Here is a 1,054,768-nt window from a genome sequence, read left to right on the forward strand (position 1 = left end):
CACACACACACAATTAGAGAAGTAGTTGGCACACATGAAGTATATGTTACAATAATAAGCATCTTTGAAAATCATCATGAAACACAACTTGCATGTTGCAATAACCACACATCCAGGTAATCAAAGCAGTATTTAAAACCCTGCATCCTCTTGTTACCTATACCCTACAAGTTAAAGTTAAAATGATATATCTTGACTGTAAACACACATCTAACTTTTAAAATTTCCAAAAATATTGATGAACCCAGAGCAGTTTTTTTTTAAAATTACAGTATATGAATCATTGGGAATTGAAGAAGAGGATCATCAGAACAGTATACATTTGTTTCAACTTGCATGGTGGTATAAGCAAGAGCATGCTGCCCTTCCTGACTGACATATATCTTGCCTACTAATGATACATCTGGAACTAGTGAGTAAAATAAGGAAAGGGGTAAGGGAAATGAGCCTCAGGCTGTTAGACTGTAGCTACTGACTTTCTGTCAGAAGTTAATTCTCATATATGAAACCTCAACTGATCTAAGCAAATTTTTCAGCTTTCCAGATAATGAGTTTATAAACAAAGCCCTCCTGTTGTTGTGTGATTTCCTTTCTGCTTCAGTTGTTCTTTCAAAGAAAATGCTGAACTGCCAAGGAAGCAATTTTCAGAAACGCATTGGTGGCTAAATCACAGTTGTATGTTGAGACCGCCTGTAGGTGGATTTCACTGGCATTACCTAAACCTCAATAACATCCCAATATTTACAGGAAGAAAAACCAACGCCTGGAGAGGAAAGAACCAAAATCACATAGCTGTAGAGTCATAGAAAAGACTTAAATGTTCTTTTATGATTACCAAATTCAATAAGGCCTGTTGACACTGATTGGATAGGAAATTCTTCAATATAAGACAAATTTGTTTAAAAAGAAAAAAAAAACTACATTCCAAGATAGGCTTAAAAAGTGCCATTGGGGGGCTGGGAGTTTGGCCTAGTGATAGAGTGCTTGCCTAGCATGCACGAAGACCCGGGTTCGATTCCTTGGTGCCACATACTTAGAAAAAGCTGTAAGTGGTGCTGAGGCTCAAGTGGTAGAGCTCTAGCCTTGAGAAAAATCCAAGGACAGTGCTCAGGCCCTGAGCTTAAGACCAAGACTGGCAAAAAAAAAAAGTGCCATTGGATATAAGGACTTGACTTAGATGATCTCATTTGGTTCTTACAGTAATGCTATGTGGTAGTGATTATAATTTATTTTACAGATTAGAAAACCAAGGCACAGAAAGAAAGGGGCCAGGAGTTTGGCCTAGTGGTAGAGTCCTTGCCTAGTATGCACGAAGATCTGAGTTTGATTCCTCAATACTACATACATAGAAAAAGCCAGAAGTCAGAAGTGGCACTGTGGCTCAAGTGGTAAGAGCACTAGCCTTGAGCTGCAGAGCTCAGGGACAGCACCCAGGCCCAGAGTTCAAGCCCCACAACCAACAAAAAGAAAATCAAACAAAAAACAAAAGAAAAAGCTGGAAGTGGTGCTGTAGCTCAAGTAGTAGAGCTCTAGCCTTGAGAAAGCTCAAGGACCAGGTCCTGAGTTCAAGCCCCAAGACTGGAAAATAAATAAATAATGGAAAAATAATCACTGATGGGGGGGGAGGGTAATGGGGACCAAGACATGTGAAAGGGTATCAATGTATGTGAATTAATGCACCTTCTATCTGGCAAATATCATGTAATCCTTTTATTAATTAAAATAAAAATATCAAAAAAATTATATCTCTCTAAAAAAATAATCACTGGTAAAATGGAATAAAATAAAAAACACAAGCCTAAGTGGAAAAAACATAAAGGAAGATGAAGTAATCAATCTACAATTTACTGCTCAGAGGTGGCTAGCCCACTCTGGAATGACAACACAGCCAGTGCATCCCAAAGCTGTGCATTTGGTTACTTCCTCAAGTAAAATCTTCAATAGCTGACAGGCAAGACGTAAATTGGACAAAGGTATCTTTGGGGGAGTAAGGGAGGAATGAAGGCATAGAACAATGAAAATAGGATTTCTTTTAAAAACCTGCTTCGTCTTTTGATTGTGTCCTTTCCCAGATCCAGTCTCTAAAGTTCTCTGCTCTGTTCTTATGCTTTTTGGCTTCTAGTAGAGTTTGGGCAAATGGGAGGCAATGACCAGGAAGGCAGGAAGAGGAGAAGGAGGATGAGGATGGAAAATGGCACATTTCTTCCTTATCCTTTTCCTACCTCAGCCCTTATCCAGCAGTGATTGCATCTTCTGTTCCTACCCCTTAAACCTTAGAGCAGCTATCAGTCTTCACATGGACAATGTCTGGGTGCACCAAGATGCTCTCCTGAACACTATTCCACCTCTTTCAATCATCCTTCCATTCAAGTCTCACCTCTTGAATTATCTAGGGGAAATTCTGTCTTCTGCTGATACCTGACTATAGACACATTGCATTTCTAATCTTATTCCTCTCTCCAAAACTCCACCCATTCCTTTATTTCATTGAACAGATTTCACCAAGCCAGGCATTCTTCCAAGAGCTGGTGATGAAGAACACCGTGATGGTAACAGAGTCCAAGTGTTTGCTTTCCAAAGTCTAAACTATCTTATGCCTCCATTTCTGTATCTCTGTTTATCCCTTCTCCCCATGCAGCTCTTGCCAGCTGGAATTCTTTTAGCTCAGTGCAGATATTTCTTCTTCAAAGTTCCAACATGTATACTCTTTCAAACACAACAGAGGGTTCGTATTTTACTAGAAATGAAGATTCTAAAATGAGCTGAGAGTATTTGCCACTCACCCAAGCATTTCAAGTCTTATTTCCAAGAATCCTTTCTTCTATAAAAGGCACAAGCGCAGATAGGAAATTTCTGGAGATGTTTGGATCAGGCTATTTGTTCCTTTAGGTTGGCTGACTTACAAATGAAGAAGTGGTATTTGTGTCCTAGGGTAATTAATGAAATGGTAAAGAATTTCTCTCTTGCCATTTCCAGGTAATGTCAAGACACTTGGGCTCCTCTGCCTAAGGGAGGGTTGTGTTGAGGAAATCATCAGGTTTCCTCAGAAAACTTGACTTTTTATTTCATGCTTATGGGAGAAGTATGCTGATAGGAAGGGAGAGATGAAGGTAAATGGAGGCAAATCACAGAGTGACACTGATGAACTATGAGGAAGAGGCAGAGGTTTCTACATAATATTCCAGCACATGACAGCAGCTGGATGAGTCCCTAAATCCCTGATGAGGCTCTGCGAAAGTGCAGACTGAAGAGAAGCCAGATTCCTGAATTCCTGGGCTCTGTGTGTCAGCAAAGACTGTGTTCTTTGCCCAGGCACAGAGTCTCTACCTACAAGGAACATGCTAAACTATGAAAACACCTACCTTCTCAAGTTTCATTTTCCGATGAGCTTAGTTTCCAACATGGTTTGATTTCTGAGCAGCTGGATAAACTTTCTAGTTACTTTTTTCCCAGCATCAAGGTCATTTCATTGATGTCAACTGAAATCAATCTTCAGTGCGAATATAAATTATTAACTTATATTGACATGTCTAAGCTGTTTTGGAGACAAGTGAAATTCCAGCTCCCTGGGTAAGTAGAATATTCTTTCTGAAATGGCCTTTCATTTTCTGTCTGCTTGTTCATGACAGCAAAGGAGATTAATATCAGGGAGGCTCAAGCCTGTAATTCTAGCTACTTAGAAGGCTGAGATCTGAGGATCAAAGTTTGAAGTCATCCCAGGCAGAAAAGCCCATAACAATTTTATTGAAAATAACCAGCACAAAGCCCAAAACGGAGGTGTAGCTCAAATGATAAGAGTGCCTGCTTAAACAGAAAAGCTGAGAAGCTGAGAGAGAGATAGAGAGAGAAAGAGACAGAGAGACAGAGACAGAAGAGAGAGAGGGAGTGAGGGGAGTGGGAGGAGAGAGAGAGAGAGAGAGAGAGAGAGAGAGAGAGAGAGAGAGAGAGAGAGAGAGAGAGAGAGAGAGAGAGAGAGAGAGAGAGAGGGAGGGAGAGAGGGGGCAGGGAAATGTCTAATGAAACTCATTCAGCATGCATCCTACAATATTCATTCTTAGGCTCTTTTCTAGATGGTTGTAGATCCTTGATGTAGTATATATATATATGATGATTTTGTCTCAAGGCTCTAAACTTGACTAGAAGTTGTCCTAGCTATCAAACCTTAGGTTTATTTCTGTTTTGTTTTCTAAAGAACACAGGCCATTGATTATTTAGGAGTGAGGTTGACATCAGAATAAACTAAATACAAAAAGGGAACATCTCCATAAGTTAAATGGATAGCAGTACACATGGAAATACTCAGCCCATCCAGGAAGTTCTCAAAGGTATCATAGCAATACTATCTGCCAATAAAATGTCTCATACTTTCTTGGCATCTCAGTCCTGCAAACATCCTGGCAAAGTGGCGGTTCTAAAGATGCTATGAAAGAAAGAGGCAGTTACTTGCTATATAGAAATGAGAAGATGTGATCAGTACAACTCCAGAAGCACAAATGTAGATGAGTGCTTCCAAAGTACAAGACAAGGCACAGGGTTTAATTCTTTGGGGGTTTTTTTGTTTTGTTTTGTTTTTGTCAGTCATGGGGCTTAAACTCAGGGCCTGGATGCTGTCCCTGAGCTCTTTTGCTCAAGGCTAACACTCTAGCACTTTGAGCCACAGCTCTGCTTCCAAATGCTGGGTTTACAAGGGCTAACCTCTCAGAGCTGTTTAGGAACTAGTCACCTGACATGTCTATAAGTAGTGGTTGGCCAGTAAATGTTATTTTGCTTCCTTCTTCTTTTCTTTCCTCTGAATTCAATTTTGTATTTACAAAAGTATAATTTAGGATTGGCAAAAGAAGGCAGAGAAAAGACATCAATAATTAATAATAGGCTCAGGAGTATACAGAGAAGATAAGGTTAGAAATGGGAGCATGGATTCCCCATATATATTTGCAGTCTTGATTTTCTGTCTGTATTTGTTTGATTTTTGTCCTTTTATAAGATAATTATCACTGTATAGCACAGGCTAAGCTCTAATTTATAATCTTTGGATTTCCACCTTCCTAGTTCTGGGATTACAGACATGTACTACCAGATCCAGTTTGTACTTGTTTTGGTTTTGAAACATATAGATGTGTTAGCCACCAAAAAAATTAAGCAAGCTCGTTTGGTGGATCATACTTATAATCAAGCAGTTTGTAGGCTGAGAAAGAAGGATCACAAGTTTGAGGCTACCCTGGCCTCAAGCATAAAGTTTTACATAGTAAGATCATATCATAAACAAAAAAATTACATGAAATATCAGAAATGAGTCTGAATTTGATACCTCCTGATAGACACATCTATGGTATCACTCTTCCTCATACTTATTTTATTTCCAATTTTTCCTCTCTACTGTAGGTTTAATCTATTCTTTGATTTGGAAATACAATAATCCCTACTGTGTTGCTATAGTTAACACCTGTAAATATTAATGAGCCTTCCGACTGTTTTATACCTGACACCAGACATTCAGCAGCATTAATGGTAAAAACGCATGTAGTTTTCACTTAATCAAATACTGAATATTAATTAAGACTTCATTAAGTCAAATAATAAAGCAGAAATTATTTTTTTTTCAAAATTTAGCAACATTTTATTGGCTGTCACTGTAGCAAGAAACAAACCCAGGCTCTTTTGGAAAACAAGATATACTTCTGTGTCCTGAATCCTGCATTCCTCTTGTTTTCCTTCCTCCTGATTCTTGTCGCTTCTACCTCCACCATCACTGAACCATTAGTGGGTCTTTGCATTGTCATGGAGCTCTGACTTTAATGCCTCTCACTTAGCACATGCTTACTAAATGCTTCATAAATTGTGTAGCGACTAGTACACTTTCTGGTATTGATTTACATTTCCCAGCATGATCTCCTCTCAGAGAAACATTGGACAGGTTAAAATGTTTAATATGCACATACTTCATCCTGTTACATAACAGTGTATGACTTGGTTCATTATTAAATTGATTCATCCTCATGAGGTAGGTTCTTCCGAGTTTATTTAATATAACATGATCCAGCTATAGTAATCAAGTCTGAGGCTTAAGGCATATACATTAGAAGCACTCAGGAAGCACAAATTTTAACTCACATATATTATTTGAGTCAGAAAAGTTTATTTGTTCTGGGGTGCATTGCAGACTATACTAATCTTTCCAGACTTCTATTTTCTCTCTTTCTGACGATGTCATTGACTAGATTCCATTAGGACATTATTCAAGACATTTTTTTCAATTGGCCCTAGTACACTATTATTAAGTCTTTTGAAAATATAGACTCTGTTCATATCTACCTTTGTTATTAAACCATTAATAAGACCATTAAACAAGTCCTGGCTTCTACAGTAGCTTGTTTAGCTTATGCTAGTTAAAATTCTAAAAAAAAAAAAAAACTATATAATGCCCATCTTTTGCTCATAATTAGTCTTAGCACCTGCTATTTATATGAAAACATCGAAGAACTTGTCTATATATGCCAAAATTGCTTCACAATTGTAATTTATTCTTACCTCTTATCTCCTCAAAAACAAGAAATGTTCTTCTGAGACATACATTTAGTTTTCCAGTTCTTTCTCATTTCTTGGAATATCCATCACAGAGCTGGCTATATTGATTGAGTAGGTGTTGAGGATATTGTCTTACTCCACTTGTGCTACTAAGATAAAATACCATAGACCGAGTAATAGAGAACAAGGATTTATTTCTCACAGTTCATGGAGAAGTCCAAGGCCAAGGTGCTGGCAGGTGGGTCCTGTGGTGAAAGCTGCTCTCCGTGCTAGGGGAAGAACACCAAGTCCTCCTGGTGGAAAGCAGAAGGCAAAAAGCCATGAACTGGAGCATGTATGAGGGAGGAGCCAGGATGGCCTAATCAACCTTGTAAATGGGCCACATTGCCCACCCGTGAATTTTGTAAAGGCCACATTCAAACCATGGCAGTTATCAAACAAATCTCTAGAAAGAACTTGAGTTGAAAGGAAGATAATGATTACCTGATATTCCCTTTGATGGAAATTTGCTCTTTTTTTTTTTTTTTTTTTTGCCAATCCTGGGCTTGAACTCAGGGCCTGAGCACGGTCCTTGGATTTTCTCAAGGCTAGAGCTCTACCACTTGAGCCCCAGCACCACTTCTGGCTTTCTTCTATGTATGTGGTACCAAGAAATCGAACCTGGGTCTTTGTGCATGCTAGCCAAGCACTCTACCACTAGGCCAAACTCCCGGCCAGAAATTCGCTCTTTTTATCCAAACTAATACAATTTGCTGCTCTGTATTTATTACTAGGATGTAATTATAAAAGTTTAGTGATTCTCCCCACATCCCTCTATCAGCATATAGAAATGGACAGTGGAAACAGATCTGCTTGATAACATTGACATCATAGTACTTTTTCTTTTTTTTTGTTGGTTGTGGGACTTGAACTCTCGGCCTGGGCACTGTCCCTGAGCTCTTCAGCTCAAGGCTACCCCTACTCTATCCCTGGAGCCAAAGCCCCATTTCCCATTCTCTAGTGGTTAATTGGAGATAAGAGTCTCACATTCTTTAGTGGCCAGGCTGGCTCTGAACCTCAATCCTCAGATCTCAGCCTCCTGAGTAAGTAGGCTTACAGGCCTCAGCCACTGCACCCACTTTCTCTCTCTCTCACTCTCTCTCTAGCTTTCCTTTTACTCACTGTTTTAGACCACTAACCATCCTTGAGACTGAGGAGCAGAGCCAGTGGCTCACATCTAATGTCTAGCTGCTCGTGAAGTTGAGATTTAAGAGAACTCTTCAAGATCAGGCCAGGCAGGGAATGCAGGGGGCTTTTTTCTACAATCTACTGCAAAAAGCTGGATGTGCACTTGTGCCTTAAGTTGGTAGAATGCTAACCTTGAGCACAAAAGCACCTAAGCAATGCTTAGGCCAGAGTTTAAGCCCTCAGACAGAAAAGAAGAGAAAAAAAAAGATTGAAAAGCACAGAATGTTCATTTTTTTTTAGAAAGTCCAGAGCTAGACAAACTCTAGATTCCCAGACTTCTCAGAGGGGTAAGCAAGAATATCAAAATACATATTCTACTTTCTGAAACCAAAGTTTTTCAAAGGTTCAGAATTGTCTTCCTTTATTCACCTTAAAAGGCAAACAAAGAAAACAGTGCAAGTTTAATTTCTCATATGTTCCAAAAGAAAAATCTAGGCTCAGTATGCCAAAAAGGCAAAATTGTAAAAAAGTAATTTCTTAATCTGTTTGCTATTATTATAACAAAATACCCAGAGTGTGTAATTTAGCTAGGAAAAAAAGTTTATTGAACAGACATTTCTGGAGTCTAGCAAGTAACTAGAGCGAAGTCTGTCATTTGGTGGTAGACTTCATCAGGTGAAGAGCTTTTGTATGCTCTGTCTAAGCTTCTCACAAAACCACTAGTGCTATCATTTGATCTCCCCCATTCCCAAGCCTTATCCCATAACAATTATTGCTAGAAAGTCTCAGCTACATCACCTCTAAATACCAGTAACAGGGAGTGAGCAAGCATTTACTCCGTTTCTGGTGAAAGCCTCAACTCATGGCAGAAAGCAGGGCAAGTGGTTGCAAGTGAAGGAGACTCAATGAAAAGGGCAAATGGCCTTGCTTTGTAATAAGCTCTCACAAGAAGGAATCCACTCCTACTGAACAACAGTTCTAATCCTTACTGGCTTATCTACCTCTTAAAGCCACCTTAAAGCCTTTTCCAATGTTGTCACAATGGCAGTCATATTTCTTTTTTTTCATATATTTTTATTGTAATTAATAGAAGGGTTACATTATATTCACCAGATAGAAGGTGCATTACTTCACAAACATTGATACCCTTTCTCGTGTCTTGGTCTCCTTTTCCTTCCCCCCACCCACACCCCTCATCTTGTTTCCCCCCCCTTCCCTATCCAATTTCAAATAACCAAATATGCATTTATCTAATATATCAGATAACAAAGTGAAATACTGTAACAATATGAGATATCCAAGTGACAGCAAAAGAGATGAGAGATAACATAGTACATTAAGGAAAACAATCACTCATTATATGGCTTTTGTTTTTATATTCTAGAGGTCCTTTCATTTAGCATCATACTGTATGGCCTTATGTATCTAGGTTTTGCTCTATTGCAAATCTCTGCTAGGAGAGCCCAAGGTTTCTACTGATTATGACAAATGAGGGAAACCATTGAGCCTAAGTTCCTTTGAGTCTGGCTTACTTCACTTAATAGGATTTTTTCTAAGTCTTTCCATTTCCTAACAAATTGGGAGATGTCATTCTTTCTGACAGCAGCATAGAATTCCATTGTGTACAAATACCACATCTTGTTGATCCACTCATCAACTGAGGGACATCTGGGTTGGTTCCATATCTTTGCTATGGTAAATTGTGCTGCAATGAACATCACTGTGCTAATGGATTTAGTATGCCCTTGTTTCTGGATGGTTGGGTAAATGCCAAGTATTGAAATTGCTGGGTCAGAGGGGTTTAGTCTTTTGAGGAATTGGCAGTCATATTTCAACCTCAGTTTTCACGTAGACAAAGTATACTCAGATCATATTCAGATTTCTTAAATTCTTAAGGAAATTAAATAAATATAAATCCTTTGTTGTTAAGATCTGCTTTGTTTCCCCACCTGTGATCCTCAACCACTTCATCTCCTCTTCCTCTCTCTGTTGCCCAACCTACTCTGGAAATAGAATATTTGTGTGTTCTCTCTCTCTCTCTCTCTCTCTCTCTCTCTCTCTCTCTCTCTCTCTCTCTCTCTCTCTCCTTTCTCTGCTGATCATTTTCCTTCTCTTTGGATGCTCATTGAGTGGGAGACACTGGTGTTATGTAGTAATTAATTGTTCTGAGTGGAGAACAGATTACATCTCCAGAAGTATGGCAAATAAAAGGCAGGCATTGGCCTGTCCCACAGAAGGATGAATTTCCCTGAGAAATATTTTTGATATCTTTATATTCATCTACTCACATTATTTCTCTTACATATAGTATCTAGAAACAGAGGTGATAAGTCATATGCGTGTAAGTCATCTAGCTGACAGTTACCACTCTGAAGCTTGGTAGTAAGAGGAAGAGAAAGCCTGAGGGGGGTGATAAGGGCTTTCTGAAGACATGAATGTAGAAAACCATTTCCTTTTATTCTAACCCCAGGCTTGTTTTAATTTTAAGGTACTAATTTGAAATAGCTAATCAATTGCCTTAGGCATACACACACTTCCAGGATTTCAGAACACTTGTCCTTTCCCAATCAACTCCAAAGTGAAAATAATTTACATAGATAATATGCAGTTATTCCAAAAAGCTCAGCTCCTTCCTCCAGGATCGTTTGTGGAGATTATTCAGTAGAACTTTCTAATTCATACTAATGGCTGCAAGGCCCAGAGACGATTACAGCACTCCTACAATTGAACAAGAGAGCAAACACACACACACACACTTACCCATTTATTTGTACCAGTATTCCATTTTCAATGTTTATCATTCTCCACAGGGTACTAGTGGAGCTACCCAAGGATGCCCTAAAGAAAAGTAAGGTTTACATAGCTTGAGCTCTCATTGCTGCTTCGATACCAAATATTTACTGGGAAGCAAGATGGGTTTCTTCACTTAAAGAGAATTATTTGGTTTGGCTTAATGAAGCAAAAACTAACTGTTAGCTGTATCACTTAGCCCACTGCTGTGAGGTATCTATCTTTATTAAGAAAATCTAATGTATTCTTGGCAGGTCACAGCAACCTACACATTTGAGAGAACTGATAAGAAAGAATATGATCAATTCTAATTGAAATGGCAGAAGGAATTGAACCAGAATGCAATAATCTTCACTGAAATATTACCAACTATCTCTCTTGGAATTTGTGGTTTTTGTCTTTGATACAAATGACCAAGTAAATATTTCTGACCTTTCAAGGTAGTTGTCTTAATCACTCTTGGAAACACATGCTGAAAATTAATAAATATGTAGATAAATAAATCCCACTGGAGGTTTTATTTTCACCCTAGGATCCTCTTTCAGTGTAAAGCAACACCTCAAGAATAATTGAGTACCAGCCTCAGCATAGCAACTTACATAGAGTTCTGCCATTCAAATCAATGCCAATATTGACCCAGTCAAGGTTACAAAATACCATGGGAACATAATCCTAGAGAACATGATTGCAAAATGCTCAATTTACACTTTCATATTTTGCTTAATATTTTTATACTACTATTGGGGCTTGAACTCTGGGCATGATCACTGCCCCTTAGCTTTTCTCCTCAAGACAGGTGGTCGACCAGTGGAGTGACAGTTTCGCCTCTGGACTTCAGTAGTTCATTGGGGATAAGATTCTCAAAGACGTTTGTGTTTGGGTTGTTTGCACTGTGACCCTCCCATCTCAGCTTACCAAGTAGCTAGGATAGGTGTCATGATCACATGGCAGTTATAATACCCTTGACAGTGAAGAAAGAGAACTATAGAAATTGGAGACTCATCTAGTCATGCAAGTGAGGATGAAAAGTACAGGACCATCCCCAAAAGAATACTGAATTGCTATACTGTAGGTTTCCAAGGCTGCCAAGTTATAAAGTGGGTCAGACCTCAGATCCAGTACTTTCCCAGTGTTGTTTGGACAGTTATATATTGAGCAATTATTTGCGGGAGATATTTCTGCAGATTGCACAGACACCTTGGGAAAAGAGGTATTGATGATTCAGCTCCCTGTGAAAATTCTGAATAAACGTTTTTGTACTGTTAGGGGAACTGAGCATGCGTCCTAACAGTGCTCTATAGTTCTGGTTCAAGGTGCCTGTTATTATAGTCATATTTCTAGTGAAGTATCACCATGATAATGTGCCTAGTAACTATCAAATTGATATCACAGTACATTTCCCTCATAGCACTTGCACATGCACATGCAAGCGCGTGTGTGCGCGCACACACACACACACACACACACACACACACACACACACACAGTGTCTGGATTGTCAAATACGCTAAACACTCTTTAGGCTTTACAAATGGTCCACAAACACAGTTGCTAGTTTTAAAGTGATGTGAATGTGAAAGCTTGTCAGTCAGTAAAGGAAATTAACATTTACTGTGACTTTTGATAGTGAAATGCAATTCCTTTTCTTCCTCTGAGGTAAGCCCTGAAATGGAGTGGAACAAGTTAATTAAAAGACAGGCTTCTTAATACTTCTTAGCCCCTGATAGTTTCTAATTAGTGCTTCTCTGGAGCATTCTTTGTCATTGTGAAGATCTCCTGGAATCTATATAAAGATTCTTCAAAAGCCCCAAATAATTTCTTCCAAGTTCTTTCTGCCTTCTCTTTTAAGATCTGAAGATGACAATTTTTGTGAACTATTCATTAATGCTTTAACTCTCCTGAAAGTGTGGGTGTAGCCTCATATTTTGTAGGTACATACTCTGAAAGTAGCTTTATCCTCAGAGGTTAACTTCTCCATACCCTCATGAACTGATCCGCTCACCTACAAGAGATAAATGACAGCAAACTCAAACATAGATTTCAAAGATTATTTAGGGCCCATCATATCCTGGAAATAGAAATATGCAGGAAGAGACTTATTTATATGTTGACTTCTTTGCTATGTGTGGAATTACTTGAAGAATTCTTTTCAAGCTATTTTGCTATACAAGGAGTAAGAATGTAATTGTGGAATGCTCATATTACAGAGGTTACAAACCTACAGCCTACAGACCATTATCCAAATAGAAGATGTGCTTTTTTGTGTGCCTTATTTTTTTGACAACACATTTTTATATATATATTTTATTGTAATTAATAGAAGGGTTACATTATATTTGCCAGATAGGAGGTACATTAATTCATATACATTGAATCCTTTCTCATGTCTTGGTCCCCATTTCCCTCCCCCCCACTCCCACCCCTCATCTTGTTTTCCCCCCTTCCCTATCCAATTTCACATTTTTTATTATGATTAACAGAAGGGTTACATTATATTCACCAGATAGAAGGTGCATTACTTCACAAACATCGATACCCTTTCTCATGACATGGTCCCCATTTCCCTCCCCCCAACCCCGATCATCTTGATTTCCCCCTTCCCTATCCAATTTCAAATACAATTAAGCACATATTTTTGTGTGCCTTATTAATCACATTAGGGGCCATTTTATGAATAGAAATTTTTACCTAATAATAAAGGCTTAAGGATTGTTCAAAAGGAAAATCTTGACCAGTGCTAGTCGACATGATTCCCAGATAGTTATAGCATCTGTTCCCTTTAAATAAGGTTCAAGCCCATTGTTTGTTACCTCCATGTGGGTAGATGGTCCTCCTTCTATCAGGTATAAATTCTTTGTTTTGCCCCTTTAAAGGAGACACATCAACTCCAATTTGCTATAGTTCTTTTCCTTCCTCTGTCCCTCAAAAAAAAAACCCAAAAAACAAATCCTACTGTGGGCTTACCAAAGACAAGGGACTTTTTGATATTGAATCATTATTGGTCATAGCAAGGAGGAACCAATGGATAATGATCTTTTGAGTTTCTCATTAGATTCTGTCCCAAGGCCCCAGGGACATGGCCTTTGTTCACTAAGCACTAAGTACCTTGCATGTGCCCGGCACTTCCCTTACCTTGTCTCATGTGCTTATCATGACAACTCCTTGAGGAACGAATTTTACCAACAAGAAAAAGGGACTCGGAGAGACTGAATGCCTTGCCTGAGAATACTCAGTGCCCAGGTAGCAAACAAAATTGCATTTCTAGAACTGCCTTGCTTTATACCTAGACTCTTCCTTGACTTGTCTTCAGATGACTATCGGAATCCTTTTCCTTGTACCCTATCCTTGATAAGAATGAGTAATCAAGCAGAGAAATGAGAGATATGGGAAGTTTAAATTATTTTCTTCAACCATTGCATCATCTTTTCCTTCTTAGAACTGTGATAAAAATTATCTGTTGGAAGTTTTGGAATTACTCATGACAAGTCATAAAGCCTAATGTATGTGCGGCTCCTGTAGGCTACTGGCTGGTTGGCATCCACTGGGTTTTTACTCTTTTCTTGGATGTATTTTCTCTCCCCCTCCACTCCAACTGCTACACAGCTGTATGGAGCTCAATTTGTAATAAAAGCGGTTTAGTACAAACCACACATACATAATGGTCTTTGATTTCCCCCTAGGCTTTGAAAATCTCTCTTAATTATCTGCTTGTAGGGCTGGAATTTCTTTGCCAAGTCTATCTTCATTTACTGAATAGTCTCCAGAGTACCACTTTTAGAGGAATTTCTTCAGAAGTGGGAACTGGCTCCAAGCTCTCATGTTGAAGAAGGTCAATGTGGTAATAAAGTTGACTTAAAACTTACCCCAGTGAGGCATTCCCTTAAGAAAAAGGCAGTCTATACCTACTTTGTAAGAAAAGTTGTGAAAACGAAAGTTAGGAAGGCTAAAAAGAACAGTGTACAGGCTAGAACTAGGGAAATGACAATTAATTGAATGATTGCCTGGGTGGGGAGGGAGTCTTTCCTTCACTCCATGTGCTCCAAGGTCCTGTTTGTCTCAGAGCCTTACAGAACCGTCTCCATGCCTTCGTCTGTTCTGTCACTCATTCAAGGGTTCTCAGTACCTACATAAAGTGATATTTCACCAGCCTACCCATCCCCCCTTGCCTGCTTTATTCTTGCCCTTTCATAATTATCCCTGTACATTTTATCACATATTCTTATAGTTCTATTTTTATTCAATGGTTTGTTTTTCCATTTTTTGCTTCTTATCTTCATGTGACCTCTCTGAGGACAAGAACTTGGCCTGCCATACTTACTATTATATCCTTATACTCTCATTTATTAAATTGACATTATTAAATCACATTACATACCTAAGATCTGGAAACGAATACGATATGATTCTCACTTGTAGGACATTCATAGAATCTTTAGAGCAACTCACAGTTGAGGGAAAAAACTGTATTCATGATTCTAGTAAAAGCATAACGGATTAGCTATTGGACTGGATGGCTTGATAGATAATTTTCTACAGTTCCATGACTGGGTTCTGGGGTGCCAAACATTATTTTGGGTGCATCTGTAACATAATGAGATTAATGTCTGAGTCAGTAGAAGCGAACTGTTTTTTCGAATGCGTGTGGGTCTCATACTGTCAGTTGCAGGCCTGAGTAGAACAAAAGCTTGACCCTTTCCTGAATAAGGAAACTCATTTGCATTTCCACCTTGTGCTAAAATATTAGTCCTTTCTGTGTTCTGAAGCTTTAACTCGTCTTGGATCTTGAAAACTATACCCTGGTTGGTCCCAGACATGTACACAACAGATTTTGAGACATTTTAGCCTCCATGATTGTGTGAACTAATTCCTTTTTCACGCACACACATGTATGTATGTATGTATGTATGTATGTATGTATGTATGCATGTATGTGTATGTACATGTGCATGCTCCATTGGTTCTATTTCTTGACCTCTTGAACCCTGGTTAATGCAATAGGCCCGTCATTGTAAGAAAAATTTTCCTTGTTCCTCAGAGAAAAAGGTGCCAAAGGGTTGAGGTATATGCAGAAATTTACTGAGGGGAGATCTATGTAAAGTTGGAAGGTACAGTCCCTCCTACCTGCTGGGACACAGGTCTCAGATCTGTGAAAGAAAAGAGGAAAGAGGAGTCCCCATTAGGCAGGAATGGCCTGACTCGGGTACACCCACAGCCCTCAGCTATTAGCTTGTGATAGCTTGGACAAGTGTGGCGTCAGAATGAACAGAGTCAAGAGATCCAAGTGTAGAAGCTGGAACTCTCTGATAGATGGAATCCCCTACCAAGACTTTCCTGAGATGAGAAGGCAAAAGGGGCCTGGGAGGCTGTCTGTGCTTCTGGTATGCCCATGACGTCTGCAGAAGGCTTTGATAAGCTTTGATAATCATGGACAAATCATTTTTTTTTGCCAGTCCTGGGCTTGGGCTCCGGGCTTGAGCACTGTCCTTGGGCTTTCTCAAGGCTAGAGCTCTACCACTTGAGCCTCAGCACCACTCCCGGCTTTTTGCTATGTATGTGGGGTACCGAGGAATTGAACCCGGGTCTTCGTGCATGCTAGGCAAGCATTCTACCACTAGACCAAACTCCTGGCCCCATCATGGACAAATCATTTTAAAGAATCCTTAGGGACTTGTCTTAGAGCATACGTTCATAATTAGTTTATATATTTACCAAAACTAGTTTTGGAGCTGTCATCATTCATAAGTAAGCATGGCCAAGCTGGGGAAAATGGCAGTAGAGACTTAGAGAAAGGTTGTATAGAAAACCCATCACTTCTGTCAAGACCAGGAACAGGACTATAGCCACTTGCCAGCACATGCACAGCAGGAAGGCTGACTTCTAAATCCATTACTACTTCCATCTATGGCCCAGACATAGTATCCTGACTCTACTTGACAGACCCTGGTTGAGACGTCAAAGAGAAGATCCATACCATATACGTATTTCAACAGAGCTTGGAGAAAGACACTTCTTCTTTTTTTTTTTTTTTTGGCTTTCATTTCTATATCCTGGAGGTCCTTTCATTTATTTTTATTTTTTTTGATATTTTATTTTTTTTATTGTAATTAGTAAAAGGGTTACATGATATTTGCCAGATAGAAGGTGCATTAATTCACATACATTGATACCCTTTCACATGTCTTGGTACCCATTACCCTCCCCCCCACCCCCCCATCTTGGTTTTCCCCCCTTCCCTATCAAATTTCAAATAACCAAATAAATTCAATATATCAGATAACAAAGTGAGATACTGTAACAATATGAGATAACCAAGGGACAGCAAAGGAGATGAGACAACATAGTACATTAAGGACAACAATCATTCGTTATATGGCTTTTGTTTCAATATCCTGGAGGTCCTTTCAATTAGCTTCATATTAAATGGCCTTATGTATCAAGGTTTTGCTCTATTGCAAATCTCTGCTAGTAGTGCCCAAGGTTTCTACTGATTATGACGAATGAGGGAAACCATTGAGCCTAAGTTCCTTTGAGTCTGGCTTACTTCACTTAATATGATTTTTTCTAAGTCTTTCCATTTCCTAACAAATGGGGCGATGTCATTCTTTCTGACAGCAGCATAGAATTCCATTGAGAAAGACACTTCTTGATTAGAAAGAACATTCTCCATGGGTGGCCTGGAAAAGGTAGTTGACCACCTGTCTTGCCAGCAAATTGAAAAGTGCCTTGCTTTGTTAATAATTATAAATCGGGTTCGTCCTTTTACTTCTCCTTCAGAATCAAAATTTTTTTAGCAATTCAGATGATTTGTATAGGCCTAGCTTCCTCTATAAACATTTCCCTCTTATAATGTATTTCCTCTACTCAACAAATTAAGAGAATTGCCACTTAAAGCCTGCAAAAAAAAGAAAAAAAAACAACAACTGTCAATCTACATTGATGGAATCTTAGTGATGAAAATATTAGTTAATGCTAGACAGGAATTTGGAGATTCTTTACCATTATATGGCGAGAATTGAAACAGAGGAGTGATTGCCCCAGGTCACCAGGCTGGCAAATGGCAGAAACAGCTGGAACTCAGCCAAGGCCTTTGGGTCTCAAGCATGAGTTCTGCCCCATTCTGTGGCCTTGCTTTCTTCTCAGAGAGCACCTGGCTTTTTATGTTAAGTCCTTTAAGTTAAAGACCTACTTGCTAGCCAAAGATCTTTTGTGCCCCCTGTAAAGCATCACTTTCCCTTTCTAGGAAGCCACTTTTTTCTCTGGCCCACACTTTTATGCCCTTAATATTAGAGGGGAAAAAATAAAAAAAAATCTTAGTGCTGTGCTGTAAGAGCCTATAAAAATGCCATTACCTCAGGCAACTGACAATAGCTAACAGCTAGCATGAGCCTTTCATAGAAAGAGAAGGAGAGAATTGGAATGTCCCAAACCTCACAACGGGAGGAGCTTAGATTCTCTCACTGTCATGGAAGATTCCTGCAATTTCTTATCTGGAGACCTAGAAATTTCTTTGAGCTGAGAGGAGCCTTCATAATTATCTATGAGGAAACACCCCACAGAAAGAAGGAGGCCTGTGATGATGGTCACAGGACAGAGTGAGAGCTGGAACCCACACTTCCCATTCTTGGTCAGATGATCTCATGACAGAATGTTTCAAAGAGGGCAAAGAGGAGGCTTTTCATGGAAGACAAATGAAGAAGTCATGTCCAAAGTAACCTGTTCTAGACACTGACCTAGGGCTGTACATGGATGGATTTAAGTACTTCTTGCTGGGCTATTAATCAGCTTCCAGTAGTATATATCACAGGAACATCCCTTTAATCTCAGAGATCATGATTCAAGGCCACCCCAGGTATGAAAGTCCATGAGATTATTTACAATAAGAGCTATAGTTCAAGTAGTAGAGTGTTAGCCTTGATTGAAAAAATTCAAGGACAGTGCCCAGGTCCCAAGCTTAAGCCCCAGGGCTGGCACAAAGGAAATAGACTGTTTCAGATATGTCATTCTTGTGACTGAGAGGACACTGTAGCCCTGAAAGGTTCTGCTCTATTTTGCCATATCATTTACCCCCAAAAGCCACTGGCTGGAGCAAGCTACATGGGCAATTCCAATGCCAATGAAAAAAGTATATAGCAAGTTATATGTCAACAGCTAGGGATAGAGAAAAAATATTTGAAAGATATAGCTATTTACCACAGCAAAAATGATCATTTCTGATTATTAGCTCATTTGATCTCGAACATAAGTTTGTGAAATAAGTAAAAATGTCACCAGACATCTAAAAGTTTACATGAAAAATATGAGTTAGGGATGGCATCTGAACTGTACCACAGACCCATCTTCACCCTGAGGCCTTGCCTGTCTCAGAATTAGCTGCCTTAGTCTGCCAACCCTCACATAATCACAGTTTCCTCCCCCCACCCCCTCAACCACCTGGGACACTCAGCCTTATGCCTAATGGCAAGATGTCAGCCATCTGTTATTGTTACCTGTATTGACAGACCATTTATTTATTCAAAAATAGATCTTGAGCATCTGTGGGAATAACATGATACCAAGTGGCAGGTAGAGAGAGGGGACAAAGACATCAGAAATGCTTTTTGGGTATGTTCTCTCTCACATGCCAAGTGAAGACATGCATATACCCCCCAAATTGGCAGACACAATGGTGAATCACAAACACACATGAGTCTATAGTTTAGCTGTTATGGAAATTCCTCTGCAGTAAAAAGGTTTTCTGATTAGGGAGCTCTAGGAAAGGATGGAGAGGGTGATTTAGTTTGGTCTTCAAAGGATAGGTTGAACATGAAGATCAGCCAATGAAGGGAAAAAGGACTGTGCGAAGAGAGGGCCTCGCAGAAGGCTTGGTACTCTTTTTGTCCCAGGACTCGAGAAGGAAGGACCTGGGTGATGAGTACATAGACAAAATAAAGAAGTCCTTTACAGTCTGTTTTAAGTTTGGGTTCTCATATTGGATCACACTGCCCATAATGACAAGGAAAGAATATGTTAAAAAAATCTTGTAATTATCTTTGAATAAGATAAGTAAGTACACTGTTATTCATTGACATTCATAGACACTGACTAACAAACATCTTCTAAAATATCATACATTTCAGGGGCTGGGAGTGTGGCCTAGTTGTACAGTGCTTGCCTAGCATGCATGAAGACCCAGGTTTGATTCCTCGGTACCACATACACAGAAAAAAGCAGGAAGTGGTGCTGTGGCTCAAGTGGTAGAGCACTAGCCTTGAGAAAACCCAAGGACAGTGCCCAGGCCCTGAGTTCAAGCCCCGGCCCTGGCAAAAAATAAAATAAAATATCACACATTTCAGAGCTGGAGATGTAGCTCAGTGGTTTGGCTAGTGTGTGTTGAGGAGCCTGGATTCAATTACTCGAATAGCAAAAATAATGAATAAACATACAACCATAAAATAAAATACACAAAATTTGAGAATTTTGTTTTGACTTTCCATATCATACACACACACACACACACCCACACACACACACACAGATTTTATCTGAGTTTTTCCTCAGAGAATTACAGTGGAAAAAGTATAATAATTTTAGCTGAAAAGGTTATTTCATTCATTCAGCAAACATCTAATGAGCACTTACTATATGTACAAGGCATAATTCTAGTTGTTGTTGATTCAGCAGTGGATCTGAAAACACACGTATGAATCAAGGAGAAAACATTCTTCAGCAGTGGTAGAACTGGAAAGCTGCACTGAGTATTCACAGAGAAAAAAGAGCTGATTTGTCAGGCTAGATGGTGTCATTTCTTTTAAGCAGATAATAGGGGATTCATTGAAGGTTTTGTTCAGAGTCTTGATGAGAATGAGCCTTGTGGGTTAATAATCAGGTAACACGGTGGGAGGCAGAGCAATTAGGAAAGGATGTGGATCTAAGAAGAAACTTCCAAGCCAGTCCTTGAAGTGCATGCCTATAATCCAGTATCAGGAATAGAAGACAGGAGGATAGCATGTCTCAGGCTGAACAAGTGTGATTCAAGGCCAGTTGGACACATAGCCAGACATGTCTCCAAAACAACAAACAAACAAACTACACAAGTTGCTCACTCTTGCAATCCTAGCAGAACCTGAGATCTGGAACACTGCAGTTCAAGGCCACTTTGGAAAGAAGGTCCACCAGACTCCACCTCCAAAATTACCATCAAAATGCAAGGCTGGAGGCATGCACAAGTGGTAGAGTGAGAGCTTAGCAAGTGTGAGGCCCTGAATTCAAACCCTAGTCCACCACACCTCTTTCAATAAAAAAAAAAAAATAGAGTGAGAGAAATATGGCATGGAACAAAAGGAGAGAAATTCCTGACAGTACAAATGAGAGATAAAGCAAGAAGAGATAAATCCCCTTGTTTGATAAAGACAGGACAGCAGCTCAAAAGTTCAGTCCAGAGTGGTCTTTAGAATCTGGTGACCTTGGCATAAAAGTCTGGCCTGGCATTTAGCAGCTTGAGACTTAACCTCTCTGAGTTCTCACATCTTCAAAAGTGTGACAACAGCCCCTAACTGTAGGATGGATGAGAGGTAAGTATAATGCACAGAAGATGGGTAAGGCTCTGTGATTATTAAGATGCCATGGCCGATGAACTGACTTGAGTCAGAAATAATGCAAGACATCCAAAAAATAGTGTTCCATCACAGATGTACACAAAAGATGACCTCTTCTATCAAGTAATAGCAACTGTACCTTATTGCAGGATATCCAAACAGATGTTGAGAGATAAGTGGAAAGAAGCCTTACATGAACCTTGATATGGTTTAATAGTGCATTTACTTTTTGAGCATTTTCATATTCACCATTCAGTAAACCATTGCTAGTCTTCACAATAAGCCTATGAGGAAGATGTGGCTAGATACTATTTTATAACAGAAGACCATGAGACTTAGTTAACCAAACAGCCCAGCCTGAGCAGGTAGCACTTGAATTCAAGTATACTTGACCCTAATCATTCACTGTTGGAGTGATAAATGCAAAAATGGGCACTTAATAAGGTTAACTATGACACTCTTTGCCACCACCTCCAGGCACCTCTCACGTCTACGTTGCTGGGTGCCCTCCACCCCCGCTGTTCATGGAATACATTTCATCTGAAAGGACCACCATGCCCCTATGATCAGTCTCTTTTTGTGGGTGAGAGCACAGTTTGCTGTTTGCTTCAGAAGCAGATCTAGCAGCTTAATCATAGTCACAAGTCAGCTCTTTTGACTCTTGGAAAGGCAAGTCAATTAATTCATCGTCCAGCTTTTCTATGTCCTATCACTGGTAATTTTGGCCAAGCTTCTTGGAGCTGAGACTTAATGGGAATGAATGAAGCACAACAACCCAGGAGTCAAGACCCTGGTTCAATTTGCACTTAACTATTTTTTGATTTGGGGAAAGTCCCATGTTATTTTTGAGCTAGTTTCATTTCCTCATTAACCAATGGGACACAATTATCCCTGGTTCAGACCAAATAGCAAGAATTGAAGAAATCCCAGAGAGTATGTGGAAGGGAAGGTCGGGCATGGGAGGGAGAGGGGGGTGGTTTACTGCTTTTTGTAACACTGTGGAATCCTCACTGTGCTAGATGGAGGAATGAGGAAAATCTGGACCTTTAGCCCTCAGATGTATAAGGAGTCAGGAGCCAGAGCTCTGCCCCTCTATTTATTTATTTAGTTATTTAGTTAGTTAGTTAGTTAGTTATTTTTTATACTTATTTATTGTGCTGGTCTGGGGCTTAAACTTAATACTTATGAACTATATCTTAGCTTATTCACTCAAGGCTGGTGCTGTATCGCTTGCGCCATAGCTTCATTTCTGACTTTTTGGTGATTAGTTGGAGAGAAGAATCTCACTTTCCCTGCCCAGGTTGGCTTTGAATTGTGACTTATGTCTCAGCTTCCTGCGTAGCTAGGATTGCAGGCATGAGCTGCCAGGGCCCAGCTCCACACTAATAATTTGATGTTACTTTTAACATCACCTATGTGGTTCCAAGATTTCTGATCCCAAACCAGCCCTTCTTAGAGTAAAATGAAGCCCTCCCAGACTCAGTGATCTAATATCATGGGTGTGAATAGCTCTGCCATTTGTTGGTGAACAGATTGTAGCAACAAAGATTGCCCTGATTCTATCCCTACTGTGGGTCTGAGACACTGACTTTCAAAACCATAATCTATGGCATAAAGATGGCATTTCCCAGCTATCTGGAGATAATCTAATATTTTCAGGGGAAATATCATGGTGCAAGTTGTTCAATGTGTAAATTAGGAGAAGCCAGACTTTGCTTCTTATCAAAAGCAATACTCAACTCTCTGAGCCACTATTATTATTATTATTATTATACTATTATTATGATTACGCCTTACTCCCCTTGCCTCCAAAGACATTTTTCTTGTTTTTCTTTTCTTTCCCATTTAATACACAATCTGGCCAGTCCAAGAAGACACCAAAATGCCAGAGAAATCAAGCAAATAATCAGCATTTACTATGGGCTGTGCTCCATTTTCCAGCCAGAAGGATGTAGAAGTTGAATGGGTGGGGTTTTTCTGTATGTGGCTTTGTACAGCAGGTCTGTCAAGCTTTACTATTCCAGCCCCTACACCCGCACCAGACTGTTAATGTCTTAATGCTTATTCAAGTGTCAGTGAATGCTGGCAGATGTCAGAGAGAATGAGAGGCTGTCAATAAGGAAATTACTTACATTCACCGGGTGACTGCAGCAGTCTGTCAGGTTGTGTTTGAGAGACGTCAAGCTGAAAAGAAGGAAGCAAAGAAGAAAAGAGGGTGACAGCAAACAGCACTGGGGGAGGGGGTCTTTGGGGGAAAAATTGTTTAGGGATATATTTTTTTTTATTTCTAGAACTAAGCTCCTGGTATAGCAGTCTCAGTTCAAGAAATAAACAGGAGGGTGTTTCCAATCTCTGATGACCTTACACTTACACTAAAAGCAGACTGGCAGGGATTTGGGGGGTGCGTGTGTGTGTGTGTGTGTGTGTGTGTGTGTACTGGGCAAATCATTCCAGTTCTTTACTGAGCAGGCAGCAGGAGTCAGTTCTCTAGTTCTCTAGAAACATAATTTTGGTTTGTTGTATTTCTTATTAAACAACTATTTACTAAATACCTCCTATGTATTAGGCTTGAAAATTAACTCTGTATCTGAATGTGTATAGGAAATGTAATTTGAAACACATTAAAAAATTCTATGGGGGCGGAGAGTTTGGCCTAGTGGTAGAGTCTTGTCTAGCACTCACAAAGACAAGCATTCGGTTCCTCAGTACCACATACATAGAAAAAAGCCGGAAGTGGTGCTGAGGATCAGGTGGTAGAGCTCCAGCCTTGAGAAAGTTCAAGGACAGTGCTCAGGCCCTGAGCTCAAGCCCAGGACTGGCAAAAAAATAAAATCTATGAAAGAAAAGCCATCTTCTTTTGCTGTGCAATTCTGGGACAAGGATTTGAAAGAAGGAAAATGTCATTATGAAAGTTTTCTTGGTTGCTTTCTTGGTTGCTTAGTGCAAACACTTGGACCATGAGCACTTGAGGAAGGGAGTAAAGAGCAACTTTGCCTTTTGCCTACCTTACTTTTAGATTTGTTATAGTGGCATTGTTTCTTGCTTCCTTATTCCTGGAAGACTTTATTCTGGTCTCCCTTCCCTTCCGTTCCCTTCCCTCCCCTTCCCTTCCCTCCCCTCCCCTCCCCTCCCCTCCTCTCCCCTTCCTTCCCTTCTTTCCTTCCCTTCCCAACTTTTTGTCATTAGTCAAAAGCCAATTTCAGTGTTCGATTCCCAAGGCAAACAAAACAATGCACTTTATATTATATTCTTAAGTGTTTGCACACTTCAGAATTAGCCCAGAAGCCTGGGAGGGGACGGGGCTCCCATGTTTATCTCTGGTGATGAGAAAACCACTGCATTAAGTGGTAACATGGCAGTCCCATTTATGGTTAGGAGCAATTCTTAGCACTGTCTACACTTAATGTCCCTCATTTCCTATTGTAACATGGCTCACTTTCATATTTTAGAAAATTTCTCCCAGAAGGAATAAAAGAGAGGAAGCTGGGCACATTTGTTAGTGAGTTTTAGATTCACCAAGGAAAAACAAATGCTTTAACTGACGGGAACTAAGGACTAAAGGCGCCCAAGAGGGCAACAATGAGAGACAGGGCAGTTTTTCACTGAATTCCTGAGTCAACTAAACTTCTGAAAGATGCTGCTGGAATGACCCGTTACTGTGGAGACAAAACTGCCTGGGTAATATTGGGGTTAGAAGCTGAAGTCCAGACTTAGTTTAGATAATGATAAATTCCCTAGGGCACCCATTCTCTGGGGCCCTTTCTGCTCTCACAGCCCAGCCATCTCCCCATAAAGGGATGTGAAGTTTTGGTATTGAATAAACACATGCGCCACACACACACACACACACACACACGCACACGCATACACCTGCTGGCCTGGATATGTACTTAGGATTCCAGGACTCAGATCAGCAGATCAGCTTAACACCAGTCGTGGATGAGGCAGCAGGGCTTTTGAAGTGGCCTCTGAACCTTTGATGTGTTGTCCCTAAGGAGGCATAAGCACATTTCTGCCAGAAAAATGCAGCAGGATTTAGCACATCTTGGGGATTCTTTCTGAGACACCTCACATTTCAGGGAAAAGTAAGTTTCTGTGAAGACTTAACTCACCAGGTCTTACTACTTTTTATTCCTAAACTGAAGCAGAGAATTTTGAGGTTGAAATTCTGTCATCCGCACATTAGTTTTGAAATATCTTTTTTCTCTTCCACTACCACTGCCCTTAAGCACCCAAACACAATGAATCTAACCCTTTCTCCAGTATTCAACAATAATAAGCTTTATAAAAGAAAGTCAACATAATCCAACCAATCTAGGATTTAAATTGAAATATATAAAACACAAATATCTTGTCAGTAGCTATCAATATTGCCACAAACAATTAGGAATATTATCAAAGCATTATCTTTTCCATGACGCATTTTTTTTCTAACTAGTTAATTTACAATATTCTGTTCATCCCATTTTTAAAAATCCATTGCAAGTAGTATAGTTTTTGAATATTGCCTTTCCTCTCTATCTTTTATGCTGTGGTTGCTATTATTTTATATTTTTTTCCTCTTATTCTGCAACTAGATATTCATCAGAGATAATGAGGAAAACAATAACAAAGCCAATAACTGTCATTTATTAAGAGCTTACTATGTGCTGGGGTAACTTAGAAAAATTCAATACTTTTTTTTGTAGGTGAGGCTTAAAATGTTAAACAATTTAAGGACCCTGAATTAGTGATCCCAGTTCCAATGTTACTCTTTCAGGAATCATCATTCTCAACTAAGACATAGTTCTTTAAATGTTCTTAACATCTTACAATCATATGCATATATATTAATAGATTTTTCAAGAGTTTGTAATTATGTTTACTTGGGTAAGGATTTAAATAGAGCTGTTTCCCTAGAAATTTTAAGTACCAGGGTGGCATAAACCACTTATTTTTGCTATTATTGAGAATATAACATAGTAGGGTTCTAATACATAATGTATGAGTGAATAATGGAATATCTTAATGAATAAATAAAAACTTGTCTGTCTAGAACTTGAGGGTTTTAGTTTAAGCAGCGAAACCCATTTTTGAATTAAGTGCTATATAATATGCAACCGGAGTTAGTGATACTCTCCTGCCTGAGTTTGAATTCCAGTCTCACCACTTTTTTAATTCTTGGATGAGTTACAAACTCCTCTGTGTCTCAGCTTCTTCAGCCACAGAATAGAGTTAATAGCAGAGCTCATCTCAAACAGGAAAATTAAAAGAATTTACAGTGTCTTAGAATCACACATGGTACTTAGGATATACTATGTCCTGAGCCAACACCTAGTCGCTCATATCTGTAATCCTAGCTACTCAGGGGGCTGATATCAGAGGTTCATAGTTTGGAGACAACCTGGGGAAAGAAAGTTTATGATACTTTCTCTCTCTTTTTTTTTTAAATTTAATGACAAGGTGATGTACAAAGGGTATATATATATATATAGATAGATAAAGTAATATACATAAGGTTATATACATAAGGTAATGAGTACATTTCTTCTGGGACATTGTTACCCCCACCCACGTTTTTTCTCCCACTTTTCCTTTCCCACTTAAAAAATCCAAAAGTAGGCCGTGGGTTTGGCCTAGTGGTAGAGTGCTTGTTTAGCATGCACGAAGACCCGGGATTGATTCCTCAGTACCACACCAGCTGTAAGTCATACTGAGGCTCCAGTGGTAGAGCTCTAGCCTTGAGAAAGTCCTGAGTTCAAGCCCAGGACTGGCAAAAAAAAAATCCAGAAGTAGAGCTGTGGCACACAGTGGTAGAGTGCTAACCTTGAGCCCAAAAGTTTAAGGATCTTGCCTAAGTCCTGAGTTCAAGCACCACGAGCAAACAAAAAGAATATTCTATGTCCCATCTATTATTATTATTGGGAAACTTTTTTCTTATAGAGAAATTAAGTATCCTAGGTTGATTTCATTCATAGACGGTTCTATGCTTATTCAATGATTCAAAGACCCTGTTCTCATCCTGATGGGATCATTCTGCAGGTGCTCTTCTAAAGCGGCACCTTGAGGTCTTCTTACTCTCAAACAGAAAACAGCTCAAGCCAGCTCTGCTTGGGATGTGTACTTTCACTTTATTAATTTCTCAGTTTAAACAATGTATTGTATATATTGTATGTATTGTATATATTCCCTAAAAACTCCCTCTACTCCCCCACGAGGTCACCTCCTCTGCCATCTTTATAGTAGTCATAAAATGAGGCAGAGTGGCAGGGGCCTAAATACTCACACAATCCCAATGCAGCTTATTACTTGCCCTTGTCTTGTTTTCTCAGTTTGAATAAAGAGGTGACATTAACCAGACTCTTGTGATGGCTAAATGAGAAAATGCTCTCATGGCATTTTCACATGATCAGAAAGACTTACTAAGAGATTCCAATAACTTCTAGCGTCATGTTCCATTCTCTAACATTCCAGCCTGCACTCACCCACCCTTTCTGCCTCCTTTTTCCAGTGCTTCTCGGGGTGATCATTTCTTCAGTGCTTGTTTGGCTTTCCTGAGACCAGGGTCTTGCAATGGTCCAACTCCTTCCCATTTTCCATGAATGCTCAAAGCTAATGAATTAGAAATAAAGTAGTAGCAAAATCTGGGTGGTAATTTGTCTTCATTTCTGTTTTGACAGGCTATTTTATTTCTAGCAAGTTATTTAACCTATCTAGGTTTCTTTTTGCTTATGCAAAAGATAAGGCATTCTCTGTATTCTGGAATTCCATGCTTTCTTTCCGTTTCTCTGTTTATACTTGGGCCATGATAGCAGTAACATTAGTACAGTTTTTGTCTATACTTTGAAATATCTTTCATATTCTCATTCATGGTATTATTTGATCACCATATCAAAATTGTGGGGTATTACCACTCCATCTCTAGATAAGGAAATTGAGTGAAAACTTGCCAAGAGTTCAGCACCTCTAGGACAAAGATATGCTTTACTATCTGTCAAGACTTAAAATGCATGGATTGTATGTATTGTAAACATAGAACTGGCCAAAATGCAAGGAATATAATAACAGTCTCATTCTTTTTCTATCATAGCACATGTGCACAAAGATAAGTGAAAATGCGATATAGTGGATGCTTTAGCATCAAATGAATAAACCTCAGGTCTTTCAAACTTATTGAGTTGTCTGTGAAGAATCCCTTCTTTAAGCCAGGTGCAGTGGCTCATGCCTGTCCTCCTAGCTATTCAGGAGGCTGAGATCTGAGGATTGCAGTTCAAAGCTACCCTGGGCACTAAAGTCCTTGAGACTCTTATCTGCAATTAACCATTAGAAAACTGGAAATAGCCATATGGTTCAAGGGATAGGGCAGTAGCCTTGAGCTGAAGATCTCAGGGACAGGGCCCAGGCCCAGATTCCAAGCCCCATGACAAAAAAAAGAAAAGAAAAGAGAAAAGAAAAGGAATTGTGAGATTTCTGATCAAAACCAACCTATCCAACTTCCAAAGAAAAACTTGGAATATGAGTTCACGCTCCATGATTGACAAAAAAAAACCCAAACAAAAACCAAACAAACCCCCAAATAATCCTTTTACATACCCTCTACACACACACACACACACACACACACACACACACACACACACACACACCATTTCTTGTGGGTTCCACAGAGAATTCCAGAGAAGGATATTCGTTTTTCTTAGACACTATTACATCACTGTTAGATCAGCATCATCCTCAGAATAATTATCTTTCAATGGCAGTCTGTTTAGAAGTCACACACGGGTTTAAAAATTAGCCACAACCTCAATGGTTTTCCTCATTTGTAATAATTAGTACACACCTATGACTCTCCTAGCAAAAGAATACAATAGCACAAAATCTAGATACAAAAGGCCAAATAGGATGAGGCTAAATGAAAGGATCTCCAGGATACGGAAAAAAGAGCTTTATCTTGTGTGACTGTTGTTCGTAATGTACTATATTATTTCTCTTCTCTTTTGTTGCCCTCTGGTTAATCTCACATTGTTACAGTGTCTGACTTTATTGCCTGGTATATTGTATATATATTTATTTGTTTGTTTGAAATAGGAAAGGGAAGGGGGAAAACAAGATGATTGGGAGGGGGTGGTAGAAGGGAAATGGGGACAAAAACATGAGAAGGGATATCAATGTGTGAGAAGTAGTACACCCTCAATTTGGCAAATAAAACTGTAACCCCTCTATACATTACAATAAAAAATAAAATAAATTAGCCACAACAATAACTATTAAGACTGGACATTATTGTGAGAAGTTTTCTTTTGAGTACTTTTGTTTTCCCTGAGAAAACAAAATGTTAGGACTGGGTATGTGAGAAGTATGAAGAGTTTCTGTTTCAATTTTAGACATATTGGGAAATAATAAAAGGGATTCTAAAACTCAACAAGAAGAAGAGTTATAAGAATATCTTACATTAAGCAACACATTTCCCAGGAAATTTTATTAGACTACTACTAAGTTATTAAAATTCTGAATCCGTGATATAGTTACACAGCTCCAATAGGATAAAATATGAAAAGGTGTTATGAAAAATCCCCTTCTTGTCTCTTCCTCTTATTGACGTTTTCCTCCACATAACTAACCACTTGCCAGTTCCTTGTTTATCTGTCCTAAGTTTTTATAATATATAAAAGAGTACAGAACAAATAGATGTTCCTTCTTGTTTTCTTGCACACACACGTGCATATATAGGATATGCATATGTACGTCTCTATTTACAGCATATTTTGCTATATATAGTAGAATTCTCTTCAAATAGTCTGTACTTAGTTTCCTTATTATTTCTATTATAATTGAGAGGTGTTTTCTTTTGAAGAGCATGTTAAAATATATCTATCCAGTTCTCTAATAACGGATTATTTTGTTGCTTCTAATCTTTTGCCAGGAGGAAATGAGTAATTTTGTTCATGTGTTATTTCACAATGAAATAACACATAATGAATCTCTGGGATAATTTGCCTTAGTTTGTATTGCTTGATCAAAAGGTATATGTCTTTGTAGTTTTTACAATCTCAAAAATCAAAGAAGAAGATACCATAGTATACTTTTTATTGACATTATTGTTGTTATGGATGAGATGGTGTACTTTTTATTAATCTGTAGAAAAGCCATCTCAGATACAAACTGTAAGTTCATATTCTTAACTAATTCCCTGTTGGCTTGTTGCTATGCAGTAAGCAAGTCTGAATTCACCACTTCCTAAGTTTACTATTCTATAAATTTTTTCTAAAGAAGGCCAGGCACCATTCTTATCTCCTCTTTATTTGAAGCTCTTGGTGACAAGTTGTGGCAAGCAACCACACCTCTTATTTTGTTTCTAAGAATCGATTGAATTTAAGTCTAAATAAATAGAAGTAGAACTGCCAACATCCTTTCTCTATAGCATCCCTCCATGTTTGAAAGAATCAATTACAATGAAAACAAACTCTTTTTCTTCCTTCTTAAATAATTTTGGAGCCATTTTAACAGTCTTTATAATAAGAACTCACAGAGTTTGGTAGTATGAAAAGAAAAAAAAACATAGTCTGCAATTAAAATAATCTGATGTTATAACTAAATGATTGCTTTTTCTCTTTTTAGACACTTTAAAATAATTTTCTCCTAATTACATAGTTTTCAAAAGATTTGAAAATTATTTTTTCTTTTTCTGATTTTTCTAAATGAACTATAAAATTAGCAAACTAGCCTTACAGCACACCATTTAATAGAAAAGGAAAAGTCAGAATATGAAAGGTAAATGGGGTTATCTATCTGCTGTATGTGCACATATTCTTTGACAATAATTATGAGCAAGGAATTATGCACAACAATGGCAATAGGTAGTAATAGGAAGGAAAGGTATACCTCACTTCTTAGGGAAGGTTTACAAAAATGCCAATGCCTTTGTTCATGGGAAGAATCTTTAGGGATGTGAGTCAGGAATGCACACATTCAAATAAAACCTTCCAGATGATTCTGGAAGTGAAGCTGCAGTTGAAAATACTGGTCTGAAAATAGCTAAGGAAACCACAGACCATTTGAAGAGGAAGTGGTCATGGCATTTTGATCTATATGGACATGTAACAATTTTTTATGAAGCATTCTTGCCATGATGTTTAAGTTGAAAAAATGAGAGAACCTTAAGACCTGCATCCCAATATACAGGTAATAAAAAGGACAGAGGGACAAGTAGAATAGCATTGAAAGAAAAAATACTTGACAGGGCTGGGAGTTTGGCCTAGTGGTAGAGTGCTTGCCTAGCATGCATGAAGACCCAGGTTCGATTCCTCAGTACCACATACATAGAAAAAAGCTGCAAGTGGTGCTGAGGCTCAAGTGGTAGAGTGCTAAGCCTTGAGAAAGTCCAAGGACAGTGCTCAGGCCCTGAGCCCAAGCCCAGGACTGGCAAAAAAAGAAAAGAAAGAAAGAAAGAAAGAAAGAAAGAAAGAAAGAAAGAAAGAAAGAAAGAAAAGAAAAAAAATACTTGACAGTGTACAGTATGGTCTCCTCTAAATCAACAGTGCCAAGAAAAGCAGAAGAGTCTACAGTGTGGTGTAGTGAGAACTTATACAAATTAACAGAGAATTAGAAATAAGTCGAGTGTAATACAAAAGGGCAATACAAATTTTGATTGCATTCTGTCCCAAAATATCTTTGGGAACAATTTTGGAGGAACATTTAGAAAATTTAAATGTGTAGTAAAAGTTAGAGACAAAGGGAATTGATTTTTTCAGTGATAATATTATTTACGTATACAAGAACATTCAGTATTCCTTTTTGTTTTTAGAAAATGTGTAGTAAATATTTTTGTTATTGTTTTTGGTCGTGGGGCTTGAACTCAGCCTGGCTGCTGTTCCTAAGCTCTTCTTCAGCTCAAGGCTACCACTCTACTACTTGAGCCACAGCACCATTTCTGGTTTTCTGGTGATTAATTGGAGATAAGAGACTCATGGACTTTTGTGCCCTGGCTGGCTTTGAACCATGATTCTCAGATCTCAGCTTCCTGTGTAGCTAGGATTATAGGTGTGAGCCACTGGCATCTGGCCGAGTGTAGCAAACATTTTAAGGATGCTTACAATTTTCAAGTTACTTTTCAGCAATACCAAATGTAATCCATGTAGAGAGATGCAAATATAGCCACATTTTTTAATGGAATTAGGTGAAGGCTATGATATGAAGAATGAACTAGTTTGCTGAGTAATAAGATAATTATATTTAATCATTTACCTTTTTTTCCAGATATTTTGTTGATAACTATGTACACAATTTGGTCCCGTTTTTGAAAGTATCAGTTTAAGCTTACAAATGAGCAAACTGAAGCTTGGCATGATTAAACAATTTATTCAATCTCATGCTAAGCTAGGATTTGAACCAAGTTCTTCATTTTCTTGTGGGTGATACTTTTCAGTATGCAACATAACCCACCCCAAGCTGCAACATAGCCACTTCTGAAGTAGGGAAAGCGCACTCACACACACTGGTTTCCTTCAGCTACCACACTTACCACAGTGCAAGTCCAGCCTAAGTGTTTATGTGTCATTTCTATATGTCGTGTTCTTGTGATACATAACAGATTCTTTGGATTCAAGCCTAGCTGGATCTATACTTTGGCTCTGTGACTGATTAGATGTTTGTCCTTATTTATTGACTAGAGTAGAAAATCTGTTATATGCCAAATATTGATGTGATCATTAGGATTTTAGACAAAGTCTTTGCTTGCATAAGCTTTATATTCTGCTATTAGAAAGTTTTCTTTTCCAAATCTAATTCTAGTAATAAGCATAAAAATAAATAATTTAAGAGGCTGTCTTTTCTTTTCTTAAAAATAAACTAGATCAGGGCCAGGAGTTTGGCCTAGTGGTAGAGTGCTTGTGTAGTAGCACGCACAAAGACCCGGGTTCAATTCCTTGGTACCACATACATAGAAAAAGCCAGAAGTGGTGCTGTTGCTCAAGTGGTAGAGCACTAGTCTTGAGAAAGCCCAAGGACAGTGCTCAGGCTCTAAGCTCAAGCCCCAGGACTGGCAAAAAAAATAATAATAATAAAAATAAAAATAAAAAAAATAAACTAGATCAAAGCTATCTTGGCAGTCTTCACTGCTAATTCCTTCTCTTGATTCAGGTCTTTTTGTTATTGTTGTTTTGTTTTTGCTAGTCCTAGGGCCTGAACTTAGGGCCTGGGCACTGTCCTTGGGCTTTCTCAAGGCTAGCGCTCTCCTACTTGAGCCACAGGGATGGGAAGAGAGGAAGGGTATCAATGTTCAAGAAGTATTGTATATACTACCTGACAAATGTAATTATAACTGCTCTATACATTACCCTGACAATAAAATACAATTAAAAGTATTTTACTATGAGGATGCTAAGAATTTGAGATAGTTTCTTTAATAGTCAGTTATGTAAGATCATTTTTATTTTCCTATTCTGACTATGCTATGGTTGATTTGTGTGTAGTATAGGTCTCAGCATAAGGGAAAAGAAAGAGAGAGAGAATGAGAGAACAAGGAAGAGAGAGAACAAAACATTCCTGTAAAAGCTTATGTTTTTTAAAAAGAGAGAAAAGAAAACAAGTTTATGACGTGTACTTGGCTCCTTGGTAGTTGAGCAAGGTGGTCAACTTTATGCTATTGTGATGCATTTAAAAGTGTTTGTTTTGGCAGTATGTATGGTTTTTGTCTCACTAATAGAAATAATAAAACTCACGTTCACACTTACTTAGTTGTGTATTGTGAATTCCAAAAAAGACCATGTGTCTATGGCTAGTTTTAATGTGAGGACATTGGCAGGGGACAAAATGCATCTGTTGAGAGATGTTTTCAAAACAGTATGTCCTAGTTCAACTATTTTGGCAGAAAATACAGCTTGTTAGTATTTAGGAAGTTAGAAAATTTGAATTTATGACTCTCTTTTGTAACTCCATGTAATTCAGGAAAATAGGCCATTGAAAAAATCGTGAACTAATAAACAACACACAGGGCTTAAGACAAATGCTTTCTTTATCTGTGAAACACTGACTAGCTTAAGACATTTTATCTTGCCTGTGGATATACATTTCTTGCTGTAAGAAGTGTAAGAATTTGTACCTCTGTCTATAGAGACCTTATATTTATTTATTTATTTATTTATTTTTTTGCCAGTCCTGGGCTTGAGCTCAGGGCCTGAGCACTGTCCTTGGACTTTCTCAAGGCTAGAGCTCTGCCACTTGAGCCTCAGCACCACTTCCAGCTTTTATCTATGTATGTGGTACCGAGGAATCGAACCTGGGTCTCCATGCATGCTAGGCAAGCACTTTAACCACTAGGCCAAACTCCCGGCCCTATATTTATTTATTTTTTTTATATGCTTAAGAGATAATCTCTTCAATTGTCAAATAATAGCCTGGGTCAGAAAATTTGTCTTCTCTTTTCTTCCAATGTTTTCTAAACTCTGCCTCTAAAGTTACTTCTATTCAGCCGTTTCATTCCACCCCCATTTTCTAACTTCAACATAACCCAAATGTGCTTCTTCCAATCTCAACAGATCTGAAGTAAATGGACCATTTCAGTTACAGGAAGCCATATCCATCAACCTTCATCTTTTTCCTATTCTTGACCATTCTTCAGAGACAGCTAATTGGGGACAATTATGTGGGTAATTGTAGATTCTAAAATTGTCACTGGCTAATTCCAGGCCCTAGGAACATTAATCACATGCTAATTGTGTTTGTGTGAGAGATTTGACTTTAAAGCATGTTTCAGTCAAGAATCAAAGCTCATTTATGTGTTAAGTATGTGTCATAATGTACTTCCCTGTTTTTGAAGGGATCTACACAAGCAAATCAAAAGGTAAGGGGGGGGCTAATCTGATAAGCTCTGAGAGAAACATAACAGGGAGCCCCAATATTAATTATTCAGACTGCCAATAGTTTTTATGCTTTATAAATGTAATCAATCAGTAAACAGGTAAAGGGAAAACAATAACTTTATCTGAACTTGTTGCTATTAAATATCTTAAATATAGAAGTTTAAGTATGTATGATCCAGGCATATGAAAAAAATCCAATTTTGCTTACAAAATGGGTTCACTTTCCTGAGAACAAAATTTTAAAAAGTATAAGCATCCATGTAATATTCTCCCAATAATAATCATGAACGTTTTGTCAAATTTGCTTAATGCCTTTCTTTTTAAAGTAATCAAATTTTGCAGATAAAATTAAATTCCCCTTTGGCTCCAATTCAGTCTGAGCACTGCCTTTTTAGATAGCCATTGTATTAATTCTCTAGTGAAACTACAGTATCATTTTTCCTGTGCAGAAAATGTATTTACGGTTATGCTTTTCCTTAAGAATATTTAAATACATTGTATGGAAATGATAGATTTATTATTTAAAAATGAATATTCATGTGCAAAAATATTTGGTTGATTGTGGGGTTGAAGCTTCACAGAATATTTTAATTGCCTAATCTTTTAATTTTCTAACATTCTAATATAATAATAATATAGTCTTATAAAGGTAGTTTGTGATAACAGTAAATCCTAATTAAAGAAACTGTTTCGACTGACATAATTTTTTTAGTATACTTCATAAAGTCCATTTAATAGATTAACTACACTGTGATTATTTTAGTAATAAAGCTGCCCAAGAGTTTGTTATTTACTACCTTAAATGTTAAATTAAATAATAAATGTTATTAGAGGTACTTAGCAATGTTGACTAAAAGTTATTAGAGATAGCTAGGAAATTCCCCTTTATCATCTTATCAAAAAGTAGTTGAAATTATTTTCTCTCAGTATTTGAAAACAAATAGTCCTTCTGTAATGTCAAAGGGTCACCCCTGCAGGAATAATTAGGCAGTAGTTTTTGAGTCCTGGCCTCTTTGACAAGTATAACTTTGCTATATCTTGTTAGCCATGAATAGATCATTTGTTCCTTCTCATACTCAGTTTTGTCATTATAATATGCCTTAGTTGGTGGCATAAGAATGGGGGAAAATGAAAGGATAATCCTTAATATTTTTCTATCTTTTTGATATTCTATTATTCTTCTATTTCGCTTCTCATTCAATGTCTAGGACACTGAAGTGTCATTCAGCCAAAATCACAGGGATGTTCTAGAAAAACATTACAGGCTATAAGAGTTTCAAATAAAAGTATTTGTTAATTCACTGTAAAATGAAATTGTTCAGAAAGACAATAACTGCTAAAGAGAAAAGGTATGCATAAAATAGATTTGTATTTATTCTTCACTATACTCTATAGATAAAAGAATATTTATCTAAATAAACTCATGTTAAACATAGTTAAATTCTCCTAGTGCTAGTGGCTCACATTTATAATCCTAACTATTCAGAAGGCTCAGATCTGAAGATCAAGGTTCAAAGCCACCCCATGCACACAAAACATAGAACCTCCGTTCCAAATGCTGGAAATGGAGTTGTGGCTCAAGTAGTGTAGAGGCAGTCTTGAGAGGTAAAAACTGAACAAGAACATGAGGCCCTGAGTTCAACTCTTAGTAGTGCCTCCCTTGAAAGGTGAATTTCTACTTAAAACAAATATTATGTATCTAATCAAAATGCGACACATTTCTGATTACCGAATGTTCATCACTGAGTAATGTTCACCAATGTTAATTAGCTAAAAATGAGGCATGTTTCATATTATTGAATGTTGAAGTAATAGTGGAAGCAATGATAAAGAGGCACTGAATGTTCAAATTGGTTTGTTGAATGGAAACACTTGTATAGCTACTTACAAATCATAAGAAAGATGTTTGTGGAAGGTAACTGAGTATGCATTACAAGGTCTGTGAAGAGGATGAGCATCCCCTTTGGCTTTGTGGTAAGGTCAAGTTACATTAATTATCAATTATAAGAAGTGACCCCATCTCATGATGCAAATACTCTGTAAGAGAAAAATATGAGTTGGCAAATGAGTGAAATAAAAGTGCTTATGATTACAGAAAAAAAAGTGCAAGTTGTCTTTCAATGTTCTTGTCAAAATAATTTACACCTTCTTACGGGATTTAGGGGAATCTATGACGGAATCTCCCATTCAATTGTATCCTTTTGTGCAACTTTAAAACCTGGGAGATAAAAAGTGACAGTGATGCTGGGTGCTGGTGAATCATATCTGTAATCCTACCTACTTAGGAGACTAAGATCTTTGGATTATGGTTCAACTCAAGCCTGAGCATAAAAGTCTGTGAGACTCTTATCTCCAATTAAACACCACAAAGCTGGAAACGAATCTGTGGTTCAAGTAGTAGAGCACTAACTTTGGGGACAGAAGTTCAGAGATAGTGCCAAAGCCCTGACTTCAAGCCCTAGGACTGACACCATGACAGTGATAAAGTATGGACATGGGTATGCAAAAGAAAATGTCCTAAAATTATTTTTTTCTACTCTTACTTTAATGAGAATGATTGACTGACTGACATTTATAGACCCAATGTTCTCTCTATATCATTTAATGGGTGAAAACAACTTTGAAAACTTAAAATTGCTGGGATTATTATTGAAATGAGCATTTCAAAGCCAATCTGATCATTTGTCTCACCCACAGAAATTCCTCTTTAGTGGTAAGATTCATTTGTGTAAGGGATTGATGACACTGAGAATGTATTTGAAATCTTAAATATCAAAATCCTCATATCATGTTATTTGTTCTTCATAGCATTGCTATGAAATTACAGTGTGGTCTCCTTCAAAACTAGACTGGCCATAGACAGACTACCCAGCCCAGAAATAGGAAGAGAACATGAAACCAAAGCACGCAAAGCAGCCTCTTACTCCTTATGTTCTTGTCTCCAGATGATGAGGAACAAGAAGACTTCTTGTGTGTGTTTGGGGTGGGAAACAATAAAATTGGTCACAGTCTTTTCCACAATGGAGCATGTACCCAGAAGTTACAGGGGATATTTTCATTACGAAATCCTGATCCTTTTCACTAAACTATGAAGAGAAATTAAAAAAAAATTCTCTAAAGTCTGATGCTGAACAGTTCTAACTCATCTAAGCCAGTAATACATCATTCCATTATAGATACAGGAAGGAGAGAATCCAAAAACATAGGATACCAAGACAGTTCTGTGGCTTTCCATTATCTTTCTTTGGATTTAACTATGCCACTACAGTGTTTCCTTCTCTTCAGCGAGGAGGGAAGCCAGAGAGGGAAAACTTCTTCCTTTTTCTTTTTTTTGCTATGAAACAGCAATTGCTTTTCTTAATTTAACATAGAAGAATTTATCAGTTCGGTTCTCCAGGTCTCAAAGTTGTTTCTTTTTAATCACTTAGTTGTTGAATTATTGGGCTTTTTGTGTTCCAGAGAAGTTGTAATTATTTTTAAGATGTAGAAGTAAAGAAAATAAAAATTGGTAGGAACATTGCTTGCTTAGACCCAATGTTTTTAAAGCTCTATCTGGTCATCCTTTATGCTTATAATTCATGACATTCTCATAATCTTTTGATTATGAGGTAATGCACAGCATGATTATCAAAAATGATATTGTCCTCCTTTTCTTTGAAAGGAAGAATAACTAAGTTGCCAACTATTGATAGGCCATGTGACCTGTGCCTTTGTTTTCTTGCATTCACAAACTGGGGCTAAGATTTCATACCCTGTAACTGTTCATTTCCATATTCCAGAGATCCTGAGAGAATAAATGACAGAGAAAGTGCAAGTGTTTGGCTAGTTACTTGGCCATTTTATAAGGCAGAGAGAGAGAGACAGAGAGAGAGAGAGAGAGATGGAGAGAGAGAGAGAGAGAGAAAGACAGAGAGAGAGAGAGACAGAGAGAGAGAGAGAGAGAGAGACAGACAGACAGACAGACAGACAGACAGACAGAGACAGACAGAGACAGACAGAGACAGAGAGACAGAGACAGAGACAGAGAGACACATGTCCATAGAGGGATATGCTGAGAAGGCATATATGATGTTTACCTTACGATGAGGCTATAATCTTCCTTAATACCTTTCTTCTTTAGTTTTACTTGGAGTTCTGGTGCCTCAGTTCTCTTTCACATTAAGAATTTTAGACATTTGGAGACAGTTATGTTTTGTGACACTTTCATTTAAGGTTCAGAGGTCTTAGGAAATCATAAATGACAAATAATGATATTAAACTGTGTTTATGAAAAATATCTTTAAGACAAATAATAAACTCACTTTACCAGAAACAATTGGCTCCTAGTTTAATTTAAATACACATGCCCTCTAGTTGTATATATTATTTTATAGCTCTTACAGTAAGTAATCAGTGTTATGGAGTTGGAAGACAGGAGCGTTGGAAGCAAGAGTATAGGGGTTTAATTTATGGTTCCTCCAGCTGAGTGGCCTTGGCAAGTTATTTACCTTCCTGAGGCTCATTCTTTCATGCCACAAATGTAAATAATATTATCTGTATCTCAGGATTTGAGTAAGGATTGACAATAATTTAAGTAAAAACAATGTAACACAAATATAGTGAAATATTCAACAGTGGAGGAAAGAAGTGATGTTATCCACGTGTATTACAATGGATCAAAAGCCTAAGTTGAAAACAAGGAGAAATAGAATGAGACAGATTACACAATAACGTTTAGGTAAATACACTCATGTGGTACGTATGGGAAACAATGCTAGCATTGTTCACGAAAGGAAGATTGAAAAACACCTTAAATACAGTATGATGTAAACTGGGATTTTAGATGGAGAATGGAAGGGATTGAAACAAAAGATTTTGGCCTTTGATCACTCATAATACTTACTCTAATTTTGTGTACTGAAGGCACAGAGGACTAGAAAAGAAAAATAACCCTGATAAAAGAGGCTGCTTTATAGGACAAATTCAATATAACAGGCTATTTTTTAGCAGTGGAGTGAAGTACTTCTCAGTGGGGCTTTATTTGCATAAATTTGACTGATTCTGTTAAACATAGCAACATTTATAAGGATAAGAGTTTAGTGTAGGGAGTCAAAAGACAAGAAACTATAAAATGTACAAAAATGGAAATAATCTTTCTTCATAGTAGAGAATAATTAAAACACAAATTGTGACGTCAGTTACCTCTTGAGGGCTCAGCATGTGCTAGACACACATTCATTAATTCATTCATTTATGCAACTAACATTTATTGAGGGCTGATGTGTTATCACTGTTCTAGACATTGGAAAAACGACAGGAAAACCATGGCAAAACCTGGTCATGTGAAGGTTATATCCTAGAAAGAGAGGAGAAACACTCAGTAAAATATTCTTGCATAAGTGGCTAGGAGGCTTAGGGAGAAAAGAACCACAACATAAAAGAAAGAAAGGCTGTATAGAATGCAGGTGGTGACAGTTTTAAATGGGGAGGTCAAGCAAGGCTTCTCAAAGGGATTTTATTTCAAACCTATTCCATGTGTTATCTCATTTGATCTCACTCCCCCATGAAGAATTCACTCTGCTGGCTATGATGCTGTTTTTGAAAGTCCTTCACGATGTTGCAGAAGGTATAGTGGGGGTGTGACAGAGAGAGTTAGGGTTCAGCAGTGTCTCTTTAGGTAATACTCATATAAGAAGCCAAAAGGGCCCTTGTGGGAGCTACCAGGATGGGGAATAGGAATGTGGTTTGGGAACCAAAAATTTACATCATCATTCTTATGATATATATTTTACATTTTGAAAATCCCAAATATATATCTTTTGTTTGTGTGCCCTTATATGTGTGTGTCTGTGTGTTTGGGGGGTGTGTTTAGGGGGTACTCCATGATGGGAGTGTACTAGAAGTTACAGGGGATATTTTCAGTAAGAAATCCTGATCCTATACGATCCTTTTTATTCTTTGTTATAGGCCCAGACACCTCAAGTGTATAAGTGATTAGCCTGAGGAAACATGGTCTGTTTGTTGTAAGAGATTCAGGATGGAAAAATTGAGCATCACAACCAGAACAGTGGGACTGGCACTCACCCGTGGCATGGCTTCTTTTTTTAAAAACTGTGTTAGATCCCAGGCTAAGGCAAAGTGTGTGAGAATAAACTACGGAGAGAATTATTTACAGGAGGAAGGAGGAAGTATGATAAAGAGTCGCAGAGGAGGTGCAGACGCGGTATCGGCTAATCAGGAGCAAGCCCGGGTTTCTGGATGGTTCTTTCCATTCCAGGGAGAAAAAAAAAAGATGATCAGAAAGAGCAGGGCTCTTCTACCTCAATAATCCTACACATAACCCTGTAGGATAGGCACTGATGATCGTGCTGCTTTATATATAAAAAGGTGAGGCTCAGGAGGAAAACAAAAACTGTTTACTCAAGGTCACAAGGCTTGCAAGAGAAGTCTTCAGATCATGGTGTGCGTGTGTGTGTGTGTGTGTGTGTGTGTGTGTGTGTGTGTTTATGGGTCTCCTTTCTGATGGCCATCCTTACCCGCCCCCCACATCTTCTTTTATGTGCACAAGGATAGAATATTAAGGTTTTTACCTCTTGGACCACCATTCCCTAAAATGGCTATCAAGTATCCAGTGATAGCCTGCAGTATGTGGTTACCATGACAACACAACCTTCACCCTGGACCAGCCTCCTGGCCTTGCCTCCCAGTTAAGTATCCTGTTTCAGAGCAGGCTCCTTTCTTCTGTGCAACTTCGGAGCGGTGTAATTTTACATCTTGATTGGGTGATTTATTCGCTTCCCGTTTATTCTCCTCCAGCACGGTGCTTCCTGGTGGCAGGGACAGGCCTCGCGGTGGCCATCACCGGTGCTCCCAGCGTTTTGCACAATACCCAGCACTCGGGCTCTCTGCAAGCATACTTGCTGAGCAAGTGTTCTGTGGTTCCTTTCAACCTGCGGCTCATCATTATGTTAATAGATACTGCAGAACGAGTCGAGCTGGTCTTTACAGGTAGTACACAGGTAAACGAACACACACACACACACACACAAATACACACGCGCGCGCGTACACACCTGACGGCACAGACTGCCCGCGGCGAGGGCGGTCAGGAGGAAGCGCAAACCGAGTTGAGCCCACCCAGCCTGCGCAGCTAAAGCACACCTTCCCGTGCCAGCCTCCCCCGCGCCGGCCCGCTGGCAGCCGGCCGACCGCGCGCGGGAGTCCCCGGGCCCACGGAGCGCCCGCCGAAAGTCCCCGGGAGGCGGCGGGGGCGGCGGCGGCAGCGTGGGCGGGGAGCGGCGCCGTGATTGGCCGGCGCTCGCCGAGGGGGCGTGGCTCGCGGCGGGAGGCGGGGCGGGGCGGGGCCGGCCGCGCAGGGGGTGTGCGCCGCGCCGGTGCGGTGGTTTCAGTATAAACAAGGGACCCGACTGGTTCGGCAGATTTTGCTGCTCCCCCCCCCCCCACTCTCCCTCCTCCTCTCCACTTTCCCGCGCGCTTTTCTGCTCTGTCCCCTGGTCTTGTTTGTGGGCGCGTGGCGAACACCCAGGAGGCGGAGGACCCGGAGTCCATCTGCGGGTAGGTGGTTGTTGGCTGGCTGGGCTTTCCTTTCTCCTGGAGTGTCTGGAGCTCCGAAGCAGGGGACGGGAGAGACGGGGCTGCCGGATCCCGGGAGAACCCAGAGATTCCCCCACTCCTCAGCGGGATCCGAAGGACGCGGCGGGGTGCGCTCGCCCCCAGGCTGCCGGAGACCCGCGTCCTGCCGGTCGGAGCGCAGAGCCCAGGTCCCCCGCGGCCGCCCGGACCGGGACAGGTGCGGGGGGCCGAGCCCGCGGGACCTGCGCTGGCACCGGCCGGCTGCGCGCGGCCTCTCCTCCCACCCCACCGGAGCTTTCCCGGGTCTCGGTAGTTGGGGAAGGCTGCCCGAGTTCCAGTCCTGTGTTTTTCACGTCGGTGCTCGTGGCGTGTGAACGGGGTGCTGTTTATTTTCGTGGCCGGTTCCCGGTGGCCGAGGTCTGACGCCCGAGGAGACCGGGAAACTGGAGCTCGTGCGCCCGGCCTTTTGGCTCACTTGGTTCCCGGGCTCACCTGGCGAACTTGGGAGACACCTGGTCCCCTTATTATTTATTTATTTATTTATTTTCGGAGCGCAGGGGAGTTACCAGGGACATTTGTCCGGAAGAAACTGATAATCGACTCGTGGCCCAGTGGGCACACGGTGTGTGTGTGGCGTCCCCTCTTTCTAGGAGAGACGCGGGGGGGGGGGGGCGCCTGGGTGCTGAAAGGCGGGGAAACCGGGGTATGTGTGTGGGGGCGGGTGGGAGATGGGGTGTGCCGCGTGTGAGCGTGTGTGCCACCTCACCCCCTCCGCGTTGGCACGGTTCGGGCCCAGGCACCTTAGGTCAGTGGACTCCCTAACAGGATGGCACCAGTGTGCCCGCCAGCACAAGGGGAAGGGCTTGGCGGCGTTTCTCTGTCATGAAGTGGATGTGTGGCCTTTGCAGATGAGCGCGGTGCCCCTGGGTGTACGGATGACTGGACACGCGCGCACGCACACTTGTGTGTGTATGGATGCATGTTTGGGAGGACGCGTCTCCTAGGAGTCCTTTCGTCAGCAGCGCCATGTGACAATGGTCAGGAACTGCTAGTGCGCCGCGGAGATCTATATTTAGCAGAGTGACCTCTCCCAGGGAGGGTCTCATTGGTGCATAAAGGGGAAGAGTCCACGGAGCCCAGGTGTCACGCTCGTGAATGCTGTCTGGCACAGTCACACTCAGATGGGGTGAATCATTGTTTTTTCCTCCTGAGCACAGTGCTTGGGTCTTGGCATGTGATGGGCCATGCCTTAATTTAAACGTACTTAAGGCTATGGTGGGCCAGCCAAAGTCAAGCCAGGAGGCTAAACATACAACAGCACATGGATTTGTTTGGACATTAAGGAGGGAATGAATGGTTAAATGACGTTCAGAGCAAATGTAGAAATGATTGCTTTTTTTAAAAAAAGGGGGGGGGGAATTTTTTTTTGGCTGTTGAGGTTTTTATAGCAGAATAATAATAGTAGTAGATAAGTAAACCCCTTCATGTATGGCAGTGGAACATGGGGGGAGGGGCAGTGTTTTGAGTCTGTGAAGCTTCCCAACACTTGACTAAGTCATCAGGCTTCTGTCCCTGTGTATTTCATTTCAAGCAGATCTGGTAGGGAGGAGAACAGAAGCTACTGATGAGCAAGTTTCTTCTGCTTGGTGGTCCATCTTTTGTTTTCCTTAAAGGTGGTAATGTTTCAGGCTGCTGAGCTTACTGGCCTGTACTTTCCATTTGCTTAATGCAGTGTTCAGTCTTTAGAATGCATTTCAGTTTTTGATGAGTACTATGTCTTCCATACACTGATTCCTGAAGGTGGTATTGTCTTTTGAGGAAGAGAATCATCAGAAAATATTTGCATTTATTGGCCTCTCCCTCGCTTAACTTCGAATCCAATACATGAAGTATATATAACTACATATTTATAAGTATTTGCCATTTATCATTAGACTATTTGTACTAACATTTTGTTCTTAGGGTCTGAAAATAATGACTAGGTAATCAAGTACAATAGATCAAATAAAACCAGTTGCCTACTATGCATTTAGGGGAAAGGCATGATAAGAAAATAGGGGGAAAAGTCTGGGGGTGAGTGAGTGTGTCCAGTCCCTAATATGACATCAGAAGCCCTGGACTAGCTTTATCAGCTTCCAAAGGCTGCCTGGAAGAACTGCAGTGGGAGAAACATCTGAATGTGGCATACCCCCATAAAGAGAAAGGAGATGGAAAATGTAGGGTGTTATGCCTTGCACGGGAGAACAATCAGGAATCTCCAGGCAAGAACTGAGTAGCTTGATTCTGATACAACAGCCAGTACAGGGAAATGCCCTATAATATTTGCTGAAATCTTGAAAGAAGCAAATTATCCTGTGGGAAATGATGCTTAAAATGCATGAATTTATTTTTGCTATTAATGGTTGAACTCAGATATCATCTATCCATTCTTTTCACCTTTCTAGAACTATAGGGTTTTTTTCCCTCCAAAACTATATGTCTTTTGTTTTTTGTTCTCCAGTTAAATATGTACACACACACACACACACACACACACACACACACACACGCACACACACAGCCTCATGGATTGTTGATAAAATAACAGCTGTAACCTAATGGGGAAAAAGAATTGGATTCCTGCTGACCTGAAGGCCAGACAAGTCAACGTGGCATCTCCTGGTACCTGCAACTCTAGACTAGACACAGGGAGTTGAGCTGGATGGTTTATGGTCTCCTTTATCTCAGTGATAACTGCTTTACTTGTACTGTCTCCTCAAGTCTGCACCTTGCATTAGGTTGGGCCAAGGCAGGCTGAGACAGTGCATATGAAGTAGAGGTTGCCATCTTCTTGAAATGGAAAAGAAGGAAATGAGGAGAGGATAGCGAAATTCTTTCTACTGATGAATTTATATCACAATTGAATACTTCTTCAACTGCCTTTTGATTTTGTTTTTCTCTTGTGGCTATATTACAAAAAATCACTGGTTTCAGTGAAGATCAGAAAAATGTTAACAATTGTGGTTTTTAATAGTTTTAATAGTTTTCAGCTATTCAGTTGATTCAGATTTTATGAGGAAATCCTTGTGTGAATAGTACTTTGATATGGAAGATAAAACGTTGGCTTTTTAGAGAAGAAAATACCGTGCTGACAGCAAACACTGTCTTATTTATGTAAAACAAAAGAACAGAATGGGATGGATAGATGTAGTTTTTCAAGAACTTGTGGCAAAACAGTAAAATAAAATGATCTCAGTAACTGTGTCAGTAATAAAACATGGAGAAAAAATTTGAGCTTTACAAACGCCCTCACTGTCAGCCCAGTTTTATGCTGAGATGAACTGGGTATAGAAAAGTAATATCTTTTAATAAAAATGTTCTCCATATGCTATTTAGTGATATAGCATAAAATCTATTGTAGGTAAATGATGATTCACCTTGTCATATTTGTGCTGTTCTTTATGATGGCCTTTAGCCATATGAGCACATTTTAACTTAGGTATGAGTTTGAACGGGAATTAAAAATTAGTTTGCACTGCCCGCTGTGTGAGGGCTCAGTAGTCGTTGTGGCTAACAGTGACTATTGAATTGTCAAGATGTGGGGGCACTGCCAGTATTAGATTGGGTAATGTTGATTTTGATTACCCAGGTCATTTTTTTTTAATTTAGGAAAATTATAATTTATTCTGTTACAGATGGGCATCTAAGACATCAGGGAATAGAACCAAGTGTAGATCTTCACTTGTGTGACAAGAGAATTACCGCTTTCTTCAACTCAATGATGTGCCAGGATCACAACACTAATCTCTCAAGATCTTTTCTTTAGAACTGCGTTGCCCTTTGGAGAACTACCACCAGCTGTTACTGCTGGGAAAGCAACAGCCTTTCAATACATGGAAAGAGGAGCCATCTACTGTTCAGTTCAAGAACTGCATGCGTGATAGCTGTAGATTAGTTTTCCACCCTACAGCTTTATCTTTTAGGAAAATTTTTTTCATGACTCTACAAGTTTACTTAGAGTTTCATGAACTGAGATGCCATTTTGTCATTTTTTGTGCTTTAATAATTTGCTAACATCCCCAAGACAAAAGAAATCACAAATCTTATCTTTGTTTTCTTCAAAAAAAAAAAACCCGGAGATTATATTTGTGCTATAATTCCCTTTTCTCCTCAGTTAGGAATTAGAGAAAATTCTTTTTAAGTAGCATCTAGGGAAGATCAAGTAAAATGTGAATTTATTGTCTTGTGTGGATGCCTTTAACTTAGATCAGGAGATGTCACTACTTTGTTGTGGAGAAAAATAGGACCTTTCTGAAACATAGTAATTATCTTTTCTCCCATAACTGAGGAATCTATGAAGCATTTGGGACTCAGTTCCAAAGAATGTACTTATCTTGGAATTACTGTCTGTTAGGATGCCAAAGAAGTGGGATAATTCGGAGCTGTTTACTCCATGTTCTTTGCCTTGTCTTTCTTAGGGAGGTTAGCATAGGTATAGCACCACAACAGTTTTTACTGATGTTGTTAGAAATCTCTCCTGTAAGAATTCCCCTGACTAAGGAAAAAATGAGAAGAATATATTTTCTCATTATTCCAGTTATCTCAAAACAAGCTGTGTTTCAAATAGTTTCAGGAGCTTACCTTTTACCTTTGACCTGTGTGCAAATCAACAGAGACCTTATATGAACATTTAGTCAGTCTTTGTAATCTCAGCTCTAGTGTGGGTAAAAAGAGGAGGCTAGAGGGTAATAGCCAGAGAAATATGTGAGCATGTTCTAGTTCAGATCACTGTAATTTCAGATGAGTAAAGAAAAAAAAAGTTGTTGTTCAAGTCCCATCTCACCAAAGGACAAAGTTCCTTTAGAATCTAGATGGAAATTGGGAAATCTGTAATTCCAGGATATTAAATTAAATCTCTTCCCACTAAGCAAATATGCTTTCAAAGGTTACCTGTGATAAGGAAGTCTGTGGGGGGGGGTAGGGGTGGGTGTGTGGGTAGCATTTGAGTGAATGCTAACATACTATAGCAACATGAAGGCATAAATATTGCACTCCATGATGAAATAGTATTGAATTTTTTTTGACTCCTGTGTTTTCTATCTCACTGTCTTCCATTTAGAGGTAATGCTGACATGACATTCTGGTAGAGATTTATGAAAGTGTCAGTAACTGGCATTGAGGGATAGCTTTCGATTTAATCTCCACACTGGTGTGTTCCTCAATCTCTCTTTCAACTCGAATTGTCACCTGAAACTACCTTATCCCCATACACCTGCTTCATCATAAATAACATTGTGCAAAAGCAGTCACTAATTCAAGCACAGTCTGCTGTTTAGAAAAAGGCAGCTTTTCATCTGGGGCTTTAGTTGGTTTAAAACCATTAGACATGCCTTTCACATCCGTGCGTCCTGTAAGTCATCCAGTGTCTGCGTCCTTGCTGCTGGATCAATGTCAGGCTGAACTTTTCCAGAGCCCTTAGAAGAACATAATCTATCTTTGTGACCAAATTATCAGCCCTGTAAGATGCCTTATCTGTCAACTGACTTTTTCAACCTACCAAATTAATTTTCACAAGGAATATTCATACCCTGTGCCTTGGTTTGGTATATCTTTTATTAACTGGAAAGGTTTTCAGCATAGTCAGTAATCTGTTGCCATAATTTTGGTGGCTCTGGGAGGTTTTTTTTAAGTTTGGTTTATAATATCAAAAATCAAAATTGTTTTTCCATTGATTTACTGTCTCTCCTCCCAACTGAATATGCTGCCTGAGTGTAGGGTGAAAAAAGAAACAAAAAACAAACCAAAAATCCAGCCTATTTCAGTTGCTTTACCCCAACTAAAAGATGTATCATTCTTTTATTATTTTTTAACTCAATTAAAATGATACTACCATTGATTTCTAAGGAGCACATCTTGAATGCATTGAGCCAAGGTTCTATTCACATTTCTCCTGTCATACTTTATGATACAGACATGACATCTTGGTTCCATGTATACCAGTACTTTGGCCTCTTAATCTTAATCCATTAAAGTGTGTGCCAACTTGTTGGTATGTTTCTGCAGAGATTGTAGGAGAAATATTTGGAATCTTAAAAGACCATTATTTTAATCCTAGCTACGTAGGAAGCTGAGATCTGAGGGTTGCAATTCAAAGCCAAGCTGGGCAGGAAAAGTCAATGAGCCTCTTATCTCCAATTAATCACCAAAAAGGGATAGAATTCTAGCCTTTAGCAAAAAGCACAGGAACACCTTCTAGGTTCTGAGTTCAAAACCCAGAATTGGCACACACATACATATACACACAGAGAACACTGGTTGAATAGAACATACTTTGGATTTGAATCAAGACAACAGGATTTACATAGGTCTCGTCCAGATGTAGTCTCCCTCCCCCCCCACACACATACACACCCTCCAAGAGAATTTGCTTTTGAAAAATTTAACAGTAAATTAACTTACTGCTGTGTGAACACATCCTAATTTTGAGAAGTAGGCACTGTTCTCTATACAAGGTATTTGGTTAGCAGGTCTTCATTGACAGGCCAGGAAAAGTTAGTAGTAAGGAAGAATGGAGAAGCTGGTTTTGATTTTATGTCAGAGAATGCAGAAACTGAGAGTTTATGAACCCTAGAGACAGAAAATAGTTGTTGTCCGAACTAAAAGGGGAAGGGTCACCACAGTTAGGAAAAGCTTTTGCAGTACTTGCCCATACCATATGAATCGGAGCTGTTGAGAACCACTTCATGTCACCTCACACTGGCCTCTGTTCCCTAGAGGGTTCATTAGCAAGTGATTGCGGGAGTTAGAGGTGCCTAGGGATAAATACTTTTCGGGATTCTTAGGTCTAGCATTCCGATGACTGAATTTATTTTTTAACAAGAAGTAAGCCCATGCTTAATCTTTTGGGCCTCACTTCTTTAATTCCAGAGTTGAAGCAGGTAGAAGTAAAATCCTGGAGATGGACTCTGGGTTGTTCTGAATGCACAGTAGCGCTCTCAAGGGCAATAAAAAGGAAGAGAAGAGAAAAAACAAACTGTTTATCTTCTCCAGTATTTAAAATGATCTTGTACAGACAGTACTTTCTGTACCATTCTTCTGACTTTTCTTGGTGTTTATTTATTACTCAGGCAGTTAATCTTTGAGAATGTGGGTAGACAAGTCACTTGTTAGAGATTGTGCAGAGAGCAGTGATAAATAACATGACCTGTGATCTTTGTTTTGGCATTATTTTTCTGGAAATCTATAAAGTATAAGCGTGTATCATTGAATTTCATCTGTTCCAGTGTGCTACCCACTGTAAGGTGCTCTGTGACTTTTTACCAGCTCCCTGTTTTAAAAATACTATTTTTGAAAAAAATCACACATACATATCAAAATCTCTGGAATCTTTGTGGAACTGGCACTGTACTTTGATTGCAAAGGTCAGTAACTTATGTACGGCTGTTGACAGTGCACCTTTTTAATAAGAGTAATTAGTGGTATGAATATATCTTTGGAGCAAAGATTTATGTAGAACATGTAAAACATAAATTATTCTAATAGCTTATAATTTGGGACATACTAACAGGCTTTGCGTTTTATGATTATATATTAGAAGTTCAAAGGAAAGAACACCACCCTCAGTATAACATGGAGAACTGTAATAAAATTTTGTGCCTGGATTCTGAAGACTGAGGTTTGAAACCTAACCTGATTTGTCCCTTAACATGTAATGCTGAGAGAATTATTGGAGTGTTTCTGAGTTTAAGCAGCTTCTGAAGTCAAAAAGGATGAGGATTACTGACAGATGGGGTGGTTGCCAAATCCACAGAGGCTTTCATAGTAAACTATTACACAAACAGAAACCAATGAAATTGCCAGAGCCTGCCTCACCTGGATCTCCAGAGAAATATCTTCAAGGGGAATTCAAAAAAACAAAGTTTAGGAATATGGATAAAAGTTTTCACTACATGAGATCTCAGAGTGAGGAAAATGTTCTACTAATGAAAGGAAAAAATTTAGGGAAGTGGAAAGACGCTGTGCTAAGGACATGGAAAGTTTGAAAATTTTACCCATTATGCATAAATAAGGAGCCAGGGTCTCTTGCAGTGACTTGGAGTTTAGCAATTCATTATTGCTCCATACATGGTCAATACTCAAGGTGGCTCAGGGGAAAATAAACCCAGCTGATGAGCAACCTATCTTTGGGCTAATTTGAAAGCAGAAAACTGCCTATGACATAGTCTCTTGTGACAATTGATTTTTAAGCAGAATAATCTATAACACCAATTCACTTATCTCAGTTTGGTTTGCATAGCTGTAAGTAACATTTTCTTCAGGCGCCTTTTTAGAAGGAAGTTTCCCAACTGTTTTTATTTTGTATCTTTCCAAAGAAATCTTGTGGTACATTTCCAATGAATTATACGAATTTTTGGCAAAGCTCTCAAAAGAATGGTGTAAGGGGGCCGGGACTTTGGCCTAGTGGTTAAAGTGCTTGCCTAGCATGCATGAAGACCCGGGTTTGATTCCTTGGTACCACATACATAGAAAAAAAGCCGGAAGTGGTGCTGAGGCTCAAGTGGTAGAGCTCTAGCCTTGAGAAAGTCCAAGGACAGTGCTCAGGCCCTGAGCTCAAGCCCAGGACTGGTAAAAAAAAAAAAAAAAAAAAAAAAAAAAGAATGGTGTAAGAAAAGCTCTACTGGAAAGAAGATGGGTAGTTACATAGAAATAATTTTGGATTTTGGAAGGGGTGAACAAAACAGATGGAGAATATAAAAGGGATAGAAGTAGATAAGGAACTTTCTGAAGATTTCATAGGGATTAAGTACCCAGATTAGGACTTCATTATATCTGAATTCTTAATCCGGATCCCAGTCCTTGTTTACTGTACCGGAGTATATAATTAAGAAGTACAAATACTTGGGGCTGATTACTTGAAAGGAAACCGAGTGGGCCATGACTGTCTAGTGGGCTAGAATGTACTGCTAATAAGCCCAGGGCAGCAGGAGGGCAGGATTGGGAAAGTTCCATCTGGCTCACTTAGTGCTAGTCACATGACCGGCTGGTCACTCCAATTCATGCTGCCTCCCCCTCCCCCTCCCCTCAGGTCTCAAGTTGCATGTTTATAGAAAGAGGAGTTTGGATCTGACTGTGATGCCTCAGGCACTTTGGCTTCCTCCATAACTGTCTGTCTTACAATCATTTCTAATCATTTAAGTGACACATTTTACTACTAAATTACAGCTTTCAAATCCTTGGTCTGTTCATCCTGAAGTTGCTAGGCCATCATTGCTTATTGATTGCAGTTAGAAAGTAAAATTCAATCTGTTGTTTGTATTCTGGACCAGCGATTTTCCTGTGGTCTTAATATTTATCATTTTCTGATTTTCAGAATTTCCCATATCTGGGCTAACCATGTCCCCAAAATGCTTTGTTAGTGTTTTCTGACAGGGAAAAATAATGCAACTTAAAGAGACTTCTCCAAATCTTGTGTGCAAAGAACCCTGTTTGGTTGTAACCATAGAAAACTTAAGCCACAGACAACCAAGTCCCACATATCATCAGAAGGAAGTTATAGCTATGCCTCTCTTCTTAAGTCCTGGTCTCCAAGTTTGAGAACACTCAATTTCTCATGTCAAGAGTTGATTGGCTCTTTTACTCCCTAGCAGGGGCAGCTCATGTGTAACAATTATATTACACATGAATTGTAGCCATTAAATATCAAACAAAAAACCCTTTCCATCTGAAAGGAAATTTCCTTTATCCATTGCTTTATACAACAAAACATTGTGTTATTTATTTAATATGGTCACTATATGTGAGAGCTTACCACTAAGGAGTGGTGCTGAGTGTCAGGAATCCCATAGTTCCTGACCCTTAGTTAGAGGTGAACTAGGAATGAATGACAAATCCCTCTAGAGAGTGATTCTCAGCAATCCTTTTCTTCCCAGTGGTGGCAAATTTTTCATAGAGCTCCTTAAATTCTCTTTCAGTTGTGTTTTGGTGGTTTATTGTTTGTTTGTTTATTTTCTTCTGGATGGAAAAGAAAGTTGAAGCTCCTTTTTTTTCTGTTTACTTTTTCTTCTCTTTCATCTTCTCTTTTCTCTTGTTCCAAGACTAGGTTTCAAACTTGATACCTGTGACTGCCTTGGCTCATTGGCTGGCATTCTGCCAACTGAGCCATAACTCCAACCATTCTATTTACTTTTTTTTTCTAGTCCTGGAACTTAAACTCCAGGCTTGGGCACTGCCTCTGAGCTTCTTTTGCTCAAAACTAGCACTCTCCTGCTTGAGCCACAGCTTCACTTCTGGCTTCTGTTTATGAGGAATCAAACTCAGGGCTTCAACCATGCTAGACAAGCACTCTACCACTAAGCTACATCCCCAGCACCTCTGTTTACTTTTGTAAGTGTTATTTTCACCTGCCAGGTTGGCTTTCTAGGCAGGTATGTTTTCCTAATACTGTACTCTTGGCCACCTGTTGTGAAGGCACGTGTGCATATTGTGAGCTGTATGCAGCCCATTAGCTGGAACTGATGCCAGTGAAGTAAGGAATGTGACTTCTAAGACTGAGCCCTCTCCCTCTTCTACCATTTGGATGCAAATATCTTTTGGCATCTTGAAAAGAAGAATTAGTCCCGGTTGTGTCCCAGTCAGTCCTGAAGTTTGGCTCCCCCCTCAATGTTTGCTTTGTGAAACCCACAGCCTCCACAACTGTTGAATGCCTCCATTGTCCAGACTTGCTACCAGAAACCCAAGTCTATTCTCAGAACCAGCTCTGTCCCTAGGAATCCAAGTAATAACTTACCAGCCTCTGGCCTCCGCTGAACACTCTCTGACAGGGGCTTTGTGAGCTGCAGGGCACACAGATGGAGAGGAGCAGCTTTTCTCAGGACTGTCACTGTACTCCTTGTTCCTTTTTTCCCTTTTCCAAGAATTTGACACAAAGGAGAGAAAATCAACAGCATCTGAGCTTTTTAGAAAAAGCTGGGGAGACAGCATTAAATTTCTCATATATGCAAGAATCAAACACACACATGCGCACACACGCACACTGTGTTTTAACTCTTGGTCTTTATTTATTTTTTTAAGAAGTCCAGTGCTTTGCTGGTCACTAGAGGCTCATGCCTGGAATCCTAACTACTCAGGAGACTGAAATCTGAGGATCTTGATTCAAAACCAGCTCTAGCAGCACAGACTCTTATCTCCAGCTCTAGCAGCACAGACTTATCTCCAATGAACCACCAAAAAGCCAGAAGTGTGGCTCAAGTGGTAGAATGCTAGCTTTGATCAAAAAAGCTCAGTGACAGTTCCTAGGACTGACACTAAATAAATAAATAAATAAATATCTAAAAGCAAAAGTCCAGTGCTCCACCATGGAATAGAATTCATAGGATAGCTTCGTTTCCGATCTCAGTCTTGGCCTTTTTTTGTAAGCTATTTTCCTCAAGTTCATTTTTGATTGTCTCTCCATATGTCCAGTGCTCGTCAATTATCTCTTCCATTTATTCAGTTCTTGTCAGCCAAATCAGAATGAATCCAAGCAATCAAAGCCCAGTTCCCAGCCTCTACTCCCCAATTGTGAAGCAATGAAGAGCAACCATGACAGCATTACCAAGGCATTTTATATTTGATTGGATGAGATTGATACTGTTATACTGGAATCTGATCATGAAATATAGAGAAACCACAATTTGAGAGGTTGAATTAGGAGTCTATTAGAAAGCCAGCAACTGCAAGTAGACACATGTTCATTCCTCCCCAAATTGCAGTGTTTAATACACTTAATACTGTTAGAAAACTGAGCCACAAGGATAGGAGAGCAGAGAGCTAGCAGATCAGCTCTAATGGAGAGTTGAAGAGGGATGCTGTGGTGACCTCAGGAGAGTCAGGAGACTTGAAGCATGGCGCAGAATGGTGGTCCAGTTGGTCAGGGCCTAAATAGGGTCATGGTGAGGGTGCAGGATCACAGGAGTTTGCCCCTTGAGGGTTCATGGCATCGATCTGGCAGGTCCAGTAGCCTGTTGATCAAGTCCCTGCCTCTAGAAATTCAGTCACACCCATTGCCTGGGGGTAGGACTTCATCATCATTCACTAAGAAACCAAGATAGTGTCCGTTAGACCCAATTCCGTATCATCCACAATGTCTCCACGATGGTGTCACTGAGATCCAGTATCCATATTTCAATACTTAACTGTCTGTGTACATGTTATAGTCAAAGAGCAATTTGGTTTTTTGAGAGTTCTGATATTTTATAATGGTCTGGTCATGACTGTTAAAACTTATCTTGTTAAAGGCTTATTTTTCTTTTCATATTGTGCATTGCTTGACACTATGTTTTCTTTTATTTATTTATTTGTTTTAGGAAAGTATGCCTCAGACTCCTCCCTTTTCAGCAATGTTTGATAGCAGTGGTTACAACCGAAACCTCTATCAGTCTGCAGAGGACAGCTGTGGAGGGCTGTATTACCATGACAACAATCTCCTTTCTGGATCTTTGGAAGCTCTCATCCAGCACTTGGTACCTAATGTGGATTATTATCCAGATGTAAGTATTCTTCTTCCTCTGAAGGCCATCTTTATTTCGAAGCAAAGTATAATACAGAATGCAGGACCGTATATACTGTGGAAATATAATCAGGTTGCTAAGAATTTTCTTTAATAAAAAAACTACATGTTGAGGGTTGAATGCTTTGAGTTCAAATCAAGTATGGGTATGTGTCACATTTTGATAGTCTCTGGTGAAGGTTTTGATTCGGGGGACAGTGTAGGTAGTCTGATAATATCAGTATAATGTATACGTGGGGTTGATCTGTGACTACACTTTGGTCTTTAAATCAAAATGCCAGAGGATAGTCAATTCCCTTAGTGTATATTTCTTAATACCTTTTTTCTTTCCAGTCCCATCACTTATGCCAGAAAGGACAGGTATAGCTAGGTAGGGACGACACATTGAAGAGAAGATTTAGACTCCTGCCACAATGATTTGACCATTGAATGTCAGATGAAATTTGCTTCTGGTTTACTTTGATAACTTACAGTTTGTAAAATGGCACTTTGTAAACTAGAAAATTTATTACATACTATCCAATCCTTACAGTAATTCTAAAACAGGATAGAGGAGGAGATTGAAATTTCACAGTTGAGGATTTATTCAGTCTCAACTCCAGCATCTTAGATTAAACACAGGTTTTCTTTCTGCACCACTTGATTTTTCTTGTGTGCTACAGTACTACTTCAGTGAAATTTAGTTTAGTAGGACAACAAGATTTATTAAGCAGCCAGTTATTCATGGCCGTTTCATGAAACTACCAAGAGAGCATCTTCACTAGTTTTTGTAAATGTAATAATAACCTTGGCATGCAAAGGTTCATTTGTGCTTGCCAGGGTAAATTCAGCATAATGCTTCTTACTAAGTTATCTCTGTCTGTGTGTGATTTGTTACATGGTATTTTTCAAATATGTTGCCACACAGGGAAAACCAGTAATCAAAAGTAAAAGGAACCCCTTGTTCAGCCTGTAAATGTTTATGAGCCACTAAAGGCGCCTGGGGTATGGAGTGAAGGAACAGCCCATGGAATTTCTCTTTTCATTCAGAGTCTGAAATTATTATAACAAATAAAGCACTACTTCATTACTGGCTTCTTGGGAGACAATGTGGTTAAAGAAAAGTACATAATGTTATATTGTGCTTTATCAAATTGCTTGGCCCTCATGCAAGTAAATGGGTTACTTACAAACCTTCTTCAACTGTTCTTCTACAGACACTTCAGTGTGCCACATGAACACACAGGACGATTCTTGACTGAATGTGGGCGGAATAAGTGGGGTTTTCTTTTTTTCTTTGTTTATTTTTTGTTGTTTCACTTTGCTTTTGTTTCCATTGAGGTACCCTAATATTTGATCACATAAGCCAGATTCTGACTGGGTGGCGTAGTCTCTAAGTGGGATTTTTTTCTCTCTGGGCTGAATTTTTTTCTTCTTTACTACTGTGATTAATGTATCCTGATAGCCTGGCTTTCAGAGGATAGATGTGAAAATGTTCTCTGAATAATTTCAGGAACTAAATTTGTCCTGGAATGTTGTTATTTTTTATTATGATTTAAGGGAAAAGAGAGAGTTTGAGGTTAAAGGGAAGATTCCTACTATATTGTTGTATGTGTAGGTGCTACTTTTGAAATTGTAGTATACGAACTTTGATCAAAAGAAGCCAATGAAATAAAATGCACTATGTATTGGAGCTCACAGAAAAAGCACCAGCAATGTCTTGTTTTCTCTTGTCACAGAGGACATACATATTCACCTTCCTGCTCAGTTCTCGGTTATTTATGCATCCTTATGAGCTCATGGCCAAAGTTTGCCACTTATGTGTTGAACACCAGAGACTAAGTGATCCTGATGGTGATAAGGTAATTTTTGAACTTTTTTATATGTGCTAACTCTATGGCTTTAGATTGTGAGGTTAGTTTCCTTAAGGGATCCTGGCTTACCTCCTCATTCATGTATGTGAATGGCAACATGACTTTCTACATAGGAAACTGGGAATTGTTGAAAGAACACAGTATGGGCTGGAGCCTTGTAGCCCAGTGGCAGTACATTTCTTTAGTATGCACAAGGCCCTGGGTTTGCACTGCAAAAATAAAGTAAACCATACAAATTGAATGTATTAGAGCCTGCCTGAATTTAGTTAACTTGGTGTTGCTATACAGGAGAACTAGAGCTGCTTCTTCAATCTCAGAAGACTTATTTATTTGATGTAGTGCATGCTGATAAATATCGCTGGCTTACATTTGCTTTTTCTTCCTAGAACCAGATGAGAAAAATTGCACCCAAAATTCTTCAGCTCTTGACAGAATGGACTGAAACCTTTCCTTACGATTTTCGGGATGAGAGAATGATGAGAAACTTAAAAGATCTGGCTCATAGAATAGCCAGTGGCGAGGAGGTTGGTAACTTGAATTTTGAACAGCCATCAAAATTTACAGAATAGTCTGGGTAGGAAATGGTAATGAATATCTGAGTACCTAGCACTTCTGTTCTGGGTTGCCTTTGGGAAAGCCTTCTGCATTGGTACATGGGCTGTTTTGATAAATCCAACAAATGATTAGTGCATCTCACTTCAAAGAAATACAACTGAAGTTTTATGTGACTTGTTGAGGGATATGTTCATGTCAGTTCATACACAGGATTCAAGTTACAACTATGTTTCTAAAAAGGTTGGCACCTTTAAATAAATAACATATTAAGAAGCACTAAGATGCATAAAGTCAGTAGAAGATGAATATAACCGTTGACTAATAAGTAGCCTATTCATAAATCATAAATGTAAATATGACAGAGTTGAGAGCCACTAGCACAGAAAAGGAGTGCTGTGGCTTGAGTTTAAGGAAAGTACAGTTATTTATCTATTTTTCATGGTGAGGGGAAAGAAAAGCATACTCATTCTTCAGAGCACTAATTTAAACTTGAGGCTGTAGATGACATTCACTGTCGAGCACTTGCTTGCATGTACAGGCCTACTAATCACAAAAGTGACAGAAAATCAAAATACTTTCTTACCAAGGAGCTCATATACAAGGAAAGAATGCAATGCTTTTTTGTTTGTTTGACCACAGATACTCCTTGACAAAAACAAAGGCCGTTGATCAGAGTGTACATTCTCACAGTTGGAAGAGAAGAAGACAGTCGAAAGTCCTTTATTGCCAGAAGTTTGAGTTAAAGATAGTTGATTTCAGGCTAGTGTAGGTAGAGATTGAAAATAAGTCTTGGATAATATTCCATCAATATCATTTCCCTCGATTGAACCTTTGATACGTTTAAGTAGTTGTGACAAATTCAAGGTTATCATCTCTGAAGCAGTCCTGAAGGGCTGATTTTCTAAGTTGGGGCCTGTTTGGAAAGGTTGTCTTTGTCAGTTCTGTGTTGTTACTGTCTCTGGGAACAAGACAACAGAATACCCTATAGTGAGGAAGTTAGTAACTTGAATTTTAATATAGGCCACCAGTATTTCCAGAACAGCTTGAACAGGAAGGGGTGCTGAATTATTTTTCCAGAACCTCAACACTTTTCTGTTTTGCCTTTGGACAAAACATAGTTTGAGGGTAAACAGGTATATTTTCACATAGGAAAAAGGTTAGACAATCCTTTGCCAACTGTAGTGATGACTTGTTTTATCTGAAAATAGGTTTTGCCATCATCTATAACCTTCCAGTAGAACTCATTCTTCCAGAAGTATGTTGAAAAGCACACTGATCTATTCTGATAATGGTGAATACACTGTAGTGCCCCTTCTCCAACTTAAAAAAGAAACCAGACTAGAAAATTTGTACCTGGCTTTCCTTCATGATACCTTGTTTATTAAAGGGGAATTAACTCTTGTGATTGCTGTCTGACATTATGTTGAACCTAGGTGCTCAAGATAGCCATTCTTTTTGTCAGGCTGAGTGAGTCCTTTTGAAATTCTGACTATTACAATCTTCTTGTGAGGTATATCCATGCTTCCTGAGGCCAAAGTGATGTGTCACCATGCAGTAAATCTTAGGCTAGCTGTATTAACCATTGAGTTACTTAGCAGGGTCAGTCCTGGCTTAGTGACCTTGGTTTATGACAAACTGTTCAAAAGATTAGTGACTTCATGGGGCTTTTCCTTATGTAAATGTTGAGACCTGAGATACAGTCAGTTTTTTGTCTCAGTTCAATTGTATGTAACTCCTCAATTTTATGTCTGCTGTCTTCTGCCTGTTAGAAATCATAACTGGGTGCTAGTGTTTCATACCTGTAATCTGAACTAATCAAGAGGCTAAGATCTGAGAATTATGACCACTCTAGCCTAGGTAGGGAAGTATGTGAGACTCTTATAAACTATCAGAAGGCTGATGTAGAGCACCAGCTATGAGTGGAAAAAAGCTAAGCAACAGTACTCAGGCCTTGAATTCAAGACCCCGTACCAGTACCAGACCACACACACACACACACACACAAAGGAACACATGAAAAATTAATTTCTTTTAAGATACGTGGTTTGAAAATGTGAACTGATGGCTTTGTGTCATGGAAGTCAAAGTGGGATTTGTTTACTTCTGTGACCAGATGAGATCTGGTCTTTTATTTTTTAAGCTAAAAAAAAAATAACAAAACACAAACACAAAATCAAGCCATTCAAAAGCTAAGTAGAACTGAGAAAAAGGACACAGCAGTCATTTGACTATCTTCTGGTCAGTACTTCTGTGAATAACACATTTTTAGTGTACCTTGGGAAGTTTATACCTGGCTTTGAGCATGGAATGAGGAGTGGAAAAGGCTAGCCAAGTCTAACTGAGAAATTGACTGAACCAGGGTACGTGTGGAGAGATGCGTCTGCCTTGATCTGGCTGGGCTTTCATGAGAAATAGCTGTTTCTTGGCGGGTTTTATCCACACTTAGCAGTTGCTTCATCTGACTGTGCTTTGGCAAGTTCCCTAAATTCCTTGCTCCTTTCTCATATCTATAAATCGTGTAAACAGCTCTATGTTGCTGTCCCTTTAGGCTCTAAACTTCTGTGATAGATGTTCTATCCTTATTTCCTTGTTTGACAGGATCCTCTAATGTCATATTTTTAAGTGTCTTTCCTCAGAGGGAATTCCCAACTCTACCCCATAGCCTGGCTATGATCATACACCCACCCCCCATCTTGACTGTCACCACCCTCTCTTCATAGCTGTTTATGATTTCTCATTGTTTACTTTTTAACTGTTCTCATTGGGATTCATGCCATTCCCTCTTTCCTTAAAATGGCATCCTTAATTCCTATTTGCTTCTGAGTGATGGTTGAATAAGTGAGTGAATGAATGAATGGATATGTGGATGAAAGAATGAACGAATGAGGAAACATTTTTTCCCTCCCCCAAAAGAGCATGTGATTGAGTTGTGACTTGTTGCTTCTTGCCTGTGACTTCAGGGATTTTTTTTTTTTTTGCCAGTCCTGGTCTTAAGCTTAGGGCCTGAGCCCTGTCCTTGGACTTTCTCAAGGCTAGAGCTCCACCACTTGAGCCTTAGCAACACTCCTGGGTCTTTTCTATGTATGTGGGACCAAGGAATCAAACCTGGGACTTCATGCATGCTAGGCAAGCACTCTACCACTAGGCCAAACTCCCAGCCCCAGGGATTTTTATTTTTATTTTGGCAGTTGATGTATGCAGGCATGCCCTGCATATCACTTAGTCAAGTTCTTCTGAATCCACTAGGACAGTTCTACATAATTTAGTTTAATATGTTTCCCCCCTGGGGAATTTGCCCCAAATGAAGTGGTTTATTAGGACTTGCCTGCAAGAAACCTGAAATGAAACAAATGATTGAGTTACATGACAAATGACTTCAGTGAGTAGAGTGCAATTTTCTCTTCCTTAAGGGGTCGGTCTTCATAATAAGAACTTCTATCATTATTTGCCAGGTAATTACTGTCCCTGGCATTTGAAGTTATAAAAATGAATAAGTACGTATTTAGTACTTCATGACTCAGTAAGGAAGCATGCTTAACAGCATAAAGCTTGATTTCATAAATGGAATCAGGTGGAAGAAAGAAACTTAATTTTTAAAAATTAACTTTAAGCAGTTTTACAAAAAGGTTTCAATTCTGCGTATTAGTTTAAGAATGCAATGCATCTTACTCAGTGTCACCCCCTGTCATTCTCCACCATTTCTCCCAATCCTTCACAGGATATGTTTTAAAAAAGTTATCTCTCCTTTCCTTTGCATCCTATGCATGCATATGCACATGTTGTTATTCTAATAGCTTTTCCCCCTTTACTGTAATGAGATTTTTGCTCATTCGTACCCTTCCTGTACAATTCCTCTACTTATTCCCACAAGAGTTATTTTTTCTCCTACTACAAAGTGAAAATCTTTCACTAGATATGCTAGTAGAACATTGGATCTCCCTTATCAGAATAATCTGAGGAGCATTTCTGTCATGGTACCCAACTGTATCTCAACTCACTTCATCAGAATGCTGAGGGTAGGACCCTGCTACAGGCTATCACCGTCCTGTTTCTGTGCTCATTGTTTCTCTGCTGGTCCAAAGGTTATTTCATACTAGTGAGTAGTTTATGTGGGGTCCATGGGAGGAATAACGTGCATGGAATCGCTATTGGGATGAAAATAATGGATATTTTCACATGAATTCTTTGTGACTTTTCTATACATCTCAAAAGTATTCAAAATTAAATGTGGCTTTTTAGATTTTTTTATTTATGATAAATCAAGTAGTAGAGGAATACATTTCAATAGTTAAAAAATAAACATACAATACGGCGAAAGTAATGGGTAAAGTTTTACCCATTTTATATCTCGCTTGAAAGTAACAAGGATTGCCAATTTGGATATATATATCAAGAATTCCCTCTCTGTATATGTGTTCAGGTACAGGAACACAAAACTGCACAAGAAGTGCCGGGAGAGAGAGAGAGAGAGAGAGAGAGAGAGAGAGAGAGAGAGAGAGAGAGAGAGAGAGAGAGGGGGAGGGAGGGAGGGAGGGAGGGAGGGAGGGAGAGAGAGAGAGAGAGAGAGAGAGAGAGAGAGAGAGAGAGAGAGAGAGACAGAGACAGAGACAGAGACAGAGACAGACAGAGACAGAGACAGAGACAGAGAGAGACAGAGACAGAGAGCAAGAGCACGCGCACGCACATGCCTGTGTGCTTACTTACTATGTTCTCAGTGATGTGTCTTTGGGACCTTTCCATGTCAGTGTAGACACCTGTGTCTCCTTTGGCCTGATACCCAGTACTCTGAAATGTGTTTGGACCTGGGTTTTTGTTGTTCTTGTTGTTAAAAACTATTCTGTGAGAAACGGACCATATTTTTTGTATGGAGGAAATTTACAAATTTTCTTATGCTTGACAAAGAATATATATACCCCAGCCACACCATATTTCATTTAGCAGAATAGTAATATAATGACAGTTGTGGGACACTCTTGTAAACAGACTGTAACGATTGGGAAACTGCAGCCTTCTTGCTGCAGAAAACACGTGTTTTCTACTCTGGTGGATGGTACGTGCTGTAACTGCAGTAACTCAAAAAGCTGCTTATCATCTCTCATGAGTAATTCGTTGGGAATAGCATAATGTTCAATGGTGCTAACTCTCACAGGCATTTATTATGACATTTGGATAGAATAAAGAAAACATCTTACATACTGGAGGTCTTAGTATAACACAGCGTTACCAGAGTAGAAGGGGTGGCCACAACAGAGACAAGGGATTAAAAATCAACTTTGACTCAACATTAAATGGCTTGGAATGTATAGAGGGGGGAATGAGAGACATTTTCCGTAAGTGATAAACAAGCATTGCCAAACAGCACCTTCCAAAAGGAAACTTTCATGCTGAGTGGAAGATAGATTTTCTTGAATGTTTAGTTGTTTTAAAGGTTATCTAATGGGCCATGTTAAAGCACTAAAATATACATCAACTACTAGAGAAGAAGGAAAGGGAAAGTACATGTGTATGCTTTACATCCTTCCATACATGAGAATGAAATATTTCTATATGTGTTATAATTTTGCCGCTCAAGATTTTTGTTAAAAGGGCTTCTGTGGAGGGAAAATAATGCTTATTATAGGTAGATACCACTTGGTGTTACTAGCCAGTCCCAGCAGATAGTTTTGTGGTACTTCTTTAGAGGCAGTGAGGTATAACTATGGGCCTTCCTGCATCTGTAAGACTGACTTAGAGCATCCTCCTTAGAACTCAGCTCACCTTAAATCTGCCTGTGTGCTTTTCTTCTTATATGGAAATCTTAATTTACCAAGAAAGATGATTGTTGGCAGCTTTGGATCAAAGAGGGCAAATAACTCCTTAATTTACAATAAGCATGCCCGAGGGCACACTTGGATATACATAAAAAATTACTTACTGGGAAGTGATTTCTTTGGTTAAAAACGCATCTTAAAAGGATGGCTAGGCACTGGTGGCTCACACCTATAATCCTAGCTACTCAGGAAGCCGAGCTCTGAGGATCAAGGTACAAAACCAGAGTAGGCAGGAAAGTTTGTAAAATGCTGTGACTTGAGATGGATATAGTATTCGACTTAGCATATGTCAGAGGCCCAGTCTTACCAGAGAACAGGGAGTTAATTGTATGTAGCACTTATGACTGCATCTCCTCAGCAAGTAACTGGAAATGTCTGTATGTCTGTAGCATTTTTAAGGGCCAACTAGCATTCTATTTTCACAAGCAACCTGAGGAAAAAATACTACGTCTTGTAGATTTGCGACACTTGAGGTATATAGGATTCAGCCTGTATAAGTTCCCTGGACCACATTGACTGCCCAAGATCAAGATGAAAACATTGAGCAACATGGTCTCTAAGGATATATGGAGCTGAAAAGGGACGTGTAGAGCAAGATGTCACCCTTTACTTATTCCCTAGCAGACATACCGAAAGAATGTCCAACAGATGATACAGTGTCTGATCCGGAAACTCACCACACTCAGCCAGTATGAGGAAGTTTTGGCAAAAATCAGCTCCAGCTCCACAGATCGGCTCACAGTTCTTAAAACCAAGCCACAGTCCATCCAGAGGGATATCATTACTGTCTGCAGCGACCCTTACACGTTGGCCCAGCAGCTGACTCACATAGAGCTGGTAAGCTTTTAATCGGCACTGCCCTTTAGAACCCTATTTGGTTTGCTTTGGCAACTAGACAATATATTTGCCAACAGTGTCACCTGAGAGTTGTTAATAATTCAAATGGGGGATGATCTACAAAATAGCTGAACCAGAGTTTGTTTAGGCATTTCACTGTGAATGCTTCTGGTAATTTGGGAATTTAACTTGTAATAAATATTAATAAACAAGATTGAAAAGCAGAGTTTACTGAGCTTGTACATCTCCCACCTCTAATTAATTTTCCCATAATTTACTCGGTCTTCTATCTTTTGAAACATTGACCTTAGCAGAAAATTGTCTCTGTTCAGACCCTTAGAGTGATGAAAATGTTGGGAGGTTAAAGTTTATTTTCAGCTGGGTGTAATGACTTATACCCTCTAATCCAAGCTACCCAGGAGGTTGAGATATTAGTATTTTGATGTGAAGTCAGCATAAACAGAAAAGTCTGAGAGACACTTACCTTCAATTTACCTAGAAAAAAAAAATGGAACAGTGGCTTGAGTGGTAGAGTGCCAGCCTTAAATGAAAAAGCTAAGGGACAGAACAACTTAGGATCTGAATTCAAGCCCCAGCATGACTTCCTCCCCACCCCCCCACTTCCCCACAAAAAAAATATCCTAAGTGCTTATTTCAAAATTTGCATTGGAATTAGGGGTAGTACCAAAGGTTCATAGAGGTTGTTAGCCATCCTTCTCTTTTCATTTCTTTAATATTATTGATAGTTTGGATTTTTTTTTCTCCTTAGGAGAGGCTCAATTATATCGGGCCAGAAGAATTTGTTCAGGCCTTTGTGCAAAAGGATCCTTTGGACAACGACAAGGTAATCTGTCTATCCAGAGGCATCCGGGAATGGGATTCCTTTAGCTCTCATAACGGATATTAGAAAACAGACATAGGGATTAAAATTATTTTGTTGTAGGTTTGAACATAAGACATTGCTTCTTTTTTCTTTTTCCTTCTTCTTTTGTTTTCATTAGCTATGTGGGACTCATGACAGTTTCCTTCAGCTTCCATCCCTGTGTGTCTTTATATCAAGAACTTTTAGCTAACCTATAGCTAACTTTTAGCTTCTTCCTTCTTTGGGTTGGGAAAGTTAATGAGCTCTTACAACAAGTAGATGCTTGCTTCTGTGGTGATGAGGGTAGATGATAAAAGCATAATTGTTTTAGCAGATTAAGCCAAAAAGAAAATAGAAAGGAATGTTAAGCTTATGATTCAATGGCAGCAGGGGCAAGAAAGACCGGAAGTACATCCCGTTCACCAAGTGACATTCTTCACTGCCTGGACTCTCAGTGAGCCCTCAAGATGGTTCACTGGTGAAACTCACGTGTCAGGAAAATAATCCGGGAAAAGCATAGTACAATCAGTCTACAGATGTAAGAACTGTGGCCTCCAGAAGTGTTCCAAATTGTTTAGGAAAGGCTTTGAAAGTCCCCTTCAGGAGCCAGGCAACAGCTGTTTTCCGGCCTTAGAATAGTTTCTCTTAGTACAGGAAATGAAGAATGTGTTTTGTAATAGAAAGCTAGTGGACATTTTGTGTGTGTGTCTTTTAGAAGGAAGGAAAGAGGTGTTAGTGAACCTCTTCAAGCTTGACCTTGAACTTCCACTTGCTTTAGAACAATTTGTCACTCAACCTACTACTAATAATGGAGGTAGGGTAGACTTCTCTTGATTTTCTTTGGAAGATATTTTGTTTCTTGGTACATGATACTTCAAAATTTTGTGCTATAACTTATTTTGAAGATAAGGTTTTCCAGTTCTCTGCACTCTTTGCCTCCCTTAGCTGTGTTGATAGCAGTTAGGACTTGTAACCTATTAGAGCGCTCAAGATTATAAGACAGCCAAAATCCATCCTATGAATTGTTTCTGAAGAGAGATCCTAGCCAGAGTAACTTTGTTTCTTGGGAAACCAGAGAAAGGTATGTTTACAAATGCATTGAAGTGTGTATCACTGAATTACCCTAAGAGATTTTGGTATTCGTATAAGGATGACCAAGAACGTGAGGTTGATGTTCATTTTTCTCTCTCTGTCTCTCTCTTTTTCTATATGTCTGTCTCTCTCCCTTTGTGTCTTTCTCTCCTCTCTCTCTCTCTCTCTCCACACACACACACACACACACACACACACACACACAGCCTTTCTTACTCATAAACTGAGAATGAAGATTTTGTATTTCTTGCAATGAGAGCCCAGTACGTTCATTTATTCTCTCTCTCTCTCTGAGTGATGTGTTCACTGCTTCTCTGTAGAGTTGCTACACTGAGCGGAAGAAAACACGAAACTTAGAAGCGTATGTGGAATGGTTCAATCGCCTAAGCTACCTGGTTGCTACAGAAATCTGTATGGTAAGGAAATCCGTTTTGTCTGCATCATCGCTGTCATTTTCTTCATGCTTACTTTATATCTGTTGGGTGTTCACATGGAATAACCACCCTTCACTGTCTTTTCATGTAGCCTGTGAAGAAGAAACATAGGGCAAGAATGATAGAATATTTCATTGATGTCGCTCGAGAGTGTTTCAATATTGGCAACTTTAACTCCTTGATGGCAATAATCTGTGAGTATTTTCTGAAGGAAAAATGTGAAGAAGGGGAACGATGTTCTTTATTTTTATGTGGTCTATGAAATGTATCCACCAAAAATATATAAGTAGCACAGTTTTATTAATGGACCATATTCTATTTTACTGTTTTTGGGGGGGTTACCAACATTAAGAATAATTCTTAGGTTTTTAGATAGTTGAAGAACTGAAGTGAATTATTTCAAGAATGTTCAAAATGCTTTAAATAGCAAATGGGTGCGAGTATATTTAAACTTTCCTAAATTTGCATAATTTATGTAGTATTTTAAAGTTTTTTCTGAAAGTTTCTGAATTGAGGTTGGGAATGTAGCTGAGGGTTAGTCACTTGTGAAGAATACATGAGAATGGTAGTACACAGTCACACACATATACATACACACTTACATGCACATATACACACACATTTATAAGGGAGGAATTTGTCTAAAGAATTTTTTTCTCTTCTTTTATTTCAGTGCCAGTCCTGGCACTGAACTCAGAGCCTGGGCATTGTCCTTGAGCTTCTTTCTTTTTCAAGGCTAGCACTGTACCACTTTAGCCACAGAGCCCCTTCTGGCTTTTTCTGTATATGTGGTACTGACAAATAGAACCCAGGGCTTCATGCATGGTAGGCAAGGACTCTATCAGTAAGCTACATGCCCATTCCTAAATAAAGATTTTTTTAAGTAATGACATAGTGGCAGGGTCTTCTATTTTTTGAAAGATTTTATTAACTGATCTTTACGTCATATTTCAAATGTCACGTTTAACAAACAAATATTCAAGAAGGGAATCTCTATGCAATCACTGGCACAGCTTTTGGAACATGATTAAAATTAAGCTGAGGGTTTGTATGTTATAGATACATAGAATTTTTAACAGACTTGATCTTAAGTTAAGAGTAGTTGTGGCATTGCACAAATGGATTTATTTAGGCTTGTGTGAGTTCCTTTCCCACTGAGAGTAGCTGTAGTATGTAGTCTTCATTCAGAGGGGACAGCACAGCATATTAGGAAGAGTATAGATTATGGAATCAGACCAGTGTCTGCTTCCCATCTCTGTACCTGGTTATCTAGATGAGGTTGAGGGAAATTTCTTGGCCCTGGAATCAGCTTATTTTCCTGGGATAGTCCAGTGGAGATGTGAGATGCTATATCCAGAGCATGGCTGACCTATGATCCAGATCAAGGGTCAGAAAACCACCATCTGTGACTTGAGCTGGCCCACTCCTGGTCTTTGGGGCAGCGAACTACCATTTGTTCTTACATTTTTAGGTGATTGAGGGAAAATGTAAAGAAGTATAATATTTCTAAAATGTGAACATATAAATTTAGATTGTAATGTCCCTAGTAAAGTTTTATCAGTACATAGCCATGTTGCTTACATAACCATCTATAGTAACTCTTGCATTCGAACATCATGGTTATAATGGCAGCATAAACCTTATGGCCTGCTCAGTCGAAAATGTTCACTCCTTTACCCTTTATCAAGAAAAAAATGCTCACCACCACTCAGAGTAATTGGTAGTTGTGATATTGTTATTCAGCCAAGGGCAAAGGTGCGGGAAAAAGGTTGTAAAATTGGAATGTGTGTCTTATGAGTAAGTTTTGGGTCTCAGTAACTTACGAATATGCCTCTCAGGGGCATAAGTTAAAATTGCTCTTTTAATCTCTATGTCAATTTTCTTCTCTCTTTGCATTTAAAATGGGAAGCTGGCATGAATATGAGCCCAGTCTCTCGACTGAAAAAAACCTGGGCCAAAGTAAAGACCGCAAAGTTTGATGTTCTTGAGGTAAGAAAGATTCTTATAGACTTAGGGGAAGGACAGGGAATTTGAATTTAAGAAAAGGAGTTTAGACTAGTTCATTTAAAAGTAGAGGTGTATATTCTGGGGTAATGGTGAAATGCTGACACTTCAGTTGCATCATGTCGGAAGCTGGAGTGGAATTGGGACCTGAGCACTGAGGGGCTTTGTAGCAGGCCTACTGCTTTTCAGTGACCCATAGTAGATTGAGTTCCTTATCCCCAGGGAGTGTGCATTTGCCATTCCTTCAGCAAATTTAGCTGACCTATGAAAAGCTATGGGGATATGTAATTCTGAAGAGAGCTAGAATGGTGCACAAGAGCATGTGTGTTTGAATCCTGTTCACCTCCATTTTACCCTGTTGTGTGGATGGTTTACAATCTTTTGAAATAGTAATTATTCTGTCCTGAGTTTTCCCTGAAACTGGGACTTAACCATTAGATTTATGCTGCTTTATTCATATCATTCAATAAATTTATTTTCCTTCTTGCACAATAATTAATATTTGTAAATGCTTTGTTTTCAAATGTGGAGGACAAGTATAGTGTAAAGTGTTGGGTCATAGGGGAATGTTTTCCTAATGCTAGGATTTGATGCTATCTTACTAGTGTTAGTTTATTAGCCTAAATAGATTTGGTTTAGGTATAATATTACCAAAGCTGATGTCAGATTTGTGTTGTATCACAAAGAAAACATTTGTGTTCTAATGAGTTGCATTTGCACATTTGTGCAGAAGAGAGATAGATCATACTCCTAATGAGCTCTCTAATTTACTTGGAGCTTTTTGCTCTTGTGAATTTATATAGGTGAGAAGTGGATGGCTAATGCTATTTTCTCTTCACAGCATCAGATGGACCCTTCCAGCAATTTCTATAATTATCGGACAGCTCTTCGTGGGGCAGCGCAAAGGTCTTTAACTGCTCATAGCAGCAGAGAGAAGGTATGCACTTAAAACAGTATGCTGTTCATGGTAGCATTGCTTTTACCTGTGTAGATGATATAAGAGAGATACATACTACAGAAATGGTGTCACCTGCCACATAGGGAAGAGAAATCCTAAAGGAAAATTGAATTGTAGGAAACGCAAAGGTGTCTTGGTGTAGAACTTGGCAAATGTATTTAACTATGTTATTTTAAACATTACCAAAATATTTAGTCTGCAGTGCCTATGAGTTGTATACCAAGTAATAAATTAAATCATATGGTAAGATGACTAATAGCATTAGGGAGTAATTAGCTTTAATAGAAAAAAAGACATTTAAGCAGTGTACAAGGTAGCTCACTTAATGTAACCTTTTTTCTTTGAAGAATTAGCTTACCTCTCACGGTTAAGTCATTTATTTTCAGAAAGTGATTTAATTGCTATAGCATTAAGCCTGCTGTTACTAATTAGATATGTGGGTGGCAGAAAAATAGAGGGGTGATAGCTGAGGAATTAATGATCCCCCCTCTCTCTACCCTACATTTAAACAGGTTAGTACACTCCTGCTTCCACCCTGTGCTTGAGTCTGAGGATCCTTTCTTGTCACATTTCTCTTTCATATTTCCTTATAGAGAAAGGATACGTTGTCTCACCATTTGCCTGTCATGCTACTTGGGATGTATATATCTGTTCCCATAAAAGCTAAAGGAGGTGGTCCTCTCTTTGCTTTCTATCTTTAAGCTATATTTTCAGCAAATAATAATAAAGAGGGGTCCAGGTGTATGGCTTAATAGTAGAGTGCTTGCTAGCATGCATGAAGCCCTGGGTTTGATTCCTAGGTACCACATACACAGAAAAGACCAGAAGTGGTACTGTTGCTCCAGAGTACAGTGTTAGCCTTGAGGAAAAGCAAGGACAGTATCCAGGCCCTGAGTTTCAGTACTGGCAAAAAAAAAAAGAAAAGACAAAATATTTCCTGTTATCTAAGTCACTTTCCCCTAAATGCTTCCATCTTACTGATCAAAAATGAACATAAAACCCACTTCTGACAACCATGCTAAATTGGACCTCAATCGTGTTTCATATATTATATACATAGGAGCTTTTGTTTTTAAATAAAGAAACTTACACTAACTGGAAAGTTTCTCAGGTTGTAAATTGTGCTTGCCAAAATCTCAGTATTCCTATGATTTCATGGGGCAAAAACCTGAACTGAGGAATGTTTTTGCTTCAGAGAATCAACTCATATATGGGGGTATCCCTTCCCACTGAAGTGAAAGGACACACAACCACATCCTTCCCACAGTGCCACATCCAAGGCACTGTGCATCTTTGCATGGACCCCAGTGAGCATCTATGGCCCTGCCTCAGCATAGACACTGTGGGCTCCCATCTCTGGATGCTGTTCTTTGGGCTACAGTAATTCTTCAGTCTGGCCTCTCTAAAAGATCTCACTTGTGGGATTCCAGTAGCTTTTTCTAGAAAAAAAAAAAGTCCTAAATATTTCTTCTTTATAGAATGTAATAAATTATTTCTGCTTTCACTTACTTCTTTAAACCAATCTCATGCCAATTTATGAATAGTACCCTGTCGTTCAATGAAATAAGTAAAACCACAGCCATTCAAAGAAATGTGCTATTTCTTTTCACAATTGTTCCCAAGATGATAAGAATGAAAACGCTTCTAGTCAAATGCAAACCGGAGTTCCTTTTGCTTGTTTTTGAGGTGAGAAAGGACTTTATTCCAAAGAGAGTCCTTATTTTATGATCTTCCTGGAAGCATAACTAGAAAAATAGCATCTTTGATCTATCTTTCAAATCTCAAATTTATGTGGTCAGAATGGTACATTTCATGGTCCCTTTTGAAGGGCAAATCAAATCTATCTTCTGAAGTTCTTTCTAAACAGCTTCTTTTTATCTGTGAGTGCTTGTGTCTATAGGCTTTTAATCATTTCTCATACGATTTCATGATGTTCATTCTTTTGCCATTCTGTTTGTGTTCCTGTCAATGTATTCCTGCTCATTAGTAGTCTCTGCTAGGTGTGGAACTGATAATATCTATAAAGTACAGTTGCTGACTCTCTGAGTTAAGAATATTTTAAAAGACAAATGAAACACATCATTACTTGAGAAGCTTTCCCACTCATCACATCATCGTTAAAACCTTGTAGAAACAAAATATTTACTCTTTCCTACTCCTGTAGATTCATTTAGTGTTCATGGAAATCTGAAGTCTGTATAAGAATTATCCATAAATGAGAAGTTGTAGAAGCTTTAGATTTCTTTCTTGATGTCTGTAGTCATCAGGTACAAAATAGTGAAGTTTTCTAACTGAGATGAGTTTTATTTCTCTTTCCATGGGAGACTGATTCTGATCATCAAAAGAAAGTCTTGTGGGCACCCGTGAAAGCAAAAATCACAGAAGGAACAATTTTGCCACCCATCATTAATAATTCACCTATGTAGGATCACATGACATGAACTTTGAAAAAGTTTAAATATATTTATATGAGTCAGCCAATGAACAACACTCCATGAATCTCATACCCTATAATATCAATACCAAGTAATAAGAAGTTCTTGCTTAAAGGCTGTTCCAGCCCAGCACAGTGGCTTATGCCTATAATCCTAGCTACTCAGGAGACTGAGATCTGAGGATCAAGGGTCAAAGCCAACCTAGGCACTAAAGAACATGAGATTCTTATCTCCAATTAACCTCTAGAAAACAGAAAGTGGTGCTGTAGCTCGAGGGGTAAAGTGGTAGCCTTGAGCTGAAGAGCTCGGGGATAATGCCCAGGCCCAGAGTTCAAGCCTCACAACCAAAAAAAAAAAAACCCCACCTGTTCCAGTATACAAATATTACATCTTGATGATGATTTTATTCTCATTTCCCTGGGTTATCTAAAATGATGTGTCTTTATTTTTGTCTAAATGCATTCTCCATTTGGATAAGAGCATGAAATCAGACATACATAATTGGTAGATGAATGACAGTGACTATGTTACAGCAATATTCGGATGTCACTATAATGTGAATTTCTTGTAATATTTTTCATGTATTCCCAAGTGTTATTCTTTTGAATCCCCCTAACCACTTAAAATATAAGAAATGTGGCTCATAGGCAAACTCCTATCTTTTACCAGCAGCAAATTGTGAAACTAGACTTTTTTCCTACTAGCTTCTCTTTATTGCTATTATCATTGTTATTATTATCTTTAAGTAGTTGCACAAAGTAATTCCATATCTACATGCCAGTTGATAATATATCTTGATCATTGTAAACTCCTTTTATCATTCTATTTCTTCCAACGCTACCCATCCCTCAATTCTCCTAGTAATATATATATATATATACACACACACATATATCTGTATATACATATTGAATATTATAACTGCATTTTCCCACACTTCTTCTTTTCTTCATCTACCCTCCCCTAGCCCTCAAACTTGACCTTACCATTGTCCATTGTCTTTCCCAACACCTCAAATTCTACCTTCGTGGCATTCATTATGTTAGATGGTAACAGTTATTCAAAAGGGTCACACCCTTGGAATTCTAATCCTTTCCTGCTTATAGCATTCTTTTGTTAATATACTTATGCAGATGATTCTATGTGTGTTTACTTATATTTATAAATTAGATCTGACATTTACATATAAAATAAATATGTTGTGGAAGCAGGGGGGTTTTTTTGGTCAGTCATGGGGCTTGAACTCTGGGCCCGGATACTATTCCTGAGCTCTTCAGCTCAAGGCTAGCATTCTACCACTTGAGCCACAGCACCACTTCCTGTCTTCTGGTGATTAATTGAAGATAAGAGTCGCATGGACTTTTGTGCCCTTGTGCCAGGGCTGGCTTTGAACACCATCCTCAGATTTCAGCCTCCTGAGTAGCTAGGATTACAAGTAGATTTTAAAATTATGTCTGATAAAGGCCAAATCCTATTGCCTCCCAGCCATAAGTATTCTTTCAATGCTACAGCCAGGTTCAGGTGTACTTTTAGTTCTAACACAGTAGAGCAATAGATAGAAACTTTAGGAGAAGTTAGCCAGATCATTACTAATTTACTTTTAGAGGCTTCACAGAAAAGAGCAAGTGATTATTGCATTGTACTTACAAACTGATTTATTGAATGGTCACACCTTACAATGCTTAAAGATAATAAAAATATAAAAAGTATTTTCAAGAGGGCTAGTGAAAATCCAACTGGTATTTTTGAATGACTATAAAGAAATATATGAAAGCTCTTTACAAGTGAATTTGATGTTTGAATTTCTCTCTACAAGTGAATTATTAATACTTTTGTTCACCAGCCAACAGTATTTCGTCCATTTATTTGGTACAGACACAAACTTATTAAACTTCAGAAATTTAATCTTGGGGTTTTTTTTGACGATTCCATAACAATCTGTATTTTGCATTTTACTTATACTGTAGAAAATTTAGAATCTTGAAAACGTTTGGCATTTGAGAGGAAGTAGAAATGAGCTTACTGAACCTTTTCCTCTGCTTTTTATGGATTTAGTGAGATTTAGGGTAATTTCTTGAAGATTTTTACTTTAATTTTGTTAATTAAATACTACCTCAGTGACCTAAAGAATCAGGGCAGGAAAGTATTATCGAAGCTCATTGTTTTTGGAAGCCATTCATCTAAATGTGCACACTTAACATTCCTCCTTCCTTTGGTATATCTGTCTCACAGCGTATTGTGTTAGATATTTTGTAGGTGATTTTCCACAGCAGCAGGTGCTGACTTGTTCTCTTAATACACAGGTCATGTTTACTTAATAGAAAGTGTAGAACAACTCTTACTTCAAGCCCCAAGCTCTCTCATTATATTGAGCAATGCCTTTAGAGGTCAAAATAAAATCGTCTCAAAAATGTGCCCCCTAAAATGGAGAGGTGTAAATGTTATAGTTATAGGGTCTGATATGAAGGTAGGTCATGGATTTACAATTGTTCTATGTCTGAGTTTGCTAAATAAAAATAAAAAAATTCTTTTAGGTATTTTTCCTTTTATAGCAGCTAGAATTTTCAGATTTTACTATGGGTTATGGCAAATAGGAAAATTTGTAGTAAAATGATCTATCCCTTTCCCAACACTACTTTTTCTTGCTTTGTTTTGGTTGTTAATGCTATCCATATTTTAAGCAAAATGATAAAAAGGAACAAACACAGTTCCTTAATTCTTTGTGGTTGTACAATTCAGTTAGTGTTTGTTCATGAATCTCTTGTGGTATTGGATGAGAAGTTACATGTTTTGTTTACCCAGACAAACCCAAATCTTTTGTTTCTTCTAGATTGTGATACCCTTCTTCAGTCTCCTTATCAAAGATATTTATTTCCTCAATGAAGGCTGTGCCAACCGCCTTCCAAATGGCCACGTCAACTTTGAGGTAGGTGTGATGAACTATTCACCTATTAGAGCACAGAGAGATACAGTTTCTTAGTACTGCACACCAGGTTGGGCCACCAGAGCTAGCTATTCCATTCCAGAAAAAAAATAACAACAAAACACAAACAAACAAAAAAACCTTTCTCTTTGCTTGTTCTTTTGTTTAAAAAAAATAACACCAAAATGAATATAGTAGCCACAGTGTCACTGTCACTACACAAAGAGGAGGAAGAAGAGGATGATTTGAGGGGACATTAGTAAATTTTATTTGCACCTAGCCAGCAGAATCGAAGTTTAAAAACAAGACACATGACCAGTGAGTACTATCTGGGTTTCAGAAAGTCAGTTTCATCAAGAATAAAATGGAAATCATAAAAAAGACACATAATTTTTGATGACTCCCTTTAAAATTCTTATGTTCTCTCCCAGAAATTTTGGGAACTGGCCAAACAAGTGAGTGAATTTATGACATGGAAGCAAGTGGAGTGTCCATTTGAACGGGACCGGAAGATCTTGCAGTATCTGCTCACGGTTCCCGTCTTCAGCGAAGATGGTGAGGCCACTCTGTTGGATTATTGAGCATATGCAGCTCCAGAGAACTCAAATGCTTAATGTTTGACTTTTCCTCATATGTGAGATGATTCCTTTGATCTGTTCTATCTTTAAGAGTGTTCAGTTGTACAGAAAACCTTAGGATTTATACCAAAATTATTTTCGCTTAATATTTATTCATATGCAGTGTATTTCCAGGTTTATTTTATGTTATTTTGTCAGTTGTGGGGCTTGAACTCAGGGCCTGGGCACTGTCCCTGAGCTTTTATGCTCAAGGCTAGCATTCTGTCACTTGAGCCACAGAGTCACTTCTCACCTTTTTTTTAATGTGGTACTGAGGAATTGAACCCAGATCTTCATGCATGCTAGGTGAACACTCTACCATTAAGTCACATCTCAGCTCATTCAGGTTTGGTTTTGTTTGTTTGGTTTTTTTTGCCAGGGGAGTGTTTGGTTTTTTTTGCCAGGGGAGTGAACTCAAGGTCTGAGCACTGTCCTTGGGCTTTCCTCAAGGCTAGATTAGCTCTACCACTTGTGCCACAACACCACTTCCAGCTATTCTATATATGTGGTACCGAGGAATCAAACCTGGATCTTTGTGCATGTTAGGCAAGCATTCTACCACTAGGCCAAACTCCCGGCCTTCCATTCAGGCTTATGTATCTTTTCAAATACCTAATCTACTTTGGGCAGAAGACATTTGAAAGTGACTGTTCCTCATTTGTATTTACTTCAATGGGGGAAGGTGTTTTGTAGTCTGTTGATAGTCAAAATTATGAGGACGAGGAGGCTACGAAACAAAACAGTGAACTGCTCTCCTTTGCTCCCCCAAAATAATGGAAAATCTTAATCTACTAAAAATTAGGGAAATGGAAACTGAAAAAAAAGATTGTATGTATACAGAAATAATTTACTAGAAAAGGTTAAACGTTACAAAAGACTTGGGGATTTTTTCCTACTTATTTGTAATATCCTAATATTATAATAATTGGTAGTATCTGTTGCCTAATAATACTATATAGTACATTGATAGTGTCTACAATAATGAGTGGAGGGAATTTTAAGTTAGTAATACCTGTTAACTTTTCTAGATTTTAAAAAGTGCCGGTGACTTACACCTGTAATCCTAAACGATTCAGGAAGTTGAGATATGAAGATCATGATTTGAAGCCAACCAGGCAGAAAAGTCCCCATGAGACTTTTTTTTTTGCCAGTCCTTGGACTTGAACTCAGGGCCTGGGCACTGTCCTTGGGCTTTCTCAACACTAGCACTGTACCTTGAGCCACAGCACCGCTTCTGGCTCTTTCTGTATATGTGGTACCAAGGAATCAAACCCAGGGCTTCATGAGTGCTAGGCAAGCACTCTACCACTAGGCATGCCAGGCAAGCAGTCTACCACTCTGCCATACTCCTATGCCTTCCCCCCCCATGAGACTTTTATTTCCAGTTAACCACCAGAAAACTGTAAGTGTAACTAAGGTGCAAAGTGATTGAGTGCTAGCTTTGAGCAAAAGAGCACAGGGACAGCGCCTAGGTCCTGAATTCAAGCCCACAATTGACAAGAAAGGAGGGGGGAATATTAGAAAGATGAAAAATTGATATAAAAAATATAAGGATTAAAACAACATCAACAGAAAACTGAGAGTGCCAGGAAGGGACCACCACCACCTTCCTTTGTAAAGAACATGGATCTGAGTGTTGGATAGCAGTATGTGGCCTGAATTTTATGTCTTTTTTTCTCATAAATTGTTAGCTGTCACCAGGCACTGGTGTAATCCTAGCTATTTAGGAGACTGAGATCTGAGGATCCAGTTTCAAAGTCAGCCAGGGCAGGAAGAACCTGTGAGATTCTTACCTCCAGTAAACCACAGTTCAAACCCCAGGAGCGTGCATGCGCGTGCGCACACACACACACACACACACACACACACACACACACACACACACACACACACAGAGGCATGCACGCACGCACGCGCATACGCACACAAATCAGGAAAAAACTAAAGCCAATTCTTAGTTGTTTTTTGTCTTAGAATCCCTCAACTTTTTGAGATGGTAAATTAAAGGCAAAGTGGGTTCTACCTTCTTTATGAAACTATTAATCTTAATTTGTTAATCTGTTTGCTGAGGACATGCTCAATAGAACGAGGGGATTGCTGACAGTAGTTAAGGTACCATAAGAAGGTCTCAGCGCTCATACAGTCTTCTCTTGGTCAATTGTAGCTCTCTACCTGGCTTCTTATGAGAGTGAAGGACCTGAAAATCACACAGAAAAAGACAGATGGAAGTCTTTAAGGTAGGTTTCATTGCTTCTCATTGTTGTGCAATTCTACAAGAAATACTGGTTTTACCTGCAAAAAAGCCACATGCATTCCATGGAAAACCCATGCTGCCTTTCCAACTTTTTGGAGCCTTACAGTCTGGTAACCAGATCTTTGAGATTTGGGATTCTCATTGCTCTCATTCAGTTTACAGCTTCTTAGTTTTATTGCTTCTCATTTTATAATAGTATTCTATTGGAGTTTAAATTAACACTCAGAATGGCTAAAGAATATTAAAAACAAAGTATTTCCTTACCTAAAAAATGACATGATCAGTTCTTTTTCGTTTTTTGCCTGTCCTGGGGCTTATACTCAGACCCTGGGCACTGCCCTTGAGCTTTCTCAAGGCTAGTGCTCTACCACTTGAACCACAGCACCACTCGACACTTTTTATGTGTATGGAATCAAACCCAGGGCTTCATGAGTGCTAGGCAAGCACTCTACCACTAGGCCATGCTCTGGGTAGCCAGATCAGCTCTTACTTCTGAATCCTTTTGATTTGAGATTAAGGAAAGGGAAAGGGGAGTGTAGAGACTAAATCCAGGTTAGCTTGATGGAGAGAATTGGGACTTCATTTATGATCAGGAGTTTTTTACTTAAATTTTTTAATATGTTGCCATTTTATTAGCAATTTTCAAACAGAACTGGTAAACATTTATACTTTAGGCATTCAAAATACTCTAATAGGTAAAAGCAGCCCCAGGACATGGTATAATGTAGCACTATCAAAATTGCTTTAGAATACACATCGCGCCCCCTGCCTTACTCGTGTTTGTACTATTTGTTAGATGTGTGTTTTACCACTTGAGTAATGCCTCTGCCTATCTCACTTTGCTTTAGTTTTATATTTTGCATAGGACCTAATGCATCTGTTTTGGCTGAACAGGACTACAGTCTTCTACATGTATATACCACTCTCTTCCCCTTTTTTGTTTTACCTATGTAAAATGAAATTTAAAACTTAGAAAAGACAACGTGTGATACTAAAGAAAGCAGCTAGATCCTGAACCCAAAAGCTGCCATGGGTCTTACATGGTCTTCTTTTTCTTACAGGTCCAGCCTGTTAGGCAGAGTTTAACATACAGAAGCTGTTTGTTGCTGTTGCTGCTGCATGGTGCAAACCAAGAAGAGAGGCTGGCCTTTGTTTTCTGGCATCTCCATACTAGGACAGACCATGAAGACTGGCTTAGCCCTGGGAGATCTCTGGGCAACAAAGCAAGCAAGCCCACTGCAGAACAGATGGGAAACTCATTTCCCACAGCTGACAGATTGACTCAAGATTTTGTGAGACTGAAATGTTCACTGAAGACACTTGAGAAAGAATCCTCTAATGATCCCGGCTCTGACATGATTCATCTTTTGGAATTTCCATGTGAATCACAGCTCTGCACCTGGATGGAGTTTTCTTTTGTGTGTGTGTGTGTGTGTGTGTGTGTGTGTGTGTGTGTGTGTGTGTGTGTGCTTTGTTTATTTGGTTGAACGTTTGCTGCTAATGGGACTTACCCCGCTGAGCACTGGCTCTTAGGAAGCCCATGTTTCTTTGTTAATTTAAATGAAAAAAAAAAAAGGAGAGGAGGGAGGGGAAAAATCCCCCTCTGCTTAGATCCTGGACCTGAGCTCTAGCTGTTGCCAGATAGAAGAAAGACTGGTTTGATACCTGCCATGGATTTCCTTTAGTGTGTGTTGTGTTGTAAATTCCTCTCCTCCCTCTTCCTATAAAGTTTTGAGTTGGCTGCTGGTTAGCAAACTCCTTTTTACCCATATAAATTATTTAATATAAGAATGGAGCTTAACACTGTGGTAGGAAAATAGCCACTAGGAAGAAAAAAAAAAAAGATCAAAAGAAAAAAAGCAGAGTTTGTCATTGGATTGCGTACCAACCAAGCTAGAAGGACCTTTGGTTCTCTTTACCTTTCTGGAGCTGTTTACAATGAACTGACCACTGTGTTCTACAGATGTACTTTTGTTTTGTAGTTTTTTGTTACTTAGTTTTCCATAACGCCTGTTTTTTTTTCTTTGTAAATTTAAATGTTGTGACTGTAAAGGTTAAAAAGAACCTGTCATGATTACAATTTCATTTTCCTTATCAGACTAACTTTTATGGTTGCTTTTTGGAGTCTGTTGGTGACTAAACCTATAAACAAAGAGTTAATTGGAAAAATGACCTCCTCACCATAAGCAAGTGAACAGAACAGCTGATAGAGATGTTGATGTGGAGACAAACGATGGATCTACTTGTGAAATAGTTCATCTTGCTAAACACCTAACTAGATGTATAGTTGCTCTGCAAACAGCCATTATGTATCCTGATTCTAGGAGAAACTGTAGAGTAGTAATCAGTGCTAATGATAAAGCGAAACACCATATTCAAAACAGAGCTGTATCTGGAAACCTCAAACTATGGTTGCCAGAACCAAGCATGTGTGTGTGTGCTCTGTATCTCTGCAAGGGGTCTAAAGTGTCTCCAACTTGTCCTTTGATAACCATCAATATAACTCCCACTCTGCTGCTAGGAAGTGTGCTGTCCTTCTTTGTGGTTATGGCTGGGCATGTTGGGTGGGTGGCCACAGAATCACAGGAGTTCCATTTCCTGTGACTGGCTCAGAATGTCATCTCATGGGAGAAAGTAGCTTTTAAGAGTATGTGCAAGGGTATTTATTTTCTAAAAGAAATCACATTAAACACTTGATAGTAAATTCTAGGTACTTTCCAAATATTTAATCACAGATAATGTGATTGTCATCCATAGTTTTTGGATAGATAGATAAGTCATTCATGTCCACATAACTAATGAGACACAAGGGTTTGAACTTTCTACTTCCAGAGTCTAGATTTTAAACCACCAGGACATGTGAGACTTCAATATCCTTGCACATTGCCTGGGGATTTCATTTACTTACAGAGTATAGAACTGTAACACTGGAATGAAGAGGCCCAGATGATACTGAAACTTTTGGGCCTGCATCCCACTTAGAGTATAGACTCTCCTGTATCTTTTGTTTCCCAGAGATTTTAACTAATGAGGTCACTGAGTAATTCCATAAGAAAGGACCAGTGGAAGGTTTTGATGCCATTAACAGAAACAGACTACTTTTCTCTGCCCATTAAAAAATTAAACAGGTTAAATTCATTTGAAAGTTAAAATATGTATATATATGCCACCCATGAGAGGAAAGTAGCAAGAGCCTGAATTGGGAGAGGGGCCCCAGAGAGGAACTAGAATCTTCTCAGAGAGCAGTTACTGTGGTATAAGGCTCTTCCCACAGCTCCTCCCCCAGGCTTATCACTGATTGCTCCAAAGTTTATACACGCACTTCCCCTGCTCTTTTCATTGGTTGAAAGTATTCTGTACATAGGGAATTATGGGAAGAAATGTTTAAGAGGGCCTCACAGTATTATAGGAAGAAGAAACATATTAACATGCCAGAGTCATTATAGGAACAAGAAGCCTTAAGATGTGCTATATATTACATCTGCCACTTTTTCTTCCCTGCCAAATATATCAAACATTTTACCCTTCTTCCCCTTAGTTTCTATTACTTAACATGTCTGGAGAGAAGGGCATGGTATGGTATGCCATGCAGGACCACAGGAAAAAACTAGTAGGGATGGAGAGGCAGAAATGAGAAGAAAAGCTGGTTCATGGTCTGTGGGAGGCTTTAAGGGAAAGAAAAGGTTGCACTAAATAAAAAATAAAATAAGGGGCTGGGAGTTTGGCCTAGTGGTAGAGTGCTTTCCTAGCATGCATGAAGACCTAGGTTCGATTCCTCAGTACTGTATACACAGAAAAAGTTGGAAGTGGTGCTGTGGCTCAAGTGATAGAGTTCTAGACTTGAGGAAAGCCTCAGAATAATGCTCAGGTCTTGAGTTCAAGACCCAGGACTGGCAAAAAAATAAAAATAAAAATTCAGGTGTGAATAATTCCAGAGGGCTGTGGACTGTTAGGATGGTCTCAATGCCTGGTTTCTGGTGCAGAAGAAATACTAGCTTAGAATATGAGAAGTTAATGTAGAGATGGGCGTGGGCTGTGTAATTAGGTGGATAATAGGTCTGCTGCTAGGCTATGCCCTCAGTAGTGTTGGTGAACCCTAGAAGAATCTGTAGTTCCCTAGCCAGAAAAAAAAAATTGAGCTGGGAAAACATCTTACAGAAAATTCAGAATGTGGTTAGTGTAACTCCACATTTCCCCCTCTTTTCTCCTTGTACTGTCTTTCCTTGGAATCTACCATTTCAGTTGATGTCAGGGCTGGCCACCTTCCTGTGGGTATACTCTGCAAAGTAACAGGTGGGGAAACGTGAAATAATTACATTTCATGACAGATGAAAATTATATGAGGTGAAATCTTAATATCCATAATGTGCTATTAGAACATGACCATACTCAAAATGTATTAGGTATTTTTCATGTAGTTGTTTTCTGTTAAAACCACAGTGTTAAGAGTTATGAACTAGACTTGCTAGGTCTCCCAGTGTCACAAATAGTTACTGTTCCTTTATGGAAAGCTGGCTTACACCTATGTTTTTTTTTTTTTACGTTTTAGAAAAAATTACAAAAGTATCTTTTCCTTTTACAAAAAAATATTTTTATAAAAAATAAACAACTCTTATGACCTCCCATACCTAATTCCTAGAAGATATGATGTAAGCCTGTTTAAGTTTTCGTGGTGTTTGCCATCATCATGATTTTATTTTAATGCCCAAGGAAGCCTGGCTTCAACTGTGTATTAACTTCGAGGTGGAAGTCACTACTCCCTCTTTTGTAGAGTATATTTGGACTGTGCAACAGTCTAATAAATGCAGTTGTAATTTATGTATTTATGCTGGATAGAAGCCCCACTAGAGACAAGCATCAACAACACCAGGCTCTGACAGTGAGTACACTAATTGAGGAGGCGCTCTGTTTGAGCACGCCATGCAATCCAGGCTTTGAGCAGTATGCCTGGCAGATACCAGGAGGAGCTTCCACACAAGCTGGGTGTAGGTGGATAAAAAGAAAAGCATACCTTATACTATCTGAAGTACTTATTTTTGAGAACACAGCCCTATTCCCTAGGGGTTACCTGGCTTTTAACAAAGACAACACAATTGGAAACCAGTTGTGTTGCCTTAAAAGTTTAGTTTTATGCTTTCACTTGACCCTGGCACTTCAGTCATTTCCTGTTATACTTTTCTTCCAGCATATTTGGATTTCTTTCTGTACTTTTCTAACTGCTGTGGACATGCCTCCTGTGTTTAGTTCCATCCATGGAAGTTGAGTTCCTGAATTAGATAAGAGTTCTGAGATGCTAGGTGGGAGCAGCTTCTACATTTCAAGGTGCTTTGTGTTTACTCTGTGGTCTGTCTCAATCCAAGACAATGCCTACCTCTACTCCAAATCTGTTTTTGTATTCTCATGTCGTATACAAGTCTGGGAATAAAACTAGAGACTTGGGCCAATGTTCTGAGGGAGCTATGAGCTCAAAAGACTTCCTGAATGTGTTTCCCAGTAAGAAAATGAGTTACTGACCTGGAAATTACTAGCTAAACACATAAAACTCAAAAGATATTCAAGTGGTGACTCCATTAGCTTTACCCTGAAGAAAAGGCTGTGGCCAGATTTTGGCTTTCAGAGTTTTTTATTGAAAATAAGTGCTTCCTAAGTAATTTAAGCCAATTCTTCCCACCCACCTCCCAACTTCTGTGTTTGAATGATCAGAAAATTGCTGGAGAGACATTAGGGTTGGAGGTTTATGTATCCAAAGCCCATGCTGGAGGGGCCTGTCATCCAAAACTGGGAACAAGTCTGATTCTAGGCAAAACTGAACTGTCTTAATTTTGTACTTAAGTTTTTTTTGTCAGTTGTGGGGCTTGAACTCTGGGCCTGGGCATTGTCTCTGAGCTCTTTAGCTCAAGGCTACCACCCTATCCCTTGAGCCACAACACCACTTCCAGTTTTCTAGTCAATTGGAGAAAAGTTTCATGGACTTTAGTGCCCGAGCTGGCTTTGAACCGATATCCTCATATTTCAGCCTCCTGAGTAGCTAGGATTACAGGTGTGAGCCACCACGCTTGGCTCTTAACTTTTTTAAAGGAGTGTGTGTGTGTGTGAGAGAGAGAGAGAGACAGAGAGAGAGAGAGAGAGAGAGAGACAGACAGACAGACAGACAGACAGAGACAGAGAGACAGAGACAGAGAGTGGGGGCAGGCTTCAACTCAAGGCCTTGTACTCATCTTTTCAATTCAAGACTGGTGCTCTACCACTTGAACTATAAATTTACTTCTGGCTTTTTTTGCTGGTTAGAGATAGTCTCCATTTGATCTGGCTTTGAACCACAATCCTCAGATCTTAGCTTCCAGAATAGATGGTGATTCTCCACACTTGATCTTTAAAAAACAAAACTTTACAAATGTCAATTTAAAAAAAGAAAACAGATTGATGCAATGAGAAAAATTCTCAGGTAGCAAATTGCCTTATATTTTCTTAGTGCTAGTAGCCTTCAGCAGGCTTGAATTCTGCTATAATCTAATCTTACTTACTGAGGTGAAATACCCAAAGTCACATTTCCACCAGATTCTTCAATCTATTTTGAAGCAATATCAACCATTACCATCTTGACGCTGAAGTATGCACATAATCCATGTAGCATTTGTAAGAAAAAATTTGTAAGTTTATCTATTTTAGGAAAATGAAGGAGACTGATACTTCTTAGAATGAAAGAAAAACGATAAGCTCCTTGATGAGTGCTAAACCTGGAGAATTTCTACCAGGAAGCAAAGTTTGCTTTCTACTTCTACCTACACCAAGTGGGGAAAACAAAAGGATGAAAATGCCATTCTTTGGATGAATTCATGGGAAAGTATGACCATGTGTTGCCAATTTGGTTGGGCCATGGTGGTTAGAGGACCAGGACATTGTTCAATGGTGTTCAAGGCAATTATGTGTCTACAAAATGCAAGAGAGCCATGTGAAAGGACTGATGAACTCAGTAAATACCAATGAATTGAATAAGCCTTATTAGTTCAGTTACCATTCAGGAGTGACAGATTTCATTTTCTTTTTTTTTTTGGCCAGTCCTGGGCTTGAGCTCAGGGCCTGAGCACTGTCCTTGGACTTTCTCAAGGCTAGAGCACTACCACTTGAGCCTCAGCACCACTTCCAGCTTTTTTCTATGTATGTGGTACCAAGGAATCGAACCTGGGTCTTTGTGGATGCTAGGCAAGCACTTTAACCACTAGGCCAAACTCCCAGCCCAACAGATTTCATTTTCTTTAGTTGACTAAATCACCAATGTATTCCTTTCCTCCAAAAAAAAACTGCACCTGGATTTTGGAAATAAGTATAAACTGAAATTCCCAGTGTATTACCAAAGACAACCTTAACTCCAAAGCAGCAAAGGAAACCTAATTCAGGGTTTTAAAAAGAATAGTAATGTTAAAATCATATGTATTAATTTAAAATCATATGTATTATTAATATTATTAGTCAATACAAATACAACAGTAAGTTTTCCTTTAGCACTAATCTAAACTCCATCTTTAAAAACATCGTTTAAGCCCAGAAGATATATTTGAAATACGCTGTGAGTAACCATCAGACTAAGAATGTTAAGAACTGACTAGGAATTTGAGAGCTAAGAGCTAACCATGTCCCTTGGCCTCTAGGATTTGGGGAAAATTTTCCTCACATTCTAAACTGTAGATTTGGACTAATTGGAGTGGAATGGGCTATTGAAAACCTATGGTCTATAGTTTTAGAAAGGATTTTCTCAGCTTGCTGGATTCAAATTTAAATCAGCAAGTAAATTCAGCCTCCTGCTTCTGAGCCTCCAGTCTGACTCTTTACTTTTTCTTTGTTTGTGTTTGAAGAAGGAAAGATGAAAGATGAGGGGCTAATTGCTATTTGATTGAAGACAAAAGGTTTGATAAAAGGCTCAATCTACCCCTCCAGTTCCAAGTCACAAAACAGGATAGGGTTCTCTACAGTATATAGTAAAACAATTGTTACCCCAGCCACTACACTGAAAAATACCCGGTATAAGATCAGTTGTTAGATTTCAAAGCTCGTAGGTAAAGGACACAGATGACAAAAACAGCTTTGTTATATAAAGTACATCTTTGTCAAAGTTGCTCTAATTGGGTTTTTTGATAACAAATGTGTAGAAAACTATACTCTAGATTCCCAGATTCCCCATTTTCAGATTCTACATTTACAGATTCTAGATTCCCCATTTACAGATTCTGTATTTACAGATTCTACATTTATGCCTAGTCATTTACAAAATAAGTAACTATTTGGCCCAAGACTTTTAGAGAAGTGACTCAGTTCTGCATTTTGCTAACTTTCCTTCCTGCAAACAGAATGACCCTTGAAGGCTATCAGATAAGGGCTGTTTGACATATGTGCTAGGAAAATTCCTTTCCGGAAGAAAATCAGAAAACATCAGTTGTCTTCAAGTTAGCATCTCAAATCCTACTCTTTGCAATTTCCCAAAACTATTTTATTGCTACCTAGAGGAAAGTTATATCATAAAAGGCACATTGCAGAATTATAACTAGTTTTAGGGATTCCCATAGCAAAGCTACAAGATCAGAACAGTAAAAAAAAATTATATATACTCACTACCAATTCTTTTGAGCAAATTCCCTTAACCCAAAAGAGAAACATCTACGTGTTTACTGGAGGCCTGGGTAACAGGTAGCCTACCAAAAGGTGGCAAACCCCTAAGAAAATCACTGCACAGAAATATTTATTCTCTATTCCAACACCCTTCCCTTTGGTCTTCCCTTTTGCCCAGCCAACACAGATATGCCCATGGCCCTCCAAAACCTATGTATCAGGCCGTTTCCTTTCCTATACTCATTAAACTTCCTGATCACTCACTTGGAAGCCAAGATAATTGACTACAAAGGACACTCGTTGGCTTGCACTGAGGTTCCCTTAATTCCTATGTCCACCCATGCCAGAGTGACACCCTTATGTACTTCAAGCAGAAATGTATGTCCAGAAATGGAGATCAAATTTCTGACTCCTGAAGATCCCCAAAGGCCCCACAATTCCCCAGAGGTCCCACAATTTCCCAAGCCAACCTATCCCCCTGGAATCCATCTATGCTGCTGCTGTATCCATCCCTCCTTTCCTCTTTCCACTCAAATGGAGCAGCACTGTGAATCGTGACTCCTGTGGTCTCGTGTGAGTCTTTGCTTTCATTTCCAAGTTCCCTGAGGAACAATTTTCAATAGTTCCATCCAACTGGGCAGTTATATCCAACCCTGCCCTAGGCAGGCCTACAGATGATAGATATAGTCCTTCCCACATTGTGGACAGCTGTTACTATACAACAAGGCAATCTTTGGCTGCCGAATAGCTCTTAGATGACTCTTAAGCTGAGGAAAAAGTTGGGTAGTGGCATTCAGGCGGAGAGTGCCATCTGCATAATAGCTCTCCTGTGGGGCAGGATACAACTCCAGGCTTAAGTGGCTCATATCAGCAGTTTGCGATAGCAAGTCTTTCAGGACAGATGTGGAAAAGGTGTTTCCATAGAAGCTAATTTCGGTGAGCTGCTGGCAGTAGCTCAGGATAGGCAGAATTTCATTCATGTGGGAATCTGTAATCTCACACTCCTCCAACACTAGCGTTGTAAGAGTGTCTGAAACTCGGTATAGCAGAGCTCGTAAGGGTGCAAAACTCAATGTGGACAGATCGATGTGATGCATTCTCAGCTCTTTTAGCTTTCTGGTACATAAGGACAAATCCAAGTGGTTCCAATCCGTTTCTGTAAGTTCACAGTTAGATAATATCAGCGTCTCCAAAGAGGAATCCAGGGACCTAAGGAGAATCCAGACAGTTAGTTCTGTCCAATTGTGGTAGAGTAGAGGATGGACAGGAATGACGCTAAGAAGAGACAAATCTTTGAACCAAGATCATGCTAACCAGTAGCTGGTCAGCACCGAGAATGTTGTGTGCAGCAGGGACTGGTCGTTTTAGGTTGAGACCTTTCATTTTACTGTAACCATGTGGGTCCACAATCTGTACAGGTCTTTTCCTTCACTATCAGAGTCTTACAACTCTGCTGGGTGCCTGTGGGTGGTGCCTGACCTCTTAACTACTCAAGAGGAACCCATTGCAAACCAGGCCAGATAATAAAGTGCATGACACTATCTCCAAAGAGCTTCAAGTGGAGCTGGGACTCAAGTGGTGACAAGCTAATCTTGAGTGAAAAAAAGCTAAAGGATAACGCCCAAGGCCCGAGTTCAAGCCCCAGTACACACTCTCTCTCCGTCTCTCTCCGTCACACACACACACACACACACACACACACACACACACACACACACACACACAGAGTATTATAGCTCTGTCAAGATAAAACCAATGGGAGCCATGTACAAGACATAGTGATAGCACCTGGTTGCTCGTAGGTAGCGCTCACACACCTGCGTTCTCTACACAGCATCTGTCCCAGTTTATCATAGTTTCTGCCTATCTTCAAGCCTAGAACCATGCATTTCCCACTTATTCATTACCCTCTCTGGAACTCAAAACAACTTATCACAGGTGTTGAATTAAAGTCAATGCTGTCTTTTCCACCGAGCTTATATATTATAATAGCAGATGTGGGTGCTTTCTCTTCTTCAGTATCCTCTTTTCTTTCTTTCCTATTTCTCATCAGCTAAACTCACATATGCTTCCTAGGGAAGAAATTACAAGCCCATCCTTACTAAAGCTGAATCCAAAATCAGCTAGCTTTCTAACATGGTACCACTTTCCAGACCATCTATCCCAATTTAATCCTCTGCTCTTGGTGGGTGTTTGTCTGAGAATTTGCTTCAGGATGGAGTAGAAACAAAGCAATTTGTTGACATTGGAATGCCCATCATAAGCATTGTTAAATTACCGTTGGCACTGGGTGCCTGGTGCCTGTGATCTACCTCATAGTTGCTGGGATTAAAGTTTGAAGTCATCTCAGGCAGGAAAGACAAAAGTCTAATCTCCAGTTAATCACCAAAAAGCCAGAAGTGGAGCTGTGGCTCAAATAGTAGAGCCACAGTTTGAGCAGAAAAGTCACCAACAGTGCCTAGGCCCTGAGTTCAGTTCAAACTCTCACTGGAGAATAAAACAAACCAACAAACAAAAGGGTTTGGCAAACAGCAGAAGCCCATTCATGCTTGCTGTAACAGTAATGAGTCTTCTCACCTGCATATAAGGCCCAGGTTGTCCTTCAGGAAGAATACGTCGTCTATAGAGAGATGTTGGAGGAACTTTAGCTTTTTAATCTTTCGGCACAAGTTGAAGACAACCCTTTCTCTATCCTTCAACCTGCCAGGGTCTCCGAGGTTGACGAGACAGAGTTCCTGAAGGTTTTTCATCTTGCCCACAAAATCAAAAATAGTATCTATGGTGGCCTCATTTTCAGTACAGTGCACTTTCAGATTCTGGGTAACTTTCAGGTCCGTTTCTTCCAATATTCCCCTCAACAGAATTGGAGAGAAATTTGAAACATGTATTCTTGTACTACCTACCTTTCGCCACCCATTTCTCCCATTTACCCAACGATAGATGCTGGGTCTTTCTACGTCTGGTATTGAATCCTCAAAGCACAGGTCCACCAACACCTGCAAGAGCACTTTTTTTCTTTGCCTTACATTGTGTGGTCTTTGACAGATCTGCCTGGTTTCTGGTAGGTAGCCATCGTCTGTGAATCCAGCCCATACCTGCCAGAAGTTCTGAGGCCTAGTTCCCAAATCAAGCACTTTAAGTTTCCATCTTCGGGGGCGAATCCTATATGAAGGGAGTTGATACATCCCTTCCAGTACAGCTTGCATAGTTTTCAGGTGTGGTGTCCTCATCAGAGTCCCGAGAGGGAGGCGGGTGAAGGGCCAGGTCAGCGTCAAAATCGTCAGATTCTCCCAGGAATCATAGTAAAAGGCCATCAAGAAAAGCACTGGGAACAACTCCACAGGCAGCTGCTGTAGGGTACGCATGTCCAGAGTGTTAGGCATCAGCAGAGTTCTTGCTGCTAGCCACAGGAGTTTCGGTGCATTCCTGGTGTCCATGCTGATGAATGTGCGATTCAGATGCAGATAGCAGAGCTCAGAATCGCAGCCACGCCAAGCAGTTGACTCCAGGCTCCGAGACTCCATCAATTTTATAGGAATCTAAAGGGGTGCCTTACTTGCCCCACCTACTGGCCCAGGTGTAAATCCTCCAGCCCTTAATTTCCAGGCTTTGTTGGAAGGTAGGGAAGAAGGGAGGTGACTACTACTGCCTCAATTGGCTTCTTTTGGTGGTGCAGTTGTATTCACGTGATATTAGGTCTGGAAATCTCCTCCTCCTCCTCCCCCTCCCCCTCCCCTCCCCCTCCCTCCCTCCCTCTCTTCTTCTTCTTCTTCTTCTTCTTCTTCTTCTTCTTCTTCTTCTTCTTCTTCTTCTTCTTCTTCTTCTTCTCTCTCTCTCTCTCTCTCTCTCTCTCTCTCTCTCTCTCTCTCTCTCTCTCTCTCTCTCTCTCTCTCAACAGTTTGTGAAAAAAAAATTAAGACAATCCTTAGTGAAGACAATTCCTTGAAATGGGCCTGGCCTCTAGAGGATCCATAAACACATGCTCCATTCATTTCTGCAGAGGACTTAGGGGCAAAGAAGGGGCTCCCAGCCCTGCTCCTAATAGATAACACCTATTCCCTAACTTGTGACTCCATAGATCTTCTAGATGTAAAGAATAAAGGAAATCCACCTGGGGCTGACTGAATCCATGTGTAGAAGACACTGGATGATGCCGGAAATGCCAAGGAGGGAATAAGAGCCAGCAGAAGCTCATTTCCTCTTGGTGAAATTGTCATTGTAGTGTAGTTGGTTTGGATGGAGGCTCTTTGATGCTGCCACTGAGCCCACTAGCTAAGATTCCCTGCAGCTTGGGAGCTCAGGACTCTTTTCTGATGGATACAAAACTGAGTTTTTTTTTTTTTTTTAAAATAAAGGTACGTGTGGAGGACAACTGCAGCATGTGGATACAGGACAAAGCAGCCATGACGGGGACATCATTTCGTCCTACACCTGGTAGAAGATGAAGCACTGGGGCAGATGGGACCAGTTCCTAGTTACTGTGCTGCCTGTTGAGTCCGTACCAGGGCCCTTCTACCTGGAGGAAAGAATGCTTCCTGATAGAAATTCACCTCCCCTGACCAAGCACCTTTTCCTAATTAGTACAAAACCTTTCTTTCTCTTTCTTTCTTTCTTTCTTTTTCTTTCTTTCTTTCTTTTTTCTTTCTTTCTTTCTTTCTCTCTCTCTCTCTTTCTTTCTTTTTCAACTTGTTAGCCACAGCCTTGCAAAAGGACACAAACCAAATCTTCTATCCCAAGAAACATGAGGCTTAAAAAAAAAAAAAGATGTGGTCATTCTGAGGAATTGCACTTTATACTAAGGGTTTATGGGGAACTGCTGTGCAATTTTTAGCACTGAGATGCTGAAGTCAGAGGTATATTTTACAAACTAATACTGGCTGCTCAGTAGACATTGAAGAGGTTCTTGCCTTAGACCAGAGAAATACATGAGAAAAGTCGAAATCAGAGCAAAGAAGATGGTACAAATAGGCAGAGGATTTGTAAGTTGTTAAGAAGGTAGAGATAATAAGGATGAGAACACGTGCAGGTATGCTGGAAAGTGAAGGGTGTAAGGTCTGCCGAAAGGAAACTCCACGTAGTTTAGGAGAAGAGGCTTTATTGGTAGGAAAGAGCAGATGGAGTCGGGCAAGCAAGAGAGCTTATGGTGGGAAGTGAGAGATTATATAGGGGGAGGGGTGTGGCCATAGTGGAAGTGGATGTGACCTCAGAGGATGGGGAAATGCCTCAGTGGGGACCTCCCACTGCCCCCCAGGCATGCCCGTTGCCAGGGTTATGGGTGCTGGGCGGGGATTTCCAGGGTGTAGGAGGAGAGAGCCAAGGGAAGGAGTCATTTCTTCCAGATGGACCACCTAACAAAGGGAACAGAGGCTAAGATTAGTTATGCCTTGGTTAGAATTATATTGACCTAAGGGCTGAGCTATATTCTCCCACTCCCCCAAAAGTATGTTACACTCCTAACTCCAAATTTCAAAATGTGACTTCAGTTGGAGGTAAGGTCTTTAGAGAGGTGATCATATAAAATGAAGAGATGAACAAGGACTGAATACAGTACAAGTGAGGCATTTATATGAAGAGGGAGAGCCCATGTGAACATTAGTGTGATGTCTATAGAAGCCAGATAACTACCACAAGGAAAGAACGGGGATGGATTCTTCCCTATGGCCTTCAGAGGGGGAATGACTCTGTCCAGGTCTGGATCCATAAGGAAGTAACTGTTAGATGTTTAAGCCGCTGTATTATTCTTACAATTTTATAGCAGCCCTAGAAAACTAATAGCCTGTCTCTTTTATGGTTGAAGTATTCATTAGCTGAAGTCTAACCATAAATAAAATCCCTTTGAGAATGAGGAGGTTTATAAAAGAGTTAAGGAAGACTTCTACACTTTCAGTTCCACCTTTCAAATCATTTCATTTCACTGCACCCTTTTGAGGTTTGATGTATTTCTCACATTTAACTATCTTGGAGCTATTGCAATATAATGTGGATAGAAAATTCAAAGTATATTCCCAAATCAGTGAATGCACCTTAACACTTATAGGAATTGATAGCCTTTAATCATGAGTTCCCAGGACAGACTACATGGCGACAGAATGGCCACAGAGAAGATCAAGGGAGAAGAGTATAGTTGTTAATTTTACACGTGCACATTGAAATCTACATAATTGATGTGACTTTCCCCCTCTTTCTCATCTCTTTCTAGTCTCTTTCTCTGCTCTCTCCTCTGTCTTCCCCTCTCTTTCTCCCCTCTCACTTCAGTTACATACACCTGGTTTGATTTTATTCATTACTGTAGCTAAATTGGTCTTTTTCATACCAATATCATATCTGATTTGTGATCTGATCTTTATCCTGGTTAATGACAAAAACAAAAATGAGTTCTTTGAATTGCTTTACCAAATCATAAGGTCATCATTGATTTCTTTTTGTTGTCACTTTGCTTCTAAGTCCTGGAGGCTGTGTTTGAAGAACATAAAGAGTTTGGTCACGTCTCATACCACCTCTACCCAGCTTCCAGAAATCAAGATACCTTTGCCCCTAGCTGGATTCCTACAGTCAACTCCAAAATATCACCTCCCTGTGCCTGCCAGCTGGGGATCGTCATTCAGAACCCAGGTCCACTTGTGCTACTCACACCACTGCTCATACACCTGCGAGGGGTTGCCGAGTCATTCAGTGTGAAGGTCAAGGTCCTTGTGCTTTTGCTGTGTCTCTAGCATCATTTCCTCCCTTCCACCTTCCTGGCTGCTCGGATCCACTCACTAGCTGCTCTTCCAGCTAGTCTGGGCACTACTTCCATTCTGTTGGTCTGGAACACTCTTTGTGAGACAGCAGCACGTCTAATTCCCTTGTCACCATCACATCACTGCTCCCTTGTCTCCTTTGTCAGTGGTTTCCACACCACTGCTCCCTCTGGTATTCCCATTTGTTTGGAGTAATAAGGGAAAGCATTAGTATCATATACTGAGTTTGAGCTCTGTTATGTTCCTGATAGGAACTCATTTACTTGCAGTTCCTATGAAATGGATCTTATTCTTGCAGGGTGCCCCAATTGTGATTTAGAAGTATTAATATTTTTCTGAAGGTCCCTAAACTGGCAGGTGGCAAAACAGAGATTTATTTGTCTTGAAGTCTTTTATTTCATTGTACTTTTGGGTTGTTTTGGGATTTGAACTCAGGGTCTTGTTTTGGGCTTTTAAGCAAGTTGCTCTACCATTTGTGTTAGACCTCCAGCCCTTTTTGCTGCAGGCTCTTTTTTTGGGCAGGGTCTCATCCTTTTGTCCATGTCAGTCATGGACTATGATCTTGTTTTTTTTTTTTATTGTTGGGATAATGTATAGAGGGGTTCGTTACATTCTCCAGGTAGTAGGTGCGTTACTTCTCACACACTGATACCCCTTCTCATGTTTTTATCCCCATTTCCCTCCTCCACTCCTTCCCAATCATCTTGTTTCCCCCCTACCCTTTCCTATTTCAAATAAACAAATAAATGTATGTACAATATACCAGGCAACAAAGTCAAATACAGTAACAATATGAGATTAACCATAAGGGCTGCAAAAGAGAAGAGAAATAACGTAGTACATTAATAACAACAATCACACAGGATAAATCTCTTGTTTCCATATCCTAGAGTTCCTTTCATTTAGCCTCATCCTATATGACCTTATGTACGTAGGTTTTGAGCTATTGTAATCCTCTGCTAAGAGAGTCCTAGATATGTACTAATTATTACAAATAAGGGAAGCATTGAGCCTATGTTCTTTTGGGTCTGGCTTATTTCACTTAATATGATTTTTGCTTTTTAAGTAGCTGGGAGTAGATCCCAGAGCCATTGCACTTGGCAAAATCATGCTTGCCCTTCCTTCTTTCCTTCTTTCCTTCTTTCCTTCTTTCCTTCTTTCCTTCTTTCCTTCTTTCCTTTCTTCCTTCCTTCCTTCCTTCCTTCCTTCCTTCCTTCCTTCTTTCCTTCCTTCCTTCCTTCCTTCCTTCCTTCCTTCCTTTTTTATTTTGCCAGTCCTGGGGCTTAAATTCAGGATCTAGGCACTGTCCTTGGACACTTTTTGCTCAAGGCTAGCACCCTGCCACTAAGCCACAGCGCCGATTCTGGCTTTTTCTGCATATGGGGTGCTGAGGAATCGAACCCAAGGCTCCATGCCAGCTAAGCAAACACTCTACCTCTAGGCTATGGTCCTTGCCTCCAATTGTGTTCTTAACTGTGACATAAATTTTCAACATTGAAGATTTGAAAGGTATATTAAAAGTTGTTTTTTTTTTTTTTTGCAATTCAAAACACACCCTGTTGACAAACTCAGATGGACCTGTAACATGGAAAGAGAGTTTGGAGCTTGCTAAGTGATAGCTCTTATGGTTTGTGAGAGTCAGCGAATTCGTGTAGACCTGGGTACTGGTCTGTAACAGGGTGACAGTGTTCTGGCTCTGTCTGGGCCTCACTCTCATTTTTGTTTTTGTCGTTAACCAAGATGAAGATTGGATCACAAATCAGATATAATATTGATATCCAAAAATTATTTCGCTACAGTAATAGATAAAATCAAACCAGGTGTAGCTGAAGAGAACCCATCTTCATTTAGGTTCAAACCCAATCTGGCCAATTCAATTGGGGGAAAACAGGTCTCAAAAGTTAGTGTGAAAAGTCCTCGTGACTGCAGCCAGCCTCTGTCATGGTGTGCACTCACACTGTGTCATGGGGCAGGCATTTACTAGTCTACCATTATCTACATCGAGATGAGAGTGAGGTCAACTGGGTTGCAGAGCCATATCTGTTTGGCATTATCTATTGTTCACAGTTGTGATTAGCAGGTGTTCAGGGCACATTGACACCTTTATTGACAAATCTTAAGAATTAAAGGCATAGAAATGACTTGGTGTGGCTTCACAATTGTTAAGCTTGAAGGGTAGACATGGTGGAAAACTAACCATTCTCCTTCAAGCCTAATCTACTATGGAAATAGTAAGAATTAGAGTGAAGAAGAACAGATTTTTAAGTCACGGAAAAACCATTTCTAATCAACAAATAGATCCCACACCCCTAATGGTCACTGAAGCTATTGCAGTGAGAGTTCACAATGCCATGCTCCAGCTTGCTTGCTGAACAATAGGAGAAAGTTTGCTCAATGATAATGTCGACCTGTTTCCATGCAGCCATTGAAGCTGCAGTGAGTCAGAGATGGTGCAGAGGAAAGGATGATTAATTCTCTCTCCCTAGGTGGTCAGGGGCACTTCACAGAAGTGATAATTAAGCATGATTTAAAAACATAGGTAAGGGTTTTTCAGGGAGATAAGTGCTAGGGAAAGGCCCTAGAAGAATCCAGGACAGGAGTTAGGGATATCATCTAAGACTGGAAAGAAGCCAAGCAAGGATGCAATTTTAAGTCCCAGACTCAGCCTGATTCCACAAGGAACTCTGGAACAGAAATGACATTTCAGTGTGCGTTGTCCTTGGAGCAGAGGAGCTGGGCTTTTGCTCTTGTACTCCCCCGACCCATGTGTCTTTTGGAGCTACCCTGATGAAGGAGGGGCTGAGATGTAAAGCACCTAGGTGATAGAATTTAATGCTCCATAAAAATCCTCTACCAGATTAGATCATCAGTCAGGCTTCTCATGAAATCTTGGAATGGGGGAATCAAGCTATGCTTCTTCATAGGAACTGGTGCTGAAAAGCATCTTGGGATGTAACAGGGAGACATAAATGAATTGATAACCTTCTATCTCTGATAGATTTTCTTTACTTTTTCATGGTTCCAAGATCAAGAGTCTGGCTGACCTGGGTGAACATCCACAGACTTGTCTGAGAACATTTTTTTTGTATCAGCATGTTTCCTAATTTACTGGAAAGTTTGGAGCAGGTGCCTAGCCATTATGTTCATTGGTTTTCATGGGGCATGCCAGGTACTGTACTTCATAGGGAACTTAAGGAATACCAGTCATGCTTCAGGTTGCCATGACTGATCAGAATCAACATTTCAGGAGTGGGATTAAGATAGTCCCGAAGATTTCCATGGTTCTGGCGCCAACCACATAAGGCAAGGGGCAAGGAGTGAGATGAAGAGAATGAGGTAGCTGAGATAAAGGAGTACAACATGCCTGGATCACTCGCAGTCCCAACTTTGAGTTGGAACCGTGCCAGTGGGTGCTCCTCAGACCTTGGATATGTATGTGCCATGACTGAGGCTCGAGCTCTACAGCTCTGTCCCTTGGGGACATGAAACATATGACAACAATCAGCAGCCAAAACGATCACTCTGGGAGGACAGCAGGAGGCTTCATGGAATTAGATTGGAGGTGATGAGATCTATAAGATAACCAGCCAACATCTAGAATGAAGAGAGGGTAGGAGAAACAAAGTAAGAGTGAACAAGGGAGGGTGTGACTGACATGCTGGGGGAAAACACGGAAATTATAGATTAGAAAGCCACAATGAGGTGAGAGTTTCCGGTTTCTGTTGAGTCCTAAATTCTTCCCACTTCACAGGGAGGGTCCCACCTTCATTTTCTTTAAAACTCCATCTTCCGTCATCCCTGCTCAACTTTCTTTTCTTGATCTTTCCAGACAATTGAGGGCTAGAGACATAAATGAATTTCCCTCTTCCTGTACCTCTTCTCACCCTCTTCTCCAGCTTGTTGTATCTTGAATCTTCACCCATTGTGATTGCATGCCAGACTTCTCCCAGGACAAACTCTCCTGCTCCACAGATGTCTTCCTGTGAACTGTGTCCCATACCCCTGATCCTCTTGGGTCTTGATTCTCTTCCTGCAAAACATTAGGACTCCTGGTAAAAGCTTTCACTATCAGGAGAGAACTACCAAATGTATTATCATAGATTCCACACGCATTCTTTGAAAATTCCTATCATGGGTACAGCTAGCAGTCAAATAACTACAAAGATACTTTGGATAATTTGTGTCAAGGAGGTGACCAATAAGGAAGTTTCTTTGCTTTGGATCCTGATTTTGGAACTATGTAGGCAATGCTAAATCTCTTCTGTAAGTCCCCCCGTTATATTTTTTCCCTCCTCTGGCAAACCTAATATTTTACCTGAGACAACACATTGTTAGTGAGGACTCCAGGGCTTGAAGGAGAAGAAAATATTGGAAGGAGATCAGAGAGTTTGGACAGACATGACTGAGGGAGGTGGGAGGGATTGGCTTGTGTGGAAACATGAAAGCAGAAGTAAGTAGGCAATGACTAATGATATGATAACCGTCTACAAACACTTAATGTGGAAGCTCGGATGCCCAGCACCCATTGCCTCACTCAGCACAAAGATACAATCTTAGCAGCAATGCAGGAGACAGGCGGAAGGGAGCATCCTGAATTAGACTCAAAGGAAAAAACAAAAACAGAACAAAATGTGGAGATTGAAATGATTTGACCAAGACTGGTCAAATCCATCCATCAATCCCTCCAATAAACTTGACATACCTGGGCATTAAAGCAAGCAACCACTCCTTCAGATTTCTTCTATATCCTTTTGAAGCCCTATCTTTTTCCTTCAAATCAATTTCCTGAATAGCCTTCTCACATCTTTCCCATTATTTCGTTCGAGTAATGTTCCACCAGGGAATGAATGCTACAAATCCCCACACGATGGCAACTTGAACCTAAGGATTAGAGTTAGACTGAGGGCCTCTCAGATAAACATGCTAACTTTCCACATCCCATCTTGACAGCAGTGTGGGATGAGTGGAGAAGGGGAAGGGTGGCTAACATAGTCACAGTAATCTTTGTACATGGTGAAGATGGAGCAAGGAAATGCATGAGGCTGGTCTGGGAAGGGCAAGGAGAAGGGAGGCAGATAATGATGCAGTGCCTGATAAAGATTCATTGTAAACATAAAGGCACAGGAAAGGAAGCCCTTTCCCCACGAGTAGGTAGATGTATACGGGGAAGGCTCATTGGCCATGGTAGGACGCTTTGTTGCCATCAAGTGGTAGAAATAAGAATAGCTCTAACAGTAAAATCTAAGCGGGGATGAGAGTTGAAGCTATTGAAAGTAATTGTTGGATATAAAGGCTTTAATTTTTGTCATGATAATATCCTCATTTTTGGAAAGTTTCTTTCTTTTGTTCTTTTTTTAAAAAATAAGGTCTTTACTTATTTCTGATTTTTCACAGTAGCTCAACTACATCACTGGGGAAATGCTGCCACCTTGCGGGCATTATGAAACTAAGAGATTGAGGATACTTCATTGACTAACTTCTTGAAAAAAACTTGTTCACTTGAAAGTAGCGATTCATCTGTAAACAAAATTCTGAAGCCAGCTGAAGTACAATCATATATTTTATGCATTTTTGTGGACAAAGGGAATGCATAGATGATATTTACATCGCATTTGGGCCCCTTCTGTGTGGCTTTGGACAAAGTAACTTCAGTTTCCAACCATGCCAAATGGACAGAAAAAAAAAAAAGAAACAGAACACAGGAAACATTATTTATCATCACTTTTTGCCTCATTTCTCACAACAGCACGTGATTTCCCACCTTTTCCCCAAGAAAACTTGTCCTGAGCACCTGAATCCACATTACATGTGCTGGGCCACCTCATTAATTACAGATAGTAGTCCATAAGTTCAGGGGACATAAATATATTTTTATAACAGCACATGACTTCCCAGCCGTAAATGCTTATACCAGTTCTCTGGAAATCAATCTCTCTCTGTCTCTGTCTCTGTCTGTCTCTCTCTCTCTCTCTCTCTCTCTCTCTCTCTCTCTCTCTCTCTCTCTCTCTCTCTCTCTCTCTCTCTCTCTCTCTCTCTCTCTCTCTCTCCCTCTCCCTCTCTCACCTCCTTTCTTTCTTGAGTGCAACTCAGGAGTTAAGTGAGATTATAGATTCATTTAATGCAGTTCTTGTTTGATGTTCCCACTGCTTCCTGCTCAGTCCCCTCCCCTAGAACCCTTGGCACAGACAATTTCCTCTGCTGCTGGTTCTGTGCCCAGGCAGGTCCAGAGTACAGGTGACCCCACAGGACATACCAAATACAGGATTTCCTGAATGAGCCCAAGAATGGGGTCCAAACTTTACCAACTGAAGATGATACCAAGTACTTCCAGGTAAGGAATACAGATATGTGGGACTTTGAAAAGAAGATACTGCCCCAACATGTCGATGTGTTAAGATTCTGAAAAGCTTGTATTCTTTTAGACACAAGTTTCATTTTTAAGAAGCTGTACTACTCACCAATGTCAGGTTAGTGAGACAACCCAGATGCCCTTCACTGGATAAATGGATCAGAAAATGTGAAATATACACAATGGAATTTTACTTGTCCATCAGCAAGACTATTATGTCATTTACAGGGAAAGGGGTGAACTGAGAAAAATTGTGTTAAGTGAAGTAGGTCACGCTCAGAGAGACAAATGACATTTTTTCATATCGAAATATTAGATGAGTCATATGTATGTACACACAAACCTATAAACTAAGTTATGGTATAAGCAAGGGAGAATTCCAATGGTGTAACTCTTTTGAGCAATCAACTTACAGTGTAACAAAATGAGTACCAGAGAATGACTTGTTAGAGGACAAAGGTTAAGAAATATATAGAGAGAAAGGGGAGCAACGAGATCACAGCATTCAAAGCACATATGGAGAAATGGAAGTAGGTAAACTGAGAGGATGGGCGAGCTTGGGGAGGTAGAGGAGAGTGGTAAAAGGGGTCACAATCATGAAGAGGCAGTGTCCTCATACACCAGCATATGGAATGGAAAGCCCTTCCTAGCACTGCTTGAGAATAATGAATAAATAATAAACCCTACTTCACTGATACTTAGAAAGCAGAATGCTTCACAGAAATGCTCAGATTTGTGAGAAATTGGGATATTCTCTGTTGATAAGTGGAGGCTAGGCAGAACAGATGGCAGACCTAGTTCTTCACAACCGTTCTCCCATTGTAGATCAAGGCCATAAAGCTGGTTTGTGGTGGTACATTCAAGAACTGCATGGACTGTTAGGATTTTTAAGATCTGTCCTCTGCTTGCTCTGTTTTATTTCCTGTGGGCACATCACACATTTGCAAAAGGCTATAGGGAACCTTGAAGACCTTATCTAAACTTTATATGTTTTGATTTTTATCCTTGTTTCTGCTGCCTCAAGTTCTGGAGCTCTGGATCGTGGTCGTTTAATTGGCTTCTTACTTCTTTCCCTCATTCATATGTAGGAATGTGGCATAAGACATTTACCTCTGCTTTGATCATAGTAGCTATTCATTTCTTCAGGAATTCGTTGTAAATATTTCAAATGTCCCCTGCATACATGTGAAGCACTAGCAGACATGGAGGGGGTACAAAGTAGAGACTAAGTAAGAACCAAATGGTGGGGTTATTATTCTCATTTTACACATCAGTAAGCGGGGACTTGGAGAATCTCATTAGGACAACAATCGAATGTCTGGAATTTAAAACAAGCCAATATGATCGCAAAGACTATATCCTTCTCATTGCCTCTTGTTTCTACAAAGATATTTGGAATATGGCTTCCATCCCCAAGAAGAGTTCAGTCTAAGTCAGATGAGGATGTATATTGAATAACTGCAATTCAAAGAATGGTTGTCAAATTCTGTATAACCAAAGTATAGGGCTATGAAAGAGCTGTCAAAGAAAACCTCCTTTAGGACTACTTTTGGATCTCTGTTAGTGCTGATGTTGTTACCATGGTTGTAACTTGAATCTCATCTATACTTCTGAGCTAAAAGATCAGAGTTCATGCTAGGGTCAAATATATTCATTGATCAAGATATATTGTACCCACAAAAGGAATTGAAACTCTTTTGTAGAACTACTTAATGATAATAAAAAGTATGTATAGATATATATTCAGAAAACTTGAATCTTCCCAATAGCTGCAAGGAGCAGGTATTGGTGTAACACTGCCTCTCCCCCAGCCATACATATAGCCTCATCTGTAGTCTCATCTTTAAATCTTGAGCTCTGGGTTGCAATTTAGCCTTCTCTATTGTCCAGTAACACAGCTATCAGCTGACTCCTCTAGAAATGAGTGAAGGTCTGAACTTTTGTCCTCTCACCAAAGAGCAAGTCCATATTATTCCTCAAGTGTAGAAATGAGGGATTTCAGAATTCCCACTGCTAAAAGGAACAAAAAAAACCCCATTAAATTCCAGGCCAGATGCCAGATTCTTATACTCTGAAGCTCTATAAGAGAATCATTACTTCATTCAGAGCCTGAGGATCTGGCCCAATAAAAACAAAGCAATTTATAACTGTTACAAACACATTCCACTTGTACCTCTTGACTAAGAGGCATTACATGCTAGCTGCACAACCCTGCAGCCATTGCCAGATTGAATGTAAAGATTGATTTGACCTTCAGATGTGCCCTTCTTTGCATCAGACCAAAAAGTTCTTGGTACTCAGAAGCCAGCTAAGATGCAAACACTGTATTCACTATGTTGAGGATTGAGAAGTACTTACTCTAGCTGTAAGATATGGCTCACAGCTGTATGATACGTCCATCACAGAAATGGGATCTGGCCTGTGTGGAGGATAAGGGAAGCTCGCCTCACATTCTTCCAGAATTAATCTGTTCAACCAGCAAAGTAGAAACAGCTTTCCTACCACTCAGAGCCAACGGACTGTGCAATGCCATATACTGAAGCTAACAGCCTTAACTGACTCGGTACCATGGGCCCCAGAGAGCAATGTCAAACTCCTCTGAAAGCATATGGGTTTGTTTTTAAAGAGCATTTCAAAATCAGAAATGAGAATAACCTAATAGACACCTGGAAAAAAGTGAATCATGAATGGCAATGACAGTTTCATTAATATTCCTTTTTACAACTGACTTGTTGCTACCATTGTGATTTCTTTTGCTCAGATGTGGTTGTTTTCTCATTTTATACCACAGTAGGTTTGACCTCCACTTAGCATATGGTATGTGTTTCTCAAGAAATGCACACCTTGCATTCTTAGAACATAATCATTTAAAATAAATCAGGGTCCTGGAGGGCGTACCTCAGTCACAGATGGTTTGCTTAGCCCAGGCAAGGCTCTGGGTTCAATCCTCAGCAGTACTAAAGAAATAAAGTAAAATAATAAAAATATAATATACTAAGGAAAAACTGGTTAGAGGAACACACTCTGAAACATTATTTTATTATCATAGAAAGAGGAAAATTGAATGTATTGCGTTTGTTTGCTTCCATTTCCCTAAAAGTAAGACTAATTAAGCAGAGATACTACAATCAATCAATTTTCTTGGTAGTCTTCCTTCATCACCAAAGGGTTTACACTGTTTTTGTTTCTTACATATTTGGAATGATCTTATGTCAATATACTAATTTTCTTACTGTGATTTTATAGGGAAGTTCAATCTGGCTTATGTGTGGTGTGTGTGTGTGTGTGTGTGTGTGTGTGTGTGTGTGTGTGTGTGTGTGTGTGCTGGTCCTGGGCTTGAACCCAGGGCCTGGGAACTGTCCCTTAGCTTTTTTGTTACTCAAGGTTGGCACTTGAGCTACTGCTTTATTTCCAGTTTTTTTTAGTGGTTAATTGGTCATAAGAGTCTTATAGACTCTCCTTCCCAGACTGGCTTTAAACCCTCAGATTTAGGTAATAATAGCCAAGGGGTGTCACACATATCAATCTTCTATGTTAGATGAGGATTCAGTCCTTCTGTCCTGTGAGATGAAGGATTTCTGATTGGTCTGTTACAATTGTTTATCTCGCAAAGAACCTGGAGCTAATACAAAGTCTAACAAATGGGAGGGAAAATCAGTCAATTTAATTTCCTTGAGCTCAACATTGCTGTTTTTGGTTGACAGGTAAATACTGACTGAAACAGCCCTGAGGGATTTGAAAGTCAGACATGTTCCCCTCCACCCAAAGCAAGTGCTCTTTCACTTAGCTAAATCCCTAAACCCTACCTGATGCTTAATTTCCAGACCAAATAATGAATACCATCTAATAACAGAATATTATTTAGGCACAAAGTAAAGCTCTACATATACATAAAGAAAGTACTAGCTATGGGGGTGGAGGGAGGGAAATGGGGACCAAGACACGAGAAAGGGTATCAATGTATGTGAATTAATGCACCTCCTATCTGGCAAATACAATGTAACCCTTCTATTAATTACAATAAAAATATATGAAAAAAAGAAAGTACTAGCTAACACTGTATACTGCAGTACTGTAAGTGAGTTAGAGCACTATATGAAGTATCATTTGATCCGAGTGGCCACAGTTGATTCGTCCCCTACAATATCACTCACTGTCTGCCTTCCCAGCTGTTCCTGCAGGTCCAGGCCTTGCTCTTTCTCCTCTGGAATGGTATGGTTCTATCTGACTAATTTTCCGGACTTCACTGTACTTGATGCATCTTGAAATCCCCTTGGATCTGAAATTCAAAGTAGGACCTCACTTACAGTACAGGAAGAAACTGAGTGCCCTTGACAGCACAATAAAGTACCGAAGACACTCAGCTTCAGGCAAATGTGAGGACTGATGAGACAAAAAGACTCCTAAGCAAAAAAAAAAAAAAAAAAAAAAAGAAAGAAAGAAAGAAAAAGAAATCACAGGCCAGGCTCAGAGTAACTGTGGGGACAAGATCATTTCAAATGCAAGATCCAGGCTAGATCCAAACATGCCCTGTTCAACCAGGGGATGATGGAGGTGGGAATGCGGTGGGGCGATGCCTAGAGGGCAGCAGACAGAATGTATAGAAGCTGCCTGGCACACTGAGAGATTAGGGTGTCTTGAAATCTAGTGTAGGGCTCATCTAATTATAAACCTGCTGGTTCTAGAGAGAGTGCCAGTAAAGATGGAACCATCTTTTGATTTCTGGGTTCACAAGTCTTAACATTCATGTCTATACTATCTTTTTCTTATTGACTTATGGGGCTTACCCCCCCCACACCCACTATTTATAGATGTGGGACTGTCTGAAGAGATTAGAAGTATTAGAGGCTGAACAATTTCAAAATTTATCAGACCTATGAATGAAGATAGCAAAGCTAAACTCACTGAAAGATGTTGAATAATGGGTAGTCAGACTCAATGAGGCTGGAGTAAGGAAGGGGGTTGATTTGAATATCTGTATTTATATCTGCCTATCATCTCTCTATCTGAAATGTATGAAAACTCTATGAATAGTTAACATGTATTTCTGACCAAGTGAATATTATAAAGATAAAATATATTCTGAGTGTTTTCAACATCCTTTATCAACTGATATTGGGCAGAGTCATTAGCTATCATTATGTGTATCTCCCAAGGTGCTGAGAAGGCTTTGGGGCTTCCTTGGGTGTATGAAGGGAAACATGGTTAATGTGTTTGGCATCAAGATGAATCCTCAAACTGTTTTAGTTTTCCTGTTTCCAAGTGTAATGGGCACAGATTTGTAGTCTTTCTTCTTCACTTTTAATTAAAGAGATTTATGACCTGCTCTAGTGACGTCATAGTTCAATGGAGAGTTGTTAATTTCTCCAATGAACATGTGCAGAGTTGAACTGTAAATCTGTCATCTGTGTGTTCATTTATCTCTCCTCACATGGCAGGCATGCAAATATTTCTGTATTTTGATCAAATAAATTAGAAAAATATCTTTGTACACAGTTTGTGGAGGAAAAGCAGATGCCCAAGCAAGATGTCATTATATTTGAAATAAAAATGATTGTCATTTTTATCTTTTGCACTCTGAAAGGGTTGGGATCATCTAAGACTTATGAGGTGATAAACATTTTGGATCTTTGAAAAAGTAGTGAAATAATACTTGAAACAAACACTACAGACAGTAAGGAGTCCAATATTTTTTTTTCTTAGAAAGTGACCTGGATTGAAGTTTGCCTTCTGATTAGTTGTGTGTTGCAATTATCTATGTCATATCCATTACTTTCATTCTTTTAGACCAGGTCCTCATCAAACACCAGAATCCCTTACTCAGGAAGAAACTGAAATAAATTTTGCTTATAACAATGTAGTGGATAGAGAGATGAAATAAAATGGCATTTTAACTAAGAGCTGTAGAAAAGGAATTTGTGAGTTTACAGCTTTATGAAATTTACGTGTGGATACAGGTTCAGAAGAGTAAAACCGTATCAAGCTTTTCTTATGTAAGGCTCTCCCTTGTCCCCTGCCCTTTCAGCTCTCTTTCTCTCCCAGGACATAAGGACTTCTCTCTGTGTCTCAGGGAGAGATTCAAGGATGGATAGCAAATGAAAGCTGTAACCTTAATGATTTGTTTATTCAACTGTCATGCAAGGCTATTAGTTCATAAAAATATTTGTGGAACATATCAGAATTTTTACAAGTCTCAAAAATGTTTGTAATAACTTTTCATTCCTCTCACTTATTTTCATTATATTTGGGGTGGGGAGACATTTGTTTATGAATTTAGAGCTCTATTCTTTCAAAACAGCAGCTCTTCCACTTGAACATTAGCTCTTTTTGTTCCAGCTATTTTGTAGATTGGTGCCCCTCCCCCAACCCCCTCCGGACCCAGGGCTGGCCTGAACTGTGCTCCTCCTATTTATACTTCCCAAAGTGACAGGTGCATGCTAACACATCCTGATTTTTCTGTTGAAAGGAGGTTTCATGGACTATTTTACTGGGGCTGGCCTGGAACTCTGAGACTCCTGCTCTCAGCCTCCTGAATAGCTTGTGCTCCAAGTAGGAGTCACTGGCATCTAGCAAACCCTTCTTTTCAATGTGATGGTCAAGCAGTTGTTTAACTGGGAGAAGAAACCAAACCAACTAACCAAAGAAATAAAAGCCAGAGTTTGAACTTGAAAGAAAAATTGTGCCAGTACCAAGGTGTTTTGGTTACTATAGCTCTGTAATAGAGTCTAAAGTTTGGTATTGAAATTCCTCCTGCACTGTTCTTCCTGCCAAGAATTATTTTTGCTATACGGGGTCTTTTATTATTCCATATGAAATTTTGGATTGCCTCTTCTATTTCTTTAAAGAATAACTTTGGGATATTGTTGGGTATTGCATTGAATTTGTAGATAGCCCTTGGCAAGATTGCCATTTTCATGATGTTAATTCTTCCAATCCAGGAGCATGGGAGGTTTTCTCATTTCCTCAGTTCTGCTTTAATTTCCTTTTTCAGGGTTTTAAAGTTTTCATCATAAAGGTCCTTTACATTCTTAGTTAATTCCTAGGTACTTTATTTATTTATTTTTTGAGGCTATTGCAAAAGAAGTTGTTTTCCTGATTGCTTCTTCACTCTTGTTGTTGGCATATAGGAAGGCAGTTGATTTTTGAGGGTTAATTTTATACCCTGTAACCTTGCCAAAATTTCAAATCAGCTCAAGCAATTTGGGAGTGGAGTCTATAGGGTTCTTTAAATACAGAATCATGTCATCTGCAAAGAGAGAAAAGTTTCACTTCTTTTTTCCCTATTTGGGTCCCCTTTACGCTTGCTTCTTGCCTTATTGCTCTGGCTAGGAATTCTAATACTATGTTAAAGAGGAGTGGAGCGAGTGGGCATCCTTGTCTCATTCCTGATTTTACTCTCCTAGCAGGGGATTACAATAGCTCAAAATCTAGATACATAAGGCCATATAGGATGAGGCTAAATGAAAGGACCTCCAAGATATGGAAACAAGAGCTATATACTGTGTGATTTTTGTTCTTAATGTACTATGTTATCTCTCATCTCTTTGGTTGTCCCTTGGTTATTCCCATATTATTACAGTATCTTACCTTGTAATCTGGCATATTGTATGTATGCTTATTTGAAATGGGAAAGGGGAAGGGGAAAACAAGATGAGGGGAGGAGGTGGAGGGAGGGAAATGGGGACAAAACAGGAGAGGGGGCATCAATGGATGTGAAGTAATGCTCATTGTACCTGGCAAATACAACTGTAACCCCTCAATTAATTAAAATAAAAATGTATGAGAAAAAGAAATATAAATGCTACCAGAATCCATCAGTAATAGATGATGTGTCTGGTTTGGACAGAATCTTCCTCTAAATAATCAAGGAGAGAAAATTGGGCTAGGCTTTCTCTGTAGATGATTTATGAATAAAGCGAACTGATTTTAATATCACTGAGAGATGGCTCTCTTTTATGTATATATACATATATATGCATCGAAACATATGCTTTTTCCTCATTGAATTTTTCCTATGAAATATTCTTGCTGGTTAGCTGTTTCTATAGTACATTCCATAGTCCTGATTTATAAGCAGAATGAGTTCCTTGTCCTCTATTTGATCATTTTTGCCCATATTTTTCTAAAGATACATATGATGTGTGTAAATCTATAAGTATACCTGCTCCATGACAGCAGAGCAAAACCTTGCTCATGCTGGCTGACTTCTGAATTCCTGGGGTCTTCAGAGCAAGGACAGGGTTGAGCCCTTGGCTTTACCTTTCAGAGCTGCTGTCAGTGTTTTCTATTTCTCATTTTTCCCCGGCCACCTCTTACACATTTCTTGAGTTACTAACCATCTCAGCCATAAGGTCCATTTGCTTCTTAAGTGTTTATGGAGCACCTGCACCTGAGAATTTGATAAGGAATTCCTGCTGTGATATAAAGTGCTCTTAGGTCAAAAGTGCAGTGGTAAAATTAATTGTTTGGAGACTCTGTGTCTCAAGCCATCTATAAAAGCCATATTATTTACTGCTTAGAACACCACCTGTGTAACACAGCTGTCACAACCATTTACACACACATGCACACTCATATGCATACCTAGAGAGAATGAGAAGTTATATCCAAGGGGAGGTTTTATTTGGGTTAGAGCCATATTCCCTTGAGGTTTTGCTTTTCACCTAATTGAAAACATCTACAGTACTCCTGCCAAAGAACCCTGAACACAGGCCAACCTGAAGGTGGGGGCCTCTTGTCCCCAAACTATGAATCATGGACGATCTCTTCTCAAATGTAGACCCAAATGTAGGGTTCTGCTTATCAAGTAAAAATAGTAGCAAGCAGCATTATCATGGACATGACAGCTACTTGAGACTAGGCCAAACAATTGTCATTAGGCTTTCCACCCCTGGAAGCTTCATGGCAGTAAGTAGTTGGGGAGAGGATTTGATGTTAATGCTTCAGGGAGCTCAGTGAAGTCATTCCTTCTTCCAACCCCAGATGCACCTTTTAAATCATCATTTGAAATTTCCCTGTCCCTTTTTTCCCTTATAGATTCAAATAATGCTGTGTCCTATTTGTTTAAATCTCTATTAATATATTAATTGCAGTTGCATTAGCTTTGAGGTTTTTCCTAGGGCACACTTATGGAGAGCAAGGCCACCCTGAGGCCCAAAGAGGAGTCAGTGAAAGCAACTGCTGCTCTGGAAGTTTAGCTCAAGCAAATTTTGGCCCATATACAAATTTAGCCGTTTGCCTACTTTTGTAAACAAAGTTTTATTGAGACACAGCAATACTCAATCATGCACATGGTGCAAATTGTGACACTCTCAGTGTCACAAAGATATTTACTTTCTAGGAGAAGATGCTGTCCCTTAGTGGTGGAGCCCTAGCCTGGAATGCATAAAGTCTGGGTTTAATTATTTGGAACACACACACACACACACACACACACACACACACCTGCCTCCTTTTCTCTCTGTATCATCTGTCTGTCTATGTGTATCCACACATATAGTTTCTTATTTTCTGAACACTCCACAGTGTTTGCCCAACCCCTAACTAGTAGAGGTGGTTGATGGCTTTCTTGGTTTTGACATAAAGTGAGTGGCCAATTCTCCCAAGCCTGCAGAAAACAACCTCTGGAAATGATGGCAGCAGGAAAATCTAGTCTTTACATGTGTCAGTGAAAAGCTGTCTTGTAGAACTCACAAACCTTGTTTTTCCTAAATGTGGAGAGGACAATTTCAGGGGGCATTTCTTCAATATTACTGGAAAAAATGTCTATACCAAAAAGCTTTGGTATGGAAGCTAAATTATTTATCGCAAAGAGATTCCACGTGGAAGTAAATGTCAAGTTTTTCTTCTGTGTTTTATAATCTACTGATGTCCTAAGGAATGCAAAAGAATATTGTGTCTAACGGGCATTTTCAATTATTTTTGTTGGTCAGAGGGCTTGAACTCAGGCTTGGGCACTGTCCCTGAACTCTTTGGCTCAAGACTAACATTCTTCCACTTTGAGCTACTGTTCCACTTCTGATTTTCTAATAGTAAACTGGCTTTGAACCTCAATCCTCAGATCTGCCTCCAGAATATCTGGGATTACAGGCGTAAGCCACCAGTGCTCAGCTTCAGTCATAATTCATAGAACATAATTCATAGAATTCTCGGAACAACTAGACACATCCTCTGGGCTACATCTTGTCATGGAATTCAATCTGAGAATCCTCTTCATGGCATTTGAGTGTTCCCTTTTTTCCAGTATTAGTTGTTCCAAGTCTCTTTGCCAGATAGCAGCACTGCTATCTGCTAGGCACACAACAATGCAACTTGTCCAGTGATGAAATACTTCCTGATATTTCCATAGCACTTGGCAAGCAGTAGCTTATCCCAAGTCCTACAATACACCCCTTATAGCCACTAACACCTTTCAGACTTCTCATTGTAGCAAATAAAAGTTATCCCTTGATGGAGAACAGAATGGGAGAGGAGAAAGGGCTCTCCAGCCCTTCAAAGGTATGTTCTGACCAGTTGTTGTCACAGCTGTATAGATTTTAAAATATCCCCACATCCCAGCATGAGTGTATCTCTTTTCTAGGCATCTAGGAAACACTCTTACTGCAATAACAATGCCCAGTGCCTAAAATGGCTGAAGCAGACTCTTCATGGTGGTGTGGCAGGTTGTGCAGTACAGAACTATTGCATACATGGGAGACTGGAACTGCAGCATTATCTTAACTTCTCACAGTCATCTTTTCTCTCCCAGACAAGTAATTACAGTTTAATGTAAGTGATGAGTGACCACACTGTAGAAATTGTAAAAAAAAAAAAAGTAATAAAAGTGATCTAGAAGTCAATACAATTAAAAAGAAAGTTTGGTATTTTAATGAGAGTAAGTAACAAGTTTGTGATGCCATCTTGCTTAGACTTTCAAGCGATCACCCACATGGGAAGGAGTAATCTATCTCACAGAGTTCCCTAATTCCTGTTAACACCATCTGGAAGCACCCCCACAGTCATAATCAGAAACAAAGTGACCATCTAAATTGTTTTCTTTTCCTTTTAAGCTTCCAATTCTCCATTGAGAGAGCTAGGTCAGAGGCAATATAATTTTTTTTTCTGGTGCCAAGAAACTCAAGGCTTTATGAGTTGCTTGCTTGCTTGCTTGGTACTCTACTTTTTGAACTATGCCTTCAGTATTGTTTTGCTTGCTCATTATTTTTGGCGATGGGGTATAGAGAACTTTTTTGTCCCAGTTGGATTTGAACCATGACCTTCCAGATCTTAGCTTTCTAAGTAGCTAGGGTTACAGGTATGAGCCACTGGCATCCAGACCTAACATCTTTCAACAGAGAATAAATGTGTTAAAAAGTGAAATATAGGGACCAGGAGCCTGGCCTAGTGGTAGAGTGCTTGTCTAGCATGCACGAAGCCCTGGGCTCCATTCCTTAGTACCACATACACAAAAAAAGACAGAAGTGGGTGTTGTGGCTCAAGTTGTAGAGCACTAGCCTTGAGAAAGCTTAAGGATAGTGACCAGATCCTGAGTTCAAGCCATAGGTCTGGCAAAAACAGTGAAATACAGGGAATTAGGTATCATATCATACACTAAAATATTTTAAAATAATTTTGTTCTTTAAACTTTAAATTTTGTTCACATTGTTTAGCTAAAGTAAATACACATTTGTTGAGTAAGAAAGTGATTAATCCCAAATTGGATGACTCAGCATTGTCCTCCCCCCCCCCACCCCCCACCCCTAGGTTTGATCTCAGGGGTTTGCCCTGGTTAGGCTTATTTGCTCCTGGCTGGTGCTCCTGGCTTGATGAACAAGGGTGCGTACTGAGCAAGGGTCCGGAACTTAGGTGAGGAGTTCTTTCCTTCTCTTTCTTTTCATCTTTTTCTGTCTTTCTCAGGTAATTACTGCTAAATTCCACTCTACACATTTTGACCTCCTCAGGTCAGGCTGGATTGTTGTGCTTATTTAGTTCTAGGTCAAGATTGTAGAAACACTTATTTGGATTAGTTATATTTAATTTAGGATTGGATATAAAGCTAATGTCCCATAATACCGGCATGGTCTCGTTGGTTCTCCTTTGCTTCTTTGTGGGGAAGAAATTGTCAGAGAGGTACAAAACTTTGTGGCATTTTGTATGACATGCTGTCTTAGCCCTGAAAGGATGACTAACACTCAGAAGGAGACAAAGTGTTCTGGATCACAAAGGCATGACCCCAAACAAGCCTGTCTGACCCCCAAAGCCTGAGGCCTCTTTTCCTTCCTCTATTTCTTCCCAGCTCCTGGACAGGATGAAATTAGCTCCAGAAGTGAGCTAAGAATATATGTGGACAGAGCAGATCAAATAGTACAAACAGTACAGGATTTTTGATGATAAGATTTCCATTTTCTATCTAAAATAAACTAAGGAAAAACCCAGGACAGCTTTCTGGACATTTGTTTCCCATGAGATGGTAGAGTTCTTATTTCACAGAATTAGGTAATTAATTCTTCAGCAATGTCTATCTCAGTTTTTGAGACACTGACTGCATGCACCATGAGTGAGTGTGTATGTGTATGTGTATGTGTATGTGTATGTGTATGTGTATGTGTATGTGTATATGTGTGTACATATAAATGAAAACCATACTATTTGGAAGTTCAAAAACTTAACCTGCTGTTATTTCTGTGTACTTTTAGTAAAATATAACTTTGTGCAGAGTACACATATTACGTAACAATGCAAATAGGCCCCTAGGATAATTTCAACCATACATTCTGCTTTCAGTCCTAGAAGAGCCTCAGTAACAAGCATACACATGGTCACCATTATGGATCTCAATCCCTCCAAGGTTGTACTCTGTTTCACGTAAAGGTGATTTTTCAGCAGCTTTAGGACACTTAGGCAAAGAGTTCTACTGCCTCTCCTGCCTTTATTCTGCTCTGTTGCCTCTCTTCGACCATGGTTTCTTCTTCTCGTACCAGTCATGTTATCTTCCACTCATTTCCTATTTCTTCAGTGTCTGTGTTCTGTATCTCTTTTGAATCCAAGGAAACGAATGCATAGCTTCCCTATCATTGTTACACTTGGTCATTTTTCTTCTTTCATTTGGAGACTACAGGAAATACTTCAGGGGTACACACTGGCTTGACTCTTGTCAGGCTCATTTCTGTGGGTCCGCACTGTTCTCCCAGCCCCTTCCTGAGTGGTCTCAAAGTTCATACTAGTGAATCCACTTCTGGGATGTCACAGAGCAGTTGGGCAGTCCAGCCAAACCAGCCAACTATCACAGAATGCATTGTTTCTGTGTGGTCTAGAGACGATCAGTCAACAGCCATTGGCTGTACATTGGTTGATGGTGGCCTCTGCACAGGTTGAGGGACTTCAAGTCATACATACACATACATGCATGTGTACACATTCACATACACATGCATGCACATACACATACACACCAAGTGAAACATTGTTCTTGTTATATGAAATATTACCAGCTAATAGGAACACTAGATACAAAAAGACAGTCAACTAGAAAAAGGCAGCAGATATCAAATTCTAAAAGAAAGAGGTGGAGCACAGGGTATTTTTAGAACCCATGGGCAAAATGCATTCCTGTTTAAGGTGGGAAGTGAGCCAAGGCAGAAGTCAGCAGAAATCTAACTGAAAAGATGGTCATGTAGACCTTTGTTTTCAGTAGAATATGCTAAGTCCTTTGCCTAAAATGGAGAAGCTAAGACAGAGTTCATATATTTGATATTCGTTTAGAAAGAAATCTTGAAAATTACTCATCAACTGTTAAACTGTTCTTTTTAGGTTTTTAGGCAGCAAGGTCTGATACCATCTGTGCCATGAACTTATACATTTTATTGCTTAATTTTGTTTATTAAATAGGTATCATTTAGATAAAAATAATAAAATGTTACTTTAAAAATCATAAATGGCTGAGTGTCACACCTATACTTCTAGCTACTCAGGATGCTGAGATATATGGGTAGTAGTTTGAAGCCAACCAAGGCAGGAAAGTCTCTGAGACTCTTTTTTCCCTTTTTTTTGCCAGTTCTAGGGCTTGAACTCAAGACCTGAGCACTGTCCTTGTGCTTTCTCAAGGCTAGAGCTCAACCACTTGAGCCACAGAACCACTTCTGGCTTTTTTTTTAATGTATGTGGTACTGAGGAATTGAGCCCCAGTCTTCATGTATGCTAGGCAAGCACTCTACCACTAGGCCAAACTCCTGGCCCATTCTCTGAGACTCTTCAATTAACTTCCAAAAATCTGAAAGTGGAGCTGTGGCTCAAGTGGTAGAAATTTAACTTTGAGTAAAAAACCTCAGAGACAGCACCCCAGGCCCCGTATTCAAATCCCTGTACCACTCTCTCTTCTCTTCTCTCCTCTCTCTCTCTCTCTCTCTCTCTCTCTCTCTCTCTCTCTCTCTCTCTCTCTCTCTCTCTCTCTCCCCAACCAATCATAAATGTAATGTCCTGGTAGGAACTTATAAAATGGCATTTCTGTCCCCTGTGCCACATAGCAAGCAGTTATTCTGCCTATAGTGTGAGTCTGGTGTGAGTGGAAGAGTCTTAGGTTGAATTCCTTTTAAAGAGTTTTGTTTTTCACATTGCCATCTTGAAGGGCCAAGATAAGTAACTAACCCGGCTGAAATGTAATTCTCACATCACTAGTGTCAAGCAGATGGCAGTTTCTTCTCCAATCATTCAACTTGAGACAGCTGTTGAGCTCCCACATCCAACAAATTTCATGTACCCTTTTTACATCAAAATTTAGAATAAAAGCAATGAATAGCCAAACATGAGATGACATCCAAATCTGACAATTTAAACTACACACTTCTTGGGACACCTTCATCTAGTCTGCAAATGTACTGATTGGGGCGTGTAAGCAAAGTGAAGGTCAGGACTGAATTCATGGCAAGAGACATTCATCATATCAATTAGACAAAAACTGACAGGTTTTTTTTTTGTCAGTCCTGGGCTTGAACTCAGGGCCTGAGCACTGTCCTTGGACTTTCTCAAGGCTAGTGCTCTACAACTTGAGTCTCAGCACCACTTCCGGCTTTTTTTCTATGCATGTGCTACTGAGGAATTGAACCTGGGCCGTCATGCATGGTGGGCAAGCACTCTACCACTAGGCTAAACTTCCGGCCTGAAAACTGACAGATTTTAATGGAAGACATTATATAGGTGCACTGAATGTTTCATGTCAAATGAAGAGTTGATTACATCCCCCCCAAATCCAAGTCAAAAGAACTCTTAAGGGGGTGGGCCCGTGGCCTAGTGGGAGAGTGCTTGCTTAGCATGCACAAAACCCTAGGTTCAATTCCTGTACCACATACACAGAAAAAGCAGGAAGTGGTACTGTGGCTCAAGGAGTAGAGCACTAACCTTGAGAAAGCCCAAGGACAGTGCCCTTGCCCCGACTTCAAGCCTCAGGATTGACAAAAATCAAACAAAAAACACAAAGCCTCTTAGAATTTTGTTCTAATTCTGAAGGCTTGAACAGTCCAATTGGGTTTTGAAAAGCCTATATAATTTCCAGCAAATTCCAGTATTGTAGTTTCAGCTGGGTTGCTAGTGAAACCTCCTACCAAAGCAGGCCTTCCCAGAGGCCACAGAACAGAAAGGCTACGTAGGTGTCACTGTTGGTCAAAAGCTGTTTTGATCCTGTATCCCAATATCAGTGTTCTATAAATGCTAGCTGATAAATTTCATTTCACTTTTTATAATATTTCAATTTGTATTCCTAACACAACTCTGATGTGATTTTAAGATGGAGACAAGGTGGTGATGTAGTTTGGTGATGTGGTTCCGAAGCACTTACGGAACACATATATGATTGTAAAATCCAATTCCCAATGGCTCAATATTGAAAATGTTGAGTGAGTGAAAGCAGCATGGGTACATAAACCTCACAGGACACTGCTTCCTCACTGAAATCCTAATCCAAAAACAACTCCACTCTGACTTTTAAATACTTATCTGGTTAGTGTTTTCATTTGTCGGTTTGCCTTGACAGCAAGAATTGTCCAATCTGCAGAATAATCTGGGAAGGAAAACTTCTCAAAGACTAGACTGAAAGAACCGTATCCTTTTTCGTGTATATATTTCTCAAATTCTCTGGACAGAATTAACATTAAAATGCCTCCAATTATCCAGGAACTGGTGACTCATACCTGTAATCCTAGCAACTGAGAAAGCTGAAATCTGAGGATAGCAGTTCAAAGCCAGCCGAGGTGGAAACATGCACTGAGATTTTTATCTCTAATTAATCACACACACACACACACACACACACACACACACACACACACAGAAATGGAGCTGTGACTCAAGTGGTAGAGTGCCAACCTTGAGTAAAATGCACTCAGGGACAGCACCCAAGCTCTTAGTTCAAGCCCAAAAAGAAGAAGGAGGAGGAGGAGGAGGAGGAGGAGGAGGAGGAGGAGGAGGAGGAGGAGGAAGGGAGGGAGAGAGGGAGGTATTACAGACTAAGACTAGAGGCAGTAGGCGCTGGCATTCGGCACTCTACACCCTTTTATGTACTCTTTAGTGTACATTTTGGTATTTATTATCATGGTGACTGTAACCATGTAGTTGGATTTTATGCTCTTGCCAACTCCTTTGTTAAAGAATTTTCTTTACTTGGTTTCCACCATTCTAAATACCAGAAACTCTTGTTCCTTACAATATTAGCAACATCAACATCATTAACTTGTTAGAAACATAAAATCTTGGGCTATATTTAAACCTATTAACTTGACTGTTATGTTTTAATAAGATTCTCTAGTAACTTACAGATAGGTACATTAAAATTTGAAGTATTGTCCAATACACTGCAAGATGGCAGTGGAGGAAATAGAGATATATGGTAATTGGCACAAAATGTGACAAAATCAGTCCTCGGTCATCATTATAACTTGCCTTTGAATACGTACAACTCTTATTTCTTATGGTATAACAGGCTTATAGATCACTTCTAATATCTAAAGCCCACTTCTACCATCAAAACAGCCAATTTTTATCATAAAATAAAGGAAATGCGATAAAATAGAGAAAATAATTCAGAGTATTGGAGGGGATTTATCTGGAGAAGCAAACACTTCTATTGTGTTTTGCGGGCATTTCTGGAGGAGATTCCTTGATGAATGCTTCTGAAAATATACATCTAGTGAATTTCAGAATATAACTTGTCTCATCAAATCTTTGTGCTACAAAGAGAGATATTTTTGTCATGGTTGTTCAGCACTTGTAATTTCATGAAACCTTCTGGGTTTGGTGGTTTAAACTGTTGATGCCTAGGTGATGTAGGTGAATGCTGGGGAAATCTTTGAGAGGGACTGCAATGGGAGGGACTGTACCTTGGTTAGATTGGGGCTGACTTTATTCCCTCAACTTGGGAAGTCTTTTGAATGAGTTGGTTTCTTGGTGATAGGAGATGTTAGAAATGGTTTGCATGCCAAACATTTAGAGGTGCAGATTGTCTTTTTTTTAACCTTGTTATTGAGCCAATGTCTGCTGTCTTCACAGGAAATTCTCTGAGAAGCAAAGGTATGTTGTTGGCTCAGTTAGATGAAAGGGAGCATTGCTGATAGACAGGTCCATCCACAAATGTCCTCTAAGACTTCAAGGAGTCAGGAAGCCATGCCAACTATAGGGAAAACAAAACAAGCAACCCCATCCTCCCCAAACTAGCAATACTGAAATGATTCTAACTTCCAACTTTTTTTTTTAAAGTGCTTTCCTTGAAGTATAAAAGCAGTTTGTAGGACTTAATTTTTTAAATTAAATGGTAGGATACTAAAACATAGTTGGAAAAAATATTGTTTTAGAAAGATGAGATTCATTTATTCATAATAGAAAACTAGACATTTCTAATTTCTTTCAGATTACCCTTCCATCAAATAGATTGCTTCAATCTGTGTTGCTGGGTTTTTTTTTTTTGAGAAAAGAAATTTAACTGCTAAACTACCAAATTTATACCTTTCCACCTCAATCTAAACCTCAATCCTTAACCTACAAAATAATGTAGCTCCTTTCCAAAATGGTGTCAGAAAAAGTCCACTAGTTCAAACACAGATGTATTAAGAGAAGCTATGATTCCAACCAAAGTGGATGCTTTTCTCCCTCAAATCCACTGTTGGTGAAAATTAATTTCTTCTTTACAATGGTGACAATCAATAAAAGCCTGTGTTCAAGCAAATCCCTGAAGTGTCTGTGGTAACCGAGCCCCCTGGATAAATGTAGAGGTTCTCCCAAGGGCTTCCAGATTGAACCACCATGTCACTTTCATGATGATATATGAGGGTCATACACAGGCTTACCCAACATCCTCTAAATTAAAGTCACTGGAGCAGGTAGTTTAAGGAACAGATTTATAACAAGTTTCAAGTGAAAGAAAGGTATTCTTCATAGCTGTGAGCCATCTGCAACCAATTTTCTCATACTCAGGGTATATTGAAGATAAATATTTTTCTCATACCCACTCCACTCCTCAACATTCACAGAAACTCAGGGAATATGCCACCCAGAGGAACCTTAACATTTCCATAGCATACAGCTGCTCAACCTCTGGCCTTTCTCTTGTAGTTCAGATCAATTTCAAATCATTACTGTATTCACTACCCAGATCCTCACATCATTATTTAACCTGCAAAGGCAGGATCATTTTAATTGCTACAAGGTTCCGAGCTATGACTGCTTACTTAGTACATGAGAAATAGTACAGTTATGGTTTGGATAATTTCCCATAAGCATGTAGAGAAAACTAGCAACACAGAGCAAGATCTAGTGGTCCAGATCAGAACTTTAAAGCCATGGCTTTAAAGCTTCTCACCAGCTATGTAGACTGAGTTTCAATCTTTTGAGTTGTAATCCTAGAATATAAATAGTACCTATCTCTGAGGTTTCTTGGGAAGATCAAATAATCTAATACATGTAAAACACGTAGTAAAATATTCAACAAAAGGCATATAGCACCAATAAAGATTAGTAATGATTATTTTATCAGTGATAATTCTTTCGAAGTTACCCTTTTTAACCATGAAGACAATATGATAATGAAATATTAAGATGTGACTACCATAGATAATCACATTTACCCATGACCTCAGTGTAGATCATCTTGCAGCACACAATACAAACGGATGTTTTTCTCAGCATGTATTTCCCACATTATCCTCCCTGGATATTAACCTCTTATAAGACAACCAGCACACACATGTAGACATACACACAACACACACATGCACATACACAGGATTAAATAAGATGAACAAATATTGAATTATAGGGAATTAAACAATCCTTCCAATAGAACTCCTCAGTTTTTTGTCAATGTCACTTTCAACAAGGTTATAGAAAACGCTTACATTGTTTCCTCATCTCATTTCACGAAAGGACTTTTTATTTTATTACAGAAAGTACACACACACATATGTGGTGAATTTGGTACGTATAAACCAGAATTACTTAATTTTTCTTTTTCAATTATCAACTGCAGTTACACCCTGTGTCATAGATATATGGTCAGAACCCATAGCTGTCTGACCGTTCCAGACCAATTAGGCTCAGTTAAGAACCTGGCTCATTTCCAATGTATTCCATGTTATTGTCTTTCCCCAGCTCAGGCATTGAAAATAGGGAGGAAGCTTAGTTTAGTGTTTGCCTTTTCCAATCCTCTGAATTCTGGATTCTATTTTGTTTGTGCTGGGTTAAGAAAGAATTCATGATGTCTTTTATAAAGAAGTAGGGATGGAAATCACTGTATTGTGTGCTCTGAGGGTTTTTATTTTTATTTTTGTGAGGGAGGGAGGGGAACTAGTTGCTATGGAAGCCTGTCTGTGACTCATCATGACAGACATCCACTGGCCCTTGTTTACGTTGTCTGGGATTAAATGCTCACTATGTAGCAGTGTCCCACTGAAGTCCTGGACTGGTCTAATCCCAGCATCTTGTTCTGTGGATGGTGCAGCTCTTCCGCCACTCTGCTGGGACCTCTCCCTAGCTGGATGTCCTTGTAGGCGGGAAACTGGCACTGGGGCTCATAGTCACATACAACGTCTTTCTGCTGGGCTGCTCCTCTTTGCCTAAATCAAAATCTCTTCAACTCAAGTGAGATAGACACTAGTGGTAGAAAAGCTAGTGCATCGCATGGAGAATTTGACATCTTTCTCTTCTAAAGTCATACCAGTTTCTTAAAAGAGAGTCAACTACCACCTTGAAAATAACACTTGGTATTTTGGGTGAGTTTGGGTGAGGAGGCAACTTCTCTGTTTACAGAAAGGAGAGAGCAGAGATATGGTTCTGCCTAGTTCCAAAAGTTGTAGAGGTATGACTTGTCCTCACGTCACTCCTTCCATGCTCCTTGTCCATGATGGGATTAGTCTTGGGAACTGGTGAGAGTTATTGGAGGTAGTTCAGCTGCCACTTACCAAAGCTCTCATCACCAATTGCTTATGACTCTCGTGAATGTATATTAGAGATGGTGGGGGGCTAGGGTCTGTTTCAGCAGAAAAGTCTGCTCAGCATTTTGTAACAGTTAAGATTGCACAAGGTACTGAGGCTGCACAACTACTGTTCAGGAAATGCAGAGTTCAGAAAGCACATGGTCCAAGTTCTCATTCAACTGATCTTGAGGAACGGAATACAAGTGTAGGAGAGAATTAGCTTTGTATGGTGCTAAAACTACTGATTACTGATTGCATGAACACTCATGTCAATTTTTACATATGAGTCAAAAGTCTCTTATTATCACTGAATCACATGTTTAGATGTCACAAACTAATATTTCTTGATTCTAGGATCTTCTGCAATAAAACCCAGGACAAGGCTATGCATAGCAGACATGACTCTTGCTTTGCACGTGGTACTTGTTGAAAGAATGAATTATGGGTTTAATTCCCTAGAATTTTTAGTACAATGTATTTCATAAACACAGAATAAAAACTTTTCCTCCACCATATACCAACCTTTCCTCCGTGTGTTCATCCTCATTATTAGTGAAGAAAATATGTTGAAATGGTACCCTAGGAGTGTATCATTCCCAAAAACATGATTTGAGTAAGATTTGGACAGATAAGAATAATGTTTTCAACAGAAATGAAGCCAAGTATCAACTACTTCTCTTAACATATTTCTTTGAAGTGATTGTTCATAGGCTTGCTTTTATTCATAGTTGCATATCTGAAATATACACAACTTGTAAAGAAAAATTCCAATTGTGACACCATGGAATAAACAGTCCTAGAAGTCAATTTCACCAGATGAAGTTATTACTGCTTCACTTATGCCATGATTAGATATTTTATATAAAGTTGAGAGTACAGTTTTGGAATTTTTGCTATCAGATAACACTAAATTTTCAGGTAATAATAAGGCAAGCTAAGGGTTAATGCAAAAGTCATAAAGAATGTCTAGTAGCGAAGTTTGTTATGAACAGAGCCTCAGTGAAGATAGTTATGGCTGTGAGACAGAAATCCAGAGGGAATGATATTGGTGTGTTCTTAGATAAAAGTGGAGACTCAAGGAGTCAGAGCATGATTTAAATTGTAGGATTAAAACTATCAGAAAAGCTATCTATCTATCTATCTATCTATCTATCTATCTATCTATCTATCAGAAAAGCTATCTATCAGTAAAACTCACTTCTATCATTGGCTATTTGGTGTTCTATTGCCCTTTTGTCCTTCTTTCCTTTACCCATTTTTTTTTTGGTGGGTCATGGGGCTTGAACTCGGCCTGAGCACTGTCCCTGAGCTCTTCAGCTCAAGGCTACCATCCTACCCCTGGGCCTGGGCATTGTCCCTGAGCTCTTCAGCTTGAGACTACCGCCCTACCCCTTGAGCCACAGTGCCACTTCTGTTTTCGAGTGGTAAATTGGAGATAAGAGTCTCACAGACTTTAGTGCCCGGTCTGGCTTTGAACCAGGATCCTCAGATCTCAGATTCCTGAGTAGCTAGAATTATATGTGTGAGCCACCACGCGGCTAAATGTCATTTGTATTCTATGTTCAAACCCTGCTGGCATCCCAACTGAAAGAGCTATTAGCTTCCTAAATTAAAAGAAAAACAAAATACCACAAACTTATGTGGAGTCTAAAGCCTTAGGTTATAAACCCAATGGGTTCTTACATTTTGCTGTGACTGTGAAAAGGAAATATTAAACTATACAGTGTTCTCTACAGCTGTTACAAATGAAAAATTTCAAAAGTGTAGGGAAGTGTTTTAAATTGTTTTCACTTTGTTTCATTTATTTAAAAGTTCTTGTTTTTAATTTATTAAAACTTATCTGTAAGCAGCTATACAAAAGCATCTGAACTTCACACATCAGTTTATGCATACGGTACATTTTAATCAGTGTAATACCACCTGTCATTGCCTCCTCTTGTCTACCCCCACCCCTCAACTTACTTGGTTCTATTTTTACATATGTATATTGAATATAATGACTATATTCACCCACTATCCTTGTTTCCACTTGCCCACCTTAATAGAAGCAGTTATGTAACAGAAAAAGGAAATAACATGAAGCATAATTGTGGTCTATAGTTACCATGGTGAATCACTATTACCATGTAACGCTAATGCCTTTATTTTTGTTTTTTGTCTTTTTTTTTTGTTGTTCCAAGGTTGGGACTATGACTCAAACTCTGTACCTGATGATACTCATTATCAAGTGCTTCACTACCTAAGCCACACTTCCAGTGATGCCCAGATACTCTCTATCAAACCAACAAAAACATATCTTTTTCAAATGTAGACTTTCCAATCCATTTCTTTGAAAATGCGTGTAGTCACAGGTCAGGTGAGTTGCTGATAGGCTCCTCACAGGAGTCTACGACTGTGAGGTGAGAAATTGTCTGTAGGCCTAGGTATGGCTTTAATTTTTTTTAAAAAAATAGCCCAAATTAAACAAAATCTACGAATTGAATATTTGAATGCATCCTTGTTTCCAAACTACTTTCTATTTCTTTAAGATAGCTTAGTTTAACAACATCAATTTTAATAGATTTTCAAATAGATCGAGTGTTCACTCTTGATGGTTGGCTCTAAAATTACCCCATAGAACATTTGTTTATACCATGTGGTAATACTTTCTTGTGGTTCAACAAATAGCGTATGGTTTTACAACTAACAAATTCAGAGTACTGATTTTTAGAGAGTTCTGTGTTCTACTTGAGTGTCCTGAACCCCTGTCACACACGGAAACCCCCATGATTAGGTTTAAATGAGGTTAGAAAGCTGGGTTTCTCATGAGTGTAAAAGAGGACAGAGCCAAGTCCTGGTGGCTCACACCTGTGATTCTAGCTATGCAGAAGGCTGAGATTTAAGGATTGTTTGAACACACATCCTGGACCCTGTCATTTCCAATTAATCAGCACAAAGTCAGAAGTGAAAGTGTTGCTCCAGATATAGAGCACCAGCTGTGCGCAAACATGCCAAATGAGTTGTGAGACCTGAGTTCAAGCCTCAGTATGGACAACAAGAAGAGAACCAGAGGGTGATTGCTCTGTAGGGATATATATCCAAGAAAGGCCTTGTGAGCCCATAGTGGGACTCCATGTAACAGAAATAATGTTCTGGCTAAGGTTACCCATCTAAGATATTATTGCATTTGGACTGAGACAATTTGTTAAGAATCTTAGCCTGAACTAAGATGATTTGTATTCGTTATAAACAACAGAAAGCTGCTTTAGCAGAGTGGCTTAAACATTAGAGTTTACTTGTCTTCTAAACAATTCAGCCAGGTGGATGTGGTGCCTCAGCAATTTCAATGTGACTCACACCATCATCTTGAACATGTAAACCTTCTTGTCCATGCTTGCTCACCTCATCGTAACAAGATGGCTGCAGAACCTCTGTCTTGTACTCAATCTGTGTTTCAGCTGTGAATAAAAGACTGAAATAAAATGGAAGGCTCTTCTTCCTCTTCTTCTCCCTCCTCTTCCTCTTCTTCCTCTTCCTCTTGTTGTTCTTCTATTTTCTTTCTTCTTCTTTTCAAAATAAGGCCTTTGCTTTTAATTTAAGAAAGGTTGCCCTCACCAATATTTCTATTTCTTATGGACTAGACCTATGTGACGTGATTAGGTGGAGTCATAAAACAAGGGGCATGCCACTCTAGGTTCAAAGATTAGTTCGGAAGACATATTATAATCCCTGTGCCCCAAGAGCATTTTCGTTCATGTATCTCCTCCTTCACATAAATCTTCTTTATGTAGAATGAACTTCACACTCTTCATTAGAAAGTCTCAAACTCTCTCACTCATTGCCTTTCACATCCAGGCCACCATTCTTAGGAGACACGCAGTCCTTCTTGTCAGATGGAACCCTGACTCTGTTGCCCAGGGGTGCCCATCACCCCACATGGACTGAAATGCCCACCGCATAGCGGGTGTCAAAGAGGCGTCAGCCTGCAGCCTCTAGAACCTTTGCACAGTCATTGGCTACTTCAGGAACTGAGTCCAAGTCAGAATCCTGGCAAATGTACGCTCTGCAAGCTCTGTGGTCTGGACTAATGCACTGGGATTTTTGGTTTTTTTGCTGTGTCTGTAAATCATCCAAACAACTGTTGGATTCAATGGGGGGGGGAATAGAATGATGGGTTAACTCTTTCAGCATGGGCAGTCTTCTGTGAACCAACAGGACTTCCGAGTTCTGCTTTGTGATGCTCATACTCCCTGAAAAAGCCATAGCAAACAAGCAAATGAAGCGTCCAGCCTTGAATTCAGTTACAATTGTCACCCGTGCTTCCTGCCAAAGCGGCTTCTTGGAGAGTCATTACCAGCCTCCCTCGTCTTTCTGTAAAAGCCTTCTTCTTCCTTTGAATTTAGAAGAAAATGCCAGACATTTTTAAGAAGACATTTTTAAGAAGAAGATGGGCCTACATTTTGTTTCACCATAGCAATCACCGTAGAGCTGATTTTCCCTTTCTCAGTGGCATATAAAAAGATAACACACATTACAGCTTTTATTGGTGTCTTATCAGTGGGAAGAGAGGCAGTAAGAAATGTTTTGGCAAGCTGATGAATGAAGCTTGTTTTTATTAGGAACATAAGTTGTTGTGAATAAGATCCTAATCCTGAGTTACTGGGAAGAAGAATGTAGTTTCTCATATGTCATTCAATAATTACAGATGAATGATTTTCAAACATCCACTAAATGTAGGTTTGACCTTAAATTTAAATATCGTCAGACCTTGGAAGAACACATTCTGGGGCCCTGAAAATATAGGTAGCTGCTAGGCTGAAGGTGCATTGTCTTTTGCCACTAGGGGGCAGCATGGCACAGAGAGTGTGGGTTTTGCTTTCTGGGGGCTGGAGCAAGAGGGAGTTCTCAGAAAACAGTAATATATGAAAAAAAGTTAAACGTTTATGAAGAGATCTCCAAGTGTGCAATTTTATTCATTCAGGGCTAGTGATACTTCAAAGCATTTTGAACTACACGTTGACATTATATATAAACGCTGGAGTTATTTGCCTTTCTGACATTGAGCAGGCTGTTTCATTCTCTGAGCTTTGATTTGTTCATCTGAAAAGCACAGGTGATAATGACTGCTGCTTGCCTGAGAGATGTTGAGACTGAGGGAAGGCATATGAAGAGCTTGGCTTAGTTGGGTTAGTCCCCCAATAAATATGAGCCAGGGCTACATTTAGGGTGTTCTTCCAGCTGTTTGATAGGAATAAACATTGTTCTTCCAAAGCCTTTTTTTCATATATTTTTTATTGTAATTAATAGAAGGGTTACATGATATTTGCCAGATAGAAGGTGCATTAATTCACATACATTGATTCCCTTCCACCTGTCTTGGTCCCCATTTCCCTCCCCCCAACCCCCACCCCTCATCTTGTTTTCCCCTCTTCCCTATCCAATTACAAATAACCAAATACAAATATATCCGATATATCAGGTAACAAAGTGAGATACTGTAACAATGCGAGATAACCAAGGGACAGCAAAAGAGATGAGAGATAACACAGTACATTAAGGACAACAATCATTCATTATATCAAATCCTTTTTTAAAAAGTAATATTTATTGTCGGGCCAGGAGTGTGGCCTGCATTTGATTCCTCTGTATCACACACACACACACACACACACACACACACACACACACACACACACACACAATCCAAAAGTGGCACTGTGGCTTGACAAAACCCAAGGACAGTGAGTACACCCTGAGTCAAGCCACAGGACTGGCCCCAAACCCCCTTTTACTATAAAGGTAATGTTCAGAGGGGTTACAGTTACATATGCAGGCTAATGAATACATTTCTTTTTGAACAGTGTTACCCTGTCTTTTGTTTTTGTTCCTGCTTTAGCACCAGAGAGAGAGAGAGAGAGAGAGAGAGAGAGAGGAGAGAGAGAGAGAGAGAGAGAGAGAGAGAGAGGGAGAGGGAGAGGGAGAGGGAGAGGGAGAGGGAGAGGGAGGGAGAGGGAGAGGGAGAGGGAGAGGGAGAGGGAGAGGGAGAGGGAGGGAGAGGGAGAGGGAGAGGGAGAGGGAGAGGGAGAGGGAGAGGGAGAGGGAGAGAGAGGAGCAAAGATTGAACACATCCCGCTGGAGAAAGAGGAAAAGTGAGTTTGCATTACGACCAAAATGTAGTCCTGCTAGGGTTTCAAGCAAGCGGGGCCATCACAGTCATGACCCTTGGCTGGCCACTTTCGGTATGACCCCCTTCTAGGCACTTGGTAGAAAAGGAACACAATGCAGAGCTGGGCTGGAGAAGCAAAAGCAGCTGCTTCTTGCTGTGCCTCCCTTTGTCTTTCACATGCTCTGCTGCACTTGAAGTTCTAGTACCAAGAAGGTCAAACAGTGCAGGAAGCTGAGCAGGTGTGCGCAGCTAAGGAGGAAAACCTGGGAGTACTGCCTCTATGCTTAAGAGGTTTTTTGGATGCCTTTTCCTAGCTTTTTCTCTTTGCATTTTTCAGTCCTGTTTCTAACCTTAGCAAACTTTGTTCTTTTGTACCCAACAAGTTTTTATGGAAGACTTGTCCTGTGTCACGTATTGAGAACACAGTGGTGAATAGAGCTCAAGGCTTTGCTTTCATAAGACATACTTTCTCCTGGGAGAAAAACAACTTCACAAGAGAACAAATGAGGAAACTTCTGACAGTAGCCAGGTTGCAAATTGAGGTGCAGCTGGGCTGCATGAGATGGGGTGGTGCAGGAAGGTTCCTCGGAGGAGGTGATGTTAAAGCTGAAACCTGCATGATGCAAACTAGGCATCCATGCATGATAGCAACATTCTATGTCACTAGAATTGGCCGGCAGCATTTGAGGATCAGTGCTTAAACACACTGCAGGAAAGAGGTGGCATTGTTAGAGCAGATATTAGAAGTAAGCTCATGATGTCTGGCTTCTCAGGCCAAAATAAGGAGTTGGAATTTTTTCCTTCCTTTCTTCCTTCTTTCCTTTCCTTCTTTCTTCTTCTCTCTCTGTCCCAGAAGTGTTGACTCTTTCAACATTACGTGTTTCAGATTCCCATCTATCTGTTTTGCAGTTTGGGTTTCTACTCCACAGACTAGAGAGCAAACATCCCTTGGTCTCTTTTTTTTTTTTTTAATTTTTTTTCATTGTAATTAGTAAAAGGGTTACATGATATTTGCCAGATAGAAGGTGCATTAATTCACATACATTGATACCCTTAACAGCGAGAGCCAGTGTTTCAGTTACCACTTCGGTCAAGAACATGACAATCTCAGCTGGACCAGGCTTAAAGCACAGTGAGTTTCTGTGATTATTGTGAGCTATTGGGAAGGATACCCAGGGAACACAAGGAAACATTAGAAACAAAGGATCTTCTATGGGTATAAAGTAAGCTGAATTCTTTCTCTGATTCTAGTGAGATTTCCTTCCAAAACTTTAATAAACAATCTATTAGTGGAGCAACGTGAATAGTGTAAGGGCCTAGGGAGGACAATAGGAAGAGAAAACTTGCTTTTCTGGCATCTGGAGCCACATTAAACAATGTGCTCAAATCTCAAGTGGTTATGTCTTTAAAAATAAGGTTCAGTAGGTCACTTCCACCCTCATTAATAATGTCCTTTGTGACCTGCAAAGGGGAGTTTCCAGAGTCTCTGCTGGTAAACTCAGCTTTCCATCACTTTTGTAACCTTAACTCCCAGTCTGCCTCCTGATGCTGATAATTGGTACACAGTCAAGATCTGGTTGCCATCATGCAAAATTATTGATGACTAGGATATAGAATTCTACTAGGTTAGAAGAATTATAATTCTTTTTTTTTTTTTTTTGCCAGTCCTGGGCTTGAGCTCAGGGCCTGAGCACTGTCCTTGCACTTTCTCAAGGCTAGAGCGCTACCACTCGAGTCCCAGCACCATTTCCAGTTTTTTTCTATATATGTGGTACCGAGGAATCGAACCCGGGTCTTCGTGCATGCCAGGCAAGCACTCTACCACTAGGCCAAACTCCCAGCCCCAGAATTATAATTCTTAAATCCAAGTATTTTTGTCTTGCTGAAGGTCAGGCTGGAATTTATGCTTCCCTTTATTGATTTAAGGATGTTGGTTAAGCACTGACTGTGTGACAGTATGATCACTGCTCAGTAAACATGGAAAGGAACTAGAGGAACAAGGGTGGGAGAAGGCATTTTCTGGCCTATAACTTTCTGTAATGATAGGGCTAGAATTTCAAACTCTGTGGGTCTTTATGTACTCTTGCAAGCATGACAATGGGCCCCAGTGTTGAGTAGACAATAGCAAGTGTTAAGGTCTGTGGCCAGGTTGGTAGCACTTCCCCAATGGGCAGATGAAGGCCAATGCATTATTAATTATTATTATTACTTATTTACAGCTCTGAGGATTGAACTCAGGTTCTTATGATAAAAAAGCTGAGTGTTCTACCACTTGAGCTATGCCTTAACCCTTTTGTGTATATTTTGTTGTCTCATTCTACCTTTGCCTAGGCTGGTAGCAAACCGGAGTGGTCTTAATTCCACCTTTTAATAGCTGGGATTTTATCTCTCAACTCCCAAACAGTGCTTCAATCTTAAACTTTCTGGAAGAAGAAATTGATATGGTCATATAAAATATGCTGCTACTTAAAGTGTAGGAAGCTAGTTTAAGTTTTTGTGAGGAACAGACTACATGAAATTTTAAGTTGATGTCTACATTAAATGGTAGTATATTTAATATTGATATAGATTGCTTATGTAGTTAAGTCCTATTTTTGTCCAAGCCAAATAAAACATATTTTTATATACACAAATTAGTTTTGATATATTAACATTTTGTGTGTATCTTTATATCTCTCCATATTTATATATACATATAATAAATTTGACCAGTGAGCTTCCAGTTTACATCCTTTGGTCTAGAATAAAAAATTCAATGCCACATTCGAATTCCATGAATATGTTACTTTATTTTTGGCCTAATGAGGGTTTGCATAACCCTAAAGGGCTTCAATTCAAAGAATGAGAAAAAATGTAGCAAAGCAGGAGAAGAACACATAGACATACTCATTAAGAAGCACATATCACCTTGATACTGGTAGCTCACACCTGTAATTATACCTACCCAGGAGACTAAGATCTGAAGGCTGGGGTTCAAAGCTAGCCCAGGTAGTAAAGTTCATGGATCGTTTATCTTCAATGATCACCAAAAAGCTTCTATTTGAGTGGTAGAATGCCATCCTTGAGCAGAAAAGCTTAGGGGACTAAGCCCTGAGCTCAAATCTCAGAATCAGAGGGGAAAAAGTATCTAGGATTATACCTGAAATCTTAGTGACTAAGGAGTCTGAGGTTTGAAAAGAGAAGCCTGGAAGAAAAGTCTACAAGTCTACAAGAAAAGTCTCCAACGCAAAAGGCTTGGCTAACGGTGTAACTCAAGTGGTACAGCACTATCCTAGCAAGGAAGTCAAACAAGGGTGAGGCATGAAATTCAAACTCTGGAACTGTGATTTTATATATATATATATATATATATATATATATATATATGATGCATATAGTTGGATGGATATCTACTGTCTGTCTGTCGATTTAGGCAAAGCACTGTCATCTAAACTCATTCGTTGTCTTTTGATTTCCTCAGTTTTTGAAGCGAAATATGGAAATGAGTGTGTGAAGGGTCATTTGGGTTTCACAGGTCCGCCTGGGACACGAGATGGAACAGTGCAAAAGAACATTAAGAAATAGAAAGTCAGCATGTGTGTTGTCACTGGCAACGTCCAACAGAGCTTTTTTCTAAGCAACGCTCTCAAGCACTACCTAAAAGAGCAAAGCCAGCTGAAAGAAATTGCCCAGATGTTTCCTCCTGCTTGTAAAATAAAATACTGCACAATAAACTGGGAGAGATGACATCAAAGTAGTCTGCAATGCCAGAGTCCTAATGCAGTGAAAGACAGCCCACCAGCTTTCATGTATTTGCCCTCACACCTTGGCATGTTTTGCTCTGAGTCTGGCCAGCTCCTTTCTGGAAAGTACACATCTGGAAACAATGTCACAGACTCTCCAAAAGTGAATTCTTCTGTTGATAAGACGTTGCTTTCATTAGGAAAAGATGAAGTAATCTAAGTTTCTCAATCAGATTCTTCACCTAGAAGAAAGGAGCATGTATATACAATGTGACACAGTAAAAACAGAATGATTATAAAGAGCCAGTTAGAAATTCTCATGTTCTGAAGTCTGGTTTCGGTTTGATTGGCTTTGGTTTGATTAAGCCAGAGCACTAATTTGAGATTTGACACACTATGTATCTGTTCTGTGTGTGTTTACATGTGTGTGTGTGTGTGTGTGTGTGTGTGTGTGTGTTTGTGTGTGTGTGTGTGTGTGTGTGTGCTTGAACCCTGAGCTTCATGCTCTTGCTTTGTTGTTGTTGTTTTTTTTCATTTTAGGCTGGTGCTCCACCACTTGAGGTAAGCATCCACTTCTAGGTTTTTACTGGTTAATCTGAGGTAAAAAAATTTCATGGATTTTTCTGCCCAGGCTGGCTTCATACTCTGATTTTCAGGTCTCAGCCTCTGGGTAGCTAGGATTTGTAGGCATGAGTCACCAATGTCTGATATGATATTTATTTATTTATTTTATTATTTTTCAGCTCCTGAAGCATTTTCAGGCCTACAAGTCTAATTTCCCATGGGCCCTTCGGAACATCTTCACAAATAGTTTAGCTGGGAGAAAGTATAAATGTCCCAGCTTCCTAATCCTGGTAGGGAAGCCGTGTTGTGTATTTTGTGTCTTTTCCAATACCTTTCTGCCAGATTAAGCTCTTTTGTCTGCTGAGATATCTGGATTAGTACCTTTCATCTACTGGCTTTCTTTCTATCATGCTGTTTTCTTGGGACTCCAGTGGTAGAATGATGTGGACCAGTTTTAAGGAAAAGAGGTAGTTATGACTTTGCTTAGGTTGTTGTTTCTGTGAGAAACTGTGGGCTTGGGTACTGCAGGTGATGACATTTCAAGAGAATCCTCAAGTGGGACTGCCTGCAGAAATAATCTGAGTTCAAGTCTCAAGATCTGTGTATGTGTCTGTGTGTATATGCATATATTTGTGGAATGATACATATCCGTGGGCCAGTCCTATAGACTGCCTGTTTGTAAGGTCATTTATGGGTCATCTAGGAAGAAATATCAAGAGCAAAACACAGAAAAGACTGAAAAGAAGTATTAGAATCTAAACTCTATGAGTTTTTTTTTTTAAAAAAAACCTGATCCCAGAAAAGTTAAGGGAACTAGGAAGAATGTTACACTTGAAGGAAGAGATTTTTCAATCTAGTTTCAAATGAAGGCAGTTTGTGTCTATATAAAATAACTAGCCACACCATAAAGAGTGGCCTGCCAGAGTATAGGGCCTAGGTAAGGCATTAGCCTTAAAAAAGAGATAGGTGGAAAGACCTCAGTGGGTGATGACTGTAAAATTCCAGCAAGTCAATTTACAGAAATGTAAGCAAGTAGGATCTCCTTTCTGCTTGGTGGCCATTTTCGGTGTTAGACACCTCCTCTGACTCAAAAGCAGAAATTTAAATTCACTAGCATTTCTTCACTTTAACTATGGTACTATTCCAAGCCTAATCACAGAGTCTCCCACTCAGATGCAATCATTGCTTTCTGAGTTTCACTGCTAAGGTTAATTAAAACAATACATTAAATTTAAGGGTCTACAGAATGAGCCAGGGACAGAAGAATGCAGAAGCTTGTGAAATGAAGCTAGGTCACCTGGGATCTGGGATTTCAGTGCCAATGCCCCAGGAGCTATGAGTCAGGCTCCTAGGTGCATGATGCAACTTTACTCAGAAGGTCCAGGATGAAGATCAGCCCCAAGACCAGAGTTAGCATAGGGAATGAATTGGATCTACCATTTCTTTTGGAAGCCACTAAAGAGGAAATTGAATGGCATGTAAGAGTAATCAATCAGATGCCCTTCAGTAGACAGAAGTATCAAGAAAATGTGGTGTTTATATATAATAGAATTCTATGCTTCCATCAGAAAGAATGACATCACCCCATTCATAAGGAAATGAAAAGACTTGGGAAAATTTATGTTAAGAGAAGCAAGCCAGACACAAAGAAACATAGGTTGCATGGTTTCCCTCATTTGTAATAATTAGAATGTACCTATAAATCTGCAAGCAAACCTAATGGATATTAAATAACAAAAATTACACTAGAATATAATAAATTAAACAGGACTCTGAGCATTCACATAATGAAACCAAAGGAGACAAAGGGCTCAAAAGCTATGTGTACATGATCATATAAAAGGATGATTGTGGAGTTGAACTCTAAGGAATGGAAATGAGTTCTCAAAATTTTACTTTTTTTCTATTTTCCCCTTTGGTTACTGATTTGATTTCTGGGCCTTTTGTTTTGTATGTACGTTTATCTGATTTGAAGATAGGAAGGGAAAGCACAGAAATGGTGGAGCAAAGGGTAAACTAATTCAGCAGTAACACTCAGACTTATGTAACTGTAACCTCTCTGTACCTTACCTTTACAAAAATAAAATAAACCAGAAAAAAAAGAATGAATGGGTATTTATAGTTAGGGCTCTGATTGAAGGCAGGGGGGGGGGTAGAGGGAGGGAGAAGGAAACAAACCAAGATCACTTTTTTTTTCTTTAGCCAGTCCTGGGCTTGAGCTCAGGGCCTGAGCACTGTCCTTGGACTTTCTCAAGGCTAGAGCTCTACCACTTGAGCCTCAGCACGACTTCTGGATTTTTTTCTATATATGTGGTACCTAGGAATTGAACCCAGGTCTTCGTGCATGCTAGGCAATCACTCTAACACTAGGCCAAACCCCCAGCACCATGATCACTTTTAACTGGTTTAAAGCTAGAGGGGAAATACTCAACTAACTGATCAATCCACGATCGTTCTCTCTAAGGTCTTAAGGGTTGATTTCAGGATTCAGTTACTCTCTTGTCTTGGCCTTACTTAACAGCTGCCCAGAAGCTTGAGACAAGCTTCAAGACAGGTTCAAGTCCAAGGGAAAGAGAGCATTTTGTTCTGATGGCTCAGGCCATCCAGATTAGTTCTTATTATATCTATGAATCACAAGCCAGCTCTTGATCCAATCCTGTGGTTAGAGAATAGAAGCCCTCTCCTGACTAATATAAGGTGAAGCGGCACAATCCAACATTGGAGTTTTTATGTGCATGTGCCTTTTTTTTTCACCCCATAATCTTTGCTCTTTGTTCTTCTGCTTGGGTCCATGACATTGATCTGATTTTTCAGTTAATCAGAATTACATTTTGTTGTGCTCTATTGAGTTCTTGCTTTCACACATTTTTTATATTTTAAAATCTCTGCTGATTATTGTTTATAGATCCCCTGAAAGACATATATAACTATGCAAAGAAGAATTATTGAAAATAGACAAAATTAGAAATCAAATAATTTCTACCGGAAGTGGGATAGAACAATAAATGATGTCATATTTATAGGTACAAGAGTGTGATGTTATGCAAAGGTGAAGATGGATGAAAACCAACTGTATGTGACATTGTCGAGGGAGGGTACGAACATGAGATAACGACAAAGACGTCACGTACAAAATAATGTGTGATCACGTGTGTGTAGAGTTCCAAAACAGAATAATATAGGTGAGAAATGCGTAATATCAATGGTAGACCTACAGCAAGGAAAAAAATCAAGGCCATATCCATAAAAGTCCAAACACATGGATAAAGAAGCCAAGGGAAATGGGAAGACCAAACTCCTTTTATTGAATGAAAGATGCCATAATAGGGTTAGAACAGGCTCCAGAAACCTGGAAGCTGAACCAATAATAAGAAACACCCAAAAAGTGGTACCACAGGAAGAACACCGAAGAATTGTCCTGACTATCTTTAACCCTACTCCTGTGCTTCCATTCTATAGCAGCTCTTTTGTCTATCAGTTTTGTGCGACTGTTTACTACAATAAAAGGGTGGTACCAGTCACCAACACCGAGCACATTGGGAGAATGTCAAGAACTTGACTTGCTAAAATGGTAGTATTACATAGTATTTCTTATACAGATCATTCTTTCCTTTCTGGCAAAGAATCAGGTTTAAAAAATCACAGAGAACTGCAGGATATTCTATGTGGTTTGAGTTTTTAAAAGCCTGAGCATCTGACCATGTTTTTTTTTTTTTCCAAGTCAAACAGCAGTTTAGAATTGAAGAGGCTTTGATGTTAGAGGCCTGCAGCTCTGGGAGTGACTTCTCTCTCTTGAAATAGTAGATGAGATCAGATGAGAAAAATCTGTGCAGACACTGTTTATATTTCTCTATGGAGAAGGTCATTTCTTGAGAGTATAAACCCTACTTATCTTCAGTATTACACTGAGCCTAAGAGAAATTTTCAGTAAGCTGTGGGAGACATATTTAACCACACTGATATTACTTTTTAAAATGTCATTTGCCCTTCACTTTAAAAATAATGAATAGAAAACTTTCAGAAGGTCACATAGCAAGCCAGGATCGATACTGATTTTAAAGTCATGATGATACAGGCTTCTTTATATAATGATAATAATCACTATCCTTTGGGCCAGGTTGCAGTGGCTCAGACCTATAATATGGCTACTTAGAAGGGTGACATCTGAGGATCATAGGTTGAAGCAAGCCCAGGAAGGAAAAGTCTGTGAGAGTCTTATTTACAGTTAACCATCCAAAAGCTGGAACTGTAGCTGTAGTTTAAGTGGTAGAGCACTAGACTTAAACAACAACAAAACAACAAATCTCAGGGACAGCACCCAGGCTCCGAGTTCAAGCCCTATGATTGGCACAGAACAAAAACAACCCAACTGTCCTCTCCCAATAAGAGTTATTTCTGCTATTGAACCTATAACTCATTAGTCACCATACTTGCTACCTTGCAATACTTTTCATCATAACAGGATAATATCTATAAAGATAATTGTAATGCAAAAAGACAGTGAGGCTCAGAGAAAGTAAGTAATTAATTAACTGGCCCACAGACACTCTAGTTACATAGGAGGCTAGGTCATGATGGGGGAGGATGAAAGGAGGGATGTGGATCAAGATACATTGTACACATAAATTGTTGAATTGAAACACCTTTGTGTAACTACTGAAAGATAATAAAAAAATTAAAGAGGCTGGATCAGAATGCAAAGCCAATTTCTTGATTCCTCTTACACCATATAGTATGCATTATGATAACTACTTTTCTGGAAAAGGATCCATCATTAATTTTTTTGTCTACAATAGAAAGCTTCCAATGACAGAAATAATGAGCATTACTTGGGCAGAGACTTGAATATTTTTCATATCTCTACTGTTGAAATTCCTTCAGAGCATGGGTATTTAAAAAAAAAAGCCAGGACTGCTTTACCAGCAGGTTCTATTTGTGCCACAATAGCCAATCATTGAGGTGTTGACCTGCCAAATTTACAGTGATCATAATAATTCACATTTCTAGAATCCTTTTGAGGTCAGAGATAAATTGCTTGGAAACAGACAAGTAGATCAGAAAACAAATCATAATATGGGGACTAATTTTGCTTTCTGCAGAAAACCTTCATTGGATCAATGTTCTAGACAGAATGGGAAATTGTAAGTCACAAACTGTCACCAGGAAAGTAATTTACCTGCAAAATACAATGGACACAAAGGAAATTCAAAATTAGGAGTTGTGCAGCTGTAAGAATGTGTGAGACACAGAAAAATGATATAATTGAAGTCATTATAAATACCCAGTTCTAAATACCAGATGACCTAGAAAAACTGAGGTGCAATGTTTACTAGCATTCTTGTATACTAAAAAAGGAAAGAGAGAGCGTCTGCAGAATACAGAGATCTGTCCCCATGGAGAAGGAAGTGGGCACCGTGTCTTTATGATAATGCTTCTAGGATCCATCTCTCCCTGGTCCCAAGTCTGCATTCTCTAAGTCACATTGCAATGGAAATTGTATTTACTAAGTACAATTTTCTCTTGGAAGGGAAATAAGTAGATAAAAGGACATGACCAGCCAACCAACTTGTCATTGTGATTTCTTATTGGACATTCAGACCCTACTTTTGGTATTTGATATATTTGATATAGTTTGGTGGTACAAGTCACATTTCTTTCTTTCTTTTTTGGCTAGTCCTAAGGCTTGAACTCAGGGCCTGGGCACTGCTCTTGGACTTTCTCAAGGGTAGTACTCTACCATTTTAGCCACAGCACCATTTTCAGCTTTTTTCTGTGTATGTGTTACTGAGGAATTGTACCCTCGGCTTGTTTGTGGGGGTAGATATTGGGACCTTTATCTTACAGAAATTCAGAGAGGTTAAGTGAATTTCTCAAGGTCATATCAAAAGAGACATAAAGCTCAGGGCTACTGAAATTCAATTCAGGACTTCACTTCTGCCCAGCATAAGTAAATATATAGATTTTTATGATACTGAGTTCACAGCAACTTGCAGCCTTACCTATATCTTGCTATAACATAAATTCTTCTTTAAGGAGTAAAAGAATGACTTAAAATATAAAAACCTTGTTTGGGCATTGCCCCAGTGTCCCCTTTCCCAAAGCCTTAAAAATCACTAACTGATTTTCAGATTCTATACCTGTGCCAATTCCTAAGGTTCTAGTTCATTAAAAGCATGAAATAGAAAATTCTTTATTCTTCTTATCTCTGTTGTAGCCTGTATCAGTACTTTTGTCATTTATATTACCAACTAATATTCTATTGTATAGATCTACCATATTGTCTATCCTTCATTGGACTGCTTCCATTTTTTGGTTATAATGAGCATTGCTTCTATGAACATTAATATACAAGCATTTGTGGAAATGGGCATTCTTTTCATGAACATATAACTAGGGGTAGAATTACTGAATCATATCTCTTTATTTAACCATTTGATGAATTGCCAGATTCCTTCAAAGCAGCGGTGCTGGTTATATTTCCACCAACTATGTAGGAATTCCAATTTTTCTCATTACTACTTGTTATCACTCATTGTAGTGAGTTTAAGTGATGTTATGATTTGCTTCTGTTTCCCTGATAACTAATGACATTCATTGTCTTTCTATATTTATATCTATATTCTTATGTTCTTGCAGCTGTTTTTTTGTTTTTTGTTTTTGTTTTTTTGGTCAGTTGTGGATCTTGAACTCTGAGCCTGGGCGTTGTCCCTGAGCTCTTCAGCTCAAGGCTATTGCCCTGTCCCTTGAGCCACAGCGTCTGCTTCCTGGTGGTTAATTGGAGATAAGAGTCTCACGGACTTTAGTCCTGGGCTGGCTTTGAATTGAGATCCTCAGATCTCAGCCTCCTGAGTAGCTAGGATTACAGGCCTGAGCCACTGTGCTCAGCTCACTGTTCTTTTTGAAAACAAATTTTGCTAAGCAGTTGTACAAAGAGATGATGATTCCATTAGTCAGATTATGAGTAGGATGCATGTTGATTGATGTGTGTCACCCTTTCCAACATTGCCTCCAGTTCCCCTTCCCATCCCTATGCTCAAGTTACATAGTCCATTTTCATAGAATGTACACTGAATATAATGACTGCATTTGCTGACCCTATCTCCCTACTTTCTTGTTGTTCCCCTCTGCCCTCACTCCCAAAAACATCTTTATCAACAGTTCACCCATTTTTCAGTACAGTTGTATCTTTGGACATGTCCCTTTAAGTATGTTAAGTATGCTTTTTCCTGGTTTGTATGTATAGAATACTGTGTATGGTGGGAGAAGATCTTCACCAACCAAACAATGGACAAAGGCCTCATATCTAAAATATATCAACAACTCAAAAAATTGAATCACTCCAAAACTAACCTCCAAAGAAACAACCATCCCATTAAAAAATGGGCCAAAGACTTAAAGAGAGTCTTCTCTGAAGAAGAAACAAAAATGGCCTATAGACACATGAAGAAATGCTCCACATCTCTAGTCATAAAAGAAATGCAAATCAAAACAACTCTAAGATTCCACCTCACTCCAGTTAGAATGGCCAGGATCAAGAAAACTAATAACAACAGATGCTGGAGGGGATGTGGCCAGGAGGGATCACTACTACCCTGTTGGTGGGAGTGTAAACTCGTTCAACCACTATGGAAAGCAGTGTGGCAGTTCCTCAAAAGGCTAAACATAGAACTCCCCTATGACCCAGCAATTCCACTACTTGGCATTTACCCAACAATCCAGAAACAAGGACATATTAAATCCACTAACACAACAATGTTCATTGCAGCACTATTCACCATAGCAAAGATATGGAACCAACCTAGATGTCCCTCAGTTGATGAGTGGATCAACAAGTTGTGGTATTTGTACACAATGGAATTCTATGCTGCTGTCAGAAAGAATGACATCGCCCCATTTGCTAGGAAATGGAAAGACTTAGAAAAAATCCTATTAAGTGAAGTAAGCCAGACTCAAAGGAACTTAGGCTCAATGGTTTCCCTCATTTGTCATAATCAGTAGAAACCTTGGGCTCTACTAGTAGAGATCTGCAATAGAGCAAAATCTTGATACATAAGGCCATATAGTATGAAGCTAATTGAAAGGACCTCCAGGATATTGAAACAAAAGCCATATAACGAATGATTGTTGTCCTTAATGTACTATGTTGTCTCTCATCTCCTTTGCTGTCCCTTGGTTATCTCATATTGTTACAGTATCTCACTTTGTTATCTGATATATTGAATTTATTTGTATTTGGTTATTTGAAATTTGATAGGGAATGGGGGAAAACCAAGACGGGTGGGAGGTGTGAGGGGGAGGGTAATGGGTACCAAGACATGTGAAAGGGTATCAATGTATGTGAATTAACGCACCTTCTATCTGGCAAATATCATGTAACCCTTTTACTAATTACAATAAGAAAAAGAATACTGTGTATGTTATCATATATGTTTGATTTGCCTCTCGTAGAGAGATACTTGTTAAAAATCTTTGTCTATTTAAAAAATTTTTATTTTGCTCTTTGCTATTGAGTTATAATAGTTCTTCATATATTCCAGCTATTATTCCCTTGTCAAATGCATAATTTTTAGAAATTTCTTACCTTTCTCAGACCACCTTTTTTTTTTGCCAGTCCTGGGCTTGAGCTCAGGGCCTGAACTCTGTCCTTGGACTTTCTCAAGGCTAGAGCTCTACCACTTTAACCTCAGCACCACTCCGGCTTTTTTCTATGTTTGTGGTATCAAGGAATTGAACCCGGGTCTTTGTGCATGCTAGGCAGGCACTCTGCCACTAGGCCAAACTCCTTGCCCCTCAGACCACCTTTTTATTGCTTTGTTTTACCCTTTCCAGAACAACATTTTTCCATTTTGATGATATTCAATTTAAGCTACATTTTTGGTTGCTAGGCTTTTGATGTGATGGTTGATCTGTGAATTAGAGACATTAATTACTACAGAGGGTATAAAGTCTAGAAGAAAGAGCACTTTTAATGGGTTTCTTCTTTTTTAAAATTTTATTTTCAGGGTGATACATAGAGGGGTTATGGTTACATTCGTAAGGTGATGAGAGAAAAGCATTTTCTTGTGGAGTCACAGTGTGCTAAAGAATAAAGAAAGATAGAAACAAGAAAAGGATGCAGAAAGCATTGATCAAGAGTTAAGTATTAAAGTAAATGTGAACAATAGCCGATACTAGTAAATTTTTTTCTTTTTTTGCACACACACATACACACATATATATCTGCAGATTGTAACCATTAGGAAATGTTTCACATTTAGTTATTTGCATAATTTTCTAGAAAAACTATGATACTTTTGTCTTTTCATTCAAAATTAGTATAGGTCAAATGACTTATCTATATGTTTACATATAATGTTTAATGATTTACTTGAAAATGTATTGCTCTTATGTATATACCATTGCTAAAATGGCATCCTTGTTTATGAAAATGTCTTTAACTTCTGCTGAACATAATACAGGTGGTTTTATACAAAAGAAGATGTATGTTTTTTCTACCTAGTACACAATTAGGTTTCCTTCCTCATCTGTTGACAGGTATTTTATGAGTAACATCTGCAATATCCAGTAATCTGCTGCAAGAAATAGTCCTGATTTCATTAGAAAATAATTTGCCTTTCAAAGCACTTCTTCATATACTCCAAAACTCTCTAATAATATAACTTAATAATATATAATCATATATCATCCAGGAAAATACTAGGTCCAGCAAAACAAAATTGAATCTATTCAGTTCCGTTTTGAAAGGACAGTTGAGAGGAGAAACTTTCTCTGTGCTTTTGCATACATACATATTCACATAATTATGATGTTTGTGGTTGCTGTGTACCTAGGTTTATATCTGAGTGTAGTTTTTATTTACTCAGCAAAATTATGATTTGAAGTTTGTTGTGCCACATACTAGGAATATCTAGGATGGTTACAAAATTTAAATAGTGTTAAGCTCTTAATCAAAGGGTTAAGCAAGCTGTTATTTTAGGGGGAAGAGCCCTTTTTAAAGGATTTAAATTTAAGCAGCAAACACTGTATTTAAAAATAAGGCTCAAAGGGTATCTTTGAAATAAACTAAGTACAGCCCATGATCTCATACCATCCCCATTTATTCTTGATTTCTCTCAAGTATATCTTATTTTTGAGCACACAGTTTTATTAGAGGTTCTCCTGCTTGTCTAATATGAAACCTGTTGTCCTAGAATTTGAACCAGTTTCCCAGAATTTCAGATATTTCTGTAATTAAGTTCCTGGGGTCTCCCTTTTCACTTAACTGGATAATGTTTTCAAACTGAAAACTCTGTTCATATTATTATGATGTAGTTTAATTGGAACATGAAATAAAAATAATACAAAAAAGGAAGAATGTTTACTTCCATGAAAAGAAAACTAAATGTTTAGGAATGGAGATATTTAACAGGTAGAGTGCAAAAGAGTCAAATAGACTTTGTATGTAAACGTAAACAAACATTCATATACCAAACCAACTCTTGAATTTTAGAGAAAAGGCAACATCATCTTTCTCCACACATGAAATCTGCTTCGATTAAATGGCTTAAGCCCACAGAGAAAGAGTGCAAGGCACAGCCACTTAGGCTGCAGCTGGTTCTAAAAGCAGATTGTGTCCCCCAGTATCATGGTCCTACAGAGCCCTGAGAACCTGCCATGACGTTGATACACCCCTCTTGCTGCTTCACACAGAACCCCATCTTGCTGGTTTTGTTAATCAGTTCAGCACTCCACAAATCTTTTGGCTTCTCCTTTTTGGCTCACTGGCTTCCTTTCACCCTTTTTGTTTCGGACTTTGCTCTTTAAAGAGTCTGCTTCCTGGAAACGGAAGTCCTAGTTCTCCACTTGACCTTCACAGTGGCTCAGGCCTATCATCCCAGTTATTCAGGGGTCCAAGACATGCAACCTTGTTGTTTGAAACCAATCCTGGTTGAAAAAGCACTTAAGATTCCATCGCCAATTCAGCAGCAACATACTGGGCCAGTATGGGCAACAAGAACAACAAAGGTATAAAATGAAAAGAAAATATCACAATAAAACTCTTTTGTATACCAATATGAGATAACCAAGGGACAGCAAAGGAGATGAGAGACAACATAGTACATTAAGGACAACAATCATTCATTATATGGCTTTTGTTTCAATATCCTGGAGGTCCTTTCAATTAGCTTCACATTATATGGCCTTATGTATCCAGATTTTGCTCTATTGCAAATCTCTGCTATTGCAAATCTCATATTGGTATAGTATCTCACTTTGTTATCTGATATATTGAATTTATTTGTATTTGGATATTTGAAATTTGATAGGGAAGGGGGGAAAACCAAGATGGGTGGGGGGTGTGGGGGGGGAGGGAAATGGGTACCAAGTCATGTGAAAGGGTATCAATGTATGTGAATTAATGCACCTTCTATCTGGCAAATATCATGTAACCCTTTTACTAATTACAATAAAAAAATTTAAAAAACTCTTTTGTATAATAAACACATGCTAGACATAATTTAAAAGGGAGAGTGGCTAAAGGAAAGAACAGTTTTCTTTTTTGCTTGAACGACTGAATCCAGGCAATTCGGCAAACTCAGTTCAACACTTGTATTGTCTTACGGCTAGTGGGATCACGAGAACACGAATTATGAGTACCTAGCTTGCTCTAAATCACAAAGCCTGCTCTTTCTAGAACTCTTTCTACTCATGAGTCTAGTTGAAGCCATAGGGTGTATTAGTAAAAAAAAAAAATTACAGTTGGTAGGCATTTGTTATGAACTTTATGTATTACAGAACTTCTTCCTCATCATAAGTATTTTAGTAATAATATTTTTAGATAAAAATTGTGTGTTAGAAAAAATTAGCAAATCTAAGTAATAGTAAATGATTATCAAATCCTATGGCAAGACAGTAAAGAAGTCAGGGTTGAAAGGCAGCCCTATCCAAATACTGAACCCCACACGTGAAACTGTTACCTTATTCTACCCTTAAAGGAGCCACAAAACAAATTCTGATTTACAGGGTTCTTGTCTTTCAGGATGGCCTTCATGATACTCACATATAACTTTTAAAATTTCCACCCAACTAAACAAAATGCTCTTTTATATTTACACTTAAAATCCATTTGTGCATAAAGTCCTACTTCCTTGCTCTTTCATATTAGATAAAAACCATCAAACATGGGCCAGGAGTTTGGCTTAGTGGTAGAGTGTTGGCCTAGCATGCACGAAGACCCAGGTTGGATTCCTCGGTACCACAAACATAGAAAAAAGCTAGAAGTGTAGAGCTCTAGCCTTAAGAAAAAAACCCAAGGACAGTGCTCAGGCCCTAAGCCCAAGCCCAGGACTGGCAAAACCAACCAACCAACCAAACAAACAAAAAACATTAAACAAGCAAATCCCCCCACACAAAGTGATTAATTACACTAAAATTAAAATTTGACCATCTGCATAGTTTTAACAGTTCTAGTTATCTAAGAAAGACTTTTTTAAAAAGGAAAAAGGATTTGAATAATGTTTGTTCTCTATTTCAAGTTTTGGGTGGGGAAGTAAACATTGAGAAAAATTCCTATTCTAGACCAAAATGAAGGTTGGCTGTGATCAACGGTACTCTCAGGGTTCAGACCAACAGCATACAGCTGCAAGAATGGAATTGGAATGAGGATCCCCTAACTCCAAATGACCATAAAATTATAAGACTGCATCTGAGAAACACATATAGTTACCCAGTGCTCTCTCCATCAATTTAGCTTATGCAAGAATAGACCAAAGGTGTGAAAGAAGGAATGCTTGAGCCAGCAGTCAAAGGGACCCAGAAAAGCAATGTGAAATAGATTGCCATTTAGAACAAACATAAGTCTATGCATTCTCTCTCTATTTCTAGCTGACATACTGATATTCAAAGATGAAGACACAGGCCAGCAATTTAGCCTAATGGTAGAGTGCTTGCCTAGCATGCACAGAGACCCAGGTTCAAATCCTTGGTACTGCATACATAGAAAAAGCTGGAAATGGTGCTGTGGTTCAAGTGGTAGAGCTCTAGCCTTGAGAAAGCCTAAGGAGCTCAAGCCCAGGACTGGAAAAAAAAAAGATGAAGACACAGCCCTGGGTTTGGAGCAAAGGCTGCAGAATGGGTGTGGCTGAGGTCAGGCTTACCTTTCCAGTCTCCTGCATGATGAGCACTGCAGGGGCTAATGTTGCATTCATCTGCCTCTGCCCCACTGGGGACCTGGGTCTGGCTCTGTGCTGACTCCCCCATAGACTCTTGGCTGTCTGGGTCAAAGCACAGAAGAGAACGTGAAGAACTTTCAATAGTTAGAGAAGTGTGTTTCCTTCACCTTCTTTCTCTCCTTTCCAGCATGAGGAATGTGATGTGGAGAGAAAGGGGAATATGAGCCTGGCCACCTGCCTCGGTAGACCTTAGTGGGCATAGAGAGGGAAAGCTCCTGAAGCACTGAGATCAATGCCTGGCATGCAGCGTCGATGACATCATAGTCTTGATTACTGATTTCTCTCTTTTTTCATTGCTTTACATTTTATTTTTCAACTATTATATATTGATAATAGAGGGGTGATTTCATTGTGTCACTTCCAAAGATGCATACAGCCTATTTTGCACAGGACACTGTCATTCCTCTCTCTCCACTTTTTCAAAGTGTTTGGTGGGTTTTATTGTGCTGCTTCTCTTCTCTTCTCTTCTCTCTCTCTCTCTCTCTCTCTCTCTCTCTCTCTCTCTCTCTCTCTCTCTCTCTCTCATACACATACACACACACATCTATGTAATATAATTTTTTTTTTAACTCAGGGGCTGGGCATTGTCCCTGAGCTGCTTTTTGTTCAAGGCTAGCAGGCTATTATTGAGCCACAGTGTCACTTCAGGCTTCTGTTTATCTGGTACTGAGTAATCAAACCCAGGGCTTCACACATGCTAGGCAAGTACTCTACCACTCAGCCACATTCCCAGTCCTGTAACATAATTTAAAACAGTTATTTATTATATATTGTCTTGGCTTTTTTTCAGGATGAGTCTCAAGACAATTGATCTTTTAGCTGCGATGGCTATCTTCTGTTTAAAAAAAACCTGAGAATAATATTTGCTATTTGCCCATTTCCAGACTGCTATCTGTTCTCCTTGTCCCTCCCCCATAGGAACACTTGCTTTCCCGATTGGCACCCCATGTTTGTTTCAAGCAGGAGAATAAAATGTAATGAGGGCAGACAAGGAAATTGCAATTTACCACTTCCTCCTCTATTTTGGACTTCAGCTTTTTCACTCTTAGACTTGGACTGGCTCCAATAATCACCACTTTTATTGACACAGGAACTTGAGTGGAATATATTATTCATCTCCAAGACTGAGTCCATATTTTCCTCCTCCTTTTTCTCTAGAGCTGGAATTGCATTTTCATGGATCTTGACATCCTGTAGACAGCTGTCCCTGACACCACAGCCATCCTTGCCCTCCCTTCTCCCAGGGGAGTGAGGACTTTTGGAGAGGTAATTCTTGAGTTGGAGGGGCAGTTTAGGCAATGTTCTTTACTCCCCTGCAGAGTAGCTCCATTTCTAAATCAATAGGCAAAGACAGCAAAGGAAGGTGAGGAATAATTCTCCTTAATTTAGACTCCCACTCTTCTGCCATATAACCTGAACTCAACCAGATGCCTCTGAGAAACATCAAATAATGCATGAAAGAATGAAATCTGCTAAAGAAAGGAAATCTGTGAAAAATCAGTGTAGAATGTAGAAAATTTCAAGTTATATGAATGTCAAATGCATGAAAGTTAAGCTTGTTTGACGCTAAAGAAAATTCCCTGAAAACATAATCTACGATCATGCAAAAACACTTACCATACAAATGGCATTTGGCACTTGACCTAAGCCCAGCCTCATCTTCATTTCATAGACTTATCATAATAATACTCACACTTTTCATGCTAGAAAAAAGGTTTTGGAACTCATTTCTTCATATTGTTACAAGGTGAGAAAACACAGAAGTCGCATTTGAGAGGTCAAATCTTGGAGTCTTTATTAAAAGGCCTGCAACTGCATGGTGGATTCTTGTCTCAAAGACCATCAGTCAGCAAATACTCTGAACACTGTTAGAAAACTGAGCCATGAAGGTCAGAGAGGAAAAAAAGAACAAAAATAACTCCAGAAAACCTCTTCGTCTCCAATGGAGAACTGAAGTGAGACATTTTGGTGACCAGAGAAGAGCCAGGAGACAGGACATGAACACAGAGACATGTGGCAATGGCCTAATGGATTCTGAACTAGTCTGGGCCTAAATAGGGTCAGGGTGGCAGGGTCATAGGAAACTCCCAGTCTCAGGCACTAGACTGACAGGTTTAGTAACCTATCAGCCCAAGTGCCCACACCTGCCTCCAGGGATTCAGGCAGGCCCATCAGCTGAGAAGCGGTGTCTTCACCTTTCCCTACCCTGAAGGCAAGATGCCAGAACCTGTTATCCACCATGTGGCCACAATAGCACCAGCCAGACCCAAACTCCCTATTTCCATATCGTTAGTGAAGGTTTTAATGTTTTGTTGGCTGTGGATTTATTAATTTTGTGGTTATAAAATAATATATCTCCATTATTATGGCCCTTGTGATCTAACATCTCTACATAATATAAAGGTAAGGAGAGCTTTCCCCAATACTTCAAAATATCTATGATGTAATAAAACAAAGGGGAAAAGCATGTTATTATGGATTACTTTTGCCGGTTGTGGGGGTTGAACTCTGGGCTGAGCACTGTTCCTGAGCTCTTCAGCTCATGACTACCACTCTACCACTTGAGCCACAGCACCAGTTCCGGTTTTCTAATGGTTAATTGGAGATAAGAGTCTCAGGGACTTTCATGCCCTGGTTGGCTCTGAACCAAGATCCTCTGATCTCAGCCTTCTTAAATGCTAGGATTACAGGTGTAAGCCTTTTTCCTTTTGAGTTCCTATGGCAAAATATCAGACTGGGCACTTTATAAAGAATAAATTGCTGGGTGTGGGTGGCTCACGCCTCTAATCCTAACTACACAGGAGGCTGAGATCTGAAGATCTGGTTCCAAGCCAGCCCAGGCAAGAAAGTCAATGAGACTCTTATTTCCAACAAACTACTTTGCAAAAGCCAGAGGTGGCACTGTGGCTCAATAGTAGAGCTCTTGCCTTGAGCAAAAAGAAGCTCAGCTCCCAGGTCCTGAGTTCAAGCCCTAGGACCAGGAAACAAAACAAAACAACAACAACAACAAAACCAAAAATAACAGCAATAACAGAAAGAACTTACTAAGAAACTAAGTTTACCACAGTCTGGGAAGCTTTTAGCTTGGACCTTTAGTCCAAATCCAAACAGCCTCATGTAGTAAGGCTCTTCTATGTTATAACACATTGATGTCATCTAGAAGGGATGTGTGTGAGGGTAGCCGGTGGATGTGCAAAAGAGATCACATAGGAAGGCAAGAAGGAAGAATTTGAGTCATTGAAGCCAAACTTGTTTCATGGTAATCCACTTGCCTATAACCAGCCCAGTCCCTTCAGAGTGAAAACTCACTCTTATAAGGAACATATTAATATCTCTTAATGATAAAGTCACATCTTAAAGACCATCCCTTTCAACATCACCAAATTAAGGACCGGGCTCTGACATGAGGCAGGTAGTAACACACCATGATTGTCCTGCACATTGTTCTCTGCCAGGTCCTCCGTTAGCTATGTGGTCTTGGGTGAGTCCAGTAATCTCTCTGGGCTCTCATTCTCTTTTTTGTAAAATAAGACATGAAGTTGCAATCCAAACTTTTGTTTTCTTTTTAAAAATATGAATCAATTCACTACAATAATATGGTTTTTCTTTTTCAGACATGTAACTTGATATGTTAATTCATAAAGTTTATGTTTCATGAATGGTTATGGCATTAGTTGGGGCTAAATTCAGAATTGCTTATAAGTAAACCGTCAAAGTGGATTCCTATCTTCCCCATAGAGCTTTCCTCTGGAAATAGTGCCTATACAAAGTTAATTAGCCAGGAGCTGATGGCTCATCCCTCTAGCTCTAGGTACTTAAAAGGCTGAGATTTAACGGTGACCATTTGTAGTCAACCTATCAGAAAAATCTGAGACTCTTATCTCCAATTAACCAGCAAAAAGCTGGAAGTAGAGGTATAGCTCAAGTGGGAGAGTGCTGGCCTTGAGAGCAAAGCCAACCAAAAGCACAAGCAGTATCAGCAGAAAACAAACTAAAAACTCTAAAAGGAAATCATTCATACTATTTGTGTCCTGCTTATGTCATTGACTTGCAAAACTGTGTTTTGATATCTGTGGTGCGGAAAATATTGAACACAACAGGCCTTATAGATGCCATATGGACAGCTTGATTTTATGGTTGGCCTTGGGCTGAAATGGAGGAACTTGGAGCATTCATGCCTTTCTAACTGGTAACAGTGGAACACTGCCTAAACTTTGTACAAGTTTTGGCTGTTGCTGAGCACCAGATTTACTCCTGGAAATGCAGAATCTTGGTAAGTACTATGCAGAAGATGCTCATGGTATTGTCTCCCAGAGATCTGAAGAGTGAGACTGTAATGAGCTTTCCTGGCAGACAGTATTCCATCTGTGCTGCTGTGGCTCATTACTGGAAGATTACTGCAGGGTTAAGCAAGTCCTGTGGGACTCTTGAAAGGCTGTTCCAACGCTCTTCCAGACATTGCCCCAAGCATCTTTCTCTTTCACTGATTTTGCTTTGTATCTTAGGCAATAGCAAATCAAAGCTAAGACTATCATTCTGTGTCAAGTTGTATCGATTCCCTTAAGTGGGGGCATGGAAATTTGGGCATTCCCAACTCAGTATCCTTGAGATGTTTCCTCTTCTGTGTCATCTCCAGGGCTGGATTACTACAGAGACATTTCTGAACAGGAGAGGAATTTCATCCTATCATATGTGTCAGTGTCCAGATCTACATTGACTAATCAAATGGAATGTCCATTCTACCGGGCCCAGAATATAAAGATGTGATTTCTTTCTGTCCAGCTTTTTTGCTGACATGAATACTGTAGAGGACTGGTTCTTCAATTTTATTTTCAGAAGAAGGCAGCTGTAGTTGAGGAAGCCCTAGGTGCTTGCTTACTCACTATCCCCACCCTTTCTGACACAGGTTGGACAGAAATGTGTCTTGGAGTTTATTTTAAACATGTAGACAAACTGAGTGCTAGTGGCTCATGCCTGGAATCCTTGCTACTCAGAAAGCTAAGGTCTGAGGATCAAAGTTTGAAGACAGCCTGCGCAGTAAAGTCCAAGAGACTCATATCTCCTATTAATCACAGAAAAAAAGGGAAGTAGACCTATGATTCAAATGGTAGAATGCTAACTTTGAGCAAAAGTAGCTCGAGGACAGTGCCCAGGCCCAGAGTTCATGCCTCTGGATTGGCATAATAATAATAATAATAATAATAATAATAATAATTAAATAAAAGTAGACCTTAATTGTGAGCCTTTCCTAAACTAGCCTTCTCTCAGAGGGAGATAAAATTTGTTGTTTACCAGTAAATTCATAAATTTGGGGGGTGACAAGATTGAACTAGGACATGTTTCTGTCTTTAACTAGATATCTGAATCTGTGTGTTGGGAAAGTTAGAATCATATTGGTAAAAGGCACAGCTAATGTTTTCTATCTGTGCCTTGCTTCCCCAGTATAACACAGGAAGCACAAGAAGCTAAAGCCCTTTACCAAAGCATGCATCATGAGAACACTCTATATTAGTTCACGTCATTTTTTTAGGACACAGGAGAGGTAACTTTTTCTCCATTTTACAGAGCAGAAGGTAAATTCTTACATTACGGCAGAGTTGGGATTTGAGACATTCCCATGTCTTAGTGTCAACATCCAGGTCACCTAGCATTTGACCTAATAGCCCTGCTGATGAATTTCATGTTCTGTGTTCCTTTCTCTTGTTATCCTAGAGTCCTTTTGTCTGCATGAAGAATAAGTGGAGGCCCTATATCAGTATTCTCTACAAAATAGCCGGAGGGATAGGGGAGATATATGGTCAACCTTCCTCAAAGAGGAGGCATTGAGATCTAGAGGAACATGTAGCTAAAAATACCTTTAATGATTCAATAGTTTCCTAAACTGGGCACACAGGAAATGTGCTTTAATTACCACTGGTCACAGCTATCGGAAAAGTATTTTGCTATTTGTGACTGCTTCCTAGTTAGCGGATGCTTTCCTTTAAAAATGAAATGAAATGCTTGTGTTCCTGATAGCTGCTTGTCAGCCTGAGTTTCCTAATTGCCACCAGTTTTTCTGTTGCTTGAAGTTGTATTACAATGAATCCTTAAAACACTTCCTCTTTCCTCTCAGCTCCTTGGTGATCCCTCTTCAGCTTGCATCTCACAGCTGCCTGGGATCCAGCTGTCACTCTGCAACACACGTAAGCAGTTTAGTGGAAGGAAGGATGTGTCCTCACACCCTGGCTCCACTCCCAGACTGGATGACAGCCCTTCCCTAGGATTAGAGAAGACTGAAAAATTAAGTTAGGACAAAGTTCTTGGTTGTAAGCACCCAATGTACCAGGAAGGTTTCGGCCCAACAAGTGACACGTATTTGAACAGCAGAGATAACATGCATTCTATTTGCCTTCTTTTCCTCTCCTAAGGCTGGAGAATGTACACTTTCCAAAACTGAACATAAACTGTGCTGGGAATAGGGACAGAAAGAAGGTGAGGCACTGAAAAACCATCCAATATGGCTTGAAGATAGGGTAGAGTTTACAGAAAGAAATGTATTAAAACATATTGACTTTGGGTCCAGACCCGACTTCAGAAGGTAGATTATCAGTAGAATGATCAATTCAGTTACTGTCGTACATTTTAACCTTTACAACCCAAGAAGAGATATACATCTTTTTGTGTGCATGAGTACATTAATGATGGTAGATAGTACTTTAAGTGAATAAAGTAAATAACAGACAGTAAGAAAGAAGGTGATGAAGGAAGGAAATAGTACCAGAAAAATCAAGGAACATATATATATATTTGTATATATATATACATATACATATATACACATTTGTGTGTGTGTGTGTATGTGTGTGTGTGAATGCGTGGGATTTGGTCATGAAGCTTGAACTCTGGGCTTGGTTGCTGTCACTGCTCTTCAGCTCAAAGCTAGTGCTCTACCACTCTGAGCCACAGCTCCACTTCGAGTTTTCTGGTGGTTAATGGGAGAAAAGGATCTCACAGACTTTCATGCTCAAGCTGCCTTTGAATCATGATCCACAGATCTCAGCCTCCTGAGTAGCTAGCATTACAGGCATGAACCACCAGCACCTGGCTTGAAAGTATGTGTATATATGTATATATATATCTATATATACATATAGATATATATTCTTCTCAACTATTTCTCTTTTAGCACTCAATAATGAAGAATTTCCCAGTTGGAATTGTTGAGTATATTGTTTTGTGGCAGTTTTATAAAATGCATGGAGGGAAATGGCAAGTACACAGTATGCTTATGGTTTTATTAATCACCAAGTGCTTTGGGTGGGCCTAAACCACCATGACATCATTAATAAAAACAGAAACTTCTCACAGATTCTTCTTCAGATGCTCAATTATAGAAAGCTACTTTGGGTATTGAAACAGGGTGCCATACTTTATATTAAAGATTCTGATTTAATTTTTAGTTATTTAAAAGTTATATTTTAGCTGGGTGCTGGTGGCTCATGCTTGTAATCCTAGCTATGAAGGAAGCTGAGATCTGAGTATCATGGTTCAAAGCCAGCTTGTGCAGGAAAGTCCATGAGATTTTTCAGTTAACCACCAGAAAATCCAGAAATGGAACTGTGGCTCAAAGAGGAAGAGCACTACCACGCATAAAAAGAGTTCAGAGACAGTACCCAGGGCTTGAGTTCAAGGCCTATGAGAAAACAAAATTTACATATTTTTATTATCTGTAGTTGTATAAACAGGTTACTATTTAGAATGTCAGTTTATAAATACAATGCATCTTTTCTTTTTTTTCTGAGGTCTGACATAAGCACTCACATTTGGTACCTGCTACTTTTGCTCATTGGCCAGCATTCTAGCGAAGCCATGTTTCCGACTCAATGTATTGATGGATTGTATGGCTTTCTCCAGTCTCCTTCAAATACCGAAGATTCTTTAGATGCTTCTTTTTTCACCTGACATAGACACTAGATTAACCTGCTTTCTTGATCATTTGCTTTCATTTCTACTAGATTAGCAAAAACTATTTGGTGAGTTTAGAGCTCAGTATGAAGATCCAATTTTCTTGTTGATTACAGCTATTGGCTTCAACTGCATTAAATAGCTATTTAGATCATAATTCTCATGATCTAGTTATCTCTACACACATCCATTCCCATAGTCAAGCTGTGCTTTAGTAATAGTGTAAGCATCTCCCAATCCAATCAAGTGGACAGTCAAGATTAACCATCACACCAAGGACAGCTGTGGTGTAAAACTACTCAGTTACTCAAGAGGCTGAGATCTGAGCATTTATATATGAAGCTAGCTTGGGCAGCAAATTGAAGAGACATTTATCACCAATTAGTCACCAACAAAGCCAGAAGTAGAGGTATGGCTTGAGCCAGCTTTGGGCAAAAAATCCAAGTAGGACAATGCAGCTCTCAGTTCAAGTCCCCAAACAGTTCAAAACATGCAGTAGAGAATTTTAAAAATAAATATTTAATAAATTTTAAGCTATGTCGCAGCATACTAAACACCTCACATCATCTTACGTGTGATTTGAATCATGCATCACAAGTCAATAGAAGGCCATTTCTGCTTTCCAAATAGGTGGAATTCACAACATCAAGCTTTATTTTTGCTTTTTGTGTGTGTTCTGGCTAGTACCTAGGGCCTGAGCATTCTCTCTGAGCTTTTGTGCTCAAGACTAGCATTCCACCAATTGAGCCTCAACTCCAGTTTTGGCCTTTTAGTGGTTAGTTGGAGATAAGATTCTCATGGAGTTTCATACCCTGGCTGGCTTCAAACCGTAATTCACAGAACTCAACCTCCTGAGTTGGCTCGGGTTATAGATATGAGCCACTGGTGCTTGGCTATTTTTGCTTTTATGCCTGAAATTTAATGCAAGCATCACAGTTAAAGAATATTCCCTTATGTTTTCTTCTATTACGTTTACAGTTCTAGGACTATAATGAATTTTGAGTAGATTTCTTCTGGATGGTACAAAATTAAAGTCTGAGTTTATTTTTTTCACTTGTGAATACCCCAGTTTTTGCCATACAAATATCTCATTATTTCCAAATATGGTTGTAGATAAGGATATTTTCTAAACGTTGTATATGTTGGAGAGATCAGATTTATAGTGGAAGATTGAGCTTGGGTATTACATAGTTAGGGATTAAAAAAATATACAGCCATGGGAGATGTGTAGTTTATTTTGTTTCACACTGATTTTATCTTTAGGCTTCTTTTTCCCCAGAGGGTCCCTCATGGAACATGCCTGTATACCTGAGGACAGTGGCTGGTCACTATGGTTGAGAATGTTAGATTTCCCTTAGTCAAGATGCTTGGGGCTAGAAGGGTTTGGGGCTTCACATTTTTTTTTGGAACATTTTCATTCACCTAATGAGATATCTTGGGAATGAGACATGAGCCTATGTTTTTAATATATAGCCCAAAGTAATTTCATTTTAACATGTGCATGAAAACAAGGGTTATTTTGTAGAATTTCTCATTTCTGGCATATCAGTCAGTGCTCCAAAAGGATGAGATTTTGAGACATTTTGGAATTTGGAGTTATGGATTAAGGATATTGAACCAAGATGCAAGCCTCAATAAAATATTCAAGTCCAATAAAGCCAGGGACAGAATTTCTATAGTGTTTCCATTGATCAATACTGCAATAATTATAGAAAATACTGAATATCACCTTATATAATTAGTACTGTAGTTGGTACTTTAGATAATTTTTACTTATTTTGAACTCAGAAGGTAATTAGGATAGAGAGCCAAGGCCAAGATGAAAAAAACAATGTAAACTCTCTTTTACCTTCTTTCTGTGTTTAACTGATTTTTATATACCATCATAGTAGCTTCTATTACTTTAAAATGGCATGCTCAGCTCATATTTTTTGTTGTTGTTGGTCAAGGGGCTTGCACTCTACCTGGGTGCTGTCCCTGAGGTCTTTAGCTCAAGGCTACAACCCTACCACTGGGCCTGGGTCTAATCCCTGAACTCTTCAGCTCAAGGTTACCATCCTATCCCTTCAGGCACAGCCACACTTCCCCTTTTCTAGAGGTTAATTGGAGATAAGAGTCTCACAGACTTTAGTGCCCCAGCTGGCTTTGAACATTGATCCTCAGGTCTCAGCCTCGTGAGCCGCTAGGATTACAGGCATGAACCACAGTGCCTGGCTGTCATGCTCATGTTGTTTTTTTAAAAATTTTTTTCTTTTTTTATTGTAATTATATTCACCAGATAGAAGGTGTATTCCTTCACAAACATTGATACACTTTCTCATGTTTTGGTCCCCATTTCCTTCCCACCACCCCTACCCCTCATCTTGTTTCCCTCCCTTACCTATCCTATCTCAAATAAACAAATACACATAGATACAATACATCAGAGAACAAGGTAAGATACTGTAACAATATGAGGTAATCAAGGGACAGCAAAAGAAATGAGAGATAACAAAGTACATTAAGGACAACAATCACTCATTATATGGCTTTTGTTTCTATATCCTGGAGGTCCTTTCATTTACCATCATCCTATATGACCTAAGTTTTGCTCTATTGTAAACTTCTGCTAGGAGAGCCCAAGGTTTCTACTGATTATGACAAATGAGGGAAACCATTGAGCCTATGTTCCTTTGAGTCTGGCTTACTTCACTTAATATGATTTTTTACAAGTCTTTCCATTTCCTTTCAAATGGGGCGATGTTGTTCTTTCTAACAGCAGCATTGTGTATATTTCACCTTGTTATCTGATATATTTTATATGTGCTTAATTGGTTATTTGAAATTGGATAGGGAGGGGGGAAATCAAGATAAGCAGGGGGAGGGTGGGAGGGAATGGGGACCATGTCATGAAAAGGGTATCAATGTTTGTGAAGTTATGCACCTTCTATCTGGTGAATATAATGTAACCCTTCTATTAATCACAATAAAAATTATTAAAAAAAGAATTCCATTGTGTATAAATGCCACATCTTCTTGATCCACTCATCAACTGAGAGGCATTTAGGTTGGTTCCATATCTTTGTGATGGTAAATAGTGCTGCAATGAACATTGTTGTGCTGGTGGATTTAGTATGTCCTTGTTTCTGGACAATTGGGTAAATGTCAAGTAGTGGAATTGCTGGGTCATAGGGGAGCTCTATGTTTAGTCTTTTGAGGAACTGCCATACTACCTCATACTACCTTCCATAGTGGTTGAACGAGTTTGCACTCCCACCAACAGGGTAGTAGTGATCCCTCCTGGCCACATCCCCTCCAGCATCTGTTGGTATTAGTTTTCCTGATCCTGGCCATTCTAACTGGAGTGAGGTGGAATCTTAGAGTTGTTTTGATTTGCATTTCTTTTATGACCAGAGAGGTCGAGCATTTCTTCATGTGTCTATAGGCCATTTTTGTTTCTTCTTCAGAGAAGACTCTCTTTAAGTTTTTGGCCCATTTTATAATGGGATGGTTGTTACTTTGGAGATTAGTTTTGGAGTGATTCAATTTTTTGAGCTGTTGATATATTTTAGATATGAGGCCTTTGTCTGTTGTATGGTTAGTGAAGATCTTATCCCGCTCTGTAGGCTTTCTACTTAGTTTGCTAGCTATGTCCTCTGTCATACAGAAACTCTGCAGTTTAATACAGTCCCACTTATCCAGACTCTCTTTGATTTGTTGTGTTTCTGGATTCTTATTAGGAAAGTTTTGAACTGTGCCAAGGAGACCTAGTTTATCTCCTGTTCCTTCTTGCAAAGTTTTCAGTGTATCTGCTTTTACCTCAAGGTCTTTGATCCATTTGGAGTTAATCCTGATGCAGGATGACAAAGAAGGATCCAACTTTAGTTTTCTGCAGGTGCTTAACCAGTTCTGCCAACATGCTCATATTCTTATACAGCATAAAAAATCTTGGGGATATCTCCCTTTAACTCTGCTTTAATACCTACTTTGAAAGGAGTATAGAATCATCAAGAATTAGAGATGATTAACAATCACAGGAAGGTAGAAAAGGAAAGGAGTTTCTGGTGTCTTGTAATGTTACTGGTTTTCTTTCTCTAAATATTGCCACTATTGCCAGTTTCAGTGCACAGAATAATATCACATGATCTGGAGAGACCATGATCTGTGTGTGTGTGTGTGTGTGTGTGTGTGTGTGTGTGTGTGTGTGTGTGTGAGAGAGAGAGAGAGAGAGAGAGAGAGAGAGAGAGAGAGAGAGAGAGAGAGAGAGAGAGAGAGAGAGTTTTGTGAGTGGTTCAAAATCAGCTCCTGAACTCTCTTTCAGAAATAGTGCCAGGAACTTCTCTGATCCTAAAAGTTGGAGTCTGCTGACGTTCAATTAAATGTTCCTGACTTAGTGTTGAGCTGCTAAAAGCTAGAACTTTCATTATTCATTGTCTACCAAGGCACATAACCAATCTCACAGAAGAAAGGGAAGAGGGAAAGCCCTCAGAGATGATGTGAATCCATACCTAAATTATAAAGAAAAAGGTTGGATTAGATAACTTTGAATTCAGAAAACAGTAGACTAGTCCTTTGACCCGTAGAATAATAACCCAAAACAAAATGTTCCTCTATTGAGTTGATATCTGTGGAATTCCTACTTGGTAAAATTGTAGTACATTTTGATATTTATTTTTGTTGATTGACATCAAGGTCCTCTGTTTTACATTTTATTCAAATACATTTCTCTCCTTGTTTGCAATTCCAGATTTTCAACATTTCTTCTGGATTCTGTAATTATGTAAAAATTACAAAAGCAATCACTGTTTATAGTTGTGAGTTCTCTTATGCATTAGGGGGCAATTTCTTCTGGAGATTTTTGCGTTGATTTAGAGACACTTAGAATTTATATTCCTGCTTTCTCCTTATCCTCCTCAAGGCCTTGTCATGTTGCTCATTTAGCCTTTCAGACTTGAAGATTGTGTCTCATCGTGGGTTAGCACTTGGTACTGAATGCATAGATAATACTTTCTGTCAGCATCAATTGTGGTTGATAAATGTGGGTTTGTGCTGTCGTTAAATGTAGCTTTTATATCGTACAAACCTTGTGAAATGGAGCGCTAATATAAACATGCAAATAAAACAGTCAAGAACATTTTTTAATTGATGTAGTTGAAGTGGTTTTTGCATCTTAATTTATTTGCAAACTCTAAGGGCCCTCACTTTTAGCACTTTATGTCCCCGCACAGATAGAATTCATTAGCAAAGAAGTGGCACTATGGAAATCTCCTTGGGTAATTAGCATTTTTTTATACTCTCTTGACTGTTAAAGTCTATGACAGGAAAGGAATGGGAATGTTTAAAATTTTAATTTTTACCCTGTATTGACACATAGTTGATAACACGTTTATGGAATAGAATATGACATTTCAATATGTGCTGTGATCAGATAAGGGTAATTAGCAAATGCTCAGTAATTCACCATTTCTTTTTCTTTTTCTTTTTTTTTTTTTTGCCAGTCCTGGGCTTGAGCTCAGGGCCTGAGCACTGTCCTTGGACTTTCTCAAGGCTAGAGCTCTACCACTTGAGCCTCAGCACCACTTCCAGCTTTTTTCTATGTATGTGGTACCGAGGAATCAAACCTGGGTCTTCGTGCATGCTAGGCAAGCACTCTACCACTAGGCCAAACTCCCGGCCCCAATTCACCATTTCTTAAGGTTAGAAATATTGAAGATCTGTTCTACTAGCTATTTTGAAATACACAATTAATTTCTGGCAGCCATAGTTATACTACTATACTTCAAAACATTAAAAGTTATTTCTTCTAATTGTATGTCTGTCCTTATTAACCATCCCTTCTATACCCTTTATAACTTTCCCAGATCCTTTTAACTGCTTTTCTATATTCTTTATGAGACCAGCATTTCTAGTTTTCCCATTGAAAATAAAAGCATGTGGAGTCTCATGAGAGCATGTGTCTGAGTTATTTTATTTAACACAAACTTTTGTCAGCTGTAGGTAAGATTCTATTCTCCTTATAATATTACATTGTTTATGCAACATTTTTTCATACCTGATGAACTGCTACATTGACACTTCCTTGGCTATTGGAAATAATTCTTCAATAAACATAAATAGGGAGATATCTCTTTACATACTATTTCTTTTTTTGATCTCTACATAGTTTTCGAACTGCTGAATCTTATGGTAGCTTTATTTGTAGATTTTTCCCTTCCTTCTTTCCCTACATCTTTTCTTTCTCTCTTTCTCTTTTGTCTCTCTTTCTCTTTTGTCTCACTTCCTCTCTCTCTTCATTCTCCTCTTCCCTTCTCTCTTTCTTTCTGTGTATCTTCTTTTTCCCTTCATGTCTCTCATTCTTTTTCTCTTTTCTTCTTTCTTCTCCCTCCTTCCCTCCCTCCCCCCCTTCTTTCCTTCCTTCCTGTCTTATAACTACCACACTGTACTTTGTAACTACACTTAATAGTGTATAGCAATGTTTGGAAGTTTCCTTTCTCCACATCCCCACCCAAATTTATTTTTTTTTCTTTTTGGTGATGGCCATTCTAATAGAGGTAAGATGACAACTCATCATGTTTGTTTGATGTTTTTTTTCTCCCAATATCTGGGTTAGAACTCATGATTTGGGCACTGTCTTTGGGGTTTCTCAAGGCTAGTGCTCTTGCACTTGAGCCAGAGCACCACTTCCAGCTTTTTCTGTGTATGTGGAATCAAACCCAGGGCTGTGTGCACGGTGGGCAAGCACTCTACCACTAGGTCATGCTCCAGGCCCTCATCATGTTTTTTTATTAGCATTTCCTTGAAGACTGGTGATGTTGAACATTTTTTCCCCATGTATATGTGGGCCATTTGAGAAATGGTCTTTGGGGAAATTGTCATTGACAACATTTGCCAAGTTTTACAATCAAGTATTTTCTTTGCAGTTACATGATTGGAGCTCCTTAAAATTCTGGATATTATTCTCTTGACATGTGAATAGCTTGCGAGTGTTCTCTCCTACTCTTTTCATTTTAATTGACTGTAATCTGTATCCTAAAGAAATTTTTAGTCTGACATAATCCTTACTCCTTTTGTTTTTGTTGCCTGTGCCTTTGGGATTATACTAAAAAGTCCTTTTCAGATCAGTCTCCTATCATGCCTTTGGGATCATATTCAAGAAGTTTTCTCTAGATAAATGACATATGTATTTTTCTAGTAGCTTCACAATTTCAAGTCTAACATTTAAACTTTTGATAATGATTTCAATCACTGGCAATTCACTATTATTAGTAGAGAATTTTGATTTTCTCTAGCCACAATGGATGTACTTTCAAATGCAGAACATTTTAGCATATATAGAATTGCCAATTCTCCCTATCATTATAGAAATTTCCAAAATAAAATATATTTTAAAGAAGATTATGATTGCAGGAAACAAATTTGTTGCAGTTCTTTTTTTTTTTTCTTGCCAGTCCTGGGCTTAGGCTCAGAGCTGGAGCACTGTCCTTGCGTTTTCTCAAGGCTAGAGCTCTACCACTTGAGCCACAGCACCACTTCTGGCTTTTTTTTATGTGTGTGGAACCAAGGAATTGAATCCTGGTCTTTGGGCATGGTAGGCAAGCACTCTACCACTAGGCCAAACTCCCAGTCTCAATTTGTTACAGTTTTACAAACAGCAAGAAGGTTTGTGTGCAAGGTTATGTCTTTTAGGCCTCATAATTATTGATCAGATATCATTAGATTTAGAAACATTAGAAAAAATGAATTAGTATTTTATTTATTTTTTTTTGCCAGTCCTGGGTTTGTACTTAGGGCCTAAGCAGTGTCCTTGAACATTCTCAAGGTTTGAGCTATGTTGCTTGAGCACAGCACCACTCCTGGCTTTTTTCTATGTATATGGTACCGAGAAATTGAACCTGGGTCTTCATGCATGCTAGGCAAGCACTCTACCACTAGGTCTGGCCCCCATTTTATTTCTTTTTATAGAAGATTTAAAAAACATAAACTCCTGTGAACAAGTAATATAGGAGGACAAAATTGAAAATATAACAAAAATTATAGAGATATATTAACAGTTATTCTATAAAGTCCTTATATTTATGTCACAGATTTTTAAAATAATGTTAGAAACTCTTTCCAGCTTTTAAAGATTTATCATTTATAGAGATTTGAAACATTCAATTTTGCATCTAGTTTTGTATATGCAATGTTACTTTCTTTTTCTTAAAGTCCTATGTCCCACCCAAAATTTCTTTATAAAACATCTTACTTCCAAGTAATATAATGTTTATTGTTTCAGAAAGATGAACACATTTCAGGCCTTATTTATTATGAAGTTGAAATTTACAATATATTTCAGAGCTACAATTTTACTTATGCTGATAATTCTTTTTTTTATTGTAATTAAGAGAAGGGTTACCTTATATTCACCAGATAGAAGGATACCCTTTCTCATGACATGGTCCCCATTTTCCTTCCCCCCGTCCCCCGCTCATCTTGATTTCCCTCCTTCACTATCCAATTTCAAATAACCAATTAAGCACATATAAAATATATCAGATAACAAGGTGAAATATTGTAACAATATGAGGTAACCAAGGGATAGCAAAAGAGATGAGAGATAACGTAGTACATCAAGGACAACAATCACTCATTATATGGCTTTTGTTTCTATATCCTGGAGGTCCTTTCATGTAGTCATTCTATATGGCCTTATGTATCTAGATTTTGTTCTGTTGTGAATCTCTGCTAGGAGAGCCCAAGGTTCCTACTGATTATGACAAATGAGGGAGACTATTGGGCCTATGTTCCTTTGAGTCTGGCTTACTTCACTTAAGATTTTTTTCTCCAAGTCTTTCCATTTCCTAACAAATGGGGCGATGTTGTTCTTTCTGACAGCAGCATAGAATTCCATTATGTATAAATACCACATCTTCTTGATCCATTCATCAACTGAGGGACATCTAGGTTGGTTCCATATCTTGCTATGGTAAATAGTGCTGCAATGAACATTGTTGTGCTGGTGGATTTAGTCTGTCCTTGTTTCTGGATGGTTGGGTAAATCCCAAGTGGTGGAATTGCTGGGTCATAGGGGAGATCTATGTTTAGTCTTTTGAGGAACTGCCATACTGCTTTCCATAGTGGGTGAGCAAGTTTGCACTCCCACCAACAGTGTTAGTAGTGATCCCTCCTGGCCACGTCCCCTCCAGCATCTGTTGTTATTCATTTTCCTGATCCTGGCCATTCTAACTGGACTGAGGTGGAATCTTAGAGTTGTTTTGATTTGCATTTCTTTTATGACCAGAGAGGTCGAGCATTTCTTCATGTGTCTATAGGCCATTTTTGTTTCTTCTTCAGAGAATACTCTCTTTAAGTCTTTGGCCCATCTTTTAATGGGATGGTTGTTACTTTGGAGATTAGTTTTGGAGTGATTCAATTTTTTGAGTTGTTGATATATTTTAGATATGAGGCCTTTGTCCGTTGTGTGGTTGGTGAAGATCTTCTCCCACTCTGTAGGCTTCCTAATTAATTTACTAGCTATGTCCTCTGTTTTACAGAAACTCTGCAGTTTAATACAGTCCCACTTATCTAGCTTTTCTCTGATTTGTTGTGTTACTTGGTCATTATTAAGAAAGTTTTGAACTGTGACAAGGAGACCTAGTGTATTCTCCTATTCTTTCTTGTAATGTTTCAGTGTACCTGCTTTTATCTCGTTGTCTTTGATCCATTTGGAGTTAGTCCTGGTGCAGCGTGGCCAAGAAGGATCCAGCTTTAGTTTTCTGCAGGTGCTTAACCAGTTCTGCCAGCACCATTTGTTGAAGAGGCTGTCTTTCTTCCATTCTATTTCTTTGGCTCCCTTATCAAAGATTATGTGGCCATAAGTCTGTAGTTTAATATCTGGGTCCTCAGTTCTATTCCATTGGTCTTCAGGCCTGTTCTTGTGCCAGTACCAAGCTGTTTTGATTATTATAGTTCTGTAATAGATTCTAAAGTTTGGTATTGATATTCCTCCTAAGCTGTTCTTTCTGCTATGAAGTTTTTTTTTACTATATGGGGTCTTTTATTTATTTTTTTTCCCTGGTTTCTTTTTTTTAAATTGTAATTAGTAAAAGGGTTACATGATATTTGCCAGATAGAAGGTGCATTAATTCACATACATTGATACCCTTTCACATGTCTTGGTACCCATTTCCCTCCCCCCACACCCTCCACCCATCTTGGTTTTCCCCCCTTCCCTATCAAATTTCAAATATCCAAATACAAATAAATTCAATATATCAGATAACAAAGTGAGATACTGTAACAATATGAGATAGCCAAGGGACAGCAAAGGAGATGAGAGACAGCATAGTACATTAAGGACAACAATCATTCATTATATGGCTTTTGTTTCAATATCCTGGAGGTCCTTTCAATTAGCTTCACATTATATGGCCTTATGTATCAAGATTTTGCTCTATTGCAGATCTCTGCTAGTAGAGCCCAAGGTTTCTACTGATTATGACAAATGAGGGAAACCATTGAGCCTAAGTTCCTTTGAGTCTGGCTTACTTCACTTAATATGATTTTTTCTAAGTCTTTCCATTTCCTAACAAATGGGGCGATGTCATTCTTTCTGACAGCAGCATAGAATTCCATTGTGTACAAATACCACAACTTGTTGATCCACTCATCAACTGAGGGACATCTAGGTTGGTTCCATATCTTTGCTATGGTGAATAGTGTTGCAATGAACATTGTTGTGCTAGTGGGTTTAGTATGTCCTTGTTTCTGGATGGTTGGGTAAATGCCAAGTAGTGGAATTGCTGGGTCATAGGGGAGTTCTATGTTTAGGCTTTTGAGGCACTGCCACACTGCTTTCCATAGTGGTTGAACGAGTTTGCACTCCCACCAACAGTGTAGTAGTGATCCCTCCTGGTCACATACGGGGTCTTTTATTATTCCATATGAAATTTTGGATTGCCTCTTCCATTTCTTTAAAGAATGACATTAGGATATCGATGGATATTGCGTTTAATTTGTAGATAGCCCTTGGCAAGATTGTCATTTCCACGATGTTGATTCTTCCAATCCAGGAGCATGGGAGGTTTTTCCATTTCCTCAGTTCTGCTTTAATTTCCTTTTTCAGGGTTTTAAAGTTTTCATCAAAAGGTCCTTTACATTCTTAGTTAATTCCTAAGTACTTTATTTTCTTTGAGGCTATTGCAAAGGGAGTTGCTTTCCTGATTGTTGCCTCATTCCTGTCACTGTTGGCATAGAGGAATGCAGTTGATTTTTGAGGGTTAATTTTATATCCTGCTACCTTTAGGCTGATCATTCTTTATTTGACCAATAGAAAGATGGATTTTTAGGATTCAGCAAGGTCAAACAGCACATATGGAATTGTATTCTAAATGAGTAGCTTTATTTCAATAGTCAACCTTCCCCAGGGGCTCTCTTTTTCTGACTTTTACTAGTAATATGCTCGCATGCCTGCCCATTCCTTTACCCGTGAAATAGGGGGATATATATCCAGTCCACAGAATTTCTATAAGCCTTTGACAAGTGATTTCCCCTATTGAACTATGACTATTATTCATTATTCATGTTATATAAAGACTCTGAATTCTATATGGAGTCACAAAAACCTAATACAAACGTTTTGCCTGTTAGTAAAATATGATGTTTGTGCTTTCACTTGTATGAGATTCACTTATTTCACAACCCTGAATAGTATACAGATTTTTAGTATTTTGATTTTGGAGCTTTTCATTAGAATATTAATTATACAATGGAGCTTCTCCATTCACATGTGTCCTACATTGGAATGATTCAAGTTGGCTTTAATTGGGACTGGGGAGGGGTAAGTTTTCTTGTGGTTACATAATTTGGGCTTTCACCTATTAGGCAGCCTGTGACTATTTAGATATCTAACAGAGAGGAATCTAAATAGAAGCTGTAATTCTTTTGTGATGTAGCTGCAGAAGCAACAGTGCTACTCCCATCAAGTTCTGTTTATCAGAGGAATCACAATTTCACCTAGACTTCAAGAAAGGGACTGTGACACTCCCTTCTCAATGGAAAATAACTTCTGGCCATGTATGGAAAGTGTATGGGTATACAAGTTTACCTTGACAGCTGAGAAGCAAGAGTCAACACTCAATTCCTTTCCTGAGAAGGAACATCTCAAAAGATAAATCTTTTTTTAAAGTAATACATTGAATTGAAACCTCTTGTACATTGTTTTAAAATAATAACGGAAAAAAGGAAGTTAAGATATCTTGAAATCTTTAAGGGAGTATATTCTGCACTTAAAAAGGCTCTGTGTGGTAGGGACTAATGAATGGATATCCTATTTCATGGGAGATAGCCTTAGCTTTCGACCTCAGTTTTTTTGTGATGCTAATCAATTTGGTCTATTTTCATGGTAGACATGAAGATCCAATGAGATACTATGAAGATAATGTACTGTTTTTATTAACAGATCATCAATACAAACCTGAAGTAAGACAAAGATCAGCATTGGGCTGTCACATAATCTTCTATCTTGATTTAGCTTAATGAATCACAGATTCCATCACAAGGTAAACTGACAATCTAATGACATTGGAAAGGTCAAGTTTTTGAGAAGACTTGGAAATTGGGAGATACTTTTGTTGTTTTAGAGACCTAAGTTACTCCAGGTCAGCTGTGTATTCTGATCACATTTCTTATTTCTCTATGACGTTAGGGTAATAATATAATAGGATCATTTATTTAGAAGCTTAATGTGTGCCAGTTATTAAAATTTTATATGGATTTAATTCTAACGGCTCTATTATCTATTTATTAGAATAGGGAATCAGATCTATGAGGTTAGGGAAGTTCTAGAAACTCATGAGGGACATAGAGCTAGGGTACATGATACAAATCTTTTATTTGATAACTCTTTTAGGAGTATGCCTACATGACATCAAATCAAATTTTGATTCAATCTAATTAATTTAATTCAATAAGTGTACATCAGATTACTCTTCAATCTAATGTGACTAATATTTTTAGTGAGAGGTTAATAGGAAGCAGGCTTTGGCATATGAAAGTTGACAGGATAAAAACTTCATCTTTAAGGAGAACATAATACATTAAAAGAGAAAAACACACAGACAATTAAAATATTGAGTGACGTATTCCAACCTAGTTGTTAAAATGGGGTGGATGCTATACAGGTTATAAAAGACAAGACAGACACAATGCCTGCTCTCAAATATTTGCCATTTAATTGAAGAACTTAATTGTGTGAAGAGTCCTAGCAGAAAAATTGGATAATAGCCAGGTGCTGGGGCCCTCACACCTGTAATCCTAGCTACTCCAGAGGCTGAGATCTAGGGATCATGGTTCAAAGCCAACCAGAGCCTAAAAGTCAGTGGGACTCTTATCTAATTAGCCACCAGAAAACCAGAAGTAGTGTTGTGGCTCAAGTGGTAAGGTGATAGCCTTGAGCTGAATAGCTCAGGGTCAGTACCCAGGTCCAGAGTTCAAGCTCCCCAGGCCTAGAGTTCAAGCCCCATGACTGACCAAAATGAACAAACAAAAAAAAGATAAAGAAAAATTGGGTAGTCACTATACTGTAGATCGAGATTTACTGGTACTTTCTTTCTTCCTTCCTTCCTTTCCTTTTCTTTCTTTCTTTCTTTCTTTCTTTCTTTCTTTCTTTCTTTCTTTCCTTTCTTTCTTTCTTTCTTTCTTTCTTTCTTTCTTTCTTTCTTTCTTTCTTTCTTTCTTTCTTTCTTTCTCCCTCTAATACCCATCTTACTCCACAGGACAGTTATGTTACTGTCAGCTGTGGGTTGTGTGTGGAAGCTGCTCATACAGGCTTACCTTCCAGAAATGCTGCATACCTTAAACACAACCATTTAGAAATTTAGTTGCAGAAACTTACAATTAAATTATTTTTACTCACTTCAATTAAATAAATACTTAAATTGCATTAATTCAATTAATTTACTAGATTTTTTATTATTCTTGTTTTTAAGGTTATTTACATTTACTGTATTTGAATGAGGGAAGTGCAATATGTGTTATTTCTCATTTGTCTTTGACTTTCTCAAGGCTAGAGCTCTACCACTTGAGCCTCAACACCACTTCTGGCTTTTTTCTATGCATGTGGTGCCGAGGAATCGAAACCGGGTCTTCATGCATGCTAGGCAAGCACTTTAACCACTAGGCCAAACTCCTGGCCCCTTCTCATTTGTCTTAAACTCTACTTTCAGAGATGTCATGAAGATGGCTTGAAATCAACTGCAGTGGGGATCTTTTATGCCTGTGGAGTTAACAAGCACACTTTCATACATACCTCAGCAAGGCTGAAGGCATTTTTAAAAAGTAGTAATGTGTGTGGATGTTATGGGTTATTCTTTATTATTTTATACTGAATATCTTTTCTTAAAAATTTTGTTTTCATACTTTTATGCCATACTTTTACAGGTTTTGAGACTTATTTTGAATTAACTTCCATTAACAATTATAAGAGGATTTCAGTGCAAGGCTTCCATACATGCTTACAGTGTAAGCTGAATATTTTCATCCGTCCTGTATATTTCTATCCCCTTTCCTGCCCCATCACTCCAACCTTGTTTGGTATATCTCATTCATACATATACAACAAATATATACATATGAATGTACATAAATATATATGTTATTTGTATATTTATATGTGAATTAAGACATAAGTATATTTATATATGATTGCAAATGTATATATATGAAAAGACATATCAACATATGTGTGTATAGTGTGTTTTAGTCCTTTGTGATCTGATACCCTTTCTTATCCCTATTTCCTCCTACTTATTTTTTTTTTTTTTTGGTCAACTGTGGGACCTGAACTCTGGACCTGGGCACTATCCCTGAGTTCTTCAGCTCAAGGATAGCACTCTACCACTTTGAGCCACAATTTTCTGGTTAATTGAAGATAAGAGTCTCATGGACTTTCATGCTCTGGCTGGCTTTGAACCACAGTCCTCAGATCTCCACCTTCTGAACGGCTAGGATTACTGGCTTGGGTCACTGGCACCCCTCTCCCTATCCCTTCTTGCATTGAATATATTTAATAATTAAAAAATCTCTAGATGTTCTATAATTCTTTAAAACACTATCTAGACATAGTTCTATTTGGTATGACAAGTACTTTTATTCTTAACTATTTCAAATTTAGAAACACTATTATTGCATTGTTTTTACCTGAATTATCAATTTTCAATATAATTAACTTCTTAACTCTATTAAACTCTTTCCTTTGCATCATCTCAACTAAGAGAGTTAACATCAGAATTTTTAACTCTATCTGTGGTTAATATTTTTCTTACTATTGCTATGTTTATCTTGGTAACAATAAAATTTGCATGCACAAAATCATTTTCCTTTTGGTGTGGCATTTTTCCATAAATGTAAATGCTGATTATAGTTTTCATGATACATAAAACGCAGTTTGCCATTGTCATCCTTTATGACTCTTACTGTTCTTCACATATCTTGGATTATATTGAAATATGTTTTCATAACAGCCTCTGTTAACAATTTGTGCACTTCTTCCTGCTGGAGCCACCCTCTCCCAACTTGTGGTTTCTCCATAGGCTTGCTGTGCCCACATCACACCCTAAGGCAGGCTTTGTTTCTCTTTGTTGCTTTTAGGAAATATTTATCTTCCTCTTTCTTGTACGTGTCCTTTATGATTATAGATATATCTGTGTGAGTGTACTCATATAATTGTGTGTAGATATGTATATATGTATATATGTACACACATATATACATATATACATATATATATAAATTGTCTCCTAAGATGCAATGCAAAGGATATACATTTTTATGGGGCATCAAAGTACTTGGTTCTTGGTTAAGCACCTGCAGAAAACTAAAGCTGGATCCTTCGTTGTCACCTTGCACTAGAATTAACTCCAAATGGATCAAAGACCTGGAGGTAAAAGCTGACACACTGAAAACTTTACAGGAAGGAATAGGAGATACACTAGGCCTCCTTGGCACAGGTCGAAACTTTCTTAATAAGGACCAAGAATCACAACAAATCGGAGAAAGGCTGGATAAGTGGGACTGCATTAAACTGCAGAGCTTTTGTATGGCAAAGGACATACCTAGTAAACTAATCAGGAAGCCTACAGAGTGGAAGAAGATCTTCACCAACTAAACAACGGACAAAGGCCTCATATCTAAAATATATCAACAACTCAAAAAATTGAATCACTCCAAAACTAACCTCCAAAGTAACAACCATCCCATTAAAAAATGGGCCAAAGACTTAAAGAGAGTATTCTCTGAAGAAGAAACAAAAATGGCCTATAGACACATGAAGAAATGTTCAACATCTCTGGTCATAAAAGAAATGCAAATCAAAACAACTCTAAGATTCCACCTCACTCCAGTTAGAATGGCCAGGATCAGGAAAACTAATAACAACAGATGCTGGAGGGGATGTGGCCAGGAGGGATCCCTACTACACTGTTGGTGGGAGTGCAAACTCGTTCAACCACTATGGAAAGCAGTGTGGCAGTGCCTCAAAAGCCTAAACATAGAACTCCCCTTTGACCCAGCAATTCCACTACTTGGCATTTACCCAACCATCCAGAAACAAGGACATACTAAATCCACTAGCACAACAATGTTCATTGCAGCACTATTCACCATAGCAAAGATATGGAACCAACCCAGATGTCCTTCAGTTGATGAGTGGATCAACAAGTTGTGGTATTTGTACACAATGGAATTCTATGCTGCTGTCAGAAAGAATGACATCACCCCATTTGTTAGGAAATGGAAAGACTTAGAAAAAGTCATATTAAGTGAAGTAAGCCAGACTCAAAGGAACTTAGGCTCAATGGTTTCCCTCATTTGTCATAATCAGTAGAAACCTTGGGCTCTACTAGCAGAGATCTGCAATAGAGCAAAATCTTGATACATAAGGCCATATAATGTGAAGCTAATTGAAAGGACCTCCAGAATATTGAAACAAAAGCCATATAATGAATAATTGTTGTCCTTAATGTACTATGTTTTCTCTCATCTCCTTTGCTATCCCTTGGTTATCTCATATTGGTATAGTATCTCACTTTGTTATCTGATATATTGAATTTATTTGTATTTGGATATTTGAAATTTGATAGGGAAGGGGGGAAAACCAAGACGGGTGGGGGGTGTGGGGGGGAGGGAAATGGGTACCAAGACATGTGAAAGGGTATCAATATATGTGAATTAATGCACCTTCTATCTGGCAAATATCATGTAACCCTTTTACTAATTACAATAAAAAACAAAAAAGAAAAAAAAAGTACTTGGTTCTTTAGCTTACTTATATAAGTATAAGCCCTCTGTATGTCACCTTTATAATATCAATAAACTTGAAAAAGCATACTTTGTCCTTACATGCTTGATTCTGAAATTTGAAGAGTTCTTTTCCCTTGGAATTTTTGTCCATTTATTTGTCTTCTTTTCCTGTCTTTCATGTATTTCTTCCTGATAATCTAAACTCATATTTTTGTGTGTTTTCTTACTGTTTTTTTCTCAGTTGAGACAGCTGGTAATTTCTGGAGCCCATTTATTTTCCTTTGTTTTTATTATGAAGAGTTCCCTATCTTTTAGTAGGGCTATATGTTTTTGCTGTTTCTTTTGATTACAGGAACCATATCTTCAAATTTGCTTAAAGTTTTTCCAGTCATTTTGTTTGAAATGCCTTCGCTGCTACATTTAATTGGATTTTACTCTATATCACTGAGACATTGTGTCATCACGGATTATTTATAAGAGCTTATGCATTGATATGATGTATATATCTAGAATAAAATTTGCCCATTTATTTTATCTTACACTTTTACTTTTCATTCACTTTTACTGAACATCTAATGAAATTTTCAAGCTGTAAATCAGTGTCTCATAGAAAAATCCAGCACAAGATTGTTAATGTCAATCAAAATTTAGATTTCTATATCATTCTCAGTAACCCTATGGCCTTATAATGGTGTTGAATCTACAGTACATATTTCATAGATATTGCATTTCTAATGTTCCAATGTGTTTGGTATCTAGTGATTGTGAAGGACTTAATTTATTTGATTTCCTCCAGTTTTTGGCATTGTTAGGCTTTATAGAAATATTTATTGAATGAATAAAGGGTAGGATGAATTTGCATGTAAAATGGTTAAAAAAATCCCCTGTTGCTCCAAGATAATTTTTGCTTGTACATGTATTAGAGAATTTCATCTCTGCCTGTAACATCATCTACATACAGGGCAGGTGACATGAAAGGTAGTGGTAAGAAGTTCTTTGATTATGCTTTCCAAAGTTACAATAACACACATATCCACTCCATGATATTATTTCCACTTTTAGATAACTTTTAAATGACAGATGCTTAAATGTCCCAGTTTACATATTGCCTCAAAAGTTACTGATTTAATTGCCTTTTGTTCATGGGAAGGTTTTAATTAGCCTGATAAAGTAAGCTGGAAATCACAGGTAATATGTAACCTTTAGCCAAGTTTCTAGCTTATTGATGTCTCAGTACTTCTAAAAGTCTCACAAAATTCTCCTTTAAGTGTAATCAGGTTTATGTATCAAGCTGTTTAAAAGGAAGATCTAAGGCAATTCAGAGTTGGCTTTTGGTAGATCCAAAGTGAAATGCTTTTTTAGGGTTTATTGAGGCTTTTTGGGTTTTTGGTGGAAGTTGATTATCACATGTGACTAGGAAGGAGCTGGGCAAAGTTCCACTCAGTTATCTCCAGGATGGATTTAGAGAATCCTTCTACTTATCTGGTTCCTATTTTCTTTATATCGTCTTTCTTCGTGCTTGAATGAGAAGGGACAAACTCCTGCTCTGGATATGATAATGCTTACACTGCTTTTCCTGATGGCTGTACTCTGATTAGGCAAGGAGATGAGACAGGGAGATTGGCAAGGAGGCAAACGGGAAGCAAGGGAGTACATGTATGCCAATCCTCAAGAGAATCAATAGCTTGAGCCAAATCTAGCATAACATTTATTATCAATTTAAGTAAATGCCGCAGCCTTGAGATTACCATTTGATGCTGACATTAGAGCAAAGGGACTTTAAGAAAATTGTTTACTTGATACTCTACTTTCCTGCCTTTAAAAAGCTTCTCTCTTTCTTTCCTTCTTTCTTTTGGGACAAGAGTTTGAACACAGGTCCTTACCCTTGCTTGTCAAGCATTTTACAATCTAAGCCATGTCCCCAGTGCTGCTAGGTGTTGGTCACTATTTCAGATACAGTTTTTTACTTCGTGGCCTGGGCCTGCCTCCACCCAAGATCCTCCTCACTATGCCTCATGGCACCACACCCAGTCCTCTTCCTTTCATTTCAATACTACCCTCTTTGCCATTGTGGTGAACAAAGTAGATGAAGGATATTAAAAAAGAGAATATATGCACTGGAGAGTTTACTTAGTCACTCTGTTTCTACATAAATTCAGAGAATTTAGAAATTTTGCATCTTGGAAAGTTCTAAGTGTTAGAAAGAAAAGTAAACAGGAAATGGCATGCAGAATGCTGAAAGCAGGGAGTGAGAGTGGAGACTCCTACCGAGGAAGACTATGCCACAGTATGAAGGATGGAATTATCAACAAGATCTTCAAGGGATTCTGATGCATCGCAAAGTTTTTGAGTTACAGGTCTAAATACAATTCTTTGTGTTTAGTGAGTAGGGAAAGAACATCATTCCAGTGATTTTGCTGCTCTTGAATGTAGTTTATCTCTATTTGCTGTTCTTTGACCATGCATTGAGCATTTCTTAGCAAGCTCTTCGCTTATCTTAGCTTCTATGCTGGTGGCTTTCAGAGACTAGTGAAATCAAGAATATCAGAAATCTAGTCTGCAAGATATATGGGATTGATGTCAATTAAAAAAAACCCAGAGAAGATGATATTTAAACATCAATAAAATATCATAACAAACTAATTAACTGTCATATTAGTTTATTCAATTACATAGCAGTGCTTTTGTTTGGACATGAAGATGAAATTCAATTTCCTTTTGCTAAAAACATGCAGAGTCATAAATTTTTATTATCTTTATCTATGGAAACAGACTACCCTGGACAGCTCTAACATCATATGACCTGTTGACTGAGCATTTAGACTAGGCAATAAATCTAGGTGAACTTTGTCCAGTGCTCTCATTAGTGAAAGATTAAAACCTGAGAATGAAGCAAGTGATTTAATAAGTAACTCCCAATCTTCAGAAGCAAAGGCTTTGGGCTTACAATTGGGAAATATAATGGAACCACAATTCTTTCCTTTCCGATTCTTTTAGCAACCACAAGTTTCTATTTTGTGGATCATGGAGTCCTCACATGAACTGGATGTTTGTTTAGGGCACAAGAACATATTTTCTTTCTTGGTCTTTACCTGATCCTTGAGGCCTACATAGAAATGAGGGTGGAGAGTGCACAGAGCATTTCCTATTGTCATTGGAGCAAGACTAGGATATTAATTCATTTCTTAAAAAACTATCATAGGCTACCCTTGTCTTTATGTGTTAAGAATATATTCCAATTTATATTTGTCTCTAAGCACACAAAATGTACTGTGATTTAAGCCACTGAAGCAAATATATTCTTTCCTTTCAAAAGAGTTTTGTCCTTATTGAGTGGTTCTTAACTTTGAAATGCCAGACATTTTGTTAACAAACCTGACAAGTAAAGAAAAATGTGAAAGGTATCCCAATAAAGAGAAAGATGGTCTGGAGTTAGACTTCGAAGAGTTGAGCTTAAATTCATGTTAGCAGTAATTACTTGTATAGACTTTCTGAACCTCTCATTTTCACTGGCAAAAGTGGCAGTTGTGCATACAAACCAGGACTGTGCAAAAAACATGACTTGCAAAGTCTTCTGGAAGACTTGCAATGGCAGGTGGAATAGTATTTACTATGTAGAACATGCGCAGTTGATGCTAGTTCACAAACTTAATATGAAATAGCATGGTCCTCATCTAAAATATATCAACTGTCAAAAAATTGAATCACTCCAAAACTAATCTCCAAAGAAACAACCATCCAATTAAAAAATGGGCCAAAGACTTAAAGAGAGTCTTCTCTGAAGAAGAAACAAAAATGGCCTATAGACACATGAAGAAATGCTCAACATCTCTGGCCATGAAAGAAATGCAAATCAAAACAACACTAAGATTCTATCTCACTCCAGTTAGAATAGCCATGATCAAGAAAAACTACTAACAACAGATGTTGGAGGGGATGTGGCCAGGAGGGATCACTACTAACACTGTTGGTGAGATTGCAAACTCGCTCACCCACTATGGAAAGCAGTATGGCAGTTCCTCAAAAGACTAAACATAGAGCTCCCCTATGACCCAGCAATTCCACTACTTGGAATTTACCCACTTATCCAGAAACAAGGACATACTAAAGCCACTAGCACAAGGATGTTCATTGCAGCATTATTTCCCATAGCGAAGACATGGAACCAACCCAGATGTCCCTCAGTTGATGAGTGGGTCAAGAAGATGTGGTATTTATATACAATGGAATTCTATACTGCTGTCAGAAAGAATGACATTGCCCCATTTGTAAGGAAATGGAAAGACTTAGAAAAATTCGTATTAAGTGAAGTAAGCCAGACTCAAAGGAACATAGGCTCAATGGTTTCCCTCATTTGTCATAATCAGTAGAAACCTTGGACTCTCCTAGCAGAGATTTACAATAGAACAAAACTTAGATACATAAGGCCATATATTATAATGCTAAATGAAAGGACCTCCAGGATATAGAAACAAAAACCATATAATGAGTGATTATTATCCTTAATGTACTATGCTATCTCTCATCTCTTTTGCTGTCCTTTGGTTATCTCATATTGTTACAGTATTTCACCTTTTTATCTGATATATTGGATATATGCTTATTTTGTTATTTGAAATCAGATAGGGAAGGGGGAGAACAAGATGAGGGGTGGGGGTGAGGAAAGGGAAATGGGGACCAAGACATGAGAAAGGGTACCAATATCTATGAAGTAATGCACCTTCTATCTGGTGAACATAATGCAACACTTCTATTAATTACAATAAAAATATATGAAAAAAAGAAATAGTATGGTTCAATGAATGTTATTCACTCAGCCTGGAGGAGGAACTACTATATGAAAATTTCATTTTCAGTGATTGAGTTGAAATTTTACACTTTTTTGGATACTTCATTTGCTGTGCATAATTATATCAACAAAGTGCTAAGAGTTCTGTTGTGTTGTACCAAACAGCATAAATGTATTTAATAATGCTCTTTAAAAGCTGAAAATGAACTTCAAAAGCGAGCCCTACAACAATAAAATATATCCTTGATTATTTTAATTCCTACAATATTGATAGGCATGCATGTGGATAGTAGACAAGACTGAGGTATACCCTGCGTGTGTGTGTGTGTGTGTGTGTATGTGTGTGTGTGTGTGTGTGTGTGTGTGTGTGTGTAAAGGTTAAAGCATTTCTCGGGATTCCAGATTTAAAGGCTCATAAACACGTGCAGAACTAGACTAAGACTTTGTCTCTGTCTAGAAGTGCAATTGTTCTGAGCCCAAGATTCTGCAAGCAAGTGAAAGTCTTCCCTGGGCATTGCAACTTTGCTATCACTAGATATTCTTTTTAGCATCTGGAGCTGAAATGTATCTCCATCCTTCTAGATAAAGGTGAGCCCTCAGACCCTCAGAATGATTTATAGAGAACATAGGAAGCTTATATTCTCTTTTTTCTCATAATTCAGGAAACAATCTTGTGTCTGGGGCAGAAGACTGCCTTGTGGGAATATGTGCTGATGGGACAGGAAAAGGAAATACTCCCTACCTAGCTCAAAGGATGGTAAGTTCAGAATATCAGCTTCCACATTACATACAAATCACCACACTCTACATCTGTACTTCAGACTAATAAGATGAAAAGTTTGCAGTGCCGGTCAGATTATAGAATGTTAATTTGTACAAGCATGGTGCCAGGTGATTTTTTCAGAGGGAACAAGTCAGAGCTAATTTTCAAGAGAATCAATCCAATACCACTCTTTTAAGAATCAATCATTGCAGTTTGATAAAAAGGAAGAATGCTCACTGTCACAAGCCTTGAAATACACACCAGGGATTGTGCACTAGAAAGGGGTGGAGTGAGAGAAAGGGTGGAGGATTAGATGAATAATGAAGAGAAGAGGGGATAAATGCAGTCAAGAATCTGATACATATCCTACAAAATTAAGAAGAGGCCAGCAGTTTGGCTTAATGGTAGAGTGCTTGTCTAGCACTCACAAAGACCTGGGTTCAATTTCTTGGTACCACATGCATAGAAAAAAGCTGAAAGTGGTGCTAGGGCTCAGGGCAGACCACTAGCCTTGAGAAAAAAGAGCCCAAGGACAGTCCTCAGGCCCTGAGTTCAAGCCCCAGGCCTGGAAAATAAAAAGAAAGAAGAGTAAGGGGGATGGGTAGATGGCAGATGGAAGAGAATGTTGAAAGAGGTGGCATTGATCAAGATACATTGTATTCCCAAACTGTTTTGTTAAATGGCACCTCCTTTGTACAACTACTTAAAGGTAATAAACTACATTCATTCTAAAAAGTAAAAAAAAAAGAATCAATCATTGCTTACTAAATTACGCAAAAGATAATAACTCCTAAGTGATGGGAAATGGAACATGAATTAGTGTAGTTTCAAAGGGTATTTTATTACCAATAAAATCATTTTGTAAGGGTCAATGTACAATTTTTTGGAATCCGTTAGTAAAATAGTATTAATCATTCACATTTGTTTTTTAATTGCTTTTTGGGAGAAAGGCTTGGTGTAGTGTGCTCTTTTTTTAAACAATATTGCCCATGAAGTTAGAATATTAGGTTATATAGTAACAAAACTAGTTTATCTTAAGGCATGTTCACCTGTAAAGGGGGATAGTCCTATTCAATAAAACAATTTCCAAGCCACTTATTCAGAATGCACACAAACTGGTAGACAGACTGTGGGAGTGGTAAAGAGCAGGAAAACCAGTAGAATAAGTCAAGGTCTGTCTGGCCTCATATGGGACAGGCCCCAGAATCACTGAGGAGGTAAAGCCTAAATGAACACAATTAAACCATAAAATGGAGTAATATTCAAGGTGTCTATGCCAGAGAAATCTCACAGGGAGGTAAAGTTCCAGGAATGGAAGTCAGTTAAAATATATCTTGTGAGGCCTTTGGGCATAACTTAAAATTAGAGCAGAAGGAACTGAAATAGTTGGAAAGTAGTGTTAGTTTTATAGACTTGAACTTGGCATAGTCACAGCTTGAGGGCCTGTAGATCCAGAAAGAAGTGGTAGAAGTTCTCCTTAAGCTGTGTTAGCAATTCTGAGTCTCCTAAGAGCCTGAAGCAGTCCCTTCCTAAACTGAAGGGCAGATTTTCCTCTTTGACCTGAAGTCATTTTTATCAATGATGAACCGAATACTACCATGGCTTTGCTTTACTGATAGGGTGATGTGGAGATTCAAATATTGAGGAGAGTCATTGGAAAAGGGGGCGGTTTCTCATTTGTTTCCACCTTAGATCTAGAACCTTATGTGACAATAAGATAAATCCTAAGTCAAATCCTAAGGAATCTCTTTAAAATAAACACATTGATGCAGACATACTGGCTCAAGAGTGTAATACCAACTACTTGGGAGGTAGATAAAGGAAGATCATGGTTAGAGATCAGTGTAGTCAACTATTGTGAGATCATAGGTGAAAATCAAACTAAAGCTAAAAGGGGCTTAAAGTGTGGCTCAGGTGGTAAAGCACTTATCTAGCATGCATGAGGCTCTGAGTTCAAATGCTAATAGTGCCTCACCAAAATAATTCAAATTACTGACAAAGTTTCATTAAAACATCTTCCACATCCTGTCTTCTTAATAGAAGTTTCCTCAGTCAAAATCTGGAAACTACTGTTCATTATTTTAGCTTTCTCATCAGTTAAAAGACACCTGAAGTTTAATGCAGTCCCACTTATCCAGCCTTTCTCTGATTTGTTGTGATTCTTGGTCCTTATTAAGAAAGTTTCTACCTGTGCCAAGGAGGCCTAGTGTATCTCCTATTTCTTCTTGTAAAGTTTTCAGTGTGTCAGCTTTTACCTCCAGGTCTTTGATCCACTTGGAGTTAATTCTAGTGCAGGGTGACAAAGAAGGATCCAACTTTAGTTTTCTGCAGGTGCTTAACCAGTTCTGCCAGCACCACTTGTTGAAGAGGCTATCTTTCTTCCATTCTATTTTTTTGGCTCTCTTGTCAAAGATTAGGTGGCCATAGGTCTGTGGTTTAATATCTGGGTCCTCAGTTCTATTCCATTGGTCTTCAGGCCTGTTCTTGTGCCAGTACCAAGCTGTTTTGATAATTATAGCCCTGTAATAGAGTCTAAAGTTTGGTATTGAAATTCCTCCTGTGCTGTTCTTTCTGCTAAGAAGTGTTTTTGCAATATAGGGTCTTTTATTATTCCATATGAAATTTTTGATTGCCTCTTCTCTTTCTTTAAAGAATGCCATTGGGATATTGATGGGTATTGCGTTGAATTTGTAGGTAGCCCTTGGCAAGATTGTCATTTTCACAATGTTGATTCTTCCAATCCAGGAGCATGGGAGGTTTTTCCATTTCCTTCGTTCTGCTTTAATTTCCTTTTTTTAGGGTTTTAAAGTTTTCATCAAAAAGGTCCTGCTAGTAAATTAATTAGGAAGCCTACAGAGTGGGAGAAGATCTTAACCAACCATACAACAGACAAAGGCCTCATATCTAAAATATATTAACAGCTCAAAAATGAATCACTCCAAAACTAATCTCCAAAGTAACAACCATCCCATTACAAAATGGGCCAAAGACTTAAAGGGAGTCTTCTCTGAAGAAGAAACAAAAATGGCCTCTAGACACATGAAGAAATGCTCAACATCTCTGGTCATAAAAGAAATGCAAATCAAAACAACTCTAAGATTCCACCTCAGTCCAGTTAGAATGGCCAGGATCAGGAAAACTAATAACAACAGATGCTGGAGGGGATGTGGCCAGGAGGGATCACTACTACACTGTTGGTGGGAGTGCAAACTCGTTCAACACTATGGAAAGCAGTATGGCAGTGCCTCAAAAGACTAAACATAGAGCTCCCCTATGACCCAGCAATTTCACTACTGGCATTTGCCCAACCATCCAGAAACTAGGGCATACTAAATCCACTAGCACAACAGTGTTCATTGCAGCATTATTCACCATAGCAAAGATATGGAACCAACCTAGATGTCCCTCAGTTGATGAATGGATCAACAAGATGTGGTATTTGTACACAATGGAATTCTATGCTGCTGTCAGAAGAAAACGACATTGCCCCATTTGTTAGGAAATGGAAAGACTTAGAAAAAATCATATTAAGTGAAGTAAGCCAGACTAAAAGGAACTTAAGGCTCAATGGTTTCCCTCATTTGTCATAATCAGTAGAAACCTTGTGCTCTACTAGCAGAGATTTGCAATAGAGCAAAACCTTGATACATAAGGCCATATAGTATGATGCTAATTGAAAGGACCTCCAGGATACTGAAACAAAAGCCATATAATGAATGATTGTTGTCCTTAATATACTATGTTATCTCTCATCTCTTTTGCTGTCCCTTGATTATCTCATATTGTTACAGTATCTCACTTTGTTATCTGATATATTGGATATATTTGTATTTGGTTATTTGAAATTGGATAGGGAAGGGGAGAAAACCAAGATGGGGGGTGGGGGGAGGGTAATGGGTACCAAGACATGTGAAAGGGTATCAATGTATGTGAATTAATGCACCTTCTATCTGGCAAATATAATGTAACCCTTCTATTAATCTATCACTTAGAGCCATAGTATTACTTTTGGCTTTTGGGAAGTTAATTGGAGATAAGAGTCTCATGGACTTTCCTGCCTCTGCTGGCTATGTACCATTTCCCCCAGATCTCAGCCTACTGAGGTGCTAGGATTACAGGTATGAGCCACCAACATCCACCTTCTTTTTCTTTTCCTTTTGCCATTATTGGGGCTTGAAGTCAGAGTTTGGGAGTGGTCCTTTAGATTTTATACTAAGGTTGGCATTCTACCACCTGAGCCAGACAACTTCACTACCAGCTTTTTACTAGTTAATTGAGTGTCACATTTCCCTGCTTGTGTTAGCTTTCAAGCCAAGATACTATTAGATCAATTTCATGTAGTATTTACTACATAGTAACTAGCGAAAAAGCATACTAGAGAACTTTTCTGTGATTAAAAGATTTTTTTCCCAGTGTAAAGGATTTTTCTCTAAACGAAGAAAACTGTTCTATTTGATTGAAATCAAGGTATGTATTCAAGTTTAGAAAAGTTTCAAGTAAATTCTACCACTAGGATCTAGTCACTTCCACAAATTTTGTGTCATTAGCCAGGTGTGGTGGCTCATGCCTGTAATCCTAGGTACTCAAGAGGTTGAGATCTGAGGATTGTGGTTCAAAGCCAGCCCGAGCACTAAAGAATGTGAGACTCTTATCTCCAATTAACCTCTAGAAAACAGGAATTAGGGCTGTGGCTCTAGGGGTAGGGTTGTAGCCTTGAGCTGAAGAGCTCAGTGACAGCACCCAGGCCAGAGTTCACGCCCCATGATCAACAAAAAGCCAAAAAAAAAATTGTGCCATCATAAAAATTTTGAAAGAAGAAGGAAAAAGAAAATGGGAGAAAGAAATATGCATCCAAAAATTATTGAAAAAAATCTGTATTTCACATCTGGTTATGTGAAAAAAATCACTATTTTTCCCTGTGGGAGAAATGAAAGAAATTGTTGAGAATAGAATCTAATCCTTACAAGAGGAAAAAATATATTTCACACTTCAGATAGCAGTCGAAAATGATAAAGAATGTGTCTGGGGATGAAGTGAGAGAGGCTTTGTGGCTTCAGTATGAATAGAGTGTGCATTCATGTCCCATAGGTGGGGGAGGTTCAAAAGGAGAGACTACCTTTCTGCCCTGGGGGCCAAACACACCCAGGATTGGAGTCTCTTCCTGGTTTCCCTCTGAAGACTACTGACACACATAATGGTGGTAGATGTGTTGACTTCAACCCTGCTCCTTGAGAAACTTTGACGAAGTGCAGTATGTATGTGTGTGTAAGTGTGTGTATAAATTTCTAGAGAATTTACATACAGAGACTGATGATTCATCCATTTTACAATTAGATTCTGCCTCAAAATCAATTCCAATCCTCAATTTGGCCATTGGGATAGAGTCTCAGCATCCCCAAATGGCTTTACTCAGTTGGCAACATTCTGGAAGTCAGCAAGATCCTTTCCCTTTCTTTGCTTCCATGTCTGCTGATAGCTTTGCATTGTACCCAGACATGGCTTGCCTCTGGCAGTGGTCCTCAGTCAACAAACTTCTGCCTATGTGAAACTGTGACGCTTCAAACCTTGATCTAATCAAGTGAATTAGTAATGTGTTACATTTGCTAGCATATAAAAATTTTATGGAATGGTAGTAATACTTCATTATTATATCACAATCACACAATACTTAGCATACTTACTCATTATCCTTATCAAGATACTTGTTATTCATCCAGTGACTGAATAGTGTGTGTGTGTGCATATGTAGATACATCAATACTAGTGCTTGAACTTAGGACTTAGGACTTGGGTACTGACCTTTGGTGTTTTTGCTCTATCATTTGAGTCATAACTCTGCTTCCAGCTTTGTGTTGTTTAATTGAAGATAAGAGTCTCAGAGACTTTCCTGCCCAGGTTGTTTTTTTGAAACATTTCAGATCTCAGCTTCTAAATAGCTACGATGAACCATTGTGCCTAGCTAGCAAATAATTTTTAAATCTCTACTATTTGCTATACATTCTTAGACTTATGAACAAATCCATTAACAAAGTGGACCCAAGTATTTATAAGTGTAGAGGATTTCAACTACTTGGAAGAAAGAGAGAGTGAACAACTACAGAGGTATATTAAACTGGACTTAAAATAGAGGAAAAAGAGCAATATGAACAATATGAAATCTGTAGAGACAGAGGAAATAAAGTATAGGTTGTAGTTTATTTATATTACCTATTTTCCAGTATGTAGGCTTAAGCTCAGGGTTTTGTGCTCACTTAGCTTTTTGACCATGACTGATGATCTAGTACTTGAGCCACACATCCAGTGTAGTTTTTTTTTCCTAATTATTTAGAGATGTTATCTCACAGAGAGGTCTGCCCTAGCTGCCTTCATATTGCAGTTCTTCAGATCTCATCCTTCTGAATAGCTAGGATTAGGAGAGTTAGTCATGATGCCAGGCTTGTCTTCCATTTTAAATCGTCATCATTGTGTGATTGAGCTTTGAGATGAGGGAGCTATCAGTGGGATATGCTATCTGTGTACAGCCAGTGTGAAGAGTTAAGAGCTACTTGTTCAAAAGCAAGAAGAGGGCAATGGATGGTTGGGGAGATGAGAGGAGATGAGGTCAGGATCTAGAAAAGAAATGGTACAAGATGGAAAGCTCCTCACTGTACCTTCGAGGATATTAGTTAGGTGGGATCCACTAGCCAGGCATACGACTCAACCCTGTAATTTTCTTCACTATTGGGAAGTGAAGATAGATAGTAGTTTGAGGCTAGCTGAGCTAATCAATGCAAAGGCAAGGTGATGTATGCCTACTATCCTTAGTGAGTCAGGAACACAAAATGGCTGCATGCAGTGCCATGAATTTGCCATTGCCAGACATGTGGGGAATCACAAGTAGGTAGAATCAGAAGCCAGCACGGGCTTAAATGGAGACAATACTTTGAAAATAATCAATATAAAATGGGACTGGAGACAACTCAAATAGTAGAGACCCTGTCTAGCAAACAGAGAATCCTGAGAACCACCCCCACCTCCATAGTTCCCTAAAGGGAGCCACCATAAGGTTTTATTTGGGTGGAGAACAGAGGCTGTCCTCAATGCTGTGGTCTGAATGTGTCTTTCCAAGTTCCTTGTTGAAATCAGATCCCCACTGTAGTAGAATTAAGAGATGCAGTTTTGCCAGGCATAGGTGGGTGGTTCATATCTGTAATCCTACCTACTCGAGAGGCTGAGATCTGAGGATCAAAATTAGAAGCCAGCCCAAGAAGAAAACAGTCCATGAGACTCATCTCCAACTTGCCATGCAAAGAGCTAGTAGTGGAGCCATGGCTGTGGCTCAAGTATTAGAGTACCAGTATTGAACACAAAAGTTCAGCGACAGTGCCCAAGCTCTGAGTTCAAGCCCCAGCTCTAGCATTTAAAGAGATAGGTACTAAAGGGTACCATATAAAAGTGAGTGAATAGGGATCTTTTGCCTTCTACCATAAGTGAATACGGAGCTGGTGCCATTTTGGAGAAACTAGTGTTCACAGACCACTAAGCTCTCTAATGTCTTACGTCTTAGACTTTGCTACCTCTGGAACTGTGAGAAATGAATTTCAATTGTTTATAAGTGACCCAGTCTAAGACAGGTTTGTTGTAATATCCTAAACAGACTAAGATAATATAATTTCCCTTTTAAAAGAATCACTGCAGATCAGTGGAAATGGAGCCTGGAATGGAAATGGGACAAAGGAGGGGGGTGGGGAGAAGATTGCATTAGCGCACAGCTGAAGCTACTCAGGTGCAGATGGTATGATCTGGACCTGGCAAAACAGTGAGATTGTGACAAGCTCTCAGAAGTTGCTGCTGGAAGGATTTTCTAGTAAATGTGATTATACCAGACCTTGCAAGCTCTTTTCAGAGTAGTATCCTTTGGGAACTATTTTGCTAGTGCTTCTTGGCTTTAAGAATAACTGTTGGCAGCTCAAATTAGATAAAATTCTAATTCTGGTCCTTTGTCCTTCTCTTGTTCATCTAGTTCTAATTATATACTCCTGTGTATGGCATTTTATTAGCATCCATTAGTTGTACAAGGGCGTTTCATTTCAGCATCTCCATTATGACAATGCATTTTGATCCGAGTCATCTCAATCAAACAGTCTCATCAAATTTCCTTGTCCCATTTTATACATATTCATAAGTTATTATGACTGTATTAGCCTTCTTGTCCATCTCTAATAGTTTACTGTCTCCCATGAAAGCTCACATTTCAAGTAAGACATGTTTCAACTTCCTATTTGTTTTGTTAAATTGCATATTAATTGCTCAAGAGGGTTTTACCATGATATCTCACACTGGAATATGCCATGCCTACTCTTACCTCTTTGACAAGTGAAGAAACCATGACTTATAAGATGTAAATTAGCTGTCTAGGATTAGCCTTCATGTACAGCAGACGATCAAACTTAGATTTGTCTGGAGCACTTAAGTAATTTGCTTTTAATTTTATACCAATTCCTGATTACTCACAGCACTGTGAAGTAAGAATTCTTTTATTTTCTCCATGTAAGATAAACATATTTCCAGCCAACTATTATTATTTTCCAGTGCTGCTCATATATTTGCATATATGCATGGACTTTCCATTTGAATTATTAGTTCTTTGAATATAGGAAGATTGAGGAAGGCTCACCTTGGAGACACTGCAGGGACAGTTCTGGACTGTAGATAAAAGTAAAAAGCAAATATTGTAAATTTATCACACAATATTTTTGTCATCCTTGGTCTTGAACTCAGGGCCTAGGCACTGCTTGAGCTCCATTTGTTCAAAGCTAGTGCTCTACCACTTTAAGCCACAGATCCACTTTTGAATCACACAATTTTTTTTTCTGAAAAAGCACACCTGATTTACTATGGTCCAAATAAAATAGAAGCCACTAACACTTCTCACAAATAATGCTAAAACTGTGCATGTGCTTGCCTCATTTTCTCTATCAAGATATAAATGTGAAAAGTAATATGTCTTTTCTACTTTATATCATTCCTATATTGCATTGCATATTGTATTATTATATATTGTAAATGTATTAGGTTCAAGGACAGTGGTGTACTCAAACTGCGATACCTAAAATATTTTAAAATGATAGAAGAAACATTTGTTACGTGTGAATCACACAATTTTGCTAGTAAGCAATAATACTAGGTTTGCCAAATATATTTACCTCAATTTAAAATATATTTATCTCAATTTACCTCAAGTTAAAGACAATTTGTGGCTAAAAATTGGAAGCAATCATGGGAGCCTACAGAGTCAATTCCCTCAAACCCTAATAATGCTGGATCAACTAAGTTTATGTAATAAAATTATTTGTTGACATTTCCAAAAGGTTCCCAGAAATATCACTGGGAATAGACATCATCTCAAGAAACCTTTATTTCTTGTTATTCCTCCAAAGCAATTTTTTTTAGTTGCTCAAGTTTTACCATGAGATAGAAACTATTCAGTCACATCTTCAAGTCCTGCTTTTAATTTTATTTCTCTTGGAATTTTAACTCTGGACAGATACTCCCTCTGCTGGAGTCTTGAACTCCTCAAATCATAAGTGTTGGCCTCAAATTTTTGCAAACCCTTGTCATGTTGATTTTTGGTTTTTTATGGGTCATGGCTTCTAGAGTACCAAATCCTTTTCAGAAAACATTTGGTTTATTTTGCCTACACATGCCAGAGGAATCTCTATCTCTGACAGCTGTAGATGTATAAAATATATTTCTTTTTTTTTTTGCCAGTCCTGGGCTTGAACTCAGGGTCTGAACTCTGTCCTTGGACTTTCTCAAGGCTAGAGCTCTGCCACCTGAGCCTCAGCACCAATCCCAGCTTTTTTCTGTGTATGTGGTACCAAGGAATCAAACCCAGGTCTTTGTGCATGCTAGGCAAACACTCTACCACTAGGCCAAACTCCCCGCCGAATATATTTCTTAAACAAAATTTGAAAGTTAAAATTTTTCCTTCTTCCATGAGATACAGATTGGTCATTGGGTTCGCAGTCATGAAAACATTGGTCTCATTGGTGAATGACTAGGAGTTGTCAATTAACTTCATATTTTAAGAGAATTTTTTTTGTAAATGTGAGCGTAGGTTACGAGAGGACTTAAAATTTTCAGAAAGCCACCATGTCATACTGATGCCTAGACTAAATTGCCTCATTGATAGAACATAAGTCAAGAGGTTTAAGAGTCTCAAATAAGAGAGCCAGGCATTGACTTTTCTCTAGCCATTAGCATCCTAGATAGGATCATCTTCCAATATCAGGTCATTGCTTAGATACTGAAAATCTGTTGTTTAGCATTGTCCCTCTGAGCAATACCAAGGGGGTTCTCCCAGAAAACTTGCTGCTTCTCTGCATCAGGACTTGTTGTCTTACTTGCTTTCTGGTATGTAAATGGCATATTTCCTTAATCCTTAAGTAGCATCCAACTTTTGCTCTGCAGCTTCTTCATCTCTCTCCATCTTCACAAAAGACAAGAGAGCTAGGGCCATGTTCTGCATTGGGTTTTGACTTAAGTGAGTGTTAGGTTATTTGGATCTTCTATTAGAACTACTGACATTCTTATTCACCAGAAATATGGCTGCTCTGCTTCCTTTTCATTCTTGGTAACGTTTTAAATTTCTTTCAAGAGCTTGTCTTTGCATTCACAACTTGTCTATTTGGTACAAGGCACATAACATTCAGCCTATGTTGGTTGTTTGGAATGCTTTCATTACTAAACTTAATCATCTCTAACTTTTGATTTAAAGTCAGAGAAGCCAACTCTCAAACTTACATGAGTATTTAGAGGCTATTGTAGACCTATTGCCTGATTCATTTTCAATACTGTGTTGTCAGGAAATACGGAGATTTGAGGAGAGGGAGAGAAACAATGAAACAACCAACTGAGCAGTCCGAACATGCACAGCATTTATCAATACCAATTACATCTTACATGGGCCCTCAAAACAATGACCACAGCAATATCAGTCCAATGTTCATACATTGCTCAAAATAACAAAAAGTAATCTAATAATGTCAACATTTGAAATAAGGGAAGGATTATTTAAATCTGACAGAGAGATGAGGGGGAGACATGCTGTTGGAAAAATGACATTGATAAAGTTGCTTGAGGTGGACTTTCAATTAATTAAAAAAGATACCTGTGAAGCACAATGAAGTAAGGTTAAAAAAACCAACAGCTTAGCAGAAAGTACAGCACAGGAGGAATTTCAATACCAAACTTTAGACTCTATTACAGAGCTATAATAATCAAAACAGCTTGGTACTGGCACAAGAACAGGCCTGAAGACCAATGGAATAGAACTGAGGACCCAGATATTAAACCACAGACCTATGGCCACCTAATCTTTGACAAGGGAGCCAAAAAAATAGAATGGAAGAAAGACAGCCTCTTCAACAAGTTGTGCTGGCAGAACTGGTTAAGCACCTGCAGAAAACTAAAGTTGGATCCTTCTTTGTCACCCTGCACTAGAATTAACTCCAAATGGATCAAAGACCTGGAGGTAAAAGCTGACACACTGAAAACTTTACAGGAAGGAATAGGAGACATACTAGGCCTCCTTGGCACAGGTAGAAACTTTCTTAATAAGGACCAAGAATCACAACAAATCAGAGAAAGGCTGGATAAGTGGGACTGCATTAAACTGTTGAGCTTTTGTATGGCAAAGGACATAGCTAGTAAATTAATTAGGAAGCCTACAGAGTGGAAGAAGATCTTCACCAACCATACAGCGGACAAAGGCCTCATATCTAAAATATATTAACAGCTCAAAAAATTGAATCACTCCAAAACTAATCTCCAAAGTAACAACCATCCCATTACAAAATGGGCCAAAGACTTAAAGGGAGTCTTCTCTGAAGAAGAAACAAAAATGGCCTCTAGACACATGAAGAAATGCTCAACATCTCTGGTCATAAAAGAAATGCAAATCAAAACAACTCTAAGATTCCACCTCACTCCAGTTAGAATGGCCAGGATCAGGAAAACAAATAACAACAGATGCTGGAGGGGATGTGGCCAGGAGGGATCCCTACTACACTGTTGGTGGGAGTGCAAACTCGTTCAACACTATGGAAAGCAGTATGGCAGTGCCTCAAAAGACTAAACATAGAGTTCCCCTATGACCCAGCAATTCCACGACTTGGCATTTACCCAATCATCCAGAAACAAGGAAATACTAAATCCACTAGCACAACAATGTTCATTGCAGCACTATTTACCATAGCAAAGATATGGAACCAACCTAGATGTCCCTCAGTTGATGAATGGATCAACAAGTTGTGGTATTTGTACACAATGGAATTCTATGCTGCTGTCAGAAAAAAAAAAACAACATCGCCCCATTTGTTAGGAAATGGAAAGCTTAGAAAAAATCATATTAAGTGAAGTAAGCCAGACTCAAAGGACCTTAGGCTCAATGGTTTCCCTCATTTGTCATAATCAGTAGAAACCTTGGGCTCAACTAGCAGAGATTTGCAATAGAGCAAAACCTTGATACATAAGGCCATATAGTATGAAGCTAATTGAAAGGACCTCCAGGATACTGAAACAAAAGCCATATAATGAATGATTGTTGTCCTTAATATACTATGTTATCTCTCATCTCTTGCTGTCCCTTGGTTATCTCATATTGTTACAGTATCTCACTTTGTTACCTGATATATTGGATATATTTGTATTTGATTATTTGAAATTGGATAGGGAAGGGGGGAAAACCAAGATGGGGGGTGGGGGGGAGGGTAATGGGTACCAAGACATGTGAAAGGGTATAAATGTATGTGAATTAGTGGACCTTCTATCTGACAATTACCATGTAACCCTTTTATTAATTAAAATAAAAATATCAAAAAAACCCCAACAGATTTGTCTGTGTACATCGTAGCACTATGTATGATGCTTTGAACTTCTTTAGTGTTGTGTAAACACAAGTTGATTGGTTTTTGTGCTCCCTTGCTTCTTGAGATCCTTTTTATACCAGGTATAGAGTCAGATTCTACTTCTGGAGTTCCCTGAGGTCCACATTGCACAGTGTGTGATTCAGAAATGTTATTCACAGCATATGCTTGTTAGCCAATCTATTTCTATCTTTGTGACTCTTCAATGACTCTTTCAGCTCTCACCCAGCTATTTTGACTGCTATAACTTTTAGGAGAAAAAATAACCCAAACACTGTCCTTTTTTTCTTGAACATTTTTATTGTATTCTCACTAGAGCATATAAAAATGAAGTTGACACCAGGTCTCTAACAATGGCAGTGTTCACATGAATATACTTTTGCTATCTTCGCAAATCTCACGAGGTCTGTAAATTTATAGCAGGAGGGTTAGAAAGAGGTAAGCAATAACTCTAGACAGGTCAACGAAGCATACAACGTAGCAACAGCTTTGGAAAGAAGAGGCATATGCCTGTCTGCTAATCTGGGAGGTAGATGTTTATGATGAGGTCCTTGAAATTTTTTTTAAAAAAGGTCAATGATTGCATGCTACTAATGCTATAGCCGTTTGACCTTGTTTGGATATGTTCTTTATTTATAGATCATATTGGGGATTTCCAAATCCAAGAAACAAATAAGTAACCAACAAATTCAAGACAATAAATTGTGCATTCACTCATATGCAGTAAGTATATCAGCCCACAACAAAAAATACCATAGGCTGTCTAGGTTAGGCAGCACAGATGTCTTTTTATATTTTTAATAGTGGTGAAAGCTGAGAAGTCCATGATGAAGATGTGTGCCTGTTCAGTTACAGGTGAGGGCTCTCTTCCAGGCTTGCAGATGGCTTTTGTCTGTTTCCTTATCTGGCTTTTCCTGGATATGTTCACATGAAGGGGAAATAGAGAGCCAGCTTTGGTCTTTGTCCTTTTACAAGACAACTAACTCACTCATATGGTTCCATCTATGAATTAATTTTATCTTAATTATTTTAGTTAATCTTCTATTTCCAAATATAGGCATATTGTTACATCTATAATTTCTTGAGGAAGATGGTAAGAAGGATGGGTCCTATTTGCAGAATCTATTTTGTGATTTATCTGAAGACTAAGATGTACTGGCTTTCTGAATAGAAATCCTTTTGTCTGTAAAATAAGGCTCTCAATAGTGATCATTTAGGAGTGATACATCTAATTTTGGAATAGCTTGTGCTGTATTATTTCCTATTTGAAGATGAAGGGAACAATCACTTTAGTGGTAAAAGCAGATGTTTAAAGCTAGGCCGGGGAGACTGTGTGCTGCTGTTTACTTTTTCATCAGGATATCTTATTAACAATTTAGAAGAATTATGAAATGATGAGAAGAAATCCATTCTACTATTAAAACTAGACATAGAATACACTCATTTTAAGGTAGCTTGATTCCTTTACTGAACATACATTATATTATAATATTCCAAGGTAATTTAATTTATAGTGTCCATTTTAAAACTACCACATATATGTATATATGCACATATACTAGTCCTTGGGATTGAACTCAAGGTCTGGGTGGTGAAATTGAGCCTTTTACTTAAGGCTTGCCATTTACTACATCTCCTACTTTTGGTTTTTTGATGGTTTATAGGAAATAAGACTCTTGACAGACTTTCCTGCCCTTGCTGGCTTTGAACAGCAATCCTCAAGTCTCAGCCTTCTGAGTAACTAGGATTACAAGAGTGAGTTATTGATGCCCAGCCATATTCTTCGTTTTATCAGATAGTCAAAATAAAACCAAGTCATTAACTGAGCAATGTTAGGTGGAAAAAAACATTGATCCCTGAGCACTAGATCCTGATATACTGCCACCATCTTCACCTTACCTAAATTATAAGTATATGACCTTCTGCAAGGTGGATTGGCTAGAGACAATCATGGTAAATGCCTGGCCAATACAATAAGAAGACAAATAAACCTAGTTAAACTAATTTTAAGGGAATTATATACAGAGTATCATCTCTATTCTTTACTATTTAATTTGGGTCAAATATCAACGGTGAGTTTTAAAGCCATATTTGGGATGTGCCTTTTGATTGAATCTGAGAAGTAGAGTAGCAAGGTCAAACACTTTGGGATGGTTCCAGCCATTATTCTGGAGAGAAAGTAGGAGGGCAAGAGATGTGAGCATCAGAGCTAGAAATAGAACCTGGGTCTAGACCTGATTAAGTGATATAAGGATGCTCTCATTCTCGGTTTGGATTATTTTCAAAATGTACCAGTATGTTTCTTCCCTCATACAACATTGCTTGCCACATCTCTGATTTCTGCAGCTCTGGAGAAAAGATAGGAAGATGGCTATTCCATGCCTATGCACACAAAATTACAAGATTCTGTCTGAATAAAAAGATGAAAGTAAAAAGACTGGAGGTATTGCTTTAATGGTAAAGTTTTCACAACTTCCAGTACCATTTCTTCTCTTCTTCCCCTCCCCCACAATGTAAACAGTAACTTTTTCACGAAATCTTGAGTGAGCACGATACCTAGAAAATGCTATATAATTTATTTTTCTTACAAGCTTGTAGTTTAACAAGTTCTTTTTGAACTTGGAAGTTTTTTTTCTTGTGTATCTTAAATTCTAACTACTAGTTTAGTTCTTCTATTGGCAATATTTTGTTTTGCATTCCTTCTTGGTTTGGGTTCCTTCTCTTTCTTCTCCCACAGAAGACTCTACCCTTTGTTAGCCAGACTCTGAGATCAGCAAGGTGAAAACCTCCTATATGCCTAGATGCATAGCTTCAGCAAGGAACGAGTGAATCATCGCCCTTCGTTTTTGGAAGGGCATACCTGCATATCCTACTTTAAAACAGTGGTTACAGAATGATTGGTCTACTTTGACAAGACTCAGGAGACCTCATATGTTGAAAGTTCTGGAAAGGGTAAGCAGACACTGAGATCAATGTATACAAACACCAAACAAACCTTCCAAACAAAGCAATGCAAACCCAAATCCATTTTTCCTTTCTCACAACAGTTTTCTAGTGTTGCTGACAAATCCAGATAAATGTAACTCTTAGGGATTCCAGAACCTGGCTATCAGGAATCCAATTATTGAGGGAATGAAGAAGACCAAGGTACATCATGTATGGAAATAGCATGACGAAACCCTTTACTATGTATAATTAAATATTTGTCAAGAAAGAAAAGAAAAAAAGAAACCCTCCTTGTTCCATTTCTTAACTGAGTGCAGGACCTGGGAAAATAAATTTGTTTTTCTATGCCTTGGTTTCTTCATGGGTAAGATGCAAAGGATGAAAATGGGATGAGTATGAAGAAAATGTGTATAAAGGCATGAAAAAAATCTCTGACCATGTAGATGGCATGGCTCAGGCGGGTCTGAGCCTCCACACAGGAGAGAGGGAAGTAGAAAGAGTGAAAGAAAATACTTTTGTTGTTGTTGTGGCTGTTGCTATTTCCAGGAACGGTATATCTTTTTGGATTTACAGTGTGTAAAATGGAGTGAGAGAAAATTCACTGATTAAATATCAAGCTAACAATTTCCAAATTAAGAATTTCTTGGAATCGTGAGTGAGCTCAGCAGGCCTCATTTGTTAAGAGTCATTTCCGACAGGCGTAGGTCTGCTTTAGGGAGACTGAACATTCAATCTTTCTCCAAATCAAATTGCAGAGGAACAAATAAGGAAACTGTTTGGTAGACTTTTCACTTCCTGATGTATGGCTCAGTGAAGAGACACCAGCACACCTTTGTGTTTATCCCTCCTTTAACCGAGGCCCTGATCTGATTCAAGCAATATTTCCTGATCATGGAGCATGCAAATTAATGGATATTCTAGAAACAGCCTTTACATTGTTTTGTCAAAATGTAGTGAGATTTGTTTATATAAAAAGCTGGTGTATTTCATATAGAACTGTCACAAAACTCACAAAACGTTGTTTAAAGATGTAACTAAGACATCTCAGAGCACATTTCTTTCAAGATTTTTCTAGTATTTTTGGAAGAAAAATCCAAGAAAGACAAAAATGCCAACTATAAGCCCTGCTTATTGAGTTCCGGCTTAGTACTTGTAGTAATCTTTGTGTTGGGTTCTTTGAGGCTGTGTTACTAATGTGAGACATCTTTTTTTTAAAATTTTGTATTAGTTTTAAAATTTTTTTTTTAGATTTTTTATTGTAATTAATAAAAGGGTTACATTATATTCACTAGATAGAAGGTGCATTACTTCACAAACATTGATACCCTTTCTCATGACATGGTCCCCATTTAAAATCAAGATGTGAGACCTCTTTTATCTTCTAAAAATGCTGTAGTGGTTTGTCTTTTTCTTCTTTCCTCAATAGAGAGATAGTGAAGCAATAGATAGGATTAAGCCTTTAAAATATTGAATTAGGCATAGACTGATCCTTCTTGTAAATAGAGCATGTTTTGTTTACATTGATTAATGTTTCTCTAGAAGCACAGTCTAAGAAAGAATTTCATCTGGTGGGGTGTTCAGGACTCATACCACAGGCAAGCTTGGGAGATCAGATTTCCCAAAAGACCTTAGATTGTAGTAGAATGGGCCCTCAGTAGCTCATGATTGTCGGGATGAATGGAAAGCCTTTCGTTGAGGAAGGTGAAAGCATGAGTCCCGCTGGAAAAAGAGAAGTTAACTTTAGTCATAAACAAATGTTGATTTGTATACAACCAAGTCAGAATGCCAACCTCTAGCTGCTTTGATTCTTTACCTAAGGTTCTTCAACTGCTGAGATAGGTTGGTAGTAAATTACTGCCCAGAACAGTGATATGGATGAATCAAAAAATGCCCAGCTTTCTTGCAACATGGTAGGTTACTCTGAAGTGAGTGTCTTGAGCCAAGCTCTAGTGCTAGTGGTAGAGTTCTAGCCTTGAGAAAGTCCAAGGACAGTGCTCAGGCCCTGAGTTCAAGCCCAGGACTGGCAAAAAAAAAAAGAAAAAGGTATTTTATTTAAAGATAAGCAAGAATAATCTTTGCAAAATAGTGAACTATCACATTCACTAATAGAGATGTAAGCAAATCAGAGGCATAAACATTGTTTTTATTTATAATTTTTCCAGCTTTATCGAGATATGATTGACAAGCAAAAATAGTACCTATTTAATGTGGTCACATTTATATGTACTATATGTTTATTTTTGTTCTAATAATCATAATAATTTTTCTTTTCTTGGAAATAATTGAGTTGAAACCCAAGGCCTCCTGTTTGTAACAAGCCAATCCCCCCAAATGACATTTTGATGTAAAAATGCATTGTGAACTGACCAAGCCACTTAGCATTCACATTACCTCATATATTTAGCCTTCCCCCCTTTTCTTATAGTAAAAACATTTGATTATATTATACTTCAGATATATAACAAGGCTGGGTGCTGGTGGCTCACACCTTCAATCCCAGCTACTAGGCTAAACTATGACGATCACAGCTCAAAGCCAGCCTGGGCACAAAAGTTCATGAGACTCTTATCTCCAATTAACCACAAGAAAATCAGAATTAGCATTTGTGGCTCAAGTGGTAGAGTGGTAGCCTTAAGCTGAAGAGCTCTGGGATAGCACCCAGGCCCAGAGTTCAAGCCCCATCACCACCACCACCACCACTTATATATATTATAAGTTTCTATTATCAACAGCCACTGTTATATATTACAGTTTGTATATCTATTCACCATACAGCAAAAAATTTGTATCCTTTGGTCAACAGCCTTCCCACTTTGCACCTCCTACAACCTTTGCTAATTATTCCTCTATTTTCATTTTATGACTTCCAAGTTTTTAGATTTTACATAGAAGTGAGATTACAGAGTGATGTCTCTCTGTGTCTTGCTTATTTTGTTTAGCTCCATGTCATCTAGGGTCATCCATGTGGTTGAAAAGGGCAACCACACATGGACATTTTTAAGGGTGATATTTTGGTTTAAAGATTATGTATTACTGACTGGGAGTTTGGCCTAATGTTAGAGTGCTTGCCTAGCATGCACAAACATTGGGGTTTGATTCTTCGGTACCATATACATGGAAAAAAGCAAAAAAGAGGTTTTGTGGCTCAAATGGTAGAGTTCTGGACTTGAGAAAGCCCAAGGACAGTGCTCAGGCCCTGAATTCAAGGCCCAGGACTGGCAAAAAAATTATGTGTTAGTCAATGCAGTTTTATGTTTCCATCAGAATGACATTGCCCCATTCATAAGGAAATAGAAAGACTTGGAAAAAAATCATGTCAAATGAATTAAGCCAGACCCAAAGAAAAGTAGGTTGCATGGTTTCCCTCATTTGTAAGAACTAGAATGTGTCTATGATATATATATATATATATAGTCGGTTATGGGGCTTGAATTCTATACTAGGGAGTTGATCCTGAGCTCTTCAGATCAAGGCTAGCACTCTGCCACTTGAGCCACAACACCACTTCGGTTTTTCTGGTGGTTAATTGGAAATAAGAGTCTCAAGGATTGGGGCTGGGAGTTTGGCCTAGTGGTAGAATGCTTGCCTAGCATGCAAGACCCAGGTTTGATTCCTCAGTACCACATACATAGAAGAAGAAAAAAAAGGCTGGCAGTGGTGCTGAGGCTCAAGTGGTAGATCTCTAGCCTTGAGAAAGTCCAAGGACAGTGCTCAGGCCCTGAGCTTAAGCCCAGGACTGGCCAAAAAAAAAAGAGTCTCAAGGACTTTCATGCCTGGGATGGCTTTAAACCACCATCCTCAGATCTCAGCCTCCTAAGTAGTTAAGATTATAGGTGTGAGCCACTGGCGCCAGATGTGTCTATGATATTCTTAACAGGGGATCCCAATAACCCATTTGCTAAGTATATAGGACCATATATAATGAAGTATATCAACATGAACTCCAAGACATGGGAACAAGAGGTTCTTATTATGTCCTGTATGTAGGATTTCTTTTTGTTGTTGTTTTCCATTTATCTTAGCTTTCTCTACCTTGTGTCTTGTATATAAGATTATTTGATATGCATTTACCTGATGATTAGCAGTGGTATTGAGGAACTTTTCATAAACCTGTTGGTTGCTTGTATAACATCTTTGAAATAAAACCTGGTAATTTAGGCTCTCTACCCATTTAAGAGTGTTTTGGGCTATAGAGTGGTACAAATTTTTTATGCATTTTGGATATTAACTGTTTTGTATGAATATCCTTTCATTCCTTACAGTGTCTGTTATAGTTTGGATCTAAATGTTTTAAAGAGCTGAAGGTCAGCCTTGAGGCAGTGAGGCTTACTGGAAGAGAGGTAGTGTACTGAAATGTACAATTGAAGGTGATACTTCCTGTATTTTACTTTGAAGCTGCCATTAACTGAGCACTTTCTTCTGCTTCATATTCCTTTCATGGTATTTTTCCTTTTATTATCATATCAAAAAATATTGTCACTGGGCATGGTAGCTCATTCCTATAATCCTAGCTACTCAGGAGGCTGAGAACTGAAGATCTTGGTTCAAAGCCATCCCTAGGAACTAAAGTCCTTGAGACTCTTATCTCCAATAAGCTCCAGAAAACCAGAAATGGTGCTGAGGCTCAAGGAGCAGAGTGGTAGCTTTGAGCTGAAGACCTCAGCTGAAGAGCTCTGGGACAGTATCCAGGCCCAGAGTTCCAGCCCCATGACAGACCAAAAAAATTATATTGTCAAGAATATGTCAGGAATATTTCTCAACATATTCTTCTAAGAGTTTTAAAGTATCAGGTCTTAACTTGGCTTTGATCTCTTTCAACTTGACTTTTATATATGGTGCAAAAATAAAAGCCTGCTTTTTTGGTTTTTTTCTTTCCTTCCTTTTTCCACTTGTTGGTGTCTAGTTTTCCTAATACCACATATTTAAAAATCTGTCCTCATTAAAGTAACTTTGACACTTTTGGTGAAATTTAGTTGACCATATACTTTGGTTGGGCAAATGTGACTTAATTGCTGGGACATCTGTTCTGATCATTTATTTTTGTGTAAGTTTTAATACGAGGACTACATTGTTTTTGGATCACTGTTGCTTTGTAATTTAAAAGCAGGAGATGTGATGCCTCCAAATCTGTTTTTATTTCTTATTATTGCTTATAGCAATTCTCGTCTTTTGTAATTCAAATGATTTGAGGATTTTTTTTTCCTGCTTCTGTGGAAAAATGCAACTAGAAGATTGACAGAATATGTAAATTACTTTGGTAGTCTGGCCATTTTCACAATATCAATTCTTCCAATCCAGAAGCCAAAACATCTTTCTATTTACAGGCTGTGATGAAGAGAGCAGTTCCCATTGCATCAGGTTTGACATAGGGATTTCTCACTCCTTAGGATAAGTACAATCCTAAGTATTATATTCTTCTTAAGGTTGTACATAGTTGTTTTGTTTTGTCTTGTTTTTTTGCCAGTCCTGGGCTTGAACTCAGGGCCTGAGCACTGTCCTTGGATTTTCTCTAGGCTAGAGCTCTACCACTTGAGCCTCATGTAGTGTACTGAGGAATCGAACCTGGGTCTTCGTGCACAGCATGCATGCTGCCAGTAGGCCAAACTCCCGGCCTTATTGGACATAGTTTTATTTTGAGCTTAAACCATTTTTAAGACTTTCCTGTGAACCATAAATGTTGATTTTTTTCCTCTTTCAGTGTCTAGATGGCTAATGTGTGCTTCCGACTCCCTGTCCTGCTATCAGTTAGGAATCCCACACCCTGTGTTTTCTGTCTCTCTTTTTTGCTGCTTTGAATGGCAGCTGGGCATAGGCGTGACTTACAGGGATTTTTATGGCTGTGAATGTAGGTTATAACTGCTATCATGGAAGTTGGAGCAACCTTCATTCCATTCCACTACTTGTAAATCAAACAGCCGCGACTTTCTGAGTCTTTTCTCTGTTATAGCTCTAATAAGTTTGGCATCTGTCAGGCAGGATCATCCTCTACCTGTTCCCAGGCTGAGATTTGCTGCAGCTTCTTACCGACTTGTCTGAATTTCTTTGCACCTATTCCTGAGCGACACTGTATGTAGAGCTTTCAGTCCCTTGGATAAATCGAACCCTATTTTATTATTATTATTATTATTATTATTATTATTATTAATAATAATATTATTGTCGGTCCTGGGACTTGAACTCTGGGCCTGGGTGTTGTCCCTGAGCTCTTCTGCCCAAGGCTACCACCCTACTCCTTGAGGCACAGCCCCACTTCCAGTTTTCTGGTGATTAATTGGAGATAAGAGTATCCTAGACTTTTGTGCCCAGGCTGGCTTTAAATGCGATCCTCAGATCTCAGCCTCCTGAGTAACTAAGATTACAGGCATGAACCACTGGTGCTAGTTTTAGTAGTGTGATTTTTAAGCAACAAGAGAATTGTCACAAGTTCTCTTGTTAGATTCTTGATTTTATGTAATTTTACAATTTTATTTTTTTTTCAGTCAGATAAAGGAAAAGAATTCTCTGAGAACTATGGCAGGTAGGGAAGAAAAAAGGTATGCTCCACTCATTGTAGTTATGCCTCTGACATCTATCTTCTGACTTCACAGCACCATCCTCAGGACAGTGTTCAGGATATTTCTCCTATAAATGGCTTTCCTTTGGGAGTCCCAGGCAAGGAGCACATTGCCTGGTCCTGCATCATACTCAGGATTTGGAGCTCTAAAAGGAGAGATGCTTTGGGGTTTTGTGGCCCAAACTGAAGCCTTAAAGATCTGGAGAAATAAGGAGTATGGGCACAGCATAGTCAAGACCCGAACAAGAAGTCCCCCCACCAGTAAGAGGATAGCAGTCCAATGTGTTCTGGCCTAAGCACCATAAGTAATTAACACCTCTATTCTCTGCCTGGGACCTAAACAGATTGAAAAACAAAAGAGTAGTGAGAAAGACTGAAGTACCACTTTTATTTCTGATAGAATTAAATGATGATCTTTTCTGCACATAAATGGCAGTCTAGAAAGCTTATAGACAGAGCACACAGGGATCAAGAGGTAGTTTAGCCCCAAGGTCTAAATGTAAGGAGCAAGCCTGCATACAATTCTGAGTACAGCTAGGTGAGTCACAAGGACAGAAAAACTTCTGCACAGTCTTGATCTGCAGAGAAGCATGAGTCATGTGAAAAGACTGTTTTCAATCCATTGATTTTTCACTTTAATTTTGTTATGCAGAAATGAATAACTCAAATAGTATTTCATTTTGAAAAAAATGGTTAACATTATTTAGGAGATAAAATCTTTTGCAGTTATTATCAGGGAGCCATGGTGTGTATGTGTGTGTGTGTGTGTGTGTGTGTGTGTGTGTGTGTGTGCGTGCACATGCATGTTCGTGCATGTGTGAGTGCTCATACATGCTTAAAAATTTCCAAGTCTAGTGCATCTTTATAAATTGCTGCTGTTTTTTGTTTGAGAGGTCAGCTAACAAAGTTGCAGGCAGCATCTACAAATGGCTCAGAATTCTGCATTGCCCAAGAAATGCTGATGCTGCTAACCCAGTGACCACAGTTTAAACAGCAAGACACTAATGTATATTGCTTCATTGGCCAGATTCTTGGTTGGATTTCCATGGGAAAGTTATAAGACATGATATTCCTGGGTTACTGAATCTTTGCTGCCTGAGCAGACTACACTGTAAGTTTTACAGTTAGATCAGAACCCACTGCTCTGTCCACATGTGTGTCTTCCATTGCCATGGTCTTTGCTACTAAGGGGATAATTTTGCTGTCAGTACCCAAGTAGCCAATAATCACAACATTAGGTTGATAAGTCACTTTTAGACCTTTCCTTGAAGCATTTTATTAAAGTTAATATCTAAATAGTCATACAGTCCTCATTTAGTTATCTTCTTCATGGTGTAATACTAGATTTAACGCCATAGTACCAATTTAATACTTGAGGACTGTGTCTCATATATATATATATATATACATATATTCCATGTTTGCAATGCATTATAATAAAGAAGTCAAGGCAAACTTCTAAGAAGCAAGGCAGGTTCTAGCTATATATCTAAATACACCAAAATACCAAGATTCAAAGTTGTATTTCTGTTAGCCCAATGTGGACATGTTGCAAATCGCAAAGTTTTAACAAAGGGAAGAACATTTCTTGAAGTGTTTATAGCATGGTAACAATTATTGTGTAATAAAGAATAAAATAAAAGGACAGCAAGATGATTGACTAAATTTGTAGAACTATTAAAGTTAAATAGAAATCATTTCCAAAGGATGTTTGATATGTGGTATGTGCTGGATAAGTAGCTCACAAATATATAAATTATATGAACTTTCCTGATATCTAACACTGTATTAAAATCATTGAAAAGTATTCAAATGGATAAAAAATGATGCCTTGTTAATCTAGTCACTCATGTACAATTAATATTTAGGTTGTACTTTATTCCATACGTTTACTGTCTTCTCTAGTTCAGTTTAGACAAAATCCTCAACAATTCTTCATGTACTGACTTGTCTGCGATATGGGTTGCTGGTGCAAGTGATTCTAAATGAACTTCTCTAACGGGGTCAGATTACGTGCAGTATAGAGTTTTAGTTTCACGATGACAGTGGCAGATCTTGATAGTTTGAGTATCTGTGGATGAAAGAACGTATTCTGCTCTTGACAGTGTGGTTGCATCTGTTTAGAATCAGAGCGTTTTGTTTGCTCCATCTGAATTTCTGGTGTCGTGTAAAGTCTTTACAAGTACATCTCCATCAGTCCAATGTGACAAAGCTGGTCCTCATCATTTAAAGCTGTGCTTTAGGGAATCCTTAAAATAGGCTTCTGCCCTATCCGGCTTGTGGCTGCCCTACTTTCCCTCACAATTTTGAATGTTTCTTGAGTGTTCAGTGGTCATCTGTTTCCAGAATGGGGCCAATTCCAGAAAGCCATGCCAAGATGGGTGCCACTTTACTGGTGAGCCTCTGGTTAGTCGTTTCTCATTCAATAGGCTCACAGGGAATGCTATTGGAAATGTGGAAGCAAGAAGTGACTTCTGAGGTAGGTACGCTTCTCAACATATTTATAGTTGCATTTTAAGGGCTTTGAATACACATTTATGCCTACTGATGTCTCACAGAGTTTGTCATTTTGGTTAGGCTGTTTTCTCTGTTGGTATGTTCAATATTGGTTTACAGGGTTTTTTTTTTTGACTCATGGTAGAAATTGCTTGAGGAAATACTTTATGGCTGGAATCCTCTGGGAAAATATATTTTATTCTGTATATTTATTTGTCTGACAATTTATCTGTTATCTACATAGTTACAAGAAGAGATTATGGATTATGATAAGAGAAAATATGATTCAATACTCTGACTTCTTTTGGTGATAGGGGATTGATTTATTTTATATATTACATATACCTAGAATGGGCTTACAGTGAAAATATTAAAATAGTTTCTTCCTCTTTTAATTAAGAAGAGAAAGGGTAAGACATTTTACTTCAGGCTCATAGTATGGTTCTGGTTATTACAGGATGATTACATCTGGGCAAGCATGGACCCAGAGAGTAGTCTTCATTACTAACTTTGAATTGGCTTGAACTTCCTAAGTATATAACTGCAGTGTGTAAATACAGTAATCAAAATCCAAGTAAATTTCTATTAAAAATGGTGTAAAAATGCAGAAAGTCTTTTTTATACTTTTTAAAAATTGACTTGGCCTTAGTTCAGCGTATAATTGAATTGGGCCAATGACAGAATCATGTACTCACAGATGATTAGAAAATTGTTCTTCTTGAATTTTTAATGTAGATGTGAAATTGAGGTCATGCTATTAATTATTATTATTATTGAAATCAGTATTACTTTCTAGTATTTTCCTGTAAGAAAAAGCAGTAGTAGTCATAATGTTTTGGTCAGCTTTTGAGAGAGCCAAGATCACTTTTTGTGTCTTCTTGGGCTAAGATCTTAATGCATGAGGAACATAACTTGAAAACTTAATAGAAATATTATTTCAGAATTTACTAGCTGTAAGAATGTCTGAGCTTCTGTGGCTTGCCACTAGTCCATGCTTCCATTAACTTGTTGCATGATTTTTCTGTAGTGAGTGAACTTTTCTTTTTCTTTCTTCCTTTTTCCATAGTGAAAGAACTTAATAAACTTTTTTATTCTGGCCATCTTTTCTTTGCAGAAGTGTAACTATGACTCTTTATATGGCTGATAAGCAGAAGAAGAGAAAACTGTGTGAATACTCCAGATTATTTATTTACTTTGCCAGTCACGATCAGTAATCCTAGGAGCCATTTAAAACTAGTGGCACTATTATCTTGTCTTCTCAAAACCATGATAGTTACCTACTATGGCATGCATGATTATTTTTATTTATTGTTTATTATTTATTTAATGTTTTTATTTTCCAACAGTTCCTTTTTATTCTTGTCCTCAGTTGTACTTAAGTATTGTATTTTTTCTTTCTGTAGTGATTTTTCTCTATTATTTGTTCTTTCTATATTGTTTCAATAGTGCAAAATTTAAGAGCTGACAACATTTTTATGTTGACAAATGGTAAGATTGAGTGGATCTCAACATCAAATTTCAGTTTAGTGGCATGTTGGTGACAGTTTGTTCCAGTTCCTGAGAGCTGATTTTGCCTATCTCTTCCTAGTTCCACATTTTCAGTTTGCTTTTTATGGAAAATGTTATTTTTTATTATAGTTCTGTAATATAGTTCTGAAATGTCATATTCATGTTTGAGAAGATAACAAAAGCAGCAGCAGCTACAAAAACAACAAAATCTCTTGTTTCTACTTCTCAGAGTTCATTTTGAAGAATATTATTTTATATGATAATATGCACACATCAATTGACATTTTGTGATCCATTTCTATGAATAACCTACTTTAGTCTCACTGTGTGAATGTCTATCGACCTGTATAATTTATCGATTGTAAGGAAATATAAAGACTTGGGAAATATAGGTTGCTGCCTTCCTCTATGGCAACAGTGAGAAGAATGAGGCAACAATCAGAAAAGCAACTCCTTTTGCAATAGCCTCAAAGAAAATAAAGTACCTAGGAATTACCTTAACTAAGAATGTAAAGGACCTTTTTGATGAAAACTTTAAAACCCTGAAAAAGGAAATTAAAGCAGAACTGAGGAAATGGAAAAACCTCCCATGCTCCTGGATTGGAAGAATCAACATCGTGAAAATGACAATCTTGCCAAGGGCTATCTACAAATTCAACACAATACCCACCAATATCCCAATGGCATTCTTTAAAGAAATAGAAGAGGCAATCCAAAATTTCATATGGAATAATAAAAGACCCCGTATAGCAAAAACACTTCTCAGCAGAAAGAACAGCGCAGGAGGAATTTCAATACCAAACTTTAGACTCTATTACAGGGCTATAATTATCAAAACAGCTTGGTACTGGCATAAGAACAGGCCTGAAGACCAATGGAATAGAACTGAGGACCCACAGACCTATGGCCACCTAATCTTTGACAAGGGAGCAAAAAAAAAAAAAAATAGAATGGAAGAAAGATAGCCCCTTCAACAAGTTGTGCTGGCAGAAATGGTTAAGCACCTGCAGAAAACTAACGTTAGATTCTTCTTTGTCACCCTGCACTAGAATTAACTCCAAATGGATCAAAGACCTGGAGGTAAAAGCTGACACACTGAAAACTTTACAGGAAGGAGTAGGAGATACACTAGACCTCCTTGGCACAGGTAGAAACTTTCTTAATAAAGACCAAGCATCACAAAAAATAAGAGGGACTGCATTAAACTGCAGAGCTTTTGTATGGCAAAGGACATAGCTAGTAAATTAATTAGGAAGCCTACAGAATGGGAGAAGATATTCACCAACCAAACAACGGACAAAGGCCTTATACCTAAATATTTCAACAGCTCAAAAAATTGAATCACTCCAAAACTAATCTCCAAAGTAACAACCATCCCATTAAAAAATGGGCCAAAGACTTAAAGAGAGTCTTCTCTGAAGAAGAAACAAAAATGGCCTCTAGACACATGAAGAAATGCTCAACATCTCTGGTCATAAAAGAAATGCAAATCAAAACAACTCTAAATTCCACCTCACTCAAGTTAGAATGGCCAGGATCAGGAAAACGAATAACAACAGATGCTGGAGGGGATGTGGCCAGGAGGGATCACTACTACACTGTTGGTGGGAGTGCAGACTCATTCAACCACTATGGAAAGCAGTATGGCAGTGCCTCAAAAGGCTAAACATAGAGCTTCCCTATGACCCAGCAATTTCACTACTTGGCATTTACCCAACCATCCAGAAACTAGGGCATACTAAATCCACTAGCACAACAATGTTCATTGCAGCACTATTTACCATAGCAAAGACATGGAACCAACCCAGATCTCCCTCAGTTGATGAATGGATCCACAAGATGTGGTATTTGTACACAATGGAATTCTATGCTGCTGTCAGAAAGAATGACATTGCCCCATTTGTTAGGAAATGGAAAGACTTAGAAAAAATCATATTAAGTGAAGTAAGCCAGACTAAAAGGAACTTAGGCTCAATGGTTTCCCTCATTCATCATAACCAGTAGAAACCTTGGGCTCAACTAGCAGAGATTTGCAATAGAGCAAAACCTTGATACATAAGGCCATATAGTATAAAGCTAATTGAAAGGACCTCTAGGATATTGAAACAAAAGCCATATAATGAATGATTGTTGTCCTTAATGTACTATGTTATCTCTCATCTCTTTTGCTGTCCCTTGGTTATCTCATATTGTTACAGTATCTCACTTTGTTACCTGATATATCGGATATATTTGTAATTGGTTGTTTGAAATTGGATAGGGAAGGGGGAAAACATGATGAAGGGTGGGGGTGGTAGGGGAGGGATATGGGGACCAAGACATGTGAAAGGGTATCCATGTATGTGAATTAATGCACCTTCTATCTGGCAAATATCATGTAACCCTTCTATTAACTACAATAAAAATATATGAAAAAAAGAAATATAGGTTGCATATTTGGGGTATGTAGAATTTGCTTATAAATCTACAAGTAAACACACTAGATAATAAAAATCTGTTTATAATTCTACATTTTCTGATGTCACATTGAAAATTTGAAATTATCCATGGCTGAAGTATTTACACCATGAAAATTGGCAAGCTATACACATCAAGTATGTTCCTGCCCTCACTCCCTAGAATCTTCTATTTTTATACATTTCTCAACATATTGCTGCTTGAAGGTCAAGACATGGAGAAAGGAAGGGAAAAAATGAACAAGGGGCTGTCAATAAAAATCATGCTATAGCTACATGACTCATATTATGAAGCATTTTCATTGTCTGTGGTATACAGAGACAAATTCCTTTAAACAAATTCAATAAACTAGGCATATCTAAACATATTTTCATTCAAATTAATCAGTGTGGAAATTATTCACTTGGTTATTTTTGGATAAGTACACTGGATGAATGAAGGAATAAAAGAAAAAGAACAATGGCCTGTCCACTTTGAAGCCCCGTCTGGAAACCAACTTCAGAGAAGTGTTTATAGTTTAATACATAGTCTAATATGATAAATTATAAGTGCTGAAGTATCTTCAGTCATCACATTCTCATAAGGCTCCACTAGCATTTCGACACTAAGTTCATGTTGCTTCCATGCTCCTGCAGCTCCATGCAAGGCAAAAGGCACTGATACACTCTGTAGGCCTACCTCTGGACTTTGTCTTCCACAGGCTTTCAGGGGCTGGGCTCTCCTGGGTGGGGACAGATCTTGTCCCACCACCCCATACTAGCTTTCCAGTGTTCCATAATCCTTGCTTGAAGAGCATTGTGCGTATGATCCAGCCAGTATCCTAAGCAGATATATAACCAAGGAATAAAACGTCAGTCCCCACTTCATGTAGTCATTAACCATTACCAGAATTTTTGTAATGTACTCTCTCTGTCTTGAAATTAGGTCCAATAGGGGGAGCTGTAGGGAGAGAATAATTTTGTTTATGTAAACAAACAGACCATTATGTAGCACTACCCTAAAACTTGAATTCTTTCTGGCTCTTAATTCTCATTTTAAATGCTTGGGAGAGATGGCAGGAGGGGGAACAGAGTTATCTTGTACTAACAACTAATACCTTGAGGCTTGAGTAGCTAGCTGGACCCACGCTTTCACGGTTCTTTTAGGAACTCAACATTTTTTAAATTTCCTGTCAGCTAGGGCCATGCTTATTTAAAAATAATATGGCCTCATGAATCCTGCTGCAAAAAATATTTTTTTTTCTTGAACAGCTTTTTGGGGAGGCAATGCACTCTATTAGACTTTTAAATGCCACAGCAGAAGAAAACATGATGGATTTGTGTGTATGTGTATGTGAATGATTTCATGGAGAAATCAGAAATGTCTTATTAGATTTGCAGCTCACAAGGGTCTCCTCAAGACTGCTTCTATTACTGTCAATTCATCTCACTATGACTCCCTAATCTTTTGAGGAATACTCTATCATATTTTTAAACCTCATCTTTTAATATTCCTATTACCTCTTGGAAAGATCATGTGGAAGGTCAAGAGTAGATGAAAAGCTTTAAGGAACTGTGAGATAAGCAACGTCTATTCATTCGTAACCTGTTGGGAGAATCACATTCACTGTGCATTTGCTGATGATTCAAAGCAGGTGGGCCCAGATTTTTGGGGGGAGGAGGTAGGATTGTTAAATATTTAGTTCTTATCATAGTTTATCCTTCTCGGTGAGGAAGATACACATTTCACTCTGAATGGGCTTAAACTGAGCTTCACTATAATGTTTTGGAAACAGGGAATGGGAAAGGAGGGTGGTGGGGCTGGAGTAGATTCTGAGGATGGAAGTGGTGAAAGACAGGGCAAGGAAGATGGATTAAAAGGTAAGCTGACTGCTGGAAGGAAGGTTACTTAATTAAGCTGAACTCTAGTGTAGCCATTGTCTGGAAGGGCTGACACAGACCCAAGGATGATTGGTTCTGAGATACACACCACTGTATAAATTATGTGGAATTAATAACATGTGGGAAAGACTTGAGACACCTACATAACACATCATTCACTTTTTACCCCCTTTTCTGTTCTTGATGGTGCTACCAGGTGGCACATAAAACACATTGTGTGAGTTTGGGTCACAGCATTCGTGTGACAATATTGTCCCAGCAGTGTTACAATGCAGGTAAAAGTTAAACTCAATGTGTGAAGTAGCTGAGTGAGAAAAATAGCAGAGTCACAGATCAGGATAGGAATAAAACTGCAGCCTTAGCGAGAGTTGAGAAGAAAATAATAGCAGCTTAGCTTCCCTTAGGGAAACAAGATCAACTGTAGGCCCAATGCTAGTATCCAGAGGGAGCAATCCAGGAGCCAGCAATCGTGATGATGAGAAGCAAGCTAAGCCAGGGGAAGAATGTTGAGAAGTCATAAAAATGAGCAGGTGATATGGGAGTCAGGGGATAGCGGAATGTTGCATTTGGAACGCATTCAGGAATTCAATTCAAGTCTAAGAAGGATAGGATGCATGAGGGCAATTCGAGGGCAGATAGAGGAAGAGTTCGCTTTGCTATGTCCTTTGGATATGGCTGGGAAATACTGAAGTTGGGCTCTTGGGATTTGCTGCCTTACCAGATTCTATATAGGGCCTTGATTATTTGTACTGCAGAGTTTATATCCTCTTATGAATTTTACAACTATTACTAAGAGAAAAGTTCAAAATGAAACTTTCCTCTTTACTATTTGCCTTCTCAATATTGACTTAGACACTTGTCACACAGGCTTGTTTGCACACAAACATGCATCCACAGAATACAGTTCAGTCATTCATTTTTTCAGTGCATAGAAAGTCTCTCTATGCTTGAATCTTATGACCTAGATAAGATGTTATTTCAAGGTATCTTTCCTTCACTTTTTCCCTCTGTGTAGTTAAGGTTCTATAGGACCACAGAAAACCATAGTTTGTGGAATAGCTGTACAAAACACTTTGGAAATGATATGGGTGACCATTGTAGTCATTTACAAAATGGCTATTGGTTGTTTTCTGCCACCCGTAATTCCTTCCCCTTTGATAAATGTTTTAATTATTTTCTTTAGAATATTGTGCTTTCATTTTTGATAGGGCTGCCAATTAACAATTGGTTGCCTCACATTAGATAGGAAGGAGGTGTATAAGATGTAATGACCAATTGGATTCAAATGGTGTTCTATCTGCCTAAGCAAAGGGAGTTATTAACCAATATGCAAGGCTTCAAGAATGACTTGCAAAACATATCTGGTCTGCAAGGAGAAAGTGTGGAATGGGAAGGGAAACTGTAGAATGAAGAATCACATTGCCAACTTTGGTTACCCCAGCAATCATTGTTCAAGGAATAATGCCACCTTAGCTATGATGGAAAGGTGGAAACCATACTCAGAATCATTGTCTCTGGAGCTGTAGTGAGCATGGATAACATGTAACGATGAATGCCACATATGCCTCTCACTACCTGGGAGCTCATGGACTTTAATGCCCAGGCTGGCTTTGAGTTGCAATCCTCAGATCTCAGCCTCCTGAGTAGCTGGAATTACACATGTGAGCCACTGTGCCCAGCTACTTGTGTGTGTGTGTGTGTGTGTGTGTGTGTGTGTGTGTGTGTGTGTGGTTAACAGTGAATGAAACAACACTGAAAGGGAACAGAACATATATCATATATAATCGATCACTTCAGCAAAGGACTCCATCCCCTATGTTTTAAATTATGAGCCTAGTGGCTAAACGGCAGAGGAAAAATGGTTGGAATCAATTGATCCCAGTGTCATGTCCAATCATCAGATTGGACATTCAAATCCCAAAGACCTTGATTTCATTTCCTATCCTTCAAGGTTTCTGCCTCTGTAGGCTTGCCACTGGTGCCATGAGCATAACCTTAAAGTTATTTCATGTTTCTCTGCAATTAGGCAGTGATGGCTCAAGAGATATTCTTGAGAAAATATGAACAACTGTTTATGAAATATTAAAATGGCATAGGCTTTTGGTTGCTCCCATCATTAGGGTAAACTAGTTATACTTATTACTAGAGCCTGGGAGTAGTCCTTGAGCTTTTTTTTTTTGCTCAGGCTGGTATTCTACTTCTTGAGCCAGTGTCGTCACTGCTAAGTGAGTGTTTGGTAGTTGGTAATTGAAGATAAGACTCTCACAGACTTCCCTGCCCAGGCTTGTGTCACACTTCAATCTTCAGATCTTAGTTTCCTGAGTAGGTAGGATTATAGGCATGACCCATGAACACTTGGCTCAATAATCTATAATCTTATGTAAATTTCTTTAATAAGGAAATTTATACTCAGCAGGAGGCATTTGGGGGTTTTGAGACTCACCTCAATTGAAAGGAGGCATTTGGGTTTTGAATCCTCAATTGAAAGGATTTAAGTATTTTCTTTAAATACTACTCTCCTTAAAATTTAATATTTTACTGGTGCTATTTGTCAAAATCTACTGAAATATGAACTTTGAAATTTCTAGCCACAATCTTATGCCCCATTCAGAACTTGAAATTACCCCCATGTCTTTCCTTGGAATGCTTTCTGGTAAATATTTAACTTTTTTTTTAAACTTTGTAGTGGTGACCCAAAGACTTTCAACAGGCTTCCTTAAGAAGCTACTATGAAATTCTAATTTAGTGAATTTTAACAGCCATTTCTACCACTAGGCCTATAAGTGGAATTTGATTTCCCTAGAAGCAATTCCATTCATCTGTTTGTATTATTTTAGGATAGTCAACATGATTTACCTGGCTGAGTTATAACACTAGAAATGGTGTGGGTAAGTGGCATGGCAATTTTGGTTTCTAATCAGTGATCCTGAAAAGGCTTCCTTGAAGCCCACCCAGATGGATGGGCTGTAAGACTGCAGTGGCAACGTGGCATGGCTCACCTGTGCTTGTGCCAGTGGTCAGACATGCCTGCCAAAGCCTGGGTGAGCTCTCAGGAGACCACGGCACTCAGCAATTTCTCCAGGAGGTAGGGGACTATTGTTTCCTCATAACTTTGAATGTAGGACCATCTCTCAGGTACACAGGCCAATCATTTGTGGAATGCACTTGGTGAGGTGAGCTCTGCTCCATTTACTGGTTGGCTTCAAGAAGACTGAGTTGTAGGTTCAAGTTCTTATGAATAAATTAAAGATACTACAGACCTTACCAGATTTTTAGTGCTGTTTTATGTATAATATGTATAAACAGGCTGGGTCATTCACGCTTGTAATCCTAGCTACTCAAGAGGCTGAGATCTCAGGATCACAGTTTAAAACTAGTCCAGACATGGAAGTCCATGAGACTCCAATTAACCACCAGAAAACCAGAAGTGGCGCTGTGGCTCAAGTGGTAGAGTAATAGCCTTGAGCTGAAGAGCTCAGGGACAGAGCCCAGGCCCAGAGTTCAAGACCATGACTGCCAAAAAATAAGTACAAATCCATTTTGAAGACAAATACTTCTTTGTGCTTATTAAGCATATGAGGAAGTATAAATAGGTGGACCTCGGTCTTTGAATTTATGTCCTAGGTGTCGTGCTGCCCTAAGCTTTTCTAGGTAGTTTGTCTCCATCGATTGAGCCACAACTGCACTTCCAGCTTTATGATGATTAACTATGGATGAGCCTCACAGACTTTCCTACCAGCTGTGATCCTCAGATCTCAGCTTCCTGGGTAACTAGGATTATAGGCTTGAGCCGCTGGCTCCAAGCTTCAGGTGTGTCAGATGAAGGTTTAATACAAAGCATATCTAAAGCCATTGTTGCCTTTATGGGTTCCTCTCTATTCAGTGATATTAAAGTTAAGTGTCTTCTTTATTTTAGTATTGTAATTGCCAAAGTGAGTTTTAATGGGACATTTTTATGATACTTCATTGAAATATCCAAGCATTTTGGAAAACAAGAAAGTTCATTCCTAGGCAAAGATCCAGAATCACAACAAATCACTGAGTAAAAGGGATTGAATCAAACTGAAAACTTTTTGCATGGCAAAGGACATAGCTAGTAAGATAAATAGAAAGCCCATAGAATGGACAAACTTTACGAGCTATGCATCAGACAAGGGCCTCTAAAATAAAGAAATTAAACTTTACTGAAACAAATCCTCAAGGAAACAATAACCCAATTAATAAGTGGGTGAAACATGTAAAGAGAGATTTTCTGAAGAAGAATTAAGAATGGCCAATAGACACATGAAGAGGTACTCATCATCTCTGTTTAGAAAAGAAATGCAAATCAAGATAACATTGAATGGCCATTATCAAGAAAGCTAACAATAACTGATGCTGGCAGGGATGTGGCCAAAAGGAAATACTATTACACTGTTGATGGGAATGTAAAATGTGTTCAACTTCTCTGGAAAGCAGTATGGAGGTTCCTCAAGAGACTAAGAGTAAACATAGAGCTCCCCTATGACCCAGCATTCCCACTCCTGGGCATTTACCCAAATGTCTACAAACAAGACCACACTAAAATTACCAGCACAACTATGTTCACTGCAGCAGGCTCCTTCATAACTCCTAGCTGGGTGTGGTGGTGAACTGGGCTAAACTGCCTGGAATCATTGTTTGTGCCAGAGTACCATCCTGAGAAGGAAATGAGATCCTTGTCAAAAGTAACCAGCAGAAATCAGGGCTGGAGGCATAGATCAATGATAAGAGTGCAGAGGAAGCTCCAAGGTACTGTGTTCAAAGTCCAATACTTCCACAAAGGAAGGAAGGAAGGAAGGAAGGAAGGAAGGAAGGAAGGAAGGAAGGAAGGAAGGAAGGAAAGGATGGGAAGGGAAGGGAAGGATGTAGGGAGGGAGGGAGGGAGAGAGGGATGGAGGGAGAGAGGAAGGAAAGGTAGGAAGGGAGGGAGGGAGGAAGGAAGCAAGGGAGGGAGGGAGGAAGAAAGGAGGGAGGAAAAAAGGAAGGAAAAATTGATATTATGAATGGATATATGAACCATGTTTTGCATTAATCACTTTTCATTTACATAATTACTAGTTAGTATCACTGAGAATGGAATGAATATACAGTCCAATAAATACCTTATGACCACAACCTTTTCTATAACTTTAATAACTTTAATTAAATACTTTAATGAAAACAACGAAAAATAATTTGTGTTTACCCTTTCCCTTATAGTTAAATACATTCAACAAGTACTTTGATGGTCTATAACATATAAGACACTGAGCAAAAAGATATAAAGATGAACATGAGAGCTGGGACTGTAGTTGTTGCACAGTGCTTGCCTAACATCCACGAGTTCCTGAGCTTTACCCCCAACACTGCAAAAAGTAAAACCAGCTCCCCACCTAGTTTATTTTTAACCCATTGTTCTGCTTAATTATTATGTACTAACCAAAGAAGGTTGAACACAAAAAGATACTTTCACAGAAATGTTCACATGCTATGTAGTGACTCTATGAATCAGATAGGACTGTTGCAATTATATCACACTCTGGGCACTTTAAACAAGTTATTTTCTCACAAGTTATAGTCCAGAAACTATAAGTTCCAGATCAAGGTGTTGGCAGATTCATTTTAAGCACAAAGCCTCTCTTCTTGGCTTACAGATGGCTGCATTCACACTATATCCTTTTACAGACTTTTGTCTGTGCATAGGAGAGAAAGAAAGGTCTCTCTGGAGCCTCTCTAATACAATAAGACTAATTGCTTTATAGCTCTCGGTAAAAAGATTTATATTAGACATCTGCTCTTATAACCTCCTTAAATTCTAATTTTCTCCTTAAAAACCTTGTCTCCAAATATAATCATATTGTTGCTTAAGACTTCAACCTAGGAACTCTGCAAGGTCGCAATTCGTAATTCCCAACTAGGAGAGTCCAAGTTATAAATACAAAATGATTTTTACAATTAATTGGTGTGGTGACTGATATACATAAACAAATAAATAGACAAAAGAATGTTTAGAAATTAATTTTGACTGGGGATTAGGGAAAGTGTCACAGAGGAATCAACATTTCAGTTTGTCTTAGTTATAATTCCCCAGATATAGACCCTGGTATAAGGATTTACATGCAAGAGGGATTTACTGTTTTCTCCCTGGAGAAAATAGCAAGGAGACATGAGAAGCAGGCCAGAGAAAGGAAACACAAACACACACACACATACACACACACACACACACACACACACACACACACACACACACACACACTGACACAGGATGAGATTTTTCAGGCAAAGCCCTGCAGGGTATTGCTTCACTTTGCTACTGTAAGCAACCCTTGAGTTTGAGTTCTGTCTGAGTCAGTTCTGAGAAAGGGAGGAAGCTATGTGTCTGTGTTTTGCACCAGGGACTAAGGGCTGTCCTGGAGCTTGGATGGGATGAAGGCTGGTAATAAACTCTTCAGTATATCAATCCCCTGAGCTCTGCCCTGCTTGAACACTGGATGGAGTAAGTGCAGGACAGTCCTTGGAAAGGAGTAGCAAGAGTTATTAGAAGGTGATCCAAGAGGCTAGTAGAGAGGCACACAAAAGCAGTGAGGGGTAGGAGAGATCTCCCTATCAGATTTATAACTAGGGTAGGACATTTTACATGGATATTATCCAACCCACTTACATTTAGTCTACGCACTTGTGTCCAGTGGCTACTGTTACCATACGATGCAGATACAGAATACGTTTACCCTCATGAAACGTCCCATAGGATGTACTATGTCTAGACTAAAAATAGTATGAATAACAGCCATACAACTATGAAGGAAGAAAGTGTTAGGCTATACCAAATACCGATTGTGGTTGAATTGTAAGATGTTTCAGATGCATTGATCCATTGATTATAGCAACTAAAAACAGCTTTCAATGGTATCTTACCATTCTGAGGAACTGCCTTGTACACAGACACATAAAAGTTGGTGGTATATATGTTTGCTGCCTTAAACTGCCTCCAGATCTGGCCCCATGGAAGGTCTCCTTGTGACAAAGCTGAAGACTGTCTCTGATTTGGTACCCCAGCTTCTCTTTTCTTTGACCTTTTCTTCTCTCACACTTTTCTGATGTCCTCGTGACTTGCGTCTACTGTGTTTTCTATCGAAAACAGTAACATTTCATCTTATGTATATATGCATTCTGTGTTTCTGTTTCTTTGCCAAGATAGCTACTATCTTTAGTTATGTTGAATGTTACCATGAAAATAATTAATGTAATTTTTAGAAATGGACATTTTAGAATATACCCTTAGTGGATATATGGTCACATTATTTATCAAGCATCATTTAGAAGACAGATATAATAATAACAATGATGATGACAACAATCTGAACACATAACAAGCTATTTAAAGCAATCAGGCATGTTAGTTTTGAGGCAAGATTTCCTTTTTGTGTATTTCTGTATTTTATTTATATTATATCTCCTAGGGTCTAGTGTCACAGTAATCAGACTAGAGAAATAGATTTACTTAGCATTAATTAAGAGATAATAAATAAGCTGGGCACTGGGGGAAAAACTATAATCCTATCTACTCAGGAGGCTAAGATATGAAGATCATGGTAGAAGTCAGTCCAGGCAGAAAAGTCTATGAGACTTATCTCTAATTAATCTGCATAAAAGAAAAGAAATTAAATTTTATTCAGTAGGCTGTGGCTTCTAAAACAGAAAAATATTGTAACACATTGTAATATGACTGTCAATGAATACTGAGAAAAAATTGACTATATTGCCTTATACAATGTCAACCAGCAATTTTACCTAATCAGGATATGAGCATGCCAATGCTTATTGTCTATACTTCAACTATACAGAATTGTGCTTCAGAAGATATAAACTTTTGAATCAATCAAATGTTGAAGGATTAAATATCGTGTGTGTGTGTGTGTGTGTGTGTGTGTGTGTGTGTGTGTGTGACTAATTTAGGGCAGTATGTACTTAGCCAGATGCAAGAACAACATAATTTCAAATAGGTCCTTTCATGGCTGAAATTAACCCCAATACGTTAAGCAAATCTTTTTAGACAGATGAATTCCTTAGCCAATTTAGCCAAGTTTCACCAACCATAATTTCTCCTGTCATGAATGTCTTCACTTAGAATTTTTGTTTCTTTTTTTGGAATGTTTTAAATTGCATGGTGAGGCTTCTTGGGTCCACATACTTACTTGTGGTCCCAGGCCCACTGATAGCCATACTTTGTGTTCATGTAGCAGAGAAACAACTTCACAACAACTATCATAACAAGTGGCAGAAAATCCCAATTTTCTAAGTTATAAGTTTGACTTCAATAGGAGAGAAGGACTGGGAAAAATACTGAATATGATGGCACATGCATTTTCTCACTGGGAGAAAGAAAGTATCCTGCTAATTTCAATAACAAGACATGACTCTCAGTAGGATTTGATTCACAACTTTCAGAAGAATGGAGATATTTTCGTTTGACCCCCCCAATTGACCAACCCCTGCCTTGATTTTACGTTTTCTATATTCCAGAACTCTCTAAAAGAAGCAGGAGAGATACTATCCACAAAAATACACAAAGCAGAGCCTATAGGCAAAGTTTCTGTGCACAATAGTAGCTCCCCAGCTTCCCATATTAGGTCTGATCCCTAAGAGGGTTCATGGATGTTATCCCTCATTTCAGTTCCTTTCAGAGGGATGTAATTATGTCACATGGGTGCTGTCCACTAAACCAGCCCAAACAGACAGTGAGTTGTGTGACTGTGTACATGGGCAAGGGATGTGGGAGGAATTTGAGACTGTGGTACACAGTGACCCCAAATGGGGAGAGATTTCCTGGAAACTGAACTTCAGTTGAAACCTAGGAGTTTAAAAAGGGTATGAAAGCAAATGTCAGCTTATACCACAGGGAAAAGTTATTGACAGTGGATTAGGGCAAAAAAAAATACTAGTAATTATCTACCTATTCCTATTAACCGTGTTTTCTTCATACTTTTAGAATATTTCTACTGGGCTTTAAAAGAGTTTCTTCATGCTTTTGTTTGTGTATATGAAAACAGAATATTAAAATAATGAAAACATTAAATATAAAGTGTTAGGTTGCCTGCCTATTTCGATTATTTTCCTTTTTATTTTTTGGGGGGTACATAAATTTTATGGACAGCTTCTGTTTTTACAAAGTAGAAGCATAACATGACTTTTTCTTCTTTTCTATATTCTAAAGCTATATTCTTTCATTTAGAAAAGGCTTCATTCTCTCTATGTGCCTCTATCTCTGTATCTTTCTCCCTCCCTCCCACATGCCTCCTTCCCTCTTTCTATTCTACATTGGGCATGCATAAGACATGCAATGAACATGTTTGACATGTCAGGGACATGCACAATTGCTGTCCTATATATTCTGGGATAATACGTACTGAGATACATTTTATGGCTGGGTTAATGTCCTGAGAACATTCAGAAGAAAGTAGAGGAAGATGAAAATCTATTACAGAAGCCTTTACTCATCTGCATTCAAGTTTTAGATCTATTACTTACCAATTAACAATCTTGGATAAATCTTTCTACCTTTCTTTGCAACCTAAGGATAACAATACCTGCCACACAAAGTTGTTCTATGGAGTAAAGAAAATGATAAGTGTGAAACATGAGTAAGCTGAAATACACCACACAAATTTAAGGAGGTGGATAAAGCTAAAAGACATTGTGTAAATGAATTCCTATTCTGAGATTATAAACTCTAAATTAGTATGCTGGATACATATATGAATAATTTACGAAGACTCTCTAGGTTCACCTTAAAACATGTTTTTTAATCCCCACTAAAACTTTGTAAGTTAGTTTATTTTACATCATGACATGATAGCTCCCATTTTACAGATATAGAGAAACGGCTTAGCCAAGTGATAGGTAGGTGATAGAACCAGGATTCAAACACTGGTCTAAAACACTGATCTACAATGGTTTTCAACCAGCTATCTATGATACAGATAACTCTTCCCCCAACTTTATGATCCAGCTTGGAAACAACTCAGACCATTTTTCCAGATGACTAATGTTTGGGACAGAGCTTTATAGAATAATATAATAAGAGGAAGTCTACTCTAATAGCTTACTTTAAGTAACCTTTATGCATTACTCAGTTAATCTATTTTTTCACCAAACCAAGTAAAGAGAGAGAGAGAGGGAGGGAGAGAGAGAGAGAGAGAGAGAGAGAGAGAGAGAGAGAGAGAGAGAGAGAGAGAGAGAGAGAAGGAAGGAAAGAAGGAGGGAAGAAAGGAAGGAAGGAAGGAAGGAAGGAAGGAAGGAAGGAAGGAAGGAAGGAAGGAAGGAAGGAAGGAAAACTAAAGTACAATAAGGATAACTTGTCAGAGATACACAACCCATGTGGAAATACATGGTCCTGACAAGCCCTGTTTAGCCCCAGCTCCCCTTACACTGTGTCTCTGATGGTCGGTGGAGATGAAGGTATCTAGATCTCTTGATCCTTAACTGACATGCATCAGTATTTATGTTATTCTCTTCAGCCATCAATTGCATATGTAGAAAGCATCTATAGTTTATGCCTCCACATTTGTAAGATTCTGTCTCACAGAATGCACATATAATTTTTGCTTGGAAAAATAGATGAGGTGGGATATATGACTAAGATGACTGAGCTCTAAATACATGACTGTTCTCTTTGCTTCTGCATCTTAGGAAGCCATGTAAATAGAGGGGAAGAGGAATGACTTTTTTGGAAAAATGACATCATAACCCTGGCTTGAGGAGGCTTGTCTAGGGTATTGTGTGGGCTATGAACTGGTAGCAAAAGTCTCTTAGGTCTTAGTATTCCCCTTTACAATGCAGATATATGACACTTAAAGGATTAGTCTGAAGAATAATAAGATCACAATCTAAAATCTTTCTCTAATAAATATTAATGTCCTCCTTTTTTTGCTCCTATTGGAATGCTATGCAATCATTTTAGCATTCTGTTTTTAAAAGCATAAAGCCACCAATTCATTTGATTTCTCAGAACATCTGGTGCCTTAAAGGGCTTTTACAACGTGCAAAGACTTAATGTTCTTCAGCATTTATCAGTACAGACAGTCATAAATGGTGTTTGATGTCTCCAAACTCACCTTAAGGTTATTGTGACCATCTTAGTTACTGATTACTAAATTATGGCTGACATGATTTATGTTTATCATTAAAACTTACAAAATAGCTGGTCACCAGTGGCTCACGCCCATAATCCTAGCTACTCAAGAGCCTGAGATCTGAGGATTGCAGTTCAAAGCCAGCTGAGACAAAAAGTCCACCAGACTTATCTCCAATAGGTACTCAGAAGTGGTTCTGTGGCTAGCCTTGAACAAAAGAAGCTCAGAGACAGTGCCCAGTCTCTGATTTCAAGCCCCAGGACTGGCTAATAAATAATAATAATAATAATAATAATAATAATAATAAATCATCTGTTTCAATTAATGATTTATGCTTGTGTGTCTAGAGTCATAGTGCTCACAACTCAGGCTATTTTTCAAGTACAGAGGCTGGGAAATATAAAGCAATAATTCTGGCTACTGTTATTGGATGTGCCTTCTATTTGTTTTGTTCATTTTAAAAGCAAATTGATAAGCCAGTCCCCTGTAATCCTAGTTAATTTGGAGGCTGAGATCTGAGGATTGAGATTTGAAGCCAGTGAAAGCAAGAAAGCCTGTGAGACTCTCAACTTCAAATGACCATGAAAAATTTGAAGTAGAGTTGAAGTTTAAGCAGTGGAATGCTATTATTGAGCACATAAGCTAAGGGACAGTGACTAAGCCTTGATTTCAAGCCCCAGTATTAGCACAAAATTAAAAGAATAAAACAACTTGGTAGTCTTGGGTAGAGAGGGTTATGTAGAGTCCTTTAGAAAATCTGTTGACTGGGAAAGACGCTGAAGAAACCCTGATGGTGGGACTACAACACTTCCTTGTTGATTCTGGCCTAATGAAAGAAATAAGATTATGAAGGAGACCCTGGGGGAGCCACAGCTTGCTAGAGTCAAGAGGGAAGCAAGGTCATACTGGAGAATTCTCATGTTCTCCAACCTGCAAAGATAAAAGGAGAATTAAAGAAAGAAAACAGCAGAGATGTTCCACTTGCAGAGATAAAAGAAGGAAAAGGGCTTCCAGGCAGAACAATGATGACTTCATGTCAAACCAACTTTTTCCAGCTAGAGATTGTTAAATAAAAGGTCAATCCACAAAAGAAGAATTTCTAGACAACTTAATGTTGAGGCTAAAGCTCTTAGTTTGCACGGCCAAATTGCAAACATAGATGAAATTATCTAAAGCTCATTCTATGTCCATATACCAGAAAACCAGACAAATAAAACCTCCAAAAAACCCCCACAAAAAACCCCCCCAAAACCTGCAGGCTTCCTGGAATATGGGAATCTCAGATAAAGGCAACACAAGGAAAGTGATATACATCAAAGAACAGCTAAACCTAACTAACTCTCTAGACCACAAGGGAAAAACATTGGTGTTTTAAAGCAAAGCAGTGGTAGGCCCTTAGCGCTGTGAGACTCTGTGGCGATGATGATGGTGGGACAGGCACAGTGACTATTTTTGTGTTTATGTGTGTGCCAGTCCTAGGGCTTGATCTTAGGGCCTACGCACTGTCCTTGAGCTTCTTTTGCTCAAGGCTAGCACTCTGCCTCTGAAGACACAGCTCTACTTCTGGCTTTTTTTGATAGTTTAGTGGAGATAAAAGAATCTCATGAATTTTCCTGTCTGGGCTGGCTTTGAACCACCATCTTCAGATCTCAGCTTCTAAGGGTAGCTAGGATTATAGCCCCATTTCTAGTGACTGTTTTGTCTTTATTTTTTGCTTGGCTGGGAAGATAGAACCTAGAATATACTAGGCAAGTGCTCAATTACTGACTTACATCCCTAGCATACAGCAACACTTCTGAGAACAGAATTGTCCATGACTTTTTGATGGTGCATCTCAATGAAATGGAATTTTTTTATCAAAACAGAATTTCAAAGGAAGCATTAAACTATGTGTAACATTAACTAGGTTTTAAGTTGTATTTTAGGGTATGAGTAATGCTCATTTTTAAACAAAAATAAATCTTAATTTTTCTAGGGTTTTTCACCCACAGTTGCTCATTTTTTATGATATTAAGTAATAAAATGTGTAATAGGAAACATAGAATTTTGAATAAAATGAATCCAATCAGAATTAGAATGGTGTCTTAATAGTTTCTCAAATTGAATGCTATTTTGCCAGGTAGCAATTTTCAAAGCATTTCCTGGTTATAAGTCTAACTGGGTTTAAATGTGTAGGAAAAAATATTGGAAGAGGAAAACATGGAACTCTAAAGATTAATTAAATAGAAAAACTTCCTGCCGGGTGAAGAAATGGCTCATCAAAATGATTGTTGGCTAAGAGATGCGTTAAGGACTTTGAGATATTGCCAGTAACATCTGGATACCTTTTGGAACGTTAAGTCAAATTTGATGACCAAATATAATTAACACTTTCAGTAAAAAAGCAGAATTGCCCATTTCAATATTTATTCAATTGGTGGAAACACTTCTGACATGCATGAAATTTAACTTCACAGGAGTACTGGTATTCAGAGATGCAAAATTCACAGAAAATAAATAAGCTATGGGTTTTATTATGTGTGGAGGCCAGAGGAAGTGCTTAATTTGGTTTTCTGAGAAAATAGGTAATGTTAATGCTAACCTTGGGTGAGAAGGGCATTCTTGATGAACACATTTTAGTTAGATATTGACTGAAAGCCATTAAGTCTGTTTGATGTGATGGCATGATCACTTCTTAAAGGATAATTGGAGAGAAAAAAAACACTTCTGGTAAATGACATCTAATTATTCATTACTAAAGTACCAGAGAGATAAAGTATATTTTGGGGGAATGTCGATTTCAGCAAGTTTCCAGGTAACTTGCAGCATTCTGTAGCTCACTTAGCAATACCATGAAAGTCTTTAATTTTAAAAGCAACAAATAAGGAGTCTGAAGCATATAGATAGATAGATAGATAGATAGATAGATAGATAGATAGATAGATAGACAGACAGACAGACAGATAGATAGATAGATAGATTCCTTTGTTGGGTAACGACTCTCCATTTTTATAGGCTAGGCTCTGCTGGGCCTCTTCTTCCTTTCTATTCCCCAGATTCTATCTTTATATTCTAACTCCCAGTGCTTCAAATTTGGGTAATATTTAGAGACATGGTTTTGATAGAATTCATTAAGTTAAAATAGAATCATTAAAGCAACAATGAATTGAATGTAACTGATGCCCTGGCAAAATGAGGAAATGTGAACACAGACCTGTATTGAGGAGGGTAATCTGAAGCTAGAGGGGCTGTACGATGGGAATTGGAAAGGCGATGTCTACAAGACCCGGAGAGACACTACAGCAGATTTTCCCCTATAGTGTTCAAAAGGAAACAATTCTACTTACATAAGAATTTTCAACTTCTAGTCTCAAACACTGTGCAATAAAAGGTCCTTAAAAAAGAAAAAGGAAAAAAAAACCTGCCTTGTCTGTAGTGTTTGCCCTCACAAAGGGATGTTGGGGATTTAGCAGCCTGGCGAATTGTGAGACTTCAGTTTGGGTGTGTGGAAGATTGTGGTCTCTTTCTACCTGCTCAGCTACTCAAGCTGGCAGGTGATATTCATTCACATGACACCTAAAAATGTACAAAAAAGCAAGAAAAGGTACTTTAAAGTTCTCTTGTACCTTAAAATGAAGACAACACTTTTGGCATATTCTTTTGATTAGGGATTTGAACAATTTCCAAGGTCAGATTCAACAGGTAAGGGGAAAAAAAAAAAGACTCATCTCCTGGTAGAAGGAGATTCCGGTTGTTGTGACTACTATCTACTTTCGCAACAATTCTTGATCTTGAAAGTACTAAAATTCTTCCACAAATAGGATGTTTCGAAATAGCATATAATATGGTAGTAGTTCTGAAAACCTTCTAAAGATTTCTTCTGTTAAAATTATACAGAATTGAATATCCAATAAAAAGGACTAGGTTGTTGAATATTACAGATATTTTTGGATGTCTTGTATCCCCATTGAAATTATTGTGCTTCAAACACATGTCAATATAGAAGATTGATCACTCATGTAAAACAAAAGATGTCAGGTCTCTTCTGACAGGCTATTGTTAGATATTAATTGTATTATCAGAAATGAATAAATAAATGTATCCTAGTAAACCATTACTTGCTGAAATGTGTTTTTTTTAAGATCAGGTCACTGAAAAAAGAGTTCACATGATTGAGTAGAGAACCTTTTTGTTTACAATCAAAGGCTCTTTAAATATTATAGCATAATTTGTGTGCCAAAGGAAATTTCAATACAAATTGTCATGGGCAGCCAACAGGAAGCACATGAGATGTATATGTGTCTGTCATGTCCTATACCAAATGATTCTGCGGCATTCATGGGTCCAGTGGGCCCGATGTTCCCCACTTCTCTAAGCAAAATACATTGTGTGTCCCACAATTGGTAACTATCTAATTCAATTACTTATCAGATAAATATAAAAGGCAATGGCTCATGCCTGAATCCCTACCTACTCAAGAGGCAGAGATCTGAGGATCAAGGTTCAAAACCAGCCGGGCACAAAAGGACCTGAGACTCTTATCTCCAATTAACCTCTAGAAAACTGGAAGTGGGGCTTGGCTCAAGGATAGGGAGGTATCCTTGATTTGAAAAAGCTCAGGCCGAGTTCAAGCCCCATGACCCACAAAAAAAGCCTTTATAACAATAATAGTCCAGAAATACTGCAATAAACAATAAAAACAATGTTGACATGAACTTGCTGTCATAGAACTTTAGAAGGAAGGTATGCTGGATAGGGCCATAGAATGGAATTCTGAAGGACAGATAGGGGGTTTTAATGATAAACTATGGTATAGATTATTGAAGGACAGAGAAGTTTTCTTTAAGTTTTAGTTTGAGTGCGAAAAATTAACAGGGATTTTCTAGGGAAGCCTTCATTTGCATTAAAAAAAAGATGAATTTCAGACCCAAGCAAGCTTTCAGATCTGAAAAGGTGATTACTCTCCCCCCCCACCCTCTCTCCTCACTGAGAAACATAAGCATGGCTAAGTAATTCAAGACTGAACCACAAAAAGGTGGGGACCAATTCCACAAGACTCCAATTTCTGTCATCAAGACTATTAAGTGCTTTTACTTTTAAATGTTTAAACCTCAAATTATTTCATGCTGATTTTGATGTGAAACCCTGAATATCTGCTGAGTGTGTTCATAGCCTTTCGTAAAGCCCCTGAAAAGCAAGTGTTTGGAATGTTTTACACTGAAAGCAGGCTGCTTCCCAGACACAGAGGCATGAACCTAGGCATATTGTGAAGTGATCCACACATACTGAAGCTCAGAATTGAACTTGGCAGTCAAGAGGAGCTATATCATAGGGTGTTAAATAGTAAAAGAAGGGAAGTAAGTTCAGTCTCAAGAGTGCCCTAACCTGGCAGTAAGGAGTATGGTTGAGTGCCGGGTTGGTAAGGACACAAGGAAGGTCTTTACACTCAGGAGTCAGGTCAGATGTTTCTAGGGGTCAATTCTGAGCACAAAATGAATAGCTTGCTTGCTCTAGTTTTTCTAATAAATGTATTTTTATACCATGCCTTTATTTTGACTGGAGAAAAGCAGAGTTGAGAGTTACTTTGCCTGGTGTGAATAGAATGTCAAAGGCAAAGTATCAGGCTACTGACTCTCTTCTTGAAAGAACTGAAAAATGTCATCATTTTTATATTTGGAAATTCTCACTTTGTTCTAACTTCTATGGTTGCCTTAAAGATAATGCTGTAGCTACTCTGGTTTTACAGTGACTTTTAACCAAAATGGATGAAGTTCTCACTTTCCTGTAATAATTCAGGAATTATGTATCAACTTGGTTTCTTTTCCTTTTATCTTCTCATTTTTCCATGACTTTCCTAAAGTTGCTTTTCAATATTTGAATTATTTGGTTCTCTGGGGCACAGGTTTAGATAAACATGACATGAGTAACCCATTCATGTTTCTAAAACAGTACATGAAACAAACTAGCTACTTGGTCTGTTTATGGAATGGAATTTAAGGCAGTCTTTGCCCAAGAACTTCAGGTAACTTGGAGAATCAGCTGCATTAAAAATGGCACAAAATGTTTTAAGCATACCAGGGAAATATGTCAATACAGAAGCTGGAATGCATAGAAGGAAGGAAAGCACAGAAACATCACACAGAATCTGAGAAGGATATAATTTCAGAGGAGAAAACTGAAGTAGAGAAAATTCCAGACAAGAAAGAAGCAAAGGCTATTTAGAAATTATGTCAAGTTTGGCAATTCATCAATATGCTAGATAGCTAAAGTATATAAGATTTGGGCTGAGAGTTTGGCCTAGTGGTGGAGTGCTTGCCTCACATCTCTAAACCCTGGGTTCAATTCCTTGGTACCACATGCACAGAAAAAGCCAGAAGTGGTGCTGTGGCTCAAGTAGCAGAGCATTAGCCTTGAGAAAGCTCAAGAACAGTGCCCAGACCTTAAGTTCAAGTCCCAGGACTTGAAAAAAAATTAAATATATAAATCTATAAAGTTTATGGGCCATGTCATCCAGTTTAGACTTTATATGGTAGTCAGTGAGATGGGGTGAGGGAAGCAGTGTGATCAGACTTCTTGTTTTGCAAAGAGAACACTGGCTGTGATATTAGAGTGAGGCCAAGTGCATGGGCAGGTAGACTTGGTTAGTTACAAAGGCAATAGAGGTGAATGAAATCAAGGACCTGGAGCGGGGGGAGATTGGTAGGTTTCAGAGATCCTCAGGCAGGACTGCACAAGCTTGTTAACTAGATATGAAGGCAAGCTTTGGGGAAGGTCCTAAAACTGGTAGATGATACTTGTGCCAACACCATCATCATCAAAGGGGAAAATACAGGACTACTGTGGAGTTGCAGAGCAAGTTGTGGAGGAGAGAAATCGCAGCTCTAAGACATTTTGAATGTGGGTGACTGAAAGCCTTTTGAGAAGAAAATACCAACATAGAGTCCTAGTGAAACTCCCCAGGCAGAGGCAATTACATAAGCTAATTTTAAACTCATGTTTGGAATCTCTATTTAATATAGAATGCATTGTTGAGTCTACTCTTTAGAAAATCTGCATTTGCTCCTGTGCTCTGTCTTGGTTAATGGTGGCATATCCTATCCATTTAACTAAGATCATGATCCCCAAATCAACACCAATTCCTTTTTTCAGGCAGCCACATTTTTAAATTGTAATTCATAGAAGAGTTACAGTTATATTCGCCAGATAGAAGGTGTATTACTTCACACACATTGATATCCCTTCTCATGTTTTTGTCCCCATTTCACTTTCCTCACCCCTCCCCCATCTTATTTTCCCCCTTCCCTATCCTATTACAAGTAAACAAAAAAACATATATACAATATACCAGATAACAATGTAAGATACTATAAGAATATGAGAATAACCAAGGGACAACAAAAAGAGATGAGAAATAACATAGTACATTAAGAACAACAATCACACATTATATGGCTCTTGTTTCCATATCCTGGAGATCCTTTCATTTAGCCTCATCCTATATGGCTTTATGTGTATAAGTTTTTTTCCATATATTTTTTATTGTAATTAATAGAAGGGTTACATTACATTTGCCAGATGGAAGGTGTATTACTTCACATACATTGATACCTTTTCTCATGTCTTGGTCCCTATTTCCCTCCCCTCCACCCCCACCCCTTATCTTGTTTTCCCCCCTTCCCTAACCAATTTCAAATAACCAAATACGCATTTATCCAATATATTAGATAACAAAGTGAAATACTGTAACAATATGAGACAACCAAGGGATAGCAAAAGAGACGAGAGATAACATAGTACATTAAGGACATCACTCATTATATGGCTTTTGTTTCTATATCCTAGAGGTCCTTTCATTTAGCGTCATACTATATGGCCTTATGTATCTAGGTTTTGCTCTATTGCAAATCTCTGCTAGAAGAGTCCAAGGTTTCTACTGATTATGGCAAATGAGGGAAACCACTGAGCCTATGTTCCTTTGAGTCTGGCTTACTTCACTTAATATGATTTTTTCTAGTTTTGAGCTATCCTAATCCTCTGCTAGGAGAGTCCAAGGTTTGTACTAATTATTACAAATGAGGGAAACCATGGAGCCATTCCTTTGGGTCTGGCTTACTTCACTTAATATGATTTTTTTCCAAGTCTTTCCATTTCCTTACAAATGGGGCCATGCCATTCTTTCTGATGGCAGCATAGGATTCCATTTTGTATAAATACCACATCCAATAATCTACTGAGGAGCATCTGGGTTGATTCCATATCTTCACTATGGTAAATAGTGCTGCAATGAACATCGTGCTAATAGATTTAGCATGTGCTTGTTTCTGGACAATTGGGTAAATATCAAGTAGTGGAATTGCTGGGTCACAGGGGAGCTCTATGTTTAATCTTTTGAGGAACTGCCATACTGCTTTCCATAGTGGTTGAACCAGTTTACACTCCTACCAACAGTGTAGTAGTGATCCATCCTGACCACCACATTTGACAGGTCATTCTAAATATTCTTTCCTCTTATCTTCCACCCCATATTCACTGTATGACCCAATATACCATCCACTGACAAATATACACATATCCTCAGCCTTCCACGGTCAATTTTCCTTTTCTAGGCTTTGATAGTGGCTTCCTAATTGCTAATTCTGCTTCTGATCTTTTTCTCTGACCTTTTCCATTCAGAGGAATTTTTCTGTACCACAAGTTTGTTCCTATCGCTTTGTTAACTTGGAAACACCAATAAGTTCCTCAAGATCAAAATAATCATGTAAAAAATAACCTTTTTTAAACAATGCTGTTCTGAATCTGTTTTCTAGACACAGAAATTATTTCTTTGTTGCATAAATGATATCGTAATTGGCCGTAATGTGATTCAATGGCATTCTGATATACTGGGGTTTTTTTTTTTTGCTTGTTTGTTTTGTTTTTGCCAGATCTGGGGCTTGAACTCAGGACATGGGCAATGTCCTTGAGTTTTCTCAAGGCTAGCATTTTAGCACTTGAGCCATAGCACCACTTCTGGCTTTCCCTATGTTTTTGATGCCAAGGAATTGGACCCAGGGCTTCATGCATGCTGGGCAAGGACTCTATCACTAGGCCACACTCTCGGCCCCATGATATACTGTTTTTATGACTATAATAGTTCGTGTAGTTTTGGGCCAATAAAGCCTTCAATTGCACTTGTGCTTCTAACACACACACACACACACCAGAGAGAGAGAAACAAAGATAGTTAGACACAGAGAGAGACATGTAGACATGTGGAAAGAGAGAGTTTGATTGAGTTAGATTTCATTCAAAATCAGCAATGGTTGACTACTGATTTGTTTCTTTTCTTTCCCTTTCTTTTCTTTTCTTTGTGGGTCATGGAGCTTGAAGTCAGCCTGGGTGTTGTCCCTGAGCTCTTCAGCTCAAGGCTATGGTCCTACACTGGAGCCAAGTCCCTCTTCCCATTTTCTAGAGGTTAATTGGAGATAAGAGGCTCAGATCCTTTTGTGGTCGAGCTGGAATCTTGATCCTCAGATCTCAGACTCCTGAGTAGCTAAGATTACAGACATGAGCCACCAGTGCCCAGCTCATGATTTGTTTGTTTTTAAAAGATATTTGAAGCCCTCACCCTAGGTACCTGTGAATGTGACCCTATTCTAATAGACCTTTTCAGATAGCATCCAATTAAGATAAAATCATGAAGATCCAGTATGCCTAATGCCCTTCAGGAAAGAGGAAAAGCTGGTGAAAGGAAGATGCTGCAATGACAGAGGTGGACTGAAACTCTGTAGCTGCATGCTAAGGCAAACCAAGGACTCTTAGCTTCCCCAAGAAGCTTAGGAAAAGGAGAAAAACCCAGGATGGATTCTGCCCTACAGGTTTTACAGGGGACATGGATGGCTAATATCTTCAATTTGCTAGCTTCTAGAATTCTAAGGAATACATGCCGTAACAGCAGCTTCTGGTGTTTATTCTATCCCTAGGAGACTGATAAGACAGTGCACTTCCTAGGATGCAGAATGGGAATGTGGCCTCTGATCTCTCAGGTCCGGCCCATCTAGTTAGGACAGCTGTGCAGTGAATGCTACACTTGCATGACTCAGATTTGGCAAAATGTGCCATCATCCTACTTTTACATGTAAACTCAAAGCACCTCCTATGAAGGATTTACAATTCTGCAGATTCTTGAGGAACAGTAGAGCTATTCTTATGGGGAGAGTAGGTGAGAGGCCTAAAGCAGGAAAGGAAGCAGATGTCCTGAAATGTGTGAGTGATTCCCCATCTTCCTCAGTGCTTAACCTAGACACAAGTTAAGAAGACCTCTCTGTCAGGAAATACTTCCTGAGTGGACAGTGAGTTTACAGTCAGTAGTCTAGGGACTTTTGTTCAATAAAATATTTATAATTTCTCCTCCTCATCCTATTCCTCCTCCTCCTTTTCCTTCTCCTTCTCCTCCTCTTTCTTTTCAAATGCTTCCCAGGTTATTAATCTAAATTCAACAATCCAATTCCACACCTTCATGAAGGGAGAAACTCCATTCCACGTTAAGGTATCTGTACAGTAACTCTAGGCCTTCATCTCACAAAAAAGTTTGCAGACTCACTGATTAAAAATCCAAACCAGGGCTGGGAGTTTGGCCTAATGGTAGAGTGCTTGCATAGCATGCACAAAGACCCAGATTCGATTCCTCTGTACCACATACATAGAAAAAAAAGCCGGAAGTGGTGCTGAGGCTCAAGAGGTAGAGCTCTAGCCTTGAGAAAGTCCAAGGACAGTGCTCAGGCCCTGAGCTCAAGCCCAGGACTGGCAAAAAAGAAAAAAAAAGAAAAAGAAAAAAATCCAAACCAAACCACTTCACTACGACCTTGTCTTATTCTCACATGCTTACTCTTCTTTGTCTAATTTTCAGCTTTCTGATTTACTCTATTCAAGTGTTCATGGTTTATTTCTTCTTGCAAAGTGTTGGCAAAGGAATAATATTTGGACAGAAGCTATAGAATTCTGGTGTTTTCTTTATATAATTTTCTAGTATTTTGCTACGTACCAAGATTGTTTCCTGGTATGGGAGACTGTTTCACCTACCTAGAATGAATTCCCTATCCATCTCTGTCTCAAGAACATCATTAATTCTATATTACCGTCACCAACTCTGTGCTGGGAATTATATAGATATTGCATATTTTCACTTAAAACTCTGAGTTAGGCTTAGAAAATAGCTGAGGTGAGATTGGTTAGAAATGAAAGAAGTTCGAATCAGGTCCTTTTGAACCACAGAATCAGTGCTTCTCTCTCTTGGCCTCCTGCTGAGAAAGAAATTTTTCTTACTACTTCATTCCACACCAAATATTCTCTTTGTCTTCAAAGTTCTTATAAACCTTATATGTAATTTTGATGTGATTTTGTGTTGTTTATGTATTTACGGTAGTATCCTACTGAGTTCTGCAGGACAAGGAATGTTTCTTCTTTGTAGCTGTTTCAGTAAAGGCAAATGTAGGCACCAAATTAGTACTTCTTGGATGGGTTGGTGTATGTAGAATAAATGCATAAAGAAAAGTAGAGTTGTATAACATTTCATTTTTACTGTACACTTTGGAAGACAGAGAAGTTCAAGAATGAAAGTCTGTTACTTGAGTGGATGATTTTGTTTGACAAATGAATCCTTAAATTTATACTTACTGCAGAATAGCAGACTCCTTCGTGGCACTTTTATCCTCTGTGTTTTACATGAATCAATTGATTATTTGCTTTTTTATTTGCTTATATATTTTGTGTCCATACTGGGTTTTGAACTCAGGACCGGGGCACTTTCCCTTAGCTTTCCTGCAAAAGGCTGGCATTCTACAGCTTGAGCCACAGCTCCACTCTGGCTTTTAGGCGGCTGCTTATAGATAAGAGTCTTATGGTCTTTCCTGCCTGGTCTGGCTTTGAATTGTGACACTTGGATATCAGCTTTCTGAGTAGCCAGGACCACAGCATGAGTCAGCAGATGATAAAAGATCTAAAAGATCCCCAAATTTATCTGATTTATCTTAAAAACAGATTGTATGTTATTAATCCAGCTTCAAGATTTATAGTCTAATTAACATCAAAATGAAGAAAATCAAATTAAACTTTTTTACTTCCAATTTATTTGTTCACTTAGTCTCATTTGGAAATTGAGGAAATTGATCACAACTGAGTAATTTATTGATTTCTTTGTTCATTTCTAAGATTGTTGGAACATAGATCTTTTGGAAACAAATTGAGCCATTAGCTGAAACTCAGAGACCATGATAATGTTCGCTATCTTTAGGACTATCTATAACATATGAAATAGTAGAAAGTTACAAACTCAAGAGTAGTAATTTCAACGTATAGTCCAAGGGCCCAGAGGGTGTCCCTAATAATTTTTAAGGCAGCATAGATTAGAATGACTATCATGACAATGCTAGAACTTGCTTGAATGGAGTACTCATTCTCTGTGTGACTTGTGGTATAATAATAGATTGAATAGAGACATCAATATACAAATCCAAGGATCTTTTACTAAGCTCAAACTTAAAGAGATTTGAGAAAAAAATACCAGTTGTTCTCTTCACTCTTTTTAAATAGTTTCTTTGAATGTTAATATGCAATGGCTTTTAAAATAGTTATCCTTAATGAGTATGTATTTATAATTCTTAAGCTTTAATTTTTGAATATGATAAATATTGATAGATATAACCCACATAAACAAGAATATGTCATGATTCTCAATAATTTTAAGACTATAAAAGACTTCTGGGACCAAAAATATGGGAACCACTGACTTTGACAAATATGAACTCACACGAAGTTTCAAAACCCACTGTCGTCTCAGGCACATTCCTGCTGGAGGTTTCATCCAGGCTGGGCACAGAGGCAAATGGGGAATCACTCACACAGCTTAGGACATCTGCCTCCTTTCTTGTTTTACTCCCTCTAACCTACTCCCTCTGCAAGAATAGTTCTCCTGCTTCTCAGGAGTCTGAAACACAAACTAGACATTACATCTCTGACCTGAGGCCAATTTCTCATGTCTCTCTCTTCCAAACCTCTGCAAGTGTTTCTTTCCCAGCACCACAGGACCTCAACTCCCACTCAAAATCTGCTCAAGACAAGTGATTACAATCAGCTCCTGGACGATGTGTTAATTATAGAGCTTCTGAAATGTTCTCTCAATCAAGGACCAAGTCAGGAATGGGGAAAAGTAAACTATCTCTTAAGCATAGTTGTAGAATTTTAAGAATTTCAAATAGAAACCTATAAAATGTTAACCGGCAATATTTCCTCTTTTCTTACATTTTTACCCCACACCCCTAAAAAGCACTTGTCTTTGGTCTTACAGCTGAGAAGTCTATCAGTACTTATATGCACATTCGCAAAGTATTTCTTGAATACCCATTATTTGTGAGGTACAGTTTGGGAAATATTTGTAAGTAGCCATTCTAAAAGCCACTGTGCATATCATTCCTGATCTATGATTAACAGACCTTACACATGGGCTTACATAAAATGAGATAACTGGATAGTAGGACAAACCATCTGCTAAATTATTGTTATATACCACTAACATAGAATCTTGTTTTAAATAGCCTTGCATTGGACAATGAAGTTGGTATTTTATTCCCAAAAGTCTCCAAAGAAAGGTAGATATGTCAGTTGTAAGGTCAAAGCAGTAAGAAAGAGACTATTGCACCACCTAGTTTAATCTGCAGTTATCCCACTGATGAGGTCATGGAATGGCAATAAATAGTAGCATCTGACAATACACTATGACAGAGGACTGTAGTTATGTTTCAGAAGTTTTCTCATGCAAGATGGGGCTACTCATGATTCACAGGTCCAGAGATGATTTATGACTTTCTGTCTTTGAGCAGATGGTTCTACCCTGAATTATGGAGTCAAATGAGCTCACTTAATGGTACCCTGTTTACACAGACTGAGCAAAACGTGAAAAACAACTTGACCCCACTAAGGACTAAAACCAAACAGCATTCTCAATTACCCTTAATTCAAGGAATTATTATCATTTACTGATTAAATGAAGCCTTTGGTTTCTGGAAGACTTCTAAGAGGAAAAAGATCATTACAGACAATCTGGGTTTGGGAAATGAAACAACTTTGTATTTTCTATAAGGTCCTAATGAATTTAGTTCCTCTTCAATGGTTATGTGACAAGATAAATATAATAGAGGCTTCTGCTATTTAAATACCAACATGGGCAATCATAGGCTATATCTATACGGAATTATTATTCCCTAGAAGATCCAAGCGAAAAGCAAATTATAGCACTCAAATTATTTTCATTTATCTTTCATTACTTTGGGGTAAACTGCCATTGCTGCTGATATAAATTAGTATGTAATGACAGCACAAACAATAAACTTAAAGCAAAACCTGAACTACTGCTAATACCAAGCTACATTAAGTATTGTTTGGTAGGTATGGATGCTCTTTGTAAATTTATATCTAAGCATTCCATTTATAGAGCTTTTACTACATGCCATTTCTAATTGTTAGGCCACATGCCATCTGGGCACTTGAATAGTTGATGGGTCTCTGGTTACTGCATACAAGTTGTGCCATAAGATGGAACTGTCTCCCAATGTTCCAGAGCTATGCTGCATGCCAGCTGAGAAATACAGACTATTTAAAACTTTTAAATGAGGGACCTGGAGCATGGCCTAGCATGCACAAAGTCTTGGGTTCGATTCCTTAGTACCACAAACACAGAAAAAAATGGAAGTGGTGCTGTGGCTCATGTGGTAGGGTGCTATCTTTGAGAAAGTCCAAGGACAGTGCTCAGGCCCTGAGTTCAAGCCCCAGGACTGGCAAAAAAAAAATATCTACTGAAAAAATCTTTTGAATAGTGTGTGTCTGGGGCTTGCACGCAGGGTCTAGGTGCTGTCCAGGAGCTTTTCTGCTCAAGATTAGCACTCTACAACTTAATCCATACCTCCACTTCCAGCTTTTTGCTGGTTAATTTGGAGTTAGCAGTCTTATTAGACTTTCCTGCGTAGGCTGTCTACGAACCACAATCCTCAGATCCCAGTCTCCTACACAGCTAGTATTACAAGTGTGAAACACCAGTGCCTGGCACTTAAATATTTTTTTAACATCATTTTAAATTTTACATTTTGATTTTGGGGGACATTTAAAAAACTTATTGATGTTCACCGAGTAATTACTATGATGAAAAGCTTGTCTTGGTTGTGTGAAACTTTACAATTCAATCCTAAATCCAGCATGCAGAGATTTGATTATAAAATTCCTAATGGGGAAAGGGCCTTGTGGCTCAAGAGGTAGAGAGGTGGCCTTGAGCTGAAGAGGTCAGGGACAACGCCTAGACCCAGAGTTCAAGTCCCACAACCGACAAAAATAAATAAATTAAATCAATCAATCAATCAATCAATCAGCATTACATCCTTTGAGCCGCCTCTGTGCCCTCTTCCTCTGCAGTTGCCTTCACATCTGTGCATCTGCCATGGATGGTCGTGAGAAATTGTTCCAGTGTCCTCATCAAGGGGATCATACAGCACCGAGCCCAACAACCTCATGGCCCACAATAGGACTGTGGGTGTGGAGCCTGCCGCCGCAGTGGTGGTGGTCAGCAGAAGCCAGCCACATCCTATGTGGGGACCACCCTCACCAAGAGAGCAGCCTCGGGCACAGGATCCCCAAAGAACAAGTACTGCCTGGGCCTGTGCATGGCTATGGCTACCATCTGCAGAGCCAGCGCCAGACTGCACAGCCAGAAGCCCGGAAGGGGGGGCGGGGGGGGGGGGCGTGAAGAGGAAGCGGACCCGCCCCACTAAGAGCTACAGGAGCTATACAGAAAAAAAAAATCCTGATGGAAATTGTAACATAAATAAAGGTTCTAGTCAATTCTCACGGTGTGGAAGCAGGCTTTTAGAAGGCCCAAGGTCGTGTGAGTTAAGTGTCTGGAATATAAGCATATATGTTGTTTATATATGTATGCATGTTTATGAATCTATACAATGAATATATATATATACCTATGTACATGTGTTTGTTTCTTCCACTTACTTACCTCTCATATGTCAGTTCTAATACTGCACATAGGAGAATGTATCACCTCTTAATCTTTAGAATTATCTGTTCTTCAATCATAATTGATGTATATCTACTATATAATTGATTTTATGACTTATGTATATATTTAAATTATAATTGAAAAAAAAACTTTGAGGTTTGATATAAATTGGTCCTTTTATTTCCTGAATTAAAAATTAAGTATATATACCTAAACTTATCTGTAATATTTATGTGTACACTCACATATACACATTTGATTGCTAGTTGGCATAATTTCTATGAAGCTGGAGTGAGTAATTCAACTCATAACAAGTACTGTTGTTTTTTGTCTGTGAAGAGTCAATTCAGCTTACTATAAGTAAGGATACAATGAAGCTTTGAAGAAAGATGAAAAGGTTTACCATTTCCATTAGAGAGAAAGATACTGAGATATCTATCGATAGATCTAGATCTATAGATCTATTTCAAATTCACAGTCTATTCAGTGAATATCAGTGAGTTGTGCATATTTTAACTTATGTAAATGCAATTGGATGGTTCTGTAAAATGACTTTACCAGTCTAAGCTGCTAACCTGGACACAGAATCTATGTTTATAAGAGAAGGAGAGTGAATTACATAGAGGTCTTGTTCCACTAATGCCCAGAATCTAAGAAAGAAATGGTGAGAGATGAGCTTCCTCCAGGATAAGTGCTTTTGTTTCGTTGTTGTTTTGTTGTTTTTGGCTTCTGTAGCATAGAATGGGGCAAGGTACGGAAAGAGTGGGATAATGGGCTCCATTGCATGCTGAACTATTAAGAAACTAAGTAAAGGCAAAGAAATAAATAGGGGATCAAGAAATCACTGGTTTCTATAAAGTCAGGAACTCATAAAGAAAAAGAGCAAATGAGGTTGAAGGATAACGGTTGTAATTATATATGTTCCCTAGAAAGTAGACTCTATAGAGCCAGAGCTCACATACGAAGTCTTTATTAGGAGTGTTACTCTAGAGCAGCAGGAATGAATGTTAAAGGGAAATGAGAGACAAAAGGAAGGGGAAAAAGAAAAGCCGACCAGATTCAAGGTGGTACATTACCAATGTGTCCACAATTTCTCTAGACAGCAAAGCTGGCTGCTGAGTCATGCTAGAGCAGCCAGAGGTACAAAACCATTGCATCTTTGAACAACTCCTGGGTGGCCAGGAAGGGTGAACAATTTATCTGTTGTCTTCCTCTTGGCTCCCAGTCTCTCAGTGGTCAAGATCAGCTCCACAGAGCATCACCTCTACTGTATTTCTGGGCTTGTGTTTGGGCCCCTCTAGGTAGCAGTTTGGGAAACTAAAGCCTCTGTGTGTTTGGTCAGGTCCATGTAGGAGGTCAGAACTAGTGAAGCTCCCTCATAGCAGATATTACAGAGGTTGTGCTGGCCTTTATCCAAATGACTGTGAATGCTTTACAACCCTGGGGAGAGCATATGCCATTGCCTTGAAATACATAGGACCAAGATGATTTGGGGTGATATGCACTATAATAACCAGTATATTTTAGTGGAAATTCTGTGTGTGAATATGAACGAAACTGACTGAGATGCAGGATATTGGATATGTGAAGGGATGAAGTCTTGAGGGGTTGAACGAGTTGTCCCTGTCACTTTGAAACCAGCACTGAATGGTTAACACTGTGAACAGACAGTGTGAGCCTGGTACATGGGTAGTAAACACTGACAATAGTATTTAATGAGCATTGCAAGTGTGATAACAAGCACTGTTTAGGAAAGTCAATGTAGCTAAAAGTAGAAAATTAAATTCATTTCAAACTGTGTTCTATAGTAAAATTTACTATTTCTTGAGAGTTTCTTAGGCAAGTTATTGATTTCCAAATGAGACTATGCCAAGCAGTTATGTTTATTCCAGAAAGAAAATCAAGCACAGGCTCTAAATTCTGTAGAATTTCAGGAACATGTGTAATTCTTTTTTTCCAGTACTAAGTATTGCCTGTGTATCATCAAGATTGAAAGGAACAAGAAAATATGGTATATAGGCAATGGAATTCTTTTTTTTTAAGCTTTCTGCTTTTAATTTTTTTTATTGTAATTAGTAAAAGGGTTACATGATATTTGCCAGATAGAAGGTGCATTAATTCACATACATTGATACCCTTTCACATGTCTTGGTACCCGTTTCCCTCCCCCCCCACACCCCCCACCCGTCTTGGTTTTCCCCCCTTCCCTATCAAATTTCAAATATCCAAATACAAATAAGTTCAATATATCAGATAACAAAGTGAGATACTATACCACTATGAGATAATCAAGGGACAGCAAAGGAGATGAGAGACAACATAGTACATTAAGGACAACAATCATTCATTATATGGCTTTTGTTTCACTATCCTGGAGGTCCTTTCAATTAGCTTCACATTATATGTCCTTATGTATCAAGAGTTTGCTCTATTGCAAATCTCTGCTAGTAGAGCCCAAGGTTTCTACTGATTATGATGAATGAGGGAAACCATTGATAGGCAATGGAATTCTATGCTGTCATCAGATCAAATGGCATTGTCCCCATTTATAAAGAAATACTTGGAAAAAATTGGCGCTGGTTGGCTTTGAACCATGATCCTCAAATATCAGCCTCCACAGCATCTAGGATTATAGGTGGAAGCCGCCAAGGCCAGGCTCCCATCTCCAGAACTGAGTGTAGGAAATGTTTTTCTCTCTCTTCTTCATTTCTCCCTATTTTAGCTCTGTTATACTAAAATAAATCGCTATTAAAACATTCAACAAACAAGTTATAACCAGACAAAAAATAAAGAAACACTTGGAAAAAAATCGTAAGTGAAATAAGTCAGACCCAAAGAAACATAGGCTCCATGTTTTTCATTTGTAATAAATAGCGTATGTCTAGGATAGTCCTAGCGAAGGATCACAACAACTCAATAGTTATGTACATATAACCATATAAAATGAGATAATTGAAATGAACTCCAAGCTATGAAAAAAATAATTTTTTGTTGTTTCTGCTTCTGTTTTGTTTGTTCAGTATACTATGTGCAGTTCTTTCTTTTTTTGCTTCTTTTTTTTCCCTTTGGTTTATCCCTTGTTGTCACTGTCTTTGATTCTGGTACTTTGTGTCTTGTGTATATGTTTCTATGATGTGGGGAAGGGTGAGATGAAGGTCAGAGAGTGAACCAATGCAACAGTGATTCTTACAAGCTACTATGTTGGAAATGAACTTTACTATTTGGCGGGGAGAGAAGTGGGGGGTAGGTAAAGTGGGAGAAAAATGAGGGAGGGGGTAACAATGTTCGACAAAAATGTACTCATTACCATACTCATATAACTGCAACCCCTCTGTACGTTACCCTTATAATAAAATGAAATAAAAAAAAGAATTCCACCAAACAAATTGATATGTTCTTAATAAAAGATCAGAGTGAATGCGGACCTTATTCACCAGCTGTTTACAGTCTTACAGTAAAAGACAAGATAAGGAGATAGAAAATAATAATAACATAAAGTAGAAAGTGATAGATACCAGAACAGTAAGTGAGACAAAGTGCAGTACTGGGAGAATTCCAAAGAAATGCCAGGCATCTAGAAGTAAGGAATGAAATAAGGGAAAAAGGATGGGTGGTGGTTTTTAAAGACAGAGTCCTGAGAAAATTAAACTGGGTGGGAGAGGGAGGTAGAAAGAGGAGGACATTCAAGACAAACACAAGCAAGACACTGGTCCATTCAACAAGGGGATACATAGAGTCTCTGGCTACTGCCTTGAGTCTGGGAAGCAGCCTGAATGTGCCAGGATTTGAGGCCAATGAGGTTCACTCTCCTTCCCACCAGGGATTAGTGGGAGACATTTTGGTAAATTAGAGGTCATCATCCCCTTGAAAAGAGCAGAATGGAATGGAGAATAATCCGAGTGCTGGGAATTGAGGATTGTATGATAGTAGTTAATGAGCTCCCATAGGGAAATAAACATGAAGATGAGGAGGAATTTCTTATAAAACTCTGTTATCTTGGTTAGGGTTTTAAAAAGAGAAAATAAAAATAATATATTAGTGAGCCGAGTTATATATAAATAATGAAAACATCAGATACATTTGTTATAGAGATAGACGTATATAGCATAGTCCTTGGCCTAAGTCTGTACAGAAGATGAACGAGTTCATGAGTCTTAGTAACTTGGAGCAGCTTATAACTGTAGGAACACAGAGTGGAAGCCATTATCCTACACAGTCTGGACTTCAAGGAAAAATTAATAATACTATTGAGCCAGTGTTTCACCCTTGTAATCCTAGCTACTCAGGAGGCTGAGATCTGAGGATCACGGTTCAGAGCCAGCCCAGGCACCAAAGTCCTTGAGACTCTTATCTCCAATTGACCACCAGAAAACCAGAAGTGATGCTGTGGCTCCAAGTAGTAGATTAATAGCTTTGAGCTGAAGAGTTCAGGGACAGCGCCCAGGCCCAGAGTTCAAGCACTATGACCAACAACTACAACAACAACAAAATGAATAGTATTGAAGTATGTGAAGGAAATGTAATTGGTGGCAAAATCAATCTACCCAGCTTTAGGACCAAATCTAGTGATGCTTCAACCCAGAAGACAGAAGTATCAGTGGCTTGAGATTTGGCAAAGTCAATCAGAAGGGACATAGTGAGCTAAGCCTCTAGCCTTAGACGTTGGAATGTCTACTCATGAGGTTAATGTGGTAAGACAAGTAAGTCTAAAAACAAGGGAAAAAGGAAGAAAAGAGAGAAGCCCTAGAAGCAGTAAGGAAACATCCTGGACTACCAGGATGCTATATTTTGTCTCTCTCAAGTCCCCAGGAAATCTGTTCAAACCTAGAAGGAAGCTTACCTTGAGACTGGAGGTCTGTGACTTTACTTCAGTCTCTGAGATCCTAAGCTCCCATGCAGAAGTCATCCTACAGAAAGCTTGATGAGCTTAAACAGGAACTTGTAATAATCTTGGGGCTTCTAAGGACTGATTCAGCATGGAAGCTCTATTGGACTGTGTTTCCAGGTAAGCCACATAGACATAGTTCCTTTAGGAATAAACGAAAGGTAGGCAAGCACCAGTGGCCTGCAATGCTAACTACTTAAGAGGCTGAGATTTGAGGATCACAGTTCAAAGTCAGCCAGAGCAGGAAAGTCTGTGAGACTCTATTCCAATTAATCTCCAAAAAGCCAAAAGTGGAGTGGTGGCCCAAGTGGTAGAGCTCTAGCCTTGAACATAAAAACTTAGGGGCAGCACCCAGACCTTCAGTTGAAGCTCCAGGATCAACACACCACACACCACACACACACACACACACACATACACACACACACACACACACACTCAGAGTGGGACAGATTTCTATAGAATGTGGAGCTGCCTGGAGGTTTTTTCAGTTGTATATAAACCAAAGAGAAGATGGGCCTTTTACCCCTGAGCTTGGACATCAGGAAGTCCCCTCACTCTTTGATAACAAGGCTTCACAGTTACGAGGCCACACAGTAGAGAAGAGCTACATTCTGTTGGAGTTTTACTGATGCATACATGTCCTCTCGGTCCAGTGGCCTTCAGAAACAGTGAAAAGGGATCTTGTCTCTCTCTCTGGAAGATGGCTGTAGTCCTCAGTTAATAATAGAAAGTAGATTATGACTTCAGTTGATTAGTGCTTCTCTGTTTCTATGAGGGCAGAAACAGTCAAGCTTTTAGGCTCTGGAATGACTTAGTTTGGCTCCACAATTTATTGCCACTGTAAACTGGATCAGATTATATAAGGCTTTGAGTTTGCTGTCTGAGGTTCACATACTCTTCCATTGGCCAAACAAATGATAAAGAAGAAAGGGAAATCAGCCTTTGCCACACAGCATGGCCTCCTCGCATGTGGATTTCCTCTGTGAAGATGCCTTCTCCTCATTTCCGGTTTGATCTCATTCATCTCAAGTTTCAGTGCCATATTTTCCTGGAAAAGGTATTCCAAACCCTGTTACAGATTCTAGATTTCCTACCCCACATCACTGCCACTTGTTCTCTTTGTCCAGGTATTCATTGTTCAAAGAAAATAATCCTAAAGATCTCAAGAGCAGTCTGGGAGAATCCTAGCCAACCTGTCACGGTAATATTCGCCAATCCCAGCATTTAGGGATGAGCACCTGACTTGGTTTTGATTTATGACAGACAAAAACTTCAAAGGACTTTCTCACCTTTGAAAAGACACTGTTCTGCTACCATGGCCCCTCGTGGGATTATGTAGTTGGAGCTGCTCCAACCATTCTGAAACCATGGGCACAGCTGGTTCACAGCTGGTTCTCTGGGGCTGACTGGGTATAGTGGGAACAGCTCAGGGGCCCTCCTAACAGTGCCGAGCCTGTGCTCTGTTAGTGGATTTTAAGCTTTTACCTCAGTGAGCAAGAAGAAAGTATATATAACATATGTGACCTAGCGTGAGCATATCTGAATTTAACTGCAACAAAAGATTTATAAAACTGATTTACTCTTCCTGTATGTAACAACTCTGCTAGTCTATTCTATTCTGACATTAAAAAATAGTTTTGACACCGTAGGTCGTTTATCACCCATTAATTAGCAACCCCACAGTTCAAAACAACTTAGACTGAAAGAAATGTAAGGCTTTTGAAATTCTCCACTTTCCTCCATGTTACTGTCAAATTCTTGACAAAAAAAAAGCCAGCCCATTTATTACAGCAATTTAGCAGTGATTCAATTCTTTCCCCTTTTCCTGTAGAATTCTGATTGCATCCCCTATCTTCTCCATTAGGCTTTATTGGAGGTTAGCATAAAATGTACAAGTTTAGGATTAAGCTCATGGAAAAAAGTACTTAAGCATATTTTTCCTTCCAGTTACACAAAAGCAAACAGCATGGTATTCTCCCTCCTCTGGAACTTAATGGCTCCATTGAGCACATTTACATGGCCCTCATTCTATGTATGCATGCATGGAAAGGCTGATTGCCAGAGTCAAATTGCCAGAGTCAGTCCTGTGGTTGGAACCCCTAAGGGAGTCAGGTTCTAATATTTCTCTGGATACATACACAGTGAAGAACAGAACCTCACTGTACTTTCCTGTTCTTCACACAGAAACTGCCCTTGTTCTTGATGGAGTTGCCAGCAAACTTCCTGTGCCGGGAGGAAAGTAGAGAAGCCACATCAAGATCTCACAAATCCAGAAAGCACAGTAAATAATATGATATATATATATATATTTCCTAATTCATGCCTCTGGAAGAAAACATGTAGTCAAAAGGAGGCAAGCGAGAGTATTAAATTACTTGCATGTGCTATCAAGAAAAAACCTAAGCACTGGGGAAGCTACAGCCTCTGTCCCTTGAAACGCTTGAAACTCTTGCATTGGCAAACTAAATGTTAAGTTAGGGCTCCAGAGTCCCGGAAGAGTCGCCAAGCAGCTTTGGGGTGACATGTCTCCCAGAAGGGCAATGCTGTGACAGAGGACTGCAGGTCTAGAGTGGTCCTGCCTGTCTGCGCTCTGGGAAAGGAGATGAGAGAACCTGTAGTTGAAATCAGCTTGGAGGGGGACTGAAATTATGGAGAAATGGGGGAGAAGATGGGGAAGAAATGACCAACCATCCCCCTCCCCGAACTTTCCTCCCTGGTTTTCCCACAAGCTTGAGATAAGAATACTCCTAACATTTGGAAAGAGAAAGGCGCTTAGCAGGACGTTGGGGTGGCTTCCCTGAAGTTGCCTGGCTGGGAAGGGTGCGGGGTGTTCAACTACCCTGCGGCTGGCTCCGACCCACCGGGTTGTGTCACGGAGTTAAAGGTTGGGGCTGCCGGTGACCCCACCTTTCGGGAAGCTTCTCGCTCTTCCATGTAATAGCCCCGCTGACCGCACCTCCTCCCCCTTCTCCCCTCCCTCCCTCCCACCTCCACCCTTCCTGCGCCGCTCCTCGGCACCGCGGGCGGGCGGAGGAAGGAGGCGGCAGGCGGCACCGACTCGGCAGGCAGCAGCTACTGCCCGCAGCGCGCTCGCCGGCTCGCCGCGTCCCCGGCATCCAGGCAGCGCCCTCAGCCTGGGGCCCTCGCCGCGCTCGGGGCGCACGGGCCCGGGCTGGGCTGGCAGAGCCGACCCGGGAGGGCGGCGGGGGAGGACACCCAGACGTTGGGGCGGCTGCTCGGAGGTGACCAGCTGCGCACCTGGAAAGTTACCCGGCTGGCTGGTGAGGTCGGCGGGGTGGGGAACTGGGGACGCCGGGGAGTGTGGGGCGGACAGGATCGGGAGACACTTGGGGGTGCTTCATGCTGTGTGTGTGTGTGTGTGTGTGTGTGTGTGCGTTCAGCGCTGGGCTCCACGAGTCCACACCCAGCTCGGTGCCTGGTTTGTACTGTGAGTGTGTGTGTGTGTGTGAGTGTGTGTGTGTGTGTGTGTGTGTGTGTGTGTGTGTGTGTGTGTGTGCGCGCGCGCGCTTGCGTTGCTTTCACTCAGTGCGGTGTGGTCTCTTGTGTGCAGCAGCTCAGATTGGACCTGACGGTGGCAGCGACAGCCTTAGCTGTCTGGATGGAGGTGGGGGGGAGCTCTCGGGATGGGGGGGTCGATTTGAAGGTGCCTTCAAGGTGTGTGAGCTCCATCGAGGCTTTGCGTCTCCAAGATCTGGCGTAGCTGTGTGGAGACAGATGTGGGGCAAGGACTTTTCCAAGTCCTTGTAAACTTGTATGGGTGTCCTCTGTCAGTCTGGGCAGTGCGAGGCGCTTATACATCTGCATTTTCCTGGTGATGAGATGAGGAAGCAAATGAAAGCCAAAAAAAAAAAAAAAGCCAGTCAACGTTGGGGACGTGAAAAAAGAAATGGGTTCAAGCACACAAGTGTGAAAGATGAAGTGTAACACACACACACACACACACACACACAGCTGTTGAGGCCAGAGCTAAGAATACCAAGAAACGATGCAGGTAACTCAATTAGGGGAGAGGATGACGCTCAGACAGACGCCTTGGCTTTTGCGATCTTCATCCTACCGCCCCATGGGATATTTTATTCTATTTTTCTCAACGGAAGAACGCAGCATACACCTGCTCCCTGCCACACCCCCATGCACACAGTTCCTTAGAAATTGTTCCTTTTCTTTGCAAGTTTCTATTTAACTCTGGGAGAAGGCGATCGTCCCACATGCTACACAACAGCTGTTGCCAGTTCAGTCTTGCAGGAGGTTGGGGGGGGCGGGGGGCTGTGCGCTGATTCGGTGGAGAATTCTGTTTGGAGAATCAGGAGCCTCTCTTCTCCATTGGGAATACAGGAAAAACCGACATACAAAGCTAATACTCAGTATCTCCCTCTTTTACGTGGAATTCTGAGCCTAAGGCCTCTGACATCCCTATAAATAGGGGTTAATGAGGCTTCATCTCACAGCAATGAGCTGTGTTTGGCCTGGATTGCTATTCAGGTCCTATGATCCCATATTGTCTCCTTTTTCTGTAGGCTGTTTTCCAGTCTTCATTAGTTTATTATCTTGGATTTGTCAAACCCCCCCCCATTGCTGTTATAAAAATCATTTGCTCTATCATCATGGTACCACTTTGAAATCCCTACACTTAGCCTTGGCCCTTTCTACTGTATTTGGTAATGGAGTTTCTGTCCTCACCCTTCTCTTTTACAAAGGGCTAAAATCAGTATTCTCCCTTCTAATCTTATTTCCTTGGGTCCCTTCTAATCTTATTTCCTTGAGCGGTCATGTCTGGGATTCCATGTGCAGCCTGCTCACCTCTTGAAATTCTCACCTCCATGGTTTATTTCCTATTTAGAATTCTTATTTGTACCATCACCATCACTGCCACCTCCTACTCCACCACCTCCTCCTCTTCCTCCTTCCTCTCCTCTTTCCCGACAATGCTGGGACTTGAACTCCAGGGTTGGGCACTGTCTTTCTCAAGGCTAGTACTATACCACCTGAGCCACAGCACCACTTCCAACTTTATCTGTGTTTGTGGTTAGAAGGAATCAAACCCAGGGCTATGTGCATGCTAGGCAAGCACTTTTACCGCTAGGCCACTCTCCTGGCCACCCTGAGTTCTTTTGGTCAAAGCTAAGTGCTCTATCATTTGAGCCACCGCACCACGTACAAATTTTTGAAAATTTATTGGACATCAGAATATCAAGGGTTTTACTTTAGAATCACAATCTTTAGATCTCAGCCTGCTGAATAGCAAGAGTCACTGGCACTTAGCTCTTCCTCTTCTTATGACCAATGTCTAAGGCACTTCCTCAGTTTCACACCCACATATGTATTGATTTCTTTTTATTTTCTTCTCCCTCCTTTCTTACTGCTTCCTCACCCCCCTACTTAAAATCCTTCCCCACAGATCCCCCTGAATTTAGCATTTCAAAAATTAATTTAGCGACTCATTTCTCATACCTGCATTTCCTTTTGGTTTTACTGATATCACCCCTTTCTTACCCGATTGCCACAATACAAACTTGAAAATCTGTTTTTCTTCTTTCCATCACCACTCAGATTACATCAGCTTTCATCTCTTGCTTTCTACCTACCTACCTATCTATATTTCTGTGTTTTCTTGTTTCTCTAGTCATACAGCACCCATAAACAAAAAACTTCAGTACTGAATGGTACTCAAGTTGGCAATCAAAATATAGAATATGTGTCACTGATAAAAATCTACTGTGAACATTTTTTCTGAGGGTGGTTACTTCATCGATAGCCTTGGGAGTGGTTGAAATGTTGATACATTAAACTCACAGGATTTCAAGTTAAGGTGCTGGGCAGATAAAACAGCAAGATATTCACAACTAAGCCTCATGCTAGTACTCACATGGCTCAATGGACAGATGCTTTTAATCGTGGTGTTGATATGGAAGTTAGCTGTTTCTCACAAAGAAAACTCTGGGTGATTTGCTTTGGGGAGCAGAGAAAGGACTTTCTGTATTCAATAAATTATTTCCTAAAAGAACCAGGACAAGGCAGCTGAGGTTAAGACCAAATTCACGCTCATGTGCGTGCACATGCGCGTACACACACACACACACACACACATTTCAGTTTTATGTACACTTAGAATTTTATCTAAAAAAGCCTATATAATTCATTCCTTTATTTCTTCAAACTGAAACTATTTGTAAAAAAAATTGATTCTGCTTTTCAAGGTTTATTGAAGGAATGGAAATTATGGAGTTACCTATAGCCATAACTTTTATGAGATCTTCTCTAATAATATTTTTTTCCTGTTACTATGGAGATGGGTTAGTTTTTTTTTTCTCTAATTTGAAAATGTTCAAGTCATTAGAATAGAGTTGGGACTGCACTGGTCTGAATCTTGTACTTATCACATCTTACTTGGATTGCTGCAATACCTCTTTGTCTTACTTTTTCTAAACTCTTTTTACTTCATTCTATATTTGTTGCCAAGAAATTAAATTTCATCGTTCTAAAGGACAGATCTGACCATATAAGTTGAAAAAAATCTGGCTTGCTTTTAAATCCATTTGCTATTCATAGCATATAAAGTCTTTCAGTATCTTACTCCAGTTCCTTACTGTTTTAGCTTCATTACTCATCACTTTCCACCCAGTTTACATTTTAGCCTGCTTTTTCTAAATGCTACCCATTCTCTTACATCCATTCCTTAGTATGCAATTCTTTTTTTAATTAATGGACTCTGTTTCATTTATATTTACAGAAAATCTAACTGAAAAAAAGTATAGTTCCTCTTAAATATCTCCCTCCACTAAATTCTCCTCTTCTTATCATTCTTGCAAAACTGGTTACATTAGGTATAATTGGTGATCAAATATCGATCTATTGTTGCTAACTTAAGCTCATACTTCAGCTGGGAGCTTGGCCTAGTGGTAGAGTGCTTGCCTTGCATGCACAAAGACCCAGGTTCAATTCCTTCGTACCACATATATAGAAAAAAGCTAGAAGTGGTGCTGAGGCTCAAGTGGTAGAGTTCTAGCCTTGAGAAAGTCCAAGGACAGTTCTCAGGCCCTGAGCTCAAGTCCAGGACTGGCAAAAAAAATCAACTTAAGCACATAGTTCAGTCTGAGCAGCAAAGTCTGAGAAACTCTTATCTCCAATAAACTATGGAAAAAAAGCTGGAAGTGTGATTTGCATGGTAGAGCACTAGCCTTGAGCAAATAAAGCTCAGAGACAATGCCTAGGTCCTGAGTTCAATCCCTAGGATTGACAAACAAACAAAAGGAAAGAAAGAAAGAAAGGAAGAAAGAAAGAAAGAAAGAAAGACAACCAAAAAACAACTCATTTTTTATTTATTGTGTTTAGTATTTCCTCGGTTTAGACAAAAGTAGAAAATGAGAACTCTCAAGCATCTTGTATTACATCAGTTCATTCTTCCATTCTTTTTCCCAAAGTCTTTGCAACTACTGATTTTTTTCTTTCTGCAAATAGTTTTTTTTTAAAAAAGATTTTATTAACATTGATTTTTTAACATTATATTTCAAATGTCAACTTTAACCAATAAGTATCCAAGAATGGGATCTCTATATGCAATTACTGGCACATACATTTAAAAACAAAATTAAAATTAAGCTGAGAGTTTATATGTTATAGATACATATCGATCTATATAATATAACATGTCTATGAGTATATATCCCATCATGGATTTATATGTCTGTGTAGTTATACTTATATCTCCAAGATATACTTATATCAATGTCACTGACATTGAGTACCTGAATACTAAGTCATCATTCTTGTACTGGTTGAATCTAATATCCACATATCAAGGAGACCATATCATGTACCTTTTGTTCCTTGGTCTTGGCTTATCTCACTCAACATAATTTGCTCTAGTTTCATCCACTTCCCAAAGAATGCCATTATTTTATCTTGTCTGGTGGTTATGTAGAATTCCATTGCATATATATATATGTATATATATATCACATTTTTGTATCCATTCATCTGTAGGGGGCATCTGAGTTGTTTCTATTGCTTAGCTATTGTGAATAGTGCAGATATGAACATGGCTGTGTGCAGGTGACCTTATCATATCCTGGATTATGATGATTATGATAGATGTCTGGGAGTGGTATGACTGGGTCATAGGGAAGGCCTATTTTTAGTTTTTTGAGGAAACTCCAAACTGCCTTCCAGAGTGGTTGTACTAGTTTACATTCCCACCAGCAATGCAGTAGCAACTACTGATTTTTTTAAAAAATATATTTTAAAGTTTTGTTTTCCCAAATGTCATATAGTCAGATTCATTCCCTATGTATATTTTCCATACTGGCTTCTTTCATGCAGCAATATGCATTTAGAGTTCCTTCATTTCTTGTGATTAGTTGATATTACTTTTTATTATTTAATACTATTTTATTACATGGATGTATTGTAGTTTACTAATCCCCGGGAGGACATGGTTGCTTTTAAGTTTAAGCAGTTATGAATACTACTACAGAATCTAGAGAAGACATAGGTTTAAAACACTGGTATCTTTACAAAAAGCTGCCATCCTATCTTCCAAAGTTGCTTTATTCTTTTATACTCCTTTCTGTAAATGAGGGTCCCTGGTCCTCCATGTTCTGGTCAGCTTTGGGTGTTGTCTGTGTTTTGGACTGTAGTCACTTTCATCTATGTATAGTGGTATCTCAAGGGTAGTTTTTTTTTTTTTAATCTGGATTTTCTCAATAACATATAATTGTAAGCATCTTTTCACATGCTTACTGGCTATCCGGGAATCTTTGGGATGGTGTCTGCTCAAATTGTTTGGGCGTGTGTGGCGTGCGTGCGTGCACGCGCGTGCGCGGGTGTGTGTGTGTGTGTGTGTGTGTATACATATATTGTTGTAAAGAGAAGGACCTTGTAATCCTAACTACTCAGGAGGCTGATAGTTGAGGATCATGGTTGGAAGCTAGACTGAGCAGGAAATTCCTTGAGATTCTTTACTCTAATTAACCACCAAAAAGTTGGAAATGGAGCCTTGGCTCAAGTAGTAGACTACTAACCTTTAGAAAGTCTGGGACAATGCCCAGACCCTGAGTTCAAGCCCCAGGACTGGCACACAAAAAATTTTTGTGGACCGGGAATGGGCCTAATGGTAGAGTGCTTGCCTAGCATGCAGGAAGCCCTGGGTTCAATTCCTTGGTATCATAAAAGCCAGAAGTGATGCTGTGGCTCTAGCCTTAAGAAAGCTCAAGGACAGTGCTCAGGCCCTGAGTCCAAGCCTCAGGACTGGCAAAAATATTGTGTTAATAAGTTTGCATTAGGTCTGTATTAAGTACTTTCTCTTAGTCAGTGACATCTTATTTTATTGTCTTCCCTCATAAAGAGGAAAATTTTAATCTCAATGAATTTTAAATGATCAGATTTTCCGTTTCCCATTGAGTTGCCCTTGCTTTTTTGTTAAGGGCCAGTTAACTACATTGTCCGCATCTCCTTCTGTGTTTTTGTTCTGTTCCAATGATCAATTGGTCTAGCCTTTTATAAGAGCCTGCACAGTACTATCGCATTTCACAGCATCTGGATGATTCTAACTGTAGTAAGTTGAGAAGTATCTGTTCTCTGAATATGTTCTCCTTTAATTTTGTATTAATTTAGTTCATGTTTTTTCCTTTTTGGGTAAATAACACTAACAGCAATAATGACAGTAATATTTAATATGTATTGAACAATGTGCTATATACCATGAGAAATACTCTCATGGTCTATTTTGTTTAATGTTTGGAGAATTCTAAGTGGAAGGCAACTCCATCTACCTGTCCATTTATAATATGCACAAATTATTTTAATCTAATTAGCTATTCATGTATCTAATTATCTCTTATCTACTATCTATCTTCTATACTATCTATCTATGTATCTACCTATCTTTTCTATCACTGACATAGAGGCCTTGTAATTCTACATTGAGAGTTCTCATTGAAGAAACAATGGGGCAATGCTTAGACAGGGAGTTTGTCTCTGTGGCTTTATCCAGGTACTGTGCTAAAGATAATTTCTGAGCTTTGTATTGTGTTCCATCAAGTCTGTTGGTTCTATAACATTACCTAGCACTTATCCATCTCCCATGTGTGCAGATACAAGTAAGTGAGTGTGTCTGTGTTTATTCCTGTGTGAGTATATTCGTATCAGACTCCATATGAGTACGGAGAGAAACAGATACCATCCAGACCCTGTCCAAGATTTTGGTTTCAACTTACTTTAGGACCTGAGAAAAAAAAAGAAAGCAAAACTTAGTTCTTTCCATACTGACTGTCAGGTATGCCTGGCCATGAAGCAGCCCTTATACTTCCACTTACGTTGATGATTTTGGTGGATGGCATTTCCTGAGTGAATGGATGTAATCATAAAAATTATAATATTAAATAACTTCCCTCTCTTCTTGCTAAATGTCATTACTTATTTTCTTCTCTCCTTCTCTCTCCCCCTTCTCCTCTCTTCTCCGCTCCTCTCTTGTCTAGCTGCCTTCTCCTCCCCTCTCTATTTTCCTTCCCTCCCATCTATTCTTTCCTCTCTTCCCCCTCTTCTTTCCTCTCATCCTTTTTCCCCCTTCTCTCTACTCCCCTGTACTCTCCACTCTTTTCCTCCCTTCTCCTTTCTACCTCTCCCTCCCTGGTTCCAAAACTGCATGGCTTCTTTAGTGAACTATGCAGTTTTTCCTGCTCTCAAAGTTAATTCAGTGAGCCTTTTGGGAATAAGAATTTCACTGTGAAGTGTGAAAACAAATAGGGATTACATGAGGGGATCACCCGGCTCAAGGAGTTCTTGCAGTTCTGAATTGGCTTTGTATTATTCAGAATGCTTTTTTTTTGTATCCATCTTTCAGTGGAGTTCATTTCAGAATCCTACAAAATGATTTTTTTGTGTGTGGTTCTGAGATTTTGAACTCACAGCCCCATAATGATGTCTCTAGCCTTTTTTGGTTTAGTTTGTTTTCATCTTGTGTCTCATGCTTTTGATTACCATGATTCTCCTACATCTCCACTTCCTGTAGCTAGGATTATAGGCACTTGACACCACACTAATCTTATTTTTTGAGATAGACTCTGACTAACTTTTTCCTCCAATAAGATATTATAATATGATCCTCCTACCTCTGCCTCTTGATTAGCTGGATTTACAAGTATGTTATTACTCTAGTGTCATGACTTCTTTACTTAATGAAAGACATAGTCCAGGTAGAGTAAGGGCTCTGCCTCTCCCATGAGAATATTTGCATTTTATAGACCCCTTGTCTAGAAGGCATCTACTACTCCATGTTTCTGCCTGTCCAGGCAAAATCTTCTCTCTTTTCTTACTTCTAAGACATTAACTACTTGTTTCTTGTCTATGCTACTAAAAGAGCTACTATTTATCTGGTGCCTACCACGTGCCAGACATTTTAGAATACTTTACAAACATAATCTTCATAATAATGATATAAGATGAATGTAAGTAATCAGAGAGACCAAATAATTTATAAAAGAAAGGGAGAGAGCAGATTATTTTAAAGCTAATGTTAAATTTGAGCCTTTATCTCTAAAGTCATTTACATCATGTGCTGCACTCTATATGTAAGAAAGATTTTAGAAACCTGTATTTCTACAATGACATAACAGCATTCTGTGGTTCAATTCTCATTGTGGCTAAAAATCTATACTTGAAAAATAGCTTCTCTTAGTAACTGATACAAGCAAACATAGTACATCTAATTAGGTTTTGTGAAGCCAGTGACTTGAAACTGTGGCTTCAAGGATAACAAAGTTTCAACAGTTAAACTAAGAAATCCAATAGTTAAACAGGTAAACGAAGAAATCAGACAAGAAGTGAACACTTCATAGCTTACTCATCTCCAATTAGTGACTTGAAAAATGAGTTTGTTACTTTCCATGTAGCTCTGAAATTCTAAAGAACAGGAAAGCTTTGCACAGCTTCTTAACCGACTTCCTTAAAACCACAACATAGGTGGTATTTGGTTGGACTTATCTCATCTGCCTAATTGTTCTTTTGGGTTGTAAAATATTGGATAGGCATAACATTGTTTAGTGTCATTCACAGGACAAAAATTAGTTTAGATCTTTCCATATTCAAAGTGCTAGAAATGTTTTCACTGTTACGTTCTCCTGCAAATCCGTGAAAGGATATGCCCTGATATAGTACATGACACGTAGTTAGATCTCAGTAAACAACTGTTCTATGAATAAAGGATGAGTTGTTAGTATAATATTAAATTCAAATGTGTTTGTGCTTGCTTTTGTTCTTTATAAGGAAGTTCCTTTCTCCTCCTACCCCTCTATGGCCTAAAAATGCTTCTCCACGAACCAAACATCTTGTCTAGAGGTTGGCCTAGTGTTTCATGTTAAAATTTTGTGCATCAGTTCATTTAAGAAACTTATAGGAGCGTCTCCATATGACTGTAATTTAGAATCTCATTGAAGCTAATTCTCAAATCTGACTTTAACATCCTTTGAATCACTTATTCAGGACTACAGATATGTTCAGGGCTACATTAAATTTCAATCTCAACCGTCTTAGATATTCTTCACATCTAAAAGTAGTATGTGTTCCTAGCTGAGCAGAAAGTTAAAGGTTAGGCTTGTCATGTCTTTTCAACATAATAAGGCAACTGTCTGCAGGGTAATGTGTATTACTGACTACTTTGAGCCTGAATTCCACAAAAGATATGCTAGAGCTCCCAGATTACATTCATAACTGAATTTAATTATTTTGTTCATGTCATTTATCTTAAGCAATTCTCATTGGCAAATTGATTTTATATGTTTGAAACTTAGAGACTATGATATATTCTTATATTTATGCCTGTTCAAAGGTTACATTTAATGTGGTAGGACTAGTGAAATAAAACTAAGTACTTCTTCTACCTGACCTTAAAATTGGAGGACGAGAGAGACAAGAAATTGGGGAAACTTCAAAGTTTTATTTTGTTCAGGCCTCATTTCCAAATATTGTAATGCTTCATGTATTATGACAAAAGCATAATGTTTAGGTAACCAAAAAACCTTGAGACATTATGGTAGTATGGCATACCAACATTTGTCAAATTTCCAGCTCTACTTTCAAGCTGTTGCTTTTATGTGTTGGTCAGAGTATGGTATACATTTATTTTTATTGAGTTGACTCACTAATTCTAAATACCTAAATTAGTCTCCAATGAAGTAGGGATGTCAAAAAAGCAAAATTTTGTGACATTTATTTTCATATTTATAAACAACTGTTGAATATGTAGCTTGTGAAGTAAAACATTTGATATCAACTCTCTCATAGTCCTCAATCTTCCTATCATTTACAGAGAACCATAAAATTGGTCATAATTTTAGGATCCACATGAGGGTATTCTTTTGCAATTCTGTGTGTGTGTGTGTGTGTGTGTGTGTGTGTGTGTGTGTGTGTGTGTGTGCATGTGTGAGCTGTGAGCTCGTCCTGGGACTTGAACTTGGTGTCTGGATGCTATCCCTGAGTTATTTTGCTTAAGGTTAGCACTCTAGCACTTGAGCTACAGCTCCACTTCTGCCTTTTTTTATTTTGGTGGTTAATTGGAGATGGGAGTCTCATGGACTTTCCTGTCCAGGCAGAAATATCAGCCTCTGCAGTTAGGATTACAGGTGTCAGCCATCAGTAACTAGCAAGGATATTCTTAATAGAAGTAGAGAACCTTTCACAATAAGTTACCATTTTATGGACAGCTGCTTTTAACACCTAAAGACTATTGAAAAATTCCCATGTTTCTATTGTCTTTGGGGGACCAAAGTCCAGTAGTTTTTAATAAGGAGCCTTATCAGAGATTCTGTGTTTGATAGTACACACAGCAGAGAGAAGTACCAATAAAGCAACACCAGTTCTGGGAAAATATGTAGATGTGTTATTTTGTAAATCAGGGAAAGCTTTCTTCCTGTAGCTACACAGGGAGCTGTGAGAGTTGTGACATTCTGCAAGCCTGTTTTGCGGTAGCTGTTCTTTTGCATTTGGTCTCTGCCATGCTGACATCCAAATCCCAGGCTGGTTGTGATGCTTTTGGCAGCTATCTGGAGAGAACAACCAAAGAGAGCAGCAGGTAATGGGCCAGTTGTGTAAAATGCTTGGGTGTACTAGTTGAACTCAGGAAGGGATGGAAAGTAATTATCTGGATTCCAGCTTTACTTCGCAGGGACAGAAAGGAAATCAATCCCTAGTTTTTCTTCTGAAAGCATTGGAGGGAATTTATTGCTCCTCAAAAAGATAAGGACTGTTCTGTTTCTATTTATATAGCAGAATGGAATGAGAAGGATGGGAAGGCTTTGGAAAAATGAAACTCTACTTGGTTATCCCCAATTCTTTATCCTTTCTCAGGTCCCCAAGCAACATGGGAAATGGCTCAGTGAAACCCAAACATTCCAAGCATCCAGATGTTCACTCTGGGAGCCTCAGTACGGATGCTCTGAGGAACAAGGTGATAGAGCTGGAGAGAGAGTTGAGGAGGAAGGATGCTGAGATTCAGGAGCGGGAGTACCATTTGAAGGAGCTTCGGGAGCAGCTTTCAAAGCAAACAGTGGCCATTGCTGAGCTCACAGAGGAGCTGCAGAGCAAGTGCATCCAGCTGAACAAGCTGCAGGATGTGGTCCACATGCAAGGAGGGAGTCCAGTGCAGGCCTCTCCGGATAAAGTGCCTCTGGAGATCCACCGAAAGACATCAGGATTGGTCTCTCTCCACAGCAGGAGGGGTGCAAAGGCTGGAGTGTCTGCCGAGCCTACTACTCGAACCTATGACCTCACCAAACCTCCTGAGTTTTCCTTTGAGAAAGCAAGAGTCAGAAAGGATTCAAGGTAAGAAGTTTCCACTCTTTTAAATCAGCCTATCTTCCTGTTAGGAGAGACTAGAATGGTGTTCCCAAACTCCCTAATTTGGCAATGAAAGGGGTTTGTCAGATGGTATTGCTTTGCATAAGTATCTCTCATTGAGCAAATACTCTCTTTAAAGCAGAGCTTGCATTTATATGGATTTTGAAAAAGACAGATGAAACAAGGGATTTGCTGAAAGTGGTTTCCATTATCTTGGAAATCCTAGGGGAGTGAAGAGATAACACTGGGAAATCTCTGCTCCTCTTTCTAGCGGAACAGATTTAAAGATGTACACAACTACAGTGCGATATGACTACATGTAGAAGAAAGCAACACTTCTTAGGATTTAATTTGCCTAGAGAAAGGCTCAAAAGAGAGTAGCTTTATTCACTCACTGCACATACAATGCCGAGTTCCAGCTTCTGCCACCACTGTTACTGGATGCTTAATATAATTACAGAAGCCCTTCTTGTAGCAAAGGAAGTACGTATCAAAGCAAGCAATAAGTGTGTTATTATTAATTGAGATAAATGATATCACAGTTGCAAAAAAAATAGTAGGTGATATATTGAAGAGGATGAGATTGGATTGTGTCATGACGGCCTGGCTAAGATCTGAAGATTGCTGTTTGAAGCCAACCTCTGAGGCTCTAAAAACTACTAAAAGACTGGAAAGGTAGCAGTTGCTCTAATGATAGAGCCCTAGCTTTGAGCAAAAAATGCTCGGGGACAGTGCCCAGGCCCTGAGTTGAAGTCCTATAAACACACACAAATTATATATCATTGAGGTTCTTTTTGATATGAGAGATATATGAAGACATAGTGATGTCATTTAATATACATTACCTTATATATGACCACATGATATCATGATGTGATGTATAGTTATATATCACCTATGTCACATAAATATCACATAATATAAATAATGTATAATATATAAAATCATCCACAGATCTTTACAAATAGTAGTGTACTTTCATAAGTAAGATAATATGAAGACGATTTAATATTTATTCCTCATCTTTGATCCCCTTTTTACATATGCCACCAGATTTCTCCTTTGAACCAACATATGTCTAACTACTTTGTTCAAAGATTTATGAGGCAAAACACCATTCTTCTGTGGCTGAATAAACTGAGATAAGCATATTCTTTTGAATCATTTTAATAGCTGTATTATAACAAGACAAAGAAAATCAGTCGTTTTTGAATTGTTAATTTCTCAGTGAATCCACATCTCTTTCCTTTTCTCTGTAGTGCAGGGGACACAGGCAAGGTATTATATTACTGAAGAAGGAATATTGATTGTTTCTCCTCCTCCAAAAGCTAGCCACAAGGCACAGGTCTTACTGAAATCATGATGAAGAAATGAACTAATTGATTATTTAGTGATTGATCTGAAAGGGAGAAAAGTAGATCATTTATTCGTCTGCTTTACAGTCTCCAGGTCCTTGGATCTATAATTGAATCACTTTTTGTGGGTGCAGACGATTAAACTAAGGACCTTGTGCTCCTGCTTTTTTGCTTGTGACGGGTATTCTAGCATTTGGTCTAGGCTTCCATCTTTGCTTTCTGCTGGTTACTGGAGATGAGGTCACTCAGATGTTTGTGCTAGCACTGGCTTTGAACTTCAGTCCTCTAGGTCTTAGTCTCCTGAGTAGTTGGAGTTACAGGCATGAGCCACCAGATCCACCAGCACCACTGTTTTTTGTTTGTTTATTTGTTTGTTTTGCCAGTCCTGGGGCTTAATCTCAGGGCCCGAGTGCTGTCCTTGGGCTTTCTCAAGGCTAGAGCTCTAGCACTTGAGCCACAGCACCATTTCCAGTTTTTTCTATGTATATGTAGTATGGAGGAATTGAACCTGGGTCTTTGTGCATACTAGGCAAGCACTCTAACCACTAGGCCAAACTCCCGGCTCCAGAACCACTATTTTTAATGATTACTTTGTCGCTCAGTTTTCCATGTAAAGACTAAAGATACAGCACTCTAAGAGTCTGAATAGGATGGACACATCTAATTTCACTCATGTAGAGACTTAATCTTTTAGTCTTTCTAATGTACTCAAGATTAACAGTTTGTTTTTGATTTTCAAATGTTTCTAGTTCAGGACCTTTCCAGTTCGTACATTTCTTGTATGAACTCTATCAAAAATGTCTGAAGAAGCATGTTTCTAAATGTCCTTTACAGACAAAAGAATGAAGTAACATATATTGATTTTTTTTGCCTACCTGCCCAAACATGACCTGTTAGATATTAGAGTTTAAGATTACTAATTAAAATTGCTCCTCTTTTTATACTTAGATTCTCATAGCTTTTTTTGTTGTTGTTGAACATGTATAATGTTTCTTGGCTGAATTTAAACCTAAGTTTATTCCTATTATATGTGCGTTAACTATACACATAGATAACACTTCATCTACTGATATTCTTTATGACTGCTGATGTGTGAGAAGGAGATCCAGCTCTCTTGAAATCAACAGTGTTGGGATGTAAACACTGGGAAAAAAATCAGATGATAAATTTGGATGGAATAATAGATTAAAAATTTGAAAATTCAGCTCTAATAGTCCATGAGAAACTGTAACTAAAGACCCATCAGTATGATTTTCTGAGTTGTCTGTACTCAGAAGTGTTATAAGCCTCATAAACTTCAAAACAGCCCCAGTTCAGGCCAGCTTCATGGTCCTGTACCTATCAAGTGTTCTTACAGAGCGTGAAGGGGTAACTCAAACTGTGTAATTGTATTTCCATGCTTTATATAGAGGAATGTCAACCATCATTCTTATGGCAGTGGGAAATTCTTGCCTGAAGAAATTCAAGGGTTTGTTTACTGGAAACTCAAGACCTTAGACTTGCCCTCAGCTTTGTCACACAGCTGTCACTCTACCACTTGAGCCGTGTCTCTACTTCTGGTTTTTGCTGGTTAACTGAAGATGAGTCCCTCTCATTGGTCTACTCAGGTAGAAGATTCTTAGTCTCTCAAATAGCTAGAATTGCAGGCATCAGCCACCAGTGCCTGGCCAATGGTCTGCTTTATAAGATCATATTTGAGTAATTCAGTGCTCTTCAATACCACTTACTATAGCAATGAAAGTGCTATATAATCTGTGTTATCCAATATGTAGCCAGTGGACCAATGTGTCTAGTAAGTGCTTGAAATGTGGTTAGTGCCACTAAGGAAGTACACTTTCAATATTAATTAATTGTAAAATTAAATATTCACAGGTACCCAATGGTTAGTGTATTGGAGACTGCAGTTGTAGATTATGTGTTTTCTTTCCCATTCTTTTTTTGTTTGTTTGTTTGTTTTAGGTTTTTTTACTGTGGTAACTGCTATTGCCTATGATGATATCTCTGACTTAGTAGTGCTGGAAACACTTAATAGACAAAGTATAAACATTGTGCAGTGTTAGACAAAGCAGCAGAAAATGCTTCTTTGCCTGTTAGAGTGTGGTGGGCACAAAGTGTAATTTCTGGGAAGCAGCAGGGAACCTGTATAGCACTTTGTAGTCACTTGGCTTTGTGCCTATGGACCATTTCAGACCTTCAAAAGCTCACAGCTCTGTGGGTACATAGCCTGCTTCTATTATAGGCATTCAGCTTTACTGAAGTATTATCAGTCACGTGGTGATTCAAAAGAGTACATTATATCAGCAATTCTGATCTCTGATTTAAATGTAACATGCTAAATATATACCATATCAAATATTAGACATCTTGTTATTCTTCTTCCTGAAGAAGCACAGAAGAAAAAGGCCTGAGGCTTTACAGATGATGCTACAGATGCTGGCAGAGCTAAGATGGGAACCTAAGACACTTTTTCTTAACTCTGAGAACTTGAGGAGTCCTCTGGATCCTTACTTTGGTAGTCTCATGTCTACTTACAAAGATGAAAACTATTAAGTCAGACCTTCCGAAACCCCAGTCTTTCTTCTGGTGATTTGGCCTATTAATTGATAGTTAAAATGATGATGATGCTTGCTTCTCTCAAATAATGCCAAGCACAGTTTACCATTGCACCAATGGTTAGGAAAAATTGCATCCTCAGTCCTCAGGCCTGTGAGAGAAGAACAGGGAGAGTAGGTTTGCTCCATCTGATGGCCCTGACTGTAGTGTTTCTGGAAAGTCACCTAAAGGCTCTTAGATGAATTTAGTGCTTCTCAAGGCTGAAATCTGAACATCAGTGACAAATGAGGTTAGGGGACAGTTCAGGTAGCACTTCTGTCCATGCATCCAGAGGTCATAACTTTTACTGAAATTAAGTTCTCTGTGAATGTAGACATTGTTTAGTCAACTTCAGCACTGGCAGAACAAAATTACAAGCTCAGGCTGAATGTCTGGTGGAGCACAGGCAAATTAAACAGGGACATCTGGCAAGTGGCTGGGATGGTGCTTTCTTTTTTTTTTTTTTTCAAGAATGCCTAAACTATCATTTAAAACTATTGTTCCATCCTGAAAAGAAAAGACAAAATAAAGACTTCCCATCTGACTTCAGATGTTGACTCCAGTTTCAGAAAGACAATTAGTTTTATTTCACTCCCACCCCAGGAGCAGGTAAAAGTGGAAACTGCTAGTGAGTCACTAATTTAAGTGAGATGTGAAAAAAGAGTGAGGAAGAACATATTGTTATTATCTGTGATTCTTTTCTACAGAAGTACTCAGTAGTTAAGTTGAATGTTGCATTAGAGGAATAAGTTTTCTTTATTAAACAAGGTTTTTGGGTTTTTTAAAAAATTGTTTGTTTTGTTTTGTTTACCAGTCTTGGGGCTTGAACTCAAGGCCTGAGCACTGTCCTTGGGTTTGCCAATGATCTACCACTTCCAGCTTTTTCTATGTATGTGGTACTGAGGAATTGAACAGGTCTTAGTGCATATTAGGCAAGCACTCAACCACTAGGCCAAACTCCAGGTCATGGGGATTGAACTTGGCCTGGGTGTTGTCCCTGAGCTCAACACTACCGCCCTACCCTTGAGCCAAGCCCCACTGCCAGTTTTCTAGAGGTTAATTGGAGATAAGAGTCTCAAGTCCTTTTGTGTCTGGGCTGGCTTTGAACCTTGATACTCAGCTCTCAGCCTCCTCAATAGTTAGGATTACAGGCATGGGCCACTGTATTCGGCAACAAGAAGGTTTTTATGCAAAAAATATGTCACCATTGTTTGCTGGACACCTCTCCAAATGCCTTACAGATATTAAATCATGTAGAGATTATTACCCCACCTCCATTTTTACATATGGAAAAGTTGAGGCATGCAGAAATATATATCTTTGTTTAAAGTCTCAAAGCTTTATAATTCGGAACCAGAAACACTGCTATCTATCGTAACTACTCATATGTATGATGAAGAATACAAGAGTATTTTCTATAATTTTTTTAGGGAAGCCTTGGAAAGAATATACTTTTAGGTGTAAATTATTTTTTTCTGTGTGCTAGTTTTGGGGCTTAAACTCAGTTTTTGGGCTCTCTTAGCTCTTTTTGTTAAAGGCTGGAGCTCTTCTACTTGAGTCATATCTCCATTTCTACTTTTTTTTGGTAGTTAATGGAGATAAGAGTCACATGGACTTCCATCCCTGCATTGGCTTTGAATCATGATGCTCACACCACAGCCTCCTGAGTACCTAGGATTTCAAGCGTGAGCTTGAAACTTATGCTTGCTGAAAGAATGGCCTTATCTGTTTACAGGAGAGGCAATGTTGCTGGAGAAAAATGAATTAGTGACTTACATATTTCTGTGTGACAGGTTTTAGACGTTTTGATACAGTGAATTAAAAAAACAATAGTGTATGTTCAAACTCTTCTTTGTTGGATAGTCAAAATTTGATTCAAATGCTTAAAAATACGATTGCCTTCATCTGAGCCTTTGGAAAAAGCTAAGAACGAAGATTTCTATAGAAGGTATGGAGGAAGAAGAGGAGAAAAGTCCTGTTGTGTAGCAATCTGGCGTTCAGAAGCTTTGGGTGAAGACAGTGAGCCAGAGATCATGTGTGTAGTGAAAGTTGTCAATGTGTTTTAAAACAAAGTGATGGTTTATAGTAATAACAAACCGGCTGGCTGCCTCATCAGAAGTAGCTGTTGTAGGCTAGGATGAGGAACAAATCCACACACTATCTATTAGAACTTGGTTGTTTTCCTTATGCCTAACAAGGTTGATGGTACCAAAGGGGAAAGTAAAGCTCAGAACATTTTGTTCAGTGTCTGATTGATCTAGGGATGATGGGAGGTATTGTTAAGCTACAAAGAATGGAAGAAGTAAAAATATTTCATGGAGAGATTTCAGCAGTGGCTAGAATTGAGTGGCATCTGCCTTCATCCAGATACAGCTAATGAAGCTGGCAGCCTTTGGGAAGGCTGGCATCTGGCCTTGCTTACTTCCTGTTACTGCCTTTTCTTTTCTCCAGGAGTCAAAGGGCTGGAAGTTCTGTTCTTCCTGTCTGCCCCCACTTCCACTCTTTCTCAACTCTCAGATCATCTGCTCCGTTTGCAGAAGTCTTTTACTCCCTCTCACTGAATCTTAAGCACTTCCAAGCTGTCAATTGCTAGGTGTTGGGGAAAAAATGTTAAATAAAGCCACAGAAAACACTCTGGATGTGAAGGCTTATTTTGTTGAATAGTAAGAAGTTTAAGAGCTTGTTGTAAGCATTGTGATGATCCCAAGGAGCCTATCCTGATTATGGGATTCATCTCTAATGGGTGCTTTATGCTATTTTTATACCACACAGAAACCACATTGATTTTTGACCAAATAGCCTTAGCTAATAGCTATTACAGCCAAGTTTCCTTTAACCCCTTCACATTATCACAGCTAACATATACTCATTAAATACTAACTTGGCGAAACTCATTCACTAATCCTTTTCTTCTTACTCTTGTGTCCCTTTTATTAATTTTTGCATTCCTTTCTTCCACTTCCCATAAATGATCTTTTTAAAGTTTTTAAATTATTTTGGCAACTGAGGGCTTGAGCTCAGAGCTTCCTACTTACTAAACGAGTGCTCTACCATTTGAAACACTCCTCCAGTCCCCTTTTATGTTCCGTATTTTCAACACAGGACTTGCTGTTTGCCCAGGCTAATCTGGACTGCAGTCCTTCTACTTGTGCTTCCTTTTGCTATGGGAAGGACAGACATGCTTTACTGTGTGAAGACCTTGTGCTTGAAGTCATTAACTGAAATGGGGGTCAAACCCAAGTGCGGAGGAATCATGATTCCTCCAATCGCTGCCTCCAAGCAAGTTGGTTCCCAGGCTTGAGCTACCAAGCCTGGCTTAACCAATAGTCCTATATTTTTCTTTCCTAATCTTTTCCATTCTCAGTGTCTGACTTCTCCGGTGGCCACCAGGACCAATTTTGAGTACCTATCCTAGGCCAGACACATGGGCCTGTGACCTGTTTTGCTTATTACCCCAGTGGTTTTCACTGTAAACCTAAAGACTAAACCTTATTAGCTGAGGCCTAGCAAGCTTAACTAATCCATGACCATTGCTTGTCATTGGTAAACCTTGGGTAACCGCCCCAGATGTTAATACAGCTGTCACTTAACTAGAGCAACTTTGAAGCCACGCTTGATCCATTTTGTTTGTTCTCTTTATTTTATTTTTATTGGAAAGATGATGAGCAGGAGGTTTACAGTCACATAGTTAAGGTAATCAGAACATTTGATTTTGTTCATTGTTACTCCGTCCCTAATTATCTCCCATTTACCATTCCCTTTCCCCTCCCCCACCACAAGTTGTAAGGTTTCTCTCCAACATGGTCAAGTGAGTATCTATGGTTTATCCTTTGTTCTGCTGTTTCTGTGATTCCCTTTCCTTTCCATGTATCAAATAATCTTACATACAAGACACAAGGCACAGAAAACTAAGAGAAATGAAAAAGAAAGAAAAAAATTACATACAGGGCATAATAAAAACTTCTTGTTTCCACATGTTGGAGTTCGTGTTGATACACTTCAATATATATGGTTCTATATACTAAGCATTAGGGTTATTTGGACCCTCTGTTAAGAATATCTTGGAAGCCGGGCACGGTGGCTCACACCTGTAATCCTAGCTACTCAGGAGGATGAGATCTAAAGATCAAGGTTCAAAGCCAGCCAGGGCACAAAAGGACCTGAGACTCTTATCTCAAATTAACCTCTAGAAGATGGGAAGTGGGGCTTGGCTCAATGAGTAGGGTGGTAGCCTTGAGCTGAAGAGCTCAGGGACAGGGCCCAGACCAAGTTCAAGCCCCATGATCCAAAAGAATATCTTGGGCATATTCTAGTTCTTATAAATAAGGGAAGCCATGTAACCTACTTTTTTGGGGGTCTGGCTTACTTTGCTTAATATAATTTTTCCCAAGTCTTTCCATTTCCTAATCCATAGGATGTTTGATAGCTATATTTTTAGAATTTACGGGGTCTACATACAGTTCAAGTTGAGCATTCCTGAGGCTTTGAACTGGTATACTGGAGGTTTGGGAAGTAGCTTCTGGCTCTCTTTACTTGAGTCTCTCCAGTGTTCAACAAAATATTATAAAACTTTACTAAAAAACATTCCATGCTATGGATACACTAGTCATTTCCCTCCTAGCTATTGAGAAAAGAGAACAGTATAAACAGTATGATTGAGAAGATGGTGACCTTTCTTCTCTTTGTCAGGTCAAAGGAAGCATGGGTTGGGCTTTTACCTCCTCAAAGCCACTGAAACCTAAACAGGGAACTTCCTTCTCTCCCTGTAGTCTTAGCTGCTCAGCACCAGCTGTCTGAATCCTTCTTGCATTCAGCCTTTCCTATTCCCAAATGGGGACGAGATCTGAAGAGGAAATTCTTTTGGTTTTTAGAATCTTGGAATTATCTTCTTTGTGAAAGATATATATGTTACGTTTGCCTTTTAACTAAACCTGTTACTTTGAAGTCTTTCTTTAAAAAAATTGTCTTCAAAATATTTGTGAGTTGTAACTTTATTTTTCCTCCTTCAGGCCTTGAACTCAGGGCCTAGAGTGCTGATTCAGTCTGCTTGCTCACTGCTGGACCTCTACCACTTGAGTGATATGATATTTTTGCTAGTTCAGTGGAGATGGAAGTCTCAGGACTTTTCTGTATGAGCTGGCTTTTGTTTCACTCTTCAGACTTGAGTCTCCCGAATAACTAGGATTTCTGGCATGAGCCACCAACATCCAACTAATTAGTTGTAAATTTTCACTATATTGCTGTTTGGCAGGTCTTTGTTGTTGTTGGTTTCTCTTTGTACTCTCTACCCAGAAATAAGCTAAATAACTACATATTAGAATTTATACCAGTGTGAGTGGTCAGGACTCCCCACCATGTTTATTTAATCCTCCTAGAGTTCTTGTTTTGTTACTCCAAATCAACTTTAATATTAGTTTTCAAACAGCATATTTGAACATCTATTTGAAGTTTACAGATCAAGTTCTGTAAATATGATATAGGGAAAACTGGTGCTTCCAGCACCCCCTATACAATCCAGCCATCCAGAAGTGGAAAAGGGAAAGTAAAAACCAACAGAAAAAGATGTCACTGGAAATTTCTTGGCATTAAAAACTCAGGGAGTTTTCTGTTTCTGTTGTTTAATTAGCAATGCAAACAATACACATTTTTTTTTAATCTCAGAGTGTCCTGTGTGTTGGGAATCTAAACATGCCTGGAGCACATCATCTGCTCAGTCTCATGAGGCTGCTATTACGGACTCTCCTGGAATTGTTCCTTTCTAGAGGAAGAGCTTCTCTTCCTGGCTTACATGACTGTTGGCAAAGTTAGACCCCTCCTGATTATAGAGTTGAACTGGCTGGCATTGGGGTCACTTACTCGCTGCTGAGGCTCAACCACCTAACCTAAGCCTAAGCCTCTTTCAGCTTTTTGGAGCAGGGATGCCCAGAGTTTCTGGCTGTCCCTCCTACAAGTTTCCTGTCCACAAGAAAGATCTTTCAGGAACCTGGAGAGCCCCTTTACAGCTGGCTAAGACATAGTGCTGTAACATAGCTGGGGTGTCCCTCTATTGTTTTTGCTGAATTCTGTTGTGAAGGACAAAGGCACAGGGTCATCCGTCAAGGGGAAGGGATTATGTGAGGATGTGAGAGCAGATGTAGAGCTCATGATAATGTCCTAGAATGGGGTACACTGCACCAGGCTCTTTGTTTATTCTGAGGCCAGGGTCTCTTGTTAAAGGTTCATAGAAGTACTTGAAATAGCTAAAATTACACAGAGCTCAATGGGTGGATGGAGAAACAGAACACAAGTAGGCTACACACAGTAGGATATCATCCAGCCTTAGATAGGAAATTCTAGTGCATGGCACAAACAGTAATAAACCTTGTAAATGTTATGACAACTGAAATAACCCAAGGTTGGGAATGAATAGATACTGTATAATTCCATATGTATGGAATACCCAGAGTGGTCAGAGGCATGAATTACAGTGCTGCTTGCCAAGGACAGAAAGGAGGGAGGGAACTGAGTCAGCGTATAATGCATTCAGTTAGGATGAGAAAACCTGTACAGGAGGATGGAGGAGGTGGTTGCAAAACAATGAAATGATACTTCAGCCTAGAATAGTTAAAGTAGCACATTTTCTGTTATGTATATTTATCATATATTTTCTACAAAAAAAGAAGCCCAGAGTGTTATGTTAATAATGTGTGCATTAGAACCTGGTATATTTTAGGTTTCAGGAAGGATACTGGGTGGAGAAAGAGGAGAGGAAGGATGTCTTTCTATCTGTATTTATTTGTTACATTGCAAAAGACAATAAGTTATGTCAAAATCCTGTAGTAAACCTTAATTGAGCACTATTGATCAAGTATGCATATGCATACATAATGCATATATAGTATTATATTTATTATATAAAGTATTAGTTGATTAGTGAGGGACTGTCTATGCAGGTATGTTTCTAGCCATGGAACTTGAAAGAGCAGGGGCTACTTAAATCTCTTTGATATTTTCTTGTATACCCCTGCAATTCTTAATCACGAACACACATAATCACCCAGGGAATATTTGTTTTTAAATGATGGCTAATTTACCTAAATGATTACAAACCAGTACAGCCATCAACAAAGCCAACAGCATAATCTGGAATAAAGCCATTGGTACAACTATATCTGTTGCAGCACTATTCACCCTAGACAAAGGACAGAATGAGCCCAGATGTCCCTCAATGGATGAATGGATCAAGGAAATGTGGTCTATGTACACAAAGGAATTTTACTCATCCATTAGAAAGAATGACATTTTATCATGTACAAAATTACAGTAAGTGGACTGGGAATTTGGTAGAATGCTTGCCTAGCATGCATGAAGACCCGGGTTTGATTCCTTGGTACCACATACATAGAAAAACCCAGGACTGTGACTTCAGTGGCAGACTATTAGCCTTGAGAAAACCCAAGAACAGTTCTTAGGCCCTGAACGTGAGCCCCAGGACTGGCAAAAAAAAATTACTGTAATCGAAGTAAGTCAGGGCCCAGAGAGACAAAAGATGCATATTTTCCATTATATGTTGAATTCAGATTTAGCTTACACACTTATAAGCAAATACGTTGGGTGGTCTGCAAGTGTAAACAAATTTATTAATTGAAATATGCTAGATTCAAGGAGATGTCAAATAGTGTGATTTCTTAGAAAGGCAAAATAAAAGTTCAACCAAATGAAACACCAGGAAGCACATACTTGAAAGGGACAGAGTTGAACCAAGGGCAATGACATAGACAAAAGAAGAGAGGAGGGGAGAAAACACCATTAAGCATTCAATGCATATCCTACAAAATTGAGAAGAATAAGGGTAGAGGACAGATGGGTGAGGATGTTGAAAGAGAGAACATTGGTCAAGCTAAACTGTTTTGTTAAATAGGAAAGTCCTTTGTACAACTTATTAAAGATAACAAAAAAATTAAATAAAGCTCTAACCTCCAGGGAATCTGGTTGAATTGGTTTAAGGCAAGACCCCAGGCTGATGGGTTTATAAAAGCTCCCAATAGTCTTAAAATGCAGCCAAGACTGAACACTATAATGCTCTCATGTTATCAGAACAGTCTTCTTGCAGCTGACTCTCAAAACATTTAGTCTGATGATCTGTGAGCATTACTAATTGAAGACATTTCAAGGAACCACTTGCCATTTACACCCAATTATCATGCCCACCCAAATGATGATTATGCATATCATAGAGTCTGTCAGGTTAACTTCCTTGTAAGTCTTGGTTATTTTCAACATTTCACTATTCAAGTCTGTTCTTTTGTGCTCCTGGGAATGGTATCCTATGCAGAGACTTAAGAAAGAGACAGAGAAATGTTTGTTGTGAGCAAGAAATAACAGCAACTTGATTAAATCACAGGCACGCTTGATTACTTGGGCAAGAGGTAAGAAGAGTGACAGGAGAAAGTCATGCCTATTTTCGGATTACCTACAGAATGCTCTCATCTTTCTCACACTGGTTCCTCAGTTTATAACCATTTGTTTTTATTGGGTATCATGGTTTTCGTTTAGCGTTCAGATTTTTGAATGAGAGGGTTATATAATGAAGAGGTTACTTACTCTGTTATCTACGCTGCTATAGTGGGTTGCTAATATTTTTCAACCTCCATTCAGGTCTCTGTCCCGATAATGTTTTTGTAATTTTTTAAAGAAAGAACTCACATGGCCTTCAGCTATTTCTGTTTTACTGAGATCCAGATATGTCCCAGGTACCATTTAAGATGTTAAGCAGTAAATGGGCAAAGAAAACATAGTTGACCCTTTGAAGTTCAGTATTTTCTCTTCAGGGAAAATTTGAATGATTTATTTTAGTTTTTCTGTTATTAATGCTGTGAGGGATAAATGTAAACAGAAAAGTAGCATTCTTAACATGTAGGCATCTGAGACACTTCTATGAAAAAGAAAATTCTGAGCTGGATTTTGAAGGAGGAAAACACTGTAAGGAGAAAGACAAGTCTCATGCATAGATTATAGTTTATTTATTTATTTTCTGGTACTAGTGCTTGAACTCAGAGTTTGGGCATTATCTTTCAGCATTTTTTTTCAACTACACATTGGTACTCTGAGCCACAGCTTCACTTGCAGCTTTTTGTTGATTAATTGGAGATAACAATCTCATGGACTTTTGTGATTCAGATAGTCTTGAACTGCAAACTTCAGCCTCTTTAGTAGCCACAGTTTTCTGGCTTACCATATAGAGTTTTCTTAGTTGTGTTTGCTCCATTTTAAAATTACTAGCATGCTGATTAAGCAAAGTAATAGCTCACCCTTAAATAGTACATTTCATGTGCCAGGTGCTGTTTATTTTTAGTACTTTGTTAATTAATTGAATTCTCATAGAAATCCTGTGACCAGTAGATGATGTTTACTTAGTATCCTTTAAAACTGAGAAAACATGAAGGTTACGTCACATGCATGAAGTTCCATATTGAGTAACTGACATGACTGGAAATCAAACATGTATCTCAGTTCTAGATCTTGTGCTTTTAGCAAACATGCCTTATCTAGTATTTGAGTATCTAACCAAACTATGAAATGCGACACAAGTAAAATTGCTATCATCCTTCTCATAAGAAATTCTTGGTAGATAGGAAAAAAGGCAGAGAAGTGTTGGCCCCTAATTTGGCCCTGAGCCAAGAAGAGAAGGCTGCATGATAACAATGTGAATGCGCCTGAGAAAAACAACTGTGAGAACAGAAGTCTCTGAGATCCAGGAGCACGAAGGGAGGTTGAGCCCTATACAAGCACTGTCTATGACCTTTGACAAATGAAATTCCTGCAACACCATGGAAGACAAGATTTTATTGCTTCTAGGAATGATTATGCAAGTTGAGGGTAAAAGGATTGCAAAAGGATTAGGATATTGCCTCAGACACATATGGATTTGAGATTGAGCCCACTAGAAGAACTTTGAACTGCTTAAAGGATCCTGAAAGCACCTCTTGGTTGCTCAGTAGATTCTCAAACCTTTTATATCCATTTTGTTTTCTTTCCAGAAAAAGAAACAAAGCAAAAACACACTAAAACTCTGCCTATTGCTAACTACTAGCATTTCTGTGCATCAAATATTTCCTACCACTTTATCTGCGTTAATGTGCTTAATATCCCTATGAAATAGATAGGATGTCATGCTCTAATCACAGGTGAGAAATCTGAGAATCAGAAAGCTACGTAACTGGTCCAAGAATATAAAACTAGACTGTAGCAGAATTGAGAAATTCAAGTCTAGGTTTTCATTTAATTTTATATATTTTTATTTTCTTTAAGTAGTTGTACATGGAGTTGCCATTCAACAGAGCAGTTTATGAATATCATGTCTTCCAATATTCCTTCCCTCACACTTCTTAATTTTTAGGTTATGTATTGATTTTTTCCATCTAACATAACAATTTATGTATACAGTGCATCTTCATCTGTGTCATCCCTTCTATATCTTCACCCCCTTTCCATCTATCCTTCCCTAATTTTTCCCAGTTCTGTGGCATATATACTGCATTCTATTTATTTCCTCAGTTAATTCTTCTACTTCTTCTGCTTCTCCTCTTGACTCGTCCCCCTTGCAAGTATTCATTTTCTAGTACTCATTTCATTTGACTTTGACTTAGTCTTTCTAAATAATTATACTATTTGCTATTTCTGTTCTCCATAGATTCTACTATACTTCAGTTAATTCATTTATAACCACTTTGATTATAATCACAATCAAGTGTGCACAGTGCAGTTCTATTCATCTGTCAGAAAGAATGACATTGATCCTTTTGTAAGGAAATGGAAAGACTTGAGAGGATTATGTTAAGTGAAGTAAGCCAGACCCAGAGAAACACAGTTGCATGACTTCCCTCATTAGAGGGAACTAGAAAGTGACTATAACTCTAGAATTTAGTGTTGTTTAATGAATCATGTCTAAGTGTAATTATTTGTTTTTTACTATCCATTGGGTTTACTTGTAGATTCATACAATGAGAATAAAGGAGGATATTTATTCTTCCTTTCTTCCTTCCTTTATTTCATTCTTCTTTATTTATCTGTTTTAATTATAACTAATAGAAAGATTACATTATATTCACCAGATAGAAGGTGCATTACTTTACAAACATTGATGTCCTTTCTCATGTTTTTTCCCCATTTCCCACGCCCCATCCCCACTCCTCATCTTGTTTTTCCCCCTTCCCTATCCTATTTGAAATAACCAAATAAACACATATACAATATATCAGATAACAAGGTAATATACTGTAACAATATTAGATAACCAAGGAACAGCAAAAGAGATGAGAAATAACAGAGTACATTAAGGACAACAATCACATATTATATGGCTTTTGTGTCTATATCCTGGAGGTGCTTTCATTTAGTGTCATCCTATATGGCCTTATGAATCTAGGTTTTGTTCTATTGTAAACTTCTGCTAGGATAGCCCAAGGTTTCTACTGATTATGACAAATGAGGGAAACCATTGAGTCTATGTTCCTTTGAGTCTGGCTTACTTCACTTAATATGAGTTTTTACAAGTCTTTCCATTTCATTTCAAATGGGATGATGGCGTTCTTTCTGATAGCAGCATAGAATTCCATTGTGTATAAATACCACATCTTCATGATCCAATCATCAACTGAGGGGCATCTGGGTTGGTTCCTTGTCTTCACTATGGTAAATAGTGCTGCAATGAACATTGTTGTGCTAGTGGATTTAGTATGTCCTTTTTTCTGGACGATTGGGTAAATGTCAAGTAGTGGAATTGCTGGGCCAGAGATGTAGAGCATTCTTCATCTGTCTATAGGCCATTCTTATTTCTTCTTCAGAGAAGTCTCTCTTTAAGTCTTTGGCCCATCTTTTAATGGGATGGTTGTTTCTTTGGAGATTAGTTTTGGAGTGATTCATTTTTTTGAGCTGTTGATATATTTTAGGTATGAGGCCTTTGTCTTTGTGTAGTTAGTGAAGATCTTCTCCCACTCTGTAGGCTTTCTACTTAGTTTGCTAGCTATGTCCTTTGCCATACAGAAGCTCTCCAGTTTAATGCAGTCCCACTTATCCAGACTTTCTTTGATTTTTTGTGTTTCTGGGTCCTAATTAAGATAGTTTTGACCTGTGCCAAAGAGACTTAGTGTATCTCCTATTGCTTCTTGTAAAGTTTTCAATGTATCTGCTTTTACCTCCATGTCTTTGATCCGTTTGGAGTCAATCCTGGTGCAGAGTGACAAAGAAGGATCCAACTTTAGTTTCCTGCAGGTGCTTAACCAGTTCTGCCAGCACCATTCGTTGAAGAGACTATCTTGTTTCCATTCTATTTTTTTGGCTCCCTTGTCAAAGATTAGGTGGGCATTGGTCTGTGGGTTGATAATCTGGGTCTTCAGTTCTATTCCTTTGGTCCTCAGGCCTGTTCTTGTGCCAGTACAAAGCTGTTTTGGTTACTATAGCTCTGTAATAGAGTCTATAGTATGGTATTGAAATTCCTAAATGAAGATATTCTTAGGAGAGGATCACAAGAGCTCAATAGTTATGTGCATATTATGATATAAAATGATACTTATCAAAATGAAATCCAAGAAATGAAAACAAGAAGGTTTTCATTGTACTGTTTTGTTATTTTTTTCTTTCATTTTTTTCCCTTGGTGTATTCTCTTTTGTCGCTATTTTTTAAAATTTCTATATTCTTTGTCTTATATATGTTTATTTGATTTGAGGAGGAGAAGAGAAAACAGAAATGGTGAGATAAAGGTTGAATCAATTCAGTAGTGATACTAGACATCAGTTGGAAATGAACTATACAATTTGCGGTAAGGGGTAGGAGGGGAAAATTGGGAGAAAATGAGGAATAGGGTGACACTGTTCAAAAGAAATGTACTCATTAGCATTTTTCTATAGCTGTAACCCATAACCATACATCACCATTACAATAAAAACTAAAACAAACAACAATCTAGAGTTAAGCACACTGTTGGTGGGAATGCTAACCTGTTCAGCCACCCAGAAAAGCAATATGGAGGATCCTCAAAAACCTAAGCATAGAGCTGGGAGTGTGGCCTAGTGGTAGAGTACTTGTCTAGCATGCACAAAGCCCTGGATTCGATTCCTTTGTATCATATACACAGAAAAAGCCAGAAGCAGTACTGTGGCTCAAGTAGTAGAGCACCAGCTTTGAGAAAGCTCAAAGACAGTGCCCAGGCCCTAAGTTCAAGCCTCAGGACTGGAAGAAAAACAATACCTAAACATAAAACTTCTCTATGACCCAGCAATTCTACTTCTGGGCATTTATATAATAGAACACAAACACTAAAGCAACAACTTTGTTTATTGCAGCATTATTTAACATAGCCAACATATGGAATCAGCTCAGATTTCCCCCGATGGACAAGTGGATCAGGAACCTAGGATTAAAATAGTAAAATAGTAAAAAAAAAAAAATTCAAGCAAATAAAATGTAATCCTTTTATGGAATTCTCAGCCTCATGTGCTGACAGCAAATTAATAAACAGATACCATAACATAAATCATGAAGTAAGAAGACAGAATTTAGGTCAGATTCATTGGGGTGCTAATATTTTAGTTTATTTCTGAAGGCTAGGGATTTGCAACTTGACCTAAAGCCACAGAGAAGCATACAAGATAGATATACAACTATGTAACTTTTCTTAAAAAATTTTTAAAAAAGAAATGCAAATCAAAACAACTCTAAGATTCCACCTCACTCCAGTTAGAATGGCCAGGATCAGGAAAACTAATAACAGATGCTGGAGGGGATGTGGCCAGGAGGGATCACTACTACACTGTTGGTGGGAGTGCAAACTTGTTCAACCTCTATGGAAAGCAGTATGGCAGTGCCTCAAAAGGCTAATCATAGAGCTCCCCTATGACCCAGCAATTCCACTACTTGGCATTTACCCAACCATCCAGAAACTAGGGCATACTAAATCCACTAGCACAACAATGTTCATTGCAGCACTATTCACCATAGCAAAGATATGGAACCAACCTAGATGTCCCTCAGTTGATGAATGGATCAAGAAGATGTGGTATTTGTACACAATGGAATTCTATGCTGCTGTCAGAATGACATCGCCCCATTTGTTAGGAAATGGAAAGACTTAGAAAAAATCATATTAAGTGAAGTAAGCCAGACTCAAAGGAACTTAGGCTCAATGGTTTCCCTCATTCATCATAATCAGTAGAAACCTTGGGCTCTACTAGCAGAGATTTGCAATAGAGCAAAACCTTGATACATAAGGCCATATAGTATGAAGCTAATTGAATGGACCTCTAGATTATTGAAACAAAAGCCATATAATGAATGATTGTTGTCCTTAATGTACTATGTTATCTCTCATCTCTTTTGCTGTCCCTTGGTTATCTCATATTGTTACAGTATCTCACTTTGTTATCTGATATATTGGATATATTTGTATTTGTTTACTTGAAATTGGATAGGGAATGGGAGAAAACCAAGATGGGGGGTGGGGGGAGGGAAATGAGTTCCAAGACATGTGAAAGGGTATCAATGTATGGGAATTAATGCACCATCTATCTGGCAAATATCATGTAACCCTTTTATTAATTACAATAAAAAATATTTTAAAAAATTCAATAAATGCAGTCATGTAACCACCACATATTAGCAGGAAATAGAATATTACAAAAACCTCAGAAGCCCTAAATGAGAGCAGTCTTTATGCTATTACCATACATGTGTACTTTTGAAATTAATTTTAATATAATAATGGAATATGGACTCTATGGCATTATTGCATGAATATAAGCAATTGACCATTTATTCTATTATTGGGCATCTGTTTATTTCTGTTTTTTAGCAGTTATGAAAACTGCTACTATTGATATTTTGCCCATGTCTTTTATGCCTATGTATATAAGGTGGGATATAGTTGGAAAATACATTATTCCCAAGTTCAAATTAACCACAGATTGTGAGCTTTTCAAAGTGGTGAACAAACGCATGCTCTCACAGCAAAGTGTATGTGTGTGTCAGGTTTCCAGCATTTGGCACTCACTATTCGGCACTCTAGCCATTCTGGTGGGTGGATATGTGTTATGGTATCTCACTGTGGCCTTCATTGGCTTCTGTGTTGCAATTTTTGATGTATTTTTCCATTGATTTCTTGTTTCTCTCCTCATAGTTTTGTAGTTAAGCTGCTGTTTTACGTTAGATATTTCTGTATACGTAGGCCAATTTCTGGACTTTGAATAATGTTCCAAAGGTCTTTTTTGTCTGGTCTTATGCCAACAATATATTCTCAATTATTTTAATTTATGATGATTCTGATAACCATCATTTTAAGGGTGTCTGTTTTGTTATTTTTCTTCAATATTCTAAGGCTATCATTGGATCCTTTTATGACATAAAATTGGAGCCAGGTGTGGTGGCTCATGCCTGTAATCCTAGCTACTCAGGAGGCTGAGATCTGAGGATCATGGTTCAAAGTCAGCCCAGGCAATACAAAGCTGTGAGACTTTCCAATTAATCACTAGAAAATGGGAAGTGAGGCTATGACTCAAGGATAGGGTGGTAGCCTTGAGCTGAAGAGCTCAGGGACAGCGCCCAGGCCCAGAGTTCATTTTTGGCAGTACTGGCTCTTAAATTCAGAGCCTTGCTATGCTGCCGGCTTTGCTTACTCAATTGTTTGTTTAACGGGTGCTCCACCACTTAAGCTACTTTCCACCCTGCTTTTTTCTGGTACTTTTGGAGATACTGTCTCACAGACTTCTCTATCTGCACTGACTTGCAACCAGGATCCTTTATGTTTCAGGTTTCTGAGTTGCTAGAATTACAGACATGAGCCACCTGTAATTTTGAGTTTTTCACATATACAACTATGCCTCTTGAAAAGAATGGGCAATTTAATTTCTTCTTTTTCTTTACTTTCACTTCTGATGATTTCCCTTCTATTTTTCTTCTTTTTGGTTTTCTCTTTAGCTTTATTCAATGTGCTATATTTCTGGTTCAGGTTTGAACGTGTCTGTCCTATGTCTGGTATTAGTAAATACTGCTTTCAGTATTTCAAATCCTAATACACTGTTTTCTTTTTCATTTTGTTTTATGGTTGTTTTGTTGGACTGAGAATTTTATTCATAACTTTTGTTTTCTTTTTTCCCTAGTCCTGGGGCTTAAACTCAGGGCCTGAGCCCTGTCTTTAGGCTTTCCCAAGACTAGAGCTCTACCGCTTGAGCCATAGCACCACTTCCAGCTTTTTATTATGTATGTGGAACCGAAGAATCAAACCCGGGCCTTTATGCATGCTAGGCAAACACTCTACTACTAGGCCAAACTTATTCGTAACTTTCTAGGAGCTACTTTAAGATTTATAAATCATTACAGATACTTAATTTTATCAACTAGGTTTTATCAAGTAGTTTTTCGGTATTCAGTTAAACTTGCAATACATTTCACCTTTTATTCTTTTCATGTAGCTAGAATATTTTACTTAGATTTGCAACTATTTCAAGCAAAATAAGGTTTTGTTGTTGTTGTTGTTGCTTTTGTTTCGACAGTCCTTGAACTTAGGGGCTTGAACTTAGGTCCTGGGTGCTGTTCCTGAACCTCTTTGTGCTCAAGGCTCTACCACTTGGGCCACAGAGAGACACTTTCAGCTTTTTCTGAGTAGTCTTATTGGAGATAGGAGTCTCATGAACTTTTCTGCTCAGTCTGGCTTCATAGTGTGATTCTCAGATCTCAGTCTCCTGAGTAGTTAAGATTACAGGTATGCACCACTGGCTCCTTGCTTGAAATATGAGTTTTTATTAAAAACTTGCTTTTTGTTCTGGCACTAAAAACTGGGGGATAGATTTTTTTGTATTTAATTTCTTCATTGTTAGTCAGTTTTTCTATTTTTCCTTGTGGTCTATTTTGAATACTGTATTTTTCTAGGAGTTTTTTTATTCTGAATGAAATTTTGAAACAACTGTTTATATCATTCAGTAACATTAAAATAGTCAATGAACGGCAAAATCTAGATGTAAGAGAGATTAGATTTATTTCAGTAATGCTTGTTTCCAGGACTCATCCCGTGTTCACACATACCCATCATATTAACACTTTCATTAGCTTTTTCAGATTAAAAAAAATGGGAATCAGGCGCCGGTGCCTCAAGCCTATAATTGTTCAAAGCCAGCTGAGTCATGAAAGTCCATAAGACTCTTACCTCCATGGCCGGGAGTTTGGCCTAGTGGTAGAGTGTTTGCCTAGCATGCACGAAGACCCGGGTTCGATTCCTTGGTACTACACACATAGCAAAAAGCCAGAAATGGTGCTAAGGCTCAAGTGGTAGAGCTGTAGCCTTGAGAAAGTCCAAGGACAGTGCTCAAGCCCAGGACTGGCAAAAAAAAATATTAAAAAGACTCTTACCTCCAATTAACTACCAGGAAACTAGGAAACTAGGAGTGACACTGTGGCTCAAGGAGTAAAGTGTTAGTATTAAACTGAGCTCAGGAGCTCAGGGACCGCATCCAGGCCCAGAATTCAAATTCTACAACCCACCCCCCCCCCAAAAAAATCGGACTGTGTCAATTCTTTCCATTGGACATTTTCCATTCCCCATATGTATTTTAAATTTTTATTTGCTTCCCTCTTCTTCTCTTCTTACTCTTCTTTCTTTATTCTTTTTGTATCATCAATTTGCTTTTCTTTTTCCTTTTTGGAGAAGGAAGATTTTGATATGTAGTTCAAGCTGGCTTCAAATACTTGTGATCTTCATGCTTCAGATTCCCATTTCTGGGATAACACATTATATCACTACTTCTGGCTGCTTTTATCCACCTTTAGCCTTTTTGAAACAGAGGCATTCACTTAGATCTTAATTCATTTCTATTAGATGTATTTGAGTGATTATTTTAATTTCAACTCACAGATTTTAACACATTATATTTTATTCTTAGATTCAAACATTTAGTTCACTTACCATACGACTGAATTGTTGTTTAGCAGGCTATTTTGGAAATATCTTTCTCAGTTCTCAGGCAGGATGTTATAGTTCTGTTTTGTTATTGATTTCTAACTTGCACTGTTGTATTCAAGAAATACACTGTTTTATTTCAATCTTATAAAATCTTTTGATACTTTCTGATTGTTCACAGCTTGCCATAAGCACAGTTTTTATGAAGGTTGAAGTACACTTGAAAACAGTATGTATTTGGAATTTATTGAATACTGACTAAAAGTACTAGATCAATAGGTAACATTCAATAAGTTGTTTAGGTCTTCTACTTTCTAACTAATATTTGATTGCTTTAAAAGTTACTTATTCTAGGAATACAATTAGGTGTTTCTTGCAAAAATAAAAATATTTATACATTTTAAAAATTTCTTAGTGAATGCCAGGCGTGGTGGTTCATGCCTGTAATCCTAGCAACTTATTAATCCTAGCTGAAATCTGAGGATCGTGGTCCAAAGCCAGCCCAGGCACTAAAGAACATGAGACTCTTATCTCCAATTAAGGACTAGAAAGTGGGAAGTGGGGCTGTGGGTCAAGGGGGAGGGCAGTAGCCTAGAGCTGAAGAGCTGAGGGACAGTCCCCAGGCCTAGAATTCAAGACCCGTGACTGACAAAAAAAAAAAAGTTACTTAGTGAAATGTAGTAAAGTCATTTAAAACTTGTGGAAGCTTAGATTAAAAAGCAGTATATCATTCTTTCCTAAAATTTTGTCAGTTTTGCTTTAGATATTTTTATGTTTTCTTACTAGATACATATAGGTTTTAGAAATTTTACATATTTCTGAAGCCATTAACATGAAAGACATTCTGTAATTCTAGAAAAGTATTTTCATCAGGTAAACACTAGCATAGGCCTTATCAAGCAAGCACTTTGAGGATGGTTGACTGTGTTCTGGATTTCATCATTTATCTTGAGAAGTGAATGAATTCTACGTTTTGGTCATTTGAAAGTTGTGAATCTCCTTATATCTTGCTTTTGAGTTTTCTATTTTGATTTTTGTCTTTAGTAGTTTGACTGTGGTGGGCCTGGATAGGGTTTTCTAAGTTTTGTGCCAGTACTGATGCTTGAACTTAAGGCTACATGCCCTCCCATAGCTCAAGACTACCACTTGAACCATTTCCAGCTCTTCTGCTGATTAATTTGAGATAGGAGTCTCACAGACTTTTCTACCAGATTGGCTTTAAACAGTGATCCTCAGATGTCAACATCCTGAGTAGCTGGAATGATAGATATGAGGCACTGGCACCTGACAATCTTCAATTTGTATTTTTTCCTAAGAAGACTGATGTGATAATATGACACAAAATAAACTCAAAGGAAAGAGACTAGAAGATGAAGCCTTAGGAAAGAAGCTCCTAAATTTGTGAAGACCTATAGTTTTTTCTTTCACATTTGTGAAAATTAAAGATAAATTTGTTAAATTTATATTTTATAAAGATATTTAACAAGAGTCAGTGATAGTTTAGATGAAAGGAGAAGAAAATTCTCAAGATATTCAATTTGAGGATGGTAGAATCCCTGCTGGGGAAAGGAAATTTTGTGTATACATGCCACCTATTTTCTTCACACATCCCAGGGATCTGATGAGTTTATGAGGAAAGTAACTAATGCCCTGAATCTGACTTCATATTTTTAAGAATATCTTACATAGAACAAGATCGTAAGTTTTCAAGTAAAAATCTAGGATTGGTGTTGAAATGTAAATTCTAGCAAAAGAAAAAAAAGCCTTTTGGAAAGTCATGCAGATGGTAAATGCATCATACAAAGATTCTGAAAGCTTCTGAAAATATGTTTCCTTCTAGTTCAATAATTTTTGTGACATCTTTATCTAAAATGTAAGTTTAAACATTTATAATTTATGATAATTGAGTTGCTATTTTGAGCTGCTTCTTCACCTTAGAAAGCAGAGTCTTCTAGGATTATCAACAATCAGAATTTAACTTTGAAGAATGAATAGGGTTTGATGTTGGAAACACAGGTTTTGTTCAGACCAGACACACTTAGGGTAAAAGCAAAGCAAAACTAGATGTTTATCATTTCCCTCTATGTCTGATCAGAGTTAAGGAGCCAGCTTTCCTTGTCATGAAAACAGTGGAATAGAATGGACACATTCTAGCTGTCTGACTCACAAATGAATATTTAAATGTTGTGAGGAGTAATTTGCTTCTTACTGTTTAGTTAACCACTTCAGAAAATTAGAATAGTAATGATTTCATTGACCATGAAACTAAGATACAAATTAATTAGTACCATAGGCACTATGTATACATGTATACATCACAAATGAATATATGGCACTGTCTCTTGAATATAGTTTCTTCCTATTCACTAGATTTATTTTCCATGTGAAAATTATGAGACAGAAATCTGCTGCATTGAAAAATGTCATGTTGGAAATAGGAATGATAACATATTGGTATGATAGTTACTACAAGAGAAATATTAAAAAAATATGTAAAGGTTTTGCAGGTAAAGTGTGGTAGAGACAATGGTGAGGTGTTTGATGGGATCAGGAAAAGTTTGTACCTACAGGAAACTTCATGTGTTCAAGCAGGAGTACCAAAAAGCAGAATGAATGAATTCTCATGGATCATGAGGCATGATTTTCTTTCATTATGGTTACCATCTTGCCTCTTTTCTGCTTCACCAGTGAGAAGAAACTCATTACAGATGCCCTAAATAAAAACCAGTTTCTGAAGCGACTGGACCCTCAGCAGATCAAAGACATGGTGGAATGTATGTACGGGAGGAACTACCAACAAGGCAGTTACATTATTAAGCAAGGAGAACCAGGAAATCATATTTTTGTGCTAGCAGGTAGGCCTCACAGATTTTTCCCATGCTTACGTGACAAATGTCTTATCTATTATGATTTTTTGCAAACATTTCAAAAAACAAAATCAGTTGCTGTATTTGTAGATTTGAGTTCATTAAATGGTAGCATTGTTGATCAAATCATAATGGTAACATTTATCATGCTTTTATAAATCAGATCTCATTTTATCTTCCACCCAAGCCTTCAAGGAAAGTGCTATTATCTCCCTCCATATTGCTAATGGAGGTTATTATCTCCATATGACTCATCTCAGGGAGATTAAGTAACTTACTTATCCAGGGCTACATAGCTGTAAAGGCAAAGCTCACATTCATAAACAAGTACTTTTCAATCCAGTACCACTTACTGAAAAAAAGTCTCCATTCAAAATGTAGTTGCTTATGTGGATAAGATTAGGTAATTGCATTAGCAAAAAATTGTTTTAATGGTTCTGGAGACTTTGGATTGCATACCAATGATCTTAAAAGATAATTTTGATATTTTTAATCAATAGACAATTCAAATACAATGTTTTCCAAATAAAACTGTTATTCTTTTTCAGAAGCATTTGTCTCTGACCACTTGAACACGCTTACATGTTGGCAAACTTAGAACAGATAAAAATTTCTTTTTTGAAATGCATAGATCTGATGATGGCTAGTTAAGAAATTGTGATTAGGATTAGGATTATTTAGCTGTAGAATCAAGAAATTAGTTCAGGAGTGTTTAGGGTTATTGGACGCCTTGTGAAATCCTGGGGTATTCCTATTTTTTTTTGAGTCTAAGGGAAGAAAGTTATACTGACTTACCCAGATGGAGAGAGAACCTGAGATTGGTTGTGATCTTCTGTTTACCATGGTAGTTCTAAAGCAATACCATGTCTATTTCCTTGGGGGCTTTATATGTAAGGCATGGAGGCAGAGGGTTGCCCCATCTAAACAGGTTAATAGTCATATATTATTATATCTGCATTATAAACAAGCTTATTTTCTTTTTCTTTTTTTGATCTCAAGACATGTTTATTTATTCTTTATTCATTTTTTCTACAGATACAAATTCCACGTGTATTTACTAAGCACCTAATACATGTCATCGTGCTAAAAAACTGTGACAGGAAGCTTAGTAAACAATTTTAGCATTAGCACTAGCATTTCCTTTGGTGGGTGAGATTGTAGAATTGCTTTATTGAATACACTAGGCACCAAACTGTATAAAACTATTCAAGACTGAAATAAATAATATGAAATATCTGAGTCATATAAATCACCCTTTTTTTGCCAGTCCTGGGCTTGAACTCAGAGCCTGAGCACTGTCTGAACAAGCTTATTTTCATATCCTCTGATTCTTTTTTTTTTGTTTGTTTTGGTCATGGGGCTTGAACTCCACATGGGCGCTGTCCCTGAGCTCTTCAGCTCAAGGCTACCGCTCTACCCTTGATCCAAGCCCCACTTCCTATTTTCTAGAGGCTAATTGGAGATAAGAGTCTCAGGTCCTTTTGTGCCCAGGCTGGCTTTGAACCTTGATCCTCAGATCTCAGCCTGCTGAGTAGCTAGGATTATAGGTGTGAGTCCCCGCGCCCAGCTATCCTCTGATTCTTTAAACATGCCAACTTTACAACTACATGTGTATTTTTTCCACGTGATTGTATAATTTTTATAGGTGGCTCTAAAATTCTATGATCACTCACAAGCAAATACTCAAGTAGCAAAATTACAGTCTGAATTTATGCAGCCTTCAGATTTATATGGACAACTGATCCAGAGTAATTGTTGATCAGACCTTTTCCTTCTTACAATTTTTCTCTTGGTCCTTTCACATCAATTTAGCAACACTAAAGCATTCTGGCAAGAAAAGATAGGTCATTATGTCAACAAATATTTATGGAACCTGCTAAGAAAAGATGAGAAACTCATGTCATCCTGTCTTGTTCTTTGCCAGTAACTTTGATGAAAGGCTTGGGGATGGAAAAAGTTTGAACAGAAGTCAGCATGAATGCAGTTATTGAAATCAAGGCTATAGGATATGTGGAAATGAAAATTGGGTGGTTTTTATTTGAATTAATTATGGTGTCATCTAAAGGCTGAATTGCCTGGTTTAATTATCTGCCTGGGAAAATTAATTTGATAATTAAAAATCCCCCTCTATAAAGTATAGCATGAATAGCAAGTAGCCCAAGCATATTGAACTTAAGACAGTTGGTATTTCATGTAGTTCTTCAGCAGTACTCAAATCCCATGGGCCATAACCGATTAGGAAAAAAAAAAAATCCTTGAAATGCATCGAAAGCCATGCTTTCAACTGAACAGTTATACTAAATGACTTTGATGGGATCAGACAGCTGTAATAAAAAATTATTAAAATTTTGATGAAAAGCCATAAAAAATGAGTATCTAATCTGTGAGATTTGCAACCAGTTGACTATAAGTTCTATCAAAATATCATTTTCTTTTCTGCTCACTCTGTTGCTCTGGCACCTCAAACAGTTCCTCGCAGTATGTGGGTCCTCAAATCAGATTTGCCTAGTGAGTGAATGGACATAAATGCCTTAGACCTACTTAAAAGTAACTTAGGAAAAAAGTCTAAATAATTCCTGAGCAGAAAGAGACGTTACTCCATCAGTTTTCTTCCTTTAAAGATTTTAGTGTTTTGTTTATTAGCTTTATGGGATTAGATTCTGTTTGAAGGAAGGAAGAGTAGGTTTAGGGCAAAAGAATTGTGGCGAGGCAGTGTAGGGAGTCTGCCTTTCTCCAATTTTTGCCTAGAGTTAGATAATTAGACAAGGGAAAAGCACTCTGGTTAGTGACTGTCTTTTTAAATGGACAGGTATTATATTGAAATGAAACAGAGATTTAATAATGGTGAAAGACCATGAAATAACTTGCACAAAATCACAGACAATAAGGAATGGAGCCAACACGCAAAGCTACTGTTTTTCCTTCTCATGGCCAAAAGCTGTGCAATGTTTTCAAGACATCTGTAATTGTTGAGCTCCCAGTAAGAAAGGAATAGTTTTATGTGCTACATTTTTGCTAGAGCAGAATAAATTTAAAAAAAAAAAACAACACCAAACACTCGTCATCCACTCCTTCAAGGAAAAGCTTTGCTACCATAATACCAGTATTAATCATAGTTAATACTTAAATTGAATTTACTGTGTGCTACCCATGGTTTTAAATTCCTTGTCTGTATTAACTTAGTTAATTCTCATGACAAATGTATGAGGTGAATATTATTGTTGTTATGATTCCCATTATTGATGAAGAAACTTCAGGAAAGTATTTTTTTCAAGGTAAGCCGCAGAGCCGGTCTCACACTGATCAATAACCATTATATTAGAGTCCTGCTGTGTATTCAAACTTTAATACTCAAAAGAAAATTATAATTCAAAAAATAAAAATGACATGGAATTCAAAGTGTTTTTCATTGGTGTGGATTATTTGTATTTTTCTTAAATTGCACTTCACAGAGGGTCGATTAGAGGTGTTCCAAGGAGAGAAGTTGTTATCATCCATCCCTAAGTGGACAACATTTGGGGAACTCGCCATTTTGTACAACTGTACAAGAACAGCCTCTGTGAAAGGTAACAGGAGATGAACTGCCCTGACTAAATTGTTGCACAGAATTAAAGGGTTTATTTCATTAAGTAAGGTTTGCATTATGATGCAGTCTTTTGTTCTCCTATTTCTTCCTATATGCTTTATTAATAGAAATGCTATGACTACAATAGGATTTATACACATACCTGAACAGTTCAATTGAAAAAGATTTCTCTCATATACTTTTATATGCCATATAAAAATACTAAAAATTGGCAAATTCCAGTTTTTCTTTTTTTTTTTTTTGCCAGTCCTGGGCTTGAGCTCAAGGCCTGAGCACTGTCCTTGGACTTTCTCAAGGCTAGAGCTCTACCACTTGAGCCTCAGCACCACTTCTGGCTTTTTTCTATGTATGTGGTACTGAGGCATTGAACCCGGGTCTTCGTGCATGCTAGGCAAGCACTCTACCACTAGGCCAAACTCCCAGCCCCAGTTTTTCTTTTATTGCTGTTACTTCCTCCATCCTCCCCATTTTCTTTCTTTCTTTCTTTTTTTTTTTTTGTTTAAACTAGATAGACATCTGCCTTTGACTTGTCTGGAATGATTCCTTACTTGTTTACATGAGTTTCTGGTCATGTTATGAACCAGAAAAATTAATGAAACTAATGAAAATGTGTGTATATATACATACATTGCATTTATACATATCAAAAGGGATGCCATTTCAAGTAGTAAGTGTTTATGAAAGTGAATTTTACCATTAGTTTAATGGCTTATTTTAAGGATTCTTATTTTTATACATTAAGTTATAGTAATCTTGGATTTTCTCCAGAATTATTCAGGTGTTCTACGTAGGTTAGGTTAAATGGATTATCACTGTGAAGTATTTAAAGAAAATCTGATTCCAGTCTCTAAAGTTGAAAAAGAATTTCCGGCCAGCGGCCTCAGGAATTTATATATTTTTTTCTCCAGTCCTGGGGCTTGAACTCAGGGCCTGAGCACTGTCCTTGGGGGCTTTCTCAAAACTAGAGCTCTACCACTTGAGCTACAGCACCACTTCTGTTTTTTCTATGTATGTGGTACCAAGGACTTGAACTCTGGTCTTTGTGCATGCTATGCAAGCACTCTACCACTAGGCCAAACTCCTGGCCCAGGAATATATATATATTCTGATATCTTTCCAGTGTACTCTAAAGTACAGATAACCAGAGCTTATAGTTGTTACTCTTTATTTGTATGCTGGATTGGGGGAGCAGTTAGTGGGAGTTCTTTCTGAGCTTCTTTTGTTCTATTTAAACTATAGCTCCACTTCTGGTGTCTTGATAGTTAATTGGAGATAAGAGTCTCATAGATCATTTTCCCTGGACTGGCTTCAAACTATTCTCCTCCTTCTCGGTCTCCAGAGTGACTAGGTTTACAGGTGTGAGCCATCAGCACCTGGCTTTATCATTATTATTATTATTATTATCATCATCATCATCATTGTTATTATAATTATGTAATTATACAAAGGGTTTCAATTGAACATGTCAATTTATTAGTACAATGCATTTCTACTCATCAATTAATTAATATCACCCCATGTATACTTTTTAAGAATTTCTATTGCTGATTTATTTTCATTTTGGATTTTATGTTTGCTTTTAATGTATTTCTACAAAAATATTGTTCCCTAATTTTTTGTAATGTCTTTGAAATTATTTGCATGAATTTTATATGGAAGTAGTCACTGAGACCCATAAAATTGACTCTAATGTCACACATAACCCCAGAGATTTTAATTTCCAGTTCCTGTTTGTGAATTCTTCACTCTAGATTTGTACAGGTTTACTGGTCTTCTCTAATAAAACAACATTAATCTGAATCACGTCCTGATGATGTATCACATAATTGAGAATTGCAAAACATAATTAGAAAGGAAATGTTCTACTACCCACTTCCAGATCATGGTACATTTCAAATTCAAAGTGATTTATAAAATTACTCACTTTATTTCACTGCTTTCTTCCATTTACATGTTCAAGTAACGCATTTTCCAAAAAAATAATATCTGGGAATGATTCCTATGTTTTTCGTTTTGCTAGTTCGGTGCTCTCCTGCCTTGCTTCATCCTCAACCCTCATTTTTACTGGTTATTATCATTTTATTTTGTGGGTCATGGAACTTGAACTCTGGGTCTGGGCGCTGACCCTGAGCCCTTCAGCTAAAAGCTACTACCCTACACTTGGAGGCACAGCCCCACTTCCCGTTATCTAGAGGTAAATTGGAGATAAAAGTTTCAGGTCTTTTGTGCCTGGGCTGGCTTTGAACCTTGATCCTCATATCTCAGCCTCCTGAGTAGCTAGGATTACAGGCGTGAGCCACTGCGCCTGGCTTTCATTGATTATTTTTAAGACAGGGTTTATTTTCCTGTTTGAGTGTTTGTGTTGTGCCTGGACTATGATTTGATTATTTTAGCTTCCAAGTGATGTTTGCCACTGTACCAAGCTTCTTTTTTGTTGAAATGGTGTCTCCTAAACTTTGCTGCTTTGCTGGTCTGGAATTTAAGATTTCAATCTCAGTCTTCCAGATATCTAGGATTACATGTGTGAGCCATTGGCACCTGGCTAGAACGATTTTTTAATCTAGTACTAAACACATGTTTTATTGTTTTATTTGACTTTTTTTCTATAGCCATTACCAATGTTAAAACTTGGGCACTTGACAGAGAGGTTTTCCAGAATATAATGAGAAGAACAGCTCAAGCCAGAGATGAGCAGTACAGAAACTTTCTCAGAAGGTAAGAATGACCCAGTGGGCAAAAGTACAAATATATATGGGCATAGTATGGATATGTGGATTTAAGCAGAATAATTATTTCACTGTAAGCATTTTCCACCTAAATAAACCAAGGAGTGAAAGTATTCTCTTCTAGCAAATTTCACTATATCAAAATTTATGTTTAATTCCCATTAGTTTATGTGCTGGTTTCCTTTTCCCACTGTTTTGTCCTTGTATTGATCAAATGATAGTGTATAGTATTGAAAGAAATATATAAAGAATCCTAAATAATTCCACATGGAATGCTTATTTGGTCAATGATGTTCGAGGCTTGAAAGAGAATAGCATAAAGATAACTTTTCTAACTCTTCTAAAACTTAGACATTCCTTTTCTCGTTCACACAGTGATGTTGTTTTCCAACTTAGTTTTCAACTTTTTTGCAGTTTCACTTGCCTGATATATTACAATTTTATGTCACAATGACAGGTCAGTGGCATGCTAATTTCATGAAATATCTGTACCTAGACAACTTGAAACTTCAATTAATAGAGCAGCAAATGTCTATATGACTTAGAAAATTGATTTCAAATTAAAGGACACATTTGAGAATTCCATATCCTAACTACTTTTGTATCATTTGTAAGAGTTTTGACAGTATCTGGATCTGTAAGACATTCTGTAATGAAGTGTTACTTATGATAAATGGGAACAATAACAATATTGTACTACATGATTTCCAGAAAATAAATACGAAGTTCATCGTAAGTACAGTGGAGTGATTTTGAACTGGCATGGCAAGCCTGTGATGCCCGTGCTTTTATGGCTTCACGGTGCCTTAGTTCATCGCAAAGGCTCCATAAACTCCTAAGCAATGAATTGATAATCAATACAATATTGCAGGTGTTACAGTATCTCAGCAACAATAGTGCCTCTTGGCAGTGAGCCATGATAATGATAAGAAAGTACCTTACTTATCTACCAGCCAGTACCGTAGTTGTCCTTTTGTGAGATCTACCTGAATAGAGGTAATCTCAAAACCTAGATAGCTGAGTAAGTCAGCATTGAAAGCCTACACTTCTACACAGGTCAAAATGGAACTTCATAAATAAACCAATGCCTCTGGGTCATGTTTGAAAATTTGAGATAAAACTCAAATTACTCTGCATAGACAGTACATTCCCTAGGAGACTAGTACGTTCCAACTTAATGGCAGGAGCTGAGATAATCTACCAGTACATCATTTCTTTCCTTCTTTTATTTTGTTGTACCATTCATTCATTCAATACATATTTATTTCCAGCCACTAAGCAGTGTGAATTCAGTGTTGGACAAGACAAACTTGATCCTTTTATTTCATGGAGCAATGATAGCCTGAGATTTTTCCATCATATCTGTTTCCTTACCATTTCTAAAATGTGATATATAAAGAGCTCAATTTGGACAGGTTGTAATATTTTTATAATCAATGTGTGTGAAATAAAGACAAGTTCTGGCTACCATATTACCACTACTTCTATACGGTTTTCTTTGTTTCACAGTATACAATAAGATCTTCCTTTTTTCCTTTACAATTTTATTCTAAAGTAGATAAGATATGAGTTAATTACTCCACATGTAAGTTACAAAGCCATCCATAATTCCACTACTAGGAAATGAAACCAGGACGCTGAAAAGACACCTGCACAAGAGCATTCTCAGTGAAAAAGGAAAGAAACAACCTAACTGTTGCTGAATTGATGAATGGATAAAGAAAAATACTACATATGTATAGGAGAACACGATTTGCCCATAAAAGAGGCAAAATCCTGTCGTCTGTGCTGACAAAGTTGGGCATGGAGATTACTACATTGAGGGAAATAAGCCAGGCAGAGGAAACCAAGTTGTGCATGATCTCACTGACATGTGATAACTGAGATGGTTGAGCTCACAGAAGCTAGGAGTGCAATGGTGATTATTAGAAGCTGGAAAAAATAAAAGGAGGGATGGAGAAATCGACTGGGTACTAAGTTGTAGGTAGATAAGAGGTAGATAGAGTTCTAGTGTGATATTTCACAGTAGGATAAACACACTTATTGATAATGTGTATATTTGAAAGCTGTACAAGAAAGGAATCTGTAAGCTATTAGCATGAGTGGCAGATATTTGAGGAGAAAGACATTTACTTGAATTTAAACAGTGAAAAGTGATTACACGTATAGACATATCATAAAGTGCCCCATACAGACGTACAATTTTTATGATTTTTATTATTTGCATTTAAAAGATCTTAACAATATTCATGAAGCTATTGCCTAACTTGAGGAACAGAAAACTCAGTTCCTGCATTTTCTTATGTGTTTTGGTTATCTAGCTTCCCATGCCCCTCCTCTGCTCCATACAGTAGCTTGAATGTGAAGCTTAGTATTTTTTTTCAGTTTTGCCTATAATTTGACTTTTGTATATTTTCAAAGTTTATAAACAATAGTGTTGTTTCTCCAACTCAATTTTTTATCCAGTAGTTTTTCTAAGATTTAGATCTCTTATAGAGCCTCTTTCCTTGATTCTAGCCCTGAGTGAACTGCTTTCCTACTGGAACTTGTTCCAGTATTTTTCTTTGCAACAACAAGTGATTTTGCTTCAAGAATCGTTATATACGGCTCTTGGCCCTCTGCTTCCTGGTCCTTGTGTGTAGGAGTCCAGAACACCCTGCTTTCACATAATCAAATTCGATCATGCGTTTTGGAGTATAATTATTTTTCTCTATGGGGGGTCAAAGTTTAGATGGCAAGAAAAGGAGAAATCACATCAATCATCTTGGCTAAAAATGGGTGAGATAGAAGAGAACTTTCATAAGAACACAACTTAATCATTATCATTTCTGATTTTTGGAAATAATTGATTTCAGTAGCCTATTTCATTCTCTATAAATTATTAGTTGTAAAAAATGTTTATATTACATGCCTCTGGCTATCATTGATTTTAGAGGACAGTACAGTATGACATTCCAATAGTAATTCCTGCATTCCAGGAACAGAGTCTATTAGGAGGATTGAGATGAGTATCTGATCCCCCACTCTGAGCACTGATCCTCATTCCATGTAACAAAAGAGATACTGTGATATGGAGAGGAACCCATTTCCACACATGAGCCACTTAGAAAGCCAAAACAAAACAAATATTTTAATTTCCATTTCTTTAGGAATGGGATGCCATTCTTTCTAATGGAAGCATAGAATTCCTGTGTATATAAATATGACCTTTTATTGATCCATTCATCTACTAAGGGGCTACTACTGGGTTGGTTCCATATCTTATCTATGCTAAATAATGTTGCAATGAACATGGTTGTGCTGGTAGCTTTAGTATGGCCTTGTTTATGGACACTTGGATAAATGCCAGAAGTGGAATTGCTGGGACACAGGGGAACTCAATGTTTAGTCTTTCTAAGAGCTGCCATACTGCTTTCCAGAGTGGCTGAAATATTTACACTCCCACCAACAGTGTAGTAGCATTCCCTTTGGGCTACATTTTGTATTATTTTTTCCTTGTGGCTTATCTCCTGTTGTTACTCTATCTGACTTTGGTTCCTGGTGTATTGTATATATCTTTTCATGTTTAGTCAAATTAGGGAAGGGAAGGAGATAAACAAGATGATGAGACAAAAGACAAAGGGTGAACTAATGTAACAGTGATATTAACAAGACAAAATATTGGGAATAAACTTTACAACTTGGGAGGGGGTGGGAGAAGAGAAAATTGGAGAAAAACGTGGGAAGAGGTAACAATGCTGGAGAAGTAATATACTAACTGAAACTACCCTCTATACATCACTATGATAATAATTTTTTTATAAAAAATAATTAAGGATTTCTTTCTTTTTGCTTTTAAAGTGTATCCTTGCTGAAAAATTTACCTGAAGATAAACTAACCAAGATCATTGACTGCTTGGAAGTGGTAAGACATTTTAAAGTTAAAATGTCAATTACATTAGATTTTATCATCTACTCTGATTATTAGGACTGTAAATGAATAAAGAGGAAGAGATGGTAGATTACTAGTGCCCAGAGACTAGGAGTTATTTCCTATTGTGAAAAATCCTAGTTTAGCTCTTGTTGAATTTGGGGTCCAGAAAAGGTTAGATTCTTTTGAAACGTAGCAAAAGAAAGTGGATTTGCATGTGTAAAGTGAAATTCGATTTACATATTTTAATCTTTTAGTTATGTTTGAAAACTAATCTTCCCTCCACAAGAGGTACTTGATTTTTTTTTCTCCAATTAGCATCACAATCCCTTGCAAAGTTTTCTTAGTATAAAGGAGGCAGTGAGGCGTAATTAGGAACTAGAGCACAGAACAGGCATGTGGTTGCTTTTGATGACAAGCCTCTGAATCAGACTAGGAAATATTTTGTCCTTGAACACTCCAGGTCATGAAAATACATTTAAAGAAACTGAGCTCATGAAGTACTTTACCTCTGTTAATATCTAGAGGAAAGTGGTATATTGGAATGTACTCAAAACTCATTTTAGGCACTACCCAGATGGTTGGTTTTAATCCAGGACTTGTGAAATCTTTCCTTCTGAATAATGCTTTTATGACATGTACCTTGGTTTCTAATGATATGCATTTTATGAAAACCTCTTCAGATGTCCGAGATTAAAATTCAAAGCAAATAACCTCTCTCTTTTTTGGGGGAGGGGGAGGAGGGAATGGTATAGAGATAGGTCACTTTCAGTGAAACCAGTGTGTATTTTATGGAATTGAAAGGAGGAAGGGAAAGAGTCAGAAGGAGACTTGGCTCTCAGTGGGAGGAAAATAGAAAAGCACAACAAGATTGATTGTTGACAGATTCATGCCTCTGTCAATCACACCGAACAACATAAACTAATATCTGTTGAGAAGGGAATGGGGGTCATTTCATCTTAATATGAAATGTGTGTAAGTGACACCAGTAATGTTTTCATTTACAATTCACAGAAGCCATCCAGCAGTTTATCAAGGACAGGTCATGATAACATAGTGCGTGCCCTGGAAACCCCAGGGGATTCAGTTATGAAGTCATTTGCAAGGAGATTGCTGGCCCAGAATCACTTGGGATTTCCTCAGTGTACCATAACCCAATCACAGATGTTACAGATTAATAATTCATCCTAATTTCTGAGGGCTTTTTTTTTAGAAAAGCAAGAGAGATCCTGTATTTTTTGTTAGCCAGAAAAATCTGCTTTTAATATAATACTAATAAAATAGATTCACCAGAGGGGATTTCCATGCTGACAGAAAATATGAAAATTTAGTATCATTAAAATTAAATGGTAAATTAGACATATTTTTTCAGCCAGAAGTAATAGCTGCAGAACATAAAATAGGGGCTCAGATCTAGTATTAATTAGCACACAATTCATGTATGAAATTCTCATGTTTTAAAACACCCTAGAAAATTTGCTTTCCTGTATCTTAGCATTTGCACACAGCAATACAGTTTATAAAGAGCTCTTTATTCATACCTGGCAAACAAATGTGTCTCTGTAATGTGTGAAAATTCTCAGATGCAGAAGTGATTAACAAGGGAGTAATGGAATCTACTTAGGTCTAAGAAAAGCAAATAACTTATCAGCATAGTTTGGACTCATGAACCATCAACATGGGCTTGACAAGAGTCAATCCCTAATGCACGGATTATGACAGAGCACCCGCTGAGTTCTCAGGCCAGCTGTTCCACAAACTGGTTCCATGATCTCTGAGAAAACAGACAGAGTCTGTTTTGCTGCTCCAGAGTTGAAATGAAAGGAGTTTTCTTTGTGTGTGCTGGGAGGTGAGGGAGGGGAGATGAAGGGATATGGGAGAAGGGAGACTTACATCAGTTATCAAGCAGTTCATCTCACATGGTAAAGTTCTGGACCAAAGGACCCCAATGGAGCAGTGGTCCATTTTTCTTTCTTGATTTTTCTTTTTGGTTGTGTGGAGTTTGAACTGTGTGCATGGAAACTGCCCTTAAGCCGCTTTCTGTTCAAGGCTAATGCACAACCACTTGAGCCATAGTGCCACTTCTGGATTCTGAGTGGTTAGTTGGAGACCAGAATCTCATGGGGATTTTTTTTTTTTTGCCTTGACTGGCTTTGAATGGAGATTCTCAGATCTCAGCCTCCCTGGCAGCTAGGATTAGAGGCATGAGCCACCAGCGCCTGGAGGCTCTCTTGCTTTTTTTAGCTTGAGTTGATCAGAGCATTCTGTTCTCAAACAAGTCACTGCCTTGATGTCTTTCCTGTTCTGATGGGAACATAAGTGGGGATATTACCCCTACTCTAATGTGCTTTTAAAGTCAACTAAGGAGAATCACAAAGTATGATACCGTTTCAGAATGGACAGCCACAACTGATGAAATGCAAATCACATGGTGGCTTGTGCACCTGACTTGTGGAGTGGAGAAGAAAGAAGGTGTTTCTATTCCCTCTCAGGGTGATTGTTCAGAGGAATGGAATTGGGGTGTGTTCTCCTGAGTCACATGCACAATGATTAATGAGGATGTCACCTGACTGCTACATTCCTCTGGAATTTGACCCAGTAGCCTTCTTCAGTTGTGTTCAACCTGTATATTTCACAAAGCCCATTGTACGAGGAGCTGAGAAGGAAGAAGAGTGCAACGTATTCCTTCAGCATACTCATGGTGCTACTGACAGGCATATTTCTTGGCAACCACATGCTTCTGAACCCAAGACTTTAGTAGGAGCCCCCAGATCTACATTATTAACATTTTCAGTTGGGATGCTTGTGTTCAGTGAAGCATGTGCTGCACTGGCTCGTTTATGAGTAGAATATATGTATTTAGAGTATGCCACAGTCTGCCTTGATTCTTTATGAAGCTTTAATCATTTTGTTTCCAACTCTAGTCTTCCTTTCTTATACTCCTCACTAACTGTGTAAGCTGGAGGGTTTTCCTCATTTTAATGATTACCACTAGAATCACAGGAAAGCAGAGACACTTGTCGGCTTTGCCACAGTTATCACAGCAGGTGTGAATGTGGAAAGTTCATTAGTCCAAAGTCTGGAAATGAGGGTTTGTGTTTTTCTTCAGCCACTATCCTATCAGTTAGTTGTGCTAAGTATATGTGTCCACATACTCACAAAAAAACAAGACGACAGGTCACATTCTTATGAGCTTTCACTCTTTAAGTCTCAGAAGTCTTCTAGTTGCCTTACTCAATTAGGAAAATTTCCTGTTAGTTTCCATTGTGTATGATTTAGTTCATTGGAAATAAGGCAGGTACTAAATTAATTCAGAATAGCTAATAGGGTCCCACCAGTGTGTTTGTTTTAAAATGTTTAGGCTATCTTAAATATTGTACTTGGAAAATAAAAATACAATTGGTAATAACCCAAATTGTGAATACTTTAAACAATAAATTTGGGTACATAGTTGCAGGATTCATGGAAGTGTGCACATGCATGTGTGTGTGTGTGTGTGTGTGTGTGTGTGTATCACGCATCTAGTTATGTGTTGACATTTCTTTGTCATGAAGATTTCTAGTCTCAAATGCAAGGTAGAGACTCTTAGGGAATCTATCTAAGCTTGCCTCTTTTTTTTTTTAATTCCACATCCTTGGAATATTCCTCTAGTTTTATATAGGCTTTTAATAGGCACTCTGTATTTAGCCTTTTGCTACACTAACACAAAATGAGTGTCTTCCTTAGTGAAAACTCCAATCTTTCCATCTATAGTTATTGCTATCTGTGTGCATGGTTTTCTTCTGATCATCTCAGTCTACCCACACACAAAAAAGTAATTTTTGTCATAGCTTTCATCATCTTCCTTTAAAACATTTGTTGGCTGGGTCCACTGGCTCATTCCTGTAATCCTAGCTACTCAGGAGGCTGAGATCTGAGGATCAAGGTTCAAAGCCAGCCCGGGCACAAAAGGGCATAAGTCTCTTCTCTCCAATTAACCTCTAGAAAAAGGGAAGTAGAGCTTGGCTCAAGGTAGGGCAGTAGTCTTGAGCTGAAGAGCTCAGGACTAGCTCAAGCTCCATGACCCACACAAAAATATTGTTACTAGGTCACAGACCACACAAATCATTGCTAGGTCATGAAGCTGACTGAATAGAGTGATTTTTAAAAAAAATCAGAATAGTAAACATAAGTATTTCAAAAATAAATTTCAACTGTGAAGGGTCTACACATGTGCATACTCTTTTAGAGCTCTTATGTACTTCTATGTGCATGTATTGAGTGTACATGTGAAATATACTTCTTACTATAGATCAGAGGAAAAAATGCTTGAAAATCATTGCTTTATAGGACTGAGTCCATGGCTTCTAGGTCATTTAAAGGTCCCCTTTGCCATGAAGCCACAAGGGCAATAACCACACTGCTTCATTTCTCTTTTTGGCCCTGGTGACCACCCTTGCTTGACAAACACTGGCAAGTCTAGCTTCATGGCCAGTACTTACCACGATATATTTTGGTCTGACCTATTTCCACGACTTTTATTTTCTGATCTATGAAGTTACTGTCAACGCACTGGGAGGTATTATTCATCTCCCTTCTGGGGTTTTGGATGACAAAGAATCATTCCTGGGAAAAATACTACTAGGAAAGTTGTCCCTCAAAAAATAATAAAGCTCTTTCTCAGTGGCACCCTTCAAACATTTTATTTTTAAACTTATCTGGTCTACCTACAGGAATGGAAGCCACACCTCTGTATACATCAAAGGGTTTATCATATTGTAAGAACAGCTGAATAGCACTGCCAAAATTCTCCATGTCCTTTCTACTCTGTAGGTAATGGGAATAGAGATTGGGATAGGGACAGAAAAGACTGGAGAGCAGATGATTAGAATTGGGAAAAATCTGACATGACTGCAGTTCTAGTAAAAGGGAAGGGATATTAACTAGGGAATGAAGATAACTGGACTTCGGAATTGTGGGTCATAATCAACACCTCTATAAAACTGTAGCAAGGATTTGTGATTAGTCTGAAAGGAGAAATAAGTGAAGAGGTTGAGTAAACAAAACAGAATGCAAAGAAATTCAGAACATCCCTGTTCACATGAAATAGAAATAAAATCTCTTGTTCACATAATAGTCCAGGGAAGAAGCTTCTGCTCAGATCTACATGGATGCTCAGGAACTAAAGATGATAGCTACTTGGCCATTTTTTTTACCAGCATGTGGTTTTCAAGGTTACACAGGGTCATTTATTAAAATGGGGGAAATGTTCTGAAGATGTGAGCATGAAGGGTTTCACAGACTTGGCCTGAATGTAGGATGTATCACCTCTGCCCCAGTTCTTTCAGATCAAAGTTAATAATATGGTTACAAAAACAGTAGGAAGCTCATTTCCTAAACTGCCATATATGCCTGTAGAGGACTGAGGATCAGCCCAGGAAATATAGTCACCAGATGCCTGGTATACACCAGACATTCTACCAGGCACTTTGGATATACTTTCCCCCATTCTCCTCAAATAATATTAGATGTGATACGTATATACTCTTAGATTTACTGCAAAGGAAACTGAAGTCCAGTAAATAAAACAGATAAGCAACTATGTCCATCTTCACCTTTAGCAAGAAACTATCAATAGGACATTTACTATGTGCAAGATGTTCTCAGTGCCCTGGAAAATATTGTCTTTAATCACTTTATTGAAATAAGGAAAATGAGCCTCCAAAATGCCTGACCCTAATCCCTGCAATGTGTGAATATGATATATTATTTATGGTTTAAGGGACTTCGAAGATACATAAAGGCTTGGAGTTTAAATAAGACATTATTCTGGATTGACTAGGTGAGCTGAATATAATTATATGAGCCCTGGACAGAGGAGAAATGTCTTGTTAGAGTAGAAGCACCAAGGGTAAGAATTCTATAGATCATTATCGATTCTGTAATACAGGAGGATCAAGAATATACAATAGTCCTTCAGGAGATAAAAGTAAGGAAATGGGAACCTCATTCTACAAATGAATTCTGCCAACAACTGGAATGAGACTTATGGCAGATTTTCCCTGAGTTTACAGAAACACATCTCCATTGTTAATTCAAATTTTGCTCTGGGTGCTGGTGGCTTATGCCTATAATCCTAGAAACTCATGAGGCTGACACCTGTGGATCACAGCTCAAAGCCAGCTCAGGCACAAAAGTCCATGAGACTCTTATCTCCAACTAATCACCAGAAAACTGGAAGTGGCATTGTGGCTCAAATGGTAGAGCCTTGAGCTGAAGAGCTTAGGGACAGGGCCTGTGCCCCACAACCAAAAAAAAAAAAAATGTCCCTGAGAAACCCTAAGCAGACAAATGTAATCAAGCCAGGTTGTGCTTCAGTTTTCTGATTCCTAGAAGTTATGATACAATAAAAGAGGTTTGAAGCCACTGAATTTGTTGTCATTTGTTTCAGCAGAAGAAAACTAATGCACTTTCCTAAGTCTTAGAAAGTAAATTGTCTAAGACTTGAATGGTGAATGGATTTTAATTTTATGTGTTGACAAATGGAAGTCAGTGTAGAAATGGGATTTGAAAATAGATTAGTTTGGATTCAAAATACTTTCCCCCATAAAACACCATACTTCTTTCAATGACATATTGAAATGTCATTGAAAGAGTACACATTGCTTTGTAAATAAAAATCTCTATTCAAATTAAGAATAATATTTATTTCATAAAAGTAAATGGGTCTTAAGTGTAACATGACCAGGAACATAATGAAAACCAATCACACAAAAGTATTTTAGTTTGGAATTTATTTTCAAACTAAAAGACAAACAAAGGAAAGCTATTACATTGTGGCTTATGTTTTTTAATGTATTGTGTTATCTCTCATCTCTTTTGCTGTCCCTTGGTTATCTCATATTGTTATAATATTTCACCTTGTTATCTGATATATTTTATATATGCTTAATTGGGTATTTGAAATAGGATAGGGAAGGGGGGAAATCAAGATGAGCGGGGGACGAGGGGGAGGGAAATGGGGACCATGACATGAGAAAGGGTATTAATATTTGTGAAGTAATATACCTTCTATCTGGTGAATATAATGTAACCCTTCTATTAATTACAAGAAAAATTATATGAAAAAATTAAATAAGCCCATGTTAATGTACATAAATAATTAAGAGATCCATTTCAGTTCTATAACTTTGAGACAAGATCAAATTAAAGCAAAGTTAAATGCATTTTTTGCTTTGTAAGGTACTAGATTGGTCTTTTTATTTGAGAAATGGATAAATTACATTTCCTTACTCAAGAATTCTATAGTTACATAATATTCTGTGAGAGAAAGAAACATTAATACACAGAAAGAAATACGTGATTGTTTGAAATTTCATGGAGATAAATCAACATACATAATTTACAAAACATCTAATTCCTTACATTTTAAAATGCTATCATTAAAAAGAACACATATGTCAGAACTAGTTAGCAGGTGTGTGTAATCTATGTAGGGGTTATTGCTCTTAAGAGAATTAGAAATTGATATTAATAGTCCCCATATCTATTAAGGATAGTATTTTCAACATGCTATGTAATCATTTGTTCTTTTCTAAATGCTATTTTTCTAGATGTGATACTCAGAGAGTTGCTTGTATTTAGATATTTTATATTTTTATATTTTATATTATATACATTTACATAGATGAAAGTTCATGGCATTCTAGTTATGTTTATTTTGTCTTTGTGATATTATTCTCAATAGGTAAATGTCAGTATTCCAAGTGAATTTTTCTGAAATCACAACAAAACCATACATGTAATGTAGATTATAAAGTAAGTCTCCTAAGCTTCTTCTACAGTTGATGATGGCAATTTAAGAAAAGCTTAAAGTTACAATGAACAATAAATAAAAGAAGCAGGTACCGACCAGTCATTGCGGAGATAAAAGTTCTGTTGCCTTTATGTCTTCAGTTGTAGCCCTGCACTTGGATCTAATGTTTTCCTCCTGTTATCCCAATAGGAATACTATGACAAAGGAGATTATATCATTAGGGAAGGTGAAGAAGGAAGCACTTTCTTCATTTTGGCAAAAGGAAAGGTAAATATTAAACATATTTAAAGTAAACCAAAAAGTCTTACAGTAATCAGTTTTCCACAGTGTATTGTGCTTTTGATTATGATACAGTGATTCCCCTGTATCTGAAAAGTATAGCTGAAAAGTAAATCCTTTTTGTGACCAACCTCTTACAATGAACGGGCCTAGCTTCATTATGTATAATAGCTGGCTCATCTCTGAGGTCCTTTATTAGTTCTAAGTGTGGCAACAAACAGGATGACAAGCCGGTAGAGAAAAAAGCACTCACCAGCTGAGGATAGCTGTGGTCAGATATCAAGCTCTAACACCAACATGGATTAAGAATTTTATATTCTATAACACAAGCTGATTTAGATACTGATGTAAAATTTTCTTTATATACCCTTGTCTATCAATCTATCTTCTCCCTACATATCTATCATGTGACATTGTCATTGTTCTTTTTCTTAACTTAGTTATTAAGTGGGTAACTGTTTTGGGTTCACATGTTTCTCAGAGATACAAAAGTGGTTGTGAAATATTGAGGCAAAGACTCAACTCATAAGCCCTTGTGTCTTTAAGTTGTCAGATATTTTAGATGCATTTTTTCCAAGGAAGAGATTGTTATCAAAGAGTCAGGTTAATTTCTTTTGTAAATTTTGTTTTGTTTACAAGAAATGCAGATAAACTTTGAACTGTGAAGGAAAATATAGACAACATGTTTCAAACTTTTGAATCTCCCCAACAGAATCGATTCTTACAATGTCTCCATCTCCTCCATATGGTCACTGTGTTTAAAAGAAAGAATTTTGGTTAATAAAGGAGTTGTACTTATTATAAATAATTTTGAAAAGTTAATTCATTAACATAAATGCCAATCAGAAATTTTAATCACCATGAAACAACACTGTTACTATGTTAAGTTGCAATAATTCTAGCCATAAATAGGTAATGTTGAAGTTTTTTGTTTGGCTGTGCAATGGACTTTTTGTCCTTTCCTTAACTATATTTCATTTCAGGATGCCCAAGGAAGTTGTGTTCGCTTCTCCAAACTACATCTTGCATTCCATTTTAGAGGGTCCGTAGAATCTGGCTGTTTTGTTATACCTGTGATTGATTTGGCAACTCAATTAGACTTTTTGAAATAAAAGGACATTGAGATTCTCCTAGCAGAGAATCACAATACCTCAAAACCTATGTACATATAGTCATATAGGATGAGACTAAATGAAATGAACTCTAGTTTATGGAAACAAGAGGTTTATCTTTGTGATTGTTCTTAGTGTACTATGGAAAGTTATTTCTTTTCTCTTTTTTTCTACCTATGGTTAAATCTTATGTGGTTATTATATCTGACTTTGTTACTAGTATACTGTATATACACTTATTTGTTTATTTGAAATAGGGAAGGGACAGGGGAAAACAAGATGATTGGGAAGGAATGGGGCAAGGGAAAGGGGAACAAAAACATGAGAAGGCGTATCAAAGTTCAAGCAGTAATGTATCCATTACTGGACAAATGTAACTGTAACCCCTCTATACATTTTCCCAACAATAAAATACAATAAAAAATTAAACAGACAAAGAAAGAAAGAACATTGAACAGGACAATTGATATTTACTTTGAGGATCTGTAGGAAGGAGCTACTGAATTCATTTTTGAAAGTTACATTGAAGTATGCTCTGTATATGAGATAACACAATGAAACCCACCACACAGAATTTGAAAAGGAAAGGAAAGACATAGGTAACAGTCTAAAAGAGGGAGCACATTTGTCCAAAGTACATATATGTGTATATGGAATTACCATAAGGGAACACTCTTGCCTATTGAAGCATGTTAAGAATAATAAAACAATGTATAAGCTTAAAAAAATTAACTTCTCTCTCCTTTTAATCATGTAATGCCACTTAGGTAAAAGTCACACAGAGTACAGAGGACCATGATCAACCACAGCTGATAAAAACCCTGCAGAAAGGAGAATACTTTGGAGAAAAAGCTCTCATCAGGTGAACTCATGTATTTCTATGGATACTGAAAGTGCTCTGTTTTATATGCATATGAAATCATCACATTAAACTACCAACTAGATGGCAACAAATAATCAGGAATGAAATAAAAACGTTAGAATGACTTCTAAAAAAAGTGATATGAAGGATATAATTATACTAAGTTTGCATAGAAAATCATTAAGAAGTCTCAAATTTATTAAGAAAAATAAGATTGGAATTGTATTAGGTTTGGATTTGACATAAGAAAATAGTGAAATAGTGAAAGTGATTAAAATGGGTAAGTTTGAAACTTAAGAACAAGTCTTTCATAGTTTGAAACAGTGCCTTGCTTAATATTTTTGTAAATATATGGAGGCTTTATAAAATTATGAGGTTTTTTTCCCATGAGTTTTGTCACTTTCTCCCAGATTTTCCTTCCAGTCCCCACCCACATGTTTTTTTTTTTCTTTTTTTCTTTTTGCCAGTCCTAAGTCTTGAACTCAGGGCCTGAGCACTGTCCTTCGACTTTTTCCTCAAGGCTAGCATAATACCACTGAGCCACAGCACCACTTCCAGCCTTTTTCTATGTATGTGGTACGAAGGAATAGAGCCTGGGTCTTCGAGCATGCTAGGCAAGCACTCTAACACTAGGCCAAACTCCCAGCCCCCACATCCACATGTTTTATAGTTCATTTTCAACCTAATTTCTAGTGAGTATCATTGCTGCTTTTGTTCACCTAAATTGTGATGATTTTTAAATCATTTAAGATGTAATGCATAATTAGAAATTTCTGAAATATTTTCATTTCACACCTTTTAGAAACAACTCAAAATACTGTACTTAAAATTTTGATTTCAACCTTCAGTCTTTTGAGGCATGACAGATAAATGGTCACACTTGCACTTTCTGAAATTTGGAAAATCTCATGTATAAAGAAATATACTTTCTGCTGAGTGTGGTGGCTCACCCTTGTAGTCCTAGCTGTACAGGAATCTGAGATCTGAGGATCAAGATTCAAAGCCAGCTTGGGCACAAAAGAACCTGAGACTCTTATCTCCATTTAACATCTAGAAAATGGGAAGTGGGGCTTGGCTTAAGGATAGGGTGGTAGCCTTGAGCTGAAGAGCTCAGGGACAGCACCAAGGCCGAGTTCAAGCCTCATGACCAACAAGAAAAGAAAGACAGAAAGAAACAAAGAAAGAAAGAAAGAAAGAAAGAAAGAAAGGAAGGAAGGAAGGAAGGAAGGAAGGAAGGAAGGAAGGAAGGAAGGAAGGAAGGAAAGAAAGACTCTTTCCTAAATAGATATAGCTTCCTGAATTATCAAGCAACATACCTTTTTTGGCATGACATATGCACTTATGTGATTACTTAAGATGTCACTTAAAACTGATGCTACAACTAAATGATTGAATTCCAGATTTATGCTTAGAGGAAAGGAGTTGCATTGCTGTTCATTTATAATTTTCTTGACTGCTTTATGAAATCTATATTTTGTTGATTTGTATGACAGGTTTGTATAATGGCAGAGCAAAAAGTACTTAGAAATTATTTAAAGACAAATTTGATTATTTTAAAATTATAAAGCTATTCATTTTTAAAACAAACTCAAGTATTACAATTTAAAAATGGTTATAGATTATTAAACAATCTATAAGTGGAATTTAAATACAAGATGAACTTTGATTTTTCACTTTCTAGCTGATAATGGGACAATTTCAGTAACAGATTTTTATACATAATTATAATGTGATATCATTATCTAAGGCTTCAATATATCTTTTTAATATTTGTAGAATAGTTTTCTCATTTTTTTGACAAAACAAGATGATAATTACATTATCTTCCTATGACAAACACAGAAATTTAGGTTAAATATATAAACATTCAATTCCCTACAGTATTAGAAAACATAAACTTAAGTAAATGGGGAGGATGTTGCTGTCAATTATTTTTACTTCTTTTTGTGTGTGTGTGTGTCATGGGACTTGAACTCGGTCTGGGCACTGTCCCTGAGCTCTTCAGCTCAAGACTACTGCCCTACTCTTGAGCCAAGCCCCACTTTCCATTTTCTAGAGGTTAGTTGGAGATAAGAATCTCAAGTCCTTTGGCTGGCTTTGAACCTCAATCCTCAGATCTCAGCCTCCTGAGTAGCTAAGATTACAGGCATGAGCACCATACCTGGCTATATTTTTACATTTTTATGCTATCACTTTTTTAGGAACTGCTCACTGTGAGTCAGTATTCCTTGTATTCAATATGCATTCATGACTTGACATGAAATAGTTCCATGAGTTCTTGAGCACTTTTATTTGTAGAAATAAATCCATGGCATTTATACAGTTATATGAAATAAACTGGAGAGTATGAACACTTAATAGTTGTAAAACATTTACAAGTGACCATCATCACACTAACATGTGAAGGAATGTCACACCTTTTTGCCTTTCAACTTACCAACTGAATAGTTGGTCCACTGTACATGGCTATCTCCACTTCTACCAGTCTCTTATCTTAACTACTACTACCTTTCCCAATTCTATCTCTACCTAGGCCTCTGCCTCTTTTTTGCGTCTGCCCCTCCCCTTCTCTTCAATTATACACATACAACTGAGCACTAGCTATTGTGCCTCTGACTCAAAAGCTCATTAACTGGTGTTTTCACTAATACAGGCTAGCCATGATCCTGTAAATTGGGGAAACATTTGACTGTAAGTTATGCCAGATGGACTTTGGATGTTGATTAGGCAGACATGGGGCTTCTTTGGAATGGAGGAGATGAGCTATGTGTGAAACTTGTCTTTCTCCTTCACTAAGGTGGCAGGCCTTCAATGACCTCATACTCTGCATTGAAGTTGTCCAGGGATGTCCCAACTTACTTCTAGGTCACCTACAATGGATCTCTGAACATTGAGGACTAGATAAAAAGTGTTGCTTTCTGGCATCTTGAATTTATAACAGAGTGACAAATTGAACATAAATAAGGCCACTAATAAAAAAAAAAGAAATATATTACCTTATGTTTGATTCATTGGTGTTCATTAAAATATTACACTTGTCACCAGATAATATATAATCCATCCTTTCTCAAACACCTATCATAAGATGGACTGTTCTGCTATGCATCTCTAAGATGCTACTATTAATCATATTTCATTTTATTATCAATTGTAATTCATGTGCTACATTACTAATTTCATATTTTAATTAATAATATTAACTTTAGATCCTATGAGATGAAGTTATTTTAGAATTTAATAAAATGGATGAAATGGCACTGAAAACATTCTTTGATGATTTTATTCTCAACAGGTTTATCATATTTTAATTTCTTGGCCATTTTCCCAACAAATTCCTCCAATCACTTCATTTTTACTTTGCTTCATGCTGGTTAGTTATTCTTTGATCAAGAGATAGGTATTTTATTTTGAGTGGCACAAAGCTAAGAAAAAGTTTGTACACAAAATTATGTCAGTGAATTCTGTATGTTCCCAACACCATCGTTTACTCTGAAATTTTGTACATGTAACCTTTTTTATTTGAATGCGTTTCAGATCTGGTGTGTGTGTGCATTTTTGCATGTGTATGTAAAAATATATTACATTAAAAAGTATAATAATATTTGAATGTTTAAGTGATGGATATGACTTTTGTGTAAAGCAGCAATTCCCTGACAAAGATGAATATATTGTTTCTAGCTGTATTGAAAGCTAACTTGCCTGCTTTTGTCCACAGTGATGACGTCAGATCAGCTAACATTATTGCTGAAGAAAATGATGTCGCTTGCCTGGTTATTGATCGAGAGTGAGTACATTTATGTTGCTGGAGACTGTGGAAGGCTTGGTCTTCTGTACTCCAAAGGCTGATGTTTTTATGGTTTTTTTTTTCCATCACTACTCAGAAATTCTGGCCAGTCCTCAGCTGTGAGCACTTCTGATTAAAATTCATGAGAAGGAACCAGGCCTTCTGAGCTAATGTGTCTGTGGCGGTGGCAGACACTGGCAGCCTAAATATTTTGTGTGCAAAGTTTGTATGTAAATACCAGCCGTGGACTGATTTAATTTATTCATTTTCTACAGAAATCAGTTTATTAGTGCCCTTCTGAATTCATTCCTACATACACAGTGAATAATTTAAAATTTCAAAATATAACCTGATTTAAACATGTTATTGATTTTTTATTTGTATTTCTGTACTGATACTAACTCAGGGGTTTTTCTAACAAATCTCTGTAATTAATTCATTTTTAATTTTGCTTCCTTACTAATTAGTTATTCTCCTTTAATTAGGGGAGAGAGATTTTATTTTAGGTATTGGCACTCTACCAACTTGAGCCATACTTTCAGTCCAGTAGTTTTTTGTTTTATTTATTTTTTTCTGATTGATAGAGATAAGAGACTTGAGGACTTTCCTATTTTAGCTGGCTTCAAACCCCAATCTTTAGATCTGTGATTAATCACCATCACAGGCTATAATTTATTTTCTAATGCTTTCAGCAATCAAAAAAGTTTTGCACAAACCCTCTCTCAAAGCATACAATATTCAGTAACAATGTATATTTCCAGAGAAGCTTGAACGTTTGCCATAATTTGTGCTGGTATTAATAGATTGTCTTTCTTAGCTTGCTTTTCACAATAAGCTTGATATTTTTTAATTCCTTACCCATGTAAAATAATATTTTATATGGCCTCAGATTTATTACTAATCAGTTAAACATTTATTACCCATTTACTAGATAAAATAAATAAATCCAAATATATCAAAGCTGAGCTGTTGTCCATGTAAAGTCATAATATAACAAACAGCCTTGAGAAATACCAGAAAAACCAGTAAAATGACAAGAAATCTCACAAAAGAATATATAGTCAGCTGCTGATTTAATACAAATAAATTTTCAAGCATTATGCCAGATGAACAACAGTGACTTAATATCTTGTTCATATGTCTCTTACTAGTCTATGCTTTCTTCACACTTTGAGACAAATTCTAAACTAAAATCCCTTCATTTAGAAGCACAAATCTTACTTATTAAGTTGGACATCATAATGTCAATATGTTTTAAACCAGGTACTTCTGGTATCAGAGTTATATTTATTCTCTCTTACAGATAATAAAAGTGAGTATAAAATAGGTTAAAGAATTGCCCAACAGTGCGTCTGTGATTGAGCAGGCACTATTTCCAGCTTTCCTGAGTCATTTCCTTCTTCTCCTTTCTTCCATTTGGCACCCATAGCACCTGCTCAGAAAGTGAAGCAGTAGCTGTGTAACCAAATGGTCAAAGTTGTATTTTATTTTCAGTGTGAGAATGGGGCATAAAGAATTAACAGGATTATTTTCTGAGCAAAGAAGAAATGTGGAACTCACTCTAGGTGAAATAAAATTTCAAAGAAAAGACACAGGGGTATGAAAATGCCAAAGGTGCTCAGGTAAAGGTAATTTGGGGATGACACTTTTTACGTGGAAATGTTTTGGTACAATATTGCCTCAATTCTTCATTTTTCTATATGAGTTTCTTAAACAAATACATGTATGAACTGAATGACATTAGCTGTAGGCTGTGTTTGTTTCATACTGTTAGGACATGAGCTGGGAGTTTGGCCTAGTGGTAGATTGCAGGACAGACTGTATGATACTGAGGAAGAACTCTTCATTCTTTGTTGTAGTCACATACATGGAATGTTTATGTATTGTTTTATACCCAGAAAAAAATGCAATTCTACATGTTTTACAAAATACTTGCAAGCTTATAACTTAAAAGTATAATTTACATGTTTATCATTGATAGCCTATACGTGACATGATATGAAGAGATTTTGAGCATAAGCTACAACTAGGTGGTCCTATAATTTCCTGGGACTGTAGGGGTTTTCCCAACATTATATTTCTTATTTTCCTTTCATTTCACTGTGAGAAATATTCCAGTTTGGGGACAAATGATATGGTCACTCTAGATGTGACCATATCCTAAAATAATGCTTACATCATACACTGTATATCTAATTTTAAATTTACGCTTAATTGTTTCCTATAACGTGTCTTACCACTCTTCTGCAAGCTTTACTAATAGTGGTGCCTCGTGCAGTAAGGCTGCACTGCCAGTGTTTGACACAGCCTTGGCATACAGGCAGTGCTTACCAGATGGGAACTGAATGAAGGGTATCACCTTGTACTGACCTGCAGTGACTGCAAGCCTCCACACTGGCCTTTTCTTCTTTCATAGGCATGTTTTTTGGCAAGTGCTTAGAATGATTCCAGAGCAGAAAAAGAGAGTTAAAAGTCTGAGATTTAGTTCCAGTTTTGCCAAGGTGATAAAACATGTGAATGTATTGTTTGGCAAGAGCTCTAAACAATGGCAAGCGCTATTGGCAATGTCTTCATTACAGATCGATCAAATGCCCGATGAGCTGATCAATCTGCCCTTCAAACTGTGATATCTGAATAAACACGGGTTGTGTCAAAGTTACAGCTAGAAATGTTGTAGCTGCTCAACCACAGCTTTACGAGTAAGAAGCAGAGTCTACAGAGACTTGGGATACCAGAGTCATCTACATTTAAAATAAGATCTTTTATAATAATTAATTTGGTTTGTTTAGTAGCAAAAAACACATACATGTTGTCAATGTGTAGAATAAAATACAAACCAAAGCTCAAAGAATCTTTCTCGTTTTGTTTGAAAATTGCAACTATTCTGAAAATCAGAAATCCCATGACGGTATTATTTTATCTCTTACTGCAGCCAACAAGGGTCAGTTTACAGAATAAGCAGAATGGAAAGTATTTATGGAAATAAGGATAAAATGGCCAGCCTACTTCTGTAATACCTGCTGAGTAGTTATATGAGTAATATGAAGGTTGATTGAATGACAGTTAAATGTGTGTCAAGGCAGTAAATCATGAAAGCACATGACTGAGGTGTTACTGGTTTTATTTTGTTATAGATGTTTGGAGGTAATTTTCTGTTATATTATGTACTAGGTGCTTAATGTTACGGGCTGTTTAAAGCATGTTCTCTACTTTTAAGGATTCTGTTTTGTTGCAGAGAGTAAAAGTACATAATAGTCACAATTCAAGATAGATGGCTAGATGTGGGCATGTGTGAAGCATTGGAAGTATAATTAAGAAAATGATCCTTTCATTGGAAATTGATTCTTTTTCTCATAGGTAGCCCAGTATGCAATAAATCCTAAAGACAAGGGGATGAAGTGGGAGATTAGAACAGGCACCCAACATATCTGTTGTCTATGAATCATGAGCTAGCATGCATCTCCAGGGAATACTAAGTTACAGTAAAACATATTGGAGAACTTAACTAAGAATAAATGTTAAATGTGAGAAATGGTGAGAGATAAAAATGACATACGTTTATTTTAAATTTTAATACACATAGTCTAATTCAATTAAAATGAAAAGAATATGTAACACTTGCTATCTATATATTCAGAAAACACTTCAGATAAACTTCTTTTCACTGTCTCAAAACAAAGCAATACAAAGCCAAGCTTCCCCACTACTCCCTCCCCCCAAAAAAGAAAAAAAAAGATTGTTGAGAAACCAGAACTACAAGATGGAAATCTGTAAAAAAAAAAAAAATGGTCTTCTCACTAATAGTTGTTTCCAGAAACTCAAAAGATCAATGTCAACTTCTGGTAACAAATCTACAGCTGTAATATTCCACCAAGTACTAAAAACAATTGTAAAATGCCACGAATAACTAAACAGCTTGAGTTGAAGAATATCTATTTATATTGCCATTATTAGAGCAAAGTCTTTTTAAAATGTATGTATTCATTTATTTATTTAGAACATTCAACCAAACGGTTGGGACATTTGAAGAACTCCAAAAATACCTCGAAGGCTACGTGGCCACTCTGAACCGGGATGATGAAAAGAGACATGCAAAGTACGTGGGGAGACATTTTCCTAAGACAAACTCCAGATAAGGATGGGGAGGGGGCAGGGAAACCCTATTTCTGTGAAGGAGCCATCTGGATATCACATCATCAGAGAGCCATACAAAAATTATCCGTACAAGCAGACAACCAACAAACAGCTGAGTAGAATCACATGGAAAGCTTACTAGTCTGTCCCATCATATGAACACCACTACAGAGTAGCTTCTATTTTATCTAACTATTTTAAAGGATCTTTAAATAACTTTACAAAGTGGTTGCAATTCAGTCAGTTTAGGATTCCAGTGCATCTTGACGGACATAACCACCTCCATCATTCTCTGTCATCTATCCAAAGTTTACCCACCCCTAGTTCCCTGTATCCATTTTCACATACGTACATTGACTTTTGTGGCTTTATTCACTCATCCTTCCTCCCTCTCCTCATCACATGCTCCCTTTGCACTCACTCCTTCCCATCAAAACATGTTTCAGCTTCCTGGTATTCATTTTGCTAAACTAGCTTAGTGGTTCAGAGGAGTTAAACATTTGGACTCTCCCCCTGCATATAACATACACAAGTCAGTTTGTAAGTGTATGTTTTCATATGTTTATAATTTAGGTCTATTCCCATATATGAGAGAAAACACGCTCCATTTGTCGTTATAAGCCTGACATTTCATTTGAATGTATTTTTACTAAGTTCATCTATTTCCCTGCAAATGATGTAATGTTAGTCTTTCTAATAGATGAATGAAATTCCATTGTGTGCGTGTTTGTGTGGGATGTTTGTGTATGTGAATGATATATATGGATATAGACATGAATATATATATGATACAATATACATGAATATATATAAGATATAATATGTAGATAATGTATAGAATATATAGAATTGATCAAATTTATAGAACTTATGTATATAATTTATCAAATATATAGAAGATATAGAAAATAGAATAAATCTCTATATTCAAATATATATCATATTTATATATTTCATATATATAATGTATAGGATATATACATCTAGCTGTATAATATATATCTATAGAAATATAGCTATTATTATCATATGTATGGTTATTATATTAGATACTAAATATATTAATATAATACAGTATCATATTATAATTATATTGTATTTTATATTATATATAATATATCTAACTATGATAGATATTCTATATATCTATTGACTATGGTAAATAAAAACAGTACAGCAATGAACATGGACTTTACTAGAAAACTCTTGGAGAATTATTTTTTCCAGTCCTGGGGCTTGAACTCAGGGCCTGGGTAATGTCCTTGGGCTTTCTCAAGGTTAATGCTCTACCACTTGAGCCATAGCACCACTTTTAGCTATTTCTATCTATATGGCACCAGGGAATTGAACCCAAGGCTTTGTGCATGCTGTGTAAGCACTCTACCACTAGGCCACACTCCCAGCCCATCAAATGTTTGTTCTGACCTACAAATAGGGGCTTTTTTGTTGTTGTTGTCCGTTGTGGGGCTTGAACTCTGGGCATGGGCACTGTCCCTAAGCTCTTCAGCTCAAGGCTACTGCTCTTACACTTTGAGCCACAGCAACATTTTCTTTTTGGGAATTTTTAAGTAGTTCTTCCACAAATAAGGTACTTCTTACCACTCAAATACAGATTGTTTAAGTCTGTACTTAGCACCTTTGTTTTGAGTTATGAGTAAGTATTATAGAGAGAATGTCCCACTAAAGGGAATTATTTAGTTGCAGGACTAATGGTACCTGATTACAAGTAAAGAGTAAGGGTGTGGAGCTTTTCCTAGGAACATACATGTGAAGAAAAGGGGTTAAATAGGCCTTGAAATGCACCAGTAGTGCCCATTTTTTAAATTGAATAGAAAGCCAGCTTTGCTAAGTGTAATTCTTTTCCAAAAGGTTAAACCTTGGTTTTTCTTTATTGTAGTATTGGAGGTTGAAGTTAGCATGTCATGCATGTGAGGCAAGTGCTTCCCACTAAGCTAAACCTGGGCTCTTTTAATATTTTGTGTGAATGCTTAGATATGGTTTCGGGATAGTAATTTCAAAGTTGTATAGTAAATATTCTAGAGGACTGAATTTTCAGTTAAATTACAACAACCAATCAGTAGTACCTAATAAGATTTTGCAGTTGCATTTATTATTATTGTTGTTGTTGTTGTTGTTGTTGTTGATACTAATTTGTGTGTGAGTCTGTGTGTGTGATGGTTCTGGGGCTTGAACTCATGGCCTACACACTGTCCCTAAGCTTCTTTTGCTCAAGGTTAGTATTCTACTACTTGAACCACAGCTCTATTTACAATATTTTCAAAAGAATTTTTTAAAGTAGTTTATTGGAGATAGGAGTCTCATGAATTTTCCTTGTCTGAGCTGGCTTCAAACCACAATCCTCTGCTCTCAGCCTCCTGAGTAGCTAGGATTATAGGCAGAGCCACTGATGAGTCCAGCTCAGCTGGTTTTGCAGTGCAAACTTATACCAAAGACCCTTTTGTAATGAGTCTATAGAATTACATGTATATGTATATATGTACATATTTATGCATACATTTCAGAATGGTAATTCTTGATTAAAATAGAAAAGGACGTATTCCCAAAGAGTAATGTTTAGACATAAAATAAGAAGCATGTTTTAAAATTTTACATAGCAGTTTTTCCAGGTAAGCCTTCATAAACTTCAAGATCTTACCAAAGTGACACAGGTAATAAAATCAGGAAAGACATTCAGGGTGGCATTCTAATTATCAGCCAAGGAAATAGCGTTAGTTTTATTCCCTTCCATCAGCTCCTTTTTTCAGTTGTTTATTAACAACTTTACTGAGGTATATATTTTGAAGCCTACAAAACTTAACTCATTTTGTATCTCTTTGAATGTCTTTAATCTTTGTACATTCCTTGGTGTGTGTGAGTGTATGTGTGTTGTGTTATGTTGTGGTGTGCTCTGTGAATCCAATCCTATCAAATGTGATATAGTCTCTGTGGTACTCTAGGCATTAGTACAGACAGAATTAAGACTTCAGTATAGTTTATGAACGATCTGATGCCTGACTAAAGGTGTGTGTGTGTGTGTGTGTGTGTGTGTGTGTGTGTGTGTGTGTGTGTGTGTGTATGTGTATGTGTGTGTCAACTTTCACTTCTTTTATTCAGGCGATCCATGTCTAACTGGAAGCTGTCCAAAGCACTCTCTCTGGAGATGATTCAGCTCAAGGAGAAGGTGGCCAGATTTTCCTCATCATCCCCATTCCAGAACCTTGAGATAATCGCCACACTGGGCGTTGGTGGGTTCGGAAGAGTTGAGCTTGTAAGGGGTTTACGTTTCAAGCATCTGAGAGAAGCCTTTTGACTTCTTTTTTTGTTGTTTTGTTTTATATTCCAGTTTATCTTGGAGGATTATATGAGTTACTATTGCTATCTTATTGTTTTGAACTCGAATTGGGAAAGTACACTTTACCATCTGTCTATTGTATAGCAGTATGTCTGTGCTAGAACATAACAACTAGCTGTAATTTCAAGCTCCTCACATCACATCCTTTAGTGAATATTTTTTTCTGGAAGGCAACTATCGGAAAACGTGCCAACTAAGCATTCCCAAGGGCCACAAATATGAAGAAAAAAGTATTTCCCTAATAGTAAAATATGTCTATAGATATACACACTCACAATACATTAACTCTATGCATCAGAAAAAGGGAAATCCAACAAAGAGAAATTCTATAGTAGAATTATAAATACTTTAGTTATAGTAATTAACTTCACTACTATGTCTGCATTCAGTTTTCATTATTCTATTTTGCTTTTTTCTTTAATTTTTCATCTGGGGAAAAATAAAAAAAGAAATGAAGATGACATCAAAAGGATATCTGAAGCTCAGCCTCTACAAAGTTCAGTAAAACCGTTTGATTTCAGTTGTATCTTCCACATCCTCAAATCTCTATGCTTAATGATCAGCCTCTAAAGGATAACAGAAGTAGTTCTGTCAGTTTAAGTATCTAATGAAACTGCACAATGGAAAGCTGTGACCTTTTTGAGGCACAGATGGTGTGCAGCCCTTGGCAGTTCCTAGACCTTCTTTGCCTACCAGATTTTTAACAAATGAGTGTGCGTTGACCTCTGGAAACTGCCCCGATGCCTCCGTCTGTTGGATGGCCCTTAGCAGACCTGAAATGTTACTAGAAACCCAGAATAGCACACCTCACACACAATCCATACTTATCCTTGATGGATAAAGGGGAGTAAGATTTCATAATAGGGTCCAGAATATTCATGTGTTGCTTATGCCATATGTATGCACCCATCTGTTGTGGTAAGTTCTACTAAAAGATTACCCTAAGACATTGAAATTAGGTTTGGAGATATGGGTTGACTGATAGAGAGCTTGCCTATCCCTAAGTTCAGTCCTCAGTACTATCAGAACAAGAAGGGATTGAATTAAAAATGCTGACATCTGTTTTCCTAGACAACTATTAAAGCAGAAATTCAACAATTGACTAAAAACTCATGTGTAGTACTAATGGGATGTAACCAAAATAAGGGATGCTGTCAGTAAGTATCATCTGATCAGTGCAGTCTGCTTATTTAGCTTTTTGTTTTCTTCACAGCAGAAATTATTAGGTTTAAACCTATGAGAGAAAAAGATACTGACTTTAACATTTTAGTTGCCTTTTTAAAGGAAAACTTGATTTTTTTGAGAAATAAGAGCACTATTCATTAAAAATCTCTTCCCTGATGAAAATGCCCTACTATTTGGTGTATATGGCTGTTAAGTTTTGGAAATAGGAGAATATACAATTGAGAAATTCAGTTTCTAATTTTAATTAATTTTAAATAACTTATGTCTTTAGTTACCTTGGTGAATAGTGCAGATGTGGAACTCCATGTAGCACTTCCTTTTTAAAAAATCAGAGATGATAATAAAAAGATAAATTGAAATGAGAATAAATGAGTAAAATCAGAAGTGAATGTTAAAAAGTGAGAATCTGGAGCAATTCTTATTTTAAAAAAAGCCTTTCATGTTGTACAATTAAAATGGAACAATTCATCGATCTCTTAATCAGAATTATTTTTTTTGTTTTGATCCAAAAAATATTTGGACCAGATCTATGACTATTTAGTCATAATGAAAAGGAAGTTTATTCATGTAAATGGAACTCAGGTCTAGAAGGACACATGGTTAAAGCTTGCCTATTATATAAATGTGAGGCAAATTTAAGGTTTTAACATGTTTTATATTATATACATAGTGCAAGTGTTTCTTAGTAAGTTAATTTTAAAAATGTTTCTGTCGGGCCGGGAGTTTGGCCTAGTGGTTAAAGTGCTTGCCTAGCATGCATGAAGACCCGGGTTCGATTCCTTGGTACCAAATACATAGGGCTCAAGTGGAAGAGCTCTAGCCTTGAGAAAGTCCAAGGACAGTGCTCAGGCCCTGAGCTCAAGCCCAGGACTGGCAAAAAAAAAAAAAATGTTTCTGTCTCTTACATAGGTTAAGGTGAAAAATGAGAATGTTGCATTTGCCATGAAATGTATACGGAAGAAGCACATAGTAGACACAAAGCAGCAGGAACACATCTACTCTGAGAAGAGGATCCTGGAGGAGCTTTGTTCTCCATTCATTGTAAAGTAAGTGAGCACAGGCCTCCCTGACATGTGTTTCTGTCTCATCTTTCCAATGTTTCATGTTAGAGGACAAAAGGAAGGAGGAAGAGGAAACTTCACCCCACTTAGAATTCTCCAGTAAGGTCTAGATCTAGCATCAGAGTTGCCAGTTTCTTTTTGTTTATAAGTAAACCTCACAAAAGTGTTTGTGGGGGGAGGGTATATGAGCTCGCATGCTCATAGAATATCATCACAATACATTCTGAAGTAGTTATTTTATCCAAGCCTGGTCCTTGCAATGCCTAAGAATCAAAGGAAACATCTACTAATAGTTACTATTAGTTATTTAATTTCTGTTGGTATTGACAGTTTGGTGGAGAAACAGAATTTTTTTGTTGGGGTGGGGGATGGGGCTTGAACTCTGGGCCTGCACGTTGACCCTGAGCAATTCAGCTCAAGGCTACCATCCTACCCCTGGAGCCACAGCCCCACTTCCCATTGTCTAGTGATTATTTGGAAATAAGAGTCTCAAGTTCTTTAGTGCCTGGGCTGGTTTTGAACCATGATCCTCAAATCTCAGCCTCTTGAGTAGCTAGGATTATAGGCATGAGCCACCACACCTAGTGAAATGGAAATTATTCTGAGTTATTATCCTTTTGATTTGTGAATTCATGGGTTTACTTGTAGTGTAAGCCAGTTTATATATTTATATATTCCATAGTGCTCTAGAGTGTAGTTGTAGTGATTTGGGGCAATACACAGTGTCTTATGATGAAGAAAATTTATATTTTTATCAAATGCCTTGAGAAAATCTTTCTTCATAGCCATATTCCTAGATGATACATATTATTATCTTTCAAGGTTAATTCAAGTGTAAACTCAGGGCAATGCTGCAGTAATCTTCTAATTAGCTTTATATTCATTATCTTTTCAGATACTCTTTCATTAGTCTGTTATGATGAGAAGCTTAAGGGCATATATTAGGCTGTATTCATTTTCCACTTCTAGACACTCATAAAATACATGACATATAGTAAGGCAATGATAAGAATAAGAATAAATATAAGTTTAGTATGCTAAAAGGTTAACATACACCACATACTCTTCTTTTTTTTGAGTTTCACATTTTTTTAATTTAAGTAGTTGTACAAATCAATTCAAAAGTCAAATATGAGTACAATGCACCTTGATTAATGAGAATTGAACTTTTTAAGTGAATTTTATGGTAGAGTAGTTGTATCTTCATAAAGATGTTTACAAATGAGTTCTTTTATTTATTTTTTATTGTAATTAGTAAAAGGGTTACATGATATTTGCCAGATAGAAGGTGACACCACATACTCTTCTAAGAAATAAATATATAGAGCAGATGGGAAGAATCATCACATTTGTCTTATTAGCTTAATAGGGAGGATTACATAATTTCATATTTTTGCAAAAAATAGGCATCTCAATAATATATAAGAAATATACAATCAAATGAATACATATGTTCAGTGAGAAAACTGAGCTTGCATAACTAGTAATTGCTCAAGCTGGGATTTCAGCCTGGACTGCCTGGCTCCAGGGCGTAGTCTCTGAAACACTGTATTGAAGCTCCTTCTACATGCACATACCCTGGCTACCCTAGTGTCTGTACTCATCTGGGCATGGTGCTAGAAAAAAAGGGAGTCTTTTGATCCTTATAACGACCCAGAAAGTGCTTTTACACAATGTTAATATGGTGTTGCTTCCAGACACCATTCCAGCACTGAGGATTCTATTCTCCTCAGCTTGTTGAATGACTACATGTGTGGACCACAGCTTCAACCCTTTCTGTCCTTGTTCTTAGGTGAGGAGACCTACCTTGCTCACCATCTTATCTTTCCAGGCCAAAACAACTTCAATTCCTTGAAACTAAGTCATAGCCAAGTGGCTATGCCCATTCTGCTTCCTCTTCCACCACCACATATAATAGATGTTATTCTCAATCACTCTATTTCAGATGTACTGCTTAGAAATCTTTTTCCCAGAGTCTATTTCTAGAGGACTCTAACACCAGATAATAAGTTCAGGGGTATAAGACATAACTTATTTGTTGAAAGCCTATCATCAAAGTGCTATATACAAAGGCCTGTGGCTTTGGAGGGGAGAAGCCATATTTGGTAGGTAGGATAATGAGCTGCTTTATTAAGAAGGGGGACTTGGAGCTTAGCCTGGGAGAAGGGATAAAATTTTCTCAGTGCAACTGAGATTAAGCAGTTCAGCCTGTGGGAAGAGGCAGAGGGCTGTAACTCTAGAGTTCCAAGATGATCAAAGGGGACATGGTAAGAAGTCTAGTTTAGCTCTAGGATATCTGTATGGATTTTAAAGAGAATAAAAACCATATTTCTCAAAACTACTTGTTTGCAAGAAGCTAGAAGTGCAAAGTGAAATGTAAATAATATTTCTGTGTTTTTATCTGTCTTTACAGGTTATATCGTACCTTCAAGGACAATAAATATGTGTACATGCTTCTGGAGGCCTGCTTAGGTGGGGAGCTGTGGAGTATATTAAGGGACAGGTAATGAAAATAGTTACAAGTGACAGTTTCTGTCTACTACTATCTCGACAAGAGAATTCTCTACTTAATGGTCTTAAAAAAAGAACATAGGGTGTGGCTTAGTGGCTGAGTGCCTGCCTAGCGTGTACAAAGCCTTGGGTTGGATTCCTAAGTACCACATACACAGAAAAAACCAGAAGTGGTGCTGTGGCTCAAGTGGTAGAGAGCTAGCCTTGAGAAAGGACAGGTCCTGAGTTCAAGCCACAGGATTGGAAAAATAAGTAAATAAATAAATAAAAATAAAAAAGAACATGAAGATCATTTATGAAGTAAATCACTATAAGGAAATTTTATCACTTAAAGCCAGCAGCCCAGGATTCACACCTATAATCCTAGCTATTTAAGAAGCTGAAACCTAGAGGACTGAGATTCAGAGATAGCCCAGAGAGAAAATTCTATGAAATTCCATCTCCAGTTAACCAAGAAAAATGTTGAGCTAGAGGCATGGTTCAGGTGGTAGAGCGCTAATCTAATCAGCAAGCTGAGTAAGAGCTTAAGACATTAAGCTGAAGTCCCAGAACCGGAAAACAAAAAGAAAAGATTATCATTTGATAAAGAAGTAATAGTAATATTAGATAACATTGTACAGTGTCATAAGTAGAGTCGAACATAATCATTGTGATCTGTATTTTACGGATTAAAGAATTACAACATTAGGGAAGATATAAATTATCTGAAATTGAATTGAAACTAGTACAGGTAGTTTTATATATTTGTAAATATATTGAAACGAGTTTGATGTGGGGAGTGGCTAACAAACAAAATAAAATATCTATAAAAGCCGAGAACAAGTGTTCATGCTTGTGATTCCATGAGAATCATGGTTTAGGAACAATCTGGTCCAACAGATCAGAAAAGCCTATTTCTACTAACATAATGCTATGTGTTTGTGATGACTGTCTGTCCTTTCAGCTATGTGCAAAGTATAAATAGGAGGACTGTAGCAAGTGAAGAGCAAAGCCCTGTTTTTAAAAAATGCCAGGCTTGGTGGCTCAACCTATAATGCTAGCAACTCAGAAGGCTGAAATCTGAGGATCATAGTTCAAAGCCATAAAGACTATGAGACTCTTATCTCCAATTAACCACTAGAAAATCAAAAGTGGTGCTTAGGCTTAAAGGGACAGGGAGGTAGCCTTGAGCTAAGCACTCAGGGACAGTGCCTAGGCCCAGAGTCCAAGTTCCAGGACCTACCAAAAAAAAAAAAAATCAAAGCAGTTAGAGACATAGCTCAATGCTCAAGCATACGAGTACCTGCCTAGTGAGTGAAAGGCCTGCGCTAAATTCAAATCTCAGTATTAGTAGAAAAAGAGATATCTATACAATTTTAGTTTTTCCATAGGACTGATTTCTATTCAATCAAAATCACTAGTTACTAAGAGCCGCCTGTGTTAAAGGGTACATTTCAGACAATTTGGGGAGTCTCTGGACAATGTAGACTTTCTAGTCAAAAGATTAAAAAGTGTAAAAAAAAATATCCAGGTGCTACTGGCTCATGCCTGTAATTCTAGCTACTCAGGAGGCTAATATCTGAGGCTCGAGGTTAAAAGCCAGAAGGGACAAAAATATTCATGAGACTCTTCCCTCCAATTCACAGCTAGAGCAAAAGAGCTCAGAGACAGCACCTAAGACCTGAGTTGAAACCTCTTGAATGATTAAAGACAATAAAATTAAATAAAAATAGAATTTGGGAAAGTATGTAATTGAAAAGCATTTCATTAGAATGAAAATCAAATAATGGCAGAGAATTTGGCAACCTGTGATTAACAGAATAATAAAAGCCATAGTTAAAAAACTTAGAAGAATGGAAAGAGAAAATGTGATGCAGAGGTGTTTGATCTAAGCACATTACATACATACAAAACTTTGGAAATGGAGAAAGGTAGAGAAAGACAAAGTAGGAAGGTTGACACAGTATCAGACACTTTGGATGATGATCGTAAGAGCATGTAGAAATAAATAGAGTATATAAATATAAATGCAGCAGACAAGGAAATGAGAAATCTAATCTCCATTAGGTCATAGGCATAAAGCTAAGTAAACATCTAGACAATCTTATCTAGAGCAGTGATTTTTCCAGCCCTGCCTGTATATTATCACCATATGATGTCTAAACATTGTGCTTGGGTCATCATGTACTGGTGTAATCCTAACTACTCAGGAGGCTGACATCTGAGAATCATGGTTAGAAGACAGCCCAGGCAAGAAAATCTGTGAGACTCTTATCCTAGTTAACCACCAGAGAACTGGAAATGGAGAACTCCAAGTGGTAGAGCACAAGCCTTGACCACAAAAATGCTCAAAGACAGTGCTAAGGCCCAAGTTCAAGCCCCACAATGCACTGAAAAAAAAAGTTGGTTCACTTATGCCTAAGAATCATTGACCTTCACAAGAAAAGTATACTGAACATCTGAGAAGAGAGCATGTTGTAATAGGAATATCCAAGTATATGTTCCTATCACAGCATACCACAGATGTGCAAAAGTGTGTTCTTGTTTTTCTGTTACCCACTCATATGTGAATACTAGAAACAATTACTGAAATGTAGATGTTTTGGTTTCAGAACTGCAGTTTGTCTCAAATGTCTCCCTTGATTCCTTTAGGATCAGTGACCTAATTCACTGCAAGTATAAAAGATAGCTTCCTGTTGATGCTCTGAAAAAAATCCATGTCATACAAATGGGCAATGTAATAATAGACACCTAAAATAGGACTGGAGATATATAGCCAGGGTATTAAAAAGGAAAATGGTTTTATTGCAGAGGCAGCTTTGATGAGTCTACTTCCAAATTCTGTGTCGCTTGTGTGACAGAAGCATTTGATTACCTGCATCGACTAGGTATTATCTACAGAGACCTGAAGCCAGAAAACTTAATTCTAGATGCTGAGGGTTACCTTAAATTGGTAAGCTAAGTTCTTTTATTTATAGTATTATATGAAGTATTTCCAGAACACAGATTATAGTTGTAATTTTCTTTTTTTAATTTAACTTTATTGTCAAGGTGATGTACAGAGGAGTTATGGTTACATATGTAAGGTAGTGAGTACATTTCTCCTTTATAATTTGGTGGAGCTATTGTTTTCACTGTGGCCTTTGAAATTGGTATATAACCTTGGGAACAATGTTATAAATACATTCTTTAGGGCTTGCAAGTTCAATGTATCAGCCATATTTGCTTATCCTACTAAAGAACCACATAATGGAATGCTTTCAAAATTAGATTTTGTTTGGGGTTTTGGTTTAATAGTTTTAACTAGATTTTAAATACTTTGTATATAGGGACTGGCTATGAGCAATAAAGTAGTGAGATTCCTATATCATAATATCCAGATATAAACAGTGGGAGAGACAATAAACACAGAAGCATTAACTGGTGTTTGGAAATCCTTCCAAATGAATCTAATAGATAACAAACAGTGAGAATCAAATTCAACCACAGGCCGTTGGGGACAGAAACTTTCCTTGCTATCTGTGATTCATTAATGCCCAGCAGAAACTCTTTCAAGTGTCACGTTGCACAGTAAAAGGTTATCAGTTATAGGAACTACTTGCACTGAAAAGCTATATGAGAAGTGGATGGTCAGAGCTATGAAGAAATGGGGGTACTTAGGACCTCAGGATGAAGCCCCACAGGATGAGGAACCAAGGCTGAGATTTCCTGGGTCCATTTCCATAGCGCCCTGAAGACATGAAACCATTCAGTTTATAAAGATATTAACAATTACCCGCCTCAGCCCTAGACCTTTCATACAAGAATAGAATAACATTATTTATGGGACATTTCTTATGTTTAAGAGACATGATGCTCAAACTTTTTCAATTAATCTATTTAACAACTTTTTTTGGGGGGGGGGCCAGTCCTGGGCTTGAGCTCAGGGCGTGAGCACTGTCCTTGGACTTTCTCAAGGCTAGAGCTCTACCACTTGAGCCTCAGCACCACTTCTGGCTTTTTTGTATGTATGTGGTACCAAGGAATCGAACCCGTGTCTTCGTGCATGCTAGGCAAGCACTTAAACCACTAGGCCAAACTCCCAGCCCACTTTTTATTTATTTATTTTTGGGGGCCTGGGGCTTGACCTCTGTGCCTGGGCTTTGTCCCTAAGCTTCTTTTTGTTCAAGGTTAGCATTTTATTTATTTATTTGTTTGTTTGTTTGTTTGTTTTGCCCGTCCTGGGTTTGAGCTCAACCTGAGCCCTGTCCTTGGACTTTCTCAAGGCTAGAGCTCTACCACTTGAGCGTCAGCACCATATCCGGCTTTTTTTTCTTCTGTGTATGTGGTACCCAGGAATCGAACTCAGGTCTTCGTGCATGCTAGGCAAGCACTCTACCACTAAGCCAAACTCCAGGCCCCAGGGTTAGCACTTTATCCCTTGAGCCATAGAGCCACTTCCGACTTTTTCTGGGTAGTTTACCACTCACCAGCTTTCCTGCTCAGGCTGGTTTCCAACAGTCATCCTCAGCTCTCAGCCTCCTAAGTAGATGAATAAATAGGATTGCAAGCATGAGCCACAGGAATTTGCTATGTGTAATTGCTAGAAGCACTCTTCTTGTGAAGTAAAATAAAGCCAACATTTATTTTTGCCAAATTCTGAGAAATGCTTTGGTTCATTCAAGCTTTATTTTACCCATAAGTATGAGATTTGGAGGTACTGACACAGGCCTCAGTCATTCTTCTTATTATACAGTTCCTTCGTTGTCTGTGTCTCTAGAAGTGTCTAGCTCTAGAAGATAATGGAAATCCTTTGGAGTATTCTAGAAGTAAACCATCATAGGTTGGGGTCAGGGCTTATATGCATAATATTCAATGACTGTGTTATCTGGCCTACTCATTTATTTGCCATCCACCTAAATAAAAACTAAAACAAGTAAAGATTAAAAAGTAAATGCTAAGCCAGACACCAATGGCTTATATGTGTAATCCTAACAACATAGGAAGCTGAGATCTGAAGACTACAATTCAAAGCCAGCTTCAGCAGGAAAGTCTGTGATAGTTTTATCTCCAGTTAACCACCAGAAAACCAGAAGTGGCACAGTGGTTCAAAGTAGTTAAGTGCTAGCCTTGAGCAGGAGGAAAAACAGAAGGTTAGGGACAACCACCAGGCCCTGAGTTTAAGCCCCTTGACTGATAAACCCCTCTAAAAGTAAATGTTGAACATTTCTGTACCTGGTATATATTAAACTAGACATCCTTTCATTACAATGTCTGAAAATACAAGAAAAGACATACCAGTCGGTATTACAAATGCATGGCTGATTTTATAACAAAGCATGGATTTGGGAACCAAGGCTGAGCAGTAATTGATGGTGAAATTCAAACACAGAAGCTGCCATCTTGTGAGTGCCAGAAACACTAAGCAGTTGAGAGGTTTCATTTTAGTAGCTGTATCCTGTGGGAACAGGAAAGCAATCTCTGGACATTGGCAGTACATGAAAGTTGAATCAGAGAACATTGTAAAGATCCAGGAATCACAGAGATTAAATTGTCAGAGGAAAACAAAACAGTTAACAATTATCAAATATATAAAGATAGAATACATCCAAGGAAACTTGACTTTCTTAATATTGGCTCTTGATAGAAGAACAGAAAAGTCTCCTCTAAGAATTCTTGGCCAAAGGCTAGTCTTAATGGAGGTCGGCTGCCCAGTTTTTAAGGATGGAAAAATATAATCAAGAATTTAAATAAATCCATGCTGTAGCATTCCCAAGCTACTAAGACTCATTGCATATTCTCTCTAGAAGCATATATGGTGAACTGAATACAAAAAGAATTCTTGGAAATAAAGTTCCAGGAAACATGAAGTCATCTTAAAAAATAAAAATAACACAATAAATATATGACAGAAAAATAAGAACTACTGTTAGCATTACTTGCCAGAAACAAAAGGAAAGAGCAGAAGCAGACAGATAAGTGTCTCATAGTTTAGCGAAATCAGATTCAGAATGTACAGTAAGTATATTTGATATACTTGAAAAGGAATAAGTAACAAAGACTTTCAAAAAATATCTAATAAATTGGAAGAGGAAAAGTCTAACAAGGCATCTATTAAGAAATTAATACTATAATAATTGAAATTAAATATGCAAACAAAAATTTATTGATGATGGGATATCTTTCCTGGATTAGACATTTGGTCAGATTAATTGTAATGTATTAATATACTTGTGTGAAAGCACTGGATCCAAAGAAAAGAAGATACTCAAGTCTTAATAAAAGGTCCCCATGGTAGGTAAAATCTACACATAAACCATTGCACATTACTGATAATTCGTCATTGGGTAAAGAATGGAAAGTAATCCTTTACTTAACATCATACACAATGATGAGACCTCAAATATCCAGGTAAGAATAGCTAATTTTACAATTTTAATTTAGCCTACTTACAGAAGTTTTAACAAATGAAATAACTAAGAAAGGGAAATAAAAGTCCAAGATTAAAAAGGAAGGGGGGTGGGGCCGGGAGTTTGGCCTAGTGGTAGAGTGCTTGCCTAGCATGCACAAAGACCCAGGTTCGATTCCTCGATACCACATACATTGAAAAAAGCTGGAAGTGGTGCTGAGGCTCAAGTGGTAGAGCTCTAGCCTTGAGAAAGTCCAAGGACACTGCTCAGGCCCTGAGCCCAAGCCCAGGACTGGCAAAAAAAATAAAAATAAATAAATAAATAAATAAATAAGAAGAGATTGCCAGCCTGATTTGTAAACGATATGAGTTTTAATATGGAAGTTAAAAATTCTGCCGAAGAAGTATAAGGATGAAGTAAAGTGTGATTACTGATACCAAATCAATGTGCAATAAAAGGAACAAAAATTTTAAGTGAAGAAAGAAAAAAACTGGTAACAAAATTTCATACAATATTATTTGACTAGGGTGATATAATTATGGTGAGTTTAGTGTGTAAAATATTTTGAGATCTCTACATTGAAAGTTACAAAATACCACTGGGAAAGCAGCAACTGGGAATACTTACTGAGTTATGGATCATATAAACTCAATCTTTCTTTAATAAGATGTTCAAAAGGATCTACAGAGAACTTTTGTCCTAAAATTACATTGTATACAGAATATTTAAAGAGACAACTGCCCCACTATAAAAGAATGAAACTGAAAATTTGTGCTATTTGATATCAAGTCTAACTATAAAGATAAAGATTTAATAGTGAAAAAAGACTAATATTGGTGCAAGAATGGGCAAATATTGCGTTTCAGTAGATTAAAGTTCAGAAACTGATAGTCAATGAAAGAGGCAATGCTAGATTTTTTCAGGAGGCTTTCCTATAATAATTGGATTTCCATATATAAAAGAAAAGAAAAGAATCTGAGCCTGTTTTCTACCTTATGCTAAGTAAAACTTAATCAAAATGGATTATAGGTCTATAAAACAGTTGAATTAAATACAACTACTAATCTTATACTTTAAAAAATAAATTAGAAAATAAAATCTTTAAAATTAAATCATAAAAATCCACTAAGAAAATGTCATGACATAATCTAGATGAAAATACTTTTAATACCTCTATACATTAGAAGGCTTATATTCAGAATATTTTAAGAACTACAACTCACTAATGAATATTAGCAGCTTATTCAGAATATATCTTATGGAATTGTCTATGGGATCTATGGAATTATTACAATGAAACTCCTTGTACTATTAATGTGAGATAATAAATCAAATACATAATTACCAAAAAACAACAAACATGCAATTGTGTCTTTTAAAAAACAATATTGTCAAAAGCTTAAAAAATTATTAAATAAAAAATATAGGAATGGTCAGAAAGAAACACCACTTCACACCCAGTAGAATTATTGTAATTAAAAAGATCAACAACTTTAAGTGTTGGTGAGGTTTACCTTATCTTTCTAGAGGAACAAAAAAATTGTAAGCTAATTTTAGTAATAGTTTCTCATTAGAAAGTGTACCTCTTCTATCACAGGAAATACTTCACTCTGATATTTAATCAAGAAAATTGACATTAAAAAAAAGCATGCATGTTCAAAGTAACTTTTATTTCTAATAGCTCAAAAATTAGAAGCAGCACAGTTTTTATCACCAAATGCATATATTAACATACACAGTGCATTCACCAACAGACTGTACTTTAGGGAAAAAAAAGAATGGATTTAAAAATCTTTTTCAACAAAATATCACACACACACACACACACACACACACACACACACACACACACACAAAAAAAAAATGAGTACTGACTGTATAATCACCCCAAACTTCTAGAAAAGATGGTAGAGGTTAAGGCAATGTCCATCTTCGGGAGAAAGAACATGAGAAAATGTTCTGAAGTAATGGTGTGCCTGCTTTTTGAGCAGATAGTGGTTGTCGTTCTATGAGTATAGTCCACAGCAAAATTCAATGACTTCTATACCAGGTACGTGTGTGTGCATTTGATCACCTGTAAATTATCTCAAGTATCAAGAAAAAAATGTAATGGGAAGTTGAATAGCAGATGATTGACACAGAGAGAAAAGGCAAGGAAATGAAAGAAAATTTAAATGATTTCTGTAGACCAGAGCATAAGGACATAAAAAGTAGAAGTAGAAAAGAATGGAAAGAACTTAAAGAATGGAGTCAGACATTCTAACACAGTTTAATTGCAATCCCAGATTTAAAAGAAAACAGGACAGATCAAGTAGAGAAGAAAATATTTAAGAATGCAACAGGGAATTTTTCAAAAATGTATAAAAGGAACCAATGACAGGGCAAAGGAACCTTGACAAATCCTAGGGAGAAACTACGTATTTGAGCTTCTATTTTTTCCCCTAAATCACTCCAAAATTAGTAACTTTTATTATCTCCACAGTCTTTTATTATCTCCAAGACAGTAAAGAGGAGGTATTAGGAAACGGTTCCACAAGTTTATTGTGACTCAAGTTATCCTATAAGGTTTTAGTTACAAGTTGGCCAGGCTCCTGTCACTTGGAGGCTTGTACGTCCAGTGAGATATAGGAACAACTCTGGAGTGACTCACTTTCATGGCTGGCAAGTTGCTGCTAGCCATTCACTACAGGCCTTATTTTCCTGATAGAAGTCTCCTTCACAGGACTGGCTGGATATCCTTATGGTTTTACAGCTAGTTCTATCACTATAAGTCACCCAAATGTCTGAGGAAAGGCGACCAGGCCTTTCATGACCTACTCTAAAGCATGTATCAGCACCTCTGCTGTTGATCAGACAGTGCCAGCCCCAATTTAACTGTGGGAGGTGTCACTGCTAAACACCAGAAGAGGATCTCTGGGGGATTGTCGTGGATGTTGGCTGTTGGTGTAAGAAGTACAGAAAAACGAAAACTAAATTATGAGATAATCTTTAAAGAGATACCACAGATCCTATAAACTGAAAGGATTAAAGGAAGCAGGTTTTCACTTTATACCTCCACATTAAGCCAAAATGCAGTAGAATAATTTAAAATTTTGAGCGAAAAAACCCATAATTATAAACCCGGTGAAACTACTTGCCAGGAAAAGTGAAATGAAGACATTTTAAACAAAGGTGAAAAGTGTTTACTGCTACATAGAAAAGATAATGGGAAGAGACAAAAAATCATCTCTCATGAAGAATCTGAAGAGCCAGATGGAGTGTTGACCTCAGAGAAATGGTAAAAATCTTACCCAACTAAAGTGATGGCATATAGTAATAATCATAATTGTAATCTAAGGACTAAAATGAACAAATGATAAATAACTAAACACCAGTCAGTAACAGTTAAGCTGCATGTAGGGGCCATTGAAATTAAAATAGGAGGATAAAGTATCACATAAAAAGAAGATAGGAAAGACGAAACAAAATCTAGAAAGCAATCAAAGATCTGAGTGCTGATGTCTTAAACTGGTAAGCTGAGCTACTCAGAAAGCTGAAATTAACAGGATACAATTAGAAGCTAGCCCAGGTAGGAAAGTTTGTGAGATTCCATTTCCAAATTACCAGCAAAGTGCAGGGCTGGAGCAAGCTAGTGTAGTGAGAATGAGGCCTTGAGTTCAAACTTCATTTCTACCAAACAAAGGAAAGGAAAACTTGAATCAAATGAAAAAAAGCACAAAATAATTAATTAATTAAAGATAATCCTAATGTACTTAAATACACATAATAATTCTCCAGGTGAAGATAACTTATCAAATAGATTTAGACAATAGGTTGGATATAGACAATAGGTTCCAATAGGTTGGAATGTAAACATAATTTAGCATTAAACATTCTTTCAAAAAGTCTTTGATTGCCCAGTTCCATATGTAAGGAGTAGAGAAATCACCAGCCTCTCCGAAGAAGTAGAAGTTGGGAAGATAAAATAAATAAAAAATAAAAAATATACAAGTTGTGCTTCTTGGTGTTTTACGGAAAGTGTGAAAACACAAGGAAAACCGATACTCAAGACAAGGACACAAACACAAGCACCATCATCGTTGACAGGAGCAGAGACTTGTGTAGAAATATCCCTAGGAACCAGTGCTCGCATGAAAATTGCTGGAGGCACAGTATATCATTGAGAACGACAGGGAGACTGAGTCATGGTCAGAAGCCCTCACTTCCTGGGCTTCTTCTCCAGCAGCCAAACCACTAAATATTTACTAAAAACAATAAATACTACAAAAATATTTCCAGAGGGAGAAGAAACGAACCATTTTGAAATAGACAGAGAACTTTGTGCTTAACAAAGACTGGTCACATGAAAAACTAGTTATTATCAGAGCCTGTAACCTGGAGGAATGAAATTTCTAACATCAGCCCACTCTTGCTATCCAGCTTCAGCTAAAGAAGTAGAGAAAAATACCAGAGAAACACTGTGATGTTCACAGTCTAGAAGCTTGTCTCACTAAAGGACCGATAAATTATTGAATGCTGACCTCCTACCACATTACCAAAGGGCCATTTACAATTCCTTTGGCAGTATGCACAATATGTGGCTATCAACTGAAAATTACTAGGCATACTAAAAGGCAAAAAAAATCAATATGAAGAAATGGTTTCAGAACGAGAAAGGTAGGAGTATTAGACCAGAGAATTTAAAACAGCTATGATTAATGTACAAAGTGATCTAAGAGATAAAATGGGAAGCATACAAAAATCAGATATGTAATGTATGTAGAGATTTATATTAAAGATCAGAATGCTATGACAGAAATGAAAAATACCTTTAATGGACTTATTAGTGTACTACACACAACGGAAGAGGAAAAGGAAATCCATGACTTACAACATAAACCTCACAATATGAAATTTACTGAGAACAAAGACTGAAGGAAGACAATAGAAAAGAAAACCCAAGGACTATGGGCAAACAAACCTGCATAATTTGTGTATCATAAAACAGAAGTAAAAGAAGAAAGCAGGAAAGTACAAAAATCAATATTTGAAATTATAATCCCTGAGAATTTTTCCAAAGTAACAGCAGATACCAAATCACAGATCCAAGATGTTCAAAGTGCATTATATTTCTACATATAGCTAAAAGGAATAATAGCAATGATATATACAAGGAATTAAGATCATTTTGCTACTATACATGTGAATGACGTAATATCATCTGACTATCTGAATGAAGACAGCCCAATGTCTGCTATTGGATTTCATGGAACTAAAGTGGAAATCAGTAACAGAAAATAATTACCAAAATCCCCAAACACATAGAAGTGAATGTAAATTACATATGGCTCCCAGAAGAAATTGTAGGTATTGAAAACATAATTTATCAATATTTGTAGAATGAAGGAAAGGAACCTGATAGACACCTAGAGATTAAGATTAGAAAGTGAATAAGTCCTGAAATCAAACATCTATGCTTCTATCTTAGGAAACTAGAAGAAAAAGAACAAATTAAATTCAAAATAACCAATATAAATAGCAGTTCATTCAGTTGTTCAAAAAATTGAAAATAGGAAATGTTTAGAGTAATCTTTTTTTGTTTAGACAAACAAAAATAGACTTTACAAAATTATCAATAATGTTAATAGCTGGGTGCTAGTGGTTGGTCACTCAAGCCTGTAATGTTAGCTACTCAGGAGGCTGAGATCTGAACATCAGGATTCAAAGCCAGCCTGGGCAGGAAGCCCTTGAGACATTTTTCTCCAATTACCCATCCCCAAACCAGAAATGGTGTTGTGGCTTAAGTAATAGAGCCCTAGCCTTGAGAAAAAATCTCAACAACAGCACTCAGGCTCTGACTTCAAGCCCCAGGACTGACACACATGTGTGCCCACAAGTACACAAACACCCCCCCACACACATACACACTTAAATAAGTTTTTAACCAAATGAGAAGACACCAATTTCATAAGTGAAAGAGGAGCCATTACTGTAGACTCTGGACAATGCAAAGCTAGTAAGGAACACTGTGTACAGATCATCTAGGTGAAATTCCATGAAAGATATAGTCTGTCCAAAACTATATAAGAAGAAATAAAAATATGTGAACAAGCCTACTGCTGTTAAGGAAAGTTACCAATTAATAACCTTGAAAACAGAACCTATCAGGTCCATATGGACTCACTGGTAAATTCTAGACAAAAATTTAAGGAAGAAATAATGCTAATTCTCTACAATGTGTTTTAGGAGATAATGCGGAAAGTATATTTGACAAAATCTATCCATGGTATTTTTTTAAAGTAAACTCAGGCAGGTGTCACCAATCCTAGATATTCAGGACTTTGAGTTTTGAGGATCTCCATTAAAATCCAACCCAGGCATGAAAGTTCAGGAGACTCATCTCCAATCAAGGACCAAAGAAGCTGGAAGTAAGGCTGTGACTCAGATGATAGAGCACTAGCTAGACTTGAGCAAAGAAAGCTCAGGGATAACACTCAGACTATGAGTTTGAACCCCAGGACCAGCACACACAAAACAACACTAGCAACAGCAACAACAACAAAAACCCCAGTAAATTCATGGTAAACTAGGAAAAGGGAGGGACTTCTTAACATGATAAAGAATATCTACAGAAAAGAAACAAACAAGCCCCTGCAACCAACATCATAATGAAAAAGAAGATTTTTCATTAAGGTCAGGAGCAAAGCAAGGGTGTTCTGTCTCACAATTTCTTTTCAAAATCATACCAGAAATCAAGAGAAGGGAATAAAAGAGAAACAGATTAGGAAGGAAGAAATAAATCTTTCTTTGCTCACAGATGACAGGATCATCAGAAAATCTGAAAGAGTGAACAAAAATAATCTTAGAAAATAATAAGCCATTGCAGTGATATTGCAGATTACAAGATCTGAGGATTGTGATTTTAGGTCGGCCTCTTTAGGAAAGTCCATGAGACTGCAATTAACCACCAAAAGTCAGAAGAGGAGCTGTGGCTCAGGTGGTATAACACTATCCTCGAGTAAAACAGAGCGGCTCTGAAACACACATTCCAAAGTCCTCCCATTCCTTTGGTAAAGGATTAGATTAGTATGACAGTAGTTCAGAGTAGAGAGTCAAGAAATAGGCACAGATAAACAGCTAACTGACCTCTGACAAAGAAAGCAAATTTGTAGATCATAAAACAACAATAATCTTTTCAAAAAGTGGAACTGTAAAATTATACCCTCATACAAGAAAATAAATTTAGGCCAATATTATGATACATAAAATTAATTCAAAGAAGTTCACAGGAATACTGTATTCAAATCATAAAGCTCCAAAGAAGATCACAGGAATACTGTGTTCAAATCATAAAGCTCCTAATCAATAACATGAAAGCCTCTGAGATGACTATCGTGGTGACCATTTTAGATATATATCAAATATCTATGGTATAAATCACTGAAAAGAGAGACTTTGTTGACATTAGAAACTTGTATTCTGTAAAGAAAACGTCAAAAGAAAGACGACTGTTATGAAGGCAGAAAGAATACTGAAACTAAAACAAAAGAAATAAACAACTTGATTAAATAGTTGGTGGAAGACTTGAGTGGAAAGCTTACTGCCTTAAAAAAAAAACCCAAGGACAGTGCTCAGGCCCTGAGTTCAAACCTCAAGACTGGGGAAAAAAAAGAAATAAGCATATGAGAAGATGTACAAAAGTATAATTGGGAAGTTAAAAGTTAAAACAACAAAGTACTACTGCATACCTTTTGGATTAACTAAAACTTGGAACCCTGACAACAGTAACTGCCCATGAGGGTTAGAGCTCTGGGAACCCGTGCTCACACTAATGCACGCTCGTGCAAACAGTGCTACCATTTTGGAAGGCAGTTTGCTGGTTTCCCAACAAGTCTAAACAGATATTTGTTATAGGACTCCAATAATCTTTGATTTTTACATTAAAGGTTTAGAAATCTATGACCACACAAAACGTACATACAAATGTTGAAGAAACTTTATAACCTTAACCATCAACTTACCACTTCTGGGAAGTACTATAATGTGCTTCCATGGGTGAATAGCTAAACTGTGGTACATTCTAGCACTGAAATATTATTCAGTGCCGAACTAAAATGAGCCATCAAACCAAGAAGAACATTAATTGCATGTTCGTAAGAGAAAAAATACTTCCAAGGCGCCGGGAGTTTGGCCTAGTGGTAGAGTGCTTGCCTTGCATGCACGACGACCTGGGTTCAATTCCTCGGTACCACATACATAGAAAAAAGCTGGAAGTGGTGCTGAGGCTCAAGTGGTAGATCTCTAGCCTTGAGAAAATCCAAGGACAGTGCTCAGGCCCTGAGCTCAAGCCCAGGACTGGCAAAAAAAAATATATACTTCCAATATGGGAAAAATACATAGTGTGTTATTTCAACCATATGACATTTTGTAACAAGGAAAAACTGTTGGGAAAAGTAAAAAGACTTGAACATAGGAGAGGAGTATTTTTAGGGCAGTAAAAGTATCTCCTCCTGTCACTGTTAACAATGTTGGAGAAGAAGTGCATCCATTGTCTTAATTATGTAACTAACCCCTTGGTACAACTCATTTATAATAAAATTAAAATTTTAAAATATACTCAGTATGTCACATCATGATGATGACACAAAATTACATATTTGCCCAAACCTACAGAAAATGCAAAACTGAAAGTGAACCCTTATGTAAAGTTTGGACTTTGATGATTATAATGTGCTACCGTAGCTTCACTTTCTGTAATGAATGGACCACACAGGTGAGGTATTGCCGACAAGGGTTGAAAGCTGGGTATAGGTGGAAGAGAAACATATAAGAAGTCTTTAGGAAGATCTTAGTTTCACTGTCCACTCTAAAAATAAGATTTAAAATTTAAGAAACTCTATTAAAATAAATCATTCCTTAACAGATTATAAGATTAAAAATTACATAATTATCTCAAAAGTTGCAAGGATAATTTTGGTGCATTTTTATAATTAGCCAAAAATCTCTTGACAATCTCAAAAGGGAAATAAATTTTAATAATCCAATGAAAGATACCTAATAAGATTTAGAGCAGATATTCAGTATTTCACTGTAGGTTCTACTCGGCACAGTAGGATATAAATAAACTTAAAAAGACACGTTGAAAAGTAAACAACAAGTCTACCAGATGGCATGATTAACTCTATAGAAACCTAACTGCAACAAGAAATATTTTAATTAGAATATTTATAATATGGATGTGGGATGGAAGATTGTGAATATATAAACCAAGTATATTTTAAATTTCAGAAACAATTCATAAATAGAAATGTAAATACCACAACCAAAAACATGAATATGCTGGATGCCAGTGGCTCACTGGCCTATAGCTCTAGCTACTCAGAAGGCTGAGATCTGAGGATTGTCTTTCAAAGCTAGCCCAAGCAGGAAAATACATATAACTTATTTCCAATTAATGACCAGAAAGTGGGAAGTGCAGCTGTGGCTCAAAGTTGTAGAGCACGAGCCTTGAGCTAAAGAGCTCAGGGACAGTACATAGACCCTGAGTTCAAGCCCCATAACCACCACCAATAGCAACAACAAAAAATGAATATATAATGTATCTATCAAAAAGTGTAATGAGATGTATAATAGCTTTTTTGATAAGTACATGGAAAGACCTAAATTGATAGGCCATGTGGGTTATTCTCTCTATTCTGCCCAAGCTAGCCAACCTAACTCACCTTTCTTTCTGGGTAGTTCTGACCATGTGATATAATTCTAGCTAGTGAAATGTTGGCAAAAAGTAGTCTGTACCACTAAGAGATCAGACTATAAAACTTCTACACAGTAGATTCCTATGCATTCATTATGGCTTGTTGCCAAAGCCCTAAATTCAATGGAGTCTACAACCTTGAAATCCATTTGCTGTTCAGGAAAATCCATTCATTATCTGTGGAAGAAGTAAGTTAATGTGCAGCTTCCTCTTTTGGACCTTCTTGAAAATATTTACTCTAAAATTATTTACTGTAACTCAGATAAATGCGTTAGGTTTAAAAATAGAAAGACTGACCATCCTAAAGTTATTGATGCTCTGCAAGTTGATCTACAATTTTGACACACTTCTAGTAGAGCTTGTCATTGAACTTAGCATGCTGATTTCTTCCATTTCTATAGAATAACCAAAGACTTAAGATAGCCAAGGTACTAATGAAGGCAAACAAAAAGAGCCGGACAGAAGGAGCTTGCTTTCTCATATGCAAGTTAATTAGAATGCTACACTTCAAACTAATTCCTAGTAGATAAAGATGAGTTAAAACTACTATGATTTTTACACTTATAGATATCAAAATTAAAATGCTTATATTAAATATAAGCTTGTGAAGGAGTAGAGCAAGAGCTCTTACACACTGTCAGTAAAGGAAGTAGTGACATAGTACAATCCCTTTGGAGAGAAGTTTGGCAATATCTGAAAAATACAACATCTTTGACACAATATGCATATTTCCTTGTACCTATCCACTGGATAATATGGGAAAATAGTTCTATAGAAATATTTCTGGGCCTGGAGGATGGCCTAGTGTTACAGTGCTCTCCTAGCATGCATGAAGCCCCAGGTTCAATTCCTTGGTAACACATAACACAGAAAAGAGATGGAAATGGTGCTGTGGCTCAAGGGCAGAACACTAGCCTTGAGCAAAAAGTATCTAAGGTCAGTGCCCAGGCACTGAGTTCAAACCCCAGGACTGGCAAAAGAAAAAAGAAGTAAGTCTGATTTAATGACTAAAAATTACGTAATATTTGGAGATGTTAGATATGTGGTGAAAGTTAGAAATAAACTCAAGCAAGTGATAAATGCAAATTCCTGAGCACTGGTACATCCTTAGGAACCAGCTGGATGACACTCTGGGAGTTGCACATGCATTCTTTTCTAGCTATTTAACTGGTTATGGCATGAGATTATTATTATTATTTTTTTGCTTGAGCTCAGGACCTGAGCACTGTCCTTGGACTTTCTCAAGGCTAGAGCTCTACCACTTGAGCCTCAGCACCACTTCCGGCTTTTTTCTATGTATGTGGTACCGAGGAATCGAACCCGGGTCTTCATGCATGCTAGGCAAGCACTTTAACCACTAGGCCAAACTCCCGGCCCATGGCATGGCATGAGATTATTTTATTCAGTGCTTTGTAATTTCTATTTGTATTATATGTGTGTATATGTAACACATAATTCTCAATTTTAGATGTAAAAATTAAGTATTGATTCCAACCATTGTCTCTTTCTAGTCAAATTGACTATAAAATTAAATGCAGTTTATATTTATTAGTACATGCTTCTGTTTCTCTCTTAAACTCTTCCAAGCTTCTCCATTTATCTTCCCTTTAAAGCTCAAGCTTTACTAGCACTCCTGACCTTCCTAGACTTCAACATAGCTTATTGAAATGATATGAACAGTTATTGCTTCATTTTTCAAAAACCATAAGTTGAAAATTTTCCATGTTATAAATAGTATAGGGTAAAACTGCATTCACCTCTAGTCAACAATCTAGATGCAGCTAGTCTGTTGCTACCAAAATGTAAACACGGAATATAAATGATGGTGGGAAATTACATAAGAGGGAAAAAATGGGTTCTGTAATTCAAGGAGGGCTTCAAGGAGATGGTGTTATAAGGTGAGACTCAATTTTTTTGGTTTACTCTTGTGCATACAAATCTTCCCTTTACCTTGCCAGAGTACTTTGGTCATGTACCTTGAATATTTCAGCAGAATCATCCTAGCCTTATAAAGAATGGGCTGTTGTAATAACAGAATACCCATGCATACCTATCCTATCTCTGTCTCTTGGTGTCTGTGTCTAGTCTCTTTCTCTCTCTCTCTCCCTATTCTCAGCCTCCTGAGTAGCTAGGATGATAGGCGTGAGCCATTCGTGCCTGACCCTTTTCCCTCCCTCCCTCCCTCCCTCTTTCTCTCTCTCTCTCTCTCTCTCTCTCTCTCTCTCTCTCTCTCTCTCTCTCTCTCTCTCTCTCTCTCTCTCTCTCTCGCTCTCTCTCTCTCTCTCTCGCTCTCTCTCTCTCTCTCGCTCTCTCTCTCATCTTTGTCTCCATGTCTGTCTGTCTCTGTCTTGCTCAATGTCTATGTCTGACCCTATCTCTGTCTCTCTGCTCTCTGCCACTCATTGTAAACCATCATTGTTGCTTGTTCAGAGGAAGGGCATTAGTATCAGAAGGACATTAAATTAACTTAGGATGTTGGCAGACAGGATAAACAGATTCCATTTTACCCTTGTCTAGACTTGGGTAAAGAAAATTCTCTAAAAATGCCACATAAATATTTTTTCAGAATGTTATGTTTCCATGAATCATCTGGCTTAATTAGACTGGTCATTTTGTGTCCATTTTATGTGACTGAGAGAACCAGTATCTGACAAATTTACTGACCCAGAGAGAAACTTCTGGGAAAATGCTCATGCTTTCCGGACATAAGCTTCAACAAGCCACCATGATAATTTTTCTGTTTCAGAATGATGCAAATCATGAATGCAGATTTGGAAGTATCTTAAAATCAGTGAGCTTAAGTATCTGTGGAGACTTAATACTTAAAAAATTAGATGACTATGAGCTATATTTAATAATAGAAAATTAATACAAAGGAAACCTGCATTCTCTATATTGTAGTTTGAGATGGTCCTACTGAAAAAAAATTATTTTACTAGTCAAATTTGTGAAAATGAAGAGGAGTAAGATCTACTTTCTTGTCACTTTGATCCCTTTAACACATAGATCAGACCCTGCCATTATAGGCCTTTCTCTTAATTTTATGATGACTTCTTAGAAGAAAACTTTCAAGTTTTTCCTGTGGTTTTTCAAACCCTCTCCAGAGTCAGTCCTCACTTTCTGTCTTCGTCTCCATTATAGCCCAGCCATACTGATCTTGCCAAGCTCTGAATTTATCCAGCATTTTTCCGCCTCAAGTGGTTTGTATTAGCTCTATCTCCTGGCACTGTCACTCCTACTCAGTCCCCCTTACAGATTGCCACTCCCTTCTTTCATTCAGATAAGTCATGTTGCTCATGTACCTAGCTCTCTTGTTTCTTTCTTCATAGCATATGTTACTATGTGGCACTCTATTATTATGATGATGGCATATTTCTTTTTTCTTGTTTGTTTTTTGTGGGTCATGGCGCTTGAACTTGGTCTGGGCACTGTCCTTGAGCTCTTCAGCTCAAGGCTTCCACCCTACCCCTGGGCCTGGGCATTGTCCTTGAACTCTTCAGCTCAAGGATAGAGCCCTACCCTTGAGCCAAGCCCCACTTCCTGTTTTCTAGACGTTAATTGGAGATAGAGTCTCAGGTCCTTTTCTGCTGTCTTTGAACCTTGATCCTCAGATCTCAGCTTCCTGAGTAGCTAGGATTACGGGCCTGAGCCATCGTGCCTGGCTTATATTTCTTATAAGTACCGCGCGCTAACCGATTGCACCACTGGAGCTCCCTGGCTTATATTTCTATATTTAATATCCATCTATTCTGTTCATTGTCAGCACTATTAGAACGTGGTCTGTCTTTTAGTCCTGATGCTTTACATGTAGTGTAAAGCATATGAATGAAGAAAAGAACTTACCTTTCTGTTTCCTAGAGTGGGTGGAGAAAAGACCAAGGGGTGTAATAGTCCATGTTGATATGACACAGAGATTGCTTGATTTTAATAGAAAATGAACAGAACCTGACAGAGAAGGCCCAAGGTCTTCTGTATTAGGAACAACAATTTGAATCCGTCTATTGCTTTCCTATGATAAAATGGAACAGACCAAGGTTTTAGGATCAAAGGAAATAAAATCATCTATTTCCATACATTCTAAAATTTTCATCTCTCTGGATCAATATTCAAATATTACAAGAGGAAAAATCAGCCATCCAAATTAAAATGCTCTAGTTTTAGAAAGTAGGAAAAACTTTTAAATAGCTAATGAACTTCCAGTCATTCTTAAGAGGAAAATTAAGTGCAATTAAAAATGAGATAAGAGCCGATAATAAACCAAGAAAACAACATTCTCATATGTTTTTGCATACAAATGTAGTTATAAGCATTGCCTCCTCATCTCTTAAATTTCAGTATTTATACAGTTAGCTAGAATTTTCATATTGGTTCTTTCTCTGAGGAACACTTAATGTGATAATCTCAGCTGGTTACTAATTTTAATTTTATGCTATCTTCGAGCCACCTCTTAGATATAATATTTGTGAGTCATTCCAACTGAGTATGAAAAAGAAAAACTCTAAAAGCCTACTTTGAATTAGGTTATTTAGATTTTTTTCTATTAAGGAAATCTTTGCCATTATCTGATGAGTACTACAAAGTGTCAATAAAATATTGTTTCCAAGAGATTTATTTAAGGTAATAAATCAGAAATTCAGCATTTGTATTTGGGAAAACAATGGTGGATTTTCTCCTTCATTCATTCTTAATATTTTAGGCAATTTTTTCCCAATGTGTTAACTTGATTTAATTTTTTTTGCCAGTCCTAGGCTTGAGCTCAGGGCTTGAGCACTGTCTTTGGACTTTCTAAAGGCAAGAGCTTTACCACTTGAGCCTCAGCACCACTTCTGGCTCTTTTTTTCTATGTATGTAGTACCAAGGAATCGAACATGGGTTTTTGTGCATGCTAGGCAAGCACTCTACCACTAGGCCAAACTCCCAGCCCCAGCCTGATTTAATTTTTAAATTCAAGATTGTTGCTCTATTATTTGAAATAATTTGGGTGAAACAAAATTATTAAAATGTGCAGGTTACATAATATGTAATACTAACTACTCAGGAAGCTGAGATCTGAGGATCATAGTTCAAAGCCAGCAAGGGAAGAAATGTCTGTGAACCTCTTAGATGCACTAAACTACTCAGAAAATGCTGAAAGTCGTGCTGTGGCTTAAGTGTTAGAGCACTAGCCTTGAGCAAGTGAAACTCATGGACAGAACCCAGGCCCTGAGTTTAGGCCCATAGGTCTGCACATCCTTCTGCACCAAAAAAATATGTCTGCTGAAGTCCAGGAGTAATTTGTGTTCTTGTTTATTTAAAGGAGGTAGAAAGTGGTTTTGTGAAAAAAATAAGTGTGAATATTAGAGATTAAAAACATTAGAGATTGGGGGCTGAGTGTTTGGCCTAGTAGTAGAGTGCTCGCCTAGCATGCATGAAGACTCAGGTTTGATTCCTTCATAGCACACACATAGAAAAAAGCTGGAAGTGATGTTGAAGCTCAAGTGGTAGAGCTCTAGCCTTGAGAAAACCCAAGGACAGTGCTCAGGCCCTGAGTTCAATCCCAGGACTTGCAAAAAAATATTAGCGATATCTGCCTAGCTCAAGCTGTAAAAGCTCAAGGACAGTGCCAAGCACTGAGTTTAAGCTCAGTACTGGAAATAAAAGAATAAGTGCCAGCTAAATACATCAATGTAAAGAAGTCACACTGTTTAGCAAGACGGGGTTTTAGACATGTACATTGACTATTTCCTTTCAGTGAAAGCCTGCTACAACTTCCTTGTCCTGTTCATAGACTTCACTGAGTAGAAGCTTAGAGAAGCCAAAAGTCCTATTCTGTAAAGAAAGAAGAAATTGTATTAAGCAAAGTAAACAAGACCCAAAGAAACATGAGCTGTATGGTATCCCATTTTTAATAAATATATCTAGGATAGTCTAGCAGAGGATCACAATGGCTCGATACATACGTGCAGATGATAAAATGATGCATAAAATGATGCTTATGGAACTGAACTCCAAGAAATGGAAACAAGAGGGATTTTTTTATAATGTGCAGTTTGCAGTTATTTCTTTCTTTCTCTCCCCGTCGCCCCTTGGTTTAGTCCCTGTGGACACTGTTTTTGATTTCTGTACCCACTATTTTGTATGTTTATCTGATCTGAGGAAGGGAAGGGCAGTCACAGAAACCATAAGACAAAGGGTGAACCAATGTAACAGTGATACTCCCTGGACACAGCAGGTTGGTAATGAACTTTGCATCTTGGGAGGAATCAGAGTAGAGGGGAGAAAAAGTGGAAGAAAATGAGGAGGGCTAACACTTTTCAAAAAGAAATGAACTCATTACCTTATCCACGTAACTGAACCTCTCTGTATATCATCTATACAATAAAATTATTAGAAGAGAAAGAAAGAAGAGTATGGTACTGACTATTTTCTTTTTGTTTCTTTTAGCTTTTTCTTTCCTTCACTGATGAAAATCATACTCATTTTGCTAGGCCTGAGCCTGATGCCTTTTTCTCAGAGAGTTTCTAATTTCCAGTCATCTCAAATAGTACCTTCAAATCCGATCCTTCCCCACCCTCACTTTTGAGTGTTGTGGAAGTATACGCTTTTTGCCCTTCTCAGTTGATACCTCACTTTCCAGTGTAATATGTATGATAGGATAGGATGTGTAAGTTTTACCCTCTGATCTTCTCATAGGCAACACCTTATCCACAGGTCAGTCACAAAGCTTGACCTAGAATGGGTATATGTTTCCAAATATATAAGTTAATGTAAGTGCTATCCACATGAGTTGATAAGGAAGCAGTGTGTGGTAAGAAATGCAGAAGGCTTTGCATTGGGTCACAAAAATGTTGAGGAAGCAGACTGTGCAGTTTGAAGCCTTCCTGTTTGTTTAGACTTTCAGTTTGGTAACTTTTTCAATTATCCTAAGCTTTTCATACCCAGATTCTATCATTTCCCTTATCTCCTACCTTGCAATACTACCATCTAATTCATTTTTATTTTAAGTTCTTCTTAGAGTCTGTTTAAAAATAAATATTTATTGTCTTCCAGGGGTAATACATATAGAGTTGTGCATATGGAACTATCTCCTAAGTAGCTAGATCTATACCCGACTCTGAAAACAAATTGTGTCTCAGTGTGTGTGTGTGTGTGTGTGTGTGTGTGTGTGTGTGTGTGTGTGTGTTTTGACATAAAGGTTAGGAGAGTAGCAAATTTAGGAAATATGCAAAAGTATTAAGAATTTCCATAAAATTTTAAGCTTTAGCTGAGTGTTGATGGCTCGCACCTGTAATCCTTGCTGAGCTCTGGTAATTATGGTTTGAAGCCAGACTGGGTAAGAAAGTCCACAAGGCACTCATGTCCAATAAACTACCAAAAATAAAGCCAGAAGTCAAGTTGTGGCTCACAAGGTAGAGCACTAGATTTGAGCAAAAGAAGTTCAGGAACAGTGCTCAGTTCTGAGCACTAACTACAAGACTAACAGAAATATAATAATAATAATAACAATAGCAACAATAATAGGTTTTACAATCACTGAAATTTTCTTTGACAATTATTTTCAGGTTGACTTTGGATTTGCTAAGAAAATAGGCTCTGGACAGAAAACATGGACATTCTGTGGGACTCCAGAGTATGTAGCACCTGAAGTTATTCTCAACAAAGGACATGACTTCAGTGTAGACTTTTGGTCCCTGGGAATTCTAGTGTATGAGCTTCTAACGGGCAAGTAAGTGTGAACCTTCAAGTTTCCTTCAGTCTTTTCCTTGAACACATGTAAAAACTACTCACAAAAGTATAACATTTTGGAAATCCCTTTTAATTATGTGCCTTTTCTCCCTTTGCATTTCGTGGTCTTGAAATTTTACACTATGGATGAAAGATTCAGGAAGTTGATAGCAAAAGTGGCGAATTGCTATGGCTTAATGAAAATGGGAAGGTTCATTATTGTAAATAATAGATTAAATATGTGAAAGTTTTGATAATCCAGGATAAGAAAGAGAAAGTGGAGACATGTTGATATTCTTTCAAAATTCAAATAGCTATTTTTAGAGTCCAGTTGAATTCTTTGATCAATCAAACCAAATTTAGTCACATTCTTCCATTTCCCCAAGGTATCATTAAACAGACGTTCTAAGAGAAAGCTCCATTGCTTGGTTTCAATATTAATCCCTCTTTCAACTCCTTTCTAGAAGTGCTAATGAACAGAGACAAGGCACAGCAGGAGTTTAGAAGTTAATACTGAATTGTCATCCCCCAAAAGATTAAGAAACTATACTAACAAGTACAGTGTCCCAAATATTTAGCACACATACACATGCACATCTCCCCTGATACAGAACATATGGAATATTACCTCATAGTTGTAAAACACCTTATGGCCTCACATTAAATATATATATATATATATATTGTCTAGTTCAGTTTAATTTTTATATACATGCATGGGAGATAAGACAAGAATTTTTATTATGACTTTATGATGTAAAGTTTTATGATTATTTCTATGGTTTAAATTTTATAGGCTAAGAAAATCAGGCAACAGAGCTTGCTGTTCAAGATCAGTAGTTTGATTAGATCTTTCTGGCTCTAAATATGGCATACTTGCCATTATATACGTGTGATTTATGCTAATTCTTGCAATGCTTTGTGACCTAATACTCTCAATCTTCATTTTTAGAGATTTGCATGAAATGATTTAAGAAATTATTCGAATAGGCCCGTTGATGAGGTCCCAAGTCTCAATGCATACTTTATAAGAAGAAAACTTCAAAGTCTTCTCAAAGTTTTTATTTTAAATTTTCAGTGTTAGGGATAAAATCTAGGGCCTCAAACATATTAGACAAATACTGTGCCACTATTGATTAGCATTTTTAAGCTTTTTATACTATAAACTTTAATTCTGCATTTCCTGTGGCTTGATTCAAATTTTGTCCATAAACATTGTACAAACAGAAATAAAAAAATCTTTCTATATTATATGTACTCATTTTCAAATATTTATTGTTTCAGATTTGGAAGAGGCAAATTTTTCCATAAACTTATTCATTGAAAATAAGTTTTTATTTGTGGCAGCTCAAGGCCATCTTAGTATGTCTAGTATGTCTAGTTGCTGATATTTCTTCATAGAAGGGAAATTAGATACAGTGGCAGGTGGCTGTGATTACAGCTCTGATGAGAAGCCCAAAGTAGGTGGATGATGGCTCAGGTTCATACTGTTATAAGTAATTACCCTATCATAAAATAACCAGTGAAAAACAGAGTTGGAGGCCTGGCTCAGAACTACCACACCAGCTTAGTAAGCAGGAATGGAGTCCTGAGTTCAAACCCCAGAACTATCAAAAAATTAAAAATGAGCCTTGAAGATTAAGTGCCTGTGACTCACACCTGCAAGCCTTGCTACTTAGGAGGCAGGAGGTGAGAATTATGGTTCATAGCTAGCCCAGGCAGGAAACTGTATAGCTGTGGCTCAAGTGATAGAATGAACACAAAATCTCAAGGACAATGCTCACGCTCTGAGTTCCAGCCACAGAACCAGGGTGCACGCACTTACACACACACACACACACACACACACACACACACACACACACACACACACACACATTGTGACCCTTGAGTCTCTTCCACTTAATCTGTTTTGCAACCTCATTGAGGTACTCCTTTCCATTACTATGACAAAATGCCTGACACAGCAGTTTGAATGAAGTAGCTGGCTTTCACGCTGTGGAGCTATCACAGAATAGTACATTATGACCAACGTGGGCGACACAGGAGGCCTTTTCACCTAGTGATGGACACAGCACGGAGATCTAAGTCTCAATATTCCACTCGAGAACATATCCCCAGTAACTTAATTTCTTCCCTTCAATCTTGTTTCCTAGAGATTCTGTCACCTTCCAGGGCTGTAGTGTAGCTTTTAACATATGAGCCATTTGGAGACATTTCACTTCACCTCAGACTTTCTTCTGTAAGAGAAGAGAGTCTTTTAAGCTTAAGCTCATAAGATGATTATAGCTCCATGTTATGGGCACCTGGGTGACAACGCTTTAGCATCATTCTTGAATCTTGTTTTTCTCCTCCACACAACTTTCACCCCATTAGCAAATCCTGTTGGCTTTGCCATCTGTCCTAGCTTAAGCTGTCTATAATAAAGCACCACACATGTGGCAGCTTAAACAAGCAAACATTTATTTCTTACTATGTTTGTGGATGGAAATCCCAGATAAGAGTGACAGCAAGACTGAGTTCTGACAGGGATTCAACCTACTTAAAAACTTTTGAATTCTTATCTAATTCTCAGATGGTAGAAAGACCACTATCAGCACCTGGCTTTTGCCTGAAGGGCCCTGATGTCATTCATGAGTGTTCCATCCTTTGTCCTAATCACAATCCATAGGTACTACCTACAATTGCCAGTGTGCTGAGATGAAGGTTTCAATGTATATATCTGAAAAGAGACACCATATCCAGTCCATTTCATAGTCTAGTTAGATTAAAACTTTAAACATGTCTTACCTCCTTCAATACTACCGTCCTCAACCAAGCTGCCTGAACTCTGACCACCCCACATCACAGTTTATTCATTGTGAATTAAAAAAAAAAAGCTGACTTCATTTGCTGTAAATTAGATCACTGACTCAGAATATACCCCCAGATCCTTATCATAGTTCCAGAATATTCCAGCTCACTCCTAACTGATGGTTCTGTATTTCCTATTTCAGAAATCCAGCTCACAGATAACAGTGTGGTTCATTCCTTCTCTTTACTTACGCCCCTGTTCCACTGTCAGCTCAGGAGAGGAATTTTCCTATTTTACCATACCAAAGAGAATCATAATTTCATCTGCCATTCTGTGTGTATTAATTTTATTGTTACATACTAAATGACATTTTAAGTGTAAAATTAATTAAATTACTTCCTAGCACATTTCAAATTTCTCATAAAACAACTAGTGATAAAGCGAGAGAAAGGAGAGAAAAGGAAAGAGAGAAAGAGGGAGGAAAGTAGAGAGGATGGGGAAAGGAAAAGAGAAAGGGAAAGATCACAGGAAGGACAGAGAAGGAAGCAGAGGAAAAGGAAAGAAGAAATACTGAATGTGGTCTTAGTGTGTTTTATTTTGAATTTTCTCTAGCCCACCTTTTTCTGGAATTGACCAAATGATGACCTACAATTTAATTCTAAAAGGAATTGAAAAAATGGATTTTCCCAGAAAGATAACAAGGCGGCCTGAAGATTTGATCAGAAGGCTTTGCAGGTGAGAATGACCCCTGTCAACTACTTTCTTGGGGGAGAATGTGAAGGCTTGTAGATTTCAGTTCTGTACATTTCCTTCTTGTGCTTTTCTGTGTTGCCATATTACATTTAAAGTAAGTTTATTTGTTTTACAGTCTTAGTTTATCTCATCTTACAGAATCATTGTATAAGGATTCATTTTACAAACTACCTTTGCAAAGAACTATTAGAACTCTAAGAATTATTATGAACAAAATAGAATGACACACCTTGGTTTAAAATGAAGTAATTAATTTACAAGCTCATTATTTTGAGAGTAATCAGTGGCAATGATAGTGCTGCTTTTTTCTTTTAATTTTCTGGTCTTACTCAAATGGTCCAGAATTGTTTTACTACTGAAAATTATCAGAAAAATAGAGTCTGAGTTTTGGAGGAGGGGAGGTGTTAAATTCTACTGTGTTGCAGCTTTCCCCCATATTTGAACAATTTTCGAGGTATTAAACTTTCAAAAACTTTGAACATGGAGCTTCTGCATGTTTCAATGTAAATGATTCTGTAAAGCTCTCCCAGTTTTTCGTCAGCACAGCTGAGAAATCTAGAGTAAACTGATGTAAAATAGGACTTAGGGAATAAAGGACTTGCTAAAGCCTTATGTAAAATAGGACTTAGCATTTACTCATAGTTTACTTGAAGGACCGACTTAATTAGGATCTATATATTCACATCTCCCTGTGCTCAGACATCTAACCTATGGTTAAAAAAATCTCGATGAATGGTTTTGAATGACTAAATTAACTAACAAATAAGTACATTATGAAGTGCCTTTGGAAAATTATCATTTCAGGCAAAATCCAACAGAAAGGCTGGGAAATCTGAAGAACGGAATCAATGACATAAAGAAACACAGGTAGGTAGTTACTACTTTGGCCAGAAATAAAAAAAAACAGCAATTGATAGAATAACCTTAATATCTTAATCTTAATAGCTTCTAATGGCTAATCTTAATAGCTTCTCTCTATTGGTGACTACTACTAGAGAGTGCAGACTAATGAGAATTTTGAGGTGATGCTAATAGAAGACCGCTAGGTATTCAGTAGAAATCATAAGACAAACTTTGGTTTTCATCTTTCCTGGGACCAGTGATAAGTGTTAAGATTCTGTTCTGAGGTGCTGGGCAGCTGTTTTGAGCCATAGTTCTCATCCAGCCACACCATGTTCAGAAGGAAAAGTAATCAATTCTGTTAAGTTAGCCATGACATTTGATAAGTTAAGTGCATTTCTATTTAGGGCACTTCCAACTTACAATCAGTTTATCAATATATTACTTCATCTTAAATCATTTGTATTCTATTCAATTTAAATTTACATTGTATATTTATTTTAAATATTAGTTTCCTATGACTATTTCTCCAAAGTTAGAAGTTCCATGCTGATTTTTGCTTTAGGAAGCAAAGTACATTGGTTTACACAGAATTTCAAACAGTTACTTTACCCTATACAGCAGTGTAACGTGCCATTTGTAGTCATATGAATTTCTAAAGGTCTTTAGAATCCTTGGTAACTTGGTGAAGACATATTTTCTGATTTGGTTAAATATTCAAATATCACTGGTTAAGACACTAGACAATTTGGTTCTTTATGGCAGTGTCTGAGGAAGTCCTTTAATCATTTTGTTTATAATTAATAGAAAATATCACAGTAAATACGTTGATGGTAACAAAAATAAAACTGAGAATTTCATTGGCTATTCAGATGTGTTCACTTTAAGAAATGGAAACAATTCCCAATGTCATATTCCTCTATGGATTTTTCCCTTCTATGTTTGCCTTCTTTGTCTTTCTTTTTTCTTTTTAAAATTTCTTTTAGTACTAGAGATGGAACTCAGGATTTCATGCATGCTACGCACATACTATCATTTAGCTACATTCCCCAGCCCTCTGTGGATATTTTCACTAAAGAATTGGGAGCACAGAGTGAAGCTAAAGGGAGTGAGGTGGCTGCTAAATAGAAACACCATTCATTTTCCTTAACAGTAGCAGTACAGCCTCTAGATAAATAATTAAATAAACCCCCAGCCTGTCAGCTATCCTCTATGTATTCATGAACTTCCTTGAAATAAAGCCATGTATTCAACATTGTAAACTTGTGTGGAGCTTGGCCTTCAGAGTGAGTTAGAAAGAGAAGGATGGAGGGACAGAGAAGAGAGGAAAAAGTAAGACAGATGCATTTGTGAATTTTATAGACATCAAAGGGCTTGCAGTATTTTAATCTTTTTTTATCATCCTTTGGACTGCCTTCAGTTTTGCAGCTCACTATATGTCTTAGATTCCAATTTTTCTTATTCCTGCACCTCATGCTGTTACCACAGTTTCCTCTCTTATTATAAAATGACATGTAAACATACCATTCATATTGAAGAAACATGTGTCCCATCAATTGGACTGATTTTTCCAGTATATTGTCCTCTTTCCTCTTATTAACCAGTCTGCATGTCTAGCTCTGGGTTAGTTGGGAAACAGAAGTGTTATAGTTATTAACAGCCTCCATCTAGTATTATCCTTTTTCTTTTTCGTCTTTTCCGGAGGCTCATTTAAATGTAGCTGTCAAATTGTGACTGGATCCACATACAAATGCATACTAAAGGATTTCTTCATCTATGAATTGTAATGAAGGACACTGTACATCCTTCCTTATAAGAATTAGGTTTTCTATCTTTTATAAGCAAGATTGCATTTGCTAGGTGTAGCTGAGTCGGTCTGACTAATAAGATATAGCAAGTTCATTTTCTGAGCTCAGAAACAGGCTAACCATCCATTTTCCTATTTTCATGCTACTTAAACCATGAAACTAGAAGAGACCTATGGAAAGAGATAGTTGCTCACTTCTCCAAATAAGAAATTTTAATAAAAAAAGATTTATAGCCTTGCCATCCAGAATTGAAAAGGAAAATTCTCAATTTTTGATATTAGGTATTTTTATTGTTCTCTAAACTTACTTTCTTAGAGAAAATTCACTTTAGCTTTCTATTTAAAAGCAATATAGGTAATTATGATGTGCTACTATGTATATTTGTCAATTTTATGTAAAACTATTTGCCTTTAAAATAATTACAGAGCTCTTCTCTTCCCTATGCACTTACTTGTAACCAAATAGTGGACATGTCTCTCAACATCTACTTTAAAAGAAGACTAAGGTACTTGGGTACCATTAATCCTTTCTTGATAAGAATAGGAATGATTTGTTCCCAGTATTTTAAGATTATTTTTACTTTTAAGAATAATGTCTACAACTCTTTCAGAAACAAAGAAGCAATTTATGAGCTATTCATGCTAATAATTTTTGGCTAATATTTTCCACATAAGAGCACATGCTGCCATTTGGGTTACTTAAAATGTGGTCAGTGTCAAAACTCCAAGTATTAAGTGAATGGCCACTCATGTCAAATAAATATTACCCTAAGTCAAATTGCAACAAGTACACCATCAGAAATATAGCGGCTCCCTGATTTAGCAGTTTAAAAAAACCTCTTTTATTAATATTGTTGGGAACACTTGCTGTGTAACGAGCATTGTAAAAATATATTACAAGGAATTATTGCCATATTTGGTGGCCAGAGTCCACAGAACGGTGTACCTAGAAATCCCTCAGCATGATCCTCAGTCTGTGTGAAGAGATGATGGGTGGATCTAGGAGAGAAGCTCTGTGGTTTGCCAGCAAGGGCAGAAGAAGGACATAAAACAGCTGGGTTGTTGTCTGCCTCTTACTCTTTGACTGGAGATCCGGCAGCATCTACCAAAATGGTAACTAAAATGGAATGTACTAGAGTCAGCCTTCTCTGTTTTTAGTTCCTTTTCAACGGCTAAACTTAGACTTGGACAAGGAAATCCAGACAAGGACTTCTCATAAACTCACTCAGGGTGAAGAGAGGTTAAGAGAGGTAGAAGACAAGAAGCATTCCTCTTGAATGGCAGAAGTCCTCAGTCCCAGTCTCATGCCTGCCCACAGTGCCCAGTCTGCCCACCCCCTGTAGATCGTGCTCTTGACATAGCCAGATCCGTCTCTTTCAAGATGGATCGAGCAATTTCCTTAGAATTTTGAACTCTCCTCCATTACATCAAAAGATTTAGATTCCTTACTATGTCCTAAAATATCCTAGTGTAGTCTGGCTTCTGACTGTTTCTCGGGTACTCCTTTATCTTTCTTTCCTCTTCCTCCCCCACCGCCTTTCAATTTCTTTACATTTTCATTTTTCCCATCTCTTCCTTCTGTCTCCAAAGCCATTGCCCTTCTAATGACATCACACTTTTCTTCAAATGGCTTTAGTTCAAATATCACTTATTTAAATAATACCCTAACGAAAATCAGCACCTCCAACTTCTTATCTAGCCATCATTCACCACTTTATCATACTCATCAGTATGGAAAACTTAATGTTCCCAGTTATTTACTTGGATCTTACACCAAAATAAAATCATTTTTAATGTAAGGTCTTGGCATTTTTGATATCTGAGACCAACTTGTCTTGCCATAGTTTTTTAAATTGTCTTTAAATAGTTGTACAAAGAGTTGCCATTCAACACAGCAGCTTATTAATACAATGCATCTCAATGTCACCCCCTTTCATCATTCTTCTTCATTCCTTCAACTCCCTTTACCTTTAGTTTTCTTAATTTTGTAGTATATTCATTGAATTTTGAAAGGGTTGGCCGGGTTTTTTTTTTACTTGTTTTTGCACTGAATTTTATGACTGCATTCCACTCCCTCTTTCTTTCTTCATTTTTCATAAATTTTTATTGGCTGACTTCAGTATCTACACAGACAAGATCAGTGGATACAGAAAGGTATTATTCCTTCCCAATTTTTATAAGATCCTGAAAGCAGATAGATAGACAGATATACATAGAGACAGAGAACGATTGTGTTTATTAGAAGTGAGGCCTCCAAATTTTTGGTATTACACTTCTAGTCCAATACACTTTACATATGTGTATACATATATATGTATGTAATATATGTATGGATGTGTGTGTATATATGTGTGTATTATATATATATATATGAGCAGCTCTTTGGGATAGATATTATAGAAGCAAGGAAAGAACTTCATCTTCTTATCAGCTTAGTTCTGCATATTAAAATATGGCTATAAAGTACTTGTCTTGCAACTTTTGATATTTACATTAGCCTGAGCATCATTCCCATGTCAGGGTGGTATCGCTTATATAGCAACAGCTCCTGTTCAAGGTTTTGCTGCTGCTTAAGATTCTGCAGATATTTGTTGAGTCCTATTCTGTGTCACATACTTCCTCAAGTATTAAGAAATGGGATAAAACTCCTTGCTGAGTTGGAGCTTATAGTCTAGAGGATGAGATAGAAAGTAACTACGATAAGCCAAAGAAATCAACAAGAGGAGCCAGACAGTTCATCAGATAGCTAAAGAGATAAAATAAGGCTGAGAAGGGTAAGAAGATTTGGGGAAGCAGGTGAAAAAAAGTTGTAATATTATAGTAGGTGGCCTAAAATGGCCCTGCTGTGTAGATGACTTTTGAGGAACAATCTGGATAAAGAATAATCCATCACTGAGTGCAGTGGCCTTAAAGTGGGAGAGGCATTAGCATGCTGGGAATGTTGAGCTAGGTTAACAATGGAGAAACACAGAGTAAAATAGACAGCAAAATGTCTGGAGAGTGTGGTGGTGGAGAGGGTAATTTGGTAAGGCCTTGGAGGTTACAGTACAATGTGGTGAAGGCTGTCTTTTAGATAGAAAACACTGGAGAATTCTGAACAAAAGCCAGGTCATTTTAATGAAGATTTTCAGAATTGGTCAGATTCTGAATACAGGTAAAGTTTGAAGACACTACTAACTAGACTTGCTTATGGGTTGGAATAGAATATGAGAGAAAGCATAACTTTAATGTCTTCTGGGTGACTGGAGTGGTTGAGGCAGGTTGGCTGGAGAAAATTTGGAGCTCCAATCTGGACATGATATGTGCTGCTAATTGCCTCTTAGACATCAGGAATAGCATTTGCAGACGGAAGCTTGGTAAACCACTGGGGAGTTCCTAAGGCGAAACAAAGTTAAGAGACATTTAGAATGTAAATGTTATTTAAAGCCATGAAATGGAATGAGATTAACACAGGAAACTGGGGTGGTTGAAAAGAGAAAGACTGGATCACACCAGCTTCAACAGGAAATAGCAGTGGATGAAGGATATCACTCAGACAGCAAAATCTGGAAGGCAGATAAACAGGTATTTTAGGAAGTAAAACTCTAAATCCAAGTAAGGAAAACTTAGACCAAGGTGACTTGGTGGAGTGGAGGAAATAAAGCCCAACTGTAACATAAAGAAAAGAAAAATAGATCTGTAGTGTGGTTAACCCTTGCAAGGATTTTCTCCTCCTATGGGAAGGGGCGAAATGGACTGAGAGAAAGGAACTGAGGTAAAAAAAACAGTGTATTTGTTTTCCTATTGGTGGTAAAGGAGAAATGCAGGAGCATGGCTTTGAATAGAAAAGAGGTGATGGAACCAAGCATACAAAGGAGGAACTGGGGCTAAATGGAAGCAAAAGACACTTCAAGAGAGATAGATAGAAAGAGAGAGAGAGAGAGAGAGAGAGAGAGAGAGAGAGAGAGAGAGAGAGAGAGACAGAGAGACAGAGAGACAGAGTCAGAGAGAGAGAGAGAGAGAGACAGAGACAGAGACAGAGACAGAGAGACAGAGAAAGAGAGTCAGAGAGAGAGAGACAGAGAGAGAGACAGAGAGAGAGACAGAGAGAGAGAGACAGGGAGACAGAGACAGAGAGAGACAGAGACAGAGAGACAGAGAGAAGGGGGAAGGATAAACAGACAAATCAGATAGAGAAATACATAAATGGATGGATACATAGGTAATTAAGCAGCATTCCTTTTTAATTTTCTCATTTCTCAGGTGGCTAAATGGGTTCAACTGGGAGGGACTGAAGGCAAGGAATCTCCCATCACCTTTACGAAGAGAGGTATAGTGTTCTTATTTATTGATTTTTGTCCTTGGAATTTGTTTGTTTTTCCAGACAGATTTTAAGGAGAGCTGTGTAAGAAGTGGATGTCTCTGTGTGCCCATGCAAATGCATACCATAGTTTGGTTTCTTAAAAGTGTTTTCCACTTTACCCCTTCCAAGAAGAAAGAGTGGAGGACTGAAGAGGGGAAGAGGAGGAGAATGCAGTCAAAAATTCATTGTATATTTGGCAAAATTAAGAAAGAAGAATGAGGGAAGGGGTGGGTTCAGAAAGGTTAGCTCAGAACTTTGAAAGGGATGACACTGACTAAACTGTATAGCGTTCATAAATTGCTTTGTTAAATGACAAGTCCTTTTGCAACAACTTAGAGACAATTAATTAGTTAATCGATATTTTTAAAGTTGTAGCTTAACACAAATTGGGGGTGGGGGAAAGAAATCTTATTAAGAAAAAAGCAACTTTGAATATGACCTGTAGCATAGAAAAGATCTATGGGTTAAGATGTAAGGTCTCTGATTCATGGAAGTGGTTTGGGCGAGTCAAGGTGGCTCTTGTAAAGTTACCAGGGTGAATCCTTTAAAGGGAGAGGAATGTGTTGTCAAATTTCTCTTTATTCAGTTCCTCAATATTCAACATTCAAATATTTAAGGAAGAAAGGGAGAATAATGAAACAGTAGAGCAAAGGCAAACAGCTTGAAACTGTTTTATTTAAATGAAAGTAAAATATTATTAGTAATGCAGAGTGTAGAGACTAAATAATATTGCTTCTTGAATATGAAGTCATTTTTCAGGAACTAATGACATGGTAATGCCACTATGTCCCAAGATAGTCAGAGTTGAACAGACAAACAGATAAAAATTTTATTTTATTACCTTTAGGAAATTGTGATTACTTATGGAATCTGTTATTGTATGGTTTTAAAATTATAATTATGTCACTCTAGAAGAAATACTTGTATTGTCACAGAAATTGAAAATATAAGCTAAAATGTTTAAAGATGATCAAGTAATTTTGCCAAGCATAATACTATTACAGCAAAATGAATTTTTTAGGAAAAATGGGATGGAAGCAAAAGGGGAAAGAAGAAGGATAGGAAATTTCTATCTGTTTAATGGCTTATGGATGTCAGATCTTCATGGCATTTAGATTATACTAGGTTTATTTCAAGGAAGTTATAGTAATGGTTTTACAATGTCAATACCTACAACATGCAAATGTTCATTCTCCATACCACTTTTTTTTCCATTTGAACCACCACTCCATTTCCAGTTATTCCTGGGTAATTGGCAATAAAATTCTCACAGACTTTCCTGCCCATGCTCCCTGGCTTTGAATTATAATCTTCAGATCTCAGCCTCCTGAGTAGTTAGAATTACAGGCGTGAGCTACTGACACCAGCACTATTTAATCCTCTATTAAAAAAAACTCAGACGTCAGTCTACAAATGCATACCATGAGGTTTTCATGTTTCTTTCAGAGAAAATATTTGCCTAAAGTGATACAGTGTGAAACTTGAAAATTACTGTCATTCCTCAAGTTAGCTGATACTCTTGAACTCTGCACATCTACTAGCTGCATGCAGTGGCTGAGTTATGTCAACTACTGCATGATCTCCCCCGTAAACATTATGACATATCACAAAAAGTATCTGCAATGATTTGTCATCTGGTTATTTCAATAGGTACTATTGAATTTTTCTGGAAAGGAATTTGAAACCACCCAATTTGCAAATAATTTAGTACCAGACTCTTCTTCCATTCTTTTATTTTTATATTTTTTTTGCAAGTCCTGGGACTTGAACTCAGGGCCTGAGGACTGTTTTGGGGCTTTCTCAAGGCTAATGCTCTACCACTTGAGCCACTACCTTTTTCTGTGAACATGACACCAAGGAATTGAACCCAGAGCTTTGTGCATGCTAGGCAAGCACTCTACCATTAGGACATGCTCCCAGCCCATTCTTTCATTCTTTTAATAAGGTCACAAATATTAGCCCTTAAGTTACAAATTACCTAATTGATAGGAATACATTAGCTTTATTAAAATTACTACTTGTCAGAGGCTTCTAGAAAGTAGAAGGGCTAAATCTTAAACTTAATTTTTTTTAAACTTAAATTTTTAGTAATTACTTAACATATTTTTTAATCTGACATTTCCTTTTAGCAAATAACTCCTCATACCAGATATCTCAACATGGATGTAGTCTAATGAACAAAACTTTTGATTCTAATAAGGAAGGAGAGCTCTGACTACATGATGATAATGAACCATTCTTTCCTTAAATACAATTTACTCTAGGCTATAGAATAAAATCAAAGTTCAACTAGTAAAAGCATCACCCTCAAAGGGGTGACATGGATTAAGATACATTGTATTTATGAACTGTTTGTTGAATGGTAGCTCCTTTGTGCATATACTTAAAGATAATAAAATATAACAACAACAATAATCATAAAAATGGAAAAAACCTTAATGATAATATGTTTGGTCTTCATTTTTATTTCAACTCTCTCTGTATTAGATCAGTGGACCCATAGATCACAGCCACTTTGACAAATATCCGCCTGAAAAGGGAGTGCCACCAGATGAGATGTCCGGCTGGGATAAAGACTTCTGATAGCAGACAAGGGGTGTTAACTGCTTTTATACCTCAGAAGAGGACTGTATGGATCAATAACCCAACCCTGATTATTTCTCGCTTCAAAGTATTATATGAATTTTTGGAAGACCATGAAGGACAAGAAATCTCTGCACAGGAGGTGGAGGAGAATGTACGGTTGTGGTTCTAAGTGATGAGGTCTCATTTAGATGGTGTGAAGTATTCATTTATGACAGTCTATGCTTGTCTCAGAAGTTAAAGGCTATTTGCCTCTCTTTTTTTATAATCAAAACTATTTTTGTTGCAGTGGCTTAGTTTTCTCTGAAATCTATTGCTCTTCCCAGATCATAATGTTTTTGTCTCAGTCCCAGTGAATTTTAACAAGGACCTTGTACTTGGATAAGTAAGTCATGCAAACAGAAAGAGGAATACAAATAAATTTTGAAACATATCCTCCCCACTTAACAACTCCATGTATTTGATCATTTTTAGACTTGACTTCCATTTTCTTTCAACCTAAAAAGCTTGAAAAAAATAACTGAAAGTCTTCTGATGCTAGTCTAAAGAGGAAAATGTGAATATTAAATAATGATACCAATTCTGGACACAATTGAGTCAATTAGTCCAACGGAGTAATTATATTTTATTAAAGAAGAACAGAAAGCCTATAAGGAAAATACTTCTCTTTTGTAACTATTTGTGACATCAGAAAATTTTCAAAAACTCTGTTACGAGTGGTTATAATGTATGCTTAACTGATCATAGGCTTTTGGAAAGGCTATATTAAAATTTGCTACCAAAAATACTACCAAAGTAGTAGTACTATCGTAGGAAATTCAAGTGAAATAAAGAAGGCCTTTGCTTTTCAGTAAAGATAAAAGAGAATAGATTTTCATAGATAAAGTTGGGGACTCTTTTAAATGCTGAGATAATTTGACCAATTTTGTTATTGTTATTAATAAAGCAAAAAAAGTATAGTATGACCATGGTTAATTCTTAGTGAAAAGCCCGTTGGCAAATGTTGATAATTGTAATGACTCTGGAGTTCCTGGATCTTTTAAGAACATTTGGGCTATGCATATTTTGATCATTTTAACATGAGCTATTGGAGAAATTATAGCATTTTAGAAAAAAACACCAAAACAAACAAATAAACAAAAACAACCTCCAGGATGTGGCCTTTTCTTGGTCCCTCCTGGCAACTTTTCAATGAATAGGATACTCTCGATAGTTGGACACCAGTACCTAAGAACTTAGGAATGCTAATATATACCATGATCCATCTCTTAGCCTCCTTTCAAAATGGATAAACAACAGAGCTTGTTGCTACATCATTTTTTTTAACCTGGCAAGTAAAACTAACTTCTGGTTTCCCACATTTTTCAAACTTCTGCTTATATTTTTATATGAAAGTAGTTTATGTGCAAAGCAACCTGCTCCCACTCCACGCACATATTTGCATCATGCAGAGAAAGTTAGCTGTGTGCTTGCTGAAAACTTAAGCCAGAGAAATGAAGCTTGAGAAAGTGCATCCTTAATGATTGCATTTCCACACTTAAGACTCCTTTTGCTGAACCAAAGAGTTTTTGTTTCTTAGAGTAGTATTTTTAAAGATTATGTATTGTACATAGAACAATCATTTTTAAAAGAATTAACATAACCTGCTTAAAGAATTTCTAAACTTTCTAAACTATTTTTGTTTGCATTTAGCTTCTATGTATGATATGTTTTTCCATGTACATATTTTAAACTTTCCAATTCACACAACTATAAATTCATATAATGACTGATGGAGATTAGAGTTGTACATTTACAATAGCTGTGGTATTCTCAAATGAAGTCAATAGTAGTTATGAAAAATAGAACCTACAGAGACAGAGATAAAAGCCAACTGAGAATATGCCAGGTTAATTCTGCCTGTGACTGGCCATGTCATATGGAGTACCCACATGTAATTTTATTGTTTTTCCTTTAGGGTCCTTTATAAAATTAAAAATAGGAGAAATTAGGCCATTATATAATCCCAGCTCCACTAGTCTCTAGCTAAATGACCTTTGGAAAGTTATTTACATTTGTAGAAAAAGGCAATGTAAAGTAATTTTTACTTCAGAAACTTGGAAGTAAATAAGATATCTTATTTACCTGGTATCTGTGAAATGATTCTTGCTATATAGTTAAGTGTTACTATTACTATCTCTATGAAAAGTAAAGGAGGCTTACTTAACTTTTAAGTTTGAACCTTATGTATTCATGGCATCTGTATTAGATTTGTACCAATTAAACCCAGTATCTGTCCTTTCTTTTTTATTTGCAATTCTGAAGTAAAGATGGTTGATCAAACTTCAGTGTATTAGAAGAAAATTAATCTTTACCAAGATGAAGTACTTTATTAGACTAACTTGAATTTTCATTATGAATTGAAGACACATAAGGAAATACAGAAAATTAATCAAATATATTATTAATCATGAAATAGTTTCTCTCTTTTCTATGATATAAGGCTACGTTTCCATTGTTTTTTCCATGTGGGATAACATTTCCATAATTTCATCTTTCCATAAGTATTAAAATGTCTGTAGGGAGTAGAATGTAGAAGCGAAAATAGTTGAAAAAAGCCGAGGTCTGATCTCTAGAAATGAACAAAAGAATTAAAACTTAAGGAGATTTTAAAAAAGTGAAAATAGTTGGGAAAAAAGTCTTCAATTTGAGATTCAGTTCTATCTAGATTTGTATGATTTCAAACTATAAAACACATATTTTTAATATTTGGGTCATAGATATTTAGTTGTAAAACATTGGGGCAGGCTATTATGCTAGTAGTCACTTGCTAATAATCAGCTGGAAATAAATATTTACATATATCTCTTTTGGATTAATAAAAAATTCTTGTTCTTTACTGTTGGACATTATGCTAGAAGCACTTATATTTTTGTGTCATATATACAGGTTCTAAAATAAATATGAATACCCTAAATGTTGACTGCCTTCCCTCTAATACATAGAGCCCATAAATTTTTATTTTCTTCACAATTTACTTCCACTATTTTCCTGAACTGGTGTGGTTTCTCTGACTCTATACTAAGTTATCTCAAAACATAGGCACTGAGAAGACAAATTTTTTCTCCAGGTCCTATTGGTCAAGAATTTAGGCAACATATGTCTAGAAAGATTTGTCTCTGTATGACCATACTTGGGACATTGGTTGCAAAAACATAGTCTGGTGATAATTTAATGACTGGGCACTGGAGTAAACTGAAGCCTGTTCACTTGTATACTTGATGTCTGAGCTAGGACTACTTAGCTGAGACTACTCAACAACTAGGCCTGCAGACCATGTTGTCTAACTTTGTCTTTGTCATTGTTTACATTCCCTATATCATAGTATCAACCAAATGGCCGGATTCTTTCCAGCATCCTCAGGATTCATGATTGAGTATTTGAGCCAAGGATGCTCCTAATCTTGGCAGTCACATAGCATTTCTTGTGTTGCATTCTCTTAGTAGGAACTAAGCCCACACTTGGATGTGACAGAAGAAAAATACGGACACAAATGATTAGTTAAAAGAGTTTTTAAAATGTGCATGCAGCTTTTAAAACTTTCAATGCAATCCACTTTCTAGCTACATAGTACTTACATTACCCCTCTTATGAAAAACAAATTTATTCCCTCCTAGAGACTCTCTAAAAGAATATCATCAGCCTCAAGTCAGGCTCAAGATCCAGGCTCTCACCATCTAAATCTAATTCAGGTGTGGTGGTGCCTGTCAAGTATAATTTCTTGAACACATCCTTTCAGTTTTGAAAGCCTATGAAAAGAGTAAATACATCATCTTCCCCAACACTCACATTAGTCAGTAACAGTAGCAAAAGATAATCATGTCAGAAACTTATGCTTAAGGAGAGCTAGGAAAGTAGTTGTCACACAAAAGCCACTTGTCTATAGTAATTCTGAAATTTGGCCTGGCCTGTGTTACCATTTTCTGCTTAGGTCTCAGTTCTCCTGCCAGTAAATTATTCTTTATAATTATTCCCCATGACTACAGTTGTAACTTACTCCATTGAATAAGTGATAGCTTAAAACTTACAATGATATGAGAAAATTCTATAAATTCCTAAACAAGAGAGGGCTTTTTTTTATATACATAGTAGAAGCTTCAAAGGTCTGTTTAAAAGGGTCCGGTAGGCAGCTTCCAATGAACTCTGCTTCTGCTAATTCTCTTCTTGTCAATGCTGGCTGAATTTAGTGACTTCCCATTAAGAAACTGAATATTACAAAAGTGATAGATTATTCCATCTCAGATTACATTAGAAAATCATTCTACTGCATTCTACTTCACAGTTGTTTTTGTTTTGGATCAGTCATGGGGCTTGAACTTTGGTCCTGGGCACTGACCCTGACCTCCTCAGCTCAAAGCTATTGCCCTACCCCTTGAGCCACAGCACCACTTCCCATTTTCTAGTAATTAATTGGAGATAAGAGTCTCAGGTTCTTTAGTGCCTGGGCTGGCTTTGAATGACAGCCTCCTGAATAGGTAGGATTATAGCGAGAACTACTTCATCCAGCTAGAAAACTGATTCTTGAGGGAGAAAAAAAATTAAAGTGTACAATGGCAGGGAAGAAACCATAAAGACAAACTTGCATCTTTCTCTCATGCTGGCCAAAATTATGCATCTGGATGAACAACCTGGTAGGTACCCTGATGTGGTTTAAATCTACCTGGCTTAGGATTTTCAGATGATAAAGGAAAACTTGGCTGAAACTAGAGAAGTCAAGTCTAAGTGTTGCTATCTATCAGAAGCCAGGTCCTTAGATCAGTAATCTGTATGAGTTGCTGTACAACTTGATCATATACTGATATCCACCATCCAGTGTAGCAGATTTTCACATATGCCTTTCAGAGTCTTATCCAAAATCCTTAGAGATAGTTTAAATTGGAACCCAGCGAAGAAAGTAATTCTGGGAAACATATTTCTGGATTACCTACATGGACACAGCACAGTAGCTCAGTTTTGAAACTATCAAGACATAAATTATGTCTGAATTATTATTATTTTTGGCTTGGGTTTTTAAAATAATGATATTTGCCTTTTCTCTTTCTATACCGTATTGGAATGTATTTCAGATACAAGCTGCACAACACAGTAGAAGAAGCAATGTGTCTCAAGTGAATTTCAGGCAACTTTAAACTGAGTTATAACTGAGACATTTTGATTTTAAAGGAGATAAAACCAAGACATTTCATTTATTTCTTTATTGGTTAATAAATTAAGAATGAAACAACTTAAGGTAGTAGATTTGTTCTTTCTTCAGCAAGGGGAGAAAGGCATACATTGAGGGTAGGAGGAAGGAGATTCTATTCTTGAATCCTTGTAAAGTGAATAGAGCTTCCTCTGTAGGCAAATGGAAGCTGTTGATGACACTGAAACACAAGTTCAGTAGAAGGCAAACGTCCAACCTTGCTATTCAGGTAGCACAAGATTTAAGTATTTGGGGTTGTTTGTAAAGATTAGGTTTACTTCTACCAGGATAGTTGCTGTTCCTCTATCTTTTCCCTTGCCCAAGACAGAATATCTCTGATATCAATTTCTTTGTTAATTGGAGATATATTGATCAATTACTTAGTTAACTAGCTGATTCAATTAACTTTTCTGTACAACTAGGAGCAGTTACAGGCATTGATATTCAGCAGTGAACAACATCTGCCTTCAACATATAGCAAATATTCTAATTACAAGTGATTGACAGTAACTGCTCAGAGCAATGAAGGTTAGTTCAACCCAAAATTTGTTCATGAAACAAAAAATAGCATCTGTAGCTTACCTCTTCTCTTTTGTGCTTTTATCCCCTTGTTAGTAGGGGATACGAGGAGAAAGAATTAGTCTTACTTTAAATAGTTCCTCTAGGGCAGGGGTTCTGAAATTTTAGCAATATGACATTTTGTGGGGAAGTTTATACACATATCAGGATCAGGCAGGCCTTACCCCATTTCAAAGAGTCTAAGTCTCTCTGGCTTCTGTTGATAAGGCCAGTGTTTCTGATAACCACATCTTATGAAATCTTCACCTCTTCGACAACAATGCTCACAAGCTCACTTGACAACTTTTTGTATGTGTGCTAATACTGGAGCTTAACTCAGGGACTCATATTCTTACTTGGTTTTTACTTAAACTTAGTAGTCTACCATTTGAGCCATACCATGTCTGGCTTTATGCTGGTTATTTGGAGAGAAGAGTCTCCAATTTGTCTGCCCCAGATGGCTTCAAACCCCAATCTTCTTATCTTGGCCTCCTGAGTAGCTAGGATTACAGGCCTGAGACACCAGGCTGGTGTTATCATTTCTTTTAATTTTATTCCTTACTGGGATGGACTACAGTGTATAAGTCATGCTATCTAGCTAATTGATGTTTGGTTAATCTTCATTGCCACAGATCGAACTATAGAAGCACACCAGTTCTTTCTGTGTAGGACAAAGCCTCCTTCAATGGCTCAGACTTTCCTTGGTTATTACTGGCATTAAAGACATTGAGGGTTTCCTTGTGGCTCCTTTCAACTCTAGCTGAGACCTAATTTGCAAAACATATAAATGCATCTGCTTTCTACTAACCTAATCCTGCCTGTCCCCTCTCTAGACAGGCCCTCAGAAAGTAAGAGGATTGATGATGACTATAGTTATTGTCATTCCACAGCCCAGCTCCACCTCCCTCATCCTTTCCACAGTTCCCTGGGAGGGAAATTATTTCTCTCTGTTTAATCTTTATGAATGTATATGGGGGAAAAAAGCCTCTCTGATCTTTTTCTCAATGCCTGATTGCTTAAAAGCTAAAAGGAAGAGAGTTGGGGGTAAATTGGCCTGGAATTAGCAAAGCTCAAGCTTTCTCAACCCCAATGGGACTAATACTAATCAGTAGGTAGATGGTTCTCAGAAGGAACCAAGGGTGTTTCCAAGAAGCGAAATTAAGATTGCATTAGTAATTTGAAAAGAAAAACATTTCCCCTTTGCACAAATACACAAATCAGAGACTTTCATCACTGTTTCATTCGTGTTAATACAAATAAACAGGACAGAGAGTGATTGAACAGAGTGAGAATCCATCACCAACATATATTCATCCTTCCTTTTACATTATGTATTTTAATAGCATTCAACAACTATTATAAAAATATTGCCAAATAGTAGATCCTAGATTGTGATCAAGATGGGAGTATAGGAATGTCATTTTCATTTTATGTCTTCATGGGAAATTCATCTTCTACCATCTTGTAAGTTTTCATTTGAATGAGGCAAAGTAAGTGACACCAGCTAGTATTATTTGGTTTAAGCTACTTACTGCTTTTTGGGTGTGTGTGCGTGTACTGAAATTCATCATTCATTTAATAAACTGAAATAAAATGCCACTAAGAATTTATTGGTTACCGTTGTTTACCAAAGTCCTGTGATTTTTGGGTCATATATTAATGACTTAGCTTTGGTCCATGACAACTTTTATATTTTGTAGGAACTGGATATAATATGGAAAGAATCATTATATTTTACTAGTAGGAAGTTAAATCTTAAGTTTATTCGAATAGTTATAGTATATTTGTCTATAAGGAAAGAGAAAAGACAAAAGAACATTACAGAAAAATAAATTTTGACCTCTGGGTAGTAGAAGAATAAGGTTTTTTTTCATTTTATTTTTTATTTTTATATATTTTTATTGTAATTAATAGAAGGGTTACATTATATTTCCCAGATAGAAGGTGTATTAATTCACATACATTGATACCCTTTCACATGTCTTGGTCCCCATTTTCCTTCTCCCACCCCCACCCCTCATCTTGTTTTCCCCCCTTCCCTAACCAATTTCAAATAACCAAATACAAATATATCCAATATATCAGGTAACAAAGTGAGATACTGTAACAATATTAGATAACCAAGGGACAACAAAAGGGATGAGAGATAACATAGTACATTAAGAACAACAATCATTCATTATATAGCTTTTGTTTCTATATCCTAGAGGTCCTTTCATTTAGCATCATACTATATGGCCTTTTGTATCAAAGTTTTGCTCTATTGTAAATCTCTGCTAGGAGAACCCAAGGTTTCTACTGATTTTGACAAATGAGGGAGACTCTTTGGGATTATGTTCCTTTGAGTCTGGCTTACTTCACTTAATATGATTTTTTCTAAGTCTTTCCATTTCCTAACAAATGGGGAGATGTCGTTCTTTCTGACAGCAGCATAAAATTCCATTGTGTACAAATACCACATCTTGTTGATCCATTCAACAACTGAGGGACATCGAGGTTGGTTCCATATCTTTACTATGGTAAATAGTGCTGCAATGAACATCGTTGTGCTAGTGGATTTAGTATGTCCTTGTTTCTGAATGATTGGGTAAATGCCAAGTAGTGGAATTGCTGGGTCATAGGGGAGTTCTATATTTAGTCTTTTGAGGAACTGCCATACTGCTTTCCATAGTGGTTGAACGAGTTTGCATTCCCACCAACAGTGCAGTAGTGATCCCTCCTGGCCACATCCCTTCCAGCATCTGTTGTTATTAGTTTTCTTGATCCTGGCCATTCTAAGTGGAGTGAGGTGGAATCTTAGAGTTGAGGTAATGTATAGAGGGCTTACAGTTACATTCACCAGATAGTGGGCACATTACTTCTCACACATTGATACCACTTCTTAGGTTTTTGTCCCCATTTCCTTCCCCCAATCCCCTCCCAATCATCTTGTTTTTACCCCATTCCTTTCCTATTTCAAATAAATAAGCAAACATGAATACAATATACCAGGTAACAAAGTCAGATACAGTAACAATATGAGATTAAACAAAGGGCAACAAAGGAGAAGATAAATAACAGACTACATTAAGAATAACAATCACTCAGGATAAAGCTCTTGTTTCCATATCCTAGAGACCCTTTCATTTAGTCCCATTTGAAATAATAAGAATCACCTTATTTGGATGATATAACTTGGGTCCTTGTGCAGAATTCCCATTGACATTGTCTCATCACTAAGAACTCTTTCCATTATCTCTTTAGTCACAGGAGAGACACATTAGTCTCTGGGTTGCTTGGAATTTAAGAATATGTTTTTTCAACACTTCTTAACAGAAAGAACAGCGCAGGAGGAATTTCCAAATACCAAACTTTAGACTCTATTACAGAGCTATAATAATCAAAACAGCTTGGTACTGGCACAAGAACAGGCCTGAAGACCAATGGAATAGAACTGAGGACCCAGATATTAAACCACAGACCTATGGCCACCTAATCTTTGATAATGGACCCAAAAAAATACAATGGAAGAAAGCCTCTTCAACAAATGGTGCTGGCAGAACTGGTTAAGCACCTGCAGAAAACTAAAGGTGGATCCTTCTTTGTCACCCTGCACTAGAATTAACTCTAAATGGATCAAAGACCTCGAGGTAAAAACCGATGAACTGAAAACTTTACGAGAAGGAATAGGAGACACACTAGGCCTCCTTGGCACAGATTGAAACTTTCTTAATAAGGACCAAGAATCACAACAAATCAGAGAAAGGCTGGATAAGTGGGACTGCATTAAACTGCAGAGCTTCTGTAATGCAAAGGACACAGCTAGTAAATTAATTAGGAAGCCTACAGAATAGGAGAAGATCTTCACTAACCACACAACAGACAAAGGCCTCATATCTAAAATATATCAACAGCTCAAAAAACTGAATCACTCCAAAACTAATCTCCAAAGAAACAACCATCCCATTAAAAGATGGGCCAAAGATTTAAAGAGAGTCTTCTCTGAAGAAGAAATAAAAATGGCCTATAGACACATGAAGAAATGCTCAACATCTCTGGTCATAAAAGAATTGCAAATCAAAACAAGGCTAAGATTCCACCTCACTCCAGTTAGAATGGCCAGGATCAAGAAAACTAATAACAGATGCTGGAGGGGATGTGGCCAGGAGGGATCACTACTACACTGTTGGTGGGAATGCAAACTCGTTCAACTACTATGGAAAGCAGTATGGCAGTTCCTCAAAAGACTAAATATAGATCTCCCCTATGACCCAGCAATTCCACTACTTGGCATTTACCCAACCATCCAGAAACAAGGACATACTAAATCCACTAGCACAACGATGTTCATTGCAGCACTATTTACCATAGCGAAGATATGGAACCAACCTCGATGTCCCTCAGTTGATGAATGGATCAACAAGGTGTGGTATTTGTACACAATGGAATTCTATGCTGCTGTCAGAAAGAACAACATCTCCCCATTTGTTAGGAAATGGAAAGACTTAGAAAAAATCATATTAAGTGAAGTAAGCCAGACTCAAAGGAACATAATCCCAAGAGTCTCCCTCATTTGTCAAAATCAGTAGAAACCTTGGGGTCTCCTAGCAGAGATTTACAATAGAACAAAACCTAGAGACATAAGGCCAAATAGTATGACACTAAATATAAGGACCTCCAGGATAAGGAAACAAAAGCCATATAATGAGTGATTGTTGTCCTTAATGTGCTATGTTATCTCTCATCCCTTTTGCTGTCCCTTGGTTAGCTCAGATTATTAAAGTATTTCACTTTGCTACCTGATATATTGGATAAATGCGTATTTGGTTATTTGAAATTGGATAGGGATGGGGGGAAAACAAGATGAGGGGTGGGGTGGGGGGGAGGGAAATGGGGACCAAAATATGAGAAAGGGTGTCAATGTATGTGAAGTAATTCACCGTCTATCTGGTGAATATAATGTAACCTTTCTATTAATTACAATAAAAAATATATGGAAAAAAATACTCAGAATGAATGCAAGACCTGAAGCCATAAGATACTAGAAGAAAAGCTTCCTAACATTAGCATTGGTGACAGTTTCTTGCTGTAATGAGCAAAGTACAGACAACAAAAGCAAACATACAAAAAAAGTGAGACTACAGCAATTTATAAGTGCTTGAGCTGCAAGCAAGCATCTACAGTAAAGGTAACTGTAGGTTGGAAGAAAGTGTTAACGATCGCATATCTGATAGAAAAATTTCTATTCAGAATATTTGAGAAAAACGTTTGTAAGAAAGTATGTGATAAGGAGTTATTCAAAAATATTTCTGGAATACCAGCTCTTTTGTGTGCAACTGCTCTAACCGTTTTCTTCAGTGGCTACTTATATTTTATCTTTCTTTTCACAGAAGTCTGAAATACTTCCTGCTAATGAAATGCAAGTAGTGCACAGACTATAAAGAGACTCATTGCTTAATTTTTCCCCACTTCTTTTTTCAAATTGAAGCTGAATTCTGGCTCTGTAGAACAGGGTTGGGTGGTTACCATCACTGGTCTGCTGTTTCTCAGAGTGTTCATTAACAGTTTCAATGTTAGAGGTGCCTTCACCACGTGTTAAGAAAGAAAATAAAGGCACAAGATTGTTTTCAATGTTTGAACAAATGTTAACCACCCAAGGAAATTACCTTCAGAGCCAATGCAATGTTCTAGTTCTTTAATGACTGTAAGAATGCTTTAAACATAGGGTGAATCCAACCTTGACAATATCTGCAACTAGATAAATGTCATTTGGATTCAAAACACTGTGCTCCAAACTGTAAAGATAAGCACTTCCTCAAAAACGAGGGGAATAATAAAAGAATACATAAACCATAGTTTTACAAGGATGTTATATTCAACTGAGAGGGCAGCGCTCATTGAGCAGAGTAAGTTAAAATCTGTTTGCTAAATGTTGGTTCATATCGTTATACTTTCATACTCCCTATCACTTGCTAGAGTTTAGTCATTTCTCATTTTTAACTACCACATTATAGGTCATCTCCCCTGCCACTGTATAATCAAAATCCCTGCATTTATTTTCTTAATTTCCAGTATGGAAAGTTTTCAGTATTGAAAGTTTTTTAATTTTTAGGAAATGTATAAAATATAGTTTCTTATCTTTCATCTCCCGTCCCCCCAATCCTCCTCCACTTCTTACTTCTCTCAGATAAGCTAAAAGGCTACCAAATTCATCACAGACGAACTATACAGAAGAACTTGGCCCATACAAAGATTCACCTAGACATCCAGGACTGATTTATTTGAAAGGAGTGAGTAAGTGTTAGGAGTTATTCAAAGGAGCAAATTAAGCTTCTCTTTTCTCCAGGCTGCTAGATTTCACTTTCTTCACAAATTTATAAGTATATGGTTTTTAAAATGAAAGTTAGAGGAGAAGAATCTGGAAGCATGACACAATATTTGGAGTCTGCACATTGATTAGATACAGGGAATAAAATGAGGAAAAGTGTATAAATGAGTTGCAAGTTTCTGACCTGGATCACCAGATACATCTGTACATGCCACAAATACAAGGAATAAGATGACAGACGGGTTTGGGGAGAAAGGAGGTTCAGTCTTATTTGTATTGTGCTTAGGTTGTTACACAAACATGGTATACATTGTGTGGTTGCTGTTTTTACAGTTTTTTTCATAGTTTTATTAACGATTCATTGCACATGGGTTGACTTGGATATGTCCACCTTATACGGATACAATATCCCTTGATCAGACTCACCCATCCATCACTCCCTCATCTCTTTTCCTCCTACTCACACCAGTCTCAACAGGCTTTGTTGTTTCAGTTTCACACACAAATACAAAGTATTCTAACAATATTCACTGTCTTTTTTTGCTTCCTCTCCCACTAGTATCCACACCTAAACAGGTTCTGTTTACTTTCCTGTCACATTATTTTTAGCATATGCTTATAGACACATCTAGAGTGTTTTATTCAGATCGATTCGCACACCCCATCTCATTCCCTAGTCCCTACAGCTTTCAATGAATTTTCTTGTCCCATTCTATTCAGCTGTACAATGTATTTTGGTATTGTTCATCCACTAATATTCTTTTCCTCTCTTCCCTTCCTCTCATCGCCTCAGTCTCACAATTACAAACATGTTTTCTCTGTGTGTGTATGTGTGTGTTTACTTGTGTGTGAGATATTGCATATGTGATCCTGTTATGTGAGTATGTGTGAGTGATCCTGTAGTTGTGTATGAATATGCTTTTCTTTCAGGACTACTGTCAATATATTAGAGAAAATAGAGCATACAATGTTTGTCCATCTAAATCTGGTATACTTTGCTTAACATAATTATCTTCAGTTCCATTCATTTCATACAAAGGACATAGTTTCAGTCTTCTTTATGGTTGAATAATACTTTATTGCCTCCGTGTGTGTGTGTGTGTGTGTGTGTGTGTGTGTGTGTGTGTGTGTGTGTGTGTGGATGTGTGTGTGTGTGGATGTGTGTTTATAGGGACTATTTTTTTTCCAGTCCTGGGGCTTGGGCTTGAACTTAGAGCCTGGGCACTGTCCTTGGACATTTTTTGCTCAAGGCTAGTACTCTGATACTGACCAAAGCACTGCTTCCAGCTTTTTTTGAGTATGTGGTACCAAGAAATCGAACCCAGGGCTTTGTGCATGCCAGGCAAGCACTCTAACACTAGGCTACGCTCCTGGCCTGGGACTATTTTTTGTTGCCAGTCGTGGGCCTTGAACTCAGAGCCTAAGCACTGTCCTTGTGCTTTCTCGAGGCTCGAGGTTTACCACTTGAGCCACAGTACTACTTCCGACTTTTTTCTATGTATATGGTACTGAGGAATTGAACCTGGGTCTTCGTGCATGCTAGGCAAGCACTCTACCACTAGGCCAAACTCCCAAGGGACTATTTATTTTTTAACTATAAAGTTTAGGAAACATTTCTCAAGCATTTACTTCATATTACTAGTTTTTACTTTAGCCCAATAGACCTTCAATAACTTCTTTTTTTTTCTATAACATAATGATTCTCTACAGAACTTTCTGCGTGCTACTATCTCCACGCATAGTTCCCAGGTTTTAATTGTGTCTTACCTGGGCACTGGGCATAGTCTTGCCTATGCCTTAATAATGCTTCAATGAATAGGTTAAATTAAACTGCACCTTTAGTGGAATTATAAATGGATAATACAAAATTCCTTTTATACATGTAAGCGAATACAAGTAAATTAGGAATATCTGATGTAAACAAAATTCCTAAGAAATTATTAACATGATCCGATAGTGCAACTTTCCCTTCAAGCTGACAGAGCTAATCTGTTCTCCAATACATTTTGTCTGAGAATTACAGCTTTTTGCCAAGGAATTTAAGAAAGACAACAAAGATACTCTGTTTTTTCTACCTGAACTGTACATTATAAAAAGGGAAATTACAAATGAAAGTAACATTATACATATTTTAAAACATAAGAAAATATTCCAGAGGACTCTTGCTATAATCTGAAATCTTACTCTTTTGCAAGCCATAGTTTGGAACAGTACCCCTAATGTGTTAAATGATTTCTTATTTTGCCAGACCTGTCTTAAATTCCTCAAGCATTCTAAGTGAACTTATGTGAAGGTTGATTCAGGGAGCTATCTAACATGTGTTACATAGTTGAGCTCTTGGGATGGAGTAATTCTCAGTTTCAGTTCTATTCATATAAATATAAAATGGAGGCATATAAACATGTCTTTAAAATGGTATTTTCTTTATTTCATTTTTTTTTCTTTTGCCAGTCCTGGGCTTGGACTCAGGGCCTGAGCACTGTCCCTGGATTTTCTCAAGGCTAGAGCTCTTCCACTTGAGCCACAACACCACTTCTGGCTTTTTGCTACGTATGTGGTACCGAGGAATCGACCCTGGGTCTTCGTGCATGCTAGGCAAGCATTCTACCACTAGGCCAAACTCCCGGCCTATTTTCTCTATTTCTAAATAAGAATTAGGTTAACTTGACTGGGTGAATCTCCTGGTGAGGCATAGGCAATTAATTTCTATGCAAGTATGTTGGAGTGATTCATTTTTTTATTGTAAAGGTAATGTACAGAGGGGATAACAGTTACTTAAGTAGGGTAATGAGTACATTTCATTTTGAACAATGTTACCCCTTCCCTCATTTTCTCCCACTTTACCTCCATCCCCACCCCACTCTTCCCCAGGTTGTAAAGTTCATTTCTTTTCTTTTCTTTTTCTTTTTTTTTTCCCCCATCGATCCTGGGGCTTGAACTTTGAGCCTATGTGCTGTCTCTGAGCTTTTCAGCTCAAAGCTACTGTTCTACCACTTAAGGGGTGCCACTTCCAGTTTTCTGGTGGTTGATTGGAGATAAGCATCTCATGGATTTTTGTGCCTAGGGCTGGCTTTTAACTTTGGTCTTCAAATTTCAGCCTCCTGAGTAGGTAGGATTACAGGAGTGAGCCACTGCCCCCAGCACAAAGCTCATTCCCAAAATAGTGTCTAGTGAGTATTGCTGTTGCTTTGGTTCACATTTTGTCCCACATTTTTGTGCTTCCCTTTCCCTTCCCCAAATCAGCTAAACTCATATACAAGACAAAGGGTACTGAAATCAAAGGCAGTGACCTCAGGAAATAAACCTAAGGGGGTGAGGGAAGGTAAGAGAAATAATGCAAACAGGAAAAAGCAATTATATAACTCTGAGATATGACCATGCAAAATGAAGTTAATCGAAATGTACTCCAAGATGTAAAAACAAGAGGTTTGCATATGTGCATATGTGTAAGTGTGTGTGTCCTTGGTTTCAAGCCACAGTACTGCAACAAAACAACAACAGTTCATATTATTACTATATACAGAATTCCTACACATAAACACAAAAATATAACTTCATTGGTGTATATATTTTGAGGATAATAAATATAAAAATATGAGACAGAGACAGTGACACAGAGACAGAGTCAGGAGATAACACAGAATGAGAGACAGAATTGTGTCCTGGATATCCAAATGCTACTTCAATTCCTCTGATCAGCCTCACAGATGAAAAATTCGCTGACAACAAGGAGGAAATGAGTTCTGACCTTATCTGGAAAGAAGACCTTTGGAAAGAAGAGCGGCCTAATCACCTTGTAGGGATCACCTTTTGTGACCTCAAAGCCAGGACAGAAGAAAGCCTGCGGTCTTGTTTCTTCAGGCTAATGGCTCGACTCCCTCTAGTGGTGAAAATAACAAACTGGGACCTAGATGGTTGGATAAAGAGGAAACCAAAGCAAAATCCTCAGAGATTGCTCCTGAGATTTGGCTGCTGGGTTGTTCCAGGGTGATTAAATAAAAGAACAAAGGGCAGCGCTTCTGGGCCCACCTGATGCGGTGCTCTGACAGGTCTCTCATGTCAAGCAGGAGCCTGTTGTGGCCTTCTGTTTTGCAGGCTGGAGTGATTTCGCTCATTGAAGCCAGTCCCATAAGAGCAGTTAGTTGCAGGGTAGTGCGTTTTACTGTTATTTGAAACATGGGAGAAGAGCAGGAAGAGTACTTAAATAAATGCCCAGGATTCCTTCTGCTCTGTGATCTGAGGACCATTGCCTTTGCCTTGACAGCTGGAGTAGGTCTGGGAAACAAGGGGTCTCTGGGACAGTATCTTGGGTTGGATGAAGAGGGCGAGGGCCCAAGGCTTTCTTCCACTTACTTAATGACAGCCAGGTGCTTTGCTGGGTTCTTTTTGGGACTCCAAGGATTTCGAGTACAAGGGAAGAAATAAAATTTTAATGTACATATGTAAAAATAAATAAAACCGAGTGCTACATTTCATACCCAGAAATCCACACAAGAGATGCATATAGAAGATCGAGGATTAGCTAATTACTTCCAAGAGGTAAAAATGAAGATATGTCATGATTATTAACCTGTTTGTTGTTCTATGTATTCACAACTTTGTCTATATATGTCTCTCTTCTCTGTCTACACGTGTAAACGAACACCTATATAGATAGATGTATATGTGTATAGTTAATAAGATAAACCCATAACCAACAAAAAGAGAAGTTGTCGTTGGGTAAAAGATCAACTGGGTGCTGGTAGATCACACCTAAAATCTTAGCTCATCAGGATGTTGAGATCTGCAGATCCCAGACAACCTGGACAGAAGAAAAGTCCATGAGACTCTTATCTTCACTTAAGGAGCTTTGAAAAACAGCAACAACAACAAAAAAAACCAATCAGATGTCAGAAGTGGCAGAGTGCCAGCCTGGGGTGAGAAAGACAAACAAGAGTTAGGCTCTGAGTTCAAGCCCTTGATTTCAAACCACAGTACTGCAACAACAACAACAAAATACAACAGTTCATATTATTAATGTATACAGAATTCCTACACATAAATACAAAAATGTAACTTCATTGGTGATAAGAAAAAATATAAATATCCAATAATATGAAACCTTTAATCTATTAGCAATCAAGTTAACTTGATTAAAATCAATTGACAATAATAGAAATTGAGAATTCTGGTTAGAGCAGCAGAGTTCCAAGAAAACTGGTTATCACAAATATTTTTTTAGATTATAATGAAAAGATAAAGAAATAAGTATTAATAACATGTGAAGAAAAGTTTAGTGATATGAAGCAGACTGTAGAAGATAAGACTTTTTTTCAGAGTATGTTTAAAAGCAACAGAGTGCATAACTACTCACAGAAGTTTATGTACTAATCTTTAGTGTAACGTATCATGTAATGAAAAGTGAGATAGCAGAGACTGACCATACTATCTTGCCATGCTAAAGTTGGTGAATATTGACAAATATTGTATAATATTGAAATAACATATACATGCACCTATAATAAAGCCTAAAATAGTATAATATACTAAGAATAATATAGCTTGCAAATTAATATGGACAGTACACCATAGTTTTGAGATAGGGTGTTTTTATGTGAATTCCCATGAAAATACCCACAATGGTAAAATTTCAAACATTGCTAGTGCTTCTCTCAGTGCTGAAATTACAGGCAATCTCTACTTTCATTTTATACCTTTCTCTATTACCTACATTTCCCATAATTATGATAGATTATTTTTATTAGAATATAAACTAATAAAGCAATTTTCATTGAAAAGGAGAAGGACTGTGCTATTAGGACAGTTTTCATGAAAATCTTTACTACACTTCCAGGATGTTTCCTAATCTGAAAGTATAATTTCCTGTTTCAGTTTATGGTACTGCAGACATAAAGGGATTAACAAAGAAGATGCATCTTCTCACAGACCATAAAATTTCCATTTTGCTAGTGAAAGTTTCTCTTTTCATATCCCTTAGGGGGATATGAAACAAACTCTGGGGGGTGAGGTAAATAAGAAACTTACAAAGACCCTCTCTTAAGAGAATATAGAACAGAAAACTTACGTGGTCAGGACTCAGATTTGAGGTAATAATTATGTTTCACCTGGGCACTGGGCTTATCAACCTCCACTTCTTGAGGACAGACTTTTGTAGGCCTTAATGTTGTTGCTGAGCTTATTCTGTGTTCAACTAGTGTGGAACCAAACACTGGTATGCCTGAATCCTCCTGTCACCGGGAATAGTATGTGAGGTCAATTAGACAAGTATCTGACCTATATAAAATTTCTTTTCTTATGAGTAGAACTGGGATAATATCTTTGCAGTTACTTCTTATAAAGAGTGAAGTGATATAACCATAACACTGATCACATACGCCATGTTCTCTCCATGAAAATCAAGACACTCCTTGTATTAGCAAAGCAGGTGTTATTAGCCTCCATTCATCATAACTTAGTTGGCTATATAATTTATTAAACAAATGAGATAATTTTGATGGTGAAAGGGCATCGATTTCATTATGCCAAGGCTAAAGAGGTCTGCAGCTGGCCCTGGGAAAATTGAGATGGATGGGCATTCTGGTTATAAGACTCTTTAATGTGATATCTTCAATTGTATGACATTTACAATGGTTGATGGTTTATTACCCGAACTGGATCTGGACGATGTATTCAGGGAACAGGATTGGGAGAATCTACTCACTCCCTGAGCATCAGGCCAAGGTCACAGATTACATTGCTATCATTTTCACAGTGGTGTCCCTTATAGTATATTATTTACATTCTTGGCCCAACATATTGTACATGCCCAATAAATGTTTAGTGAATTCATGACCAGATGCCCTGAAACTATTAGTGTCAGCTGCCAGGAAATGGCCCCTTCACTTTCCGGCTGGTTCCTGGCAGTATGCCTAGCTTTCCAGTATATGGATAATTATACTCTGATGATCAATCCTAGGCAGTGACAATTCTCTCTACTGCTTATTGGGTCAAGGATTGCAGTCACTGATTGCTGATCTCTGCATTTTGTACTGAGTATCTCGGAGTGAGGGTGTGGGTCAGTGGAAGGTGTTAGTGTACCACCTGGCTTTCTTGGCATGCTGTAAGGTCAATCTGCTTTGTCTGCTGAGTTTCATGTTGAGTGTACTGTACTCTGAACCATTTGCACACAAGCGTCAACACAGTCTTGTTTGTGCTTGTGGTCCCAGCCATTCCACAGTGCCAAGCACAGACCTTTAACACATCTTTATGAGATGAATAAATTACAATGAATAAATAATGATTAAATAAAAGCATAATAATAAATAAGAAGAACACTATAATTTGCCACATTAATTTAGAAACTACTTATCACCAGGCCTCATTTTCCATAGCCTTAGCGGGAAAATAATAATAAAACCTTGTAGTAGGGCATTCTGCATGCCATTCATCATTGTAAACTGTAATTACAGTTAATAGAGCAAGCTTATAAATGATAGTGCCTGTGTTACTAGCTCTGCATTTGGAATCTGTTTAAATATAACTTTTTGTTGACTCAGATCTTGAAAAAATTCCTTAGCTTCCTCTGATTTCAGGTTCTACTGCTATGATGATTGAACTCAATGTTGTGAAGTTAGTACTGCCTATTTCTTAATAAGTAAAATATATTATCAATGACATTATTAATATCTAGGTTAATTTTAGGCTTTAAACCTATATGATTTTATTATGCACATCACCTATAATAAATAAGAGTACCATTAACATTTACAAAATTAGGAAGTATGAAAATCTTCTTTGGTTTGGATTATTGAAAATGGATAGATAGGATACATAGAAATCAATATTAATTAATATAGAGTACTGTCCATTGTACAATGTATTTACATAAATATACAATTCACTACTCTGTGAGTGCTTTTTATTGTTTTTGTATGTTACCGTGGATTGCATTTGTTTCTTACCATATTATTTGGGTTCCTATGAACACTAAAAGCCATGTGTAACTCATTTACCTGGTTGATTTAAGAGGAATCTGTCAGCTTTCAAAATTTTCCACTCCCTTTCCTCTACAGAAAATCAGAATGCAGGTGTATCAGAGAGGATTGGGCAGAGTTCTCATGCAGAATGTATTTTGAGAAACACTTTCCTTAACTGTATGTGTATGTGCAAGTCTCCAAAGGTTTATCATTGTCTCTACACATCACATTTGAGAGATGGATAACAGGTTGGGATTCAAGAAAAAGATTCTGGGTAAAGGTCTACAGTGACTGGAATTTGAGCCATGGGAGAATTTCAAAACACATTCTTAGAACTGTACTCTCTTTAGAAGATCTTTATTTACTGCTTTCTTAGACAAAATGTATGAAAATTTTAAATTTAGTGGTGTATATGTGTGTGTGTGTGTGTGTGTGTATGTGTGCACATGCATATTGGGGTGTGAACTCAGGGTTTTGGTGATATATCTTAGCTGTATTGTTCAAGTCTGGTACCCCTGCCATTTGAGACACACCGCTATGTTGAGCTTTTTGGTGGTTAATTGAAGCTACAAGCCTAATTGACCTTTCCAGCTAGCCTGGCTTTGAAGTATAACCCTCAAATCTCAGTGTCCTGAATAGTTAGGATTACAGATGTGAGTTACTAGTGTCCAGATAAAATTTTCATCTTTTTTACTTCATATATCCCTTTCATTCATTTGCATTATCATTCTTTGATTATGTAGCATTGTTCGCACATTCCATTTCAAAGTTTTCTTGTTACTTTATTGTTCCTGCAAACTGAGTTATAAGCAAAAACAAATGATGCAGGATTCACATTGCCATATAACATGGTGATTTTCTTCTATGACATTTACTTGCTTGTAACCCATGTCTCTGCCTAGACAAATCCTTTGAAATAACTGCTGAGGACAATCAGGGTAAAACAACTTAATACTGTATGGTTAACTGGTTATCTTTGGCTGTCTGCTCATGTATCCACATATACTGTAAATTCCTAAGAGCACAAGAGGAGTGTCTTACAAAAGTGAATCTGAATGTGTGAATGAGGAATAACTGCAGGCAGATTTAATTTTATCTTAAATTGTTCAGAACCAAAGGAAAGATGTGTTAGGAGCTTTCTGGGTTGTGTAATGCATGAATGAGAAGCACAGCTGTGTTTGAATGTTAATTAACATCTGTAAGATAAACTGCTGTTGAGTAAAAACCAGACTGGATGCCAAGAGAAATGACCCAAGACATCTCTTACATCAGAGAGTGATTAACACATAACCTATGTATGGGTAATAAATTTGTAATGGTTTTTCAAGTTTTAGTCCATCAGGAGAACATTGGAGGCTTTTACATTTTCCAGAGGCTGTATATCAGCTAAAGAGCTCCATTCCTATCCTGCACCTTATTTGCCTGAGGGAAACAACAGACAACATATTCTGGGGACTTAAAGTGAAATGACTTCATGTTTATCCCTTAGATCAGTGCTGTCCCATAACTCTCGGTACAGTTCAATAAAAGTAACCATTAATCCCACAGGCTATTTGAGCACTTGAAATTCAGTAAGCCAAACTGAAGTACTCAAATTTTAATTTTATTCCATCTTAATTATTTTAAAATTAAGTAGCTACATATGGCTAGTGGTTATGGCATTTATACATGCTTTCTTTTTCAATTTTTATTTTTTATTGTAATTAATAAAAGGGCTACATTATATTCACCAGATTGAAGGTGCATTACTTCACGAACATTGATACCCCTTCTCATGTTTTTGTCCCCATTTCTGTCCCTCCACCCCCTCTCATCTTCTTTTCCTTATCGTATTTCAAATAAACGTATAGACAATATATCAGATAACAAGGTAACAATATGAGAATAATGAAGGGACAACAAAAGAAATGAGAAATAACATAGTACATTAAGAATAGCAATCACACAAGATAAAACTCTTGTTTCCATATCCTGGAGATCCTTTCATTTAGCCTCATCCTATATGGCCTTATGTATCTATGTTTTGAGCTATTGTAAATCTCTGCTAGGAGAGTCCAAGGTTTATACTAATTATGACAAATTAGGGAAACCATTGAGCCTATGTTCCTTTCAATCTGGCTTACTTCATTTACTGGCTTACTTGATTTTTTCCAAGTCTTTCCATTTCCTTTCAGATGGGGCATGTCATTCTTTTTGATGGCAGCATAGAATTCCATTGTGTATAAATACCACATCTTGATTCAATCATTTACTGAGGAGCATCTGGGTTCATTCCATATCTTTGCTATGGTAAATAGTGCTACAGTGAACATCATTGTGCTAGTGGCTTTAGTATGTCCTTGTTTCTGGAGGATTGGGTAAATGCCAAGTAGTGGAATTTCTGGTCATAGGGGAGCTCTATGTTTAGTCTTTTGGACTCAAACTTTCTAACTCTTTGGGCCATTGAGAGCATTTTTCTGAGTTGTTGGATGCCAGACCTTGAAAAGGTAGATCAAAACTAAAATTGAGGCTGTTATTCAGATGACTAAAGAACTGATATTGTTTATTTGTTTGACTGGATAATTGCTGTTTTTTTCTTTAGCTTGTGTCCACTATGCATAAATGAGTATATTACTAATAAGGATTTCTGGATTCTGGAAATGGGCATGGTAACACACTTCAAATTCCTGGTGGTTCAAAACAGATACAGTTTTAGGTGACAGCTTTATGCTTAAAGTAATTATTTTACATTAGTTCTAAAAGTTCAAGGCTTAACTCTGACTTTTTTTTCATGAATTCAACAACAACAATAAAAGAAAAAAAAACAGGTGAGGAGGGGTGGTATTGCCCAAAAAGAAATGTACTCACTACCTAACATACAAAATGCTAACCCCTCTGTATATCACCTTAATAATGATAATAACAATTGTTTAAAAAAACCCAAGGAATTAAGTTAATAAATATTCAGTGATGCTATGATTAGAATGGGTATCTCTCAAAGATGCAAGTCTTTGTCAAAATTTCATTTTTATCGTTAGGTAGCTATATAAAGGAGTTGCCATTCAACTAAGTAGTATAGGAATAAAACTAATCAATCAATGGTACTTTTTTTTTGTCGATCATGGGACTTGAACTCTGTGCCTGGGCACTGTCCCTGAGCTCTTCAGCTCAAGGCTATTGCCCTACCCCTGGAGCCACAGAACCACTCTGGTTTTCTAGTGATTAATTGGAGATAAGAGTCTCATGGTCTTTAGTGCCTGGGTTGGTTTTGAACCTTGATCCTCAGATCTCAGTCTCCTGAGAAGCTAGGATTACAGGCATAAGCCACAGAGTCCGGCTGATCAAGGGTACTCATTTCTTCATTCCCCTCCCTCCCTCCAACTCCAATCCTTCCCTCCATTTTTCTTCATTCGGAGAATACACATTGAATTTTCCTGCTCCTTCCCCTCTTCTTTCTTCTAACCTCCTTTCCTTGCTCTCACTCATCCACTTTCCAGTTCCCTATTCCCAGTGTTTATTTTGTTGGACCATGCATTAGTCTTTCTAAGGAATTACTTAATTTGAGTTCTCTCCTGAATCTATCATTTTTCAGTTAATATACTTTGCACCCATGAATACCACCTGGAAATATATATTTCTATACTTAGAGCTTAATTCCATACTTAGTTCTCACATATGAGAGTAAACAAGCATCCTTTGTCTCTTTAGACTTAACTTATGTGCCTTTAAGTTCCTTAGAGTGGTGCTACTGGGAGGTAGTCAGATCTCTAGGAGGAGGGCCAGTGGAAAGTCTTCAAGAGCTGAGGAGAAAACTCTCAAGGGTCTCTTCTTTCTGCAGCTCCTCTCTCCTGTCCCATGAGGTCCCAACTTCAGATGGTATATTTCTGTCTTATAGGAAGACACTTATTTTTTAACTGCCTGTTCTGCATGTAAGAAAATTGCTTCATGCCTTGAAATCAAAGGCAGAATCTGGGCATAGTGACTCATGCCTGCAATCCTGGCTACTCAGGAAACTGAGATCTGAGGATGGAGGTTCAAAGCTATCCCAGGAACTAAAGTCCGTGAGATTTTTGTCTCCAATTAACCACTAGAAAACTGGAAGTGATGCTGTGGCTCAAGGGGTAGGGCCGTAGCCTTGAGCTGAAGAGCTCAGGGACAACGCTCAGGTTCAGAGGTAGGGTGGTGGCTGAAGAGCTCAGGGACAGTGCCCAGGCCCAGAGTTCAAGTCCCACAACTGACCAAAAAAAAAAAAAAGATAGGCTTCAAATGAAGGAGACCAAGCCAAGAGCGGGGACTCGTGCCTGTAATTTTAACTACTCAGGAGGCTGAGATCTGCGGATCAAGGTTTCAAAGCCAGCCTGGGCACAAAAAGACCTGAGACTCTTATCTCCAATTAACCTTTAGAAAACAGGAAGTGGGGCTTTGCTCAAGAGTAGGGCAGTAGCCTTGAGCTGAAGAGCTCAGGCACAAGGCCCAGACTCGTAAGGGCAGTAGCCTTGAGCTAAAGAGCTCAGGGACAGCACCCAGACCAAGTTCAAGCCCCATGACTCATTTCAAAAAAAAAAAAGAAAAGAAAAAAAAAGATGCTAGTAGAAGCACAGTGCCAAATGGCCTGGTTACTTCCAGATGCACAGTGCCTGGCAGATGTGCCACCTACCTCAGAATTTGAAAAATGATCCAGAAATTCTGAACATTGGCAATTACCAATTCATGTTGCTGACACCAGGCTCCAGCTTTTCCACAACATTTAGGACTGTTGCAACAGCCAACATTTGGTTATGATGTCATTAATTGCTGCCATTCATTTAAAAAGAAAACAAGATGATTTAACAAAATTGAAAATGCTGAACTCATGTTTAAAAGCCATGCTTGGTTCACGTGTATGTATGTCAGGGTGTATCATGATGGGATAACACTAGAAAGCAAGGCTGATTTCCTACCAGCACCAAACTCTCTCCTAACCAAGCCCATAGTGGGGAAACTGTCTCCCATGATTCTTGCAAATAATTGTTTCATCTGTAGACCCCTGTATTCACGTTTGGACTGAGCTCCCTAAGATAGAATCATATTTTGACTGTAACTTGATGACAACTTATTTGTGTGCAGACGCTGATCCTTAGTTTGACTGGTACCTTTGTGGAATCATACCCTCGTCTCAGCATCTGCGATGCTCAATGGAGGTAACTCTTCTTCCTTCGCCCTTCCCCTATTACTCATCTCAAACTGTGAGGACTGGGGCAAGTAATGGAAATGTAAGGGAGAAAAAAACACCTGCTACTCTCCCACTTAACTTTTCCTAGAACTTAATTACTTATTGCCCTCGAGGCAATGTTACACTGCTCTGGGGAAAAAAAATGAGGATTAAATGAAATTCAAATGTCACCAATTAAAGTTGGGGGACACTGAATGGAGGCATGGGGAGGTGGGCAATTGTTCACTTTCAGCTTGTTACTTATGAAGGGCTTCTAGCTGTCTCTCAGACAGGCTGGAAGTTTAATGCCAGGCAATGATAAAGTTGTATGAGAAAAATAATAAAGGAGTTTTCTTTCTCCGCATGCGCTGAGGGATTGGGAAACCCAAGGAAGGGGAATAAAAATAACTAAAATCAGTCCTTTCTTGAAATGATTATTACATATAAGGCTTGCTCCTTTTAGATTCATAATATTCACTTAGGTGTTATTCAAAGTGATTGAATCTCAGTTGGAGGAGTCTCTTTTTCCCTGCTTCACACCTTCTCCTAAAGGGGCTGGACTTCTGTCGTGCTTGCTGAGAGGGAACAGTAAAGAAAGATACTTTTTACATTGCCCTCTGATGGAAGGAGGCACATTGATCCTCTGGCTCAGTTGGTGAAGACTGGCCATTCATCCATTGAACCATGACTTTGGGTTGGGACTATTTGGGGTTGGATTTAAAGTCATAGCCAATTATGTTTTTGTTCTATTGGTTTCACCAAGCTTAAACATACACAGGGTAGGACTCATTCGCCCCCCCCACTCAATATGGCAATATTATAGGGGGGTTTCTGTCCACTTGCATCCTAACACCAAGTCTCTACCTGAGACTAGATCATGAATAGAGGAAAGAGGCTTTTGTAGCCTTCAAAGTACTGAAGATCCAAACAGCATGGCTCTGGGTCTGGTAAGGTAACATCCCAGCAGGAATGTGGGGAAGAGAGAGACAGGTGAGACAAGAGGACAGAGAACAGGAAGGGCTGGTCTTGTTCACCAGATCAGGTTCTACAGACATGGTCATGATCTCTTCCTTGGGAAATATCACCTTACAGAAGGTAGGATCCAGTTCTTCAAGGTTTCCCATCACCACACTGAGGAGCATATGAGCCCTTGAGGGATGCACTGAAACCCTATGCACATGAAGGCAGTGGATGATGGGAGACTCCTAATTACACCCTACTTCCACTGGCCCTGGACACAAATAGAAATCTCCTTGCACTTGTTCAGAGAAAGCAGTGTTAGAGGAATATTTTCTACCATAATCTGCAGTCTTTCTGTTTACATCAACAAAGATGTTACTAAATAGGAACCGAGAGTATACAGCTAAATTCTTTGTTACTTCCCTTTTTCATAATTTTTCCCCTTAGAATATACATTTTTTTCCATCTCCTAAGTCTCTCTGCAGTTTAGAGCTGTTCTGAAATAGAACAGGGAAGTTCAATGTAGCTCAGAGAAAACAATAGTCAAATATTGCCACTACTAAAATGTATCGGTTTTTTTTTTTGCCAGTCCAGCCCTGACTGTTCTCAGGGCCTGAACACTGTCCTTAAGTTTTCCTCAGGGCTGGTGCTCTACCACTTGAGCCACATCACCACTTCCGGCTCTTTTGTCTATGTATCTGGTACTAAGGAATCGAACATGGGTCTCCTTGCATGCTAGGCAAGCACTGTAACCACTAGGCCAAACTCCTAGCCTCTTTTGCTTCTTTTATGATAGCTTTGTTTTCCTCACATATATCAGGACTCTGAGAGATGATAGGATCATTACCCTGGTGACATTCTTGAAATACAAACATCCATGGAAAAGAACAGGACAATTAAGAGCAGGGATACAGTGGCATAGACTCTAGCCCCCAAAACCTTAACATGCCTCTAACCTGAGGAAAGCCAATTATGTTCCTTGCCATGTAACCTGAGAATAATGCCCACAACAATTCAGTCAGGTAGGCTCATTCTTAGAACTGTAGGAACTGCAGTTAATGAATCAAAAAGCTAATGCCAGTCCTGGCCTTGAGCTCAGGGCCTGAACTCTGTCCTTGGACTTTCTCAAGACTAAAACTCAACCAGTTGAGCCTCAGCACCACTTCTGGCTTTTTCTATGCATGTGGTACTGAGGAATCGAACCTGAGCATTCGTGTATGCTAGGAAAGCACTCTACCAGTAGGCCAAACTCCCCGCCTCCCAAAAGCTAATTTTATACAACATTTATTTTGTGCTAGGAACACTTGTATGCTTTATACAATAATGTAAACTAGGTGGTTTGTTTTCCTTTTAAGGTCAGGAAACCAGAGAGAGGCTAAAACCCTTGGTTAACTCACAGAGATATGAAATAACAAAGCTGATTTTAATGCAAATCGCTGATTCCAAGCCTGAATTTCAAACTACCATAATGAATTTATTTTCTTTTTTTTATCTTTTTTTATGCTTTTTTATTGTAATTAGTAAAAGGGTTACATGATATTTGCCAGATAGAAGGTGCATTAATTCACATACATTGATACCCTTTCACATGTCTTGGTACCCATTTCCCTCCCCCCCCACACCCCCCACAGACCATTATTCTTGACCAGTGTCTGCTTGTGAGTTCCACCTCATTCTTGCTTTGCTTTATTTCATGTCCATCTTCCCTTCTCACTGTCATCCCTGAGGACTTTAATCTTGAGCATTATAAGCAAAGACAGCAACCGTAGAAAGATCATTTTCTAGCTCCTACTACTGAATAAGATCAAATCCGTGTATATTTATGGGTGTGTGTGTGTGTGTGTGTGTGTGTGTGTGTGTGTGTGCGCGCGTGTGTGAATTTATTTTCTAACTGAGAGACAGAGAGAGACAGGGACAGAGAGACAGAGAGACAGAGAAAGAGAGGGGGGGAGTGTGTGTGAAGAGATTGAGGTTTGAATTTAAGGCCTTTCTCTTGCTATACAGGTACTCATTACTTACATAATTCCCCTAGCCTCTGCTATTTTTTTCCTTTTTTGTTGTTGCTTTAACTATTTTATACTATTTGAATGAGTTTAGAAATTTTAAATTAAATATAGATATGAAGATAGAGGAGTCTTTTTACCCACATTGTATGACAAAAATAAGACATATTCTATGATCATCTGACTTTTGGAAAGAGTCATCTATTTACTCTTAAATTCTCACATTCCCTTCCATCATGATTTTTATTATATTTTTTCCTTCACGACATGATCAGGACAACAAAGTTTCAAGTAATGACTTAATATGGGTATGTGTATCATTGAATCTGATACATAAGAGTAAGAAGGGTTTTTGAAGGTCACTTAGATGAGAACAAAAATTTCCAGAAGGAAAATTTAGCAAAGTGTACAATTCTAGAATCCAGTGTTATACTAACTGCACCTGGATAAATAGAACTCAAACCAAACTTTAAAGTGCTCAAAATGGTGTTTAATTACTCAAATATCATATTTTGGTAGATTTAGAAAATGAAATGGGAAGACATGATTTATTTATTTTTTATTAATTTATTTTATTAATAAATTTATTGGTCAGTTCTGGGGCTCAAACTCAGGGACCCGTGTTCTGTTCCTTCTGGTTTTCCACTTAAGGCTGATGCTTTACTATTTGAGCTACAACTCTACTTCTGACATTTTGATGGTTATTTGGAAGGAGAGTCTCAAGGACTTGCTTGCTCAGATTGGGTTCAAATCATGACCTTCAGATTTCAGCCTTCAGAAGAGTTAAGATTACAGGAAGGAGCATCAGAATCTGTCTAACATACATTCTATATATTCTTTCTCTTTTTTTTTGCCATTCAGGGCCTTGGGCTTTCTCAAGGCTAGCACTCTACCACATGAGCAACAGCAAAGCTTCAAGCTTTTTGTGTATATGTGGTACTAAGGAATTAAACCCAGAGCTTTGTGCATGGTAGGTAAGCACTCTATCACTAGACTATACTCCTGGCCCCTACATTTCTTTTCCTCAGGGTATTATTTTATTCTGAAGGAGAAATCTCAACCATAGCCTAATTATAAGAATTATTAAATTTTAATCCTTATCATCCTAGAATGGGCAGAACTTAGTGATAATGACTGTCAAAATAAAGTTATTGTTGAACTAATAGTGAGAAAGACATCAGGACAATTTTTTAATTATTTTTAAATTTTTTATTGGTGAAGAAATCTATCCCTTCCTGATCCTACACCATTCCAAGCTTACAGATATTTTCCCAGTTAGACACCCTACTATGTACCCCACTCCTGGAGGATAACTCTGGCAGAATTAGACCATTCTACCATCCTTATATCCCTCTTGTCCTAAAGTATAATTATCCACAACCATTCCCAGTGACAGCCCACCCCAGTGCAGACTCTCCAGTGCAGAGTCTTTGATAATGAGGTGATCACCTAAGGTGCTTAGTCCGGCAAAGATAAGTAACCATCACCCACTGAAGGTTAGGAAGGATGCCATCTTCATGAACTCAGGAACTCATCTGCACTCTCACAACAGAAGAGAGATGTTTGCATTGCATCATGTACGATTTCTCCCTTTCTCACCAGAATGGACTAAAAGACTTCATGAGCACATTTTCATGCACCCATAGGCCTAAAGGAGATTTTTTTTTAAATCAAAAATATTGCAAATCTCTGCTAGGAGAGCCCATGGTTCTACTGATTATGACAAATGAGGGAAACCATTGAGCCTATGTTCCTTTGAGTCTGGCTTACTTCACTTAGTATGATCTTTTCTAAGTCTTTCCATTTCCTAACAAATGGGGCAATGTCGTTCTTTCTGACAGCAGCATAGAATTCCATTGTGTACAAATACCTCATCAACTGAGGGACATCTGGGTTGGTTCCATATCTTTGCTATGGTAAATAGTGCTGCAATGAACATTGTTGTGCTGGTGGATTTAGTACGTCCTTGTTTCTGGACCATTGGGTAAATGCCACGTAGTGGAATTGCTGGGTCATAGGGGAGCTCTATGTTAGGCCTTTTGAGGAACTGCCATACTGCTTTCCATAGTGGTTGAACGAGTTTGCACTCCCAACAACAGTGTAGTAGTGATCCCTCCTGGCCCACATCCCCTCCAGCATCTGTTATTAGTTTTCTTGATCTTGGCCATTCTACCTGGAGTGAGGTGGAATCTCAGAGTTGTTTTGATTTGCATTTCCTTTATGACCAGAGATGTTGAGCATTTCTTTATGTGTCTATGGGCCATTTTTATTTCTTATTCAGAGAAGACTCTCTTTAAGTCTTTGGCCCATCTTTTAATGGGATGGTTGTTTCTTTGGAGATTAGTTTTGGATTGATTCAATTTTTTGAGCTGTTGGTATATTTTAGGTATTAGGCCTTTATCCGTTGTATGGTTGGTGAAGATCTTCTCCCACCCTGTAGGCTTCCTAATTAATTTACTAGCTATGTCCTTTGCCATACAAAAGCTCTGCAGTTTAATACAGTCCCACTTATCCAGGCTTTCTCTGATTTGTCGTGATTCTTGGTCCTTATGAAGAAAGTTTCGACCTATGCCAAGGAGGCCTAGTGTATTTCCTATTCCTTCCTGTAAAGTTTTCAGTGTGTCGGCTTTTACCTTAAGGTCTTTGATCCACCTCTAGGAGATAGAAACAAAAGCCATATAATGAGTGATTGTTGTCCTTAATGTACTATATTATCTTTCATCTCTTTTGCTGTCCCTTGGTTATCTCATATTGTTACAGTATCTCACTTTGTTATCTGATATATTTTGGATATATTTGTATTTGGTTATTTCAAATTGGATAGGGAAGGGGGGAAAATAAGATGAGGGATGGGGGTGGGAGGGAGGGAAATGGGGACCAAGACATGAGAAAGGGTATCAATGTATGTCAATTAATGCACCTTCTATCTGGCGAATATAATGTAACCCTTCTATTAATTACAATAAAAAATATATGAAAAAAATAAAAATACTCAAGGCTCTTACATTACATCACACCTTTTGGAACTAGCAATAAGTTCACATTTTGGGATTGGCATTTACTAATTATGTAATAGCATGTTTCAGAGTTTGCATTAGGAAAAATGTCATTATAAAAATACTGGAAAAGCAGAATTAGCCATTTCTTGTGTATTTGTGGTTTTTTTTCTTCTAAGAATTCAATATTGGCTTTTAACAAAAGAAAATTTATCAGCTTAAAAATCCTTTTTATTTCAATGAACCAAAACTGATTATTTTGTCATATATATGTATACATATATATATATTACTGTCAATAAGCAAAGTAATTAATCTAAATACAAAGCAGGTTCTCAATTTAAATGCAAACATTTGATTCTTGGAGAGCAGTGGGATTTTGTGCAAATATCCTGAATGTGAAGTGCAAATGTACAATATGAAATTGTCTCTGCTTTGCTATCAGACATACTCAAATTCTTTTTCATTGACTGGTCCTATTCCCAGTTGTTAAAGAATAGGATGGTTTTTGTTTGTTCTTTGTTTGCTGTTGTTGTTGTTTGATTTTCTGTGCAAATTAATAATTGCTTATGCCTCTGGATTAGCCTTGCATTACTTTGTGTGGTAGGTACTGAAGATCCATCAGGAGACTCACCTTTGGCTTGCTGATGTTCCTGGTGATAGGTCAAAAAATAAGGACACAGCAAGGTTTGATCAACATCTAGCCAGGTGTATGTAGCTCAAGCTGATGTATTTGGCAAGAAGTTATTGTACCCATCCAATGACCCTACTTTATATATTTTGGTTCCATAGGAAACAAATCTATGGACCTTGGACCACCCCGGCCCCATTCCCTTCTATTCCATTACCCTTCAGAACATTCTCCAAAGCAGTTACCACTGCCTATTTTGATTTCTGTAATTATATGCTTAGATTTCATCCTATCAGATGACCTAAGTATCCTCTGACATTAAAGCTTGCTCCTTATCTCTCCTTATCTTCCTTTCTGAATCCTTGGGAGCACAAATCAAAATTACCTATACATGCTGCAACATGTATTTTGTTTTTTTTTTTTGGTTGTGTTTTTGCTTTTGGGAGGAGAGGAGGAGGTATGAGTTTTTGTACCAGTAGTTGTTGGGGCTTAAACTCAGAACCTGGCACTGTCCCTTAATCTTTTTGCTCAAGGCTAGAACCATCACTACATTACCTTCTAATTGGCTAACTGGAGGTAAGTCTCAGACTTTTCTGCATGGGCTAGCTTTGAACCATAATCCTCAGTTCTCAACTTCGTGGGTAGCTAGGATTACAAGCATGTGCTTAATGCAGAGCTTTTCATATGGAATGATGCAGATTGTGTTTCTGCATTTCAGAAAGCACTCTTATGGTATATTGTAGAAGTAAATCATGTTATGGTGTTAATACATCATGATGGCTCTCTTCATGATACCATTTGATAATATTCAACTTTGTGCCCCAGTTTACTTGGAAGCAATTTAGAGACAGTTTTTCCCAGTAACAGAAAAGAATGCAAAAAAAATGTTCAAGTAAGCATCTTTTATTCTCATAATATATAATGAAAAATGCTTCATTATTGGAGGAAAGTGATACAAATCCAGCAATGCTTACTCCACTAGTAGGGAAGCTTCACTATGATATACTCTTAAAGCGGATTTGACTAAAGAACCATATTTCATGTTGCTTCTAGGAACTAGAATGAAAAAGTTTTTTTCACTTTCTAAAAATGGAAATCATTACCAATATAGAAAGGCAACAGTCATTAAATAAATTAAAAGCATCTTTAAAGTTTTTCCATATACATATTACATATATAAATTTTTAATTGCCATTCACTGTACAAGCATTAAATTCTCAACTAAAACATTTACAGAAGTGTAGTATGAAAAGATCAAGGGAAGGCTTCACTTTTAGAAAAGTAGGGTCATTTTATCATTTACAAAATACAGGAGAGCACAATTTCTGGAGTAAGAAAAACTATGCAGAGAAGTCAGACTTAACCCACAATTTCTTAATCATGTCTTCAATATTATACACCAGTAAGCATAGTTCTTCTTTCATCCAGCTTTTCTTCAATAAGTAGTAAATGCTACAAGAAGTATACACTAGATAGTAGTTGTTAGCAGAGAACAGTAAATCTGGCATGAGTAACCAATTAGTGTAATTATGTGAAAACTTGTACAACTCAGACTGACGACCATATCAGTCACAGCAATTGCTTATAAAATATTAAGTCAGAAGTTGAAGCTTTTATATGGAAATATTAAAAAGATAACATTATATTGAATGATGATGATCACCAGATAGTATAAAATAGGCAGATATGAAAATTAATCTGGAATCCTGAGATCTGAGGAATCCAACCTTCCAGTTTAAGTTCTACAACTCCAAATTCTATAAATTGTATAGTATTTACATGGTTACAACCAATTACTCTTAAAATACACATATAGATATTGGAAGTCCCTTAACTGGAATTTTAGAACACATTCTTTTACGTGTGTGTGTGTGTGTGTGTCTGTGTGTGCATGCGTGTGTGCGCACATGCTGTGTGTGTATGTGCATGTGAGCACAAATTAATGAATAACTATGAAAATGACTAAGAGAAGAATAGGGCACTTGATTTAGGAAACAGCACTTAAGAATAGAGTTTCTGCACCAATGTCATTTAATACTGGAAGGTTTCTTCAAAGTCTATGTAGGAAGAAGATGGGCACTAGTACATAATAAATTGAAAACTAGGCACTTACTTTAAATATATTTTTATGAATTTAAGTATTGGTCTATTTACTTGAACCTTCACCACTGGAAATTGATAGTTATGTATTCCTTGGTAATAAAATTTTTCTCGTGTAGCCTACAATATGTGCTCAATTCAGAAGAGACTGAAATGATGGTTAGAAGTCTAAGTGTTAGATCATTAAGTAGTTAGAATTCTTAAGTGTTTGTCTAAGCTCTTCTACTGTGTGTTAATCTCATCGGATCAATGGCTCTTAAAATAAAATTGTAATTAGTTGGACTTGAGCTTGTTGGTTATGCAGAGGATTTTTTGATCCCTGTACATTCAATCTATGACCAGCAGGCATTGATTCAAATTAAGAAAGATAAAGGAGATATATGAATAATGTTAAGTTTAAAAATTTTCATCTCTAGGAAAAACTAAATTAAAAATTTCATCAAGAGGCTGTCTTTCTTCCATTCTATTTTTTTGGCTCCCTTGTCAAAGATTAGGTGGCCATAGGTCTGTGGTTTAATATCTGGGTCCTCAGTTCTATTCCATTGTCTTCAGGCCTGTTCCTGTGCCAGTACCAAGCTGTTTTGATAATTATAGCTCTGTAATAGAGTCTAAAGTTTGGAATTGAAATTCCTCCGGTGCTGTTCTTTCTGCTAAGAAATGTTTTTGCTATACGGGGTCTTTTATTATTCCATATAAGGGCATACTAAACCCACTAGCACAACAATGTTCATTGCAGCACTATTCACCATAGCAAAGATATGGAACCAACCTAGATGTCCCTCAGTTGATGAGTGGATCAACAAGTTGTGGTATTTGTATACAATGGAATTCTATGCTGCTGTCAGAAAGAATGACATCGCCCCATTTGTTAGGAAATGGAAAGACTTAGAAAAAATCATATTAAGTGAAGTAAGCCAGACTCAAAGGAACTTAGGCTCAGTGGTTTCCCTCATTCGTCATAATCAGTAGAAACCTTGGGCTCTACTAGCAGAGATCTGCAATGGAGCAAAATCTTGATACATAAGGCCATATAGTATGAAGCTAATTGAAAGGACCTCCAGGATATAGAAACAAAAGCCATATAACCAATGATTGTTGTCCTTAATGTACTATGTTGTCTCTCATCTCCTTTGCTGTCCCTTGGTTATCTCATATTGTTACAGTATCTCACTTTGTTATCTGATATATTGAATTTATTTGTATTTGGTTATTTGAAATTTGATAGGGAAGGGGGGAAAACCAAGACGGGTGGGGGGTGTGGGGGGGAGGGAAATGGGGACCAAGACATGTGAAAGGGTATCAATGTACGTGAATTAATGCACCTTCTATCTGGCAAATATCATGTAACCCTTTTACTAATTACAATAAAAAAATTTCATCAAATCTGCCATGGAAAAAGAAACATCCTCTTGTTGAAAGACAGTATTACTAGAATATGATTCTCAGTCCAGCCTATTTCTATTATATGACTTTACTTTCAAATTTGTAAGAAAATGTATTACAAAGTAATTTAATCCATATCTTGGTTTGGATCTTCAGCTTTCTATTACAAAATAAAAATGCCCTAGAGGAAATCCAGCACTTAGGCACAAAAACTTAACTCATTTTTTAGTCCTGAGCGTTAGCACATATCTATACCAACTTACTTATATTTCAAAAGTGGCAAATAGTAAGTTTTTTTTATGGCTATCAGCTTCTAAAAGGCTTCCAATCATATATATTAGATCACAGAGAACTGCTACCTTGCGGTATGGGCCTCTCGTATTGTGTTTCTGAGTAGAAATACTTGCAGTGTCTTAATATGTATTATTATCCTCCCTTTAAGGAAGATTTGCATATATCAGCTTATGTTAGAAGCCCAAACTTTTAGTTCTAGGAGGGGCCATCCAACCCAAATGGTCAACCACTTATTTTATGGGGACAGGCATTAAGATACATGGTTAATACTGTGCCTTTTACAAAATAGATGATACACAAGTATTTATGAGATGACTGAATCCCCTTAAACACAGCAAGAAATAGAACCAAATTTTATGAATTCTGATACCACACAGCCTCTGAAACATTATAGTTAATTCTAATCATCAGATGAGGCTAAATTTAAATGTAGCCTAACCACAGATAAAACAGTAACCACCTATTCCTGAAATCACTTCTTCTCTCAAGTAAATATAATGAGTGAAAGGTTTTGAAACAATTTTCAAGGACAAAATTATAGGGGTAGTTTATGACAATGGAAAACTGGGGAAAAAAATAAAAGTAGACTGAAGTCTGTATTTGATTTCTTTTCCTAGTGAATAATTTTTTTTATCCAGCTTGTTCAAATTGTCAATACCCTGCTATATATAAAGAATGCTTGAACCCAATGTAGCTGAAAACTCATTAAATGTGATTGTAATCAAATTAATCATTTAAAGATTTCTAGTAGTCCACCCAATACTGCACAAAGAAATTTTGAGTTCAAATTAGAAGTAAAAATGTAAATTCTTGTGAAAGACACGAAGAGAAGTTACATCCAGGTTTTCAGAAATTGAATTCCCAACTCCCTTTCTTGGAAGGTAATGGAATAAAAAAAAAAACAACTTGATTTCCAATTCAACTGGTTAAATAGTCACTCTCTGCATCTGCTCTTGGATAATTCTATCATTCTTGGTGAAGCTTATATAACCAAATGAAACTTTCCAAAAATAAAGTTAAAAATAAAGAATTTTGTGTAGACCAAATTGTAGAATGCTATCAAGCAGACTTCCTTACAGAGAGCCCAGGGACTTGACACGTGTTCACACATTACTCACCACTTAGCACTCATTCACTTAAGACGTACAATGCCTTGTAGAGAAAAATCAAGGGCAAGCAAGTACCAAAATGTTTAAGATAAACATCACAAGTGAATAGATTATTTAACACTGGCTAAGACAATAAGCCTATTAAAATATGAAATTACTCTCTATTTCCTTTTAGTCATGGTTAGATGAGTACAGATCAATTATTAACTACCGGTGGTTTTCTGATCTACTTTTGAAACCCATTACAAAAATAAATCAGTGTGTTCTATATCAATTCTAAAACAGTTGCATGAACATTTTTCTTTTGTCATTAAAAGGAAAAGAAATAGCCATAATTCTCAAAATCTTGCTTTTAGTTACATTCAGAAATGAATACAGTTCTACAGTTCGGTTTGGCCTCGTGCATATCTTCAATCTATTGGTTTCTTCTCCTTTGACCATATAAAAAATGAAATCTTCTGGGACAAAACACATTGGCAGTGCAAAATGAGTCTGTGAAAATAATCTAATGATTGAATTAAGCATTCAAATGAGTTGTTTGTCCCATTATCTGCAAGCACAAGACTCTACTGTCATGTTAGGATAGACTTTAAGCACAACATTCTTGTTTTCATCAAAGAATAAGATGCTGAGAGAGGACATCTTTTCAGGCACGCAGCAAGGCTCAGGAATTCCAGGCACAACCCCCACGGCTCTCACTATACTCTGGATGGTGGCATGATTTGATGGCTTCAAAGACTAGAAAAGAGAAAGGAGAAGACTCATGAATTAGGCAGAACTGCTTTTGCACTTCTCATCCTGCATTGCATAGAATAGTTATTAATGAATTTGTTTCAACAGTTCTGTAAAACCTTCCATTATTGCACATTCAGCCTGGGCTCCTGTAGCCCCACCCCCAAGTGAGTTTTATATATTAAGTGCACACAGTGTTCTAGGAATCTCATCATTAATACTTCTAATCCTAAAATCAAACCATCACGGCTCACAATTTGTACATATGCTGAGAAATAAATGACATGTCTGAAGTCAAGCGGGTAGTAAAGTGGTAGAGTGAACATTTGAACTTGGTTCTAAGCAATTTAGTTCTCCATCCTAAATTAAGAAATCCATTCTCAATAGCAGGATTGCAACAAAACAAAACAAAATAAAATAGTTCCTGACACTATTAATCCTAAAGAACTAACACCTTACTTAACAGAAAATAATTACCACCAGTAACATTATGATAGTTATGCAATGCTGTGAAACTAAACCTGAGCAAGCAAAAGGGCATTGGCTTCTTTAAATAGTTGCCAAAAGAATGAACTAGATGGTGACTATCATAATGGAATACAGTTCAACTCTTACAAGCACAAATTGGTGTTTGAAAAAGACCACTGGGGGTCACTGTTGCTTTAAGTTTAGACCTAAACTTGGTAGAGCAGTGCTCTGAGTGGACAGTGCCCTCTGAGAATCAACTAGGGGGGTGCCTAAGGTTAACCCATGGGTGTCAGGAGTTTGACCAAAGAAGTCTGGGTTAAATCTCTTGCCTGAGAAAATGCCAAGGGCTACCACTAACATCCAAGGAAAACATGTGGTTTCATTTAGAAAGTTCCATACAGCTTTATGCTACCTAAAAGGGGGAGTTATTCTGGTAAGCTTAAAATGGTTTGATACTGGCAGAATGATTAGAACAACTCTGGAAGAAATGTCATACTTTTCAATGTCAGTGTCTCTTTTCAGATGAGTGAAACTAGTCTTGTTTTAAACATATCTCGAACACTTGAATGGATTTGATTCAAAGCACAGCAAAGGGGTGGGGGAGGAGAGAGGAGAAGAAGATATGGAGGGGAAGGAGGGAAACAAAAGATAGAGGGAGAGAGAAAGAATGGGAAAAAAAACGAGGGAGAAAAAGGGATGGGGGGGGAGAAAAAAAACAGAGGAAAGGAGATAAACTTATCAGAGATCATGTTAAATTGAGAGTAGGACTTAACCTGAAACTGTGGCTTTATCATTTTAGGATTTGAGCCACACCACTTTTCTTGTAGATCAGAGGCACAAACTCATTCTCCCTGTTCAAATGGGATTTTTGTTTAAAATTCCAGCATGGGAAACTCAAATAAATTAGGAGGTGAAGGACAGATAAAAGGAAAAAGAAAGATATCAGAAACTGGCAGATTTTAAAATAATTAAAATCTAGTTTTTAGGAGAGGCACTTAATTTTATTCTTTTGAGAGACAAAGTATAGTAAAAAGCACTTGTGAAAATGAGTAGTTTTAATTAATTAGCTTAACTTATTGCAATACAGAGTATTTCCCTACTAAATAAAACAAGAAGTGTCCAGGCTTTTTTTATATTGTATCTTACATTCCTCCATTAAAAATTATGTAAACTTTATGGCTCTAGGATCATTAGAGAAAAAGGATGGTGCTGGGAGAAGAAAGGACAAAGAGAATCCAAGTGTGTTATATGCATGTCTTAAAATTACACAATGAAATTCATTCTTTCTAATGAATATGCACTAATAAAAACCAAACATAGGCATTTTATACAAAGTGCCATCAGGATCACAAACCAAGGGAAGTCTCTGTTTATTATTTCATCAATATTAGTTATTTCCACTTTTCTCTCTTTATATAAATGCTATTCTAATAAATGAATCATCCAAACAGCTTGTCATAAGCCCCAAAAGAGTTTTAAACCAGCTTTTCTGACACTGTTTTGTTATTGTTAATGTTTAATGACTATTACAATATTAAATTTCACACAGAGCAGGTCAACCTAAAAACCTGAGACGGTGGGGGTGCTCATATGCCTCACCATGTGTCAGGTCTGAGAGTAATGCACACTCGCAACTCTTGATAAGTGAATGAAAGTTTTTTATGTTTTAAAAGAAACATATCCTCCATTCTACCTATTTCTTTGGACATAATCCCCATCGATAAAAAATTTTAAAAGCTTCTGTGAAAATGACCTAGAGTAAATATGGAAAATATTCATGGGTGTTTCCTAGGAAAATTCCTGTCCATTTTTTTTAAGCTCCAACTTAGAAATGATGGATTCAAAAACTGAACAGATGAGTAGTCGCCAGTGGTCTCATCAGAATTTAGGCCTGAACCTTTGATTCCAGATTGATGTTTCTTATCAGAAATCTCTCTGATTTCTAGGGAGTTTCCCTCTTTCTCTCATTATGGAACCCTCTGATCAAGTTGCCAGTACCAGAAATAATTATGTCATGCACAAAGGATCTATGCTGTAATTTGCTGGTGTGAAGCATGTTGCCAGTCCATAATTTCTGTTTATTTTTATGCTCAGATCATGTTTTCATCAGTCGCTTACAAAACCATATTAAACCACAAGTGCAGTGCTATGTGCTTTCTCTCATGAGTTTCTTCTTAAGAAGGCTGAAACCTGTTTTCATCAATTCAGGAAACGTCTAGCATGGATAACCTAATATATTAAGATTTCACCTTGCTTGATTTTGTTGATTTATCTTCCTCACCAGAGATCAGAACTAGGAAACTCAAGAAATTCATTATGAACTCATCAAAAGTATTTTTTTAATGAGATACTCGTTTCAAAATGTATTCTATTACTTGTGCTCATGTCTTCATCTTTGCTATTGCTAGCTTTTGCACAATTCCTTGAAAAAAAATAACATCAATCCTTTAACCCTTGTTGGTTTCTTGAATCTCTGTCAGCAGTAAGGGCTCCATAATTTTTACTTGAAATTTCTGTTTTCCATCTCTGCTGAACTGGTGAGGGAGGCAGAGGCATGGAACTTGGCTTTAGCTATCTGGGCATTTTTCATCTCATGACAGCATTCCAACAGTCTCTCTTTGGGAGAACAGATTGGCTGTTAGGGCTGGAAAAAAAAATCCTAACTGCTGTGTGAATAAAATCTGTAGTGGTCAAGCCTGCACCTGCCAAGCTGTGTATGATGTCCTCAAGTTGAATTTGATTACAAATGCATTAACCAGGGAGAGTATGTCATCAGCTAAGAGCCTTCATTCCTGACCTAGCCCATGAGGTTTGCTCCACACTCTCGCAGTCCAGCCCATATGGGTGTGATGGCCCAGAAACTATCTAATTGGAATCAGTGAAAGGGCAAAGCTTGGAATCTGGGAACGGCAGAAACACAGCTGTTCTGCATTAGAGAGCAGGTTGTCAAGTTTTGCAGACAGAGAGCCCTGCCATATAGAGCAGGCTTTTGCCCAGGAAGAGAGAAAGGGGGTGGGGGTGGGGAAGAAGGCCAACAGAAGAGTCTAGCCTGGGAGAACTTTCCTCTGGGACAAAATGGCTATCTAAAAAATGAATTTATTTTGGGCTCTTCAGTTTTTCCTTTCCTTCTGTACCGATCTGATCGGATTCCTTCATTGTCCTTTGTTGGTCAGATTGCATTCTTAAGTAATTTGCTTTGGTTGCCCAGTTAGACACTGTGCTGGTAGTGATTTTTATTAATTACCCATTGCTTTTACTTCATGTTCCTCATCCCTTTGCTTACTGGACCACTAGAAAGACACAAAACCATTAGAAAGCACTCCACACAATGTGAGAGACAGAGAACTGTTTGGAACAGCCAAACTTCTATTCTCAACTTGGCAGAAGGAAATCTCAAGCTCAAAGAAAGACCTTCAAGCTGAGTTCTGTTATGTCTCTCTTGAGCTCTGATGCTATTCCAAGTTTTGACAAACACTATGATGAACCCAGTTGCTGCAATGAACACTGTCTTACTATTCTTCAAAGAAGCCTGCCTCACTGAAGAGCTCATGCGAAAATCCTATTTTCAACTTTGTGATGTTTGAAAAGAGGCTGAAAACATTTACAATACTTTTCGTTTTGCTGTATGGTTTGAATTTTTCCTAGGCATTCTGTTTTTAGCCATCAACATTTAGCTTTCTGTTTCTCTCAGTCTCAACAATGGTCATTCATGACGCCAACATCAAATATTTACCAACACCTGCTGTCCCCACTGTTTTCATTATGTTGGTAGTATTACTTTTGTTACTATTTTACCCATTTGAGATGATAAAACTAATATGTAGATAGTCTGGGTAACTTAGCCAAAGAATTGTCACTAGTCAATGCTGGAAGCAGGATACAAGCCCGAGGGATTTGATTTTCAATGTTACTATTGCAAGTCCACTACATACATAGGCAGTGTCAGTATCATCTCAGAGCTTATTAGATGTGCCCAATCTTAGATTCTTTTCCCAAATGCCCTGGACCAGAACCTTTATATGAACACAATCCCAGGCAGTTTATGGGCACTTTCAGAAACTCTGTTATGATCTGTTTAATGATTCTGCCACACTATCATACTCTTCTCCTGAAATTTATCTCTGCTATTCTTAACTTAGCCCTTGTTAAGTTTTAAGTTATGATTCTTTAGATCTCTGAGAAGCACAGTGAAGTTGTTTTGAAGCAGTGGTGTTTTGAACAGTATGAGTATGTAGAACCAAGGTAAACTGAAAGAAACTTGGAGGAATGGAGACTGAGCCAGTTTGCCAGAGCTTGAGCCAGTTCTCTGTAGTAGCATGGATCTCAGGAGCTTAAAAGTGGAATCCCAGAGGGAAGAGAAAACTTTATTACAGGCTGGCTGGGAGAAATTACAGGATAAGAGATTATTTAAAAAGCTCTAATGCCCACCTAAAATCGGTTAACCTGGACTTAAAAATAGATTTTTGAATTCATTGTTGCTTCTTAATGTCACAGGCCATCTATCTGCTCTATAAGAGAATTTATCTCTGCTTGTTTCATTGGTTGTCTTTGCTGTAAAAGATATTTGTATGTTTTATTTGATCAATAAATTGTCCTTTATGATTCTTTAGACAGGGTGAATGTTCTTTATAGTATTGTAAGTGCATCATGTCTCATGTATTAGTTTACAAATCATAAAAATCATCATTACAAAATCATCAAAAACTTTTGGGATAGCCAAATCTTAGAAAATGAAGGAAGTTCATTTTTTCTGAATTTGTTTTCAACATGAATGATTGGATTTCAGTCAAGTTTCTGGAGCTTAGAATGAGCAGCTCTTGTACATTCACCTTTTGTTTTTAATGCATCTGTTACCCAGTGCTTATAGGATAAGAATATAAAAATGCTGTTATAAAGACCTAAGAGAGCCAGACACCAGTGACTCATACTATAGCTTAGCTACTCAGGAGGCTGAGATCTGAGGATCATTGTCCAAAGCCAATCAATCCCAGGAACTAAAGTTTGTGAGACTCTTATCTCCAATTAACCACCAGAAAACTGAATGTGGAGCTGTGACTCATATGGTAGAGCACTAGCCTTGAGCTGAAAAGATCAGGGATCAGTGCCCAGGCCCAGAGTTCAACCCTCAAGACTTACAAAAAAAATCCTAGGAGAAGAAATTGGTCACTCTTAAGAGGCAAAGAGTCTTTTTCATCTATTATCAAACAACAGGCAAAATGGATACAAGTAAAATCAAACCTCCATTCTTCTTCTGAATTATCTTAAGTCAATTTTCATTGACAGAGATTCAAACTGTTTCAAGCTGAGAATAGAGGCACAGCAACAAGCTCATTTTAGTGTAGAGTATAGGGCTACATTTTACTATAAAATATATTTGCCTTCTAAGTTCAAAGAGAACCATCTTTTGAAAGAGTCTTGTTACCTAGTACAGATAAAACACAATACAGTTCACACTGATCTTTTGGCATAGGTAATTTCTGACAGATTGAAGTGGGAGAAAGAGCTGAACTTGAGTCATTCTATCCTATTTTGCCTTTTTGTGTGTGTATGTTTTCCAGGGTAGCAAATGAAATAGGCATCTGGTAGATTTCATTAGGCTAGTTTCCTTAGCCAAACCCTGTTACTGACCTCTGTGGGGACAACTCAACCCAAAAGACTACTTACCGAAAGCTCTTCTTTTAGGGGACATAAATGCCCTTTATCATTCCCTTTGCTTCCATAATACGCACCCCTTTGGGAGTAGTTTACTGTATGTGCAGATGTGGATTCACACATGACCACAGGCTATATTTCATGTTTGGAACCCACACAAACTGCTTCTTTTCTATCTAGCAATTTTTATATCCTTCATGCCAATGCTGATGTCATCTTACCTTAACAATTGTTAAGAAAATTCAAACATAACCATTGGACCTATTACACTTGAGAATGTAGTAAATAAGGAACGAGATGGTACGCACGCGTGCGCGCACGCACACACACGCACACACACACACACACACACACACACACACACACACACACACACACTGTTACCTTGTGCCTTTTTACACTATGGAAGGAAGCACAGGACTGTGAACAGGTTACCTTTGGCATGGGGAACTGGCATGCTCCAGAGCAATAATACGCATCAAAAGACTTAGGTGAAATGATCCATTCACTCCAACCAATGTCTGCAAAGTCTACTTTCAGATATCTCCTGGCACAGTTTCGAGGTTCGATCCACTGCTTTCTTCTTGCCTTCTTCAGGGTCTGTTCATCAAACTGCAGTGTCTGGCTTTTCTGGTGAAGTCCTTTCCTCTGTTTCTTTTTGCTCTTACTCTTCTCAGGGGACTGAGTCTGAAGGGTCTTGTAGGGCTTACTCTCCTCCCATACTTCATCTGCCTTGTACTGATACTCTGCCCCAGGAAGCTCATTGTTCTGCAGAGGGAGCAAGATCCCAGCAGAGCGTTTCTTCCTTCGTTCAACAGAAAGGGCAGCTCTGATGTGGCTATCCAGTTTGGGCATAGCTCCTATGGGGAAATTACGATGTCCCTGTAAGCTTGATACCACACTTTCTGGCTCGGAAATGGCAGCATCATTGGCATATACCAAGATATAAGGCTCCTGAAAAGGTAACATCATCTTTGGCAGTTCATGGGCTTTGGAGGTAATATTAAATCCTATGAGAAACTCTTCATCTCCTTTTGCTTTTCTCAAGAGCTGAGTGATGTCTTTGGAGAGCCAGGACATGAGTTCTCGATGAGGTTTAGCTACATCGACTGACAAATGACCCAGGAGATGATTTTGGTTTTGGTTGGGTTTGAGGATCCATGCAATGAGATCTAGCTGGATGTGTTTGCTTGGAGCATGATCAGAACACCCCTGGGAGAATGGACAAACTAGGCTGATGTTGACAAGCTCTCCAATAGAGAAGTACAGTGTCGCAGACAAAATGTTTTCAGACTTGGTTAGAGAAGTCAAATTAAAAATATGTAGTCCCTTGCTTTCAAGAGTGTCTAAAAAGGAACAAAAATAAAACAAAGTAAATAGAAGCAAATGGGATCTCTATTTCATACCCTATGAAAAAATTAACTCACACCAGTGCTCTAAATATGAACCAAAAATCATAACATTAAAAGGATACATATAGACATTGCCATGGTATTGGGCTTGATTATGTATTTTTACATATGACACTAAAAGCATGAGCAACCATCTATACTTTCAATATACAAATGTGATATAAATCTATAAGCACATAAATATGATACATATAAATACATTTATAAATAGGAAAACTAGAATTTACCAAAGCTTTTCTGTATCAAAGAATATTATCAAGAAAATGAAAATCTAATGTATAGAATGAGATAACTAAGTGGCTAAGTTTAGCATTCAAAATAGAGAACATAAATAGCAATTATACTTCCACAACAAAATAGGAGCAAAAGTCCCAATACACATATGTCCATAAAATGTACACAAATGATTAATAAACAGATGAAAATGGTGCTTGGGGGAAAATATAATTAAATCCACAATAAAATACTACGTAATAAAGGTTAGTATGGAGACAATAAACAAGCAAGAGGGCAAACACAAAACCCCCAGAAAGTTTATGAGGATTTTAAGGAGTTGAAATTCCCTCTCTTTACTGGTAGAGAACCATAATAATGGTTCAAATATTAGGGAAAATAGTTTGGTAATGCCTAAAAGATATAAATGTAGACTTAGTCTACAATTTAGTAATTTCGTTTACATAGAAAATACACAATCGGGGGGATGGGAGGGAGGGTAATGGTTACCAAGACATGTGAAAGGGTATCAATGTATGTGAATTAATGCACCACCTATCTGGCAAATATCATGTAACCCTTTTATTAATTACAATAAAAAATAAAATTAAATTAAAAAAAGAAAATACACAATCAAGTAAGCATAGTCACAATAGTCATAAAAACAAAATGGATGTCATGAGAAAGGATATCAATGTTTGTGAAGTTATGCACCTTCTATCTGGTGAATATAATGTAACCCTTCTATTAATCACAATTAAAAAATTAAAAAAAAAACAAATGATGGGAACAATTAAAAAAAAACAAAATGGCTCAAATGACCATCAGTGAATGAACAGATAAAAAATGTGGTATATCTATAAAAGAAGACATTACTGTTGTAGAAAAAAAGAATGACTATTATGATGTGTTACTATGTAGATAAGCCTTGAAAATGTTATGCTAAATGAAGGAGGAAAAGCTCAAGACTGTTGCTCTAACTTGAGCCAGAGCTCTACTTCCAGCTTCTCAGTAGTTAACTGGAGATGACAGTCTCACAGACTTTTGTACCACAGCTGTCGTAAAACCTGGATCCTCAGGTTGCAACCTCCTGAGTTGTTAGGATTACAAATGCCCAAGAGGAGTAATTTTTAAAGCAGAGGGGGGGAGAAGAAAGAGGAGAAGGGGGAAGGAGAAAGAGGAGGAGGGGGGAGGAGAAAGAGGAGGAGGGGGGAGGAGAAAGAGGAGGAGGGGGGAGGAGAAAGAGGAGGGAGAGTAGGAGGAGTAAGAGGAGGAGGAGGGATATATTATGATGTTGAATATTTGCAATACTATTATTTTTATGAATTCAGCAAAGTACATCTAAACTACTACAAGCCAGTGGTTTATATTACCTTAACACTGCCATCAACTTTGTAGCTCTGGAATATTTAATATATTCATTCATACAACAAATAGCAAGTAGTTAAGAAACTGCATTAAAAAAACACATTATCTCCTCACTTGAGTAAAGCAAGAGAAAAAAATGGCTGGTATCTTTGCTTTCATCTTTCATCCATCTCTGTGTGGGTCCTACATTCAGGCATGTGACTCACTTAAGGAGTGAGTGCTTGCCTAAAAGCTGGTGATACAGGTTGATTAAGCCTCAATAGACTCAAACTAGCCCATCTCCCTTCAAAGGCTGAAGGCACAAAGATAAGGGTAGCAAAGATACTTTGCTATCAGCTTTATACAGCTTTTCCAAACCTCTTCTTCTAAAGGTTCCAGACATGTCAATTCATTGTCTAAACCCTGCAGTCGCCTGGGATTCCAGAACAGGAGAGCCTTACAGACCAGATCTCCCCATAATGAAATCCCCCACTAAGTGGGAGCAATTATGCCATGCTAGAAACTGAGGGTGTTGTTTCTGTCACACACAGTGAGAGTCGTCATCTCACAGGAACTGGATTGTCTCCTCCAGGGATAAAAGACTTGTCTAGAATGACTACAGAACTAAGCCTGCAATGGTAATCCATCACATCACAATTTGATCAATACTGTTTACTTACAGATACCTCTCACCCTCAATCCAACTTACTACTCTATTTAAGCCTAAAGCTCATGTTAGCTCTTTAAAGATGGCCCAGTGTGCTTGATACCTATCTTCTCAATACAGTCATACTGATTCATTTCCTTCCTTGCCTCCCAGCATTATTTTCTGTTCGATTTCTGAGGCAAGAAACCATACTCCATGTTGGTTGTGACCCACTAGAATTGCATCTCCGGATTAAGACTACTTAAAAATATTGACCTTCAGTCATAACTAAATGAGACATATATAAAACAGTTCATAAAGGATCTAATAAGTTGTGTGTTTTTTGCTAATCCTTGGCCTTGAACTTAGTTCCTGGGCACAGTTTGCAAGCTTTCTTGAGGCTAGAGCTCTACCACTTGAGCCATAGCACCATTTCTGGCCTTTTCTGTGTATGTGGTGCTAAGGAAAAAAGCCAAGGGCTTTGTGCATTCTGGCCAAGCACTCTACCACTAGGCCACACTCCTGACCTCTAAGTGTTTTTAAGTACAAACTATGTTTGTGATTAGTGCCAGTATCAACTGAATTGTATGAATTACATCTTCCACCTGCCTTACAAAAATACAATGTATAAGCAGGACAATATATCTTATACAATATATTTAATAATGAGTCTCTCATTCCAACACATAGAAAAAGTTGGCTGTGCAACTCTTTGAAGTTTAACATTCTATGAATTTAACATTGGATTTCCTAGATATCTTACCAGAAATGGCAAGAAATCAAAATCAGAATTTAAATTTGGTATGATTCATTTGTAGTTCTAGTTCTTTGACTCTGGAAAGAAGAGACAGAAAGAGTGGAAGAGATTGGTTTGTAAAAACAGAAGCTGTTTGTCTTTCTCAAGCATGTCTGATGGTGTGGTGGGAACGCAGGGTGAGATGGGATCGGTTACCAGAACTTAAGCGAAGCTTCTTCTATGTAAGGTTCCATATACATACTTGTTTCCAAAACACACATACACAATCACAAAATTATGTTCTTGATCAAAACCATGTTTCAGTAAAAAAAAAAAACAGTTTTATAACGACGTGGAAACTTAAAATGAGTTCATTGAGTCCCCAGACTCAAGCACAAGGGAATTGCAATGGGAAACATATTTTACTCATTCTTAACATTGTGTGAAGCACAAGGAGGAAACCGTCATTTGTGCACATTGTATAATCCATGACACCAGGATAATATTTTACAGACCTTTTTAACAATGCCATGGCATCAGGGTTGTTCAGAGACTTTGGCTTTAATTTATTCCAGTCACTATAGTATATACTTTTACCCAAATTCCATGTAGCAGATGGAAGTTTAAAATGGAAGGAAGAAAAGCCAGTCAGTTCTAAGTATGTGGCAACGCAGTGGCTGCCACACAAGCACGTTGGCAGGGAATACATGAACTCTGGGGGACACGGGTGGCTGTGTTTCTCCTGGTTAGCTCTTCTTCCTCCTTCCCCCAAGTTTTGATTCCGATTGATTCCTTCTTTCAAATAGATTTACTGTCACCTTTTAATCTGCTGTAAAGTTAGCCTCCATCTGTGGGTCTAACCTTCAACATCTCACAAATATCTCAGAATTGGTTACATGGCCTTTCCCTATCACTCTCATTTCATATCCATGAATTATGGTGAGGTCAAAATCATGTTACCCCATGCCCAAACCACGAGAGCCGGTAGCAATTCTCAGACAAATAACAAGTTCTGTAAATGTCAGTGTGCTCACCTATACAACGAATGTTCGTTTATAAACTACAGACTTGTGAAGATTAATACAAATTCAGGTAAGGCTTACAGCATATGGAAGACCCAGAAAATACAAGTTGACTAGAATCAAGATCATGATGCCCTACTTAAATCCCAACTGGGATAAGTGATAGGACTAAATTCCTAAGGTTTTATAAAAAAATTGCCTAAATATTACAGGATTACATTTTACAGTGAAGATGTGTTGAAATGACATTTTACTATCTCGGGTGGAATATAGTGAATTGTTAAGAAAATCCTTTGTTCTCGCATTTTCAAAGGTGACTACACATTTTTTTAAAAAAATATATGAATGTGGCTCACATTTGTAGCTCAAATAAAATCTCTATTGGGTGATTATAGCTGTTGCATAGGAAAACCACTAGTTTTATACTCATAGGGCCCAAAGGAAATTTAAAAGGCATTTTTTTCTAGCTAGTATTCTAGATTTTACTCGATATAAATGTGAAAAACAAATAGTAAATCGAGCAAAAATTTTCTTCCTGAAATGCAACATTCTTGTTCAAGGAGGGCCACATGAGATAAAGACAATACTGATGATTACTTTTTAAGTTTCCTCACTAGCTTTAGTTAATCATTTCAAACTGTAGTTTAAGAAATCTAAGGATAAAAAATGATCTAGAATAGAGCTACTGGGCAGTTTATTAACTGGCCTAAAATACTAAATCGTCAAGACAGCTTCCATGATACCATTTGCCTATTGTACATATAACTATACCACAACCAGTGAAGAAGAGAGACCAAAGAAAAACAAATGCTTTATTTAACAAACATGAATGCAGTATGAACAGCTTCTAGGTCTTAGAACTTGAGCTAGGATCTAGGGCTGGGCACACTGATGCTCTTAATCTCACTGTGAGGAATGGGAGGATTCAAGAGTATTGTACTATAATGAAGAATAATGGCATGGCAACGCTGTTGAATATCTTGATCTATTCTAGGTAGGAGACAGAGGAATACATAAGGAAGCAGTAACATTGGTAAATTAAATCTATAGGTGATGGTTAAGTGGAGGCCAGATACAGGCCAATACAAGTCATGACTTCTATTTGACTTAATTTATTGGGAACTATTTGTGGGACCTTGCAAAACTAGTAATAGTTTAAGACTATTATAGAAGAATGGCTAGGTAGTAGCAAAGGTGTGGAAGAAGAACTTTCGCAAGCAACTGTGTTGTAAGAACTTGTGAGTAACTACAACTGGGCTTTCTGTTTCCAACTCTTCCCTAAAAAATGTTTTTCCTTCTAAACAGCAACTACCAATAGGTGGTGCTATTTCCATACTATTTACTGGCCACAGGAAAAGCCCAGTTTCCCTTATTGAGGACTGATCTACTTGCACTGTGGTTAAAGGTTTACCACCCAGGTTACAATCTTCTATTCTGAAATTTCTGCATCATGACATGTGAGAATTGAAAGGGAATATGGAAGTTAGGTGAGTTTCTGAACAAGCCACACTCACTCTTCCACACTTGGGATGTTTGCCTCTGTAGGCCCTTGCTTTTCTCTGGAATGCCTCTTCCTAGCCTTTTCTGTCTTCATAATCCAGAAGTATGAGGCACTGTGTATATCTTTATTTTTTCAGTTCAGGAGATCAAACCTAGGAGTTTCGTACATTAAAAAAAAAAAAAGTACTCTGCTACTGAGATAAACCTCCAGCCTACAGATTTGCTTCCAAAGGCAAGCTTATTGTGACATCACTTAATTAGGATCCTGCCTCTGTCAGCAAAGCACTATACTGTCCCTCCTTCCTAGGACTATAATGTCCATAAATATAAAATATTGTTTTACACTGTACTCTCCAGTTCATACCCTAACACAGGGTCTGACGCATAAGCTATACCCCATGGTATTAAAAGTTGATTTATTAATTAAAAAGGGCCTTTTAAATTAAATTTAATTTAAATTCTGGTCACTGTGGGGCTTGAACTCAGGGCCTAGGGGCTGTCCCTTAGACACTTTGTGGTCAAGGCTAACATTCCACTTGAGCCACAGCACCACTTCTGGCTTTTTTTCTGAGTAGTTTTATTGGAGATAAGAATCCCATGGACAGGCTGCACAGCCTGGCTTAGATCTGCAATCTTCAAATTGTAGCCTCCTGAGTAGCTACCATTACAAGTGTGGACAATGGGTTCCATGCGAAAAAAGTTCTTTTTAATGAATAAATAAATGTTAATGTTCATCTACTTATTACAGAAAAATAGATGAAAGACAACAGAAGTTATCTGGCTAAGTTCTAAGTGAGCCTGGAAAAAAACCCTTATTGTCCATTACTTAGATTTTATTTTTAGGAAGTGTGATCATGAAGTAAAGGTGGAAGATTTATTTCTGTTTTTCAATCAGAAAACAAACTATCTGCAGGCTGGTGAAGCCAAAGATTCAGGTTAGAAAGCCAGACTCAAACGTCAGGCCTTGAGACCAAGCTTGCCATGTAGCTGGCACTTGAGCTCCTCTCCCGAAGTGGCTGAGAGAGGTTATGTCTGTGACTGGCATGGCATAGGAGTGCAACTTCAAGCCCACACAGAATATTTTCAAAGGGAATCAGAGCATACAATGGAAATCTTTCTTTGTAAAGTCTCACTATAAAGCAAATAGACTAAATGAAATCTTGATGATTAGTTAAATCCCTAGGAAACAGGGAAAACATTTTAGTCAGACAGAAAATATGTAACTATGAACAGCTCCTTATTCTCCCACCACACACACACACACACACATACACATATGCACACATGTGTGTACACACATACACACTTACTTCTCCACAGTTCAGGATCACTTGGAGTGGCTAGGAGTAGAACATACACATACATACACACACACACACACACACACATACACATATGCACACATACACACTTCTCCACAGTTCAGGATCACTTGGAGTGGCTAGGAGAAGAACATACACACACAAACACACACACACACACACACACACACACACACACATACACAATTCAAGTCACTACCTGAATATTTGCTGCTAAGTCAAGACTGAACCTTTCTCTAAAATACCATCCACTTTCAGGCACAGACAAGATGGAGAGCCTGCTTGTAAGGGAAACACAAAGTCATAGGACTGTTTTACTTGCAGAGTCCAAATCAAATGACTGAATTTTATGGGATCTCAAAACAATTCTCTATATCCAAAGTAAAACATGGCCAAAGATGATATAATGTATGATTTTCTTGAATAGCCAAATGTTCACTAATCAGTTTTTCTAATTTTGTTCTCCACCGTGGGGCAGAAATCTTTGCATTTTTCATGCTTACTTCACATAGTCTGGAGCATGTATGTATCATGAAAATTATTTGTTAGAGTTCTTAAATGGCCAATTGGTTGAACCTACTAGACTCAAAAGTGTTTCCTATTTAACACCTAACTGAAAAACCTTTCAAATTCAAATCCCAAAAGTGGCAAATGCCCAACCACTATATATTGTTTCCTGCCAGTTCATTAGAAAATAATTATTAGAACAGTTTTATATAAAGTAGAATACTATTGTTATTATTTAATATACAAATTGTAGTAAGCTTGTGGGAAATTCTTTCAAGGCAAGTAGCCTTCACCTGACTGATAGCGTTCCTACTAGCTTTTCTTATCTCCCAAACATCAACTCAACTCAAGTATTTACTGAATTCAAACTACATGGCAAATTGTGTCAGGTCCTCAGAATAGGAGAAATGAAATAGACTCTAGACCCTCCAGGGACTCATTTGGGAAGATTTTCCTTTCAATAAATCTGTTAGATCACAATTCTGAGGATGTGAGAAATGGTAAACAGTCTTTCTTTTTTCTTTGGGGGGAGGTTGGTCATGGGGCTTGAACTTGGCCTGGGTGCTGGCCGTGAGCTCTTCAGCTACCCTTAAGCCAAGCCCCACTTCCCATTTTTTCTAGAGGTTAATTGGAGGTCCTTTTGTGGGGCTGGCTTTGAACCTTGATCCTCAGATCTCAGCCTCCTGAGAAGCCAGGATCACAGGCATGAGCCACAGAACCCAGGGCCTGGGAGCAAACAGTCTTAATTAACCTATTTTGAAGCCCCTCTTGGAGGAAACCTGACAAATACACAGTTACATACTTCCAAAGCCAAAGCAACTTATTATTATGTAAGCTTATCAAGTATTTGTCCATGAAGACGCTAACTAAAAGGACCAGATGCCCTCAAAATAGCACACTAATCAGTTCCAAATTGCAAGTGCTGGGTACAATGTGACATAAAAAGGAGAGAGGTAGAAGACAAGACTGAAACAGTGCCTGAAATGTGAATCAGAAAAACTCAAAGACTCCTTAAGACACAAACTGTAATTGGAGCTACTCAAGAGACTGCGATCTCCTATCAGGAAAGAACAGAAGACTGTTATCCCCAAATACCCACAAAAATCTGGAAATGGAGCTGTGGCAGTAGTAGTAGAGCACCTTCAATGAAAAACCCAAAGGACAGTTCCCAGGCCCTAAATTGGAGCCCCAGAACTAGTGCACATGCGTGAGCCTGCGCAAACACACACACACACACACACACACACACGATAAACATCTCTCTCATATATATACATATATATATATGAAATGTGATACATATAACTATAAAGCTTCTAATTTTACTCTCTGAGTTTAGTTCACAATGTCTGGTGTAAGCTAAAGCATTACTGATAAATTCTAGGTGGCTTTGATGCTGCTAATGCAGGAGTTTACTATAAGACTAACTTCAAGAAATCTCTAAGGAAAGTACAACTTGCTCCTCTCAGCTACTTGGAAAGAAGTAGTAACTTTCTGAATATAGGACTTGATTGTCATAGGTTATGGTCAAAGGTGACGAATGCTGGTCATCTTTATGCTTACACTGTCACCCGAATATCTTGTGTGCTACCAACAGATGCTTAATATAATATTTGAGACATGACTAAAACATTGTAGGAAGCCAGAGGGAGTCAAGTATATGAAAATTATTTAAAGTATTAAGTCAGTATAAGATAATATTTGGAGTATTAAGCCACTCCACAGAAAGACTCCATCTTCAATTAACCACCAAAAAAGCACAATTGAGCTGTGACTCTACTGTTAGAGCACTATTGGTGATCAAAACTTCTGAGCTTGAATCCTTACATGAGAGGGGATTCAAGCTCAAGTAACAGCTTGAATATAAGAAGAAAGAACAGAAAAGAAAAGACAAGAAGAGAGAGAAAAAAACAGGAGGGTGGGTCGGAGAAAAAGGAAGGAAGGAAGGAAGGAAGGAAGGAAGGAAGGAAGGAAGGAAGGAAGGAAGGAAGGAAGGGAGGGAGGGAGGGAGGGAGGGAGGGAGGGAGGGGGGAGGGAGGAGGGGAAGGGAGGGAGGGAGGCAGGAAGGAAGGGAAGAGGAAGGGAGAGAGGGAGGGAGGGAGGGAGGGAAGAAGGGAAAAAGACAGAATAAAACAAAAAAAAGAAAGAGAAGGGGAGAAAGAGGGAGGGAAAGAAGGAAGGAAGAAGGAAAGAGACACAGAAAGAAAAAAGGAAGGAAGGAGAGAGAAAAAAGAACTGGGAGAAAAAGCACTTCAGCTTGTTTTTCTACTTGTAAACTGTTTGCTTTAAGCTATACCTGCAGCAATCACACCTAATTCAGTCTTTAATTTGTGCAAGTGAATTAAGAATCTTTGAAGGAAAACTAAATGAAACTATATCTGACCAAACTTAGTTGCTTTAATCGGCAAATGAAAGGGCTAGACAGAGAACCTTGAATTTCTAAAACTATTGGGCACAAGTATTATATTAAAAAAAAAAAAAACATTCGAGCCAAGTGCCAGTGGCTTATATCTGTAATTCAAGTTACCCAGGAGGCTGAGATCTCAGGATCTTGATTGAAAGCACAGTTAGGCCAAGAAAGTCTCTGAAACTCTTATCTCCAATTAGCCACCCAAAAGCTAAAAGTGGAGCTGTGGCTCCCTTGGCTAGCCTTAAGGAAAAAAGTTCAGCTACAAGGCCTAGGCCCTAAGTAAAAACCCCAGGAATGGCACCCAAATAAACAAACAAAAAGGCATGACAAGTATGATGTCAGAGGAACTAACTGAAAGTAGTAATTTGATGAGATCTTCCTCCCAACCAGTTTTATTCATACAAATTGAATGAAAGGAACTATACTTACTACTCTATTTATTGTTCTGTCCATTTTTTTAAATGGGTCTTAGAAGACCCATTGACTGAAGTTAATGAACACACCTGAATCTTTTAACACCAACATATGCACATATATCTATACAGTTTAGAAACCTTGAGATATTCCTGCCTTTTAAAATATCTCAAGAAATTACTATGTATGCTAATATGCCATGATGCAGTCATCACTATCATAAGAAATGGCTGAGTTTGTCTCACATTTGAAAGATCTTCAGTTACGCTACCATTACCTCCCACTATCACAAAGAAGGTGTTACCTTTTATATTATTTGATTAATACTATGTCATTATTCTCATTCTAAAATACCTTTTCAGGCCAGGAGTGTGGCCAGTGGTAGAGTGCTTGCTAGCATGCACAAAGCCCTGGATTTGATTCCTTAGTACCACATACACAGAAAAAGCCAGAAGTGGGGCTGTGGGGCTCAAGTGGTAGCCTTGAGAAAGCCCAATGACAGTGTCTATGCCCTATGTACAGGCCCTAGGCCTGGCAAAAAAAATTCTATTTCTATGAACTTATAACATAATCGTAAAAATGTATTTGATTGAAATTGGTACAGGATAGCTCAAGGGTAGATAATCTGAGAGGCTATTACTTTCAACTACTTCCATTAAAATAAACTGTCAAGATACTAACTGATAGGCTGGATGTGGCTCAAGTGGTAGAGGGCCAGGCATAAAGAAGGAAGTTAAGGGCCCCTGGGAAGCCTTGTATTCAAACATTGGAACTGGCACTTATATAGAAGAATGTAACTGACTAGCAGAATATGGCAATTAAAAAATTCAAAGCCATCAAAGTTTAGGGAGAAAAGTTTAGCCAGATGCTGCAGAGCAATATCCTTGTCTAGTCAATAGAAAATATATACCAAATCGCTAGCAAATATGACAATACTGGAGATTAAGGGATTCGATAGATATTTGAATAAATGTGTCTTTCATGAAGGTCTGAATGGGGATGGGACATTAACCACACGATGTATATAATCTCACGATGTATATAATCTCTAATCTCTTTTTAAAACATTATGCCTGCCATAACATATTAACCATACAGAAGAAAGCAATAAAGGAGCACAAAAAGATAAAAATAAAACAGGAGGAACTCTAAAATTACATTCAGAAAGTTTATAACATAAAAACAGGACCATGGGCCTGGATTGTGGCTTGGTGGTAGAGTGCTTGCCTAGCATGCACGAAGCCTTGGGTTCAATTCCTTGGTACCACATACACAGAAAAAGCTGCAAGTGGTGCTGTGGCTCAAATGGTAAAGCAGTAACCTTGAGAAAGTTCAAGGACCGTGCCCAGGCCCTGAGTTCAAGCCCCAGGACCGGCAAAACAGCAACAACTAACAAACAAAAAACAGGGCCAATCAGGCACTGCTGGCTCACGCCTATAATCTTAGCTACTCAAGGAGGCTGAGATCTGAAGATCAAGGAGGCTGAGATCTGAAGATCATGGATTGAAGCCAGCCTCAAGACTCAAGACACAACAAATATCCAGCAGTGATATTTATGGCTCAAGTGGTAGAACTTTCCTCTTAAGCAATTGAAGCTTAGCATCAGTGCAAAGGCCCAGAGCTCAAGCCTAGGACTGAAAAAAAGTCAGAACAGTGCCCACTGGACTAACTTCTAAAGGTAACAACATAGATGAGAAGCCTGAGCTAAAAAGAAAATAGGAGGTGAAGATTGAGGAACTGAGATTGTTTCCAGTTGTGGTAGTTGGTGCATTTTGCATACCTCTCCTGCTAAATTAGGATGGCTCTCAGTCCACATCTCCTGAACTAGACATTTTACAACAATTCTGTAAAATATTTCCTCCAGAAGAAAGTTTGCTCCTTTTATGAGACCCATTAGCAATCAAGGGCCTCAAGGCAAAGAAAACTGACACTCTTTCCAAATTAAATTGACTACATGACCTATTTTTATGTAACACCTGTTAACATCTTCCAGCAACCTCTTTCCACTAAATATTTCCCTAAAAAATGAGATCAGAACCCAGGCATCCATGGCTCATTCCTATAATCCTATATTCAGGAGGCCAAGATCTGAGGATGGAGGTTGGAAGTCAGCCAGGACAGGAAAGTCTGTGAGACTCTTACCTCTACTTAATCACCAGAAGACAGGAAGTGATATTGTGCTTCAAACTGGTAGAGCCCTACCCTTGAAGGGAAAATGTTCAGGGACAGAGACCATGCCCTGAGTTCAAGCCCCAAGACTGACAAAAAAATTAATTAAGAGATCAGGTGTTAAGAAATAATAACTTGTCATTAGCTCATTTGTCTGGTAAATATTACAGTGGCCATTTCTTCTCCTATTATAAAGTTTTGAACTCATTTTTTCAATGTCTCTCCAAATACAAAAATCTGTAATATAATGCAAAAATACTAAGAAGTAGATGAGATTTATATCCCTATTTAAGTAAAAGTAGATATGGATCCTTTTAGTCAAGAATTTTGAACTTTCAGCACTTAGGTAAAATGTATATAACTCTCAATTATTTATTAATTATGTGTATAAGTTATTGTAAAATATTGAATGAATAATATGTTTGAATGAATTATCTGTCTAGGAGTTTTGTGTCATGGTCTCTTGGCTTCTTTGAATGTATCTAGCAATACTACAAAGCTAGTAGTATTTGATTTTTCATTATATTTCTCATTTCCATTTAGCATGGATAATCAAGAATTCATGGTATTATGTATTTTTAAATGTCAGAGATTATAAAGCTGTCTTTCCCGTTACAGTAAGAACTTCATTAAAGGCTATCATGTATTCAAAGGAGTGTATAATTCAAAGCAGCTGCATATCCAGCTTCTCTTTTCCAGATGTATTATTGTCCTTTAAACAAAAACATCACACAACCCATTTCAAGACTACTTTCTAAATTCTGGGTATGTCAAGATAGAACTATGTTTTGATAAAGCTATTTCAGTCCCAAACCTATCAATGTGCTTTTCCACTGTCCCAAGTATTTCATAGGAATGGTTGTTATTCAAGTGTTGATCATTCAGCCCTAAATTCTACATCATCTTTCCTGGAGACCTGACCTTCAGAAACATGTCAAAACCAAAATCCTCCCCTCCTTCTTTATGAGTGTGCCAGTCCTGGGGCTTGAACTCACGACCTGAGTACTATTTTATTTGGAGACACAACAACATATTCTCCTCTCCCTCCCCCCTCTCTCCCCTCTCCTTTCTCCTCTCTCTTCCTTTCTGTGTTTAAATAACTATAAGAATTTCACAGACTTTCCTGCCTGGGCTGGTATTGAACTGTGATACTCAGATCTCAGCCTCCTGAGTAGGTAGGATTACAGGAAGGAGCCACCAATGTCCAAAAATTTTTAAGTGTTTGGGTTCCTATTAGAAAAACATCTTCCTTGTCTTCCTACCTAGTGAGCCTGGACTACCCTAATACTGTTTTCTCTTATTCATGATATATATATAGATAGATAGATAGATATAGATAGATAGAGAGATAAATAGATAGATATAGATATAGATATAGATATTACAAAGGGGATACATACCCACTGAAATGGAATGCTTTTTGTAGTTGCATGTATCTTAAAAGAACACACTACAACTGCTTTCCTTTAAAAGGTTACCTTTATGATTGAGAAAATGGGGTGAAGTGAATCTAAGAGGAAGAAAAGTTAATGGACAAAATGATCTACCTTATGGATCAAGACAGGAGAAAACCTATTGTAAAGTATTATTATTTTATCTCATAGTACCTGAGACCACCTTTAAAGTGAGATTCAAATAAAAACTAATTTCATATCCTTCCGTCTTTCCTCCAAATAGTCTATTTTGATCAAGTTGGCATGAACTCTTGTCACTATGTAAACCCATACACCTCTCTCTCTCTCTCTCTCTCTCTCTCTCTCTCTCTCTCTCTCTCTCTCTCTCTCTCTCTCTCTCACACACACACACACACACACACACACACACACACACACACACACACACACACGTGCGCGCGCGCATTTTGGTTTTGGCAACCAACTGCCTAGAGTTGAGAGAGGAGGAGAAAAGGGGTTAGCAGCACAAGTGTACTTAGGATAGATGCCACCCACCATCAAATAATAGATTAAGTAAAACGTAACCAGAGGGAGACCACAGCAGCTAACTTTCAACCAAAGAGAATCTAGGTGAATAACAATAAATAATTTTACTCATTTATGTTCTAAGGAGCACAGCACTATAAATAAGCACTCACAATATCACTCCAGCAGCTACCAATGGTTCATCACCTTTAATCTTCTCTACTTGGAAAGCTGAGATCTGAGGATCTCCATCTAAAGCCCAAGCAGGGAAGTCCATGTATCTCAATTGGCAAAGCACCAGCTTTGAGTTAAACAGCTAAGGAACAGTGCCCAGGCCCCAAGTTCAAGCCCCAGTGCCTTCTCTCTTTCCCTCAATGTCATTCCATGGGTAAAGCACACCACCTCATCTTCCATAAATCCTCCAGCCTCTTTGGTATAGAAAAGCTAATATATATACACATATATATGTATATATATATTTAAATCCCATACACCTTGGACTGGGAAACACTTCTCATTTATGAATGCAAACAATATTATTCATGTGCATCAGGACACAGGACCCAATTCAAAGGGGGTATTACGGAAATGCTGATATGGACGAAGCAAAAGGACTAGCATACTCAAAACCCTTGGCACCTTCCTGGAGCCCTGCCTTATTCCAGCCAGGACTGCCTAATAATGAGGTCTTTTCAGTGTGTTAGTAACTAAACACTCTTGGAAGAGGTCCAACATGAACCACCTCTCCAGGAGTCTGCCACCAGGTAATGTGACACTGAAGTTTCCACAAAAACTAGTGCCTGTTTGATGAATAAGTCATTAGGCCAGGCCCTCGGATGCTAAAGGGATTAGTGTTCTTATCGAATCACCCAGCCTTGTATATATGCTTTGGGCTCCAATTCATCATTTCGAGAGAACATTTGGCCTCTGTAGCAGAATTTTATCATTTGCTGATATAAGATCACACGGAGAGTGATAATGGACACTGAAATTATAATAAATGGAATTAGTAGAAACCACAAAATATATGTTGTCTCAAATACTCAAATCTACCCCCCATCCCATACAACAAAAAAAGCTAGATATCCAATATATGGGAAATAAAACAAAATCAATCTCCCTCAAAAGTCTGGTTTATACTAAAAAATAACACTTGCTGTTACAAAAAAAAATACTGTTTGTCTCTTAGATGCCTCAACCACTCCCGTGGAAACATAATGGAGAACATGATTATCAAGGGAAGAGTGATTTGAGTATCTTTCTTATCACCACCTGCCGTGCCCTTCCCCAATTTTCTTGCAATCTCCTTAGTCCCACACAGCTGCTTGTCTGGGCTGGGACCTCCTAGATGCACTAAGTAAACAGAGCTGTCACTGGTGTGGTCTCCTGTCACAAGAGCTTCATCAAGTGGCTGGGATGCTTAGGGTAAGGCAGTGCAGGCTTCTACTTCTGTAGCACTATTTCTGATCTTGCTCAGGGCTCTAAGAGGAAGGCAAAATCTGGTTCAGCTCAGTCTCCAGCTGAATGCTTTTGCATTAGGAAGCATAACTCACATTTATTGTAAATGTCATCATGCCTGTGAGCTGAGAGAGTATTTACAGTGTCATCCTAGGGCTTTGCCTGATGGATGTTTTAGTTTTCCTTATTTTTTGTTTCCCTAGGAGTTCTAACTATCAAAGTTTCAGGAACTTTTCTCGTGATTCTGACAGAATGGATAGAGCTTGGAGACAACACCTCCTTCCTTGACGATACTTGGCTGTTTTTCAAAGGTCTACTGAAGATAGGCTTTGCAGTCACATTTCCCTTTATCCTGAATGTTATGGGGAAGGGGAAAAAAAAAAGAGGTCTGGTGCATCCTCCAAGCACATAAACAGTGGTAGAGTAGCCAAGAAACTTTCCCTGAAGCTGTTAGCACAAGGGAGGGAGCCTGTTAGTTTAAATTATTCCCTTCGCCACAAAGGCTAAGAGAAAAACCTTGTTAAGCCACGCATTGCATTTCAATCTGCAGTGATTTACACTGAAAAATGGGGTGAGCAGATTTTCATCGCAGATTCCAAAAGGTTCTTACTATCCACCGCTGCTGCGCCCCTCCCACCACTCCTATCCCCCATTTCTCTTGGGGAAGATGATACACATCCCCTATTTGCCCAGATGGGGGTTCAATAAGCGAAGACATTCAAGCACTGGCTTTGGTTTGTGTGTTTGCCATCCAGAGATCAACAAGTCTAGTAATACCCAGAGGGGGCCTCGGGTCAGGAGAGAATGTTCTGGATGAGAGAGTTCCCTAGGTGGCTACTTCAAGTGTGTGTGTGTGTGTGGGGGGGTGTTTCTGTAGGGCCCTAGGGTGGCAGAAAATGGCATGCATTTGCTTCTACACAAACACAACTAAAATCCAAACCAGGGGGGAATTCCGCAGCCCAGCTCCCGCACCCAGGCCCAGAGGGCTTTGCTGCGGTGGAGGGTCGCCCCTTTCCCATTTCCAGACGGCTGCCACCCCATCTCCTCCCCTCTTCCCACACGGAGCTGATTCAGTAGGCAGCTGGAGAAAGCCGGGTGTACAGGCGACCCTGGGGTCTGCTGGACTGACTCTTAGACCTCAGGGGGGACCGGCGGGCAGGGGTTCTGGGGGGGGAAGCCGGGGCGGGACGCGGGAAGGGGAGGTCTCCCCTCGCGCACTCACCTGCTGCTCCGGCTCGAAAGCTGCGCACCGTGTTGCCCAGGCGCAGAGGATGGGGGCGCGGGGACGGCGAGCTCCGCTCCCGGGAGCCCGGCTTCCGCGCAGCGGGGGCCCGGCCGCCGCCGCGGTACCTGTCGTACAGCCGCAGCATGTGCTCCGACACCTTGTCGTGCGGCTGCAGCTCGGGACTCGAGCCCCCACCTGCCTTGCGATCGCCCGGCCCAGCTCGGGGAAGCTCGAGGAAGTGCTGCTGCCGCGGTGTCTCTCCCCACGCCAGGATCGCGCAGAAGCAGCCCAGCCACAGACACAGCAGCCTGAGCGCCCCGGCCATGGCGAGGTCCCCGGGGCGGTGGCGCGCGTCCGGCGCCGCTGCGATCACCCGCTCGACCCGATCGGGACGTGCCAGACGCCGACCGTCGAGCCCAGGTTCCACCTGCCGGAGTGGAGAGGGCGCTCGGAGCCCTGGGCACGGCGGGGCGCCCAGCGTCGGGCGTGGACTGGGCGCCGCGAGGCAGGTGGGCTGGACCCCGGGCGCGCTGGGCGCTGCGGGCGCCGTGGAGGGCGGAGGACGAGCTGGAGGTGTGCGCGGGAGGCCTGGGTGCTCGCCGGAATCGCCGCGCCGCTCTAGCCTCTGGCTTCACTTTATTTCCAGGCAGGCTCGGGGGCGGCGGCTCTGCTGGGGATTGGGGAGCCCGGCAGCCCCGGGCGTGTGCGGGAACCCACAGCGCCCAGCCGCTCTTTCCAGATGAGAAGATGAGAGGAGAGTCCGAGAGTTTTGAATATACGTGTGTATGTGTGTGTGTGTGTGTGTGTGTGTGAGAGAGAGAGAGAGAGAGAGAGAGAGAGAGAGAGAGAGAGAGAGAGAGAGAGAGAGAGAGAGAGAGAGAGAGAGAGAGAGAGAGAGAGAGATTCCTTCCTCCCCTCCCGGCCTAGCGTCCCACTGCCCTCTGACTCTCTCTGGTTCGCAGCTCGGACTTGGTTAAAGCCCGGAAAGCAAAGAGGGAAATAACCCTAGAGCCAGCAGGGGGAGGGAGAGAAGAGGAAGTTGGGGGGGCGAGTAGGGGAGGGAGAAAGGAGACGATCTCGAGGAAGAAAGAGTAGGAGGGACTTTAAAAAAAAAATCTCTTAGAAAACAGAGGGAGAGACAAATAGAAGAGTGTCTTCCGGTGGGAGTTTTGTTTTTAATTTTCGGATTCCAAGCCAAGTCGCTTCTTGAATAGTAGCTGTAAAGCCCCTTGGCTGGGCCTCGGTGACAGCTGCGGACTTACACACCTGTGCCTCCTGGCCCTGGGGTACCTGTCGTGAAAGCTAAGCCAGCAAGGATCCCACCCGTACACATGTTAGTCTTCTGACAGCAAGAAAGCCCAACCCAAGCTAACATCTGTAAACCAGAAAGCACTGGCAAAGCCCACTCCCAGCCCAGACAGCCCCTCCCACGCGGGTTCTCCCAGGAGATGGTGGGAAAAACTGGGTTCCTGAGTCCCCAAAGTACTCTTATAACTCAACTCTTATAAGAGTGAAGCAGCTGAGTTCCTGCCTCTCCCTCTCTTTTCTGGGCTGTAAAATGGAGAGTTAAATAGCTAAACTACCACTTAACCTGGAAGGGATCATGCCATGACTCTCATTCTTTAGCCTTTCACATTCCCATTCCTCAAGAATGTTCAAGATAAAGCCTCCTTTACCGATCAGTAGTGATTGGATACTTAGTATCCACTTAGCTGAGCACCGCACTCAGGGGACAACTTCTGGGCTAGCAATTAAAATGAACAACCTGTGTGAGGATTCTTAGCACAGTTTCTGGCCAGGTGCAGCAAAACTCTCAATCAAAATTCCTTTCAGCTCTGTTTTCTCCTATGCAGCGTGAACTTTTGTGGAAAAAAAAAAAAAAAGGACAGGCTTCTGGATCAAACCCAACTGCCATGTCTATTATTTCCTTAGGTGATGAACAACAACATTCACTTTTTAGAATTCTGTTAGCTAACCTTTAGTAGTGGTTCAATCCACCCCACCCTCTTCCCTCTTCCCTCTTCTCTCTCTCTCTCTCTCTCTCTCTCTCTCTCTCTCTCTCTCTCTCTCTCTCTCTCTCTCTCTCTCTCTCTCCCTTGCTTAAATTTATCTCAAGTACTAATTAGACTTCTCACTTTGTCACTTCTCAACCCACTGTAGTTTGGATCTTGCCCTAAAGCCACCTTAGGAACTCTTCTGCAGATACTAACACCCAACTTAAGAATGATTTGAAGAATTCAGTGCCTGACAGAGAGAACATAATAGCGGAACGCAATAGAGGACACAATGAAGACCTAACTGCAGTAGGCCCCACAGGACTTTTTCCCTTGTGAATCTTGGGTTGTTTTCTCTTCTTTATGCTTTGAATTCTGTGAGGTGAGTAACGTTCTCACAACTTCATACTGTATCTTGGGAGAAAGCCAAATGGAGAAGAACATTCTTGTTTGCTCCTGCTTCATCTAAGGCTACTTCAGATCTTTCAGTAGTATAGAACTGGGTCTCCTTCTACTGGGGACCTCATTGCCCGTGTTCATGTCCTTTCCTTGGAAGTACCCCTGAGGTCCTCCTTCAGCTCCTGGGAAAATTTCTGTCACCAACATAAGTTTCAGTTTGTAAGAAGCCATGTTGTATTATGGCAGATGACTGTCATCATTGTATTTTTACCTCTTCCTGGCTCTGTGTACCTTCCCCTTTTTCTACCTCCTGTTAAGTATTAAGCACAAAATGATAGTTCCTGTCTTATAGGACTTTCATGAAGAATAGTTGGTAGCCCATGTCCAAAAATGACATACATGAAGATGGTTGTGGTGGCGCATGCCTGTAATTACAGCACTAGAGACAAGCAGGATTGTGAGTGCAACATTAGCTTGAACAGCATAATAATGCATAGCACTCTATCTCTAGGAAAAGAGATAAGGGGAGGGAGAGAGGAAGAAGGGGGAGGGAGAGAGAGAGAGACAGATACAGAAACAAAGACAGAGACAGAGAAACAGGCCTATATCACATAGAAAATGCTTAAGGGGAAATAGCTAAAAGTTAATAAGATTGCTTGTGAGTTTTTGTTCAAAGATGAGCCATACCTATATTCATATTTTAGAGACCAGGTATTACATTCAGAATAAGCAAAGCAGCAAATGTTAAATATGTAGAATAACCCCTGACAGAGAGTGTCAGCTGAAATTATGAGATGGGAATCCAGTGTCTGGATATGGAAGCCGGCAAACTACAGAATGCTGTTAGGAGGCCAATCCTAAACTTAACATATCATCCCTGTACAACCAGTACAGCCAGGAAGATGGAGCAACACATGAAATGGGGAAGCCAAGAGCAGTATGTCCAGCAGTGGCGAATACAGGCACTGTGAAACTTGTAAGGAACTCTGGAGGGAATGGAATTGAAAGGAAATTGAAGTTGGCGTAAGGTATTCTCTTATCAAAACACCTGGAGATGCCATCTTAAGATATCCCAAGATAGAGAGTGGTGTGGTATGTTTGTTGTTTGAGGACAAAGAATCTCAGATCTAGATGGATTAAATTCTTTCAGATGGCTGTCATCCTTAAATACTTCACCCCAAAGCGATAGATTGTAGGGTTCATAGTTCCATTAAGCACCAGTTTTCCTTAATTTCTGGAAGACTCAGAGCTCCCCAAGTACAGTAACTTCAGAACTCAATATATTGGGGCTCACGTCCCTTGCATCTGATTTTTCTACAGAAACTTGCGTCTGGTTTTTACAAAATCCTTTTAACTCATTAAAAGGGTTTTGGTTTTTTAATAATTTGGCTTTCCTAATTAATATCAGTGTTACTGTTAGAGGCAACTCCTCAACCACAGGACACATCTACTCTTCAAACGCTAAGGAAATTATCTATAATAGAAAACAAGAGCAAACACAACTTTGAAATTTTGGTACTTTAAGTTGTAGGAGTCAAGTTGAAGCCTACTTTTGACTACAAAAGCTTGTGAGTCTATGTGTGGATGTGCTCTATTCATGTTTTTGTTTTTATTCACATTCTTGAGTATCACAGACATTCATTTTCTAGAATATTTACATCAAACATTATTCAGTACTCAGGTTATATTGGCACTTGCAAGTTCTATTTTTTCCTATTACTTTTATTATTCTTATTCATTCAGTAAATATTTAGTGTTCAGTGTGGCCTTGACCAAATTTATTGTTGAGAATTCAAAACTTGAATCATATGCTTCCTCTTTTAAGGACACTTAGTCTATCTGGAAATCTGAATGCAATTTATTTTATTTCCAGTTTATTTATTGTCATTGTAAAGGTGATGTACAGAGAGGTTACAGTTATGTAAGTCAGATAAGAGCATTTCTTTTTGAACAATGTCACCCTTCTCTCTCTCTGTCTCTCTCTGTCTCTCTCTGTCTCTCTCTGTCTCTCTCTCTCTGTCTCTCTCTCTCTGTCTCTCTCTCTCTCTCTCTCTCTCTCTCTCTCTCTCTCTCTCTCTCTCTCTCTCTCTCTCTCTCTCTCTCTCTCTCTCTCTGTGTGTGTCTCCTAATTTTCCCCCGTCTCCATTCACAAGTTGTATAGTTCATTTTCTTTTATATAATTTTTTTTATTTTTCCAATATATTTTATTATAGTCAATAGAAGGGTTACAGTTATATTCAACAGATAGAAGGAGCATTACTTCACACACATTGATACCCCTTCTCATGTTTTAATCTCCATTTCCCTCCTCCCACTCCCTCCCCTCATCTCTTCTCCCCTTCTCTTTCCTATTTCAAATAAACAAATAAATGTATATACAATATAACACATTACAAGGTAAGATGCTGTAACAATATGAGAATAACCAAGGGACCACAAAAGAGATGAGAAATAACATAGTGCATTAAGAACAACAATCACACATTACATAGCTCTTGTTTCCATATCCTGGAAGTCTTTTCATTTAGTCTCATCCTATATGGCCTTATGTATCTAGGTTTTGAGCTATTGTGATCCTCTACTAGGAGAGTCCAAGGTTTGTACTAATTATTACAAATGAGGGAAACCATTGAGCCTGTGTTCCTTTGGGTCTGGCTTACTTCACTTAATATGACTTGCAGTTTATTTTTCTCACTGAGTATTTTTATCTGCTGATCATAACAGGAGTGCTGTATGGAAGATACTTGAACTGAGAATAGAAGTTAACCAGATGATTTTTCAAGAGTACTTCTTATAGAATATTCCAGACAGAGGAAGAATATCATCTACACAGAAGTGGGAAGAAGCTTTCTTCTGGAGTCTTGCCACTTTTTCCAATCTTTCTCTTTGGTTATTTCCCTAACTTGTATTAGTTGTGTATTTTTCTTTAGTCATCAGGATTGCTCAAATGACACTCCTAATTCTGACTTCTCTACAGTGATTCATCCTCTACTCTCAATAAAATGTGTGGACATACTAGCAACATCTTGATTTCAGTTTATCGAAAATAAACTCAATTGGAAATAATTCAGTTTACTTCTGCAGCACACATTTACTGAGAATATATTATAGCTTTGGGACTTTGCTGATTATAAACACAGTGAAGATAACCAACTGTGGCTAGTTGATTTCTTACTTATAAAGAATAAGAAACATAACTAAGGGAAAATAGATAGATTTAAACTAAATTCCTAGGTGGTTGGAGATACAGAATAGTTTTTCAAGGAGTGGACATGGGCCAGGAGTGGGGCCTCTCTGTAGAGTGCTTGCCTAGCATACATGAAGCCCTGGATTTGATTCCTTGGTACCACATACACAGAAAAAGCCTGAAGTGGTGTTGTGGCTCAAGTGGTAGAGTGCTAGCCTTGAGAAAGCTCAAGGACATTGCCCAGGACCTGAGTTCAAGCCCCAGGACTGGACTATTATCTACAGAAATATTGTATGTATCAATGAAGGATTTTTTGTTGTTTTATTAATTTTTTATCTAAGAACCAGCTTATCACTAAGATCCTCAGCAGACAATTCCTGCTAATGAGTTTCATAAGGGTCTCTTCTCATTGTGGAGGATGATGTAGGTGTTTTTGAATTATCTTAGATTTCCACCATATCTAATATGTATTGGGAGAGGAGCTTATGCATTCATTATGTTAGATTTAATTACTGGTAGGCTAAAAATAAATACCCTGCCAGGCACCAGTGGCTCACACCTGTAATCCTAGATACTCAGGAGGCTCATGTCTGTAGATCATGGTTCAAAGCCTGCCCGGGCACGCTGAAAGACTCTTTTCTCCAATTAACAACCAGAAAACTGGAAGCATTGCTGTGACTCAAGTTGCAGAGTGCTTGCTAGCCATGAGCTGACATGCTCAGGGACAATGCCCAGGCCCAGATTTCAAGTCCTATGACCAACAAAAAACAATACCTTAATGATGAATAAATACATGCATGATATAATGAATACTGTGATGGTCATGATATCATAAATACATTAAAAATTTTATATTTAACTGCATACTCTATATTTTATGGGCTATAGTGTAACATTGGATGTGTACTTACAATGTGAAATGATTAAATTAATAAACTGATTTCCTCACATAAAAATTAAAAATAAATAACATAAAATGAACCTGATGATTTTCATCCACCAACCACATGTTTAACACCCAAACTTTTTTTTAAAGAGAATAAACACCTTCTCCAGTTTTTTATTTCCCCCCAAGGCTTTTAACACCAACAAAATTAATATAGCAAGTAGACTTTTTTGAGATATTTTCTCTGTGTGTCCAAGCTGGTTTTGAACTCCTCTTCCTGCCTAAGCTTCCCAAATAGGGAATAGTTCTATTTTTTTAACACCCAAACTTTTATGAATGGCTTATTTCCCTTTCAGAATTCTAGGTCCCAAATCTTTTTTTTTTTTTTTTTTTTGCCAATCTTGGGCTTGGGATCAGGGCCTGAGCTCTTAACTAATGTCTAATTTATCCCCAGTCTAACTGTACTTGATTTCTATTACTTCATAACAAATTAACACAAACCTACAGGCTTGTGACATGTGTTTATTTGTTTATTTTATTTTATTGTCAGAATAATGTATAGAGGGGTTACAGTTACATTCGTCAGGTGGTGGGTATATTAGTTCTCATACATTGATAGCCCTTCTCATGACTTTGTCTCCGTGTGTCACCCCCAGTCCCTCCCAAACACCTTGTTATTATTTCACATTTCTGTAGTCCAAAAGTTCTGGTGTGCTCAGCTGAGTTGTTTACCCAGGGCTATTGGTCTTATCTGAAGGCTTTGAGTAGAAATTTTCTTCTAATGATTTCCATTTTTTGCAGCTCCTTATAAATGGAAAATGGAAGTCTCTTCTTACCTGAGACATGTTATCAGCTAGGAGAAACCACTTCCTATTTCTTTTTTTTAACGTTTAAATAATTGTACAAATAACACCTGCTATTTAACATTTATCAAATCCTCTATTTCCGTCACTGATTTCCCTACACATTCAAGCTACCAAGCATTTATCATGTTTACTGTTTCACTTCAAATCTCATTCTCAAGAAAGAGCCTCTAGGCCCTTAACAAGCTAACCTGAGGTTAGACCTACTAATTATCTTCCTTTCTTCAAGTCACCTTTGCCATATGTATACCTAAACATCTCCCTCCAATTTCAAGTGGGGTGAATCACACAAGAGCAAGGATCACTGGATGGCATTTTAGACTCCTGCCTACTATAACAAGGACAACGAAGTTCCTTGTCACTAGATTTATGCGCCCTTTATATGTAGGCCCATTCCTGTTATAAATTTTACTAGAAATCCATAAGAAGCTATTCATTATCAAGTAAATAAAAAAAATCAAAAGATCTGTTTGGTAATTGTCTAAACAGTTATGGGAATAAGCATGTAAAGATAACACACAGCTCCATAATCTTTCCTGCAACAAGTTCTAACTCTCAATTTTCTTCCACGATTCCTATCTTACTGTCAGTTTTGTAGTATTCACTATATATAAGACATTCTTATATGTGCCAGACATGCAGCAAGGAATAAAGTGACGTTTGTGTTATTTCAAAGTCTAAAATCAAGGTAGAATGGCCCAGAGAGTCAGAGGCAGATGTTTCATCCCTCAGTCATTAAAAAGTAGTTATGTGTACATTATGAACCATACAGCGTTCGAGAAGCTGGGGGTATAAACCTGCTGAGAGTCCCTATGCTCATAAGTTTTATATACCAAGTGAAATGGGTGATAGGTTGAAATAAAGAAAACAAAGAATTTCACAGCAATAATGTGAAGATAAGCAGAATAATAGGATCAAGAATGGTGTGTGTGTGTGTGTGTGTGTGTGTGTGTGTGTGTGTGTGTGTGTGTGTGTGTTGGGCTGGAAGGGGGCAATGTTAAGGGAGGCTGAAGGTAAGGAAAGGTCTCTCAGACAACCTAACATTTGAATCAAAACAATAGAACGTTCTAGAAGAAAAATGTTCCTGCAGGTTGTGAGCACTCGCCAGTGTCTGAGGATGTCTCATCTTCCTGAAAATTTGTATTGGAAATAATCAGTCACCCAAAGGTTTGGTCCTATTTAGGTAGAGGCGGAAGGATCATTACATCATTTACTTCTGTTTAGATGCTAATGGGTCCAAGGCAAGTGTTGTTCAGCTTTTCCTCGATGACTACTCTGAATTTCCTTCTGTCTTTTAACCTGCTTACCAAATATTTGTCGAGTGGAATCCAATCTAATAATGGTAAACTGAAGAAGTGTTACATCAAATATCGCCTGCCTAACACATTTGTTTTCCTTTATAAATAAATAGGATTACAAAAATAAGGTTGTTCATATTCCTGCTGAACAAAGCAACACAATTTAGCAGTTGCTGGCTTTTCTCCTTTGTGTAAATTTCACCTCAACTATTTTTCCACTAAAATAGTGTCTAAAAACTTTAATGATATGAAAATTAAAGATTACTAAACAAATATAATAAATAAGAGTTCCTTGAGGGCAGAAACGATGTTTTATATATTTTTTGCATCATCCATGGTCACAGGCTCCAAACAAAACCAAAGTTAGCATTTTAGGGTACAGTTCCCTCTTTGTCTTATTCTATGCCCATGGTGTAGAATTATGTGTTGATTATGTCTTTATAACCACCCTGTGTTCAGATTTTTCTATTAAAAATATTATAAGGAGGGGCTGGGTGTTTGGCCTAGTGGTAGAGTGTTTGCCTAGCATGCACGAAGACCCGGGTTCGATTTTTCCCCCTACTGAAAATTTTGACTGGAAGTTCATTAATCCACTTATTAAACATGTTAAAATTTTAGTTCTCTCTGTTAATTTTCCTTCTGGTGGAATGTCTGCAACCATGCTGGAATCACAGTGTTCAGTGATTCTACCTTGAACGTTTTGCTTCCCTGGTTTGTTAACTCATGACTCTCCTGGGGCTTAAATGGTCTGCCCTGGTATTGTTTGAATTGTTTTTTACACTCACCAGTCTTCAAGATTTGCCTTGTGGAGTGGTACCCACAGTTCTCTTTCTAATCAGTTTTCCCCTGCAGGTTGTGTAGGTGGCATCCTCCCTCTGTAATTTTGGTTAAAATTCTCATGGCCTCTGAAAGGCTTGCCTTTACCCACAGGTTTCACTGAGCTTTGGCAGCCATTTCTGCATATAGCAGTCTATCAATATCCCATTTTTGCCTTTTGGGAAAAGTCGTTACATTAAATTTTTTTCTTTGTCTTAGAGGTCGTCCCATTTTCTACTTCATCCCTTTGGTGAATAGTTCCTGAATTCAGTTTCTTCGAAAAATAACAACTAATTAATTAATGTATCATGGCTTGGCAATTGGGCCTTTCAAAGTTTAATGTACATTGCCGTTCATGTTACTGTCAAGTGGGCCTACTTGGAGCCCATGGGACTAGATGAGCCATGCAGTTCCTGCAGCTGGCTCTTCCTGCTCCCTCTCGTTTCTCTAGGACTCAGCCACCTGGAGTTGGCTTCTTTCAGTACTAATGCAGTCCAGGAGGGTGAAGGCATTGAGACTGTGGATGGAAGAAGGTACTAACCCTCTAGTATCTGAAGATGAGTCATTTAATGGACGTGATCTTATGTGTCAACTCAACAACTCAGAATCCACTCAGTGACATGGTTTTAAGCCCATCCTTTTCACTCTGAGAATGTCCAGGTGTCGATACTCAGATGACCCTTGTAAAACCTTAACAGGATCAATTAAAGTTGCATAAGCTTGGTGGCAAATTCTTTAGCTACATGAGCAGATGGGGGTGTCGAAATGATAACTATCACCACTAGGGACTAATTCCATTATTTACTTCTGCTTCAGGGCTTCCAGGTGTTTTTCTGGCATTTCTTCCCTGAGGGAAGTCATTTTAAACTGCCCCTAGATATCTGCCCACAGAACAGCAAATAGTTTTCCTTGACCACAAACGATCTTCTACCAGCAACTTCTCCACCCTGTTTTTCAATTTTTGAACTCTGGGGTTAATTCTTGCCTTATAAAATTAAGATCAAGATAACTCTGGCAAGAAGCCAAGCCCTGTGAACCAGTTCTTTTCCTGGGCAATGAAAAGTGATTGCATAAACTCTATATAAATATTTCAAGTATCCATGTTGTCGATCGTGGTAACTGTTGCTGAACTGTAAACAGAGCTGGAGTGTCTGGATAGTGCTAGGGAGCTGGATGGGATTTGAGCAGACAGGATCACAATGGAATAGAAGCTGACAGATCCCTCACTGGAGAAGAGCAAAGGCTTCAGCTTTTCCATGGGTGTGTGTGTGTGTGTGTGTGTGTGTGTGTGTGTGTGTGTGTGTGTGTGTGTGTGTTCCCACATACCTACTAAGCAAGCAGCACATTTTTACTGAGTTACATATTTTGAAGGAAGTGCAAACAAAGAAACCCAGGCTTTCTTTTCTGTAGCTGATTCAGTTAGGTAATTATGAAGGCTGAGGCATTGACAAGGACTAACCCCAAGGAATGTCTTGCTGTCCTGGGGCAGTTTTTCTTGTCTTCAAATACTCCAGAGCACATTTCCTGGTAATACGACACACAACTCAACCAAGATGTTAATCTTCTCCAGATTGGTAAACTTCAGATTTCATTTTTTTTTGTTTCCGCGATATATATATCCATGATTCCAGGACCATGATGATTTGATACATAAACCTATGATAGTTAGTGACAATATAAATGGACATGGTAAGACATTGGCTCTCTACATAGAAGCAGCTTCTTATTGACCAAAGTTATATGTGATAGATGCCAGCAGAATTCTTTGCAACAGTGAGTGTCCATAAATACCTGTTAGAAGGTGGTGGCTGAGTCAATGATATTCTAATTCTTCCAGCTAAAGCAAAAGTTGAGAATATGAATATATTCTATGCATCGTGCTGATAGAAATTTGTTTGTCTTTTAACAGAAATTTGTTTCCCTATATCATCTGAATTTTAGTGATGAAATGATTGTTTGAAAGTTTCTGCAGCTGGGCACTAGTGGCTCACACTTGTATGTTTATCTATTCAGGAGGCTAAGATCGGAGGATTACAGTTTAAAGCCCACAGAGGCAGAAAAGTCCTGTGAGACTCTTATCTCCAATTAACCACTTGAAAACCGGAAAATGAACTGTGGCTCAAAGTAGCACTATAAAGTACTTGCCTTGAGCTACAGAGCTCAGGAACAGTGCTCAGGCCCAAGTTCAAGCCACACAACAAATGCTTTCAATATATTACTCTTTACAGTAAATACTTATTCATAATGTAACTGTGCCCACCTTCTCCAAATAACTTAAACAATGCATGTTCTAAAAGAATTGGTTATGATCTTATAGCATAGCAAACGTCAGTCCTTGAGCTCCTAATTCCTACCTTTTGCTAGAATCATATATAATAGTCTTGCTATTAGAAATTAATTCAGGACATCAGATGGAAGTCCCAACAGAAAGTGAAGGGCAACCAGACACTTGCTTACTGATTTCAAATGGTTCCATTTTCTTCTTCACGAGGTAGGAAAAGATTGTAGACTTTATCAATGTCCTTGAAAATGTCAAGGAAAATGGCTGCCCTGTAGTTGAAAGAAATTCCACCATGGTGGCATTGTTTGGGTTCTATTGAGCAAAGATCAGTTAGTTACCAATGAGATTTAGGCACGCTCTCCTAATTCAGAAATGACTCTGACAGATCCAGATCTGTCCTATGTCAGGTAGCTAGGACCATAAAGTTGATTTCACTGTTGTCATTACTCCAAAACAGCTGTAGTGGGAGAGAAAGTGTCTCTTTGAGGATGCTCTTTTGCATGTCAGAATACAGGAGTGGGTGGCCTCCTGGGGAGTATACCAAAGTGCATTATGAAAGGGGAGCAGTCTTTCCATCAGCAATTCAAAGAGTTCCTTTCTTTGACTCTTGACATCCAGCCAGTCTTCAAGAGCCCCCTAATAAAATACAGATATCCCCGAAGGCTAACACCTTGAACATTATCAAATAGTATCAGTTCACACCTTAAGAGAAACTTAGGAGAGTTGCCAAAAGGTAGTAGAGAAAGAGGAAGAGAAACTGCAGCAGTAGTCCAGATTACCTCTGCTCTTTGTTTAGACCAGATCAGCACTGCTTCTGCCTCCAGAATGAGTGGACTCTGCCTTACCTTAGTGGCCTTGGACAAGTCATTCAGCAATACTAGTTTCCAGTTTACCTGTTAATTTGAGAGTGTAATTATTCTTTATCTCATGAAGGGTGTTGGGAGAATTTATGGCTTATAAAACATTCGAGATTTTTCAACGTGAGGCAGTTCCTAAGTACAAAGTATTATTGTTGATTTTATGATGGGATTGTAAATGAGATAGAAGTAGCATCATAACAGCAATCCTTTGGGGAAGTACTTTTCACTATAGTTTTTGTGGAGAGGTGGCCCTGTTAGTATCTAGTTACTATGCCATGGTGGAAGTCCTACTAAATATCCATGGATATAGATTAAGTCTGAATATAAAGGAGATGTTGTTGAAGTTTATTACCTAACACAGGTGTTTAATGGTATTTCTTATCTGAGAATAATATCCGAATTCATAGCCTATCCCAGCTCAAAGTCAGTGTGGGTTGGGAAGTTGTTTTTTTATTTTTGTTTTGCTTTGTTTTGTTTTTCCAGTAAAAAGTAAGACTTTCTGTTTCCATAAGTATTGCTCTTAGGACAAGGTATTTTTTATCTCCGTGCTGATATAGAACAATTCTCTTTGTGTCCCTTTTCTCTTTCCATAATTCAAAAACAGGAGTAGAATAGCCAAGATAGCCTTTCACTTCATACTTGTTCAGGAAACTAAGGACTAACGATTGACATTAGAACCTCTAACGTGAGGAATTTAAGGATATCTATATTCACCCCATCAGTTTCATTTCTACTTCCTCATACATTCAATAAATGCACCTAACATATTTACCACTAGTAGCTCAGCCACAAGGCAAACTCTATTGCCCTAAAGACAGTTACTGTCTTGGAACTATGAGAGATATCTAGTACACGCTTGCCATTCAACAAAAATGGCAAAGAATTTCAGCTTGAAAAAATATTTGTCTCATTCTTTCCTAATCTGTATTGCCACAGTCCCCAAATGCAATTTGGAATGCAATTTCTAAAGAGTAATTATGATATATCTCAATGCCTTTATTCAGTGTTTTAATTCCACAGGATACCCAGTTTAGATGTACGCTTTATATTCATCCCTACAAGTTCCTTGACTGCTATCATCCAGTTAATCCCTCTCTTTACACTTCGTGATTAAGCTGGAATTGAACTTCTCTGATTTGTTGCTTTGTAAAAATAAGTGCTCACAGTTTTATACATGTTTAATATATAAGTGTCAGCAGAGCCCTGGCTTTCTATCAAAATGCGATCTTCTTAGTTTTAGTAATTATCTCCTCATGAATTGATGTAAGTACTTATTTCTAATGTACTCTAATCTTTGTTCTTCTGGTAATGTGCACATGTGCACAAATAAAGGCATGCATTCCCCCTCCATGTATGTGTATATAACATGAGCCGGCTATTTGGAGGATTCAATTAGTAAATCCTGTTTTTTCAGTTTCTAAGATATGTTGGTAGTGGTGAGTTACTAATGGTTTTCTACAAGGACTGGTACCTGCAGGGTGCTTTAGGAGAATGATAGGTTTGGTAGAGATCTCCTGTAAAATTTGTCTTGTGGTCCAAAATAAAAAATAAAAAAATATGAATTCATCAATTAATTGATTTTGATGCTCATATTAGGCTTGAACTCAGGGACCTGGGCTCTCATTTGGCTTTTTGTGCTCAAGGCCAGTGCTCTACCTCTTAAGCCTTAGCTCTACTTCTAGATTCCGGTGACTTGTTTCTTCCCCAGGCTTTGACCTGGGATCCTCATATTTCAGCCTCACCAGTAGCTAGTATTACAGGAGTAAGCCATCTGTCTCTGGCTCTTTTGATCTTTTTGTTTTCTATACTTAAAAACATGTAGCAATACAGTGAGCATACTTTCTTTGCTGCTTCATGCATAGATACTTAATTCCTTTTACGGCCACATAGGCTTTGTCTAAATATACATCTGTCTACTGAGACATTTCCCAATGGACATTGGAGTTGTTAATGTTTTGGCTGTTGTAAATAGAGCTGGAATAAACGTTTGTATAAAATGTTTTTCTTGAACACAAAGACTACGTATTTTATGATCCTATCTATACCAATACCCAGAGTATATAAATCCGTAGACAGAGAGTAGATTAGTGGTCTCCAAGAGCTACAAAGAATAACTGTTTCCAGCTGGGGTGATAAGATATTCTGAAAACAAAGTAGTAGTAATGGACATAACTGGTACACAACACACACACACACACACACACACACACACACACACACACACACACACACACACACTAATAGCGCAGTGTGAATTTGGTATCAACCAGCGATTGGTTGGATTACTTGTGCCAGAAATAGTGAAAAGAATTCTGATGCTTGAGCTGGGCACAGGAGGCTCATGTCTGTATTACCAGCCACTCAGGAGGCTGAGAGCTGAGGATCACAGTTCAAAGCTTGCCCAGGCATGAAAGTCCCATGAGACTTTTATCTCCAATTAAAAAATTGCCAGAAGAAAACCGGAAGTGGTGCTGTGGCTCAAGTGTTAGAGTAGAGCATAAGCCTTCAGTTGAAGAGTTTAGGGACAATAATCCTAGCTACTCAGGCCCAGAATTCAAACCACACAATAGACAAAAAAAAAAAAAAAAGAATCATGAATGCTTGTGTAATGCTACTGTACTTTGGTTGTACTTTGATACCAGCTAATTTGCTGTAGGTCAAAGTTACTTAGAAAAGAGTGCCTTATTTGTTTCTTAACTGTACTGGGCCTATGCATGTCCTTTCCAATATCTCTATCCTGGGCAAACTTGAATAGTTTTTCTCGGTGTTAGAATATTTCTGGAGAGGGAGAAAGAGATGGAGAGGGAGGAAGTTGCTAATTGAATATACTTAATCTGAAAATATAGACTCCAAAATTTTCTGAATCCCAACAGTTTTGAGTGCCAATATGATGCTTTAAAAGTTTCATATTTTGCATATTTTTGTTAAGAATGCTCCATTGCTTAAAAACTCGGCAAATATTCCCAAATCATAAGAACTCTGAAATCTGAAATAGTTATAGTCAAGAGATAAGGGATACACAATCAGCATCTAAACATTATCTTCTTTTCTTTCTTTTTTCCTTCTTTTTTCCTACCATCCTTCCTTTTTTCTTTCTTTCTTTCACATCTATCTGTCTGTCTGCCTATCTATCTATCTATCTATCTATCTATCTATCTATCTATTTTCTCTGTATTTCTGTCTTCTCCCCACCCCCTCTGGATTTATTTTGAGGATTTGACTCATTTGACTTGATCCTGGCATGTCTGAGATTGGCAGGGCAGACCAGAAAGATAAAAACTAAGGAGTAATTCTATTCTATGTTGCAGTTTGAGTCATGACTTTTTCTTCTTTAAAAAACCCCATCTTTTCTCTTAATACTTTTAACTGATTATAATGGTGTCCAGCAATAACAAGTAGAGTAATAACCTCTACTTAAGGAAAATTGGTTGCAAAATGTTAATGATAATCAAGATTGCTTCACAGCAGGAGTTAGACTAGTGACTGTTGAAGATATAGGACATTGTGATGCAGTCAAGTGAACACAAAATCACCTTGATAACTACATCATTACAATCTTTTTTCATATATTTTTATTATAATTAATAAAAGAGTTACATTATATTCATCAGATAGAAGGTGCATTACTTCACAAACATTGATACCCTTTCTCATGTTTTGGTCTCCATTTCCTTCCCCCCACCCCGCTCCTTCTTTTGTTTTCCCCCTTCCCTATTTTATTTCAAATAACCAAATAAACATATATACAATATATTATATAACAAGGTGAAATACTATAACAATATGAGATAACCAAGGGGCAGCAAAAGAGATGAGAGATAACGTAATACATTAAGGACAACAATCACTCATTATATGGCTTTTGTTTCTATATCCTGGAGGTCCTTTCATTTAGCATCATGCTATATGGCCTTATGTATCTAGATTTTGTTCTATTGTAAATCTCTGTTAGGAGAGCCCAAGGTTTCTACTGATTATGACAAATGAGGGAAACCATTGAGCCTCTGTTCCTTTGAGTCTGGCTTACTTCACTTAACATGATTTTTTCTAAATCTTTCCATTTCCTTATAAATGGGGCGCTACATCATTACAATCTTGAAGAAGCAATGGGAACAACGTATGTCAAAAGGAACTTTGACCAAAGTAAGAATACTTACTGTACTTTTTAAGACACAAAATTTGAACAGGAGATATTCATATATTTTATATGAAATTATGCAGAATAGGTGCTGATGGAACTCTTTATTCAATTGGGTTTCTGGTTCATTTGATGACTCCAGATCGGTCAAAGGCACATTGCATGCTGCATTCCCTCCTATACATCTCATCTTGTCAAATGACTATCCTTCAAATCCAGGTACTACAGCATGGATCAGATTACAGCTGTCGTAGATAAGTAGGGAAGAACCCTGAGCGAAGGTTGAAGGTAAGCTTGGGGGCTACCACTGATTATATTATCAGGATGATTGAGACATTTCTGTGAGTCTTAGGTTGCCTCTAATCCTATCTACTCAGGAAGCTGTGATCTGAGGACTGTGGTTCAGACCGTAGGGACAGCACGAAAGCCCTGAGTTCAAACTCCAGTACTTGCACACGCATATGAAAATTGATGTCCGATTAACTTAGAAAATATTTGTATGCATCAAAAACATATATCACACACATATACATATGTGTATATATATAATGCATTTAAAGGTAAATATGCCTGTCGTTTTTCCTCTGCTGTCACTGTATCTGATTCTGGTACTTGGTGTATTGTATATACATTAATTTAAATTAGGGAAGGGAAGGGGAAAAACAAAATGGTGAGACAAGGGACCAAGGGTGAACCAAGGTAACAGTGATAATTACAAGACAATATGTTGGAAATGAACTTTACAACTTGGTATAGGGTGAGGGGTAGGAAAATGGGAGAAAAAGAAGGGAGGATATAGTAATGTTCCAGAAGAAATGTTTTCACCTACCTTATGCATGTAACTCTAACGCCTCTATACATCATAATCATTACCTCTAGAAGTTTTCTCCCTTCTTTTTGTGTGTCTGTGTTTCTGGGACTCAAACTCAGGGCTTGGATGTTGTCTCTGAGCATTTTTGCTCAAGGCTAAAACTCTACCATATGACCACAGCTTCACGTCTGGATTTTTATTGGATAATTAAATAAGACTCTCATGGTCTCTCCTGCCTGGATAGGTGGGATTATGGGCATGAGCAACCAGGTCTCAGTGCCTCTCTCCCTCCCTTATTATTGTTATCATCATCATCATCATCATCATCATCATCATCATCATCATCATCATCATTGAGCTACAGAGCCACTCCCGGCTTTTCTATGTATGTGCTACCCAGGAATCAAACCTAGGTCTTCGTGCATACTAGGCAAGCACTCTACCACGAGGCCAAATTCCCCTGCCCCCTTTCTTCTTTTACGAGAAAATTTAATTTTTAAAATTTATCATCTTGACAAAAATTTCAGTATTCATTCTGATGTTTTTATGTACATTCACTATACTTTATAGAAGATCTTTTAGATTTATGGTATACTCTTTGATCCATACCTTGTCATAAGTTTGTTAGGGAGTACACCAAATTCCCTCTACTGGGTGTAGAATTTCATTCAGTGAGCATTTGTTGTGGACTGGCTACAGAGAAGATGAGGGAGATTAGGTAGTTAACACTCAGTGTATTCTTTCCTGTCCTAGGACTGATGTCGATCACCTCAGGAGCATTATTTATTTATATCTCCTAATCTTGTGGCTATGGAGTGATTCACGTCACCAATGATATAAGCAGGTTTCAAGAGGTTCATATTCCAGGGACACATAGATAATAAATGGTAAAATGAACAGATTCCAGAACCTAGTTCCTAAACCTTCTACCACAAACTAGTAATGTACATGAACACCCAAGGCCTTAGAGGATGTTAAGTTTGAATAATTATGGAAGCACTTGCCTCCTAGCTGGATGTCTTTGTGTAAATCATGAAGGCTTTCCAAGTCTCCATTTTCTTTTTTTTTGCCAGTCCTGGGCTTGAGCTCAAAGCATGAGCACTGTCCTTGGACTTTCCGGCTTTTTTCTATGTATGTGGTACCACGGAATCGAACCCGGGTCCTCATGCATGCTAGGCAAGCACTCTACCACTAGGCCAAACCCCCAGCCCTCCGTTTTCTTATTGGTGAGAAGAGTTACAATCACAATCCTTATTTCTCACAGATTCCTGGTTTGAAAATTCATCTATTTACTAAAACTAATTTGTATCTTCCCAATCAGCACTGGGACTTGTTTTTGTTTATTTTTTTGCAGCCATTCATTCATTTATTTGCAAAGTGGTGGAGAGTGTGTCCCCAGGTGCACATGTCCTGCTGAAGTTAGTCAAGCTGACACATGTTCTCCTTTCCATTCTCAGGCTATGAGCTGTTGTTCTTCCCACAGTCTATTAAGCACCATGCTATTTTCATTGTGCTTTCTGTTGGTGCTTTTGCCCTCAAGATTTGGGCCAAAGTGTTGACCAACGTTTTGAAGAGCAAGGGGACCTTGGAACACCTGATGGAGAAAGTGCACCTATTAGATAAGCTTCATTCAGGCATGAGTTAAAAGTTCTGTTGGCTGTGAGTTCATTGCCAATGATTCAACACTATATATATATATATATATATATATATATATATATATATATATGGTAAGGGTGTCTTCAAACAAAAACACACATAAAACAAAGTTATATATTGATTTCTTTGGTGACTATTTTGTGAACAGAGACTCCCAAGGATCTAATCCTGTATTTCAAGAAGAGTCATGATTTAGTATTCACTAATTCAGTATAATTCAGTGATTTAATAAACTGTAACTACTGTAAAAAATGAGAGCTGATTCTGTCACAGGAGTATTACATAATTTAAGTAAAATAATGTAGTGTGCTTGGCACAAAGCAGTTGCTTCGTATATTGTGGCTAGATTTTCAGATTTTCATTCTAATCTAGAGATCATTTAGTAAATGTCTTACAATATTGTTTGCCAAGGAAAATATGGAAATCTAGTTTATAAAATATACCTCAAAGAAACCACAGAAAACATTTTCAGGAGCCAAAGATTTCGGTTTAGAATTTAATGTCTGGTTGCAAATTTTTAACATTTAAACCCCGACTCGATTTTTAAAATTGTTTAGATGCTTTTCTTTTATTTTTATTGTATTTTAGTATCTTTAAGTAGTTGTACAAAAGCGTTGCCATTTCACAAATGGTTTATGAATACAATATTGATCAAGGTCGATCAATATTGCACTTTCAACATCGTCAGTCATCCCTTCCCTGCCCACCCTTTCCCATTATGGGTTTTAATATGTTGGGAAAGAGGACAGTTTTAGGATAGGCATGATAACTTTCCTACCCAGCCCTGGAGCCCAAGTTCAGATCTGGTTTCCTTTGTGAAGTGTCCACAACACCAGCCCTCTGTAGTCTTCCCTTGCAGGTAGCTCTGTGGACATGCTGCTGCAATGTCTTCTATTTCACTATTTCCTTATGTTATAGTCCTTTAGAACTTTCAAATAGTGCCTATCATTTTAAAAAGGATACAAATAGTACCTGAGATCTTACCATGTTGCGACTTGTTGCCTATTTTAGCCAAGTCACCACACCACTAGTAAGTGACATGTCAAGGTTAGGGGAAAAAATGTTCTTTAGGATGCTACACTATTTAAACCTCATGCTTGAATTTTTTTACCTTCCAACCTTAAATTTAGGATACTGTAAACTCAGTTGTGTTCAGATAAGGAGACCTGCTCGAGGACAGGATGTCCGGAAGAATAAACAAGGGTCATTCTTACATGTGTTGCTCCTCTAGCAACACTTAGGCTTAGGCTTAGAATGAGATAAAGAGTATTTCCCACCAATTGTAAAACAAACAATTAGCTCTAATGCAGGCTGTGTTAACATTAAGGATCTTACTGATGAATTAGAGATTAGTATCAGTGAAATGTAGGCCCCATCCTTGACCTCAACCAAGAAAGCTGACAGCCTTTGGGCCTACCAAGAGAGAAAAGCAAAAAGAATGGAAGACATTTTGTGTTTTTTTCTGGCTTCTTGGAGTATATGGGTTATTAATAGCAAACATGACTTTCTAATCAGGTAGACTTTCATTGCTAAAAACAGTCCAATTTGTATCCTTTCTGTCTTTTGCCCCATCCTTTAACTATTGGTGACTCCAGCTCTTCCAACGATCTGATCCTTTCTTTGTTTTGAGTCGTGTTGACACACCTCTAATCACATTTCTGTGTCCTTAAAACTATTCAGAAAGCAGTTCTCAGAACCTTTAAATTATTATTATTTTTTTATTCTTTTTGTTTTTGTTTTTTTTTTTTGCCAGTCCTGGGCTTGAGCTCAGGGCCTGAGCACTGTCCTTGGACTTTCTCAAGACCAGAGCTCTACCACTTGAGCCTCAGCACCATTTCCGGCTTTTTTCTATGTATGTGGTACCGAGGACTTGAACCCGGGTCTTTATGCATGCTGGGCAAGCACTCTACCACTAGGCAAATTCCCAGCCCCTATTATTATTATTTTTTTAGAACTAGAGTTTGAACTTCACCTCAAGCTTGCTAGACTCTACCACTTTTAAATTATTATTATTATTATTATTATTATTATTATTATTATTACTATTTGTAGAATTAGAGTTTGAACTTCACCTCAAGCTTGCTAGGCTCTACCACTTTAGCTATGCCTCAATCCTTTTTTGGCTTCAGTTTATCTTTCAGCGAGGATCTTATTTTTTCAATTTTAATTTTCAATCTAATTTAATGTTTGACCAGGGCTGGCTTTGGACCATGATCACCTCTTCTACCTAAATGAGATACTCCTACTTCTAGTAGCTGGGATTTATAGAGTCAACCACCATGCCTAGCCTATGTGTTGAAGTGGAGTCTTGATAACTTTTGACCGGGGCTGGCCACAAATCATGATATCCTTCACTCCTGAGTAGCTGGAATTACAGGAGTGTATGTTAGGCCTGGCTCAAGCAATGTATATGTGTTTGTTTGTCAGTCTCAGGGGCTGGAAGTCAGGGCCTGAGCACTGTCCTTGGACTTTCTCAAGGCTAGAGCTCTACCACTTGAGCCTCAGCACCACTTCCAGCTTTTTTCTATGTATGTGGTACCGAGGAATCAAACCCCGGTCTTCATGCATGCTAGGCAAGCACTCTAACACCAGGCCAAACTCCAGGCCCCTGGTAGTATGTGGTTTTAACTTAGGATCTTCTTCCTTTCCTTCCCCCTCTCTTCCTTCTTTCCTTCTGTTGTTTTGATGATATTGGAGTCTGAACTCTAGGCCTCGTGCTTTCAAGACAACCTTTCTACCACTTGAGCTATGCCTTCAACCCTCTTTTTTTGTGCTTTGGTTATTTTCCAGATGGGATCTTGCTTTGTGCCTAGGCTGGCCTGGGCTGTGATCTTCCTTCCTTCCTTCCTTCCTTCCTTCCTTCCTTCCTTCCTTCCTTCCCTTCTTTCTTCTTTTCTTTCCTCTTCTCTTCTCCCTCTCCCTTTCCTTCTCCCCCTCCCCCTCAAAACAAAAAAGGTCAGATCTTCGGAAAAGCTGGAGTCACCAATACTTAAAAGACTGGGCAAAAGAGGCAAAGGATGAAAATTGGGCTTGTTTTAGAGAAGAAGAAGAAGAAGAAGAAGAAGAAGAAGAAGAAGAAGAAGAAGAAGAAGAAGAAGAAGAAGAAGAAGAAGAAGAGGAGGAGGAGGAAGAGGAGGAAGAGGAGGAGGAGGAGGAGGAGGAAGAGGGGAGGAGGAGGAGGAGGAGGGAGGAGGAGGAGGAGGAGGAGGAGAAGAAGAAGAAGGAGAAGGAGAAGGAGGAGAAGGAGAAGGAGGAGGAGGAGGAGGAGGAGGAGAAGGAGAAGGAGGAGAAGGAGAAGGAGGAGAAGGAGAAGGAGGAGAGGAGAAGGAGAAGGAGGAGAAGGAGAAGAGGAGGAGGAGGAGGAGGAAGAGGAGGAGGAACAAGAAGAACAACAAGAAGAACAGCAAGAAGAACAAGAAGAAGGTGACCCTGTGAAGAAGGACCTTCACTCTCCCCTTCCCCCATCACCGTCGTGGTCGTCGTGGTCTTCCTCTTCTTCTTCTTCTTCTTCTTCTTCTTCTTCTTCTTCTTCTTCTTCTTCTTCTCTCCTCCTCCTCCTCCTCCTCCTCCTCCTCCTCCTCCTTCTCTTCCTCCTTCTCTTCCTCCTCCTCCTCCTCCTCCTCTTCCTCCTCCTCCTCCTCCTCCTCTTCTTCCTCTTCCTCCTCCTCCTCCTCCTCCTCCTCCTCCTCCTCCTCCTCCTTCTTCTTCTTCTTCTTCTTCCTTTTCTTCACACTTTTGCTCAAGGCTAGTGTCTGCCGCTTGAGCCACAGCACAACTTCTGACTTTTTCTGCGTTTGTGGTTTCATGATACTGATAAATTGACCCCAGGGATTTGTGCATACTAGGTAAGCACTCTACCACTAGGCCACACTCCTGGCCCATGGGCTATGATCTTTCTACTTTTGCTTTCCTCATGTAATTTAGTAGAAAAGAGCACATCCCCACACTCAACCATTGAGCCGCCTCTGCATCTGGGATACCAAGCACTTACCACCATTCCTGGACTTGACCACAATCCTCCAATCTCTGATTCCAGGATTGAGCCATTGCTACTTTTGAACGTCCCTCACATCTATCAGTAGCTAAGGCATTTTAAATTTCTTCAGTATAAATTGATTCTGATGTGATTGAAGTATATTATTTGCATGCATGAAAATGTCATGCTAAAATCTTTTACTATCACTTAATATGTACCAATAAAAATTTTTGTTATATGATATATTTTATGTGTGCTTAATTGGTTATTTGAAATTAGATAGGGATGGGGGGAAATCAAGATGAGTGGGGGAAGGAGGAGAGGAAAATGGGGACCATGTCATGAGAAAGGGTCTCAATGTTTGTGAAGTAATGCACCTTCTATCTGGTGAATATAATGTAACCCTTCTATTAATTACAATAAAAAAATAAACTTGACTGTACAATACAAAGAGGAGTGCACATCTTTCTGAGTACAGCATATTAAGCATTTCTACTAGGACATTTTGACTTTGTGACTTTTGACTCTGTTGGCAAGGAACTCCAGTCCTCACTAGAGGACCACTTGACCATTAAGTCTGGAGAGTTCTTTTTTGGTGTGGCAAAGGCTGGGCTCAGCTGTGGCTTTTTAATCAGCTCTCCTGGGATGTCCGCAAGGCCCTCACTACTTCTTTCTGGTTGTTTTCTTCCATAGCCCTCTCTCTTCTGCTCATTCTTCCTTCATGTTTTTATTCTTACCCAACATGTTCCCTTGGCCCAGGGGGCAATTTCCAGTTCTGGTTATTGTCTATATTTTTTTTTAAGACACATTTCCCTCCTGACAGAAAATCCACATTTGCATTTCAATAGCAAACCCCTGGATATGTTTAAAAAATGCTAACCACATAGAACAAATATTTAACCTAGGAAATTCTGGTTGTTATTTTCTGGTCCACCCCCACACCACCTGACATCCTTGTGTTTTCAGAGTGGGGTTCTAGCCCCTCACACATAGCCAGGTATGAGTTTGAGAGAAGGTTAAAATAGTCTTGCCTAAAAACTTATGCTTTGAACACTTTAGACTTGTAGTGACTGTGCTGCTTAGATTGTATCTGTGGTCCTTTGTCTTCCTTGTTGGTGATTCTCAGCACTGCTTCATGTGATGTAGAAGGAAATAATGATGGCCGCTGCTGTCACTTTATGCCTTCTACGGACACTCTATTATTTATCATGGGGAAGTGACAGAGATATTCTAGTTTCTTACTGTGTAACAAGTCCCATGTCTCCCATGAAATCCCACACCTCTAAATACACATATATATACACATACACACCCACATACACCAATATATCTGTATATATATATGCATACATAGGTAAATATGCATATCTCTCTCTATATATATATACACATTGATGGAGGGGAAGAGATTTGGGAAAACAAACCAATGGTTTATAATTTTTTCCAAGAAGTTAAGATCAAAATAGCTTAATTTTATGTAGCATTCAAAGATTACTTTCATTTGAAAGTTGTAATAACTTCTTTAGCAGGGAGAATTTTAACTATAGTACCTTAACAAGCATTTTTAATTAACCGTCACTTTGCCCCAAATAAATGATACATAAAATAAAATACATCAAAGACAAATTATTTTGTAGTTGGCTTCCATCCCTTATATACCATGAATCACTCTTTGATCATTATTTTCTGATTTCCTGGATGACTTACAATTGATTGGTGGAAATTTCACCGGTGTTAGAGATGATATGGTTTAAAGATGTCTTAATAATTTCTTAGTAAATCTTTCTCTTTCTCTTGATCTCTTGACTGTAATTCATCTGTATTCTTTCAATTCTCACATGTGAAGTCACCTATCTTTCCCTTATGGATCCAGGAAATCTGATTGTCTATTTGTCATGGCATTTTCTACCATTTCATTTTTCAAGGATTAATGGATTCTTATTTGTTGGTCTGACATTTTATTGTTCATATACTTTCCCAGTTTATACTGTCTATTTTGCTTGTCTGTTATAAAGAAAAGGGTGCTAAATAAAAACATTTCCTATCTCAAGTTGAAAGAAAACACACAGATTTTTCATCCTTCAACCTTTAATTAGGTATTGAATTAAGAACACCTGATTTTTACATATAATGTCCTGAAGTTTTATAATACATAAAATGAACCAATATGCCATTGACGTAATACTTGAAATAATTTGGTACTAATGAACAGGCTGATTAGGCAAGTTTCATATGTATGAAGGCTGTTAATGAGGAGGTGTGATATTATCTACCTGAAGGTTTTGTCTTTAGTGAGATTTGAAGTAGGATAATATTGACACTACCTAAGACAAGCATATTTTCTCACATTGCTAAAGTTCTTATTATGCAACAACGTAACTATATTTTATATAGCTAGTTAAAAGCAGAACAGCTCTTTAGAACTGAGGTTAATTATATGAGTTCAGTACTAATACTGTGGTTTCTCTTCAGATCATATAAATCTTTCACTTTTTTACAAATCATTTTTTTTACCAGTCCTGGGCTTGAGTTCAGGGTCTAAGCATTGCCCTTGGGCTTTCTCAATACTAGAGCTCTACCACTTGAGCCACAGCATCACTTCCAGCTTTTTTTCTACTTATGTGGTAAGAAAGAATCAAACCTGGGTCTTTGTGCATGGCAGGTAAGCACTCTATCATTAGGCCAAACTCCTAGCACAAATAAATTTTTATATACAACCATTTGTGTGTGTCTGTGTGCGTTGCTGGGGATGGAATCGTGAACACATTTAGCACTCAGTCTACCAATGAGCTTTAATCTGTGCCCCCAGAGAAATGTTTCAGTAAAATGGCAACATTTCTGTATAGGTTTCACCCAGTGGTCAATTAAATTGTTCTGTAGTTACACATAAAATAGTTTAAAAGAATTACTTTTATTGAATCTTATCATGTTTGGAGTATTCTACAACTTCTATATTTATAACTTACGTAACAAAACTATCCAATGAATCAGGCCCAGTCATATCCCATTTTGCAGATAGAAAGGAAGGACCATTGGGATTTAATGGTATCTCTTAGTTCACACAGTCAGTAAGACAAACAACAAACTCATTCTAGACAATGGACTCTTGAAACCAATTCCTTTATGTAGAGATATATAGAAATATCAACCTCAGCAAGCTTATTGATGGTCCAAAAAATGAACATATATATCATTTCTAACCATATTTTCCAAACAAATCTCAGGAAATACAGTATGACAGTAGCAATGTACTCTGTAAATCATGTAGGAGACACTCAATAAATCTACAAGAAGAAAAGACTATTTGAAATCAGAATTGTCCTAAGCATATTTAATATTTGATATTCATATATACTCTTTACTAACCCAAGAATGCTCTTACACGTAAGGAACATGCTTGAGATTTCTTCTTGCTGTGGTTTGAATATTTGTGCTTGTCTAAAATATATACATTGAGTCTTAATTCCTATGTCAAATGTTAAAAGTGTGGATTCTTAGGAAAATTACTAAGTTAAGAAGATTCAAGCCTTCACATTAGTGATTAGTGCCATGATAAAAACATTTCAGGGCACTCCCTAATCTCTTGTGCTCTGTGTATATCAAGGTATTATGATGTAAGAGATGCTAAATCTGAACCTTGATCTAGAATTTCTTAGTTCCCAGAATTGTGTGAAATAATAAACAGCATTTTTATTTTAACTAGAAAGTTGATGTACAGTGAAGTAAATACTTTTGGTTATTTGCAAACTGCCCACTTTGTGATATAGACTTCCTTTACAGACAAGGATTCTCTGATAGCTGTTGGTGTCCAGTTGGTCATTCACCTGTAAGTGGCTCATTTAATCTTTCATTCTACTCTGTTGAAGTAATTGATTTTCATGGTAATATGTGAATTTTCAGAATGCTTATCTTAGCATTTCATGTTTTTCCTCCTTTTTATAAATAGGCACTTATTATTTAGGTTTCATTCAACATTATAAAATTTTGTAGCTGTTCAATTATCACACATTGCTTAGATTTTTCAAGAAGTGAAATATAGACTGGATTGCACTTATCAACCAAACATTTAATAAAAGCAATGAGGAAAGGAGGATGGGAAAATGAGAAATGTTTGCACTCTCAGTTTGCTTGTTGATAGGACAACCATTTCACCAAGCAACATTCGATACTTTCAACATCCAATGGAGGGGAGAGCTTCCTAAACCACTTTTTTTTTTTTTGAAAATCCGTATCACTTTGTCCTTCAGTCTAACAAAGACTCCATAGCAATAGCTAGGGGTACTCAGGGGACATTCCATGCAAATGCATTGAGTCTTCACATAAAAGAAGAGAAACTCAGTGGAAACAAAGCTTGCATTTGGCTTGTTATCATTTTTACAACTTTCATCTCCTAATGTCTTGGATATTCAAAGGGATCATTTAAAAACTAAACTTAAAAGCAAGATTAGTTTAGCATTATATTGTATACCATGAATACATCTAGACTGCTTTCCATGACTGTTTTAATTTTCTGTTCTGTTTGTTTTGTTAGTTTATCTGTCCTTGGGAGGATAAGGAGAGCACAGAAATGGTGAGACAAAGGGCAACAAATGTAGCAGTGGTACTCACTACACACTATGTTGAAAATGCACTATCCCACTTGTAGGTGGGAACAGGAGGAGAAAACTGAGAGAAGGTGAGGGAAGGAGTGACATTTTAAAAAAGAAATATTATTCTTGGACCGGGAGTTTGGCCTAATCATAGAGTGCTTGCCTATCATAAAGACCTGGGTTCAATTCCTTGGTACCACATACACATAAAAGTCAGAAATGGTGCTGCAGTTTAAGGGGTAGAGCTCTAGCCCTGAGAAAAGCCCAAGGACAGTGTTCAGGCCTTGAGTTCAAGCCCCAGGACTAGCAATAATTAATAATAATAATAAAAAGAAATGTAGTCTTTATCTGGCTTACGTAACTGTACCTTTTCTGCCCATCACCTTTATAATAACAATTAAAATGCATGAAATTAAAAATGAGATGGGAAAATTTTAAAACTTGTTAATTTTATTAGAAAACAATCATATAAAGGAGTTCCATTTGATAGTTACATATGTGCGTGTAAATATTTTAATCAATATAAGCTAGTTTAGCTTGGAAGCAATCATCAATGTCAGCAACAGTATTGTACAAGAAATAATATAAATTAGCAAGTATAACTAAACCTTAAGTTCTGAAATAGCCTATGAGCAAGAAAATCCAGACAAACATCAGTAGGTGACCAGAGGAAATAGGTGATTTTGTCACAGAGATTTAATATTTCCAGTTGCATTTGTGCTTAGAATTTGCATGTGCAACTTTAAAATAAACTCCTAATAAGAGTAGGTACTGTATTTATGGAAATAGGATAAGAAGATATTAAAAGGTATTTTAGTTTCATGAGATCATTCTCCCAGGTATGAAAAATGAATGTCTATTGAACATTTACTATATTCTCCATGTTTTTAGTCATCTTAAGTACACATTTGTCAACATTAAAATAATAAACTAACGAAAATAAGCATGAAAATATTCTTTGAAACGTGTATCTGAGTGGAAAAGATTGTAGCCTAAGGCTCTGGTGTCTGTGTTTATCTCAAAGTCATGCTGCTTTTAGCTGTTAAGCCATCAGAAGTTTACTTCATGTCTTTGTACCTGTTTCTTAATGATGAGCAATATTTCCTTCACAAGGCACTGTGAATATTAATAAAGATAACAAGTCATTTCTTAGAACAGTATCTGTGAACAGTATCTGGCATATGGTGTACATAACCGGTAGCTATTTTTATTATCTATAAAACTATTCTCTGCTGAAGAAATAGCTTGCAGATGTGTAATTAATGGGAGTGATCAGGTATGGGTCCCATTCTAACGGTGGTAATCAAAGCTATTCCATCAGAAGCTAAAAACAAGAACCCTAACCTAGTCAATATTATTGCACCCTGTGACTGATTAAGAGTGTATCAGTGGGAGATTGAGGTCAGCCAGAGGAGACAAAGAACAAGAATTTATCAGAACAGACTTAGACCTGTTTCATTTACAGAATGATGTACAAACGAGTTCCCTTGTCAGGTTTCAGCCCCTGGTAGAGACATATGGTGAGGATTCTCCATGCTTGCTCTCTTCCAGGCCCCCTTCTGAGAGGAGGCCACTTTGTCATGTGCTGAGAAAGAGTAGACTGGCCGTCTAGCCTAGTTTTTATACTGTTCTTGTTATCTACATTCCTTGTTCTAATTCTATAACTATATATCGTACATTCAGATCAGGTTCTCCTAAGTTGTACTTAGAAAAGCAATATACAATTGTACAGAAGTTCACATATTTGAATATTCAAAATAATCACTTGAAAAACTTGTTTATTCACTCCTATATCATGGCACCCCTAGAGGTATTCCAAACTCCTCCCTCCTGAGGGTCTCTCTAGCAACCTACACATATATCCCAAAAGATTCTGGTCAGGTAATTTGGGGATGACAGTAAGTTCAATTTAAGCAAATTAGCTTCAGAGTTAGAGAGACAAGAATGTCAATGCAAGCCCTACCCCTTTCTAAAGTCTGTATGATTTGGGGTACATTACTCACTTCTTGAACTTCAGTGTCCCCATCTCATAAAATGAGAGCAATGATATTCTGTTGAGTGTTAAAATCACAGTCAGGAAAATCCTTAACAAAGTCCTTAAGTGATATTTATTTAATCAGTTTGGACATTGTCACCTCTGAGTGTAATCAAACACCTATTTAGCTACCTATTTTCCTGTCAATGCTCAGCTCTGCCATCTTGCTGCAGTTTTGAAAAGAGTTCCTGCCTTGAGGGGTCTGCACCCTAAGCCTTGAACACTGTGTGCATATTAGGTGGAGGTCAAGATCTCTCCTAGTTGCACCAAAAAGCAACATCTTTGCTCAGAGATCTTTATTCTGTATTCTTTGTTTCAGAATTTCTAATATCAAACCTCCAAAGCATATATTAACTGGTTTACCACACTTTCCCCTATTTAGAGGAAGTGACTTAAAAGTGTACTTACGAATGGAGAATCTCGGAATCTTTTCTATGCAGTGAAGAATGTCCTGGTAATGGAAGAAGAAGAAGAAGAAGAAGAGGAAGAAGAGGAAGAAGAAGAAGAAGAAGAAGAAGAAGAAGAAGAAGAAGAAGAAGAAGAAGAAGAAGAAGAAGAAGAAGAAGAAGAAGAAGAAGGGGACCTTCCTTTCTTATTTTGTTGTGAAGATCAAGTCTAATGTAAAGATGAGTATATGCAGTCCTGGATGTGCAGTCTGACCTTCATTACTGCTTCTTAACCTCTTCTGTCACTTTTCTTTTTATAATTTTGTTTCTCTCTTTAAGTAATAGGTCACTTTTCTTTTTAATGGCACTCTGGATGAGCCCAGTGCAGGAGTGGCTCGTATTTAGTGTAGTCTGAATCTTTCCGTTGAGTCTGTTCTTCTCAGTGCAAGTGACTAAGGACAGCTTTGCTTGACTTTCCAGATAAGAACAGAACAGATTCCACACACTTTGGATGTGTGCTGACAAAAGGTTTGACAAATAGAAGATGTGAAGAAGATGCTGATTGGCTCCTCTAAATTATTCTCTTTAGACAAAAATTAAGTAAAAAAAGTGATGCTAAATATTGATTGCTTTTTTTCTTCTCTTGTAGTCATCCCGGGGTTTGAAATCAGGGTCTAGACACTGTCCTTGAGCATTTTCTTTTTTTGTTTGTTTTGGTTTGTTTGTTTTCTCTCAAGACCAGCACTCTACCACTTCAGCCACAATTCCTCCTCCTCCTCCTCCTCCTCCTCCTCCTCCTCCTCCTCCTCCTCCTCCTCCTCCTCCTCTTCCTCCTCCTTCTCTTCCTTCTTCTTCTTCTTTTTTGATAGTTAATTGGAAATGAGTCTCACGAACTTTCATGCCAAGGCTGGCTTTGAACTGAGATTCTGAGTGCAGCTCAGTAGCCAGGATTTAGGCCTAAGCCATTTGTGCCAGGCATTTTTGAGTTTTTAGAAATTCATATTTCATTTAATTGAAAGAGCTCTTTGTGACATGAGGTTTCTTATTTCCCTTGAGGTTCACCATCAACCATGATAACACTGGTCCTTTTTGTATAGAGACTAAATTATAAATGAATAGTGGTAAGCTGTGTCTCAAGCAAATTCATGTAGTAATTAGAAAATATAAACTTTGCTATTTCTTATAGTAACTGTTCTTTTCTTCTGCAAAAATATTAGGATCTGGTGTTACATGTATAAAAATTTGCACAGAGCAGTGTACAGGGATACTGCCTTTGTGGGGAGAACTCAGTGTGAGTGTACTGAATAACATTTTGAACTAATGATAAAGAAAAAAAAGTTTGCATAGTAACCTGTGTTTCTATACATGGAAAAGAACCAATAAAACTTGCTATTCCAGAAACTAATTTTACACTTCACACTTTCAATTATTTTTCATGGTTTGGTATAAAGCTCTTCTAACCTCACAACATATTTCTGTACTCTCCATTAACAGATTTCTAAACACTTCTTCTCCTCTGACTGTTTTCTTTTGTGTATTACCTAAGCAAACTATCTTGACAATTCAAGATTATGTTTTATGTGTAACATTTGGAAATCGTACATGTATGTAGATCCTATATAACTTACAACAAGAATAAAATATTATTGGCATGAAAAAGAGGGGAAGAAAGTAAAAGGGAAAACAAAGAAACAATGAAAGATAATTCTGGAAAATTCATAATATTTTGAGCTCTATGGTATTAATACTGTTCATTATAATTCTGTTCAGTGTAGTTTCTACTGATCATGATCATTGCTTTTCCCTATTCTGTTTTTCTGTTTGTATCCACCCATTTGTCTTCTAATTTTCATCAAGCTGGGGAAGAAGAAAAAACATGTGAGATTAAAAAAGATAAAGAGAAAGTGAGGGAGATATTGGTCTGTAGACCAGTGACTAAGGGGAAATTCACTGCAGTTCAACTAAATACAAAGGACAGTGGTGTTTTGAAAGAAAGTGAGGGGTTAGGTCTGACTATATATAAAGATATATATTTGGTTTTTATTATCTCACTGTATTTCTGAGAAACATCACTATATGCTACCAGAGCTTTCTTCTCGGTTAACATCTTTTATGGAAAATCTACTTAGCATGTGACTATTTCTTTCTGTTCTAATTTTCTACTCCTCGATGAGGGGTACCTATTTTCATTTTCCTTTCTTTAGTGACTTGCTGATGTGTTCCAGATTGAATTTTCCACCGAAGACAGTGGAATTTGTAATCTAACATATCAGATTAGAAGCACATGTCTTCCATATATCTTTTGTGTGATTCTCACAGAGTGTGAACATCTCATTGACTCTCACTTTCCTCATCTGCTTAATATGGATATTTATTAGTTTCTACAGTAGTGTGCTGGAGGAATGTGGGACCAGTTTCTGAAAGGCATGTTAACATACTTCTTCTAATTCTATTGTTAGAGATACATGTTTGTAACTTACATATTAATAGTGAAAAATTTACATTGTAGAAATTTAGAAATACTACATATTAAGACTTCTTTACAGAAAGTGTTAAATCATTTATTATTTTGTATAAAATAGTTACAAATAGGATTATATCAGCTTTATAAATCAAATATTTATTCTCCTTCATCACAAACATCCTATAAAATATATGAAAATCTTTTTTTGTTCTGCTTCCTGGTAAAATGGATTATCAATAGAGTTTGTTACTCAATTAGATATAATAGTCATCACCCTTAGTTTATATTTTATTTGACTCAATTCTTTGCCTATTTGCCTGTCTAATGTCTCTGTCCCTCAATATTTCTCAGAATCAATAAAAAATTTCCATTTCTTTACCCTGAGAAGTTTACAAGAAAGAATAGGAGATACACTAGGTCTCCTTGGCACAGGTCAAAACTTTCTTAATAAAGACCCAGAAATTGGCTGGGAGTTTGGTCTAGTGGTAGAGTGCTTGCCTAGGATGCACAAAGACGAGGGTTTGATTCCTCGGTATCACATACATAGAAAAAAGCTGGAAATGGTGCTGAGGCTCATGGTAGAGCTCTAGCCTTGAGAAAGTCCAAGGCAGTTCTCAGGCCCTGAACTCAAGCCCAGGACTGGCAAAAAAAAAAGACTCAGAAACACAACAAATTAAAGAAAGTTTGGAAAAATGGGGCTGATTAAACTGCAGAACTTCTGTATGGCAAAGGACATAGCGAGCTAGTTACATAGAAAGCCCACAGAGTGGGAGAAGATCTTCACTAACCATACAACAGATAAAGATCTCATATCTAAAATATATCAATAGCTAAAAAATTGAATCAATCCAAAACAAATCTTCAAAGAAACAACCATCCCATTAAAAGATGGACCAAAGACTTAAAGGGAGACTTCTCTGAAGAAATAAGAATGGCCAAATTGGACAGGGAAGGGGGGAAAACCAAGAGGGGGGTGGGGGGAGGGTAATGGGAACCAAGCCATGTGGAAGGGTATCAATAAAAAGAAAAAAAAAAGAAAGAAGAATGGCCTATAGATACATGAAGCAATGCTCTACATCTCTGGCCATAAAAGAAATGCAAATCAAAACACTTTTGAGCTGGTGTGGTGGCTCATGACTGTAATCCTAGCTAGTCAAGATGCTGAGATCTGAGGAGCATGGTTCAAAGCCAGCCTAAGCACAAATGGATCTGAGACTCTTCAATTAACCTCTAGAAAACAGGAAGTGGGGCTTGGCTCAAGGGGAGAGTAGTAGCCTTGAGCTGAAGAGCTCAGGGACAGTGCGCAGGCCAAGTTCAAGCCCTATCAACCAACCAACCAACCAACAAACAAAAACTTTTGAGATTCCATCTCACTCCAGTTAGAATGGTCATGATCAAAAATCTAATAACAGACACTGGTGGGGATGTGGCCAGGTGGGATCTCTACTACACTTTTGGTGGGAGTGTAAACTCATTCAACCACTATGGAAAGTAGTATGGGTATTCCTCAAAAGACTAAAGATAGAACTCCCCTATGACCCAGCAATTCCACTACTTGGCATTTACCCAAATGTCTAGAAACAAGGACATACTAAAGCCACTAGCATAATGACGTTCATTGCAGCACTATTTACCATAGCAAAGATATGGAACCAACCCAGATACCCCTCAGTAGATCAAGAAGATATGGTATTTATATACAATGGAATTCTATGCTGCCATCAGAAAGAATGGCATGGCCCCATTTGTAAGGAAATGGAAAGACTTGGAAAAAAATCATATTAAGTGAAGTAAGCCAGACTCAAAGAAACATAGGCTCAATTGTTTCCCTCATTTGTAATAATAGGTACAAGCCTTGGTCTCTCCTAGAAGAGGATTACAATAGCTCAAACCCTAGTTACATAAGGCCATATATGATGAGGCTAAAGGAAAGGATCTCCAGGATAAGGAAACAAGAGCTTTATCTTGTGTGATTGTTATTCTTATACTATGTTATTTATCTCTTCCTTTGTTGCCCTTTGGTTAATCTCATATTGTTACAGTATCTGACTTTGTTACCTGGCATATTGTATATGCTTCTTTGTTTATTTGAAATAGGAAAGAGAGGGGGGGGGAAAACAAGATGATTGGGAGGGGGTGGGGAGAGGGAAATGAGGACAAAAGCACAACAGGGGGTATCAATGTGTGAGAAGTAATGCACCTACTATCTGGCTTATATAACTGTAACCCCTCTATACATTACAATAAAAAAGAAACAGCCACGCCACACAGATAAAAACAAAACAAAGCAAAACAAAAACAAAAACTTCCATCTCTTTTCTCAAACATTCCCCACATGACTCTCAACACAGGGTCCCATGTAGATGATTATTTCATTTTGATGATAGTTTTTAAAGTGTGAACATGGACAGTTTTATCAATAAGAGTAATAGGTTTAATGTAAGAATTATAATGAGCTTGCAATCTATTAGAAAGGTTACAAATAGTTTTATGAGGGAGACAATCTCAATGTTGATCTGTGAGATAAGGTGAAGATGCCTGTGAGAAGAGCAGGTATAAAGAACAGGTAGCTTGGTGAATTAAGACTGAATTTCTTGGAGAAAGGGATGAAACTTGCCAGGCAGTATGGCTTATGCCTATAATCCTAGCTACTCAGGAGGCTGAGATCCGTGGATCAAGTTCAAAGCCAGCCCAGGCACAAAAGGACCTGAGACTCTTATCTTCAATTAACTTCTAGAAAATGGGAAGTGAGGCTTGGCTCATGTGTAAGGGTAACCTTGAGCTGAAGAGCTCAGGGGCAGGGCTTAGGGCCATTTCAAACCCAGTGACCCACAAAGAAAGAAAGAAAGAAAGAAAGAAAGAAAGAAAGAAAGAAAGAAAGAAAGAAAGAAAGAAAGAAAGAAAGAAAGAAAGAAAGAAAGGAAGGAAGGAAGAAAGAAAAGGAAGGAAGGAAGGAAGGAAGGAAGGAAGGAAGGAAGGAAGGAAGGAAGAAAGAAAGAAAGAAAGAAAGAAAGAAAGAAAGAAAGGAGGGAGGGAGGGAGGGAGGAGGGAAGGAAGGAAGGAAGGAAGGAAGGAAGGAAGAAAGAAAGAAAGAAAGAAAGAAAGGAAGGAAGGAAGGAAGGAAGGAAGGAAGGAAGAAAGAAAGAAAGAAAGAAAGAAAGAAAGAAAGAAAGAAAGAAAGAAAAAGAGGAGGAAGCTGGACTACATCTGGTGACATGTGTATCACTGAGGACTTTTAGACATGGTTTGAGGGTGCAGAGGTGAATACATCCAAAAAGGCCAATGAAGGAGTTTCTACTTTATTTATGAGACAATGAATGATTACTCGAGCATGAAATAATCAGGAGTCACATTTTAGGAAGAATAATCTAGATGTGTAAAAGATAACGAGGGATTGGTAGACCATAAAAACTCATCCTCCTCTGGCCTCTGTTTCCACATCTGCTGAGTATGAATCAGAACATTCTCTAGGAGTTATGATCAGATGAAGCTGCTTTGGTGTCCCTGCTTCAGCTCAGATCTCTAGAAATTCTCTTCTATAACCCTTGATTCCTAGGGCTGACTTTCATTCCCTTGGTGTTAGTATGTCTCCGACTTAACTGGGAGGTGATAACACATACTAGGTAGAAAAGATGCCAGGAATCTGTACAGAAACAGATGTAAAGTGATTTCCTTCAAAGGATTTACAGGCAAGAGAAGAAAGATGTAGAAAAGGGGCAGGCAGGCTAAAGAAACACTGCTGCATTGTGCAGGTTCCAAAGATTCTCCCGTATTTAAGTAATTAGCACATCCTGACCTGGTGAAAGCAGCCACCCAACCACTCCCTATGAAGGGGCAGAGGTCACTGATGGCTGCTGCTTGAACATTTTTTTTGAGTGGTAGGGGCTCTTCTGCTTAAGATCAGCTGGGAGATCATAAGGAAGAGAAGCCACTCAGTGATGAGAGCCCAGTTCTTCTATCATGTAAACAATGAACACCCTTGAAGGCCCATCTGTACTGTCCCTGTACAGTCTGCACCTGGGTTTTTGTTTTCCTTGATGAAGCACAGTTGCCCAATATTCAGCAGAATCCCGCATCTGCCTCACAGACAGTCATGGGACTGACTGAGGCATTTGTTTGAGAATAGGCAGGTCAGTGTCTTCCCACTTTCCAGAGGAGAAGCTCAAAGCTCAGAGTGTTTCAGTGGCAGAGTTGGACTGTAAGAGAAAAATTTTTTTATAAGTGGGCCTATCCAAGATTTCAAAATATCCTACTTTTATGCCTGGTCATTTAATTAAAGTCTCAGACTTCATGTTTAGGAATTTTTGGCAAATGGTAGGGCTCCTTGGAAAATCCCAAAGCCCTTTACTTTTGTCACTTGATAAGGAAAACTGGAATTTGCAATTTTTTTCTTAAGGGGAAAAAGTAGGATTCCAAGCACAGTAAGATATTTTCCAAGATTTTTTTTGAAAGCTAGAGAAATAAAAGTGCAGAAAATTTATTAATCTAGAAATTCCTAAATCCTAATGTAGCTGCTTAAACTTCGCCATCTCTCACTGCAGCTTGTGTTTACCGGGGTTTTGTTGCATGCATAATAGCATCCTTTTCAAAAAAAAAAAAAAAAAAAAAGGCAGTGGTGGAAAAGCGCACTTTTACTCTTTCTTCAAGAAAGGAAGAGTCAGAGTGGTTTGTCATCCCTAAAACTCTGCCTAGTAATTTGTCAGCATGAAAATATGTCTTTCCTGATCACTGGAGGTGGGGGAGCCAAACTGAGAACCATTTAGACCAATGTATAGCAAGGTCAATGGTTGTAAGAAACATTTTGCTGAACCTTACCACTAGGTAGCAAATCTTGTAACCAAGGGGAAACTGACCCCCACTCTCCATCTTTTAGGTTTTATATAGCATGGACACTACAAGGCAGAAATCTGAACAACTCCAGCTAGGACACAGTGACCCCAAAGCATGTCCCCCCAAGTGAATACAGTGTTATTGAAAGAATCAAAACAGAATTTGACATTTATTTCCAAATATGCATTTATCAGGGAGTACTTCCATGAAAACATGGTCAACAGAAAGAAAAGGCTCATTAGGCTTTTAGCTGAGTTTTCTTTAATTTGTCTCTATCCAGGTAGCTTTACCTTTAAAATAGGCAATATTATGCACCTGTATTGAGCCTGGCACATACCAGTTTATCAAATATTTGCTCAAAAATGACTAAATCAGTCAAGAACCACAGGAGGAGAAAAATATATTCAAAGAAATGCCCTGAGCTAAGCATTGTAATGCTCAAAGAAAGATAAATGTAAAATTATTTGATAAAAAAGCAACAGGACTCTTTTTCAAAATGCAAGAATATTTAGAGTTTAAAAATACACTCATCCAAAAGTTTCTGCTAAAGGTGACTCACTCAGTCTGGAAATACTGCTAGACAAGATTGGATTATCACTCTAGGTCTTGGAAACAGTCAACTGTAAGTATGAGAGAACATGGTAAGTCACTCTTGTTAGATTATTTTTCCTTCCTTTGAGCTATTAGATTTCTTTGATGCTGGCAATGAGGAAGATAATGGAAAATAAAAAATAGAATGCTTGAGGCCAGGAGTTTGGCCTACTAGTAAAGTTCCTGCTTAGCAAGCACGAAGATGGGGGTTCAATTCCTCAGAACCACATACACAGAAAAAGCCAGAAATGGTGCTGTGGCTCAAGTAGTAGAGCTCTAGCCTTGAGAAAGCCCAAGGACAGTGCTCAGGCCCTGAGCACAAGACCTGGGACTGGCAAAAAGAAAAAAAAAAGAAGAATGCCCAAATAGTATTTAGGTTTGAAATAAACACATAAATGATTGTATGTACTATGAACCCAAGTCTGAATATTTGGAACTATAAGACCATTTCATGGTTAAGATAGCATCCTTGGTTCATATTTAATTGTTTTACAATGTTTTTTTCTAGGATTCATAGAGCAAGAAACTTCTATTTTTATCATGAAACATCTTTGTTAATTCTGGAGGGAGAAGGGTATTATATATCCTGAGAAACCTACCAGCTATATTTACATACTTATATTTTACTAACAAAATTCATTACAAACAAAACACACAGCTGCAGAATAATGACAAGTTCTTCATCTCTGCAATTTCATTGATTTTGGAGATGGTACAATTACAGCATCGCCTTTTATGTTTCTCAAAGCAAAGGCACTCAAACACTTCTCAGTTTAGACAAACTAAACATATTTTGGTTTATATATTCCTTTAGTAATATTCCCTTTGGTTTACAACCTTCTCATTTATATACATTTTACTTACATTTCTCTTTTCAACATAATGTATAATTTTCAGTTATTACTAAAAGGAACCTGATAAATGTCTAAGAGGCTATTTATTCTTAGCAACGTAGCTACTGTTGATATACTGTTAAATCATGATTCAAGTCTAGATCTTATGATCACCAGGCCAAAATTCACTCTTCAAAGTAAATACAGCCTCTGTGAGCTTTGAGGAGTGAATGAAGTGAGTTTCGGATATAAGAACCGGTTTGCAATTTTTACGTTGAATTCAACAGGAATCATATATCAGTTAGTTTGGGACAGGAGGAAGGAAAAGGTAGTAGTAAGAAACAGAAAAAAATAACACCAAAAATGGAGCAATGGTCCAGGAGTTTGGCCTAATGGTAGAATGCTTGCCTAGCATACACAAAGGCCCAGTTAGATTCCTCAGTACCATATACATAGAAAAAAACTGGAAGGGGTGCTGTAGCTCAAGTGGTAGAGCTCTAGCCTTGGGAAAAGTCCAGGGACAGTGCTCAGGCCCCCAGTTCAAGCCCTACAACTGACAAAAAAAATGGAGCAAGATGGGGGAATGGAATAAAAACTCTAAGTTAATTTTAAGTTGCCCATTAGAAATCCCTTAACATTCACAAACTGCCAACATTGTTTTGTTGCATGTTCCCTGGACTTATATCAAACATTCTACCTCTACCACCATGTTATCTATCATATTATGCTGTATTTCATCATTTAGCTGTTTTGTAAACCTATTTTTCAGTAGTCTCTATAGTGGCAGTGGCAGACCATCGGGATGGATATGTAAAATATGCTCGTTGGACATGTTTTAAACACATTAGACAATAATGTGATAGGTCAGGTTTTTTGGATGCCACTAGATTTTTTGCCCATATCTCTCAATAAGTATCCTAAAGCAGGATTATTTGTCTGACAGTGAATTAAAAGTGGTTAGTTCCATGAGAAGTTAGTATTTAGAACAATTATGTCCACCATTCAAAAATGTAGTGCAAGCTGAACTCTTGAGGAGTAGAAAGAACACACTCGTCTCTTTGAAATTTGGATTTTCTTCTGCTTCCTTGTGGTCAAGTTTTGAAATTACACTATCACATATTATTCCTGATACACTCATATTAGAGCATGAGTTCATTTCATCATACTGAATCTACTTGGCATTGTGGACTTTCGTTCTTCTTCACTAATTTAATTAGAAAAGCCCAGTTTCATTCTTCTATTAAAATAATGGCTCTATTATGGTATGATCTGTGCCTGAGGCCCTTTCTACTTCAAAAGCCTTTATACATCTTTCTATCTTGTTTCACTTCGTGAGTCTTAAGACCATCATTATTAAAAAATTAAATTATTAAATAAGAAAATAGAAAATGTATGTTTGTGTCCATGGAGACAAAAAGCAATTCATTTGAGTTTTATATTATAAACTATAAGAAAGACTTGAATTTTATAAACTCCCCCAAATGATTTACGATCTGTTCTCTCAGTTGACTATTTAACTCTTACTTACATGGATAAAAGTATAAAGATAGTAACTTTTAGTTTTATTCAACCTATCATATGTGTGAATTTCTTTGGCTAAATAGTACAATACAAATCATGGTATAAATGTCAAATTCAAGCAAATAATTTGTTTTCCTAAGGCTCAGATTCCCCCTACAATTTTTGAACTTGTAAAATATACATATTACATTGACTGTCGAATCATCCAGAAATGTTCCTAGTTAGCAAATATCTTTAAATTACATTAATTTTGAGGAGAAAAACAGCTTAACATATGTGTGAGTGCTTGTGTGTGTGTGTGATTCTTGGATGATGTATTTGAGTTGTTAAAATGTCATTCCCTGGGCACCTTCTCATAGTCTGTGATAATAGGGAACCTCTCCACAGAGACAGGACAATTGCTAGGCTGATATAGGACGTGTGGTTTCTGAAAAGAGAAAAAATATTTTATGAACAATATATGATATGGTCAAGAGTATCTTTCTCACATGTAGTGTATCAAATTGGGTCTTATGCTCTTTCATTCTTTTCTCCTCTTTGCTTTTTTTTTGTCCATCCTTTTTTGTCTCTAAATGTTCACTTAATATTACTAACATGTCTCTCTCTAGGAATTTAGTAAAGTCTGTTTGATAGGTTGGATTTTTCTTAAAAGCAATAAAGGGAAGTTAAGTCCATTCTACATATACTAAAGGACTGCAATATCTCTTGCGGTTGAAGTGACAGCAGCTGTAACTGACAGCCTGTCCATAAGGTTGCTGAACTTCAGAGGAACCCAAGTCAAAGCCGCACACCTCCCCTTTGAAAGATCTTTCCATTGTTAATTTTGACAAAAAATTTAAATTCAGAAAATGATAAAAGTTCCAAAAATGCTCTGAATTAATAGTTGGAGTACATATAAAAAGAATAAAGGATAGCACACAAATGGAAGGAATTAGAAATAAGAAAATTACACTAAGATTTGCATCACTTTACTTCTTATAGGACACCTTCATGCATATAATTTCATAATTTTGTAAAGATCACTTGCTTAACAACTATCCTCTACACAAAAGTGTATCTCTTGCCTAGTGACATCAGTCTAGACCAAAGAGAGAGATGGCTTTGTTATGGGTATTCTGACCTCACCAAAAATGATCTTCAAATGTTATATGATAGTGATATTTTTCTTTTTCCATAGAATTTTCAGCATAAAAGATATTTAAATGTTTAGGATATAGAGAATTTTTTTACAGGTATAGATAGTAACACATTCATTTTTCCCTGAATTTCTTTCTTCTTTCCACTTTCAACACTTAGTAAAAAACAGGCACCAGTTTCTCACCTCTGTAAACCAGGTTCAGGAGACTAAGGACTGAGGATTTGGGTTCAAAGCCAGTTCAAACAGGAAAGTTCTGAGAAACTTATCTCCAATTAATCAGAAAAAAGCCAGAAATATTGCTGGTGCTCAATACATAGAACGCTAGCCTTGGGCACAAAAGCTCAAGGACTGAATTCAAGCCTTAGGACCAACATCAAACAGAAACAAAGAACCTGTACAACGTAATATACTATCTGAAAGCCTAAATAAGATTAATATCTACATAGGAGATTGTTCTCATCAGTGCTATACCCACCAACTGTAGGTAAATGCTCCTATTAGTTTCTGATTTTCCTTTTTCTTATATTTGCTTCAACACATAAGTATATATATATATGTATATTAATAGGGAATAAGGAAGGCAATCAGTAAAGATACATACAGATAAGACAACAGTCACAAATTGCAGTAAGTTCCTTAAACAAAGTAATTGATTATGAGAATTGGTATTTCCAAAACTTGAATGAGCACTAAAGCTACGTGTTTGCTAAAAAATGATGATGATGATGCATTAGTTGTATGTGATGGAACTATGCACTATGGAGAATATGTACTATGTACTATTCAGGATATACAGAGGAACCAGAAAATCTGAGTGGACCTCATTGTCCATTAATCATCAGAGAGCTATAAAAAGAAACATGACAAAAGTTACATGTTGGGCTGGGAGTTTGGCCTAGTGATAGAGTGCTTGCCTAGCCTGCACCAAGACCCTAGTTTGATTTTTTGGTACCACATACACAGAAAAAAAAGCCAGAAATGTTGCAGTGGCTCAAGTGGTAGAGCTCTCGCCTTGAGAAAGCTCAAGGACAGTGCTCAGGCCCTGAGTTCAAGGCCCATGACTGGCAAAAAAATTTTACATGTTGGGGTATTTGTTCTGCTTTATTTATTCCTTTATTCAGTAGAAGAATTCTTTTTCAATTAGTCAAGAATAAAAATGTGTGTTGAGAGATGAAGACACCTTGGCCTGTGCTGCATGAGTCTGGAAGGCAAAAGGACCAGTAACTATTTCCACAGTCAAACAGAAAAAAGTCCTGAGAGAGAGCAAACAGAGGGCTGCAAGTGCTTGCTTTCTGGGAGAGAAGATGAGGATAGAACTCAAATGTTGGGGCATCATTTATGAATATGTGTATATATGTGCACACACACTAGTTCTGGGTCTTGAATTCGACCTGGGCACTGTTTTTGAGCTCTTGGCAGACAGGTGCGTTACTACTTGAACTACAGCTGCACTTCCTGCTTTTTGGTGGTTAATTGGAGATAAGAGACTCATGGACTTAACCTTCAGGGTTATTCTGAGCAAGAGATCCTCAGAACTCAGCCTCCTGAGTGAATTGGAATTTCAGGCACAAGCCACTGTTGCCTTGCTTGGGGTACGAATTATTTGTAAAGGAACCTCATCTAAGAGAACTTCCTGGAGAGGCCGGGTAACCTCAACAGAAGACTGAGCTTCTGAGTCCAGAAGCTCACGGAATGACATGTGCAGTCAGAGGAGTAACTAAGGACCAGCACCCAGGGGTCCTCAGTATGAGAACTTGGCCTCAGAAAAGGGAGATTGTGCATCTGGCACAATTGGGTAACAATGCTAGATTGTACCTGCAGCAGCCGACCGGAACATTCTTTCTTCCTTAGCTTCCTCTTCCCTGAAGCCAAACCTTGGAAAGCATCTGTAAGCAGGAAAGGAGGGCAAAATAAACCCACACAAAAAAAGATAGAGAAGCGGCCACCATGTTTTCTCATTCATCGTAGACATCTAAGCCTAGAACTAATCAGAGAGTTGGAGCCAGAGAAAAAAGGAGTTACTTAATCTTGTTAAAATGTGAGAGAAGCGCTTAGCTTAGAAGAATGAGAAAGAATTCCATATCACTCTTAAGGTACTCAGCTCACTTAAGTATGTGTGGAACAAGAAGTTAAAAGCAATTTCCCACCAAAATATTGATGAAATTGATAAAATAAAAAAGAAAGAAATGCATACTATCAAAAGAAAATCACTAAATTTATCTGCTTTTTTCGACAAGGCAAACCAAGACTTGTGTTGGATAGAACTGGTTTCATTTAGAAGGTAAAATTACACTATTGAAATTTTTTTTACAGAAGTTTACAGGAGTGGAAAGTTTTGCTTTTTGTCATCTTAAACAGAAGAAAGATGGTGGCTGCTTCTCCAAGCCCAATGAGGGTCTCTAAGTTCAAAACAATTTAGGGAGTTTTGGTGAGAACACACTGTATATCAACTGGGTTGCTGAAATCTAGGCTCAAGTGTAGCCATGAATCTTGATTAAAGTATCAGTCATGATTTCCATGCATATTCCCTCGAGATAAGAAGTACTTGTGGTGCTGGTAATTAGTGATTTCTTCCCTCCAGTTGAATTCTACATGTGGGAAGCTAACAGAGTGGTGAGAGAAGGCTGGAGTTATCTAAATTGGTCTCCCACCCCTTGGCAGAAAAATAAAGCATGCCATTTCCTGAAGAACAAGGATTATTCAGGGTAATGGCTAGCCCCAAGACTTCCTGAAACAAGCCTATCATTGAAAACTGCCCAAGTGGTCCCAGCACCTCAGCTGAAAGGGGCTGTGTCACAAGTTCTGAAACGGAGGGTGACGCCATCATCACAGAGAGATCCTGGGTAAAGCTAGGATACCATTTGGGAATGTGAATCTCAAGAAAAAAGATGTTCCCAAGAATATCGAATAGTCCACCAAAAGCTGGGAATCCTTTGGCTATTAGATGATGGCCTCTGAATCCCTGCTGAGAGCCACCTGCCTGAATCTCTTCATTGCTGCTTCATTACCAGCATGACCAGGGATCCAAAAAATACAATATCTAAGTCCTTGGGAATTAATAGAGAGGAACAGATACGTAGTTAGGCAATTATTGAAATGATTTATTTCTCTACTGCTCAAAAAGGACGTTCTCCTGTTTAAAAAAATTATGTGCTTTTTTTTTAATCCTTCAGCATGATGCTGTATGATGTATACTTAGAAAATGACAGTCTGCTACTAGGTGGATCTACCTGCTCGCAATCCTTCTCTATTTTAGAAATTAGAGATTGAAATCCAATAAAATGTATCTGTTTTTTCCTGAGCTATTCTTTTCCAATTTATGAGATGATTTTAAGCTACTATCTCCAGTATTGTATAGTAGTTTTCAAAAATCTTAGGTAAATTCATAGGCATAAATCATACAATAAAGCAGATAACATGTACTAAAGAATTTGTTCATGTAGAACAAGGTTTTGCTACTGGTACTTGTTTGTTTGTGAGGCATACTCCTACCTCTGCATTTCAAAATGACAGCAAGGATTGACAAACTGCTATAGAGTAGACTAAGTTCCTTCCTGATTGAGTGCACATCTGTGTGAGCTTCTCTAGGCTCTTCTTACTAACAGACTTCTAGCATTACTTTTCCTTATTGCCATTTTGAGACACTAACCAGTGAAATGGCCATCGTCTGTGATTTATGGCGCATAAAACTGGCTTGAGTGAGTTATGCAGTAGCTTTGATTTTCAACATTTTGTAAAGGTCCATCTCTACAAATTTGAGGGCATGAAAAACATTTCAAAGAATTTAGCCATGTAACCTCTAGATAACTGGTTGTATTAGTTTGTAAATGTATACAGGTCTGGTTATATGTTACATCTTTAAAATCTCCCCAAGAAACAGAGACAAGACACAATCACATATATATACTATATAATATATATTGGTGTATAATACTAAATATAATATATACTATATACTATGCTGTACTATATATAGCATAGTATATATAATATGTAGTATATATACTTTACTATTTATTTATATGTGATGAAACATACTATAAATTATATATTATATGATATATCATAATATACATAACATATAACATGTTATTCATTCCTTAGGTCATAAAAAGTCTTTGCCTTTTCCATGTATAGATATATCATAAGATGGTTTCCTTCCACATACCTTTCTCCTTTTCCATTTTGAAACCAACATTCAGCCAGCTAACTGATACCCTCATTTCTTTCATCCCAAATTCCTAATCTGATATCATGCAGCAGCAAACAGATCCATGTGATAAAGATTTTTCAGATTCCCCAAATTAGAGCCAGAAAAACTTACTCCCACCACATCCAGTTCTGAATGTGTTCATCACATATGGATGCTATGTAACTAATGCTAATTCACAATTTCCACTGCAGCGGATATTATTTAAATGTGCTCTGATTTTTAATTTTGTTGCACAGTCTCCTGGAATTAATTTTCTTTGTATTATTTTCATCAAAGATAATACAATTGACCTGTTGGAAGTGTTTGGGTAAATTAACTAGCAGGTTCAACCAAATTACTGAATTGCCTTTTCTACTTTCTATTGCAAAAACACTATACAAGGCTCAGTAGAGCAGATATTAAGAATGATTTCACAAATGAAGCTTTGTTTTCCAAACCTCATGTAAAATTATCAGTAATACTGAACGTAGACAGCAGGCTATTTAAAAGACCAAAATAAGGGCCGATACTTTAGCCTAGTGGCAGAGTGCTTGCCTAGCATACATGAGGACCCAGGTTTGATTCTTTGGTACCACATACATAGAAAAAAGCCAGGAATGGTGCTGTGGCTCAAGTGGTAGAGCTCTAGCCTTGAGAAAGCCCAAGAACAGTGCCGAATCCCTGAGTTCAAAGCCCAGGGCTGGCAAAGAAAAAGAACAAAATAAGATGTTCAAATAATATATGAATTCTAAAAACCATAAACCAAATAGATTATCATGTTATCAAAGATACACAAAACTGAATGTCCCCAAAATATAAAGCCTTATTCAGTATAGTAATTGCCTTTGTGCTTAGAAATGAAGAACATTTACTAGTCTATGACCTTGGTGGTAGGGAGATAAGAATTTATAAGGTTAAAGTTTAGGCTGTAGATGTAATCAGAGTTAATGTAGACTCTTGGACTTACTTGAAATTCCTGTGAATGATTTTCTTCCAGTTTTATGTTAAAGAAATAGTGTTCAAAAATATTTAAAATTGCCTGCATATAATATTCTATTATGTTTACTGCCTTTTCCTTTTATTATCTAAGATACATAAAGTGCTTGAAAAAAGTGATATAAAAGCCTCTATCATGAATTTTGCTCTGTGAGTTAATTTCATTGTTTGGATAAAATCAGAGAAATCATTTTAAGTATAACACTACAAAAGGCTGCAACAATTTTAATCTTGATTAAATTCACTGTTTTGTTTTGTTTTTGTTTTGCCAGTCCTAGGGCTTGAGCTCAGGGCCTGAGCACTGTCCTTGGCCTTTCTCAAGGCTAGTGTTCTATCACTTGAGCCATAGAGCCACTTCTGGCATTTTCTATGTATGTGGTACTGAGAAATAGAACTCTGGTCTTCGTGCATGCTAGGCAAGCACTCTTCCACTAGGCCAAACTCCTGGCCCTAATCTAGGTTAAATTCACCGTTCTATGAAGATAAATGTATACCAGGACATAAAATAAACCAACTTTTCTACTAAACTGGGCTATAATGAACTCTGCTCCACTGCTACTAGCATCAGCTTTTGGCAATTGCATCCTTCTTCCCACCAACAGATCTCTAGGTTGTATTAATTCTATTGCTCATTTATTCTCCTTCTAAATATGCTATGGCCTGTGACTTGTCTTTATTAATGGATTTTGCATTTCCTCCTCTTTTTTCTCTCTCTTTGTCTCATGTCTTCCTTTCCATATAACCTGCATATTAAAATGGTCTTTTGTACATTTCATCTAAATTTGCTTATATTTAGACATTTTTGTTTTAGTTTTCTTAAGCTTCACTATATATATTATATTTATAAGCAGAGTGCCTATATGCAGAGTGCATATATATATATATGTACATATATATATATGCAAAGTGCACAAGGGCTGTTTTTTGTTGCTCTTGCTTTCTCTGTTTTATCATTCATATTCTATCTTAGACATTTTGTTTCAGGAGACCCAATTTACTTAGAAGGCCTCCAGCATATCGTGTTCTAACTATTCATTCCAATATTTGCTCATCATTTCCTCTTTTTTCAATGCTGACCTTAGAGATCACCTTTTCTGACAGATTCCAGATAATCTTTAGATGTCTAAAAATATATCAAAATCTTGTAAAAATTCAATTATGAATTAGTTAAAATAATTCATTTATTCATTCTAATTACCTTATTCTGTGTTCTCTGAAAGTTTTAGAAATTATTAGATGCAGGTCAACTTACTAAAAGCTAAGTTACTCAAAAACAAGTTATTGAAAGCTAGTTAGCCCCTTAATGAATGAATGAACTATAGATTGGCTCTGTGTTTAATTCCTTTAAATAGTTAATTAATTAATTCCTCCTTAGTTCTTAATCCAATGTCCAGCAGAGTAGGCACTTAATCTATGGTGCCTCAGTACAGATTATTCTGTTTATGGCACCATTAATGGTTTTCTTTTTCATAGAATTCCCATCTACCAACACTACCATGTTAAAAGTGGAGTCACTATTTAGAAATAATGAATGTGTTTTGTACATCTAGAGATATTCTTTTCTAAAACTATGATACAGTATCCTTATCTCTTTGTTTCTAGAACCTGAATGTCAGCCATTCTAGTTCATATTTTCTAAAAGTGCTGCTGCCCAGGAGAACACTGAGGTCTACCATGTGGTTCCCATTTCTAGGAAAACTATCCCCCTGTCATCCATATGCTTGGCACATTTGTCTGGCTTGGTCCTCTGCCTAGAACTCTGAAAAGACATGTTTAGAGAAGACAAAATTGGTATTTTTGAAATATGGAAAAATAAGCAAGTCGGAGAATAGAGAAAGAAACATTGGAAAATCTTTAAAGGATCGTACCAAACATAGACAAAGTGTTCGGACTATGAGGCTATTTATGGATGCAAGGATATCTCCTTATTATATAATGTGTTGAAGAGAGACAGATGATCCTGATGCATCTGATATTTTTAAAAATAATAGCTGCCTTATAAGATTACAATATGATATTTTCTATGTGATATCACAATGATAACTTAAACTTGCTCATTTAAAGCAAAGCAGGTGTTTTATACTATGTCTTTTAAAAACACCAATTTTTATATATCCATCAATTCCTTCTTCTCTTCCTTTTTTTCCTTTTCTTTTTTCTCTTATTTTTGTGAGACAGGGTTTGCTACGTAGCCTAGCTGGCCTAGGACACACAGTGCTGTGTCTCTGCTTCCCAGGCACTGAAACTGTACCACCATACCCAGCTTCATTCGTATTTTATTGTCCAATTTTATCCAGTAAAGAAAATTCTCAAGTATTTCGTCAGTGCCTTGCTTTCACTATACAGTTTAGGAATTAAAAGATAAAAGTGAAGATTCTTCATTTTGAAAAGTGTGTATTTAAGTATAAGAAAATATTTTGGCATAAAATGGTTGAATTATATAAAACTAAGAGACGTAATTCAAAGGTTAAGAAAGTGAAAACGGGAGAATATTTCATTTATTGATAGAGAAATATAGAGAAATTTAAAAAAAAAACAAAAAACACGGAGGAATAAGTAATAAAGGATTTCAAATTTAAAACAACTAGAAGCTGGGCGCCAGTGACTCACACCTGTAATTCTAGCTACTGAGGAAGAGTGCTAGCTGAGGTGAAGAGCTCAGGGACAGTGCCCAGGTCCAGAGATCAAGCCCTGACCAAAAGAACAACTAAAATTTTAGCAAGTAAAGATAATGATGAAGAACCCCACAAACAAAAAGCCGGGTGCAGCGGCTCATGCCTGTAATCCTAGCTCCTCAGGAGGCTGAGATCTGAGGATCGCAGTTCAAAATCAGCCCAGGCACAAAAACCCTCGAGATTCCTATCTCCAATTAATCCCTAGAAAATGGGAAGTGGGGCTGTGGCTTCCCTGGGTAGGACGGTAGCCTTGAGCTGAAGAGCTCAGGGACAGCCCCCAGGCCAAGGTCAAGCCCCATGACACACACACACACACACACACACACACACACACACACACACACACACACACGGAAGAAAGAAAGAAGAGAAAAAGAAAGAAAAAAGAAAACGATGTACAGAACTTTCTTTTTTCTTTTCTTTTCTTTTTTTCGGTTTTTATTTTTTGATCTGTCTTCTTTACCCTATATATGGTGAATTCAAGTGTACATCATTTGAAAGGTTGGGGAGAGAGTACAGAATTAAGGGAAAAGAGGTGAAAATTTGCATCATGGATCTCTGTGGACACTGAAGAAATTGAACTATACAGCTTGTGAGTGGAGGCAGGAAGTGAGGTAATGGGACAGAATGAAAGGAAACATGTTGACTCTTGTCATTGTAATCTCTCTGTAGTTCACCTTTATAATGAAAATAAAGTAAATTAGTAAAGATGATATGTAAAAGCATATTGTGAGAAAGTAAAGGACCAAAAAAAAAAAAAAAAAGGAAAGGAAAGGGCCAGTCTGGTGAATGGATTAAACACATTTCTTAGCTTGGTAAAGATGAAGGGGAAATAGGAAGATGTTTCAGTAAGCTAATAAAAGTTTCATAATTAAGGTTGAGCAGTGGAATTGCATCTGAAAAATAAAAGATTTCTGTAAAGAATCTTTTCTTTCATCCTTTCCTCCCTCCCCTCCCTTCCTCCATTCCTTCCTTCCTTCCTTCTTTCCTTCCTTCCTTCCTTCCTTCCGTCTTTCCTTCCTTCCTTCCTTCCTTCCTTCCTTCCTTCCTTCCTTCCTTCCTGCCTTCCTGCCTTCCTGCCTTCCTGCCTTCCTGCCTTCCTGCCTTCCTGCCTGCCTTCCTTCCTGCCTGCCTGCCTTCCTTCCTTCCTTCCTTCCTTCCTTCCTTCCTTCCTTCCTTCCTTCCTTCCTTCTCTTCCTTCCCTTCTTCCTTTCTTTTTTTCCAGTGTTGGTTATTGAATTCAGGGTGTTAAACTCAACCAGGAAAGCAGCTTATCACTAACAACACTCCAAATATTTTGATTTTGGTTTGTTTTTCAGAGAGGATTTAAGGATTTAAGTTTGCCAGATTAGTCTTGATTCTCTGACTTCTGAGTAGCTAGGGTTACAGGCATTCATCATCATGCTTGGCCCACTGTGAAGAAACTTGAGTTTGAATCAGGGATTCAAAGTGATCTGTTAGTTGCATTCTTAAACCAATTAAACTAGCAGTGTATGAAGCTCGGTGTTCTATTTCCCCTATAACTAGTTATTAAACACTTATAGTGACTTGGCCAAGATTTATTTTATTTTGATTTAACTTTTTATTATCTTTAAATAGTTGTGCAAAGGAGATTCCATTTAGTGAAGCAGTTTACTAATATAATGGCTCTTGAACCCTGTCATTCTATTCAGCATTCTCACACCTCTTCAACCTACCCCTTTCCTTTCATTTTCTTAATTTTGTGGAATAGACAATACAATCTTGACTGCATTCACCTTTCTCTCCCTTCATCAATCTACTCTTTTCCCTTGCTCCACTCTTTTGCAAGTATACATATCTTTTTCATTTTCTTGGGCTTTGACCTAACCATTCTTAAAAAATTATTTTATTTGAGATCTCCATAGTCTATTATACTTCAGTTAATTCATTTGCACAACACCCAACAAATTTACTTATAGATTCATAGGCATATTCTAAAACAAATGAGAAAAATCCTGCAACCTTTTGTTGCTTACTTTACTTAAGGTATTTTTTTCCCTAAATCTTTTCATTTCCTTATGGATGATACACTAATAGATCAGTAAAATCTCATTGTGTGTATATACCACATTTTCTTGGTCCATTCATGCATTAAGAAGCATCTGGACTGATTGCATATCTTGATGATGGTGAATAGTGCTTCAATGAACATGGTTATGCTGTAGTTCTGCTTGTGTTCTGGTAGATAAATAACTAAGATTAGAATTTCTAGGTCATAGGGTGTGTGACCTAGGTCTATGTTTAGGTTTTTGAGGAATTTACATACTGATTTCAAGATTGATCGAACAAATTTATATTCCCACCAACACTGTAATAGAGACCAGTTGACCCAGACTTATAATTTTCTGAGGACTAACAATCTCACTGGACTAACAATCTCTCTCAGCCTAGTTTTGACATTGAAAAATGAGTATAATTATTTCAAGGAAATATTTTTTAAATAATAAGTAAAAAGGGAAACATTTTGAAATATTATAGTTTCAGACTAATATCAATGTATTGAGAAATGCTCCTCACAAATACTAACAGAGGAGATAGAACATTCTGAATTTAATTTGGGGGAGGGATAGTTAGTCAACTCTTTCCTGGCACTTTGCTTGTGTTGTTAAGACATTGCCTTTTGATGTTTTACTGAACTTATTAGAACATCAGTGTATGTTTTATATTGAGAAATAGAAATATTTGCACACTACTGGGTATTTTTTTTAAATTTTTCATTAACCATCAAAAGGAAGGTATGAGGCAAATTAATGCTTGAAAAAGAAGTAACCTTAAATTTTCTACATCTCATTTTAACTAAAATTTGACTGAATAAATACAAAAATGCAGATTTGAGTCTAAAACCATTGTTCATAAATTATGCTAGAATTATCTCTGAATTTTAAAGTTTAAGATAATATATAGTTCACTAAATATAATTCTTTCCATTTCCTTATGAATGGAAAAATGTCATTCTTTCTGGTGTATGAGTAGAATTCCATTGTGTAAACATACCACATTTTATTGATCCATTCGTTACTGGGTTGATTCCATGCCATGGCTATTTAAACAATGCTGCAATCACATGGTTGTTCTGTTGGCTTTTGTGTGGTCTCATTTGTGTTCTACTGGATAATGCCCAGGAGTGGAATTATTGGGTTATAAGGATGCCCAATATTTAGTATTTTCAGGAACCTCCACACTGCTTTCCAGAATGGTTGGGCAAGTTTATATTACCATTAACAGAGTAATAGAATTCCTTTTGGACTATATCCTTGAAAGCATTTATTATTGTTGATTTTGATTTGCATTTCTTTTATAGCCAGAAGTGTTGAACATTTCCTCATGAAGAAATGTTATTCTAACTCTTTCTGGGAAGTCATTAGTCCATTTCTTTAAACTATTAGTCCATTTCTTAATTGGATTGTTGTTTCTTTGAGGGTTTACCTTCAGGGGACTTAATTTTTTGAGCTCTATGTATATTTTGGACATGAGGTTCTTGTCTGAGACATAACTGAAAAAAAATCTATTCTCAGTTTGTGGGCTGTCTTAAGTTGTAGCTAGAATGTGCAAGAAAACACAGTGGATGGTAAAAAGCAATAAACAAAGCCCCCTAAAACCTCACTGGGACATGATAAATAAATTATACATATATTTAGGCATTCACATACAGTGAGATCAAAAAAGGATACTGTTAGGACAGGAACATGTAGGTTCATATGCATCTGATCATATAAAATTGTATTTATCAAAATGAACTCCACAAAATGGAAATAAGGGGCTTGTTCTTTGTTATCAGTTTGTATATTTGTCTTTGGGAGGTTGAGGGAGGCAAAGAAATGGTGGGTCAAAAGGTAAACAAATGCAACTCCATAGAAACTATTTTGGTTTTTTTTGATATTTTTTATTATGATTAATAAAAGGGTTACATGATATTTGCCAGATAGAAGGTGCATTAATTCATATACATTGATACCCTTTCACATGTCTTGGTCCCCATTTCCCTCCCCCCTACCCCCACCCCTCCTCTTGTTTTCTCCCCTTCCCTATCCAATTTCAAATAACCAAATACAAATATATCCGATATAACAGGTAACAAAGTGAGATACTGCAACAATATGAAATAACCAAGGGACAGCAAAAGAGATGAGAGATAACATAGTACATTAAGGACAACAATCATTCATTATATGGCTTTTGTTTCTATATCATAGAGGTCCTTTCAATTAGTGTCATACTATATGGACTTATGTATCTAGGCTTTGCTTATTGCAAATCTCTGCTAGGAGAGCCCAAGGTTTCTACTGATTATGACAAATGAGGGAAACCATTGAGCCTTAAGTTCCTTTGAGTCTGGCTTACTTCACTTAATATGATCTTTTCTAAGTCTTTCCATTTCCCAACAAATGGGGCAATGTCATTCTTTCTGACAGCAACATAGAATTCCATTGTGTACAAATATCACATCTTGTTGATTCACTATCAACTGAGTGACATCTAGGTTGTTTCCATATCTTTGCTATGGTAAATACTCCTGCAATGAACATTGTTGTGCTAGTGGATTTAGTATGTCCTTGTTTCTGGATGATTGGGTAAATGCCAAGTAGTGGAATTGCTGGATCATAGGGGAGCTCTATGTTTAGGCTTTTGTGGAACTGCCATACTGCTTTCCATAGTGGTTGAATGAGTTTGCACTCCCACCAATAGTGTAGTAGTGATCCCTCCTGGCCACATCCCCTCCAGCATTTGTTGTTATTAGATTTATTGATCCTGGCCATTCTAACCGGAGTGAGGTGGAATCTTAGCATTGTTTTGATTTGCATTTCTTTCATGACCAGAGATGTTGAGCATTTCTTCATATGTCTATAGGCCATTTTTGTTTCTTCTTCAGAGAAGACTCTCTTTAAGTCTTTGGCCCATTTTTTAATGGGTTGGTTGCTTCTTTGGAGATTAGTTTTGGATTGATTCAATTTTTTGAGCTGTTGATATATTTTAGATATGAGGCCTTGTCCGTTGTATGGTTGGTGAAGATCTTCTCCCACTCTCTAGGCTTCCTAATTAATTAACTAGCTATGTCCTTGCCATACAAAAGCTCTGCAGTTTAATGCAGTCCTACTTATCCAGCCTTTCTCTGATTTGTTGTGATTCTTGGTACTTGTTTGACCTGTGCCAAGGAGGCCTAGTGTATCTCTTATTCCTTCTTGTAAAGTTTTCAGTGTGTCAGCTTTTGCCTCTAGGTCTTTGATCCATTTGGAGTTAATTCTAGTGCAGAGTGACAAAGAAGGATCCAGCTTTAGTTTTCTGCAGGTGCTTAACCAGTTCTGCCAGCACCACTTGTTGAAGAGGCTATCTTTCTTCAATTCTATTTTTTTGGCTCCCTTGTCAAAGATTAGGTGGCCATAGGTCTGTGGTTTAATATCTGGGTCTTCAGTTCTATTCCATTGGTCTTCAGGCCTTAGCTTGGTCTTCAGTGTTTAGCTGGGTACAGTATTCTTGGTTTGTTGTTATTTGACTTAAGGGCATGACATATATACTTCCAATCTCTTCTTGCTTGCATGGTCTCTGCTGAGAAATCTGGGGTTATTCTGATTGGTTTGCCTTTGTAGGTGATTGATCCCTTCTCCCTGGCTGCCTTTTAGGATCCTTTCTATTGATCCAGTTCGGATAATAATGTGGTGGTGGGATGTTCTTTTCTGGTCAGATCTGTTTGGGGTTCTAAAAGCTTCTTGTGTCTGGATGGGCCTGCCCTTCTGGATATTTGGGAAATTCTCTGAGATGATTCCCTGAAGTATATTTCCAATACCATTGACCTGTTTCTCCAGACCCTCCTCAATACCAATTAGCCTTAAATTAGGCTTCCTAATTGTGTCTTGGACCTCCTGAAGCGCTCTCTCATATTTCCTAGATTTGGATTGACTCATTTTCTGTTCCAGCTTTTTCATGTATGTGGTACCAAGGAATCGAACCTGGATCTTTTTGCATGGTATGCCTTCTATCACTAGGCCACACTCCCGGCCCTAAATGAGTCATTTTTAAGTTTAAATTGGTGAAGGCTCTAGGACATATCAGCACCTATGATACAGGAAATGCACTCTGATAGCTCCTTTATATGCTATAATTTATTGTTTATTAGTTTGTAATTTTTATGTCATATTTTACATAATGTTTTGCCTTACAGCTATATCTGGGTTCTAGTCAGCAATAAAAATTGCAGAAGAATTTAAGAAACAGAACTTTAGGTTCATGAATTGAAAATAATTATTTTTATTACTTAGCTATCCAAGAACTTGAAGATTTTTCTTTGCCTGAGCAATGAAAACCTCTTGTATATAAGAGGTTTTGAGTCGTATAGCTTTGCTTCCTTAGCTATTTACTTTGCATGGTTTTAGAGTTCACTGGCATTTTTCATCATTACAATTGTTAATCCTTTTTACAATGATAAATTAAAATAAAAATTTTTTCAAAAACAATTAGCAAATTAAAAACTCAAAATCAGACTTACAAATTCCCTGGTTTTTGACATGTGGTTATAACTTGGATAGTAAGTACATATTTTCTGCCTTATTTCATTCCAGCTATGGAATAAATAAATGTCTAAGAAAAAATTATTTTTCAATTTTAAGTATTCTTAGTGCAAATACTTATTTATTTGATTTCCTGAAAGAAGTGACCACAATATATTACTGACAGTGTTCATACTTCTAGAGAAGGAAATTATTTTTGCTTGAAGAAACCTTTCTTGTAATGCCTTTTTGGGTTAGAAGCCATTTTTAAATTAAATTGAGCATTCTTGTTATTTGAGAATTTAGAGATCTTAAATTTAAAAATAGAGACTAGTGAAATAAGACTCATCAGTTAAGAAGATTTAGAAATAAATGAAAATTTGAAAGCTGATGTTATCTATGTATCTATTTTCCTGAGTATAAAATTAGAGGAAATGAAATATTAGAGAAATAAAGGATACAAACAGATCAGATAGAACTCAATGAAAGGAAAATATGATTGTATAGAGTCAACAGAATCAAGAGTTCAAGGACAGTGGGAACAAAGTGAGTGAGAGCCTTTCTTAAAAACTAAGAAGCAAAATTAGAGAAAGCTTAGGGTCAAGTTTTAGAGTTCTAATTTAACACATTCAGGGCCTTCCTATTTATTTATTTTTGTACTAGGGTTTGAACTCTGGATGGCACTCTACCACTTGATCCAAGTTCATAGCCATTTAGGTTTAGTTATTTTTCAGGTAGTTCTTCTGGTTTTTCTTTCTCAGCCTTGGCCATTTCCTTCCTATTTATTCCCTATTGTGCAGTTGGGTTGCAGGTACATGCCCAGTTCATTTGTTTAGAGAGATCTTGCACAGTTTTTTTTTTTCAGGATGGATTGAGTTCTGCTTCCTGAGTAGCTGCGATGTGGGAATCACTAACTTAAATTTTTGTGCTTTTTGTTGGTGTTCGTTGGTCATCTTTACTAATAACTGAAATTTAAGGTACAGCACATTTACTCTAAAATAAATAATACTGATGTTGAGAAATCTTGGTGTATACTAGGAAGTAAACAGGATTTTTTTCTTTGTTTTCCATTCATCTGGAAGAGAAAATTCTTTTTGAATCATCATCATCATCAACCTGTGTACTCATTCCTGTAATTCTTGCTACTCATTAGGCTGAGATTTGAGGATCTTGATTCTAAGCCAGCCCAAGGAAGAAAATCAATGAAATTCTGGTTTCTGACTAAACATCAATAAGTTGGAAGTGGGGCTGAGATTCAGATGATAGAGTGCTACCCTTAAACACAAAAGCTAAGGGACAGTGATCAGACTTGAGTTCAAGCCCCAGCATCAGCCCATCCACCCCCTAATGTGCGTGTGTGTGTGTGTGTGTGTGTGTGTGTGTGTGTGTGTGTGTGTTAATGTTAGTCCAATTCTGGGATTGTAGACATGAGCCTCCATACTTAATCTGACCTTTGTTTTTCAAATAATGTCACCATTTGAAAGAAATATGAAGAAGATCTGATCTTGAGTCTCAAATTTCCACTAGCTTGCTTTCATTCATCCTTGAGATGGAACTCTGGGCTGTTAATATGACGGTATGGCCCTGACGTAAACAGTTTATGAAGCATTGCCTTTGAACACAAGTAGCCCCATTTTTTATTTTTGTCGGTCATGGCACTTGAACTCTTGGCCTGGGGGCTGTGATTGAGCTCTTCAGTCTAAGGCTAGCATTCTACCAGTTGAGTTACAGAGCCACTTTTTGTTTTCTGGTGTTTAATTGGAGATAACAGTCTCACGGGACTTTTGTGCCTGGGCTGGCTCTGAACTGTTATCCTCAGGTCTCAGCCTCCAAAGTAGTAGGATTACAGGTGTGAGCTACCTGCACCTGGCTAGGTAGCACCATATGTCAATCTTTTTCAAATAACTGGGCAGCAAGTGCAGGAGGTCTTTGTAGTATATGTATTCCTTGATGAGTACAAAATGTCCAGGCAGAGACAGGAAGAACGTTTGACAAAAGCACATTTTGTGATAATGACGATCTTCATGATATTCATTGCTGTTTGGCATCCCAGGCAGAAAAGAAAGTCCTGCCTAAGTGAAGACAGCATTGGTTGTGGTTAATAGACACATACATGAGGAAAAATTCTAGCAGAATCTCAGGGACGCTAAACAAAGACAATGGAAATGACATCAAATTTTCTTGTAGGACACACAAAGTCTAAATTGATTTGACTTCATTTGAGTGGTAATTTATTTATGGATCTACAGTTTATTGACTGTTTAATGCATTGTTTATATAGCAGGTGTTTTTAAGAGTCTATTCTGCCTGTGCAATCCATATATGCTACCTTGAAATTGCAAAACTGATATTAAAGATAATGAGAAAAATAAACTATAAAGAGATTTAATGAATAAGATCTTATTTTAAAAGAACTGAAATCTACTCCAATAAAATAATGAAAGCTTTTGATGTTGACTCAAAAACAAACAACATGGTCACTGAAAATGAGCTGAAAAAGAAGGAAACCTTTGATGAGACATGTAAGAAGAAAAAATAGGTAATTTTGGAAAAGAATACTAGAAATTATTAACAATTAAAATATGTTTAACTCCTCTGTCATTCTTTATATGCAAATAAATGAGTGTATTTGTCATATAAGCATAAGGTGTATTTTAGCTACTTAGGAGGCTTAGGTCTGAGGATCCTAGTTCAAATCCAGCCCAGGCAGGAAAGCAAGATACTTATCTCTAATAAACTAAAATAAGTGAAAACAGAAAGTTAAAACAAACTCATATTTGATAAAATAGTACAACTCAAATGATATTTTTAAAAAGGAAAAAACTTAAAAAGATTTCAAAATGTTCAATAAAATATAAAATATTTAAAAATATAAAATTTGCTCAAAGTCATTTATAGTACAAAATAATCTACTAGATATATTGGAATTTAAATGCTTACATAATAAAGAATCAAGAGATCGAGGATCGGCTGAAGATGGCGGTGGTTCAGGGTGAGACTTACTGAGCTCCTGCAAAGATTCATGTACTGGCAGTGCAGGAGACAGTCCTCTAACAGAAATTGCTCCTAAGTAAGCTTTCAGACCACAGAGAACTCAGGCAGAGAGGAAAAAAAGGAAGAATACCAGCGCGAAAAGAAAGCGTGGAGCTGCGCTGCGGAGCAGCCTGGGAGACAAAGGCTCTTCTGAATCAGAGCAGAGAAAGCACTCCACAGCAGCGCAGACCTACCGGCTGCAGACAGAGCCACACAGAGCCTGCGCAAGCCCAGAGCCAACACCCAGCCGTGCACAGAGCTGCCAGCTTCACGGAACCGGAGAATCCAGTAATTTGTGAGTAGCTCCGAGAAGTTTCCACTTCTGCTCCGGAACAGCATTGGGAGGGAGCCCCTCCCCCACCAGCTGAGAGCAGCGCCATCTTGACTGCTGGCAACGACCTGGCCAAAGCGATTGGAGCCTGAGAGGTATTGCTGACAGCGCCACCTTTCTAACTGGCAAAGGATTTCCCAGAGATCCCTTAGCCAAGAAATCTGGCCCCAGCACTGCTGAAGTCCATCCCACTGCACCGCCCCCAGACTTGGTAAACAAAGCTGCCAGCGGATCTTTCAGCTTTGTTTTACCAAACAAGCAATCTCATCCGAAAAACCGCAAAGCCAAATCACAAGAGAAAAAGACTTTGTGAAGTGTTTAGATCCCGAATTTAGTGGAGACACAAGTTTCCTAATCTCTCCCCCCACCAAAAAAACAAAAGAAAACAAAAACTGAATAATACCCTTTTTAAATTTTTTTACCCCATTTCATTTGCATTTTTAAATGTTCTTGCTTTTCTCTTTGCCATTTAACCTACACCTTTTTTTCTAATGTTATGATTCATTCCTTTTTTTTTCTTTTTTCTTTTTTCTCCTCTCTTTTCCCACAATCCTGCTGTCACTGTGGTCACTCCTAGAAACACAGTGACAGCTCTGGGTACAGTTTGAATAAAAATGATATCCATATGGACACAATTACCTGCTTTTTAAACTCCGTGTTCTCAACCCTAGTATCTCTTAGGTAAGAACTCAGAACAGTGAGGATCTCCACCCACCTATTTTCTTTTTTTTTCTTTTTTTTGTTTTCATTTTGTGTGAGTGTGTGTGCGTGTGTTCTGTTTTATTTTGTTGCTGTTTTGTTTCTTTTTTCTTTTTTTTCTTTCTTAAATTGGTATCATTGAAATCACCTATATCAACCTCACTCTTTTCCCTATATATTCTTATTACTCTTATTTTGATAAGTTTTATCTAAGTTCATCTAAACTTTCTACACAAATACTCTACCTGTCTATCACCTTAGGTCAGTTATCCTTACATGATACCCTTTCTTCATTACTATAATATTCTTACACTCCTGTATTATTCTTTTCCTACCTTCCTTGTCGTCTTTCATATTATTTTTCTATCTCTGGTCCTCTGTTCATCCTTCAACTCTTATAATGCATGGATCTACATTTGATGGTTGTTGAGCAATGCAGTGTATCTAGGTGTTCAATTATACTCTAGGTCCAGAGGGACTTAAATACAATAGAGATTGGATTGAGGGGCTTATTGTTTTGGTCATAAATTGGTCATCTGTGATTGTATTAGATTTGTATGTAAGTGTATAAAAAGAAAGAGAGAGTGTTATTACCAATCTAAAAAAGCTAATATCTATTGTCAGCCAACTGAAAAGGTCTAGGTTGGTTATATCTGAAAAATTATAATCTTGTTTAGCGTTAATCTTGCTCCCATCCTCAGATGGGCAGAACAAGAAACTCAAGAAAAATGTCAAATCCAGGAATAGCATCTCCCACCCAACATAAACAGACATTGGAGCAGTCAGTGGCAAATCTAGAGGAGAGCCTTCAAAGTGCTATACAAATGCAAAGGATAAACATCATTAATGAAAATTTGCAAACATAAAGAAAGAGATAAGGGAGGAAGCCACAGCTAAACAAGAGGAAACCATAAACAAGGTGATAAGTGAAAAAGAAGAAGCCATAAAGGAGGCCATAATAAAGGTTTTTCAAAGAAAAATGGACAAATTCATAGAATCCACAAACAAAAAGGTGACTGAACTCCAACAAATGTCCAAAGAGAATAAAGCTACTGAGCTAACCACTCAAATGGAAATCAAGGAGCTAAAGAAATCCATACATGATCTAAAACAAGAGATGCAAGGCATAAAAAATGAGCAATTAGAAGCAAGGGAGATGAAAAATAAAGTAGATAGATTTGATAGCAGGTTAGACAATGCAGAAGAGAGAATTTCTGGGGCTGAAGATAATTTAGTTGTTATAGAGAAAGAACAAACAATGAATCAATCCAAATCTAGGAAATATGAGAAAACACTACAGGAGATCCAAGATACAATTAGGAAGCCTAATTTAAGGCTAATTGGTAGGAGGGTCTGGAGAAAGAGGTCAATGGTATTGGAAATATACTTCAGGGAATCATCTCAGAGAATTTCCCAAATATCCAGAAGGGCAGGCCCATCCAGATACAAGAAGCTTTTAGAACCCCAAAGAGACCTGACCAGAAAAGAACATCCCATCGCCACATTATAATCCGAAATGGATCAATAAAGACCAAAGAAATAATACTAAAGGCAGCGAGGGAGAAGGGATCAATCACCTACAAAGGCAATGCAATCAGAATAACCCCAGATTTCTCAGCAGAGACCATGCAAGCAAGAAGTGACTGGAAGCATATATGTCATGCCCTTAAGTCAAATAACTACCAACCAAGAATACTGTACCCAGCTAAGCTCTCATTCATAACTGAGGGAACAATAAAAACATTCCATTCCAGGGAAAAGCTGCAACATTATGTAGCAGCCAAACCAACATTACAAAAGATTCTCAAAGATGTTCTGCACATAGAAATTCAACATAAATGCAATACAGAAAAAGAAATGGCACCTAAACATCATACCATATAAGTACCACAAGAACTGTCAAGACACAGGCCCTAATGAAAGCTTTAAAAAATGGTAGGAACTAATAAATATCTCTCAATCCTAACTCTCAATATCAATGGACTTAACTCTCCAATTAAATGGCATAGACTGTCTAGTTGGATCAAAAAGCAAGATCCATCGTTCTGCTGTCTTCAAGAGACACATCTTCCCCCCCCCCAAAAAAAAACATTTTTTGAAAGTGAGAGGTTGGAATCAACTCTACCAAGATAATGGCCCCCATAAACAGGCTGGAGTAGCCATCCTCATATCAGATAAAATAGACTTCAAACTAAAATTAGTGAGAAAAGACAAAGAAGGCTACTACATACTACTAAAGGGATCTTTCCTCCAGGAAGACATAACGATCCTAAATATCTACACACCCAATCCCGGAGCTCCGAACTTCATCAAGCAAACTTTACTTACACTGAAACCATACATAGATCGAAACACAGTGATTGCTGGTGTCTTTAACACAATACTCTCACCTATGGACAGATCAACAAGGCAAAAACTCAACAGAGAAACCTTAGAACTGAACAACTATATAGACCAACTAGATCTAACAGACATCTGCAGAATATTCCACCCAGCAACAACACAATATATGTTTTCTTCAGCAGCAAATGGAACATTTTCCAAAATAGACCACATCTTAAGGCCATAAAACAAACCTGGACAGATTCAGAAACACTGAAATTATTCCCTGCACACTCTAGGACCACAAAGGCATCAAATTGGAACTGAACACACATCTCCACCAATGAAAACCCTGTAACTCATGGAGATTGAACAACACATTGTGGAATCACCAATGGGTCATCGAAGAGCTCAGAATAGAAATCCAACAGTTTATGAAATTTAACAATAAGGAGCACACAAAATACCAGCTCCTTTGGGACATGGCAAAGGCAGTACTCAGAGGAAAATTTATAGCTCTGAATGCCTACAATAACCAATTAGAAAAATCGCAACCAATAAGTTAATGTGTCACCTTAAGCTCCTGACAAAAGAGCAAAAAACCAACCCTAATCCCACTAGAAGAAAGCAAATTATTAAAATCAAAGCAGAATTAAATGAATTGTAATCCAAAAAAGCTATAGAAAGAATCAACAAAACAAGGAGTTGGTTCTTTGAAAGAATTAACAAAATTGACAAACCCTTAGCAAATCTTACCAAAAAAAGAAGGGAGCATAGCGAAATAAACAAAATCACAGACGAAAATGGTAAATTCACAACAGAAATTACCAAGATCCAGAATATCATGAGGGAATACTTCTCAAACCTTTATGCCAACAAATTTGAGAATCTAGAAGAAATGGAAGAATTCCTAGCCAATATTAACATATCCACATGGAACCAAGAAGAACTCATCCAACTAAACAGGCCTATTTCAAGCACTAAAATAGAAATGGCAATAAGAGAACTTCCACCTAAGAAAAGCCCAGTGCCAGATGGATTCACAGCTGAATTCTATAAGGTCTTCAAAGCAGAGCTCACACCAATACTCCTCAAGCTCTTCAACGAAATTGAAAATGAAGGTTCTTTACCAAACTCATTCTATGAAGCCAGTATAACCCTCATCCCCAAACCAGACAGATATTCATCAAAGAAAGAGAACTATAGACCCATTACTTTGATGGACATCAATGCAAAACTTCTCAACAAAATACTGGCCAACCGTCTACAACAACTCATCAAAAAAATTATACACTTTGATCAAACAGGATTCATGACAGGGAGGCAAAGCTGGTTCAACATATGCAAATCAATTAATATAATTCAACACATCAACAGGAGGAAGGACAAAAATCACATGATTGTCTCAATAGATGCAGAAAAGTCATTTGACAAGATCCAACACCCCTTTATATTCAAAGCTCTGGAGAAACTAGGAATCCATGGAACATTCCTCAGTATAATAAAGGCTGTGTATGACAAACCCACGGCTAGTATTATACTTAATGGTGAAAAGTGAAAGCCATTCCCTCTAAAATCATGAATGAGATGAGGATGCCCACTCTCTCCACTCCTCTTTAACATAGTGTTAGAATTCCTAGCCAGTGCAATAAGGCAAGAATCAAGTGTAAAGAGGACCCAAATAGGGAACGAGGTAGTAAAACTTTCCCTCTTTGCAGATGACATGATCCTGTATTTAAAGAATCCTATAGACTCTACTCCAAGCTCCTTGAGCTGATTCAAAACTTTGGAAGGGTAACAGGGTATAAAATTAACCCTCAAAAATCAACTGCCTTTCTCTATGCCAACAGTGAGAGGAATGAGGCAACAATCAGGAAAGCAACTTGTTTTGCAATAGCCTCAAAGAAAATAAAGTACCTAGTAACTAAGAATGTAAAGGACCTTTTTGATGAAAACTTTACAACCCTGAAAAAGGAAATTAAAGCAGAACTGAGGAAATGGAAAAACCTCCCATGCTTCTGGACTGGAAGAATCAACCTCGTGAAAATGACAATCTTGCCAAGGGCTATCTACAAATTCAGCACAATACCCATCAATATCCCAATGTCATTCTTTAAAGAAATAGAAGAGGCAATCCAAAATTTCATATGGAATAATAAAAGACCCCATATAGCAAAAACACTTCTTAGCAGAAAGAACAGTGCAGGAGGAATTACAATACCAAACTTTAGACTCTTTATAGGGCTATAATTATCAAAACATCTTGGTACTGGCATAAGAACAGGCCTGAAGACCAATGGAATATATCAACTGCTCAAAAAATTGAATCAATCCAAAACTAATCTCCAAAGTAACAACCATCCCATTAAAAGATGGCCAAAGACTTAAAGAGAGTCTAATAACAACAAATGCTGGAGGGGATATCGCCAGGAGGGATCACTACTACACTGTTGGTGGGAGTGCAAACTCATTCAGCCACTATGGAAAGCAGTATGGCAGTGCCTCAAAAGGCTAAACATAGAGCTCCCTTATGACCCAGCAATTCCACTACTTGGCATTTACCCAACCATCCAGAATCTAGGGCATACTAAATCCACTAGCACAACAATGTTCATTGCAGCACTATTTACCATAGCAAAGATATGGAACCAACCCAGATGTCCCTCAGTTGATGAGTGGATCAACAAGATGTGGTATTTGTACACAATGGAATTCTATGCTGCTGTCAGAAAGAATGACATCTCCCCATTTGTTAGGAAATGGAAAGACTTAGAAAAAATCATATTAAGTGAAGTAAGCCAGACTCAAAGGAACTTAGGCTCAATGGTTTCCCTCATTTGTCATAATCAGTAGAATCCTTGGGCTCTCCTAGCAGAGATTTGCAATAAACAAAACCTAGATACATAAGGCCATATAGTAGGAAGCTAATTGAAAGGACCTCCAGGATATTGAAACAAAAGCCATATAATGAATGATTGCTGTCTTTAAGGTACTATGTTATCTCTCATCTCTTTTGCTGTCCCTTGGTTATATCATATTGGTACAGTATCTCACTCTGTTATCTGATATATTGGATATATTTGTATTTGGTTATTTGAAATTGGATAGGGAAGGGGGAAAAACCAAGATGGGTGGTGCAGGGGAGGTTAATGGGGACCAAGATGTGAAAGGGTATCAATGTATGTGAATTAATGCACCTTCTATCTGGCAAATATCATGTAATCCTTTTATTAATTACAATAAAAATATTAAAAAAAAGAAAACTAAAGGCTACAAGGCCAGGAATTTGGCCTTGTGGTAGAATGCTTGCCTAGCATGCACAAGGACCTGGGTTCGATTCCTTGGTACCACACACATAGAAAATAGCTGGAAGTTGTGCTGTGGCTCAAGTGGTAGCTTTGAGGAAACCCAAGGACAGTGCTTAGGCCCTAAGTTTAATTCCCAGGACTGGCAAAAAAAATTAGTACTCATTATTCACTACATGATTCATGTAATCATAAACCCTCTTTATATTAACTCTTCAATAACATTTTTTTAAAAAGAAAGAAAAATAAAGGATATTAAGATGTGAGTATCTCACATCTTGCACTTAAACATTATTTCAACTTTTCGCTTATATTAGTTTCTTTTCAAAATTCTAGGCATCCTGAATTACTCTCATTCAACTTAAGAACATTTTGGAAAATATAATTTCTAGCTCTTTGTTATTTCTTTACTGTATTTTATTGTTGGGATAATGTATAGAGGAGTCACAGTTACATTCACCAGGTAGTGGGCACATTACTTCTCCAACCTTGATACCACTTCTCCTTGATAGCCCTTCTCATGTTTTGTCCCCCTTTCCCTCCCTCACCCCATTCCAGTCATCTTGTTTTCCCTCTTCCCTTCCCTATTTCAAATAAACAAATAAATATATATAGAGTATATCAGGTAACAAATTCAGATACAGTAACCACATAAGAAAAGAAATAACTTTACATAGTACATTAATAACAACAATCACAAAGGTAAATCTCTTGTTTCCATACCTTGAGTTCAATTCGCTAATCTTATTCTTCCTGACCATTTGTACATAGCTTTTGAACTGTTGTGATCTTCTGCTAGGAGCCCCATTTCTTACAGAAAGTCTGGGAAAACACAAGGCTTCTATAACAAATGAAAATATTGTTGCAGTCAGTATGCAATAATGTGTTTGAGATGGAGTTTGGATGGTAGTCAATTTTTACTTATTGACATATTTGCAGGATTGGGCTCACATACATGCTAGGCAAGAGTTCTTCCACTGAGTTTTCTCCAGTCATTGAAGTTTTTGCTGTATTATTTCTGGATTAAGAGATGCTCTTTTCTTCCAGGTCTAAGAGATAACCCTTTGCCATTATAATAAGATTCATATTGGAAGTTTTTTACAGCTATCCAGAATCCCTAAATAATATAGCTAAATATCACTTGGAGAAAATTAGACTCGCAAGACTTCTCTTCAGTTGAGCCTATAAATACATTAAAGAAACAGCTTTGGATTTTGTAGGGCCCTTCCGGATCTTAAATCTGGGCAAATAAAGGGATTTGACTGATTTAGCTTGTCAAATAGTCTGGTTCTTCATTGCATTGCCTGGTTTCTTGTTTCCGTTCTCTTCAGTTGGCTGTAGTCTTTGGTCCTGACTGTTGGGCACACTGTTCCTTTTGCTAACATTCGTTGCATATCTCACTTCTCCTGGACCCGACATTCAACCATTAGCCTCAGTTAAATATACTTGTTTTTCCACAGACTTAAGGAAAATAATTTACTAGGTGATCTATCTTTCCTACTAGATGGAAATTACCTTAAAGAGCCTCAATATAGACAGTTTCCAATTTCCAGTAATTTCATTCATGAAACCTTACAAGTGTAAAATCTAAATATGACAAGACTTGAAAGAAACTTGATGCTTCTCTCTGAGCTGGCCGTGAACTTCTGATTCTGCAGTCCAGTAGCTTGGATTACAGGCATAGGTTATCATACCACCAATATCATATATTTGTTTTTTCCTATGCATTCATAAAAAATACAAATTGAGGAAGTGGCAATGTTGCTCAAGGGGTAGGGTGGTAATGTTGAGCTGAAGAGCTCAGGGACAACGCCCAGGCCCAGAGTTCAAGTCTCACGAAAGCCCAAAGAATAAAAACAAAACAAAACAGAAACAAACAAAAAACCCAACCAAACAACAACAACAACAACAAAAACAACAAATTGAACAATATATCCTGTAACACAATTCAGGGCTTCAGTTAAGTATTAACTCTTAATAAATTCAGTTCAGAGGTTAATGTAAAATTTAATGAAGATAATAGAATTGGTTTTAAACTATATTAAGTCTTGGGTTATATATAGTAATAATCTAACTATGCATATACATATATGTGTATATATAAAAAATATTGAAATATTAATTTTGTAAAGATTTATTTTGATACTATTCATTATATATTTAACTAAATATTAACAATTATTTTGATAGATCCTTCCATATTTGAGTTTAGATAAATTCTATTAAATATTTAAATTTTCATTCATAAATCTTATATTTAATTCTCTAAAGATTTCAATATTTTACAAATAAAACTACATAGAATTAAATAATTACTCTAATTTAGTAAATTCAGTATAACTATTGAACTCAGACCTAGTATCTGTGTTCAAATGCGAAGATAAGCAAAGGAAAAAAGAAAGAGAAAGGAAGAAAGGAAGAAATGAGGAAGGAAGGAAGGAAGAAGGAAAGAAAGCGAGATGGGAAGGAAGGAAGAATAAAAGAGAGACAGAAAAAGAGAAAATCTGGCATATTAGAAATTAGAGAAACAGAAAAGTTTTGACATTCTTATTGAGACTGTGATATTTAAATAATTAATTAATACATAATTTGTATGTAAAGTTTTGGAAATCTGCAAACCACATCGGAACATTTGGGAAAACACAATATTCATTATATTTGTATTGAATTTACTAGTTTGCAGCATGTACTTAATTCTATGGAAACTTTTATTTGTTAAATACTAAAATTTTTAGAGAACTGGATATAATGAGATTTATGAACGAAAATTTAAATACTTATCAGAATTTAACAAATTAAAATATGGAGAGACCTATCAAAGCCATTGTTACTAGTTACTTAAATTTATAAATAGAATAATGAAATTTGCACATTTTAAGTTTAAGGAAGCAAGGTCTTCAATTTATCAGTAAAATACATTAAATATTTTCTTCAGTGAAAAACAGTTTCAGATTTACACAGAAGTTGCAAGCATAAAAACAACAACCTTTTCTTTGATAGCATGCGCTTTGACTTTCAAACTGAATATCATATAGCAGAAGACTGCCTTCCTTTCTTTTATCCAATTGTCTCATAATAGACTGGATAGAAAATTAAGAGAATTGGAAAGAAGATGAAAAACTGAACCTTAATTTTAAATAAAGGATTGCCTCTACGTTTCTTTTCTGTGCAAAGCCACCTGCAATATCCTATAATTGAGGACATTCTGTTAAATAGTCATATTGTAATCATGAAAATTAAGAAATAAATTTTCTTTCCATGTAATCTTCAGAAGTTGTTCAGTTTTCCTTTTTTTTTTTCAACTAGCTGTCCCCAAATTTCCTTTACCCAAAAAGGGTCCAGCTCAGCACAGTGTTACACGGTGTGGCTGCCACGTCTCTTTGATGGTTTCTCAGTCTTCTAATTCACATCCATGATCTTGACACTTGCAAAAGTTATAAGCCAGTTCTTTTGTTTTATGTTTCTGGATTTGAGTATGTCTGCCTTAAAAAAAAACCCAATTGTGCCTTTCTTATTTTGTCAGAACTATTACCAAGGTGCTGTGTTTCTCTTTTATATCCACAAGCCTGATGATTCCAATTAAAAAATGTGACATTTGATTAGTTCAGAAATAAATCTTACCTGGTAGGGCAAATATTCATTTTTCCTCATTGTTGATGTTAAACCACCTTTCAAAGTAGTATCACCCAATCATCCTTAGCTTATTTTACTCAGGACAAATAAATATTTTGTGCAAAGGTCCTCTGTAAACAGCCTTTTCCTGACAAACTTTCAGTTTACCCCTGTCTAAAGATCATTACAGACTCATAGTTTCCAATTCAGTTACTTTTCTTATTGTTACTGGTTTTGGCACTCAAACTGTCTCAGATTTGGTGATTAAGAACTCCTTCAATGTGAGTTCTGGGTCTATTGGATATATCTTCGTTAGTTGAGAACGGTTTTGCTGTTTGGCAAGTTCAGTTTATGGCTTCTGTATTTTCTCTGCTTCACTCTTACAATCAGGATTTTAGACAGGATTTTTGTTATTTATTTATTTCTTTTTGGTGGACACATTATTCTAAGAAATTAATATACAAATGGCAGGCCTACTAGGTTACTGAGTTGTTCTCCATGGATAAAGAAACATGTTTGTAGAATTCATACAATGTACAATAATATAGATCTGCATATTAGCATCTGAAGACTATGAGATCACACCATGACATCTAATTCCAGTTTAACAGGTCACCCTCTCCCACTCTGGCTGGGATTTAATCTTTCCTGTTGTGCCCCTAGAACACACACTTTTCATTTCATCTGAACCCAGACACTGTGGTTGGCTCTTTTAACCCAATCTCATACAGCAGAAACCCACCTTGCTTTCTTTTTCTAATTGCTTCATAAAAGACTTGACAGAAAAGGAAGAGGAATGAAAAGAAGAGAAAGAACGGAATAAGTAAAAGATTGTCTCTGAATTTATTTTTTGCTCCAAGCTACCTGCAGAGCACACTTGTTTATTTTTCTTATAGATTTCATTTTTTAGCTTCATTGCACAGGACTTATCTAGGCTCTTTAGTATGCTAAGCATATTTATTGATGTTAAAATCATCTCATATGCAGAACTGTGGAAATACATATCAGCATGGTGTTTCTTATGGTTATACTCCAATTTTGAGCTCTTTATTAATATTCAGTGATTTTAGGGAACAGCATTGCCAACACAGCCACATGGCATACTGTTTAGCATGCTAGATTTGGCAATGGTGAGACCTGGAACATTTTCGTTTTGGAAAATCTGAGCTTCAAAATATGTCACCAATTAGTGTATCTTTGAAGTGGCAACAAGATTCTCTTTCATGAACTGTTGCAATCAGATTCAATGTTCAGGAAAAAAAATTAGATCAAGAGGCTATCGGCACAATAAAAAGACAGACACAATTACATTTTTCCTAAATTTCCTTATTAAATTTTATTATTCTAATTTGCCTTCCAGTTGTAGGACTTATTTGTGATTCCATTTTTTTTTACTGCAGAATTTTAACTTAACAATTAGATAACCATCTACCATGTTGGTACTTAAGTCTTCCTTCTGGAAACATGGTCAAAAATGACAGCTTGTATGTAGAGGTCTGTCTGAATAGGGATTCTAGTAGAGTTGTCACCAGGTTGAGCCTAAAATATACAAATTTCCATATAAATAATTGACATTAGAGGATTTTTTCTTTAATAGTTCAGAAAGCAAAATTAAAATGGCTGTTTCAATGGAGGCAATATTTCTCCACCCCTGCTGATTCTGTTTTTCTTAGGAACAGCAATAATTTCTGTTGTGAGTTTTGTGGCTATAGGGTTGTGACATTACTAAAAGGGCATCCCAGATTCATGCTGGTCTAGATTCTACTGTATGTTGTGAGTCACTAACTACAAAAATTCTAGTATAGAGCTTTAAAAACACATGAACAACACTTCAGGCTCATCATTCAAAAAGAATTCTACCTTGGTTTCCAGTTTGTCAAATAAGACACATTAAAGTTGGAATTTGTTTAAGCTAGTGAAAATATCTGGTGTGGTGGCTTTACACAAAAAAGTCTTATCATTCTCCCCCTTTCTTATCATTTTCCCCCTTTCAAATTATAATCAGTGAAAAAGACTCAATCTCTTTATTTTACTTGGGATTTCCAACATGATGACAGCTTTATGGAGAGCTACCGTAGAAACAACAATGCACTGATGTGGTATTGATACACAGAAGTGCTTGGATGAGGTTACTTCCTACAGAGGGAGGATTTTAAAAGAGTTATTCAGCTTTGGTCATTGGGACTTTTGTATATTTTTTATAAAACAATGATGCTACTTCAATTTTTTCCTTCAGTTAAAGAGAGAAATTGTAGGAAACTCAGAACTGGTGGAAGAAAGAAGTTTTGGTGTTGCCTTTTGCCACTGCTAGTATTCCTTCCTTCTTTCCTTCTTTCCTTCCTTCCTTCCTTCCTTTTTTCTTTCCTTTCTTTCTTTGTTTTCTTGTTGTCCTGGGACTTGAATCGGGGGCCTGAGCACTGTCCGTGGGATTTCTCAAGGGTAGCACTCTACCACTTGAGCCACAGCACCAACTTTTTCTGTGTTTTAGGGTACTGAGTAATTGAACCTTGGGTTTTGTGCATGCTAGGCAGGCACTTTACCACTAGGCCTTGCTTCCAGCCCTGGTATTCTTCTTGTGTTAGTCACAGTAGAGTTTTTCTTTCTTTCTTTCTTTTTTTCCTTCTGTCTTTTTTCTTTCTTTCCTTCCTTCTTTCTTTCTTTCTTTCTCTCCTTCCTTCCTTCCTTCCTTCCTTCCTTCCTTCCTTCCTTCCTTCCTTCCTTCCTTCCTTCCTTTCCTTCCTCCCTTCCTTCCTTCCTTTCTTCCTTCCTTCCTTCCTTCCTTCCGTCTCTGTCTGTCTCTCTCTTCTCTGTCTCTCTCTCTCTGTCTTTCTCTCAGTTTCTCTCTCTGTGTCTCTGTCTCCGTCTCCCTCCCCCCATTTCTCTCTTGCCAATCCTAGGGCTTGAACTCAGAGCCTGAGCACTGTCCTTGGGCTTTCTCAAGGCCAGAGCCCTATCATTTGGGCCGTAACCAAGGAATCAAACCTGGGTCTTCATGCAGGCTAGGTAAGCACTTTTACCATTAGGCCAAACTCCTGGCCCTACAGAGGAATTTTTTTGGATCTATGTTTCATTAAAAAGAATTGGACCAGGATATAGAAACAAAAGCCATCTAATGAGTGATTGTTGTCCTTAATGTACTATGCTATCTCTCATCTGTTTTGCTGTCCCTTGGTTATCTCATATTGTTACATTATTTCACATTGTTATCTGACATATTGTATATATGTCTATCTGGTTATTTAAAATAGGATAGGGAAGAGGGGAAAACAAGATGAGGGCCAGGGTTGGGGGAGGGAAATGGGGTCCAAGACATGAGAAAGGGATCAACATATGTGAAGTAATGCTCCTTATCTGGTGAATACAATGTAACGCTTCTATTAATTACAATAAAAAAGAATTAGAAAAAAACTGTAAAGACTTGAAGTGGGCAAATAAAATGGGTTCATCCATGTTATTTTTACTTCATGGTTTTGTTACTTTGTGTTATTTTGCAATATTTAAGTTGTAGAAAACTACTAATATTGTGCTATTGTTTATAAAATGCAAATTGTTGTACCCAATGGTATTAAACTGATGGTCTGATGGTCTTATAGTGGGGTGTGTGTGTGTGTGTGTGTGTGTGTGTGTGTGTGTGTGTGAATTTTATTCATCAATCAAGGAGAAAATAGTTTCTCATTTGCAGGGAAATGGTTGAAACTGGAAAAAATATGTTAAATGAAGTAAGTCAAGCTTACAGAGACAAAAGGTACATATTTTCTCTTATGAGGAAGTTAACTAAACACATGAAAATGTAAGGTCATATGCATATATAACTAGACAAACTGACTAAAATATGGTATGTGCAAAGGATGAGTCCTTTGAACTACCTTACAGGTTATCAAGTGTAATGCCAGGAAGCTAAACTCGTTTTTCATGAGATAGGACTTAGTCGGGGAGGATGAGATGAATGGGAAAGGAAGGACAGGCAAATAGTCTCAATATTCAAGGTACATACATGAAAATGGCACCAGGTAATTTGAGGTGGTTGGGTAAAGCTAGTATTGATGGTGAGGAGAATGATGAGAGGGATGACATTTGTCAAGATGTACTGTACTCATAATTCTATAAGATGTTAAATTGACATCTTTTTGCATAACTACTTAAGGATAATAAAAATTAAAAAAATCTATTTTGCATCTATATGCTCTTTGGATTCTCTTTATATTTAATATAATATCTTTACAGCACCATCTACAATCAATGAATTAAGTAAAATCTTTGGCACATTCATTTTGTATCTGTGTGAGTGTTATCATTCTGAAATACTCAGTGAGTCCTGTGGAGATGAATGACCCATTCTCTAGGAGAAGGCTGTACCTCCTAGGCCTTTAGGTCCATCTTTCTTAGCTACCAGAGGTAAATCCTCTGTAGCAAGAAACTGCTAACTTCACTGATCCATTGCTCCTTTCCACAGAAGCCTCTCGTTTTCTTTTGTGTTTCTGTCTTTGAATCTTTTGTAGTTGATAAATTATACTCTATTGGGGTAGTGGTGATTCAGATCTATGGTTATGATCTAACCCTCATGACCTCTGCAAATATATTTAGTATACAATTTTATTCTCTGTTGGATTAGAAACAACAGAAAATCTGTTTTCCAGAACTTCATTTTTTATTGTCACTTTATCTAACTTTAATTGAGAACCTGTATTAACTAGAGAAGATAAGTCTCAGCCATGTAGACTAGTGACTTTTTTTCTTCTTTTTCTTTTTTTGTGTGTTTTACTTTCTCGTTGGGGTAATGTACACAGGAGTTACAGTTACATTACTTCTTGAACATGTTACCCTTTCCTATGTTTTTAGACTGGTGATTTTCTTTTTCTTTCCCCCCCTCCCCTCCCCTTCCCTTCCCTCCTCTCCTCGCCCCTCTCCTCCTTTCTCCTCTCCTTTCCTTGTGTATATTTGTTATCATCATGAGGCCTGTTATGGTTCTTTATGTGTTGGTAGCTACAAATTAGAAATATCTTTACCTTTTCTTACATGAATACAGAATGTTTTTTATTCTGGAGTATAGAACATCTGTCCAATGATGATAGGCTGGTTTTATATGTGACTCTTACTTTGAAAAAATGTCTTTTTAAAGCCTCTCTGTAGTCTACCTGTATGCCAAAGATTCAATATCTTATAAGAATCATTTATTGTGTCCTAGTTATAATCATTGGATGCTTGATTATTTAAGAAAAATAAGAAGAACAGAGAACAATGACACATCATTTGAAAGAGCACAAGTATATTAACTTCTATTCATTTTTAAACATTTTATTGTTTAAATGTTTAAATAGTTATTTATATAGTATTTCTCTGGTTGCTTGATTTAACAAAGTATAACAAATCCATTGCAAGTTTTTCTGACATTTAACATTTCATAACTGGATCCTAGTTACTGAAAATAAATAAAACTTTCAGGCTCTCTTTTATGCTCAAAACTATTTTTGAGGTTTCCTAGAGGAAATCTCAGAAAAAAGTTATAAATATTCAGTCTTACATGTTTGAAAAATGATGCTAAAAATAAATAAGTCTGTATACATCCATCAGACAAGTTGTCAAGTCAGAAGAGATCACCAGTCTATCCTACATAAACTTTTATAAATGTGATTGCATCAATGTAAATATTTGGAAATTTCTATATGCTTTATGGGAATTTGGTCATTGCTATTAGCTTCTTGTATGTTTTTATCTCCAGGGAAAACACTAATTACAACAGTTAGGAATCCTCACCACCAGGTTTTTAAATATTTGTGAGAATTCTCATTGTGCTTTGCTTGATGATGATAATTAGATAACAATAGTGTAATGTTATTGGTTATAATTCTAGATAATGGCTAAAAATATAAATATTTGAGACCTTATTACAGATTAATTGAATTTCTTGACCTAACAGTCATAGCATCGACAATTATATCTTGGGGGTATCCTGTCATATTTCAAGAATTTTTCTTTAATAAAATTAATCTTTTTTGAATCAGATACAACCTTCATAAATCTTTGAAAATACACTTAATTTGCCTAATTTTTTGCATAGCTTTATTATCTTTGCCATAATTTGCTGCTTTACTCTTGTTACTAACTTCCATTTAAGTGTTCACAGTGGTAAAATTTTAGTCATAATTCCACCATAATGAATTTGGTTCTCTGCCTGGTATTTTATTCTCATGATTCTCTAAAATCTCTGACAGGATATCGGCCCTAAATTCTATGATCAGAAAGAAGGAAAAGTTACAGAATTTCTATACTTATAGTATCTAAAGTTCAGTATGGAACTGGCAATGTAAAGATTCTGCTAGAATCCTTCTGAATTTATTCATAAACTCAGTTTAGAATTTCTCATTCATGTTGTAGAACTCTCTTCTAAATGCTTTTTAATTGTAGCCAGTGGTATAAAATCTTACTGGTCACTCGTGGATTCATTAGTTAAAAATCATTCACAGGGGCCGGGAGTTTGGCCTAGTGGTAGAGTGCTTGCCTAGCATGCACAAAGACCCGGGTTCGATTCCTCGGTACCAGATGCATAAAAAGAAGTTGGAATTGGTGCTGAGGCACTTAAGAAAGTCCAAGGACAGGACTCAGGCCCTGAGCTCATGGCCAGGATTGGCAAAAAAAAAAAAATCATTCACATAGGTCCATTTTCTGTGACAATGATAATTCTGTCTTTGAGCTAGTCTTCTTCAGTAATCACAAAATTGCTAGTATCAATCACACGTACAGACTAGCAAGAACAAACCTTGTAGCAGAGAGAGAAAAATCAGTATATGGAAAGTTCTCACTTCAAAATCTCAAAGTCTTCAAATTTTCTTTTAACAGATTACACCTCTGAACTGATTACAAGGTCCCAAAAGAAAGTGGACTCAAAACCAAGTATAAAATATGAGTGACGTGAGATGCCAAGATTATAACAACAGTAACAAATTGCTGAAAAATATGAAGTGAAAAGTGAAGAAATTGCAACTTCTCCACTAAATCTAAGAAGAATCACAGATTTCAATGCATCAAGAAAAGGACAAATAAATTTAGACAAATGTATAGGAGAATACTTTCCTACTCTTAATATAGAAACTTTAAAACTCAGAAAGAGAAAATACTAGTTTGGATTATATAAAAATTTAAATCTATGCATCATAAAACACTATAAAGGTTTACATAGTTAGCTTCTAAACTATAGCCATTTATACATAAAATAAACATTAAGTAGGTAAAAATCCACCAAAAATTTAAAGGAGAAAAGAAAGAACTAATGGAGAAGAAAACAATTTAGTACACTAATATAATATTGATATTTTGTCTACTTAACTACTGCTAAAAAATCAATGTCTTTGAAAATGATAGTAAAATAACATAATCGAAGCTGAGTGCCAGTGTCTCATGGCTGTAATTGTAGCTACTCAGGACAGTAAGATCTGAGAATCATGGTTTGAAGTCACGTGGGCAAGAAAGTTCATGAAAATCTTATCTCCAATTAATTACCAAAAAATTGGAAATGGAGCTGTGGTTCAAGTGGTGGAGCTTTAGACTTGAGGAAAAAAGTTCAGGGACAGCACCCACATATTGAATTAAAGCCCCAGGACCTCATGCACACACACAAAAATGACATAATTGAGCTGTTCCACATAATTGTTGGAGTGATGTATAGAGGAGCTAGTTACATTCATCAGGTGGTGGGTACACTACTTCTTGTACACTGATATGCCTTCCCATGTTTTCCTCCCACTTTCCTTTCTCCCACCTCCTCCCAATCATCTTGGTTTTCCCCTTCCCTTTTCTATTTCAAATAAACAAATAAACATATATACAATATATCAGATACTCTTACATGAATTGAAACTCCTTAAATGCCTACCATGCCCTTCTCTTGACCTACTTGTTAATAATTAATATTAGTTCCCCAAACAATAATAATTCAAATTAATTGACCTCGATTAAATTTGCTCCACTGAATTAATAAAGTTCAAAACACAAAATAAAATGGTAAGCCCTCTGTGCAACAACTCAATAAAACAATAAAATTATATTTTAAAATGCACAATGAACAGAACCAGACAAATGAGTTTTACAAAAGTTCAGGTATACTTGTAAACTGATATGTTCTGAAAGGCAATTTGACAGAATTGCTTTAAGGCTTTACAAACTAAGTAGTTTCATTTTAGAAGCCTGTTAGTTTTAGAGTTGTTAGTTGAAGGAAAAAAAACCCAACTTTAATGTTTATGAGTGGGAAATTCTTATATGATTATGCATAATTATAGCTAACAATAGTAAACTGTCTACACTATTTTGCAATTTGTATTTTTCCACTTAATAATCATGTTCACAACAAAACTGTTCTATTTCTTTTACAAATGCATAATAACATTTTAACTATACTCCAATCATGGACATACAGACTATTTTCTGATTTTAACTTCTGCAGTTAAAAAACAATTTTCCCCTTTAGGATATTGGTGGTTCGTAAAGTAATATCCCACAGGGAAGAGCTATTTATTCAAGTACTTACTTGATAGCAGACATTTTAGACACATTGTCTCATTTTCCCCTCAGGACAACCTTTTGTAAAATTACTACTTGCATGGATGTTTATAGTTGATGAACACAGATGAAGCAGCACTCACAGGGGTAAAGTGCTTTTCCCTAATTACAGAGCTGATAAAAATCTCTATTAACTCCAACCCACTTATAATATTGCCCCTCTCAAATGGCTTAATTTTCCTGAATTTTATGGCCATTCCCAGGTCTTTCACCTGTTCCCAAATATTTGGAGTAACCCACAGTAAGCTTCAAGTGAGATTCAGTATTGCTTGAACATCCTGACTTTATTATGTTACTCTGCATATGGCAAGGTGAGAATTTTTTTTGTTGTTTCAGATAAATTTATGAAACTTACCAAAATTTAAAAGTAACTTATGCTTCCCAAAAGATTAAGAATCTAATCTCTTGAGTGACTATATGTGCTTCAAAGGTTGGTGAATTCTGGTTGTCATTTTTTTTCCCATTTGTATTAGTATTAGCCGGGAGTTTGGTAATAAACCAAACCAGGGTTTGATTACTTGATAACACATACAAAGAAAAGGCCAAAAATAGTGCTGTGGCTCGAGTGCTGGAGCGATAGTCTTGAGGAAAAAGCCCAAGGACAGTGCCCAGGCCCTGAGTTCAAGCCCCAGGACTGGTTAAAAAATGTTGTATTGGTATTAATTTTGACTCTTGCTTTAGCTGTGTTAGTTTTGACTCTTGCTTTAGCTATTTAAGGCAACGCATATAGTTCATGCCACCACTGCTTATGACGAAGATATGCAAGCCAGAATCATCCACTTGAACATTATCAATATGAGGATTTTTCTCATTTTCTACCATCATTCACACTAGTGTGCTTCATATTCTAATAAATCAATATCTCTCATCTTGCTTTGGAGTATCAGTGCTTGAGAAAATTAAGCATTTGGTGCGGTAACATTTAGTGATGGGAATTGTATAACAATTCAAAGTTATATATTTGTTTCTTCATTCTTCCAATTCATCTATTGTGTGCTCCATTTCAAATATATATATATATATATATATATTCTGTTATTGGATACTTTACAGCAATGTGCTTATCTCTAGGGCATGTTCCATAAATACTGCATTTAAAATTAAAGTCATTCTTCCAGGTCAAGAGAAGGACACGGAATTTAAACTTTAGGAGTTTTAATTCATAAAAGCAAAGCTCAATTATGTAATTTTAATGTGCTCCTTAAGGCCATTGATTTTAGCAGTAGTTAGTTGAGTAAATACTTAATTTATATGTGGTGGACTTTCAGTTCAGATATACCAGGTGATTGCCCAGGGGAGAAATGTTTAAAAGCTACTTAGTATGTGGGTGTTTTAAGGCTATAATCAACCAAATATTCAGTAATTTGGGCAGCAAAACCAGAAAGTTGGCAAGATCTCAGCTTTACTTAATGATTACAACTGTGCCACAGTTTAAAAAGCATCATTTTACAAGCAGCCTCCCGGGCAAAGCCAAGGGCCAAAAAAGTGGTGTTGGTAATTCAGTAAGTGGCCCCAGACTTACTGGCTCAGTTATTCCTTCAGTGTTTCAGTGCAGTTTGAGGGGACAGTCTTCAAGAATGTTTAAAATTGGCTTAGACTTAGTCTATTTACCCTTATTTGCTTACACTTACTCTATCCATGTTTGGACTTGAACCCAGGGCTTTAAACAGCATTCTGCTATTGAGCTACATTCTCATAGTTTGTTTAATTTTAAGGCTCAAAGTGAAATATAACTGCCCCCTGTAAAAAGACATCCAAAACTAATCTCATTCAGTAGAGAATGGAGGAGATCAACCATTTGCTTGAAGAATGGTAAGGGTTTCCACCATTACAACAAAACAATCGTAGTCTGTGAGGGCTAGGATTTGAAGGTCTGGGTGGCTTAGAAGCAGAGGTGAAGGAGGTAATTAATACCTTTCCTACTAATAATAGTAGTACCTGAGTGGTACTCAGGGTTGTGAGTGAAGAGAGGAGAGAATTGCTGCTGCTGGAATTTTCCTCTAATTAAAAAAAAAGCCAAACGATTAACAGGTATTTTCTTTTAATCAAATATCTTTAATTTTAAAATCTAATTGACCTAACTATTCTTCTGCTCATACTAAAAGAAATTAGCTTACATCACGTAGTATATTTTTTCCAAGTTTTTCCATTTCCTTATGAATGGGGCAATGCCATTCTTTCTGACGTAAGTATACAATTCATATATATGTACATATATATATATGTATATATATATATATATATATACACCACATTTGTCCACTGAAGGTTGTCTGAGTTGGTTCCATATTCTAGCTATGGTAAACAATGTTGCAATGAACAGGGATGTGCTGTTGGCTTTAGTACATCCTGGTTTACAGTCAATTGGATAGATGCCCAGGAGTGGGAATGCTCTATAGTGAAGCAATGTATTTAGGGAAGCTTCATAGAGAAGCTCTATATTCAGTCTTTTGAGGAAACGCTATGTTGCTTTCCAGAGTGGTTGAACAAGTTTACAGTCCTACCAATAGTGTAGTAGAATTCCCTTTTGGCCACATGCCTGCCAGCTTCTGTATTGTTAGTTTTCTTGATAATGACCATTCTAACTTGGACGAGGTAGAATCTCAACGGTGTTTTGATTTGTGTTTCTTTTATGGCCAGAGATTTGGACATCTTTTCATGTATCTATTGGCCATTCTTATTTCTTCTTTGGTGAACTCTCTCATTAAGTCTTTGACCTGTGGTTTTCGTCATTTGTAATCACTGGAATGTGCCTATAAATCTACAAATAAATCCAACAGATAGTAAAAGCAAATAATTACACTTGAACATAATGAATTAAACAGCACTGTAAACATTCACACAGTGACAACAAAGGAGGATCTTCTTAGAAGAAGACCACAAGGTCTCAATAGCAATGTGAATATGATTACATAAAATGATACTTACTGAAACAAACTCCAAGAAATACAAACAAGAATTTTTTTATTGTACTGCTTGCAGTTTTTTTCTTTCCTTTATCTTTGGTTTATTCCCTTTGTTCATGTTTTGGATTTCTGTACCCTTTATCTTGATTATCTTATTTGGGGAAGGAAGGGGACACACAGAAATGGTGGGACAAAGAATGAACCAATTCAACACTAGACACTACATTGGAGATAAACTATCAAACTGTGGGAGGAGGGAAATGGTGAGAGGAAAAATTGGGAGAATGGGACCTTGGGTGACACTGTTCAAAAGGAGATGTACTCATTACCCAAGTTATATAATTTTAACCCCTCTGTACCTTTAAAATAAAATTTTAAAAATTAAAAAAGGAATTATTGTCTGACTTATTTCATTATGGTATCTGTATACATGAAAATTACAAAGACAACTATACCTTTGTTATAAAAATGATTAAATAAGATGTGGTATTTATATACAATGGAATTTTATGCTGTCATCAGAAAGAACGACATCGCCTTATTTGTAAGGAAATGGAAAGACTTGAAAAAAATCATACTAAGTGAAGTAAGCCAGACTCAAAGGAACATAGGCTCAATGGTTTCACTCATTTGTCATAATTAGTATAAAACTTGGACTCTCCTAGCAGAGGTTTTACAATAGGGCAAAACCTAGATACATAAAGCCATAAAGGATGAGGCTAAATGAAAGGACCTTCAGGATATGGAAACATATAATGGGTGATTGTTGTTCTTAATGTACTATGTTATTTCTCATCTTTTGTGTTGTGATGGTTATCTCATATTATTACAGTATCTTACCTTATTACCTGGCATATTGTATATATGTTTATTTGTTTATTTGAGATAGGATAGGGAAGGGGGAAAACAAGATGAGGGGAGGGTGTGTGGAAGGGAAATGGGGACAAAAACATGAGGAATATCGATGTGTGTAAAGTAATGCACCTTCTATCTGGAGAATATAATGTAACCCTTCTATCAATTACAGTAAAAACTAATTAAACATTTGTCACTCAAATTCAATTATATATACAATGCAGTGTCCTTGCTGTGTACACCCATAGTCAGCACTTCATGGCTCAGCTAAGAATGTTTGTGGTTTAATGCACCTACCAAGAAGAAAAAAATGCACTAGCTACAATTATTTGGGTAGTTTTCAGCTAAACGTATTTTTAGCTTTACATATGTTTCTGGTCCCTAAGATCCCAAAGTATTTTGGAGTTAACCTCAAAAGTTTCCAGGATTATTTTTGGACCTTCTATTCCATTTCTTTGCAAATATTTAATATTCAGTTTATTTGCTTTGCAGATGTTATTGCGTCTCTACCATGTACAGGTACAGCACTAATACTGGCAATATAATGATAAAACAATCAGAAAGTTCTTACCCTACTTTTCACACTTTATAAGATTTGTTCACCGATTCTTAATTTGAGACTATAAACAAAAGGATTTCAGAAACTAATTCTTGAGATCACAGTGAGAGCAAAAATAGGTATCCTCCAGCCCCTCACTTGTCTGTAATCACTTATTTTCCAAAATGGCAGCAGTGCACCAGTGGAAGCATGTAGTACAGTGTATTTTGTGGAGATTAACCAGAAGTCTTTGGTGTATGTCCTATATTGTCTGGTCTCTTTGTGCACTGCCAGGAATGTGCAATTTAAGCTCCTTGAATTAAAACTCATTTTAAAGGAATGAAGCTTGGTTCTTTTATGTGTAGATAGTAAGGTCAAGTAATAGCTAATAAAATATTAGTGTGTAAAATAGTGGATATCAAATCTAGCTAATCTTTAATGTCACCTGGGGAGACTTTTGAAAACATAAATTTCTGGGTTTCACTATAGACTACTGGGTTTCAATTTGACTACTGAAGTAGAAGTCCAGGGTTCTCTTGATTGGCCTAACATGAAAAGGAGAGAGGAAGAGGAAATACCTTACTGATTTGATAGCAATCACTCATGGTTAAGCTGGGGATGTGCCAGATGTTGATAAAGAGCTTGTGGGCCTCCCAATATGCACGCTACAGAAACTAATTGTTATAACTATGAACAATTTTTTTTTCAAAAAAGAAGTGTCTGAGCTCCTAGGTGTAGTTAAGCATATTGATACAGAAAGAAAAAATAGAACTATTTATTGCCAGATTAATGCATACTTAATGCATATGTTATTCTATAATAATGTCTTTTTCCCACCATTGTCCTACATCTAGGGGAAACCACACAGCCTCATCGATCTTTTAAACATTCTTTGTTTTTTGTTTGCCTGTATTGTTATTAGCCATTTGGTAAGCAACTAGATTCAAACTATGCTCCAATACATGCTTTTTTCCCCTGATGGTTGAAGTGAGATCTGTGAAAAACATTGCTAAAAAGATATAAATTCTCCAGGTTTACTTCCTGACACAATCAGGCAGTTGGAATTTTAAAAACATGAACCAAATATGCTATCTATCACAAGAGCTCTGTTTCTTCTAATTTTCTTTGCTCTTCATTTGGTTTAATATATTTACTTTCTTGTGTCCCCTTTGCTAGTATATGTTGATTTAAACCCTCCAATCCTTTTAAAGCATATTTTATTTTACCCTCTTATTTCTATTCACAAGTGGCTTTGCTGTTGTCCATCTTCTCATCACACCCAGTCTAAGATCCTCATCAGTCTTGCAGTAAAGGTTGTTTTCAGGGCTTCAAGCTTAATTCCCACTTCACTCCTTCAAGACAATGCAACAACCAAATTGATTTTTTTCAAATTTCCTTTGTCTTCTACTTGTGAAGGTGGCCTTAGATTCAATTTCCACTACTATCTTTTCCTCTCTATAAAGTCAATTCCTTATCATCTTTCAAGTCATAGCTCAAAAGAAAGATTTCCTTCTCTGTTTTCAGGTAACGTTTGTCTCAAGGCTGTCCCCTTACCTGTCAACTCCAGTAGCTTCTACTTGAAAGCAAAAGTAGTTAAAGAGCAAGATTGACTCAGTTTTGCCTCTCTCATGCTGTCTCAAGGTTTGAGTTTAAGTTTCACTGCTGGATTCTACTCATAATGTACTATGTGACCTTGAGCAGATCACTTAAACTGTTGGAATCTGTTCATAAGTCAAAAATACATTCTAATTTAATAGTCTCATTGAGATAACTTAAATTACAAATTCCTGGACCACCCAAGAAGCCTTGAAAGCAAAAAGAGATTTCTTTATAACCTCTAGCAAACCTCTTCTCAACGATAAATTCCTGAAGTTTTTTCCCTGATTTATTTGGATAGATATAGAGTGGGATGGCTGTACTCATTATCATTGCTATATCAAATATTAATGATATAATCTACTCAATTTTGGAGTAGTGTGGCATTATTATTATTATTATTATTATTATTATTATCATCATCATCATCATTTGCTTTTAGGATCATTCATTCCCTTATTTATTCTTGATTACTAATCATTTACTTGTTAATAGATATTTTTTCAAGTGATAGGCTCTTATGGACATTTTCCATGTTAAAAGAAGAGATGATGTAACTAAGAAAATTTTTTCCCACTCATATTATATATGTTGATGATTCATTTCAGTTTTAGGGCTTTTATGCTATGGTAACACTCAAACATGGTTAATATTTTCTAACATTAAAAGAAAATGTGTATTTTTTCAATTGTTTGGCTAATACAGGAGAATGAGTGTAAAGTGCTTCCACTCAAGCCCTCTGAAGATAATACACTGGAAACATTCTGGTGGGTGTGAATCATTCAGACAAGCATTCTTCACTCAAAAATAGAAACTTGCTTTATTTGTTCCAGATGTTGTACAGCTGCAGGGAAGTTAAAGCCAGTGGTCCTGTTTTCAATGCAACCAAACTCTTATTGCATTTGGAATTTCTTAACCAATGAACTCATATTACTTGTTCTAAGACCTGTATGGTTTTCTTTTTTCCACTGTTACCATTCACAAACAACTGTGTTTCTTGGGAACTACAGTTTGGAATTAATGAGCCTACATCTGTGTTGTACAAAGGAAACACATCCTGTTTACCACTGATTCTACCTTTCATTTATCTTGACCCTTTAATTGCAGCATAAACTATTCAAAGTGGGTACTTGAAGGAAAAGAAGGGTGGCAATCTTCTCATAAAACCTTAGAGAACCTTAATGTTGAAATTCTAAGAAGGTCATGTTAGAAGAATTTGAAGAAAATTAATAAAAAGAATGTTGAGTAAAATTTGCCACTATTTAAATACCCATTGATTAATTTCTCATTTATTATTTATTCTGTATGTCATTAAAATATGTTGGATGCACAAAATATAGAACACCAGGGATCTTAGAGGGCAAAAAAAATTATGTAAGGGGTATACATCCTAGCTCACTCCTTCCTTCCTTCCTTCCTTCCTTCCTTCCTTCCTTCCTTCCTTCCTTCCTTCCTTCTTTCCTGTCTTCTTTCCTTCTTACCTTCTTGTCTGACTTTTTTTTAATCTTTTTCCTTTGTGGTTCTGGGGACTGAACTCAGGGCCCAGCATTTACTAACCAGATATTTTACTACTTTTCCATTAGAGCCACTACACTACCCCATATAGTCTAATTTTACATCTACCTGGTCCAAAAAAACCAAAATCAATGCTTTTCTACTTATATTTCAGACTAGAATGTCTGATCTCTTGATGTATCTATTGTCATTTTGGGGGAAAGGATTTCTTAAGTTATGATTCATGTATAACCTGCATAATCACAAAGGAAGCTTATTAAAGAATGTACTTCTGGGGTTCAGTTGAAGAATTCCTGAAAATTGAACTTGGTGCATTACAAGGAAGGACTTTAATTAGAGTAAAAAAATTAAACAATGAGGAACAAAGTCTTAGGTTCCAGTTCTGAATATTAAAACCCAGTTAAATGAATTTGTCAAGGCAATATAGCCAATATAAGTCATGTAAAGGCCATGAAGTTTCTTTGCTGATACCGAGGCCAGAAATTTCTTTCCAGGAGGTCTGTTGTTTACTTCAACTTCAAAAGGGTAAAAATTAAAATATAAGAAAAATAACATGAATAAAGATTTAAAAACTATTCAAATATCATATGTGTTTTACTGAAGCATTCTTTTCATTGGATCATTTGTATTTTTCCAAGATTTAGAAAAACTTCTTTTAAATTCAATTTTTTCCTTCCAGAAAATAGGAAGACATATATTACATCTCACATATCATTGATAAAGTATTTAAAATCTTATATTTAATTATCCTAATTGAAAGTCTTAAAGTTATTTGAGCCATATTCAAGTAATAACTTATATTCAATAATGATTCCCCAAAGTCCAGGTCAATTCTAACTCATGACATACATTCAAGAAGTAAAGCAGAGCCCTAAAGTGGGTTAAACAGCACAAAGTATGGTGTTATTCAATGCTGATTCAAAGATTTACTTCAATGTATACTTTTAGGCTTTCCTATTTTTATAGCTTAGCTTGCTTAAGGAAAAAATTGAATACTGCTTATTATGCTTTCTGTACTTGCATAAACTGATGTTATTTTGACACTTTATATAAATAAAGACACTATTAGAGAGAAGGTATATTAAGAATTTTATTACTCATAGGTTCAAAATAAATATGGCTCTGTCAATTTTCTAATCTAGAACCTCATTTAAGTAATTAGAAACCTGAGACCAAGAACCAATAGTGTTGTTTTGAAGTAGCGCTAGAAGCTGCTGGTTATTTATCAAAATCTCTCTTCTTATCCTAGAACCCCTGTTATAGCAGGGCTCATGGTGTCCTGAAGAAAGATTATATTTTCCAGCCTTTCACAGGGCAAGAGCTGGCTACATGACCATTTGTGTGGGCATGTATGGGAAACCTCTTTAAAGGGCATACCTCTGTAAACTCTCACTTTGCTCTTAGTGTCCTCCTCTAAGTGTGGAACGCGATTGTTATGGCTATTTTGGTGTCTAATTATAGAGGCTCTTATTTTAGCCTTGAACCTCCACTGTCTAGAATGAGGTGTTAGAGAAAAGCTTTGATTTCCCTTGGGATTTCCAAGAGAAATAATATTTTCAGTTGAATCTGATTATGAACAGTAATCAACTCTTATTTTTATGTATGTATGTATGTATGTATGTATGTATGTTTGTGTGTATGTATGTATGTACGTATGTACGTGTGTATGTATGTTTTACTAGTACTGAGGCATGAACTCAGGGTCCTCGCTCCTGCTGAGCTTGCTTGCTTGCTAGTTGTCTAAGGCTTTTGTCACTTGACCCATGCCTTTAGCCTAGCCTCATGGTGGTCAATTAGAGATGGAGTCATATGGTCTTTTCTGTCCAGCTTGGTTTCAAATCAAGTTCAGTCAGATCTCAGCCTCTTGCATACCCGAGATCGCCTGTGTGGACCACCAGCACCTAGCAAATCTACCTCTTGCTATCGAATGTAATCTATGTGTTATTTGGGCCTATAGTTATTGAGCACTTTGTATATGCTATGAACATGACTTTAAAATACTCAAAATGTGTTTTTCAAATTAATCCTTAGAAATCCATTGACAGACATACCACTGGCCAGTGTTGATCAAATGTAGATGGAGATTAAAATTCTGGATATAAATGTTAGAGCCCATTTCCCCTGAACTCTCCCGCCTTCCCCTGTCCACTAAGAGTAAAATATGACTAGAGACAGCTAGAACCGTCTACCACTGGCTCCCAGCTCTAATTCTGTTCAGTTTTTTTTTTTTTGCCAGTCCTGGGCTTGAGCTCAGGGCCTGAGCACTGTCCTTGGACTTTCTCAAGGCTAGAGCTCTACCACTTGAGCCTCAGCACCACTTCTGGCTTTTTTCTATGTATGTGGTACCGAGGAATCGAACCCGGGTCTTCATGCATGCTAGGCAAGCACTTTAACCACTAGGCCAAACTCCCGGCCCCTCTGTTCAGTTTTATAGCAGTATTCCTACTTACCAAGTCTACTTAAATTCCTTCTAAACTCTTTCTTATTAATATCTTAAATTTTATTAAGCCTTCGAGTATGTTTTAAAGAGAGTTCATGTTCTAAATTTCAAAACAGGTTTTTATCTCTAAACAAAATAACTTAGGGCTATCAAATAATAAATGGACTTTTGAATAAATGATTGGAATATAATAATATGTGAAGAGTAGATAATAAAGTAGGATTACCTTTGGATCCACATTGAGAATTTTTCGGTCTCTTTTATATTTGAAAAGTAAGCCTTCAGGATTGTCAGCAATAACTTGATAATTGGAACTTGAATTGCAAGCAACGACATGACTATCCCAGTTGTAAAAGCTATAAAAATAAACATTTATTAAAAGTTAAGATAATAATATATTAAATTAATCAAGTGTTTCAGGAAGTATTTTGGGTAGTTCAGTCTCAAGAAAAGTGGTTAGGGACAGTATGTACAACCCTGCAGAATGTAGCTGAGATTTAAATTCTTTCAGGACACATTAGATTGAGTTGTTCTCCAATAATTAAATATATACTCAAGGATTTTTGCATTAATTTCCCTTTGGACAGAATAAGACCTAGGACTTATTCTAGCCGTATATTCCCCTGGAGTCAAGAATAAATTGATATAATTTAAGGTTATGTGTTCTACAGTCAACTCTTTAAAGTATATAAAGAGACTATTTGCTAGAGGAAAGGGCAGGTGAAGTCACCCCTTTTCATTGAAAACAATTTCAAATTATTTCTTTCAAATTCTGTTTCATTACCTAGGAGTTGGAGAATCTATGTTTCAGTGGCTATGTAAGGAAGAATGTTACACCGTATGAAGATGTTATCATTTCACACTGAAGACAAAATGGCTAGGTAAAGTCAACAAGCATGATGAAGCCTTACAACTAATAAATCATGTGGATAATGTTTCAATTCAAGCCTGAGTGTTTGAGAGCGTACAGGTACTCTTTTAATTTATTCAACATTCCCTTTTAACACTTTGTCTTTTCAGATTAATTTATAAAGTTGCATGTAAACACAAAGGAGGTTGTACGCAAGTGCTCGCAGATGTTTTAACAGAAATATAGAATTTGTGGAATGGAATTTAAATAGTGTAATTCCTTCAAAAACTGATGCACAGTCCCACAAAATAAACACCAGGAAACTGGCCCTTGAAAGCTATGGAGGGGGAGTAATGGAAGGGGTCTAGAGGGATGAAGAGAGAAAGATAAGGAGAACAAAGGCATAATATTCAGACCATTTTCTACGGAACTAAGAAAACTGATGGGAGGGAATATGTTTGGGAGATAAGGGTGTATTAGGAAAGGGATGACATCAATCAAGATGCATTTTACTTATCATTATATTCTTTTTTTTTTCCTTTTGGTCAATCCTGGGGCTTGAACTAGGGCCTGGGCACTATCCTTAGGCTTTCTCAAGGTCAGCACTCTATCACTTGAGCCACAACAACACAATTTCCTGGCTTTTTCTGTTTATGTTGTACCAAGGAATTGAACCCTGAGCTTTGTGAATGCTAGGCAAGAACTCTACCACTAGGCCATGCTCCTGGCCCACGATGCATTTTACTTATAAACTGATTTGTTGAATGGTAATTTCCTTGTAAAACTACTTAAAGACAATAAAATATAGTTTAAAAATAAAGTGCCTTTTGAACTAACAAAAATTCTCTCTTATATTAAATAGCAAATTTCTCTGAAAATTTATTTTTTGACCCTCTTTTATACTTACTTATCAAAACTGAATATAATGCAGTGGAAGTGGAAACATGTACTTACTTTTACATATTTCATTTTTTTGCCAGTCCTGGGCTTAAGCTCAGGGCCTGAGCACTGTCCTTGGATTTTTCTCAATGCTAGAACTCTACCACTTGAGTCTCAGCACCACTTCCGGCTTTTTCTAAGTATGTGGTACCAAGGAATCGAACCCGGGTCTTTGTGCATGCTAGGCAAGCACTCTACCATTAGGCCAGACTCCCGGCCCCTACATATTTCATTTTTTATTAAAACATTCTTAGTACTAGTGTTGTTTTTAAAATTATATACAGAATAATAGATAGCTTCAAGACCAATCTACCTTTTGGATATTTGCAGCCACTAATTTAAATCAGTTTCCCTCAATCCTATTTGTGAGTTGTTCAGTCCTCCCATTCCCTTCCATCCAAATAAAAAAAAAGTTTTCACTGATGAAACTCATTCTGAATTATATTGTGCTTTCTTTGAGGCCTTAGTATTACCACTTATATTTTGTTACCTAACATTATGCTTGCCATCAAATTCTTCAATATTCAGAAAGGACTATGTAGTAGTTGGGTTTTTTTTTGTGTTTGTTTGTTTTTGGTTTTGGTTTTTTTGTGCTGGTTCTGGGGCTTCAACTCAGGGACTGGGCACTGTCTCCAAGCCTCTTTTGCTCAAGGCTAGCACTCTACTATTTAGGACAGAGTTCCTACTTTTTCTGTGATTAATTGGATATAAGAGTCTCATGGACTTTTCTGCCAGGCTGGGTTTTAACTTTGATCTTCAGATCTCAATGTCCTGATTAGCTATGATTACAGGTGTGAGCCACCAGAATCCCACTTATATAGGTTTTGCATTTATGCCATCAGGATGAAGGATTATGGAAAGAATCTTTTGTTCCCATTCTCTATTACTCTTTTTGTTTTGCCAGTCCTGAGGCTTGAACTTTTGGGCCTGTGTGCTGTCCCTGAGCTCCTTTTGCTCAAGGCTAGCCCTCTACTACTTGAGCCACTGCTCCACTTCCAGCTTTTTCTGTGATTAATTGGAGATATGGATTTCACACACTTTCCTTCCTTGGCTGCTCAGATCCCATTATTCTTTTGATGGCCTCCATATAGCATACCTGATGGTAAATTTAATACAGTAGATAAAGTAGAAGAAACTAATTTGACTCTGCTACTTCCCAAGCTGATCAAAGCTTGGTTTTGTAACTCAGTGTCTTCTATCAGAAAGAAGATAGTTTGTCTTTCTTACTGACTCTGTAGCAAGAGATTGTTAAATTGGCATGGGAGACATGGTATTTTCAACTTGACATATATGCTTTCTCTAATTATTTATGAGATCTATAGATATGGATAATTCCAGAAAAATGCTTGAGTCATAGCTATACCTAGAGTGGCATGGTTTATATCACACATTCCTATCTTGTTGCTCAGATGTCAAATTAAAAGTTTCAAGGAAATCCTGACAGATTTTACAAAAATACATTTTATATAACATATGTTTTATATTTATATAACATGTATGGTTAAAGAATCACTTCTTTACCAGACAATTTAAATCAGTTATGGTAATCTGGAATTAGAAATAACAAAAAGTATCTATGATTTTATGTAGTTGGTATTATAATTTGGAGTTTGTATAAAGTAAAAAAGTACAAGAAACTAAATGATTGAAGATTGAGTTCAATGAATATAGAGAAATTAGATATGGCCCCCATATATTTTGATTTATAAGATTAATTTTAAAAACACCCAATTAGTATTTATTAGTATTTATTATAATCTAGTCAGTTCTTGTAGCTATGTGTCTCTATGAAATAAACGCTGACATTTCTTAAGCTGAGATTCATAGAAAATAACTGGGTATGTCTGTTCTCTTCCGTCATTCTGATATATAACTATTTTGTGTGTTTCTATTTGTTTGTCATGCAGCCAAGTTAGAATAATTTAAGCAGGCTTTCACTTAATTAAGTCTCTAATAAGACAGGTATCTTCTCAGAATAAGTAACAGATCTGGAAGTATCCCCAATACTTAAGTTTAAGGGGGTGATGGATATGGCTAAAGAATACACAGAAAAAGAAAAGTTCAAGATTACATGCAGTAATATGATGGAAAGTCAGATAACAGAGAAGTAAAAGAAAGGTGAGAAATCATCACTGAATAAAAGTAATTCTTTTAAACAATTTACTTGTGAAGAAAAGGAGAAAATTAGAACACTTCTGAAGTGTATAAGCATTGAGGCACAGAATTAATTTTTCCTAAGATGGGATATTATTAATTATATTTCTATGCTCCAAAGAGAAAGAGAAGACATTAAAGAGGCAAAAAATAAAATAAAAAGATTTGTCACAAAAATATGTGAGCACACATACATGTAAACATGTACATATATGTAACTTTCTTCCAAGAGGGTAGAAAGGACCCAGTCATGAAAATTATAGAAGTTCAAAATGGAGAGTATTAGAATATGTCTAGGATTTTCCTACTAAGGACCACAATTATTCAATAGCTATGTAAATATGGCCATATAAAGAAATAAGAGAAAATAAGTTTTTCTTTGTGTGCTTTTAACGTACTGTGTGAAATTATTTCTTTTTCTGTTATTTCCCCCCATGTTTTATTCCCTCCTATCACTATGTCTGATTTTGGTAGCTGGTGTATTGTAGATACATTTATTTGAACTAGGGAAGGGAAGGGCAACAACAAAATGCTGACACAAAGCACAAAGGGTAAACCAATGTAATAGTGATATGTACAAGTCAATATGGTGGAAATGAATTCTACAACTTGGGGGATGTGGGGCACATCACATCAAGGGTAAAAGGCCTACCTCGTGGCCCAATGCTCACTTCCTGATTTTGGAGATTCAACCTGCCTGTCTCCTGGTTGGGAGGTTGGCTGTGGTTTGTGATGTAAAATAAGGCTACCTCAAACCCATGGATTGGCCCCACCGCCCTCTCTGACCACATCTACCTTCCCCTGTCCTGCCTACTTTTATGTTAATAGATTCCTGCTTCTTACTTTAGCCCCTGGTATTTTCCCATTAAATGAGTCTGCTGTGACATTCTCCCTGGCGTCTGTGTCTTCCCTCTGGAGAAGGGAGGGCTGGGTGAAGGCGGCCAGTCAGCCCTATCCTTTCTCGGTCTCGTCTTAGTTGGGGCGTGTTCTCCTTGCCCTTCCTGAGGGTCAGGAGGCAAGGAGTGCTAAAAATCCTGACATTCTGGTGCCCAAACGTGGGACACGAAAAGAACGCTCATCAGAAGCGGGATTGTCTGCAAGCCGAGCCAAGCGGATTACGAGGTACAGGTCTCCCTGAAAAGATGGGGCAATCTCACACCAAAAATGAGGACCTGGCGCTCATAGCATCTAGATTTAAAAGCAGAGGTTTGGAGAATGAGGACCCCAGGCTGAGAAGGTTTGGGAGGCCTTAACATGTGCCGCGTTAATGGCGGCCATTCTTTTCAATTGGGCCGCATGGGTGCGCACAGAGCGCCTGGTGAGGAGGAGGAAGATTAACTTGGGAGAGGACCCTCCCTTTGGGGTCTCTCCGACCTTGTCTGCCCTTAAGGCCTGCTTCTATCCTGGCTCAGTTACATCTAGGGCCAAGGAAACTTTAATTGAGGAGGGCTCAGAGCCGTGGAGAGTTGGCCCTCCCGCTGCTCAGGAAGAAAAGGGTGTAGAGCCTCGCCCTGAGGAGGGATTTTTGGGCCCCTTTGATCCTGGGATCAGGCCCCAGAACCCTGGGTGCTCTGCCCCGGAATTTGTGGCAGACAATTGGGGGGGCAGAGGGACCTCTGTCATTTTACTATCCTTCCTCCCACGCTTCACCACGTGTTAAGCCGGAAGAGGAGGTCAAGTCACCATCTTGCTCCTCCCCTGCACCGGAAGAGGAGGTTAACTTGCCATACAGTGGCAGCTCCTCCCCTGAACCGGAAGGGCGGGTTAAGCCGCCATTTTACTCCTCCCCACCATGCTTGGTAAGTGCTAACCCTGGGGGCAATAGACCAGCCCTAAAAGAGCTCAAGAAAGCAGTCTCCAAAGATGGGCCTAATGAGGAATACCATGCCCAGGCTGAGAGGAACCAGCCTGTTAATCCCCCAGTCCCGGTGACTTATGGGATGCTAATGTAATCAGTATTTTAAAGGAATGTTTAAAAGTTTATCTCCTTATAATTTGGTTTCATGCTACTTTGCAATTGGACATATTTTAGAAAAAGAAGGAAACTAAGCCCAGACTTAGACTTTTGGTGCACTGATGATGTTTGTAGTTCTTGCATTAAAGAAAAACTTATTTGAGTTTTGGAGTTCTAGGCAGTAATCTAAACTGCAGGAAAAAAAAGCCTCTTCTAAAAGGCAAAGGGAGTGCCTTGAGCCCTGGGCGGCCTGGAGACAAAGGAAGTTCCTTGAGCCCTTAAAGGTTTTTCAAATGCAAATAAAGACTAAAGTGTTAAGTGTTTAAGCAAATATCTGTAAAAGTTTTAAAGAACATTAGAAATGGGTTTCTGAACAAAATTTGAAAGTAAAGTTGTCTTAAATGTTTGTTTCAAGAAAGAAGGAAAATTAGGACTACCAAAATGATTGCTTAATTGCTATTTAGCTTGCTCTTGTAAGTTTCCTTATAGCAATTTCCAGCTGGCCCATGGAGAAGGACAGCAATCCTTATTTAGATGTAACTTCAGCTCTTACCAAATTCCAGGTAAGATCATGCTTAGAGACTATTTCTCTGTTGACCACTTGTTGCTTTAATTGGAGTATCATGGCCTTTTGTAGGACTCATTGATCTGAAAGCTGCAGTTTTGAGCCAACCTGGGCAAAGCAAAGTCCCTGTGAGACTGTGGTGTCTAATCTGCCAGCAGAAGAATGCTGGTGCAGAGTTGCTTTGGAGCTCAAAGTGGCAAAGTGCTAGCCTTGAGGTGGAGAGCTGTGGGCACTCAGGCCCACCAGTCACAGACGCTGGTTGTGGCCCTACAAGCCCAAAAGGCGTAGGTGCTTTCTACCTCTCTTACCTCTTCCAATGGTATTGGAAGAGGAGTTTATGGGTGTGGCCAGCAAGGCCAATTCAAAAGAGATAGCCCTGGGGGATGGATCCCCCACAGGGAAGTCTTTCAGGCCAGACAAAAGGCCTAACTCCACCTAAAAATTGCTGCAGGCCCCAGCTCCTGGGCTAGCTGGCCTAGCAGCATCTTAGCAATTGGCAGGCCTCCTGTCCTGGCCAGAGCCATTCAGCCATTGCTCTTAAAGAGGACCTGCCCTATAATCTCTAGGGGGAGACAAGATATGGATGTTGTGACATTCTATGATGACTGCATTAGTTATGAAAAAATTAGCATAGAACTGCTCCCCCAATTCTAGAGGCCAGCAGTCAAATTGCATGGGGAGCAATGGCCTACTGGCCGGAAAAACAATTGGAGCTACTAAAGTTAATAAGGATCAGGCGAATACAAGTTTCAAATACAGGTTTCTTCATGATCTCCTTGCAGTAAATATGCCCATGGGAGCCACCCGACCAGGGCTCCCAAGTCTTTCATCAATTCCTAATAATTTGTATATTTATGCTATTGAGATAAAAGATTGCTTTTTTCTAGAAACAGTGGTTTTCCTTTAACAACCTTTTTTGGAAAAGACACCCAGGTTTAAAGCAAAGTCCTCTGGAGGTAAGTAAAAGTCAGCCGACCACCCTGTATGTCTGTCTAAATAAGTTGTTTGGTGAGAGCGTTCACCTGAGTTTGTGTTGTTGTGTTAAATGTCCCATTTTCTGTTGTAAGTCAATGTCTGGTTCTGTTTGAGAGTAGGTTAGGATGGCCTCTGCCAGCCAGCTACCAAGGAATTGAAATTTCTGTAGGGGAGGCACCTCCTGAATTCCCGATTTCAGGGCTCCACGGTCTTTCCATCACTCTGGTAGTTTAAGGCCAGGCATGCCATCAGAAGTTTAGGAGTTTCTTAAAAGTCTGCTTCTCTGTCTTTAAAACAAAAGTTTCATCCCTACCTGGGGTAGGTCTAGGGCCTGGTATGGCCCCTCCCACGGGGCTGCAGTAGAAGTGAGCCTAGGCCAGGCAAAGCAGCTGCAGGCTTAGTAGTGACAGTCTAGAGACAGTTAGTGGCAGGACGCAGACTTCAGTCTTAGTTCTCCTAGGTTTAAGACTCCCACCCAACTTTCATCTGCAAAAAGTATTATGGTAAAATTGATAACCATCCTAAATATGGATCCTTGCAGTTTGTGTGAGTGTGTGTACACGAATCCTTTTAAAATGAACAGCCAATATTAATTTTGTGCGCTTTAAGATATTTATAAATGTGTGTGTGAATGGGTGTGAGTAAACATGTTCAAGGTTAAATTGTCAGCATCCAAAACAATGGATAAATTCATAATTGAAACACAAGAAACTGGTTAATATGAGTTTTCTAAAGATTCTAAAATCTGCATTTAAAAGTTTACCCCTACAAGTTAAAATGGATAATGGGCCTTGTTTTAATAAAACAAAAGGGGGGAGGCAATCCCCATGACCAATTGAGGACAGCTATGATTACATTATTTTAAATTTTTCCAAGGATCAGCCTCTGACTGCCTTTCAGAGACATTGGTCTAATCAGACACCTTATTTAAAGGTTGAAGTCCGTTGAAGACATCCTCTTACTGGAGAGGCCCTGATCCCCTCATTTGTGTGGGGAGAGGATTTGGATGTGTCTTCCCAGTGGGAGAACCAAACCCAATTTGGGTACCGGCTACAGATTTAAAATATTGTCAGCAAACAAAAAAAATAATTACCCAAGAGCACCACCTCTGAGGTATGCTTTCTCCCTCTCGTTCACAGGAATAAGGAGACCATACCGGACGCCCTGCTTAGCTGTGGTTGGAATGCTCAGTCACCTTCCTTCTCCTCATCCTGAGCATCATTATCTATGCCACCCACAAAGACACTACCTACAATCTCAACTTGATTTCCTGACTGCAGGAGTCCTCCGAATAGTCCAGGCCTTGATCTGCTTAAAAAGGCTACAGGAGTTCCCAAATGCCTCCAAAATGAACTCGATACAAACTATCTGTGGACTGGACTATGGTTGGCTTCCTTACCTTCTCCCCTTTGTGGGCGGGCCCCTTGGTTACAGTGGGTTTTTGTATTCACATTCAGATCTTGTGTAATCAATAAGTGTCTTAGAAAGCAGGATCAGGGAAAGCTGTTCAGGTAATGGTGGTCTGGCAACAATATGCTGTGCTATGAGATGGCGGACTGGGAACTCTGTGAGGTTGACCCTGGCCCTTACCAGGATGTGCAGGTGTACAGAAGAGTTTCCTTTGCTGACGTTGGCCATCCCCCTTATTTCTCCGTTTGGGTCTGCCAACCCTACAGGTAAATTGCATGAAGTGCTAGAGTGGTAGTCAATGACTGGTAAGATCTCCAGAGGGGTCAACCTAAGACAGGCACACTTCTCGAGTAAGGCAAATACCTGCTTAATAAAACAAAAGGGAGGAGATGTGGGGCACGTCACATCAAGGGTAAAAGTCCTACCTTGTGGCCCAGTGCTCACTTCCTGGTTTTGGAGATTCAACCTGCCTGTCTCCTGGTTGGGAGACTGGCTGTGGTTTGTGATGTAAAATAAGGCTACCTCGAACCCATGGATTGGATTGGCCCTGCCGCCCTTTCTGACCACACCTACTTCCCCCTGTCCTACCTACTTTTATGTTAATAGACAATCCTGCTTCTTACTTTAGCCCCTGGTATCTTCCCATTAAACGAGTCTGCCTTGACATTCTCCCTGTGTCTTCCTTCTGGAGAAGGAAGGGCTGGGTGAAGGCGGCCAGCCCGCTCTATCCTTTCTCTGTCTTGGGCGTGTTCTCTTTGCCCTTCCTGCTGGTCAGGAGGCAAAGAGTGCTAAAAACCTCGACAGGGGGATGGGGATAATAGGGAAGGAAAAGTTGAGAGAAAAACATTGGAGAGGGTAACACTGTCCAATAAGAAAGGTATTCACTATCTTATATATGTAATTGTAAACCCCTTATACAGCTCTCTGACAATAAAATTATTTTTACAAGACAAGCTAAGATCTTAAGAGGACACTAGAGTATTTAAAATTATTACAAAAGTAATATACAGAAAGGTTACAGTTATGGAAATAAGGTAATGAGTATATTTTTTGAACAGTAGTACCCCCTCCTCCTCACTTTCTCCCACTTTCTCTCATCTACTCCCATCTTCCCTCCCAAGTTATTAAGTTCATTTCCAACATAGGGTCTCATGAGGGCCACTGTTACATTGGTTCACTCTTTGTCCCACTGTTTCTGTGGTTTTCCTTCTATTCCCCAAATCAGATAAACTTATATTCAACAAAAGTTGCAGAAATAAAAAAACAGTGACAACAGAGAATAAAGCAGAGAAAAGAAAGAAAGAAGAAGCAACTACAAATGGTACAATAAAAAATAACCTCTTCCTTCCATTTCTTGGAGTTCATTTTGATAAGCATCATTTTATATAATCATATCCACATCGGTAATGAGCCACTGTGATGCTCTACAAAAAATATTGTAGCCATAGTCTAGTTATAACAAATGAGAGAAACCATGCAGACTCTGTTTCTGTTAGTCTGGCTTACATGGCTTTATAATTTTTCCAAGTCTTTCCATTTATGAACAAATGGGACAATACCATCCTTTCGGTTGGAAGTGTAGAATTCCACTGTGCATATATACCACATTTTCTCATAATAGTGATTTAACAGCCTAACCACCAACATGATTAGCATATAGAAAAGATAATATCCCTACTATAGGAACCTCCAATTTGACATTGCAGACAAAATAGCACAGAATTTAAGGCTATCAACATTTAAACTATTTTTCTATTTACATTTCAAGCAGCAGTAATTGTTGGGAAAATTTGATATCTACACACAGAGGAAGGAAATTAGAACTTCGCTTCACACTATGTAAAGAAATTGACTCAGAATGGGTTAAACTGAACTGTAATATATTGGAAGTAAATAATAAAATTATTAGGACACATGGAAAAATCGTCATGACATTTGGCTGAGCAATAATTTTATTATTGTTTTGTATATGATCTTAAAAGCACAGGTAAAAAAATAGACAATTGTGGTTTCACCAGACTAGCACACTTCTGCATAACAAAGAAAACATTCAAAAGAATGAAGAGATAATCTGCAAATTTGGAAAATATAGTTGCAAACCAAAAATAAGTACTAATCAAAACAGAAAAATTAAACAGCTCAATAGCACATAATGAGAATCTTATAATCCTTTAGCAATAGGCAAAAGACCTGATTAGACATTTCTCAAAAAATTAAAAATGGCCAGGAAATAAAACAAAAAGTACTCGAACTTAGTAATATGTTGGGCCTTTGAAGTCAAAAGCCTCATGAATTGGGGCTGGGAGTTTAGCTTTGTGGAAGAGTGCTTGCCTAGCATGCACAAAGATCTGGGTTCGATTTCTTGGTACCACATACATAGGAAACAGCTGGAATTGCTGCTGAGGTTCAAGTGGTAGAGCTCTAGCCTTGAGAAAGTCTAAGGGCAGTGCTCAGGCCCTGAGCTCAAGTCCAGGACTGGCAAACAAAAAACATCATGAATTAATGCCTTTGTATACATTAGAATGATCATAAAAATATAATTCAGTTATTTGTACATCCTTTTATATAGACATTCAGGAAGCCAAGGCAGGAGGATGGTGTGTTTTAGGCTGACCTGCACTGCACAGCATGGCCAGGTACAAAAAACACCAAGAAGGATAATCACAATTGGTGACAATGTAAGGAAAGGAAAATCTTGGTACAATGCTGGTTGAAATGTAAATTAGTAGGACCATTATGGAATTTAATATGAAGATTCTTCAAAAGTTAAAACAGATAATCTGGTAGAACCGATATGGAATATATTGTAAAGACTCTTCAAAAATTAAAACAGGGGCCAGGAGTTTGGCCTAGTGGTAGAGTGCTTGCTTAGCATGCACGAAGACCCGGGTTCAATTCCTTGGTACCACATACTTAGAAAAAGCCAGAAGTGGTGCTGAGGTTTAAGTGGTAGAATTCTAGCCTTGAGAAAAATCCAAGGGCAGACCTCAGACCCTGAGCTTAAGCCCAGGACTGGAAAAAAAAAAAAGAAATACAATGAAAAAAAAATTAAAACAGAAGATCCACTTTGGGTTATAGATCCCAAATGTGAAAGAGATACCTGTATTCATTTGTTCATCCCATCATTACAACCAAGATATGGAAATAATCTACAAGTCCATTAATTGACGAAATGATTGAGAAAATATGGGAAATATTATACCCTCTTTTGTTGTTGGTTGTTATTTTCATTAGTCATAGGGATTGAACTCTGTGCCTGGGCATTGTCCATGAGCTTGTCAGATCAAGGATAGCACTCTAACACTTGAGCTACAGTAACACTTCTGATTTTCTGATTGGAGAAAAGACTTTTGTGCCTGGGTGCCAGATTTATTATTCCATCCTCAGAGAAGGAAATCCTTGCTTTGTTTGACATTATCATAGACTGCCATTCATTAAATAAGCTAGACTCAGAACAACATATACTGTGTAAACTTATATATATAATATTAAATAATCAAAGTGACAGGTGCAGGAAAGGGACCAATGATTTCTAGGGCCAAAAGCGAAAGGGAAATAAATCAAGGGATTAAACTTTCAATATTACATGATAACAAGGTTTGGACATCTGCTCTATATCATGATAATCACAGGTAACAATACTGACCTGTATGTCTTGGCTGTTCTCACCATAAAATTTTTTTAAAAAATTTAAGAGCAAAAGAAAAGGAGAGGGAAGGGGAATAAAAAAAAATAGAGAAGAAAAGAAGAAAAAGTGGTAGTTATATAGGATAATTCATTGTTATTTGGTTTTATTGTAGTGATTATTTCACAATACATAATTGCATATTTGTATATTCCATATATATAAATAATTATTAGAGGGCATATAATTTAGGTTTGATAAGAACTGGAAAATATCTACATCTGTGTCAACCACTAAGAATGCAAAACATCAAAAGACAAGTCAAAAGGCAAATTGCTTTGGGCTGAGAATTAACTGCGAAATTTGTTTCTTAATTGTTTTCTGTAAAAGTGAAGACATGTTGACTGTGTGTGTCTTCTGTTTGGGGAACCAAAAGGAAGCCCAGAGGCCTGATGAAATTGGCTTTTCCATACTTCTGTGCAGAAAAATATGAAGGAAAACTTATTCCAGCTAGCCCTCATTGCAAATTCTCACCTGGGTAAGCTGACAGGTAGGTCACTGACTGGCTTATAATGTGCTCTGAACTAAAAATCTGGTGTCAAATGGATGGGTGATTATGAAAGAGAAGACTAAGAGAAAGGTGGAAGGATTTTTTCAGGACTTCTCATTGACTGTAGGGCCTCAGGGATAAATAATGAAGTAGCCTAATGGGTAGGTTTCTTAGGTTATCACAGAGGAACTCCTTGACCAGAAGTACTCTCCTCTTAGATGGAGGTTTTGATGAAAGATTCCATAATTGCTTCCATTTATCTTAACTGTAAATGGATTTCCCAATAGGACTGAAACCCTCTGGGATGGCAACTGGAATGACTCATTACTAGCCCCAGAGAGTGGAGGAAAGGGAAGCAATCTTTAACAGATATCCTAGATTTTCCCCTTACTGGGACTCTAGAGGCAGGTTAGCAGATATGCACAGGTCTTTTTAATTTTGCAATTGCATTAGAATTATCTAAAAGTATCTAGAACTAACTAAATGTGTTAGAACTATCCTGTATTACATACTAGTTGTAAAAAAAAAAGTGATTGAGAACCTCAAAGTCAACCAAGAATGGTAGTCACTAGACTAATATCAATTATAATTAGTGGCCATAAAAAAGAAACACAAAAAAATGAAAAGAAAAAAAAAGCTGAATACAAAGCCTTTACTCAGAGAAAACTCTGGAAAAGTATGATGTAGGAATTAGGAAGTCGGCAGATAACCATATTTTCATTTCTTCCTCTTGATACTGTTCCAGTGATGATACTATTGACTTGTGCTGATAAAACAGTTTCTCATTTACAAAACTATCATATCTGCTCTTATTTAATGTGTATGGAAATGTTGAATACTAGGCTTGATTTAGATTTTGGTTGGGTCCACTAGTTTTGGGATGGGGAAGAGATAAAACATATGATATAGGGGGCCGGGAGTTTGGCCTAGTGGTAGAGTGCCTGCCTAGCATGCATGAAGACCCAGGTTCGATTCCTTGGTACCCCACATACACAGCAAAAAGCCAGAACAGAAGTGGTGCTGAGGCTCTACCCTTGAGAAAAATCCAAGGACAGTGCTCAGGCCCTGAGCTTAAGCCCAGGACTGGCAAAAAAACCCAAAAAACAAGCAAAAAAACCCATATAATATAAATGTATCAGAACAAAAGAAGGCAGGAAAAGGAAGCCAAACCTAGACCTAGGCAGGAGAAGGAAGCCAAACCTCGACTGAGAGATGAGAAACATCTAAGGAAAGCTTCCCAATGACAGATTGGGTTTCAGCATTACCAACACTGGGAAAGACACCTCTTTTCAGCTAGATAAGTTGGCATGGAGAAAGCCATTGAGCAACTGAATGACCAATGATTCAGTATCAGTGAAACAGAAAGTAACAGCACATGTATAAGAAATGAAATTGAAGACAAATCCAGAGAACCAGTCACAGAATTTCCTGCTTAATTGCACCAAATAATATAACCTTTACCCCACAAGCAATGGGAACATCTAAGTGCAGTAAATAGTTAGGCTTCATGGCAAGATAAGTGGTTTGCAATTACTATTCTGGAAGAGGCTGGCATTGGAGAGTGCTAAATGTAATAGAACTGCCAATGAGCTTAGAATTCGTGTTAGTAATCTAGATAAGATTTGAAAAAAGATTATAGGTTATGATGTTCTGGAAAAGGAAATAATTTCTAGGGAATATTTACAGAAGTCAGAAGTATTGCAGATGACTTATCCCAGTTTGAGAGACTTGATAGACGACAGTACTGCCACTCCTAAGGTTAGAGGTAAACTCATTTTCTATGCTTCTAACTCAAATAAAGGGACTTTCTCTCAGCAGACATACGAGTCTTTTGGTGTCCTAATTTGGTGAGAAAGAGCATAGTTGACTCTAAAGAGACCTTCTGGGACATCCACATCTATAATATATTGTAAAAGCCTGGGCGGGATTGAGAATTACACACAAGTGCAAGAGGGGCACTTTAATAATATAGATATCATTGAAATTAAAGGGCATTAAAAGTATGCAAGAATAATGAGAGGATCATATTTGTCAAATGCAAGAAATGAATGAGACTATGAAGACCAAAACTTGGGCAATTGTTATTGGTAACTTTCTAGGGGAGAGAGTTTGTTTATCCTAGGCTAAGAATGTTTTATAGAAAAGTGTTTTTTTGTTGCTTACATTTAAATTATAAGATTAAAATACTGTTCTCAAGAGATTGCAAGCCTTCTTTGCTTTCGCATATTCACTCTGGTATGGAAGTTCTTGGCAGTTCTTATATTATGAATATGAAAAAAATTTCAGCTACTGCATCCCTCATTTTATTTTATGTTATGAGGACAGAGATGCTCTTTAACCTTACTGAAATCTCTATATTGCTCACAATTCCCAGACTGGAATTACCATAAGTTTTCTTCCTATCTGTGGATAAATTTACATGCTTTGTTAGAATTTCAATTTTCCAGTTATTACTAAATATTTTCTTCAGAAGGCATTAGTTCAGAGGAGAAGAAACTATGATAGTTCATCAGTTTTAGGAACCAGACAGAGAAGTTAGAAGGAAGAAACTGGGCTAGATATATTATTTTTAGTGTAACTAGGGTTTAAACTCATGGCCCTGTGCCTGCTAGTCAGATGTTCTGTGCTTGAGCCATGCCCCCAACACTTACAGGTCTGTTTGGGGAGAGAAAAGACTTTCTGTCAGGCTCGGATATTATAGTGGTGCCCCAAAGCAAAATGGCTCTAAACTTTTAAATCGAGAAATGATGGTAATTAGAGGGTAAAATTAGTATAATAAGCATCATGGACTAAAAATTAGGCAGCTTGAAGCTGTGAGGAAGAAACATTATACTGGAAGAGAGATTTCCTTTGCTCTGTTTAGAGGAATTGTCAAATTAGTTGAGGGACAACTAATGGTCAAAGGGCGTTTCTTAAGTGGACAGGAGTTTTACTAGGTAGAGACATGATAACAGCGGCGGGTAGCTGGAGCGGACAGACTTCAAAATGTCTTTCATGACCTTTGCCCTTTGGCCTTGCTTGTGTTCCTTGGCCAAAGAGACTTTGCAGAGGCTTAAAGGGACTTTAGGAGAGTACTTTTGATTGTCCAGATAGGCACAGTGCAACCACATGATCTGTTTGAAGTAGAAAAGAAAGAAGTCAGGGGAATTCAGAGAATGAGAAGGATTTATTACTATTTTTAGGGCATTTTATTTTCTTGGTAGTACTGGGGTTGAAAAACTTAGTGCCTCATCGTCTCTAGGAAGGTACTCTACCATTCCAACCACTCATATACACACAAAAGGCCATGTTATTTTCCACAAAGGATCTTACATTTTTTTTGCCTTCATCAGCCACACCAGTCCTCTTCCCTCTGCTCCCTCATTGTTGGAATTACAGACAAGAACCACCACTCTTTGTTTATGTATTTAAATTGTATTTGGTCACTGTTTTGTTCAGGTTAACTTCAAATGGGAATTGTCCTAATCTTTTAGGAATCCCTGAGATTACAGATATGATCCTCTCTGGAGGAAGATTTAGTATGCTGTTGAAGCCCTGATGTTGGAAGGGCCACAGAGACTCTCTACTTACAGACAAAATGAATAGAATATTCGAACAATCTATATAAGGTGGGGGACACATTCTTCCCAGAACATCTAGAAGGAAATAGCATTGCTGTACTTTTCTTCAAATCTGGTCTGAGTCGTATTCCCAGCTCATAGGACTACAGACACATTAAGTGGGTGGTATTTGAAGTGTCTAAATTTGTAGTAATTTGTTACTTGCTAGTGGAAATCTAAGATATTATTCAGGACCTTGGTGTATAAGACAACATGTTGAAAAAGAGTCATTTTAGAATGATTAGAATTGGGGATAGAATGGAGCTCAGACCTTATTTTGAATAATTAAAGGAAACTGATCTCATTTTATACTCAAAGTATCAAGAATCATAACTGTAAGAATCAAGAATTTTAACTGCAATGTAATTATAACTACAATGTAATCTAGAAGAAATAACAAAAACAATTCTGAAACAATACAATGTTGAGTAAGATTCACACTGTAAGCAAAACAACCCTAAACACAAATGAAAAATTTGCCTTGGACTTTTCTTGTGTGAAATATGGGAAACTGTCTTAAAAGAATGTTCTATTCCCACATTCCAGTAAGTCATGCTTGTAATCCTAGTTACTCAATGGGCTGAGATCTGAGGATTGAAGGTTAAGCAAGCCAGATCGGACATTCCTATTTCTGATTACACACACACACACACACACACACACACACACACACACACACACACACACAGAGGCAAGAAGTAGAGCTGTAGCTCTAAAGGTAGAGTGTCCTTGAGCAAAAAAGATCAGGCATAAACTCAGGCCCTGAGTTCCAGCTCCAGAACTTCCACAATCTACTAAACTATATACAGAGCTGAAGCATGGAAATATGTTTTTGTTTAGTCTGGAACACACTCAAATTGCATGCAGGCACTTGTTGAATCCAAGTTGATGTAGTAGAACTCAGTGAAAGAGAAAGTTCATATGGAAGTTCCTCTAGTTAATCTTTCTCACTTGAAGGTCTTGCTTGTTCAAGATAATAAAACATTGATTAATTTACACTCACAAATAAGAGATTATCCTATATTTAATCTGTAAATTCTTATAAAATTACTCTCTTCATTAGAACATCCTAGCAGTCAATCTTTCCCTTTACAGATGATTCTTTCTCTTCTTCCTTTTAAAATTTTCAGAGGGAAACAGGAAGGATCAATGTCTCATCATGTTTGTGAGTCATATTTTGGTGGAAATGAATCACAAATAAATACTACTTATTACCAATGATAGAAAAGTGGGCCGGCCCACTTTTCCCTCTCCTTAACCCTGCAACCTCTCATCTTTCATCGTGATTTAGAGATGTTATCTTAATCTTAATCTCTTATATCTATACATGCCGTAAGCACAGTGTTACACATAAACTCTTACCTTAATGGATATGAGAGTTTCACAATCAGTCATCAGCTCTCTCTACTTTTGTTCTACATATCATCCCTCTGAAACAACAGTTTTCTTTGAGGCTACCTTGTCAGTTGTCATATTCCTGTTTAAACAACTTTCCCCAAATTGAAAGTTGCTTAGGAGACAAACTCTTTGAAACCTGGAAGCTGTCTCTTTAGTCAGTCTATATACTTCCACTCCCAAATTTCTGTAGGGCTTTCCTTACTAAGTGCAGTTCTATAAACATGTCACAGATTCTCCAGAAAGAAAATAACAAAAAACAAAACAAAAAACCTTTTTTTTACATAAATCAAGTTCCTTTAGTGCTGTGTATCAGTTTCAATATGCTACAGTAGGTAAGATCATGCGAAAAATTTTAGAGTATAAACTGGGGATGTTTTTTGAGAAACAAAGTATCTGTACGAGTTTTATCTTGGACAGTAAGTATTGGCATGCAATCCCTCTGCAAATACAGAACTACTACTTTATTGTTAAGAGCAATATTTAAAAGAACACACCAAGTTTTGAGGTTATAAAATAATAAAAATCAATGTTTCCTTATTTTTACATGTTTAAATTTGCAAGTAAAAAATTTAAGAGTATCTGAAAACTATGCACATTAAAATTATGCACAACTCAGGAACATAAAATTACAAAATCCTTTAGAACCTACAAACAAGCTGCTATAGTTGCAAAGAACACTGCCAGTGTAGAGTAACCTACCAAAATAATCTTTTCCCATTGTTTTAGTTAATTTCATGCAACTAATTCTCTTATCCGTACTTCTTATATCTATCAGAGATTCAGACTTATACATGCATCTACTATAATGCACTATATTCTACACATAGCACAAGAAGTTTAACTATAGCATGTTCCCAACTGAGACCTTGAATTACATTCACCTGAGTTTTCTCTTACATTTGTAGGCACCTCTATTCATTGAGAAACCTGTGTGTTTTCAAAATGTGCTTGTGAGGCTAGAAGGTGACTCAGTGTAGAGTTATCCCCTCACATGCATGAAGCCTTGGATTTGATTCCCCAGTAACACATAGGCAGAAAAATCCAGAAAGGGCACTTGGGCTCACGTGGTAGAATATTAGCCTTGAGCACAAAGAGGCTCAGAGACAGTGCCCAGGCCCTAAGTTCAAGCCCAGGACTGGCAAAAAAAAAAAAGTCCTTATGTTACCTCTCTCCTCATATCCCATTCCCCTTCAGCAAGCTACATCATTCTCTTTATATTGATCTCATATCGGTCTCCTATCATCTTGCCTCAAATGTATGTCCTCAGCAGTAACTTGTTTGTTTCCTTGCCTTCTGTCTTCTTTTTTTTTGTCAGTCCTGGGCCTTGAACTCAGGGCATGAGCACTGTCCTTGGGCTTTCTTAAGGCTAGAGCTCTACCACTTGAGCCACAGCACCATTTCTGGTTTTTTCTATGTATATGTGGCACTGAGGAATTGAACCTGGGTCTTCATGCATGCTAGGCAAGCACGACCACTAGGCCAAACTCCTGAACCCTGCCTTCTGTCTTCTATCTGTCCAATCCCTTTTTCATGCAGCCTAAAAGACTGTTTCTCACAAAGATTTGACCATTGGTCTTTGGTGCAAATCCTTTGCAATGACTCACTACCACTTATAAATTCCAAAGTTCTTAGTTTGGCTGACATGGCTTTGTTGTCTTACTACTCTCATTTTGACATTTATTGTCTTACTGCTCTCAGTTTCACATTCATGCTATTGCAGCCTGAGTTGCTAATAGCTTCACTTTTTGAACTGTGCTGGCTTATAGGTATACCCTCATCCGTGCTTTCTTTTGTCTCTAAATGCCACTCTCCCCTTCCATGCCTAGAAACCTTTAGGCATTCATTAAGAATCACTACATTACCAGCTCCTCTAGGCAGCCCAGCCTTTCCCCCATACTAATTACTCCTCCACTCTCCCTTTCAGTGGGTAATGTCTATCTCATTGCATCTCCATCTTATCTTATAATTGTCTAAAAACTAATTCTGCAAAACAATGTAGTCTTCAAGGAAAAGTGCTGTATCTTACTTGTCATGTTTCAAATCATTGCATGCTGTTCTCAAGACACAGTAGGATCATACTATACATTTAGAACATAATAATGTGTAGAAAGTTATATTGACCTCTGTTTCTAAAACCCCTTATGGATTAAGACTATTATAAGAAACAAGGTGTGCTTGTACCAGTCTGTAATCCTAGTACTCAGGAGTTAGAAACTGAAGAGTAGTATGTTTGTGGTTAGCCTCGGGTATAGAACCAATCTAAAGGGGCTGGGAGTTTGGCCTAGTGGTAGAATGCTTGCCTAGCATGCACGAATACCCAGGTTTGATTCCTCGGCACCACATACATAGAAAAAAAGCCGGAAGTGGTGCTGAGGCTCAAGTGGTAGAGCTCTAGCTTTGAGAAAAGTCCAAGGACAGTGCTCAGGCTCTGAGCCCAAGCCCAAGACAGGCAAAAAATAAATAAATAAATAAATAAATAAATAAATAAATAAATAAAAAAGAAAAAAAAATAGAACCAATCTAAGGCAAGACTGAGATGTATGGAGAGAGCTGTGTTAGCTGTCAGAAAGAGGTAGAGTGATTGTGAACCATGTGTAATGCCCTGGGTTTGATCCTCAGCACTGATATGGTGGAATTTTTATTGTCTAAGGATTAGGGAACAATAGAAGATGCCCCCAGCTCAGCAAGAATAAAGGCAGGAAATAACAATTGCCATTTTTGAGTCTTTGATTCTCATTTCCTTCCTGGGGGATGTGGGGGAGGTAGGGAATGTTTTTCTCTCTTTTTCTATTTCTCCTTTCTTTAATCTTGTTTTACTAAAATAAACCCTTGTTAAAACTTTTTTTTAAAAAATGATCACAGTTTATAAAAATAGAATAAAGAATAGAGTAAAAGCCAGGTTAATATAAAGAATGTGTGTGTTACATAAGGACTAGGTTAAGTGACCTTCCTCAGGAAAACATTTTTAGTAGTAAATTTGGTTTCATTTCAGTGCTTTAAGAAAATTGGCCCCAGCTAAGAAAAGTAATCCCTATCCTTACTTTACCACATCTCAACTCTTCCTTCCCCAGATCCTCACATAAGCTCAAGAAGGCAGTGGAAACTGAGACTAGGGCTCCACCTGTCCTGATGTATTAAAAAAATACATGAGCTGTGAATGGCAAAAGCAAACAAGCCATCGTTTTTTTTGTAGTGAAAGGTAGATTGTCCTTAGGATAGGCTGGTTCAGCTATAGTATGTGTTAAAGAGCTGAAAGACAATAGAAAGAAGAACAAGAAATGGAGGCTAGACTTATAGGGTGCACAACTATGTATGTGATGTATTATAGAAGACAGAAGGGAAATCTGGTGAGCATACCAGGGATCATAAGTCACATGACTGTGCCCTTTCTGTAGCTCAGGGAAGCAGGTTAGTTATCTGGGGGGAGGAGGCACTACAGGATGGCGCACACGCTATTTTCCACCATCACCATTGTTGTGTTTAGCTCTAGCTTAGTGTTCCTTTCAGCCGAAAGCTTCTGCCTTGTGTATGATCTAACATATCCTTACTGATGGTAAGACAGGTGAGCACATGTTGAGAGAAGTGCTTCGTTCCACATCCGTCTAGTAGATACTGACACAGACACCATTTGTGCTGTTAAATTTTGACTAGGGTTACTTGTCTTGCTTTTTAAGTGTGAAAGGGAACAACATAAAAATTTGAGTAACTGTAGTGGATGATTTTTTTGAGGCACGAGTCAGAGGGAAACATCAAATAATTGCAGTATTTAACTAAAGAAGGTTTTACAAGTCCATTTTTTTGTTTTTGTTGACATATTCTAAAACCAGGTTAAACAATTTTTAAGAGAATTGTAAATCGTGATCCTTAAGTTCTATACTGTTGAGCAATCAGGGCGTATCTAAACAAGCCCTTATGAAAGAGGCATACCCTAACTCTCCCTGTGCACATGCTCTTGGGGATGTATCCAGCTTTTGAGTCTTGAGGAAGAATTACACTCAATTTGACCTGAATGGTGTTCATCACAATAGTACTATGTGATGCACGCCTGGAATTAATACACACTTAATAAACCTTGTTTGAACAAACAGGATGTCCCACTTCTACGTGAAGTAGATAAATTTAGAATAAAACAGGAGAAAAAACGATGCTCACCTCATTAGAAAATGATCCAAACATATTGAATTTGTGAGTCATGGACTTAGAAGAAAATCAGATTCTTATGTAGTTTGGAAAGTACATGAGCTATTTTAAGTGTAAGTAGTGGATAATTCAACATTACCTGAGGACCTCATACCAACAGTTGAAAATGGAAAACAGTATAATACCCTGAAACTATAAGAGAAAATTCCTTCAACTGGAATTATAATGTGCAGATGACTGAAGATTTTTTTTTTGCCTTAGACATGATTGTGACCAGAGGCTACATTCTTAAACTTCATATACCACATTTGTCCAATAAGTTGAATTAGAAGGCTGCATGGTAATTCAACCTGGTTATTGAAACATATGGAAGTTAAAATATTGATACAGTGCATTGGATTATAACCTGAATTGTGGGGTCTGGAAACCATTCTACCTAGAAATATTCTCTTTTCTAATTTGCTCAACTTGCAGACTACTTTAGAGCTAGTATTTATAAGAAGTAGATTTAGATACACTAAAATAGAGGAAAAATTAGCCCAGGTCCTCAGAGTTGTAGGCTCTGTATTAATTAAATTTTATTAAGTTAAATAAAAAACTCTTGCCACGTAGGGTTCTCTGACTCTCTTCCAACTATCCTTATAATTTCATGTAGCTTTCCCATAAGAGAGTCCTGTAAATAGAGAACAGTATGAAGGCTCCTCTAAAACATAAACATGGAATAACCATGTCATCCAACTATCTTCCTCTTGTGTATGTATCCAAAGGAAATAATGTAAGTACACCAAAATCACACCTATATGGCTATGTGTATTGTGGGCAGTACTGTGTCCATATTTACAGTAGCTAAGATATAGAATTAATCAAAATACTCATCAAAGAAAATAGACACAATAGAGTATATTCTGCCATTGAAAAGGTCAAATCCTTCCAGCTGCTGATGGCTCATGTCTATAATCCTAGCTACTCAGGAGGTTGAGATCTGAGGAGTTTGAAGCCAGTCCAGACAGGAAAGTCTGTGAGACAATGATTCCCAATTAATCACCAGAAAACCAGAAGCTAAATTATGGCTCACAGTAGTAGAGCCATAGTCTGGAAAAAAAACCAACTCAGGGACAGCACCCAGGACCTGAATTTAAGTCCCATAACCAAATAAATAAATATTAGAATACTGTTGCCATGAAATAACAGATACTATAGGAACAGAAAGACAAGTATTTTATATTATCTCTCACAACTGAAATCTAAAAACAATGCTGTCTTGAAAGTACAATAGTATTTACTAAGGAATGCTAACAGTGTTGATGGGGAGAGGGATGGTGAGTTTGGAAGGAGGGTTAATGGGGATGCTCACCTATTTGTATGTATGCATGCATGTATGTATGTAAATATCACTGCATATTATAGCAATATGTGTTAATTTAAAAATAAAATGGAAAAACAAAACAAAAAATAACACTTCTCTGCATCAGAAGTTTTCTTGGCACATCAACTCCTCTTGAAATGTTCAATATGGTTGTGAGATCCCACTAGTTTCTTTCTCTTCTTTCCTCCCAACTTTCTTGAATGAGGCTGCTATTATGAAACCTCTGCCTGGGCAGAAGTAAAGATGGTGCACTTTCTCTATTGGGGTGGAGATGGGGGAATACTGATGACAATTATTTTTTTTTTGTCAAACCAAGAGCAATTTTAATATAAGCAAGGACTGTTTAGTTACAATATTTATACTACATTTACCTATGACCATGTCTAAATATTTTGTTTGGTTTTATTCAGAAGCAAAAGAAATGACTCCTTTGAATTAGTTTTCCTTTGTTAACTTTTAAACAGTTGGTATATTTTTATTTTGAGTCAGTTACTGATGACAATTATAAGAACTTCCAAAGAATTTTATACACCCATGAAGAACTTATATCAAAGTTCCCATTATCAGTTTACACACACACACACACACACACACACACACACACACACAACACACACACACAACACACACACACACACACACACACACACACCACAGATACAACCGTGTTAAACACATACCTAAGTCGCCTATATCATACTGTTGAGAATATTCTTTTTTTCTAATTTCTAATAGTTGATAAACTTCTAGAATACAAGATTGTTTGAAAATGGAGGTCTGTGAGAACAAGCTAAGTATGATTAGTCAAGAATCAGGATATCTTTATTTGTGAAATTTCCCAACTTTGAACTTAGGTGAAAATTCAAATCTTTATTATTCACAGCCATAGAAACTTGAAGTTTATCTCATAATCAGAGACAAAGCATGTAGCAACAAAAATTATAAAGTATTTGTTTTCAATATGTTATGAAATCAACTGATTTTGTTGGCCTATTGCAGATTACTACTAAGGGTTAGTCAGATGTATTTTGATTATAACTGAATACTTGGGCAACATACACTACTAACAAGGGAAAGAAAATCATAAAAATATATATTATTAGTATCTTCTTATTCTAATTTCAAATAAATACTAAAGGAGCAGAGCTAATGGTACTGCAAATAGCACTCACTCATTTCTGATCTGGACAGGCCACTACTTCATTTCATGATAATATGCTTTAGATAGCTAGTTTATGACTTTGTCTCATGATTGCTCCCCTAGGAAGTTTTTTTGTAGAGAATAAATAATTTTGAGGTACATTCTGGCAGTTGTCACTACTGTGAAACCAACAAAATAACGTGTTGTGCTTTTATGGCGTATTTCTTACAGCATGAAATCTTTCCTAACAACCCAGAAGGTTCAGATTCTTTGGGACATGAGCCAGGGTAAGGAAAGGAAAGCATTCTGCTGGCAATTGCCAGAGGTGACTATTGAGCACTTTGGAGGCTTGTTTATCTGAAGATTAGCCAAAGCTCTGATAAAGAATATGTCTGGAGTTCCCTCAAACACACAATCTTCTGTGAGACTTCCAATTTTGGGGCCAGTAATTTCTCAGAAGAGTAACTTTCTTTGAGTTGTTATGATATTTCTAATTCCTTTTAAAATCTAGATACCATGGGACATTTAAAATAAATACTATTTGTAATTGAAGTATGAATGATATTAGGACAGATTTGTGAACAGCAGTATATCTGGAAAATAAGAAAACACATTGATATTAGCCATGCCTTTCCTCTATGCAGGTTTCTGTCTCCTTCTAGTGTTTTTGTGATTCTATTAGATTTCAGGTTCTTTGGAATATTGTTACTTGGTGAGCTGCTTTCATCATAAAACACAAGTCCAAAACTTACTCAATATCTCACTAGCTAAATTTCCTTGTTTAACTGCTTTTTTCCTTGAGTAATCTTTGATTCTTCCCTTTCCATTCCTAATATTGTTTAATCCAGTTTGTCATTAAATTTTTCTTTCCAAATATTTTCTTCCTTTCAAGTATTGTTCATTATAATCATATTCCCTCTTCCTTTTTCTCTATGCTTATCCTTAATGAGATTTCTTCATCAATTTTCTAGTAGACCTTCTTAATTACAAATTTTGTGTTCTTGGATATAGTGAACATATTACTTCCTACCAGATATAACTCGTTTGCTATATCATTCAGCATCTCTAAAATGAATAGCTCTACCTCTACTTTTGTCATGTTGCCATGAGTTTCAATATCTTTTATAATTTACACTTTTAATTATTTTACTTATACCAACTCAGCAAAGAATGTGTTTCCTCTTTTGTTTGTGATTTTCTGGAAAATACACTATGGCTAAATATGAATACAAACATATTATATCTAATGTATTAAAGTAATAATTTCCAATATTTATGCAGGCAACATATCTGTTTCCTACCAGCCAGAGTAACAGGCCTTTTAATCTATGGTCAAAAACTAGAGGCAACCTAAACTCAGATCGGTCTGTTTTGGACCTGCTCAAATTTACCTTTAAAATAAGTGGCAGAAATAACTGTTTCCCAGTTGAGTGGATTAATTGTACTTAACTGCAAAGGACAGCAGTCTTTCAAAGAATACAGCTATATCCTGCACCAAGCACACAAAAGCAATCACAAGCAGCACTAAACCAACACACAATTCAAAGGAAGGAGGAGGAGTACATGATGTAGAGCTGGAAGAAAATATAAATCTATGAAACATTAATATATACCTTACCTGTGAAATTTAATCACTAGTGTCACCAAAGTTGTCTGTACCTCTGTTACCTTACAGAGATGCTCTCATGTGTATGTGAGAAAGAGCTAGTAAAAAGAATATAAAATAATTCAAATTAAGCTTGAAGAAATAAATAGATTACTGGAAATATTTGTGTGGAATTAATCAGATTAGAATTGTAGAAGAAAAATACAGAGCAATAGAAAGAATGGAGACCTTTCCAGAGGCTCATTGAGCTAGACTATATGTAACTAAATCAAGAGTGAGAAGAGGCAGGGTGAGGATATAAGGGGATGGTCAGGAGTAGGCTCAGAAGAAGCAATAAATCTTCGGAAATAAAGGTTTCAAGTTTATTTCAAAACTAATGAAAACTATAAACCTATGAAATGTAGGTACAACATTAAAACAAAACAAACAAACAACCTCTAATTCAAGCATGTGAAACTGTAGATAACCAGAGGCAAAAGAAAAAGTTTAAAAATGAGAAAAAGGATATTCATATGTAGAGAAAAAAGACAGAATGTGAATGACAGAAGGAGTCTATCCTATTTGGCCTAACGTACTTAAAGAAAAGTAAAAAAGCTGTGTCAATCTAGAATAAAGACAAAGACATTTACAATTGAAAATAATTGAGAGAAACTTCTTAAGCCTTTCAAATAATTAATTGGTCAAAGCAAATATCACAAAGGCCTTTAAAATACTGAAAATAAATGAAAAATAAACACAAATAAATATTTGTAAGATGAAGCCAAAGCAGGGCTTAGAGGAAAACTTATAGAAATAAATACTCACATTAAAAAATGAATTATAACCACAAGACATGATATGTGATACAAAGAGAGGAGATACAAAAATTAGAAATCAGTAAAACTGAGATCAGAAAAAAACGGAGATAAAGAATCAACTCAAAACCTTATTCTTCATTTCCCTCTTATATGACCTTATGTTCACAGATTTTGAGCTACTGCTATCCTCTGCTAGGAGAGTCCCAGAGGTGTACTAATTCTTACAAATGAGGAAACCATGGAGACTATGTTCCTTTGGATCTGGCTTACTTCACTTAATATGACTTGTGTGATTGTTGCTCATAATGTGCTATGTTATTTCTCTTCTGTTTTTTTCCCCTTATGGTTAACCTCATGTTGTTAATGTATCTGACTTTGTTACCTGGTATATTGTATACACATTTATTTGTTTATTAGAAATAGTAAATGGAAGGGGGGAAAACAAGATGATTTGGACGGGGTGGGGGAAGGAAACGGGACAAAAATATGAGAAGGGGTATCAATGCGCAAGAAGTAATACACCTACTACCTGTCAAATATAACTGTAACAACTCTATATATTATCCCAACAATAAAATGCAAAAAAAACCTTATTCTTTGAAAGGATCAATAAATCTGAGAGAAACATCTAGGTAGGTTGAACAAAAATAAAGGAGAAATAACCTGAATTATTTGCCTACAGGATCTTTTAGAAATAAATATTTTGGTGGTTTCTAATAATGTTAAATATATTTTAACATACCCAATACTCTTATAATTCCTAGTTATCCAAGAAAATAAAACATATCTACACAAAGAAATATATTTCTCCAGATACTTTATTCATAATATCCATAACCTGTGAAGATCTCAAATATTTATCAACTGGCCAATAAACAGATGGTAGTGTTTCTTTACAATGAAATCAAATTCACAGTAATAAACTACCACCATGCAAAAGCATGGATGTGTCTAAAAAGGATTAATCTCAGAGAAAGCAGCCACATGTAAGAAGTAGATGGTTTCATCCCATCTATGTAAAACTCAAGAAAAAGAGACACTATAGTTGTAATGACAAAAAATGTGGATCAGGGCTGCAGTTTGGCCTAGTGGTAGAGTGCTTGCTTAGCATGCACAGAGATCCAGGTTTGATTCCTCAGTACCACATACACAGAAAAAACTGGAAATGGTTCTGTAGCTTAAGTGGTAGTTTGCCTCTAGGAAGCCCAGAGACAATGCTCAGGTCCTGAGATCAGTCCCCAGGACTGGATCAATATGGGTAGTGATGCAGTTTGAGCATTGATTATAAATGGGCAATTTTGTCACTTAAAAGTGACAAAATTATTGTAAATCTTCATTATAGTAATATTTGTGTAGATATATATTTTGCCAGAACTATGAAATACATAGTTTAAAATCATGAAGTTTGACTGTATTTAGATTCTACTCCAAAAATGTGATAAGATAGGGCAGGAGGAAGAATTAAAGGAGGTGGAGGAAGATGCTGAGAGGAAGATGAGTAGAGGATGACTAAGAAGTAGTGGGAACAAGAATGACAAGGAGAAGGGAGGAGGGAGGAGGAAAAATAAGAAGAGAAAGAGGAGAAAAAAGGAGGAGGAGGCAGAGGAAAAGGAGGGAGAAAAAAAGGAAGAGGAGGAGGAGAGTAGAAGAAACTGCATGTCAAGGTGGGAAACTTTTTTTAACTGTGGATTTCAGCAATACTCAGCCTCTGTCCAAGTCAGCAAACCTTCTGTCCAGGTACAGACCTGTCTTCCTATGCAAGCTCAAACCTGTTCTTCTTAGCCCTGAACCCATACTGAACATTTAATGTCTTTTCTTTTCTGTCCCTCAACATAGGTCCAAAAGGAAGCAGGAAATCCATTTCTCATCCAGAATCCTGGCTCTTATGGTCACCTTCCATTTCCTTCTTTCTCAAAGTACTGTCCTTGGACCTATTAAGGCAAATGGATACCACTAGAAAACATATCCAAATGTCATGTACAGCTGCTGATGGGGAACTTGAATAGACAGGGCTATTTAGGTAAGAAATCAGACGGAATAAACACTTTTGCTACTCCCAATATCTCTTCCTTCCTTTTAATCTGCTTATCTGTCCTACCTGTGCTTTCCACTAGAAAACACAGGTCTCAGTCCTTTGGAAGTCATCATGGCCCCTGACCTTGAGCTCACGTGGCTAGTAGTCTCCTGGAAGGAATGGGGTTCTGCAGAGTAAATGCCATCAGTTGCTGCTGCCAACACAGGGAGGAGGATTGGATTGGATTCGATCCGTGTTCCCTTGTGTCAAAAACAGGATTGAGGGTCATAAACCTGAGTTATCGCTGATCCTTCTCTTTAGAAGCATGTGTGGCCCATGTGGCAGCTCCTCCCGTCTCTACAGATTACAACCCTGCTTATGCCTACAGACCCTTCTAGAAAACTCAGACGGTGAAGGATGCAGTGTTCCAAGAATGGTCAAGCCTGTCTGCTTCAAAGGTGCTTATCACCTTTTTCTGTGCCAAATGACCTATCTGGCAGATGTGTCTAGATGGATAGGGTGGTTTGTTTCAGGAATGGGCAATAGATGGGATGCTGATAATTTGATGCCCAACTATACTCTATCATTAACCTAAAATGTTAGCTTCTCTGGTTTAATATCTTGAAGAAGACCATACTTTATCATTCCTTTGCATTTTTCCACGGGGTGGGAATTTCTTTTAGGTACTAAAGTGGTTCCGATTTTCTTATTTGTTTTTGTCTGAGAGTGTGAAAAGCCCACAGAACATTCAACCTTCTAAAGAAATCCGACAATTAATTTAAGAGATGAAATGTTTCTAATTTTCTCTTTAAAAAGCTGTTACTAATCTGCATGTAGTGACAGATGACTAGAAGCCCAGTGCAGGAGGCTAGGGCCGGAGGATCAACCTGAGAGTTCAAAGCTAGTTTGGAATAAATAGAAATATCTTGTTTTAAAAAAGAAACAAGTGGGCCGGGAGTTTGGCCTAGTGGTAGAGTGCTTGTCTAGCATGCACGAACACCCGGGTTGGATTCCTCGGTACCACATACATAGAAAAAAAAAAACCAGAAGTGGTGCTGAGGCTCAAGTTGTAGAGCTCTAGCCTAGAGAAAGTCCAAGGACAGTGCTCAGGCCCTGAGCTCAAGCCAAAGACTGGCAAAAAAAAGAGAAAGAAAGAAAGAAAGAAACAATATACTACTAAATCATGTTTTAGCGTCCATAGATTAGTGCTTCTCAAAATAAAAGTACAGAAGTAGGGTATCTACATGCATATATATATATATATATACACACACACGTGTATATGTGTACATGTATTTATGTTTTCAGGGTAAGTTAAATTTTTTCTTTTGAACTAAGTTCTGTTATGAAGTAAAAAAACTAATCAATTTTTTTCAGTTCTATAAAAAGTAAAAGCAAATTGACCTAAGTTTCTCAAATATAAAGCAAATGTCCCTTGCATTTTGGTAAATCATTTTCTTCTTCAGAAAGAACTTCTGATGACATTCAGCCAATCCTGACAGAGGAAATTCTCTTTCCCTTTCTCTGGTATGTGGTATGGTTTTAGAAGTTGATGTGAGGTACTTTAGTATGGCATGACAGCCATCAGGAAATTTATGGAATTGACCAGAAGTTTATTGCAGCCAGATTTTTCCCCAATAACCTAAGCCTGACATCAATTTGGATGATGAATGCACTCAATTTGAATTTCCTTCTAGCATACAGACAAATAAATATGAAAAAGATCCATTTGGCATAGGAACCTAGTTTTCAAATCTATCAAAACCTTGTGTGAGTTATAAAATTGAACCCGAGAAGGCTTTTATTTCCATTCTATTCAAATCAATACATTTAACTACACATAACTTTGATATGAATGTTCTTGTAAACTGATTTTTATTTATGTCAGAAAAAAGGTGTCTTCAAATGTGAATTTGGCTAAATAGAATGAGAAGAGAGTATGAGTGGAAAAAATAGGAAAGGATTGAAAAAGAATTATTATAAGATAAACATCAAATAAAATGACTAAAAATAAACAAGCTAATGCAAGATGAGGTAACTTTGAAGTAAGAGAGCAAGTAAAAGGCATAGGTACACAGAGGAAGAACTCAGGTTTGACTCTACAAGCTTGGAAATACCCAGCTATAATCATTTTAAGTATATTTAATAGAAAATTTTATTTTAAGAACATTATTATCAGAGAGGTTTTTAATTCAGAAGCATTTTTAATATCCTGTAGTTACTAAAAGATGGAGGAATTAGAGCAAATCTTACTGGGAAATCTGAGTTCATATTTTCTGAACTAGGACAATTTCAGGGGATCTCAAAATAAGTTGCTTACCGTCGCTGACATACATGGAGAAAGTTGATCATTTATGCAAAATGAATTGTCAGTTCTGAGGTAAAATGTATACATAAACTGGTATGCTAATCTGTTATTCTAAGAGAACATTAGGAGACAAGATGTATATTCTGTTATTATGGAATATTTTCTTACATGTTGCACTTAGAAGAAATTAAGAGCTGTTAGTTACATCTCAAAAAGAATTAATTAAAGCAATTGCTGTAAGTGTATCCTAACAATCAACTTGTATGAGTTTAATTTATAGTTTTCAAAAGATTCAATTATTAGATGAAATTCAATGAAGTATTTGTTTTAGGATTATTGCAGAAAAGTAGAGAAACTTAGCACATTCCAAAGCACAATGTTTTCTCTAAGCTTTATATGGCCATATCTTGAGTATTACAGATATTTCAATTATGAGTTTGGAATATTGACATATATCCAGTTTTAAAAGTGAATAACAGGGGCCGGGAGTTTGGCCTAGTGGTTAAAGTGTTTGCCTAGCATGGATGAAGACCCGGGTTAGATTCCTTGGTACCACATACATAGAAAAAAACTGGAAGTGGTGCTGAGGCTCAAGTGGTAGAGCTTTAGCCTTGAGAAAGTCCAAGGACAGTGCTCAGGCCCTGAGCTCAAGCCCAGGACTGGCAAAAAAAAAAAGTGAATAACACTCTTAAAGTTATAGTATTACATTTGAAATTTGAACCAAGAAAGACATAATAAATAAAAATTCCACAGAATGGAAAAGTCACAACACATGATATATACAATGTGTATCATATATATATTTTCATGTTTTCTGGCACCCTAAAATTATGCATTTTTGTAATTATTTCACTATCACAGAGTAGATTGATTTCTCATATCTGTTTAGAATAGTTAACTGCAAATGCATTTTAAAGTTATTAAACTTATTACAAATTTTAATCTAGTCAGAAACTAATCTTGTATCAAATCTCTGATGAAACATTTTTACAAAAGAAGGAACTCAGATGGATACCAGTGACTAACATCTGTAAGATCAATAGATCCTGTATAGACTTCAGGATACTGAGCTATAGGATTCTAGTTTTGAGTCTGCCCAAGCATAAAAGCCAAGGAGACTCTTCCCAATTAACAGCAAAAGGTTGGGCTGAGGAAAGAGTTCAAGCGGTAAAACATCAGTCACTCAAGTTGAATGAGTAAAAGGCCTTGACTTCAAACTCCACTACCAGGTAAAAAATAAAGAAGGAAGGAAAAAAGAGAGAAAGAAAGGCAGAAAAGAAAGAAGGCAAGGAAAGAGGGAGAGAGGAAGGAAGAAAGAAAACAGGAAGAAAGGAAGGAAGGTAAGGAAAGAGGGAGGGAGGGAGTGAAAAAGGGAGGGAGAGAAGGAAGGAAATTGAGATGAACTCTATTTTATTACAAGGGTGAACCAACTCCAAGCATGTATTGAAGTTTGGAGAAGACTAAATACAATTCTGTTAATTATAAGCAATAAAGTATCTTTCTAAATAAAGGCAACTGGTAAGACTGACTTGAATTTAAATTTAGAAACTCTGCTACAGAAGTTTAAGTGAACAACTGCAATCATCACTTGTGGAAAATGTGACAATTCACAAAATTGTGTGTGTGCATACATATATAATATATTTTATATTGTATATTATACATTATAATATATAATATATATAACAGAAATCAAGTATAATAAAAAAGAAATGATGAGTGAGCCTGAGTTTCTAAATAATACATTGGTTTTTTTGCAGTCTTTTTGAACAAATATTTATAGCTGTAATGTACTGACAATTGAGTGACCATACAATGTTATGAGATCTGGTATAGCAGTATTAATTAGATAATGTTTCTTGTTAAGCTTAATCATACAGGACATTCTGATCTGTAGATGTAATGAGAAAGACATGCTATCTGCTAGGCCAGTGTATAGGGGCCAGTGTAGTACTAAAGCCAAGGATAGAAGAGGAAAATGCTGTGAGCAAGTCTATGTTGGGTCATGCCTCCACTATTTTTTTCCCCTGAACTTTGTTACTTAAGCATGTAGGAATGTCATGCTAAATCCATATTCCCAAATTTATTAAAAGGAAAAGAGAAGAAAAGTATCTCAAGTTAAAGAAAAGGTTCAAAACTGAAACCCTCTGGGACATTCTACCATCAAAATGAATGACGTGTCATTGCCTTTGTGCTTGGTTGCTTTCTGGCAGTTCTGATGAATGTAACCCGCAGGATCCATCTACTACCTGAAGCCCAGCTGTCATTCTATAGACATAGCATCAACTGCAATACCACGGTTCATTACATACTTGCAAAGTTAGTGAATATTTTGGACCATGGGGAGAACAGTAGAATTTATGAGAGTTGAAAAAGTCATACTGCCATGAGTAAGACCCTAAGCAAAGCTTGAAATCACTCAGTATTTGCCTGTTAATCTTATGATGAAAAATTACAATCAAAACCTGCAGGGACAAGCCCTTTGCCAGAGCAAAGCTCAGCATAGTAAGTCAAGGGGAACTAATACTATTCCCCAATGTAGCAGTCAGAGAGGTGAGAAAGTCCCTCTGCTTCCTGGCATCAGCCTCTTAGAAGACTCGAGAACTTTTCCCCCTTATTTTTCTCCCTTCTTTCTTTTTTCTTTTTCTTTTACATTATTATAATTGAGGGAAATCCATAATCAAAATGGCAGAGTTCAAATGGAGACAGGAAAGGTGGATGAATAGTCATTACATTCCATGGATATGGGTGAAAAGCAAATGATGGAAATTGAGTGAGTGGGTTTAGAAACAAATATAAGAATATTGAGTCTCCTAATACAGGATCATAACTTAAAAGCTATGCCCATATAAGATGAGGCTAAGTGAAATGAACTCTAGGATATGGAAACAAGAGGTTTATCTTTGTGATTGTTGTTCTTAATGTACTATGAAGCTATCTCTTTTTCTTCTTTTCACCTTAAAATTTATCTCATATTGTTACTGTATCTGGCTTTGGTACTTGGTATATTGTATATACTTTTATTTATCTATTTGAAAAATGGAAGGCTAGGGAAAACCCAGATGAGTAGGAGGGCTGGGAGGAGGGAAAGTGGGAGAAAAACATGGAAAGTGGTAACAATGTTCAAGTAATATACCCACTACCTAATGAATTGCAACTTCTCTGTACATCACCCCAACAATAAAATAAAATTAAAAAAAGAAATTCAGTGTATTTATAAACTGATTTGTTGAATTAAAAGCCCTTTTGTAGGCCAGGAGCTTAGCCAAGCACTCAACTAGCATGCACGAAGTCCTGGGTTCAATTCCCCGATAATGCATGCACAGAAAAAAACTAAAAGTGGTGCTATGGCTCAAATGGCAGAGCATTAGTCTTGAGCAAAACATGTCCAAGGACAGTGCCTAGGCCCTGAGTTCAACCCCCAGGACTAGTTAAAAACAAAGTCCATTTGTATAAATAGTAGAGGGTAATTTTCTAAGGATAAGAAAACAAATAGGAAGAAAGATGAGAATCAAATAATAAGTGCATTAATTTAGATGATGAGTCAGATGGCAGTGGCAAAACATGGTGGACAATGGAAAGAGGGTATGGGGTGTTTGCCACACCAGAATTGTTTTGAAAGCAATGTTTATTCTTGTACATAAAAGATTTGGTCAGTCTTAAGTCTCAATAAATTTCATGTTTTTTCATACATGAAAATGTTAAGAGTTTCTTTGAGCACTAAGAATATTAATTTTGTGAATACACACATCTTTAAAATTATAGACTTTCCTTAAAAACAATGCATTTTAATGAGGAACAGTAGAATTCAGAATTGCAGTCTTCCAGGAGCAGGACTTAAGGATTGATCCACACCAATGCTCCAACTTACTAGTAAGTGTAATAATACAGCTAGAAGTTTTTGTTTACTTCTGTCCCTGAGCTGTTCAGCTCAAGGCTACCACCCTACCCTTGAACCAAGCCTCACTTCCCATTTCTAGAGGTTAACTGGAGATAAGAGTCTCAGGTCCTTTTGTGCCCAGGCTGGCTTTGAGCCTTGATCTTCAGATCTCAGCCTCCTGAGTAGCCAGGATTACAGGCATGAGCCACTGAACCTGGTTCCTCATCAACCTCTCTTGTTTCTCCATTATCATGGTAGTTTCTTCTTAAACAAATCTCCTTTTAGATTATGGCATTATTTTTACTATTATTATCTAAGATATTTCATGAATTTAGATGTTGTTATAGGTGTATGGCAGCCTGTTTGATCTGTTGGGTTCTTTAAAACCAGCTGAAATTGGATTTTCTTGTTAATCATCTTTCTCTATTGTCTACAGTAGTAGATTTTAGTCAGCATATTATGTTTATTAATACTGTATCTTCTTGATGTTAGCATATAATTCCATTGTGTATGAGTACCACATCTTCTTGATCCATTAATCTACTGAGGGACATCTGGGTTGGTTCCATATCTTCGCTAATATAATAGTGCTACAATGAACATGGTTGTGCTAGTGGCTTTAGTATGTCCTAGTTTCTGGACATTTGGGTAAATACCAAGTAGTGGAATTGCTGGGTCATAGGGAAGCTCTATGTTTAGTCTTTTGAGAAACTGCCACACTGCTTTCCATAGTGGTTGAACCAGTTTACACTCCCAGCAACAGTGTAGTAGTGATCCCTCCTGGCCACATCCCCTCCAGCATCTGTTGTTATTAGATTTCTTGATCATTGCCATTCTAACTGGAGTGAGGACGAATCTTAAGGTTTTTTTTTTTTTTTATGTCTGGAGATGTGCATTTTTTCATGTATCTGTAGGCCATTCTTATTTCTTCAGAGAAGTCTTCCTTTAAGTCTTTGGCTCATCTTTTAATGGGATGGTGTTTCTTTGAAAACTTGTTTTGGAGAGAGATAATATTTTTAGGTGTAGATATATTTTAGATATGAGGCCTTTGTTGGATGGCTAGTGAAGATCTCCTACACTGTGGGCTTTCTATTTAATTTGCTAGCTATGTCCTTTGCCATACAGAAACTCTGCTTTGCTTTGCTGCCATCAGAAAGAATGACATTGCCCCATTTGGAAGGAAATAGAAAGATTTGGAAAAAATTATATTAATTGAAGTAAGCCAGACCCAAAGGAACATAGGACTCCATGGCATTCCTCATTTGTAATAAATAGCAGAAGATTACAATGGTGTATAACCTAGGTGCATAAGGTCATATAGGATGAAACTAAATAAAAGGATCTCTAGGATATGGAAAAAAGAGCTTTATCTTGTGTGGTTATTGTTCATGATGGACTATGCTATTTCTCTTCTCTTTTGTTGCCCTTTGGTAAATCTCATATTGTTACTGTATCTGACTTTGTTACCTGGTATATTGTATATACATTTATTTGTTTAGTTGACCATAGGAAGGGGGAAAACAAAATGATTGAGAGGGGGTGGGGGAAGGGAAAAACACGTTAATGGGGACATAAATGTGTGAGAAGTATTGCATCTATTACCTGGAGAATGAAACTGTAAGCCCTCTATACATTATTCCAACAATAAAATAAATACTGTGTCTTCTTATCCCAGTAATTGCTATTGTCCTGTTCCCTCATTTTTCTCAGTTCTGGATATCTAGTTTACCTTGACTGTGGCCAGAAAGTTCCAAAAAGAACTTGGAAGTGTAGATCTTCTTTAATAAATGTTTTAGATGTTTTCATTCTTTGTTTTCCTTAGAAATTGCCAGTGAATTCTATCCCTTCTTCCCACATCAGCCAACTAGCTCTTGCTTTGGATAAAATTTGTTTCTTCCCTTCCATATTCTAATCTGGTAATTTCTAAAATCATATACTTTTGCATATATGTCCACACATATATATATATATTATGCAGGACAGTTCAACAGAAATGCTTTTCAGCAGTGAAACTGGAACATTTTTCAACTATTTTGTGCCTCCCTCTTTCTCCCTTAAACATACCCTGGAGTTATATTTCTTCTATGAGGAAAGCTCTCAAGACTTTTTGGTTTGGCTAAGTCTTCGACTTTTTCTTTTCTTTTTCTTTTGTGGTAGGTAGGAGAGAAGTATCATGACATTTTGGGAACTAAGTCCTGTGCCAACCATCTGTTTGTCCACAGTAACTCTGTGGCAAAGGATGACTTTGGTTTTTATTATCATTCTTTCTTTTTTGTTTTGAATATGTCTTATGGATTCTCTAGTTGGCACTGAAGTAAGTCACTAATCTTTGATACAAAAAGGAACACCTGGCTTACTAACTACATATGATATCATGTAGTTTTATATAGCACTATTTTAATGTAAATTAAGACTTCTTGAAGCAACCTTCAAACAACTTCATTAAGCTTAGAGCTCCAATTACATTTGATAACTTTGAATTGAGGAAAAAAACACATACTTTTGCAAAGTTAGATAACATATACAGGGGAATATGTTATTGTTTTTTCTATTTTTTCATATATTTTTATTGTAATTATTAGAAGGATTACATTATATTCACCAGATGGAAGGTGCATTGCTTCACAAACATTGATACCCTTTCTCATGTCTTGGTCCCCATTTCCCTCCCCCTCCCCGCCCCTCATCCCCCCCCCCCCCTCCCCCCCCGCCCCCCCCCCCTCATCTTGTGTTTCCCCCTTCCCTAGCCTATTTCAAATAATCAAATAAACATATATACAATATATCAGATAACCAGGAGAAATACTGTAACAATATGAGATAACCAAGGGACAGCAAAAGAGATGAGAGATAACATAGTACATTAAGGACAACAATCACTCATTACATGCTTTTGTTTCTATATCCTGGAGGTCTTCATTTAGTGTCATTCTATATGGCCTTATGAATCTATGTTTTGTTCTATTGTAAATCTCTGCAAGGAGAGCCCAAGGTTTCTACTGATTATGACAAATGAGGGAAACCATTGAGGCTCTGTCCCTTTGAGTCTGGCTTACTTCACTTAATATGATTTTTTCTAAGTCTTTCTGACAGCAGTTATTATTTTATAAATATCTTGTAAGGGAGACTTCTGCTATAAAGAAACTATGACTGTTTAAATAGTTAATGTAATATAAAGAAGTATATTACCAGGGCAAGAGTCATCAAAACCTGTTCACTTAATGCTAATAAGCCTTCTGAATAACTTATTGATAAAGGCAAAACAGATAAACTTAATTCTTTGATGGGAACTTATTGGTGGGTTCTCTCCTCTATTGGTTAGAAAAGCATATGAAATCTTACAGGGCAATTCTATCTTCTCAACTTCTGGCCACACTTCAGAAGCCAAATCACATGTCTGTGACAGAATGATTAGGGATAAGAAATTTTAAGTGTTGTACATGTCCAGCTCATTAATCTGCATGAACCCTAAGAGAGATTTTTGTTTTATTGCTCCAAGAAAGAACCAAAAATTCTCAAGAAAGAACAATGGAAAAATGACAAGTTTAATCTCTATTTATGATCCAGAAAAGGTAATTTTTATTTTTTCTCTGTTGCATAGAAAAAGAAATTGAGAAGACAAAATTTCTACAGTTAAGTTATTCATTATTATAGCATTATTTTTATTCTATCTATAAAAATATTTGCCCTTACTGAAGACCATACAGATGGTATATAAAGTATTATTAGCTCATGCTAACTGTGGCTCTAGACAAAGTAGCTGTAGACAAATCCTTAAATGACAGACTGCAACCTAACAGTATACAAACAAACTGAAAGCTTGACTTGAAATTTGCTTTTGTAATGAATACTGCTAAGCAGTCAAGCACAAGCAGCCAGCTATTCAAATCATGTTCAAAGAAGGCAAACCAATCAAGCCATTTCTCACTCCGTTTTCTTCATGTCACTCCCTCTGTTCTGACCATAAATGTAACTGGCATATGTAATGGGATGGTGTCATCTAAATAATTTTGGTCCCGATTACTGCTCAATTTAAGAACAGTTAAATCCAGTTAAGGGGAAGTGGTGCTTGTGCTCAAGTGGTAGAGTGCTTGACTAAGCTGAACAGCTTAGGCACAGTGCCCAGACCCAGAGTTCAATTCCTACAACTGACCAAAAGAAGGAAAAAAGAAGACGAAAAAGAAAAGAAAAGCCAGTGAAGGGCTACAAAAGTAGTTTTAATGTTATATCTTAATAGAATAAAAGAAATTAAAACACTCATAATTAAAAATCACCCACAATTTTATACTACCAAGACATAAAATTGTTATTATTAATAATAATTAATATACATGAAATACATGAAAATGTCAAGAGTTAATTTTTTACTATGATAATATTCTAATTGATCAAGAATCATTGTAGTCATACTGCTTTGTAAAATGGCAAGTCCTTTGTATGACTACTTTAAAAAATTAAAATAATAACAAAATCATATACATACTACATATTATGCCTCTATATCTCCATATATCATGTAGATTATATTTTTACAAGTAAATGAGTTCTTCTTTCTACTGGAGACTCCCTGCATCATATTCAGATGAATCATACGAATAAAGAAATCAGTTTGTTGCTGAAGTGATGAATTTCAAACAATAAAATTGCTTAATATGTGCTGTTTGTGTACACATGATTTAGTCCATTGTTATAAGGATAAATTATATCACTCAAATTTTTATAGCCAAAGCTAGAGGATCAAAGCCAGGGTTTTATAAGCATGTTGGGCAAGTGCTTAGCACTGAGCTATCTTCTCAGTCATGAGTCTGTTTCCTGTTGTGCCTCGTGTATTTTGTTTGCTCCTCCATTTCCCATTTCCATTTTCCTTTATGACTCAAGGGGGAATTTTACCTCCACAGACAATCTTGACCTCTGTCTATTTGTTCCATATGTTTTTCAGCAGTTTACTTTCCATTTTCAGCACCAGGAAAGGTTCAGGTAATTTATAAATTTATTTTCTCAAAATGTTTTGATAAATTCATAATTCAAAATAAGGTTTACATGACTTGAAAACCAAGGATTATTGTTTTTATTGTTATAACTATTATGATTAAATATTTACTGAATCATACTATATTTTCACAGGCTGCTGGTCTTCAACATCACAATATTTTAAATTTGATCTCTATTATTATTATCCTTTCTCCTCTCAGATTTTCCCACTCTTGAAAAAAATTATTTTTTTCCTGTCCGGAGGCTTGAAATCAAGGCCTGGGCACTGTCCTTTGACTTTCTCGAGGCTGGAGCTCTACTCCTGTAAGCCACAACACCACTTCCAGCATTTGTTTTTCTGTGTATGAGGTACCTAGGAGTCAAACCCTGGGCTTCGTGTTAGGCAAGCACTCTACCACTAGGCAATGCTCTTGGCCCTTCTACTCTTTTGTTTGGTTATTAAGCCTAATTTTTCTTAAAACAAATGCAGTCATTAAGAATCAGTTTTTCGGGGCTGGGAGTTTGGCCTAGTGGTAGAGTGCTTGCCTAGCATGCATGAATACCCGGGTTCAATTCCTCAGTACCACATATGTAGCAAAAAGCCAGACGTGGTGCTGTGGCTCAAGTGGTAGAGCCCTAGCCTTGAGAAAAAATCCAGGGACAGTGCTCAAGCGCTGAGCCCAAGCCCAGGACTGGCAAAAAAAAAAAAAAAGAATCAGTTTTTAGAGAAAAGGCACAGGCACATGTTTTTATTGATAAACTAAGGAGATGAACCAATTCTTCATCCTAATGAGCTGTTAGATGGACACATCGGATACTTTAAAGGGAGTTCACATTTATAATATATCTATTAAATTCATTGTCAAACTGTATATCATATAAAGGAATAAAAATAAAACGTTGCAGAGCTGACTTAGAATAGCATACCTCAGAATGCTAGGAGTCTCTTTTCACTTGCTTTTGGCCCTTATATCTCCTTTCTGCGAATCTCTATCTTAGTCTCTCTTTGATACTGCAATACTATTTCCATCCATGCTCACCAGTAGCACCTGCATGTGGATGCATGCGCACGCGCATCCAGAATTTGCATTCAGAATTTTTATTTTTGCTATTTCTCTTTGATGGCCTTTTCATTGTTTAGGAAATGAGCCTTTATTTTATATTGTTGTAGATATTCTGTATCATTTCAGAGTAGTCTCTGATGTCTTATCCCCAGGCTTGGCTGTCTGTTTACTTGTTGGTGATTATTTCAACTCATTCATCACTTTTGTCAAGTGTCTAGGACCACTTTAATACTCTCATTCAAATCCCTTTTTGTGTCTTTGTGTGCTACAGAGGTAAGAGAATACTTTTCCAAGATTATCATAAGGCTGTAATTTAGATGAGTTGGAAGCTGTTATGTGGGAAGGAAATATAAGGGATAAAGAACAATTTTGTAGTTCTAAAGCTGTCAAATGTGGGGGAAGGTTCCTGACATGCTGGCTTCTCCTGTATAAATTTGATTCTGGAACTGGCCACAGTAACAGAAGCTTCCTGATTATGTTGCTTCCTGCTTGTGGTGCAGGCTGTGGTTTCTTCTTCAGTGTGGTTTTAGGAATCATTCACAAGGTTCAGTGTAGAGTCTATTCCTTGGGTATTTCCACAGACTTTTGGGGCTTTTATATCTCCTTAAATTCCTTTCATTCAGGCCAACTCTGGCAGACCTTGCTATCTGTTCTTAATAATAATAACTGCTATGTTTATAAGTACTCCAAGAGAAGTCAGCCTCTTATTCTTCATTGCATTCCCAATGCCAAACACACCTTAGCTCATGGTAGATGCCACTACATAATCATCATACATAACATTTTACTGGCACATGAGGTGTGGATGACTCATGCCTATAATCCTATTTAGTAATCTGGGATCTGAGAATGGTGGTTCAAAGCCACACTGAACAGGGAAGTTCATGAGAGTCTAATCTCCAATAAACTATCAAAAAAGCTAGAAGGGGAACTGTGGCTCATGTAGTAGAGCATTAGTGTGGATCAAAAGAAGCTCAGGGACAGCACCCTGACATCAAACCCCAAGATTGGTATATATACACACAACCCCTACAAATTATATCCAAAATTATTATCAATATATATAAAATACATAAAAATATACATATATGGTTATGGAATATTTAGAGAAGTTTTATCTCTTGAAATGGTAACAGATCCTATGAAATATGCTATAAAGAATTCCTTATTATATTTCAGTTCAGTAATTCTACAATATCTCTGGAGCTGAGAGTGCTACATAGGTACCAAGCACTCACAGTTCCTAACTTTTTTTCTTTCTTCGTGTCTTTGCTTATATTTTCAAGCCTCTGCCCTCACATTTTTACTGATAACCTACTCTCTTTTTTGCTTTCAAGGACAAACTGAATCCATGTATTTTCCCAATGATTATACTTTAATATATATCCCTTAATTTACATTATAGCCCTTGTAAAAGAATAGTAGTTTCACTATTCTGAATAATTTTATTATAATAAGTGAAATAAGATGCATTGGTAAAGTTATATTAAAATAACCTAGTTCTTAAACTAAACCAAAGCACGACAATTACTATCAGTACAGAAAATATCATTCAATTTCACTTCTTTTCCCCAGAGAAGTGAACTCATTTATCTATTTATTTTTATTTTGTTAGCTTTACATATGACCTAACAACTTCAAGTCTTGCAGAGGAGAGCAAGAAAGTCCAAGAAAGACCTCAGATTAATTAGTGTAACATATGTAGAAGGATTTCTTAGGAGTTTTTTCAAAAAAACAAAAGAATAATTCAGCTTGGAACTGGTTCAGTTTTGGACACAGATGTTTGTAATACTATACTCAAACTAGTAAGTGCAAACAAATCATGGTCTTTTTTCTTCTTAATTTTCTTTTATATGAATTATATCCACCTCAAAATTATGCTGTATTGTCTAGAGCCCCAAATAACTTCTTTCCTGGTCATCTTGAGAATTAAGGGAGCTATTTTTCACATTAGATGTCTCATATTCACACAAATACACAAGTACTTACTATTTCCAGTGTTTTTAGTTTTCACTGAAAAACATGTAACAAAGCATATTTGTATTAGAGGTGTTTTTGTTGAAATATTTGACAGGTGTGGTGATAAATGCTACAGCCACTGATTTTTATTTTTTGATTAATAATCGGAAATTTACATAAAATGACAAAAGAAGTAGAATTTACAATATTAAACATAAGCTATATGTAGAAGTACGCTTTTCCAGATTAACATTTACCAAGTTGGCTGAGACCTTCTTCCTGCAAATATCCAAGTGCGTTTTCTTTGAATAAGTAGTATTTTCTACTTTTTAAATCCTTTACACCATTTTTTACATTTCTTTGTTGACTAACAGTGGTTTCTCCTTACAATGGGCTTCTACAGTTCTGCACAGCTGCTTCACAGATGAGCTAAATAGCCTGTTTCCATCTTTAAAGAAGTGTAAATTATCTACAAAACCTCTACGGCATTCAGAGAAGAGCATTAAAATCTCTTCAGGAAATTTGTCATTGCTGCACAACTTTTTGAAGGAGTATTCAAGGAAACATGAATATAGGAAAGCAAACATTTTCTAGCTATACATCCTACAAATAGTGGGCATTCTTGAAAGGCTACTGGAGAAAATACTTGGATTTTTGAAAAAAAAAAACATAAAGGCATGGGTTCAGTAAACAAAGGAAAGTAGACTTTCTAGCAAATTGAGAAATTTTCTAATTCCATTATTATCTACTAAAGGTTAATAAGTAGCAACTTCCACAATTGAATTAAGAACCAAAGGAATATGAGATACTACAGTTTTTCCGGATTTATAAAAACATTTTTATAAGTGTTTTACAATTTTGTGTAAACTTTAGTTCTTTTTTTTTTTTTTTTTTTTGCCAGTCCTGGGCTTGAGCTCAGGGTCTGAGCACTGTCCTTGGACTTTCTCAAGGCTAGAGCTCTACCACTTGAGCCTCAGCACCACTTCCAGCTTTTTTCTATGTATGTGGTGCCAAGGAATCGAACCCGGGTCTTCGTGCATGCTAGGCAAGCACTTTAACCACTGGGCCAAACTCCCGGCCCTTCTTTTCTTTTCTATTTCAACTAAAGTGCCTTGAAATTTTTACAGGAAGTTCATTAACACTGTAGTTTACATTTATTAGGGTTATAGCTTGTATCTGCAATATTCTTAAAATCGTGGGACTTTGTCCTACACTTTGGCGAAGTCATGGAGACCTTAAGGAGTGGCTAGTAAGAGATATTAGGAAATTCAGAGAATACTATCAAAGTGAATTATGGAATCCTGGTGTCTTCTCTTTTAATAGTTTAATCATCAGCCATTAGATGAATGCTTCACTATACTATACATTTTTGGCACGATGGACTGCTTGGCCAAAGGCCCAGATACACACAAGACTGACCATGGAGTGCAATCTCCAACACGGGGAGCTAAAACACAAATATCTTCTGCCTATAAATTGATTCTATCAGATATCTGTCACAGTAACAGCAAACTGACTAACCACGTACTATTAACATTTAACAATTTTATTTCAATTCACAATCATGGGATATATTTTTATTTATTTGTTTCCCTTCAGTTTGTTTCATCTATGGTTTTTAGTTCAAAGTTTGTAAATGTTTAGTTTCTATTGTCACTATAAATGAGATATTTTCTCATGATAATTTCTTCTCACGATTTTGTGTTATTTGTCTATACAAACACGATTGATTTTGTTGCTGAATTTCTATGTTAAAGTTGATGGATGGAATTCCCTTTTAAGTTCAAGCACACTTCATAGAATCTAGGATTTTCTATACACAAGATCATGCTTGTTTACAAGTAGAACATGGTGCTTCATGAGGATTCTTTCCTTAGTTCCAAAGATGGAAGTGAACCTTTCTGTTCATCTGAACTTGACACCAGTTATGTTCTTATCATATATATATCTCATGATCTTATCATTATGTTGTGATACTTTCCTTCTATACCTGGTTTGTTGAGTTTTTATCTTACAGCGCTGTTACATTTGTCAAATGCTTTTCTTTATCCGTTGTGGTTATATCATCTAGTCTATTCTATGAAGGTTTTGCATTAAAATGTTTGATTTGCATACATTTACTCATCCATTCCTCAGATTCAAATCCCTTTGATCACGTTGCATGACCCTTTAGATTTGCTGTTAAATTCATACTGCTAATACTTTATTGATGATTTTTGCATGTGTGTTCATCTTGGACATTTGTCTGTAGTTTTATTTTCTTATAATATTCTTTTTCTGGCTTTGGTATCAAAGTGATGCTGGCCTTGTAAAAGACATTTGGAAAAGTGCCTTCCTCTTAAATTTTTGGAAAAGTTGAGGACTGCTATTAATTGTTCAGTGCTTGACAGATACATCCAGTGAAACCATGAGATTAGGGACTTAGTCTTGTCATGATTAAATTTCTTACTTTTTATTAATTCATAAAAATTCAATTTTATTCTCACTAGAGTTCAGTCTCACTAGATTTTATAATTCTCAGGATTAATTTACTTCTGGTTCACTAAGCATTGTCATATACCTACATTAATCTATTATGGTCTTTCATATTTCTTTGCCATCAGTTAACATATTTTGACTACCACTTCCCATTTTATTTCCTTCATTTTTTTCTTAGTCTAGGTAAAATTGATAAATTTTGCTTATATTTAAAAAAAGCAGTTATTCTGGGGCCGGGAGTTTGGTCTAGTGGTAGATGGCTTGGCTAACATGCATGAAGACTTGGTTCGATTCCTTGATACCACATACATAGAAAAAGCTAGAAGTGGTGCTGTGGCTCAAGTGGTAGCGCTCTAGCCTTGAGAAAGCCCAACGACAATACTCAGACCCTGACTTCAAGCCTTAGAAAACTATGATGATCTTAAATAAATAACTCAAAAACAATTTCAAGGAACTGCAACAAAGAGAATAAATTAAGCCCAAGAGAAGGAAAGAAATAATAAATATTATAGTAAAAATAAAGTATAGATTAGAAAAAAATTACAACAGAATTTTTATGTATATACATATATGTATATATACATATGTATATACAAGTATATAGGTATATGCATATTCATATGTATGCATATATAGGAATATTCATATGTATGCATATGTATATACATATATATAGGTACATGCAGTACTGGAGTTTGAACTCAAGTTTGCATGTTGGCAGACAGTTGCTCTACTGCTTAAGCAACAATTTCATCCCTTTACATATATTTTGGTTTTTTTTTTTTCTTTTGGACAGGGCTTTGTGATTTTGCCAGGGAAATTATCTCACTGTGTGATTCTCAGCCTATTGCATAACCACTCTTTTCAGCTTAGTGATGAGACTTTTATAGGCATATCACCAATAATGTATATGAATTCCGTTGTGCTTTATAAATTTTTGCATGATTCAGTATACATGCTATAACTAAGATTATTAAGGTATCAATAAGCCTTTTTTCTTTTTATTTAATATTTATGATGAAAGTTTCTTATAATGAAACATAATTATAATGCAATTTTAATTACTATAAGTATGTATAAAAACACACATCTGGGGCCAGAGTGCTTGCCTAGCATGCATGAAGGCGCGGGTTCGATTCCTCGGTACCACATACATAGAAAAAAGCCGGAAGTGGTGCTGAGACTCAAGTGGTAGAAATCTAGCCTTGAGAAAGGACAGTGCTCAGGCCCTGAGTTCAAGACCCAGTACCATCAAAAAAAAAACACATCTGTATACACCTACAGGTGGATAGATAGATATACTTGCTATTGTGTATTTGCTGTCTCTTTCTATGGAGTTGAAGAGTTTTGAAAAGTGAAGCCTCACTTTTATTGTGTCCTAACAGAAAGGGACAACAAACAGAGATCTTAAACACTGGTATTTAAATCAAGTGCTTTGGAAAAGAAGAGTACTGGGGAACAATGACAAGTTCTTTGTTATTAAAGCACAAGAAATATGGCTGAGGTCAGTTGAAACAAGCAGGGGAATTTGATAGACAAAAATTTCATTTAAAAATAGGAAGTTTGGTTGGCATGCATCTTAAAAAGTATTTGTGTTATATGTTTACATAGAAATACTATGTAAACAATTTGAAGCTTAATTTAGACTAAAAATTTGAGAAGACTTTTTAAATATATAGAATGGGATTTATGAGGCAAATGGAATCAAAATGTAGAGACAGTAAAAATTTTCTCTAAGTTCATCTCTAGAATCCTTCCAGAATTTCTCAACAGGAAATATTTTAAACAGATTTGATTTGGTCCAAGTATTTCTAATGTCAATTCTTCTTGAATTTAGCTCAGACATAGTTAAGAAAGAGCTCATTATCCATTTAAAAAGTAAACTAGTTTTCAGTGACATTGATCAAGATCCACTGTATACGAAAACTCATATGTTGAAACTCCCTTTGAACAACTATCTTAAAATAAAGAGAAATGAAGAAAAATGGACTCCTCTTGCATAAAATGGAAAAATAGAAATATGATGTTGGAATGTTGAAAATAATTGATCTAGGCATCATGATATCTCAAATCTAGACCCCCTTTGATCTAGACTTTTCAACAATAAGCAAGTTGATCCACTATTTGAGATTTCAACTGAAGCAGCTATAGATTTCTCAAGTTTTTAATTGTACAGAATATATCTAGAATATAATGACTTACATGTATTTAAAAAACAGAAGCTTTAATTTCCTGTGGAGAAGAAAATTCACCATTTGCCTTACTTTTTCTATTTTGTTTTTGCTTTTCGAGTTCTGTGATGACCAAAGATAAGATTTCTAAAGAATAACAGAACACAGAGGCTCTTATCTCCAATTAATCACTAGAAAACCAGAAGTGGCGCTGTGGCTGGAGGAGTAGGGCAGTAGCCTTGAGCTGAAGAGCTTAGGGACAGCGCCCAGGCCAAGTCCAAGCCCCATAACCAACCAAAAAAAAAAAAAAAAAAAGATAGAAAAAGATAGAAAAGCATAATGACTATGGTAATTTTTTTCTTTTCACTTTTTTTCTTTTTATCCCATATGCAGTGTTCAAGATAACAGCCGAAATCATAGGAAGATATGGGAAAGCAAGGATTTTTTAATTACTTATTACTACATAGAATAAAATTATTTTCCATAGAAAAATGGATCTGATCATTGATGGATGATATGAAAAACTTATTTTCTTTAGTAAGAAAATATGCACAGAAAAATGCATCAGTGTGAGCTCCAAATTACAAGCCAATGCATTTTTGTCCAGTTCATATGCATATTGAAAATTTTAATTCTGTTTGAATAATGTCACATTCTTTCTTCTAATTCAGAGGATTAAAAAGCAACCTGAATAGAAAAACTATCTTGTTACAAGCATTTGAAAATATAGATTTTAAAGAAAAAAAACAGAAAAATAAGGTTATGCAAACATAGAAGTAGTTAGTAAATACTGGTTTAAGCACTATAAACTGGATCCGATATATGGAAAATGTGGGAAACATAGCAATTTTTCTTTCAATAAGAAGTCAAATTGAACATTACTAGTGACATAAAAAGTTGATATTCCACACTATTTTATAGGATGTGATATACGTTTACTTACCAATAGAGACGTTTTATTTAACAAAATGTTTATACTGAATACAATAAAAAATCTAAAATTAAATAAACCTAGATTATCTCGTCATATACATATAACATATGATGAGAGAAAATTTACTGCTTAACAACAATCACAGTTTATTAAGGTAGACTCTTCAAACATCAGTCTTATCCTAGAATCCAAGGATTACGGAGATAGCCAGAAGAATGGAAAATTTATGATTCCTTTGGCTGCCTGATGAGATCGTATCTCAGAATAAAATGAACCAAAATGAAAAAAAGCAAGCAAAAATTCACAGAAAACAAAAGCAAAACAATGTCAATGCTATTACCAAACTAACCCAAACCATACAAACCTGGCTTTATTTATTTATTTATTTTTTTGTCATGGGACTTGAACTCTGGGCCTGGGCGTTGTCCCAGAGCTCTTCAGCTCAAGACTACTGCCCTATCCCTGGAGCCACAGGGTCACTTTGAACCACTCTCCTCAGATCTCAGCCTCCTGAATAACTGGGATTACAGGCATGAGCCACCTCATCCAGCTTAGGGCAACTGTTTTAAATTAAGGCAGTCAAGAGACTTGAACAGTAGAACTTTATAGATTGATAAGATATGTCCCCAAACTAACTTTAAAATACATTTGGAGAGTAATTAGAAATAAGATGGGTACTACATGATAGAAAGAATAATTTTTATGTAGAGTAACAGTAGTGTTGTGTAGGAGTTCTTATCCTTAGGTGATGACAAAATATCTATTCTCCTTTTAGGTAGTGTACACAGAGTAACCACACACACACACACACACACACACACACACACACACATACACACACACAGAGTCACATGACACATACACACTTGCCATACAAATACCACACATGTCCAAAAATGCAAAATAGTGGAGAAAGCTGAAGCAAATTCAAAAAGAGAAAAAGTTACTAGTTGTTTAGTCTATGTGGTGAATACTTGCATCTTTAATGTGCTGTACTTTGAACTTTTAAAAAACTTTACACACTTGAATACATTGGAAAGCATTTAATGTACATTAAATATAACGTTACTTAAAAATGTAACGTTAAAATGGTAAGATGGTGAATTTTACACTGTGAATATTTTACCAGAATTGAAAGTTGGAAAAGGTCCTGTGGAAAGAATAACCCTGTCTGAACTGCAGTCAGTGCTGTTAATAAACAAGAAGCTGTGTCAGATCTCTAATTATTCACTTAACAGTTGCCCAGAGACATGAAGCACACTGGAGATGATTTTAAAAAATGCCAGATGAGTGTTCTGGAGTGAGATTTCTTTTTAAATAAAGCAATAAGTGAAAGAGGATCTGGATGAAAGTTCAATCCTGGATGATGAAGATACGTATTTCAGTAAGGATTCTGTAGGAATTGTAAACTACTAATTGACAAGCAGGGAGGGAGAAATGTAGCTGCATACAACTTTCGTGCACTCTCTTTTTCATCATTTTGTCAGCTAAGGATAATGAGAAGTTAACATGAGTTAAATATTGTAAAATTAAATTTTTCTTTAAAAGAATTCCATGTACATTTTACAACAAATCCTGTGGGCCACAGTAGAGGATATGAATAGATTCTAAAATATCCTGGGACATAAGTGAGGTTCAACAAGTCAGGGCCAATTTTGCCCTTAAAGTCTTTTAGGCTGAAGCCACAATTATAGACCACTTTTAGGTCTCTTGAGAGCTCTTCCACACACAAAGCTATGGGACACTGTAATTCTTACTCGCAGTGACTGAAAATGAAAGCCTGGTTAAGTACAAAGCTTGTTTTCTACCAAGCTCAATGAAAGGAGGAAGTGGAATGGGTGGGTGCCGGATGGACCAAATTCCCTAACCTTAACTGTGGACAGCAAGATTGCTTAAAAATTTGACAAACAATCCCAAATTAGGACTTGTCAGAGAGACATACAGTTGAAAAAAATATTTAAAAAAATGAACTGACCAACAGTGGGCTCCAAAGAGGACCACAAACCAAAATGGTATCTTTACATGACAAAGTCCTAACTAGAACGAAGATGACTTGGCTTTTGTTAATTTCAATTTATTTAGTTTTAGTATCTTTAGGCACTTGCATGAAGTGGCTTCTAATCAACATATCGCTTTGTGAGTACAAAGAACTTGATCAACTCCACGTCTTTGATCCTCTCTCAGCTTCACCCACAGCCCTTCGTTTACCTAGCTTTGGTTTCACTTATATTCACTGAATAGTATGACTACATTTTTCCACTCTTCCTCCCTCCATTTGTGTGCCCCACTCTCCTGACCCTCTCCCCTGTCCTGCTCCAAACAATAAACACTCATTGTAGCTTCATGGTATTCCATTTTGTTCAACTGTGAGTTGTTCAAAAGAGTTGTACCACTGGAATACTCTTCTCCTTATATATACCATACTTTTCTTAATATATTTGTGTATATATGTTTATGACCTTATATAGGATTGCATGTGCATATTTATAATTAGATCACACTTTCAGAAATGAGAAAAAATGTATCCTGTGGTACTAAACACTGTTAAATTGCCTGGGCTCCTGTGTTTCATTGTACCTGCATCGGTAGATGAGAATAAATTGCTTATGTAAAACTTTAAGGATGCTGTTAATACAGTTTCTGATGCACTGGATGGTAGAGTCAGAAATACTTAACTTCTGATAGTCCCTTATGTGATATCATGGGCCACCCTAGTTGACTGTAAGAAGTCAACTTTGTTTTTATTTCTTTTTAATGCAAAGTATCCCCCCCTTTAGAATTTAATAGATATCTGTTCACAAGACTAAATTGATAATTTAATGACTAATGACCACATTTGATTTTGGAGCAATACTTTAATAACTTAATAGTAAGGTTTTATATAATGTTTATAAAATCACTGTCATCTGTTCTTGGTGACTTTTTTATTTTTTTAATATTTTTTATTGTGATTAATAGAAGGGATACATTATATTCACCAGATAGAAGGTGCATAACTTCACAAACATTGATACCCTTTTCTCATGACATGGTCCCCATTTCCCTCCCACCCTCCTCCCATTTATCTTGATCTTGGTGACTTTTTTAAACATAAGAAATTGCCAATATCAACTTATCCAGTCTTCCAGAAACAAGGACATACTAAATCCACTAGAACAACAATGTTCATTGCAGCACTATTTACCAGAGCAAAGATATGGAACCAACCCAGATGCTCCTCAGTAGATGATTGGATCAACAAGATGTGGTATTTATACACAATGGAATTCTATGCTGCCATCAGAAAGAATGACATGGCCCCATTTGTAAGGAAATGGAAAGACTTGGGAAAAAAATCATATTACGTGAAGCCAGATTCAAAGGAACATAGGCTCAATGGTTTCCCTCATTTTTCATAATTAGTATAAACCTTAGACTCTCCTAGCAGAGATTAACAATAGGGCAAAACCTAGATACAAAAGGGCATACAGGATGAGGCTAAATGAAAGGACCTCCAGGATATGGAAACAAGAGCAATATAATGTGTGATTGTTGTTCTTAATATGCTATGTTTTTTTCTCACATCTTTTGTTGTCCCTTGCTTATTCTCATATTGTTACAGTATCTTACCTTGTTAACTGGTATATTGTATATATGTTTATTTGTTTATTTGAAATAGGATAAGGAAGTGGGGGAAACAAGATGAGGGTAGGGGTTGTGGGGAGGGAAATGGGGACAAAAATATGAGAAGGGGTATCAATGTTTGCAAGATAATATGCCTTCTATCTGGTGAATATAATTTAACCCTTTTATTAATTACAATAAAAAAGAAACAAAAATTGTCAATACCTTGTCAAATGATGTCATAAGTCTGAACTTAAACACAGGATAGGTACTTATTCTAACTTTAGGCATTTGGAACACTAAACATTTTAATAAAACTGATGATAGGAAAAAACTGATGATAGGAGTATAAGCGAAATTTGATAATAATAACTTTGAAAGCTTTAGTGTTTAGGGCAATTCTCTGTACCAGGATATGAATATTTCATGGAATCTTCTAAGAGAAATGAAATGCAAAAAGGTATTTTTCATTTCCTCCTGACCATCATCTTTGAGAGTTTATTTAAGCTTCACAGACAGGCCTTAGGTCTTCTAGTTAATAAACACAAAAACATAGAAATATAGACAGATGTCAGTGGGGCTGATATTAAATCAGATATTTTACATTGTACATCATCCTTTGGATAAATAAGCTTAAAGTTAGAACATACTAGAAACACTTTCACATTCATGTTTATTGATGTATTACCACCATAACCAAGTAATGGAAACACCTCAGATTCCCTTCAATGGCTGTATTATATCTATATACTCTATACAATACATATTATATATACATATATAATAGAATTTTACTTATTCTTCAGGAAGAAAGGAAGCCTGGGAAAATTATGTTAAAGTGAAGTAAGTCAAGCTCAGAGAAACAAAGTGTCCATGCTGTCTCTCAGATGTGAAAGTTACATCTAATTTATAATTATACATACATATATATGTGTGTGTGTATATACCTATAGGGTCATAAACATATGTACACAGACATATTTATTTTATAGTCTAACAGAATTAATTCCAGAAAGTGGGAATGTGGGGATTGCAGGTGGCATGGTGAAGTGTAGGGGAGAGAGTCAAACAAATGAAAATAAGGATGAGCAAACCTTGTCATAATAATAAATGTCCATATATGAAAATTGATCTGGGTGGGTTGTGCTGTGGGAGATGAGGAATAATGATGAAAAGAGTGACATTAATCCAGATGCTTTATACTCATATTGAACTAAAATCCCTTTGTACAACTACATAAAGATAGCAAAAATATATTGACAGACAAAAAACATATTAAAATATATAGAATAGCGGTATAATAAAATGTCTAAGAACTTGAAAATTAATTTATGTTAATCATATTTGTTATAAACTTTATTAAGTGGCTTGGCTTGCCTTGCTGTAATATAATATATTACACAGATATAACATATTACATATATAATATTTTATGATGTTGTATGAAACTGCAAAGGATCTTGGAAAACTAGAAGGTTTCTGTTTATAAGTTATTGAGGTATTTGAGAAAGATTTGGGCCTGAAAGATCTGAATGTGATTTGACAAGTTGATCAGTTTCTCAGGGCCTTTCCACTGCTGAATTTCAAAATAGTTGCAATTCTCTTTCCACATTTATATATTTTTCCAAAGTAAAATTTAACGACAGAATTATAATCATAGAAATGTCTTTCTCTGTACAGCATACAACATTATGCCAAAAGGTAAGGAAATTGAATGAGTTTTATAAAAATCTTACTTTAAAATTATTTACTTTAGTTATGATTGAACCAAGGTATATTCTACTCCTCCAACTGCCTAACTGCCATACTAATTCAAGTAAACTAAACAGAGAAAGTGAAAAAGCAAAACAGCAACACTCTTTAAGTGTCTGTAACCTCTGAAAGATGAAAATATATTAAAGAAAACCTAAAAACTCAATTTGTTCATCATCCAACGTCATAAAGGATATGCAAATAAAAACAACCCTAAGATACCACCTTACCCCAACAAGAATGGCCAAGATTTTGAACTCAGACAATGACAGTTGCTGGCGGGGTTGTGGAGAAAAAGGAACCCTACTACACTGCTGGTGGGAATGTAGTCTAGTTCAGCCACTCTGGAAAGCAGTGTGGAGGTTTCTTAAAGAACTGAAAATTGACCTTCCCTACGATCCTGCCATACCACTTCTGGGCACCTACCCTGAACATCATGACCCAAGATATGTTTATCTCTGCACTATTCACAATAGCCAGGTGAAGGAAACAATCCAGATGCCCTAGATGAATGGATGAATGTGGTATATATGTATATATATACACACACACAATGGAATTCTACATAGCCAACAGACAAGATAAAATAATGGCATTTGCAGGGAAGTGGGTGAATCTAGAGAAAATCATGTTGAGTGAGACAAGTCAAGACCTAAGGATCATAAGGCGCATGGTATCCTTAATATGTGGCTATTAGATCTAAACAGTACAAGAGCGAGGACTCAATATTTGCATACCCAATGCTATGGACATGGTATTGGAAATATAAACATAACTACATAGACATAAAAACCTATGAATCTATAGACATAGTTTTATTTCATAAATTAATATGTATCTATGATATACAAATCCTTAGCCTAATTTTGATTATGTTCTTAACACTAAGTGCCAGTGACTGTTTATAGAGATTCCCTTCTTGAACACTTGTTTGTCAAGCATGTCATTTGAATATGATGTAAAAATCAATGTTAATAAATTCTTTAATTAAAAAACTTCAAACTGGGCTGGGAGTTTGGCCTAGTGGTTAAAGTGCTTGCCTAGCATGCATGAAGACCCGGGTTCGATTCCTCGGTACCACATACATAGAAAAAAGCTGGAAGTGGTGCTGAGGCTCAAGTGGTAGAGCTCTAGCCTTGAGAAAGTCCAAGGACAGTGCTCAGGCCCTGAGCTCAAGCCCAGGACTGGCAAAAAAAAAAAAAAAACTTCAAACTGCAAAGACTAAAAGATATTGACTCAGCTATTAAAACTGATATGAAAATAAAGGATATGAAAGATGATATTTCTGGCACATATAAGATAGACAATTTATTTAATATTCATAATAAATTCAAAAAGACTGCTACAGTTCATTAGAGGAAGAATATTCCAATTTTAAATGTGAAGAAAAATCTTAATAAATTACTCACAGAAATAAAATCTGAGCAGCCCATCAAAGATGTCCAAGCTCATTTACTAATGGAAATAAACATTAAAGTAATAATGAGAGATCAGTTGTAATGCTACCATAATGGGAGAAATGTTTTTTAATATCACCTATTGGTAGGGATGAGTGTTAACCTGAGCAATTATAAACACTACTGTTTGTGGTTACAAGTTGTTATAATCACTTTCAGAAATAATTTGAAACCTTCTGTATACACTTGTATAATTCTAGAGTCAAATTTTGTTTTATCAACTGAGGAAATACTTCATCATTTTGCATGAATTATATTTTAAGGCAATCAAATAAGTCATGAGGAAAATTACTGTATGGAAAAATTCTAGTTACAGTACAAGATAAATGACATAATATTTAAAAATCTCAACTTTACTATCATATTTAAGTTAATTTCATAAATAAATGCAAAAATAATTGGGTAAAATGTGAGGATAAACCTAATAACATGCTTATGCAGATTCTGTTGGAATACACTGGTCAAAATGAGATGCAAAATTGGAGCAATATTTAATGTTGGATCACATATTAAAATTTCTTATTTAGGGGAAAAAATGAAACTGTATTTGGCCCAGTTATTGCACAGGAAATAAAGAGATAAAACTACATTATAATAACAAAATGAGATTATCAGTCACATTGAGATTGTAAGACATATTTCAAACTAGAACCAAAGGTTTCTCTAAGAAACCCCAATAGCCTATCCAGATGCCAGTGGTGCACACCTTGAATCCTACCCACTCAGCAGGAATCACAGTGGGAGTTAGGCCAGGCAGACCAATCTCAAGACTCATCTACAATTAACCAGCAAGAAGCTGAAAGGAGAGGTGTGGCTCAAGTGGTAGAACAGCAGCCATCAAGCTCTGCTAGTTGCCCTTAATTCAAGCTGCAGATGCAAGAGAGAACATTTTTAAAAGAGAAAACATCAAAAGAGGCGGTGTAAAAGAGAAAGAATAGTTATAAAGTGAAACAGATGAAAGACAAAATCACAAACTTATTTGACTTTTGATTGATCAACCATTTGAGGCAACTAATGCAAAACAAAAAAGGAAAAATTAGTTACTAGATGGCATTAAACAAAATTTATTTTTGTTCATTAGAGGGGGAAAATACACCTGTGCTATTCTGTTTATAGTAAAAAAAAATAGCAGGTTTTATCCCATTCCTACTACATAGAATTATCATTCTATGTACAATGTAGACTAAGACATATACCTTGTCTGCAAGATATATGTATATTGTGTATAGTTTACCTCAAGTCTGTGGTCCTTGGAAGAAGTCTTTTTTTCCCACTAAAGTAGACCTCAAAATCTTCATTCTTGAGTCGGTGTGCATAGTCAATGTAACCTGACACCTCTTGCCCATGAGAATTTCTGTCACGAATGAAGATCACGGACTGGTGATTTCATAGAAGAACAAAGAATAGAGGGTCAATTCATAAAAGCCATGGGAGTACATTATATTTGATAAATTACAGCTTCTGAGAATTGCATTCACCAGAGCTATTTCCAATATTTTTTGTAGTTAATCATTATGATGATTCTTTCAGGTAAATACAACCATTTTTCTCTTGGCAGATAAGGAAACATAAAAATTGTCTAAGTGTGCACATAAGATGCATTTGTAATAATTTTGTATAATAGCATCAATAAATAACTTATAAAACTCTTGTGGAGATGTTGTTTGAACTAGATGAACTTCTTTTTGTGTGCAGGTCCTGGAGCTTGAACTGAGGACCTCAGAACTTTCCCTGAGCTCTTTCGTTCAAGGTTGGCACTCTACCACCTGAACCATAGTTCCACTTCAAGCTTTTTAAATTGGAAATCAGCCCAAGCTGGCTGTGAATTATGATCTTCAAATATTATCCTCTTGAGCATCCAGGATTATAGGTGTAAGCCATTGGCATTCTGCTTGTCTTATTTTTGATCATCATTGTCTCCATGTGGAAAGTTGAGTTAGTCAATGACGCATAACCAGTAATTTCATAACTGAATTCAGCCCTATGCTTGTATGTTTTCCTAGTATTTCTTTTTCCAGTTGAACATCTCTATTACATTTTCTGTAATAGAGATATAAGTAAAGCATCTTCTCATTACCATGAGAATCAAATTGTCTTTTACAAAACTGCACAAATCAAAATTACAAAATTATATCCTTTAAAATATTTCTTATTCATAGTAATTATTTTACAAATATTAAGAATCTCCTACATTTTCTGGCATTTTATGAAATAATACAGTAATAATCAAGACTGCTAAATTCCAGAGCCCTAGAGCTTATGTCATGTGAAGATATAGACAACATATGCAAAAAATGAATATTTCTGGACCAGGAGTTTGGCCTAGTGGTAGAGTGCTTGATAGCATGCACAAAGACCCGGGTTGAATTCCTTGGTACCACATACATAGAAAAAAGCCGGATGTGGTGCTGAGGCTCAAGTGGTAGAGCTCTAGCCTTGAGAAAGTCCAAGGACAGTGCTCAGGCCCTGAGCTCAAACCCAGAAATGGTAAAAAAAAAAAAAAAGAATATTTCTCATGAATGATAACTGTGATATAGTAGTGGAGAATGTGATTATCTACAGAATTAGTTGGTAGTCAACATCTATCTATCTATCTATCTATCTATCTATCTATCTATCTATCTATCTATTTTTGTTTATTATTTCTGCCAGTCCTGGGTCTTGGACTCGGCCTGGGTGTGATCCTTGCACTACTTTTACTCAAGGCTAGCACTCTACCACTTGAGACTCAGTGCTACTTCCAACTTTTTATGTGATTTAATTGGAGTATAAGAGTCTCTAAAACTTTCCATCCCAGGCTGGCTTCCAAATAAGATATTCAGATCTCACTCAACCTTCCAAGTAGCTAAGGATTACATGTGTGAGCCTTCAGTGTGTAAGCGCTTATTTAGATAGTAAGAAAGATCTCAAAAGATCAAGTCTGTAGGAGAAATGCCATTTATTTCATGTTCCAAAGAAAAAGAAATAGAAAAACAAGTAACTTCCAAATAAGAACTGATAATGTAGTTGGTTTCAAGGATAGATCGAATTTTAGAACTTCATGGTAAAGTTCTATATTTGGGAGAACCTCTAAGACTTTCCTTTTCTTTCTAGTAATCACTGAATTGTTCCTTTTTTGATGTTTGGGGGCTTCAAATAAGGAGCACTGATACAGGTGACTTTACATGGCAGAACTTCCAAAAAGGTGAAGTTAGGAAATTGAACGGATTTAGTTTTTCCCTATTGAATTTAAGAAAATATCACTGACAATATATTATTGGTGAATCTTAATTGAAAACAGTGATGTAACAGACACAATTATCAGTATGCTGTTATGTCACCATGATATTTCATTTTGCCTGTCGGTTCGATAATAGGTATTGCAAGTATTGTGCTGACTGAGAAGAATTCCAATGCAGATTTTTGGTTTAAATGGACAAAATGCAATAGATTAATTGTATATCCCATGGATACAGCAGGAGAAGGAACAAATATTTATTGTTAGTCCTATATTCAATCTTATATAGACTTCAATTCTTAGTCCTCATTATTCCCACACATCTCCATGCCATCAAATTCATATAGACCTGCTTCCGTTTCTTTGCTCAGAGCTTGTTCTCCACCTTTGAACCATGGCTCTAGACCAGAAATGAGGACTGCTTATTGATTTTCCAAGGTGGTTGGGAAAAAATATTTGGGGGTTTTAATAAATTCTTTGCTTACATTCATAACACTAGCTTATCATTCACTGTTTCTATCATTACTTTCTAGGTTAAGCAGAGAGTAAGTATATAAATGTATAACTATAACTTAACATAGTATTTGAGTCTCTGGTTCAATATTGGAAATAAATATATATTGGCATTTTTAAATTTATGGTTTTTATAGGCTTTTTATTTTTGCAGGTCCTGGGGCTTGAACTCAGAGCCTGACCATTGTCCTTGGGCATTCTCAAGGCTAGCACTCCACCATTTGAGCCACAGAACCATTTCTGGGTTTTCTGTGTTTGTGGTACCAAGGAATCAAACCCAGGGCTACCTACAAACATGCTAGGAGAGCACTCTACCACTAGGCCATGCTCCTGGCCCCTTAACATAGATTTTTAAAGAACTGAAAAGACAGGCTTGAATGCTTCACATAAATCTTAGGAAAGTAAACAAGCATCTTACTCTTCAGTGTTCCTATGAAAAAAATGACTGATAAACTAAAATTACATATATTCCATTAGCTTCATTATTTTTGTATTTTGTGTTATTATACATATATACTCTGTGTGTGTGTGCGTGTACCATCCTTTTACATGTCCCTGTATTCCAATCTTACTGTCCTATCATTTTAAGATTGCGGTATCTGCTGTGTGTGTTTTTTGTGAATTTCAAGCCTTTCTGGCTTTAGAAAAGCTCAAGTGAGGCTCAACTGGACATAAATACAGTGTTTTTTTTTAAGTTCCCTGAATATTTTGGGGCAAGTCACTCAAATTCACAATGTCCCTTCTGTATTTACAAGTCAGACACCCTTAAGGAGGTTTCTGGAAAATCTAGAAAGTATCTTTGATAAGAAAAACACCACCATATCAAACCAACTAATTGAACCAATCACTGGAATCCTGCATGGAACCAAGCATTGCCTTAGTTCAGCCATCTAGCAAGGCTCTCTCCATTCTCTTTCTTCCTCAAAGAGAGAAAGCATGATTTCTTTCTTTGGTTTGCCTGGCACTGTTCAGGTCACATTCTGGTACACTTAGAGATTTCTAAAAATGAAATTGTCAACAAATATCCCAGTGCCATTTAATTTTTTATGTCAATTCTCATGGCTAAACAAGAATTTAATTTCTATAATTTCTTTCAATAGGAGAAAATGCTCAGCCCCCTTTCATACAAATCTGCTCCAGGTAGATAAAAATTCCCTGTTCTTATCTTTCCAAGAATGATCATACACATGAAAAAGTATATAAAAGTATTTTCAATAAATTTTAAAGTTTGTTAAAATATTTTCCCCATGCAAGTATTTCTTAATAATTTATTTTAAATTTTTAATTAGTACTAATGAGGTGTGACAAATTGGAATAAATTACCAAGAGATTACAATTCAGCATTTAATTTATATGTACATTATATGTATTATATGCATGTTATTATAAATGCACAGCCTGTGATTACAGGCCTAGAAGAGGTGATAGTTATAACAAAATGTAATGTGGATGAAACCTTAGTATTTCATTTATTTTGTATATTGTAGTTTGAGAATTACAAAGAAATTGATCAACACACTTGATTAATTTAGCATGCATTTTTCTCCAAGTGAAAAATAATTCCTGCAATTATAAGTACTGCTTGTTGGCCAGGAGTTTGGCCTAGTGGTTAAAGTGCTTGCCTAGCATGCATGAAGACCCGGGTTCGATTCCTTGGTACCACATACATAGAAAAAAAAAGCCGGAAGTGGTGCTGAACCTCAAGTGGTAGAGCTCTAGCCTTGACAAAATCCAAGGACAGTGCTCATGCTCTGAGCTCAAGCCCAGGACTGGCAAATAAATAAATAAATAAATAAATAAAAAATAAATACTGCTTGTTATCCTTAAGAGGCATTATGTTTGGAGCAAATCATAAGGAGCTCTAAAATATTCCATACTATGTAGATGGCATTATTTTTCTTATTATAAATATAGCATCTGTAAGCATTGAGTTTCAGTAGCTCCTCAAGTTCATGCAGCTAGAGTGAAACTCTTCCAGTCAGACCCAGAAAACTTTCCAATGATCCTTTATGTTCTGATTCAGTATACAGTGAACAAATAGATCTATGTTCAAGTGCTGGCTTTACCATCTATTATTTATACAAATAAGATGAGCTTTTTACCCATTTTATTATTATTATTATTATTATTATTATTGCCATGTAGTTGTACAAATAGGCTTCAATTCCATTAGTCAGGTTATAAGTATAATTCATGTTGATGAATGTCACCCCTATAATTTTTTCCACTTTTCCTCCTCTCATTCTTATCCTCAAGCTATGAAGTTCAATTTTCACATAAAGTACATTGAATATAATGACTCTATTTACTCACTCCTCCCCCTACCACTTTTTAGGAGTAAGCTTCCTTTAATACAAAGTGATTTTAATACTGTCTCTACAAGCAAACATGTAAATTAATTGTCTATTTTTAAGCACTTAACTGCCAAACATGTGATAAATATTCAATAAGAAGTATCTATTTTTAAACTTTCATACTCTTTTGAAATTATATTTATCCTGTGTTAACAGTTTGGTTAGTGCTTTAGGGATAAGGAAATGGAAAATCATGTCAGAATTCTTCTGCTTAGCTGTGTATAGTTACATTTAGGTTGAAATACATGGTTCATTTGTTCAGTCATCTAACTGAAACTTTGTATGTGTTTTGTAATTAAAATTAAAACAGACTTTTTAGTCATTTTTGATTATATACCTGATAGAATTAATGGGTAAAAAGCCATAATTCTGTCACCTAGCATGGAGCCTTTTCAAGACTAAATTTTAATTTTAATCTGAAAGCAGCATAGGTTAATAACTGAGAACTCAGGTATCCAGAGCCCTCTGCTGTTTGAAGAATAGTTGAAAGATGTAATAAATAATTGTTTAAGCTTCTATAATATTTTCTTTTATGATAGCTATGTTGAGTTATAATTTATATAACAAGATTGAAAGTTATGTGTACAGCTAAATGACTTTTGGTAATTTTATACAGTTGTTGAATACTATGTCATTTTAGAGTATTTCCATCAACCCAAGAAGATCCCTTAGGAATGCTGGCAATCATTCATATTCCCACCGTAGCCTCAGGCTATCACTAATCAATTTTCTGTCTCTATAAATGATATTTTCTTCATTTTCATATAGATGAAATCATATAACACCCCTTTCCATTTTAATACCAGTATTTATTATAGTTAATTTCCCAAAAGATACATGAAAATTATACTTTAAGGGTCTCTCTTAAATGAAGTTATATGTATGAAAGAGATAATTCCAGAATGCAAATTTTCTTTAGATAAATAAGTCAAGTTATAATAAAAATGCATCTAACAAATCAAATGGTATCCCATTTGAGGATATATATTGACTTACATTTTTAGCAACATAATACAAAAGCCCCAGTTGAATAAATAACTAAAACAGAAAAGAATAAGTCAAAAATGGAATAGAAAGCTTATAAAAGGTCTGAGAGTGTGGCCTAGTGATAGAGTACTCACCTAACATACACAAAACCCTGGGTTTGATTCTCTGGTACCATATACACAGAAAGCTGGAAGTGGCACTATGGCTCAAGTGAAAGAGGGCTAGCCTTGAGAAAGCCCAAGGACAGTGTCCAGGTCCTGAGTTCAAGCCCCAGGACTAGCAAAAAAATGCTATAAAAACCAGAAATTGAAAAATACCAATATATGTTTATTCCCAATATTGAGCCAGAGACTCAAATAGTAAGATCTAAGATTTTACTGAAAGCCTGTGATTTCAAAAGTGAACTTATTGTACTTGAAAAAGCCTCAGAATAAATACTTAGGCCCTCATTACTTCTTGTAAGTTGGAAAAACATGAATTAAAGCAAAATTAGAGTATTAATATATCACTTCGATATTTTGCTGCTTGTCTTTTCCCAGAAGTGAATTAAAATACAAATTCATAAACTAGTAATGAACTGACTATAAGAGATGCCTGGTTTTTCTTGCCAAATACTAATGAGGAGATACAAATGTGATGAATTGAAATGGGATTTTGATGACAGCGAAGCCCACATCACAAAAAGAACAACAAAAAGCACACTAAGCAGAATGTTGGGGTGGGAAAATGGAAAATATCCATTTGGGGAAATGAGTACTGTCAAGCAAAGCTAAATTTCTGGGCTTCCCTTCTGAGATTCTTCAACTGTGCTCACAGACTGACAACTGAGGAAAAGTTTATATGCTATGAGATTATTTAAAAATCCTGGAGCATCCACACGTGTGTGTGTGTGTGTGTGTGTGTGTGTGTGTGTGTGTGTGTGTGCGCGCACATGCGTGTTTAGGGAAATTATTCATTTTCAAAAGAAGTAGTTTTGCAAATGGAGTCATTACTTTGGGAACCAATGTATGTTTTCAACATATCTATACATCTGGCACTGTAACTCCTTGAAACTAGTTATTTTGTGAAATATCAATAACATTTTTTAAATCTATATCTTCTTGTTCCATTTCAGTTTGATATTTTCAGTGTTTTCACAATCACCAGAGATATGTACATGGGACATCTTTGCCTTTTCCCCCTTGTTGGAGAAGGCAGGTTGCAGGCAAAAATGATCTTTTCTGGTTGTTCTTTTTTGATTGGAGGAGCAACCAAGCATCTAAGAGTTTTGTGTGTAGCTGGCATGCTCTTTTGGAAGTACTTGAGGATTTGACTGCACAAATAGTCATTGACTTTATTTTTTCTCTCCTACCTTAAAATGGACACATGTAAATTTTACAAATGGCTAGGATGACTTTTTCATGTTTATGTGCTTTGAGCAGCTATGAGCACAGGAATGACTTAAGAATGCCTGGTTCCACCATTAGTATCCAGAAGGTTCTCTACATTTTAATGAAACAAAATATAAAATCTAAAGTACTGCAGAGGAGAAAATGAAATTATTACTGTGTGAAACTGGTATTTTGCTTAGAAAATCCAAGTCAGGCTAGGCAGTGTTTCACACCTGTAAATCCTAGCTACTCAGGAGGCTAAGACCTGAGGATCGTGGTTCAAAGCCAGCCCCAGCACAAAAGACCTTGAGACTTTATCTCCAATTAATCATTAGAAAATGGGAAGTAGACCTGTGGCTCCAGGGGTAGAGAGGTAGCCTTGAGCTGTAGAGCTCAGGGACAGTGCCCAGGCCCAGAGTGCAAGCCCCATGACCCACAAAAAAGAAAGAAAGAAAGAAAGAAAGAGAGAGGGGGGGAGGAAAGAAGGAAGGAAAGGAGGAAGGAAGGAAGGAAGGAAGGAAGGAAGGAAGGAAGGAAGGAAGGAAGGAAGGAAGGAAGGGAGAGAGAGAGAGAGAGAGAGAGAGAGAGAGAGAGAGAGAGAGAGAGAGAGAGAGAGAGAGAGAGAGAAAGGAAGAAAGGGAGAAAGAAAGAAAGAAAGATGGAAAGAAAGAAAGCAAAAAAGAAAGGGAGAAAGCAAAAGAACGAAAGAAAGGGAGAAAGAAAGAAGAAAAAAGGAAGTCCAAGTCAGGTCAGGTGAGGTGGCTTACGCCTATAATCCTAGCTACTCTGGAGGCTGAGATCTGATGATCAAGGTTCAAAGTCAGCTCAGGCATAAAAGGACCCGAAACTCTTATCTCCAATTAACCTCTTGAAAACAGAAAATGGGGCTTGATTCAAGGGTAGGGTGGTAGGCTTGAGCTGAAGAGCTCAGAGACAGCACCCAGGCTGAGTTCAAGCCCCATGACCCACAAATAAAATTCAAAAGAAAATCCAAGTCATTGAATAAAAACGTCTTTGGCAATTCAATATATCTATTCAATAAAAGTAGCCACACAAAAATAATGCTTGATTTCTGTAGTAGTAATAAATCATTCTAGAACTATAATCTTAATTTGCATTGTGCCTTTTGCCAAAATGATAACATAGTCCAAATATTTTTGTTAAATTCTTTTCTAAAAGAGTGTACATATTCCAAAAATCCTGTTAAATATTTTTGAAATTTTTCTTGCTGAAGATAATTTGCTATAAAATAAATACAATGAAAATTTAAGCAACATATCTAAGGAGTAGTTCTGATTAATTAAAAATGTATCAAATGCAAAGACTTGGAAAAAATCATATTAAGTGAAGTAAGCCAGACCCAAACAAACATAAGTTCCCTCACTTGTAATAATTAGTACATGTCTACATCTAGGATCTTCCTAGCAGAGGATCATAATAGCTCAAAAGCTATGCGCATATGGCTATATAGGGTGAGTCTAAACAAAATGAACTCCAGGGCATAGAAATAAGAGATTTATCTTGGAGATTGTTGGTCTTAATATATTATGTGAAGCTATTTCTTTTCTCTTTTTCACCTCATATGGTTTAATCTCATGCTGTTACTGTATCTGAATTTTGTACCTATTTGAAATAGGTAAGGTAAGGGATAAACAAGTTTAGTGGGAGAGGTCAGGGGAAAGAAAATGGGAGAAAAACATGGGAAGTGGTAACAATGTTCAAGAAGTAATGTACCCACTACCTAAAGAATATAACTGTAACCCCTCTATACATCACCCTGAGAAAAAATTTAAAAATGTGATAAAAAGAAATGATTACGAATAATAATTTTGTAAAGTTAGAATAAGCAGTATAACTTGAATTATAATTCAAGTTATAATAAGTTATAATAAATAAGCCAATAATTGGTGATAGATGAACAGAACCTTATTTCAGAAATGTACTCATCCACACAATTGGGTATGTACAAAATGAAAATACTTTTACAGGAAGTAAGGTTTCTGCAAGGAATAGTCTACCAATAATTCCCAATGCTTACTTTTGAGCATATCCTTTTTTCCATTTCCCATCATCCAGCCCTTTTTCCCTTCTTTTTCCTATCTTTTTGGTGCTGGTCCTGGGGCTTGAATTTAGTGTGTGTGTGTGTGTGTGTGTGTGTGTGTGTGTGTGTGTGTGTGTGTGTGTGTGTGTGTGCTGTCTCTGAGCTGTTTGCTTAAGGCAAGCATTCTACTACAACTCCAGTTTCAGGTATCTGGGATTTTTTTTCCTGGTTAATTGGAGATAATTCTTTTTTTTTTTTTTTTTTGCCAGTCCTGGGCTTGAGCTCAGGGCCTGAGCACTGTCCTTGGACTTTCTCAAGGCTAGAGCTCTACCACTTGAGCTTCAGCACCACTTCCGGCTTTTTTCTACATGTGGTACCGAGGAATTGAACCTGGGTCTTCATGCATGCTAGGCAAGCACTTTAACCACTAGGCCAAACTCCCGGCCTGGAGATAATTCTTATAGATTTTCTTGACTGGCTGTCTTCAAATCCAGCTCATATCTCAGCTTCCCGAACAGCTAGAATTACAGAAGTGAGCCACGCCAGTACCTGGCCCAAGCATGCCATTTTCGAATCTACATCTCTTTTCTTTCCTTTTTCTTCTTTATCTTCTTCATGTATTTTATTGTTATATTTAGAAAGGTATGTATAGAGATAGAGAGGGTATAATTACCTAAGTCAGATAAAGAGTACATTTCTTTCTGCACAATATCACCCCAATCCTTACTCTCTCCCAGTTTTGCTTTCCTGTCCTTACCCACAAGTTGGGTAGTTCATTTTAGAATAGTGTCTAGTAAATACCACTGCTGTATTTGTTCACCCTTTGACCCTTCATTTCTGTGCCCCCTTTACTCCCTCCTCAAAGACAGATAAATGAACAAAAAAGACAGAAAGAAAACAAAACAAAACAGTAACAAGATGAAACTTCTGTTTCCATTTACCAGAGGTCATTTCAATCAATCTTATTTTATATGATCAGAAGCACATAGCTATTGACCCTATCCTAAGAATATACTCCTTTGGTCTTACTGTGTGTTAATGTTTAGAGACTTGTATAATTTATCATGTCCCAGTGTAGATTTACAGGCACATTCTAACTATCCTGAAGGAAACCATACAACCTATGTTTCTCTGGGTCTTGCTTACTTTGCTTAATATAATTTTTCTAAGTCTTTTTATTGCTTTATGAATGACACAATATCATTCTTTCTGATGGATGAGTAGAATGCCATTGTGTATGTATCCCATATTTTCTCAATTCATTTGTCCACTGAGGGGCATCTGCGCTGATTCCATATCTTGGATATGGTAAGTTATGCTGTAGTGTGCTGGTAACTTTAGCATAGCCTTCTTTGTGCTCCATTAGATACATGTCCAGGAGTAAAATTGTAGGTCATGGAATACTTCTATGTTTAGTCTTTTGAGGAACCTCAATACTGCTTTCCATGGTGGTTGAACAAGTTTACATTCCTACAACCAATACAGTAGAGCTCCTTTCTGGCCACATCCACACCATTTTTTGTTATTGTTTATTTTTTGATAATGTTCATTCTATCTGGGGTGAGGTGGAATCTCACAGTTGTTTTTCTTTACATTCCCTTTATGGCTAGAGATGTTGAATACTTTTTAATGTGTCTTTTGGCTAATCTTACATGAGACTTCTCAAGAAAAGAGACTGCTTTTCTTTTTTGGATCTCATGCCACAGCAACCACAATACAAGCATCTTTCAGTGTCTTACAGTTACCATTCCATTGAAGCACTGCATTTCACTATTATTCTTTTTATTTGTTCAGTTTCCTCTTTGCCTAGTCTAGATTCTATATTGGAGAATCGTATTGGAGGATCTAATTGGAGAACTGTTCACTAGTGCAATCATTTAAAATTCTTTGGATACATTCTTCTGTGTATTAATGGCATAGATTCCAACATTAATTTAATTAAATTTTCTCTTTTTGTTCAGTTGGACCTTGAACTTGGGATCTAGACACTGTCATAGCTTTTCACTCAAGGCTAGTAATCTACCGCTTTAGGCCACAGTGGTTGCTTCCAGCTTTATGTGGTTAATTGCAGGGAAGAGTCTCATGGGCTTTCCTGCCTAGACTGATCCTTAGATCCTCAACCATCTTGGTAGCTAGGATTCGCAGTGTCTGGCTTAACTTGATTTTAATTCTGAGTTTGCACAGACTAGCCAAACTAAGTTTGGGTAGACAAGAAAACTATTACTCCTAGCCTTTTTAAATTTTAATAAACATAAACTCCAATGAATATATACCCACTGTCAATATTTGTCTATAGTTTCCTCTCTCTCACATCCCCATCTTTTCAGTTCTACTTTCTTATCAAACTTCAGTGTTATCCTTGCTATTTCTCTGAACACAGAAGAAATCAGAAATGAGTCATTTCATATCTCTCCTATCAACTCTACCTATCCATATCCACCTTTTCCATGTTCTACCTTATATCCTGTTACAAAAGTTTCAATATCTAAGCTTCTATTTAAGGACATTAAGACCATCTCTTCTTTTCTGTTTTTGACCCCATTTTCTCTCTGGTACTTTTGACTGATAGATGTATTTAAATTTGGAAAGATTATTACTATGGCTAGATGAAGATGCTATAACATCAAGAATTTGAAAAAGAAACTACTAATTATAGTTCCAAATCTTTCCCCTTATCCACTCTTTGTTTCCTCTTTAGAAGTAAAATCTTACTAGATATCCTTATTCTGGCCTTGAACTTAAAATTCATATACCTCAACATCTTGATTATTAGGATTATAGGCATGCACATTTCAGTTATGAGAGCAACATTCTCAATTGTTTGACTTTTTTCCTGGGGGAACTCTGCTAAAACTGTTCTATTTTGCATCAATTATTTCCTCACAAATTTGACAGCTGATTCTCAATTGTTATTTTACTCAAACTTCTACTGTGATTATCATAATTGTTTACCATATCTTTTATAAAACAGTTTCATTATGTAGCTTCAGTGACTTTACATACTCTGATTTTCTTCTGCTTTATCATACTCTTTTATCCATATATTTTTATTGTAATTAATAGAAGGGTTACATTATATTCACCTATCATACTCTTTTTTAAAAAAGATCATTATTATAGAGGTAGTGTATAGAGAGGTTACAGTTACAGAGAGGTAACATTTACAAAAGTCAGGTCATGACTACATTTCTTTCTGGAAACTCTTACCCCAGTCTTTGCTCACTCCCAGTTTTGTCTTCCTGTCCTTACAAGTTGTATAGTTTATTTTCAGCATAGTGTCTGGTGAATACCACTGCTGTATTTGTTCATCCTTTGTCTCTCCATTTCTATGTCCCATTTACTCTCCCAAAGACAGATATACGAACAAACAGGACAAAAGGAAATGGAAACAAAAACAGCAATGAAGAAAAAAACCTTTGGTTTCCATTTCCCAGAACTCTGTTCAATAATTATATTTTATATGATCATATGCACATAGATATTGCACCTTTGTGTTCCTGTCCCAAGAATATCCTCTTTGATGAATATGGATGCCAAATTTTGAGAACTACATCTTCTTGTAACAAGTTTGTGTTTTATCTATCGCTTGGAACAGGAAAGGACAGAATGCTAATTGATCCTCGTACTTGAAGAAGGTCTTGCACTACTGCATAATATATAGACTATGTATTATGTTCAAAGACTTCAGTGACCTAATGATTTCAAATATGTCTGCATTCTTCTGTTCTAGAAGTTCATTCATTAAAACTAAAGATATATGTTTCTTTCATTTATAAATTTTATTCCTTTAAAATGGAAGATTTGTAAATCTAATATTCTTCCTTTCCTTCATTGCCAGCCACTTCCTCTACTTGTAAAGTCTGATGTCTGCTTCAAGTCTGAACAGTGCTTCTTCAGTGCTCAGTATTCACAAAAATCACCCGAAGACCTTATGAAAATGAGGAGTCTGTTCTGATATATTTGGGGTCCCATTTAATACATCAAACACAAAACATGTTCTGCACACAAACACAATTAAACAACCAGATGAAACAATGGCAGACTGCTATCAACACTCTTTTTTTTGCCAGCCCTGGGCTTGGGCTTGGGGCCTGAGCACTGTCCTTGGGCTTTCTCAAGGCTAGAGCTCTACCACTTTGAGCCACAGTACCACGTCTGGCTCTATCTATGTATGTGGTACTGAAGAATGAACCTGGATCTTCATGCATATTAGGCAAGCACTTTACCATTAGGCCTAACTCCCAGCCCTACCAGCACTCTTGATCTCAACTCTCATTCTGGTCCTCAGGTTCTAGCCTCTGGAACCAGGGTCACCTATTTTCATAACATTTTTGTAGTTCTTATTCCATTACAAGTCTTGCAGGGATATTGTTGTCTTGGTTAATTCAGGGTGGCCCCTAAACTTTCACAGTCTTTCCTACCTTTCCTATTGTCGTATAGTGTAGCTAAAATAAGAAAATAGGAGACATAGTTCACTGTAAAAAGGCAAAATTGCTATATAAATCAGAGTTGGTTTTTTTCCATGATGATATTAAAACTAAGTTCTCAGACAAGAGTTTCCTAGATTAATGTTTTTCTTGAAGAGAGCTTCTCTTTGGAATTCACAATTCTCATTTTAACCCTTCGGAATGCACTTCAAGATAATGAAAGCGCAGCCCTGCTCTACCAAGTAGTGTCACTTATCTGGAACAACTAACTCATTTGCTTTGCTTGCTTTTGAGGTTCCAAGTATCTAGGAAACCATTAAGAAGTAATCCAATTCCTAACAATAAAAACCCAGTCCCATTTTGAAACATGACATATTAGAGGGGGGCTGTGGTCCCCAATCTACAATCAATGAAATGAGTCCTATAACTAAAATATGAGCTAGATGATATACAGTGCATTGTATATAGTATAGTACTCTCTATTTCAATTTCTGTGTCAATCAAAAAGAGGTTATTGTTTTAAAAATCAAGAGTAAATTGGACACACCAATCATCACAGAAGCAGAAACAACTCAGCTGATATGTTAAATTGACATTCTTGAATATAGATAAATGGATACTTTTATACACAATAAATGCTACTGGGCTATTTTATTTAATTATTATCATTAGGAACAAAGGTATTTTACATAGGCAGATAACAAAAGGTAAACACACATTTATTATTACTGTTTTATCTTGAGATCACAATGTTGTATTTGCTCATTGCATTTAAACCACATCCTGCATGTTTTGAATTTTAGAGAGTTTAAGATTAAGGGCAGCTCTTTTTATCTGATACTTACTCTCAGGGTTTGTTTGATTTTTTTTTCTCTTTAAAGGTCCTTTGAGACTTGGAGGCAAAGGAAGGAGAGGATTAAGATGATCTTACCTTAATTTAAAATTTATTAAACACATACATTATTTTAGAGTTATTGGAAAACATCAAAATAGAGTAGCCTAGAAACAATTCCTTTGCCTGTTAGATTTTCGAAAGAACAGTTCAAATGTCCCACCAGTCCTGTCCCTTTCCTTTTATAAATGGAAGCAATTGTGTCCCAAAGAGTTTATTTATCTGTGGTCACATCTGGCTAATACCAAAACTGGGAGTAGGCTTAACTGTTTTCACTTTCACGCAATACAGACTCTTTTCACTATAGGAAAAATGCCACTTGTAATAGCTATGTCTCCAAGAATGATAAAGTTAATTGTATAATAAACTATAAAAACACTATAGGTGTGAGCCCCAGTGGCTCACACCTGTAATCCTAGCTATTCAGGAGGGTGAGATCTGAGGATCGCCATTCAAAGCCAGCCAGTTACTAAAGTCTTTGATACTGGTCTCCAATTAACCATTCCATGAACAAGAAAAACAAAAACAAAAGCAAAAACTGATGCTTCATTTAGCTGTGTGGCAAGCACAGAGTAACAGTGAACACTTTAATATATTAACCTTTGAACAATTCAAATGCTGATATGGTTGTTTTACTCTATCTCATACACACCATCTTTGGCAGGAAATATCACATTTGTTCCCCTTGGTGAGTGGTTTCACTTGGAAACAAGATCTACCTCTAGGGTATTTGTCTTAATTATCAATGTAATGCCACCATGGTGAGGGGTGTAATGATTCTTTCATAACCATGCAATCTGATTTCTCAACACAGTCACTAACTGTATTGTGTCAACCAAATAGCATTTAGGTCCACATAGGATCAGAACTATTTATATTACAAATATATCCTCTAATAATAGTTTTAGAAATCAACAAGTTAAAATTTTTAAAATAATCAAGATGGTTTAAAACTGAAAATCCTGAAACCTACCAGATAACCACCTCCACCCGTGGAATTCCAATAACACAGGCAGTTCAGAATGCCTCATTATATTCACATTTTAATTATTTTTTAATTAGATTTTATTATCCTTAAGTAGTTGTACAATTGGGGTTACCATTCAACATGTGTATGATCTTCCCAAGTCCCAAGAATGCTCTATACAATGGAGCTTTTCCTCTAACACCCAAAGTAGACACCGATTAAGTTAAGCAGGACCAAGTGAAAAATGTCAGTTTGATCATTCTAGCGGATGGTGATACATTTAAATGACATTATTATTATTATTACTATTGAAATTATATTATTATACTTATTTATTATTATATTATTTAAAGGTTTTCTCATTTTAATCCAAACTGTATTAATTATGTTAACTAGCCTAGTGGTAAGAACTTTTGGAAAGAAGAAAAGCCAGAACTCTTTCTAAAATCAAGTGAAAATAGGCAAATCCACTTATTTCAGCCTTTCTCAGAGTATGTATTAGGATAAAAGACTGGATAGTTATAAGTGCTTCTTCTTAGGTTGCTCATCCCAAACCTGATTATCACTTCTTTGGGGAAGAATGAAAGAAAAGTAGTAGGGTGGAAGAAATGGAAGATTTAGTTGGATCTTCCTTTAAATCATTCAGACATATATAATGTATACTATACAACATATAATATATTCTATTTCTTTAACATATATATCTTTCTCAAATATATATTTATATATACTTGCAGTTTCTTAAACAGTTTAACCTATTTCGTGTGTGTGTGTGTGTGTGTGTGTGTGTGTGTGTGTGTGTGTACTCTAGCTCCACTACTTACAATGTTGCGGTTATTAACTAGTTCTATCATAGACATTGTGTAATAGTTGAGATTGTTTTTTTTTTTCACTGTTTTACTGCTGGATCTCATCAATTTTTTTTTTGCCAGTCCTGGGCTTGAGCTCAGGGCCTGAGCACTGTCCTTGGGCTTTCCTCAAGGCTAGTATTCTACCCTGAGCCACCGCACCACTTCTGGCTTTTTTCTATGTATGTGGTACCGAGGAATCGAACCCAGGTCTTCGTGCATGCTAGGCAGGCACTCTACTACTAGGCCAAACTCCCGGCCCCCGGATCCCATCAATTTTAGTTTCAGAATGGCACTCATGAAAAATTCTCAGGAATGCAAATTTTGACTTTTTATTCTAGCTCTCTCAAATATAGCTGTAACCTAGGCAAAGTATTTTTTTAAGGCAAAGTTCTCTAATTGGTAAAATTGGCTTAATTATTTCAAAATCATCACTATGATGATTCAGCATATGGCAAAAAGTGTTGCAATCATTGCTCTCAAATAAAGTGTTCGCTAGCCAACAATTCCTGTCTCCCCTATAAAGATGTAATATTCCCAGTAAATCTAATCTTAGTATTATGCTTTAAACATATGTAAGGTAAATGCCAACATAATGTCTGCAATGTGAAGAAATAGAAGTCATCACTATTTTGCCTATTTTGCTGCAACAGTTACTTAATCATAAGGGGCTGAACCAAATCTTCATCCTATCCTTAAGAAAGCTTTCTCTTCTATTCATCTAGAGTTCTACCATCCATAGTTCCATCTGCTGAACGCTGCTGTCCTCTTCATGTGACCTTTTGATCTCTTAGGAGATGTCATTAAACAAAAAAATCTGACTCACATTTGGTTGAAAAACCAATAACTTCTTCCTATTTTATTTAGATTAATTTAAAACCATACTCAGAATACTCTATCTATCTAAACATTGTGGTCACAGCATGCCTTCATCACTTCCTTTCCTGGCACTGTCACCACCCACCCATGTTGACCTTCTATTTCTTGATGTATAAGGTTTTTTTTTTGCCTTAGAGACATGGAGTTTATTGTCCCCTTTTTCTGTATTACTCTTGTTTTGTATCTTCCCAAGGCTATTCAAATTTCACATGAAACTTATTCTTGGAAATATCTGATTCAACTCCCCTTTCTGTTGTGTTAATTCCACTTACTATCAGCTATATGGTTCTCATAACACAGTATTCCTATGTGCAGATATTTATTTACATATTTGTGATCTTCTATTCATAGCAGCTAAAAATACTGAATAGAGGAACAGAAAGACAATCCACAAATATGATACATTCATGTGGTTTTAGGCAAAAAATGGGTGCTGTAGGAAAGCAGTGATTGATTCATGAAAAAACGCTTAGGATGAATGAAGGAAAGGAAGTTCATTCCAGGTTTCCAAATGAAGATCTTGGAGTGTTTTTGGTTTCCTTACTACATTGGGTACTTCATGAAGTCAAGATTTTATTTTGTTAGGTATTATATATATTGTACATTATATATCTCTCTATAATAATCATCTCTATTATATATAATATATATGTAGCACCTCAGACAGCATATGGCACGCAATTATATCTCAGTACACATTAAATGAGCTCTCATAAAGCCTAGTTTTTTTCCTTAATTCAGATGCTTATACTGAAATATGTAGAATTTTGTGTGTATGTGTGTGTGCTGATCTTGAGGCTTGAACTCAGGGCCTAAGTGCTGTCATTGAGATTTTTTTTCTGTTCAAAGCTACTGCTTTACCTCTTAAGCCATAGCTCTACTCTGGCTTTTTGCTAGTTAATTAAGAGTCTCGTGGATTTTCCTTCCCAGGATGACTTCAAAGTTCAATCCTCAGATTTCAGCCTCTTGGATAGCCAGGATTATAGGTGTAAGCCACTGATGTCTGGCAAAATATATCAAAAAATTTAAACTCAGAATGTTAGTGAAAAAGTGAAGAGAAATTTTGAGGTTGAAAAATAAAGTCCATAATAATAACCAGGACTAATTTACCATACATTCATTTTAAATGAATATAGTATATACTGTTACTGTATCAACTTATAGCCTTATCTTTCTCAGAAAGTGATCATGAGCTAGGTCAGAGAACTTCCACTCTTCCTCAGGTATTGGGCTGAGTTAAGGACTATTAATTAATCTTAAGAATATTAATACTAATGATAAGTCTTTATAGTAAATGCCCACTAATTTTAAATAGGCCAAGATATTAAGGGCTTGGCTGAATTCATCCTGTGGTAGGCAGCTGTTAGCTCCTTCTCCAGTGGCTGGCTCAACTGAATGTGGAGTTATAACATAACACAGTCTCTCTTGGTGATCAGACTGTTGTCATGGCATTCCAGATGCATTTAACACTTCAAGTTCATCTAAAGGAAACGCCAAGTGCAAAGAGCCCTGCAACCATGGTGCTGCAGAAGCCACATACTTCCAAATCAAGAGGACTTGCCCAAGTCACAGTTATCCCAGACAACTCGCACAGGCACCAAAGACACAACTTTAGGAAACTCTAGGTGGCTTGGCTGAGTGCAGCTTTTTGTCATTTCTGTTACCTTTTCTTTTCCTCCCTCCCTCCCTCCTCTTTCTTTCTTTCTTTCTTTCTTTCTTTCTTTCTTTCTTTCTTTCTTTCTTTCTTTCTTTCTTTCCTTCCTTCTTTCTTTCTTTTTCTTTTTTGGTGATGACCCTGAGACTTGACTCAGAGCCTAGGCTCAGTCTGAGTTTCTTTTGCTCTAGGCTAGTGCTAGATTGTAAGGCTGTGATTGCAGCTAAAGATACCTAGAAAGTGAGGAAGTGTAGCAGCTTTAAGGGACAGAAACCACTGGGATAATGAAAGAATTATTGCAGACAGAGAAAGAAAAAGATAGTAACAAACTAAGACTGTGGAAGATGGAAAATGAAGAGCCAAAGATGAGAAGCTTATGGTTCTGATTGCTGGGAGAATTCTCCAGAGCTGCCAAGCCTTAGAAGCCAAGGTTAAATCTGTTGGTTAAATCTGGAAAACTACAACATTAATTGGCAATGACTTTCACTCCTGTTAGCTACTATTAGAAGCTGAGGATTATACTGGCTTGTAAGTCAGGCCACTGACGTTAAAAGCTTAGAGAACCTACAACTATATGGCTCTAGGTTTTAAAGTTTGGAATCCCAAGAATCATATTCTTAGGCCTAGAATCATAAACCTCTAAATTTGTCAGTCAGACAATAAGCTTATGATGGTGAAGGACCCAGGATTGCCAGATCAAAGAGAACTACTCCTCATCCACTTACATCCAGTTGAACAGGTAATTGTTAGTGGGTCTAACACATAATGAAACAAGTCTGCTAACTCACTAAATTCTTTTCTGCCTTGATTATATTTTCTATGATTTGTTTTAGGATGTTGTTATTCCACAGAGATAAGCCAATTCTTTCATATTTTGTTTCTGATCTTTCTGACTCCTTCCTTCCTTTCTTTCTTTCTTTCTTTCATTTATTTATTTATTTATTTATTTTATTTTTTTGGTTGTCATGGGGCTTGAACTTGGCCTAGGCACTGATCCTGAGCTTTTCAGCGACCACTCTACCACTTGAGCTACAGCACCACTTCCACTTTTCTGGTGGTTAAGTGGAGATAAGAGTCTCACAGAAGCACAACAATGTTCACTGCAGCACTATTTACACCATAGCAAAGATATGGAACCAACCTAGATGTCCCTCAGTTGATGAGTGGATCAACAAGATGTGGCATTTATACACAATGGAATTCTATGCTGCTGTCAGAAAGAATGACATCACCCCATTTGTAAGGAAATGGAAAGACTTAGAATAAATTATATTAAGCGAAGTTAGCATGACTCAAAGGAACATAGGCTCAGTGATTTCCTTATTTGTCATAATCAGTAGAAACCTTGGGCTTTCCTAGCAGAGATTTACAATAGAACAAAACCTAGATACATAAGGCCATATAGTATGATGCTAAATGAAAGGACCTCCGGGATGTAAAAACAAAAGCCATATAATGAGTGATTGTTGTCCTTAATGTACTATGTTATCTCTCATTTCTTTTGCTGTCCCTTGGTTATCTCATATTATTACAGTATTTCCCGTTGTTATCTGATATATTGTATATATGCTGATTGGTTATTTGAAATTGGATGGGGAAGAGGGGAAAACAACATGATTGGGCTGGGTGGGGGAGAGAAATGGGGACCATGACATGAGAAGGAGTATCAATGTATGTGAAGTAATGCGCCTTCTATCTGGTGAATATAATGTAACCCTTTTATTAATTACAATAAAAATATATGAAAAAAAGAGTCTCACAGACTTTTGTACTGGGGCTGGCTTTGAAATATGATCCTCAGATCTCAGCCTCCTGATTACAAGCATGAGCCACTGACACCTGGCTCATGATTGTTATTCTTGCTTTATTTTGTAAACATTTATTAGTACATTTATTTATTTAAATTACTTTGAGGAGGGGAAATGGCTAATCTAATTGTTTGGACCAATGATTACTATATAAGAAAGAATTTTACAAGAATTTTTTTTTTTTAGGTTTCCTTTGTGCCTGAAATCTGTTGCTACAAATCAACACTCTGAGAAATACCAAATCTTATTTCCACATCAGTAGAATGTCTGTACAATGTTGCAATATTTGTGGTCTTAGGTTCAAAGACTACTTTCTTCTCTCCAAAGTAATTCCATTCTTTTTGTAAGGTGCATGTCTCATCAATGCAGATGGAAAAGAAACTATATCAAAATATTTCTAGTCAGAAAAAAATACTTCCTTCTTAAAGTCCAAACTGAAAATTGATCCTCTCTTCCTGCCTCCCTCCTCACAAGCATAGCCTCATAGTAAGATCATAGACTCAGAAATGATGCTTAGTATAAATTCCAGCATCCTTACAAACTGTTCTGAGTAATTTATTTTGGCTGATGTAGGGTCCTGTCCATCTGAGCCACTGACCAGGGAAGCCTGCTTCAAAGAAGATACTGTAGAGTATTTTGGTTCTGGTTGAACCCAGATCAGATCTGATTGTATAAAGCTTCAACTCTTCTTAGTTCTCATTCATAAAATTGCTAGAAACTGTTTATAAAATTAGGTCTGTGCTCTTCTCAATGTTTACAATCTATAGAACTCTCTTTTGCTGAGTTCTGATAAACAGTTTCTCTTGGGAATAGAGTAAGGGAGATTCTAACAGCTGGAATGGTGTCAGTTTTATTACTACTAGCCTCAGGTTCACACAATATCCCTCACTGTGACCGGACAAGCCATCTATTAGTCCCTGTTTAAATAAACATGTGTTGCCATAGTTTCCTCTTGGAATAGTGACTGACACACTAGCCAAATGACCTTAGGCTGTTATTTACTCTCCTTCTACTTCAGTTTTCTCACCTGTAAAATGAGATTAGTAACAGCACCTATATTATGAGTCATGAGAGTTTGGCTTTCGGTGCTATGCATTGTGTTCTGCTGCACATGACAGTTGCATGAAGCATGATTAAATAAATGCATCCCTATAAGATTATTTTGTCAGTCTTTGGTTGCTGCCAGAAACATGGTTGCTTATTTACCTACCATAAAACTAGGTGACAGGAGGCATGCTAACAATATTCAGTTAGAGATATGAGCTCTAGTCTGAAAGGACCTAAACATTACAACAAATGTGGCAAATAGAAAAATAACAGTAGTTTAAAAATCTGTTAGGGGATGCTAAGTAGGAAACACTGAGAAGACCAAGAATGCTGGTAAAAGACATCCCGTTAACAAATATGTTGCAAGCCAGAAAGAATCAAGTGATCAAGTGCAAGTAAATGAAGACACAGTAAATAATCAAGCCAAAGTCCCAAAGAAAATAAGTAAGAGGGTATGAATGCATTGAGAAGCCACTTAGTGTTCTGCAGGAAATTTTATAGTGGATTAGTGGTTGGTGTATAGAAAATGAATGGAGCGAGAAAAACAAGACAAGTGATCTCATAGAGAGTTCAAGAAGTTCTCTCTCCCTCTCTCTCCCTCTCTCTCTCTCTCTCTCTCTCTCTCTCTCTCTCTCTCTCTCTCTCTCTCTCTCTCTCTCTCTCTCTCTCTCTCTCTCTCTCTCTCTCTCTCTCTCTCTCTCTCTTTTGGGTGGTACCAATCCTAGGGCCAGAAAGCAGAGCTTAGATACTTTCCTTGAGCTTTTCACACTAGGATGCTATCTACCACTTGAGCCATGACCCCATTTCCAGCTTTTTGTGTAGTTAATTGAAGGCTCATGAACTTTCCTGCCTAGGCTAGCTTAGGACCACAATCCTCAGATCTTAGCCCTCTGAGTAGCTGGGTTAGAGACATGAGGCACCGGTGCCCAGAAAAAGCTTTAAAAGAAATCTAACCATAGTATCCAGAATACTATGTTCTGATTCTACAAACTGTGGCTAATATTTCAATGTTGCTAAAATTATAGATAATGTTATTATGTGTCATAAATTTAGGATGCAATTCGATGGGAAGTTTGGAAGGGAAACGATTTAAAAGATAACTAGAAGGAAATGATCCTTTCGTACAATAAGAAGTAAAAGAAGTAAGAAGTAAGAAGTAAGAAGTATGAAGAAATGTCAGTAGTAATATATTATTTAAAAACAGCTGAAGAAGTGGCACTGTGGCTCAAGTGGTAGAGCACTAGCCTTGAACTGAAGAGCTCAGGGACAGTGCCCACGATCAGAGTTTAAGCCCCATGACAGACAAAACAAACAAACAAACAAGAAAAAAACAGCTGAAGAGTCAAGTGAGGTCTTCTGAGAAATATATATTAAAATTTGGGAGAAGAAAAAAGGTAACACCATTGTTCTTTCCTAAGTTTATTTTTAATTCAAGGGCAAGTAAAATTATTTTAAGAAAATGTAAGTATGTGAGACATGCAATTTTATAGTTATAATTTATAATAGAAACAATTAATTGTGGCTTAAATTAAATGAATGTATTATTCAATGATTCTGAGAGGTATCATAGTATGTAGCACACAGGCTTTCTGTAAAAGTATACTGTTAAATTTTTTGCCAGTCCTGGGTGTTGAACTCAGGGCCTGGCTATAGCTCTACCATTTGAGCTACAGCACCATATCTGGCTTTTTATCTATATATGTGTTACCTAGGAATCAAAGCCAGGTCTTCGGTCAAGCTAGGTAAGCACTCTACCACTAGGCTAAACTCCCAGCCCTAAAATTTTATGGATAGCATAACATTGGCAAAGTATAGTTTTTATAGGGCAAACTGAAAATAGTAACATATATTAATTCATTATTCGCAATAGCATCTGAGTCTTGTAAAATATGTGAATATATTGCTCAATAAAGCAATTATAAATATGACACAGGCAGGTAGTCCTTGATGTTAATTCTGTGTCAGATAATGGGCACTTTACAAATTCAAGGAGATTGCACTCCAGAACTTTCATGCTAAGAAAACAAGAAACCAAGTTTGAGAAATAAATCTGGAAAACTTTTAAAGATAGCTAGAATAAAGACTAAAAGGTTTGAGGAAAATTAGTTATGATGTTTCGAAGAAAGATAATAATACTTGAAATAAGTTGTTAGAAATGTCCATAGAATACAAAAATATAGCTTCTTATAGCATTTGAAAGGAGAAGGAAAAGACTGGAATGCAGAAAAGAAGCAAATCACAATCACTAAGATTTGAGTAATATGATGTGTCAAGAAAGCTCAGCTGGTATTTATTACAGATTGAAAAATCCATTACTAAGTGTAATCCAAGGATGGATTTGGGCTGGAGGGTATTAATGTGAACATGTATTATTACATATAGACCTACCCAAATATTGGGTTTTTAGATTAATTATTGTTTTGTTGTACCTTTGAACATCCTTCCTGGCTTTTCTTCCTTTTTGTTCTATGCTTTTCCTTTGTTTTCCTCTTTTTTTCTTTCATTTTTCTTTACATGGCAAAACTTGACCAATGCTTATTTTTATCACCTAGATATTCCTGTGGTAGCAACTCAGAGTGGGGCTCAGCTTTTGTCCTAACAAGCACATAACAAGAATTGGTGCTCTTAAATTAGCTACAACTAATCTACTTCAGTCCAGGTTAAGACAAACACAAATATTTACACATCAATTTGAAATGAAGAGTAAAGGCAGAATTTTTATATTTATATTAAAATGGAATATGTTTTGAAACTTACAGTCCTTGTCATGGTCTCTTTTTGTCATATTGTCCTATCTTCAATAGTCAACAAGGCAGTTTCAATTAATTTGATATGACTATATGTGCACTACATGATGGTTGGTAGCACTCCTTATATTACTCTCATCCCCTCTACCCCTACACCACCTGTTTCCTCAAGTTTCCTACTCCCATTTTCATGTAGGTACATCAAATATTATGACTGAGTTTGCCTGCAGTATTTTAGCCATTTACTTACCTCCCTCTTTCTTTTTCCACTCCCTCACACAAGACAGTTTCCTCCTATTTAATTTGTCAAACTGTTAATTTTCAAAAAAGTGACACTGTAGAATCCTATCCATGTATATACCATACTTTGGTCAGTTTGATTATGAAAACGTACACACACCCCTGTGTATGTTTTCATATGTTTATATTTTAGGTTTAACTACATGAGAGAAAACATGTGCTCTTTTCCTCTCTGAACCTGATTCATCTTAAAACAAATAGATTGACAATTGACATTATTAAATGTTAGCTAATGCATGTCTTCCATTTACCAATATGTTTCTTAGTCACTTTTGTGAACAAATTTGCATATAAACTTTTAATAGTGTACATGGTCACCAATGAGATGTAACAGGTAACAGATAAGAGTTTAGTTTAGTTTAGCATTTTAAAATTGCATTTGGGCATAATCACTGATTCTGAGCACTGTTACCGCATTGTGCATAATAGACAATAGGGATACTGTCTGTTGGAGTTATGCAGTATGTACCTTATACAATTGCAATGATACAAGATATCCTTATAGACCCATGAGAAATGAGCTTCAGCTGAGACTTTAAGTCCCTGAGCATTTAAGAATAAATCAAACTCTAGTCTTCATGCATACTAGGTAAGCACTCTACCACTAGGCCAAACATTTGCTCCCACCCCATTTTTGTCAGTCTTGGGGCTTGAACTCAGGGCCTGGCACTCTCCTTGGACACTTTTTGCTCAAGGCTAGCACTCTGCCACTTGAGCCAGAGCTTTTTCAGCTTTTTCTGTGTATGTGGTACTGTGGAATTACACCCAGGGCTTTGTGCATGCTAGGCCAGCACTCTACCACTAGGCTACGCTCCTGGCCCCTGTACTCATTCTTCTCACACAAAATGTCAAATCTGGCAAATGTTCTCCATAGAAGCCTTATTTGGAAAGAACTTTTGTAAACATGTCAGAGCTTCATTTTATTATGAACGGCCTGGACAGATCTATCTATTAATGAGTACTAATGTTTGGATTCAAGTTCTTTCATACAACTACAACTAATTCAGGAATGACAGACAATGAAGTAATTATGTTTTTAAATGGTTAACAGGAACAGAAAACCATTAGATATATCCTCAGGATTCCTCTTCTTTTTTTTTTTCCAGTCCTGGGGTTTGAACTCAGGGCCTGGACACTGTCTTTGCACACTTTTTGCCCAAGGCAAGTGCTCTGCCACTTGAGCCACATCACCACTTCTGGATTTTTCTGTGTATGTGGAACTGAGGAATCAAACCAGGGTTTTGTGTATGCCAGGCCAGCACTCTACCACTAGGCAACATTGCCAGATCCTCGGGATTCTTCTTTAGTCACTTTTCCAGGTGAGGAGTTTCAGCTAGTTCCTTTCACACATTTCCTTTCACCTACCGATGTACTCTCCTTTTATTTCAGAAGAAAATATTATATCCTTATGGATATATCAGGGATGCACATTTTGAAGACTAATGATGTAGCTTTTTATGGAGATGTCTTTATCATAGGAATGTAGATCAATGCCACAGGCTCATAGTTATCAACATTTATAGAATATAACTCACTGGAGAAATAAAATGCAGTTTCTGTGGCTTATTCCTAGAGATTGTGATTCAAAAGCACAAGAAAGAGCCTGCAATTCACATTTTAATAAGTACTCCTTACCTCTAACCCTATGGTTCCTTTTTCAAAAATAATGCCATAAATTGCAAATGGTGGCTTTTGCCAGTGGATTTTGTGAGAAGTTTAAGAAATCCTTATTCCTCCTTACAAATCCAGTGCCATGGCTGAAGTCCTGACAGATACAGGTTTTCAAAATGATACAGGTGGTTCTCATTGGAAATAGGCTGAGAAATACTGCTTAAATAGAATTAACTGCTACTTACTACACATTATTTTAAGCTTTTCATTCTTTTGTTTAAAAAGGAACTATCATGGTGTTTTCCTCAGAAACAGCATCAGTTTTCATTCTTACCAAGAGTGCATGAGGATTTTTTAATTTTTTACATCCTTGTAACAAGAACCAACACCTATAGATGCTCACAGCTGAGGATTTAACCCAATAAATAATTCACTTCCCTATGCAGGCTGCATTCAATTATGCAAGTTTTTGAACAAAAGTACTAAACCATGTCCCTTTCTTCCCCTTTTCTTTGTCTTTTCTGCTTTTGCACAATCCCCCATGTCAGAGAAGTGCAAAACCATCTTTTTCAGCTCTAGGCAAGGTCATCATACTCCTCTCTTTATCTCTGTGACTGCAGCAGTGCAGAAACATCCAGGAAAAGATCTGTGGCTCTGGAGCCAAATGCCAGGATGCGGAGATATAAGCAGAGCCAAGACCGCCATCTGGCCCAAACTCATGCTTCAGCCTGCATGTAGAGAGCCCACAATCCTGACTTTCCTACACAATTGAGAAAATGAAGGGAAAAGGTGGGTCAAAGTGGGTTGAAAATGTTGAAAGAATAACATAGATATAGATGCATTGTATGCAAAATCTGTTTTGTTAAATGGCAAAAAATTCACCACATGTTCTAAAAATTAAGGAAAATGGGGGAAGGGTGGGCTGGGAGAGGCAGATAAGCATGTTCAAAAGGGGTGACATTGATAAACTGTTTTGTTGGATGGCAAATCCTTTATACAACTACTACTAATAAAAATATTAAAAAATTAAAACCAAAAACATTATCTCCCCTGTTCGAGTGTGATCCCAGTTTTGGGAACTGAGGCTTTTGTCTTTTGCATTTTGCAAGGAAAAGTAAAACTTCATTTCCATTTTGTAAAATACTACTCTCATTATTTATAATTAGGCATCAAAAATAGGGCTATATTTTTGATATCACACTCATCAACACGTGTGACTTTCTGTTTTGTTTGACAGGAACTCTCTTGGTAGCTCACAGTTGGAACATCATAGTGGTTTAGATCTGTAACTGATTTTGATTTCCATTTTACAATGGCTCAGGGGTTTCTTTTGTCGTTATGTTTTTTGTTTGTTTTTGACCAGTCCTGGGCTTGAGCTCATGGCCAGAGCACTGTCTTTGGACTTTGTCAAGGCTAGAGCTCTACCACTTGAGCCACAGTGCCACTTCTGGCTTTTTCTATGTATATGCTACCGAGGAATTGAATCGGATCTTCATCCATGGTAGACAAGCACTCTACCACTAGACCAAACTCCCGGCCCATGGAAGGATTTTTGTTCCAGGTGTTTATTGTCATTTTAGATATAATTTTTTTTACAGAAATGTTTCTTTGTGTCCTTTGTCTATTTCTGATCATAGTTGAATGATAAGAATTCACTATACATTTTTGGTGTTGGGCCATGTACTCAGTTTCTCTAGTTTTCTTCTGTCTGGTTGTCCTACTTATTGTTGAAAGTAGGGTATTCAAGTCTCTTAGAATTATTATGGAACTACTTATTTCTCTCTTTAATTCTATCCATCTTTGCTTCATATATTTTGTTGCTATATTATTGTTATATACCTAAGGAGTTATAAATATCATATATTCTCACTGTATTGAACTTTTACTAAAAATGTCTTTCCTCTTCCTATAATATTTTCTAATTTGAAGTAATTTTTTTATTTTGACAATATCAGTTTTTCAATTAGAATATTTAGTCTAATTACATAAAGCATTTACTAAGATGGATTTTTCTGTCATTTTGATATTTTCTATTTGTCAGTTAGCAGTTTGTTCCCTCATTTTCTACTTTCTTCTTTTGCATTTAGCTGGTATTTTGGGTTTAGCCAGTATTATATTCTAACTATTTTTGATGACTACTATGAGGACTGACAGTCGTATTAATTGATATCAGTATGGCTTAAATGACATGCAAAATTGCTATATATATAGTTACCTTCTATGGAGTTCATTTAGGTTCTTGGGTTCTTATAATCATGAGTTTCATCAAACTTGGGAGAATTCCATTACTGTTTCTGAATTTCATTTTCCTTATTTAGGAAGGGCAGATAATGACAGAACTTAACTTGTTATACTTCTGCAACATTTACATGATACAATCTATGCAAAATACTTAACCCTGCATCAGGCACAAGATATAACATTGGTTTAAGCTACAGTAATTAGTATTTACTGAATGAGCAAATGAAGGCATAAGGAAGTTCTTAAAGATGCTCCCACAGAAAATTTGGTAACTGTCTTTCAGCTAGTTACTGGCCATAGAACAACAAGGTCTCTATTTAAGGACAAGTACACTGAAGAATATCAATATAATCATGCAGATTTGTTGTTGTTGTTGTTGATTGCAGTACCAATATATCTACAAAAGCATTGACTTATCCACACTTATCCACCGTTCTGGTTACATGTAGTGAATGATGAGTCCCAGCATATTCTTTGGATTTCTTGAATCAGAATAACAAAATGTTGCAGAAGTGCTGCTGCTTCTGACTTCCCAATAGGCATCATGTCTTCAGGCTTGAGCTGCCATTTTCTGTTGAAGTACAGAGGGAAGGATCAAACTCAGGTGAAGAGCCTGGAACAATCTCTCCAACACGAACAATGTCCTAAGCCCCTCTTGCTCTCTAGTGGTTCCATTCCTATCCCAAGGAGGCCCCCGGGTGTGTGTAAGGTTAGGGCAAGGGAGGTGCTAAGTAGGTCCAGGTGGAATTCTTTAAAGCAAACTGGCTTTTGTCCAGCCCCAGGTCCTACTCACATGCTTGCAACAGCTGCATTGCTGCTTAAACCACAGCTGGTGTGTTCTCTCTTGTCCAAGAATAGTTTGGACTATTCCTAAACCTCAATGTAAGTGATTTTAAAGATCATCAGAAAGGAAGACTTTGCTAGTGAAAAAAAAGAGAGGGGGGAGGTAAAAACAAGATTTCAATATGTGTGAATCTCCAATCCATACAATTTTTGAGAAAATATCCACTATAGGTTAATTCTGTTTTCTCAGAGGATGTTTATCATCAAAAATTTGAACTACATAATAGTCTAGAAAAAAATATTAAGAGTGTGAGAGAACTGCACCCAAGTTATGTTCTTATGCCTGTAATTTCTGTCACGTCACATTTTTAGGTTCAGTATTTTTCAATATTTTTCTTCACTTACATGCTCTGACAGATCCTACCCAGTCCTCATATGTAATGTTGACTGAATTGAACAGTACATCTTAAAATCAGTATTTTAAGGCATCAGCGTTCACCCAAAGCAGTGAATATACTAAATAGCTCTAGCTTTGAGTAAGCTCCTTAAAGATGCTTGTATTATAATTGAATATATTTAAAATAAGTTATTTTCATAATATAGTGAATGTTATTCTGTATAATCTCATTGATCCATTATAAGCTAAAGTCATCTTTTCTTTATTATTTAAAAATATTTTAATCTTGAATTCATGGAACATTTTAAAAATAGGTCTTTGTTGTCAATTCCAAGAAATGCAGTTCTGAGAAGTTTTCAAATGTTAGTGAAGGCTTTTCAGGTTACTTCAATGCACCTGTTTGATCAGACCTTCAAGCAACTATTTTTATTGGCAGACATACAGTTTATGTATAAATAAATTGAATCTCAAGAAAGAGCAGTAAGAAGTGCAATCCCTTAAAGTCGTTGTGCAAAAGTTTGCATGTGGTTTCTACCAAGCTTTTGCAAACTGAATTTCAGCAAATCCAAAGCTTGGGATAGGAGAAGATGCCTGCACACAAGGTCTTTTCACACACTATTCCTTCTGTCAGCAGTGCTTTGCTATGAGCTCTTCTGGCAAGCCATCAGGCCCTCAGAAGGATCCTTAGTAAACTTTCAGGGGTGTGTGTGTGTGTGTGTGTGTGTGTGTGTGTGTGTGTGTGTGTGTGTGTGTTGGAGAGAGAGAGAGAGAGAGAGAGAGAGAGAGAGAGAGAGAGAGAGAGAGAGAGAGAGAGAGAGAGAGAGGAATGCATGCCTGTGTATGTAATGAGCCAGTAGATGCTTACCCATCTACCCCCAGTCAAAATGTTTCCCCTTGGGTGAACAATCCCGCACTGTGAGTGTTCTGCAGGTGTCTGGGGTATCAGCTGGCCTCTGTTTATTATTCGTGTACTGTGTACTGGGAGGCTGAGCTGGCCATCAGTAACAACTCTCTGCAAATGGGTCAAGGAAATGAAAATAAAGCCTGTAGAGCAGGAACTTTTAGGGTCTTGGGTTTTGTTGGCAGATTCTGCCCAAGTTCCTCTTTAGGTGCTACTTTAAAATTGCTACTTGTTTGACTTGGCCAAGACTTCACATGGCAAGGCACTGTGAGATTTGCAAAGGGGGTGAGGTAACACAGCTGGAAGCAGGTGTGCTGCTTTTCTGCTTTCTCATTTCTACCAGAAGAACACATCTCCTGCTTGGTTCTGAAACATTTCTCTTCAGAAGCTTGTTTGTATAACTGTGTTTTCTCAAAACGGATAAGGTGTGTTTTTATGTTGTTGTTGTTGTTGAAGAGCATGTTATAGTTAAAGGAGCTAGGAATTTTTTGAATGATGCCAAGCTAATTTTGTTTTTCAGTCTATTTCTTCTCGTTAAGCACACACAAATATCTTTCCAAACTGAACCCTTTTCATCCCCAGTTTACATTTCCAGGGCTGTAAAAAGTAGGAAGCTTTCTTATCGAGCTTGATGTGCTGTGTGAATGATTCTCCCATGGGTTTACTTCATAGGCACCTTCACATTTTGGTATTTAACAAGATTAATGTCTTAAATATTCCAAGAATTATTTTTTGCTGAAGTGATTTCTAATTTATTGAAATCTGCACAATTATTGGGTGGCAAATCAGTTCTATGGTCATTATTGTCATCTTTCTGGCAGCCCCTCAAATTTTCTTGACTGTTCACGCTTTTCCGGAGCATCTGGTAAAGTCTGATATAGCTCAGTATTGCTAAGTCAGGAAGCTTTTAACTGGTCTTGAGTGTTTCTTTTTTTATAATCTCCATTCAATTATCCACAATTTTCTCAAATTACTATTTCTCAAATTACTATTTTGTGAAAGTGCTTTATCAGTTCTTAAAATTCTGGAATCAGTCATAAAACAGTTTCATTCATGAATTATTCACTGAAATATTCATGTGTTCTGGAAAATGTGCTATATACACAGGGTTCTAGGGATGAGGAGAATTATTTTGACCTTCTAACATCGTGTGTGCCCACACACCATGCTGTTTGTTGCTAGCTACCACAGGATCTTTGTAAAACAGGAAGCAAAACACATACCTCTTCTATAAAGAGCTCCTGGTGTCATCTGAAATGGCACACTGACTCCTCATCACCTCTGGATCTGCCCATAGGTCCCCTTTCTTATCCTCACGCTACTTTACTACATGACTTCCTGCTGCTCCTCTAACTCAGAGAGCCATCTGTCTGTTTCCCTGTTCTACCCATGCATCCCTCTTTGTTATTGCCTCTCTCCTTTCCTTCAGATCAAACTCTGTTTCAAATAACGCTACTTTTGTCTCATCTTGTTTTCATTTCAGTTTGCCACAGACAGAGATTTTGGTGTTTTAGTTTCTCTCTTGTGTTTCCTGTGCCTAGAACTTTCCTTGAGAAAGTAAAAATTCAGAGTAGTTGAACAAGTTTATACTCCCACCAACAGTGAAGTAGTGATCCCTTCTGGCCACATCCCAGCCAGCATCTGTTGTTATTAGATTTCTTGATAATGGCCTTTCTAACTGGGGTGAGGTGAAATTTCAAAGTTGTTTTGATTTGCATTTCTTTGTTCAACTACTCTGGAAAGCAGTATGGATATTCCTCAGAACACTAAACATAGAGCTCCCCTAGGATCCAGAAATCCCACTCCTGGGAATTTACCCAAATATCCAGAAACAAGGCTATACTAAACCTACCAGCACAAAGACGTTCTTTGCAGCATTATTCACCACAGCTAAGATATGGAACCAACCCAGATATCCCTCACTAAATGAATGGCTCATGAAGATGTGGTATATTTACATCATGAAATTCAATGCTGCCATCAGAAAAAAATGGCATTGACCCATTTGTAAGGAAATGAAAAGTCTTGGGGAAAAAAAGTGAAGTTAAACCAGACCCAAAGAAACAAAGACTCCATGATTTCCCTCATTTGTAACAATTACTGTATGTCTAGGATTCTCCTAGCAGAGGATCACAATAGTTTAAAAGCTATGTACATATGGCCATTTAGGCTGAGGCTAAGCAAAATGAACTCCAGGATATGGAAACAGAGGTTTATTTTTATGATTGTGGTTCTTAATGTGCTAGGTGAAGCTATTTCTTTTCTTTTTTCCCCTTACAGTTTATCTCATGTTGGTACTCTACCTTGTCAGGAGTTTTTAGTCTTCCGTCCCTCCCGACCTGCAGGAGGGATGGGGAGAACACGTCCCAACCAGGACAAGCCAAGAAAGGAAAGGGCTGACTGACCTCTGCACCCAGCCCTCCCTCGACGCTGAGGACATTCAGACGTCACGGAGTCCAGTCAAGGCAGGAACTCGTTTATTGAGGAAGTCCATTCAGCTAACATAGGATGCAGGAGCCTATCAACACAAAGGTGGGCAGGGAGGGGGAGATATTCTCATTGAGGAAATCCATTCAGCTAACATAGGATGCATGTGCATAGGGTTCAGGCCTATCACAGAGGTGGCCTTACTTTACATCACAAACCACAGCCATGCCTTCCAAACTGGCAGCAGGCACCATCTCAGCCAGATGCAGTCCCAAGACCAGGGAATGAGCACTGGGCCATGAGTTAGGCCTCCTTTTACAGCATAGGTTTCCATTTCCCTGATGTGACATGCTCCACATATCTGAATGTGGTACCTGGCATATTGTACATATGTTTATTTGTTTATTTGAAAAAGGGAAGTTAAGGAAAAAACAAGATGAATGGGAGGGGTAGGGGGAAGAAAAGTGGGAGAAAAACATGGGAAAGGTATCAATGTTCAAGAAGTAATGTACCTATTACCAGGTGAATGTAACTGTGACCCCTCTGTACATCACCCTGGCAATAAAGTAAATAATAATAATAATAATAATAATAATAATAATAATAATAAAAGTAAGGGCCAGGAGTTTGGCCTAGTGGTAGAGCCTACCATGCCCAAAGGCCTGGTTCGATTCCTTGGTACCACACACATAGAAAAAGCTGGAAGTGGTGCTGTGGCTCAAGTGGTAGAGCTCTAGCCTTGAGAAAGCTCAAGGACAGTGCTCAGGCCCTGAGCTCAAGCCCAGGACTGGCAAAAAAAGAGTAAGAATTCAATAAAATACGTATTAAAAGTATGAAAGAATGAGTAAACTGATCTTTAATTAGAAAATGATTATGGAGTAAATAATATTGCCATATATACCTGAATATATTTCCTAAAATGTAAACTCAACTAACTGGTAAATCTACAGGATATTAGAGGCATGTTCTGAAGTTATAAAAAGAAATACTTGTTTCAAGATGTCTTATATTACTGCTATTTCTTTCAGTTGCTGTGGGATAGCTATTTTAATTTGTAGGTAATATTGTAATCACTTCTTAAAAGCTGGAAACCAAAACTGAAAACAAAATCCATGAAACAAAATCAAAGAGAAAAAAAACTGGGAGCTGGTCTTCCCACTTGTATTCCTAGCTATTCTGGAGGCTGTGACCTGGAAGATTATGGTTTGAGGCAACAAAGTTCACAAAACTCCATCACCAAAATATTCAACAAAAAGCCAGGCTGCAGCAATGGATATTCAACAAAAAGCCAGGCTGCAGCAATGGCTCAAGAGGTAGAATGGTAGCTGAGCAAACAAGCCAAGTTTCTATAGCTGTATTGAAAAGAAAGAGAGGGGCTGGGAGTTTGGCCTAGTGGTTGAGTGCATGCTTAGCATGCAAGAGGACTCGGTTTTGATTCCTCTGTACCACATACATAGAAAAAAGCCAGAAGTGGTGCTGAGGATCAGGTGGTAGAGTTCTAGCTTTCAGAAAGTCCAAGGACAGTGATCAGGCCCTGAGCTCAAACTGAGAACTAGCAAAAAGAAAAAAAAAGAAAGAGAGAAGAGAGAAAGGAAAAAAAACCAAAACGTATCTTTGGTCTCCAAGAACTTTCATCTTGCTCTCAAGAAGCTTGATTGTTTCAGTTAATCTTAAGAAAATTTATCCTCAGCCTTTTTCTTTTTTTTTCAAAGCACAACATAATATATTTTTTAAAGCAAAAACAAAAAGCTCACAACTCTCAGGATCTTATCATTCAAATAATTTTAACACCTTAGCCTTTTTCTACCCATGAAAATACTGAAAATCTTTCAGAGTAGGAGCTGATTGATACCTTGTTGTGTCAATAACTAATAAACAAAACTAATAAGACAAGTTTTATGAGGTTATTTTTTTTGCCAGTCCTGGCTTCAACTCAGGGTTTGAGCACTGTCCTTGAGCTCTCTCAAGGCTAGAGTTCTACCACTTAGGCCACAGCACCACTTCGGGCTTTTTCTATATGTGTTGTACTGAGGAATCGAACCCTGGTCTTAGTGCATGCTAGCCCAGCCTTCTACCACTAGGCCAAACTCCCCGCCCCAAGTTTTATGAGTTTTATATTAGATGTTCACAGCATTCCTGAATCAAGAACATTCTGAAATCCATTTATTCTATGAATTGTAACATTTCCACATACATCTTGTCCATGTAGAAAAATAAAAAAGACTAAAATCACTTGTCATACATCATAATCAAAACCTATAAAGGACAAATTTAATTGGTCCCATTTGTTTCTTTATGCTACAAAATTTTCACATAGATCTTGTGTGTGTTAGAAAATCAAAATAGATTAAAATCAGTTGTCATACATCATAATCAAAACCTAGAAAGGACTAATTCAATTGGTCTCATTTTAATGTTTTTATGCTATAAAATTTCTTCTTCTATGTCAGGTTCTTTTCTATCTCTTTTTCTTGGGTAAACTTCAAGTTCTTATTGTCTGTTTATCTGGTTTAATTGACTTAAAACCTCAACTCACTGTGGGCCTGGCCAGCTCAGCAGCAATGCTTTTGCTCATTCTCTGGATAGTGTCAAAGCCTACCCCCTCCTTTGATCTTTACTGTCCTATAACCCTCAGCACTCAGAACTGCAAGTTCTGGAGGCCAGGAGTTTGGCCTAGTGGTAGAGTGCTCTGTCATCTGCAGTCATTTGAGGAGGCTTTGGCCTTTATGAGTACTTTTGGGTGTCTTTTTTATTGTTTAAAATTTTATTTTAAAGGTATGTACAGAGGGTTATAGTTACATGTCAGGTGATAGGTACATTTCTATTTGAACAGTATTATCTCCTCCCTCATTTTCTCCTACTTTTCCCCTGCCTCTCGTGTCTCCTCAACCCCTACTAGTTGTAATGTTCAACTCCAACATAGTGTCTAGTTTGTGTCACTGTTGAATTGGTTCAACCTTTGAGGACTTGTGTATTAAGGTTCTTCCAAAACCCTTCTGTGACACTTTTTCAGCCTGCAGATACTGTTCGTTTTTATGTTGTGTTTCTTCCTTTCTTCTTACACAGTATATGCCCATTTTGGGCACTCATAAATTTGAGATCACTTCTGCTCCCAACAGATAATTTATTGCTCAAATATTAGCACTTTCAGCCTTCTCTTGCCACTTATTAAATCAAGTTTGTAGACAAAGTCCATCATAGAAACTTAAATCACAGCAAATCACATTTCTCCTGTTACCCTTGAATTACATATAGCCATCATTCTTTCTTGCTATTATTTTTCCTCCAGAAATACAGCAGACATAGCTTCTTCCCTCACAAGACATTCTCTGAGAGATAAATATTCTTAGTTTATCACTCATTCTTTCCCTCTGGGAAAATCATTGCATATCTAGACCCCCTTCTGATAGGTAAAGGTAATTAAATTAAAAATCAATTCTTTATCCAGGCTGCAGTAGCTCACACTATAATCCTAGCTACTCAGGAGGCTGAGATCTAAGGATTATGGTTCAAAACCAATCCAGGGAGGAGAGTTGATTAAACTCTTATCTCCAATTAACCACCAGAAAACTGGAAGTGACAAGTGACGTTGGGGCTTGAAGTGGTGGAGCAAAAGCATTGAGCAAAAGAGCCCAAAGGGACAGCTCCAGACCTCACTACTGACAAACAAAAAAATTCTGTATATTCCTTTGAGAGAAGTTAAAACACTAATAAATGAACAGCAAAGCCTGAGTAAATACAGAGCATGTCTGTAAACTAAAATATCTTTACTATTCTAAGGACAGCACAGGTTTTGTCACACTGAAACACAAAATAAAAAAAAAAATAGTAAAACCGAGCCAAGTGCACATAAAATAATTTAGCAAGCACTCCTGGCTCTACATCTTATTTTTTTTAATACAACTTTATTAGGGACTGGGAGTTTGGCCTAGTGGTAGAATGCTTGCCTAGCATGCACGAAGACCCAGGTTCAATTCCTCAGTATAACATATATAGAAAAGCTGGAAGTTGTGCTGTGTCTCAAGTGGTAGAGCTCTATCCTTGGGAAAGTCCAAGAACAGTGCTCAGGCCAAAGTTAAAGCCCCAGGACTGGCAAAAATAAAAGAAAATACATTTTTATTATTAAGGTGTTGCATAAACCCGTTATCGTTTCATAAATCAAAAAATGGTATATTTCTATTTTGGACAAAGCACCTATTCTTTTGTTTTCCCCCATTTCCCTCCCATCTTAGCCCACAAGTTATATAGGTTATTTTTCCTTATATCTTATTTTTAATTTGGAAAAATCCTACATACTTTTCACAGTAGTGTCTAAATTTTTTTTACAGATGAAGTATCTGCACCACTCTTCAGTAGATTAGGTGCCAATTGCAAGATTTTTTTCTCTGTTTTTGCTATTGGCAATTGATTTTCATTATGTGTTTGGCACATTTGGTTATTTCTTCATATTTGGACTCAGTAAGCCCTCTTTACCTTGGGTGAATGTAATGGATCATTGCAGTCTCCAACTTCTGATTGCTTTGTACATGTGTGTATGTGTGTGTGTGTGTGTTTGTGTGTCCACTGAAGATGTATAGATGAATGGCATGTCTTCTAGATTTTACATTCTGTCAAGGCACGATTTTGATGTTAGTCAGAAATTTCAATGTATTTCCTTAGGAATAGGGTAATGTCATTCTTTTTGATGGATGCATAGAATTCCATTGTGTAAATACACCACATGATGATTCATTCATTTACTAAGGGGCATCTGGGTTGGTTCCATATCTTTGCAATGGTAAATAGTGCTGCAATAAACATCATTGTGCTTGTGGCTTAAGTATGTCCTTGTTTCTGGATGATTGGGTAAATGCCAGGGAATGGAATTGCTGGGCCAAAAGGGAGCTCTATGTAGAGTCTTTTGAGGAACTGCCATACTGCTTTCCAGAGTTGGTGGGAGTAGTTTAAACTCCCACCAACTGGTATCATTGCCTTTAGACACATTCCTGCTAGCATCTTGATAATGACCATTCTAAGGGAGGTGAGGTGGAATCTCAATGTTGTATTGAACTACTTTTTAGCCAGAAATATTGAAATATTGAAAATCATATTAAGTGAAGTAAACCAGACCCACAGAAACATGACTCCATGGTTTTCCTCATTTCTAATAATTATATATATATATATATACATATATGTCTAGGATAGTGCTAGAAGAGATCACAATAGCTCAATAGCTATGATGTGACCATATACAATGAGGCTAAGTGAAATGAACCCAAAGATAAGGAAACAAGAGTTTTTTTTTGTTTGTTGTTGTGGTAGTTTATACTCTAATGTGTGAAGCTATTTCTTTTTCTTTTCATTTTTTTCTCCTTTGGTTTATTCCCTGTCGTCACTGTATTTGGTTCTGGTACCTTATGTCTTGGGGAAGGGAAGGGAAACAACAAAAGACAAAGGGTGAACCAATGAATCAATAATATAAGACAATATGTTGGAAATTAATTTTACAACTTGTGCGGAAGATGGGGGGAGGAAAAGTTAAGATAAAGGAGGGAGAGGTAATTATGTTGAACAAAAAAAGTACTCATTTCCTTATGCACATATCTGTAACCTCTCTGTACATTACCATGACAACAGCATTAAATTAAAATAATTCAATGAATATGTCATCCTGTGAGAAAATTTTGCTAATTAATTTTTTCATCCTTTAATTATCCTTATGGTGATAAGAGGTTACCTCAGATTTTGCTCTGATTATATTTCTAGTGTCAATATTCACTTGAGAATTCCTCTCAGCCAAATTGCTTAATATCTTGAAGCCAAAAAAATTAACATTTATTTTAAATTAATAGCTGCATTAAAGTAAAAATAATTAAATTTGCTAAATACTCCATGGAAGTGTTCTAAATCACATGCTCAGAGTGCAAAGTAGTAATAGACATTAAAATTACTCACAAATTACAGAATTCTCAGGGAACAGAATCTTATGAACAGAGCTCACTGGGGACATGATTTCTTGCATATTTTTCTTTGGAATGTGTGTTCTGGCTCAAGTATTCCACTTTCATTGAAACTATCCAAAGACCTTCAAAATCCACTATAAACATGGGAAAAAATCTCTTATGAGTTTGCTAATAACATGATGACATTTGTGTCCATCTGCGCTTAATAGCAAGTGCCAACGTAGGGTACACTTCCAGAGCAAGGATACAGGCACGGGCTTGTCATTGGTTTGCAGGGGGGTTGCTGAGCAACACGTGTGAATGTCTCAACAAACATTTTAAAAGCAAAAGACATCATTAGCTCACTTTTTAGGGCAAGTGATGAAGTGTAATGGAGTTCAACCTGTTCAAACACACTTTGCAAAGCTTTAAATGTGTTCTACCCTGGGCTTTGAAAAAGAGATGACATGACATAAAAAGAAAAAATAGTACTAAATCAAACTTTCCTATATTTTGAGAATTAGCTAACATAAGCAATCAGAGAAAGTAGAAACACAAAAAGTGAGATCTTAACTCTTTAAAATGTATGTTGCTAATTGTGAAAGAGTAGGAAAAAACAATAAATATTATCTAACTAGAATTAATATTAAATACATATAAATGTTAAGAACTTGAAAATATTCCTTCAGAATTTGGTTATTACTATTTTGCTGTTACGGAGTAAAAAATTATACCCACATTTTGTCTGCATTGAAATGTTGACCTACAATCCATACTTAAAGTTCTGCCAATGACATAAATGAATATTTGCTTGTTTGTCTTAAAATAGTTGTTATGGCTACTCACATACATATTTTTCCTCAGAAACAGGTGTTTAAATGAACTTATTTTGTAAACTTCTGAACTCTATGTGAATTAACTCAAAGTATTCATCCCTGAGAGTTCTGTTTGATATAGACATAGTTGATGATCCACTGGTTTTATTCATAAGCCCTAAAGGCTTACTATTTGGACAGGATACCTAACTCCAGTAATTATATTTAAAAAAAAAAGCAGAGAATGATGTCTCTTCTGTAAATACATATGGAGAATTACTTTGACCCATTGTTTAATTTCCCATATACAAGTCTCCTTTTTATGAAAATTCTTTTGAGGAATTTAATATCATTTTATGAGTAAATATCGAAGCTCCAGCAAAATTCCTTCATTCTTGGAAATTCGCCTTTCATAAATCTAGTTCTTCAGTGATAGAATACTGCTCTTAAATTTACTGTAGTAAAGACTCAAAGTATTTTTTATTGCGACAACATTCTCATCTTATACAATGCAATCTTTTCCCCATGTGAACACTTTTGCGTGCACATAGAAAAAATGTACATATCTGATAGGCACTGTATCTTAATATATTAAAAGTACTTTGAAGATTTAAAGCAGCACATTTTCTCTAATTTAATATTTTCTGATTATTTACTGAAACTTCCTGTTAAATTTTTATAATCTCTTACAGAAATGCCCATAGACACTAATGAGTACGTTTATATTAGTGACATCACCAGATTCAAACATGAAATATGAAACTAACATTCAGTGCAATGAAGTGTATAGCAATTTCTTGCATATTCCACCACATATTTTACCTAGGCCTTGGGATAAACTGATGTAAAAATTATTTATGTAAATTATGATAAACTAAAGGATTCTCTCTGTCATCATTCCATTTTTTATATAAATACCCATTTGCTAGAAAAAAGTGTCCATCGGTGGAAATAATTTGCCTCAGTTGGAGAATAATGAAATTACTGGTGCTAATTTCACCGTGTTGACAGTCTACACTAGGTTGCAGGGTAAAGGTTAGACAAAAGAGAATGAAAGGTTTTAAAGACTCTTGTAGTTCCTTGAAAATACTAACTAGTTTGATATTAGTTAGTAAATAAATAAACAGAATAAATGGAAGCCCCTTATATCAGATTTTAGAATATCCTACACAATTTTGAGCCTCTTTCATCTTTGAAGTCCTCCCCTTTGGGATCCCTTAGGAAATCCCAGTGTAGGAGAAAGGACACTCTTAATGTCAATTATTAAGTATATTGTATGTTTTCATATGCAATAATCATCTTCTGCATGCAAATCTATATCAAAACACTTGCCACCCTGTATTCGAATATAGCTGGTTGTGTTCATCCAACTGTTAGTCTCACTGGAAACAGGGCTTGTGTCCACAAGAGAAGCTATGACACATAATAAATGATCACAGTTCCAGCTGTGATTCACTGGTCAACTTGTCCTTCTGGGCACATACTTTTAACCACTGTTATAAACTTAAGTTTGAATTTTAGAATATATCAATGTATTCCTCTATGTCTCATTTCACACTATAGAAACAATTTTTATGTTTTTTTGGCCTCTCCTTATTGAAAAATTCTTTCACAAGATTATACCTCCTTATATGTCACAATTAGAAAAACTCTGTAGTGTGTTTGCTGCTTAATTACAGATCTGTATGAGTCACTATATCTTTCCATGTTTTTCTACTATGTTTCATTATCCTTTTGTGTCTGGTAGTCTTCTTGTACATTTCTGGATTTGGATTCTCCATTACACTCCCGGTCACAAATGCCAGATGCTTTATCTTGAGTCACTGAATTCCTTTGCAATTGAGTCTCCAATCCATGCCTCATCCCTAGTAGTCCTTTAAACACAAACCAGACACAACTACCTCCTTAGTAGATTGCCTCTCTTAACAACCACAATCATGTGAATAAGCCAGTCATGGCCAAAAAGTGCTTCTGTAGCTACATTTCAGAACAAAAGGTACTCAGACCACCAGAGATCAAATACATACCCTTGGCTATTGTACTGAAAGTACTCATTTTTTTTTTTGCCAGCCCTAGGGCTTGAACTCAGAAACTGGGCACTGTCCTTGAGCTTTCTCAAGGCTAATACTCCATCATTTGAGCTACACCACCACTACTGCCTTTTTCTTTGATGTGGTACCGAGGAATGGAACCCATGAATTCATGCATGCTAGGCAAGCCAGAACCTTGGTTACCTAATCCCATAATCCTAGCTCTTCCAAGGCTGGGATGTGAGGATCAAGGTAGAAAGCCAAATCAAGCAGGAAAGTCCATGAGACTCATATCTCCAATTAACTTCCAAAGAGTTGGAAATAGACTTGTGGTTCAAAATGGTAGAGCACGAGCCTTGAGCGGTGTACTTCTTAGAATGGAAATACTCAACAGATGGTCCCGTGGAAGCCCAAGGAAACTTCCCCTCATTATTAATATTATGTGCAAAGATAACACTTGCAAATAAGATCACAGGCACAGATTCAGCACTGACATAAATTTTGTGTAGGGGATGATATATATGGAACATTCATTTGGGCAACGACCTCTGAATTCCTTCAGAGGCTAATGGGTTAGATCACATAGCCAAATGTGAAGTCTAAATTTCTACACAGCATGATCAACATAAAAGAATAAAAATTCTAAAAATAGTTTAAACATAGCTGGCCAAAGTGACACACATCTCTAAGAGAAAAAAAATTAACCAGAGTATGTATGTCTTCCAATAACAATCAAGTACTATCATTTCCTAAGTGCTTCATTATGAGAAAGACATTGTTATAAGCATTTTACTTGCATTATTTGGATGTTCAAATTTCATGACAATTCTAAACATTCGGTATAGTTGCTTTACCTACTTTATAAGTGAAATAATCAAGCCTGAGAGGTATTCACTACTTAGCAGTGAGATGCTAGACTTCAAATTGGAGCCAGCCGAACTCAGGTAACTACAAGGTTTTCTAAACACTGCTGATGCTGCATTATCAGTGGGGGTACAGCTAGAAATGATGGTGATGGCAGCTTTGGAAGCTTGCAGAAGCTGTGTAAGACATCTGTTCTTTGTTCTGAAAGAATGGGAGTCATTAAACTTTTGAGAGGATGTGTAATATAATGGAAACAGAGTAAAAGAAGGTTGAACCACTGGTTAGTGATCAGGACAGAATGAAGAAGGTGCTAAGTGAAGGCAGCAGGGGGATTTTGTACTCAGAGGCTCTTGCAGCAAATCATAAGGGCCCAGGGTGGTGGTGATCCTATTTCAAACACGCTAGTGGGAATAACCTTGCCTCTGTCCAAATTATCTTCTTCCCTTCCTACTTTCTCTTTCAGAAATTTAAAGGAATTCTGTGATTAGTTAAGGGCATTATCTTGGAAGACTTGCATGGGTTTATCTTTTGGAAAACTGTATTTTCTTGGAATTTTTTCTCATTTTCCTTAGATTGAAACAATGCAGTTTTCCTGTTCCCACCCCCAAAGAATTTAGCTATAATACACTATCAACAAAATCATGAGTGATCCCTTCCTGTATAATTATAGGGTGTGTCACTGTACAGATGTCTCCATGCAAAGCAGAAGTAGCCTGCAATTAGCGAGAAGAATTCTGCTGCAAATGTGGTTAGAGGCAAAAAGGTTTACTCTAAATTTGACAGTTGCATCTATATATACTTTGTTGGCCTCTTTTATTTTATTTTATTTAATGTCTTTCTCAAGGACATCTTTGCTTCATCTGAATACTTCTGACAAAATAGCATTAGAGCTATGGATGCCATATGTAAAAGCTGTTTATGCTTTGGACCAGTTACTCCCAACCCCCAAAAAATGATCTGAATAATCCATTATGAAAATGTCCCTGCATTTTCTTTGCATCTGGAAGGTATGCATCTGAATTTATAATGCTTATGTGAGGCATAAGCCCCTGGTTAGTTCATTGGATTGTAAATCATGTGACCGTGTACTGTGACCACATTAAAACGGAACCACATATAAAAAGGGAGAATAGGTTCTAACCTATAATTGTGGCTTTCAGAATCAAGACCTTCGCAGGCATTTGTTCCTAAATGTGTCACATGTACGAGATGCTTGAAAAAAATCACATTAGTTAATGTCTAACATGTGCAACACATGGACTAGCAGGTTAGCAGCTTTAAAAGTGCTTATATTATGGGACGACAGAGATCACAGTATATGCAGTGAAATGCATTATGGTTGACTATGTAACAAACACTAAAATCAGAGAACTATTCTTCATGGAACTCAATACATCTGGCATGTCAGAATTAAGAAAATATTTTAGGGCATTTTTGGAGGCACATGTTTGAATTCAAATTAAGTTCAACATTCCTTCTTGAAATTATAGTTATTCTGGAGGGAAATAAGTTACTGATCAACACCACATAACTGTGTTTGGTATTTCAGGTTTCACTCCTGTAGCTTTTGCATACTAGTGTCCTTACAAAGGTCATCCAGGGTAGCAGAATATCATCTATGAATTCCAGAGTCCTTCTACATTTAGGAGTTTCATCAAAAACCAAGAAGAGCTCTGAAAATATATGGTTTTCGTCAAACTGGACATCTATACGTCTGAGAAAAAAATCTCAAGCTAAAATAAGATATTTAATTTAATATTTCACTATCAGAATGGAAAGATTATGCGTGTGTGTGTGTGTGTGTGTGTGTGTGTGTGTGTGTGTGTGTGTTGTGCTTGGATACTGTCGGGGCTTGCATACTGTCCCTTAGCTTTTTCACTCAAGGTTGGTGCTCTGCTTCCATCTTTTTAGTGGTTAACTGGAGAGAAGAGTCTCCTGGACATTTCTGCCTGGGCAGAACCAAGATCCTCAGATCTCAGCATCCTTAGTAAGTAAGATTACAGTGTGAGCTACTGGAACCGAGCTATTTTATCAACTTTTGAATATTTGCCTATTAAAACTTTAACTTATATAAAATAGTTTTAGGGTTCATCTCCAGAAGTATAAGTGCTAACTGAATGTGACTGTAGAATGAAAAGGAAGAGATCTGAATGCCTCTCAAATTTTTAATCTTAGTAATTTTCTCATGAAAATGCCATCTATTGAGACTAAGAATTACAGATTGGCCATATATTATCATGTTTACCATATCAATGACCTACTCATTTGGCTCTCCTGTGTATACCTAATAGTTATTCTCTAGGGATCTTATCTTGCTCCCCAGGCTCTCTGTATTACTGACTTCTGATGATACTCATGTCTCTTAATTACTACCCCGACTGCTTGGCCCATACTCATTTCTGAAATCATGCCAGCATATCCAAAACAGAGTTAATTCTTTTCCATTCCCAAATAGGTCCCATCTATTTTTTATTTAACTGAATAGGCAAGCAGACAGATAGACTTTTTAAAAATTATTTTTGTTTGGGAGAGAGTAAGGGGGGGCACAAAAATAGAGGGACATGGGGTAAAACAAACGCAGCAGTGGTACTCACTAAACACTATGTTGAAAATGCTAATCGTGGGTGGGGACAGGAGGGAGAAACTGGGAGACAGCAGGGAAGGGGTGACACGACCCAAAAGGAATGTACTCATTACCAGACCAAAAGATAAAAATAAAAGAAAATGAAAATAAATAAAACAAAAAACTAAGACAGCGATTAGTTCATTTGCCTTTCTGGTCCTCCAAAACTTTTGTTCCAGTTTGGTTGCCATCTATTCCACAATATGGGAATATAGAAAAGCAGTCCTCATCAAACATTAAATATCTAAACTTTCCATTCACACTAAGTGAAATAAATATCTTATTGTTTTAAACTATTGCCTGTGACTTTTTGTTGCAGCAGCACACTTAGACATATCATCAAATTGAACACTTAAGATAGTAAATATCAGGTTAGCCTACTTTAATAAAAATTCGAAAAATGTTTTATAAATTTTAAACCAAATAAAAGGAATTGTATATATTATTTCTAAAATATAATGCATTATAATTTAAATTAATATTTGATATTTTTCTTTTTAGCTTATCTGAAGTTAGGACTCCAACTTGGTGCATTTGCATCCATTTTCACTCTTTGGCTAGTGCTCTACCAACTGAACCATGACACCAGCCCCTATTTTCCTTTCTTTTTTGTGGATCATGGGATTCGAACTTTGGGCTTGGGCACTGTTCCTGAGCTCTTCAGCTCAAGGCTACCGCCCTACCCCTGGGCCTGAGTGTTGTCCCTGAGCTTTTCAGCTCAAGGCTACCACCCTAACCCTGGGCCACAGCCCCACTTCTCATTTTCTAGTGGTTAATTGAAGATAAGAGTCTCACTTGTTTAGTGTCCAGGCTGGCTTTGAACTTCCACCTCTGATATCAGCCTCCTGAGTAGCTAGGATTATAGGTGTGAGCCACTATGCCTGGATTTTTTCTCTTTTTTTTTTAAACATAGTTGCGAGATAATTTTAAATTACCAATCATGTTATATTACTATTGGCGAGTAACGCAAAAATAAATGTAATCTTCCTCTTGGTTAGACTTTTACTGTTCTCTTCAACTTCTTTTAAATGAGGCTGGATTATGATTTTTATCACCCTGCTCTGATATGAAACTCTTGTGTAGATTAAGACTTCCACTGTGTGTGTGTATGTGTGTGTGTGTGTGTGTGTGTGTGTGTGTGTGTGTATTGGTCCTGGAGCTCGAACTCAGAGCCTGTCTCTGAGACTTGTGTTCAATTTTATCAATCTACCACTTTAGTCACAGCTACATTTCTGGATTTTTGCTGGTTAAGTGGAGATAAGATTCTTGTAGCCTTTCCTTCCCAAGCTTGCTTTGAACCACAATTCTCAGATTTTAGTCTCCTAAGTAGCTAATATTATAGGAATGAGCCACTGGCAACCTGGCAGAATCAGGCTTCTTTCTTTCTTCTTTTTTTTTTTTTTAGCCATTAAGCAGGGCATTTATTAGCTCTAATCTCTTAAGTACTGTTTTTTGCACACTATATGCTGTCCTGGACTTGCAATGTAGGCATTATACTGTATACCCTTTTGTCACGAATTCGATTCAGTTGTGAGACTTCCTTTGGCATTAATGACATGAAATAAAAATGATTCTAGGCTTCAAGAGAACTTGGTGAAGCATGGTGGCCAAGTGTTTTAAATCTTTTGATCTGAAAATTAGCCACATCAAGTCATTGAGTCTTACAGATAAGAGAAAAAAAGAGTTTTATTTTAAGTGGTATAAGAAGGCATTGTAGATTTGGTAAGAAATATTCCTATTTTGTAGCACAGATATATGAATATGTATCCTTACTTATACTAGGTATTTTTAACCTTTTGAAGATGGTAATCTGTCAGAATAAGTTTTCTACATTCCTTAATCTCTTTTGTGAAAACCTCCTCTATTTGTCATCTTTTTAGCAACCTCATAAAAGTATGTTATACTGTCTTTCAATTATTTCCTTTCTATAATCTTATCTATCTAGCTCTCCTTTTTAGTACTTTCCCCTAATAAAGTACATTGTAATCTCTACTATATACTCATCTCCCATAATAGGATATGAGTTTCCCCACATATCCTAGATGTCCTTAATATCTTTATAGAATAAAATAGTATCAATGTGCATACTAGTAACAATAATCTTCCTTTAAGTAAGCCTCCAGCACTGACTAGATTTGTAAATATTGAAAAAAAATTATTTGGGCTCCAGCATGCAGAATATATAAGGGATTGAGTTAAATATTTAACCTTTTTTTCTTTTTTTAATATTTTTATTGTAATTAATAAAAGGGTTACATGATATTTGCCATATAGAGAGTGCATTAATTCACATACATTGATACCCTTTCACATGTCTTGGTACCCTTTACCCTCCCCCCCACCCCCACCTCTCATCTTGTTTTCCCCCCTTCCCTATCAAATTTCAAATAACCAAATACAAATAAATTCAATATATCAGATAACAAAGTGAGGTACTGTAACAATATGAGATACCCAAGGGACAGCAAAGGAGATGAGAGACAACATAGTACATTAATGACAACAATCATTCATTATATGGCTTTTGTTTCAATATCCTGGAGGTCCTTTCAATTAGCTTCATACTATATGGCCTTATGTATCAAGGTTTTGCTCTATTGCAGATCTCTGCTAGTAGAGCCCAAGGTTTCTACTGATTATGACAAACGAGGGAAACCATTGAGCCTAAGTTCCTTTGAGTCTGGCTTACTTCACTTAATAGGGTTTTTCTAAGTCTTTCCATTTCCTAACAAATGGGTCAATGTCGTTTTTTCTGACAGCAGCATAGTTTATACATGCCACTTTATGCTTTTTTTTTATAAATGCTATTTTTATTCAGTCCAATGGTTCATACCTGTAATTTCAGTTTCTTAGGAGGCTGCAATCTGAGAATCACAGTTTGATACCAGTTCAAGAAGGAAAGTCTATGAGACCCTTATCTCCAATTAATTACCAAAGAGCTAGAAATGGAACAGTGGCTCAAATGATTAAGCACTATCTTTGAGCAAAAAAAGCTCTAGAACAGAGTCATCAAGCCCAAAGACATACCATCCCCATCACCCAAATATACCTTTCATATCAGCATCCTTGCTATTTAACTTTTTAGTAGATACCAGAACAATGTTATCTATCCATCTGCTGATAGATCATGCCTATAATTCTAGCTACATTAGAGGATGACATCATGGATCAAAGCCAGCCTACGTTGGAAAGTTCATGAGACTCCCATCTCCAATTAACTGCCAATAAACCAGAGGTAAAACTGTGGCCCAAGTGGTAGAGCATCAATCTTGAGCAAAAAAGCTAAAGGACAGCACGCAGGATCTGAGTTGAAGCTTTAGTACTGGAATTAAAAACAAGAACACAACACCACCAAAAACAGAAAGGAAGAAAAAATGTTTGCATACTGTCACCTAAAGTGAATAAAAACATCATTACACATGAGTTACTGAGAGCCAAGAGTTTGGCCTAGTGGTAGAGCTCTAGTCTTTAGAAAACCCAAGGACACTGCTCAGGCCCTGAGCCCAAGTACTGACAAAAAAAAAATCCCAAAACAAAAAAGAGGTACTGATATTTATACAAACAAATAATATAAATGGCATACTACAGATGTCAACTCTTCTGAAACATACGGCCTATTAACCTCTTATTATGGATTTTTCTAAATTATTGAATTTGTTATCATCAGGTTGGCATTGAATTCCTATATTACATGAAGGCCATGTAATATATGTTATAATCTTTCCATGAGAAAAGATGGAACATAGAAAGAAAAAGAAGTTACAGTGGGTGGGGCTCATGTCAAATACAAATACATTTTCCAGATCGACTTCTATATGTTGTAGGTTTCAAATATCAAAGACTGTTTTGGATGGCAGGAGTGGAGGGTATCTGGAATTTTCCTAAGGTGGTGCAGGGATCCGCCCTCATGTTCAAAGATGACTACCAAAGACCAACCTCATGGCAATTAATAATGTAGTCACACTGACAGCATGCATCAGAAAACCCATAACTCTATTAGTTATACAATGAAATACATTAGAATAGGAATAAAAGTGAAAAACAAACAAAATGCTAATCATCTATACCACAACTCCAATCACTCATTCACTTCTAAAAACATATATTGTGAGTAAAGCCAGGCCTCAAAATGATTAAGCCTAAATATCTTAAAACCTCTGCTTTTAAATACATTTAAAGTTAGCTTTTACTCCCTCTTTCCATTCCTGCAATCCCAGACTTCAATTTCTTTCATAAGACAAGTGAGAAATTTGAGATAAGAATGTTTTTGAGTATTTGAATTAAAATGATGGCTAAGATAACCATTTTTAAAACAACTTGTGGAAAAATTAATTTGGAAGTTTTAAATCATGTTTTGAAAAATTTAGTGTTTTGTTCTCTATGCTAATTAGTAGCTTCCTGCTCTAACAAAAAAATCCCTTTAAAGAAATAAAACCATGTTTCTTTGACTTCAAAACTTGCTTGCAAAATATTGTTGCCTTGAATTAGCTGAAAATAAATAAAATACATAAGGATTACATTTTCGGGGAACTTTGCAGGAGCTTCAGTGTGAAAAAAACAGAGTACTCTGGGAAAAATGGGTCGATATTTTACTGAACCCCTTATTGTGAACACTGGAAGCTCTCCTCTGTGAAAGAGTATTTGCCTATTTTCCAACCCTTCTCAGATATTATCATAATAGTATGGAATTTGAGAAACATACACTTACAATCCACAAAGGACAGTAGCTCACTAGTCATGCTTTCTTTTGTTAACCATCAATCAGACAGAACAATAGAAAAAGAACAATTCATGAAGTTACTATGAATCATACAGGATTTTATTTTTTCCCATATATGTGAATTTAGTCAGAAATCTATTTTCATAATTCTATCATAGTATTTCTTGTTAAGCTTAACAATTAGTTTTATAATAAAGATAGACAATTCATTTTCTATTTTATCTGAATTTTATTTCATAGAAGACAATTTTGGAGCACATGATAAAGAAATACTTGTTTAAAAATAAAAATCCATGCATGATGGATGGGTAACTCATAGATTTCACTCAGTAAAAGGAACTTTTTTGGAATTGTCCTTTGCTCCCTGTCCCTTTTGTCCTTTTGCCTCCCCTTAAAAAAGGATATTTTTTAGATTCACAGAACATAGATGGCTTTTGGAACACCCATCCTTAGTAACTTTAGTAAAGCTTAAAAATAGCTTTAAAATACATGAGCAAGTGAATAGACTCCCATATGAAAGGCTTAGTTGAAATGTAGCCAGCTCTAGACTGCAGACAAGATTGGTCCCAAGTCTTCCTCCCAGAGGTTCAAGTAATCTCCTATTCTGCACTTTATTAGCTTATCTCAAAAGCAGTGACAAAAATAAACCAAGTGAATGATGAAGGGTGACTCATGCCTGCAATCCTAGCTACTCAGGATGTTGAAACTTGAATTGTAGTTTGAAGCTGGTTCAGGCAGAAAAGTCCTTAAGATTCCTTCTCCAAGATCTTCATCAACCAAACAACAGACAAAGGCCTCATATCTAAAATATATCAACAACTCAAAAAATTGAATCACTAGAAAACTAATCTCCAAAGTAACAACCATCCCATTAAAAAATGGGCCAAAGACTTAAAGAGAGTCTTCTCTGAAGAAGAAACAAAAATGGCCTATAGACACATCAAGAAATGCTCAACATCTCTGGTCATAAAAGAAATGCAAATCAAAACAACTCTAAGATTCCACCTCACTCCAGTTAGAATGGCCAGGATCAGGAAAACGAATAATAACAGATGCTGGAGGGGATGTGGCCAGGAGGGATCACTACTACACTGTTGGTGGGAGTGCAAACTCATTCAACCACTATGGAAAGCAGTATGGTAGTGCCTCAAAAGGCTAAATGTAGAACTCCCCTATGACCCAGCAATTCCACTACTTGGCATTTACCCAACCATCCAGAATCTAGGGCATACTAAATCCACTAGCACAACAATGTTCATTGCAGCACTATTCACCATAGCAAAGATATGGAACCAACCTGGATGTCCCTCAGTTGATGAGTGGATCAACAAGTTGTGGTATTTGTACACAATGGAATTCTATGCTGCTGTCAGAAAAAACGACATCGACCCATTTGTCAGGAAATGGAAAGACTTGGAAAAAATCCTATTAAGTGAAGTAAGCCATACTCAAAGGAACTTAGGCTCAATGGTTTCCTTCGTTTGTCATAATCAGTAGAAACCTTGGGCTCTACTAGCAGAGATCTGCAATAGAGCAAAACCTTGATACATAAGGCCATATAGTATGAAGCTAATTGAAAGGACCTCCAGGATATTGAAACAAAAGCCATATAATGAATGATTGTTGTCATTAATGTACTATGTTATCTCTCATCTCCTTTGTTGTCCCTTGGGTATCTCATATTGTTACAGTACCTCACTTTGTTATCTGATATATTGAATTTATTTGTATTTGTTTATTTGAAATTTGATAGGGAAGGGGGGAAAAAGGTGAGGAGTGGGGGTGGTGGGAGGGTAAAGGGTACCAAGACATGTGAAAGGGTATCAATGTATGTGAATTAATGCACCCTCCATATGGCAAATATCATGTAACCCTTTTATTAATTACAATAAAAAAAGAAAAAAAAGAAAAAAGAAAAAAAAAGATTCCTTCTCCAAAATAATCAATAAAAAGTTGGACTGAAAGTTTTGTTCAAGTGGTATAGTGCCAATTAATCAGGTGAGCGGTCATGAATTCAAACCTTAGTACCAGTAAATAAATAAATAAGTCATGTGAACAGTATCTCAATATGTCAATATGCGTCATAGAGACTGAAACATAATCAGTGCTAATAGTGTTTTCATTTTTTATTTTCAGTTGGCAAAAAATCACTGAACAATCTATAGGAACAGAGTAATTTATCAGACTAGTAAGTAAAGCCAGCTTATACTTCTATATCAGGAAATATTCTTCAGCATTAATGTTTGTCCAAATTAATATGTTATCTAAAGTAGATAGATTGGGTTTCAATTAAAATTGGTAGAGCTTTCTAAAATATTTTCCCTTCATACATTCACCTGAATCTTGAGTCAGTTTCTACTTGGCATTTTCCATTTTAGGATAGGATGAAGATGTTTATTTACAAAGGCAGGCTCAGTATTCAGGACTGAAGTGAAAAAACATTTTTTAAAAAGCCTAGATGAAGTCCCAAACCACAGTGGGCTCGTGCACATTACTTCTTGACTATTCCTAGTCAGAATAGAGACAATTGTATATATTTAGGCACATAATAGCCATTTACTTTTTTCCTGGAAACATGAAATTTTTTTATTACCTAGTTTGTCCATATATAAAAATCTTCATATGAAAATGCAACCTCATTCTGTATGTTAACCATTTTTCAAGAGCTCTATTTCAGCAACCTTTAAATGACTCAGCAATGTTCTGAGGTGGGCACATAGAGGAGATGAAAAAATATTAGATGTTTATGTTAAGTCGACCACACTTAATTTAAAGGCTAACCCATTCCAACGAAAACCAAATCTTTGAAAAATTCAAGAACATATTGTCTAACCCCAAACCACTTTTAATAAACAAAGACTTTCCAATTGCCACAGAAAATTATGTTTCAGAGCCCTGTTATATATTTTCCTGTCTCCTCTATATAATAGATTTTCTTCTGATTCCCTTGTGCCCCACCCAAGTAAGTTAGCTAGCATGACTATATATATGTATATATATATAATATGATTTTAAACCCCATATGCTCACACACATAAACAAAAACACACACAAAATGCTAATTGCTAAGTATATGAGATATACTAACTAATGAGCCCCCACATTGCACTTTATCACTACATGCTGCTGTGTGAGCACACCTACACATGTGAACTCTGGCATGTACACACACACACACACACACACACACACACACCACAAATAAATGTATACACCTATGTAAATAAAGGCAATTTAATTTCTCAAAATAACAAGATGTGATTAGGATTGATTTTTAATCCTTCAATGGATATGAGAAAAACACAAGCTTCACAGGTAACATTTGCAAAACAAGTTATTCAAATCCAAGTTCAACTAATTACTAGTAATAAGTAGACTTGGGCTTGTTTCTACCTGGTATCTAAGCCTGAAATGTTTTAATTTCCAGCACTGATTGCTTACTGGATGTCAAGCTTTGTGCTTAGGCACTATAAGTACCTATAAAGACAGAAAAAAACCAACTTATTTGCCCTCTAACATTTACCAGTGAAATGGGGTACCTGTAGCCTATGCCTTTATGTTTAACGAAAACTTGGAACATTGCATCTAAAATTTAATCCTTGCATTACCTACATCCACACTTTTAGGAAATTTTTAGAAATGCAAACAGTCAAGAATATACTTCAGACATACTGAATCAGAAACTCAGGCAAAAGGTCCAAGGAACCTATAATGTAAAAGGCATATATGGGTGATTTTGGTAAATATTGACATTTGAATCAGAAGCATACACATAAAAGAGCTGGCGACAAGAGCAAGAGACATCACATAACTTCTTTTAGAGATGTGGTGGTAAGGTCCTGAAGGAACTGATCCTGTATCTGGGGCAGAGAGATTTTACAATTTTTTTTCAGGTAGGAAGAAATAAAAAGAAAATTATACATACTGGATATTCCTAAAGACTGAAGAACAGAGTCAAAGTCTAGAACTAGGTTAAAATTAAAATTGTTAATAGTTTAGGTCTTGTTTCATCAAGTATTGGTACAGCAGCTCTAACAAATGCAAATAACTAGCATGAAAAAGGCCTGGGAGTGATGTTTCTGTAAAATTTGGGTTTCCGGTTGCTGACCATCATTCCTTTGAGCTTGTTCAGGATGTGCAGCCTGGCTGAAGGAATATTTTTCCCAGAGCAAATAATAGAGAATCAGAAGAAAGCCTTAGACTCAGGTGCTTCACAGAAGCTGGGGAATCCAGCTGGGCAGTAACAGGTTAGCCAAAGGGCACTGAAGTAGAGTGAAATAAAGATGATGGGTGGAAGGATAAGAAAAGATAGTTTAGGTATTTTGATTAATCTAATTCTAAATAAAGCCTAGGAATATGCAACACAACAAGAGCAATCATTAAAGAAAGATTGAGATTATTCATATGTGTTTATAGTTATATTGAGTGCACAGACCATGAGGTAGGACAATACTAACCTGTTGTTGATATTGACACAGTTAAGAATTCATGGCAAATCTTCATTTGTTCCTTCTTGCATCTAATCAACCCTCTGTTGCTTGTATGTTTGGGAATATTATCATCATGCCTATTTTATACTGACAAGCTTATTTTTATTGAACACGTGTGTCAAAAAGACTCGTTGCTTTGCACAAATGGTACCATTTTTTTTTTTGCCAGTCCTGGGCTTAAGCTCAGGGCCTGAGCACTGTCCTTGGATTTTTCTCAAGGCTAGAACTCTACCACTTGAGCCTCAGCACCACTTCTGGCTTTTTCTAAGTATGTGGTACCAAGGAATCAAACCTGGGCTTCATGCATGCTAGGTAAGCACTCTAACACTAGGCCAAACTCCCAGCCCACCAATTTTTTTGAATAGTAGAGGATTGAATTTAAATAATTTACATGATTTGGGGAAATCCATGTTCCAGAAAGTGGCAGAATTGAAGAACTAGTAGCATGGGAGAAACCAAAAACCCTTTCAAACTCTGGGGCCTCTAGTGGCTAAGGCACAGCTACAAATTTAGTATCCTCTCATTTTAAGCATTCCAAAATATTTTAGTGATTGTCTTGAAAGGGTTCCAATAAAAAACAGCTGTCAAAATGTATCATATATTTGCAAACCTCCTACACAGCACTGTTACTATAATTGGTTGAGGTCTGACTTTTTTCATTTGACTTTTAAAAAGTTGGAGAGAGCATAATTTAAGTTTGGTCAAGCTTTTATTAATGCTCGCAAAATAACTATAGTCCATAATTAGACATCAGCTTTTAAAGCATTTCATGTTTAATCACTAACAAAGCACCTATGTGGCAATTTGTCTTTGTAGCTTTATTGATCTGAAATTCAAACTTTCTTGGTCTATTGGCTATATATAGAATTACAAATCACCACTTTTTAATCTGCTATATCCAACAGTCAAGATAATTTAGATAGCAATGTTTTTATGATGTTAATATCTCCCTTCTTTACTTCCTTTCTACACTAAACTATGACTTAATTGCACGAAGGCTAACCTTTTAAACCCATGGCATAAAAACAGCCTGTAGTATCACAGTTATTTCTGCAGAACCAGTACCCCACCAAATAGAAAATGTATTTTACTCATAACAACCTAACACCTGTATCAGGATTCAGGGCAACCTGTTTATTGGCTATATAGCTTTAAAGACAATAGTAATACCAAATGGCAACATTTGTGGAAACTACATAGAAACCCTTCCTCACATCAAAAAGGAAACTAATAAGTATTTTAAAAACTGGTCTGCCTGGCTTTACCAGAGAGTTTGATTGCCAGATTCAAGAAATTTTACTTTAAAAATAATATTTTATTTCACTTAAATACTTTTGCTGTATATGAAGCAGGAAACTTTCTATGTTGATGAACCAATTATAGACTATTTCAATGAAAAAAATCTTGTGGAAACTATTGTCTACTAATCAGTAAGGAAAAAAACATATGACTTTTAATAAATAACTGTAATTATGTCTAAATAGATTAAACTTCTATTCTGAATTCATTCTGCCTACTTCTGATCTTATTTATCATAGACCATATTACTTTTCTTTATTTATTTTTATTGCCAAGGTGATTTACAGAGGGTATACAGTTAGGTAAGTCAGGTACTGAATACATTTTTATTATGAGGTCTCATCTCTTCCTTCATTCTCTCATTTTCTCTCATTTTTTTCCCTCCTCATGCCCTCCACCATAGTTTGTATAGTTCATTTAAACATAGTGTTTAGTGAGTATCACTGCTGAGCTTGGCCACCTTCCCTCTGTCCCACCATTCTACTCTTTACCCACCTACAATCAGATAAATTTATATACAAAAGGTACAGAAATCAAAAACAGTGATGGGGGGAACAAAGAAAAATAACAGAAAATTGCTTGTTTTCATTTCTTGGAGGTCATTTTATAAACATAATTTTATATGATAATATGCACATAGCTATTGAGCCTTTGTGATCCTCTCCTAAGAAGACATATCTATTTAGTTATTAAACAAATTTGTCTACCCAAGGATCTACAATATCAAACTTCTACAGATTGTAGTTAGTAAATGTTTTGGGGTTGTCAGTACGTGAATCCAGGAACAAGTTGCCAGAAATAATTAGAATGTGGTCTCAGAATGTTATGGTCTAGAAATGAAAAAAATGACTAATAGTACAAATGCTCTGAAACAATAATTCTACATTTGATGACTAGAAAACATATTATTTCACAGGCGGTGGTAAATGTGATACTGTTGGTAAGGGGGGTAAAGGGGTGTTTTACATAGATATCCATGAAAGCCTAACCACAGTTTCTTCAATGAATGGTTTCAGATTCCATATGCAAAAGAATAAAATAGGATGCTTACCTTATATCATATAGAAAAACTTAGTCAAAATTATTAAAAGACTTGAAACCATATAATTTATAGATGAAAGCATAAAGGAAATAATCTTCAACATTGGCCTAGGAAATATTTTTCAATATCACATCAAAAGGTAAAACTACAGAAACCAAATAAAATAAAAAAAAACTTTAAACGGATTTTCCATAGTAAAGGAGCCACAGAAAATGTAAAAGAAAAAAGAGAAACTTGGGAAAATTATCTTCAAACCATGTATCTGATAAAAGCTTAATACCCAAAACCTATGGGGAAGTCATACAACTCAACAGTAGGAAAAAATCAAATGATGAACTATGACCCTGAGTGCACATTTTTCCAAAAATATTAAAAAGGATCAATAGGTATAGAAGAAATTCTTCATCCTCACTAATCACTGGGTAAATGTCAATTACAGCTACAATGGGATATCACTTCATACCTGTGAAGATGGCTACCATCAAATAATACAAGAAACAGTACTAGATAAAGAAAAGGAGACTAGATACATGTTGGTAGAATTACAGACAGTCATAATCATTATGAAAAACAGTGTACAAATCCCTAAATTACTATGGCATAATTAAGGAATGTATTAGAGGAGTTGATTCAGATAAACTCATTCAGTACCCATTCAGATGTCAGAGAAGAGCTCAAATACAACGGAATTTTTCTGAGATATGGCAATGCTAACCAAAGACACAATCATACTGCCTAACTCAAATTTTAGCTATGTGCCACGTGATGCAGAGGTGAAATCTTTATCTCTTCTGTAGCTCAATTTTGGAGGTGTTTTTCTATAGATAAAGCATCTGGGCAAAGTCATATAAATAAAGATGTATGGGTTAATGTATACATGTTGAAAAAAATCTGCAAAGAACCAAATATACATGCACTGATGAATTTAGTAAGATTGAGGTAATCCGTGACTGATAATGTATTACAACAACGTGAATACACTGCCTGTTAAATTGTGCTATAGTTTTGTAAGGTGAGGAAACTTGCATGTGGACTGTTATTTCTTGTAAGTCTATGTAAATCAATAATTAGCTCAAAATATTTTAGTTATCTCAAAATAAGAAATGTGGAGGAGGGCCGGGAGTTTGGCCTAGTGAGTCCTTGCCTTAGCATGCACGAAGACCCAGGTTTGATTCCTTGGTACCACATACATAGAAAACCCGGAAGTGATGCTGTGGCTCAAGTGGTATGAGGAAAACCTAACGACAGCACTCAAGACCCAGGGACTGGCAAAAAAAATGTGGAGGGAATAACTACGTTGCGGCTCACTGGTTTATGTGAAGAGGAAGACTGAAAATAGTTTTTGGAGACAAGTCCTAACCTAAGGCCTTGCACTAGTTTGTCTGTTAAAAAGGAGTAGATAGGAAACTAGTACTTGCAAGAAAACATAAAGGTTCACAACCCAGATGCCCCTCAGTTGATGAGTGGATCAACAAGATGTGGTATTTATACACAATGGAATTCTTTGCTGCTGTCAGAAAGAACAACACCCCCCCCCCATTTTAAGGAAAGGGAAAGCTTAGAAAAAATCATATTAAGTGAAGTAAGGCACACTCAAAGGAATATAGGCTCAATGGTTTCCCTCATTTGTCATAATCAGTAGAAAACCCTTGGCTCTCCTAGCAGAGATTTACAAAACCTAGATACGTAAGGCCATATAGTATGACACTAAATGAAAGGACCTCCAGGATATAAAAACAAAAGCCATATAATGATTGTTGTCCTTAATGTACTGTGTCATCTCTCATCTCTTTTGCTGTCCCTTGGTTATCTCATATTGTTACAATGTTTCACCTTGATATCTGATATATTGTACATATGCTTATTTGGTTATTTGAAGTAGGATAGGGAAGGAGGAAAACAAGATGAGGGGTGGGGGTGGGGGAAGGGAAATGGGGACCAAGACATGAGAAAGGGAAGGGTTATCAATGTTTGTTAATTAATGTACCTTCTATCTGATGAATATAATGTAACCCTTCTCTTAATTACAATAAAAATATATGGAAAAAAGAAATTAATAAATAAAAAAAGAAAACATAAAGGTTCAGTCAAATTGGTAGTGGAGTCCATTTGTTTCCTCACTACAAAATGAGAGTCAGCTGAAGCGTCAGTGAAGACTAGAGCCAATACTCAGAACAAATAAATTTCGGATACTGAAGAAGTGGATTCTCATTGTCACAGAGGAAGTTTAGGGTTTGGTACAGGTAAGGCTGGCTTCTCTCCAAACTTGTTTGACAAGCACAGTTTGGCACAATCTATTCAAAACATCTACTTAATACAAACAGAATGTCTTGATCTAGTCTCTAGAGCAAAAATTGGAGCTGGGTGCCACTGGCTTGTGTATATAATCACAGCTACACAGTAGGCTGAGTTATGAGGATGATGGTTTGAAGCTAGCTCGGGCAGAAAAGTCCCTAGGAGACTTATCCCTAATTAACCACCCACAAACCAGAAGTTGACTCATTCCTCAAAGTGGTCTTGAACAAAAGATCACAGGGACTATGCCCAGGACCTTGAGTTCAAGCCCGACAACTGGAAAAAAATGGGAAAAAGGAAACTTTTAAAAAATGGATTTGGGCCTAGTGGTAGAGTGCTTGCCTAGCATGCACGAAGACCCAGGTTTGATTCCTCGGTACCCCATACATAGAAAAAAAAAAAGCTGAAAGTGGTGCTGAGGATCAAGTGGTAGAGCTCTAGCCTTGAGAAAGTCCAAGGACAGTGCTCAGGCCCTGAGCTCAAGCCTAAGACTGGCAAAAAAAATGAACTTGTAGATTTATAAGAACTTTCTAATTACTAAAAATGAGTGAGACCACACAATCCATGTGTCTTTGGGTCTGGCTTACTTCACTTAACATAAAGTTTTCCAATTCCTTGTGAATGGAACAATGCCACTCTTTTTGATGGAAGCATAGAATTCTATTGTGTATCACATGACATTTTCTTGATCCATTTATCCACTGAGGAGAATATGGGCTGATTGTATATCTTGGCTATGGTAAATAATCCTGTTTATAATAAACATGGTTGTTCTGGTGGCTTTAGTCTGGCTTTGTACTCTATTTTATAAATGCTCAGGAGTGGGATTCCTCAATCACAGAGTAGTTCTGTTTAGTGTTTTGAGGAACCTCCATACTGCTTTCCAGTGGGGTCGAATAATTTTATATTCTCATTAAACAGTGCAGTAGTTTTCTCTTTGGCCACATTCCTACCAGAAACTGTTATGGTTAGTTTCCTTGGTAGTGGCCATCCCAACCTGGTCAAATAGAATCTCCATGCTGTTTAAAGCTGCATTTCTCTTATGACCAGAGATGTTGAACATCTCTTCCTGTGTCGATTGGTCTTATTTTCTTCAGAGAAATCTCTTTTTATGTCTTTAGCCCAATTATTAATGGAGGGGTTGTTTTCTTTGAGAATTTGGTTTATTTTGGGGGGGGTAATTTTTTGAGCTCCAACTATGTTTTAGATATGGAGCCCTTGTCTGATGCATAGCTAATAAAGATCTTCCCACATTCTGTGGGCTTTTTATTTGTTTTGCTAGCTATGAACTTTGCAAAGCTATTTATTTGCCTTGTTGTGATTCTGGATCTTAGGAAGTTTCCACCTGTTCGTAGTGTTTCCCCTATACCTTACTGTGATATTTTCATGATGTCTGGTGTTGCATTGAGGACTTTAATTCAACTGGAATTGATTCTGGTGCAGAGTGATATAAGCATCTAACTTCAGTTTTCTGGATTGATATAGCCAATTCTGATTAGACAATCCTGCCACCATCATGTGTTAAAGAGGTTGTCATTTTTAGATACTGTGTTTTTGACTCCCTTATCAAATATTAAGTGGCTGTATGTAAATATGTTAATTTTTGGATCGTCTATTCTATTCCATAAGTCTTCAGGCATATTCTTGTGTCAGTACCAAGCTGTTTTTATTATGTCAGCTTTGTAAGACAGTTGATACTGATATTCCTCCAGCACTGTTCTTCCTGCTAACTATTGTTTCTGCTATTTGGGGTCTTCAAATATTCTATGTGAAAGTTTGGATTGTTTCTACTAAAATATCATTGAATAATGTTGGGATTTTTGATGGCTATTGCATTGAATTTGTAGACATGTTGGACATTATTGCCCAATGGAGAGTAAAAGAGAGTAATTACACTTAGACATAATTAATTAAACAGTACAGCAAACATTCACACTGTGAGAACAAAAGTGGAAATTATTAGGAGAGGATCACAAGGGCTCGATAGCTATATGCATATGATCATATAAAATGATGCTTATCAAAATGAATGCCAAAGAATATAAATAAGGTTTTTTATTGTGATACTTGCTTTTCTTTTTTAAATTTCATAATAGTTTATTGTCATGCTTAGTTATATTTTTAATAATAGTTTATTGTCATGCTTAGTCATATTTTTTCATATATCTTTTATTATAATTATTAGAAGGATTACAATATATTCACCGGATAGACAGTACATTACTTCACAAACATTGACACCCTCACTCATGTCTTGGTCCCCATTTCCCTCCCTCCACCCCAGCCGTTCATCTTGTTTCCCCCCCTTCCCTATCCTATTTCAAATAAGCAGATAAGCATACATAAAATATATCAGATATCAAGGTAAAATACTGTAACAATATGAGATAATCAAGGGACAGCAAAAGAAATGGGAGATAACCTAGTACATTAAGAACAACAGTCACTCATTTTATAGCTTTTGTTTCTATATCCCGGAGGTCCTTTCATTTAATGTCATACTATATATCGAGGTTTTGTTCTATTGCAAATCTCTGCTAGGAGACCCCAAAGTTTCTACTGGTTATGACAAAGGAGGGAAACCATTGAGCCTATGTTCCTTTGAGTCTGGCTTAGTTCGCTTAATATAATTTATTCTAAGTCTTTCCACTTCCTTACAAATGGGAGGATGTTATCTCTGACAGAAGCAAAAAAATTCCATTATATATAAATACTACACTTTGTTGATCCACTCATCAATTGAGGGGCATCTGGGTTGGTTTCATACCTTTGCTATGGTAAATAGTGCTGCAATGAACATCATTGTGCTGGTGGATTTAGTATGTCCTGGTTTCTGGACAATTAGGTAAATGCTAAGTAGTGGAATTGCGGGGGCATAGGGGAGTTCTATGTTTAGCCTTTTGAGGAATTGCCATACTGCTTTCCACAGTGGTTGAAAGACCTTGCATTCCCACCAACAGTGTAGTAGTGATCCCTCCTGGCCACCTCCCTGCCAGCATCTATTATTAGATTTCTTCATCCTGGCCTTCTAAAGGGAGTGAGGTGGAATCTTAAGAGTTGTTTTGATTTCCATTTCTTTTATGGCCAGAGATGTCAAGCATTTCTTCATGTGTCTATAGGCCATTCTTATTTCTTCTTCAGAGAAGACTCTCTTTAAGTCTTTGGATCATCTTTTAATGGGATGGGTGTTTCTTTGGAGATTAGTTTTAGAGTGATTCAATTTTTTGACCTGTTGATATAATTTAGATATGAGGCTTTCATCAATTTTATGGTTAGTGAAGACCTTCTCTCACTTAGTAGACTTTCTAGTTAGTTTGCTAGCTATGTCCTTTGCCATACAGAAGCTCTGCAGTTTAATGCAGTCCCACTTATCCAGACTTTCTCTGATTTGTTGTGTTTCTGGGTCCTTATTAAGAAAGTTTAGACCTGTGTCAAGGAAGCCTAGTGTATCTTCTATTCCTTCTTGTAAAGTTTTCAGTGTATCTGCTTTTACCTCCATGTCTTTGATCCATCTGGAATTAATTCTGGTGCAGGGTGACAACGAAGGATCCAACATTAGTTGTCTGCAGGTGTTTAACCGGTTCTGCCACCAACACTTTTTGAAGAGGCTTTCTTTCTTCCATTCTATTTTTTTGGCTCCCTTATCAAAGATTAAGTGGCCATAGGTCAGTGGGTTAATATTTGGGTCCTCTGTTCTATCCCATCGGTCTTCAGGTCTGTTCTTGTGCCAATCCTCTTGGAGGAGAGATCCCTTTATTAGTATGTAATAACCTTCTTTGTCTTTTCTCACTAATTTTAGTTTGAAGTCTATTTTATCTGATATGAGGAGGGCAACTCCAGCCTGTTTATGGGGGCCATTGACTTGATAAATTTTATTTCAACCTCTCACTTTCAAAAAATGTTTGTTTTTGGGGGGCAAAATGTATCTCTTAAAGACAGCAGAACCGTGCATCTTGCTTTTTGACCCAACTAGGTAATCTATGCTGTTTGATGGGAGAGTTAAGTTCATTGATATTGAGAGTCAGGATTGAAAATATTTACTAGCTCCTGCCCTTTTTAAAAGCTTTCATTAGGGCCTGTGGCTTGACAGTTCTTGTGCTACTTAGCCAGTATGATTTTTAGGTGGTGCCATTTCTTTGTCAGTATCACATTTGTGTTGGTTTTCAATGTGTAGACCATTTTTGAGAATTTTCTGTAATGCTGGTTTAGTTGCTACATAATGTTGCAACTTTTTCTTGGAATGGAATGGTTTTTTTTTTAATTGTTCCTTCAGTTATGAATGAGAGCTTAGCTGGGTACAGTATTCTTGGTTGGTAGTTATTTGTCCTCAGAGCATGACATATATCCTTCTAATCTCTTCTTGCTTGCATGGTCTGTGCTGAGAAATCTGTGGTTATTCTGATTGGTTTTCATTTATAGGTGAGTGTTCTCTTCTCCCTGGCTGCTTTTAGGATCCTTTCTTTGGTCTCTATTGGTCTTGGATTATAATTTGGTGGCGGGATAATCCTTTTCTGGTCAGGTCTGTTTGGGTTTCCAAAAGCTTTGTTTATCTGGATGCACCTGCCTTCTGCATATTTGGGAAATTCTCTGACATGATTCCCTGAAGTATATTTCCAATACCATTGACCTCTTTCTCCAGGCCCTCCTCAATATCAATTAGCTTTCCTAATTGTATCTTGGACCTCCTGAAGCGTTCTCTCATATTTCTTAGATTTGATTTGACTCACTTTCCGTTCTTTCTCTATAACAAGTAGATTATCTTCAACCTTTAAAAATCTCTCTTCTGCATTGTCTAACCTGCTATCAATACTTTCTACTTTGTTCTTCATCTCCCTTCCTTCCAATTGCTCATTTTGATGCCTTGCATCCTTGTTTTAGATCATGTATGGACTTCTTTAACTTGATTTCCATTTGAGTTGTCTTTTTGCAGTCCTTTAGCTCAGCGGCTTTACTCTCTTTGGACATTTGAGTTCAGTCAGCTTTTTGTTTGTGGATTCTATGAATTCGTCTACTTTTCTTTTTTTTTTTTTTGCCAGTCCTTGGCTTGAGCTCAGAGCCTGAGCACTGTCCTTGGATTTTCTCAAGGCTAGAGCTCTACCACTTGAGCTTCAGCACCATTTCTGGCTTTTTTCTACGTATGTGGTGCCGAGGAATCGAACCTGGGTCTTTGTGCATGCTAGGCAAGCACTCTACCAGTAGGCCAAACTCCCGGCCCGAATTCGTCTACTTTTCTTTGTCTAGCTTCCTCACGTTCATGTGAATCCTTTATTATGGCCTCCTTTTAGAGCTTCCTCACATTCATGTATCTCCTTCTTTATGGTTTCATCTCGTTTAGATATGGCTTCCTCTCGTTCACATACCTCTTTCTGTCTGTTTTCAAACTTTTCATTAATCATGTTTACCAATTGCATTTGTGTAACATTTAGAGGGCCCTCCTCTACTTTTGCCACTAACTGCTCCATTGCCTGTTTATATTGGGTAGGAGATGCTATTCCTTGATTTGCCTTTTTTCTTGAGTTTCCTGTTCTGCCCATTAGAAAATGGGAGCAAGATTAATACTGCACAAGATTACAATTTAAAAAAAAAAAACAACCTAGAGCTCTTTAGCTGGCCAGACAATAGAAGTTCACAAGTTTTGATTGGTATTATCTCTCTCTCTCTTTTTGTGCACTTACAAACAAATCTAACACCACCACCGATCACCTTTTTATGTAAAAAAAATTCCCACAATTCTATCTCTATGGTATTTAAGTCACTCTGGAACTACAGTATAATTGAACACCTAGATATACAGTGTCGTTCAACAACTATCAACTGTAGATCCATGCATTATAAAAGATGAAGGATGAACACAGATAGAAAAATAGTATGTAAGACAAGAGGGGAGGTAAGAAAAGGGTAATGTAAGAGTGTTAGATTAGTAATGAAGGAAAGGGGTAGGTTAAGAATAACTGATAGGAAGGTAAAATAGTTGAGTACAAAATTTAGAAAAAATAAGATAAAACTTATTAAAAAATCAGAAGAGTAATAAGAAGAATATATAAAGAAAAGAGGAAGGTACGTATAGGAGAGATCAATGATAAAAATTTTAAAAAGTAAAAATTTAAAAAAATAAATAAAAGAACAAAAAGTAAGAAAAAAGGTGGGGGGAGAACCCACACAATTGTGGGTTCTTAAAGAAGAAATACTAGGGTTAAGAACCAACAGATTAAAAAGCAGGTGACTGCATCATTAAAAATATATTTGTATCTATATCTAGTCTGTACCAAGTGCTGTCACTATGTTTCTAGGAATGACCACAGTGACAGAAGGAAAGCAGGAGAAAAAATGGAAAGAAGAATCATAACTTAAAAAAAAAAAAAGGGTGGAGGTAAAAAGGCAAAAAAAACCCCACATAAAATGCAAATGAAAAAAGATAGTAAAAAAAAGTTTTTAAAAAAAGGGGGGGTATTCTGTTTTGTTTTTTTTTGAGGGGTGGCCTGGTGGGAAACTTGTGTCCCCACTAAATTAGGGATCCAAACACTTTAAAAAGTCCTGCGATTTGGCTTTGCAGTTTTTCTGATCCATTTGCTTGATTGGGGAGGAAAAAAAAGCCAGTAGAGCCACCAGTGGCTTTGTTTACCAGGACTGCAGCCCCGCCCAAGAGGAGGAACTTCCACTAGCACTGGGGGCAGATGTCTGGCTAAACTGTCTCTGGGGAAACCTTTGCCTTTTGAATGATGGCACTCCCAACACCACTTCTCAGACTTCAGTTGGTTTGGCAGGGTCTCTGCCAGCAGTCAAGATGGTGCTGCTGTGGGCTGGTGGGGGAGGCGATTCCTTCCCAAGAAGTGGACACTTCTCCAAGAAAGTACACACAAATTGCTGGATTCTCTGGTTCTGTGAAGCTGGCAGGTCTGTGCATAGCTCTGGGCTGGCGCAAGCTCTGTGCGGCTCTGTCTGGAGCTGGCAGCTCTGCGCTGCCGAGAAACGCTCAGGTTCTGGATGGAGGCCTTGTCTCCATGGATGGAGGCCAGCTCCAAGTGGCTGGCCCCGCTCCATGCTGTCTTGTTGGGCTGGTTTTCTGCCTTTCTCCTCTTTGCCTGAGATCTCTGTGGTGATAAAGCTTACTTAGGATGGATCTTTGGGTATGAACTTTCCCCTATGATGCCAGAACTTGTAACTTGGTGAGAGCCCAGAAAGACCACACTGAACCGCCGCCATCTTCTGCCAACCTCTCTGATACTTGCTTTTCTTTCCCTCCCTCCCTCCCTCCTTCCCTCCCTCCCTCCCTCCCTCCCTTCCTTCCTTCCTTCCTTCCTTCCTTCCTTCCTTCCTTCCTTCCTTCCTCCCTTTCTCTCTCTCTCTCTCTCTCTCTCTCTCTCTCTCTCTCTCTCTCTCTCTCTCTCTTTCTGTCTTTTATCCATCCATTTTTTCCTTTTTTATTTCCTCTTTCTTTGGTTTATCCTCTTTTGTCTCTCTTTTTTTAAATTCCTGTACTCTTTGTCATGTATATGTTTATCTGATTTGAGGAAAGGAAGGGAAAGCACAGAAATGGTGGGACAGAGGGTGAACCAATTGAGCAATAAAACTAGACATTATGTTAGAAATAAACTCTGTCACTTGAAAGGCTGAGGATGGGTGTCAGGTGGGGAAAAACAGGGTAAGAACATATTCACATTTTGAACACGTATTCAAAAAGAAATGTATGTATTAACTGAGTTAGGTAACTGTAACTCCTTTGTACATCACCTTCACACTAAAGTTTTTAAAAAATGAATCCTGAACCTCCATAAGAAGACTGAAACTTCAAAAACCAGTTTCTAGCTTCAACTTTTCTTGTCTTTGAGGCAACACCGAGGACTTAGGCAATGGGAAGTACATCTAGATATGCGTTTTTAATTGAAATGTAAGGGACTACTATAACAGCTGGAAGTAAATTTTTCTTTTGTAAATTTTATCTTTTCTCTTATAGAAATGTTTCAATATATAAATGTAAATACGATAGTACAGTTATTACAAATATTATACAATATAATAGAACAATTATTACAAATAGTACAAAAATTATCAATAGTGCAGATCTTGGTTTATCTGTCCATGTAGAGATCCACTGCAGTAAATTATGTTAAAGGAAATCATATTGCCATTTGTGTGTCATATCTCTGCCTCATCCCAGAGGACTTGAGATGACAGAGAAGTAGAAATTTTTTATGGTCCTATTTTTATATCTCATGTTTCAATTCTTTGACTTCAGTGAAAATAGATTCCATTACTGAGGCAGTGATTCTTCATTAGAAGTCACATAGGCTTTTGAGATTACATACAGATGCCTTAACTGTCACAGCAAACATTTTCATACAGCTACAGATTATTGTGAAACCTTGTAACTTATATGGAGACTTCAATGTAAGCTATAAAGTCAAACTAAAAACAACAAGAAAAACAAAACAAAACAGGAGACTGAGAGTTCTCTAGGGCTAGAATACACAAAGGCTGATGTGACATTGTAAAAAACAACAACAAAAAAAAACAAACAAAAACAGGAACATGGTATTATGAACTCCGGGCAGTGATTCTAAATTACGTGTGTGGCTATATTACTATGTTATATTTACATAGTCCCTCTCCTGGACACATATACAAGTATTTTCTTGTATAGTAAATAGTTGCAGAAGTCTCTATTAACCTGAACATTTCATTCATTCCATCCCTCAATTATTTCCATGGTGTTGGAGCTGATACAGAAGTGCTTTGATCCTATGGTAAGAAATAGGAGGAGCAGAAAAAGATGTGCCTGGAGCCAGAACCTTCATCTGCTCTAGAAGATAATTTCCTTTAGAAAAATGCCAATATCCTCAAATGGCATCAAATTGTGATATTTATTTTGTTCACTTGGTTGGTTCTCATATTGAAATTCAAATCAGTTACTGGAATATCCCAATGTGTTAAAAATAATATTGAAGCAAACAAAGACTCATGCCTTTCTCACTTTATACAGCTATTTTGTTTATGAATTTGCATCCCAGACAAACATGTTTTATTTGGATGGCCAGTTGTTAAAAATTATTCTCCAAACTTCTCCCAAGCCTAAGATTTTTAAGCCTTTATATAAACATTTGAACTGATTTTTTTTTCACTTTTAGTGTTCTAGTGCTTCTCTTAGGATTTTTTAAGGTTGAGGATTTTTTAATAACTTTAAAAATCTTTGGAAGATATCTTTATTTGCTAATAATCTTTTTCAAACTTTTAATATCTTTTTTGGGGAGGATCATGGGACATGAACTCTGGGCCTGGGTGCTGTCTTTGAGCTCTTCAGCTCAAGGCTACCACCCTACCCCTTGAATTACAGCTCCACTTCTAGTTTTCTGGTGGTTAATTGGAGATAGAAGTCTCACAGTCTTTAGTGCATGGGATGGCTTTGAACCACAATCCTCAGATCTCAGCCTCCTGTGTAGCTAGGATTACAGGCATAAGCCACAGTTCCAGGATTTTTACTATCTTTAAATAGATGTACCAAGGAGTTATACTTCACCATGTCAGTTTATGGATATAATATATCTTGATCAGTGTTATCCCTTTTGTCATTTCCCCACATATCACCCACTCTCTGTTTTCCTTATTTCATTTCTATATATATTCTGTACCATAAACCACCCTAAAAACAAACTGAAAGATCTGACAATTTTCAGTATGGTCAAGGTCACACCATGCTTGAATAGAATTAGAGAAGCACTCTTATTTTACTTCTCAACTTGATTAACTTTAAAAACTCATCAGCTATGCTCAATATTATGGATCACAGCTGTAATTCTACCTACTCAGGAGGCTAAGATTTGAAGATTTTGATTTAAACCCAGCTAGGGCAGGAAAGTTCATGACTCAAGTAGTAGAATGCTAGAGTTCAGTGACAATGCCCTTGAGTTCAAGCCTCGGGTCTAGAATTTTTCAAAAGGCATATGAAAAAAATGTTAATCATCCATGGTCATGAAGTAAATGCAAATAAAAACAACCCTAAGATACCACCTTACCCCAACAAGAATGGTCAAGAATTTGAACTCAGACAATGACACTTGCTGGTGGGGTTGTAGAGAAAAAGGAACCCTATTGCACTGCTGGTGGGAATGTAAACTAGTTCAGCCACTCTGGAAAGCAGTGTGGAGGTTTCTTAAAAAACTGAAAATTGACCTTCCCTACTATCCCGCCATACCACTTCTGGGCATCTACCCTGAACATCATAACCCAAGATATGATAAGGACACCTGCTCAGCTGTTTATCTCTGCACTATTCACAATAGCCAGGCGATTCAGCCTACTGAATGTATTCAGAAAATGTGATATATATATATATATATATATATGAATTCTACATAGCCAACAGGCAAGATAAAATAATGGCATTTGCAGGGAAGTGGATGAATCTAGAGCGAATCATGTTGAATGAGACAAGTCAAGACCAAAGGAACAAAAGGTGCATGGTAACCTTAATATGGGGCTATTAGATCCAAATAGTACAAGAGTGAGGACTCAATATTTGCTTACCCAATGCTATGGACATGGTATTGGAAATATAAATACAACTACATAGACATAAAAACCTATGGCTCTGTATACATAATGTTTTATTACATAAATTAACATATATTTATAATATAAACCCTTAGCCTAATTTTGATTATGTTCTAAAATCTAAGTGCCAGTGATTGTATATAGAGATTCCCTTCTTGAACACTTGTTTGTTAAACATATCATTTGAAATATGATGTAAAAATAAATGTTAATAAATTCTTTAATAAAAAAAGAAAAAAATCAGGTAAACCAATGAAGTAACTAAATAAATATCCATGCCGGCACACACACACACACACACACACACACACACACACACACACACATATACACACATACACACATACACATACACACACACACACACAATCATGGTGTATTATAAGGGCAATGGATCTTGTCATAAATCATTAAATTCAATGAAGATATAAATTCAAAAATACGCTGTTATTGTTACTCTTTAAATAATTTATTATTTGTTATTAAGTTCATGCATGCTCACTATAGAAAACCTGGTTATAAGAATAGTGTTAGGAAAAAAAATTGAGCTACTGTGCTGAAGCATTACAATTGTGTCTGAGGTATTACATACGTGTTCATTTTTTAGCAATACCTTAGTATTAATTGAAACAATATATTTTGTGAAATCAATTTAAATATGCCTATATTTAAAATAGAAACATGCTTATAGAAGTTCATGTGTGTTATAAATATGTATAAATAGTTATAGCTTAGTTTTAGAGTAAATATATCCCATGCCTTTTACTCTGAAAAGTTTTGAATGGCTATACATTCTACAAACATTTACATTACGATAAGTGTGTACTTCCTTATTTTATTCCATTTTTTAAAAATTATGACTCTGATGAATGTCCATGAAAGCAAGTCTATGGAATAGAATCAGATGGAGGATTGTGACTATTCTAAGGTGTTAAATACATATTTGCCAACTAGTTGCTGGAGAGTGTTCACTGCTGTTACCCAATACAGGATGAGTGTTCATTCAAATCACAGACTCTAAACAGAATTCATAAAATGATTGCCAAATTAACAGAGGAATTTTTTTTTATTTATCTCAATGTGTATTTACTCACTTGAATATATTTGTGTATTTCTCACATAATTTATTAGCCACTTCTAAAGGTTTGTCAATTGGTTACTTAACATATTGTTTTTACAAAAATGTATTTTTTAAAGAAGAGAAAAAATATTAGTAATATGTGTGTACATTCTGTCAGAGAAGACAAAGAGAGTGAGAGCCTGAGTGAATACCACCCCTCACCCTCACTGCAAAGGGGTACTTGGGAGCTCAAAAGAATAAACTTTTTTTGCGGGGGGAGGACTGGAGTTTGAACTCGAAGCCTGGAACTTGCTGGATAGTTGCCCTGTTACTTGGACAGTCACTTCTTGTTCATTTTCATGGTGGTTATTTGGAGCTTTCTGATTAGCTGGGATTAGGCAATTTGTGTTTCCCAAGGCTGTGCATTCCACCATGCTGCGCCATAGTACTCCTTCCCCATCCACCCATCCAATGCCACTGCAGGCCTGCATTGGATGAGATGGAGTTTCACAAGCTTCTATGTGGGCTGGACTGCAAATATGATTCTCTCATCTCTCCCTGCTTACTAGCTAGGACTATATGCTGGAGTCACTCTCCTTAGCATTATTTATTCTAGCATGTGTCTTTGTTTTGTTTAAATGGATATTACTTTTGTTTTAAAACCCCAAGTATTAATAGGATTGTTCTAAAAAGGTATCTGTAGAAAAATTTAGACAACTTAGACCGTGAAATAATGTTTATGAATCTTTAGAAATTCAATTCAACTTAATTTAATAAAGTTAACACAGAGAGCTATTTTTTCTTGAAGGTTTAAGTTCAATTTTTAAGGTATATAATAATTTTCTTTTTTAATAAACTAAATACATGCTAATAAATCAAGGAAGCATTTTGTTCATGTGATCTGTTTAATAGAAATAAGTCAGAATTTCTTAATAATTTCTTCCATTTATAGTTAAATTTTTCACACTATCACCTATATTTAATACATAAATTCAACATGGTAATATATTCTGGTAATAATTCAATTAGTTCCCCTACTTCTTATATTAAATTCCAAAATACAGCAAATTTGAGACATGTCATTAAAATTTATAACATAATTAAAATATGGAAGCCACAAATGATTATTCAAATTCATAATGAAATTCTAACTGGTCAAATAACCTAATACTTCTAATTACATTATTAATATATTTTAAGTAAATAACAAATTATTCTATGGAAAGTTTCTATTTCTATTTCTATTCATTTCTATGTGTGTGTGTGTGTGCATGTATGTGTGGTATACCAGTACTGGGGCTTGAATTCAGAAGGGAGACACTATGTCTTGCCATTTTCCACTCTTGGCTGACACTCTACCACTTGAGCCACAGCTCTATTTTGGCTTTTTCTGTTTTTCTAGAGATAAGATTTAGAGATTTTCTTATCCCGGCTGTCTTTAAACTGAGACAGCTAGGATAACTTATTTTTAAAAAGAAAAATCCTGTGAAGTTAAGATGATAATTGTTATACATTATGGTCCAAACTTAAAATGTAAAATAAAATAAAATTAAAGTTAAACAACCATCTTGAAAGCATGATAAACTAAGAATGGTCCTTAAACAGCAGGTGGATTTTTCCCTTTGCCACTAAGAGAACCATAGACCAATTCTCCAATCAATATGTGTACCATGAGATTCAGTTCATACCCACTGAGCAGAGATCAGTTGACTCTGTAGAGGCAGAACAATGGACAGCTTACATTTTTTAGATCACAGACAATCTAGTTCTTGCTTTCATATGCTGAATTTCTGAAATATTCTTATGATATAATCAGACAACAATTCGGATAGACTTTTAAAAGATATCTAATTGCACCTCATGTGTATCCTAAAACTTGGCTAAAACTGTGATTAAATTATGACAGTCATAGTAATAATAATGGAAAGACCACATATTAAGAATGTGCTTTCGCAGCCAAGCACAGTGAATGACACTTGATTGGATTCTACTAGGAAGCAGCAATCAGGAGGACTACAGTTCAAGTCCAGTCCAGACATGTCTCCCCAATGCTCTGGAAATAAACCAATAAAAACCATTAGCATGGACCATTGGCATGGACCTGACACCCAAGGTAAATACAGTAAAGTATGGATACTAGAATCTTGTTCCAGACTGCCCTGGGGTTAAAAGAGATAGACTTGAAAAATGACAAAAGCATAGGGCTGGGGGTGGAGTGGTTCAAGTGGTCGAATATGTGCCTGGCAAGGGCAAGGCCCTGAATTCAAATCTCAGTACTGTTAACAGTAAGTACTAAACATATACAAGATTTGCCTTCTCCAGTGGATATAGACAAAAGTTAGTCAAATAATACCTAAGATTTTTATTTGAATGGCTTCCACAGCTTCACTATTTAATTTAGAACATTTAATTGTATTACCTTAAATGGGATGACACTGAATCATATTACTCAGTGATTCTGTTATTATACTCCTGTGTCATACATAGGCAGGCATATCTCCTATTCTTTGCCCTTTGAACAATGATCAGACATCTGTACCTTACCTATTTCCCAGAAATTCTTGAAACATTTTTGTCCCTTTTCTCCAGGCATCCTGGATATTTATATGACCTTTATAAAGCAAAGGATATCAACTAATCCCTTACTGACCACTGATCAGTACCATCTGCTTACTGATCTGATATTTTAAGAAAGTTTATACCCCAAGGCAATAAAACTTTAGATATTCATATCCTGTATAAAACCCCTATACTTTTGTTTATATGTCTCTTATAAGCCAGAAATGATAGGTGCAAATTATTCATCATAAAATATAAGCCAGTAAAAACATGGGGTCAAGATGACTAACCATGTGGCAGTCAGTACTAGAGTAATAGGGGGCCTCTTATCTCAATTTTTCCTTTTCTAAAGTAAGACTATTTTAAGTTAAAAAAATTTGTTATTATTTAGCAAAGACAATTTCTTGGATTCCTTTATAGCCATGAGTGGGCACTTACTTGCTGTCTATTAAATTGTATGTGAGAAAATTAATGCATACAATTTCTGGTCATTTCTTTAACAGAAATGCCCAGGCCCTTTCTGCATTTGCCTTTTGTGTGAGCTGGAATTATATGATAGAATAGGAAATGGAGAGGCCAACTTAAACCATGTGTTGGAAAATGCATTTAAGATGCCTGAAACACAGTCTAGGAGTAAAACAGACCCCTTCCAGGATCCAGGAGAATAGACTTAAAGGAATACAGGAGAATGGATCTAAATTCTTATTATCATCATCCTTTTACATTTAAAAGGAGAGCAAAAGATCTAGGTTTTCATTGTAGTTATTACAGTTGGAAATGTAAGATACTCTATGTACAAAAAACAACTTTTCCTTATTTAAAAAAAATAATGATTTATTCAACTGGTTGAGTATGAGAAAAATGAGTTGTAACTCATATTAAAGTGATTAGTATGCATATGTGCAAAATGTTTCTTCAACAGCTGTATTCTGGAGATAAATATGGCTTTATTTCTGAGTTGGTACAGAGTGAATAATTTTTGGCCTGGGCTTTACACTTGGAGAAAGCATATACATGGATGCTAGTTTTAACAGACTATATTAAGAATTAAGAATTATGCTTTGAAATAGCTTGATGAAAGTGTGGGATTGCATAAACTTAAGATGTAAAGGTTTTAGAATAAAAGAGACCTAGATTTGAATGATCATGATTCCCATTCCCTAGAGGCAAGTTGATCATAACCTCTTCCTCTTGACCATGCAGAGAACCTGAACGTATGGGGGGAATGTAATCCCCATAGTTAGCTATTAATTACTAGACTTTGAGCTGATCAAAATGGAGAGCATATAGTTCAACTCTATCTAAAAGAATAAGAAGAATTCCTGAAGTCAGAAAGATTGGAAATGTGAGAAGGTTTATGGAGTCGACCAGGTAGCATGGACCAGAAAACAGCCTCTGGGACCAGACTCTGATCCCTAAATAACAAACCACAAATCAACTGAGATCCTATTCCTACAACCAAAAGAAATGGAGCATGACAAAGTGAAAGGGAAGGGTTCTTTATTTGAATTCCCAAATGAGGGGTCAGCTGCCCAACACCTTGATTTCAAATAAGTGTGAAAGACATGAGAAGATAATCTTTAAATTTGTACACCCACTTCCCACTTTTGAATTAGCATACATTAGTAGGAGGAAAGAATTTCAATGTGAAATGGTCTTCCCTTTTCCAGGAAGATATTTAAAAGTTTAGAAATAATACTTAGCATAGGTATACATTTTTAAAAACATGAAGAGGTTTCCTATGTCAGTAAAGCAGGATAATACCTGTATCATACTATATGAGTTGAATATTATCATTCTTACTGAGCTTGAAGAAGATTACCAATCACCCAATAATTACTTATTAAAATGTGCATATCATTATTTAAAAAATAAACCCACAAAGTCTTTAATTTAAAAAACATTTTGAACCATTCAGACCAAATTCAAACATCTCCTTCTGCAGAAGGCTTTGCTTGAATCCTCCCAGATAGTTCAATCAGTCCATTCTCTGAGCCACCACAGCAAGCGATTTGTAGTTCTATTTAAGGCCTATTTCATCCCACAAGTGCTTTACATGTCTGTGTTATGCTGAGACAGAGGACTGTTAGAAATTAGTTTTTTGTTTCTTCTATTTATATCTGTGACCCTTGACCAAAGAATATAACAAAGTACCTGGTACAGAGTAAAAAAAATCCATTACTGATATGAATTATGAGAAGACAATCCTATGCAACACATTCAGTTAATATAATACTCTCAATATTTCTGGGCATTTTTTCTCTACTTTTACCAGTAGAATATTGGACTTATATACATTGGCAAACCAATGTATATAGTTATGATTAATGATGAAAATAGTTTTGTGCCTGAAAATTTACCTTTAACACTGTTACAATTTTATATCAGTTTTTATGCAGTGTGATAAAAACAATTTATAAAATTCTTTAAAAATATGTTCAAGGTGCTTTATATACATGTATGAAAATAGAACCATAAGTTTACTTAGATTCATTTGGAAATAGAGGAGGTTGTAGGAGAGTGAGTTCCATCACTCTCCTAGATAATCACATGCATGTATAGACATGTCTAAATCTCTCCCACACTCTACATCTAATTCATGCAAATAAAATGTTGGGATAAATCAAAGGCAAGCATTTTATAATAAAAAGAATAACTTGATGCAAGTAATTTTAGTTGATTCTTTCCTGCTTCTCATAAGTGTTCAGGGAATTTCTTAAGTACAGTAGTGAAACCCTCTGTGCTTTTCAAAAGCCCTGTGTAGAACTTCAGGTGTTTTTATTAATGTTTACTGACTGATGATTCATCCTTCCTGAGGGGAAGACAGTGGGTGCCCAAAGCATTGATGCCACTGTGGACCTCACTTATTAAAATTCTGATACTTGCAAGACTGAAGCACAAATACATATTTATATGCAATGCAAACAGATTATGTACAACCAGAAACATGGTGTTTGTACAAGAATGAGCATTTTTTTGCACAAAGTTTTTTATTTCCTTCTTTTTTATTGAAATGTATAGAGGGGTTACAGTTACATTTGACAGATAGTAGGTGCATTATTTCTCACACATTGATAACCCCTCTCATGTTTTTGTCCCCATTTCCCTTCCCCCATTCCCTCCCAATCAACTTGTTTTCCCCCCTTCACTTTCCTATTTCAAATAAACAAATAATCGCATATACAATATGCCAGGTAACAAAGTCAGATACTGTAACAATATAAGATTAACCAAAGGGCAACAGAAGGGAAGAGAAATAATACAGTACATTAAGAACAACAACCACACAAGTAAAGCTTCTGTTAATACGACAGAATAAAACTAATAAAAATGCAAATTTCTTTGGCAAAAATATATATGGGACAATTAAAAGGACAATAATTCAGATAATCACAGAGGGTCGATTTTGATAAACGTTGACTTTGTGATGTTACCTCAGGGTTAGAGAAATTCAAACATGATTTCTATCTCCTTGAGCTGTCAACCTCATCATATATTCCCAGAGAGGCATCAAACTTACATTTTTTATTAATTGAAATCACAATAGAAACTTTATTTCTACCACACTTAATCCAAGATCATTTAATAGTATGTAAGTTTCTATTTACAGTTACTATAGTTATCTAAACTAACATGCTTACAGAAGTAGAAATGCACATTACAACAGACTTGTCTCAGATAAATTGTAATGTACATTATTTGAAATTTCTTTCTTACATACCATCCAAAAAGCCCATTGTTTCAGTAGTTGCTTATCCTCCCACCAACATTTCCATGTAGATGTGGAAAGATTCTAGTGTTATATTAGTCTGCCAATTTTCAGGAAAGAAAATGAAATGGGATAATAGTTTATGTATCAGCCGTTATATTTACCAAACTAAAATGGCACCATGAATAATTTAATCTGGCATTAAGAATTTACTCATCGACTTAGAATTTTAATACCCTTAAATTCCCCCCCCACATTCATTTAAACACAAATATTCAAGCACTGAAATCTGTTCCTACATTTAAACAAATCTCTATTAATTTGTTTGTCAACTTATTCCTTAGATGTATATTTCTAATTTACTTTAATATAAAATACACACTTTTAAGCCAGGTGTTGGTGGTTCACTCCTATAATCTTAGCTACTCAGGATGCTGAGATCTGAGGATCACAGTTCAAGCCAGCCTGGGCATGAAAGTCCCTAAGACTCATCTCCAAATAACCACCAACAAACCAGAAGTGGTCCGGTGGCTCAAGTAGTAGAGTTGAGTTGAAGAACTCAGGGACAGCACCCAGACTCTGAGTTCCAAGCCCCACATCGGAGATATGTGTGTGTGTGTGTAGATAGATAGATAGATAGATAGATAGATAGATAGATAGATAGATACCTTCTATTTTCCTAATGAAGTATCAAGGGGTACACCATACCTTACCTGTATAATCCAGGTATGTGGAAGGCTGAGATGAGAGGATCATAGTTTGAAATGAATCCAGTCACAAGAAAAGGTAGTGAGGGGGCTGGGAGCATGGCCTAGTGGGAGAGTGCTTGTCTAGCATGTATGGAACCCTAGGTTGGATTCCTCAGTACCACATAAACAGAAAAAAGCCGGAAGTGGTGCTGTGGCTGAAGTATTAGCAGTCTAGCCTTGAGAAAGCCCCAGGGACAGTGATCAGGCCCTCAGTTCAAGCCCAGAACTGGAAAAAAAAAAAAGAAAAAGGAAAAAGCTAGTGAGATTTACCTTGAAGAACAAGGTAGAATTGTGTTTCATACTTGTAACCCCAACAGTACAAGGAAGACCCTGCCAAAACTGAGCAACCTTAACAAAAAATAACTAAAAGCAAAGAGCACTAGAAAAATGTAGGTCCTATTAAGCCCCTGAGCTCAAACTCCAGTACCAGTAAAAATTAAAATTAAATTAAAATGCCATTGTTGCTGAGTGAGGTGTGGGGTACCTACAATGCCAGAACTTTCCAGGCTGAGGCAGGAGGATTTAAGTGCAGCATATCATTGAGCAGAGATTGGCCATACTAATAACAGCCATAGGATGTAATTCGTGATTGTGGTTTAACCGTTCAGTGCTAAGCAGAATTCCATTTTGACTTTCTTTACTGGAGCACCTTCCTATATTTTCCTTTGTATAAAGACAAATATTGCAATGGTGACCACCCAGAAGTAAAAGGACATTTCAGTGGGAGGATATGGAAAGAGGAAAAGAAAAAGAGTTTGTTTAAATGTGTTCCTGTTTATATTATACTTTCAGACACATTTCAATGGAGATTTTAAAATAAGATGTGGTTTCTGCCAGACTTAATTCTTTCTAAAACATCTGCCAGAAGACAATAATACTTATTAAAACACCCCGGATGATCAGAGGGACTTCTAAAATGATACTTGGATGACTACACTTCTGTCAAGATGAGACTGGGGATGGGGACAGGAAAATCCGGGTTCGATTAGTCGGTACCACATACATAAAAAAGCTGGAAGTGGTGCTGAGGCTTAAGTGGTAAAGTGCTAGCCCAAGGACAGTGTTCAAGCCCTGACTTCAAGACCCAGACTAGCAAAAAAAAAAAAAAAAAAAAAAGATTATATTTCAATAACTATCAAAGAACTATAAGGAAATGAATCAATACATAAAAGATTTTAAAATGAGGGAGGAATATCAACATTCAACAAGAAATCTTCAATAAATCTACTCACTTATAATTACATATATAATTGTAGCCCGTCTGTACATCACCTTGACAATAAAATTAAATTAAAAATTTAAAAATAGCAGTAGTATTATCAACTGAAATTGTGTTTCTCAGAATCCTCTTCCCTGTGCAGCTTCTGGTTAAGTTTAGGCAAGAAAGAAACATGAACGAAATTAGGGAATTAGAAATCAGCCAGGAGCCATCATGCTTTATCAATCAGGCTAGATATATGATGGAAGAGGGCGTTGGGGTAGCCATGTGTCCTTGCTCATCCTAGTTCCCTTTGCTCTATGTTCAGCTCTTTTTCCTTCTAGAATTCCTCCTTCTGCTTCACCTTCTTCCACAGTTACATAGGGCCTTGTCATTCTTTAAGCTACCCATCATTGTATAATTTTTTTGTGCGTGGGTCATGGGGCTTGAACTCTGCCTGGACACAGTCCCTGAGCTCTTCAGCTCAAAGCTACCACCCTACCCTTGAGCCAAGCCCTACTTCCTATTTTCTACAGGATAAGTGGAGATAAGAGTCTCAGGTCCTTTTGTGCCTGGACTGGCTCTGAACTTTGATCCTCAGATCTCAGTCTCCTTAGTATCTAGGATTACAGGCATGAGCCACTGTGCCCAGCTAATTCTTATATTAATGCTGAATTTCTTAACAAATACAAGTTATAAATTGTAACCATTTATGACTTACACAGAACTAAGGATATATTCTCTTTGCCATTATTAAATACACTGCTGAATATTTAAAATGTAGCTAAAATGTTAAATTTTAATATCATGACTTTCTATTATATCTTGAAAATGTGATAAAACATTTAAGTTTTAGACAGTTTTCAAAGATCATGAAACAAACTAAATCAGAGTAAGCTAAATGAAGCTATTTCTCTGGCCTTGAATGCATCCTACATTTCTGAAATGGCTGTCTACAGGTACAGACACATTTCGAAATGGCATACTTCAAATAAAAAATTGCCACGGCAAGAAGTAGATATTATAAAAGGAACATGGAAACTCTATACTGATATTAAAGAAATACTGTTGCAGAAAACTCACTCCAAATTTAACTAGATTTCTTGGCCATTTTGACAGAGAACATTCTGTTTTGCAGTTTCAAGAAAATACAACATATTTATGTGATAAACATCGATTTCTGTTATCAAATTAACAAGCTTTAGAGAAAGGGAACTGTTAATATAGCTTTAGTAACATCTTTAGGTAAAAACTATTAGACATTCTTTATATCTTCTGGTACTTATATAATAAATATTTTATGGAAAATGGCCCATCACAGAGGCATCAATTTAACTCAACTGATGCCAGTTAAATAAAATTTGAATTTAGGTAAACTTAATAGCTTAACAATAACATATCCACATTCACTTCTTAATATCTAACATTGTACTATTAAGCTTAATAAGTAATGTTAGTTCTGGTAAAAAAGATAAAAAAAATCCTATCAAAATGTTTAGAAGCATTTTCTTGACATTAATAAAACTATAATGGATATTATTTCTATATAACTGAGATACCTTTCATTAACTATTTTGAATGAAATAAAAAAAATGCAAATTCCCATTGCAATATCCAAGAAACATTAATATCTTCATTGCTTCTCAATTCAGATGCTCAAAGCGATAGAAAATTTTCTAAAAATACACTAGTAAGCAGATCTTTGGCTAAAACAAGTTTTACATAATTGAATATACCAATTATCTCACAATTTATTTAATTACAATTGTATTGCTCTTATTATGTAACTCTTTCTGACTTCTTTTATGCGAAATAAATGAAAAAATAACCCCCAAAAGTCAGGTTACAGATATAAAAAAAAAAATACCCAGAGAACAGATGCACTGAAAAATAAAAAAAAAACCACTAACTTCCATATATGATCTATATAATCATTTTTAATTGATTCTAATATGAAACATTTAAAATCCAAATTATGGCTATGTGAATTTTAGGGAAGTATCATCAATGTCAGCTGAATGCTTTCACAGATGTTAAATATATTATTATGTAATGTCTGCATATTTTAGAAAGTCACCAAATCTCTGTTAACAATGCCAATAATAGGTAGCATGCATCATCTACTCTTCAACACAATATTTTCTCATGAAGATATTCCTGACACCTACCTATGTACTTCTTGTGTCTCAGAAGTATAAACATATATATTTATTTATATTTATATATATTTGTATATATATGTAAATTATTAGACAATACTTCTTGCTCTGCCAATGTGTCCTGAACACAAACATAAATGTCTAATAAGCAGATGAGTGCAGCTGTGTCCTAACAAAATTTTATGAGGTTTGTAATTTGAATATCAGATAATGTTTACATTCGAGAACATCATTCTAATTCCTTTCCTAATGCCAAAAATTAAAAAAAAAAATGAGAGTAGTGGGGCATGTGAATAATCTGAGCTATTCCAGTTACTTGGAATTACAATTTGAGTCAAAGTTCAATTAGCAAAACCCTATTTTCATGAATAAAATCAAAACTAAAGGGATGGAGGTATGGTTCAAGTCAGAGAGTTTATTGTGTGATGATGTAAGTTAAATGTCTATTACTGCAGGGGAAGAGAGAGAGAGAGAGAGAGAGAGAGAGAGAGAGAGAGAGAGAGAGAGAGAGAGAGAGAGAGAGAGAGGAGGAGACTGGGTAAGAGATAGGAAGAGAATGATGGAAGGAGGGAGAGAGGAAGGGAGAAAACAAATCGCAAAAGGGAGAGGAAAAGAAGAAACTGGGAAAGGAGAGAAAGAGGAAAGGAAGAAAGGAAACATTTTGAAAACAGTGCCACTCTCTACAAAGACAACCATACAAACATCAAACGTACAAACACCATTTGATTTTTTCCATATATTTTTACTGTAATTAATAGAAGGGTTACATTATATTCACCAGATACAGGGTGCATTACTTCACATACATTGATACCCTTTCTCATGTCTTGGTCTCCATTTCCCTCCCCCCACTCCCACCCCTCATCTTTTTTCCCCCCTTCCCTATCCAATTTCAAATAACCAAATACGCATTTTTTTGATGGAGAACTGTTAAAATAGATTCAAGATAGTAATCACTTCTTTCTATATTATAAACATAAGTATATTTTGATTCTCTTTGAAAAGATAACATTTGGATGAGAAATGAGAGGCTCACATGGACACGTTTCCCTCATTCCCATGAACGTGGTTATCTGATGCTTCCTTCAACATGGAGTGAGTTTCTCTGCTATCTCTGAGAACAGACTGAGCAGGATGGTAGCACTGTGACAAACTTGAGAAGAGCACTGTTAGAAAGGCACTAAAGTAAAGGAATGGGATTGTCAAAGTTGGTCATTTTTATTTATTCATATAAAAATATAAAAACACTGGCTAGTCAAATAAAGGAAACGGATGCTTCTAACTGGCCACAGAGTGTCCTAATAAAAACTGCACTGCTTTTTGTACAAAAATTACAGCTTAGAAATGGAACATTTGTTCCTTGAGCAGTGACAAATCTAGGATTTTTCATGCAATGAATTGTTTTGGTTTCTAATTCCTATTCAGCCTAAACGTCCCTTTCATTATCCCATTATCACCCTGAAGGGTACAGGGTGAACTTAATAGATGACTGTAGAATCTTCTAAGCATCTATTTTGCATGATTTATGGTCCCCTGGTTTTATTTCTAAACTTTGCCAGCATTTACCATTGAGAAAACATTGAAGAATAGTTTCAAAATCAGGAAATAAAACCAAAGAAATAGTAAATTTGATGTCCTACAATGAACTTGACATTTTTTATACATGATTGTTGTTTTATTTTCTTTGTTAGATCTAACTACAAAGCAGAAGATTTTGCAGTTGGCCTCAAGCCTCTCAAGCAGCAGTGTTACATAAAGAAGCATTCTATAAAATAATCAGTAAAAAATTAAAAGAATATACACCACTGTCTATTTATGTTCCTTTCCCTTTGTTATGACTACTGTAGGATTTCTTCATTTTATTTGTTTATATTGACCCAGAGAAAACTCTTCTAATAATCTTAGGATCTCTAGTGCTAGTTTCTCTTCTGGCATTCTGACAATTGAACAACTTCAAAATGAATGCTTCCACATAAGAAAAAGAAAATTAAAAGGTGTTTTATTTCCTTCCAAACACTACCACTATTCTAATTTGATCAATCTACAAACACATGGGTTTTCATTTGTTCAATCATTCATTCTTTGTTTGTTTGTTTGTTTTTGGAAGGTGGGGAACTCCCTAGCAATCTGATAGCCCAAACCAATAAACAAGGAATCTAAGGAAGACAAGCATCCCATAGAGAAACATAAGCCAGCACTTCACCACCTGGAGCAGATACCAATAAAACTTTAGAAGACTCGGTTATAGATTTTGCTAAAGGTTATTTGTAAGGTACCGTGAGAATGCAGGGCATTTGAGAACTGCAAGCACAAGGCAATTTCTACCATGTAAAGGCTCTTATAATAAGATGAGAAATGGAAGTTATGAATCAGTCTGCTAAGAAGTACAGGGCTGCGGCACTGAAAGCAGCACTGTAAAAAATAATTTTCAAAAAGGCATAAAATCCTCAACAGATCCTTCTCCCTCCCCCATTTTTTCCAATGGGGGAAAAGTCTTAAAATTGTTTGGTAAGGACAACAAACACTATCACCCTAGGGACTCTGTGAAAACCCATTACAATTAGAAGGGAAATGTAAAATACCCACTTTGCCCCTGAGGGAGAAGGAAGAATACATGTATGGTCCAAACCCAAATGCGAGGCAGGACTGGGGTCAGTGAGAAGGAAAGAGCTTTTTCCAAGCATGAAATCTATTTATTTATATATTGTTATGCAATATGTCAAGCTCTCAACAGAAAAATGAGAAGGCATGCAAAAAAAGAATAAAAAATATGGTGGGAGACAAAGCAATAAACAGAACTAGACTCACAAGACATTGTTACTGTGATTAGTTTGTCAAAGATTGTAGTAGAAAAGTGGAGAGCATGTTTAGGATTAGGCGGATAATTTCAGCATGGAGATAGAAACCATAAGAATCAAATGGACATGTTTGAAATAAGACAAACCAAAAGTAACAGATGCAAAGTGCTTTCAAATGGCTATGCAATAAATGAGACATGCAGAGAAAAGAACTGGTGAAGCTGAAGACAAGACAAAAGTTGGGTTTCCAAATTTAAGAAAAAAAGAGAAAAACAAAATAACGAAGCATAGCATCTAAGATATGAAGCCTGTTATCCAATAGTATTGCAGACATATAACTAAAAATTTAAAGGAAGAAGGGAATGAAAACAGCCTGGAGAAATACTAGATATAAGTGGCTGGAAGTTTCCAAAAATTAATGTCAGACACCAAACCACAAAAAAAAAGAACACTGTGCAGAATAGATTAAAACAAAAGAACTCACAGCAATAATGTTCAAATTGCTGAAAACTGAAGGGACCCCTTTCTTCCCCAAAATCCATCCCCTATAGGCATTTCCCATCTTTATGACAAAGGAGGACCTGACCTAAGGCCAGGGCTGCAGAATCCCTGATAACAGCTCAGATTACAAGAGCAGTTAAACCAGGTGGAGTTACCAGAATTCCTTCCCACCCCACCCCCCTTGGCCTGCCAGGGAATTCCCTCCCCTTCCTTTGTCATCAGAACAGTGCGCCAGAAGCCCACCGAGATGATAGGTCCCAAACAGCAAGGGTGTCAGTGGTTGCCCCAGCCATCAATCAACCATGCTGAATTCCATTGGCCACCTGTGTATGGCCAGCCCAACCATATGGCTGGGGCCTATAAAAGTAGCCTGTAAGATCAGGAGGGGTCACTCTCTCTCACATCTTAGAGGCAGCCCTGACTGGTCAGTATGATTCTTGATGCTAGGCACGGAATAAAACTCTGTTTAACTTAACTTCCAACTTCCTCTTTTGTGTCAGACTTATTCCTTTGATCACAGACCCTAAGAAAAACAAATAAAAGAAAGATACTTTTGATGACAATGGAAAAAAGGTACATCACAGAGGAACAGAAATAAAGTTTACAGTAGAATTTTCTTTTGAATTTATATGCGCTAAAAGGTGATGTGATTTAAAAATCACAAAATATGTCCAGTTAATCCACAGTTCTAAAGGAGTAAAAGTATACAAATGTTAATAAAAACTTTTGCAAATAGAAAAATTCATTTCAGTGTAAATCTTCAGTGTAAACTAAAGAAAGTTCTTCAAGAAAATGTGATATAATTCTAGAGAAACAGCGATCTGCATATAGTACTAGAAAGTGTAGGAAATGGGAAAAGAAAAATAAATATACCATCCACTTTCTTATTTTAAAGGTATTTATAGCTTTATTATAGGTTTATAGGATTAATCATAAATAGTGAACTATGCAATGATGAGTCTGTCTATCCCCAACTAACGCTGCTGTTAATATACACAATATGTTTCATGCATACATTAGAGACATGAGGGTAACGACCACAGAATGTTAGCCTCTAGATGGGTGCCTGTGATGGCACATTAGTTGCTTTTAGATACAGAAATTATTTCTTTATTTTCTGCTTCCTAGGGCATTAGTGAATAGAAGGTGAATTGAAATTCCTACTGTGGGGGCAGTAGTTATGCAGCTCTGAAAGCGTAGCCCTACATTCCTTTGTTGGGGTGACACTCAGCTGTAAGTGGTTTCCCCATCTGGGAATGCATCTATGTTTACAACCTTGTGACACATGGATAGCTTTTCACATTTTTAATTGCTCTAAAATGCAAGCAACCTAACACAGAGCAGCAATACGCAGAATGCTATTGCATATGTAAAATTAAAGTGTAAGACTTCTCAAACCTGAATTAGACATTACGCAGTATATATATATGTGTGTCAAGATATAATATTACCTTATTAGTATGTACAATGCTTATATATTATGCATCAATTACAAAGAAATTTAATATAAATACATTTGGAATAAATAAAATAAATGAAAATAATAGCTCAAGAATGTGTGGGAAATTTGAATGGTGTAATTCTTCTGTATTAAATGAAAAGTTAAAGGAATATACAAACGTCTGGTGCCAGTGGCTCCTGTCTGTTATCCTAGCTACTCAAGAGGCTGTGATCTAAGGACTATGGTTCGAAGCCAGCCTCAGGGAGTCCACGTAACCTTTATTCCCAATTAACCATCCAAACACCAGAAGTGGAGCTCTAGCTTTAATCAAAGATGGTCAAGGCAGAGTCCAGGACATGAGTTCAGACCTCAGGACTAGTATAGAAAATAAAGACTTGTTTTTAACTATGGCTTTTTTATTTTTTCCATTGATCATGGGGCTTGAACTCTGGGCCAGGGCACTGTCCTTGAGTTCTTCGACTCAAGGCTACCACCCTACCTCTGGAGCTACAGAGCCACTTCCAATTTTCTAGTGGTTAATCAGAACTAAGAGTCTCACGGTCTTTAGTGCACAGGCTGGCTTTGAACTGCTCTCCTCAGATCTCAGCCACCTGAGTAGCTAGGATTACAAGTGTGAGCCACCGCACCCGGCTGTATGGAATACTTTTTAAAGCAGAGCATAGTTGAAAAGTCACACAAAAAGAAGCAAAAATGTCACAAAGAGGAGATGCTGCTGCTGCACGATGGCAACCAGGAGCATCTGAGGTGGTGAATAATAGCTCATCAAGTCTACAATTAAAAATGGCCTCTAACGAAACATTGCAAAAAATGGGAAAGAAATAGAACAGAAAGAGTAAAAACGTTGAAGATGCAGAGCCTGTAGAATTTGTTGTGGAAAAAGTACTGGACCTATGTGTAGTGAATGGGAAGGTGGAATATTTCCTGAAGTGGAAGGGAACCTGAAGAAAATTTAGATTGTCCAGAATTAATTGAAGTATTTCTTAATTCTCAAAAAGCTGGTAAAGAAAAGGATGGATCAAAAAGAAAATCTTTATCAGACAGTGAATCTGATGACAGCAAATCAAAGAAAAAAAGAGATACTGCTGACAAACCAAGAGATACTGCTGACAAACCAAGGGGCTTTGCTAGAGGTCTAGATCCTGAACGAATAATTGGTGCCACAGACAGCAGTGGAGAATTGATGTTTCTCATGAAATGGAAAGATTCAGATGAAGATGACTTGGTGCTGGCAAAGGAGGCAAATATGAAGTGTCCTCAGATTGTAATTGACATTCTTGTCCAGAAGATGAAGCTCAATAATTGCTTGCATTGTTTTTATATATATTTATACATATATATAAAATCTGAGTCTTGGTTTTTGAATTAATGGTGTGAAACAACTACATTCTAATGAAAATCAAGTGTGATATGTTGGTTTTGAAAGTAGTATTGGGAGTTGTTGAGTTGTTGTTTTTTTTCCCCTCAATAGCATTAGTCACTTTGAACAAATATAACTAAGGTTTTCTGTAGTTGCTTCCTTTATTAGAAAAGAATATTTAATACCATGGTATATTTCCTCTATACTCAAGAACAGATTGGTTTTGTTTTTATAAGGCAACTTTTTTGGCCATTACTTAATCAGAACAACTTGACTTTAACTGCTATGTTGAAGGACCATCCTGAATTTTTTGTGTGTTTGTGTGTGTAAACAAAATACTTACATAGGTAGTTTTTTGTTTCAGAGATTTTTGCTTGTTTAGAGGTGTTGGGAATCAGACCAGTGTCCTTCATATGTAGGAAAATGATGTATCACTGTGCTACATCCCTGGCCCTTGTTTGATCTTGTTGTTTAAGACAAGGTCACTAGCTAGCTAAGGCTGGTCTTGAACTTACTAGGTAGCCAGGCTAGCCTGAACTTTAGGTCCTCCTGCCTCTGCCATAGATAGCAAATTCAATACCCTTGCAAAATGTCTTGAAAGGAAAAGTATCTGTAGCAACAGCTTCCCTCACCCAGATGAGACAACTAAGATAAATTTTGATTTCCTTTCATGAAAGGTTTCTGTAATGAGCATTCCTTTACAGAATATTAGAATCTGTATATTAAAAGCTCATAGATCATGAGCTATCCAAGACTCTGCTCATGGAAATGTAAAACCAACTGGTTAGAGATTTCAACTATTTAGGACCCACTAGCCTAAATGAGTGGACAAAACTTTATAATTGTTGACTGCATGCTTTTACCCTAACTCATTCCTAACATGTAGGCTAAACTTTCTTCAGAATTGGGATTCTGGTTCCACAAAAGCCAGAAAAACAACTTTGTAACAATCAGAATGTTACCCAACTGTATATTGTTTACTTTATTGTAAATAATGGTGAACAGTGGTCAATAAATAGTTTTATATTTAAAAAAGTGTCACGAAGAAACAGAACAATAAAATCAATTAAGAATATTGGTTGGCTCAATTATATGAATAATATAATAAGAATACCAATACAGAATAGAAAGACCAGGGCTGTCAGACTTGACTTTTTAAAAAGTAAGAGCCAATTATTTAGGGTTATAAGAAACTTGCCTTAAATATAACAGTATTGTAATTTGCAGCTATGATTCTCTTTCATTAAATGGTAACACAAGCAGAAAATTCATAAACAAAATGATTTAAAAATCATAGGATTAAAAGTATTATTATGTTTATGAGAGATACTAATATGTAATTTTCTCTTGTTTTAATATTGAGGCAATTCTTGTTGGAGAAACTTCCATCCATTTTTGGGTGGGCTTGGCCACTGTAGCTATGGATGATTCTTAATACTGTTGGGAGCCAGAGTGGAATCAAACTGTACCTTGACTTGCATCAGATGATGGCTATATTGTCTTATTGCTTTCTGGCCCTATTCTATGTAAATGACCTGAGAATTACCATATGAATGTAACACCTGGAGGTTCCCTGGGAGAGGAGGAGGGAAGAAAGGGGAGTGGAAAATAAACGCGGCAGTCTCGGCAGTCTTTGCCTGGACTGCGGACATCCCGGACCCGGTGTGTCTGTCTCTCTTCTTTTTCTTCCTAGTCCTTGTCCCCTATTTCAGGAACCCCAATCTGCGAACCCTGGTTTGCTGCCGGTTGGCCCCGGCATAATACCCAGGTTTTGAATTCAAAAGAGAGACAATAGCACATTTAGTAAATGATAATGAAATAACTGGATTCCCATATGCACACAAATGAACCTCCCTGAACACTGTACCTTCTAAAAAACATGACGTCCTTTGTCAGTGTGTGAAAATGTAAACAGAAAAATAGGAAATGATCAAAGGGGCAGGAAAAGGATAGATAGAATGGAGGGATGGAATTCCATTGTGTATAAATACCACATCTTGTTGATCCACTCATTAACTGAGGGGCATCTGGGTTGGTTCCATATCTTTGCTATGGAAAACAGTGCTGCAATGAACATCGTTGTGCTAGTGGATTTAGTATGCACTGATTTCTGGACGATTGAGTAAATGGAATTGCTGGGTCATAGGGGACCTCTATGTTTAGTCTTTTGAGGAGCTCTCATAATGCTTTCCATAGGGGTTGAAAGAGTTTGCACTCCCACCAACAGTGTAGTAGTGATCCCTCCTGGCCACATCCCCTCCAGCATCTGTTGTTATTAGATTTCTTGATCCTGGCCATTCTAACTGGAGTGAGGTGAAATCTTAGAGCTGTTTTGATTTGCATTTCTTTTATGGCCAGAGATGTCAAGCATTTCTTCGTGTGTCTATAGGCCATTCTTATTTCTTCTTCAGAGAAGACTCTCTTTAAGTCTTTGGCCCATCTTTTAATGGGATGGTTGTTACTTTGGAGATTAGTTTGGGACTGATTCAATTTTTTGAGCTGTTGATATATTTTAGATATGAGGCCTTTGTCTGTTGTATGGTTAGTGAAGATCTTCTCCCACTCTGTAGGCTTTCTAGTTAATTTGCTAGCTATGTGCTTTGCCATGCAGAAGCTCTGCAGTTTAATATAGTCCCACTTATCCAGTCTTTCTCTGATTTGTTGTGTTTCTTGGTCCTTATTAAAAAAGTTTTGACCTCTGCCAAGGACACCTAGTGTATCTTCCATTCCTTCTTGCAAAGTTTTCAGTGTATCTGCTTTTACTGCCAGGTCTTTGATCCATTTGGAGTTAATCCTGGTGCAGAGTGACAAAGAAAGTCAGAAAGAACTACATCCCCCATTTGTAAGGAAATGGAAAGATTTAGAAAAACATCATATTAAGTGAAGTAAGCCAGACTCAAAGGAAAAAATGCTCAATAGTTTCCCTCATTTGTCATAATCAGTAGAAACCTTGGGCTCTACTAGCAGAGATTTACAATGGAGCAAAACCTAGATACATAAGACCATATAGTATGATGCTAAATGAAAGGACCTCCAAGATACAGAAACAAAAGCCATATAATGAGCCATTGTTGTCCTTAATGTACTATGTTATCTCTCATCTCTTTTGTTGCTCCTTGGTTATCTCATATGGTTACAGTAATTTACCTTGTTATCTGATATATTGTATATATGTTTATTTGGCTATTTGAAATAGGAGAGGGAGGGGGGAAAGAAGATGAGGGGTGGGGGTGGGAGGAGGGAAATGGGGCCCAAGACAAGAGAAAGGGTATCAATGTTTGTGAAGTAATGCACCTTCTATCTGGCGAATATAATATATTCCTTCTATTAATTACAATAAAAAATCTATGAAAAAAGAATGGAGGGAGAATGATAAAAGTGACTCTGATCAAGATGTACAATGCATATCAATGGACTTATTGAATTTCAATCTTTTTGTACAATTACAAGAAACAATATATATATATACACACACACATATATTTATATGTATATATATATATATATGCAGGGATTCATAGGGCTTGAACTCATACTGGGCCTTCTCCCTGAGCTCTTCAGCTCTAGCCACCACCCTACCCTTGAGCCAAGCCCCACTTCCTGTTTTCTAGAGGTTAATAGGAGATAAGTCTCAGGTCTTTTTTGTGCCTGGGCTGGCTTTGAACCTTTGAACTCAGACTCCTGAATAGCTAGGATTACAGGTGTGAGCCACCATGCCTGGCTTAATCCCCCTTTTGTTGTCTAAAGTTTTTCTTTTATTTATACATTATCAGAGTGATGTGTAGAGAGGTTACGGTTACATTCATATCCTTAGGTAGTGATTCTTGAGCACTGTTACTCCTTCCCATGTTTTACCCCCACTTCTTTCCCCTTACTCCCTCCCAAGTTGTAGAGTTTATTTCTAACATTATGTATTGTGAATATCACTTTTACTTTGGTTTGTCCTTTGTCCTTTGTCTCATCATCTTGTTTTTCCCCCTCCCTTCCCTGATTCAAATAAATAAGTAAATGTATATACAATACACCAGATACCAAAGTCAGATACAACAATAACAGAGGATACACATCACACCTGGCAACAATATATATTTTTAAAAGATTGATATCACTGTGTAGTTGATAAACATCCATTTGAGGGGAAAATAAGATAATGTAAGAGAATATTTTCATATGCTTTGGGATATAGAAAAAAGGACTAACCATAAAGAACAATCGATAAATGGGCTATATTCATATTAGTTTCTATGCTTCTACTTCTTCTCCATCTGCTTCTCTTCCTCTTCTTTTCTCCTCCTCCTCTTCCTTCTTCCTATTCTTCTTGGTGTCTCTCTAGTTATCTGTCTCTCTCCATAAACATTTAAATGAACGTATTTTTTTCAATAGACATGTTCATTTGGAGAAGACAAAGTGAAGTAAATGGAAGAACTTCAGAAAAAAAGAAAGTAATATTAAGCTAAAGTACTCAATACATTGTAAAAGGCAAGAACACTGGAAGGTTAAAACAATGCTTAGGAATTCTCTTCTTATGTCTAGTAGACAAGTGAGTGATGCAGCAATCTCTGAAGCTGTGAACATGGTATTGATTTGAAATATGCTTTATGATTCTGTCTTTTTGAAATTTTAATATTTTTCACTGAAAAATATTGCCATACAAGATATTCTATAGCTATCTGATAATTTTGCATTCTTATTTTTGGGTTGCATTTCTGTACTCCATTTGGTGAATATTTTTCAATTGTAGCACACTTCCAGTTATTATCTTCACATTCATTTTCTTTTTTCCAGACATTCACCAATATTCATGGTTCCCACATTTCTTATTTTCTCATTTCAATGTCCATATTGTGGTATTTTGACATACAAAAAGAAAATTCTTAATGACTGGTATGGAATTCATTTTCAAAATGCCAGTAACTAGGGACAGGAGTTTGGCCTACTGGTAAAGTGCTTGCCTAGCATGCGGGAAGACCCAGGTTTGATTCCTTGGTACCACATACATAGAAAAAAGCCAGAAATAGTACTGAGGCTCAAGTGGTAGAGCTTATAGCCTTGAGGAAGTCCAAGTACAGTTCTCAGGCCCTGAGCTCAAGCCCAGGACTAGCAAAAAAATAAAAAGTAAAAAATGCCAGTAACTTTACTATGGCTATGTCAACATAAAGCATAAACTGATTTATATAACTTGTCATACAGTCATATAAAATTATTACATAAAAATTAAGAAAATCTTATAGAATTAAGATAATATAATATTATTAAATGATGACATGAAATGGGAGATACTATAATAGTATTAAATTATGCCATAAATAATATCACTATTATAAAATAGAAACATAAACTATGCCATCACTTCCTACTTTTTTTGTAAAGAATTTATTCTTTATAGTTACCCTCACCTAGGCCACATCCCAGAAACCAATGGATTATTAGATATCCCTAGAGTTTGGGCTACTTCCCATTAGCCTCTTCTTTGTATGGCCTATAGTTACCCCCTACTCAGTTATCCTATTATAATTAGGCCTGAGAGAATATACTCGGCTGTCATGCCCCATGGTAGGTTTTAGAAAACAGACACTCGCAGTTCTCCATGTGGAAGTATAGAAGGTGAAGGTGGAGGTGCCAGTTCTTCTAGTAATAATTATCCTCAGCCTATTGTTTGTGTCAGTATTGTAGAAGGACTGGAAGCAGGGGGCATAGTCCAAGCCTGCAGGCTCTTACAGGTGCTGGCTATTGAGCCACAGTAGCACAATCTGCTCAGTAGAGGGGTCCTCAAGGGGCTGAAGCATCCAGTCTCTGCTTCGGCAGAATCCACATTGTCTTCAGACTTCACTTCTTCAAAAGTCTGTCACCTCTCCAAATCTTCGATGTTTTGGGGTCTCAAACAGGTCTGCAGTGGACTCAGCAGCAGTGGATTGGGAAACTGCCTTTGTTTTGTTCTGGCACAGTTCCTTCAGCGCCTTCTTCTCCCTCTTCTTCTGGGCCAGCTGGCTGACATGCTGTTCTGTAGAGAATACAATAGACTCTTCCATGGTGGTCATGTGTCATCTGGCCACATGGACACTGGAGTGTACCAGCTTACTCCTGTAGTTCACCTTGTTAAGCATGTCAAGACTGAAGCAAATTTTTAGCTTCCTTTTGGGCTCCTGTGTGTCCAGCTTCCTCTTCTGTGACACAGGCATCCAGCAATGGATAATGCTTCCAGGTATAAATCCAGCAAAGAATGTGGGCTGTTTACATCCCCTGGGACAGGCACATTAAGCGGAGTCCCTTCATTACTCTTTATCTTTGCTCTTACCTTCACATTCCCTAAGGAAAGCCACAAGGCTCAGCTGGGCCCTCAGCATTATGATTTCTGGTGGCTTTCAGGCATTTAAGGGTGCTTTGTAAGTATTGAAGACCCTCTGGGTTCCCAAGTGGCTCTGTATCTGCTCCTGTTTCAACTGGTCCAGTAGCTGAATATATATATATATATATATTTATATATATATATGCAATTTCTTCCAAGTCTATTTCCTTATAAATGGTGTGATGCCATTGTTTCTGATGGAAGCATAGAATTTCATTGTGTGTGTGTGTGTGTGTGTGTGTGTGTGTGTGTGTGTGTGTGTGTATCTCACATTCATCTAAAGAGAGGCATCTGGATTGGTTTCAAATCTTAGCTATGGTAAATAATGCAGCAATGAACCTGTTGGTGTTGCTAAGTTAAATATGACCTTGTGTGTAGTTGTTTGGATTAATGCCTAGGAGTAGGATTTCTGGGTCATAAGGGAGCTCTATGTTTATTAGGGTTTGGGGGAACTTTTATACTGCTTTCTCTCTTAAAGAATAGTTTCAGCTCGGTGCTAGGGCCTATGCCTATAATCCTTAATACTCAGGAGGCTGAGATCTGAGAATTGTGATTCAAAGCTAGTGTGGGCAGGAAAGTCTATGAGACTATCTCTAATAATCTACTCAAAGAAAGGTAGTAGTGCTATGGTTCACCTGTAAAGTGCTACCCTTGACCACAAAGAGGCTCAGGGACAAAACTTAGGCTCTGAGTACAAGCTCAGGACTGGAAAAAAATAGTTTCATTAGATACTCAGATAATCCAAAGCACATTTTCTTTCTGATGTCTTTACTACAAAATCATATCATGATAATGCCAAAATAACTCACACATGGTCTACAGCTTTCAACATGACTTAAATCAAGCACAAAGTCTGCCCTGTAAATAATATTAATCGTTCCAAGTCTATAGCATAATAAAGAAAGAATTATAATTAATGACCACTGTGCTTTTTTGTAGCTGATAGTCAAGAGAATTTTCACTGGTGTTGAAAATTATGGCTAGGTTCCAAGACCATAAATCTACAGGTGGAAACATATCACACTAGATTTATGACTCTCAATCAGATATCTCATTGTTACTATGCATGTAATGGATAGTAATGTAAAGGATAATGGTATTATCCCTCATGTGACTGGAGTAATTATAATAAAGTATGTCAGAATGTTACAATGGCTAAGAATGACACAGATAGAATGACACATTAATATCTTCTTAGCATACAATACACTTAGCAATTTGTAACCCAATTATTGTAAACATACCATTTGTACTTAATTGCTATTCCCTTAAAATACTACTTTCAAAGATAATTTTACAAAGATGGTAAAGAAAGGTTTCATCATAATGCTGATTTTCATAGTTTGAATGAATGATTTACTATGTATTTGTGTGAAATAGTAAAAATTATATTTAACAGAAAAACTGTATTGTTATATCCCAGGATCATAGAATCTATTTAAAATCTAAACAGTAATTTCAAATAAACGACTTACATTCCAAAATTTTTTACTTCAATAATTAGTAAGATTTAGTAATCACTTATCAGGTATCTAATGTCTTACCATAAATATTTTCTCTTATAATATTCATAATAGCACACAAAATAAATTATTTCATTATTTTGTTATATGTAAGGAATCTGATATAAAGAAAGGTCAAGTTGTTTAGAGACATATTACGTATTTGAATGAAGTCCAATCCAGGTTATAGACTCTAATATCTCATGCAGTAATAATATCTAGGCAGTGAATAACATACAGTACTCTTAATAAGGATTCTCTATTCAATACATTTTTAAATAAATAGATTTTCTGTGAAAGAGACAGAATGCTTTCTTTCTCTTGAACAGGGACATGTAATAAATCTCAAACCTGTAAAACTACTTCCTATAAAATAGGGATTGTAAATAAAGTATTTTTCATATTCTACAGAAAGGGGGATGCTTAAAGACTGGTGAAATTGGAAAAAAACTAAGCTTTATATATTATGGTTTTATATGCAGACTGTCTTATTTATGGAACTCTTATTTTTTTTCAGGATAGTAATAGTAACCTTGTCCACTGCTTCATTGTATTAAAGAATTCACTGGGTAAACACATGGTAAAATGATCTTTACAAAGGCACTTATTCTATATGAGAGTTCAAAGCCAATCTCTGGCCTACGAACAAATACTAACAAAAACTCTGAAGAGAAGTGTGACAGGAAGATATCTCCTTAGAGATACAATGACTAATGGCTGTGGCTAAAATAAATTTTTATTCTGAATTTCTAGAAAACAGTGGCAATAAACAATTAAAACTATTCAAATCAAAAACGTACAAAAAAGACCATGGTGAATTCTATCCATTCAATTAAAATGTTTTTTCACTAAATGCCAGAGAAGAAAAACAATCTCTTCCTCTAGAATTTATAAACTAGTGGGGAAGACAGACATTCACCTAGGAGAGTGATACGAAATGACTCTGGAGAAGTTGCAAAGATAAAGTTAGAGTTGCTTATTTAAAGCTTCTTTAAAGGACTATAAAGATTTTATTACTCTGAAGTTATGAGGAAATATTAGAGCAGATGAAGCAAGAGAAAGGCAAGTTAAGTTTTCTTTTTCTTTTGTCAATCATGGGACTTGAACTCAGGGTCTGAGTACTTCTCTGAGGTTTTTTTGCTTCAGGCTAGTGCTCTTCCACTTGAGCCATGCCTCCACTTCTGGATTTTTGGTTGTTAGTTGGATATAAGAGTATCACTGACTTTTCTTCACAGAATGGCTTTGAACTGAAATCCTTATGTCTCAACCTCTTGATTAGCTAGGATTAGAAGTGTGAGCCATGAGTGTCTGGCTTAATTTTTCCATTGTACATAGATAACACTTGAAAATAAAGGATTCGATTTGCAAAGCTAATATAAGAAAATTACTTAGAAAGTTATTGGTGCACTCTATCCATGACTTAATTGAAAAGTGGAAATATTTTAGAGATAGATAATAGATATGCTAGACAGGCAAGCAGAAAGAGAATAATAACATGAAAGAAACAGTGAATGAACTGCAGATGTGTTTCAACAAACACCCTGCTCCACTATTGTCCTCCACTACTATATAATAGTAGAGCATGGTTGAGCCTACTCTTCTGTATAGGGGTCAAAAGTCTCCCAAACAGAGACTATATCCATATGAAAGGTGAGCCACAAGCCTTATCTGCATCTAATTTTTGCTGTGGCTTCATGTACCTTCCAACCCTGAAATCACCATCATGTTAGTGAGGATAATTTATTACATAACTCACTCCTCATTCTCTGGTTCTTGGAAACACCCTGCCATTCCTCCCATACTTTTGCTTGTATTTATTATCTTTAGCATAGTTACTATGCTATATCCATAAAAGTACCTGAGACCTCAGAGCTTGATGCATTTTGCTACGTGATCAGGTTGCATGTCCACAATGTCCTATACAGGTACACTGATGCTTTACTTTAATAATATTTTTGCTCTGCTTAAGGAATAGATTTTTGTTGTTGTTGTTGTTCTGTAAGTAAATTTCATTTTTTGCTTGCTTTCAATGGATTTTTCTCTGTCAAAACTATGCTGTGAATCAACCCCTGAAGATATTTTTTCATATATTTTTATTGTAATTAACATTATATTCACCAGATAGAAGGTGCATTAACTCACATACATTGATACCCTTTCTCATGTCCTGGTCCCTCACACCCACCCCTCATCTAATCTTCCCCCCTTCCCTATCCAATTTCAAATAACCAAATACAAATACATCCAATATATCAGATAACAAAGTGAGATACTGTAACAATATGAGATAACCAAGGGACAGCAAAAGAGATGAGAGATAACATAGTACATCAAGGACAACAATCACTCATTATATGGCTTTTGTTTCTATACCCTAGAGGTCCTTTCATTTAGCATTATACTATATGGCCTTATGTATCTAGGTTTTGCTGAATTGCAAATCTCTGCTAGTAGAGCCCAAGGTTTCTACTGATTATGACAAATGAGGGAAACCATTGAGCCTAAGTTCCTTTGAGTCTGGCTTATTTCACTTAATATGATGTTTTTCTAAGTCTTTCCATTTCCTAACAAATGGGGTGATGTCGTTCTTTCTGACAGCAGCATAGAATTCCATTGTGTACAAATACCACATCTTGTTGATCCACTCATCAACTGAGGGACATCCAGCTTGGTTCCATATCTTTGCTATGGTAAATAGTGCTGCAATGAACATTGTTGTGCTGGTGGATTTATTATGTCTTTGTTTCTGGACAATTGGGTAAATGCCTAGCAGTGGAATTGCTGGGTCATAGGGGAGCTCTATGTTTAGTCTTTTGAGGAACTGCCATACTGCTTTCCACAGTGGTTGAACGAGTTTGCACTCCCACCAACAGTGTAGTAGTGATCCCTCCTGGCCACATCCCCTCCAGCATCTGTTATTATTCGTTTTCCTGATCCTGGCCATTCTAACTGGAGTGAGGTGGAATCTTAGAGTTGTTTTGATTTGCATTTCTTTTATGACCAGAGATGTGGAGCATTTCTTCATGTGTCTATAGGCCATTTTTGTTTCTTCTTCAGAGAAGACTCTCTTTAAGTCTTTGGCCCATTTTTTAATGGGATGGTTGTTACTTTGGAGATTAGTTTGGGAGTGATTCAATTTTTTGAGTGGTTGATATATTTTAGATATGAGGCCTTTGTCTGTTGTTTGGTTGGTGAAGATCTTCTCCCACTCTGTAGGCTTCCTAATTAATTTACTACCTATGTCCTTTGCCATACAAAAGCTCTGCAGTTTAATGCAGTCCCACTTATCCAGCCTTTCTCTGATTTGTTGGGATTCTTGGTCCTTATTAAGGAAGTTTCGACCTGTGCCAAGGAGACCTAGTGTATCTACTATTCCTTCTTGTAAAGTTTTCAGTGTGTCAGCTTTTACCTCCAAGTCTTTGATCCATTTGGAGTTAATTCTAGTGCAAGGTGACAAAGAAGGATCCAACTTTAGTTTTCTGCAGGTGCTTAACCAGTTCTGCCAGCACAACTTGTTGAAGAGGCTGTCTTTCTTCCATTCTATTTTTTTGGCTCCCTTGTCAAAGATTAGGTGGGTATAGGTCTGTAGTTTAATATCTGGGTCCTCAGTTCTATTCCATTGGTCTTCAGGCCTGTTCTTCTGCCAGTACCAAGATGTTTTGAGAATTATAGCTGTGTAATAGAGTCTAAAGTTTTGACCATTTGTTAGGAAATGGAAAGACTTAGAAAAAAATCATATTAAGTGAAGTAAGCCAGACTCAAAGGAACTTAGGCTCAATGGTTTCCCTCATTTGTCATAATCAGTAGAAACCTTGGGCTCTACTAGCAGAGATCTGCAATAGAGCAAAACCTTGATACATAAGGCCATATAGTATGAAGCTAATTGAAAGGACCACCAGGATATTGAAACAAAAGCCATATAATGAATGATTGTTGTCCTTAATGTACTATGTTATCCCTCATCTCCTTTGCTATCCCTTGGCTGTCTCATATTGTTACAGTATCTCACTTTGTTATGTGATATATTGAATTTATTTGTATTTGGTTATCTGAAACTTGATAGGGAAGGGGGGAAAACCAATATGGGGAGTGGGTGCGGGGAGGGTAATGGGTACCAAGACATGTGAAAGGGTATCAATGTATGTGAATTAATGCACCTTCTATCTGGCAAATATCATGTAACCCTTTTATTAATTACAATAAAAATATATATAAAAAACAAAATAAAATAAATCCTGAGGGAGAAAACCAAAAAAAAAAAAAAAAGAAAGTTTCTACCTGTGCCAAGGAGGCCTAGTGTATCTTCTATTCCTTCTTGTAAAGTTTTCAGTGTGTCAGCTTTTACCTCCAGGTTTTTGATCCATTTGGAGTTATTAATTCTAGTGCAGGGAGACAAAGAAGGATCCAACTTTAGTTTTCTGCAGGTGCTTTACCCGTTCTGCCAGTACCAGAGGCTGTATTTCTTCCATTCTATTTTTTTTGGTTACCTTGTTAAAGATTAGGTGGCCATAGGTCTGTGGTTTAATATCTGGGTCCTCAGTTCTATTCCATTAGTCTTCAGGCCTCTTCTTGTGCCAGTACCAAGCTCTTTTGGTCACTATAACTTGGTAATGGAGTCTAAAGTTTGGTATTGAAATTCCTCGTGCACTGCTCTTTCTGCTAAGAATTGTTTTTGCTATACAGGGTCTTTTATTATTCCATATGAAATTTTAGATTGCCTCTTCTATTTCTTTAAAGAATGACATTGGGATGTTGATGGGTATTGCATTGAATTTGTAGATAGCCCTTGGCAAGGTTGTCATTTTCAAGGTGTTGATTCTTCCAGTCCAGGACCATGGGAGGCTTTTCCATTTCCTCAGTTTTGCTTTAATTTCCTTTTTCAGGGTTTTAAAGTTTTCATCAAGGTCCTTTACATTCTTAGTTAAGATAATTCCTAAGTACTTTATTTTCTTTGAAGCTATTGTGAAAGGAGTTGCTTTCCTGATTGTTGCCTTGTTCCTGTCACTCTTGGCATAAAGGAAGGCAGTTGATTTTTGAGGGTTAATTTTATACCCTGCTACCTTTCCAAAGTTTTGAAGCAGCTCAAGGAGCTTTGGAGTGGCATCCATAGGATTCTTTAAATACAGAATCATGTCATCCGCCAAGAGGGAAAGTTTTACTTCCTCTTTCCCTATTTGGATCCCCTTTATGTTTGCTTCTTGCCTTATTGCTCTGGCTAGGAATTCTAATACTATGTTAAAGAGGAGTGGAGACAGTGGGCATCTTGACTCATTTCTGATTTTAGAGGGAATGGCTCTAGCTTTTCGCCATTAAGTATAATACTACCTGTGGGTTTGTACTTCACAGCCTTTATTGTACTGAGGAATGTTCCATGGATTCCTAGTTTCTCCAGAGCTTTTAACATAAAGGGGTGTTGAATCTTGTCAAATGCCTTTTCTGCATCTATTGAGACATTTATGTGATTTTTGTCCTTGCTCCTGTTGATGTGTTGAATTATATTAATTGATTTGCTTATGTTGAACCAGATTTGCCTCCCTGTGATGAATCCTGTTTGATTATAGTGTATAATTTTTTTGATGAGTAGTTGTAGACGGTTGGCCAGTATTTTGTTGAGAAGTTTTGCATGATATTCATCAACGAAATGGGTCTATAGCTCTCTTTCTTTGATGAATCTCTGGCTTCATAGAATGAGTTTGGTAAAGAGCCTTCATTTTCAATTTCGTTGAAGAGCTTGAGGAGTATTGGTGTGAGCTCTGCTTTGAAGACCTTATAGAATTCAGCTGTGAATCCATCTGGCCCTGGGCTTTTCTTAGGTGGAAGGTCTCTTATTGCCATTTCTATTTCAGTGCTTGAAACAGGCCTGTTTAGTTGGGGTAGTTCTTCTTGGTTCCATGTGGGTATGTTAATATTGGCTAGAAATTCATACATTTTGAAGATATTTTTTCTCCAGTTTATTTCTTCATTATTTTCCATGATGAGTGTGACAGGATATACTAGTGAATCATCAGATTCATCTTTCAGATGAACTGATGAGCTCCTCTGAAAACATCATGCTTAGCGACCTTGGTACTAAAATTTCCCTTTCTGTTCCTTTTCACTCTGTCCCTTGACTTCTTAGTCTCCTGAGATCAAAGCCAAATGAGATACACTACCCAATTGGGCAATTAAAGTCATTGAGAGAAGATTCCCATGAGAGGGCCATAGAGCCAGATAGGCAATAGGCCTTCCATACCCTTCGAATAAAACTCCATGCAGGAACAATGTGCAAATATGGATGAATACACAGCCTTTTTGGATTTATCCCTGGTTAGTTCTTTTTCTAAATATCTTACTTGATTGTTACTATAGAGATGATGTACAGAGGGATTACAATTACACACTTCAAAGAGTGAACCTTTCCTCCTTCCAGTTCTCATCCATTAATTGTACAGTGAGTTCCCCTGCTGCACTTTTCCACCCATTTTCCATCAAGTTCTGTACCTTCCTGATGTTATACATATGAGTACACCATACATAAAGAAAAGATTATAGGGCCGGGAGTTTGGCCTAGTGGTAGAGTGCTTGCCTAGCATGCACGAAGACCTGGGTTTGATTCCTTGGTACCACATACTTAGAAAAAGCCAGAAGTGGTGCTGAGGCTCAAGTGGTAGAGTTCTAGCCTTGAGAAGAATCCAGGGACAGTGCTCAGGCCCTGAGCTTAAGCCCAGGACTGGTAAAAAAAGAAAGAAAGAAAAGAAAAGAAGATAGACTTTGTTGGGTTTGTTTCATGATTTTCTTGGGTTTGTTTCATGACTTTCTTAGTTATCCATGAGACTCGGTCTACCTTGTCTTCTTTCCTATTTTACCTAGGCCTTTTTTGCTAAGAACATGTAGTGTAGGAAGAAGTAAGTGATTATTTTGTTGTGTAGCACTGTACAGGCATTTCTGTGTAGGCTAATACTTGATCTGCATTGGAAATTTAAGGACTTTTGTCTACTCTTTCTATTATAAAAATATATAGAAAGCAATAATTTCCTCTCATGCAAATTGGTTCAATACCTTCTCTACAACTCATTAGAACTATGGTTCCATACAAAAACCTTCATTCCTACAATCATCTTCTTCATGCTGAGGAAACAATTTTAGCTAAAGCATTTTTCTGTACTTTCATTTTTAAACAAATTCTAAGCATAAAGCCACTTCTTCGACATCTCTGTAATTACACACACACACACACACACACATCTTTAGCATAATCATGAAGTGCTATTCATAACAGATTCTAAGACCCAGAGGTTCATGATCAAACTGCTCAATGTCAATCTCCTAAGGGAGTGTACTTTCATTTTTACTGAAGGAACATCTTTCTGTACTTCAGTTAATCTCATTTGACATTTGTTTCTGCAAATACTTCACTGATAAAATTCCTTTTCAGTGACTCTGGAATTACTTTTATCACACATCTTCCACTTATCACCAATGTCAGGCAGAATTAAATGACTTAAAGAATGAGCATAAACAGAAATGTTGAGCATAAATAGAAAACATTGAACAGTTGTACAAGTTTTTAAACCAATTTTTTAAATACTTTCATGACTTTAGGTACTGGTAAGACACATAAGTAGAAATACTAAGTAGCTGTTTAAGTCTATAAATAAAAACAGAAAAAATGTTTTATCTGAACATATAAATGTATAAACACATAAATGTTAGTGTATGCCATAAAATTGGATAGTAACATCAAGAATAAGTACGCAAGGGGCCGGGAGTTTGGCCTAGTGGTTAAAGTGCTTGCCTAGCATGCATGAAGACCCAGGTTCGATTCCTCGGTACCACATACATAGAAAAAAGCCGGAAGTGGTGCTGAGGCTCAAGTGGTAGAGCTCTAGCCTTGAGAAAGTCCAAGGACAGTGCTCAGGCCCTGAGCTCAAGCCCAGGACTGGCAAAAAAAAAAAAAAAAGAAAAGAATAAGTAAGCAAGAAAAGAAAAACCAGAGAGATAGGAAAGAAATTCACTGTTTGAAGTCAGTTAGCACCGAATTTGGCAAATGAGCCCAAGAATGAAATTCAGGTAAATATTTGGAATATTAAGGAAGAGATGGGACATTCAGAGTAGTTGATATGCAGTCCAACTATGTGGAATACTTCTAAGCTATTATAGAAGATCAGGATATAAACATTCAAAAGGAAAAAAAATCCTTGCAGCCAGATTATTTTTATTACTCTTCATTGCTGCTTATAAGACCTTCAGGAAAAGACATTTTTCATAATATTACTATATGTAAGATTTTGAAACTATAATATATGTAATTACACTCCAATGCGGGAAAATATTAACAAACTATATTTAGAGATTTTGTTCATTAGGACAACATTAAAGAAATGTCAAGGTGAGAAATAAGAGTAGGGGAGAAGTGGCATTTGTGACTCATATAAGTTACAGAATGTCTGAATACAAACTAGGTTTAAAAAGTACTATACATCAACAAGCAATATACGATATAAGTAAAAATCAGACAATCACTTGAATTTATTTCACAGAACCCAAGTAGCCAGGAAATGCATGGGAATAAGGTTCCATTCCTTTAGCAATGAGTGAAATGTATATTAATAACACAATGTGGTGCCTTTACAAACTCGTCATATTTGCATGAGTCTTACAATTTCTAGATTTGATGAGCACTTATCAACTGGAACTCCTCACTTGTATTGGAATTACTTTTCATATTTCCCATTAAAAGTAAAATTAGTAATGACTCATCAGCCAGCAATTCTATTGCTGGTTATATTTCACAGTAATGTATATACCATTCTACCATAAAAATGTTTATTATAGCATTATTTGTAATAGTCAAAAAGAGAAACAAATGCTTGCTACTTCTCTTTTTTGTCCTAAACTTTCTCTTAGAAAGTTATTCCTAGATATAAATTGCTGCCTTTCATATATCACATAACAAACTCACTGCAATTAAGGATTCTTCAATACACCTTAGAAATAATTTTCATGATGTTAGAGTAAACCAAGAATCTTTTACACAATATAAATTTTAAAAAATTATCAGGTTAGTCAATAGCTTCCTGTTGCTGGCATAACAAATGGTAGCTCTGGGCCTGTGGATATCTAGAACATAGCATATATCATAGCAAAGTGTACATGAAGAAGATGTAGGAGATGAGAAAAAGACTACAATAATAATCTTTACTTGAGAGACAAATTCTAAGAATGTCCAGTTAAATGATAATGATCCCTTTCAATTTGATAAATGTTCATTAATGTTCCATTAATGTGACCAGTATGTAACTACTACCTGTGGAGTACTTAAGTACAACTCCATTGAATCACTGTTAGTTTTAAGGGGCAGCCTTCAAAACTCTCAGCTACCGATTGCAGAAAGGAATACTACAATGTGTGGCTAAAAGCCAGGAGTCTCAACACTCTCCTTTAAAAAAATGTGACTGCTCTTTTTAAAAGTAATTTGTGCCAGGCGCCGTGGCTCATGTCTGTAATCCTAGCTACTCTGGAGGCTGAGATCTGAGGATCGCAGTTCCAAGCCAGCCCAGGCAACAAACAATGTGATTCTTATCTTCAATTAATCACTAGAAAATGGGAAGTGGGGCTGTGGTTCCGGGGTAGGGAGGTATCCTTGAGCTGAAGAGCTCAAGGAGCTCTGTCCTCAGGGAGAACACAGTCTCAGAGAGTTCAAGCCCCAAGACACCCCCCACCACACACACAAAGTAATTTGATTAGTAATGAAGTCATAGACTCCAGAGCTATTCCTTTGGCAGTGCATATATGAAAATTGCTTTTGGAAAAAATTGAATTTCTGTCCAAAGTAATGCTGAAATTTTGAAGTATGACATGAAAACAAAATTGGACTCATCAGTAATTTTATCAGTGATTTTTAGTTCTATATGCTTGTCCTCTGTAAACTTCCACCTTTGAATAACAGAATTTTCATCACTTGCAAGTATTTATTTTGGAATTTTGTTATACCATCTTGGTAAAATGTGCTTAGGAATATTTATTGAGAATACAAATTTTATTAATTATAGTGATACTTTGTTATGACAAAGCAGCAAAACAAGAAACTATCAGCTGGGTGTCAGTGACTCATGCCTGTAATCCTAGCTACTCAGGAAGCTGAGATTTTAGGATCAAGGTTCAAAGGCATCCCAGGCAGAAAAGTCTGTGAGACTCTTATCTCTAATTAGCCAAGAGAAAACTGGAAGTGGTGCTGTGGATCAAGTGGTAGAAAACTAACTTTGAGCAGAAGTGCTCAGAGACAGCGCCCAGACCCAGAGTTTAAGCCCCACAACTAACAAATAATAATAATAATAATAATAATAATAATAATAATAAATAAAATAAGACTCTGTAACTTTATATTTCCGAAATGTCCAATTATAAAGCTAAAATGTCCAATTATAAATCTAAATTTAACAAGTAGTACGTTAACAAAGACATCAATGAAATTATGATACTTTACAATTTTCTACATGTTTACAGTTGATGTTTACCCTGAATTTAATGTAACTAACAAAAGTACTTACAGATAATGTCAACTTATAGATGGTGCCAATATGAAGATAATTTGCTCAAAACAAACTGAATTTTAAGTAGCAAAACTTAATAGAACTCGAGATTCTAGTCAAATTTCTTTGTATTGTCATTTAAAATGTTTAGTCTGGGTTAATTTTAATATTCCTAATTGATAAGATCACATCTTAATTATAAAGCCATCTGCCCATAAAAAGAATAGTGTTAGTGTCACTTAATCATCTGCTATAATAATCGCAGGTCTTCCTTGTTACCTTTGACTTTCTTTTGTTTTATTTGTGTTAAACGTGGCAACTCCCTGCAAAGTGCTGGTGTCGGATGTCTATAACCCTAGTTATTCAGGAGGTTGAGATCTGAGGTTCTTGATTTCAAGCTAGCCCACACAAGAAAGCTCATAAAACCCTTATCTCCAATTAACTATCAAAGAAGCAAAAATTGGAGCTGTGGCTCAAGTAGTAGAGCACTTGCCTTGAGCAAAGAAGCTTAGAGGCACAGATCAGGACTGAATTCAATCTCATCCCTGAAGCTGGAAAGAAATTATTACTTTTATTCTGTTTTTGAGTCAGACATTTTAGTAAGTTAAGTGAGATGACGTCTTCCATTTGTTTTCATCTTTTTTACTTTGGGCCCATCTGAACTTTCCAAACTGCCGTTGTGATTGCTGCTTTATCTTTTTAAAATAAACTTCCAATAAATTTCAGAAAGATTAACATTCACTAAGCGGAATGTCAATGTATTATTTTAAAGTTCCTTCCATAGCTAAGATTTTGTGATATTTTGCTTGTTATTCCATTATTAATATTTGTACTGTTAAAAAATAAGAATGGGCTTAAGTAAATGAAGTATATTTCTTATGCATAAGTATATTTTATGGACATGGAACCATTTTGATGAAAACATATAGTAAATAAAATTATTCCATTTTTAAGATTATACAATACCAGAAACCTATAATAATAATAATGTAGGACATACTAACTAAACTGTAAAATAAAGATGAACTGCCAAACATCCAGCTCTTCTAGGCAAAATTTGTAAAACTTTCACATTATAGTTGCTAAATTTCTATTTGTAGTAATTCCCATACCCCATCTGACATTTACTAAGAGGTTGGCGCCTTCATCTTTGTTCCTTTACATTGCTTCTTCTCTCAGTTAAGTTACATTCATCATCCACCTGCTTCAGATAAACTTAAAAATCATCTCACAAATAGAAACGTCTTCCAAAACCAAATTAAATAGAAAGCAGAAAGGAGAAGCAAGAGAACATTAAATTTCCTTTAGGCTTTCTGCCTAATTCTTCTCAGGCTCAGGGCCTAATTTCCATGGAATCTGTGGGGTAGCTCTGGGAACCTTGCTGCTTGCTGCCGTGTGCTTCAGCACATACATACTCAGTGATGCAAGCAGTCAGGAGCCAGAGGATGCCTGGCCCCACCCACCTGGAGCAAGTGACTGATGGTTGTCCCCATTTGGTCTGTATTTAGCGAGCACGTTTTGTAGAATAAAGGTAGATCTGCACCAAGAGTCTAGTCTCCGGAGTCTATGTTCCTGGGATTACGCAAGGTCTCTGCTGCCATTTTACCCCCGTGGTAGACGTCCAAGAAGGACGCCCACAGGAAACTATTCTGGTTTCTTTGAAAGTCGTGGATAAAAATGAGAATCCTGGTATCATGATATTTCAATCTTATTCTAATTTTAAAATACATTATGTAGCTATTTTCATAATAGGATGGGATAAAAGTTTATGAAAACAGCTGCTTGTTTCAATATTAGAACATTTGCTCTATACACTTAATTATCAGTTCAATATTAAGCAGTATTTCTCAATTGATATCAACCACTAAAATTCCAAACCATTTCTCCTTCTGAAGAAAGATATGTCAGCATTATTGATATCAACATCTCACTTTGATAAGCAATGGAGTAGGAGAGAACATTTCCCACGAAGGATAATGGGTGAATGCAGTCATGATTATATATGAAGTGGGAAAATTCAGGGTGATAAACAGGGTTTTGGGAAAGATAACTGAGAATGGTGGAAGGGGTGACATGGATGAAGATGCATTCATTATATTCATAAATTAACATGCTGAGTTAAAACCCGTCTGTACAATTTTAAAAAAATGAGTATTTCCTTGGAGAATGGTTGCCATTTTTGTGAAATCATATGCAAAGTATCACTCTTCCTCTAAGAATATGTATTTCCAAATGAAATATTTTCACAACTAAATATGTGTTTCTATAAGCACTCATTTGTAGTAGGTTTCTATAAAGACTATTCTTTGCTATATTTTTAATATATTGTGTCTCAGTACATCAGTCATTTAACATGAAGCACATTTTCTTTCATTACTTAGAATACTCTTGAAAATGAAAGGTGTCCCTCAAATAATAAGTAAGCAGGGTGCAAGAGACTATTTTCCCTACGAGACCTGGGACTGCTTCTCAGTTTTATGTCTGAACACCTTCTCCAACATAAATACAAAGACTCAAAGAAGTCTAAATGTCTAATAAGTGATCGAACCAAAAGTCGAATATGGGTTCCTTTGCCTCCCTTGATTGTTCCAACTGTTTACATATATGAAAAACTAGGTCTTCAACCCAGATGCCCCCCAGTAGATGAATGGATCAAGATGTGGTACTTGTATGCAATGGAATTCTATGCTGCCATCAGAAAAAATGACATTGTCCCATTCACAAGGAAATGGAAAGAATCATAGTAAGTGAAGTAAGCCAGACCCAAAGGAACATAGACTCCATGGTTTCCCTCATTTGTAATAATTAGTACACATCTAGGAATCTCCTAGCAGAGGATCACAATAGCTCAAAAGTTATGTACATATGACTATATGGGATCAGATTAAGTGAAAGGAATTCTCGGATATGAAAAGAAGAGGTTCATTTTTGTGATTGTTTTTCTTAATGTACTTTGTAAAGTAATTTCTTTTCTCTTTTTTCTCTTAGGATTAATCTCATGTGGTTACTGTATCTGACTTTGTTACCTAGTATATTGTATATATGTTCATTTGTTTATTTGAAATAGGGAAGAAAAGGAGAAAACAAGATGATTGGGAGGGGTTGGGGAAGGAAAAGGGGGACAAAAACATGAGAAGTGGTATTGAGAAGTAATGCACCCATTACCTGATGAATGTAACTGTAACCCCTCTATACATTACCCCCAAAATAAAATACAATAAAGATGATTATTACATGAAAAAGGAAAAAAAAAACCTAGTTCTTAAATTGCTTGTTCTTTGGTGACTTCACTTTATAATGTCCTAAACTCAGAAGAGATTGATAGGCACAAAACTCTAGAAAATGGCCGGGTGTGGTTGCTGACACCTGTAATTCTAGCTACTCAAGAGGCTAAGATCTGAGAATCCAGCTTCAAAGCCAGCCTGGGCACAAAAGGACCTGAGAGTCTTTTCTCCAATTAACCTCTAGTGAATAGGAAGTGAGGCTTGGCTCAAGGGTAGGGCGGTAGCCTTGAGCTATAGAGCTCAGGGATAGTACCCAGACTGAGTTCAATCTCCATAACTTACAAAAAAATATAGAAAATGGTGTTATGAGTGTTAATTCCTTGGGAGATTTCTTGTTTCAAGAAATACATCAGATTATATAACAGCAAAGGAATATTCTGATTATTCTGATTGGGATTCTTGATTAGTACTCATCAAAGCTAGCAAGGCTTTCAAATACCCCTGAGACTTCATGACAACTGAGAACAAGTCAAATGATGCAAAATGACATCTCAGAGTAATTCTGCAAGATAAAAACAGCCTTATGTTAAAGCTTAGGAAAACAGAATAAACAATGGATTTTACTTAACAATAATGATTAAGTATTGGTCCATTAATGCTGACAAATGTATCATACAATCATACTCATTAACAATAGTTCAAAGTCAGCATGAAATGTTATGCTTTTTTCACATACTTTTTGTAGCTTGCAATTTGATATAAAGATTATCTAAAAACTGAAACAAATACTCTTCTATAATCTGCTTTTACTGAGATCTATGAACACACTTCTCAATTTGAATAGAAAATTTTTAGCAAATACTTAACATGAGTGCTTTGAATTTCATTTAATGTATCATATCCATATCCAACATTCAAATCAACAATTTAAATGTTACATTTGCTGACCATTTAATAATGTCATTTATAATATATGTGCCATTATGTACATATTTTTCATCAAGGCATGATCTTTTATAGGTTCCTAAAGTATTTTCAATTTGTTTCTTTACATGCAAAATGGGAATAACAATATGTAACCATGGAGACCAGAATTAGGATGAATGTGATATTGTTATCAAGGCTACTGCAAGATCTTCACACAGTAACATCTCAAGGCATATTGCTACCCTATTAAACATCATAATTTTTAAACGTGGAAGACCAAAACTTTTTATACCTTGCCTATAATCATCTGAAAACTGTCTGAGGGTAGACAAGACTGTTTAGAAATACCCCTTTGAGATTTCACTGCATGATAAGCACTCAGCATTTAGATGAATCACTTAACCTGAACATTGACATGCTATAATGTGAGATTGCTCTTTCTGCATTCAGCTTACATTGTTTTATGACTTAGTTTCTTCCAACTTTATGAATTTTGTTTAGGTATTGCACAGGTTTATGACCTTTATAATGAAGTCATTCTGTTATGTTCTATTATCATATAATTATTTATCTTGATTTGGGTTAGTGGAAACAAATACTGAGCTTCAGTGCAAATTATTCTTCAATAATTTTTACTGACTCAAGTAAGATAGCCAATCACTCTCTAACACACACACACACACACACACACACACACACACACACACACACACCCCAGAAACACCTCTACTTGATAGAGGAGCATTTTTCATAAACCTTAAGTAAACTGATTAGTACCTGAGATAATTTAGCTGTTTCTATTAAAATGTGGAACTTACTATCGCAATTCAGGAGCAATTTAAGATTAATCATTACTATATGACATGTCCAAATTCTAAATGTGCCAGTGTACTTCTTATGAACATGTAAATAACTCCTCAAAGTGATTCATATCCTGTGTATTAGGAGGTTAATAGAATAAAGAAAACCAAACCATCAGAGGTAAGGGACAATTGAAAGTCACATGCAGAACATTAGATGTCCTTTCACATGCCATCATTTCAGAGCTGAAACATGTAAAATATGAACATCAATTTTTTCAGAAGTAGAGATGAGTAGCTAGCTAATATTCATGACCTCAGCCAGTTTCTTGTGAAACAATTTTTGAGCTTGTAGGACAGGTTTGGAAGAGACTCTTAAGCTAAGATTCAGAACAGAAGGCTCAAACCAAGGACCCGACATGAGCAAACATTCTCTTGGTTGCTTGGGAGGTCATCCAGGCAATAGAAAAGCAGTAACAGCACGTCTGTTAAGGCTATCTTTGGAATGAGACAAGTTTTGGTACTGAAAAGACTGCCATCTTATTTTTCTTCTCTTTTATCCTCTACTTATTGTGATGGGAAACCATGAGCATTCAATCATTCTAACACGAATTACATAAATAATTATATCATATGCTTTTAAGGGATACATGAAATAATGTAATCTAATTTATAAGAGTACAAAGATAGGATCTTTGTGGAAAACTAACATCTGTAAAGAGTTGCAAAAACATTGAACCATATTTCCCAAGAAACAGCCTGAGTGCACATTTACAATCTGGCAATAATCATATTTACTATAAACGATGAAAAAGACCACTTATGTTATACATGCAGGCATGAAAGACCTTTAGATACATTTGCTTTTATAGTTTCTGACACGTGGCAAAGTCAGTCATATTTTATAGATTTCAATTGAACTCATTCTCAAACACGACTGTTCAGTTAAACTGTAGTTTCCTCTTAGGATCCATACTAGAGCAGCAAGAAACTAGTTTAAGAAAACAAAATCATAATACATGGTAAGCTTATGCGTCAAATTATATTATTTTGCTTTTATAACAAAACACCAACATATGATAGGCATTGCCCATAATCAAATATACTTCCTGTTTTATCACAGGTCAAAAGCAAGCCACAGATTCTACAAACCACCTACAATTGCATGTGCCTGGATACATGACAATAGTAAATGGAAAAACGTTATTTTAATGGCATTATTTTTAAAATATTTTGGTTTGTAATGTTTTAAAACTTCTATTTTATTGCAAGTACTCTTTTAAAGATGAGGATTATGATGTTTAAACTTTCATTTTTTTCCCCTGGACATTAAATCTTACCATTTAGCCCAGGCTGGGCTGCTTCTGCCTGCTGAGGACCAGGACTAGTAGCCTACACTATTACGCCCAGCGGTAATGTTTAATCTTGCTTATTACCTTGATTGTGTGGGAAGATACTTAGGAAAACAGTAAAAACATTTCTGAGTACCTCCATTAGGGTATTTCCCCAAAAGGTTAAATAAATCATAAAAGGTTCCATAAATTTAAAAAATAATTCAGTTGCTCAAAGTTAATCTGTATGCCTTACAGGTTTTAAATCATATCCATATTCATATACTTTTGGTTTTAGTGAGAAGCATATGTAGATATCAGTATAATAGTATTATAATATTTTAGACCTTTGTCAATCATAAAATTGGTATCAAAGATTTCGGCGTATATTGTCTCAAAATTATAGTCATATCTAGATAGTAAAGGACAATAATTACATTGTTAATGAGAACATAGTTAACCTCAACTTTTTATGTGTGTATTTTTAGGAATTTTGTTAACGATCTATAGAAAGCACTTGAATAGGACTTTTAGTCATCCAAAGTTAGAAAAGATCACTAAATTTGTTTGCAAGGCTCTTTTTGACTGACGATGAAATTTTTATATGGAGTAATTCTCACTTGCTTCTTTTCCTCAATAATATTTGTTGGAGATCTATAATTGAACATAATTTTTAGCACAAGGAATACAGAAAGGAACCTCACAATGCAAATGCATTTAAGTGTTCTTGTGCAATCCCTGGACAGAGTATCAAAGTAGACTTCCTGCAGGAAATTGGTTAACCTGGGTGTCAGAAGAGAAGTTTGTTAGGGAAATAAAGAGATGAGAATGACTATTTGGGACAAGTGTTTCTGTGCTTCTAAAAGTTGAATTAGAGCAGTAAAAATTAATAGTATTCAAAATACTTTCCCCCAGGTGTTGATTCTTTGCTCGATAGATGGAAGTTTTGATTGTTTTCTAATTAATCCTTGTGTGTAACATTGCTCTGTTTTGGGTTTTTGTTTCTGGAAAAAATGAAAGAAAATTCTTATTTAGTAAGGAGGGGAGAAACTAAAGTTCATGTATAATGAGAACATGGTCTTTCAATGGATCTGAAGAGAATGACCAGAAACTCAGAGATAAAGGTATGGGATGCTCAAAGCACACTCCCGCAGCTTTTCTCTAAGTAAACAAGATTTATGAGGGAAAACCATGTAACTGAATCATTTCCTTCAAATATTCCATTCTTTCGGGAACTTTTCCAATCAGATTGTTCTTTTTCCTGATTTGAATGTCTACACTCAAAACACAGAGTATTGATTTTTTTTAATAGAGAGAAATATTTACACAGCATTTTGAAAGGAAAAATAGCCGATCGCAAAGATAAAAGTTGATGGAAAATTTTGAGCAAGTTTGATACCTTACAACAAGGACATGGAGAAAATGAAAAATAAGAATTATACACTGTAAATAGCAATGAGCCATGTTCAAGTGTGATGAGAATTTTAAAACTCAGGGGATTTTCTAGAATTCAGTACTTACAAATAGTAATTATGACATGGTGAGATTAAGAACAAGTGAGGAAAATTACTTCAGCTACTATAACTTTAGGTCATTCAACTACAAACAAAGGGTCTATCACTGTTTGAGTGTGATGAAATCAGGGAACTTCTTTGCCCTCTGTTGGCAAATTGAGCTGCTCATGGCAGAGCTACAAGACTGTGAGGAAGATAGAAGAAGGAGCAAGCAGATGGAGTTGTACTGGTTATAGCCAGAGATAAAGAGATTAAGTGAAAACAAAAACATGGTAAGAAACAACTGCACCTGCATCCATTAAAGCTTGCTAATGGCAAGTGAGCCCCACAAAAACCAGAATGTTTAACTTGGTGTAATTTGAAAGTTATTTTACAAGCTGTCATGGTGCATTTCCACACGTATGCCTTCCCTTTTATTGTCAGTGGGGAGGGAGGTGATGCTAAATATCACCAGTGGCCAAATTTTAAATACAGAAGATCTGGTGATTTTACTGTGCCTGTTTTTGTTTACCCACCCACTCAAAATTTTATTTTAGCAACATGGAACCACCTTATACTGGTTTCAATATGTGATCTGCTTTTGCCTTTCAAAGTTTTCAGAAGTTAAAATAAATAAATAAACCAGGCACTTCCTTCCTTCACAGATGTTTTACTTTATGTTTTGCACAAGGAAAAGTAGGAAACATCTTTAAACATGGACAGTGAAAATAGACAAATAGACTTAGGTTGTATGCTTGTAAGTAAGTCATTGTACCTCGAAAAATTGCTATGTAATGGCAACTAAGAAAAATAATAGTAGTTGTAAAGCATTCAAATAAGAGGGGATGCTATTTAGGGGGTCATCTCAGAAGAGAACTAGAGAACAAGGAGAGATGGAGAGCAGAATATAAAAGCAAGAGGCATTTCCATTAGTAAAAGGAATAATGAAACCCCATATTGTACATGGCAAGACCTAAGTAGTTTGATAAAAAATATATTGTTCGATGTCCATTGCTGTTCATTTTCCCAAATTAACTCAAAATTTGTTATTTTAAGCAAATGTTTCCCATAGTGTCTCTGGGAATCTGGGCCTGATTTAACTAGGTGTGCTTGTTTCCTCACAGGGCTATTGTACCACTGGAAAGGCCTGATTGGGAATGAATGAATGATCCACTTTCAGTCTCTCAGAAGAGGATTCTTCTCAAGGATACTCTTAACAGGACAACTTGCTTCTCTCAGAGTGAGATAGATCTAAAAGTGCCCAAGACTGAAGGAGCAGTCTTTTTATAACCCAATCTCAAGAATGACATGTTATTATTTCTGCTGTTAATCTCTAGAAAACAGGAAGTAGGGCAAGGGTAGGGCAGTAGCCTTGAGCGGAAGAGCTCAGGGTAAGTTCTTAAGCTCAGAGTTCAAGTCCCACAACTGACAGAAAAAAAATGTTGATATTATAAAGGTAATGTACAAAGGGGTTAAAATTACATAAGTCAGTTAAAAAGTACACACCTCATCTCTATAATATCACGCTTCCTTCATTCTCTCCCAGTTTTTCCCCTCTCATCTTCACCCATAAGATGAACAGCTCATTTCAACAGTGTCTAGTGACTACCAATGTTGCATATGTTTACCTTTGTCCCTCCTTTTCTGTGACCCCCTTACCCTCTCAAAGATAAGGGAAGAAACAAGATAAAAAGAAAACAAAGCAGGGTCCAGGAATTTAGCCTGGCGGTAGAGTGCATGCCTAGCATATATGAAGACCAGGGTTTGATTCCTCAGTACCACATACATAGAAAAGCCGGAAGTGGTACTGTGGCTTCAGTGAAAGAGCTCTAGCCTTGAGGAAAGCCCAAGGACAGTGCTCACAACCTGAGTTCAAACTCCAGGACTGACAAAGTTAAGAAAAAAGAAAATCCCTCTTCTTTCCACTTTCTGGAGTTCAGTTTGATAAATACTATTTGATATGATCAGATGCACATAGATATTGCATCTTCGTGTTCCTATCCTGAAAATATTCTTTGTATTCATTGTGTGTGAATGCTTAGAGACTTGTGTAATTTTTTATGTCATAGTCCCAGTGTAAAAATTTTATTTAACCATCCAGTGTGTAGGTTTACAAACTTATAGGTTATGGGCACATTTTAGCTGTAACAAATGAAATGATGCAAACTTATGCTTCTCTGGGCTTGACTTAATATAATGTTTTCAAATCTTTCCATTTCCTTACAAATGGTGCAATATCATTCTTTGTGAAGAATGAGCAGAATTTCATTGTGTACATATATCTTTTGTTTTCTTGACCCATTTGTCCATTTAGGAGCATATGGCTGATTCTCTAGCTTGGCTATGGTAAATAGTGCTGCAGTGAACATGGTTGTTCTTATACCTTGTTTGTATTCTATTTGATAAATGCCCAGGAGTGGGATTCCTGGGTCATAGGCTAATTCTATGATTAGTCTTCTGAGGAACCTCCTCCATACTGTTTCCCAGTAGTTTCAACTTGTAGTTGAACAAGTTTATATTCTCACCAACAGTGTAATAGAGTTCCACACCAGTATTTGTTATTGTTGGGTTTTTTGTTTGTTTGTTTGTTTTTTGATACTGGCTGTTCTGCTTGGTGTGAGGTAGAATTTCAATATTGTTTTACTTTGTATTTTCTCTATGGCCAGAGATGTTGAACATTTCTTCATGTGCCAATTGGCCATTCTTACTCTTCTAAGAAGTCTTTATTTTAAGTTGTTCTCACATTTATTAATTGAGTTGTTGTTTCTTTGAAAGTTTATTTTGGGAGATTTAAAGATTTACTCTTAGTTTCCCCACAGTATTTTCTAAGTCTGTTCCTCCTTTGCTTTTGGAAAAGTAAAAGATATTAGAGCTGTGTTTTTATGAACTTGAAATTAAAAGGCAAAGCTAGTCCCAGAATTAAGAATCTTATAACAGAAAAAAGTCTGTAGGAGCTGGATATGTAGCTTAATGGTAGAGTGTGGGCTTAGCATGCACGAAGACCTGGATTTGATTCGTGAATTCTACATAATTTTTAAAAATAATAACAAAATTATTTAAAAACAGTCTATATAAGGTGATAGGAAATAGTGAAACAGATATTATCATTTGGAGAATTATTAAATGAATTTTGAGAACAGAAATATTGAGTGTTGTTTCCTTTCCAGATCCAGCTGGAATTTTTTTACTGTTACTAATATTTAAATTGTTGCTTTTAAGTTAATTTACTATGCTATATTCTATAGGCTAGAAGTCTGACAAAAAATCTTACTGGGCTACAATAAACATAAACTTATAAATAGTAAACCTATGCAGACTTAATTTTTTTAATGAAAAGTCTACACGAGAATTTGTTTCCTTGTTTCTTCCAACTTCTGGATAGCTAGCAACATTCAATGACTTTTGCTCTCCCTCTTTCTTATTCAAAACTATGAACATTGCACCTCATCTATCTGATCTTTCTTCCTCAACCATGCCTTTTTGATCATAGCCTGGATAGGTTTTCATATATTCATGTGATGAAATTTTGCCCATCTAGATAACGCAGATAAATTCTCCTTCTCAGAAGAATATTATTTAATCATGTTTCAAAGTCTCTTACTATGTAGACTAATTTATATATGAGGTCAGGTATTAGGATGTGCTCTTCTTTTTGGGACCATTACATCTATCATATAATAGATGACTAGATAGAGGATTAAGATTAGGTTCAATACATTCATTGGCGTGTGTGTGTGTGTGTGTGTGTGTGTGTGTGTTTCTGGGGACTGAGCCTATTCGCTGATGCATGTCTTGTAAGCAATGTACCATTGAGCTGCACTTTGGCCCCACTGAGTATAAACTGTAACATGTTTTCGGGGAAAATCTCTGCTACTCCAGATTTCAAGTACAAAAGCTATATTTTTGTTGTTTATTTAATATACAATTGATCTGAACTTTTCTTTGGTTGCAAAATGAAAATGATAAATGTTTAGAAACTTGATTTAAGTAACCTGTATGTATTAATCCTTAATAAATATTGTATTATATTAAATTGTTAATTTTCCTATCATTTCATAATGCTACAAAGAAATTTCAATTTATGTATATATTTGTTGGTGGTGGTGATGGTGTGGTGGTGGTGGTAGTGGGGCTTAACCTCAGCCTGAATGCTGATGCTAAGTTCTTTAGCTCAAGACTAACACTCTACCACTTGATCCACAGTGCCACTTCCAGTTTTCTAGTGGTTAATTTGAGATAAGAGTCTCAGGGACCTTTGTTTCCGGGCTATCTTTGAGACTCCTTATTTTCTAGACTCCTTCATGAAAAGTATTTTGCAAATCAACTGAAGAACAGGATGAGAAATTCAATCAACAAGAGATGTTTGTAGACAACATCTTAAAATGAATTGCTAGTAATTAATAATACTGTCTAGATGAGAAAAAACATCTATGAACACATACCTGTATCCTACTGTTAATATCTCGAGTGTTGTGGCAATTCTGTAAAAACAAAACTTATATCTTTGAAATATCAGATTTAGTTTAACTCAACTGCAAGCCAACTACTTTATTCCACCACTGGTGAGTAATACAGCCAGTTCCACAATGTTGAAGTTAGTGAAGAAATGGAAAATCAAGAAAAGAACACATGCTGGTGCTGATTTGCTCTGTGCATCTAATGCCAAAAGCATTACAGAGAAAGATAGCTCATAACGCATTTCAATACGCATGAAGTGTGGAAAAATACTCAGCTCTTCTTCTTTCTTTCCTTTCCATTCACATGATTTCATGATTTTTCATTCAACTCTAACCAAAAGTGGCAGAAATGTATTTGTTTTATTTTTGTAAATTTGTATCTACAAATAAAGTTTTCTTGAAACACAAACCCTCTCATGCATTTATTTGCTTATTGTCTGTGTCTGACTCCCTGCTCCAACATCAGAGTTGAGTGATTTAACTGAGACTATATTGCCTACAAAGACTAGGATGCTTGTGATCTGAGTCTTTACAGAAATCCTTCATTGAGCTCTGATCTACTATTAATTACAGTGTAAAATCTGCAAGCCTACAATAATGTAGGCTTATACATAAAGAATGCAGTCATTGTATTCAATATATGCCAGACTCAAAGGAACATAGGCTCAATGGTTTCCCTCATCTCTTATAATCAGTAGAAACCCTGGACTCTCATAGTGGAGATTTGCAATAGAGCAAAACCTAGATACATAAGGCCATATAGTATGACGCTAAATGAAAGGACCTCTAGGATATAATGAGTGATTGTTGTCCTTAATGTACTATGTTATCTCTCATCTCTTTTGTTGTCCCTTGGTTATATCATATTGTTACAGTATCTCACTTTGTTATCTGATATATTGGATATATTTGTATTTGGTTATTTGAAATTGGATAGGGAAGGGGGAAGACAAGATGAAGGGTGGGGGTGGGGGAGGAGGGAAATGGGGACCAAGACATGAGAAAGGGTATTAATGTATGTGAATTAATGCACCTTCTATCTGGCGAATATAATGCAACCCTTCTATTAATTACAATAAAAATATATGAAAAAAAAAAGAAAATGGGAAGTGGGACTTGGCTCAAGGGTAGGGCTGTAGCCTTGAGCTGAAAAGTTCAGGGACAAAGCCTAGTCCCAGGGCAGGGAGGTAGCCTTGAGCTGAAGAGCTCAGGGGCAGCACCCAGGCCCAGATTTTAAGTACATGACCCACCAAAAGAAGAAGAAGAGAAAGAAGAAGAAGAAGAAGAAGAAGAAGAAGAAGAAGAAGAAGAAGAAGAAGAGGAGGAGGAGGAGGAGGAGGAGGAGGAGGAGGAGGAGGAGGAGGAAGAGGAGGAGGAGGAGGAAGAGGAAGAGGAAGAGGATAACATTTTATGAAAATAAACTTTTTATTAAGATAATAAAATGAGAACTAGATACATCTCTATGAAACTTTTATTCATATGATATAACTAAAATATCAACTTTATTAGATTTATTAGTATTATATTATTACTAACAATACCGCATAAACTTATACAAATACTAGGTCACAGAAAAATTTAAAGGACATTAAAACAACATGATAAACAAATGCTTCCAACGGCAGGCATTGAGTTGAGAGCAGTTTCTGCTTTCATGACTATTAATCTGTTCTTATTGAGATAGATATTTTTCTTTGTTTCAACAATGAGCCTGAGTTAGAAATTATTTAAAGACCTTTCTAGCATACATTTGGGGAAATGCATGGTTTCCAATGCTTTGTCTACCAATAGTTGGAAAGGAGGAGAGTAGTCATATGTGATGTCTGCTGACCTGAATTTATTTCCAGTAAAACACAGCGGTCACAACAAAGGACTCAAATATGGCTTTGTGTATCTCATCTGTCATAGGAGAAGCTGTAACTACACAGGAGAAAATCATTGCCAGACATTCTGGTTCTCTTCTTTTATTTAAAAACAGCTTAACTCAACTCATCTTTTAGTTTTCTGGACACATGTACACTTCCGAAATGAATCCAATCCCTTTAGTCTAGGTTAGGTACTTTTCTATGTGGTCCCAAACCCCTTCTCAGTTTCCCCTACTGGAATATGCACCACATTTTTTTCAGTTATATTTCTTCTTAACATTTCAAAAACTCTATGAAAACATAAGACCTGGTCTGCTTCATTCACTTCTACAACTCCACCATTGATCACAAGTTTGAGTCAATATTACCCTTCTGAATAAATTTTGAGTGACTGAGTGGGTAAGTGAGTAAGTTCTCTAGTAGATGTGCATAATTAAATGGAAGGACAAAGAAATCTCTAGAATATCTATCATAAATAGACACTGGTGACTATATAAATTTATTCTTCTACTGGAACTCAATAAAGTGTGAGTTTCTGTTTGCAGCTAAGGAGAGTTTATCGTTGATAGTAACCACTGCTGTTCAGAAGAATTCCAGATGGACATGGCTTTAGAACCAGTTAGGATTTCTCAATCCAAAGCTATACATTGAATGTGCACAAATCCCAATTTAACTAAACCATTTAAGTTAGAACACGTACAAAGTTAAGAGCTAGATGCTTCAGTATGTTATTTCTTCCAATCAAAACTGGACAGGATACTCACTTTAATTAGAAGTAAAAAAATAAACCCAGTTACCTATGACTTATGTCTATAATCCAATGTAGGAAGCTGAAATATAGAGGATAATAGTTTGTTATCAGCCAGAGCAGGAAAGTTTTCTGGACTTCATCTCTAAAATAATCAGCAAAGAGCAAAACTAGTTTCATGGCTCAAGTTAAAACCTGAGTGCAAAAAGGAAGGAAGGAAAGAAGGAATTGGAAGGGGAGGAAGGGAAGGGAAGTAGGAAGAAGGGAAGAAGAGAGGAATGGAGAGAGGGGAGGGAGGGAAAGGAGGGAAAGGAAAAAAGGAAGGAAGGAGGGAAAGGATAAAAGGAAAGAAGATTTTTAAAATATCACTAGAATTATCTTTTTGCTTGTCACTGTAAGGCTACAGATGCATATAAAAGATTAAAAAGATATATTCACCAAAAGTAATTCAAGTATAGATACTTTTGGTGAGTGTTTTGACATAAAGTGTGGCAATTTGATAGTGTTTCATGTATTTACATGAATGTAAGCAGGATTTTGTGTGTCATCAGTGAATCCAAATAAAGTCTAAATTGACTTGTATATATCACAAGTTCTATTTCTTGTAGTACATAAATTAGTATTTATTAACATTCACATGCTGTCAGGCACTAGGTTATTTGAATTTTCTTTATTTTTTTTTCGTGCCAGTACTGGGCTTGAGCTCAGGGCCGGAGCACTGTCCTTGGACATTTTCAAGGCTAGAGCTCTATCATTTGAACCTCAGCACCATTTCTGCCTTTTTACTATGCATGTGGTACCCAGGAATCAAACCAGGGTCTGTGTGCATACTAGGCAAGCACTCTACCACTAGGCCAAACTCCTGGCCCCAGGTAATTTGAACTTTTCTAAGACTCATTTTTTCCTCTGAAAAATGTAGAGGATTACATGACTTGTATCTTTATTCAAGATCAGTGAGAGAGTACAAAAGACATCCATACAACAATCCCATTGCAATAATTTATTACATCAATGTTTAAAGGAATTGTTAACAGAGCTACCATCTCTATTTTCTTACCCTATTTTACTGTGAATACATTGTTCACTTTTTATTTTCATTTAGGGTTATATAGCCTTATATTCTTGTAGTCATAGTGGAATTAGCCTTGTAAGTTTTTAGAGTCATTTACAGGTTCAGATATAAGGTATCAAATCAAGTTCTCAGAAAAATATCAATTGCTTATATTGAAAGTTTACTGTTAATTGATTAGCATTAAAATGGGTAACATTTAAGGTCTGACGTAAACTATACTGGCCTTGATTCTTATGTTCAGTTTGCCTTGCTTGGAATTGGGATTCCTGTTCTGAACCTCTCATTCATAAAAGAGTTCACAAACTTAAAGCTTCATAACATCAAGCAATTCCATAGCAATCTTATGAAGAATTTATAGTTTATTACAAGTACTGAAATAAGCATTTAGAGAATGGCGTATTTTATGTTTAAAGTCAGTTTCCTTTCTTTTATGACAATTGTTTTATTTCTAAAATGTGCATACCATAATGTTAACTCAATTGTGGACTAAGGGAATATCTTTGACAATACAAACTATAATATCATTTTGGTCTTTCAGAAGTGTTATTTCTTATGACAACTCTCAGGAAATTAAAAGGTTTTGCTATTTCCACACCAGAAATAAAACTAATTTCTGCCATTGCAAAACACAAAGGAAAACATTTTTGTAAAAGGATTGCCAGAATTTAAGGAGAGATCAAAATATATAAAGCTAATTTGTTTATTTTTCCACTTTCTGTAAAGCAAGATTTGACCATATATAGTCAGTAAGATACCTCTTTCCTAATTTGGATTGATCAGAGCATTTTCAAAACATCTGTCCAACTTGATCCACTGCCCAGGAAGTCTAATAACTTTTGAGAAGAGAAATAGAGATTTATTAGGTAAGACATGGAACTACCTGGAAAATTATGAGGTTTTAGTATGACTATCAGTCCTGAAACACATGCCAAAAGTTAGCCATGTGGAATGTAGTAAGACCTCTAGATAACTTCAAAATAAACTCTTTGATTACATGAAATTGTAAGAAACAGGCATCTGCCAGAATTGATATCTTTACTTAGAGTGAAGTAAAAACCATTTCAATGTCAGAAATATGATTAATAGATTTCAAAATGGATCCCATTTTCCTACATGGTCTAGTCTTAAGCATTCTGCCTTACCAAAAATTTATCTCCTTTCCAATTCATGGGATGATTGTAATTCTGCTTTCTAAACAGGTTTTAAACATGTCAAAAGGAAGCCCAACATAACTAGGAAAGAATATAAAGCAAGAAAACAAGTAGGTTACTGCCAAATAGTATTAAAAAGAGCACAACTCCAGGTCTTTCTTTCCTCACTGCATCTGTCTTACAAATTTTAATCTGTAAACATTCTCAATATAGAGTTTTGCTTTAAGAATGACTCATATTAACCAAAGCTCTGTTTGCTCTCTTTTTTCATATATTTTTATTGTAATTAATAGAAGGGTTACATTATATTTGCCAGATAGATGGTGCATTAATTCCCATACATTAATACCCTTTCACATGGCTTGGTCCATTTGTATAATGGAGATAAACAGGTAATCATTTGAGTTACTATTAAGAACTATACCTAATCATGTATCTGAGTAATGAGTCCTTCACTCAAAGTATTCTCTCTAATCACAATGAAAGTCCAATGATAACGAAGGTCAAATAAAGATTATTTATTTGTGAATGTCAATTCATCACATCAGATACCTTTTTGGAAATTAGCCAGATGCAACGAAATATAAATTGCAAGATTTCCCTTCTTATTATATAATTAAAACTTGTCTATAAATCTGCAATTAAACCCACTTGTTGGTAAAAGACAAAAACTTACACTTGCACAAAATGAAGTATACAAGACTGTAGACATTCACACATTGAGACCAACGGAGGATATTCTTAGGACAGGATCACAAAGGCTCAATAGTTATGTGCATATGAACATATAAAATGATGTTTTTATCAAACTGAATTCTAAAACAATAGAAACAAGAGGGGTTTTTTTGTTTTGCATTTTTTATCTTTGTCTCTCTTTTCCTTTTCTGTAACTTCTGTCTCATCTGTACCTTCTGTCTCACATGTAAGTTTATCTGTTCAGGAGAGGGTAAGGTAGAGCACAGAAATGGAAGTAATAAAGAGTGAACTCATTCGAAAGTACGTTAAAAATGAATTATACTTAAACAGAACTCTAAGTATCACACAGTGAGAACATTGGAGGATATTCCTAGGAAAGGATCACAATGGCTCAATAGTTATGTACAATGATCATATAAAAGGATGAATATAGAAAAGTACTCAAAGAAACAATACAAAGAGTTTTTTTTAAATTGTACTATCTGCAGTTCTCTTCTCCCCATTTTGTATATCCCTTGTTATTACTGTTTTTGATTTCTGTACCATTTGTCATATACATATTTATTTGACTTGAGGAATGGAGAGGAAACAACAAAAAGATGGGAAAAACTGGTGAACCAATTTAAGAGTGATACTAACTAAACATTATGCTGGAAATGAACTTTTACAACTTGGGCAGGGAAAGGCAATGAAGGAGAAGTGGGAGAAAATGAGGGAAGGGGAAACACTGTTTCAACTACTACACTGTTGGTGGGAGTGCAAACTCGTTCAACCACTATGGAAAGCAGTATGGCAGTTCCTCAAAAGACTAAACATAGAGCTCCCCTATGACCCAGCAATTCCACTACTTGGCATTTACCCAACCATCCATAAATAAAGACATACTAAATCCACCAGCACAACAATGTTCATTGCAACACTATTTACCATAGCAAAGATATTGAACCAACCTAGATGTCCCTCAGTTGATGAGTGGATCAACAAGATGTGGTATGTGTACACAATGGAATTCTATGCTGCTGTCAGAAAGAATGACATTGCCCCATTTGTTAGGAAATGGAAAGACTTAGAAAAGATCATATTAAGTGAAGTAAGTCAGACTCAAAGGAACTTAGGCTCAATGGTTTCCCTCATTTGGCATAATCAGTAGAAACCTTGGGCTCTTCTAGCAGAGATTTTCAATAGAGCAAAATCTTGATACAAAAGGCCATACAGTAGGACACTAAATGAAAGGATCTCTAGGATGTAGAAACGTAACCCATATAATGAATGATTGTTGTTCTTAAGGTACTATGTTATCTCTCATCTCTTTTGCTGTCCCTTGGTTATCTCATATTGTTACAGTATCTCACTTTGTTACCTGATATATCAAATATATTTGTATTTGGTTATTTGAAATTGGATAGGGAATGGGGGAAAAAAGATGAAGGGTGGGGGTGTGGGGGAGGGAAATGGAGACCAAGACATGTGAAAGGGTATCAATGTATGGGAATTAATGCACTATCTATCTGGCAAATATCATGTAACCCTTCTATTAATTACAATAAAAATATATGAAAAAACTGTAGTAATTATCTTAGTTATGTAATTCTTATCATTTCTGTATATCACCTTTACAATAAATATTTTAAAAAAAAACTTGGGAGAGAGTCAGGACGGAAAATCTAGAGAAAATGAGGGAAGAGGTGAGAGTGTTCTAAAGCAAGTGTACTAATTACCTAACCTATGTAAGTGTAACCCATCTGTATATCCTTTAAAATAACATTTTTGTGTTTAAATATAACCAGGGTGGCACATAGAGGGGTTACAGTACATATGTAAGGTAGTGAGTACACTACTTCTTGAACATTGAACATTCCCATTTTCCCCCAATTTCCTTCTTCCCACCACTTCACAAGTTGTAGAGTTCATGTCCAACATACTGTCTTGTGAATATCACTGTTATAAATCTCCATCCTTTGTCCTTCCTCTCATCAACTTGTTTTTCCCCTTCCCCTCGCCAATTCAAATAAACAATTAGATGGGTATAGGATACAACAGGTATCAAAGTCAGATACAGCAGCAATAGCAGGTAAAACGTACGGGAAAAAAAGAGAGAAAGTAAAATGAAAGGAGAAGTGAGAGAAAATAAATAAGTTCACATAGGATATTAAAAACAACAATCACTCTTCAAAGAAATTAAAAACAAAGGCTCTTTATCAAACACATTCTACGAAGCCACTATACCTCTCATCCCAAAACCAGACAGAGATTCATGAAAGAAAGAGAACTATAGACCCATTTCGATGATGAATATTGGAGCAAAATCTCTCAACAAAATACCAGCAAACCGTCTTCAGCAACTCCTCAAAAAAAATTATACACTATGATCAAACAGAATTGATCACAGGGATGCAAAGCTTGTTCAACATATGCAAATCAATTAATATAACTCAACACATCAACAGGAGCAGGGACAAAAATCACATGATTGTCTCAATAGATGCAGAAAAGGCATATAACAAGGCCCAACACCCCTTTATGCTAAAAGCTCTGAAGAAACTAGGAATCCATGGAACATTCATCAGTATAATAAAAGCTGTGCATGACAAACCCACAGCTAGCATTATACTTAATGGCTAAAGGCTAAAGCCATTTCCTCTAAAATCAGGAATGAGACAAGGATGCCCACTCTCTCCACTCCTCCTTAACACAGTATTAGAATTCCTAGCCAAAGCAATAAGGCAAGAAGCAAGCATAAAGGGGATTCAAATAGGGAAACAGGAAGTGAAACTTTCCCTCTTTGCAGATGACATGATTCTGTATTTAAAGAACCCTAAAGACTGCACTCCCAAGCTGCTTGAGCTGATTCAAAACTTTGGCAAGGTAGCAGGGTATAAAATTAACCCTCAAAAATCAACTGCCTTTCTTTATGCAAAGAATGAGAGGAAAAGGCAACAATCAGGAAAGCAACTCCTTTTGCAATATAGCCTCAAAGAAAATAAAGTACCTAGGAATTAACTTAAGTAAGAATGTAAAGGACATTTTTGATGAAAACTTTAAAACCCTGAAAAAGGAAATTAAAGCAAAACTGAGGAAATGGAAAAACCTCCCATGCTCCTGGATTGGAAGAATTAACATCGTGAAAATGGCAATCTTGCCAAGGGCTATCTACAAATTCAACGCAATACCAATCAATATCCCAATGTCATTCCTTAAAGAAATAGAAGAGGCAATCTAAAAAAAATTTTTTTTGCCAGTCCTGGGCTTGAGCTCAGGGCCTGAGCACTGTCCTTGGACTTTCTCAAGGCTAGAGCTCTACCATTTGAACCTCAGCACCACTTCTGGCTTTTTTCTATGTATGTGGTACCAAGGAATCGAACCTCGGTCTTCATGCATGCTCTAAAATTTCATATGGAAAAATAAAAGAGCCCGTATAGCAAAAACAATTCTTAGCAGAAAGAACAGTGCAGGAGGAATTCCAATACTAAACTTTAGACTCTATTACAGAGTTCTAGTGACCAAAACAGCTTGGTACTCGCACAAGAACAGGCCTGGATACCAATGGAACAGAACTGAGGACCCAGATATTAAAGCACAGACCTATGGCCACTTAATCTTCATAAGGGAGCCAAAAAATAGAATGGAAGAAAGACCGCCTCTTCAACAAGTGGTGCTGGCACAACCGTTTAAGCACCTGCAGAAAACTAAAGTTGGATCCTTCTTTCTCATCATGTACCAGGATTAACTCCAAGTGGATCAAAGACCTGGAGGTGAAATAGATACACTGAAAACTTTACAAGAAGCAATAGGAGATACACTAGGCCTCCTTGGCACAGGTCAAAACTTTCTTAATAAGGACCAAGGATCACAACAAATCAGAGAAAGGCTGGATAAGTGGGTCTGCATTAAACTGTAGAGCTTCTGTATGGCAAAGGACATAGCTAGCAAATTAACTAGAAAGCCTACAGAGTGAGAGAAGATCTTCACTAACTACACAACAGAAAATGGACTGATGTCTCAAATATATCACTCCAAAATGAATCTCCAAAGAAACAACCATCCCATTAAAAGATGGGCCAAAGACTTAAAGAGAGTGTTCTCTGAAGAAGAAATAAGAATGGCCTATAGACACATGAAGAAATGCTTGACATCTCTGGCCATAAAAGAAATGCAAAGGAAAACAACTCTTAAGATTCCAACTCACTTCAGTTAGAATGGCCATGATCAAGAAATCTAATAACAACCGATGCTGTTAGGGATGTGGCCAGGAAGGATCACTACTACACTGCTGGTGGGTGTGCAAACTCATTCAACCACTATGGAAAGCAGTATGGCAGTTCCTCAAAACACTAAACGTAGAGCTCCCTTAATGACCCAGCAATTCCACTACTTGGCATTTACCCAATCATCCAGAAACAAAGACATACTAAATCTACTAGCACAACGATGTTCATTGCAGCACTATTTACCATAGCCAAGATATGGAACCAACACAGATGCCCCTCAATGGATGAGTGGATCAACAAGATGTTGTATTTATACACAATGGAATTCTATGCTGCTGTTAGAAAGAATGACATTGCCCCATTTGTAAGAAAATGGAAAGACTTAGAAAAAATCATATTAAGTGAAATAAGCCACATTCAAAGGAACATCGTCTCATGTTCTCCCTCATTTGTCATAATCAGTATAATCTCCTAGCAGAGATTTACAATAGAACAAAACCTATATATATAAAGCCACATAGAATGACGCTAAATGAAAGGACCTCCAGGATATAGAAACAAAAGCCATATAATGAGTGTTTGTTGTCCTTAATGTACTATGTTATCTCTTATCTCTTTTGCTGTCCCTTGTTTATCTCTTATTGTTACAGTATTTCAACTTGTTATCTGATATAATATATATCTGTGTTTTTTGGTTATTTGAAATTGGATAGTGAACGGGGAAACAATATAAGGTGCAGGGACTGGGGGAGGGAAATGGGGAGCAAACATGAGAAAGGGTACCAATGTTTGTGAAGTAATGTACCTTCTATCTGGTGAATATAATGTATCCCTTCTATTAAAATAAAAATATATGGGAAAAAAACAACATCCACAGGAATAAATCTCATTTTCCTATCCTGGAGCTCATTTTGCTTAACCTCATTCTTTATGGTCATAAGTACATGACTTTTGAGCTGTTGTGTTCTTCTGCTCAGAAAATCCTAGGATCATATCCACTCCTCTTCAATATTGTATTAGAATTCCTAGCTAGAAAAATAAGACAAGAAACAAATATAAAAAGGATTCAAATAGGGAAAGAAGATGTGAAATTTTCCCTCTTTGCCGATGACATGATTCTATATTTAAAGAACCCAATATACTCCACTCTCAAGTTGCTTGAGCTGATATGAAACTTTGGCAAAGTAGCAAGGTGTAAAATTAACCCTCAAAAATCAATGGTTGGGCCGCGAGTTTGGCCTAGTTGTAGATTGTTTGCTTTGCATGCACGAAGATCGAGGTTCGATTCCTTGGTGCTATATATATAGGGGGAAAAAGCTTGAAGTGGTTTTGTAGCTCATGTGGTAAAGCTCTAGCCTTGAGAAAGCTCATTGACAATGCTCAGGCCCTGAGTTCAAGCCATGACTGGCAAATAAATCAATAGGTTTCCTATATGCCAACAACTAGAAGAGCAAGGCTCAAATCAGGAAAGAAACTCCTTTTGCAATAACCTCAAAAAAATTAAAATACTTAGGAATTAGCCAAAGAAGTGAAGGATCTCTATGCTGAAAAGTTTAAAAGCCTGTAAAAGGAAAGGAAAGCAGATTCAAGGAATTGGAAAAACCTCCCATGCTTCTGGATTGAGGCGATTAACATTACGAAAATGGCAATCCTGCCAAAGGCTATCTACAAATTCAATGCAATTCCCATCAATATCCCAACATCATTTCTAATGAAATAGAGGAAACAATCCAAAAATTCAAATGGAATAATAAAAGACCCTATATGGTGAAAACAATCCTTAGCAGAAAGAACAGAACTGGTGGAATATCAGTACCAAACCTCACACTCTATTACAGAGACACAGTAATAAAAAGTTTTTATTTAGAAAATTGAGTTAACATGACAAGGGGTATCAATGTTTGTGAAGTAATGCATCTTCTGTCTGGTGAATATAATGTAACCCTTCTACTAATTGCAATAAGAAAAGAAAAAATCTTGTATTATTACAGTCTCTTACCTTGTTATCTGGTATATTGTATATATGTTTATTTGAAATAAGATACAGAAGAGGGGAAAACAAGATGAGGGGAGGAGGGAAGGAAATGGGGACAAAGAATGAGAATAGGTATCAATGTTTGTGAAGTAATGCACCTCTGTCTGGCGAATATAATGTAACCCTTCTATTAATTACAATAAAGAAGAATATTTTAAAAAAGAAAAAAATGAGTTAATTCTTTCTGGAGACCATGCTTTCTAAATACTTCTGGATACTCTTGTCTTTCCATCTTCATTCCCCGTGGTCTGCTCGAACATTAGCAATCCCCACAGAGGCATATCCACTAAATCACCAACAAATACACTATTCAGATCAGTTTGGGGGCAACTTTTCTTCCCAAGACTTGAGGAGGATAACATTGGGTTTCACAAAATCTAGAGAGAGGAAAGAAATAAGAACTAACTCTGAAGAGTCAATAAGTATTCCTTAACTAGTTGGATGGGGTCTGCTGAGTAGCTTACTTCTACTTAGGTAGGAATAAATAAGCTTTGAGCATAGCATAGAAGGTTTTAACATTGAAAAATATCTACCATGGAATCAGCTCACCTATGGTTTCGTTACATGAGCATCTCCAAACTTGGAGATAAGAAGAGAATCTAACTAACACATTGGTAGTAAAGACTGAAGTGGAGCATGAAAGTGTTTGGCGCAATGCCTGGTGAATTGTAAATGCTTCATAAATTCTGATTGCTAATGGTGTTACCACTAATATTACTGTTGCTATTGGTGATGATTTTGGGGGATTTCTCTAGTATCCTCAAGTTCTCACCACATTTGGAAACTATCTTTCAAAATGAAACAACAAAGGCTTAGTTTTGACTCCTCCTTTCTTTTCCTGACTTGCCTTAAAGTCTGACAACATGCAGAACTCTACACTGCCCATGGTAAAGACAATTTTGCAATGCTTTGAACACTAATACTTCAAAAGTTCATTACAGGGCACATTCTAATTAATAAGATCCTTGCACCAAAGCTTTTTCTCAACTTCCCAGCTTCTTTCCCCTTCCTCTTTTTAATCTGTGGTCCAATACACCGACTCACTTATAGTCTTTAAAAGGTGATCCCTCCATGTGTTTTCTCCTAGCTCTCTGCTCTACTAGAATCTATTTCATCCTCTATATTGGGTTAATGCCTAGAGTAATGCCATTTACAATCAGTTCTAACCTTGCCTAGCCTCTTAGTTCAATGAATGACTCATCACCCTCTTCCAGTATCTAGTGTATTGCTTGACACACAAGAGAAATTCAATGAATGGACAGATGAACAAAAGAATACTCTTCTAATAGAGTACCTCACTAAAGACAATGCAGGTAAAGAAGGATTCCATTTGCAAATTTAGAGTATGATATTGCTCAAACTGTAAAGATGATATATATATCACTTATATAGTTATAACTAAATTCTAACTATAAATTAATAGTATAAGTAGATATCATTATAATTGATTTTATATATTCATGGCAGAACTTGTAGTACACATTTTGTTAGGCTTCAAAGTCCTATTATTTTACAATACAACATAGAATCAATTAACTGACAAATCATGCTAATTTGTTTATTAGATCTTATTTTTTAATCATTGTATTTGTTTTTAGTACATTTAGTTGCTCCTTTGCAAGCTTATAGTTAACTAATTTTAAGGAATAAAATAATTTAAAATTGCTAAGTATGGATCATACAATTAGTCAGCATTAGAAATTTATACATTTAATTTGTTCAAGTCAAAACATGATATTTTTCATCAGCCAGTGCTACAAGCTTGAACTCGTAGCTAAAAATTTAAGTGTGCTCTTGTAAGTTGGTCTTTGTAATAATTTGTGTTGTCACATGTAACCTAAATTCCGAATCAGTACTTATCTGAAGTTTGAGTTGATACTTGAGGTTAAATGAATCTAATTTACTTTATCCCAGCTATACAAGGTTTATAATGGTAATAGTAGTACCATTTTTTCTCACTATGCTAAATAGTCATAATTCAAATAATACTTAATACTTAAAGAATAGGTGTTAGGGAGGACTGGTTCCAAAGGGAGTGTGGTTACACAGATGGAAGTACATAAGGAGGTATTTTTATTGTAATTAATAGAAGGGTTACATGATATTTGCCAGATAGATGGTGCATTAATTCCCATACATTGATACCCTTTCACATGTCTTGGTCCCCATTTCCCTCCCCCCCACCTCCACCCCTAAGGTACTATGCTATCTCTCATCTCTTTTGCTGTCCCTTGGTTATCTCATATTGTTACAGTATCTCACTTTGTTACCTGATATATCGGATATATTTGTATTTGGTTATTTGAAATTGGATAGGGAACAGGGGAAAACAAAACAAGAATCCAATTTTTAATGTAAGAGTAACAACATCAACTGAATACTTTAGCCTGCTTGAATAGGATCCATCAAAAGAATTGGCATTCTATAAAGTTTGCCTGAAGTATCCATTAAGCCTACTTAGGGGTTTATTCTTGTAGTATCCTCATCTCCATAAAAGGTAGCAATTTATTTTTGCAGCATAAATTAGGAAATGTGGCACACTGTATGAGACTACGTTGCAGAATAAATATTCTTTAGCTAGTGGGCATCCATAATTGTTTTTTTTTTACAAGGCAGTAATGATAATCCTGATATATTTGGAAATCTCAGCATTGACTCCAGGTAGGAAGAGATTAGGATAATGCTGGACCTGCCAAAGAAGGTAATTCATAGCCCACAGCTATGAATTAGTGTGAGACAAACTATAGTGTTAGCTTCTCTCATAAGGCTGGTCTGAAAGTAAGAACTATAGATTTGTTAAGTCTAAGCATAAAAAATAAATAGCCAGGTATTACTGCTCATTTACATTTCATAGACAATACATGTAAGTAAATGCATTTAGAGTAAACAAAAAGTAAAAGAGAGGAATAGAGAACTCTGTCCAGGGCAAGCAGGTGAGTAAGGTGGTTGAGAAACAGGGAAGGACAAATCCAGATAGAATTGAGGAATATGCCCTTTTCTGTAAGATTTTCAAAATTTATAAAACATCATAGACAAAACCAAACAATTAAAAGGTTACTTTACTGAGTTGCTTTATACCATCCATCAATAATGCTTGATATTCTAGCACATTTGGAACTTGTCCAAACTACCCAGCAGCTTAGTGGCAGAAATGAGTCTACTTTTCCAGTCTGTTTATCTGAGCCTTCTTTTTTCAATCCCAAAGTTCTTTTTCAAATCCCTAAAAAAGTACATTGTTTTCAACTTCTGGTTTCTGCATTTTGCTTTCCTTGAGTCAAGTTAAACCTACTAACTATCCCCAACAATGGGAACACAAATGCTTTCACTGACTTCAACTTCAGGCCTGGAATAGAGAGTCTCAGCTATAATGATCTCCAAGGTTCGCGTTTCTGATTATTTGATCCTGTGTATATTTAGTTGGGTAGAATTTCTAATTCTACCAATTTTCTTCTATGTCCTTATCAACACTGACTTAGATAATTCTTGACTTAATTTTCTCATTGTCTTTCATCAATTTCCAATTGGCATTTGATTTGGTCAGTAATTAATGATTATAAATATGAACTGATTTTCATAGATATGGTGGAAAATTAAGCAGTCACATGTCCACCTGTAAACAGTAAATACAACATCTAATGTGTAGCTAGATTGACAGTTTGATGTAAATGCTAATATTATGTACTTTATAATTGTCATTAAAACAAGTTTTTTCCATACTCATTTAACTTGTACATGAGAAAGCACAGTTACTAATATTACTCTCACTTTTCAGATGGGGAATCTGAGGCATACGTGTCTTGGCTGAGGTCAAACATATCTAAGACCTGGTACTGGTTTCAGAGTTCACAATCTTACACTAGCTATTACATTCCACCATTTCTTCAAATATGTTCATATTATTTACACAAGCTATATTAAGGGAGGAGAACTTCCAAGAAAACAATTGACCCCAATTCATTCTTTTTTCTGTGTTTTCTCCACAGTGATGAAGGAATGTACCCAGATTTTTGTACACTGCTAACAGCAAGTGTGAAATCTAGATCATTTTACCAGGTGTTGACTTAGCCAAATACATTTCTTGTTCAACCAGTCTAAGAAACCTTGTGCCCTGTGACCCCAGGGACCTTGCCCGTGTTTGTTTTACATTTTATCTAGCTTATGGACAACAGATCACTACAGGCTTATGCTGGATCATATAGTCAAGAATCTGAACTACCATAAAATAGGTGACATACTGATCCACTCAGGTTCAAGCAGCGATTTATACTGAGCAGACACATATGCAATACTGTTAATTGTAGAGCAGAGTAGAGCAGCACCAGGAAACAGTGCGACTTGCCAATTTTGATAGTAAATCCAGATTATTTTTTAATTAAAGAATTTATTAACATTGATTTTTACATCCTATTTCAAATGTTGTGTTTAACAGACCCAGAATATTTTTAAGTATTATAAGTTTATGCTTGTTTGGGACCTTGGCAAGCTTTTATTTTGTCTTTTTTACTTTACTACAGTATAATTTGCTTTCATTTACTCATACAACACAAAGGCTGTAAGCCAAACATCTTTAAAAGGAGCCACATCCTTTAGTAAATGTAAAACACATGGACAAACAAAACACTTAAACCTTGAAAAGAAAACTGGGGTTTTCTTGTTAGAACTTAGATAGCTATATGTAAAATACCTGTTTATGGGAAAATATTTCTTAGTTTAAACATTTATTGGGCTAATTTTTGCTTATGATGCTTTTTCTAACTATTGAAAAATGTAAATATGTTAATAAACCATAGAATTTGTAACACTACAAACACAACTGACATCTACTTTGTGTAATTCTTGTAGTTTTGAAGCCAAGATTCTACTGATTAGATGGTTAAACAAATATGTCTTGATATTCTATATTAATCTTTAAGAATGTTTTCTTACATTTGTAAAGGATGTTTATAGTCACTTATTTTAATATTTATTTGTGAACTTTTGTGGATTGGTATGTAAAACTTTAAACCCAAGAAACTTTTTTTCATAAATTATCACCCTCAATTTTTTGTTCTTAGCTACATAATAATTTTCATTGTTTTTGTGAGTGATCATAGGCAGAGAGAGCTTATAGTATAACAACTTTGTCAGTGCCTATTTCCATTTTAAAGAAGATGTACAACAAATCCATATGCCATTGCTTTTAGTATACTAAACATTAAAAAATGCTAACATTAAAGAATTTTTTTCAAAATATCCTTTTCTTTTTATCAGACTTGAACTCAGGTCTTGGGCTTTTCCCCTGTACTATTTTGCTCTATCTGTTTGAGCCACAGCACCATTCCTGGTTTTATGATGGTTAATTGGAGATAAGAGTTTCCAGCCTAGACTAGCTTTGAACAACAATCCTTGGATTTCAGCCTTATGGGGAACTAGGATGACAGATGTGAACCAACAATGCCAGTGCCTAGCTTTCATAAACATCTTTACACCAGCTTAAAACTCTAGCAACCTCAAAGGGAAAAGAAAATGAACCAATCTTTGGCAATTGAACGTGTCTATGAACAGTATCGTTTAAATCAATCCTAACTCTCAATATCAATGGACTTAACTCTCCAATTAAATGGCAAAGAATGTCTAGTTGGATCAAAATGCAAGATACATCTTTCTGTTGTCTTCAAGAGGCACACCTTGCCCCCCAAAAACCAAACGTATTTTGAGAGTGAAAGGCTGGAATAAAATCTATCAAGCTAACTGCCTTCATAACCAGGCTGCAGTTGCCATCCTCATATCAGATAAAATAGACTTCAAACCAAAATTAGTGAGAAGAGACAAAGAAGGTTATTACATACTAATAAAGTGATCTCTCCTCCTGGAGTATATAACCATCCTAAATATCTACACACCAAACACCAGAGCACACATCAAACAAATTGTACTTACACTAAAACCATACATAGATCCAAACACAGTGATTGTTGGTGACTTTAACACACCATTGTCATCTCTAGACAGATCAACCATGCAAAAACTCAACAGAGAATCCTCAGAATTAAACAACTGCCCAGACCAACTAGACCTAACAGCCATCTACAGATTGTTCCACTCAGCAATACCAGAATATACATTTTTTTTCAGCAGCACATGGAACACTTTCAAAAATAGACTACATTTTAGGGCATAAAGCAAACCTGTGCAGATTCAGAAACACTAACATTATTCCCTGCATTTCCTCAGACCACAGTGCCATCAAATTGGAACTGAACACCAATCTCCACCAATGAAAATCCTGTAACTCATGGAGATTGAACAACACATTGTTGAATCACCAGTGGGTCGTTGAGTAGATCAGAACAGAAGCTCAACAGTTTATGGCATTTAAAAAAAAAGGGGAGCACATGAAATACCAGCTCCTTTGGGACACAGCAAAGGCAATATGCAGAGGAAATTCATAGCTCGGAATGCCTACATTAAGAAATTGAAAAAATGGCAAAACAACAATTTAATGGCATACCTTAAGCTCTTGAAAAAAAGCAATAAACCAATTCCAATTCCAGTAGAAGGAAACAACTTATTAAAATCAAAGCAGAATTAAATGGAGTAAAAAAACTATATAAAGAATCAACAAAGCAAAGTTGGTTCTTTGAAAAAGTTAACAAAATTGACAGACCCTTAGCAAATCTTACCAAAAAGAGAAGGGAGTACACCCAAATAAACAAAATCATGGATAAGAATGGAAATATCATGACAGAAATGACCAAGATCCAGAATATCATAAGGGAATACTTTTCAAACGTTTATGATAATAAATTTGAGAATCTAGAAGGGATGGATGAATTTCTAACTAATATTAACATAACCAAACTGAACCAGGAAGACCTAATCCGACTAAACTGACCTATTACAATTACTAAAATAGAAATGGCAATAGGAGACTTCCCATCCAAGAATAGCCCAGGGCACCGCCCCATTTGTAAGGAAATAGAAAGACTTGGCTTAAGTGAATTAAGCCAGACCCAAAGGAGCATAGGCTCCATGGTTTCCCTCATTTGTAATAATTAGTACACATTTAGGATTCTCCTAACAGAGTTCAAAACCTAGATTCATAAGGTCTTATAGGCTGAGAATAAATAAAAGGATCTCTAGGATATGGAAATAAGATCTTTATTGTGTGTGATTGTTGTTCTTAATGTACTATGATACTTCTCTTTTGTTGCCTTTTAATCTTGTATTGTTACTATACATATTTTACCTGGTATATTGTATATATGTTATTAGAAATAAGAAAAAGAAGGGGAATGAAGAAAAAACATGAGAAAGGGTATCAGTGTATGAGAAGTAATGTACCTACCCTCTGGAGAATGTAAGTGTAACCCCTCTATACATTACAATAAAAAAATTTAAAAAAGAATATTTAAACTGTAAATAATATACTGGATCTAATAAAGAACATGTCAGATATTCTGGGGAAAGATGAATTTTGTTAAACTACAGTGGATTTAGAATACATTTACACAAAAAGCAAAAGAAGAAAGAATATCTCCATTTCCTTGAACTCTTACTGAGATGGTATGTAAAGAAATAAAAATGTAAGCATGAAGTATAGACTAATTAGTCATTTCCCTTGAGTCAGTTCATAGGGGAAACAACTGCTTGGACTGTAATACTTGTTATATGGATTATAAATCCATTAAAATTAAAATAAATGAAGCAAGGTAACTGAAAGACATGCCAAGAGTAAGGTTTGTTGGTGAGCTGCTGTAACTTGGATATACTCAGTCAACTTACCATATTCCGAGTGGCTATTGATATTGGCTCTAAATATCCAGATATCATTTCCAAGCTTAAACTATCCCTCACAGATAATAACTGAAGGTTCATGATTTGTATGAGGGAACTTCAGAAAGTCCCTCATCAGATTCCTGAGTTTTCTTGCCTCCCACGACCACTAATCTAATTCATGTCAGCTAGAGTCCTTGTGGCGTGTGTAATGTTACTTTCGTGAATTGGAATCAAGTGATCATTTACCGTTGACTACACAGACAGTTAAAATTTGGCCACTTGTATGGATGACATACTGAAGTTTAAAAATATCCAAAGTTTAGAAATAACTTACTTTCCATATACAAAGTATAAAGTTGAATAAAATGTGTGCAACCCTAGAATTTATTTTTTATGACTAGATTCAGAGGAATGAGAATTCAGCAGCATTATGAAATAAAAACTAAAGATAGAACTATTGACTTACAGCAATGGTGAGTTTGTATGTGCAGAAATGACAATTTTTAAAGTCAAAGCAAGTAGCTTGGAGCCAGAAACTCATTCCTATAACCCTAGCTGTTTAGTAGGCTGAGATATATGTGTTCTGGTCAGGAGACAATCCTGGCAGGAAAGTCCTTGAGATTCTTATCTATAATCAACAATCACCACCACCACCACTAACAAAACCAAACCAAACAAGGCTCAGAAGTAGAGCTGTAGCTAGGCTTCAGCCAAAGAGCTTACGGTAGTTTCAGACAATCAGTTCAAGCCCCGGGTTGGCTCAAAAAGAAAAAAAATAAAATAATTGATAACTATGACATGGGCTGTAGTTTATTGATGCATTCTGACATCAAAATGATAAAAGTTACTATTAAGGAAGAAGGACTAGGAAGATAGAAGGAAATGAAGAATACTTGCTCTACAAGTTGAATAGCTTGAGTAGCTACCTAACCCTGTGACTAACAGAAGGAAGTAGTGACTTAGGAATGAGGTTGTGACACATTACAAAAAATTAAAAAATGGAAGTTATGATGGTCACAACTATAATTAATAACCAACATTGTGAAGAAGATGAAAAATACTAACGATTGTATTTTGGGAGATGCAATATTTCTGCTGGAGAAGACTTACATCTGAATAACTACCATAATGTGCCTGACAGGACAGCTATATAAACTGAGAAGAACAAAAAACAGATGAGAACATTTGATGGCATTAATATACATATGGACATCTCTGAATTAAATACAACTGATAGGTGAAAAAATATTTGAATTTACTATCAAAACATTCGAGAATATATTCATTCATATATTTTTTCAGCTACCTAAAATTCGTTAAAACCCTTTGTACTTTTCAATGATACTCAAAACAAGTGCTAGAAACAGGTAAGTATTTTACAATGAAGGTAGGGGTACTATGTACTTATCCATAGATAGTTCATTGTAGGTCATACGAGTATATAGAAATATGTATCAACTTGGAACTCTCTAATATTCAATAGGATAGAACTCAATAGGGTAATACCACCCATTTTTTTAAAGTTCATGTTTTAAAATAAATGGGTCATGTATCTAACACCAGGAGCAATCGAACATCATAAAACAACCCATCTAAAGCAGAATTTTAAGACTGCCTGAACATGGATTGATTTGTTTATTTTTGCCAGTACTGGGGCTTGAATTCAGGGTCTTGGCACTGTCCTTGGGCTTTCTCAAGGCTAGTGCTCTACCACTTGAGCTACAGCACCACTTTCACCTTTTTATGTGTTTGTGGTACCAAGGAATTGAACCCAGGGCTTCGTGCATGCTGGGCAAACATTCTACCACTGGGCCACACTCCATACCCTGAACATGTATTTTTAACTAATCTGAATGGGCATGAGTAATTGAATTCTAGAACTCCTTTACACTTGGTTCTCTTTTTTATTTCTAGCCCAAAATTCAAATTATTTTTCTTCCAATAGTGAAAACTGACTACATTTTGTAAATTCACTACAGTGTCCTAGAAATAATACTTACTAATGGAAATTAGAAATAAGTAAATTTAATATCAGAAGACAATATTTCATAGCCTTTGATATCCAGTCAAGATTCTCTGCATAATTATTAGATACTGGGGTAATTAAATAAAATCTGGGTACATAAATTTGAAAAAGACTTGGTGGTTGTATTTGAAAGGTTCTGTCCACGCTCATGAAAACTAATGGAAGTTGACAATGGATAGAATGGAATATAGCTACACCAGAGGTATAAGGAAGATACTAGGGGAGAAACTAAGTGTATCTATGGATCAACTTCCTCACAGTGCTGGAATCCTATTTTACAGTATATTGGAAAAGACCAGAAAGGAGTACATAGGAATCAATCAGGTAGAGGAGGTACAAAGTATGCATATTTACAGGTATGGAATGTTTAGAGAAGGAAGAAATGTATAGTTTTGTCAGAAAGCTCAGCAAAGTAATGATACGACAAACATAAATCTCACAACATAAATTAGTGCTATCATCCCATACCTAAAATTCTTCATTGGCTTATCTTTATACTTAAAATAAATTTAAATTCTTTTTGAAGTATGTGATTGCTGGAATAATTTTTCTATTCCTCCTTATTTGCAACATTCTTTTCCTTACATACTACATTACATGATACAGAAAAAATTTTAGCAGATATTCACCAAGTGCTGGAATTATGCAATTGATGAGTTTTGCCTCAAGATCTTTAAATTCATTGTTCTTCTGACTTAAAGCACACTCTTTGTTATTTTATTTTATTTATTTACTTATTTTTATTTTTGTCAGTCTTGGAGCTTGAACTCAAGGCATAGGCACTGTACTTAGACTATTTATTGCTCTAGGTTAGTGCTCTGCCACTTGAGCCACAGCTCCACTTCTGGTTTTTTTCTGTCTATATGGTACTAAAGAATCGAACCCAGGGATTTGTGCATGCTAGGCAAACACTATACGACAAGGCCAAATTCCCACCCCCTTCATTATTTTAATAAGCAGTTCTTATCATTGAAGTCTTAGCATCTGTGTTCACCAAAGGTAAGGATTCTCTTTACAGGTAACATGATGGCATATTCTTCATTCTTTGTTTTTGTCCACTAATATATTCGCAATATCTACGAGTATTTGATTGAAAGAAATTGGTAAATATATTGAATGAATAATATTAAATACGAATCATGAGTGTATCATGGTGTGTGTATGTGTGAATGTGTGTGGGGGGTGGAGGGTCATGAATGTGTGCATCTAGTTCTGGGGCTTGAATTCAGGGCTTGGGCATTGTCCCTGAGCTTTTTATTTTTCCAGTCCTGGGCCTTGAACTCAAGGCCTGAGCACTGTCCTTAGGCTTTCTCAAGTCTAGTGCCCTACCACTTGAGCCACAGCACCATTTCTGTCTTTTTTCTCTATATATGTGGTACCATGAAATCAAATCCAGGTCTTCATGCATTCTAGGCAAGCACTCTACTACTAGGCCAAACTCCCAGGCATTTTCCCTGAGCTGTTTTGCTCAAGGCTAGCATTCTAGCATTCTATCACTTGAGCCACAGTTCCATTTCTACTGTTTTTTTGATGGTTAATTGAAGATAAGAATTTCACAGACTTTTCTACCCAACATAGCTTTGAGTCACAATTCTCATATCTTAGCCTCCTGAGTAGCTAGGATTACAGGCCTGAGCTACTGACACCATGTTTGTTTGTTGTTTATTTTACTAAATTGATTTTCTTAATACATTTTACTTAATTCTATTCTGTTTGGAGTCTACCACAAAAAAAACTAATTTTTTCTTGTTTACATCTTCCCAAAATAATTATATAGTATCTGGCACACACTATATACAAATTTACTTAAATGGAAATGAAATAGTATGTGCAGGGTAGATAAAGAAACACTGCCAAACCAATGGTTCATGGAGAATTCTCTACTTTTGTGGCTTTGTCTTTTTCTTCTTTTTGGTATGCTTTGAGAGACAATAAAGAAATTAGTTTGGTTTGACTATGCTAACTGCCATATTCTTGTCCAAATCAGTTTGTGAAATCTTAAATGAGATAGTTTGTAATTCCTTAAAGCTGAAGTTTTCAGTTTTGAAAAACTGAAATCAAGTAGGAAAAAACTAGTATCTTAAGAAACCATAAAGTGCATTCTTCTAAAAATGGAGGTCACATGCACAAATGTTTGCATTAAATTTTGGAAAGATATGTAGAAATATCTTGTCATTTTAATGGTGAACATTTCCTGGGAGAGTGATTATTGCATGAACTTCAGAGACCTACACCACACCAAATTTTAATGTGGTTTGCAAGTTCTATTACAAACTTCAAGTTTTGGTGTTTGTTTATTGATTTATTCATTCATTCATCCATTCATTCAGAACCCAATGTTTTAAGAATAAAAGGAAAACTTCTTACTAATGGCAATCTTCAGAAAGAAACTTTCCACATCACTTTTATTTGCATACATTTAGCATTACAAATGAAAACATATTATGTGTATGTGTATCATAATCTATGTACATGTTGTACATGTACAACATATAAAAACTACATATGTATACAGTTTATTATAAATAATACATGTGTATATACACACATACATGTAGTTCTGAAGTTCATTAAAATAAAGAATAAGAACATTCATAAAATTAATAGAAAATTAAATTTTTGGAGATTCCTAGAATATTAAATTTATATAAAAACTTAATTTATCTGTGAATCAAAGCTCCATAGAAATGCATGGTCAAAAGGGAAAGTCATATACAAGACAATCATACAGTCATTATAAAGTAGGATGCAGTTTAGTCAATCTTGTATGTGACATCTCACAGAAATACTCGAAAAAAATAGGGAGACTATCTCAAGCTCTTCAATAAAATTGAAAAAGAAGATTCTTTGCTAAACTCATTCTACGAAGCCAGTATAACCCTCATCCCAAAACCAAACAGAGATTCATCAAAGAAAGAGAACTGTAGACCTATTTCGTTGATGAATATTGATACAAAACTTCTCAACAAAATACTGGCCAACTGTCTCCAGCAACTCATCCAAAAAATTATATACTATGATTAAACAGAATTCATCACAGGGATGCAAAGCTGGTTCAACATACACAACTTAAGTATTATAATTCAACACATCAACAGGAGCAAGGACAAAAATCACATGATTGCCTCAATAGATACAGAAAAGGCATATAACAAGACCCAACACCCCTTTATGCTAAAAGCTCTGAAGAAACTAGGAATCCATGGAACATTCCTCAGTATAATAAAAGCTGTGTATGACAAACCCACAGCTAGCATTATACTTAATGGCTAAAAGCTAAAGCCATTTCCTCTAAAATCAGGAATAAGAAAAGGATGCCCATTCTCTCCACTTCTCTTTAACATAGTATTAGAAATCCTAGCCACAGCAATAAGGCAAGAAGCAAGCATAAAGGGGATTCAAATAGGGAAAGAGGAAGTGAAATTTTCCCTCTTTGCAGATGACATGATTCTGTGTTTAAAGAACCCTACACACTCCACCCCCAAGCTGCTTGAGCTGATTCAAAATTTTGGCAAGATAGAAGGGTATAAAATTAACCCTCAAAAATCAACTGCCTTTCTTTATGCAAAGAATGAGAGGAATGAGGGAACAATCCGGAAAGCAACTCCTTTTTCAATACAGCCTCAAAGAAAATAAAGTACCTAGGAATTAGCTTAACTAAGAATGTAAAGGACCTTTTTGATGAAAACTTTAAAACCTTGAAAAAGGAAATTAAAGCAAAACTGAGGAAATGGAAAAACCTCCCATGCTCCTGGATTGGAAGAATTAATATCGTACCGAGGAATTGACCCGTGTCTTCATACATGCTAGGCAAGCACTCTACCACTAGGCCAAACTCCTGGCCCCCTTGTTGGTTTTAAGAATAATTTGCTTGAATTGTGTTCAATATTTTTCTGTCATTTAAATCAGCTTCACATCCTTATGTGTTAATTCTGATAAAAATGAGACTTTGTATATTTCCTATTTAAAATGGGTTTTTTTTGTTCACACACATAAATATTGCCAAGTACGGATATCAGTTCACAAGGATATGATTTAATTGAATATATTCATTTCTTGGAAGACCTTATAAAATTCTATTCCATTTTTCTCAATACTTTCCTCTTAGTATGTTATTACAGTGTAGATTAATCATTTCCAATTGAAAGTTATGTGGAAATTTCCCAACTGCACAACTAAATGGATATTTAAGTATGGAAATTTCCTTTGCACTTGAATAAGCCTGAAAAATACAAGAAGATTTGTAGTTTGAGTTGGGAAAATATATCTGCTCTGAATATCTGTGGAAACTGACATCTTGCTTTTATTTCTTCATTTTTTTTCTTCCCTTTTATTTCACCTTCTGACTTCAAGAATATGCATGTTGGCCAGTAGTTTGGCCTAGTTGTACAGTGCTTGCCTAGCATGCACGATGGCCGGGGTTCGATTCCTAGGTACCACATACATAAAAAAAAGCCAGAAGTGGTGCTGGGGTTCAAGTGGTAGAGTTGTAGCTTTGAGAAAACCCAAGGACAGTGCTCAGGCCCTGAGCTCAAGGACAGGACTGGCAAAGAAAAAAAAAAGAATATGCATGAAATACCTTGATATCACTTGTATGTGATAGGAAGATGACCTTGAATATCACCATTCCCAAGATCTGAGTGATGAGAATATCCTTATGATCCTTGTGGTGCAATTTTTATGTTATTTTCATAGTGTATACATAGCCACAGATAAGTAGATTCTGTAAAATACCAGGGAAGCTAAACAATATTGAGTTTACTCCCATGAATAAGCCTCCAACCTAAGTCCTTTGAATTTGGTCTAGCGATCAGAGATGGTGAAAATCAGAAATATTAATTCTGAGAATGGTTTCTTAGATTTGTTTCTGACTTGAAGACAGAAAGGGTCAAGTAGAAAAATGTGGACAAACTTTAGATTCTAAGATAGATTCTAAGAGTGATCTCTGGCTAACAGCCAGTAAAGAAAACTTGGTCTTCTGTCCCACAACGGAAAAGAATTGGATTCTGCCAACAACAAGAATAACGTGGAAGTGTATTTTCCCCAAGAGTCTTTAAATGAGAATTTAGCCTGGCCAATACCTTGATTATAGCCTACAATATCTGTGATCTAATAAATGGGTGTTGTTTTAAAGCAGCTGTGTTTGTGATAATTTGTTACGAAGTTATAGAAAAGTGTTATATTTGATTCATCATGTAAATCGTTACTAAAATGACTTTACTGCAATAAAAAAAATCCCTGCCTTACCTATCATTTAAGTTAAATCTAAGCAAACTTTGTTGTTTGAAGCAAGGCATATTTCCTTAGCTACATAGTATATAAATATAGTGACAGAGTTGTTCTTCCTATTTAGCTTTGAGTTAAATAATTATAAGAAAACTAGATAACTTACTCTGATAAGGCAGTTAAAAATAGCTTATTTCTGCTATTTCGCTTTCAGTGAAAAAAAAAGAACTTAGCCAAATAAACAAGTACTTTGCACTAAAATTCAAGGGACTGGAAAAATGTTAAATAAAATGTTCGTTTACAATAATGGTATCATAATGCCCCAAATATTAAAATATTTTCTACAAAATTTCTGATAGTAACTACTTTTTAAAACACCTATACATTTTCACATAGTTTGTAAATCTGTACCAACTAATCTGTTTTGTACATATTTTCAATACTATCATATCTGATCCTACTTCTGGATATAATGAATTTGTGGTTTCTCAACTTAAAATTTTCTTGCCTCTATTTCTTCCACAAATATTATTTACATGGGCTAATTCTTTAGATACTTTATGCTCAAGATAGTCTCTTCCAATAAACATGGAAACAACATAGGTATCAGCTTTAGCTTAACTATGAACCATGAAAAACATTCTAGGTCTCTCACCTACTTTTCAAATGATCAATGTTTTTCCCAGCAACCTCAAGTCTTTGAGCAACTGCCTGCACAAAAAGGACAATGATCACGAACAAATTTATGGTCCATGGATAAATTTATTCAGTAATCACAGGAAAACATGGCATTTTAATCTCAACATAAGCAAGTGGATTTCTTTGCTTCATTAACAAATGTGTGATTCAGAATCATTGGTTGCATTGTCATTCTTATTTTTTTCACTTTAAATTTTCTCATTGTACTTGAGTGCTGGCAAAATTACAATGACTGCCTACTTCGGTATAAAGATATAGGTATATATCATTTTAGTATGAATAGAAGGATAGTAATCATAATGCTTTGCTCATTTTGTGTCCTGTCTAAATGTGTGGCACCTGAAATATTGTTAAGATATTGTCATTGTGATTAGTAGTGTATGAAGAAGTACACATTCATATTTCCTCCAGTTTTATTTCATTACGAATTAAACCTTTAGTTATCTGTCAAGCTATTCTGTCTATACCAAAGTACATGAATAACCTTCTCAAATGGAGAAATATATATATGTATGCACATATGTATGCACATATGTATACATAAAATATATTATTGTTACATTCAAAATATATAATTATGTAGCAATATGTAATTATATATAGAAATATCAAACCAAGTTGAATAGACCCACTCAATAAATATCCTTACCAAATCCATGCAAAGACAAAAGGAAAATAGGAAACAATGGACAAAATTTCACTATCTTAATAAATTAATCTCAAATTATTTGATAAATATACTCATTGTTTTTTATTGTTGCTAATCAGAGCGGGGATAAAACTTTGTGACCTCTATGTTCACAAGAATTTTTCTTGTTGCTTTACTATTACCTTAAAAGTCATTGAATGGTGTTAAGCAAACAAATCTGTATATACTTACACATCATTGGTAATTTAAAAAAATTATTCATACTGGGGCCTGGAGTTTGGCCTAGTGGTAGAGTGCTTGCCTAGCATGCATGAAGACCCGGGTTCGATTCCTCGGTACCAAATACATAGAAAAATGCCAGAAGTGGCGCTGTGGCTCAAGTGGTAGAGCTCTAGCCTTAAGAAAGTCCAAGGACAGTGCTCAGGCCCTGAGCCCAAGCCCAGGACTGGCAAAAAAAAATTGTTCATACAAAAACTAATTAGAGCAGGAAATTGGTGGCTCATGCCTGTAATCCTAACTACCTACGAGGCTAGGATCTGATAACTGAGGTTCAAAGTCAGCTCAGACAGCAAAGTCCATAGATCTCTTATCTCCAATGAACTGCCAAAAAACCCACTTAATTAGAATGGAGATTCAAGTGCTAGCCTTGAATATTAACTTTAGGGATAATGCCCTAGGTCCCACTTTTGAACCTCAGAATCACACACACACACACACACACACACACACACACACACACACACACCCCAGAGGAAATTAGTCAGATACTCCCAATCATTAGATGGAATTTTGAGTTGGAGAGGAAATGACTTTACCTTTTAAATCTATTTTCCAGTGGCTACTGTCATACCTCTGACTCAGTAGTTGGTACAGCAATGGTTAAATGATAGAGTTGTTCCGAAACTCTTTTCTGCTTTATCTAGGCACACTGCTAGACTATATTATCAGGTTCCTTTGCAATTAGATTAGGCCACATGACATATTTCTGGACAGTAAAACATGATCATAAATAATGTACAACACTTTCAGGCTAGTCTATTGTACTTCTTGTACATCAACTTCTCTGATATATTTAATATCTTCTTAGAAAGAAACAACTGTACATTTTTGAAAGCATATGATATAAAGATGACTCCATTTACCTTGGTCTCTGAATGATTGAGTAGAATTGCCCAAAGACAATGTATGAGCAAATAAATTTCCAAGTGTTGAAACATTTATATATTATGGAGTCAATTTATTTTAGCAGTTACTATTGCCCTACTTAACATAAATAAGGCTACAATTGTTTCTCCTGCACTGTGCTGATCTTGAATTGAATAAATGAGACTTATTCAATTTACAGAATCAAATATTAACTAGCAAATAGGACTACTTCATTCTGAAGACATAATCTTTCTTTAAATTTTAAAGTGTTGAAGGCATTTTATTAATATTGAAGAATTGTAGATAACTTTAGAAATGGACTTAAGGCTAATATTGGAAACCCAAAACAAGTGGACATGAAATCACTTCATTTGAACTTAAGTCTGTCTTAATTTTTTTTAATTTTTTATTGTCGGGGTAATGTATACAGGGGTTACAGTTATATTCACCAAGTAGTAGGTGCAGTACTTCTCACACATTGATACCCCTTCTCATGCTTTTGTCCCCATTTCCCTTCCCCACCCTCTCCCAATCATCTTGTTTTCTCCCCTTCCCTTTCCTGTTTTTAAATAAACAAACATATATACAATATACCAGGTAACAAAGTCAGATACAGTAAAAATATGAGACTAACCAAAGGGCAAAAAAAGAGAAGAGAAATAACATAGTACATTAAGAACAACAATCACTCAAGATAAAGCTCTTGTTTCCATATCCTAGAGTTTCTTTCATTTAGTCTCATCTTATATAACCTTATGTGCCTAGCTTTTGAGCTATTGTAATCCCCTGCTAGGAGAGTCCTAGGTGTGTAATTCTTTTTGACTGACAATAACTCTCACAATAGAAAAACATGCATATGGACATTTTTCAGAACAAAATGAAGCACAGAAACATTGGGACAAAGGTGACCCAGTCACAGATGAGTGACACTCACTCCACATTAAATTATGAATGAACTATATAACTTTGGGGTGGGAGGAGAAAGAAAGGAGGGAAAAGCTAGGAGAATATTAAGGAAGGGGGTGTTACTGTTCAAAAGCAATGTACTCAATTCCTGACTTATATAGCTGTAACTCCTCTTTATATAACCCTTATAATAAAAATTAAATTAAAAAATGAGGGGCTGAGAGTTTGGCCTACTGGTAGAGGGCTTGCCTAGCATGCACAAAGACCCAGGTTCACTTTCTCAGTACCACATACATAGAAAAAAAGTTGAAAGTGATGCTGTGGCTCAAGTGGCAAAACTCTAGCCTTGAGAAAGCCCAAGGATGGTGCTCAGGCCCTGAATTCAAGCCCTAAGTAAGTAAATAAATACTGAATTAGAAATGACTGAAAATTCCACAAGTGCTTTCTATATCTATACACATAGTTCCACCTAAAAATGGCCAGAATGGTAACATTAGATTATTTTGGCAACAAATACTTATCCATTTTATTATAATTAAAACCTTGAAGGAATGCTACTTCTGGAATTCTAGGAATGTTTGTTTTTTTCCAAAAATAACATTGACCTATCATTATACTCATTTTCTTCTATATTTATCATGAGCCTAGCCATAAAGTAACTGTACACATAATATCTTAGAAATTAAAAAAAAACAAAACTATGGGAACCCATGAGTGAAATCTGTCTCTATATGTATCTAATTACTACTACCTCTCAGTTCAGCTCCAATTACCTATCTTATTTTCAATGATAGCTCTTCCAGATCTTCATAAATATCTGCCACTAATCTGCATTTCTGATTTTCATCAGTTAAATATTGAAAAGATATAGACAATCCCACATGTCTTACTCAAATTCTTCACCTTTCAGCTACCTTTATCTTCAGGTGCCTTTCTCCTTACTTCCCCTACCATATGAATAAAGATGCATTATGTTCACCGTGCCTTATTTCATAGCTCTTGGATTACCCATATGCCATTTATTTCTACCTCCTCTGGGTTTTTCTAGTTCACTTCCTATTTAGCTCATCACATGCAATCTTCTCTTTTGTATTGTTTATTTTTTTGTTCTAAAGCAAAATACAACATACATGTAAAACACAGATATTCATACATAACATATACATAACCTTTTACTCTTTTTTTACTACGAAATGTTGAAAATAATCATTTTTATGTTCTGTGTCTTACCTCCAGCAACTGGTCTCTTATTTTTCCTTAATCTTGATAAAATGGGCTGAATATTGTAGTTGAGGATAAGTAAAAGATATTCATAGAAGCAGAAGCAAAAGTTTAAGAATGGAGGAGAATATTCTGATAGAGTGGAATTATGTTGTTTCAGGGGAAAGATGAAAGAAAAGGCTAGGAAAGCAGAATAGAATATAGTGTAGACAACACATGGACCAAGATTTTTATAGCTTATCAATGATTACTGCAATTTGTAAGTAAGTACTTCACAATATCTGAAAGCATGAAAACATGAGCTAAATGGAACTTAAATGTGGTAAGGGAAGAACCTCAAGCTTCTGTATTGAACCTAGTAGTTTTTATTTCTAGTCACTTCTTGTTATTATAATCTTTGCATTTATACACAATCAAATGGTCAATGCATACTTGATAGCTTTATTTGCTATTGTTAGAACTGAAATTTTCACAGGCTATAATCAACATGACATATGACAGATGAGGAAGATGGGAAAAAGAAATTTGAATGTATAGATAACAAATTAATAAAGGATTATCTCGCTAACTCATAAGAAACAACTGCTTATAGTCACTTCCAGGATTTCCCATTGATTTTGATATGTTTTACTCTCAAATTGCTTTCATTATAGTAGGAAACTTCTGGAACCATTAATTCAACAGTAAAAATATATGAGCTCCTTTAGGAGGTAAAATAATACATTAGTCACCTTTCCCTCTGAATTTTATCATGGATTTATAATGTATAATGATGTTTCCCATATCTGATGAAGCAAGTCTATAACTGGCCTAATATAGATAGATAGATAGATAGATAGATAGATAGATAGATAGATATAATGATTGATAAGAAATGAAATCTACCATATATTGTTTGATTTTTATGTCCCAGACATTTTTCTACAGTTTTATATTTATTAGGCACTGAGCTCTCAAATAAGAATATAGCTCAGAGAAGTCACAGTTTTTGCCAAATCCCCTATAAATAGAACAGGCAGAATATATCAGGCAATTTCCAGGCCTTTGCTTTACAATTGTACCTTTCCTAGAGTAAAAACAGACTTTCCTAGAGTAAAACACTTTCCTCACCAAAAAAAAGTACAGAAACTTTATGCAGATAACAAGGGAAGCATCCAGGAAAAAAGAGGCATTATATCCTATTTCCCAGCAACAGTTTTAATGAAGTTTGCCTGTTGTCAGAACAGGAAACAGAACATTTCTCAGCCAGGCACTCAGGCCTATAAGCCTAGCTACTTGAAAATCAGTTCAATACCAGACTGTGTGAAAAAGGTTCGTGAGATCCTATTTCAATAGAAAAAGCTGGGCATAAGATACGTTTCTGACATCCCAGCTATGAAGAGAAGAATAAATAGGAGAATTTCTGTGCAGGTGGAATATTGTCAAAGTAACTTATAGGCATGTAGGAAAATAGAACAAAAAGCTAGAAAAATGAAAAGCTATACTCTTTCTAAAAAAATTCCGCCAGTATTTCAATTTGCTGTATGTTTTGCTTTCACAGTGTTTAATTTAAACTCAGATTAATTTCTTAGTATTTTTATATTTAGGTATAAGGGGAAATGCAGCTCTAGGCTGAATGTGGTTTATCTCCTCTAAAACTCATGTTACAACCACTGTTAGGCAGTGGGCCTCTAAGAAGTGATTAGGTTATTAAGAGGGATTAATACCATTCTCCCAAGAAGGAATTAATTGCCACAAGAGCAAGCTGTTATGAAGCAAGACTAAGCTATGTGCTTTATCTCTTCCACATGCACCTGCTTGCCTATCTGCTTTTCTACTGTGTTACCTACCATACCAGCCCCTCACCAGGACAGATACTTTTATTGTGTTCTTAAACTTCTAGTCTCCAACACTGTAAGCTAAATAAACCCTATTCCCTAATATATTACCCAGTCTTAGGTACATTGTTACAGAAACACTAAATAGATCAAGACAGATGCTATCACTCAGTACAGAAGGACTAAGACATTCTACAATCAAAGTCACTTCAATAATCTAAGGGATTATTTAGCATGTCACTGGTTTCAGGAAGATATACTGCAAACTAGATTATTCTGTTCATTAGCTTTTCTCACATGGGTATTTCATCGGAGGTAATAGTGATTGTAACAAGAGACCAGTAGGTCAATGGTAACTATCTAAACTAAGGCAGTGGAGGTCTGCAGTGTAATAAAGAAGACAACTGTAGATTTTCACTGGGATTCACCTTTACCATTTCAGTAACTTTTTAAATTTCCAGAGGCAGTGTCTATATTAAGGGGCAGGTTGAGATTCCCATCCAATCTCACTAAATCAACGCAGGATCACTGGAGCAGAAATAAAACTTAAATAGGAATGAGACAATGAAATATGTAAGAACAGAAGTTTGGCTTCCTTGTGAATGATGCTATTAGCACAGCTTATTTCCATCTTCCAGAAAGTTAAGTAGCATTTCTTCCACTATGTCATCTTTTCCAAGATGATTACAGAAATATTCCATGAATCCAAATACAGATTCAGTTGTAACAGTTTAGAATTTTACTAAGGTTTATTTTTTAACAATAATATTATATCTTAAGTCTTGCTGATAATGAACCTAATAACAATTATGAATACCTAATAACAATTGAGCTTATGGCTCATATCTATAATCCTAGCCACTCAAGAGTCTGAGATCTGAGCATCATGGTTCCAAGCCAGCCTGGCAGGAAAGTTCATGATACTCCTATTTCCAATTAACCAGAAAAGAAGCAGAGGTCTCCACCTCTATGGTTGAATTGGTAGAGAGCTAGGCTTGAGCAGAAAGACCAGGGACAGCATCCAGGCCCTGAGCTGAAGCCCAGGATCAACACACACACGTGCGCGCACACACACACACACACACACACATTTTTAAATTTTTTTAAAGTTGGGCACCAGGTGCTCAGGAGGCTGAGATCTGACGATTGTGGTTTAAAGCCAGCCCAGACAGGAAAGTCTTTAAGACTCTTATTTCCAATTAACCGCCAGAAAACCAGAAGTGGTACTGTGGCTCAAAGTAGTAGAGCAATAGCCTTGAGCACAAAATCTCAAGGACAGTGTCCAGGCCCATAGTTCCAGCCCCAGGATAAAAATAATAATAATAATAATATAGTAATAATAATAATAATAAACTATTGAGATCATAAATGACTGTTTTAAAACCTAAAATATAAAATATTTGTAACCACACTGTTTTTCACTTAGCATATGAAAGATAGCTGGGAAAAATACATTCAATACAATTCCAAAATTTACTCAGATAGCAATAACATAATAAGGGCTAAATAAAAATAACAGTATGGTCTTATCTGGGTACAATGTTTTAGAATGACCTAATCTCCAACACAGACATGCTGATTAGTTTGCATTGATGCCAACATTTCAGATGTTTGGTATGGTATTTAATCCTGCTCCACTTAATATAAAGATAGAGAAGCAACACAAATTTTTCAATATTTCCAAGAGAATGTTTCTTTAATTGGTCAATTTATTTTTAATACATCAAAACACTTGGATGAACTAAATCTTGAATAAACTCATGAAATACATATAAAAAATGATTGTGGAAAAATAAGCAACTATAATGGTTAAAGCATATCTTCTATTATGCTAAATCAGACCAAAATACAAATTAAGCAATGATAACTTCATAATCTTGTAACTCATTTGAATAAATTAAGAAAGGCTGAGATTTCGGGAAGAACATTACAAAAATAAATCTGTTTCTTAATATCATCATCATCAATGTACATTTTTCCCACCCTACTTCATTTTCCCACCTATTTGAAAAGATACTCTCTGGAAACATATACAGGACTTCATATCATTCCTGACCATACACAAATTGAATTTCTTCCTCATATTATAATACCAATAAAATCTGGTCACAGACATAGAACAAAAACTGCTCCTTCACAAGATGGCAGGGATTTGGCATGTCTTGGGATTTGTTTAAACAATCTGATTAGTATTATCACCTTGACAAATTTATTGTTTATCATCATTCTATTTTATTTGCCTACAAAAAGTACAAGAGCACATTCTGTTTTACAAGTTTGCTGTGAACCAACAGGGATCCCCTCCAAATTAGGAAAATTCTGCATGGCAAAACAAGGAGGTAAAAGGTAAGTGCAGGGAATTTAAAAGCCCACCAACATTTCTGCTTCCACTTATCTTATAAGCCATACTCCAACACTGAAAAAAAAACAGAAGAGATACCAATAAAATCTTGCTATAATTCCTGGCTTAAAATCACACCTATGATTATTACTTTTAATATTTCCATACCCTTCTTACCAAAAGAGTTTATGCAAGATTTTTTAAAACTAGGTCACTCAAATAGTTCTTGAAAAATATAGCAGCAACTTAACTAAACTTGTTTGATGCTTGTTTTTGACAACTAAATATCAGAATTCAGAATTTTAAGAAAATGATACTATTTCTATCTTCACAAGGGCCATACTGAGAAACTGATTTTTTTAACCTCCTTGCTGAACAAGAAGATTGTAACTTCAACTATTAGATTCTCTTATTTTTCTATTGATAGTCTCAATTCTAACTTCCTACTAATCATTTTTTAGAGATATAATCTACCTGTCCTTTTGATGCTAGGTATGAGAGGCAAAACAATATGTTGTTTAAAGGCATAAAGTTGATAGTTATTGGATTTAAATAGTAGATTCAACTTAGCTCCAAATCCTTCCTTCACTCCCCAGGCTGCTTGCTAGGTTCTGAGGCTCCATTGACAGACTGGATATAAGTGATCAGCAAGTTTCTGATATAATATGAATGTTCCTTTCTACTAGCAAATCATTAATAGTCATTGGTCTTCATTTCCATTGTGATCTTTTTCCTTGCCTTGCTCTCTGGCCTTCTATAAACTGTCTATAAATATCACATCCATCCTGTTTATATATTTTTAAAACCCTACATCTGTTAATTGTCAAATCTTATTACCTATTAATTTCTTGAAGAAAACTGAGCTAATCTTATCACCAAATGCTCACTTCATTTCTTCCTGTATGAACTAGTTGCTGCTTTGTACTTCAAACGTTTCCTTTTTCCAGGCCCTTTTAAAAGGCAATCTCACATACTCACATATTTCTATTGAGAGAATCACTTAGAATTCCAGGAATCTTTTCTCGTTGTACACTGCTACCTAACATGCTTATAATTCTAGCACTCAGAAGGTTGAGGCAGTAGGATATACAATTCTAAACCATATTTGGACTACAGAGTGACACAGAGACCAGCTAAAGTAATGAAAGCTTGTCCTTAAAATAAAACTCAAAAGAGAGAAAAAAATAAAAGAAGTATGAATTAAATTCTCATGTGTTACTCCCTGTTTTCATTAGCTCTCAATTTAAGGATAGAAAAGCTTCAGAACACAGATGGGATCTTTTCATAGTCAAATCTGGTCACTTTTCTCCTTGGGTGCAATGTTCCAGGAGAGTGTTGATGCCAAATTGTCAAGGCTGTTTTCAGAGCTAAGTTCACGCATGTATCATAACCTAACAAGAGACTCTTGAGTAGCATAATTAAAACCTGCGACATGATTGTTGTTCTCAGTGTACTATGTGCAGTTATTTCCAGATGTCCCTCAGTAAATGAATGGATCAAGAAAATGTGGCACTTATGCACAATGAAATTCTATGCTGCCATCAGAAAGAATGAAATTGCCCCATTTTGAAGGAAACGGAAAGACTTGGAAAAATCATGTTTAGTCATGTAAGCCAGACCCAAAAGAATATAGGCTCTATGGTTTCTCTCATGTGTAATAATTAGTACACGTCTAGTACTCTCCTAGCAGAGGATCCACAATAGCTCAAAAGCTACGTACATAAGGTCATACAAGATGAGACTAAACAGAATGAACTCTTGGATATGGAATCAAGAGGTTTAACTTTCTGATTGTTGTTCTTAATGTACTATATTATTTCTTTTCTCTTTTTTCCCCTTATGGTTAATCTCATTTGGTTACTGTATCTGACTTGGTGGTATATTGTATATACATTTATTTCTTTATTTAAAATAGTGAATGGAAGGGAAGAAAACAAGATGATTGGGAGTGGGTGGGGGGAAGGAAACGGGGACAAAAACATGAGAAGGGGTATCAATGTTGAAGAAGTAATGCACCCATTACTTGATGAATGTCACTATAACCCCTCTATACATTACACTAACAATAAAATAAACTTAAATAATATAAAACAAAAAAATTTGAAAGGCTAAATTTGAGGACCCAAGGAGCTTCTCAAGAGTATAGTAAATAAATTTGATCGCAAAAACAAAAAAGTTCACAGAGCTAAATAATAAGACATGGCCTATCAACTCTGTCTTCAAATGCTTTCTTGAACTTGATTAGCTAGCAGTATTTTTAGGACTCCCTAATAATATGTAAATTAGAGGACAGTCCCCTCCCCTTTACCTGTTGACAGTGAACTGCTTCCCAGCCTGGGCACTATGAGGTTCTGAGGTGCTCTGTTACTGCATTATGAGAAAGTGGCAGGGCTTCTGCCCCTGGAAGCAATATGTCAGCTGAAGGAGAATTGTGGAGAGACACAAACAGATAAGCTGCTATCTGTGGAGTGGCCAAGAAGGAGGACATAGTGTGATGTTAACAGGCCACCCAGGGCCCTGTAGGGGAGCCAGATATGCACAATAAAGCAAATACCAGATCTGTTTTGACCAGCTTCTTTTTTAATTAACATAGTCGAGACAGTACTTAGCTAATCTCAGACATAAGTAGGTTCTTATGCATCAGTTAGGGGTCTAAGAGCCCCTAAATGAAGGAAGAGAAAGCGGAATTTGAATATTATTGGCAAGTATGTAGAGGCTAAGAAAATTCAAACTGTGTCAGAAATATTTAATACTTGGTAATTTTCCATATGCTATTGACTTCTTTACTGTCTTACTTTAATGTTAGTGTAGTGTTTAAAACACATAAGTTTGCAAATAATATTCTATTCTAAAATAATATTCAGTACATAGGAGGCACTAAAAAGTGTGTACTACATTGGATTGAATAACAATAGAAAAGTCAAATAAATCTGTTAAGAGACTCAAATGCAGATTTATTTATTTATTTATCTTGTTTTTAATCCATTCAAAAACATTCATTGACTCCTAGGAATTAGACTACATCCTGGAGATGTAAAGCAAATTCTTGCACTAAAGAGAATAGCAGTGAAAGAACATAGTTGTGGTAAATGTTAAGTTGGAGTATTCACAGCCTGACATTCATCTTGTTATCTAAGTGAATTTTCTTTTGTTAATTCTTACAATGTAGTAATGGAATGTGTATGTGATATATATATATATATTGCCCCATTTGATAAGAAATGGGATTAAACTAATTTACAAAGTCACACAGGTACACAGGTAGAATTTCAATTTTATGGCTCTATGTTGGTTTAGGGCTAGTGATTTTTCAGTCTTCTACCATTCAGTTTTTATACTCACATTGTTTTTCATCATGCCAAATTATTTTTACAGGTAAAAGTATGGTGATTGAATTTCTCCAGAAGACGAATAGTCATGAAATCTTTGATTTTTCTTTGTTAATTGTTTTTCTTAGCAGGCTTACATTATTTCAGCATGCATTAAAATGAATGTATATCTGTCAAAGCAAAACATATGTTCTCGTACTATCCTACAAAAATTGGAAATATACTGTCCTATGCCATGTTACCAACCTGAATTTAGAGTGCCAATAAAGGAAATGCAAATCAAAATAATATTAAAATTTCATCTAACTCCAGTGAGGAAGGCCATCAAGAGTCTGAATAACAAGTGCTGGCAAGGATAGGAGGAAGAAGAAATCCAAGTACTTCATTGGTGGGAATATAGACTAGTGCAACTACATGGAAATAATTATAAAGGTTCCTCAAAAAAATAAAAGCATTTTCATTCTTTATCATTTGTCTGAACAATTTGAAGGTAGAATAAAGGCATCTGTATGTCCATGTTTACTGCAACACCACTCAGAATAGCTAAATTATGTAACGATTCCATATGCTCTACAAATGATGAATGGATCAAGACAATATGATGTGTTTGTGTGTGTGTGTGTGTGTATAACTATGCACCCAGTATGTGTATAATTATATATTATATACAGTGTACATATTATATAGAAAATATACTATCATGTGTATGTATCACTGTATATATATATAGGCACAGTTACACATATATACAGTTTCATATATATACTAACACATACACACATGTATATCCACACACACTCGTGTGTGTGTGTGTGTGTGTGTGTGTGTGTGTGTGTGTGCATGTGTGTGGACAGAGAGAGTATTTTATTCACCCATTAGGAAGATTGAAATTATGTCCTTTTTAAGGAAATGAGTGGATCTGGGGAAAAAAATCATACTGAGTGAAATAAGCAATCTCCAGAAAGACCGAGGGCATATGTTTTCTTTCGTATGTGGATCTTAGACCCAAAATACAACCTCCCACATACATATAATAGAGTATATGCACAATAAAGCTGACTATAGCATAGTTTATACAGGAATGAAACTCTATAACATTAGGACAATTAACAGAAAGTTTAACAAGTGAATTCAAGGAAATAAACATGTTTTTATTTTTATTTTTAAATGGGGCCTTACTGGGAAGGAGGGAGAGGAGAGAAATAGGGACAATAGACCAATGAATATGTACATATGTGAGAAAGGAAGTGGGAAACTTGATATGATTGTGGATGGAGAAAAACAATGCAAGAAGTGATTGTGATTAGAATGCACCGTGGGCATAAATGGATGTGTTAAATTGTATCAACCTTATACAGCCCTTGGTCAAAATGATTTGAAAAACAAATTTAAAAAATGATCAGATGGAAGTGGGGTGAAAGCAGGAACCAGACTCTACTAGACATTAGACTAGTGGTCATTCACATTACATTCTGAGAAAGAATTTCTCTACATTTGTCATTCTTTTAAGACTTTGAATGAAGGTGAGTTGAAAAACAATGAGCTAACTTCACTTGACAAAGTACATTTCAAGAGAATGTTAACATGCAGGTGTGGCATGATTATTACTGAGTGTTGCTTAATCAGGTTTTTGATAAGAACAGCAAAAGCAATATAATCAAGACGCACTGTACTCAAAGTGACATGCTGATAAAATAACAACAAAAGAACTGGCAGGCTTGTCAGAAAAAAAAAACCAGTGTAAAGTAAAAACTTTCTGGAGACTAGAGAAATTAAAATAAGCCAAGCAGTTTGTACTGGGACAATAGAAAAGATGACCCCTGGGCAGCTCAGGTTGTCTTTATCCCACCCATCTCAGGTTTAAGGGAAAAATAGAAGAAATTCATTTGACTTTTCCTTGGGAAATTGTCTCTGTGGTACCCTTCTTGTGCAAGACTGTCTAGGACATTGTTTCCCTAGATTAGTTTTTTACCATATTCAGATGTCCAAGCAGAGACTCGCAAAGCCTTGATCCAAAGGGTTCAGACAGTTGCTCCAAGACTGCTGGAAAAAGACTGTTGTAATCTGCATGATGCTGTGCAGATATGCAGTGTGCAAGAGTTCTGGGATCATGGAATCTTCCATTCATATTTCAAAGGGAATCTGAGGACAGGCATTGGTGTGGCAGGTTCATGATCCTTGTATGCAGCCCATGAGGGGATGATGCATGAAATTGTAAGGATGAAGCCCAAACTGCAGTGGGAATGCCAGGATGTCAGGTGTGCCAGGATGTCTGCCAAAGAAATCTATAAGCACAAGTACAATCAGAGCAAAAGAGTGGCAGTGTGGACTGTACATAGCAAGGTCAGAAGGACTGGATTTGCAAGCCCACTGAAGCTTATATCGAAATGCTATAAGTAACTCTATATGTATTAATGCTTGCCTTGCTACATTTCAGTCTTTGACAACATCCTAGTTTCATGTCCTATTCCTTCCGTTTGGATTGGAATGCTCATTCTGTGTCATTGAGTATCACACTAACACTACTTCTACTACTACCATTACTGTTACTATTATATAAGGACTTATGCTAAGAATTTTCCTTGACTCTCAAAGAATTTCGAATTGGAATTTTAGACAATGCTGGAAATGTTAGTGTTGTTGTTTTTCCAGTCCTGGGGCTTGCATCCAGGGCCTGGGCACTGTCCTGGGCCTCTTTGTGCTCAAGTCACACCACTTCTGGCTTTTTCTGAGTAGTTTACTGGAGACAACAGTTTCATTGTCTTTCTTGCCCAGACTAGCTTGAAACCATGAACCTCAGATCTCAGCCTCATGAGTCACTAACATTACAGGTATGGACTACTGGCTCCTGGAATGCTGGAACTGTTAACGGGATGCTTTGAAGATGGACTAAATGTCTACTATCATATCAAGGCAGCCATGAGACTTTGGGGAACAGAGGTGGAATATTATGGTTTGAACATGAAATTGTCCTAAAGCTTCCTGAGTTAAACAGTTGGTGCACAGGTGGTAGAACTATTTGAGGAAGTTCTGCTAATTTTTTTTTGGCCAGGCCTGGGCCTTGAACTCAGGACCTGAGCACTGTCCTTGGGCTTTCTCAAGGCTAGGGTTCTATACTTGAGCCACAACATCACTTCCAGCTTTTTTCTATATATATGGTACCAAGGAATTGAACGCAGGTCTTCATGCATGCTAGGCAAGCATTCTACCACTAGGCCAAACTCGTGGCCCCACTGCTAATTTTTGAAGATGTAACATAGGTGAAGAAGATGAGTCCTAGGAGCTATCTGTACCTTTGAAGGTTACCACTGGTTTGCAGGCCCTTCTTTTCTTCCAGCTTTCTGGCTATTTTGAGTTTATAATGCTGTTCCCCTACATCTTCTCTCAAAAATGGACAAAACTTTGAAACTGAGCAAAATAAGTATTCGCTCTACTTAAGTAGTTTATGTCAAGTATTTGGTCACAGTGATAAGTCACTTACCTAATATAATTCAATAAAGTCATTGACTGTTATTTAAGCTTTATTTGTCTAGAGTCTTCAATTCTGCATTACTGAACAGAGATAGTTTTCAGATTACAAGTTACTTTTTTAAGAATTGACTATTTGTAAATGATTTAGTTGCTTTAATTCAAATGTGTATCTATCAGACCTTTTCATATCTCAACTGTAATAGACTTTTGGCATCAATGAGCCTAGAGATCCAAGGAGACCAGCACTGAGGAGAAACTGAATGACCAGAGTACAGAGCTCAGGGCTACAATATAGATGCTTGAATCCTTTTTTTCTGTAACACTTCCCAAGTTCCATTATATAACAAGCCACCTTTCAATAAATCCCAAGCAGGTAGCACAAGAGGCTTAGGACTTTTGCTTTCATTGGAACAGGCAGGGAAAAAGCTGAAGACCACTTGTCTTGTGTGACATATGTAATGACCTCCAAGTGTGAATGCAGAGCACTATTTATTCAGGTGAAAAAACTTCACATGTTGTTCAGCAATGATCAAACAGAGAAAATTCCAAAGAAGGTAACTGTGTGTGTGGCTTTCAACTGCTTTATTTCTGACAGTCAGTTGTAAGCCAGAAACACTGAAGATTTTAAAAGTCAGTGGCAGTTTTATCCATAGGAATTTTTCAAAGAGGTTTTGTATAAATTTTGTACATAAGCAACAGTCAGAGACATTGTAGGGATGATTTCTTAATAGACTATATATAGCTTTTCATGGTAAGTTTAGCTTTTCATAGGAACAATGACCTATTAAATTAATAATTCTGCAAACTTTTGTTGCAACCTCTCTAATAAGGAAAACCAATGCTTTATGTTTTAGTGGACTTCAGACAATTAAAAATAGTTATCTAGTCATCTATCATACAGTCTCATCATGATATAAATGGTTTTCAAATATTGAGAAAGCACCTAACAAAATGTTAAGTGAATGGTTTAAGGCTTAATCTTGATTTAAAAGAACAATAGTAATGCCCATTTTGATGTAAATCGGACTCTCTATGTATCTTGAAATCTTCTTGAAATAATAATCCAGTAATTTTATACTCCATGAATCCCAATATTATTACTTATAAAATCAGGATATTAAAACAGATCCATTTATAAATTTGATTTTACGAATGACATCCAGGATTTTGTAATAAATAACTTCAAAGTTGAGGAGATCCTGGGTGGTAAAGCTGGGTTTGACATGAGAATGTGAAATATGGGGCTTTAATAAACAGAAAGAAGGGAGGAGCGCATTCCAAGGAAATGGAATAGAGTGAACTAAGGGGAGGTGATGTAATAGATTCAGAAGATGGGACCACGTTGTTTGAGTGGAAACACAGTAAAGAGCACTAGGCCAGAAAACTAACTGATAGATTGAGGCAGATACGGTAATGACTTAATTGTTTAGCTGAGGATACAAGTTTTATTTTAGATATGAAGATGTTCTAAAAATCTAATTTTTGCAAAGTATGTTTCAGTGGGAGTCCTAAGAATGATATCTATGTTATGTTACGGGTGTAAGATTAATACAAAAGCTATAGAAATTTAAGACTAAGAATACAAAGGGCTTCACTCAGACAGTTTCACCCAGAAGTATATCTGAAGTAACATTTGAATTAGCATCAGCTTATTGCATTGGAAACTAGAGATTAGAGGGAAATTTTTCATATTTTCATTTTTCATGACAGAGTTTCCATGTCCTGGTTTAAATGTTAGCTCAGAAAAGGCGATCCTTCCTATAGACACATGAAGAAATGCTCGATATCTCTGTCCATAAAAGAAATGCAAATCAAAACAACTCTAAGATTCCACCTCATTCCAGTTAGAATGGTCAGGACCAAGATATCTAATAACAACAGATGATGGAGGGGAGGTGGCCAGGAGGGATCATTACTACACTATTGGTGAGAGTGCAAACTCGTTCAACCACTATGGAAAGCAGTATGGCAAAAATTCAAAAGGCTAAACATAGAGCTCCCCTATGACCCAGCAATTCCCCTACTAGGCATTTACCCAATCGTCTAGAAACAAGGACATACTAAATCCACTAGCACAATGATGTTCATTGTAGCACTATTTACCATAGCAAAGATATGGAACCAACCCAGATGTCTCTCAGTTGATGAGTGGATCAACAAGATGTGGTATTTATACACAATGAAATTCTAAGCTGCTGTCAAAAAGAACATGGCTGCATTTGTAAAGAAAGGGAAAGATTTACAAAAAATCATATTAAGTGAAGTAAGCCTGACTTGAAGGAACTTAGGCTCAATGGTTTCTCTCATTTGTCATAATCAGTAGAAACCTTGGGCTCTCCTAGCAGAGATTTACAGTAGAACAAAACCTAGATACATAAGGCCATATAGTATGATACTAAATGAAAGGGCCTCCAGGATATAGAATCAAAAGCCATAACATGAGTGATTGTTGTCCTTAATACACTATGTTATCTCTCATCTCTTTTGCTGTCCCTTGGTTATCTCAGATTGTTACAGTATTTCTCCTAGTTATCTGATATATTTTATATTTGTGTATTTGGTTATTTGAAGTCAGATAGGGAAGGGAGGAAAACAAGATGAGGGGTGGGGGTGGGGGAAGGGAAATGGGGACCAAGACATGAGAAAGGGTATCAATGTTTGTGAATATCTGGTGAATATAATGTAACCCTTCTATTAATTACAATAAAAATATATGAAAAGAAAAGAAAAGGCCATCCTTGTGGGAATGAGGCAAGAGGTGATATTGACATGGACAGTATTCATAAACATGTTGAATTGAAACCCCTTTATACAACTACTTAAAGATGATAAAATTTATACAAATAAAATATTAAAATAAATGCAGGAAACCTTCTGGTTGAGAATCAAAGGTACAATTAGTACCTCTGTTTTTATTCTTTATAATTACAAGTTGTATCCATGTATAACTGTCATACCACCGAAGGCCTCAATGCTGTTTATTAGTCAAAAAACACACAAAATAATGAGATCTTTGATAGTGTTTCCATGTATAATAAGTTGACAGTGTTTTCTCAATATTCACCTTTGTAAGCATAATGAAGTAAAGAATTATTTAATTCTCAAGAATGTTCTTAAGAAGTTAGATCATAATACTAGTATTACAAATAAGAGAATTTTTATAACATAATCTCAAAAGGATACAAAAGAAGAGTGCAACCTTCTTAGGATGTATAAAAATAAAGAATAAGAACTGTGAAGTGTACATATTTCACTAGATACGGTGGGGAAGTTAAAATGTATTCCTGGGATTTTATTCTAGTATTAAAAGATTCATCAAAGTTACCATAGTTTTCTTTAAGTTTCAACATGTAGGCTATACTTGCTTAGTGCAAATTTGCAATTAAACTGTGAAAATGGTTCTTACCATGTTACCTCTGGGAGTTTTTTCCAAACTTAGTTCCCACAAGAAGATGAAAAATATTAAGAACCTGAATCATTCAGACTTACTTATGCCAGATCCACTCTGTAGATCCCATGGCAGGCATATTTAATGAGGGAGTCAATTGTTGCCTCAGTCCTAATTTGTCCTTTCCCAGTGTCCAATATGTTTCTCTCAAATGAATGGTCCATGGGGAGCTTCAAAAAGTCAGGGTGTGTGAAGAGAAGGAACAGGAAAAATTTCAGCATTATGACAGTTTTCTACAAGCTTCATTTTTTACAAAGTTATATCAATTGCATTTCTGTGGCTTAAATTAACCAGAACATAGGTACCTTAATTAATCAAAAAATCCCCCTGAACACCAAGGTTTACACACACACCACTCCACTGAGGAGTAAAATATTTCTTCATTGTCCTACATATGGTGCAAATTAGCACCTGCATAGTTCAGTTATTAAATGAAAAACAGCTCTTAACTGGACCTATAGAATTGTTGTATACAAGAAACTCTCCAACCGCTTTATGTCTTCCCTTATCAAATGTGTGTGGTATGACATAATGAATGTAACACTTCAGTGCAACTGGCAAGATTTCAATTCCCAGGCACAAGATCATATTTCCTAGCTCATTGTTTTAAAAGCAGACATTACATTTTGGGTAGCTCATGCTGAAGCCTTGGCTTTTTTTCCCCTCAGAGATCTCAAACAAAATCTGAGAAACTAGTAAACTAAATTCAATAACATTATGAAAATTTATTCACTGAAAAAGAGCTTCTCGAATAAGTGATGAAAACTCTAGAGAATAGTTAGATGTATGTATGGGGCCAAATTTATAGACTGATTTTTTTTCAGAAAAAAATTCAAAGCAGATAATATTGCATAGAATATTTATTTTAAGGTTGAATTTCCTGCTTGTTGCCTTTTATAAAGCAGATGCAAATTTTATTCAGATACAAAGTTAATTGATTTTTCTATTGCATTTTAAGTTATCTTTGATTATTGAGACCATAATATAGATAAATATAATTATGATTGCATTATTTATATTAATTTTATTATTTTAAATTGTTTTCTATCACAATCCTTCAGTTTGGGGTTAATATACATCTGAAGTATCTGAGCATAATAAACACAGAAAATTTTATGAAGATAAATAGATATAAGTATATATAGAAAGATGTACAATTACTTAGAAAAAGGAAGTATGGTGGTTGTAATAAGAGTTTTTATTGTTGTAAAGCACTAACTAATATTGGCGATTTTATGGATACGTCTTATCAATTGGTAAGGACAAAGAAATAGATTTCAGTTACAACAGAAGCATAGTTTAGATAATATAATTATTTTGTGATTTAATAAATTGAACTAGCACATTACTATTAGATTATAAAGCACACAGCACAGGTAATTAACAGAAAGAAAAACAAACAAATATACAAACAGTCTTAAGATATTCCTAGCCCGATAAAAATGCTCTTGTATATCCAGAAGCCTAAAGGATTGCATCCTAATTAGTTATAGAACAAAAAGGATATGATTGGTGATCTATTTTTTAAAAGATTCAGAAATGGATAATAAACAAGTTTATTAGGTCATAAAAGTTTAGTAGGTTTAGTAGGTCATAAAAGACAGTTTTTGGAGCAGCCTTGCTTCAAAAGTGAAATTTTAAAAAGTCTTAAAGAATATGAAATTCTAAAAATTATGAGACATTGGTTTACTTGCCTAATGTTAAAATACTAGAACTAATATGTACTACTTAAAACTCAGAAAAGGAAATATTATAATGCAGAAAAGGAAATACACTAAATTTCTCTGATCACACACCAGTAACAAATATTTATTGAGCATCTGCTATGAATAAAGTTCAGTGTAAACAGTTCATGCTTACTAAACACCTCAGAAATTAGGTTAACCTCAATCCAATTCTATCTTCAGAAATCCACATGCTTCATACAGCATTATATATGATAGGGGTTGGTTGCCAAGGCAGGTGTTATTCATATTTTCCAAAATTGGCATTATAAGAAGATTCCAAAAGTACTTGCCTTAAGCAATTAAGTAGTAAACATATGGAACTCATTGTACCTTTAAAAGTTAAGCTAAAAGAGAACACTGAAGTTAATGTTGATTGGTCCATAACAGGTTAATGAAATAAGGCAGTCTTTTAAGATATGCCTGTGTGTATTACAGAATAAATATCAGTCTTCTCTAGTAAATATTCCTTGGAAATGACAAAAAATATTAGGTTGAATAACAAAGAGAAATTTACATAGGACATTTGACTTCATTTAGACTAGAGGGTTTTCGCCAGAAAGTGTAAGGACTTACACTATTTAAGAATGTGAGCTGGGTGCAAGCAGCTCAAAGCTCTAGTCCCAGGTACTCAGGAGGCGAAAATCTGAGGATCATGGCTCAAAGCCTGCCCGGGCAGTAAAGTCTATCTGACTATTATCTCTAATTAAGCACTAAAAGCCGGAAGTGCGGCTGTTGGTCAAGCAGAATATTAACCTTTACAAATAAAACTGGGAAAGTGCCCAGGTCTAGGGAATTTTTTTTTTTTTGGTGGTAGTGGTGGTCATGGGGCTTGAACTCTGGGTCTGGGTGCTGTCCCTAAGCTCCTTGGCTGAAGGCTACCGCTCTACCCCTGAGCAACAGTCCCAAGTTCATTTTCTAGTGATCAATTGGAGATAAGAATCTCACATTCTTTAGTGCCTGGGCTTCGAACCTCGTGCCTGGGATGGCTTTGAACCTCGATCCTTGTACCACAACCTCCTGAGTAGCTAAGATTAGAAGCTTGAACCAACACAACCAGCTAGGGAATTTTTTTGATAGCCACCATCCTGACCACATAACACATCTTATACCTTTTGACACCTAAAAAATCACTTTGGCTAATTCCATGGTATATCCCACTGTAGTTCTAATTTCATCCATCCTAATCTTTATGTTCTTCCTTTACTTCAGAGTTCCAGACACATTTCTATCCTTCTCTGTGCCTCTCCATCTATAGGTTACTGACTAAAGAAATGTGCAACTCTTATTTTGGTTCTGATGTCAAAGTAGAAATGTCCTTTTCTGCTCAGTTTCCAACATTCAAGTCACAAACATTTAATTCATTCTTCTCCTTCATGTGCCTTTATAAGCTTTTACTCTGGCACTAAACACTCTTAGTAATTACCCTGGCATGTCTGACTATTTCACTGTGCACATCTGTGTCCAAACTACCTTTCATTATTTGTTAGACTTCTACTTCATCAACCTCCTGATAGATGTAGCAGATATGCATCTATACTTGATAACACAATCTATAAATGTAGATGGATATAGGAAGGAATAAATACAATATACTTTAGCAGAGAAGGAGGTCAATTTCAGAATCATAAAATTATTAAAGAGTAGGTAGGGAAAGAGATTTGAACAGTAATATAGTATGTTACCAGAATTAATGTATTCCATAAAATATTAAAATAAAGATGCATCATAAAGTGACTATTTCAGTCTTCCTAGTTGAGAATGGAAGAATTCAAGATTTCAATAGCATGCTGTTGACCCTGCACCTAAATCAACATTAGAAATTCATTCTTAACTTCCCTAAAGTTGTTTCCAGTTTAAGCATTGTATTCTGATAATTAGGATATTATTCATATTTTAATACTGTGGAGTTCTGTGCTTGAAAATCCTAGAATACTAATGGGTTTTATTCTATGGATCCCCTGCATAGAAGAGAAAAAAAATATGTGGTTCATAAGTAAAATTCATATGGAACCTCAAAAGATTTCTAATAGCCAAAGTAGCATTAAAAATGAGATAATCAGAGGTCTGGTCCCTTATATTGCACAGTTTACTATAAAGCTCCATTAATCAAAGTGTACCTTTTTCATCAAAATAATACAATTAAAACTGGCTATCTAGGGGGCCAGGAGTTTGGCCTAGTGGTAGAGTGCTTGCCTAGCATGCACGAAGACCCGGGTTCGATTCCTCAGTACCACATACATAGAAAAAAGCCGGAAGTGGTGCTGAGGCTCAAGTAGTAGAGTGCTAGCCTTGAGAAAGTCCAAGGACAGTGCTCAAGCCCTGAGCCCAAGCCCAGGACTGGCAAAAAAAAAAAAAAACAAAAAACAAAAAAGAAACAAACAAAAAAGAAACAAAAAAAAAAATACTGGCTATCTACTTGTAACAAAATAAACTTGAATTCTTACCTTAAACGACATATAAAAATTACTTCAAAGTAGAGGTAGGCATAACATAAAACATTTAAAATAAAATATAGGAGAAAGTTTCAGAACACTGGTATTCACAGGATTTCTTAGGTGAAATTACAAAGCAAAAGTAATAAAAGAAAACTAGATAAATTGAATTTCACAAAATTAAATCTTTTGTTCACTAAAAGGGATTATCAACAGAACAAAAAAGCTATATATGGAATGAGAAGACATTTGTAAATTAGATGTCTGAAAATAAATGAGTACCCAAAATATATAAACACATTTCTACAACATCAGCAAAAATAACATCAAACCAAGAATCCAAATAAGATATGGGCAAAAGAGTGGAGTCAGTGGCTTATACCTGTAATCCTAGCTTCTCAGGTGGCTGAGATCTGAGGATCGCAGTTCAGAGACAGCCCTGGCATGAAAGTCCACAAAGGTCTCATCTCCAATTAACCACCAGATGTAACCAGAAGTGGTGCTGTGGCTCAAAGTGTTACAGTGTTACCCTTGAGCTACAGGACTCAAGGATAGCACCACGGCCCAGAGTTCAAGCCCCATGACTGATTAAATAAATAAATAGTTTTTTAAAAAAGCCTAGAACAGATATTTCCCCAAGGAAGCAATAGAAAAGTTCAACGTTCTCAATATTAAATAAATGGACAGCATGTATTTGTGTGAAATATCACTCAGTCCTAAAATGAAATAAAATGCTGAACACAGTACAACATGAATGAAAATTGAAGACAATATACTACTATTGTGTGATTCCATAGGGGCAGAAAGCCTGGTGGGTCCCAGGCAGTGGGGCTAATTACTGGGGAAAAGAAAATTATTGTTCAGTGGATCTAGAGTTTCAGCTTAAGAATACGAAATAGATGGATGCCTTCAGTAGCTGAATTATGTAAATATACTTAGTATCATTAAATGTACACTAAAAATTGGTAAAGTGGTAGATTTTTATAGAATAAATAATATCTGGTTGATAAACACATTTGTATTTCTGTAAGCTTTACTTAATATAATCACCCATTTAAAAATTTAAATAATTGAAGTCTAAAAATGATGCTGAAAGCTATGAATGTACAAAAAATACAATTTCTTACAGAAAGTTAAAAAAAAGAAACATAAAACCTTTCTGTAGCTAAGTTATAATTTCTAAGACTATATTATATATATATAAGTATATAAATTGAAGTTAGGGTAAAATAATATACTTCCAGTCAGGATAGTTAGCTAACTCTTTGTGGGGGAGGTAGAAATTGTATAGTTTAGAAATATTAAAACTGTATTTGTAGAGCTGAGGCTGGGATATTGTGGGACAAAAGTGCTTACTATAGGCCTGTTCAAGATGATGAACAAAAGTCATTCTGATTTTGTGTTGCAATGATACGAAATAAATTATTGTCCAATGTTGATTGTTTTACTTTCTAATTTTTTACTAAGTATTGGTACAAAGTGATTTCAACTACATATGTCAGATTATGAATACAATGCATGTTCACCAGTATCACCCCTTCCATTATTCTCTCCCATCTTGCATATTCTATATCTACCCTCATGTTACTAAGTTCAATGCCTACATAATGTACATTGATTATAAGGATGATGTTTGCTCAACATTCCTCCGATCATTCCTGTGCCCCCTTCTCCTTCACTCTTCACCATCACCAAGTAATTTCTTAATCTCATATGAATGGTAAAAAAAAAAGTGTCTCAACTGCTAATGAGGCATGAGATAACAGAAAACACCCATTTCTATTTCTCTGTCTTCTAATAAAGAAGCAAGATTATCCTTGATAATCCCCAAAGCACCCTTCTAATATCAAAGTTGGCAAAAATTAAGACAATTTTTACTTACATTCATGATAAAGACATTATAATGAGATTAAATATACCATGAGAAAAGTTTTACATTTTTGTATGTACTTTAAAGTAAGACAATTAACTTATGATGTCATATGGGATTTCCTCTTAATAGAGATTTGACATATAATTTCAGTGCTTTTGGCCAGACCTAAGGCTTGAACTCAGGGCCTGAGTACATGTCTGTGGGCCTTCTCAAAGCTAGCACTCTACCTCTTGAGCCACAGCACCTCTTCTGGATTTTTCTGTGTATGTGGTACCAAGGAATTGAATCTGAGTCTTTGTGTATGCTAGGCAAGCACTCTCTACAACTAGGTCAAACTCCTGGACTACTTTCAGTACTCTTAATCATTCTTCTAGAGACCAAGGTATATTAGATGACATAATATTGAAAATTATTATTGGTCACTGTATTGAAGGCTAAGTAGAATTGTTATTTCCTCCTGCAAATAATATCAGCAGCTCTTATCATACACTATATGGTACAGTTTCTGATAACTTGCAAAAGTCTGAGGTTAATCCTCATAGCACAAATATCACATCCAAAATTACAACATCTAAGTTTGCAAGAGACAGCAAGAAATGTTTGGCTTTTGTTCCTTGGTCACAACAATTCAACATGGTGCAGTTTTACCGTGCCTTGCTTTGCCTTGCACCTTGCCTTGCGCCTTGCCTTGCCTTGCCTTGCACCTTGCCTTGCACCTTGCCTTGCCTTGCCTTGTGCCTTGTCTTGCCTTGTGCCTTGCCTTGCACCTTGCCTTGCCTTGCGCCTTTTCTTGCCTTGTGCCTTGCCTTGCGCCTTGCATCTTTCCTTGTGCCTTGCGCCTTGCCTTGCCTTGCATTGCTTTGCCTTGCCTTGCAACAAGGAACAGGGGTGGGGATTTAATGGGATTAGTCTGGAAAGGAGGGAAAGGATAGTCTGGTGTGAGGATCTAGAACCAGGGAATCCTTATAAAAGATACCTATTGGTGTACTCTACAAAGAAAGAGGAAAGGCTTCCACAGGTGAGATTCAGATAATGCTATAGGTGTGGATAAATTTACCTATCTGAAAGTTACTCTAGAGTGTTGCCAAACTAACTAATATTGTGAACCTTTACCTGCCTCCTTTAGCTTGCTTCTTGTGGAAGGCCTCAACTTGGAAGATGACCTCTTATGTTCATATATCTGGAATAAGCAGAGAACACATCTGTGGATCTTTGCCCTACAAGCTTTTCTACTACTTGTGTCTATCCTCCTTTGCAGACCTGGAGGCAAATGGTGATGCTTGGGGCAGAAAAAACTCATACTGTGTTGCTAGGATTACAGGTGAGCCACCGGTGCTCAGCTCAAAACACTTTTTGAGAGAAACATCTGTAGCTTTCTTTAGAGGTTACTAGGAATTTGCGATTATATAAGAAAGAAGAAAATTATTTTTCAACGTTCTCATGCTAATAATACTCATAGCAAACTGCAGCAATAATTTAGTCTGTATCCAGTTTTTAAAAGTCTTAAAAGTGTTCAGTACAACTACTGAATTTTTTTCAGAAGATAAAATTACTTTCATTATCTTTACGCTCAGCTGGGCTATGCATATCCAAAACTACGTGAGGTAATTTGGTGCAGCTGCTCACTGAATGAGCATACTTAGAGGAAATACTTAAGGTAACTTACAGCCTGCCTACTTGCACCTTCAATTAGAAGCAGGGAACAGTTTGCATCCTAATAAGAAGAGAAAGTATAATTTGCTGTGATATAAGTGAAGGGTTTTATAAAATGCCATTGGCCCCTTTCCAATTTTCCTCTTAGGGAAGCATGTTTATAATTCCAGTAGCTAATATTCACATAATTGTGATCTCAGTTTTACATCGAGAATATTATTAGGTTTCTTTTGTGCCTGATCCCTGGAACAGCTGTGTCTTACAACTGACACATTGCCTTGCTGTTTCAAGCATTTTAACAAAATAAGAATCATATTTAAAACAAACTATATTTTTGAAAGGAAAAACATGACTATGGCCTTAGAAGATAAGGGAATTGTTCTTTGTTCTTCAAGAACAAAATACTAAGAGAATGATGGAAGCAATGATATTGATCAAGGTTCATGTACTCAAAAATCCATATGTTGAATTGAAGTTCCTTGAAACAACTACTTAAAGATAATAATAAAAAGAGCAAACTAGCTGGACACTGGTGGCTCACACTCTTACCTCCAATCAACCTTCAGAAAAGTGAAAGTTGTGCTGGAACCCACTTACACCAATTCCTTCTAGCAAGGAACCTTTCGGTTTTATAGGTTCAGGCTTATTATATTATGATTCCAAAATGTTTGGTTTTTGAAATAGTTATTAATTACCATTTAGTTTGGGTATCAATAGGAAAATTTTATTGTAGTTTTTTTTAAATAGGAAAATCCTCTCTACCTAGGAAATTCTGTCTTCCTATCCATGCGAAGAAACCGCCTAACAAAATGTTGTATTACTGAAAATGACCCATCTACACCTGATAAATGATCAATAATTTAATGTATAACACTTATTCTAAATTGGTTTCACTGAAGACTTTGTGTTTATTAATTTTGAATTGTATAAACCTCCTATAACATACATCTTTAGAAAGTTAATAAATTAACTATTGGCACCTTATACTCAACTTTAATGTCTTACAAAATTTCAAAATCCATCAATAAAGAAAAGCCTAAAGTCTGTGGGTAAGAAAAAGATCATGGAGGAAGAGTTCACAAAACCTGTGAAGAAAAACAGTACTGTTGTCACTCCAGATACATGGATGGATTGAATAACACAGAAAGTGATGGAAGAAAGCTAAGTAAAAATAAAGCTTTGACTTCAAACACAAGCAGATTTGATCCATATGGAATGAACACGTTTTCCACTTGTGGAATGGTAAAATTCTGAATACTAACTGGGTTCTCATTAATGCCAGGGCTCTGCCTTCCAAAAGGGGAACTTGTGAGATGTGTGGGAAAAAAGTTTTAAAAGCCAAGAACTACAAGAAAATATGTCTAGATGTACTGATGGAGTTTCTATGATATTACTTTTTGCTTCGAGTTTTCAAGAATAACATAAATGTTAATCATACAAAATAATCTTTTTCAAAACAAATACAGACCTGTAGTCATTTTTTGTTCTCAAGAATCTCTGATTAGTAACAATGGAACTAGTCTGATAAGTGACTATTTTTGTAAGCATTTATTGAATTAGAATGAGTGGCCAATTTAATTTTAAAATTCTACATGGAAATTTTATTGAATATTACTTATCTAATTATGATCCTCTCTATTTTGTTATTTATGGATATTGCAAACATGAGATGAGCATTATTATATTGCTCTGAAGTTGGACTGGGCATTGTTCTTTCATTCTCTTTCTGGTATTATAACTACTAGAAATTGAAGTCTTCTAATGAATTGTAGGTTCAACAAATATGGTGGTACCTTAGTAATTAGTCCAGGCCTACATGAAAGAAAATTTAGAAATCTTCTTCTCTTTAATTTGTACTTGAAGCCAAACTACCAGGTTCTTAGAACAAGAATGCAAAGAATACTCATTTGTCAAATGAATACATTGCATTACTTCAGAAAAATTATACATGTTATACAGATTACCTTGAATTTTGAATATCACAGAAGCCACAATAATAATGTGTGTCCATTTTAGCGCTCAGCCTAGTTTAGTTGTCATGAAAATGAATCCCACTCTCTGACAAAACTCTTTGAAGCAGGACATAAATCATCTCTCCATTCCCCACAAGCCCCAAAGAAGTGAATAGATAATAGTAAAAAAATTAATGTGATGTATAATTTGTTCAGAAAAAATATTCTAAAGTATGAAATAGTTTTCTGTATTAAAGGGTATGATTTCAAATATTAGGTGGAGTGGTTTGGGTAGAAATTTGTAAAATATCATTGTATGGGTCAAAGTCATTTTAAAGTAAAAATGAAATGGTTCTGGGTATCAATGTCAATATCTGTTCTTACAAAAACCATTGTGTAATTGAGTTCCTCTCAAATAATCATAAACAGAAGTGCACAATTTTCCTCAGGCACTCATATTGCTCACTCAGCCCCCGCCTCACTGAGATATGCCCCAGATACTGCTGATGCATTGCTGTGCAGTGAGGGTACATTGTAATTTCTCAACAGGAGGCTAGCACTGGCAAATCAAGATGCTACAGTAATCACTCTGTCTCCTGTGTGTCTCACTTCCACTCCTTAGCAGTAACCCTAATATGAGAAAGCCTTCCCCTTCATTTTAAAAATTAAAAGAAAAGGTTTGGAAGGGGGAGATGCATACATCCATTTCATATATGTTTAATACAACAAGTGTACATGCAGCTAAGCAAAGTAGTATAGGGCTATGAAAAGGGAACAAAGATGGAAATAAAACAGCCTGTCACATCCACATGAAATAGTGAAGTTAGAAAATAATGTCTTTGATCATCTTCGAACTAATATTCTCCATTAAGGAACCAACCAGAACAAATCTGAGAATTCATTGACCAAGCACAGATAAGTCAATATTGCAGCAGGAGGTGAGCCCACACTCATTTGTGTACTGATGAGAGAGTTCTTATCTGGGGTATTTCTGCAGGAAAAAATTTCAGACAGTCCAGTAAGGAGTAATCCACCACAGAAAGAAGAATACAAGCAGAGACGGAGCAGAGACAAGATGAATACGATATCCATCGTGTGTGTGGGAACACGACTGTGAAGAAGGAGGATTGCAAGGATGAGCCTAATACACAGCATACATCCACCTACCTGTGACTAGTATTATATTCACTACAAGCACCTCTAGACTTTTAAACTGAATTATCAAGATTTTATAATCTTTACAGATAAAGCCAAAGCATAATGTATGTGAAAATTTTAAGAAATTGTGTGTGTGTGTCCCAATCCCAGAGCTTGAACTCAAGGCATAGGTGCTATCTCTGAAATTTCATGCTCAAGAGTAGTGCTCTAACTGAGCTCCACTTCTGGTTTGTTGTAGTTAATTGTTGATAAAAGTCTCATGAACTTTCCTGCCTAGGCATGCTTTGAACCTCAGTCCTCAGACCCCTAAGCTCCCTGAGTCATGAGAATTATAGGAATGAGCCAAGTATGTGCAGCAGGAAACATATTAAAATAGCCCTGTTTAATCGCAACCAAATTAAACAGTCCCAATACTTTTTTGCCCCTTATTTGCCCTCCCTGATTATACCTAGTTCCTTTTCTCCCAGAGGAAACTACCACCCTAAAATTTATGTTCCTCCTTTCTTGCTTTTCTCTAGAGTCTTGCCAAATATAGAAATATATAATCTATAAAACATTGTTAATAAAATTTTAAAACTTGCTGAAAGTTTACCTCATGCAGAGAATTTACTTGATGAAATATTTCTGGCACAACTAAAATTCTACATACATTACCAATAGTCTTTCTTCATCAAAAAATATACATTGTCACTTCTAATGCAAAACACTTATTGGTATCATCAGACAGCTGCAAGTTCTCATCAGATAAAAATTTTATTGTGACATATGCAGCCTAATTTGTATTGCCTATTTTGAAAGACTAGTTCATAGCACTAAATTTCATCTCCTAGCAAGCGTGTAACTTATTATATTTCTAAGAACTCTCTCTTCTGTATATTTAAAAGCACTCCAATACATTATTTGGGGAAAGGTTATGTTTTGGTTTATTGTATAAGCAGTATTCCTTTTGAGAATAATTAACATGCTCTTCAGTATTGTCAAGTTCTTCCTTTCACAAATGAAATGAATTCTCAAATTCATAAATACGTGGACTGCTTACATAAGTTTGTTGGACTTTTATCCTGAAGTGACCCTGAAGGAGGTCTGGAAAACTAGTGTTTCAGATATTAACTGTACATTCTACTCTTTGATGTTCATTTAATGTAGCCCACAACGTACAGTCTAACACACACACACACACACACACACACACACACACACACACAGACAAAGATATGTGCCTGCAGAACATCCTGCAGAGAAAAATAAAAAGGTGCTTATGTTTTAGTCATCAAGTCACAAATTCTGTCATTAAAAAACTGTACTAAACAAACTAACAAATCAAAAACAAGAGGAGAAAAACATTTGCAACCTAAGTGATAAAGAGACAGAGTTCAAGCCTTATGACTCACATACACACATGCACACACACACACATACTATATAGATAGATAGATAAATAGATATATGTAACTAAAATAAATACATTTTAAACAAAAATAAAGCTAAAAATTAAAGCTCTCCATATATGAATGTTTGAATTCTTCAAGTTCTTGCAATTATTTACTTTCCTAACAGGGTTTTAAGTGGTATTTATTTTAAAATAGCATTTGTATTGTTACATAAATAAATACTGCAAAATTAAACTATTTTTATCATTATTTCACATATTTATAAGTAAGTTAATAGAGTCAAAATCAGTACAGTAGTGAAAGAATGATATTGTACTTATTTTTGTAATTATGTATAAAATTGGAAGTTTGAAAAAGAACATTATTTTCCAGTGATTTATAGAGGAAATTCCCTGGTGTCTAATGAACATATTTATCTTAAAGAAAGGTACTCTCATTTGAATCATATGACAGAAATGGGAATCTTCAAGAAATCTTTTAAAATCAGACTGGGTGTGGTGGCACATGCAATATGTCTGGAGGATAGCAATTTAAGATTAGGTCAGAGAAATAAGTGAGGTAACCCTCTCAAGCAGCGAACTGCGTGCATAGAAGGCATAGCATAGAAGAAGGAAAATTACTGTCTAAATTTGGCCTTGAGCATAAAGCCCTAATCCAATGAATACTAGAGGTGTGTGCTGCTGGACTTCCATCTTGTGATGCAGAAATCTAACCTTCAGAGGATGGGCTTTGAGGCTAGTTCAGGCAGACAGAATCATGAAAGGGCAACTTTTTAAAAATGTATCTAGTCTACGGAATTTCTTACTTTTCTTACACAAACTGCTTCTAATGTATCATCTACAAGTTCTAATATTCTTTTCTTTAAATAATAGCAGAAACTTAAAAACACTTGAAGAATAACTTACACAGAGACACTATCTAGAACTGTTATTTCTCTCCCTATTATAACCACATTTTTGACCCAACCTTCTCAAGGACCCCGGTTACCACTCATTCAAACATCTTTCCCTCTCTTCCATTTCATACGCATTTATCAGATCTAATTACAAGAAAAATTAACTTATAATGCTAATTTTATTTGCAAATAGCAAAAACATATTGTATGAACAAGCTAGAAAACAGAAATAAATGATCTTTTTTGCCTCCTTATGGTTTGCAATAGGGTTCTCACTAGGTAGTCCAAACTAGCCCCAAACTCTCAATCCTCCTGCCTCAGACTCTGGAGTACTATGAATACAAATGTGTCTTAATTAGTGCACAAAACAATTAGAGGGGATAAAAGTACATGAACCAACACTTCAATGAGTGTGAAACTTCAACCTGAAGGACACAGGAAACAGAGATTCTAGAAAAAGTGGATTCTATGCTAGCATTTTATTGCACTAATCACTTAACAATATCTGGATTCTTTATAGTAAATATAAAATGTGGAGAAGACTTAAAATATTATTTAATATATCGTCTTAGTACTTGCAATTAAAATAATTTGATACTTGGTTAAATATAATGATAAGAGCATGCATTAGTAAATGTCTGAGATTTAACTACTGCTTGATTGAGCTCTGTGCTGAGATAATCTACTAACTAATTTAACAAATATTTATTGCTTTCCCATATATGAAACCAACTGTGCAAGGTCTGGAAATATGAAGATGGAAAGATCTACTGCCTTTTTCTAGGACTTCTATTTGCCAGTGGCAGCCTCCTAATTCTGTTCACATATCTTCACATAAAAGAATGCTTGAGGATTACTTAAATCCCTAACAATTTGCCTTTTGGGTACATGTTTATCTATCCCAAACAGATATTTACAAATTCTATACAAATTCTATGTAATGGTATACAAGGTCTAACTTCATTTTACGGCCTATCTTGTCCAAAATTAAATTTACTGTGCTCACAAAGTAACAAAATGGTACACCCCCAAAAGCTGTGTAGCACATTTTAGGGTTTTAAAATTTATGTGGAAAAGACTTGGACTACCTTATGGGGTAAAGATCATTTGTCTGTAATCTGATGAGAAGAGAGTCTTGTCTAGAATATCACAATATGCACACAGTTACACACAATTAAAGCCATTTTAAGAAGAAATTCCCATGCATTAGATCAATAAACCCTGATTTTAAAAAATTAAATCCTGAACTCTACAGAGCTTTAGAAACTCATACTTTTTTTTTTTTTTTGTCAGTCCTGGTTTTGGACTCAGGGCCTGAGCACTGTCCTTGGACTTTCTCAAGGCTTAGCACTCTACCACTTGAGCCTCAGCACCACTTCTAGCTTTTTCCAATGTATGTGGTACCAAGGAACTGAACCCTGGTCTTTGTGCATGCTAGGCCAAGCACTCTACCACTAGGCCAAACTCCCGACCCATAGAAACTCATACTTTTTTCAAAAAAAAAAAAGTGAAATAAAACAGTTCAATGCTGGGCCGGGAGTTTGGCCTAGTGGTAGAGTGCTTGGCCTAGCATGCACAAAGACCCGGGTTCGAGTCCTTGGTGCCACATGCATAGAAAAAAGCTGGAAGTGGTGCTGAGGCTCAAGTGGTAGAGTTCTAGCCTTGAGAAAGTCCAAGGACAGTGCTCAGGCCCTGAGCTCAAGCCCAGGGCTGGCAAAAAACAAAACAAAACAAAACAAAGAACAGTTCAATGTCCTTTCATTATTTTCGTACTGTACTTCCAAACTACATTGTTGGGTGTCAGATTGGCAAATACACTATGAAACCAAATCAGTAGTTGATCTATTTTTCATATATAATAACTCACTGAGATATGATTTCTGGTTTTGAAGGAAAAATATCTTACAGGAAAAGTACAGAAAGGGAGGAAAGAAAGAAGAGAAATATCAAGATATCTGATGGCTTAGATCTAGGATTGAGGGACAAACGACAATAATTCCTAGCAATAGGAGTTTTTGTGCATTGTTTACCAGAAGCTAATATGATAAAGTTGAGACAAATGACATATTTTCTCTCTTCTTTGTGAAGACCTTTACAAATCTCAGTGGCCCTTTTCAGAGAATTAATTCAGCACAGAATTTGTAAATACAATACTAAGACTAGTGATTCTACTGGAACCAACTTCAGGACAGTAGGTCTATTTTAATTCGCTGATTAGAAATTAGGCTAATAAGTCAACTAGCAATCATCAATTTAGATTAGATGAAAGAAACCAGCAGTGGGGGATTCTGTTGGGTGACAGGAAAATCATGGTGAAAGAATTTCCAAGCTGACTAAACATCACATCTGGGTAAAGCCTGTCCAGCTCTTTTCTTTTATTTAACAAATATTGCATGGGATGAAGGAATGTCAAGGCCAACCTCTCTTCTACAGATGCAAAACACATGCATTTGTACCAGCTCAAAGCAAGATTACAGACACTGTAGGCACTGTTGTGGTTTGGCAGTTAAAAATCTTCCATTTTCATTAGCTATGGTTCAAAGATACTACCACATTTAGGAAATGATGTTGCCTTCTCAGGGACTGCTGTGGTAAATGCTAAATCCTGAAAGAAAAACAGCATAAGGAACAATGTGCTTCAAGATCATGCTGAAAAATCTCAATACTTAAAGCTGAAAGAAATTCAACCACAATAAAAAAAATACAGGGTTTAAGCCAAAGTGCCCCAATTTTACTTTCTATGTTTCTGAGCCAAGTCACATTGACACTTAACCTTAAAAATCATGAAGCCTTCGGAAAATACATCAAGTACAATCACATGACACAAGGCAAATATCTTTGCTCAACCACAAATATAATCCCAATGATAGAAAGGTATTTTACCTACCTAGCACTATCCATCTAATGGCTCCTTTTTTTCCCCTTAGCTATTTCATATCCTCAAACTTACAAGGTAGGTGACTCAAACATCCTAAATTCTGAGTTTTCACAAGGAAAAGCCACAAGGGTCATCTGAAATTTATTAAATTAATTCAGCTTCTGCATCTAGCACTAATTCCTTTAAACCAGCCTTAAATCTAGGCATTATATGAAATTGAACCCGATCTTTACATTTCCAGGTTTGCTGATGTGAGAAAGGTCATTTCGCTTATCCTTTCATGGCAAAACAAATTACTATGATACAAATGTGGAGCTTTCTCTGGACCCTATGGTTCTTGAATTGTATTTACCATAAAGGTCATAGAGTTTTAGAAGAAAAACTTTATTTTGTAGATAGGGCCATAAATTGTAACCTGGACTACAAAGAAAATTTCTTCAAGGCAGAGATAGTGCCAGGTGTCCAGTCACACTGTGAGAAAACCTCCTCTACACAGCTCCAGCCACATGGAACATAGTCAGAAGAAAAAATGTCACTGCAACAAGTAGATTGAATGAAAGAGAATGAATAGACATTTATTAGCTTTTGAAAGCAATTTTCACTATCATCCTAGGGTACTGTGTTTCCAAACCCATGTAAACAGGATTTCATAGATGCAACTTCGTTAGCATATGGAAGGACACAATAAAGTAAGCAATAGCTCTAACTTGTAGTCATTCCTTTTACTCATATCATGGTTACAATCACACATTCTCTCCCCAATTACTTTATAAGTATTTAACACTCCAACTCCACCTGCTTCTTATGTGTTTGCTATTAACATACATTTAATAGAGTGAAATTGTAGCCCTTAATAAGTCCTAACCCTGATGTACAAATCAGTGAATGCACTAGAATAGATGGCTAGTGAGGATTAAGGATGTAGGTAGAATGACATTTGCTAATCATTTTACCTTGAGATGGGAAGATTATCTTGGATTATTAGTTCTGCTACTTGTAATCTTAGGAGTCCTTATAAAGGAGAAAGTGAGAGGCCGCAGACTAGAATTTAAAAAGCTGGTAGCATGGGAAAGAAACAATCCAATATTACAAGAGGGGTCATAAAACAAGGAATGCAGGTGAGCAGGAGGAGGTGGTAAAGACAGATTCTTTTTGTAAACCTCCAACAGCTTGGCTCCATCCTATTTCAAGCCTTCAGATTTATAAAATAAAGACATTTTGGTGTTCTAGATAATAGAAAATGAGATAAGACATGAAGAGGGAATTCACAAGTTAAGACAGTGATATTTTCATCTTAAATAATCAGATCAATTATCCATTGATCTTTATGCAAAATTTTAAAAGCCCTAATACCTAAATATGTATCATTCTTATTTTTACAATATAAATGCTATGAAATGATAAATTAACAAAAAACTGTTGCTAAACTTTAACATTTATACAAGTTTATTTATTCCTTTATTCACTAAATCCTTATTGAGAGCCTTAAATATTCTTGTCTAAATACTAGAAACGCAATGATGACCAAAAACAATTGAAATTTCTGTTGGAGAGTAGATATAAACCAAATGTTAGATTTTATTGTGAAGAGAGAGGCACATTACAGTAAGTTCTTAGGGGAAATTTGCCTTGCTTGTAAGGCCCAGAAAAAACTTTCTGAGAAAAAAAAGGTTGAGTAGGGTTTAATTAAGTAGAGAATCTAAGTATGCCCTTTGATTAATCTCAGTTACAGTATCTGACTTTGTTACCTGGTATATTGTATATACGTTTATTTGTTTATTTGAAATAGGAAAGGGAAGGGGGAAAACAAGATGATTGGGACTGGGTGGGGGGAGGGAAATGGGGACAAAAACATAATAAGGGGTATCAATGTGTGAGAAGTACCCAGTATTGGCCAATGTAACTGTAACCCCTCTATACATTACCAGAATAATAAAAAATAAAATGAAAAAAATTCCCCAAAGTAAACATTCTTTTTTTTCTCCCAAAGTAAACATTGTATGTGCAAAAGCCCAGGATCAATAGGACACTTAGTAGAGCTCAGAACTGCTGTGGACATGGTCTCCTAAGAACAATGAGAAGTAATTCACTAATTAAAAGCACATTGTTGTGACTAATCTGAACACTTTTCAGAGTGGACTGAAAAACTGGGTGTTAATTAGAAGGCAGAGCAGTTAAGAGATCAGGACCAGAGTCACAGAGAAAGAAGCTGTTTGTTTCTGGGATAAAAGCTTTTCATATATGATGCAAAATTCACTCATAAAACAGAAGTTAAATACCCTAAATATTCTGTATACCTGAATTAACCTGCATAGAATATTCATAAATGATTATTTTCTCGCCTCTATGTCAAGGTCTGTAAATAACAAGGATATAAATAGAAGCAAATGCAATTTTAAAAAGTCCAGTAACTGTGATATCAATAAATATTTCAATTTAAAAAAGAAAAATAAAAAATAATGGAACAAATCTGGCTTCTAGTGTCAAGTATGATATTAAAACCTATTCGTCAGTAGCTCACACCCGTAATCCTCTCAGTAGAATGAGATCTGTAGATGAGGGTTCAAAGCCAGGTTAGAAAAGTCCTTGAGACTCTTGTCTCCAATTTATCAGTTCAATGGTAGAGCACTAGGCTTAAGAAAAAGAGCTTAGGAACAAAGCTCTGAGTTCAAGTCTCAGGAATGGTGCTCACACAAATACACCCCCCCACACACATACACACACACATTTCTGTATGTGTAGTTTGATATTAGTGTTTAATTTGAAAAGTATCATCAGGGAAGCAGTGAAGAGATCTACAAAATTATTGATTTTCATTCTTCTAACCTAATTTCATTCTCACTATCCAAAAAAACCCCAATATAAATGGTTTAGTATGGACCCTTCTACGTTGTTTTCTAGCATAGTAGGATGCTATTCAAAGGTGCACACAGGCAAAAGCTCTTTTCATAATTATAAAATAAAAAAATAACAATAAGCACATTGCTATGTAACTGGTTTTCTTCACTTGACCAAAACATCAGTAAACCCTAGAGCATGACATATAGAACTAACAAATTTATATATGATATTCCCTAGAGTGGATTACTGTGATGCGTTCAATCACTTTCCGAATAATAGGAAAGTGTGTGTGTGTGTGTGTGTGTGTGTGTGTGTGTGTGTGTGTGTGTGTGTAAATCTTCCCAGTATCATTTTGCCTTCTAATTAATTTCTAATTTATTTCTAATGAAGTATTCAGTTCTGAGTAGAGACTCTGTTACTCTATGTAAGAGAGGCATACTGTACTCAATTGCTTACTTTAAGAAAAGACAACTAGAAGTGTTTGGATTGGGTAGGCTAGATTTCTTTTATTTCTTTTTTTTTTCATTTCTTTCTGTTTCTCTTTTTTTTCTTTCTTTCTTTCTTTCTTTCTTTCTGTTTCTCTTTTCTTTCTTTCTTTCTTTCTTTCTTTCTTTCTTTCTTTCTTTCTTTCTTTCTTTCTTTCTTTTTTTTTTTTTTTGGTGCCAGTCCTGGAGCTTGAACTCAGGGCCTGGGCTCTGTCCCTGAGCCTCTCTGTGCACAAGGCTAGCTCTCTACCAGTTGAGCCACAGATCACATCTTGATTTTTTCTGTTTTTTTTTTTTGGTGCTGAGGAATCGAACCCAAGGCTTTGTGCATGCAAGGCAAGCACTCTACAGCTAAGCCACATTCCTATCCCTAACTAGATTTTTTTGACTTTATAGTTCCTTAGCCTTCTGCAGATCAGAAAAGACATTCTGATATAACTCCTGGGCAGGAGTTAGAAGGGCATCACAATTAGATCATCAATATTTTTAGGATACATGATTACCATATAAAGTATGCAGAAAAAATATGCACATCTTTGTGAAGCCATCACTATCAACCATCTCTAAATCATCCTGCCTTCACGCATATTTCTACACTGAAGTCTCACAATTGATAACTCTCCATTCTCTTCCCTCACAAACCCTAATATTCAAATCACTTAGAGGTACTCTAAAGTACCTCATGTAACTGGCATTGTATTATAGTATTTTATTTCATATTATTGACGTGTGAGGCTGGTAATTACTGAAAGGTTTATTACCTCATGTGTTCTGGAGGCTTGAGGATGTGGTGCTGGCTCTGGTGAGAATCTCTTGGTGGATGGTATGTTGTCATCTGAGAGCATATGAATGAATGAGCATGAGCACTCCTACCGATACAAGATGCCAAAGTGAATGTTTCCATTTCATAACAGACCAACCACTCACTGTTGTGAGAACAGGAATCTTGCAAGAACTACCATACCTTTTCAGGAGAGTAGGACCCCTATGTCCTTCTCAGTATTATAGCTCTCTAAATCCCACACTTCAGCATTCCTACCCTGAGACCCAGCTTCCCACAGGAGAATTCTGGGGGTACAGTCACCAAACCATTTCTAAGCAGTGCACTGATAAAGGATCAACCCTTGAAACATCAGTGCTGGACTCCAAATTTAATAAGATCTAATAGGAACAATTTGATTTTCTATCAGGAAATGTGATTATTTTGATAACCCAGAAACTCTGGATTCTTATCTAGCCTATGAAAATGTGAGCTGCAAACTTGTCCTGAATGCTCAAAGAGACCTGGCTTGTGTTATGTTTAAAATATATAAATAGATATGCTCTGCTTTTGATTCAGAAAATCTCTAGCTCCTTTCTTTGTAAAAGGTCTACCTTACCTGCTTGTACATTTCACATCAATGTTATATTCTTGTATGGGAATCAAAATTAGACCCCCCCCAAAAGAGCTAAATACTATTCAAAGGCTACAGTAGCACAAATTCCCATATAAAAAAATAAATCATGACCTTGAAATGGTGAACTCTTCTTTCTTTGTTTTATTGTCTTTATTATAAAGTTTCATAGCAAATTAAGTTATGTTAATGTAAATATATGCAACAAACCAGTACTTGACACACTTTCTTTAACAAATTTGATGAATTAACTCCCCTTCATATCACACAATATTTATAAAATAAAAGGTTTCCTAGTAGAAGTAAGGCTGGCACATTGAAAGCTGGGGGGCAGGAGGTTTATCGTTTCTCCCTGGGCCTACCAGACTTGTTCCTACTTTGCTGTTTAAGTCTGGCAGCAATGCTCTTTTACTTCAGTTTCCACATCTGTCAATAAGAAGAGATTTGGTGAAATAATTCTCCTGGAACTCTGGACCTATTTCTAAATTTTCTGCAGCTACCAAAATTGTCTTCTACGTAAATTATCAGTACCAATAAAAAGTTAATAAAAAGAATATTGATATTGTGGAATAGCAACTATGATATTTTAAATTAAATTTATTTTCTGAATACTCAAAAGAAAAACAAACTTGTAGTGACTGTAAATGAGGGTTCTCCAGCATCCACACAGATGTAAATTCACCATGACCTCTAGCTGAACCACTGCGTGGTCATGTTTTGTAAAGGACAAGATAAGGTTATATCTCTTGTTAATTACTCCTTTTCCCTATTCTCTTGAAGGCATGAAATAGGCCTGTTGTAGTGTTTCTGTTAGTTCCTTTTCTGTGGAACAAGAAAGCCTTACATGCTTGTACCTTTCTTGTCAAGCCTGTATATCTCATTTGGGTCTCTGTGACATGTAAACGAGCCTGACTGCTAAAAAGCTTCACATAAAATGAAATGCTATAGTGCTGGGAATTCCTCTTTAATTTTAACTTTAAACTTGATCTTTCGGGTGCATGACTGACCACCTTATTATTACCTGTACGGAAAAAGGCCCTATCGATAGTGACTGTCTTAGGTCCACAGACCAAACACAAATGCTGCTATTGTGCAGCATGGTATGATCTGTCAAGGAAATACACAGGCATTGACAACCATTTCTTTCCAAAGGAAAGGCATCTCACAAGGGGAAAATGCATGTCTATCATTTCTCCTTTTTTACTGTATATTCTATGATACCTATTTCACCTTGCTGACAGTGGCATTTTTACTCACTTTCCTTTAGTTTGGATGAAATACAATATAGGAAATATTAACCATATCTCTTTCACTGACTTCTCATACCAAACATTTTCTTTTTTGTTAAATATAACAAGTTTATGGTTCCAAACTTTTTTTAAAAATAGATGAAAATAATTAAATAAATTATGGAACTATTTATGTTAACTCGGGATAGGCATCATCTTTATTTTTTTGTTCAGAGATTCAGACAAATATCTATCTAGTTTTAGATAAGTAGAGTAAATTTTAATATTTTTCTTACATATTATTATGTATTAATTTCCTATGTCAGAAAATAGGCAAAATTTTTTTTCAATAAACTGGTTAATATTTTAAGATTGTAACTGGTTGTGTTATAATTAGTTAAGGTTAGCATTTATGTAAGTGGAGTGTTGTAGATAATATAAATAAATGAACATAGCCATGTTCTGATAAATATTCTTTCTATCTTTCTGGTGGCACTAGACTTTAGACTCAGGATCTTTGCTGACTAGGCAAATCCCCTGCCTGGTGTGCCTTTTCCCTAGCTCTTCCAGTAAGTAATCTTTACATAAATAAACAGCAGGCTATAGGTAAGTGTTTACCAACTCTTTTTCTCAGTCTACATACTATAACATCGTGTGCTATGGTGTTTTTATTAAGAAAAACTTTTTCTACCAACTAAGTCACTGTGGGCATGTCTCCTAATCTACCTTAGCTTTCTCAACTGTAATTTGAAGGAGATTGGTCTAAGTGGTTATCAAATACTGATATTTCTATAGTCACTTGACTGTCCTCTTTGACCACTCTTATGTAAATATGAAGCTAAATGCTGACACTAAAATATTTTCTGTTTTAAAATTTTTCCTCTGGAAAATATGTTATTTTTCTAGCTTTACTGTGAGGCATACATCTTAAACTATCCAATACAATTTCAAAGTAATTGCTAGTGAGATGTTCTATTGACTCCTAATAGACATCAGGTCTAAAGGGAAGATTCAGGAAATGACTGGAGTCATGTAAAAGTGGAGGACATGTAAAGTTTTAGGCAATGTACCTGTCCAGACTGACATGTACTTCCTTTCTTTCTCTCTAATTTCTGTCCATATGTATGAATAAAGGAGTCTGTTTCCATGAAAGATGAACATTTATTTGTGTATTTACTTATTTAGCAGTGCTGGAGATTGAACCCAGGGTCTCCTATATGCTAGGTGATTATTCCACCACTGAGCTATGTCCCCTGCCCTTTTAAACTTTTGTTTTAAGACAGGATCTTAATAAATTGCTCAAGCTTGCCTCAACCTTATGATCCTCTTGCCTCTATCTCATGAGTGGCTGGAATTACAGATGTGTATAAGCATACCTGGCCTACCCTTAAGTTTTTCAAGCCTCCTGAAATATATTAGTACTATGATTGCACAATCCCGGTAGTCTAAACTGTTTCATTTTACATCAGTGTGGGACTCGCCAATAACTAAGCAGAAATGCTCACAAAATTTGCTTTTCATGGTACATTTCTTTTGGTTATCAGTTAATTTATGCTGAGATTTCTCCTAAGAAATACATGATTTCAATCAGAATATCAAACTACCCAATTATCAATGCACCATTTTTTTACAGGAGATCTAAGATTAAATTCTGTACAGTTGCCTAAGGTAATAAAGTTGAGTAAGAGAAGAACCATGGTTTTTATATTACCACCTAACAATTGAATGTTTGCTGCTACCTTCAATGATATCATGGGTCATAAAAAAAAATCTGATTTCTAGAAATCTACTCCTTGTTGCTTGCAAGGAATCTGAGTCTAACTGTGGAAATGTAAGTAAACACATAAATCAACTAACCTGTTAATCTTTTACTTCATTCTTATTCATTTCATTTTCAAGAATAGGTTACAGAGATAAAGAAAACATGGCAGTTGTAACATATATTGCATTTGTGATCAATTTAATTCTGAGAATTTATCTAAAATTTTAATAAAAGGTTATGTTTAACAAAGTTTTTTAAATTTAAGCTTATTTTCTTCACTATTTTTGCTAGGAATAAAAGAATTAAAATATGCAAGAGAAATTGGCTACATGTGATAGAATGATGAGGAAGTAAAAAGAGAAAGGGAAGATGCTAGATCTTTTAACTTATGGTAGGATGATATAATTCCAAATTGATTATTCTATTATGGCTTCTCTATTTCATGGAAAACATCTTTTATGAGGATCATTAGACAGGATAATTACAGGTTAGCTGTTTTCAGCCTTATAAATCAAGAAGGAAGAAAGAAGTTTGAACTGTTAAAAATGAAACATTTCTATAAATGCAAGCTTTGGTTTTACTTTATAATTTCAACTTTGTAAAGCTATATTACCAATGAGCTAAATTACTTTTTGAAGAACACATGTTTTTTAAAAAGTATAATTTTTAGGTTATTAATCATGTTTGTAATTAAATTCCTTCTGGAGATAGCACAAGAAATGATTTACAATGACCTCAGTGGAATGTATAATGCTCATTTTATTTCACTATCCACATGTTATTCATTTCAAGTTAGACAAAAGATATTTCACATGGCTTAAGTTTCAGCAAATTCTAGTTCAATTGGCATTCATTCAATAGAGCTGTCAACCAAAATTGTAACAGAACTATAATTAGATGATAATAAATATTTATAATAATATTTTCAAGGAATTAAACTCTTTAAAATGAGTTTCTAGGTATAAAAATATATTGATTAGGAGACACAGAATGATTGTACTGTTGAATACATTCTAATCTTCCAATTATATCACCCAACTGAAATGTGTTTTGTACATCTCCCCAACTTGAATGCTCTAAATCAAAACAGTGTATGATAAACACAGCCATGACACAATATTTTTTATTTCATATCTTTTTTCATATATTTTTTTATAATTAATAGAAGGGTTACATTATATTTGCCAAATAGAAGGTGCACCTTCTCATGTTTTGGTCCCCATTTCCCTCCTCCCATTCCTGCCCTTCATCTTGTTTTCCCCCCTTCCCTATCTTATTTCAAATAACCAAACAAACATATATACAATATATCAGATAACAAGGTAAAACACAGTAACAATATGAGATAACCAAGGGACAGCAAAAGAGATGAGAGATAACATAGTACATTAAGAAAAACAATCACACATTATCCATATCCTAGAGGTCCTTTCATTTAGACTCATCCTATCTGGCCTTATTTATCTAGGTTTTGCTCTCTATTGTAAACCTCTGCTAGGAAAGCCCAAGGTTTCTACTGATTATGACAAATGAGGGAAACCATTGAGTCTATGTTCCTTTGAGTCTGGCTTACTTCACTTAATATGATTTTTTTCTAAGTTTTTCCATTTCCTTACAAATGGGATGATGTCATTCCTTCTGATGGCAGCATAGAATTCCATTGATGACACAATATTTGAAATAGCTAAATAGAAAATGCTAGGAATAACAAAATTATGAAAAAAGCAGTCTCTTATAAGGGCATCTCAATGCAAAATACGATGAAAACAGCAGTATACAATGAAGGGGATATAATGAAACATAAAATATAACAATGTAGAACAAAATAGCACCCTACTGAGGAGAAAAAGATCAAATAATTTGCCCAAGAAGTTTAGAACATTGCAGGTTTAACCTAAATCTGATCTGGCTCTAGAGCACACATTTTTAAAATACCGTTAATAGTATCTTAAGTGTTTCCTTCTTGGTAACCAGGAGTTTACATTCCATTTTGACTTGAATAGTCCCATGTTTCTTTCTTTTTTTTGCCAGTCATGGGGCCAGAGCACTGTCCTAGGCTTTCTCAAGGCTATAACTCTATTACTTGACCCACAGCATCACATCTAGCTTTTTCTATGCATGTGGTACCTAGGAATCAAAGCCTGGTTTTCATGCATGCTAGTCAAGCACTCAACCACTAAGCCAAAATCCTGGTCCCAACTTTCTTTTTCATTCTGTTTTCGATATTATTAAGAAAAGTTTAGAGAGGGAAAATATTAATCATGTGAAGAAAAGCCTTTAATTAAGTCTAATTGCATTCAGGAACCATTCCTTCTTATACAATACTATAACAGATATACTAATTCAGTTTGAGCAAAGTATCTATTCTGAATAGTTAAAAATAAATTATTCTCCCATGAAATTCAGAAGCAGGCAAAGGAGCAGGATTTAATTTTATTTTGTAATGACTAGTTTACTTGAAGTCTTAATTAGAAGCAAAGAAAATTCAGGAAGGAAATTAAATTCCTGATAGTATCTTGCCATATATAAAACTGAAGTTAGAAGCTTTCCTCTAGAAAAATGCCTACTAAGAATGGGAAATTAACCAAGTCATGAGGTTCATTCAATTTGCCTTGGTAATTTTTGTATACGTGTGTGGCAGTACTGGGGCTTGAACTCACGGCCTGGGCACTGATTCTGAGCTTTGCTCTGGCTGTTTGGTGGGTAATTGAAGATAATGTTTTCATTAACTTTCCTGCCCAGGTTGGCTATGAACTGCAATCTTCAGAATTCTGCTTCACATTTGAAAGATAATAGAGGGTGCTACATTCATAATATAGTTATAATGTATCTGTTTTACAGTTTTAAGGAAAGTCTATAATGTTTAAATGAATTCAATTTCTTCAAATAAAGCATCTCCAAAGAAAGAAAAATAACTATAATTTAAAATTTTCTTTTCATTATCTTAATTATGGCATTAAAACATTATATAATACTGTTAATTATAGATCATCCATTCATCATCATGTGAGTGAGTTTACAGCACATTATGAATCCTGTTTCTTAAAACTGTATCATTCATAGAGCTTTATTTTTTAACTCCATTTTTTCTATCTTGAAATTACTCTGCATCCCACATACCATAATTTTTGTTCATTATTTCCTTCATTCTACTGTAATAATCACTATTTTATTCATTTTTGCTTATTGTCAGCTGTGGCAATTTCTATGATGCCAAGTGATTTACTGACATCATGAGAAGTCAGCTTTTACTTGCACCTAACAGATGCTGAGAAAATATAGATAAATATACAAAATATAGATAGGCATGAATAAATTAAGAGGAAAAATGGAAATGGATAACTTTTAATCATAATAAAGTTCATTTGGACCTTATAAAAAGAACCAAATTGGCCTTAAATAAACTATTTTGCATGAGAAAATGACTTTTGTTTTGAATTTTTTGCCACAGTGAAACTATCTTAGTACATTTGGACAGTTATAACAAAACTATTCGAAGTTGAGTGAATTATAACAAGGAAAAATTGCTACAGTTCTGGAGAATGGGAAGTCTTGGACCTGCCAGATTCTTTTCCTTTTTTTTGTGGGTCATGGGGCTTGAACTCTGGGCATAGGCATTGTCCTTGAGTTCTTCAGCTCAAGGTTACTGCCCTACCCCTTGAGCAACAGCACCACTTCCAGTTTTCCAGTGGTTAACTGGAGGTAAGAGTCTCACACTCTTTACTGCACTGTCTGGCTTTGAACCATGATCCTCAGATCTCAGCCTCCTGAGTAGCTAAGATTAAGGCATGAGCCACTGTGCCTCATTTGCCAGATCATTTTCTCATGAGTTTCTCCTCCTAGGCTGGAAGATGGAAAGCAGCTCTCTGGACCTTCACTTACAAGGGCCCCAATCTCACTAAGGAGGACTTCACCTTGAATTTCACTCTGGCAAGTAACTCAGTTACTAAAACTATCATCTTAGGGGATTAGTATTTCAATATGCTTAGCATAGAGTGATACAAACATTCAAATAAATAGCACAAATCAATAAACTGAGACTCATGAAACTGTAGAGAGAGGAAGTAGAGGTTTGGTTCAAGTAGGATAGTGCCAGCCTGGGGAAAAACTATAAATAAATTAGTCTAATTCTAAAGTGTACCAAATAATTCTAATTCTCACAATTGGCTCTGTCACTATCAAAGCAAAATTAGTAATAAAATACAAATATGAATTAAAAACTAAAAATCTTTGAAAAATATTCATGTAAATTGATTTAATTAAAATGATAAGCTCAAGCTGGTGCTAGTGGCTGTAATCCTAGCTATTCAATAAGTTGAGATCTAAAGATCACAGTTTGAAGCTCGCCTACATAGGAAAGTGAAATTAGTTGGACATGGATAGACATTCATTCATATAGAAAAGCTGAAAATATAGAAGAGGGTATAATGATAATAATTACTGGAAAATAAGAAGGGGAGAAGGAAGGAAGAAGGTAGTAAATGACCGTTTTGGTACCAAGAGTTTAAACAACGTATTGTATGTTTTATAAAGAATAAGGTGTTGTTTACTTGAAATAGGGAAGGGAAGGGGAAAAAAAAGATGATTGGGAGAGAGGGAGGGAAACAGGCACAAAAACATGTGCAAGTACTAATGCACTTACTACCTGATGAATATAACTGTAACCCCTCTATATATTATCCAAACAATAAAAAAATGTTAAAAAAAAACATGATTTGGCAAAATTAAAATGAAATTGCTCAGATTCAGAAAGTCCCACATTTGAGAATTGAGTATGAAGCTTAACTACCCTGAAACAAATGATATTTCAATACTATCTTAATACATCAATCAATATAATTAAATCTACTTACATCAGAAAACAATGAGTCAATATTAGTTTTATGCTTCTAATTTTAAATAAATAATAAAAGTCTAAAAAGGTAGAAATAATTATTTGATTTTATCAATAAATATTATATACATGTATCAAATGTTTTTTTTTCTAAGTCTTTCCATTTCCTTACAAATGGGGCGATGTTGTTCTTTCTGATGACGGCATAGAATTCCATTGTATATAAATACCATATCTTGTTGATCCAATCATCAACTGAGGGGCATATATTTATTTCTGGGCACTTTTGTGTTCCATGATTCACATATCTGATTTTAATGCTGGTATTGTGATGTTTGGGTTGCTATAAATTTATAGTATACTTTAAAATCAGATAGTGTGATGTTTCCAGTTTTACTGAACACAACAAAATATTCTTTAGCTATTGAGAATCTTTAGTGGCTTTATATTAATTTTAAGATTTTGCTTTTCCACTTCTGTAAGAAATGCCATTGGTATTTTGAAAGGAATTAAACTTGTAGATTACTTCACATAGTATGGATATATTTAGCACTCAATTCTTTCCTCTCATGAGTATGGGGAAATGGTTTTGCAGTTTTCAATATGGAAATTTAACCTAGATGATTAAATACATTTCTAATTACTTTTTTTATAACTTTTGAAGTGGAAACATTTTCTTTATTATCCAGGTAGTTTAGTATTAGAGCATGAAAATACAAAATTATTCATAGCAATGGAAAACAAACTCAGGGCCTAGTGCATGTTAATTAAGCATTTTACCATTGAACTATATTGGGTTTTCATCTGCAAAAAAAATCACTTGAATTCTATAATTATCCGTAAATGTGACTGAAGTGTGCAACTCCATCATAAGGCCGGCCCACTGTGAGGCCACTGGTTGGGCTGAGAGCTAGCCTTACAGCAGCACACAGCCTCTGGGAACAGGCCAAACACCTGTAAGTGCTGCAAACTCTGACCTAGTCAGCAGCAGAACTAATTCGGCTGAGAACCGCATTATACACAAATTTCCAGAACCACCAGTCACAAACCAAGTAAAGACCGCCACCTAGCGACCACAGAGTGAACCTACAACAACAGTCCTCGATGCCTCAGAAAGCGCAACGATGAATTACGACATATATAAATAATCAAAGTTCCACACAAAGCCCAAAAATAAACAAGAATGGACAAGAGAGATGTCACCATCCCAAGACATGACACCTGAAGAGACATGAAACATGACTTTATTCAAGATGATTGTGGACATGACTAAAGAAATTAAACAGAGATACAAAAACATTTCCAGGAATATAAGCAGGAAATTACCAAGGAGCTCCATGAATTCAAAAGAGAAATGGAAGTAAAGATTAATACCCTCTCAGCAGACATGAGCACACAGTGTCCACAATTCAAGCAAAAATGGATGCATTAAGCAACAGATTGACTGAGATGGAGAACAGGACATCAGGAACAGAAGATAGAACACAAGAGCTGGAACAGAGAATCATCAGTCTGGAGAAATCAGACCAAATTCACCAAAGAGAACTCCAAGACCTGGCAGAAGCAGCCAAATCTAATCTTCGTATAATAGGGATTGATGAGGGGGCCGAGTTCCAGGACAAAGGAATGAAACCATTATTCACCAGTATCATAGCAGAGAACTTCCCCAACCTCAAAAGGGAAAATACTCAAAATATTGAAGGTTTCAGGACTCCAAACAAGCAAGATTCTACAAGTAACTCCTCTAGACACATCATAGTAAAGACAATATACCTGAATACCAAGGAATTGATCTTAAATGCTGCAAAAATAAAGAGGTAGACTACAACAGGAAAAAAGTTAGAATAACTGCAGACCTCTCCACGCAAACCCTAAATGCAAGAAAAGCTTGGAAAAACAACATTCATATCCGGAAGACAAACAACTGCCAACCCAGACTGATATATCAAGCAAAACTAGCGTTTACATTTGAGGGAGAAACAAGAATATTTCACTCTGAAGAGAAGCTATATGAATATATGCACACTAAACCAGCATTACAAAAAACATTAATTAATCAAGAACAAATTGCAGAACAGGAAGCACCTCCATCAAGAAGCAATTACCTACAAATCACTAAACACAAAAGGGGAAACAAGAGAGAGAAAGAAACTTAGAAGTAAAAATAAATATGACAAGGGACACGGACCACTTCTCCATAATTTCCCTAAATGTGTCAAAAGACACAGAACAGCAGACTGGATTAAGAAACAAGACCCATCCATATGTTGCCTCCAAGAGACCCACCTCAATGCCAAAGACAGAAACAAATTCCAAATGAAAGGATCGAAATGAATTTTCAAGTCCAATGCACCGTGCAAAAAAGCAGGAGTAGCAATCTTAATCTCCAACAAAATTAACTTCTCAGTAAAATCAGTACATAAAGATAAAAACAGCCCCTACATATTAGTAAAGGGTACAATCCATACCCAGAATATTACAGTTATAAACATTTACTCCCTCAACATGGGAGCACACAAATACGTCAAGCAAACTCTCTTAGAATTACAGAACAAGATAGAATCAAACACAATCATAGTGGGGGACTTCAATATGCCACTTTCACCAAATGACAGGTCGACTCAACAAAAGTTAAGCAAAGACACCATTGACTTAAATGACACCATAGCCCAACTGAATTAACAGATATACACAGAGTCTTCCATCTAACAGTGAAACTGTATACATTTTTCTCAGCAGCACATGGAACACACTCCAAAATAGATCATATAATAGTTCATACAGAAAACTTAAACAGATACAGGAGGACTGATATAATCCCATGCATTCTATCTGATCACAGAGGAGTCAGACTAGTTCTGAACAATGCAGTAAAAGTCAAAAAACTTTCAAACACTTGAAAGCTGAATAACACCCTTCTGAATAACTCCTGGGTTACAGATCAGATCAAAGAAAAAATTCAAAACTTCCTTGAATGTAATGACAATCAAGAGACATCACAAAGGAACTTATGGGACACAGCAAAGGCAGTTCTAAGGAGTAAATTTATTGCACTAGAAGCGTCTATTAAATAGACAGAAGAAGAGCATGTAAATAACCTAAAAAAGAAATTGAAACACGTAGAGGAGCAAGAAAAAATTAATTCTAAAACAACTAGAAGGACAGAAATAAAAAATAAAATCCAAAATATCAGAGACTGATATAAGATCTATCATACACAAAATTAATAAATTAAAAAGTTGGTTCTTTGAAAGAGTCAACAAAATAGACAGACCCCTGGCAAGATTAATCAAAAAAAGGAGACGGGAAACTAAAAAAAAAACAAGATTAGAGACCCCAGGGGAACAATCAACCGATATCCAAGAAATTCAATCCACTATGAATAAGTACTACCACTGCCTATATTCAAAGAAACAAGAAAACCTAGTAGAAATTGATGATTTCTTAAATAAATATAGGCTACCTCTTACAATGAAGAGGTAAACAAACTGAACAAGCCAATCTCTTGCAATGAAATTGTGGAAGCAATCAACCAAAATGAGCCCAGGTCCAGATGGTTTCACTGCAGAATTCTACAAGACATTTAAAAATAAAGTAGCACCTATACTCTTGAAACTCTTCCGAGAAACAGAAACAGAAGGAGCAATAACAAACTCATTTTATGAAGCTAATATTACTCTCATCCCCAAACCAGGGAAAGACCCAACAGAAAAAACAAAACTACACACCTATCTCTCTAATGAACACAGATGCAAAACTCCTCAATAAAATACTAACCAACAGAATCCAGAAACGAATTAAAAAATTATACACTACGATCAAGTAGGCTTCCTCCCACAGATGCAAGGCTGGTTTAACATTCGCAAATCAATCAATGTAATACATCACATCAACAGAGCTAAGGATAAGAATCATATGATAATTTCGCTGGACTCAGAGAAGGCATTTGACAAAATACAACATCCATTCATGTTGAAAGCACTAGAAAAAATAGGAATAAGAGATAGATTCCTTAAAATAATTAAAGCCATATATGACAAACCTACAGCCAGTATTATACTAAATGGACAAAAACTGGAATCATTTACCTTAAAATCAGGAACTAGACAGGGATGTCCACTCTCTCCACTTCTCTTCAATATAGTGCTGGAACCCTTAGCCAGAGCAATAAGGCAAGAAAAGGATGTCAAAGGAATCCACCTAGAGAAAGAAGAAATTAAACTATCCCTATTCGTAGATGACATGATTCTCTACTTGAGTGACCCAATAAGGTCCACTCCCAAACTCCTAGAATTAATAAACTACTTTAGCAAAATGGCAGGATACAAAATTAACCTTCAGAAGTCAGTAGAAGTCAGTACACCAACAATACACAAGCAGAAGGCCAAATCAAGAAAATGATCTCATTCGCAATAGCCCCAAAAAGAATAAAATATTTAGGAATTAACTTAACCAAAGCTTTAAAGGAATTATTTAAAGAAAACCATAAAAGCCTAACAAAAGAAATTAAAGAGGACACTAGGAAATTGAAAGACATCCCATGCTAATGATTAGGGTGAACCAACAATGGAAATGGCTATACTGCCAAAATTGATATACAAATTCAATGCAATCCCCTTCAAAATCCCAAAGATATTCTTTATTGAAATAGAAGATACAATCCAAAGGTTCATATGGAACAAGAAAAGACCTAGAAAAGCCAAAACAATTCTAGGCAAAACGTGCAATGATGGTGGGTATTACAATACCAGACTTCAAGCTCTACTCTAGAGCCATAATAACAAAAACAGCATGGTCATGGCACAAAAATAGACCAGAATATCATTGGAACAGAATACAAGATCCAGAAATAGAACCACATACCTATAGGCAACTTGTATTTGACAAAGGAGCCAAAGATATACAGTGGAACAACCAGCGTCTATTCAATTATTGGTGCTGGCAAAACTGGGCAGCCACATGCAGAAAACTAAAAATTGAGCCTAGCCTTTCACCATGCATAAGCATTGACTCAAAGTGGATCAAAGACCTCAGTGTCAGACCAGAAACCTTGAAATTGCTACATGAGAGAGTAGGAGAGATACTTGAACTCATAGGCACAGGCAAAAGATTCCTGAACAGAATCCCAGGGTCACATCAGACTGGAGAGAGACTCGATAAATGGGACTACCTAAAAAGAAAAAGCATAGCCACAAAAATTGAGAGACAGCCAACCAATGGGAAAAGATATTTACCAATAATACATCTGACAAATGCTTAATATCCAGTATCTACAGGGAACTCAAGAAACTAACCCCCCAAACCCAACAAACCATTCACTAAATGGGAAAGGGAACTATAGAGAGATTTATCAAAAGAAGAGATTAAAATGGCAGAAAAGCATATGAGAAAATGTTCATCATCCATAGTCTTAAAGGAAATGCAAATAAAAGAAACCCTAACAAGAATGGTCAAGATTTTGATCTCAGACAATGACACATGCTGGCGGGGTTGTGGAGAAAAAGGAACCCTACTGCACTCTGGTGGGATTGTAAACTAGTTCAGCCACTCTGGAAAGTAGTGTGGAGGTTTCTTAAAGAACTGAAAATTGACCTTCCCTACGATCCCACCATACCACTTCTGGGCATCTACCCTGAATATCATCACCCAAGTTATGATAAGGACACCTGCTCAGCTATGTATATCTCTGCATTATTCACAATAGCCAGGCAATGGAAACAATTCGGATGCCCTACTGCAGATGAATAGATACAGAAAATGTGGTATATATATATATATATATATATATATATATATATATATTCAATGGAATTCTACATAGCCAACTGGCAAGATAAAATAAGGGCATTTGCAGGGAAGTAGATGAATCTAGAGGTAATCATGTTGAGTGAGACAAGTCAAGACCAAAGGAACAAAAGGTGCATGGTATCCTTAATATGTGGCTATTAGCTCCAAACAGTACAAGAGCGAGTACTCAATATTTGCATACCCAATGCTATGGACATGATATTGGAAATATAAACACAACTACATAGACATAAAAACCTATCACTCTATAGACATTAATGTTTTACTACATAGATTAATATGCATCTATGATATACATACCCTTAGCCTAATCTTGATTATGTTCTAAAAACTAAGTGCCAGTGATTATATATAGAGATTCCCTTCTTGAATACTTGTTTGTTAAACATGTCATTTGAAATATGATGTAAAAAATCCATGTTAATAAATTCTTTAATAAAAAAACTTTGATTATGAGCTAGGCACAGTGGCCTATGCCTGTTACCCTAGCTACTCAGGAAGCTGAGGACCTAGGTTCAAAGCCAGCCCAGGCACTGAGACTCTTATCTCCTATTAACTACCAGAAAACCAGAAGTAAGCCCATGGCTCAAGGGGTAGGGTGGTAGCCTTGAATTGAAGAACTCAGGTTACCAGGCCCAACGTTCAAGTCCCACAACTGACAAAAAACAAAACAAAACATTAACAACAAAATTTGACTAAATAATTTGAAGCTACCATGCATAACTAACCTTTTAAGAGTATTCCAATGTGTTTCCAAAATTTAAAATATCAATATATCTTTAAAAATATGTCCTTTTCCATAGTGTCATCAGTGATAATGTATTTATTTGCCAAACAAATGGACAAAATTACTGAATTTCTTATGTTAAAAAAGCAATATATTGATCTTCTCAACTACTGTGGTCTCCAGTGTCCAAAAATGTCTCCATGTTTGTCGGCACCATAATTCTCACCTCCTTTGTGATAGGAATCAGATTGAACAAGACTTTTCCCATACCAGGGCTTAAGTAGTAATCCATCAAAACTTCCCTTTGTGTTTCTTAGAATGTTTCTTCAAACTGTGCTATGTGACAGCTATATTAGTAGAAGACTATAATTTCACATACTCACAATTTTACATTTCTTGTTCACAAGATATTGATTTTACTTTTGAGTACAATAATACATTTGTGGTTTTTTTTCAGGATGATTAAAATTATGAACTCCCTGAGTTCATAGGGCATATTGATGAAAATGATTAAAAAGGGAAGTAAGGCAAACATGCTAGGAGGCAAGATGATTTCAGAAAAATAAAAGATATTTGTATACATGTATACAAAAGAATATTCTAGTATATTGAAATTAGAACCAATGTTAATTAATATTATCTGGTATAGTTTGCCAGGGAAAATTATAGGTTGAAAGAGCATGATATAGTCAGAATTGCTCTGTGCTGACCTGGGGAGGGAGAAAAGCGGTGAAAGAATATATCTGACTGTCACAGTCCCATCCAGTACCAAGTTTATCTCATACTAACTCTCACATAGAATTCTACAGCAGCCTTCCAATTGTCCCATATTGCTAGGACTCTCCTTATTCTACTAACATCCAAATACTTTCTCTCTCTCAGGTAAAACTTTCCAAGCATGATATAACACTCTATGACAATAAATTTCTCTATTGGAAATTGCTACCTGAATATTTCTAATGTAAATATTTTCTCTTATACCTAAAATGCTTCCCTCAGCAGACTTCACCTCCAAGTGGTCTGGAAATTTCTTACTTTCCTTAAGACCCTAGATATCTTGGGTTTTTTTTTGCCTCTCCCAGTATTTGTTTCATGCTTCTGTTAAGGCAATTATCATGCTGGTACTAACTATGTAGATTATTGATAAACAACTTTTATAACTTAATATAATTTCTCCTTACTAGACAATGTCTTTGATGGTTTCCTTCCAGAAATTTCAATGTTTCTGGAATACATCAGATACTCAACCAATTTTGGTAATAATCTACCTTCAAATCAGTAAAATATCCCATTTCTATCCCTCTAGTAAGAATAGTTGGAGCAATCCAACAAATGACTACCCAGAAGAGAGTGCTGAACATGAAAAGAAAGCTTAGAAAATATGCAAACATCAAAAATTTATATAAAGAAATGAGAAATGAGAAAATTAAAATTATGTTCAAGTACTAGTTCAACTTTCATCTAGTAATGCAAAAACAAATTTTAAAGAATCTAATATTGAATTATTCCTGATCTTTGTAATATGATTACTCACTTGATAGTGTTCAGTAGTCTAATACTATCCTTTCAGAAGAAATTATCTTTAAGTGAAAACATTCAAATCTTCTTAGATATATCTGAATGTACCTCTCATTTTTTCATTGAATCCTATAAAGAATCTTTCATTTTCATGCCACCTCAAGCATTTGAGGCAATAACTGAAAGAAGAGCCATTTTACTGGAGGTCCCCTATGACATGTTATTGATAAATGTTTTGTCATAGTTTGCTGACCTAATTTTTTCTGCCTTCTACTCCCCTCCGCCATTCTCTCCTCCCCTCCCATTTGCCTCCTTTCTCCTCTCTTCTTTTTTCTTCATATAACCTTCTCATCTCCCTTTCTTTTCATTATTTTTTTTGTACCTGTCCTGGAGCTTGAACTCAGGTACTAGGCACTGTCCTCAAGTATAGTTCTGCTCAAAGCTAGAACTCTACTATATCAGTCATAGGTCTAATTTTGGCTTTTGATAGTTAATTGGACTTTATTGACTAGATTGGCTTGAAACCAGGATCCTCAGATCTCACCCTCCTGAGTAGCTAGGATTACAGTGTGATCCACCAGTGGTTGGTTTTTTCTGCATTTTCTTAGCAAATGTAGAACCTGCAAATAGCAGTCAAAGAAATAGAAGCTTTACAACATTGTGTGATCTTAGTCTTCCAGAAATTTTATGTATGTGTGCTGTTTTGTTTTCATCATTATCCAGCTCGTAAACACATCCCTTTTCTTCTTCTTACAGACAAGTTTTAGAAGTTTCATTACTCCAAATTTTTTGTGTGATAGTTTTCTTTTTTTATTGTATTATCAGGGAGATGTATAAAGGTTACAGTTACATTTGTAAGGTAGTGAATATACTACTTCTTGAACATTGTCACCCATTCCCATGTTTTTCTCCCATTCTCCTTCCCCTCACACCCCTCCCAAGTAGTAAAGTTCATTTCCAATATACTGTCTTGTGAATATCACTGTTACACTGGTTCATCCTTTGTCTTTTTGTCTCATCTAGTTTTTCCTCTTTCTTTCCCTGATTCATAAAAACAAATAAATATATACACAATACACCAGATACCAAAGTCAGATACAATAACAAACCATAAGGAAAAAAAGAGAAAAAAGTGATATTTTCATATATATGCATATATATATAATGTACTTTGATCAAAAGTAGATTACCCAGCAATTGCGGAGGATGGCGGCAAATCAGATTGAGTCTAAGTTCTCGCCAAGATGCCCCAAATCTTATACCTAGAAAGTGGTTAAGCTAGAATTTGAACTCAGATCTACTTCATTGCAAAGATAAAACTCAGCTGACTTCCTGTGGCTAGGGAGCAGAGTTTGGAAGGCAAAAAAATCGGTAGAGGTTGTAAGTTTGGGTAAAGTTGACAGAAAGCATGATCCAATTAAATCAAGTGATGAGAACAAGGACAGGATTAGAGAGTCATCCGAACCTCTCAGCATGTCATCAGTGATTAAGCCATGTCCTTTAAGCAATAGTAATGTAGTTTAAGTTCATCCAATCTTGTAGCAGATAAAACTTGCAAAATACAAATTCAGGATTTGTTTGAATTCATTTCAGAGTTGCTAAGTGACCATCTGGGATAAAGTCACATTGAATCTCAAAAATTTTATTGAGTTTCCCTAATAGTAGACAATATCTCGTTTATCACCATGCCAGCCTTGACAACTCCACAACTGCTCCATATCTTGGAGTTCATTTTGACTAGCATCATTTGGTCATATGTGCATAGGTATTGAGTTATTGTGATCCACTGCTAGAATTATCCTAGACCTATACTAATTGTTAGAGGGAAATCATGAGCTGATGTTTCTTTGGGTCTGGCTTACTTCACTGAATATAATTTTATCCAAGTCTTTCTATTTCCTTCCCAATAAGGCTATGTCATTCCTTCTGATGAAGCATAGAATTCCATTGTGTATATATACCACATTTTCTTGATCCAGTCATCTACTGAGGGACACCTGGGTTAGCTCCATATCTTAGCTGTGGTAAATTCATTCTTTAGCCTATCAGAATGAATGTTTCCTAAGTACTGCCTTGGGGAGTAAACTTAGCTCAATGTTAATGTTATCGGGGTAACTTTTTTCATATCTCTTTTCTATTTTCAAAAAACCACACAAAACAATTACCATCCAACAATACAGTTGAAATAGTCTACTTTTTAAAAAAAATTGTCCTTAAGGGGCGAGGAGTTTGGCCTCGTGGTAGAGCCTAGCATGCATGAAGACCCGGGTTCAATTCCTCGGTACCCCACATACGTAGCAAAAAAACAGAAGTGGTGCTGAGGCTCAAGTGGTAGAGCGCTAGCCTTGAGAAAGTCCAAGGACAGTGCTCAAGCCCAGGACTGGCAAAAAAAATTGTCCTTAAGTCCTAAATGACTTAAAATGCCAGGGCAGCCAAAATCACATGTAATATATATTGTTAAATATTCATGTCAAACGTCTATATTTTGATGACTAATATTTATTATGATTTTCACATATGCTTAAAATCTTTGTCATTTCTACTGTAAAATTTTTATCTCATAGCTAATAGCACACTTTAATATCAATATACCATATTATTACATCAACTAAAATTTCCTCATCAATCCAATCATCCAGAAACAAGGACATACTAAATCCACTAGCACGATGTTCATGGCAGCACTATTTACCAGAACAAAGATATGGAAACAACCCAGATGTCCCTCAGTTGATGAGTGGATCAACAAGATGTGGTATTTATACACAATGGAATTCTATGCTGCTGTCAGAAAGAATGACATTGCCCCATTTGTAAGGAAATGGAAAGACTTAGAAAAAATCATATTAAGTGAAGTAAGCCAGACTCAAAGGAACAAAGGCTCAATAGATTCCCTCATTTGTCATAATCAGTAGAAACCTTGGGCTCTCCTAGCAGAGATTTACAATAGAACAAAACCTAGATATATAAGGCCATATAAAATGATGGTAAATGACAGGACCTCCAGGATATAGAAACAAAAGCCATATAATGAAAGATTGTTGTCCTTAATGTACTATGTTATCTCTCATCTCTTTTGCTGTCCTTGCTTATCTCATATTGTTACAGTATTTCACCTAGTTATCTGATATATTGTATATATTCATATTTGGTTATTTGAAGTTGGGTAGGCTAAGGAGGAAAACAAGATGAAGGGCAGGGGTTGGGGGAGGGAAATGGGGCCAAGACATGAGTAATGGTATCAATGTATGTGAAGTAATGTAACTTCTATTTGGTGAACATAATGTAACCCTTCTATTAATTACAATAAAAATATGTGAAAAAAATTCCTCATCATTAGCCACCCAATTGAGGAAGAGTCTGGGAATGAAATTTATTTAATGTATTTTCAGTTGAGTACTAGAAAACAGATGTAAATAACGAGAATTAATGTGGCTGACCAAACCACAAGGTTCTTCATAGCCAAGAATCTCAGCATCAAGAATTATTCACTTGAAATATTTGGACACAGACAAAGAGCCTGAGCCACTTGGGTCTGGCTTTATTCCTAAATACATTGATAAAATTTTACAATTTAGGTGGGAAGACACAATACAAAAACTTATGGAGAAATAGCATATGTGCAATAAAATAAAGTATTATGATTTTAGGTGAAGTTATTACTTAGATAGCTGAGATTAAACTGACAAGTAAATTAAAATAGTTCTCCTCTCCTGCAGAGGAGTATTAGTGGATAATTAGTGCTAATTATCAGTGCCTGAGAGGCTGAGAAGATGAGGCCACCCTCAATAGTACTATACTTCAAAGATATTATTGAGAGGCCAGAAAAAAAAACCACTGCATTCCACAGCCATGGGCATTAATGTACTTTCTTTAAGTAGAGACACCCGAGTCTCCATGCAGGGTAGGCAAGCACTCTACCACTAGGCCAAAATACAAATTTTTTTTACATAAAAGAAGCTATTAAAATATACAGATAGTTTTAGCATTCTTAATCACTGAGAAAATCCATAACATAATATGGTGCTTAAAATATCATCAGTAGATGAACATGTAAATAGATCAGTGAATAAATGGGTACATTGGGGCTATAATTAAGTATACTGCTCCCGATGTTTTGGTAAAAATACAACCAAAGGTGTTTTCCACATGTTGACATTAACATCATGTTTTTTCCTTCTGATCAGATACTATTTCAAAACATTTCAACTTCAAACAACGTTTTAACACCATGTGTAAGCAATGTTTTCACAACATTTTAAAATAAATTGGACTAGCTCTTTGAAATTCAACACTTATAACCACATTCAGAAGGAGCCACATTGCCTGAGATTTTTAGAATTCAATCTTTCAATAGGAAGGAAGGAAGAAAAGAAAAAGAAGAAAAGAGAAAGAGTGGAAAGGAAGGAGGGAGAAAGAAAAGAATGGTGACAAAGGAGAGAAAAGGATTGTCCCAACTAATTAATCATGCTTTCCCAACTTTTTAGTATATAGCTTGCTTCTTAGTACACACAAAGCACATACTACTCCAGCAAATTGCCTGATCTGGATTCTTTTCCATTTTCCATATCAAATCAAAGCCATATCCTTTAATTACAGTATCTATGATATCTAGATCAAGGTCTTCTTTCAATAGAAAGACCTTAATTTAAAGCCAGAACCTCACTACTGTCATAGATTGTCTGTCATCTCTATTAAATATCATGTTATGGGAACAGGCTATTATTAGTCACCTAAATCACTTCTTAGGACACTTTCTGTCAGGAACACATTTGCTCTTTGTTTTAAATCACTTTGTGAACAGTGAAAATATATTACATATAGTTAACTAAGTTAGAAATAATAACATAATTTCAGTGCAAAACACCATAACATTTTGAAGTAAATTTAAGATGAAATACCTACACACACACACACACACACACACACACACACACACACACTTAATTCTATCAAACAGAAGTGCATAAATGGCAGTTTCAAACAACAAAATCCAACTCAATTAAAGTTGGGAACCAATAATAATATATAAAGTAAATGGAGGAATGGGAATTCAAATATGCTTGCCTGGTTTTCTATGGCAAATGTAGAAGAAATAAAAGTCACCACTCATCAACTGAGGAGAGATTTATGTCCCAGTTATTTCTGTCTTTGTCAACAGTGGTTTGGCCAAGCTTTAGTCTTTCACAGAGCTGTGAAATTCAGTCCATTACAGAGCACTACCCTCTTAACATGCAAAGGGAATGATGTCTTCTCAAAAGGCATTGGTCTCAAACTTTAATGAGCCTACACCCTAACTCCACACTTCCTACTTTAGAACAGCATCCTACAAGCAATGTAAGGGCACTTCTGACAGAGGAATGCAGTCCACAATACCCTGTTACATGGGGTGGAGGCATATCAGTAGAACATAAAAGACAGCTAACAGTTACTGGAGAAAATGGGTGAAAAGGAACAAGTGTTTATGTATTAATTGGTATTATGTACTTGTATCATTGCTAAGAAGAGATGTCTTGATATTAAAATTCCACACCTACAGCTGGGAATGTGGCTTAGAGGCAGAATGCTTACCTAGCATACACATACACAGAAAAGGCTGGAAGTGGTGCTGTGGCTCAAGTGGTAGAGTACTAGCCTTAAGCAAAAGAAACGCAGGGACAGTGCCCCCAAAATTCCACGCCTGCCATGTTGAACTGTAGAAGATGGTGAATTGCACCCTGGGCCTTGGCTTGCTTACTTATGAATTGAGGATTAAACTCCATTCACCACTGTGAATTTGAATGTGCCAACTACCTAGAGCACCAAAATACACATCCAGCACATCACTGCTACTTTCTTTCTCTCCTAAGCTGTTAGTCTTTCTCTTTGCATTCCTATGGCTTATCTTTTAATGGTGAAATATGCAGACAATGTAGCCCTTTAAAAGCTAAAAGATAAATGGGAGAGGATCCAAAGCAAGCATCCAAGACTTCAGTGGTAGACGTATTCACAAGCATTTTGTCATGCATTCAGATAGCTGAGCGTGTGAAGTTCTAGCTCTGATTAGGTTAAATATTGAAACATTTTGAAATTAAATCATGGAAAGTATTCAATACAAAAATAATTAGACCTAGGTTCCTGTGGCTCACAGATCTATTCCTAGCTACTCAGGAATCTGAGACCTGGAGGACTGTGGTTGAAGTCAGCCCGAACAGAAAGGATATGAGACTCCATCTGTAAAAATGAACTCACAAAATGGACAAATAAGTATGGTTGAACACCATCCATGAGCAAGAAAGTCGAGAGAGAGTGCATGTCCCTAAGGTCAGGCTACAGTGCCTGTATAATAATAACAATAGTAATAGTGGTAGTAGTAGTAGTAGTAATAATAATAATAATAATAATGGTACAGAATAGTGATAATACAATTTTTAATTATTTATTTGTCTAGATGTAAAGGTTTCAAAAGCATAATATTGAAATAAGGAATTCATTTTCAGCCATTATATATTGATGAGGATATTTTTATAAATAAAGATACTAGTTGTTTAAGATAAGGATAAATATTGTAGATTTTTTTTCAAACAAAACCCTAAAGCTACTGCATGCAGTCATTTCTAAAGAAATTAAATCAGCCTATAATTTTGAAATTAATTATTTAATAACAAACTGGGTACATTCATCCTTCTCACTTAGTCTTACGCTTTTAATGAGACTTTTTTTTTCTTTCTAGCACGAAGAAGAGAAAGAAAGGAAAGAATGTAGTATAGAATCATACTTCCCTTTGAATTCTGAATAAAACATGTTTTGTAACTGTGGGCGCTAATTACTTTCATGTATTCTTCCTGTATTTAAAATAACTGGCACATACTGTCTCTTTAAGGGATGAAAACAAACATTAAACACAGAGAACCAAAAGCATCAGGGATTTATGAGGGTCACAAAAATCATGATTATTAATTCAATTTGGGGATATTAATCAAAATATTTTGCCTCACACTCAGATACATGAAACTAAATTTATATGCAACTATTTCCATTCCCAGATATACATTCAAGAGAAATAAAAATTTATGCCTTAAAGTAAGTTTCCATGAAATATTATAAATAATAAGAAAAGCAAAAATAACCATATAAACTGAATTGAAAAATTAAAATGTGATGTTTTTAAATCAAATGATATATTAATGAACCTTAGAAACATTATATTAAGACTAAGTGAAAGAATTTTGCTGTGAAAGGCTACATATTATGTCTGCATTTCTGTGGCATGTGAGCATGGGAAAATACTTGAAGTAGTGGTCTCTTAAGTCTAGAGGGGCTGTGAAGACATAAGGAGTGATTACAAATGAATAGGGTTTTATTTTTGGTGAGAATAAAAATTCTAAATTTCACACCACTACAATTGCGCAATTGTGTGCATACATTAAAAATCACTGAATCATAAAAGAATTATCTATCTGGGACATGGTGTAGTATAAGCAGTAACGGCATGATTCAGTTACCTTTCTTTCCCATGGTGAGGGGCAGGTCTAAGGGTAATGTATTCGGTCTTTGTGGTCCCCTTTCTTCCTTTAGTTGTGGGGATTTCACAGGCTAAATTCTCAAAACCTTCAAGAAAACTCACAAGAGTTTGTTCAATGGAGTTCAAATATCAGGCTAACAGCAACTTTCAGTTTTTGACTTGAACTCAGCTGCCAAGTAAGATTCCAGCCCAGGTGTGGCCTGGATTTGATAAAACATTAACTTTGTTCTCTAGGTAAATAAAAAAGAGGCTGCTTAGGTGCACCTGCTGTGTGGTGTTATGGATAACCACAAAGCTATTAGAGGGTAACGTAGAAAAAATAAACAGAACAAATGTGCAAAGGGGCGCAGTTAGATTGCTGTTGTAGATTGAGTGTACAGTTAAATACTTCTGTCAAATAAGCTTAATACAATTATTGAGCATAAGGTACAACTCATGGTGGGAACCATTTTACCCAACATTCTCATGTCCTTCCCATATTGTGCCTATATTCAAAAGCTGCACAATTAAATAACCAGAAAATATGCTTAAATAGTCAGAAAGACCAGAAATGATTCTTAGCTGAAAATTTAATATGCTATACTTTGTTTTAATTTCTTTTGTGAAATGATAAAATGACAGAGAGCACTGGGAACATTTATTATTGACAGGTGTAATTTCACCCTTACTTGAAAAGCCGTGACTTTAAAAGGAGATGAAAGCCCACAGCTGATGAAGGAGAGGAAAAAAATCTGACAGGAATAACATGACTGTCTCAAGGGAATTGAGTCATATGCTCCTGTGGTTTACCAGCTTACTGTTTGCCCATGAAGTTACAAAGATTTAGTGTGCTCTGCAGGGCTCTGGAGCTCATGTATTTGCATTTATTTCTGGCAGCTGAGAGAACAACTTAATGAAACTACAGTGTGACCTATTCATCTCCCAACTGATAATGACATAATGATTTTAGGCCACCCAGACCAATATCACCACGATGGATGAAACCATCTTGACAGCAAGTTTCTGCTGATTTCAGCAAGATTTCAGATACTAATCAGGACATTTAAAAAAATCTTCATTGTAATGATGAGTGAACATAAACTACAGCTTGTCATTCAGGAAAGTATTTCTGTAGATTTTATAGACTTGAAAATGAAGTCTGCAGGAACTTTTGAGCTTTTGCTTTAGTCTGAGAAAACAAATAGTTTGTTAAACAAATAATCACTCTATACTACTAACTTACTGGTGACAGAGCTGAGAAAACGAGTTTAAGAATATCGAAATTGTAAAAGAGACTAAGTGTGAATTTGACAAAGTACGTGGAAGTGTTACAGAAAGGACATAGTAATAGTGATGGGCTGGGGTTGATTGGGATATACTGTACAAACAGGGAATAAAATCTCATCTTATATCTCTAACACACACTAGTAAAAATGACAAACACACACACAAAAGAATATCACCTGGAAACATTTTATATTGTCCTAATAATAGAAAAATTGGGATTACTTTCTTCATCATGAAATTTAATAATCAGCATGAGCAATAAAAAATAATGGGCAAGGTGAATATGATCATATATTTGCATATATGGTAAGATCACAAGAATATCCTTTGCACAATTAATATATACTAATAAAAATTTTAAGAAAATGAAAAAATGACTAATAACACAGGAGATAGAAATGAGTGGCAATCTATCCATAGGCACTAAAGTTACATTCCATTTGGTTCCAGTGTGTACTTTTCCTGTAATGTGAATCTTTTCACTATTTCAGCACTAAACGCAGGATGTGGGTGGCTGTGAATTCTGGGAATCAGTGTAATGTTTTCTATAAGCCCAGGCACTCACACCCTCTACATCTCATTGTGGTTATTTATTTTTATTGGAGTTTTTATTAAGTTAAACGTATTGTTGTATGACCAAAAAGAAGAGGACAAAAAGGGACTGAAATCTCTCAGATTGATAAATTACTTAAAACTAATATATAAAGCATAGAGGTAAATTAAATATGTAAATTGTCTACAGATCAATAGACATTAATAAGCATTATTCAGCATTTGTAACAAAAAGTTTCAAGAAGTTTCTCATGGATAAAATGGTGCATATATATGATTTGGGAGACAAAGAACAGAAATACTAAAGTAGGATTTATTCAAACACAATGTAGAATTTTGAACTATTTTCACTCTATTATTTTGACAGTGATTATAGACTATTCAGGTAAAATTATTTTGCCAGCCAAAATCCATAAACAAAAGAAATATATGAGCATCCAGATGTACAGAATGTAGCATGCAAATGTGCTAATCTATAGCTAATAGAAAGGTGCCAAAACATATACATACCTAAAACACCAATCTGAAAAAATTCTAGAAGTTGTCATAAAGGTAAGGAAAAGTTACAAACATTAAATATTCTGTGAAAAAGGCATATTAATTTCATTATTAATTTGACTCAATACAGCAATAAACATATAATAAAATTGAAACAAGGTGTGGTGGCTTACTCTTGTAATCCTAACTGCTCACTCAGCAGATTGAGGATCTGAGGACTGCAGTTTGAAGCCAGCTCTAGAAGGAAATTCAGCAAGACTCTTACCTCTACTAAACTATTCCCAAAAAGTTGGAGTGGAACACTAGCTTAAGTAGTTGAATGCTAGCTTTGCACAAAAGAAGCTCACACATACCTCCCAGGCCCTAAAATTATGATCCAAGACTGGCACAAAAAACTGGAATCTTTATATTTGAATTTACTCCTCCAGATTACTTGAAATTCACGTGATACAAAAAATTCTAATGTCTATATAAATTTGTAAATAAATGTGACTTAAGTACTCTCTGCTACCCAGGAGATAGAGATAAGAAGGATCATAATTGAAGACAAACCTGAAAAGAAGTTAGTGAGATTAAAATTCAATAAATAAGACAGGCATGGTTTTTTTATATCTGTAATTCTTGATATATAGGGGACATAGTTAGGATTGCAATTCAGAGACAGTTGTACATACATTTATAGGATCCTATCATAGCTAAAGCAAAAAAGGATGGAGGACTAAGACATGGTTCAGTTGGTAGAACACTAGCCTAGCAAGTGGGATAACTCTTAAGTTCAAACCACTGTACCGCTACAATAAATATATAATCCATACAGAGCAACAATTTTATGAGATTGCTCCTCTATTCATCAGTTTCTATCTTTCACTACAAAGCTTCCTGACCTTGGCAATATTGTATTTTTAACATGGCAATAATTATCAATGTTACTTAACTTAGCTAAGTAACACGATAAAAACCACTATAATAACTATGAACATTATTTATATTTCACTGGAGAGATTTATAATTGTAAACGGACCACAGGGCTCAAGTGGTGTACAGCACCAGCTGGTACAAGGCCTTGAGTTGAAGCCCAGTTCTACCAAAATACATTTTCTATTTTGAATATGCAAAAGTCAAGTACTATTTAGTTTTTATTCAAAATCATGATGTTTGACAATGTAAACTAATGTTTTTAATTGTATTCTATCGCTGATCATTATAGTAGTGTTCAAGCAGTATATATCAGTATACTAACAATCTTGGAAACTTTTCTAGGAATTCATCCCTATATTCCTTAGACGTAGGTCTGTAAACACTGATTTAACAGTCTCACAAACTATTTGAACTTTAACAGCCCCATTAAAACAAATATAGACAAGGTTGAGCGAGTGAACCAACTCAATGATGATAGTAACTAGACACTATGTTGAAGATGAACTACTCAACTTGTGAGGGAGGAGGGTTGAGAGGACAAAAACTAGGAGAAAATGAAGGGCTGACACTGTTCAAAAAGAAATATACTCATTACCTGACTAATGTAATTATAAACAATTTGTATATCACATTTATAATAAAATTTACATCGAAAATTAAATAAGTATAAATGAGGTAACCCTAATCACAAAAGAGGCTAATATAGTGCATTCTTTTCATGCCATAGTCCCTCTTTTATCTGTTTTAAAATTCTATTCTCTGTCCAAAAGAACAAAAGAAAGAATCAACAAAACAAGGAGATGGTTCTTTGAAAAAAATTAACAAAATTGACAGATCCTTAGCAAATCTCACCAAAAAAAGAAGGGAGCATACCGAAATAAACAAAATCACTGACTAAAATGGTAATATCACGACAGAAATTACCAAGACCCTGAGCATCATGAGGGAATACTTCTCAAACCTTTATGCCACCAAATTCGAGAATCTAGAAGAAATGGATGAATTCCTGGCCAATATTAATATACCCACACTGAACCAAGAAGAACTAACCCAACTAAACAGGCCTATTTCAAGCACTGAAATAGAAATGGCAATAAGAGACCTTCCACCTAAGAAAAGCCCAGGGCCAGATGGATTCACACCTGAATTCTATAAGGTCTTCAAAGCAGTGCTTACACCAATACTCCTCAATCTCTTCAACAAAATTGAAAATAAAGGCTCTTTACCAAACTCATTCTACGAGGTCAGTATAATGCTCATCCTCAAACCAGACAGAGATTCATCCAAGAAAGAGAACTATAGACCTATCTCTTTGATGAACATTGATGCAAAACTTCTCAACAAAATACTGGCCAACCATTGTTGGGGCCTAGCCTCCATCTCTGAGGCCTGATTCTGGCTCAGCTGCAATTAAAGGGCTTTGTCCAGGCATTTGGTCTTTTGCATACCTCTCTTAAGGCTGTGTACGTGACTCGATTGAACCCCCCGCAGTTTCGCGGGTCTCGCAGCAGCTCAAGTCTCGCGCGCTTTCCTGCACCTGTCCTGCCCACTACCTGAAAGCCCCACCCAGACCCTTAGTGGTAGCACAGGGGCCCTCTTCCTATTGGCTAGCTTCCCAGTGCCCACCTTCTCCTACCCTAACAGTATATAACTAATTGTCGGACGCAATAAAGAAGGAGAGCATCAGAGAGCATCAGAGATCAGCAGAGATCAGCAGAGAGATCTGATGCGCTTTCATGGTTAACACTGCTTCTGACTCAGCGTGGTTTTTTCTTCCCCGGTGATTGGGGGAGGGCTGGGTCTTCGACACTTACCATCTCGCTCGGCTCCCGGGGGACTACAGGCTGGCCCTGTGTGTCCCTCCCCGTTCCCGTGTTGCTGCCCCGAGAGGAACAACAAACCATCTACAACAACGCATCAAAAAAAAATTATACACTATGATCAAACAGGATTCATCACAGGGAGGCAAAGCTGGTTCAACATACGCAAATCAATGTAATTCAACACATCAACAGGAGCAGGGACAAAAATCACACAAATGTCTCAATAGATGCAGAAAAGGCATTTGACAGGATCCAACACCCCTTTATGTTAAAAGCTCTGGAAAAACTAGGAATCCATGGAATATTCCTCAGTAAAATAAAAACTGTGTATGACAAGCCCACAGCAGGTATTATACTTAATGGCAAAAAGCTAAAGCCATTCCCTCTAAAATCAGGAACGAAACAAAGATGTGCACACTCTCCACTCCTCTTTAACATAGTAATAGAATTCCTAGCCAGAGCAATAAGGCAAGAAGCAAGCATGAAGGGTATCCAAATAGGAAAAGAGGAAGTAAAACTTTCCCTGTTTGCAGATGACATGATTCTATATTTAAAGAATCCTATAGACTCCACTCCCAAGCTGCATGACCTGATTCAAAACTTTGGAAGGGTAGCAGTGTATAAAATTAACCATCAAAAATCAAATGCCTTCCTCTATGCCAACAGTGAGAGGAATGAGGCAACAATCAGGAAAGCAACTCCTTTTGCAATAGCCTCAAAAAAATACTTATGAATTATCTAACTAAGAATGTAAAGGACCTTTTTGATGAAAACTTTAAAACCCTGAAAAGAAAATTAAAGCATAACTGAGGAAATGGAAAAACCTCCCATGCTCCTGGATTGGAAGAATCAACATCGTGAAAATGACAGTCTTGCCAAGGGCTATGTACAAATTCAACACAATACCTATCAATATCCCAATGTCATTCTTCAAAGAAATAGAAGAGGCAATCCAAAATTTCATATGGAATAATAAAAGACCCTGTATAGCAAAAACACTTCTTAGAAAGAATAGCACAGGAGAAATTTCAATACCAAACTTTAGACTCTATTACAGAGCTATAATTATCAAAACAGCTTGGTACTAGCTCAAGAACAGGCCTGAAGACCAATGGAGTAGAACTGAGGACCCAAATATTAAACCACAGACCTATGGCCACCTAATCTTTGACAAGGGAACCAAAAAAATAGAATGGAAGAAAGACAGCCTCTTCAACAAGTTGTGCTGGAAGAACTGGTTAAGCACCTGCAGAAAACTAAAGTTGGATCCTTCTCTTTGTCACCCTGCACTAGAATTAACTCCAAAAGGATCAAAGACCTGGAGGTAAAAGCTGACACACTGAAAACTTTACAAGAAGGAATAGGAGATACACTAGGCTTCCTTGGCACAGGTAGAAACTTTATTAATAAGGACCAAGAATCACAACAAATCAGAGAAAGGCTGGATAAGTGGGATTGCAATAAACTGCAGAACTTCTGTATGTCAAAGGAGATAGCTAGTAAATTAATTAAGAAGCCTACAGAATGGAGAAGATCTTCACCAACCATACAACGGACAAAGGCCTCATGTCTAAAATATCAACAGCTCAAAAAATTGAATCACTCCAAAGAAACAACCATCCCATTAAAAGATGGGCCAAAGACTTAAAGAGAGTCTTCTGTGAAGAAGAAATAAAAATGGCCTATAGACACATGAAGAAATGCTCAACATTTCTGGTCATAAAAGAAATGCAAATCAAAACAACTGTAAGATTCCACCTCACTCCAGTTAGAATGGCAAGGATCAAGAAAACTAATAACAACAGATGCTGGAGGAGATGTGGCCAGGAGGGATCACTACTACATTGTTGGTGGGAGTGCAAACTCGTTCAACCACTATGCAAAGCAGTATGTCATCTCCTCAAAAGACTAAACACAGAGCTCCCCTATGACCCAGCAATTCCACTACTTGGCATTTACCCAATTGTCCAGAAACAAGGACATACTAATTCCACTAGCACAACGATGTTCCTTGCAGCACTATTTACCATAGCAAAGATATGGAACCAACCCAGATGTCCCTCAGTTGATTAGTGGATCAACAAGATGTGGTATTGTACACAATGGAATTCTATGCTGCTGTCAGAAAGAATGACATTGCCCCATTTGTAAGGAAATGGAAAGACTTAGAAAAAATCATATCAAGTGAAATAAACCAAACTCAAAGGAACATAGGCTCAATGGTTTCCCTCATTTGTCATAATCAGTAGAAACCTTAGATTCTCCTAGCAGAGACTTGCAATAGAGCAAAACCTAGATACATCAGGCCATATAGTATGACGCTAAATGAAAGGACCTCTAGGATATAGAAACAAAAGCCATATAATGAGTGATTGTTGTCCTTAATGTACTATATTATCTCTCATCTCTTTTGCTGTCCCTTGGTTATCTCATATTGTTCCAGTATCTCACTTTGTTATCTGATATATTGGATATATTTGTATTTGTTTATTTGAAATTGGATAGGAAAGGGGGGAAAACAAGATGAGGGGTGGGTGTGGGGGAGGAGGGAAATGGGGACCAAGACATGAGAAAGTGTATCAATGTATGTGAATTAATGCACCTTCTATCTGGTGAATATAATCTAACCCTTCTATTAATTACAATTAAAAATATATTAAAAAATTCCATACTCTGTTACTTTTAGGGAATGCATATGTGCACTGAACATATGTTTGTATGCAAACACATATTCTTTCACATATATTCACACTCATATACATACACATACCTTCACACATTCTCTACAAGATTTTCATGGTACCATTCCATTTTTGAACCCAATCTCAGGAATCTCAGGAAGATTATACTATTTCTAACTATTACTGTCATTAAATCTCTGAGTTTTATCTTGTTGGTAACATACTTGCCCTCCATGCCAATGACAAGTAGGACAGGTTCTTTCAACAAGAAACTTTTTAAAATTTGCCAGTCCTGGTGGGCCTGAGCACTATGAGTTTCTTTGGCTCAAGGTAAACATTCTACTACCTGAGCCACAATGCTACTTCCAGAGTCTCACAAACTTTTTTTCCCTGGACAGGTTTCTAACCCCAATCCTCAGATCTCAGCTTCCTGAATAGCTAGGATTACATGTGTGAGCCATTGGTGCCTGGCTTCAACAAATTTTGTTTAAAAAAGCAAAATCAAATGATATGAATTCATCTATTTTTTAAGTGGAAAGCTAAGTTTTTCTTATTATGTCCAAAATGAGTTTTTCCACATCCATTTAATCTAAGAAATTCATGGAAAATATCAACATGTGTACATTGCCATAAAATCACTAGTTGTAAGTGCCATTCATCAAATCCAGTCAGTAATTCAGAAAACAGTAGCAATGGCTGTTGGAGCAGATTATATATATATATATATATATATATATATATATATATATATATATATGATGAAGCCAAAATGTTTTTCTAACTTTAAAGGAAAGTTTTCCATGAGAAGTTTCCAGTTGCTCATTCAAGGTACACACAGTACTGGGTTCCTGTTCATTTAACTTCAATAAATTAAGAAAGGAATTCCAAATGAGATATATTCCATACATTACCAAGTCCTCCTAGCTAAAGAATATTTGGATGTCATCCTTTTGTACTATTGGAATAAATAATAAGACATGTTGATATCTATGAAACTATTGATAAGCAAATTGAGCCAAAGTCATGTAAATAGTATTTGATTTTCAATTCCTTTTCTTACATGAACTCATTTAGCAGTGTTGATGAAAGCAAGGGACATGGTCATAAGAAATACAGTGAGTATATGTAAAAACAGCATAAAAAACCTCAGTGAAAGCTAGCAATCAATAGCAGGAAAGAGGTTGGAATATATTGTGTATGGAATTAGGGCAAAAAAATAACCCCAAAACTAATGTAAGCTAATTAAGTAAATTAAAAGAGGTAATCAGAAGCCCATACACTGAGTAGACAGTTTTCCAAAATTTATTTGATAAAGTTTGTGAATGCTTATAAAAATCAAGATGACTGCTAGTGGCTCACACCTGTAATCCTAGCTACTCAGCAGGCTGATCTCTAAGGATCATAGTTTAAAGACAGTTTAGGTAAGAAAGTCTATGAGACTTTTATCTCCAATTAGCCATCAAAAAGCTGTAGGCTGCGCTGTGGCTCAAGTATTACAATGCACAGGCCCTGAGTTTCAAGCCCAGGACTGGCAGACCAGCATGTACCTGCGCATGCATACACACACAAAGACAACAAAATTTTAATGTAAATATCTTCACACACTGTAGCTATGTGAAAATAACAAAAACACATGCTAGCTCAGAAAGATGCTGGTAAACGTCTCTACCAAGTTCTAATCAAAAGTCAAAATAAGTGCTTCACGTAACCCTTTTATTGTTGCATTATACTGGCTTCTAGCTCAATTCAATTTCCATATTTGGCCAGTTCTGCAAGATTCATGACCATAATTAAATTTCTATTCCCACAGCATTTCGAAATAGAAAGCAGGTATTCCAGAGCAATGCCCTTCTAAAATTTCCATCTGCACCCAGAAGCCAAGCTATCATCACACCATCAATTCCCTTGATTTTCTGGAAAACACAGAGATTCCCTAAATTGAATTCAAAAGAGATTAAATTCTCATATCAGAGTGCTTGGTACTTTTTTTCCTCCCTACAGTTCATTTTTACATTTCTTCAGTATCCACATCTCTCATCCTGGGTATTTTCAGTGTTCTTGCTCATTCTTTCTCTTCCTCTTTTTTCTTCCTACATCCTCCCCCTCTTTACCTCTTTACTGTTTCTGTCTCTCTGTCTCTCTGTCTCTATCTGTCTGTCTCTCTCTCTGTCTGTCTGTCTGACTGCCTCTCTCTCTCTCTCTCTCTCTCTCTCTCTCTCTCTCTCTCTCTCTCTCTCTCTCTCTCTCTCTCTCTCTCTCTCTCTCTCTTTTTCCCTTCCTCCATTTTGGTTGGTTGGTGGTGGCGGTGATGTTTTGTCAATGTTTTGGTACTGGGATATCTTTTTTTATTATTATTATTAATTTTCCTTTCTCTAGGTACTATACCAGATAGGCCTTGAACCTGTCCTGTCTCAGCTTTCCAAGTGCTTGAATAACAGCAGTTAACCACCTCACCTGGCACTTAAAAAAAAATAAGTGCAGACCATCTAAGGCATATTTTTTCATTTAAAAAAATTATTATCAGGGTGATATATAGAAGGGTTACAGTTACATTCCTAAGGTAATGTGTACATTACTTTTTGAATGAAGTCATAGGCACTCATCAGGTAGGAAAATAAATATTAAAATTAAAAATGCATCTGCACAGAAAACATCTCTTCAGTGAAAATCACCCAGCTCCCTTTCTTTAAAATGTGAGCTGATTATTTCAACATGATCTCAAGTACAGTTACAAATAGGCACTGATGTTTTAATGAAGACATACATTCTATATTATTCAGGCATGAAACTTGAGTTCTATAACTGTTCTTGCCTGTGAAACCCCGTTTTCCTTGGTGGCAAAACATGTGCCCTTGCCAACATAAAATGAACTCAGTTACTTCCTTTTTAGTGTAAATACTTCCTTTGGCACAAATATTCATCAGCTTAGAATTCTCCTCCCTCTTCTTGTTTTCATGTCCCTAGGGTTAAATTTTTCCTTTTCGCATCACACTGACCTCTTAGAACCAGTATCCAAATTGAAGATCATTGATATTTATCAGTGTTGCTTTTGTTACAGGCATTGTAATAAGCAGTCCATGCTTTTCTATAATTCATACTTGGGTGTTTATCTGCTCTGCAATCATCTACAAGCATGGGTCTCCCAACTTTGCTAAAAAGTTGCTGGCCTCATACGTTGTAGCGTCCAATGCAGGAATTTAAGACCTCTTTATATCTGTTTGGACAAATCTGACTTTGTGAGACACCTGCCCAGGATATTTTCTATTCATTGAAAACAAAACATTTTTGACATTTATAATGCAGGTTACACTCTGGATGGTAGGCAAGGAAGCAGTCGCTCCCCCTCAGACTAACATTTTCCAAAATCATATTCTGAGTTATTTTGATTCCCTGCCATGTCAAAATGGGAAAGATATACCTAGAGAGTGGGACAATGTATAATATTTCCCAGGGACATGACATTGTCTATGGTTTTGTCAAATACACTTCCAATTCATTTAATGTCTGCTGGCCAGACTTCTGTGGTGGCAATGAGCAAAAACGATCCATTATTTTGCATTCCTTCCCATTCCAACTTTCTTATTTAGATACCCTTGGTACCTCAAACTGTAGATTCTCAAACAATCTTTCCTTCCCCTCAAACCCAGCTTTTGGGGGGAAAAAGTCTCTTTTTAAACTGCTTCTGTTATGAAACATGGAATTTTATTTAGAATTTGGTCATCCCTCCCCTAAGACAAACTCTTAAAAGAAGGAAGCCTGGTAATGGCAAGTATGATGGGTTCAACAAGTGAAAATCCAGGGTTTATAATCTCTACATTTAATCTAACATGTAATTTGCATTTCCATGTTGCTTTTTCAAGTGAACATTTTGGTTTTGTGACCACATGAAATAATATGTAGTGATAAATTTAAGGGGAAAAAAGGGAAATGCAGAAAAACAAAGTTCCATAATTCAACCACAAGAAAAAAATTTTAGATATATATTCCTACATGATATAAGGTTTTTTGTAACAAGCCTGTCTGGATGAGATTACAGGACACAGGGTGGACCATATTCCTAAATTACATATTGACAACCAAAATGGCTTTCAAAAAACTATTGTCTATTTTTCTGAAAATTCAATTACAGTTATGTAATATTCTATCATATAATAAACTAATGTTCAAATTGAGAAATTATGAAATTAGAATTTATATTATTTAGCTCAAAAGCTATGTACATAGCATGAGGCTAAACTAAATGAACTGCAGGATATGGAAACAAGAGTTTTGTCTTTGTGATTGTTGTTCTTAATGTACTATGTGAAGCTATTTCTTTCTTTTTTTCCCCTTTATAGTTCATCTCGTTGTTACTGTATCTAACTTTGTTAACTGGTATATTGTATATACTTTTATTTGTGTATTTGAAAATGGGAAGGTAAGGGAAAATAAGGGAGAGAAAGTGGGAGAAAAACATGGGTAGGGAAAACAATGTTGAAGAACTAATGCACTCATTACCTGATGGATGTAACTAACTGTAACCCCCTGTACATCACCCCAACAATAAAATAAAACTCATAAAATAAAATAATTTATATTATGACATTTATCTAAATAAAAAAGCAGAGCAAATATATATTCATCAATGAAATTCTAACAGTGTAATTCCATTGTAATATTAATGTATACAAGTAAATATAAATAAACTGATTTATATTATTATTGTTAAGCCCTTCAACATATTCATAAATATTTTTGAGACATGAGACACAATTCCTAACGGTGATTTTTCTACTCCCATTATGAGAAAGTTTCTACTGATAGCAAAATATCCTTTGGTCACTCTTAATTCTCAATGCCCAATCATAGCTACATTTGAGAAGGTAAATTTTCTCAATTTAAGAAAATGAGTTTTTCTAATTGTGCTTATATTTCTATAAACTCATGAAGGAAGGAAGTCTGGTAATAAATAAATCAATGAAAACAAATAATAAATAAAATTGATATGTAACATACAACAATAAAATGTTCATATTGGCCTTTTATGTGTCCATTTAGCTTACTATTAATGTGCCAGAACTTTACTTAGTCAAATTTATGATTCTTAACCTTTGTTGCTTAGGTACACTTAACCTATGAATATGTGAACATATGCTTATGCTCTAGTCACTATAGAGGTTATGTCAACACGCAAGCAATACCTCACATACTAGGTAAAATTCAGAGGTTATTGAAAGCACGCTGATAAGCAGAGAAGTAGCTAGTATTATGAATACAGACCACAGTGACAGGTCCAATTAGTGCTTTTGAAATTGGATAAATTTACATTCGCATTCACTGCTTTGAACTCTTCCATGTCTGCACATTTTTACTATCTAATTTCTAAAGCTAGACCTACAAGAATAATCATCAACTTATTTAATTAATCTTTACAAACATTCTTACTAAGCAGTCTAATTTTAGGAAGCATAAACCTAGGATCTCCTCTTTCTTCTCTGTCAGTTACCTGGAACTTTGAAAAAAACATCCTATTATTTACTACTTTCCATGGAAATGGGAAAGGAAGTGGTTAATGATTAGCACACCTGGTTGGAGCTAATAAAACAGATATGGAGTGTGAAGTGCTGTGGTGATCCTGACACACAATGAACTTTCCTTCTGTCTGGCTGTCCCAAAGTCTAAGAAAAGTTCAATAATGACATCCTACTCGTTATTTCCATGTACACCTATCTCTTTAAGAATCAAGACCATTTTATCCTTGTATTTGACTCTATAATACCTTTTAAACTATTTCTAAGTTTCAGTAGTATATTCATAAAGAAGTGATATATAAACATTATTATAAAAGACCAAAATTTTATTATTTGTGCTATTGATATTTCAAAAAGCACTAAGTTTGGTATGCGATCAAAGGCAATGCATGCAAAGAAAAAGATTAAGAAATACACAATTACTTTAATTCAATATTTAGGTAAAATAAGTTACAGAAGTATGCACATCCCACTTTAAATATTGCTAAGGGGTACAAATATGAGATTAGAAACTTCACTTTCCCTTCTTATATAATGAAGGTGGAGGTCATAGGCTAGTCACTTCTTTGAGTTAATTTCATTATCCAGAAATGAAAGGCAGGAGAGCATTTGAGGGCATTGTTTTAATGATTCTTGGAAAGTTGTTATCTTATAAACTCATATGTTAGCCCTGTTAACTAATATTTATTAGGCATTCAAAAAACAGATACCATACCAAGCACATTGTCTATTGGGTCTGCTTAAAGTAATTCAGTAATTCATGGAGGGCCTCTATTAACCATGTCATTCCTCAACTGAGGAAACTGAACCTAAGGAAGGTGTGTAAAAATTTCCCAAAGTAGGGGGTGTGGGGGGGGAGGGAAACGGGTACAAAGACATGTGAAAGGGTATCAATGTATGTGAATTAATGCACCTTCTATCTGGCAAATATCATGTAACCCTTTTACTAATTACAATAAAAAAAATTTCCCAAAGCATTTCAGCTAATGTCAGAGCTCAACTCTGCACTTAAAATTTTGATCCCAGAACCTACTCTCTCTGCTCAGAATTAAGTCTGTATACAACAATAATACCATTTTTTAAATTTAGGAACATAGAAAAATCATTACCATTCCTATGAGGAAAAAAATCAGACATTTTAATGATAAAAAGGAAGGTGAATAAATATAGCATATAATTTTTATGAAAGCTCTAGGATAAAGTTGATGAAACATTTTTAACTTTGAAACATTTGCAGGTATAAAAATCATTAAGAGGAAGAGCGAGGATTCAATATTTGCATACCCAAAGCTATGGACATGGTAATGGAAATATAAACATAACCATATAGATATAAAAACCTATGACTCTATAGACATAATGTTTTATTTCATAAATTAATATGTTTCTATGACATACAAACCCTTAGCCTAATTTCGATTAAGTTCTAAAAACAAAGTCCCAGTGATTGTATATAGAGATTCCCTTCCTGAACACTTGTTTGTTAAACTTGTCATTTGAAATATGATGTAAAAAATCAATGTTAATAAATTCTTTAATTTAAAAAAAAATCATTAAGAGGGCCAGGAGTTTGGCCTAGTGGCAGAGTGCTTGCCTGGCATGCATGAAGACCTGAGTTCAATTCCTTGGTACCACATACATAGAAAAAAGCTGGAAGTGGTGCTGAGGCTTAGGTAGTAGAGATCTAGCCTTGAGAAAGTCTAAGGACAGTGTTCAGGCCCTGAGCTCAAGCCCAGGACTAGAAAAATAAAATCATTAAAAGAAAGTGTGTTTTTCATTTAAAATCTCACAACAGCACAAGGGTTTGAATATAAAAAATAAACTTACCCTAACAACGAAGAAAACTGACTAAAACAAAATGGACCAAATTTTTTTAACTACTTTAGGGTATTACAGCATGAAAGTGATTCCAAAAAGTGACATGGATGTAATATAAGATATCTGAATACATTAAGTAAAATAAAAAACAAAAATCTCCAGGATTTAGCAAAAGGGTAAGAGCGAAGTTCATTCACAAGGAGGAAGAGAAAATTTTCTTTGGACTGGGTAGGTCAGATAATATGTTTGCTTAAGGAAAAATAAACAGGTGGGGAAAAGTTCTGCAAGCCTACCATGAAAGGAAAGCATCTCAGTGCCTAATATATTGCAAGACAGATTCAGTAGACCTCATTCTTTCACACATATTGCCCTCAGACAGTGGCTGAGGCCAATCTGAATTTTAGTAGTGTGCTATATATACATATACGTAAGGGGCCTCATATATGTTAAACTGATGTCATTGGTATTTGGACATCCTGCCTTTTACAAACATTTTGCCTGCTTATTATTCATGTATTACTAATCTTTCCTTCTGAGATTTTATGAAGTTAAAGTTTTAGTTTTCTTTGTGTCCAAGTTTAAAATGAGTAAAAATACATATTTCTTACTGATATCAACAACTTCTCTTGTTTCATTGCTAAAGGAGTATATTTTACTTTGGTCACATGTCTTAGAAAAACACTGTTTTAAATATTTCAGGAACAAATAAGCCTTTACAACTTTTTCAGACCAAAAGAGTTCCCGATATTAGTGAGAAATATGATGAGCAACAGAAACTCATTTTATGTGATCACCATAATAGTACAATAATGAGATACAAGAAAGAGATTTTGAATTTTTATTTATTGTTAACATAGGTCTTTAAATTCAATAGCTCTGGAATTTTGAACTTATATTTACAGACTAAGGTTTTCTTAATCCAGTAGTACTAGAGATCAGGGAAATTATTTTTAGTCTTATTGATTTGGTTCACTAAGAATATATCTTAACCTCTCTAAAACTCAGCTTTCTGGTCTGTCATTGCCATTCTTATGTATGAGTAGGAAACAAAAAATGTTTCACAGGTACCCACTCTAACAGTATATATACTAAAATTAGACTGATATGGAGATTATCATGATATGTGCACAAGGAGTACATGCAAATTCATGAGGTTACCAATGTTATTACAACCAATATTTTGTGCTCAGGTACACAAATAACCAAGCAGAAAACAGCTACATGAATAATAACAAAAGTCAATATCTTACAGGGCTACAGAAGGGGCTTTTGTGTTAGGGCACCTGTAATCACAAAAGCCTGGGCCCACAATCTTCACTACTGACAAAAAAAAAACCCAAAATATAGTGTTTAACACGTGAAAGTAAACAACTCCACAATAATTGACAATAATGATGAGGAAGCAGATGGAATTCCAAAGAATGATCATAGAAATAATAAATGGAATTGAAGGGGAAACAAATAAATTTACAAACTACAAACAAAAAAACCTAGAAAACTAAAGAAGATATGTAGGATATAGGGAAGAAAAAAATCAGTAAAAATGTAGAAATTCTGAAAAAAGCTCAAATTGAAATTCTGAAAATAAAAGGCTCAGTAAGCCAAATAAAAACTCAGCAGATGAATTCAAACACTTATATAATGAAAAAAACATATATATTATTAATGGAACATGTAAGACACTAGGACCCTATGTAGTCATAGAAGGAAAAGATACAATGTAAATGTACACAAGCAACAAACAGTGGGCTAATAGTATAATATTTCCATAATCTTGAAAAAGTAATGGTCATTTCCTTATACCAAATGTCTAATATAAGAAGAGAAAGTATCCTTGGCACTTTAAAATACTTAATACACAGAACAAAGAAAAAAATACCACAAGATCCAAAAGATGTACCCAGACACAAACAAAGGCAAGCCCATTATAATAACAGAAGATTCCTCACTTGAAATACTGAAACCTAGGAGGGTGTGGAATCATGTATCTCAAGCCCAGAAAGAAAATAACCACTAACCACTAACCTAGATTATTGTATCTAGCAAAGCTACCCTTTTTGTGTAATGGAAGAAGTAAACATTATCAATGAAAGAAAACTAAGGGAATTCCAAACAGAATTAGAAGAAAAATGCAATGAGAAAAAATAAGAAAAAATAAATCTTACTACATAATTAGATAAACAAATGAGGATTAGAGAATAAAAATAGCAGTGAAATAATGGAATTTACTACCTACATTTCATCATAATTCTGAATGTCAATTATCTCGATTTTCCAAGCAAAGTTTTTTGTAGTAGATAAAAAGCAAGATTTCTCTATCTGCTGTCTACAAAAAATTTACTTCATTGGCAAAGAAAGACATGCTTAGGGTGAGAAGAAAAAAATATGGAGCACAAAAGCAATCAATATCCAGATTCATAACTGACAAAGCATACTTCAATCCAAAATCAGTCAGAGGAGTCCAAAACCACTTCATATTAATAAAAGAAAGAATGAAGCAAGAGGCTCCACACACCACCACCCCCACACAAAACACTGGCCCACTTAATTTCATAAAAAAATAACACTACTGAAGACGGGCACCCATGTTTCACAATCTATAATCCTAGTTACCCAGCAGACTGAGACCTGAGGATCACAATTCAATGCCTGCCTGGACAGTAAAGTCGGTGAGATTCTTATTTCCAATTAGCCGCCCAGAACACTGGAAGTGGTGCTGTGGCTCAAGATGGTAGAGTGCTAGCCTTGACCTAAAATGCCCAGTGACAGCTCCCAAGCCCAGAGTTGAAACGCCATGACCGACAAAACATTTAAAAAAATTTTTTAAATAACATTTTGGAAGTGGTGCTGTGGCTTAAACTGATAGAGCTCTAGCTTTTAGCTGAAGAGCTCAGGGATACGGCCCAGACCCAGAGTTCAAGCCCCAAAACAAAACAAAAAAACACCAAAAACCAAACAACAACCCCAAAAAACACTGTTGGTCAAAGAGATAGAGATCTAGATAGAGTAACACAGTGGGTGGCTTTAATACTCTAATAGGTTGAATCATTCAGACATGACTTCCTTACCTAGTATATTGTATATATGTTTATTTGTTTATTTGAAATAGGAAAGGGAAGGGGGAGAAACAAGATGACTGGGAGGTGGTGGGGGAGGGAAATGGGGAAAAAAACATAAAAAGGGTTATCAATGGGTGAGAAGTAATGCACCTACTACCTGGTGACTGTAACTGCTGTAACCCCCCTATACATTATCCTGACAAAAAAATAAAATCATTCAGACAAAAAAAACAAACAAAATCAAAAAGAAAAACAAGAGAATTTCAGAATTAACACTATAGATCAAATGAACTGAACTTAACAATCATGTGTAGGATACTCCAGCTATTACCCAGACAATTCATATTCTTTTTAATAATACAGAAAATATTCTCTAAAATATATATTTTAGGACATAAGTCAATTCTATATTTTATCAGACCACAATGCAATAAAACTAAAACTACATAGCAAACTACAGAAAATATTCAAATACATAGGAACTAAGGAATTCACTAGATGACCAAAGAAACAGTAAAAAAAAATAAAAATAAAAAGATTCTTAAAGAAAGTGAAATGAATCTTTGGGACATAGCCAAGGCAGTGCTTGTTACAATGAATATTTACGTCTGTAAATACCTACAGCTTAAAATTAGAATTGGGTGCTGTGGCTCACATCTATAATCCTATGTAATTAAACATCTAAAACTGATGAACACAATAAAATTAGAGAAAAAAGAATAGCGCAACAAATACACATGGAATTGAGAAGATCATTAGAGAATACTTTGAAAACATACCTTAAAAAGCAATTTTCTCCTTTCATATTTTTGGTGGATGTGGCTTAATATCCATTATTAATTTAAACATTACTGCCTGCTTCCAGGTGTGGTGGATCACGTGTATAATCCTAGCTACTCGCTTAGATATGAGGATTGCGGTTCAAAGCCAGCCTGGGCAGTAAAGTCCTTGAGACTCTTATCTCCAATTAACCACTAGAAAACCAGAAGTGGCGCCTGTGGCTCAAGGGTAGGGCAGTAGCCTTCAGTTGAAGAGCTCAGGGACAGCACCCAGGTCAAGGGTTCAAGCCCCACGACAGGAGGCAGGGGTAGGGGGGAGGAAAGGGGAGGAACATTACTGCCTGGTTTATGATAATATTTAATTAAGCTAAGCATGTAATTTCACTTTGGCATAAACAAATGAAGTCAATCAATACATTGAATGCATGACATAATGAATTAATATGCAGGTTATTAGAATCTATAGCACACAGTGTTCCATAAGTTAAAGGTTGTGAAGCACTAAGTCTGCTTTAATCTCCAAATTCTTCTCAATCAGGGTCTACTCATTCAATGTAACAATCAATATGATAGCATTTGTACACTGAAAACTCTCCAAACTTTAGTAGCAATGTAGGTTTCCACATTGAAATCCATATTTACATATCAATGATGCCTGACAACTATGCTAAGATGTACAGGAGATATTGGTAAGTTGATACTTAGGTACCAGCTTCATATCATCTGTAAACTAATCAACTCAGCTTAAAGAATCCAAATACAAACAATACAACTCCTAGAATGTAACAAAGGAGTAGACATTAGTGATCAATGGATAAGAAGGGTGTCTGAAGTGGAATCGAAAAGTTCTAGCCCTATAAGAAAATAAAGTCGGTCAGTATTATAATCAAGAGCTTTCATTAGGAAAGCAAGTAGGTAAGCTCCTCTAGAAGATATCCATGGTATATATAATCAAGTAGGATTCTTTTGAACTATGATGTACAGAAAAAAATGCCTTAATTAAACAAAAATATGAAAGTACAGAAGAAAACTACTTGAACAGATTTGTCAGAAGAGGATATCTCAATAACAAACATTTGTATTCAAAGAAATGCAAATTTACACACTGATGTAATATTGCACCCTAACGTATTACAGTATCTAACATCAAAAATTAAAATGGAAATGATGCCAACTCTGAAATAGTTGTAGTTGTGTTGTTGATAATATAAATGGGCCATGTCACTTTGAAAGGTTTGCTTATTATCTATTAAATAAAACTAAATGTGTGTGCATGTGTGTGCACATGTGTGTTAAACCATAACATAAAAATTTCATTTATAGAGTGTTTTCCCTTATAAACAAAACCTCTCCAAAATATTAAAAGCACAATTATTCATAGCAGCCAAATACCAAAATCTAACATCCAAGAACAGTTAAATCAGAAAAAATAATTTGCATTATCATAAAATGGAAAAACAATAAAGTATAATAATTAAACCTGACAATATGATAGGTCTCACAAATGAAGAATTTAGAAAAAGAAGCTGGAAAATGTGGTTCTATATACTTATGTTACATTTCAATCCCAAAAAAGAAAAGGAGTTTTAGGGATATTGAGATTTAAAGACTCTCATGAAATTATTCACAATGATAAAGAGATTCATCAGTGATTAAAGAAATTCAGATTTTTAATCTGAAGTAGGGCAAATGAAAAGAAAAAAAGTAAAATCTGTCTTAAAGTATCACAATGGGAAATCAAATTTTATACTTCATAGAACACCATCAATGACATAAGACAGATTTTTCCCATCACAGAGTAATTATTAGAACTATTGAAATGGAAATAAAAACCCACAAAGAAATTAGAAGACTGGATGGAAAAAAAACTATTTGAGAAATGGCTGTTTGGCCATCTGTCAGGGGATGGACACCAGCTTTAACATAATGGAGTTGAATAAGATAGAATCTGCTCTATTAACTTATAAGATGCTATAACTTATGATAACATGGCCTCAAATATGATATCTGTTCCTCTCGATTGTTTCTGCCCTTTCCTCTCTCTGTCTTTCTCTCCCTCTCTAAGTTCACATTCTCTCTCCCCTTTCCCCAGCCACACAACAATAATAACAGAAAATTAGATATTTAATTCTCTCAGTTCTTCATTCCAGTGAATTCCACAAAGCCCTAGAGCTGTGCAAGAGGCCCTCAGCAAGGGTCAGCCCCCAAGAGCTTTGTGAATCATGCCAACTCCACTTGCTCCAAAGGGCAAAGTATTTTGGAACTGGCTATTACTCCTCCCCAAATATTTTCCCAAGAATTTTGGAGAACATCACTATCTCAGAAAGCATACAAGAAACTATGTGCACCATTTCTCTTTCTAGATAACATAATACATATTTCATTCAGATTACAAATATCGAAGTGGTATGCTGCATCCTTGCCATAATGCCTCCATCTCTCAGGCTTAGAGACAATCCCAACACTACAGACATGTTACATTTGACCTTCATTCCAGCATATTTTCTCAAATAACTGACATGCCATTGTATGATTACTTTTTACCCCAATAGATTTGATCCAGAATAATTAGATATGTAAGTCATATTGTTATTGCTGCAAAGCAATAGATACACATAAAAATTTGGACAAGCCAATATTGTACACCAATAATAAAAAGGGAGCAGACATATTTGGGTTTAAGTCATGGGATAAGAAAAAGAGAGAGGGAAAGAAAGGAGTTTGTATTTAAGAAGAAAAACAACCTTGAAAACAGAGGCTTGAAGCAGTTCAGGAGTCAGCAATTCCATACTTTGGAAGGGAAAAAATGTGAATTAGAGCTATGATGAGTAGATCAGTTAAAAACTTGCTTTATCCCTGCAATGAGAGTGCTGGATGTTGTTGAGGTAAAGTTTGGTGCTGAGGACCAAATGATTGGTAATGTTTGTTTCAAGCCCATAGGGATGACCATCTTCCCTTCTGAAATGCTGTTCCCTTCTCTACTCAACAACTATGAGAACCTGTGATAAATAAGGTCAGTTTAGTTGAGGTCACTGCAAAATCTTGTCTCTGGAAAAAACTTTATGTTGAAGTGGGGAATGTCAAATCTGCCTGTGAGCAAAAGTCTGCTCATTCAGTGAGCAGAGAATGCAAACATGAAGTATCAGGGATGCAAGAAATCTATGAAAAGGGAGAAAGAGCATAGCATACCTAAAGATGAGAAACAATGAGATCCAGGTGATCTGAATTCTTTTCTTTTTCTAGTCCTGGGTCTTGAAATCAGGGCCTGGGTACTGTCCTAGGGCTTTCTCAAGGCTAGTGCTCTACAACTTGAACTACAGCATGACTTCTGGCTTTTTTCTAGGTATATGGTACAGAGAAATCAAACCCATATTTTCATGCATGCTAGGCAAGCACTCTACCACTAGGCCAAACTCCCAGCCTGATGTGAATTCTTTTTATAACTCAGTTATCATCTGTACATGGACCTATCCAAAATCTCTTCTTTATTTTGACGTTGACAAATACTGGCTTATATGATTAGTAAGATTTATTCTTTTTCTGCCTGTCTGTATGTCTATTGATAATATAGATAATACACAATTATGTCTAATAATAATATAGATTCTGGAAAACTATGCTTAATTGATGAGTAAGTGGCAATACTTTTTAAGGTAGCTCTTGGAAATTGATATTAATTGGCTATAATAACAACAGATGCTGGAGGGGATGTGGCCAGGAGGGCCACATTGTTGGTGGGAGTGCAAACTCATTCAACCACTATGGAAAGCAGTATGGCACTTCCTCAAAAGACTAAACATAGAGCTCCCCTATGACCCAGCAATTCCACTACTTGGCATTTACCCAACCGTCCAGAAACAAGGGCATACTAAATCCACTAGCACAATGATGTTCATTGCAGCACTATTTACCATAGCAAAGATATGGAACCAACCCAGGTGTCCCTCAGTTGATGAGTGGATCAACAAGATGTGGTATTTATACACGATGGAATTCTATGCTGCTGTCAGAAAGAACGACATCGCCCCATTTGTAAGGAAATGGAAAGACTTAGAAAAAATAATATTAAGTAAAGTAAGCCAGACTCAAAGGAACTTAGGCTCAATGGTTTCCCTCATTCGTCATAATCAGTAGAAACCCTGGGCTCTCCTAGCAGAGATTTACAATCGAACAAAATCTAGAGACATTAGGCCAAATAATACGACACTAAATGTAAGGACCTCCAGGATAAGGAAACAGAAGCCATATAATGAGTGACTGTTGTCCTTAATGTACTATGTCATGGCTCATCTCTTTTGCCATCCCTTGGTTATCTCATATTGTTACAATTTTTCACCTTGTTATCTTATATATTTCATACATGCTTAATTGGTTATTTGAAATTGGATAGGGAAGGGGGGAAATCAACATAAGCAGGGGGGGATGGGGACCATGTCATGAGAACAGGTATCAGTGTTTGTGGTTATGCACCTTCTATCTGGTGAATATAATGTAACCCTTCTATTAATCACAATAAAAATATTTAATAAAAAATTCTCACATATCAAAAAAGTAACATCCTTAAATCTCAGAGCAAAACTATCAATAACCAGACAGTCAAGCTTATCCAGTAATCAGGTAATATAGTCAAGAATAATGCTTACAGTTATTAAAAATCCAGAAGAGATTAGGATATACACCTTGCATCTAAGGAGCAACTCCCTAATATGAAAGAAGGCAACTTTTCTGGATCAATCATTAATGTAAAACCTATGCATCACAAGCAACAAGTTGACCCTAGTAAGGTACCTTATTAGCAGCTGCCTTATTAGCAGCTTTTATGTTAGCTTTTACTAGTATGAATGAATAAGCAGGATCACTGCATGTCTGAGAAAAAGGTTGCAATGTACTGAAAACATATATATATACATATATATATATATATTTATGAAATATTTACATTCAAATACAAATGATATCCACAGAACAGAATAAAATATAAAAGCAAAACCAAAATAGATAAAAGAAAATCAAGGTGATATGTGATAAAACTGACAAGAACCTATGAATTACATTACTAACACTTCTATCATAATGCATACTCAAGAGGGAGTAATTATGAGGAAACAGTAATATGCCTGTATGGCTCAGTCCTAGCATGAGTAAACGATAAGATCATGAATAGAAAGAAGAACTGAAATGAGTTATTAAAATTAATTCAGTTGAAGGATTCATATCTAAAATGTATCTACAGCTAAAAAAATTGAATCTCTTCAAAACAAATCTTCAAAGAAACAAACATCCCATTAAAAAGATGGGCCAATGACTTAAAGAGAGACTTCTCTGAAGAAGAAATAAGAATGGCCTATAGACGCATGAAGAAATGCTCAACATCTCTGGCCATAAACAAAGAATAACATCGCCTCATTTGTAAGGAAATAGAAAGACTTGGAAAAAATCATATTAAGTGAAGTAAGCCAGACCCAAAGGAACATATGCTCAATGGTTTCCCTCATTTGTAATAAATAGTACATACCTAGGACTCTCCTAGCAGAGGATTACAATAGTGCAAAACCTAGATATAGGATGAGGCTATACCCAGGATATGGAAACAAGAGCTTTATCTTGTGTGATTGTTGTTCTTTATGTACTATGTTATTTCTCTTCTATTTTGTTGCTCTTTGGCATATTGTTTCTCATATTGTTACTGTATCTGACTTTGTTACCTGGCATATTGTATATACATTTATTTGTTTATTTGAAATAGGAAAGGGAAGGGGTGAAAACAAGATGCTTGGGGGGGGGAAGGGAAATGGGGGCAAAAACATGAGAAGGGTGTGAGAAGTAATGAACCTACTACCTAGTGAATGTAAATGCAACCCCTTTATACATTACAATAAAAAATTGAAATAAAAAATTAATTCAGTTGACAATTTCAAGAAACCTGGAATAATCTGAGAAGCTGGAGAAGACCCAAATGTTTTAGCTGGTCACAGTGGTGTATGGCTATAATTACAGCAGTCAGTAGGATTATGATTTGGAAGCCAATCTGGACCACACAGTGAAACAAAATGAATAAAATAAGAAAATTCCCACATATTATAAAAGAAAGAACTTTCAGTTAACTCATGTGTGAAACAAAAAGTAGGAATAATTGAATGACATGAAAAGGAAGGAATGGACTGTTCAAACATCTTATTGGGTAAAGCAGTATTCCAAGGGGAAAAAATAGCACTGAAACAACTACATTAAAAGGAGAAACAATCACAAATCAGACCTAGACTTCCATCTAAGAAACTAAAAAATTAACAAACTAAATGCTAAGTGAAAACACCTTAATGAAATTAAAAATACAAAACCAGTCAGGCACTGGTGTCTCATGTCTGTGAAACTCGCTACTCAATAGGCTGAGATTTGAGGATCACAGTTCAAAGCCATCCCAGGCAGAAACATCTATGAGACTCTTATAGCCAATTAACCACCAGAAAAAAATAGAAGTCGCTCTGCGGCTCAAAGTTGTAGAGTGCTAGCCTTGAGCTGATGATCTCAGGAACAGCGCTCAGGCCCAGAAGTCAAGACTTATGACTGAGGGATGGAGGGAGGGCAAGAACAGAAATTAATGAGAATAGAGGCTGGTTCTTTAAGGAGATCAGTAAAAATAATAAATCTCTGAGTGACTCAAGAAAAAATGAGACAACACAAATTACCAGTATCTGGAATGAAAGTGTAGGTATCACTATAAACCCTGCAGTCACTAAAATGACATGGAACTTTATAAATAATATTGTACCAGTTAATATGAAAAGGCACAACATGTAACACAAAGCAAGTGAATAAAATGAATAAAAGGAATAGAGTTTTTTTATCTGCTTTTAATTTCCTGCACTTAAACAGACTATATAAAAGGTATTAATTATTTAATAAATCCACTAAATGGCCAGTGTTTTTTGGCTAGCGACACCCCTTCCATCAGGATGAGAGGTTTCTGAAAAATGAGTGACATATAATTTGTCTGATATGCTTTCTCTGAGTCTCACGAACTAAAGCTTATATATATGTACATATGCATATATACTATATATGTAATTTATACATGTCTTAGATGTATATATATAAGTATGCATATGTAGTATACATAATCTGTATGTATCTGTATATGTATGTATGAGATACATCCCAGTTAATTTCAAAAGCAATATTTTTCTATTTTTAATGTTATTTTAGTGATAATTGAACCTACTTAGTAGGCAGTTTCTCTACCACATGAGCCATGTCTTGATGTGTTACTTGTATTTCTTTTTTTTTTTGGTCTCAATTATGTATTTTGATAACAGTTTTCTTTCCTAGGTAATACTTTTGTTTATTGGCCATTCATAGTAGCTCTTCTTCGATTTGCCTATTTCTATTCTTTTTTATTCATATATTTTTATTGTAATTAATAGAAGGGTTACATTATATTCACCAGATAGAGGGTGCATTACTTCACATAATTGATACCCTTTCTCGTATCTTGGTCCCCATTTCCCTCCCCCCACCCCAGCCCCTCATCTTGTTTTCCTCCCTTCCCTATCCGAATTCAAATAACCAAATACACATATACACAATATATCAGATAACCAGGAGAATGTATTTCTTTAAAAAAAAAACATAGTGTCTTACTAATTTTGTCTAGGTTGCCCTCAAACTCAGCATCACTTTTGCAGCCTCCTGAATAGCTGGAATTATAGGAATGTACCATATGACCAGCTCTACTTTTTGGTCTTTAGACTAATGTCATAATTGCTCATATCTATACCATCCCCTTTAACTGCTCTACTTCAGATGAATAAATGCAGAGAGCAGCAAGAGACAAATATCTAAAACCAATATATAAACTCTTGTCCACATGCTTACTGTTTTTCTCATCAAAATGACATCATCTTGTGATGATCCAGCTGTACATTCCCCAGCCCACCTCCCAGTATTCTGGAATGGAGAAAGGAACAGAAAAGCTCAACAGCACCCCCTTTGAGCTAGTCCATCGAATTTAACGGAAGATTGCTTTAAATGTAGGCTAAGTCTGAGCTCTCCCATCCATGTACTAGAGTTCCAGAAATAAAGAAGACATAGCATAATTGCTACATTTCTATTGGTGCTACAAATCACACTGAGGATGTATACATAAATCTCTTGAAGTGATAAATTATATCCAACTGGAAAATAAGGAAAAAGTATTTTAATATGTTACAAAGTAATTGTGTTCTAACAGTATGCATTAGTCAGAATTGTTATGAATAACAATGTGAGGTTTTCTTAGCTGTTTTTATTATCACATTTTGCAAAGTAGATTGAGTTATAACTTTCACACATATTAAAGAAAAATTGTTACAGCTTCTTTATGACTCCAAACATTTTATGTTATTATCCATCTAAACCTTTCCTGAAAGCTGTTTTCACTACAACATTCATTATGAGGTACCATTTAATATTCAGGAAGTAAAACAATTTGTTGTGAAATATAATTCATTAAGTTCTAATAATATATTTCTTATAATGAAATGTATGCTCTTTCCTCATTGCTCACCTAGTATTATTCACAAAGAGCCATTTAACACCCAAAGAATTATTTCTTATGTTTTGTGTTTGAGGATATATTGACAGGATATTGTATCAATAAATAAGACCAAATCGTCTAATGACTGTTTCAATATTATTCCCCATATCAAATTCCCAAACCATCTATTAATTTCTCCTCCCTTAACTAGAGTAATACCTTTTACTTTCATTAACAAATTTCAACAAGTAAAATACCATATATAATAAAATACTAATTTGTAATGAGAAAATGTATGACTATTACATATAATAAAATTTCATGAAAAAAGGAAGATGGCGCCGAGACAATAGGGACGCTGCCTAGCTCTCTCTCACAAAAAGAGAGAACCAAGGAGTCCCACGAGCCAACTACCTTAAGAAATCCACAACAACAAACTCAAAAAGCAAGGGAGAAGGACTCAAACCGGAAAAGAAATCCAGATAAAGCTTACATCCAACTTTCTCAAAGAATTCGGAATGCCAAGACCCCTCCCCCACCTCTCTCTGCCAGCTCCAAGCCGCGAAAAGCGGCGGCAGTGTAGGGCGCCAGGCTGGGAGCCCAACTGCTGCAGAAACCAGCACAGAACCAGGCCAGCGAACAGCGGAAGCAGCAGAACCCAGACGCAGAACCAGAACAGCAAGCAGTGGAACCCAGACGCAGAACACGACAGCAGCGGAGACCCAAGGGGAGTGAAAGACTCCCCACCACCGTGGAACACCCTCAGACAGACGTAGAGGCGTGAGTAATACAGCGCGTCCCCAAACACATCGGGAAAGCAGAGCGGGTGCCAAGCAATAGAACTTAACTCAGATCCCTCAACCCTGCCCGAGAAAGACTGGCGGGAGCAGGGGGGTGAGGAATCCTGTCCCTTCCCTCAACAGCCCCCTCCCTCAGGCCATTGACTAGAGATTGACAGGCGAGCTACCTAAGACCCAGCACCCCACCAAGGGAGGCGGGGCTGTCCCAACTCCCACCAGCCCAACGGGCTCAACCCCCAGCCCTCTGACTGGAGACTGACAAGCAGGAAGACCCTAAGACTCAGCACCCCACCAGGGGAGGTGGAGCTGTCCCAGCTCCCACCCGCCCACCAGGCTCCTCTCCCAGGCCACTGGATCTGGAGAGTGGAGGGCGTTGGGACCCTGCCTTACAACAGTGGGTAGGGGGTGCGGGAAAATAGGAGCCAGCATCTGCCCCCCCCCCTCAATTCTTGAGCGGGGCATCCTCCAGCTGGGAATCCTGAGCAAGACACCACCGAGGCCCCCCCCCACAGTCACAGACTCTGACAAAGCAGTGGAAACACAGCAGGGATCTGAAGGGCCAACCAGCAGCCAAGCTCCCCTTCTGAGAATCAAAAAGGCACGGCTCCGCCCTTGGAGCCCACGTCCTCAGCTGGGCCCCGCCCCTGGGAACAGAGGGGTCTCCTGCTGGTCCTGCTGAGAGCCCCTGGAAACTCTAAATCCCCAGACCCTTGGCTTGGGGCCGCCCCTGGAAGCAGCACAGGAAAATGTCTGCCAACCTCGCTCAGACGGAAGCTCACAGATCCATCCCATGGTCCACTGTGAGGCCACTGGTTGGGCTAAGAGCTAGTGGTGGAGCAACACGTAAGTTTTATTCTAATACTTTCCAAACTTTGTACTCAAATAAGCTACCTACTTACCAACTTAGGTCAGTTATCCTTACGCTATACCTTTTCTTCATTACTACAATATTCTTACACTCCTACGTTAATCCTCTTGTACCTCCCCTGACCTCTCTCATCCTATTTTTCTATCTCTGGACCTCTGTTCGTCTTTCAACCCTTATACTGCATGGATCTACACATGATGGCTGTTGAGCAATACTGTATATCTAGGTGTTTAATTATTCTTTAGGATCAGAGGCACTTAAAGACAATAGAGATTGGATTGAGAGGCTTATTGTTTTGGGTATAAATCGCTTATCAGTGGATGTATTAGACTGGTCTGTAACTGCACAAAAAGAAAGAGTGATAACACCAATCAAAACTTGTGAACATCTAGTGTCTGCCAGCTACAGAGGTCTAGGTTGGTTATATCTGAAAAACTATAATCGTGTTTAGTATTAATCTTGCTCCCATTTTCAAATAGGCAGAACAAGAAACTCAAGAAAACTGTCAAATCAAGACACAACATCCCCCACCCAATGTAAACAGACAATGGAACAGTCACTGGCAAACCTAGAGGAAAGTCTTCCAAGTGCTGTACAAATGCAATTGTACATTATGAAATTGTATCATAAAGAAAGAGATAAGGGAGGAAGCCATAGCTGAACAAAAGGAAACCATAAACAAGGTGATAAGTGAAAAAGAAGAAGCTATAAAGGAGACCATAATAAAGGTTTTTCAAAGAAAGATGGATGAATTCATAGAATCCACAAATAAAAAGGTGACCGAACTCCAGCAAATGTTCAAAGAAAATAAAGCTACTGAGCTAACCACTCAAATGGAAATCAAGGAGCTAAAGAAATCCATACATGATCTAAAAGAAGAGATGCAAGGCATCAAAAATGAACAATTAGAAGCAAGGGAGATGAAAAATAAAGTACATAGCTTTGATAGCAGGTTAGACAATGAAGAGGAGAGAATTTCCGGGGCTGAAGATAATTTAGTTATTATAGAGAAAGAACAGAAAATGAGTCAATCCAAATCTAGGAAAAAAGAGAGAGCGCTTCAGGAGGTCCAAGATACAATTAGGAAGCCTAATTTAAGGCTAACTGGTATTGAGGAGGGCGTGGAGAAAAAGGTCAATGGTATTGGAAATATACTTCAGGGAATCATCTCAGAGAATTTCCCAAATATCCAGAAGGGCAGGCCCAGCCACATACAAGAAGCTTTTAGAACCCCAAACGGACCTGACCAGAAAAGAACATCCCACCGCCACATCGTAATCCGAACTGGATCAATAGAAACCAAAGAAAGGATCCTAAAGGCAGCCAGGGAAAAGGGATCAGTAACCTATAAAGGAAAACCAATCAGAATAACCCCAGATTTCTCAGCAGAGAGCATGCAAGCAAGAAGTGACTGGAAGCATATATGCCATGCCCTTAAGTCAAATAACTACCAACCAAGAATACTGACCCCAGATAAGCTCTCATTCATAACTGAGGGAACAATAAAAACATTCCATTCCAGGGAAAAGCTGCACCAATATGTCGCAACAAAACCAACACTACAGAGAATTCTCAAAGATGTTCTATACATAGAAAACCAAAATAAATGCAATATAGGGAAAGAAATGGCACCTAAACAGCATACCATCTAAGGACCACAAGAACTGTCAAGACACAGGCCCTAATAAAAGCTTTTAAAAATGGTAGGAACTAATAAATATCTGTCAATCCTAACTCTCAATATCAATGGACTTAACTCTCCAATAAAATGGCATAGGAAGTCTAGTTGGACAAAAAGCAAGAGCCATCGTTCTGCTGCCTTCAAGAGACACATCTTCCCCAAAAAACAATCATCTTTTGAAAGTGAGAGGTTGAAATAAACTCTATCAAGCTAACGGCCCCCATGAACAGGCTGGAGTTGAAATCCTCATATCAGATAAAATAGACTTCAAACTAAAATTAGTAAGAAAAGACAAAGAAGGTTACTACATACTACTAAAGGGATCTTTCCTCCAGGAAGACATAACGATCCTAAATATTTACACACCCAATCCCGGAGCTCCAAACTTCATCAAGCAAACGTTACTTATACTGAAACCATACATAGATCGAAATACAGTGATTGTCAGTGACTTTAACACACCACTCTCACCTATGGACAGATCAACAAGGCAAAAACTCAACAGAGAAACCTTAGAACTGTACAACTATATAGACCAACTAGATCTGACAGACATCTGCAGAATAGTCCACCCAGCAACAACACAATATACGTTTTTCTCAGCAGCACATGGAACATTTTCCAAAATAGATCACATCTTAGGCCATAAAACAAACCTGGTCAGATTCAGAAACACTGAAATTATTCCATGCACACTCTCAGACCACAAAGGCATCAAATTGGAACAGAACACACATCTCCACCAACGAAAACCCTGTAACTCATGGAGACTGAACAACACATTGTTGAATCACCAATGGGTCATCGAAGAGATCAGAACAGAAATCCAACAGTTTATGAAATTTAACAGTAAGGAGCACACAAAATACCAACTCCTTTGGGACACGGCAAAGGCAGTACTCAGAGGAAAATTTATAGTGCTGAGTGCCTACAACAACAAGTTGGAAAAATTGCAAACCAACAAGTTAATGTCTCACCTTAAGCTCCTGGAAAAAGAGCAACAAACCAACCCTAATCCCAGTAGAAGGAAGCAATTTGTTACAATCAAACCAGAATTAAATGATCTGGAATCCAAAAAAATTATAGAAAGAATCAACAAAACAAGGAGTTGGTTCTTTCAAAGAATTAACAAAATTGACAAGCCCTTAGCAAATCTTACCAAAAAAAAGAAGAGAGCATATCGAAATAAACAAAATCGCAGATGAAAATGGTAATATCACGACAGAAATTACCAAGATCCAGAATATCATGAGGGAATACTTCTCAAACCTTTACACCAAAAAATTTGAGAATCTAGATGAAATGGATGAATTCCTAGCCAATATTAACATACCCACACTGAACCAAGAAGAACTAACCCAACTCAACAGACCTATTTCAAGCTCTGAAATAGAAATGGCAATTAGAGAACTTCCACCTAAGAAAAGCCCAGGGCCAGATGGATTCACAGCTGAATTCTATAAGGTCTTCAAAGCAGAGCTCACACCAATACTCCTCAAGCTCTTCAACGAAATCAAAAATGAAGGTTCTTTACCAAACTCATTCTATGAAGCCACTGTAACCCTCATCCCCAAACCAGACAGAGATTCATCAAAGAAAGAGAAATATAGACTTATTTCTTTGATGAACATCGATGCAAAACTTCTCAACAAAATACTGGCCAACCGTCTACCACAACTCATCAAAAAAATTATACACTATGATCAAACAGGATTCATCACAGGGAGGCAAAGCTGGTTCAACATACGCAAATCAATGTAATTCAACACGTCAACAGGAGCAAGGACAAAAATCACATGATTGTCTCAATAGACGCAGAAAAGGCATTTGACAAGATCCAACACACCTTTATGTTAAAAGCTCTGGAGAAACTAGGAATCCATGGAACATTCCTCAATGTAATAAAGGCTGTGTATGAGAAACCCACTGCTAGTATCACACTTAATGGTGAAAAACTAAAGCCATTCCCTCTAAAATCAGGAACGAGACAAGGATGACCACTCTCTCCACTACTTTTTAACATAGTACTAGAATTCCTAGCCAGTGCAATAAGGCAAGAAGCAAGCATAAAGGGGATCCAAGTAGGGAAAGAGGAAGTAAAACTATCCCTCTTTGCAGATGACATGATTCTGTATTTAAAGAATCCAATAGACTCTACTCCCAAGCTCCTTGAGCTGATTCAAAACTTTGGAAGAGTAGCAAGCTATAAAATCAACCCTCAAAAATCAACTGCCTTCCTTTACGCCAACAGCGAGAGGAACAAGGCAACAATCAGGAAAGAAACTCCTTTCACAATAGCCTCAAAGAAAATAAAGTACCTAGGAATTAGCTTAAGTAAGAATGTAAAGGACCTTTTTGATGAAAACTTTAAAACCCTAAAAAAGGAAATTAAAGCAGAACTAAGGAAATGGAAAAATCTCCCATGCTCCTGGATTGGAAGAATCAACATTGTGAAAATGACAATCTTGCCGAGGGCTATCTACAAATTCAACGCAATACCCAGCAATATCCCAATGGCATTCTTTAAAGAAATAGAAGAAGCAATTCAAAATTTCATATGGAATAATAAAAGACCCTGTATAGCAAAAACACTTCTTAGCAGAAAGAACAGCGCTGGAGGAATTTCAATTCCAAACTTTAGACTATTACAGAGCTATAATTCTCAAAACAGCTTGGTACTGGCACAAGAACAGGCCTGAAGACCAATGGAATAGAACTGAGGACCCAGATACTAACCCACAGACCTATGGCCACCTAATCTTTGATAAGGGAACCAAAAAATAGAATGAAAGAAAGACAGCCTCTTCAACAAGTTGTGCTGGTAGAACTGGTTAAGCACCTGCAGAAAACTAAAGTTGGATCCTTCTTTGTCACCTTGCACTAGAATTAACTCCAAATGGATCAAAGACCTGGAGGTAAAAGCTGACACACTGAAAACTTTACTGGAAGAAATAGGAGATACACTAGGCCTCCTTGGCACAGGTAGAAACTTTCTTAATAAGGACCAAGAATCACAACAAATCAGAGAAAGGCTGGATAAGTGGGACAGCATTAAACTGCGGAGCTTTTTTATGGCAAAGGACATAGCTAGTAAATTAATTAGGAAGCCTACAGAGTGGGAGAAGATCTTCACCAACCATACCACAGACAAAGGCCTCATATCTAAAATATATCAACAACTCAAAAAATTGAATCACTAGAAAACTAATCTCCAAAGAAACAACCATCCCATTAAAAGATGGGCCAAAGACTTAAAGAGAATCTTCTGTGAAGAGGAAACAAAAATGGCCTTAAGACACATGAAGAAATGCTCAACATTTCTGGTCATAAAAGAAATGCAAATCAAAACAACTCTAAGATTCCACCTCACTCCAGTTAGAATGGCCAGGATCAGGAAAACGAATAATAACAGATGCTGGAGGGGATGTGGCCAGGAGGGATCAATACTACACTGTTGGTGGGAGTGCAAACTCGTTCAACCACTATGGAAAGCAGTGTGGCAGTGCCTCAAAAGGCTAAACATAGAACTTCCCTATGACCCAGCAATTCCACTACTTGACATTTACCCAACCATCCAGAAACAAGGGCATACTAAATCCACTAGCACAACAATGTTCATTGCAGCACTATTCACCATAGCAAAGATATGGAACCAACCCAGATGTCCCTCAGTTGATGAGTGGATCAACAAGTTGTGGTATTTGTACACAATGGAATTCTATGCTGCTGTCAGAAGAATGACATTGCCCCATTTGTTAGGAAATGGAAAGACTTAGAAAAAACCATATTAAGTGAAGTAAGCCAGACTCAAAGGAACTTAGGCTCAATGGTTTCCCTCATTCGTCATAATCAGTAGAAACCCTGGGCTCTACTAGCAGAGATCTGCAATAGAGCAAAACCTTGATACATAAGGCCATATAATATGAAGCTAATTGAAAGGACCTCCAGGATATTGAAACAAAAGCCATATAACGAATGATTGTTGTCCTTAATGTACTATGTTGTCTCTCATCTCCTTTGCTGTCCTTTGGTTATCTCATATTGTTATAGTATCTCACTTTGTTATCTGATATATTAAATTTATTTGTATTTAGTTATTTGAAATTTGATAGGGAAGGGGGGAAAACCAAGACGGGTGTGGGGGGTGGGGGGGAGAGGGTAATGGGGACCAAGACATGTGAAAGGGTATCAATGTATGTGAATTCTGCACCTCCTATCTGGCAAATATCATGTAACCCTTTTACTAATTACAATAAAAAAAAGAAAAAAAAAGGAATAGGCCAGGAGAAACTCAGTGAAAGTTCAATGTACATATGTATAGGATTATCATAATTAAACCCTATGGTACTATTCATAAATGCTAATAAATTAAAAAAATTAAAAAATAAAATAAAATTTCATAATTATGGGGGCAGGTAAAATATAAAATTAGTGGGTATGCTCATTGCTTTCATATGTATGTATAATGCTATATATGTATAATGTATACATATATCCCATATTTTATCCCATATGTATTACACATATGTAATATATAGTGTATATCATATATACATACACATATACACACATGATATATACACATGCACTGTATACTATATATATACTATATATATTCCATATGTATATCTATGTATGTATATTTATTTATATATATATATATGAAAACAGTCAACACATTCATCTATTTTATAGTTTACTGGTCCTATCACATTTTGTGCTATATTATGTAGGAAACTACAGCCATAGCTGGGAGTCAGTGGCTCATGCCTATAATTCCAACTACTCAAGAGACTGAGATCTGAGGATCATGGTTCACAGCCAGCCAGGGCACGAAAGTCTGTGAGACATTTATTTCCTATTAATCACCATAAAACTGAAAGTAGCAATGTGCCTCAAGTGGCAGAGTGCTAGCCTGGAGATGAAGAAATCAGGGACAGTGCCCAGGCCCAGAGTTCAAGCCCCCATCACAAACAAAACATAAAAAAACACTATAGCTATTTTTCAATCGTTATTAAATACTATTTACACTGATATTGGAAAATAAGTTATTATAAAGAACCAGATAGAGAGGAAGTAAAATCTTTCAAGATGCACAAAGAACACTTAGTAGCTTGCACCTGAAGTCAGTGTTTCCCCAAAGGTTCCTCTATGTTTAGCTGTCTTCAGAGATGGGGTTTTGCTAGCTGACTGGGGATCATGAAGGCTCTGCTATAAACCATGGATTAGTCCATAGTCTGTCAGAAGGGTGACCCTTCTTGATCCCTACTCCTGGCAGATGTACCCAGTCATAAGACTATAATTCTTCAAAAAGCTTCCCTCCTCCCTCTGCCTTTCACCTCTATTACAGCTAGTGATTAACTGATGGCAAGAGAGAGACAAAATTAAGGTATTGACCCCTTACCTAAAGCAAAGCTTTATGTGCAATCAGATTAAGATTAAATTTCTACTTTTGGTTGCTTCTGTCAAGCCATTACAGATTTCACATAAGAGAACTTCCCCAGGAAGTCACTTGCAGGGAGAGCCAGTATCATAAGATCATTTTCTAGGCAGTCTGACCTAACACTGTGCATAATAACTTTAATTCATTGAAAATATAAATAAGATTTGTATCTAGTATTTCATCAAATGAAAAAACTTCTGCATGGCAATTAACATGGCTAAAATGGCTAAATGGCTAAATGGCTAAAATGACAGCATACACAATAGGAGTTTTTACCAGCTATACATCAGACAATGGCATAATATTCAGAATATATGGAGAATTTAAAAAACTAAGCACTCAAAGAATCCACAATGCAATTAACTAATGAGCTAATGAGCTAAGTAGACACTTCTCAGAAAATATGGTAAAAATGAACAATAGACTTAACGAATAAATGCCCAACAACTCTGAAGAATAAATAAATGCAAGACTAAACAACATTGAGATTCTACCTGACCCCTATTAGAATGGCAATCATCAAAAATACAAACTAATAATAACATATTCTGGTACTGATATGGCCAAAAGGGAACCCTACTACATTATCGGTGGGGGTGTAAACTTGTTCAATCTTTCCAGAAATCAGTATGAAGGTTCCTCAACAAATTAATCATAAATTATTTTATAATCTAGCAACTTCATGCTTGGGTATTTATCCAAGAGCGTACAAACAAGGATACAGCAAGGCACAACTATGTTCATTGAAATACTATTCATCATAGCAAAGTTTTGGGATCTGTCCAAATGCCTCTCATTGAATGAACTGATCAAGAAAAAGTTGTATAGGTGCACAATGAAATTTTACTAAATGAAATTAGGCCCAGAGAAACAAATGTTACATGTTCTCTTTCATACGTGGAAGCCAAAGTTAGTTTATAAATACATAAGTAAACACTTTGGGTAGTATACAAGTGTACACAAATATATTAACAAAATATGGTTGATTCATAGGAGAACTCAAATTGTTGTAATTCCTTAGAAAGGCTAATTCATACTTCAACAAAATAAACACCAAGTAATGGATACTTGAAAAGGGTACGGTAAGGTCAAAGGGCTAAGGGAGGTAAATGAGGAAGAAAAAAAGGAAGAATGCAGTAAAAAAAAAATTAAACGCACTTTACAAATTAAGAAAAGTGAAAGCGGGCATGATGGTTCATAACTGTAATCCTAGCTACTCAGGAGGCTGAGATCTGAGGATTGAGTGAGGTTCAAAGCCAGCCAGGGCACTAAAGAGTGTGAGACTCTTATCTCCAATTAATCACTAAAAAGTGGGAAGTGGGGCTGTGGCTCAAGGGGTAAGGCAGTAGTCTTGAAATGAAGAGCTCAGGGGCAACATCCAGACCCAGGATAGGGTGGTAGCTGAAGAGGTCAGGGACAGCGCCCAGGCCCAGATTTCAGGCCCCATGATATAATTTTTAAAAAAAAGAGATAAGGAATATGTTGTGATGGATTGGTTAGAATGTTGAAAGAGGTGACACTGATCAAGATGCATTTTATTCATAAATTATTTTGTTGAATAGCAAATCCTTTGGACAAGTACATAAAGATAATAAAATTATGTCTAATAAAAAAGAGATATAGGTGGTTAAGAGATATGTATGTGCTTTAAACACAGTAGAGTTTTATTCTAGAAATATCTTGATAGTGTAAAAATTACCTTGCCAGTGAGAATATGGGAATAAAGCTCAATAAAGCTGAGACAAACAATTTGTCATAATTGCTAAGCCCTACTCAAACCCAAATTCCATTGCTCTGTCAACTCTTTTCATACTGTCTTTCTCAGTATATGGTATCAGAAATTTTTATCTACGGAATAAAAAAAATAAGATCAAGTTATGTCTATATTTTTCTAGTGAAATTGAAGTCGATATGTGTTTTATTTTGCAAAGAGTGATGTCATTTGTTTAAAATAAAGGTAAGGTTTTTATGAGTTATATAATTTCCATAAGGGGTTATTAGTGGACAAGTATGGGTTCCATTAGAAAGGAAATAAACTTCTGTATAATACCTTCATTTTCTTGAAAGAGAACATTTTATAAAAGTTGGAAAAGAGAGAGGAGGGAAAAGATCATGTCAACACAATGTTTTTGGTCATATACAATGCAATATTATGTTTCATAGAGATTTCAACACAGGAAATAAGTATATTGGAAACTGCCTAATTCATAGATTTTCCTGACCCAGGTACAGTGGTTTCTTTGAATGACTCTGAAGGAAAGGTTGTAAGCAATATTTTTATACCAGCTCCAATAATGCATATTTCAAAGCCCAAGCTAGTCAGCCATGTAACTGTTTACATAGTCAACATTTAGGGGAAAATAAGAATCAGAAGGTCCCACCCAGACTGGCATATGGGCTTTCATCATAATTCCATAAGTTTCTGATTATGTGGGGAATGATTTATTTTTGTGTTTTCCATTCACAAATCAAGAATTCTTAGCTACTGCAACATGAAAAATGGCAGTCTAATCCTTAGCTAAATTATTTAGCCACTTAAATGTTGTGGGAAAAGAGGGTCAAGAGAAAAAAACCTGGGAAAAACAAAGAGGTGACATTGTTAAAAATGAAAGGTACTTATGTAACTTTAACTCCTCTGTACATCACCTTTGCAACAAAGAGAAAGAAAGAAAGAAAGAAAGAAAGAAAGAAAGAAAGAAAGAAAGAAAGAAAGAAAGAAAGAAAGAAAGAAAGAGAAAGGAAGGAAGGAAGGAAGAAAGGAAGAAAGGAAGGAAGAAAGAACGAATTACATAATATGTTACAAAGAAATACTGTAGGGAGGGGCCGTGTCTTTCCATCTTTGTCTATGACAAACAGTAAAGTACAGAGTAAAATACTAATTGGATTGGAATTTCCTAAGGCACTAGAAAACACTTCATAAAGTGTTCTTTTAAATATGCAAATTTTGTAGTATCTTGCTAATGACCAAAAATCTTAAAGCCAGTTATAAAATGAGGAAGCATATTTTGTAAAGGGAAATTCAAATGGTCATGTTTTTCTATTTCTACTATGTAAAATATGAGCCACATGACTTGTGGGATGAGATGAGGACTGTGGGGTCAAGCAAAGGAAGGGATGACATTGTACAAGAATTGTACTTAACAATATTAATCGACTCATATTTACAAAAAAAAACTACCAGAAAAAGCATATGATTTTACATCTATTTTGCTCATTATTATGGTTTTGGTAGTCATAATCATAATTGAGAAATTATGTTTTCATAAAGACTTCCTATGTCTCACGTAGTATTTCAAGTAATTACTATATTTTCTTTGTCAAACTCATTAATAAGCTAAGAATATACTTTTTCATCCATATTTTAAAGACGGGGACAATGTGGCTTAAAACATGGAAGGAACTCCTTAAATCAGAGGGTTTCCTAGTCTAAAATTTTGGTAAATGATCTGTAGAATTCAGTAGAAAGTCTGGAACTTGAATTTAGTCCCTGTGTATCTGCAACTTCTATTTTTAACTAGTCACTGAGCAATACAAAATCCTCTAAAATTCAGTGCTAAACTTCTCTTCCCATTATTAAAATTGTTTTCAGCTGCTCGCTCTACATTGTGTCCCCTAGTAGAAACATGGGAGCATCCTTCAACAAATCTTCTCCCTCCTGCATCAGAACAAATTGCGTTAGGGCTGAGAGTGCAGTGCAGTGGTGTAACATGTGCTTAGCATGTGTGAGACAATGGGTTCAATCCCCAGCACCAACATAAACAAACTCTTAATTTGCTATATAAGCCCCAATATTAATTCTGTAATTTTTCTCTCCTACCCTTTATATATCAATTGTCTAACTTTTATAATGGCCTCTCAGTTTTGTTACCTGCCTAATACTTCAGTCTCCTTTTCTACAGACACATTCTCCCATCTGCTGCTGCTAAGGTCGTTTTATAATGCACATCTGATCACATCAACTGTTCATCTAAATTTTTTCCAGGATGTCAAAGGATCCCTTAGATCTAGCTGTGGATCATCACACTGGCTTCCTTGCCTTCTTCCCCTACACATATTTACTTAGTCAAGTAATGACCAACTGGATATAAGACTTAATGAATAAAGATGAGAAAGAAAATACAACTACCATCTCATTTCTCATCCTCTCTTCTCTGGTCTTGCCATGCATCTTCTGTCATCAGTTATATTCTCCCTACATTTTTATCTCTATAGTGGAGGCATGGGATGCTTTCAACGTGAAGTATCAATATGCCACTGATGAAGTCAGTGTTTTCATGTTTCACCATAGCCCACAGAGCCCTTCCATTCAAGATGACATTTGTGAGTTGGTCACAAACATCTATCATGATTGCAATTCTGATTTTATTGATGTGTTTACTTTATTTATTTTCTTCTCAAAGAATCTCTTCTGCAGGTATTTGCCATCCATGATATCCCAACACCTAGTATAATGCCTGCTATAAAGCCAGTTTGCACTATTTAATTAATGACTAATTTAATCAAATTAATATATGAGCAACAAAGATCCAGGAAGAAGTATGTAATAATAACTTACTGAACTTAGATAATTCACCAAGACAAGCTGTCTCTCTGGAAGAGGTGCAGGTCAAAAAGATATACTATGATCAACGATTATCACCAGAAAGACACTAATATTAGAAATCAGAAGGCAGTAGGAAATCTACAGTAAAATGGTAGAGAAAGACAAATTGAGCATTTATATAACTGTCTAAGAGAAATCTATCATTAAAATAGACATTTTTATCCCAAAATGACCCAATTTACATTTTATATTTTATATAGACTTTTCTTCATGTCATCATCTTATTTTCATACTATAACCTAAGATTTTGCTAAGTGTTTATTAAATGCTCTTGAGGAGTTTGTCCTCATTAGATGGTCTGCTTTAATTCTATTACTTCTATTAAAATATTTTTAGAAGGGATGAGTAGGGTAGAGTTTGGTAAATAGGGGAGAAAGATGAAAAGGATGATATTGATTAGGATTCCTCATACTCACAAACTGCTTTGTTAAATAGAAAACCCCTTTTCAACTGTTTAAGGATAATAAAACACTTCTAAAAACAATCAAATATTTCTTGAGGTTCAAAAAGAATCCTCTTGCATTCAGTATCACTTAAATTTTTGGCTTTTGTATCTTTTCCATTGGATCTTCTGAAAATGTGCATTTTTTAATACCTGACTTGGACAGAAGATGTTCATGTATCTTAACTGTTAAGTATGTCTGTATCCCCTGCCATTCATCTCCAATATGAGTTCTGTATACCCAGATTGAGACCTGTTTAATGTGCTCTGCCCAACTCTTGTCCTAATACAGTTAATACATTTCTAATGGTTATGTTAGTATTAAAATCTTCATAAAATGAGGAACCAAAAAACTCAGATTTCTCAGGAAACAATCTGCTCGCTATTGAAAAGGAAAATCAAAAAGAATTACCTTAATATTTTAATAAGTTTTAAGTTTGAAATGAGGTAAAAAAAGTTGTCAAACATAAATGGGTAAGTTAAAATTTAAACAGTAACAATGATGCTTAAAAATATATAACCTATTATTTGAAGTATAGTACAATTTATCAGAATTATTTTGAATGTAGTTGCAGACATATTACATATAGTTATATGTTCTTTTTAAACTAAATATATAAAACACTGGAGTAATCTAAAACTATTTTGGAAAGTATGAAAGGAAGAAGTGTGCATTTGTACATGTGCACATATACATGAAATGACAAAGGACTCGAGATCATTTTCACTCTTAAATAAAATTACCTCCATTTTACTTTATTTTGGGTTGTGTTAGGATTCGAATTCAGAGCCTTTTGCTTTCTAGACAGATATTCTGTATCTTAAGCCATAGTCTCCAGTGCAAATAACTTACCTTTTTTCTATAGTTATTTACTTTTATATGTTTTTATTATCCTTATATAGTTGTACAAGGAAGTTACCATTCAACAAAGTCAGTTATGAATCCAATAAATCTTAATCTATCTTGCCCCTTTCATCATTCTCTCACATCTTCTATCTTAACAATAAGAGAATTAATCTAAACAATAACAATGCCAACAATATCTGAAATATTAAACTGAAACTTTTAAAGAACATAATTATCCCAAGTTTTATTCATTGGATAGTAGTTGTATAAACAGTTAATTTTTCCCAAAATATATTCACTCCCAGGACAAAGTCATAAGATTACATACATGTCAAAGCAGTAAGCTTGTGGGAATATGAATGCACATGCTAAGTAAATAAAAACACAACTGTGACACTGGGATGGGTCCCACAGAGATGAGGACAAAGCTGAGATTCTGTTTTCCAGAGCTACAGACTCAAAAGCAGAATAAATTTATTCTAAAGAGAGAAAACAAGTGAATCCGTTTTACAATTATTTGTCCAGAGGGAAAAACTGTACAAAACAGAATTTGAAATCAAGGGTCACCAAACTTCAAAGTGAGATGTATGTTGTGAATGTGGAGCAGAAAATCTAATCTTTTAATTTTTAACTACATTTAGATACCTTAGAGAAGCCCTTGAAATTGTTATGGGATTAGTGTTTCCAGCTTCATCAAGGACATGAAAACCAACAAAAGCATTTCTAAACCATATGATAACATTTCTTGCATATCCTTTCAGGGAGATGAAACAAAAGTGTTTCTGGGTGAAATTCTCCATTTCTTTTACAGCCTCATATTACATAAAATAAAAGGATGGCATGTTTTCCCATAGCTACAAGAAAGTTTGCTTTCTCTAGAGCCTCTGCAAATCCACCACAAATAAAATGGACTCCTTAACACCTTAATTTCATATTTCTGGACTCCAGAAGGTTGAGGGATAAAATATTTAAGCCTTCTGGCAGGGACACTGCTGTAAGAAATGAAAGCATCACCCTATTTAACCTATCAGGATTTAATAAGATGAACCCTGCTTCTTGTCCTCATTAATTTTTTTCTTCTCTGTATTTTTTTCTCTTCTAGTATCACGGTCACCTGACTTCTTTCCAACTTCTTTTAAGAATCTTTTGCTGGCTGTTAAATATGTTGCAGATCTCAAAATATTGGAGTATCATAAAGATCTGCCATAAAGCTATTTCTCCTTATGATTTCTGACTACTAAGGTTTTAAGTCCATTACTTTACAGAACTTTTATGTTAAAATTTTTTCCCTATTTATACTCTTAACCAAGACTCCCCTCTATATTCCAAATCAGCATGCAAATAGCAAGCTAGCTTTTCCACTTGGGTATCTAGTAAGACTTAATGTAGTCAGAAGAGAAGCATTTCATTGATAGCTGAAATAATTCATAACTCACATTTATTCTGCTTCAACAAATGGCACCATCATCTAACAACTTTCTCAGCTTAAAAAACCTAGAAGTCATTTTAGTTTACTATTTCTTTGATAATCTACATTTAACTATAAAAGAGCCCTATGAGTTCTAGTTTCAAAACAGAGGCATGACTAGTTAGCTTCACTCCATTGCTACTATTGTTTTACTTTAATTATTTCTAGATTACTACAAGAATACTGTAATTTGTCTTCTTGCTTCTGCTCTGGCTCACCTTCTTTAAATCTTAACACACACCAGTGGTAAGAATAATCTTTGCACACTGTCTACCACATCAGGCCACTTCACTGCTTCAGCTTATCCATTGACTTCCTATTACAATGATGAAGAATATATGTAAATATGAGCTGGAGGTATAGCTTGGTAGTAAAGCATGTGCCAATCAAGTTCAAAGCGTAGTGTTCAAAGCCCACTATTCCATGAGCTGTCTGCTGGCTTTCTCTCTCTCTCATCTCATCTCATCTCATCTTGAATATAACATGGTTTGTTTATCCCATCAGTACAACATGATTGGTATCCATTTGCTATTCCTTCTTAATAGATTGCTCACTCAAGTTTTTTTTACTCTCTCAACTCTTCATCTAAATTCTTAATTTCATGCAAGTTCAACAGCGATTGCCTATTCAAATGATTCTAATGTACAGTAGCTAAAGAGGCCAACCAATCTCTAGTTAATTTCTGTCAAGTCTGTTTCCCAGGTTATTTTCTCCATAGAACCGAAGCAGAAACTGATTGTTATACTTGTGACCTTTTTATTTTTTCCTACTTACTTTCTCTCTTCCACTATCCAGAATTAATTCCTTATTAATAATGACCACTAGGGATCATATAATCGCTTTAAATGTTCCATCATATTAGGAATGATTTCAAAAGTAAGCAGGTATCACAAGTTAAGGAAGGAATTGTGTGAGATTTGTGTTCTTTGTTGACAATGTCTGCTCAGATAGCTATACAGCTAAAACTCTAAGATTTCACATGTGGATAGTAACCATTAACAAATTTGTTTCCCTGTGTCAAATTTCAGATGTTTAACTCCAGGTAATGTTGACTAACACATTCACTGCATTAACTATAAAAGAAAAAAGGCATTGAGCCAAGGTAAATGATGGTTGAAAAGGTGATATGTGATTAGATAAAATTATATTTGAGAACATGGGTGAGAGAAGGTAAAGAGCCCAAATAACTATTATGTTTTTAATCTGATTAAATGGGAAGATAATGCTTTGTCAAAGAAGACTATGATGGGAAAGCAAAATTAAAGAAGGGGTTTTGTTTGTTTGTTTTTCTACTCCTGAGTCGTAGACTCAAATCTTGGCACTGTCTCTGAGCTATGTTTTTGTTTGTTTGGTTGGTTGGCTCTGCTTGAGCTACAGACCCAAGTTAGGCTTTTATTTTTGCTACTTAATTGGAGCTGAGTCTCATGGACTTTCCTGCCCAACCTGACTTCAAACCATGATCCACAGATCTCAGCCTCCTGAGTAGCTAAGATTACAGCTGTGAGCCACCAGCACCAGATAAAGAAGGTATTTGTGAGAAGTAAACTTGCATGGTTAAAGAACCAGCATGGTCTCTGATGCTGTTTGTTTTACTAACTGTGGATCCTTTTTCCAACCCTACAGGATCTCATTTCCATCCTTGATATGGGTAAAATTTGTTCTTGTCAAACCGTTTTTTGTTTTTAAAATCCATGGCTTGACCATTGATTATCATTCGCAATTTTTGGCACTCACTAACTGGGAAACTGGGAAAAATAGTGGTGACACCATTTGTGCCTTTCCTCCAACTTTCTAAGTTATTCTTTCTATCAAGAATTAGACAAGATCCTAACTCCTTTTTATAATTTACAAGGCCTGGAGGAGTCTAGTTTCTTCCTATATTTCTATCCTCACATTAAAAAAGAAAAATCTCTCACAGCCTGTTTCCTCTAACAATAGCCCTTATTCCAAGAACAGATTTACAATATTCAATTGTTTGACCAAAATATGTTTGTTATCTTTCTCTTAAATACATTTAAGGTTTTGCCTCCATGTACAATTCTCAGTCAACCTGGTAGGAAATTCCAACATTTTTATTGAGAAAACATTGGCAACTACCTTATCTACATATTTCTTCTGCACCTCTACATTTTTCATCACATAACTTCTGGTTATTTTTTCTATAAGTGGGTCACTGTTTTTTCTATTAAATTTAATTTAGAATATTTAAAACCTTACAATGATTTTATCACTAATATTTGTAATACATGACCATATATATAAGTATATATAATATGAACAATATATAATAGATATTCATTATTACATGTTTGATTTATCACACATTCTACTAATGCAAAAGCAAGTTTCTCTTGGATAACACAGATTGTAATCTTTGTATTATGTGTTTTCTGTCACATCTCCCAAGGTAGGACTGCTTTACAGCAGCTATAGAACTAAGTTCTATTCATCTCATAAAATCAGACAGAAGAGAACAAGTTTTGAAGGTCCATGGGTGATACAATTTGTTGTGAGTGAAACAAGAGTTTATGCTAAAATGAAGAAAGCAAAAAAAGCAGGATTATCACAACTCTGTAGATGACAATTTGTTGAAAATCATTTTCCCCTGCAAGAAATGTCTTGAATATTATTTTTAAAAAATTTTGGCAACTTCTACAGATGTGATAGAAACGAAAAGACACAGTACATATATTACCACAATAGCCATGTATCAAATAGCCATACTTTATCCCTCATAAGTTGTTTCAGGATGATATCAAAAATCATATCATCAGGGTCAATTGCACAATGACTGTATAAATGTTAAGGTTTGAGGTGAAAGGTACTCACGCTCACTTTCCCATTACGATTGTCTTCCTCTCTTACTGCCAGGGCCTTCAGAAAATTGTCCCGCAAATCCTTTCCAGCACTTGTCAGTGCCCTATACAAAGAAAATCTTCAGTTATACTAAAATTTCTTACTAGCAAATGGGGTTAACAATCATGACTGTTTATCCCAAGTGACCATCTCCTTATAACATAGAAACTATATACACACAATCATTTTTCATGTGTGTGGGTCATGGGGCTTGAACTTGGCCTGGGTGTTGTCCCTGAGCTTTTCAGCTCAAGGTTACCACCCTACCCTTGTGCCAATATCCACTTCCCATTTTCTAGAGATTAATTGGAGATAAGAGTCTCAGGTCCTTTTGTGCCCGGGCTGGCGTTGAACCTTGATCCTCAGATCTCAGCCTCGTGAGTAGCTAGGATTATGGGCATGAGCCACTGCGCCCAGCTCACACAATCATTTTTGTCCACTAGATTTTTCAATTTAATTCCATAGCTGTATAGTTTTTGCAAATAATTAAAATTAGCTTATAAATAATATAAATATCTTTACCAATATTCTTCCCAGATACAATTAATTTCATTTAAATTGTCATTTTATTCTCTTTTTCTACACCGTGAAGAGTCAAAATATTTATGCCACTCACTTCCTACAAACATGTAAATTGTCTGTGATTTAAATATAATTACTTTATTTAAGAAATTGAAATTTTTGAAATAGCTAAGTCCATATTGATAGTAGACAGAACATCCTATTAGTAGAAGGAATGAAGGCAAGAATGCAGCTAGATTGTGATATCTTTATTAGATAAAAGGAAGCATTATGAGTTCAATGACTATGTGCACAATTCCAAAAGACTAGGACACACACACACACACACACACACACACACACACACACGCACACACCAATTTGTTTCTGTCTCTAGGAGACTGGGGAAGCCATTGATGTCCCTATCTGGAGGAAGTATATGTCAGTGGCTCTGCAACAAAAATGTCCATCAGAAATACAGAGATAGTCAGAGACCCAATCACATGTATAATTTTGGTTTTCTAGTTCCCATGTTTCAGAAGTAATTTTGATAGTATATGTTAACCTAGTGTTTAAATACATTAATGCAATTAAAATCACTGAGATATTTAAAAAGGGGGGAAATCAAGGTAAAAATGACTTTTTATAGAAATAACATTTAAATGAAAGAAATCCCTATAGCAACACTGGACCACATAATTAAAAGTGAGTTTTAAGAGAGATTTATAAAAGAATAATTATGTCTTCTATATGGAAATTTTCTATATACTTTATTATATAGCCACTGCATCACAGGAATTGTCTAAGGAAATAATGATAACTCCCCACCTTAGTTGCTTATAGTCTCAGAGAAAAGGCAGGCATATAAACATAAAGGCATACTATAACCTACTGTGTTCGGATACGGTCAACTCACACTTTTGTTGCTCAACTCCCACTTTCAAAATGTAAAAAATATTCCACTATTCAAAAAAGTCACAATATTACAAAGAGAAACAATTATTCTTAAACTGAAGATTAAAAAAATAAGACACATTTAGCCATTCATGGAGTGGGAGTATGAGAGGGTAGGGGGACGGGAAAGGTATCTATATCTGCAAAGGAATAAAAGATAAATAATTCAAGACAAGTTTTGGTAATGGCAAAATAGTCAAGGTAAATTCAGGAAGTAAGGGAGAAACCACATACTATTAGTGAAAGTTGCTATTTTTATAGACATCCTATTGCAGATATTTAGTAAGGCTACACAGCTAGCAGGCAGAAAACTTGAGAGCAAATCCAGGGAGTCCAGTCCTAAAACACTGGATGGTGTTTTCCTTCTGGGAATGCTGCTTAAGGAGCTTAGACCTTCTCTTCCAGAAGCTGTTAAACCCCAAGGACTTCATACAAGAAAACAAGATAGCTAAATTCACGCATTAAAATATATGTATATAAATGTATATATATATATATTTGACGCCTTTGAGGAACAGCCAATAGAGACCAATACTGAATGAATTGATTAGAGGATTATTTAAAGTTCAAAACTTAAACAAAAATTAGGAAGTTCTTATTGAATCTATAGTAGTGAGGGTAGAAATAAAAATGGGCATATTTGTTGACTGTGTTGGGTGAAGGTTTAAGCATTGATTAACACAGGTTTCATTAAGAATTGGCAGCTATGAATTTTCATGATCTAGAAATATATTTCTTTTTGTTGGTGAGTTTGCCTTAGCAGTAACAATAATCCAAACACCAAAATATACATGAAACACAACCACTAATTAACATCGACAAACAAAATCAGATATTTGAGAATGTTTCCTTACTTTTTCTTTTCCTCCAGCCTATACATTGCTATTATACTAAATCTCTAAACTGTAAAATTCATTTTGTCAATTGCTTACTCAGAAAACATGCTCTACTCCTTCAGTGTGCACAGGATAAATCTCTAATCCCTTCTATTTCCTGTTTGTGGTCTGTTCAGAAATTCTCTATGAGATGCCCCTCAGTAGATGAGTAGATCAATATATACTGTTTACATTTCACGACTGGAAAATCCTGAAGTATAAATCTAGTTTGTTTTTCTAGGTTCTTTATAGTTTCATTTATCAATACATATGAAGATAAAAATATATGTGCTAATACACATGAACATAATGAGGGACTTTTTCAAATAGAATTTTTTGATCCAGATGATATGCAAAGAAGAAATCAACTAGTTAAGTTTTTCAAGATTATTCTTTTGAATATTAATTTGACAGGTCAATCTACCTTTAATCTCAAAGGAGTTGTTTTTGCAAAATAGGTGGGGTAGGATGGAAAAACTGTGGTTTCAAGCCCCCTGTTGGGTCTTTCAAACTATTCTTGTGGTTTTTATTTTCTTTTAACTTGACTGAAACAATGTTCCTTAGGAGTTGAGTCAGTAGGGATTATGCTTTACAGAGATTTTGGTTTATGAACTTTTATAGTCTGTGTTGTAATTTCCATAGCTTTCCCAAGAGCTCATCAATTATATTCTAATAACTTTCAGAAATGAGGTAAAAAATATAAAGAAAAGGGGATCAAATGAGCATTGAGAGAAAAAATGGCACCTCTTCCCATATTCTTTTCTTTGTGAAAGTCTTTACAGGATCAAATGTTATAGTAAAGCTATCAACATCTCTGGGGAATATTTCCACTGTCAGAAATACACAAAAAGATGACAAGAAGTGCGCAAATATACACTAGACAGCTGCTGCTTTTTGTTTTCCATGTTAAAGAAAACCCAAGTGGGAGTCCCAAAATAACTGATGTCTTATATTAGTCAAATATTACTCACTTTACATGACAACTTTGCTTTCCTTTGAGGGAACAAAATGTGTTGATGTCTGTGTGAGAAACTGTCTCTGCATGTTTATTTTTCTGGCCAATTTTCTGTAGTTATTTCTTAAATATAATAGGTTAAATTTTCTGAAAAAATGTCACTGAGAAAGAAAATAAATTATATGTTATTTGTATTTTATTTTATTCCAAAGAAACATTAAAATATAGCTACTTTTATCCTCTTCTGGGAGGTAACTACATCTTTAATCCTGATTTAAAATGTACTTTCTGACCTTCTCATTCTGTTGATGCAGTGAAAGCCAATGAAAGCAAAGAAATCAGTGAGAATGACTTCTTGTTTGTTATTTGATACAATTGAATTCCAGAGGGGCAATTCTTCACCAAAGAAAAGCAATCACGGTGGAAGCCCATACTGCATTTCTTAATAACTACACAAAGGGAGATGTACTGTTTGCATCAGAATGAGTGATCTCTGAATGCTCAGAAAATAAGAGTATATTATGGAACTAGTCATAGCAGCACATGCCTGTAATCCGGAATTTGGAAGGATAAGACTTGAGAATGATAAATTTGAGGCCAGTTTAGTGACATACTAATAAATATGTGGTGAGGATTCACCACACAGGAAAACTGTGTCACACACGCACAAAAAGAAAAAAAAAGCATGTGTGGATGAGGAAGAAATTAGCTAAAAGAAGAGGGCTTTTACTAGGGACTTTGGAGAGAAAAATACTTGCAGAGAACTTAACAAAGCTTGTTGCATAATGTTATCTATATCACCTGTATGTTATTTTATTAATAAAAATTACAGTATTCCAATGTAAATCTGACTTCCAAGTAGCAAAGAGACAGGCACGGGGGGTTGGGGCAAGGAAGGAAGGAAGGTATTAGTATTAGGTGAAGATAGAACAGAGAAGAGAGACAACTTGGAAGCATCCAGGGCTACTAGATAGAGAAGTCATATGGGTTTCCTTTTAGCCAAGACTACAAGAGATCTGGTTCCTGGAATTATCTGCCTAAATACCCCCAGTACACTGGTCATGGAAGGGGAAGCAGGCTGTGGAAAGCATGTTCTGGCTTATGAACACATCATGGGTTTGGGGAATGAGCTAATGGGTTGCTGTGCCAAATATACTCTCCATGGTAGCAAGGTCCTGTCATCCATGTCAAATTCCAAAATACACATATGACATTCAGTGTTTAGGATATCTAAATATTGCCATCAGAAGCATGTGCTTACTGAAAAGTTTAAGATTTCATGTAGCTCTTTTTTAAAAATTTAATTTACAGCTGGGAACCATGTCTCATGCCTATAATCCTACCTACTCAGGAGGCTGAGATCTGAGGATAGCGGTTCAAAGCCAGCCCAGGCACTAAAGAACATGAGACTACTAGAAAACGGGAAGTGGTGCTGTGGCTCAAGGGGTATGGTGGTAACGTTGAGATGAAGAAATTAGGGTCAATGCCCTGGCCCAGAGTTCAAGCCTCACAACTAACAACAACAACAAAAAATAATTTTTTATTTGCATGGGTGATGTACAGATACAGTTATATAAATAAGGTAATGAGTACATTTCTTGCCTAGCATTGTCAGTCCCTCCCTCATTTTCTCCCACTTTCCCTCGTCCTCTCTGCTTAAGTTGTAAAGTTAATTTCCAACATAGTGTCTTATGAGTATTGCTGTTGCACTGGTTCGCACTTTAGCCTTTGTCTCACCATTTTGTTATTCCCCTTCCCTTCTCCAAATTGGATAAATGCATATGCAAGGCACAGGGTACCAAATATAAAAAAAAAAAAAACAACAACAAAAACAGTGACAACTGAGGATAAATCATAAACCAACAGGAAAAAAGAAAAGAAAAAATAACTTCATAGAACATTTAAAAAACAAAAACAACAAAAAAAAACCATCAAGCTTGTTTCCTTATCTTATTGCAACCTTTATGTAGGTCTTATAATAACCTATGGCATATCTTAGTTGGGATATATGGTCAAATGTCTGTGTTTTAAAGACCCTGAAGGTGGAAATTCTTTTTTTTTCTTTTATAACTAAAACACCTGGTAATCAACATACCAAGAACAAAGATTTATTTTGGATTTCAGCTTCAGAGCATTCAATCCATAACCAGCTGGCTGCATTTTTTTTTTGGCTTGTGGCAAGGTAGCCCAATGTGAATGAGAGAGCATAGTGGAGGAGACCTTTTGGTCTTCTTACCTTATGACATCCAGAAAGTAAAGGGTGACACAGGAACAGACTAGGTTTCCATTATTCTCTTCAAGGCCACAGCTCCATATCTTAATTTCTTTGTACTAAACATACCACCTCAAACTTTACCACCAACCAATAGTTCCACATGCTGGGTGCTGGATGGGGTGGAGCATTCAACACATAGGCCTTTCAGAGACATTTGTAATGCAAACCACAACAGATATAATATTAATAACATCTGCAGTTATGTTTATTTTTTTTGTTTTATTTTAATTTTTAAGATATTTCAAATTTTATCCAGTAATCACATAAAATATTTACTCAATTTTAAATTAAAACATGTAATTGAGGGGCTGGGAGTTTGGCCTAGTGGTAGCTTGCCTAGCATGCACCAAGACTCAGGTTCAATTCCTGGGTACCACATACACAGAAAAAAGCCAGAAATGGTGCTGAGGCTTAAGTGGTAGAGCTCTAGCCATGAGAAAGTTCAGGAACAGTGCTCAAGCCCTGAGCTCAAGCCCAGGATTGGCAAAAACAAAAACATGTAATTGAAAGAAGATAAAGAGAAGTCTGTTATGGTTTGTAACTTTCAGTGTTTCCATATGCTAATGGCTTCCTTGATAGCTTATAGAACTACTGGGGATTAAGGAACCTATAAGAAGTGGAGCCTAATGAAAGGAAGTTACATCACTGGAAACAGTCCCTTCAAATACACATTGGAACCCTGACCCTTCTTTTTCATTGTTTCCTAGCAAAGAGGGTGTGAGCAGCTTTGCTACTCCACACATTCCATGGGCTTTTTATTGCTATAAGCCCATCTTCATCCCCCAAACTGGGGCAACTGATCATGGACTGAAACCTCCAAAACAATGAGCCAAAGGCAACCTTTTTTCATTATAAGTTGTTTATCTCAAGCACTTTGTCATATCAACACAATACCAACCAATACAGCTAGCTTGCATGCTATTCCTTCTACATACATGCAATTATTTTAAAATAAGGATTCAGTTGATTTATTTATCTCCATTGTTCTTGTTGTGTTTAGTATCTCTGAACTAATCAGAAGCTACGCATTCAGATATCTAAGTGGTGTCATAGTATACATGTTTATCATAATCTTGCTTGTTCACATAGCACTTTATTCAGTGCATTGTGATCTAGTGATGAGACATTTCTCCACTTTCTCAGTTGCATAGTACTCCTGCATAGGACAAATATACTATCATTTAATTACTTAACTACTGATTGTTCTTATGGATTATTTTCCCATATTTCCTGTGACAAATATTGCTTCTGTGTTTAGTTTTATGTTTTTATAAGTAGTGATCAGGCGATGTCCCTCCTGCCATGAGGAGTAATCATTCTCCTCTGCAACCGTGAATCTGACTATAATGAACAAGAAACAACAGGGTAGAAAGTACCATACTATTGTAAAGACAATATAAGAAAAGCAACTATGAGAAGCCCATCATTAAAGAAATACCCTGGCAAATGAGCTCAGACAGTCAGATAGACAGACAGACTCACCCAAAAATTTTTTTTAAATAATGCAAAAGAGACAGGAAGGCAGAGAGAGGAATAGAAAGAGACTAGAAGAGAGAGAGAGAGAGAGAGAGAGAGAGAGAGAGAGAGAGAGAGAGAGAGAGAGAGAGAGAGAGAGAGAGAGAGAGAGAGAGAGAGAGAGGAGAGCAGACAAGTGAGAATAGTAAAATCCTAAACATGTGATTGACAAAGTCGATATGTAAGTGGACTTCCAGCTTAGTTGAATAAGACCAACTCACAGGCAGGCTCTTTCTGAAAACTTGACCCACGGGGAAGAACAAAATGAAACAGGCATTTAAAGACATAATGCCAAGCTGTAATCCTAGGTACTCTGGAGGCTGAGATCTGAGGATCAAGGTTGAAAGCCAGCCTGGCACAAAAGGACCTACGATTCTTATCTCCAATTAACCCCCAGAAAATGGGAAGTGGGGTTTGGCTCAAGGGAAGGGCAGTAGCCTTGAGCTGAAGAGCTAAGGGACAACGTTCAGGCCCAGGGGTAGGATGGTAGCCTTGAGCTGTAGAGATCATGAACAGTGCCCAGGCCGAGTTAAAGCCCCATGACCCACAAGAAAAAAAAAAGACATAATGCATATTACCTAATGTGTAATTTGTTCAAATATTTATTTGTAGGTGTGTAATAGAATGAATTTTCAATAAAAAATAAACCTTTTCCTTTCTGCTTTTCTTGTTTTTCCTTTTATGGCCATTTTTTTCTCTTTTTTTGCTTAGCTTATTTTCCTTTTCTAAACCATGTTGTTCATTGATGGTTCAAATAAATTGTTTTCATATGTAAGAAACAAAAATGGAAACTAAACCTAATTTTAATAAATGTGGCTATCATTTGTATCTAGTGATTCACATATACATTAAATCCTTGCAAAGCCAACTTTCATGTTAGCAAAATATTTCCCTTTTTCCATAATCCTTTTCCTTTCTGCAGCTTCCCTGGTAATATTCTGAGCCATGCAAATACTTAGGAGACATACTAGAACACTTTAAAGTTCAGATAATAAAATAAACCACTGGTTTCCAATAAAGAGCATTAAGGTCCATACCATTCTGGTTGACAATTTCACCTGGTTGGCTCAGGGTTAAGATACAGTTACATCTGTGCCAAGAAAACATTTATCAGGTCAATGCCTGGGAAAGGATATGTTTTGTTTTCATTCCCATTTGAAGGCATTTGTTACATCAGTAAAAGCAGCTCTATTTACATTTTCCCAATTATACAAGCAATCATACATGGTTTCTCATTCACACAGCCCCATATTTCCCATTTAGGCTAGTGATATTTAATAATCTTTATTAATTCAGACTTCAGGCAACACTTATTTGTTGTGCTATCTTAATAAAGAAAACAATCTAAATTCTAACAACTATATCTATCTTAAGTAACTCAATGCTTTCAGTTACTTCAAAAATATTAGCGGGAATACAACATAATAGTTAACACAAAAATTAAAATGCTAATCAGATGAAGAAATATTTTTAATATTTGAAGAATTGCACATGTAAATTACCAAATATAAAAATAAACATAAATCTGAAAAAAAAATCTTGCTATTTTTGTACCTGTTTATACTACCTGCACTATGGCTCTACTCCTTGTACTACTAGGACTTTTGGCACTACAACTTGGTACTATTTACTAGAGTAAATAACTATAAAGTACTGAATGAAGGAAATGTGTAAATTAGAAGTAAGAATAGACAAATAATCAAAATAAATATCTTACACATGTATGTTCTGTTTGCATTATGTATTTTAGATTTCATCTATGGAGTTTTGGGAAATATACTATCTTTTACAAAAATAATTGGATTTAGGAAGTCATTTTTTCTAAGCTAGGCTGTTCATCATTTTGACAGTATTGGCATGTTGTTAGTTGAAAAACCTATTATAAAAATTTGATTGCAACTTGCATAATCTAATGTATGAGAAATGCCTTCTTAATGCAAAATATTTATTGTTTAATAAAATAGACAAGTAATTGTAAAAAGTGTACTTTCTATATGATATTTGAAACTCCAGAGTACAAGATTTTTGCAAAATATTATTGTTGCTCGTGTACTTCAGTTGAACAGTTTCCATGCTTATCAGGTTTTTGGCTTACACTAACACTCACACCTGACTAAATATTGGCAGAAATGTTTAACAGTTCACAGATCTACCAGCAGCATGGCCCATGACACTTAGCCAGCATTAGCAATATAGTTTTTAAAATATTTTTATCAGCTTTCTCTAAGTTTGTAAAACCCGCTGCTTCCAGAAAAGGGGATTAACGGAAACTGGGAAGATTTCCTGTGTGTTTATACATGCTTTGGGATATGTGAGGAGGTAATTTCTTTCTTTTGTATTTTCATATTTTGTACATTGTGTGTCTGGAAATATGGTGTGTGTTTCGCTATACCTTTGCAGATTTATAGAGTACTTTTTACATAATTATTCCTGAGTCATGAGAAGTTAGAAAAATGTAAATATTAAGATTTAAAAATATAGAAGATGACAGGAAGAAAGGTAAAGGCACACAGAGTCAAACTCTAAAATCATTTTCCAAGTGGGTAATTAATACAAAGAAATAGAATCTTTTATTTTCTGATACCAGGGATTTAATGCAAGACCTTGCATTTGCATGGCTATTTGCTCAGTTAACACTAGCACTTACACCATAGCACTAATAGAAGGCTTTTTTTTTTTTTTGCAAATTAATTAGACTTTTCTGTCCTGACTGGCTTCAAACTTCATCTATGTCACTTCCTCATGAGGTGTTAGATTTACAGGCCTGAGCCACCACAGGAACCTCATCTATAGAATCATTTAAAAAAAAAATGTTGTAAAGCTGATGTACAGAGGTGTTGCAGTTACATAAATAAGGTAATGAATAAATTTCTTTTTGAGCAGTGTTATCCCCTCTCATATTAACTCCAACTTTCCCTCCCCTGCAACAACCCTCCCTCTCAAATTGTAAAGTTCATTTCCAACACAGTATGTACTATCACTGTTACATTAGTTCACTCTTTGTCCCACTATTTCTGTCATTCTCTTTCCCTTCACCATATCAAATAAACACATATAAAACAAAGGTTACCAAAATCAATAACAAATGGTGGCTGGGAATAAACCAGAGAAGAAAAAAAAAAGGCAAAAGAAATAACTGCAGGGAAAATGACAGCAGTTCACTGTGAGTCTTTCTGAGCTCTCACCAAGATACCAATTCTAGCACCGTAGGAAAAAGTTCATACCCAAAGATCCATCCAAAGTAAGCTTTAGCACCAGAGATCTGAGTCAAGAGGAGAAAGGCAGAACACCAGTGAAAGAAGACAGCGTGGAACAGCACCAGCCCCTCGGAGTCTCCGCAGAGAGAAGGCCTCCCTCCTGAACCTGAGAAGACAGCGCATCTCGCCATGCAGACCTGCAGGCTCCAGACAGAGCCACACAGTGCCTGCGAGAGCCCACAGCCATCACCCGGCCGTGCACAGGACTGGAGAATCCAGCAAACTGTGAGTATCTCCTTGGAGAATTTTCCACTTCTGCTCCGGGAACGGCATTGGGAAGGAATCCCCTCCCCCACCAGCCAAGAGCAGCTCCATCTTGACTGCTGGCAAAGACACTGCCAAACCAACTAGAGCCTGAGAAGTGGTTCTGGGAGCGCCAGCATTCAAAAGGGCAAAGGATTTCACAGAGGCAGCTTGACTGGACTCCCGCCCCCAGCATTACCAGAAGTTCCTCCCCCTGCTCAGGGCCTTAATCCAGGTAAACAAAGCCACTAGTGACTCCACCAGTTTCTTTTTTTTCTACCAAATCAAGTAAACTGATCAGAAAAACCACAAAGTCAAATTGCAAGAGAAAAAGACTTTTTGAAGGGTTTGGATTCCAAATTTAGTGGAGACACAAGTTTCCTATCCTTTCCCCCATTTCCCTCCCCCCAAAAAACCCCAAAACTGAAAAATTCCTTTTTTTTCCCTTTTTCTTTTCCATTTGTTCTACCTTTTTTATTTGCATTTTATGCATTCTTTTTTTTTGCCATTTTACCTCGACCTTTTTTTTTAATGTTATGATTCTCCCCCCCTCCCTTTCCTTCTGTCATTGTGGTCATTCCTAGAAACATAGTGACAGCACTGGGTACAGACTGGATACAAATGGTATTTATATCGATACAGTCACATGCTCTTTAATCTGCTGGTTCTTAACCCTAGTATTTCTTGTCTAAGAACTCACAATTGTGTGGGATCTCCCTCTACCTTTTTTTGTTGTTTTTCTTTCTTTTTGGCTTTATTTGCTTTTTTTGTTTATTTTTACTTTTTTAAAGCTTTATCATTGAACTCTCCTATATATACCTTCCTCTTTATATATTCTTCTAATTACGCTTCTTATTTTCATAAGATTTATCTTATTTTTTTTCTAAATTTAGTAATCAACTATTTTACCTTTCTATTCCCGTAGGTCAGTTATTCTTCTTCTATCCCTTCTCTTCATTACTATATTAATTTTAGACTCCTACATTGCTTTTTTCTTACCTCCCCTCTTGTCTTTCATACTATTTTTCTATCTCTGTCCTCTGCTCATCCTTCAACTTTTTATAATGCATGGATCTACAGTTGATGGTTGTTAAACAATACTGTATATCTAGGTGGTCAGTAATACTGTAGGTCCAGAGGGACTTAAATACAATAGAGATTGGATTGAGGGGTTGACTTTTTGTTCATAAAACATAGAGAGAGTGATAATATCAATCTAAAATTGTGAATATCTATTATCTGGCCAGCTAAAGAGCTCTAAGCTGGTTATATCTTAAAAATTATAATCTTGTGCAGTATCGATCTTGCTCCCATTTTCAAATGGGCAGAACAAGAAACTCAAGAAAAATGGCAAATCAAGGAATAGCATCTCCCACCCAATATAAGCAGGCAATGGAGCACTCAATGGCAAAACTAGAGGAGAGTCCTATAAATGCTATATAAATGCGATTGATAAACATGATTAATGAAAAGTTTGAAAACATACAGAAAGAGATACGTGAGGAAGCCATATCTAAATGAGATGAAACCATAAACAAGGTGATACATGAACAAGAGGAAGTCATACAGGAGGTCATAAGAAAAAACTTACAGAGAAAAGTGGATGAATTCATAGAATCCACAAACAAAAAGCTGACTGAATTCCAACAAATGTACAATGAGAATAAACCTGCTGAGCTAGCCAATCAAATTGAAATCAAGGAGTTAAAGTAGTCCATAGATGACCTAAAACAAGAGGTGCAAGGCATCAAAAAATGAGCAATTAGAAGGAAGGGAGATGAAGAATAAGGTAGAAAGCTTTGATAGCAGGTTAGACAATGCAAAAGAGAAAGAACAGAAAATGAATCAAACCAAATCTAGGAAATATGAGAAAATGCTTCAGGAGATCCAAGATACAATTAAGAAGCCTAATTAAAGGCTAATTGGTATTGAGGAGGGCCTGGAGAAAGAGGTCAATGGTATTAGAAATATACTTCAGGGAATCATCTCAGAGAACTTCTCAAATATCCAGAAGGGCAGGCCCATCCAAATACAAGAAGCTTTTAGAACCCCAAACGGACCTGACCAGAAAAGAACATCCCACCGCCACATTATAATCTGTACAAGATCAATAGAGACCAAAGAAAGGATACTAAAAGCAGCCAGGGAGAAGAAAAATATCACCCACAAAGGAAAACCAATCAGAATGACCACTGATTTCTCAGTGGAAACCATGCAATCAAGAACAGATTAGAAGGATATATAAGGATATATGTAATGCCCTTCATGCAAGTAACCACCAACCAAGAATACTGAACTGAGCTAAATTCTCATTCATGACTGATGGAAAAATAACAACCTTCCATTTCAAGGAAAAGTTGCAACCAAACCAGAATTACAAAAAATTATCAAAGATATTCTATACCCAACCAAACCAGCATTACAAAAAATTATCAAAGATGTTCTATACATTGAAAATCAACACAAACGTCATACTGACAAAGAAATAGCACCATCTAAAAATCATACCAGTTCAGTACAACAACTGTGAAGCCAGAGGCCCTAATGAAAGCTTTTAAAAAAGGCAGGAATTAGTAAATATTTTTCAATCTGAACTCTCAATATCAAAGGACTTAACTCTCAAATTAAACGGCATAGACTCTCTGCCTGGATCAAAAAGCAAGATCCATCGTTCTGCTGCCTTCAAGAGACATATCTTACCCAAACATTTTTTGACAGTGAGAGGTTAGAATACAGTTTATCAAACTAAGGCCTCCATAAACAGGCTGAAGTTGCCATCCTCATAAAAGATAAAATAGAATTCAAACTAAAATTAGTGAGAAAAGACAAAGAAGTTTATTAAATACTAATAAAGGGATCTCTCCTCTGGGAGGACATACCATCATAAATATTTACACACCTAATTCCAGAGCACCGAACTTCATCAAGCAAAGTTTACTTTCACTAAAACCACACATAGATCAAAACACAGTGATTGTTGGTGACTTTAACATACCACTCTCACCTATGAACAGAAAAACCAGGCAAAAACTCAACAGGGAAACCTCAGAATTAAACAAGTGTATAGACCAACTAGATCTAACAGACATCTGCAGATTATTTCACATAGCAACATCACAATATATATTTTTTCAGCAACACAAGGAACATTTTACAAAATAGAAAACATTTTAGGCACAAAACAAATCTGTCCAGATTTAGAAACACTGAAATTATTCCCCGCATTCCCTCTGACCACAAGGGCATCAAATTGGAACTGGATACCAATCTCCACCAACAAAAACCCTGTAACTCATGGAGACTGTTGAATCATCAATTGGTCATTGAGGAGATCAGAACAGAAATTCAACAATTTATGAAATTTAACAAAAAGGAGCACAAAAATATCAGCACCTTTGGGACACGGCAAAGGCAGTAAGTACATAGGGGAAAATTTATAACTCTGAGTGCTTACATTAACAAATTGGAAAAATCACAAACCAACAATTTAATGTCGCACCTTAACCTCTTGGAAAAAGGGCAACAAACCAACCCTAATCCAAGTCGAAGGAAGCAAATTATTAAAATCAAAGCAGAATTAAATGAATTGGTGTGCAAAAAAAAACTATAAAAAGAATCAACAAAACAAAGAGTTGGTTCTTTGAAAAAATTAATAAAATTGACAGACCCTTAGCAAATATTACCAAAAAAGAAGGGAGCATATCGAAATAAACAAAATCACTGACAAAAATGGTAATATCAAGATAGAAATTACCAAGATCCAGAGCATCATAAGGAATACTTTTCAAACCATTATGCCAACAAATTTGAGAATCTAGAAGAAATATATGAATTTCTAGCCAATATTAACATACCCACACTGAACCAAGAAGACCTAATCCAATTAAACCGACCTATTTCAAGCACTGAAATAGAAATGGCAATAAGAGACCTTCCATCCAAGAAAAGCCCCAGGCCATATGGATTCACACCTGACTTCTATAAGGTCTTCAAAGCAGAGCTCACACCAATACTCCTCAAGCTCTTCAACAAAATTGAAAAGGAAGGCTCTATGCCAAACTCATTCTATGAAGCCACTATAACTCTCACCCCAAACCCAGAAAGATTCATCAAAGAAAGAGAACTATAATTCCATTTCTTTGATGAATATTGATGCAAAATTTCTCAACAAAATACTGGCCAACTGTCTTCAGCATCACATCAAAAAACTTGTACACTATGATCATCACTATGATTCATCACAGGGAGGCAAAGCTGGTTAAACATACAAAAATCAATATAATTCAACACATCAACAGGAGCAAGAGCAAGAATCACATGATTGTCTCAATAGATGCAGAAAAGGCATTTGACAAGATCCAACACCCCTTTATGTTAAAAGCTCTGGAGAAACTAGGAATTTATGGAATATTCCTCAGCATAATAAAGGCTGTGTATGACAAACACAGCTAGCATTATACATAATGGTGAAAAGCTAAAGCCATTCCCTCTAGAATCAGCAATGACACAAGGATGCCCACTCTCTCCACTACTCTTTAAAATAGTATGAGAATTCCTAGCCACAGCAATAAAGCAAGAAGCAAGCATAAAGGGGATTCAAATAGGGAAAGAGGAAGTGAAACTTTCCCTCTTTGCAGATGACATGATTCTGTATTTAAAGAACCCTATAGACTCCACTCCCAAGCTCCTTAAGCGGATTCAAAACTTTGTCAAGGTAGCGGGGTATACAACTAACCCTCAAAAATCAAACGCCTTCCCCTATGCCAACAATGAGAGGAACAAGGCAACAATCAGGAAAGCAAGTCATTTTCCAATACAGCTTCAAAGAAAATTATGTACCTAGCAATTAACTAAAAATGTAAAGGACATTTTTTATGAAATCTTTAAAACCCTGAAAAAGGAAATTAAAGCAGAACTGAGGAAATGGAAAAACCTCCCATGCTCCTTGACTGGAAGAATTAACATCGTGAAAATTGCAATCTTGCCAAGGGCTATCTACAAATTCAACGCAATACCAATCAATATCCCAATGTCATTCTTTAAAGAAATAGAAGAGGCAATCCAAAATTTCATATGGAATAATAAAAGACCCTGAATAGCAAAAACAATTCTTAGCAGAAAGAACAGTGCAGGAGGAATTTCAATACCAAACTTTAGACTCCATTACAGAGCTCTAGTGACCAAAACAGCATGATACTGGCACAAGAACAGGCCTGAAGACCAATGGAATAGAACTGAGGACCCAGATATTAAACCACAGACCTATGGCCACATAATCTTTGACAAGGGAGCCAAAAAATAGAATGGAAGAAAGACTACCTCTTCAACAAGTGGTGCTGGCAAAATTGGTTAAGCACTTGCAGAAAACTAAAGTTGTATCCTTCTTTGTCACCCTGCACCAGATTAACTCCAAATGGATCAAAGACCTCGAGGTAAAAGCAGGTACACTGAAAACCTTACAAGGAGGAATAGGAGATACACTAGGTCTCCGTGGTAGAAGTTGACCCTTTCTTATTAATGTCCCAGAAACACAACAAATCAGAGAAAGTCTGGATAAGTGGGACTGCATTAAACTGCAGAGCTTCTGTATGGCAAAGGAAAAAGCTAGCAAATTAACTAGAAAGCCTACAGAATGGAAGATCTTCACTAACCATACAACAGACAAAATATATCAACAGCTCAAAAATTTGAATCACTCCAAAACTAATCTCCAAAGAAACAACCATTCCATTAAAAAATGGCCCAAAGACTTAAAGAGAGTCTTCTCTAAAGAAGAAATAAAAATGGCCTATACACACATGAAGAAATGCTCGACATCTCTGGCCATAAAAGAAACGCAAAACAAAACAACTCTTAAGATTCCACCTCCCTCCAGTTAGAATGGCCAGCATCAAGAAATCTAATAACAACAGATGCTGGAGAGGATGTGGCCAGGAGGGATCACTACTACACTGTTGGTGGGAGTGCAAACTCATTCAACCACTATGGAAAGCAGTATGGCAGTTCCTCAAAAGACTAAACATAGAGCTCCCCTATGACCCAGCAATTCCACCACTTGGGATTTACCCAATCGTCCAGAAACAAGGGCATACTAAATCCACTAGCACAACGATGTTCATTGCAGCACTATTTACCATAGCAAAGATATGGAACCAACCTAGATGTCCCTCAGTTGATGAGTGGATCAACAAGATGTGGTATTTGTACACAATGGAATTCTATGCTGCTGTCAGAAAGAATGACATCGTCCCATTTGTAAGGAAATGGAAAGACTTAGAAAAAAAAATTATATTAAGTGAAGTAAGCCAGACTCAAAGGAACTTAGGTTCAATGTTTCCCTCATTTGTCCTAAACAGTAGAAACGTTGAGCTCTCTTAGCAGAGATTTATAATAGAACAAAAAGTAGATTCATAAAGTCTTATAAAATGATGCTAAATGAAAGGACTTCCAGGATATAGAAATAAAAGCCATTTAAGAGTGATTGTTGTCATTAATGTTCTGTGTTATCTCTTATCTCTTTTGCTGTCCCTGGTTATCTCATATTGTTACAGTATCTCACTTTGTTACCTGATATATCAGATATACTTGTATTTGGTTATTTGAAATCGGATAGGGAAGGGAGGAAAACAAGAAGAGGGGTGGGGGTGGGAGGGAGGGAAATGGGGACCAAGACATGAGAAAGGGTATCAATGTATGTGAAGTAATGTCCCGTCTATCTGTGAAAATAATGTAACCCTTTATTAATTACAATAAAAATATATTAAAAATGAAATAACTGCAAATAGTACACTGAACAAAAATGAAAGAAAAAGAAACACACACACACACACACACACACACACACACACACACACCATACCTCTTGTTTCCATATTGTGGGGATCATTTTTATTTCAATTAGCATCATTTTATATGGCCATACCTACATAGCTATTAAGCTATTGTGTTCCTCTGTGAGGCTATCCTTGGAATATACTAGTGATTGCAAATGAGGGAAACCATGGAGCCTATGTTTCTTTGTGTCTGGCTTACTTCAGTTATTATGAGTTTTTCCAAGTTTTTCCCTTTCCTTATAAATGGGGCAATGCCATTCTTCCTGATGGAAACACAGAATTTTCTCGATCTATTCATCTACTGAAGGGCATCTAGTTTGATTCTAATTTTTAAGCCAGAGATAATCCTACCTAATCAAAGTTGACACAATTTCTCAAAATATATAATCTACCATTATCATATTCATATCTAGCATATTCAGAGCTGTATTTAACTGCAGTAGAGACAAGGGTTGGATGTGGTGAATCAATGGACTCGGTCCAATTGTGAATGAAAACCTGTACATGACAATCAACTAATGTAAATTTTGATATTGTTAGAGCCTCGTGCTTGTGCTTTATTGTGAGGTTTTCCCATTTCACTTATGAATACAATCTTGATCCATTCCCTTATTTGTCAATGGCAACAATTCACTAGTAGCCTAGAATTATGGAAACAAGAAAACAAGGAATTTATATCAAATTATGTTAAGCTTACCATGAATTACAATTAAGTCCTTGTATTTTGCTTTATGCCCTTACAATATTTATTTTTTTATGAAATTTTATATTAACCTAAGTCTAGTAAAAGCAAAAATCTTACCTATATCTCTATATCTGTTTAACAGGAGAATCTTGAAATACTTGAAAATAGCTATTAGGTTATGTCCACACTTCTTTTTATTTATTTATTTATTTATTTGGTCATGGGGTTTGAAGTTGGCCTGGGCACTGACCCTGAGCTCTTCAGCTCAAGGCCCTACCACTTGAGCCATAGCACCACTTCCCATTTTCTAGTGGCTAATTGGAAATAAGAGTCTCACGGGCTTTGGTGCCCAGGCTGGCTTTGAACCATGATCCTCAGATCTCAGCCTCCGGAGTAATTAGGCATGAGCCACCAGTGCCTGGACTGACTGCCCTTACTTCTTTAAGGCTACATGTATATCAGGAGTTCCTTGGCAAGAAGGTCATGCATTTGCAAGTGTCCTTTCCTTTCCTCTCTCCTTGACTTTCTGCTATGAAGCCTTGACTTAGAATACTAGAAACTGTAATATTTGATTACTTTTCTATTAGTCCTGCCTAGGTTTTGGTACTACCATAAAATATATGACCTGCTATTAGACTAAATTCTTAATTCAATATTTGTTTTAGGAAGATACAAGATCTAAATGTAGGTGATCAAGATCCATGGCCATGTACCATGGAGAAGAAGAAGAACAACAGAAGAGACAAGTCTCAGAGGAGGAAGAGCCCTAAGCATATAATAGTCCTGCCCATTGTACCACTAGACCACCCTTCCTTCTCACTGAAAGTGCTTTGGGCCCTAGAGCCTTCATTCTACATGGAGCTTGGAGATGGTTACTTCCTCCCTTGCCCTGAGATTGCTAATCCTTGAATAAAGCTGATTTTTCCTACCACTATAAGCAGCCCAGAGTTTACACTAACACTTTAATAGCTTCATAGCTCTAGAGCGCTCATTAGCTTGACAGTGCTCCTCTGAATGTATTCCAGCAAGTAAGTTTTTCTTGCAAACTATTTCTCATAATTTTAGGTACAAGCAACCAGATGATCAGTTGTGTTCTATACTTTTAAGCATTTACCACATGCCCTAAAATTTTAATTAATTGCTCAAGATATTTGTAAGGATCAGTCACACTCAATTAAAGCACATGGCTAGATCAATTACTCCCAAGGTATTAAATTTATCCAAGGCAGTTAGGTTGTTAAGGATTATTTTGCTGACATTCAAAGTTCTTGTGGTAAACCAAAAAATGTTAATATTAAAATAAAAGCTGTTCCTTTTCATGTACAGAATAGTTTTGCAAATTGGGAGGTATATGCTCCAAAAGAAAATAAACAGGCTTCCAAGAGAATTAACTAGATTGTTTAAGAGAATAAGTGGAAAATGGGGTGAAGTGAAATAAAATTTTAATTTTCTGTTTGTTTCACAAGCTGTCCCAATAGATATTGATTGTGCTCAGGTCTGTTCATAGAAGAAGCTATATACACATCTAGCTGCTAGCACCAATTTGGAATAGTCTGACAGATAACAGAAATCCAGCCATTGGAAACTAGTCTTGCAAGTAGCTTCTTTCTGAACAGCACTATTTCATGATTGAAGGTCTTGGGTCTACATGTTAACTATAGATGATCAAATGCAATCTCTTTATTTTCATCCTCCTGTAACTTTATTATTTTAATTGTTAATTATGTTTAAGTAGTTATAGAAAGGAGGTGCCATTTCACAAAGCAGTTTATCAATATAATTCGACTCTCTTTAATTAAGCTGCATCCATCTTAATTTTTAACAATCAAAAAATGGCTGAAGCCTGGCTTGAATTTCCAAAGCCTCGAACTTCTGAAATGGAATTATTTTCCCATTCTTAGAAAAGGCTCTAAAATTGCAATGAATATCTGTTCAGCTTCATTTGAAAAGCAAATAGATTCCATTGTTACTTTTTCATGTTTTTATGACAGGAACTTTGCTTGACCCAGACTGAACATGATTCTTCTTAACGAAGTCACACCAGAAAAATTAGCTAAACTGTGATTCTTCTCTCTTGAAACTGAATTCATCTCCTCTGATACAGGCACAGGAGTAGCTTGACAGCTTGCTCTAAATCCTTATTATTGTTATTTTTTATTATACAGAAATAAAGTGAATATATTGTATTAATTCATCTCTGATTACTCCTACTGACCAAAATTTCAATCATCCTTATACTTAAAAAAAAGAAGAGATAGTCAATGTTAAATTGAAAATGTTGGTAATAAGAAATTCACTTACTTTCAATAAAATGGTAGATATCAATTTTCACAAAATTTTCAGATTGATTCAAAATATTTCTCCTGTAACTATATCAATTCAGAGAAATATTGTTAGAGATATTTCTATTACTATGCTTTCTGAGATAAAAAAAAAATTCTATAGGCCGAGAGTTTGGCCTAGTGGTAGAGTGCTTACCTAGCATGCACAAAGACCCGAGTTCGATTCCTTGGTACCACATACATAGATTTAAAAAAAAAAGCTGGAAGTGGTGCTCAGGCTCAAGTGGTAGAGCTCTAGCCTTGAGAAAAGCCCAAGGACAGTGCTCATGCCCTGAGTTCAAGCTCCAGGACTGGCAAAAAAAAATTTTCTACAATCCAGACTTAAAAACATAAAATTAAAAATCTGATTTTATAGCCAAATGATTGTACACTACACTATTTTGTGTCATTTCTTGTAAATAAATGCAAATTTGATAAAAATCTAAGAAAATCAATCATCAAAACCTTTCTATTGTCAGTTATCATTAATATCATATACCTGATCACCAAGATTAGTTAAATATTTTCCTTAAATACATGAAACTGCTTAAGTCAAAACAGCATACATTGCCAAAGGAAGACAAAAGATGAAATAGAAAAATTTAGTCTAGAAATGTTATAAAAATTAGTTGAACTTTCCTAACCCTTAATCAGCATATAAAATAAAAATAATTTTCATTTGTATATTACACTTTATATTTAACTTGTATATCACATATTTTTAAGGCTTCTTAAAAGTGTATGCTTTTTACTTTTCAGTTATTATAGAAATCAAAACTCTTCCTCTAAGGTTTGTAACAAGAAATATAAATAAGAAAAGTTCACTTTTATCTCACCAGAAAAAACAATCGCTATTATACATTTTCGCAAAATTCTTAAATAGCAATGAAAATGTTACTTTCCTTTCCATTATTCATGGCAGATGACAAAAAGCCATTCCATGATTACTGTATTTGTCTTGCAGTTGTTCTAAGGAAATCACTAGATATAATCAATATTTATATATATTCCCAGTATTTGTTTTGTTTTGGCTTGGTTTTTTTTAATTAATTAATTAATTTATTTATTTTTTTTATTTTGCCAGTCTGGGCTTGAGTTCAGGGCCTTAGCATTGTCCTTGGACTTTCTCAAGGCTAGAGCTCTACCACTTGAACCTAAGCACCACTTCTAGCTTTTTTTTCTATGTATATGGTACCAAGGAATCGAACCCGGGTCTTCATGCATGCTAGGCAAGCACTCTACCACTAGGCCAAACTCCCGGCCCCTTGGCTTGGTTTTTATTGTTGGTCAGGGGGATTGAACTCGGACTCTGGGCATTGTTCCTGAGCTCTATTTGTTCAAAGTTAGTGCTCTATCATTTTGAACCACATTTCCATATTTCCAATATTTGTACATAAATTGTACCTACTTGTTGCACTTATTTCTTATTTAATAAATTTAGAATCTATTCCTAAGTCATAAGACAGTTTTGTACAATATAATTTTATAGGATACTTTAGTATCTAACTGCATTACATATTGAACCATCTACTGTAGAAAGTTTCCCAGAAATTCTGTTATAAATGATTTTGATAAACATCTTTGAAGTGTGTGTGTATGTGTGTGAGACAGAAAGCTAATTTACATTAGATAGCCCCTAATAAATACTAGTGAATTATTGTTACAGAGTTTCAATTTACTTTTTAATGCCAAAAATCTTTGAAAAATGACTAGACCTTAAATATTTGTTCCTAAAATCTTAGATTCAATTTATTTTTAAAATTTCCATAAGGGAGGAAGATAAATGGCTTTGTTTTGTCAACATTTAAGGCTCTTTCCATCCTGGAAAGAAAAGAAAAGAAAAGAAAAGGAGATTTAGTGGTAAGTCTTCCCTTTTAGTTAGAGTCAAAAATAAATCTCAAAGATGAAAACTGGGACATTCCAGTAAAAGAACTTAAAAATAGAATCTCACAATTGCACACCTGTGCATACTAATAAACATTAAATACATTCATTCAACTTCTTAAAAACCAAAAAGAAGATTCTGGGAACAATACCCAAACATGATTTTTTTAATCTTTAGTGTTTAGTTAGGTAGCTAGTGGCAGCTTCAATTACCCAACTGCTATTATGCAAATGAAATTGAAGCCAGAAGTCCTGCACCTGTGCTTGCCTCTAGATTTAATATTTCTAATGAGTTCTTAAATCCTCCTCTACAGACATGTATGTGACATTGCTCAACTCAGATTACAGCAGAGCAGGTGAACAGCTTTTCAGATGGAGACAATACGTTAAAGGAATTCCACAGGATATAGTAGACATAGGGTTTAAACACTGTCAGCTGCGAAGCAGACACAACAAAAGGACAACAAATCATTATGATGTTTGCACTATGTAGATGGTTGGCCCAGTGAAATTAAAATAATGAGAATCCCCAAGACAGGGCAGAATTCTTTGCAACCCTCCAAGCATTTTCCCCGTGGCAGGTTCTTCCTCCTTTCTTGGTAACCAACTTTCATGGAACTCTATCAGACCCTGTTGCCTTCAAATCTCTAAAGCTTTTATTAAATAAATGATATCTGTAACTCAAGTTTATTTGTAAACTATTTTACTCCATTCTTTTAATAACTAACACTTTGGATTTTTAAGTTATAAGATTAATAACGATTAGCATGGCCTTTACTATGCTATGAGGTTTGTGAGATTCAAGTAATTTATTATATGTGATTTGGTCATTGCAAATAAATGAGAACATAACAATCTTAGTTACCAATGAAAAGAATGAGTATTGGCTGGATTAGAAAATTATTTCAAGGCCAAATAAAAATTAAGGAAACGTTCCCTCATTTGTCATAATCAGCAGAAACTCTGGACTCTCCTAGCAGAGATTTACAATAGAACAAAACCAAGATACATAGGCCATATAGTATGACGCTAAATGAAAGGATCTCTAGGATATAGAAACAAAAGCCATATAATGAGCGATTGTTGTCCTTAACATACTATGTTATCTATCATCTCTTTTGCTGTTCCTTGGCTATCTCATATTGTTACAGTATTTCACCTTGTTATCTGATATATTGTTTATATGCGTATTTGGTTATTTGAAATCGGATAGGGAAGGGGGGAAAATAAGATGAGGGATGGGGGTAGGGGGAGGGAAATGGGGACCAAGAAATGAGTAAGGGTATCAATGTATGTGAAGTAATGCACCCTCTATCTGGTGAATATAATATAACCCTTCTATTAATTACAATAAAAATATACGAAAAAAGAAATGGAAATTTAAAAAATTAAGGAAACGCAAGAGACAGTCTTTACTTAATCAGACAATTTAAAAGCATGGACTTCCTAGATAAATGCGACTTTTCAATTCCACATATTGAAAACAAATTTTAAGTCAATAAGTTTACAGGGAATATTTCCCAAATTTAATACCATAGTCTGACAATTCCTCCCCAATATAGAATTCAAAGAATCCGAAGCAAGTACCGCCTTCTTTCCTATGATAATTTCCTCTTTTAAAAAATAGGAAAAATATTAAGATGTGACAAGGCATTCCAAAATAAGCAACTTTCCAAGACACTAAATATCCACCTGAGATTTGAGGACCTACAATAGTCTGCTTTTCCATGGCTCAAGCATAAGTAGAAACAAGGGGGAAAAAACAAAACAGAGAAACAACATCTCATCTGTATCTTTTTAAAAATATCTTTCCAGGCACTCTATCAGTAAATTCCTCCTACACGTAATTAATTTTTAAAAATGTTCACTATTTACAAAGGAGTCTGGGAAAGTATGTTTTTAAGCTGGATCACTGTCACCTTAAACCAAGGCACAGAATATTTTCAATGAGAAAGATATTTAATAGTATTAATAGGCCATTCCCAGGAACTTTTTATAGTCCAAGATAATCATGGTGGATTTTCTCTTTTTATTTCAGAGGATAACAAAGGGTATTGATTTAGCATAATTCTGAATTGGAATATTATATCTGATTCAACTGGTGTTGAGTGTTCTGAATGGTACTTAAAAGCAAATGTTTGAGCCCAAAACTAAGATACTGAAAATTAGTACATTTACGAGCAATTTGTCCCACACTTTTAATTACTTTAAGTTATATTACATATATTTAAAAGAAATTTATAAAGAAATGTGTTATGAATACATGATTAAATTGTTAAAACGTAAGGCATTTTAAATAATTTCAAATAATATATATTCCATTCATTTATATTTTGTAACAAATACATAAGAAAAATTTTGAGAGCAATCTTCATAATACAGCTGATCACATTTTTACCTTCTGATAATCAAGGTTTAATCCACTTTGTCCCCTTTTCCCTCTCCCTCTTCCCCTACTCTCTCTTCTTGCTGGTCCAGGAGCTTAAACTCAGGGGTTTAAGCTTGTACCACTACTTGGGTCCAGAAGCCAACGATTTACTTGAGCCATGCTTCCAGCATGGCTTTATGCTGATTATTTTGGAAATGGAATCTGTCAGATTTTTCTACCTGTGTAGTAAGGATTGTAGGTGGGAGACACGGGTTTAACTCGATCTCTTGCCTGGACAAAATTAGTATCTTAACTACCTTCCCAGTTTGCCATTTGCTTTTAATCCTAGCAGTCAGAATTACAAGGTGCAAATCATTTTGGGACAAGATATCTAGTGTAAGGAGAGAGGAAAATTTAAAAATGTATCAAAATCAATCCAGCTTTAGAAGCTGAGACATAAGCAGGAAATAAGGTTATAAAAATCAGTAAAACAGCAAGAAATTGACATACTGCTTAAAAACGTGGAAATCCACAGTCTTTCCATCCCCTTTCCCTTCCCCTTCAGATATGATGCTGCTAAATGAGTAGAAAGTATCTTTGTGGATGTGTAGGTGTGTGTATCTCCTACTAGAACAAAAATACCATTAAATAAAAGGACCAGAAAGAGCAGATATCCATGACACAAAACTTTAATTGTAAAAAAACTCCAGACCCTTTGTTTCTAGGCTTGAGTTATAAAGTAACAGGAAAACTGGGAAGTTGCTAGGTAACCATACATGTAGTTCAGTGCACTTATAAGACATAGACAACCTTGGTTTAACACCATTCACGGAATCCCTGCCTTCTTTTTTTCAGTTTTTTAAAAAGGTATTTGATTAGTAAATACTTGAAATAATTTTTCACGGCATTAAAAACCTCATTTTGTTATTTACATGGTATAGGTCAGTTTTAGAAAAATCCATTATAGCACTCAGAGAAATCTGTGTGTGTGTGTGTGTGTATCCATCCATGTATGCATGTATGCCAGTCCTGGATATTGAGCTCAAGGCCTAAGCACTGTTACTGAGCTATTTTGCTCAAGACTAGTGCTCTACCACTTGAGCCACAGCTCTACTTCTAGCATTTTGCTGGTTAGTTGGAAATAAAGTCTCATGGGAAAAAAAAAGTAAAGAAAAAAAAAGTGTCTCATGGACTTTCCTATTTGGGCTGACTTTGAAGTAAGATCCTCAGATCTCAGCCTTCTACTTAGCTAGAATTACAGTTGTGAGTCATAAGTGCTTGGCTCAGAGAAACCCTTTGAAACTTGAGAGCTTGCAGCAGATTTAGATTGACTCAGTTTGCTTGATTCAAAATCTTCCAATAATCAGCATTGTACATAGGAAAAAAATCTTTAGCATAATCTCCAAGTTTATTTTCTCCAGCTCCAACTCCCAACTCTGGGTAACTTTCTGCATCCTCCTCAGGCCTGTCGTTGACAAGTCCTTTCAGACCTCTGTTCATACCCTTCCTGCTGGAAACACACTTCTACCAGATACCTACACAGGTTTCTCATGCACTCAATGCCACTGATCACAGACATTCTCCATGAGCTTATCTAGAATGTCTCTTTTAGACACGTACTCACCTTCAGTTTTCTTCATAATTCTAATAATCGCCTGAAATTATATTATGCATTTGTTGGTGGACTGAACGCATTTATCCCACTGCCCTGTCTCATAAAATACAAACCTAACAACAAAATTGTATCTGTCTTCACATCTACTCCTATCACTTAGAAAAAAAAAATCTTGGCGTAATAATAGGTATCCATCCACTAAACATTTTTAACAAGTTCAAGTGGACATAGCCAATAATTTTTATACATGAAAAAGAACTACAATAGTAGGATAGGTATCCAGTAAACGTTTTTAACAAGTTCAAGTGGAGACATCCAATAATTTTTATACATGAAAAAAACTACAATAGAAATACAGAATTAAGTATATTGGTACTTAAGTATATTAATCAATGCAAAGCAAGTGTTTCCCAAGTAGAATATCTATAGAACTGATTTAAAAAGAAAAGCCCCAGCTGGGCGTGCTGGCTCATCCCTGTAATCCTAGCTACTCAGGAGGCTGAGATCTGAGGATCAAGGTTCAAAAGCCAGCTTGGAACAAACAAAAGGACCTGAGACTCTGATCTCCAGTTAACCCTTGGAAAATATTTATGTATTCTTTTGCCTGTCCTGGGGCTTTGAACTCAGGGCCTAGTCACTGTCCTTGAGTTTAGTTTGCTCACGGCTAGCCTTCTACCACTTGAGCTATGTCACCATTGCTGGCTTTTTCTGAATAGTTTATTGGTTATAAGAGTCTCACGGACCTTTTTTGCCTGGGTGGCTTTGAATTGTGATCCTCAGATCTCAGCCTTTTGAGTAGGTAGGATTACAGGTGTAAACTACCAGCACCCAGCTTTGGAAGACATTTTAAATCTAAACTATACTGCTTTAAAAAATTACAAAATAGAAGGGACATACCAGGCAAGAAGAGACATGAAACCAAAGTGTGGAAGTGAGATAGCTCTCATACAATTTCAGTGCAATGGAAACCATAGAAGTCTTTTAGTGTGAAGTAGTTAGAATCTTAATGGGTTGAAAGCTATGAGAAAAGACCTGGTGAGGGTGTGGCTTTCACTCACCAATTCTGACTTGGCAGACTCTGAACACTAAGAAGTCACATAAATGTTTTTTTTGTTTTTTGTTTTGGCTAGTCCTGGGGCTTGAACTCAGGGTCTGGGCAGTATCACTGGGCTTTCTCAAGGCTAGCACTCGACCACTGGGGCCACAGCACCAGTTCTGGCTTTTTCTATGTATGCAGTACCAAGGAATTGAATGCAGGACTTTGAATATGCTAGGCTATGCTCCCGGCCCAGTCACAGAAAGTTTTTGTAAAAGGAGGTTATATGATGAAGGTGGCATTTGATAACAATTAAGAAAGCCAACATTGTGTGGAAAGAGGTTCTAAATAACTCTTATTTTTTCCTATACTAATTTGTCATGAAAATTACTTCCAGTCTAGGTAATAGCTCTCAGTTTACAAGAACAAATGGTACTGCTGATACTAAAAATTCTTCCCAGCAAGTCTTCAGTGATTTTATGACAAGCAAGCATGTTGTGGCACTAGGAAGCATAAAGAGAAAGATGAGTTAACATGGCTTTGCTAATATTTTCTGAATATACTCAGCATGAAATATATATGCCATTAATTAATTATGTGACTGATCTCATTTTACCTCATAATTCTGGTTGAGATAGGTATTGGACAATGAAAATATAGTTCCCAAAAGCAAACGTACACACAGCTCCTGTCTTGATCTCATAATAACCATATGGAAAAAAATTAAAAACCTCAAAAATAAATTTTGTTGCTTAGTCATAACATTCTAAAATGTAAGTCATATATGTATATGCTGTTAGCCAAGCATTATTCATTGGGTAATTCAAATGCTAAAGGATGAACCACATTAAAATACATTACATCTGTGAGTGAAGGCAGAAAAACCAAACTCACTAAAAGCTGGTTCATTAAATAAGGGTTGTAGAGTCATCAGAGAAAGTGAGAGTTGATATGGGAGTCAAGTGGATGATTTTCACCCATGTAAAATACCTTGCTGGAAGCTGCTTTGAACAATTATGATACACTTTACCAAAATAAAAAAAGTTATAAAACATCCTGTTTTGGTACTTTCTGCTATTGATGCTAATACGTATTAAAGAGAACATTTAAATTAAACTAAACTCATTTTCAGTTTCACTTTTTCTTAAAGAGTGACTGAAACCTTAAAAAAGTCTGATTTCAATGAGTATTAAAAATACTCATTACTTAATAGGAAGGGAAAATGAGAACAGAGAGCTTGAGGAAATTTTAATATAGTCAAGACATATGAAAATGTAACACTAAAGCTTGTTGAGATTGGTTTGAGAACGGTGATGGGTACATAAGGAGAGCGATGGAGAGTAAGTTTGATAAAAATAACACTGTATATATATTCGGTTATTTGAAGTAGGATAGGGAAGGGGGGAAAACAAGATGAGAGGTGGGGATGGAGGGAGGGAAGTGGGGACCAAGACATGAGAAAGGGTATCAATGTTTGTAAAGAAATGAACCTTCTATCTGGTGAATATAATGTAACTCTTCTATTAATTACAATAAAAATATATGGAAGAAAAAGTACACTGTATGTATATATGGGCTCTCAAAATGAACTCCCCAATAACACTAACTGATGCCAATTAATTAATTAAAATACATGTAAAAGTGTATTAACTTAAACATAAAGGGCACTTATAATAGGAGAAAAGTAAATCCATTCTTGTATGCATGCATGTCAACTTTTAAATTTGTTTTTTTTTAATTAGAGTCATAGAATGTATAACTCTTAAACTAAAATAAAGCAATACTGTAAGTTAAAATGAATAAGATGAATATTTTTAACAAATTTTAATTTATTTTTATTAACTTAATTTTACTTTATTAATTTATTTACAAATTTGATAATATAGGATTGTATCAATATTAAAAATACTCATTAAAATCATTCACTCTTTAAAAAAGATACTTAAAATGAGTTAGTTTAAATTTGCTCTTTAATATGTATTAGCATAAATAGCAGAGACTATGTCCATACTCTAGAAATTTATGATTTTAACTTAGTATGTCTTAGTAAAATTTACATGAAACATTTTTTATCTGAGTAGTGAAAACAATAGTATCCCTAAAGGAATAAAGAATTGTTGAATTTCTGTTCTTTCTTATATGACCAATCTTCCACTTCGTAGGCCAAAATATACTATTCCAAGTGAATACATTTTCTTAACTTCTTGGTTAGAATGTACTGAGAGTTATATTGCTGTTGAAGTTAGCTGTTTCAATACAGTCTTCAAAAACCTATGACCATACGCCTGAATGCAGGAGCTGTGAGATATGCAATTGCTAAATAAGGCATGCATATACTGCTTTCATCTTAGAAATAGTTGATGAAAGTCTTACTGAAATGATCTATATCTTCTATATGACTAATTTCTTGAATTAACTCTCAGATCAGTCATTAATTCATTAAGATCAAAGAAAATTAAATTCCTGTTATGTGGCAAGCTATATGTTACATGTTGAGACCAAAGCACTCATCCAGTCCTTGCTTTCATACAGCATGTCTAGGAAATGGGAAAGATCTGAAGTCCTATAATTCTAAAAGGAAGAACATGTCATAATGAGAGTTTATATCCAAAAAGATCAGAAAAGTTCCCTGAGGTAAGCTGAATGAACTAGAAGGGTAAGATCTCACCGAGAACGATCTTAGTGGCAGGAGAAGGCAAATGTGTAAGGGAAGCCAAGAGGGGGAAATCAGCAAAGAGAATGAATCCAAGTCATACCTCTCTCAGAGTCTCACACTGATGCTTGGACTGGTCTATTGTTTAGCTAGTAAAGGTTGGGGTTGGGATGTGAGGAGATTTAATAATAATAGAGTCTTCTATTCTCCTCAGCTGAGAAGTTTGGCTGTAATATATCTTCAGCACCCCAGGCTTCCTAAGACTGTCTTTCTCTCTTTTGCCTCCAGCCCTATTGCAGAACACTCATGTGTTCTCTAACATTTTGCTTAACACTTTATGTATGCCAGAGTCCTTTAAAAAAAATCAAATCTGGCCGGGAGTTTGGCCTAGTGGTAGAGTGCTTGCCTAGCATGCACAAAGACCCTGGTTCAATTCCTCGGTACGGCATACATAGAAAAAAAAAGCCGGAAGTGGTGATGAGGCTCAAGTGGTAGAGCTCTAGCCTTGAGAAAGTCCAAGGACAGTGCTCAGGCCCTGAGCTCAAGCCCAGAACTGGCAAAAAAAAAATTAAATCTGAAGTTTAAAATTTTCAAATTTCACCTAGTCTCTGTCAACTGCTTGCTGTTTCCCCTTACCTTGCTTTCCCTACCCATATCTTCTGACATAAACCTGTTTTGTTTTAGATTTATGGAGATTCAAGTATGGGATATGTCTGGTTCACCATCATCTGCTGTTTCCAAATAGCTGTTTCAGATTTGACACAGTTAAATGTATTTTCCTAGACCAAGAAGGCAGGAAGATGTCAAAAGCCCTTTCTTCTCCTTTCCCTCTTCTTCTCTTTCCCCATCTTGCTCTCCTGCTCCTGCTCCCATTCTTGCTTCCTTCATTCCTTCTTCTCCCTTCCCTTCTTTTTCCTTCTCTCCCTCCCACCCCTTTCTCTAGTTAATGTCAAATTCATAGCATTATTGATAAGTAGATACTCAATCAATTGAGTCATGATCTTAGCCCACCAAGGTCTGTTTTTAACTATATTTGTATTTTCTTTCAGTAACTGTACAAAGGGATTACCAATTAACAAATTAATTTATAATACAACTTATTTGACCTATCCATATCACTCCATCATTTCCTCCCTTTCCTCCTAACCCATCCTCTCCCTTCAGTGTTCTTTGTATTATAGGACACACATTAAGTACATTCTATCTCCACTCCTACAAAATTCTTCCCTATCCTGTGGGTCCATTACAATATTCACTAACTGCTGTTTTAACATAATGTGAATAATATAATTCAGTACTCACAACTCATAATTACACTAAGCAAGTAACCCAGACTCAAAAACACATAGGCTGCACTGTCTCCCTCATTTGTAATAATTACAATGTGCCTATAAATCAACTAAATCCAATGGACAGTAAAAGACTATTATACTTGGACATGATTAATTAAACAGCAGTTTAAACATTCATGTGGTGAGAACGAAGGAGCATATTCTTGGGAGATGATCGAAATGGCTCAATAGCTATGTGCATATGATCATATAAAATGATGCTTATTGAAATGAACTCAAAGATATAGAGCAAGCAATTTTTAACTGTACAGTTCGTGGTTCTGTTTTTTCTTTCCTTTATCCTTCTGTTTACTACCTTCTGTAGCTTTTTAAAAAAAAAATTCTGTGCCCTCTGTCTTATAAAAGTTTATCTGAAATAGGGAGGGAAAGGAGAAATATAGAAATGGTGGCACAAAGAATGAACCAATTCAGGAGTGATACTCACTAGACACTATTGTGCAAATGATGTATACAACTTGAGGGGCAGAGGATCAGGAGGGAAAAAACATGGAGACTTAAGGGGGGGTGACACTGTTCAAAATAAATGTAGTCATTACCTGACATATGTAAATGCAGCCCCTCTGTACATCACGTTTACAATATAATTTTTTAAAATCTAAAAAATAAAGGAACTCATAATGAGGCTCATGATGTAGCCTGACTTGCTTTTGCAATATGTTTTTGTAGTACTCAGAATTAAAACCAGAGCTGCTTCTTCTTTCCTTCTTTGTCTCTGTCTCTCTCTCTGTCTCTCTGTCTCTCTGTCTCTCTCTCTCTCTCTCTCTCTCTCTCTCTCTCTCCCTCTCTCTCTCTCTCTCTCTTTCCCTCTCTCCCTTCCTTCCTTCCTTCCTTCCTTTCTTTCTTTTTTGTCAGTCATGGGGCTTGAACTCTGGGCTTGGGCATTATCCCTGGAGCTACCGCCCTACCCACTGAGCAACAGCCCCACTTCCCATTTTCTCATGATTGATTGGAAATAAGAGTCTCTTGGACTTTAGTGCCCAGGCTGGCTTTAAATAGCAATCCTTAGGTCTTAGTTTCCTGAGTAGCTAGGATTACAGGTGTGAACCACCGAGCCCGGCTAATCCAAAGCTTTCTGGATTGTATATACTAGACAGCCATGCTACCACTGAGCTACTTCCCCACTGGCTTTTTGCACTTACAATATGAAACATTGATTTATGAACCCAAGAGTGGAGGGCAGTTGTGTGATAGTGTTGACATATGTTTGGATATGGTCAATTAAACTCCCTATATTTTGTAGCACTAGTCTGTTCTTAAGCCTGGCTTACAACCAAACCACTACCTCCATCTGCACTGAGGTTGGAGACCTCTTGAACATAAATTTACCCCCATTTCCCTTACATTACATTATTTCTCATCATTTTGGGCCAATTCCAGGCTGTCATCATATGTTTTTAAAATTCTAATTCACACATGTTCATTATCCTTCCAAGCTGTAAGTCACTGTACTTTTATTTGCTCAATGAGCATTGATAGAGTGCTTTCTATGTTCTAGTAACTATGCTAAGCCATGAAATCACAGAAATGAATGAAAAAAATCAGTTTATATTTAGTCACCAGCATCCATGAAAGTTTTGACTTTGTACAGTCAGCACTTACTTCTGTGATCCTAAAGTCTACATGTTCTATGGCTCTGTCTCCATTCCCAAGTGCACATCTTAGTATGTGCTCTTCCTTCTCCTGCCATATCCTCCTGTGCAAAATACTACTCATTTCAAGTCCTAGTTTTTTGTTCATTTGGTTGAGTGGTTTTGTTCTCTTTCAGCCAGGCCTTGGTTTGGGCATTGTCCCCTCAGCTCTTTTGCTCAAGGCTAGTGCTCTATCACTTTGAGCCACAAAGCCACTTCCAGTTTTCTGGTGGTTAATTGGAGACAAGAGTCTCATGGGCTTTTCTGCCCCAGGTGACTTTCAACTATGATCTTCTGATCTCTGCCTCCAGAGTTGCTAGGATTACAGGTGTGAGCCACCAACTCCCAGCTCCAGTCCTAGATTTAATGGCAATCCAGGTTATGAGTGATCAATCTGGGGCACTCTGAGGGCCCCATGTTCCCATTCAGTTAGACAGCCATCCAAAGCTAGCAATGCCTCAGTCATTCTGTTTCTGACATGCTCTCCACGTCACCTAACATATAGGTGTTTTTGTTTCCTCATCATTGGATTCCTACCTCTACACTATTCCATAATTTTCATCTGACCAAGATTTTCAGTGCTCTTTCCACAGAGAGCTGTGTGCTCCAAACCAGAAATCAAAGTTCATAAAGAAATTAAGTGGCCCACATTCCGAACAGCTATTTCTTCTACAATTCCAACTCAATTAACCTTAGTTTTCTCAAAGAGAACTAACGAGAGAAATGTTTTTTTCTCATTCCCTTTCTGCAAAAAACAGAATAGAGATTAGCACTGTTCTTAATTTTCAATAGTATCTTTGGATTTGATGCATGTAGATTTCCACAAGCACTACTGATCTTCAGTGATTTATGTAACATCCATCCTCCCACCTTTTCCTCCTTGCTGTTTATCTACCAATCACTGTCATTCTCCTAATCTCTTCTTCTGAGGTTTTTGTTTTCAGCGTTGGTTTGTATACAATGCTACCATAAACCTGGTGCCTTCACTTCATATAATCATACTTGAATTAACCTGCTCCTTTGCTTCCTCACTTTGTGAAAACAATTTTTCTGCTATTTTACCAACGGTCTCTAACATCTGTGCCAGTGGCTCTTGCCTGTAATTTTAGCTGCTCAGGAAGCTGTGATTAGAAGATGAAAGTTCAAAGCCTGACCAGGAAAGTCCATGACATTCTTTTTTTTGGCCAGTCCTGGGGACTGAACTCAGGGCCTGAGCACTGTCCTTGGGCTTTCCTCAAGTTTAGTGCTCTACCACTTGAGCCATAGCATCAGTTCTGGCTTTTCTATATATGTGGTACCGAAACATGGAACCCAGGTCTTCGTGCATGCTAGGCAAGTACTCTACTACTAGGACAAACTCCCAGCTACAAGTTCATGACATTCTTATCTCCCATAAACCTCTAAAAAAAAACTGGAAGTGGAGCACTGGCTCATGTGGTAGAGAGCCAGCATTGAATGAAAAAGCTAAGGAATAGGCTCCCAGGACCTATGTTCAAGGCCTGCGACCATCACACACACACACACACACACACACACACACACACACACACACACACACACACGTGCAGTTTGTAATACAAAACATTTCAAAGATTTAAGCTCCCTGTATATCCTTGATATTAGGCCACTGTTTGATATATAATTTACAAAAAATACTCTCCCATTCTGTAGGCTGATTTATTTTTAGCTTATTAGCTATGTTCTTTACCATGCAGAAACTTTTTAATTGGATACAGTTCCATTTATCAAGCCTTTCTTCGATTCACTGTGCTTTTGAATCTTTACTCAAAAAGTTCCTCTCCATGCCAAGAAGTCCTAATAGTTCTCTTACTCCTTCTTACCCCTCTGCTGGAAGTCACACTAGATACTAAGAATATGTGATGAAAACAATTACATTGTAGATAGTAAGTAATTTTATGTTTGTCTTTAGTATTATAAAATTATCAATATTAATAAAAGAAATTTAGTTCAAGAAATGTGCTACTATTAATCTATCTTTTTCTATTTCATAGGTATATCCTGGGGTGAGTTTAGTCCATTATTGTTTTTTATACTGTACATCAAGAAAACTGGTATCATCAAATTAAACTTAAAAATCAAACAGCTCATTCTTTGAAATCATATTAAAATGTTTGCTTTTTACCTACTTGAGCAATTTTGTGACAGTTACTGAACTCTGATATGGTCATGCTTTTATCTTCATGAGAAATATTTGTTTCAAAGGGAGAGGAAGGTCATTCTCTTTCTAAATGACTAGAATCTATTCAAGAGGTAAATGAAACCAATAGAGAGGATTAACAAAGGTGAAGAAAATGTGGTTAGTAATGACAAGAAGATATATAAAGCTTAAGTCTTTGATGTGATGACAGCTATATCTTCAAGAGACTATTGGGCTTTAAACAACCACTTTAATTTGGTGATGGCTTGCCTACTTTTATGCCAGCAACTCTTCCTATTGACTAAAAGAACTAAAGATTTAACACTGTGACCTAGTCTATTGTTGAGCTTTTCTTGTTCTCATCATGTTATTATAGGCACTTAAAGCTTATTGTAATTATCGGCTACCTCTTAGTTAAATAAATTTAGGTGTTATTAAATTCCTGAAAGATTAATAACATGATCAAAGGGCAGAGCCCAGCTCTTAAAATGTATTTCTCAAACTATGGTTTCCAATAATAGCTTGGAAAGTTCATGGCCTGCAGTCAACTCAATCACTTCTCTTCTCTATTTTTTGTTAGGCTGAAATTACAAGCCATTTTTCTGATCAGGAAAGGAATTTGTAATACATCAGGGGAAAACAAAAAAACAGTACTTAGGAACTTTATAATGTGGTTGGAAAGCTATTAATAATAATTCTATAGGACAAATTCTTTGCAACATGGTTCATCACAAGAAGTTCAATTATCTAATATTGTCCTGTTGTCTCTTTTCCTCTCTGTCCTTCATTTTGTTGATACAGAGTCTCACTACATAGCCCAGGAAGGAGGGAATGTAACTCATGGTCCTTTCTACTCCAGAGTGTTGGGATTAAAGGAGTCTTCCACAAAGCCTGTTGTTTCCTCCTTCATTTTGAAAATACCTATGTGTTGAAGACTCTTACTTAACATCTTATGTGGGGGTGATTTAAAACTTTTTGTATGCATCTATATTTTATTTAATCTAATAAATTTGGATAGTAATGATTAGAGAAGACATGAGTAAGAATTTTATAAGTTTCTGTTGTTTGAGTGGGAAAAAGGCCACTAACTATCATCATTCACAGTATTTCTTTAAAGAGTTAATAAAACCATTTATTATTGTTACAAATAAAAGGTGCCTTCAGAATAGCTGACCTTGTGCTACTTCTAAAGACGCAGAGTTTACTTGGGGATAAAATTGCCTAACACAAGTCTAGCCTCCAAACTTTTTTTCTTTGCTGAAAGAACCCAATTCATTATGCATTGCACAAATTAAAATAAAAAGAGGGAAAAAGCCAGACTACATTATACAATCTACATAAGATGTGCTAGAATGAAATACTTGTTTTCTTTACTACATATGGTCTGAAAAAATATTTATAGGAACACATCATAAAGCAAACCAGTAGGGATGATAAGCCACAAGAACTGATGCTGGTTTTGATTGGATGCAAATTTTTACAACTACTTGTGGTACACAGCTGCAGCTTCAACCATTCTAGATGTTTTTCTTTCTATTATTAGATTGTAACAGCACTTCACATGCATATTCCTTAGGTAGGATACGTGTATGCTTAATAAAAACAGTTTTGAGAGTAAAAGTGAGTGCTATGAATCATTTTTCATTGGGAAATGGAATACCAATTTTTTGGGGGGAGGAAACTGATAAATTGAGATTATCTAAACCGAATTAAATTCATGTAGTCCTCTCTAAGAACATACATCTCTTTCACACATTTTTGTTTAAATTGGAATTCAACCAAAATAAGACTTGAAGTGAATTTAGACTACAATTGGTAAAATTCTTGATCTACTATTTGTTTTATAGTTTCAATAAAATTACATATAAAATATTATTCCATTTATTTAGTCATTATGAATATAGATAGAAATTCAGAAGCAGAAAATATTGAAAATGTTAAATACAAGATTACATTTAATTGTAGTTAATCTTATAGAGGGAAGTATAAATCCTTGTTTCCCTTGAAACTGTTATTGACAGTCTTTAATAGTTAAATAATATTTTTAGTGATCAAATACATTTCAGTATATCTTTTTGGTCTTGGCAGCCAGAGATACTTTTTACACTACAGCTCTAGTATAGATTCTCTGAGGCTGGACCACAGAAGTAACCAAAGGCACTTATACCAAGTTTATATTACAACTACAGCAGCTGTTTAAAATTATTTATTTAAATACAGTGTCCTATCTGCTTCCCCCTAATATAGTTCTACTTATGAGGTCAGGTTCCACAAGCTTTTCAAAGGAACTGTGGGAATTTCTTTGGCCTGCCTGTCCCAGAGAGAGACAGTGACACACCTCTTCAAGAGAAGGTTCAGATGTCCTGGTCCAGCTCTGATTTTATTAACAGGTATAGAGGTACTGGCATCTTGTGTGCATTCTCTGGTCAGGCTCACTCTTGGCCAAGGATTACTGTGGCTACACCCAGTGCATATGTCTATGTCAGCAGAACTGAGAATGCAGAATTTGTATCGGAGAAGTTTTGAAAATCTCTATATTTGTTACCAAGCCACATTTGAAATTTCCTCAAATTAAGCTAGTATTTAAAAATACTCACTGCTGAGGGAAATGACCCAAAATGGTCAAAATGAAGTAGATGGATCTTTGTCTCATGAATTTACATGGATGCATTTAGGACCGCCATAGATTTGGGTATGTATCCCACAACACACCGTGATGGTGGTAGCACTTTGAGGAAGTGGTGGAACTCTCAAAAGATGGGCCTTGGAGGACTCTTAGGTCACCAGAGGTGTGCCACCAATGAGCTATGGGACACTTGTTCTCTCTCCTTTCCTCCTCCTTTTATCCCTCCCCCCTCCCTCTCTTTCTCTCTCTTCTTTTTCTCCCTTCCTCCTTCCTTCTCTCTCTCTCTCTCTCTCTCTCTCTCTCTCTCTCTCTCTCTCTCTCTCTCTCTCTCTCTCTCTCTCTCTCTCTCACACACACACACACACACCTGCCATTTCTGTCTGTCATCCTCTCCATAAGCCACAATAACACCCATCTCTCCTTCCGATTTTGTATGTTGAAGTCACAGCTAGGTAAATATTTTCTCTTCATAGTGTTAGCTGCTTCAGATATTTTCATATGGTGACTGCCTAACATAGGCACCTATCATTTTATTTTATTTTTTTAACTTCATTTTATTGTCAGGGTGATATACAGAGGAGTTACAGTTATATTCACAGGCAGTGAGCACATTTCTTGTTGGACATTTTTACCCCCTCCTATGCTTTTCTCCTACATTCCTTCGCCCACCCCTCATCAAGTTGTAGAGTTCATTTCCAACATATTGTCTTCCAACATATTATCACTATTACATTGGCTCACTCTTTGCCCTTTGTCTCACTATTTTGTAGTTTCCCTTCCCTGTCCTAATTCAAATCAACACATATACAATATACCAATATCAAAATCAGATACAGTGAACTTTTTCTAATGTACTATGTGAAGTTTATTTTTCTTTTGTTTTCCCCCTATGATTTATTCCCTGTTGTCACCCATCATTTCCTAAACCTAAAAAGTACAATGTATAAAGAACACCCAATTTGTTGTCACAAAATTATCCAATACAAGTAATGGTTTTGGTATTGTTGAGAAAATAAACAGTAATGCTATGTGAAATGAATAAAAATTCTTACATAAAAACTTTGCTCTTTACCTTCCATAGTCTCTTTTCATTTTCACATCATAGATTTTCCACTAAATGTTAGTACTGAGATTATCCATTCCATGCTTTAAAGTCTGTGTGATTCCAAAAAGTGTCCTTAACTCTCCAACTATTCCTATCCACTAATAACAAAAATGTGCAATTCCAGTATCCACTACTCAAAGGAACGGTAAGTGTTTTTCATCAGGGGAGGGAATGCTACTAATCAGTTACACTCTAGTGAGTGTGTGTTTTGGAGGTAGAGGATATTACTAGTTATCTGAAAAAGAGTGGTGTGAAATTGATGGGAAAAGTAGGATGGGCAAAGGAGTAAGAAATAGTTATCTGACAGCTGTAGGAGAAGATAGACACAAAGAAAAATGGGGACCAAGACATGAGAAAGGGTATCAATGTATGTGAAGTAATGCACCTTCCATCTGGCGAATGTAATGTAACCCTTCTATTAATTACAATAAAAATATTTGGAAAAAAAGAAATTACTGCCATGAACACACATACCCTTGTAATACAAACTGAAAGCACTTAGTTCTAACAAAGAAAAGCATACAGAAACACATAGGATAGTATAAAAAAAAAACAAATGTCAATGGCTCTATCATTTTTTTGTCTATGTCAATGAAGATATTATAGAAAATCTCAGTTCTGCTTCTTGGATGAATACAGACAAGAAACAAGATCAGAAACAGATTATGAGGAAAGCAAATACTGCATAGATGTGATTGTTTAGCTATGTTCTTTATAAATGTCTCTGTGTATATCTGACTTTAATCCTCACATGAACTTTATGAAGTTGTGACTAGGATAATTTGCTCCAGAAATGAGGAAAATAACATAAGAAGGTTAAAAAAATCATACAAATCATTCACATAGCCAACAGGTCAAAGTTCTAGTCAGCGTGTCTGGATACTAACCACTATGATCCTGTATGTGTGAGTATGCGGGCAGGAAGGGGCCTGTGAGGAAGACAGAGTTACAGCCTACTGGCATTTATGTCTACAATTTATTTTCCAAGTTCATACTTCATAAACTGTAACTTCAAGTGCTCCATGACTGAATGTAAGAAACATGTTAATTACTTTGAGGATTTACTTGATTTAAGTATTTAACTTCTTTAAAGTACATGAAGTACAAACCAACCAATATTGCATTTTATTTGCACTAGCTGGCTTTTGGCATCAGTTTAAATGCTAGATTGTGTTAGAATATGAATTTGGCCTTTCTTCTGGGCTTACTCTGCCATGTAGCTTGCTGTTACAGTAGTTGTCGAGAGCTAAATATTTGTGACTGTATTTAGTTTAGAAAATCTGTTCTTGTACAAGAACTTTGAAGCTATATGCTAAAGATTCCTAGCATCTGGTTCCTGTTTACAATTGCAGTCTTCCAAGTCATATTTATGAGAAACAAAACGAAGTCAATTGAATGTTTACAGAGTTGTTTTAACTAATAGACAATCTGCGTGGTGCAAAAATGACCATGTCAAAAACATATATGCATTATAAAATATTTCAAACTTCCTATTTTAAAATATGTTAATAAATGTGGAAATAGGTGTTTCAAAACAACAAATCCTGAACCTGTTTTACAACTCTAATCACTCCAAAATAAAAATCAAAACAGAAAAGGTTCTTCTTGAATTTAACATGATCAGTTAGAGAATAGTGAGTTTGTGATAGCTCAGCATTTATATTGCTTTAAGTATACAAATTCCTCAATCTTTGTAAGACTCTCATCAATGTAGTTCTTATTATCATTATGCTTCAGATGACTACAGGTGGCAAGAAAATAAGCAATTTCCATGACGCCTACACTGCTGGCAAGTTAAAGAGCTGATAATTTGACCCCCAGGAAAATAGTTTCCTGAACTTCACATGTAAAACTTTTCCTCCATCTTTTATTATTAATGACTTGTCAGTTTCTCAGATATCTCACATCCATTATTTCATGTTTTGCTAAAAATATCTGGTAATTATGTCCTCAGATCTAAAATATGAGCATTACCATTTACAGCTGTTTAAAACACGAGTTCTCTCTATGCACCGGTTCATTAATTTTTTTTTCAGAAGATAAGTCCACAGACAGCTCTGTGGCTCATGCCTATAATCCTAGCTACTCAGGAGGCTGAGATCTGAAGATCAAGGTTCAAAGCCAGACTGGGCACAAAAGGACTTGAGACTCTTGTCACCAATTAAACTCTAGAAAATGGCAAGTGGGGCTTGGCTCAAGGGTAAGGCCTTAGCCTTGAGCTGAAGAGCTCAAGGACAGCGCCCAGGCCAAGTTCAAGCCCCATGACCACCCCCCAAAAAAAAGATAGGTACACAATTTTTTCTCATTTAAAACACTTTTTTAGTACAGTATATTTTGTCATCCTTTCCAACTTTATCCAACCTCGCACACACTTGGATATCCATTAGGGAGGTGGATTCTGCTTCCTGATAAGGAAGTGATATATATAATATTCCATTAGATAAATAAAATTTAGGATTATTTCTATAAATTCATATGTTTCTTAAATGTAAAATTAAGTTGAATTTACTTATCAATTTCCTTATTATGTAAGTACAAATAAAGTAAAGAAAGTATTCCTCCTCTAAGGTTGTACTTAATATTTATTTCAGTCCAATTTCACACAAAAGTATTAGAAGTAGGTACAAACAATTTAATTTGTCCAATTGGTGGAAACATTTAAGAGAGGGTAGCACTGATTTTAAAATCTATTTTAAAAACGTTAGTAATTTCTGAAATACCAATGACAAACATGAATTTAGACAATTTTCATTTCAAAATTTAACCTTGCTGCAAGGATTTCTATAATGACCTGAACAGACTGTAGCATTCACATAATCACATGTTAATGTAATCATAAAGAAAAATGGACCTACTATTTTATGCTTGATTTAACTATAGTTATTGCACATATCATTAAAAGATATAAAGAGTCTCTTTTGTCAGCGTTTACATTATGTGCTGTGTCCAGAGTCATTAGCTTTAGAAAATGCCATGGGATAGTTTCTTTGAAGAGTTTGGTTTTTAATAAATTTCAAGGAAAAGCAATAGCCTCTAAGTGCCTACAGTGGCCAAATTCACAATCAAACTGTGGCCATTGTCTTCATCTTTAATAACTACTGACTTCTAAAGTGAGTTGCTTTGCACCAGTCATATTCACTTCAGTACAAACCAAAAAAAAACGTGAAAAAGTGGTTTAGAATACTTCAATAAAATATAATTATATTAAATCTTTGATTTTATGTCCTACTAGAAAAGATTAGCTGAATTAAAATATAGTTATTTTCTGTAATATGGTAAATTTCATCTACAAACAAGCATTCAATATAGATATATTTGCTTCAAAAAATACCTTCTGTATTTCAGTTCAATGAAAAAACTCTTACCATCTACATATGCCATCTGTTTTCTATGATTCCCTCTCCTCATGCTTCCATATATACTCACATGCTGTATCTTCATAATTACTTTATGAGGTAGGTAAGTAATCTTAATAAATATTTTTTTGGTCAGCCATGGGGCTTGAACTCTGGGCTTGGGCACTGTTCCTGAGCTCTTCAGCTCAAGGTTATTGCCCCCTTGGAGCCACAGCGACATTTCATATTTTAATTGGAGATAAGAGTCTCACAGACTTTTGTGCCCAGGCTGGCTTTGAATCATGATCCTCAGATATCAGCCTCCTCAGCTAGGATTACCGGTGTGAGCCACTGTGCCCAGCAATAAATAATCTTAATATAGACAAAGAAATCCACAAACAGGTAGTAGATTATGAAAATCACATAGAGGTAGAACTTAAACTCTGATGTATAATTAAAATTAATGAATAAACAAGAACTTGAAAATATTTAACAAGGTGGTGTGAGAAGGAGATTTGTAGAATAGAGCTCTCCTTTCCTTAGTTAAATTTACAGAAAAGGATGAAAATGTGAAAATCCACCATATCACAAAATTATTTCAGTTCTGTGAATATTATGTCAGTTCTACAGGCTATAAAATGACCTGTAACAGTAAAAACCTAGATCATTCATTTTTCCTTACTGTCCAGTTTTAAAGTATGTTCCGTGATGTGACCTCAGTAATTAAAGGCATGTAGATAGAAGAAGTTATATTTAGTTTTGTAAGAAAATTAAACAAGGATAGAGATTGATGTAGATGGCTTTTTCTATGCCAAGATGAAATATTGGTTCTTATGCTTAATTAAATATTCATAATAAATTATTTAAATATTCCTGGTAACAGCATTTAGTCAGAGTTGAACACCTCTGACACATATATGAATAAGAAATTGTTTAAATATTCCTGGTAACAACATTTAGTCAGAGTTGAACATCTACCTCTGACACACATATGAATAAGACTCCCTCTGCTACCTACTCACAATTACAAAATACTATGAACAGCTCCATTCCATCAAGAAATTTTACATTATTTTAAAAATCTGTGGGCCGGAAGTTTGGCCTAGTGATAGAGTGCTTGCCTAGCATTCACGAAAACCTGGGTTCAATTCCTTGGTATCACATACATAGAAAAAAGATGAAAGTGTTGCTGAGGCTTATGCAGTAGAGCTGTAGCTCATGGTAGAGCACCTGATTAGCATATACGAAGCCCTGGGCTTGATTTCAGGAGTGAAAAAAAATCAACCACATTCTATACCTTAGAACCAGATATGCATGAGAAATATGAAGTTAAGAGTCATGACTCGAGAGGTAAAGCACTTCCATGAGCAAGGGAGAGGGTACAAGGCCCTGAGATCAAGTCCTGGTATGAGAAAAATAACACGCATATATAATTTAATATAGACATTTAATTCCTAATTTTCAAAAAAGTCTATGTAAAGAACTAATAAATTATATGTTAAAACTTCTTGATAGAAGACAAAATGAAAATATGTAACTTCAGGAAGATTGTGGTGGGGCATGCCTGTCAACCAAGTGTGTCTCTATATAAAATAAGCTACAAAAGCTACATATTTAAATTTAGGTAGGATGTAGTGGGGCCTGACTAAAAGTGAGGAAGCATAGGTTAAGAGGTTTCTAGTCAAAGGCTGTCCCTGGATGAAACAACAGACTTCATCTAAAAAGATAAATACAAGGGGAAAAAATGGGCTAAGGGTTTGATTCAACAGATACAGCACATACCTAGTAAACATGACACACTGAATTCAAAGTTCAATTCCACCAAATTGTTATAATTTATAATTAAGAGTCCTTATTTTAGAATTTCTTCTGAAAGTTACTGGGAGATCTCACAGTCACTTTACCCAGTTTCCTTCATTTTGTATAAGTAATTATCCTGTCATTTCACAACTTGATTTACTTTTTGTAGTTTCAATGTTTTCTTTTAAATTATTTCATAGTACTAAGGATTGAACCTATGGTCTCACTCATGGTAGATAGGCACACTATCAATAAATCACATCCCAAGTCATTTTGCTGTTTGTTGTTGCTGTTGTAGTGGAGTCTCACTAAGTTGCCTGGCCTGGCCTTGAACTTCTTGATCTCCTATCTCATCTCAAGTGCTAGGCTTCTAAGCATGTACTACAAGCTTATACTTAATGACTTTAACAGATCAATCAGCAAAAGTCTATATAAAGGATACACAATGTTTTTGTTAAAGGTGATATACGCAGGGGTTACAATTACGTAAGTCAAGGATTGAGTAAATTTCTCTTTGAAGATTATCACTCCTTCCATAGCTTTCTTCCAGTTTTTCCCTCTCAACTCACCCACCCAAGTTGTGTAATTAATTTCAACAATGTCTAGTGAGTATCACTGCTGAATTTGTTCACCCTTTTTTCACATCTTTTTTGTGCTGCCCCCGTAGCCTCCCCAAAACTGCTAAACTTACATACAAAACAAAAGATACAGAAAACAAAAACAGTAACAAAGGAAAAGTAACACACAAAATAACAAAACTCTTGTTTCCACTTCTTGGAGTTCATTTTAATAAACATCATTTTATACGATCAATGTATATAGCTATTGTGCCTTTGTGGTCCTCTTTTAAGAATATCCTTCTTTAGTCTCACTGTATGAATGTCTAGACACCTGTATAATTTTTCATGTTCAGTGCACTTTTTTATGTTTTAACATCCAGTGTGTGCACTTGTAGATTTATAGGAACATTCTGGTTACCATAAGTGAGGGAAAATACACAAATTATGTTTCTTCAGGTCTGGCTTATTTCACTTAATATATTTTTCTATGTCTTTCCATTTCTTAACAAACAAGAAATATTCTATCTGATGGAAGCATAGAATCCCATTGTGTATATACACTACATTTTCTTGATCCATTCATCCATTGAAGGGCATGTAGGGTGATTTCATATCTTGGAGATGGTAAACAGTGCAGTAATGAACATGTTTGTACTTGTAGCTTTAGTTTGGTATTGGATAAATGCCCAGGAGTCAAATTCCTTGGTCATAAGGAAGCTCTATGTTTAGTCTTTTGAGAAAACTTCATAGTGCCTTCCAGAGTTGCTAAACAAGTTTAAATTCCTACCAAGAGTGTAGTAGAGTTCTCCTTTGGCCACATCCCCACCATCATCTGTTATTGTTAGCATTCTTGATAATGGCCATTCTAACTGGGGTGAGGTGGAATCTCAATGTTGTTTTGACTTGCATTTTTTTATGGCCACAATCATGTTTTCTGCAGGATTAGTTTCATATCTTCTTTCCTGATTTAGAACCCCTTCATGTTTTTCTCTTGCCTTACTGATCTTGCTACATATTACAGTTCTATATTGAAGAGGAATAGAGAGAGTTGATATCCTTATCTTGTTTTTGATTTTAGAGGAAATGCTTTAACTTTTTACCATTAAGTATAATGTCGACTTGTTGTGTAACGCCTTTATATATTGAGGAATATTCCATGGATTCCTAATTTCTCCAGAGCTTTTATCATGAAAGTATGTTCACAGTTTTTTTTATATTGATATAATGATAGAATCCAGTAATATTATTTTGATTTCTGGTTATACTTGTGTTCCTCTGTGCATGTGTGTGTGTGAGTGTGTCTGTTGCTGGGCTTTAGACAGTCTCATATATGTTTAGCAGTTGTTTTACCACTGAGCTAAAAAAACACCTCCAACATGTATATATTTCTACCCTTGCAAATCCAGTTCTTCCCTTATCTCACTTTCTGGCAACCACTAATCTATTTCATTTCTAAAATATTGCCGTTTTAAAAATGCTTTACAAATAATATGTAACCTTTGGGATTGGCATTTTTCCAGTGTGCAAAATCTCTTGATTCACCCAATTTGTTGTGTGAATCACTTAAGCCATTTCTTTTCATTGCTGAAAAAATATGCCATACTACATATGGAATATGTAGTACAGTTTATTATCTATCCATCTGTTTACTGCATGGTGGCAAATTTCAGATATTTTTGCTATTAATAAAGTCACTGTGAATATTAATGTACAGGTGTTTATAAGAACAAAAATTTGTATTTCTCTGGGAGAAATGCCCAAAAGCATAATTACTGAGTTGTATGATAATTGAATATTTACATTTCAAAAAATCTTACAAGCTGTTTTGCAACATGGTTCAACACTAGAAGTGAGCGATAAAGCTTCTCCTTGTCAGCATTTGGTGTTTTCACTACATGACTTTTTTTGTTGCCTTTCTTATAGGTGTATATGATAATTTTATTGTGATTTTATATTCATTTATCTGAGTACTGAAAGGATTATTTGGCCATCAGTGTAGCTTGCTCAACAAACCAGAATTCCCAGTTCTACATCCATACTTACACACACACACACACACACACACACACACACACACACACATACACACACACGTTGAGTAGCTCTTCATGTGCTTTTTGTTATTTTTATATATTGTTTGCTTTTCTTATGTCACCTCAATATTTTCTTATTTTATTTTTAGTTTTGTTGAATTTCTTAAGTATTTGATACCGATCTGGACATGTGGTATGCAAGTCTTTTCTCCCAGTTTGTAGATTTTATATATCTTTTTCAAACTGGATTTGAGTTTTGATGAAGTTCAAGTTATCTAGTTTCCTTATCATGAATAATGTCATTCATGTCATATCAAACTTTTTGACCAGATCTAAATCCTATGTATTTTCAACAGTTTTTTATTCTAATGTTACAAGTTTTATGATTAATATTTAATTCTGTGTTCAGTTTAAGCTCATTTTGTCTGAGGTGTAAGATGTTAAGAACTTTTTGTAAAAAATGATGCTTTGTTATTACTTTTTGAATATGGATATCCACTTGATTCGAGCATTTGTTGAAAGACAATTGCTTTACTGCTAAACTTTTTTGGAAGATTTTACTAACACTGATTTTTACATTTTATTTCAAATTTTATGTTTAACAAACAAACAAGTATTCAAGAAGGGAATCTCTATATGCAATCACTAGCACAAAAATTTTAGATCTTAATTAAAATTAAGCTGAGGGTTTATATGTCATAGATACATATCAATTTATATAATTATATCTATAGATTATATATCCCATCATAGATTCTTATATCTATGTAGTTATGTTTATATCTGCAAGACCATGTCCATAATCTTGGGTACTAGAATATTGAGTGATTGCTCTGTTTTACTGCTAATTTTTTTTGCCTTCATAAAATATAAGGTAAGCATACTAGTATAGGTTTATTTCTGAATTCATTTTTTGTTCCAATGTTCAATGTATCTCTCCATCAGCAGAGCCCTTATATTTGGTAGCATGATTCCTCATATATTTTTCTTTGCAACAATTATTTTGGGTAAGTTCAAGTCCAGCAACTTATATGCAAATTTTTTAATAAGCTTGTCTATTTCTACCAAAAAAACTGACAGGATTTTGGTAGACATTTCATTCTACTTTGAGAAAAACTGACATCTTTATTATGTTGAGCCACCTAACCCATGAACATATACCTCTCCAATTCTTACTTTTATTTTATTTGCTTTAAGGTATTAGTAAATTTCTATCGCAAAGATACTTAAGATTCTTCGTTAATTGCATAATAAAGTATTTCTGTTTTCAGAATAATTCCATTGTTTTACATTCCCATTTGCACCTATTTAATATTAAAATATAAAAATAAAATTATTTTGTGTGTTGGGTATCCCGCTACTTTGATGAACTCATTTGTTATTAGTTAAAGTAGTTGGGTTTTTTATCGTAATTAATAGAAGGGTTACATTATATTCACCAGATAGAAGTTGCATTACTTCACAAACATTGACACCCTTTCTCATGCTTTTGTCCCCATTTCCCTCCCCAACCCCTCCCCTCATCTTGTTTCCCCCCTTCTCTAGAATATTTCAAATAAACAAATAAGCATATATACAATATTTCAGATAACAAGGTAAGATACTATAACAATATGAGATAACCAAGGGACAACAAAAGCGATGAGAAATAACAAAGTACATTAAGAACAACAATCACACTTTATATGGCTCTTGTTTATCTTGGAGGTCCTTTCATTTAACATCATCCTATATGGTCTTATGTATCTAGGCTTTGCCCTATTGTAAAACTAGTTTGGGTGGTTTTTGTGGTAGGTTCCTTGGGATTTTCTAGATCTCATTGTCCTGTTTTTTTATTAGTGTAAATTTTACTGTACTGATAAAATTAATTTTGCACACTCAGTGCATTTGCTTGTGGCAGGCATTCTACTACTTGAACCATGCCTCCAGCAAGCCTTTTGGCTTGTTTGGAGACAGAGTCTTGTGTACTCTTCTGTCTAGAATAGCCTCATATCAACCTGCTAAAGAGCTTAAATTAGATAACAGGCATTAGCCAAAAGTGTCCAACTTCTCTTTCAAATATCAGTGTTTTATGTTTCAAGTGATGTTATAATTTTGTTCATAATTATCAAAATATACCTCTAAAACATATAAGAAAAAGAATAGCACATGGTATATTCTCAATATTCTCAGAATCTATGACTTTCAACTATTCATTTTTACTTCTGCAGTCTCCAGAATTTTTTTTAAGTATGAGAGATAGAAAGAGATGATGCAGAGTTGAGACTCTGCATACAAAGACCACACTCTAAAGCTAAACAGAAGAGTAAATCTTTGAAATTACAATAATGGAGAAAATTTTACTCCCTCTGCAATTAGGTCTTGGACAATACTTAAATAAGAAGAAAAATTAGGCTGGCATTCAAATCAACCGGGCTAAAAGGTCATTTCTTCAAACATTGTATGATACGTAAACTCTGCCATGAATTGAACAGGTGTCTGCTATATGAAATATATCACAGGCTATATGAAATATATCACAAACTGAAGTCATACAAGGGAGACCATAAGGAAAAACACTCTCTTCATAATACAAGGTATGAACTGGTTGTATGTGCTAGTTCACACAGAGCTAAAGGATGAATGGGCACCATAAGCACTTGCTACAACTCTGGATGTAACAAAGATAATAATTATCTTGTAGTATCACGTGTTGTCATACTTCAGACAGGAAGTAAAAAGCCTAAAAACAGAGGTTGAATGAATCAGTCTGTCTGGGCCAGATGGTAAACACATCCCATATAATTTGAGTACCTACATGAAAATGATCATGTGGGTCATCTTTTTCAAAATAGTTAAAAATGTTAAGATGGTGACAGCATTAAATCAAACATGAGAATATTCTATATATGAGATGCTGTGCAACTATATGATTGGTTCGTCCATGAGGCTGGAACTGAGTGATGAATACGTACGCAATTAGAAACCAACTAAATTTGAAATCAATAATTGACAAACTCTTGTCTAGTGTAAAATAATAATTTAAAAAATCATTCTGGGGGGGCAGGAGCATGACCTAGTGGTAGTGTGCTAGCCTAGCATGCATGAAGCCTTGGGTTCGATTCCCCCATGCCAAATACAGCAAAAGCCAAAAGTAGCACTGTAGCTCAAGTAGCAGAGCACTAGCCTTGAGCAAAATGTGTCAAAGGACAGTGCCCAGGCCCTGAGTTCAAGGTCCAGGACTGACTGGTTATATGTCTTAGTATGCTACAAGCTAATGAAATATTGAGTACTGTAATGCTATTTTAATAATGTGTTTAAAACTAAAATTAAATAATTTCACATATTTAGAATGAATGTTTAAATTCTGTCTTTAATTAAACATGAGCCAGCTCTAGAAGTCTGATTCTGAATCTAGAAAGCATCTCAACCATATATAACACTGCTCTGTTGGCAACTTGTCATTTGGCCTGATCTGGTGTCTGGAGAGCTGTGTTCCAGAATAAGCCTATAAATATTGAGAGGAAGAAGAAATTCACCATTAACTTGGGAATTATTTTGTTTGGGCTAAAAGCCTGAAGACTTCTAACTTGGAATTCATCTACTAAATATTAAACATAATAGACAGCAACTTTCACTCATTGTGGCTGTTACTACAATCTAGAAAAATCTGGAAAATATCTAGAAAAAAATCTACAAAATATGAATTGCAATTGCCTATAAGGTCAAAGAAATCTCATTTCTAGAGTGTCTATAGAAATTAATATTTGTCAATCAGAGCTTCACAAAGAGCTGCCATGGGTCACTTACTGACCCTGAAATGTACTTTTAGAAGAAATTGTCTGTGCCCATGTTTGCACCCTCTGAGTCATCTAATCTAGTCCTTGGAAGTCAATCTATTGAGATGACAGGTCTTTCAAATCTTATTCTTATTCAGCAGGTCTTCTATAAGAATTCTCTGCTATTTTCATGGCTAGATACCTATGGTGTCTGAGGATTTATTTAATCACTGCAAAGGTCATGGGAAAATCTATGAATAGCTTCAAGCCATTCTGCTTAGGATTCCTTTATAGATATGATGGCTGCTGGGCTCTCTTATAGAAGTAAACTTTAGACTTTATCTATGCTGACATCTCCAAACTTTATCTGGTATTTCTAAAATTTCTCACTATGAAGCAATTGGGTATATATCTCCTTTCTGAGGAATTCTCCCTACTAGATCAATACCTTTCTCACTTTAACTTCCTCTTTTGCTACTCCTATCCCATCATTCAATCAAACAATTTTCCTGCTTTTCCCTTTTTCTTAATATTTTCCTAAGTCTTGTCTTCTCTATAGCAATGAACAAAGATGGCTGAAGTGTATCAAATAGTGATTGATCATAGACTATGAAGTAATCTAGGAAAGGAAAGCAAAATTTAAGGGGTTGGGAGTTTGGTCTAGTGGTAGAATGCTTGCCTAGCATACATTCGGGTTCGATTCCTTGGTACCACATACATAAAAAAGCTGGAAGTACTGTTGTGGCCCAAGTGCCAGAGCTCTAGCCTTGAGGAAAAAGCCCAAGGACAGTGCTCAGGTCCTGAGTTCAAGCCCCAGGACTAGTCAAAAAAAAAAAAAAGCAAAATTTAATTTAATAATCCATCCACCAGAAATGACTTGTGTAATGTCTATGGGTTGGCCAGTCAACCAATATGTTCAACCCAATATGAATATAGTTATTTATGTTCATTTTTAAATGATTTTTACATCTGAAACTACTTCTGAAATTGAAAAAACTTCCTGACTTACATTTATTTTTATAACTTATTAATCTGTTTATTTTCATGTGTATTTTGCAATTAGCTAAAGGTAAAATATTTATATGATCTGGATTAACCAGAATATATATGTTAAATAATTGCAATAAAAGTACAAGTTGAAATTCCCTATACTCAAAGTATATCTCATATTTTTACAATATTTCACTTTGTTATCTGATATATTGGATATATGCGCATTTGGTTATTTGAAATTGGATAAGAAAGGGGGGAAAACAAGATGAAGGTGGGGGTCGAGGGGAGAGAAATGGGGACCAAGACATGAGAAAGGGTATCAATGTATGTGAAGTAATGCATCTTCCATCTGGCAAATGTAATATAACCCTTTTATTAATTACAATAAAAAATACATGGAAAAAAATACAACATCTTTCAGATAGCCAAAGTTATGCTAAACACTGGAACACCAACTTTTTTTCCAGTGATTGTGTGTGTATATTTGTGCTTATAAGTAAGACCTTGTCCTTGTCCCTGAGTTTTTTTTTTCTCAAGACTAGTGTTCTACCATTTGAGCTATGATTTCATTTCCAGACTTTTTAGTGGTTAATTAGATAAGATTCTCATGAATGTCCCTGATCAAGTTTGCTTTGATCCATGATCCTTAGAAGGATTGCAATCAGGTACTACCAGTACTTGACTTGGCTAATCTAAAAATTTTAGGTAATCTTTCTAATGTACATTGCTTACTAATGTGCATTATTCTAAGGTACATTAGTTTCTAAAGTACTTATTCCTTAAATAAGAAAATGACTGTAGACATAAAGTAGAGCAGCTAAAACACATTTCATGTGCCCAAACATTTTTATTTGTTTTAAAATATTGTTAATTCCCTCAAAGGAACTTAGGCTCAATGGTTTCCTTCATTTGTCATAATCAGTAGAAACCTTGGGCTCTCCTAGCAGAGATTTGCAATAGAGCAAAACCTTGATACATAAGGCCATATAGTATGAAGCTAATTGAAAGGACCTCCAGGATATTGAAACAAAAGCCATACAATGAATGATTGTTGTCCTTAATGTATTATGTTATCTCTCATCTCTATTGCTGTCCCTTGGTTATCTCATATTGTTACAGTATCTCACTTTGTTATCTGATATATTGGATATATTTTGTATTTGGTTATTTGAAATTGGATAGGGAAGGGGGGAAAACCAAGATGGGGTAGTGGGGGGGGGAGGGAAATGGGGACCAAGACATGTGAAAGGGTATCAATGTATGTGAATTAATGCACCTTCTATCTGGCAAATATCATGTAACCCTTTTATTAATTACAATAAAAATATTAAAAAATATAATAAAATATTGTTAATTCCTTAGCAAGTTTGAATTCTGAATAATGGATATGGTGTTGCCAATGACTGCTATTCTAGTGCATCAGTGTCGTGCAGTTTTATATATAAGTGTAGATGTACTTGAAGATATTGAAATTTTTTTCTTTTTTTAGTATAGTTGAATTTTTTTATCGTAATTAATAGAAGGGTTACATTATATTTGCCAGAAAGAAGGTACATTACTTCAAAAACACTGATTACCCCTCTAATGTTTTTGTCCCCATTTCACTTACCCCACCCCCTCCTCTCATCTTGTTTTCCCCCTTCCCTATCCTATTTCAAATAAAGAAATAAATATATCAATATACCAGATAACAAGGGAAGATACTTTAACAATATGAGAATAACCAAGAGACAACAAAAGAAATGAGAAATAACATAGTATATTAAGAACAACAATCACACATTATATGGCTCTTGTTTCCATATCCTGGAGGTCCTTTCATTTAGCCTTATCCGATATGGCCTTATGTATCTAGGTTTTGCCCTATTGTAAACCTATGCTAGGAGAGTCCAAGGTTTATATTAAGTTTGACAAATGAGGGAAACCATTGAGCCTATGTTCCTTTGAGTCTGGCTTACTTCACTTAGTTTGATTTTTTTTCAAGTTTTAAATGAAATTATAAAAATGGATTTGGTTAGGGGCCAGGAGTTTGGTCTAGTGGTAGAGTGCTTGCTTAGCATGCATGAAGACCTAGGTTCGATTCCTCGGTACTACACACATAGAAAAAAATCCAGAAGTGGTGCTGAGGCTCACGTGGTAGACCTCTACTCTTGAGAAAGTCCAAGGTCAGTGCTCAGCGCTGAGTTCAAGCCCAGTACTGGCAAAAAAAAGATGGATTTGGTTAGAAGTGAATTTGATTAGGTTCCAATAAAATAATAATTAATTGTTTGGAGGTTTTGAATTCTTTCACTATATGAGCAGTTAACTTTTTTAAATTTTATTTTATTGTCGAGATGATGCATAGAGGGGTTACAGTTACATTCATAAGCTAGTGAACACATTACTTCTTGAACATTGTTATCCCTTCCCATATTTTTCTTCTGTTTTTCCCTCCCCAATCCCTTCCCAAGTTGTAAAGCTTAATGCAAACAAATTAATTTTCCATGTTGTTTTTAAATTAACCTTAAGGGTAATCACTACTTGGATTTGATCATTAAATTTGAATTCAACCTTAAGACATTCGGTACTTGAGGAAGTACCAAAAAAAACTGAAATACATCCAAAGAAATTTACTTGGCTTCTTTCCCCCAATGTGAGGAAGATTTGAAAATAAAGACCCTAACACTAATGAAGATGATCTAACACACTGAGCCTGGGTTTTGCCTAGAATTTTAATCTGAACATGGGAAACCAACTATAATTATCACTGACAGGAAGGGAAGGGAAAGGAAGAGAATGGAAGGTAAGGGAAAGAAAAGGAAAAATTGGGAAGAAGGAAGTGCAGCAACTTGAGAAAATTAGCAAATCGATAAGAAAATTCTAATTCATATGTCTTCCCTGTAAAGAAATAACACCTTCTCGGTAAAATCTAAACATAGTTTTTATTTTATTCTTAGAGTACAGTAGACATGACATAACTTTTAAGGTCTCAATTATGATTATTCTTGTATACCAGCTGAGACCAATTTTAAAAATGTATCTGGCTAGTATAATTAAAGTTATTTTGGATCCGAATAATTACAGTGTATGGTATAAGGATGCGACTATTATTTTAAGTATCATCTGTCTTCAAGGATATCAGTTATAATTTATTATTTTTCAGTGAAGGAAACCCAACTTAAATTCCTATAAGCAAATTTTTGAACCTAAGATCCCATCACCAACATCCAATATGCTTGACATTTACAGCGATAATATGTTCATATCACAAAAGCACCAGTTTGGAGCCTGTAGGGAATGGAGCAGAAGAAAGCACTCCTACCAGGTGGCAAACTAAGCAATGAGATTACACAAAGACAGTGACAGTGAAAACAGAAGGATAGTAAATTTAATATCTTTTTTACGTAGAATCAACATGATTTGATAATAGACAAGATTTCAATTAAGAATGAGTCCAAAAGAAGATTTATGTAAGTACCAAAAAAGCAATGCTTCCAAAACTGGTATTGTAAACCAATTCTTCTCATAGGTTACAATTCTTAAAACTCTCAGATAAACTAACAATATTTTAAAATTAGCATAATTAGGATCTACTTTAGGGTTATATAAAGTAGCAAGACCATGTCAATGTGTAAAGATTATTACCTTCCAGGGGGTGAAAATCAATCAACTTTTGCTACACTTATAAATGAAGTTATTGGTTGGTAAATCCTTTCAAAAACTACTTAAGAAAAGTAGAATTTTAAAGAATATCACTCTCTACATAACTGCCTAAAAGCTGTCATTATGAAATTTCATCAGTACCAGTATCCAGGCATCTAAAGACATAGCAAAGCAAGCTGATAGAGGGACAATTAAAGCACATGAATGCCTGTAATAAAGGCAAAGGACTCAACCTCCCTCAGCTCCTTCATACACTACTCAGAGCATGAATAGATGTAAGAGTTGAGAGAAACAGCATCTTTAGAGTTATGAAAAATAAAAATGTAGCATTAGCTTAAAATGATTAAGAAATCAATTCTATTTAATCTGAAGTAAATTCCATTCTCAATTAAAATGTAAACAATCTTGGGAAATATGCTATTCTTTTGTGCAAAAATCAAAATATTATTAGACTTTAGTTCATAAAATTGTTCCTTATAAAACAGTTCCCCTTCATATGGAATAAAAAAAGACCCCCGTATAGCAAAAACACTTCTTACCAGAAAGAACAGCACAGGAGGAATTTAAATACCAAATTTTAGTCTCTATTACAGAGCTATAATAATCAAAACAGCTTGGTAAAGGCACAAAAACAGGCCTGAAGACCAATGGAATAGAACTGAGGACCCAGATATTAAACCACAGACCTATGGCCACCTAATCTTTGACAAAGGAGCCAAAAAAATAGAATGGAAGAAAGACAGCCTCTTCAACAAGTGGTGCTGGCAGAACTGGTTAAGCACATGCAGAAAACTAAAGTTGGATCCTTCTTTGTCACCCTGCAGTAGAATTAACTACAAATGGATTAAAGACCTGGAGGTAAAAGCTGACACACTGAAAACTTTACAAGAAGGAATAGAAGACACACTAGGCCTCCTTGGAACAGGTTGAAACTTTCTTAATAAGGACCAAGAAACACAACAAATCAGAAAAAGGCTGGATAAGTGGGACTGCATTAAACTGCAGAGCTTCTGTATGCCAAAGGACATAGCTAGTAAATTAATTAGGAAGCCTACAGAATGGGAGAAGATCTTCACTAACCATACAACAGACAAAGGCCTCATATCTAAAATATATCAACAGATGAAAAAATTGAATCACTTCAAAACTAATCTCCAAAGTAACAACCATCCCATTAAAAAATGGGCCAAAGTCTTAAAGAGAGTCTTCTCTGAAGAAGAAACAAAAAATGGCCTATAGACACATGAAGAAATGCCCAACATCTCTGGTCATAAAAGAAATGCAAATCAAAACAACTCTAAGATTCCACCTCACTCCAGTTAGAATGGTCAGGATCAAGAAAACTAATAACAGATGCTGGAGGGGATGTGGGCCAGGAGGGATCACTACTACACTGCTGGTGGGAGTGCAACCTGGTTTAACCACTATGGAAAGCAGTATGGCAGTTCCTCCAAAGACTAAACATAGAGCTCCCCTATGACCCAGCAATTCCACTACTTGGCATTTACCCAATCATCAAGAAACAAGGGCATACTAAATCCACCAGCACAACAATGTTCATTGCAGCACTATTTACCATAAGCCAGACTCAAAGGAACATAGGTGCAATGGTTTCCCTCTTTTGCCATAATCAGTAGAAACCTTGGGCTCTCCTAGCAGAGATTTGCAATAGAGCAAAACCTAGATACATAAGGCCATACAATATGAAGCTAAATGAAAGGATTTCTAGGATATAGAATCAAAAGCCATATAATGAGTGATTGCTGTCCTTAATGTACTATGTTATCTCTCATCTCTTTTGCTGTCCCTTGGTTATCTCATATTGTTACAGTATCTCACTTTGTTACCTGATATATCAGATATATTTGTATTTGGTTATTTGAAATTGGATAGGGAACGGGGAAAACAAGATGAGGGGTGGGGGTGGGGGGGAGGGAAATGGGGACCAAGACATGAGAAAGGGTATCAATGTATGTGAAGTAATGCACCTTCCATCTGGCGAATGTAATGTAACCTTTCTATTAATTACAATAAAAATATATGGAAAAAAGAAAAAAGAACAGTTCCCCATGCTTCCATGGATTATGCATGAATAGCTTTTCTCCTTTTCTTTTATTCTGTGTGAGTGTGTTGCTACTAGGGATTGAACCCAGGACTCAGCTGGTTCTCTACTACTTCAGCCACATCTCTAGTTGCTTCTTTTATTCGTGTTTTACTAACATTTATTAACTTAACAACCATGGTTGTGACTAGAATATTAACATATCTACACTTACTCTTTTTCTATCACCTTCATTTGTTTCTCAAAAAATTGAGATTTAATGTATATGAGACAGAGGAGAAGAAAAATTATATGAAAGTGGAAGTGAATGAAAGAGCAAGGAGAAGGAGGAGAGGCGAAAAGGGAGAGGGGAAAGAAAAAAAAGAGTGGAAGACTGAAACTTAATTTTGTCTACCTAACAATTGAGTAAAACATCCTAGATTCCTTGTCTCAATCTAAGACTCAGTATGTTGATAATCCAAATCATGGAGAATTTAAAGTTCATTCCTTAATTTTTCTTTTCCTAAAAAAATTAATGATTTAAATTAAAATAAGAATAGTAGTTCAAGTTTCATTCAAAACATTTCTTAGAAACAGTAAACCAGAAGAATTTTATTTAGCTAGTCTAACCTCATTGAGATTTCTCCTTTGACAACACACTATCTCAGCTATAGTTCTATTATTTTCATATGTATTCAACTCCCACTGATTCCAATAGTAACCAACTGAATATAAAACTATGGTTTCCCACATCCAGGAATTTATTTGTAAGTATGTTTCAAATTATCTCATCTGGATTTAGTAAAGCTGAAACTCCTTAAAATATGAACTAATGTTAAGTAATACCTATCTACCAAAATCCAGTCTGGAAACATATGAATGGTAGTTTTCTACATGTAAAATTGGGAGAGATTAAAATGACATTTTTCACTTATATCTAAATGCCATTTCCCACACAGAAAAAAAAATAGAACAAAATAAGGACATTAAATTACACCAATGAGTAAAAATTGCCAAGCACATATATATTATTAAGAACATAAAGGCTGAGTAAATAGGAATTCATTTGGAGGCCATAAAAATGCCATTTTTCTTCTTGTTGTATGTGTATTTGGCCTTTTCTTTCAAGATTTCTATTAAAATGGAACTATTTTCAGTTTACCTATGGAATTATATATATATATATATTCTTATGCTTTATTAGGCACCCTTCTACAGTGCTCATTATCTGCCTTGTTTGATAGAGACATTGATCATTATTTATACTGTCGTTCATAGGCCATTTATTTATTTATTTATTGGACATGGGGCTTGAGCTCAAGGCCTGGGCCCTTTAACCTGAGCATTTTTGTGCAAGGCTAGCACTGTACCACATTAGAACACAGCACCACTTCTAGTTTTCTGGTGGTTCACTTGAAATAAGAATGCTAAATAGACATATAACTGAAAATGGAAATCAAAACAACATGAAAGTACATCACAGTTAGAATGGCTATTATCAAGAATTTAAATGCTGGTAGGAAGATGGTCAAAAGGGAATGATACTACACAATTGTGGGAATATAAACTTAAATTTGTTCAACCACTCTGGAAAGCAGTATGGAAGGTCTTCAAAAGACTAAACATAAAGCTTCCCCATGACCCAGAAAACTGGCTAGCATCTATCCAATTGATCACAAACCAGTGTACAGTAAAGCATAACACTAGCATAACAATGTTCATTGCGGCACTGTTTACCATAGTCAAGATATGGAATCAACTCAGATGTCCCTAGTGGATGAATGAATCAAGAAAATTACACACACACACACACATACACACACACAGTGGAATTCTATGCTTCCATCAGAAAGAATGACATTGCCCCATTCATAGGGAAATGAAAAGACTTGAAGAAGTTATACTAAGTGAAGTAAGCCAAATGCAAAGATACCTAGACTCCATGGTTTCTCTCATTTATAATAATTAGAATATGCCTATAAATCTACAAGTAAACCCAATGAATAGTAAAAGATGAATAATTACACTTGGACATGATTAAACAGTAGTCTAAGCAATCACACAGCAAGAACAAATAATATTCCTTGGAAAATATCAAAGGCCTCAGTAGCTAAGTACATATTATTCTATAAAATGATGCTTATCAAAATAAACTCCAAGAAATGGAAGCGAGAAGTTTTATATTGTAGTGTTTTCAGTTCTTTGTTTTTCTTTCCTTTTTTTTGGTTTATTCCCTTCTGTCACTGTTTTTAATTTCTGTAGCCTTTGTTTTATATATAAGTTTATCTGATTTGAGGAGGGGAAGTGGAAGAACAGAAATGGAGGGACAATGGCTGAACCAATTCAGCAGTAAAACCCACAAGATACTATGTTGGAAATGAACCTATACAACAGATGGGGGAGGCGGGATCAAGAGGAGAAAAACTGGGAAAGAATGAGGGAGGGAGATCCACTGTTCAAAAGGAAAAGTATTCATTATCTGATTTACATAACTGTAACCCCATTGCATATATCACCTTTACAATAAAATTTTAAAAATCTTAACAAAAAAAAAACAGTCTCATGGACTTTTCTGCCCAGGCTAGGTTCAATCTGCAATTCTCAGATCTCAGCCTCCTGAATAGCTAGTATTACAGATGTGAGCAGGTACTTGCCTTTTTACAGGATACTTCTAGTAGCAAACATTCTGTCAAGTTTTACCTTAAAAGGCTTCATTAAGCCAGACAGTGTGGCTCACTCCTGTAATCCTAGCTACTCAGGAGGCTGAGATCTGAGGATCAAGGTTCAAGGATCAAGGCAAGGTTGAAACGGATCTGAGACTCTTATCTCCAATTAACGTCTAGAAAACTAGAACTGGGACTTGGCTCAAGGGTAGGGTGGTAGCCTTGGGCTGAAGAGCTCAGGGACAGCACCCAGGCCGAATTCAAGTCCCATGACCCCCACTCCCTCCCACCCCAAAAGGCTTCATTATATCATTCCTAGTCTGGGTCAAAACAAATTCAACCTTACATGAGAGGTGATGGCATTTTATGATATTGCCTGGTAATAATAAGAAATCAATGTCACATGTCAGTTATCACCAACACAATTACATTTATGAGGAAAACATTACTTCAATTGTACCAAGTTAGTCTCACTGCTTAGGAAATAACTGGATTAAATTTTGGTCACTACATACGTAACTTGGTAATACAGTTCCGTAATTATTGGGAATACTGAAAGAAATTAAATTTGTACAACTGAAGTACCTAATCTGTTCTAGGAAAAAATGTGAGAAAGGTAATGAGCACGTTCTTGGTTAAATTTTCATTTTCTGTCACTTTCTGTGTGTGTGTGTCTCTCTCACTCTTTCACTTTTGTTTCTCTTGGGCCTTGGCAAACCATGTGCTAGTCTCTTCTCAAACCAATTACGCTTAAAATATGCCACATTAATCTTCTAAAAGCACTGTTTGATCCTTCATTTCTCACAAAACAAGCCATCTTCTCTATGTAATATCTAAGTAATCCCTATATGTTCCAGTTTTTCATGGAGCAAGAATGCATCCTATGTAAAACTTTCTATTGCTTCTGTTTTCCAAATTCATCAAAGTAATTCAGGCTTTCTAATCCAACGTAAATATGACTGGCCTACCTAGGAAGATTAGCTCTTCTTCCTAAAGTATCAATATCATTTTATTTGCATATTGCATGCTGAGATTTTTTTTTCAAATCTTAGATTGAATCCCGCATCTTGTATACAGTATGTAAGGACCATACTGCAGAACCACTTCCCCAAGCCTCAGATTGTTTTCCCTAACTGCTGAAGTAGTAATACACAATTCTCAAAATATTAAATATTCCCCTACTCTTTTCTCTGGGGTAAAGGGCTAAAGCTGGGGCTTGAACTCAGGTTTTCGTTCTTACTCAACTAGCTTGCTCACTGACACTTTACCCCTTGAGCCATACCTTTAGCCTTACTGTCCCTATAGCATCATACATTATTCTACTCTACAAAAACATACTTAACCACACCATACTTAACCTCTCCTACTATGGTCTCCTTTGCATTTTCTGACTCAGACACATTGCCATCTTCTCTTCTTGCTGTCCAAATCCCTGCAACACCAAGGTAAGGCCTACCTCTCCATCCTACCACAGATCCATCAAGTCCTCCAAAAAGTGATTTATAACTTCCCAAATCTAGCCAGTCTCCATAATAGCACAGAAAGTGTTACATAGCACCCCTGCAAAAGCATGACACAGCTTGACTTAGGTATGCATCTATTTTCACAATGCTTCATACCTTTTTTTAGTATGATGCTATAAAATTCACAAATGAAATATGTAATTGCACAATTCACCCCATGTTCCAATCAGTACATGTAGTGCACAACTGTGATGGAGGAAAAGAAATGCCATTCATCACTCAACTAAAGCTTAACGTGTAATCCTTGGGTATCCTTTCAGCGCAATCTACAAGTGTATGTGTGTGTTTGTGTGTGTATTTGTGTGTGTGTGTATGCACACATGTGATTGTGCACACATGCACATAAATAAGCCTGCCTCTAAGGAGCTTGGAACTTGAAAGTGGTGGATGCACTAAAAAGTGAAAGCACCAACTAAGACATGACTACTGAGTACCTTTCAGTCATTGTTCTAAGAAATGTACACAGTAAACCTTTACAACAACTCTGTGATGTAAGTACTATCATTGCTGTGTATGGTATTACAGGTAATAAATGGAGGAATCATCCTGATGTTAAATGGCCTGCAATTACTTCTAAAGAATGATAAGGACATATCAAAGTCATGCAAAACATTTTATTCAAACCCACTGGGTGAGTCAATTACAAAAGCACAATAATATTTTATTGAGCTTTGAATGTTGAGTAAGAGACTCTCATAAAGGAGGAAACATATAGAAGAAAGAAATCAGTCAATAAAAAAGAAAATGAAACAAATCAAAGTGCGTAGATGGCACATTTATGTTTAGAAATCATCTACTAGATCAGGAAGAATGCTATGAATCAGATAAAAATAAATTCTGATGTCAGAATATGAAGGACTTTGAGTCCTCAACTATTGAATTTCAGCTTTTGATGAAGTAGCACTGAAAGATTTTACTTAAGTATTGCTATTGTTAGAATGACCAGTGCAGTTACAGAATACAGATCTTTCTTGTTCATCTGACTTTTCATACCTCAGGTGCTACCACTAATTTCAAATTTCTTGATAAGCTCCTTTAGAAAGGCTATCTTATTAAGTAAAGTAAGCCAGACTCAAAGGAACATAGGCTCAATGGTTTCCCTCATTTGTCATAATCAGTAGAAACCTTGGGCTCTCCTAGCAGAGATTTGCAATAGAGCAAAACCTTGATACAAAAGGCCATATAGTAGGAAGCTAAATGAAAGGATCTCTAGGATATAGAAACATAAGCCATATAATGAATGATTGCTGTCCTTAAGGTACTATGTTATCTTTCATCTCTTTTGCTGTCCCTTGGTCATCTCATATTGTTACAGTATCTCACTTTGTTACCTGATATATCGGATATATTTGTATTTAGTTACTTGAAATTGGATAGGGAACGGGGGGAAACAAGATGAGGGGTGGGGGTGGGGGGGAGGGAAATGGGGACCAAGACATGTGAAAGGGTATCAATGTATGTGAATTAATGCACCTTCTATAAGGCAAATATCATGTAACTCTTCTATTAATTACAATAAAAATATATGAGAAAAAAGAAAGGCTATCCTATTTCTGAACAACTAGATCAGAGTTTCCTTTCGTTGAAAAGAACTATTATTTTCATAGCTTCTCTAGAATAGTTTTCCAATACCTACTACAGCTTATAATTATTCTTCCTGGGTAAACCAAGGTGAACAGAAAACAGAAAATTCTCAGTAATTGAAGTCATAAGACTGAATGAGGTAGATCAAGACAAACATGGCAAATGCATTCAGTTGGACTGGATTGATATGGAGCTAACAGCACACTATCACCACAGCAACTTTAATCAGAAGTAGATTACAGGATATAGGCCAAAAAAATAAAACGATACATAAAGGAGGAGAGACAAAGTAGACAGTAGTTGGGAAGACATCAAGGATGTGTTGGGGGGGGGAGTTGTTTTGAGGTGTGTGTGTGTGCGCATGTACCAATCCTGGAATGGGTCATGAATTAAGGGAGCTGTCACTGAATTTTGGGGACACAGTTTCAAAGACTTTCCTACCCAGATTAGCTACCTATTGCAATCCTCAGATCTCAGCTTCCTGAATAGCTAGGATGCCAGGCCTGAGCCACTGGTGCCGAGAAGGTGTTAATTTTGAATGAAAAAAAAAAAACAATGCCACAAGGCGCTCAGATAAAAATCAAAACTGTAAACTAAAATCTTTTTATTTGGTCTCCATTTCTATCTAGAAATAAGACATCTTAGTGAAGGAAATATATGATTTACTATTTTAGTTGTTATGGGATACAAATCACAGGGACTCAGCTTCTATAGTGATCTGCTCTTTATGGCATCAATGTAAACTATTGATAGGCAAGATAACCCAGTATACAGCTTAGGTTTTTATAGAAACATATAGAGTATAGTACTTCATTACCTCTTTATCTAGCAAATCACTTATAAAACAGACAACTATGAAATCTCCAAGTTTTAAATGCTGATAAAGATATATTCTGACATCACATCTTAAATAAAACTGGCTTGTCACAATTATATACATTATACTATTCACTCATCCAAGGCTAAGAATTTCACACTATAAAAGCAGCTGGAAAGTATTACATCACAATAATCCTTTTTTTTATGGGGGGGGTGGTAAGGGGGAAATGGTGTTTTAACTTGGCCTGGGCATGGTCCCTGAGCTCTTCAGCTCAAGGATACCACCCTACCCTTGAGCCAAGCCCCATTTCCATTTTCTAGAGGTTAATTGGAGATGAGTCTCAGGTCCTTTTGTGCCTGGGCTGGCTTTGAACCTTGATCCTCAAATCTTAGCCCAGATCTGAGTAACTAGGATTACAGGCGTGAGCCACCACGCCAGGCTTCAGAATAATCTTAATGAGGTACCCATACTTGATCAAAAATAATTAATAATGGACCACCCAAAACATGAAAGAATTTCAACTTGTTTGCTATATGGTGAGTTATTAGACAGGTAAAATTGAGAAGAACAAGCCATCAAAATAGCAAGATGCTGCTTAAATGACTGAATTTGACATAGAAAGATGATCACAATAATTTGAATTAATCTTTAAGATGAAAAGAGCAGTACATCAACTGAAATACTACATTTAATATGCCTTAGTTTCTTTATTATATTCAAAAACATGATAAATATTCACCAAAATAATCATGCATTTAAACTCTATATGCACTTTTGTGTTTAAAAATATTGGGACAAATTTACTTTTTTTTTTTTTTGCTAGTCCTGGGCTTGAGCTCAGGGCCTGAGCACTGTCCATGGACTTTCTCAAGGCCAGAGCTCTACCACTTGAGCTTCAGCGCCATTTCCGGCCTTTTTCTATGTATGTGGTACCAAGGAATCGAACCCAGGTCTTCGTGCATGCTAGGCAAGCACACTACTAGGCCAAACTCCCAGCCTACAGAGAGTTTAGTTACATACATAAGGTAGTGAGTATATTTCTTGTTGGAAACTGTTACCCACACCCATGTTTTTCTCCCGCTTTCCCTTCCCCACCACACACCCCCAAGTTGAAGAGTTCATTTCTAACATATTGTCTTGTGTACATTGCTGCTACACTGATTCAGTCTTTGTCCTTTGTCTCATCATTTTGTCATTCCCCTTCCCTTCCCTACTGTTGTCATCTGATTTTGGTAGCTGGTGTATTGCACATATGTTTATTTGACAAATTCATTTTTTAAAATGTTTTTAGAACCCTATTCAAAGTTACAGAATTAGCAGTTTCTTAATTTTAATAAATTCATGGTAATTATAGCCATTTACATATAATCATATATTTATAGGTATATATTTTTGTTAGAAAATAAGCATATATAATTTTATATATAAATGTATACATCATATTTACATGTGAATTATGATTTGTGGAAAATATATCATAGAAGCAAGCATTTGCTGGGAAAAACCTGAGTTCTATTATTTTAAGCACATTCAATTAATATATAATAAACACACATAATTTTAACACAATCACTTAACAATTTAAAACTCCATATGCCCTTGTTCATAGTATAAATACAAATGACTGAACACAGTGATGGGGTGAAGTACACTTAGCAGAGCTTATGTTTTCTCACAAATTATCACAGCTGCTCATCAAGTTATACTCACCAGCTTCAATTAACTTTATTAAAACCTGCAGTTCTTAAAAAACAACTCACATAATCATAGACTTAAGATAGCTTTCATTCTAGTGATTCCTTCTGTGTATTCTAGTTGAATAACTAAGATCACCTTCCACGTGGTTATTTCAGCAATTTTGAGGACGTTGAGGATGAGGAAACTACATTACCACACTGAGCATGTAGGAGGCTGTTGTGGAGGAAAAAAAAGATTTTAAAAAAAGAACTAAAATCACTTCCTGTGGTTAACGTTTTAGAACCTGGAGTAGAACAGTCTGTACCAATATTGTGGGTTTGTTAGTATCTTATTTATGAACATCGGAAACAGATTTGCATTGGTGCCTACTCAGAGGAGGACACACGTGTGAGACAGATGGGACTTGTATTTCTATCAGATGCAATTAAAGACTTACTGCATACACTGCTAAATGCCACAAGTATTAAGCCATTTTAGAATAAATTTACTATTGTTTTGACAGCCATTTCAACAAAATAACAGATAATGCCCGCACATGAGAAGACTGAGTAGAATTAATGCAATTTAAAATATTAGAGATGAATCTTATTAATACATTGCAACCTGCACAAATTAAAACTACAGGGATTTATGTTAATAAAAGACAGCAGGCACTTGTATGTGAAAAATTAGGAAACAGTTTTTAAATGAGCTCTCCCAATAGAAATTAGTCAGAAAATAACAGAGTGAAGCTGTTTTCCATGTACTACGAGACCAATAAGCGAAGTCCACTCACTAGAAGGCTATTTGTTCTTGTATTCCCACTACCTTCTGAGAAATCTGGTCTCAAGAAAAATGAAGTGACCAAGGAATTTATTTCTTGAAGTCAGTGGATATATTGGCCAAGGAAATTTTAAATGAAATAGGAGTTGAATACAAACTGCAGTGGGATATGAAGTAAAGAGAAGTTTATCTAAGAATTCTATAAAAAAAATAAAATTTGAATTTATTTCCAAAAGAAACTGCCAAAGTCTCTCATTTTAAGTTAAACAAATCAATAAAAAATAAGGTTCTAAATTCCTTAGAATTATAGTAACTTTCCTTATTTTATAAAATAAAGTATAAAAGTTATAAAAATGAAATAATACAAAACAGCAAGAGGATACTAGGGATGTTTTTCTGGAATACTCAATAACAGGAGTTTTGTTCAGAGAAATATTGTTCCTGATGCTGGAAATGGGTAATGGAGTGGATGACTGACTTTCAGAGATGATAAAACTAAAAAGACAGTAACAACTCAAGTATCCAAGTCACAAGTAAAACAGATATTGGCAAAAATAAATCTTAAATACACCCTTTTAACTATCAGAGGTCTACCACTTTGATAAATAATAATAACAACAACAACAACCCAGACTACCTGCTATAGTAGACAGTCTAAATTAAAAAATGCAAAATTAAAACATAAAGGACAAGAAAGATAAGTAAGCAAATGCAAGCAACATGCACAGTCACATAGAAACATTAGAAACACTAGAGCCAAGGGTAAATCATTAAAGTATCCATGTTACAGAAATAAAATTCCATTTGTATATGATCATTATTATACTATATTTGAAGAATAAAATATACATAATGAAATATAAGATCCAATAAAAATCTAAACACCATGGGTCAACATTACAATGATGTCACTAAAAATTCTGGTGTATTCAGTGAAGCATTATTAATGAAATTCAACAAACAGAAACATATGAAGCATTCATCATCTCATGAATACATAAATAGCCACATACACACAAGAGAATACTATTCAGCCATAAGAAGGAATGAAAGCCTATAATTTGAAACAACATAGATGGAAGTGAAGATCATTACATTAAGTGAAATAAAACAGGAGAATCTAAAAACATGCAGAATCTAAAAACTGTTGGCCTCATGGGAATTTAAAATATAAAGTGAGAGTAGAAGAGACAAGAAAAAATATAATCAATTCATAGCTATATTTGGAAGTTCTAGTGTCACATTCTACTATGCAATAGTATTGATGTAATACTATTACTATTACATTAGTAATAGAAATATGGCAATAGTAATAATAATAGTAATTAGTAATATTACAATAGTATTACATTAATACTATTATTATGTAATACTAATAGTATTATATAGGAGGATGACTACAGATAACAATCTACACAATACAGAACTAGACATTTCAAAAAGCTAGAAGAAGTCAGGTTCAGGTAGCACATACCTATACTCCTGGCTGCTCAAAAGAATGAGGTCTGAGGATTGTGGTTTAAAACCAGCCTGCACAGAAAAATCCCGTGAAACTTTTATCTCTACTTAACCACTCAAAAACAAAAAACCAGGTGTCACTATGGTTTAACTGGTAGAGCGTTAGCCTTGATCACAAAGCAGCTTAGGGACCACACACACACACACACACACACACACACACACACACACACACGCATACAAGGCATAATAAATTATTATTTAGAGGTTCACTATAAAAATATTGTAAATGATCTAACATTATACAATGCATATGTTTAGCCAAATGTTACAGGATACCCCACTAATACATGTTGCTTTTTTCCATATATTTTTATTGTAATTAATAGAAGGGTTAGATTATATTTGCCAGATAGAAGGTACATTAATTCACGTACATTCATACCCTTTCTCATGTCTTGGTCCCCATTTCCCTCCCCCCCACCCCCAGCCCTCATCTTGTTTTCCCCCTTTCCCTATCCAATTTCAAATAACCAAATACAAATATACCCAATATATCAGATAACAAAGTAAGATACTCTAATAATATGAGATAATCAAGGGATAGCAAAAGAGATGAGAGATAGCATAGTATGTTAAGGACAACAATCACTCATTATATGGCTTTTGTTTCTATATCCTAGAGGTCCTTTCATTAGTGTCATACTATATGGCCTTATGTATCTTGGTTTTGCTCTATTGCAAATCTCTGCTAGGAGAGCCCAAGGTTTCTACTGATTATGAAAAGTGAGGGAAATCATTGAGCCTATGTTCCTTTGAGTCTGGCTTACTTCACTTAATATGATTTTTTCTAAGTCTTTCCATTTCCTAACAAATGGGGCGATGTCATTCTTTCTGACAGCAGCATAGAATTCCATTGTGTACAAATACCACATCTTGTTGATCCACTCATCAACTGAGGGACATCTGGGTTGGTTCCATATCTTTGCTATGGTAAATAGTGCTGCAATGAACATCGTTGTGCTAGTGGATTTAGTATGCCCTTGTTTCTGGACAATTGGGTAAATGCCTAGTAATGGAATTGCTGGGTCATAGGGGAGCTCTATGTTTAGTCTTTTGAGGAACTGCCATACTGCTTTACATGTTGTTTTTATGTGTCACTTAAAAAGGAGAAAATAGGCCAGGAGTTTGGCCCAGGGGTAGCACACATGAAGACTTGGGTTCAATCCCTCAGTACCACAAACAAAAAGAAATGATGCTGTGGCTCAAGTCCTAGAGCGCTAGCCTTGAAAAAGCCAGAGGACAATGCTTAGGCCCTGAGTTCAAGTCCCAGGAGTGGCAAAAAAAAAAAAGAGAGAAAGTAAAACTTGTTACAAAAAAAAAATATGGTTCCTCAGAATAATGTCCATAATACACTATTTTATAGTATAAAAACAAGATTCATATGGAATGTATAGCATAAAATAAAACTTCTATACAATTTTACATAATAAAAGTATATAAAATGTGGATTCAAAATATAGAAATATTGTATAAAATATAGGAGATAAATCATATAATAGCCAAAATTACCAAAAGCATTACCATTTTTCTTACATTTCATATTCTATAATAAAAATGTTAATATAATCCTATTAAAGAGTATCATATTCTATAATAAATATTAAATATAAAAATGTTACCTTTAGAATATTATTGATATATTGTTGAATCCCATTTCATTTTAAAATGGCATACTTTATTTCAAATGTCATTTATATCAAAATCAAATAAAGAAAATCTATGTCAAAATAAATAATAAAATGTCACTTAGTAATGAACCCAAATAGTTAGAGAAACTCTTAACAAAAAATGATGTGAATTGTAAAACTACTTAAGAAAAATTGGAGATTCATTTTCTGAACAAGAAGAAAATAGGCAACCATAACTTATTGTTAAACCCACATAAAAATTTCCACAATCACCGAGAATTGGCTTCAAATATATCTGTAATGTTTCTTTATGTAACATCCTTAAACTTTATATACAATATATGGTAAAAATTGTCCTTGCTGTCGATCTTTTTTGCTAGTAGAGTAAGCCAGGTGAATTCATATATTTCAGGGAGGAAATGATTGTTTTAGCCAAATTCATCATTTTCCTCTTCCCACCTCTTGCTTCCTGCATTATAAAACTAACTTAATGCTTTATTTTAACATTGTGGAAGAACACCAAATCTATAAAATTTAGTCTGTTTAAATCTTCTTTAATCAAACAAAAAAAATTGAACGTATAACTGTTTTCTTTTAAAACATATTCAGTGAAATGAATACATATCTCTTTGGACTAATGGGAAAACTGCATTTGGAGTCAGACAAACTATAATCAAGATCCTTCAGTATCATAATCACTTTTGATTATAATTCTGAGTACTTACCATATATGTTTCTTGGTTCCACACATGTCACTTACTATGCTGTAGTTAGTAAAACACAGAGAAAAATGGGATTGAAACATAAGGAAGGGGCAGAGAGAGACTAGGTCTAAACCCTCTTAAAATTTTATTCAAGGGGGGTGCGGGTGACTCCTGCCTATAGTCCTAGCTACTTAGGAGACTGAGATCTGAGGCTCACGGTTCAAAGACGGCCTGGTCACGCAAGTTCATAAGACTCTTATCTCCCATTAACTATCAGAAAACTGGAAATGGGGGTTGTGTCTCCAAGAGGTATAGCTCTAGCCTTGAGCAAAAACAGCTCAGAGATAGCTCTCAGACCTTGAATTCAAGAACCATGACAGACCAAAAAATTTAAAATAAACAATTATTCAGATAGATAGTAACAAATACTTGAATAAACAATGTAATATTGATTTTTTAAAAGGAAATAAGCAAAAGCAAAGTTGGTAAATGCAAATAGTGTAAGTAGAGAGTTCCCAGAATCCACACATTATTCTATTCCTAGAAGAATATGACATGTACCCAACTGGCTTAATATTTATTCAATCTCCAACAATTATTATTACCCAGGAACCACTCTCAGTATGAGAACTTCACAGAGACAGAGGAAGTTTCTGTTCTCAAAGATTTCCTACTCTACAAGATCAAGCAAAAGTGACTGTGACTTGTAAATCAGCAAAGAGCTCAAACAGAATAAAAGGATAGGAAGATACTTTATTATGTACCAAAGTATAGCTTAAAATTACTAACTTGGGCAGTTTATACATTATTTTAACATGGAGGTTCAGTAATTTTTCCAGAGTGTTTGATACAGCAGAAAGCAGCAACCTGACATGTGGAGAGAGAAGCCATGATGCAGAAACTCCGCAAACATACTTGGGACATTGCATGCAAGAATCAAGCCCTACTCAGTAGGCTGCTAGGGTGTGGATAATGTGGATCTACAAAAATTCAAAGTCAAGTTACAGACAGAAGGGTGAAAAAAGTCTGAAGCTGGCTGGTCACTTCATCAGATTTCCGCAGGCTATCAGGCTCAGTGGAAATGTATTCTACTAACTTAACCTTCATAAGACCAATGGAAATTCATTGTTTCATTGTTTAACACTGCAAGTAAACTATCCAAATTGCATTAGCAATAATTACCTTGAGTCTTCAAAGAAGGAAATTCTACCAAAGAAATAAATTTAAAATCTGGAGGTTGCTTCAGTGGCCATAGAGTATTAAAAAACGTAACTGTGTAATTTTAATGGTCCATAAACTTACTTGTGGTCATATTTTAAAAATTAGCATACACTAGTTCACAGGCTTGATGTTCATAATTTCCCATCAGAATTGTGAAAAACAAAATACAGAATCCTTGTGATTAAATATTGATATTGATGAATTGATAGGTGCTAATAATCAAGATGTATAGCTGAGAGTAAGTAAAATTAGTATTACTCTCTTCCTTATAGACTCAGGAAAAAATTCTTGGCAACACCATATGTGAGAACCCATCACTCTCTGTCTCTGTCTCTCTTTTTTCTTCTCAATGTCTGTAAAAATAATGCGCAATATGTGTCCAATAAAATATGTACAAGAGATGTAAAAAAGAAAAAAGGAGTTGTGCTCTTCAGTCTCTTCTAAGTCAAAATTGGTAGTCTCTATAAATACCACAAATATCATAAATTTAAATGACAATGACTTAGTTTAATTTAACTACCATAAAAATTAGAAATAAAGGAGTAAGAGAAACCCAAATGTTGGTAGAGTAAGACCTATTCAGCATTTTCATATGTTTCATCAAATCGGGAAAAGAAATTTCAAAGGCTTAAGGGAGTCTTCATCAGAAATGGAGTATATTAAATTCTGTCATGGAATTCTTATAGGGAGCTAAGTGATTTTATTACAAGTTCTAAAAAGGTTAAAGAAGGGGTTGCACACATTTTAGTCATTTTTATTTAATGGTTAAGGTATCTTAAGTATAACATACAGGCCTTGGTTGCATCTGAATTTATAGTGGTCTCCAGGAGCATGTGAGGTTGTGAACCCAGGAATTCACTACTCAAGAGTAACTGGCTAGCTCCCAGCATGCAGCCTCCTCCTGCTTTGAGCCCTGACTCTGTGCATGCCTGACATCTTATCTCATGCCACCTGGGACATTGTATAAAATGTCCAATCCAACTAATGAGGGCTCCAGCCAATGCTGGATTGTAAACTAAATGCAGGTGTGTTCTTTTAATGGACCAGTGGATCAATACCGCCCCCTACAGAGCCTGTAGAAATGTAGATACAGAAAACAATGAGAAGTACTTAGGCAAAACATTGGTCTGTTCACATATGGCTTTGTAAACACATATCTCTTTCTAGCCTTCAGGCAGAATATGGTCACAGAGACTATAACCTGGACATTTGTCTGTAGAGGAGCATCAGAACCTCGGAAGAGAAAGAGGAGAAAATGGTTTCTTTATATTCTATTTTGACAAGTCAAACTTTTTCCCAATGGAGAAAAAAATGTGGGAGCTATCCATTTAAATTTTGACTATCAAAGATAGTGTATCTACAGGATAAAACCAACATTCAACAAGTCCCAAGTTCTCCCTGCAAACCTGGACAGGACTTGAGTCTAATTTGGTGAGCACTCAAGAAAAAAAAATGGCCTTTTTGGAATTTGAAGATCAGAGCATTGTCCAGACAATGTAGTTAGAACTTATCTCAAAGGCATGTGGTCTGTGAGTATGGAAACCACTAACATTGGCCCTTTAAACAAACAAACCAGGGGTAGCTTTTCTGGAGGAGGAATCTCAGGCAATGCTTGCATTCCTCAAAATAGCTATGGACACCAGGATCTAAATACTATTTAAGACCAAACAGTTTAGTAGTCACTGATCTGCTTATGTTAAAATTTATTATGATCCTAACACAAAGGCAATAAATAATAATGCCTCATTTCAGAAATGAAATGTAGAGATTTATCACATAAGGCACTGTAGCAAAGAAAAACAGCCATAATAGTCAGGTAAGGTGGTACATGCCTGTAATCCCAGAACTAAAAAAAAGGGGGATTGTTGTATGATTAGTGAAGATCTTCTCCCACTCTGTAGGCTTTCTAGTTAATTTGCTAGCTATGTCCTTGGCCATACAGAAGCTCTGCAGTTTCATGCAGTCCCACATATCCAGCCTTTCTCTGATTTGTTGTGTTTCTTGGTCCTTATTAAGAAAGTTTTGACCTGTGCCAAAGAGACCTAGAGTATCTCCAACTCCTTCTTGTAAAGTTTTCAGTGTATCTGCTTAATGAGTGATCATTGTCATTAATGTACTATGTTATCTCTCATCTCTTTTATTGTCCCTTGGTTATCTCATATTTTTACAATATTTCACCTTGTTATCTGATATATTTTATATATGCTTAATTGGTTATTTGAAAAAGGAGAGAAAAAGGGGGAAATCAAGTTGTGCAGGGGGAGGCGGGGAGGGAAATGGGGACCATGACATGAGAAAGGGTATCAAGTAATGTACCTTCTATCTGGTGAATATAACGTAACCCTTCTATTAATTACAATAAAAATATATGAAAAAAAAGATTGTTTAAGTCTAACCTGGAAAGGTGGCCCTGGAGAAGCCACTGACATTAAACCAATATCTAAAAAAAAGAAAAAGAAAAAAAGTTAGGTGCCAATAGCTAGTGTTTGTAATCTCAGGAGGCTGAGATCTGAGAATCGAAGTTCAAAGCCAGCCTAGGCATGAAAGAGCCTTATTAAGAACCAAACACTAGAAGTGATACTTTGAACTGAAGAGCTCAGGGAAAGTGCCCAGGCCCAGAGTTCAAGATGCATAACTGACCAAAAACAACAACAACAACAAAAAAAAAAACCTGTACCACATTGTTTTAAATTATGTACTTGTGATATTAAAATAAATTGGGATAAAGAGTAAAACTTTTGATCAACATTTTGTCATCTTTGTTTCATTTACTAGTTCTTTCCATTTTTCTGTTCTTCCTTTTTTCTTCTCCACTTAAACCTCTCACATGATATCACTTTCCTCAATTATTTCTATAGCTATCACAAAAACATTTTTACATAATTACAGTAATCAAGCCTAACATTAGCAAAACTCCATTAGTATTGTCTAATGTTGTCTATATCAAATTACCTTCAAAATGGCATTGATAGAATTGGCTTATCGAAGTTGTCATCATAAATTGTACATATTTAATTAGCTTCCATCCTCCCATATATCATGTAAACTATAACTAGTTTTATCAGTGCCATGTTCAATTTCTTGTCAAGAATACTTCAAAGGTGGCAAATATTTACAGCATCTTGTGAGGGGACAGCCCCTGTCTATTTACCTCTGTTTAGCTTTACTAGCCCTAGATGATACTGTTCCTAGATTTTCCATTGTAAAATGACTTATCAGTCTTCTTTCTAATGTTTCATCATTCATTGATCTTAGTGACTCAATAAATTACTTCTTTTTAAAAATTTTATTATTATCACAAACATGATGTACAGATGAATTGTAGTTACCTAAGAGGGGTAAAGAGTACATTTCTTTTTAGACAACATCACCCCTTCCCTCACTATTTCTCCCTCCCACTCTCACTCACAAGGTGTATAGTTCATTTTCAACACAGTGTATCAGGAATAGCACTGCTGCATTTGTTCACCCTTTGTCCCTCCATTTCTGTGCCTCCCTTATCCTCCCAAAGACAGGCCAACAAACAGAACAAAGAGAAAATTAAACAAAACAACAGGTAAAAAAACTTATTTCCATTTCATGGAATTCATTTCAATTAATATTATTGCACACGACCAAAGTGACATAGGCATTGTCCCTTTGTGTTCCTCCCTTAACAGTATCCTTCCTTTGGTTTTTCTATGAGTAAGTATCTAGAATCCTGTATAACTTACCATGTGTCTATAAAACATGATTTGTAAAAGCTGGTTTCATCTATATTAATAAACTAGGATTTTCTACAAAGAACCTTCTTTCATCATCTTGAGGCATTTCTTTCCTTTTTCTTTATTGTTAAGGTGATATACAGGAGATTACAGTTACATACCTAAGGTAGTGAGTACATTTCTTGTCGAACATTGTTACCCCTCCCTCATTTTTCTCCCACTTTCCTGCCTTGGGTCATCGCCATACTGAAATACAATCTTCATGACAGGATAATGCTTCTTTCCTTCAGTAGACATATAAAAATGTAACATGCTTTAAAATGTTTGCACTATTTTATTTTAGTTGAAGCTGAAGTTTATAACAATTTTACTTATTTTTCCACCCAAAAGTTATATTAATAAAGGAAAATCAAAGCTAAAATTTGTTACAGAAGTTTTTAGAGAAAGGAAAATAAGGTGTACAAAGAAAATTTTCAACTCTGGATCTCTACTTTAAGCAATTTTTGTCATCAGTATTTACTCATATGGTTAGATTTATAAAACATATCAGTTAATACAATCAACCTTACTGGATATTTTTTAATGAATATGATTTAAGTATTTTTACTAAAGATCAACTTTTATATATGACCTGTTCCATTATTCATTGTGTTAGAACATCAAATTTACCAGAGGCATTTAATAACTAAGTCATTAAGTGACATTTAATAACTAAGACATTAAGTGACATTTTTCTAAATTCTGGAATAATGCTTTGCTATGCTACAAAGAAAGAAAACTAACAGTTAATAGGATTGTCATGATAATAAAGAAAAATTGCATAGAAGAATAAGCACCAAAATGTAGGCCAATACTATATTATAAACAGACTGCTGCCTCTTATAACTTCAGCCCAGTCCAGTGAAAACTTTTCCTTCATACTAGTACATTGTTCTTTATTATTGTAACTTGAACTATCTGTAAAATGTATGTGTCACTATAGCCTAAATGTCAAGACACTTTATTAAATTTATGTACTAAAACTGTCTTGTTACTTAAATGACTTAGAGATTTCTTGGGAGTCTTATAATTCTGAGTGGTATTTTAAACACTCTAAGAGCACTATGTGGACAATATACTTAAAGAAATCATAGAAATATCATCTAGAGAAAGATGACTGATCAATTTTCCTCTCCATCTCCACTATTTGCTCATGGTCAGATAAAAGAGAAAAGCCACTAGAGACACTTCAGATATTACTGAAGAGTAGAATGTTGGATGTTCTTATTGATCCAGTACACATTTCTTCTAAAGGAATTTCAAGCATAATAAAATATTTCCTTAAATACTATATTCCTAATAGAATTGCCACCTGTGCAGTTAGAATGGAACCATTTTACAAGATCTAACTCTTCCACTTCTTTTATTACTATCTAGGTTCAAACAGTAAGTGTTTTTCATATAATCATTCAAAGCAAGGATATTACCACATTTTCAAATTCTAGGAGAAACATATTGTGTCTGCTTACATCATTAGATGGATGTTCTAAATTAAATGATTGATAATGATTATTAGCCATCTTCCAAGTCATATTCTAGATAATTCTCTGATGGACAAAATGGAGGGGGAATGCATGGTAAAAATTGATATCTCCATATATTGTTAATAATAAATATACAATACTTCAAATATATTTTCTATTGTCAAGTGTAAAATTAGTTACCTATATTTTTGCTCTGACACTAATTAGCATGTACTTTTAAAAATAAGTCGCTTTTAAATCCCCAGGGTAATACATATTTTCCTCAATCTGAAAAATAAGGAAATACAGAGTAGGTCTCCAAGCTCCTTTTCAGTATTAAACTTTTATCAGCATTTAGTGGCAATAGTCAGTAATTTATATTCTCTATAGAAAAAAACTCATATTAGCAAACTTACTGAATATAAGCTTTGGAAACCCAGTAAAATAGATTAATCTATTATGAACCTAACCACAGAATTTTTTTTAATTTATTTATTTTTTTTTTTTTTTGCCAGTCCCGGGCTTGAGCTCAGGGCCTGAGCACTGTCCTTGGAATTTTCTCAAGGCTAGAGCTCTACCACTTGAGCCTCAGCACCATTTCCAGCTTTTTTCTATGTATGTGGTACCAAGGAATCGAACCCGGGTCTTCATGCATGCTGGGCAAGCACTTTAACCACTAGGCCAAACTCCCGGCCCCTAACCACAGAATTTAAAAAAAAAAAAGTAACTACCCTTATTTGAGTTGAGCATATCTGACAGTGAGTCTGAAGTCCGTTAAACTCTATTACATAGATCTTAAAAATGTATCATTTGCTATGTGGTTAAAGAGATTTTATTAGTTTTGGCTGGTCATTTAAAATATTACACTTAGGTTTTTGTGACACATGGAAACAACCCCAAAACAATCAGTTGCCAACTTTTCAACCCCTCTTTCATTTCGAAGAAGCTTAATGCCTGGACTATTTACCCATTTTGTCTTTGTGCTAGTCCTAAGACTTAAACATTAGGCCAGAGCATTTTTGTTTAAAGCTAACACTCTTATGAACCACACCTCCAATTCTGGCTTTTTATTTTTGGTAGTTTGGGAAGCAAGAATCACAGACTTTACAGCTCTGGTAGGCTTTGAGCTGTGATCTTTAAATCTCAGCCTTTAAAGGAGTGAGACTTACAGGTAGCAGCCACTGGAGTCCAGATTGGACTATTTAGCTTTGGTAAAACATGAAACCCTTTGCCTTGTGCTGATACGAATCCATTCAACAGTGTTGCCCCTTCTGAGAAATACTAGGATTGAACATTGCCAGTGATCATATATGACATCTTTTTCTTAGAACATGCCATCTGATTATGTTGCTTAGGGAAACTAATGATGTAAAAATACAGCCTTGGGTTTTTGATAGATTTCCAGTTTTGGACATCAGTTGATCTTTAAAAATATCATTTGCTTGACATCCTAAAAACTTTACAAGAAGGAACAAGAGATACACTAGACCTCCTTGGCACAGGTCAAAACTTTCTAAACCCAGAAACACAACAAATTTGAACAAATTTGGGACTGCATTAAATTGTAGAGCTTCTGTATGGAAAAGGATAATGCTAGCAAGTTAAATAGAAAGCCCACAGAGTGGGAGAAGATCTTCATTAACCATACAACAGACAAGGGCCTCATATCTAAAAGATATCAACAGCTCAAAAAAATTGAATCTCCAAAACAAATCTTCAAAGAAACAACCATTCTATTAAAAGAGATGGGCCATAATGGGCCAAAGACTTAAAGAGAGTCTTCTCTGAAGAAGAAACAAAAATGGCCTATAGACACATGAAGAAATGCTCAACATCTCCGGTCATAAAACAAATGCAAATCAAAACAACTCTAAGATTCCACCTCACTCCAGTTAGAATGGCCAGGATCAGGAAAACGAATGACAACAGATGCTGGAGGGGATGTGGCCAGGAGGGATCACTACTACACTGTTGATGGGAGTGCAAACCCATTCAAACACTATGGAAAGCAGTGTGGCAGTGCCTCAAAAGGCTAAACAAAGAACTCCCCTATGACCCAGCAATTCCACTACTTGGCATTTACCCAACCATCCAGAAACAAGGACATACTAAATCCACTAGCACAACAATGTTCATTGCAGCACTATTCACCATAGCAAAGACATGGAACCAACCTAGATGTCCCTCAGTTAATGAGTGGCTCAACAAGTTATGGTATTTGTACACAATGCTGCTGTCAGAAAGAATGACATCGCCCCATTTGTTAGGAAATGGAAAGACTTAGAAAAAATCATATTAAGTGAAGTAAGCCAGACTCAAAGGAACTTAGGCTCAATGGTTTCCCTCATTCGTCATAATCAGTAGAAACCTTGGGCTCTACTAGCAGAGATCTGCAATAGAGCAAAATCTGGATACATAAGGCTATATAATGTGAAGCTAATTGAAAGGACTTCCAGGATATTGAAACAAAAGCCATATAATGAATGATTGTTGTCCTTAATGTACTATGTTGTCTCTCATCTCCTTTGCTGTCCCTTGGTTATCTCATATTGGTATAGTATCTCACTTTGTTATCTGATATATTGAATTTATTTATATTTGGATATTTAAAATTTGATAGGGAAGGGGGGAAAACCAAGACGGGTGGGGGGTGGGGGGGGAGGGAAATGGGTACCAAGACATGTGAAAGGGTATCAATGTATGTGAATTAATGCACCTTCTATCTGGCAAATATCATGTAACCCTTTTACTAATTACAATAAAAAAATAGAAAAAAAATAAAAGAGATGGGCCAAAGACTTAAAGCAAGTCTTCTCTGAAGAATAAATACAAATGACCTATAGACACATGAAGAAATGCTCAACATCTCTGGCCATAAAGGAAATGCAAATCAAAACAAATTTGGAATTCCATCTAACTCCAGTTAGAATGGCCATGATCAAGAAATCCAATAACAACAGATGCTGGCAGAGATGGGGCCAGGAGAGATCACTACTACACTGTTGTTGGGAGGGCAAACTCGTTCAGCCACTATGGAAAGCAGTATGGCAGTTCCTCAAAAGACTAAACATAGATCTCCCCTGTGACCCAGCAATTCCACTACTTGGCATTTACCCAGTCATCCAGAAACAAGGGCATACTAAATCCACTAGCACAACAATGTTCATTGCAGCACTACTTATCATAGCATACATATGAAACCAACCCAGATGGCCCCTCAGTAGATGATTGGATCAGAAAGATGTGATCCAATTCCATTTATGCAAAATGGAATTCTATGCTGCCATCAGAAAGAATGACATTGCCCCATTTGTAAGGAAATGGAAAGACTTAGAAAAAAATCATACTAAGTAAGCCAGACCCAAAGGAACATAGGCTCAATGGTTTCCCTCATTTGTAATAATTAGTACAAACCTAGGACTCTCCTAGCAGAGGATTACAATAGCTTCCCTTTGGTTAATCTCATATGATTACAGTATTTGACTTTGTTACCTGTATATAAATGTATATATATATATATATGTTTATTTGAAATAGGAGGGAAAAAATTAGGGGAGAGGGTGGGGGAAGGGAAATGGGGTCAGAAACATGAGAAGGGGTATCAATGTGTGAGAAATAATGCACTTTCTATCTGGTGAATATAACTTTAAGCCTCAACAAGGGCAAAAAATTTTAACTTTTAAAATAATTAATCTAATTATTGACGCAGATTAACTTGGAGATCAGGCCTGAAAATCAGAGGAAATAAATCTAGACAGGTAGAGAAAATACCCTTCACCTTACATTGTTGAGCAAAATTTGAGCCAATTTTCAGAGATATTTACATTAGAATAAAACGGAAGTTAAGTTCAAGCAGTCAGAAACAGCCAATTGACATAAAGCATAAGAATATGACTGGGAGGTCCAGGAGTTTGGCCTAGTGATAGAGTGCTTGCCTAGCATGCACGAAAAGCCGAGTTTGATTCCTCGGCATCACATATACATAGAAAAAGCCAGAAATGGTGCTGTGGCTCAAGTGGTAGAGATCTAGCCTTGAGAAAGCCCAAGGACAGTGCTTAGGCCCTGTGTTCAAGACCCAGGACTGGCAAAAATAAAATAAAAAGACTATGACTAAGGACACTTCTGAGGGCACAACATAATAAGGCAACTATGAAACTGAACCAATCAATTATTTTTCTAGGTCTGTTTAACTTATTAAAGCCCTAGTTTTATATATCTATGGTAGAATCCCTAAACCACTTCTGATTTGGCAATGCCAATTCTTGAACCACATGCAGAGTTCATTAAAGAAACTCTTCAAAAAAAATTAGTGTGCCTCAGTTTACCTTTTTCACAACAATTAACAAAACGTGTTCCATTACAATGTCCATTTAGACACCTTTACATAGAAATCCCTGGAAGAGGGCCGGGAATTTTGCCTAGTGGTTAAAGTGCTTGCCTAGTATGCACGAAGACCCTGGTTCAATTCCTTGGTACCATATATATAGAAAAAGCCGGAAGTGGTGCTGAGGCTCAAGTGGTAGAGCTCTAGCCTTGAGAAAGTCCAAGGACAGTGCTCAGGCTCTGAGCTCAAGCCCAGGACTGGCAAAAAAAAAAAGAAAGGAGAAAGAAAGAAATTTTGGGGCTAGGAATTTGGCCTAGTGGTAAGAGTGCTTGCCTAGAATGCATGAAGACCTGGGTTCGATTCCTCAGTACCACATACATAGAAGAAAAAAAAAAGCTAGAAGTGGTGCTGTGACTCAAGTGGTAAGGCTCTAGCCTTGAGAAAGCCCAAGGACAGTGCTCAGGCCCTGAGTTCAGGCCCCATGACTGGCAAAAAAAAAAAAAAAGAAATCTCTGGAAGATTCAAGCCCCATGACCCATAAAAAAAAAGAAAAGAAAAAAGGTAAAGAAAAAACAACAACAAAAAAAGAGATCCCTGGAAGACTAAGGGTGAGAAAAGAACACAATAAAAATTCACATTAATTTATGTTTAAGGAAAATACCCAGTACATGAGAAAAAAGAGTACATTAACTAGATTTTCCCAGCTGGGTATGTAGATTTTCTACAGCTGGGTATAAGCATTAAGAATAAAAACCAGGATATAGCCATTGGCAGATACTTGGCCCCGTGCAACTTAGAACATATGTTTTAAATTTCTGGCAATGGCCTGTGAGCTTTTTGTCACTTGGTCTCTTAAGACCTCCCCAAAATGTGTTAATGTTCCAGGTGTCCACTTAATTCACATAGTACCAATATAAAGATTACTTCCCTATCTAAAACTCCAAGATGTATGTTAATTGTGTCAACCAAGCAAGCTTATTATATCTATAAGCTTTGTTACACTAAGGGTTCCATATGTTTACTTAAATTTAAAATATAATTTGCATTTATTTAATGGGTATGGTTTTATAACATTATATTTCAAAATAAACCAGTTTTCATAATAAATAATTAAATGTGTTATCAGCATGTAGACAATTATTCAAATTGAGCTTTAGACAAGAAATGTATCATCGTCTTATATGAGTTGGATATCAAATAGTGAAAGAAATATGTACTTCAAGTTTAATTTGATGTTTCCTCCAATATGTTCCTCAGACTATCTATAAAAATATTTTCGCCATTTTGATAGGCATATTAAGTTTTCCAAATAGTCTAAAAAATTTTGCACTAGTAAAACTAACTTGGCCTTCCTTAACCTAGCATATCCTGAAGTTATGTCTCATAAAACTTATTAATGCCACGTATAAAATACGTTAAAAGGTGTAGTATGTTATCTCTCATCTCTTTTTCTGTCCCTTGGTTATCTCATATTGTTACAGTATCTCACTTTGTTATCTGATATATTGGATATATTTGTATTTGGTTATTTGAAATTGGATAGGGAAGGGAGGAAAACAAGATGAGGCGTGGGGGTCGGGGGGAGGGAAATGAGGACCAAGACATGAGAAAGGGTATCAATGTATGTGAAGTAATGCACCTTCTATCTGGCAAATATAATGTAACCCTTCTATTAATTACAATAAAAATATATGAAAAAAAGAAAATACTTTAAAAGGCTTGGAATAGGAAAAATAACCAGTTTTCTTTATATATTTCATTTCTAATTCTTACATAATTTGCAAAATTTTCAAATAGATAACATTACAGCGTACAATTGTGAGGGATCCCTGGGCATATATGTCTAGTTAATATAGTATGTACCACACAACTCAGGAGACTTGTGAGCCTGGCTCTGTTGGTAGAGCACTAGCCAATAAGAAGCATCAGGTGCCAAGTTCACATCCCAATCTTGCAACAACAACAAAAAGGAAAGAAACATCCAGACTAGCCTCATATTATTTGTTCATCTTTACTTGTGTAGCTAGAATTCTTAACAACTTATGTGGAACCACCATATAAATATGCCCTGATTTGTTTTGTCAATGTCTTTCAATACAAAGTACATTAAACTTCCTTTTCTTAAAAATTAAGACAAATGAATTAAGTTTTCTTCTAAAGAACACATAAAGAAGAAAAACTAACTAATACCAGTTATACTGGTCAGATTATTTTTTACCTTGAGCCTGCAATTTACAAATTCAACTTCATACTTGATCCAGACCCATCCTCATTTGTAAATCTCAGCCTTGTCACGTCTTCCTTTGTACAAACTTGCCTGGCTCAAATCATCTTGGCATAAATCTTTCTTCTGGGTCTACAGGTTATATTCCATATCTCTTTTTGTATTTATACCATATTATAATGGCATATTTGCTTGCCTCTGACCCCTATAAATGCAAGCTCTTTCACAGTAGCAGCTAAATATCTTTTGCACCAGTACTGAGTAGTTAATGGTAGAATAACTTTATTCACACTCACCATACTTGACTGTAACTAAAATACCCACTATATACTAAGAAATCAAGAGGTGGATTCATTCTACTATTCATCTATCAGTTTCTTGTAGATATTTTAGTTAAAAAATTAATATGCATCAAATTTTTTAAAACCTAACATTTAAAATCTTGTCACAAACAAGTATTCTATTTTGCTTTAATATAGCAAACCTGCAACCTCTTTTAAAAACCACTTTTCCTATCAACATAGCTGAACTAACTAACTCACTGTAAATCCAAGAGATGCAAGTAGGGGGAATATATTAAGTCCATAAAAAAGCAAAAGGTTACATGAAAACTGCTCCCCTTTTTAAAGTTCAACGGTGTTTACAAGACATAATCGGTTCCTGTTCAGGAGTTCAGAAAATATCTGTGCAACATTCTAAACTGAGTGAGATTCAACAGAGTAATTTCTATTAAATTCCAACCTTCGGGCTGCTAAGTCAACACTGGAACAGAACAGGGCTCGCTAGTGAAAGTGCAGAGGCAGGGTGGCTTGCCATGGCTGAAAGCACAGCAAAGGCTGTGAGTGAAGGATGATGGCTGTGGATCAGGTGCTGCAGAGGGCCTCAATGTCAACACAGGTGTGTGGGAAGGAGTGCAACTGGTCTGCTGTCTCTCCACTGCAGAAACACTGGCAGTTAAACTGCTGAATTCCAATGCCAAATTTCCAGTGGCCTCATTTTTGTAGCATTGATACATCTTATTCCATTTGTTAGTACATCCTCAACTTCATTAGCCCCTAAGGCAAACCTGAATCTCCTGTCACACTGTTTTAGACTGAAAATCTAAGAGATTTGAAAGCAGTTTTACCCAAACCCAGAACCTCTGTCCTGCTGAGAAAAGTAGTCTGAAGTTATTACCACCTCATTTGCTGGCATTTATCAAGGATTCATTTTATGGGTGCAGGGATGGAATTAATGCCACTACAGGATTTTCACTGCCTGTCTGTTCAATAGTGTAACAGTGCTCTTTTAAGAAAGAATATTATTAAATGTATCACATATCAATAGGCTCATTAATAACAGTAACATTAGCTAAAATGTTTGAATGAGGATGCATTTGTTTTCAATTGTACAGGGTGTTTTTGTTTTTTTGGAATCTGTATAGGAGTGGGGGGGGAAGGGTGTCGATATGAGGGTTTCAACTTTGGGCCTTGAGCTCTCATTTGTTTTTTGTCACTCAAAGTTGGTGGTTTATCACCGGAGCTACACCTCAACTTCTGGCTTTTTGCTTGGTAACAGAAGATAAGTGTCTTGCCTGGGCTAGATCTGAACTGTAGCCTTCAGATCTCAGCCTCTGCGGTAGGTAGGAGTCACCAGAGCTACAATAAATTTTTTTTCTAAAACAAAAACACCCCACATTTTACAGATGGTTAATTTAGTTTGGGGATTTGTATAGTGATTATCAAAAGTAAAGGGAGCCAGGAGTTTGGCCTACTGGTAATGTGCTTGCCCAGCATGCAGGAAGACCTGGGTTCGATTCCTCAGTACCACGTACATAGAAAAAAGCCAGAAGTAGTGCTGAGGCTCAAGTGGGAGAGCTCTAGCCTTAAGAAAGTCCAAGGACAGTGCTCAGGCCCTGAGCTCAAGCCCAGGACTAGCCAAAAAAGCGTATAAATGTAATAATGTTAAGGTAGTCAATATTTATGAATACAGGCTAGCAATTTGTGGTTATGTTTTAGCTGGACAACTTGCAGCATAAGGCCTGAACAGATTATGCAAGCTCTCCAAAGTTCTTCCCATAACATGGGATCATCACAATAGCTCCCAGCAGGAAGCTTGTCCAGTGCCAGGTAATAACAAAAATAATTTATTACTGTCATTATTGCCCCTTCATTTTTAATATCCATTTATTTCATTTAGAATTTCACTTCATTTGATATGGTTTCTCAACATGCTTAATGATGTAATTGGCAACAAAATGAAAATAAACATTTGTAACTAATTCTCTTCTAAATATATGTATGTATGCATGTATGTATGTATGTATTCTAATGCATGGGAGTGCAAGATGGCGGCTTCATTAGCAATGTAGTATGCTATTAGTCTTTTATTATTATTGTAAAGACTATGTTCAGAGGAATTACATAAATCCAATAATGTGTGTCTATTTTTTTTGTGGGTCATGGGGCTTGAACTCAGCCTGGGCACTGTCCCTGAGCTCTTCAGCTCAAGGCTACCACCCTACCCCTGGGCCTGGGCGCTGTCCCTGAGCTCTTCAGCTCAAGGCTACCACCATACCTCTTGAGCAACAGCCCCACTTCCCATTTTTCTAGTGATTAATTGGAGATAAGAGTCTCAGCTTTGTAGGGTCTGGGCTGGCTTTGAACCTTGACCCTCAGATCTCAGTCTACTGAGTAGCTAGGATTAAAGGCGTGAGCCAGAGGTGTAAGCCACCAGGTCGAGCAGTATGTTCTTTTTGGGAACAATGTCATTAGTGTCTAGTGAGTATCATTGCAGCATTTGTTCACTTTTTGTCCCTCCATTTCTGTGCTCTCACTCACCTTACCAAAGACACATAAAGGAACCAATAAGAGAAAAGGAAAGAAAGCAAAACCAGCAACAAAGAATAAACTGTCTTCTTTCCATTTCCTAAAGTTCATTTCATTAAATATTATTTTACATGATCAGATGCATATAGCATTGTGCCTTTGTGTTTCTCAAGAATATCCTTTGGCCGGGCATGGTGGCTCACGCCTGTAATCCTAGATACTAAGGAGGCTGAGATTTGAGAATCAAGGTTCAAAGTCAGCTAGGGCACAAAAGGACCTGAGACTCTTATCTCTAATTAACCTCTAGAAAATGGGAGGTGGGGCTTGGCTCAAGGGTAGGGCTGTAGCCTTGAGCTGAAGAGCTCAGGGACAGTGCCCAGGCTGAATTCAAGCCCCATGACCTACCAAAAAAAAAAAAAAAAAAAAAAAAAAAAAGGATATCCTCCTTTTGTCTCAACATGTGTGAATGTCTAGAGATGTGCATAATTGTTTATGTCCCATTGAATTTCTGTTCATAAACACATTCTAGCTACCACAAATGAAACCAAGCAACCTATGTTTATTTGGTTCTGGCTTATTTCACTTAATATATATTTTCCAAGACTTTCCATTTCCTTACAAATGGTACAAAATTATTCCTCTGATGGAGGAATAGAATTCCATTGTATCATATATACCATATTTTCTTGATCCATTCACCCACTGGGGGACATCTGGGTTGATTCTACTTTTAGTCTATAGGAAACAATGCTGCAGTGAGGATGGGTGTGCTGGTAGCTTTAGTGTGGTTGCACTATCAATCTTGTTTAAAAAGGTAAATAAAATAATTAAATCAACCTAATAATTTCATTAACTTGAGATAATTATCCTAGCCCCAATTTAAGATGAAAAATTTAAATCAAATGTCATTAAGTTATATATCATAATCCATTAATGATACATAGAATTATATTTTCATGAAATGCTTACAAATGAAACATTTTCATTTAAGGTGTTATGTAGATATAAGTTATATTCATAATAGTAAAATTAATTTATCTATTAAATTATTATCCTAAGTTATATTTCAAAAACTGTTCTCTTATACTACACTAGAAAGGGAATTTATAAAATCAGAATTTATAAATTTATGCAATAAATTCGGAATTTATTATTTTTGTTTTTACAAATTGTATGTTTATGACCAAAATTTTGAATACAGTTACTATATGCCTAGAATGTTGTTGCTTATCAATCATTTCTTTCTTTCTTTCTTTAAATTGTATTTTATTGGTGGGGTAATGTATAGAAGGGCTACAGTTACATTTGTCAGGTGGTGGGTACAATACTTCTCAGGTGGTTCTTTCCTCCTTTCCCTCTTTCATTCCCTTCCAATCATCTTGTTTTTCCCCTTCCCTTAATGCATTTTCTTATTTGTTATTCACCATCTATTTCAAAGAGAAGGTAATTGAATGTAACAGACCTAGTAACGTTTCTAAACAGCAGAGATTTTTTGTTCTTTATATTCTGGCATAGTATCTTGAAACTTTTGTACTATTCTGTGTCTCTTCGAAGGAACAGTAGAGGCTAAGAGAGAAAATTACTGCAGTGATGACACAAAGACATTATTTACTGTGGACACTCTACTAAGTACCTAAACAAGGACAGACAGCCTGCTTGATCACATTTGCCAATACCACTTGTGTAAATTTCATCTGTGCCAATTTCAAGCTGTCAGTAAACAACTGACTTGGGAAAAGACTGCCCAGCAGACTTGCAAGCATGTGAATGTCAGCCTCTTTCCATTGAAAGCTCCAAGCCCATCTTTCAAGAAAGCAACAGAAAGGAAAGCAGCGGGCTATGATTTCAAACACAACTTTAAAATGCTAAATAGCTGTTTGGAAAATGGAAGACAATGGAAAAGGAATAGACAAGACTCAATCTTCAACAGACTAGGATGGCAAAAGGCACAGACCTTCTCGAAGGTTTGGAGGTTGTGGGAGGGACTAGATTTGAGTTATATGGGTCTTAACGAGGAAGCAGAAAATTTAAAAAAAAAATAGGTTATGGTCTCTTGGAGGCCCAGGGCAGCGTCCTTGGCTAAGACCAAAATGGAATGCTCTGCCTGGGTGAGGAGAACTTTCCGCTGAGCCTAAGTCAAAGCAGCCTGTCTGTAGACAAGCAGATAAGCCCATACCTGGTACTTTTCTTGACTTGGGAAAAAAGATGGGAGTCAATCATTCAATGGCTCTATAACTTTCTCCACAGCCTTCAGCTAAATATTTATTCCACCATCTCGCTTTAAAAGGTCAAGAACAATCTCTTCTCTGTGATTATAGATAACCATGGGATTGCCCGCCTTCATGTTACTAAACAAACTTAGGCATTCATCTTTTGTTACAGATGTATTTCACCGACTGTTCTACCTATTGTAGTACAAAAGCCAAAATCATTGCTAGACTTCATTCCAGGAGCTGAGGGACCAGAATACAGGTTTGACTGACTCCTGTGGCTGGGGTGTACTTAAGAGGAAAGAAACTATGCCACAATTGGATCAAGGAAGTTAGAAGGAAAGCTATTCATATGTAGGAGAGGAAGACTCAGTATATTTCACCATAGTTCTAATGCTGGTAAACACACGAAGAAATGAGAAAAGGAGAACTCTGGTTTTTTAGATATATATATATATATATATATGTATGTATATATGTATATATATATATATTATTATTTTTTGCCAGACATGGAGCCTGGGCTTTCTCAAGGCTAGAGCTCTATCACTTGAGCCACAGCACCACTGTCAGCTTTTTCTGTGTATGTGGTACCAAAGAATTGAACCCAGGGCTTTGTGTATGCTAGGCAAGCACTCTACCAGTAGGCCATGCCCCAGGCCTCTGGTTAAATATTTTTAAATACATCTCTACAAATTTTTAAACTGTTTTAGAGAAACATTCATGCACCTTCTTTCTTCCAACATTTTTAGCCATTATAAGCCATTCTTAGAGCCTAGACATATTTAGTCCCAAGGAATAAAACACTAAATATTTATAACATTAATTCCATTACTTAGATGTTCATTATTCTTGGTTACAGAAAGATTCTAGAATGATCTTGGTTCTCAAAGAGTTTCTAATTTGTACTTTATGCCATTTTTATTTTTAACACTTAGGAAGAAGATACCTTCCCAATGTAAAGCAGCACTGCATGAAAACTATTTTTCCCTTGTTAACTGATATGCATTTCAAATAACCAAAAAATAACTTTGATTTTCAAGGAACTCTGAAATATTTTAAAATTTTCATATATAGAATTTCAACCAGGAGCCTTAAATCCTGGGAACTGCTGCCCTCCTTGAACTTTTAAGATCTGTTTCTTTTGAGCAATTATTGCTGCTAAATGAAAGAAGAGGCACACACTGCTTCAATTCTCAGGGCTGTGAATGTTAATCCTGTATTGATTCCTCAGTCTATTCTTTTTTTGTTGTCTTTGGGACAGCCTATTTCAGCAGTATAGTGCATGTATGTTGCAAGGAAAGAAAAAAAAAGGACTAAGAAATTGAGGAAGAGTTCAAAATGTATTGAAAGCTTTGGTTCCTCATGTGTGCCCATCTGTTTTGTCTTTGCTTTTATCAAATCACTTTATTTCTTCTTGGTTTTTTTTCTTCTTATCGTCTTTTAAGGCAGAGAGATATGATACTGAAGGTCAAAGATCTGTTTGAAGTCTTTCATACTGTAACAAGAAGTATTTGAGTGCGGGAAAGGTGGAAGGCCAGTGAAGAATGGAGAGTTGGCGTCATTGTATCTTTATCTCTCCACACAAATAACTGTGCCTAAGGTTTGTGGTGCCTCTCCAACCTTCTGCTACCTCTTGTCTGAGACCCCAAAATTCATCCCTTCCTTTCTCTCCCAACTCAAAGAACTTTTTTTAAGTGAAGGCAGTATCTTCCCTCCTCTTCCTCACCTGTCAGCTTTGTATCTCTGGTTAGAAACTATGGGGTTTGTCAGGAGCTGTGGCTCACACCTGTAATCCTCCCTACTCAGGAAGCTGAGATCTAAGAATTGTGGCTCAAAGCCAGTCTGGGCACTAAAGATCAGGAGATTCTTATCTACAAATTAACCACCAGAAAAGTGGAAGGGCTGCTGAGGCTCAAAAGGATAGGTGGTAGTCTTGAGCTGAAGAGCTCAGGGATAGTGCCCAGGCCCAGAGTCCAAGCCCCACAACCGACCGACCAAAAAAAAAAAAAGAAAAGAAAAAAGAAACTTGTTTTTGTTTGTTTGTTTTTTGTTTTGTTTGTTATTGTTGTTTTAGCTTATGGTTTTTTTTTTCTGGAATTTTCATTTTCTTTTTTCCTTTTTTTTTTTTTTTGTCGGTCATGGGGCTTGAACTTTGGGACTGGGCGCTGTCCCTGAGCTCTTCAGCTCAAGGCTGGTGGCTCTACCACTTTGAGCCACGGGGCGGCTTCCCTTGTTCTGGTGGTTAATTGGAGATAAGAGTCTCAGAGACGTTCTTGCCTTCTGAGTAGCTAGGATTACATATGTGAGCTACCAGCACCCAGTTTTACTTGTACTTTCTAAGTCTATTTTTCTATTCTCTCAATATTTTCTTTTTTCTTTTTTTTGCCAGTCCTGGGCTTGAACTCAGGGCCTGTGCACTGTCCTTCAGTTTTCTCAAGGCTGGAGCTCTACCACTTCCAGCTTTTTTTCTATGTATGTGGTACCAAGGAATGGAATCGGGGTCTTAGTGCATGTTAGGCAAGCACTCTACCACAAAGCCATCCCCCCCACCCCTCTCATTGTTTTCTAGTTGTGTACATCTGATTGTCTCTTTCTTACCCTCTGTCTCTGTTTGTGTCTGTGTCTGTCTCTTCCATTACCTCTTTTGTTCCAGTCCAGGGGCTTGAACTCAGGGACTAAGCACTGTTCCCAAGAGTTTTCTGTTTTGTTTTTGCTCAGGATAGCACTCTACCACTTGAGTCAACGCTTAACTTCCAGTTGTTTTTTTTTGGGGGGGGGGTATGTTTTGTTTGGTGATTAATTAGAGATTAGTTTCTCAGAGACTTTTGTGCCTGGCTGGCTTCAAACAGTGATCCTCAGATCTTAGCCTTCTAAGTAGCTAGGACTACAGGCAAGAGCCAACAGCCACTATTTTCTTCTCTTTGTATGACTTTCATCTGCTGAAAAATAAGCTCCAATACATACATTGAAAAGAATGGTAATTTAACAAATAATCTGGAATGTTCCACATACAAAAATAAAACATAAATTCTATCAACTGTAAAAATAAACTAATACAATTTAGCCATATTTTAACTACAACTGTGAAATAATTTATCACATTAATGTCATCCTTAGGAAAGAAAAAGGCTTAGTCTCATCACAGAAGGAGAAAACTACCTTCTTTACCTTGACAAAATACAAAAATAACTGGAAAAACTAGGTTTCTGAAGTTTTTGTATTAATCAATAAAGGTGTCTTCTTAATGTGAAATTCACTAGGAGATGTCCAAATATTATGACAAGGTAGAAGAACTTATAAAATTTCTGGAGTTTATAGTTTCTGTCTCATTTGGTCCAACTCACAGAAAGCTAAACACACTTAGAATTTATTAAAAATGAATTATTTTAATATTATTAACTTTATCTGCAGATGGCAAACTCAAGAGTATGTTTAAAAGGAAAGGTTAGTTAAACAAAAACAAATAGTTTGCAGTTTATTTTTTAAGCCTTTGAAGTTCGGAGTCTTGGATGATATACTCTGTGTATAAAACTGTGAAGTGTTTGGAGAAGTTTTAAATATTGGGAACATTCATCATTTGTAAAGTTCTGCACCCCCCCCCATCATGGTCACAACAGCACTGCCATAATCTGAGTAGCCAATGAAAATTATCTTTTTCACTTTGAGGTAATATAGTATCCATTTTCCTAATGAATGATCCAAAGAGTCAAGTGCAGAGAAAGTACATGAATAGTTTCATATATCTTGAATGATGCAACAGCACTGGATTCCTTCAGCTTCACTACTAGTAATGTAAGCAAATACTGCATCGGGCACTTGGTGATAGAGGGATGTTTAGGAACTAGCAACCTCCAACATGTTTAGGGAGTTGTAATTTGGTTTGTGCATTTGTTCCAGTCTTAAACTTGGCAGAGAAGTGCTTGAATTGAGTGTGTAATTATTTTTTTTTTACAAAATAAAAGTCAAAATTAGTTCTCTTATTATTTAGTCAAGGGCAGCCAAAAACAACATGATTTTGGCTGACTATAGATACTTTACTCCATTTCTAATCAGGTTTCACTTAAGAAATGCAATGTTGCAGGTGTCTGTGGATAATGAAGACCATGGCCAACTGGCATTGCCTGAATGTGTGTGCACACAATGCTATGCATACACTATTAATATTGTACACATCACACAACATCACTCTGGTGAACCTGTTTTCTGCTTAATATAATGTCAAAAACATGTCATGCCTTAAAGTTCTAAGCCCTAACTATATTTGGAGATAGCAAGTTTTGGGGAAGGAATACTACTAAATGAAGCCATAATAGTGGGACCTAATCTGGCAAGAGATACAACTCTGTCAGAAAAGGGGAGATTAGCCAAGCCCTGGTGACTCATGCCTATAATCCTAGCTACTCAGAAGGGTAAGATTTGAGGATCAGGGTTCAAAGCCAGGCTGTGAGACTCCTATCTCCAATTAATCACCAGAAACCTGAAAGTGGTACTATAGCTCAAAGTAGTAGAGCACTAGCCTTGAGCTAAAAAGTTCAGGAATAGCCTAAAGTTCAAGCCCTACAACTAACCCTCCCCCCACCCCTCCCCTGCAAAAAAGAGGGGAAAAAGAAAGAAAGGAAAAATAAGAAAACAATCATGAAATGGCACAGTAAGAAGCCAGAAAAAAGAAACCAACTTCTATCATGAGGGGTCAATTTTTCCTTCCCAAATTACTCCCATACTTTAGTACTACAAATGTAATAGTTTATTTTTAAATACCTTAAAATATCCCATATGTGCTTTTATTAGGATTCGGTCACACATTGAGAGAGAAATTTAGGAAGAGGAGGAAGTCTTGTTGAGTGTTGAATATGAAGCATCTACAGATCACCAAGTAAGAGGTATTCAACAAGTGGGTAAGTAAACATGTGCAGCCAAGTAGAGGTTGAAGCTTGTGTAAACTGGAAAGACAAAGATCCAGTGTATTGGTTTAATTAGCTGTATTGACTTAATAAGGAAAATGATTATAGCCTGAAGGGGTAATAAAAGTAAAAAGGAAGATATTGAAAATAAGAGAGAAAATGCATTTGTTAAAATTTGTTTTAAGCTGGCACTGGTGGCTTATACCTGTAATCCTAGCTACTTCAGGAGGCTGAGATCTGAGGATTAAATTCAAAGCCCAGGCGGCAAAGTCCTTAAGACTCTTTTTTTTTTTTTTTGCTTTTTTCATAAAGACTCTTTTCTCCAATTAGACACAAGAAAACCAGAAGTGATGCTATGGCTCAAGTGGTAGAGTGTTAGCTTTGAGCTGAAGAGCTAGGAACAACACCCAGGCCCGGAGTTCAATCCCCATAACCAAAGGAAAAAGAAAGAAAGGAAAAAAAATGTCTTGAAATAAATGACAGGAATAAGACAGTTTCTATCTGAAGGGTGGGTACTAGTCAGAACAGGGTGGGTAAAAGGAAAGGGTAAATAAATATTCAAATAGATTATGCACAGGTATGAAATGGAATAATGAATCATACAGATTGAGGGAGAATTTTTGAGATGGAATAGATGGATCAAATGTATTATAAGCATATTTGGACATGTCAAATGAATCCTCCTTGCACAAATAAGAAATGCTAATTAAAACTAAAGTATATAAAAATACAAAAAATATTTTAAACATCTATGATATACCATGTTCTAGATTGGTGGTTCAAGGATGGATTAAGTTAGCATGATATTCTGCCATAAGAGAATTCCTTATAGCCCAAAGTTTCTAAGAAGGAAAGTGATATTAAGGTAAGTGAGGTTCAGAGCCAAATGGAGTTATTCACCTCAGGAAAGAAGTCTATTCACAGAAATGGGATAACATCATCATGATAATCACAGAATTCTTGGTATATGGAGAAAAAAGAACAGACATTAGAGGAAATTCATATTTTCAGTATGATGTATGAGATGACACAGGAGATACCAATCTATTCACACAAATAAGGATGTTCATAGTAAAAGCTAAAATAATTATTTACAGAAATAATAAAAGGAAGTAATCTAAACTAAGAAAATCACAAAACACACCTCTCCATCCTGCTAAAGATGAAGCTGGTAGATTTTGGTACAAATCCAAATAATAGTTGAAACTTGTTCAGTAATATTCTGAGTATTCAGTTCAAAGGTGAATCTGTATATGTAGATAATTAAAATTGTGACCTGGTAGGCAATGACCTTCACTCAAGAAACAGGTTAACAGGTCACAGAGGCTTTCAAATGACTGTCAGGAATACGACTCAAAGTAAAATGAGGTTTGTTACTGGATGATGCAGTCATAATGATTCAGAAAAACAAAATGCTATGAGCCCAAGGAAGCATGGGATAAAAAAAGGCTCTACTGTAGATACTTGCCAGAACACTTGTATCCACAGCAGTGGGAGAGGCTAGAGTTACTTAGGGCAAAGGAGATGCATGGAGCCTTCTATGAAATATGAGTGTTCTTGTGGAATGAGGTTATGGAAGGCATGGAGGAAATCTGAAAATGATCCACTCATAGAACAGGAAGTAGCCGACAAAATTGTTCTGTCTTAGAAAAACTATGACTGAATCTTGGATTTAAAAAACCTTGTATTTCTGCCAGGGCAATGGCTCATGTCTGTAATCCTAGCTACTCAAGAGGCTGAGATCTGAGGATCAAGGTTCAAGGCCAGCCCAGGCATAAAAGGACGTGACTCGTATCTCCAATTAACTTCAAGAAAACAGGAAGTGGGGCTTTGCTCAGGGTAGGGTGGTAGCCTTGAGCTGAAGACCTCAAGACCAGCACCCAGGCTGAGTTCAAGCCACATGACCCCCCCCACACACACACACAAAATATCTTGGATTTCTTGAATATTATCTTAGAAATCAGTGGCCAAAAAATACAAGTATTATGGTGTCCAATAGAAATTTATTCACAATTTGTTCCAGCACTTTCTAAAAATCAGAGTATCTTCAGATGCCTCTTATCTCATGGGCCCTAGAGGCTGAGAGCTTTCCCTGTACCCCAAGTGGGTCATGCAGTCTGTAGTGGGGTGGGGTCCTCCATTCTTAGAACCCAGGCTGCCTAGTCCTATTCTGCAGGGTGCTTCTCTGGGGAAGGGATGTAGCCCTTGTTACACAGAAGATTTACCAGACTCCGATCTACTGAGTCAAAAAGAAAATCCTTGTCTCTCCTTAATCTACAAAATTGAGGTCCTTTATCTTCTTCAGGACCCCATGCAAGGACACCTAGATAAAGAAGATATGCAAATAACCTATCTGCTTAAATGCAGAGAAATATTAGGGATGAGCCAACAAGCACTAACTCAGTGTATTAAGTTACCATGTGCTGACATATTTAAAACTCAAAGTACTTAAAGAATATATTGAAAAAAAGAATGCTTCCTACTCCTCTATCAATCCATTCAAGCCTTTATCATCTCATTTAATTTTGCATAAGTAGGAAAACACACACAATATATTTCTAAATACCACCAACAAGGTAACCTCTCTGACTCTTCTCCATGACCATGATTTTAAGTTTTAGCAAACACTATTGGGACACTGGCTAATAACAAAATTACTCAATCTCCCTCATGATTTATTTCTGATGGTGAGGAAAATGATGCCTGCAGATTGTCAAATATTTTGACTCTTGCCTTTCAATTTAATGTTTAATTGAATAATTTATTTTAATTCTGCCTACTTCAAAGTTATATTTGAAGTGGCTACATTTTGGTATAATGCAAACTACTTCTGCAGTACATAACTCTTCCGTTTTTATGTGTTCACATAGCCTCATAAAATAATAAGAACCTTACCACTACCCATTTACAGATGAAAACATCTGCAGTTTCCTTTTTCCTTTAAGGAAGAATTTGGAGTGATGAATTACCTCCTCAAAACACTTTCTTCTCTTGCTATCCAGATCATCATATTGCCTTTGGTCTTTCTAGCTAGCCTTTTTCTGTCATTGCTAGTTTGTTCTTCAACTCCCAAATCTCTGAATTACGAAAAGTTTGGGGGCTCATTTCCTAAACATATTCTCTGATAATCCATTTACCTAATTTTAAATTATACTATACTTATAAGATTCACAGATTAGCATCTCCAACTTTCTTACCTCAACCATAAGAAAGAGATTGGCTTGAGGATGATGACAAGGGACTCGTGAGCAAATGTTCTCTCCTTTGCCATTAAGTTATCTAACATCTGTCTTAGTCTATGTATTATCACTATTAAAAAATACCCGAGGATGGGGAATATGTGAAGGATAAAAGGTTTCCTCAGTTCACATTTTTGGAGGCAGTTCAAGCTCTGGCAATCTCATTTGTTTGATCCCTGTTGAAGGCTTCATGGTGGATATCATCATGCGGGGAATATGTGAAGTCTCATATAATGAAGTAGTAAGCCAGAGGTGGTAAGGCTTTCTTTCCTGTAATGAGCCACTCTCATGACAACTAACTGAAGTTCTGTGAACACTTCCTTCTAAGAGAAGACAGCACCTCCAACAACCTAATGACCTTGCATTAAGCTCCAGCTTTTAAAATTTTGAATACTTTCCAACCTCAACACATTAAGAACAAAACTCCCCAAAAATGAACCTTTGGGAAATACACTCACACCATATCCAAGCCATAACAGCCTTTCACATATAACATACCTGAAATACAAAGTCCTGATTACAACTTCCATGTAGTCTCATCTCCTTGTCTTTTCCATGCAACCGACTATTTCATGTTTTCAATATACAAGTCATTTACAGTCATCCTTGACCATTCTCTTTCTCACACTTCATAGCCAATCATTCAAAATTTCTTTTTGTTTTGTCTTCCAAATACACCCAAATTCCTCCTCAGTACTTTGACGACTACTATCATGGTCCAGATAGCCTTGAGTCTTGCTTGACTTATCATGTCATAAATCTATGAACTTCATTTATATTCCTGACTGTATCTGATACTAAAGTACTCCACTCAGGAGATTCTGGCTCTTCCTTGTCATGTCCAAACACCCCACCATTGCTCCTACCTCAAGGTATCTCTGCTTCCTCCTGCTGCTCATGGAAGACTCTTCCCTACCTATCCTCAAGGCTGATAAGTTAGTTTCATTAGCTTTGTACTCACTTATCATCTTCTTGGTGACATTCTTGCATTATTAGTCCAATAGTTTGGAAATTCTTCTCATTCTGCCTTGGGCATCCTTTTTATAATGACAACTCTACTACTAGCCTCAATTTATCTTCTTGTCCTGATTAGTTTATCTCCAAAGAGCCTTATGAGTATCTACCATACCATGTATTTTATTATGTAATTTGAGATGCAATGTACTGAAATTTATTATTCAATTACAATGAGGAAACATTAAATTTTAGATTACTGGACTAACATCAAAAATTTATACGACAGGATATATATGCACACTATAACTTGAGAGAGACCAACTACTCAGAAGGCTGACATCTGAGGATAATGGTTCAAAGCCAGTCCAGGCAGAAAAGTTGTGAGACTTAATCTCCAGAAGTGGAGATAAGAAGTGGAGCTGTGGCTTAAGTAGTAGAGTGCTAGTCTTGATCGCCAAAGGCCAGAATTTAAGCCCAAAGACTGGGAAAAAAAAGTTGAGAGAGAATGAATTAAAGAGATAAGTGAGAATACATTTCTTACTTTGTACTCCATGAAGGAGATTAAACACCTCTGCCTGAATCCCAATAGAAAATTGCTGTTGATAACTAAAGCCATTTGTGACATGCAAGGTACAGGGGACTATAATATGTCCTCTTCTAGTATCTTTTATGATTTTCCAACATTTCTTAAAGAATACATAACAAGAAGCCATTGAATTCTCACTTTCTACCCTGTGTCCATTCAGGGCAATAGGGAGAGCATGTGACTTCAGTCACATGAAAAACTTAGTAAAACTATGGTTTCTTTGATACCTAATTGGGGTTTACATTGACTTTTCAAGTCAGGCATGTGAATAACTTGTGCCAGTTTTAGTTTCTTCTCTGTTCTCAATCTCTAGGAAAACACCAGGGGCTGCTTTAATCTAAACATTCAAAGCACCACATGCATCATTGTGGCCATCTGTTTCCACTCCCATTTCTCATGGTGTCTCTGACTTCAACTAATAATGCAAACATCATTTGGAAATTAATCATCAACAGAGCAGTGTGAATTGTTTTAAGTTAAATTAACATCTCTGGAGATGACTAATGGAAAACACCAATGTGGACAGATGTTTTCATTTGGGGAAATGTGTTATATCCCTTCAAACAAATCCCATAATCTACCCCCACAATTTCTACTGCTTAACAAGTAATCAAGTAAATATAATAATTTAATGACATTATTTTTCAAACTTATTGTTGTCACACACTTTTTTCATTCAGCTTGGTTTGATGGTCCTTTTAATGTTAACAATATTAACAATAGTGGCTTTAGCTCCAAAAAGGCATTTTATTTCTATGATATAAAATAAATCAGCCACAAGATATATTTTACAATAGCCTTACCCAAATAGCAGCATGTTAACATAATTTAGCTTATTTCGTAATTTTTTAGCTAGGTTACTCGTGTCCTTTATCAAGCTAAGAAACCAATACATTCTTAGAAAATATTCTAAAAGTAATTTTATCCTGTTCTCTTTCCTAGAAATGGCAGTAACAAGAAAAAACAAATTTGGATTCGCATGAACTGTAATTTATTCTGTGGGTGGGTATGAATAGGAACAAGTACGAATGAAATGAGTAGCTGAGGTCCCATTGACCTTAACAGGATGATGTAATTGACTGAAAGATACCCTCAGAAGACCACATGTTCTTTTAATGGAAGGAAAGGACACGGGCTACAACATATACCATATTACATGTACCATTATTCTATGGCAACACTCCCAAGCAGAGGCAGGCATTATTATCTGGAAGCTCTGAAATACACCCATTCTATGGAGTGAAGATCTTGACTGCCTTTGCAGCTCTACTGTTAGTTTATATTTTCTACTCCTATGACATGTTTTCAACTTAAGTTTCTGCCTTCCTGCATCTATGCATAAGTTGACAGTTGACAAGCTTAAGGATTTACTGCAGAACCTAGTGAAAGTTGGATTGCCTGGAAAACTTTTGTACAAGTGGCACATAGGATTCAGACCTGTAAGATCTATTCTGTCTACTGGATTATTATTAGATCAACTGATCTCCATTTTGTCATCAGCATAATTTATTTATAGCAATATAAAAAGGTCAGGAAGAGATAAGCTAATCTAAAATATCTATTATAATAATAAAATATCTATTATGAGAATGTTAACTGGGTAGAAAGAACACTGTCAAAAGAAAAGAAAATGAACCTACAATCATATCCACAGATTGAAATGTTAAATGAAGCAATTAAACATTCTAGTGACTTTGAATGGAAGTATGTCCCATAGATAAATATCATATATTAATCATGTACAAGAAAGAATTGTCAGCATTGAGTTATTAGTTTGGAATGGGAAAACAATTGCGCCATTTAAAAAAAAACACAGATTCAAAAAGATGCTAAGAGTGAGATTTAAGTGTTAAAGGTCTGGAACTAAAACCTTTTCTACTCCCATACAAAATCATTTATCTTCTGTACGCTATTTTAGATTTGCTCTGTCTGCTTTTTATGCTGATGAAAACTGGTTTTTGAAATTAGTAGGCTTGTGGAAATTCGTCAGTAATTTTAGTTGAGAGTTCAAGAAGATCAGCATTGCCACAAGAACATTTATTAGTGTATTTGTCACCAAAAAAAAGAACATTTTAAGGAATGATTATAATCTTGTAATGAAAGCCATTTAGACAGTATAGAAACCACTACCTTCTTCACTGCCTATTTTAAAACTCTGCATTTGTCCACTCTGATTATCTCACCAACCAAAGAATCAGAATTTTAGCTTTCAATGATACTTTATAAACAATCACTTTTTAAGTGTTTGGGGGGAAGACTTTGTATGTACCTCATGGAAAAATACATTAAATTTTTCTGAGTTTTTATGTTTGTTTTATAAACATAATTTATAAAGCATTATGAACAATTTTGCAATGTTTCAATAAGTGAGATTTTCCAATTTTCTTTCTTAAGTACTCTCCTTGAATGCTAAGCAGTCTAATGATAAGTGAGGACATTCGCTACTTGCACCAAACCATCCAAACAGAATAATAACTTCTGATACATTAATCTGGATTTACAATGTCCCTATTATATTTGATATGAATATTAATACATTTATTTGTAGTACTTTTCTATTATCTTTCCTTCTCAAATACAATGTCAACTTTTTTTCATACAACTTGGAAAACTTAGGAACAAGGTGTCTTTTCTCTACTCCCTATCGCTGGTTATGTATTCTACACCTAGATTCTGGAGATTCTGTTGATATTATTGTGACATCAAAATATTTTCAAAATTGTAAGAAAACATAATAATTTCTTTGGCTATACTACATTGCTGTAAAACTATTTGAGGAAAAGAAGACATAGCCAAAGGAAAAAATAGTAGAGCATGGAATATACCATATGGGTTACTTCCCATTGTATTGCTCAATCAGAGAAAAGATATTTGGTTTTATGAATCAGATAACTTGCCAGACATGTGGCTCAGCAAAATCATAGCTGTAGCCTGTCAAACTTGGGGAAAAAATGGTCTATGATGAGGAAATTAATACCTACAAGTAGTAAATAAAATTAAACGCAAATCACTTAAAGTGGTAAGGATTTTTATAGCTTCAGAGAATTAATTTGCTGAAGTAAGTTTTATGTAAAAATATTTAGCTGTGGCTTTCCTAGAAATATAAAACAAGATGGATGAGAAAAAATATAATCCTAACAAATTATTTCATTGAATTTCACTATAATAAAAATTAAATTCTAAACATAACTAATGCTCATAATTTAAAATGATTTGTTAAATTAACTTTCTGAATTCATAAGGTATGTAATTCCCTTTAATAAAATTGCTACATTATATTGTTTTCTTTTTCAGAGATAAATCTTTCTTTTTAAAAATATTCTCTCCTCTCCTTTTATATTTGTAGTAATTTCCTTTTAGATAATGGCTTAAGGGATTTTTTTCCTAACTTATTTTTTCTTGTAATGGTGATGTACAGAGGGGGTACAGTTACATAAGTCAGGTAATGAGTTATTATGAACAGGTATGAGTTTATTATGAACAGTGTCACCAATTCCCTTGTTATCACTCACATTTTTCCTTTCTAATTTCCTTTCCACACATTTTTTTGCCAGTCTTGGGCCTTGAACTCAGGGCTTGAGCACTGTCCTTGGGCTTTCCTCAAGGCTAGAGCTCTAGCACTTGAGCCACACCACCACTTCTGGCTTTTTTTTCCTATGTATGTGGCACTGAGGAATCGAACTTGGGTCGTCATGCATGCTAGGCAAGCACTCTACCACTAGGCCAAACTCCTGGCCCCTATTGTTTCCATTTCTTGGAGTTCATTTCTAGAAGCATAATTTTATACGATCATATTCATAGAGCTGTTGAATCTTTGTGATCCTATCTTAAAGATATACTCACTTGGTCTCACTGTGTAACTATGTAGAGTCCTATTTATCGTGTCCAAATGCAACTTTTTATCTTTCATTATCCATTAGGTTTCCTTGTAGATTTATAGACTCATTCTAATTATTAAAGATGAAGGAAAACATAAAACTTGTATTTCTTGGGTCTGGCTTACTTCTTTAATATAATTGTTTCAAAGATTTTCCATTTCCTTATGAATGGAAAAATATCCTTTCGGATAGACCACATTTTTTAAATCCATTCATCCATACCTTGGCTATGGTAAATAATGCTGCAAGGAACATGTTTGTGCTGGTAGCTTTAGTGTGACCTGGTTTGTGGTCATTTGGATAGATGCCCAGGAGTGGAATTGCTGGGTCATTGGGAATCTATGTTTAGTCTTTTGAGGAACTTCCATACTGCTTTCTAGAGTGACTGAGCAAGTTTACATTCCCTCCCACAGTTTAGAAGCATTCCCCTTTGTCCACATGCTGCCAGCATATTGTTAGTTTATAATGATCATTCTGACTGAGTAAGGTAGACTCTCAATGTTGTTTGGATTTACATTTCTTTTAGGGACAGGGATATTGAACATTTCTTCATGAGTCCATTGGCCATTTTTACTTCTTCTGAGAAGTCTTTCATAAACTATTAGCTCATTTATTAACCTGTGTTGTTGTTTCTTTGGAGTTTTGTTTTGGGGGTATTTAATTTTTGGAGTTCTAAGTATATTTTAGACATAAGGCACTTGTTTGCAGAGATAAATCCTTCAAGCCTCTAAATTTTAAAAAATGTGAAATTCCCAATAGCCAGGTGATGGAAACAATCTAGATGCCCTACTGCAGATGAATAGATACAGAAAATGTGGTATATATATGTATATATATGTATATATATATATACAATGAAATTCTACATAGCCAACAGATAAGATAAAATAACAGAATTTGCAGGGAAGTGGATGAATCTAGAGTGAATCATGTTGAGTGAGACAAATCAAGACCTAAGGAACAAAAGGCGCATATGGTATCCTTAATATGTGGCTATTAGATCCAAAAAGTACAAGAGCAAGGACTCAATATTTGCATACCTAATGCTATGGACATGGTAATGGAAATATAAGCATAACTATATAGACATAAAAACCTATGAACTAATATGTATCTATGACATGTAAACCCTTAGCCTAATTTTGATTAAGTTCTAAAACCTAAGTGCCAGTGACTGTATATAGAGATTCCCTTCCTGAAAACTGTTAAACTTGTCATTTGAAATATAATGTAAAAATCAATGTTAATAAATTCTTTAATTTAAAAAATGTGAAATTCCATCAAGGATCAGACTTGGGTAGTTGTCTTTATTACCTACTCTGTGCTTTCCTCCTTTCTGTGCAAGCTCTGGCATTTGAACCAGAGCTTGGACACTATCCCTGAGCTTTTTTGCTCAACGTAGTCTATCACGTAAATCACAGCTCCAGTTATGACTTTCTGGTGATTAATAGAAGATAAATGTCTCAAGGACTTTCATGCCTGGATTGGATTGGAACCCTGATTCTTTGATTTCAGCCTCATAAATAGCTATGATTGCAGATATAATTGTCAATAATTGTATTTGTTTGGTACTAATATATAAGGGAATAGGAAAACTATAATGAAAGCTGAAGTAGTCAAACAATTATTTACAAGTAACTACTAGTAGACAATTAGTAAAATACAAAATTAAATCAAAACAGCTTTGAGATTCTAACTCACTCCAGTTAAAATGGCCAGGAAATATAACAACAGATCCTGGCAGGGAAGTGGAAGGATCTCTACTACACTGTTGGTGGAAGTGCAAACTCGTTCAACCGATTTGGAAAGCTGTATGGCAATTCCTCAAAAGACTAAACATAGAGCTTCCTTATGACCCAGCAATTCCACTACTTGGCATTTACCCACTTGTCCAGAAACAAGGACATACTAAAGCCACTAGCACAACGATGTTCATTGCAGCACTATTTACCATAGCAAAGATATGGAACCAATACGGACGCCCCTCAGTAGATGATTGGATCACGAAGATGTGGTACTTATACACAATGGAATTCTATGCTACCATCAGAAAGAATGATATCGTCCCATTTGGAAAGTAATGGAAAGACTTGGAAAAAATCACATTAAGTGAAGTAAGCCAGACCTAAAGGAACATAGGCTCAATGGTTTCCCTAATTTGTAATAATTAGTACACACCTAGGACTCTCCTAGCAGTGGATTACAATAGCACAAAACCTAGATACATAAGGCCATATAGGATGAGGCTAAATGAAAGGTTCTCCAGGATATGGAAATAAGAGCTTTATCTTGTGTGATTGTTATTCTTTTTTTTTTTTTTTGCCAGTCTTGGGCTTGAGCTCAGGGCCTGAGCACTGTCCTTGGACTTTCTCAAGGCTAGAGCTCTACCACTTGAGCCTCAGCACCACTTCTGGCTTTTTTCTATGTATGTGGTACCGAGGAATCGAACCCAGGTCTTCATGCATGCTAGGCAAGCACTTTAACCACTAGGCCAAACTCCTGGCCCCATGATTGTTATTCTTAATGTACTATGTTATTTCTCTTCTCTTGTGCTGACACTTGGTTAAACTCATATTGTTACAGTATCTGACTTTGTTGCCTGGCATATTGTATATATGTTTATTTGAAAAAGGAAAGGGAAGGGGGGGAAACAAGATGATTGGATGGGGTGGGGGGAGGGAAATGGGGACAAAATCATGAGAAGGGGTATCAATGTTTGAGAAGTAATTCACCTACTATCTGGTGAATTTAACTGTGACCCCTCTATACATTACAATTAAAAATAATAATTTTCATATGAAAACATGATAAAGTAAATGTTAGAGAAAAGTTCAGATTTTACTTGCATTTACAAATCAAGACCTTCATTGATACACGTCATTATTCAAATAGCAGAAGTAAAAAACAAAGGGAGAGATTTTTTCCCACATCATTATTAAAATAATAACTTTTGCCCTTTGAGAATATAAGATCATCTGCCAAAGAATTTGATGTGTTAGTGCGTATACCTGAAGAAGATGTGAGACTTCTCATATGATCTAAATCTCTAGTAAGTATATAAACTATTTCATCTCATACTCTTAACTTATTTCTGTCCACAGGGAGACAAGACTGTCTCAGATCTCATAACTGCCTTCTTTCCCAGAGCACAAAATTCTCTCTTTTTTTCTCAATTTCTTCTCACTTTCTTTCTCACTTTCTCACTTTCTTTCTATTCTGAGTATATCATAATTTCATCAGAATATTTTAAATCCTACAATCTGCATCCTGACAATTCTATGAAGTTGAAAATAAAGTTACTTATTGAAATTGTGTCCAACTCCTACACACAACTACTTAAAAAATAAAATATTAATAAAACAACAAGAAATTGGGTCCAGAGACATGATTTTCTCCTTTGTGTTCAATTGCACCAAAATAACAAAGCTGCCTGTACCCCCAGCCTTAGGTAGTGGTGAAACCTAGATCTAGTAATAAGGCAAGGTAATTTTACAGTTACCTGTTTCTAAAATTTTCTTAGTTTTTCATACAATGTTTAACATAAAGTGTCATGTTTATAATATGGCACAAAATAAAATTTACCACTAAATAGTGTTATATTAAGTAACCTTGCAAAGGTAAACATAACCAACTATACCATAAAATTTCTCAATGCTTTTCATTTTGTAAAAGGAAGATGATTAGGGTAAGCAATTAATGAACACTAGAAAGAACTAGAAAATACTAAATGATTTAAATACTTACAAATCAATAGTTAATAATTTATCTCTTATAATTTTCTGGCACTTCCAGACACCATAAGTGTTATATAAAAGAACTGTCATAGTAGAGTGTCATATAAGAGAAACTAGAATGAATATGGTCCATATATAAAAATTTAACAATGAAGCATGATGAAATTGCCTCAAAACTAAAGAGTAGAGTGGGGAGAGTGACAAAGGTGGTGAGGTAGATTTCCATATACTGTTCATATGCAAGAAAATATCACAATAACCCCCTTTTCAACTAATGTATGTTAATCAAAAAGAACTAATTATAAATAGCTCAAGAGTCTTTCATTTGATTGGGGAGAAATAAAGTCATTGCCATGGAGTGAAAAGCATTGACAAGATACAAAATTCTCCAAAGTACAAAGTTTCTTGAACATAAATTATGAGGCACAAATAGCAGCAGAACAGGCTTCACATATATATAAATATTAAATCACAGAGAGCCTCTTGTGCCATGCAAAGGATCTACAACTCACCCCATAAGCCACAGTTAGAATAAATTAGAAGAACGTGAGCTTAGATTTTCCATCATAAACAAAAGTAAACTTACTAGGAAAGCGGAAAAGAGGGATGAGTAGTATTGACATAAAAATAAAGATAGCAATAAAAGAGTAGCACATATAAGTCAAGGTAAAAGCCCCAATAAAATCATATTTCATATGATAAATGTTAGTGGGTAAATCACTGGCACTTAGTGACTTTACATAATGAAATTATTATGTCAAAGAAATACTAGTAAATTACAATATTGATATAGGAACTAGGTAGCTTTTCTGGTACTGCTGAGAAATTACCAAAGGGGAAAATCACTTAAACAATTGAAAGGAAAAGGTATGGATGTAAAACAAATTATAAAATACGTATTATTGTATTTTAAATATGTAATAAAATACAAGAGAATACATAAGTTAATAATACATATATCGTAATTTTACATATGATGATTTAATATACTTGTCACTTTGATTTACCCCATGCCATATGAATTAAAATACCTTGAAGACAGTCAACATGTAAATTAAGACAGTGAAATCAATCAGGAAAATAAGAGAAAAGATTGAGAAATGTCGTGAAAGCAAAGAAGTTGATATACGTAAATCATCCTGAGATTTTTAGATAAAGAAAACAAAGAGAAAAGAGTAAAAACTACTTCAACAGAAACTTACTCACTGTAAATTTACTCAATTCAGGAAATATAAAAAGTTACTTAATAAATTATCTTAAGATAGCCAGATAATTGGAAAAATTCTCTACTTAAGCCTTTATAAATAGATGAAGTAAACATGAATGTATGTGTATGCGCATACACACATATCTACAAATAAGACAGAAGAAGAGTAGACATACCTTGTTAAACTTAAGGTGACCACTAGAAGGTAAACCTGAAATAACCTTCTTGCTCTTCTACAGATACACTAGAACCATTGCAAGCTAAGGGACTTCACATTTCCTGTTGGTTTATTATAGACCTTTGATCATCTCTGCTCCAAGCACCTCTGTCCTGTTTGATATTTACCTTCTCAGCTACGTCTTTGTTTTTAAATTATATCTTAATCACTCTCCTATTCCCTTTGTTCTTTCCCTTTCACTGTCTCCTTAGAATATTCCATCACCTAATTACAGTACAATTTGCTTCACTTATGTTTATTATCCACTTCCTCAACTAGATATAAGCTAGCTAACATGCTTTATTTGGTGCCTACATGACTACCTGAAGCATTCTGAGAGTACAAAACACATGTAAGAAATCAAAGAGCAAAATGAATACATCATCAAAAGGAAACGGAGAAAATAATGCAAATTGAAGCCAGAATGGGGGAGGGGAGTGACCATAAGCTGTAAGCTGCAGACAGGTTTACTTGATTTTTTTTAATGGTCACTAAAAAGTCAAGATGTCAATAATAACTTCAGTGAGTAATTTGAGCATAATTCTCCCAGTATTTCCTGTATTCCCAGAAATGATCCTAGCAGAAATGCTGAATATCTTTAGTTTGATGATATTTGGATAGTAAACAGACTTAGAAGATGTATTATAGTGTATTTCTAGAACAAAAGGTAGGATTGCTTATCACCTTAGAAGACAGAGCAACAGGTAGGCATGCTTCATGGTTATTATTTTTTAAATGGCCATTCTACTTCTCATGACTTCTCCTGTGAACTGCACCCTACCGAGTATATAGGCACTTATTCACCCTTGTTATGTGCTTCTATGGGAAATAGGGATTCACATAAAAGAAACAAAAAATGCTGATACCCTTACTGCTGCCTTTGCTCTGAACAGTAAATTCCCCTTCATCTCAGACCCTGAAGTCTTGGTCTTCTGCCAGCATCCATTAAACTATGGCACCTATCCATGCACAAGGAGGATAAACATCTCAGGTACTTTGAAGTTGTAAAGCAATAGTTGGTAATGTAACAAGAGAGTGTGTGTGTGTGTGTGTGTGTGTGTGTGTGTGTGTCAGAACCAGCAATGACATAATCATTTATTTCTACTTCTTACAACATTAAATAATGCCTTAGAGTTCTCACCTCAATTTTCATTTGTCTAGATGACGTTCAGTTTCAGAACATTTATTTGGAACAGTTCACCACAATCATTTATTGGAAGCTACATGTAACTTACTCACTTTAGCTAGCCATATACTTCCAGGAGAAGGATAAGAGAAGAGATGAAATGTGAAGTGGAAATTACTAAATTATATGAATATAGAACAAAAATGTCTCACCAAGCAATCCATAAAACTGTCAGAAAGAAATGAATGCCCTTTATTTTTACTTCAGTTCAGAGCCTGGGCTTTTTTTTCTCAAGGCTAGCCACAACTCCACTTCTTGCTTTTGAGCAATTAAATGGAGATTTTTTTAAAAATCCCACAGGCATTCCTCTCCACACGGGCTTTGAGCTGTAGTCCTCTGATCTCAGCCTCCTTAGTAGCTGGGATTACAGGTATGAGCTACCAGTGCCTGCTATGAATTCCTATTTTTATATCAGTAAGACTAATATTTTTATGTAGCAAGTTTGATATGACTACTACAAAGCACAAAATATCAAAATGTTCATTGTGATAGAAGTTTATGTCACATTCTAAAGATTGTTGACACAGGATTCGTATTTGGGGGTCTTTTAAATAATGTTACTCAGGGAAAAAAGTTGGGCCTGGCCACTGTCCCTGAGCTTTTCAGCTCAAGGCTACTGCCCTACCCTGGAGCCACAGCGCCACTTCTGCTTTTCTAGTGGTTAGTTGGAGATAAGAGTCCTATGATCTTTAGGGCCCATGTTGGCTTTGAATCACAATCCTCAGATCTTAGGCTCCTGAGTAGCTAGGATTACAGGCGTGAGCCACCATGCCCAGCTTAGACCTGTGATTCTTTTTTTTTTTTAAATCAGGGTAATGTATTAGAGAGGTTACAGTTACATTGGCCAGATAGTAGGCACATTAATTCTCACACATTGATACCCAGTGTTTCTTATACTAGAGTACAGGAATACAAATTATCTTAGCTTTTATTGCATGGTAGCTCAGTACTTACCTATCTTCAAAAAACAGTGTGAGAAAAAGAAGCTTAAAGGCAATATATATTTCTTAAAAATAAACAAGCCAGGAGGTTCACACCTATAATCCTAACTGCTCAAGAGACTGAGATGTGAGGATCAAGGTTCGAATCCAACATAGGCTGGGAATTCCATGACACTCTTATCTCTGCAATTGACCTCCAGAAATCCGGAAGTGAGCTGTGGCTTAAAATAGTAGAGCACTAGCTTTGAATAAAAAAAGCTCAGAGACAGCATCCAGGCTACAAGTCCAAGTCTTATTATCGAAAAAAAAAAAAGTCCATGAACCAGATTCCCATTGCTCAGATTTGTAATTCTGGCTACTCAGAAGGCTGAGATTTGAGGATCTTAATTCACAGTCAACCTCAAAATCCGTAAGTATATTATCATCAGTAAAAACTTCCAAAAAAGCTGGCAACAGACCTATGGCTCAAGTGGTATAGCACTGGCCTTGAGTAAAAAAAAGGGCAGGGGGATCATTCAGACACTGAATTCAGGCTTCAGGACACACATATCCGTACACACACACACACTTAAAAACAAAAGACCCCAAAAGTCAGTATTTATACCATCAAGTTTCTTCACGTTTTATTATCCACATATAAATTGTATTGTCATACTAACTCCAAGGGAGGTAAGAAAATGTGTTTTATTTGGGGGCTGTAGTGTATCTAGCTAAAATCAGAAGCTATAACACTGAAAGGAGGTATAGAAAGGTGGACAACTAACATACTTTGCTGTACTCTGTATATAATCTCAAATGTTCTTGCACAATCATTTGAAGAACATATTCACCACCACAAGGGAGAAATCCCCAAATCCCTTTAAGTACTGTGCCCAGTTAAGTTTCTCATCTCTGGTGATGTGTAGTCCCTACTTAAACTCTAAATTAAGCCTTTCTCAACATAGTTAATATGCAAGGCCTGTGAAAGCATTGAAATTGGACTTCAGGAATGAAGGGGTGTCACATACAGGGTAGTTGCTATCAATAATCACATCCCACTTGGCAGAAATTACAGCATTACCTGATTCAACCATGGTTGCATTATCCCTTGGTTCAGCCTATCTCATTTTGTCTTGAAAAAATTCACACTGTCTTTCAAAGTCCTTGGCCCCTTAATGGGATCTTCCCTATCTGTATTCTCCCTTGCTGGAAATCAAGTAGGTATTTGGGAGATTATGTCTCGTTGAGACTGAAATGTTACTAAAGCCTACTTCTTGCTGGTCCTGGTTTGGCAAGCCAATGGATTTCCGTAGAGGTTGAACAATTACAGGCTTTTGCAGGGCATGTTGTTGCTCTCTATCCATACAATTCCCTTAAAATGTAGTAAGCTTCTAGGCAATTTGTTTTGGATTTGTTCCATATGTAAGCAACTGTAGCCAAAGATCTAATCTAGATGTAGTTTTCAAGCTGAAAGATGCTTGTCTTCATTATCTTGTGTGCTTTGCTTTAGACTCTCTTTGGAGACAGGCTACATGTAAGCTTTCTGAACCATTTTGTTTGGGTGGGAAAGCAATACTCTTAATTTGATTTTGCCTTGGATCTGGCTCCCAAGTCTGGCACAGCATTGAACTTATCTCTTTCTGAGGCAGTGGCTTTGAAGCCACCAATTATAATTGCTTTGGTTTGGAGTACTGAAGAAGTTGACTTTTTCAACCCTTGAAAGCCTCAAATTATAAGGACTCACAGTGACTTTATTTTGCTAACACAGCACAAAAGAACTTTCTTAGCAAAACTGTGTTTCCTTTCCACTTCTGCTTGCTTGCAGACTAGTCTGAGTGCATCATTGTCATAGGATTTTGCCAGAAGAGCAAGACACAGTCAAGGCACAATCAACATCTTGCCTTTCTTTTAAAGATTTTCTCTAGTGCTATGGTCTCAGTTATCATGTGGTCTGCCTGCTAAAACATGCCAAGCTACAATAATACTAATGGTGTGCCTCAGCATCCTTAACAATCAATCAAGATTTTAGCTTCTACTACTTGTTCCTCCTACCTCCAAAAAAACAAATATAACATGCTAATATGATACATACTTGGGCCATGCCTCTTGAGAATATCATATTTGGTACAACATTTTTGTGTTAGGATATAGGTTTAAAGAATGTAACAAAGGGTCAAACAGTGAAAAAAATTTTAAAAAGAAGTAGAAGAATAAAAGAAAAAGAAGAAATAGAGAGTCAGTGTTTCCTCATTCCTGTCTGAAGTAAATCAGGGCTTTCAAGAGGAACTGAAACTCTTTTTATCATGTAGCTCTTCTCTACAAGAAGAAGGGAATATGTAACTCATGACTACAGGATGAAAAAAGAATAGCAAAAGGGCTAGTCCTATCTCCTTGAAGGGACGTGTCAGAAGATGCTCAAGAGCATTTCCATGGAAACTAGAAAAATAGAGTTACTCTAAAGCCACATGACCAGCTGAAAAGAAGTTAGTATGATGGGAGAAGGGGTGAGAAGAGACTATTGGAGCACACAAAGGTTTTGTTAAAACTTTAGAATAAGTAACTTATTTAGTTGCATGTAGTATGCTTAGAACAGCGAGCACTGAATTGACTAGAGCATCATGTGAACACCAGACATTTATGGTAATTTTCACAAGGTATAACAATCAGAGTAAAAATTTTAATGTAAATAAATGCAAATTTTCAATATATCTTTGCACTATCTGATAAACTATAGACATTCAATAGTTTCTTAGTGAAACAATGAATGAACTAACCAATTTACAATTATCAGTTATTTACTATAAGACCATAAATGAGTTAGACACCAAATATTCTTTAAGACATGATTTCATAACAGAAGAGAGAGGCAGTATCCTGCTTGACGGTGATACAAAATTGAAGTCCTGGGTACAGCTAATATAGGTTCTTAGTGTAATTATAACCCCTTTATAAATTACCCTGACAATAAAATTAAATTTAAAAAAGAAAATTTCACAAAATTTTCTAAATTAAATAATGTTTTCAAGTCATTTTATAATTTCAAGTTTAACACATAAATTGGGTGTCTGTTTGAATTCTACTCATCCATTAGAAGGATGTTATTGGCTGGATGCCATGGCTCATGCCTGTAATAGTAGCTACTCAGAAGTCTGAAATCTGAGGATCAAGGTTCAAAGCCAGCCCAGGCACTACAAAGCCCTAAGACTCTTATCTCCAATTAACTATTAGAAAACACGAAGTGGGGCTGTGGCTCCAGGATAGGGTGATAGCCTTGAGCTAAAGAGCTCAAGGACAATGCCCAGGCTGAGATCAAGCTCCATGACCGCCCCCCCCCACACACAAATGTTACTGTACCATTTGTAAGAAAATGGAAAATCTTGGGGGAAAATGTAATAAGTGAGGTAAGCCAGACCCAGAGAAATATAGGATGCATGGTTTCCCTCATTTGTGGTAGATACAATATGCCTATAAGGCTGTAAGTAAATAGGATAGGAGTTACCAATGAATTAACTGAAGTGTAATAGAATCTATGGAGAACATAGTGTCATTCATTAAAAGAATAAGTCAAAGCCCAACAAAATACATACCAAAAATGGATACATTCAAGAGAGGAGGGTGGGGCCAAGGGGAGAGGGAAAGAAGAATGAAGGAAGGAAGCCTGGAGAATGCAGACAAGAATTCATTGTAGGGCCAGGAATTTGGCCTAGTGATATAGTGCTTGCCTAGCATGCATGAAGACCTGGGTCTGTACCACATACATAGAAAAAAACCAGAAGTGCTGCTGTGGCTCAAGTGGTAGAGCTCTAGCCTTAAGAAAGTCCAAGCACAGTGCTCAGACTCTGAATTTAGGCCCATGACTGGAAAAAAAAAAAGAATTCATTGTAGACACCACAGAATTGTAAAAGGGAAGGTGTGAGTGGAAGTGGGATGAAGATGTTTAAGTGATGACTCAGAGCAAGATGCACTGTACATATAAAGTGCTTTGTTAAATAGCAAACCTGAAATTAAACTAAGTAAGGGAAGAGATAGGTTGTGAGGGATGAATGAGAATGTTGGGGGCGGGGTGACATTGATCAAGATGGTCTATATCCATAAACTGCCATTCAGTGAATGGCAACTCCTTTGTCTAAATATTTTAAAATAATGAACATATTCAAAACATGAACTGGCAAAATGATAAAAATGAGTCTCTTCAATTACCTTGCATAAATGACAAAATTATTTCAAGGAAAAATGAAATCACTGGTTATGTATAATTTTATGTTATATAAAGTTGTTAATCAGATTGCATGTAATATGAAATTGTGAGATGTTTTTACTAAAGTTAGAATTTTTTTGTGGTTGCCAGTCCTGGGCTTTGAACTCAGGGCCTGAGCACTGTCCTTAGGCTTTCTCCTCAAGGTTAGTGTTCTACCACATGAGCCACAGCATCACTTCCGGCTTTATTCTACGTATGCGGTACTGAGGAATCGAAATCAGATCTTTGTGCATGCTAGGCAAGCAATTTACCACTAGGCTAAACTCCCAGCACTAAAGTTAGAATTTTTTAATAATTTAAATTAGTGACAAAGAACTGCTTCAAAGAATTTGTTGTGATTTTCTCTGAAGAATGAAATAATTCATTTGTAATTTTCAGAAAGTAAAAATGGAAGAATTTGGACTATCAGTTTTCTTAAGGCTGAAGCAGTTTCCTTTCTTCCTTTTTTTTTCTCTTTTATGGAGATTTGAGGTCAGGCCCTGGTGGTCACCTGGCTTGCTTGCTTAGCTGCACTGAGTCATGCCTCTAGCCTAGCTTGGGGCTCTCTTGGAGATAAGACTCATGAATTTTTCTGCCCAGGCTGGTTTTAATCTCAGTTCTCTGGATCTCAGACTCCAGAGTATGTAGGATTACAGACATGAGCTATGCTCGCCCAGCTTTAAAATGGCTTTTTTCCCATTAATATTTCTTTATTTTGTTGTTGTATTCCTAAAGGCAAAGCTCAGGTAATTCTACAGAAAAGCTTTCAAAATATACAACTCTAAAAAATTGAAATGTGTTATTTATAATGCTGTATGTGCATTCAGAAAATTAATTATTTGCATATATATAATGCTTCCCTTAAGAACTCTGGCACACAGCATATCCATAGTTTCCAAGATACAACATCTTATGATAAAACACAAAACTGAGCACCCCTTTTTTGCCATTCCCAGGGCTTGAACTCAGGGCCTGAGTGCTATCCTTGGGCTTTCTCGAGGCTAGATCTCTACCAGTTTGGCCATAGCACCATTTCCAGCTTTTTCAATGTATGTGGTACCAGAGAATCAAAGCTGGGTCTTTGGCATGCTAGACAAGCACTCTACCACCAGGCCAAATTCCCAGCCCAACAACTTGAGCTCTTTGTGAGTCCTTTTCTCTAAAAACATTTTAATTTTTTCAGAAAAGATGAACCAAATTAAGGACAATAGCTACAGAAAAATAACTGCTCAATTCATGCTATAACACATGGAAAATATTACCTTGTTAGAAATCTCCTTGGATGAGAGCTGTTCTTTGAAAGTATACAAAGTCATGAAGCTATATTCCATTAAAGATAAGCCATGTGTACTGGCTCCTTCCTGAAAGGCAGAAGTGCACCCCTAATATTCTGCTGTCATAAGATACCTCCTATATTTATTTACTTACAAATGAGACTTCATTCCAGACTTACTAATGATGTTCTTTTTTGTGAGCTAGGTACAATTCTGGGCCTTACTATTCAGAAACTGTTCCTGTTTTCATGCATTCCCAGTGCACTAGCATAGAGAACAACAAGCTATACTGTGAGTGTAATAGCACTGTACCACAGTTTATAAAAATTGGCCATAAGAACAATACAAACATCACATTAGATGATAATGAGAGGAACAAACCGTTGGAAAACAATCTTCAGGCATAGATGTCAGTAGCATTTAATGGTGACTAGGCTGCTGGCAGCAAAGTTTAAATAGTAGAGTTTTAGGTCAAGGTGTTCAGGTGAAGAGGGTCTCTACGAAGTCAGGCACATCTCCAAAATACTACGCACAACTTTTCCACTTACCCAAGCAGCTGCCATTGGAACAGAATTAGCTTACAACAGAAAACCTCCTCTAGTGCAGTGGTTTCTACAAGCCTGCTAACAAAAATAGAGGAAAGATAAAGAGGAGAAAGAAAAAAAGGAAAAAGAACAGGGAGAAAATTAAAAGAAGGGGAAAAGTAAGAAAGGAGGAAAGGGTACGTGAGACATGGGTGAAGACAAAGCACCTGCTGAGTCACATTTCAATAGATGTGAGTTTCTGGTTCAAAATGACAAAAAAAGGTTCAGTAATACATCCACCAAACAAATGAACAGTGTTGATGGCACATTTCAAATGATACAGAAATACATCATTAAATGAAGCTACACAGAAACATTTCTGAAAATGTTTTATTTATATTGTATATATTTTATTTTACCTATTTTTATTTATCTTGTATTCATTATATATTATAGGATCTAAATACATGTTAATTTCTATATCTTGCCAGTTAGATAATTTTCTAAGATATTTCATATTCTCGCATATATGAATATAATATAATATAATTTTCTGTCCAGTTTTAGGCAAGAGTACATATTTGGGTTTTTTCAATTAAATGTACCTCTATAGTTTCAACAAAGCTAATAATCATCTAAATACCTTTTGAATGACTTGTTAGTCCCAGTTGATGACTGATTTTATAACATTAGTTGAATACTGGTTGAGATGCATGGAAACATACCAGAACTTTACTAGGCAATTTGCCAGAGAGCACTTGTCAAGTAAAACAGTGTTGTGAATTCAACTTTGAACTCTGAACTGTACATTGTGTCAACTTGTCAAGCACTCATCCCACAAATAACCTCATATCCTTTTTGAAACTCTTGTCAAATGAAATGAACCATATTTAGTGGGAAAATATTTGAGGCCAAGAAAAATACACACACTGTGTATTGAGTGTCATTGATTCTGGAAATATTAGTTTACATCTCTTCATGATTTCACTTTCAAAGAATGCAATGCTGTTTTTGCTAAAATAGTTATACCATAATTAGCTAATTTTTCTCTCAATAGAACACTTTCTTCCTATGCTACTATGTTTTAGAGTAATTAATTTGGTTTGTAAATTCATGATGCTACTTGGGCCAAGGTTTCAAATCCTGTCCCTTCCCCATTGCCCATTCTCCCGTGAATCTTGCAAGCTTATAACATTGTACCCTGTGACTTAAATCCTGCCTGCATCACTCTAGGGATATGGATTAAGAATAGCCCCTGCTGAATTTCAAATTAAAGCTGACATTTTATAAGGTACTAAGTGGTTAAGAATAGTAGAAAAGTGAGTATAGAAAATTCATGGAATTTAGAATTAATCAAAAAGGAAAGGAAAGTTTTTTTACAGTGTGACTCTTACAGAGAAATGAAGAATAGCATAATAACATTAGAATAGATTCCAGAAATCTTAAGAACTGGTGTAAGGTGCAGGACCATAATTCTGGCAAAAAGTTCTATTTTCTAAATTTGTCACTTTTTTGGGGTCATCAGTCACTTCATTGACTTTCTGTCTAGCATAGGAAATTTGAAATTATCTTCTTAGAAATGAACTGGTACAGATTAAGAGCTGTTCCTTAAAATTATCTGCTGATGGGCAGGGAGTTTGGCCTAGTGGTAGAGTGCTTGCCTTGCATCCACAAAGACCCGGGTTCAATTCCTCGGTACCACATACATAGAAAAAAGCTGGAAGTGGTGCTGAGGCTCAAGTGGTAGAGCTCTAGCCTTGAGAAAGTCCAAGGACAGCGCTCAGGCCCTGAGCTCAAGCCCAGGACTGACAAAAAAACAAAAACAAAAAAAATCTGCTGATAGTCCCTTATTCTTTTCATGTCATCAAATATATAACAAATTTGTAACTAATAAATTTGAATTAATAGGCAAAAATTAATAGATACATCAAGACAAGTAAAAGTTAAAATCTGCCATTAAATACCTCAAAATAAGCCGTATGGCTTCCCTTGTCTTTTTACAGATACTTTAAGCATTATAACAGTTGAAATCAATGCTTCAACCAGTGAATGATATGTATTTTCTATCCTGTTTAGATACCCTAATTATTTCAGAATGCAGCTCCATGATTTAAGAATGGGAAAACAATTTTATTTTTTTTAATTTACTCCAGTTTTATTTTTTTAAGCTTTATAAATCTTAAAATAATTACAACTAGTGTATGATTTAAAGAAATAATAATACAAAGGACCACAATGTGCCATTTTCCAAAATTTTTTCATTTGTAGATACCATATTGCAAAAATGATATAATATCATAATCAAGGTGGTGTCAGTTACACCACCAGGATAATTCTGCTGTTCCTTCACACACATGTGAATATTTTAATTCTTCTGAATCTCTCCTCTTTTTTCTTTTTTTTAATATTTTTATTGTAATTAATAAAAGGGTTATATGATATTTGCCAGATAGAAGGTGCATTAATTCACATACATTGATACCCTTTCACATGTCTTAGTACCCATTACCCTCCCCCCACCCACCACCCACCCAGGGAAAACAATTTTAATAGCACTGGGCATTAATCATTTAAGGGTTAATTTTGAAGCAGTGATCCTTGGGCAGAAGTGTGAACCTCTTACACAGAATGCCAAACAGAATTTTCAGAGTGCTCATTCAGTTACAACCGCTTTAATATCTGTCAATATTGAATGCATATGAATCTACATTTGCTTTTCATTTTCGTTCCTAGGATCAGGAGTATTGCCTAGTGGTAGCGTGCTCGCCTAGCATGTACGAAGCTATGGGTATGATTCCTCGGGACCTCATATACAGAAAAGGCTGGAAGTGGCACTGTGGCTCAAGTGGTGGAGCACTAGTTTTGAGCAAAAAAAATCCTAATATTGTATTTCATGCTCAAAATGGAATTGTGATGAGAGCTAATATGTTCTTACAATATGTGAGAGGATATAATATAAAATAAGATGCATTATTTCATTTGACAACCATATCAAAATATATACATTTATCAAATACTGTTGCAATATATAAATATATGTAACTTTATTGATTAACTATACATTGATGAACTTATGGTGAAATAAAATATAAAATATCAGTATGTAAACCAAAAACACTTAAGATCTAAGCAATATACTTTAAAATGAACAATATATAATTATGAAACTAGCATAATGACAGGAAAAATAAACATATCAGTGAAATTCTAAATGGCTAAATAATAGAGAAAAGCAGTGTAACAAAGGCTGATTTTTTTAAGGTCAATAAAATCATCACGCCTATGTTAATCTTGCAGAGACAGAAAGAGGAAATAAAATCTAGGAATGTTGCAAATGACAAACTGAATATAACTACTATTTGTAAATAAAAAAAAACACAAAAATTCTAAATAACTACATAAAAATTTGATAAATTAGGTGAAACTGACAATTCCTTGAAAAAGATAAAACTCTCATAACTTATCAATGAGAGTCTGAGAATGGCAAAATCAATTCCCTGAGAGTTTGACATGCAAATTAAAACTTCTATGGTGAAACTGGCAGGTTTCATAAATTGGTATTGTCTGGTATAGTCCCTCAAAATCTTTCTCAGTAGTCTCTAATAACAAAAGGTAGGTAGGTCCATATTCTTTTTTTTTCCTTTTTTTATTGTATTTTATCGTCCAGGTGCTACATAGGGGGGTTACAGTTACATTCAGCAGGTAATGGGTACATTACTTCTTGAACATTGGTAGCTCCTCCCATGTTTACATAGGTCAGTGTTCTATCGTTCTATCGGCAGAGTTCTGAACAACTCACTATAGAGTATAAAAAAGAGAAAGCTAAATTCACAGTGAATTCTTTCATAGTCCCAAACACAGCAAGGAGACACACCAAAGGCCTAAAGTACCATGTACCAAACATGGTACCCTAATACTTGAGAAACAGCAGAAGAAGTTATCTCTTACCTTTCCCATACTTTTCTCCCCTAAAGGAGGTCATAAGACCTGCATTGAAGAATTGTTCTCCTTAACTCAAAGGAAAGGGTCATACATATCTCTGAGTCAGAGAGGAGAATCTGAACATCAGGTCTAGCTACGATCCTCCCCATTTTATTAGATCATCCCCTTCTCCTCTGAATCAAAACTAAGCAGAAAGGCATACATTTACCTATTCTTTGTATCTGTGTTTGGAGAGACTCTTGATTCACATAAAACTTCAATATATTTTTGTGCTTTCTCATGTTAAGCTGTCTTTTTGATATAGATGTCTGAGCTATGAGCCTACAAAACATATTCTTGAGTCAAAAGAACTCTTTCCTTCCTTACAACACAAAGCAGATTCAAGAACCTGATGAAATCTTCATTTACCCTGTGCTTTCCAGCAAGTAATTAACATGATAAGAGACAGATTTTTTAATGGACTCCTAACTGAATCAAGAGATGGCACCTACTTTAAGGAATAAAGAATTGAAGGAGAGTCTGCAAATCTGTATTTCTCCAAAGGATTACACTGCCCAGGATTCTTCATTTCTCTACTCTACAGAAGCAGTAGTGTCCTCATCATGTCATATGTTTAGTTTCATGAGATATCACTGAAAAGAATTAATGAGCATCCTGAAGTTTCAGATAACCATCTTCTAAATGCTTAACTAAATGACTGTCGCCTTTGTGTACTTGGCCAAACTTTAAAAAAAAATATGTTCTCCATATGTCTAAATGCACACACACACACACACACACACACACAGACACCCCATTTCTGGTAAGATCAACTTTCATAGAGTTTGTTTACCAAATCTTTTCATTTTAACCTGAGGCTGTATTTTTACACAAGATTACAATCATTCCCTGGTGTAAAATCACTCCCTGAGCAGTTTCATGGCTTAACTGACAATACCACCCTTTTACTAACAACTCCAAAATAAAGGCAATGTTTTCAAACAGTGAATATGTAACAAGGCAACAAGTGATTAAAATTCAGCATATTATCTCTCTCCAATTTTATTGCTGCAGGTGCCATGCTAAACTGTTTAGAGCCTTATGAAGGGCAAGGTTCTCTTTAATTGAAAACAAGTCTATTTATACACCTGTGTGTACAAAGACTCCAAGTAAAAGTCCTAAAGATAGATAATGGAACAAAAAGTATTAAAACACTAAGGATTATTTTCACAGAAGTTTGAACATCTCCCCCCCTCCCCAAAATACAAAGGTGAGAATAATCCTTGAGCTAAAAAAGCATAGTGTGCTTTCAGAAAATTCATGTGCACTGTTGAATAATGGGAAAAGAGTCTCTATAATCTCTCAAGAGAAAAATAATGATCAGGATCAAGAACTAAGAATTCATTCTCTCATTTGTTCAGGAATCATTGCTTTCAATTCAATAGGTATATTAAACATCCATTGTTCTGTCCACACATAAGATATGTGCTTCTGGACACATTGTATGAATAAAAGATCATATGGGAGATTAAGGCGTCAACTATGAAAAAAGAACAATAAGTGTATCAGTAGTGAATAGATATATCTAGCAGACAAAGCATATACTATTTATCCAGAGTAACAAAGTGCCATCATAATTCAAAAAAATAAAGAAAGGCAAAGATTCTTCCCATGCCTCATACTATTGGCTTAATTGCATATTTCCTAATCTGGCTTCCACAATCATTGCTTATCTATTGCCTTACATGCATTCTTATCTCTCCAATATTTTTCTTTTTCCACCTGAAGATCATGTGGTAGATTCCTGTCAACAAACCTTACAAAATGGTGCCAAAACCCAGGAGGTGCTTGAATGAGGAACAGCTTTTCTTTTTCTGAGGGATCATTCAGATCCTGACCATTCAGATCCCGTGACCCTTTCACAGAGAGATGGAGCTGTTGTAGGAATTCAGTGCCAGATTCCCACCTTTACCATTGCTGGCCCCACTCCTCACTTTCCATTTTGAGGATGCCTCTTTCAGAAATCTGACCCTCAGGCTAAAAAAAAGAAGACCCCCTGGTGGACAGTGGTGCTTTCAATCTGTTAACCTCGTTAACACTCACTAGACTCCTCTTAGCATTTCTAATGGGATGCTGCCACTCATACCTGAGTTGGAACATCCCCTTGGAGTATCTCCTACTGGCTCTAGATGTCATTTACCTCAAGGACTCTATAAATTTAAAGAGCCTTATTTTTTTATTGCAATATGGCCTGGACAACATACAGACTAGATAATTGAGGGAGATGATGTTGCATCCTAAATGAAGTCACTCTGTGCCTGCCCTTTCAAAACTAACCAGGGCCAGGAAGATCAAAAGAAAATAGTTAATAAGCAGCTTATCTAATGTTCATACCTGTCTTCCAACTGGACAGGAACTTAATATGAGTCTTATACTAAGAATAGTTAGGCTTGGCAGCTTCCTGGGTCTCCCACACATAGTCTTCAATCTAGAAATCTACCAAAGCCTCAAAACATTACTAAACCTCGCCTGTGACCAATGACATTGACACATAAAAAAATGAGTAGCAGCTTCTAAGCTCTTCAGTAATTTCTTAGGCCTGAATCACACATGGTCTAACCCAAAAAGACTACCAAATTTTCATTAGATATGTAACCACAGCGTTGGTATAATATTGCTAAATAGCATTAATGACAAAAGACAAACTTTTCAAGTTAATTTTGATTCAGCAAATATTTATTTTAAATGCAAGAGTCTTGCTGAATCTTTTTAAAGTCCTTTTTAAAGGACTTTTATGTAAAGTCCTTTTACACAGCCCTTATGTAAATAGTTCTATTTACTTATCCATATTCATTGGTTACAACTATTGCTTCAGCACTTCTACATATCAGGTGGTGTGGGTAAAATCACAATGATGTACTAAAAAGTCAAAGTCTATCTTTTCATGGTCCTTAACGCAGATGGGTATGAAGCTCTCACATAAGATTGCTGTCCCAGAATAAAGTGTACCATTAGATAAGTGAGTTCAAAAGATGAAATTCCCACCAGGCAAGCCAAAAGTGGCTTCATACACATGTCAGGGAAGAGCAAAATAAAACCCATGCGTTAAAAATGCATGTTCTTCAAAGAATGCATCCTATGACCTTTGGCAACACTCCATCCACATTTCACCTGCTTTTTTTTTTGCCAGTCCTGGGCTTGAGCTCAGGGACTGAGCACTGTCCTTGGACTTTCTAAAGGCTAGAGTTCTACCACTTGAGCCTCAGCACCATTTCTGGCTTTTTTCTATGTATGTGGCAGCAAGGAATAGAACCCGTGTCTTCATGCATACTAGTGTCTTCATGCATACTAGGCAAGCACTCTACCACTAGGCCAAACTCCCGGTGCTCAGGTGCATTTATTTATTTATTTATTTATTTATTTATTTATTTATTTATTGCCAGTCCTGGGCTTGGGCTCAGGGCTTGAGCACTGTCCTTGGACTTTCTCAAGGCTAGCACTCTACCACTTGAGCCTCAGCACCATTTCCGGCTTTTTGCTATGTATGTGGTACAGAGGAATCGAACCTGGGTCTTCATGCATGCTAGGCAAGCACTCTACCACTGGGCCAAACTCCCGACCCGATGTGCATTTCTTTTTATCTTGTAGAGTTACTCCTGAATTTCATTTGCAAAATTGATTCTGGTAGAGAAACAAAAGAAAAAAAGCTTTGAAAATCATTTGCCTCATTAATGCATTTGTTTTTGTCCTTAAAGAGAATGGAAAAAAAAATGAGTTATGACTATGTGAAAATGCTTTGATGTCCTAGAGAACAAAACTTTAAACTGCTTTCTACTTAAAATTCAGATTTGGAATAATATTCTTCTCTACTTGTGTTTTCCATGATCTCAAAAATCCTCTTGAGCATCTTGCAACCTCTCACACTCCAAGGAGACAACTGAATCTCCTTGAATTGTTGCTTGCTAAAATCACTTTGTCGGAAGTGGCGCTGTGGCTCAATAGTAGAGTCTTAGCATTTAGCTGAAGAGCTCAGGGCCAGTTCCTGGGCCCAGAGTTCAAGCCCCATGACTGGAAAAAAAAAAAAAAAGAAAGAAAGAAAGGAAAAGAAAAATTACCTTGCCCTCCAAGTTAGCACATTCTTTCTCCTGGAAATCTGCTATTATGGATCACAAGTTTTATCATTTCTAAGTCCTTGAAGAGAAGGATTTTTAAAAATGTATCAGTCACTTTCTGGCATAAACGCAATACAGAGCAACAGAATTTACAGTTACAGATAGGAAAGAATGACACAGACATGTAGGCAAGGAGGACGCATTAAGTTCTGGGAGACAGAACCAACTCCATTTCTGAGTTCCTGGCTTCTGGTGACTCATAAAACCCAGCTATAAAATGGGTCTGTTTCTTTCATTTGGAATCAATTACTTCCAACAGTTCCTCCAGTCCCTTCATTGTGCTAGATATTTTTTCCTCTGAACTCATGTAGAGTAAGTTTCAGCTTAAAGGTCTAGACATACAAATAAGATTTCATTAAAGGTAAGATGCTCTATTTGGAAGTGTGAATCCCTGTCTTCATACCAATGAATCTTTCCAGATCCCAAGTTTCACGCTGAAATATGTCACAACTAAGTTCAGATTCATTATTATCTTCTCCTAGAGAAGCTAGCTGCTTACATAACCACCTGAAGGTAGAGGACAGCATCATAGTCAACACTCAGGTAATGACACCAATGTAATTTGGCCTGGGCTCTATATTTGCTGTATAATTCTAATTTTCCTATTTTCTCTTAAACCCACTTAAAACTACCCCAAATCAACTTTTACCCAACATTTGCCTATATCATTTAACAGGTAGTTTTGAGAAGTGCGTGTGCACACTTGTTTTTATTGTTCTTTTCCAGGCCAAGGGAATAACATCTTTGATTATGAAAGAGATGACAACTGCTTAAGTGTAATAATTTTTAAATTGCTTGGTTATAGTCAATGTAATTGTACGGAGGACAATAACTAAATACTATGACACATCTCACACAGACTCATCAAATTTTATCTCAAGCCTAAGTCTGTATCTTCATTCATTCAATGCACATTTATCCTAATGCAGACACTCTTCAGAGTTCATCTTTTCTTTAATATTGAAAATAGACATTAGTATCAAAAATAAGTCTAAACATTTATAACTTCTACACAGAAGAAAAAAAGATAAGCAGGCCAACGTTGTCTGCATTAACCTATCAAAGGTTGTTAAGCTAATAACTAAATTTAAATTCCCTTAGTTTCTTCTTCTGTAAATGAAACATGAACCTTACCGTGATTAGTTGAGATAATTTATTCAATACTTATTCGTCAGTATAAAGGTAGCTATCTTAGTTCCCTGAATTATCATTGCAGATCCATAAAGTTCAGAGAAAAAGGTCCCATATACCACGTATACAAATGAACAGGTTAAGAAACACTTTTTCTTCCCAGGCCCAACACTAAGACCTGTGGGTTAAGAAGAGATCAAAGATCTGTCTGGAAATAGCAGGTAGCTCTTTGATCTCTGCCTTTGCTGAATTCTAGCTTCCCTTCAGGGAGAAATGCTCCTGACTGTCTTCCAGACAGATCCATGAGAGTGAAAACAATGTGCACAGAATCTCAAGAATTGGAAGTGTTTCAAAAGGAGACATGGAGTAGCTCCCTGAAACTGAGGTAGGAGGACATTAAATCACCCCAGGCAGATGGATATAGTCCTAGTTTTAAGGATCTCTTAGGAGTGAACCTCTCCCATATTCCTTGGTTACCTGTCTCAATGTTTAATTCCTTTTTTCTACTTATGTCCATCTTTATGACCAACTGAATTTTTTCACTTGCTACAATTTAAAAGTATTTCATTTTTATTTGGTCTCCTGTGAAAGTAAAGAACATCTGTTCTGCATCTTCCATATAATAACCTTTCAAATACTTGAAGACAGTTAAATCACCCCTACATCTTCCCTCCTCCAAGTTAAACAGTCCTGATCCCACTGAGCTGTCTCTCAGGACCTAGACCCCATTCCTTACATCACTTTTGCTGATCTTCGCTGGACCTCTTCCAGAGTCTCTATAGTCTTTGCCAAACGCAAAGACCAAAATCGAACACAGCAATAAAGCCAAATAAAGCAGAAGGATTACTTTTCACTTCTGTGTCCCTCTCTTGATAAAACATTCCAAGTGGTGTATGCGTGCCCTTTCTTCCAAAAATATATTGCTCTGAGGTTCTTTGCTTTGTGATCGTGTGTGCTATCATTTTGTGGTACCTTTCTCCAAGGCTTATATCAGATTTCAGGTGTTTTGAATAATTCCTGTCAGTAAAGACCAAATTTAGAAGTGCACTGTTTCATAACTTCTTTCTACTTTCTATAAAAGCTAAAATAGAAAAGCTGTGCAAACAAAATAAAAATTCATGCAACCCATGAAATAACTATCAACATTTACATCTTGATGACATTTTTAAAACATGTTTTCTTTTTGATGTGTAAAGAGAAATCCATCTTCTTCAAACTCAAGAATGAAATAATCTAATAAGCTTTATAGGAGCATCTTTAAAATGAAGTATAGCAAGATCAAAACTCAAGAGACCAAAAATTTATTCAGAAAAGTATAGCATTATGTTTGTGAAAATGTTGATTCCTAGAATATTTTTAATCTGATTTGGATTTTGCAATTTAAATTTATACTCTGAGCTGTTGATTTAAATTGACATTAGCTTTGGCTAAAATGCTTACATGTATTTATCTAGTGATAAATTTTAAGGGTTTTAGAGCTGCCAGTACTTATAATGTTTTATTTTGAACTATTAAAAATAAAATTTGAAGGATCAAGAGTTTGGTCTAGTGATAGAGTGCTAGCCTAGCATACACGAAGACCTGGGTTCAATTCCTCAGTACCACATACATAGAAAAAAGCCAGAAGTGGTACTGAGGCTCAAGTAGTAGAGCTCTAGTCTTGAGAAAGTCTAAGGACAGTGCTCAGACCCTGAGCTCAAGCCCAGGAATGGCAAAAATAAATAAATAAAATTTTAAAACAGCTTAATTTTCTTATTCTTTTCTATTTATAAAAATACCTATGTTCACATTCTTAGTTGCAAACATTTTAAAGCAGAAGTACATTTCCCTAGCAAAAATGTTCATTTATTTATTTATGCTTGCCAGTCCTGTGGCTTGAACTCAGGGCCTAAGCACTGTCCTTTGACACTTTTTGCTCAAAGCTAGCACTCTGCCACTTGAGTCACAGTGCCACTTGTGGCTTTTTCCTGTGTATGTGGTTCCGGGGAATTGAACCCAGGGCTTCGTGCATGCTAGGCAAACATGCTATCACTAGGCCATGCTCCCAGCCCCTCATTTATTTATTTGTTTAATTTTTACTTTTTCCAGTCTTGGGGCTTGAACACAGGGCCTGGGCGCTGTCCTAAGGCTTTCTCAAGACTAGGACTCTACTACTTATGCCACAGCACCACTTCCAGCTTTTACTGTGTATGTGGTATTGAGAAATCAAAACCAGGATTTCTTGCATGCTAGGCAAACACCCTATCACTCCTGGCCCCCTATTTTTTTTGTATTTTTTTCAATGCATTACTTAACCTTCTTATTGTATGACAGTGCTAAATCTGCAAGACATACAGAAATCAGTATGTGTGTGCTTTCATTTTAGAAATTCAATTTTTTAAAGCAAGGAATTTCTCCTGTTCTCCCCTTCATTAAGAACTTCTAGGCATCTTCCATGCTTTAGCCATTCCCTCAACAGTTAGCCAACAACCTGCATGAATGAAGGAGAGGTACCTTCTCATTTCTTCATACAAACTGATAAAAAACAGATAGTTAGCCAGGCACAGATGGCTTATGAATGCCACCATAGATAGTTAGGAGGCTGAAATCTGAGAATCCATGTTCAAAACCAGCTAAAACAGGGAAGTCCATGAAATTTTATTTCCAGTTATTCACCAAAAATCTGCAAGTGGAGGTATTATTTAAGTAGTGAACTGACCTTGGGCGAAAAAACACAGGGTCAGCAGCGAGGGCCTGAGTTCAAAGCTCAGTTCCAACATGAAAAAAAAATAACAATTAATTGATTAAAATAAACAAAGCTGATGCAGACGCAAAGATAGAGCTTACTATGTGACTCCTAATAAGTTGACAACCAAATCTTTTTCATAGCTGTCAAAAACACCTAAAATAAGGTGGAAAGAAGGATTACTAGCAAGGACAAGTTACTTCAAGTGTATATACCTGACATAAGTAAAACTAAAATTTAAAATATGCCCTCAAATAGGGCTGGGAATTGGCCTAGTGGTAAAGTGCCTGTTTAGGAAGCATAAAGACCCAGGTTCAATTCCTTGGTACCACATACATAGAAAAAGCCAGTAATGGTGCTGTGGCCCACGTGGTAGAGCGTTGAGAAAACCCAACTACAGTACTCAGGCCCTGAGGTCAAGCCCCAGGACTGGCAAAAAAAAAAAAAAAAAGATGTCCTCAAAAAAATAAGAAAGTCACATTGGACTGCTAGAGTTCCTTATAACAATCTACAAGGTGAATAATTCTTTGTAATAAAATATGGATAGGAATACAGTTCTCAAAAGATTGTACCTAGTAATGCCTCTTTGTAGAGTCAAAACAATTAATTTTGAAGTATATACATCTGAGAAATAAATATAGATAAAATAAACTGATACAAAAAAGGAAGCAAGGAAATAATGTACTAAGAGTTTGGGATACTGGTGACTCTGCCCAATTTTCACATCTCTTCCTTGTATGCTATATATATATGCCTTTTCCAACATAAATTTTCAGTTTCATAAGTGAGTGGAATCTACCTATGCTATGAATCCAGACTGGCCTTCTGACTGACTGGTGAAAGAAATGACAATGCATCAATGTGAGTACCACAAATATTAATGATAAGGAATCAGTTAGATTTCCATCTCTGCAAAAAGGACATAAGCAGTCACATGACTAAGCAGTCACATTAAGGAAATCTGTATCATCCTACCAAGGTAATCTCAGATGAGGTAACCCAGGACAACCCACCAACTACAAGTAAAGATCCTCAGACTTGAATTCAGGGCCTGAGCACTGTCGCTGATCTTTTGTGCTCAAGGGTAGCACTTAACCTCTTAAGCCACAGCTCTGGCACAAAAAGGAAGAAAGGAAGGAAGGAAGGAAAGAAGGAAGGAAGGAAGGAAGGAAGGAAGGAAGGAAGGAAGGAAGGAAGGAAGGAAGGAAGGGAGAGAGAGAGGGAGGGAAAACAAAAGAAAAAGCAAAGAACACTACATATATCTATCTAAGGCTTATAGTGTCTGTTGAAGTAGACATTTTCCAGGCAAATAATAAGTTTTATAGTATATTCCTTGATATTTTGGAAACAAATGTCCAAAGCCTATTAAATAATTTGCTTGTTTCTCAAACCCTGGACCCAACATTTATCAAAAATGATTCCCCTTAGTTCATATGTGGCACATTCGCTGCTCTTACTGTTGTTTTTCATGATGACATTGTATATTATAAAGAGTAAATATAACAAAGTGTGTTAGCTGATATAATTGAAAATTGTTTTAGGGCTATTATCTAATAACAGTATCTGAATACATTCTGAAAACTTAAAAAAAGGCTAAACAAAAACAATATGCTCTCCAGAAAACTATAAAATGTACTGCCAGATATGTTTTAAGGTTTTTTTTATTTTTGTTTTTGTCAGTCCTGGGGCGTGAACTCAGGGCCTGGGTACTGTCCTTGGATACTTTTTGCTCAAGACTATCGCTCTGCCACTTGAGCCACAACACCACTTCTGGCTTCTTCCAGGTATGTGGTACTGAGGAATTGAACCCAGGGCTTTGTGCATGCTAAGCGAGCACTCTACTAGTAAGCTATGCTCTCTGGCCCTTCTCATAGGTTTTACGGTGAGTTCTAGCTTTATAGTCATTCAAATGACAAATCACTTGATGGCAAATCACCACGCTGCCACTTTATTCAAAACCCATGTAGCCATGGAACTCTCTAGTCTAAATAAAAAAGTCATTTAATCAAGTATTAATATTTATCCAATGATTTGATGTACTCTGAGGAGATATTGTTTCACAAGAACAAAAGACAACTACCCAGAATTCATTGGCACTTGAGGTGAATGGCACCGCATGTAGCAAAATGGAGATTCAGAGAAAAATTACATTACAGCTGGCTGGTTAACGTAGGGGAGATTTTTGTGGGGCAGTGACATACGAGCTAGGATCACAGTGACAAGGAGTCACTATACAACAATGCATCAAGCAACACTATTTCTGATTAGAAAAAAAAATGATGTCAAGATTTTCTGTCAGGAACAAGCTCACACTCACAAAGGAGTAGAATCAGAACTATCATTTAGAGTTAGGGAAAATAAACAGGAAAATGATTTAAAACAACAACATATTAAACCTATGTATATTAACATTGCAATTCATACACTATTTCCTGTACTAAAGCCTTTTAACTTTAACGTCTTCCAAAAAAAGCAACAATCTCTATTAAAAGGAAAAGCTTTGCAGCAACTATGTATAAACAAATTTTATTTATTGCTGTCATTGACTTTTCCAAAACTATTTAGAATTCAAGTATATTAAAACTACAGAAAAAAATTAAATGCAAGTCCCAATTTATTCTTAGGCTGAGATAGTTAAACTATTCAAGTCCAGGTGCAAAAACAGTTTTGTTAATGTTATAAATTCACTGCTTAGAGAGAAAAGCTACCCAAACACACCTGCACCTCTTCAAAATTGATTTAACTTTATGTTAAGTAAGCATGCTAAGGACATGAATGTTTAGTCATCAAAAACTCCATAGCTCCATCTGCTACTCCGAGTGAATTCAACAGGCTACTGGGATTCTGAGAACCCTACATTCGATGACATACTTTCCAACTCAATATAGTCAAGAAAAATTTGATAATTATAACTTTACATTAATATTAGATTTTTCACTATGACTTAGTGACATTTTGAAAGTAAATTTACCAACAGAATTTATTATGTGAGGCAAGACAGTGTAACTAAGAATTAAGTTCTGACAGTATAATGAGTTTTAATATTGCTTCTGTCTTGGTACCAGGAATTTGTCCTAGTGGTAGAGTGCTTGCCTAGCATGCACAAAGACGCAGGATCAATTCCTCTGTATTACATACATAGAAAATGCTGGAAGTGGTGCTTTGGCTCAAGTGGTAGAGCTCTAGCCTTGAGAAAGTCCAACAGTGCTCAGGCCCTGAGTTCAAGACCCAGGACTGGCAAAAAAAAATATTGCTTCTGTCTCCTAGTTGTATATAAATGTAGATATAAACACTGCACTGCTTCCTCATCTATAAAATGTGGATGGTATTACTTCCTTACATTCACCAAAAGGGCTAGTGGGAATGTAAACTAGTTCAGCTACTCTGGAAAGTAGTTTGGAGTTTTCTTAAAAACTGAAAATAGACCTTCCCTATGATGAATGGATACAAAAATTGTGGTACTATATATACAATGGAATTCTACATAGCCAACAGACAAGGTAAAATAATGGCATTCGCTGGGAAATAGATGAAGCTAGAGTGAATCATGTGGAGTGAGATAAATCCAGACCAAAGGAACAAAAGGCGCATGGTCTCCTTGATATATGGATATTAAATCCAAACAGTACAATGGCGATGACTCAATATTTGAGTACCCAAGGTAATGGACATGGTCTTGGAGATATAAATATAACTACATAAACATAAAAATCTATGATGGGACATAATATTACTCTATGTGGACTGATATGTATCTATGACATATAAACCCTCAGCTTAATTTTAATTATGTTCTAAAGTCTATATGACAGTGATTGCATATAGAGATTCCCTTCTTGAATATTTGTTAAACATGATCTTTGAAATATGATGTAAAAATCAGTGTTAAAATATTTTAAAATGTTTTTAATCCCTAATTTTTCTTATTTTTAATTTTCGCAGTCATGGGGTTTGAACATCAGACTTGGGTCCTATCCCCAAGCTCTTTTGCTCAAGGACAGCACTGTACCACTTTTAGCCACAACACCACTTCTAGCTTTCTGCTGGTTAACTGAAGATAAGTCTCTCAGAGTCTTTCCTCCTGGGTCTGGCTTTGAACCACAATTCTCAGATCTTAGCCTCTGAGTAGCTACGATTATAGGCAGGAGCCATAGTCCCCTTGGACTAAAAATTTTGAATGTTAAAATGAGCTTAATATACTTATCTGTTCTTATATTGATTAAGCAATGAAGGCACAAAGTCTTTATAACCATGGAACAATGGGACATACCCTCCAAAACCTCAGAGGATGCTAGTGATCGCTCTAAATCTTGGAGATTTATATTTTTCCTATATATACATACCTCTGATGGAGTTTAACTTAAAAATTAGCTACAATAAGAGATGAGAGTAATAATAAAATGGAACAATTTTGATAATATACTATAATAGTTATGTATGACCTCTAAAAAAAGTGTTTGACCAAAATAAATGAATTAGCCAACACAGTATCTGAATGTGAGCTGAATATTTAAGTGAATCTTGTTTTCTCAGGTTTCTTTTCTGTTAAAGACTTATCACCTGGTACACTGAAAACAAATTATGTTCCTCTTTAGATTTGCTATGATCTAGGTCTGCTCTGGTCTTACTAAGTACAGCTCTTTTGTCTACAGTACAGATCTAGAAACAGTGGTGAAGTGTTGGCTTTTGCTTCTTTGGACTTAAGATCACAGCTATAATAAAGTGTGTTGTATCAAATCCCTAAACTCTTAAAATGGGGCTCATGGAAGACTGGTGTAAGCCTGGAATGTAGTAGGTAGGACTGGGGTATGGTTAGAAGGTAAAGCCTGGATGGAAGCATTATTTGCTACTGTAATACCAGGTAGGAATGAGCAGCCGATAATACGGGGTTAAGAATTCAAAAGATAATCTAGATAAATTTTTATCTAAGTGATAGACATGGCGAGGTTTATCCCAGAAATGCAAGGAAAGTCAGGAATAAAAATAATTTCCAGGGGCCGGGAGTTTTGCCTAGTGGTAAGAGTGCTTGCCTAGTATGCACAAACACCCAGGTTTGATTCCTTGGTACCACATACAAAAAAAAAGCTGGAAGTGGCTGTGGCTCAAGTGGTAGAGCACTAGCCTTGAGAAAGTCCAAGGATGGTGCTGAGGCCCTGAGTTCAAGACCCAGGACTGGCAACAAAAAATACTTTTCATTTCTATCTTGCAATATCTGGTAAAGGATCATCTGGTATAGAATCATCTGACTAAATAAACTGCACATGAAGGGAAATGCCCATATTGTACACACACACACACACACACACACACACACACACACACACGCACACAGTCATGTACACAATCACACAAACATACAATCACATAGACATGTGATTGTGAACAGGAAACAGATTATATCCCTTTAAAATCAATAACAACACAAGGAAAGTCACTCCGTTTATGTTTTCCTATGTACTACATATAATACAGAGCAAAATTTTTAAAGAATATTAAAGCTAATATTGGAAAAGATGAAATAAAACATGACTACTTTTTTTGTTGGTTTAGTCTGGTGTCCATTCTAGATGTTGAAGTCAGAATCTGGGTCCTGTCCCTAAGGTTTCTCGCTCAAAGCTAGTGCTCTACCACTAGTAGAGCCACAGTTCTATTTCCAGGTTTATGGTGGAGATTAGTTTCATGGACCTTCCTGCCCACATTCACTTTGAACTATAATTCTCAGATCTCAGCCTCCTGAATAGCTAGGATTATAAGGATAAACTATTGGAACTCAACTTTAAGCAATACCATTTTTACATGATATGACTACCTACATGTAAATATCCAGGATTAATTCCCAAGAATAAATTCATGATTTGTCAGTTACGATTCTATAGAAAACCTGATACATTTTTAACACTGATTTTGAATACTGCTACTTTTCCAAAAGACTTTATCAGGCCTAATTGCTTTTGGTGGAGGCTCTTTTAAGCAGTGTCATGTTGTCTCTAGCAAGCATTCTTTCTATTTTAAGAGTTAAGAGTTTTGATCCCTTGGTGGTGAGAAAATATGAGTAATTAGGGAATAGAATAAATGTATTTATTTGATTACAATTTTTAGAGTTTCCTCAATAATTCTATATTTGAATACAATTTATTCTGGTAAAATTCTTCTATTTCTTTTTCTTAGGTGAGCTAAAAACTTAAAGAGAGATTTCTCTAAAGAGGAAATAAGAGTGGCCTATAGACATATGAAGAAATGCTTGGCATCTCTGACCATAAAAGAAATGCAAATCAAAATAACTATGAGATTCCACCTCACTCCAGTTAGAATGGCCATTATCAAGAAATCTACTAACAACAGATGCTGGTGGGGATGAGACCAGGAGCAATCGCTACTATACTGTTGGTGGGAGTGTAAACTCATTCAACCACCATGGAACGCAGTATGGCAGTTCCTCAACAGACTAAACATAGAGCTCCCCTATGACACAGCAATTCCACTACTTGGCATTTACCTAAATGTCCAGAAACAAGGCCATACTAAAGCTAATAGCAAAACGATGTTCATTGCAGCATTATCTACCATTAGCTAAGATATGGAACCAATGGAGATGTTCCTCAGTAGATGAATGCATCAAGAAGATGTGGTACTTATACACAAATGGAATTCTATGATGCCGTTAGAAAGAATGACATAGCCCCATTTGTAAGGAAATGGAAAGACTTGGAAAAATATCATATTAAGTGAAGTAAGCCAGACCCAAAGGAGCATAGGCTCTCTGGTTTCTCTTATTTGTAATAATTAGTACACATCTAGGATTCTCCTAGCAGAAGATCACATACATACATAGCAGAAGATCTGTACATATGGTCATACAGAAAGAGATTAATGAAATGAACTCTAGGTTATGGAAACATGATAAAAAAAAACATGGTTTTATATTTGTGATTGTTGTTCTTAATGTACTATGTGAAATTATTTATTTTCTGTTTTATTTTCCACTTATGGTTATCTCATGTGGTTACTGTATCTCACTTTGTTACCTGGTATACTGTATATACATACTTATTTGTTTATTTGAAATAGGGAATGGAAGGGGAAAACAAGATGACTGGGAAGAGGAGGGGGGAAGGAAAGGGGGACAAAACCATAAGAAGGGGTATCAAGTTTCAATAAATAATGTACCCACTACCTGACGAATGTAACTGTAACTCCTGTATACATTGTCCCAACAATAAAATACAAAAAAAGAATATATATCTTTTATCATTTTATTTTCCATTGTAAAGGTGATAGACAGAGGGGTTATACAACTCAGGTAATAAATTTCTTATTGAGGAGTGCCACACCCCCCTCATTTTCTTGTAATTTTTCCCTCCCTAACCTTCCCCCTCAAGTTGCATAGGTCATTTTCAACATAGTATGCAGTGAGTAATATTCACCCTTTGTTTTACCATTTCTTTTCCATCTGAAACCAGATAAATGTATATATAAGACAAGGGATACAAAATCAAACACAGAGACAAAAGAGGAAAACACAAACAAAAACCCTGCAAATATTACAATAGAAAATCTTTTTGTTTCCATTTCTTGGAGTTCATTTCAATAAGTATAATTTTATATGATCATGTATCCAAAATTACAGAGTCATTGTGATCCTTATTACTTTTTCTTAACTACGTTTTTTTTTTTCGAATATTAGTCTGGTTGGAGGGTGGAATCAGTAGCGTAGAGTAGAAGGAAAAATGTAAGAGAAAATACGGTCACAATACTTCATAATCATTTATGAAAATAGAATAATGAAAGCCATTACAATATTTTATATGTGTATGTTTTTGAAGGAAGGAGAGACTATAAAAATGGGCAAAGAACAATATAAAAAGAAAACAATCGCTGAATCAGCATCTCTGCTATGTAAGAAACATTGAATAAAAGTCAAAATCAAGCAGTTTAAAAGTCTCTTGAGCTTCATAACTAATACATTATAGAAACCTTGCCAAGTCCTATTGTATCTTATATTGAATGTCACATCAAAGATCAATCAAAGGGATGTCTTAATAAACACAAGAATCTTATCTGTTCGCGAGAATCTATGTCTTCTTAAATTCTAATGAGAGAAAGAAAATCAGGAAAAAACTTGGACACCCTCAGCTAATAAAATAATTTGTAAATGTTGATAGATAAAATGAGCCAGTTTGATTGGACCATTTAGTGGCAAGTTACAAGCTTTTTCAATAGAGACTCTATATGGAACTATTGTGCTAAGTGTCAAGACCATTGAAATTAAAGATTTATTATTGAACCTAATAGGCAAGGAAGTTACTTTTTCTGGTATTATTGAAGTTACAAAGTGTTGTTTGGGATATACTTCACTCTGTCACATTAGTGTCTCATTAGGTGGCTCACAGAAGAAAAATAGAACTTGGGTCCTAGAGTCAAAAATATCTATGCCACTTCTATTCAATGATTTTGTTGTTATGTGTGGATTTTAATAATTATACAATAAGGGGATTTGGCAGAAGATGGCGCTGGTTCAGGGTGAGACTTACTGAGCTCCTGCCAAGACTCATGTACTGGCAGTTCAGGAGACAGTCCTCTAACAGAAATTGATCCTAAGTAAGCTTTAGGACCACAGAGAACTCAGGCAGAGAGGAAAAAAAGGAAAAAAGAAAGAATACCAGCGCGAAAAGAGAGCGTGGAGCTGCACCGCAGAGCGGCCAGGAAGACAAAAGTTCTTCTGAATAAAAGCAGAGAAAGAGCTCCACAGCAGCGCAGACCCGCCGGCTGCAGACAGAGCCACACAGAGCCTGCGCAAGCCCAGAGCCGACACCCGGCTGTGCACGGACCTGTCAGCTTCATGGAACTGGAGAATCCAGCAATTTGTGAGTAGCTCCGAGAAGTTTCCACTTCTGCTCCGGAACAGCATTGGGAGGGAGCCCCTCCCCCACCAGCTGAGAGCAGCGCCATCTTGACTGCTGGCAACGACCTGGCCAAAGCAATTGGAGCCTGAGAGGTGTTGCTGACAGCACCACCTAACTGGCAAAGGATTTCCCAGAGATCCCTTAGCCAGAAATCAGGCCCCAGAACTGCTGAAGTCCGTCCCACTGTGCCCACCGCAGACCTGGTAAACAAAGCCGCACACGGATCTTCCAGCTTTGTTTTACCAAACAAGCAATCTCATCCAAAAACCCACAAACCCAAATCACAAGAGAAAAAGACTTTGTGAAGTGTTTAGATCCCGAATTTGGTGGAGACACGAGTTTCCTAACCTCTCCCAACACACAAAAAAAAAAAACCCTGAAGAATACCCTTTTTTTCTTTTTTTTAACCCCATTTCATTTGCATTTTTAAATGTTCCTATTTTTCTCTTTGCCATTTAACCTACACCTTTTTTTCTAATGTTATGATTCATTCCTTTTTTTCTTCTTTTTTTCTCCTCTCTTTTCCTGCAATCCTGCTGTCACTGTGGTCTTTCCTAGAAACACAGTGACAGCTCTGGGTACAGTTTGAACAAAAACGATATCCATACTGATACATAACCATAAAAAAGGTGATATGTCAAAAAGGTGATATGTCAAAAAGGGGAAGCCATAAAGGAGGCCATAATAAAGGTTTTTCAAAGAATAATGGACGAATTCATAGAATCCACAAACAAAAAGGTGACTGAACTCCAACAAATGTCCAACGAGAACAAAGCTGCTGAGCTAACCACTCAAATGGAAATCAAGGAGCTAAAGAAATCCATACATGATCTAAAACAAGAGACGCAAGGCATCAAAAATGAGCAATTAGAAGCAAGGGAGATGAAGAATAAAGTAGATAGCTTTGATAGCAGGTCAGACAACGCAGAAGAGAGAATTTCCAGGGTTGAAGATAATTTAGTTGTTATAGAAAAAGAACAGAAAATAAGTCAATTCAAATCTAGGAAATATGAGAGAGCGCTTCAGGAAGTCCAAGATACAATAAGGAAGCCAAATTTAAGACTAATTGATATTGAGGAGGGTCTAGAGAAAGAGGTCAATGGTATTGGAAATATACTTCAGGGAATCATCTCAGAGAACTTCCCACATATCCAGAAGGTCAGGCCCATCCAGATACAAGAAGCTTTTAGAACCCCAAACAGACCTGACCAGAAAAGGACATCCCACTGCCACATTATTATCTGAACTGGATCAATAGAGGCCAAAGATAGGATCCTAAAAGCAGTCAGGGAGAAGAGAACAATCACCTATAAAGGCAAACAAATCAGAATAACCCCAGATTTCTCAGCAGAGACCAGGCAAGCAAGAAGAGATTGGAACGATATATACCATGCCCTGAAGTCAAATAACTACCAGCCAAGAATACTGTACCCAGCTCAGCTCTCATTCATAACTGAGGGAACAATAAAAACATTCCATTCCAAGGAAAAGCTTCAGCATTATGTAGCAACAAAACCAACACTACAGAAAGTTCTCAAAAATGTTCTACACATGGAAAGCCAACAAAAATGTAATACAGAGAAAGACATGGCACTTAAAACTCATAACATCTAAGTACCACAGAAACTATCAAGACACAGGCCCTAATGAAAGCTTGTAAAAATGGCAGGAACTAATAATTATTTCTCAATCCTGACTCTCAATATCAATGGACTTAACTCTCCAATTAAATGGCATAGATTATCTAGTTGGATCAAAAAACAGGATCCAACGTTCTGCTGTCTTCAAGAGACACATCTTACCCCAAAAAAACAAACATCTTTTGAAAATGAGAGGTTGGAATAAACTCTATCAAGCCAACGGCCCCCATAAACAGGCTGGAGTTGCCATCCTCATATCAGATAAAATAGATTTCAAACTAAAATTAGTGAGAAAAGACAAAGAAGGTTACTACATACTACTAAAGGGATCTTTCCTCCAGGAGGACATAACCATCCTAAATATCTATACACCGAATCCCGGAGCTCCGAACTTCATCAAGCAAACTTTACTTTCATTGAGACCATACATAGATCGAAACACAGTGGTTGTTGGCAACTTTAACACACCACTCTCACCTATGGACAGATCAACAAGGCAAAAACTCAACAGAGAAACCTTAGAATTGAACAACTATATAGACCAACTAGATCTAACAGACATCTGCAGATTATTCCACCCAGCAACAACAATATACATTTTTCTCAGCAGCACATGGCACATTTTCCAAAATAGACCACGTTTTAGGCCATAAAACAAACCTGGACAGATTCAGAAACACATTCAGAAACAGATTCAGAAATTAATCCCTGCACTCTCTCAGACCACAAGGGCATCAAATTGGAACTGAACACACAACTTCACCAACGAAAACCCTGTAATTCATGGAAATTGAAGTACACATTGTTGAATCGCCAATGGCTCATCAAAGAGATCAGAACAGAAATCCAACAGTTTATGAAATTTAACAATAAAGAGCACACAAAATACCAACTTCTTTGGGACACGGCAAAGGCAGTACTCAGAGGAAAATTTATAGCTCTGAGTGCCTACAATAACAAATTGTAAAAATCGCAAACCAACAATTTAATGTGTCACCTTAAGCTCCTGGAAAAAGAACAACAAATTATTAAAATCAAAGCAGAATTAAATGATTTGGAATCCAAAAAAAAACTACAGAAAGAATCAACAAAACAAGGATTTGGTTCTTTGAAAGAATTAACAAAATTGACAAACCCTTAGCAAATCTTACCAAAAAAAGAAGGGAGCATACCGAAATAAACAAAATCACAAACGAAAATGGTAATATCACGACAGAAATTACCAAGATCCAGAGTATCATGAGGGAATACTTCTCAAATCTTTAGGCCAACAAATTTGAGAATCTAGAAGAAATGGACAAATTCCTAGCCAATATTAACATACCCACACTGAACCAAGAAGAACTAACCCAACTAAACAGGCCTATTTCAAGCACTGAAATAGAAATGGCAATAAGAGACCTTCCACCTAAGATAAACCTCGGGCCAGATGGATTCACAGCTGAATTCTATAAGGTCTTCAAAGCAGACCTTACACTAATACTCCTCAAGCTCTTCAACAAAACTGAAAATGAAGGTTCTTTACCAAACTCATTCTATGAAGCCAGTATAACCCTCATCCCCAACCAGACAAAGATTCATCAAAGAAAGAGAACTATAGACCTATATCTTTGATGAACATCGACGCAAAACTTCTCAACAAAATACTGGCCAACCGTCTACAACAACTCATCAAAAAAATTATACACTATGATCAAACAGGTTTCATCACAAGGAGGCAAAGCTGGTTCAACATACGCAAATCAATATAATTCAACACATCAACAGGAGCAGGGACAAAAATCACATGATTGTCTCAATAGATGCAGAAAAGGCATTTGACAAGATCCAACACCCCTTTATGTTAAAAGCTCTGGAGAAACTAGGAATCCATGGAACATTCCTCAATGTAATAAAGGCTGTGTATGACAAACCCACAGCTAGTATTACACTTAATGGTGAAAAGCTAAAGCCATTCCCTCTAAAATCAGGAACAAGACAAGGATGCCCACTCTCTCCACTCCTCTTTAACATAGTATTAGAATTCCTAGCCAGTTCAATAAAGCAAGAAGCAAGCATAAAGGGGATCCAAATAGGAAAAGAGGAAGTAAAACTATCCCTCTTTGCAGATGACATGATCCTTTATTTAAACAATCCTACAGACTCTACTCCCAAGCTCCTTGAGCTGATTCAAAACTTTGGAAGAGTAGCAGGGTATAAAATTAACCCTCAAAAATCAACTGCCTTCCTCTACGCCAACAGTGAGAAGAATCATGCAACAATCAGGAAAGCAACTCCTTTTGCAATAGCCTCAAAGAAAATAAAGTACCTAGGAATTACCTTAACTAAGAATGTAAAGGACCTTTTTGATGAAAACTTTAAAACCTTGAAAAAGGAAATTAAAGCAGAACTGAGGAAATGGAAAAACCTCCCATGCTCCTGGATTGGAAGAATCAATATCGTGAAAATGACAATCTTGCCAAGGGCTATCTACAAATTCAATGCAATACCCATCAATATCCCAATGTCATTCTTTAAAGAAATGGAAGAGGCAATCCAAAATTTCATAGGGAATAATAAAAGACCCTGTATAGCAAAAACACTTCTTAGCAGAAAGAACAGCGCCGGAGGAATTTCAATACCAAACTTTAGACTCTATTACAGAGCTATAATTTTGAAGTACCATGTGCTTGGTACTGGCACAAGAACAGGCCTGAAGACCAGTGGAATAGAACTGAAGACCCAGATATTAAACCACAGACCTATGGCCACCTAATCTTTGACAAGGGAGCCAAAAAAATAGAATGGAAGAAAGATAGCCTCTTCAACAAGTGTGCTGGCAGAACTGGTTAAGCACAGGCAGAAAAGTAAAGTTGGATCCTTCTTTGTCATCCTATACTAGAATTAACTCCAAATGGATCAAAGACCTGGAGGTAAAAGCTGACACACTGAAAACTTTACAAGAAGGAATAGGAGGTACACTAGACCTCCTTGGCACAGGTCGAAACTTTCTTAATAAGGACCAAAAATCACAACAAATCAGAGAAAGTCTGGATAAGTGGGACTGCATTAAACTGCAGAGCTTTTGTATGGCAAAGGACATAGCTAGTAAATTAATTAGGAAGCCTACAGAATGGGAGAAGATCTTCACCAACCAAACAACGGACAAAGACCTCATACCTAAATATTTCAACAGCTCAAAAAATTGAATCACTCCAAAACTAATCTCCAAAGTAACAACCATCCCATTAAAAAATGGGCCAAAGACTTAAAGAGAGTCTTCTCTGAAGAAGAAACAAAAATGGCCTATAGACACATGAAGAAATGCTCAACATCTCTGGTCATAAAAGAAATGCAAATCAAAACAACTCTAAGATTCCACCTTACTCCAGTTAGAATGGCCAGGATCAAGAAAACTAATAACAACAGATGCTGGAGGGGATGTGGCCAGGAGGGATCACTACTACACTGTCGGTGGGAGTGCAAACTCATTCAACCACTATGGAAAGCTGTATGGCAGTTCCTCAAAAGACTAAACATAGACGTCCCCTATGACCCAGCAATTCCACTACTTGGCATTTACCCAATTATCCAGAAACAAAGACATACTAAATCCACCAGCACAACAATGTTCATTGCAGCACTATTCACCATAGCAAAGTTATGGAACCAACCTAGATGTCCCTCAGTTGATGAATGGATCAACAAGATGTGGTATTTGTACACAATGGAATTCTATGCTGCTGTCAGAAAGAATGACATTGCCCCATTTGTTAGGAAATGGAAAGACTTAGAAAAGATCATATTAAGTGAAGTAAACCAGACTCAAAGGAACTTAGGCTCAATGGTTTCCCTCATTTGTCATAATCAGTAGAAACCTTGGGCTCTCCTAGCAGAGATTTGAAATGGAGCAGAACCTTGATACAAAAGGCCATATAGTAGGACACTAAATGAAAGGATCTCTAGGATATAGAAACATAAGCCATATAATGAATGATTGTTTTCCTTAAGGTACTATGTTATCTCTCATCTCTTTTGCTGTCCCTTGGTTATCACATATTGTTACAGTATCTCATTTTGTTACCTGATATATTGGATATATTTGTATTTGGTTATTTGAAATTGGATAGGGAACGGGGGAAAACAAGATGAGGGGTGGGGATGGGGGGAGGGAAATGGGGACCAAGACATGTGAAAGGGTATCAATGTATGGGAATTAATGCACCATCTATCTGGCAAATATCATGTAACCCTTCTATTAATTACAATAAAAAATATATGAAAAAAATAATTATACAATAAGCTGGTGGCTATATTAGCTAGCTAGGAAGGTGAGATTCTAGAAGGATGTTCCAAGTACCTGGGCAGAAAAGTCTGTGAGACTCTTAACTCCAATTAATCATCAGAAACGCAGAAGTGGATCTTTGGCTAAAGTGGTAGAGAGCTACCCTTGAGTACAAAAGCTCAGAGATAGTGCTTAGGCCATTAGTTCAAGACTCTTCCTGACCCAAAAAGAAAAAAACCCATATATCATGCAATGTAAATATGTCTACTTAAAGACAGCAGAATTTTTTTGTCATTAACCTCAATTCAGCCTCATTCCATTTCCTCAACATTTCCTTTTCTTTTTCACCATCTCTTAAACATTTATTAACAAGATGTATTATTTCCCTTGAAAGCCATATCACTTACTTTTGTAGAAATATGAGCTAAATAGGTAGTTGGAACACAGAGAAAAGAATACTGGGAGAAAAAGAAGGAAGAAGGTTTTGAAAGCTATTCCTCAAAAACACCCTTAGACAGAGACCATGTTGCATGAAGCAAGTTATGATTCAACAAATAGCTAAGATGTTGTGATAAACTAAGCCAATCCAATGTGTAAGGAGAATGAAAAAAATCTGTGAATGTAACAAGAATAAAATGGAGTCTGTTGTTGATTGACAGGGAGAACTGTTCATCAAGCATATTTTGAAAATGTACTAAAATATATAATCCACAAGGACAAAAAGTATTACCAAAATTTTACTAACTAGCATTTTTGTTTCATTGAAGAATTCAATAAAAGAACAATGAGCTACTTTAAGGCATTTTACTGTTGCTTTGACAAAATTACAGTATTAAACTGTTGGGGACCGACTGTGGGGTCAGTGACAGTGACTGTGGGGTCAGTGACCTTGGACCCGCACAATTGAGTACACAAGGAAGTAAGCTCTTATCATGATTTGGGGCTGTGTCAATAGCTTCTCATTTAACCTATTTCAGGAAGTAAGCTCTTATCATGATTTGGGGCTGTGTCAATAGCTTCTCATTTAACCTATTTCGGACTTGATCGCTTCTCATTCAACCTATTTGAGACTTGTAGGAATGTAGCCCCTGGCAGTTCCCTAGTTTAATGAAGTGTATTTAAGGTCAGAACTTGAAATAAACTGGGCTACCATCTTGGGCTACAGGCTTCTTAAGCTGTGGGTCCTGATTTGGGCTGTAGCCCTCCCGAACCCCATCTGTTTGTCTCTCTTCTATTTTTTCCTAGTCCCTGCCCCCTATTTCAGGAATCCCAATTTGCTAACCCTGGTTCGCTGCCGGCTGGCCCCGGCAAGAAACTGATAACGCAATCCAAAACAGAGAGCAATCAAGCCTGAAAATTTGACCTTTATTAACTGAATAGAAAAAAGTGGGTGAGATACAAAGTAGTAGAATGCAAGAGGTATGAAAGCAAAAGATCTGTTCTTTCAGAAACATCCAAATTAGTGGCAAATGAGAAGATACAACAAAGGTAGCTGACATCAACAATATTGAAGACAAATGAAAGTTTAAAGTAATAAAAGTTACAGGACAAAAATTAAGTTTAAATGTATGATTTCTCATTACTACTAAAGTCAGTAACAATACAAGCAAGTAGGGCAAGATCAGATCCTCAAATCTGTCCACAGAGGACATTACAAACAAGAACAAGCACATATATGATATTTTGAATACTAAAAGGAAAAAAGAAAACTTTTGACTGTGTAAATTTTTTTTTAATTTTTTATTGTAATTAGTAAAAGGGTTACATGATATTTGCCAGACAGAAGGTAAGCTGACTGTGTAAATTTTATTTAGTCTTAATCATTAGTTGAACTCTCAGTAATGCTGGACTTGGTCTATATAATTTTCTCCATAAATTTGTTTTACCTCAAAATAATCTAATCCCTTTAACCAAGTATGACAATGATAACTACATGAAAACATAAAGATAGCCAATTTATCTAAAGAATGATTAAGTTTACTAGACAGTTTTAACTAAATATGTATATGAACATGTTCACATAAGCACAAGACAAATGAACAGTGAAATAAATGATATTTTTCTAGATAAATAAATGAGTAAATACATATGTTGTTCCTCAAAACCACCTACATCATATGCAATTAATTCTTTATTTCATGTGTGTATGTGTGTATATGTGTGTGTGTGTGTGTGTGTGTGTGTGTTTATGGATGGAAGAAAAAAGGAGAGTAAAAAGTGAAGGAGAAGAATATAGGGAAAGAGGGAAGAAAAAGTTAATTGTGCAGTCTCAGCAAAGATACAATATCTAACTAGCTCATATAACATTAATATCATATGATTTTACATTTATTGATGTATTTGAAATTATTTTTATTTAGATACCTACTTAGTTACTTGAGAAAGTAGCTTTCTCTGAAGTAAAACATCTTACAGGCTATTTATACATAGAACTTATTAAAAGAAAATGGTTTTCTAGACCATGCATCAAGGCACAGACCTGTAATTCCAGCACTGGGGAGGCTAAATCAGGAAATTAAGTCTTTGAGGCAATTGTGGGCTGCACAGTGAGTTTGAGGACAGCTTGGGCTACATAGTGATAACTTATCTCAAAAAAGAACAAAAGAAGGAAGAAAGGCAAGCAGGTAATGAGGGAAGAAGTGAGAGAAGGGGCCAGAAAAGAAAAGAGGAAATGTTGCATTCAAAATAATACTTAGTAATAAATTCCACATATAGAAAGGTTATAATTTTAGGACAGTTCTAAACATGAAAACAATACAAACTATTTTCTAACTAACAGGTAAACTAAAACTTATAAAGACAATTTTGGTTGAAAGAATTCATGCTTAATGGATTGGATATGGGAATTTGGTAAGGGACTGGAACATATTGGTTTAAAAAGTAGTCAGTTATTTAAACTATACTTTTTATTACATGAAGCAATAGTTAATTACTCACTCTCCCACAAGCCTAAGAGGTAGTATCTATTGTTAAAGCTCAGATGACACTCATCTTGAGCAAGCTCAAGCAACAGAAACTGGCAACCTTTACAACATGCTGACAATAGTCTATGAAACATTAAATGTCAGTCATATGACAGGAAGATGTGCAGTTGCTGAAGGAAGAGCCTGGGGTGGCATAAGGCCTCTACCCACCACCATAGGGATGGCTGAGAGATTAAATCTTTTAAAATCTGCATTAAGGTGAAACACTTTTGCAGACAAATAACTGATGGCATGTCTTACAAGAACAGTGGACCAGCCCGGTGGGGTGGCTCATGCTTGTAATCCTAGCTACTCAGGAGGCTGAGATCTGAGGATCAGAATTCAAAGACAGCCTGGGCACTAAAATCCGAGAGACACTTATGTCCAATTAACCACCAGAAAACTGGAGGTGGTGCTATGGCTCAAGTGGTAGGGTGGTAGCCTTGAGCTGAAGAGCTCAGGGATAGCACCCATGCCCAGAGTGCAAGCCCCACGACCAACAAAAAAAGAATGATGTTAAACATGTTAAACAGTTATTCAGTAGTGTTATGCTCCCAAACAGCAGTGACAGACTATGCAAAGAAAGATGACCAGAAATAAGGGGGAAAAGGATGTATGTAATTTTTTCATATTTAAAAACATATTTTAGTCACAGTCTTGTCTGAAGATGTTTTAGGATTTATAAGAGGCAGGCAGGTACCTGTGGCTCATGCCTGTAATCCTAGCTATGCAGGAGGCTGAGATCTGAGGAAAGCAGTTCAAAGCAATCCAGGATAGAAATGTTCATGCGACTGTCATCTCCAAATATCTATCAGAAAACTGGAAGTAGTGCTGTGGTTCAAAGTGAAAGAGTGATATCTTGAGTGAAAAACCCCAGGCCCTAAGTTCCAAACCCATGACAGAAAAAAAAAAAAAAAAAAGACAAAGTATACAAAATGCAGGCTGAATTACAAGTACTATGGTAAGGCTCTGAATTCATTTAAAAGTAGACCTTACCAAAAAAATAAAAGACCTTATATAAAAGAAAAAATAAATATCACAATCTATTTTGCTTTTTTTTAAAGAAATATTTGAAATATTTGGAAGATTACGTAGTAACGGAGTAGTGGAGATTACTTCAGAATTGTTTATTTTAAAGTTAACTTTAAAAAAAAAAAACAAGAATAAAGAGGAAAAAAGAACAAAGGCCAGCTCTGACAAGTATAGGAGAAGCTAACAAAATAGATCCATGATATACCTTGTATATCTATGATTGCAAAAGTATAGATTAGATGGTCCAAATATATCCATTTAAAGTGATAAATGACAGCATTTTTAAAAAGCAAAATTCAAATATACTTCCCATAAAATCCATTTCAACGTGTAACTCCAGATAGAAGTAAAATTATGAGAAAACTGTCTCAAGAAATACTCCTTCAAAGAAAACCTAGTTATATGAATATCAAGAAAAAGTAGATTTCATGAAAATAAACTTAGCCACAAGTCAAGCTTAGAGAGTAAATAATGGTATAGGATAAAATTCTGTTTCAAAGAGAAATTCAAACCATGAAGGCTATGCATATAACAAGAAAATGTATAAAATCTACAAATACAACTAAAAAAATATGTTGCTAACGCCATAAGATAAATCCACAGAACTGGAGATTGCAACATACAAATTCCTCCAAGTCGTTCTCAAGTCTATAGCACCCACTTCTCGTTATAAAACTTTAAGCAAAGCTGGGCTAGGTGGCTCTCTCCTGTAATCCTAGCTATTCAGGAAACTGAGATCTGAAGTTCAAAGACAGTCCTGGCACTAACGTCCATGAGACTCTTATCTCCAAGTAACCACCAGAAAAGCGGAAGTAGCACTGTGACTCAAGGCGTAGGGTGGCAGCCTTAAGCTGAATAGCTCAGGGACAGCACCCAGGGCAAGAGTTCAAGTCCAGCAAACAAAAACAAACAAATAAACAAAAAAACATAACTTTAACAAAAAATAAAACTATCAGATGAGACAATTAGATGATGTAAAAAAAAGTTTGCCCTATTATCCAACTTCGTCCCCATAAAATTAAAAGAATTTTCTTTTTATTTATCATTATATTTCCTATTGTTAAAAATAAATTGAAGTAAGAAAGTGTGAATTACCCCCAAAAATACAAGTTAACAGATGATCAACTGATTAGATCAATTAATAGAAGAAAGTTTCAGGATGTATCTAATTTTTGTACTTAATACGATGCCCTAAGAATAAATGGTATAAGAATCTTACCCTTAATCACTCTACACTCTTTTTATTTTAATTGTTATTCTTATTGTAAAGTTGGTATACAGGTTGTAGTTATGTAAGTCAGGTAATGAGTACATTTTCTCCTGATTTCCAATATCGTGCCTAGTATCACTGAATTAGTTCACATTTTGTCGCTCCATTTATGTGCTTCCCCTCCCTCCCATAAAGAGAGTACAGAGATCTCTATACATTTAGCATCTAAATTCCCAACAGACTTCTTTTACCTTAGTTTTGGCCCTATCAGGGTTTGAACCCAGGGCCTTGTGCATATTCAGCTTACTCACTTGTCTGGCACTCTACTACTTGAACTAGGAATGCCTCCAGTACTTTAAGGCAATCCTTTACAAGACTTTCAAAGACTCATTACCAAGTCTTCTGAGAAGATAACAACAGCGAACCCAGTTCAGTCTATCCACACTAGGAGATCTTCTTACTATCAATGCTCCAGAGCTTACACTGTAGTCAAATGGGGTCATTATTCCAGAACCAGTTGCAAGAGGAGTTCACTCATGCCTTACTAAATAAACCCAATGTGAAATGGTGACTGATTTTACAAGTTCATTCAAGAAGCAGTCCACCCTGCGGCATGATTCAGTTATAATTATAAACTGGACCACAGCAGAACAGCATTCGGCTCGTGTAGCAAACAACCAACATCCACCTCTGTCCTACCTATGAAAATCAGCTCAACTGCTCACTAAACAATGGAAGGAGCCTATATGCAAGGAGCTTCCTCACTTAAAAATGGAAGCAGCCATTGCAGGAGAAAACTACACAGTCCTTACAAAGAGCCTTAGCTAAACTACTTCCATCCTTCTTTCCAACGTGGATGGTTTCTGATGGCAACTATTGCCATCAGAAATAAGTGATTTTTTTTTAAACATGGTTTTTACATGATAGATTGGAAAAGAAGGTTGAGGGCTAATACAGATCGGGTTCAAATCTACTCACTCCTCCCATGCCACTCCACCAGGTACAGCCTACTCAGTGTGGGAATGGGTGGCCTCTTAGCTAGGACAGCTTTTATTTTGAGGGGGGGGGGTCAGAAATGTCTTAGAGAAAACAGGGGCATAAATTAAAACAGAAATAAAGAACATGATTTGTGACAAAGCAGAGTTATCACAGAATCAAGGCTGACTGGATGTTCTCACCTTGACATCTCTCTTTGCCTAACGAATTCTCACTCGTTCTTTACAAGACAACTTAGCAGTTCCATCTGAAGACCTTTCCCTATTCTCCACATCCTTCACATCCAAATCTTTCAGGGTGACACCACATTTCCTAGTGATTTCATTAATCATCTTCTGTTGTAACTGTCTTTTCTTTTGAGATTAAAAAACTATATTATAGGAGAACAATTTTAGTAAAAATAGCTGTGTAGTTTTTTTAATATATCTCAATATAGTTACAATAACTCTTAACAATTTACAATTATGTACATTATCATCCTCCAAGAGAAATTGCCTATCTTTTAGCAATTATTTGCCAGTCCTCACTCATTCCAGGCCTTGGCAAAGATGAATCTATGAACCTATTCCAGAGATTTATATAAATTGAATTATACAATATTTTGTCTTTTTGTTTAGACACTCCTTTCATTTCATTTTACATATCTATGTTGTAACATGAAACAGAAATAGAACATCCTACTTTTTATGACTCAGTGGTATTCCATTATACTATTTTTTGTGCTGGTAACAGAACTTGAACTCAAGGCCTAGTTGCTTTTGTTTAGCTCTTTCACTCAAGGCTAGTGCTTTACCAATTTAGCCACAGTTTCACTTCTAGTTTTTTGACACAAAGACTGTAGACTTTCTTGCCTGGCTGGTCTTGAACTATGATCCTTAGATCTCAGCCTCCTAAGGAGCTAAGGTTATTGGCATAAGCCATTCACCACCAGATTTTATTAAAATTTTACACCACATTTTTATCTATTATGGCTCTGGGTTGTTTCCAGTTTTTGCTATATGCCAGTGAATAATGCTGCTCTGAGCACTCATATCTGAGTACTTAAGTAGACCTGTGCTTTCATTTCCCATACTCATATATTCAGAAGTAGAATTATTTGGACATGTATAATCACAACATATTTGACTTTTGGAACAATTACAAAACATTTGCCCACTTTCCATTCCCACTGATAATAAAATGTCTCCCATTTATCTAGTCCTAAAACTTTTCCAGAGCAGAAACTAGGTATTGTGTCCCAGAACAAAGTAAAATGCTTAACACATTATAGTTGTCTATAAATATTTGTAAATGATTTATTAAGAGTCCCAAATAGGTTTTGTTTTTTGGTTTGTTTGTTTTTTTTGCCAGTCCTGGGCTTAAGCTCAGGGCCAGAGGTCTGTCTTTGGATTTTTCGCAAGGCTAGAATTCTACCACTTGAGCCTCAGCACCACTTCTGGCTTTTTCTAAGTATGTGGTACCAAGGAATTGAACCCCGGTCTTCCTGCATGCTAGACATGCACTCTACCACTAGGCAAACTCCAGGCCCCAAATAGTTTTTTAATCTTATGCTTTCCTATAGCACCTTTCCTCATCCAAGTATTCCTTTCTTGTATCTTTAACATTCATCCTTCCTAACATTTTCCTATGAAGTCATGATGAATAATGCATTCCCAGGTACTAGCACTAGTTTGAAAGGGTGTTCTAACAACTGCTCCACCACAGAGTTGTGACCTGAGCTGTGATCTGCATACTAGAGAAGTTACTACAAGGTGTCTCATAGATCAGATCAAATATTTCTGAGTCTGTGTCAGTTAGTAGACAATCGGAAGCCCCAGCACATTTCCCAAATGTTCTCAGCAAATTTTCTTGGCTCTCGGACACCCTCTACTGGTTCTTCTAGCAACAACATGAAAAATGGCCTAGCAAGGGACACAAGCAGAGACTCCCACAAGGGCACAAAAGGCAACATATGGGACACATCTCAATACAAAGGCAACCAGAGATACTCTGCAGATGAAAGGGCCTTCCAATCCTAAAGACTGGGGCTCAGCCTCCCAACACTGGCACTTGAGTAGCCTGATGACTTCCTGCTCTGACCAGTTAAAAAAGCTCATGCAGAGGAAATACCCACTTTGATCCTATATCACAAAAGGGACATGTGACCCAGATGGAACTTGTACTTTAAATGAGGCCAACTCCTCTTGATATGAAAGAGTTTATATCTCTTATACAGTCACATGTAAGTAAACATAAATTCCTTGTAAAAGCCTCACCAAAATCTTTCTACTTCTGCTCTCAACTCCTAGACTGAGCACTGATTCTCACATAGAAGGTTGCATACATACAGCCTGTGTCATTTCAATTAAGACTAAAAGGTGGCCAGTGTAGAGTGCTTGCCTAACATGTGCAAAGACCTGGGTTCGATTCCTCAGTACCACATACATAGAAAAAAAGCCAGAAGTGGTGCTTAGACTCAAGTGGTAGAGATCTAGCCTTGAGAAAGTCCAAGGACAGTGCTCAAGCCCTAAGCTCAAGCCCAGGGCTGGCAAAAAAAAAAAGACTAAAAGGGCCAGTAAGTGGCTCTTTAGAATTTCCTTTCAGCAGCCTGTGGATTTCATACAAATTGGAACTTTGAAGGTGTAGTGAAAACGGAAAACTTTTAAATGAAGAGTTCACTCAGAATTATCTTGAAGGGTCTCCTGTCTCACTGAAGGAAAGATCTTTCTCTGGCTGGATTAGGAGAAATACTGTCATTGGACAAGTTAAAGAAGAGGGTAGGAGGTTGTGATTCTCTGTTGTTAAAGGGAGGGACCACAGAATGCATGAAAATGAAAATGACATCTACAAATAAAGAATAGTCCTCCAAGGACAACCAGTAAGGACAAGGGATTTCAATCCTGAAACCAGGAGCCTTTAGAGCTTACAGCCCCATTCCACCAACATCAGACTTCAATTCTACCATGTTCTGAACAGAGGACTCAGATGAGATACATTGTATAAAACTGTTTCAACTTGTAATCTGTTATGGCAGCAATGGAGAGTTATAATATTCTCAAATAACAATATTTAAAACTCTAATATTCCAGGGTTCCTAAGTTAAAAAATCACAGAGATGCAATGGCTGTGTGCCTCTGATATATGAAATAATATTTATGGAAATGAACTCCAGGAAATGGAAACAAGAGGTTTATTTTTCCCCTGTGTTGCTTTTGTTTTCTTTTCTTTTTGTCTTGTTTGCTCCTTCATCCGTCTTTGGGAGGGTAAGGAGGGCACAAAAATGAAGAGACAAAGGGTCAAAAATGTAGCAATGGTACTATGTTGAAAGTGAACTATAACCGACTTGTGCATGACGAGAGGAGGGAAAAACGGTGAGAGAGAGGGAAGGGATGACATTGTCCCAAAAGAAATCTAGTCATTTATGTAACTGTAACTCTGCTTTACATCCCCTTTATAGTAACAATTTTAAAGTAATAATCACTAGGAGTGTCCACTTAAAATTGTACATTTCCAGCATCTATCCATATCTCATGATTTTTATAATAAATACATTGGAAATGTCAAATTATAGTTATAGACTATTTTACATAATTTGATACTTAAAATTTTTTTAAATAATTTACTACACAGGCACCAGGGTAATCTGAGCTACTCAGAAGATTGAGATCTGAGGATCATAGTTCGAAGACAGCCCCAAAAGGAAAATCTATGAGACTCTTAACTCCAATTTACCAAACACACAATTTTTTTCATATATTTTTATTGTAATTAATAGAAGGGTTACATTATATTCACCAAATAGAAAGTGCATTACTTCACATACATTGATACCCTTTCTCATGTCATGGTACCAATTTTCCTCCTTCCCCTCCCCCATCTTATTTTCCTCCCTTCCCTATCCTACTTCAAATAACCAAACAATATATCAGATAACCAGGTGAAATACTGTAACAATATGAGATAAACAAGGGACAGCAAAAGAGATGAGAGATAACATAGTACATTAAAGACAGCAATCACTCATTATATGGCTTTTGTTTCTTACATCCTGGAGGTCTTTCCATTTAGCATCATTCTATATGGCCTTAAGTATCTAGGTTTTATTCTATTGTGAATCTCTGCTAGGATGGCCCAAGGTTTCTACCGATTATGACAAATGAGCCAGCCTATGTTCCTTTGAGTCTGGCTTACTTCACTTAATATGATTTTTTTTCTAAGTCTTTGCATTTCCTTACAAATGGGGTGACGTCATTCTTTCTGACGTCCATTGTGTATAAATACCACATCTTGTTGATCCACTCATCAACTCAGTGACATCTGGGTTGGTTCCATATCTTTGCTATGGTAAATAGCAAGTACACAATTTTTATAAAGCCAGAAATGGAGGTGTGGTACAAGTAGTAAAGCTCTAACCTTGAAGATAAACTTAAAGGACAGTGCCCAGGCCCTGATTTCAAGCCCCAGTAAACACACACACACACACACACACACACACACACACACACACACTTTCAGAATTATACAAAAGCTAAATAAAAATAAAAATGATAGTGATTTATAGTTATCATTCCAGCAAACATTTACAAATTAATTATTTAAATTAAATATATGATTCCTTTGTCAAGTCATCTTGAAATAGTCTTACCAGTTTGATACACTTCATCTCAGGATTATTTCTCATTATATATTTTAATGCATTTTATTATATGCATATTATATATATATATATATTTTTTTTTGCCAGTCCTGGGCTTGAGCTCAGGGCCTGAGCACTGTCCTTGGACTTTCTCAAAGCTAGAGCTCTACCACTTGAGCCTCAGCACCACTTCCAGCTTTTTTCTATGTATGTGGTACCGAGGAATCAAACCCGGATCTTTGTGCATGCTAGGCAAGCACTTTAACCACTAGGCCAAACTCCCAGCACATATTATATATTTTAAGGACATATTAGTCACATTAACAAAACTAGTGCTTGTTAATATAATTGACTGAATCAATGTTTAGAATATTTGAAACATAAATGATGCTGAAGTTTACAGGCCTCCAAAGTACAAAGATTTCTAAGGCAAGTGTCACTTTTATTTTTAGTGTACAAATGCATAAAAAGCAGTCATTGTGAGTTACTTTTTAACAGAACTTTATTGGTATGATGATCGTGTTTGGGTATTTATATTTCTTGAATTAGCAGCTCAAAGCTGCCTGGACTCTATTGCATGGATATTATAGCTCCTCCAGTTCCTGATCTGCAGAGCACTTGCTCTGAGTATTCCAAGTTCTACCTGCTCCAGTCAATGTTTCTAAACATTACTGTAAAATGAAAAATGGACTTTTTGATAGACTCTAGAATAGAACAAATTCTGGACTTGAAATATGGACACTTACTTTTTCTGAGTTCTTTCAGCCAGCCTTGCAATCTCTATAGCTGCCTTCCTTGCTTCAAAATCTTCCCTTTTCACGATCTCACCAGTCCCTCTGTAGCCTAGCTCCACCAACTGGCGAGCTAAGCCTTCATCCTACGAAGAAAATCAATTCATTTATGTGTGGGTGAGGGAGGGTATTTTCCTCCCAATGAGTACTAAGCAAACATGAAAGCTGACAAATTGAATGTATTATTTTTAAATGAGCTGAGTTAACAGATATGAAAAACTAGTTCTCCCACAATAAATTTAGACACATCTTTCTGTGTACCACAGATACAAGATGAAATGAGAAATGACCTCAACCACTAAAGATTCTCTGAGGGATTGAGAGACAAAAAGTCTACTGTGTTTTTAATCAAGTTATGAGAACAGCATGGACAATTAATAGTGTATCTTTAAAACAATAAAGTTAGAGACAATAGTGCTCACAGAAAAAAAAGACTTTGAAAATCAATGGCACAAAAAGAGAATTCAGCTGTTTTCAGAAAGTTTCAATGCTTCCCATTTAGGTCCTTTAAGTCAAGTAAGGGAGGACAACACAATATTGTAACTTCAAATACAATTAAAGCAAGCAGATGAAATGCTCGCTTAATTGGAAAGCTTTGTTTCCATATAATGTTGGTAAAAATAAAAACAAAAAAGTAAACACCCAAGATAATCACAACAAGCTTCAAGTTGAAAATTAAATCCCATAGTAATTTTGCCATTTTATATTACAGTTGTCAACTGAAATTGACAAGTTCAATTGTTAAGTGCATAACATACTCATGAACTTGAAGGGGTATCATGTTATATGAAGCCACTGAAATACAGAATCATATGGAAGTATTTTTTATTTTATTATTAAGATGGTGTACACAGGGGATACAGCTATGTAAGTCAGGTACATTTCTCTTTGAATAGTGTCACCCTCCTTCATTTTCTCCCAGTTTTTCAAGTCATTACCATCTTAATTAAAATACAATAAGAACAGTTTATACCTTTTTAATAGAGATCATTACTTAGTACCATAGTATTGAATGAAGAAACTGTCTAACAAATCAGGATACCTAAGATGCTTAAGAATCTTTCAATGCACAGTGACTATTAAAAATAAAAGCATTCAAGCAAAACAAGTGATTTAGATACTACTTTCCTTGCTTGTTGATAAAAACAAACCCTGAAGTTCACTGCATTTACATGGAATAAATACACACATTTACAAACTTATGACAAAGCAAAGTTATAGACCTTGACCTAAAAATGAATGAAATTATGTCATTTGCTGGGAAATGTATGGATCTGAAAAATATCATTTGAAGTAAAGTAAGCCAAGTTCTCAAGAACAAAGGTGACATGCTCTCTGGCATATATGGATGTTAGCCTTAAAATATAAGTGTAAACACATACCAGATCATATGTGTATACATATCTATGTATGTATGAGTGATATGTGTCTACATATAGTCAATCATATTAAAACATGGTATTTGCAGGTGTGCAATACCATTGCAAAACTCTTTTTGAACACTAAGCACTAGTGAGAAGGAAGTGGATAAAACCGGGTGAATATAGCCATAATCGATGTACATGCATAGAAATGGAACTGGGAAACTCAGGGATACTAGTTTGGGAAGAGGAAGAAGGAAGGAAGGGGAATTATGGAGGGAATGGTCATAATCAAAATGCACTGTATCCACAAATGGACATAGCAAATGAAACAACCTTGTACAACTAATATTATTAATAATACATAAGGCCATATAGTATGAAGCTGATTGAAAGGACCTCCAGGATATCGAAACAAAAGCCATATAACGAATGATTGTTGTCCTTAATGTACAATGTTGTCTCTCATCTCCTTTGCTGTTCCTTGGTTATCTCATATTGTTATAGTATTTCACTTTGTTATCTGAAATATTGAATTTATTTGGTTGTTTGAAATTTGATAGGGAAGGGGGGAAAACCAAGACGGGTGTGGGGTGTGGAGGGGGAGGGAAATGGGTACCAAGACATGTGAAAGGGTATCAATGTACGTGAATTCATGCACCTTCTATCTGGCAAATATCATGTAACCCTTTTACTAATTACAATAAAAAATGCAAAAAAAATACTAATGAAAAGAATAACATTAATCCAAAGAACACCGAGATTCAACCATGACTACCTAGAAATTGTCTCTAGTTTTAAAAGACATTCCCATTTATGGACTTCAACAGACCTACGTAGTAAATTTAATTATGATAAACTAGGTGGGAAGAGAGAAGTTTTGCTATACCAACTTAATAATAGCAGTTTAGTAACCAAACTGAAGATATTAATATACACATGTACACACTCATGCACACACGAACATACACACACACACACACACACACACACACACACAGTTACAAGCCTGGTAGGCCAAAAACTATGAGTCTTGTATCTGAAGAGCTCTGCTTAAGATTTTCTATTACTATACACTTTATTTAGGTTGACCACAAATACTGAGCAATGTCTCCACCTAGTGGAATTAATCTTTAATAGGAAAAGCAGTATAGACTGAGGTGTTGTCTACTTAGTGGGGTAATTTGTGTGTTAATTTTCTTAAATATATGACTAGAATTAAAGGAAAGAATTTAGCTCTACAAAATTGAAGTACCTTGCAGTTAAGACTGGAAACTTCATATGGTCAAGACAAAATTTTATATAACAAAGATCATTAAGTTGCTGCGTTTATTTTGCATACACAGTGAATTTTGTACTGCTGGGTGCTTTGTCTGGGTTATGCAAAAAATTCTTCAGTAGCAACTCTATACTGTAAAAAACTGTCAAAAACTAAAAAAGTAAAACGTCTACCTTGGTAGCTGGCAGAATCACTAGCCATCTCTACGCTTAATATATTTCTTATGCCTCCGGAACATGCTACTTAAGAGCACAGCTATATTAAATCATATATATGTAATGCATATACATAAAATTATTCTAATTTCTATTGAATTTATACAATTGATTTTGGAAAAAATCCAAGATTGAAGAACAAAAAGTACATGTTAAAACAAAACATGTCAGTTGGAAAACAGGAGACAGGAGCAAGGTAGACACAAAGAATGGGGGAAATGTTATCAAAAATTCAGTGCATATGCCTGTAATGCATGCCTGTAATCCTAGCTACTTGGAGACTGAACCCCAGAACTAAAGACCGTGATACTCTTATCTCCACTAAAAAAACAGAAGTGGCACTGTGGCTCAAGGGGTAGGGAAGTAGCGTTGAGCTGAAGAGCTAAGCGCAGTGCCCAGGCCGAGTTCAAGCCTCACAACAGAAAAAAAAAATTCAATTCATGTCTTTCAAAATAAAGAATAGCGAGGGAAGGGGTAAATTGAGAGGGATGGGTAAGAAGGTTGAAAGGGGAAACATTGATGGAGATGCCTTGTGTTGATACAAGACATTGTTCAATGGCAAAGCCTTGGTACAACTACTTAAAGATAATATAAATATGTACGTAAATAAAACATTTTATATGATCATATGCACATAGATACTGAGCCTTTGTGGTCCTCTCCTAAAAGAGTAAATATCAAGAGTCCTGTATAATTTATCATGTATATCTTGGCTTTTACCATTCAGTATATTTACTTGCAGATTTATAGGCATATTCTAGTTATAACAAATGAGTTATAACAATCCATGTTTCTTAAGTCTGACTTATTTCACTTAACATTTTTCCACATCTTTCCATTTCCTTATGAACGATATACTACCTTTACAATAACAAAAAATAAGTGAATTTGTACGAGAAAAAAAAACTACTAAACCAAGGAACATTATTCCAGGAAATTGAGCGTGTTATTAGGAAAGAGGAGGATTAAAAATAACTTGTAAAATCTGGCATAACCTTTTTACCCAACTCCCAAAACAATGCTCTTAAAACCTAATACCAATTAAAGTATAATGGCAATACTAACACATGAGAGCCCTCTATTTCCAGCATCTACAAGAATTTTCTGTAAGTAGAGGGAAGACATGCATCCAAAATAAAATAAGAGCCACGAGTAGAAGGTGCAGGTCAGTGGTACAATGCCTTCCTAACAATCATGAGGCCCTGAGGTGCAAACTTTTTACGTTTCTGTACTAGGATTCAGAAACACGCAATCTATGACCAACAGAAAGCTAATAGCTAGCCACTCGTCTCACAACTAAATGGATGCCACTTATTTTCCTTATTTTCTGTCTTTCCCTCTTTACAAAAATAATCATATAATTATTAGAGTATGAAACTTTTAGACACAAGACCAACATATTACCCATATCACATTTAGCCTTATCATGGCCATGCTCAAAGATAATTACTGGTGTGTTTCAATGATTGCTTTTTGCTTATGTAAAGGTAGAAGTAAGATTATGAATGAAAGTGCCATCGTGTTATACAAATTCCTCATGATCTACTTCCTTAACATTTAAAGATACATTTTAAGGTGGGTGTACAGATCACATCTATAATCCTCAAAAGGCTGAGCCTGGAGGATTTTGCAACAAGCAAACCTTTGTGAGTCTCAACTAGCAAAACGCTAAAGTGGAGGGAGGCAAGTATTTTTCCTAGGTAATTGTCTTAATATAATTTTGTTTTTACATCGGAGTATTGGGAATATATTGTGTTGATTTTTAAAAGGGAAGTACTGTTCATTTCTAGAAGATTTTTTTCAAAACCAACAGTCATGACATTGTTAAACATTGTTACTTTCTCTACCTTGAAGTCTACATTTTAGTATATTCAATTCCAGTGTCTGTCATATTTCAAAACCATCTTGTACTGAATTTGTCATATTAAAACAATGTGACTTTTGAGGAGTATACCTCTTATGGGAAAGTTCTCCTAGAAACAGATTTCTGTGCATTTTTCTATCTATCTATCTACCTATCTGTCTATGATTTTGCACATTTCTATAAAGAAGCAGAAGCATGCAGTGAGATTGCAGTGAGATTCACAAGTCCTTGCAGCTCTGATGTCAGGAGGACCCCACAGAGCTGGTGGCCAATTGAGTGGACAGCAATTGGATAAGAGCCACCCAAAAAAAAAGAGCTGCCTTTGGAAAAAGAATGAATGGGATAACAACAATTAGTCTCAAGAAGTTTGCTTATTTTGATGCATGATCAGACAATTTTTATGTCATTGTCTCTACTAATTTTCAACTTTTCTGCTTCACTGATTTCAGGTTTTTTGTTTTTTGGGGTTTTTTTTGTCAGTCTCGGGGTTTGAACTCAGGGCCTGGGCCCTGTCCCTGAGCTCTTCAACTCAAGGCTAGCACTCTACCTCCTATCCCTTGAGCCACAGCACCACTTCCGGTTTCTCCGTGGTTAATAGGAAATAAGAGTCTCATGTACTTTTGTGCCCAAGCTGGCTTTGAACCTCTATCCTCAGATCCCTACTATAGGTTCTTTAGGTATATTCAATCCATTTAATATGTTTTATTTTCATGATTAATAATTCAAAATAGATTCTAGCTTTTCTAGCAATTCATGCTTGATCATGATTAAAACTAAGTATTTAAAATCCAAATATTTAGAAACTTTCAGTTTTACGTCTGTCATTGATTTATAGTTTTCATTATGGTATGACAAGGGAATGTATTTCTTCTATTAGAACTTTTTTATGGCCTACTGGATATCCCTTTCATGAATGCCCCAATCAGTACTGTGAGCAGAAAAAAATGTTGAAAAAGTAGAGTATTTTTACAATAAAATTATAATTATGTAAAGCAACCGATGTTCATTAGCTCTACTTAGTCTACTGTGTGTGTATAAATATTTACACTAACTTGAACTTCTACATTTTCGTATATTCAATTCCAAAGGTCTGTATCTGGATTTGTCTTACACTTCATTTATTGGACTCACTTGACTATTTCAAAAATAATATGGGTTTATCTCTCTAATTTCATTCAAGGAGGGAAGGTCAGTGTGAACTGCTAAAAAACAAATCATACACACACACAGTGTATATAGGATATGCATTATATACTATCTAGACTATGTAGACTATATATGATCTGTCATAGATAATATATAGCATATAATGTATGTTATCGTGTATATAATATGTACTGTTTACTATATAGTATATATAGTGTATTAACTTATATAAGTATATATTTCCAAACAATAATGTTTGGCCATGTGCAGCAGTTCATGCCTGCAATGCTGGTTACTTGAGAAGTTGAAATCTGAGCTTTTCCCTGAAAATCATGAATGTGGTTTTGAAGGATAAATGCTTTTTAAACCTGTCATGCATCTTCCAATGAAACTACACTAGGGTCCAAACTTTTGAGTCCACAGTCCATTCATTGCAGTTCAGTGTGGCCGTGTGCAAGTTAGAAAGGTGGCAGAATGGTTGCAGGGTTCAAATCCTTCCCAGCCTTCCAAGCAGTTTGTCAAGCCTGTGTCTGGAGGTGGTGATTCCGCGTCTGGTGGCCAGGCCAAGACCTCCAGGTCAGCACAATGCCTGGGCCACTGTCCATTTAGGAGTTTGCTGGAACTTTAATGGGGCTTAAGGAACCTCCATCCTCCGGCTCACCCCCTACCCTCTTCTGGTGAGGCGGGGGACTTGTTTTTGTTTTTAATTATCATCATTCTTTACAGTTACCAACTCGATAACCCGGAATCAGAAATGTGTTCTCAGATGTAACATGCGCCAGAGATTTATTTAGGCACTTGGCAATCCATTAGAGTGGGATGATTGTCCGTGGGCCCAGCCGGCCAAGATTACAGCAAACACACCAGGACCTGGTGGCCGGGTGCCCTGGAAGGACACTGTGTTCTGTTCCCGGAGTAGAACTGAGCACCCGAGAGGAAACAGGGTACCTCTGAATTACTCATTCCATCCTGAATGACAGCCCTCCCCTTCCCTCCCCTCCCCAGCACCCCACCCCAAGCCTTCAGCAGAGCTGATGGGTCCTAGCTGAGCGGGGCCCTGGAGGACGAAACGCACCCATGCCAGGTCTGCGCTGCTGAACCACCCCAGAGACAAAGTTCTCCCAGGGGCCCAGGGTCCGCAGGACCAGGGGACATGACACTCCACCTGCCTATGGGGCTGAAGCCCGGAAACCCGCCCCGGCAGCGCCGCCTGCCGCCAGGGGGCGCTCGCCCCTCGACGGCGCCGCCGCTCCCCCCCCCCCCCCGCCCTCCCGTCCCTCCCTCACCCGACAGGCCCAGGTACGGGGCCGAGCCGCTGCCCTCACCTCCAGGTAGTACAAGTCCACGGTTGTGATCTGCGAGTCTAGGAAATCTTCATAGGTGTGGAACTGCGTGACGATGTTATCCACGGCCGTCATCGCTTCGTCCTGAGCCATGGCTTTTTGCCGGGGTGAAGGCGTCCCTAGCAACGGAAGCGACGGGGCGGGGCGGAAAGGCTCCGCCCACGTGGTTCTTTCCAATCAGCGGCGGGCGGCTGCTAGTCCCGCCCCCTGTGTTTCCGGCTTTGGGCGACCTCGGAGCGCGGGGACCTGGGTCTTCCCAGGACCCCTATTCCCAGCGGTCTGACCCACAGACCGGCTCACCCCTCCAAGCAATGTGGGGGAAACTGTTCCCGTCCACACACACACACACCAGGTGTGTGCTCTCCTGCGCAGACAAAATGCTACACATCCAGCCACCCCAGGCTCTAAAACCATGTTGTGACTGACAAAACGACACCAGGACTTTGACCAGTGCGCATCGAAATAGAAGTCTAGGGAACCGGGCTTGGGAGCAAGACCTAGGACGAGGGCACTGATGGCGCTGTTCACTGACTCTAAATTATAGCTCGAACAGTATTGATGACATCTGGGTGCAAGGAACAATTTGTGAATTAAAAAAAACAAAAAAAATACTCCAATGGAAATATCCTTGAAGACCTCTTTCGACTCCAAGATTTTTGCTTTGTAATTTTATTTAACTTCTTTTTAAATTTCAGTAAATTCAGAATGAAAACGACCTTTTTAAAAAAAGGTTATGAAAGGGCACAGGAACAGAGAGAGGAAAGGTGAACAAATATGGTCATTGTATTCAATAAGTGAGCTATATGTCCCTTGACAGTAGGGAATGGGAGGTGGAAAAATGAGGAAGAATTAAAAGAGAAGTGACACTGACCAAGAAGCATTGTACTCATAGTCTGATTTATAGAATTGTAAACCTTTTTTGTTTTTGTTTTTTTGTTGTTGTTTGTTTTTTTGTTTGTTTGTTTTTGCCAGTCCTGGGGCTTGAATTCAGGGCCTGAGCACTATTCTTGGGCTTTCTCAAGGCTAGATCTCTACCACTTGAGCCACAGCACCACTTCCAGCTTTCTCTATGTATGTGGTACCAAGGAATTGAATCCAGGTCTTTGTGCATGTTAGGCAAGCACTCTATCACTAGGCCAAACTCTCAGTCCCTAGAATTGCAAACCATTTACACAAGCACATAATAATGTAAATTTAAAAAGCTTAAATTTCTCTTCAATCTTAGCAAGTAAATGTGTTTTCTATTTTTTTTCTGTTTAGAAAATAGTTTAATTTTACAAGTAACGTTTTGGGCCCGTAGTTTGGCCTAGTGGTACAGTGCTTGCCTAGCACACACAAAGACCAGGGTTTGCTTCCTCTGTACCACATGCACAGGAAAAAGCAAGAATTGGTGCTGAGGCTCAAGTGGTAGAGCTCTAGCCTTGAGAAAGTCCAGGCCCTGAGCTCAAGCCCAGAACTGGCAAAACAAAACAAAAAAACAAAAACAAAAAAAGGTTTACAATTCTATAAATCCTTTTGGATTGTAATATTTTTAATTTATCCTTGAGAATAAGTACATTCTATGATTAGTGGTTACTTTGTAAGTGCCTACTTGACATTGAAATTTTTTATATTATTTGCTGAAATGTTTTAATGAAAATATTCAGTAAAGAATTTTCCTTTCAGTAATCGTATACAATTTTGGGGTTTTTTTTCTTTTTTGCAGGGGAGAAGTGCACAGAGTTGGGGGTGAGAAGCATTGGGGCTTGAATTCAGAGCCACAGCTTAGACAGGGACTCTACCGTTGAGCCATGCCTATAATTTTAATCTCTCTAAAAAAAATCAGGATCATAAATGTGCAAATTTTAGTGTTATAGGTACAGTAATCTATGTGATGTTAATTTTATAGAAAGCACTTATTTTTAAGTGCAAAATCACAGAATTTGAGAAAACATACAATAATAATAATAGTTATATTTACTGGTGCTTGATTTGTGTGCCAAAAGATGGATCACTTCACTGACTAGTGTTTGTATTAAAATAAAGCAGCACTTTAACATTATCTAATATCTGAAAAGATACAACAGTTCAAAGCACCTGGTTAATGTGGGTGCCTGCGGCTCCCTAGCTACTTAGGAGGCTGAGATCTGAGGATCATGTTTCCAGATCAACTGTGACAGACAAATCTGAGAGATTATTAGCAATGTTGGCTACCAAAAAAAGCAATAGAAAAGAAACTGTGGTTCAAGTGATAGAATGCTACCCTTGAGCAAAAAAGCTAAGCAACACGCTGATGCCGAATTCAAATCTCAGTACCACCACCAAAATCATAATAATCAGCATTATCTCTGATGTGGAGACCAAATCACTATAAATCAGCCAAAGCCCTAAGGAATATAGCTCTTAGTTTCTTGGAAATCTAGAATTCTGAGTCTTTCCTGAAAAGCATTATTCTGGGTGAAGCTAGCATGATGGAAAGCTTAGAACAGCTTCAGCCACTTACATCCAAAGAATATAAACATTTGCTGTAGTACAATGATGTTTAATATGACCATCCCAGGTGCCAGTTCTGTTCTAAATACTTTGTATGCATCATTTCATTTAATAATGGCAACAACCTACTTGGAAAATAACACTGGTGTTATGTTCAAAATAGACACAGGAATAAATTTAAATGACTTAGCCAAAATTCCAAAGAATACAAAACAAATGTCAACATGAATTTTCGACAATTCCACACAGAAAGAAAGCAGAAGAGGTTTTGAAGAGCCATCTAGAATCAATTATAAGAGCTGCTTATCATATCACCAGATTAGTGAACTGGTGATATGAAATGGCACAAATGCAAGACCCAAGAATGGCATGTTCTGAGATATAAAGGCAAAAAGATTAGGTGTGATCAAGGAAAAAGGAGCAAATTGGTTGACAGTTGTGAGGCGCCTATTAAGCTGAGCCCAGGGAAATAGGCTGACTAAATAGAGGAGGGAAATGGTGGGGAAATTTTTATACATGACTGGACACTTGGCAAAGTCTGCATCTATCATCTTGAGTGATGATCCAGTTAAAAACGGTTTCAATACCAACCACACACTGATGAACACTGCTTGTATGATATGTTCTATACATGTTTGAAATCCTCCTACTTCAAGATTTCATCACTTTCAAGAAATAATAAAGTGCCTGGGGAATGTTTACATTCATGAAACTACAGCACTTTCATTCCAAGGACTTCTCTCTATGTTAGTAAACTGTGCATCTGTCACTCTAGTATAATCCACTGGGATTATGATATCCAGGGAAACCTCATTAAAGTTGTCATGTGGGCAATAGCTCTTTGGTGAAGTAATCCCCCCAAAATCTAAACTTTTACCAACCATGAAAATATTTTCAGTCAATGACTCCAGTAATCTACTACAACTCTAACCAAAATTATTATGGTGTTTAGCAAATCACATTCTCTACTAATGGTGAAATGTGAAAGAAAAATTTAAATTTAGCTATGTTACACACATAAAAGCAATAGTAATGGTAAGCCTCGCTCAATTGTCTTTTATTTCAACATTCATCTCAAGTTTCCAAACACTAACTGGTCAATGAGAAAATGCATGGAAGAATGACAGTGAACAAATGAATGGTTTTCAGCAGGTGTCTTGTTATGATCAAAAAATTCTTTATTTTGGATAACATGCATTTCTACTTCAAATCCAAGATTTTTAAATATTGAATTCTGGAATTTTACACCAATCCCAGAAATTCCATTCTTTGCCAAAAGGCAAGCAAGGATTATATATATTCACAGCAAAACTCCAAGATGTAAGTGACAGGAGACATGTCATGAAAGAATAACAAGATGCATGCCATATTTAGCTTAGTTCCTAAGAATTTGTTTTAAAGGTACAAGGTAAAAACTAAAAATTGTTGGCAAAACCAAACAATTACACAACAAAGAAAAAAAGTATGTATTTGAAATAAGCAGGCTTTAGGATTATATCAACCTGCAGGAGTAATACAAATAATTTCGAATTAAACTGCATTTTTTTTCTGGACCCAAATGGTTAGTGATAGTCCATGATAGCTAAGAAAATGAATAGAAAACATTCTGCAGCCTGTTGACATGACAGTAAAAGGGCATACTATGCTTAATAATGCTAATAACTGCTGAGCTCTGAGTAAGAACTCAAAACTCCATTATGAGAGACTTAATACATGACCATATTGTAGGAAAGAAAAACATCGGCTCACTCTGCTAAGAAATTTGTGCCTGAAGTTGCCCAACTGCTTTTTAAGTGTCTGTGATTGTGGATGAGAGCTGTTGCTTAATCATGAGCCAAGACAAGCTCTGTTGAGCTCCATAATAATGATGACACTGAATTTATGGAAGCTATTCTTACGATGAGCTCACTGGGCTTCCACATCGTCTGTTACCCTCAGATGTCGGAGTTCAGGTTTCTCTGCTCCTTATTTGTGGAGACAGAAGGCATTCATGTCACAATTCCCAGGTTTTCTCCTTTCTTAATATCTGACAGTATGAAGAAAGATTTCAGGAGGGGAAAAAGGGCAATACAAGGTGGAATTGATCCCCGAACTCCTGGGAAAAGGCCCCTAATAAAGAATGAAAACTATGATGGGCACAGGATGGCTCACACCTGTAATCCTAGCTACTTAGCAGATTGAGATCGGAGGATCCCAGTGGGAAGCAAGCTCATGCAGGAAAGTCAATGAAACCCTTATCTCCAATCAACCACCAAAAAGCTGGCTATGGTGGTGTGGTTCAAGTGTTAGTGAACCATCCTTGAGCAAAAATGCATAGAGAGAAAGCCCAAGCCTAGAGTTCAGGCCCCAGTAGCAGTACACAACAAACAAAAGAAAATGAAAGGATGATAACTGTTCTTGTGTTACAGATTAGATGGGTATAATTACTGTACCCAACTTGGATAGAATAAAACGTGGGCTCCTAGGTTCCCAACAAGTGCATTAAAGCTCACTAAACTGCTTTGCCTATAAGGAAATCGGGCACTGCCCTGAAGCACCACTTTCAGTGAGTGACTGCACACTCAGAAAAATAAATCAAGTGATTAGTGAAAGATGACCACACAAAGGCCAAGTGGTGCTGGTTCAAGCTTGACTGTAATGTTAGCATTTAGGATGCTGAGATCTGAGGATCTAGATTCAAAGCTAGTCCAGGCATAGGACCATATTATCTCCAATTAGCCATTCAAATTCCAGAAGTAAAGCTGTGGCTCAAGTGGCAGAGGGCTAGCCTTGAGCCAAAAGCTCAGGGACAGCACTCAGGCCCTTATTTCAAGCCCACAGTACATCCTCTCTCTCTCTCTCTCTCTCTCTCTCTCTCTCTCTCTCTCTCTCTCTCTCTCTCTCTCTCTCTCTCTCTCTCTTTCTCTCTCTCTCTCTCTCTCTCACACACACACACAGAGAGAGAGAGAGAGAGAGAGAGAGAGAGAGAGAGAGAGAGGAGATGACCACACAATTGATGCAGATCTGCCAGTTTCCAGAAGGCACTTGCTACTTAACCAGCTTTTTCTTTCATTATCTACAATATCTTTCCTATTTTCTCTTCTCTCTTTGATCCTTTAGTTTTCTGTCTCAAAGCAGATGAACTTTATTACAACTCCCTCCAATGGTAAAAAAAAAATGACTAGGATTGGATTTTCCCATCAGTTATATGACCTTATTCATACTCATTGAAATCTTTTGTTCTTTCCTTCTGTTTCAAAAGCAATTTTCCTTCTCCTATAGCTTAACTCTACACTGCTTGTGTCCCCTTTCTATCTCCATAGCATTTCTGGCTTTGATTATTCTCTCCCTTTTTCTCTCACCTAGTTCCTTTCCCATTGGAAATAGGAGGAGGAGCAGAAGAAGGAGCAGGAGGAGGAGGAGCAAGAGGAGGAAGAAGAGGAGGAGCAGGAGGAGGCGGAGGAGAAGGAGAAGGAGAACAACAACAACAAAACAAACATCCCTCAAGTTCACAGGCAACTTCAGCTATAGGCTGCACTGTACTTCACAGCAAAGCTTCTAGAATGAATTGTTCCTTGCTGTCCCCTTTGGGCTCAACTCATTCCAATCTGGTTTTATGATTTGCTGACTGCTCTAATTTCTTCAAGATTCTCTTCTGGCTTTGTTGGTTTCACACTAGCTGATTCCCCGCCCCCCATCTCTCCCCATATACACTCTCTCTCCTCTTGCCCTTAGGTGTTTACTTTTAATTTTTTTTCCCAGGTACTGTTCTTCTACATAAACGTATTTTCAAGTAATTAATTACAAAATAGATTACTAAATTCTCATAAAACATACTTTTAAGAGTTAGAGTATGAGATATATATAATTGTTTGTATATTTTTGTTATTCTAGAAGGAATATTTAAAGGGGTTAGTTACATAAATCAGGTATTGAGTATCTGCTCAATTATTCAATCAGGTATTTATTTTTTAACCATGTCACTCTTTCCCTCCCTCTCTCCTGTCTGTACCCACAAGTGGTAGAGTTCATTTTCTACATAGTGTCTAGTGAGTACAACTACTGTGTTTATCCCACCTTTTCTGTGACCCTCTATACCCTCTCAAAGACAAATAAACTAACAAACAAGACAAAGGGATGAGACAACAAAAACAGCAAAAGCAACCATATAAATCTCTTAATTCCAATTATTAGAGTTCATTTCATGAGTATTATTTTATATGATCAGATGCACATTGCTAATGAGACTTTCTTTCTTTCTTTCTTTCTTTCTTTATTTATTTATTTCTTTATTTTTCCTTTCTTTCTTTCTTCTTTCCCAGGCTCAGGGCTAGAACCCATGGCCTGGGCTCTGTCCCTGGGCTCCTTTTGCTCAGGGCTAGCCTTCTACCACTTGAGCCACAGCACCACTTCCAGCTTTTTCTGTTTACGTGGTACCGAGCTTCTGGCATGCTAGGCAAGCACTCTAGTACTAAATCACATTCCCAGCTGCTATTGAGCCTTTCTGATCCCCTCTTATAAATATTCTCCTTTGCTCTCACTATGTGACTGATTTGTCATGTCCTAATATAAATAAATATATCTATATTCATATGTGCATATTACCACACAATGTGTCTAATTGTAGATTTATAGGCATGATCCAGTTATACAAATGAAGAAAACCATGAAATCTATGTTTCTTTGAGTTTGGCTTACTTCACTTAATATAAATTTTTCCCAGTCTTTCCATTTTCTTACAAATGATATATCTTTTTATTCTGATGGAAGCATAAATTTTCATTGTATATGTACATGTATACACATATATACATATATATATATATCACATTTTGTTGATCCATTAGGCCACTGAGGGGCATCTGGATTGATTTCATATCTTGGTTATAGTAAACAATGCTGCAATGAACATGGTAGGGCTGGTAGCTTTACTATGGCATTGTTCGTGGTCTATTGAATATGTACCCTGGCCTGGAATTGCTGGGTCATAGGGATGCTGTATATTTAGACTTTTTTGCCAGTCCTCGGCCTTGAACTCAGGCCCTGAACCCTGTTCTTGGGCTTTCCTCAAGGCTAGTGCTCTACAACTTGAGTCACAGCACTACTTCCAGCTTTTTCTATGTATATATGGTCCTGAGAAATTGAATCCAGGTAAGCACTTTTCCCATTAGGCCAAACTCCTGGCCCCATATTTAGTCTTTTGAGAAACCTCCATAATGCTTTCCAGAGTGGATGAACAATTTTACATGCCCATTAACAGTGTAGTACAGTTCCCTTTTGACCACAACTCTGCCAGCATCTGTTATTGTTAGTTTTCTTGATACTGCCCATTCTAACTGGGGTGAAGTGGAATCTTAAGGTTGTTTTGATTTGCATTTCTTTAATGGCCAGAGAGGTTGAACATTTCTCCATATGTCTATTGGTCATTCATCCTTCTTCTTTAAAGAATCTCTCTCTTTAAGTCTTCAGCCCATTTATTATTTGGGTTGTTCATTCTTTGGGGGGTTATTTTTGAGCTCTTAAGCATATTTTATATGTGAAGCCCTTGTCTGATGCAAAAATCTTCTCCTATTCTGTGGGCTTTCTTTTTATCTTGCTAGCTATGTACTTTGCCATGCAATCCAATTTATTTAGCCTTTCTTTGATTTGTTGTAATTCTGGATCTTAGGAAGTTCCAGTCCATGCGTCGGAGCCCTAGTGTTAGCCCTACCCCTTCCTGTAATATTTCCATGATCTCTCGCCTTACATTGAGGTCTTTGATCCATTTGGAATAGATTCTGGTTCCAGGTATTGTATAAGAATCTAGCTTCAGTTTTCTACATATATATATCGCCAGTTCTGCAAGCACCATTTGTTGAAGAGGTTTTCTTTCTTTCACTCTTCTAAGGATTGTTTTTGCTATTCAGGGACTTTTATTGTTCCATATGAATTTTTGGAATGTTTTCAAGTTAGAGAATTTTCTGTGATGGCTTTTACTGTTGACCACTAATTTTATTCTGTTGTGGTCTGACAGGATACAAGGAACAATCTTATTTTGGGGGGGGGGGAATTTGTAGATTTTCTTTGTGACCTAAAATATGATCTATTTTAGAGACTGCTGTGGAGGCTGCTGAGGAAAATGCATATTCTGATACTGCTGGGTGAAATATTCTCTAGATGTCTGTTAAGTCTAGTTGGTGAATACAGTTATTTAGATCTAAGGTTTCTTTGCTGAGTTTTTCCTGGATGATCTATCCAGACATGACAATTGTGTGTTGAAGTTGCCAACAATCAAGGTGATTGGATCTACGTGTGTTTTTAGGTCAAGTAGTTTGTGTTTGATGAAGTTGGGTGCCTCAGCATTTGGGTCATAGATATTTAGAATTGTTATATTCTCCTGTAGCAGAGTTCCCCTTATTGGTATGTAATGTCCTTCTTTGTCTTTTCTTACTAATTCTAATTTATTGTTACCCGGGCCTGTGTATTGGGGCCATTTGCTTGAAAGATTTTATTCCAACTTTTCACTTTGAGAATGTGTCTGTTTTGGTCGGCAAGATGTGCCTCTTGAGGACAACAGATGGACAGTTCATGCTTTTTTTATCCAACTAGTCACTCTATGTCTTTTAATTGGAGATCTAAGTCCATTGATATTGAGAGCTAGAACTGAGAGGCATCTGGCCATGCTTGCCATTTTATCCACCTGCTTAGGGGCTGTGCCTTGTCTCTTCTTACTATATTTATTCTAGGCCTTTACTGCTATACATTCTAGCTCTTGCAGAACTTGGAGAACTTATGAATGTCACTGTTTTCTTGGTGTTCTGTTTGGATATGCTTCCCTAACTTATATTTTAGCTGGTTCCCACATCTGAGCTCCACAGACATGTCTCACAGACATGACCTGTGTCAGTTGCGTGGTCATGTTGTTACTATTCCCTTGTGTGCTTAATGTCATTTATTGGTAATGCTGTTTCTAGGTACTGCTTGATTTCCTGGTAGGCAACAAGCCTTAGGTATCTCTTAGCAAGCTTGATGAATATAGAAACTCTCACATATTGCCTCCTCTTCTCTCAATGATTCATAGAAGCAACTTGTCAGATTGTCTTGACTCTTGCCTCTCCTGAGGCTTTAATCCCCCAAGTTCACCCTTTTTTCTTTGGCCATATTACGATTTAAATTCAAGACCTTGACCTTGTTAGGCAGGCACTCTATAATTTGAAATATACTCTCAAATTATTTTTGCTTTTGTTATTTTTTAAAATAATGTCTCATTTATTTCCAATCTATGCAAGAGACCTATCTATACTTCCTGAGTAGTTGAAATGACATGCACCACCATGCATAGATATTTTTTGTCAGTCATGGGGCTTGAACTCTGGGCCTTTGCTGCTGTCCCTGAGCTCTCCAGCTAAGGCTAACACTCTACCACATTGAGCCATAGTGCCACTTCCTACACATAGATTTCCATTGGTTGCAATCAGATTTCATCAGATTTTTAGCTGGATGAGCATTGAACTACAATCTCTCTAATCCCAGTGCCCTGAGTATCGAGGAATGTAAGCATGAGAGCCAAGGTAGTTCCTAGAGTAGTTCCATTTGAGTTATTTTCTTAACCTGACTTAAAAGACCATATTATAGATCCTTATCTGGCATCTATTATCTCTCTTATGAAATATATCATTTATACAAGATGGCTTTCAGTTTTCAAAGGGATATCATCTTTTTTGCAATGTCTTAAATATATACTGTTGTCTGTGCTTGGAACATTTCATATAGTAAATATTTTTCCCATTCATCTGTCAATTTTCTGTATAGAGGTATAGAGAGACACACAAAGAAGTTAACACACACACACACATATACACAGTACTTTCCAATTGCCCTGAATATCACACCTATAAAATATTTGTAGTCAATATTCCTTAGAGTCTAAAACACAAGAAGTTGGAGATTCTGCATAGTGGTTTTAAGCTATGTTTACTAAGTGAAACCACTTTTCAATATATTTTTATTAATTCGTCTTAGGCACTGCACTTAGTGTGCAGAATGCAAAAATGAACAACCTGATTTGTTTGAATTTGGAAAGGAGCTTGATAATATGAGTGAAATAAGGACACAGAGAGGAATAATTTTGAAATGCTACACAATGTCAGAGAAGTGAAATTCAGTTCTAATCTGACATGATCTTTTCTGCTCAATTAGATGTAGGGATGATTAGGAATGGTAAATTGAGGCACTGGTGAAATGGTCGGTCATATGAATAAATCACTTGTGCTAATGTTGTAAGGTGAAGGAAAGAAGATGTTGACAGAAGCATGTTGGATAAATTTGACGATTATTCAGGATGCAAAGGTGATTCAGAAGTAGAAAATTCTGGGCTCTGTGCATTTACAAAAATCTCACTTTGCTCTTGCCAGCATGCTTATAAACCTACCTACTGAGGAGTCTGAAGTCTGAGGATCATGATTCAAAGCCAATTGAAGCAGGAAAGTCCATGAGATCTTTATCTCCAGTTAAACAAAAAAAATGACAGAGTAGAGGCATAGCTCACATTGTACAGTACCAGTGTTGAGAACACAAGCTGAATGGTACATGAGATCCTGAGAATCTATGTTACCAACACACACACACACACACACACACACACACACACACGCACGCACCCCTCAACCCATAAAACAAGCCAAGAAAAAAGGCAAAAGAGATACTTGAAAATTATTGATATTTACAAAATTGCAGTTGGAGAAATTCTCCCAAAAGCAGTAAATGGCTGGAAGGAAACAGAAAAGTGTCTTAGGTCAAGAGGAAAAAGAGAAGGGGAAGTCTGAGTTTGAGAGAGTAGCTTCAGGGAAGATGAAATTAAGAAAACTTGGGGAACAATTTATACAGACAAGTGACTGATTTCAAGTTCAGTATACATTTTACCCTTGAGCAAGAATCAGATTTTTACTTCAGATCAAACTTCACCAGCTCAGAATAAGAAATATAATGATGTAGTGGATTCTTAATGAAAACTTGCTGGCACTTAACTCAAAAGATGAGGCAATGACTTGAGGCTGAAAAAGAAATTCTGATGAAATTTCAGGAGAAAATAAAAAGTGACATCTCTAAAACCCAAATGATAAGGTGGAAACAGGCTGCCTCTCTGAGGAGTAAATTTAGCCCCTCTAAAATACTCAGTGACCGCTATAGAATTCCTAAGAGGAGAAGCATGATCTATTTTAAACCAGCATTTTCCTTTTAGCTTCTGAGTACAACGTCAGAACTCATCAGGTCCTCAAGTGCTTGTGCAGCTATGGTACTAACACAATCTCAGTCACAGCTAAGCCAATGAAAGGAAAAAGAAAATTAAGATCACTAGATTTCCAAAAGCAGCATGAAAGGAATTAGTGTCAATTCCATGGAGAGCTAATTCAACTCATTGGACTCAGCCGTGACTTACCAGGAAATGAAACGTTCTCTGACTACAATAATGTGTCTTGATAAGTTTATTCTTCCTATATGACAGACTTGAGCTGAACCTTGTTCACGTTAATCATTTAAGGTAAGCAAAGAATTATGCACTGTGCTAGGTCTTCGGAGTGTAAGAAAAATAATTCTAGACCCTTTTGTTCAGGAATATTCTGATCCAGTTGGTTGGGTAAAAGAATAGAAATAACATATACAGATGTGAGAGTATAAATATGTGAATATGAAAAAACATATATGTGGTTTTAGCATGTATATATGCAGATAGATAGATAGATAGATAGATAGATAGATAGATAGATAGATAGGCAGACAGATACCATGTATATAGTATAGATTGTAAGTCAGATTGTATGTGAGGACAGACTTAATAGAAAGAATAAAAGAACAATGTATTTGAAGAAATCAATAGCAAGCCAATCAAAATGAAAAGTTAGTGAGGTGTATTTCAATACACAAGCCTGTCATGGCAGCTAGTGTCTGTAGTAGCATTTGCATAAGAAGCATGGGTAGATCAGAAAGAACGACATCACCCCGTTTGTTAGGAAAGAGAAAGACTTAGAAAAGATCATATTATGTGAAGTAAAGGAACATAGGCTCAATGGTTTCCCTCATTTGTCATAATCAGTAAAAACCTTGGGGTCTCCTAGTAAAGATTTACAATAGAACAAAACCTAGTTACTTAAGTGCATACAGTATGACAAATGAAAGGACCTCCAGGATATAGAAACAAAAGCCATATAATGAGTGACTGTTGTCCTTAATGTACTATGTTATCTCTCATCTCTTTTGCTGTCCCTTGGCTATCTCATATTGTTACAGTATTTCACCTTGTTATCTGATATATTGTATATATGTGTATTTGGTGATTTGAAATCGGATAGGGAAGGGAGGAAAACAAGATGAGGGGTGGGAGTAGGGGGAGGGAAATGGGGACCAAGACATGAGAAAGGGTATCAATGTTTGTGAGGTAATGCACCTTCTATCTGATGACTATAATGTAACCCTTCTGTTAATTGCAATAAAAATATATGGAAAAAAACATGAGAAGGGGTAGCAATGATTGTTAAATAATGCACCTTCTATCTGGGACATATAGTGTAACCCATCTATTAATTATAATAAAAAAGAAGCATGGGTACGAGGATCAGTCTGAAGCCAGACCTAGGTAAAAACAGAAAATAACAGAAAGCATAGTTCAAGAGCTAGAGCACCTGTCTAACAAGCATAAGTCCATAATTTCCAATTTCATTACCCAAAGTAGACAAATTTAAAGACATAGATAATGAAAAAGAAAAGGAGGAGGAGGAGGAAGAGGAGGAGGAGGAAGAGAAGGAGGAGGAGGAGGAGGAGGAGGAGGAGGAGGAGGAGGAGGAGGAGGAGGAGGAGGAGGAGGAGAAGGAGAAGGAGAAGGAAGGAGAAACCAGAAGAAAATTTTCTTTTGGAATAGAATGAAGTATGACTGCATGATTTCTGAGGGCACATTTAGCTTTAGAATTCTGTGATACATTCTACTTTTTACTCCCACTATTATTTGCATTGACCCAAAGGAAATAGCTACATGACTGATCACCTATCATCTATCATGTACTTTGAGGGAAGAAAGTACTGTATTTCATTAACATATTTCAGTACCACAAATCCACAAATAGAAGTATTCCTGACCATAGTACCTATTTACCTACTTCCACATATGTACTTGAATATTCTGCCTATGTTTACACATCCTTTCTTCCTTCCTCCCTTCATTTCTCTGTCTGTCTCTATCTCTGCCTCTATCTATCTATCTATCTATCTATCTATCTATCTATCTATCTATCTATCTATCTTATCCATCATAGGGCTTGAACTCTAGGCCTGGGCACTGTCCCTGAAGGCTAGTGCTCTATCACTTTGAGCCACAGTGCCATTTCCAGTTTTCTGGTGGTTAATTGGAGATAAAGGTCTCATGGACTTTTTTGTGTCTGGGCTAGCTTTGAACCATGAGTACCTAGGATTACAAGCATGAGCCACAGGCGCCCGGATTCAACCACCATTTATCTTCCATTTATCTGACTCCTCCTCTTCTTTCAACTTCATCTATCCCCCAACAACACAGCTCCCTAGTATCTATTTTGTTAAACAATAAGTTTATTGCTCAAGGGAATCCACCTACTATTGTTCTCCATTGGAATCCTCCCCAGCATATACCATAGTTTAGATGTTTGGGCATATATGCTTATAACCCTGTACATGTTTACATATATATTTATGACTTAGATATCTTCAAAATATGCAAACTCCTTTGAAATTGTTTTTTTCAGTTACTGTAATTTTTCTTAAAAAAAAATAAAAAGACTTCTTGAAAGAGCAGGCTATAATTACCATCACCACTCCTTCGTCTCTTCTAAGCTTTCATCAGTTAAACAGCTTTACCATCACTTCACTAAGGCTGTTTTTTTCAAGTTCATCAGCTACTTCCTTGCAATCAAATCTAGTTGACCTTTTGAGTGCAGCATTGAATGCAGTTGACTCGTCTCTTGGTTGTGAAAAACTTTCTCATCTTCTATCCATCACACTGAAACTACACTACTCATTTCTTCCTTGTTTACTTCAGAAATCCCACCCCTTAGATGAATGATTAATCTTGGACCTCTATCTGTCTTAATTTATGTATTCTCCTTGGGTAAAAATCTCATCCAATTCCATGACTGTAAACTTTTTTTTCATTACAGATTCTTAAATTTATAACACTAGTCACAAACTCTTCTCAAAATTCTAGACTCCCATCCCTGTATATTTAGACATTTCTACTTGCATATATATTCGATATCTTAGAGTTAACATGGTCAAACATATTACTTTTCTGTTCCCAACCTAGGATGTATGGGCTCAACAAAGAGCTATGTCATTCACTCGGTTACTCAAGTGAAGAATCTAGGTGTTCACTTAAGTACAAGCTTGGTCCAACTGCCAGTATATAATTTCTAATCAATTCATTTATTTCCATCTGTACTGCTTCCATTCCAGTGTAAGTCAGAACCATTTTTAAACCTGGAAAATTGCAATAAGTTACCTCATGTCCTATTTAACTTTTCCTTTCATGTTCTTCCTTAATTCAGACTCCACAGAGTAGAAGAGTATTTTATTTTAAAATGCCCACGAGATCATGTCACACTCTTGCTAAAATCCTCAACTTTCATGCAATTATTTTTAAAAAATCCAAATCCTTTTCTTTCCATATGAAATGAAGCCCTGTATCTCATTCTGTCTTTTTTTTCCTGGCCTTACTTCTCACTTCAATCTACCTTAGCCCCTAGTAATGTGCATCTATACTTATTTTCTTCCTGTATGCAGAATAGATAAGGATCATTTTCTTAGGCTCAGAAACCACCCTCTTGTCTTGCCCCAATCATTTCCTAGCCATCTCCTTTCTGTCATTCTCTTATCAGGTTATCAGATACACACCAGGGAGAATACCAAATTCCCAGGCCATAAGACTGCCACATTCTATTATCTGATTCTCTGCATATTGCTAATTGCACACACATATTTACACTTATCTAGTGAAATGTGAGAAGAATATCATCTATTCAGACTTCTTTACTACATTTTCAGCACTGAAAAGAGTGTCTGGAGTATGTTTCATACTCAAGATTGAATGATGGCAAGAATACAACTTCCATAAAGCCATTCATGCTTATCATTACTATGAAACTTACAAAGGAATTTTAAAGCAATAATCCTTAGACCAAACATCGACCACTTATGCATCCATTTATAATTGGCTTCATTAAATCTATTGAAACCTCTAAGAATCACTTAGTACTTCAAAAATGTCGAATACAAAGAAGGGACCACAGCTGGAAATATTCTGAAAGTGCTTTCTATCACGGTGTGTGGAAGTTGACGTAAGCATCAACAGAATGCGGTGGTTAGCATGTTAGATATAAAGACTTGGGTAAATCTATAGTTGAAACTTAAACTTCATAGTACTTTCTGTTATTCTTTGCTCTCTTCATTCCCTTCTTTTCCCAAATTTCACAGAGAGTTGACTTAAACCGATTACATATGCCTAAATCATAACACACACACACACACACACACACACACACACACACACACACACACACACACACACACACCTATCATGATATATAAATAAATGCAAGAATTCAGGTATCAGGCATACAGGAGGACATTGCATTAAACAGAATGGTAGGTTCAACTAGATGAGAGACTATTATACCTTCTGCTATCTATTACTAGACATTTCAGGAGAAATGTCTGTAAAATGGAATTTCTAGAAAAATAAGAAGGCTATTATTTTATTTTCTACCTATGTAATGTATCTACGTGTGTGTGTGTGTGTGTGTGTGTGTATGTGTGTGTTGTGCATGAACCCATACTAGTACTGGGCCTTAAACTCCAGGTCTCCAGCTTTGGCATGGGCTGCCTAGGTTGCAAATAAACTTTGATCCTCACATCTCAGCCTCCAGAGTAGCTAGAATCACTTGTATAATCCTATGACAAGAGAGCCAATGGCTACAATTATGCCTCTTTTTTGCCAGTCCTGGGCTTGAGCTCAGGGCCTGAGCACTGTCTTTGGGCTTTCTCAAAGCTAGAGCTCTACCACTTGAGCCTTAGCACCATTTCCGGCCTTTTTCTATGTATGTGATACTGAGGAATTGAACCCGGGTCTTCGTGCATTCTAGGCAAGCACTCTACCACTAGGCCAAACTCCCGGCCCTAATTATGCTTTTTTTTTTTAAACTAAGATTATCCTATAGAAATTTCTTGGACAGATTTGATTCTATAGTCACTACACCCATCTTTATCCATATTCATTACAGTTAGTAAGACTTCAGATGTCTCTTCTCTCCTTCCTGTGTGGTCTACACTTAAGGTAGAGAATTATAGAAGTTACTGGCAAGTAGGCTTTCTCTCCTTCATCCAGATAGACATAGAAAATAGGACTATTTTCTTCATTCTGGCTGTCAGGGATGGCTTTATTAAAATATGTCTCTCCACTAGATGTCCAGATGGCCAGTCAGTTGTATAAAACTGGAATTAGAATTTCTAGCAATATGGTATGATTTGTAAGGAATAATATGGCATTGGAATTGAAGAGGCTAATTTAAGACAAAATTGTGTTTTAACAAGCCCTCAAATACTAACTTAAAAGGTCACAAACTGTAGTCATTGGGGGAAAACGTCCACCTACCATCACTAATTTAATTTTCAAATGCAAACATATAGGATACATTTTATTTTTAAGAAAACTCAGACATGAAGAATGATGTTGCTAGCCAAATAATTTGAACAGTAAATACACTTAGAACATATTTGTCATTAAAAATAAAAAGATTTTACAACTAGATATGGAAAAGTGCCAAAAGGAACACAAAAGTTACTTGTTATAATAAGCAAGAATAGGGTCCATGCTTCCAAATTTTAAAAAAATAACAAACATCCAATGAATAGAGGCAGTGGAGAGAAAGAGGGAGACAACAATATTCATGCTAAATGTGGCTATGAAGATGGGTACCAGTGTATCATGCCTATAATGCTAGCTACTAAGGAGGCTGAGATCTGGCTGATAGTGGGACCTACCTTGGCATAAGAGTTCACTAGATCTCATCTCCAAAACTAACCGGCAAAAAGCAGAACTAAAGGTATTGGCTCAAGTGGTAGAGCACCAACTTAGCAATTGTGAATTACTGAACTCAAACCCTAATATGGCCAAAACTATTTTTAAATGTCTCTGACACTATGTAGTCTCTTTGCTGTAGGCATAGCCCTGAGTGTGCGTCCACCACACACAAGGACACAAACAAGGTCCTCCTTTTAAAAAGTATCAGAGACCACAGTCATTAGGTGCATGCCTGAAAAGGACAGTCTCTGGGGTCAATGTGCACCAATTAGCTACATTAATACGTAAGTTGCCCAACTTACATCAAGATGACCCGGAGTCACTGCTGTGAACCCAGGAAGGACTTGATACTCCCAGGCTGATTTAAACTCCCTGAAGCTAACCTAAGACCTCCACCAAAGCCCATGTAAGGAACTGGATCTTTAGGAATAGGAAAAAAAAGGTATCCTCTAGGGTAAAGTATAAAATGGAAATTAATTTTTTAATATAAGATAATATTAAATAATCAGAATGACATTTACTATAACATGAGTTAATATCAGTATACAAAGGTCAACAGAGTATGATGCAAAATACTGAACATAATAACTGTCCCGTGAATTTACAGAAAATTTCTTTCTTTCTTTCTTTCTTTCTTTCTTTCTTTCTTTCTTTCTTTCTTTCTTTCTTTCTTTCGCTAGTTGTGGGGCTTGAACTCAGGGTCTGAGCACTGTCCTTGGGCTTTTCTCAAGGCTAGAACCCTACCAGTTGAGCCACAGAACCACTTCCAGCTTTTTCTATGTATGTGGAACAGAGGAATCGAACTCGGGTCTTCGTGCATGCTAGGCATGCACTCTACCATTAGGCCAAACTTTCTTTTTTTCTTGGTAGTTATGGGCTTGAACTTGAACTTGGAGCCTGAGCACTATTCCTGAGTTGTTTTGCTCAAGGCTGGCCACTGTCACTTTAAACGACAGCACCTTTCTGGTTTTCTGGTGTTTAATTGGAGATAAGAGTTTCCCAGACTTTTCCACCCAGGCTGGCTTTGAACTGTAATCTTTAACCACCTAAGTAGCTAGAATTATGGGTGTGTGTCACCAGAACCTAGCTTAACAGTAGATATTTCTGACCACTGCTGTGTTGCAGTAGTATCTTAATGTAGACTTACATAAATGACATAAATAAATTTATGCTATCATGAGCCCTGTAAAGGATGCCCAGTTGCTTCCTTTCCTGCTACTACTACAATAGCCTCTTTTATTTTTCTATTTATTTATATATATATATTTCTCTGAAAACATGACCTTCTCTATGATTATTCAAGATATCAACTGTCACATAGATATTCTAATAGAGATTTGCTAACCTATATCTTATTGCAAATTGATTTTTGCACGTGTATGCCAGAACTGGGGCACACACACAAAAAATCCCTCAGTGCCTCTGAGCATTCTTCTTCATGACTGGCACATTGAGCCACACCTCCAGTCTGGCATTTTACTGGAATATTCTGAGCCTCCAGAAGTAGTTATAATCACAGAGGCAGGCCACTGGTGCCCAGGTTTTATTTATTTACATTATTGTTACCTTCAGAATAACCTTCTTCCAGGAACAGCTCTGGCACTTTCCCTGGAACTCCATGACTGAGAGAATAAGAAGACACAAGCAGTGTGTGGCAGCAATACAACATAATGGCCATCATAAGGCTTTGAAAAAATTAAGACCAAAGCTTCAGAATGAAGCTCTATCTGCATACTAACCAATCAGTAAATGAACTGGTGCTGATAAATCAGGCCTCCATTTATTATACAATGTAGGATGCACCATGATTCCAAATTTTCTTTGACTATTTTGTTTCCTGAGACAACTATTGGACTTTGGATCTTGAGGGGGTTTGTAAAGGGTTGATAATAAAAATTGATTTCAGAGTACTTTGAGAGTACTCAACTACCACTCTAAGACCAACATAGTTATTTAGCTCATGTTCTTCCCTAATGTTTCCCAATAGGTTACATATTCCAGAAAGTGAACATGTGGTATACGGTCAATTCCTGAACTCTTAAAAATGTAGATTAAGAATATTATCCCTTACTGCGATTAAAGATCTAGTCATCTCCTCTACGAACTATTATAATAAAAAAATCAGTCAAAAACAGTGTGGCTACTGGCAAATATTATAATTAACCTCAATCACTTAAAAGTTTCCAAGTAATTACTGATATGCAAGGAGAAATCGAATTGTTAATTCAAAATCCTAAAAAGATTGTTAAAATGAAACTGAATGGCCTACTGATTCTGGAAGTTTGACCTCTATAATTATTCAAAAGTGAATAATTATATTATTTTAAAAAAATATTTGCTGACCATTATAATATGTGTGGCTAATTTGCTCCTCCACATGTTAATCAATGTTAAATCATAGCTTTTTAATTTGAATGTGATTTTAATATAAGTGTTTGTATACTGACACAAGTATAAAGTAATCAAGCTTTTTTGGAAGGTCAGGAAGGTAGTCATTTTCTTTAGAAGTCAACACCTAACAGATACACAGCATGAGTTTAGGTTTTAGAAAATGAAGTCCCAGGCTGGGTGCCGTGGCTCACTCCTGTAATCCTAGCTACTCAGGAGGATGAAATCTGAGGATCTTGGTTCAAAGCCTGCCTGGGCACTAAAGTCTGTGAAACTCTTTTTAAAATATTTTAATAATTTTATTTCAATGTATGGAGGGGTTACAGTTATATTCGCCAGATAGAAGGTGCATTGCTTCTCACATATTGATATCCCTTCTTATGTTTTTGTTCCCATTTCCCTCCCCCCACCCCTCCACTCATTTTTCCCCTCCTATTTCAAATAAACAAGTAAACATCTATATAATATACCAGGTAACAAAGTGGGAGACTATGACAATATGAGATTATCCAAAGGGCAACACAAGAGAAGAGAGAAAAACATGCTACATAAAGAAAACAGTCACTTAGAATTAAGCTCTTGTTTCCATGTCCTGGAGTTCCATTAATTTGGCCTCATCCTATATGGCCTTATGTATCTAGAGTTTGAGCTGTTGTAATCCTCTGCTGGGAGAGTTCTAGATGTATACAAATTATTACAGATGAGAGAAACCATCAAGGCTATGTTCCTTTGGGTCTGGCTTACTTCACTTAAAGGCCTCATATCTAAAATACATCTACAGCTAAAAAATTGAATCTCTCCAAAACAAATCTCCAAAGAAACAACCATCACATTACAAGATGGGCCAAAGACTTAAAGAGAGACTTCTCTGAAGAAGAAGTAAGAATGGCCTATAGACACATGAAGAAATGCTTGACATCTCTGGCCATAAAAGAAATGCAAATCAAAACAACTCACTCCACCTCACTCCAGTTAGAATGGCCATGATCAAGAAATCCAACAACGACATATGCTGGTGGGGATGTGGCCAGGAGGGATCACTACCACACTGTTGGTGGGAATGCAAACTCGTTCAACCACTATGGAAAGCAGTATAGTGTTTCCTCAAAAGATTAAACATAGAGCTTCCCTATGAGCCAGCAATTCCTCTACTTGGCATTTACCCACTTGTCCAGAAACAAGGACATACTAAATCCACTAGCACAACGATGTTCATTGCAGCACTATTTACCATACTGAAGATATGGAACCAACCCAGATGTTCCTAGGTTGATGATTGGATCAACAAGATGTGGTATTTACATACAATGAGATTCTATGATGCCATCAGAAAGAACGACATCACATCATTTGTAAGGAAATGGAAAATCTGTGAGAATCTTACCTCCAATTAACCACCAGAAAACAGGAAGTGGCTCTGTGGCTCCAGGGGTAGCGTGGTAGCCTTGAGCTAAAGAGCACAGGGACAATACCCAGGTCCAGAGTTGCAGCCCCACAACTGACCAAAAAGAAAAGAAAAACAAAAACAAAAAAACAGAAATGAATAGAGATTTTTCTTCTTAAATATTTGTTTGTTAAACATGACATTTGAAATATGATATAAAAATCAATGCTAATAAATTCTTTAATAATAAAAAAGAAAAGAAAAGAAAATGAAGGCCCAGTCCTCATTCTTACACATATTTACTTGGGCATCTTACTCAAATGCTACAACCCTTCATATCTTAGTTTTCTGGTTAAGAGATTGTAATAATTAGTTTCCATCAAGTCATAGTTAAACACTGAAGTTAACTGGAAGAAATAAGCTATATAAAACAGACTTTGCTGTCTGTTTTTGTTTCAACCATGAAATATACAATCAAAATATCAATTAGTAGCTAGCTTTCAAACCTATGTCAGGAACCTAATCTATAATCTAATGACTTGATCAATACTCTATATTCATACCAGTCTCTCTCTTTTCTACTACTGCTTAAATCTGTCATCGAGTACCTTTGCCCTCAGCACCATAGTGTACTTTACTTTCCTAATTATGACTTCTGGCCTAGAGACATATATATTTCTTCATGCAGCATCTTGGTTTGTCCTTCTCTAAGTAATGCATTTAGTCTTATTTCCTGTGGGTGGCGCTCCTGCCTGAGTCTCCCCAGCCCCAAGACAAGATTCAATACCTACATTTTCCTTTGCCCAAGGTGCCCTGCAGAATCAGCTTTTTCCATAGGTGAGGTCACGCTATGATATGGTTGGAAGCTCATTAGGCCTTGCCAACCAAAAGCTCCCCTGGCAGTCTTGGTGCAAATCCCAGCCAAGGATCATTAGTGTTGCACCTTAAAATAACTGTTGTTTTGAATTTGAGCCCTACTAGCCCCCATTCCAGCCTTTGCCTTTTGGAATAATTGTTTTCTTACATAAACACACAAAAAACTAGAAGTTTAAGATTTCATAATATTGTGTTAGTAAAACAAGTAGTACTTGATAAGCAAAATTTGCATGTGTCTTATAATCTTTGTGTCCCTTTTATTTTACTTTATATTTATAAAAGAAAAAAAATTTTTTAAAGGTTAGCCTCCTCACTAAGGGCCAGTAAAGGATGAAAGTTTCACAGAAGGTATGAAAGTGTAATCAAAATGAGAAAATCCAAGCAGACACATAGGGAATGGAATCAAGACTGAACCTAAAACATGGGATGTTTTAGGCTTCTATCTCAAAATGCAGGTTGTTTCCTTGCCTCTGAGCAAGGGTGGGTTTAAACATGACTAAGTCTTTTGTTGTTCACAAGAAAGAATACACAAATCAGTAAATGGGCTGTCAAAGATACATCTAATAAATTAAATGATTGGCAATAACATAGCCTTTCTTGGTACAAGGGGAAAACCTATGCTGATCTGAGGTGGAGAGAGAAGAAAAGAATTCAGATAATGAACCTAGTCCAGGAGAGTTACCTGGTTTCATGGGAACTACTCTCAGTCAAAATTAATATGATGTGATTGTTTAGGGTGTTGAGAAGAAAACACCAGTAACACTAAAAGATGCATGAACTGGGAATAGACAAGACTGAAGTGTGATCTTTTCTCTCTGTTTTTTTTTTATTCATTTTCAAATCTGTAATATATTGTCAGCAATTATGCAAACCCCATAAGACAATGACTTGTGTATTTTTTATGCTTCTAATCAAGTACTTTGTGTTGTAGATTTTCCACAGATAGCTGTTCTATAAATCCATGAACAAATGATATATCAGATGCTGGTATATTTTTGAGACCACTACTTTTGTTGCTTAGAAAAATCTGTGATTGCTGTCCTTAAGGTGCTATGTTATCTCTCATCCCTTTTGCTGTTTCTTTGTTATCTCATATTGTTACAATATCTCACTTTGTTATCTGATATATTGGATACATTTGTATTTGGTTACTTGAAATTGGACAGGGAAGGGGGGAAAACCAAGAGGGGGGGGGTGGAGGGAAGGGTAATGGGGACCAAAACATGTGGAAGGGTATCAATGTATGTGAATTAATGCACCTTCTATCTGGCAAATATCATGTAACCCTTTTATTAAATACAATAAAAAATATAAAAAAATAAAATAAAAGTATAAACTACCCAAAAAGAAAAAGAAAAAAAGAAAAATCTGTGATTTTCATAGATTTTTTACTATAATTAATAGAAGGGTTACATTATATTCGCCAGATATAAGATACAATTCTTAACAATCATTGCTATCCTTTCTCATGTTTTGTCCCCATTTTCCCCATTTTCCTCCCCTACCCTCTCTCTTCATCTTGTTTTTCCCCCTTCCCTATTCTATTTCAAATAAATAAATATATATATACAGTATACCAGATGACAAGGTAAGATGAGAAATAACATAGTACATTAAGAACAACAGTCACACCTTATATGGCTCTTGTTTATGTATCTTGGAGGTCCTTTCAGTTAGCCTCATCCTATATGGCCCTATGTATCCAGGATTTGCTCTATTGTAAATCTCTGCTAGGAGAGTCCAAGATTTATACTAATTATGACAAATAAGGGAAACCATTGAGTCTATGTTCCTTTGAGTCTGGCTTACTTCACTTAATATGACTTTTTTTCTAAGTCTTTCCATTTCCTTACAAATGGGGCGATGTCATTCTTTCTGATGGCAGCATAGAATTCCATTGTGTATAAATACCACATCTTGTTGATCCACTCATCAACTGACAGGCATTTAGGTTGGTTCCATATCTTCAGTATGGTAAATAGTACTGCAATGAACATCATTGTGCTAGTGGCTTTAATATGTCCTTATTTCTGGATGATTGGGTAAATGCCAAGTAGTGTAATTTCTGGGTCATAGGGAAGCTCTATGTTCAGTCTTTTGAGAAACCTCCATATTGCTTTCCATAGTGGTTGAACAAGTTTACATTCCCACCAATAGTGTAGTAGTGGTCTGTCCTGGCCACATCCCTGCCAGCATCTGTTGTTATTAGATTGTCTTTTTTTTAAAGCTCAGCCTGGGTCTTGAACTTGGGGCCTGAGGGATGTTCCTGAGAACTCTACCACTTTAACCACAACTCTGCTTTGGCTTCCTGATGGTTCATTGGAGATAACAGTCTCAATTAACCACCAAAAAGCCAGAGTCTCACAGACTTTCCTGCCCACACTGGCTTCAAATCAAGATCCACAGATCTCAGCCTCTTGAGTACTTAGAATTACAGGTGTGAGCCACTGGCACCCCATTTTTTCCCATATGTTTTTATTGTAATTAATAGAAGGGTTGCATTATATTCACCAGGTAGAGAGTGCATTACTTCACATACATTGATACCCTTTCTCATGTCTTGGTCCCCATTTCCCTCCCCCAACCCCTGCCCCTCATCTTGTTTTCCCCCCTTCCCTATCCGATTTCAAATGACCAAATACGCATATATACAATATATCAGATAAGCAGGTGAAATACTGTAACAATATGAGATAAACAAGGGACAGCAAAAGAGATGAGAGATAACATAGTACATTAAGGACAACAATCACTCATTATATGGCTTTTGTTTCTATATCCTGGAGGTCCTTTCATTTACCATCATTCTATATGGCCTTATGCTAGGAGAGCCCAAGGTTTCTACTGATTATGACAAATGAGGGAAACCATTGAGTCTATGTTCCTTTGAGTCTGGCTTACTTCACTTAATATGATTTTTTTCTAAGTCTTTCCATTTCCTAACAAATGGGGCAATGTCATTCTTTTTGACAGCAGCATAGAATTCCATTGTGTATAAATACCACAACTTGTTGATTCACTCATCAACTGAGGGGCATCTGAGTTTTTTTCCATATCTTCGCTATGGTAAAGAGAGCTGCAATGAACATAGTTGTGCTAGTGGCTTTGATCCTTGTTTCTGGATGATTGGGTAAAAGCCAAGTAGTGGAATTGCTGGGTCATAGGGGAGCTCTATGTTCAGTCTTTTGAGGAACCACCATACTGCTTTCCATAGTGGTTGAACAAGTTTGCACTGCCCTAGATCCCTCCTGGCCGCATCCCCTCCAGCATCTGTTGTTACTAGATTTCTTGATCCTGGCCATTGTAACTGGAGTGAGGTGGAATCTTAGAGTTGTTTTGATTTGCATTTCTTTTATGGCACTGGCACCCCATTTAAAGTGTAATGTTAACCAACTTAATATTTTGTCTGCAATTCACAGCTTATTTGATTTGAAAGTGCACAGACCTGTTCTTTACAGGATGGAGGAGATTCCATGATCATAGAAATATACATGAGAGGATATTTTCATAACAAATAAACAATACCTCTTCTCTGGTCAGCTCCATTATGGGCTTGGCCTGGAGCCTACTCCCATCTTCTTCCCATCTGTGGTTCCCATGCATTGTGGATGCAGCACTTCATCGACATCCACTCCTGTCCTAACCACTCCTCAGGCACAGTCTACACAGCTGCCTGTCCCTATTTACAGTCCCTATTTACAGGAACCCAAGGTGTAATAGAGAAGACTGTGAGGAAGAATGTGGATCCTGGAGAAAGTATTCTTTTGGCCACTTGAACTCCTCTTGTTGGTAGGAGCAGGAGAGGAAAAGCAAGACCCGAATTGGGTGTCATCTTCATTTCCCACCATGAAGTATATAGACTTACAAGACTGAAGCATCCATAATCAGCACCAAAGGCACTTTATGAAATGGTTCATGTCCCATGACACATCTACAGCTGGGAGCATTCACTATTGACTGCTGGGCTACATAGTTCATCATGTGCAGTGCTCCTGCCTACCCCCTCCCTCCCTCCCTCCCTCCCTCCCTCCCTCCCTCCCTTCCTTCCTTCCTTCCTTCCTTCCTTCCTTCCTTCCTTCCTTCCTTCCTTCCTTCCATGTTGGAATTTGAATTCAGGCACTATGCTTGCTAAGCAAGCATTCTACAACATGATCCACTCCACCAGTCTGTTGTTGTACTGCTTTTTCTTTTTCACTACAAGGTTGTGAACTTCACTTGCTTGCTTGGCTGGCATTCTGTCAGCTGAACCACATCCCGAGCTCTGCTTTGAAGATTAAAACTCAGGGAGCTTTCTGCCCTCATTAGCTTCCCATGAGGTTCCTCTGCATCTCAATCACCTGAGTAGCTAGGATGACAGTCTTCTGCCTCAGACTCATGTTTGTGTTGGTTATTTTCAAGAGATGGCCTTGCTTTATACCATGGGCATCTTGGACCATGATCCTATTTGTTCTTCCCTTTGTCTCTGGGATGACAGATGCATACTATACCATTGCACCAGCCATAGTGCCTCTGTAGCAGGGACAACAGGCTCAGACCACCATTGGTTGGGTTAAAGCCTCATGAACTTTTATGCTCAGGCTGTCCTCATACCACAATCCTCTTATTCTCTGCCTCTCCAGAAGCTAAGATTATACACTTGAGCCACCACATCTGGCCATCACAAAATACTTGTTGAATGAAAACAAGAGTATCCATGGCAGATCAAATAAAAGAAGACAGAAGGCTTCTGGGATTCCTGGTCAGTGGCTTTTCCAGCATTTCTCCACACATTTTCCTTAGGTATGTTCAGCAGTGCATTAAGACATAATCTTTATTGTATAGGTCCATAAGCCAAAATGTGAAAGTAGTAGAGAAAGAGGAAAATAAATGCCAAAAGAATGCACTGCCAATCACAAACATGTGCTTCTGTAAACTGCTTGTTAAGGAAATTACACTGCCAGTTCTTTTTAAGGGGCATAACAAAATGTCTTTGCCTGATGCTCTGTCGGCAGAAGACCCTGCAAACAGTAAGTCATTCTTACCTTCTGCCTAAATGGGGTCAGAGGAGGTATTCAGATTCTTAGGCCCATACAAACTAATAAACAAGGAAGAGAAGGAGAAAGAAAAGGTTAAGAGAGGAGAAAAGAGAAAAAGTAGAAGAAGGAGAAGGGAGAGAAGAAAAGAAGGGAAAAGCAGAGGAAGAATGAAACTAAAGTACTTGAAGTTCACTTAGCTCCTGTCTTCTAAAGAAAATCTAAACAAGAATCTGACCCACTAAAACTGCTTAGGCTCCATAGCAAATGCATTGTGTTGGTTTTACTTTACACTATAAAATATTTTATCTAGATACACTAGTTAATTTAGACATAGAAATGGACTCAATAAATTTTTTATTAACAGCTCATTTTTAAAAATATTACAACTACAGATCTGCTAAAGGCATGAAGTAATTCCCGACCAAATCAGTGTTCCAAATGTAATTCCATCTGTTTGATACTTTGACATTTTAGGTCTGGAAAAGCAAAGGGTGAAAGATGGCAAAAAAAAAAAAAGGAGGGGGAATTTTAGTTCAGAAGTGAATGGCTCATTTAGAGCACAGCTTTAAAAAGGAAAACTCCAAATTATTGAACCTAAAACATTTTTCAGATTAAGTAGTAAGAGGCACACCACATTGTCATGCCAACTCTTCAGGATTCTGATTCAATGCCTTATGCTTATTTTCATGGCTAGAAAAGAATAATAGGTTATAAACAATGTATAGTTCATTGGCAAGACTCTACTTTCTGAAAATAGTATTTTCTGCGGAGTTATCAACAACCAAATAAATGGATCTAAAGGTTACACCAACTGTTTCTGAGGATAGAGTGCACCTGTTTTAAAATGAAAAAAGCCTAAGGAATTTGCTCTCCTATTTCATATCCCTTGACCTTGCTAACCATTAACTTCACAATGCTAATAAATAACACAACGAGTTTAAATGAATCCATACCTTAGAAGTATTTTTAATAGTTATGCACCCACACCGAATTCTCATCAAAAAATTGTTTGCCGTTTCCCTCATTTTTCATAGGTGTTACTTAGTGGGAACCACATGCTGAAAGGAATACTCACTATCCAGAGTATAACTATTTTTTCAAAAATAAGACTTTAGTTGGTAATCTTTTTCAAAATATAATTCACATATGCAAATGGATAATTTGACACATTTCCTCTAAACATATCCACCAATATGTGCTTCAATCACAAGTATTAGTTTAGGATATTTAACCACCTCCAAAGAAACCTTCATACCATTTTGTTATCACTCAAAACTCACACATGCACATGTGCACACAAACACACACACACACACACACACACACACACATCCCCAGCCCAAGGCACTCAATAACCTACTTTCTGTCTCTATTTGCCTTATTCTGAATATTTTATAGAAATGGAATCATAAAACATGTAGTCTATAACTGAATTTTTTTTCTTTTTTTATATATTTTATTGTAATTAATAGATTGTTACATTATATTCGCCAGATAGAAGGTGCATTAATTCACATACATTGATACCCTATCTCATGTCTTGGTCCCCATTTCCCTCTCCCCCACCCCCACCCCTCATTTTGTTTTCCCCCCTTCCCTATCCAATTTCAAATAACTGAATTCTTTTTCTTTGCATAATATTTTCAAGACTCATTATACTACTTTTGGTAAAGTAGTAATCATATGACTATACATATGTATATGTATATAATATATATATATATTGCAGTTAATGGATACTTGGATTTTTTTCCATCATTGGGTATCATGACTTCTGACACTATGAATATTATTATAGAAGTTTTTATATGGACAAATTTCTGGATATCAGTGTAGAAAACGCTTAGTTAAATAGTGCTCCATTTTGAACTTTTTTTTCTTTCTTTTTTTGTCTTATCCTTTCTTAAAGTTTTCATTCATTCATATCGTGGAATGATCTCCATTGCGATCTCAGGGACAAGAGTTATATCTTACATGTCTCTAAGTATCCCAGAGTACCTAGATCACCCCTTGTTAAAATAATAAGACAGGTCCAGGAGTTTGGCCTAGTGGTAGAGTGCTTGCCTAACATGCATGAAGTCCCAGATTCGATTCCTCAGTACCACATACATAGAATAAATCCAGAAATGGTGCTGAGGTTCAAGTGGTAGAGCTCTAACCTTGAGAAAAAGAATCCAAGGACAGTGCTCGGGCCCTTAGTCCAAGCCCAGGACTGGCAAAAAATAAAAATAAATAAATAAATAATAGGACAGCTGAAATATTGATCTGAAAATTATGGCTTACATCTAAAATGTGTCATATAATTTCATTTACATCAAATTCTTAATACATTTCAAGATAATTTTTGTATGAAGAATGAGATCATTGTCAAATTTCATTCTTCCATGACTTCGAATTAGCAAAGATTTCCTGAAAAGATATTTTCTTTTTGAATAGTCATAGCAGTCTTTTTAAAAATCAAATGTGCTGGTCCTAGTTTTACAGACCAGAACTCAGGAGGTTAAAAGAGGAGGATTTTTGCGGTTTGACTGGACTACATTGCAAGTCCCTATATAAGGAGCGGGGAAGGGAAAAAAAAAAAGAGAGAAAGATGGTGTGAGAGAGAAAGGAAGGAAGGAAGGAAGGGACGGAGGGAGGGAGGGAGGGAGGGAGGAAGAAAACAGAAAGGGAAAAGAAAATGAAAAAAATGGAAAATCAAATTAATCAATCATGTTATCAGAGTTTGTTTTTGCCACCTGCTTTCCAACAGTGAAGCCCACCACTACTCTTCTGCTAAGGCAAGATGTTCTTAATTTGAAGAGTATATTATCTAACAACATGTAGTCACTAGTCTCTGATTCAAGAAAATTGGACTTTTGTTATAAAATTATTTTACATGGCAAAGTATACAAAAGCATTTTCACATCCCAGAGGCGGCAGTAAATCTGTGTTAATATAAACAATAGTGTAGAATATTAGTCTGTAAATTAAATCCATAATGTACATGCCCCTGATATCATCAAATATAAATACTGACCATGTATGGCTGTTTCTCTCTACATACAAAACTGCTTCTGCAACCATTTTGTAATTTGTTGCCTTTTAAAATAAAAAGTTTCAAACTACCAGCATCTGGCACAAGTCTGTAGACAAGAAGTCTGTAATGATTCTGAGAATACTATGAAGTTTTCAACATGTCTCTCCATTTCAGTCTAAAGTACATCTATCACCCATATCCTACTGCCTTCATTACAATTGTGTTTCTGGGACACTCATCAAGTAGCTCAGCTGTCAGGTTAGTGTTTTACCACAGAGGGTGAACCAGTTCAGGGATGACCTCTTGACCTCAAGCAATGGCTTCCAGAATCCAGGGCTTATTCTATGGAATACAGCCCTGAAGTTTCATCATGAAAAATATCATTTCTTTTAAGAAGAGAGAGAGAGAGAGAGAGAGAGAGAGAGAGAGAGAGAGAGAGAGAGAGAGAGAGAGAGAGACAGAGACAGAGACAGAGACAGAGACAGAGACAGAGACAGAGACAGAGAGACAGAGAGAGAGACAGACACAGAGAGAGAGACAGAGACAGAGACAGAGACAGAGAGAGACAGACAGACAGACAGACAGACAGAGAGCGAGAGACAGAGAGAGACAGAGAGAGAGAGAGACAGAGAGACAGAGACAGAGAGAGAGACAGACACAGAGAGAGAGACAGAGAGAGACAGAGACAGAGACAGAGACAGAGAGACAGAGAGAGAGACAGACAGAGAGAGACAGACAGACAGAGAGAGACAGAGAGAGAGAGAGGGAGAGAGAGAGAGAGAGAGAGAGAGAGAGAGAGAGAGAGAGAGAGAGAGAGAGAGAAAGTGAGAGAGAGAAAGTGAGAGGCTGAATTACTACTCTCAGGAAAATGTTAAAACCCCTTTCAGAAGAAACACATTAATCTGTAATGTAGCTTTAGTTCTGCTTCTAGATACATTGTAGTACATGCCTCTAAAAGGGAAATATATGTAATTACAAAAAAGGCTTAAGCAATTTTCCTCTAACGTGACTAGCTTTATTTCATATTGTAAAAATTTCTACAGTCATACATTTATCAACACCAAAGTTTTCAGATAATTTTGCGTTGTCTTCAAGTCTTTGTACAAAGGGATTTCAATCAGCTTATGTGAACAGTGCATCTTGTTTAGCGATGATGCCCCTTCCCTCAGCCTCTCCTTGTCATCCATTCCCACCCTACCCATCTTCTCACTTCCTAACTTTGTTTACACCTTGTTGGCTTAACTTGCCCACCATTCCCCCTTCATTCATTCTCCTTCTCTAATTAACACTCATTCACTTCAGATAAGACTTATTAGCTAATATATAAAGTTATCAAATATATATATTAAAATTTGGCAGACTCATTTCATAGGGAACTGGAAATCCTTGGAAAAATTTAAGTGAAGCAAGCCAGATCCAAAGAAACATAGATTGCACGATTTCCCTTGTTTGTAGTTATTAGAATGTGCCTACAAATCTAAAGGTAAACACGATGAATAAAAGACTAAAAAATATTAATTCATCTTGAATCAAAGAAACATAGGTTATATTATTTCCCTCATTTGTAATAACTAGACTATGTCTAAGATATTCTTAGCAGAGGATCACAATAGTTTAACAGCTATGTGTATATGGCTATATAAAATATTGCTTATCAGAATAAACTCCAAGAAATGAAAACAAGATGTTTTGTTTAGTGTGCTGTTTACAGTTATTTCTTTTTCCCACTTTGGTTTATTCCCTGTTGTGACTGTTTTTGATTTCTGTATGCTTTGTCTTGCATATAAGTTCATCTGATTTGGGGAAGGGCGAGGGAATCATAGAAATGGTGGGATACACGATGAAGCAATGCAACACTGATACTAAGTAAACACTCACCTGGAAATGGAGTGGAGGGAAGTCAGGGTGGAAACTGGGAGAAAATAAGGGAGAGAGGAGTGCTGCTCAAAAGAAATGTACTCATCACCTTACTTATGTAACTGTCACCCTTCTATATGTAACACCTCTACAAGAAAAATTTTCAAAACTTGTGTTAACACTTTGTGGTACAATAAAACACGGTATCTCTAAATTCATTGTGTTTCACAATGTTATTATTTCTTTTGCCGGTCCTCGGGCTTGAATTCAGGGCCTGAGCACTGCCTTTGGGCTTTCTCTCAAGGCTAGAGCTCTACCACATGAACCATAGCACCATTTCTGGCTTATTCTATGTATGTGGTACAGAAGAATCGAACCTGGGTCTTTGTGCATGCTAAGCAAGCACTCTATCACTAGGCCAAATTCCTGGCCCCATAATTTCTAGTCCTATCTTTTCTTTTCTTTTTCTTTTTTTTTCCCAGTCCTGGAGCTTGAACTCAAGGTCTGGGCACTCTCCTTGGACACTTTATGCTCAAGGCTAGATCTCTGCCACTTGAGCCACACCACCACTTCTACCTTTTTCTGTGTATGTGGTACAGCAGAGTCGAACCCAGGGCTTCATGCATGCTAGTAGAGCACTCTACCACTAGTCTGTGCTCCTAAACCTCTACGTGTTATTTTTAAGTATGTAGTTATAAGGAAAAATTTTCTTCACAAGCTATGTAGATCCAAATGAGAGAGTCAGCTCTACTTACTGAATTTTAATACTAATTTAATCCATCTACCAATTATAGAAAGCAAATATATTTGTCTTCCCTGAGATCACTTAGCTGCTCATGCAGTTAGAAGGTACTACACACCCTTCTCTAATGGAGATCTCATTTTCTCTGGTCCTGAAGTTCGTCCCCTAGTAGTGAGTGATGTGACTGCCTTCTAGAACATGTTTTGGGTCCAGAAAAGGAAATAGTTCACTGAGAATCTGCAACTTTGTACACATGCGTGCACACATGCACATACACACACACACACACACACACACACACACACACACACACAGCAAAGTTTATTAAAATGAGATAAAGGGAAATTGGAACATAACGACTAATCCATGCTTCAACAAATATAAAAGTTTCTAAGACACTTTGAATTGATTGAATTGGTTTAATAGTTGGAAATGTGCAAGACAAAAATGTATTATAGTACAAGACAAAGAAAGTGAGGTAGAGGGGGAGATGGAGGAAAGAAAAGAAAGACATCTTTTATGCCACAGCAGAATAAATATTTACAACACTAAATGCAAGTGGGATAGAGTACAGGGCTGATAAAGACAGAGGCTCTATCTGTCTCCTTCTTAAGTACCCCATTTAGAATCTGATCTTTGCATGGTTTCCAAACTCAGCAGTGGAAACGAAGCATGATGAATGGAGTGTAATAATTGTGTGATACGCTTCATATGGTACCTTTCAGAGTCATATGCTATCCGGAGCATCATTTATGAGAGGAAAGGAATGTACTTCAGCCAAGTTCTCAGTCTTAGCTTCTGGGTTGGCTTCATAATAATAAAAGTCATCAGAGTCCATTTGAGAAGCATCTTACTTTCTGTGAGTAATCTGTCTTATGAAAACCGGATTTTAGTGGCAAACGAATGTGTTGTTCCTTGTGACCCTACAGTTGGAAGAAACACAATGGACAGTCTCTTTTCAGTGTGTGAAAGAATTCTAATGTCTATACTTTCCTTGAAACATCCGCTTATGTACTGAAGTGACAGGTTAAATTCAATAAAAGAAAAGCCTGAAAGAATAAGATTCAGGAATCAACATCTGTGGTGCAAGCAGACTGCATGTGCTCCTAACAAATAAAATGCATATGTACATATAACTATAAATATTCAAATAACCCTTTGCATAAGGCCGAAGAAACTAAGAGCACAGCTTTTTTTTTTTTTAACAGATTTTGTTTTTTGAACAGTAGAGGTGATAGAACAGAGGTCGAATATTGACATTGCTTAACTCAATGTTGGACATGGTTTATGGAAATGCAGCTACTCCAATGTACTGTAAAATTCCTCATTGTGAAAACAAAGTTCTTTTCATGCATTATACTATACAATGGGCTTGCTTTCCAGGTGAACTTGTGCAAGGGCCTAGGTAGCTCTGTAAGGTGGTGCTAGGAGCACTGACAGTGGCCCTGTGGTCTATAGGTTCCACTCACTGTGATACAAGTTCCAATTACTCAACCAAACAGTAGCTGTTACCTTCTAGCACAAAACTAAGTTTCACTTTAAGAAAACTTACTTAAATTTTGTGATATCTGAAGGGAAGTTGGGATTTTGCAACCCAAGCCAGTAGAGTCAGAAATATTAGACACTCTCAACATTAGAACCATCTAAAGAGCTCTCATAGATGGAGTCCTGGAGGCTCTAGGAGGTGACATGGAATGACATAGTTATGTAGCATGGAACAACGTTTCATGAAGCAGCAAACGATGTTGTAAGACGTTGGTCTATAGATTATAATGGAAATGAAACACTGATAACGCCTTGACATTGATATCACATTGGTAGTGTAATGCACACATCAATTGCCCGCTCAGTGATACGTAAACAAACTCATTGCACTCTTGGGATGAAAGGACAGGGCCTGAATTACACACAACCCTACACACAGTTTGAAAATGAAATCAACCACTCTGTTAGTGCTTTATGTGTTTACACCATCCTCTTTTAAGGTTGTATAAAATGTATCTTTGGATTGCATACTTTCTCCAGCTTGATTTACCCTCATATTTGTTGGAGACATTTTCCCCTTCCCTGAATTCTTAGCATAAGAATGTTCCTGCATAGTTCCTTGCCCTAAGGTCACTAAGCAACCCTTGCCTGCTTGTATTGATATGTAAACATCCTACCACCTGACCTCCTACCCTGAGCAGTACCCCAACCCCCTCTTGCCTCTCCTGAAGAAGCATATAAACCCCTGCGTGAAAAATAAAATTCACAGCTTGATCAGAATGCTTGTCTTGCTGCCTTCTTCGTGTCTCCTGTCTCTTTCATTCCTCCCTCTAGGTTCTTGGCCCTAGTTGACGTCCCGCCGGACGGGACAAATGGCGCCCAATGTGGGGCTCGATTGCCTGAGAGGCTGAGGAACGCCCTCTTCCAGGAAAACTTGGATCCAAGTGATTGTGTGACCAGCTCGGAGTGGCCCGCCCGAGACATCTCGGTCAACGCTGAGTGGAGACGGCGAAAGGTACGTGACTGACCATGGGACAGGCATCATCGTCACAGGAATTGTTCATAGGCTCTCAAGACACGAAGAACTTGGGTTGAAAAGAAAGATTCAAAGGCATTTTTCGATTACCTAGGAGAATTATGTCCTTAGTTCCCCAAGGAGGGAACGATTAACGAGTTTAAATGGCAAAGATTTGGGAACTGTTTAAATTTTCATGTAGTTATTGCAATTGTGGTCAAATAAGGAATATTTTCTGCTTGAAACTGTAAATAGTGCATGCTTGGCCATGTATGCTGTAAATAGCCTTTACCAAATATATTTGACAAGGAATTATTTCTATGTAGATAAAATGATCATTGATGTTAAAGATTGCTTTTTTACAATATCCCTACACTCTGATGATATTTTGTTGGTGGCTCAGGACAGGTCAGATCTACAAAATTAACCGGTGCTCACAGTGTCTAGATTTAAAAGCAGAGGTTTGGAGATTTCAGATCCCCGGGCCGAGAAGGTCTGGGAGGCCTTAACATGCGCTATGTTAATGGTGGCCATTCTTTTCAATTGGGCTGCATGGGACCGCGTGGAGCTCCTGGTGAGAAGTAGGAAGATAAACTTGGGAGAGGATCCTCCCCTCGGGGTCTATCAGACCTTGTCTGCCCTTAAGGCAATTAGGGCCAAGGAAACTCTAAGTAAAGAGTGCTCAGAGTTGTGGAGAGTTAGCCCTCCCGCTGCTCAGGTTTTAGAGCCTCGCCCTGAGGAGGGATTTTTGGGCCCTTTTGATCCTGGGATCGGGCCCCAGAGCCCTTCACCAAGTGCTCCTGCCCCAAAATTTGCGGCAGACAATTGGAGGGCAGAGCAGCCTCCGCCATTTTACTCCCACGCTTCACCTCGTGTTAAACCGGAAGAGGAGGTTAACCCGCCATATCGCGGCAGCTCCTCCCCTGAAAGGAAAGGGCGGGTTAAGCGCCATTTTACTCCTCCCCACCATGCTTGATAAATGCTAACCCTGGGGGCAATAGACCTGCCCTAAAAGATCTTAAGAAAGCAGTCTCCAAAAATGGGCCTAATTCACCCTGGGCCAAAACCATCCTCCAAAGCCTGGTTCATCAGCAATCCTCTCAGGCCTTAAGCTCCCAGCAACTAGAAACTGCCACAGGCCCCAGCTCTTGGGTGTAGCTGGCCTAGCAGCATCTTAGTAATTGGCATGCCCCCTGTCCTGGCTAGAGCCATTCAGCCACTGTTATGGAGAGACAAGATATGGATATTGTGGCATTCTATGATGACTGCATTAGTTATGAAAAAATTAGCATAGAACTGCTCCCCCAATTCTAGGGTCCACAGTCTAATTGCATGCCCCCGCCCTGTAGGTGGAGCAATGACCTATTGGCCAGAAAAACAAGTGGAGCTACTAAAATTAATAAGGATCAGGCAAATACAAGTTTCAAATACAGGTTTCTTCATGATCTCCCTGCAGTATGCCCATGGGGGTGACCCGACCAGGGCTCCCAAGTCTTTTATCAATTCCTAATAATTTGTATATTTATGCTATTGAGATAAAATTGCTTTTTCTAGAAACAGTGGTTTTCCTTTAACAACCTTTTTTGTAAAAGATGCCCAGGTGAAAAGCAAAGGCCTCTGGAGGTAAGTATCGGCCGACTCCCTGTCTTGTGTTTTGTTTTATTTTTAAGAAAGTGCACTGTGGGCCTAAAACAGAGAAAAGAAGGCTGGACGCAGCATGCTCTCTAAGGCCTAGGTGGTCAAGGGACGCCTTGACCCCCCTTCTGAGTTTCTTGTCGATAACAGAGCATGCCTGAGAGTCCCACCAGCAAGACATGTCTAAATCTAAAAATAGCTGTTTGGTGAAAACATTCATCTGAGCTCATGTTTTTGTGTTAAGTATATGTCAATGTCTGATTTTGTTTCAGAGCCTTTTGTAGATATGGTAGGATGGCCTCCATCTGCCAGCTGGTAGTTTAAGGCCAGGCATGCCATCAAAAGTTTAGGAGTCTCTGTTCCTCTGTCTTGCTCGTGTTACATATTTTTCCTTGTCCAGTTTTGTCTTTAAAATTGGTACCAGTTCTAAATATGGATCCTTATGGTTTTTCTGCATGTACTCAAGCACACATCCTTGTTATCTATTTGAATATTTCTGGGAAGTAAAAAGTTTTGGCTCCACTCGGGCCTGGTATGGCCCCTCCCAATCCGCTGCACATATTGATTTGTTCTTCCCAGGCCTAGGAACAAATGGCTACAACCCACATCATACAGCTTAGGCTTTCCTAACTAGGTGTATGTAAGTATGCACTGATATTTTCACAATGACAAAATTGTTGACTGATATATTTCTCAGAATGCACAGAACCCTTGTCATTAGGTGATACATGGCTGTATTTACTATTAACCAGATTATAAGAATGCATTGAATATTATTTTTAAATATCCCATGTGACCCTATTATTCAGTTAGAGTGGAGAATGAACACTCTTCAGAAGAAACGCTCCCTGGAGTCCTCTTCTTATTCTAATTGTCCTCATGGAAATCTCTACTAGGGGTAGCTGAGCAGAATCACAACTAAAAAGCTTAGGTCAATGCACTCTCTAAACCTTTGGATACCTTCCTTTACAAGGTTGTCCTAAGACAGGGTTTTCCAACTTTCCTATTCATCAGAATCCACTGTAAGACTTGCCACAACAGATTTCTGGGCTTTATGCCCAAAGTTTCTGGTTCAGTATGTTTGGGGTGAGAAGAGACAATGTGCATTTCTAACAAGATCCCAGGTCCTAGGATGTACTTGGAGAATCCTGCACCATGAGAAAAGCCCACTTTCTTCATAATAATTCTATTTTTATAGTACAAGCAAAGACTCTTCATGATGGTTCACCTCAGCCCTGAACGCATCTCCTCTCATCACAGCCTGGCCTCTGGCAAAGATGCTGACCTCCTAATCACATCAGTAAGCCACTGGCAGATTGTACCTGCAAGGCTCTGCCATTTGTTCTCAGCATTTTAAGAATAAATTGCTTTTCCTCAACACATTTTACAGGCTTTTGAGCATTTGAGTGAATAGTTACCTAAAGGCATACTGGTTTTTTTCAACTGTAGCACAAGTATAGATACATTACCATGTCTTCTGGCTAAACCAGATACCAATGAGTGGGCACAAATATGCTACTCTTTTTCTTCTTCACACCATACAAATGAATAGGTAAAGAGTGTTTTATCAATTTTCCTCTGGAATTTATTATTTCAAGGGATTCATCACTGGTAAATAGAAACTGCAGTTCAGAGTCTAGGAAGTGATAGGATCAACTTCAGTGAGGAAAAATAGATGGAATAGGAACTAACCTTTATTTAAGCCAGACTCCTCCACTGTGAATATTTAATTCACCAAACAGCAATCTGTTTTAGCAAGTCCTCTATGTGATTCTCAGACGGACTAAAATTTGAGAACCAAAGATTTAAGGAATTCATATTTGGATACTGGTATTTTTCTCAAAAAAGAAAAAAAAAAAAAACAAGGAAAAAGAAGAAGAAAATACCAAAAACCAAACACACACATTGGAGGAGTTTCAACAGATTTTGATGCTTCCTGACAGAGAAATAAGTACTAAGGGAATGAAGCTTCCTGGAGAAGGGGGGAAGAATTCCCCAGGCAGAAGTGACTTAGAGGAAAAAATGGCCCTAACGTGTGTCAGGCATGCTACACGTGTACACCTATGGTTTATTCCCAGCCCGCTCACTCAGGCAGGTAAGACTGAAGACCTTTCCTTGCTCGGAGGCAGAGGAGGGCTGTTTTAACCACAGCTTGTCAGGTTACCTTTCAGAATCCCTCTCCACCTTTGAATGTTCATAGCATACCTCAAAACTATGTCCAAGAGGCCAGTAAATTCATAAGTAAGGAAATTTATACGTAGAAGGAGGGATTTAAGCAGGAGATGAAGAGAGAGTGTTGTCAGAGTCAGACAGATTCAGACTTAATCCTGATAGTCTTTTCCTAGCTGGTGATCTCAGGCAAATTACTTAATCTAACTCAGGTTTTGTCCTTATCTATAAAAGGGGATAATCATACCTACCTCAGAGAATTGTTGTGAGGATTAAAAGATAATGACATGCTTGGCACCCAGTAGGAACGCAATTGTCCAAGAGCAGCTGGCAGCCCCAACTTCCCCCTCTGGCATAATGGAAGTCATCCTACCTTTTTCTCTTAAGCAGAAGATTTCTCCAAGGGCTTTTGCTTTTCATTACCTGCTTTGTGTGAGGAGAAATGGCCAGGAAGAAAGCAGTGCTGACCTCCCGGAGCTGTGACGGAGCAGCCTGCTCCCAGACATCTCAGTCTTTTCCACCCAGCTCTGGAATGGGGTGAGGGAAGTGGGGTGGGGGCGGTATGCCACCCTAGGCACCCCTCTAACACTCAGCCAGCTCTGCTCAAGGAGTCAGCTTTTAATCAGTCACTTACCCAGCATAACTCAGCAAATCCTTGTTTAAAGAAGAAATATTCTCTATAGGCTTTAATTTCTCCACTTGCCACTTCATGTCAAAGAGGGGAAAAGGTCTACTCAAGTTCGAGACGGCTTTAGGTCTCACTTTTCTTGCATCTGCCTGATTTAGATTTGTGGATGTTAAGCGTAAATAACTTGTAAACGCAGATGTGTTCTGCACGCCAGCTACCTGTCAAGTACAGCAAGTAGTGCTCAGCCAGCTACTGCATTAGGTTTTGGTTTAAAGCCACTCTAAATGATTTATTGTTTTTAAATTATTTACATGGCATTATTCCTTTCTTGTAAAATGCTAAAGTGCTGTCAGGAACAGCACGGCAGCAAGCTTATGAATGGTACTACAAGTAAATCAAGGTAATTAGGCTTCAAGCTGCAAATACTGACAAGTTCTCCACCAGTCACCACATCACTGATGATAATAAAATTTGCATGATTTCCTGACATTATATTCACCACATATTTTCACTGCACGCTCACTGTAATTACACAGGGCATGATCTCAACGCTCACAGCGAGCAGAACTCTCGCTGAACCCAGCAGTCCTATTACAGATGCTTAGAAATGAAGCGGGTGGAATTAAGGGGAGAGTTCCCTACATAGCTTTAGGGATCTGTGATGTATCAACTGAATCTTGACAGCTGAGAAAAAGGGGAATATTTTCAACTACTTCTAAAGTAAGACCAGGTCAAATTATAATGAGTCTAAGGTATCTCAAAAGATATGCTTTGAGTGCTGGGTTTTGTGACAATGAACTCCTGTAAATTGTTTGCTGGTTCGTTGATGTTATTAAAAAAATTGAAAGCTCCTCTAAGCATAACTCTAGGAATAATGATGGAAAGAAAAATTGTTATTTCTCAAAAGATTAGCATGGGAAAAAGGTGATTCGATATATCAGAAGATCAATGAGCATTTGTAGAAGGGCAGAGTGACAAAAGCAGGTCAAACTTGAGTTTGTAATCCATTTCCACCTTCTTGATCAGTCAGTTTGTGGTGCATCTCTCATAGGTACCAACACATAAATCATGTATTTTCCATTCATGTTCAGGCTTAGTCAAGCAAACTCATATCCAATCATTTGTTCTTTTCTAAACTCTACATTACCCCTGGAAAAGGGGAAATTCGGTTTTGAGCTACTTAGAAGACAGAGTTTCCATATCATATAGACTAAAACTTAGTTAACAATAACAATAACAATAACTCTGTGTGACAGAGTAGAAGACAGGGAAAAATAACCCAACATAGCTGATGATTCTCAACTTTATCTTGTGACCCTGACAGGTTGGTATAATGTCTGCGCCTCATTTCCTTCAAATCCTAAAGGGAAGAATTGCTCTATCTAACAAAAGCAATGGTTGAGAGGACTGAAAGCATTTAGCACAGTATCTGAAATACTAGTCAAATAGGACAAAGTAAGCATACATTCCTACTACTTACAGGTCTATCACACTCACTAGACCCAGTGTTGAAAATGAACTGTATAGCTTGTGGGAAGGGGGGTCAGCAGGGGAAAAGCTGGGAGAAAACAAGGGAAGAGGTAAGATTCTTCAAAAAGAAATGTACCCATTACATTAGAACTGTAACCACCACCACCACCCCTCTCTCTTTGGACCCTGACTGCAGAAGGGCTGGCAGTTTGTTCTCCAATAAACTCTCTTCTGCCTAGAAAAGAAAATTATAACCCCTTTGCACATCACCTTTAAAATAGAAAGAAAGAAGGAAGGAAGGAAGGAAGGGAGGGAGGGAGGGAAGGAAGGAAGGAAGGAAGGAAGGAAGGAAGGAAGGAAGGAAGGAAGGAAGGAAAGAAGGAAGGAAGGAAGGAAAGAAGGAAGGAAGGAAGAAAGAGGGGCCAGGAGTGTAGCCTAGTGGCAGAGTGCTTGCCTAGCATGCATGAAGCCCTGGGTTCAATTCCTCATTCCACATACACAGAAAAAGTCAGAAGTGGTGTTGTGGCTCAAGTGGCAGAGCACTAGCCTTGAGCAAACTGTCCAAGGACAGTGCACAGGTCCTGAGTTCAAGCCCCAGGACTGGCAAAGAAAGAAAGGAAGAGAGAGAGAGAGAGAGAGAAAGAGAGAGAGAGAGAGAGAGAGAGAGAGAGAGAGAGAGAGAGAGAGAGAGAGAGAGAGAGAAAGGAAGAAAGAAAGAAAATACTTGAAGTAGATAGTACTGTGTGTGTTAAGAGCACCCTGGGAGACAGCAGAAATGGATCCTTATTTTCTACAATTTAACAACATTTTGCCAGTTCTAAAAAGAAGGAGAATTTTCCAAGTGAATCATCTCTCTCCTCCCTGAAGAAAGCAGCTGGTAGCATAGCAATAAAAACAACTAAGCTTGAGCAATCAGATCTCGGCTATTGGCTTCCTCCAAATCTTAGTTCTCCCACATCTAGAGGTATCTTCCTAGTGAGCCTTTACAGTAATAAAATTTGTAAAGAATTCCTACATTTGGGGCTGGTCAATTGACCATGGTCAATGTTCACTATCAGAGTCACTAGAGCAGCTTCCTCAAGATCTGTTACAATGCTGAAATCTCTTTTCTCTGTTTCCATATGTTGATACAGGGGTCATTTTTTGTACTGGAAAGGCCTGTGAACTTGTAGTAACGTATATGCAATCATTAGAAAAGTGGAATAAAAGTCTGTTGTAAATAGTTTGTGTTAATTAGCTTAAAGATTACATCAAGCTCTGCGGTAGGTTTACTCATCTTTAATTATATCCATTTTTAGACCAGTAGTAACTTATGAGATTTCTGGAATGTGTTTAGTAATCCACTGAGGAGACTGACTCAGAATCTCAGAAGAAAGATACTCAATGTGTCCAATTGTCATGACTCTTGACTTCTATCATTTATTTCCTACTCTTTGACATGAATAGGGAATGCATCAAAAGTTCAATCAACACAAGTACAAGCATGAGGCCATTGTCCCGATGTGACACATTTTATATTGAATCCTGTGAGTGGTCATAACGTTTGCTAAAAATACACTTGTCATTTCTCAAGTGCCCTTTTCTCTGCCTTTGACTGTATTTTGAAGAGAAAATACTTTTTGTGAATTCATTAGTCTACTCATTTCCCATGTTCTTGTCATTCATAGCTATAGTGTTCTTATTTCTCCTACTCAGGACATTTGAGAAATTCATCTTATCAAAATCCTTAGAGATGGAACATAGGCTCAATGGTTTCCCTCATTTGTCATAATCAGTAGAAACCTTGAGCTCTCCTAGCAGGGATTTACAATAGAACAAAACCTAGATACATAAGGCCATATAGTATGACACTAAATGAAAGAACCTCCAGGATATAGAAACAAAAGCCATATAACAAGTGATTGTTGTCCTTAAAGTACTGTTATCTCTCATCTCTTTTACTGTCCTTTGGTTATCTCATATGGTTACAGTATTTTACCTTGTTATATGATATATTGAAAGGACCTCCAGGATATAGAAACAAAAGCCATATAATGAGTGATTGTTGTCCTTAAAGTACTATGTTATCTCTCATCTCTTTTGCTGTCACTTGGTTATCTCATATGGTTACAGTATTTTACCTTGTTATATAATATATTATATATATGCTTATTTGGTTATTTGAAATCAGATAGGGAAGGGGGGAAAACAAGATGAGGGGCGGGGGTGAGGAGAGTAAAATGAGAACCAAGACATAAGAAAGGGTATCAATGTTTGTGAAGTAATGTGCCTTCTATCCGGTGAATATAATGTAACCCTTTAATAATCACAATAAAAATATATGAAAAAATCCTTAGAGACAAGATCATGAGTTTTCTGAATTCATCACTTATTTTTGAATGCATGGCATATCTTTGAAATATTTAAGGTCACTTCTTATAAATGTTATTTCCAACCTAGTAGGCTTTGGGTTGACTAAGTTTAATAATAATTAATGTAGCAGCTGGCCGATCAACATGTGTATGACTAGTGAGTACACTTTATGTACTTTTTTAAAACACTTTGGATTAAAATAAAAGATTTAGGAGTGCCTAGGTGGCAATTTAGTCCAACTTCCTATTCATTTGTGGATACATTTGTATCTTTGCCTTGGGTTTTTTCTTTGCTACATATTTTCTCCCTCCCTTTTCTTTTGCAAAGAATTAACTCTGAGAAAGAATTTTTAAAAAAAACTTCAAGAAGAGAGATTAATAAGGAAGTGTGATTTATCTTAGTAGAGTTAAGTTGAAGATGAAGACAAAGTTTTAAGTTAGTAGCTGAATTTAGAGTTTTGGTTAAGTCTCTTTCAACCTAGAATGGAATAATGTTTAAGAAAAAGGTATTTGAGAATTTATTTATACCAACAATGGAGATGAACCCTTTATTTGTTCATCTTTTCACCCATTCAATTATACTAATATTAAGCTACCCATATTTTAGTAGTACCCTCTCCTTCCCTTTAAGTAAATGTTAAATAATCCTGTTGAGTGCATCATTTTAAAAGTTTAAGTGACTGCATATCCCAAGGGAAAGCTTTCTCTTAACCATTCTGTCTACCAAGATTTTTTAAAGGGTGTCTATGGATATCTGCAAAGTTATGGTAGAAGAAAAGAGTTCCCTACAACATATATGGTATATATAAGAGAGACAGCTTAGTTCCAAATGCATTCAATTTGGAAACTGGCTAGAAAGAAAGAGCAGAAAAGTCAGCACCCAGTGGTAGAGAATTGTATTCATTATCAAGTTCAACTCCAATGAGATGTCCATACCCTAATGGCAAGGCTAGGTTCAGAATGCAGACTCCTATCTGCAGAGCCCTTCTCATGATAAAGGTGCTTTCAAATGAACACAGCTTTAGAGAAGTTGTATAACCAATGATGCAAAACAAAATGTGTAAAACAAAGAGAAGAAAACATTCTCTCATCATTTTAACCTATCTGCAGATTGTAGATTTGATCAATATTATCTGAAAGCAAAATGTATCTTGTCTTAACTATTTTGTATATGGTTATTTAAACATTAATGTATTTTATTTTTAATTGTTGCTGACCTATATGGTTTGAAAATGACATTACTTAATAATTAATGCATATATGATCTAAAAATAAAATGAGGCCAATATCTAGTAATTGTCAATTCAATTTACTGAAACCAATAACAGAAATATGCCATCCAAAGTATCAATGTATTATCATCACAGACTTTAGACTTAAATTATCTAAGTTATGCATTTTCATTTTATTTTTCAAATTAAATATAACCTCAAAGAGGTAACTTACGGCCGGAAGTTTGGCCTAGTGGTAAAGTGCTTGCCTAGCATGCACAAAGACCGGGTTCGATTCCTTGGTACCATATGTATAGAAAAAAGCCAGAAGTGGTGCTATGGCTGCAGTGGTAGACCTCTAGACTTGAGAAAGCCCAAGGTCAGTGCTCAAGCCCTGAGTTCAAGGCCCAGGCCTGGCAAAAAAAAAAAAAAAGATAACTTACTTTGAAGATGATACAACTAAAACTATTTGATAACATTTAAAAAAAAACAGGATATGATGGGTCAGATCTTAACCTTAGCTACTTGGCTGGGAGACTGAAATTGGGAGTATCATGGGTTGAATCTAACTCAAGGCAGAAGTAACCTTTCTCAACCAATAGCTAGGTACACTGGTGTGCACTTGTCATTCTAGACATGGGGGAGGGGGATATCAGAAGGATCTTAGTTCCAGGTCAGCATGTATAAAAGACCATAAGACTCTAGCTCAATGGAAGAACATGCCTGCCATCCCATCCTAGGTGGTAGGAAGACAAAAACAGGATTTTGGTCCAGTTGCTTGTCTGTAAGACCCCATCTCAAAAATAACTAGCACAATTAAGGGCTGGAGACATGACTCCATAGTAGGTATAAGTTTATTGATCATTGCAATGAAAGTATGTATACCTAATATACATATTTATACTTAATATGTTATATATGTATATACAATATAGTCATTGTATTTCATTAAGTTTTTATGAGGACAAAATACATTCATTTCTACTATAATCCAATGTATTTATTGCTTAAAGTAAGATATTATATTACTAGGATAATTTAGACTAAGTATTGAATACTGACAGAGGGAAGTGGGGGAGCTCAACTTATTTAGAAGATTTAGCTAAAGAACCCTGCTAAAGAGGCTAAATAAATATTACATGCAAAAAGATAAGACAAGGGCCAGGAGTTTGGCCTAGTGGTAGAGTGCTTGCCTAGCATGCACGAAGACCCGGGTTTGATTCCTCGGCACCACATACATAGAAAAATAAAAAGCCAGAAATGGTGCTGAAGCTCAAGTGGTAGAGCTCTAGCCTTGAGGAAGTCCAAGAACAGTGTTCATGCCCTGAGCTCAAGCCCAGGACTGGCAAAAAAAAAAAAAGATAAGAAAAAATTATTTCTAGATATTTAGCTCAAGTCATTGAATAAATCATCAAATTGTTCATTTAACTCTTTAAATTGGGAAACTACCTGTTAGAGAACAATAATTGAGATTTTTAAAAACTTTTATTGTTGGAATAATGTATAGAGGGTTTACAGTTAGAACCAGGTAAGTAGGTGCATTACTTCTTACACACTGATACCCCTTCTCATGTTTTTGTCCCTGTTTCCCTCCTCCCACCCCCTCCCAATCATCTTGTTATCCCCTTTCCCTTCCCTATTTCAAATAAACAAATAAACACATATACAGCATACCAGGTAACAAAATCAGATACAGTAACAACACGAGATTAACTATACAGGCAAACAAAAAAAAGAAGAGAAATAACATAGTGCATTAAGAACAACAATCACACAAGAATTGAGTATGAGACATCTTTTAATTTTCTTACTAGATGTCCAAGAAGCAATAGAGAGCTGTCAGATGGTTTTGTGAACTGGAGCTCAGGGAGAGATTCAGGCTGACAAGTAAACATGAGAATGGCATAGTCAATATGTGACATTGAAAGTAGAGATGAGATCAAGAGTAATGAGGCTACATAGTGAATGAATGAATGAATGAATGAATGCAAAGAGGCAGAAACCAAGTGCTGTGATTCTGAGCTTGGGAAGTCAGGTAAAAGAGGAGACAACCAAATAGATTTTAAAAAATAGCCCTGAACCCCAAGGTGATGATCCTTTTTTGGGAAAACAAGTTAAAAAATAATTTTATTAAGGTGAGAAGGATCTACTTTTTGAGAGACTTTCCGATGTGCTCATGGTAAGTCACAGACGCATTTAGGGAAATACAGACTTTGTGTTTTAGAACAGTCCTTGCAAATACATGCTTCTAGCTAGTATTTTCTGAGCAAAGAATTAGTGCCTATGAACATATTTCAAATAAATATTTCAGGGTTTGGGTAGACAATGAAACTTTTGAATTTAGCATGACTCATGAGTCCTGTATAAAAACCCTTACACCCATGAGAATGTTGAAATGTATTCTTCCAATTATAAAAGAAGATCTTTTCTATATCTTATTTTGCTTGAATTTTCTTTTCAATTTAATGGTACTCCCTCATTTTTACTAACTCTGATTCTTTTATCTGAGAACACTGGAGCTGAGAGTGGCATATGGAGCTTTACTGGGGACTATTTGGAAAATGTTGTTCATAAGTAGGTTGTCAGGTTAGCAAATAAAAAATACAAGATGCTGCAGTAGTGGTACTCACTACAATGTTGAAAATGAACCACACAACTTGTAGGTGGAGACGAGAGGCAAAACTAGGAGAGAGCAAGGGAAGGGGTAACATCATCTGAAAAGAATACTCTTTACCTCACTTATGTAACTGTAACCCCTCTGTGCATCATTTTGTCAATATTTATTTTACTATTCATGCTTCTTTTATTGACATTTTTATAATAACGATTTAAAATTTTTAAATATAAGGTGCTCATGTAATTTTATAATGAGTTTATCCTGATAATTAAGTTTTGTCTTAATCTGAAATTCAACTGAATGGTGAGTGTTGTAGTCTATCTGTGTCTCTGTCTATATGAAAGTGAAAAAGAGCAAGCTAGAGGGAAAAGGTGATCTTATACTCAAAACTGAGGCCTCACTTGGTCCCAAGAGCGTCTGAAGATGGCATGGGCCTTCAACTTTATTGCAAACTGTGACAATCTGGCTGGGCTGTTGTATATTTGAATCAGAAAACTAGTGCCCTTAGAATAAATGCCACTGGAAATGAGTGTAACACATTAGTCAAGCCTTTCCTAAAGCCATGGGGGAAAGCTTGACCAGTTGCACTTCCAAAAACTGTGACATGCCACATCACTGAAGAAGGAACCTGAATGACAACATTCTAAGGTCACCAGGCCAACATCTCAGAAGCTTTTCACTTCCTTTCTGATGATTTGGTTGGCATCTAATGAAATTAGTATCTAAATGTATTCTGAAACCTAAAATCATTCAGCTAAAACAAAAAAAAAGGCTGTTAAAATTTTACCCATAGAGATCAAACCCTCCACTAAAGTACCAAGTGTTGTGTGTATCTATATGTATCCATCATTCCATCTAGACCCATTTAATATCTGAAAGGAAGAAACCTTCTTATGTATCTCTACATCCCCCACAATTTAATGCTGTTTAGCATATATTAGCTATTCAACTCACAGCTATTGAAATCAAGTAGAGACTAACTAAGCAAGCAACCCAAATTATAAAAAAAAAAACTTGCCTTCTTTTAGAGCAATAAGAAGCTTCCTATCAAGCCCTCAATATCAATATGAGGCATACAAAATTGTCTCCCTTCTCCCTGACCTTTGAGTTTCTTTGTTAGGCAGTTAGACTTTCGACCAATCTCTGAGTCATTTGGTTAATAGATGTTCACTGAGTGAGTTTTTGTTTGATGTATGACTCAAATGCAGACCCTTTCCCACTTGAAGCCCTTTGGGGCTTTTTGAAAACCTTAAGAATCAATTTTCTCAAGGGAAGGAGTCATTCTATATTACCTGATGGTAAAAAAAAAAAAAAAGTATATGAGGCCCTTAGTTCTCCCTTAACCTGCAACCTCACCTCTTATGAATGCTCCCTTCCATTAACCCTTGAGTGAGTCACGCTGATGTTTGATGATAATCCTCCAGTGGACATGCCTCTCCCTCCAGACTGAGTGTTGACATGAAGTAGGCTCCAGATTCCCTAAAGCCAGACTAGTGATCCCGAAGTTTAACCACATTGGATCCTGCCTGCACATCCTGCCTCTGGCTCCACACCCACCTCTACGCCCACGGAGTGAGGCTGTGACCACAGACGCAGGCACTTGCAGGGTGGTCCGCTGAGCACACCCTCGGGGAAAAAGACATGAAATATTTATTGACTTCAGGCCAACGCTACAGGAACGCTGGCTGAAACCATTGCGAAGGTGCCTCTAACACTCAAGGTAGACACAGCAGCATTTGCCAGCCCCCTCAGTCCTGGGAGAGGGTTCATTTGCACTAATCCCATCAGTCCAAAAAACAGCAGCTGTTCTCAAAGGGAGTCTGATATATAATCCTTCTGGGAAGACCAACAGTGGGAGGTGATGTTTTATTAAAAATGTGCTAAATTGTTAACATTTTTTTTTCTCCCAGCAAGCAGGTAGAAAACAGCCGAAAAGTGAAGAAGCAATATTCAGGACCACCTCCACATCCTGATTATTGTTGTTGTTGTCGTTTGCCCGTCTCTGGGCTTGAACTCAGAACCTGAGCACTATCCTACAGCTTTCTCAGAGCTAGAGCTCTACTGAACCACAGCACCATTTTCAGCTTTTTTTTTTTGCCAGTCCTGGGTCTTGAACTCAGGGTCTGAGCACTCTCCTTAGGCTTTCTCAAGGCTAGAGCTATACCACTTGAGCCACAGCACCATTTCCAGCTATTTTTTTTTTCTATGTACATGGTACCAAGGAATCAAACCCATGTCTTTGTGCATGCTAGGTAAGCACTCTACTACTAGGCCAAACTCCTGGCTCCTGTTTGTTTGTTTGTTTGTTTTAATTTATCACCTTTTTCTACACTATTGTCATACTTGTGAAATGAACTCTGGAAAGTATGCGACAGTTACTCGAGTTCTGAGAAATTCTGAAATCATGCATTCAATTCTAGCTATTATGTCAGTGTTGTCTATAACAGACGGAATTTGAGGTCTCCCTAAAATATATTCCTGTATATCATCATCCTATGTTCGAATGGATCCTCCATCTTTAAAAGAGAATAGAAAAATCAAACAACCTTGACAATGCCCGGTAGGTCAATAATCCTAGAAAACAAGCTATAAATTCCCAACAAACACATCAAGTGACTTTGTGAGTTACTTCCAAAATATATAATGTAAGTTCAACTCAAGCTTTTGAATCTATTATGGTGACACACTGTGCTAACATGTTACATTCTTTTGACAAGAATAAGTGCCATTTTTAACCAACTAAGAACTGTATATAACATTCAAAGGATACAATTTACTGCTCTGATCATTTAAGCAAGATGCAAGTTTTCCTCCAAACAGATACCTATCCCCAGTACTCCAACAAAATGCCAGGTGTACTATAAGGAGCTAAGTGAATATTGAAGGCACTTACTTGAAATTTATTAGTGGTTTCTGTCATGCATTATTAGCAACCAAGAAACATTATTCTTTTAGTTCGCCTTGGGTTCTTCAGACTTGGGAGTTTTGCTGAATAAAGTTGATTTTGCATCATTCTACAAAAACTCCCCAGCCAAGTCCTGCCATCTTATGGTCTGTGCTCCACATGAGCAAGCTGGTATATATGTGCTTTCCTCTCGTTTTCTCTTGTTCTCGCTAGACAGCAAAGGCTACAAATTTTAGGCAGCAAGATTTCTAAGGTAAAAACAAATAGTCTGAGCCTACCACAGTTTACCACAGCAGGACAATGACTAAAGCAATGTAAATGGGAATAACTTCTTTTCCTAATCGTAATTTACAGGAATCACAAACCCTAGAGTGGAAGCCTTTGTGCTGAGTGGTATTCTTTCACCACTTAAACACCCCTTTGTAATGCATCCTTTGTGCAAAAACTATGAGAATCTACTGCTTTTATGCTGCTTTTCCTTCCCAAAATTCAAATTTGTTCTCTCTCATGCTCTGTTAGAATGAGGCTGTTTTGGAGGTCTTTGTATATCCTCCTGGAACATTTAATATTCTAGTGCACAGGGACACTTACTCTCAGGGGCCTTTTATGGAGGCAAATGTAGGACAACCAGAAAACTTTTAAAAATGTAAATATATTACCTGTGTCAGAGCATGGAAATAGGCTATGGGATGCATACATCTCACACAGAAAACCCTATCATCAAATGAATTACTGCTGCTGCTGGAAGCACAGTCATAATTGCTCTCTGGAGAGCAAAAGACACTGTGTTGCCTCCTCAGCAGAAATTTACCTCCATGTATGAAAATCTGATAAAATATTTTTTCCAGTTTCCCACAGAGGGACAACAGAGAATTTAATGAGAAACACATTGGAACGGAACCTGTCACTCTGTGATTATGCATTCACTAATCTCTCGGTATGGTACAGAAAAGTCAGTCTTCTCTGAGGGAATTTATCTGAGGAAAAGGAAAAAAAATAACACATCTAGAAACAAATTACCAAGAAAAAATGTCTTCACTCTCCCACTGATATCTACTGACATCTTCCTGGAGTACTTGTTTGTCCTCCAAATAGCAAAAGCATCAGAATTTGCATGGTAACCTATTTTTATAATTGCCAATGAAATTGAAATGTCACAGGGTAACTAATTTATTAATACCTAAATGCCACTTGAAGGGCTAGATCTTTTTAATTGAGTCTCAAAAATGCATGTAGAAGAAATCCAAGTACAAGAGGGCCAGTGGGCATTCATATTCTTATTGTAGAAGCTCTCGTATCTAATGTGAAGTTCTCTTTATCTTCTTCAAGCAAATCTTATTTTGCGACTGTATCCATCCTAAAAAAATCATTTTTGAGCCACTAGTGTATGTCAAGAACCTAGAAATATAAATAATACTAAGCTTCCTAAATAAGTAGAATATCCAAATACCTGTATAAATATTTAAATCAGAGGGACATGTCATTCAAAATGACTATCATCAGCTTGATATTAAGTTGCCCACAGTAAAGTGAGATCAGATGTATTCTCTCCAGAGTTTCACAGTAGACAAGTACACTGATGCAAGAATCTATGAAAATATAGTGAACAAGAACTGCGTAGAGAAAAGATGTCTTACTCATTAGATGCTTTATACAAGGCAGGACCTCAGAAAATAGCTTCTGGAGTTGGTAGGAAAGCAGGCAAAAGGGTGACAGAAAGTTGAATGGTGTGTTATCCTTATTCAGGCTGCCAAGAAAATATTGTTCATATTTCTTTGTAAACTATGTGGGAGTTATGGGAATTTACTCATGAAGAGATACTCAAAAATGTGTATGCATATGTTTCTAGGAACTATTTATTACCAATAATCATACCATTCTTATTATTGCCCTTGGATTCATTCAAATTTTCAACAACCTTCATAAAAACACTAAACTTGGGATCGATCCCAATTTTATAAATCTTTTGATCCAATCTCACACTTACTCAGTGGTTTTCGTGCTGGGGATCAAAGCCAGGATAATGCTAGGCAAATGATTTACTACTGAGCTATACTCCCAGCTCTGAGTTTTGCTTTGGTTTCTTAAACTAAAATAATGTTTTTAAAAAGAAAAAAATCTATATTACCTTATGAACACTTTTATGTATCTTTCCTGTTTTATCTGTATATTGATTATTTCGTCTGAAGAAGTATGTCCCTTATTTCTAGCTCATTAGAACTATTAACATTTTGACTCATATTACCGTTAATAAAAACTGAAAGTTATGTTATAGATTAAGTGGTAGATGCAAAAATATGATGTCTATGACAGAGTCAAACCAAAAGTGATTTAATAATGAAAATATGTAAGAACTCTTGCAGTGTGGCTGTTGTTTTTTTTTTACTAAAAATTGATTAAATGTTGCTTGATGATTGAATGATGTTTCATTTGACTGGCTTAATGTTCTTTGTGATTTCTTCAACATTAAAAAGACCTCTTCTGACTTGAGACTTCCAATACAATAAAGAACCCATGGAGGAATATTTCTTCATATGAAAACCTTCTTCCAAAAACTATCCAGTACAGTTAGACTGACTACCACAAGAAAAGCAGCCATACTCATTTTTCTCAAAGTTTCCTTCTATTTAAAAAAAAGACATTTAAAAATAACAAGAAATACCACTGGCTTAAGAAGTAGATATTACATGCTCAAAATTTACAAGTGGCAATGAAGTAAAATCTTAAAAAGGAAATGTGGAATTCCTTTGAGAAATTACTTTTATTTTTCCCATTGCAATTATTATCTTTATCATTAAAATTAGCTCTATACTTTCAGCTACAAGTATAAAACCAGAATCTATTCGAGTTTTTGTTAGTGCAATGTTTTCATTTTATCTTTGAAAGTATGAGAAGTCTTGGCTTTGTTTCTCCCTCACTTGGAAAGGTAAACAGGAAAATCATTTTGCTACTTTGAGGTCAATTTTGTAGAAATTTTTCCTACTTGATGTATGATGTTTCTTTTTCAATTATTAGGTTATATATAACATGGAAACAACTTTTGCCAACATCCCTCATTTTTGTCAAACAATTTCCAACTACTGGGGTATTATAACAAAACAAAATAAAACATCGCGTGTGCACACATGCACACACACACACATACACACAAACCACTAGCATAACTTTTATATACACTAAAATTCTCAAATGTAAGAGCTATTTTTAGAAGGAAGTAATTTTTTTTTTTTTTTTTGCCAGTCCTGGGCTTGAGCTCAGGGCCTGAGCACTGTCCTTGGACTTTCTCAAGGCTAGAGCTCTACCACTTGAGCCTCAGCACCACTTCCAGCTTTTTTTTCTATGTATGTGGTACCGAGGAATCGAACCTGGGTCTTCATGCATGCTAGGCAAGCACTTTAACCACTAGGCCAAACTCCCGGCCCAAAGGAAGTAAATTGACTGTGAAGTAAAATCTCAATCTTACATTGCTTATTTGGAAACATATTTCTACAAGTATGCCAAATAAGTATTAAATTAAAATTTTAAAATAAGACTAAAATGTCTGAGTGAAAACATTTGTTAGCTCTCTTTCAAATAAATTGTCTCCCTATATATTAATATAAAATTCATTGATATTTCTTTTTAGATAGGCATAATAACAATCAAATTCATTTGATGCTAGATCTAGTTACTTCCAAAACTTTCTTAGAAGCTTTTAGGACTAAGGAGTTATATTTATACATGTTATCTTTACATGAGTCCATGTAGAATTAATTTAGGTAAATTTATGCTTAACTAAGCATTAAGGCAATTTTATGATCAGTAAACTGCAGATAAGGATAATTATTTTTTTATTTTAGGTCGGCTTTAAGTCTTGAAATTAATGAGTCCTGACTTGTATAACATGTATTTGGTAGCTATCCTTCAACCATCATATGTAAATTAAATAAAAGTAAGACTACAAGGTAAGTAGTTTCTTTTTATTTTAGTGTAAACTATTTGTTAACTTAGTTTGTCCTTATCATTAGTACCATCCGCCCTTTATTCATTTACAAACACAAATAGTAGCCTCTTGTTTTACAATTTAAATACTGCATGTGGTCGAAGAACTCAGAATATAGTTCACAATTCTTGACAACAAAGAAAATATAGCTTTGTGCTCGCTATATAAGGTGATTTGCCAATTAGAGAGGTGCTTGTTGGAAAACACTGTTTTACTTAACCCAAGAATAATCTAAAGAACAAACTAATTTAAACTTTTGTAGCATTTCCTTTTATACTTTAAACTCATGCATCAAATGTAAGTACTTTTCAGTCAAGTTATTGTCTTTATGAGATGAATTACTATACTAATATATATGGGTAATATTTTAATCAGTAGATTTATTTTTATATACATAATATATACAAGTGTAGTTTGTTTCCATTGGAATGATGCAGTTTATGGGGGCAGCCAAAGTTCAATTTTGAGAAGTTTTCACTGGGCACCAAATAAGCCACAGTTTGTTTTGGAAAAAAAATAAAAGTTCATCATATAAATATGCATAAGTGCAAACCACAAAGTTTTGCTCTTTACTATAAATGACATACTTCTAAACATTAACTATAGCTTTTTATTGCAACATTTCTAAATGTAAGATGAACATTTGCATTTCATGGAATCCCATAAAATGATTGTCCAAGAAAATGAATTCTACAAACCATTATAAGTTATAGTTACTGTGACTTATATCCATCATTCAATTTTTGGGCTGAATATAAAAGGCTTTTGAAACTCATCAAAATCCCAAATTAAGTTTCCCTTATCACAAGGCCAGATTTTTGTAAAAACAATTATATAAGTGTGTATATATATATATATATATATATCAGAAAGTTTCCTTATCAAAGGGTAGATCTATTCACTGGAATGATTCCTTTTAGGATAAGAATTTCAAAAGGTATCTAGCTGAATAAGAAATCTTGACAATGGGCTCAACATGGGTAACTGGTCAACGATTCATCTACAGTTCTCCATCTGCCCCTTCTAAGTGGCTGCTCCCTGTGGATCCATACAGTAAGAACCACAAGGTCACGGAAGTATTTTTAAGCACTCCAGTTTCATAGTGTATGTTAATGGACAGAATAAAATGTATTCCTTCAGCTGTTCAAGAATAGGGCAGGGGGTAGATGAAAGGAGAAACCAAGGAAGACAGAATTAGATCTCAATACATGCTGCTAACTTAGTGTTCTTTTAACCTCTAATGCTTTTCTTTACCTCCAGCTTTTAATTTCACCAAAATTTCCTGTTGTCTCTTTACTTCTAACAATTACATCCTGGCCAGTAATAGGATAGGATTCTACATAATGCTATGAATTTGTGTAGATACACACAAATCTATGCTGAGCCTTTGGTTTTGTGGAGGAGAATTTAAACATTTGAAAATCTTGAACTAAGCTTACATTATCTGAGGTATGACTAATAAAATAATAAAAAAGAAACACAGTGGATTAGAAAATACAAAGGAAATACCCATGTTACACATAAGCTATGGACACATGTGTAATTCAAAAATGGCATTAAAATGATTGTTTATCATATCAATTAGAGTAAGAAAAGTAAGAAAAATATGCTCAATGCAGAGGTAATTTTAGGGAAAAATGAAACAAAAAAGTTAATAAAATATTTTATCTGCATCAAAATATTCTTTGGAAACCAAAAAAATAAAATGCATCATGTCTGTTCTTCTGTGTGTATCTGTAAAAGTCAGAAAAATATGTAGTCCAGACTATTTAACTTTCTGAAAAATGTGGGATTCTAACTATCCCCTAAATGTAAAAGAAAAGGCTTATGTGTTCTTGAGCTGAAGTAGTACAATCCCTGTATTGAAACACAGAATTCCAGTTCTGTTAAAAGCAAAGAAAGCATTTTTTTGTTTTAATCAAACCAAAACACATGACCTGATTTCCATACAATCTAAATTCCATCTGAGATTGTGTCTGAAAGTTCTTCAAAGCTCTGAAGACACCTGCAGAAACTCCTGAGAGTAAAGAGTAGTTTCTCCCAAAATGAAGATGAGCATTATCCAAAGCGGAACTTGAGTCTGTATTTCACTGTATTGGGATTTTTTCGTGGTGTAGACAAGGGGACCTTTGGCTTGACAGGATTAGGTGGCTTTTTCTTTTCGGGAACGGTAACCGTGAAAGAAAGTTCTGGCTGTTCAGATTGCTTGAATCTTGGTAGAAAGTGGGTGGATATATGCTGGGGTTTCACACGAGGACTGCAGCCTCTTTTGGCTTTTCCTCTTTTATTCAGAGCCACATACCACTCCCGCCCTGTCTTTTCAGTTCTGTGGATTGCTGAAGCATAGGTATTGTAGCTGTTTTCTTGAAATCGCTCCCTGAATTTGCAGTCATCTGTAAATTTGGCCTAGAAGTGGGGGGAAAAAAGGAAATTACTGTTGTAGCATGGAGACCTAGAACTAAAAATAAAATACAGTATTTAATTGATTACTAGCCCCTCTTCTCCATTTCCTTTTCTAAAATTATGCTTATTTCTTTCAGAGTTCCTTTTTTAAATTCCTATTTTTGTTCCTAAATTCCTACTTTACTCATCTCTTATCACTGTATTCTGTTCTCTATGCATTTGGAGACATAATGCCATTGTATTTTCAAATGATAACTAAAAACTCTCAAACATTTGTGACTTTCCATTTTATTTAATACATTGAAATGCTTCCTGCTCCTAAAGAAACTTAACATTTGTAGTTAACTTTTCTAACATAAACTTTTTGTACCCTCAACATCACCAAGAAAACAAAAAGAACTCTATATGTGCCTGGTAAAACATGAATGAATATGTGTTTGCAGAAATAGGATCAAATTATTCATTTGAAACAAGCATATATTTTTCACTGTTATCAGTGCAATTTGTGCTGCTGAGAGATGGGTAGCATATGGCCCAATTAATATTGCATGTGCTAAAGTTGTTTAAGAAAAAAAAATGTATCCTTACTCATGTGAAACAGGACAGTATATCAGATTCCAAGACGGAAAAGCCATTTGAGTCATCAGCAAGACTTCAGTCAGATCTACACACACACACACACACACACACACACACACACACACACACACACACACACACATACACTCAAGCCTTTAAATGCTCAGGAAAAAGCCCGCAAGTAGATATGGATCATGGCACAGCTTGATGAATGGAATTATGACAGCAATATGCAAAAGGCACACTGACACAGAGGAAGAACATCTCAGAGGGTCAAGAAGACAGCAGAGGAGCAGGCAAAACACCCTAGAAACCCTGACATTTGAGTCAGGTCTTCAAACTACAGCTGTGTATTAGAGGGGCTTTTGAGTCATGCCCTCAAATAGAGTTACTTAGATTGGCTGTAAGGGAGACAGGTGAAAGGAGAAAGAATTTTCAGGAAGCAGGAATGATAGGTTCCAAGATCCTCATGGCATCCATTTGGGAAGGCTGGGAGAAAGAACCATCAATGAGACTTCCAACAGAAAGCCAATACCAACATTGAAGGGCTTAATTTTGAGCAATCTAAAGGAATGTTGTAGAAGACAAATGAGTATGCAGTCAGACGTGCTATCAAATACTAACTTAGCAGACTGGATCTTAAACTTAAACTTTTTTCACAAGCCTTCTAACAACAGGACCATTTGAAAAAGAAAATATTTTTCTAGTGAAGGACTCTGTAGTTTTCTTACAAGTAAAATGCATCCACAGCCCCCAGGGAACCAGCATTCCCACATGAGTCTACACTACCAGGTTTATAATTTCATAATGTTCTGTTTGCATAGAATTATTGGGTTTGGAAGAAAGAGTTGATCTTAATATGTAAAAACTCTAAAACTGTAATGATTCTATATCAAACAAGGAAAGTTCTAATTGGAATAAAGGGACCCATTTTTTCTTACTTTCGCTAATAATGCTTTTCCAAATATTTTTCTAAAACATTTCTCTTCAATATAGATCCCAACATTGTAATCTAAAACTACGCTGCAATATACCACAAAGCAATTTACAGAGATTCACAATGACTTGGGACAAGTCCTGGCACTATCAGAAAAGAATTAAGAAGCAGAGTTTTTCCAATAAGACATTACCTTAACTTATAAGTTTACCTAAGTTACTGCCATACCGGAACTAGGATGTTTACATGTTTAACTTCTGTCACTCTCCTCATGGTTCTCCAGATTTAGGCTCTAGCAGGCTGAAAGCCGGTGTGTTATTAAAGAACTACCACATGCAGATGGCATCATCTCTTCCTGTCCGAGGCTCAGGTCTAGGCTTAGGGTGACAGTGATTACGTGGCTTTAGAAAATCAGTTATTGTTGCACTTTGAAAAAGACTTTCTTACAAGTTAAATATAGACTTGCCTATAGCTGCTTAACTCTTACAAGGGCTCTTTCTCATTTAATTTGCTTAGTCCAAAGTTTTAATTTAAAATAAAAGCTACAATCATCTGGATTCTTTCTGGTTTCATGAAGGATAAGCAATAAAAAAGAATATTAAAAAATATATCTGAATAACTGAAAAAAAAAGAAAGACACGAAACATTTTGGAAGTGGGGCTGTGGCTCAAGTGGTACAGCACTAGCCTTGAGCTGAAGAGCTCAGTGAAATGCCCAGGCCCAGAGTTCAAGCCCCATGACTGACAAGAAAGAAAAGTTACAAAGACATGGAACATTTTATTTAATAGAGTGACAGGGGCTGAACATTTGCCTAGCATATATGTGAAAAATTTTCTTCTTAAAATGTCATTGAAGGCCAGGAGTTTGGCCTAGTGGTAAAGTGCTTGCCTAGCATTGCATGAAGACCCCGGTTCAATTTCTCGATACCACATACATAGAAAAAGCTGCAGGTGGTGCTGTGGCTCAAGTGGTAGAGCTCTATCCTTGAGAAAGCCCAAGGACAGTGCTCAGGCCCTGAGCTCAAGCAACATGACTACCAAAAGAAAAAGGCATTGAGGACTGGAGCTGTGACTCAAGGGATTGAGAATATGGCTCTGATTTCCATGCTCAATTATGCAAGGAAGTTACTAACACACACACACACACACACACACACACACACATGCATGTGCACTCATGTGTGCTCACGTTCATTTTAAAACCTTATCAATCCTATCCAAGAATTCTTCATTGGTCTACCATACCTCTAAAATTATGCTAACTAGAGATTTTCTCATTTTTCCCTCCAGACTCATACTGAAAAGTTGTTTCTTAAAAGCAGTCCTTTTAAGTAGATAGCTGGTCAGGCAGTAGATTTTTCCAGGGTCAGCTAGATGTCACAAGGAGTAGAAAGCACATTGTTCTAAGGACTCACACACCATGTGCAGCATTTCAGCTGTTCTAATTCCTACATGAACATAGGAGTAAAGACAGTCAGACTATTTTGGCTTTCCTAATTGACTTCTTATTTAATGTTTTGTCTGAAAATTGGTCCCAGCTCTCACAGAACATAGCCATTTGAACAAATATTTCAGTACAACTTTTTTCATCAGGAGATCAGTTTCTTCTTGAAAGACAGATTGCTCCTGCCAGGGTTCCTGGCCTTTCAGGGAAGATGGTGATTCTAAGTGGTATATCCTTGTATACAGTGGCAGGCCTGGAATATCAGACATGAGAGTCACCAAGAATCATAGATCTTGGCTGCAGATATTAAAACTTACAAATTCATCTTCAGACGAATGTGGATAGTAAGCTTTCTATTCTCATCTTCATGTTTAAAGTCTTCTGTGAATTAGCTTGCATCTTTAATAAAATATATGCTTCTTTGAGAATAGAAATATAGTATTTCTCCAAGAAAAAGGCAGGAGCTGGGATATAGCTCGTTGCAAAGTGCTCTCCTAACAACTGTGATGTCCTGGGTTTGATCCCCAGTACCAAAAGAAAAGGAGAAAAAAAAAAAGTAAGTTGTTCACTCCCTTAAGGGGTTAAATAGGGACACAAATTAAATTTCAAATAAACTGTTGAAACTAAGGCAAATCTTCTCATTTCCTTACAACCATTAGCAACCAGAATAAAAATAATCATCCAATGTTTGTAAAGTATCACTATTTTTGTACTGAATTCATTCTTAATAGTTTATCCAATATATTTTTGACCCTAACACATACCAGAGAGTGTGCTAATTGCCACTTCTATAGAGGAAAACAATGTATATTGTCCTCATCCTATCTATCTGAATTTCTCCTTTTAATTTTCTTTCATTCATATTACATTCAACAAGCCATAATTTAAAAGTCAAAATAAAATGCTTGAGTTAACTAATTCATTGTAGTTTAATATTGACTTTAGTTGTAATTAAGTTTAATATTAATTTTTGAAACAAATAAATCTTAAATTGAACTGTGTTTAAATATTCAAATTATTCTAAGGAGGGAAGCCACACTGCTAAGGAAAACAACTTTAAAAATAAGAAGCTACTGGGCCGGAAATTTGTCCTAGTGGTAGAGTGCTTGCCTAGCATGCACGAAATCCTGGGTTTGATTCCTTGGTACCACATACATAGAAAAAAGCCGGAAGTGGTGCTGAGGCTCAAGTGGTAGAGCTCTAGCTTTGAGAAAGTCCAAGGACAGTGCTCAGGCCCTGAGCTCAAGCCCAGGACTGGAAAAAAAAGAAAAAAGAAAGAAAAGAAAAATAAGAAGCTACTGTCTTAAGTCTATTCATCTCTTATAGTGAAAATTTCATTTTAAATAACAGATTATTGCCACGCCAGTGGCTCACACTTGTTATCCTAGCTACACAAGCAGCTATCTGTGAATCACTGTTCAAAGCTGGCCTGGGCAGAAAAGCCTGTGAGACTCTTTTTTTTCATATATTTTTTATTGTAATTAATCGAAGGGTTACTTGATATTTGCCAGATAGATGGTGCATTAATTCACATACATTGATACCCTTTCACATGTCTTGATCCCCATTTCCCTCCCCCCACCCCCACTCCTTATCTTGTTTTCCCTCTTCCCTATCCAATTTAAAATAACCAAATACAAATATATCCAATATATCAGGTAACAAAGTGGGATACTGTAACAATATGAGATAACCAAGGGACAGCAAAAGAGATGAAAGTTAACATAGTACATTAAGGACAACAATCACTCATTATACGTCTTTTGTTTCTATATCCTTTCATTTAGCATCATACTATATGGCCTTATGTATCAAGGTTCTTATCTCCAACTAACTACTCAAAAATGGGAAGCAGAACTGTGGCAAAAGTGATAGAATGGTAACCTTGAACAAAACAACAACAACAACAAAAAAAAACCTCAGGAACTAGTACAGACACTCTGGAAGGCAGTTTGGAGGTTCCCTTAAAAACTGAAGATAAACCTTCCCTACTATCCTATCATACCACTCCTGGGCATTTATCCTGAGCATCATAACCCAGGATATGATAAGGACACCTGCTCAGCCATGTTCATCTCTGTACTATTCACAATAGCCAAGCAATGGAAACAACCCAGATGCCCCACTGCAAATGAATGGATACAAAAATGTAATATATATATATACATATATATATGTATATACATATATATATATATATACATACCATGGAATTCTACACAGTCAACAGACAAGATAAAATAATGGCATTTGCTGGGAAATGGATGAACCTACTGTGAATCTTGTTGAGTGAGACAAGTCAAGACCAAAGGAACAAAAGGCGCATGGTCTCCTTGATATGTGGAGATTAGATCGAAACAGTATAAGAGTGATGACTCAATATGTGGGTACCCAAGGTTATGGACATGATCTTAGAGATATAAACATAACTACATAGACATAAAAATCTATGATGGGATAGATACTCTATAGACATAATGTTTTATATAGATTGATATGTATCTATGATATACAAACTCTCAGCTTAATTTTGATTATGTTCTAAAATCTATGTGCCAGTGATTGCATATAGAGATTCCCGTCTTGAATACTTGCTTGTTAAACATGACATTTGAAATATGATGTAAAAATCAGTGTCAATAAAATATTTTTTAAATATGCTGAGGGACAGCACCCAAGCCCTGAGTTCAAGCTCTACCACTGACAAAAATAAAATACTTAAGCTGGGCTCAGTGGCTCATACCTGTAATCCTAGCTACTCAGGAGACTGAGACCTGAGGATTGTGGTTCAAAGCCAGCCCAGGCACTAAAGATCATGAAACTCTTATCTCCAAATTGACCACTAAAAAACAGGAAGTGGAGCTGTGGATCAAGGGGTTGGGGGATAGCCTTGAGCTGAAGAACTCAGGGATAGCACCCAGGCTCAGAGTTCAAACCCCACAACCAACATAAATTAAAAAAAAATACTTCATGAAAGTCATTTTGAGGTCAGCTGTAGTGGGTTTTGCCTGTAATCCCAGAAATTGTGAGTGTGTCGGGAGGGGGAGGAGGAGAAATGAAACAGGGAAGTGTTAATCAAGTTTTATAAAAGCCAAACTAGGGCAAAAATAGAACATTCTAGAAAAGGCTAAATCTCAGATTATAATTAAACAGGGGCTCAACTAAACCAAATAGGTAATTCTCTCTTAAGGACTATTTAAATAAAAAACTCTCTAAAGTCTGTTAGCAGAGATGCTTCTTAATAATGATCATATTCTTTGATGATTGCAGGTCTTGTTAATGAATGAATGGGAGTGATGTGAATGCCAATTCTGAGCACGCAGCTATGGAAAGGATATGAACAGAGCAATGCTAGAATATACGAGCATAAACCTTGGACTTTGTGACATAATCACTTTTAATTCTCCATTTCACTTAGTTTTCCTTTTTAACTTGTCTTTTTATCCTTGAGAAACTCTATGAAGTTAAGAAGTGGAAAAATGAAGATGTTATAGTGGACTGTAATAAAAACAATTCTTGACCACATCATGCTGTAGGCATAAGTTTCCTTGTTGCATAAATATTCACGTGGCAGGTTCCTCTACCTCCATTCAAAGGTAGAAGAGCTCTCTTCAGAAATTGCCTTAAAATTATTCTAGGAGTCAGTTCAAAACATGGATTTTCCTAAGTCCTATGTCTAAAGATGGTTTCAGTTCATGTGAGTTGGAAGGCATAAACGTGCCTCATCAATAAGCATCCTGGGTGATTTTGATACAGGTGAAGTAAAGATCAAATCAGGAAAGAAGTGAAAGATGGCAGAAACTTTCTGAAACCCTAAGTTGTTATAAAAAACTGGGATCTTCAAGGCTACTGCCTATCAAGGAGTAGTCTACTAATTTATTTACCTCTCACAGTAATTTTGTGACTGTTAGGATACTATTATTTGACTTTCAATCAAGAAAATAAACAAATAAATAAATCCATTTAAATCCTTTTATTTACCAAGTGCTGAGTTGGGCATATGATTTAAATCTAACTTCTGATACCTAATGTCCTTTCTAATACATTATATGAGCAACCAAGTCTGTTTCTCAACTTTTTTTTTCAGTGTACTTGCTCTCAAGCCCTTCCATGTTAAAATAGTGACAAATGTCAAGTGCCAGTCCCCAAACCATCAGTAAAATATAGCCTCTCCCTTCTTTCAGGTCAACATTCTTCTCTAATATTATTGCACATCAAAGACTTTTTCAATAAAGTGCTCGTTCTCACCAGAATTACATAGTAAAAAAAAAAAACAAGGGAAAAGCAAAAGAGCAATGGCAAAGCCACCAGTCCATGTGGGGGAAGCAAAAATTATGGAACACCTAGTTTTTTACTATGTAAATGAAAGATTACAGGGGAAAGGATGTTTCTACATAAATGTCTTGTTATAGTTCACCCCCTCCCCTGGGCCAGCCAGCTGGCGCCCTCTGAACCCAGGAGAGGAGTGTGCTCTAGGACTCCTTTAGGCCGATCAAGGGAGCATTCCATGCCTGTTCCTTAAACTCTGCAATTAGCCTCCTTCCAAACGTGATCCCCTAAATCCTGGAGAAAGAAAAAGAAGTCTACCACATGCTTCACTTGGGATCTTTAACATTAGCTAACATGTTCTCCCCACAACAGGCAATGAACACTTATGCTTTGTGAAAGAATAAAGAATACATGGGTACTACCATTCCATAGATCTGTTTTTTTTTCTAGAAATCAAAAAAAAATATGGACAGCAGAACTGCAAAGAACAAGACTATGAAATCCTTGCCTTTTGCAGTATGAGATTAGAACTGTTGCTTCCAAGCTGGTTCTCTGACAAAAGAGAAGCACAGGCAATGAAAGACTACTGTCTGCACAGCAGGTTTGGACCCAAACATAAAAGGCCAATGAAAAGGAGGGTTTTAGAGGCTAGCCTCAATACCACATCTGTCTGATCTCAAAATTAGGAAGAAAGCAATTGTGAGGCTCTGTTTAAACATTAAGTTGACTATTTTTCAAATTCTCCTCTAAATGTTCTATATGTACAAAATCATGTGGTTAATACAATTTTTCTCATCTTACTGTTGAGAAAACCAAAGAATTTAGAAACACTAAATGAAATGTTCCAGTAAATAGTGGAATAGCTAGGCATTAGGCAATCAGACTGCACACTCACTCATGCAGTCAAGGGCTTTTTCACTCTTACATCAGAATCCACCTAGGAAAAATCCAGAAAGGCTCTCTGAAGGATTTTCAATAAGGACTCAAACTTTCTGAGGAAACAGGAACTCACAGAGAGACAGAGACAGAGAAGGGCCCAGACTGAGAATATGGAGATGGAGGATAGCTCTGACTCTTGGTGATCTGGGAAGCCATTACACCTTCCTTCTCTCCGTGATTCCTGACACATTCTGACAAGGAGAAGACAAACTTCACACTGTAAAGAATGTTTGAAAAGCACTGCATTATAAGTTCTTGTATACGTAGAGTTTATTAAAAGTTTTAAGGAGAGCCACATGTACAAAGAAAGTTGAAATGAGAGCGAGGAACCTCAGGTATGTAGACAGTTGGAGGTGAAAACAAAACAAAACAAAAAAACTCAAGGAATTGAGGAATCACTTCATGATTTAATTAGGCTTCCAGCTAGTGAAAAAAAATGCTGATAATAAAATTGATTTTTTAAATCCAAAAAAAGTACTAATAAGAATTCAGCACATATAAAGAAAATGACCTCAGCATCACCAATGTCTCCTAAATCGAATTGCTCCATCCTACCATTATTTTTACCTTCTTTATTTTTTGGTCAATCCTGGGGATTGAACTCAGGGCCTGAGCACTGTCCTTGGGCTTTCTCAAGGCTAGAGGCTCTACCACTTGAGCCACAATACCACTTCTGGCTTTTTCTATGTATGTAATACAGAGGGACCAAACCTGGATCTTTGTGTATGCTAGACAAGTACTCTACTACTAGGCCAAACTCCCGGCCCCCATTATTTTTATCTTTGTGTCCACTGATAAGGAAATAAAATGAAGACTTCTATGAGCAAAGCAAACATTTTTACTTTTTGGAAGTTTATCTTCAGAAGATTTCCCTAAGCGAAACATCATTATATTCAAAAACTAAGAAAAATCTGTGTTCAGTTCTATAGTAGATATAATCTTTACTCTCTGGAATTCTAAAATCAAGTACTGGAGACAGAAGTGAAATGAGAGCATTGAGGAAAGTTTAGTATAAGAAAGAGCTCTGCATCTAAGAGAGAAAGAGAAGAGGTTTCAGATAGAAAAAACGACAACAAAAACTAAATTTGTTACTTTCCATGTCTAATATTTCCTACTTATTTAACTGAATGTTTCAATTATTCTTAGAGTAATTCATAGTATTCATTCTTTAGCATACTATGTGCAAATATTATTGAATTCTGCACTTACTGATTCCTTTAAGTAGGCAGAAACAATGTAATTGGTTCTAAAACACAGTATATTCCTTTAAGCAATAAAGTTTTATGGTATTTAAAGAAAGAAAAAAAACTAAGCGGGAATAGTTTGAGGTCCGATCACTTAACTTTGTAACCTTAGGAAAACAATTTCACATCTCTGATTTTTTTCTCACCTCATTATCTAATGACAGAATGTGAGTGAAAGAGATTCCACAGAACTAGTCCTGCCTGGTAACTAATTAATATCCTGTTGGCATAAAAACCAGGTTGAAAATGGACCATTATCCACAAATATTTTTCATTATAATGGCAGATGACTTGTCCCAAAATTACATGAATACTTCAGACTTCAGATTCTCATTGACTTTATAAATAGAACCTTATAGCTACTCTATATACCAAGGTACAACTCTCAAACTACGTATCTAATACATATCTATCTAATCATAGCGTGTTTTGGTGACATTGTGATTGCTAATGAATTAAATCTAAATAAAATAATCCCATTTAAAATGATATAGACACATTTTAAACATGCTTAATTAGAAACTGAAAACAGGAAAGAAACAAGCTGGGTATAAAACTGATAATAACTGGGATTAATACTTATTTCTAAGATCAAATTCTTTAAGAATTAATCACTTCATAATTTAATTAGATTTCCAGCTAGTAAAAAAAGCGCTAGTAAAATCTCAGATAAGAGAAAGTGGGTTTGGACAATAGGTTTTAAAAAGAATCCACATAATCACGGGGCTTAATTTTTATCTACGATTCAGCTCAAAGTCACCAGAATGACTTTTATATCAAAGAGCATTGGTGAATGACAGGAGCAAGACTTGCTTTGTAATGTGTAAAAGTCATTATTCCATGAAATAACTTTAGCCTGCCAAGAAGAGAAAGACTAACAGATGCTGTTTTTGCATTATCTGCATTATTCCCACTAGTCCTCCTTAGACATTTGGGTCAGATTTCCAGAAATTTGTTACTTGCTTTTGACAGAGGAATCATGTATCCTAACCTCTTGGTTCGACCTTTCTAATTGGCCTCCACTTATAATACTTTCCTTTCTGTGGCAATTATCTTAAGCAGGTCCAAGTTTCATCTACGTTTTGCTTGGATGTGTGCATAAATCAGGACTGTTTTTACCTACAACAAACAAAGCAGTAAAAGTTCCTTTACACACACTGTTTATTATTATGATGTTGAGTTTAAGATATTCCAAGTTGTTAGAACCTTAAAGTTAATGAAGATGACATTAATCTGTTCAAGTGCTTAATCATTGTTAGAGCCATAGGTAGTTTTTAAAATTCAAATATTGTTTTAAATAAAATGAAATGACTGTCTTTACCACAATGATTCGTAATTTTATCTCGAGAGAAATACATAAAACCACCAACTATTTGCAATTTCTCAATCTGAATGATTATTTTATAAATAATATATTATAGCTTGCTGAAGTGCAATAATCAGCTCCGGAAATAAAATAGATAAATTTTAATTCTGTCAGTAAGTGACTTCAAAGTCAAAAGTTTTCCATTTATTTTCATAAGCCAAAATTTTGGTAGATTATTATATTTATATTATATGTAAATTATTACATATAATAGTATGTAATATTTATTACTGTATCAATTACTGCTCTAAGTACTTTATACATATTGTTTCATTTAAATAACTGCAGAATTCACTCCCTCCAATGATAGTGTTCTTTAAAAACTATCAACAAATCACCTCTGGATATTAAGGAATGAAAAATTGTAAAAAGTCTTACACATAGAACCAAATAGAAATCTCACTGAAATTATAAAGTTCTGTAAAGTAAAAATCACAAATAAGTTTTGTTTTGTTTTTTGGGGTTTTTTTGCCAGTCTTGGGCTTGAGCATTGTCATTGGGCTTTCTCAAGGCCAGAGCTCTACTACTTGAGCCTCAGCACCACTTTCAGCTTTTTTCTACGTACATGGTATGGAGGAATCAAATCCGGGTCGTTGTGCATGCTAGGAAAGCACTCTATCACTAGGCCAAACTCCCGGCCCCATACAAATAAGTTTAAGTTGCTTATACTCTTAATTAAAAATTGTCAAAAATACTTTGAAATTTTGGAGAGTAATATTTTGACCATCTATTTAATGCAAACTAAGGGAATAAAGATTTAAAAACTGGCTTTAAAGAAGTTTGTTTTCAAATTACTTCATATGAAGAAACTTGAAATAACACAGAAAAGAAAGTTTAACTAACTTGTAAGTGCCATGAATATTAATACAAATAAACCAAAACTTAAATTAGATATATTTTATTATCCTTTAAACATCTTCATATTTTCCAGGTGGCTGAATATTTTCATACCAAAGCAAAATAATAATTTATAGATTGATTATAGATTGGCCTAGTGATAGAGTGCTTGCCTAGCATGGACGAAAACCCGGGTTTGATTCCTTGGTACCACATACATAGAAAAAAGAACTAGAAGTGGTGCTGAGGCTCAAGTGGTAGCGCTCTAGCCTTGAGAAAGTCCAAGGACAGTGCTCAGGCCCTGAGCTCAAGCCCAGGACTGGCCAAAAAAAAAAAAAAAAAATATATATATATATATATATGTATATATATGTATATATAGAAGCGCTATGAAGTTTTTTAAGAGCAAAATTAGTCTTAAAAAGTCATCCTACTTGATGTAATTAAAATATAAGATAAAATATAAGAAAAAAGTTCTCAAATTCATCAATTTTCCCTATGGGAGATCAGATTCAAATCATGATTTCTCCCTTACTAAAATTTTTAAGGTAAAAATAACTACTTTTACCCATGTTTTAGCATCATAAGTAGTTTACAAAATTAAATAAGCACTAAACATACATGCTACCACATAAACAAGTAAAATTAAAATCTTGATAATATTACCTTAATAGCTTTCTGTCCTTGAGCCTTTCAAATAAAAGATATCAACTATTAGAGAGGGCTATTTCCAAATGCACTTTACCTCTGAAATTTTGGTAGATTATATAGTATCTTTCAAGTAAACAATATATTTAAATGATTACTTACAGACATGCAAACAATTCTCTTGGCTATAAGAATACATAATACTCTAGGAAAAAATTAACTTCTCTGAGCCTTATCAATTAATTGAGAAGACACTTAATTCTATGTTACAAAAGTAAAATCTCCATAATACCTTTAGCAAATAGAAATGATTCTACTTACACTTGCATGGAGTTTTCCTTTTTTTGACATCGCTAAAAATTTGTTGCTGAAAACTCCTCGTATTCCTACAATCCCCTGAGACACAGCAAATATTTCCAAAATACCTAGGATGACAGAAATCCCAAAATAAAACACAAACTCTTCTACATGTCATTGTGAAGAATTAAATTTCTACATATTCTTTATTACTGCAAGTAAAAAGAATGATGCTTTTTGTGGTGTTTACTATGTTAAAAAAATGGCTAGCATTCATTACGATTATTAATTTCAAAGCTTAAAAGTTTGCTTCTGCTTACTTTTATTGTACATAACAAAAGCTGTTTTTAGTAAACAATATTTGACAATAGATTCTTTTCAAGTTCTAAAAGGCAAGACATTTTCTAACTCTTAAAAAATAATTTGCATCCATTATTTTGTCACTGAAGACAATATACCACTTTAAGAATAAGCCATTCTAAAACCTGGAAAAGAGCAGTAATTTGTATAAACTAAATCCCTCTTCTCAACTTCTCACAAATTAAATAAGTATATACCATACTCAATCATTTTTAGTGGTGCTCTTAAATTGTTTACATAACAGGATGCTGAAAACATAATAACTTGAAATTATTGTCTCAGTGAAGTGTTTAATGACTTATACTTTGAGACATGTTGCATTTTTAATCATATCCTAGAAAATTAATGAGATATTTTATTACATTATTACTATTTTATATTTCATTATTACAAAGTCCACATCTACTGAGTCAAGAGAATTGCTCAACACAATTCAAGTATTTTAAGATAAAAGTCACAATCATGTACGTATAATTGGAAAGGCTGCACATTTATCATGAAATCATATACAATTTTATATAAGAAAGCATAATGTTTTTGTTAATTACCTGAACTTTCAATAAGTAAATAAACAAAACAAAGTTCACTAGACCTAAAAGAGAATCATTATTAGAAAGGAACAAATGAAAGAAAAGGAAACAAGAACAAAGGAAAAGAGAGGATAGACTATCCCAACATGTTAATGTATACTGCTTGAAGCAGTCTACTAAATTTATTTATCAGTAGAACTCTACTAGTACATACAAAATTCAACTTACAAAAAGGGAGCGTGGCCGGGAGTTTGGCCTAGTGGTTAAAGTGCTTGCCTAGCATGCATGAAGACCCGGGTTCAATTCCTTGGTACCACATACACAGAAAAAAGCCGCAAGTGGTGCTGAGGCTCAAGGGGTAGAGCTCAAGCCTTGAGAAAGTCCAAGGACAGTGCTCAGGCCCTGAGCTCAAGCCCAGGACTGGCAAAAAAAAAAAAAAAAAGGGAGCGTGTATAATATATAATATACACAGATAAAGTTTAAGCAAGTGCATGGCCCAGTGAAATCTAAGCACCTTTAAATGTAGCAAATACTGCTTCTGACTTGGTTTCTTAAAAGTAATTGATTAGAAAATTCATGGAGAAAGGGGAATAACTTAAATAACACTTTCATTGTAATATTCTTTGCTCAGAACAAATAAATCATCTTAGAAAAACCGCAACTATAACTTAGTTCCTCTCCTTTCTCTTCCCCCCTTCCCCCACCCTGCTCTTTTTGAACCAGGCTTGAATCCTGGTCACTATCCTTGAGCTTTTTGGTCCTACTATTTTTCGGACTCTACTACTTGAGTCACAGCTCTATTTCCAGCTTTTTGGTAGTTTTGCCAGTCTCATGGACTTTCCTGCCTGAGTGGCTTCAAATCATGATGCTCAAATATTAGCTTCCTAAGTAGTTAGGAATCTAGATGTTAGCAACTGGTGTCTAGCAATAACAATAACAGATTTATTTTAATGGAAAAGGGGAGTAAATAAATTACTTTTACTTTAGTAAGAAACTACTAAGGAAACAGATATCCCATATGCTTTTTCCTTCAGAATATTTTCAAAATGCTGTGGCAACAAAATTTGTCCAACTATGATAAACATGCAAAGACTTCGAAGGATTCTCATTGCACTGTATAGCAAAGTACATAGAATACTTTTATAAAGTTAATTACACTATGGGCATATAAGCTTTGTATGCTTTATATAAAAATATAAATTACTTATATAAATATGACTGCATACTTCATATAAGTATTTAAAATATTTTATACAAATGCAAATTAAGTAGTGTATTTAAAACATTAAATTACCAGTCTATACCATGTTAACAGAGTGTATTTTACTTTTCAAAGTTAACTTACACAGGCATAATATAATAATGGCATTGCTTACATATGCTCAAGACAGCTAATACAAGAATAATATTGAGAATATGACAGATTATTTGAAATATCTTGAAGAGTATGACTATGCTTGTGAACTCTATGTAAGCATTTGTTGTCAAAAATAAGAAGGGAATAGATTTTAAAAGTCTTTCTAGTTGGATTAATAGATACAAAGGCGACTGTGGAGTTGGTTGAAAAGTAGGCCAGGCTTCATCTCTACTGACTTATACATTGTTAGAAGTTTCTATTTCATTCTCTGGGAAATTATCTGGCATGATAAATGCAAATTGATTGTATATTAATGAAAAATATATGGTAATACTAAAAAGAAAACCCTCATAAGCATGTGTTTTCAGCTTAACATTTAAGATCCTGAGATAAAAGGGCTAAATACTTAATAAAGATACTACTTTTTATATGTTATTTTTAAAGGAAAACTTACTTTGATCCATTTTATTTGTATATGTAACTACACTGTACAGTTTGTGTATAGAGAGTATATATAACTTTCATTGCAATGAATTTTGAGAGGACTATAATCTTACTATTTTCTGTGTGAAAGTTTGTTTCCTTAGAAATTTCTACATACAGGGCCAGGAAGGTGGCCTAGTGATACAATGCTTGCCTAGCATGCAGAAAGCCCTGGGTTCAATTCCTCCTTCCACATACACAGAAAAGGCGGAAAGTGGTGCCATGGCTCAAGTGGTATAGTACTAGCCTTGAGAAAGCCCAAGGACAGTACTGAGGCCCAGAGTTCAAGCCACAGGACTGGAAAAACAAAACAAAACAAATTTCGATGTACAAATGAGGTCTTACCAGAAGATAGAAAGAACTGATAATTTTAAAAAATTGAACCAGAAGTTTAAAACACATGTTTATACAAATTATTGTATTTATTAGGGTGAAGAATGATAGAAAAAGATGCAATTAGATTTAAAAAGTATTTTCTCACACAAGAAAATATCAGTATTGGTGTTTTAAATGTTAATGTATTGTGGTTTAATATTGGATTCACTATTAAGATTATGACACAAAAATAACAAATGCTTTCACATTGTCTTATTTTTTTAAATATTGGTGTAAAAATCTATCTGCTTCACAAATCAACTTCCTGCTCCCTTTCCTGAAACAAAACAGGATATTATTTTATTTAGTTTACAATGTCAAACCTCAATAGCTCATTAGAGAATTGCACATAGGATTTTAAGCCCATATACATTATACCACCCATTTATAAATTCCAGAAAACATTTCTCTACCACCGACATTTTTTATTTCAGTATTTTAAAGACATCATTGGGGGTCAGTGAAAATCCACAGCATGTGTCTTATGAATGCCAAGATAGAATGCTTCAGGAAAACCACAGAAGATAAAGCTTGTCAATGACTGCCTGTCGTTTTCTCTGACACTCACGGTATCCTCTTCCCTGCTTCCATATACCTGATGGGTATTCATACAGAAACAGGTGTTCTACTTACTGTCCTGCTCTTTTGGGCTTCTCTTGTTTGGTGTTGGGGCTAGGTCCATACAAACTAACTCACAAGAGAGCACTAGTGAGGTGTACTATTTTCCCTAATTTATTCATGTTGAGGAGAACTAAAACAAGAGGTTCAATGATTAACATAAGAAGCCTCTAGGTAAAATTTCAGGGTGAACTTTGAGGTGGAGAGAGGCAAGGATTTCTTGGTGACTCTGAGATTGTACACCCAGTTTACTCTACTTATTTTAAAAGATAAGTGTGTCTTATGAAGTACATTTAATTCAACAAGAAAATACATGTAGACCTTCTGTTTTAACTTAATCCTCTTCAGATCACGAATACAGAAGTACTCTTGAAGGTGTTAGAAAGAGTTATAGACTTGATGACTAAATCTAGAACTACACAGACATTCCATGTGTGCAGAAGCTTTGAACTGCCCATCTAAAAATTCCTAGAGGAGGATATTTTAAAGCTGAAGTTTTTCTACATGCATCCATGAAATAGTTGGTATAATATGCCAATTTATCAAATCTGAGACTTATTTAGTAACATAAAATTTCCACTTAAGCTCCAAACAATACAGTTCTGGTTTATCAAGGCTTACATGGTTTATCAAGATTAATGTCTAATGAAACACCAAAACTAATAGCAATTCATTTTTTAAAAAAAAAATCAGTAAAATTGAAGGTTTCAGTAATCAAAATGTGAATGCAATTTTTTATATTCTATGTGAATGCTTTGGCTGACATAGCCATAACTTTTCCTTGATTTCTTAATTATACTGGTACCAGGTAAGTCAATTTGAACATTAGGCCAAAAAGATACTTGAGCCAGTGCCAGTGGCTCATGCCTGTAATCTTAGCAACTCTGGAGGCTGAAATCTAAGGATCACAGTTCAAAACCAGCCCAGGTATAAAAGAACATGAGACTCTTACCTCCAATTAAGCACTAGAAAATGGGAAGTGGGACTGTGGCTCCAGGGGTAGTGTGGTAGCCTTGAACTGAAGAGCTCAGGGACATTGCCTAGGCCCAGAGTTCAAGCCCCATGACCCACAAAAAAAAAAGAAAAAATTAAGACTAGATTAAGTGATACATATAAACGTAAGAAATCATGTTTCAATATATATGAGCAGATCATACTTCTGATGGTAAAACTAGAAAAATATTCGCAATTTTCAAAAATATTTATTGTTGAATGCAAATTGTGAATACAGATGTTCATGCTTTCTGACAAATTGTATTACTAGGCTTAACAGGACCAACTAGAATGAAATTCCATGGCAAAATGTTCACTTTTTCTGAAGTATATGGGCTTATAGCAAAAAACAAAAAGAATATCAGTTTTCTATTATTGCTAACTCTGGCAGTAGTTGAATTAGATGATAATGTAAAGTAAATCTACCTTCTATAATCCCTGATCCAGCTCACCCAGCCTCTCTTGTAAGACACAGTGTTTCCTATAAGCAATAAGCAATGACCAACACCACAGTTTACACAATGTCAGGAAACTACCCAGGGCTGCCTTCAAAGAGCTGAATGATCAACTACAGTTAGCAAGATGTTGCTGCTTCTCTTTCATAGCTATGTAAGGGCAGAGACCCCTTTTAACTTTGTTATAAACCAATCTGTTCAATAGTAAAATTTTACAAAGCAGTATTGACACATGGGCATCACAAAGCAATCACTATGACTTGAATTTTTAAGACATAATTTACTCTGTGTGAATAAGCAAATGAAACATCAACAAAAACTAGCACCAAAACAATCATGTTTAGTGCAGTATGTATCCAACAATAATTAGTGCATGCATAGATGGATGGATAAGTGAATAAAAGCAATTCATGTGAAAGACAGACTAAACTCTGGGTTGTTTTAAACAGTAATATATTAGGAATGAACTAATTACATTCTATGCAGGCACTGTTTAGGTGACATTCCTGTTCTTTTGAAGACATATTTTTTAAGATGGGTTTAAAATAAGTTGTATTTATGTGGCAACAACAGACAATGGGTCAACACCTTCTTTAGCTGAAATGCGTTTCTTTGTTAATCAGTTTTTCTCCATTAGCAAGACCTAGCTACAAAAATCTTTAATTCCAGTGTCTTTATAGAGAAAACAGTAAATGTGTTAGGAATGAGCCTTGTTTTTAGTGACCCTAGACATATTGCTTTAGCCCCTGGGTTCCAACTGTGGCTTGCTGTCTGGTTACTTAGGGACTTTCCTTAAGCACAGAAAGGTTATCCAGGGCTAGCACTGCTTTCATGGATAAACTACAAAAATAGAATAGGGAGGTGTTTGGTTTGGTTGTTTTTTTTTTTTCTGAAAAGGAAAAGGAAGATTTCTCAGTGGAGAATAAGCTTGGGTGTCTGACACTCTGCAATGTGATCCCGATAAATAGAAATAGAGAAACACAACTAACCTTCTGTGCCTCTAAGTCTCTGAAAACTCACCTTCACCAGAACAGATTGTTCTTTATTTTTTTTTGTCTCTCCCTAAGATGGGAGTTATTTGATAGGATAAAATGAACTTTAAAACCCAAATATAGGCTTCTCTGGGGAGCTTGGCCTGTGTTCATGGGGACACGCTTTTCTGGTGGCTCACATTCAGCTCAGTGCAGATGCCTAAGCCAGCTGCAATCTTAAACCCCAAAGACTAAATGCAGGCAATGGTCAGAAGGTGGACTTGTAAGAAGCATCGGGTCTTTTGCTCCTTGCTCACTGACCCTTCCAGAGGGAGCCTGTCAGCCAACCACCCCACTGATGTTTACACCTTCCAAAGCACTTCGTGGGCTCCTGCCACATTTTCAAGCACTCCCTGAAGCCTTCACTGCTTGTTCCTCCTGTGCCTATAGAAACCTCATGCCCCAAAGAGGCCTTTGGTGTGAAACAAGTTAGGTACACTTGTGAACCAACCAGCTGATTGGATGATAGGTGACTGTGCCTAAAGTTCTATTTTCTGGCCATATTTCCTTTCTTCCTGGGTATCCCAGAGGCCCTAGCTGTGTTTTTTATATGGCTGACTAATCTCATCTCTGCCTTCTTATCTCCCCTCCCCTAAGGTGGTCTACATAGATCACTATACACATTCACAAGCCACTTTCCCCTCGCTTCCTAGGGGCAGTGTGAGGCTTAAGAGAAGCAGCTGTGATGAAAGGGGAGAGAAGAGAAGAGAAGAGAAGAGAAGAGAAGAGAAGAGAAGAGAAGAGAAGAGAAGAGAAAGAGAGAGAGAGAGAGTAAGAGTATTGGGAAAGCCCAGAAAGATGTATAACTTGTTTCTTTAAAAGTTCTGCACCCATATGAAATCGACTGTATTAGACATTTTTTTTTCAAAATAAAGCACTTCCTTCTCATTGTCTTTGGGTTCCAATGAAAAACTGGCCAGCTTTCTCACAAGGTGTTTTCATGGTCTCAACACACTAAACGTTACTAAACCCAATTAGTGGAGTTAGTCATTGCAATGTCCAAAACAAATCTAGTTTTCCAGATCTCACTGCCTTCTTCCAAGCAGGACTCTCTGCTCTCCATATCTATGTTGATCTATCCATCTAGACAAATACAGACACGGATAGATAAGCAGATGATAGATGAAACACACGTGTACATGTACATCTACATATTTAGGTGTGTGCACACGCGCATATAATATTAAGTGGGGATTCATGGTAGCACTTAGAGAAGAGACGTATTTGAGTTCTCTTCAAAGAAACAAACAACAACAAAAAAACAAGCTATGCATAGGAAAAAGTGATGGACTTTGACTCCTACTGACAGACGCCAGCCTAGTTCCTAAGCAGAAGAAAAGCAGAAATTGTTACAGAAGGAAGGAGGTGTGGGGCAGGGGAGGCTTTTCCCCTAGACACGATTAGCAGCTCATCTTTGGGACTAGGCATCGCGGGAGCCCGATGCCCGTAGGTAACCTGCACCTCCAAATTCGTCATTCCTCACGCCCAAGCGACTGGGGTTGCGTGAGCGCGCGCGATCGAAACGCATCTCCACCCATGTTCCCTGGCTAGTTTCTGGGACCAGCTGCGTCCCAGAAGCTGGGAGGGAGTCCAGGACGCGATCCCGGGAACGCCGGCGGCTGCGCCCTGGTGAACCTCGGCCACCCCCACCTCGGGCAGGTGTGGAGGGAGAGCCAACAACTTACTTAACATATTGGCTTCGTGGGAGCCGTTGACTTTGCCATCCGGGTAGATCTGCAGATGGAAGCCGATCCCCACTCTGCAGTAGAGGCTGCCGGTGCGGCGCCCCGAGGGGCTCCACTGGAAACTGCCCTGCTCCGCGCCGCCGCCGCCGCCGGGGCTCCCCGAGGAAGAGGAGGCAGAAGAAGACGAGGACGCACGCGTGCTACTACTATTCCCACTGTGGCTGGAGTCCCCCGGGTTCCTCTCGGTCCCCGCCGGTCCGAGTTGCCCTTTGGGAGCCTGCCGCTTCTCCCCGTGAGCCCAGGCACTGACGATCAGGTGGCTGAGGAAGAGGAGGAGGAGGAAGGACAAGCTCATGCTTCCAGCCGCGGGGGTCCTAAGCGCATCTTGTAGGCTTGCTTCTGGGCTGGGCAGCCCCGGCGCGTCTGCGTGCCTCTGGCGCTGGCCCCCTCGCCGCCCTGGGTGGACATAGCCTCGGGGAAGAGAGAGAAAGAGACAGAGGCAAGAGAGAGGGAGAGGCCACCCGAGCGGATCTCGCGCTGGCACCGGGATATTTATAACGCCGGTGATCTCACTGCTCCGCGAGCGCCGGCGAAGCCTCCCCTCACCCGCCGCGGCACTCCGGGGCCGGCGCGGGGAGGGAGCTCCGGGACCCGGGGGAGGAGGGGAGGGGGGTGTGAAGGAGGGAGGGGATGGGAGACGGGGAGTGGGAGGAGATGCCGAGCTGCACCCCGGACGCTGGGTGCGCCCACACCAGGGCCACGCGCCCCAGCCGGGCTCACGCGCCACCTCCCTCTCCAACTGGACCCGACGCGGCGGCGCCCACCCCGCGCGTGGAATGCCGCTTCCCAGCTGAGTCCTCCGGGGACGCACGCAGCAATCGGGGTGGCGGCGGGGGCGGGGGGGTGAGGAACTGGAGGTGGAAATGTGGAAATTGGGCTGGCCTCTTTTGCCACCTCTCCTGTGCACAAGTGTCCCGGCAGTGCACAGTTCACCACACTTCTTTGCACATTTCTCTTCTTGGACCAGGTAGCTCCAGACGCCGGTCCACCCCGCTTCCCCCCCCCCCCCCCCCCCGCAAGCCAGCTTTGGACAGAGAGAACCATCCCGAATTCTCAACTCCACTTGGGAAAGTGTGGGGGTGGCGTGTTGGGTGACTAGGATAGCTTTTGTTGTTGCTGGTGTATGAATGAGCCAAAGAAAGGGATTTATCCAGCCTTTTGAAAACCACTGTGAATCACTCTGCCACGACTTGAGCAAACTCTCTCGTTAGGAATTTAACTGATTTGCCTTTCTTTCTGGGACACTGGGTGTGTGTGTGTGTGTGTGTGTGTGTGTGTGTGTGTGTGTGTGTGTATGCGCGTGCGCGCGCGCGCAGGCAGGTGAGCGCACAAACTATCCACGCACATCCACGCTTAGGTCCAGGCAATGGGGAACTGGTTTAGACACCCGCACGTGTCTCCCCGACGGCACAGTTGTCCTCTGGCGCTCCAGGATCCCTTTGGCAGGAAGGATTAGCTAACAACCCGCCTGAGCTTACTCAGACATGCCACTGATGGGAGGACCGACCCCCATGAATGATTAATGACCCCAGCACTGGATTTCAACTTCAGGAAACCCGAGAGCAGAGAATTTCCCTGGATGCATTGCCTCGTCGGTTATTTATCTGAGAAATATACCTGACTTGCATTCTTGGAATATTTCTGACTGAAAAACGTATCTGAAGTTTTGAAAGCAAAGCTATGATACATTATTCATTAGGCGTTTTAATGAAAAGCCCATGATATTGACTCACAAGGTCAATGTACGGAAGCCAAAGTTGCTGCTGGGATAGGGCCTGATCCATTATTGAGTATTCACTTAAGATGTCTTATCTCAGTAATGAAAAGCATATCAAACCTTCCACAAACAATGTACTTAGGCTGGGACACTGGATGAAGCCACTGCGAAGAAGAGAGGGCCTATATCATCCACAAAAGTACAGGCACAGTGCCTATGACTTTCTGTGTAAAGCACTGTTTATGTGGAATATCTGTTCTGTGTGTGTCTGGATTAACTGACGTAGTTTTTAGGATACTTTGCAAGTGCATTTGGGGTGTCATCACTGTGTCCACTGGAACTGTCCTCTTTCCGAGGCAGAAGATTGGAGCATAGGGTGTGCCTTTTGTGCCCTTGGGTCTGTGACAAAACTGGCAGAGTTAAAGCTACACTGGGTGCCATTGGTCACTTCTCTGTGTTGTGTCACACAGTCTAGCACTCATGATTTCTAGTGGCCAAGATTTCCTAAAATAAATCCACCTGCTTGTTTCTCTTCTTCCTGTAGAGTAGTCTTCCAGGAATGACTCTTATGGCAGATGCATTATTAGGCCCCTTTCTGAAGGAATGTGAAGTAAGACAACTCTGGGGTCATGTTTCTAGATACAGCCTCTTGTCTTTTCTTCTGAAGACTGACTCAAACTGAAACAGCCATTGTATCACAATGGCTCCTGAAAAGAGCCTAATTGTGGACTAAATCCTGTCTAGGATTGTGGAAAGTCAAGGTACTTGCTCTGACTCTAGTTTTTCAGCTTAGAGGATAGCAAGACACAGTCTTCTAGAGTCTGAGGGGGTAGGGGATGCTTTTACGGAGAGGAGACAAGAGCGCATCTGCTGTGGGAAATGCTTAAGTTTGATTAAACTCTCTGAATAAGCTGAGGCAGGCTGGTAAAGTGTCTTTTGTAGTAGGAAGAAAGCTCTCATACAAATCCTCATTTGGTGCACATGGAAAGTGGAGTAGATACTATTACATTTTTTATTTATAAGAAAGATGTCAAAAACATATTGAGATCCTTAAAAAGTACTGCAAAGGCTGACTGAGAAAACCATGGAATACCTGTCAGTGAGATGAGCTGCCAATCCCCCTCCCTCCAGCTGCATGGTGATAACACACAGTCCAAACCAATTCTCAGGCCAAGCCTGCGGTTCTCATCTTGCCAAGTCTGTGTTCAGCACATATTTGCATTTGGAGAGGCAAAATTAAAAAAATATCATTTCAGTGCTAGGTGCTGGTGGTTCAAAAACAAAATAAAAACCTCATTTCAATGTTGGACCCTGGTTCACACCTGTAATCCAGGCTACTCGAGATGCTAAGATCTGAGGATTGCTGTTCAAAGCCAGCACAGGCAGGAAAGTCCATGAGACTCATCTCCAATTAACCATCAGCAAACTAGAAGTGGAGCTCTGGCTCAAAGAGTTAGAATGCTTGGCTAGCCTTGAACAGAAAACACTCAGGCTCTTATTTACGCTCCATGACCAACACAAACAAACAAAACAAAAACAAAAAAGCAATCTCATTTCACTATCTTGGTTATTCTTGCTACCCTGGTTGCCTTACTCCTATAAGATCTGTCTTAAAGATAACACAGATCTGGTAGACAATCGTACAAAGCCTTCACTAGATACACTCTGATCACCCTCTCACAAGGGAGTCTGGATAATCTTCCCATAGCTGAAGCATACAGGTGTGCTCACAACCAATCCACCAATTTCCTAGTTCCGATTATTGGGGCCAGAAAGCAAGGCATTGAGAAGGTGCATGCTCCTGGTTACCTGCAAAGATGAAGATAATACCTCTAGAAGACTAATGGCTCCTCACCACCCCCTAACAGAACACCCCTCCCCTCAAAAGATGAAAACAAAACACACACACACACACACACACACACACACACACACACACACATACACACTATTCAACAGGTTAACCAGGCTTACCTCCTTCAGTCTTTGATGGCCCAGAAACTCTGTGACCTCAGGCTCCCATTTCTAGACTTCAGCATGTGAGTTTTCCTTCCATGTTTCCTGTCTCTCATGAGGAAATCATGGAAGTGAAATTCTTTACAATCTGGTTTCTAGATTACAAAAGCAGACACCATTATTCTACCCTCTGTCTAGAATCTAAAAAGAGGGAGGAGGCAAAGGAGGAGGAGGAGGAGGAGGAGGAGGAGGAGGAGGAGGAGGAGGAGGAGGAGGAGGAGGAGGAGGAAGAGACATGAGATAAAGAAATCAGTGCCAGGCCGTGAGTTTGGCCTAGTGATAGAGTGCTTGCCTAGCATGCACAAAGACCTGGGTTCGATTCTTGGTACCACATACTTAGAAAAGGCCAGAAGTGGTGCTGAGGTTCAAGTGGTAGAGCTCTAGTCTTGAGAAAAATCCAAGGACAGTGCTCAGGCCCTGAGCTCAAGCCCAGGACTGGCAAAAAAAAAAGAAAGAAAGAAAGAAAGAAAGAAAGAAAGAAAGAAAGAAAGAAAGAAAGAAAGAAAGAAAGAAAGAAAGAAATCTGCCTAAAGTTCCCTTCACCCAAGAGACCAGCTCTCAGCTCATAACTTTCCTCTTCCTCTGGAAGACACCAGGGCACTCAGCCTAATAATGTGCCTGAGATGCACAAGAGCCGACTATGGATGGGATGAAATGAGCAATCCAAAGTCATACAAACCAGCCCCAGGTGGTGCCTACTCTGAAGCAGGTTGCTGCAGTGCCAGGTTTCTATTCCACTGCCTTGATCCAGCCAGATCTCTGCTTCTGGAGGTGTGAACACTCTGTTGAGTTTGTCTGCTTTGTGGTTTTTGACACTGCACAATGGGAAAGCCAGGCTTCCTTCCCTCCAGTTTGATCCCAGCAAACAAAAGCTCAGGGGTTTTCAGCATGTTTTGAGAAAATAGCTTCAACCTTGATTTTAATAAAGAACTCAATTGGCCCCCTACTTCTTGGTGTTTTGCAACACTCAGAGGCTATGTCCACATAACAATAGGTACTACTTTTTGTTAACTATGTCTTGGGAATCTCCCAGTGACCTCGAATTCCCTACAATTTTAAATGGAGATCCTGTGGACTGAATGTCTGTGTTGATCCCAAATTCTTGTTGCATCACTAATCTCCAATGTGATGGTGTTTGGAAACAGGGCAATATGTAGTTACAGCAGAAGGTGGAATCCCCATAATGGGATTCATGCCTTTATAGAAAGGGATCAGGGAAAAGCCTGCTTCATCCACAACCCTGCCTGCCATAGGAAGAAATCATACAGAAGGTCCTCACCAAAACCGGGCCGTGTTAGTACCTTATCAGGTTTTGCAGTCACCTGAAATGTGAGATATATGTGTTTCCTGTTTAATATCCTCCTGTCTTTGGTATTCTTGCTATAGCTGTCTAAGCAAGGCATATGCACATTGACCTTGCAGAAGGAGTGGGAACTGACCTGTGTGGCCCTCAGTCCATGCTGGTGCCAGGATCCTCTGCTTCCTTTGGTCTGGCTTCTCTTCCCAACAGCCCAGTTGGCAGCAGCTACAGCAGCAAATAGCCTGTGGCTAAAGGAGCAGGCTGAGCAGGTTGAGAAGGGTGGGACAGGCTGGCTATGTGAAAAGAAAACAGCAAAGTAAAATGTGGTTGGAAGAGCTTAGACCTCTTCCCCTTTCTCCAGAGTCCACTGCTTTCCTCCAATGAGGCAGCCATGAGGCAGCAACCATTTGGAAACAGCCACTGATGCCCATTTTCTTCTATGTGGGTTTTGTCAAATTGTAAAACAGCCTTTGTTGCTTTTAAGGAGGTCTTCTGTGACCTGAATGAACTCATTTACTTTTTCCCTATAAGCTCCTGTGTTTTCAACTAACCTAGTGATGAGGTCTGCCTTAGCTTGTGCTGAGTCCCAAAGCATTACAGACCTCGCTTCCTCACTTTCTGTATAGGAAGACATTTGTCCTTAAAGTACTAGAAGGTCAGCCATAGAAGATAAGGTTCCCTGTGCATGTTTCACATGAGTACACATGTCTTGACTTAATCCCATGATACCTGCTCTCCCTCCAAAACAAAATCCATTCTGTCCTTTGTAACTGGTATTACTACTGCTTCACTATGCGTGTAATATCAGAGATGTTTGGGAATACAGGCAACTATGTGGTGCTTCTGAAATTTTCCATGATTTCTGCATAAGGTGTGAAATACAAAACTTTTCTTATCTATGAAGAATAATGAAGTGGAGGAGGAAGAGAGAAGGAAAGAAGGAAAGAAGAAAGAAAGGGAGGGAGGGAGGAAGGGAAGGAAGGGGAGGGAGGGAGGGAGGGAGGGAGGGAGGGAGGGAGGGAGGGAGGGAGGAAGGAAGGAAAGAAGGAAAAAAGAAGGAGGGTTAGGAGGAGGAGGTAAAAGAGGAAGGGAATGGAAGAGGAGAATGAAGGAAATGAAATAAAGGAGATGAGAAGAAGGAAAAGGGAGAGGAGAAAAAGAAAAGAAGGGAGGGAGAGGAGAGAGGAGAAGGTAGAGGAAGAAAAGAAAGAGAAAGAAGGAGAGGAGAAAAAGAGAAAGGAAGAGAGGTAAAGGAATTGTTTAAGAACAGCCATTTTGCTTTTGTTTTTTTTTCAATATTTCCCAATTATAAAATAGCTAGCTGAAAGACCCCGAGGTCAGTGTGTGGTGTCTCCTCCCTATAATCCTGGTTACTTGAGAATCTGAATTGGGAGAATGGTGGTTTAAGGCCAGCCAGGAATAAAGTTAGCAAGACCTCCTTTCAAGCAAGCTAGACATTGTGATGAATATCTCTGATCCCAGCTAGTATGGAAGCATAGGTTGGAGAATGACAGACTAATTTGGCCATGCAAAGTATCTGAAAAACAAGAATAAAGGGATGGACAAGTGGTCAAGTGTTTACCTAGAAAATATAAAGCTCTGAATTCAAAATCCAGTACTGTCACACACACACACACACACACACACACACACACACACACACACACATGCACGCACGCACGAAATCCAACAAGGCTTATCCAGTATTACATAAAATATTTGATAAATCACAGTCTATGACAACTAGAATTGAACTCTTCCACCATACTGTCTCTAAATATTCTGAAAATGAAATTCAAAATAGAGCACAGGCAGTGGCTCATGCTTATAATCCTACCTACTCCAGAAGCTAAATTCTA

General features: G+C 36.9%; 6 protein-coding genes and 2 long non-coding RNA genes across 12 annotated transcripts in view; 3 read left to right on the forward strand and 5 right to left on the reverse strand.

Annotated features, from left to right (window-relative positions):
- The window catches only part of Rasgef1b (RasGEF domain family member 1B), a 537,873-nt gene extending 457,727 nt beyond the window's left edge, over positions 1-80,146 (forward strand). The window contains exons 1-14 of one of the 3 annotated variants that reach the window (XM_090343355.1): positions 42,366-42,448; positions 54,790-54,972; positions 56,711-56,833; positions 57,232-57,369; positions 63,832-64,047; positions 64,817-64,891; positions 66,322-66,417; positions 66,527-66,629; positions 68,345-68,424; positions 69,281-69,376; positions 74,663-74,758; positions 75,187-75,310; positions 77,537-77,609; positions 78,688-80,146. In XM_090343355.1, coding sequence (XP_090199481.1) covers positions 54,796-54,972; positions 56,711-56,833; positions 57,232-57,369; positions 63,832-64,047; positions 64,817-64,891; positions 66,322-66,417; positions 66,527-66,629; positions 68,345-68,424; positions 69,281-69,376; positions 74,663-74,758; positions 75,187-75,310; positions 77,537-77,609; positions 78,688-78,712 — 1,422 coding nt within the window. In that variant the 5' untranslated portion in view covers positions 42,366-42,448; positions 54,790-54,795 and the 3' untranslated portion in view covers positions 78,713-80,146. Of the gene's footprint in view, positions 1-42,365; positions 42,449-54,789; positions 54,973-56,710; positions 56,834-57,231; positions 57,370-63,831; positions 64,048-64,816; positions 64,892-66,321; positions 66,418-66,526; positions 66,630-68,344; positions 68,425-69,280; positions 69,377-74,662; positions 74,759-75,186; positions 75,311-77,536; positions 77,610-78,687 lie in introns of those variants that run through there. The other 2 variants (XM_090343353.1, XM_090343354.1) reach the window with 2 other exon arrangements.
- On the reverse strand, positions 6,711-14,493 carry LOC150055535 (uncharacterized). Of its 2 annotated transcripts, none has more exons than XR_016537441.1 (3): positions 14,346-14,493; positions 12,422-12,484; positions 6,711-6,818 (listed from the first exon to the last, which is right to left on the reverse strand). It is a non-coding gene; the product is annotated as an uncharacterized LOC150055535 (long non-coding RNA). The 2 variants fall into 2 exon arrangements; XR_016537442.1 differs by lacking the exon at positions 6,711-6,818 and adding an exon at positions 10,452-10,530.
- Positions 80,147-86,627: 6,481 nt separating the features above from the next.
- On the reverse strand, positions 86,628-89,754 carry LOC150055536 (PRAME family member 12-like). The gene is made up of 3 exons (XM_090343972.1): positions 88,808-89,754; positions 86,951-87,439; positions 86,628-86,832 (listed from the first exon to the last, which is right to left on the reverse strand). Exons 1-3 carry the CDS (start codon positions 89,752-89,754, stop codon positions 86,628-86,630), a joined length of 1,641 nt encoding a protein of 546 aa, XP_090200098.1.
- Positions 89,755-251,303: 161,549 nt separating this feature from the next.
- Prkg2 (protein kinase cGMP-dependent 2) lies at positions 251,304-350,494 on the forward strand. Of its 2 annotated transcripts, XM_090343998.1 has the most exons (18): positions 251,304-251,764; positions 276,339-276,505; positions 279,970-280,083; positions 282,713-282,818; positions 286,670-286,733; positions 294,724-294,801; positions 296,693-296,787; positions 300,503-300,571; positions 304,569-304,667; positions 307,820-307,973; positions 310,152-310,288; positions 312,717-312,806; positions 315,605-315,746; positions 336,457-336,620; positions 340,026-340,148; positions 340,971-341,033; positions 347,056-347,122; positions 349,643-350,494. In XM_090343998.1, exons 1-18 carry the CDS (start codon positions 251,304-251,306, stop codon positions 349,736-349,738), a joined length of 2,289 nt encoding a protein of 762 aa, XP_090200124.1. In that variant the 3' UTR covers positions 349,739-350,494. The 2 variants fall into 2 exon arrangements, with proteins under 2 accessions (XP_090200124.1, XP_090200125.1); XM_090343999.1 differs by lacking the exons at positions 251,304-251,764; positions 276,339-276,505; positions 279,970-280,083; ... (4 more) ...; positions 300,503-300,571; positions 304,569-304,667 and having other exon boundaries at positions 307,877-307,950.
- Positions 350,495-385,934: 35,440 nt separating this feature from the next.
- Bmp3 (bone morphogenetic protein 3) lies at positions 385,935-411,902 on the reverse strand. The gene is made up of 3 exons (XM_090344000.1): positions 411,575-411,902; positions 393,713-394,623; positions 385,935-387,163 (listed from the first exon to the last, which is right to left on the reverse strand). Exons 1-3 carry the CDS (start codon positions 411,900-411,902, stop codon positions 386,972-386,974), a joined length of 1,431 nt encoding a protein of 476 aa, XP_090200126.1. The 3' UTR covers positions 385,935-386,971.
- A 70,220-nt stretch (positions 411,903-482,122) lies between these two features.
- On the reverse strand, positions 482,123-970,829 carry Cfap299 (cilia and flagella associated protein 299). Its single transcript, XM_090344002.1, has 6 exons — positions 970,677-970,829; positions 963,442-963,572; positions 810,338-810,428; positions 556,098-556,240; positions 499,430-499,559; positions 482,123-482,339 (listed from the first exon to the last, which is right to left on the reverse strand). The coding sequence occupies exons 1-6, from the start codon at positions 970,785-970,787 to the stop codon at positions 482,244-482,246; spliced, it is 702 nt and encodes a 233-aa protein (XP_090200128.1). The 5' UTR covers positions 970,788-970,829; the 3' UTR covers positions 482,123-482,243.
- Positions 821,030-829,377, forward strand: LOC150055540 (uncharacterized). Its single transcript, XR_016537443.1, has 3 exons — positions 821,030-821,174; positions 828,600-828,632; positions 829,123-829,377. It is a non-coding gene; the product is annotated as an uncharacterized LOC150055540 (long non-coding RNA).
- A 55,030-nt stretch (positions 970,830-1,025,859) lies between the features above and the next one.
- Fgf5 (fibroblast growth factor 5) lies at positions 1,025,860-1,048,415 on the reverse strand. Its single transcript, XM_090344003.1, has 3 exons — positions 1,047,817-1,048,415; positions 1,039,954-1,040,057; positions 1,025,860-1,027,373 (listed from the first exon to the last, which is right to left on the reverse strand). The coding sequence occupies exons 1-3, from the start codon at positions 1,048,169-1,048,171 to the stop codon at positions 1,027,026-1,027,028; spliced, it is 807 nt and encodes a 268-aa protein (XP_090200129.1). The 5' UTR covers positions 1,048,172-1,048,415; the 3' UTR covers positions 1,025,860-1,027,025.
- Positions 1,048,416-1,054,768: the final 6,353 nt, after the last annotated feature.

Source organism: Megascapheus bottae, chromosome 13 (genome assembly GCF_031878675.1).
Source record: "Megascapheus bottae isolate mThoBot1 chromosome 13, mThoBot2.hap1, whole genome shotgun sequence".
Taxonomy (NCBI): Eukaryota; Metazoa; Chordata; class Mammalia; order Rodentia; family Geomyidae; genus Megascapheus; species Megascapheus bottae.

Bases quoted from the DNA above. Each gene is read 5' to 3' on its own strand.
- LOC150055536 (XM_090343972.1), bottom strand. From the start codon at position 89,754: ATGGAGTCTCGGAGCCTGGAGTCAACTGCTTGGCGTGGCTGCGATTCT. The intron at 87,440-88,807 runs GTGAGAAGACTC...GATTCTCCTTAG, and splicing joins AACCTGGGCCTTATATGCAG to GTCCCTGGATTCCTCTTTGG. The intron at 86,833-86,950 runs GTATAGTAACAG...ATTGTTCCTCAG, and splicing joins CAGCCAAAGATTGCCTTGTT to GGAACTTGGAAATGAAAGCA.
- Prkg2 (XM_090343998.1), top strand. From the start codon at position 251,304: ATGGGAAATGGCTCAGTGAAACCCAAACATTCCAAGCATCCAGATGTT. The intron at 251,765-276,338 runs GTAAGAAGTTTC...CTGCTTCACCAG, and splicing joins AGAGTCAGAAAGGATTCAAG to TGAGAAGAAACTCATTACAG. The intron at 296,788-300,502 runs GTGAACTCATGT...TTTTGTCCACAG, and splicing joins GGAGAAAAAGCTCTCATCAG to TGATGACGTCAGATCAGCTA.
- Bmp3 (XM_090344000.1), bottom strand. From the start codon at position 411,902: ATGGCCGGGGCGCTCAGGCTGCTGTGTCTGTGGCTGGGCTGCTTCTGC. The intron at 394,624-411,574 runs GTGAGTGCGCGA...GTTCCTTTTTAG, and splicing joins CTTTCGAGCCGGAGCAGCAG to ACACTCTTGAAAGCAAGGGA. The intron at 387,164-393,712 runs GTAACCTGTTCA...TCTCTTTTCTAG, and splicing joins GCCAGTTCCCCATGCCAAAG to TCTTTGAAGCCATCAAATCA.
- Cfap299 (XM_090344002.1), bottom strand. From the start codon at position 970,787: ATGGCTCAGGACGAAGCGATGACGGCCGTGGATAACATCGTCACGCAG. The intron at 810,429-963,441 runs GTAAGTGTCCAT...TTCTTTGTATAG, and splicing joins GCTGAAAGAACTCAGAAAAA to GGCACTGACAAGTGCTGGAA. The intron at 556,241-810,337 runs GTGAGTACCTTT...TGAAATCACCAG, and splicing joins ATCGTAATGGGAAAGTGAGC to TCCGTGATCTTCATTCGTGA.
- Fgf5 (XM_090344003.1), bottom strand. From the start codon at position 1,048,171: ATGAGCTTGTCCTTCCTCCTCCTCCTCTTCCTCAGCCACCTGATCGTC. The intron at 1,040,058-1,047,816 runs GTAAGTTGTTGG...CTGTCATCCTAG, and splicing joins CCACGAAGCCAATATGTTAA to GTATTTTGGAAATATTTGCT. The intron at 1,027,374-1,039,953 runs GTAAGTAGAATC...CCCCACTTCTAG, and splicing joins AAGGAAAACTCCATGCAAGT to GCCAAATTTACAGATGACTG.